At 48.3% G+C, this 1,153,433-nt stretch overlaps 3 protein-coding genes and 1 long non-coding RNA gene across 13 annotated transcripts; 2 read left to right on the forward strand and 2 right to left on the reverse strand.

Moving 5' to 3' along the window:
- Positions 1-255,376: 255,376 nt before the first annotated feature.
- LOC140391820 (uncharacterized) lies at positions 255,377-487,912 on the reverse strand. 2 transcript variants are annotated; one of them, XR_011935191.1, is made up of 5 exons: positions 487,775-487,912; positions 457,217-457,373; positions 403,932-404,014; positions 256,508-256,572; positions 255,377-255,755 (listed from the first exon to the last, which is right to left on the reverse strand). It is a non-coding gene; the product is annotated as an uncharacterized lncRNA (long non-coding RNA). The 2 variants fall into 2 exon arrangements; XR_011935190.1 differs by having other exon boundaries at positions 255,377-256,572.
- Positions 487,904-926,434, forward strand: LOC140391818 (glutamate receptor 4). 8 transcript variants are annotated; one of them, XM_072476746.1, is made up of 16 exons: positions 487,904-488,260; positions 489,825-489,983; positions 537,678-537,917; positions 629,364-629,548; positions 647,090-647,143; positions 649,449-649,610; positions 710,862-711,029; positions 715,723-715,827; positions 735,535-735,645; positions 828,777-828,983; positions 866,131-866,504; positions 888,585-888,783; positions 911,037-911,284; positions 922,666-922,780; positions 924,819-924,963; positions 925,310-926,434. In XM_072476746.1, the coding sequence occupies exons 1-16, from the start codon at positions 488,173-488,175 to the stop codon at positions 925,429-925,431; spliced, it is 2,682 nt and encodes an 893-aa protein (XP_072332847.1). In that variant the 5' UTR covers positions 487,904-488,172; the 3' UTR covers positions 925,432-926,434. The 8 variants fall into 8 exon arrangements, with proteins under 8 accessions (XP_072332847.1, XP_072332849.1, XP_072332851.1 ...); XM_072476748.1 differs by having other exon boundaries at positions 924,819-925,066; positions 925,310-925,465; XM_072476750.1 differs by lacking the exon at positions 922,666-922,780 and adding an exon at positions 921,975-922,089 and having other exon boundaries at positions 487,907-488,260; positions 924,819-925,034.
- Positions 926,435-942,418: 15,984 nt separating this feature from the next.
- msantd4 (Myb/SANT-like DNA-binding domain containing 4 with coiled-coils) lies at positions 942,419-979,283 on the reverse strand. Its single transcript, XM_072476751.1, has 3 exons — positions 979,192-979,283; positions 955,925-956,393; positions 942,419-944,526 (listed from the first exon to the last, which is right to left on the reverse strand). Exons 2-3 carry the CDS (start codon positions 956,390-956,392, stop codon positions 943,927-943,929), a joined length of 1,068 nt encoding a protein of 355 aa, XP_072332852.1. The 5' UTR covers position 956,393; positions 979,192-979,283; the 3' UTR covers positions 942,419-943,926.
- Positions 979,284-979,409: 126 nt separating this feature from the next.
- On the forward strand, positions 979,410-1,077,292 carry aasdhppt (aminoadipate-semialdehyde dehydrogenase-phosphopantetheinyl transferase). 2 transcript variants are annotated; one of them, XR_011935192.1, is made up of 6 exons: positions 979,410-979,615; positions 985,150-985,375; positions 1,016,067-1,016,188; positions 1,027,424-1,027,585; positions 1,045,213-1,045,491; positions 1,073,815-1,073,892. XR_011935192.1 is itself a non-coding variant. In XM_072476753.1 (6 exons), exons 1-6 carry the CDS (start codon positions 979,436-979,438, stop codon positions 1,075,621-1,075,623), a joined length of 924 nt encoding a protein of 307 aa, XP_072332854.1. In that variant the 5' UTR covers positions 979,410-979,435; the 3' UTR covers positions 1,075,624-1,077,292. The 2 variants fall into 2 exon arrangements, 1 of the variants encoding a protein (XP_072332854.1); XM_072476753.1 differs by lacking the exon at positions 1,045,213-1,045,491 and adding an exon at positions 1,075,468-1,077,292.
- Positions 1,077,293-1,153,433: the final 76,141 nt, after the last annotated feature.

Here is a 1,153,433-nt window from a genome sequence, read left to right on the forward strand (position 1 = left end):
AAAGCAACCCAAGCACTGCTGCCTCACAGTGCCAGGGACCCTGGTTCGATTCCGGCCTTAGGTGACTGTGTGGAGTCCGCACATTCTCCCTGTGTCTGCGTGGGCTTCCTCTGGGTGCTCCAGTTTCCTTCCACAGTCCAAAGATGAGCAGGTTAGGTGGATTGGCCATGAAAAATTGCCTCTTAGTTTCCAAAGATGTGCCGTTTAAGTGGAGTTATGGGGATAGGGCGGGGAATGGGCCTAGTTGGAGTGCTTTTTTGGACCATTGGTGCAGTCTTGATAGTCCAAATGGCCTCCTACTGTGTCTAAATGATGCAGCTTTTCTTGCAACAATATGCTGGCTTCCCATTTTAAAGAGATGCCCAGATCAGCAAATCAAGAGCATGATGAACTAGCTGCATGCTGGTCATGGTGCCCACCAGAGGGATGCACATGTGCTCTTGTGCAGGTTGGTATACATTTGCTTTCTTGGCTTACCAACAACCACTACATGCAAAGTATCCAATGAGTGTCAGGAGTGGCATGGTGGGTCCCTGCCATATACCTGCCTTCACCCTCCTGGCCCATCTTTCGTTCTTGGGTTTTTCCGATAGGTTCCATTTCCCGATAAAAGAGCATGAGATTCAGGGGTTGAGCAGGGATTCTGTATCAATGTACCCTGACTTATAGGGTTATCATTTCTGCTGTGTGAGTCCCTGGACTTCAATAGGTGAAAGGAGAAGCACTATTTCCAGAGTGGCAAGTCCCTGCTGAGTACATCAGCCCCCCGGCCCCACCCCCCCCCCCCCCCCGCCCCCATAGAGGAGTAATTTCACTTCCCCATGACCCTCTCCATTACTGCTCAGGTAACTATGAATAAAAAAATATTTTGGATGTCCAAGCCGCTCTTTTGGGGATAAGGGATAGACAACCAACTAGTTCTCAGGAGGTGGGTTGGCATTTCACATATGTAAATGAGGCAAACAGCCTTTAATTTAAGCTGCTTTGCAGGTTTTGCTATGGTTTTCTGGGTCTCCCAGTGCTTAGTGGTGCAGCTTTGGGAAGAGGGTAAATGCCTTTTCTCTACTGTTTGTGGGGTAGGAAGAGCAGATGTGTTTCACCCAATCCCCAACCCCCTAAACGCCTCTCCATCAGACCCCCCTCCCATACAGAGTCCGTGGATCAGAGATTAACACCCCCCAGAATCGGACCAAACAACATACCTCAACAGCAAGCTGTGAAATCCAGGCTTCCAGATCACCTGTCTAAAACTTGGCGCCATTGTTTGACCTCATTCCCTCTGCGTCAATAGAATGTCAGGCTCTGACTATGGATCTAGAAACAGTCTTCAACATTGGGGCCACACATTAGTCCCACCTTCCCTTATGTGGTGCTGTCTCGGAGGCAGAAATGTCAAAACTTTGATATCTGCAGTCTTGGTTGAGTTTAAAGTGGCTCCTGCCAGATGTCTGATAAAAGTCGAGCAGAATGGTCACACATTTACAATCTTTCTATTCTCCTCGAAATGCCAAAAGGAACAAAGACACGTCTCCTGTGTTAATCTTCACACAAGACTGGCCTTTCAAACAGTCACCTACTTTCAATGTTGTTATCCTTTACCAGCAAACCTTTGATTGGTCAGATTCCCCTGACAGCTTCAGACTAACTGCTGACTTAAACACATAGAAAGACACATTGAAGTTACAAATGGATACAGGTTATTAAGCCTAACCAGTCTGTGTCAGTTATTATCTTTCACATGAGGAAATGGTTCCAAACAGGTTTAAACACTCTGTTCCCATATTCTGTAGCACTTTTCTGTCACATATCCAGTCTAATCTTAAATGGCGTCTTAATTTCTGCTTCAAATACTAGAACATAGAACATACAGTTCTTAAGCCCTCACTTCCACCCTATCCCCGTAACCCAATAACCCCTCCTAACCTTTTTTTGGACACTAAGGGCAATTGAGCATGGCAAATTCACTTAGCCTGCACGTCTTTGGACTGTGGGAGGAAACCGGAGCACCCGGAGGAAACCCATGCAGACACGGGAGAACGTGTAAACTCCACACAGACAGTGACCCTAGCCGGAATCGAACCTAGGACACTGGCGCTGTGAAGCCACGGTGCTAACCACTGTGCTATTGTGCTGTCCTAGTCCTCATAATTCTATTTTCGAAGAAGGTTTCTCTGACAGCTCATTCTTGACTTCACAGTTTCTCAATGCAGTGACATGTATATTTACTGAGGCAGGTTACATGTGGCTTTGGGGGAGTGAGGGGCTCAGAGTTGGGAGGGATACGGGGGAATGGTGGAGGGGGTTGGGGTTCTAGGTTCAGACAGAAAATCCAAAAGTTTAGATGTCATTACATGCTGTTGATTTATGTAAATGTATGTGGTGGGGAAAGAGTGGGGGTGGGGGTGGGGGTGGGGGGGGTGGGGGGGGGAGTGGAGGGGCTGCGGCGGGGGGGGTGATGCTGATGCAGAGGGGTTTTGGGGGCTGGGGGTTGGGGTGAAACACTCCAGCTGTTTTTGGCCCGCAAGCTGTGTAGTAAAACCATTTACAATCCAGCCACAGCTGTTTTGCCTCGAAAACCCAGCAGTCCACTGTAAAACTTGCAGGTTAAGTCAGACGCTGCCAGCCTCATTAACATATTTAAAATGCCAACCTGCCTCTTGAGGCAAGCTTGTTGTCTGCCCCTTGCCCTGTCTTAGTAAAACATAAAAGTTGGTGAGTTGGAAATATCTTCCCAACTTTCCTGAAATTTGTTTCCATTTAGCCCCCTACGTGCACCCAAGCCCACAGGTTCACGGTGGTTAACATCTCCTGCAAGTTTGTTTCTATTACCTTGTCACATCCTCCCATTACTTTCAACACCTTTCTTCTATTGCCCGAGAAACTGTTTTGTTTCAACAAAAATAATCTATAATTTCAAGTCTTTCTTCATGTTTGCATGTCCTCATTTCAGGCAGTATCTCAGCATTATCTCATATTCAGCATATCATTATCAGCATATCTCAGTATCTCAGCATAGGGGCTGTTTAGCACAGGGCTAAATCGCTGGCTTTGAAAGCAGATCAAGGCAGGCCAGCAGCACGGTTCAATTCCCATAACAGCCTCCCCAAACAGGCGCCAGAATGTGGCGACTAGGGGCTTTTCACAGCAACTTCATTGAAGTCGACTTGTGACAATAAGCAATTTTCATTTCATTTTTTCATTTCATTATATCCCCTCAAAATTCTTCCCACAGAACAGAACCCAGTACTGCACACAGTTTATTAACGTTGAATGACATCTGCCATTTTCTATTATATTTTTCACTCATCAATATCTCATATCATATCAATGGGCGCGATTTAATGGAAAACTTTCTAAGGTGGTAGTGAGCGGAAAATGCCGCAAGCTTCCCGACGCTCGACCCGGCGAGGCTGTCACCAGTATCAAACATTAATTGGTCCGCTTAACATGGCCTGATCCTGGATCCTGTCTGTCTATTTTATACCTCTCTAGTGCTCCCTCTAGTAATTCACTTAGTTGTAGTGTATTTACATTAACCTCTTGTGTACATGCAGATGTGCAGATCACTACAACACGTCCATGATCGTCATGTGGTGGTCGCACACAAGTTGGACGTTCAGGGAGTGGAACCCCTTCCTGTTGATGTAGGACATACCCTGATGGCCCGGTGACCTCCTCAGACTACAAGGCCCACTGAAGGAGGCCCATCGCCTTCTGTCTATGGGGATGGTGCCATCACTCCGACGTAACAACGCCATAATGTGAGGGTGGCATCTGCAGTGGAGACCTTGGCGCAGGATGTGTACTCCATGTCTGCTCCGGTTCAGCTCATTACCTCCATGATTGAGGGCATGAGCTCCATGGTGTAGAGCTTCAACTGAATAGTGTAGACACTAGTGAGAATCCACGAGTGTCAGTGGCAGAGGACGGTGATGACTCTGGATCTCAGTCCAGCTGCCCCTCTATCCCATGGCATGGGTGAACCTAGGCACCATCAGAGAACAGTCACTACTGTAATAGCTAGCTAGCATTAAAAATCACTTTGATTACCCATAAAGAGAATCCACACTGTCATGGTGTCGTGCGCCACAAACCCCCACTCAAAATTGGCGCTTTATCGCTGTGCAGTGTGAGAATGGCAGCGCGATGTCTCTCCCATCCCCTACACTGATGATGCAGTGATGCCTGGTCGTTTCTGGTGCAGATCCCCCAACCTAACCACCCCAATTCTCTATCCATGGGAAGTTTCCCCTCGCACAACACCAACGCTCAGGCTTTTCTTATGTGCCAGCATTCTCTCGTGATGAGGATGCCATTGTCTGTCCATTTCATCACAAGGTGGCGAAATACACCGGGTCCACTGACCTCTGAGGAGGCAGTAGCAGCTGAGATTCGTCATCCAGCCTCTCTGGGCCCCTAGATCACCCTCTGCGGTGGCAGATCACATTCAGCTCTGACAGGCAGGAGCCAGACATTTCCCGAAGATTAAGATGAGCATTCCTCTGTCCTCACTGCAAGTCATCGTCATTCTCCTGCAGTGTCCAGCCAATCACTTTTACGCCCTGCTCATGAATAGAGCGACCATGTCAGTGACCCCACAGTAGTGAACAGATGTGAGAGCCCATAGTGGGAGAGGTCTTCACACCATGGTCCTGGTCGTCAGCAAACAGAGACTCAATGAGGGCATCCCTAGCCCTGTGCCCCATGCGGGCCCTGACCACTGCCCGAGGGCCTTCCTCCTCCTTCTCGGCAGGTTGCTGGTCACTGTCCTCCTTGACATCTTCCTCAACTGAGGAGGTGTGGCATTGCTCCATGTCCTGATTACCCAGCTGCTCGTCCTGCTGCAGTGACAGCTTGTGCAGGATGAAGCACCAGAATGATGTGGGACACCCTCTGGTGGTTGTATTGAAGGGTTTGCCTCCGACCAGTCTGGGCTGCATCTTGGGCAGTCAAATTGCCTACTCGACAACCACATTGATGCATGAGCCTAGTTGTAACGAGTCTCAGTGGATGTTTGGGCCTCTGCACCGACGTCATTAGCCACATACTGAGTGGATACCCTTTGTCCCCGAGGACCCATCCCGCCAGCTACTGCTCTCGCTCACAAATGGCTGGGATCTGCGAGTATCCCAAGATGCAACTCTCATGGTCAATTCCCAGGAAAAGGAAACACACATGATGCGTGTCACGCAGTCACAGATGTGCTGGACATTGAAGGAATGGAATCCTTTGTGGTTCAAAAAAAGGGTTCCATGCTCCCACGGGGAGCACAGAACTCCCACGGGGAGTCCATGATGCCCTGCACCCAGGGCATGTCTGCTATGCGGGCAAAGCCCATTGTCCTGCTGTCCTAGCTTGCCTGGTCCTGGTCCAAGTTGATATACATACGGATCCTCGCAAATAGTGCATCTTTAACCTCCTTTATGCACTTATTTGCTGCTGACTGGGGTTTGCTGCCGATGCAGCCCTGAAATGAACCATTGGCATAGAAGTTCAGAGTGGCAGTAACTTTCAGGGCCACAGGCAATGGATGACCTCCCAGTCCATGTGCTGCCTATTCTTGCATCGCTTGGCACAGGTGGCCCACCATCCCCCGAGCCATACGCACGTTCCTCCGGCAGTGGACCTCGGACATCTGGAGATAAGGAGGTCGATGTCGGAATACCCGGAGACTGGAGTGTCTCCTCCAAAGCTCCCCATCTGTGGCCCTGCTTCTGGTAGATCAATGGGCCCTGCCTCCCCATCCTCTGCAGGGCCCTGGCCCTATGCGCGGGCAGCAGCATGTCGATGTCAATGCTGCTGGTCGATCTGAATCAATAGAACTGCCAACCCAATTGTCTCCATGATTCTCCAGAATCAAAATTGAAAGAAAGAGAACATCAAAGTGAGCGACGAGGAGTCCCGACAGTGCCCTAACCCTCAGCCCTTTCAGCACCTGGTCCATCCACCCTCTATGAGTGCCTTCCACTAAGCCCCACTCCCTCCCCTGTCACACTATAGCAAAGTCCCTACAGCTGCCCCTCTCTTCACATGAATGAAGTGGAATGAAGCCCCCCCCCCCCCCCCACCCTCCTCCCCTCTTGGGATCCAGAGCCTCACAGCCTGAGCCACCCTGTGGAAATGCCCTCTACACCCATTTGCACTGCACAGAGGAGTTTTTTGTATGGGCTGCTGCTGCACACCCTTCATTTCCTTGCCCTCGCCCGTCGCCCGGATATGTCTTGGCACACCTTGTTGCCGTCCAGCAGCGGAGGTCCCCAGTCAAAATTGATGATGGAGACCTCCTCAACAACGGGGACCTGGCATGCAGCAGTCACATGCAACCTGATTCCTGAGCAGCGGCTCCCTGACGACAGCCGCAATACCCGTCGGGGGAGAGCTGCGGCACGAGACAAACATGTTCCAGACTTTGAGTAGGTGCTGGTTAAAGACGAGCAATGCCTGCAAAGGGTTGCAAAGAGCTGGTTTAAAATTGGGTGCCAATCAGTGGTACACTCATGTACAGCAATGCTAACTATTATGGGCCAGGGTTTAGAGCACCCCAAAGTGTATCACGGAGTTCACCTGACCCACACCTTTTAATAGATTGTGGTATGGGGAGCACATGGCCCACTCTAGAGGTGTGGTACAACAGAAATGGAAAAGTATTTTTAAAAACAAAACAATGTTTATTCTATGAACTCAAGTTAACTTTTTTAAAACAAACAGTGAATATCTTAGCAACCAGTAAATCCAATAAACCCCCAAAGAATACAACACTAAGTAATCCTTTAAGCTGTCCTTTTAACATCCAAAAGACTTAACAACCTTTAAACAGAAGCACATCGGGGTTTACATTCAATACTGAAAACATTTACATTTCTGAATTCACCAAATGATCCAGAGATGGTCCTTCATGGCAACGAGATCAACAGTATAGCTGCTTTGACTGACTTCAGCTGCAACACAGTGAAAAACGAAACCAGAAAGACAGAGACACGCCCAAGCTTGTCTCAAAGTGAAACTAAAAAGCAGAACCAGAGCTCAGCTCCCCCCACACTCTGACATCACTGCAGTAAAATGAGCAGCCAAACATTTCTTAAAGCGACATTCTCATGACATAACTGAGTTGGTACAATTGACTCTGATGAGGCAACTGGCTTCACCTTGTAGCAGGCAAGGCACATCTGATACGTGTGAAGGCTGGAATTAGCAGATCGACCGCATTCCCCAGCTCTTCAGCCCTTGAGAGCCACATCGGTCCTCCCACCCCCATGGGTGAGGAGTGCATTCAATGGACTAACGTTCTAACCTCAGAGTGAACAAGACTTTGCCCTCCTTCATTCTTTGAACTGGGTAACAGATGAGAGAATTCATCATAACTATTTGCATTGGGGGCCACATTTGTGTCACCTCTCTGTCTTGTACATGCGAGTATGAGCCTTGGAGTTCAATGCTTGGGAACTAGGCTTCCAACTATTTTGCATAACACAAATAACTAAGTAAATAAAATCAAATTAACAGAGAGATAAATTAAAGAGACAGTCCCAAATGTAGCAGGCAAGACACAGCTGATACGTGTGAAGACTAGAATTAACATGTCAACTTTATCTTCAGAGGGCACCTTCAGTCTCCCAGCTTGCAAGAGCTATGGATTATATAAGCCTTCCAGTTTGAACAGGCAGCCAATCATATACTAATCCCTCACCTGATGAAGGAGCTACGCTCCGAAAGCTAGTGATTCAAAACAAATCTGTTGGACTTTAACCTGGTGTTGTAAGACTTCTTACTGTGCCCACCCCAGTCCAACACTGGCATCTCCACATCATACAATTCCCTGACAGCCTTGCCTCTGAAGGGGGTGTCCAGAGGTGAGACCTCTTACAACTGAATAGCTAGGATGCCACTAGAGTAGTTCTACATAAGTTAGTTTATTAAGGATTCTCAGCACGGGCTTGGAGGGCCGAAGGGCCTGTTCCTGTGCTGTACTTTTCTTTGTTGTTTGATTGAGATTAATCATAGAAAGTATATCCAGTAATTATTATTAACCATTAAAACTGTATTTTAGTACACAGCAGTGATAATCATGTAAACTCTAGCAACAAGCAGTGGCCATGATGCATGATGGGATTTAGGCTAGCTAACGTGGCCATGTTTTTGAGATGTACGAGATGTGTGGTCAGCAGATTATGTAGTGGACTTAGTAAACATGTTTTATCAGTGGCACCAATATCCTGTCTGAAATAATCCATGGAGTAAAGAGAAAGCCAGTTCTGGTATTCTGCCCCCCTGAAATAATCCATGGAGTAAATGGGAAGCGAGTTCTGGTATCCTGCCGCTGGATGGACAATGAGTGGACAGGAACTGACTGCGATATCAGGATGGGAATGTTCGGAAAACAATGTTAAAATGGACACAGGATCTTGGTAAACAACAGGTGACAGGATGGGGTTAAATCATGAGCTGATCACAATTTTACTGGATAGCCAAGGATTGGATCAAGTCCAACTGGGGAGGGCTATTGATTTTTGGAAAATTGCATAATTGATGTGTTTAGAAGATCAATCTTGGCAAGTGTCCAGGTCCATCACTTGTGTACATGAAACCAAGCTTGGGATAATAAAGTCATCTTAACCAGGTTGTGTGTCTGCTCTGTTTATTAAACTAAGCCATAACAGTGAGGGAAGAACCCCACGCAAAGGCTTGCTTAATACTCAGGCCTTGGAAACGCTCCTGCAGCCTCCATAACCAATGGTCTTAAACTATACACCTCATGCCCTCTGACTTCAAAGTGGTGCCTGCGTGTGGGGTTCATTCTCACTGCACTCATCCTCTCCCCACCTCTGCGTGAGGGTCTTCAGTGGAAAGCACCCTTTGTCAGAGTCCCACACTCTGCCCATGTAGCCTGCCATCTAATGGGACCCCACCCAGGGACCGCACGGTCTTCCCCAGTGCTGACCCTGTGGATTCACCTGCTCCCACCCACTTTCCAGCTGCCACTCTGGAAGGGCAATCCCTCTGCGGTTATATCGCCACAAGCCTAGCAAGGAAGACACAGGAAATGCTGCCTGAAAACCAGCTGCCAGACCCCTTTATACCTAGAGGCTCACAGGCATGAAAGCCTGCGAGTGACCCCACTCCCCTTCCCACAAGATGCCAATCCTGCACCACCAGCACCATCCCAACCCCCGGCCCCGACTTGCACTTATCTGGGTCGCCCAGGCCCTCTGCACTGCCCGCTATGCAATTGGCACCCTGGAGGGAGTTGGCAACCTGATCACTTACCTCCGACATCCACTCGGAGGTGAGGTCGACAGGTTCTCATTTTCACACAGCTATTGTAAATCGCGCCAATATGACATCACGCTGGCGACTGATGAATATTCAGTGAGGGCGGGGATTCGGGCAGGAGGACTCGCTAATGATTTGCTAATGCGTTTAAATGAGGTTCCCAACCTTCCGTGGCAGATTTTCATTATGCTGCCAGCGAAGGGCTTGGAAAATCGGAAAATCCGATTGGCGAGAATCACGTTTCCCAACTCTCGTCGTATTTTCCGCCCAAATCACCATTCTCACTGACAGCAAACGTGGGCTCAAATTTCTATCCTTCCCTTTTCCTTTCATGCTTTAATAGGTTGTAGATATAATATATGGATGCAGACCTAATTTATTGGATTAATATTGCACTGATATTGAATAATTTAAAAGTAATTTTCCAGTTCCTTTCACAGCAAAGGTCAAAAAGAATAATACCCTGATTACGTTTTGTCAAAGAAATCAGCAGTGTCAGTTGCTACAGTGAGTGTAATTTTGGAAAGATATATTTTTAAAATGAAAGAGTCAAACAGCAAGAGTTGTGGCTCTCTTTCCATCTCGGGGTTTTTCCTCGGTTACCTCCTCCGAAGGTAGATTCTTTGTCAATGTCTGTGCATCAGGTTACATCAGCAGATTAACTTTGTCAAATCTAATAAGCCCGGACTGTGAAGAGGAATAAAAGAGGAGTTTGTGAGACAAAACACCACAGGGTTGTTTTCAATAGAATCGCACGACAATTCTTGAGTAAAAGTATCAAATCCAACAACCATCAACACCCATCCCCAAAATTTCTATTTACCAGAAAGGTTTGGCTCATAACACTTTGAATTTCGACAGCCAATATTATCAATAACGTGAACTTGTAGCTTCCATATACTCAGGACATCCCAAAAGGTCTTTGCTGTCAATGAATGGCACCTGTTGTAGGGGAGGGCAAGGGATGTAGTGAAGGGTGTTTTAACCATCATGAATGAGTGATTGAGCTTTGGATTGTGACAGCTACCTGCTTCATTGTGGTCTGGGAGCCTGGGAATGTCTGTTCTCCCAAAGTATGCTACTCAAGTATGGAGTTTCTCAAAACTATCAACCTTTAGGTGGAATCTCGCCAGAATTTGGCAAAGTGTCAGGCTCAGACTGAAAACTAGTGCGTAACACTCCAGTTGCACAGACCAGTTTTCACTCCAAATATTGGGCCTCTTAGAGGGAAAAAATGAATGGGCATTGTTTACGCCGCCACACTGGCAGGGCGGGGCCTCATAGAACTGGCAAGCGGCTCCTTGGAGATTGGGGGCACCATCTTTGAAGGACACCCCAATCAGCGCTGCAGCCTAACATCCCCCAGACCCCATCATGGAGGGCTCTCCCTCTACCACAACAATGTTCCCCAGTATACCAGCACCCTCCCTCAACATTCATCCCCGGCATTCCACCCCCACCAACATTGTGGAAGCATAGTCAGGAGTCCACTTCTACCCTCAGTGTCCGCTCTCCTCCCCCCACCATTCATCAATGCAACCCGTTTCTCCCTCCCCCAAACCTCCCAAGTGGGGCTCCCACTAGGGCCTGCCCCTGGGCAGGGCATGTCCTTCTCCCCCTCACCCCGCCCCCCCCCCCCCCTCCCGAGTCTATTTTAAACTCTCATCCTCAAAGGGATCCCCTTAACTGCCTTATGTCTGATCGAACCCTTTGTGAGGCCAAGCTGACGTCACATCGATGAGGTCAGAATATTTAGTGAGGGGGGAATCATAGAACCACAAAATTCCTAGAGTGCAGAAGGAAGCCAATTGGCACATCAAGTCTGCACCAACCCTCTGAAAAATTGCCCTACCCAGGCCCAATCCTCTGCCCTATCCCCGTAACCCCATAACCCCACCTAACCTGCACAGCTTTGGGCACTGAGGGGAAATTTAGAATGGCTAATCCACATAATCCATACATTTTTGGACTGTGGGAGGAAACCAAGGCACCCGGAGGAAACTTACGCAGACACAGCGAGAAAGTGAAAACTCTTCACAGTCACCCAGGGCCAACAAAGGAAGCCTTGTGGCACAATGGGTGGCAACCCTGCCTCTGAGCCAGAATCTCTGGGTTTGTGTCTCACCCCAGGACATGATGGCCAAGGGCAATGTATGTATAATGTGACAAACCGGTTGAGTGTCAACCTGTAAAATTCTTCCAACACATCCTGAGTGGGGGAGATTCCTAATCAGCCATGGTTGATGTGGCGTGACACCCCCGCTCAAGCTATAACCCCCTGGTGACAGACAAGTGACCTGTTCCAGAAAAATTCACTCTTTTTTGTTGGGCGCGCAGTGGCACAGTGGTTAGCACTGCTGGCTCACAGTGCGAGAGACATAGGTTCAGTTCCAGCCTTGTCTGTTTGGAGTGTGCACTTTCTCCTTTTGTCTGCATGGGTTTCCTCCAGCTGATCCGGTTTCTTCCCACAGTCCAAAGATGTGCACGTTAGGTGGATTGGCTTTGATAAATTGCCCGTTAGTGTCCATGGATGCGTAGGTTACAGCACAAGTAAGACATTTAGAAATCATGGGCAAAATTCTCCCGAAACGGCGCGATGTCCGCCGACTGGCGCCCAAAACGGCGCCAATCAGACGAGCATCGCGCCGCCCCAAAGGTGCGGAATGCTCCGCATCTTTGGGGGCCAAGCCCCAACATTGAGGGGCTAGGCCGGCGCTGGAGGAATTTCCGCCCCGCCAGCTGGCGGAAACGGCCTTTGTTGCCCCGCCAGCTGGTGCGGAAATGACATCCCCGGGCGGCGCATGCGCAGGAGCGTCAGCGGCCGCTGACAGTTTCCCACGCATGCGCAGTGGAGGGAGTCTCTTCCGCCTCCGCCATGGTGGAGACCGTGGCGGAGGCGGAAGGGAAGGAGTGCCCCCATGGCACAGGCCCGCCCGTGGATCGGCGGGCCCCGATCGCGGGCCAGGCCACCGTGGGGGCACTCCCCGGGGTCAGATCGCCCCGCACCCCCCCCAGGACCCCGGAGCCCGCCCACGCCGCCTTGTCCCGCCGTTCAAAAGGTGGTTTAATCCACGCCGGCGGGACAGGCAATTTATCGGCGGGACTTCGGCCCATTCGGGCCGGAGAATCCAGCGGGGGGGGCCCGCCAACCGGCGCGGCCCGATTCCCGCCCCCGCCGAATATCCGGTGCTGGAGACTTCGGCAACCGGCGGGGGCGGGATTCACGGCAGCCCCCAGCGATTCTCCAACCCGGCGGGGGGGTCGGAGAATGACGCCCCTCATTTTCTATGGACCATGTAACACCTGACCACCAGACTGATAGCTGTGCTCTTGCATGCCATGATTTGCTGGATAACCTTGGAGTCTTTGAAGAATATAAAGCTGAAGTATTCTCAGTATTCTCTCACTGAAGACTGGTACATTTTCAATGAAAGTGAGATGCTTGTACGGCTCAAACGATTGTCATAACATCGGGTTACTGGAGATAATGTGTGAGCTTCCTTCCAGATAATATTCTCGGAGACATTCTTCATTTCATTGCAGGGCTTGTTTTATCTCCTGCAACTTTGAAGTAGCTGGTAAATGCTGAATGATCAAGGATGCATATAATTCAACTTCCTCAAGGCAGTGTAAATCCCCTTCTAAATCTCCTTCTTTGGTTCCTTCTGTTGGCTTTCGTGACAGTACGTCTGCCGTTGTTGGATACTTCCTTTTGACATACTCTGTGATGGAGTCGTATCTCATCCATCCCACTCTGAACTAGAATCATAGTATTTACAGTGGAGAAGGGGGCCATTCGGCCCATCAAGTCTGCACCGGCCCTTGGAAAGAGCCCCCTACCTAGGCCCACACCTCCACCCTATCCCCGTAAGCCGGTAACCCCACCTAAACTTTTTGGATACCACTGGGCAATTTAGCCTGTCCAATCCACCTAATCTGCACATCTTTGGACTATGGGAGGATACCGGAGCACCCGAAGGAAACCCACGCAGACACTGGGAGAACGTGCTGACTCCGCTCAGACAGTGACCCGAGCCAGGAATCGAACCCGGGTCCCTAGCACTGTGAAGCAACAGTGCTAACCATTGTGCTACCGTGCCACATTGATCACATCCTGTGCTCTAGGGAAGCCTGAGATCAGTGCAAAGCCCAGAAATCTAGCAGCATGGATAGCTTTATCCAGTGTGATCGTTATCACCTCCTTGATATATATTTGAGTTGAGGACTGAGAGGTGAAACATGTAGATCCCTGGAACAATCTACTTGTAAAGAAATTGAGTGCAGCAGTGACCTTCAGGGGCATTGGCAAAGGATGGCCTCCCAATCCATGTAGCATTGGATCCTCTTCCAGAATGTGGCAGATATGAGCAAATCTTGACAAGCATAAACAGCGCGGCATTGTCTCTCCCTCATCTCCAAATAGGAAAGGCAGCTTCAGTATATGCTTGGCCAGTCCAGCCACTGCTATTGGATGGGTCTGACCTCCTCAACCTGTGGTTCTTCCTGGGGGTTTCCTCGACCATGTGCCTCAAGCCGGGGATCCTCTCCAAGCCGTCCTAGATGGCGCTGGGCCCTTCTTCTCCTCCTCAACCTGAGCACTGCCATCAAAAAGGCAACATTATTAAATCCTCCTCCTTCCTGTGGACAGATAGATCCAATACATGAACTTAGATGCACCAACCTGCCATTCTCAGCCAGAAAACCACTACCGTGGCCTTGTGTCTGTGCTGTCTGCCTATGCCTGTTCAAGCCTTTAGACTCCAGCACTCCCTCACAGGCTGTAGGTACCTAAGAAGCCACCCAACAATCTGACATCTCAATCCCAGTGAGGGTGAAAGAGGCGAAGCAATACTAGCCAAGAGATGTTCATCCTCACTAAAGTCACTCGTACAATACATGCTTTGGATTAGAGAATGACACGTCTTGCATGGACTGGATGCCTTTTGGTCCCTAACTCACGACAATCTTACAATGCACTTTACAGGATTTGATTGAGCATCTTGCAGATATCCAGCAGCTGCATTCCCTTACTGGCTGGATGCATATTCCCAGATGTTTAAATGCTCATTAAGACCACCTCTAATCTGAGCCCATGGACTATTGATAACATTACTTAGAGATTCCAATTCTCAGTTCACAATAACATTTTCATGAGTTCCACAAGGTGACCTTTCATCTCAATGTTGAGAATTGAATAAGTATGAGGGCCTTCCCTGAACCCATGAAGACATGGGATGAATGTGCATACTCCACACAATCAGTCACCCAAGACAGGAATTGAACCGGGGTCCCTGGCACTGTGAGGCAGCAGTACTAACCACTGTGCCACCAGAACAGGTTTTACTGATCAGCATCCAGTGACTTGCTTTCCTTGTTTCAAAATATCCAAACAAATCACTACCAATCAGCATCCAATAATCCTTCCCACATTTTGAAATCCCACAATTGTTACGATCCTAGTTGATGTTGTAACTGGGTGGAACATTCCCAGAATGGAACCTTGGCACAAAAGGCCGTCACTTTTATCTTTTTTTATCAAACATGGAGGAACACAGTCACAGGACCACTAATTAGTTTCAACAAGAGAAGAAAACATTTATCAAACATGAAAAAATGGATTATAATACTCTTTTACTCCCCACTTAGGTTAACAATTGTACACAGGTTTTAGCACGGATGACATGATACATTTGAAACTACAACGGTCTCACTAACATACAAAGTCCTTTTTTAAAACACACGGATTGGCTGTGGTGAAATACACTCTCCACTCTGAAGTTAGTGTATATGGATTTCTCCTCAGAATACCCCCAGATGATTGTCACATGGGAGTTTCCAAACTCCACTCCCAAAAACACATTTGTATACCTTCTGCTTCAATGAGGTTTTCCATTACTCGGTTGCATTGTGAAATCCACTCCACAATTTCCAAAGGAATCTTTGAATTTGGCTTCCACTCCACTTCTGCCAGTGAATCACTCCAGGTTTTACCCTAGCCCCTCTTAGGATTTCCTTATCTTGGTTGACTTCCACTGTGATCACAAATTCTGATATGCAACCAATACTGTCTTCCTAATTATTTTAAAATGTGTTTTGCAAACTGTAGTAAGACATTCCAAACTCTAGGATTACTTTAGAAACCTTTGGAATTGAATTAGAAATCTTTATAAACGTATCTTCTCACCAAGCGATCCCTTCTCAGCTTTGTCTGTGCTGCCTATGAACTTTATACAGTTCTATTTGCAGGTTTCTAGAACCAACCATCCTTCAGTTCCTCTAGAGCTTGCTTTCTTGCTTTTTACTGCTTTGAGCATAGCTATGAGAGCAGCCGTCTTGTTCTCTCCCTGTCTCCAGCTGCTGTCAGCAGAGCTGTGGAAAATGTTTCCTCTCCAGCGGTCCATCTGCACTAACTGCCCTGACTTCCAGTTAAAACTAGAGAAAAAAGGAAAGTTTCTTTCCCTCACTAGGGTTTCTAGTTGCCAAGCATATTTATTTACTCTTCACGCCGTAGCTCGGTCTATCACAAGTCCCTTTCACCCATCCCCCCCTGTGCTCATTGACCTTGGATCCCAGTTAAGAAATGCCTCAATTTTTAAATTCTCATCCTTGTTTTAAAATCCCTCCATGGCCTCACCCCTCTTGACCTTTGAAATCTCCTGCAGCTCCACAATCCTTCAAAAACCTGTGCTCCTTCAATTCTGGCACCTTCAGCATCCTAAATGTAATCCACCCATCTTTACCAGTTATGACTCTAGCTGCCTAGGCTGGGAGCTCTGGAATTCCCTCACTAAACTTCTCCATATGGGGTTGGACATGAAGACAAGGGGGTAGCGGTGTTGGTGCATAAGAGGGTGGCCTTTACAGTGGGGAATACAGTGGCGGACCCTGAGGGCAGATTTGTGATGGTAAGCGGGAGACTGGAGGGGGCGCTGTTAGTGCTGGTGAATGTATATGCCCCAAATTAGGACAATGTAGAATTCATAAAGTGGGTTTTGGCAAAGGTTCTGGCCTTTGTCCCGCACCAGCTGATTATAATACAGTGTTGAATCCTAGGCTTGACTGGTCGTGTTTAAGATGTTTGAAGATGTCTTCGATGGCAAAGGAGTTGCTGGTGGTTTATGGGTTGGGGGGTTGAGAGGCCAAGGACAAAGGAATTTTCATTAATTTTGTATATTCACCGGATGTATTCCCGGATTGATTTTTTTGTACTGAACAAGGCATTGTTAGCGGGGTGGTTGGCGATTGTGGTATCCGACCACGCGCCACACTGGGTGGACTTGCGGGTGGGAGGGGGGCTCCCAGCGGCCGCAGTGGAGATTAGATGTGGGGATGTTAGCAGATAAGGAGATTTGTGGTATGGTAGAGGTTGCTATCCAGAATTATGTGGAGCATAACAAGACGTGTGGTCTTCGCCTCGACGCTGTGGGATGTGCTGAAGGTGGTTTATTTGGGGAGCTTATTTGGATTCGGGCTCACAAGGAGGCAGTGGAGAGGTTAGAGAGCCAGAGGTTGGTGGAGGCCATCCAAGTGGTGGACTGGAGATACTTGGAGGAGGCGGTGTTCAAGGAGAGGCAGAGTCTTCAAATGGAGTTTGGGCTTCTGTCCACAGGGAAGATGGTGGGACAATTGCGCCGGGCCAGGGTGATGATGTACGAGTATGGGGAGAAAGCAAGTAGGATGCTGCAGCATCAGCTGAGGAGGCAGGTGGCAGCGAGGGAGATTGGACGGATGAGGGATAATGGGGTGCAGTGGTCACAGAGTCGGGGGAGGTGAACGGGGTATTTGAGGCTTTTTATCGGAAGCTGTACAGCTCGAAGCCTCAGATGGGGGATGAGGGTAAGAGGCGGTCCTTGGACGCCCCCCCCCCCCCCCCACCCCCACCCCCCGTCTCTCTCGGGTGTCTATCTTGCTTTTTTTTTAAGGATTTGGGACGACATGGTGGCACAGTGGTTATCGCTGTTGCCTCACAGCGCCATGGTCCCAGGTTCGATTCTGACCTGAGGTGACTGTCTGTGTGGAGTTTGCACTTTCTCCCTGAGTCTGTGTGGGCTTCCTCCGGTCACTCCGGTTTCCTCCCACAGTCCAAAGATGTGCAGGTTAAGTGATTTGGCCATTCTAAATTGGCCATAAGGTTAGGTGGGGTTACGGGGTTAGGAGTGGGGGATTGGGCCTAGGTAGGGGTGCTCTATGGAGCAAGGGACGGTGCAGCTTCGAGGGGCTGAACAGCCTCCTTTTGCACTGTAGAGGCTCCATGATTCTATGATATCTTTTCTCTTTCTTCCTACAGGGTGTTCTTTAAAGCTACTGACAATAATTTGGCCATCCACCCTAATAACTCCTGATATGACTGAGTGTTGAATTTTGGTTGATAATGGTCCTGTGAAGGTGCAATTTAAAGGCAAGTTATTGTGATTGTTATGTTGAGCAGAGGTAGAGGCAGGTTGCTCAGATCCCTACCCTGGTTTCTGAGATAGTTTTGATTTATGAACGCTGAATAGGAGAGCACATGAGGGCGCCGCCAAACACAACTCTCCCTGTTCATGTGCAGGGATAGACCCGGCCAGAGAGAGGTGAGGCAGCATGCTGGATATGGCTGATTAAGGAGAGCAGCAGGTGACAAGTGGAAACCCTGTGAATGGTATTCTCACTTCCTTTCCCCCTTTCACCATTATCTTTCTCCCAGGCCAACACTAGATTAATGGCACATTGTAAGGCTATGGATATGTTATCCTTCATTCTCTTCAAGGCATCTAATGTTTTGGTACCCAAAGTTTGCTCGGCTATAGCTGTGGCCTACATAGACTCATTTGAGAGCTGAGCTCCATGGAGATGGCTTCTTTCTCCATTGCAGATATTCTCACAATTCTTTGCATCAATAATTCACTGTGAGTTGGGCTCCTCCATCATCTCCACAATGTGGAGAGTGTGCGTGGTATCTCTGTCAGTATTTGCCTAAACTGCTGTTGCATTTCTAGCATTCCACTCCTCAATGATTGTCCCTGAGGTTCTGCACCAGTGTCTAATTGAACAGAGTTGGTGAGGATTGCACTCCTCAATACGCATCAACTATAGCTGTTCCTGCTACTGGTAGCTGCTTGTTTTCACTTATGAATTATGGATCACCAGGTAAAATCACAACAAACTCTCTAACTGGACCCACAAAAGTGTGCATGTTTATGCTTTTGTATGGTTGCATATGATGTGTCTATAGGCCACCAAATAGTAACAGGATGGTAGGGCAGGCAATAAGCAAAGAAATAACGGATGCATGTAGAAATGGTACAGCGGTTAGCATGGGAGATTTTAATCTGCATATCAATTGGATTAACCAGGTTGGTAAAGGCAGCCTTGAGGAGGAGTTTATAGAATGTGCCCGGGATAACTTCCTGGAACAGTATGTAATGGAACCAACAAGGGAACAAGCGGTCCTAGATCTGGTCCTGTGTAATGAGGCAGGATTGATTAATGATCTCATAGTTCGGGATCCTCTTGGAAGGAGCGACCACAATATGGTGGAATTTAAAATACAGTTGGAGGATGACAAGGTAAAATCAAACACTAGTGTTTTGTGCTTAAACAAAGGCGATTACAATGGGATGAGAGAAGAACTAGCTAAGGTAGACTGGGAGCAAAGACTTCATGGTAAAGCAGTTGAGGAACAGTGGAGAACCTTCCGGGCGATCTTTCACAGTGTTCAGAAAAGGTTCATACCGACAAAAAAGAAAGATGGTAGAAAGGGGAAAAATCGACCGTCGATATCTAAGGAGGTGAGGGAGACTATCAAATTGAAGGAAAAAACATACAGAGTGGCAAATATTAGTGGGAGACTAGAGGACTGGGAAGTCTTTAGGGGACAACAGAAAGCTACTAAAAAAGCCATAAAGAAGAGTAAGGTAGACTATGAAAGTAAACTGGCTCAGAACATAAAAGCAGATAGTAAAAGCTTCTACAAATATATAAGACAAAAAAGAGTGGCTAAGGTAAATATTGGTCCTTTGGAAGATGAGAAGGGAGATTTAATAATAGGAGACGGGGAAATGGCTGAGGAGCTGAACAGGTTTTTTCGGTCAGTCTTCACAGTGGAGGACACAAATAACATGCCAGTGATTGATGGAAATAAAGATATGATAGGTGAGGACCTTGAGATGATTGTAATCACTAAGCAGGCAGTATTGGGCAAGCTAATGGGGCTAAAGGTAGACAAGTCTCCTGGCCCTGATGGGATGCATCCCAGAGTGTTAAAAGAGATGGCTAGGGAAATTGTAAACGCATTAGTGATAATTTATCAAAATTCACAAGACTCTGGGGTGGTCCCAGAGGATTGGAAAGTAGCAAACGTGACACCACTGTTTAAAAAAGGAGGTCGGCAGAAAGTGGGTAATTATAGGCCGGTAAGCTTAACTTCGGTTGTAGGGAAAATGCTGCAATCTATCATCAAGGAGGAACTAGCGGGGCACCTGGATTTTTTGAGGACGTTACCAGTGCAGTAGATAACGGGGAGCCAATGGATGTGGTATATCTGGATTTCCAGAAAGCTTTTGACAAGGTGCCACACAGAAGGTTGCTGCATAAACTAAAGATGCATGGCATTGAGGGTAAAGTGGTAGCATGGGTAGAGGATTGGTTAACTAACAGAAAGCAGAGAGTGGGGATAAATGGGTGTTTCTCTGGTTGGCAACCTGCAACTAGTGGGGTCCCTCAAGGATCAGTGTTGGGCCCGCAGTTGTTCACAATTTACATAGACGATTTGGAGTTGGGGACCAAGTGCAATGTGTCAACGTTTGCAGACGACACTAAGATGAGTGGTAAAGCAAAAAGTGCAGAGGATACCAGAGGTCTGCAGAAGGATTTGGATAGGTGAGGTGAATGGGCTAGGGTCTGGCAGATGGAATTCAATGTTGCCAAGTGTGAGGCTATCCATTTTGGGAGGAGTAACAGCAGAATGGATTATTATTTAAACGGTAAGGTGTTAAAACATGCTGCTGTGCAGAGGGACGTGGGTGTGCTGGTGCACGAGTCGCAAAAAGTTGGTGTGCAGGTGCAGCAGGTGATTAAGAAGGCTAATCGAGTTTTGTCTTTCATTGCTAGAGGGATGGAGTTCAAGACTAGTGAGGTTATGCTGCAATTGTATAGGGTGTTGGTGAGGCCGCATCTGGAATATTGTGTTCAGTTTTGGTCTCCTTACCTGAGAAAGGACATATTGGTACTGGAGGGAGTGCAGAGGAGATTCACTAGGTTAATCCCAGAGTTGAGGGGATTAGATTATGACGAGAGGTTGAGTAGACTGGGACTGTACTCATTGGAGTTTAGAAGGATGCGGGGGGGATCTTATTGAGACATATAAAATTATGAAGGGAATAGATAGGATAGATGCGGGCAGGTTGTTTCCAGTGGTCGGGGAAAGCAGAACTAGGGGGCATAGCCTCAAAATAAGGGGAGGTACTCCACTCTCACACCCACAATCAGGTATCGCTCTTCTCCACTCTCACACCTACAATCAGGTATCGCTCTACTCCACTCTCACACCCACAATCAGGTACCGCTATACAACACACTCACACCCACAATCAGGTACCGCTATACTCCACTCTCACACCCACAATCAGGTACTGCTATACTCCACTCTCACACACACAATCAGGTACCGCTCTACTGCACTCTCACACCCACAATCAGGTACCGCTCTACTCCACTCTCACACCTAAAATCAGGTACTGCTATACTCCACTCTCACACCCACAATCAGGAATCGCTCTACTCCACTCTCACACCTCCAATCAGGTATCGCTATACTCCACTCTCACACCCACAATCAGGTAACGCTATACACCACTCTCACACCCACAATCAGGTACTGCTATACTCCACTCTCACACCCACAATCAGGTATCGCTATACTCCACTCTCACACCCACAATCAGGTATCGCTCTACTTCAATCTCACACCCACAATCAGGTATCGCTATATTCCACTATCACACCCACAATCAGGTATCGCTCTACTCCGCTCTCACACCCACAATCAGGTATCGCTATACTCCACTCTCACACCCACAATCAGGTACCACTATACTCCACTATCACACCCACAATCAGGTACCGCTATACTCCACTCTCACACCCACAATCAGGTATCGCTCTACTCCACTCTCACACCCACAATCAGGTATCGCTATACTCCACTCTCACACCCACAATCAGGTATTGCTCTATTCCACTCTCACACCCACAATCAGGAATCGCTCTACTCCACTCTCACACCCACAATCAGGGATCGCTATACTCCACTCTCGCACCCACAATCAGGTATCGCTATACTCCACTCTCACACCCACAATCAGGAATCGCTCTACTCCACTCTCACACCCACAATCAGGTATCGCTATACTCCACTCTCACACCCACAATCAGGTATCGCTCTATTCCACTCTCTCACCTACAATCAGGTATCGCTCTACTCCACTCTCACACCCACAATCAGGTATCGCTATACTCCACTCTCGCACCCACAATCAGGAATCGCTATACTCCACTCTCACACCCACAATCAGGAATCGCTCTACTCCACTCTCACACCTACAATCAGGTATCGCTCTACTCCACTCTCACACCCACAATCAGGTATCGCTCTACTTCACTCTCAAACCCACAAACAGGTATCGCTCTACTCCACTATCACACCCACAATCAGGAATCGCTCTACTCCACTCTCACACCCACAATCAGGTATCGCTCTACTCCACTCTCACACCCACAATCAGGTATCGCTATACTCCACTCTCACACCTACAATCAGGTATCGCTATACTCCACTCTCACACCCACAATCAGGTATCGCTCTACTCCACTCTCACACCCACAATCAGGTACCGCTCTACTCCACTCTCACACCCACAATCAGGTATCGCTATACTCCACTCTCACACCTACAATCAGGTATCGCTATACTCCACTCTCACACCCACAATAAGTTATCGCTCTATTCCATTCTCACACCCACAATCAGGTATCGCTATACTCCACTCTCACACCCACAATCAGGTATCGCTATACTCCACTCTCACACCCACAATCAGGTATCGCTATACTCCACTCTCACACCCACAATCAGGTACTGATATACTCCACTCTGACACCCACAATCAGGTATCGCTCTACTCCACTCTCACACCCACAATCAGGTATCGCTCTACTCCACTCTCACACCTACAATCAGGTATCGCTATACTCCACTCTTGCACCCACAATCAGGTACTGCTATACTCCACTCTCACACCCACAATCAGGTATCGCTATACTCCACTCTCACACCCACAATCAGGTATCGCTATACTCCACTCTCACACCCACAATCAGGTATCGCTATACTCCACTATCACACCCACAATCAGGAATCGCTATACTCCACTCTCACACCTACAATCAGGTATCGCTCTATTCCACTCACACCCACAATCAGGAATCGCTCTACTCCACTCTCACACCCACAATCAGGGATCGCTATACTCCACTCTCGCACCCACAATCAGGTATCGCTATACTCCACTCTCACACCCACAATCATGTATCACTATACTCCACTCTCACACCCACAATCAGGAATCGCTATACTCCACTCTCACACCTACAATCAGGTATCGCTCTATTCCACTCACACCCACAATCAGGAATCGCTCTACTCCACTCTCACACCCACAATCAGGGATCGCTATACTCCACTCTCGCACCCACAATCAGGTATCGCTATACTCCACTCTCACACCCACAATCAGGTATCGCTCTATTCCACTCTCACACTTACAATCAGGTATCGATCTACTTCACTCTCACACCCACAATCAGGTACTGCTATACTCCACTCTCGCACCCACAATCAGGAATCGCTCTACTCCACTCTCACACCCACAATCAGGTATCGCTCTACTCCACTCTCACACCCACAATCAGGTATCGCTATACTCCACTCTCACACCCACAATCAGGTACTGCTATACTCCACTCTCACACCCACAATCAGGTATCGCTACACTCCACTCTCACACTCACAATCAGGAATCGCTATACTCCACTCTCACACCCACAATCAGATATCGCTCTACTCCACTCTCACACCCACAATCAGGTATCGTTATACTCCACTCTCACACCCACAATCAGGTATCGCTCTATTCCACTCGCACACCCACAATCAGGTATCGCTCTACTCCACTCTCGCATCCACAATCAGGAATCGCTTTACTCCACTCTCACACCTACAATCAGGTATCGCTCTATTCCACTCTCACACCCACAATCAGGAATCGCTCTACTCCACTCTCACACCCACAATCAGGTATCGCTCTACTCCACTCTCACACCCACAATCAGGTATCGCTCTACTTCACTCTCAAACCCACAATCAGGTATCGCTCTACTCCACTCTCACACCCACAATCAGGTATCGCTCTACTCCACTCTCAAACCCACAATCAGGTATCGCTCTACTCCACTCTCACACCCACAATCAGGTATCGCTATACTCCACTCTCACACCCACAATCAGGTACTGCTATACTCCACTCTCACACCCACAATCAGGTATCGCTCTACTCCACTCTCACACCCACAATCAGGTACCGCTCTTCTCCACTCTCACACCCACAATCAGGTATCGCTCTACTCCACTCTCACACCTACAATCAGGTATCGGTATACTCCACTCTCACACCCACAATCAGGTACCGCTATACTCCACTCTCGCACCCACAATCAGGTATCGCTATACTCCACTCTCACACCCACAATCAGGTATCGCTATACTCCACTCTCACACCCACAATCACGTACTGCTATACTCCACTCTCGCACCCACAATCAGGTACTGCTATACTCCACTCTCACACCCACAATCAGGTACCGCTATACTCCACTCTCACACCCACAATCAGGTATCGCTATACTCCACTCTGACACCCACAATCAGGTATCGCTATACTCCACTCTCGCACCCACAATCAGGTATCGCTATACTCCACTCTCACACCCACAATCAGGTATCGCTATACTCCACTCTGACACCCACAATCAGGTATCGCTATACTCCACTCTCACACCCACAATCAGGTATCGCTATACTCCACTCTCGCACCCACAATCACGTACTGCTATACTCCACTCTCACACCCACAATCAGGTACCGCTATACTCCACTCTCACACCCACAATCAGGTTCCGCTATACTCCACTCTCACACCCACAATCAGGTATCGCTATACTCCACTCTCACACCCACAATCAGGTACTGCTATACTCCACTCTCACACCCACAATCAGGTATCGCTCTACTCCACTCTCACACCCACAATCAGGTATCGCTCTACTCCACTCTCACACCTACAATCAGGTATCGCTATACTCCACTCTCGCACCCACAATCAGGTACTGCTATACTCCACTCTCACACCCACAATCAGGTATCGCTCTACTCCACTCTCACACCCACAATCAGGTATCGCTATACTCCACTCTCACACCCACAATCAGGTATCGCTATACTCCACTCTCACACCCACAATCAGGTACCGCTATACTCCACTCTGACACCCACAATCAGGTATCGCTATACTCCACTCTCACACCCACAATCAGGTATCGCTATACTCCACTCTCGCACCCACAATCACGTACTGCTATACTCCACTCTCGCACCCACAATCAGGTACTGCTATACTCCACTCTCACACCCACAATCAGGTATCGCTATACTCCACTCTCGCACCCACAATCAGGAATCGCTCTACTCCACTCTCAGACCCACAATCAGGTATCGCTCTATTCTACTCTCACACCTACAATCAGGTATCGCTCTACTCCACTTTCACACCCACAATCAGGTATCGCTCTACTTCACTCTCAAACCCACAATCAGGTATCGCTCTACTCCACTATCACACCCACAATCAGGAATCGCTCTACTCCACTCTCACACCCACAATCAGGTATCGCTCTACTCCACTCTCACACCCACAATCAGGTATCGCTATACTCCACTCTCACACCCACAATCAGGTACTGCTATACTCCACTCTCACACCCACAATCAGGTATCGCTCTATTCCATTCTCACACCCACAATCAGGTATCGCTATACTCCACTCTCGCACCCACAATCAGGTACTGCTATACTCCACTCTCACACCCACAATCAGGTATCGCTATACTCCACTCTCACACCCACAATCAGGTACCGCTATACTCCACTCTCACACCCACAATCAGATATCGCTATACTCCACTCTCACACCCACAATCAGGTACTGCTATACTCCACTCTCACACCCACAATCAGGTATCGCTCTACTCCACTCTCACACCCACAATCAGGTATCGCTCTACTCCACTCTCACACCTACAATCAGGTATCGCTATACTCCACTCTCGCACCCACAATCAGGTATCGCTCTACTCCACTCTCACACCCACAATCAGGTATCGCTATACTCCACTCTCGCACCCACAATCAGGTACTGCTATACTCCACTCTCACACCTACAATCAGGTATCGCTCTACTCCACTATCACACCCACAATCAGGTACCGCTCTACTCCACTCTCACAGCCACAATCAGGTACTGCTCTACTCCACTCTCACACCGACAATCAAGTATCGCTATACTCCACTCTCGCACCCACAATCAGGTATCGCTATACTCCACTCTCACACCCACAATCAGGTATCGCTCTACTCAACTATCACACCCAGAATCAGGTATCGCTATACTCCACTCTCACACCCACAATCAGGTATCGCTCTGCTCAACTATCACACCCACAATCAGGTACCGCTATACTCCACTCTCACACCCACAATCAGGTACCGCTATACTCCACTCTCACACCCACAATCAGGTATCGCTCTGCTCAACTATCACACCCACAATCAGGTATCGCTATACTCCACTCTCACACCCACAATCAGGTATCGCTCTGCTCAACTATCACACCCACAATCAGGTACTACTATACTCCACTCTCACACCCACAATTAGGTATCGCTCTACTCCACTCTCACACCCACAATCAGGTATCGCTCTACTCCACTCTCACACCCACAATCAGGTATCGCTATACTCCACTCTCACACCCACAATCAGGTACCGCTCTACTCCTCTCTCACACCTACAATCAGGTATCGCTCTATTCCACTCTCACACCCACAATCAGGTATCGCTATACTCCACTCTCGCACCCACAATCAGGTACTGCTATACTCCACTCTCACACCCACAATCAGGTATCGCTATACTCCACTCTCACACCCACAATCAGGTACCGCTATACTCCACTCTCACACCCACAATCAGATATCGCTATACTCCACTCTCACACCCACAATCAGGTACTGCTATACTCCACTCTCACACCCACAATCAGGTATCGCTCTACTCCACTCTCACACCCACAATCAGGTATCGCTCTACTCCACTCTCACACCTACAATCAGGTATCGCTATACTCCACTCTCGCACCCACAATCAGGTATCGCTCTACTCCACTCTCACACCCACAATCAGGTATCGCTATACTCCACTCTCGCACCCACAATCAGGTACTGCTATACTCCACTCTCACACCTACAATCAGGTATCGCTCTACTCCACTATCACACCCACAATCAGGTACCGCTCTACTCCACTCTCACAGCCACAATCAGGTACTGCTCTACTCCACTCTCACACCGACAATCAAGTATCGCTATACTCCACTCTCGCACCCACAATCAGGTATCGCTATACTCCACTCTCACACCCACAATCAGGTATCGCTCTACTCAACTATCACACCCAGAATCAGGTATCGCTATACTCCACTCTCACACCCACAATCAGGTATCGCTCTGCTCAACTATCACACCCACAATCAGGTACCGCTATACTCCACTCTCACACCCATAATCAGGTACCGCTATACTCCACTCTCACACCCACAATCAGGTATCGCTCTGCTCAACTATCACACCCACAATCACGTATCGCTATACTCCACTCTCACACCCACAATCAGGTATCGCTCTGCTCAACTATCACACCCACAATCAGGTACTACTATACTCCACTCTCACACCCACAATTAGGTATCGCTCTACTCCACTCTCACACCCACAATCAGGTATCGCTCTACTCCACTCTCACACCCACAATCAGGTATCGCTATACTCCACTCTCACACCCACAATCAGGTACCGCTCTACTCCTCTCTCACACCTACAATCAGGAATCGCTATACTCCACTCTCACACCCACAATCAGGTATCGCTCTACTCCACTCTCACACCCACAATTAGGTATCGTTCTACTCCACTCTCACACCCACAATCTGGTACTGCTCTACTCCACTCTCGCACCCACAATCAGGTACTGCTCTACTCCACTCTCGCACCCACAATCAGGTACTGCTCTACTCCACGCTCACACCCACAATCAGGTATCGCTATACTCCACTCTCACACCCACAATCTGGTACTGCTCTACTCCACTCTCGCACCCACAATCAGGTACTGCTCTACTCCACTCTCACACCCACAATCAGGTACCGCTCTACTCCTCTCTCACACCCACAATCAGGTATCGCTCTTCTCCACTCTCGCACCCACAATCAGGTACTGCTATACTCCACTCTCACACCCACAATCAGGTACCGCTCTACTCCTCTCTCACACCCACAATCAGGTATCGCTATACTCCACTCTCACACCCACAATCTGGTACTGCTCTACTCCACTCTCGCACCCACAATCAGGTACTGCTCTACTCCACTCTCACACCCACAATCAGGTACCGCTCTACTCCACTCTCACACCCACAATTAGGTATCGTTCTACTCCACTCTCACACCCACAATCTGGTACTGCTCTACTCCACTCTCACACCCACAATCAGGAATCGCTCTACTCCACTCTCACACCCACAATCAGGAATCGCTCTACTCCACTCTCACACCCACAATCAGGTATCGCTATACTCCACTCTCACACCTACAATCAGGTACCGCTCTACTCCACTCTCACACCCACAATCAGGTACTGCTCTACTCCACTCTCGCACCCACAATCAGGTACTGCTCTACTCCACTCTCACACCTACAATCAGGTATCGCTCTACTCCACTCTCACACCCACAATCAGGTATCGCTATACTCCACTCTCACACCCACAATCGGGTACCGCTATACACCGCTCTCACGCCCACAATCAGGTATCGCTCTACTCCACTCTCACACCCACAATCAGGTATCGCTATACTCCACTCTCACACCTACAATCAGGTATCGCTCTACTTCACTCTCAAACCCACAATCAGGTATCGCTCTACTCCACTCTCACACCCACAATCAGGTACTGCTATACTCCACTCTGACACCCACAATCAGGTATCGCTATACTCCACTCTCGCACCCACAATCAGGTATCGCTATACTCCACTCTCACACCCACAATCAGGTATCGCTATACTCCACTCTGACACCCACAATCAGGTATCGCTATACTCCACTCTCACACCCACAATCAGGTATCGCTATACTCCACTCTCGCACCCACAATCACGTACTGCTATACTCCACTCTCACACCCACAATCAGGTACCGCTATACTCCACTCTCACACCCACAATCAGGTATCGCTCTACTCCGCTCTCACACCCACAATCAGGTACTGCTATACTCCACTCTCACACCCACAATCAGGTATCGCTCTACTCCACTCTCACACCCACAATCAGGTATCGCTCTACTCCACTCTCACACCTACAATCAGGTATCGCTATACTCCACTCTCGCACCCACAATCAGGTACTGCTATACTCCACTCTCACACCCACAATCAGGTATCGCTCTACTCCACTCTCACACCCACAATCAGGTATCGCTATACTCCACTCTCACACCCACAATCAGGTATCGCTATACTCCACTCTCACACCCACAATCAGGTACCGCTATACTCCACTCTGACACCCACAATCAGGTATCGCTATACTCCACTCTCACACCCACAATCAGGTATCGCTATACTCCACTCTCGCACCCACAATCACGTACTGCTATACTCCACTCTCGCACCCACAATCAGGTACTGCTATACTCCACTCTCACACCCACAATCAGGTATCGCTATACTCCACTCTCGCACCCACAATCAGGAATCGCTCTACTCCACTCTCAGACCCACAATCAGGTATCGCTCTATTCTACTCTCACACCTACAATCAGGTATCGCTCTACTCCACTTTCACACCCACAATCAGGTATCGCTCTACTTCACTCTCAAACCCACAATCAGGTATCGCTCTACTCCACTATCACACCCACAATCAGGAATCGCTCTACTCCACTCTCACACACACAATCAGGTATCGCTCTACTCCACTCTCACACCCACAATCAGGTATCGCTATACTCCACTCTCACACCCACAATCAGGTACTGCTATACTCCACTCTCACACCCACAATCAGGTATCGCTCTATTCCATTCTCACACCCACAATCAGGTATCGCTATACTCCACTCTCGCACCCACAATCAGGTACTGCTATACTCCACTCTCACACCCACAATCAGGTATCGCTATACTCCACTCTCACACCCACAATCAGGTACCGCTATACTCCACTCTCACAACCACAATCAGATATCGCTATACTCCACTCTCACACCCACAATCAGGTACTGCTATACTCCACTCTCACACCCACAATCAGGTATCGCTCTACTCCACTCTCACACCCACAATCAGGTATCGCTCTACTCCACTCTCACACCTACAATCAGGTATCGCTATACTCCACTCTCGCACCCACAATCAGGTACTGCTATACTCCACTCTCACACCCACAATCAGGTATCGCTCTACTCCACTCTCACACCCACAATCAGGTATCGCTATACTCCACTCTCGCACCCACAATCAGGTATCGCTCTACTCCACTCTCACAGCCACAATCAGGTACTGCTATACTCCACTCTCACACCGACAATCAAGTATCGCTATACTCCACTCTCACACCCACAATCAGGTACCGCTCTACTCCACTCTCACAGCCACAATCAGGTACTGCTATACTCCACTCTCACACCGACAATCAAGTATCGCTATACTCCACTCTCGCACCCACAATCAGGTATCGCTATACTCCACTCTCACACCCACAATCAGGTATCGCTCTACTCAACTATCACACCCAGAATCAGGTATCGCTCTACTCCACTCTCACACCCACAATCAGGTATCGCTCTACTCCACTCTCACACCCACAATCAGGTATCGCTCTACTCCACTCTCACACCCACAATCAGGTATCGCTATACTCCACTCTCACACCCACAATCAGGTACCGCTATACTCCACTCTCACACCCACAATCAGGTACTACTATACTCCACTCTCACACCCACAATCAGGTATCGCTCTACTCCACTCTCACACCCACAATCAGGTATCGCTATACTCCACTCTCACACCCACAATCAGGTACCGCTCTACTCCTCTCTCACACCCACAATCAGGTATCGCTCTTCTCCACTCTCACACCCACAATCAGGTACTACTATACTCCACTCTCACACCCACAATTAGGTATCGCTCTACTCCACTCTCACACCCACAATCAGGTATCGCTCTACTCCACTCTCACACCCACAATCAGGTATCGCTATACTCCACTCTCACACCCACAATCAGGTATCGCTATACTCCACTCTCACACCCACAATCAGGTATCGCTATACTCCACTCTCACACCCACAATCAGGTATCGCTATACTCCACTCTCACACCCACAATCAGGTATCGCTCTACTCCTCTCTCACACCCACAATCAGGTATCGCTCTACTCCACTCTCACACCCACAATCGGGTATCGCTCTACTCCACTCTCACACCCACAATTAGGTATCGTTCTACTCCACTCTCACACCCACAATCTGGTACTGCTCTACTCCACTCTCGCACCCACAATCAGGTACTGCTCTACTCCACTCTCACACCCACAATCTGGTACTGCTCTACTCCACTCTCGCACCCACAATCAGGTACTGCTCTACTCCACGCTCACACCCACAATCAGGTATCGCTATACTCCACTCCCATACCCACAATCAGGTACCGCTCTACTCCACTCTCACACCCACAATCAGGTATCGCTCTTCTCCACTCTCGCACCCACAATCAGGTACTGCTATACTCCACTCTCACACCCACAATCAGGTACCGCTCTACTCCTCTCTCACACCCACAATCAGGTATCGCTATACTCCAGTCTCACACCCACAATCTGGTACTGCTCGACTCCACTCTCGCACCCACAATCAGGTACTGCTCTACTCCACTCTCGCACCCATAATCAGGTACTGCTCTACTCCACTCTCACACCCACAATCTGGTACCGCTCTACTCCACTCTCACACCCACAATCAGGTATCGCTATACTCCACTCGCACACCCACAATCAGGTACCGCTCTACTCCACTCTCACACCCACAATTAGGTATCGTTCTACTCCACTCCCACACCGACAATCAGGTATCGCTATACTCCACTCTCACACCCACAATCAGGTACCGCTCTACTCCACTCTCACACCCACAATTAGGTATCGTTCTACTCCACTCTCACACCCACAATCAGGTACCGCTATACTCCACTCTCACACCCACGATCAGGAATCGCTCTACTCCACTCTCACACCCACAATCAGGAATCGCTCTACTCCAGTCTCGCACCCACAATCAGGTACCGCTCTACTCCACTCTCACACTCACAATCAGGAATCGCTCTACTCCACTCTCACACCCACAATCAGGAATCGCTCTACTCCACTCTCACACCCACAATTAGGTATCGTTCTACTCCACTCTCACACCCACAATCAGGTACCGCTATACTCCACTCTCACACCCACAATCAGGAATCGCTCTACTCCACTCTCACACCCACAATCAGGAATCGCTATACTCCACTCTCACACCCACAATCAGGTACCGCTATACTCCACTCTCACACCCACAATCAGGTATCGCTCTACTCCACTCTCACACCCACAATCAGGTACCGCTCTACTCCACTCTCACACCCACAATCAGGAATCGCTCTACTCCACTCTCACACCCACAATCAGGAATCGCTCTATTCCACTCTCACACCCACAATCAGGTATCGCTATACTCCACTCTCACACCTACAATCAGGTACCGCTCTACTCCACTCTCACACCCACAATCAGGTACTGCTCTACTCCACTCTCGCACCCACAATCAGGTACTGCTCTACTCCACTCTCACACCTACAATCAGGTATCGCTCTACTCCACTCTCACACCCACAATCAGGTATCGCTATACTCCACTCTCACACCCACAATCGGGTACCGCTATACACCGCTCTCACGCCCACAATCAGGTATCGCTCTACTCCACTCTCACACCCACAATCAGGTATCGCTCTACTCCACTCTCACACCTACAATCAGGTATCGCTCTACTTCACTCTCAAACCCACAATCAGGTATCGCTCTACTCCACTCTCACACCCACAATCAGGTACTGCTATACTCCACTCTTACACCCACAATCAGGTATCGCTATACTCCACTCTCACACCCACAATCAGGTATCGCTCTACTCCACTCTCACACCCACAATCAGGTATCGCTCTACTCCACTCTCACACCCACAATCAGGTATCGCTATACTCCACTCTCACACCTACAATCAGGTACCGCTATACTCCACTCTCACACCCACAATCAGGTATCGCTATACTCCACTCTCACACCCACAATCAGGTATCGCTCTTCTCCACTCTCACACCCACAATCAGGTATCGCCAAACTCCACTCTCACACCCACAATCAGGTATCGCTCTATTCCACTCTCACACCCACAATCAGGTATCGCTCTACTCCACTCTCACACCCACAATCAGGTATCGCTCTTCTCCACTCTCACACCCACAATCAGGTATCGCTATACTCCACTCTCACACCCACAATCTGGTACTGCTCTACTCCACTCTCGCACCCACAATCAGGTACTGCTCTACTCCACTCTCGCACCCACAATCAGGTATCGCTCTACTCCACTCTCACACCCACAATCAAGAATCGCTCTATCCCACTCTCACACCCACAATCAGGTATCGCTATACTCCACTCTCACACCCACAATCAGGTACCGCTCTACTCCACTCTCACACCCACAATCAGGTACCGCTCTACTCCACTCTCACACCCACAATCAGGTATCGCTCTACTCCACTCTCACACCCACAATCAGGTATCGCTATACTCCACTCTCGCACCCACAATCAGGTACCGCTATACACCACTCTCACATCCACTATCAGGTACCGCTCTACTCCACTCTCACACCTACAATCAGGTATCGCTATACTCCACTCTCACACCCACAATCAGGTATCGCTCTTCTCCACTCTCAAACCCACAATCAGGTATCGCTATACTCCACTCTCACACCCACAATCTGGTACTGCTCTACTCCACTCTCGCACCCACAATCAGGTACTGCTCTACTCCACTCTCGCACCCACAATCAGGTATCGCTATACTCCACTCTCACACCCACAATCTGGTACTGCTCTACTCCACTCTCGCACCCACAATCAGGTACCGCTCTACTCCACTCTCACACCCACAATCAGGAATCGCTCTACTCCACTCTCACACCCACAATCAGGTATCGCTATACTCCACTCTCACACCCACAATCAGGTACCGCTCTACTCCACTCTCACACCCACAATCAGGTACCGCTCTACTCCACTCTCACACCCACAATCAGGTATCGCTCTACTCCACTCTCGCACCCACAATCAGGTATCGCTATACTCCACTCTCACACCCACAATCAGGTACCGCTCTACTCCACTCTCACACCCACAATCAGGTACCGCTCTACTCCACTCTCACACCCACAATCAGGTATCGCTCTACTCCACTCTCACACCCACAATCAGGTATCGCTATACTCCACTCTCACACCCACAATCAGGTACCGCTCTACTCCACTCTCACACCCACAATCAGGTACCGCTCTATCCCACTCTCACACCCACAATCAGGTATCGCTATACTCCACTCTCACACCCACAATCAGGTACCGCTCTACTCCACTCTCACACCCACAATCAGGTATCGCTCTACTCCACTCTCGCACCCACAATCAGGTATCGCTATACTCCACTCTCACACCCACAATCAGGTACCGCTCTACTCCACTCTCACACCCACAATCAGGTACCGCTCTACTCCACTCTCACACCCACAATCAGGTATCGCTATACTCCACTCTCACACCCACAATCAGGTACCGCTCTACTCCACTCTCACACCCACAATCAGGTACCGCTCTACTCCACTCTCACACCCACAATCAGGTATCGCTATACTCCACTCTCACACCTACAATCAGGTACTGCTATACTCCACTCTCACACCCACAATCAGGTACCGCTCTACTCCACTCTCACACCCACAATCAGGTACCGCTCTACTCCACTCTCACACCCACAATCAGGTACCGCTATACACCACTCTCACACCCACAATCAGGTACTGCTCTACTCCACTCTCACACCCACAATCAGGTATCGCTATACTCCACTCTCGCACCCACAATCAGGTATCGCTATACTCCACTCTCACACCCACAATCAGGTACCGCTCTACTCCTCTCTCACACCCACAATCAGGTTCCGCTATACTCCACTATCACACCCACAATCAGGTATCGCTCTATTCCACTCTCACACCCACAATCAGGTATCGCTATACTCCACTCTCACACCCACAATCAGGTACCGCTCTACTCCACTCTCACACCCACAATCAAGTATCGCTATACTTCACTCTCACACCCACAATCAGGTACCGCTCTACTCCACTCTCACACCCACAATCAGGTATCGCTCTACTCCACTCTCACACCCACAATCAGGTACCGCTCTACTCCACTCTCACACCCACAATCAGGTATCGCTATACTTCACTCTCACACCCACAATCAGGTACCGCTCTACTCCACTCTCACACCCACAATCAGGTACCGCTCTACTCCACTCTCACACCCACAATCAGGTACCGCTCTACTCCACTCTCACACCCACAATCAGGTATCGCTATACTTCACTCTCACACCCACAATCAGGTACCGCTCTACTCCACTCTCACACCCACAATCAGGTACCGCTCTACTCCACTCTCACACCCACAATCAGGTACCGCTCTACTCCACTCTCACACCCACAATCAGGTATCGCTCTACTCCACTCTCACACCCACAATCAGGTACCGCTATACTCCACTCTCACACCTACAATCAGGTACTGCTATACTCCACTCTCACACCTACAATCAGGTACCGCTCTACTCCACTCTCACACCCACAAGCAGGTACCGCTATACTCCACTCTCACACCTACAATCAGGTACTGCTATACTCCACTCTCACACCTACAATCAGGTACCGCTCTACTCCACTCTCACACCCACAATCGGGTACCGCTATACTCCACTCTCACACCCACAATCAGGAATCGCTCTACTCCACTCTCACACCCACAATCAGGTATCGCTATACTCCACTCTCACACCCACAATCGGGTACCGCTATACTCCACTCTCACACCCACAATCAGGAATCGCTCTACTCCACTCTCACACCTACAATCAGGTACCGCTCTACTCCACTCTCACACCCACAATCGGGTACCGCTATACACCACTCTCACACCCACAATCAGGAATCGCTCTACTCCACTCTCACACCCACAATCAGGTATCGCTATACTCCACTCTCGCACCCACAATCAGGTATCGCTATACTCCACTCTCACACCCACAATCAGGTACCGCTCTACTCCACTCTCGCACCCACAATCAGGTACTGCTCTACTCCACTCTCGCACCCACAATCAGGTATCGCTCTACTCCACTCTCACACCCACAATCAGGTATCGCTCTTCTCCACTCTCGCACCCACAATCAGGTACTGCTATACTCCACTCTCACACCCACAATCAGGTACCGCTCTACTCCTCTCTCACACCCACAATCAGGTACTGCTCTACTCCACTCTCACACCCACAATCAGGTACCGCTCTACTCCACTCTCACATCCACAATCAGGTATCGCTATACTCCACTCTCACACCCACAATCTGGTACTGCTCTACTCCACTCTCGCACCCACAATCAGGTACTGCTCTACTCCACTCTCACACCCACAATCAGGTACCGCTCCACTCCACTCTCACACCCACAATTAGGTATCGTTCTACTCCACTCTCACACCCACAATCTGGTACCGCTCTACTCCACTCTCACATCCACAATCAGGTATCGCTATACTCCACTCTCACACCCACAATCTGGTACTGCTCTACTCCACTCTCGCACCCACAATCAGGTACTGCTCTACTCCACTCACACACCCACAATCAGGTACCGCTCTACTCCACTCTCACACCCACAATTAGGTATCGTTCTACTCCACTCTCACACCCACAATCTGGTACCGCTCTACTCCACTCTCACACCCACAATCAGGAATCGCTCTACTCCACTCTCACACCCACAATCAGGTATCGCTATACTCCACTCTCACACCTACAATCAGGTATCGCTATACTCCACTCTCACACCCACAATCAGGTATCGCTCTACTCCACTCTCACACCCACAATCAGGAATCGCTCTACTCCACTCTCGCACCCACAATCAGGTATCGCTATACTCCACTCTCACACCTACAATCAGGTATCGCTCTACTCCACTCTCGCACCCACAATCAGGTATCGCTCTACTCCACTCTCGCACCCACAATCAGGTACCGCTCTACTCCACTCTCACACCCACAATCAGGAATCGCTCTACTCCACTCTCACACCCACAATCAGGAATCGCTCTACTCCACTCTCACACCCACAATCAGGAATCGCTCTACTCCACTCTCACACCCACAATCAGGTATCGCTATACTCCACTCTCACACCTACAATCAGGTACCGCTCTACTCCACTCTCGCACCCACAATCAGGTACTGCTCTACTCCACTCTCACACCTACAATCAGGTATCGCTCTACTCCACTCTCACACCCACAATCGGGTACCGCTATACACCGCTCTCACGCCCACAATCAGCTATCGCTCTACTCCACTCTCACACCCACAATCAGGTATCGCTATACTCCACTCTCACCTACAATCAGGTATCGCTCTACTTCACTCTCAAACCCACAATCAGGTATCGCTCTACTCCACTCTCACACCCACAATCAGGTACTGCTATACTCCACTCTTACACCCACAATCAGGTATCGCTATACTCCACTCTCACACCCACAATCAGGTACCGCTCTACTCCACTCTCACACCCACAATCTGGTACTGCTCTACTCCACTCTCGCACCCACAATCAGGTACTGCTCTACTCCACTCTCGCACCCACAATCAGGTATCGCTCTACTCCACTCTCACACCCACAATCTGGTACTGCTCTACTCCACTCTCGCACCCACAATCAGGTACTGCTATACTCCACTCTCACACCCACAATCAGGTATCGCTCTTCTCCACTCTCGCACCCACAATCAGGTACTGCTATACTCCACTCTCACACCCACAATCAGGTACCGCTCTACTCCTCTCTCACACCCACAATCAGGTACTGCTATACTCCACTCTTACACCCACAATCAGGTATCGCTATACTCCACTCTCACACCCACAATCAGGTACCGCTCTACTCCACTCTCACACCCACAATCTGGTACTGCTCTACTCCACTCTCGCACCCACAATCAGGTACTGCTCTACTCCACTCTCGCACCCACAATCAGGTATCGCTCTACTCCACTCTCACACCCACAATCTGGTACTGCTCTACTCCACTCTCGCACCCACAATCAGGTACTGCTATACTCCACTCTCACACCCACAATCAGGTATCGCTCTTCTCCACTCTCGCACCCACAATCAGGTACTGCTATACTCCACTCTCACACACACAATCAGGTACCGCTCTACTCCTCTCTCACACCCACAATCAGGTACTGCTCTACTCCACTCTCACACCCACAATCAGGTACCGCTCTACTCCACTCTCACACCCACAATCAGGTATCGCTATACTCCACTCTCACACCCACAATCAGGTATCGCTCTTCTCCACTCTCGCACCCACAATCAGGTACTGCTATACTCCACTCTCACACCCACAATCAGGTACCGCTCTACTCCTCTCTCACACCCACAATCAGGTACTGCTCTACTCCACTCTGACACCCACAATCAGGTACCGCTCTACTCCACTCTCACACCCACAATCAGGTATCGCTATACTCCACTCTCGCACCCACAATCAGGTATCGCTATACTCCACTCTCACACCCACAATCAGGTACCGCTCTACTCCTCTCTCACACCCACAATCAGGTTCCGCTATACTCCACTATCACACCCACAATCAGGTATCGCTCTATTCCACTCTCACACCCACAATCAGGTATCGCTATACTCCACTCTCACACCCACAATCAGGTACCGCTCTACTCCACTCTCACACCCACAATCAAGTATCGCTATACTTCACTCTCACACCCACAATCAGGTACCGCTCTACTCCACTCTCACACCCACAATCAGGTATCGCTCTACTCCACTCTCACACCCACAATCAGGTACCGCTCTACTCCACTCTCACACCCACAATCAGGTATCGCTATACTTCACTCTCACACCCACAATCAGGTACCGCTCTACTCCACTCTCACACCCACAATCAGGTACCGCTCTACTCCACTCTCACACCCACAATCAGGTACCGCTCTACTCCACTCTCACACCCACAATCAGGTATCGCTATACTTCACTCTCACACCCACAATCAGGTACCGCTCTACTCCACTCTCACACGCACAATCAGGTACCGCTCTACTCCACTCTCACACCCACAATCAGGTACCGCTCTACTCCACTCTCACACCCACAATCAGGTATCGCTCTACTCCACTCTCACACCCACAATCAGGTACCGCTATACTCCACTCTCACACCTACAATCAGGTACTGCTATACTCCACTCTCACACCTACAATCAGGTACCGCTCTACTCCACTCTCACACCCACAAGCAGGTACCGCTATACTCCACTCTCACACCTACAATCAGGTACTGCTATACTCCACTCTCACACCTACAATCAGGTACCGCTCTACTCCACTCTCACACCCACAATCGGGTACCGCTATACTCCACTCTCACACCCACAATCAGGAATCGCTCTACTCCACTCTCACACCCACAATCAGGTATCGCTATACTCCACTCTCACACCCACAATCGGGTACCGCTATACTCCACTCTCACACCCACAATCAGGAATCGCTCTACTCCACTCTCACACCTACAATCAGGTACCGCTCTACTCCACTCTCACACCCACAATCGGGTACCGCTATACACCACTCTCACACCCACAATCAGGAATCGCTCTACTCCACTCTCACACCCACAATCAGGTATCGCTATACTCCACTCTCGCACCCACAATCAGGTATCGCTATACTCCACTCTCACACCCACAATCAGGTACCGCTCTACTCCACTCTCGCACCCACAATCAGGTACTGCTCTACTCCACTCTCGCACCCACAATCAGGTATCGCTCTACTCCACTCTCACACCCACAATCAGGTATCGCTCTTCTCCACTCTCGCACCCACAATCAGGTACTGCTATACTCCACTCTCACACCCACAATCAGGTACCGCTCTACTCCTCTCTCACACCCACAATCAGGTACTGCTCTACTCCACTCTCACACCCACAATCAGGTACCGCTCTACTCCACTCTCACATCCACAATCAGGTATCGCTATACTCCACTCTCACACCCACAATCTGGTACTGCTCTACTCCACTCTCGCACCCACAATCAGGTACTGCTCTACTCCACTCTCACACCCACAATCAGGTACCGCTCCACTCCACTCTCACACCCACAATTAGGTATCGTTCTACTCCACTCTCACACCCACAATCTGGTACCGCTCTACTCCACTCTCACATCCACAATCAGGTATCGCTATACTCCACTCTCACACCCACAATCTGGTACTGCTCTACTCCACTCTCGCACCCACAATCAGGTACTGCTCTACTCCACTCACACACCCACAATCAGGTACCGCTCTACTCCACTCTCACACCCACAATTAGGTATCGTTCTACTCCACTCTCACACCCACAATCTGGTACCGCTCTACTCCACTCTCACACCCACAATCAGGAATCGCTCTACTCCACTCTCACACCCACAATCAGGTATCGCTATACTCCACTCTCACACCTACAATCAGGTATCGCTATACTCCACTCTCACACCCACAATCAGGTATCGCTCTACTCCACTCTCACACCCACAATCAGGAATCGCTCTACTCCACTCTCGCACCCACAATCAGGTATCGCTATACTCCACTCTCACACCTACAATCAGGTATCGCTCTACTCCACTCTCGCACCCACAATCAGGTATCGCTCTACTCCACTCTCGCACCCACAATCAGGTACCGCTCTACTCCACTCTCACACCCACAATCAGGAATCGCTCTACTCCACTCTCACACCCACAATCAGGAATCGCTCTACTCCACTCTCACACCCACAATCAGGAATCGCTCTACTCCACTCTCACACCCACAATCAGGTATCGCTATACTCCACTCTCACACCTACAATCAGGTACCGCTCTACTCCACTCTCGCACCCACAATCAGGTACTGCTCTACTCCACTCTCACACCTACAATCAGGTATCGCTCTACTCCACTCTCACACCCACAATCGGGTACCGCTATACACCGCTCTCACGCCCACAATCAGCTATCGCTCTACTCCACTCTCACACCCACAATCAGGTATCGCTATACTCCACTCTCACCTACAATCAGGTATCGCTCTACTTCACTCTCAAACCCACAATCAGGTATCGCTCTACTCCACTCTCACACCCACAATCAGGTACTGCTATACTCCACTCTTACACCCACAATCAGGTATCGCTATACTCCACTCTCACACCCACAATCAGGTACCGCTCTACTCCACTCTCACACCCACAATCTGGTACTGCTCTACTCCACTCTCGCACCCACAATCAGGTACTGCTCTACTCCACTCTCGCACCCACAATCAGGTATCGCTCTACTCCACTCTCACACCCACAATCTGGTACTGCTCTACTCCACTCTCGCACCCACAATCAGGTACTGCTATACTCCACTCTCACACCCACAATCAGGTATCGCTCTTCTCCACTCTCGCACCCACAATCAGGTACTGCTATACTCCACTCTCACACCCACAATCAGGTACCGCTCTACTCCTCTCTCACACCCACAATCAGGTACTGCTATACTCCACTCTTACACCCACAATCAGGTATCGCTATACTCCACTCTCACACCCACAATCAGGTACCGCTCTACTCCACTCTCACACCCACAATCTGGTACTGCTCTACTCCACTCTCGCACCCACAATCAGGTACTGCTCTACTCCACTCTAGCACCCACAATCAGGTATCGCTCTACTCCACTCTCACACCCACAATCTGGTACTGCTCTACTCCACTCTCGCACCCACAATCAGGTACTGCTATACTCCACTCTCACACCCACAATCAGGTATCGCTCTTCTCCACTCTCGCACCCACAATCAGGTACTGCTATACTCCACTCTCACACCCACAATCAGGTACCGCTCTACTCCTCTCTCACACCCACAATCAGGTACTGCTCTACTCCACTCTCACACCCACAATCAGGTACCGCTCTACTCCACTCTCACACCCACAATCAGGTATCGCTATACTCCACTCTCACACCCACAATCAGGTATCGCTCTTCTCCACTCTCGCACCCACAATCAGGTACTGCTATACTCCACTCTCACACCCACAATCAGGTACCGCTCTACTCCTCTCTCACACCCACAATCAGGTACTGCTCTACTCCACTCTGACACCCACAATCAGGTACCGCTCTACTCCACTCTCACACCCACAATCAGGTACCGCTATACTCCACTCTCACACCCACAATTAGGTATCGTTCTACTCCACTCTCACACCCACAATTAGGTATCGCTATACTCCACTCTCACACCCACAATCTGGTACCGCTCTACTCCACTCTCACACCCACAATCAGGAATCGCTCTACTCCACTCTCACACCCACAATCTGGTACTGCTCTACTCCACTCTCACACCCACAATCAGGTACCGCTCTACTCCACTCTCACACCCACAATCAGGTATCGCTATACTCCACTCTCACACCCACAATCAGGTATCGCTCTTCTCCACTCTCGCACCCACAATCAGGTACCGCTCTACTCCTCTCTCACACCCACAATCAGGTACTGCTCTACTCCACTCTCACACCCACAATCAGGTAACGCTATACTCCACTCTCACACCCACAATTAGGTATCGTTCTACTCCACTCTCACACCCACAATCTGGTACCGCTCTACTCCACTCTCACACCCACAATCAGGTACTGCTCTACTCCACTCTCACACCCACAATCTGGTACCGCTCTACTCCACTCTCACACCCACAATCAGGAATCGCTCTACTCCACTCTCACACCCACAATCTGGTACTGCTCTACTCCACTCTCGCACCCACAATCAGGAATCGCTCTACTCCACTCTCACACCCACAATCAGGTATCGCTATACTCCACTCTCACACCCACAATCAGGTACTGCTATACTCCACTCTGACACCCACAATCAGGTATCGCTCTACTCCACTCTCACACCCACAATCAGGAATCGCTCTACTCCACTCTCGCACCCACAATCAGGTACTGCTCTACTCCACTCTCGCACCCACAATCAGGAATCGCTCTACTCCACTCTCACACCCACAATCTGGTACTGCTCTACTCCACTCTCGCACCCACAATCAGGAATCGCTCTACTCCACTCTCACACCCACAATCTGGTACTGCTCTACTCCACTCTCACACCCACAATCAGGAATCGCTCTACTCCACTCTCACACCCACAATCAGGTATCGCTATACTCCACTCTCACACCCACAATTAGGTATCGTTCTACTCCACTCTCACACCCACAATCTGGTACCACTCTACTCCACTCTCACACCCACAATCAGGAATCGCTCTACTCCACTCTCGCACCCACAATCAGGTACTGCTCTACTCCACTCTCACACCCACAATCAGGTACCGCTCTACTCCACTCTCACACCCACAATCAGGTACCGCTCTACTCCACTCTCACACCCACAATCAGGAATCGCTCTACTCCACTCTCACACCCACAATCAGGAATCGCTCTACTCCACTCTCACACCCACAATCAGGTATCGCTATACTCCACTCTCACACCTACAATCAGATACCGCTCTACTCCACTCTCGCACCCACAATCAGGTACTGCTCTACTCCACTCACACCTACAATCAGGTATCGCTCTACTCCACTCTCACACCCACAATCAGGTATCGCTATACTCCACTCTCACACCCACAATCGGGTACCGCTATACACCGCTCTCACGCCCACAATCAGGTATCGCTCTACTCCACTCTCACACCCACAATCAGGTATCGCTATACTCGACTCTCACACCTACAATCAGGTATCGCTCTACTTCACTCTCAAACCCACAATCAGGTATCGCTCTACTCCACTCTCACACCCACAATCAGGTACTGCTATACTCCACTCTTACACCCACAATCAGGTATCGCTATACTCCACTCTCACACCCACAATCAGGTATCGCTCTACTCCACTCTCACACCCACAATCAGGTATCGCTATACTCCACTCTCACACCCACAATCAGGTATCGCTCTACTCCACTCTCACACCCACAATCAGGTATCGCTCTACTCCACTCTCACACCCACAATCAGGTATCGCTATACTCCACTCTGACACCCACAATCAGGTACCGCTCTACTCCACTCTCACACCCACAATCAGGTATCGCTCTATTCCACTCTCACACCCACAATCAGGTATCGCTCTACTCCACTCTCACACCCACAATCAGGTATCGCTATACTCCACTCTCACACCCACAATCAGGTACCGCTCTACTCCACTCTCACACCCACAATCAGGTATCGCTCTACTCCACTCTCACACCCACAATCAGGTATCGCTCTACTCCACTCTCACACCCACAATCAGGTATCGCTCTATTCCACTCTCACACCCACAATCAGGTATCGCTCTTCTCCACTCTCACACCCACAATCAGGTATCGCTATACTCCACTCTCACACCTACAATCAGGTATCGCTCTACTCCACTCTCACACCCACAATCTGGTACTGCTCTACTCCACTCTCGCACCCACAATCAGGTACCGCTCTACTCCACTCTCACACCCACAATCAGGAATCGCTCTATCCCACTCTCACACCCACAATCAGGTATCGCTATACTCCACTCTCACACCCACAATCAGGAATCGCTCTATCCCACTCTCACACCCACAATCAGGTATCGCTATACTCCACTCTCACACCCACAATCAGGTATCGCTATACTCCACTCTGACACCCACAATCAGGTATCGCTATACTGCACTCTCACACCCACAATCAGGTACCGCTCTACTCCACTCTCACACCCACAATCAGGTATCGCTCTACTCCTCTCTCACACCCACAATCAGGTACTGCTATACTCCACTCTCACACCCACAATCAGGTATCGCTATACTCCACTCTCACACCCACAATCAGGTATCGCTCTACTCCACTCTCACACCCACAATCAGGTACCGCTATACTCCACTCTCACACCCACAATCAGGTATCGCTCTACTCCACTCTCACACCCACAATCAGGTACTGCTATACTCCACTCTCACACCCACAATCAGGTATCGCTATACTCCACTCTCGCACCCACAATCAGGTACTGCTATACTCCACTCTCACACCCACAATCAGGTATCGCTATACTCCACTCTCACACCCACAATCTGGTATCGCTATACTCCACTCTCACACCCACAATCAGGTATCGCTCTACTCCACTCTCACACCCACAATCAGGTACTGCTATACTCCACTCTCACACCCACAATCAGGTATCGCTATACTCCACTCTCGCACCCACAATCAGGTATCGCTATGCTCCACTCTCACACCCACAATCAGGTACCGCTATACTCCACTCTCACACCTACAATCAGGTACCGCTCTACTCCACTCTCACACCCACAATCAGGTACCGCTATACTCCACTCTCACACCTACAATCAGGTACCGCTATACTCCACTCTCACACCCACAATCAGGTACCGCTCTACTCCACTCTCACACCCACAATCAGGTATCGCTATACTCCACTCTCACACCCACAATCAGGTATCGCTCTACTCCACTCTCACACCCACAATCAGGTACTGCTATACTCCACTCTCACACCCACAATCAGGTACTGCTATACTCCACTCTCGCACCCACAATCAGGTACTGCTATACTCCACTCTCACACCCACAATCAGGAATCGCTCTACTCCACTCTCACACCCACAATCAGGTATCGCTATACTCCACTCTCGCACCCACAATCAGGTATCGCTATACTCCACTCTCACACCCACAATCAGGTACCGCTCTACTCCACTCTCACACCCACAATCAGGTATCGTTATACTCCACTCTCACACCCACAATCGGGTACCGCTATACACCACTCTCACACCCACAATCAGGAATCGCTCTACTCCACTCTCACACCCACAATCAGGAATCGCTCTACTCCACTCTCGCACCCACAATCAGGTATCGCTATACTCCACTCTCACACCCACAATCAGGTATCGCTATACTCCACTCTCACACCCACAATCAGGTATCGCTATACTCCACTCTCGCACCCACAATCAGGTACTGCTATACTCCACTCTCACACCCACAATCAGGTATCGCTATACTCCACTCTCACACCCACAATCAGGTATCGCTCTACTCCACTCTCACACCCACAATCAGGTATCGCTATACTCCACTCTCACACCCACAATCAGGTATCGCTATACTCCACTCTCACACCCACAATCAGGTATCGCTATACTCCACTCTGACACCAACAATCAGGTATCGCTATACTCCACTCTCACACCCACAATCAGGTATCGCTATACTCCACTCTCACACCCACAATCAGGTATCGCTATACTCCACTCTCACACCCACAATCAGGTATCGCTCTACTCCACTCTCACACCCACAATCAGGTATCGCTATACACCACTCTCACACCCACAATCAGGTATCGCTCTACTCCACTTTCACACCCACAATCAGGTACCGCTCTACTCCACTCTCACACCCACAATCAGGTATCGCTATACTCCACTCTCACACCCACAATCAGGTACCGCTATACACCACTCTCACACCCACAATCAGGTACCGCTCTACTCCACTCTCACACCCACAATCAGGTATCGCTATACTCCACTCTCACACCCACAATCAGGAATCGCTATACTCCACTCTCACACCTACAATCAGGTATCGCTATACTCCACACTCACACCCACAATCAGGTATCGCTATACTCCACTCTCACACCCACAATCAGGTACCGCTCTACTCCACTCTCACACCCACAATCAGGTATCGCTATACTCCACTCTCACACCCACTATGAGGTACCGCTATACTCCACTCTCACACCCACAATCAGGCATCGCTCTACTCCACTCTCGCACCCACAATCAGGTATCGCTATACTCCACTCTCACACCCACAATCAGGTACCGCTATACACCACGCTCACACCCACAATCAGGTATCGCTATACTCCACTCTCACACCCACAATCAGGAATCGCTCTACTCCACTCTCACACCCACAATCTGGTACTGCTCTACTCCACTCTCACACCCACAATCAGGTACCGCTCTACTCCACTCTCACACCCACAATCAGGTACCGCTCTACTCCACTCTCGCACCCACAATCAGGTATCGCTATACTCCACTCTCACACCCACAATCAGGTACCGCTATACACCACTCTCACACCCACAATCAGGTATCGCTATACTCCACTCTCACACCCACAATCAGGTACCGCTCTACTCCACTCTCACACCCACAATCAGGTATCGCTATACTCCACTCTCACACCCACAATCAGGTATCGCTCTCCTCCACTCTCGCACCCACAATCAGGTACTGCTATACTCCACTCTCACACCCACAATCAGGTACCGCTCTACTCCTCTCTCACACCCACAATCAGGTACTGCTCTACTCCACTCTCACACCCACAATCAGGTACCGCTATACTCCACTCTCACACCCACAATCAGGTATCGCTCTACTCCACTCTCACACCCACAATCAGGTATCGCTCTACTCCACTCTCACACCCACAATCAGGTATCGCTATACTCCACTCTCGCACCCACAATCTGGTACCGCTCTTCTCCACTCACACACCCACAATCAGGTATCGCTATACTCCACTCTCACACCCACAATCAGGTATCGCTCTACTCCACTCTCACACCCACAATCAGGTATCGCTCTTCTCCACTCTCACACCCACAATCAGGTATCGCTATACTCCACTCTCACACCTACAATCAGGTATCGCTCTACTCCACTCTCACACCCACAATCTGGTACTGCTCTACTCCACTCTCGCACCCACAATCAGGTACCGCTCTACTCCACTCTCACACCCACAATCAGGAATCGCTCTACTCCACTCTCACACCCACAATCAGGAATCGCTCTACTCCACTCTCACACCCACAATCAGGAATCGCTCTATCCCACTCTCACACCCACAATCAGGTATCGCTATACTGCACTCTCACACCCACAATCAGGTACCGCTCTACTCCACTCTCACACCCACAATCAGGTATCGCTCTACTCCACTCTCACACCCACAATCAGGTATCGCTATACTCCACTCTCACACCCACAATCTGGTATCGCTATACTCCACTCTCACACCCACAATCAGGTATCGCTCTACTCCACTCTCACACCCACAATCAGGTACCGCTATACTCCACTCTCACACCTACAATCAGGTACCGCTATACTCCACTCTCACACCCACAATCAGGTACCGCTCTACTCCACTCTCACACCCACAATCAGGTATCGCTATACTCCACTCTCACACCCACAATCAGGTATCGCTCTACTCCACTCTCACACCCACAATCAGGTACTGCTATACTCCACTCTCACACCCACAATCAGGTACTGCTATACTCCACTCTCGCACCCGCAATCAGGTACTGCTATACTCCACTCTCACACCCACAATCAGGAATCGCTCTACTCCACTCTCACACCCACAATCAGGTATCGCTATACTCCACTCTCGCACCCACAATCAGGTATCGCTATACTCCACTCTCACACCCACAATCAGGTACCGCTCTACTCCACTCTCACACCCACAATCAGGTATCGTTATACTCCACTCTCACACCCACAATCGGGTACCGCTATACACCACTCTCACACCCACAATCAGGAATCGCTCTACTCCACTCTCACACCCACAATCAGGAATCGCTCTACTCCACTCTCGCACCCACAATCAGGTATCGCTATACTCCACTCTCACACCCACAATCAGGTATCGCTATACTCCACTCTCACACCCACAATCAGGTATCGCTATACTCCACTCTCGCACCCACAATCAGGTACTGCTATACTCCACTCTCACACCCACAATCAGGTATCGCTATACTCCACTCTCACACCCACAATCAGGTATCGCTCTACTCCACTCTCACACCCACAATCAGGTATCGCTATACTCCACTCTCACACCCACAATCAGGTATCGCTATACTCCACTCTCACACCCACAATCAGGTATCGCTATACTCCACTCTGACACCAACAATCAGGTATCGCTATACTCCACTCTCACACCCACAATCAGGTATCGCTATACTCCACTCTCACACCCACAATCAGGTATCGCTATACTCCACTCTCACACCCACAATCAGGTATCGCTCTACTCCACTCTCACACCCACAATCAGGTATCGCTATACTCCACTCTCACACCCACAATCAGGTATCGCTCTACTCCACTTTCACACCCACAATCAGGTACCGCTCTACTCCACTCTCACACCCACAATCAGGTATCGCTATACTCCACTCTCACACCCACAATCAGGTACCGCTATACACCACTCTCACACCCACAATCAGGTACCGCTCTACTCCACTCTCACACCCACAATCAGGTATCGCTATACTCCACTCTCACACCCACAATCAGGAATCGCTATACTCCACTCTCACACCTACAATCAGGTATCGCTATACTCCACACTCACACCCACAATCAGGTATCGCTATACTCCACTCTCACACCCACAATCAGGTACCGCTCTACTCCACTCTCACACCCACAATCAGGTATCGCTATACTCCACTCACACACCCACTATGAGGTACCGCTATACTTCACTCTCACACCCACAATCAGGCATCGCTCTACTCCACTCTCGCACCCACAATCAGGTATCGCTATACTCCACTCTCACACCCACAATCAGGTACCGCTATACACCACTCTCACACCCACAATCAGGTATCGCTATACTCCACTCTCACACCCACAATCAGGTAGTGCTATACTCCACTCTCACACCCACAATCAGGTATCGCTATACTCCACTCTCACACCCACAATCAGGTATCGCTACACTCCACTCTGACACCAACAATCAGGTATCGCTATACTCCACTCTCACACCCACAATCAGGTATCGCTATACTCCACTCTCACACCCACAATCAGGTATCGCTATACTCCACTCTCACACCAACAATCAGGTATAGCTATACTCCACTCTCGCACCCACAATAACGTACTGCTATACTCCACTCTCGCACCCACAATCAGGTATCGCTCTACTCCACTCTCGCACCCACAATCAGGTACTGCTATACTCCACTCTCGCACCTACAATCAGGTACTGCTATACTCCACTCTCGCACCCACAATCAGGTACCGCTATACTCCACTCGCACACCTACAATCAGGTATCGCTATACTCCACTCTCACACCCACAATCAGGTACCGCTATACTCCACTCTCACACCCACAATCAGGTACCGCTATACTCCACTCGCACACCTACAATCAGGTATCGCTATACTCCACTCTCACACCCACAATCAGGTATCGCTCTACTCCACTCTCACACCCACAATCAGGTACCGCTATACTCCACTCTCACACCCACAATCAGGTACTACTATACTCCACTCTCACACCCACAATCAGGTATCGCTCTTCTCCACTCTCGCACCCACAATCAGGTACCGCTATAGTCCACTCTCACACCCACAATCGGGTATCGCTCTACTCCACTCTCACACCCACAATTAGGTATCGTTCTACTCCACTCTCACACCCACAATCTGGTACTGCTCTACTCCACTCTCGCACCCACAATCAGGTACTGCTCTACTCCACTCTCGCACCCACAATCAGGTACTGCTCTACTCCACGCTCACACCCACAATCAGGTATCGCTATACTCCACTCTCGCACCCACAATCAGGAATCGCTCTATCCCACTCTCACACCCACAATCAGGTATCGCTATACTCCACTCTCACACCCACAATCAGGAATCGCTCTATCCCACTCTCACACCCACAATCAGGTATCGCTATACTCCACTCTCACACCCACAATCAGGTATCGCTATACTCCACTCTCACACCCACAATCAGGAATCGCTCTATCCCACTCTCACACCCACAATCAGGTATCGCTCTACTCCACTCTCACACCCACAATCAGGTATCGCTCTACTCCACTCTCACACCCACAATCAAGTATCGCTCTACTCCACTCTCACACCCACAATCAGGTATCGCTATACTCCACTCTCACACCTACAATCAGGAATCGCTCTACTCCACTCACACACCCACAATCAGGTATCGCTATACTCCACTCTCACACCCACAATCAGGAATCGCTCTATCCCACTCTCACACCCACAATCAGGTATCGCTCTACTCCACTCTCACACCCACAATCAGGTATCGCTATACTCCACTCTCACACCCACAATCAAGTATCGCTCTACTCCACTCTCACACCCACAATCAGGTATCGTTATACTCCTCTCTCACACCCACAATCGGGTACCGCTATACACCGCTCTCACGCCCACAATCAGGTATCGCTCTACTCAACTCTCACACCCACAATCAGGAATCGCTCTACTCCACTCTCACACCCACAATCAGGTATCGCTATACTCCACTCTCACACCTACAATCAGGTATCGCTATACTCCACTCTCACACCCACAATCAGGTATCGCTATACTCCACTCTCACACCCACAATCAGGTATCGCTATACTCCACTCTCACACCCACAATCAGGTATCGCTCTACTCCACTCTCACACCTACAATCAGGTATCGCTCTACTTCACTCTCAAACCCACAATCAGGTATCGCTCTACTCCACTCTCACACCCACAATCAGGTACTGCTATACTCCACTCTTACACCCACAATCAGGTACCGCTCTACTCCACTCTCACACCCACAATCAGGTATCGCTATACTCCACTCTCACACCCACAATCAGGTATCGCTCTACTCCACTCTCACACCCACAATCAGGTATCGCTATACTCCACTCTCACACCCACAATCAGGTACTGCTATACTCCACTCTCACACCCACAATCAGGTATCGCTCTACTCCACTCTCACACCCACAATCAGGTACCGCTATACTCCACTCTGACACCCACAATCAGGTATCGCTCTACTCCACTCTCACACCCACAATCAGGTACCGCTATACTCCACTCTCACACCCACAATCAGGTATCGCTCTACTCCACTCTCGCACCCACAATCTGGTACTGCTCTACTCCACTCTCGCACCCACAATCAGGTACTGCTCTACTCCACTCTCGCACCCACAATCAGGTACTGCTCTACTCCACTCTCACACCCACAATTAGGTATCGTTCTACTCCACTCTCACACCCACAATCTGGTACTGCTCTACTCCACTCTCGCACCCACAATCAGGTACTGCTCTACTCCACTCTCACACCCACAATCAGGTATCGCTCTACTCCACTCTCACACCCACAATCAGGTATCGCTCTTCTCCACTCTCGCACCCACAATCAGGTATCGCTATACTCCACTCTCACACCCACAATCAGGTATCGCTCTACTCCACTCTCACACCCACAATCAGGAATCGCTCTACTCCACTCTCACACCCACAATCAGGTATCGCTATACTCCACTCTCACACCTACAATCAGGTACCGCTATACTCCACTCTCACACCCACAATCAGGAATCGCTCTACTCCACTCTCACACCCACAATCAGGTATCGCTATACTCCACTCTCACACCTACAATCAGGTACCGCTCTACTCCACTCTCACACCCACAATCAGGAATCGCTCTACTCCACTCTCACACCCACAATCAGGTATCGCTATACTCCACTCTCACACCTACAATCAGGTACCGCTATACTCCACTCTCACACCCACAATCAGGAATCGCTCTACTCCACTCTCACACCCACAATCAGGTATCGCTATACTCCACTCTCACACCTACAATCAGGTACCGCTCTACTCCACTCTCACACCCACAATCAGGTATCGTTATACTCCACTCTCACACCCACAATCGGGTACCGCTATACACCGCTCTCACGCCCACAATCAGGTACCGCTATACACCGCTCTCACACCCACAATTAGGTATCGTTATACTCCACTCTCGCACCCACAATCAGGCATCGCTCTACTCCACTCTCACACCCACAATCAGGAATCGCTCTACTCCACTATCACACCCACAATCAGGTATCGCTATACTCCACTCTCACACCTACAATCAGGTATCGCTCTACTCCACTCTCACACCTACAATCAGGTATCGCTCTACTTCACTCTCAAACCCACAATCAGGTATCGCTCTACTCCACTCTCACACCCACAATCAGGTATCGCTTTACTCCACTCTCACACCCACAATCAGGTATCGCTCTACTCCACTCTCACACCCACAATCAGGTATCGCTATACTCCACTCTCACACCCACAATCAGGTATCGCTCTACTCCACTCTCACACCCACAATCAGGTATCGCTCTACATCACTCTCACACCCACAATCAGGTATCGCTCTACTCCACTCTCACACCCACAATCAGGTATCGCTATACTCCACACTCACACCTACAATCAGGTACCGCTATACACCACTCTCACACCCACAATCAGGTACCGCTCTACTCCACTCTCACACCCACAATCAGGTAACGCTATACTCCACTCTCACACCCACAACCAGGTATCGCTATACTCCACTCTCACACCCACAATCAGGTATCGCTATACTCCACTCTCACACCCACAATCAGGAATCGCTATACTCCACTCTCACACCCACAATCAGGTATCGCTCTACTCCACTCTCACACCTACAATCAGGTATCGCTATACTCCACTCTCACACCTCCAATCAGGTATCGCTATACTCCACACTCACACCCACAATCAGGTATCGCTATACTCCACTCTCACACCCACAATCAGGTACCGCTCTACTCCACTCTCACACCCACAATCAGGTATCGCTATACTCCACTCTCACACCCACTATGAGGTACCGCTATACTCCACTCTCACACCCACAATCAGGCATCGCTCTACTCCACTCTCGCACCCACAATCAGGTATCGCTATACTCCACTCTCACACCCACAATCAGGTACCGCTATACACCACTCTCACACCCACAATCAGGTATCGCTATACTCCACTCTCACACCCACAATCAGGTAGTGCTATACTCCACTCTCACACCCACAATCAGGTATCGCTATACTCCACTCTCACACCCACAATCAGGTATCGCTACACTCCACTCTGACACCAACAATCAGGTATCGCTATACTCCACTCTCACACCCACAATCAGGTATCGCTATACTCCACTCTCACACCCACAATCAGGTACTGCTATACTCCACTCTGACACCAACAATCAGGTATAGCTATACTCCACTCTCGCACCCACAATAACGTACTGCTATACTCCACTCTCGCACCCACAATCAGGTATCGCTCTACTCCACTCTCGCACCCACAATCAGGTACTGCTATACTCCACTCTCGCACCTACAATCAGGTACTGCTATACTCCACTCTCGCACCTACAATCAGGTATCGCTCTACTCCACTCTCACACCCACAATCAGGTACCGCTCTACTACGCTCTCACACCCACAATCAGGTATCGCTATACTCCGCTCTCACACCCACAATCAGGTATCGCTCTACTCCACTCTCACACCCACAATCAGGTATCGCTCTACTCCTCTCTCACACCCACAATCAGGTATCGCTATACGCCACTCTCGCACCCACAATCAGGTATCGCTATACTCCACTCTCGCACCCACAATCAGGTACTGCTATACTCCACTCTCACACCCACAATCACGTATCACTATACTCCACTCTCACACCCACAATCAGGTATCGCTATACTCCACTCTCGCACCCACAATCAGGTACTGCTATACGCCACTCTCACACCCACAATCAGGTACCGCTATACTCCACTCTCACACCCACAATCAGGTACTGCTCTAATCCACTCTCACACCCACAATCAGGTATCGCTATACTCCACTCTCGCACCCACAATTAGGTACCGCTATACTCCACTCTCACACCCACAATCAGGTACTGCTCTAATCCACTCTCACACCAACAATCAGGTACTGCTATACCCCACTCTCACACCCACAATCAGGTATCGCTATACTCCACTCTCACATCCACAATCAGGTATCGCTATACTCCACTCTGACACCAACAATCAGGTATCGCTATACTCCACTCTCACACCCACAATCAGGTATCGCTATACTCCACTCTCGCACCCACAATAACGTAATGCTATACTCCACTCTCGCACCCACAATCAGGTATCGCTCTACTCCACTCTCGCACCCACAATCAGGTACTGCTATACTCCACTCTCGCACCTACAATCAGGTACTGCTATACTCCACTCTCGCACCTACAATCAGGTATCACTCTACTCCACTCTCACACCCACAATCAGGTACCGCTCTACTCCGCTCTCACACCCACAATCAGGTATCGCTATACTCCGCTCTCACACCCACAATCAGGTATCGCTCTACTCCACTCTCACACCCACAATTAGGTATCGCTCTACTCCACTCTCATACCCACAATCAGGTACCGCTCTACTCCACTCTCGCACCCACAATCAGGTACTGCTCTACTCCTCTCTCACACCCACAATCAGGTATCGCTATACTCCACTCCCATACCCACAATCAGGTATCGCTATACTCCACTCTCGCACCCACAATCAGGTACTGCTATACTCCACTCTCACACCCACAATCAGGTATCGCTATACTCCACTCTCGCACCCACAATGAGGTACTGCTATACTCCACTCTCACACCCACAATCAGGTACCGCTATACTCCATTCTCACACCCACAATCAGGTACTGCTCTAATCCACTCTCACACCCACAATCAGGTATCGCTATACTCCACTCTCACACCCACAATCAGGTACCGCTATACTCCACTCTCACACCCACAATCAGGTACTGCTATACTCCACTCTCACACCCACAATCACGTATCACTATACTCCACTCTCACACCCACAATCAGGTATCGCTATACTCCACTCTCACACCCACAATCAGGTACTGCTATACTCCACTCTCACACCCACAATCAGGTACTGCTATCCTCCACTCTCACACCCACAATCAGGTATCGCTATACTCCACTCTCACACCCACAATCAGGTACTGCTATACTCCACTCTCACACCCACAATCAGGTACTGCTATACTCCACTCTCACACCCACAATCAGGTATCGCTATACTCCACTCTCACACCCACAATCAGGAATCGCTCTACTCCACTCTCACACCTACAATCAGGTACCGCTATACTCCACTCTCACACCCACAATCAGGTATCGCTATACTCCACACTCACACCCACAATCAGGTATCGCTATACTCCACTCTCACACCCACAATCAGGTACCGCTCTACTCCACTCTCACACCCACAATCAGGTATCGCTATACTCCACTCTCACACCCACTATGAGGTACCGCTATACTCCACTCTCACACCCACAATCAGGCATCGCTCTACTCCGCTCTCGCACCCACAATCAGGTATCGCTATACTCCACTCTCACACCCACAATCAGGTACCGCTATACACCACTCTCACACCCACAATCAGGTATCGCTATACTCCACTCTCACACCCACAATCAGGTAGTGCTATACTCCACTCTCACACCCACAATCAGGTATCGCTATACTCCACTCTCACACCCACAATCAGGTATCGCTACACTCCACTCTGACACCAACAATCAGGTATCGCTATACTCCACTCTCACACCCACAATCAGGTATCGCTATACTCCACTCTCACACCCACAATCAGGTACTGCTATACTCCACTCTGACACCAACAATCAGGTATAGCTATACTCCACTCTCGCACCCACAATAACGTACTGCTATACTCCACTCTCGCACCCACAATCAGGTATCGCTCTACTCCACTCTCGCACCCACAATCAGGTACTGCTATACTCCACTCTCGCACCTACAATCAGGTACTGCTATACTCCACTCTCGCACCTACAATCAGGTATCGCTCTACTCCACTCTCACACCCACAATCAGGTACCGCTCTACTACGCTCTCACACCCACTATCAGGTATCGCTATACTCCGCTCTCACACCCACAATCAGGTATCGCTCTACTCCACTCTCACACCCACAATCAGGTATCGCTCTACTCCTCTCTCACACCCACAATCAGGTATCGCTATACGCCACTCTCACACCCACAATCAGGTATCGCTATACTCCACTCTCACACCCACAATCAGGTACTGCTATACTCCACTCTCACACCCACAATCAGGTATCGCTACACTCCACTCTCACACTCACAATCAGGAATCGCTCTACTCCACTCTCGCACCCACAATCAGGTACTGCTATACTCCACTCTCGCACCTACAATCAGGTACTGCTATACTCCACTCTCGCACCTACAATCAGGTATCGCTCTACTCCACTCTCACACCCACAATCAGGTACCGCTCTACTACGCTCTCACACCCACAATCAGGTATCGCTATACTCCGCTCTCACACCCACAATCAGGTATCGCTCTACTCCACTCTCACACCCACAATCAGGTATCGCTCTACTCCTCTCTCACACCCACAATCAGGTATCGCTATACGCCACTCTCGCACCCACAATCAGGTATCGCTATACTCCACTCTCGCACCAACAATCAGGTACTGCTATACTCCACTCTCACACCCACAATCACGTATCACTATACTCCACTCTCACACCCACAATCAGGTATCGCTATACTCCACTCTCGCACCCACAATCAGGTACTGCTATACGCCACTCTCACACCCACAATCAGGTACCGCTATACTCCACTCTCACACCCACAATCAGGTACTGCTCTAATCCACTCTCACACCCACAATCAGGTATCGCTATACTCCACTCTCGCACCCACAATTAGGTACTGCTATACACCACTCTCACATCCACAATCAGGTATCGCTATACTCCACTCTCACACCCACAATCAGGTACTGCTATACCCCACTCTCACACCCACAATCAGGTATCGCTATACTCCACTCTCACACCCACAATCCGGTATCGCTATACTCCACTCTGACACCAACAATCAGGTATCGCTATACTCCACTCTCACACCCACAATCAGGTATCGCTATACTCCACTCTCGCACCCACAATGAGGTACTGCTATACTCCACTCTCACACCCACAATCAGGTACCGCTATACTCCATTCTCACACCCACAATCAGGTACTGCTCTAATCCACTCTCACACCCACAATCAGGTATCGCTATACTCCACTCTCACACCCACAATCAGGTACCGCTATACTCCACTCTCACACCCACAATCAGGTACTGCTATACTCCACTCTCACACCCACAATCACGTATCACTATACTCCACTCTCACACCCACAATCAGGTATCGCTATACTCCACTCTCACACCCACAATCAGGTACTGCTATATTCCACTCTCACACCCACAATCAGGTACTGCTATCCTCCACTCTCACACCCACAATCAGGTATCGCTATACTCCACTCTCACACCCACAATCAGGTACTGCTATACTCCACTCTCACACCCACAATCAGGTACTGCTATACTCCACTCTCACACCCACAATCAGGTATCGCTATACTCCACTCTCACACCCACAATCAGGAATCGCTCTACTCCACTCTCACACCTACAATCAGGTACCGCTATACTCCACTCTCACACCCACAATCAGGTATCGCTATACTCCACACTCACACCCACAATCAGGTATCGCTATACTCCACTCTCACACCCACAATCAGGTACCGCTCTACTCCACTCTCACACCCACAATCAGGTATCGCTATACTCCACTCTCACACCCACTATGAGGTACCGCTATACTCCACTCTCACACCCACAATCAGGCATCGCTCTACTCCACTCTCGCACCCACAATCAGGTATCGCTATACTCCACTCTCACACCCACAATCAGGTACCGCTATACACCACTCTCACACCCACAATCAGGTATCGCTATACTCCACTCTCACACCCACAATCAGGTAGTGCTATACTCCACTCTCACACCCACAATCAGGTATCGCTATACTCCACTCTCACACCCACAATCAGGTATCGCTACACTCCACTCTGACACCAACAATCAGGTATCGCTATACTCCACTCTCACACCCACAATCAGGTATCGCTATACTCCACTCTCACACCCACAATCAGGTACTGCTATACTCCACTCTGACACCAACAATCAGGTATAGCTATACTCCACTCTCGCACCCACAATAACGTACTGCTATACTCCACTCTCGCACCCACAATCAGGTATCGCTCTACTCCACTCTCGCACCCACAATCAGGTACTGCTATACTCCACTCTCGCACCTACAATCAGGTACTGCTATACTCCACTCTCGCACCTACAATCAGGTATCGCTCTACTCCACTCTCACACCCACAATCAGGTACCGCTCTACTACGCTCTCACACCCACAATCAGGTATCGCTATACTCCGCTCTCACACCCACAATCAGGTATCGCTCTACTCCACTCTCACACCCACAATCAGGTATCGCTCTACTCCTCTCTCACACCCACAATCAGGTATCGCTATACGCCACTCTCACACCCACAATCAGGTATCGCTATACTCCACTCTCGCACCCACAATCAGGTACTGCTATACTCCACTCTCACACCCACAATCACGTATCACTATACTCCACTCTCACACCCACAATCAGGTACCGATATACTCCACTCTCACACCCACAATCAGGTACTGCTCTAATCCACTCTCACACCCACAATCAGGTATCGCTATACTCCACTCTCGCACCCACAATTAGGTACTGCTATACACCACTCTCACATCCACAATCAGGTATCGCTATACTCCACTCTCACACCCACAATCAGGTACTGCTATACCCCACTCTCACACCCACAATCAGGTATCGCTATACTCCACTCTCACACCCACAATCCGGTATCGCTATACTCCACTCTGACACCAACAATCAGGTATCGCTATACTCCACTCTCACACGCACAATCAGGTATCGCTATACTCCACTCTCACATCCACAATCAGGTACTGCTATACTCCACTCTCACACCCACAATCCGGTATCGCTATACTCCACTCTGACACCAACAATCAGGTACTGCTATACCCCACTCTCACACCCACAATCAGGTATCGCTATACTCCACTCTCACATCCACAATCAGGTATCGCTATACTCCACTCTGACACCAACAATCAGGTATCGCTATACTCCACTCTCACACCCACAATCAGGTATCGCTATACTCCACTCTCGCACCCACAATAACGTAATGCTATACTCCACTCTCGCACCCACAATCAGGTATCGCTCTACTCCACTCTCGCACCCACAATCAGGTACTGCTATACTCCACTCTCGCACCTACAATCAGGTACTGCTATACTCCACTCTCGCACCTACAATCAGGTATCACTCTACTCCACTCTCACACCCACAATCAGGTACCGCTCTACTCCGCTCTCACACCCACAATCAGGTATCGCTATACTCCGCTCTCACACCCACAATCAGGTATCGCTCTACTCCACTCTCACACCCACAATTAGGTATCGCTCTACTACACTCTCATACCCACAATCAGGTACCGCTCTACTCCACTCTCGCACCCACAATCAGGTACTGCTCTACTCCTCTCTCACACCCACAATCAGGTATCGCTATACTCCACTCCCATACCCACAATCAGGTATCGCTATACTCCACTCTCGCACCCACAATCAGGTACTGCTATACTCCACTCTCACACCCACAATCAGGTATCGCTATACTCCACTCTCGCACCCACAATGAGGTACTGCTATACTCCACACTCACACCCACAATCAGGTACCGCTATACTCCACTCTCACACCCACAATCAGGTACTGCTCTAATCCACTCTCACACCCACAATCAGGTATCGCTATACTCCACTCTCACACCCACAATCAGGTACCGCTATACTCCACTCTCACACCCACAATCAGGTACTGCTATACTCCACTCTCACACCCACAATCACGTATCACTATACTCCACTCTCACACCCACAATCAGGTATCGCTATACTCCACTCTCACACCCACAATCAGGTACTGCTATACTCCACTCTCACACCCACAATCAGGTACTGCTATCCTCCACTCTCACACCCACAATCAGGTATCGCTATACTCCACTCTCACACCCACAATCAGGTACTGCTATACTCCACTCTCACACCCACAATCAGGTACTGCTATACTCCACTCTCACACCCACAATCAGGTATCGCTATACTCCACTCTCACACCCACAATCAGGAATCGCTCTACTCCACTCTCACACCTACAATCAGGTACCGCTATACTCCACTCTCACACCCACAATCAGGTATCGCTATACTCCACTCTCACACCCACAATCAGGTACCGCTCTACTCCACTCTCACACCCACAATCAGGTACCGCTATACTCCACTCTCACACCCACAATCAGGTATCGCTCTACTCCACTCTCACACCCACAATCAGGTACCGCTCTACTCCACTCTCACACCCACAATCAGGTATCGCTATACTCCACTCTCGCACCCACAATCAGGTACTGCTATACTCCACTCTCACACCCACAATCAGGTACTGCTATACTCCACTCTCACACCCACAATCAGGTATCGCTATACTCCACTCTCACACCCACAATCAGGTATCGCTATACTCCACTCTCACACCTACAATCAGATACCGCTCTACTCCACTCTCACACCCACAATCAGGTACCGCTCTACTCAACTCTCACACCCACAATCAGGTAACGCTATACTCCACTCTCACACCCACAATCAGGAATCGCGATACTCCACTCTCACACCCACAATCAGGTAACGCTATACTCCACTCTCACACCCACAATCAGGTATCGCTATACTCCACTCTCACACCCACAATCAGGAATCGCTATACTCCACTCTCACACCCACAATCAGGTATCGCTATACTCCACTCTCACACCCACAATCAGGAATCGCTATACTCCACTCTCACACCCACAATCAGGTATCGCTCTACTCCACTCTCACACCTACAATCAGGTATCGCTATACTCCACTCTCACACCTACAATCAGGTATCGCTATACTCCACACTCACACCCACAATCAGTTATCGCTATACTCCACTCTCACACCCACAATCAGGTACCGCTCTACTCCACTCTCACACCCACAATCAGGTATCGCTATACTCCACTCTCACACCCACAATGAGGTACCGCTATACTCCACTCTCACACCCACAATCAGGCATCGCTCTACTCCACTCTCGCACCCACAATCAGGTATCGCTATACTCCACTCTCACACCCACAATCAGGTACCGCTATACACCACTCTCACACCCACAATCAGGTATCGCTATACTCCACTCTCACACCCACAATCAGGTAGTGCTATACTCCACTCTCACACCCACAATCAGGTATCGCTATACTCCACTCTCACACCCACAATCAGGTATCGCTACACTCCACTCTGACACCAACAATCAGGTATCGCTATACTCCACTCTCACACCCACAATCAGGTATCGCTATATTCCACTCTCACACCCACAATCAGGTACTGCTATACTCCACTCTGACACCAACAATCAGGTATCGCTATACTCCACTCTCACACCCACAATCAGGTATAGCTATACTCCACTCTCGCACCCACAATAACGTACTGCTATACTCCACTCTCGCACCCACAATCAGGTATCGCTCTACTCCGCTCTCGCACCCACAATCAGGTACTGCTATACTCCACTCTCGCACCTACAATCAGGTACTGCTATACTCCACTCTCACACCCACAATCAGGTACCGCTCTACTCCGCTCTCACACCCACAATCAGGTATCGCTATACTCCGCTCTCACACCCACAATCAGGTATCGCTACACTCCACTCTGACACCAACAATCAGGTATCGCTATACTCCACTCTCACACCCACAATGAGGTACCGCTATACTCCACTCTCACACCCACAATCAGGCATCGCTCTACTCCACTCTCGCACCCACAATCAGGTATCGCTATACTCCACTCTCACACCCACAATCAGGTACCGCTATACACCACTCTCACACCCACAATCAGGTATCGCTAGACTCCACTCTCACACCCACAATCAGGTAGTGCTATACTCCACTCTCACACCCACAATCAGGTATCGCTATACTCCACTCTCACACCCACAATCAGGTATCGCTACACTCCACTCTGACACCAACAATCAGGTATCGCTATACTCCACTCTCACACCCACAATCAGGTATCGCATTATTCCACTCTCACACCCACAATCAGGTACTGCTATACTCCACTCTGACACCAACAATCAGGTATCGCTATACTCCACTCTCACACCCACAATCAGGTATAGCTATACTCCACTCTCGCACCCACAATAACGTACTGCTATACTCCACTCTCGCACCCACAATCAGGTATCGCTCTCCTCCGCTCTCGCACCCACAATCAGGTACTGCTATACTCCACTCTCGCACCTACAATCAGGTACTGCTATACTCCACTCTCACACCCACAATCAGGTACCGCTCTACTCCGCTCTCACACCCACAATCAGGTATCGCTATACTCCGCTCTCACACCCACAATCAGGTATCGCTCTACTCCACTCTCACACCCACAATCAGGTATCGCTCTACTCCTCTCTCACACCCACAATCAGGTATCGCTATACGCCACTCTCACACCCACAATCAGGTATCGCTATACTCCACTCTCGCACCCACAATCAGGTACTGCTATACTCCACTCTCACACCCACAATCACGTATCACTATACTCCACTCTCACACCCACAATCAGGTATCGCTATACTCCACTCTCGCACCCACAATCAGGTACTGCTATACTCCACTCTCACACCCACAATCAGGTACCGCTATACTCCACTCTCACACCCACAATCAGGTACTGCTCTAATCCACTCTCAGACCCACAACCAGGTATCGCTCTACTCAACTCTCCCACCCACAATCAGGTATCGCTCTTCTCCACTCTCACACCCACAATCAGGTATTGCTATACACCACTCTCGCACCCACAATTAGGTACTGCTATACACCACTCTCACATCCACTATCAGGTATCGCTATACTCCACTCTCACACCCACAATCAGGTACTGCTATACCCCACTCTCACACCCACAATCAGGTATCGCTATACTCCACTCTCACACCCACAATCCGGTATCGCTATACTCCACTCTGACACCAACAATCAGGTATCGCTATACTCCACTTTCACACCCACAATCAGGTATCGCTATACTCCACTCTCGCATCCACAATAACGTACTGCTATACTCCACTCTCACACTCACAATCAGGTATCGCTCTACTCCACTCTCGCACCCACAATCAGGTACTGCTATACTCCACTCTCGCACCTACAATCAGGTACTGCTATACTCCACTCTCGCACCTACAATCAGGTATCACTCTACTCCACTCTCACACCCACAATCAGGTACCGCTCTACTCCGCTCTCACACCCACAATCAGGTATCGCTATACTCCGCTCTCACACCCACAATCAGGTATCGCTCTACTCCACTCTCACACCCACAATTTGATATCGCTCTCCTCCACTCTCATACCCACAATCAGGTACCGCTCTACTCCACTCTCGCACCCACAATCAGGTACTGCTCTACTCCTCTCTCACACCCACAATCAGGTATCGCTATACTCCACTCTCACACCCACAATCACGTATCACTATACTCCACTCTCACACCCACAATCAGGTATCGCTATACTCCACTCTCGCACCCACAATCAGGTACTGCTATACTCCACTCTCACACCCACAATCAGGTACTGCTATACTCCACTCTCACACCCACAATCAGGTACTGCTCTACTCCACGCTCACACCCACAATCAGGTACTGCTATACTCCACTCTCACACCCACAATCAGGTATCGCTCTAATCCACTCTCACACCCACAATCAGGTATCGCTATACTCCACTCTCACACCCTCAATCAGGTACCGCTATACTCCACTCTCACACCCACAATCAGGTACTGCTCTAATCCACTCTCACACCCACAATCAGGTATCGCTATACTCCACTCTCACACCCACAATCAGGGACCGCTCTACTCCACTCTCACACCCACAATCGGGTATCGCTCTTCTCCACTCTCACACCCACAATCAGGTATCGCTATACTCCACTCTCGCACCCACAATCAGGTATCGCTATACTCCACTCTCACACCCACAATCAGGTACTGCTATACTCCACTCTCACACCCACAATCAGGTATCGCTATACTCCACTCTCACACCCACAATCCGGTATCGCTATACTCCACTCTGACACCAACAATCAGGTATCGCTATGCTCCACTCTCACACCCACAATCAGGTATCGCTATACTCCACTCTCACACCCACAATCAGGTACCGCTATACTCCACTCTGACACCAACAATCAGGTATCGCTATACTCCACTCTCACACCCACAATCAGGTATCGCTATACTACACTCTCGCACCCACAATCACGTACTGCTATACTCCACTCTCGCACCCACAATCAGGTATCACTCTACTCCACTCTCGCACCCACAATCAGGTATCGCTCTACTCCACTCTCGCACCCACAATCAGGTACTGCTATACTCCACTCTCGCACCTACAATCAGGTATCGCTCTACTCCACTCTCACACCCACAATCAGGTACCGCTCTACTCCACTCTCGCACCCACAATCAGGTACTGTTATACTCCGCTCTCACACCCACAATCAGGTATCGCTATACTCCACTCTTGCACCCACAATCAGGTACTGCTATACTCCACTCTCACACCTACAATCAGGTATCGCTATACTCCACTCTCGCACCCACAATCAGGTACTGCTATACTCCACTCTCACACCTACAACCAGGTATCGCTCTACTCCACTCTCACACCCACAATCAGGTATCGCTCTACTCCACTCTCACACCCACAATCAGGTATCGCTATACTCCACTATCACACCCACAATCAGGTACCGCTCTACTCCACTCTCACACTCACAATCAGGTATCGCTATACTCCACTCTCGCACCCACAATCAGGTACCGCTATACTCCACTCTCACACCCACAATCAGGTACTGCTATACTCCACTCCCACACCGACAATCAGGTATCGCTATACTCCACTCTCGCACCCACAATCAGGTATCGCTATACGCCACTCTCACACCCACAATCAGGTACCGCTATACTCCACTCTCACACCCACAATCAGGTATCGCTCTACTCAACTATCACACCCACAATCAGGTATCGCTCTACTCCACTCTCAGACCCAGAATCAGGTATCGCTCTACTCAACTATCACACCCACAATCAGGTATCGCTCTACTCCACTCTCACACCCACAATCAGGTATCGCTATACTCCACTCTGACACCCACAATCAGGTATCGCTATACTCCACTCTCACACCCACAATCAGGTACTACTATACTCCACTCTCACACCCACAATCAGGTATCGCTCTTCTCCACTCTCACACCCACAATCAGGTATTGCTATACTCCACTCTCACACCCACAATCAGGTACTACTATACTCCACTCTCACACCCACAATCAGGTATCGCTCTACTCCACTCTCAGACCCAGAATCAGGTATCGCTCTACTCAACTATCACACCCACAATCAGGTATCGCTCTACTCCACTCTCACACCCACAATCAGTTACTACTATACTCCACTCTGACACCCACAATCATGTATCGCTATACTCCACTCTCACACCCACAATCAGGTACTACTATACTCCACTCTCACACCCACAATCAGGTATCGCTATCCTCCACTCTCACACCCACAATCGGGTATCGCTCTACTCCACTCTCACACCCACAATTAGGTATCGTTCTACTCCACTCTCATACCCACAATCAGGTATCGCTATACTCCACTCTCACACCCACAATCAGGTACTGTTATACTCCGCTCTCACACCCACAATCAGGTATCGCTATACTCCACTCTCACACCCACAATCAGGTATCGCTATACTCCACTCTCACACCCACAATCAGGTATCGCTATACTCCACTCCTGCACCCACAATCAGGTACTGCTATACTCCACTCTCACACCCACAATCACGTATCACTATACTCCACTCTCACACCCACAATCAGGTACTGCTCTAATCCACTCTCACACCCACAATCAGGTATCGCTCTACTCCACTCTCACACCCACAATCAGGTACCGCTCTACTCAACTCTCACACCCACAATCAGGTACTGCTATACTCCACTCTCACACCCACAATCAGGTATCGCTCTACTCCACTCTCACACCCACAATCAGGTATCGCTATACTCCACTCTCACACCCACAATCCGGTATCGCTATACTCCACTCTCACACCCACAATCAGGTACCGCTATACTCCACTCTCGCACCCACAATTAGGTACTGCTATACACCACTCTCACATTCACAATCAGGTATCGCTATACTCCACTCTCACACCCACAATCAGGTACTGCTATACTCCACTCTCACACCCACAATCAGGTATCGCTATACTCCACTCTCACACCCACAATCCGGTATCGCTATACTCCACTCTCACACCCACAATCAGGTACCGCTATACTCCACTCTCACACCCACAATCAGGTATCGCTATACTCCACTCTCACACCCACAATCAGGTATCGCTATACTCCACTCTCACACCCACAATCCGGTATCGCTATACTCCACTCTGACACCAACAATCAGGTATCGCTATGCTCCACTCTCACACCCACAATCAGGTATCGCTATACTCCACTCTCACACCCACAATCAGGTACCGCTATACTCCACTCTGACACCAACAATCAGGTATCGCTATACTCCACTCTCACACCCACAATCAGGTATCGCTATACTCCACTCTCGCACCCACAATCAGGTATCGCTCTACTCCACTCTCGCACCCACAATCAGGTACTGCTATACTCCACTCTCGCACCTACAATCAGGTATCGCTATACTCCACTCTCGCACCCACAATCAGGTACTGCTATACTCCACTCTGACACCAACAATCAGGTATCGCTATACTCCACTCTCACACCCACAATCAGGTATCGCTATACTACACTCTCGCACCCACAATCACGTACTGCTATACTCCACTCTCGCACCCACAATCAGGTATCACTCTACTCCACTCTCGCACCCACAATCAGGTATCGCTCTACTCCACTCTCGCACCCACAATCAGGTACTGCTATACTCCACTCTCGCACCTACAATCAGGTATCGCTCTACTCCACTCTCACACCCACAATCAGGTACCGCTCTACTCCACTCTCGCACCCACAATCAGGTACTGTTATACTCCGCTCTCACACCCACAATCAGGTATCGCTATACTCCACTCTTGCACCCACAATCAGGTACTGCTATACTCCACTCTCACACCTACAATCAGGTATCGCTATACTCCACTCTCGCACCCACAATCAGGTACTGCTATACACCACTCTCACACCTACAATCAGGTATCGCTCTACTCCACTCTCACACCCACAATCAGGTATCGCTCTACTCCACTCTCACACCCACAATCAGGTATCGCTATACTCCACTATCACACCCACAATCAGGTACCGCTCTACTCCACTCTCACACTCACAATCAGGTATCGCTATACTCCACTCTCGCACCCACAATCAGGTACCGCTATACTCCACTCTCACACCCACAATCAGGTACTGCTATACTCCACTCCCACACCGACAATCAGGTATCGCTATACTCCACTCTCGCACCCACAATCAGGTATCGCTATACGCCACTCTCACACCCACAATCAGGTACCGCTATACTCCACTCTCACACCCACAATCAGGTATCGCTCTACTCAACTATCACACCCACAATCAGGTATCGCTCTACTCCACTCTCAGACCCAGAATCAGGTATCGCTCTACTCAACTATCACACCCACAATCAGGTATCGCTCTACTCCACTCTCACACCCACAATCAGGTATCGCTATACTCCACTCTGACACCCACAATCAGGTATCGCTATACTCCACTCTCACACCCACAATCAGGTACTACTATACTCCACTCTCACACCCACAATCAGGTATCGCTCTTCTCCACTCTCACACCCACAATCAGGTATCGCTATACTCCACTCTCACACCCACAATCAGGTACTACTATACTCCACTCTCACACCCACAATCAGGTATCGCTCTACTCCACTCTCAGACCCAGAATCAGGTATCGCTCTACTCAACTATCACACCCACAATCAGGTATCGCTCTACTCCACTCTCACACCCACAATCAGTTACTACTATACTCCACTCTGACACCCACAATCAGGTATCGCTATACTCCACTCTCACACCCACAATCAGGTACTACTATACTCCACTCTCACACCCACAATCAGGTATCGCTATCCTCCACTCTCACACCCACAATCGGGTATCGCTCTACTCCACTCTCACACCCACAATTAGGTATCGTTCTACTCCACTCTCATACCCACAATCAGGTATCGCTATACTCCACTCTCACACCCACAATCAGGTACTGTTATACTCCGCTCTCACACCCACAATCAGGTATCGCTATACTCCACTCTCACACCCACAATCAGGTATCGCTATACTCCACTCTCACACCCACAATCAGGTATCGCTATACTCCACTCCTGCACCCACAATCAGGTACTGCTATACTCCACTCTCACACCCACAATCACGTATCACTATACTCCACTCTCACACCCACAATCAGGTACTGCTCTAATCCACTCTCACACCCACAATCAGGTATCGCTCTACTCCACTCTCACACCCACAATCAGGTACCGCTCTACTCAACTCTCACACCCACAATCAGGTACTGCTATACTCCACTCTCACACCCACAATCAGGTATCGCTCTACTCCACTCTCACACCCACAATCAGGTATCGCTATACTCCACTCTCACACCCACAATCCGGTATCGCTATACTCCACTCTCACACCCACAATCAGGTACCGCTATACTCCACTCTCGCACCCACAATTAGGTACTGCTATACACCACTCTCACATTCACAATCAGGTATCGCTATACTCCACTCTCACACCCACAATCAGGTACTGCTATACTCCACTCTCACACCCACAATCAGGTATCGCTATACTCCACTCTCACACCCACAATCCGGTATCGCTATACTCCACTCTCACACCCACAATCAGGTACCGCTATACTCCACTCTCACACCCACAATCAGGTATCGCTATACTCCACTCTCACACCCACAATCAGGTATCGCTATACTCCACTCTCACACCCACAATCCGGTATCGCTATACTCCACTCTGACACCAACAATCAGGTATCGCTATGCTCCACTCTCACACCCACAATCAGGTATCGCTATACTCCACTCTCACACCCACAATCAGGTACCGCTATACTCCACTCTGACACCAACAATCAGGTATCGCTATACTCCACTCTCACACCCACAATCAGGTATCGCTATACTCCACTCTCGCACCCGCAATCACGTACTGCTATACTCCACTCTCGCACCCACAATCAGGTATCGCTCTACTCCACTCTCGCACCCACAATCAGGTATCGCTCTACTCCACTCTCGCACCCACAATCAGGTACTGCTATACTCCACTCTCGCACCTACAATCAGGTATCGCTATACTCCACTCTCGCACCCACAATCAGGTACTGCTATACTCCACTCTCACACCTACAATCAGGTATCGCTATACTCCACTCTCACACCCACAATCAGGTATCGCTATACTCCACTCTCACACCCACAATCAGGTATCGCTATACTCCACTCTCACACCCAAAATCAGGTATCGCTATACTCCACTCTCACACCCACAATCAGGTATCGCTATACTCCACTCTCACACCTACAATCAGGTATCGCTCTACTCCACTCTCACACCCACAATCAGGTACCGCTCTACTCCACTCTCGCACCCACAATCAGGTATTGCTCTACTCCTCTCTCACACCCACAATCAGGTATCGCTCTACTCCACTCTCACACCCACAATCAGGTACTGCTATACTCCACTCTCACACCCACAATCAGGTATTGCTATACTCCACTCTCACACCCACAATCAGGAATCGCTCTACTCCACTCTCACACCCACAATCAGGTATCGCTATACTCCACTCTCGTACCCACAATCAGGTACTGCTATACTCCACTCTCACACCCACAATCAGGTGCTGCTATACTCCACTCTCACGCCCACAATCAGGTATCGCTCTACTCCACTCTCACACCCACAATCAGGAATCGCTCTACTCCACTCTCACACCCACAATCAGGTATTGCTATACTCCACTCTCGCACCCACAATCAGGTGCTGCTATACTCCACTCTCGCACCTACAATCAGGTATCGCTCTACTCCACTCTCACACCCACAATCAGGGACCGCTCTACTCCACACTCACACCCACAATCAGGTATCGCTATACTCCACTCTCACACCCACAATCAGGTACCGCTATACTCCACTCTCACACACACAATCAGGTACCGCTCTACTCCACTCTCGCACCCACAATCAGGTACTGCTATACTCCACTCTCACACCTACAATCAGGTATCGCTATACTCCACTCTCACACCCACAATCAGGGACCGCTCTACTCCACTCTCACACCCACAATCAGGTACCGCTCTACTCCACTCTGACACCAACAATCAGGTATCGCTATGCTCCACTCTCACACCCACAATCAGGTATCGCTATACTCCACTCTCACACCCACAATCAGGTACCGCTATACTCCACTCTGACACCAACAATCAGGTATCGCTATACTCCACTCTCACACCCACAATCAGGTATCGCTATACTCCACTCTCGCACCCACAATCAGGTATCGCTCTACTCCACTCTCGCACCCACAATCAGGTACTGCTATACTCCACTCTCGCACCTACAATCAGGTATCGCTATACTCCACTCTCGCACCCACAATCAGGTACTGCTATACTCCACTCTGACACCAACAATCAGGTATCGCTATACTCCACTCTCACAGCCACAATCAGGTATCGCTATACTACACTCTCGCACCCACAATCACGTACTGCTATACTCCACTCTCGCACCCACAATCAGGTATCACTCTACTCCACTCTCGCACCCACAATCAGGTATCGCTCTACTCCACTCTCGCACCCACAATCAGGTACTGCTATACTCCACTCTCGCACCTACAATCAGGTATCGCTCTACTCCACTCTCACACCCACAATCAGGTACCGCTCTACTCCACTCTCGCACCCACAATCAGGTACTGTTATACTCCGCTCTCACACCCACAATCAGGTATCGCTATACTCCACTCTTGCACCCACAATCAGGTACTGCTATACTCCACTCTCACACCTACAATCAGGTATCGCTATACTCCACTCTCGCACCCACAATCAGGTACTGCTATACACCACTCTCACACCTACAATCAGGTATCGCTCTACTCCACTCTCACACCCACAATCAGGTATCGCTCTACTCCACTCTCACACCCACAATCAGGTATCGCTATACTCCACTATCACACCCACAATCAGGTACCGCTCTACTCCACTCTCACACTCACAATCAGGTATCGCTATACTCCACTCTCGCACCCACAATCAGGTACCGCTATACTCCACTCTCACACCCACAATCAGGTACTGCTATACTCCACTCCCACACCGACAATCAGGTATCGCTATACTCCACTCTCGCACCCACAATCAGGTATCGCTATACGCCACTCTCACACCCACAATCAGGTACCGCTATACTCCACTCTCACACCCACAATCAGGTATCGCTCTACTCAACTATCACACCCACAATCAGGTATCGCTCTACTCCACTCTCAGACCCAGAATCAGGTATCGCTCTACTCAACTATCACACCCACAATCAGGTATCGCTCTACTCCACTCTCACACCCACAATCAGGTATCGCTATACTCCACTCTGACACCCACAATCAGGTATCGCTATACTCCACTCTCACACCCACAATCAGGTACTACTATACTCCACTCTCACACCCACAATCAGGTATCGCTCTTCTCCACTCTCACACCCACAATCAGGTATCGCTATACTCCACTCTCACACCCACAATCAGGTACTACTATACTCCACTCTCACACCCACAATCAGGTATCGCTCTACTCCACTCTCAGACCCAGAATCAGGTATCGCTCTACTCAACTATCACACCCACAATCAGGTATCGCTCTACTCCACTCTCACACCCACAATCAGTTACTACTATACTCCACTCTGACACCCACAATCAGGTATCGCTATACTCCACTCTCACACCCACAATCAGGTACTACTATACTCCACTCTCACACCCACAATCAGGTATCGCTATCCTCCACTCTCACACCCACAATCGGGTATCGCTCTACTCCACTCTCACACCCACAATTAGGTATCGTTCTACTCCACTCTCATACCCACAATCAGGTATCGCTATACTCCACTCTCACACCCACAATCAGGTACTGTTATACTCCGCTCTCACACCCACAATCAGGTATCGCTATACTCCACTCTCACACCCACAATCAGGTATCGCTATACTCCACTCTCACACCCACAATCAGGTATCGCTATACTCCACTCCTGCACCCACAATCAGGTACTGCTATACTCCACTCTCACACCCACAATCACGTATCACTATACTCCACTCTCACACCCACAATCAGGTACTGCTCTAATCCACTCTCACACCCACAATCAGGTATCGCTCTACTCCACTCTCACACCCACAATCAGGTACCGCTCTACTCAACTCTCACACCCACAATCAGGTACTGCTATACTCCACTCTCACACCCACAATCAGGTATCGCTCTACTCCACTCTCACACCCACAATCAGGTATCGCTATACTCCACTCTCACACCCACAATCCGGTATCGCTATACTCCACTCTCACACCCACAATCAGGTACCGCTATACTCCACTCTCGCACCCACAATTAGGTACTGCTATACACCACTCTCACATTCACAATCAGGTATCGCTATACTCCACTCTCACACCCACAATCAGGTACTGCTATACTCCACTCTCACACCCACAATCAGGTATCGCTATACTCCACTCTCACACCCACAATCCGGTATCGCTATACTCCACTCTCACACCCACAATCAGGTACCGCTATACTCCACTCTCACACCCACAATCAGGTATCGCTATACTCCACTCTCACACCCACAATCAGGTATCGCTATACTCCACTCTCACACCCACAATCCGGTATCGCTATACTCCACTCTGACACCAACAATCAGGTATCGCTATGCTCCACTCTCACACCCACAATCAGGTATCGCTATACTCCACTCTCACACCCACAATCAGGTACCGCTATACTCCACTCTGACACCAACAATCAGGTATCGCTATACTCCACTCTCACACCCACAATCAGGTATCGCTATACTCCACTCTCGCACCCGCAATCACGTACTGCTATACTCCACTCTCGCACCCACAATCAGGTATCGCTCTACTCCACTCTCGCACCCACAATCAGGTATCGCTCTACTCCACTCTCGCACCCACAATCAGGTACTGCTATACTCCACTCTCGCACCTACAATCAGGTATCGCTATACTCCACTCTCGCACCCACAATCAGGTACTGCTATACTCCACTCTCACACCTACAATCAGGTATCGCTATACTCCACTCTCACACCCACAATCAGGTATCGCTATACTCCACTCTCACACCCACAATCAGGTATCGCTATACTCCACTCTCACACCCAAAATCAGGTATCGCTATACTCCACTCTCACACCCACAATCAGGTATCGCTATACTCCACTCTCACACCTACAATCAGGTATCGCTCTACTCCACTCTCACACCCACAATCAGGTACCGCTCTACTCCACTCTCGCACCCACAATCAGGTATTGCTCTACTCCTCTCTCACACCCACAATCAGGTATCGCTCTACTCCACTCTCACACCCACAATCAGGTACTGCTATACTCCACTCTCACACCCACAATCAGGTATTGCTATACTCCACTCTCACACCCACAATCAGGAATCGCTCTACTCCACTCTCACACCCACAATCAGGTATCGCTATACTCCACTCTCGTACCCACAATCAGGTACTGCTATACTCCACTCTCACACCCACAATCAGGTGCTGCTATACTCCACTCTCACGCCCACAATCAGGTATCGCTCTACTCCACTCTCACACCCACAATCAGGAATCGCTCTACTCCACTCTCACACCCACAATCAGGTATTGCTATACTCCACTCTCGCACCCACAATCAGGTGCTGCTATACTCCACTCTCGCACCTACAATCAGGTATCGCTCTACTCCACTCTCACACCCACAATCAGGGACCGCTCTACTCCACACTCACACCCACAATCAGGTATCGCTATACTCCACTCTCACACCCACAATCAGGTACCGCTATACTCCACTCTCACACACACAATCAGGTACCGCTCTACTCCACTCTCGCACCCACAATCAGGTACTGCTATACTCCACTCTCACACCTACAATCAGGTATCGCTATACTCCACTCTCACACCCACAATCAGGGACCGCTCTACTCCACTCTCACACCCACAATCAGGTACCGCTCTACTCCACTCTCGCACCCACAATCAGGTACTGCTATACTCCATTCTCACACCTACAATCAGGTATCGCTATACTCCACTCTCACACCCACAATCAGGGACCGCTCTACTCCACACTCACACCCACAATCAGGTATCGCTATACTCCACTCTCACACCCACAATCAGGTACTGCTATACTCCACTCTCACACCTACAATCAGGTATCGCTATACTCCACTCTCACACCCACAATCAGGTACTGCTATACTCCACTCTCACACCCACAATCAGGTATCGCTGTACTCCACTCTCGCACCCACAATCAGGTATCGCTATACTCCACTCTCACACCCACAATCAGGTACTGCTCTACTCCACTCTCGCACCCACAATCAGGTACTGCTCTACTCCACTCTCACACCCACAATCAGGTATCGCTATACTCCACTCTCACACACATAATCAGGTATCGCTATACTCCACTCTCACACCCACAATCAGGTACTGCTCTACTCCACTCTCGCACCCACAATCAGGTATCGCTCTACTCCACTCTCGCACCCACAATCAGGTATCGCTCTACTCCACTCTCACACCCACAATCAGGTACCGCTCTACTCCACTCTCACACCCACAATCAGGTACTGCTCTACTCCACTCTCACACCTACAATCAGGTATCGCTCTACTCCACTCTCACACCCACAATCAGGTACCGCTCTACTCCACTCTGACACCAACAATCAGGTATCGCTATGCTCCACTCTCACACCCACAATCAGGTATCGCTATACTCCACTCTCACACCCACAATCAGGTACCGCTATACTCCACTCTGACACCAACAATCAGGTATCGCTATACTCCACTCTCACACCCACAATCAGGTATCGCTATACTCCACTCTCGCACCCACAATCAGGTATCGCTCTACTCCACTCTCGCACCCACAATCAGGTACTGCTATACTCCACTCTCGCACCTACAATCAGGTATCGCTATACTCCACTCTCGCACCCACAATCAGGTACTGCTATACTCCACTCTGACACCAACAATCAGGTATCGCTATACTCCACTCTCACACCCACAATCAGGTATCGCTATACTACACTCTCGCACCCACAATCACGTACTGCTATACTCCACTCTCGCACCCACAATCAGGTATCACTCTACTCCACTCTCGCACCCACAATCAGGTATCGCTCTACTCCACTCTCGCACCCACAATCAGGTACTGCTATACTCCACTCTCGCACCTACAATCAGGTATCGCTCTACTCCACTCTCACACCCACAATCAGGTACCGCTCTACTCCACTCTCGCACCCACAATCAGGTACTGTTATACTCCGCTCTCACACACACAATCAGGTATCGCTATACTCCACTCTTGCACCCACAATCAGGTACTGCTATACTCCACTCTCACACCTACAATCAGGTATCGCTATACTCCACTCTCGCACCCACAATCAGGTACTGCTATACACCACTCTCACACCTACAATCAGGTATCGCTCTACTCCACTCTCACACCCACAATCAGGTATCGCTCTACTCCACTCTCACACCCACAATCAGGTATCGCTATACTCCACTATCACACCCACAATCAGGTACCGCTCTACTCCACTCTCACACTCACAATCAGGTATCGCTATACTCCACTCTCGCACCCACAATCAGGTACCGCTATACTCCACTCTCACACCCACAATCAGGTACTGCTATACTCCACTCCCACACCGACAATCAGGTATCGCTATACTCCACTCTCGCACCCACAATCAGGTATCGCTATACGCCACTCTCACACCCACAATCAGGTACCGCTATACTCCACTCTCACACCCACAATCAGGTATCGCTCTACTCAACTATCACACCCACAATCAGGTATCGCTCTACTCCACTCTCAGACCCAGAATCAGGTATCGCTCTACTCAACTATCACACCCACAATCAGGTATCGCTCTACTCCACTCTCACACCCACAATCAGGTATCGCTATACTCCACTCTGACACCCACAATCAGGTATCGCTATACTCCACTCTCACACCCACAATCAGGTACTACTATACTCCACTCTCACACCCACAATCAGGTATCGCTCTTCTCCACTCTCACACCCACAATCAGGTATCGCTATACTCCACTCTCACACCCACAATCAGGTACTACTATACTCCACTCTCACACCCACAATCAGGTATCGCTCTACTCCACTCTCAGACCCAGAATCAGGTATCGCTCTACTCAACTATCACACCCACAATCAGGTATCGCTCTACTCCACTCTCACACCCACAATCAGTTACTACTATACTCCACTCTGACACCCACAATCAGGTATCGCTATACTCCACTCTCACACCCACAATCAGGTACTACTATACTCCACTCTCACACCCACAATCAGGTATCGCTATCCTCCACTCTCACACCCACAATCGGGTATCGCTCTACTCCACTCTCACACCCACAATTAGGTATCGTTCTACTCCACTCTCATACCCACAATCAGGTATCGCTATACTCCACTCTCACACCCACAATCAGGTACTGTTATACTCCGCTCTCACACCCACAATCAGGTATCGCTATACTCCACTCTCACACCCACAATCAGGTATCGCTATACTCCACTCTCACACCCACAATCAGGTATCGCTATACTCCACTCCTGCACCCACAATCAGGTACTGCTATACTCCACTCTCACACCCACAATCACGTATCACTATACTCCACTCTCACACCCACAATCAGGTACTGCTCTAATCCACTCTCACACCCACAATCAGGTATCGCTCTACTCCACTCTCACACCCACAATCAGGTACCGCTCTACTCAACTCTCACACCCACAATCAGGTACTGCTATACTCCACTCTCACACCCACAATCAGGTATCGCTCTACTCCACTCTCACACCCACAATCAGGTATCGCTATACTCCACTCTCACACCCACAATCCGGTATCGCTATACTCCACTCTCACACCCACAATCAGGTACCGCTATACTCCACTCTCGCACCCACAATTAGGTACTGCTATACACCACTCTCACATTCACAATCAGGTATCGCTATACTCCACTCTCACACCCACAATCAGGTACTGCTATACTCCACTCTCACACCCACAATCAGGTATCGCTATACTCCACTCTCACACCCACAATCCGGTATCGCTATACTCCACTCTCACACCCACAATCAGGTACCGCTATACTCCACTCTCACACCCACAATCAGGTATCGCTATACTCCACTCTCACACCCACAATCAGGTATCGCTATACTCCACTCTCACACCTACAATCAGGTATCGCTCTACTCCACTCTCACACCCACAATCAGGTACCGCTCTACTCCACTCTCGCACCCACAATCAGGTATTGCTCTACTCCTCTCTCACACCCACAATCAGGTATCGCTCTACTCCACTCTCACACCCACAATCAGGTACTGCTATACTCCACTCTCACACCCACAATCAGGTATTGCTATACTCCACTCTCACACCCACAATCAGGAATCGCTCTACTCCACTCTCACACCCACAATCAGGTATCGCTATACTCCACTCTCGTACCCACAATCAGGTACTGCTATACTCCACTCTCACACCCACAATCAGGTGCTGCTATACTCCACTCTCACGCCCACAATCAGGTATCGCTCTACTCCACTCTCACACCCACAATCAGGAATCGCTCTACTCCACTCTCACACCCACAATCAGGTATTGCTATACTCCACTCTCGCACCCACAATCAGGTGCTGCTATACTCCACTCTCGCACCTACAATCAGGTATCGCTCTACTCCACTCTCACACCCACAATCAGGGACCGCTCTACTCCACACTCACACCCACAATCAGGTATCGCTATACTCCACTCTCACACCCACAATCAGGTACCGCTATACTCCACTCTCACACACACAATCAGGTACCGCTCTACTCCACTCTCGCACCCACAATCAGGTACTGCTATACTCCACTCTCACACCTACAATCAGGTATCGCTATACTCCACTCTCACACCCACAATCAGGGACCGCTCTACTCCACTCTCACACCCACAATCAGGTACCGCTCTACTCCACTCTCGCACCCACAATCAGGTACTGCTATACTCCATTCTCACACCTACAATCAGGTATCGCTATACTCCACTCTCACACCCACAATCAGGGACCGCTCTACTCCACACTCACACCCACAATCAGGTATCGCTATACTCCACTCTCACACCCACAATCAGGTACTGCTATACTCCACTCTCACACCTACAATCAGGTATCGCTATACTCCACTCTCACACCCACAATCAGGTACTGCTATACTCCACTCTCACACCCACAATCAGGTATCGCTGTACTCCACTCTCGCACCCACAATCAGGTATCGCTATACTCCACTCTCACACCCACAATCAGGTACTGCTCTACTCCACTCTCGCACCCACAATCAGGTACTGCTCTACTCCACTCTCACACCCACAATCAGGTATCGCTATACTCCACTCTCACACACATAATCAGGTATCGCTATACTCCACTCTCACACCCACAATCAGGTACTGCTCTACTCCACTCTCGCACCCACAATCAGGTATCGCTCTACTCCACTCTCGCACCCACAATCAGGTATCGCTCTACTCCACTCTCACACCCACAATCAGGTACCGCTCTACTCCACTCTCACACCCACAATCAGGTACTGCTCTACTCCACTCTCACACCCACAATCAGGTATCGCTATACTCCACACTCACACACATAATCAGGTATCGCTATACTCCACTCTCACACCCACAATCAGGTATCGCTATACTCCACTCTCACACCCACAATCAGGTACCGCTATACTCCACTCTCACACCCACAATCAGGTATCGCTCTACTCCACTCTCACACCCACAATCAGGTATCGCTATACTCCACTCTCACACCTACAATCAGGTATCGCTCTACTCCACTCTCGCACCCACAATCAGGTATCGCTATACTCCACTCTCACACCTACAATCAGGTATCGCTCTACTCCACTCTCGCACCCACAATCAGGTATCGCTCTACTCCACTCTCACACCCACAATCAGGTATCGCTCTACTCCACTCTCACACCCACAATCAGGTATCGCTATACTCCACTCTCACACCCACAATCAGGTATCGCTATACTCCACTCTCGCACCCACAATCAGGTACTACTATACTCCACTCTCACACCCACAATCACGTATCACTATACTGCACTCTCACACCCACAATCAGGTATCGCTATACTCCTCTCTCGCACCCACAATCAGGTACTGCTATACTCCACTCTCACACCCACAATCAGGTACCGCTATACTCCACTCTCACACCCACCATCAGGTATCGCTATACTCCACTCTCACACCCACAATCAGGAATCGCTATACTCCACTCTCACACCAACAATCAGGTACCGCTCTACTCCACTCTCGCATCCACAATCAGGAATCGCTCTACTCCACTCTCACACCCACAATCAGGTATTGCTATACTCCACTCTCACACCCACAATCAGGTACCGCTCTACTCCACTCTCGCACCCACAATCAGGTACTGCTATACTCCACTCTCACACCCACAATCAGGTACCGCTCTACTCCACTCTCGCATCCACAATCAGGAATCGCTCTACTCCACTCTCACACCCACAATCAGGTATCGCTATACTCCACTCTCACACCAACAATCAGGTACCGCTCTACTCCACTCTCGCATCCACAATCAGGAATCGCTCTACTCCACTCTCACACCCACAATCAGGTATTGCTATACTCCACTCTCACACCCACAATCAGGTACCGCTCTACTCCACTCTCGCACCCACAATCAGGTACTGCTATACTCCACTCTCACACCCACAATCAGGTACTGCTATACTCCACTCTCGCACCCACAATCAGGTACTGCTCTAATCCACTCTCGCACCCACAATCAGGAATCGCTCTACTCCACTCTCACACCCACAATCAGGTATCGCTATACTCCACTCTCACACCCACAATCAGGTATCGCTATACACCACTCTCACACCCACAATCAGGTATCGCTATACTCCACTCTCACACCCACAATCAGATATCGCTCTATTCCACTCTCACACCCACAATCAGGTATCGCTCTACTCCACTCTCACACCCACAATCAGGTACCGCTATACTCCACTCTCACACCCACAATCAGGTACCGCTATACTCCACTCTCACACCCACAATCAGGTATCGCTCTACTCCACTCTCACACCCACAATCAGGTACCGCTATACTCCACTCTCACACCCACAATCAGGTACCGCTATACTCCACTCTCACACCCACAATCAGGTACTGCTATACTCCACTCTCGCACCCACAATCAGGTACTGCTATACTCCACTCTCACACCCACAATCAGGTACTGCTATACTCCACTCTCACACCCACAATCAGGTATCGCTATACTCCACTCTCACACCCACAATCAGGTATCGCTCTACTCCACTCTCACACCCACAATCAGGTATCGCTCTACTCCACTCTCACACCCACAATCAGGAATCGCTATACTCCCCTCTCACACCCACAATCAGGTATCGCTATACTCCACTCTCACACCCACAATCAGGTATCGCTATACTCCACTCTCACACCCACAATCAGGAATCGCTATACTCCACTCTCACACCCACAATCAGGTATCGCTATACTCCACTCTCACACCTACAATCAGGAACCGCTATACTCCACTCTCACACCCACAATCAGGTACCGCTATACTCCACTCTCACACCCACAATCAGGTACCGCTATACTCCACTCTCACACCCACAATCAGGTCCCGCTATACTCCACTCTCACACCCACAATCAGGTACTGCTATACTCCACTCTCACACCCACAATCAGGTACCGCTATACTCCACTCTCACACCCACAATCAGGTACCGCCAGACTCCACTCTCACACCCACAATTGGGTATCGCTATACTCCACTCTCGCACCCACAATCAGGTACCGCTATACTCCACTCTCGCACCCACAATCGGGTATCGCTATACTCCACTCTCGCACCCACAATCAGGTATCGCTCTACTCCACTCTCACACCCACAATCAGGTACTGCTATACTCCACTCTCACACCCACAATCAGGTACCGCTATACTCCACTCTCACACCCACAATCAGGTACCGCTATACTCCACTCTCACACCCACAATCGGGTATCGCTATACTCCACTCTCGCACCCACAATCAGGTACCGCTATACTCCACTCTCACACCCACAATCGGGTACCGCTCTACTCCACTCTCACACCTACAATCAGGTATCGCTATACTCCACTCTCACACCCACAATCAGGTATCGCTATACTCCACTCTCACACCCACAATCAGGTACTGCTCTACTCCACTCTCACACCTACAATCAGGTATCGCTATACTCCACTCTCACACCCACAATCAGGTATCGCTCTACTCCACTCTCACACCCACAATCAGGTACCGCTATACTCCACTCTCACACCCACAATCAGGTATCGCTATACTCCACTCTCACACCCACAATCAGGTACTGCTATACTCCACTCTCACACCCACAATCAGGTACCGCTCTACTCCACTCTCACACCCACAATCAGGTATCGCTATACTCCACTCTCACACCCACAATCAGGTACTGCTCTACTCCACTCTCACACCCACAATCAGGTATCGCTATACTCCACTCTCACACCCACAATCAGGTACTGCTCTACTCCACTCTCACACCCACAATCAGGTATCGCTATACTCCACTCTAACACCCACAATCAGGTATCGCTATACTCCACTCTCACACCCACAATCAGGTACTGCTATACTCCACTCTCGCACCCACAATCAGGTACCGCTCTACTCCACTCTCGCACCCATAATCAGGTATCGCTCTTCTCCACTCTCACACCCACAATCAGGTACTGCTATACTCCACTCTCACACCCACAATCAGGTACTGCTATACTCCACTCTCACACCCACAATCAGGCACCGCTCTACTCCACTCTCACACCCACAATCAGGTACTGCTCTACTCCACTCTCACACCCACAATCAGGTATCGCTATACTCCACTCTCACACCCACAATCAGGTACTGCTCTACTCCACTCTCACACCCACAATCAGGTATCGCTATACTCCACTATCACACCCACAATCAGGTATCGCTATACTCCACTCTCACACCCACAATCAGGTATCGCTCTTCTCCACTCTCACACCCACAATCAGGTATCGCTCTACTCCACTCTCACACCTACAATCAGGTACTGCTATACTCCACTCTCACACCCACAATTAGGTATCGCTATACTCCACTCTCACACCCACAATCAGGTATCGCTATACTCCACTCTCACACCCACAATCAGGTACTGCTATACTCCACTCTGACACCCACAATCAGGTACTGCTATACTCCACTCTCACACCCACAATCAGGTATCGCTATACTCCACTCTCACACCCACAATCATGTACTGCTATACTCCACTCTCGCACCCACAATCCGGTATCGCTATACTCCACTCTCACACCTACAATCAGGTATCGCTATACTCCACTCTCACACCCACAATCATGTACTGCTATACTCCACTCTCACACCCACAATCAGGTATCGCTATACTCCACTCTCACACCTACAATCAGGTATCGCTATACTCCACTCTCACACCCACAATCATGTACTGCTATACTCCACTCTCACACCCACAATCAGGTATCGCTCTACTCCACTCTCACACCCACAATCAGGTATCGCTCTACTCCTCTCTCACAGCCACAATCAGGTATCGCTATACTCCACTCTCACACCCACAATCAGGTATCGCTATTCTCCACTCTCGCACCCACAATCAGGTACTGCTCTACTCCACTCTCACACCCACAATCAGGTATCGCTATTCTCCACTCTCGCACCCACAATCAGGTATCGCTCTACTCCACTCTCGCACCCACAATCAGGTATCGCTCTACTCCACTCTCACACCCACAATCAGGTATCGCTCTACTCCACTCTCGCACCCACAATCAGGTATCGCTCTACTCCACTCTCACACCCACAATCAGGTATCGCTATACTCCACTCTCACACCCACAATCAGGTATCGCTATACTCTAGTCTCACACCCACAATCAGGTATCGCTATACTCCACTCTCACACCCACAATCAGGTACCGCTCTACTCCTCTCTCACACCCACAATCAGGTATCGCTATTCTCCACTCTCGCACCCACAATCAGGTACTGCTCTACTCCACTCTCACACCCACAATCAGGTATCGCTATTCTCCACTCTCGCACCTACAATCAGGTATCGCTCTACTCCTCTCTCACAGCCACAATCAGGTATCGCTCTACTCCTCTCTCACAGCCACAATCAGGTATCGCTATACTCCGCTCTCACACCCACAATCAGGTATCGCTATACTCCACTCTCACACCTACAATCAGGTATCGCTATACTCCGCTCTCACACCCACAATCAGGTATCGCTCTACTCCTCTCTCACAGCCACAATCAGGTATCGCTCTACTCCACTCTCACACCCACAATCAGGTATCGCTATACTCCACTCTCACACCCACAATCAGGTATCGCTATACTCCACTCTCACACCCACAATCAGGTACCGCTATACTCCACTCTCACACCCACAATCAGGTACCGCTATACTCCACTCTCACACCCACAATCAGTTACTGCTATACTCCACTCTCACACCCACAATCAGGTACCGCTATACTCCACTCTCACACCCACAATCAGGTACCGCTATACTCCACTCTCACACCCACAATCGGGTATCGCTATACTCCACTCTCGCACCCACAATCAGGTACCGCTATACTCCACTCTCGCACCCACAATCGGGTATCGCTATACTCCACTCTCGCACCCACAATCAGGTATCGCTCTACTCCACTCTCACACCCACAATCAGGTACTGCTATACTCCACTCTCACACCCACAATCAGGTACCGCTATACTCCACTCTCACACCCACAATCAGGTACCGCTATACTCCACTCTCACACCCACAATCGGGTATCGCTATACTCCACTCTCGCACCCACAATCAGGTACCGCTATACTCCACTCTCACACCCACAATCGGGTACCGCTCTACTCCACTCTCACACCTACAATCAGGTATCGCTATACTCCACTCTCACACCCACAATCAGGTATCGCTATACTCCACTCTCACACCCACAATCAGGTACTGCTCTACTCCACTCTCACACCTACAATCAGGTATCGCTATACTCCACTCTCACACCCACAATCAGGTATCGCTCTACTCCACTCTCACACCCACAATCAGGTACCGCTATACTCCACTCTCACACCCACAATCAGGTATCGCTATACTCCACTCTCACACCCACAATCAGGTACTGCTATACTCCACTCTCACACCCACAATCAGGTACCGCTCTACTCCACTCTCACACCCACAATCAGGTATCGCTATACTCCACTCTCACACCCACAATCAGGTACTGCTCTACTCCACTCTCACACCCACAATCAGGTATCGCTATACTCCACTCTCACACCCACAATCAGGTACTGCTCTACTCCACTCTCACACCCACAATCAGGTATCGCTGTACTCCACTCTCACACCCACAATCAGGTATCGCTATACTCCACTCTCACACCCACAATCAGGTACTGCTATACTCCACTCTCGCACCCACAATCAGGTACCGCTCTACTCCACTCTCGCACCCATAATCAGGTATCGCTCTTCTCCACTCTCACACCCACAATCAGGTACTGCTATACTCCACTCTCACACCCACAATCAGGTACTGCTATACTCCACTCTCGCACCCACAATCAGGTACCGCTCTACTCCACTCTCGCACCCATAATCAGGTATCGCTCTTCTCCACTCTCACACCCACAATCAGGTACCGCTATACTCCACTCTCACACCCACAATCAGGTACCGCTATACTCCACTCTCACACCCACAATCAGGTACCACTCTACTCCACGCTCGCACCCATAATCAGGTATCGCTCTTCTCCACTCTCACACCCACAATCAGGTACTGCTATACTCCACTCTCACACCCACAATCAGGTACCGCTCTACTCCACTCTCACACCCACAATCAGGTACTGCTCTACTCCACTCTCACACCCACAATCAGGTATCGCTATACTCCACTCTCACACCCACAATCAGGTACTGCTCTACTCCACTCTCACACCCACAATCAGGTATCGCTATACTCCACTATCACACCCACAATCAGGTATCGCTATACTCCACTCTCACACCCACAATCAGGTATCGCTCTTCTCCACTCTCACACCCACAATCAGGTATCGCTCTACTCCACTCTCACACCTACAATCAGGTACTGCTATACTCCACTCTCACACCCACAATTAGGTATCGCTATACTCCACTCTCACACCCACAATCAGGTATCGCTATACTCCACTCTCACACCCACAATCAGGTATCGCTATACTCCACTCTCACACCCACAATCAGGTACTGCTATACTCCACTCTGACACCCACAATCAGGTACTGCTATACTCCACTCTCACACCCACAATCAGGTATCGCTATACTCCACTCTCACACCCACAATCATGTACTGCTATACTCCACTCTCGCACCCACAATCCGGTATCGCTATACTCCACTCTCACACCTACAATCAGGTATCGCTATACTCCACTCTCACACCCACAATCATGTACTGCTATACTCCACTCTCACACCCACAATCAGGTATCGCTATACTCCACTCTCACACCTACAATCAGGTATCGCTATACTCCACTCTCACACCTACAATCAGGTATCGCTATACTCCACTCTCACACCCACAATCATGTACTGCTATACTCCACTCTCACACCCACAATCAGGTATCGCTCTACTCCACTCTCACACCGACAATCAGGTATCGCTCTACTCCTCTCTCACAGCCACAATCAGGTATCGCTATACTCCACTCTCACACCCACAATCAGGTATCGCTATTCTCCACTCTCGCACCCACAATCAGGTACTGCTCTACTCCACTCTCACACCCACAATCAGGTATCGCTATTCTCCACTCTCGCACCCACAATCAGGTATCGCTCTACTCCACTCTCGCACCCACAATCAGGTATCGCTCTACTCCACTCTCACACCCACAATCAGGTATCGCTCTACTCCACTCTCGCACCCACAATCAGGTATCGCTCTACTCCACTCTCACACCCACAATCAGGTATCGCTATACTCCACTCTCACACCCACAATCAGGTATCGCTATACTCCACTCTCACACCCACAATCAGGTATCGCTATACTCCACTCTCACACCCACAATCAGGTACCGCTCTACTCCTCTCTCACACCCACAATCAGGTATCGCTATTCTCCACTCTCGCACCCACAATCAGGTACTGCTCTACTCCACTCTCACACCCACAATCAGGTATCGCTATTCTCCACTCTCGCACCTACAATCAGGTATCGCTCTACTCCTCTCTCACAGCCACAATCAGGTATCGCTCTACTCCTCTCTCACAGCCACAATCAGGTATCGCTATACTCCGCTCTCACACCCACAATCAGGTATCGCTATACTCCACTCTCACACCTACAATCAGGTATCGCTATACTCCACTCTCACACCTACAATCAGGTATCGCTATACTCCGCTCTCACACCCACAATCAGGTATCGCTCTACTCCTCTCTCACAGCCACAATCAGGTATCGCTCTACTCCACTCTCACACCCACAATCAGGTATCGCTCTACTCCACTCTCACACCCACAATCAGGTACTGCTATACTCCACTCTCACACCCACAATCAGGTATCGCTCTACTCCACTCTCACACCCACAATCAGGTACTGCTATACTCCACTCATACACCCACAATCAGGTATCGCTATACTCCACTCTCACACCCACAATCAGGTATCGCTATACTCCACTCTCACACCCACAATCAGGTATCGCTATACTCCACTCTCGCACCCACAATCAGGTATCGCTCTACTCCACTCTCACACCCACAATCAGGTATCGCTATACTCCACTCTCACACCAACAATCAGGTATCGCTATACTCCACTCTCACACCCACAATCAGGTATCGCTATACTCCACTCTCACACCCACAATCAGGTACCGCTATACTCCACTCTCACACCCACAATCAGGTATCGCTATACTCCACTCTCACACCCACAATCAGGTATCGCTATACTCCACTCTCACACCCACAATCAGGTACCGCTATACTCCACTCTCACACCCACAATCAGGTATCGCTCTACTCAACTATCACACCAACAATCAGGTATCGCTCTACTCCACTCTCACACCCACAATCAGAGCCTTGCGCATGTAGCGGTCGCGTTCACCCTGCTCAGCGCCTCCGTCCATAGGCTGTCTTCCATCTCACCCCCCAGTTCCTCCTCCCACCTACGCTTCAGCTCTTCTATATGTGTCTCCTCCGCCTCCATTAATTCTTTGTAAATGTCCGAGACGCTCCCCTCCACCACCCATCCCCTAGACACTACCCTATCCTGGATCCCCCTTAGTGGCAGGAGTGGGAAGGATGATACCTGCCTGCGCAGAAAGTCCCGCACCTGTAGATATCTGAAATCATTCCCTGCTGCCAACCTGAACATCTCCTCCAGCGCCCTCAAGCTGGGGAAGCTCCCTTCCAGAAACAGGTCCCCCATCTTCTCAATTCCCGCCCTTTGCCAAACCCGAAATTCCCCATTTAGGCTCCCAGGAGCGAACCGATGGTTGGGGACCAAACCGATGCATCTACTGCACCAACACATTTCCTCCACTGACCCCAGATCCTCAGGGCCGCCACCACCACGGGACTGGTAGAATATCTCGCTGGCGGGAATGGCAATGGTGCCGTTATCAGCGCCCCCAAGCTGGTGCCCTGCATGAGGCTGCCACCATCCGCTCCCAAGCCGCCCCCGTCCCCACTACCCACTTCCTTATCATCGCAATATTGGCCGCCCAGTAATAATTACTAAAATTTGGCAGGGCCAGCCCCCCCTCCCCCAGATTCCTCTCGAGCATCACTTTTTCCACCCGTGGGGACTTACCCGTCCAAACAAAGCCCAAAATAATTTTGTTGATCCTCTTCAAAAAGGACCGCGGGATGAAAATCGGGAGGCATTAGAACACAAATAAAAATGTCGGCAATATCGTCATCTTAACCGACTGTACCCTCCCCGCCAGTGACAGCAGGAGCGCATCCCATCTCCGAAACTCGCCCCTCATCTGCTCAACCAGCCGGGACAGGTTCAACTTGTGTAACCGGCCCGTCGCGCACTACTTATATCCCCAGATATCTAAAATTGTCTCCCACTAACCTGAACGGTAACTCCCCCAGCTGGCCCTCCTGACCTCTTGCCTGGACTACAAACATCTCACGCTTCGTCATATTCAATTTGTATCCCAAAAACCGGCCGAATTCCCCCAGAATCGCCATAATCTCCCTCATCCCTGCTCCTGGATCTGCTACATATAGGAGTAAGTCATCTGCATACAGCAATACCCTACGCTCCACCCCTCCCTAACCAGCCCTCTCCATCCCCTAGAAGCTCTCAGAGCAATTGCCAGCGGCTCTATGGCTAACGCATAGAGCAGTGGGGAGAGGGGACATCCCTGTCTTGTCCCCCGGTGCAGCCTAAAATAGTCCGAGGTCGTCATATTTGTCCTTACACTGGCGTCCGGGGCCTGATACAACAGCCTGACCCAGTCGATAAAGCCACTACCTAACCCAAACCGTCCCAGCACCTCCCATAGATAGTCCCACTCTACCCAGTCAAACGCCTTCTCTGCGTCCATGGCCACAACTACCTCAATTTCCCTTCTCTCCGAGGGCATCATAATCACATTACGTAGCCTTCTTATATTGGCTACCAACTGCCTATCCTTGACAAATCCGGTTTGGTCCTCTATAATCACCTCCAGCACACAATCTTTAATCCTGGAGGCCAACACCTTGGCCAGCAACTTAGCGTCCACAACGATCTTAGCAACGAGATCGGCCTATAGGACCCACATACCTCCGGGTTCTTGTCCCGCTTCAATATTAACGAGATGATGGCCTGTGACATCGTCGGGGGCAGCACCCCTCTATCCCTCGCCTCGTTAAAAACCTTAACCAGCAACGGCCCCAATATCCCCGAAAATGTCATGTAAAATTCCACTGGGAACTCGTCTGGCCCCGGAGCTTTACCCGACTGCATCGCCTTCAAGCACCTCAGATATTTCTTCGGCCCTAATCGGAGCCCCCAACTTGCCCACCAGCTCCCTACCCACCCTTGGCAAAGTCAACCCGTCCAGAAAGCATTTCATCTCCTCGGGCCCGGTGGGGATTTCCAAGCGAGAGAATCCGCTATAAAAGTCCCTAAACTCCCTGTTTAGCCCAGCCGAGTCCCCTACCAGGTTCCCATCTCCGTCGACCACCTTATTAATTCCCCTGGCCGCCTCCCTCTTCCTCAACTGCTGTGCCAGTATTCTGCTGGCCTTCTCTCCATATTCATACAGCGTCCCCCTCGCCTTTCTAAGCTGCTCCACTGCCTTGACCATGGACAGTACCCCAAACTCAGCCTGCAGCCTCCAACGCTCCCTCAACAGTTCCACCCCTGGGGTCACCGCATACCTCCTGTCTACCTGTAGGATCTCCTTGATCAGTCGGTCCGTCTCTGCCCTGTCCGTCCTGTCCCTATGAGCACGGATGGAAATCAACTCCCCTCTCACCACTGCTTTCAGCGCCTCCCAGACCACCGCTGCTGAGACTTCCCCTGTGTCGTTGACCTGCAGGTAGTCCTGCATGCACTTCCGTACTCTCTCGCACACCGCTTCGTCCGCCAACAAGCCCACGTCCAATCGCCACTGCGGGCGTTGGAAGCTCTCCTCACTGGCCTGCAGTTCCACCCAGTGTGGGGCATGATCCGAAATAGTGATGGCCGAGCACCCAGTGTCCACCACCCCCGCCAGCAGATCCCTACTCAAAATGAATACACTGTGTACATGCGAGTAGAAAGAAAACTCCCTAGCCGTCGGCTGCCTGAACCTCCATGGGCCAATCCCTCCCATCTGCTCCATGAACCCTATCAGCTCCTTTGCAATCGCTGGCACCCTCCCCGTTTTCGAGCACAACCGGTCCAGGCCGGGGTCGATAATCGTATTGAAACCCCCTCCCATCACCAGCTTGTGCCAGTCCAGATCTGGTATCTTCCCCAGCACCCTCTTGATGAATTCAAGATTGTCCCAGTTCGGCGCATAGACATTAACCAATACCACCTTCCTCCCCTCCAGCTTACCGCTCACCATAACATAACGGCCCCCCCGTCCGAAACTATACTGTCCGCCTGGAATTGCACCCGCTTATTAATTAAGATCGCCACCCCTTTCGTCTTGGTATCCAGCCCCGAATGGAAGACCTGACTGCCACAGCCCTTCCTCAGCCTAACTTGATCCGCCACTCACCGGTGTGTCTCCTGCAACATCACCACATCTGCCTTCAGAGCCCTCAGGTGCGCGAACACACAGGCCCCCTTGACCGGCCTATTCAGCCCACTAACGTTACAGGTGATCAGCCTGGACGGGGGGCCCAGCGCCCCCCTCCCCCTCCCCACCCGATCAGCCATCCCCCTTTCTGGGCCCACCCCCCGCCATTGCACCGCACCGCCATCTGCCCACCTCCAGGTGGTCCCCACCCCCGACCTCCTCTCCGTCCCCGAACCCAGGTCCCTCCCTCGTCAGCAGAGTAACTCCCCACCCCCCCCCCCGCCCACCCTAGCAACATCACCCAATAACCTGACCCCTGCCCCATATTGAACCAATACATCCCCCCCCACCAACTGTGCTTCCATGGACTAGCTCACCCAGCTAGCCTGGTGACCTTCACCTCTGGTGCCACAAGGTCTCCCACCTGTTGTTCCCTACTCCCCTCCCCCCGCCCATCGAAACCGCTTCCCGCATCAAACCAAAACCGAACAATCTCCTAATTACCATAGGAGACAGCCCAAGAGAGACCGAGACCCCCACAAAAAAAAACCTGAATAATACAATTTAAATATAAAATTTAAAAAAACCACCAACCATCCCCATCAAAACACCGAAAAACCCAATAAAAACCGAATATCTTTTACTCCCCCATCTTCACCCAAACTTCAAAAACAAAAATAAAGGGCAACAATCAAGCCATATATACCACGTTCAAAAAAAAAGGAGAAAGATACCGCTGCTTACGTCCAAAAAGTTCTCAGTTCTGTGCCAGACCCTTCTTCTTGGCAAAATCCATCGCCTCTTTGGGCGACTCGAAGTAATGGTGCTGGTCGTCATGGGTGACCCAGAGGCGCGCCGGGTAGAGGAGACCGAACTTCACTTTCTTCTTGAACAGGATCTCCTTCTCTTGCCTGAAGCCTGCCCTCCTTCTGGCCACCTCCACACTCAGGTCCTGATAGATACGCAATATGATATTGTCCCACTTGCAGCTCCTGGTACGTTTGGCCCACTGGAGGACGCACTCTTTATCCAAAAATCTGTGGAACTGAACCACCATCGCCCTTGGGGGGTCCCCCGGCTGTGGCTTCCTCGCCATCGCCCTGTCCACCTCCAACGGTCGGGGAAAAGTCCCCTCCCCCAGAAGCTTCTGGAACATATTTACCACAAAAGCGGCAGCTTCAGCCCCCTCAGGGAGACCGACAATTCTTAAGCTCTGTCGGTGCGTGCTGTTTTCCAGCTCTTCCACCTTTTCTAAAAGCCTTTTGTGCTGATCCTTCAGCATCCCCACCTCCAGCTCCACCACCGTTTGGTGCTCCTCCTGGTCCGCCAGCGCTTTCTCCAACTTCTGGATCGTCCGATCCTGGGCATCCAGCCTACGCTCCATCCGATCAACCGACTCCTCTATTGGGTCGAGACAATCTCGTTTCTGTCTGGCGAAGCCCTCTTGGATGACTTGCATCAGCTCCTCCATCGAGGGCTGGGCCGTCGCAGCAAGGGACCAAACCTCGGCCATGTTAGCTTCAGCGGCCACTTCTACCCAGCCCTTGCTTATCCTTCTATTTCTTCCCTTACGATCCCTTGGGGTTCTCCATTCCATGCGCCACTGTGTGGATCCAGTGCTCAAATGCCCGCACTTTCAAAATCAGAACTCAAAGCCACGAGAAAGACGGGGAAAAGGTCCAAAAACCCGGCCAGAGCGGGAGCCACCAAGTATTTGACTTATTCCCTCATAGCCGCCACCGGAAGTACTGCATCTGAAATCTTGATGCTCACTCTCGGTGAAAGGTAGACTTCACAAGTAGCATGAATCCATACTAACTCCACTTTTGTATGCAATCCAAACAGTTCCTTCTGTTATTTCTAACCTTGAGCAGGTCACTGTTATGAAATTTTTGGAATGTGGACAAGTTGGGTCACTTTAGCTTTGAATTAGATCTACTGCATTGGGAAGATTTTAATGAATAGTGGCAAGGACCACAGGGCCCTCTGATGCACTGCCATTGGAGATCAGGCAGAAGTAGCAAAACATCTGTGCTGCTGCCCAGACTTGCTGAGTTCTAGCCGCCAATAGAAGTATCCATGGAATCTTGTTTCGATCAGAGTCTCATTCCCGAGAAACCTGTTTTCCCATTGCTCTAGTCTTCCCGTTGCTGAAGATATGGCATTGAGGGAAAGGGATTCCCGGAGCTGGACTTCCTTACGCACTGGCCTGGAATGCAGTGAACATAAGAATATAAGAACTAGGAGCAGGAGTAGGCCATCTGGCCCCTCGAGCCTGTTCCGCCAGCCAATGAGATCATAGCTGATCTTTTGTGGACTCAGCTCCACTTTGCAGCCCGAACACCATAACCTTTAATCCCTTTATTCTTCAAAAAACTATCTATCTTTATCTTAAAAACATTTAATGAAGGAGCCTCTACTGCTTCACTGGGTAAGGAATTCCATAGATTCACAACCCTTTGGGTGAAGAAGTTCCTCCTAAGCTCAGTCCTAAATCTACTTCCCCTTATTTTGAGGCTATGCCCCCTAGTTCTGCTTTCACCCGCCCGTGGAAACAACCTGCCCACATCTATCCTATCTATTCCCTTCATAATCTTATGTTTCTGTAAGATCCCCCCTCATCCTTCTAAATTCCAATGAGTACAGTCCCAATTATCTCAACCTCTCCACGTAATCCAACCCCTTCAGCTCTAGGATTAACCAAGTGAATCACCTCTGCACACCCTCCAGCGCCAGTATGTCCTTTCTCAGGTAAGGAGACCAAAACTGAACACAATACTCCAGGTGTGGCCTCACTAACACCTTAATCAATTGCAGCATAACCTCCCTAGTCTTAAACTCCATCCCTCTTGCAATGAAGGACAAAACTCCATTTGCCTTCTTAATTACCTGTTGCACCTGTAAACCAACTTTTTGTGACTCATGCACGAGCACACCCAAGTCTCTCTGCACAGCAGCATGTTTTAATATTTTATCATTTAAATAATAATCCCTCTGCACATTTTGCTTTACCACTCATCTTAGTTTCATCTGCAAACTTGGTCCCCAACTCCAAATCATCTATGCAAATTGTGAACAATTGTGAGCCCAACACTGATCCCTGAGGGATACCACTAGCTACTGATTGCCAACGAGAGAAACACCCAATAATCCTCAATCTTTGTTTCTATTAATTAACCAATCCTCTATCCATGCTACTACTTTACCTTTAATGCCATGCATCTTTATCTTATGCAGCAACCTTTTGTGTGGCACCTTGTCAAAAGCTTTCTGGAAATCCAGATATACCACATCCATTGGCTCCCCGTTATCTACCGCACTGGTAATGTTCTCAAAAAATTCCACTAAATTAGTTAGCCACGACCTGCCCTTTATGAACCCATGCTGCGTCTGCCCAATGGGACAATTTCCATCCAGATGCCTCGCTATTTCTTCCTTGATGATAGTTTCCAGCATCATCCCTACTACCGAAGTTAAGCTAACTGGCCTATAATTACCCACTTTCTGCCTACCTCCTTTTTTAAACAGTGGTGTCACGTTTGCTATTTTCCAATCCGCCGGGACCACCCCAGAGTCTAGTGAATTTTGGTAAATTATCACTAGCGCATTTTCAATTTCCCTAGCCATCTCTTTCAGCACTCTGGGATGCATTCCATCAGGGCCAGGAGACTTGTCTACCTTTAGCCCCATTAGTTTGCCCATCACTACCTCCTTAGTGATAACAATCATCTCAAGGTCCTCACCTGTCATAGCCTCATTTCCATCAGTCACTGGCATGTTATTTGTGTCTTCCACTGTGAAGACCGACCCAAAACTCCTGTTCAGTTCCTCAAACATTTCCTCATCTCCCTTTATTAAATCTCCCTTCTCATCCTCTAAAGGACCAATATTTACCTCAGCCACTCTTTTTTGTTTTATATATTTGTAGAAACTTACTATCTGTTTTTATATTCTGAGCAAGTTTACTCTCATGATCTATTTTACTCTTCTTTATAGCTTTGTTAGTAGCTTTCTGTTCCCCTCTAAAGATTTCCCAGTCCTCTAGTCCCCTATCTTTGCCACCTTGTATGCTTTTTCCTTCAATTTGATACTCTCCCTTATTTCCTTAGATATCTACAGTCAATTTTCCCTCTTTCTACCGTCCTTCCTTTTTGTTGGTATAAACCTTTGCTGAGCACTGTGAAAAATCGCTTGGAAGGTGCTCCAAAGTTCCTCAACTGTTTCACCATAAAGTCTTTGCTTCCAATATACCTTAGTTAGCTCTTCTCTCATCCCATTGTAATCTCCTTTGTTTAAGCACAAAACACTAGTGTTTGATTTTACCTTCTCACCCTCTGGTTTAGCACACTGGGCTAAATAGCTGGCTTTTAGAAGCAGACCAAGGCAGGCTAGCAGCACGGTTCAATTCCCGTACCAGCCTCCCTGAACAGGTGCCGGAATGTGGTGACTAGGGGTTTTTCACAGTAACTTCATTTGGAGCCTACTTGTGACAATAAGCGATTTTCATTTCCATCAGTATTTTAAATACCACCATATTGTGATCGCTCCTTCCAAGAGGATCCCTAACTATAAGATCATTAATCAAGCCTGTCTCATTACACAGGACCAGATCTAAGACCGCTTGTTCTCTTGTAGGTTCCCTCGAAGCATTCCTACACTGCATGAAAGTAGTCATATTGGTCTTCTAGCCGAGTGGAGTTCAACTGTACATCTGACTGGGGTTCAATCAGGAGATTCATTTGATCTAATTTTTAGTAGCAGTTGGGGCAAAAGTTTGGAAGTTTTATATATTTTTATCAGGCAAGAGCTGTTAACTTAGAGAAAGCACATTTGCACTTTTTGCATCTGAATTAGACTGGAAATCAGAATCCTAAAATGCTGTCTCGAAATTAGATTCGGGATTAGAAATGACTGATCTTTCCAGAAGGTAGAGATGTAAATTGCACTGCAGGGCATACATTTACAATGCTGTTTTGTAAATTACATTAGACAATCGCACCATTATTTGGCAAATCGAAAGGAGCCACAATTTATTTCTCTTTCCATCATCCTTTTACTTATTTAGCACCCAGTTCAATGAAATGGGAAATGAGTCCAAGTTTCCTTCCAGTGAAAGGAGCAGGGAATCTATCACTGTCTCCCAGCAATTTAGCAAGTAGGGAAAGTGCCACACTTGGAGAGTCAATGCATCAAAGTCAGGGAGGAAATGTGTTTCTTTTCCTCCTGGTCTAGTACGAATAGCACGGTAGCACAAGTGGATAGCACTGTGGCTTCACAGTGCGAGGGTCCCAGGTTTGATTCCCCCCTGGGTCACTGTCTGTGCAGAGTCTGCACGTTCTCCCCGTGTCTGCGTGGGTTTCTTCCGGGTGCTCCGGTTTCCTCCCACAGTCCAAAGACGTGCAGGTTTCGGTGGATTGGCCATGCTAAATTGCCCTTAGTGACCAAAATGGTTTGATGGGGTTATTGGGTTATAGGGATAGGGTGGAAGTGAGGGCTTAAGTGTGTTGGTGCAGACTTGATGGGCCGAATGGCCTCCTTCTGCACTGTATGTTCGATGTTCTATCAATGTATTATATTTCATGGTAGTTGAAGGAGCAAGGAATGTGTTGAGTTTCCCAGAAGTTTATTTGGTAAACCATTTTGTAATTTCCTGGAAATTTGTTACATTGAACATAGAACAGTACAGCACAGTACAGGCCCTTCAGCCCACGATGTGGTGCTGACCATTTGTCCTAATCTAAGATCAACCTAACCTACACCCCTTCAATTTACTGCTGTCCATGTGCCTGTCTAAGAGTCGCTTAAATGTCCCTAATGACTCTGACTCCACCACCTCTGCTGGCAGTGCATTCCACACACCCACCACTCTCTGTGTAAAGAACCTACCTCTGACATCTCCCCTATACCTTCCTCCAATCACCTTAAAATTATGTACCCTCGTGATGGCCATTTCCACCCTCGTGAAAAGTCACTGGCTATCCACTCTATCCATGCCTCTCATCACCCTGTACACCTCTATCAAGTCACCTCTCTGCCTTCTTTGCTCCAGTGAGAAAAGCCCTAGCTCCCTCAACCTTTCTTCATAAGACATGCCCTCCAGTCCAGGCAGCATCCTGGTAAATCTCCTCTGTACCCTCTCCAAAGCATCCACATCCTTCCTATAATGAGGCGACCAGAACTGGACACAGTATTCCAAGTGTGGTCTAACTAGGGTTTTATAAAGCTGCAGCAAAACCTCACGGCTCTTAAACTCAATGCCCCTGTTAATGAAAGCCAACACAGCATACGCCTTCTTAACAACCCTATCAACCTGGGTGGCAACTTTGAGGGATCTACGTACGTGGATCCCAAGATCCCTCTGTTCCTCCACACTTCCAAGAATCCTGCCTTTAACCCTGTATTCAGCATTCAAATTCGAACTTCCAAAATGAATCAATTCACATTTATCAAGGTTGAACTCCATCTGCCACTTCTCAGCCCAGCTCTGTATCCTGTCAATGTCCTGTTGTAACCTGCAACAACCCTCAACACTATCTACAACTCCACCAACCTTTGTGTCATCGGCAAACTTACTAACTCACCCTTCCACTTCTTCGTCCAAGTCATTTATAAAAACCACAAAGAGCAGAGGTCCCAGAACTGATCCTTACGGGACACCACTGGTCACCGACCTCCAGGCGGAATACTTTCCATCCACTACCACTCGCTGTTTTCTTTCAGCCAGCCAATTCTGTATCCAGACAGCCAAATTTCCCTGTATCCCATGCCCCCTAACTTTCTGAATGAGCCTACCATAAGGAACCTTATCAAATGCCTTACTGAAATCCATATACACCACATCCACTGCCCGACATTCATCAATGTGTCTCGTCACATCCTCAAATAATTCAATGAGGCTCGTGAGGCATGACCTGCCCCTCACATGACATGCTGACTATCTTTAATCAAACTATGTTTTTCTAAATAATCATAAATCCTATCTCTCAGAATCCTTTCCAATATTTTGCTCACCACAGACGTAAGACTGATGGGTCTGTAATTCCCAGAGATTTCCCAATTCCTTTTCTTGAATAGGGGAACAACATTCGCCTCCCACCAATCATCCGGTACTACTCCAGTGGAGAGTGAGGACGCAAAGACCATCGCCAACAGCGCAGCAATCTCCTTCCTCACTTCACATAGTAACCTTGGGTATATCCCATCAGGCCCAGGGGACTTAATCTATCCTGATGCTTTTCAAAATTTCGAGCACATCCTCCTTCTTAATATCAACCTGTTCGAGTCTATTAACCTGGTTCACACTGTTCTCATGGGCAACAAGGTCCCTCTCTCTAGTGAATACTGAAGCAAAGTATTCATTTAGGACCTCCCCCATCTCTTCAGACTCTAGGCACAAGATCCCTCCACTATCCCTTATCGGCCCTACTCTCACTCTGATCATCCTCTTATTTCTCACATAAGTGTAGAACACCTTGGGGTTTTCCCTAATCCTTCCTGCCAGGGCTTTTTCATACCCCTTTCTAGCTCTCCTCGGTACATTTTTGAGTTCCTTCCTGGCTGCCTTGTAACCCTCTAGAGCCAAGTCAGATCCTTGCTTCCTCAACCTTACATAAGCTTCCTTCTTCCTCTTGACTTGAAGCTCCACTTCTCTTGTCATCCAAGGCTCCTTCACCTTAGCATTCCTTCCTCGTCTCAGTGGGACAAAACAATTCGGCACTCGCAGCAAGAGCTCCTTAAACAATCCCCACATTACTGTTGTGCATTCCCCAAGAACAATTGTTCCCACTTTATGCTCCTCAGCTTCTGTCTAATAGCAGTATAATTTCCCCTCCCCCAATTAAATACCTTCCCATACTGTGTGTTCCTATCCCTCTCCATGACTATGGTTAAGGTCAAGGAGGTGTGGTCACTGTCACCAAAATGCTCTTCCACCGAGCCATCTGACACCTGGCCTGGTTCGTTGCCGAGCACCAAGTCCAATATGGCCTCCCCCCTAGTCGGCCTATCTACATATTAAGTCAGGAAAACTTCCTGTACATACCTGACAAAATCTGCTCCATCCAAACCATTTGCATTAAGGAGGTTCCAGTCACTATTAGGGAAGTTGAAGTCACCCATGACAACACCTCTGTTACTTCTGCACTTTTCCAAGATCTGCCGCCCAATCTGTTCCTCTATCTCTCTACTGCTATTGGGGGGTCTATAGAAAACTCCCAATAAAGTGACTGCTCCTTTCTTGTTTCTGACTTCCACCCATACTGACTCAGTAGACAAACCCTCCTCCACTACCTCCTTTTCTGCATCTGTGGTGCACTCCCTAATTAACGGTGCCACTCCCCCTCCTCTTTTACCTCCCTCCCTATTCTTCTTAAAACATCTAAACCCCGGAACATCTAAAAACCATTCCTGCCCCTGTGAAATCCATGTCTCCGTAATGGGCACAACATCATCGTTCCAAGTACTGATCCATGCTCTAATTCATCTCCCTTATTCCTGACACTCCATGCATTGAAACAGACACACTTTAACCCATTCCACTGAGTGTAACTTTGACCTATCAACTGTCTATCCTTCCTCACAGACTTGCTGCATACTATTTCTGCCTGTTCAACAGCTACCCTATCCTCTGATCCATAGCTCTGGTTCCCATCCCCCTGCCAAACTAGTTTAAACCCTCCCAAAGAGCTCTAGCAAACCTCCCACCCAGGATATTGGTGCCCCTCCAGTTTAGGTGCAATCTGCCCTTCATATACAGGTCCCACCTTCCCCAGAAGATATCCCAATGATCCACATATCTGAAGCCTTCCCTCCTGCACCAGCCCTGTAGCCACGTGTTCAGCTGCACTCGCTCTCTGTTCCTTGCTTCACTTGCACATGGTACTGGTAGCAATCCTGAGATCACTACTCTGCTTGTCCTGCTCTTTAGCTTCCAACCTAACTCCCGAAAATCACTTTTTAGATCCTCACCCCTTTTCTTAGCTATGTCGATGGTGCCGATGTGCACCACGTCTTCTGGTTGCTCCCCTTCCCCCTTAAGAATCCTGTAGACTCGATCCAAGACATCCCTGGCCCTGGCACTGGGAGGCACCATACCTTCCGGGAGTCTCGCTCGCGACCACAGAATCTCCTATCTATTCCCAAAACTATTAAGTCTCCTATGACTATTGCTTTTCTATTCTCCCCCCTTCCCTTCTGAGCCACAGAGCCAGACTCAGTGCCAGAGACCTGGCCGCTAGGACCTTCCCCCGGTAGGTCATATCCCCCAACAGCATCCAAAACGGTATATTTGTTTTGAAGGGGAACGGCCATGAGGGACCCCTGCACTGTCTGCCTGTTCATTTTCTTTCCCCTGATGGTAACCCAGCTACTCTTGCCCTGTACCTTGGGTGAGGCTACCTCCCTGTAACTCTTCTCTATCACCCCCTCTGCCTCCCGGATGATCCAAAGTTCATCCAGCTCCAGCTCCAGTTCCCTAACATGGTCTCTGAAGAGCTGGAGTTGGGTCTAATTCCCGCAGGTATAGTCAGCAGGGACACTGGTGGTATCCCTCACCACCCACATCCTACAGGAGGAGCATGCAACTGGCCTAGCCTCCATCCCCTCTTCCCTTACAGAATATAGCTGTCCTGTGGACCAACTGGAACTCCGCCCTCCGACCCTGCTCCCAGTCAGCTGCAGTCTCTGTAAACACCCGGCTCCCTTCACGCTCTATGAGGAAATGTAGGAAATGAAATGAAAGGAGCACCTTACTCCCTCCTCACCTAACTCCCTCAGTCACCAAGCTCTCACTATAGCACTCAAATGCACCCAAATTCAGAACTCAGTGCAAACATAAGGAGTGTATCTAGTACCCTGGTGGTCAATTAGGCAGGGAGCATTTCCTTAATGTTGTGGAGTTTGAAGACGTGGGTGCTTTATTGCCCCACCCCAATCAGCCTATTTGAAGGTGGTGGGGAAGGGAACATGTAAAATAAATCTGGTGGCCAGCCCACCAGCAACGCCATCCCCTCCCCCCACCCCGCCAGCCCCTTACCTGTTCCCTGTATTAAGGGAGGTTGCCGAAGGGGCATCAGCCAGCCTGCCCAACCTTAGGCCTAAGAGTCCCTTAATTGCCACTTGCAGGCCTCATTCCACCTCCACCATATTTCTTTGGCCTGTGAGGGAAAGTGGAAGGGAGGCAGCAGCCCAGCAGCTTTGGCAACATGGGGTAATGTTGGGCAAGAAAGGGAGGGGGGAGGGTATCCCCTTTGAGAAGCCCCTTGTGCCCATGGGAAATCCTCTCCTCCAAGATGAAATGTCATCACCTTTATGTTTCACCCCCCCCCCCCCCCCCCACACACACACACAAACACATACACATACACATACTCCAGCCTCTCGACCCATCCCATCCCTTAATTGGGTTTTGCAGCCATGAGTCCGCCACCCATTTTCACTTCTTCTTCAACAGCAATCAAATTAGCCAGCAGTTCTCAAGAGCCGGACTTGGCAGTCCCTGAGAGACCGCCCACAGCATAATACCACTGCAGGGCAGCTGGATTTTGTATTGGTGAAGTGACAACTGACTCTTAGTTGGGGGAGGGGTTGGGGTCAATTTACCCATGAGATCAGCTTTAGACTATCTATAATTGGTTAGTCTGAAACTGCCTGGATAGAGGTTGTAACGTTTTCAGGACCAACTCATGTCCCTGGAAAGAGGTACAACAAACATGACCATGATTGGATTTAAAATGGATAAATTCACTTGCCAACTGTCAAACAGCATGGCTGAATTAGGAACCTGGGAAGTAAACCTTTTCCTGCCGACAATTTTAGTGAAAAACATCAGCTTGAATACTTAAATGGGAAACCTGTTTTCCACTCATGCCAACCTTTTCATTAAAATGATGAAGAGAAAGAAAATTACCCTCAAGGTGAAATTTCATATAATTTATATTGACTCATTGACATCGTACATATATTCTAAATTCGAAAGCACGAAGACAAGCGATGGCGAGAACGGAGAATGAGAAGTGACCTAGACCAGGAATTTAAATTATTGATGGTTCTAAATAACGCAGATGTAACCAAGTTACTTAACTTAGACAATGATTGCGGTGCTAAAGTGCATGAATATAAATTGGGTAAGCTTCAAGCAGAATTCGAGGTTAGAAGGAATACTACAATTTCACTTAATTACCTCAGAGGTCAGGCAGAGGTTCTGTCGAGACCCTTCTTTAAAAGGTGCCTGTGGTTATTTGCCTCACTCAGGAAATTGATTGGTACAGGAGAATCTATGAAGATCTGTGCACAAGGTAGTGAAATAAATCAGCTGGATAATTTTTTTTCTCATTCCATATTTATATTTTGTTAAACTCTACAATCTCTCCGAATTCATATTGACATGAAAATACTTGGCAACCGTGACTGAAAGCTATTGCAAAAAACAGCGGGGAAATATAATGCAGCTCAGATTAATTTTGTGCAAATTTTCAAGTGGTACTGAGCACCGTGTTAGCTGCCAGTCATCCTCAATTATTCATGCAGCAAATAATTGAAGTAAATAATAAAAGTACATATATTACACAGTGCAGCGAGATAATGCTGCATATTATTAATAATAAATATATATCAGTAAGTGAACCGCTTGAAATTATTTAATAGAGGTGTTTGTTAGATGACACATGTTGGTGTCTTAACATGTAACAATAAGCAGTGATAACACTGGGAGCATGATGGGTGGATTCCCCCCCATAAGGTCTCTTATGTTAGCAGTTCCTGGTGTCAGCTGAGAATGCTTCAAGTGAAGGGCATTTGAGATCATTGCAAATCAGAAGGCAATTGATTCCACTGTTCCCAAATGACTCAAAGCTCCTGATTATCAACCCAATATCTTACCAACAAACATCTGCCCACTCCACCACTCAAGGAATGAAACGTGTTGAATCATAAAGGGGAGGGGCAGGGGTTTATGGATTTGTGAGAAATAGATATAAAAAATATATACATAAAGCAACAGGGACTAAAATAAAACATGAAATTCAAAATTAATGTGAATTCCAAAACAGGTACTGATCCAGTGGGGAATTGTGTGTGTGTGAACCTGGGAATACGCAGATTGCATTCTCCAACTCTGACTTGACTGAATCATTAACTTTTTCCTTCTGAGTTTTAGGTCTGCAAGTTGACAGTGGGCCATGTGTACATCCACACAGAAATAGAATTTACAGTGCAGAAGGAGGCCATTCGACCCATTGAGCCTGCACCGGCCTTTGGAAAGAGCACCCTACTTAAGCTCACACCTCCACTCTATCCCCGTAACCCAGTAATCCCACCTAACGTTTTTGGACACAGAGCAATTTAACATGTCCAATCCACATAACCTGCACACTTTTGGACTGTTGAAGGAAACCGGAGAGCCGGAGGAAATCCATGCAGACAGGGGGACAACGTGCAGACTCCACACAGACAGTGACCCAAGCCGGAATCAAACCTGGAACCCTGGAACTGTGAAGCAACTGTGCTAACCACTGTGCTACTGTTCAACCCAAATCACATGATGTGATTTCATGTCCATCATTTAAAGGGTGAGTTTTGAGGGGGAATTTGGACCAGCCAGGAGTTATATAGGGTGAATTCACAAAAAGGGCAGCATCCATGTTCAATGATGTTCCCCTTCAAATATTTGGCAGGTGCAGTAAGGAGAAGGAGAGACACTTAATTCACCATTTAATGAGAGGAAGAGGTCTGTTCCTCTCAACAAGGAAGTATGATTGGATGCTGGCTGAGGGGGTGAGCAGCACGAATATTGAGCCTGCTCTTGATATAGTGCAGGATGCTCTTTTAATGTACGAACCAGGTTAGATTTTAAAAAGTAATAAAAGCAAAATATTGCCGATGCTGGAAATCTGACAAAAAAATCAGAAAATGCTGGAAAATGAATATATTTGCTGATTCCATCCTGTGGTGCAAGCAACATTCCATCCCCCAACTCTCTCTTGGCAACACACACCATCATATTGCTCTTCACACCTATTTAATTGCACACCCACACCACCCATCCTTCACTTTCTATTAATTCCTCACACCCTCATGTTTCTATCCATTGTTTATGAAATGTGGTGCATCTGTCCGATTATCACCCTTACCAAACTCACCATGCCCATTGGAAGAAACTTTGAGGTCTGCTCTTTTGTCCCTTGTAGGAGAAGGGAACACAAAATAAAAAGGGCATGAAGAAGAGTGGAGGTGACTTGCCACGCATTCTAAATCTGAAAAGTGAAGAGTGGATCCCCAGGGTGCCCCCATAAAGACTGCTCCATCTACATCTGTGCAAGGGTGCATTCATATAGTAAAAGAGGGATAAATAGAGGTTCACGGAGCAAAGAGCATAGAATAAACAATTAACGTTTCACTCGGGTCCAGAGTCCTGGATCAAAGTTCAATGATATATTCTTGCACAGAGGTCAATAGGTTGAAGTCTGATGCTGGATAATTCACTTTTCCAGTAGAGATGCTGAACCAAAAACATCAACTAACTAACTTGTAGGGCAGTTCTAATTAACTTAGGATTAAGATAGTATGCATCACCACAGCAATAAGTCAGACATGGGCCAGGCTTTATTAGCACTGACAGACGTAAGTTTCAATAATTTCATTTTTTGTTCATTATGATTCCTGGAATAAAATTCTCCATGCACTGTTGTAATTGGAAATAAAAGTTTCACAAACATTCTTGCACGGCATACATACATGGCCTCCCTGTCATATTACACCAGAACATTATTCTGTGTAAATACATCGGTTACAGTACAACTGTAACACTCATGTACAAGAATGAATTTCTCTGACACAAACCAAGCCATTATCCATTAACAACAGTAAGCTCTATAGAATCATAGAATAGCAAAACAACACATATCACTGATCATTTCCAGGCACTGAAACAAATGCAATGCATAGTACTATTACAGAATTCACCCAATCCTTTTAATCGTCTCAGGAAAGATGCGGCAAAGTTCTTCCTTCCATGCAACAGCAGATGAGCTAAACTCTACTCCTGAATTATTCATGTTTTATCAGCAATGATGCTTTACTGGGCTCAGTTTAGATTGAAAATGCCCAGAGGAGGAGCAAAAAACTTAAGGCTATATCCATAAAATGTAGACAACAGATAGGTAGGTCCAACAAAATCTGTCTCCTTGGGGTGGTCAGTTTTAGAAGTTTATAATTCACAGGCTAACAATGAAAAACAAAATTCATAAAACCGCTCAACTTAGACAAAATAGGTATTGAATGGTATTCAGATATCAATGGAACCTTGGGAACTATTGACACCCGTTTACAAATCATTCCATTGTAGTCCGAACCCAGTGCTTGCACCTTAGTGAGCCAAAAACATTAATTGGAGTACTCGAAGCAGATTGAATTAACTTATACTATGCTGCATACTCTGAAGTTTAAAATCACTGTTCAGGGCCAAAAAGGTATTAACACTGGTGGATTTAATATAATAGACTATTTTTTTCATAATGATTTATAAACTCATGTACATATAGATTTGTATGGTGTGCATTATTTTCTTTTAACTGTTGCATATAAACCATTTTAAACTCCTTTAAATTTAAGGATGAGATAGACACTTTAAAAAAAAATTTTTTTTAATTGAAAACTTTTTCATTATAAACAGAACAACATAATAATATAAAACAGATGCTTCAAGTTACAATGTAAAAAGAGCACAATAAACAATCAAGAACACACCTAACATTAAACGAAAACCCCCTTAACAACCGACGGTGACTAACTCTTTGGAAAGGGGAATGAATGACTGTCATCTTAGTTGGAATCTTTCTACTGACCCCCACATGGTATACTTGACCTTCTCCAAATGTAGGAACGCCATGAGGTCACCCAACCATGCCGAGGCACTGGGCGGGGTAGGAGACCTCCACCCAAGCAAACCTCGCTTCTGGGTTTTAACGAGGAAAAGGCGAGGACATCCGCCTTAACCCCTGTCTGCAGCACAGATGAGACCGACAGCCCTAAAATGGCCACCAGCGGACATGGCATCTCTGACATGGTGGTGAAGAAAGAAACCCTAAAGCTTATTAACTTGGGACAAGAGCAGAATATATGAGCGTGGTTGGCCAGCCACCAAGAATAACGTTCACACCTGTCCTACACTCCGGAAGAAAAACACTCATCCTCATCTTGGTCGGATGAGCCCTGTACACCACCTTGAACAGGATCAAACTAAGCTGAGCGTAAGAGGACTTGGAGTTGACCCTGAGAAAAGCCCTGCTCCATATCTCGTTATCCAGAATAGAACCTAATTCTCCCTCCCATTTCATCTTTACCGCAGTCAATGGAGTCAACTCCGCTGATAGGATCTGGCTGTAAATACACAAAATACTCCCCCCACCAGATCCGGCCAAAGACAAAATCCTCTTCAACAGAGAGGACCGTTGTGCAAGGGTTTACGCAAAAAAAATCACAAATCTGGAAATATATAAACTATTTTGTCCCAGGGAGTTGGGATTTTTCCGACTGCTCCCCAAAATTGGCAAACCTTCCCTCCCCGAACAAACCCCCAAACCTCTTTAAGCCCTTCTCCCCCCATGACTTAAATGTTGAGTCTGCTGGAAGAGATGATTGCTCTCGATAGGAGCCAGCAAAGATATGGAGCTAAATTTAAAATGCTGTCTGAACTATCGGATGGACAGCACTACTGGATTCAAGGAAAATCTTGCATGAGAGAACGGCAGCGAGGCAGTTACTAAAGCACACAGGCCAGAGCCCCTACAAGAACTGACCACCATTTGTCCCTATATGGAATTTGGATCATTAAGCTACCCCGGTACTTTCTTAATATTGGCTGTCCAGTAACAAATTGGGTAAAGCTAGACCACCTGACTACCTATCTCTTTGGAGGAACGCCCTACAGATCCTTGGGGAATTATTCGTCCAGGATGAAAGAGAACACTAACTTTTAACTCTGACAAAGAAGGATTTTGGGAGAAAAGTGGGAAGACATTGAAAAAGAAAAGAAACCTCGGGAGGACATTAATTTAAATAGTCTGAACCCTGCCCGCCAAGGACAGGGGAAGGTTGTCCTAAATCTGCAAGTCAGACTTGACCCCATTCACCAGACTAGCGTAATTTAATATATGAAGCAAGACCCAGTCATGGGCCACCTCGGTTCCAAGATAACAAAAGTAAGATCGGTCAAGATGAAAAGACAACATCTCCAGACAGGCTGCCTTCCCTGAGGGGTTAACCAGAAAGTATTCACTCTTGTTCAAATTCAACTCATACGCAAAGAAGGAGCCAAAACTTCTAAAAAGCTCCATTATCTCATCCATAGTGGATACGGGGTCCAGAATATAAAGAAGTAGATAATTTGTGCATCAAAGACACCCTATGCTCCCTCCAACCCCACTTTATCTCCTTTCACTTACTGGAAGATCTTAACACTCTGGCCGGCAGTTCAATTGCCAAAGCAAATAGAAGCAGAGACAATGGACATACCTACCTTGAACCCCTATTCAGCTGAAAATACCCTGACTCAAGCTTGGGCGGGATTCACCCATTCGGCGGCAGAGTGTCCACGCCTTCGGAAACGCCATTGCGTTTCACGACGGCATGAACAGGCCGCTGGGAGTACCAATTCTGGCCCCTAAAGGGGGCCAGAACGGTGCTGGAGCAGTTCACGGCGCTCCAGCCTCCCGTCCCGTTGCGAATTGTGCGCCGCAGGATCTGCACATGCGCAGTGGCACCAGCGCCAACCCGCGCATGTGCGGTGGCCTCCCTCAACGCGCCGGCCCCGACGCAACATGGCAAGGGAGTTCAGGGGCCAGCGCGGAAGAAAATAGGCCCGGGGAGCACAAGGCTGGCCCGCCGATCGGTGGGCCCTGATCAGGCTCAATCAGAGGCACCCCCCCGGGGTCAGAGCCCACCTCTCCCCCCCCCCCCCCCCCCACAGGCCACCCCCCGACCCTGCGCGCAGAGTTCCTGCTGGCTGCGACCAGGTGTGGACAGCGCCGGCGGGACTCTCCTTTTTAAAGCGGCTGCTCGGCCCATCCGGACCGCAGAATCAGCGGCCCGGCAGCGTACAGCTGCCCACGGCCGCTGTCAAATGGCGCCGATTCTCCGCGGAGTGGAGAATCGCATGCCGGTGGTGTGGCTCGGTTGCAGGGATTCTCCGGCCCGGTCCTGGTCTGGGAGAATCCCGCCCAAGACATTTGTGCGAACACTAGTAGTGGGGGCCATGTACAATAACCAAATCCAGGATATGAACTTTTTCCCCAAACCAAACCTCCCAAGAATCTAAAAGAAACTTCCCCACTCCACCCCAGCAAACACTTTTTTGGTATGCATGAAAACAATCACCTCCGGTTCAGGCACTGGAGAGGGGAGAAGGACAATATTTACTAGCCAACATATATTGGCCGATAATTGCCTACCCTTGACGAAGCCTGTCTGGTCTTCCAAGATCACCTCGGGCAGGCAAGACTCCAACCACAGTGCCAGCACGTTTGCGAGTAATTTAGCGTCTGCATTCAAATGCGGAATGGGGCAAAAAAAACACATTCCATCAGGTCCTTATCCTTCTTAAGGATCAGGGGAATAGTGTAACAGGCAACAAACCCTGGAACAAGGAGTCATCAAACATATCTAATATATAAGGGATCAATTGACCTGCAAACCTGTTATACAACTCAATGGGGGAATCTGTCAGGGCCGGGAGCTTTACCCGTCTGCATTAACCCAACACATTTTGTAATTTCCTCAGGGCCCAACCGGGATTCCAGCTCACCCGCCTCTCCACCAATTTGAAAGATAACCTTTAATAAGGACATGGGTAGTTTACACTGTTATGACACCATGGGTGAGTCAGTTCCAGCCCTATAGACCCCTGAGTCCCAACGTAAGTGAATTACTGGAGCGAATTCTTCGAGACAGGATCTACTCCCATTTGGAAGCAAGTGGACGTATTAGCGAGAGGCAGCACAGTTTTGTGAAGGGGAGGTCGTGTCTCACTAACTTGACACAGTTTTTCGAGAAGGTCACAAAGATGATTGATGCAGGTAGGGCAGTGGATGTTGTCTATATGGACTGCAGTAAGGCCTTTGACAAGGTCCCTCATGGCAGACTGGTACAAAAGGTGAAGTAACACGGGATCAGAGGGGAGCTGGAAAGATGGATACAGAACTGGCTAGGTCATAGAAGGCAGAGAGTAGCATTGAAAGGGTGCTTTTCTGATTGGAGGGTTGTGACTAGTGGTGTTCCGCAGGGATCAGTGCTGGGACCTTTACTGTTTGTAGTATATATAAATGATTTGGAGGAAAATGTAACTGGTCTGATTAGTAAATTTGCGGGCGACACAAAGGTTGGTAGAATTGCGGATAGCGATGAGGACTGTCAGAGGATACAGCAGGATTTAGATTGTTTGGAGACTTGGGTGGTGAGATGGCAGATGGAGTTTACTCCGGACAAATGTGAGGTAATGCATTTGGGAAGGTCTAATGCAGGTAGGGAATATATAATGAATGGTAGAACCCTCAAGAGTATTGACAGTCAGAGAGATCTAGGTGTACAGGTCCACAGGTCACTGAAAGGGGCAGCACAGGTGGAGAAGGTAGTCAAGAAGGCATGCGGCATGCTTGCCTTCATTGGCCGGAGCATTGAGTATAAAAATTGGCAAGTCATGCTGCAGCTGTATAGAACCTTAGTTAGGCTACACTTGGAGTGTAGTGTTCAATTCTGGTCGCCACACTACCGGAAGGATGTGGAGGCTTTAGAGAGGGTGCAGGAGAGATTTACCAGGATATTGCCTGGTTTGGAGAGCATTAGCTTTGTGTAACTGACATCTTCCTTCAGAACTTACCATGTCACAAGGTGTCGTGGAGACATCCAAAATCAGGGCATTAACATCTGCTGGATCTGATCATCACCAGACGTGCCTCTCTGAACATTTGTCTCAACACAAAACTACCACAACTGCTGGCTGTGATTCAGGTCACTCCCATGTGTGCACCAGAGTTAGGATGCAACCCCATGAAATGTTATCATTGAAAGCAGAATTGCTACCCTCGTATCACTGTCAGCCATATTGCCTCTCCAGATTAAAACTGACAGGACCTCCCAAGTCTGCAACCTCTATCACCTAGAACGGCAAAGACAGCAAACACAAAGGAACACCACGACCTGCAACTTCCCCTCCAAAACACACACCATCCTGACTTGGAAATATATCACCTTTCCTTCATTGTTGCTGAGTCGGCGATCTGGAACACCCGGGCTAACAGTATTGTGAGAGTAACTTCATACAACTGACAGCAATGATTCAAGAGGTGGCTCAGCATCACCTTTTCAAGGGCAATTAGGGATGGTCAATAAATGCTGCCCTCCAGCAATGCCATGAATTAATTAAAAATAAAGGCCTTGCCAGGAAAAAAGAGGGTACATCTCAAATTTGGCAATTTTATCTGGAAACTCATTTGCATAAATATCCACCATAGGAAGACTTGTAACAGTTCCATGCTCAACCCAAAATCACACCTCAAGAAATTTTGTATGCAACAAATATGATCTGGAAGGTTTGAGGTCATAATTTCTGACCAGGGATATAAGACCATAAGACATAGGAGTAGAATTAGGCCACTGGGTCTGCTCCCTCATTCAATCCTGGCTGATATCTTCTCATCCCCATTACATAGATTACATAGAACATACAGTGCAGAAGGAGGCCATTCGGCCCATCGAGTCTGCACCGACCCACATTAATCCCTCACTTCCACCTTATCCCCGCAACCCAATAACCCCTCCCAACCCTTATGGACACTACGGGTAATTTAGCATGGCCAATCCACCTAACCTGCACGTCTTTGGACTGTGGGAGGAAACCGGAGCACCCGGAGGAAACCCACGCGGACACGGGGAGAACGTGCAAACTCCGCACAGACAGTGACCCAGCGGGGAATCGAACCTGGGACCCTGGCGCTGTGAAGCCACAGTGCTAATCACTTGTGATACCGTGCTGCCCCTACGTCCATTCTCCTGCCTTCTCCCCATAACCCCTGATCCCCTTATTAATCAAGAACCTATATGTCTCTGTCTCAAAGACACTCAGTGAATTGGCCTCCACAGCCTTCTGCGGCAAAGAGTTCCATAGATTCACCACCCTCTAGCTGAAGAAATTCCTCCTCATCTCAGTTTTAAAGGATCGTCTCTTTAATCTGAGATGGTATCCTCTGGTTCTAGTTTTTCCTACAAGTGGAAACATCCTCTCCACGTCCACTCTATCCAGGCCTCGCAGTATCTTGTAAGTTTCAATAAGATCCTCTTCTCATCCTTCTAAACTCCAACGAATACAGACCCAGAGTCCTTAAACGTTCCTCATACGACAAGTTCTTCATTCCAGGGATCATTCTTGTGACCTCCTCTGGAACCTTTCCAAGGCCAGCACATCCTTCATTAGGTACAGGGCCCAAAACTGCTCACAATACTCCCAATGGGGTCTGACCAGAGCCTTATACAGCCTCAGAAGTATATCCCTGGTCTTGTATTCTAGCCCTCTTGACATGAATGCTAACATTGCATTTGCCTTCTTAACTGCCGACTGAACCTGCACATTAACCTTAAGAGAATTGTGAATAAGGACTCCCAAGTCCCTTTGTGCTTCTGCTTTCTATAGCATTTCCCCATTTAGAAAATAGTCTATGCCTAAATTCCTCCTTCCAAAGTTCATAACCTCACACTTTTCCACATTGTATTTCATTTGCCACTTCATTGCCCACTCTCCTAGCTTGTCCAAGTCCTTCTGCAGCCCTCTTGCTTCCTCAATACTTCCTCTACAGATCTTTGTATCACCTGCAAATTCAGCAACAGTGCCTTCAGTACCTTCTTCCAGATCATTAATGTATCTTGTAAAAAGTTGTGGTCCCAGCACAGACCCCTGAGGCACACCACTAGTCATAGAACATAGAACATAGAAAATACAGCACAGAACAGGCCCTTCGGCCCACAATGTTGTGCTGAACCTTTGCCCTCGATTAATCATAGATTATCATAGAATTTACAGTGCAGAAGGAGGCCATTTGGCCCATCGAGTCTGCACCGGCTCTTGGAAAGAGCACCCTACCCAAGGTCAACACCTCCACCCTATCCCCATAACCCAGTAACCCCACCCAACACTAAGGGCAATTTTGGACACTAAGGGCAATTTATCATGGCCAATCCACCTAACCTGCACATCTTTGGACTGTGGGAGGAAATCGGAGCACCCGGAGGAAACCCACGCACACACGGGGAGGATGTGCAGACTCCGCACAGACAGTGACCCAAGCCGGAATAGAACCTGGGACCCTGGAGTTGTGAAGCAATTGTGCTATCCACAAAGCTACCGTGCTGCCCTCAAGAACAAATTAATCTACACTATTGCATTCTACCGCAATCCATGTACCTATCCAATAGCTGCTTGAAGGTCCCTAATGTTTCCGACTCAACTACTTCCACAGGCAGTGCATTCCATGCCCCCACTACTCTCTGGGTAAAGAACCTACCTCTGACACCCCCCCTATATCTTCCACCATTCACCTTAAATTTATGTCCCCTTGTAATGGTTTGTTCCACCCGGGGAAAAAGTCTCTGACTGTCTACTCTATCTATTCCCCGATCATCTTATAAACCTCTATCAAGTCGCCCCTCATCCTTCTCCGTTCTAATGAGAAAAGGCCTGGCACCCTCAACCTTTCCTCGTAAGACCTACTCTCCATTCCAGGCAACATCCTGGTAAATCTCCTTTGCACCTTTTCCAAAGCTTCCACATCCTTCCTAAAATGAGGCGACCAGAAATGTACACAGTACTCCAAATGTGGCCTTACCAAAGTTTTGTACAGCTGCATCATCACCTCTCGGCTCTTAAATTCAATCCCTCTGTTAATGATCTCTAGCACACCAAAGGCCTTCTTCACAGCTCTATCTACTTGAGTGGCAACTTTCAAAGATGTATGAACATAGACCCCAAGATCTCTCTGCTCCTCCACATTGCCAAGAACTCTACCGTTAACCCTGTATTCCGCATTCATATATGTCCTTCCAAAATAGACAACCTCACACTTTTCAGGGTTAAACTCCATCTGCCACTTCTCAGCCCAGCTCTGCATCCTATCTATGTCTCTTTGCAGCCGATAACAGCCCTCCTCACTTTCCACAACTCCATCAATCTTCGTATCGTCTGCAAATTTACTGACCCACCTTCAACTCCCTCATCCAAGTCATTAATGAAAATCACAAACAGCAGAGGACCCAGAACTGATCCCTGCGGTACGCCATTGGTAACTGGGATCCAGGCTGAATATTTCCCATCCACCACCACTCTCTGACTTCTATCGGTTAGCCAGTTTGTTATCCAACTGGCCAAATTTCCCACTATCCCATGCCTCCTTACTTTCTGCATAAGCCTACCATGGGGAACCTTATCAAATGCCTTACTACAATCCATGTACACTACATCCACAGCTTTGCCTTCATCCACATGCTTGGTCACCTCCTCAAAGAATTCAATAAGACTTGTAAGGCAAGACCTACCCCTCACAAATCCGTGCTGACTATCCCTAATCAAGCAGTGTCTTTCCAGATGCTCAGAAATCCTATCCTTCAGTCCCCTTTCCATTACTTTGCCTACCACCGAAGTAAGACTAACTGGCCTGTAATTCCCAGGGTTATCCCTAGTCCCTTTATTGAACAGGGGCACGACATTCGCCACTCTCCAATTCCCTGGTACCACCCCTGTTGACAGTGAGGACGAAAAGATCATTGCCAACGGCCCTGCAATTTCATCTCTTGCTTCCCATAGAATCCTTGGATATATCCCGTCAGGCCCTTGGGACTTGTCTTTCCTCAAGTTTTTCAAAATGCCCAACACATCTTCCTTCCTAACAAGTATTTCCTCGAACTTACCAGTCTGTTTCACACTGTCCTCTCCAACAATATGGCCCCTCTCATTTGTAAATACAGAAGAAAAGTACTCGTTCAAGACCTCTCCTATCTCTTCAGACTCAGTGCACAATTTCCTGCTACTGTCCTTGATCGGACCTACCCTTGCTCTAGTCATTCTCATATTTCTCACATATGTGTAAAAGGCCTTGGGGTTTTCCTTGATCCTACCCGCCAAAGAATGTTCATGCCCTCTCTTAGCTCTCCTAATCCCTTTCTTCAGTTCCCTCCTGGCTATCTTATATCCCTCCAGCGCCCTGTCTGAACCTTGTTTCCTCAGCCTTACATAAGTCTCCTTCTTCCTCTTAACAAGACATTCAACCTCTCTTGTCAACCATGGTTCCCTCACTCGACCATCTCTTCCCTGCCTGACAGGGACATACATATCAAGGACACGTAGTACCTGTTCCTTGAACAAGTTCCACATTTCACTTGTGTCCTTCCCTGACAGCCTATGTTCCCAACTTATGCACTTCAATTCTTGTCTGACAACATCGTATTTACCCTTCCCCCAATTGTAAACCTTGCTCTGTTGCACGCACCTATCCCTCTCCATTACTAAAGTGAAAGTCACAGAATTGTGGTCACTATCTCCAAAATGCTCCCCCACTAACAAATCTATCACTTGCCCTGGTTCATTACCAAGTACCAAATCCAGTATGGCCTCCCCTCTGGTCGGAAAATCTACATATTGTGTTGGAAAAGCTTCCTGGACACACTGCACAAACACCACCCCATCCAAACTATTTGATCTAAAGAGTTTCCACTCAATGTTTGGAAAGTTGAAGTCACCCATGACTACTACCCTGTGACTTCTGCACCTTTCCAAAATCTCTTTCCCAATCTGTTCCTCCACATCTCTGCTACTATTGGTGGGCCTATAGAAAACCCCTAACAAGGTGACTGCTCCTTTCCTATTTCTGACTTCAACCCATACTACCTCAGTAGGCAGATACTCCTCGAACTGCCTTTCTGCAGCTGTTATATTATCTCTAATTAACAATGCCACCCCCTCCCACATCTTTTACCACTCTCCCTAATCTTATTGAAACATCTGTAACCAGGGACCTCCAAAAACCATTTCTGCCCCTCTTCTATCCAAGATTCCGTGATGGCCACAACATCGTAGCCCCAAGTACCGATCCATGCCTTAAGTTCACCCACCTTATTCCTGATGCTCCTTGCATTGAAGTACACACACTTCAACCCATCTCCGTGCCTGCAAGTACTCTCCTTTGTCAGTGTTCCCTTCCTCACTGCCTCACTACACGCTTTGGCGTCCTGAATATCGGCTACCTTAGTTGCTGGACTACAAGTCCGGTTCCCATTCCCCTGCCAAATTAATTTAAACCCTCCCGAAGAGTACTAGAAAACCTCCCTCCCAGGACATTGGTGCCCCTCTGGTTCAGATGCAACACGTCCTGCTTCTACAGGTCCTACCTTCCCCAGAAATGTGCTCCAATTATCCAAATACCTGAAGCCCTCCCTTCTACACCATTCCTGCAGCCACGTGTTCAACTGCACTCTCTCCCTATTCCTAGCCTCGCTATCACGTGGCACCGGCAACAAACCAGAGATGACAACTCTGTCTGTCCTGGCTTTTAACTTCCAGCCTAACTCCCTAAACTCGTTTATTGCCTCCACACCCATTTTCCTACCTATGTCGTTGGTACCAATGTGCACCACGACTTCTGGCTGCTCCCCCTCCCCCTTAAGGATCCTGAAGACATGATCCAAGACATCCCTGGCCCTGGCACCCGGGAGGCAACATATCTTCCGGGAGTCTCGCACGCGACCACAGAATCTCCTATCTATTCCCCTAACCATTGAATCTCCTACTACTATTGCTTTTCTATTCTCCCCCTTCCCTTCTGAGCCCAGAGCCAGACTCAGTGCCAGAGACCTGGCCGCTAGGGCCTTCCCCTGGTAGGTCATCCCTCCAACAGCATCCAAAACGGTATACTTGTTTTGAAGGGGAACGGCCATGAGGGATCCCTGCACTGGCTGCCTGTTTGTTTCCTTTCCCCTGACTGTAACCCAGCTACTCTTGCCCTGTACCTTGGGTGAGGCTACCTCCCTGTAACTCTTCTCTATCACCCCGTCTGCCTCCCGGATGATCCGAAGTTCATCCAGCTCCAGCTCCAGTTCCCTAACACGGTTTTTGAGGAGTTGGAGTTGGATGCACTTCCCGCAGGTATAGTCAGCGGGGACACCGGTGGTATCCCTCACCACCCACATCCTACAGGAGGAGCATGCAACTGGCCTAGCCTCCATCCCCTCTTCCCTTACAGAATATAGCTGCCCTGTGGACCAACTGGAACTCCGCCCTTCGACTCTGCTCCCAGTCAGCTGCACTCTCTGTAAACTCCTGGCTCCCTTCACGCTCTTTGCATAAATGAAATGAAAGGAGCACCTTACTCCCTCCTCACCTAACTCCCTCAGTCACCAAACTCTCACTATGGCACTCAAATGCACCAAATTCAGCACTCTCTCAGTCACCAAACTCTCACTATAGCACTCAAATGCACCAAATTCAGCACTCCCTCAGTCACCAAACTCTCACTATTGCACTCAAATGCACCAAATTCAGCACTCAGTGCAAACAAAGTCTGCAGTATAGGGGGATCTCTTTTATACTGTGAATATAGCCTCTGAAAACTGGCCTAATCCAATTAACTAATTAACAAGCTCCAGCTGCAAGTACCTACAAGTAGAACCTTTGTTTAAAGCTGATTGAAAATTCACCTTCTTCTAAACCAAACAGCACCTTTTAAGTTAATTAACTGAATAAAAGAAAGACTGGACTTTAGATAAAAATGAAGCCTTTATATGCCCCAGTCACCAAACTCTCACTATAGCACTCAAATGCACCAAATTCAGCACTCAGTGCAAACAAAGTCTGCAGTGTAGGGGGATCTCTTTTATACTGTGAATATAGCCTCTGAAAACTGGCCTAATCCAATTAACTAATTAACAAGCTCCAGCTGCAAGTACCTACAAGTAGAACCTTTGTTTAAAGCTGATTGAAAATTCACCTTCTTCTAAACCAAACAGCACCTTTTAAGTTAATTAACTGAATAAAAGAAAGACTGGACTTTAGATAAAAATGAAGCCTTTATATGCCCCAGTCACCAAACTCTCACTATAGCACTCAAATGCACCAAATTCAGCACTCAGTGCAAACAAAGTCTGCAGTGTAGGGGGATCTCTTTTATACTGTGAATATAGCCTCTGAAAACTGGCCTAATCCAATTAACTAATTAACAAGCTCCAGCTGCAAGTACCTACAAGTAGAACCTTTGTTTAAAGCTGATTGAAAATTCACCTTCTTCTAAACCAAACAGCACCTTTTAAGTTAATTAACTGAATAAAAGAAAGACTGGACTTTAGATAAAAATGAAGCCTTTATATGCCCCAGTCACCAAACTCTCACTATAGCACTCAAATGCACCAAATTCAGCACTCAGTGCAAACAAAGTCTGCAGTGTAGGGGGATCTCTTTTATACTGTGAATATAGCCTCTAAAAACTGGCCTAATCCAATTAACTAATTAACAAGCTCCAGCTGCAAGTACCTACAAGTAGAACCTTTGTTTAAAGCTGATTGAAAATTCAACTTCTTCTAAACCAAACAGCTACTTTTAAGTTAATTAACTGAATAAAAGAAAGACTGGACTTTAGATAAAAATGAAGCCTTTATATGCCTCAGTCACCAAACTCTCACTATAGCATTCAAATGCACCAAATTCAGCACTCACTGTCATCGGCTGCCATCCTGAAAAAAGACCCCTTTTTCCCCACACTCTGCCTTATGCCAGTCAGCCAATCCTCTATCCATGTCAGGATCTTACCTGAACACCATGGGCTTTTAACTTATTTAACAGTCTCCTATGTGGCATCTTGTCAAAGGCCTTCTGGAAATCTAAATAAATCACATCCACTGGTTCTTCTTTGTCTAACTTCCTTGTTACCTCCTCAAAGAACTCTAACAGATTTGTCAGACACGACCTCCCTTTGACAAAGCCGTGCTGACTCAGTCCTATTTACCATGCACTTCCAAGTGCTTTGCGATCTCATCTTTAATAACAGACTCTAAAATCTTACCAATGACCGAAGGCAGGCTAACTGGCCTATAGAACATAGAATGGTACAGCGCAGTACAGGCCCTTCGGCCCATGATGTTGCACCAAAACAAAAGCCATCTAACCTACACTATGCCATTATCATCCATATGCTTATCCAATAAACTTTTAAATGCCCTCAATGTTGGTGAGTTTACTACTGTTGCAGGTAGGGCATTCCACGGCCTCACCACTCTTGGCGTAAAGAACCTACCTCTGACCCCTGTCCTATATCTATTACCCCTCAGTTTAAAGCTATGTCCCCTCGTGCCAGCCATTTCCATCCGCGGGAGAAGGCTCTCACTGTCCACCCTATCTAACCCCCTGATCATTTTGTATGCCTCTATTAAGTCTCCTCTTAACCTTCTTCTCTCCAACGAAAACAACCTCAAGTCCATCAGCCTTTCCTCATAAGATTTTCCCTCCATACCAGGCAACATCCTGGTAAATCTCCTCTGCACCCGCTCCAAAGCCTCCACGTCCTTCCTATAATGCGGTGACCAGAACTGTACGCAATACTCCAAATGCGGCTTTACCAGAGTTTTGTACAGCTGCAACGTGACCTCCTGACTCCGGAACTCAATCCCTCTACCAATAAAGGCCAACACTCCATAGGCCTTCTTCACAACCCTATCAACCTGGGTGGCAACTTTCAGGGATCTATGTACATGGACACCTAGATCCCTCTGCTCATCCACACTTCCAAGAACTTTACCATTAGCCAAATATTCCGCATTCCTGTTATTCCTTCCAAAGTGAATCACCTCACACTTCTCTACATTAAACTCCATTTGCCACCTCTCAGCCCAGCTCTGCAGCTTATCTATGTCCCTCTGTAACCTGCTACATCCTTCCACACTGTCGACAACACCACCGACTTTAGTGTCGTCTGCAAATTTACTCATCCACCCTTCTGCGCCTTCCTCTAGGTCATTGATAAAAATGACAAAAAGCAACGGCCCCAGAACAGATCCTTGTGGTACGCCACTTGTAACTGAACTCCATTCTGAACATTTCCCATCAACCACCACCCTCTGTCTTCTTTCAGCTAGCCAATTTCTGATCCACATCCCAAAATCACCCTCAATCCCCAGCCTCCGTATTTTCTGCAATAGCCTACCGTGGGAACCTTATCAAACGCTTTACTGAAATCCATATACACCACATCAACTGCTCTACCCTCGTCTAACTGTTCAGTCACCTTCTCAAATAACTCGATAAGGTTTGTGAGGCATGACCTACCCTTCACAAAGCCATGCTGACTATCCCTGATCATATTATTCCTATCTAGATGATTATAAATCTTGTCTCTTATAATCCCCTCCAAGACTTTACCCACTACAGACGTGAGGCTCACCGGTCTATAGTGGCCGGGGTTGTCTCTGCTCCCCTTTTTGAACAAAGGGACCACATTTGCTATCCTCCAGTCCTCTGGCACTATTCCTGTAGCCAATGATGACATAAAAATCAAAGCCAAAGGTCCAGCAATCTCTTCCCTGGCCTCCCAGAGAATCCTAGGATAAATCCCATCTGGCCCCGGGGACTTATCTATTTTCAGCCTGTCCAGAATTGCCAACATCTCTTCCCTACGTACCTCAATGCCATCTATTCTAATAGCCTGGGTCTCAGCATTCTCCTCCACAACATTATCTTTTTCCTGAGTGAATACTGACGAAAAATATTCATTTAGTATCTCGCCTATCTCTTCAGACTCCACACACAACTTCCCATCCCTGTCCTTGACTGGTCCTACTCTTACCCTAGTCATTCGCTTATTCCTGGCATACCTATAGAAAGCTTTTGGGTTTTCCTTGATCCTACCTGCCAAATACTTCTCATGTCCCCTCCTTGCTCGTCTTAGCTCTCTCTTTAGATCCTTCCTCGCTACCTTGTAACTATCCATCGCCCCGACTGAAACTTCACACCTCAGCTTCACATAGGCCTCCTTCTTCCTCTTAACAAGAGATTCCACTTCTTTGGTAAACCACGGTTCCCTCGCTCTACGCCTTCCTCCCTGCCTGACCGGTACGTACTTATCAAGAACACGCAGTAGCTGATCCTTGAACAAGCTCCACTTATCCAGTGTGCCCAACACTTGCAGCCTACTTCTCCAACCTATCGCCCTCAAGTCACGTCTAATGGCATTATAATTGCCCTTCCCCCAGCTATAACTCTTGCCCTGAAGTGTATACTTATCCCTTTCCATCACTAACGTAAACGTCACCGAATTGTGGTCACTGTCCCCAAAGTGCTCTCCTACCTCCAAATCCAACACCTGGCCTGGTTCATTACCCAAAACCAAATCCAACGTGTCCTCGCCTCCTGTTGGCCTGTCAACATATTGTGTCAGGAAACCCTCCTGCACACACTGTACAAAAATCGACCCATCTAATGTACTCAAACTATATCTTTTCCAGTCAATATTTGGAAAGTTAAAGTCTCCCATAATAACTACCCTGTTACTTTCGCTCTTATCCAGGATCATCCTCGCCATCCTTTCCCCTACATCCCTCGAACTATTTGGAGGCCTATAGAAAACTCCCAACAGGGTGACCTCTCCTTTCCTGTTTCTAACCTCAGCCCATACTATCTCGCCTATAATTGCCCGACTTTTGCCTCCCTCCCTTCTTAAACAGTGGTGTTATATTTGCCACGTTCCAGTCCTCTGGGCCCCTTCCTGCCTCCAGTAATTCCTGAAAGATCATCACCAATGCCTCCACAATTTCCTCAGCTATCTCTTTTAGGACTCTGGGGTGTAGTCCATCCGGTCCAGGTGACTTATCCACCTTCAGACCTTTCAGTTTCCCCAGAACCTTCTCCTTAGTAATGGTCACTGCACTCACCTCTGCCCCCTGGTTCTCCCAGAGCTCTGGCATCCCACTGGTATCTTCCACCATGAAGACTGATGCAAAGTAACTATTCAGTTTGTCTGCCATTTCTTTGTTTCCTGTTATTACTTCTCCAGCCACACTTTCTAATGGTTGAATGGCTATTTTTGCCTCTCTCTTACCTTTTACATATTGAAAAAATCTCTTCCTATCTTCCTTTATATTACTAGCTAGTTTGCACTCATACTTCATCTTCTCCCCCCTTATTGCTTTTTTGGTTGACCTCTGCTCACTTTTAAAGGCTTCCCAATCCTCTGGTTTCCCTCTAATCCTCGCAAAATGTGCCACCAGTCAAGTTCTGCACCAGAATTGGGCCTTCATAAAATTGATCCCCCTATCTATGATTTAAAATAATAATAATAATAATCTTTATTGTCACAAGTAGACTTACATTAACAATGCAATGAAGTTACTGTGAAAAGCCCCAAGTCGCCACGTTCCAGCGCCTGTTCGGGTGCATGGAGAGAGAGTTCAGAATGTCCAAATTACCTAACAGTATGGGCTCGATTCTCCGCCGGCGGGATGCTCCATTTTGCTGGCAGCCTGGGGGTTTCCCGAGGGCATGGGGCTGCCCCACAATGGGAAACCCCATTGACCGGACAGTGTAACAGAGCATCCCACAGGCGTGCTGAAACAGAAATGTGGCGCGGCGGGGCGGAGAATCCATGTTTTTCGCGACTTGTGAAAGGAAAATGGAGCACCCGGAGGAAACACACACAGACACAGGGAGAACATGCAGACTCTGCACAGACAGTGACCCAAACCGGGAATCGAACCTGGGACCCTGGCGCTGTGAAGTGACAGTGCTAACCACTGTGCTACCGTGCCGGTAAAAGAGTAAAGTGTCACATTTTTCTCATCCTTCAAGTGGTTATTTATGGCCTGTTAATCAAATACATCATAAAGACTAATAATGTAGAATCATTGAAAGTCATCCAGATCATTGTCTCCAGTTACCTCTCGTTCCCATCACATCATCTAATCTAAACGACTCCAGAGATTTTCTTCTGTTGCCCTGTGAAGAAATGCTTCTTTATGAGCTCCAATTTTACATACTTATAGCAATTTTCCCTTGAATTGCAATTATGGTTTAACGTGAATGGTGCTCATGATTAATATTTTTTGTTTCACTTTGTGCTTTCCATAATCGGTATAAGCTCCAATCATATTTGTCCCCTTTTGACCGATGAGCTGAAGTTTCCCTGACCTTTCCTCATAATTCACCTGAGAGACAGGCCCCCTCACTTCACCACTTGCAGACACTGGACGTTTCTCTTGTGTTTCAACAGTCAGAACTGAACATCGCACTAACTTTAGGACGAATTCATGACAGTGATAACTGTATATAATGCACTGGAGAAGTGGTGAATAGAGATAAATGATCTTTTCCTGTTCCATGTGCCATCAACACAGATAAATCTGCACTAACCAAATTAAAATGTGTCCACATTGAGAAGGAAGAAATGGGAGAAAAGGGTAAATCTTGTATGAATAGCGAAAGGGAAAACTCCACATTACTGAACAATGTGTCTCAGGTTGTAGTCATTCTAATTCATTTTAAAAAGGGCCAATTAATATGTTTTATTTTCCTTCATCTGATACTTTTCTTAAAATTAAACAATACATTTAAAAGGTTTATCTTAAAAGCCTATTAAGGAAATGGTCAGTGTAAGACTTTTATCCCTTATCGAAGTGATCTTAAGGGGAGACATACGGTAGCAACTATTAACCAAAATGATGGATAGCTGATGTGCGACACCAGCAGCCTTGCTCAAGCAGAAACAGAAAACAGCACATAACTGATGGGCTATGTAATCCCTCAGTTAGTTCTCTATCTCATTCTTTGGTCATATCACTTCCACTGGATTGTCACAGAGCAACACTGTGGTAAAGACCAACACATGACTCCAATGGTTTCCCAGCAGGCAATTATTGTAAGCTGTGAGCAGGCAAGCAGTAGGGAGAAAAAAAAAACATAAAAGACAAAAACTATAATGAGAAACATTGCATATGTGTAGAAACATTCTTCAAACTGACAGCTTAATTAATTTTAAAGAAATTCTTTGGTAAAATTGCTGATTACTACACCTTGAAAAAAAAACGTACCTTTCATTATTCCCCGAATTCTATTAGGCGAAGCCATGATTGCTGGTCACCTACAGTGACTGCTCCCAGCTCTTGATGGTAATTTCAAGCAGGAAAACACAATGGACAGATGTTGTCACAAAGATGAGAAACTAATGATTCTGACTGAGTAAGAGTAAAGGTTGTACATTTCAGACATCAATTGTTAGTAGTCTCTCAAGCAAAGCAAATGGAAAGTGAAGACTGAATGCACTTGAGTGAAGAGGGCACAGAGAGAGGGGGGGGAGGATATGGTATTGTGTAGAAGAGTAGATGAGGGAGGTAAGTAGGGAGGAGTTGGTGGAGAGGGCAAGGAGAGCAGAGGGGAAGGAAAGGAGGGGGGAAGGGGAGGATAGCAAGCAGATGACGTAAGGAAGTGAGAAAGAGCCCAATTAAGGCAAAACTGTCTTTCCATTAAAAATGTGGTTTTGAACAGCAGTCAGTCAGCGAGACACGGTGGCAGGAGATCTGGGTGGGTTGTGAAGAGCAACAATATTTTAAAAAATGTGGTTGATGTGTTGGGTGTTCTGGATCAATACAGGTCACCAACACTTGAAGTAGTGCAACACTATTTTATTAAAAGGTTAACTATTTAAACATACTTGAACTGTGGGTAAATACGATACCAGCTTCAACTAAAGACCTTTGCCTTGTCCTAACCAGTTGATGCACTCAGCACATGGTGAATGTCTGTGTTGCAGGCTGTGAGCTCTGTGCTCATAGCTAGCTGCTACTTGAATGAGCGGGAACTCTGATGCCCCCTGTCTTTATAGTGCATGTGCTCTCATTGGTGATTGGCTGCGGTGTTGTGTATGTTGATTGGTCCCGCTGTGTGTCCATCAGTGTGTGTCTGCACCATGATATACTGGTGTATATTATGACATCCCCCCTTTTATATAAAAAAATGTGCCTGCGTGACAATGAATAGTGTGTGGTGAATGTTCCTGACTATGTGTGTGCGAGATATTTACAGGACTATGTACATAAAACTAAGCTATTTACATGGGAACGTGCCTGGTGCAGAAAAAACGGTGTGTCACACAAATAACGAGATGAACACTATATACAAACCACTTGAACGATTAAACGGAAGAACAGAACAGACCAGAGAGTCCATTAGTGCACAAAGTTCACAAATCAAGTCTCTGAGGTGGGCGACGAATTCTGGTTGACCGCCTCAAGGGTGGGTCAGGAGCCACCGGCTGAGGAGCGGGCTGGACTGCGTCAGAGTGAGGAGAAAGCAGAGTAACCAGAATCTCCGCATAGTCCAGGTCAGGGACAACAGGAGGGCGTGGCACTGGCGGAGGATCATGTAGCGAGCGCGGAACGAGACGAAGGGCACGCCGATTACAGCGCAGAATGGAACCATCCCGTGGACGAACCAGGAACGAGCGGGGAGCCACCTGCTGAAGAACCACAGCAGTTGCAGACCAGCCACCATCTGGAGATGGATGCGGACGTTGTCATCTGGAGCCAGAGCAGGGAGATCAGATGCACGGGAGTCATGAGCCGCCTTGTGCTGTGCACGAGACAGCTGCATTCGTTGAAGGACCGGAACGTGGTCTAGGTCTAGGACGTGAATGGACGGCACCATCGTCCTCGGGGTGCAACCCATGAGCAGCTGGGCTGGCGACAGGCCAGTGGGAAGTGGGGCCGAGCGATAGGCCAGCAGGGCGAGGTAGAAGTCGGATCCCGCATCAGCAGCCTTGCAGAGGAGCCGTTTGACTATGTGGACACCTTTCTCCGCTTTGCCATTGGATTGGGGGTACAGGGGACTGGATGTCACATGCACAAAGTTGTACTCCTGGCAAAGTTGGACCATTCCTGGCTTGCGAAGCAGGGGACATTGTCCGACATCACAGTGAGTGGGATGCCGTGACGAGCAAAGGTGTCCTTACAGGCACGGATGACATCAGACGATGTGATGTTGTGCAAACGTACCACCTCCGGGTAGTTTGGAAAATAGTCTACAATCAGAACACAGTCCCTGCCCAGCGCGTGGAACTGGTCGATGCCAACCTTGGACCAAGGGGACGTGACCAACTCATGGGGCTGTAGGGTCTCATGTGGTTGGGCCAGCTGGAACCGCTGACAGGTGGGGCAGTTGAGCACTGTGTTGGTGATGTCGTCATTGATGCCGGGCCAGTACACTGCCTCTCGGGCCCGTCGGCGGCACTTCTCCACGCCAAGATGCCCTCGTGTAGCTGTTCCAACACAAGCTGGCGCATGCTGTGCAGGATAACAATGCGGTCCAGCTTCAGGAGGACACCATCAACTATCGCCAGATCATCTCTGATGTTGTAGAACTGCGGGCATTGGCCCTTGAGCCACCCGTCTGTTAGATGGTGCATGACACGCTGTAACAGGGGGTCAGCCGCAGTCACGCGGCGAATTTGGACTAGGCGTTCATCCGTGGCCGGTAGATTGGAGGCCACGAAGGCCACATGGGCGTCAACCTGGCAGACGAATCCCGCTGGGTCACACGGGGTGTTGACTGCCCTGGACAGAGCGTCAGCTATGATCAGGTCTTTGCCCGGGGTGTATACCAGCTGGAAGTCGTATCGCCGGAGTTTGAGCAGAATGTGCTGGAGGAGAGGCGTCATGTCGTTCAAGTCATTTTGTATTATATTGACCAACGGGCGATGGTCAGTATCGACGGTGAATTGGGGAAGGCCGTACACATAATCATGAAACTTGACGACACCGGTCAAAAGGCCCAGGCACTCCTTTTCTATCTGCGCGTAGCGCTGTTCCGTGGGGGTCATGGCGCGTGATGCATATGCAATGGGGGCCCATTATGAGGCCTCATCGCGTTGCAGGAGCACTGCCCCAATGCCAGATTGGCTGGCATCGGTCAAAAGTTTTGTCTCTTTCGCTGGATCAAAAAAGGCCAATACCGGGGCCGTGGTAAGTTTGGTTTTAAGTTCTCTCCATTCACGCTCGTGGGCAGGAAGCCATTGGAAGTCTGTCGTCTTCCTGACCAGGGGCGAAATTCTCCGGAAACGGCGCAATGTCCGCCGACTGGCGCCCAGAACGGCGCAAATCAGTTGGGCATCGCGCCGCCCCAAAGGTGCGGAATGCTCCGCATCTTTGCAGGCCGAGCCCCAACCTTAAGGGGCTAGGTTGGCGCCGGACGAATTTCCGCCCCGCCAGCTGGCGGAAAAGGCCTTTGGTGCCCCGCCAGCTGGCGCAGAAATGACATCTCCGGGTGGCGCATGCGCGGGAGCGTTAGCGGCTGCTGGCGGCATTCCCGCGCATGCGCAGTGGAGGGAGTCTCTTCCGCCTCCACCATGGTAGAGACCATGGCGAAGGCGGAAGGGAAAGAGTGCCCCCACGGCACAGGCCAGCCCGCGGATCGGTGGGCCCCGATCACGAGCAAGGCCACCGTGGGGGCACCCCGCTGGGCCAGATCACCCCGCGCCCCCCCCCCAGGACCCCAGAGCCCGCCCGCGCCGCCTTGTCCCGCCGGTAAGGTAGGTGGTCTAATCTACACCAGCGGGACAGGCATTTTAGCGGTGGGACTTCGGCCCATCCGGGCCGGAGAATCGCGGGGGGGCCCCGCCAACCGGCACGGCACGATTCCCGCCCCCGCCGAATATCCGGTGGTGGAGAATTCGGCAACCGGCGGGGGCGGGATTCACGCCAGCCCCCGGCGATTCTCCGACCCAGCGGGGGGGTCGGAGAATCTCGCCCCAGGTTCCTGAGAGCTGTGGTATGAGAGGCAAGGTTAGGGATGAACTTCCCTAGGAAGTTGACCATGCCCAGTAATCGGAGGACCGCCTTCTTGTCCTCTGGCTTTTTCATGGCTGTGATGGCAGCCACCTTGTCCGCATCCGGCCGCACACCCAACTGGGAGATGTGGTCCCCTAGGAACTTGGGTTCCGTCTGGCCGAAGGAGCATTTGGCTCTGTTGAGGCGTAGGCCCTGCTCCCGTATGCGTTTGAACACGTGCTGGAGGCGACTGATATGCTCCTGCGGGGTGGTGGACCAAATGATTATGTCGTCGACATAGACGTGAACACCTTCAATGCCTTCCATCATTTGTTCCATGATCCTGTGGAACACATCTGACGCCGATATGATCCGAAACGGCATCCTGTTGTAACAATATCTGCCAAAAGGGGTGTTAAAGGTACACAGTTTCCTGCTGGATCTGTCTAGTTGAATTTGCCAGAATCCTTTCGAGGCGTCAAGTTTGGTGAAGAGCTTGGTGCGAGCCATCTCGCATGTGACCTCTTCACGCTTGGGGATTGGGTAATGCTCCCTCATTATGTTGCGATTCAGGTCCTTTGGATCAATGCAAATTCTGAGCTCGCCGGAAGGCCTTTTTACGCACACCATGGAACTGACCCAGTCGGTTGGTTCCGTAACTCTGGAGATCACTCCTTGGTCTTGGAGATCCTGCAGCCGCTGCTTGAGGCGGTCCTTGAGGGGTGCTGGGACTCTGCGAGGTGCATGCACCACAGGCGTGGCGTTCTGTTTGAGTAGGATCTTGTACATATATGGGAGCGTGCCCATGCCTTCGAATACGTTGCGGTGCTGGTCGATGATGGTGTTGAGTTGCGCCCTGAAGTGAGCATCCTGGAAGGCAGACGAGTCATCAGGAGAGAGAGAGTGGACTCTTTGGACGAGGTTTAGCAGCTTGCACTCCTGTGCGCCAAGCAGAGAGTTCTTCAAGGAGCCCACGATCTCGAAAGGAAGGATGGCTTTTCGTGACTTGTGCGTCACTTCGAGTTGGCATGAGCCGGTAGCAGGAATGATGTTGCCATTTTAGTCCAATAGCTGGCAGGCCGATGGAAGAATGGTTGGTTTGACACGAAGGCTTTGGAAAGCAGACCACGCCATGAGATTGATGGAGGCACCAGTGTCCAGGCGGAATCGTATTTGGGACCGGTTGACCGTCAGGGTGGCACACCACTCATCGTCTGGATCGATGCTGTATACCGACAGCGGCTGGTGTCTTTGCTTTGGGGACAGCCTGTTTTTCGTTACGACACCAACTCGAAAAGGCGCCTTCGGGTCCTCGGTGTCACTGCTGTGTGGGAGGTCGGAATCGGACTCGGTGACCGTAGGTTGAATTGCCCGAACATTCCTGCAAGGCTGGCTGAAGCGATATGAATTGGAAGGCTGAGCTGCTCGACAGCAGGAAGCATAGTGGCCAAGTCTTCCACATTGTAGGCATTGTCGAGATTTTGCGGGGCATTGCCGCTTTAAATGGGCGGAGCCACAGTTGCCGCACGTCGTGACGTCAGCACGTTTGCTGAGCAACCGCGCATGCGCGGTGCAATCATGCGTGGTGCCGCCTGCGCATTACGTTCCTCCACATCGCCGTCCCCTCGTTTGGTGCGTACAAGCCGGGGGTCCGCGAGAAGCGTGCAAAATGGCCGCCCTCATCCACGCTGAGGCCCTGGAGGTGCTCAATCACTTGGACCCGTTCCGCCTCGTGGGGACCTTGTCGCACCGTTTCAGCCGCTTGTATATGGGAGTACCGACTGGTGGCATTTTCATGTAGGACACAGGTCTCGATGGCAGTCGCTAGGGTGAGTTGCTTTACTTTGAGGAGCTGCTGACGTAGGGGGTCCGACTGAACACCGAAAACGATCTGGTCGCGTATCATGGAGTCGGAGGTGGGCCCGTAGCTGCAAGATGGCGCAAGGATGCGGAGGTGCGTTAGAAAGGATTGGAAAGGTTCGTCCTTACCCTGCAAACGCTGCTGGAACACCTAGCGCTCGAAACTTTTATTCACCTCTACGCTGCAGTGAGTGTCAAATTTGAGGAGAACCGTCTTGAACTTTGTCGTGTCTTCGTCATCTGCAAAGGTGAGAGAGGTGAAAATGTGGATGGCATGGTCCCCGGCCGTGGAGAGGAGAAGAGCAATCTTTCTGGTGTCCGAGGCACCCTCCCTGTCCGTGGCTTCGAGGAAGAGCTGGAAGCGCTGTTTGAAAATCTTCCAGTTGGCCCCGAGGTTGCCGGCGATGTGGAGCGGCGGCGGCGGGCTGATGTTGTCCATGTTGCAGAATGATGGAATGCTGGCGGAAGGCAGATCACTTGCAGGTAGGTCTAAGAAGTGTGAGTATGCAACTACTCCTGGTATCATGATGTGTTGGGTGTTCTGGATCACATACAGGTCACCAACACTTGTAGTAGTGCAACACTATTTTATTAAAAGGTTAACTATTTAAACATATTTGAATTGTGGGTAAATACGATACTAGCTTTAACTAAAGTCCTTTCCCTTGTCCTAACCAGTTGATGCACTCAGCACATGGTGAATGTCTGTGTTGCAGGCTGTGAGCTTTGTGCTCCTAGCTAGCTGCTACTCAAATGAGCGGGAACTCTGATGCCCCCTGTCTTTATAGTGCATGTGCTTTCACTGGTGATTGGCTGCGGTGTTGTGTTTGTTGATTGGTCCCACTGTGTGTCCATCAGTGTGTGTCTGCACCATGATATACTGGTGTATATTATGACAGTGGTGGCTCTCAATTATTGACACTTTTCTTCCTATAGTTACCAGTGCCAAAATGGCTGCAGACTATCCCATCGGAGTTTCAAAACTTTGGCCGCTCTACACTGATGCCTAGTGACCACAACCTGAACTTTCTGCACACTAACATGGCTTCTTCGTCTTCACTTCAACAGGCAATTGCCATCCATTGTTCCAGCATATATCATTACATTCACAAATCCTAGCAAAGCATCACCCACAGGTATGAATGACACCACAAAAAAAATATAGCATTTTGACAACATATTTTCCTTTTGGCAGTAGCTAACAAGAGTTGTCAATGTCATTTGAAATGGATATTATATATAAGTTATTAAATCGCATGCTTACCATGATCATTATAAAGCACACATGCTTTGTTATTGCTACATAACCTATTATAATTCTTTGGCATTTTTGTCATAGAAAGGGCAAAAAGATAACATAATGGATGCCTGGAGAGCTGTAGAGATAAGTGTGAATACATGTGGGTGATTGCAGGCAGTATTTAGAATCATTATGAAGTTTGAGTGGATTGTGACTTCCATCTGAACACTGGCATTGGATCAAAGTGATAATTTTCTGTCTGTTCTGTCACCAGGGAGCATCTCCCACCAGGAATGGGCATCAGAAATTCAGGCATGCGCAGCTTGCATTTCAATTTTGAATGTATGCACACTCAGTAGACCAGGCTCCCCTTGAGGAGTTTAAAACTCGATCTTGCTGCTTTAAAGCTAGTCTGTGGTATTTGCTATTTTTGTACAGCACATAGTTTTCATGCTACATGAAAATGCGACTAGTTTTGAGTCCATTCTGTAACAACAGCACCCATCAATATGGATGATATTTAGCAGCGTGCCCCCTGTCAGTGAAGCTAACTGTTAATTACTGGGAAATTCCAGAAGCTATTGATATGCCAATAATATGGATAAATATATTATGCTTCTTGTGAGCTGACTCAGACCTTGACACAATGTTGTAAGGACAATGTATATCCATGACGAAATGAAGTGCACAGGAATTTTATATAATTATAATGGCTGCAAGTATAAACAGTAACAGCAAAACTCAAAGGAACATAGGAAATAAGAGTAGGCCATTCGGTCCCTCGAGCCCGCTCTACCATCCAGCTAGATCATGGCTGATTTCCATTTTCGTGTACTATCCCCATTTCCTTTGCTATCTTTTATATCAAGAAATCTTTGTCTTAAATATACTCAATGGTTTGCCTCCATAGCTATCTAGGGTAGAGAATTCCAAACATTCCCCGTGAGTGAAGAAATTCCTCCTCATCTCAGTCCTAAATGGCCTACTCCTTATTTTGAGGCTGTGTCCCCTGGTTCTAGGTCACCCAGCAATGGGAAACATCCTTCCTGCATCTACCCTGTTGAGCCACATGAGAATTTGGTTTGCTTCTATATTTGGGAGAATATAGGCGCAATCTCCTCAATTGCTCCTCCTAGACAATCCCACCAGCCCAGGGATCAGCCTGCTGAACATTCATTGCATTCCCTCGATGGTAAGTATATCCTTCCTTCAGTAAGGAGACCAAAACTGTGCACAATACTTCAGGTATGGTCTCATCAAGGCCTAGTACAATTGCAGCAAGTCTTCTTTATTCCTGTACCCAAATTCTCTTGCATCAAAAGGCCAGCATACCATTTGTCTTCCTATTTGCTGCTGCACCTCCATGTTAGCTTTCAATGACCGATGAACAAGGGCATCCAGGCCCCTTTGGACATCACTTTCCAAACTCTCACCATTTAAGAAATAATCTGCACTTCTCATTTTTCTACCAAAGTGGATCTTTCCACACTCTACCATGCTCTTGCCGACTCACTGTGTCTGTCTAAATTCCCTTGAAGTCTCTTTGTGTTCTCCTCACAACTCACATTCCCACCAAGTTTTGTGTGATCAGCAAACTTGGAAATATTTACCTTTGGTTTCCTCATCCAAAGCATTGATAAAGATTGTGAATAACTGGGGCTCAAGCACTGATCCTTGCAGTAACCCACTCGTCACAGCCTGTCAATCTGAGAATGACCAGTTTATTCCTACTTATTCTGTTTTCTGTCTTTTAAACAATTCCAAAATACATACCAGCATATTACCCTGAATCCCATGTACTATAATTTTTTTATTAGCCTCCTGTGTGTGACATAAGTGAAAATCTTCTAAAATCCAAATACACCATAGTCACTGGTTTCCCACTATCTGTCCTGTTAGTTACATCCACAACATTTCTAATAGGTATGACAAACATTAATTCGCTTTCATAAATCCATGTTGATTTTGCCCATCCTACCATTATTTTCTAAGTGTCCAGCTATCACATGCTTTCAAGTAGGTTCTAGAATTTTACCTACAACTGATGTCGGTCAAACAAATCAGTAGTTCCCCATTTTCTTTCTCCCTGCTTTCTGAAATAGTGGGATTACATTTGTTACCTTTCAATCTGCAGTAACTGTTCCAAAATCTATAGAAGATGGTGACCTCCAATGCTCCCATTTTCAACAACGCCACCTTTTCCAACACTCTGGATGTAGATCATTAAGTCCAGAGGATTTATTAACTTTCAGCCCCATTTAATTTCTCCAGCATTACTTTTCTACGAATACTAATTTCTTTCTTAATAATCTTTATTTAATAATCTTTATTGTCACAAGTAGGCTGCAATGAAATTACTGTGAAAATCCCCTAGTCACCTCATTCTGGCGCCTGTTTGGGTACACAGAGTGAGAATTCAGAATGTCCAATTCACCTAACAGTACGGCCGGGATTCTCCCTTCCGGGGACTAAGTCCCCACGGCGGCGGAAAACTGGCACCAATGACTCTGGCGTCAACAGGCCCGCAAGGTGAGGAATTTCCACCTGTCCAGGGGGCTAGGTGGACGGCGGAAGGGTTGGCGCCACTCCAACCGGTGCCGAAGGGACTGCGTGAGTTCGCACATGCGCGGAACGGCCATCGTGATCTCGCGCATGCGCGGAACCGCAGGCGTGATTCTGCGCAAATGCAGACTGGCCCTCCTATTTTGGCGCATGCGCAGGGTTCTCTTCTCCACGTCGGCCATGGCGGAGCCCTACAGGGGCCCGGCGCAGAACGGAAAAGTGCCCCCATGGAACAGGCCTGCCCGCAGATCGGTCGGCCCCGATCGCTGGCCAGGCCACCGTGGGTGCCCCCCACAGCATCAGATCCCCCCGTGCCCCCCCCCGAGGACCGCCCACGTTGACTTACCTGCCAGGTCCCACTGTGTGGGACCATACGTAATCCACATCGACAGGACTGGCCAAACATGGACGGCCGCTCGGGGCCCGAAAAATCGCCGGGTGGCCCCCAACCGGCGTGGCGGGAATCCCTCCCCCGCACGAAAAATGGAACCAGAGACTACGGCAACCGGCGGCGGGGCGGGATTCGCGTCACCCCCCGGGGATTCTCTGACCTGGCGGGGGGGGTCGGAGAATCCCGCCCCTCGTCTTTCGGGACTGATGGGAGGAAACCGGAGCACCCGGAGAAAACCCACGCAGACACGGGGAGAACATGCAGCCTCCACGCAGATAGTTACCCAAGCCGGGAATCGAAACTGGGACGCTGGTGCTGTGAAGCAACAGTGCTAACCACTGTGCTACCGTGCCACCCACTCATTCATGCCAGTCCCTTGCTTCTGTAATATTGCTGAGTGGTTTTTTTGCTCTAGTGTCAAGTGTGCAATGACAGGAGAACACGACCTTTAGAAATGGCTGGCTACAGTTCTGAGTTTTGTTCTGGGGATGGGGGCGTAGGGTGGTGAGGTCATGGCGTGCTGAATTAGAAGTTGGGCCCCCTGCCTACCAAAACTGCTAAGAAGATCTCCATTGTGAGCCAAAGTATTTTTTTAGTTTCTCTGCCAGGTTTTTATTCTTTATTAAGGGGCTGGTTTAGCACAGTGGGCTAAACAGCTGGTTTGTAATGCAGAACAAGGCAGCAGTGCAGGTTCAATTCCCGTACAGGCCTCCCCGAACAGGCGCCAGAATGTGGCGACTAGGGGCTTTTCACAGTAACTTCATTGAAGCCTACTTGCGACAATAAGCAATTATTATTATTATTATTATTAATTCTTCTGACTCTGCCTGTAGTGGGCCCACATAATGCAATGCAATAATTTTAACTGTCATTCAAAAATAACAATTTATAAAGATTTGAAATGTTGTTACATAACGTGAATGTGATAATGTTATATTGGGTGTGATTCATCAGCCCCATTGCGCATGACCTTGTGATGTGGTGTGGCAGATGAATCTCGCGAGAGGCCTCTTGCGAGATTCTAGATGCTCTAGACATCTTGCAAGATTCATCCACACCTTGTGCTGGGTGAGATTCAGATAAACATATTTAAGAGGGCCCCCCACAGCGAGGCCTGAACCAGACAACATTTACTACTAGTCCACAAAAATATGGACCAGGCCTAATGGCACCTGGGGATTTTCCCAGGCTATTGGAGACCCCTGGGTAGTCGGGGACAAGGCAGTGTGGCCCCCTGTCTCTCCCTCTGGTGTCTGAGCACCACAGCACTGCCAGCCTGGCACTGTCTCAGGTGGCACTGTCAGGCTGTAGCCATCTGGGATGGGCACTTGCAACCAGGAACAGGGAAGGTCGCAAAGCATAGCGGGAAAAATGGACAATGCGAGATTCAGTCAGGCTCTGAGCCTGACTGTATATTTGCGAGTGAGGAATCCAGACGGTATCGAAACCCCCAACCGATTAGCATTTGATGGCCCATCTCCGCCAGACAACGGACTGATACTTGAGCGACCGATACAATCCCAGACATTTCAGCGCCACTCCCTGTACTAGGGAAGCGTAAACAACAGGGCCAATGACTGCTTGGGACACGCCCAGCCATCAAGGCACCTGCCCTTTATTGGTTCGAATCGAACACAATGATCAAGAATCACCCAATTAGTGGGGTCCAAACTGAAGGACCGCCCAAAAGAGTGCGAAAACCCCCAAGGATAAAAAGAAAGTCCACCATGTGTTCGGCCTCTCTTGGACCTGGCGCTCCGGCTACGTCTGTTTCCAAGTGCAGCACCACCAGAAGCAAGTTCAAGTTCAACGCCCGCTACCAGACGGATGAGCCTAGCTGAGCAGCAGTTACTTCTACAGACCTGATAGATCCAGAATCGAACGACGGCCACTGTTCCTCTGACCTAAGCCAGGTGCCTGAAGTTAAGTACAGGTTGTCATAGTCGATAGGTGTAGTTTAACTAGTAGTGTTTATGTTGTATGATTAATTGTGTGTAAATAAAGTACCCTTGATCTTGAACTAACTAACTGGTGTTTGGCTCTTTGATCGATAGCCGGTTGAACCTTGTGGTGGTATCATTTGAAACCTGGCGACTCTGAGCAATAGAATATTGATATCCAAAGAAAGGAGGGCAACCTCACTGACTGCCATATTTACAGTAGGTAAAAAAGGCAACAGTTATTGGCGACATCTGACGGGACTCGACCCAGAAGTGACCGTGTCACTCCGAGAGAATCCACAAAACGTTGGAATTAGAAATCCAAATTGGCAAAATAAAAGTGTTGTGTGAGAGTACCTTTAAGACATAGATGTTTAAGCAATGTACCTTTAAGAAAACAGTGATGTCAGAGAGTGGGTGGAGCTGGGCTTTAGGTCAGCCATTTTGCAGGTTTTTAGTTTCAGTTTAAAAAGCAGCTTGTGTGTCTCTGTGTTTCCAGAGAGCTGCAAGTTTGAAAAGAGCTTGGGAGTATGTGTTTGCAGGGAGCTGGATCTCTGCCATGAAAGACTATCTCTGGATCATTTAAACTCATCATTGTGAAGCCTTTAACCTGATGTGATTCTGTTTAAAGGTGTTAAGTCACTTGGAAGTTTGAAGGAACATTTTGAGGAATTATTTACTGTTGCAATATTTTCTGAGTTATCTTTGAAGTAAGGGGTGTTAAGAGATCCAATATTTATTTAAGATGTTAAGTTGAGTTCATGGAATAAACAGTGTTTTGTGTTTAAAAACCCACGTGTCCATAATTGTAATCCCACACCTAGGGAGCAAGCCGTGTGCTAGGAAAATCAACAAATCCATTAAAGGGAGAGGTTGGTTGAACTCCATGATACATTTTGGGGTTCTGAAAACGCCTCGCCCATAACAAAAGAAACCACAAGCGAAACCAGTATCGATCAAACCTCCAAGATTCAGAAGTGTGTAATTCGCATGCGTACTAACAAAGGGATATAAGGTCACCTCGATAGATTTTGTTGCGTGAAACATTCGGGAGTTGAATAAACCGGAAAATAGCTTGAAACGGACTCGTGTTTGCACCACCGCTTTATTCCTCCTTGTTCCAAATTCCCGGTAGAGACAGAGATAATCGTAGGGATGGCAATGAAGGCAATGGAACGCCTTATACATCCACAAGAGCCCGAGGTCGCAGCGACCAACAGAACAGAACAGTGTCCCGCATGGGAGGAAGAGATTAGGAGATACCTAAAGGGGAAAGGATGGCCCCTATGGTCAGAATTTTGCACAAATGAGGAAACAGGTCCTGGCAACATAGGACAAACTTGGTGGGACAGCCTGACCGAGATGCACAAAAAAATTTGAGTAAAGTTCGTAAGCCGATGGCAATTATGTCCTGCTTGGCACAATTGCGAGGCACAGAGGACGTCGTGAGGATGCTCTGTAGACAGCTTGAGGAGAAGGAGAGAAGCAGAGAGGGAAACATTAGCAAATCTGAGAGATTAAATGAACAACTCCGGGAGCAGCTAGCGGCGAAGGACAAGGAGATGGATGATGTCAAGAGGGCACACCAATCTTGTCTCGCCCACCTTAGCAGCTTCCAGATTCAGTATGATAAGGCCTACCAGGACACGCAACGTGCTGTAATGGTAAGAGAAGAAACAGAGAACCAGATAGAACAGTTGAGGAAACAATGCGATGATTTGAAGGCAGCCGTCCGAGCACGCCTCAGTTCCACCACGGAACAGAGGCAGAGTTCGGTGGGTCATGCCAAGTGCAGGCTGCAAATTGCAAGATTGCAATCACTGCTATCCGTTCAAAATGGGTTCAGAGAATGTGTTCAGAGATACCTTAGGCCCACAGTTAGATCAGGAAGATGGCCCCGATTGGCAGGAACTTAGTGAAACGGCCCAACGATACGTGAACGGGACAGAGAATCAGAATAGAGCCCCCCAGGCCCCGAAAAGGGAAGCACCCGCACAGGCAGCACACAACCCCATGAATCCAGTCACCACGCAGCGTAGAGTCACCACATAAGACCAACCCGATTTTGTGTACACCACCCCATTAGCCATCAGCCAGTTAAGAGATGCCCGTGATAAAATTGAGACTTTCCACCCCACATCAGACCCACACCACTTTTTCGAACGAGTTAGGCAACAGACCCTCATGTACGGCCTGGACGAGCAGGAAGAAGTAAAGCTCATAGTGATGAGCCGAGACCCGTCGGTTAGTTCAGCCCTTCCCGACCAACAAAATGTAGGAGGAGGTAGCCTCCAAGATATGAAAACAGGCATTTTAGACGCCATTGGCTACAATGGAGGAGATCCGGTAGAAGGACTCAACCGGTGCAGACAGAAAAAGGGAGCGCATCCAACAGCGTTTGCTGGATGCCTCTGGATCCACTTTACTGCAGTATTTGGTGAGTTAGCCCGAGCCCAGTTATACGGCCAAATGGACCCGTATTCTAGTATCCCATGCCACAGAGGCAGGACAGAAGTCATGTGCCAACTACGACCCCTCAGACCCGGCACACAATGAATTGTGGGTACTGAAGCAATTATCGAGAGCTTGGGAACAGTCCCTACAGAAGAAGACAGACCAGGAAAGAGTAGACACCAACATGAATCCAGTAAGGGCACACCAAGACCCTGCATGGGTAAATTAAGGCAGAAGTAACACACAGCACCCTAAAATCCAGGAATGTTACAATTGTGGACACGAGGGACATTACGCCCGAGAATGCAATGCCCCCCCGAAACAACAACGGAATCAGCCAACAAATGCCCCCCCCCCCGAGGAACAATGCCAGACCCATCCACAGCGTTAGCGCTCATGCAGATAATTTGGCCATAAACGGCACCGGTTGATGGTGTTCGGGCTCCCCAACCTGGGTCTGTGATACCCTTTGGGATAAGTCCGGAAGACCGGTACTTGCAGGCACAGTCCGGGGACACCCTGTAGAGTTCCTTTGGGACACAGGAGGGTCCCGAACCACGTTAAACTCCTCCACGATTTACCAGCGAGGTATATGGCCCACAACAGACACCATTACCCTTAGTGGCTTTACAGGTCACCTCCAGCAGGGACACATTACAGCCACTGTGGATGTCCAGATTGGCAACATTAAAACGAAACACTCGGTCGTTTTGGTAGATTTACCCTAGACAGCAGAACACATCTTGGGAATAGATTTTATGAGCTCACATAACCTTTCTTTTGACTCCGTAAATAAATGTGTGTGGAAAATGGCAAGAGCAGCACGAGCCCCCATCACGCTCACAGTAGGAGACTACGCACACAGGATTAGCTCAGTTGGAGAGAACTGGTTTGATCCACAAACCATTACCACAGACAAAATGGTTAGAGAAGTCTTGAAAAGACATAAAGCATCGTTTGCCCAGCACAAGCACGACTGCGGCAAAATCCCAGGAGGTGTTAACATTACAGGTCCCGATCCAAAGCCCCTGAAACAATACAGCTTCCCCCAGCAAGCCGAGGGAGAGATAGCAAAAGTAATCCAGAGTTTATTAAACCAAGGAGTGATTCGGCCCGTATCATCAACGAACAATGCCCCGATTTGGCCCATACGGAAACCAGATGGTTCATGGCGACTGACCATCGATTATAGGGAATTAAACAAAGTGACTCCGTTAGCAGCCCCCACCATTGCCACGAGTCCAGAGACCATGTTAAAACAAGAACTCCAGTCAAAATCTTTCACGGTTTTGGACATTAGCAATGGCTTTTGGTCCATTCCATTGGATAAAACGTGCCAGTACAAATTTGCATTCACTTTCCAAGGACAGCAGTAGACGTGGACGTGCGTTCCACAAGGCTTCCACAACTCCCCTTCCATTTTCCACAGACAATTGGCAAACGGCTTATCAAACTTTTCCCGACCTGAATGCCTTGTCCAGTATGTGGATGACTTGCTCCTACAGACTGACACCAAGGAAGAGCACATTTTGCTTCTTTTGGAATTATTAGGACTCCTCAAAGAAATTGGATGCAAAATTAACCCCAAGAAGGCCCAAATTCTCCAAGAAAAAGTCACTTATTTAGGTACGGTCATCACGCATGGTAAGCGTGAAATAGAACAGAAACGGATAGATTTGATTATAAAATTGCCCTTGCCCCAAAATGTTACAGCACTCCAGTCATTGTTAGGACTGGTCAGTTACTGCAGGAACCACATAGACGGTTTCGTCAACAAAGCAGACCCACTTTCCGAGCTCCTTAAGAAACAGGCCCCATGGAAATGGCTTCCACAGCACACGGATGCCGTGGATGCATTGAAACACGCCTTAAGCACAGCTCCCGCTTTGCAAGCCCCAGACCCACACTCCCCGTACGCGATAGAGGTAGCGACCACCGACCGAACCCTTTCGGCTGTACTCCTGCAGGAAAGGCATGATCGTTTAGGACCCATAGCCTATGCCTCACGAGTTTTAGATCCAGTAGAGCAAGGGTTATCAGCCTGTGAAAGGCACCTGCTTGCAGTTGTCTGGGCGGTACAGTACTTCTCGTACATAACCGGACTCAACCCCGCAACCATTCTGACCGAGCACACCCCGACACAGCTTTTATTGGATGGCAGACTAAAAGATGGCACAGTAAGCCAAATTCGAGCAGCGCACTGGACCCTACTCCTACAAGGACGCGACATTACCGTAAAACGGACAAAAACACACACATTTCTGGCCGACAATTTACACTATGCAGGAACCCCACATGAGTGCGAGATCATTGCACCCAAGCACAGCACAGGCCCCTTTGTTCCCAAGTCGGTACCGAAAGAGACAGGCATCCGACCACAGACGACCCAGCCCATAAACAAAGCTTTGAAAATTTATGTAGATGGCTCCTCCACAGTTCTTGATGGACAAAGAATCACAGGATGTGGAATCCATGTAGAGGACACGCAAGACGTACTTTAGACAAAATCGCATTAAAGTTGCCTGGACATTTAGCTTCGCAGGCAGCCGAGTTAGTAGCCATTGCTTACATCGTCCAGCACCCAGATTCGTTCCCGACCCCAGCAGACATATATTCAGACAGTTTGTACATCTGCAACAGCCTGACAGAATTCCTACCCTATGGGAATCTAGAGGATTTATATCCACCAACGGAAAACCCCTACCCTCAGCGCCATTACTCAAACACAATCTCCAGACAGAGAAAGGTAGAACGTACGGAATTGTTAAAGTTCGAAGTCACCATCGTTCCTCCCCACCCAGTAACATGAAAGCTGACGCCCTAGTGAAAGCAGGCTCACGACATGGCCACTTTTGGCAACCCCCCGAGAGTGCCCCAGTACACGCAGTTCAGGTCTCAAAGACCAATATTCAAGAATAGCCCAAGAACAAAAAGAAGATGAGACGTTAAAGGAAATTTTAAAATGAAACTTCCCAGCTCGCTACAATAAGTTTAAAGATTCTTTGACGATCCATGAGGGAATCGTTTTAAAAGATGGTATTTATGTGGTCCCCACCCAGGACAGGAACGAGATTATTTGCAAATTCCATGATGGACATGGACACCAAGGGATAGAATCCACCCTTGTCCACCTCAGACCTCTCAGCTGGTGGCCTGATTTAAAAACCGACGTTAACCATTACGTTGAGAACTGTTTGATTTGCGCGCAGAACAACCCGGACAGATATGCAAAGAAAGGCCAACTAAGACACACCCACACTTTAAATGGCCCGTGGACAAACCTGCAGTTAGACTATATTGGTCCGTGTGCCCCCCCCCCCCCCCCCCTCCTAACCTTTTTGGTCACCAAGGGCAATTTATCATTGCCAATCCACCTAACCTGCACGTCTTTGGACTGTGGGAGGAAACCGGAGCACCCGGAGGAAATCCATGCAGACACGGGGAGAACGTGCAGACTCCACACAGACAGTGCTATTCACTTGTGCTACCTTACTGCTCTAAAATGAATACAAATATGAGAAATGGACACAAATACGTGTTAGTCGTCATCGACACATTCGTGAAATGGGTAGAAGCTTTCTCTTCAAGAACTAATACGGCCAAAGCCACGGCAGAAATTCTAACTGAGCAAATTTTCCTGAGATGGGGTCTCCCCCGTAGTATTGAGTTGGACCAAGGTTCGCACTTCACAGGCAGAGTCATGAAAAGTGTCGTGACCTTTTTGGCATAAAACAGAAGTTCCACATTGCCTATCACCCGCAGTCCAGCGGCATTGTGAAAGCATGAATCGGACACTAAAGGCCACACTTAGAAAGATGGTACAGCAGCATAATATGACAGGGGACACAGTGCTCCCATTCGCACTAATGTTTATTAGAGACACGGTGTCGTGTTCGACAGGTTACACCCCCCATACCCTCATGCACGGACAACCCATGAAGGGTACCGAGTATTTATTTGGACTTGATTTGACCAGTTCCGCAGTCACCGCCCTGACCCACATGTTGGAGAATATTAAAGCAGCACATCTCGCTGCAGCTGTTCGACTAGGCGCTAGACGAAAGCAGAGTAAGGCCTGTTTTGATAAGACAGTACACCCGACAGAGTATACAGTCGGATAGCAAGTCATGATCTCCCTGTACAATCCCAGTTCATTCCTCTCCCCTAAATTTGCAGGACCCTACTCAATCGCTGATAAAGTAAGCCCTTAGTTTACAAGATCACTTATCCTTATGGAAAATCAGGATAGTTCCATGTAAACCAGCTTAAGGTTTATGGAACACAGTGCAGCCATTCGCACCATCTCTCATTGGCAATGACAGACAACGGAGAACCGCCCACTGACAACCCAATACCGCCCTCCCCCAGCAGCGACAGCACGTCCACAGACACGACCTTGACCCCGCCCCCAGAGTCAAATTTCACCCTAACATTCAATTTGGCTGCTAGCGACAGCGATAGCAACAGCAAAAGCACAACTGATGCCCTTAATAGACCCGAACAATGGAAACACAGGCCAGGCCCCAGTCACTACGGCCCCAGTGATACCAACCACGATATGTTCAGCCCCTTAGAGACAATTTATTTGCCGCTACCAGAACCTGACCCACCACCCGATGATAGCGATACTCCCCCTTGCCCCTGCCGCCCTACAGAATATGAAACATTGGCACCGCAACAATTCCCATCGTCTGACACGGAATGATGAGATGGACCCCACATCGGCACACACCGCATTAGCACAAAAATTCCATGAGTTTGGCACCCGGGAGATGGTGATGACTCCGAGTCTGACTCCCACCATGCTAACCCCTTTGAGACCCTTTTTGGAATGGAACCTTGAGGTGTCCAGATGATGGAAGCAAGGAACCGATTGAGATTTACGGTGTCCTATTCTCTGATGGAACATGCCCGCTTTCTTCTTTAGTTTGTTTTTTTAATGTTGTATGTTCTCTCTCTTGTACGATTGGCCTCATGAAAAATTTCATGATACAGTTATGACTACTCCTCCGACACCACATGGCAGTTAAAGGCTCAAGTTTGCTGAAGTCCATATTTCCTCAAATTCTTACCGCTCTTGGAAGGTCACTCAGGCAGTGGAGTAACGGCACTTATCCCCGCCCTGCCTGGGGACCCCCTATACATTTGGTCAGCCAAGCTCGGGTAGTGGAGCAATGGCACTGATCACCGCCCTACCCGGGGATTCCACCCATTCCACCCATTCTTGCCCTGCATTCATACGCACCCCATTCGGAGAATTATTTTCGAAACTCTTTTGCTGCTCTTTTTACAACTGTGGTTTAAAGAATGCACTTTTGCCACACCTTTAGCCCCCTTTCCGGTGACCCTTCGGTTGCTATCCCCCACCTGCTATTTACATGTTCAAAACACTTGATTGAAACGAGTTTGCAGAGGACGGAGAAATTGTCCGCCCACTCAGCCTATCAAACACAGGCTGTGAGAGTGCTCGCACTGTGACATAATTCTTTTTTCGGATGTCCTGGGCGGTATTCACCCCCCCACCCCCACGCTGAGTGGGAGAATCACCAAGGTGCTGCGCGAATCGCGCCACGCCGCCCCGGCCCCGCACGCGATTCTCCCACCCCCCCCCGAAACCAGCGGCGCGCGAATCGCACCGGGCCACTCGGAGAATCACCGCAAATGGCGAGCGGCGATTCTCCGGCCCGGATGGGCCAAGCGGCTGTGCGTAAACAGCCTAGTTCCGCCGGCGCCGGCCACACCTGGTCGCTGCCGGCGGGGACTCGTCGCGAAGGCTGGGGGGGCCGGCGTGTGGGGGGGGGAGGGGGGCTCCGTTCCCGGGGGACGAATCGATCGGCGGGCCTCCTTTCTTCCGCCGGCAAGTCTGGATCCATCCGCCATGTTTGTGCGGGTCGGCCTGGGGGAGGACAGCCACCGCGCATGCGCTAGTTGGCGCCGGCCCAACTGCGCATGCGCAGGACCCAAGGCACCGCGTCTTTTATGCGGCACCAGGTCTCTGACGCTGCGCCGAGGTCTCGCCCCCGTAAATCGCGCGACGCCCCTGCCAGCCCCACGGAGGGGGGAGAATAGGGGTCTGGGAACGGGCGCCGACGCCGGAGCAAAACACTCCGGGTTTTACTCCGGCGTTGGCATTTAAACTCCCGTTGGGAGAATGCCGCCCCTTGTCTCCCAAATGGTTGGTTGAAAAAAATAATGAGGGAGTCACATATGGTGACGATTCTAAATGGGAAATTGACGATTAAGGAGAAACAGACAGACAAATGAGATATTAAGCAACAAGATAATAACAGATATTATGCTTGTACCCCCAGGAAGATACGGATATACCTGAAGACAGAGAAAGATACAGACGAGATGAAGACGAACCTGATGATTTGCATTATGATCGTCGTTGGAGCAGTACAGTTGCGCGCGTTACCCACCCCTACATCCCTCACCACACAGGCCCTAAACATTACTACCCAACACAACACCCCTAGCCCGGACACTACACCACACATAGACACAGCCACTGATACCCCCACATGGTGTGAGAATATCATAAAATGGTACAGCACGGTAGCATTGTGGATAGCACAATTGCTTCACAGCTTCAGGGTCCCAGGTTCGATTCCAGCTTGGGTCATTGTCTGTGTGGAGTCTGCACATCCTCCCCCGTGTGTGCGTGGGTTTCCTCCGGGTGCTCCGGTTTCCTCCCACAGTCCAAAGATGTGCAGGTTAGGTGGATTGGCCATGATAAAGTGCCCTTAGTGTCCAAAATTGCCCTTGGTGTTGGGTGGGGTTACTGGGTTATGGGGATAGGGTGGAAGTGTTGACCTTGGGTAAGGTGCTCTTTCCAAGAGCCGGTGCAGACTCGATGGGCCGAATGGCCTCCTTCTGCACTGTAAATTCTATGATACTCGCTGTCATACACAGTAGAGGCTTTACATTGCAGTGTCATCCGGACGATCAGACTTCGGAAACGGCGAAGGAGAGCCCCCCGCCCTCCAGTATACACACTTAGAGCCCTTTCCTCGGACACCAGCAAACTCCACACTCTTTATGAACCCTTTCTCCCTAATAAATTCCGCGGTTGTTGTTTTTTTAACATGTGGACATTAGTGATAAGTAGGAATGTGTTGATGCTATTGGTTATTTTGTATTGTAAGATAAGTTCTTTGGTTATTAAATAGCAGCATGAGTGTAGTCTAGTTAGAGACAGTTAGAGGTTCCCCTTTTTGTGTAAAGAGACTGAAGTGTATGTTTGAATGTTAAGTGCCCCCTTAGAATTTTTGGAGATAAGTGTTGCATTAGGGAAAACTTAGGTCAATATTTTGACCCATAGGACAGAGTAGGGTAGAACCTGTCTTTGATTGAGGGTACCCGGCATGTCAGCGAACAGGAGAAGATCCAGTAGTGTGATCCTTCACGCATCGCGTTGAGGATCAAAAGGCCGGAGTGTAGCCATCTGGGATGGCCACTTGCAACTAGGAACAGGGAAGGTCGCAAAGCATAGCGGGAAAAATGGGCAATGCGAGATTCAGGCAGGCTCAGAGCCTGAATGTACATTTGCGAGTGAGGAATCCAGACGGTATCGAAACCCCCAACCGATTAGCATTTGATGGCCCATCTCCGCCAGACAAAGGACTGGTACTTGAGCGACCGATACAATCCCAGACATTTCGGCATCACTCCCTGTACTAGGGAAGCGTAAACAACAGGGCCAATGACTGCTTGGGACACGCCCAGCCATCAAGGCACCCGCCCTTCATTGGTTTGAATCGAACAGAGTGATCAAGAATCACCCAATTAGTGGGGTCCAAACTGAAGGACCGCCCAAAAGAGCGTGAAAACCCCCAAGGATAAGAAGAGAGTCCATCATGTGTTCGGCCTCTCTTGGACCTGCCGCCCCGGCAACGTCCACTTCCAAGTGCAGCACCACCAGAAGCAAGTTCAAGTTCAAGGCTCGCTACCAGACGGATGAGCCTAGCTGAGCAGCAGTTACTCCTCCAGACTCGATAGATCCAGAATCAAACAGCGGCCACTGTTCCTCTGACCTAAGCCGGGTGCCTGAAGTTAAGTACAGGTTGTCATAGTCGATAGGTGTAGTTAACTAGTAGTGTTTATGTTGCATGACTAATTGTGTGTAAATAAAGTACCCTTGACCTTGAACTAACTAACTGGTGTTTGGCTCTTTGATCGATAGCCGGTTGAACCTTCTAGTGGTATCATTTGATACCTGGCGACTCTGAGTATTAGAACATTGATATCCAAAGAAAGGAGGGCAACCTCACTGACTGCCATGTTTACAGTAGGTAAAAAAGAAAGGCAACAAGGCTGGCAGGTGCAATGTCAGGGTGCCTGGGTGGAAGTGCCAGGGGGCCCAGGTGCCAGCGTGGCACTGCAAAGGGTCTGGGCATGAAGGGGGCCATACCATGAAAGGGGGAATGAGGGATGTATGAAAGGGGGTGAAGAGTGGGCATGAAGTGGCCTAGTAAAGGTTTGGGGTTAGGGGGGTCCTAAAAGGGTTTGTGTGGAGGCCTGAAAAGGCCCCATGGTGACCACATAGTTGGTGTCCTCACTTAATTGGTGTGAGGCAATGTTCATGTGTGTGGCAGTGACATTCCCCGTGGGTTGGCGGTGTGGAGGACCATCAAGCTCACTTACAGATTGGGGCTCCCTTTCAAAATGGTGCCCCGATCTCTGAGGATCCGGCCTCACCAGGACATTATGCTCCCAGTGTCAGAAAAAAATCTAAGTGTGGGCTCGACCAAGGAGAAACTCCCCAAAGTCCATAAAATTGACAGGCAGCACTATCAAATGGCCACTCACACCTGATTTGCGATGTGACACAGCGAACAAACACTTGAGACGCAGCCAGTAAATCTCGCTGGAGTCCTCTCGCAGGATTTACCCGCCTCATTTCGCCTCGCAACATCTAACGGGATCTCACGAGGCATCACGATATGGATCTCATCCACAGTGGGTGGACCCAGATTTGCATATTCAAGTGTGCAGTCAGGGTCACTTGAATAAGCTCTCACCGGATTTACCAAAGGTGCGGGATCTAACCCCCGTGCCTTGGAGATCCCGAGCGAGTTCCGATTAGTACTGATCTCCACCAATGTGGGCCAGGTGTACTGACACTTGGGGAGGGTCTCCCAGGCAATCGGGGAGATCTGCGTTGTCGGGCTCTGGGCATGGTGGTACCCTGGCAATGCCACCCGGGCACATGGCACTGCCAGCATGGCACCCTGACAGTGCCAAGGTGTGCAGGTGGCATTATGCCATCCGGGAATCGGGCCCAGGGGTGCCCTGCCCTTGTGAGGTGGGTGTGGAGGGGGCTCTATTTTATTTCCATTAAATAGTGCCCATAGTATGATTGAATAGCAGTGTGAATCTCACCCAACAAGCCGACGAGAAATACCCCGCCAAACACGCCCAAAATGACACTTGAATGGAGCCCTATAGTATTTATCCAGCAGTATTTATCTTCATCGTCTTCGCAATCACTTGCTAACAAGTATGACTATCCATCTAAGAAACTCTAAGTTACTGGCCATGGGTTCTGTGGGTTTTTCCATGGGTGATGAGCGTGATCCTAGAGCCACATCTTTGATCAGACAAAGATCTGAATGGTGTAACAGTATGTGCTGAATAGCAATACAGAACTAGTTCAATTGTGTTACATAATGTTTGATGAGTGTGTTAGTGTTACACTACATCATAAATAATGCTCGTATTAAATTATTTTGCAATGTATAATAATGTTACTGTAATGACCTCCAATTGGCATTATTGGTTGGCCAATTGGAGTATGAGCTCCCTCACTGATAGCTCATTGAGGTGGCCCATATAAGCACCTGTGTAGGCTTTGTGAGGCAGTCTTAAGTTGACTGGAATGCTAGCAGCACTGTCTGGAGCTGCTCTTGTATAGAAGTTACTGCAAATAAATACGGATGTGGTGTCGGAACTCCTGCCTCCTGTGGATTATTACAGTGGCGACGAGGTAAACAAAGAAACTTACAGAGACCAGCTGCCGCACTCGGAGGGTAAGCCTTGTTCTTTCAAAAATGCCTCTTTTTGGGAAGTTGGATGCATTCGACCCGACTATTGAGGACTGGTCCCAGTATGTGGAGAGAATATGTTACTTTTTCCAGGCCAATGAGATAACGGAGGACGGAAGGAAATGGGTTATACTGCTGTCGGCGTGCGGACCCTCAGCCTTCGCCATTATATGTAGTCTAACTTATCCCGATACGCCGGACACGATACCTTTCCAAGAATTAACGAAATTGGTGGAAGAGCACTATGACCCAAAACCACCCCTCATTTTGAGTAGGTACAGATTCTACACAACGAAGCGGGAAGACAGAGAGTCCGTCACAAATTTCTTGACCTGCCTGAGAAGGCTGGCGGAAAAATGTGAGTTCGGCCCAACGCTAAATGAAATGCTTCGGGACTGGTTAGTGTGTGGCATAAATGACCTCCAAATACAGAAGCGCCTGTTGGCAGAAACACAGCTAGACTGCAGGCGGGCATTACAGCTCGCACTGTCCCTAGAAAAGGCAGCAAGTGGGGCGCAGGAACTACAGGGCACGCCAATGGAGGTAGATACCTGGGAGAGGGACTACCACAATGGGTCCAGCTACCAGTTAGCCGCCCTCAGGAAAATCCTGAGGAACAGAGGGCCAAAGGAAAACCCCAGAACTGCCCCCAAGTCTGCTAGGACTAACTGGAGACAGAGGGAACTACCGGCTGAGGCTCCCCCAACAGAGATGGACCGTTTCTGGCACCAGACAGAGTGGGGGAACAGCGACAGAAACCCTAGAAGGAGGTGGCAAAAGAGGAATAGCAGGTGGGGACGCAGGGAAGTACACGACCTAGATGCCCCATCCTCCTCCGAAGGGGAACAGTTATATAATATTGCAACAAATAAAGCAGAACCTATTAAGATTACCCCACGGGTGAACGGTCGGCCGACAATAATGGAAATAGACACGGGTGCGGCCGTATCAGTAATGGGAGTGGCAGCATTTTAAAAAATCAAAGATGGACTCCAGCCACTAATCCTAACAAAAAACATCGACGAAACTTAAAACCTACACGGGGGAACCCCTGGAAGTTCTAGGCACGACTCATGTACCCTTGGAATATGACAAACAATTGCTCAGATTACCATTGACGATAGTAGAGGGCTCCAGACCGAACTTAATAGGATGGAACTGGCTGAAAGACCTAAACTTAGATTGGATGAAAATTTTCCAGAGTAGAAGCGAGCAGTTGAATGGTGTACTCCAAAAATACCCAGAGGTCTTCCAAGAAGGTTTGGGGGAAATTATAGGTGCCAAAGCAACTTTGCACGTGGACCCAGAAGCCTTTCCGAAATTTTGTAAGGCCAGGCCGGTACCTTTTGCATCAAGGAAGAAAGTAGATGTTGAAATAGAAAGGTTACGGCGCGATGGCATTATCAGACCAGTACAGTTCTCGGAATGGGCAGCGCCGGTGGTACCAATTTTGAAGCCAGACGGCTCGTTACGTCTCTGTGGAGATTTCAACCAGACGGTAAACAAATACACACTGCTGGACAAATACCTGATCCCGAAAATAGATGACCTATATGCCAAATTGGCAGCTGGGCTTTTGTTCACGAAACTGGACATGAGCCACGCCTACCTGCAGTTAAAACTGGACAAGGATTCCCAGAAGTTCGCTACGACCAACACCCTGAAGGGACTTTTTCGTTATACTAGGCTACCCTTCGGAGTGTCATCAGCCTGCGCTATATTCCAGCGTACGATGGAAAATATTCTGCAGGGACTACCGCAGGTGGCGATTTATTTGGACAATGTCTTAATCACGGGTAGGACAAACAGGGAACACCTAAGGAACCTGGAGGAAGTGCTCAGGCATTTCGCAAAGACAGGCATACGGCTGAAAAGAGAAAAATGTGTTTTTCTGGCCCCACAAGTGACGTACCTGGGATATAAAGTAGACGTGTCGGGCTTACACCCATTGGAAGACCGAGTAAGGGCAATAAAAGAAGCCCCAGCCCCCACCACGGTCCAGGAGCTATGATCATTTCTAGGATTGGTAACATATTATGGCAAATTTATTGAAAATAGGGCATCAATCCTCGAACCCCTCCACCAGCTACTAAAAAAGGGACAAGAATGGAAATGGTCCGCCCGCCAAAACCGAGCATTTAGGGACATTAAGGAACAGCTGTCATCCGAAAATGTCCTAGAGCATTATGACCCAAGGAAGGAGTTGGTGGTCACGTGTGACACATCACCTTACGGGGTAGAAGCCGTCTTAGCCCATAGAGGAAGGAATGGGGAAGAATGGCCAATAGATAATGCTTCGAGGGCATTGGCGATGGCTGAGAGAAAGTACGCCCAAATCGAGAAGGAAGGACTGGCGGTGATATTTGCAGTAAAAAAACTTCACCAGTATCTGTACGGGCGGAAATTCACCATAGTGACGGACCATATGCCGTTATTAGGGTTATTAAAAGAAGACAAGTCAATACCCCCGATTGCATCAGCTAGAATCCAACGCTGGGCGTTGCTACTGGCGGCGTATAGATACGTTCTGGAGCACAGACCGGGAACGCGAGTAGCAAATGCAGATGCTTTGAGCAGACTTCCCCTCCCAGACACCCCGCTGCTCATACCGAAAGTAGAGGAGACAGTAATGACTCTAAATATTTTGGACATCCTACCAGTGGACGCACAACATATTCGGTTGTGGACGCAAAAAGACCCAGTTTTAGCCAAGATGAAGCATTTACTGCTAACAGGGGAACTGGAGAGACCAGTGGAGCCCCAGATGCACCCATACTGGAACAGAAGGGACCCCAAATGACCGTAGAAGACGGTATCCTATTATGGGGAGCCCGGGTAATAGTCCCAGCTCCGGGCCGTCGGGCAATCTTAACCGAGTTACATCACGGACACCCAGGGGTGTCTAAAATGAAGATGCTCACTCGAAGCTACGTTTGGTGGCCAGGGTTGGACACAGACATAGCAGCCTTGGTACGTCGGTGCCAGGAGTGCCAACAGGAGCAAAGAGTGCCACCAGCTGCGCCATTGCACCCGTGGGAATGGCCAGGCAGACCGTGGACATGCCTGCATATTGACCACGCCGGCCCTTTCATGGGTTCAATGTTTTTGATGATAGTGGATGCCCACTCCAAATGGTTGGACGTCCACCGGGTAAACACGGCAAGCACAGCATCGACAATTGAAAAGCTCAGGGCCTTGTTTGCAACACATGGACTTCCGGAGGTATTGGTGTTGGCCAACGGTACGGCATTCACAAGTGGGGAATTTGGAAAATTCTTAAAGGGAAACTGAGTCCGCCACATCAAAACAGCCCCCTACCATCCAACGGCCTGGCAGAGAGAGCAGTCCAGACACTAAAAGCGGGACTCAAGAAGCAGCGGGCAGCGTCAATGGACACAAAGCTCTCCCGCTGGCTGTTTGATTACAGGACCACACCGCATTCCACAATGGGCATACCGCCAGCTGAACTCTTAATGGGGAGGCGGCTGCGAACGAGGCTGAGTCTCCTTTTCCCAAATTTAACGGGGAAAGTGGAGAAACAACAGGAGGTCCAACGCAGGGGGCATGATAATAGTCGGCAGCAAAGACATTTCCAGGTGGGGGCACCGATTTGGGTCAAGAATTATGGGAATGGACCAACGTGGGTCAAAGGCTCGGTAGAGTCCCAAACAGGGCCCATATCATATAAAGTTTTGATAGGAGGTAAGGTGCTGAAGAAACACCTAGACCAAATAAGGGCAGCGGAACCACACCTGGAGGCAGTCGAAGCAGGACCGCCTCAAGCTGGGATAGCTCAGACGGGAAAGATACCCCGAGCAATTTCGCCAGACCCCATCATCCAGTCGTCAGAGTCCGAGATGGACACGTTCGACGAGGCCGCCGCGACACCTCTCCCGAGGAGGAGGAAGTACAACTTCCAAGGAGGTCGTCAAGGAAAAGATGGGCACCTATAAGGTACACCCCACCCACGTCGGAGAACGACCCGGCGGACGACACAGAGGTGACAGACCCGGACAGGAGGAGCAGGAAGAAGCTCAGAGGAATGCCAGCTGGCAGGAATTCCTTGGACCTTGGGGGGGAGGGGTGTAATGACCTCCAATTGGCATTATTGGTTGGCCAATTGGAGTATGAGCTCCCTCACTGATTGCTCATTGAGGGGGCCCAAAGAAGCACCTGTGTAGGCTTTGTGAGGCAGTCTTACATTGACTGGAATGCTAGCAGCACTGTTTGGAGCTGCTCTTGTATAGAAGTTATTGCAAATAAATACTGGTGTGGTGACGGAACCCCTGCCTCCTGTGGATTATTACAGTTACATAAGCTGGAATCTTGTGGAGGCAATGGGGGTCTCAGCTGCTTGCTTGAGAGCTGGCAAGACCACTGTGTCAGCTCTCTTCAGGCAGATCTGCCACATCTCATGCCACTCGGGCACTTAACAGGCCAGCAATGGGTCTCCAAGGATTAAGGACCCTACGAGTAGAGGTCCATCCTGCCAAGAGCTGCTGGCCAATTGATTTGATCTGATGTATTGTCACATGTACCGAGATACAATGAAAAGTATAGTTCTGTGTACAGTCCAGACAGATTGTTCCATACATGAAAAAAAAGGACAGAAATACATAACATAAATACATAGACACAGATATTGGGTGAAGCATATGGAGTGCAGTACTACGCAGCAGAGAAGATGTATAAAGAGCTTAGTTCAGTCCATAAGAGGGTCATTCAGGAGTCTGGTAACAGCGGGGAAGAAGCTGGTTTTGAATCTATTAGTGCGTGTTCTCAGACTTTTGTACCTCCTGCCTGATGGAAGAGATTGGAAGAGTAAATAACCTGGGTAGGAGTGGTCTTTGATTATGCTGCCCGCTTTCCCAAGGCATAGACAGAGATGTAGACAGAGTCAATGGATGGGAGGCGGGTTCGTGTGATGGACTGGGCTGTGTTCACGACTCTCGGTAGTTTCTTACGGTCTTGGGCCGAGCAGTTGCCATACCAGGCTGTGATGCAGCCAGATAGGATGTTTTCTATGGTGCATCTGTAAAGGTTGGTAAGAGTCAATGTGGGCATGCCGAATTTCCTTAGTTTCCTGAGGAACTTTAGGTGCGGTTGTGCTTTCTTGGTCATAGCGTCGACGTGGGTGGACCAGGACAGAATGTTGGTGAACCTAGGAATTTGAAGCTGTCAACCATCTACACCTTGGGCGAGATTCTCCGACCCCCCGCCGGGTCGGAGAATCGCCGGGGGCTGGCGTGAATCCCGCCCCCGCTGGTTTCCGAATTCTCCGGCACCGGATATTCGGCGGGGGTGGGAATCACGCCGCGCCGATTGGCGGGCGCCCCCCCCCCCGGCGATTCTCCAGCCCGGATGGGCCCAAGTCCCACTGCTAGACTGCCTGTCCCGCCGGCATGGATTAAATCACCTCTCTTACCGGTGGGACAAGGCGGCGCGGGCGGGCTCCGGGGTCCTGAGGGGGGAGTGGGGTGATCTGGCCCCGGGAGGTGCCCTCACGGTGGCCTGGCCCACGATCAGGGCCCACCGATCCACGGGCGGGCCTGTGCCGTGGGGGCACTCTTTTCCTTCCGCCTTCGCCACGGTCTCCACCATGGCGGAGGCGGAAGAGACTCCCTCCACTGCGCATGCGTGGGGATGCCGTGAGCGGCCGCTGACGCTCCCGCGCATGCGCCGCCCGGAGATGTCATTTCCGCGCCAGCTGGCAGGGCACCAAAGGCCTTTCCCACCCGCTGGCAGGGCGGAAATCAGTCTGGCGCGGGCCTAGCCCCTCAAGGTTAGGGCTCGGCCGCTCACGGGGCGGAGGATTCCGCACCTTTGGGGCGGTGCGATGCCGGACTGATTCGCGCCGTTTTTGGCATCGGTTGGCGGACATCGCGCCGATTACGGAGAATTTCGCCCCTCAGCACCATTAATGCAGACAGGTTTGTGTACGATACTTCACTTCCTGAAGTCAATGACCAGCTCCTTAGTTTTCCTGACATTGAGGGAAAGATTGTTGTTGTTCCGCTACTCCACTAGGTCTCTATCTCCCTCCTGTATTCTTACTCATCGTTGTTTGAGATCCAACCCACTACGGTTGTGTCATCAGCAACCCTGTGGATTGAGTTGGAGCCAAATTTTGCAAAGCAGTCGTGTGTGTATAGGGAGTATAGTAGGGGCTAAGTACTCAGCCTTGTGGAGTCCCAGTATTGAGGACTATCATGGAGGAATTGCTGTTGTTTACCCTTACTGCTTTTGGTCTATGGGTCAGGAGGTAAAGGATCCAGTTGCAGGGGGAGGAGCCAAGTCCGAAGTTTTAGAGTTTGATATGAGCTTGGCTAGGATTATGGTGTTGAAGGCGGAGCTGTAGTCAATGAATCGGAGTCTGACGTAGGAGTCCTTGTTGTCGAAATGCTCCAGGGATGAGTGTAGGGCCAGGGAGATGGGGTCTGTGTGGACCGGTTGTGGCGGTCTGCGAATTGCTGTGGATCAAGGCATTCTGGAAGTGTGGAGTTGATGTGTCTCATGGCCAATCTCTCGAACCACTTCTTAATGAAAGATGTCAAAGCAACCAGATGGTAGTGGTTGAAGCACGTTGCCTGATTCTTCTTTGGCACCGGTATGATGGTAGTCTTCTTGAAGCAGGTGGGAACCACGGAACGGAGTAGGGAGAGTTTTTAAAAAATAAATTTAGAGCCCCCAATTCACTTTTTCCAATTAAGGGGCAATTTAGCGTGTTCAATCCACCTACCTTGCACGTCTTTGGGTTGTGGGGGGAAACCCACGCAAACACGGAGAGAACGTGCAAACTCCACACGGACAGTGACCCAGAGCCAGGATCGAACCTGGGACCTCGGCACCGTGAGACTGCAGTGCTACCACTGCGCCACCATGCTGCCCGAAGTAGGGAGATGTTGAAGATGGTCAAGCACTCAGATCCTGCATGGACCAACACACCTGCCAGTTGGTCCATGCAGGATCTGAGTGCTTGACCAGGAACTCTGTCAGGCCCCATTGCCTTCCGAGGGTTCACTTTAAAGGAGGACGATCTGACTTCGGAATAGTAGGAATGGGTGTGTCCGAGGCTGCTGGCATGGTTTACAATGGTTTAATGGTTTCCTGCTCGAACCAATAATAGAATTCATTGAGTTCATCGGGGAGGGGTGCGCTGTTGCTGAAGATTCTACTCGGCTTTGCTTTGTAGCCCAGTATGTTGTTCAAGCCTTGCCACAACCAATGAGAGACCGTGTCATTAGTCTGTGAGTCTAGCTTTGTCTGGTATTGTTTCTTGGGCAACCCTGATGATTTTACAGAGGTCATACCTGTCTTGAACGGCTCAGATCTGGACTTCACAAGTGAGTGGATCTCCCGAGTAAACCATGGTTTCCAATTGGGAATGAAGGTACTACCTTCTTTTGCAAGCAGTCTTCTACACACGTTCTGATGATGACTGCGATGGCGGTGGCATACTCGCTTAGATTGGCTGCTGAGCTCTTGAAACCAAGCAGTCGCGTAAGAGCTCTCCTGTTGCCTTGGACCAGCAGTACACGACCATCCTAACTGGATTCTCCTGCTTAAGTTTCTGCTTGTATGCCAGGAGAAGGAGCACCATGTTATGGTCTGATTTTCCGGTGCAGTCGGGGGATGGATCGGTATGCACCCTTGATTTTTGTCTAGCAGTGATCGAGAGTGTTGGCGCCCCTGGTGGAACAGGAGATGTGTTGGTGGAATTTTGGCAGTACACTCTTGTGGTTGGCCTGGTTGAAGTCCCCGGCCACGATGAACAAGGCCTCTGGGTATTCTGTTTCACTGTTATTTACAACGGTGTACAATTTATCAAGCGCCTTCTTCACTTTCACCTGGGGTGGGATGTAGGCCGCATTGATTATGGCAGAAGTGAACTCCCGTGGAAAGTAGTATGGGCGGCACTTCACAGTCAGGTATTCCAGGTCTGGGGAGCAGTCATTGCCAGGGTCACCATGTCCGAGCACCAGGAGGAGTTGATGAGGAGGCAAGCCTCTCCACCCTTTTCTTTGCTCGATGATGTCGTGTGGTCCATCCGGCCTATTGAGAAGCCATCAGGTTATATGGCACAGTCCAGTGAGGCAAGGGTGAGTCATATAATTGTGAAACAGAACACATAGCAGTCTCTTACTGAACACACAGCAGTCTCTTACTTCCCTCTGAGAGGTAAGTCTGGTGTTAAGCTCATCCAGCTTGCTTTTGATTTTCTAGACATTTGCATGGAGTATGCTGGGGAGAGGAGACTTGAAACTATGTTGTTTTATTCTCACCGCAGACCGCCGTGTTTCCCTCGTTTCCTCGGTCAACAGCTGCTTCTGAATGGTCCCGGGAGCCGATGGGGGAAGTCTGACCTTGTGGAAGGTAAATGATTGCATCTGGCAGCGTCCTAGGCACTGGTTGCAATTTTGGGGTCGCATCTGGTGCGGTCCCGGGAGCTAGTTGCAATTTTGGGGTCACCGGGGCATGTTCGTGGTCCGGTCAGGCCCTGTGGTTCTGCAAGGATGGGTCTACCTTTCGGCGTGCTCAGGTCTTCGTGTAAGGTCTCCGCCATTTTGGGGGTCTTTAGTCTGGGTTTGGGTCACTGACAGCACTTCTGTATTCTGCAGTGTCACCAAGGATGACATCTACCTGAGGCCTTGAATTGAGAATGGACAGAGGCACAGGTAGGTGATGGCAAGAAAGGACTGACTGGGATGTCGAGGAGAGGGGGCTCAGGAGTAAGGGCAGGTCGATGACTCTCAGCTGGAGCCCCCCTTCCCAATGTCAGGTCCCTCGATCAGGCACTGAGTGCCTTTGAATGAGAGGCCACAACCGTACCCCCCCTCCTTTCCCACAGGAGCCCATAAATTAACACAACAGAATTTGCTTGTCATGTTCACTGCATGGCTAGATACTGGCCCGCCACAGCATTAATAGCAGTGGCATGATGCCCTTTGCCCACTGAAGGATCCCAGTTGATAGTGGTCCAGAGCTGATATTGCCAACTCCCCGTGACAGTCTTTCCTGACTGTACTGCAATCAAATCAGGAGGATTTTTGTGTTTTTAGGTGATCATGACAGGAAGATGGAACTGAAGTTGTGGAGAATCAAGATCTAGGCAATGCATAGATCGTGCATGGACTCTGTATCAGACTTAATTGGGGTGGAGGCAGAAAACCAATGAAATGGCTGCTGCCGCCAAGCACAGAAGATTCTGCCACAGCGTATTAATTAGCATTAATCTGTATTTGTGAAATAGTACTCTGAAGTGAAATTTCCACAGGTGTTTTCTGCTATCTTACCATACCCTTCACAGGAGATGGGCAATCTCCTGTGTCAACCCACCACATCCCACTTTCAAGATGCCCTGCTTTCAGACACCTAAAAGCTGCTACCTGCCCAGTTACAGGAACCCGAAGAGGAAGAGAGTTAAATCACAGCAATGATGCAGAGATTGAGTGTGACACTCAGAGTCACCACCTCACTTACTGGCACCACACGTACCAGGGATGCTGGTATGGAGTTGGAATCTGAATCTGTTGAGTCACTGGGCACAAGAAGATTGCAGCCAGTCCAGAGGTAGCGGATGATTAATTTGCCAGCTCACGTGAGGACGAGGTCCTGGATGAGTTCTGCTACAGCAGGGATGAAGATTTCAGTGAGACAGCCGAAAGGGGAACACTATGAATATGCACATCAAGAATCTGGGTATTTGGGCTGGGCAGTCAGCGAGCCTCCTGTCATGATCAAGAAACATGGCAGAATCCGACTCCAACTTGGCAGTAGGCATTGCCTAGATCTTGACTCTCCACAACTTCAGTTCCATCTTCCTGTCATGATCACCTAAAAACACACTGAAACCACAAAAATCCTCCTGATTTGATTGCAGTACAGTCAGGAAAGACTGTCACGGGGAGTTGGCAATATCAGCTCTGGACCCCTTGTGGCCAGAAGGCCAGAAAAAAAGGTACGGAAACCTCCTGATTATTGTCTTCCAATCTCCCTCAGCTGCTGAATCAGTATTCCACGATGAAAGCCATTTAGATGAAGCACTGAGGGTGGCAAGGGCACAAAATATTCTTTGGATGGGAGACTTCAACGTAGAGTGACAACATCAGCACCACTGACCAAGCTGTCTGAATCCTGAGGAAATATTGGCCCAAATGAGCCTGTGGCAGGTGGCAAGAAAACCAACACAAATAAAAAATCTACTTGACCTCGCCCTCGCCAATCTACCTCACCTCTGTGCATGATAATATTGTTAGGAGTGACCACTGCACAGTGTTTGTGCAGACCAAGTGCCATCTTCAACTGAGAAAACCCTCAAGGGTTGTGTGGCACAGCCAGTGTGTCAAATAGGCTAGGTTGGGAACAGATCAGCAGTTCAAAACTGGGAGACCATCAATAGCAGCAGGATTATATTCAACAACAATTTGTTGCTTCATGCCCCACATATCCCTCACTTTTCCATTGCCATCAAGCCAGGGGATCAACTCTGGTTAAATGGCAAGTGCAGGTGTCGTAGAAATAATGATTAGACAGAGGTTTCGAGCTTCATTTTAGGAGTTTATTAACACAATATCATGGAGAGGCTGCAGCAGCCAAATAGCCACTTTACAGCACTCTGAAATTACACAGCAGAAACCGTACCTTGAAAGTCTGGAATAAACAACTAAAGAAGTAAACCGCATCTGTCTGGCTGTGTTTATGTTAAACAAACCTTGAGAAAGCTCTTGGTTCATTATATAGTACATATTTCTTTTTTTTCTTTTTTTTTAAAGTTCCAGAGTACCCAATTTATTTTTTCCAATTAAGGGTCAATTTAGCGAGGCCAATCCACCTACCTGCACATCTTTTGGGTTGTGGGGGCGAAACCCACGCAAACACGGGGAGAACGTGCAAATTCCACGCGGACAGTGACCGAGAGCCAGGATCGAACCTGGGATCTCGGCGCCATGAGGCAGAGTGCTAACCACTGTGCCACCGTGTTGCCCCTTCCAGTACGTATTTCTTGCCCTTGCTAAAACAACTCATCATCATAAGGCCAAGTCCAAAATACTGTTTCTAAGCAGTATTTTGTTTATATTATCCGACCTTCTAAGTTTTGTGAAGCAGTGTTAAAATATAGTCAAGCAGTCCCATCATGCTTTAGCAAGTGCCTTTTCTTTAAGAGCAACTAGATATTAATCTATTTCCCAAGCGGGCAACTAATCCTCACATTAATTTCCCTTTACAGCAGGGAGCATAGCAAGAGCAGCACCAAGCATAACTAAAATTGAGGTGCCAATCTGGTGAAGCTACAACACAGGACTGCATGCATGCTAAACAAAAGAAGTGTGAAATAGACAGAGCTGAACAATTCCACAACCAACAAAACAGACCAAAGCTCGTCACATCCAGTTGGGAATGGTATTGCACAATTAAATAACTGATCAGAGGAGAAAGCGTCTGAGCAGATCCTGTGTATACGGAGCGCTTGTCCATAGAGATGGCTTCTTTAATGTGTTTATGCGGACTTCCACCCTAAACACATTAAAGAAGCCATCCCCCTATGGACAAGCGCTCCGTATACTCAGGATATGCTCAGACGAGGAGGAGCGTAACAGACATCTACAGACGTTGAAAGATGCCCTCGTACGAACGGGATATGACACTCGACTCATCAATCGACAGTTCCAACGCGCCACAGCGAAAAACCGCACCAACCTCCTCAGAAGACAAACATGGGACACAACCGACAGAATACCCTTCGTCGTCCAGTACTTCCCCGGAGCGGAGAAACTACGTCATCTTCTTCACAGCCTTCAACACGTCAGTGATGACGATGAACGTCTTGCCAAGGTCATCCCCAGACCCCCACTACTTGCCTTCAAACAACCGCGCAACCTCAAACAAACCATTGTTTGCAGCAAACTACCCAGCCTTCAGAGCAGTGACCACGACACCACACAACCCTGCCATGGCAATCTCTGCAAGACGTGCCAGATCATCGACATGGATACCACTATTACACGCGAGAACACCACCCACCAGGTACGCGGTACATACTCGTGCGACTTGGCCAACGTGTCTACCTCATACGCTGCAGGAAAGGATGTCCCGAAGCGTGGTACATTGGCGAGACCATGCAGACGCTGCGACAACGAATGAACGGACATCACGCAACAATCACCAGGCAGGAATGTTCCCTTCCAGTCGGGGAACACTTCAGCAGTCAAGGGCATTCAGCCTCTGATCTCCGGGTAAGCGTTCTCCAAGGCGGCCTTCAGGACGCGCGACAACTCAGAATCGCCGAGCAGAAACTTATAGCCATGTTCCACACACATGAGTGCGGCCTCAACCGGGACCTGGGATTCATGTCGCATTACATTCATCCCCCACCATCTGGCCTGCGAAATCCTACCAACTGTCCTGGCTTGACACAATTCACACCTCTTTAACCTGCGGTTATCCCATCTCTGGATCTGTAAAGATTTAATCACCTGCTAATGGTCGCATTCCGAGCATTGTTTGGCATCTTTGAATCTGTCTATATATGTGTTTCTGGAACATACCTCTTCATTCACCTGAGGAAGGAGCAGCGCTCCGAAAGCTAGTGACATCGAAACAAACCTGTTGGACTTTAACCTGGTGTTGTAAGACTTTGTACTGAACCTATCTATAGTCACACCCAAGCAGATGTACCCTCAGATGTACGAAAAGTGAACATCTCACTTTAAAACAAACATGGAGAATGGACAATCTGTCTTTGTAACAAGATGGAGTTGAGATGGTCAAGCAATCTCCATCCTTGCTGAAAATATTCATGAAACTACCCAAGATTGAAAGTTGCCTGCTTGTCTGTAAATCGTTTTGGACTGTTCCTTTGAGAAGACATTACAATTTCAACAGATCTCTCCTGTGGATTTAACAGCTCAATTGTCTAAATGCCTACAGAAACTGATGCGCAATGACCACACAGACTTAATGACTTCAGAATGAAATTCCACAGAATGGGTGTGAGAAAAATCCATTTTATCGCAAGAAGCTACGCATTGCCAAGATTCAAACCCAATTAAGCATCAATGCAAACGTATTCAGGGAGTATTTGTGTGGACAATAGGAACACCAGTATAAAGAGAAGAGAACCCTCCCAGCAAAAGAACACTCCCTGGAATCCATTTGAAGGCAGAGAAGGCGGATTAGCCTCTCACTTACAGAATTGATCCAGGAGGTCAAAATCATATCAACTGAAGCAAAGCCAGAAATATGCTGTTGCAATGTGTAAGCCACAGTACAAAAAAAATCCTCCATTCTCTTCAGTGAATCAAAAATCAATCATCAGGCCTGCATCACCTTCTATCTCAAAAGACAAGAGTATTTGTGACTTTTTTGGGCTCCTTAAAACCTAAGTGCATGCTACCTCTTTTGTAATCCGTGTTTAGTGTGTGCATACCATGTGTGAGTGTATGAATGGGTCTTGTTGTAATTATATTAAAATGTAGAGAAATCAACACATTGGGCGGTAATCTCCCTCCCTGCTACGGAGGCCCCCCGGGATTCTCTGTTTCGCTAGCTGGCCAATGGGGTTCCCATTGCAGGCAGCCCCATGCCGTTGGGAAATTCCCAAGCTGATGGCGCAACGGAGAATCCCAACAGTGGAGAATCCAGCCCATTATTTTTATCGACTTATGAGAAAACCTGACTTGTATCTCTTCTTGAAAATCACAGCACTCTAAAGTGGTTTAAACACTTTTTTCTTTAAAACACATCTTGTTGAGAGGTGGAAAAAATAAGAACTCTCGAGCCATCTTTCCCTGTCCATAATATCATGAATGACTTAGATGAAGGAATACCCAATTTTGCAGATGATGCTTAATTATGAGTAGTGCAGATGGGAGCAGGAACTTCCAAAGATCTTGCATTGATTAAGAAAACGGGAAAAACTAACAGATTAAGTTCAATTTGGGGAAGTCTGAGATGGTCCACTTTGGTTCAAGTGCAACACATCAGAATATTATTTTAATGGCAAGAGATTAGGAATTGTGGCGTGTGATGACTTTTGACTGGGAATCGATACATTAAGGAAAATCTGTAATCCCTTCAAAATATCTATCTAATCTGGAATTGATTTTAAAACAATGTTTGAAAGGGATTTTTAAGAGTTGGGATCAATTGTGATTTTCTTGATTAACAAGAAATACAGGTTTATGTGACCTGGTGACTCTCGATATGGAAGAAGTACCAACAGGAAGGAAGTTAACATATTGGAGGACAAAAAGGAGAGCTGTAGACAAAGAAGACCTGCAGCAGGTGAAGAACAGAGAAGAGACATTTACAATAAGCTTTGTGAGTAATACAGTTAAAAGAGACAGAGGAATTAATTTTCTGCTCCCACTTGCTACAGGGCTTATTGCAGGTGAGACAGAACATTTGACAGACCATTTAAAGGTCCACTACCTTGGGGAGGCAATTTCTGGTATTCGGGTGGACGCAACCTGAAAATCCCACCCAGAAAGTTGAAAATAGGGCTTGTGCAGAGATTGGGAATTAGCCAAATGTCCCTGTGTTTCAGGTTTGCCAGAACTATTTTGAGTCTATTTTATGTCAGGTTTTCCAAAGCCGACCAGATCATTTAACAATGTTTATTCATGGGAACAGGTAAAGAAGTCTCTGGAGAATCTGTTCCATCAAGACTATCATGAATCTAGTGAAGAAGGTTCTGCAGGAGTGCACGGTGGTTAGCATGGTTGCTTCACAGCTCCAGCGTCGATTCCCGGCTTGGGTCATTGCCTGTGCGGAGTCTGCACGTTCTCCCCGTGTCTGCGTGGGTTTCCTCCAGGTGCTCCGGTTTCCTCCCACAAGTCCCGAAAGCCATGTTGTTAGGTAATTTGGATATTCTGAATTCTCCTTCTGTGTACCCGAACAGGTGCCGGAATGTGGCGACTAGGGGCTTTTTACAGGAACTTCATTGCAATGGTAATGTAATAAATATTATTATTATGATGACTGTCTCCGGGGACTCAGATATCATTGCAGGTGACTTATGGACCAAATTGAGTGAGAGAAAAGCGAGACATTCTACATTCTGGTGGCCAAACTAGAAAGGCTGTAAGATTGCACATGGTGCCACATTTGTGTAAGGAGTGATGCAAATGCTTATTCTCTCATGGAATAGACTTTGTTTCATCTTCCATGTGTAATTCATAGTTTGTTTCAAATGTAATTAGCCTGTTAATTCATGTTTAATTTCTGTGGATTCTGTTTCATATTTAAGTAAAAAGCTACAAAAAGTTGATAATTTCTTCATTTGGGGGTGATTCAGTAAATTAGGTGATTTTGCTTGAGAGTTCCCCGACAGGGATCATAATAGGAGAAGCAAAGGGATTTGGGCATTCTGGTACACAAATTATTAAAATATATTGCACAGGTACAAAGAATGTAAAATTTGTAATCAAAGTGGCTAATGGAATGATTATCTTTATTTAAATGGGGCTAAAATTCAAAGAGGATCATAGAATCTCTATAGTGCAGAAGGAGGCCATTTGGCCCATCAAATCTGCATCAACACTTTGAATGACTACCGAGGCAAATCCTCCATCCTATCCCTGAACCCCACCCTAAGGGGCAATTTAGCATGACCAATTCACCTAACCTGCACATCTTTGGAATGTGGGAGGAAACCGGAGCACCCGGAGGAAACCCATGTAGACACAGGGAGAATGTACAGACTCCAGGGTTGGAATTGAACCCGGGTCCATGACGCTGTGAGGCAGCAGTGCTGAACCACTGTGCCACCATGCCGCACGAGGTAGTAATGCTTCAGTTATACAGATCCCTGATCAGACCCTGGGTGGGATTTTCTGGCCCCTCTACTGGTGGGATCTTCCGATCTCGCCAAAGACGACCCCTCACAGTAGGTTTCCCAGAGGCACTGTGAGCAAGCCATGTAATAGTCCATAGATTTCAGCCGGATCTCAAAGGCCCACTGGTGGCCAATGGTTGGCCACATCCACCATGGGAAAAACCACTGCATTGTGAGAGCGGTAGGGTTTGAAAAATCCCAGACCTTATTGCATTTGGACATCACGGGCAGGATTCTCCGACCCTCTGCGCCAGAATCGTGCCGGGGGCTGAGAATAGCCGTTCACACTGGAAATCTGGCGCAACGGTGCTTCCGCGATTCTCCGCGTATCTGCCAGTCCCGCACTAGTGGTCGACGTGGCGCCGGTCGGGGGCCGTTGGAACAGGCCCCTGCGGCAATTCTCCACGGTCGACCGGCCAAACCTCTGCTGGCGTGGTTTACATGTGGTACCACACGGCGGGAGCTGCGACCCGCGGCCGCGGTGGCGGTCCTGTTGTGGGGCGGGGGGAGTCTGACTCCAGGTTGGCCTCAGCGGTGACCAGGCCCACGATCCGGGGCCACTGATTGGTGGGCCATCGCAATCTGTGAGGGACCTACCTTACTCCGCGTGGGCCTGCTGTGTGGCTCCGCCATGTTGGCAGCGCCTGCTCAGAGGTGGGCCACCGTGCGCATGCACGGACCCGCTTGTGGCCGCCATGCGCATGCACGGACCCGCTTGTGGCCGCCATGCGCATGCACGGCCGCACGGCCTGTACAGCAGGGCCCCTCCAACAGCCAGAGCCGCAGGACGAACGCCGGGGCTCTGCTAGCTCCCTGGAAAACGGAGAATCACCCCGGACTTTCGAGGAAAACGTCCAGAGTGATTCTCGCCCGTTTTCCTTGGAGCAGAGGAGAGTGAGGGGGGACATGATTGAATGTATAAAATTACATTCATTTTTTTTTCTTTCCTGTGACTGAATGCAACATTTACCCGCTAAGAATAATTTAGCTGTAGATCAATCAATTCTGCCAGCACTCTCTGTTCCATGGTTTGAATCAGATGGCAGTAATTCCAGCACTGGAAACGACCAGCAAGCTCGAGAATTATTCAAGGAAAGCTCGTGAATGTGAATAGATTTGCACAGAAATCAAGCTTTACATTGAGATGAATACGGCAAAATGAAAAATACTTTTATTTTTGATTTTTAAAAGAAGAAATTTTAATTTAACTGCAGATAAATTGCAGGGAGCATATCGCATCATATGTGTGTTTTGAGGTCCTTGTGGTTCTCTCCGTTTTTAAGTAACCCAGTCATGTCTGTGCTATCAATTGAACCATCAAAACAGGAGAAAGAGATCAAATGTTTCTGCAGGATCCTTGTAGGATCATTAGGCCCCTTTCATATTAACTTTAAATTAAACACCTCAGGCATCTTGTTTCTGTGGTACTGCACTACCTGATTGTTCACAAGATTTCTCCCTCATTTTCCGACAGATTCTGCGTGTTGCAATCTTAACCAAACTGGTTGGAAGAGTCGCTGGGTAAAGGAAAGGAGCTTCATAAGAAAGAGTGAAAGTCAGAGGGCAAGTCAAACAATTCTACTTTTATACATTCTCACAGTTAAATTCTGAAAAGTAAGAGATATTCCCCCAACATTTCAAGGAGAATTTTCTCACGACCAACTAACTGGACAATCTGAACAGGTTCCAGATTTGAACCTGTGTGTGTGTGTGTTAGGTTAGCCAACTGGGTTTGCAGTAGGCATATTAAAATTGATCTCAGTTTCTTGGGTTCTGGCAGAAGTGAGGGTGGGGGATGGGGCGGAGAATGTCAGCCCAATTCCCATTGCTGATTGCTATCCAATGTTCTCTGGTGGGAAGTGCTATGCAATGGTGCCCACTGGAAAGGTACATTTGTGGACATTGGATGATAACAGAATCGGCCTTATCTATGATACATCCTTCAGGTCACAAATGGAGAAAATATAAGGGAATGACCAACGACAATTGAACTTCCCTCAAAGTGTGACAGGCTTTAGGAGGTGAAGGCGGAGGAGGAGGAAGACAATAGAAGCGGACAGCTGGAAAGTGCTTGTCCATCACCAACTTGGTCAAGGATTGGAATGGGGTACAGAAGCTGAAAGCTACACAAACAAGAAAAAATAAACTGAAAGCAATAAAAGGAACAGACGAGTTAAACTGAAAAGAAAAGCATCAGTATAACGCAGGTAAAATCTACTCTTTTTCTCCTCATAGCTTTTCATTTTGTGTATAGACCTCTGACTACTTCTCGTAAATATCTCAATCCACAATACCAACTGAAAAAACATGCAAACGTTCTGATGCTTCCAGGCTTCTTAAAATATACCAATGCTATTAATTTGTGTAAACATCTGCAAAATGGATGTTTCACCAATTTTTTAAAAGGGGTAATGAACAAGCAAATTGTCGTGTATTACACTGAATAAGGCTCTAAAACACAATCAACTACAGGCAACCATTTTTATACTTTATTTATAGATCCCCAACAGATAGGGCAGCAGAGAGGGAAGTATAAAAAAATGCTCAACTAATACAATGCACTACACTCCCTCCCCACTTACACATTAGAATGGAACATGTAATTATACCCAAAATACAAAATGATTAAACCAAGATCAACAATACCTGGAAATTTAACAGGCACAGACTTGTAGTTACTTTAATCACAACAAACTCGATTTAACTGAAACCAACAGAATAATTTAATGTAAAAGAAAAGGTTTTCCTTAAGAGCAGTATGCGTTTAGTAAAAATATAATTTGACAAGCAATAATGAAAATAACTTCCCTACTGCAAACTTTTGATTAACCTATTGGAAACCAAATAATAATAATAATAATCCTCATTAGTGTCACAAGTAGGCTAACATTAACACTGCAATTAAATTACTGTGAAAATCCCCTAGTTGCCACACTCTGGCGCCTGTTCGAGTACACGGAGGGAGAATTCAGAATGTCCAATTCACCTAGCAGCATGTCTGATGGGACTTGTGGGAGGAAACTGGAACACCCGGAGGAAACTCACGCAGACACTGGGAGAACGTGCAAACTCCGCACAGACAGTGACCCAAGCTGGGAATCGAACCTGGGAATTGGAGCTGTGAAGCAAGTGCTTACCACTGTGCTACTGTGCCACCTAAATAATGTGTAAGAATTCATTACCTTCTTGACACAGTGTCAATGTGTGCCTGATTATGCTCCTGTGAACCACCTCTTGATTTTTTATTATGATAAGAGCACCTGCAAGTTGTTGTTCTTTGAATATAGCCTAAATGAAAAGAAATAGTCCACTTGTGCTTTGTAGTCTGCATGATATTGTGCTGAACATGATTCTACATACTCTTGAGATATTTCAGTAATAAATATACTGATAAGCTCCGTACCCATTGAAAACCAAAGTGAAATTATATATATATATAAATAAAACAAGATTGCAATCCTTCAATGTTTTCATCAAGCTAATGGAAAATAATGTGAAGCGACCCGACAATAATCAAATTCACAGAAATGCAATCCATTTTATGATACTAACTATGGTGCCAATAATGCTCAATAGAGCTATGCACTTATAAAACTCAGCCAGACAGTTAAGAATAGAACTGGAGCCTAATATTTATACATGTACAGGCATTGACTTACAAAGCCACAAATTTATATATTATGCACCCCCAAAATAAAACAACCATGACATTTTCAACCTGCTCCAATATGCTCTTACTTGAAACAAATTAGACCAAATTAGAACAAATATCATAAGTAAAACTACTTAGTACAAATTAAAGTATGGGGGTGGGGGGGGAGGGGAATCCCTTAAAAGGCCAGTGAGTAACGGGAGAGGCCAAAAACAAGATCTGCGCCTGGCGCCAAACAGTTTGTGATGCACCCGGCCCGCTCCCGGCAAAATCGGGATCTCCCCGTAGCGTGGCGAGAAACCAATCATCAGCACTTAAGCCCCATTTTCATACAATTAACGAGAGTCACCCCATATCCACCAGCCTCCCGTCAGCTAGCGGCCTCCCCAGCAAGTGCTCACGTTGGTGCCGATTAGAACTCCTTTTGAAAAACGTGAACCTGGCGGAAGGTCCTCTGTGGGGAGCCGAGGAGGTGAGTAGCATCTTTAGTCCCAGGCAAAGAGACCAGGGTGCTGCCGCCCCAGTGCTTGTTGGGGGTGGGAGACCCTCGGCTGGGGGTGGGGAACGCTCCGCAGGGCCGGGCCGCCAGGGGAGGGGTATGGGGGTGAGACACTAGGGGGCAACCGGGGCGCAACAGTTCATGGCACCACCATGCCAACCCCTGGATCATGTGTACCCGTTCCAGGCCAACACTTGTCCCTGTCCGTCTGCCCCACCAATCACCCATACCCCCCACCGACTACTGGGTCTCTGGCAGTATGGCTGAAGGCTATCGCGAATAGGGAATTGGCAATCGTGGTTAAGTGAGCACTTCACACAACTCAAGTAGATTCCCGTGGGTGGGCGGGCCATGTAGCATGTGGGAGTTATTGCCTAGCACCCGAATCACACCCTGATGCCTGGACTCTGTGCTTGAACGCTGTGGGAGGCAACACTACACATGCAACATCCGAACACCCAGGGGATGGGCACAACTCCGGGAACATGTCCATGGCAGGAGGGTGGGTGAGCACCACGGGGTGGGGGGATGCCTGAAGAGATGGTCAAAGGTTCTGTGGGTCAGCCCGCATTGTGGAAGAAAGTGACAGAGGCAGCATAATGGTTGTGCAAAAAAGTGTTTAATGCACTGTGCAATACCTCACTCCTGGTACTGGGCGACAACCCCCAGCAAGTTGGACATTCTGCCTCGTCCCTCAGCCATGACCATCACCAACTGCATGATGCCTTGGAAACCTTCTCTAATGGTGCCATAGTCGTGCACCAGGCTCTCCACTGCTGTCGCCACCCTAGCTGTGTTGGCCACAGTGCCACTTATTGCCGGCACCATCTCCTGCGCCCAAGCCTCTGGGACTCCCTCAATCGGCTATGGTTCTGCTGGAGCGACGCTGACATCTCCCTCTGAACCACCCAGCCGCTCCATATCATTTCCATCAGCCTCCGGGTAACCCACTGCCACAGGCTCAGCATCAAGCTTAGACCCAGCTGGGTCCTGGGATCCAGCAGCCCTCCAACTGCCGTGTTGCTTGGAGTGCCCCAGATGAAGTGTGAAGTTTCAGTTGGGGTGATGGATAGTTACAAGGTAGCGAGGAAGGATCTAAAGAGAGAGCTAAGACGAGCAAGGAGGGGACATGAGAAGTATTTGGCAGGAAGGATCAAGGAAAACCCAAAAGCTTTCTATAGGTATGTCAGGAATAAGCGAATGACTAGGGAAAGAGTAGGACCAGTCAAGGACAGGGATGGGAAAGTTTGTGTGGAGTCTGAAGAGATAGGCGAGATACTAAATGAATATTTTTTGTCAGTATTCACTCAGGAAAAAGATAATGTTGTGGAGGAGAATGCTGAGCCCCAGGCTAATAGAATAGATGGCATTGAGGTACGTAGGGAAGAGGTGTTGGCAATTCTGGACAGGCTGAAAATAGATAAGTCCCCGGGACCTGATGGGATTTATCCTAGGATTCTCTGGGAGGCCAGGGAAGAGATTGCTGGACCTTTGGCTTTGATTTTTATGTCATCATTGGCTACAGGAATAGTGCCAGAGGACTGGAGGACAGCAAATGTGGTCCCTTTGTTCAAAAAGGGGAGCAGAGACAACCCCGGCAACTATAGACCGGTGAGCCTCACGTCTGTAGTGGGTAAAGTCTTGGAGGGGATTATAAGAGACAAGATTTATAATCATCTAGATAGGAATAATATGATCAGGGATAGTCAGCATGGCTTTGTGAAGGGTAGGTCATGCCTCACAAACCTTATTGAGTTCTTTGAGAAGGTGACTGAACAGGTAGATGAGGGTAGAGTAGTTGATGTGGTGTATATGGATTTCAGCAAAGCGTTTGATAAGGTTCCCCACGGTAGGCTATTGCAGAAAATACGGAGGCTGGGGAGTGAGGGTGATTTAGAGATGTGGATCAGAAATTGGCTAGCTGAAAGAAGACAGAGGGTGGTGGTTGATGGGAAATGTTCAGAATGGAGTTCAGTCACAAGTGGAGTACCACAAGGATCTGTTCTGGGGCCGTTGCTGTTTGTCATTTTTATCAATGACCTAGAGGAAGGCGCAGAAGGGTGGATGAGTAAATTTGCAGACGATACTAAAGTCGGTGGTGTTGTCGATAGTGTGGAAGGATGTAGCAGGTTACAGAGGGATATAGATAAGCTGCAGAGCTGGGCTGAGAGGTGGCAAATGGAGTTTAATGTAGAGAAGTGTGAGGTGATTCACTTTGGAAGGAATAACAGGAATGCGGAATATTTGGCTAATGGTAAAGTTCTTGAAAGTGTGGATGAGCAGAGGGATCTAGGTGTCCATGTACATAGATCCCTGAAAGTTGCCACCCAGGTTGATAGGGTTGTGAAGAAGACCTATGGAGTGTTGGCCTTTATTGGTAGAGGGATTGAGTTCCGGAGTTGGGAGGTCATGTTGCAGCTGTACAGAACTCTGCTACGGCCGCATTTGGAGTATTGCGTACAGTTCTGGTCACCGCATTATAGGAAGGACGTGGAGGCTTTGGAGTGGGTGCAGAGGAGATTTACCAGGATGTTGCCTGGTATGGAGGGAAAATCTTATGAGGAAAGGCTGATGGACTTGAGGTTGTTTTCGTTGGAGAGAAGAAGGTTAAGAGGAGACTTAATAGAGGCATACAAAATGATCAGGGGGTTGGATAGGGTGGACAGTGAGAGCCTTCTCCCGCGGATGGAAATGGCTGGCACGAGGGGACATAGCTTTAAACTGAGGGGTAATAGATATAGGACAGAGGTCAGAGGTAGGTTCTTTACGCAAAGAGTAGTGAGGCTGTGGAATGCCCTACCTGCTACAGTAGTGAACTCGCCAACATTGAGGGCATTTAAAAGTTTATTGGATAAACATATGGATGATAATGGCATAGTGTAGGTTAGATGGCTTTTGTTTCGGTGCAACATCGTGGGCCGAAGGGCCTGTACTGCGCTGTATTGTTCTATGTAAGCCTGACCACTTACATTTCCCACCGAAGTGTGTGTATCTGCGCTGGTGGAGGGTGGATATGACAACTGTGCCACAACCACGGTTGCATCCTTGGGGCTCTCCTCCGAGGTATTCTCCTTGGAGTCAGGAGAAGGGGCCTCCTCGGATGGGCTTGTTCCGTCGGCTGGATGTCCTGCAGGAGAATGGACATGTGATCAGTGGAAGGGATGGATCAATCAGTAAGGCAATCAATACTCATGTTTGACTGGTCGCCCGGGTGAATCCCTGTTGTTCCTCACCTCTGCGGCGCCTGCCAACATCCGCATGGGTGACCGATCTGTCCTCCCTGGTCGCCTCCAAGGCCCGCTCCTCTAAGGAGGTGAGGATTCTTATGTCTGGCACCCCACCGCCAGTCTGGACCCTCTCCCGGCGATTGTGGGAGAGCTTTTCCTGAGGAGACACAGAGCAGGCATCGCAGTGGTGGGGAGGGTGTGAAGGGAGGGTTGGGGTGGGAGGATGGAGGGAGTTTGATGGGGGAGTGGGTGGAGGGAGGGTTGGGGTTGTATGGGGAGTTTGGGGATGGATGCTCCCTTGGAGGGCGTGGGGGGCATTGGTGTCTACTTACTTGTGTTACCTGGTGTAGAGCGTTGACCTTCTTCCTGCACTGCTGGCCTGTCCTCCCGGTCACACTCCTCGAGCTTACAGCGGTCGCTACATCATCCCAGGTGCCACTGGCTGCCTTGTGGCTCACCCTCCGGGACACTCAGGGGAACAGGACATCTCTCCTGGCCTCCACCGCGTCCAGGAGCCTCCCCAGGTTAGCGTATCTGAATCTTGGAGTTGTTCTCCTCAGTGCCATTATTGCGAGCTGGCTGGGGTTGGCTGAGCAAATGTAGCTTAAGTGCTGCTCGACCTTGTTAGAGGGGGGCTGGCGAGTGGGGTCTCGGCGAGCCTTCATTTGCAGTGAGAAGCCCATGAGGCCTCATTAAGTGGACGTTGAATTGCATTTCCAGTCTCGCTGGGCCAAGCGATGGGAAGTTCGCGGCAATTCCCACCTGCTACCACACTTAGAAATTTTTCCGGAGAATTGCACCCAAAATCACATCATAAACTTACAAAATTTTGAATAAAAATTTGGTTCTCAGGATCAATGATGCACCCCAGTCCCCAGACTGCCCAATGGTATTGGAAAGCTTTCAGCCTGCCAGCTGACATCAGCTACTCCCTCTCCAGGGACACCCGGCTGCATATCTAGCCGCAGAAGAGTGGCAGACAGTTGGGCCAGAGGACTCCCTTGATCACCCACTGCTTGGACCTGTTAATGACCATTGTTCCCAAGGGACAGACCCACAAGAAGGTCCACCTCCCTTGTTCCTCCCCATCCCCTGTCATGATATAGCACATACATACTGATGGACAGATCAACGGACCAATCAACACACACACAACACCACAGCCAATCACAGGCAAGAGCATACACAGTACAAAACAGGGAACACGACAGGGAGCATTCCAGCAGGAGACAGCTCAGGGCACAGAGTTCATAGCAAGGCACTCACACATCCAACATGTGCTGAGTGCCACGACAAGATAATATTAGGAATAGGTCCACAGATTCTAGGGTTATGACCGAACCTCAGTCACCAGTTTACCATTGTAAATAAATGTTAGTAATAAAACTGAGTTGTACCATTCGCAACCGTGTTGGTTTGTCTGTGTAGCAGAGCACCCAACACATCATAGTACCAGGAGTAACTGTGGGACCTACCTACGGATCCTCCGGAATCTGCCATCCTGCGCCATGGACACCGTCAGCATGCCGCAGCCGCTACAAGTCGCTGGAAACCTCGGCGTTAATTGGAAGCTGGTCAAACAGCGCTTCCAGCTCTTCCTGGAAGCCAACGAAAAGGAGAGCGCTTCGGACACCAGAAAGATTGCCATCCTCCTCTCCACGGCAGGTCAACACGCCATCCATGTCTACAACTCCCTGGTGTTCGCGGAAGGTGAGGAGAAGACCAAGTACAAGACGGTCCTTCTCAAACTCGACCAACACTTCAACGTCGAGGTCAATGAGAATTTCGAGAGTTATCCAGCAGCGCCTGCAGGGTAAGGATGAGCCCTTTCAATCCTTCCTTACGCACCTCCATATCCTCGCGCAGTCCTGCGGTTACGACACCACCTCCGATTCCGTGATTAGGGACCAGATCGTTTTTGGGGTCACCTCGGGCACCCTACACCAGCAGCTCTTAAAAATTAAAGGCCTCACCCTAGCCTCCGCAATCGAAACCTGTGTACTGCATGAAAACACGACTAGCCGCTACTCCCAATTTCAGGAGGCCGAATCGGCGCGGCAGGGGTCCTACACGGCCGGATCGGTGAGGCAGGCGTCCTACGAGGGGTCCAGGTGATCGAGTTCCTCCCAGGCCCGCGGCCCGGACGAGGGCGGCCATTTTGCGCACTTTTCGAGGCTGCCCGCGTTTGTGCGCGCCCAAAACGACATCGACACAGAGGGACGAGATGCGCAGGCACACTCGATGCAAGACCGAACTGCGCATGCGCGGTGGCGCAATGAAGGCCATGACGTCACGACATGCGGCAACTGCGGAGCCGCACATTTAAAGCGGCAATGTCCCTCAAGAAACCGACAATGCCTCCGCTGTGGCAAGATGGGCCACTACGCTGCCTGCTGTCGAGCAGCTCAACCTGCCAATGTTCCACAATTCCGACAACCTCGCAGGGACGTGCGGACCATTCAGCCTCCTTACTACGAGTCGTGCCCAGACGATATCCAGACCAGTGACACAGACGACCGGGACGCCTTCCGTGTTGCGGTCATTGATGGGGACCGGATGTCTCCAGCCAGGACCCACCAGCCGTTGCAAGTGAACACTGTCAATCCGGGTGATGAATGGTGTGCCACCCTAATGGTCAACCGATCACCGATAACATTCCATCTGGACACTGGCGCCTCCGCCAACCTCATAGCATGGTCAGCCTTCTACGCCATGAAGGTCAGACCACCAATTTGGCCATCCCGTTGCAAGATGGTTGACTACAATGGGAACGTTATCCCGGCTGTGGGATCCTGCCAGCTCCAGGTGACACACAACACACACACGGCCACACTCTCATTCAAGATAGCCGGGTCATCAAAGGGCTCCCTGCTAGGCGCACAGGCATGCAAGGTTCTCCACCTCGTGCAACGGGTCCACGCTCTGTCTCCAGAAGGCACATCTGACTTCCCGGATGCAGAATTCAGGGCACAGCTCCAATCGCTCCTCGCCCACAACCAGGATGCATTCGAGGGCATGGGAACACTGCCCTACACCTACAGAATTCGTCTCAAACCGGACGCCACCCCGGTCATTCACGCACCTCGCAGGGTCCCAGCGCCACTCAAAGACCGCCTCAAGCAGCAGCTGCAGGATCTCCAGGACCAAGGGGTGCTATCCCGGGTCACGGAGCCCACGCCATGGGTCAGCTCCATGGTGTGTGTAAGAAGCCCACCGGCGAGCTCCGGATCTGCATTGATCCAAAAGACCTCAACAACAACATAATGAGGGAACACTACCCCATACCCAAACGGAAAGAGATCACGAGCGAAATGGCACGGGCTAAAATCTTCACAAAACTGGATGCCTCAAAGGGTTTTTGGCAGATCCAACTGGATCAGACCAGCCGAAAGCTGTGCACCTTCAACACCCCTTTCGGCAGGTTCTGCTATAACAGAATGCCATTTGGCATCATTTCGGCATCCGAGGTCTTTCACAGGATCATGGAGCAGATGATGGAGGGCATCGAAGTGGTGCGCATCTACGTGGACGACGTCATCATCTGGTCCACCACACCACAGGAGCACATCAATCGTCTCCAGCGCGTCATTGCACGCATACGGGAAAACGGCCTGCGCCTCAACCGAGCCAAGTGTTCTTTCAGCCAAACCGAGCTGAGGTTCCTGGGGGACGACATTTCCCGGTCAGGGGTCCGTCTGGATGCAGACAAGGTGAGCGCCATTACAGCCATGCCGCAGCCGGCAGACAAGGAAGCAGTGCTACGCTTCCTAGGCATGGTCAACTTCCTGGGGAAGTTCATTCCCAACCTTGCCTCCCTCACGACGGCTCTGCGCCACCTCGTCAAGAAGTCCACGGAGTTCCAGTGGCTTCCCACACACCAGAAGGAATGGGAGGAGCTCAAAATTAAGCTCACCACAGCCCCGGTATTGGCATTTTTCGACATATCTCGTGACACTAAAATTTCGACTGATGCCAGCCAGTCCGGCATTGGGGCGGTACTACTACAGCGGGTTGACACTGTGTCATGGGCCCCGGTCGCCTATGCCTCGCGGGCTATGACCCCCACAGAACAGCGCAGATCGAAAAGGAGTGCCTGGGTTTGCTGACCGGAATAGACAAGTTCCATGACTACGTGTATGGTCTCCCCCAGTTTACTGTTGAGACTGACCATCGCCCCCTGGTCAGCATCATAAATAAGGACCTGAACGAGATGACCCCTCACCTCCAGCGCATCCTACTTAAACTCAGGAGGTATGACTTCCAACTGGTCTACACCCCGGGAAAGGACCTTATCATTGCGGATGCCCTATCCAGAGCAGTGAGCACACCGCCCGATTCGGAGGGGTTCGTCTGTCAGGTCAAAGCGCAGGTGGCCTTCACATCGGCAAATCTGCCAGCTGATGACTCCAGTCTGGCCCGTATTCGCCGGGAAACTGCGGCTGACCCCCTTCTACAACGGGTGATGTGCCACATGCGGGTGGGTGGCTCAAAGGACAGTGCCCGCAGTTCTACAATGTCCGAGACGACTTGGCCGTCATTGATGGTGTCCTTCTAAAGCTGGACCAGATTGTGATTCTGCGCAGCATGCACAAGCTGGTCCTCGACCAACTACACGAAGGCTAACTGGGGGTCGAGAAGTGCAGATGAAGGGCCCGAAAGGCGGTATACTGGCCAGGCATCAGTGATGACATTGCCAATATGGTGCTCAACTGCCCCACCTGCCAAAGGGTTCAACTGGCGCAGCCTCCTGAGACGCTTTAGCCCCATGGGCTGGTGACGTCCCCCTAGGCGAAGGTGGGTGTGGACCTTTTATACGCGCTTGGCAGGGACTATGTAATCGTCATTGATTACTTTTCTAACTATCCAGAGGTCATACGCCTGCACGATTTAACATCGTCCACTGTCATAAGGGCCTGCAAAGACACCTTCGCTCGCCACGGCATTCCGATTACTGTCATGTTGGACAATGGGCCCTGTTTTGCCAGGCAGGAATGGTCGTCCTTTGCTGCTTCGTATGGCTTCACACACGTGACGTCCAGCCCTCTGCATCCCCAGTCCAATGGAAAGGCGGAGAAGGGCGTTCACATCGTCAAGCGGCTCCTCTGCAAGGCTGCTGCTGCCGGATCGGATTTCTGCCTAGCCCTGCTGCCCTATCGCTCGGCCCCACTACCCACTGGCCTCTCACCAGCCCAGCTGTTGATGGGTCGCGCCCTCAGGACCACTGTGCCATCCATTCTGGTACCCACAGCCAACCATACTCCGGTACTACAGAGAATGCAACAACAGCGCATTCGCCAGAAGATGGCATATGACACACGGGCAACTGATCTTCCCGCCCTGGCGCCTGGAGACGACGTCCGCATCCACCTACCAGAAGGTGGCTGGTCAGCACCTGCCGAAGTTCTCCGACGCGTGGCTCCCCGCTCGTTCCTGGTTCGCATGCCTGATGGCTCCATTCGTAGGTGCAATCGCAGGGCTCTTCGCCTACTTCCACGCTCGCTACAGGAACTTACACCGACACCACGCCCTCCTGTTGTTCCTGATATCAACTTTGTGGAGCTTCCTGCCACCATGCCCCTTCCGTCGTCGCCCGTGGCCAGGCCCATTCCTCAGCCGGTGGATCCAGGCCCACCCTTGAGGCGATCTACCCGAATTCGTCGCCCACCTACTAGACTGGACTTATGAGCCTGTTTGTACATTGAACTCATAATACCACTGTGTTAATATGTTTCTGTTCTTCCTTGTCGTTACAGGAGTTTGTTTTTGTCGTTCAACATTTCCCCGTTCTTTGTTAATGGTACAACCTCGTTGTTATGTCGCACCCGATATCACCCCTTGTATATAGTTTAGCCCCATGTACATGCTGTAGATATTGCATACACACACATTCAGCTGCACTCAGTACACATCTCTATTTATAACCACATAGGCACATGTTCTTGTACAAAAGGGGGATGTCATGATATTCAGGTAAACATCATAGCACATACATACTGATGGACAGATCAACGGACCAATCAACACACACACAACATCACAGCCAATCACAGGCAAGAGCATACACAGTACAAAACAGGGAACACAACACTTCCTGAGCATTCCAGCAGGAGACAGCTCAGGGCACAGAGCTCATAGCAAGCCACTCTGACATCCACCATGTGCTGAGTGCCACTACAAGATAGTATTTGGAATAGGTCCACAGATTCTAGGGTTATGATCGAACCTCAGTAACCAGTTTATCACTGTAAATAAATGTTAGCAATGAAACTGAGTTGTACCATTCGCAACCGTGTTGGTTCGTCTGTGTAGCAGAGTACCCAACACATCATCCCCCTCCTCTCCTCCTCCTCCACACCACCCACCCCCCACCAAATTGGGTAAATGAGTTAACATTAGAGAAGTACAGTAACACAGGTCAGGTATCGTTTGTAAATCTAACAACTGAACATATCCAAAAAGCACACTTTGTCGAACCTCATTGTTCTTGAGAACAGGAAGTCATGTTGCTTGTCTGCATTGCGATTGTTGTGACGAACATGTCAAAAAGAAACTTATTACAGATCCATTTATTATGCAATGATACATGTTACTTTTCTAGCCATTTTATTTACTTTAGACTACAGATAGCCTAGGCTTAAGCTATGGTAATGTAAGTTTATACACTGTATCTGAATACCAAAATTATTTGGAATCAAAAATGCAATCGTTCCCAAGGGTTTCAAATAATGGATACTTGACCTGTAACAGCAAGCAAGCACAGCAGAAGGAGCAGTAAAGGACTCAGTAGATGAGAAGATGCTTTGCACATGGTACCCATTCATAAGGGAACTGAGGAACCTAAGCACTGATTTGACACACCGAGTATAATATAGAACAAGCTCCAAATTTGATTAAGCTCACACTGAGCCGAGTGCAATGTACAATCACAAACTCTCAGCAGCAGGAGCCCTTTTTTTTGTAAATTGAAAGTACCCAATTATTTTTTTTCCAATTAAGGGGCGATTTAGAGTGGCTAATCAAACAATCCTGCACATCTTTTGGGTTGTGGGGGTGAGACCCATGCAGACATGGGGAGAATGTGCAAACTCCACACAGACAGTAACCCTGGGCCGGGATCGAAAACGGATCCTCCGTGCCGTGAGGCAGCAGTGCTAACCACTGCACCACCGTGCTGCCCGGAAGCTTTGTTGACCACATTATTGTCTGCCCTGCACATTCAGACCTTGTTACACTTCGTTTTGAGAGGCATTAGTGCCCATTGCTCAACAACACAGCAGTTGCCAAGAAGCGCACTATTAGCACTATATGCAGATGAGAACCATGCAAAACAAAAAATAGGCTTCCATTTCCAAACACATAGCTGGTGATTTTCAGTAAGAAACAGATGCTTGTGGATCCTGTTTACATCCAACCTGTCACTATGAATGTGAAGGATGCATGTAAAGCATAATTCACTATAAAATGATGCACACATTTCGCCCTTGTACAAGACCTCAGGAAGGTTTCATTGAGGAGACTGCATTCTATCTTTGTTTCCAAGAATGTTGGTTAATGTTGAGGCTTTGGAAAAGCAGAAAAGGTGGACCTGAAGATTAATTTCCTGTTGGATCCGAACAGTGTGACCACAAGGAACGAACGTTTGGAGGCAAAACAAAAGGTTTAATCAATTTCACAACTCCACTCTCCACTCACTGAAGGGCACTCCCACCGCATCCCACATCCATGCCAGCGTTTTTAATGCCTGTCAGACTTCCCTTGTTAATGGGAAGCCTCGCTCCTTTAACAGGGAAGTACATATTCTGCCGAGTCCATCTTGAGTTGACAGTACAAAATGGAGTATCGTTGTGGAATCCACCGTGTCTACGAAGTAGAATCCTGGAACAGTTGCACGAGAGACATTCTGGTGCAGTTAGAAGCTACTTCTGGTGGCCCAGGTCAGATGCCCAAATAGAGAAGGTTGAGTTATGCCAAATCTGTGCTGTTTTGAAAAGTGTACCTCCAATACAACCTTTGCATCTATGGGAATGGTCTACCAGGCTAAGGCAAAGAATCCATATTGATTATGCGGGACCAGTCGAAGGACACATGTTTTTGGTCATGGTTGACGCTCATTCTAAGTGGCTGGAGGTTGCCATTATGAAATCGACAACTATGGAACAGACCATAGAAAACTTTGATGAAGTATTTGCAAGGTTCGAGCAACATGAACAACTTGTCAGTAATAACAGTATTCAGTTCACATCAGCCAAAGTTATGGACTACCTGAAGGGATGTGGCATCTGCCATATCAAATCAGCCTCCTACCATCCAGCTAGCAATGGCTTGGATGAATGTTTTGTACAATCGCTCAAGCATGCAGTGAAGGTTTCGAGGGATAAAGGCTCTCTACCTAAATGTGTCAATAGCTTTTTAATGACATACAGAAACACTGTGCATCCAACAACTCAAAGCTCATCGGCTTTATTGATGTTCAAAAGGAAACTACGCACACAATTCGACCATTTGACCCCCCCTTCAACTTCACAGAATCACAGAAAAGTGCAGAAAAGGCCCTTCGGCTCATCGAGTCTGCACCACCGCATGAAAGGCACCAGGGGCGCGATTCTCCGACCCCCCACCGGGTCGGAGAATCGCCGGGGGCCGGCGTGAATCCCGCCCCTGCCGTGTCCCGAATTCTCCGCCACCGGTCTCCGGAAATCGCGCCGGTCGGCGGGCCGACCCCCGGCGATTGTCTGGTCCGTGATGGGCCGAAGTCCCACCGCTGTCAACCCACGCCAGCCGGTGTGGATTGAACCACCTTTCGAACGGCGGGACAAGGCGGCACCATTGGGCTCCGGGGTCCTATTTGGGCGCGGGGCGATCTGGCCCCGGGGGGTGCCCCCACGGTGGCCTGGCCCCGGTCGGGCCCCACCAATCCGCGGGCGGGCCTGTGCCGTGGGGGCACTCTTTTCCTTCCGCCTTCACCATGGTCTTCACTATGGCAGAAGCGGAAGAGACCCCCTCCACTGCGCATGCGCAGGGATGCCATGAGCAGCGGCTGACGCTCCCGCGCATGCGTCGCCCAGCGAAGTCATTTCCGCGCCAGCTGGCGGGGCAGAAATCAGCCCGGCTCGGGCCTAGCCCCTCAAGGTGAGGGCTCGGCCCCTCAAGATGTGGAGAATTCCGCACCCTTGGGGCGGCGCGATGCCTGACTGATTCATGCCGTTTTTGGCGCTGGTCGGCGGACATCGCGCCGATTGCGGAGAATCCCACCCCTGATCTATCAATCCTATCCTATCCCATTTGCCAGAGATGCAACATCAGGCCCAAGTGGCTAGAAGGGAACAACATTCCAAAAGCAAAATCTTTTGTCATGGGGAACATGTTCTTACATGAAAATATGCCTCAGGTGAAAAATGGACTCCAGAAATTGTATTAACCAAAAGGTTCTGATTTCATATACAGAGCAAACTGACGATGAACAAATTTGATGCTGGCATCCTGACCAATTATTGTCTGCACATAGTGATAGTACAGAATCAATACCGGATGTTTTCACCACAGAGTGTCTGAACAGTGACACGACCGACTTGAGCCCTATAACTGCCGAATCGGTTATGACCAAATCATCCACACATTCAGAGACAGTTCCTGAGTTGGTTTTGCCAGATGTAACACCAACCAATGAACAAGATGTACCCCTAGTGCCCCTAAGAGCCAAGTTCCTGAATGTTGTATTCTGCCAAAACAAGATAGACATCCACTCAAGAGATTGTCTTCCTAATGCACATGTGTATCCAGATGATAACAATGATAATTATGGCTTAATGTGTTGGATCTATGTTAAAGTGATTGATAAAGTAAAAATGTTGGGGACACTAAAAGAGTAAAGATGGAGGGATGTTGTGCATTCAAATAATACCATTGGCTGCTTAATGTCATGTGTTAGGCAATTACATAATTGGAGCGTTTCGCGGGCTTTTGTGGAGTGCACCATTGTACACTGTTTGAGCAGCATCTTGTAAATAAACCCCTGGCACGATGTTATACAAACTCAACATGTGTCTCCTATGAATCTTTCGTGTTGCGGCTACAACAAAGAACATAACAGGAAGTATGGATAGACAATATGGGACCTTTTTGTGCTGGTTCAAACCTTGTCAAATTCATATCTCTTGAGCTGGCTATGAAGAGTGATTGATATGCAAACGACTCCTCCAGGGATGTCCATTACATCTTCTAAAAATTTGAAAACCCCTTGGTTTCTGAGGGAACAGGATACATCAAAGTACTATAATGTAATTAATATTTTTGCCTGGTGAAACAATGACTTCTTGAAAATTAACATAGCAGCTATTTTTGCTGTTTTTTGAACTGTATAAAGGAGGCTGTAAGAAGCCAGCTTGCATGGCAGTGTGACAGACAATATCTGCACACAGATCTCAGCTAAAACAGCCAGGAACTCCCAAGGTTCTGAGAGACATCATCAGAGAGCTTTTCTCTAGCAGTGAAAGAGGATGATATTAAGAAATCAACTGCTGTTCTGCCAAAAGTGTCCATGTAATCTTCAGCTGCTGTAACTGTGGGCAGCGTGGTAGCATAGTGGTTAGCTTCACAGCGCCAGGATCCCAGGTTAGATTCACGGCTTGTGTCACTGTGTGTGCGGAGTCTGCACGTTCTTCCCGTGCCTGCGTGGGTTTCCTCCTGGTGCTCCGGTTTCCCCCTCAAGACCCGAAAGACATGCTATTAGTTTATTTGGACATTCTGAATTCTCCCTCTGTGTAGTCGAACAGGCGCCGCAAGTGACTAGGTGTTTTTCACAGTAACTTGTGTTAATTTCAGTGTTAATGTCAGCCTACTTGTGACAATAAAGATTATCATTATAACTTATGACAAGCTAAAAACATTGGGCGGGATTCTCCGCTGCCCGACGATGATATCATAATAACATCCATTCCGACGCCCAAATCGGGGGCAGTGCCAGTTCGACGCTGCTTTTTGAGTCTCTGTCCCTCTGAGATGGCATTATTGCCTTGTGCGCCGATGCTCCGTCCCCAATGGGTCAAGTTCCCGACTGCACGGTTGATGCATGGTAAGCGTTCGGGAACCCAGAGTGGCGGCTGCGGACTGTGTCCAATGGCGCCACACTCAGCCAGGATCCGAGCCGCTGGCCGGGGAGTCTTCCGCGAGGCCGGGGGGGAACTGGTGGGGGGTGGCCTGGGGGTGGGCTGTGGGGTCGCGGATGGCAGTTCGGGTCCGCGCATGTCTGCCGCCATATTGTACGGCGCAACCGCTGCAGGTCGTCGCTGTGTGCATGCACGGCTAAGGACCCAGCCATTCTCCTGCCGTTTTCGGCGCGGGAGTGGGAGTTTCATCCGGCACCACTGCTCGCCTCACCGGTTGCGGTGAGGGCACACAGCCGCTGAAACGGAGAATCCAGCCCCTTCACTCTCCCAAAATCTGCTTGATCTGCTGAATTCACCTGAAGAAGGAAACTACCAACTAGTCGACTGCAGAAACCATCACAGCTAACTAAACTGCACTTCAAGCTTCAAAACCTTCACTTCGGAAAAAAAGGACCCAGGCATGGGCCGTGCAACAATGGGCATGATTTATCCAAAATAAAACAGTGTCCGTTCTGGGCGTGATTAGTGGGGTCGTTCCCGGCGCTTGTAGCGCAGAGAACAACCCCACTACCTAACGGCATGCAGCCTTGTTTCCGTGCTCCTGTGGGGAATGCCTGCTTCCGAGGCTGCACTTAGTGTCTGATGAGTGGAACTCCTCATTGCAGGAATAGATCGGGACGCCATTTTAAATGGTACCTCGATCTGTCAGACCCCGACACATTGTCCAGACCCCCTCCCCAATGTCCCAACTCACCTATTGGGGGTCTTTGAGCCCCCTCCCGCGCCCCACCACATATCAAGGCTCTCCCAGGCTCGATCCCGGTGCGGGCACAATGCCAGCTTGGTACCTTGACACTGCTGTCATGGCACCCTGACAGTGCCACTGCCAGCCTGGGAGTGCCACACAGACACTCTTGAAGTGCCAGGCTGGCATCTAGGTGGCACTGCCAGGGTGCTTGCTGGCAGTGCCAAGATGCCCAGGTGGCATCAGCAGTGTCAAGTTGCTGACCACCTGGGAGCCTCCAATTAGGCAAGAGACACACCTCGGTACCATTCTGCCTGGTCCCCATTTGTAGGAACCACTACTTAATGGCCCGTGTTGGGGTTTCCCCGATAGATGCCGAATGCGTCAGCGCAGCTATGTGGGTTCTTAAACTCACTTAACAGCACTAGACTGGGCTCCTCCCATTTGTGGGTGACACTCAGATTGCGTAGTTTCACAAGATCTGGACATTGGGAATCCCGGGGGAGGCCTCTCCTGGGATCTACTGGCTGCATCCCGCCCTGATTCTGGTGGGGCGCGGCAGGTAGATCACGCCCAATATCCCACAGAGACTGAATTGAAATTTCAACTTTAAATATCTTTTTATCCTTATCTTCAGGTTAAACATTGTAACTCTTAGCTAAGAATTTTATCACTTTTACTTGAATAATTTTCAGCAGTAGTTTTGTAATAAACTAACCTTGACCTTACTTAAGACTAAAGGTTGTCTGCTGAATAATTTTCAAATGGAGCCACTGATAAATTAAAGGAGACATGCACACACACAAATTCTGAGCCGGACTTTCGGTTGCGGCTATGTGAAGCTAAGTCGCACATTCGGCAGCTCCTGCAAAAAACAGACTTTTGGGCTCTTTTCAGGGCTCCCAACGGCATTTTGTCGACGTTTCCCGCTGTGGGAAGGAGAGCACAATAGTTCCCCGACAGTATATGGCTTTTACCAGGAACGGGGCGACTAAAAAAGTGGTGGTGGACCTGAAGAAGGTGCGAGGGACGAAGAACAAAATGGCGGAGGGCGGGGACCAGGCAGCGTGGATGCAGTGGGTGCAGGAGCAATAGGAGGTTATCCAGCGCTGCTTCAGGGAGATTAAAGCGGACCTGCTTGAGCCGATGAAGGCTTCTATCGATAAGCTGTTGGAGACACAGACGGCCCAGGGGGTGGCGATCCGCGAGGCCCGACAAAATATCTCCGACAACGAGGACGAGATCTTAGGTCTGGCGGTAAAGGTGGAGGCGCACGAGGCGCTCCACAAAAAATGGCAGGAGCGGTTCGAGGAGATGGAGAATCGGTCGAGGCGGAAGAACTTGCGGATTCTGGGCCTCCCGGAGGGGCTGGAGGAACCGGACGTGGGGGCCTATGTGGTCACCATGTTGAACTCGCTGATGGGAGCGGGGTCCTCCCTGGAGCTGGAAGGGGCCCATACAGTGCTGGCGAGGAGGCCCAAGGCTAACGAGCCTCCGCGGGCAGGGTTCATCGGTTCGCTGATCGGGAGTGTGTGCTTAGGTGGGCCAAAAAGCAGAGGAGCGGCAGGTGGGAGAACGCGGAGGTTCGAATACACCAGGACTGGAGTGCGGAGGGGGCGAAGAGGAGGGCCGGGTACAATCGAGCGAAGGCGGTGCTGCACAGGAAGGGGGTGAAGTTTGGCATGTTGCAGCCGGCGCAACTGTGGGTCACCTACAAGAACCGGCACCATTATTTTGAGTCTCCGGAGGAGGCGTGGGCCTTTGTTCAGGCCGAGAAGTTGGACACAGATTGAGGGTCGGGCTGGGCATTTGGGGATTGCGGTTGATATGTTACTTTTTGAGGGGGGGGTCCTTTGCTCTTGTTTTTTTTCTTTCTGGTTCGGTGAGGGTGGTTAGGGCGAGCTGGGCACTGTTTTGGTTGGGTTGGTCGGGGGGTAAGCATATGGAACTGGGGTGGATGGCCGGCAGTGTGATGGGGCCCTGCGGGGGAGGAGGAGGCCCGAGTCGGGGGTGAGGGGCCTGGGCCTGTAAAAGGAGCTGCGTCAGAGGTGGCGGGGCCGGGTAGGTGGAAAGCGCGGAGGTTTTCCCGCACCGAAGACTGGAGGTGACGGGGCCGGGGCGGGGGAGCGAGGGTTGTTTCCCGCGCTTGGGATGGAAGGGGGAGGTGGAGAGCCTGCGGATGGGGAATGGAAGAGGAGGGTGTGTCACACATTGGGAAGAGTCGAAGGAGAGGCGGGAGTGGCCGGGGTCAGCAGGAGTCAGCTGACTTGCGGGAGTGCAATGGGGGGAGTAAAGCAGCTAGGAGGGGTCCTAGCTGGGGTGGGGGGGAGGGGGGAATTGAGTTGCTGCTGCTATGGTCAAGGGGGAGCTGGAGCGAGTGGGGGGGGGGGGGGTCGAGACGGGGGTCTGCCGCCGTGGGGAACGAGCCGGGCGTGGGGTGCAGGCGCGTGGCTGGCCGAGGAGGGGTTATGGCTAGTCGGCGGGGGAGGGGGCGGGTAGCCCCCTGATCTGGCTGATAATCTGGAATGTAAGGGGACTGAACGGGCCGGTTAAGCGGGCCCGCGTGTTCGCGCACCTGAAGGGGCTAAAGGCGGATGTGGTCATGCTCCAGGAGACACACCTGAAGGTGGCAGACCAGGTAAGATTGAGGAAAGGGTGGGTAGGTCAGGTGTTTCACTCGGGGCTAGATGCCAAAAATCAAGGGGTGGCGATCATGGTGGGAAAGAAGGTGTCATTTGAGGCGTCGAGCATTGTGTCAGACAATGGCGGTAGGTACGTAATGGTAAGTGGTAAGCTGCAAGAGGAGAGGGTGGTGCTGGTCAATGTGTATGCCCCGAACTGGGACGATGAGGGTTTTATGCGACGCATGTTGAGTTGGATCCCAGACTTGGAAGTGGGGGCCTGGTGATGGGGAGAGACTTTAACATGGTGTTGGATCCGGCACTGGATCGCTCCAGGTCTAGGACGGGTAGGAAGCCGGTGGCGGCTAAGGTGTTGAGGGAGTTTATGGACCAAATGGGAGGGGTGGACCATTGGAGGTTTGCAAGGCCGGGGGCTAGGGAATTTTCATTCTTCTCACTTGTCCATAAGGCTTATTCCCAGATCGACTTTTTTATTTTGAGCAGGGTGCGGATAGCGAGAGTAGAGGATACCGAGTACTCGGCGATAGCCATTTCGGATCACGCCCCGCATTGGATAGACTTAGAGCTGGGGGAGGAGAGGGACCAGCGCCCGTTGTGGCGCTTGGAGGTGGGGCTGTTGGCGGACGAGGAGGTGAGTGAGTGGGTCCGCGGAAGCATAGAGAGATACCTGGAGGCCAACGATAACGGGGAGGTCCGAGTGGGGATGGTCTGGGAGGCGCTGAAGGTGGTGGTTAGGGGAGAGCTGATCACCATTAGGGCCCACAAGGAGAGGAGGGAGCAGAGGGAGAGGGAGAGGCTGGTGGGGGAGATGGTGAGGGTAGACAGGAGGTATGCAGAGGTGCCTGAGGAAGGACTGTTGAGGAAGAGGCGCAGCCTCCAGGCCGAGTTCAACCTGGTGACCACCAGGAAGGCGGAGGCGCAGTGGAGGATGGCCCAGGGGGCGATTTACGAGTATGGGGAAAAGGCAAGCCGGATGCTGGCGCATCAGCTTCAGAAGCGGGACGCAGCTAGGGAGATCGGGGGAGTTAAGGACAGTGGAGGGTGTGTGGTGCGGAGTGGGGTGGGCATCAATGGGGTCTTCAGGGACTTTTATGAGAAATTGTTTCGGTCCGAGCCCCCACTGGAGGAGGGAGGGATGAGACGCTTTCTGGACCAATTGAGGTTTCCGAAGGTGGAGGAGGGACTGGTGACGGGATTGGGGGCCCCAATTGGGCTGGAGGAGCTGACCAAAGGGATAGGGAGCATGCAGGTGGGGAAGGCACCGGGGCCTTGTCAGGGGGTTTGTCAGGTGGGTTAGGTTGTTGTATAAGGTCCCGATGGCGAGTGTGGCCATGAACAGGAGGAGGTCTGAGTACTTTTGGTTGCACCGAGGGAAGAGGCAGGGGTGTCCCCTGTCCCCTCTGCTCTTCGCACTGGCGATTGAACCCCTGGCTATGGCACTGAGGGAGTCGAGGAACTGGAGGGGGTTGGTGCGGGGTGGGGAGGAGCATAGGGTGTTGCTTTATGCGGACGACTTGCTGCTATATGTGGCGGACGCAGTGGGGGGAATGCCGGAGGTAATGAGGGTCCTCAGGGAATTCGGGGATTTCCCGGGGTACAAGCTCAACATGGAGAAGAGCGAGCTGTTCGTGGTTCACCCAGGAGACTAGGAGAGGGGGATTGGCGAGCTCCCACTAAAAAGGGCGGAGAGGAGCTTCAGGTATTTGGGGGTCCAGGTGGCCAGGAGCTGGGGGGCCCTGCACAGGCTTAATTTCACAAGGCTGGTGGAGCAAATGGAGGAGGAGTTCAAGAAGTGGGACGCGTTGCCGCTGTCCTTGGCGGGTAGGGTGCAGTCAGTCAAAATGACGGTGCTCCCAAGGTTTTTGTTCCTCTTCCAGTGCCTCCCCGTGTTTATCCCGAAGGCTTTTTTCAGGCGGGTTAACAGGAGCATAATGGGGTTTGTGTGGGCGCGAGGGACTCCGAGGGTGAGAAGGGTGTTCCTGGAGCGGAGTAGAGATAGGGGGGGCTGGCGCTGTCCAACCTCTGTGGGTACTACTGGGCCGCCAATGCGACGATGGTGCGCAAGTGGGTGATGGAGGGGGAGGGGGCTGCATGGAAGAGGCTGGAGACGGCGTCTTGTGTGGGTACGAGTCTGGGGGCGCTGGCAACAGCGCCGCTGCCGCTTCCTCCAAGGAGGTATACCACGAGCCCGTGGCGGCTGCCCTCAAAATCTGGGGGTAGTGGATGCGGCACAAGGGGGAAGTTGGGGCCTCGGTGTGGACCCCAATACGGGGGAACCACCGGTTTGTCCCAGGGAGAACAGATGGAGGGTTTTCAGGATGGCACCGAGCAGGGATATGAAGGTTGGGAGACCTGTTTGTGGACGGGAAGTTCACGAGCCTGGGTGAGCTGGAGGAGAAGTATGGGCTCCCCCCGGGGAACACATTCAGGTACTTAGTGGTAAGGGTGTTTGCCAGGCGGCATGTGGTGGAATTCCCGCGGCTGCTGCGACGCACAGTACAGGACAGGGTGCTCTCGGGGGGGTGGGTGGGAGTGGGGAAGATCTCAGAAACTTACCAGGTGATGCAGGAGCAGGAGGAGGAGGCCTCGGTGGTGGAGGTGAAAGGTAAGTGGGACGAGGAGTTGGGAGAGGAGATCGAGGAAGGGACGTGGGCAGACACTCTAGGGAGGGTGAACTCTTCCTCATCGTGCGCGAGGCTCAGCCTCATACAGTTTAAGGTGCTGCACAGGGCACACATGACGGGGACAAGGATGAGCTGGTTCTTTGGGGGCAAGGACAGGTGTGTTAGGTGCTTGGGGAGCCCAGCAAATCACACCCATATGTTCTGGGCATGCCCAACGCTGGAGGAATTTTGGAGGGGTGTAGCGAGGAGGGTGGTGAGGGTGGTAGGTTCCAGGGTCAAGCCGGGCTGGGGGCTTGCAGAGGAGCCGGGAGTACAGGAGGCCAAAGAGGCCGGTATTCTGGCCTTTGCGTCCCTGGTAGCCCGGCGGAGGATTCTTCTTCAGTGGAAGGATGCGAGGCCCCCAAACGTGGAATCCTGGCTCAACGATATGGCGGGGTTTATTAAGTTGGAGAGGGTGAAATTCGCCATGAGAGGGTCGGTACAAGGGCTCTTTAGGCGGTGGCAACCGTTCTTAGACTTCCTGGCAGAACGGTAGACATTTGTCAATGGCAGCAGCAACTCGGGGGGGGGGGGGGGGGGGGTGGGGGGGTTTACTTGATTTTTGTTTTTGATTAATTACACTGGGGGGGTCTGAGGGGGTGTATATATTTGCTATGTTTGCTTTGTGTTAAGTCGGGGTGTTAATTTATTATTTATGTCCAGGGATGGAGGGTTGCTTTTTTGGACTGTGTTTTGTACTTAACCCTGTTGGGGTCCTTTTTCATTTTGTTACTGATATTCTGTGAAAATCTTAATGAAAATTATTTTAAAAAAAAAAAAATTCTGAGCTCACAGATCACTTTGATGAAACGTCTTTTGTATGGTAGTGACAAATAGAAACCTGCTCAGCTCAACAGGTGCAAATGTTCGCTGGAATCTCTAAATCAACTTTCATTATCGAGGGCATTGTGGTTGACAGATCATTGTTTAAATCCTCATTTATATTTTGCAGCATGCTTTACTATAAAATTGACCCTTTTTAACCTGAACTTAATAGTCACAATATCCCAGACTCTTTAGTGTACAGAAATGTCAAAACATGGTATAAAACAAAGAAATAATTACAAGTTTTCCTATTGCCTCTTTTAGAACATGCAAAGTTTGTGTGTGCGTCGTGACAATGTCATCGGACTGGTAACTGAAAGACGAAGGCTAATGCCCGAGAGACAGGGGTTCAAATCCCACCATGGCAACAGTGGAATTTAAATTCAAATCATAATTTGAGTACAAGAGGCAAGGAGATTATTATGAATTTATATAATACACTAATTAGACCTCAGCTGGAATATCGAACATGACTCTGCGAGGCCATAATTAGCGAGCGCAAACCCCGTAAAGGCCACAAACTCTCACAAGCGGCCAAAAAACGAATTTCCGCCGGCGAGATTTCCCATCACAATGTTCCCAGGCCCTCACCGATGACGCAATAAGGTTCCCACCCAGGAATGTCGAGAACCTGATTTGCATCCAATTGAATCAATTTCCATATCGTTAACAAGGTTATAGTCGATTCTTCTGACCTCATTAAATCTTCCCACCCACCAGCGGCATGTCACAAAGGGGTGATTCACTTTTGGTTCTTGAAAGCAGGGTTGAGGGCTTCGGTTGGGCAGGCCCCCTGGCACCCTGGCAGTGTCCCGGGGCAGTGCAAGGGGGCACTGTTTGGTGCTATGAGAGGGCGCACTGAGAGGGGACAAACATATGTTTCCATTGGGGGAGGGGGGAGAGGAGTGCATGCCAGAGAACGCGAGAGTGGGGGGAGAGAGGGGAGAGTTTTCCCCCCAATACTTCTGTGGTGGAGGACGTTGCCCTGATGTTGGTGGCGGGGGGGTGGGGTGGGGGGGGGGGGGGCGGGGGGCTCCATGGCCATGGAGGGGGAGAAGTTTATTTTTGGTAAAGGTTATGGCTTTTAAAGATGATGCCATGATCTTGGTGCAGCTGGGCTTGCCTGCTCTATGAGGCCCGCCCCACCAGAGTGATGGCACCAAATCGTTTTTGACAAAGTATCAGATCTGGACAGAAAACCTGGCTGTGTTTCCATAGTGAAACACATCAGTTTTCAGTCAGAATCTAACACTTCTGCATTCTTTTGGAAAATTCCACCCATTGTGTACAGTTCTGGACATTACACGAAAGGAAGGACGCGAACACAATGGGGAGAGTTAAGAAAAGGTTTACAAGAAGAGTTCCACAGATGAGAAACTTCAGTTATGACGATAGATTAGAGAGGTTGGTGTGGTGTTCTTTGTGATGCTTATTCTCAGGATGAATGTTGTAGAGTTCACATAGACCACAGAAGCTAAGTTCATTAAAAAAGCTAATATTTATTTACACTACTTAATTAAGCTCAACCACTTACTCCTATAGCAAACTATAGTCTAGTAATCTATACTCAACTAACACTAGTCTCTACGCTCTATTTATAAAAACTGCACTCTCCATCAACGCTCTCCAGCTGTCTTCCAGTTCTCTTCCAGAAGTCTGTGAGTCCGTGCTTTATATAGTTTTGAATCTAGCTCCATCTAGTGGTTAATTATGATATTACATTAACCCTTTGTATTCTGAACATCCCATAATCCCCCTTTCTTTGAGAAAAAAGGTTAAAATCCTTTCAAACATTTTTTTACATACATATTTGAGAATGCTTTCATACAGTTCATGCTTTAAACTTATTTTACATATCATAATTTCACTTTCAGAGTTAGTCTTTATTGTTTTTACAAATTCAGTCTAGTATGTGGTTTCTTGCTCTTTTTTTACCTTCTCAATGCACTTGCAGTGCCATTGGAGTTTTCTGTCGCTGTTCCTTTTGTATAGTCGAAAATAATGCTGCTGATAAGTCAATGTCACAAAACATGGTGTCCGGGTTTTTTATGTTTGGCTCTTTAAACTGCCACAAATTCTTAACTTTGAGTAAGCTTGCCTATTTTTGCAAAACATCAGTCCAGCCGCAGTTTATACATACGATCGTGATGCAACCTCATTTAACACCTTCGCAACTTCTGACCAACCACCATTTGGATTTCTTATCCTAACAGTATCACCTTCTTTGAGTGGCGGTAATTGTTTTGCATGCCTGTCATAGTCTGCTTTTTGCTTGCATTGCTTTTGCTTGATTCGTTCATGAATTAACTGTTCATCCATGTTTGAAATTGTGATGGCAGGCAATGTTGTATGAATCTTCCTTCCCAAGAGCATCTGGGTAGGCGACTGTCCTGATGTTAAAGGAGTAGTCCTGTAGCTTAACAGCGCTAGCGATAAATCCTTTTTGTCATAAAGAGCTAAGAACTGCTTTACTATCCCGACTCCTTTCTTGGCCTTCCTATTAGTTTGAAGGGCCCCGGGCTACTCCATAGGACGAGGGTCCGAGCGGAGCTACCCCCTGAGGCTCCCCCTCCACCTGGTGCTGCCGTCCTGGAGGCGTTCTCTCGTCTCGGACAGGATCTGCATTTACATGACCATGGGGAGGGAGGTCCGACCCCGGGGGAGCCTCTGCTGTGGCCTGGCCCGCGATCAGGGCCTACCGATTGGCGGGCCGGCCTCTCGGGCTGGGGGCCTCCTTTGTTCCGCGCTGGCCCCTGTAGCCCTATGCCATGTTGCGTCGTGGCCGGTGCAGAGAAGGGAGCCACCGCGCATGCGTGGCAATCACGCCGGTCCCACTGCGCATGCGTGGACCCGCGACGCCCATCTGACGCCGAGATCGGCAGCTGGAGTGGCGTGGGTCACTCCAGTGCCATACTGGCCCCCTGTAGGGGTCAGAATTGCTGCTCCTGAGGCCATGTTGACGCCGTCGGGAAACGCGATGGCGTTTACGACGGCGTCAACACTTAGCCTCAGGGTCAGAGAATCCCGCGCAACATGTCTAAACATTAGGCCTTTTTAATTAAACAGATGCTTGGGGACAGACATTCCTTGGTTCATTCCCCATGGCAATGCCTTGACCAATCAGAGTTATCTTGCCTGATTTGAATTTAAACAAAAGCTTGGCAGTTAACTGTTCCTTCGTTCATTCTCCATGGCAACACCTCTACCAATCAGAGTCCACATGCCGAACAATCAGCACCCTCGTCTCATGCAGTATAAATTGTTGTTCTCTTTGAGATTTGGTATTCTTGTGAATCTGTCCTGATGAGTGCAAGATCAAAAGCTTTGGCAGCATGTCTCTTTTTTCAACCAAACTCAAGTTCTGGACTCCCAAGTAAATAAAATGGAATAAATTGCATGGTGCATTTTACAATATTGTCAGTGTAGCCTAATAAAATAAATAACAATTTCTATTCATTTAAACATTTTAGATTGGTTTTATATGCTTGATTTTAATTGTGTACAAGTCGTTTCAAGTGATCACAGGTGCTCTTAATGCTCTTTGTTTTAAAAATGCCTTGGAGTTTTATCAATTGTTCAAACAGCAGTTTATGGCTTTTGGATTTACTCCAGTTTTGAAGTGTGTTTATCGGACTGAGCAGAATGCTGTTTGTGTATTGACATGTGTTCATCACTACTTTTATGGGTTATCCAATATTCTCAGGTATTTAAAAGTGCCTTTATTGGGCTTTTAAATGCTTTCAATTTGTCTCATTTATTCAACTTTTAATTCTAGCCACCAGCACCTCCAAATCCCCTGCCTCTCCGGATAGGGAGGGATGTTTTGTGTGTGAAAGCGTGCATGTGTGTGTGGTTGAGCTGGAGTGGAGGAGGATAATTTTCGGGGCTGGTGTGGAGTGTGGTGGGGTGTCTCTGGATTAGGGATGAGGTGGGGTTTGGGGAATGTTCAGCAAGTTTACATTTGACTAATTTGTGTGAGGAAAAATACTTCCTGATTAAGCTTCCGCTCTTAATGCCTTTCACATCCAGGGTCTTTGCCTGTGATTTACAGGTCCATTCCACACTGTAAATTCTACGATTCTATGTACTCTGGAGTAATTTTGTGTCATTTAGCCCAAGTCTCCAACAAAGCCCTGGCTTCCTCTTTACCTTTGATGGAGAGTTCAGAGTCACTCATTTCTACCCTCTGGAAGTTCACCATTTTGGAGTAAGCTGGCATATTTGCACACACTGGGACTTCCTCTTAAGTTCTTGATAGTGGATGAATGCATCAACGTTTACCACAATCAGGATTGGACATTCTGGGTCATTAGACGAGATTCTCCAATGCTGAGACTAAGTGTTGACACCGGAGCAGGGGGCGAAATTCTCCCCCAATGGCGCGATGTCCGCCGACTGGCACCAAAAACGGCGCCAATCAGACGGGCATCGCGCCGGCCCAAAGGTGCGGAATGCTCCGCATCTTTGGGGGCCGTGCCCCAACATTGAGGGGCTAGGCCGAAGCCGGAGGGATTTCTGCCCCGCCAGCTGGCGGAAATGGCGTTTGATGCCCCGCCAGCTGGCGGAAATGGCGTTTGGTGACCCGCCAGCTGGTGCGGAAATGCGGCGCATGCGCGGGAGCGTCAGCGGCCGCCGACAGTTTCCCGCGCATGCGCAGTGGGGAGAGTCTCTTCCGCCTCCGCCATGGTGGAGGCCGTGGCGGAGGCGGAAGGGAAAGAGTGCCCCCACGGCACAGGCCCGCCCGCGGATCGGTGGGCCCCGATCGTGGGCCAGGCCACCGTGGGGGCACCCCCCGGGGTCAGATCGCCCCGCGCCCCCCCCCAGGACCCCGGAGCCCGCCCACGCCGCTTGGTCCCGCCGGTAAATACCAGCTTTGATTTACGCCGGCGGGACAGGCAATTTCTGGGCGGGACTTCGGCCCATCCGGGCCGGAGAATTGAGCGGGGGGTCCCGCCAACCGGCGCGGCCCAATTCCCGCCCCCACCCAATCTCCGGTACCGGAGACTTCAGCGGGGGCGGGATTCACGGCGGCCAACGGCCATTCTCCGACCCGGCAGGGGGTCGGAGAATGACGCCCAGGATTCGTGACAGCAAAACTGGCGTCGCACCTGGACTGATCCAACGAATGTTCAGCGGCTATCACAATCGATTCCAATGATAAATAGTGCCGGATTCACCGGATTCATGACTGACACTCAGGAGGCTGACAAGCTGCAGCCGCAGATACACACTTCACTCCCCACACACACCATCCCAGCCAACAAGATGGCAGCAAGGAGAACGGCCCGAGATCACAGACATCGAGCTAGGGACTCTCCTGATTTTGGTCGAGGAGAGGCGGGTGACCCAGTACTGTGGCCTGGAAAGGAGGCTGCCAGCTGCCACCGTACTTCGTGCCTGCTGCAGGTGGCAGAGGCAGTCAGCGGCATCAGAACCATCATCCAGACTGGCCAGCAGTGCCGGGAAAAACTGCACAACCTCCTCAGGGTGGCCAGGGTGAGTAACTCGCAGTGCCCCAGCACTGACCCCGTACCACGGACCCGTAACCCCTCGTCCACCCGGAGGGTGGCTGAACCCCCACCCTGACCACATGCCGGTACCCATATTGGCCGCCAAGGTTGGGTGCCCTGGCCACTGAGGCCACCAGCTACCCACCCCCTGTGAAGCCATAGTGCTAACCACCATACTACTGTGCTGCCCAGTTCAAAGAATAGAGATTTAGACAATAATGGTATGTCTAGATCACCATGATATAGTGATGTGGTGCAAGTGTTTATGGTTTCCTTAGCGAATACCAGCTCGCTAAGTCAAACAAGCACATGGAGTTGACATTGCTATTGATATGCAAGTCCTGTATGATCTTCACAAAAGTGGAAGAAATATTCACCGTATGTGTGGAAAAATTGCTCGGAACTATTGGTATCAACTTGCTCAGCCATTTGACCAATTTTGTTGGACACAAGTCATAGATAGGATAGGGCATAAAGGGGCATTACTTTTGTCTGTCTTGAAGAGCCCATACATACGTGGGCACAGTGAGGATGAATCCTGTTAAGTACACAACCAGGCAGCTGATTACTCTTACACAAGTTCAGCAAGTGTTTTTATAACTTGCTTTTGAGCAGGGTTTTGTGTTTATGCTTAGTGACAGGTCCAGTGGATATGAATTTGCTGTTTGAAAGCAAGTTACAAAAATTCTGGAAAAGTCCATTGCTTCCATCTCTGTGGTCGTGAGTGTCCTAATGTTTGGCATTCCTGCACCCGTCTTTGCATTTTCTGCAGAGAGGAGATAATGATTCTTAACTCAATGGATGCCTAACCACTTTTATCAAATGTATTCCTCTGACAGAAACAGAGCCTCCTATCCACACTCCACACTTCACACCACTTGTTCAACATTGGCAAATTCTAGCCCACATACATCCAGGTCTCATGATGTATCTGCAGTTGTGCCTTACACTGCATTCTACCACCTTCCCATTCCACCCCTTCCCCTCGCTGAGACACATTTCCTGTTGCCCTCATGAGAGTCACATTGATCTCATGCCACTCTACTCGCCCTAGTAGGATGGAGGTCACTGACTCTTTTATTGATTTGGCCCCAGGTGTTACCATTGACCTCATGACTGCTAATGTATGCAGCAATCTCCATCCAGGCTACATTGGTCAGGTGGGAGGATCTCCTGATAAGGTTGGTGGGAAGGAACCTGAAGGAGAATCTGTAGGAGATGTCGCTGAACCGAGGGGCCATGTCCTATCATTGCTCTGAGATATTTACCAGCTGTATGTGGAGGTCAAGCTCATGTTCCTGGGGTCAGTGGTCAAGAAGAAGATTGAGGTCAAGGTAATATTTGTGGTGCTCTTATCAGCTGTTGCCACACTGACTGTGCAGTAGGCACTCGCAAAGTGCATAGAACATAGAACAGCACAGTACACAATGTGGTGCCGACCATTTATCCTAATCTAAGATCAACCGAACCTACACCCCTTCAATTTACTGCTGTCCATGTGCCTGTCCAAGAGTGGTTTAAATGTCCCTAATGACTCTGACTCCACCACCTCTGCTGACAATGCATTCCACGCACCCACCACTCTCTGTGTAAAGAACCTACCTCTGACATCTCCCCTATACATTCCTCCAATTACCTTAAAATTATGTCCCTTGTGATAGCCATTTCTACCCTGGGGAAAAGTCTCTGGTTTTCCATTCTATCCATGCCTCTCATCACCTTGCACACCTCTATCAAGTTATCGCTCTTCCTTCTTCGCTCCAGTGAGAAAAGCCCTAGCTCCTTCAACCTTTCTTCATAAGACATGCCCTCCAGTCCAGGCAGCATCCTGGTAAATCTCCTCTGCACCCTCTCCAAAGCATCCACATCCTTCCTATAATGAGGCGACCAGAACTGGACACAATATTCCAAGTGTGGTCTAACCAGGGTTTTATAAAGCTGCAGAAAAACCTCACGGCTCTTAAACTCAATCCCCCTGTTAATGAAGGCCAACACACCATACCTTAACAACCCTATCAACCTGGGTGGCAACTTTGGGGGATCTGTGTACGTGGACCCCAAGATCCCTCCACACTTGCAAGAATCCTGCCTTTTACCCTGTATTCAGCATTCAAATTCGACCTTCCAAAATGAATCACTTCACATTTATCTAGGTTGAACTCCAGCTGCCACTTCTCAGCCCAGCTCTGCATCCTGTCAATGTCCTGCTGTAACCTGCAACAACCCTCAACACTATCTACAACCCCACCAACCTTTGTGACATCGGCAAACTTGCTAACCCCCCCTTCCACTTCCTCATCCAAGTCATTTATTAAAACCACAAAGAGCAGAGGTCTCAGAACAGATCCCTGCGGGACACCACTGGTCACCGACCTCCAGGCGGAATACTTTCCATCCACTACCACTCGCTGTCTTCTTTCGGCCAGCCAATTCTGTATCCAGACAGCCAAATTTCCCTGTATCCCATGCCCCCTAACTTTCTGAATGAGCCTGCATGTTCACTTAAAAATGGCATTCGGACTTCCAATGCCGCCAGCTGACTGTGGGTTTGATAACTTCCTGCCCACCCCAGACTGTCATTGGCCCGGTTCCACGCCTCTGTAATGGCCACTCACCAAGTAATCTAGGTCGATCAGCCATTCCTGCCACAAGAGAAAGTTCCACCCACTTCCAGATCTGCCGTGGGAACCTGCGGCAGGAGTACTGAATACTGTCCAATGTTTCTTTTCATCAAGATGATATAAGCAGCTGCTGCTTAAACATTGTTTTGCTGTTTTCACCAGGGTAGCTTTTGCCAAGCAGGTGTCTATTGGGATTTGTAGATATTTGTTTAATCAGTTGGTCTTTAATATATTTTTTGATAAATTTAAGATTGATAATAAAAATCTACATGACGTATAAGGAGACAGGATGGAAATTGGAGTAACCGATTCATATATATTGGGCGGGATTCTCTGCCGCTGGATTCTCCGTTCCATCGGCAGCGCATCCATGCCCATGAGCTTCCTGGCGAAGTGGGGTGGCCACAATGAGAAATCCCATTCGCAGGTGGCGGGAACAAAGAATGCCGCTGAGATGGCGAGGGTAAGCCACCAAGGAACATGCGGCTGGCGGAGCGAAGAATCTCACCCATTGTTTCCTATTGATGGCAGTAAAGTGGACCATGGTATTCAAACTCTCTGCTCTGTGTCAGCCATGGATCATCCCTGAGCCAACTGATTATAGATTCAAGCCCCGCTCCTGAACTGAAGTATACAGAACAAGGCTGACACTCCAGTGCTGTAATGTCAGCGGGCCTGTATTTTGGAGAACTTGGGCGAAATTCTCCCGAAACGGCGCGATGTCCGCCGACTGGCACCCAAAACGGCGCCAATCAGACTGGCATCGCGCCGTCCCAAAGGTTCGGAATGCTCCACATCTTTGGGGGCCGAGCCCCAACATTGAGGGGCTAGGCCGACGCCGGAGGGATTTCCGCCCCCCAAGCTGGCGGAAACGGCCTTTGTTGCCCCGCCAGCTGGCGCGGAAATGACATCTCGGGGCGGCGCATGCGCGGGAACGTCAGCGGCCGCTGACAGTTTCCCACGCATGCGCAGTGGAGGGAGTCTCTTCCGCCTCCGCCATGGTGGAGACCGTGGCGGAGGCGGAAGGGAAAGAGTGCCCCCACGGCACAGGCCCGCCCGCGGATCGGTGGGCCCCAATCGCGGGCCAGGCCACCGTGGGGGCACTCCTGGGGCCAGATCGCCCCGCCCCCCCCCCCCCCCCCAGGACCCCGGAGCCCGCCCACGCCGCCTTGTCCCGCCGTTCAAAAGGTGGTTTAATCCACGCCGGCGGGACAGGCAATTTATCGGCGGGACTTTGGCCCATCCGGGCCAGAGAGTCCGGCGGGGGGAGCCTGCCAACCGGCGCGGCCCGATTCCCGCCCCCGCCGAATATCCGGTACCGGAGACTTCGGCAACCAGCAGGGGCGGGATTCATGGCGGCCAACGGCCATTCTCCAACCCGGCGGGGAGGTCGGAGAATGACGCCCCTTGTGTTTATTAATGATTCATAATATATACATTTGCATGGTACAAGCATGTTGTCCCACGCTCCTTTCAGAGTCTGCCATACACTGTATACCATCATGTGACTCTACATCATACTTTGGACGGTACTCTTTCCACTAGACCAAAAGATAGAGGTGCAGAATTCGGCCATTCGGCCCATTGAGTCTGCTCCCCTTATTAATCAAGAACCTATCTATCTCTGTCTTAAAGACACTCAGTGACTTGGCCTCCACAGCCTTCTGCGGCAATGAGTTGCACAGATTCACCACCCTCTGGATGAAGAAATTCCCCCTCAGCTCAGTTTTAAGGGATTGTCCCTTCAGTCTGAGGCTGTGCCCTTGAGTTCTAGTTTCTCCTACTAGTGGAAACATTTTCTCCACATCTACTCTATCTAAGCCACTCAGTATTCTGTAAGTTTCAATGAGATCCCCCCTCATCCTGCTGAACTTCATCGAGTTCAGACCCAGAGTCCTCAACCGTTCCCCCTATGACAAGCCCTTCTTTCCCAGGATAATTCTTGTGAACCTCCTCTGGACGCCTTGCAAGGCCAGCACATCTCTCCTTAGACACAGGGCCTAAAACTGCTCACAATATTTCAAATGGGATCTGACCAGAGCCTTGTAGAGCCTGAGCAGTACATCCCTGCTCTTGTATTCTCGCCCTCTCGAAATGAATGCTAACATTGTATTTGCCTTCCTAACTACCAACTGAACCTGCATGTTAAACTTAAGAGAATAGGTCAGGCGACACTGACCTATACAGGAAATCTAGGTACGGCCTTTGCAAAACCATCAGGGACACCATGAGGCAATCAGACCAAACTAGACTCATAGACTAACGACACTGACTCTCGGCGGTTGTGGCAAAGCTTAAACAATGTAATGGGCTGCAAGGCAAAACCGAGGAGAATCTCCAGCAACAGCGCACCCCCCACTGACGAGCATAGAACATAGAATATACAGTGCAGAAGGAAGCCATTTGGCCCATCGAGTCTGCACCGACCCACTTAAGCACTCACTTCCACCCTATCCCCGTAACCCAATAACCCCTCCTAACCTTTTTGGTCACTAAGGGCAATTTAACATGGCCAATCCACCTAACCAGCACGTTTTTGGAATGTGGGAGGAAACCGGAGCACCCGGAGGAAACCCACGCAGACACGGGGAGAACGTGCAGACTCCGCACAGACAGTGACCCAGCGGGGAATCGATCCTGGGTCCCTGGCGTTGTGAAGCCAGTGCTATCCACTTGTGCTACCGTGCTGCCCAACTCAAGTCATTCTATGCTTGTTTCAAGCAGGAAGCCAACAACCATTGACAACTGCTCCAACAGCCTCGGACACACCTATGCCCACTGTCACAGCCTCCGAAGTCAGATCGGCCTTCTTGAAAGCGAACCCACAGAAAGCAACGGGTCGTGACGGAGTCCTTGGTCGGCACTTAGATCCTGCGCAGACCAACTGGCGGGTGTGTTCGCAGACATCTTCAACCTCCCCTGCTCCGTTCAGAGGTTTCCACCTGCTTCAAGAAGACCACCATCTTGCCGGTGCCAAAGAAGAACCAGGCAACGTGCCTCAATGACTACCGTTCAGTGGCCTAGACATCTATTATTATGAAGTGCTTCGAGATGTTGGTCATGAGATACCTCAACTCCATACTTCCAGAATGCCTTGATCCACAGCAATTCGCACACCACCACAACTGGTCCACAGCAGACGCTATCTCCCTGGCCCTGCACTCATCCCTGGAGCATCTCGACAACAAGGACCCCTACTTCAGACTCCTATTGATTGACTACAGCTCCACCTTCAACACCATAATCCCAACCAAGCTCATGTCCAAACTCCAAAACCTAGGACTTGGTTCCTCCCTCTGCAATCGGCTCGTTAACTTCCTGACCCATAGACCACAATGAGAAAGGATAAACAACGACACCTCCTCCACCATAATCCTCAATACCGGGGTCCTGCAAGGCTGTGTACTTAGCCTCCTACTATACTCCTTATACATACACAAACTTCGGCTCGAACGCCATCTACAAGTTTGCTGACGATACAACCGTAGTGGGTTAGATCTCAAACAACGATGAGTCAGAGTACAGGAGGGAGATAGAGAACCTAGTGGCGTGGTGTAATGACAACAATCTCTCCCTCAATGCCAGCAAAACCAAAGAGCTGGTCATTGAATTCAGGAAGCAAAGTATCGTACACGCCCCTGTCTGCATAAATGGTGCCGAGGTGGCCCGCCCACATCAACACCATGACCAAGAAAGCACAACAGTGTCTATACTTCCTCAGGAAACTAAGGAATTTTGGCATGGCCAAATTGACTCTTACCAACCTTTACAGATGCACCATTGAAAGCATCCTGTCTGGCAGCACCACAGCCTGGTATGGCAACTGCTCGGCCCAAGACCGTAAGAAACTACAGAGAGTCATGAACACAGCCCAGTCCATCACATAAACCTGCCTCCCATCCATTGACTCGGACTACACCTCCCGTTGCCTGGGGAAAGCGGGCAGCATAATCAAAGACCCCTCCCACCTGGGTTATTCTCTCTTCCAAATGTCTTCCATCAGGCTGGAGATACAAATGTCTGAGTACATGGACTAACATTCAAAAACAGCTTCTTCCCCACTGTTACCAGACACCTGAGTGACCCTCTTATGGACGGAACTGATCTCTCCACACATCTTCCCTACTATTGTTCGCACTATACGCCATATGCTTCACCCAAAGTCTGTGTCTATGAATTTACATTGTGCATTATCGTATATCTTATGTTTTTCGTGCATGGAACTATCTGCCTGGACTGTATGCAGAACAATACTTTTCACTGGACCTCGGTGCACTTGGCAATAAATATAAATCTGAATCCTGAACTAGCAATCCTAAGTCCTTTGTGCTTCTGATTTCTAAAATCTTTCCCCATTTAGAAAATAGTCAATGGACGGGATTCTCCGACCCTCCACCGGGTCGGAGAATCGCCGGGGGGGGCGGCGTGAATCCCGCCCTGCCGCTCCGACGGCAGCTGACGAATTCTCCGGCTCCGATTTTCGGGCGGGGGCGGGGATCACGAGCGCCAGTTAGGGGCCGTTGGTAGCGGGCCCCCCCGGCAATTCTCCGGGCCCCGATGGGCTGAGCGGCCGCCCGTTTTTGGCCTGTCCCGCCGGCGTGGATTGGACATGGTCCTTACCGGCAGGACCTGGCTTGGAGGGCGGTTAGCGGGGTCCTCGGGGGGGGGGGAGGGGAGGGCGGGGGCATCCGGCCCCGGGGAGGCCGCCACGGTGGCCTGGCCTGTGATCGGGGCCCACCGATCTGCGGGCGGGCCTGTGCCGTGGGGGCATTCTTTCCCTCCGCGCCGGCCTCTGTAAGGCTCCGCAATGGCCGGAGCGGAGAACAAACCCCTGCGCATGCGCAGGAAACACACCAGCGGTCCTGCACTAGCGCCAAGTCACGCCGGCCGGTGGAGGCCCTTCGGCACCGGTTGGCACGGCGCCAACCCCTCCAGTGCCGGCCTAGCCCCCAGAAGTGCGGAGGATTCCGCAATTTTCGGGTGGCCTGACGCCCGAGTGGTTCACGCTGCTCTTTGGCGCTGGGACGGCCCGCCCCGCCAATTCCGGGAGAATCCCGGCCAATGCCTCTATTCTTCCTCCCAATGTGCATGACCTCACATTTTTCGACATTGTATTCTATCTGCCACTTCTCTGCCCACTCTCCTAGCCTGTTCAAGACCTTCTGCAACCTCCCTGCTTCCTCAGCACTCCCAGTCCCTCTATATATCTTTGTATCATCTGCAAAATTTGCAAAAATGCCCTCAGCCCCTTACTCCAGATCGTCAATGTACATCATGAATAGTTGTGGTTTCAATACTGAGCTCTGAGGAACACCACTAATCACCAGCTGACATCCTGAAAAAGACCCCTTTATGCCCAATCTCTGCCTTCTGCCAGTTAGCCAATCTTCTATCCATGCTGTAGGAGCGTTTCCAAGGCTTGAGTATTGAGTTCGCTTTTAAGTGGGGTTCCTCCCTCTTAGTTATGGCTCAGCCGAATATACAGATCTGCAGACACACATCAACCTGGTTAAGACAGCTTTACTATTCCAAGCTTGGTCCATGTGCATGGGAGAAAGATCTGGAAAATGTCAAAATCAATCTGTCTGACTCTGGTAAAAACACACCAATTATAGGGGGCTGGATTCTCTGGTCGCCAATGGCAAAATCTCATTCAGCGACGAGTCGGAGAATCCAAATTTCCGACAGAATCGGGGCCGTCGCCGCTTCCGCGATGCGCCACCCCCTCCAAAGCAGAGTACCCTGCGCCACATATCCAATGGCCTGAGGCACGCCCCCCCCCCCCCCCATGCTCCGTCCCCCACCTGCCGGGTTCCCGAGGGCGCGGGACACGTGTGGTCTCACCAGTCGGGAACTCAGATTGGCGGCTGTGGACTCAGTCCATAGTCGGGGAACGGCCGATCCGCGGGCAGTGGGGGACATTATTTGCCGCTGGGGGCACTGTGAGGGGGTGGTCTGGGGCGCACGAGCCGGCAGAAGGGGGCGACTATTTTGCGGGCCAGGTCTGCGAGTGGCATCAGCCAGGAAGCACAGCACGGCCACTGTCGGCCGCCGCTGTGTGCATGTGCGGCCACGGACCTGGCAATTCTCTGGACTGTATCGGCAGCTAGAGCCTGCCTTGCTGCTAGCCCCCAGTAAAATGGGGAATTGGTGGCCATTTTGCACCAGTTTTCCGGCCTAAAATGCCACCGTTCTCACGCCGGCGTGGGGACATGGTCTTCAAGTCTGAGAATCCAGACCGTGCTGTTAGGTCATTTGGACATTCTGAATTCTCCCTCAGTGTACCCAAACTTCTGGTCATTGTTTCTGAGACTCTTCACACTCCTTTGTGAGAATATTTACTTTCTCTTGAAACTGTTCAACTTTTTCGTGGGACTTTCATTTCAGTCATGTCATTTTCAGTACGTTTGAGGCATCCGGTACCGTTTCACCTAAGTTCCTTAACCTTCAGCATTTTCCAGTCTTTTGTCTGTCTTTTCTTCCTCCATCTGCAGAAAGCTTTGTTCTTGCCCTTCATTTTCAGCTTCACTGTTGGCTAGGTCTGTTTCCGGTAATGTCTTAATTTGTTTCAGTTCTGTAATTGTGCTACTCATGGTTTCATTATATACAAGCATCTTGGGAGGTTCTTTGGCTAATCCTTCCAATGCCTCTGTATTTCCATTCAGCTGGTTCTTCAGCTCTTTAGTCTCTTTCTTTTACCTCTTGGCTTCCTTCTGGAATATTGAACATTTCCGAGTCTTCTTTGCCAACTGGTTCTTCAGTTTGATCAGAGTGACACTGAAATCATTTTGCTTCTCTGTGCTGCAGCTTTCTTCCAGCTATGCTGTAGTATGTTAGTCTTAATCTTGATTGCTGCCTATTTTAAAAGGTAATTACATCGGAATATCGGAATTAAGTAAGCAATTCAGCCCTTCGAGCCTGCTCCACCATTCAATCAGATCATGGCTGATCTCATCCTGGTCTCAAAGCCAACTCCCTATCTGTTCCCCATATCCCTTTAACCTGTTTTTTTTATCAGAAATATACTTGGAGAAGCAAGTTCCACAAATTCACCATCCTCTGTGAGAAGTAGTGCCTCCTCATCGCAGTTTTAAATCTATCGCCTCTCAATCTATATCTGTGACCCCATGTTCTAGATTGTCCCTCAAGGGGAAACATTTGGTCTACATTGACTTTATCAATCCCTTTTAGTATTTTATATACCTCGATCAGATCCCTGCATACAGATTTTCTGCGATTCATCATCAAAGACACCCAGATCCCTCTGCCCAGACGCATTTTGAATCTGCTTCTCATTTAGATAATAATTTGCCTGATTTTTTTCGGCCAAAACGGATAACCTCATACTTATCCACATTAAACTCCATCTGTCAAATTTTGTCCCAATCTCCGAGCCTATCTATATCCATCTATAAAATCTGTATCTCCTCTTCACTGCCTGCTTTCCCACCTATTTTAGTATCATCTGCAAATTTTGTTGTGTTACACTCTGTCCCTGCTTGCAGATCATGTATATAGATGGTAAACAGTTGAGGTCCAAGGACTGAACCCTGCGGCACTCCACTAGTTTCAGTTCACCAGCCAGAGAAGGACCTATTTAAGTCGACCCTCTGTGTTCTGTCAGTCAGCGAATCCTCAATCCAATCTGGTATTCTTCCCCCAACCCCCTGCGATCTCACCTTCTGGATCAGTCTTTTATGGGGCACCTTGGCAAACACCTTCTGCAAGTCTAAATATACCACACCCACAGGTTCACCATTATCCACCTTACTGGTTACATCTGATTTGTTATGTTGTAGGTGTAACATAAGCAGCTTCCTTGTGGTGCACTTGACAAAGGAAGGTTCAGGCGTGGAGATAACTTCAACACATTTATTAAACTATTTACACTTCTCTTACTCGGGTTCGACACTACTGCTAATCCTACTATAGCTACCCAGACTGACTAACCAGCTGCTGCAATCCACATGGTGGGTGTAATATTGAATCAACCCTGTGTCTGTACTCACTGACTGTCTCCACTGGAAAGAGGCAGATCATGTGTGTGGTGTCCTTTATGTATGGGTTGGTGTAATGTCCCCCTGTGGTCGTGTCACCTCCTTTGTGTATCGTGATTGTCCATTGGTCGTCTCCTATCGAACTGATCTATTGGCTGGGTGTGTGTGATGTTTCTGGTGCTCCCTCTAGTGTCTAGTTGTCCTACATGCATTTACATTGATCCACATCACCACATCCACCCTTTTTTATATGTTCATATTTTCTGTACACTTTAAGAAAATTGAACAAAGAACAGGTAGATAAGGTAAGGTATACACAAGTCATGGGAACAGTGATTAAACAACAGGTCCAAATCATTCGTGTGAGTCCAAAAACCATCAATCATCATGGTCAAATGCCTCTCTTGGTTATGAACGCCATCAACGTCCCTGTGCCACAGGAACCAAGAAGTGGTCAAATCACTTTGCTGTCTGATTTGGAGTCCCTTTCTTTTTTCGATGTTTGTGATGGTGCTGTCAGATGGCATCTTCTGGCTGATAAGGTGTTGACGTTGAAGAGGTACCATCAACAGTATCATTCGAGGTCATGGATGTGCCATATGTTGAAGTTGGATAAGACTGTACATGCTGGTTCTGGCCACATGCTGTGCGGGAAGGGTGATCCTGCTGAGAACCGTTAAAGCTTGTCGAATTGGAAACAGAATTGCTGCTCGCATAAATACCTGGTGATGGTGTGAACCTTGCATCTGACAGGAATATGCTGTCTGGCCAGGCTGGGGTGCAGCAAATCCTGGGCTGTAACTAAGGCATCCAGTCTGTAGTGCAGATTGCGCTTGCGGTAGTCCTCCTTCGGTCTTGATTCCATTAGTGGGCAATCGTAGTGCTGGCCTGTTTGAGAATATGCTGCATAGACTGCTGGCTGCTGCATGCCTGAATACTGGGTTTGTCCAGCATGAGCTGTCATTGGCTGCACTGCTGGTGTGGAAAGAATGTGTGGATGTAGCTGTGGTGAATATTGGTGTATTCCTCTTGGATTGTAGCCGCTGCTTGTTATTACTGACCCAGTGTAATTGTTAAGTGATCCATCTCCTGTCATTGTGGCATCTGCTGTCACCCTGAGCGTGCCATCACTGAGGTGGCGACATTGCCTGTCTGGAGTAAAGTCCGACTTACGTGAATCAGAGTCGGCGTTTGGTTGCTCCCCTTCTGGAGTCTGGTCTGTTTTAACTGAGTCAGTGTTGGTTTGTTGATGCTCCCCGTCTGGAGTCTTCTGGAGCAGGTTCACTGGAGTCAGCTGAGATTTCTTGAAGCTGCACATCTGGAGTCAGAACATGCAGGAATGCATTGACTTGTGGAGAGGTTCGAGCGAATGAGGGTGGAAGTATCGTGGTGTCACCGGAGTCATCAGTGGTCTCACAGTGATCGTCGAATTTGAGTACAGATTAACTTACTTACCTTGCAGGTCAGCTGTTGAGTTCGGGAGTGAGAGCTGGGACCTTAGAATCAGCGCGGGAATTTGAAAAAGCGCGGGAGCTGCGAGGCAGAGCGGACCGTTTAAAAGGTCGCTGCCTGTGGTGAGGTAAGTACAGATTAACTTACTTACCTTGCAGGCCAAGTCGATTTCAGCAGGAGTGGAGCAGGCTAGTCCATTTCAGCGGGGGCAGTGCGGAAGTGATTTCTGGGAGGTAAGTTTCTCCTTTAAATTTTTTTTTTTAATTCTAGTGTTTAAGGTGGGAACAGGAAGTCGACCCGCGGACTTCTGGGAAGACCCTCACCAATAAATTCTGGTGGAGAGGAAACCCGAGACACTACACGTGTAGTGTCTCCCACCCGCCCTCCTCCTCTAACCTGAGTTCGGGAGTGAGAGCTGGGACCTTAGAATCAGCGCGGGAATTTGAAAAAGCGCGGGAGCTGCGAGGCAGAGGGGACCGTTTAAAAGGTCGCTGCCTGTGGTGAGGTAAGTACTGATTAACTTACTTACCTTGCAGGCCAAGTCGATTTCAGCAGGAGCGGAGCCGGAGCAATTTAAGGTGGGAACAGGAAGTCGACCCGCGGACTTCTGGGAAGACCCTCACCAATAAATTCTGGTGGAGAGGAAACCCGAGACACTACACGTGTAGTGTCTCCCACCCGCCCTCCTCCTCTAACCTAATAATAAAACCCATTGGTGTGAGGTAAGTACCATACTTTATTATTATTATTATTAATATTTTTTTTTATATAAATAAATTTAATTTAGTTATTAGCCAGATCTTGGTAGAAAGTTAGAGGAATGGCAGGGAAGGGAGTGCAATGTTCCTCCTGCAGGATGTTTGAGGTGAGGGATGCCGTTAGTGTCCCTGCTGATTTTACCTGCAGGAAGTGCTGCCATCTCCAGCTCCTCCAAGACCGAGTTAGGGAACTGGAGCTGGAGTTGGAAGAACTTCGGATCATTCGGGAGGCAGAGGGGGTCATAGATAGCAGCTTCAGGGAATTAGTTACACCAAAGATTGGAGATAGATGGGTAACGGTAAGAGGGACTGGGAAAAAACAGTCAGTGCAGGGATCCCCAGCGGTCGTTCCCCTGAGAAACAAGTATACCGCTTTGGATACTTGTGGGGGGGGGGGACTTACCAGGGGTAAGCCATGGGGTACGGGCCTCTGGCACGGAGTCTGTCCCTGTTGCTCAGAAGGGAAGGGGGGAGAGGAGCAGAGCATTAGTAATTGGGGACTCGATAGTCAGGGGCACAGATAGGAGATTTTGTGGGAGCGTGAGAGACTCACGTTTGGTATGTTGCCTCCCAGGTGCAAGGGTACGTGATGTCTCGGATCGTGTTTTCCGGGTCCTTAAGGGGGAGGGGGAGCAGCCCCAAGTCGTGGTCCACATTGGCACTAACGACATAGGTAGGAAAGGGGATAAGGATGTCAGGTAGGCTTTCAGGGAGCTAGGATGGAAGCTCAGAACTAGAACAAACAGAGTTGTTATCTCTGGGTTGTTGCCCGTGCCACGTGATAGTGAGATGAGGAATAGGGAGAGAGAGCAATTAAACACGTGGCTACAGGGATGGTGCAGCGGGAGGGATTCAGATTTCTGCATAACTGGGGCTCTTTCTGGGGAAGGTGGGACCTCTACAGACAGGATGGTCTACATCTGAACCTGCGGGGCACAAATATCCTGGGGGGGAGATTTGTTAGTGCTCTTTGGGGGGGTTTAAACTAATGCAGCAGGGGCATGGGAACCTGGATTGTAGTTTTAGGGTAAGGGAGAATGAGAGTATAGAGGTCAGGAGCTCAGATTTGACGTCGCAGGAGGGGGCCAGTGTTCAGGTAGGTGGTTTGTAGTGTGTCTACTTCAATGCCAGGAGTATATGAAATAAGGTAGGGGAACTGGCAGCATGGGTTGGTACCTGGGACTTCGATGTTGTGGCCATTTCGGAGACATGGATAGAGCAGGGACAGGAATGGATGTTGCAGGTTCCGGGGTTTAGGTGTTTTAGTAAGCTCAGAGAAGGAGGCAAAAGAGGGGGAGGTGTGGCGCTGCTAGTCAAGAGCAGTATTACGGTGGCGGAGAGGATGCTAGATGGTGATTCATCTTCCGAGGTAGTATGGGCTGAGGTTAGAAACATGAAAGGAGAGGTCACACTGTTGGGAGTCTTCTATAGGCCTCCAAATAGTTCTAGGGATGTAGAGGAAAGGATGGCGAGGATGATCCTGGATAAGAGCGAAAGTAACAGGGTAGTTATTATGGGAGACTTTAACTTTCCAAATATTGACTGGAAAAGATATAGTTCGAGTACATTAGATGGGTCGTTTTTTGTACAGTGTGTGCAGGAGGGTTTCCTGACACAGTTTGTTGACAGGCCAACAAGAGGCGAGGCCACATTGGATTTGGTTTTGGGTAATGAACCAGGCTAGGTGTTGGATTTGGAGGTAGGTGAGCACTTTGGGGACAGTGACCACAATTCGGTGACGTTTACGTTAAGGATGGAAAGGGATAAGTATACACCGCAGGGCAAGAGTTATAGCTGGGGGAAGGGAAATTATGATGCCATTAGACGTGACTTGGGGGGGATAGGGTGGAGAAGTAGGCTGCAAGTGTTGGACACACTGGATAAGTGGAGATTGTTCAAGGATCAGCTACTGCGTGTTCTTGATAAGTATGTACCGGTCAGGCAGGGAGGAAGGTGCCGAGCGAGGGAACCGTGGTTTACCAAAGAAGTGGAATCTCTTGTTAAGAGGAAGAAGGAGGCCTATGTGAAGATGAGGTGTGAAGTTTCAGTTGGGGCGATGGATAGTTACAAGGTAGCGAGGAAGGATCTAAAGAGAGAGCTAAGACGAGCAAGGAGGGGACATGAGAAGTATTTGGCAGGAAGGATCAAGGAAAACCCAAAAGCTTTCTATAGGTATGTCAGGAATAAGCGAATGACTAGGGAAAGAGTAGGACCAGTCAAGGACAGGGATGGGAAGTTGTGTGTAGAGTCTGAAGAGATAGGCGAGATACTAAATGAATATGTTTCGTCAGTATTCACGCAGGAAAAAGATACTGTTGTGGAGGAGAATGCTGAGCTCCAGGCAAATAGATTAGATGGCATTGAGGTACGTAGGGAAGAGGTGTTGGCAATTCTGGACAGGCTGAAAATAGATAAGTCCCCGGGACCTGATGGGATTTATCCTAGGATTTTCTGGGAGGCCAGGGAAGAGATTGCTGGACCTTGGCTTTGATTTTTATGTCATCATTGGCTACAGGAATAGTGCCAGAGGACTGGAGGATAGCAAATGTGGTCCCTTTGTTCAAAAAGGGGAGCAGAGACAACCCCGGCAACTATAGACCGGTGAGCCTCACGTCTGTAGTGGGTAAAGTCTTGGAGGGGATTATAAGAGACAAGATTTATAATCATCTAGATAGGAATAATATGATCAGGGATAGTCAGCATGGCTTTGTGAAGGGTAGGTCATGCCTCACAAACCTTATCGAGTTATTTGAGAAGGTGACTGAACAGGTAGACGAGGGTAGAGCAGTTGATGTGGTGTATATGGATTTCAGCAAAGCGTTTGATAAGGTTCCCCACGGTAGGCTATTGCAGAAAATACGGAGGCTGGGGATTGAGGGTGATTTAGAGATGTGGATCAGAAATTGGCTAGCTGAAAGAAGACAGAGGGTGGTGGTTGATGGGAAATGTTCAGAATGGAGTTCAGTCACAAGTGGAGTACCACAAGGATCTGTTCTGGGGCCGTTGCTGTTTGTCATTTTTATCAATGACCTAGAGGAAGGCGCAGAAGGGTGGGTGAGTAAATTTGCAGACGATACTAAAGTCGGTGGTGTTGTCGATAGTGTGGAAGGAAGTAGCAGGTTACAGAGGGATATAGATAAGCTGCAGTGCTGGGCTGAGAGGTGGCAAATGGAGTTTAATGTAGAGAAGTGTGAGGTGATTCACTTTGGAAGGAATAACAGGAATGTGGAATATTTGGCTAATGGAAAAGTTCTTGAAAGTGTGGATGAGCAGAGGGATCTAGGTGTCCATGTACATAGATCCCTGAAAGTTGCCACCCAGGTTGATAGGGTGGTGAAGAAGGCCTATGGAGTGTTGGCCTTTATTGGTAGAGGGATTGAGTTCCGGAGTCAGGAGGTCATGTTGCAGCTGTACAGAACTCTGGTACGGCTGCATTTGGAGTATTGCGTACAGTTCTGGTCACCGCATTAAAGGAAGGACGTGGAGGCTTTGGAACGGGTGCAGAGGAGATTTACCAGGATGTTGCCGGGTATGGAGGGAAAATCTTATGAGGAAAGGCTGATGGACTTGAGGTTGTTTTCGTTAGAGAGAAGAAGGTTAAGAGGAGACTTAATAGAGGCATACAAAATGATCAGAGGGTTAGATAGGGTGGACAGTGAGAGCCTTCTCCCGCGGATGGAAATGGCTAGCACGAGGGGACATAGCCCTAAACTGAGGGGTAATAGATATAGGACAGAGGTCAGAGGTAGGTTCTTTGCGCAAAGAGTAGTGAGGCCGTGGAATGCCCTACCTGCTACAGTAGTGAACTCGCCAACATTGAGGGCATTTAAAAGTTTATTGGATAAACATATGGATGATAATGGTATAGTGTAGGTTAGGTGGCTTTTGTTTCGGTGCAACATCGTGGGCCGAAGGGCCTGTACTGCGCTGTATTGTTTTATGTTCTATGTTCTATGAGTGCCTCTGTACACACTAGCTGAGGTCTGTCACTTTGCACATCTTGCATGGGAAGTGGGATGCTGTTGTCACTCGTCTCACATACCGTGGGTAGAACCTCAGTAGCTGCTTGTTGTTCACATGGGTTGGGTAAATTGTCAGAGTCTTCATCTGGTGGCGCAAGCAATGTGGGTGGACTGTCATTGTCTTGCTGTTGTCCTTCATTTGGGCTTGGACTGTCATTGTCGCTTTGTTGTTCACTGTAGCATGATAGACCGTCATGGTCGTCCTGCTGTGCACTGGAGTGTGGTAGACTCTCATAGTCTTCTTGCTGTTTACTTGAGCATGGCAGACTTGCATCGTCTGCCACTAGTTGGTCAGAGGAGGTTGCTAGACCCTCATGGTCTTGTTCCTGCAAGGACTGCGCGTCGGAGTCTTGCATTGCTTCTATCGTGGAGGCTGACCACGAGCTCGCTGCGGAGGCTTGTGACATTAGAGTCACGTCTTGTGTGTGCAAGGACTGTGCTCTGGAGTCTTGCGTTTCTTCTATCATAGAGTCTGTCCACGGGCTCGCTGTGGAGGCTTGTGACACTGGAGTCAATTCTTGTTCATGCAAGGACTGCGGTGTGGAGTCTTGCGTGTCTTCTTTCGTAGAGTCGGGAACCCTGAGCGGTGCATGGACTACGCTCTGTGTGGCAGCAGACCACTCTCTGTGGGCTTGTACTGCTCTCTGTCTCTTGGTTTCAGGCTGCAGCATAATCCTGCACTCACGAGTTGGGATGTCATATCTGCTGGGCTGAAGATCCTCAAATCCGAAGAACGAATCCACGTCTGCATCGGATTCAATACTGGGATCGCCAATGTGCAACAGGTCTAGTTACGGTTCAGATTTGGTACTGGGGTAGCCTCCCAAGGTGAAAGGTTAATCCGAATCGTAGTCTTGTAGGACCATATCATCACTGTTTGCATAGGAGCTGGCATCGGGCTCGCGAGGTCCAGAGAAAATGTAAAGGTCAGTATCGAAGTATTCAAGGTCGGAATCATTGTGCTGTCATTCCAGGTGAAAGAAGCTTGTTTTACACCTTTAAAAGATTTTTTATTTGATTTGGGACGTGTCCCCTTTAAATGGGCGTGGTCCAGGGCCTCTGACGTCATGACGCGCGTGACGTAACATGTAGGAAGCAATTGCGCATGTGCAGATCGCGATTCCTTTACTGATGGCCGTTTTCGTGATTGCGCATGCGCGGCATCTTGCGCCTGCGCAAACGGAACTTCCTGTTCTGCGCGCTTCTCGTGCAACTGCGCAAGTGCAGTCCCTTTAGAAAGATGGCCGCCGATCAAAATCGTTCTCTGCTTCGGGATCTCGGCATCGTGGTGAGTACTGGCGCTTCTCTTACCTTTTCTTGCTGGTTGGAGTGTATTTTCCTCACAGTATTTGCCGAATTTGTCCAGGGCTGCCTGGAAGTCGCTCCTGTTTTGCCCCTTGGAGAGCTTGAATTTTTAACAGATTTCTTCTGCTCTGGCACCAGCTATGGTGAGGAGAAGCTCTGTTTTTTCAGGATCGGCCACTTCTTCTAGTTTGGCTGCCACCAGGAAGATTTCAAACTTTTGCCAGAATGCCCGCCAGTTTTCGTGGAGATCGTCGTGGCACTGGAGCTGCTGCGGAACCCGGATCTCCAAAAGACCATAAGACATAGGAGTGGAAGTAAGGCCATTCGGCCCATCTAGTTCTCTCCACCATTCATCATGGCTGATTTCAACTCCATTTCAAGAATTTATCAACTTCTGTCTTAAAGACACTCAACGTCCCGGCCTCCACCGCCCTCTGTGGCAATGAATTCCACAGACCCACCACTCTCTGGCTGAAGAAATTTCTCCTCATCTCGGTTCTAAAGTGACTCCCTTTTATTCTAAGGCTGTGCCCCCGGGTCCTAGTCTCCCCTGCTAATGGAAACAGCTTCCTTACATCCACCCTATCTAAGCAATTCATTATCTTGTAAGTTTCTATTAGATCTCCCCTCAACCTCCTAAACTCCAATGAATATAATCCCAGGATCCTCAGATGTTCATCGTATGTTAGGCCTACCATTCCTGGGATCATCCGTGTGAATCTCCGCTGGACCCACTCCAGTGCCAGTATGTCCTTCCTGAGGTGTGGGGCCCAAAATTGCTCACAGTATTCTAAATGGGGCCTAACTAATGCTTTATAAAGCTTCAGAAGTACATCCCTGCTTTTATATTCCAAGCCTCTTGCGATGAATGACAACATTGCATTTGCTTTCTTAATTACGGACTCAACCTGCAAGTTTACCTTTAGAGAATCCTGGACTAGGACTCCCAAGTCCCTTTGCACTTCAGCATTATGAATTTTGTCACCGTTTAGAAAATAGTCCATGCCTCTATTCTTTTTTCCAAAGTGCAAGACCTCGCACTTGCCCACGTTGAATTTCATCAGCCATTTCTTGGACCACTCTCCTAAACTGTCTAAATCTTTCTGCAGCCTTCCCACCTCCTCCATACTACCTGCCCCTCCACCTATCTTTGTATCATCGGCAAACTTAGCCAGAATGCCCCCAGTCCAATCATCGAGATCGTTAATATATAAAGAGAACAGCTGTGGCCCCAACACTGAACCCTGCAGGACACCACTCGTCACCGGTTGCCATTCCGAAAAAGAACCTTTTATCCCAACTCTCTGCCTTCTGCCTGACAGCCAATCGTCAATCCATGTTAGTACCTTGCCTCGAATACCATGGGCCCTTATTTTACTCAGCAGTCTCCCGTGAGGCACCTTAACAAAGGCCTTTTGGAAGTCAAGATAGATAACATCCATTGGCTCTCCTTGGTCTAACCTATTTGTTATCTCTTCAAAGAACTCTAACAGGTTTGTCAGGCACAACCTCCCCTTACTAAATCCATGCTGACTTGTCCTAATCCGACCCTGCACTTCCAAGAATTTAGAAATCTCATCCTTAACAATGGATTCTAGAATCTTGCCAACAACCGAGGTTAGGCTAATTGGCCTATAATTTTCCATCTTTTCCTTGGTCCCTTCTTGAACAGGGGGGTTACAACAGCGATTTTCCAATCCTCTGGGACTTTCCCTGACTCCAGTGACTTTTGAAAGATCATAACTAACGCCTCCACTATTTCTTCAGCTATCTCCTTTAGAACTCTAGGATGTAGTCCATCTGGGCCCGGAGATTTATCACTTTTTAGACCTCTTAGTTTCTCTAGCACTTTCTCCTTTGTGATGGCTACCATATTCAACTCTGCCCCCTGACTCTCCGGAATTGTTGGGATATTACTCATATCTTCTACTGTGAAGACTGACGCAAAGTACTTATTCAGTTCCTCAGCTATTTCCTTGTCTCCCATCACAAAATTACCAGCGTCATTTTGGAGCGGCCCAATGTCTACTTTTGCCTCCCGTTTGTTTTTCATGTATTTAAAGAAACTTTTACTATCATTCCTAATGTTACTGGCTAGCCTACCTTCATATTTGATTCTCTCTTTCCTTATATCTCTCTTTGTTATCCTGTTTGTTTTTGTAGTCTTCCCAATCTTCTGACTTCCCACTACTCTTTGCCACATTATAGGCTTTCTCTTTTGCTTTGATGCATTCCCTAACTTCCTTTGTCAGCCATGGCTGCCTAATCCCCCCTCTGATAACCTTTCTCTTCTTTGGGATGAACCTCTGTACTGTGTCCTCAACTACTCCCAGAAACTCCTGCCATTGCTGTTCTACTGTCTTTCCCACTAGGCTCTGCTCCCAGTTGATTTTTGTCAGTTCCTCCCTCATGCCCCTGTAGTTACCTTTATTTAACTGTAACACCTTTACATCTGATTCTATCTTCTTTCTTTCAAATTGGAGATTGAATTCGACCATATTATGATCACTGCCTCCTAAGTGCTCCCTTACTTTAAGATCTTTAATCAAGTCTGGCTCATTACATAACACTAAGTCCAGAATGGCCTGTTCCCTCATGGGCTCCATCACAAGCTGTTCCAAAAAGCCCTCCTGTAAGCATTCAATGAATTCCCTTTCCTTGGGTCCACTGGCAGCATTATTTACCCAGTCCACCTGCATATTGAAGTCCCCCATGATCACTGTGACCTTGCCTTTCTGACATGCACTTTCTATTTCGTGGTGCATTTTGTGCCCCCGGTCCTGACCACTGTAGGGAGGCCTGTACATGACTCCCATTATGGTTTTTTTGCCTTTGTGGTTCCTCAACTCTACCCACACAGACTCCACATCATCTGACCCTATGTCGTTTAGTGCTATTGATTTAATTTCATTCCTAATTAACAAGGCAACCCCGCCCTCTCTGCCCACTTCTCTGTCTTTTCGATAGTTTGTGAATCCCTGGATGTTTAAATGCCAGTCCTGAACCCCCTGCAACCATGTCTCTGTGATGCCTACCACATCATACCTGCCAGTCACAATCTGGGCCACAAGCTCATCTACCTTGTTCCGTACACTGCGCGCATTTAAATATAGCACCTTTAATTCTCTATTGACCGTCCCTTTTTGTTTTCTTAGTGTGGTGGACCTTGGTTTACTGAGCCTTTCCATACATTGTGTCATATTTTGTGGGATGGGGACAATCGTAATCACTATTGAGTTTTGTCTGTTCGTGTTTTTTTGTATTCCTAAGCAGCTACGCTCCCCGCTGATTACTTCACCTCTTGGTTCCCTGACTTTCCCTTCCCCCCCAATCTTTAGTTTCTCGAATCTCGAACATCTTGCCTGGGTATCGTTGCTTGTTGTCACTGTACGCTGAGGTATGGCTATCTGGATTGAAACAGTTCACTTCTGGTACCATGATTTGTTATGTTATAGGTGTAACATAAGCGGCTTCCTTGTGGTGCACTTGACAAAGGAAGGTTCAGACGTGGAGATAACAATATTGAATCAACCCTGTGTCTGTACTCACTGACTGTCTCCACTGGAAAGAGGCAGATCATGTGTGTGGTGTCCTTTATATATGGGTTGGTGTAATGTCCCCCTGTGGTCATGTCACCTCCTTGTGATTGTCTATTGGTCGTCTCCTATGTAACTGATCGATTGGCTGAGTATGTGTGTGATGTTTCTGGTGCTCCCTCTAGTGTCTAGTTAGCCTACATGCATTTACATTGATGCACATCATCACAACATCCACCAAGAATTCAAGCATGTTTGCCAAGCATGATTTACCCTTCATAAAACCACGCTGGCAATGGTGGATTGAGCTTTGTCTTTCCAAATGTTCAGTTATCTCCTCCTTAATGATTGATTCCAGCAACTTCCTCACCACAGAGATCAAGCTAACCGGTCTATAGTTTCCTACCTTTTGCCTCTCTCCCTTTTTGAATTGAGGCATCACATTAGCGTGATTCCAATCCACCGGGACCTTTCCAGAATCCAGGGAATTTTGAAATATCATAACCAATGCTTCCACTATCTCTGCTGCCACCTCTTTTAATACCCTAGGGTGCAGGCCATCAGCTCCCAGAGCATTATCTGCCTTTATTCCCATTAGTTTTTGCAATGCCATCTCCCTAGTGATAGTCATTGCACCAAGGTCTTCTGCATTACTTGCAGTTCGTGGAAAACTTTTATTATCCTCTACCATGAAAACATCGGCAAAATATTGGTTCAGTGCCTCCGCCGTCTTTATGTTCCCCATTATTCCCTCACCAGTGTTGGCCTCTAAAGGGCCAACATTTACTTTAATTGCTGCCTTTTTACTGAATTTTTCTAATTATTTGTGTAATCTGGTGGGTCCCTTGACCCCACGTTCACTTTGGATCTTCTTTTCATTTGCACAGTGGATTATTCTTCTTTCAGACTCTTTCTTTTTCGAATTTTACTCAACGCTTTGGGCCCTACCTAGATCCCCAGCCTCTGCATTCTATCAGCTCTGGCAATACTCCCACATGCCCTTGGAAAACCCTTAAGCCTCCAAGTCTCTAATGGTGTGGTGATATGCGTATAGGTATATCTATGTATAATTGTACATAATTGTACCAATATATATATTTGTATATAATAGCACCTCTGTACATTGCCACTGACCAATACAAGTAGGGACAGTTCTGACCTCCCACCAGCAGGTGGAACCAGACACCGATGCAGCCATATATGTATCGGGGAATGGACGGGAGGCGGTACTTGGCAGTAGGATAGACAAGATGACAGGCATCTCTCTCCATAGTTTTACAGTAACGGAGACGGAATTGTTTGTACATAGAAATGCATGGTTGCCATCAAGAATAAATACTTGTAGCAATCATACCTTTGTGTTCTATGTGATCCTTCATGATCAAGGAAGCAACCGACTGCAACAAATGGAGCTTATTTTTAGGCAATCTCCAACTGTGTCTTCAATATAGATGCACTTCTCACAGGTCAGACTGTAGTTTCATTACTTTTTCTCCCATTTGGGATTTCAGGATCCATTCCTCGCTGTAACCATGGTATCTGACGAAGACGTCTCGATCACTGAACATGAACTGTTTATTGTTACCCCATAACTATACACATACCCAATGTACAGCCCTGCAAGGGGGCTATCTCCATGCTGGCTCCTTCCAGACTTTACTCCACACAGTTTACCACCATTTTTCCCTCGATATCATTCCATGGGGAGCAACCATGAGCAGCACTGTTTTTTCAGTCACACATGAACCCTTACTAGCCCGAAAACATTTGTACTCCAATATCACATTACATTTTGTGGAACTTCCTCTGTGTGTGAATTGTGTGATGTCTTCCCTACATTACAGAAGTGGTTACACTTCAAAAGTATTTAATTGCCTGTGAAGCACTTGGGATGATCTGTGATTATGAAATGTGCTACATCAATGCAAGTCTTTCTTTCTGTGCTCACCCTTAACCTCAATTGACTACAATGCGAATCAATTAGTCGGTGATGTTTATGGAGTAGTTTTCATGTAATTATTGCCATTAGGAAGATATTTGCTCTTGATGTGTTATGTACTCTGGGACAACACAGGCTGCAAATGGATGCAGCTTTAACCAAAAGATACTCAAGACCTTGAAGTTAGTTCAATCTGATTTATTGAACCAGTAGCACATTTAGCACAATTCTCTATGAGTTCGACTCTCTGCTAACCTAAGTGTGGTTACTCTATCTGACTGAACCAGACTAGCTCTTAGCCACGTGCTGGAGGTGTGTTACTATACATACACCCCGACTCACTCTGTAGATGTTCATCAGTGGAAAGAGGCGGAGTGTGAGTGCCTCGTGCCTTTTATAGTGAGATACCACCCCTGAGTGTCCTGCCTGCTCATTGGTCATGTCCTGTTCTCTGTGTTCATTAGCTGTCTGGCTGTGCCTGTCTGTATATCATTATCTGCATATCATGACAGCTCTTATTCTAATATCCCCACAACATTAACAAAGAACTGAAGGGATAATTGTTGTCATGCTAGCTTCTCTAACACCTTGGGTTCAATTGATCATTCACACTGTAACCAGTACACCTGACAATAACATACACATCACTGTAACCATATTAACATACAGGATAGATAAATATGAGTGCCATACAGTCTGTTCATCCTTGCCGCCTCTGAATTGTTTCGGAATCTATTTGCAGGGAAAATTGCCTGGTAACAGTTCATTAAGTAAGAAGATTATCTAGCATGGGCCTTTCACTTGAAACAAATGAGGACAGTTCACAATACACCTAGATGTGTGTGTGTGATACTTGATTGTGCAGCATACAGCAGGCAATGTGCCAGCCTTGTGTCATCATCAGTGAATTGTCAAAGTGTAACAATGTCAAATAAATGGTAGAGGCGAATGAACATGAAGAAATGGGTGTGTCCAGGGATGGATACAAAAAGAAAAAGGGTGGAAGCATGGAAGGGGGGGTGGAAGTAGAGAGTGACATAAGGAACAGATTAGAGATGGCCTTATCTGTGATTGATCCAACAGGCAAGTGAAACCATAAGATCAAGATGGTGGCTGTGAGTCTGGGTTATTGGAGAGTTTACAGGAAGGGCAAAATTTAGAGAGAATAAGGAATTGGAGAGGGTGTGAGGCCAACAATTAGTTAGGGCTTCAACCCCAGTACCCTCAAATCCCCCAAGTCTTCCCCACCTTTACATGTACCTTTACGGTCAGTGGAGGTTAAAGTGACCTGCACCATATTACCATGGACAGGGCTCTGTCCTGAGGGTGTTTGGTGGGACGGACAGGCAGAAGATTAAGTTGCCCCTAGTAGTGTACACAATCTGGGGAGGGCATGTCTAATTCGTGGGTGCTGAGCCCCTCACTACCCCAAGCCCAGGGTCGTCCCACCACAGGTGGAGGCAGACCCTCGAGGCCCATCGCCTCTGGGGATTCCCACATCCCTCCCCAACCCCCCCCTGAGCAATGGGGCAGCAGCCTGGTGCCCCCAGGCTGACGACCCATTTTCCAAGATGGCTACTCACCTCCTCTGATCCCCACAGCAGCCATTGCACTAGCTTCACGGTTTTAAATAGGTGTGCTAAATGGCACCAGCATGACCCTTAACTGGGGAGCCAATTAGATCACGGGAGGCCGTTAGATAGGGGGTTCTTCCCATTATTGGAATGGAGATTGGCCTTCATTGGTGATTATTGGTTTCTCGCTATGCTGCGGCGAGATCCAGATCTCGCCAATGGGAGCCGGCCGGTTAGATCGAAAATGGCGCGGTTCCCGATTTTGGACTGTCCCGCGATCTAACCGGCTCGCTCGGATTCGGCGTAACACGGCCATTATATTACGTCCCATGTGCTCGGATATGAAGTTCTGTGATCCCATGTCCTCAATATTCTAGATTTGAAGCACATTGCTCAATATCTTCTCCTATGATAGTGTAACAATGACTTGTCCTTTGATGTACAAAATTACTACTGCCAATGTTATATTACTTGGAGTAATATATGTTACCCATTTAGTTATGCCGAGTTGTACTTAACTTTGATGATGATGAATACTCGAAGTCGTTCAGTGATAACAAATAATTTATTGAGTAGCTAATCAATTAACTTGTGAGTTCGATTCTTCAATACTTTTACTAGTAGTTAAATTAAACAAGATAGAATTATGATGTGGAGATGCCGGCATTGGACTGGGGTGAGCACAGTAAGGAGTCTTACAACACCAGGTTAAAGTCCAACAGGTTTGTTTCGATATCACTAGCTTTCGGAGCGCTGCTCCTTCCTCAGGTGAATGAAGAGGTATGTTCCAGAAACATATATATAGACAAATTCAAAGATGCCAGACAATGCTTGAAATGCGAGCATTAGCAGGTGATTAAATCTTTACAGATCCAGAGATGGGGTAACCCCAGGTTAAAGAGGTGTGAATTGTATCAAGCCAGGACAGTTGGTAGGATTTCGCACGCCAGATGGTGGGGGATGAATGTAATGCAACATGAATCCCAGGTCCCGGTTGAGGCCGCAGTCACGTGTGCGGAACTTAGCTATAAGTTTCTGCTCGGCGATTCTGCGTTGTCGCGTGTCCTGAAGGCCGCCTTGGAGAACGCTTACCCAGAGATCAGAGGCTGAATGCCCTTGACTGCTGAAGTGTTCCCCGACTGGAAGGGAACATTCCTGCCTGGTGATTGTTGCGCGATGTCCGTTCATTCGTTGTCGCAGCGTCTGCATGGTCTCGCCAATGTTCCACGCTTCGGGACATCCTTTCCTGCAGAGTATGAGGTAGACAACGTTGGCCGCGTCGCACGAGTATGTACCGCGTATCTGGTGGGTGGTGTTCTCACGTGTAATGGTGGTATCCATGTCGATGATCTGGCACGTCTTGCAGAGATTGCCATGACAGGGTTGTGTGGTGTCGTGGTCACTGTTCTGAAGGCTGGGTAGTTTGCTGGACGCGCGACAACGCAGAATCGCCGAGCAGAACTTATAGCCAAGTTCCGCACACATGAGTGCGGCCTCAACCGGGACCTGGGATTCATGTCACATTACATTCATCCCCCACCATCTGGCGTGCAAAATCCTACCAACTGTCCTGGCTTGACACAATTCACACCTCTTTAACCTGGGGTTACCCCATCTCTGGATCTGTAGAGATTTAATCACCTGCTAATGCTCGCATTCCAAGCATTGTCTGGCATCTTTGAATCTGTCTGTATATATGTTTCTGGAACATACCTCTTCATTCACCTGAGGAAGGAGCAGCGCTCCGAAAGCTAGTGATATCGAAACAAACCTGTTGGACTTTAACCTGGTGTTGTAAGACTTCTTACTAAGATAGAATTAGATTAACTATGAATATTATACTTTGCACTCTGAGCTAACTATACTTCTGTTCTCTAGCCACAACACAACCGAAGAGAGCGGGAAAACAGATTGAGTTTACATTCATACTCCCTGTAATGTTGTCCTCTAGTGATCTTCTGACTGTACTGACTACATATTAACCCTTCATGTGTATACATATACAGAGATCACTACACCTACCTGTCCTATGTAATACACCAATCCTTGCTACCTGCCCGTAATTAACCTAGGTATTTCAAATGAAACATTATGGGCAATGAAAACGTGTCCATATGTAACATTAGCAAATTACAAACCTTCTGACACAATATCCATATCCAAGGGTTTTGAAAGTGTGTGCATGTCTTTTATTTCTTTTCTGAATGTCCACAATATTCTACTTGCACAATATAGAGTAAGACATAAATATATTGGATACATTTGCCCATTAATCCAGTTGACAGCAGCCCCAGGGGTTAAAAATATGTATCAGCCTTGAGTGTGATTACAGTTAGAATTTCTCACTACAGAGATGATGTTTCGGGAGATTTTTATTGAAGTATAATCTTGCCAGATGGATGACAAATGTGGAAAAATATGAATTGTGCATTTTAAAAAAAGAATCTTTGAAAAATTTATATAATACCTTTACCACCCTCAGGATATCACAACATAATCAATAAAGTATTTTTGAAATGTCAGGAAGAAAGCCAATTTGTGCAGAGCTAGGTCCCAGAAATAGAAATTGAGTAAATGACAGTAAATGACCATATCATCTGCTTTGTTGGATGTTGATTGAGGGATAAAAATTGGCCAGGGCACTGATGTGTTGGGTGTTCTGGATCACATACAGGTCACCAACACTTGAAGTAGTGCAACACTATTTTATTAAAAGGTTAACTATTTAAACATACTTGAACTGTGGGTAAATACGACACCAGCTTTAACTAAAGACCTTTGCCTTGTCCTAACCAGTTGCTGCACTCAGCACATGGCGAATGTCTGTGTTGCAGGCTGTGAGCTCTGTGCTCCTAGCTAGCTGCTACTCGAATGAGCGGGAACTCTGATGCCCCCTGTCTTTATAGTACATGTGCTCTCACTGGTGATTGGCTGCGGTGTTGTGTATGTTGATTGGTCCCACTGTGTGTCCATCAGTGTGCGTCAGCACCATGATATACTGGTGTATATTATGACATCCCCCCCTTTTATATAAAAAAATGTGCCTGTGTGACAATAAATAGTGTGTGGTGAATGTTCCTGACTACGTGTGTGCGAGATATTTACAGGACTATGTACATAAAACTAAACTATTTACATGGGAAGGTGCCTGGTGCAGAAAAAACAATGTGTCACACAAATAACGAGATGAACACCATATACAAACCACTTGAACGAATAAATGAAAGAAAAGGACAGACCAGAGAGTCCATCAGTGCACAAAGTTCACAAATTAAGTCTCTGAGGTGGGCGATGAATTCTGGTTGACCGCCAGGATGGCACACCACCATCGTCTGGATCGATGCTGTATACCGACAGCGGCTGGTGTCTTTGCTTCGGGGACAGCCTGTTTTTCGTTACGACACCGACTCGAAAAGGCGCCTTCAGGTCCTCGGTGTCATTGCTGTGTGGGAGGTCGGAATCGGACTCGGTGACCGTGGGTTGAATTGCCCGAACATTCCTGCAAGGCTGGCTGAAGCGATATGAATTGGAAGGCTGAGCTGCTCGACAGCAGGCAGCATAGTGGCCAAGTCTTCCACATCATAGGCATTGTCGAGATTTTGCGGGGCATTGCCGCTTTAAATGGGCGGAGCCACAGTTGCCGCACGTCGTGACGTCAGTACGTTCGCTGCGCCACCGCGCATGTGTGGTGCGGTCATGCGTGGTGCGCGCCTGCGCATTACGCTCCTCCACGTCGCCGTCCCCTCGTTTGGTGCGTACAAGCGCGGGAGTCCATGAAAGGCGCGCGAAATGGCCGCCCTTATCCAGGCTGAGGCCCTGGAGGTGCTCAATCACTTGGACCCATTCCGCCTCGTGGGGACCTTGCCGCGCCATTTCAGCCGCTTGTATATGGGAGTACCGACTGGTGGCATTTTCATGTAGGACACAGGTCTCGATGGCGTTCGCTAGGGTGAGTTGCTTTCCTTTGAGGAGCTGCTGATGTAGGGGGTCCGACTGAACACTGAAAACGATCTGGTCGCGTATCATGGAGTCGGAGGTGGGCCCGTAGCTGCAAGATTGCGCAAGGATGCAGAGGTGCATTAGAAAGGATTGGAAAGGTTCGTCCTTACTCTGCAAACGCTGCTGGAACACGTAGCGTTCGAAACGTTCATTCACCTCTACGCTGCAGTGAGTGTCAAATTTGAGGAGAATCGTCTTGACCTTCGTCTTGTCTTCGTCATCTGCAAAGGTGAGAGAGTTGAAAATGTGGATGGCATGGTCCCCGGCCGTGGAGAGGAGAAGAGCAATCTTTCTGGTGTCCGAGGCACCCTCCCTGTCCGTGGCTTCGAGGAAGAGCTGGAAGTGCTGTTTGAAAATCTTCCAGTTGGCCCCGAGGTTGCCGGCGATGAGGAGCGGCGGTGGCGGGCTGATGTTGTCTATGTTGCAGAATGACGGAATGCTGGCGGAAGGCAGATCACTTGCAGGTAGGTCTAAGAAGTGCTAGTATGCAACCACACCTGGTATCATGATGTGTTGGGTGTTCTGGATCACATACAGGTCACCAACACTTGAAGTAGCGCAACACTATTTTATTAAAAGGTTAACTATTTAAACATACTTGAACTGTGGGTAAATATGATACTAGCTTTAACTAAAGACCTTTGCCTTGTCCTAACCAGTTGATGCACTCAGCACATGGCGAATGTCTGTGTTACAGGCTGCGAGCTCTGTGCTCCTAGCTAGCTGCTACTCGAATGAGCGGGAACTCTGATGCCCCCTGTCTATATAGTGAGTGTGCTCTAACTGGTGATTGGCTGCGGTGTTGTGTGTGTTGATTGGTCCCACTGTGTGTCTGTCAGTATGTGTCTGCACCATGATATACTGGTGTATATTATGACAGGCACTGGGAGCACTCTCCTGCCTTTCTTCAACAGTATTGCAGGATCTGTTACTTCCAACTGAGAAAGCAGATGGTGCCATGGCTTAACATCTCATCTGAAAGATAGCATCTCCAACAGTGCCGAACTCCTTCGATGCTGCACAGGAGACTAGATTATGTGCTCTATTAATTTGCATTTATATAGCACCTTTCATGACCACAGGATGTCCCAAATCACTTTGCAGGCAACAAAGTACTTTTGAAGTGTCGCCACTGTTGTAATGTGGGAAACACAGCAGGCAGCTTGCACACAGCAAAGTTCCACAAGTAGCAATGCGATAATGAGATATTGCAGTATTCCCTACAGTACTCGGTAAAATGGCAACCTAAATTATTCATTGAGCCAAGCTGGCAGGTAAAGTGCAGCAGATTTCATTATTCTTACATGCTTTAACCAGGCTGCATAGTAATCTTTCCACAATAACTCAAGGCATTAGAACATTTGTTTCAGCATCTTGACACCACCACTATGTGGTAGCCGTGTGTAACATTGCATTTCTGTTTAGGTCTAGACTCTCAGTGTGTCAGAGGTCAAAAGCATCCAACCACAGTTATGAAATCCCAGGATTCAGGTGTGCAATGCATGCTCACCTGTGTGATACGGCTGAGCACTAATGGCAATCTGCTGCTGTTGTTTGAAATTACCCAATCACATTAAAGTCCAAGGCAGCATTCCAAAAGTGTAAACATAACTGCCTCGCATGCTTCATCTGGTACTCCATTTCCCCCTCTCGTACCTGGAAATAAAGATGAATGCTCATGGGTGTTCTGTGTAATTTCCTTGACAATAAACAACAGATGGATGTTGCTTTGTGACTTTTGGAAGGTGTGCATGCCATAACTATCAGGTAGACTCCAATTGAAGAAAGAGGGTTAGTGTAACTTATTACCCCCCAGTATTCATTTGAAATCAACACTGAGTGACAGTCGAACTGTTCAGTCACTGAGAGCACATTATATGGTCACTGAGTCGTTAACACATTCCTAAAACTTTAATAAGTACACAACAATATGCACAGACTTTTAATGCCACAGGCATTTCAGTGTGATGTACTGTAGGTGCTAGGCAAACCTCAGCATTCAATACTAGAGGACATTGCCACCAGTGCACATCAGTGCTACAGGCATCTATGACTACATTAATGGATCCCTGGCCTCTACTAAAACACTCCTGCCATCTTCTGTATCTCCTCAATGACTGCATCCTATTATAGATTTTTACAACCTCACTTTCTATGCCAATTATCCCAGAAGTCCTTTATTTAATTTAGTTTAGGGATGAGCACCCAAACGAGTTGCTGAACAGGATGACAGTAGGTATTCTGGTACTTTTTAAGGAATTGGCTAACACATCAGTTGTATTGATAGCCACACAACAATGCTGAAAATTGTCTGGAGAATGGTAGAAGTTCTGGATTTGGTGGTGTTGACCCAATTGTTGATGTGGCCTGGAATATTTTGAGCTCAATGAAAATAGACGGTTATTAAGTTACGATGTTTATCTTGTGTGCATTTCTGCACTGCACTGCAAACTTTAAATGTATCGATTTGTCGATGGTGTAACTTTTGATATTATAACTGGATCATCAATGTTGGAAGTTGTGAAATAACTGAGATGTTTTGATTGCCCAGCTGCGACGGGACCTGCGACGTGTTGAGATTCTGACATGCTTTTATTTGCTCCAATTATATACCTCAGATTTAGTAGATGAACAGGAAGAGATATTTTTAAAAAACAGAAAGAATATGCATTTATAAAAATAGTCTCAAAACAGCTTGCAATCTTCTAGCATGTTTTTTTTTTGTTGTAACATTTAAATAAGATTAATTTTCACATCCTTTCAAATCCTCAGCGTGTCCCAAAGCACATCACAGCCAATGAATTACTCCTAAAATGCAGTCACTGTTGTTAGGTAGGCATACATTGCTTCTCAATTTACACACGCCAAGGCTCTAGCATTGAGATGAATGAGCAGTTCATCGGCTTTTGGTGGTGATAGCTGAGGACCCAGCTTCAGGTTCTGTGCTGTTTAATATACTAGCAGATTTTTAGTAGAGTTGGAGAATATGCTGTTTTATTCCAATAGGGTGTCCAATGGAGTTCAATTTCCACAGGAATATTCACAATTTGCCACTGTAACTTCAGCAGATCAACGGAACCCCTAGAAAAAATGCCGTATGACGATGATTAAGTGAACCCTTGTGGGAATTCCAAACTGCTGCATTGCTTGTGGAAAATGTTTTGGTCAATCCCCTTTTGAAGTATTTTCTACAGTTCTGATCACCAAATTTTTAAAAATTAGAATGTCCCATCTGAGGGCACAGGGAGACAAGCAGCACAGATGATTCTGGATAGTAAGAATTTAGATCAAAAGGATAAGTTAAAGTAAGTTTAAGATTCTTTTCAACAAAGAATCTTTAGGATGATTAAAGTGTGATCTTCAAAATTATGAAGTAAATTAAACAATAACTAAGAGAAAATGAGTCAGTAAATTGAAGTTAAGAGCACTTAAATTTTAAGGTTATTACCAAAAGAATTAAAAGATAAAGTTCGGAAATTTTAGTACACCTACAAGAAATGCTGGAAGTAGAATTCAGAACAGTGTTGTGACCGAAGGTAAGGACTCCACACGTAGCCAGACAGATGGATACAACTAGGTTTATTCCACTTATCCTCAATACAATACTCTCTCACTCACCACTCCCCGCCAGGGCCCTCTTCCCTGACCTGCTCCCAGGCCGGGATTTATATCCTCGTGGAGATCCTCCAACTGAACAAAGAACAAAGAAAAGTACAGCACAGGAACAGGCCCTTCGGTCCTCCACGCCTGCTCCGACCATGCTGCCCGTCTAAACTAATATCTTCTACACTTCCGGGGTCCGTATCCCTCTATTCCCATCCTACTCATATATTTGTCAAGATGTCCCTTAAACATCACTATCGTTCCTGCTTCCACCACCTCCTCTGGCAGCGAGTTCCAGGCACCCACTACCTTCTGTGTAAAAAAACTTGCCTCGTACGTCTCCTCTAAACCTTGCCCCTCGCACCTTAAACCTATGCCCCCTAGTAATTGACACCTCTACCCTGGGAAAAAGTCTCTGACTATCCACTCTGTCTATGCCCCTCATAATTTTGTAGACCTCTATCAGGTCGCCCTCAACCTCCTTCGTTCCAGAGAGAAAAAAACAAATTTATTCAACCTTTCCTCATAGCTAATGCCCTCCATACCAGGCAACATCCTGATAAATCTCTTCTGCGCCCTCTCTAAAGCCTCCACATCCTTCTGGTAGTGTGACGACCAGAATTGAACACTATACTCCAAGTGTGGCCTAACTAAGGTTCTTTCCAGCTGCAACATGACTTGCCAATTCATATACTCAATGCCCCGGCCAATGAAGGCAAGCATGCCGTATGTCTTCTTGACTACCTTCTCCACCTGTGTTGCCCCTTTCAGTGACCTGTGGACCTGTACACCAAGATTTCTCTGACTGTCAATACTCTTGAGGATTCTACCATTCACTGTGTATTCCCTACCTGTATTAGACCTTCCAAAATGCATTACCTCACATTTGTCCGGATTAAACTCCATCTGCCATCTCTCCGCCCAAGTCTCCAAACGATCTAAATCCTGCTGTATCCTCTGACAGTCCTCATCGCTATCCGCAATTCCACCAACCTTTGTGTCGTCTGCAAACTTACTAATCAGACCAGTTACATTTTCCTCCAAATCATTTATATATACTCTGAACAGAAAAGGTCCCAGCACTGATCCCTGCAGAACACCACTAGTCACAGCCCTCCAATCAGAAAAGCATTCTTCCATTGCTACTCTCTGCCTTCTATGACCTAGCCAGTTCTGTATCCATCTTGCCAGCTCACCTCTGATCCTGTGTGACTTCACCTTTTGTACCAGTCTGCCGTGAGGGACCTTGTCAAAGGCCTCACTGCAATCCATATAGACAACATCCACTGCCCTACCTGCATCAATAATCTTTGTGACGTCCTCAAAAAACTCTATCAAGTTAGTGAGACACGACCTCCTCTTCACAAAACCGTGCTGCCTCTCGCTAATACGATCCCTTGCTTCCAAATGGGGGTAGATCCTGTCTCGAAGAATTCTCTCCAATAATGTCCCTACCACTGATGTAAGGCTCACCGGCCTGTAGTTCACTGGATTATCCTTGCTACCCTTCTTAAACAAAGGAACAACATTGGCTATTCTCCAGTACTCCGGGACATCACCTGAAGACAGTGAGAATCCAAAGATTTCTGTCAAGACCTCAGCAATTTCCTCTCTTACCTCTTTCAGTATTCTGGGGTAGATCCCATCAGGCCCTGGGGACTTATCCACCTTAATATTTTTCAAGACGCCCAACACCACGTCTTTTTGGATCTCAATGTGACACAGGCTATCTACACACCCTTCTCCCGACTCAACATCCACCAATTCCTTCTCTTTAGTGAATACTGATACAAAGTATTCATTTAGTACCTTGCCCATTTCCTCTGGCTCCACACATAGATTCCCTCCCCTGTCCTTCAGTGGGCCAACCCTGTCCCTGGCTACCCTCTTGCTTTTTATGGACGTGTAAAAAGCCTTGGGATTTTCCTTAACCCTATTTGCCAATTGGGAGGAAGCTCCGCCCCCTAATCACCTTGGGAGCTCATTTTCCAAGGTGTAGGAGGGGAATCTAATACAATGCAGGGTGTGAGCCGCTTTGGGGGTTGTAACAGTAAGGGAATAAATATTTGAAGAATAAGAATCTATAAAGAAATAACAGATGAATGAGATGAGTCGGATAGTTTTCAGAGAGCTGACACAGTTCTAATGGTTCAAATGACTTTCAAATGTACAGTACTGTTCCCCAACTCTAACATCGACAAGTTAATTTTGGCAAATGGGGATGGAACTATGAACAAATGAAAGATACAAATTTTGAAAGTTAGGAGCAAAAAGAAAAGTCAGATAGGTCTTTGGAATCCAAATGGTTACAGCTGTGGGCCAGGATGCTCTGACCCCACCGTGGTGGGACCCGCTCTAGGGGGGGATGTGATTGGCCAGACAAAGTCCATTGACTTTCAGCGGAACCGGAAGATCCCAATGGTCAGTGGGGCTGGAAAACCCCAGCCATGGAGTAACTGAAGACTATAAATGGATCCCCTCCATGGATCACCACCTTAACGTGGTGGAGAGGCTTGTGTGCTCCAAGCATCCCTTGAGTAATGCTGTTGGGGAGCATTCTGCTCTTGATAGGGTCTCCCATGGCCAGCCAAGATCGGGGGAGGTGCCAAACAAAGCGCTGTCCAAAAAGTGATCAACAGCAGTTCAGGTGAAGCAAAACTGTGTGTGTAGCCAACTCTGAAGGGGGAAGAGGGCTCCAGCCATATAGTGGTCCTAGTTATCAAATTTTGACACAGCAACTAAACCTGACCACCAATTAGTCAAGATATTGTAGACAATGATGGTACCTGAGGCCCCCACATTAAACACACATACTTCTACTAGAGTTCTTTTACCAGTCTTCTGGCAATGGAGAATTGACAACAAGGGCAGGGCTGTAAATTTGAGAGCTCCTGGTCAGAGATCTGCACACAAACGACAGATGCATGCAAGTCATTGGGCTTCTGTGCTGGGACAAAGGTGTCTTTGGGCAGCAGCATCTATGACTAATCATTCCTCTTCAGGATACCATCTGCTCATCCCAATTGGGAAGGGAGAGAAAAGGTTCCTTAAAATAGGCTGTTCCGTGTGGCATGGTAGTACAGTGACACAGTGGTTAGCACTACTGCCTCATGGCACCAACGACCCTGGTTCGATCCCGGCCCCGGGTCACGGTCTATGTGGAGTTTGCACATTCTCCCCGTGTCTGCGTGGATCTCGCCCCCATAACCCAAAGATGCGCAGATAGGTGGATTGGCCACGTTAAATTGCCCCTTAATTGGAAAAAAAAAGAATTGGGTACTCTAAATTTATATTTATAAAAAATAGGCTGTTCCACTTTTTCCTGGCATCTTCATGATCAAAGAAAGAAAAGTTTAAATTTTGCAACTTCGGGGCTCTCGCCCAAAGTCAAATCCGAATGATAAAGGACAAGTGATGGGAAGAGAAAGCCCAAGTGATCCAATAATATGCTGAACGGCATGACATGCATCACCTTTTTGAAGCCAAATGGATAAAATTCCCTTCACTCACCGGATGATGTCTTTCTTCCTAAGGATGAGAATTCTGTATGTCAGTGCCGGTTAGAATCTGGCCCTGTCTTACACTCCATCTGCCAAGGGCCTCACTGTTGCAGCAACTGCTGCTCCTCCTGGCCTTCCGTGCCTGCTCCACCATCTTGACTCTGTAATCAATGAGTGGGATAGAGCCTGCAGGGGAGGGCAGGAGCTTGGCCAAGAGCAGACCAAATCACCCAGAAAGCACCGTCAAAAGAAATGGCCACAAAAACGCAGCCTTTCGCTCCAAGACAATGGGATCTTGAGTACTGGATCTTTGTTCTGGAACAGACTGCCCACCGCACACTTGTTTGTGGGCACATTGAGGTGTGAGTGGACCCTTGAGGAGACAATGCTATTCAAGCCTGTGACCCCCTCCCCCCCACCACACCCCCACAAAGGCACAGGCCCCATGTGCACCCCGTCTCCCAGACCCTGTTCATTCTGCCACATGTGCCCAAAGGTCTGTGTGTCGAGAATTGGCCAGTTCAGTCACATGAAGACCAGTGTCATAAACCCGTGACCCTGCGTAGACAGCATCCTCAAATCGAGGGACAGCCAATGATGACAAATGGATACCAGGGGCGGGATTCTCCCCTACCCGGCGGGGCGGGGGGTCCCGGCGTAATGGAGTGGCGGGAACCACTCTGGCGTCAGGCCACTCCAAAGGTGCAGAAGTCTTCACACCTTGAGGGGCTAGGCCCGCGCCGGAGTGGTTTGCGCTCCGCCGGCTGGCGGGAAAGGCCTTTGCCGCCACGGCAGCCGAGGCCGAAAGGTCTTCGCCAGGCGACGCATGCGCGGGACTGTCAGCGGATGCTGATGTCATCCCCTTGCATGCGCAGGGGAGGGGGTCTCTTCCGCCTCTGCCATAGTGAAGACCATGGTGCAGGCGGAAGAAAAGGAGTGCCCCCACGGCACAGGCCCGCCCGCGGATCGGTGGGCCGCGATCACGGGCCAGGCCACCGTGGGGGCACCCCCGGGGCCAGATCGCCCCGCGCGCCCCCCCCCCCCCCCCCCCAGGACCCCGGAGCCTGCCCGTGCCGCCTTGTCCCGCCGTTCAAAAGGTGGTTTAATCCACTCTGGCGGGACAGGCATTCCAGCAGCGGGACTTCGGCCCATCGCGGGCCGGAGAATAGGCGGGGGTGGGCCCGCCGACCGGCGCGGCGTGATTCTCGCCCCCGCCGAATCTCTGGTGGCGGTGACTTCGGGACACGGCGGGGGCGGGATTCACGCCAGCCCCCGGCGATTCTCCGACACGGCGTGGGGTCGGAGAATCCTGCCCAAGGTTTCTGAACAGTGAAGGTTTTTAGGGATTATTTTGACAAGATGAGGGGCTGACTGATGTCAAAAGAAAAAGGGTTGTGGTCTTTTCCTCCTTTTACAATTTAATGTATAATTAACAGTTACCTGTAAGGAACAGTGTGACCAATTATTTCTTAACAGAAACCAACTTCTCTTTGTCATAGTGCTTTGTGTTGTTCTATTAGCTACTGATATATTTACTGTGCACAATTTTCCCAAAATTGCACAGAGACTGGATCCGGTGAGAAAAGCTGTGTGAAACTCACCAGCTTCACAGACATCTTTTCTCGCCATATTTAACAGCCAGTGGGCAGTGCCAGGTGGTAGTGCCAGGGCACTGTCGAGCCATGTTCCTCACCACCCGGGGCTATACCTCATTATGCGCCCCGACATGGTCATTATAGAATCCCTACAGTGTGGAAGGAGGCCATTCAGCCCATAAAGTCTGCACCAACCCTCCAAAGGAGCATCCCACCCAGTCCCACGCCCCCTTCCGATCCCCATTAACTCCATTGAACCGTTTCATTTGTTGGACACTAAGGGGCAATTTAGCTTGGCCAACCCACCTAACCTGCACATCTTTGGAGCACCTGGAGGAAACCCACGCAGACACAGGGAGAATGTACAAACTCCACACAGTCACCCAAGGTCAGAATTGAACCCTAGCCCTCAGTGCTGTGAGCAGCAGTGCTAACCACTGTGCCATCATACCGCACACGATCGTTTTTTATTTTCGATGTCATGCCAACGGGGAGCGGGTGGAGAACAGGTCGTGGGCCAATGACTTGGTGTCAAGATCGGTAATTATATGACACTATATTAACATTTTTTAAAAAATATTTTATTGAGGCATTTATATCAGCAACAAACACAACAAACAAGAACAGAAGCAAAATTGTTCAACATAATTAATAACCAGCAGCACCCCCCCTGCCCTTCCCCTCCTCCCGTCCTGCCTTCCCCATTTTAACCCCCTTATCACCCCAACCCTTTCCCCTCTCCTCACACCTCAAACCTCCTTAAAGAAGTCAATGAACAGCTTCCACCTCTGGGCAAACCCATTAACCAACCCGATCAAAACCAACTTGATCTTTTCCATCCTCAGGAATTCTGCCAGGTCGCTCACCCCTGCTTTCGGCGGCTCCGAGTCCCTCCACCCAAGCAAAATCCATCTCCGGGCTGTCAGTGAGGCAGGAAGGCCAAGACATCGACCTCTCCCCCCCACCCCAGACTCCCAGGTCTTCCGACACTCCAAAGATCGCTACCTCTGGGCTCGGGGACTCCTCCATCCCCAGCACCTCGGACATTACATCCGCGAACCCCTGCCAGAACCCACTCAGTTGCGGACATGCCCAAAACATGTGGACATGGTTCGTGGGCCTTCATGCGCATCGTCCACACCTATCCTCTACCCACGCAAAGAACCTACTCATCCTTGGCACCGTCATATGCGTCCTGTGAGCTACTTTGAGCTGAATAAGACTGAGCCCTTACGCATGACGAGGACGCATTCACCCTCCGCAGGGCCTCCTCCCACGTCCTGGACTCCAGCTCCTCCTCCCACTTTCGTTTCACATTGCCTATTGGGGCTCCCTCCCAGTCCATCAGCTCCTTGAAGACCTCAGTCACCTTCCCCTCCCCTACTCCCTCCCTCGACAGCCCCAGCCCGACAACCCGGGAAAGGACGGCACCTCCTCCTCACAAAATCCCAGACCTGTAAGTATCTAAAACCATTCCCACTGGGCAGCTCATATTCTTCCTCCAGGTTCTCTAAGCTCGCAAAGCTGCCCCCTACAAATCGATCTCCAAAACGCTCAATCCCCACCTGCGCCAGCCCTGAAACCACATATCCAGCCCTACCGTGCAAACCTATGGTTATCACAAATCGGTGCCCACACCAGGGCACCCTCCAGTCTAAAGTGTTGCCTCCACTGTCCCCATACCCTCAAGACCGACACCACCACTGGGCTCACGGAGTACCTGGCCGGCGAGAACGGCAGAGGCACTGTCAACAATACCCCTAAACCTGTTCCCCTGCAAGAAGCTGACTCCATCAGCCGCCATACAGACCCTTCCCCCACTATCATTTCCTAGCCATAGCAATGTTAGCTACCGAGTGGTAATTCATTCTATTCGGCAACGCCAGCCCTCCTCCTCCTCGCCCCCGTTCCAAGAATGCCCTCTTGACCCACGGTGTCTTCCGCGCCCACACACACCACAAGGTCAATGCACTGACGTTTTAAAAAATGACTTCGGAACGAAGGTTGGGAGGTTCTGAAATACAAGCAAGAACCTTGGTAGCACTTCACTGTCTGTATCCGTCCTGCCAACGACACTGGCAGCACATCCCACCACTTAAAATCCCCCTTCATCTGCTCCACGACCGAACTAAATTCAACTTATGCAGCAGCGCCCAGCCCTGCCCCGCCTGAATGTCCAACAATCTGAAACTCGCCCCCACCACCTTGAACGGTAGCTCCCCCAACATCTTCTCCTGCCCTCTGGTCTTAATCAGGAACACCTTGCTCTTTCCATTGTTCAGCTTGTATTCAGAAAACCGGCCAAAGTCCTTTAAAATCCCTATAATTCTGCGAATGCCCACGTGGGTCCGAGATATACAGCAACAGGTCGTCCAACTACAGCAAAGCCCTGTGCTCCAGCTTTAAGCAGCTCTACGGCCCTGGAAGGTCCTCCTGGGCTTCCCTTCCCTGCTGGCTGAACTTCTCATTTCAGAAGCCCACCAACTGCTCCTTTGACCACAGGGCAGCAGGACAGGCCCTTTACCCTCCGCCATCTTGACTTGTGGTACACAAAGATTCTCCTGCTCACCTTCTGCTCGACCCACTTAATAATAATCTTTATTGTCACAAGTAGGCTTATACTAACACTATAATGAAGTTACTGTGAAAAGCCACTAGTCACCACATTCCAGCCACTGTTCGGGTACACGGAGGGAGAATTCAGAATGTCCAATTCACCTAACAAGCATGTCTTTCGGGACTTGTGGGAGGAAAGCGGAGCACCCGGAGGAAACCCACGCAGACACGGGGAGAACGTGCAGACTCCGCACAGCCATTGATCTAAGCTGGGAATCGCACCTGGAACCCTGGCACTGTGAAGTAACAGTGCTAACCACTGTGCTACCGTTCGGACCATACTCTGATCCTTGGATCCATCCACCTACTATACCAGTAGAGTCTCACTTTCTCTTCACACTCCTACACCTTTTTCCATCCAAACTTCCACCCTACGAACAGGGAAAGGTCCAAACATTCACCTTGAGCAGGGGCTACCAAATGTGCAACCGCTCACTCCATGGCCGCCACCGGAAGTCTCGAAAATGTATTAACATTATGGAATTATGTCACCAGCGGGTGGCGGGGGGAGAGAGAAGATCTCAAACTGAGATCCCGCTGGTGCAAAATCCGTTTCTGGCCACGATAGTCAGGGGCTATTCCGGGATTCACACCCATGGCTAGCGGAGCCGCTAGATCGCGAGAACTATCTTTTTTGTTTAAGGGCATGCAATCCATTCTCCTCTTTAATGTTTTGAGATTTTGTTGTCTACAGCACTTGTTTGCAATGCACAATACCTTTCTCTTTATTTTTCAGTTCTTCTGCTGCAATACAAACCAGATCGGAATCACTGAAGCATGTTATTGTCCAGCCAAATTTCCCATGTTTAGTGCTGCAGCTGTATGAGATTTGACTTGGCAGCTTAGTGCTGAATCTAACTCATCAATGAGCCACATACATCACTAGCATATATTTTAGTCCCGTTTCCGCACAATTGGAATTCGGCATATAATTCTCGGTCACACACGTGCAGTACTAAATACTAATACAGATAATGAAATAGCAATAATTCACGCAGTGCATATCCAAATGTGCATATCCAAATTGATACATGGATATGTGTAACATGGATAAATACAATTCAACACAATATAGAACTTCACAAAGTTTCCATTTATCAGTACATTTGATGGTCTACACAATTTCCATTTTCAAACAAATTACAGCATTTAGAATGATAGAAAAAAGTTAAATTGAACAACGCAAGTGTCAGTGTGGCAACACCTTTATTTCCAAAGCAGTTTGGCGGGTTTCTGTACAAATGAGGCACAAACATTTCTTGAGGAGAGAAAGAAAATTCCACAAACTCAATTTTTCAGACAAGCAAATTGTCAGTGTAGAACTGCCCATCAAGTGGACAGTCCAATAACTGGCCGGTTACAGCCAGCAAAAGGTGACCTGTTAATGAAGAATTATAGAGAAAGAAAGACTTGCCTTTTGATCCAGGGATTAGTGCCTTCCACAACCTCAGGATGTCCCAAACATTTTGCAGCCAATGAAAGACCTTTTGAAGTGCAGTCACTTGGCTGCATTTTCCAGGTCCCCTCTTCAGGACCGCTGGTCAGAGCCACCACCGCTTGGGTGGGGCTTAACCGGTTGCAAACAATTTTCCAGCAGCTGGGGATTGAAAAATCTGCAGGGGTTGACCATCGTGGGAGTGGAGAAAGGCAGAGCGATGGCGGACGTGGCCTGAGGTCACGCCACAGCTGTTGCTGACTCCTATAAAGTACCGCAACAGTGGCCACAGGACGTACTCATGTGCCCCTATAATAAACTCCTGGACTAACACCAGCATATGTGTTGTGCTTATCTTCAAGGCACAACTAACAATGTTCATCCTTGTTCCTGCAGGAGACGTCAGCCCATAGCCTGAAGGAACAGACAAAGGCTTGGGGTTTCAAGCCTGTCTATCCTAATGCCCTGTGAAGGCAGAGGCGTTAGAACTGACAGGGCAGGCTGGAGGCCGCTTAACACGGATGGTCAGAAAGAAGTAAAGACCCAAGAGAGAGTGACTGAGGACATGACATAATGTTCATGTGTCCTTCACCAAACAATGGAGTACCACATGAGGGGTAGGTGGAAGAATGTAAAGGGAAGCCCATAACCCTTTATCTAGTTTTTCTCTTATAGACGTCAGGCAGGAGTGCAGAGAGCTGCAGTAGCCAGGGGCTAGCCAACCACTTCTGTGAAGGAGGGATTCTCAGAGGCTGCATTATCACATCATTCCTCCGCACCCTCCATCATGTCAGTGACTGTCTGTTCAGGATTAGATTCAAGATCATACACTGGGGCAGACATCACAGGTGCACCATGGCGGTGCGCTGTGACAACCAAGGCCACTGATGGTAGGCTGTAGGAGGCCAGGCATATGCTGAACCCAGGCTGATGATGTGTCCTTTGTGGTCATCACCAAGTCTGCAAATGCAGAGCTTCCAGAGGATATGCATACACTGGCATTCATGATGAAGGAGCCTATCCAGGCCATGCATGCGGCAATGACAGCTTATGTGTGCTTTGCTTTCTCCATGGAGAAATTGGTGACCCTCATGGAGAGGCATATTTGTCAGCCCACTCACTGGCTGCCACAGATGTGCGCAGATCTGTACACTGAGAGAAACAATTCTCCTCATCACTGTTCCCAGTTCCCAAATCACCACAAGAGGAAACATCCTTTCCATGTCCACCTTGTTAATCGGACCTCAATTAATTTGCACCTCAATATGCCAATATCTTCATGCACAAGTTTCAACAAGGCCTCCTCATCGCACAGGACCTTCAACCAACGTTATACACCAGATACATCAATGACATTTTTTTCCTTTCGACCCACGACGAAGAATCACTGAAACGACTACACGATGACATCAATAAGCTCCATCCCACCATCAGACTCACCATGGACTACTCTCCAAAATCGGTTGCATTCTTGGACACACTCATCTCCATCAAGGACGGTCATCTCAGCACTTCGCTTTACCGCAAGCCCACGGATAACCTCACGGTGCTCCACTTCTCCAGCTTCCACCCTAAACATATTAAAGAAGCCATCCCCTATGGACAAGCCCTCTGTATACATAGGATCTGCTCAGACGAGGAGGAGCGTAACAGACGTCTACAGACGCTGAAAGATGCCCTCGTACGAATGGCATATGGTGCTCTACTCATCGATCGACAATTCCAAGGCGCCACAGCAAAAAAACGCACCGACCTCCTCAGAAGACAAGCACAGGACACAACCGACAGAGTATCCTTTGTCGTCCAGTACTTCCCCAGAGCGGAGAAACTACGACATCTTCTTCGCAGCCTTCAACACATCATCGATGAATGCGAACACCTTGCCAAGGTCATCTCCACACCCTCACTACTTGCCTTCAAACAACTGCGCAACCTCAAACAAACCATTGTTTGCAGCAAACTACCCAGCCTTCAGAACAGCGACCTCGACACCACACAACCCTGCCATGGCAATCTCTGCAAGACGTGCCAGATCATCGACATGGGTACCACCATTACACGTGAAAACACCACCCACCAGGTACGCGTTACATACTCGTGTGACTCGGCCAATGTTGTCTACCTCATACGCTGCACGAAAGGATGTCCCGAGGCGTGGTACATTGGCGAGACCATGCAGACGCTGCGACAACGGATGAACGGACATCGAGCGGCAATCGCCAGGCAGGAATATTCCTTTCCAGTCGGGGAACACTACAGCAGTCAAGGGCATTCAGCATCTGATCTCCAGGTAAGCATTCTTCAATGCGGCCTTCAGGACGCGCGATAACGCAGAATTGCCCAACAGAAACTTATAGCCAAGTTCTGCACACATGAGTATAGCCTCAACCGTGACCTTGGATTCATGTCCCATTACATTCACCCCCCACTATCTGGCCTGGGCTTGCGAAATCCTACCAACTGTCCTGGCTTGAGACAATTCACACCTCTTTAACCTGGGATTACCCGTCTGTCTTGATCTGTAAAGACTTAATTAGCTGCAAATGCTCGCATTCAAAGCATTGTGTTGCATCTTTGACTTTGTCGATATGTATGTTTCTGGAACAGACCTATTCATTCACAGGAAGGAGCAGTGCTCCGAAAGGTAGTAATTTGAAACAAACCTGTTGGATTTTAGCCTGGTGTTGTAAGACTTCTTACTGTGCTCACCCCAGTCCAACGCTGACATCTCCACACCTTGATAATGCCATTCAGGATCTTATATGCTATGCCAAATATGGGGAATTGGGACTAGCTGAGTGGTAAAAACTGGGTGGCATGGACAAGTTGGGCTGAAGGGCCTGTTTTCATGCTGTAAACCTCTATGCAGCACGGTAGCATGGTGGTTAGCACAATCGCTTCACAGCTCCAGGGTCCAAGGTTCGATTCCCAGCTTGGGTCACTGTCTGTGTGGAGTCTGCACGTTCTCCCCGTGTGTGCGTGGGTTTCCTCCGGGTGCTCCGGTTTCCTCCCACAGTCCAAAGATGTGCAGGTTAGGTGGATTGGCCATGATAAAATTGCCCTTAGTGTCCAAAATTGCCCTTAGAGTTGAGTGGGGTTACTGGGTTATGGGGATAGGCTGGAGGTGTGGGCTTGGGTAGGGTGCTCTTTCCAAGAGCCAGTGCAGGCTCGATGGGCCGAATGGCCTCCTTCTGCATTGTAAATTCTATGAAATGACTCTGTGACTCTACAATAATCGTGTCACCCCTCACTCTTCTAAACTCCAGTAGAAACAAGCGCAACCTGTCTAACCTTTCCCCATAAAACAGCACGCTCATTCCAGGTATAAATCTAGTAAGCTGCCTCTAGTGCATTGACATCTTTCCTTAATTAAGGAGACCAAAACTGCCAGCGGTATTCGAGATGGGCGTCTCCCCAATACCCTGTATAACTGAAGCACAACATCCTTATTCTTATGTTCAATTCCTCTCCGAAGAAAGGAGAGCATTCCATTAGCCTTCTTGATTACATGCTGCACCTGCATACTAACGTTTTGTGACTCATGCATGGGAACGCCTAGATCTCTCTGCACCTCGGAATTCTGTAGTTGCTCACCTTTGCAGTAATACTCTGCTTTTTATTCTTCCTGCTGAAGTGAACAACTACACATTTTCCCACATTATGCTCCCTCTGCCACATTTCTGCCCACTCACTTAACCGATATATACCCACCTGCAAATTCCATGGGCGGGATTCCCCATTGGCCGATGCTGGAATCGGGAAACGGCATTGTGCAGACAATCGGTTCTGACGCTAAAAGCGTGGCCACAGCCGGTTTCACACCAAATCGCAATTCTCTGTCGCCTCGACAGCAGCATCAATGTGTTGCAGAACGCACGCAGAGTAAATGCCGTTGGCATATTATTAGCAGGACTCACCCGGTATTCTCTGGGTCCCCTGCGATACTCCGCCTGCACTGGCGCGAATTCCCAACTGCGAGGTTCACTTGTGCTTTTAAAAATTGTGAAACTGAGGGCGGCATGTGGTGCAGTGGGTAGCACTGGGACTGTGGCGCTGAGGACCCGGGTTCGGATCCCGGCACTGGGTCACTTTCCGTGCGGAGTTTGCACATTATCCCCATATCAGCGTGGGTTTCACCCCCACAACCCAAAGATGTGCAAGGTAGGTGGATTGGCCACGCTAAATTGCCCTTCATTTGGAAAAAAAAAATAATTGAGTACTCTAAATGTATTTATTTTTAAATTGTGAAACTGGCGCTGTGGATGAAGAGGGAGAGAGAGGATGTCGGACACGGAGAGGTGCAACTGAGGGCTGTCGGGCTGGGCACTGACTGGGTTAGCTGGGGTGGGGTGGAGGGGTGCTACCAGGGCCGGGGGGGGGGGGGCGGGGGGGGGGGGCGGAGGGGGATGATGGGGAACGGGCTGTGTGGCCAGAGTAATGCCCCACGGGACTGGGGTGGTGTCCAGGCACAGACCGCCATTGCCGCGGCCTGCAAGGCAGCCATCTTGCTGTGCACCCCATTTACTACCCACCTAGGCCCTGGTTCTGCAGAGTGACACCAGCTGTATGGGTTCCCCTACCTCCCCCCACACCTGAGCCCCCATGCTACCATCCTTCAGCACCCCACCCTTTACTGCCACCACCCCCACACCCCACCCACCGCCATAAGCCCCAACCGGTTGCCATCCGGCCTGTGCAAGGGAAACTCCCAGCGTAGCCCCTACAGGGAGGCACGACGGGGGCCGTGGAGCATACCTCTGGCAAGGGCGGCGCCAGCTAACAGTACCTCTAGTAGTAGGGATGGGTGCCAGGGCCAGAGGCCCCCACTGTGCCGGCTACTAGAGGGGCCAGATCTGCAGGGATGGGGGATGGGAGATGGGGGGGGGGGGGGGGGGGTAACATGCGGGAACAGGGCCGCAGTGCCAATGAGGGATACCAAGTAGCCCGTTGGACCTGGTTGGGCATGGGAGTACACACCATGCTAACATGTCGGCCTTTCATCCCCTGCAGACAATGCATATTGGAATACAGCCTGCAATGGTGGCCTCCCTCCTAGTCATCGCAGCCCTGCGGCTGTACGAGCTGGAGCTGCTCGAGGAGGAGGAAGCTGCAGCTGCAGAGCGTGCAACAGCAGAACAGGTGGCAGCCACTGAGGATGGAGAGCCAGTCGCCCAGCGGGCCGAGGAGGTGCAAAGGAGGCGCCGCATGAGGCCTCACGAGTACCAGCAGCGCTGGGTATTCGAGGATCTAATGGACCGGGCATGCCGTCGAAGATTCTGGCTGAGCAAGGGGAACAGTGCGCCATATCTGCCAGATCATGGCGCATCTGGCACCCTGGGGCAATGGAGGAGGGCACCCACTCCCGGTGGCCGTCAAGGTAATGGTCGCCCTGAACTTCTACGCAGCAGGGTCCTCCTAGGCACCGAGTGGGATCCTGTTCGGGATTTCACAAACCTCAGTGCACAGGTACATATGCGCAGTTATGGAGGCCCTATAGGCCCAGTACGCACAATACATCCATTTCAATATAGACTGAGCCCACCAGGATGTCCAGGCAGTGGGATTCACCTTCATCGCCGACATGCTCCGGGTCCAGGGCATGATCGGCAGGATGCATGTCGCCCTATGAGCACCTGCAGATGACAGGCTGCTCTACACAAACCGAAAAGGATTCCACTCGATGAATGTGCATCTCATATGTGACAATTAGATGCGCATCATGCGCATCTGCACCTGATACCCGGGCAATGTGCACGACGCCTTCATCCTGGCACACTCAACGATTTCCAACCTCTTTGAGATGCACACCGGGCGAGGGTGAGTGACATGGGCATTCGATGACGTCTATCCAGGGGCCACAGGCCAATGCGGAGATCCGCTACAACAACGTCCACTCAATGACCAGGGGCATGATTGAGTGGTGCTCAGGCATCCTGAAGTTCGGGTGCCTGGACCAGTCTGGAGTAGCCCGCCAGCATGGCGCTGAGAGGGTTGCCTGCATCAAGGTGACCTACTACGTCCTCCACAACATCGCGCAGCACAGGAGTGATGTGCTGGAGGAGGAGGATGAACGCCAGATCTTGTCCGATGAGGAGGATGCGGAGGAGGGGGAGGATGCGCAGGGCATGGGGCCCAGGCAGGCACACAAGGCCGCACAATGTGTACGCCAGGGCCAATACGCACAGGACGCTTTGATTGCCTCCAAGTTCTCCGACTGGAGGTTGGGGCGTGGGGGTCTGGCCAGGGGCATCCCACCCTACACCCTCCACCAGTCATCCCCCCCACCTGAAACTCCTCCGTGATACATACCTGCCGCACTATGAGGCTGTGGGCCCTGGGTTGGGAGTAACAGCGGGTTTGGTCCATGGGATGGAGGATGATAACAACCTGCTCTGCGATGAGCTCTGGTGCTCCACATCATTTGACAACGTCTGACCCCTGCCCATGGTAGCACTTTCCACCGTCCACCTGGATGATCTCTGCAAGCGAGCTGGCCATTCCACCACATGGCCCCATCGAATCCCTGGGGTGGCAGAGATGAGGATGGTAGGGGGGGGAGGGGGGAGGGGGGGAGCCTAGCTCACCCACAACGCCCCCACAATCCGCCTATTCCCCCCTCCCCACCCCAGCAGTCCCTCTCTCGCCAGCCCAGACCAGCCATCCCTCACAACCATCTAATAATAATAATCTTTATTAGCGTCACAAGTAGGCTTACATTAACACTGCAATGAAGTTACTGTGAAAACTAACATAGCACCGAGGCTGAGAACAGGGGCGAAATTCTTCCCCAACGGCGCGATGTCCGCCGACTGGCGCCAAAGACGGCGCCAATCAGACGGGCATCGCGCCGGCCCAAAGTTGCGGAATGCTCCGCATCTTTGGTGGCCTAGCCCCAACATTGAGGGGCTAGGCCGACGCCGGAGGGATTTCCTCCCCGCCAGGTGGCGGAAATGGCGTTTGTTTCCCCGCCAGCTGGCGCGGAAATGCGGCGCATGCGCGGGAGCGTCAGCCGCCGCTGACAGTTTCCCGGCGCATGTGCGGGAGCGTCAGCGGCCGCTGAAAGTTTCCCGCGCATGCGCAGTGGGGAGAGTCTCTTCCGCCTCCGCCATGATGGAGGCCGTAGCGGAGGCGGAAGGGAAAGAGTGCCCCCACGGCACAGGCCCGCCCGCGGATCGGTGGGCCCCGATCGCGGGCCAGGCCACCGTGGGGGCACCCCCCGGGGTCAGATCGCCCCGCGCACCCCCCCAGGACCCCGGAGCCCGCCTGGTCCCGCCGGTAAATGCCAGGTTTGATTTACGCCGGCGGGACAGGCAATTTCTGGGCGGGACTTCGGCCCATCCGAACGGGGAGTCCCGCCAACCGGCGCGGCCCGATTCCCGCCCCCGCCCAATCTCCGGTACCGGAGACTTCGGCGGGGGCGGGTTTCATGGCGGCCAACGGCCATTCTCCGACCCGGCGGGGGGGGGGGCGGAGAATGACGCCCCAGATGTTTAATATGAACAAGAATATACAGATAGGTGGCCTAGTCCCTATCACTGTACTGCGCCCTGCACCCGTGCCAACTTAACTGGTGTCTTACTTTCTGGCCGAATGGAACCTAACGCTACATCTAGGTACATCTAGACGATACATCAGAAGTGGAGCAGGCCTGCCCTGTGACCTGGGTCCCCATTGGCGGGTATCTTCTGGGGCAACTGGGCCTGGATGGGCCTGGCTGCTGCACGGGCATCCCAGGTGGTGTAGTGCCACCCTGTTCTGCCGGCTATCCAACAGATGCGCCAGCGACAGGTACACAGCATAACACAGAAAAGCAATCAAGTCAAAGGGAATGCAGCTGTATTATGTTTAAAGAGAGTAAGGCAAGGCTAGATGGCCTCTACTTTAATGGCAGGAGGATTACAGGTAAAACGGATGAATTAAGGGCGAAGATTGACTCGTGGAATTGTGACATAGTAGCAATCACAGAGGGTGGTTGAGGGAGGGGCAGGATTGGCAGCTCAACATCCCGGGATATAGAATCTCCAGGCGAGCTGGAGGAGTGGGTAAAAGAGGAGGAGTCATTGCAATATTACTTAAGGAGTCAGTTACTGAAGTAATGAGAGATGATATCTTGGAGGGGGCATCAAATGAAGCTTTGTGGGTAGAGCTCAGGAATAAAAAAGGGACAGTCACATTGCTGGGTGTTTATTATGGACCCCCAGATACTCAGTGGGAAATTGAGGAGCAAATATGTGCGCAATTCACATATGTGGGTAAAAATAATAAAAGGGTAATTATATTACCCAGGCGGCACGGTAGCACAGTGGTTAGCACTGTTGCTTCACAGCACCAGGGTGCCAGGTTCGATTCCCGGCTTGGGTCACTATCTGTGTGGAGTCTGCACGTGCTCCCTGTGTCTGCATGGGTTTCATCTGGGGTGCTCCTGTTTCTTCCCAAAAGCCCCTAAAGACATGCTTGTTCGGTGAATTGGATATTCTGCATTCTCCCTCTGTGTACCCGAAGGAGCAATTAGGAGGGCAAAAAGGGGGATGTGTAAAATCTAAGTTATGAAAGAGTAGGGCCATTAGGGACCAAGGGGGGGGGGGGGGGTCTATGGGGGGAGACAGAGGACATTGGTAGGGTGTTGAACAAATACTTCACACCTGGCTTCACCTAAGAGAATACGGAGGTAAATATGGAACTCAGGGAAAGAGATTGTGAGGTTCTTGAGCAAATTGTCATAGGGAGTGACATGGCATTGGAGGTGTTGGCAGGCTTAAAAGTGGACAAATCTCAAGGCCCGGATTAATTGTGTCCCAGGATGCTGTGGGCAGCGAGGGAGGAGATTGCAGGAGCTCTGACCCAAACTTTTAATTCCTCTCTGGCCACAGGAGAGGTCAGTACGAAGTCTTACAACACCAGGTTAAAGTCCAACAGGTTTGTTTCGATGTCACTAGCTTTCGGAGCGCTGCTCCTTCCTCAGGTGAATGAAGAGGTATGTTCCAGAAACACGTATATAGACAAATTCAAAGATGCCAAACAATGCTAGGAATGCGAGCATTAGCAGGTGATTAAATCTTTACAGATCCTTTGACAAGGTCCCATATGGGAAACTTATAAAGAAGGCAAATGCACATGGGATACAGGGTAACTTCATAAAGTGGATTCAAAATTGGCTTAGCTGCATGAGACAGAGGGCGATGACAGACGGTTGCTTTAGAGACTGGAAGCCAATGTCCAGTGGTCCCCTATTGTTCGTTCTTTATATAAACAACATAGTTGACTATGTGGGGGGTAGGATCAGTAAGTTTATGGATGACACAAAGATTGGCCGGGTGGTTAATATTGAAGTTGAGTGTCTTGGGTTACAGTGGATATGGACGGGATGGGCAAATGGGCAAAAAAGTAACAGATGGAATTTAACTCTGAAAAGTGTAAGGTGATACACTTTGGAAGGAGTCATTTGAGAAGGAAATATTCAATGAATGGCCTGACACCAGGAAGTTCTGAGGAACAAAGGGACCTTGGTGTGTTTGTCCATAGATTTTTGAAGGCAGAAGGGCAGGTTAATAGGGTGGTGAACACTTGCCTTTATCAATCGAGACATAGATTATAAAAACAGGGAGGTTATGTTGGAGCTGTATCGAACTTTGATGAGGCCACAGCTGGAGTAGTGTGTGCAATTCTGGTCGCCATATTATAGGAAGGATGTGATTGAACTGGAGGGGGTGCAGAGGAGATTTAGCAGGATGTTGCCTGGGATGTAAAATCTAAGTTATGAAGAGAGGTTGGATAGGCTTGATTTTTTTTCGCTGGAGCAGAGAAGACTGAGGGTAACCTGATTGAGGTGGACAAGATTATGAGGGGGATGTTCAGGGTGGATATGGAGCAGCTGTTCCCCATAGGGGCAGCACGGTAGCATTGTGGATAGCACAATTGCTTCACAGCTGCAGGGTCCCAGGTTCAATTCTGGCTTGAGTCACTGTCTGTGCGGAGTCTGCACATCCTCCCCGTGTGTGCGTGGGTTTCCTCCGGGTGCTCCGGTTTCCTCCCACAGTCCAAAGGTGGCTTGTCCATGATAAATTGCCGTTAGTGTCCAAAATTGCTGTTAGTGTTGGGTGGGGTTGCTGGGTTGTGGGGATAGGTTGGAGGTGTTGACCTTGGGTAGGGTGCTCTTTGCAAGAGCCGGTGCAGACTCGATGTGCCGAATGGCCGCCTTCTGCACTGTAAATTCTATGATAGTTGAAGGGTCAGTTCCGAGTGGACACAAGTTCAAGGTGAGGGGCAGGAGTTTGAGATGGATTTGAGGAAAAACATTTTTACCCAGAGTGTGGTGATGGTCTGGAATGTCTGGGAGGTTGGTACAGGCAGTTGCCTTGCATCGTTTAAAAAATACCTGGATGAGCATTTGGCATGTCATAACATTTAATAATAATAATCTTTATTATTGTCACAAGTAGGCTTACATTAACACTGCAATGAAGTTACTGTGAAAAGCCCCTAGTCCGCCACACTCTGGTGCCTGTTCGGGTACACAGAGGGAGAATTGAGAATGTCCAATTCACCTAACAGCACGGGCGCGATTCTCCACCCCCACGCCGAAGTGGCCGCCCCGTCGTGAACGCCGTTGAGGTTCACGACGGCGCGGAACGGCCCCGGTCCCGACCGATTCAGGCTCTGACAATGGGCCAGTATCGGGGCCGCGTCATCTACCCGCGCCAGGCCTTGTCGTCCGTGTAAAAGCGGCGCCGAATAGATGACGCGGCCGGCGCCGCATAACGGACGTCATCCGCGCATGCGTAGTTGCCGTCCTGTCCAAATCCGCCCCGCAAGAAGATGGGGGACGGATCTTGCGGGGCCGCGGAAGGAAGGAGGTCCTCCTTCAGAGAGGACGGCCCGACGATCGGTGGGCACCGATCGCGGGCCACCCCACATTCAAGGTGAAGCCCGGTGCAGGATTCCCCCTAGCCCCCCCACAGGCCGCCCCCCCAGCATTCACGCACCGCCCACAACTGTAGCGACCAGGTGTTTTGGCCTGGCCGCTCGGCCCATCCGGGCCTGAGAATAGCGGGGGTGCCGGAGAATCGCCATTTTGGGTATCTCCGGTGATTCTCCGGCCTGCGGCCCGCGAAACTTGACTGGCCCGTTCCCGCCGCTCGGGAGAATCGCGGGAGGGCGTCGGACCGTCGTCCCCGGAAATTTTGGCGGCCCAGGCGATTCTCCCAACCGGCGTGGGAGTGGAGAATCGCGCCCCACGTCTTTCGGGACTGTGAGAGGAAACCGGAGCCCCCGGAAGAAATCCATGCAGACACGGGGAGAATGTGCAGACTCCGCACAGACAGTGACCCAAGCTGGGAATCAAACCTCGGCGCCTGGATCTGTGAAACAACACTGTGTTACTGTGCCGCCCTTCAATTCGGCTTTCCTGTACTTCAATGCTGGGTTTCGGAGACAGCTGTCTGCTTGGACCTCACCCAGCCTGAGTCAGAAGGTCAGGCGAGACAGGCAAGGAAGAAATGTTATGCAAGTAATTGGGCATGGAGTAGCGATCCAACACTGATTGCCACTCCGAGGAAGTTGTGGCACGATTCAGCCTCAGCTGGGGTATTGCGTCCAGTTCTAGGTGCCCAGTTTAGGATGGATATGAAGGCATTGGAGAGAGTGCAGAAAAGATTCACGGGAATGGTTCCAGGGATGAGGAACTTTTGTTACGCGGGAAGATTGGAAAGTTTGGAACTATTTTCCTGGAGAAACGTCGGCTGAGGGGAGATTTGATTGAGATATTCAAAATCGTGAGGGATATGGACAGACTAGATAGGGCAAAACTCTTCCTATTGGTGCAAGAATCGAGAGCAAGAGGGTAATTGGCAAAAGAAACAATGGTGGCATAAGGAAAACTTTTTCCCGCACCGTGGGCAGGATTCTCCGACCCCGAGCCGGGTCGGAGAATCGGCGGGGGTGGGGGGCGCGATATACACAACGCCGCTCCAATGCCGGTCCGCCAATTCTCCGGTCTCCAGAGAATTGGCGCCATTGGCGACGGAACGGTCGGCACGGCGCCGGTTGGAGGCCGCTCTACGCAGCCCCCCGGACAATTCTCTGCAGTCAATGTGCCGAGTGGCTGCCGAGATAGGCCGTGCCCCGCCTGCGCCGTTCATGTGTGGTCCTACCCAGCGGGACTTTGGTGTCCATCCTGCAGGGGGCGGCCTGGTGGGGGGGAGGGAGGATCCGACACCAGGGGGGCTTCCACGTGGCCTGGTACGCGATCGGGGCCTACCGATCGGTGGGCAGGCTTGTCCTGGTGGGGGCCTATGTTCCTCCGCGCCTCGCCCCTGTAGCTCTCCGCCATGTTGCATCGGGGCCGGCGTGGAGATGGAAACCCATGCGCATGCACGAGTTCGCGCCGGACGAAGTGCACATGCCCAGACCCGCGCACCCGTTTCACGCCGGTATTGGCAGCTGGAGCGCGTGTGTCCCTCCAGTGTCGTGCTGGCCCCCTGTGGGGCGCAGGATCGCTTTTCCTAGGGGCCTGTTCACGCCGTCGTAAAACACTCCGGTGTTTACGACGGCGTCAACACTTAGCCTCAGGATCAGAGAATCCCGCCCCGTGTGTTTGGATCTGGATTGCGCTGCCTGACAGCCTGCTGGAGGCAGATTCACCTGAGGCGTTCAAGAGGAAATTGGATTATTATGTGCCAAGGAAGAATGTACAGAACTATGTGGGAGTGGCATGAAATAAATTGCTCCTGTGAGTAACAGGAGGCAATGACGTAATTACTAATCCAGTGATCCATGCTAATGCTCTGGGGTCATGGGTTCAAATCCCACCAGGGCAGCTGGTGAAAGTTGAATTAAATTAAAATCGGAATTTAAAAGTCTAACGATGACCATGTAACCATTGTCAATTGTAAAAATGCATCGGGTTCACTAATATCCTTTAGGGAAGGAAATCTGCCGTCCTTACCTGGTCTGGCCTACATGTGACTCCAGACCCACAGCAATGTGATTTACGTTAAATGCCCTCTGAAATGGCCTAGTAAGCCACTCAGTTCAAGGGCAATTAGCGAAGGGCAACATGTTGTTTCTGCTAGCGCCGTCCATGAATGAATAAGAAAAAGCCACAGACACAACAAACTGAATGGCCTCCTTCTGTGCAGTTCTGTGATTCTGTGATATTTTGCAACTCTATGAGGCTTCAGTTATTGCCTGGCTCCCTCAAGGGGCCATGTGTGGTTGATGCTTCATCCTTGATGCTGTCTGATGTGCAACTGAGCTCAAGGTAATGGAATGGTAAATGAAGGAGACAACAGCAGAGCTGCGGAAATGTGAGGCTTTATTGGTGTGTATTGAAAAGGTGTAAGGATCATATAAAATATCTGTATATTAGAATCTCCTTGCATTTTGCCGGTGATCGCTAGGCTCCTTCACCCTTGCGGCATCTGGTCAGCAGCTTTTTCAACATCATCATCATTGGAGGAGGCGTTATGATCCACGAGAACCTCATTGGAGCAACATCTCCCCCTTCTGCAATGCCACGTTCTGCAGTGATTCCTCCTTCAATGCGAAGCTGTGCTCATAGGCAGCCTGGGTTCTCAAATGGCAGCTATCAGGGAGGTCATTGCTGTCATCCCTCCTTCATAAAACTGACTGGATGGTAATTCATCAGTTGTAACCAGCGCCCCCGCCCACCACTTCCTCCCATCCCCGATCCGCACCCCTGCATCCCTCCAAAGATGGGCTCCAAAACACAGTTGGCGGGATTCTGCGAAAACCGGCGGGGCGTGCGACGCCGGCGCGGACCACTCCAGCGTCAGGAATCCTCCGCACCTTCAGGGGCTAGGCTGGCGACGGAGTGGTTTGTGCCGCGCCGGCCGGCGTGGAAGGGCTTTGCACCATGCCAACCAGCGCCGAAGGGGTTCCACCAGCCGGCACGAGTTGGCGCATGCGCAGGAGCGCCAGCGTGTGCTGGCGTCATCCCAGCGCATGCGCAGGGGGGTTTATCTCCGCGTCGGCTTTCGTGGACTGTTACAGCGGCCGACGCGGCGGAATAGAGTGCCCCCACGGCACAGGCCCACCCGCGGATCGGTGGATTCCGATCGTGGGTCAGGCCACCGTGGGGGCACCTCCCGGGGCCAGATCCACCCGCCCCCCCCCCCCCGAGATCTCCGGAGGCCGCCCGCAGAGCCAGGTCCTGCCGGTAAGGACCTGTTGTAATTTACGCTGGCGGGACCGGCCGAAAACAGGCGGCCACTCGGCCCATCGCGGGCCGGAGAATCGCCGGGGGGGGCCGCTGCCCGCAGCCGCCGACCGGCGCAGCGCGATTCCCACCCCCGCCAAATCCCCGGCGCCAGCGAATTCGGCAGCCGGTGGGGGCGGGATTCACGCCGCCCCCCGGCGATTCTCCGACCCGGCGGGGAGTCGGAGAATCCCGCCCATTTGTCTTGTGGGCACCCACCCAGCGGAGCTGAGCAGACTACATGGCACAGAACTAGAGCCGACCTCCCACCCCTCCGCATTCACTGACATCCTGCACCCACTGACCCCTGTGAACTGATTCACTGAATCCCCCCCCCACCTTCCGCACTCGCTGACCACGCCAAACAAATTCACTGACCCCCTTGAGGTCAGTCACAGAACCCCCAACAGAAATCCTCTTTATAGTCATCTCCACCCTCAGAGCTGTTTGTGCCCTCTTTCCCCTTGGAGTCCCTGGGGGAATGAGGTGAATTGTGCGCTCACCTATGAGTTCCATCCCGGAGGTCATGGTGCATAGTTCCCATTTTTAAAGAGCAGTAGTAATTTGTGCTGGTGTGACATCGCGCTGGGTGAGTTGGAAGATACAACAAGGCAGGAAGTTCCGTTGTGACGTCCGCTAATGATACAAAAGTTCATGCAAATCAGGCTCGCGCCCTTCCTGGACGTGAATATGATCGCGTCATCAGACGGGAAGGCTGGGAAGATCGCAAATCGAAATCTCACTGGTGCAAATTCCGTTTTCAGCCTCTAATGAGATTTAGCAGCCATTTTGGGAATTGGGCCCATAGCTAAAACAGTCGCTAACACGTGCCCAATGTGTCTCTGATGTTTGTCAGAGAATTAGAAATTCCTCTGGTCTGAGTCATTGCTAGTCAAAGTATAGACCTGGTTCATTTGAACAAAAAATACAATAAAATATTTTAGAGTAGGCAGGTTGACGTAAATATATATTTTCCTTTCTGTCTTCTGGCCAGCACAAAGCTCAGTGCCTCTGGCATTGGGTCACCACAAGTGGGGCTCAGTTCATCCACCATCATGACACACCGCTCAGCAGTGACCTCCCTGGAGAGGTGCACTCTTGTGATCACAGTGCTGCTTGGACATTTATAGGTAGCTGAGCCTCTGGCAGAAGATCCTCTATGGTGAGTATCATAGAACCATGGAATTTACAGTGCAGAAGGAGGCCATTCAGTCCATCGAGTCTGCACCAGCCCTTGGAAAGGGCACCCTACCTAAGACCACTCCTCCATGCTATCTCCGTAACCCAGTAACCCCATCTAACCTTTTTGGACACTAAGGGCAATTTATCATGGCCAATCCACCTAACCTGCACATCTTTGGACTGTGGGAGGAAACCGGAGCACCTGGAGGAAACCCACGCACACACGGGGAGGGTGTGCAGACTCCGCACAGACAGTGACCCAAGCTGGGAATCGAACCTGGGCCCTAGAGCTGTGAAGCAGTTGTGCTAACCACTATGCTACCATGCCGAGTAGCCTCTTCTGACTTCAGGAAACTGGTGGCGTGCCACACTGCTCTCTACTCTGTGTCCCCAACTGTGGCAGGCTCTTCTGTTGGCCCTATATTTGCTGCTCTGCTGCTACCTACAGCTGGGTCTCCCTCCCTCCCTGTCGCTTCTTCTCCCCTCCTTACCAAAGCCTGGGTAAATGTGCTTCACGGCGGGATGGTAGGTTGCCTTTTTCAGTTGCCAGGGCCTCTTGTCTAACTGTGCCCACCCCCCTCCTTATTTTCCAACCCACCCTCTCCCTCCATTTATTGAATTCAGGTTCTAGCGCCAAGATGCACTCGCAGTGTTGCTGCTGTTTCCCCTCCCCTCCTGCCTCTGATTGCCAGTGCCCACACTACTCTGTCTTCCCTGTCACTTCACGCTGACCCTCACAATGGCTGCTGAATGAAGCAAGCACTGAGGGCATTCATGAACTTACCAACTCATTGTGCCGGGCGAGGCTCTGAACACTTTGTGGTTTCTACACACCCTTTGTAAAATCCAAAATCCCCATCGACCTACTGTAGATCTGTTCCTTCATTAGCTTAATTGCCTACCCAGGCATGATGTTCTCCCACCATTTCAACCACTGTTGGGAATATCCAGTTGGGCCGTGAAGATGTTGGGCTTCTGTCCCGACACTTTCTATCAAATAATCCGGCTCCTCCCATCTTCAATCTCATTCCACTGTTAGAACGTTAGAAATGCGATGACCAATTTTAGCACAGCAATGTTTTAATGATCAGGTCATCTGTTCTTGTGACATTGATGGAGGATTCGTCAGGATGTCACGGATAACACTCCTGATTTTCTTCAAAATATTGCCACGATATCTTTGCTGTCCATCTGATATAGTAGTTTAATGTTTCATCTGAACTTGGACCACAAGCTTCCGCCTTGAGGAAAGAGTGCTAATAACTGAGTCACAGTAGTTTTCCAACGGGTATCAGGATCAAATGCTGATCTAAAACATGAATTGTTTATTTTTACAGATCTTCTAATCAAATAAAATGTGGTGTTTGCACATTTGAGGCAAAAAGCCTCCAAATTATCAACTGTATTTTTATGATTTCACCTTAACAGCAGAGTGGAGTCAGGAATTACAATTCAATCATTCCACTATTTACTGATTCCAATTTCATGCATAATGTCTACTTCAGAGACATCAGACTGGTTGCAACTGGGTCCAAATGATATGGATCATCAGTCTCATTTAACATACAATCATCCAACAATTCAAATCACTTTAACCCACATGACATGCCTGCGAGTAAAGAATCTCTGATTTTACCAACTGCAGCAGATTGCCCGGGTACCAACAATGCCTTCCTACCGTTCAGCTGCAATAATGGGGCACTGAATATGAGGTCCAGGAGGGAGTGAGCTAGATCATTAGACTTGTTCAGAAGCTATATGTTTGATTATGTCTGCAGATAAAGGGAACTAAAATAATAATATCTGTGACTTATTAATCTACAGTGAAAAGCAATTATTTTGGCCTATATGAGTAATTTACAGTGACAAATCTTTCAAAATTGCATAGAAAAGGGAAATGCGCTAGATTTCTAAAGAATCGCTGGAGATTTCAAACAAAACCTCTGCAATGTTACGGCGTTGATAAGCTATGAATTTCTGGGAGTATAAATATATATTGCAGTCCCAAGTCATCCACATCTTCAAACACTTTGCAGAAATACAAGGCAGGGATATATATAGGACATCTCTTTGTTTTGAAACAAAAGTTATCTCTAATGTCTCGAAAATTGCAGAAGTCTCAAAATGTCTATCATGTTGATTCTTCCGAATGAACAAATCAATCTGTTTGGAGCTCAGTCTTGCTGATTTGGTCAGATTTAAACAGCAAACACATTCGGACATTTGTTATCAAACCACAGATATTTCTGATAGACAAAATGATAGGATGGTACAACTATAAATGTGTGAAGTGTCATTGTTTAGGCCGGCACTTCCCACCGCCATCGCCCCACGCCTCCTCTGCCACCCCCTGAGTGTTGCGTCATGTTTTCAGACGCTCGCCGCATTGCCGGTGTTGTGTTCTGTGGCCTTGCTTTTGCAATGATACTCACAGAACTGTTGATGTGTTACTTGGAATGATTTATTATTTAACACATGGAAGGATAACATGCAAAATGCCATATAGATTAGGTTGCTCTGGAACTACCCAATGTGCGACTGTCCTTGTGTACGCCTTACCACCAACTGATGAGTCTGCCACATCATGTGACCAAAGCTCTGACGCCACCAACTGGTTGGAGGTCACATTGTTATCTGTATATGATCTTATTCACAGACATATCACCACAGCTGGGGAAGGGCTAGAAAATCCCAGCCTTAGTTTCATAAGCGTGCACTTCAAATCATTTAAAATACGGTCATTCCTTTCTCTAACACAAAGCAAAAAACTCAGAATGCTGGAAATCTGAAAAAAAATCAGGAAATGCTGGAAAAAGGCAGCCGATCTGGCAACACCTGTGGAGAGAGAAACAATTAATTAACATTTCATGCCCATGACCTTTCATCATGATATTGTTCTCCTTTCTCGAAAATAGCACATATATTTTAGTACCAGAATTAAGGATGACAGAGCCCATGCATTTCCATCTCACTTTAAAAATGATGGTTTTGTTACAAATAGTAGCAATTTCAATGGTTTATTAGTCCAATGTTTTTCTTGGAATGTTTCTGGGACGAGCTGAACCAGTTATTTTGCCTCCACATGCTACATTGCATTTTCATTGAATTTGTCTTGGCTGTCAATCTCCAGCTGTTGCGATTCACTTTTCCAGCGGGAAGCGCACTCCCGTCCATGGGTGGTGTCAATGGGAAATCTCATTGGCAAGTGACAGGAAGACAGAATCCCGTCGCCAAGGAATGGCTGTTTTGTGTGTGCAAAGGTCTGTACGCATTTCTCAACAAGGTCCCATGCTTAACATCTGGGAAAGTTACCACAGGTAAGGTACAAAAATGCATGCTTTTAATTGTTGTGTATAAAAGTATAGCAAAATTCCAACAACTGCTTAGAATAAAACCTTAATTGAGGATTTTAACCCTCACTTCTTCTCCATTAAAAAAGTGCAGGTGAAGAAGGGACAACACTTCCAAATAGGTGCCATACACTGAATATCTAATCTTGCAAAATGATTTTACTAAAAATGATCCTGGGAATTGTGCACTCAGATTCCTCCTCAGAGATGTATTCTCCGACCATGTTGTCTCTGTACCTGACAATTATAGTTCAGGGAAGGCCATAAACTCCCAGTTTCAGGATTCTCGGAAACACCCAGGCCTGAAACACAAAAAGGTATTTCAAAAATAGAACAGCTGTTGTCAAGCATATGTGCTATAGAATTTTCTTCCAAATTTTTAGCTTCAACGTTTTTATTACATTGCAAAACCTTACTTCCTGTAGTAAACTATCAGCTTGCTTAAGAAATCATGATGTCAACCAAATTGAGTTTCAAAAAATATTTGCGGCAATTCCATTGGTTCCGCTCTCTGTGGTTGTGAGCTGACTGACAATCTCTGCTTACAGGTTTCTTGAAATTTATAATTGCCGTTTTTATTCACGCTTGCTAGGTGTTGATTGGTGTGTTTTTAAACTGCAATTTGCCACTGTTTTATGAATATGAAATTTAAACAGATCAGTAAGCCTGACACAGATATTTGCATGAGAAACACAGTGCAGTCTCTGGCTTTGACACCAAAATGTGAAGCAGAAGTGATGAAGAATAAAACATGTTCTGGTAGATTTCCTATGGTGTGGCTCCGAGTGAGGCAGACGTTACAGTTGCAGTGTGACACTGGGATCGGGATGCACATCGCACTGAAAGAATTTGGAAGAGGATTCATTTAAAACAATAGGAAACTAAATGTTTTTTCCTGGGAAATCAACTCAATGGCATTTTCTTTATTACTGCAGGTTGATAAACCAAGTAAAAAATTACATTTGATCACAATATTCATTACTCTGAGTTTTAATGAGCAGAATTGTTGCATTTATAACTGCTCACAGGTTTATGGTTTCCAGACAAATCAGAAAAAGTAGGCATGATGGTGACCCACACCTGGGACGAAATTCTCCCCCAACGGCGCGATGTCCGCCGACTGGCGCCAAAAACGGCGCCAATCAGACGGGCATCGCGCCGGCCCAAAGGTGCGGAATGCTCCGCATCTTTGGGGGCCGAGCCCCAACATTGAGGGGCTAGGCCAGCGCCGTAGGGATTTCCGCCCCGCCAGCTGGCGGAAATGGCGTTTGTTGCCCCGATCGCGAGCCAGGCCACCGTGGGGGCACCCCCGGGGTCAGATCGCCCCGCGCCCCCCCCAGGACCCCGGAGCCCGCCCACGCCGCCTGGTCCCGCCGGTAAATACCAGCTTTGATTTACGCCGGCGGGACAGGCAATTTCTGGGCGGGACTTCGGCCCATCTGGGCCGGAGAATTGAGCGGGGGGTCCCGCCAACCGGCGCGGCCCGATTCCCAGCCCCGCCCAATCTCCGGTACCGGAGACTTCAGCGGGGCGGGATTCACGGCGGCCAACGGCCATTCTCCGACCCGGCGGGGGGTCGGAGAATGACGCCCCTGAATGCTCACGCCGACCAACTAAGATACACACATCTCTGGTGGACACTCCAAGGGAGTTTGTTGGGTAGTCACATGGTGAGATACACATCACAAGTGAGCAGGTTCTGGAGAGAGGGCAGCAGCAGGCACAGGGGACTCGAAGCTCTGCTTAGCTGAATGCAGATGCTGTGCGTTGGAGATTAATTCTGAAGCAGTCGTGAAAAATGTGTGAGGTTCTCGCAGTATTTCCAGAGGCACATGTGCAGCACTGGACTGAGGTCGGACGAGTCCGCATCCACCTTGAGTGCCATCATGTCTCAGGCATGGGCACTGATTTCCATGGAAATAGTGGCCACCTGTCTGTCAGCCTAAATAAGATAGAAAAATTCTACACCTTGGCAATTCACTACCTCACTGAAGTAGAGCAAAGTCTCCTTCCGGTCTTTGCAGCACAGCGTTAGATATTTTCTATTTATTTATTCATTCAAAGGATGAGGGCTTCGCTGGCAAGGCCAGAATTTATTGCTTGATGCGCAATCAATTGCACAAAGACGCAGATTGGGTACAACTGTGGCTTTATTGCAGTCAGATGTGTGGCCTCCTGCTGCAGCTGGCGAAATGGCAGAGCAATGGAGGTCACGCATATTTATACAGATCTTAGTGGGCGGAGCCAGCCGGCAGGGGCTACCGGCGAACCTGTAGTGCAAGTCCCACCTTACATCCCATAATACAGTGGTTCACCACATTCACCCCCTGTTAAAAATGAGTCCGGCGGGGGTGATGTGAAACTATATACAGTTAGTGCAATTATGTACAGTGTTAAGAATGGGGAAAACAAGGAAGAAGAAAAAAAAGAAAAGTCCATGTTGACGGTCCGGAGTCCGTCAAAGGTTCAGCTGATCCGGTGCTTTGCTGCTTCGTTGGGAGCGGCGTAACGGTGGCGGCGAAGTCGGTGCTGGCGGTGGCACCGATGGCGGTGGTGATGCTGGCCAGTCATCGGGGAACTCCGGGAGCATGCCAAAATCCTCTTTGTCCTCTTGTGCGGGAAGGGGGGTGGGGGGGGGGGTTGGTCTGGTGGGGTCAATGTTGGCAGCGCGGTGGGGGGGGGGGGTTGCATGGTTGGGTGGAATCTGACGGTGCCAGGTCCCTGAGTGAGACAGTATCTTGGCGGCCGTCGGGGAACTCAACGTAGACATATTCAGGGTTGGCGTGGAGTAGATGAACCCTGTCCACCAAGTGGTCCACCTTGTGGAGTCGGACATGCTGACGGAGAAGGACCGGTCCTGGGGCTGCGAGCCAAGTCGGGAGCGACACCCCAGATGTGGACTTCCTGGGGAAGGTAAAAACACGATCATGGGGTGTGTTATTAGTGGCGGTGCACAATAGTGACCGGATGGAGGGTAGAGCGTCAGGGAGGACCTCCTGCCAGCGAGAGGCTGGGAGGTTCCTGGACCATAGGGCCAGCTGGACGGCCCTCCAAACAGTCCCATTCTCCCGTTCTACTTGCCTGTTTCCCCGGGGGTTGTAGCTCGTCGTTCTGCTGGAGGCGATACCCCTGCTGAGCAGGAACTGACGCAGCTCATCGCTCATGAATGAGGATCTCCTGTCACTGTGGATGTAGGCGGGGAAACCGAACAGAGCGAAGATGGTGTTGAGGGCCTTGATGACGGTGGCAGATGTCATATCGGGGCATGGGATGGCGAAGGGGAATCTGGAGTACTCATCGACCACACTGAGAATGTACGTGTTACAGTCGGTGGAGGGAAGGGTCCCTTTGAAATCCACGCTGAGCCGTTCAAAGGGGCGGACCAGGCGTGCACGGTCCGGCCGGTAGAAGTGCAGCTTGCACTCCGCACAGACCTGGCAGTCCCTGGTGACTGTCCTTACTTCCTCGACGGAGTAGGGCAGATTGCGAGCTTTGACCAGGTGGTACAATCGAGTGACCCCCGGATGACAAAGGCTGTCGTGTAGGGCCCGGAGTTGGTCTACCTGTGCACTGGCACATGTACCTCGGGAGAGGGCGTCTGGGGGCTTGTTGAGTTTACCGGGGCGATAAAAAGTCTCGTAATTATAGGTGGAGAGCACGATTCTCCACCGCAAGATTTTATCATTTTTGATCTTGCCCCGCTGTGTGTTATTGAGCATGAAGGCTACCGACCGTTGGTCAATGAGGAGAGTGAATCTCTTACCGGCCAGCTAATGCCTCCAATGCCGCACAGCTTCAATGATAGCTTGGGCTTCCTTTTCGACAGATGGGTGTCAAATTTCAGAGGCATGAAGGGTGCAGGAAAAGAATGCCACGGGTCTGCCTGCCTGGTTTAGAGTGGCGGCAAGGGCGACGTCTGAAGCGTCGCTTTCTACTTGAAAAGGCAATGACTTGTCCACTGCGCGCATCCCGGCCTTGGAGATGTCTGCTCTGATAAGTGCGAAAGCGTGTTGTGCCTCGGCCGCGAGAGGGAATTGGGTGGACTGAATGAGTGCGCGGGCCTTGTCAGTATAGTTTGGGACCCACTGGGCGTAGTAGGAAAAGAACCCCAGGCAGCGTTTGAGGGCCTAGGGGCAGTGGGGGAGGGGGAGCTTCATGAGGGAGCGCATGCGGTCGGGGTCAGGGCCGAGAAGTCCGTTTTGGACTACATAGCCGAGAATGGCTAACCAGGTCGTGCTGAACACACACTTCTCTTTGTTATAGGTCAGGTTGAGAAGAGTGGCAGTGCGGAGGAATTTATCGAGGTTGGCATCGTGGTCCTGCTGGTCATGGCCGCAGATGGTGATATTATCTAAGTACGGAAAGGTGGCCCGCAAACCGTACTGGTCGACCATTCGGTCCATTTCCCTTTGGGAGACCGAGACCCCATTTGTGACGGCGAAAGGGACCCTAAGGAAGTGATAGAGCCGACCGTCCGCCTCGAAGGCAGTGTATGGACGGTCCAACTTCTGGATGGGGAGCTGGTGGTAGGCGGATTTCAGGTCAATTGTTGAGAAGACCCGATACTGCGCAATCTGATTGACCATATCAGATATGCGTGGGAGGGGCTACGCGTCGAGCTGCGTGTACCGATTGATGGTCTGGCTGTAGTCCATGACCATCCTGTGTTTCTCCCCAGTTTTAACCACTACCACTTGGGCTCTCCAGGGGCTGTTGCTGGCCTCGATAATACCCTCCTTAAGCAGCCGCTGGACTTCGGACCTGATGAAGGTCTTGTCCTGGGTGCTGTACCATCTGCTCCTGGTGGCGACGGGCTTGCAATCCGCAGTTAGATTGGCAAAGAGGGAGGGGGGGGGTCGACCTTGAGCGTCGCGAGGCAGCAAACGATAAGGGGGGGTCGGGACCCGCCAAATTTGAGGGTGAGGCTCTGGCGATTGCACTGGAAGTCCAGGCCCAACAAGAGTGCAGTGCACAAATTAGGAAGGACATAGAAGCGGAAGTTACTGAATTCTACGCCCTGGACAGTGAGGGTGACTGTACAGAAACCTCGGATCGTGACGGAGTGGGATCCGGAGGCTAGGGAGATCCTTTGATTGGCAGGATAGACCGCAAGGGAGCAGCGCCATACCGTATCAGGGCGTACAAAGCTTTCGGTGCTTCCAGAGTCCAGCAGGCACAAGGTCACGTGGCCGTTGATTTTCACCGTCGTCGACGCGGTGGCCAGGTTGTGCGAGCAAGATTGGTCCAGCTTCATCGAAGCGAGCTGCGGGTAATCGTCGGATGCTTCGGATGGCGAGATGGCGGGATGTCCGGAGACCCTGTGGGGAACAAAATGGCGGCGCCCATGGTGCGCACATTGCGGGATCGGGACAAGATGGCGGTGCCCATGGGGCGTACGTGGCCAAAGGGGGACAAGATGGCAGCGCCCATTGGTCGCACATGGCCCCGGGAGAAAAAGGTGGCGGCTCCCATTGTGCGTTTGGCGTGGGGGAGGGGGCGATAGCGGGCGCGATCGCAGCGACTGCGCGGGCCTGGCACACAGCCGCGAAGTAGCCCTTCTTACTGCAGGATTTACAAACGACAGTGCGGGCCGGGCAGAGTTGGCGGGGGTGCTTCCGCTGACCGCAGAAGTAGCTGCGGGGTCCCCCGGTGTGCGCGGATTGGCGTGCGTCGCAGGAGTATTGGGAAGGCATGGCCCCAGCTGAGGAGGTCGTCGGCGGGGTCCAGGAGGGGTAGGAAGGGGTAGAAGGGTGGGCAGCATGGCGGGACTGTACATTACGGGATGCAACCGCCATGGATAGCGCCAAGGTTTTCGTCCCCGCTAGTTCGAGCATGGCCCCTTCCAGTAATCGTTCTCGGATGCGGTCCGACGCAATCCCCGTCACGAAAGCATCGCGCATGAGGAGATTAGCGTGTTCAGCGGTCGTAATGGCCTGACAGTCAATGTCCCGGACGAGTGGAATTAGGGCGCGCCAGAAGTCTTCGATGGACTCACCAGGTAGTTGTGAGCGGGTGGCGAGTACATGCCTGGCAAAGAGCGTGTTCGTCTTCTGAGCATAGTGTTCTTTAAGGAGTGCCATTGCTTTCGCGTAATACGAGGCGTCTTGGATCAACGGAAACACGCTGGAGCTCAGTCTGGAGTACAGGACGTTTATCCTCTGAGCCTCCGTTGGCGCGGGGTCCGCAGCCTTGATGTAGGTCTTAAAACAGGCCAGCCAGTGAGTAAAGTATTTTCCGGCGTCGGACGAGTGCGGATCCAGCTGCAGGCGATCTGGTTTGATTCTGATATCCATTCTGTGGAAAACATATGACTGCAATAAATTGATGTGCAATCAATTGCACAAAGATGCAGATTGGGTACAATCGTGCCTTTATTGCAGTCAGATGTGTGGCCTCCTGCTGCAGCTGGTGAAATGGCAGGGCACTGGAGGTCACACATATTTATACAGATCTTAGTGGCCGGAGCCAGCCGGCAGGGACTACCGGCGAATCTGTAGTGCAAGTCCTACCTTACATCCCATAATACAGTGGTTCACCACATTGCTCATCCCTAATTGCCCTTGAGAAGGTGGTGGTGAGCTGCCTTCTTTCCAAGTCAGATGGTGAGCGACTTGGAGGGGAACATTCAGATGTTGGTGTTCCCATATGCCTGCTGTCCTTGTCTTTCTAGATAGTAGTGACCATGGGTTTGGTAGGTGCTGCCTATGGAGCTTTGGTGAGTTCCTGCAGTTCATCTTGTAGATAGTGCACACGGCTGCCACTTTGAATTGGTGAATTGTGCCTGACATCTCTGGCAGTTAGGTGAGTAGTTGCTGGAGGCCTAGCCACATCAGGCGACACTTCCTCGTCCTTTCTTCCTCCAAAGAGGCAGAACCGCCTCCTCGTGAAGCTTCAGTCCTCTCTGTGGGGCTATGTTGGACAAGGCACAGCAGATCACTTCAGTTCGGGACAACGTTGCTGCCACATCCTGAACTATGACCGCAGATCTGCCCAGGCACCTGAATTGCATCTTCAGCAACCCAATAGATTCATCTATGACCACACTTATGCTCATTTGGCTCCAGTTGTACCTTCAGCATTCAGGATTCATTACAGGTTTCATCAACTGAATCCTTCGAGGTTAACCACTGTCTCCAAGGAGCTGTGTACTGATTCCGGAGGTGCAAACAACTGTGGAAGATGTGACTGATGCAGGATGAAGGCATTGTGGCAACTTCCATCTTGCACAGACATGCATGGATACCTTCCAGTGGTATACAGGTTGAACATTGATTGAGTGGAATCCCTCCCACTGACCGCAGTTTTTTACAAAGTTGTTTCTTTGTTCTGAAGTGCAGTAATTTTCAAATTCAGGGTCGTGACCCAAGGGTGGGTCATGGGCGGGTGTCAGGAGGATCGCAGAGCCATTCGTCGTGGCATTGCCAATCGTGGGAAGAAGTTGTACCTCACTGACGTCAGTGCTGACCCAGGAGCAGATTCTCTTTGAAAATCGATGGACTCTTCTCTCCAGAAGTGACGGCAAGGAGCAAGTTACGTGTCCCATGCACTGACATCACGTAGTCTGGGTGCAAGAGAGATTCCCCCACTTTGCAGATGCCAGCAGTGCTGATGTGAGTTCCAGGGCCTCTGGTGAACAACCCATTAAGAAGAAGCTGAAAACAGGAACAAAAGAATAGAAAGAAGTTTTCTTGAGGTATGGGTTTATTAACTGTGCCAATGCAAATCAGAGTGCAAAGCCCATATGTGTTAGATGCAGGGAAGTACTGGAAAATGAAAGGTTAAAACCCTCAAAACCTCAAAGGCACTTGGACTGGTATGACGAGTTTGAGGACAAACCTCCTGATTTTTTTCAACAGATGCAGTGAGAACTCATCAGCTGTAGGCCTTAGCAGAAATGTAACATTGAATGACAAGGCAAGTGAGATCGTGAGGACCAAGCAGGCTCACCTGTCACATTAAAGGTAAGCAAAAATGGTGGGTTGTGAGGTTTGCCCGGCGTGGGTCATGAAGTTGGGCCAGTGTGGGTCACGAAGGTTGGCCATCATAGGTCATGAAGGTCGGCCGGTGTGGGTCCCGAAGGATGGTCAGTTGGTAAAAATGGGTCCTGGGCAAAAAAGTTTGAAAAACACTGCTGAAGAGAGAGACGAATGGAGGATTTTAGGAATGTTGACTTCTAAATATTAGGACAATTTAAGGGTTAAAATCCTGGAGCTATAGTATGTTTGACTGCAGTGGTCATGTTTTTAAAAAAGGATTCAGTTTTGTACAGGCCTGAGAACTTGAAGGAAACAGCAGATGCAATTGACCAGAGGAACGTAGTCCCTGGGAGTTAATGTGCTTTTGCAGCCTGCGAATATAATTTGTTTTTCAACCTGGGGCGAATATGTCATTGTTGGGTGGAGCACAGGAATGCAGAGAGGCAGTGGAGTTTTGGAGAAGCTTTGGGAGAGAGAGGAGTTGGATTCTGATCTGCCTGGCACTGAGTACATAATTCTCTCACAGTAGGACAGTTCTAAAAAAGTAATAACATGTAAAGCAGAGCAGTCAAGTCTAGGGACAAGGAAAAAGCTGAAATTCTCTCCCTCTCTCTTTCTTTTCCCCTTTCTTCCTTTGCTAATCTTTCCATTTCCACATTAAGTTACCTCCTTTCAGTTTGCTTTTGGAAAGCTCTCTCTTTTTCTTTTCCTCTTTCCCTTTCTTTTTACTTTACTTGCATTTGAAATTTCTTCAATTCTATTTCTATTTGTAATTGAATTTTTGCTAATTCAATTTCCCCACTTTCTGAAATACTTGTGGTATATCAGGCAACTCATGCAATTTAAAAGTTTTGCTGGACTTTCAATACTCCCAGCTTTCCTTATCATTGTAGGTAATCCTAATTCCAATTTATCTGCCAATTGCAACATCTTAGCCTCAGGCACATTTTTCAATTTTGCTACAGTTATGTTATCCGCTTCCAAATAAGTTTAGACTGGAGTGAAAACCATTTCTTCTGCAGTCTTTTTGCTGTGAATAAAGTGTTCTCACTTGCTTTCCATGTTCCATTACCTTTAAAAAGTCAAATTCTCTACACCAAAAGAACTATGCTTTTAAAATGCTCTATGTCCACAAATCCCCAACTTCAATCACAAAATGTTAGGATGTTATTAAAATGAATGTTTTTGCACAAGTAAATCAAAGCAGGGCTGGGCAGCAACTAAGAAAATGAAAGGAATGGTAAGAAAAGGGAACAGGGGGCGCGATTCTCCCAGCCCCGCGCCAGGCCTGGAGAATCGCCGCAACCGCGCCATGCCGCCCCGATGCCGGCGCGCGATTCTCCGAGGTGCAGAGAATCGCCGCCATTTGCGCCGGTGCATTTGGCGCGGCGCCGGTTGCAGGCCGCTGTACGGGGCCGGGCCGCCGATTCTCCGGCCCAAATGGGCCGAGCAGCCGCGCGGAAAAAGCAGAGTCCCACCGGCACCGTCCACACCTGGTCGCTGCCGGTGGGAAATCTGCGCGAAGGGTCGGGGGGCGGCCTGTAAGTGGGGGGGAGGGGGGGCTCCGTCCGGGGGGGTGGGGGTGGGGGGGGGGTGGCTCCGATGGGGTCTGGCCCACGATCGGGGCCCACCGATCAGCGGGCCGGCCTCTCCCCCACCGGGCCTACTTAGTTGCGCTTTCGGCCCCAGAGCCCCCGCGCCATGTAGGGGACAGAATCGCTCGTGCCTGCGCCCGTTTCGGCCGTTGTGGAATGCGACGGCGTTCACAACGGCGCGGAAACTCTGTCCTGTGTAGCGCACAAAGACTCCGAGAGACGAATAGAGTGAAGTCGATGAGGCTTTATTAAGCGTGACTGTTCCCCCGCAGTTCAGTAGTAGGCTGCCTGCGGGGGAGGACTCCTGGTACTTATACTCCGCCTTCAGGGCGGAGCTAGAGGTCAACATCCAACCAGGACCCGGGATCTGTCAGCCAATGACATCACGGCTTCACAGTCCCACATGACCCCTAATGCATACTACCACATTCACCCCTTGTTAAAAATGAACCCGGCGGGGTGATGCTTCGCATGGTGGTAAGGGTTTACAAGGCTGGTCCTGGGAGGAAAACTTTCGCATGTTATTACAGTATGTACAAGGTTTTTTTTGTTTCGAACTATTTACAGTAATCGTCAGGAAAAAGAGACAAAATGTTCTCGTTAAAAGTCCACATATTGTAGTGTTAGATCGACGCCACGAGTCGGTCGGGCGGTCTGGTCGTCCGTGTCGATCGCCTCGGCCCCGGTGGTGGTGGTGGTGCTTGTTCCGGTGTTGTCGTCTCCGGGAGCCTTACGGTTTCAGCTTGGGCTTCACTCCTGGTCGGGCCTGGGAGGAGGACCGATCCTCCTGGGAAGGGGGCGGTCGCGGGGTGCGGCGGTGGCAGGAAGGGGGTGATTGGTGTCGGGGGGGTGTGTGTGTTGCCGGCGGGCGCCAGATCTCGCAGGGAGACCGTGTCCTGTCGGCCGTTGGGGTACTCCACGTAAGCGTACTGCGGGTTCGCGTGAAGGAGGTGAACCCTCTCGACCAACGGGTCCGGCTTGTGCGCCCGCACATGTTTTCGGAGCAAGATGGGTCCTGGGGCCGCCAGCCAGGTCGGCAGCAACGTTCCAGAGGAGGACTTCCTGGGGAAGACAAGGAGGCGCTCATGAGGCGTTTGGTTAGTGCTAGTACACAGTAGTGACCGGATGGAGTGGAGGGCGTCTGGGAGGACCTCCTGCCACCGTGAAACTGGGAGGTCCCTGGACCGTAGGGCCAGTAGGACGGTCTTCCAGACCGTGCCGTTCTCCCTCTCTACTTGCCCGTTCCCCCTGGGGTTGTAGCTAGTCGTCCTGCTCGAGGCTATACCGTTGCTGAGCAGGAACTGGCGCATCTCGTCGCTCATGAAGGAGGACCTGTCGCTGTGGACGTATGCGGGGCAACCGAACAGTGTGAATATGGTGTTCAGGGCTTTAATGACTGTGGCCGCGGTCATGTCAGAGCAGGGGATGGCGAATGGGAAGCGGGAGTACTCGTCCACCACATTAAGGAAGTATATGTTGCGGTCGGTGGAGGGGAGGGGTCCTTTGAAATCCAGACTAAGGCGTTCAAAGGGGCGGGAAGCCTTAATCAGGTGCGCACCATCCGGCCTGAAAAAATGCGGTTTGCACTCTGCACAGATGTGGCAGTTCCTTGTGACTGTACGGACCTCCTCTAAAGAGTATGGGAGGTTGCGGGACTTAATAAAGTGGTAGAACCGAGTGACCCCCGGGTGGCAGAGGTCCTCGTGGAGGGTTTGGAGGCGGTTAATTTGTGCGTTGGCACATGTGCCGCGGGATAGGGCATCGGACGGCTCGTTCAGCTTTCCGGGACGATACAAGATCTCGTAGTTGAAGGTGGAGAGCTCGATCCTCCACCTTAAGATCTTGTCGTTTTTGATTTTGCCCCGCTGTGCATTATCGAACATGAAGGCTACCGACCGTTGGTCCGTGAGGAGAGTGAATCTCCTGCCGGCCAGGTAATGCCTCCAATGTCGCACCGCTTCCACTATGGCTTGGGCTTCCTTTTCCACTGAGGAGTGGCGGATTTCTGGAGCGTGGAGGGTTCGGGAGGAAAAGGCCACGGGTCTGCCCGCTTGGTTAAGGGTGGCCGCTAGAGCTACATCGGAGGCGTCGCTCTCGACCTGGAAGGGGAGGGACTCGTCGATGGCGCGCATCGTGGCCTTTGTGATATCCGCTTTGATGCGGCTGAAGGCCTGGCAAGCCTCTGTCGACAGAGGGAAGGTCGTGGTCTGTATTAGGGGGCGGGCCTTGTCTGCGTACTGGGGGACCCACTGGGCGTAGTATGAAAAGAACCCCAAGCAGCGTTTCAGGGCTTTTGAGCAGTGCGGGAGGGGAAATTCCATGTGGGCGTGCATACGTTCGGGGTCGGGGCCTATTATCCCATTGCGCACTACGTAGCCCAGGATGGCTAGCCGGTTTGTGCTAAAAACGCACTTGTCCTCGTTGTACGTGAGGTTCAAGGCTTTAGCGGTCTGGAGGAATTTTTGGAGGTTGGCGTCGTGGTCCTGCTGATCGTGGCCGCAGATGGTTACATTGTCGAGATACGGGAACGTGGCCCGTAACCCGTGTTGATCAACCATTCGGTCCATCTCTCGTTGGAAGACTGAGACCCTGTTTGTGACGCCAAATGGGACCCTTAGGAAATGGTATAATCGCCCGTCTGCCTCGAAGGCTGTGTACTTGCGGTCACTTGGGCAGATGGGGAGCTGATGGTAGGCGGACTTGAGGTCCACGGTGGAGGAGACCTTATATTGGTCAATCCGATTGACCATGTCGGATATGCGGGGGAGAGGGTACGCGTCTAGTTGTGTGTACCTGTTGATGGTCTGGCTATCGTCTATGACCATCCTTTGCTTCTCCCCTGTCTTTACTACTACCACCTGTGCTCTCCAGGGACTATTGCTGGCCTGGATTATGCCTTCCTTTAGTAGCCGCTGGACTTCGGACCGAATGAAGGTCCGGTCCTGGGCGCTGTACCGTCTGCTCCTAGTGGCGACGGGTTTGCAATCCGGGGTGAGGTTTGCAAACAAGGACGGGGGTTGCACCTTGAGGGTTGCAAGGCCGCAGATAGTGAGTGGGGGTATTGGGCCGCCGAATTTGAAGGTTAGGCTCTGTAGATTGCACTGGAAGTCTAATCCCAGTAATGTGGGGGCGCAGAGTTGGGGAAGGACGTAAAGCCTGTAGTTTTTGAACTCCCTCCCTTGCACCGTTAGGGTAACTATGCAGAAGCCTTTGATCTGTACGGAGTGGGATCCTGCAGCTAGGGAAATCTTTTGTGCGCTGGGATGGATGGTCAAAGAACAGCGTCTTACCGTGTCGGGGTGGATAAAGCTCTCCGTGCTCCCGGAGTCGACCAGGCATGGTGTCTCGTGCCCGTTTATCAGCACCGTTGTCGTCGTCGTCTGGAGCGTCCAGGGCCGTGCTTGGTCCAGCGTCATTGAAGCCAGACGTGGTTGTAATGGTTGAGCGTCTTCTTCGAACCCCGTGGAGCCGTCGACACTGGGGTCCGTTGTTGCCGTCCAAGATGGCGTCGGGGGTGAACAAGATGGCTGCCCCCATACCTCGCACATGGCTGGGGTGTCACATGATGGTGGCGGGGGTGGACAAAATGGCCGACCCCATGCGTCGCACAGGTCTGGGGTGGTCCAAGATGCGGCGCCCTTCTTCCCCTCGTGGTGGCCGGGACCCAAAATGGCGGCGCCTGCGGGTCGCACATGGGGCGCTGGGGGGGGTTGGGGAGCGTTAGGAATGCGTGGGGCTCCCTCTTCTCTGGGGACAGCGGTGGCCGGGACCCAAATTGGTAGCGCCGGCGGGTCATACATGGGGCGCGGGGGGGGGGGGGGGGGGGTTTGGTGAGCGTTAGAGACGCGCAGAACTCCCTCTTCTCCGGGGAGAGCGGTGGTCGGGACCCAAAGTGGTAGCGCCGGCAGGTCATACATGGGGCGCGGGGGGGGGCGTTGGGGAGCGTAAACGGCGTTCAGGGCTCCCTGTTCTCCGGAGAGAGTGGTGGTCGGGACCCAGAGTGGTAGCGCCGGCGGGTCATACATGGGGCGCTGGGGGGGTTGGGGAGCGTAAACGGCGTGCAGGGCTCCCTGTTCTCCCGGGACAGCGGCGACCTCGCGGGACCGGCACACAGCCGCAAAATGGCCCTTTTTCCCGCAGCTCTTACAGATCGCTGCGCGGGCCGGGCAGCGCTGCCGGGGGTGTTTCGCCTGGCCGCAGAAATAGCAGCGGGCGCCCCCGGTGCGACTTGGCGTTTGAACCGCGCAAGCCTGTGGGGTGTCCGGGGGCGGGGGGGGTGGGTTTGTCGCGACGGGTGCATAGGGAGCCCAATGGGCTGCCGCGCGGTCGGGGCCGTAGGCGCGGGTATTTCGCGCGGCCACGTCTAGGGAGGCTGCTAGGGCCCGTGCCTCTGAGAGTCCTAGCGACTCTTTTTCTAGAAGTCTTTGGCGGATTTGGGAGGAGTTCATACCTGCCACAAAAGCATTGCGCATTAACATGTTCCTGTGTTCGTTTGCGTTCACCGGCGGGCAGCTGCAGGCCCGTCCCAAAATTAGTAGCGCGGCGTAGAATTCATCTATCGATTCTCCGGGACTTTGCCGTCTCGTTGCGAGTTGATAGCGAGCGTAGATCTGGTTTACTGGGCGAACATAGAGACTTTTTAGTGCTGCGAACGCCGTCTGGAAATCCTCTGCGTCTTCAATGAGGGAGAAAATCTCCGTGCTTAACCTCGAGTGCAGGACCTGTAGCTTTTGGTCTTCTGTGACCCGGCCGGTGGCCGTTCTGAGGTAGGCCTCGAAACAAGTCTGCCAGTGCTTGAAAGCTGCTGCTGCGTTCACTGCGTGGGGGCTGATCCTCAGGCATTCCGGGATGATCCTGCGCTCCATAGTCCTTTAGTCACGCTTAATAAATTGTAGCGCACAAAGACTCCGAGAGACGAATAGAGTGAATTCGATGAGGCTTTATTAAGCGTGACTGTTCCCCCGCAGTTCAGTAGTAGACTGCCTGCGGGGGAGGACTCCTGGTACTTATACTCCGCCTTCAGGGCGGAGCTAGAGGTCAACGTCCAACCAGGACCCGGGATCTGTCAGCCAATGACATCACGGCTTCACAGTCCCACATGACCCCTAATGCATACTACCACATCCTGCAAATGGAGAATCGCGCCCAGGTTGTTCTCTGCAATTGAAGCCAGGAAGCAGTTTAGTCACAGATGAGGTGTTGAAGAAGCAACAACTAAAGAGAGTGGTGGGGGGGGGGGGGGCAGCCAATCTCAAGAAACAACTCAGTTAGAGAAATTCTGAAGGCAAAAAGGTCCGTTTGTGCAAAAGCTTGTCACTGAACTGACCCCATTCCCAAGTCCTGGTCACTTAAGCTGTGCCGTGTGATTGTCACTGGCGAGATTTATATCATAGAATTTCCAGTGCTGAAGGAGGCCATTCGGCCCATCGAGTCTACACCGGTTCATCAAAAGAGCGCCCTACCCAAGCCCACACTCCCACTCAATTTAGAATGGCCAATCCGCCTAACCTGCACATCTTTGGACTGTGGGAGGAAACCGGAGCACCCGGAGGAAACCCACATACACACGGGGAGAACGTGCAGACTCCACACAGACAGTGACCCAAGCCGGGAATCGAACCTGGGACCCTGGAGCTGTGAAGCGATTGTGCTAACCACTATGCTACCGTGCTGCCCACTTAACCAATAGATTTATGGGGCAGGGTTCTCCAACCCCCCCGCCGGGTCGGAGAATCGCCGGGGGGCGGCATTAATCCCGCCCCGCCACTCCGACGCTGGCTGCCGAATTCTCCGGTGCCGGTTTTCGGGCGGGGGCAGGGATCGTGCTGCACCGGTTGGGGGCCGTTGGCAGCAGCCCCCCCCCATTCTACGGGCCCCAATGGGTCGAGCAGCCACCCGTTTTCGGCCAGTCCCGCCGGCGTGAAATAGACAAGGTCCAAATCGGCGTGACCTGGCTTGGAGGGCGGCCCTCCTCAGGGGGGCGCTGGGGGATCCTGCCCCGCGGGGTGCCCCCAAGGTGGCCTGGCCCGCGATTGGGGCCCACCGATCTGCAGGTGGGCCTGTGCCGTGGGGGCACTCTTTCCCTCCACGCCGGCCTCTGTAAGGCTCCGCGATAGCCGGCGCGGTGAAGAAACCCTCTGCGCTTGTGTAGGAAACATGCCAGCGGTTCTGCGCATGCGCCAGAACATGCTGGCTCTCCTGCGCACGCGCCAACTCGCGCCAGCCGGCGGAGGACCTTCGCCGCAGGTTGGCGCGCGCCAACCTCTCCAGCGCCGGCCTAGCCCCCGGAAGTGCGGAGGATTCGGCACCTTTCGGGCGGCCCGACGCTGGAGTGGTACACGCCACTCGTTGGCATCGGGACGGCCCGCCCCGCCGATTGTGGGAGAATCCTGGCCACGGTTGTTTGGGAAATAGAGGGGTCTCAGTAGAGTTTAGGATTATGGGTGAAACAGATGTCTTTGAGGGATTAAGTGCTTACTGTTAATGAGCCGAAGTATAATTTTGTTATTTGTAGTGTTTCATGATCTTTCTTCTACTTTTATACATACTTTTATTGTTGTTTTATGCTCGAGAGGATGAGTTCTCACTATTTCTGCAAACATTTCTTACTAATATCCTAAAGAAAAAAACGTATGAGATCAGTGTCTCACGTTGGATCACTCTAGCACATAACATCATGGGGTGGGGTTCACAACATTGTCAATCAAGAAGCTTGTTAAAGGTAATGGACTGTGAAATTGAATGTAAGCAATACAGTTCAAAACTTTTAGGATTCTCAGCATACCCAAAGGCTTGAAAAGTTAAAGAGGGATGAAATTAACTGTGAATAAAGAACTTTAAGGTTTCTAAGACATCAAAGGGAGCAGTTTTACTGTCATCTGACAGATCACTTAACTTGCAAAGCTGGGGGAGACATCAAAGTGTTTCAACACATCAGCGGAAAGACTTTCACCTTCATCTGCAGATCTTTGAGCTTGACATGCTGGGGAAACATCAAAGGGTTTCAAAGCTACAGAGGGAAGACTTTAGCTGCAACTTGACATGCTGCATGACAGTTCAATGATTTTCAAAGCTACTGAGCGACGACCTGCCACATGCCCACCATCCCAGGGGGGGAGTCCTTAGGTCACCCCTTCTTCCCAGACCAAGCCCACCCCGCCCCCTGCCCATCCCGCACCTCCCCTGAATGACCCCCCTCGGCAACCTGGATGTAAGTATAGACAGGGTACTCACCCCTTTGCACCTGCTTGGAGTCCAGGGCGCAAGGTTGGCACGAAAGGGGCAGACAGAGGGGGGCCTAAAGATGGGACTGAAGTAATTATAGGCCAGTTAGCTTAACTTTGGTAGTAGGGAAGATGCTGGAATCTATCATCAAGGAAGAAATAGCGAGGCATCTGAATGGAAATTGTCCCATTGGACAGACGCAGCATGGGTTCATAAAAGGCAGGTCATGCCTAACTAATTTAGTGGAATTTTTTGAGGACATTACCAGTGCGGTAGACAACGGGGAGCCAATGGATGTGGTATATCAAGATTTCCAGAAAGCTTTTGACAAGCTGCCACACAAAAGGTTGCTGCATAAGATAAGGATGCATAGCGTTAAGGGTAAAGTAGTAGCATGGATAGAGGATTGGTTAGTTAATGGAAAGCAAAGAGTGGGGATTAATGGGTGTTTCTCTGGTTGGCAATCAGTAGCTAGTGATGTCCCTCAGGGATCAGTGTTGGGCGCACAATTGTTAACAATCTACATAGATGATTTGGAGTTGGGGACCAAGTGCAATGTGTCCAAGTTTGCAGACGACACTAAGATGAGTGGTAAAGCAAAAAATGCAGAGAATGCTGGAAGTCTGCAGAGGGATTTGGATATTTTAAGTGAATGGGCTCGAGTCTGACAGATGGAATACAATGTTGACAAATGTGAGGTTATCCATTTTGGTAGGAATAACAGCAAAAGGGATCATTACTTAAATGATAAAATATTAAAACATGCTGCTGTGCAGAGGGACCTGGGTGTCCTAGTGCATGAGTCGCAAAAAGTTGGTTTACAGGTGCAACAGGTGATTAAGAAGGCAAATGGAATTTTGTCCTTCATTGCTAGAGGGATGGAGTTTAAGACTAGGGAGATTATGCTGCAATTGTATAAGGTGTTAGTGAGGCCACACCTGGAGTATTGTGTTTAGTTTTGGTCTCTTTACCTGAGAAAGGACGTACTGGCACTGGAGGGTGTGCAGAGGAGATTCACTAGGTTAATCCCAGAGCTGAAGGGGTTGGATTACAAGAAGAGGTTGACTAGACTGGGACTGTACTCGTTGGAATTTAGAAGGATGCGGGGGGATCTTATAGAAACATATACAATTATGAAGGGAATAGATAGGATAGATGCGGGCAGGTTGTTTCCACTGGCGGGTGAAAGCAGAACTAGGGGGCATAGCCTCAAAATATTGGGAAATAGATTTTAGGAGTTTAGGGGGACCTTCTTCACCCAAAGGGTTGTGAATCTATGGAATTCCCTGCCCAGTGAAGCAGTTGAAACTCCTTTATTAAATGTTTTCAAGATAAAGATAGATAGTTTTTTGAAGAATAATGGAATAAAGAATTATGGTGTTCGGGCCGGAAAGTGTCTCAGTCACTGAGGAGCATCGTCAAGGGTGCCGACACAATGGTGCAGGCGTCGGCGAACCTCTAGGGCTGGCAGAGCCAGATGTTGCAGGGTCAGCCGGGGCTTGAACCAGCTGCCCCTCTGTCCCAAGGTGAAACATGGACCCCTCCCATGGAGTGGCAACGGTGGCCACCAGCCCCCCCAAGTTCTGCCCATCTGATGAGGCTGCGTCTCACAGCCAGAACACTTGACAGGGCAGCACGGCTGTGCACGTGCTGCCGACAAGTGAACCGGGGCCTTCCAGCCAAATAGCCCCAAGAGGACGCCTGCCAGAGATATCAAAGGCCATGGGAGATGGTAAGCAGCTAGCTGCCTCCACCTCTGATCCTGGGGTCACGCCTAGTCGTAGTGCTAGAACTAGGAGGATCAAGCACATCGAGGCTCACTGAGGGCACTGATGGAGGGGGGACAGGTTGGGGGGGGGGGTAGGTAGGGGGTGAGGGGAGGGGGGGGGTGGGTGGCACCATCGGAAGAGTGGGGAATTATCATACACAATAAACACCCTTGGCAACAACCAGTATGATGCCTCTGTCACGTTCTTCCTTGATGGGTGCTGGCCTCCAAACCCTTGGCCCATCTCTCCAGGCATCTCCCCTTCTGCATGGCAACCAACACCCTCCAGGCATGGAGATGTCCCCGGGATGTGTTCCATCCCCTGGGTATTCGGATGTTGGATGCTGCATGTGTGGTGTTACCTCCCACAGAGTTCAAGCACAGTATTCAGGCATCCAGGTGTGATTGGGATGCTAGGCAATGACTCCCAAATGCCACATGGCCCAACCAAGCACAGGAATCCACTTGGGTCGTGTGAAGTGCTCACTTAACCATGTTGGCAATTCCCTATTAGCATGGGCCTTCAGCTGTACTGCCAGAAGCCTCGTTAGTTGATGGGGGCAGACGGGCTGGGACAAGAGTTGCCCCGGAACAGGTATACACTGTGGTGATATCATGGTTGTGTTGTAATTCACTGACTGACCATTAGGAGTTTCATTAGGTATATAAGTGAATGTTAGAGTCAGGTGGCCTCAGACTGACTAGAGAGCTGGAAGTGAGAGGTTGCTTGTGCATGTTAATACTGTTATTCATCTGTTGTTTTGTATACAGTTGACCCACAGTTAATGTTAATACATCATTCATAGCTTTATCTACAAGTGTTCTTGTAATATAAATCAGGCTAACTGACAAGAACATTACGTGGTACCAGATGTGGGGTGGTATTAAACACTGAGCTTGCCACAAGGTCCACTGAGATTTGAAGATTTTGCAGACTGCAAGAATGAACTACATGGAATTGTTGAAGTCACCAATGAGTCTCAGATTTCCTGGTAATGTGGCCAGCAACTAGCGGTGTTTAAACAACAATTTAATCTGTTTCTTACTGCAGTAAATTTAAGAGATCAATTAGATTTGTGTAAGGTAGCAATGCTCATAACAGCGGCAGGGCCAGAAGCAAATGTTGTGTTTAATACGTTTAAATTTGCAAATGATGACAATAGTAAAAATTTTAACAAAGTAATTGAAGATTTGATGCATTTTGCACCCCCAGAAAGAATGAAATTTATGAACGTTAAGTATTTAGATCACGTTTACGGAAGACAGAAGAATCCATAGATCATTTCATCACTGATTTAAAGTTAAAAGCTAAAACCTGTAATTTTTCTGCGATGGAATCTTCCATGATTTGGGACCAGATTGTGTTTGGTGTGAATGCATGGATCCTAAAGATCTTAGCGAGAATATCAAAAGAGAATGGTACCAAATACCAAAGCGTGAGGAAACCACATCTGAGATGGCTAGTGCATAATTCTTTACAAAACTTGATGTAACTCAAGGTTTCCGGCAACTAAAGCTCGAGGAACAAAGTACAAAATACTGCACTTTTAATACGCCATTTGGACAGTACTGCTTTCAGACAATGCCATTTGGCATAATTTCGTCATCAGAAATTTTTCACCGTGCCATGAAGCACATAATCAAAGGCATCGAAGGTGTAAGTGTGTACATGGATGATATCATAATTTGGGGCTCAACTATAGAACATAGAACATAGAACATTACAGCGCAGTACAGGCCCTTCGCCCCTCGATGTTGCGCCGACCTGTGAAACCACTCTAAAGCCGATCTACACTATTCCCTTATTGTCCATATGTCTATCCAATGACCATTTGAATGCCCTTAGTGTTAGTGAGTCCACTACTGTTGCAGGCAGGGCATTCCACGCCTTTACTACTCTCTGAGTAAAGAACTTACCTCTGACATCTGTCTTATATCTATCTCCCCTCAATTTAAAAGTATGTCCCCTCTGCTAGACATCATCATCCGAGGAAAAAGACTCTCACTGTCCACCCTATCCAATCCCCTGATCATCTTGTATGCCTCAATTAAGTCACCTCTTAACCTTCTCTCTAACGAAAACAGCCTCACGTACCTCAGCCTTTCCTCATAAGATCTTCCCTCCATACCAGGCAACATTCTGGTAAATCTCCTCTGCACCCTTTCCAATGCTTCCACATCCTTCCTATAATGCGGCGACCAGAATTGCACGCAATACTCCAAATGCGGCCGCACCAGAGTGTTGTATAGCTGCAACATGACCTCATGGTTCCTAAACACAATCCCTCTACCAATAAAAGCTAACACACCGTACGCCTTCTTAACAACCCTCTCAACCTGGGTGGCAACTTTCAGGGATCTATGTACATGGACACCGAGATCTCTCTGCTCATCCACACTGCCAAGAATCTTACCATTAGCCCACTACTCAGTCTTCCTGTTATTCCTTCCAAAATTAATCACCTCACACTTTTCTGCATTCAACTCCATTTGCACCTCTCAGTACAGCGCTGCAGCTTATCTATGTCCCTCTGTAACTTGTAACATTCTTCCACACTGTCCACAACTCCACCGACTTTAGTGTCATCTGCAAATTTACTCACCCATCCTTCCACGCCCTCCTCCAGGTCATTTATAAAAATGACAAATAGCAGTGGCCCCAAAACAGATCCTTGTGGTACACCACTAGTAACTGGACTCCAGTCTGAACATTTCCCATCAACCACCACCCTTTCTCTTCTTCCAGCTAGCCAATTTCTGATCCAAACTGCTAAATCACCCTGAATCCCATGCCTCCGTATTTTCTGCAGTAGCTTACCATGGGGAACCTTATCAAACGCTTTACTTAAATCCATATACACCACATCAACTGCTTTCACCTCATCCACCTGTTTGGTCACCTTCTCAAAGAACTCTATAAGGTTTGTGAGGCACGACCTACCCTTCACAAAACCGTGTTGACTATCTCTAATCAAATTATTCCTTTCCAGATGATTATACATCCTATCTCCTATAAACCTTTCCAAGATTTTTCCCACAACAGAAGTAAGGCTCACTGGTCTATAGTTACTGGTGGGTTATCTCTACTCCCCTTCTTGAACAAGGGGACAACATTTGCTATCCTCCAGTCTTCTGGCACTATTCCTGTAGACAAAGATGACTTAAAGATCAAGGCCAAAGGCTCAGCAAGCTCCTCCCTAGCTCCCCAGAGAATCCTAGGATAAATCCCATCCGGCCCAGGTGACTTATCTATTTTCACACTTTCCAGAATTGCTAACACCTCCTCCTTATGAACCTCAAGCCCTTCTAGTCTAGTAGCCTGAATCTCACTATTCTCCTCGACAACATTGTCTTTTTCCTGTGTGAATACTGACAAAAAATATTCATTTAGCACCTCTCCTATCTCCTCGGACTCCAAGCACAACTTCCCACTACTGTCCTTGACTGGCCCTACTCTTACCCTAGTCATTCTTTTATTCCTGACATATCTATAGAAAGCTTTAGGGTTATCCTTGATCCTACCTGCCAAAGACTTCTCGTGTCCCCTCCTGGCTCTTCTTAGCTCTCTCTTTAGGTCCTTCCTAGCTAACTTGTAACTCTCGAGCGCCTTAACTGAACTTTCATGTCTCATCTTTATATAAGTCTCCTTCTTCCTCTTGACAAGTGTTTCGACTGCTTTAGTAAACCACGGTTCCCTCACTCGACCACTTCCTCCCTGCCTGACAGGTACATACTTATCAAGGACACACAGTAGCTGTTCCTTGAACAAGCTCCACATTTCCATTATGCCCATCCCCTGCAGTTTTCCTCTCCATCCGATGTATCCTAAGTCTTGCCTCATCGCATCATAATTGCCTTTCCCCCAGATACAACTCTTGCCCTGCGGTATATACCTATCCCTTTCCATCACTAAAGTAAACGTAATAGAATTGTGGTCACTATCACCAAAGTGCTCACCTACCTCCAAATCTAACACCTGTCCTGGTTCCTTACCCAGTACCAAATCCAATATGGCCTCGCCTCTCGTTGGCCTATCTACATACTGTGTCAGGAAACCCTCCTGCACACATTGGACAAAAACGGACCCATCTAATGTACTCGAACTATAGCGTTTCCAGTCAATATTTGGAAAGTTAAAGTCCCCCATAACAACTACCCTGTTGCTTTCGCTCCTATCCAGAATCATCTTTGCAATCCTTTCCTCGACATCTCTGGAACTTTTCGGAGGCCTGTAGAAAACCCCTAACAGGGTGACCTCTCCTTTCCTGTTTCTAACCTCAGCCCATACTACCTCAGTAGACGAGTCCTCATCAAACGTCCTTTCTGCCACCGTAATACTGTCCTTGACTAACAATGCCACCCCTCCCCCTCTTTTACCACCTTCCCTGAGCTTACTGAAATATCTAAATCCTGTCACCTGCAACAACCATTCCTGTCCCTGCTCTATCCATGTCTCCGAAATGACCACAACATCGAAGTCCCAGGTACCAACCCATGCCGCAAGTTCACCCACCTTATTCCGAATGCTCCTGGCATTGAAGAAGACACACTTTAAACCACCTTCCTGCCTGCCGGTTCACTCCTGCAACTTTGAAACCCTACTCATGACCTCACTACTCTCAACCTCCTGTACACTGGAGCTACAATTCAGGTTCCCAAGCCCCTGCTGAACTAGTTTAAACCCTCCTGAAGAGCATTAGCAAATTGCCCCCCAGAATATTGGTAACAGTCTGGTCCAGGTGCAGACCGTCCCGTTTGTCGATGTCCCACCGACCCCAGAATGAGCCCCAATTATCCAGAAATCTGAAACCCTCCCTCCTGAACCATCTCTGTAGCCACGTGTTCAACTCCTCTCTCTCCCTATTCCTCGTCTCGCTATCACGTGGCACGGGTAACAACCCAGAGATAATAACTCTGTTTGTCCTAGATCTAAGTTTCCACCCTAGCTCCCTGAATTCCTGCCTTACATCCCCATCCCTTTTCCTACCTATGTCGTTGGTACCTATGTAGACCACGACTTGGGGCTGCTCCCCCTTAAGGATCCCGAAAACACGATCCGAGACATCACGCACCCTGGCACCTGGGAGGCAACACACCAACCGTGAGTCTATAGAATAGCATAATACGAGGTTGCTTAAATTTCTCACGAGTGTCAGGAGAAATGGGCTAAAGCTTAACAAGCAAAAGTGCCAATTTGGAGTAACGGAGGTCACATTCCTCGGTGACAAATTCTGATCGCATGGCATTGAACCTGGACAAGGACAAAATCCAAGCAATTCTCAACATGCCAAAACCACACAACAAGAAATTAAGGGTGATGGGTATGATCAATTTTATAGGGCAATTCATTCCAAACCTGTCAGCAAAAACAACACATCTACGCGATATTCTGCACGAGACAACAGATTTCACTTGGGCTGAGCAAGAGTGGAAGAAGCTCAAGACTTCACTAACCATCACGCCAGTTCTCATATTTTTTGATCCGTCTAAGCAGATTAAAGTGTCAACACAAGCATCCAAAGATGGTCTAGAGCAGTTCTTCTGCAACTCGAGCGTGACGATTGGAAACTAGTTGTGTATGCATCACGATCCATGACGACAACAGAGCAGAGGTATGCTCAAATCGAGAAAGAATTCCTGGGTTTAGTTGTAGGATTGGAGAAATTCCACGACTACGTGTATGGGCATCCAGTTTTCACAGTTGAGACAGAGCATCGTCGTTTGGTTAACATCATCGAAGAAAATCTCAACCAGATGTCTCCGCACATTCAGAGGTTGATGATGAAGTTATAACATGATGACTTCAATCTCATCTGCACGCCATGCAAATGTTTGTTCTTAGCAGATGCATTATCGAAAGCACCAATACAAAATATTAGCAATGAAATTGCTGAAGATGTAGATCTGCAGGTCAATCTTATTTCCACACTACTACCAGTATCAGATACAAAACTATGTGAGTTCCAAGAAGAGGACAGGAAGCATCAAATTCTTCAAGAGGTGATGAGGAACATCAACTCACACTGGCCCTGAGGTCAACGTATGGAGTTCTACAATATAAGATCTGAACTCAGTGTCATTAATGGAGTGGTACTTAATTTGAACACCGTAGTTATACTTCAAAATCTTTGCAAAGATGCACTAAAGAGGGTACAGCAAGGACATCTAGGGATTGAAAAATGTAAACGGAGAGCTAGTGACTCTGTTTACAGGTCAGTTATAAACCAGGATATTGACCGGATGGTCAGTTGTTGTGACACATGCCAGGCGCATTGTTGCAAGCAAACAAGAGGACCTATGCAAATATCTGATTTACCTACGGCACCGTGGCAGAAAGTAGCTTTTGATCTCTTTCACCTACAAGGGAAAGATTATTTAATGATCATAGACTATTTTTCAAATTATCCCGAATTGGCTCTACTGTCTAGTGTAACGGCAAGCAGTGTAATACTGCATACCAAGTCAATTTTTGCTGGACACAGAATTCCTCAAGTCGTCGTGAGTGAAAACAGTCCTTGTTTTAGCTGTAAAGGGTGGCGACACTTCGCAGTCACGTATGATTTCAATCACGTCACGTTGAGTTTGTTGTACCCTCAAGCCAATGGAAATGCTGAGAAAGGTGTATATATTGTTAAGCAATTGTTGAAGAATGCAATGGACAGCCAATCTGATCCATATCTCGCACCATTGAGTTACAGAGCGTCACCATTGTCACATAGTAGATCGCCAGCAGTTACTCATGAATAGAAGGTTGCGGACCACACCTCCATACTTGGAAAAGAAAGAGGAAAATGCAGTGGAACTGCAGGAAATGCAATCCTTTAAAGCAAAACAAAATTTGTGTCTAAAGCTTTACCACCTCTGAGTAGTGATGACATTGTGGAAATAAAAGATTCGGGCAATTAGTCGAGTAAAGCCATTGTACATGGAGAAGTAGCACCTCATTCCTACAATGTACAGACAGAGGAAAGGTTGGTTTTAAGATGAAATCAGTGCGCGCTCTTCAAAACCAGAGAAGACTTTCACAACAATGTGATGGAAGGTAAATCTACGACAGAATCAATGACAGCTGCAGTGTCGGATAGTTCAGCAGTTCCTGAGCATGTGAATGTCATGGAGAACATTGAATCTACAGGTTCTGAGTAGCAAGGTCAACTTTGAGAAGATCAACCAGTGTCAGAAGAAAAGCTGATCGACTCAATTTGTAGTTTTGGACTATTTGTACATACTATGCTTGCTGTTCTTGTGTATATATATATATGTTGAACAAGTTGATTTTTTAAAAAATTAATGCTGTTAGACTCACAGGCTCGTGATATCACATGAAAATATATTGATAATAATGTATTAATTTATTCCTTCAAAGCAAAGGGGACGTGGTGATATCATAGTTGTGTTGTAATTCACTGACTGACCACGAGGAGTCTCATTAGTGCATAAGTGAATGCTAGAGTCAGGTGGCCTCAGATTGACTGGCGAGATGGAAGCGGGAGGCTGCTTGTCTATGTTAATACTGTTATTCATCTGTTGTTTTGTATATAGTTGATCCACAGTTAATGTTAATACATTGTTTATAGCTTTAGCTGCAAGTGTTCTTTCAGGCCATCCGACAAAAACATTATACACACGATCCAGGGGTTAGCATGGTGGTGCTGCACGTAGTTGTCCCCTCCAGTTGCCCCTCTAGCCTCCCCCCACCCTCCGATGTTGGCCCACTCCTACGGAGGGCCCCACATCCCCAGCCGAGGATTTCCCATCCCCGCCGAGCACTGGGGTGGCAAGCCCAGAGCCCCCGGGCTCTTTGCCTGAGAGCAAAGATGTCTACTCACCTCCTCGGCTCCCACAGAAGCACTTCCGCCAGGTTCACGTTTTTGAAAAGGAGTACTATTCGCCGCCAGCGTGACCCCTTGCTGGGAAAGCACAGGAGGCCATTCGATATGGGGTAGCTCTCGTTAATTGTATGGAAATAGGGCTGAAGCGGTGATAATTGGTTTCTCGCCACTTTACGACGAAATCCCGATTTCGCGTATGGGAGCGGGCTGGTTGCATCGCAAACTGTTTGGCACCTGGCCCGGTCAGTTCTTGTTTTTGGCCTCTCCCCCTATTCACTCGTATTGCTTGTGTGAGAGCGTTACGAGGCCGGAGAGTCGCACCCTAAGTCTTGAGAAGGAGTAATATTTGACTCAAAATGTTAACTGTCTGCACAGATGCTGCCAGACCTTCTGAGTATTTCTGGCATTTTCTATTTTTATTTCAGATTTGCAGCATCCCAGCACTTTGCTTTTATTCAACTTCAACAACTGCCCAGCCTATTCATGAATGGCAACACAAACACACAGCTCTCACATTAACAAATCAAATTGCAGTTATGAGTCCACAAACATATTTTAAATGAACTATCCAACTGTTTAGTGTTTCTTTTAAAACAGCCGAGTTGACAAACTGTGTCTACGCTGTTTGATTGAACTCTGATGCAAGTATTACTTAATATCACTGGACACTGGTTGCACACTTCCATTAGAAAAGGTAAAGTCACCCAGATATACGTTGCTTTCCCCTTTGAGGGGCAGAGCTGACTGGTGGTGATTAAACCTGAGGATCACCACACCTCAGGCAAGAAGCAAGGTTGAAAAGACAGGCCTTCATGAATAACCTGGGTCAGTATGGGAATTAAACCCATGCTGCTGGCTTTGCTCTGCATTGTGAACCAGCTGTCTAGCTAAGTGAGCTAAACTGGCCTGAGCAAGGTGGGGTTTTAAAAAAAGAACTCCATCTAGCCAATCACAAGGCTATTGCTTGGCCCCATGACTATGCGTCTGCTACATAACTTACATCAATACGTATGCAGGCAAATTAGGTATACTTAACAGAATGTGGAACATGCGGCATTACTGCTGCATTGAGAATATTGAAATTTAAAAATATTCTTGCATTACCTGCTGGAGGTGTCTGTACAAAATGGATTGGTGCAGAAGTGATGTGGGCCCAATTTTATGGAATCCTGTCTCATTTTGTGCCCCCAACTACCAAAATAGCACCACATAATGAAGCAAAGAATGAAACTCAAGGGGCTGAATCCGTTTTGACGCCAATATCGGGAGCAGCGCCGTTTTTTGTATTCTCCGACCCCTGAAAAGCAACGTACTCTAGGAGTAAGCCGCGTCGATTATCCATGGCCCCAGGTCATTGCCTGAGGCCCGCTCCGCGATGCTCCGTCCCCGACCGGCCAAGTTCCCGATGGCGTGGGTTACGTGTGGGAATCTCGCGTAGCGGCTGCGGACTCAGTCTTGGGCCGCCACAGTCGGGGGAGGGCCGATCCGCGGGCATGGGGGCTTAATTCGGGGCTGGGGGTACTGTGGGCGGGCGGTCCGGAGCGTGTGTGCGGTCGAAAGGGGGCCACTACATTTGCGGTTCAGGTCCATCGGCTGAGTCCATCAAGGAGCATGGCGCAGCCGCTGCAGGCCGCTGCCATGTGCATGCGTGGCCACAGAACCGGACGTGCTGGGGGCCGTATCGGCAGCTAGCGCTGCTAGCTCTACGCTGCCTCCCTGCTAGCCCCCGGCAAAACGCAGAATCGGTGGCCGTTTTGCGCCAGTTTTCCTGGCGTAAAAGACCACCGTTTTCACGCCGCCGTGCGGAATGGGGAATCCAGCCAAAGCCACTGCTGACATTTAAAATGATTCTCCAATTAATTCATTAGAAATTTTAAACAAAGCAAATCAGAGCTTGCGGTCACCTGAAAAATGTGAACAATTCAATTTGCTAAAAAAAGGTATTATGTTATAGATTGAGCACAAAGTAAAGTAAAAAAATATATAATTTAAATTCAGTGATTAATAGATAATGAATAAAACAATACGTATTCTCTGCCTCTGTTTCATCTCCCTGCCTCTGACCCATCCACTCTCGCTAACTAAATGTTAAGCTTTTGATGATAACTAAAACTGTGACTGAAAAAAGGTTTTTTAAATTAATTCTGGACATTCTTTCAAATCATTTGGAATAACTCAAAAATTATTTCCTAGCATATGGCGGACTGCATGACAAACCTTCAGGTTATAATGCATTATTCAAAGATGAATTCTGGAGCAATCTCGACAGTGTTGGCACACACACCATGGTATTCTGAGAAATACAGCTGTGATCTCTCCTTTAACTGAATCCAGGATGTAAATGATAGGATAGATGATCCAGGTTGTTGGGAGGTCACTGGTATGTCACGGTATTGAAAAGTAGAGGGGTATTTCCCTGCAACAAATTAATCAGCTCTGAAACTACCTCATTAGAAAACTAGAGCTTGGAAAAATAATTCTCTTTGGTCATTGTCAAGTTGCTGTACTTGCACTTACAAATATTGTTGCTGGTATAAAGGAGGGTGCCTCCACCAGAGAATATGTGATCTCCTTATCTTAACTATCAGCTTATATCAAGCCCTGTGGAGGTTGAAACAGATTCAGACATCTTTAATGTAGAAGGGAATGAAAAAAATACAATTGCCAAGAGTTTCTGCTTCATATTCTGCAGGGGGGGGGGGGGGGGTGAACAGCCAGCTGCCGTGGTGCACATAGGCGCCAATGATATAGGTAAAAATTGGGATGAGGTCCTACAAGCTGAATTCTGGGAGTAAGGAGTTCAACTAAAAAGTAGGACCTCAAAGTTAGTAATCTCAGGATTGATACCAGTGCCATGAGCTAGTCAGAGTAGGAATGTCAGGATAGATAGGATGAATGCGTGACTCGAGAGATGGTGCAAGAGGGAGGGATTAAAATTCCTGGGGCATTGGAACCGGTTCTGGGAGAGGTGAGACCAGTACAAACCAGACGGTCTGCACCTGTGCAGCACTGGAACCGATGTCCAAGGAGGGGTGTTTGCTAGTGCTGTTAGGGAGGGTTTAAACTAATGTGGCTGGGGGATGGGAACCGATGCAGGAATTCGGAAGGAAGTAAAACGGGGCCAGAAACAAAAGCAGTAAAGGGGAAAGTGTAAGGCAGAGAAGCCGTAGTCTAAAATCAAACAGAGCCACAGTACAGGGTACAGTGACTGAGGAGAGTGTGAAAAGGGAGGTGGTCAATGCAGGGTTGAGGATGTTGTACCTAAATGCGCGCAGTATACAGAACAAGGTAAATGAGCTTCTTGCGCACATTGACCACAATATGATAGAATTTACCCTGCAGTTTGAGAGGGAGAAGCTGCAATCTGATGTAACAGTATTACAATTAAATAAGGGTAACTACAAATACATGAGGGAGGAACTGGCCAAAGTTGATTGGAAAAGGAGCCTAGCGGGGAAGGCAGTGGCAATGGCAGGAGTTTTTGGGGGTTATTAGGGAGGCACAACAGAAATTCATCCCAAGGAGGAAACATGCTAATGGGAGGACAAGGCATCCATGGCTGACGAGGGATGTCAAGGACATCGTAAAAGCTGAAGAAAAGGCATACAAAGTGGCAAGAATTAGTGGGAAGCCAGAGGATTGGGAAGCCTTTAAAAGTGAGCAGAGGACAACTAAAAAAGCAATAAGGGGGGTGAAGATGAAGTATGAGTGCAAGCTAGCTAGTAATACAAAGGAAGATAGGAAGAGTTTTTTTTCAATATATAAAAGGTAAGAGAGAGCCAAAAATAGACATTGGATGATTGGAAAATGTGGCTGGAGAAGCAATAATAGGAAACAAAGAAATGGCAGACGAACTGAATGGTTACTTTGTATCAGTCTTCACGGTGAAAGACACCAGGGGGATGCCAGCGCTCCAGGAGAACCAGGGGGCAGAGGTAAGTGCAGTGATCATTACTAAGGAGAAGGTTCTGGGGAAACTGAAAGGTCTGAAGGTGGATAAGTCACCTGGACCAGATGGACTACACCCCAGGGTCTTAAAAGAGATAGCTGAGGAAATAGTGGAGGCATTAGTGATGATTTTTCAGGAATCACTGGGGGGAGGAAGGGTCCCAGAGGACTGGAAAGTGGCTAATGTAACACCACTGGTTAAGAAGGAAGGGAGGCAGAAGACGGGCAATTATAGGCCAGTTAACGTGACTTCGGTCATTGGTAAGATTTTAGAGTCTGTTATTAAAGATGAGATTGCAAAGCACTTGGACGTGCATGGTAAAATAGGACTGAGTCAAATGGAGGTCGTGTCTGACAATTCTGTTAGAGTTCTTTGATGAGGTAACAAGGAAGTTAGACAAAGGAGAACAAGTAGACGTGATTTATTTAGATTTTCAGAAGGCCTTTGACAAGTTGCCGCATAGGAGACTGTGAAATAAGTTAAGAGCCCATGGTGTTAAGGGTAAGATCCTGGCATGGATAGAGGATTGACTGACTGGCAGAAGGCAGAGAGTGGGGATAAAGGGGTCATTTTTCAGGATGGCAGCTGGTGACTAGTGGTGTGCCTCAGGGGTCTATGTTGGGACCACAACCTTTTACAATATACATTAATGATCTGGAAGAAGGAACTGAAGGCACTATTGCTAAGTTTGCAGATGATACAAAGATCTGTTGAGGGACAGGTAGCATTGAGGAAGCAAGAGGGCTGCAGAAGGATTTGGACAAGCTAGGAGAGTGCGCAATGAAGTGGCAAATGAAATACAATGTGGAAAAGTGTGAGGTTATGCACTTTGGAAGGAGGAATGGAGGCATAGACTATTTTGTAAAAGGGGAAATGCTTAGGAAATCAGAAGCACAAAGGGACTTGGGAGTCCTTGTTCACGATTCTCTTAAGGTTAATGTGCAGGTTCAGTCGGCAGTTAAGAAGGCAAATACAATGTTAGCATTCATATCAAGAGGGCGAGAATACAAGACCAGGGATGTACTTCTGAGGCTGTATAAGGCTCTGGTCAGACCCCATTTGGAGCATTGAGAGCAGTTTTGGACCCCGTATCTAAGGAAGGATGCGCAAGCTTTGGAAAGGTTCCAGATTTAGGTTCACAAGAAAGATCCCTGGAATGAAGAACTTGTTGTATGAGGAGATGTTGAGGACTCTGGGTCTGTACTCGGTGGAGTTTAGAAGGATGAGGCGGGGGTCTTATTGAAACTTACAGGATACTGCGAGGCCTGGATAGAGTGGACGTGGAAAGGATGTTTCCACTTGTAGGAAAAGCTAGAACCAGAGGAGACCATCTCAGACGAAAGGGATGATCCTTTAAAACTGAGATGAGGAGGAATTTCTTCAGCCAGAGGGTGGTGAATCTATGGAACTCTTTACCGCAGAAGACTGTGGATGCCAAATCATTGAGTGTCTTTAAGACAGAGATAGATAGGTTCTTGATTAATAACGGTATCAGGGGTTATGGGGAGAAGGCAGGAGAATGGGGATGAGAAAAAAATCAGCCATGATTGAATGGCGGAGCAGACTCGATGGGCCGAATGGCCTAATTCTGCTCCTATGTCTTATGGTCTTATGCAATCGCTGATCCAGATACGCAAACACCCAAGATTGTGCCCATTTCTAATGTAACTTAAATGTAATTTAATGCAATTTAAAAAGGGAGGTAGAGAGAAAACAGGGAATTATAGACCAGTACCCCTGACGTCAGTAGTGGGGAAAATTCTAGAATCCATTATCAAAAATTTTATAAGCAGAACATCTAGAAAATAGCAGCAGGATTGAACAGAGTTAGCATGGATTCATGAGGGGGAAATCATGCGCGACAAATCTACTGGAATTCTTTGAAGATGTAACTAGTAGAGTTGATGAGGGGGAGCCAGTGGATGTGATATATTTGGACTTTCAGAAGACTTTTGACAAAGTCCCGCATTAGAGATTAGAATGTAAAATTAAAGCGCATGAGATTAGAGGCAGTGTATTTAGATGGATAGAAAACTGGTTGGCAGGCAAGATACACAGAGTAGGAATTAACAGTCTTTTTTAAATTGCCAGACAGTGACTAGTGGGGTACCACAGGGATCGGTGCTGGGACCCCAGCTATTCACAATATATACTAATGATTTAGATGAGGGAACAAAATGTAATATCTCCAAATTTGCAGATGACATCAAGTTATGTGGAAGGGTGAGCTGTGGGGAGGATGCAGAGATCCTTCGGTGTGATTTGGACAAGTTGAGTGTGTGGGCAAATCAATGGCAGATACAATATAATTTGGAGAAATGAGAGGTTATCCACTTTGGTAGCGAAGATGAGAAGGCAGGCTATTATCTGAATGGCCATAAATTAGGAGAAGGAAATATGCAACAAGACCTGGGTGTCCTCGTACACCAGTTACTGAAGGTAAGCATGCAGTTACAGCAGGCGGTAAAGAAGGAAAATGGTATGTTGGCCTTCATAGCGAGAGAATTCATAGCGAGTGTACATGGATGTCTTGTTGCAATTATACAGGGTCTTCGTGAGACCACAACTGGAATATTGTGCGCAGTTTTGGTCTCCTTATCTGAGGAAGGCTGTTCTGTTCTAGAGGGAGTGCAACGATGGTTTACCAGAATGATTCCTGGGTTGGGGGAACTGACGTATGAGGAGAGATTGAATTGGTTAGGATTGTATTTGCTGCAGTTCAGAAGAATGAGGGGGACCTCATTGAAACCTATAAAATTCTACCAGGACTAACGCGCATGCAAGAGTCTGAACTTTAGGGCCTTGCTCACATCACAGGCATCTAAGGGAAAGATGATGCAGGCGACCTGCAGCTATTGGTTCGATCCGCAGCTTGGGTCACTGTCTGTGCAGAGTCTGCAGGTCCTCCCCGTGTCTGTGTGGGTTTCCTCCGGATGCTCTGGTTTGCTCCCCTAATTCTGAAAGACGTGCTGTTAGGTAACTTGGACATTCTGAATTCTCCCTCCGTGTACTCGAACAGGGGCCAGAATATAACGACTATGGCATGGAGAAAGCAACTTCATTGCAGTGTTAATGTAAGCCTACTTGTGACAATAAAGGTTATTATTGGAAACACATCGCCTGGAATGGATGCTGGATCCACATGTCAATGGTGCGCCTCAGAAGGTGGAATGTCTCCATGCAGCAACTTCGGCTTTGCTAATGTCAGTCCTGCTTCGGAATCTCAGGGTCCTCATCAAAGCGTCGATGGGGATGCAGTAAAGTGGGGGTGGGGAAGGGGTTAGGAGCAGCTGGGAGGAGAAGGGCTGAAGGTGACCGGGGAGTATGGCTGGGAGGAGGGGATGAAGGTGTCGGAGGCCGTAAAGCGGGAGGGGAAGGGAGTTCCGAAGAGTGAAGGTGGCTGGAAGCAGCAGGGGGAAAGGATGCAAGTGTGGAGGTAGATGTGTTATGCTGCAGGAGATAGTAAGGGAGGGAGTTCAGAGGGGTGAAGGAGTTAGGGGGGAGGGATGATGTCCAGGTGAACATACAAGGGAGAGGTTTGTGGAGTCAATAATCTCTTGGGGAACAAGCTGAGGATGGGTGTGGGAGGAAGAAATTGTGAGTGAGAGAGGGGGGCAGACGGAGTCATTAGGGTGGGAGAGTAATGATGCAGCGGTACTGGTAAAAGGGGCAGCCAGAGTGGTTGGTGGAGACACAGGGGCAGACAAGGACCATAGGCTGGGAAGGAAGTCGGACAGGTCAATGTGGCGGGAGGTGGGGTGTTCAGGGAGGTAGAAAACATACACATTTACCTGGACATTGTTGAAGGAGAAGGGTTAGCATTGAAGGTTAGGGGCGGGTTGGTTGACGATGATGCCAGGGATGAGAGCGAATGGTCATGGCATGGAGAAATAACAGGGGAGCTTATAGATTGGCATCTTTTCAAAAATTAAAGTAATGGGAGCCTCGTGTTGGACGGACACGGGTGCTACATAGGAGTTCAATCAGTGCATGGGTGGAGGCTCTGGTCAGCTCAGATGGGCAACTGAAAGAGAATCCCAGCAGGCACCATTGGAAAAGCTTGGGACAGCCAGATGAGTGAGGTGGATGAAGGCTCCTTGTGCATGGGGGAGGGCTAGCACAAGGCTGTGAATGGCCCTGCCACAGACACTTCTCCCTCCAGAACCTCTTGCTATGTGGCTGCGTACAGCTGAACACCGATGACTGTTCATCCGTGCAAGAACTTGTGTTCAAGATTTCTTGGTTTTACAAGACCTTCATCTAGATGCTGCCCCAACATCTGCAGCAGGGGGCAGAGGCAGCCTGTGGAGCTGGCGGCCCTGTTACCTTTGATGACTTGGTTATCTGTCCTCTGGAAAGCCAAGGCCTCGAGAGCCGTGGCTGACTTGAGCTTTTCACTGGTGGGTGAACTGTTCCCTCTGTGGTGACAGGACAAGGCTGAAGAGGTGACTAAGGGGATTCGGAGGAAGCAGACAACCTCTGAGAGCACTGAGTGGATGACTCAGGGATGTCCAACTGCTATTCCCCCTCCCTCTGGGTGCCCAAGAGCCCCAGCGTGACTCTTTGAGGGGAAGGAGAACCTGGAGGAACATAGAGGTCCTCCATTCCCCTCTCGGAAATGCTGCTGCATGAAGTCACCCACGGCAACGACGATGGATGCAGGTCTGCGTACATCACCAGCACAAATTGGGCACCCTTCCGGACCAGGATCTCCATGGCAAATGCCACCCTTCCCGACCAGGCAGAGGGACTCCTCCAAACCGCGTGCCACTTTGTTGAGGGCATCCAACAGCTCTTCCTGATGTTGCGGCGCACCTTCCTGATTCTCCACCATGAATTGGAAGGCCAATTCCAAAGCTCGACATCTGACTCGAGCCTCACAGATACTTCTTCCCCAGCAGTTGGCCGAGAGATGGGGAGCTCGGCTGAACCTGCCTCCTCCTCCTGTGAACGTGCGTCTTTGCAGTGACAACCAGGTTGTGAGACTTCTTCTCCTCTTCCTCTCCCTCCTCCTCACTGCCGTCCTTGCTTTCCTCCTCAACTTTATCCTCACCTCCAATATCCCACAATGAGTGTGAGTTCCCTCCCCCCCCCCCCCCCCCTCCCCACCCAACACAAGGCACATCCTCTCCCAAGGCCTCCAATTCTCCACCTCTCAAGTCTGTCATTCCTCCCACCATTAAGCCTCCAAATTTGCCCTGCCGATCAAATTCCCCACCCCATTCATGCTCCTCCCATCAGGAATACACCCTCACCCTCCCAATCCCTTGCTCTCCATTATGCCAACTTACCTGCTGCTCTGGCTTCAATGTGCAGTGCACACTTAACTGGAGGCCAAGCCTGTAAATATTCCACATAAATAACCTCTCTCCCTAATTCTCACTGTCAAAACTCTCTCTCACTACTGCCCCACTGACCCCACTATATTCCTCTATCCCACTTCCTTTATGTTTGCTGCTGTACCCCTCCACCGAGCAACAAGTTTCACATTCTCAACATGTAAAGAAATTCGCAAAAATTCTTTATTTGATTCTTTAGTAGTGTGTCCTTACTTATCATCCCATTTTCCTCTGGTCTAGTATAATGCATAATAGTGTTTGTATAATAATAATCTTTATTGTCACAAGTAGGCTTACATTAATGCAATGAAGATATTGTGAAAAACCCCCGGTCGCCACACTCCGGCGCCTGTTCGGGTACACAGAGGGAGAATTCAGAATGTCCAAATTACCTAACAGCACGTCTTTTGGGAGGAAATCGGAGCACCCGGAGGAAACCCACGCAGACACAGGGAGAATGTGCAGACTCCGCACAAGCCCGGAATCGAACCTGGGACCCTGGCGCTGTGATGCAACAGTGCCAACCACTGTGCTACCGTGCCGCCCCCAATTGTATGTTTATATAACATCACATGCAAATCCAAACAGATAATTTTACAGAAGTGCCCATTATTTAATGAGTATCTTGGATAAAGGCCTTCACACTCACATGTTGCTATTTTTACATCTGACTCTTGAATTTATAAGATCAAATAATTTAATGTGGTATTATTTAGATCTTCAGCTGAACTAAAATTACACTAAGGCACAAGAATAAGCAGCACAACATACAGCGAAAATCATTAGTCATCACAAGAGAATGAAAGGACATGTACTGACAGGCCATGGCGCATATGTTTCTCGAACATCCAAGAGCCAATGATATTAAATGTCAAACCTAAAAAGTATCCACTTAAAGTTTTTGTCTTTTATACAATTAGCCATTGTCATTTTGAGTAATGTTATTTTTAGTTTGCCTATGCATGGCAAAGTGAAAGATTAAGAGTATTAGATTAATATTTTCATGGTTGCATTATTGACTCAGAAAACTATGGACTCGTTTTTCTTCCAATTTTCATTCTAGGGGCAGGTGTGGCTTCAGCCTGTCCCTGAGGCTCCATCACTAAGTGATGTGTGTTTTCCTGAAGTGCTTCCTATTACTCATACAGGTGGGAACACCAATCGGGAAAAGAAAAATTACCGCATGCCTGCTCAATTTTCTTTTTTATTGAAGGCAATTGACCAGACGTTTCTGCCTAATTTGCTCTGGCTGAACAGATTGGTCCCTTGTTCCTTATTTCTCTTTATCCCCTGCATCCTCCGCTGGATGTAGTGGTGGAGGGAGATCTACACCGCTTTTAGCAATATTGGCACGATTCAGCAAACAACAGTTTAAGTCCACTTTGGACACGTTTGGCAGGGCATTTCTCAGCGGCTGCAGCACCGGGAATCATGCCACTATTCAACGGCACATTGCCGTTTTTCTTGGTCCCTTAGAAACCCGACTGTTTAGAAGGAGACCATTCAGCCCATCAAGTCTGCAAGAACCCTTTGAAAGAGCACTATACCCATGTCCACCCCACCCTATCCCCGTAACCCCATAACCTAACCTGCACATCCCTGGACACTAACGGACAATTTAGCATGGACAATCCAACTAACCCGCACATCTCTTGACTACGGGAGGACACTGGAGCACCCAGAGAAACCCATGCAGCCACGGGGAGAAAATACAAACTCCACACAGACAGTGACCTACGGCCAGTATTGAATCCATGTCCCTGGTGCTGTGAGACAATGCCCATGGCATCCTGGCAGTGCCATCCAGGCACCCTGACAGTGCCAGAATGGAAATGCCAAGGTGCCCTGGTGACACCTTCTGGATGCCAGGCTGGCAGTGCTCTGGGTGCTGGGGTGCCAGGTGATTGCCAAGGCACCACCCTGCCCTGTCCTCAACCACTTGGGGGGTCCCTAATACCTGTGAGACTCCCTCAGGTGCCATTTTACCTGGTTCACACTAAACAGCGTCCTGGGGAGATCTCGCTGGCACGGCTGTTGAGTCCTGGTCTTCAGGTGAATTCAGTGTCCAGGTATTTAAAGCCATGATGTGGAGATGCCGGCGTTGGACTGGGGTGAGCACAGTAAGAAGTCTTACAACACCAGGTTAAAGTCCAACAGGTTTGTTCGATGTCACTAGCTTTCGGAGCGCTGCTCCTGATTCACCTGAGGAAGGAGCAGCGCTCCGAAAGCTAGTGACATCGAAACAAACCTGTTGGACTTTAACCTGGTGTTGTAAGACTTCTTACAGGTATTTTAAAGAGCCGTTAGGCTCATTTAAATATGCAGATCTCGACCTCACCCAGCGAGGAAAAGATCACGCCGGCGGAATGAGTCAGGTGACTTCTGATCGACCCGGTGCGGAGCTCGATTTTAGGGCTGTCCCAGGATTCACCCGGCAAGCCTGCCAGGCCCAACACGATCGTTGAATAATGCGGATTATCTTCAGCTTTAGCAAGAAGTAATCCTTTCTGCACTGCAATAAAATGTAGCAGAGATCAAATTGCCATTGTCCTGCATTCCCGAGCTGCATTATTCTTATCTAAAAAGCCTGAGGACACTCGCCAACAGCACCACCACCACGAGACCATATCAAAATGGCTTAAAAACAAATTTAGCAAATTAAAACGAGGGGCGAAAAATTCATGTGCGTCATGTTGCTTCTAGTGTTGTTACAAAGGCCTACCTAGGTTTCCTGGGGCAGGCTGCACCATGGTCACTTCCTGTGCTGGCTTACACAGTGTTCTCCAAGGAGAGGCATGCCGACAGCTGGGTCTGAACATGTTGATTTAGCACTATCATTATGTCACACAGACCAACCAGCTGATATGACACCATGATCCAAAATTTGCACAATGCAAGCCCTGGCAATAACAGTGTTGTTTACGCTTGAAAAAATAAGCTTAGAGCAGAAGGATGGGCCATACAGGAGTGTTACTTAAAAAGGCAGGCACCTTGATTGCAGGTAAGTTACATTTTTGGAACCTTTTCAATTAAAAGTGGCCAGAAGTACTCTCAAGTCATTTTGGAGGTGTTTTGGTGATGTCCTACTGTTTACCAGAGAGTTGCTGCAGCCTCACAAGGAGGTTAGCGGGCTAGGTGGCCTGCGACAAGTTATGAGGACTAGAGCCATCATGAGGACAACAAGGAAATAGAGCAGAGGCTGTGGAGAGAATGAGCTCCATACCATGCTGTGGTGGCTTGAGACAATAGGAACATAGGAGTTAGGAGCAGAAGTATGCAATTCAGTCCTTCGAGCCTTCTCTGCCATTAAATCAGACCATGGCTGATCTCTTCTTGGTCTCAGATCCACCTCCCTGCCTGTTACCCATATCTCGTTAACCCTTTCTTATCAGAAGTATGTCTATCTCCTTCTTGAAACCATTTCCTGATTCAGACTCCACCGCACTATGGTGCAGCGAGTTGCACATATTCATCACCCTCTGCGAGAAGTAGTTCCTCCTCATCTCAGTTCTAAATCTATCAGCTCTCAGCGAGGCCGGCAATGCTATTCAATGTTAATTGGTGCACTTAACGAGGCCTCACGGGCTTCTTGCTGCAAATTAGGGCTCGCCAGCTGATTCGCCGGGACTGCGCTCGCCAGCCTCCCACTAACAAGGTCGGGCAGCACTTAAGCTGCACTTGCTCAGCCAACCCCAGCCAGCTGGCAACAATGGCGCTGAGGGGACCAGCCCCAAGATTCCGGGACGCTGACCTGGGGAGGTTCCTAGACACAGTGAGGCTAGGAGGGATGTCCTGTTCTCCCAAGGGTCCCGGAGGGTAAGCCATTGGGCAGCCAGTGCTGTCCGGGACAAGGTGGTGGCAGCTGTGAGCTCGGGGAGTGTGACCAGGAGGTCTGGCCTCCAATGCCGAAAAAAGGTCAATGACCTACACCGTGCAGCAAGAGTGAGTAGGCACTAATGCCCCCAGCTCCCCAAAAGGAAGCATCCCCCCCAACTCTCCACATGACCCAAACCTCCCTCCACTCCCCTCCACCTTCAAGCCCCCCAACCCTCCCTTCACATCACCCTATCGACCACTGTGATCCACTTGTGTGGCTAACGCTGCTCCGTCTGTGTCCCCCTCAGGAAAAGCTTTCCCATAATCATCAGGAAAGGGCCCAGACTGGATTTAAGAATCCTCACCTCCCTCGAGGAGCATGCCCTATGGGTGACTGGGTTGGCTGAGGACAGATCGGTCACGGAGGCTGGCACCGGGCTCCACCTGGGTGAACCTGTCAAACCTGAGTTGTTATTGCCTTACTGGCTGACCCATCCCTCCCACTGACCACATGTCCATTCTCCCACAGGTCCCCCAGCCCACAGCGCTGGCCCATCCCGGGTAGCCCCCTCTCCTGCCTCCCAGGAAACCACCTCAGAGGAGAGCTCTGAAGATCGCACTGATATAGTCATGGCACAGCTGTCATCCCCACTCCTCCACCAGCTCAGAGACACACACCTCGGTGGGAAATGTTAGTGGACAGGCTTCAGGGGCACAATCGGGTGAGCACCACACTGCTGCTGATGCACATCAGGTGGAGGCAGGAACCTCCAGGCGAGAAAGAAGTCGGAGGTCTGCTGGATCCCAGGACCCAGCCAGGTCCCAGCCTGATGCTAAGCCTGTGGAACAGAGTTAGCCGGAGCTGTAGGAGATGATAGGGAGCAGCCGGCACATGCAGAGGGAGGTGTAGCAACACTCCAGCATATCCACAGCCGATGGAGGAGTCCCAGAGACTACGGGCACAGGGGATGGTGCCGGCAATGCATGGTACCGAGGCCAACACTGCTATAGTGGCTACCACAGTGGAGAGCCTGGTGCACGACGTTGGCACCATTAGTGAAGATGACCAATGTGTCGCTTAGTTGCTGATGGAGGGTCTCGGCAGAACGTCTGCCTTGATGGGGATGTCACCCAGTACCAAGCTGACTTTAATGAGGTTCTGCGGGATATGTCTCGCTCACAGATGAAAATGGCCGAGGTGCTGCAGAGCATGTCCCAGTCACTGAGGAGCACCGCCAAGAGTGATCTCCTCTCTTTTAGGTATCTGATAGTGTTCCCTTTTTATATTTGTATCTAAACCTTTGGGATCCATACATATTTGAAGATTATTGTTTCTATTTTTTACACATTCCATTGAATAGATCCAATCTGTCGGCTCTTCAATTTTTTTTCTAACGCCAAGATGTGTCATCCTGTCTAATTCAGCCTTTAGGAGGTCATGTAATGGTGCTGGAACTCTTCCCGGAGCATGTATCATTGGTTGAGCATCATTTTTTAATTGAATCTTGTAAATGAAAGGTAAAACACTAAAACCCTGAAAATATTTCTGGAAAAGCCTGCACAATGGACTCCACTGATCCACTGTGTGTGTTCAGTGCACAGTCAGTTCTATGCACTCTTTTTACCAGTTCCAGTGCTTCACATGCTTCATCACCTAATAACGACTCATGATCTTCAGCTACTATCGAGAATTTTAATTTGTGCACTTTATTTTTTACTTGTACGTCCAATTTACACATTCCCAATGTGTCAATTTTCTGACCATTGTAGTCCTTCAACAAGACTGGTTTATTCAATATTCTCAATTTTAATTGCATTGTTTTGATAACACTGATGCTTATGAGAATTGCTCTTGGTCCTGTATCTAACTTCACAGTGATAAGCGATCGATTTGTCAACAAAGAAACTGTCCATTTGTCCTTTGTCGCTGTTCCATTATTATTTTATATATTTTTTGTTCTTCTAGGCGACATTTATTCTTTTTAGCTGTGTTTGCCCTGTCTTCATCCGAGACGACATAAATAAAAAATGTGCCTTCCAAATTAATGTCATTAATTGTATTAATCGACTTCCCTGTATTATTTTTTGCTTGGGAAACACTGTTTTGCGAAATGATTTTTTCCTTTGCATTTTGTGCAAATCTTGCCATAAGCTTGACAGTGCCTCGGTAGGTGCCTGTTCCCACATCTTTTGTATGTAGTGGCTGATTCTGCCAAGTGTTTAAAATGGCCACTACTGAGATTACATTTCATTTTTGAATGCATCACAACATCCATGGCGTCGGCAACATCCCCAATTTTCACGCCAAAACCTTGTGCATTCAATGTGCTGATATGTTGCGCAGCTAGTTCACTCGCATGGCAAATCTTTATCGCGCCTTCTAACTGAAGCTCATTCTCCCGTAAGAGACGTTCACGCACCTTGGGCGAAATTCTCCCCCAACGGCGGGATGCCCGCCGACTGGCGCCAAAGCCGGCGCCAATCAGACGGGCATCGCGCCGGCAAAAAGGTGCGGAAGTCTCCGCATCTTTGGCGGCCTAGCCCCAACATTGAGGGGCTAGGCCGACGCCGGAGGGATTTCCGCCCCGCCAGCTGGCGGAAATGGCGTTTGTTGCCCCGCCAGCTGGCGCGGAAATGCAGCGCATGCGCGGGAGCGTCAGCGGCCGCTGTCAGTTTACCAGCGCATGCGCGGGAGCGTCAGTGGCCGCTGTCAGTTTCCCGCGCATGCGCAGTGGGGAGAGTCTCTTCCGCCTCCGCCATGGTGGAGGCCGTAGCGGAGGCGGAAGGGAAAGAGTGCCCCCACGGCACAGGCCCGCCCGCGGATCGGTGGGCCCCGATCGCGGGCCAGGCCACCGTGGGGGCACCCCCCGGGGTCAGATCGCCCCGCGCCGCCCCCCCAGGACCCCGGAGCCCGCCCACGCTGCCTGGTCCCGCCAGTAAATACCAGGTTTGATGTACGTTGGCGGGACAGGCAATTCCTGGGCGGGACTTCGGCCCATCCGGGCCGGAGAATCCAGCGGGGGGTTCCGCCAACCGGCGCGGCCGGATTCCCGCCCCCGCCCAATCTCCGGGAGCGGAGACTTCGGCGGGGGCGGGGGCGGGATTCACGGCGGCCAACGGCCATTCTCCGACCCGGCGGGGGGTCGGAGAATGACGCCCCTTATCATCATTTACTCCAAAGACAATTTGATCCTGAATCATTGAGGGTTTCAAAGTCGCGGAGTTACACATTTGTGCTTTTAACTTGAGGTCGGTAAGAAAGCTATCAAAGGACTCGCCTGTCTTCTGTGTGCACATTCTAAATACATATCGTTCAAAAGTTTTATTCTTTGTGGCGTGCAATGCTCATCAATGTTTTTTATGACGGGCATCAAAGCGGTTACTGTTGTCCTCTCGTGCATATACGAAGGTGATATAAATCACAATCACCTTCGGGCCTCCTGCCATTACCAACAACGCTGTCTTTCTTTCATCTGGCTGCGCCTGCAATCCTAGAGCTGCTACATACAGAGTAAACTGTTGTTTAAATGCACGCCAATTGCCATCAACATTACCGGTAACTAAAAGTTGTTCAGGAGTTTTTAAGCTTTCCATCTTCTTCTTGCACTGGTTTTGCATTTTCAGAGATTATCTTTGATGTTCCACATTTTCCTTGTAGCACCACTTTGTAGGGCGGCGCGGTCGCACAGTGGTTAGCAATGTTGCTTCACAGCGCCAGGGACCTGGGTTCGATTACCGACTTGGGTAACTGTGAGGAGTCTGCACATTCTCCCCATGTCAACATGGGTTTCCTCCTAGTGCTCGGGTTTCCTCCCACAAATCCCAAAAGACGTCCTTGTTTGGTGAACTGGACATTCTAAATTCTCCCTCAGTGTAACCGAACGGGTGCTGGAGTGTGGTGACAAGGAGATTTTCACAGTAATTTCATTGCAGTGTTAATGTAAGCCTACTTGTGACACTAATAAAGCTTATTATTATTCGACAAATTTGAAGACTGTGTCCTTCAAATTTTCACATTTCAGGGGCTGGATTCGCTGTCCTACCGTGCCACATTTCTGTTTTACCCCGCTGGCGAAATGCTCCATCACACCAGCTGGTCAATGGGGTTTCCCATTGGAGTGGGGCAGCCTCATGCCATTGGGAAACCTCCTGGCTGCTGGCAAAACGGAGCATACCACCAGCAGAGAATCCCTGATCTTTTAGCTTTTGATCCTGGTACCATGTTCTGTTCCTGTACAGGGACAATTACTGAGTCGGCGTACTAAAGAACATCTAGTTCAAGACTAGTTAATTTTACTGTAGTATAATAAACTGTGGGTAAGAAACTAATGCTATCAAACTGAAACTAATACAAACACGACTGACCACGATGGTTTCTCCTCCAGAATCCCTCCAGACTCCCTCCAGGCTACAGCGCCATGTGTTATTACTTGCCTGACACCTATTTGTCGGAGGCTATATATATTTACACATACACTTGTTTATGCCTATCACTACAGTAGCATTTCAGGTGTGTGAGAGTGAGGTGAGATGTTATGTGTGACAGCTAAATTCCAGGAACTGGTGGTGTGTGAGTAATGGGAGTGTGATACATGCAGCAGCATGAGGGGTTGGTGGTGTAGTGGTTAGGTGTCATCATATGAAGATGCATTCACTGACCTTAACCAACCATTTGAGGTCAGAGGACCTCTTGTGTCACTGATGCTGGATTTTCAGATCTGAACCCTGAGAGGTGACCTTCCTCACCGCCTGCTTCCACTCCCTCCCGACGGTGGTTCCTGAGGGACGCCTGTCCAAACTTCCCTTCCTCCCTTCTGCCCATAGCATCTCCCCGCATGCCCACATACACCAATTATGTCTCCTGGGCTTCATCAGCCACTCTGCAATCCTCTGCTTGTCTTGGTGTTCAGTTTCCAAGAATTTCCAATGTAGAAACCTTTTTGCATAGGCTGTTTCTGTCAGGTGAATGACAAACAATGCTGCCAAGGTCTCTTGTGCAGAATTTTCTGGCAGCATTAAGCAGCAGAAAGTGGCTTTATATGTGCATCAGTTGGCATCACAAACAATCAAATGAGGGAAGAACACATTTTTCATGGTGCCCACCTCAATCTGAACAAGCACGAGTGTGTCATGGATTGCAAATCCCCACATACAAAAATTGGACAAACTAATTTTTAGCCCAAGGTGTCCAAGAGTGCTGTGGGCCATCAGCAGTGGCAGAACTTTATACAACAACAATCTGTAACCTCATGGCCCAGCCAGATGGCCAATTTTGGTTGGATAAGATCGTCAGGAGAGCATGGTAGAAGCAGCAGCAGATCTATCTAAAAACAAGGCAGCAAACTTGTGAATTTACAGCAGAGAACTACATGTTAAACAGTAGAAGCGGTAACAATAGACAGAGCTAAAGAATTCAACAACCATTCTGCTGCAGTCCTGCCATATCCAGTTATGAATTGAGGTAAACAATCCAACACCTAATGGGAGGAGGAGGCTCCCCCAACATCATCAAAATCCATTGTCTAATTACAAAAAACAAGACTCAAATGGTTGAAGTAATTTTCAGCCAAAAATACTAATTGGATAAGGACTTCATTGGGTCATCTCTTAACATCGCCACCATCACAGATTTCAATCTTTAGCAAATTCAATATCAAGTAAAGGCTAAGTGCACTGCTCACAACAAAGGCTATGGGTCCCTGTAATATTGTGATTGAAATACTGTGTTCCAGAACCAGCAGTGCCCTTACCTAATCTGTTCTAGTACAGTTACATCACTGGTTGTAACTGTAATCTGACAAGCGAGAAAGCTTCCATGTATTTCCTGTCCACAATAAAATGGACAAATTTAAAACAGAGAGTTACGATGGAAATCAATGGAAAAATTCCTAAGTCCGTTTGTGACGTTTTTTCAGGGAGTTTCCTACCACTATCCAATGATTAGTACACACTGAGGATGCAATTTTCCCAAAAGGGAACAAAGTCCCCAAGTGAGCATGTTTAACCGCGTGTTTCCCAGCACCTGCAGTGCCAAGAACCACATGGCGTGTTGAATAAGGGGCCTGAATGGGGAACACACGGCCTTGTTATTAAAATGGGGGGCTCCGCTCGCCAGAACTCCCCGTTGTAGCGAGAGATCGGGACGCCATTTTTAGACGGTATCCCGATCTCTGAAGCACCCAAAAGAATCTCCGACCTCCCCCTACCCAAGCGCAATATGGGAGGGTTCCCCGCCCCCCCCCCCTTGCAACCCCCAACACCCACGGCGGGCAACCCCAGCCTGATCGTGCATGTGCACAAAATGCCAGCTTAGCACCTTGGCAGTGCCAACATGGCACCATGATTCAAAACAGGCGCATCATTAGACCACGGGCCGGGAGGGAGTGGGAATGGTGGGGAGAGGGGGGGAGGTGAGGGCGGGGGTGAGGCTGAAAGTTGTGGGGAGGTGGTGAGGGTGGCGTGGGGGTGAGGGTAAGGGTGGTGTGGAGGTGAGGGTGGGGGTGAGGATAGAATGGTGTGGGAGTGTGGTGAGGGTGGTGTGGGAGTGAGGGTGCTGTGGTGAGGGTGGGGGTGAGAGTGGTGCGGGTGAAGGTGGTGTGGAGGTGAGAGTGGGGATGAGGGTGAGGGTGAAAATGATGTGGGGGGGTTGGTGAGGGTGCTGTGGGTAGTGGGGTTTACACACGTGTCACGGGGAACCGCAACTTAGAGGGGTCTCACTTCCTTGCCCCACGGCCGACCTCCACCCAGGCGACCGCCCTTTCCTCCGGGTCGTTGACCATGTCCAGGACCCTCTGCTCTGCCAGGGTCAGGGCCTGCAGGTCCGGCGGTCCACCTCACGTTTTCTCCCACTCCTGGCGGTTACGAGCGGCCTACTCCTGCCGGGGTGGGGGGGGTGTAGAAACAGAAAATGACAGTGTTAAACAGTCTGGTGCATACAGCCCAGGGGGTGGGTAGCTGGTGGCCACCGTGGCCAGGGCACCCGGCCATGGTAGCCAGTATGGGTGCCGACATGTGGTGCAGGTTGGGGGTCTGGCTGCCCTCAGCGTAGTGGGGGGGGGGGGTCAGATTACGGGTGTGTGGGGCGGGGGTTAGTACCAGGGGCACAGTGCTGCCTACTCACCCTGGCCGCCCCGAGGATGTCATGCAGTTTTTTGTGGCATTGCATTCCAGTCCTGATAGTGTTGCTGATCGCCTCTGCCACCTGCGCCCAGGCACGCCAATGTCTGCGGCTGGCAGCCACCTTCCCGGGTTGGGGTACAGGGTCAGCCACCTCTCCTCCCCCACGTCCTTGATGGTCTCCAGCTCGGCGTCCATGAAACGGGGTGCCGCTCTACTCACTGCCATCGTTTTGGCTGGGATGGTGTGTGTGGGGAGTGCAGTGTGTGTATGCGGCTGCAGCTTGTCAGCCTCCTGAGTGTCAATCCCAGACCCGGCGAATCCGGCACCATTTCTCATTGGGATCGATTGTGTTCCATCAGGCACTCTGAGCAGTCGCTGAATCGTTCCAGGTGCAGCGCCAGTTTTACTGCCGTGGAATTCCATGAATCCTGCACTGGCGTTAACACTTAGTGTCAGGAACGGAGAATCCGTCATTAGAGCCAGGGTTCCATTATGGGATCTTCCCATTCAGTTATAGCATCAACTGCGATTGTAACAATTGGACTGTCCAGAACTCACGGGCGGGATTCTCCGATGCCGCGCTGGTTTGGAGAATCGCTGGGGGGGGGGGGGGGGGGGTGGCGTGAATCCCGCGACGCCCCTCCAACGCTGGCCCGCCAATTCTCCGGCGATTGGAGAATCGGCAGCAATGGCGCTGGCGCAGTCGGCGTGGCCCCCCCCAGGCAATTCTCCCCGCGCGATGGGCAGAGTCCCCACCGAGTTCGGTGGAGTCCCGCCGGCGTTGTTATCGTGTGGTCCAACCCGGCGGGACTCGGCGTTCTGGCTGCGGGGGGGGCAGCCTGCTTGGGGGGAGGGGGGGATCCGACTCTGGGCGGGCCTACCGATCGGCGGGCGGGCTTATCTCGGTGGGGGCCTATGTTCCTCCGCGCCGGGCCCCTGTAGGTCTCCACCATGTTGCATCGGGGCTGGCGCGGAGACCTACGGGGCATGTGCGAACTCGCGCCGGCCGTGCTCGCGCCCGTATCAGCAGCTGGAGCTGCGTGAAGTGCCCCAGTGCCATCCTGGTCCCCTATGCGGCGCAGGATCGCTGATCCTAGGGGCCAGGTGACGCTGTCGTAAAATGCTCAGCTGTTTACAACGGCGTCAGCACTTAGCCCCAGGATCGGAGAATCCCGCCCCACATTCTGTTGAGTCCTGACATAAAATGGTAATATTTGCAAAAAAGGAGTTTAGATCCTGACGCATGGGCAACCAGCAGTTGGCCCTTTTCAAAATGTCACAGGCCTCTTTCATCAGTATGAAGAGGGCAGTACTCTACGAGCACCTCTTTGAGTTCGTTAATACTCTGTTAGCATCAAACTATAGAATGAAAATGGGCCCAATTAAGAGTCCAATGAAACATATTCCCAACATACTGAATTTCATACATACAATCGATAAATGTATTGATAAACAGCTTATTCAAAAGTCTAACCCTAACCCTGACCCTAACCCTAACCCTAACTAACCCTAACCCTAACCACTCGAGTGAGGAATGAATCCAGATAATTAAAGAGATTTAAAACTACAGTTAAAATTATTCTGGGCAATGCTTCATTAGAGCATTTTCAATAACACAGAGTCTGTTGTATAAAACTTTCAAGGTGTTAAGTTTGTTGTCTGGAAATAGTTTGGTTAGCTATTTGTTTTCATTTGTGGAAGACTTAATGAACACGACATTATCATAAAGCAGAAGAGAAGCAGACAACAAAATGGGGGCATCTACAAATGTTTGAAAATGCAGCACAGACAGTCCGGTCAATAAGAGACAAGTGAAAAGAACTGAAATGCTAATTATTCATATATTGTCGGCTTCACTGATTTCGTTTTGGATGGAGCTCCGAATCAAACCGGAGTGTCTGCAACTCAGCCCCCACGCGGCGAAGTCAGCGGCAATCTTCAAGCACTGGCTGGCGTGCTTTAAAGGGTATCGCGGGACGGCCGAAAACACACCCATGGGAGAGCAGAAAATGCAAGTCCTGCACTCAAGGGTGAGCCCGGAGATTTACAGCTTCATCGAGGGAGCGGAAGACTTCGATGCAGCAATAGAGCTGCTAAAATTACATTATATTCGCCCGGTAAACCAGGTCTACGCCCGGCACCTGCTAGCAATGAGGTGGCAAACCCCTGGGGAATCGCTGGAAGAATTCTACCATGCACTCCTTGTGTTGGGGAGAAAGTGCAGCTGCCCGCAAGTTTTGGCGAGCGAACACACAGAACTCTTGGTCCGGAACGCTTTCGTGGCAGGTATGCTATCCTCACATATCGGCCAGCGATTGCTGGAAAAAGACACTCTAGGACTCAAGGAGGCACGGGCCCTTGCAGGCTCCCAGGACGTGGCCTCCAGAAACGCCCGCGCTTACGTTCCCGACCGCACAACAGCCCCCTGGGCAGCGTGGAACCCCTCCGCAGCCGACCCCGAGAGATCCCCCATCCCCCCACAAGCCTGCGCTGCAAGGCGGCCTGGCAACTCCGGGGGCCCCGCTGCTACTTTTGCGGGCCGGCCAAGAACCCCCGCCAGCGTTGTCCGGCCAGCGCATCCACCTGCAAGGGATGCAGCAAAAAGGGCCATTTCGTGGGGGGGTGTCAGGCACGTGTGGTTGCCGCGGTCTCCGGCGGCGAATGCAGACCGCCACCACAAACCTCTTCACGGTCCCCGTGCAGCCAGCGGTCACCGCCATCTTCCTACTCCAGGACCACGGGCGGACCCTGGGCACCGCCATCTTGTCCCGCGGACGCCACGTTATAGGGGTGGGCGTCGCCATTTTGTGCACCTCCAGCCATGTGCGACCGATGGGAGCCGCCATCTTGGATGCACCCCCAGGACCCCAGCTCGTCTGACCACACACTGCCCTAAGAGAACACTCAACTGCTGCGATTAGCCTCGGTGGCTCTGGATCAGTCCCGGCGTTGAACACTCTCAACTGCTACAACGACTGTATTCATCAACGGGCACGAGATGTCCTGCCTAATCGGCTCTGGGAGCACGGAGAGCTTCATACACCCCGACACGGTAAGGCGCTGTTCTTTCCTCATCCACCCCGTTAATCAAAAAGTCTCCCTGGCCTCCGGTTCCCACTCAGTGGAGATAAAGGGGTTTTGTGTCGCAAATCTCACAGTCCAGGGAAGGGAGTTCAAAAATATCCGTCTCTACGTCCTTCCCCACCTCTGCGCGGCTACACTCCTGGGTTTAGACTTCCAGTGTAACTCCAAAGTCTAACCTTCAAATTCGGCGGCCCTATACCCCCCCTCACTGTCTCGGCCTCGCAACCCTTAAGGTCGACCCGCCTTCCCTGTTTGCGAACCTCACCCCGGATTGCAAACCCGTCGCCATCAGGAGCAGACGGTACAGTGCCCAGGACCGGATCTTTATTAGGTCAGAGGTCCAAAGGCTACTGAGGGAAAGAGTCATTGAAGCCAGTAAAAGCCCCTGGAGAGCTCAAGTAGTGGTGGTAAAGACCGGGGAGAAGCATAGGATGGTCATCGACTACAGTCAGACCATCAACAGGTTTACGCAGCTGGACGCGTACCCTCTCCCCCGCATATCCGACCTGGTAAACAGGATCGCGCATTACAAGGTCTTCTCCACGGTGGACTTTACGTCCGCCTACCACCAGCTCCCCATCCGCACTAGTGACCGCATATACACTGCCTCCGAGGCAGATGGGCGGCTCTATCACTTCTTAAGGGTTCCCTTCGGTGTCACCAATGGGGTCTCGGTCTTCCAGCGCAAGATGGACCGAATGGTTGACCGGTACGGTTTACGGGCCACATTCCCGTATCTTGATAATGTCACCATCTGCGGCCACGACCAGCAGGACCACGACACCAACCTCCAAAAATTCCTCCAGACCGCAAAAATCCTTAACCTTACACACAACAAGGATAAATGCGTGTTTGGCACCGACCGCCTCGCCATCCTCGGCTACGTAGTGCGAAATGGAGTTATAGGCTCCGACCCTGAGCGTATGCGCCCCCTAATGGAGTTCCCCCTCCCTCACTGGTCCAAGACCCTGAAGCGCTGCCTAGGGTTTTTCAGTTACTACGCCCAGTGGGTCCCCAACTATGCCGACAAGGCCTGTCCCCTGATCCAATCCACAGCTTTACCCCTGTCGATAGAGGCCCGCCAGGCCTTCAGCCGCATCAAAGCAGACATTGCAAAGGCCACGATGCATGCCATCGACGAGTCCCTCCCCTTCCAGGTCGAGAGCGACGCGTCTGACGTAGCTCTGGCGGCCATCGTCAACCAAGCGGGCAGACCCGTGGCCTTCTTCTCACGTGCCCTCCATGCTTCCGAAATCCGCCACTCCTCAGTCGAAAAGAAGGTCCAGGCCATAGTAGAAGCTGTGCGACATTGGAGGCATTACCTGGCCAGCAGGAGATTCACTCTCCTCACGGATCAACGGTCGGTGGCCTTTATGTTTGATAATGCACAGCGGGGCAAGATAAAAAACGACAAGATCTTGCGGTGGAGGATCGAACGCTCCACCTACAACTACGAGATCTTGTATCGTCCCGGGAAGCTAAATGAGCCTCCTGACGCCCTGTCACAGAATTTACAGTGCTGAAGGAGGCCATTTGGACCATCGAGTCTGCACCGGCTCTTGGAAAGAGCACCCTACCCAAACCCACACCTCCACCCTATCCTCATTACCCAGTTACCCCACCCAACACTAAGGGCAATTTTGGACACTAAGGACAATTTAGCACGGCCAATCCACCTAACCTGCACATCTTTGGACTGTGGGAGGAAACCGGAGCACCCGGAGGAAACCCACGCACACACGGGGAGAACATGCAGACTCCGCACAGACAGTGACCCAAGCCGGGAATCGAACCTGGGACCCTGGAGCTGTGAAGCAATTGTGCTAACCACAATGCTACCGTGCTGCCCACAAAAGCTGTCCCACGGCACATGTGCCACCGCACAAGCGGACTGCCTCTGAGCCCTCCATGAGGACCTCTGCCACCCAGGGGTCACTCGCTTTTTCCATTTTGTCAAGACCCGCAACCTGCCCTACTCCATCGAGGAGGTCAGGACAGCCACCAGGGACTGCCAAATCTGCGCGGAGTGCAAACCGCACTTCTACCGGCCAGAGAAAGCGAACCTGATAAAGGCTTCCCATCCCTTTGAACGATTCAGCATGGACTTCAAAGGCCGCCTCCCCTCCACCGACCGCAACACGTACTTCCTGAATGTGATTGACGAGTACTCCCGGTTCCCATTCGCCATCCCCTGCCCCGACATGACCGCAACCACCGTCAGCATGGCCCTCCATAGCATCTTTGCACTGTTCGGGTTCCCCGCTTACATACATAATGATAGGGGGTCCTCCTTTATGAGTGACGACCTGCGTCAATTCCTGCTCAGCAAGGGCATCGCCTCAAGCAGGACGACCAGTTACAACCCCCGGGGTAACGGACAGGTAGAGAGGGAGAACGGAACGGTCTGGAAGACCGTCCTACTTGCCCTACGGTCCAGGGATCTCCCGGTCTCCCGCTGGCAGGAGGTCCTCCCGGATGCCCTCCACTCCATCCGGTCACTGCTTTGTACCACCACCAACCAGACACCTCACGAACGTCTCCTTGTCTTCCCCAGGAAGTCCTCCTCTGGGACCTCGCTCCCGACCTGGCTGGCAGCACCCGGACCCATCCTGCTCCGAAAACACGTGCGGGCGCGCAAGTCGGATCCGTTGGCCGAGAGGGTCCATTTTCTCCACGCTAACCCCCAGTACGCCTACGTGGCGTACCCCGACGGCCGACAAGATACGGTCTCCCTACGAGACCTGGTGCCCGCCTGATCCCCACGCACACCCCAGCCACTAGTCCCACCCTCCCCTCCACCAGGGCAACTTACAGGAGGATCGGTCCTTCCGTCGGCCCTGTCCAGGCCCCCCCACCCACCGACGCACCCCGCAGGCTCTCCCTTCCCAGGTCAACTGTTTTCCCCACCAGCGCCGTCTAGGGGTGCCGAAGCTGCCATGGAGATTGGAGCCACGCTCCCGGAGTCACAGATGCCCGAGCCTCCACCGGAGTCACCACCGAAGCTCCGACGATCACAGAGAACGACCAGGGCCCCCGATCGACTGATTGCTTCAATTTCAATTGTAAACTGTAAATTTAAATCATCAATTGTAAATAGCTATCAGAATTGTAAATAATTACAAAACACTGTAGGGAGGTATTACAGTACCTCCATAACTAATTCTACCACGTTGCCATGTTTGTAGTATCAGGCCACCACCCCCACCGGACTTATTTTAACAGGGGTGAATGTGGTAGTAGAGGTATTACGGTACCTGATAGGCTGGAGCACCATTGGTGGAAACTGCATGATTTCTATTGGTTAAAATGTGTGGTAGCTCCACCCTGCTAGGCAGGGTATAAGAGCCCGTGCCGCCCCAGCAGCCTTCATTCTGTACCTGAGCTGCTGGGAGAAACATCTAGCTGAATAAAGCCTTCAGTTGGACTACAACCTCGCTTTAGTGGTCATTGATCGTGCATCACTTCTTTAACAGATGCATTCCTTGGACGGGATTTTCCGGTCTCTGAAGCCGAAATCGCGTTCGGTGATCGGCCGGAGAATCCCCGTTGGCGCCGAAATTGGGATGGTGCCGTTTTTGCGATGCTCCGCCCCCTCCGAAACTCGCAGAGTACGCCGCACTTTGTATGGACGGCCTCAGGACATCACCTTGAGGCCCTCCGCCGATGTTTCACCCCCGATGGGCCGAGTTCCCGAGGGAGTGGAACACTTATCCTATTTGTTTCCGGGAACCCGGCGTGCGGCTGCGGACTGAGTCCAGCGCCGCCACAGTCGGGGGGGGGCGGGGGGGGGGACACATTCCATGGCGGGGGGGGGCTTCGGTGGGGACTGGAGAACTGGTGGGGGGTGGGCCAGGGGTGGCGAGCCTGGTCAAAAAGGGGCAGTTTTTGGCAGGCCGGGTCCACGCGCGGACGTCGACATGTTGCAGGGCACGGCCGCTGCAGGTCGCCGCCGTGCGCATGCCCGACCAAGGACCCGGTAATTCTCCGGCCGTATCCATAGGTAAAGCCAAGGTCTCTACGCTGCGTGCCAGCCAGCGCCCCCCCACCCCCACCCCCACCCCCCCCACCCCCACCAGACGGAGGATCGGTGCTGCTTTTGCGGCCTTTTTTCGGGCCATTGGGAAAACGATTAAAGTTGTCTTCAGCAACTATTTTCAAGAGATCAGCAGCCTCCGGAGACATTATGAATCTTTGTTGGAACACTAATCATATCTATGCCATCCCGTCAGCAATCAAGAGGCTTTTGTCCTGGAACTTACCTGTGGGAGGGGTCAGTCCGCTCCATCCAGGCTTTTTGTCCTTAAAAATAAGGGACTCAGGGACTGTTTTAACTCTCCTGCTTGGCGCACTCTTCACTTGCTGCGAGCAGACCATGAAGACCGAAGAAACACCAGGATCACAGCGCAGCCATAGGGGCTGGTTTAGCACAGGGCTAAATAGCTGGCTTTTAAAGCAGACCAAGGCAGGCCAGCAAAACGGTTTAATTCCCGTATCAGCCTCCCCGAACAGGCACCGGAATGTGGTGACTAGGGGCTATTCACAGTAACTTCATTTGAAGCCTACTTGTAATCTCGGGATTACTCCCTGTGCCACGTGCCAGTGAGGCTAGAAATAGGAAGATAGAGCAGCTAAACACGTGGCTAAACAGCTGGTGTAGGAGGGAGGGTTTCCATTATCTGGACCACTGGGAGCTCTTCCGGGGCAGGTGTGACCTATAAAAGAAGGACGGGTTGCATCTAAACTGGAGAGGCATAAATATCCTGGCCGCGAGGTTTGCTAGTGTCACACGGGAGAGTTTGAACTAGTATGGCAGGGGGGTGGGCACGGGAGCAATAGGTCAGAAGGTGAGAGCATTGAGGGAGAACTAGGGAATAGGGACAGTGTGGCTCTGAGACAGAGCAGACAGGGAGAAGTTGCTGAACACAGCGGGTCTGGTGGCCTGAAGTGCATATGTTTTAATGCAAGATGTATTACGGGTAAGGCAGATGAACTTAGAGCTTGGATTAGTACTTGGAACTATGATGTTGTTGCCATTACAGAGATCTGCTTGAGGGAAGGGCAGGATTGGCAGCTAAACGTTCCAGGATTTAGATGTTTCAGGCGGGATAGAGGGGGATGTAAAAGGGGTGGCGGAGTTGCGCTACTGGTTAGGGAGGATATCACAGCTGTACTACGGGAGGACACCTCAGAGGGCAGTGAGGCTACATGGGTAGAGATCAGGAATAAGTAGGGTGCAGTCACAATGTTGGGGGTTTACTACAGGCCTCCCAACAGCCAGCGGGAGATGGAGGAGCAGATAGGTAGACAGATTTTGGAAAAGAGTAAAAACAGGGTTGTGGTGATGGGAGACTTCAATTTACCCAACATTGACTGGGACTCACTTAGTGCCAGGGCCTTAGACGGGGCAGAGTTTGTAAGGAGCATCCAGGAGGGCTTCGTAAAACAATATGTAGACAGTCCAACTAGGGAAGGAGCGGTACTGGACCTGGTATTGGGGAGTGAGCCCGGCCAGGTGGTAGATGTTTCAGTAGGGGAGCATTTTGGGAACAGTGACCACAATTCAGTAAGTTTTAAAGTGCTGGTGGACAAGGATAAGAGTGGTCCTAGGGTAAATGTAGTAAATTGGGGGAAGGCTAATTATAACAATATTAGGCGGGAACTGAAGAACCTAGATTGGGGGCGGATGTTTGAGGGCAAATCAACATCTGACATGTGGGAGGCTTTCAAGTGTCAGTTGAAAGGAATTCAGGACCGGCATGTTCCTGTGAGGAAGAAGGATAAATACGACAATTTTCGGGAACCTTGGATAACGAGGGATATTGTAGGCCTCGTCAAAAAGAAAAAGGAGGCATTTGTCAGGGCTAAAAGGCTGGGAACAGACAAAGCCTGTATGGAATATAAGGAAAGTAGCAAGGAACTTAAGCAAGAGGTCAGGAGGGCTAGAAGGGGTCACGAAAAGTCATTGGCAAATAGGGTTAAGGAAAATCCTAAGGCTTTTTACACGTACATAAAAAGCAAGAGGGTAGCCAGGGAAAGGGTTGGCCCATTGAAGGATAGGCAAGGGAATCTATTTGTGGAGCCAGAGGAAATTGGTGCGGTACGAAATGAATATTTTGCATCAGTATTCACCAAAGAGAAGGAATTGGTAGATGTTGAGTCTGGAGAAGGGTGTGTAGATAGCCTGGGTCACATTGAGATCCAAAAAGACGAGGTGTTGGGCGTCTTAAAAATATTAAGGTAGATGAGTCCCCAGGGCCTGATGGGCTCTATCCCAGAATACTGAAGGAGGCTGGAGAGGAAATTGCTGAGGCCTTGACAGAAATCTTTGGATCTTCACTGTCTTCAGGTGATGTCCCGGAGGACTGGAGAATAGCCAATGTTGTTCCTCTGTTTAAGAAGAGTAGCAAGGATAATCCAGGGAACTACAGGCCGAATTCTTCGAGACAGGATCTACTCCCATTTGGAAGCAAATGGACGTATTAGTGAGAGGCAGCATGGTTTTGTGAAGGGGAGGTCGTGTCTCACTAACTTGATAGAGTTTTTCGAGGAGGTCACAAAGATGATTGATGCAGGCAGGGCAGTGGATATTGTCTATATGGACTTCAGTAAGGCCTTTGACAAGGTCCCTCATGGTAGACTAGTACAAAAGGTGAAGTCACACGGGATCAGGGGTGAGCTGGCAAGGTGGATACAGAACTGTCTAGGTCATAGAAGGCAGAGAGTAGCAATGGAAGGATGCTTTTCTAATTGGAGGGCTGTGACCAGTGCTGTTTCGCAGGGATTAGTGCTGGGACCTTTGCTGTTTGTAGTATATATAAATGATTTGGAGGAAAATGTAACTGGTCTGATTAGTAAGTTTGCAGACGACGCAAAGGTTAATGAAATTGCGGATAGCGATGAGGACTGTCAGAGGATACAGCAGGATTTAGATTGTTTGGAGACTTGGGCGGAGAGATGGCAGATGGAGTTTAATCCAGACAAATGTGAGGTAATGCATATTGGAAGGTCTAATGCAGGTAGGGAATATACAGTAAATGGTAGAACCCTCAAGAGTATTGAAAGTCAGAGAGATCTAGGTGTACAGGTCCACAGGTCACTGAAAGGGGCAACGCAGGTGGAGAAGGTAGTCAAGAAGGCATACGGCATGTTTGCCTTCATTGGCCGGGGCATTAAGTATAAGAATTGGCAAGTCATGTTGCAGCTGTTTCGAACTTTAGTTAGGCCACACTTGGAGTAGAGTGTTCAATTCTGGTCGCCACATTACCAGAAGGATGCGGAGGCTTTAGAGAGGGCGCAGAAGAGATTTACCAGAATGTTGCCTGGTATGTAGGGCATTAGCTATGAGGAGCGGTTGAATAAACTCGGTTTGTTCTCACTGGAACGACGGAGGTTGAGGGGCGACCTGATAATGGTCTACAAAATTATGAGGGGCATAGACAGAGTGGATAGTCAGAGGCTTTTCCCCAGGGTAGAGGGGTCAATTACTAGGGGGCATAGGTTTAAGGTGAGAGGGGCAAGGTTTAGAGTAGATGTACGAGGCAAGTTTTTTACACAGAGGGTAGTGGGTGCCTGGAACTCGCTGCCGGAGGAGGTGGTGGAAGCCGGGGCGATAGTGACATTTAAGGGGCATCTTGACAAATACATGAATAGGATGGGAATAGAGGGATACGGACCCAGGAAGTGTAGAAGATTGTAGTTTAGTCGGGCAGCATGGTCGGCACGGGCTTGGAGGGCCGAAGGGCCTGTTCCTGTGCTGTACATTTCTTTGTTCTTTGTGACAATAAGCAATTTTCTTTTCACTTTTTCATTTTTTTTCATTTTTCAGCAGCCACATGGACCAGCCAGTTTAGAGGAAGATCCGGAGACATCTGTGCCGCTATTTTGTTAACTGTCCTTCCTGGGAACGGTGCGCATACACCCTCAGCCCACAGAAATTCACAATTAGTATAGACTGTTGAGGTTTGGGGTGGGTGAGTGGATATATCTATGTATCTGTGTTTGCCGGCACTAAAGTAAATTTGTGTGACAGTAAGAATTTTCGATGTGCCATTTAGCCTCTTGTTTTTATACATAGTATTTCATAGCCATTATTTGCGTGTGTTCTCGTCTGAGCTGTGGAGGACCTAATTCTCTGGTTTAGCACACTGGGCTAAATCGCTGGCTTTTAAAGCAGACCAAGGCAGGCCAGCAGCACGGTTCAATTCCCGTACAAGCCTCCCCAAACAGTCTCCGGAATGTGGCGACTAGGGGCTTTTTACAGTAATTTCATTGAAGCCTACTTGTGACAATAAGCGATTTGCATTTCATTTCATTTAATTTCTTAATTTGTTGTAGTCTCACCTTCCTTTCGCTGTCTGCTCTGGTTGAGTCACACTAATTGTCAGGACATAATTCCGTAGTCGAGGACCAAAAATAAATCCGAACGTTCGAACAGGCTCACTCAAGTGAGGCTACTGGTTAGGAATACACAGTGATTCTTCTCTCTCTCTCTCTTGTGAAGTTGCACGAGTGGGGTACTTCCGGGTGACATTTCACCATCAACAGGAGAGAGACTCACACAGGTGTAGGTGGCAGTTAAGGTAACTGGTGTGGCATAAGGACAACCTCACTGGTTAGGTATAAACAGTGAGACTTGTTCCCTCTCTCTTGTGAAGCGGCACTTCTGGGTTGTGGTTTCAACACCTGCAGGAGAGAGACACCCACGGTTATTTGTGACACCCAATACCAGCCTGGTGTGGAGTAAAGGAAACCCTTTTTGTTACAGGCTGAGAAGGGAAACAGTGCGACCTATCTGCCAGATGATGGCACTGTGGGGGAATGTGGGAGGATGCTCGTTCCCAGTGACGGTCAAGGTGACGATCACCCTGACCTTTTACGTGATGGGGTCCTTTCAGGTGCCGAGTGTGGACCTGTTTGGGATCTCACAGACCTCCATGGACAGATGGATCCGGGCCGTCTTGAGGCCCTATATGCCCAGGCAGCTCAATACATCCATTTCAATGTGGACCGAACCTACCAGGATGCTTGGGCAGCGTTGTTCACCGCCATCGCCGGGTCCAGGGGCTGATCGACAGGATGCATGTCACCCTACGAACACCTGCAAATGACAGAATGCTCTACACAAACCGACTTGATGGATGTGCAGCTCATATGTGACCATCAGCAGCGCATCATGCACGTCTGCGCCCGAAACACGGGCAGTGCGCATGACGCCTTCATCCTGGCACACTCGACCATTCCTGACATGTTTGAGGTGCCCCTCATGGCTGGGGGGTTGGCTCCTGGGTGACAGGGGCTATCCGCTGCGGTCGTGGCTGGTGACGCCTATCCAGAGGCCACAGACCGATATGGACACACGCTACAACGAATCCATGCAGCAACCAGGACTGTGATCGAGTAGGTGCTTCGGCCTCCAGAAGATGTGGTTCAGGTGCCTGGGCTGCTCTGCAGGGGCTCTCCAGTAAGACCCTTAGAGGATCACCCTCGTAGTGGCGGCCTGCTGCACCCGCCATAACACCGTGCAACAGAGGGGCGATGTACTGGGTGGGACAGGTAAACACCAGTCCTTGTCCATCGAGTATACGGGGGAGGACGAAGATGGCAGGGCATAGAGTCCAGGCAGGCACGGGAGGCCGCATGACGTGTGACCAGGGCCAACCTGCACGGGACACTCTGATCACCTCCAGGTTCACCGACTGGGAGGGGGAACTGACCAGGGGCACGGACACCGCAGCCCATACCCAGATCCCTGCTATCCCCTGGCCACAACCCGCCTGCAACCCCCTCCGTTATACACAGCTGCCGCACTACAGTGTGCAGGCTCTGATTTGGCAGTAATACCAAGTCGGGCCCATGGGATGGAGGATGATGACAACCCGCTCTGCAATGAGCGCTGGAGCTGCGCATCATTTGACAACGTCTGACTCCTTCCCACGGTAGCACTTTCCACCGTCCACCTGGGTGATCCCTACATGTGAGCTGGCCATTCCATCACACGGTCCCATCAGATTCCTGGGGTGACGGTGGTGGGGACAGTCGAGGGGGGGGTGGAGAGTCCAAGCTGTCGTGTTCGGTACACTGGCCTAACACTGGCTGCAACTGGATGCAGTTTAGATCAGAAATATACTCCAGACCTTGAAGTTAGTTCAATCAGGTTTATTGAACTAATAGCACAGTTAGCACAGTTCTCTGTGAATTCGACTCTCTGCTAACTTAAGTGTGGTTGCTCTGTCTGACTGAACCAGACTAGCTCTTAGCCACGTGGTGGGGGTGTGAGATTGTAACAACACCCTTGACTGACTCTCTAGAGGTTCATCAGTGGAAAGAGGCGGAGTGTGAGTTCCCCGTGTCTTTTATAGTCAGATCCCACCCCTGAGTGTCCTGCCTGCTTATTGGTCATGTCCTGTTCTCTGTGTCCATTTGCAGCTTGTCTGTATATCATTATGTGTGTGTCCGCATATCATGACAGCTCCCTTCTTTTTTTATGTTTGGATGACATATGTGAACGTATTTACAAGAATAGGCCAATAATAACATATGTACATGCAGTGGATGTGAACATATGTACATGTGAAAACAGCTGTCTAATGCAAGAACACAGAAAATAGCAGACAGAACAAATGTTCATAAGTCCAGTCTGTGTGGCTTGCGTCTGATCCTGGTTGACCGCCAGAGAGGTGGTGGTGGGGACGACAGCGCCTTGATGGGCGGGACTGAAGCCTGACTGGTGGCCTTGTGTGTCGAGGTATCATGAGATGGCAAAACAGCAGGAGGAAACGGAGAAGAATGTGGTTGCGGGCAGGCAACTTTGCACAGTGCCCGTCTGTTTCGTCGCACAACAGACCAATCAGCCAGACGCACAACATATGAGCGGGGGGCAGCCTGTCGAACAACGACAGCTGGAGCTGACCAGCCTCCATCAGGGATCTTGACCCGAACAGTGTCTGACGAGGATAACATGGGCAAATCGGTGGCATGAGCATCATAGCCCTGTTTTTGCCGGTCTCGGAGTTGCTGCACCTTCTGCAGCACCGGGAGGTGATCCAGGTTGGGCACGTGAATAGCTGGAGGTGTCGTTCGCAGGTCCCTGTTCATCAGGAGTTGAGCCGGCGACATGCCAGTGGACAGTGGGGTCATCCTGTACGCAAGCAGCGCAAGGTGAATGTCAGACGCAGAATCCGCGGCCTTGCAGATGAGCTGCTTCACTATGTGCACCCCTTTCTCAACTTTTCTGTTTGACTGCGGATAGTGTGGGTTGGAAGTGACGGGTTTGAACTGATACGACTGGGCAAACAGAGACCATTCATGGCTGCTGAAGCACGGGCCATTGTCACTCATGACAGTGAGTGGGATACCATGCCTGGAGAACGTCTCCTTACAGGCCTTGATGACGGTCCGAGATGTGAGGTCTGAGAGCTTCATGACTTCAGGGTAATTGGAAAAGTAATCAATGATTAACACATAATCATGATCATTTGCATGAAAGAGGTCGATGCCAACCTTAGACCACGGAGAGGTTTCGATTTCATGCTGCTGAAGTGTCTCCTTACTCTGCGCTGGCTGGAAGCGTTGACAGGTCGCACAGTTAAGGACCATGTTCGCGATGTCCTGGTTGATCCCGGGCCAGTAGACAGCCTGCCTGGCTCTGCGTCTGCACTTTTCCACACCCAGGTGGCCCTCATGGATTTGACGGAGCACCAAGCTCTGGAGACTGAGTGGAATGACAATCCGGTCCAGTTTGAGGAGGATAACATCAACCACCCGTCAGGTTGTCCTTTACATTGAAAAATTGAGAGCACTGCCCTTTTTGCCAGCCATTGGTGAGGTGTTGCATAACATGCTGCAAGAGGGGGTCTTTGGCTGTCTCCTCACGGATACAAATCACCACCTCATCAGATGCCGGGAGGGTGCTAGCACACAGCTGCACCTATGACTCAACCTGTGACTCAATTTGCCGGATGACGTTCAGTGGTTCACTCGGCACGGTGATGGAGCGGGATAGTGTATCGGCAATGATGAGCTCCTTGCCAGGCGTGTAGACCAGGTCAAAGCCATACCTTCTGAGTTGGAGGAGGATGCGCTGTAACCGAGGCGTCATGTCATTAAGGTCCTTGTGGATGATGTGGACCAGGGGCCTGTGATCCGTCTCGACTGTGAATGTCGGCAGGCCGTAGACATAGTCGTGAAACTTGAGAATGCCAGTGAGAAGGCCCAGGCATTCCTTCTCGATTTGTGCATACCTTTGTTCGGTGGGCGTTATTGCCCTTGATGCGTAGGCAACCGGTGCCCAGGATGAAGTGTCATCGCGTTGCAGCAGGACCGCACCGATGCTATCCTGGCTCACATCTGTCGCGATTTTTGTTTCCCTGTCTGGGTCAAAAAATGCCAATACGGGTGCAGTGGTAAGCTTGGCTTTGAGCTCCAACCACTCTGCATGATGGGCCGCCTTCCATTCGAAAGCTGTCGACTTCTTCACTGTTTCATCGGGCCGTGGTGTGTGAGGCCATGTTTGGGATGAATTTGCCCAGAAAATTGACCATGCCCAGGAAGCGCAATACCGCCTTTTTGTCTTCCGGGACCTTCATGGCTACGATGGCCTTGACCTTGTCACGGTTGACACTTCATCCTGGGCACCGGTTGCCTACGCATCAAGGGCAATGATGCCCACCGAACAAAGGTATGCACAAATCGAGAAGGAATGCCTGGGCGGCACACGCCCTGCTGAGAGATCTGGTCTCCTAGGAACTTGAGTGTCGACATGCCAAAGCAACATTTAGCCCTGTTCAGCTTCAGGCCATTGGCGTGGACACGGCGGAATACCTACTGGAGACGGGAAACATGCTCCTCAGGGGCCGTGGACCATATGATGATGTCGTCCATGTACACACAAACACCTTCGATGCCCTCCATCATCTGCTCCATGATGAGATGAAATATGTCTGATGTCGAGACGATGCCGAAAGGCATATGGTTATAGCAGTACCTGCCAAACGGTGTGTTGAAGGTGCAGAGCCTTCTGCTGGACTCATCCAGCTGGATTTGCCAAAATCCATGTGACGCATTTAACTTCATGAAAAACCGTGCATGTGCCATTTCACTGGTGAGTTCCTCCCGCTTCAGGATGGTGTAATGTTCACGCATTATATTCTGGTTGAGATCCTTGGGATCAATGCAGATACGCAGGTCTCCAGAGAGTTTTTAAACCACCACCATTGAGCTGACCCAGTCAGTCGGTTCGGTTACCCTGGAAATGATCCCTGCTGCTGCAACTCCTCGAGCTCTTCCTTCAGGTGCTCCTTCAGCGGAGCCGGGACCCGGTGTGGTGTGTGGACCACTGGCTTGGCATCAGGTCACAGTAGGATCTTGTACCGATATGGCAAGTGCCCATCCCGTCAAACACATCTGGATACTGAACGAGGATGTTGCCAATGCCAGCATGAAGATCCCCGTTGGAGGATGTCGTTGAATAAACCCGCTGTACCAGGCATGCGCGCCCAGTAGGGATGCCCTGTCCGGCTTGACAATTTCAAACCTTAGCCGTGCATGGGAAACTCCGGTTGGAGACGAGTAGATGGCAGGACCCCAGTGCCATGGTGGCATTACCGTTATAGTCCAGGAGCTGGCAGGCTGCTGGAAGGATGCGCTTGAAATCTGCCTGTGAGAGGAGGTTGGCAGAAGCACCTGTGTCCAGCTTGAACTGGATGGAGCAGCTGTTGACCTGCATCACCACACGCCATTCGTCCTCTGAATCCACAGCGAGGATGGACTGAATACAAGATGAGTTAGATGTGGCATGTTCACGTTTGGTAATGATGCCCACTCAGTAGGCGGGCTGCAGGCACTCGTCCTCTGGATCCGTTGTACTGCCAGGATCAGAATCCTGTAATCGTCGTTGCACCTTCTGGACGTGCCGTCGTCGGAATTGGGAGCGCTGGCCTCTGACTGGTGGTGCAGACCTGCACACGGCTGCGTAGTGTCCAGGCTTCCCGCAGTTTAAACATCGCCTGCCTCTTGCAGGGCAGTGTCCCTTTAAGTGGGCGTTGCCACAGTTCGGGCACGTCATGACTTTGGCGTCGTGACGAGGTGTACATCGTCGCACATGCGCAGTGTGGTCGGCAGACGTCTGCACCAGCACAGTGTGGATGTTGGCCGCTTCGTTATCGCATCGTGGGGCTCCGGGAAAAGCACGCGAGATGGCCACTGTCTTCAATGCTGAGGCGCTGCATCCGGGAGATGGCCTGCATGCTAGAGACATGTTTCTCATTTTCAGCCGATTTGTATTGGGAATACTGATTTTTGGCGTGCTCATGCACTGTCCATGTTTCAATCACAACTGGCAGGGTCATATGCTTGATTTTTAAGAGCTGCTCCCTCAGAGGATCAGAGTGAACTCCAAACATGATTTGGTCTCTGATCATTGAGTCAGCAATATCACCAAAGTTGCAGGACAGCGCTAGCAGGCGGAGGCTACTTAAGAAGGCATTGAAAGATTCATCTTTACCTTGAAGACGTTGTTAGAATATGTAGCGCTCGAAAATTTCATTGGTGTCCACTTCACAGTGACTATCGAACTTGTCCAGAATGGTCTGAAATTTTGTCTTGTCCTAGCCTTCGGTGAAGTTAAACGAGTTGAAGAGTTCGATGGTTGGATCCCGCGCAGTTGAGAGGAGAAGCGCGATCTTTCTTGTATCAAACGCACCCTCGAGGTCTGAGGCTTCGATGTACAGCAGAAACTTTTGCTTGAATGTCCGCCAGTTGGCACTGAGATTGCCGGAGGTCCTGAGCTGGTGAGGAGCCTGAATCTTCTCCATGGTGCCGGGATACATTTGCTGGTTGTCACGGAACGGACTGAGGTAAGCCACCTTAAATTAGCAGACTCCTGGTATCATGTTGTGTTAGGTCCACTGGTCTAACACTGGCTGCAACTGGATGCAGTTTAGATCAGAAAGATACTCCAGACCTTGAAGTTAGTTCAATCAGGTTTATTGAACTAATAGCACAGATAGCACAGTTCTCTGTGAGTTCGACTCTCTGCTAACTTAAGTGTGGTTACTCTGTCTGACTGAACCAGACTAGCTCTTAGCCACGTGGTGGAGATGTGAGATGGTAACACCACCCTTTACTGACTCTCCAGATGTTCATCAGTGGAAAGAGGCAGAGTGTGAGTGTCTCGTGTCTTTTAAAGTCAGATCCCACCCCTAAGTGTCCTGCCTGCTTATTGGTCATGTCCTGATCTCTGTGTCCATTAGCTGCTTGTCTGTATATCATTATGTGTATGTCCGCGTATCATGACACAGGCCACCCACAGCGTCTGCCCATGCCCCCCCCCCACCCCCACCCCACGTGCTCCCTTTCTGGCCAGCCCAGACCAGCCTACCCCACACATCCATCTGACAGAGCACTGAGCAAGTTGTAACAGTGTGAATAGGTGTTTAATGTGCACAACTATTTACAGTACGTGCCCTTGCCCGAAAACTAAATGTGCACCCGTGTCAACTTAACTGGTGTTTAACTTCATGGCCTTAAAGGGCAGTACGGTGACGCAGTGGTTTGCACTGGTGCTTCGCTGTTCCAACACCTCCCCTATGGGAGTCACTGGCATGAGCCCCATCACCTCCTCCTCCCTCGGGATGCCCAGGGCTACTCCATGGGATGGGGGTGCGAGCAGAGCTATCCCCTGGCTATCACCTGGCACCGCCAATCCTGGAGGCCCGATCTGGTCTCGACCAGAGTCTGCATTCTCGTGGCCATGGATCACTGGGAATGGACCATTGTCTTCTGGGACTTCACATCACCCACTGACTATGCTACGACCTTCTGGGACTGGGCCACCTCCCTCGGTGTCTGTGCCACGTCAGCCAGCACCTGGGCAATGCCACCGATGTTCTCAACCATGGCCTGCTGTGACTGGGCCACGCTCAGGAGTGTCACTTCAATTTCCATGTGGCTCTCGCGCATGGCTGCCCGTGAGGGGGCAACCCTCTCCTGGGCCTCGGCCAGCGCCTGCACGGAATGTCTCAGGCCTTGGTCATGCTGATCCATAGCCACAACCCTTGCACCCAAGGCCTCCACCGCGTATGCCACAGGCACCACCTCCTGCTCCTGCACATGGTTGGATTCTTCCAACTGCGCCTGTAGGCCCTGGGAGGTCACCGCCAACCCCTCATGTGGTCTCTGGCTCTGTGACTGCATCTCCACGACCGATGGGACTGTCCGTTCCAAATGCCCAAAACCCACCTGGACGACAGCTACGTCCTTGGGTCGGCCCGTCCTCCCACCGTCCGCATCCTTGGGAGTTCCTACCTCCACCTGCTGTACCAGATCAATTGTGTGTTACGCACCAGATAGTATCTCAGGAGCCTCTCCACTAAAGTGTCCAACTGAGGTGAGTGTCATTGGGGTGGTGGAGGGTGTTGGAGACAGCTGTGACAGGAAATCAGTGTCATCCTCGGACTCGATCTCCGGAATGTCTTGGATCTCAGGACCATGGTTCATGTCAGTGCTGCTCTCCACATTGCTGCTTGGCACCTCGGATTCCGGCGGTGGCACTGGCTGGGGGTGGGGGAACACCAGATGGAGCTGCCCCATCACCAGCAGGTCCTGCAAGACACAAGACAAGACGCATGATAAGACCGTGGGCAGGTTGGTGGTGGGTGAGGGTGTTGTGGGGTGGGCTGAGGGTGGGCGTGGTGTGGGGGTGAGGGTGTGGGTGGTGTGGGGTGCGGGTGGGCTGAGGGTGGGGGTGGTGTGGGGTGAGGGTGGACTGAGGGTGGACTGAGGGTGGGGGTAAGGTGGTTTGGGGGTGAGGGTGGGGTGAGGGTGAGGTTGGGGGTGAGGGTGGGGGTGAGGGTTTGGGGTGAGGGTGGGAGTGAGGGTTAGGGTGGGGTTGAGATGGTTTGTGGGTGAGGGTGGGGGTGAGGGTGAGGTTGAGGGTGACGGTGGGGGGTGAGTGTGGGGTGAGGGTGGGGGTGAGGTGGTTTGGGGGTGAGGGTGGGGGTGAGGGTGAGATTGGGGGTGAGGGGGTGGGATGAGTATGGTGTGATGGTGGGGGTGATGGTGGTGTAGGGGTAAGGGTGAGGATGAGGGTGTAAGGTAAGGTGGGGGGTGAGGGTAGGGTCAGGATGGTGTGGCATGGTGTTGGGGGGGTGGTTAACACACGTGTCACGGGAACCGTAACTCAGCAGGGTCTCACTTCTTCACCCGCGGTCGATCTCCACCCTGGCGACCTCCCTTTCCGCCGGGCTGCTGACCACGTCCAGGGCCCTCTGCTCTGCCAGGGTCAGGGTCCGCGGGTCCAGCGGTCCCCCTCCAGTTTTCTCTGGCTCCCGGCGGTTATGGGCGGCCTTCTCCTGGGGGAGAGCAGAGGGGAGGGAAACAGAAAACGGCAGTGGCATGCAACCCAGGGGGTGGGTAGCTGGTGGCCTTAGTGGCAAAGGCACCGGCCATGGCAGCCGGTATGGTTGCCACGGCATATGGTGCAGGGTGGGTGTTCGGTTGTTCTCCGGGGTCAGGGGGTGTCGGGTTATGGATGTGCGGGACAAGAGTTAGTGCCAGAGGCACAGTGCTGCCTACTCACCTTGGCCGCCCTGAGGAGGTTGTGCATTTCTGTCCGGCATTGCTGGCCGTTCCGGACGGTGTTGCTCACAGCGCTGATCATCTCTACCAGCTGCGCCCAGGCACAGTGGCTGACAGCCCCCATCCTGGGCCGGGGTACAGGGTCAACTGCCTGTCCTTCACCGGATCCAGGAGGGTCTCCAGCTCGGCGCCCGTAAATCATGGAGCTGTTCTCCTCGCTGCCATCTTGTTGGCTGGGATGGTGTGTGTGGGGAGTGAAGTGTGCATATGCAGCTACAGCTTGTCAGCCTCCTGAGTGTCAATCGCGAATCCAGTGAATCCGCCACCATTTCTCATTGGAATCGATTGTGTTCTATGTGGCGCCAGTGCTAGCCCCTTAACAGTCGTTGAATCCGTCAAGGGGTGGCGCCAGTTTTGCTGTCGTGGAACTCCACGAATCCTGCGCCAGCATCAACACTTAGTCTCAGGAATGGAAAATCCAGCCCTGTAGTTTATTTCCAATCATAAATTTGTAGAAATATTTAATAACATGTAAGCCATATAATCAGAGTAGAAAACCTGTTAATTTGTTAACACACTTCAAAAAACAATCTAACTTGATGTGCAGGAAAGTTTACCTCATGGGTGATGCTATCTCCTTTATTCCAGGGTTCTCCTATCTCCATGTTTTCCTCACTAAGTTTCTCTTGTGCATGAAGCACACTTTTTGGCTCTTTGACCTCCTTTTCTACCAATTACTTATTATCAAATATCACTCCTCAGCCTGTTATCACCAACCTCTCTCTGCTCTTTGACATTTTTCTGACTTCTTCAAGGAAATCTTTCATAAACTTTCCCACTACCTCTAATTAACACGCAAAGGAGGAAAAGCTTCCCTTCCTATTCAAAAGACTTGAAATATGTTTTCTCATATAAGACCATCTTTCACATTGTCCCTTGTTTTGAAATGTTGCAATCTGGCTTCTACCTTGTCCATTGCACAGACATTGCTCTGGTGCTGGACAGTAATGATATCCTCTGTGACGTGGCTCTTTGTTCCTCCTCACCCATCTTAATCACACAATTATTTTTGACAGCTTTGAGTAGAGTAAGTTTACATCGGTACACTGACAACACCCAGCTCTATCACCAACTGTTTCAGCTCCTCCACTGTTTCTAAATTGTTAGACTGCTTGAATGACATCTCGTCCTGGATAAGCAAAGGTTTCCTCCACCTGAATATTGGAATGTCCAAAATTATTGTCTTCAGTCCCCCATGACACAATCGTACAGTTAACGAATACCTGAATGGAATGGCCAGTTTGGATTATGGGAGAACCTAATACCAGGGTATAGAAATAATGCGGCAACCATTTAGGGGAGAGATGAGGAGAAATGTTTTCCCTCAGAGGGTTGTAAGTCTTTGGAACTTTCTTCCTCAAAAGGTGGTGGAGCAGAGTCTTTGGGCTGGATTCTCCGATTTTGTGACTAAGTGCTGGGGCGTCATTCTCCGCCGGCGGGGGTCTCCGTTTTGCCGGCGCCCGGGGGTTTCCCGACGGCGTGGGGCTGCCCCACAATGGGAAACCCCATTGACCGGCCGGTGTTACGGAGACTCCTGCCGGCCGGTCGGGGCAGAAATGTGGCAGGGCTGGGAGGAGAATTTCGCCCCTGACGCCAGCGTGGGAACAGTGGCGTTTTACGCCCCAAAAAAAGACGCAAAACCTTCAGCAATCTTCCGGCTGGTCGGGGGCTAGCAGGCACGCAGCTTAAAGCCCCCAGCTTTAGCTGCGGATACAGCCAGAGAACTGCCAGGTCCATGGCCGCGCATGCGCACGGCAGCGGCCTGCAGTGGCCGCACCGTGCAACATGGTGCCGGCTGCACGCGGAGTCGGCCTTTGGACAGGCTCGCCCCCGCCGGATCACCCCCCACCAGTACCCCGAGCCCCTGCCAAAGCCCCCCCCCCCCCGCGGAACAGCTCCCCCTCCCCCCGACTGTGGCGGCGCTGCGCTCAGTCCGCAACCGTCACGCCGGGTTCCTGAAAGAAAACAGCATGAGTGACACACGCCATCGGGAACTCAGCCCATTGGGGGCGGAGCATCGGGGGAGGGCCTCAGGTGACGTCCTGAGGCCGTCCATATGGTGTGCGGTGTACTCGCAGAGTACGCCGTTTTGGAGAGGTCGGGGCATCGCGAAAGCGACGCCGGCCCCGATTTCGCCGCCAACGTTGATTCTCCGGCCAATCGCCGAACGTGATTTCGCCGTCGGAGAGCGGAGAATCCCGCCCTTTGAATATTTTTAAGGGAGAGGGAAATAAATTCTTGTTAAGCAAGGAATGTGAAAGGTTATCTGGGGTAGACGTGAATGTGGATTTTAGGTTCTAATCAGGTCAGCTACGATCTTATTGAATGCTGGAGAGTGCTCAAAGAAACGAGTGGCCTATTTCTGCTCCTAATTCTCATGTTCATATGATTCTGTGGATTTTTAAAGAAAATTGTTGAAAGTCATTCCTGCTTTAAAATACCTTTTAAGTTTTAAAAGTCCTTTCGAGATGGAAGTCACATCAGACAGCTGTTTCCACAGATGAATGCTTAAACATTTCTGAACTGTGTGATCTCAGAATCAGTCACCACGAGAGTTATTAATAATTCAAGGATGGCTTGGACAGCACAATTGAATCTTCCAAATGTGTGAGAATTTATAGCTCCACTGTTAGCAGCGGGAAGAATCTTTTCGAACACTGTGATCTAACTACTTTCTTGGCCTTGTTTGAAACAATGACTCGGCTTTTCCTCTCCCATTTGAGTCGGGCGGGTTTGCGACGGGAGCAGAAAATATCGCGGGAAGACTAAAGTCACGTTTCACGTCGACATGAAAGCAGGAAGCAATCATCCCCTCCCCTGTCAGCGGCAGGCCGCACATCCCATCTTTCAACACCAGAAGGAACCTCATTGTGTTAAATTAGCGTGTCATTATCGGGCCCATATTCCAGAATCATAACCACACGTCAAATAATGCGTCCACGATAGTGTGTCATCAGAACAGCGTGAAGCACAACAGGTCTCAAAAGGCGTGCACCTGGTGACCAGAAACCCAAAAGAGTTCAGAGGTGAGCGCAGCGCTCAGGGGGGAAAGGATCGTGCCAGGGGGTGCCAGGGTGGTGCTGGGAATGCCAGGACGTGCACCTGGGTGAAGATTGTTTCCTGGTGTGCTGACAGTGCGCTGGGGCAGCCTTTAAAAATGGCGGCAGATCATCAATTCGCTGAGTCGATGGCGGAGGATCCGACATGGAATTCCTGCCTGCCTTCATTTTCTTCAAAGTCCCATACTATATGGTGGAAAAAGCCGCCGTTGCTGTTGGTGCATTAAACACTGCTTTTCCCGTCCGAGATCAGACTTTGTCGAGTTCTGCGATGATTCCACCCAATGACATATTCAAAATTAACACTGCAGCCATTTTTTGTGATTTTGAACTATGTAAAAGAGGCTGTAAGAAGCTATTATGCATGGCAGTGTGAGAGACAATAAAGCACAAAGCTCTCAGCTGAACCAGCCGTGAGCCACATGTATAAAACGTTGGTTAGGCCACAGCTTGACTATTATGGCAGTTCTGGAATCCACCTTATAGGAGGGATGTGATAGCACTAAAAAGGGTGCAGTGGAGATTTACCAGGATGTTGCCTGGGCTGGAGAGTGTTAGTTATGAGAGAGTGTTAGTTATGAGAGAGTGATTGTTATGAAGAGAGATTGGATAGACTTGGATAATTTTTCTTGGAGCAGAAGAGACTGAGGGGGGACATGATTGAGATGTATAAAATTATGAGGGGTATAGATGGAGTAGACAATGACCAGGGGGCATAGATTTAAGGTAAGGGTTAGGAGATTTAGAGGGGATGTGAGGGGAAACCTTTTTACCCAGAGGGTGGTGGGAGTTTGGAACTCATTGCCTGAAAGGGTGGCGGAGGCAGAGACCCTCATAACATTTAAGAAGTATTTAGATGTGCTCTTGCGATCCCAGAGCATACAAGGGCAAGTGCTGGAAAATGAGATTCGAATGGTTAGATGGCTGGCTTTGACCGTGATGTGATGGGTCGAAGGGTCCTTGCTGTGCTGTATGATTCCATGACTCTATGTGAGAGCCGGCCATCAGGAATCACTGATAAAGAATCCAGAAAATCATCTGAAAAATGCTGAAAAGGAAACCAGGCATTCTCCAAGGACTTGCAGTTTCCAGTAAGGAAAGAACCCAAACTCTCTCCCAAAATCTGTTCTACCTAACAAGTCACCTGCAAAGGAAAACTCCAACTATTAGACTTCACAAACCATCCCAGCCGGTAAACTGCATTTCAACCCCTTCACTTCAAAAAAATACATTCAAGAAAGAGACCTGCAATAATATCTCACAGAGGCCAATTTGAAATATCATCTTTTAGTTTTCTTTACCTTTATCTGCTTTTAATCTTTCTATTTGTATTTTAATTGTGCTGTCCAGTGTATATAGTTTACTTTAGTTCAATGAACCACTTTTGTGTTTCGACAGGGTAGAACAGTGGCACAGTGGTGCCTCACAGCTCCAGAAACCCGGATTCAATTCCAGCCTCCGACATTGACTGTGTGGAGTTTGCACTTTCTCGCCGTGTCTGCGTGGGTTTCCTTCGGCTGCTCCAGTTTCCTCCCACTATCCAAAGATGTGCAGGTTAGGTGGATTGGCCATGTTAAATTGTCCCTAGGTGTCCAAAAGGTTAGGTGGGGTTACCACCAATTGAATTTAGTAGATATGTCTTTGTTGCCCAAGCCTTGGCAAATAAAAGGGCAGTGTGAAAGTAACTTTAATTGAGGTTTTATCTGTAGTTGAGAAAATGAATTATCACCATTTTTAGTGTGTCATAACAAGATAGATAGTAAAAGGAATCCTGTCGCAGATGCAAAACGGCCCAGAATTACAGATCTGGTGACAGCTCTTTGCAGTCACATAAACAGGACTTTCTAATGCCAAATTGGGAGAAAATAGCTCCATTTTGTCTATACCCGGGAGCCTCGCAAGAACAAATTAAGCATTTACAAGTCGGAAATAGGAAGCATTTGTAAATTCAGACTTCACTTTTCAGGTAGTGGCGCTTAGTACCACATATCATTGATCAGTGGGGTGAAATTGGATCCTGTTCTTTGCATGAAAATTGAAGGAAAAATGCACCAATTTCATGTGGTGCCGTAAGATCATCCAACATCATATTGGATTAGACAATATTTAGGCAGAGCTGGTGATGAGCTGAAACAGGCATTGGCTCCTGCATATGCCACTGAGAGGCCCGTTTCAAAGCCCCACAGCACAATTCAGTGCCACTACAGATTAATCAGCTGTCATAAAATGGTGAGCTTTAACTTCACACAATATGGAGCATCTCCTCACAGAATAAAAAGCCCAGACTGCGTTCCAGCCCGTGCTGCACTTTCATTGTTCACCCACACCCCCCAGGACGTAACTGAGAGCTGCTGTCAGCAATGGACCTGATCCCAATCGATCTGGAGTACAGAAGATGTCCACACCTTGTTGGAAATATGGTGATAAGGCCAGAGACTTAATTTGGGATGACACCTCCAACTCTGGTAAATGCATCAAATGCACCATTAATTTCAAACCCAAAATTTGTTTTTCCATTTTTGTGTTTTTCAACATGGTGTCGGATCACCAGATTAGTACGAGCAATATACCTCTTTCTAAGACCAATAATTAAATCAAACCTCCTACTGTATGTTGAAAATTAGCCAACAAAGGGAGTAAATATTGAGAAATAATTCAAATGGAAGTAGAAGAAAAGGGTCAATTACCTGAAAGAGTGAAGTTTTTCAAATATTGGCACAGGCATTGAGAACAAGTAGTGGCAACTATGTGTCTCCAGAGCTTATTCTCAGATATTAGGCACCTCAAGAAGAATAGTTAATGGGAAGCAAAGTATGACAAATGTGAGTAATCTTTTTAAATCCAATATAAGGTAATTATCTGCATAAACAGCAAAATTGCAGGGTACAATTCTCTCCAATGTCCAATTTCAACACTAGCGGGAATGGGAATGGAGTGGTTATGTTACTGGACTGATAATCCAGAGGGCTAGACAAAGGCTCCAAAGACATGGGTTCAAATCTCACCGCAATATCTGGAGAATTTAAATTAAATAAAATCGAGAATAAAAATGGTACCAATGAATCCACAGGATTATTATAAAACCCATCTGGTTCCCTAGTGCCCTTGAGGGAAGGAAATAAGTCATCCTTACCTGGTCTAACCAACGCGTGACTCCAGACACACAGCAATGTGGTTGACTTGATTCAGGTACAGAAAGAGGCACCCAGCCCAGCTGACACCAGAATGTCAGCCTCATGAATATCTAGGGACTTGTGCCAAAATTGGGAGAACCAATTAACAGACTATTCATGAACAGCTTGACTGGACATGATCATATTTACCAAAGCATACCTTTCAGCCAATATCCTACAGTCCTCCATCAGCACCTTGGATATTTAAAAAATATATATTTGTTCACGCGATGTGGGTGTTGCTATTTGCCCTTGAGAAGGTGCTGGTGAGTTGCCTTCTTGAACTGTAGTCCACGTGATGCAGGCGCACCCACAGTGCTGTTAGGAAGCTCCAGAATTCCAGAGTTCCAGAATTTTGACCCGACAACACTGAAGAAAAGGTTGGAGAGAAACTTTCAGGTGGTGGTATTTCCTTGCATCTGCTGCCCTTGTCCTTGTCAGTGGTAGAGTTCATGGGTTTATAAGGTACCGTCAAAGAAGTGGGTGAGTTGCCTCTTGTAGATGGTATACACTGCTGTCACTGTGCATCAGTGGTGGAGGGAATGTCACTGTGTATCAATGGTGGAGGGAATGTACTGTGCATCAGTGGTGGGGGGAATTAATGATTAAGCTGGTGGATAAAGTATCAAACAAGTGGGCTGCTTTGTCCTGGATGGTGTTGAGCTTCTTCAGTGTTGTTGTAACTGCACTCATCCAGGCAAGTGGAGAGTATCCGTGGACACTCCTGATTGTGCCATATAAATGGTGGACAGGCTTTGGGGAATCAGGAGGTGTGTTGCTAGCGACAGAATTCTCAGTCTCTGGCTTGCTCCAGCACAGCTGGCCCAGCTCAGTTTCAGGTCAATGGCGACACCAGGATGTTGATAGTGGGGAATTCAATGATGGTAATGTAATTGAATATCAAGCAAAATGGTTGGATTCTCTCTTGTTGAAAATGGGTTTTGCCTGGCACTTGTGTGGTGCCATTATTACCTGCCACTTATCAGCCCAGCCTGAATGTTGTCCAGGTCTTGCTACATATGGGCACAGACTGCTTCAGTATCTGAAGAGTCACGAATGATGCCGAATATTGTGCAATCATCTGTAAACATCTCACTTCTGACCGTATGGTGGAGGGAAGGTCATTGATGAAGCAGTTGAAGATGATTGGCACTAGGACAATACCCTGAGGAACTCCTGCAGTGAAGTCCTGGGATTGAGATGATTGTCCTCCAACAGCCACCTTCCTTTGTGCCAGGTATGATTACAATCACTGGAGGGTTTTCCCGGGTTCCCATTGAATTGAGTTTTACAGGGCTCCTTGTGCCATACTCGGTCAAAGGCTGCTGTGATGTCACGGGCAGTCACTCTCACCTGCCATCTTGAATTCAGCTTTTTTGTTTATGTTTGTACCAAAGCTTCAATGAAGTCAGGAGCTGAATGGCTCTGGCACAACCCGAACTGAGTGTCAGTGAGCAGGTCATTGCTGCATAAGTGAGCTTGATAGCACTATCAAAGACACCTTCCATCATTTTTCTGATGATCAAGAGGAGACCTATGGGGTTGTAATTGGCCACATTTGATTTATCTTGTTTTTTGTGGATAGGACTTATGTGGGATATGTTCCACATTGTTAGATATATTCCAGTGTTGCAGCTGTACTGGAAAGGCTTGGCTAAGATTGCAGCTAGTTCTAGGACACAAGTCTTCAGTACTTTTGCCGGAATGTTTTCAGGGCCCATGTGCCTTTGCTGTATTCAACACCTTCAGCCATTTCTTAATGTCATGTGGAGTGAATCAAATTGATTGAAGACTGACCATCTGTGATGCTGAGGGCCTCAGGAGTAGGCCAAGATGGATCAGCCACTCAGCACTTCTGGCTGAAGGTGGTCTTTTGCACTGATATGCTGGACTTCCCCATCATTGAGAATGGGGATATTTGTGAAACTATTCAATTTTCCATCACCATTTCTGACACGACTGCAGAGTTTAGATCTGATCCATTGGTATGGGATCATTCAGCTCTGTCAATCGCATGCGGGTTTCTGCTGTCTGGAATGCAAGTAGCCCTGTATATATGTTCACAAAGTTGACATTTCATTTGTAGGTACGCCTTGTGCTTCTCTTGGCATGCTATCCTTCATTCTTCATTGAACGAGGGTTAAGCCCTTGGCTTGAGGTTAATGGCAGAGTGAGGGATATGCCAGGCCATGAGGTTACAGATTGTGATCAAATCCAATTCTGCTGCTGCTGATGTCCCCCAGCAGCTCACAGACACACAGTTTTGACCAGTTAGATCGGATCTGAATGCATCCCATTTAGCATGGTGGTAGTGCCACACAACACAATGGAGGGTATGCTCAGTCTACGACTCTGTTGTGGTCACTCCTACATGTAATCTCATGGAAAAATGCATCCACGACAGGTAGATTGATGGGGACAAGGTTGATTAGGTTTTTTCCTCTTCCCTCACCACATGCCACAGGCTCAGTCTGTCAGATATGTCCTTTGGGCAACTTGGTCAGTGGTGGTGCTACCAAACCACGCTTGGTGACGGATATTTAAGTACACTACCCAAAGTATGTTCTGTGCCTTCAGCACACTCACTCCTCCAAGTGGTGTTCAACCTGGAGGAGTCTGCTTCATCAACAAAGGGAGGGTCATAGGTGGGAATCAGTAGAATGTTTCTTTGCCCTTGTTTGAGTTGATGCATGAGACTATATTCGGTGTAGAGACTCCCGGGGCATCTCCCTCCTGGATGTATATCTCTTGAAAAAAAAGTACTGGGATTAGATTTAAGAAGCTCTTCTTAGGGCAAGTGTGACTTCATTGCTGCCCAGCTATCTGTTCCCATACATATATTCGAAATGCTGATGGAGTGTCCAGTGAAGTATTAGTGAGGGAGGTAGGTTTACTTGTACATGTCGAGGTAGATGTTTGGTCTGCAAACCCAAGAATGCCTCACATGTCAATAAACCTTCTGTCATGCATCCTCCACTGCACCTTTCAAAGCTAGCAAATAAGTATATCCAGTAAGGTGCGCAGTGGTTTGTGTGACTTCAGCTGAGGTTGGGAACGATAAAAGGTGGGGCTGCTTTGAACAATAAATTGCAAACGTGAGCGATAACTGAAACCAGCATCAACCGCACTGAAAATGTTACAAAACCAAACTGAATCAGCAATGAGAACTGTAAAATAAATTTTTAAAATCCAGCTAATATTCACACTCCACTTTTAGAGTGCAAGGTCCAAAATGACTGAAGGCAGCTTTACGTGGATACTCAATCTCAACCTCACATTCCCAGCACTGACTGATGGTATTGCCCACACATTGCATGTGTATTTTCCTCTACAAAAGCAGAATGTTTGCAAAATGCTACTCTGTCCCTCCCAGAATTATTTTTATCATAATCAGGCCATTATACTAATGCAAGCTGTTTCTTGTTTCCTGTTTAAACTGCATCCTATGTAAATTGTGAAATGTCCTGAAATTATTTTTCCTGTCAATTCTTGGGGTGTATCACAGGCATTGGAATTCTCCAACTGAGATAAGTACACGCTTGCAAATAGTATAATCATGATGCAGTGGTCACAAGATGCAATGTCTCCTGTGTTTTCTTTTCTGGTCCATATGCTGGCATGCCACTTCTATCACAAACTATCAACTGGCCTTTGTGCTCACTGTCTTTAGTGACTTGAATCGGTTTGCCAGTGGGAACTATCTCTCCAGGCATTTCCCCTCCCATCTCAAAAGATTGAGAGAAGACTGTTAACAAATAGATATCCCACAAGAGCAGTGCAGATGGAAGCAAACATATCTCACTTTGGAAAATGAGTCTGCATGCAGAAGCTCAAGCTCTAAAATTAAATTGTAACAGGCCTAATGGCACTGATACAGGTGAAGTCTTGACTAACCATTTTCCTTCTTGGTTCTTCAAAAGCACTCTGATCATATGTCTTATCTCATAGTGTATGAAAAAGGTGTGACAGAAATTGGCCTGCATCCAGCAAGGTCTGACTGGTCACAGCAGCCTCGTTCTATAAGCCAGGGGTTCCCAAACTGGGCTTGAGATCCACCGGACTCCTTCAGGAGTTCCGCAGACAGTCTGGAGGGCAGCCAAGGCCATGGAGGCCCAAGAAGAGGGTGAGTGGGTGGGAGTATGGGTGAGTGTCTGGGCGTTGTCATGATATGCAGACATGCAGATGAAAAAAAATAAAAATGATAATGATATACAGACAGGCAGCTAATGAACACAGAGAACAGGACATGACCAATGAACAGGCAGGACACTCAGGGGTGGTATGTCACTATAAAAGGCATGACGCACTCACACTCCGCCACTTTCCACTGATGAACATCTACAGAGTGAGTCAGGGTGTATGTACAGTATCACACCTCCAGCACGTGGCTAAGAGCTAGTCTGGTTCAGTCAGACAGAGTAACCACAATTAGGTTAGCAGAGAGTCGAACTCATAGAGAACTGTGCTAACTGTGCCTCTGGTTCACAAATCAGATTGAACTAACTTCAAGGTCTGGAGTATCTTTTGGTTAAAGCTGCATCTAGTTGCAGCCTGTGTTATCCCAGAGTACACAACACGACATGCTACCAGGAGACTGCTTAATCTAGGTGGTTTACCTCAGTCCGTTCCATTACGACCAGCGAATGTATCCCGGCCCAATGGAGAAGATTCAGGCTCCTCACCAGCTCAGGACCTCTGGCAATCTCAGTGCCAACTGGTAGACATTCAAGCAAAAGTTTCTGCTGTACATCGAAGCTTCAGAACTCGTGGGTGCGTCTGATGCAAGGAAGATCACTCTTCTCCTCTCAGCAGCGGGTGATCAAGCCATCGAACTCTTCAACTCTTTTCACTTCACCGAAGGCCAGGACAAGACAAAGTTTCAGACCATCCTGGACAAGTTTGACAGTCACTGTGAAGTGGACACCAATGAAATCTTCGAGCACTATATATTCAAACAGCGTCTACAAGGTAAAGATGAATCTTTCAACTCCTTCTTAACAAACTTCCGCCTACTAGCACTGTCCTGCAACTTTGGTGATATTGCTGACTCCATGATCAGAGACCAAATCGTTTTTGGAGTTCACTCTCATCCTCTGAGAGAGCAGCTACTGAAAATCAAGCATATGACCCTGCCAGTCGCGATTGAAACATACACAGTGCATGAGCACGCCAAAAATCGCTATGACCAGTACAAATCGGCTGAAAATGAGAAACTTGCCTCCCACGAGGCAGAGAGTGTGCAGGCCATCTCCCGAATGCAGTGCCTCAGCATTGATGAAAGCGGCCATTTTGCGCGCTTTTCCCAGGGCCCCACGCATGCGCGATGCGAACGGGATAACAAAGCGGCCGGTACCTGCACTGCGCATGTGCGACGACGCGCGGAGCGTCAAGACGCCGACATCATGACGTGCTCGAACTGCGGCAACACCCACTGAAAGAAACAATGCCCTGCAAGAGGCAGGCAATGTTTAAACTGCGGGAAGCCTGGACACTCTGCAGCCTTGTGCAGGTCTGCACCACCAGTCAGGGGCCAGCGCTCCCAATTCCGAAGACGGCGCGTTCAGAATGTGCAACAACGATTACAGGATTCTGATCCTGGCAGCACAACGGATCCAGAGGAAGAATGCCTGGACTTCGCCTACTGTGTGGGCATCGTTACCAAATGTGAATATGCCACATCCAACTCATCACAAATTCAATCCATCCTCGCTGTGGATTCTGCAGACGAATGACGTGCGGTGATGCAGGTCAACCACTGCTCCATCCAGTTTAAGCTGGACACAGGTGCTTCTGCCAACCTCCTCTCACAGGCAGATTTCAAACCCATCAAGAAGCCCCCCAAGGTCCTTCCAGCAGCTTGCAGGCTCCTGGACTACAATGGAAATGCCATCACGGCACTGGGATCCTGCCATCTACTCGTCTCCAACCGGAGCACCGATGCACGGTTACGTTTTGAAATTGTCAAGCCAGATAGGGCATCCCTACTTGGCGCGCAGACCTGCAAGCAGCTGAACCTCGAGCAGCGGGTCTACACAACAACATCGTCCAATGTGGATTTTCAGGCTGGCATTGACGACATCCTCGCTCAGTATCCGGATGTGTTTGACGGGATGGGCATGCTGCCATATCGATACAAGATTCTGCTACGACCTGATGCTAAGCCCGTGGTCCACGCACAACGCCGGGTCCCGGCTCCGCTGAGGGAGCGCCTGAAGGCACAGCTCAAGGATCTTCAGCAACAGGGCATCATTTCCAAGGTAACCGAACCGACTGACTTGGTCAACTCGATGGTATGTGTTAGAAAGCCTTCAGGAGACCTGCGCATCGGCATTGATCCCAAGGATCTCAATAAGAATATAATGCGTGAACACTACCCATCCTGAAGCGGGAGGAACTCATCAGTGAGATGGCACATGCACGTTTTTTCACCAAGTTAGATGCGTCACATGGATTTTGGCAAATCCAGCTGGATGAGTCCAGCAGAAGGCTCTGCACCTTCATCACACCGTTTGGCAGATACTGCTATAATCGCATGCCGTTTGGCATTGTCTCGGTATCGGAGATCTTCCATCGTATCATGGAGCAGATGATGGAGGGCATTGAAGGGGTTCGTGTGTACGTGGACGACATCATCATATGGTCCACGACCCCTGTTTCCCGTCTCCAGCAGGTATTCCGCCGTGTCCATGCCAATGGCCTGAAGATGGTCCAAATGTTGCTTTGGCATGCCGACATTCAAGTTCCTAGGTGATCAGATCTCTCAGCAGGGCGTGCGCCCGGACACAGACAAGGTCAAGGCCATCGAAGCCATGAAGGTCCTTGAAGGCAAGAAGACAGTATTGCGCTTCCTGGGCATGGTCAATTTTCTGGGCAAGTTCATCCCAAACCTGGCCTCACACACCACGGCCCTACGAAACCTGGTAAGAAAAGTCTTTGAGTGGAAGGCAGCACATCAGGCAGAGTGGTTGGAACTGAAAGCCAAGCTCACCACTGCACCCGTCTTAGCATTTTTCGACCCAGACAGGGAGATGAAGATCTCGACAGATGCGAGCCAGGATGGCATCGGTGCGGTGCTGCTTCAACGCGATGACACTTCATCCTGGGCACCGGTAGCCTACGCATCGAGGGCCATGACGCCCACCGAAACAAGATATGTGCAAATAGAGAAGGAATGCCTGGGTCTTCTCACTGGCATTCTCAAGTTTCACGACTATGTCTACGGCCTGCCGACGTTCACTGTCGAGACAGATCTGGTCCACATTATCCACAAGGACCTGAACGACATGACGCCTCAGTTGCAGCACATCCTCCTCAAACTCAGAGGGTACGACTTTGACTTAGTGTACACGCCTGGCAAGCAGCTCATCATCGCTGATGCATTGTCCCGCTCCATCACCTTGCCTAGTGAACCGCTGGAAATCATCCAGCAGATTGAATCACAGGTGCAGCTGTGTGCTAGCACCCTCCCGGCGTCTGGTGAGGAGGTGGTTCGTATCCGCGAGGAGACAGCCAAAGACCCCCCTCTTGCAGCGTGTCATGCACCACCTCGCCAATGGCTGGCAGAAAGGGCAGTGCCTTCAATTTTACAATGTAAAGGACGACCTGACGGTGATTGATGGTATCCTCCTCAAGCAGGACAGGATTATCATTCCACTCAGTATCCAGAGCTTGGTGCTCCGCCAAATCCATGAGGGACACCTGGGTGTCGAGAAGTGCAAACTCAGAGCCAGACAGGCTGTCTACTGGCCCGGTATTAGCCAGGATATCTCGAACATGGTGCTCAACTGTGCGACCTGTCAACGCTTCCAGACAGCGGAGAGCAAGGAGACGCTCCAGCAGCATGAAATCGAGACCTCTCCGTGGTCCAAGGTTGGCACCAACCTCTTTTGTGCGAATGGTCGTGACTACGTGTTGATTATTGACTATTTCTCCAATTACCCTGAAGTCGTGAAGCTCTCAGACCTCACATCTCGGACCGTCATCAAGACCTGGAAGGAGACGTTCTCCAGGCATGGTATCGCACTCACTGTCATGAGTGACAATGGCCCGTGCTTCAATAGCCACGAGTGGTCTATGTTTGCTAAGTCATACCATTTCAAACATGTCACTTCCAGCCCACACTATCCGCAGTCCAATGGGAAGGTTGAAAAAGGGGTGCACATTGTGAAACAGCTCATCTGCAAGGACGCGGATTCTGCGTCTGACATTCACCTTGCGCTGCTTGCGTACAGGGCGACCCCACTGTCCACTGGCATGTCGCCGGCTCAACTCCTGATGAACAGGGACCTGCGGACGACACTTCCAGCCATACACTTGCCCAACCTGGATCACCTCCCGGTGCTGCAGAAGGTGCAGCAGCTCCAAAACCAGCAAAAGCAGGGCTATGATGCTCATGCCACCGATTTGCCCATGTTATCCCCGGCAGACACTGTCAGGATCAAGATACCTGATGGTGGCTGGTCTGCTCCAGCTGTCGTTGTTCGAAAGGCTGCGTCCCGCTCGTAAGTTGTACGTATGGCTGATGGTTCTGTTGTGCGACGAAACAGACGGGCACTGCGCAAAGTTGCCTGCCCACAACTGCTTTCTTCTCCATTTCCGTCCGTTGTTTTGCCACCTCCTGATACCTCGAACTACGAGGCCACCAGTCAGGCTTCCATCCTGCCTGTCAAGGCGCCGTCGTCCCCACCACCACCTCTCCAGCGGTCGACAAGGATCAGACGGAAGCCCCAGAGACTGGACTTATGAACATTTGTTTTGTTTGCTATGTTCTGTTTTCTCACATGAGACAGCTGTCTTCACATGTAAGTACGTTCACATATGCCACCACTTGTAAATATGTTAATACATGCCACCACATGTAAGTATGTTCCCATGTGCCAACAAAACATTTTTTAAAAAGGGGAGATGTCATAATATGCAGACATGCAGATCATGATATACAGACAGGCACAGACAAGCAGCTAATGAACACAGAGATCAGGACATGACCAATGAGCAGGCAGGACACTCAGGGGTGGTATGTCACTATAAAAGGCACGAGGCACTCACACTCCGCCTCTTTCCACTGATGAACATCTACAGTGAGAGTCAGGGTGTATGTACAGTATAATACCTCCAGCACGTGGCTAAGAGCTGGTCTGGTTCAGTCAGACAGAGTAACCACACTTAGGTTAGCAGAGAGTTGAATTCATAGAGAACTGTGCTAACTGTGCTACTGGTTCAATAAATCAGATTGAACTAACTTCAATGTCTGGAATATCTTTTAGTTAAAGCTGCATCCAGTTGCAGCCTGTGTTATCCCAGAGTACATAACACAACAGGCATGAGTAGGTGAGTGCGGGTGAAGTAGTGTGCGGGTGAAGGTGAGAGTGGGTGAGGATAGGCGAGCGTGAGAGTGGTGAGGGTAAGAGTGGGTGAGGGTGGGCGAGGGAGAGAGTGGGTGAAGATGAGAGTGGATGAGGGTGGGTGAGGGTGAGAGTGGGTGAGGGTGAGAGTGGGTGAGAATGGGTGATGGTGAGGGAGTATGTGTGAGTAGATGTTCCCATGAAAATTATCAAAGGAATTTGAACTTGAAAGTATTTGTTGAATAACAGGACTTTTTATTGATAATAAATATATTCATAAAAGGCATAGAAACATCTTTTAAGATTGTTTTATATATATTTGTATCTATTGCAAACTAATCATTTTTTGTGGTTTAATTCTTCAGTATAATGTGAAGGTTTCTCAGGGGTTCCAGCCAGGGACGGGCGCCAGGAGCGGGGGCACCGACAGGGCAAGGGTGCGGGGGGAGGGGGTGGGCATGCATGGTTGGGGCGCGCGGTGACAACCAGGGCCACTGTGTAGCCTATGGTATCTGGTTGGGCACTGGTGTATGCGCCAGAGGGGCAGGTGGGAGCCGCTCAGGCTGGAGAGCCGACCGCCAAACAGGCTGAGGAGGGGAGGAGTGGGTGCCAAGGAGGTGGCGGATGAGGCACCGCGTGTACCGGCGCCGCATGTCGTTTGAGGACCTTCCGGACCAGGCATGCTGACGGAGACTGCGGTTGAGCAGGGAAACAGTCAGACATATCTGCCAAATGATGGCACACCTGGCACCGCAGGGGCATGGGGGAGGACACCCGCTCCCTGTGGCCATCAAGGTGACGGGTGCGCTGAATTTCTACACAACGGGGTTGTTTCAGTCACCGAGTGGGGACTTGTCTGGGATTTCCCAGGCATCAGCGCACAGGTGCATTCGTGCTGTCACTGACGCCCTGTATGCCCAGGCGGAGTGGTACATCCAGTACCCTGTGCACTGCACCCACCAGGATGCATGGGCAGCGGGGTTCACTGCCAACGCCAGGATGCCCCGGGTCCAGGAGGTCATAGACTGGATTCATGTCGCCATACGGCCACTGGCAGATAACAGGCCGCTGTTCACAAACAGAAAAGGGTACCACTCCATGAACATACAGCTGGTCTGTAATCATCAGATGCACTTCATGCACGTCTGCGCCCGATACGCGGGCAGTGTGCATGACTCGTTCATACTGCCGCACTCGGTCATCCCCGACAGTGTCGAAGGACAACCCCCCCCCCCGGCTGCAGGGCTGGCTGCTGGGCGACAGGGGTTACCCGTTGTGGTCGTGGCTGATGACGCCTATACGGAGGCCACAGACCAACGTGCAGACCCGCTACAATGACGCCCATACAGTGACTAGGGGTGTGGTTGAGAGGTGCTTTGAGGTCCTGAAGATGCACTTCAGGTGCCTGGTCCACTCTGGAGGGGCCCTCCAGTACGAGGCTAGGAGGGTCGCCCAAATTGTGGTGGTCTGCTGCGTCCTCCACAACATTGCGCAGCAGAGGGGCGATGTGCTAGAGGAGGATAAGGAGGAAGGGCAGGCCTCGTCCGACGAGGAGGATGAGGGGGAGAGGGACAATGAGTGGGACATGAGACCTGGCCAGGCACGAAGGCCGCACAGTGCTACCGCCAGGGCCGGCGCACACGGGACGCACTCGTCGTGACACGCTTCACAGACTAGGGGGGGGAGGGGAGGGAGCTGGCCAGGGGCACGGACACCACCATCCCGCACCCACACGCCGTCACCTCTCACATCGCCAAATCACCCGCATGCACACCCCCTCCGTTACACATGAGCTGGGAGCACTGGGTTGCCAGTGACAGCGGGTCTGGTGATGACAACCCGCTCTGCGATGAGTTCCCTGCTCCACATCGTTTGACAATGCACCTTCCATCTGAGTGATCCCTGCATGCGAGCTGACCAGTCCATCACATGGTCCCATCGAAACACTGACGAGGAGGGGCTGGGGATAGTCGGGGCGGGCGGTGGGAGGGAACACGGTCCATTTACTGTGCCTTCACTCGTCCCCCAGCCCCCACTCCCACTGGCCAGCACTGACCAAACCCCCCCCCCCTCACACCATCAGACAGAACAGAGAGGCAGGTTTCAACGGTGTTTACAGCTGTTTAATGTGGAGAGGTATATACAGTCTGTGCCCTAGCCCCTATAACTAAACTGTGCCCTGCACCCGTGTCAACTTAACTGGTGTCTAACTTTCTGGCCTTACGGGCCCTAACACTACGCCTAGGTGGTTCCTCAGACGGCACAGCAGGACTGGAGGCGAACTGCTGTGACTCCTGCCCTCCGACAAGGGTCCCCGTTGGCACACGTCTCCTGGGGTGGCCTGGCCTTGATGGGCCCGGCTGCTGCTCGGGCATCCCAAGTGGCGTGGTGCTGCCCTGTACTGCCCCCTGCCCACTAGATGCACCAGGAAAAGGAGGCGGGGGGGGGAGTCCGAGTCGCTGCGCAGTTCCAGCAGATTCCCTGCGGGGGTCACTGGCACAGGCCCCAGCACCCCCTCCTCCCTCGGGGTGTCCGATGGCCTATCCTGGAGGCCCGCTATGGTCTCGACAAGGGCTGCACTTTCGCGGCCATGGAACACAGGGAGTGGCCCATCTCCATCTGGGACTGTGCCACATCACACTGCGACTGTGCCACCACACTGAGGGTCTGTGCCACATCAGCCAATGAGTGGGCCGCGTCCCTCAGGTGTGGGCCACATCAGCCAGTGAGTGGCCACGCCCCTCTGGGAGTCGGCCACATTCATCAGGGTCTGGGTCACCTCCCTCTGTGTCTGTGCGACGCTGGCCAGCACCTGGGCAATGCCGCCAATGCTCTCAGCAATGGCCGGCTGTGACTGGGCCAAGCTGAGGAGCGCCGCTGCAATCTCCAGTTGGCTCTGGCACATAGTTGCCTGTGAGAGGGCAGCCCTGTCCTGGGCCTCGGCCCCCGCCTGCACAGAATGCCCCAGGCCTTGCACACGCTGGCCCATATCCAACACCGTTGCCCCCATTGACTCCACCGCGACGGACGCCACCAGTGCGGTTTCGGCCGGGGTGGCACGCATGACCGGCGCCATCCCCTGCTCCTACATGCGGATGGACTCCTCCACCTGCGCCCACAGGTGCTGGAAGCCGACCATCATCCGCTTCTCTGGTCCCTGGGTCTCTGCCTGCATCTGCACTGTGGGTAGGACTGGATGTTCCAGGAGCTCGGACCCGTCTGGGCGGCAGCTGGTTCCTGGAGCCGGCCTGCCCTCCGACCGACGGGATCCTCGGCTGCTCCTTCCTCCACCTGCTGTACCGCAATGACTGTGTGGTGCGCACCAGACTGTGTCCCAGGAGCCTCCTCACTAGTTTGCCCAGCCAAGGTGATAGTCCCTGAGATAGTGGAGGGTGTAGGAGACAGCAGTGACGGAAAATCCGTGTCCTCCTCCGACCTGAACTTTGGGGTTTCCTGGGTCTCGGACAGAGGATTGGTGTTCAGGCTGCTCTCCCCATCAGTGCATATCCGTCCGGGGGGCACCGACTCTGGCTCTGGCTGGGGGCGGGGGGCTCCGGATGGACTGGGCCCTTCTCCGGCAGGTTCTGTAAGACACAAGACGGCATGTATGGTTAGACAGTTCGACGGGGGTGAGGCATGAGAGCGAGCGGGGTAAGGGGGGTGCATGGGGTGTGGGGGGGTGAGGGGATGTGTGGATGGGTGAGGGAGATGTAGGGGTGTGGGTGGGTGAGAAGGGGTGTGGGGGGCTGAGGGGGCTGAAGGGGATGAGGGGGTGAGGGGGTTGGGGGGGGGTCACACATGTGTCATGAGAATCCACAGCTAAGCAGGGGGGGTCTCACTTCCTCGCTCGCCGCCGACCTCCGCGTCGGCGACATCCCTTTCCTCCGGGCCGCCAACCACGTCCAGTGCGCACTGCTCGGGCACGGTGCGGGGCCGCAGGTCTGGTGCTCCCCTCTGGTCTTCTCCCACTTCCGGCGGTCGTGTGCGACCTTGAGGAGGGGGAGAGAAACACAAACAACGACACTGTTCGATACTCTGGCGCATGCAGCCCAGGGGTTGGGTAGATGATGGCATCAGTGGCCGCGGCGAACGCGGCGCCTGATGACCTTCCTCCCAGGCCGGGGTACAGGTCCATCCGCCTCTCCTCCACGGCGTCCAGGAGGGTCTCCAGCTCTGCATCCCGGAGCCGCGGCATTGCTCTCCTTCCAGCCATGTTGGCTGTGACCGTGTGAGTGGTGGGGGATGAATCGCTTAAATGCGGCTGCAGCTGTGCGGCAATCATGGACCTGGCGAATCCGGCACCATTTCGCTTGCAAACGGTAGCGTTTCACGTGACGAGCATGCTAGCTCCTTTAGAGTTGGTGAATCATTGCACCTGTCACGCCGTTTTTGCCGTCGTAAAAGCCCACGCTTTTCCGGACGCCGTCAGTACTTAGTCTCAGAAACTGAGAATCCTGTCCCTAGTGTTTATGCCCAGTATTTGCTGACAAAAATTAATGCAGGCAAAAACCCTTCATCATTCAGTCTCACTTCTGCCTGAGTTCTGCTGCTATTGAAAGCGACCACAGTCACTGCATACCGTAGATGCAAATTCTCACGCAAATAGAAATTCTTACCTACAGTATGCAGTGTTGAGAACCAGTTCCATTATAGCAGAAGTCAGATAAGAGTGGTGTTGAAGGGAGAGGAAAATCAGGAAAATGGAGATTAATGAAGGAGGGAGGGAAGGGGAGAGATGAATGGTAATCGAGCAGGAGAGGGAAGGGAGCATTGGTTATCATGACCATTTCTGTCAACCTTGTCTTCATATCATTAAATTTCACTTGCACATTATTTTCAATTCTTACCATTAATGTACTCCCTCCAAATCTGTACCTCAGCCTGTGGATAATTAAACAAATGAGCTGATGTTGGAAATCTGCATGCAATAAGCACTTTTCTATTCTGTCTGGTAGCATCAGTTCTTAATCATTTAGAACAAATTTATACAAGTAGAAAAAGTCAGAACCTTCAAGATGAAACAGCATTTCGGACTACAACATTTATTTCAGCTCAGTGGTCACATCTGAGTGACATTGCGGCCTGAAAAACATTCTGGCAATGATTTATTTGCCCATGATTTCTATGGTCAAGAAGATAATTCATTGAGATGGGTCCTTTTTATGGGTGATCATTAAGACTATTTCTGTCAGTATTTTAGCAATAAACTCAGAGATTTGTTGTCATTCCAAACATGCTCTATTTTCTTTTGCAGTGTTCAGTTAGATAATGCCAGGGGTTATGTATCACCAGCTAGAGAAATGAAACTACAAACAATCTTCTTAACCACCTCACGGAAAATTGATCCAACTAGCTCATATACATAAATATATACATATATACAGGGTTACAAAATTACTTAGGAATAGAAATCCTTACTTCATCCAAAGCCAAAGCATTGAGAATGCTGTCTATACAAAAACAGGGACATTCTGAATCATTAGAATATTTGGAACTTAAGGGATCCTCTCTTTCCTTTCCTCCCACTACTCACTAAACTAAATAGTTTTCAGGAAAAGATCCAGCCAATATGAAAGATTGAGGGGCCATTACCTCCAACACACTGAACAATGTAGTTTCTATAGCCTTCCCTCCTTATTATTTCTCAGTGGAATATTCAAGTACTCCTGGTGGTACTGTTCGGTAGGGAGTTCTAGCCCAAGAGAAGAGAAAAAGTCAACTGAAGAGATGACATGGAAAATACTGTTAAAATCTGTTAAAAGAGAAAGGAGGTCCTTTATCCTGAAATAGAGTCTGTATGTTCCATCTGTTTCTACAGAGGACAGAACTTAGGTATGTTGAAGTCGCTATTCAGATGAAAGAAAGAACTTGCATTTCTACTGCTCCAATTCATTATCCTCGGGCCATTTGAAGCATTCACAGCCAATTAGATCATTTTCTGAAGTGTAGTCACCATTATAACATAGGCAAATGCCACGGACAGTTTTCACAACACTAGATTCCACAAACATGCAAGTCGATACATCATCAAATGATCTATTTTTTTGTTGTGATGTTGTTTGAAAGATAAACGTTGAACAAAATGTCAGGCAAACTCCCCAGCACTTCATCAGAGAGTGTTATGGAATCATTCTGCCAAAAGACTGCACTCCTTCAATGCTGTATTAAGATATTAGACTAAATAATATGCTCAAGACTCTGAAAGGTCCTTGGAACTAGAACCTTCTGCCTGAAAGGGGCATATGCTAAATTGAGCCACAGCTAACTTAAGATGCTGCAGAAATACAATTTTGCCTCAACAGGCTAGACTTTGCTTTGCAAAACATCAGAACATAAGAATTAGGAGCAGGAATAGGCCATCTGGCCCTTCGAGCCTGCTCCGCCATTCAATGAGATCATGGCTGATCTTTTGTGGACACAGCTCCACTTTCCCGCCCGAGCACCATAACCCTTAATCCCTTTATTCTTCAAAAAACAATCTATCTTTATCTTAAATACATTTAATGAAGGAGCCTCAACTGCTTCATTGGGCAAGGAATTCCATAGATTCACAACCCTTTGGGTGAAGAAGTTCCTCCTAAGCTCCGTCCTAAATCTGCTTCCCCTTATTTTGAGGCTATGCCCCCGAGTTCTGCTTTCACCACCAGTGGAAACAACCTGCCCGCATCTATCCTATCTATTCCCTTCATAATTTTATATGTTTCTATAAGATCCCCCCGCATCCTTCTAAATTCCTATGAGAACAGTCTCAGTAAGTCAATCTCTCCTCATAATCCTACCCCCTCAAAGGTGGCTGCTAACCTCCATCCAAATCGACTAGCCTGTTCAGTACATAATGGAAAATTACAGAGCTTTAGTTCAATGAGCACTGTGATGAACGGTTACTGCCTTATCATCATGTAAGGTGATGTCCCCTTTAAGACCAGGCTTGGAACCCTGGGGACTCCGCCTCTGGCTCCGCCCATCTGGGAGCCATACATAAAGGCCTGCCTCATGGTCTGTGTAGCAGTCAGCTCTCGTCCATATCTGTAGCACAGTTATTAGCCTAATAAAGCCTTCTTTACAGTTTAATCTCTAAGCATCATTATTGAGGGTACCTCAATTTATTAGGCTAAACTAGATTCAGGATGGACGCAGGCCTAAAACCAGAGAAGCTCAATCTGGAAGCACGAACGCCGGAGGCAAAGGAAATTTTTAAATACTGGCTGCGGTGCTTCGAGGCCTACCTGGACTCCGCAGAGACTCCCATCCTGGGGCCATGCAAGCTGCGTCTACTCCACGCCCGGGTGAGTCACAGAATCTCCGCCACGCTCGAAAAGGCGACGACTTATGAGGAAGCGATTGAGTTGCTCCGCAAGCGGTTTGTCAAACCCGTCAATGAGGTGCACGCCCGGCATCTGCTCTCTACCTGCCGGCAGCGCTCGGGGGAATTGCTCGACGAGTTTGTTGAGAAACTCACCGCGCTGGCCAGGGACTGTGACCATCAGGATGTGACAGGGGAAGTCCATATGAACCTGCACATCAGAGATTCTTTCGTGTCTGGCATCCGCTCGACCTACATCCGGCAGCGACTGCTCGAAAACGGGGCAAAAGACCTCCAGGAGACGCTAACGCTCGCCTCCTCGCTGGAGGTGGCCCGACATAACTTGGGTACGTACCCCGCGGACTCTGCCAGCCCCCCCCGGACTTCCTCAGACTCGCCCATATTACACGCCTGCGCCACGCGGCGACCCGCTCACCATGGGGGCACACCTTGCTACTTCTGCGGGCAGGGCCAGCACCCACGCCCACGCTGCCCAGCCCGCTCCGCCATCTGCAGCGACTGCGGGAAGAAAGGGCACTTTGCGAGGGTCTGCCTGGCCAGACCCAGGGGCCAGAAAAACAACGAACAGCCGGCCCGAAAATCAGGCTCTCAGGCCCGAAGGCCTCGCAATGCTGCTGCGCACCGACCCGACACGTCCTCTTCTGACGCGTCATCAGCCTCGTGCGAATCATGGGAGCGGCCATCTGGTCGGCGGCCATCTTCTCGACCCGACACGTGCGACCAACGGCAGCGGCCATTTTACGACTCCGACTACCCGCGACTGGGTGCGATCACTCTCGATCAAACTCGGCCAAAACACCTGCAGAACTCCATGATGCAGGTCCAGGTCAACGGGCACGACACTGCATGCCTCTTCGACTCCGGGAGCACGGAGAGCTTTATCCACCCTGAAACGGTAAGGCGCTGCTCCCTACGCACCCATCCCACATCCCAAACCATAGCCCTCGCATCTGGGTCCCACTCGGTACAAATCACGGGGTACTGTATTGCGGATCTCTCGATCCAGGGTGCCAAATACACCCGTTTCAAATTTTATATCCTCCCTCGCCTCTGTGCGCCCCTGCTGCTCGGACTGGATTTCCAGTGCAGCCACCGAAGCCTGACATTGAAGTTCGGCGAACCCTTGCCCCCCCTCACGGTGTGCTGCCTTGCGACACTGAAAGTCGCACCCCCCTCGCTATTCGCTAACCTCACTCCCGACTGTAAGCCCGTCGCCACCAGGAGCCGGCGCTACAGTGCCCAAGATATGGCTTTTATCAAGTCAGAGGTCCAGCGTTTACTGGGAGAGGGGGTCATCGAGGCTAGCAACAGCCCTTGGAGAGCGCAAGTGGTGGTAGTCCGGTCCGGGGAGAAGAAACGGATGGTCGTGGATTATAGCCAGACCATAAACCGATTCACGCAGCTTGATGCGTACCCCCTTCCTCGCATCGCGGAAATGGTAAATCGGATCGCCCAATACCGAGTCTTTTCCACGGTCGACCTCAAATCTGCCTACCACCAGCTCCCCATCCGACCAAAAGACCACCCCTATACTGCCTTCGAAGCAGCCGGCCGGCTCTTCCACTTCCTCAGGGTCCCCTTTGGTGTCACAAATGGGGTCTCCGTCTTTCAAAGGGCGATGGACCAAATGGTGGACCAGTACGGTTTGCGGGCTACATACCCGTACTTGGACAATGTCACCATCTGCGGCCATGATCAGCAGGACCATGACGCTAACCTCAAAAAGTTCCTCCAGACCGCCCGAGCCCTTAACCTGACCTATAACGAGGGCAAATGCGTTTTCCACACCACCCGGCTGGCCATCCTCGGCTATGTCGTGGAAGACGGGGTCCTAGGTCCCGACCCCGACCGCATGCGCCCCCTTAAGGAACTCCCTCTCCCCCGCAGCCTCAAGGCCCTCAAACGGTGCTTGGGGCTTTTCTCCTATTACGCCCATTGGATCCCCAAGTATGCGGACAAAGCCCGCCCACTCCCAAAGACCACCACTTTTCCCCTCTCGGCTGAGGCTCAATTGGCCTTCAACCGCATCAAGGCCGACATCATCAAGGCCGCCATGCACGCGGTGGACGAAACCATCCCTTTCCAGGTAGAGAGCGATGCATCAGACATCGCCCTGGCTGCTATCCTCAATCAAGGAGGCAGACCAGTAGCGTTCTTCTCCCGAGCCCTCACCGCCTCCGAGATTCGACACTCTGCAGTCGAAAAGGAGGCACAAGCCATTGTGGAGGCTGTGCGGTGCTGGAGACACTACCTCGCCGGTAGGAGGTTTACACTCGTCACCGACCAACGGTCGGTCGCCTATATGTTCGATAACACGCAACGGGGCAAAATAAAAAACGATAAAATTTTGAGGTGGAGGATCGAACTCTCCACCTACTCGTACGATATCAAGTATCGTCCAGGGGAGCTCAACGAGCCCCCAGATGCCCTGTCCCGGGGCACATGCGCCAACGCGCAGGATGACCGCCTGCAAGCCATCCACAATGACCTCTGCCACCCGGGGGTTACCCGGCTCGTCCATTTCATCAAGTCCCGCAACCTACCTTACTCAACCAAGGAGGTCAAGGCCATGGTCAGGGCCTGCCAGGTCTGTGCGGAGTGCAAACCGCACTTCTATCGGCCAGACAAGGTTCGGCTCGTGAAGGCCTCGGGCCCCTTTGAGCGACTGAGCGTGGACTTCAAGGGGCCCCTCCCGTCCACCAACCGTTATGCCTATTTCCTCACCGTCATCGATGAGTTCTCCCGTTTCCCATTCGCCATTCCCTGCACCGACATGACCTCAGCCACGGTGATTAAGGCACTGCACAGCACCTTCACCCTGTTCGGTTTCCCTGCTTATATCCACAGCGACCGGGGTACATCGTTCATGAGCGATGAACTGCGTCAGTATCTGCTCAGCAAAGGCATCGCCTCGAGCAGAACGACCAGCTATAACCCACGGGGAAACGGGCAGGTGGAGAGGGAGAACGCGACAGTGTGGAAGGCTGTCCTTCTGGCCCTGCGGTCGAGAAATCTCCCAACTACCCGCTGGCAGGAGGTCCTACCCGATGCCCTACACTCCATTAGGTCACTCCTCTGCACGGCCACAAATGAGACCCCTCACGACCGATTGTTTCTCTTCCCCAGGAAGTCTACCTCCGGGGTCTCGCTTCCACCTTGGCTGACGGCTCCGGGACCTGTTCTTCTCCGGAGGCACGCGAGGAGCCATAAAACGGACCCCCTAGTTGAAAAGGTCCGACTGCTCCATGCCAACCCCAGTTACGCCTACGTGGAGTACTCCGATGGCAGGCAAGATACGGTTTCCCTCCGGGATCTGGCGCCCGCTGGATCCTCCACCACAGACGCCCCTTCCCGCGCCGCTCCCCTGCAGGACCCGTCGCCCCCTACAACACACCCCCTTCCGGCCCTACCACCCGTTGGTGAGCTCCTACCGTGCGCCCCCCCTTGCGCCCCCCCTTTACACACCCCGCCGGCGCCGGCTCCGCTACCCCCGGCCCTGCCTAGTTCCTCTGCCCCGACCCGGACCGAAGCTCCGACCGCTGAGCTCCCGGATGTGCCCTCAACCGGGACGTCCGTGCCCGCCGCACCACCGCCCGAATTAAGGAGATCGAGGAGGACGATCCGGCCGCCGAGACGGATGGACCTATGATAGCACTTCACCCCCGCCGAACTCCTTTTTAAACAGGGGGTGAATGTGATGAACGGTTACTGCCTTATCATCATGTAAGGTGATGTCCCCTTTAAGACCAGGCTTGGAACCCTGGGGACTCCGCCTCTGGCTCCGCCCATCTGGGAGCCATACATAAAGGCCTGCCTCATGGTCTGTGTAGCAGTCAGCTCTCGTCCATATCTGTAGCACAGTTATTAGCCTAATAAAGCCTTCTTTACAGTTTAATCTCTAAGCATCATTATTGAGGGTACCTCAAGCACTATTTTGGTTGTAATGTATGCCACAGGACTCTCATCTCTTCAACCTTTAAAAGCCAGGCTTCCTTCCAACCACAAGTGGGCCTAACATTTTATGTGCTATATGTAGGGAATCTCATCATTCTCTCCCGCCTGACTCAACACTTAGTCTGAAGAAATTCCTGACTAATTGCTCATATGGGGCCTACTTATTCAATCAGTCATTGCCTGGATGAATTTGTGATTATTGATAGTCTATCTATTTTCCATGGATTAAATCAAGCTTTGTGGTGTTGCTTTTATAGAATTCATAAACCATAAAGACCAGATGAAAATTGATTTTACTGCAGAAGAGAATTTAATCCTTGAGTTGGAAAACAAAGAAAAATATACAAGCAACATCCTCTCCACCACTATATCCCTCACAGATTTAAAAACAAGCTTCAACCACATTAAATTAAACATTTCTTCACTATTGTGTAGTGTTTATAAAGAACAGAGCCCCAGGAAAAACACAAGCTGCAGCTTATTAACTCCATCAAATAACAACTGGGTGAATATTTGTTTGAAGAACAGCTGTTGGTTTAAGGAACCAGTAGTGACTGAGATGGCGATCAAATATTGCATGGGATGTAAACATTTCAGTGATACTGGAAGTGACTGTGTGGAGTTTGCACGTTCTCCCCCTGTCTGTGTGGGTTTCCTCCGGGTGCTCCAATTTCCTCCCACAGTCCAAAGATGTGCAGGTTAGGTGGATTGGGCATGATAAATTGTCCCTTAGAGTCCAAAAGGTTCGGTAGATTTATGGAGTTAGGATGGAATAGGCAGGGTCGTCTTTCGGAGGGTCTGTGCAGACTCATGGGCTGAATGGCCTCCTTTTCACTGTAGTGATTCTATGATTCTATGAGCAGGGAGGATGAAGTGTGGTCTGAAAGGGTAAAGGATCAGCTGTCTGAAGTGCCTGGGGGCTCCTGTCATAGCTGTCCTGACATGGATTGTAGGTCTTCATCCTCTCTGATGATAAAACAAACACCGTAGAAAGTTGTGAAGACAGAGGTGGCTCCCACCACTGTGCAGGAGGACTCTAAGATGACAGGAACCAGAGGATGACTGCTGCTGCCATCAAACGTCACAGGGCAGAGAGGTGAGCAGCCTGTTCCCACTTCAGCTGACAGCACAGGGGCTGTGCCACGCAGGAGCACCCACAAGCACATAAGCAAGTCCACCTAGCTGCATTTGGGCTTCATGGGTTGATGTGTAGATTGTGTGTAGATTGATGTCAACTTGTCACTCAGTTGTGAATAGAAATCTGATATGCTACAGAATTGTTTACTTATTGATCCATTTCCGGATCATTAGCAGTACAATTTCTATTGTAAAGAATATGATGGAAAGGTCCATACTGCGCGGGTCAAAGCATTATCCATGCCATTGCCTGATGTCATGGTGGCAAAGTTTTTAAACACTGCTCCTCCTCTAACCTGTGGTGGATTGCTGCAACTTTAACTTCAAAGTGGTCAACCCATTTCATAGAATCTTAGAATTTACAGTGCAGAAGGAGGCCATTTGGCCCATCGAGTCTGCACCGGCCCTCACAAAGAGCACTCTACTGAAGCCCACCTTTCTACCCTATCCCCGTAACCCAGTAACCCCCACTTAACATTTTTTAGACACTAAGGACAATTTAGCGTGGCCAATCCACCTAACATCTTTGGACTGTGGGAGGAAACCAGAGCACCCGGAGGAAACCCACGCACACACGGGAAGAACATGCAGACTCCGCACAGGCAGTGACCCAGCTGGGAATTGAACCTGGAACTATGAAGCAACTGTGTTAACCACTATGCTACTGTGCTGCCCATATGCATTTACCCGATGAATCTTTCTAGCCTTTATGACATAAACCTCGCCTGTCTTCAGTTGGTCTGAGACAGACAGTTTCTGAATGCCCGTCGCCCCCAGAAGATTAAAAAAGTTTACAGAGACACTCTTTCAACTACTCTCATTGGCCTAGTTGGTGGGTGAGGTCAGAGATCCAAGCTACTCCTGCCCTCAGGAGAATTAGAAAAGCTGAAATGGAGGTAGGATGCCTGTCTGCACAGCATCGCCACTATCTTTCCAGGCCTGCTACCTCTATTCCAGCTTGAATTGGGCCATAAAAATCCAGTCCAAGGTCTTCAGCACTGCAACTGAAGGGAGTGAGGAGTGAATACTTTACTGTATCCCAGCATTTTGTCGTTTCTTGATTTTTACATAAGTGAGCTGAATTAGCTGAAGACTGGCATCCGTAATGGTGCGGACCAGTAGCTCCCTAAAAGCAGTGTCACTGCATTGTGATGCCCAGTGCAGTGTCCCCATGTAGACCAAGCATAAGTCGGCCTGTTTAATTTACCAGACATGTGCAACTGTGCAAATAAATTCATTTAAACAAATCACCTACACGCTCAATAAAGTGGTGGGGACCAGAGGAGCATGTTGGGAACCATTGTCCTCTTACTCCTTTTAACTGAAAGTATTTGCAAATACTCAAATTTGTCATTTGAGCTTACATACAAGGCTCTTCCAACATTGAAGATGGGGACAATCATGGGATAGTGCGGGAAAATGGTATTGAGATGGAAGACCAGCCATGACCTAGTTGAATGGCGGAACTGACTCGAGGGCTGAAGAGCCTACTCCTGCTCCTATTTCCTATCCTCCTGAATCCTGGGCAGCACGGTAGCACAGTGGTTAGCACTGTTGCTTCACAGCGCCAGGGTTCCAGGTTCGATTCCCGGGGTTAGACATAGAATTTACAGTGCAGAAGGAGGCCATTCGGCCCATCGAGACTGCATCAGCTCTTGGAAAGAGCACCCTACCCAAGATTAACACCTCCACCCGATCCCCATAACCCAGTAACCCCACCCAACACTAAGGGCAATTTATCATGGCCAATCCACCTAACCTGCACATCTTTGGACTGTGGGAGGAAACCGGAGCACCCGGAGGAAACCCACGCACACACGGGGAGGATTTGCAGACTCCGCACAGACAGTGACCCAAGCCGGGAATCGAACTTGGGACCCTGGAGCAATGAAGCAATTGTGCTATCCACAATGCTACCGTGCTGCCCCTAGTTGTGTCAGTGTCTATGCAGATTCTGCACGTTCTCCCTGTGTCTGTGTGGGTTTCCTCCGGACTTCCTCCCACAAGTCCCGAAAGACAGGGGGCGGGATTCTCCAACCACCCGCCGGGTCGGAGAATCGCCGGGGCGCGCCGTAAATCCCGCCCCGCCGGCTGCCGAATTCTCCAGCGCTGGGGTTTTGGTGGGGGCGTGAATCACAGCCCGCCGGTCGACAGCTGCTGACAGCAGCCCCCCTCCGGCGATTCTCCGGCACGCAATGGGCCGAGTGGCCGTCCGTTTTCGGCAGGTCCCGCCGGCATAAATCACAACAGGTCCTTACCGGTGGGACCTGGCTCCAAGGCCGGCCTGCAGAGTCCTTGGGGGGGCGCGGGGGGATCTGGCCTGGGGGGTGCCCCCACGGTGGCCTGGCCCGCGATTGGGGCCCACCGATCCGCGGGCGGGCCTGTGCCGTGGGAGCACTCTTTCCCTCCGCGCTGGCCGCTGTCAACCTCCACCATGGCCGGTGCGAAGAAGAACTCCCCTGCGCAAGCACTGGGATGACGCCAGCACACGCTGGCGTTCCCACGCATGCGCCAGCTCACGCCGGCTGGCGGAGGCCCTTCGGCGCCGGTTGGCATGGCACCAAGCCCTTCCGCACCTGCCGGCGAGGCGCCACGCACTCCGGCACCAGCCTAGCCCCTGAAGGTGTGGAGGATTCCACACCTTCGGGGCAGCCCAACGCCGGAGTGGTTCACGCCACTCCTCGGCGCCGGACTGGCCCGCCCCGCCGGTTCGCGGAGAATCCTGCCCATGCTGTTAGGTGAATTGGATATTCTGAATTCTCCCTCAGTGGCCCCGAACAGGTGCTGGAGTGTGGCGACTAGGGGATTTTCACAGTAACTTTATTGCAGTATTAATGTAAGCCTACTTGTGGCAATAATAAAGATTATTGTTATTAATCTGAGACCCATTTGCTTAATATATTTTAAGGCAATCCACCTTGACATCAATATTTACACCTGAAAGGCTAGTGTCAGAATTACTACTCATATGTCAAGGCTACTCTTTCTGCCAATGGTTGATGAGCCCTGTTCAGGTTTGTAAGATCGTGGCTGAGAAACCAACATTGTGCCAAGACAATTTTAATAGAGTTCACCACTGCTATTCTTAAAGCATGCTTCATTAATCTTGAGGTGTTCGCCAGTAGTGTCCAGCGAGGTTGTCCTAAACTGTTGGTTGCTGCATGCGGTATAATTTTTTACCAAGAATTTGCCTTGATTTCTGTTAAATGCCCTGGAGGGGAAACGGTTGGTGCACAATTCAGAATGGTGAGTGGACAGCCAAGGCCCCACTTCATAATCAAGTTGTACAAAATAAATCAACGCCAGCTGTGAAATATTTGTGGGTACAGCTGGTAAGAGATGGTTGCTTATTACTATTTGTGGCAGATACGGACATATGCCAGGCATCATATTCTGCCTTTTCCACAAATACCTAAATATTCATAGCTATACATTTCAGTCATACTCATCGTAACATCAGCTCTCATTTTGGGAAAAAATCATCAATTCAGAATCCAGGGTAGCTCTCAACCTTGTCCAAGAACAATCTGTTAAAGTCGCCTTGAATTTTCCATTGCCTTCAGCATTTTCACTGTTGTTATGCTATTATTGAGCTGAAAAGATCAAGGAAATTTACACTGAGCACTTTTCAGTGCATTTGCATTGTTGTCAAGCAAATGCAAATTCACTCTTTCTAACAGTGCAAAACTTAAGCCCTTCAAATTCCCTCAGGCCACATTTCATTAGCTATACGATTGAGGGACACCAAACTTCCTGTCGTTTATGCTGCTCCTGCATTTGGTGTTACTTCTTACTCCAAAAAAGTAGTTTAACAGCTCCCCCCAGTGCTTCAGACAAATCTAAATGAGGATTTGGAGAGCCGAGTGGGGCATCCATCTCAGGCCTTGAGTATAAGCTTCTGATGAAATTGTTTAGTTCTTCCTTCGCATTTTTGAACTATTGGCACATGCAGATCAATTTACATTAAGGCTCTTGTCTTTTCGCAGAAAACATTTTTCAGAATCCAAAAATCGAGACCTCCCCCCAAATTTACACTCAGATTGACAAGGGATTGTTTTTGTCATGAACATGTTACCTTTTGCCATCGCAATGGAGGAGACCTTGCAACAGTAATGTGTATCAGGCCAGGAGAAAAGCCCACCAGGCATGATCCTCTATAATATATGCATATTCTTAAGAAGAGTTGTACACCTTTCCAAGGATACCTTGCACATCTCAGTCAAATCCATCACAAAGATTTGTAAACTTGCTCGATTTCCACAAGTGCCCTGTGGCAATTAGACAGTGGCCCTCAACATTTATATCTCTGCACCATTCCAGGCTGCCACAAAGAGATTGGTGCAATATTAAGCAAGGAACTGTAACTGTGTGAGCTGTATTGATCACAGGTATCCTCTCTCATTGAATCCTCTACATTGGCAATGCTCTCAGTCAGCAGAGGCACAGTGCCAAGGAGAAGAGATGCACAATCCCATGCTGGCACGCACATGGCACTAAAATCACCAACCACTGATGTATGTAAATAGAAAGGTATGTTACCTCCAGGACCTTAAGCACATCTGCGACACACTCAGGCTCTGTTCTCATTTGCCCCGGCAAGGGTAATCAAATGGTAGATTCTACAGCATGTCCTTCTCTGGTTCAGAACCAATTTTTGGTTGTTTGTGCTCCTTCATTTTGGGCAGCAACTTGCATTTATACACCTCCTTTTAAGCGTTTCCAAGATGAAAGAGCCAAAAACTGTCTCTGAACAAGAGAAGGGCATATTAGCAGGCAACCAAAATCTTGGCCAAAGTGGTAGGGTACGAGGCAGCATCTTAAAAGTGGAAAGAGATGCAAAGAGATTTGGTTCAAGAATGTCAGAAGTTAGAGCCTAGACAACTGAAGGCAAAGCTGCCAATGGCAAGGCAAGAGGATGCACAGGAGGAATGTAGGGTGCGAATCTCTATCGGGAGGTTGACAGAAGGCATTGTGACAATGTGAGTAAACTGTATTGTTTGCCAGTGTCTTTCCCCCAGCTCCCACTTTTCTTCTGAAGATATTTTTAGCATGTAAGGATGGCAAACTTTAGTCCTAAATAACAGGAGAGCAACGTCAATGTAAAACCATAAGATGTTGGAGCAGAAGTAGACCATTCGGCCCTTCGAGTCTGCTCCGCCTTCAATGAGATCATGACTGATCTGATATTTTAAGCCTCCACTCCACTTTCCTGCCTTATCTCCATAATCCTTGATTCCTTTCTTGATTAAAAATCTGTCTATCTCCACCTTGAACATACTTAATGAGCCAGCCACCACAGCTCTATGTGGTAAGAATTCACAGGCTCACTACCCTCTGAGAGAAGAAATTCCTCCTGATCTCTGTCTTAAATCATTAGCTCTCAGAGCACAGCTCCTTCACCTGATGAAGGAAATACGCTCCGAAAGCTAGTGATTTGAAACAAACCTGTTGGACTTTAACCTGGTGTTATAAGACTTCTTACTGTGCCCACCCCAGTCCAATGCCGGCATCTCCACATCTGTCTTAAATGGGTGACCCCTTACTCTGAGATTATGCCCGCTGGTCCTAGACACTCCCACAAGGGAAAACAATCTCTCAGCATCTACCCTGTCAAGCCCCCTAAGAATCCGTGGGCGGCACGGTAGCATAGTGATTAGCACAATTGCTTCACAGCTCCAGGGTCCCAGGTTCGATCCCAGGCTTGGGTCACTGTCTGTGCGGAATCTGCACGTTCTCCCCGTGTGTGCGTGGGTTTCCTCTGGGTGCTCCGGTTTCCTCCCACAGTCCAAAGATGTGCAGGTTAGGTGGACTGGCCATGCTAAATTGCCCTTAGTGTCCAAAATTGCCCTAAGTGTTGGGTAACTGGGTTATGAGGATAGGGTGGAGGTGTGGGGTTGGGAAGGGTGCTCTTTCCAAGAGCCGGTGCAGACTCGATGGGCCAAATGGCCTCCTTCTGCACTGTAAATTCTATGAATCTATGAATCCGATATGTCTCAATAAGGTTGTCTCTCATTCTTCTAAACTCCAATGAGAACTGGCCCAACCTACTCAACGTCTCCTCATAAGAAAGTCTCTCCATAACCAGGATCAACCTATCTGGGCTGCCCCAATGCTAGTATATCTTTCCTAAAATAAGGGGACCAAACTGTTCACAGTATTCAAGGGGTGGTCTAAAAAGTGCCTTGTATAATTTTATCAAATCTTCTCTATTTTCATACTCCAATTCCTTTGAAATAAAAATTTACCTTCCCAATTACTTGCTGAAATTGCATGCTAGCCTATTGCAATTTATGCATGAGGACCCCCAAATCCCTCCATATTGCCACTTCCTGCAGTCTTTCTCCATTTAAATAAAATTCAGCTCCTTTATTCTTCCTGCATAACTTCACATTTTCCTGCATTATATTCCATCTTCCAAGTTTTTGTCACTTAACCTGTCTATATCCCTCTGTAGACTCTTTGTGCCATCCTCACCACTTGTCTTCCCAGCTATTTTTGTGTCATCTGGAAATATGGCAATAGTACATTCACTTCCCTCGTCCAAGTCATTAATATAGATTGTAAATAATTGTGGTCCCAGCACTGATCCCTGTGGCACTCCACTAGTTGCAGGTTGCCATCCTTAAAATGCTCTCCTTATCCCAACTCACTGTCTTCTATCAGATAGCCAATGCTCTATCCGTGCTAATATATTACCCCAACACCATGGACTCTTATCTTATTGTAGCCTTTTATGCGGTACCTTATTACACACTTTTTGGAAATCCAAGTATATTACATCTCCTGGTTCCCCTTCGTCTGCCCTGCTCGTTACCACCTCAAAGAATTTTAATAAATTTGTCAGGCATGATTTCCCCTTCTTGAAGCCATGCTGACTCTGCTTGATTATATTATCCATTTCTAAATGCTCTGCGTTTACATGCTTTATAATGGACCATAATATTATCCCAAAGACAGGTATCAAGCTAACTGGACTATAGTTACCTGTTTTTGTCTCCCTCATTTTCTGAATAAGGCTGTTACAGTGGCTAGTGCATCCATTGTCTCTGCAGCTACTTCCTTTAGTATTCTGGGATGCAACCCATCAGGTCCAGGGGACTTATCAGCCTTTAGACCCATTAGTTTCCCTAGTACTTTTTCTCTATTGGTAGCTATTGCACGCTTTTCCTCCCCTATTTTGCCCCTTGATTATTTTGTATTTTCACAATGCTATTAGTATCTTCTACCATGAAGACTGAAGGTGCGCTTCATGTACACCTTTCAAGTCACATGGAAATGGGGTAGTATTGAAGTTAAGCATCACAGGGCTTTAATTTTCATCAAATGTATACAGGAGTTTTCTGTTTAAAGTAACAGATTGAACAGCCAGCATATTTGGTGTGATTTGTAACTTTCTAACCTGGAGGAAAACTAAGTCTTCATATGTTCCTGGGTTTGTCTTGTTCTCCCAATAGATCCGCCCTGCTTCTTGACTTGGAGACCGCAACGGGCAATAGGTTCAGCACCGGCAAGACTGATCAACTTCCATATAAACGTTCTGGAAAATGTGATGGAAAAACAAGTGTTCACAAAGGCTTGTGACTTGTTATAAGACCAGACGTCGGTAAGACATAGAAGCAGAATTAGGCCACTTGCCCATCGAGTCTGCTCCACCATTCAATCATAGCGAATATTTTTCTTATCCCCATTCTCCTGCCTTCTCCCCATAACCCCTGGTCCCCTTATTAATCAAGAACCTATCTATGTCTGTCTTAAAGACACTCTGTGATTTGGCCTCCACAGCCTTCTGTGGCAAAGAGTTCCACAGATTCACCAGCATCCGGTTGAAGAAATTCCTCCTCATCTTTGTTTTAAAGGATTGTTCCTTTAGTCTGAGATTTTGTCCTCTGGTTCTAGCTTTTCCTACAAGTGGAAATATCTCTCCACGTCCACTCTATCCAGGCCTCGCAGTATCCTGTAAGTTGCAATAAGATCCCCCCTCATCCTTCGAAACTCCAACGAGTACAGACCCAGAGTCCTAAACCGTTCTACATGTGACAGTGGCAGCTGTGGAATTTTAATTCAGTTAATAAATCGAACATCAATAATGGTAAAATCAAATGACCAATTTGCTGCAAAAATATATCTGAATCACTGATGCTCATTTGGGAAGGAAATCTGCAGTTCCTGACCGTCCTAGTCTATATCTGACTCCTAACTGTGCTCTGTAATGCCTGGCAAGCCGCTCAGCTGTATCAGACTGCTACAAAATGGGAACAAGAGTAAAACCGGACAGATCACCTTGCATTTGCCAAGGCGAGGTACAATACCCAGTCCAGTCAAACCTTCAATGTTCACCCTGCAATCATCGAGGCATTTGTGCCAAAATTGTAAAAGCCATCCCACAGACTAATCAAGCAACAACCTGCCAGTCATATTCACAAAACCATACCTTACAGCTGTTGCTCTGTTTCTCTGGTTCTAAATATGGTGGTCAACATGGTCACCTTCCTTAATCCTAATTATGTTTGCTTTACAGTCGCCAGGTATCTTTCGATACCGCCACAAGGTTCAAACCCGAATACTGATCAAAGAGCCAATACACCAGTTAGTTAGTTCAAAGTCAATACTATTTATTTACACACACAGTAATATCTACACATGCACAAAGTACTACAAACTAAACTCTCTAACGCTAATGCCTATACTTAGCTTCGGGTGCCCACTCAGTCAGAGGAACAATGGTCGTTGTTCGAATCTGAGGTTGTTGGGTTCGAAGTGGTACAGGAGAACAGCTAAGGTCGTCCGTCTGGTAGCGAGCGTTGACCTTGGACTTACTTGCTTCTGGTGCAGCTGGTGGACGGGTCTCTCCGCTTTGAGAGCCAAGTCCAAGAGAGAAATTCTCTCTCGGGGGTTTCTTCTTATACCCGGAGGGTCTTCGCACGCTTTTGGGCGGGCCTTAAACTTGGCCCCAATTAATTGGGCCACTTCTTGATCACTGGTATTGATCTTGACCAATAAAGGGGTGGGTGCCCTGATGGCTGGGCGTGTCTTTGGTGGCCGTTGGCCTTGCTTTGTTTGCACTTTCAGTTTGGGGAACTGGCGCCAGGATGTCTGGAGCTGGATCGGTTGCTTGAGTGTCTTTCCTTTGTTCCCGGAGGTGGGCCATCAATATGTTAATTGACCGACAGTTTCAGTCCCATCTGGGAGCTGCCTTCCCAATATGCGTACAGGCTCTGTGCCTGCTTGCCTTCCTAACATTGTCCATAGTTCCCTACATTCATTGCGAGCATCCATTTTGTATTCTGGAAGTGGCCATCCCAGGTGGCTACACAGCCCAGACTCTAGATTTCACCATCCTGTCACATGACTGGTGGTATAGAGTCGGGGGGGTATAGCTCTGGGAATCCTCAACACTGACTCCAATATCGTGAAGTCTTGTGGTTTCAGTTCAAACATGGGCAAGGAAATTTCCTGCTATCTATTTGCAATCTATTTCCCTCCTTCAACAGACAATGACCCGCTTTCACATGAGGATACCAGCTACCATGTTGGGTGGTATGCTTTGGCCCCACTTGCCTCCGGGAGCGTCCCACCCACTGAAAGTCAATGGACCTTTGGCTGAGCCACTGAATCTCCCACGGTGGATCCCACCATGAAGGGGCCAAATAAATCCCAGCAGTTGTGTAGCACTGCCACTGTGGTAAATGAGATAGAGTTAGAACCAAATCATACCTCAACACTGGGCCATGAGGTGCAGTGGGTCATCAGTAGCATCAAAATTGTAATCAAGCACAATCTGTAATGTCATGACAGATCAGATCAAAGTTCTGCAGTCCGGTCAGATCTAGTTGCAATCAGTATTGGACAATTAAACAATTAACAGGAGGAGGAGGCGCTATGAACAATTGCATCTTCAATGATGGCGGAGCCCAACAAACAGCAATTATGAGGTCTGTCCAGCCTTGACACACAGAATTGGTCGCAGTCTGGAGGCCATGACCATTATTGCATTCTAATTCACCTATTCGCCTCCAGAGCTGCAGTGAAAGCTGTTGTGTTATGCTGCTTCGGATAATACAGGCTGCTACTTGATGCAGTCTTAGCATTGTGGATAGCAAAATAGTTTCACAGCTCCAGGGTCCCAGGTTCGATTCCGGCTTGGGTCACTGTCTGTGCGGAGTCTGCACATCCTCCACGTGTGTGCGTGGGTTTCCTCCGGGTGCTTCGGTTTCCTCCCACAGTCCAAAGATGTGCAGGTTAGGTGGATTGGCCATGATTAGTGTCCAAAATTGCCCTTAGTGTTGGGTGAGGTTACTGGGTTATGGGGATCGGGTGGAGGTGTTGACCTTGGGTAGGGTGCTCTTTCCAAGAGCCGGTGCAGACTCGATGGGCCGAATGGCCTCCTTCTGCACTGTAAATTCTATGTCATGTTAAAGGATGCTCCAGACTCTGAAATGAGTTCAACGTGTTTATTGAACTATTAACGCAGTTCTCAAATGAGTTCGACTCTCTGCTAATCTAACTGTAGTAACTCAGCCTAACTGTACCAGCTTGCTCTAAGCCACATGCTGGGGTGTGATGCTGCTGATCAACCCTGTCTAACCCTCTAGATGTCTGTCTGTGGAAAGAGTGCGAGTGCCTCATCCCTTGTATAGTGTTTATGTCATGCCCCCTTGTTGTGATGCCACCTCTGAGTGTCCTGACTGGCCATTGGTTGTGTCCTATTCTGAGCGTTCATTGGTTGCATGTTTGCATATCATGACAAAAGCCTTGATTGTTCTTCAGCTTGATCTCATCTGGGACTCTGTCAACATGATTGCTTCTTACCTGAACTAAAGGCTGGGATTTTCCAGCCCTGTCAGGGTGGAACCCTCGTTCCGCAATGTGATATTATCACAAATATCAGAACTGCAAGGGTTAATGAAGTGTTGAGAGTAGCCACTAGAGGGAGCTATAGTTACAACTATATAAGGTAGTGATGCTAAGCCTTGTGGGAGTGTGTGTGCAGGACTTATCTAGTGAGAGTCAGAAGTACAGATAGTGTAAGTGAGAGCAGATCATAGTTTAAACCAGTAGTGAGATTAGCTGTAGATGAGTGTAGTTTAGATGTTATTAATCAATTGTGTATTCTTTAGGAGTATGTGTCAAATCCAAGTTAGTAATGTTAACAAATTTAGAACTTTGTTTAAGTTCAAGCTATTTTGTGGTCTTTGTGAACACTGCGCCAACCATCCTGAAATAAGCAACACAAAGAACAGCACAAACAAGGGATGTGGCAGGCTACCCAAAAGGCCATTGACAATTGGCAGGACAGGGAGACCCCAATGGCAGCTGGGACTGGAAAACCCTGATCAAAGACAAACTTCCTGAGATGTAATGACACAGGAGAGATGTAGCAGTCATGCCTGCAAATTGTTACATATTCTGCAATTTCATCCTCAAATGTTTGCAAGTAGAATCATTGCGGATAATTTTTGTTAATGGGTGAGTTTGGGTCAGATATTAAATTAAAATATTACAACTTTCAAATTTGAACTCGACTCGCTCACTTCTGATCTTAATAAGAGCAGAATGAGGAACGGATGTCCAATTTGTTCACAGTGAACTGGTGCGTCATTGAAAGTCTTTCAGGAAGCTGTGCAGCTTCATTTCCTGAAACTTCGGAATTTTCTGAAAAAATGGCAAACATCAGTTCAATTCCCACCGGCCCCAGAAGTGCAATCGGAACACATAGAAAAACAAACTTTCCCCACGTGAGACACGCCATTCCTGAGGCATCTGATTCACCTGTCCTAGGGGTCATCTGAGCACTTCAATGAAGGAGATGCTGCATTTAAACGGTTCCACAGCACTTGTTTTCATTCAAGCCAAGAGGCTGGCAGCGAGGAAACCAGCTCATCGATTCACTGAGGGGGCTATCACCCATAGGCTGAATGCTGTGGAGGGGACACAGGCAACAATGTATCTTCAGGTTGGTAGGAGACCCTCCAGCAAGCTGAACAACTTTGCCTGGCAGACGGTCACAGCACTGGTTAGTGCCAGCAGCCTGATCAAGAAGACAGGGGTGCAGTGTCCCATCCTGCCAAAGTAAGCACTCCCTGAGTTCTCTCTGCCATCACACCTCAAAATGTCACCTCGGTTTCACATGCTTCCACCTTGGAGGGCCCAAGTACCCGACTTCCCACAAGCTTTTTCACACACCCCTGGCACTCCTCATCAGAACCCCACCCTACTTACACGCAGTGCCCACACATGTCCGGTATCATTGGCATTTGACCCACCGGGCGAGCAGCTCACATCATCCCCATTTGTGTTCCTGCAGGAGAAGTTTGCCCACAACCATCGCAAGCGAGAGAAGATGAGCGGCCGGACCTGTAAGTGAGGACCCTGACTCCTTTCAAGGAGAGAGCCCTGGAGCTCGCAGGGGAGGAGCAGGAATGGGCCTGTGCTGAGAGCGAGGTGGGCTAACACTTGCAACCGGATGACCAAACTCAAGTGAATTCTGTGTAATCCAAACCCTTGACCTGGCCATGAACAATGCTATCTTCCTTGTCTTGCAGGAACATCACCCGAACAGCCTGGGCCATCCACCACCAGTGTCCCACTGCCCATCCTCCCCACAACCAGGTGGAGATGTCAGAGGAGAACACAAGAAGATTTGTCACGGATATCACCCGCAGCATCCACCATCGCAGAGACACACACCTGGGTGGGTGATCTTACCAGGAAATCTTCTGGGTAATTATCTGGTGAGAACCACTCTGTTTCTGATGCACAGCAGGTGCAGGGAGGAATGTCTCAGGGATCAGACAGTCGGAGCTCTGCTGGATCTCAAGGCTCAGTTGTGCCCCAACCAGGTGTTGTTTCTCTGGACACGTTTGTCCCTCAGCTGCTTGAGATGCAAACACAAAGCCGGGAATACCAGGAGTGGGTGTCAGCGACACTCTTGTGATCGCAAGGCCTAATGGAGGAGTCCCTCAGCTTTCTGTCACAGGAGATGGTGCTGGAAATGCTTTGCACCCAGACCAATATTGTAAGGATTGCATCCGCAGTGGAAAGTCTGGGGAAAGAGGTCAGGTCTATGATGGGAGAAGTCCAAACCATGGCTCAGTCCCTGAGAACCATGGCTGAGGTATTTGAGGCACGATCAATTGAACAAAGACTAGAGTTGGATACAACTGAGGCTTTATTGCTCTAAGATGTGTGGCCTCCCACAGCAGCTGGCGAAATGGCTGCTGAATGGAGGACACGCATATTTATACTCCGCCTACTGGGCAGAGCCAGCAGGCAGGGACTACCGGCGAACCTGTAGTACAGGTCCTACCTTACATCCCCTAATACAGGTGCAACAGTGGTTTACCACATTCACCCCCTGTTAAAATTGAGCCCGGCGGGGGTGGTGGAGAATTATATGCAGCAATAAATTTATATCTACACTATTTGATCAAAAATAAAATGTATTTTGAAGTCCGGTGCCAGTTAGAGATTTAACCGGTCTGGTGCCTTGATGTCCCGCTGGGAGCGACGTAGCGGTGGCGGCGATGTCGATGCTGGCCTGATGTTGGGTGACTCCGGGAGCGTGCCGAAACCCTCTTCATCCTCGGGCGTGGGCAGCGGAAGGACGGATGGTCCTGGTGGGGTTAATGCTGGGTGCGCCGGGGGAGGGGAGGGTGGCGCGGGGCCGGAGAGGTGTGTGTGTGTGGAACCTGCTGGTGCCAGGTTCCTGAGGGAGACACTATCTTGGCTGCCGTCGGGGTACGCCACATAGGCATACTGGGTGTTTGCATGGTGCAATTGCACCCTTTCCACCAATGGGTCCACCTTGTGGAGGCGGACGTGCCTACGGAGCAGGACTGGTCCTGGAGCTGCGAGCCAAGTCGGGACCGACACCCTGGATGTGGACTTCCTGGGGAAGGCAAAAAGGCATTCATGGGGTGTGTTGTTAGTAGCGGTGCACAGCAGAGACCGGATGGAGTGGAGTGCATCAGGGAGGACCTCCTGCCAGCGAGAGGCTGGGAGGTTCCTGGACCGTAGGGCCAGTTGGGCGGCCCTCCATACCGTCCCGTTCTCCCTCTCTACCTGCCCGTTTCCCCGGGGGTTATAGCTGGGCGTCCTGCTGGAGGCGATACCCCTGCTGAGCAGGAACTGACGCAGCTCATCGCTCATGAATGAGGATCCCCTGTCACTGTGGATATATGATGTGGAGATGCCGGCGTTGGACTGGAGTGAGCACAGTACGAAGTCTTACAACACCAGGTTAAAGTCCAACAGGTTTGTTTCGATGTCACTAGCTTTCGGAGCTACCTCTTCATTCACCTGAGGAAGGAGCAGCGCTCCGAAAGCTAGTGACATCGAAACAAACCTGTTGGACTTTAACCTGGTGTTGTAAGACTTCGTAGTGTGGATATAGGCAGGGAAACCAAACAGAGCAAAGATAGTATTTAGGGCTTTGATGACGGTGGCAGACGTCATGGCGGGGCATGGGATGGCGAAGGGGAACCTGGGGTACTCTGAGGAACGCTGAGGCGTTCAAAGGGGCGGGAGGCCTTCACCAGGCATGCATGGTCCGGCCGGTAGACGTGCGGCTTGCACTCCGCACAGACCTGGCAGTCCCTGGTGATTGTCCGTACTTCCTCAACGGAGTATGGCAGGTTGCGGGCCTTTATGATATGGTACAACCGTGTGACCCCCGGGTGACAAAGGCTGTCGTGCAGGGCGATACAAGATCTCATAATTATAGGTGGAGAGCTCGATACTCCACCGCAAGGTTTTATCGTTTTTGATCTTGCCCTGCTGTGTGTTCTTGACCATGAACATGAAGGCTACCGACCGTTGGTCAGTGAGGAGAGTGAATCTCCTGCCGGCCAGGTAATGCCTCCAATGCCGCACAGCTTCAACGATAGCTTGGGCCTCTTTTTCGACGGATGAGCGTCGAATTTCAAAGGCATGAGGGTACAGGAAAAGAATGCCATGGGCCTGCCTGCCTGATTGAGGGTGGCAGCTAGGGTGACATCCGATGCGTCGCTCTCTACTTGAAAGGGCAGTGTCTCGTCTACTGCATGCAACCCGGCCTTGGCGATATCGGCTCTGATTCGGGCGAAGGCCTGCTGTGCCTTGGCCGTCAGGGGAAAATGGGTGGAGTGAATGAGTGGGCGGGCCTTGTCGGCATAGTTTGGGACCCACTGGGCGTAGTACGAGAAGAACCCCAGGCAGCGTTTGAGGGCCTTGGGGCAGTGGGGGAGGCGAAGCTCCATGAGGGGGTGCAGGCGGTCGGGATCGGGCCCCAGAACTCCGTTCTGGACCACATAGCCGAGTATGGCTAAGCGGGTCGTGCTAAACACGCACTTCTCCTTGTTGTAGGTGAGGTTGAGGAGAGTGGCGGTGTGGAGAAATTTAGCAAGGTTGGCATCGTGGTCCTGCTGGTCATGGCCGCAGATGGTGATGTTGTCTAGGTACGGAAAGGTGGCCCGCAAACCGTACCGGTCGACCATTCCTTCCATCTCCCTTTGGAAGACCGAGACCCCATTAGTGACGCCGAAGGGAACCCTAAGGAAGTGATAGAGACGACCGTCCGCCTCAAAAGCGGTGTATGGACGGTCTGATTTACGAATGGGGAGCTGGTGGTAGGCGGATTTGAGGTCTACCCTTGAGAAGACCCGGTACTGTGCAATCTGATTGACCATATCAGATATGCGTGGGAGGGGGTACGCGTTGAGCTGCATGTACCGGTTGATGGTCTGGCTGTAGTCTACAACCATTCTGTGCTTCTCCCCAGTTTTAACGACTACCACTTGGGCTCTCCAGGGGCTGTTGCTGGCCTCGATAATGCCCTCCCGAAGCAGCCGCTGGACCCCGGACCTGTGAAGGTCCTGTCCTGGGTGCTGTACCGTCTGCTCCTGGTGGCGACAGGTTTGCAATCCGGGGTTAGATTGGCGAAGAGGGAAGGCGGATCGACCTTTAGGTTCGTGAGGCTGCACACAGTGAGGGGTGGTAGGAGCCCGCCGAATTTGAGGGTTCGGCTCTGGTGATTACACTGGAAGTCCAGGCCAAGTAGTAGGGCAGCGCAGAGGTTAGGGAGGACGTAGAGGCGGAAGCCGCTGAATTTAAAGCCCTGGACCGTGAGTGTGACCGTGCAGAACCCCCGGATTGCGATGGAATGTGATCGGGAGGCCAGGGAAATTCTTTGGTTGGCGTGGTGTACCACGAGGGAGCAGCGCCTTACCGTATCCGGGTGTATGAAGCTTTCGGCGCTCCCAGAGTCCAGCAGGCAAGAGATCATGTGGCCGTTGACTTTCACACTGGTCGATGCGGTGGCCAGGTTGTGCGGACGAGACTGGACGATCGTCACTGAGACGAGTCGTGGTCAGTCGTCGCTGACGCGGATGATGGGGAGCCTGGGGGCCCAGGTCCTGGAATGCAGTCGGTGTCCGTGTCCCGTGGGGGCGACAAAATGGCGGCGCCCATGGGCCGCACGTTGCAGGGGTTGAACAAGATGACGGCGCCCATGGGCCGCACGTGGGCTGAGGGGGAGAAGATGGCGGCGCCCACTGGTCGCATGTGGCCCCGGGAAGTAAAGATGGCGGCGCCCACTGGCCGTACGTGGTCCGGAGAGGTAAAGATGGCGGCTCCCGCTGGCCGCGCGTGGTCCGGGGAGTTGAAGATGGCGGCGCCCATTGTGTGTAGGCTAGGGGGGTGGGGGCGATAGCGGCGACTGCGCAGGCCTGGCACACCGCGGCGAAGTGCCCCTTTTTGCCGCAAGCCTTGCAAAGGGTAGCGCGGTCCGGGCAGCATTAGCGAGGTTGCTTCTGCTGGCCACAGAAGTAACATCGGAGACCCCCGGGGTGCGCGGGCTGGTGTGTGGCACAGGCGTACTGGCTGGGTAAGGCCCCCACTGGGGCGGCCGTCTGTGGGGTTCACGAAGGGTAGGAGGGGTGGGCCGCGCGGCTGGTGGGGTAGGCCTGAATGTTACGTGAGGCAACCGTCATGGAGAGCGCTAGCTTCTTTGTTTCAGCTCAGTCGAGAGTGGCCCCTTCTAACAGTCCTTGGCGTATGAGGTCCGACCCAATCCCCGTTACGAACGCGTCCCGCATAAGAAGGTTGGAATGTTCAGTGGCCGTAACGTCCTGACAGTCACAGTCCCAGATGGGTGGGATTAGGACTCGCCAGAAGTCTTCTATGGACTTACCAGAGAGTTGAGAGTGAGTGGCGAGTACGTGCCTGGCGAAGAGCGTGTTCGTTTTCTGTGCGTAGTTTTCTTTGAGAATCGCCATGGCGTCCGCGTAGTTCGGGGCGTCCTGGATCAGCGGAAACACATTGGAGTTCAAACTTGAGTACAAGATCTGTATCTTCGGAGCCTCGGGAACAGGGGTGGTCGCTGAGTTGATGTAAGTCTCGAAGCAAGCTAGCCAGTGATTAAAGTCCTTTTTGGTGTCGTTTGATTGCGGATCTAGCTGCAGGCGATCTGGTTTGATTCAGAGGTCCATCTTTTAGAAAATCTTAGAGCAATAAATTGAGGCACGATCAATTGAACAAAGACTAGAGTTGGATACAACTGAGGCTTTATTGCTCTAAGATGTGTGGCCTCCCACTGCAGCTGGCGAAGTGGCTACTGAATGGAGGACATGCATATTTATACTCCATCTACTGGGCGGAGCCAGCAAGTAGGGAATACCGGCGAACCTGTAGTACAGGTCCTACCTTACATCACCTAATACAGGTGCAACAGTGGTTTACCACAGGATTCAACTACATGGTGCAAATAATGGTGAGCGACCAGGAATGGCAGCGCAGGTGCCATTGAGGTTTCTGGAACTCACGCTAGCTGCCCTTCCATTCTATGGAGTAGCCCAGGTGCCCACGAGCACCAGGAGAGAGGAGGGCCCAATGGAGCACATCCCAGAGTTCTTCATTCAGGAGACACTGGGAGTAACCAGCCAATCTGAATCACCCCCCTTCCTGAGACTGGCACAACTCAGACACAGTGTGCATAACAGGGTCACATAACAACACCAGTGCCACCCAAAAGTAGGTCTGGTCAGTGTCCAGGTCCCCGCCCTCTAGAGGACACCCGCCATGTGCATTTCAGGCAACAGAGGTGGGTAACAAGGTAGCATAGTGGTTAGCACAGTGGCTTCACAGCACCAGGGTCCCAGGTTCGATTCCCGGCTTGGTCACTGTCTGTGCGGAGTCTCCATGTTCTCTCCATATCTGCGTAGGTTTCCTCCGAGTGCTCCGGTTTCCTCCCACAAGTCCCGAAAGACGTGCTATTAGGTATTAGGTAACAGCCTGGTATGGCAACTGCTCGTTCCAAGACCGCAAGAAACTGCAGAGTGTGGTGAACTCAGCCCAACGCATCACACAAACCTGCCACCCCCACATTGATTCTGTATACACCTCTCGCTGCCTCAGGAAGGCAGTCAGCATTATCAGAGACCCCTCCCACCCAGGCATTGCCTTCTTCCAGACCCTTCCATCAGGCAGAAGGTGCAGAAGTCTGAAGTCTCGCACATCCAGACATAGGAACAGCTTCTTCCCCACTGCTACAAGACTCCTCAACGGCTCCCCCTCAGACTGATCTGTTCCCTGTAAGAACACTATTCACGACGCCCTATGCTGCTCTTGCTCATGTATTTGCTTTGTTTGGCCCCTTGTTCCGCACTGTAACCAATCACTGTTTTGGCAATGTACCATTTGTCAATGTTCTCTGTTGATTATTCTTGTGTCTACTATGTACGTACCGTTTATGAAAATGAAATGAGATGAAATGAAATTAAAATCGCTTATTGTCACAAGTAGGCTTCAATTGAAGTTACTGTGAAAAGCCCCTAGTCTCCACATTCCGGCGCCTGTTCGGGGCCTGTTCGGGGAGGCTGGTACGGGAATCGAACCGTGCTGCTGGCCTCGGCCGCAGAAAAATGTGTTCCTCGGCCGCAGAAAAATACTTTTCACTGTACTTCGGTATATGTGACAATAAATCAAATCAAAATCAAAATCAGAATCAAAATCAAATCAAATCAAATTTGGACATTCTGAATTCTCCCTCCGTGTACCCGAACAGGCGCCAGAATGTGGCGACTAGGGCCTTTTCACAGTAAATTCATTGCAGTGTTAATGTCAGCCTACTAATGACAATAAAGATTATTATAAAAATGTAATTATTAAATTTAAAAAGGCAGCAGGCTGCCTCCACTCTGATGTGCATCTTGGGAACACACCTTGACGTAGTGTGAGGGTTCATAAGTCTAAGAAACTGTAGAGGCACAGCATGGGCAAGAGTGGCACAAATATTAGGGGCCTTTGTCACTTGTAATATTTTAAAATGTTACTGAATTAAATATTATTGTTAATGACCACCTTAACACCTCAGAATTTTGAACCCATCTCCTAGTACCATGGCGCTTCTCCACCTCAGCTGTTCTCAATGGCCCTCCATGCCTGCCAGACGGTTAGACTCCTTCAATGTGAATGTTTCACTCCCAGTGATAGGACTCGGGCATGATTCAGTGAACCCTAGACCTTCGCCCCTAAACCTCCTCCGAGAGCAAAGGGACAAAGGAATATAGCGCAGAACCTCATTCAGACATGAGCTGGGGAGTCAACATGCTGGCAGGTGACAGACAGGAGCCAGACATAAGCAGCAGCTGAATCATAGACCATTCTTCACTGTGAGTCGTTATCAAGCTCCTGCATTGACCGGGCAGCAGGCACCCAAGCACTCCCTAGCTTCAGCGCCCTGATGATCGATATCTTGGCCACCTTCATCCGCTGATTGCAGAGGGGTCTCAGTGCTGGAGGGTTCATGCTGTTGGAGAGCGAGCTAGTCCTCCTCCATGAAGCAGGAGGTGATGAAGGTGCTTCTAGCCCTCTTTCCCTTGGTGCATTGGGGCATGGAGAGTGACATGGGTGCAGTTAATCACCCCTGCCACTGTGGCAGACCAGCTATGTTCCCAAAGCACGTGGCCCTCTCATCCTGTGAACCTGGTCAGGTAAAAATGTACGTAGTCCAGAGCCCTTGCATGAATTGTATCCGTCTCCTCACAGATGCACTTATGGGCGATGCCTGTGATATTCCACATAGGTCACCCGTGGAGCTTTGGAAGGACCCCATGGCACAGATCTTCAGAGCTGTCATGACCTTCACGGCCACAAGGAACGGTATCCTCCACCACCACGTGGCGCCAAGTCCGCAAGGACATGGCATAGGTGCTGCAGATTCTCTCTTGTAAGCTGGAGTCTTTGACGGCACATGTCCGTCAGCTCCATGAGGGATACGCGAGTCCTGTAAATTCGTGGTCTCCTTCAGCACCTTTGTGCCCCCTGCACGACTGGTTTGGCCTCTGGCCCTTGAACCTGCCCTGGTCTCGTTCTGAGTTTTCCATCAGTGCTGCTGCATATTGAGGGCAGCACGGTAGCATTGTGGATAGCACAATTGCTTCACAGCTCCAGGGTCCCAGGTTCGATTCCGGCTTGGGTCACTGTCTGTGTGGAGTCTGCACATCCTCCCCGTGTGTGCGTGGGTTTCCTCCGGGTGCTCCGGTTTCCTCCCACAGTCCAAAGATGTGCAGGTTAGATGGATTGGCCATGATAAATTGCCCTTCGTGTCCAAAATTTCCCTTAGTGTTGGGTGGGGTTACTGGGTTATGGGGATAGGGTGGAGGTGTTGACCTTGGGTAGGGTGCTCTTTCCAAGAGCTGGTGCAGGCTCGATGGGCCGAATGGCCTCCTTCTGCACTGTAAAGTCTATGATAATCTATGATATTGCTAATGGAGTCGGTGCTCCTCCAACGCAGTGATTAGTAAGATGGCCAGATCCACTGGCTCCAATCCGATATCAATTGGATTGTGCAAGGGATAAGAAAGAGAGAGAGGGAGAGTCAGTTTGGTGTCTCAGCTGCTGACCATCATTACACTCCTGACCAATTTGTCTACCGGACATGCAAAGCAGCCAGTCCCAGACCTTAGTCAGCGGCGAGCATTCATTCACAGCTCAGGTTCCCTCCCACCTGCAGAACAGGACTGGCCCCTGCCCATGATCTTGCCCACTTCGACTCGCCTTTAGCTCCCCATCAGATTCTCCCCTCCCTTAGACTCTTTATGATTGGAGGTTCTGACAGGAGGGTTATATGCTTGCTCATCCCGAATGGCCAGGGTCAACTGGACAGTTATGTCCGCATTGGGGGCTAATGGATCCTGACTATCAGGCATTGGGTCCTGACAGAGAATCAAGTCCAGTACCTCTTGGTTCCATGCAAACAAACCTTGGGCCCTGAACCCTGAGTATTCATCTGATTCCTTGATGTATTTTGGGGAGCTGACATTGTCAAGGGTGAACTCTTGATGGCCAATTAATGTGATGAGCATGAGTCTCAAGAATGCTAGAGGGTACAATTGCTTTCTGCTTCAGGAGAACCAGAGTTAAAAGGCACACTTGTTACACAGTCTGCATAATTCAGAGATCTTGCTGTCATGCATCATCGCTTCAGTCTCCTGGAGAACTACCCCTGAGATTGAGAACTCCACCCTCTCAGATGGGCAACGTGTTGCTTTCTCATCCAGGGTGTCATCCACCCATCGCATTAGACTCGGCTCTTTGATTCTCATCCCCCCCCCCCCCCCTCCACCCTATGTGCTCCTGAGTGGCACCCGCCTTATACTCCCATGCCACAAACAGCAGACTTACACAGCACTAAAAGTTCACTTAAACATCACAGTCAGCAGACTCCAGGGCCACCCACACCAACCATAAATCCCACCCCACCCCGCAAGTGCGGCGTTGTGTCCCCAACAGCTGCCCTCCTTCTGCTTTCACAGCCACGCCCACCTCAAAACCCCCCGCCCCAGACACCACTGATCCCTCCTCAACCCCCTGGACACCCCCAACCACTTCCCCCCATCCCCCCTCCTGGAGCTGGCCAGTGGGCTCTATCCCCGTGGACTCCCTGCTGCTCGGTGGAAACATTGGTGCTCACCTCCTTCCTCCTTGTCAGAGGTCATGGCACCTCCTTCCCATTTATTAGAAGCAGTAGTAATTTGTGGCAGCATGATTTCGCGTCGGGTGGACGGGTTAATTTACTGATTGCTGAAGACATTAAACAGATGGTAATGGATTCAAATTCATGTTAATCAGGTTTGTGCTCTTCGTGGGCACAAACCAGATCAAATCATTGGGGAGGGCCTGGGAAGATCACGATCAGAAATCTCGCCAACGCAAATCCCGTTTATGGCCTCGTGTGAGATTAATGCAGCCGCCATATCGTGTCCTTGATCTATAAGATAAGTGCCTTCAGAGCACAGGATGTTTCTGCCAGGCTCAACAAGCTTATGCTGTAGCTTCCAAGCACTTATCACTGACCACCACCTCCTGATTGTTATATTACCTTTGGTGGTAATATGTTGTTGTTCTTTTTTTTTAAATTTAGAGTACCCAATTGATTTTTTTCCAATTAAGGGGCAATTTAGCGTGGCCAATCCACCCAGCCTGCACATCTTTGGGTTGTGGGGGCGAAACCCACACAAACACGGGGAGATTGTGCAAACTCCACACAGACAGTGTCCCAGAGCCGGGATCGAACCTGGGACCTCGGCGACGTGAGGCAGCAGGGCTCACCCACTGCGCCACCGTACTGCCCCTATGTTGTTATTCTTTGCCTTTTGATCCAGACTGGTCCGATGAGTTGATGACAAAGAAACCACCAATAATTAGACTGAATCAAAACTAATTTATTGGATAACGATTAATTAAATGAAGCTCGCACACGCTACTGAGCTATAACTAATAATAAAGTAATATTGAATCTGTCTAGCAATAATCAATAATCTAGTAGTCACTAATGAGGGGCGTCATTCTCCGACTCCCCAGACGGTCGGAGAATGGCCTTTGGCCGCCATGAATCCTGCCCCCGCCGGTTGCCGAAGTCTCCGAAGGGAGAAAAGTCGGCGGGGCGTTAATGGCGCCGCTGCCGCGGAGAATGTCACGGGTCTGCGCAAGGCAGCCGATTTTTGGCCTGCCGATATTCTCCCTTCCGGATGGGCCGAAAACCTCCTTTTCATTGGCGTGACCCGGTGCTCCAGGCTCACGCCGACCAGCGTGGAGGTGAGTGACGGCCTGGGGGGTTGGCGCGGGGCAGGCAATGGCGTGGCCGCAGTCTGATTGCGTGAGGAGAGGTGTGTCTCGGGTTGTGTGTGTGTGTGTGCGGCGGGGGGGGTGGTTAGAGTAGGCTGGGCTCCGGGGGAGTGCCGGGAGGGGGTCCGTGCCGGGGTGGAGGTTGGGGAGGGGGCCGTGCCGGGGTGGAGGTTGGGGGGGGTCCGTGCTGGGGTGGAGGTTGGGGGGGGGGTCCGTGCTGGGGTGGAGGTTGGGGGTTGGGGGGTGTCCGTGCTGGGGTGGAGGTTGGGGGGGGGTCCGTGCCGTGCCAGGGTGGAGGTTGGGGGGGGGTCCATGCTGGGGTGGAGGTTGGGGGGGTCCGTGCCGGGGTGGAGGTTGGGGGGGGTCCGGCTGGGGTGGAGGTTGGGGGGAGGTCCGTGCTGGGGTGGAGGTTGGGGGGGGGTCCGTGCCGTGCCGGGGTGGAGGTTGGGGGGGGTCCGTGCCGGGGTGGAGGTTGGGGGGGGTCCGTGCTGGGGTGGAGGTTGGGAGGGGGTCCGTGCTGGGGTGGAGGTTGGGGGGGGGTCCGTGCCGGGGTGGAGGTTGGGGGGGGTCCGTGCTGGGGTGGAGGTTGGGGGTTGGGGGGGGGTCCGTGCCGGGGTGGAGGTTGGGGGGGGGGGTCCGTGCTGGGGTGGAGGTTGGGGGGGGGGGTCCGTGCCGGGGTGGAGGTTGGGGGTTGGGGGGGGTCCGTGCTGGGGTGGAAGTTGGGGGGGGGTCCGTGCCGAGGAGGGGGATGGGAGGGCAAGTGAGTTGGTCCACCTGGCCAGGTGCCAGCCTCCAACAGTTGGACCCATGCGGTCCATGCCACCTGGCTGGGGGGAGGAGCGGATATGGGCAATGATGACATGTCGTCGTTTCCCTCCCCCCCACCAGGCCGTCATGTTTTCAGATCATCCAGCGATGTTGGCCGCCGTGGTGGCAGCCGCTCATGTCTATGTTGCCCTGGATGAGGAGGAGGAGGAGGATGAGCGTGCCAGAGAGGCGGCGCAGGCTGCCGCAGAGGGGCAGGTGGCAGCCGCCCAGGCTGGAGGAACACCTGACCGACAGGACGAGGAGGGGGAGGAGGACATCGCGGCCCCACGGCAACGGAGGCACCCGAGGGCGCCCCGTGTGTACCGGCCCCGGCAGTCATACCAGGACCTCACGGACCGGGAATGCAGGAGGAGACTCCGGATGAGCCGGGAAACCGTGGCATACATCTGCCACCTGCTGGCACACCTGACACCGCGTGGCACTGGCGGGGGACACCCTCTCCCCGTGTCCGTCAAGGTTACGGTGGCCCTGAACTTTTATGCAACGGGGTCATTCCAGGCACCGAGTGGGGACCTGTCCGGCATATCGCAGACATCGGTGCACCGGTGCATCCGGGCAGTGACAGATGCCCTATATGCCATGGCGCACCACTACATCCGCTTCCCCGTGGACCGGGCCAGCCAAGATGCCCGGGCCGTGGGCTTCTCTGCCGTTGCCGGGTTCCCCATGGTCCAGGGCGCGATCGATGGGATGCACGTCGCCGTGCGGCCACCTGCAGATAACAGGGCCGTGTTCACTAATAGGAAGGGGACCTATTCGATGAACGTACAGGTGGTCTGCGACCACCGCATGATGATCCTGCACGTCTGCACCCGTCACCCAGGCAGTGTACACGACTCATTCGTGTTGTCGCGGTCATCCATCCCCGGCATGTACGAGGGACGCCATCCCCGGCTGAGGGGCTGGTTGCTGGGCGACAGGGGCTACCCATTGCGATCGTGGCTGATGACGCCTATACGGAGGCCACGCAATGAGGCGGAGAACCGCTACAATGATGCCCATGTAGCGACAAGGGGAGTGATCGAGAGGTGCTTTGGTGTGCTGAAGATGCGTTTCAGGTGCCTGGACCTCTCTGGGGGCGCCCTCCAGTATCGGTCAGATAGGGTCGGCCGCATCATTGTGGTGTGCTGCGTCCTGCACAACATAGCCCAGCAGAGGGGCGATGTGCCGCAGGCAGAGGAGGGCGGAGTGGAGGAGCAGCAGGAAGAGGCCCAGTCCTCCCCAGATGAGGGGGATGGGGGCAATGGTCAGGGCAGACGGGGTAGACACAGGCGGGTGGCTGTCCACCGTTACCGGCTGGCCCAGCGGGCACGGGACAGACTGATAGACGCCCGCTTCACTGACTAGATGGGCGTGGGAATCGGGTAGTATGGCCACAGACCGCACACCATGGCAACAGCCGACCACCCACACCCCCCACCCATCCACCCACCCAGCACCCACACCCCCCTCCCCAACCCCACCCACCCCACCCGCATGCACACCACCCCCCACCCCCCCATTGCCGATCCACCTGCGGCACAACGGGCCGGGATCACACAGTTGCGGGTGGACGCGTGTCTATCGCAGGCCATGGAGGTTGATGACAACCCGCCCTGCGATGAGCTCCTGGCTCTACATCGTTGGACGATGTCTGACCCATGGCCACAGTACCACCATCCACCCGGACCATCCCTGCATGCGGCTGTGACACTGCAGAGCACGGTCCCGTCCTCTGCCCGGGGGATGTTGATGGCGGCCCAGGGGGAAGGGGGCAGACTCACCTGGGGCTGAGGTAAGACCACCCCTCACACACACACTTGCGCTCAACGTACATGACACGCCCGCACACTTTGGACAGAGCACAAAGGCAGCTTCGGTATGTGTAACATTGACTTCAATAACGAAAGGAGTTCAGGCACGTGCCCTAGCCCCTAAAACTCATCTGTGCCCTGCACCCGTGCCAACTTACTCAGTGTCTAATTGTTTGGCCTGACGGGCCCTTTGACTACGTCTACGTGGTTCCCCAGACGGTACAGCAGAACTGGAGGTGGACTCCTGTGATTCCTGCCCTCTGACACTGGATCCCTTTGGCGGCCGTTTCCTGGGGCGTCCTGGCCTAGATGGGCCAGGCTGCGGCCCGGGCGACTGGGATGGCGAGCTGCCAGCCTGTCCTGCCCGTTGCCCACCCGATGCACCTGGGACGGAAGGGGGGGAGTCCGAGGTGTCGCGGTGTACCGGGACCTCCCCTACAGAGGGAGCCGGGACGGACCACACCACCTCCTCCTCCCTCGGGGTGCCCGATGGCCCCCAGGCCTCTACATGGGTGGGGGATGCGAACGGACTGGCCATCCGACGCCCCCCCGACATCTGGCGCTGCCAGTCCTGGAGGCCCGTGCTGGTATCGACAGGGGTCTGCAGGTTTGCAGCCATGGAGCCCAGGGGGTTGGCAAACCCTGTCTGTGACAGTGCGACGCCGGCTCGCAAATGGCCACTGGCGCCGATGCCCTCAGCGATGGCCTGCAGAGACTGGCCCATGGCCTGCAGAGACTGGGCTATGGCGTTGAGCGCCTCTGCCATCTGGCGCTGGCACTGGCTCATGGCCTCCTGTGAGAGGGCAGCCATGTCCTGGGCCACAGACGCCGCCTGCACGGAAGGCCCCAGGCCTCGCAAACCGTTCCCCATGTCTGACACCGTCGCACCCATTGCCTCCACCGTGGACGCCACCTGTGCGGTGTCAGCCTGGGTGGCACGCATGACCGGCACCACTCCCAGCTCCTGGACGCGGGTGGACTCCTCCACCTGCGACCGCAGCCGCTGCAAGCCGCCCGTCACCCTCTTCGTTCGTCTCCGGGTCGGTGGTTGCATCGGATCTATGTGTGGGTGTGGTAACTGCAGGAACCCGGGATCCATCTGGGCAGCAGATGTTCGCTTGGGCTGGGCTGCCCTCCGACCGCCAGGTCCCTCTGCTGCTCCTACCTCCACCTGCTGTACCGGGACGGCTGTGTTGTGCGCACCAGTGAGTGTACCAGACGCCTCATCACTAAAGTGCCCAACCGTGGTGAGTGTTTCTGCGATGGTGGAGGGTGTTGGTGACAGCAGTGGCGTTGTGTCGTGCTCTTCGTCCCACTCTGAGTCCATGGCACTTTGGGGTGGGGGTTCGTCTCCATCCATCCACTCTGAGTCACTGTCCGGTATTTCGTCTTCCTGGGTAGTGCTGTCCCGGGTAGGGGTGTCCTGGGTAGTGCTGTCCCGGGTAGGGGTGTCCTGGGTAGTGGTGTCCTGGGTAGTGGTGTCCTGGGTAGTGGTGTCCTGGGTAGTGGTGTCCTGGCTCGGATGTGACGGGGGCCTGTGGCTGCCCCCCTCGTCGCTGGGTGGTCGCTCCCGCACGTGACGGGGGTGTCGTCTCCCTGTTGCTCCAGGTCTCTCCGTCTCCCGTGGTGTGCGAGGGGCATCCTGCGGGCGTCGCATGCTGGAGGGTCCGGGTCTTTCCGTCTCCCGTGGTCTCCGAGGGGCATCCTGCGGGCGTCGCATGCTGGAGGGTCCGGGTCTCTCCGTCTCCCGTGGTCTCCGAGGGGCATCCTGCAGGCGTCGCACGCTGGAGGGTCCGGGTCTCTCCGTCTCCCGTGGTCTCCGAGGGGCATCCTGCGGGCGTCGCATGCTGGAGGGTGCGGGTCTCTCCGTCTCCTGTGGTCTCCGAGGGGCATCCTGCGGGCGTCGCATGCTGGAGGGTGCGGGTCTCTCCGTCTCCTGTGGTCTCCGAGGGGCATCCTGCGGGCGTCGCATGCTGGAGGGTGCGGGTCTCTCCGTCTCCTGTGGTCTCCGAGGGGCATCCTGCGGGCGTCGCATGCTGGAGGGTGCGGGTCTCTCCGTCTCCTGTGGTCTCCGAGGGGCATCCTGCGGGCGGTCTGCATCTGCGGGGATGGGTGCCTGGACGTTTGGTCCTGCGATACACAATGAAGCATGCATGGTTAGACATCAGGCAGTGATCAGGTGATACGGGGGAGGGGGATTTAGGGGAGGGGGGATATGGGGACGGGCTGTCGGTGGCTCACTCGCTAGTACGCCCCCGACCTCTGCATCAGCAACCTCCCGGTCCTCAGGTCCGCCAGCCAGTTCCAGGGCCCTTTCCTCGTGTACGGTCAGTGGCCTCTCATCAGCGGGCCCTCCTCCAGTCCTCACATGCTCCCTATTGTTGTGTGCACGCTTCTCCTGTGGGGGGGGGCAGGGGTAAAAGGCAACAGTGTTAGGCAGGTATATGAATGCACGCCATCGGTTGCGCGTGCATTGCAGAGGTTAAGGTTAGGGCTGGATTCACTTGGGGATATGGGGGAGGGGGGATATGGGGGAGGGGGGATATGGGGGATATGGGGGAGGGGGGATATGGGGGAGGGGGGATATGGGGGAGGGGGGATATGGGGGAGGGGGGATATGGGGGAGGGGGGATATGGGGGATTTGGGGGAGGGGGGATATGGGGAGGGGGGATATGGGGGAGGGGGGATATGGGGGAGGGGGATATGGGGGAGGGGGGACATGGGGGAGGGGGTATATAGGGAGGGGGGGATATGGGGAGGGGGGATATGGGGGAGGGAGGATATGGGGGAGAGGGGGATATGGGGAGGGGGGATATGGGGGAGGGGGGATATGGGGGAGGGACGATATGGGGAGGGGGGATATGGGGGAGGGGGGATATGGGGAGGGGGATATGGGGGAGGGGGGATATGGGGGAACGGGGAGGGGGGATATGGGGAGGGGGGATATGGGAGAGAGGGGGATATGGGGGAGGAGGGATATGGGGGAGGGGGGATATGGGGGAGGGGGGATATGGGGGAGGGGGGATATGGGGGAGGGGGGATATGGGGGAGGGGGGATATGGGGGAGGGGGATATGGGGGAGGCTCACCCTGCCTGCTCTGACGAGGTCGTTCACCTTCTTGTGGCACTGGGTGCCTGTCCGTGGTGTCAGGGCCACAGCGGTGACGGCCTCTGCCACTTCCCTCCACAGACGCCAGCTGTGGCGTGGGGCAACTCTGCGGCCGTGCCCGGGATACAGGGCGTCCCTCCTCTGCTCCACCGCGTCCAGGAGCGCCTCCACATCGCGTGAATCGAACCTCGGGGCTGAGCGGCGGCCAGCCATCCAGTCGGGTGTTGCGGTCGGGTGTTCCGGTCGGGTGGGGGGGAGCAGCGCGGCCTTATGAGCCGTCACGCCGTGCAGCGCGTATGACGCTGCACGGCGTGAACCACTGCGCAAGCGCGGATCCTGTTACGTCGCTGCTAGCCCATTTCGGGCCAGAGACTATTGACCCATTTTTCCGACGTGACGCAAGTCGGATTTGCGCCGTTTTTTGCGCCGATCGGCGGACTTTCCGCCGATAACGGAGAATTTCGCCCGATATCCTCATGTTAACTCTCTCTAATCTATTCTACTCCTCATGCTGTGGTCAATACTTCTCCTTTGCTAACTACCCAGCATTCCCTGGTCTGATATATATATGGAGAAGTGATGGTGCCCTCTACTGTTTGAATTACACTGAGATGAAATAATTAACCCGTCAATACATTTCATTACGCTGATCTGCTCACAATCTGTGCCCCTGGCAACAAAAAACCTAATTGCTCCTTGGCTGCAACCTTTTCCAGAGTGTTCTTCACCTGACAGGCAGGATGGCCGTAGGGTGGGGGACCTGGAACAAAGAAACTCCACGGAATCCGGGAAAACTCACACTTCTGGATTTTCGAAACATAATTCCGTACCCCCTCTGAAAACCCACCCAGCAAGTATCGTAGACGTAGAATCTTGCAGCACAGAAGATTCACCGTGCTGATGTCAGCTCTTTGCAAGAGTTCTCTAATTGGTCCCAATCCCTGTAATCATGGAAACTTTCCCTTTCAAGCGTAACTCTATTTGAAAGTTGCTGCTGAATTTGTTTACCCCACCTGAAAGGTGGTGCATTCCAGATCAGAGTAACTTCATATATCAAAAAAAGCACCAACTCTGAGATTATTATCTTAAATTTGTGCCCTCTGAGTATTAACCAATGAAAACAAGTTTCTCTCAGAATCAAAACCATTCATAACTTTGAACAATTCTGCTAAGTCGCCCTTTGCTCTCCTCTGCTCTGAGGAGAACAATCTTAGCTTCTCTGGTGATACAATAATAGAATAATACATGCAGCTCAGAATCTGGCCACTCAGCCCACTGTGCCTGTTCCAAAAGTAGTGTGAGGGGTTAATAGAGAGAGTGCATTCCGGTGAAAGGTCAGAAGATTGACCCTCCTTCTCTCTCCACAGATTCTTCCAAACCTGTGAGTGTTTCCAGCATTTACTCCTTTCGTTTCCGATCTCCAGTATCCACAGTGTCTTGCTTTTGTGTTTGTCATTTAACATTGCTTTTAGAGAGAGAAGGGTAAGGTGATCCCCAGGATAGGCAAGGAAGAAAGGGAGGGAGTAGTGAGCATTTTACTTTCCCAGTCCTGTTCAAGTTGTTGAATATCTTGCGACACTGCTCTTCATACTGGATTTGAAGAAATTGCAGTCAGTGCCACCTCCCTCCAGACTGCAGGACTCGCTGTTCTGTGAAGCACGATGTAATCCAAACAGTCTGTGTATCTTCTCTTTGGCCTTTTGCAACAGAACATCAAGATTCTCCTCGGTGAAGTTCCTGCTCCTCTCCCATCTCTTCTGTTCACTGGTCCTATTGCTGCCTGCATGCCATGCTGATGGCAACATAGAATAAAGGTATAGGTTTGAGATTCTGTGGAGAAATCTGAGCAGAACTGGAGAGAAGTTCTTATCACTTGGTCTTTGTTAAATATAAGAGTCTGCAGAATGTACTTTTTTTTAAAAATGTTTTTATTGGTTTTCATAACTTTTATGTTACACATTTCAGTTTGTATGATTAGTTCACAGGTTTCATAGCCACACATAGTGTTTGGGAAGGAACTAAGGAAAGACTTCCAAACCCACGGCCATTACCATCCACAAGGACAAGAGCAGCAGATTCCCGGGAACCACACCGCCTGGAGGTTCCCTTCCAAGTCACTCACCACCCCGATTTGGAAATATATTACCGTTCCTTCACTTTTGCTGGGTCAACATCCTGGAACTCTCTCTCTAACAGCACTGTGGGGTTTACCTAAACCTCAGGAACTCCAGCAGTTCAAGGAGACAACTGATCACCACCTTCTGAAGGGTAACTAGGATGGGCAATAAATGCTGGCCTAACCAGCGATGCCCGCATCCCGGAAATTAAGTTTTTAAAACATGATAAATATAGACTAAAGTACAATGGGAGAGCATACAAATAAACTTTTAAACAATTATATTGTTAATGCACTTACATTTCATTGGGTTCAACTGCTTACATTCATTTGATTCTGAACTATTTCAGAATTTACATTATTCATATGAAAATTACTGCAGAAACATGCATGGAGCCCACTCTGCTGGTCAATGGCATAACTGTCTTGCTCATCTACGGTGTAACTTTGGTATAATTAACTTTGAGAAAATTCATAGCTTACAACAATGGAAATATGTGTGCCCTTATAATGTATTCCTTCTACTCTGCCTTCTTACTGTGAGTACTATTTTAATCACCTTTCAATGCTGGTCTCCTATTTCTACTTGGCACTTCCTCATTGACAGCAGGATGGGAAATATCTAGCAATTGCTTTCCTTTATGACCCCTTGGAGTCAGAGGTGACCATTCTCTTACAACAGCTGATATCCCAGAGGGACAGTACTGCATGCGGCATTTCAAGGGCAGCCTGATCTTGGCTACTTCCTCAATACAGTTGTCACAGATACAGCAGGTAAGCCTGTATGATATCAATCAGACCATTGAAGTTCTGAGAGATACTTACATGTATTTTAACCCAGATTTTTGGAGACTAGAAGAAATGGCCTCCCCATTTTAACACCTAAGGAATCTGCAATAGCAGTCATGGATTTCATACCAAAACATACGTTCTGCACCAGGTTTGTGGATGGAGGGAGTCTGTTCAGCAGCTTGAACTAGAGTTGTGAGTGTTCCAGGTTTAAATGCAGTGCTGAACACACAATCATGAAGCCAAAGGTGCACATGATGGATTTTTCTAAATCAGCTATCATATGAAGTGCACTTGACAAAGTCATCTGTAATGTGATGCTAGATACATAGAGTTTGAAATGCAGGATCTGTAAGATTGGTTTCTCCTGGTTCAGTCATCAATAGCTGCCTGTTCACCTTCCATTCCCAGCTCCACTGAGTCACTCATGCTCCATTTCTCATCCACTGCATTCCCCTCAGATTAGTTATAGCCCTCAGCTGGGTGACTCTGGGCTGGTGCTTGGGAGGGAGAGAATGTGTTAAGTGTTCAATTATGTGAGTCTGGCGGACTTCCAGTGGCAGCATGTAGAAGGAGGGTGCGCACAAGGTAGCTCCTGCCAGAGTGACCACTTTTTGGTCCTTTTAGCCCAGTTCCCTGGGGAGATTTGTGGACAAACCCCACCCATCTAATCATTCTTTGCGAGAGGATGTCAATGATGGCAAAAAAAATAACTTTGGAAAGAAGGATTATGAGTGGTAGCCCTTCAGAGGAGACCGGGAAGGTGCGAAGCCCGTTGGGAGAAAAGGTGGTGGAGGCAAGCTCTTCAGGTGGGGCCGCACCTATTACAGTGGGTAAGCTGACGGAGGTGAAGGCAACCGAGTTTGCGAGACAATTCGGCAAGCATTTTGAGAGGCAAGGGAGGGAGATGATGGAGATCCTCAAAAGGTCTGTGGAAAACACGTTGGACCCGAGAAGGGAGGCACTGGGAAAGACCTCGCAGAGGGTGCGGGAGCATGGGGAGGTGCTAAAGGGGATGGAGGAGACCTTGTCACGGAACAGTGCCCAGATAGCCTCACTGGAAGCTGAGTGGTGAAGGAGAGGAATAAGGGCCTGAGATGTAGGGTCGTGGATCTGGAGATCGGGTCGAGGAGGCAGAATCTCAGGATCATGGAGATGCCGGAGGGGGTGGAGGACCCAAGGCTGACTGAGTACTTGGCCGATATTTTTGTAAAGTTGATGGTTGAGTGGTATCCCCCTGAGCTGGACAGAGCCCACTGAACACTCCGGGTGAGGCCACAGGCAAATGAACCACTATGTGCGATGATACTGTGTTCTCACAGTATCCAGACCAAGGAGAGGGTCCTGAAATGGGCCAAAGAAAATAGTGAGGTGCGGTGGTAAGGCAGCAGTATTTGGATTTACCAGGATGTCACGGCAGAGCTGGCAAAGTGGCGTGCAGCCTTTAACAAGGCAAAGTCGGCACTGTATAAGAACAGTGTGTGTTTGGTGTGTTTTGACGCCGGGGCAGGATTCATGGACTTTCACGACAGCAAAACTGATGCTGAACCTGGACCGATTTAGCAACTGTTGAGGGGCTAGCACCGACCCCATGTGGAACACAATCGATTGCAATGAAAAACGGTGCGGGATTCGCCAGCGCCATGATTGACACTCGGGAGGCTGACAAGCTGCAGCCGCATATACACATTACACTCCCCACACACACACATCCCAGCCAACAAGATGGCACTGGTTGTGCTGGAGCATGCCCATACAGCTGATAGGGTGGCTGGGGACAGAGGGCACCTGGGGATGGCCTGGGGGTTATACCTGTACAACCCGTGGCCCTAAGTTTACAGAGTTGACAGTGGGCTGTCAGCGGTGAACGCAGCGCATGGCTGCCTTTCCGGCTGCGGCAATGGTGTTCCATGCCCATGCACTCTGACCCCACAGCCCACCTCCTGGCCACCCTCTGCCACTTCCCCATGCTCCGGCAGAACTGCCATGGCCAGTGGCACAACTGCCAGCAAACTATGGCAATGCTGGACACTTTCCGTACCCCTGCTCTCTCCCTCAGCAGCCACAATGCCGGTTTCACGATTTTTAAAAGTACAAGTGAACCGCTCCATCGAGAACCCGGCCTATCGGAAGCGGAGAATCGCGGAAGCCCCAAAGAATGCTGGGTCCGGCCCTCTAATGATATGCAAACCATGATTACTGCACATGGGTTCTGCACCGTATGGACACCGCTGTTGAGGTGACGGAGAATTGCGATTTGGCATCAAATCGGCACCTGCCGCAATTTCAGCGTTGGAACCTATTCTCTGCCTAATCGAGTTTCCCGATTTCAGTGTCAGCCAACGGAGAATCCCACCCTCCATCGCCACCATTTCAATATAGACGTGGAAAGGTATATCACAACAGATGCACCAGGAAATGCAATTACGTTGACCTATATACATCTACAGATGGTCAGATCATTTTCATCAGTTCAACTTCAAGGTTGAGTATCTTGCAGGTTCACACAATTTAATTGACCATGCAGAGCCACAACCCCAAGTTCATTAATCTATTGCAAAGATCAGAGACCTTTGTATCCTAAAGACTTTTTGGTATACTTAGAGAAAATGAGCAAATTGAGCCCTAAGAAATGACTTGATGTCCATATTGTGGTAGTCACCACTGTTTGTATAATACTTGTATTAGAGGTAATACGGTAAGGCTCCTGTACTACAGGTACGGGGGTAGATCCCTGCCTGCTGGTTCCGCCCAGCTGCAGGAGGCAACACACCTCTGCTTAATAAAGCCTTGATTACTCTCTCCTCTTGTCTCGCCGTAATTGATAGTGCATCAATTTATTAAGCAAAGATACAGACCCGTGGGCGCCGTCATTTTCATCCCCGCAGCTCACGAGCGGCCCATGGGCGCCGCCATCTTTCTCCCAGCAAAACATGGCGGCCCATGGGCACCGCCATCTTCCTCCCATCAGACCACGTGCGGCCCGTGGGCGCCGCCATCTTTAACTCCACCCGACGCGGGCGCCGCCATCTTCGGCGCCATTTTGGACGGCGCCTCAGGCATCTCATCTGGCCGCTCATCGCTTGCCACCGCAGCCGACCAGCCTGGGGCCTACCAACACCAGCCGCAGCTCGCCTCCATCACGCTCGACCAGTCCCGGCCGCACAACCTCGCAACCGCGACGACGACGGTTAAAGTTGATGGACCCAAGACATCCTGCCTTCTTGACTCCGGGAGCACGGAAAGCTTCATCCACCCCTCTATGGTAAGGCACTGCTCCCTCGCGGTACACCCCGTTCCCGAAAGAATCTCCCTGGCCTCCGATCCCACTCCGTGGGTACTGTATCACCACCCTCACCGTCCAGGGCGTAAAGTTCAGCAACTTCCGGCTCTACATCCTCCCCAACCTCTGCGGTGCCCTGTTACTCGGCCTGGACTTCCAGTGCAACCTCCAAAGCCTCACTCTAAAATTCAGCGGACCCCTACCAACCCTCACCATTCGTGGCCTCACGACCCTTAAGGTCGACCCATTTTCCCTGTTTGCGAACCTCACCCTGGATTGCAAACCCGTCGCCACCAGGAGCAGACGATACAGTGCCCAGGACAAGACCTTCATCAGGCCTGAGGTCCAGCGGCTGCTGCGGGAAGGTATCATTGAGGCCAGCAACAGCCCCTGGAGGGCCCAAGTGGTAGTAGTAAAGACTGGGGAGAAACACAGGATGGTCATTGACTACAGTCAGACCATCAATCGGTACACGCAGCTCAACGCAGCTCGCGCAATCAGATTGCACAGTACCGGGTCTTCTCTACAGTGGACCTGAAATCTGCCTACCACCAGCTTATTATATTATTATTATTTTTTATAAAAGTTTAATTTAGTTGTTAGCCAGATCTTGGTAGAAAGTTAGAGGAATGGCAGGGAAGGGAGTGCAATGTTCCTCCTGCAGGATGTTTGAGGTGAGGGATGCAGTTAGTGTCCCTGCTGATTTTACCTGCAGGAAGTGCTGCCATCTCCAGCTCCTCCAAGACCGAGTTAGGGAACTGGAGCTGGAGTTGGAAGAACTTCGGATCATTCGGGAGGCAGAAGGGGTCATAGATAGCAGCTTCAGGGAATTAGTTACACCAAAGATTGGAGATAGGTGGGTAACTGTAAGAGGGACTGGGAAAAAACAGTCAGTGCAGGGATCCCCTGCGGTCGTTCCCCTGAGAAACAAGTATACCGCTTTGGATACTTGTGGGGGGGGGGACTTACCAGGGGTAAGCCATGGGGTACGGGCCTCTGGCACGGAGTCTGTCCCTGTTGCTCAGAAGGGAAGGGGGGAGAGGAGCAGAGCATTAGTAATTGGGGACTCTATAGTCAGGGGCACAGATAGGAGATTTTGTGAGAGCGTGAGAGACTCACGTTTGGTATGTTGCCTCCCAGGTGCAAGGGTACGTGATGTCTCGGATCGTGTTTTCCGGGTCCTTAGGGGGGAGGGGGAGCAGCCCCAAGTCGTGGTCCACATTGGCACCAACGACATAGGTAGGAAAGGGGACAAGGATGTCAGGCAGGCTTTCAGGGAGCTAGGATGGAAGCTCAGAACTAGAACAAACAGAGTTGTTATCTCTGGGTTGTTGCCCGTGCCACGTGATAGTGAGATGAGGAATAGGGAGAGAGAGCATTTAAACACGTGGCTACAGGGATGGTGCAGGCGGGAGGGTTTCAGATTTTTGGATAACTGGGGCTCTTTCTGGGGAAGGTGGGACCTCTACAGACAGGATGGTCTACATCTGAACCTGAGGGGCACAAATATCCTGGGGGGGAGATTTGTTAGTGCTCTTTGGGGGGGTTTAAACTAATGCAGCAGGGGCATGGGAACCTGGATTGTAGTTTTAGGGTAAGGGGGAATGAGAGTATAGAGGTCAGGAGCACAGATTTGACGTCGCAGGAGGGGGCCAGCGTTCAGGTAGGTGGTTTGAAGTGTGTCTACTTCAATGCCAGGAGTATACGAAACAAGGTAGGGGAACTGGCAGCGTGGGTTGGTACCTGGGACTTCGATGTTGTGGCCATTTCGGAGACATGGATAGAGCAGGGACAGGAATGGATGTTGCAGGTTCCGGGGTTTAGGTGTTTTAGTAAGCTCAGAGAAGGAGGCAAAAGAGGGGGAGGTGTGGCGCTGCTAGTCAAGAGCAGTATTACGGTGGCGGAGAGGATGCTAGATGGGGACTCTTCTTCCGAGGTAGTATTGGCTGAAGTTAGAAACAGGAAAGGAGAGGTCACCCTGTTGGGAGTTTTTTATAGGCCTCCTAATAGTTCTAGGGATGTAGAGGAAAGGATGGCGAAGATGATTCTGGATATGAGCGAAAGTAACAGGGTAGTTATTATGGGAGACTTTAACTTTCCAAATATTGACTGGAAAATATATAGTTCGAGTACAATAGATGGGTCGTTTTTTGTACAGTGTGTGCAGGAGGGTTTCCTGAAACAATATGTTGACAGGCCAACAAGAGGCGAGGCCACGTTGGATTTGGTTTTGGGTAATGAACCAGGCCAGGTGTTGGATTTGGAGGTAGGAGAGCACTTTGGGGACAGTGACCACAATTCGGTGACGTTTACGTTAATGATGGAAAGGGATAAGTATACACCGCAGGGCAAGAGTTATAGCTGGGGGAAGGGCAATTATGATGCCATTAGACGTGACTTGGGGGGGATAAGGTGGAGAAGTAGGCTGCAAGTGTTGGGCACACTGGATAAGTGGGGCTTGTTCAAGGATCAGCTACTGCGTGTTCTTGATAAGTATGTACCGGTCAGACAGGGAGGAAGGCGTCGAGCGAGGGAACCGTGGTTTACCAAGGAAGTGGAATCTCTTGTTAAGAGGAAGAAGAAGGCCTATGTGAAGATGAAGAGTGAAGTTTCGGTTGGGGCGATGGATAGTTACAAGGTAGAGAGGAAGGATCTAAAGAGAGAGCTAAGACGAGCAAGGAGGGGACATGAGAAGTATTTGGCAGGAAGGATCAAGGAAAACCCAAAAGCTTTCTATAGGTATGTCAGGAATAAGCGAATGACTAGGGAAAGAGTAGGACCAGTCAAGGACAGGGATGGGAAATTGTGTGTGGAGTCTGAAGAGATAGGCGAGATACTAAATGAATATTTTTCGTCAGTATTCACTCAGGAAAAAGATAATGTTGTGGAGGAGAATGCTGAGCCCCAGGCTAATAGAATAGATGGCATTGAGGTACGTAGGGAAGAGGTGTTGGCAATTCTGGACAGGCTGAAAATAGATAAGTCCCCGGGACCTGATGGGATTTATCCTAGGATTCTATGGGAGGCCAGGGAAGAGATTGCTGGACCTTTGGCTTTGATTTTTATGTCATCATTGGCTACAGGAATAGTGCCAGAGGACTGGAGGACAGCAAATGTGGTCCCTTTGTTCAAAAAGGGGAGCAGAGACAACCCCGGCAACTATAGACCGGTGAGCCTCACGTCTGTAGTGGGTAAAGTCTTGGAGGGGATTATAAGGGACAAGATTTATAATCATCTAGATAGGAATAATATGATCAGGGATAGTCAGCATGGCTTTGTGAAGGGTAGGTCATGCCTCACAAACCTTATTGAGTTCTTTGAGAAGGTGACTGAACAGGTAGACGAGGGTAGAGCAGTTGATGTGGTGTATATGGATTTCAGCAAAGCGTTTGATAAGGTTCCCCACGGTAGGCTATTGCAAAAAATACGGAGGCTGGGGATTGAGGGTGATTTAGAGATGTGGATCAGAAATTGGCTAGCTGAAAGAAGACAGAGGGTGGTGGTTGATGGGAAATGTTCAGAATGGAGTACAGTCACAAGTGGAGTACCACAAGGATCTGTTCTGGGGCCGTTGCTGTTTGTCATTTTTATCAATGACCTAGAGGAAGGCGCAGAAGGGTGGGTGAGTAAATTTGCAGACGATACTAAAGTCGGTGGTGTTGTCGATAGTGTGGAAGGATGTAGCAGGTTACAGAGGGATATAGATAAGCTGCAGAGCTGGGCTGAGAGGTGGCAAATGGAGTTTAATGTAGAGAAGTGTGAGGTGATTCACTTTGGAAGGAATAACAGGAATGCGGAATATTTGGCTAATGGTAAAGTTCTTGAAAGTGTGGATGAGCAGAGGGATCTAGGTGTCCATGTACATAGATCCCTGAAAGTTGCCACCCAGGTTGATAGGGTTGTGAAGAAGGCCTATGGAGTGTTGGCCTTTATTGGTAGAGGGATTGAGTTCCGGAGTCGGGAGGTCATGTTGCAGCTGTACAGAACTCTGGTCCGGCCGCATTTGGAGTATTGCGTACAGTTCTGGTCACCGCATTATAGGAAGGACGTGGAGGCTTTGGAGCGGGTGCAGAGGAGATTTACCAGGATGTTGCCTGGTATGGAGGGAAAATCTTATGAGGAAAGGCTGACGGACTTGAGGTTGTTTTCGTTGGAGAGAAGAAGGTTAAGAGGAGACTTAATAGAGGCATACAAAATGATCAGGGGGTTGGATAGGGTGGACAGTGAGAGCCTTCTCTCCTTGCGGATGGATATGGCTGGCACGAGGGGACATAACTTTAAACTGAGGGGTAATAGATATAGGACAGAGGTCAGAGGTAGGTTCTTTACGCAAAGAGTAGTGAGGCCGTGGAATGCCCTACCTGCTACAGTAGTGAACTCGCCAACATTGAGGGCATTTAAAAGTTTATTGGATAAACATATGGATGATAATGGCATAGTGTAGGTTAGATGGCTTTTGTTTCGGTGCAACATCGTGGGCCGAAGGGCCTGTACTGCGCTGTATTGTTCTATGTTCTATGTAGCTCCCCATCCGCAAGGCGGACTGCCAATACACTGCGTTCGAAGCAGACGGTCGCTTTTACCACTTCCTTAGGGTTCCCTTCGGCGTCACTAATGGGGTCTCGGTCTTCCAACGTGAGATGGACCGAATGGTTGACCGGTACGGGCTGCGGGCCACCTTCCCGTACCTAGATAACGTCACCATCTGCGGCCACGACCAGCAGGACCACGACGCTAACCATTTCAAATTTCTCCACACCGCCAAACTCCTGAACCTCACGTATAATAAGGAGAAGTGCGTGTTCCGCACCAACCGCTTAGCCATCCTTGGCTATGTTGTGGAAATTGGAGTTCTAGGGCCTGACCCCGACCGCATACCCCCCTCATGGAACTCCCCCTCCCCCACTTCCCCAAGGCCCTCAAACGATGCCTCCTATTATGCCCAGTGGGTCCCTAACTATGCGGACAAGGCCCGCCCACTCATCCACTCCATAATTTTCCCCCTGACGGCTGAGGCCCGCCAGGCCTCTAACCGCATCAAGGCTGACATCGCCAAGGCCACGATGCACGCGGTCGACGAGACCCTCCCCTTTCAGGTCGAGAGCGATGCATCGGACGTCGCTCTGGCCGCCACCCTCAACCAGGCAGGCAGAACCGTGGCATTCTTTTCCCGCACCCTCCATGCCTCCGAAATTCGGCACTCCTCTGTCGAAAAGGAGGCCCAAGCCATTGTGGAAGCTGTGCGGCATTGGAGGCATTACCTCGCCGGCAGGAGATTCACTCTCCTCACTGACCAATGGTCGGTTTCCTTCATGTTTAATAATACACAGCGGGGCAAGATCAAAAACGATAAGATCTTAAGGTGGAGGATCGAGCTCTCCACCTACAATTACGAGAGTTTGTATCGCCTGGGGAAACTCAACGAGCCCCCCGATGCCCTATCCCGAGGTGCATGTGCCAGCGCACAAGTGGACCGACTCCGGGCCCTATACAATGGCCTCTGTCACCCAGGGGTCACCCGGTTCTTTCACTTCATAAAGGCCCATAGCCTGCCCTACTCCATTGAAGAGGTCAGGGCTGTCACCAGAGACTGCAGCAGCGGATAGCTAATTAAGATCAATTAAGTGTCTACTTGGGAGCCAAAATGGTGATTACAGCAGCAGACCTGTCCCCCTCTTAGACTGAAACCCAAAAGGTGCTTCGAAACGGCCACCTAGTGAAAGACCAGAGGTCAGTGAGGCCTCTTTTAATTCCTTACCTCTTCCCCAACATGGGAGCTGTGTGTGTAAAAGGACCACACTGCAGATCATCCTCTAGAGGGGCTCCCTCCTACCCTTGATGGCCTAACAGCTGAAGCCAATATTATTTTAACAATTTTAGAAGTCTTCAGAGGGTACCCCCACCTCAAGGAGTCCACACAGACCCCCACCCCCATATATCAACTGTCAGACATCCATGTCTTTGGGATCTTTGATTGGCCATCCTTCCACCACAACCCACCCGTTATTCCTAATTGGAGGGACTTCCCAGATCCAGCCTGTTCATTGGCCACATAAGGTCGATAAGCAGATGAACTCAGACCCATGTGGGTCAGAACCCGTGTATGGACCCAACCTCTGTGTAAAAACAATGCCAGTAAGATTCTGCCTTGTAAGTGTGTGGTGAAACCACTGTGTTGTACTGTGCTGCCACAGTATTACGTGTTGTACAGTCTTGCCAATATATTACATATTGTACGGTTTTGGCTCTGCCTGTGGCTCCTCCCCCTAGGGCCTGGGTATATAAGCTGTCGACCTCTAACACTGCCTCATTCTGGGGCATGCTGCCAGCTCTGTTGTAAGTCAATTAAAGCCATAGTTAATTCACTCTGCGTTTTCCATCTTAATTGATGGCATATCAAAGTGTGAGGAAATCCAGTGATCTGTGCGTCCCAGAGGACATTGTAACATTTAAGGGACAAGATGTTCCAATGTGTTTACGGTGGCTCCTGCCTAGCAACAAGGGTGGGACCTCAAGGTTCCCCAGATCAGTTCAAAGGTCAGTGATGAGCAGTTCAAAGGTAGATTTGGTTGAGTCAGTCAGAGAAGAGCTTCCAGGCAGCAACAGCGCTGTCAGCTGGCTGTGCAGTTGAGACTCAGCAGAAGGTCCAGGAGCTGTTTGGTGGCCCCGTGCTGTGGAAAACGTTAGGATGAAAAGAAAACCTGGGGGGCCATTGATGGCTCAGTGCAACTAAGAGTGAATCATATCATAGAATTTACAGTGCAGAAGGAGGCCATTCGGCCCATCGAGTCTGCACCGGCTCTTGAAAAGAGCACCCTCCCAAGCCCACACCTCCACCCTATCCCCACAACCCAGCAACCCCATCCAACACTAAGGGCAATTTTGGACACTAACGGCAATTTAGCATGGCCAATCCACCTAACCTGCACATCTTTGAACTGTAGGAGGACACGGAGCACCCGGAGGAAACCCACGCACACACAGGGAGACCGTGCAGACTCCGCACAGACAGTGACCCAAGCTGGGAATCGAACCTGGGACCCTGGAGCTGTGAAGCAATTGTGCTAACCACTGTGCTACCGTGCTGCCCTTAGTGGGGTCAAGACAGGCCGCAAAAAGTATTTACTTGGAGAAACTGAGAAAGATGGAGCTCGGAAAATCAGGAACAGTTCCAGTTCAGTCAAGAGCTGAAATTATGTTGGTAATTGGATGCTTACAAGCAATCTCTGGAATCCTGGAGAGTGCGGCCTCGGGAAAAGAAATGAAACCACCAGGAGGGGATCAGCCATTGAGGCAGTGCGAGCTGGAGCAGCACTGAGGAAGTTCGAAGGCTAGATCTTTGAGAGTGCAGAACTGGAATTCCATGAGAAGGAGTTTTAATAAGATTTGGTGACTCACAGTGTCCCTGACGTCTGGCTGGGTGGGTGAGAAATCCATGGGATCTGTTACTAAGGCATCTGTGGGGTGTTCAACTACAGTTTGTCCGTTAATTCATGTTGTCCTCATGGTAATTCTGAATGTTAGAGTATAAGGCATATATATAATGTAAATTGTTTTATTTTTCTAACTTTGTACAGTAACATTTATAGTGTTTATTCAAAACTCCTGGAATCTTGCGGCTTTATTCCAAAAGCAGGTGTCTTTGATCTCAATCTTTAACTACTTTAAACAAAAGATTACTGGCCCATGGGTCTCCCCCCACAGCCTGGGATCGAGCCAAGGATAGTAACAAAAGAAAAATAAGTGATCTGCCTAATCCTTCCTGAGTTTTGTTGTTATGCGGGTGCAGGAATGGAGATTCTGTCATCGTATGGAATCAAACCCAGGTTAAGTATTCCTGTAATAAGGCCACCAATAAGTTCAAGAAGGAAGCAATTATATTTCCTTTTTGCCTTTTCTGCTTCCCTTTATGTTCTGATGTGAAGGCAAGCACACGTGTAGAGGAGGAAGACAATGTGGAAGGTTGTATATTTTGCACATTAATAGTTTGTTGTAGACAGGGTTGAACACAATGAGAAAAATGACATGTGAAACATACTTTTTACATTGCATTGTCAAAAGACGTGACAGTCGTCCCTTACCTCAGTGAGATTGGTAATGCCATTAAACTTCTGGCACTGAGCTGCTGTGCAGTGCATGGTGCAGTTGGCTCTGCCTAGAAGGCCAGTTCTTCCACCATGCCTGGGATATTTTTTGTTAGATGCCATCATAGAATCCAATAGCACAGAAGGAGATCATTCATCCCATCATGCTTGTGTTGGCTGCTTGAAAGACCTGTTTAACTTATTCACACTTTCCCTCAATGTCAGAATAACTATTCTCTCCATTTGCTTCCATGGGCCAATGAAGTCTTGATGGAGCAGTGAATGAGCTTGCAGCAATTGGGTCCTGCTGTGTCACCCCTGCTGCATGCTTCTTGATGTTCCAAGTCTTAAAACTGATGGCCAGTCCTTGTTAACTACTGCATTCAATTAACTGCTACAACCAGAGCATTGTTAAAAATTCTTGAAGCCATGAGCATCAAAACATCACCTCACTATCAACCCCCTCCTCCCACCAGCTAGCACAATCATCCCATTCTGCAAGTCTTCTTTGACTGTGTTTTCCCACCTTCTCCTCTTATTCCAACAGCTCTTTCAGCCACTGGGATCACATGTCGGACACATACCGGTGCAATCAGTCTCCAAGAAGTCCACTCAGTCATCCAGACTCGAAACGTTAGCTCCCTTCTCTCTCCGCAATTGCTGTCAGACCTGTTGAGGTTTTCTAATATTTTCTGTTCATGTTTCAGATTCCAGAATCTGCATTAATTTGCTTTTATCTTAAATGATAGTGGTTGCTGGCCATGTATTGCAATTAACACAATTTGCAACAAATGCTGGAAGAAGCCACAGTTTTTAGCTGCAGCATAGTATCTCCTGTACCTTGAGAGAGTAGGTTCTCTCCTAGAAGTGATCACCAGTAGTGATCATTTCTTGTTCATCCCGAATAAGACAATAAACCCTAGCCAGAAAAATGCAACAGAGACAAAGTGAGATCATACTGGCAGATGTCTCTTATGGGCACACTGCTTCTGGGGGAAACCCCAAAAGGTGCAAAATATATCACTCCTGGAACTGACTGAGCACAACTGATAGCAATGTCAAAATCTAAACCTTTGTGTTTTTCTTCATATATTTGTTTGAGGCAAAATATACAATACATAAAATGTCACAACTGTTAATTTGATCCACCATGTTGTATTTCTGAAAAAGAGACATTTTGAAATGAAATGAAATGAAAATGAAAATCGCTTATTGTCACCAGTTGGCTTCAAATGAAGTTACTGTGAAAAGCCCCTAGTTGCCACATTCTGGCGCCTTTTGGGGAGGCTGGTACAGGAATTAAACCGTGCTGCTGGCCTGCCTTGGTTTGCTTTCAAAGCCAGCGATTTAGCCCTGTGCTAAACCAGCCATTTTTGTCAAAGCTTTTCATTTTGCACTCATTAGGACTTCAATAAAAATTCAATGTAAGTTAAATCAACAAACTTACACTATGACAGGAGAGTGCTGATTGGTTGGCAAGTGATTGGTAGCGGCTTTGGCATGGAGAATGCACCAGTTAATGGTGACTCGCAGTTAACTCCCAAGCATTCCTGGTATATTCTCCATGGCAACGCATCTACCAATCAGAGTCCACCTGCCAACCAATATGAACAGTATAAATGTGTTGATTTCCATCACATTGTATTTTTGTGAATTGTCCTGATGAGTGCATGAGCAAAACCTTTGACAAAATGTCCCTCTTTTCAGCAATACTCAAGTTCTGTACTACACAATGACTATGAGTTGTATTTGTTGAAAACAAACTGGCTTGTTTTTCTTTTCTAATAGTCATGATGGAAGCAGTAAGAAGTTTTACAACACCAGGTTAAAGTCCAACAGGTTTGTTTCGAATCACTACCTTTCGGAGCACTGCTCCTTCACTCACTTGATAAAGGAGCTGTGCTCCAAAAGCTAGTAATTCGAAACAAACCTGTTGGACTTCAACCTGGTGTTGTAAGACTTCTTACTGTGCCCACCCCAGTCCAATGCTGGCATCTCCATATCATGATGGAAGCACGGAGATAAATGAGTGAACAAAGAAAATGGTGAAATTTCCAATTAATTTGATAATTAATAATGAAAGACAGAATTGGCAGTTTTACTGTAATAATAATCTTTAAATAATCTGTGAAATCAGTTTTACCATTTACAGGTTGGAACTAATGTTTCTGTATGTAATGGAGTTGCAGATGTTCTGTTTGAGAATACACTAGCCTAGAAATTCCTTGCCTCTTTGGATGCAAATCCTCTGTAATCCAGGTGGGCAAAGGAGGAATATGGGAAAGGGCATGATTATCCCAGACCTTTATCCCTTTTACTGCTGTGTGCAAAATTTGCTGGAGGTGGGATCTGATGCCTATCTATGCCCACTTCAGTGCTGGCATCACAGAACGAATTGGAATTGGCAAGATAACGTCATCTGCTGAAAATGCACCTGGTTTTGCCTCCCTCGATCCCAATGCTGCAGATACATTGTGTCAAGGCTTTCTATGGTTGGAAGTCGGGCCGATTTTCCTTTCCAAGGCCGGTCTTTGTTTAGCATTTGATTGCCTTTAGTAAACTGCTAAATTTGAATGGGAGATTTTAAAATATAATTCAAACATTTGGCTGTCGCTGACTTACAGTTGTCACAAAAGTAATCCTCGCCAAAATCCTCCTGAGGTGGATACCCCAGTAGTACCAAAAATAGCACCGGCAGCTGTCTGAAATTTGTAAACCCCAGGATTTAAGAACATCCATAAGGAATTGGGCTCCAAATCACTCCTCAGGAGGTTCTGTCCATTTGGCTTCACAAGATATCTGGAGCAGAAAATTAAAAATGTCACACTGGTGCGGGTGGGGATGTTCTCCTGTAAATGGAGAAGTGAGAGCTTTATGCTATATTATGCAATTTTCTTGAAAATGTTTAATCAGTGCCCAGGAATCTGCTATGTATGGGATGCATGCTAGGTTGCGAAGAGAAGTGAGGAAGGGACAGCGAAGGCTCTGACCACAATCTTCCCGTTCTGCTTAAATGTGGGAGCAGGGTCAGAGGACTGGAGGATTGCAAATGTTGCACCCCTGCTCGAAAACACGGAAAGGATTAAACCCAGCAGGTACAGAAAGTCAGCCGAATTCAAGTGGTAGAGAAACCTTTAGATACAATCGTTGTCATCACCGATTTCCCTTCGTCATTGAAGATGTCAGTTTCTTGAGTGTATTGCATTATCTGTTGTGCTTTCTAATTTGACAGTGGAGGCTGATTGCAGACCTGCATGGCTTTCTACAGTGTGAGCACAAATGACTTTCTTATTTTTGCCTCACCAGCAATTTACTGTAGTGTGTTGGTGAATGCTAAAGGAGTGTACTTTGGGATACAACAGGATGTGTGTGACGGAGTCGGTAAGGTGTGCACACAAGAAACATCTGTATGTGAGTTGATCACAATGAAGATGGATTGCGCTTGACCAGCTCAACTCTCTCAGTCTTGCACATTATCTGTTCCTGGTGGTTTGGCGAATCAAGAGGGCAGCATGGTGGCACGGTGATTAGCCCTGCTGCTTCCCAGCGCCAGGAACCCAGGATCAATTCCAGGCTTGGTGTCTGTGTGGAGTTTGCACATTCTCCCGTGTCTGCATGGATTTTCTCCAGGTGCTCCAGTTTCCTCCTGCAGTCCAAAATGTGTTAGGTGGATAGCCATGCCAAAATTCCCTCTTAGTGTCCAAAGATGTTTAGGTTAGGTGGGGTGACGGGATTGCGGGGATAGCGCAGAGGAGTGGGCCTAGGTAAGGTGCTCTTTCAGAGCGTCGGTGTAGACATGATGGGCCGAGTGGCCTCCTTTTGCATTGGAGGGATTCTGCAGGTCTATGGTTCTATTCTATGACTGGAGATGTGGTCGACTGCAGTGGATGATCTGCAGTACATTCTGTGTCCAAACTAATGAGCTTTACAGCTGCCCATACAGCTGTATACCAGTAAGCAAATACTATTACCTCTGCCATATCCATTAAAGCAGCTGTTTCTGTATTCTGCCTCACATGTGGACACTAGCCCGTATGCTACCCTCACCGGGTCTGACCTGCGAACCGACAGAGTTTCCAGACTGGCCGTGACCATACACAAGCCGCTACATTAAACCACAGGTAAGAGCTGATTAAGTGTTGAGGATCAGGGGCGTCATTCTCCGACCCCCCGCCGGGTTGGAGAATCGCCGGGGGCTGCTGTGAATCCCGTCCCCGCCGGTTGCCGAAGTCTCCGGTACCGGATATTCGGCAGGGGCGGGAATCGGGCCGCGCCGGTTGGCGGGCCCCAGGGGGGGGTGCCCCCACGGTGGCCTGGCCCGCGATCGGGGCCCACCGATCTGCGGGCGGGCCTGTGCCGTGGGGGCACTCTTTCCCTTCCGCCTCCGCCACGGTCTCCACCATGGCGGAGGTGGAAGAGACTCCCTCCACTGCGCATGCGTGGGAAACTGTCAGCGGCCGCTGACGCTCCCGCGCATGCGCCACCCGGAGATGTCATTTCTGCACCAACTAGCGGGTCAACAAAGGCCGTTTCCGCCAGCTGGCGGGGCGGAAATTCCTCCGGCGTCAGCCTAGCCCCTCAATGTTGGGGCTCGGCCCCCAAAGATGCGGAGCATTCCGCACCTTTGGGGCGGCACGATGCCCGTCTGATTGGCGCCGTTTTGGGCGCCAGTCGGCGGACATCGCGCCGTTTCGGGAGAATTTCGCCCCAGATACAATTATCCATCCAATTGTGAAGTAAGATATGGTTGACTCTTGCTGTAGCTACTACATCTGGCATCCACCACACATCACCCTAGACATTATTCATGATAAAATTACTTGTCATTCTGAAAATTAGGGGTTAAGCCAGTGCAGATTTATTAAAGACAAATCATGTCTGAAATGGCTGGGTTCTTTAAATTAACCAAGGGGTTTGATGTTAAGTGTATAGCCTGTCAAAAAATGTTTGATAAAAAACACATCAGAGATTTATTAGCATAATAGAAGACCATGGGGTTCGAGGGGCAGTTACAGCATGGATATGAAATCAGATAAGGGCCGGGATTCCCCGAAAGCCCGGCCAAGTGTTGATGCCGGCGTAAACACTGGAGTGGTGTACTCCGGCGTCAACGGGCCTCCTGGCCCAGTGATTCAGTGGTCTTCAGGGGGCTAGCACGGCAACGGAGTGCTGCGCATTGCTCCGGCGCCGAAAAGTGGCCCTGCACAGTCGACGCAGGTCCACGCATGCACGTGGTTGCTGTTTCCACGCCGGCGCAGAGCAACATGTCGGAGACCTGCAGTGGGCCTACGCGGAAGGAGGTAGGCCCCCTCAAGATCGCGGGCCTGGACCCCATGGAGGCCCCCCCGGAGTCAGATCCCCCCGCCCCACCAATAGGATGTCCACTGCGGCCGCGACTCCGAGCTCCCGCCAGGTGGAACCAGGTTGGAACCAGGCTGGCGGGAGTTCGGCCGGTCGCCCGCAGAGAATCGCCGCCACGGCCTCTTTCAGCGGCCCCCAACCGGCGCCGTGGCGACCGCGCGCGACTGGGCGGTCCGCGGAGAATCGCGGAAGTGCCGTCGCATCGGATTTCTGGCGTGAACGGCTATTCTCCGCCCCCGCGTTGGGCGCCATTCCAGCACGGAGGTTCGGAGAATCCCGCCCAAGGAATAGAAAACAGGTAATGGTGAAATTGGATGTTTTTCAGACTGGAGAGCAAGGATCAGTAACAGGAACATTTCACTTTTTGATATATGCTAACAATCTGGACCTCTGTGTAGAGGCATAATTTCAAAGTTTGCAGATAACACAAAACTCAGAAATGTCATAAACAATCAGGAGGATTCTATTAGACTTCAAGAGGACATAGAAAGACTAGTAAATTGGCAAACATGTGGCAGGTGAAATTTAACATAGAGAAGTATGAAGTGATGCATTTAGTAGCAGGAATGATAACCGGGAATATAAAATAAATAATACAATTTTAAAGGTGGTGAAGGAATGGGGAAGCCTAGGAGTGTCTGTACATAAATCTTTGAAAGTAGCAGAACAAGTTACGAAAACTGTTAAAAACGAAGATGGCATCTTTGATTTTATAAACTGAAGCATTGAATACAAAAGCAATGTCTTTCTTTATTCTTTCATGCAAGGTGGGCGTCACTGACTAGCCCACTATTTCTTGTTCATCCATTGCCTTTGAAACCTTAGTGAACTGCCGCAGTCCATCTGGTGTAGGTACACATGTTAGGGAGTCCCAGGATTTTGACCCAGCGACAACAAAGGCATGGTGATATAGTTTCAAGTCAGTATGGTGTGTGGCTTGGAGGGAAGCTTCAGGTGGTGGTGGTCCAGTGTGTCTGTTATCCTTGTCTTTCCAGGTGGTAGGAGTCACAGGTTTGCTTTTGGGTGAGTTGCTGCAGTGCGCCTTGTCTATACAAACGTACGAACAAGGAGCAGAAGGAGGCAATTCAGCCCTTTGAGCCTGCTCTGCTATTGATCATGCTCATCTGACAGTAATCTTAAATCTGCACTCTGCCTACTCCCTATCACCTATCACCCTCTTGCTTACTGAGAATCTATCCACCTCTGCCTTAAAAATATTCCACCGCCTTTTCAGGAAGAGTGTTCCAAAGATATCACAACAGGGTTTGTGAAACAGGAACCTGCCAAAGGGTCTCACCGGGCTCACCTGGGTCACACAGGTAAGTACAGCCTCTGGGGGGCGGGGGGGGAGGTTGCTGCTGAGGGTCATGACCCGGCAGTGCCCTGGAAGTGCTCCTTGAACTGGCCCTGGAAATGCCAGGGGGTTTTGCCTTTAACTTCCAGGGTGTAGTGACGTGGAGCACTGCTGGATGAGGTGCCAGGGGGCTGCCATTGGGGAGGTCCATGGGCTTGTGTTTATGTTGGGGGGGGATCTGCATCCTTGGGGGAGGGGTTCCGTGTGTCTTTTGGGGGGTTCCCTTTGTCTGTGTGGTGTGGGGGCTTCCATATGTGTGTGTGGTGGGGGGGTTCCCAATGTGCATGGGAGGGGGCTTTCTCCATGTGCACAGGAGGGGGTCTTGTCGTTGGGGTGGGGGGGAGATACTTGCCGAGGTTGCCGGCGGGGGAGGCCTCCAGCATTTTTTTCTAAATTTCAAAAAATATGATGGGGAAAGTTGGCAGTAGAGCCAGAGGGTGGCACATCACTTTTCCCACCTGAGTTAACAGTTGAAAAAAATATGTTTCAATTAAGATGCTTCTTGCTCTTCTAAACTCCAGTGGATAAAGCCTAGCCTGTCTAACCTTTCCAGTATGACAACCCACCCATTCCAGGTATTAGTCTGGTTGCGTTTTGTAGAAGCTGTAGTCATGCTCCCAGACATGGATGGCCTCATAGTGCTTTCTCTTGACATTGAGCATGACAGGGACAATAAACAGAGGGCGTGCAGAAGTTGCTGAAAGAGGGATGGTGGGGGTGGGGGGTGTGGAAGGAGTTTGCAGGAGTCCATTTCTACAGAGAACTGTTAAGCAGCAATTTACTTTTCTGAACATCAATGACTGCCAATATTTGAGAGGTCTGCACTGCATTGAAGAGATCATAACTGAAATCTGCCAAGTATGACAGCCTTACAACAGGGTAAAGGACTGCAATGCCTTTGGTTGTAAAGGTGACTGTGAACTTTAATGCTTCCAGCTCCTTCCAGATTACTGCTGCTGAAAATAACAGCCCCTTACTGTTTGCAGTACACTACTGCATGATGGGTGTAACTGAAGCAAAGAGAGACTTCATCGCCTTCCATCTTGAGACAAGCAAGCAGGATGTGCAAATAATTTCCAAGGATTGCATAATGCATGATGTCATTGACTGCATCTCCTCAATGTGCAGCTGGTGTGTGACCACAGGCAGCACATCACACAGGTCAATGCCTGGTATCCTGATAGCAGTCACAGTTCATTCAGACTGAGTTGTCCTCAATGCTAGCTGCATTTCAATCAGCAAGGGTTGCTTCTGGGTGACAAGGGTTGCCCGTTCTGGATACATCTCATGACTCTGGTCCAGAAGCCAGGCATATGAAAACCATGCTGCTGCAAGTATTGTATAGAGCAGACCATTGACAATCTTTGGCAATGCTGCAGCTGCCTGGAGGAACTCCAGAATATTCAGCTGAACAGATCTCAAAATATGTGATGGTCTGCACAACCTTGTCACCATGAGGGGACACACGTTAGGTGAGAAGCTAAGGAGGCAGAGTTGGAGTAAGAAGAAGAGAGACTGCAACCAAGACAACCCCTTTCTGCCTAAGCTGTATATGCATAATGATGAACAACATCAGTAATCCCAACCCAGTACCTATTCACCAATAATCCTTGCCTTTCCCGTGTGATTGTCCATCATAGTGTCCTCTTCCACATAGTGCCAAAACTGCCAACACAAAATACACATTCCCAACCAAATTTAGAAATTAAATTCCACATTACATATAAGATTAAACCAATCACCCCTGTGCATTCCCTTCTTGCCTGCCTTTGATGCGCCTTCACCAATCTTATTGCTCCATTTGAGATTCTCCAGTGGCTAGAGCATGGGGGAGCATTGGAGAAGACTGAAAGCGGTTTTGGAGGGCAGCCTCAAGCAGCTCTGGGCCTAGCTGCAAACTCTTCCTGGGATGACTGCATCATATCCACTCTGCCTAGGCTGCTGCAGGCGAGATTATCTGGCTGGCAGGCATAGGGGTGCCTCACCGATCCTAATAAATCTTTGGATACATCATGGAAGTCCTTTTGCGCATTGATACCCAGAATCATGAGTACTCCAAGCTTCAGCATTCAATCTTATGGTGAAAGTTGCTTATGCTGGAATGGAAGCTGGAAACATCTGCCATCAGACGCTGCATCACTGATGGCTACACAAGTATTCTGACGGAGGTGACCACCACTTCCATACAGGAAAGGATGGGCTCTAAGCTCTGCTCAAAGTTGGATTTATACTCCTCTGTGCTCTTTGACATTGTTTGTAAGTTGCCTGGCAGGCTTCACAATGCACCAAGCATTGCAGTGTGTATACACATCTGTCCTCTTCTACAACCTGCCCAACCGGATTTCTTACCTGAGTCCTCTACAGCAGAAAGGTGTGCAACCATACCATCCCTCCAGCTGGCATTTGCACTATCCTTTCCCCCAGCCCTGCCTCCAGCATATTTGTACCTGGCGTCTCACTGTGTGCAGATCCCATCGCAAAGAGATTCTCTAAATTATGCACAGTTTCAATACCTGAGCTGGTAGCTGCTGGTAGTATCCCTTCAACTTCACTTTCCTCTTCCTTATTGCCTGGTGAGGTTCCTATTCTTGAGTATCTGAAATGAATATATAGCAAGGGTTGAACTGTGATCAGAGGAGAGGAGAAATTGAGAAGTGTCTGCTTATATCTATACAGCTTATAACTCAGAACAATTGGGATGAGGAAGAAATGGGATGTGAGAAAGAGAATTTGGTGTGAGGATATCATCATCTTCAATGGCTTCAGTGCTACTGCTGGCCATGGTCTCAGCAATGGCCAGCCCTGCATCCTCCATGGGTGAGGGGTCAAAACATGTAGGCCCATCCCGCTTCCTTCCATTAATTCCTGTTGCGTCCTTTAGTCCACCATGTTCATCTGCAAGGGAATTGTGTTAGTTAACGTCATATTTTTGGTTAATATGGATGGTATGGTTGTTTAGTTTGCATTGTGTGAAGCTGCGAGATGTGGATGAGAAGATTGCAACAGTGCTGCGTATGAGGGAGCGGTAAAGTATATGAATATTAGGTATAAGTCCTCATTGGCAGATATTGTTGGTGGTTAGTTGCTGAGTAACAAACTAAACAGTGGATAGGTCAAGTTGTACTGCTAGTACAATGTGGTATTTGGAGATGCATTCACCGAACTTGAAACTTCTCCTGCATTGCATTCAGTGCCTAAGGTACAGTAAAGGTCATGGCAATGACCTCCACCACTATATATTGCCGTGACCTTCAGAATACATGCCTGGAGGGCCTAAGGCCCCCCTGAATGTACAGGGCATCTCTCCTCCACAGCCCCCTTCAACCAAGACCTCCATTGCAATATCCCAAATCCTTAGATCCCACCTTCTCCCATGCCAGCTGTTGCTGATTGTTGCAAAGCATGTTCATACTAATAATCTTAGCACCATCAGCTGCCGCAGTCACCCTTAAAAGGTGCAGGTTAGCTTTAAGTACTGCTAGGCATGCATGATATTGAGTGCCGTGTTGAGGTAACAAACGAATGGCCGAAATCTCCTTCTGTTTGCTCCGATGGGATTCACCGGTCCCCCTGCAGTGAACGGAGCTTTGGCTGAGTGCAGCGGTGGCGGGATGAACTCGGATTGGATAATCTCGGCCAATAAATAGTGTTTGTAGGGCTAGCTGCAAACAGCAGTAAAGGGTATGAAGAGGCAGGACAAATTTGGCCTCCGGCCTTCATTGCTGTAGATGGGCATGTATTAATAGTACATTTTTCAGGGGTTATGCAATTTAAGCTCCATTATCTAATTGTTAATCTCATTGCCTGTTGTGGGACCTTGCCTGTGAAAGGTGCAACGTAAATACAAGTTGCTGCTTTTTGTTCAAATTGGCTGTCACATCTTCCCACATTACAACGGTGACTACAGTTCCAAAGAATTTTGTTGGCTGAAGATGTAAAGGAGCTGTATAATCGTAAGGTTTTTTCTTTATATTTTCTTCTCCTTACATTTCTTGAAATTTGTTTACTTTTAATTTATGAAAGAAGAACGAGAATAGTTGTATTGAATATTTCAGCGTTCTTTCACTTTTCGGGCAGATTTTAGACACAGGAATGTTTGTGTCTACATGCTGCCATCTGGAAAATTGAAAGCTGCTTCCAAGCCAATTTGTGCAACGCTGATAAAGAGAAAAGAAATCAGCAAATGCTGGATATAAGCTGAATTTGAAAGGAGAAAAAGGAAATTAAGTTTTGATGTAGGCTTTATGTCAGGGTTGAGAAGGGTCTAACAGTGCTTATATATAAAAACACTAATCTTTTCTCTTTAACAAGCTACATCTCAAACATTTTTTATTTTGAGAAACAGTGCTAGATAACATGATCCGATCCATACAGAGTACCATCCCAACCTCTGCACATTTCTCTCCTTCTTTAACCTACTCCTTAAACCTACCCCAACGATCAAATTGTCCCAATGCTGAGTACATTTCTGTGAAGTGCCATGTAGTCTTCTTCGGCGACCACTTGCTAACAAGTATGATTGTCCACCTAAGAAACTCCATGGCCTAAATTCTCTGGCCCGGCACCTGAGTGCCAGAGCCGGCGCCAAAACGGGAGTACTTTACTCCGGCGCCGGTAGCGGCTCCGAGACCCGATTCTCGGGTCCTGGGGGGGCCAGCACGGCGCTGCAGTGGCCCATGCCGCTCCAGCTGCCGGTCCCGGTGTCGTCCCGCGCAAACTAGCACATTCGCACTGGCTGTCATCCCCGCGCCTGCCCCGACGCCAAATGGCACAGGGATCCAGGAGCCGGCGCAGAAGAAAAGAGGTCCGCAGCCAGAGAGGCCATCCCGCCGATTGGTGGGCCCCGATCGCGGTCCAGGCCACTACGGAGGGCCTCCCCGGGGTTGGACCCCTCCTCCCCCACGCAGGCCGCCCCTGGACCCTTCAACCCCGAGGTCCCGACGGCCCAGAGCATGTTAGAACGGCGCCGGCGGGACTTGGGTTTTTCCGGACGGCCGCTCAGTTCATCCGGGCCGGAGAATCGCGGCGCCACCGGAGGATCGCCGCTACGGCCGTTTGCGGCGATTCTCCATGCTGCCCGGTGCCATTCGCACGCGGCCGTTTTCACAGGGGTGGGAGAATCACGTCCCAGCATCGGGGCAGCGTGGCGTGACTCGCGCGGCGCCGCGGCGATTCTCCCACCCGGCGGGGGGTCAGAGAATCCCACCCCATATCTATGGTCATGGATTCTGTAGGTCCTTGCCTGCCTGATGAGCCCGAGCCGAGAACTGCAGCTCCGACCGCACAATTGGCAGGTATTTCCGGGAGGTGGAATTGGACCAGAGATCGCAGGTATTCCTTTCTCAAGCTCCTTTTCCGGATCTCGTCTTGCTGTCATGTGTTCGGGAAGAATTGTGTCCCTTCAATTAGGAGGTTCCTCCAAGTAGGTCTCTTCTGACAAGGGTCTCCCAGGTGTTGACGTCAATGTTGTATTTGGTGAGGTGAGCCTTCAGACTGTCTTTGAAGTGCTTCCTTTGTTCTTCTATTGTTCAGAAGCCTTTGAGCTGAGGGGATAAGATTTGCTTTGGCAGTCGGGAATCTGGCATTCTAAGCATTTGGCCAGCTGAAAGGAGTTGGTTTTGGAAGGTCATGGCCTCGGTGCTGGTGCTCTTGGCTCCTTCAAGGACCCTGATGTTAGTACACCTGTCCTACCAGCTGATGTGGATAATCTGTCTCAGGCAGCATTGATGGTACCTTCCAAGGGCCTTGAAGTGGCGTCTGTAAGTAGTCCCAAATTCTGAGGCGCTATAGAAGAGTCGGGAGGATGACCGTCTTGTGCATGGGGATCTCGGTATCAGTGCAGATGTCATAGTCATCAAAGACGCTCATCTATAAGCGTCCAAAGGCGTGGCTCACAGATTGGCTACGATGTTAGGTTTCAGCATCAATATCAGCCTTAGATCAGAGGTAGCTCCCCAGGTAGGGGAAATGTTGCATGTTTGGAGGGAGAGACCGGATCTTGCCCTGGGGCTGGTTGATAAACGACTTGAGTCTTCTTGAGGTTCAGGTTGAGACCGATTCTTTGGTCTGCTTCCACGAAGTCACCAATTATGGCTTGGAGATTCTCTTCTGAGAGAGCAGAGATGGTGTTGCCAGACACAAATTGAAGTTCCACGAGCAATGTCAGCCTTGTTTTCTTCTTGGATTTCAACCGCTTGAGGTTAAAAGTTTTTCCATCCATCCTGTAGACAATGTTCACTCCACTGGGAAGCTTATTCTTAACAAGGTGAAGAATGGTGGTGATGAAGATGGAGAAATGGGTGGGGTGATGACACATCCCTGCTTGACTCCAGTCTTGACCTCAAAGCTTTCTGTTTTATTTCTGTAGGTGAGGACTGTGGCCGACATCTTGTCACGGAGCAGTTGGACGATGTTGATGAATTTCTCTGGACGAGCCGGCCTTTGACAGGGTCTTCCATAGCACTTCCCGATTGACTGAGTACCGTGTGGGTGGCACGGTAGCACAGTGGTTAGCACTGTTGCTTCACGCGCCAGGGTTCCAGATTCGATACTTGGCTTGGTTCACTGTCTGTGCAGAGTCTGCACGTTCTCCCCCTGTCTGCGCTGGTTTCCTCCGGATGCTCCGGTTTCCATCCGCAAGTCCCGGAAAATGTGCTGTTTGGTAATTTGGACTTTCTGAATTCTCCCTCTGTGTATCCGAACAGGCGCCGGAATGTGGTGATTAGGTGATTTTCACAGTAACTTTATCGCAGTGTTAATGTAAGCCTACTTGTGACAATAAAGATTATTATAATAAAAACACATGGTCAAACCAACAAATGCCGTATGGAGTGGCTGATGTTGCTGCTGGCATTTCTCTTGAAGTTGTCAAGCAGTGAAAATCATTAAAAAAAAAAAAAATCTTGAGTACCCAATTAATTTTTTCCAATGAAGGGGCAATTTAGCGTGGCCAATCCACCTAGCCTGCACAACTTTGGGTTGTGGGGGTGAAACCCACGCAAACACGGGGAGAGTGTGCAAACTCCACACGGACAATGACCCACAGCCGGGATCAAACCTGGGACCTTGGCGGTGTGAAGCAGCAGTACTAACCACTGTGCCACTGTGCTGCCCTTAGCAGTGAAAATCATGTCCATTGTTCCACGAGTTTGGTCAGAAGTCACACTGGCTTTCCGGAAGGATATCTTCAAAGACCTGGAGAAGCCGGCTCGTGAAGATTCAGGCGACAATCTTCCCGTGATGGAGAGTAGCGAGATTTCTCAGTAGTTTCCAGTCTGTTTTGTCTCCTTTGTTGAAGATGGTGGTGATGACGGCAGCCCTGAGTTTGGCAGGGGTTTCTCCTCTGTCACAGATTTTCTCGAACAGCTAATGGAGATGACTGATGATCTCTTCTCCTCCAAGATTGGAAATCTCCGCTGGAATCTCATCCACTCCTGCAGCTTTTACATTCTTCATGTGTTTATTGCCAGCTTTGACTTCATCCAGGTTTGGTGGACATCTCAGATCATCTTTGATGGGGAGTTGGGGATTGTCCTCTGTCATGTGAGAGTACCTTTAAGAAATAGGTGTTTACAAAATAGCTGTAGTGGATGTACCTTTAAGAAATGGGTGTTTATAAAGTAGCTGTAGTGGATGTACCTTTAAGAGGTGGGTGTTTATCAGTGATGTCAGAGTGTGGGTGGAGCTGTGCTCTCTGTCTGCTTTTACTTTCACTTTGTGCTTGCAGCTACAGGGTGTGTTTAGTTTCATTTTAGATTTGGAGAAGCTGCAGTCACAGCAAGATGTGTATGAATCGCTGCAAGCTTATGAATGTTCGTTTGGTGATTTCAAAATGGTAACTGTTCTCAGTCGTGAAGTTAAACCTGATGTCTTTCTGTAAAAAGGGTTATTTTTGCCTTATGGATGTTGCAAGCAAAGATTAAGAGTTACTTAGAGAGTACTGTATTCATTGGGGGATTTATTGGTGTTGATAGTTGTTAAGATGTTTACTGTGGATTTATAAAGTGTCAACTGGTTTCATAAATAAACATTGTTTTAATTTAAAAGTACTGTAGATTTTAGTTGCATCACACCTGCAGTGTAGGGCCGTGTCCTCCCCATAACCACAATCTATTAAAAGCTGTGGGTCAGGTGAACTCCATGATACACTTTGGGGTTCTCTAAACTCTGGCCCGTAACACCTCAAACACATTCTCATCTATGGTTGTATAATGGTTTAGGAGTTCTTTGAAGTGCGTTCTCTTCATTCAAGGCTAATCTTTTATCTGTCTCTCAAGAGGGTTCCATCCTTATTCCGCACTGGTTTGAGACCTAGGGTGTTGAGTCCATATATTGCTTTGGAGGTACTGAAGAAGGCTCGTTTGTCATGTTCATTCATGAGGGTTGCAGCTTCCTAACTTTCTCAGTCTACCATTGATTCTTGATTTCCCTAGTTCTTCTTTGTACCTCCACCTTTGCTGTTTGATGAATTCTCCTCTTTGTCTTGCTGGTTATGTTGTTTTTCCAGGTGCGGAGTGTTTTCCTTTTCTTGACGATGAGGTCTTGGATGATGTGGTCATTCTCGTCAAACCGGTCTTGGTGTTTCCTTGTCTTGTAGCCAGTGGTTTCTTGACAGCTTGAGATGATCGCTGCCTTCAGCTCTTTCCAATTACCTCCTTTCATTAGAATAAACAGTTTGGAGATTTTGGTGAAGACATTGTTGTAAATTCTCCAGCATACTTGGTTCTTCAAGCAGCTTAATGTTGATCTTTCCAGAATTGGTGTCCTTGCCAATCATGGGATTGAAGTCCCCAAGAGGATGATCTTATTTTACTTTGGAATGTTGGCGAGTATGGTGTTCAGGGTGGATTAGAAGGCTTCTTTGGACACAAGGGGTGCGGCATAGACATTTACGACTGTTGCCTGCTGGTTCTTGGCAAATTGTAGACAGAGGAGGTCATGAGCATTTATTGATGCCGACAGGGAGCTCCAAGAGTCAGTTGATGAGTTTGTTCTTGATGGTGAATCCAATTCCATATGTCCTGGACTGATCCTCGGGTTTTCCTTTCCAAAAAAAGATGTAACCACTGACTTCTTCCCTCAGCTGCCTTTCACCCGCTCTTTGAGTCTCTTGCAGGCAGCGATGACAATATTGAAGTGCCTGAGTTCACGGGCAACAAGGGCAGTCTTTATTCCAGCCAATTGTTTTGTTGGTTATCCATGAGCGTTCGTACATTCCAGATTCTGAAATTGATTTTCTGACAGTAGTATAAGAGTTCATTTCTGTTCATTTCCTTTGTTCCCATTTCATTTATGTTAGTTTATTATTTTTGTCCGTGTACCCATAGTCGGAATATACCTTTGAGCAGAAGTCTCAAAGTTGAAACAGTCTGCTTGTCAGGACACTGTGTTCCCAGGTTTTGCTTTTGGGGAGAAGACGCCAGACTTTTCGACACCGAGTGGATCTTAGTTTGGAGGGAGTCAGATCTATTGGTTAACTGGCAAATGGTAGGGTGGCCAGGGACAGTGTTCTGCCTGACAACAGTCAGTGATTGCGTCCTGCGTGATGCTTTCTGAGGGAACTGGGCAAAAGTGTTTAGACCTTGGAAGGGAAAATAAATCTCTCTCTCTCTCCTGCTTGCTGAAGTGAAAGAACTGCTTTATTGTTCTGAAAGCAGTGATTGCCCGGTGTGCCCTTTGCTGTGAACCTCGAATGATGCGGAGTCTGCAGAAAAGGTAGACAACCCTTATTGGGCTCAGCCAAAAAACCCTGGTATTTTAAATAAAATCTAATTTCAGTTGTGTTGCCACTCTGGACCAAGTGGGGCTGGAACTGACTGCTCACTAGCCCAGAGTGTCGTGACAGCAGGTAGATGAGCCATCTGGATGCCGTTTTCCAACTAGGTTGGAGATGGAGCAGACTATTTTGAGGGCACGTTTTCTCGCCCTTTCCCCATAAGGGTGGATTCTGAAGAGGGCTGTTCAGACATGAAGAAAGTTGCTGAATCGCTCTCCCTGTTCCTATTCTAAAAGTGAAACAACTGAACAAACTCCACTGCCTACCTGCCAGCCCAAAGTTAAGGACTTCCAGATCTCACAGTAGTGTTCCAGTCACCTCTCACTGATCACTGTGGGGCTTGTCTGTCTGTGTGTGTGTGTGTGGGGGGGGGGGGGGGTTGGTTTCCCCTAGGTAGGCATGTGGTACATCTTTTAATGTGGGAATGCCGTTGCACATGGTGCCTGTTTGAATACACAGAGGGAGCATCCCAGCCATTTATATCATACGAGTACCTGCCACCTGATCCACCATAGTGGCGAGGCTTGAACGTTCCATTAATCCTGAGAGCAATGCCATCAGGAGTCCTAAACTCCTGGCGGGGTATGGTCTAAGGGGAATAACCAGTCAAAGCGGAATCCAAAACAACTTCTCAACGGCCATATACTACTCTACTACCTAAATGATACTTGTAAATGCAAGTTGTTATTGGTTTGATAAAAGGTATAAGCCAGTGGACTGAAACACCAAATTTAGCCAATAAAATGGGGGAGGGGAAATCTGACAAATTTAAATTATGTTGTCGCAGATCATCTGTCTTTTGTGGATAGCTGAGAAAAGGCTGGATTACTACAAAGAGACTGATTGACCCCGGGGACAATCCAGTGCCAGGTAGAAAATCTTCCTCATCATTTGGCCACATGGCTGATGAATATGTTAATGAGAATAAATGGGTTCCATTTGCGGACAATTCAATTCTCTTTTGTTCTGGTCTCTGCTTTTCTTTTTTAATGTCACCAATGAAAATACTTTATTGACACATTGTGTTTAAATCATTTGAATGAATTCAATTGAAATGGGATTTGATGTGCGTATGATATTAAAAGACTACATATTGCAATCAGCAATATTGAAAGATAAATGGTATGAATCTGCACTAAAGATTCCATATCGATGTGACAAAATATCCAGTGTTCTTTAAATTTGTTGTAAAATTGACCGAAAGCTTGAATAAATCGGGATTTTAAATTGCAGTGGTTATTTCATTTTTTAAATAAATCCCCTCTCCGTACATCCCATTCAAATAAATCGGATCCTCAGCAGGTTTGCCCAGTGAACATCTGAGCATCCAACAAGCAAGGTCGAGGGTTGACCTCAGTCTGTGCTGACTTAGCTGGTCCCAAAACGCGAGTGCATGAGGCAACACCACAATTTGGCTCCAAACTCATGAACCAGGGACTTACTGGATCGGATGACGCAACTGATGCCTGAGACAGTCAGATAACTGACCACCTACCCTTTACTATTCAGCCTCACAATGACTTGCCACTCAGTGGCCAACTCTGCCCGTGGAACTATACTCCTACTGCCTTCAGAAAGAAAACATAGGAAATGAGGAAGCAAAAGTCATGCAAATGATCAAGATACTGGAACACATCCCATTTAAACTCCTTGTAATTGTGTTTCGGACTTTATGGTAATATTATTCACTTTGTTCCCTGAAGAAGAGTCCCAGGATTTTTCCTTTTGCATTGTCAAATTCTATGACGGGCGGCACGTGGCACATTGGTTAGCACTGCTGCCTCACGCCGAGGGGTCGGGTTCGATCCCGGCCCCGAGTCACTGTCCGTGTGGAGTTTGCACAGTCTCCCCGTGTTTGCGTGGGTCTCACCCCCACAACCAAAAGATCTGCAGGTTAGGCGGATTGGCCCTTAATTGGAAAAATCGAAAAAAAATAGAAATTTCAGGACAAAACTTTCAAAAGTTTCCAAAACTGATATCATGTAACTTTAGTATCATTCATATTATTTTATACAACTGGATCTTTTCCAGCATTACATTTGTGATGTGCAGAGTTCTCATGTACAATGAAAATATTGAAAATAAATAGTAATCATCCCCTCATTTAAAAGAAGCCTTAAAATAGAATAACGGAGAAATGATGATGTATGTCTCCCACACACTGATGATTGGGGAAGAGAGGCAGCTGAATAAAATCATACATGATTTGTAATATAATCAGAGAATGTCGGATATATGTCAGCTGATCAGGCAATATCTGTGTGCAGATACACGGATCTGTGCAGAGAGAAACCGAGTAAACGGGTAGATTTTCGTCGCCAGATGCTGCAAATACAGATGCGGGCAATATGCAAAAATGAGCACCACCAGCTTTTGTGTCAGTTTGCCATTGTGCTAGTTTGCCATTGCAGTTCTGACTGCTGGTTATTTTGCTCAGAAGGGCTGCTCAGAAGTGAGTACCTTTTATTGGGCCCGTCAACTGCTCAGAAGTGAGTACTTGGCAATCAACACAATTCAGAGTATTGGCCTTGTTAATGAGCTTGTTATCAACTCATCAAGGGTCAGTTTGAAAGTTTTGAGGGGATCCACCATGGATTGCCAATGGATCAGGAATGGTACGAGTGGAAAGAAGCAGCAACATAGTGGGGAGCCAGTGATGGTCATAGAGTCACAGAATCATACAGCACAAAAAAGGCTCGTCATCCCATTACGTCTGCGCGGGTCAAAAACAACCACCTAACCATTCTAATCCCATTTTCTAGCACTTGGCCCATAGTCTTGTTTGTCTTGGGATTGCAAGGGCACATCTAGATACTTCTTAAATGTTATGAGGGTCTCTGCCTCCACCACCCTTTCAGGCAGCGAGTTCCAAACTCCCACCACCCTCTGGGTAAAAGGGTTTTTCCTCACATCCCCTCTAAATCTCCTAACCCTTGCCTTAAATCTATGCCCCCTGGTCATTGACCCCTCCACCAAGGGGAAAAGTTTGATCCTGTCTACTCTATCTATGCCGCTCATAAGTTTGTACATCTCAATCAAAGCCACCTCAGTCTCCGCTGCTTGAAGGGAAAACAATCCAAGTGTATCCAATCTCTCTTCATAACTAACACTCTTAAAGCCCAGGCAACATCCTGGTAAATCTCTTCTGTACCCTTTCCAGTGCTATCACATCCCTCCTATAAAGTGGATTCCAGAACTGCACACAACACTCTAGCTGTGGCCTAACCAGCGTTTTATATAGTTCCAGCGTAACCTCCCTGTTCTTAAACTCTATGCCTCGGCTGATAAAGGCAAGTACACCATATGCCTTCTTAACCACTGTATCCACCTGCTCTGCTACCTTAAGGGACCGGTGTACGTGCACGCCAACATCCCTCTGATCCTTGGTGCTTCCCAGGGCCCTGCCGTTTATCATGTATTCCCTTGCCTTGTTCGTGCTGCCCAAGTGCATCACCTCACACTTATCCGGATTGAATTCTATTCACGACTGATCAGCCCATTTGACCAGCAATCTATATCCACCTGTAATCGAAGGCTATCCGTCGCACTGTTTACCACCCCATGAATTTTCATATCATCCTCAAACTCACTGATCAACCTCCTATATTCATATCTAAATCATTTATATAAAGCACAAACAGCAAGCGTGCCACCATGCGAGTAGATGGGCCCATGAAAGGGCACATGGCTGTGAAGAACACTCAGCCATTGGCACAAAGGTACCATCAGGTGAACAGAGTTAGCAGAGCAGTGGTCCGTGCGTGCTTGGGCAGTGGAGGAGGCTGTTACCCTCCAGGGATTGCAGGGCCATTAGAGAAGAATCTAGTAATCATTAAGTCTAGCGGCTGCAAGCAGTACTGGTAATGGGGAGCAACAACCTTGGGAGCAGAGGCAAAAGTCTGCGCATGAGGACGGTAGAGGGGAGAAACATGGGGCGAAAGACAACTGAAAGCCTCATTCTCAGTATGAAGTATGCTACCAAAGAAGAAGTTACCTAGACCTGTGCAAGAATCAGTGTTGCATTTAGCAAAGCTAGGCATGTTGTTTCAGAGCACATATTAATGCTCGCTACATTCCTTTTATTTTCCAGCAGTAGATTGCCTATATTGTTTGATTGAGCCAAGAGAATTAATGGATGACTTTGGGGAATTGCACTGAAACTCAGTAGTTAATTTTACCCCATATCCAGTGTAACTTTGAATAGGGTGAAGGCAGCCTGGTCGGGTATCTGCTCACAGCTGAGATACACATGGCAGCCATCATTGTCATGGAGATTGCTGAGGGAGCAGTGCCAGAGGCTGCTGTGCTGTTGTCAGTGAAGGGATCTGCTGCATAGATAGTCACTGAGTCAGAGGGACCAAGGATGGTGCCCTGTGAGGAGTTATGAAATGAAATGAAATGAAATGAAAATCGCTTATTGTCACAAGTAGGCTTCAAATGAAGTTACTGTGAAAAGTCCCTAGTCGCCACACTCAGGCGCCTGTTCGGGGAGGCTGGTACGGGAATTGAACCGTGCTGCTGGCTTGCCTTGGTCTGCTTTCAAAGCCAGCGATTTAGCCCTGTGTCAAACAGCCCCTACAATGCCTCAGCTCCTGTTTGAAGGTTTAGTTGCCTGGAGGGCACTGCTGGAGCGAAACTGACATCCATTCCATCTATCTTTCTACCATCCAAACAATGACCAATCCATGTGACAGGTTGTTGCACGCATTCTGTGCAGTTCCTGCATCCACTCTGCATGATATTGCGTATGGCTCTCCCCGAGGTTGATCACTCACTCAATGGAAGTGCTCTTATGTTCATAACTCTGAGCTATGGTGGGGCACATGAGCAAAATGGACCTCTCCAATTTTTGACCATGACCGTGCACTGCTTCGGGAGCTCCGATTTGTGAGTAGCGGTCTCTTTTCCTGAGGCCCTGTACTTGCACCCAGCACAGCTGTGATTTCCTCTACCCTCCAAGGGGGACTGCCCATGGCTGTCTCTGCCTCTCTCGCCTCCTCCTGCGCTCTAAAGTGCCACCCCTTCTAACTGTGCACAAGGACCCACCAATGTGAGTGTGCCTGCACTTGTGGACGGTGTGCTTGAATGATGAGGCAGCGCTGTGTCTGCTGATTTTAATTCTTGGGGGCGGGCTCCCTGTGAAGTACTTTCATGCTCTCAATCCACTGACTGACCTTTGAGGTGACGTCAATGGGAGATCATGAGAACTAACCTGTGTCAGCAGTAACCTTGGCATGTTGGCAATGAGGAGTGCTCTCTAACCCCTTCATCATCAGTATTCAAACAAGCAAACGGATTAGGATCAGGTATGGGACCCAGTCAGTTTGAGCCTGCTCCATCATTCAATATGATCATGGCTAATCTGATTGTGGCCTCAACTCTACCCGCCCGACAACCCTGATACCCTTCACTCCTGTGTTAGGCAAGAGTCACTGTACCTTAAAGATATTCAATGACCCCACTTCCGCTGTTCTCTGGGGAAAAGAGTTCCAAAGACTCACAGCCGTCTGACAGAAAAACATTCTCCGAATCTTCATCTTAAACGAGCAACCCCTTATTTTAAAACTGTTTCTTCATCTCTCCCACAAGAGGAAACATCCTTTCAACATCCGCCCTGTCAAAACTTCTCAGAAGCTTATGTTCCAATATGATCACCTCTCCACTTCTCCAATGGATACATACGTAGGTGTTCTAGTCTTTCTTCAAAAGGTAACCCCACTCTGCCCCCCCATTCCTGGTATCAATATCCTTTCTGATTTACACAGCATTCCAGGTGTGGTCTCACCATTACCCGATACAACTGTAGCAAAATATCCCGACTTTAACATTCCATGCACCTTCCAATAAATGACAATATTCCATTTGACCTCCTAAACACTTAGTATCTGCTAATCAACCTTTTATGATTCATGAAGCAGGGCACCCAGGTCATTCTGTACCTCAGAGTTCTACAATTTCTCTCTCTTTAAATAATATGCTGCTTTTCTATTCTTTCTGCCCAAGTGGATAAGGTCACATTTTCCTACATGATACTACATCAGCCATTTTTATTTGCCTAGTCACTTAAGCTATCCATATTCCTTTGCAGATCACTTATGTGCTCTTCACAGCTCTTTCCACCTATCTTTGTGTCGTCAGCAAAATTATCAACCATACAGTCTCCTTGTCCAAGTCATTGATCTAAATTGTAAACAGTTGAGGTCCCAACACGGATTCCTGTGGAATAATGCCAATTAGGAAATGATTCATTTATGGACCCCACAACACCACCCCCCAACACCACCCACCCAACACCACCCCCCCCAACACCACCCTCCGAACACCACCCCCCCAACACCACCCCCCCAACACCACCACCCCAAACACCACCCTCCGAACACCACCCCCCCAACACCACCCCCCAACACCACCCTCCATACACCAACCACCCCAACACCACCCTCCGAACACCCCCCCAGCACCACCCCCCGAACACCACCCCCCCAACACCACCCTCCGAACATCACCCCCCAACAACATGCCCCGAACACCACCACCCCAACACCACCACCCCAACACCACCCTCCGAACACCACCCCCCAACACCACCCGCCCAACACCACCCGCCCAACACCCGCCCAACACCAACCCCCCCAACACCACCACCCCCAACACCACCCCCACACGACACCACCCCCCAACACCACCCCTCCCAACACCACCCCCCCAGCACCATCCCCCTAACACCACCCCCCAACACCACCCCCCCACGACGCCACCCCCCAAACACCACCCCCCCAACACCACCCCCACACGACACCACCCCCCCAACACCACCCCTCCCAACACCACCCCCCCAGCACCATCCCCCTAACACCACCCCCCAACACCACCCCCACACGACACCACCCCCCCAACACCACCCCTCCCAACACCACCCCCCCAGCACCATCCCCCTAACACCACCCCCCAACACCACCCCCCCACGACGCCACCCCCCAAACACCACCCCCCCAACACCACCCCCCCAACACCACCCTCCGAACACCACCCCCCCAACACCACACACCCAACACCACACCCCCAACACCACACCCCAACACCACCACCCCCAACACCACACCCCAACACCACCACCCCCAACACCACCACCCCCAACACCACCACCCCCAACACCACCCTCTGAACACCACCCCCCCAACACCACCCCTCCAAAACCACCCCTCCAACACCACCCCTCCAACACCATCCACCCAACACCGCCCCCCCAACACCACCCCCCCAACACCACCCCCCCAACACCACCCCCCCAACACCACCCTCCGAACACCACCCCCCCAACACCACCCCCCCCAACAACACCCCCGAACACCACCCCCCAACACCACCCCCATCACCACCCCCCCAAACACACCCCCAACACCACCCTCCGAACACCCCCCCCAACACCACCCTCCGAACACCACCCATCCCAACAGCACCCCCCCAACACCACCCTCCGAACACCACCCCTCCAACACCACCCCCCCAACACCACCCCTCCAACACCACCCCCCCAACACCACCCTCCGAACACCACCCCCCAACACCACCCCCCAACACCACCCTCCGAACACCCCCCCACAACACCACCCTCCGAACACCACCCCCCCAACACCACCACCCCCAACACCACCCTCCGAACACCACCCCCCCAACACCACCCCCCAACACCCCCCTCCATACACCAACCACCCCAACACCACCCTCCGAACACCCCCCCAGCACCACCCCCCGAACATCACCCCCAACACCATGCCCCGAACACCACCACCCCAACACCACCACCCCAACACCACCTTCCGAACACCACCCCCCAACACCACCCGCACAACACCCCCCCAACACCAACCCCCCCAACACCACCCCCCAACAGCACCCCCCAACACCACCCCCCCAACACCACCCTCCGAACACCACCCCCCCAACACCACACACCCAACACCACCCCCCCAACACCACACCCCCAACACCACCCCCCAACACCACCACCCCCAACACCACCCTCCGAACACCACCCCCCAACACCACCCTACGAACACCCCCCCAACACCACCCCCGAACACCACCCCCCCAATACCACCCTCCGAACACCACCCATCCCAACAGCACCCCCCCAACACCACCTCCCCAACACCACCCTCCGAACACCACCCCTCCAACACCACCCCCCCAACATCACCCCTCCAACACCACCTCCCCAACACCACCCTCCGAACACCACCCCCCAACACCACCCCCCCAACACCACCCTCCGAACACCACCCCTCCAACACCACCCTCCGAACGCCACCCCCCCAAACACCACCCCCCCAACACCACCCTCCAACTCCACCCCCCCAACACCACCTCCCCAACACCACCCCCCAAACACCCCCCCAACACCAACCCCCCCAACACCACCCCCCCCAACTCCACCCCCCCAACACCCCCCCAACACCACCCCTCCAACACCACCCCTCCAACACCATCCCCCCAACACCGCCCCCCAACACCACCCCCCCAAAACCACCCCCCAACACCACCCCCCCAACACCACCCTCCGAACACCACCCCCCCAACACCACCCCCCCAACATCACCCCCGAACACCACCCCCGAACACCACCCCCCAACACCACCCCCATCACCACCCCCCCAAACACCCCCCCAACACCACCCTCCAAACACCACCCCCCCAACGCCACCCCCCAACACCACCCCCACACCACTGTCACTCCCACACCATTGTCACTCCCACACCACCCCCTCACAGCCACACCACCTTTACACCCACACTCCACCAACATCACCCCCACACCATTGTCACTCCCACACCACCCCCTCACACCCACACCACCTTTACACCCACACTCCACCACCATCACCACCCCTACTCTCCCTCTCAAACAGACCTCCCCTCCCCAACTCCCCCCCACTCCCCCTGGCCTGCGGTCCAATCATACGTCTTGTCTTGTGTCTTGCAGGATTTGCTGGTGATGGGGCGGGCCCTTATGGTCCCCACCCCAAGCCACAGCTACAGCCAGAATCCCAGGTGGCAACCAACGACAAAGACTCCGACACGGACGTGAGTCATAGACCCGAGGCCCAGGACACCCTGGAGCCCGAGTCCGGTGATGACATGGATTTCCTGTGACAGCTGTCTCCAGTGTCCTCCACCATCCCAGAGATGCTCACCTCTGTTGGGCACTATCTGGTGCGCACCACACATATACTCTGGTACAGCAGATGGAGGTAGGAACTCCCGAGGCGGACGGTCGGAGGTCAGGCCGACCCCTGTAGCCACTTAAAATGGCCAACTCACAATTCAAAATGGCGAACAGCAAAGGCTGATGGGAATGTCAGCCAACAGGACAAAAACGAGCAGCAGCAGGTTGACTGTGTATTTACCTCTGGAAAGGCCAGACAAGATCGATACCAGCAACCATCAGCATAACAAAATACCAGCCACCTGCATACTAATGAGCAATCCCCGGGAACAATAAGCAACATTTAGACACACAAAGCAAAACCAGACTCTTCGGCGCCAGCAGATGCCTACACAAAAGGAGGTGAACGACGACCTCAAGACCGCCCATCGATCAGGGAACCGCTCCAGCATTGGAGAAAATCGAACCAAGTGATTGGGACAAAGTCCAATCACTTGGAAGCAGGTACAGGGTCCGCTCCGAAAGGCGGGAAGCCCTGGGGACTATAAGAATTGAGCCCCAAGTTCAAGGCGCTCTCTTCCACCTCTCTTCCACCTCATCCAGCTCTCGTAACTCTTCAACAGTCGCTCAAAAAACTGTAAGTCTTACTTCAACGCTCGCTATGAGATAGGCGCTCCTAGCTACCAATCTGTACCAACTTCGAATCCCACAGGCTCAGAACCCGAACGAAAGGCCATTTGTTTCCCTGACCTGGTGGGCCAGTTCCAAGTTTAAGTATTGGCCTGTTAGGTGTAGAAGTAGCTTAAACGTAGAATTTGTGCATGAGTAGCGATTACTGTGTATAATAAATGTGCTTTGATTTAAACCTTACTAAGCGGTGTATTGGATTATTGATCATTACTTGGACTTGAACCACGTAGCGGTATCATAAAGATACCTGGCGACTCAAGAGCAAAGGTGATAAAACAGAGCAATTAAACTAAGGCAAAGTTAGCAACACCCCAAAGACTGGCTGCCGTCTAGACGAGTTCTGACTTCTGGAACAGAGAGTCCCATCGATCGTGGAGATATAGTCGCAGAGCCAGGGACTGCATGAGGGGTTGTCGGTGAGCATCCAGCACCTGCAGGCACAGGTGGAGGAGTCCAACCCCGTGCAGAAGGAGGTGGTCCTGGCCATGCATGCCAGCCAGGCCAACACTGCAAGGGCCCTTACAGAGTGGTCCAGGCACCTGAACTGCATCTTCAAGATGCTAGAGCACTGCTCGATCACGCTCCTAGTCGCTGCATGGGCGTCATTGTAGCGGGTCTCCAAGTCGGTCTTTCGCCTCCGGATAGGTGTCATCAGCCACGACCACAGTGAATAACCCCTGTCACTCAGGACCCAAACCCCAGCCAGGGATGCGCCTCAAAGTGTCCGGGAATCATCAACTGTGCCGGGATGAAGGCATCATGTACATTGCCCGGTTATCAGGTGTAGGCATGCATGATGTGCATCTGTTAGTCCCACACGAGCTGCATGTTTATTGAATGGAACCCCTTCAGTTTGTGTAGAGTGGCCTGTCAGTTACAGGTGCTCATAAGGTGATAAGTACCCAGGTACTAATGCCGCAGTACCTGGGGCATTACGGCAATGGCGGTGAATCCCGCTGCCTGGGCATCCTTGTGCGCTCGGTCCACATTGAAATGGATGCATTGTGCCGACTAGGACCTTCATGACGGCGCAGATGCACTTGTGCACTGAGCTCTGTGAGATCCCTGACAGGTCCCCAATCGGCGCCTGGAAGGACCCCGTGGCTAAAGGTTCAGGGCGACTGTCACCTTGACAGCCACCGGGAGTGGGTGCCCTCCGCCATTCCTCCACAGTGCCAGGTGCGCCATGAACTGGCAGGTATGTCGCACTGTCCCCCTGCACAGCCGGAGTCTTTAATGGCATGCCCGGTCTGGCAGGTCCTCGAATGACAGGCGCGGTGCCACCTTCCCACCTCCTCCTTGGCCTATTGAATGGCAAGCTCTCCACCTTCAGCAGCTGCCTCCTCTTCTGCTGCTGCAAGCTCCACCGCTGCAGCTTCCTCCTCTTCGAGCATCGCCAGCTCGGACAGCCGCAGGGCATCCCCCAGGGCTGCGGCGACTAGGAGGAAGGCCACCATTGCTGGTTGAATTCCAATATCCATTGTCTGCAGGGGGTAACAGGCTGACATTTTAGCATTGTGCATACTCCTGTGCCCAACCAGGTCCAACGGGCTACACGGGATCCGGGTTGGCAATGCAGACTCTGCCCCTGCATGTGCCCTCCCTCTCCCATCCCACACCGCTGGCCCTGTTGGTGCCTGGCATCATGGGGGCCTCTGGCCCTGGTACCCATCCCTGCTTCCAGGGGTATCATCGGATGGCGCTGCCCATGCCAATGGAATGCTCTGCGGCCCCCATCCAGCACCCCCTTGTAAGAGCTGCTGTGGGTGTTGCCCTTGGGTGTGCTGTTTAATTCTCCACCGGTGGACGGCGGCCAGTTGGAGGGAAACTGGTATCGTGGAGGGCGAGGTACAGGGTGGTGGGGTGGGGGCACCTGGATGGCCAGTGTCAATGCAGAACCATGGCCAAGGTGGGTGATCAGTCTGGTACGCAGCAAGATAGCCTTGCAGGCTGCAGCAATGGTGGTTCGTGTATGGACACCAATCCAATTCTGTGGGGGGTCGGCCTGGCTCCTTACCCTCCCCCCATCTCCCCTCCCTCCTGCTCCCCCAGCCAGCCCGGACAGTGTCCAACCCAACAGCCCACGGTCGTGCCTCTCCATGTCCTACCGCCTCTCTCTCCCTCATCAGCCATGGCGCCTGTTTCGCGATTCTTAAAAGTACAAGTGAACCTCGCCGTCGGGAATTCCCCCCAGTGGAGATGGGGAATTGTGGAGGCCCCGGAGAATACTGGGTCAGGCCCGCTAAAGATATTCCAACGGCATTTACTGTACAAGCGGAGTGGAATGATTTGGCTCCGCTGTCGAGGCACCGGAGAATTGTGATTTGGCGTGAATCCGGTGTCCGTGTTAAGACTGATTCTTCGCTCAAACGTGTTTCCCGATTCCAGAATCAGCCGACGGAGAATCACGCTCGGTGTGTTTTGGGAAATTAAAATCCAATCCATCTCCTACCTCAGCAGTCACCTCTTTGATGGCCCGAGAGTGATGTCCATCAGGACCTGGAGTCTTACCAGGTTCTGGTTCCAATTATCTTTTTTGTACCATTTCCCTGATGATTGCAATTGTTTTAGGTTCCCCCTTTGCTTTCATCTCCTGATTCACAATTATTTCTGAGGATGTTATTTGTACCTTCTACAATGAAGGCAGGTGCAAGATATCTGTTTAATTCATCGCCATCTCCTTATTTTTCATTGTTAATTCATCAGACTCACTCTCTAGAGGACCAACACTCATTTTACTTACACTCTCGACCCTCTCGACCAGTGGATCTGTCTTATGGCTCCTCACGTGCCTCCGGAGTAGAACTGGTCCCGGAGTCGTCAGCCAAGTTGGAAGCGAGACCCAGGAGGTGGACTTCCTGGGCAAGACAAACAAACGGTTGTGAGGGATCTCGTTCGTGGCCGTACAGAGGAGCGACCTAATGGAGTGTAGGGCATCGGGTAGGACCTCCTGCCAGCGGGCGATTGGGAGACGTCTTGACCGTAGGGCTAGAAGAACAGCCTTCCAAACTGTCACGTTCTCCCTCACCACCTACCCGTTTCCCCGCAGGTTATAGCTGGTTGTTCTGCTCGAGGCGATGCCCTTGTTGAGCAGATACTGATGCAGCTCAGCGCTCATGAACGATGTACCCCAGTCGCTGTGGATATAAGCGGGGAAACCAAACAGGGTGAAGATGCTGTGCAGTGCTTTGATTACGGAGGCCGAGGTCATATCGGGGCAGGGGACAGCGAATGGGAAGCGGGAGAATTCGTCGATGACAGTGAGGAAGTAGGTGTTGCGGTTGGTGGACGGGAGGGGCCCTTTGAAGTCCACGCTTAGTCGCTCAAAGGGCCCAAAGGCCTTTTCCAGGCGAGCCTTGTCTGGTTGATAAAAGTGCGGTTTGCACTCCGCACAGATCTGGCAAGCATTGGTCATGGCCTTGACCTCCTCGGTGGAGTAAGGTAGGTTGCGGGACTTGATGAAATGGGCAAGCCGGGTGACCCCCGGGTGGCAGAGGTCATCGTGGATGGCCCGCAGGCGGTCTTTCTGCGTGTTGGCGCACGTGCCACAGGACATTGCATCTGGGGACTCGTTGAGCTTCCCCGGACGATATGTAATATCGTACGTGTAGGTGGAGAGTTCGATCCTACACCTCAGAATTTTATCATTCTTTATTTTGCTCTGTTGTACGTTATCGAACATAAAGGTGACCGACCGTTGGTCGGTGACGAGGGCGAACCTCCTAGCGGCTAGTTAGTGCCTCCAGTGCCGCACAGTCTCCACTATGGCTTCTGCCTCCTTCTCAACTGCAGAGTGTCGAGGATAGCAGCCAGGGCGATGTCTGATGCGTCGCTTTCTACCAGGAAGGGAATGGTTTTGTCCACCGCGTGCATGGTGGCCTTGATGATATTGGCCTTGATACGACTGAAGGCCGACTGAGCCTCAGCCGTCAGGGGACAAACCGTGGTCATAATGAGTGGACGGGCTTTGTCCGCATATCTGGGGACCCACTGGGCATAATAGGGAAAGAGCCCCAGGCACCGTTTGAGTGCCTTGAGGCTATGGGGGAGGGGAAGTTCCTTAAGGGGACGCATGCGGTCGGGGTCTGGCCCTAGGACCCCGTTTTCCACGATGTAGCCGAGGATGGCTAGCCGGGATGTGTGGAACACGCATTTCTCTTTATTGTATGTCAGATTGAGGGCCCGGGCGGTCTGGAGGAACTTCCTCAGGTTTTCGACATGGTCCTGCTGGTCATGGCCGCAGATGGTGACGTTGTCCAAGTACGGGTATGTAGCCCATAAGTCGTACTGGTCCACCATTTGATCCATTGCCCTTTGGAAAACTGAGACTCCATTTGTGACACCGAAAGGGATCCTGAGGAAGTGGAAGAGCCGACCGGCTGCTTCGAAGGCTGTATAGGGGCGGTCCTCTGGGCGGATAGGGAGTTGATGATAGGCCGATTTTAGGTCGACCGTGGAGAATACTCGATACTGGGCGATTTGGTTCACCATTTCTGCTATGCGGGGAAGTGGGTACGCATCGAGTTGCGTAAAACGGTTTATGGTCTGGCTATAGTCCACCACCATACATTGTTTTTCCCCGGAGCAGACTACCAGTACTTGTGCCCTCCAAGGGCTGTTGCTAGCCTCTATGACCCCTTCTTTTAGTAGTCGCTGAACCTCTGACTTGATGAAAGTCATGTCTTGGGCACTGTACCGCCGACTCCTGGTGGCGACGGGCTTACAGTCGGGGGTGAGGTTCGCGAAGAGGGGGGGTGGTGCAACTTTAAGTGTCGCCAGACTACATACCAGGGGCAGGGGTCCGCCGAACTTCAGGGTCAGGCTTCGGAGGCTGCACTGAAAGTCCAGACCGAGCAGCAGGGGGGCGCAGAGGTGAGGGAGGATATAAAGTTTAAAACGGACGTATTTGGTGCCTTGAATAGCGAGGTTCACGACACAATACCCCGTGATTTGGACCAAATGAGACCCAGATGCGAGGGCGATAGTTTGGGAGGCGGGATAGGCGCACAGTGAGCAGCGTCTTACCGTGTCTGGATGGATAAAACTCTCCGTGCTCCCGGAGTCAAAAAGGCCGGGGGGTGTCGCGGCCGTTGATTTGAACCTGCATCATTGAGTTTTGCAGGTGCTTCGGCCGAGATTGATCGAGCGTGATCGTTCCTAGTTGCGGGCAGTCAGAGTCCGCGGTTGAATCGGACTCGCAAAATGGACGCCGCCATCGGTCGCACATTTTGAGTTTTGAAGATGGCCACCACCAAGATGGCTGCCCCCATGACTCGCACGAGGCCGATGACGCGTCGGAGGTAGGCGTGTCCGGCCACCGTGCGGCCGCGTTGTGGGGCCTGTGGTCCCGGGTGTTCGATTTCTGGGCCCGATGAGACTTTTGTTTCTGGCCTTTGCGCCCAGCCAGGCAGACCTTCGCGAAGTGCCACTTCTTTCCGCATTCGCCGCAGATAGCGGAGTGGGCCGGGCAACGCTGGCGTGAGTGCTGGCCTTGCCTACAGAAATAGCATTGGGTGTGAGCGGGTCACCGCGCGGCGCAGGCCTGAAGCGTGTCCGAGTCTGGAGGAGATCGAGAGGGGTTCGCAAGGTCCGTGGAGTACGTGCGGAGATTATGGTGGGCCGCTTCCAGGGAAGAGGCGAGCGTTACTGTGCCTTGGAGGTCCTTCGCCCCGTCTTCTAGGAGCCGCTGCCAGATGTACGTGGATCGGATACCGGACACGAAAGCATCACGAATATGTAAGTTCATGTGGACTTCTGCCGTCACCTCTTTATGGTCGCAGTTCCTGGCGAGCGCGGTGAGTCTCTCCAAGTATTCATCTAGCGTTTCTCCGGAGCGCTGGCGGCAGGTCGAGAGCAAATGTCTGGCGTGTACCTCGTTTATCGGCTTTACAAAGCTCTTCTGGAGGATTTTGACCGCTGTTTCGTACGTCGTAGCTTTCTCGATCACAGAGGAGAGTCTGTGGCCCACTCGAGCATGTAGTAAGCTCAGCTTGCGAGGTCCATCAACTTCAGTCTCTGAGGAATTCAGATAAGCCTCAAAACACTGGAGCCAGTATTTAAAAATTTCAGTGGCTTCCGGCGACCGAGCGACCAAATTGAGCTTCTCTGGCTTTAGACCGCTGTCCTTCATGATGTAGTCTGGTTATTAAATTGAGATAACCTCAGTTACAACTCAGGAGAGGAGTTTGATAATTCAAAGGCTTTAATAACCAGAAAACCAGACAGCTGCCGAGAAGTGTGCTCACTGCACGCTGCTTACTGAACGTAACCTTATATACAGCTTCCTGGGGCGGAGCCGGAGGCGGAGTCCCCCAGGGTTCCAAACCCGGTTTTAAAGGGGCCTACGCATTAAAGGTACATATGTATACTGATATCATTCAACACACTGCTGTGTTTGCTAATGCTGCAAACCTGGGGGACTGAAGGGTACTGCGTGATGTATTGGGTGCTCTGGATCCGTGGAACACGTACAGGCCACCAACACTTAAAATAGTGCAACACTATTTTATTAAGTTAGAAACTGTTGAATATACTTTCACTGTGGGTTAACACGATGTTAGATTGAACTAAAGACCTATGCCTGTCCTAAGCAGTCTATGCACTCAGCACATGGTGAAGATCTGTGCTGTAAGCTGTAAGCTCTGTCCTTCTGAGAGGCTGCATCCCGAATGAGCGGGAACTCTGATGCCCTCTGTCTATATAGTGAGTGTGCTCTAACTGGTGATTGGCTGCGGTGTTGTGTGTGTTGATTGGTCTTGCTGTGTGTCCATCAGTGTGTGTGGCTGCACCATGATATACTGGTGTATATTATGACATCCCCCTTTTATAAAAGAATGTATGTGTGTGGCAATAAATAATGTATGGTGAGAATGTTCCTAACTATGTGTGGGGTGCGAAGACATATTTACAGGACTACGTACATGAGAACTAAGCTATTTACATGGGAAGGTGCCTGGTGCAGAGAAGCAGTATGCAACAAGGGTAACGAGATCAACACTATATACAAACCAGGGAAACAATCAAACAAAACAACGAAACAATTCAGAGAGTCCATAAATTCGAAAAGTTCATAAATTTAGTCTCTGAGGTGGGCGACGAATTCTGGTTGACCGCCTCAAGGGTGGGTTGAGAGCCGCCAGTTCAGGAGCGGGCTGGACTGCGTCAAAGTCAGGGGGAGGCAGAGTGACAGGGAGCTCTGCATAGTCCGTGGCAGGGTCAGCAGGAGGGCAAGGCGACAGTGGAGGATCATGTGGTGAGCGTGGAACGAGACGAAGGGCACGTCGATTGGGGCAGAATAGAGCCATCTGGTAGATGAACCAGGAACAGGTGGGGGGCCACCTTCCGAAGGACAACAGCGGTTGCAGACCAGCCACCATCCGGAAGATGGACACGGATGTTGTCATCTGGAGCCAGAGCAGGGAGATCAGCTGCATGGGAGTCATGAGCCGCCTTGTGCTGTGCATGAGACAGCTGCATCCGTCGAAGGACTGGAACGTGGTCGAGGTCTGGGACATGGATGGACGGCACAATTCTAGAATGTCAGAGATGATCTGGCGGTCGTAGATGGGGTTCTTCTAAAACTGGACCGCATTGTCATCCCGCATAGCAGGCGCCAGCTTGTCCTGGAACAACTACACGAGGGCCACCTTGGCGTGGAAAAGTGCCGCCAACTGACCCGAGAGGCAGTGTACTGGCCCGGCATTAATGAGGACATAGCCAACACAGTGCTCAACTGCCCCACTTGTCAGCGCTTCCAGCCGGCCCAACCACGTGAGACCCTGCAGCCCCATGAGTTGGTCACATCACCATGGACCAAGGTGGGCATCGACCTCAGGGTGCGACTCATGAGGCCAGCAAGGCAAGGTAGAAATCAGACCCAGCATCGGCAGCCTTGCCTAGGAGCCCTTTGACGATATGTACTCCATTCTCTGCTTTGCTGTTGGATTGGGGATACAGGGGACTGGACGTCACATGGCAAAATTGTACCGCCTGGCAAAGTTGGACCATTCTTGGCTGTTGAAGCAGGGGCCATTGTCCGACATAACCGTGAGCGGGATGCCATGTCGAGCAAAGGTTTCTTTACATGCACGAATGACTGCAGCCGAGGTGATGTCGTGCAACCGTATCATCTCCGGGTAATTCGAAAAGTAGTCCACGATCAGGACATAGTCTCGACCCAGCGCGTGGAACAGGTCGATGCCCACCTTGGTCCATGGTGATGTGACCAACTCATGGGGCTGCAGGTTCTCACGTAGTTGGGCCGGCTGGAAGAGGTGACAAGTGGGGCAGTTGAGCACTGTGTTGGCTATGTCCTCATTAATGCCGGGCCAGTACACTACCTCTCGGGTCAGTCGGCGGCACTTTTCCACGCCAAGGTGGCCCTCGTGTAGTTGTTCCAGGACAAGCTGGCGCCTGCTATGCGGGATGACAATGCGGTCCAGTTTTAGAAGAACCCCATCTACGACCGCCAGATCATCTCTGACATTATAGAATTGTGGGCATTAGCCCTTGAGCCACCCGTCCGTTAGGTGGCGCATGGCACGCTGTAGCAAGGAGTCAGCCGCCGTCTCGCGGTGAATTTGGACGAGGTGTTCATCCGAGGCAGGTAAATTGGAGGCCGCGAATGCCACATGGGCAGACAAATCCCGCTGGTTCACCTGGAGTGTTGACTGCCCTGGAGAGAGCGTCAGCACTGATGAGGTCCTTGCCTGGGGTGTATACCAGCTGGAAGTCGTATCGCCTGAGCTTAAGAAGAATACACTGGAGGCGAGGCGTCATGTCGTTCAAGTCTTTCTGTATTATATTGACCAGCGGGCGGTGGTCGGTCTCGACGATGAATTGAGGAAGTCCGTAGACATAATCGTGAAACTTAACAACACCGGTCAGAAGGCCCAGGCAGTCCCTTTCTATCTGCGCGTAGCGCTGCTCCGTGGGGGTCATCGCACGTGACGCATATGCAACGGGGGCCCATCTGAGGCCTCATCATGTTGAGGGAGCACTTCCCCAATGCCGGATTGACTGGCATCGGTCGGAATTTTGGTCTCCTTTGCTGGATCGAAGAAACCTAAGACCGGGGCAGTGGTCAGTTTTGCCTTGAGTTCTCTCCATTCGCGCTCGTGGGCAGGCAGCCATTGGAAATCTGTCGTCTTCCTGACCAGGTTCCTGAGAGCCGTGGTATGAGAGGCGAGGTTAGCGGTGAATTTCCCTAAAAAATTGACCATGCCCAGAAATCGGAGGACCGCCTTCTTGTCCTCTGGTGTTTTCATAGCTGTGATGTCAGCTACCTTGTCCGCATCTGGCTGCACACCCAATTGGGAGATGTGGTCCCCGAGGAACTTGAGTTCCGTCTGACCAAAAGAGCATTTGGACCTGTTGAGGCGGAGGCCATGCTCATGTATACGTCTGAATACGCGCTGGAGGCGACTAACATGCTCCTGCGGGGTGGTGGACCAAATAATTATGTCACCGACATAGACGCGAACACCTTCAATACCTTCCATCATTTGTTCCAGAATCCTTTGGAACACTTCTGATGCAGAGATTATCCCAAACGGCATCCTCTTGTAACAATATCTTCCAAAGGGGGTGTTAAATGTGCAGAGTTTCCTGCTGGATTTATCGAGCTGGATTTGCCAGAATCCTTTTGAGGCGTCGAGTTTGGTAAAGAGCTTGACGCGAGCCATCTCACATGTGAGCTCTTCGCGCTTGGGAATTGGATAGTGCTCTCTCATAATATTGCGATTTAGATCCTTGGGATCAATGCAAATTCTCAATTCGACGGAAGGCTTTTTTACACATACCATGCAACTGACCCAGTCGGTCGGTTCCGTGACTTTGGAAATCACTCCTTGGTTCTGGATGTCCTGCAGCTGCTGCTTGAGGCGGTCCTTATGGGGTGCTGGGACACTGCGAGGTGCGTGCACCACAGGCGTGGCATTCGGTTTTAATAAAATCTTGTAGGTGCACGGGAGCGTGCCCATGCCCTCGAAGACGTCGTGGTACTGGTTGATAATGGCATTGAGCTGCGCCCTGAAGTCAGTGTCCTGAATGGCAGACGTGGCAGCAAGAGAGAGGTTCAACAGCTTGCATGCCTGCGCGCCAAGCAGGGAGGCTTTCGAGGAGTCCACGATTTCAAAGAGAAGGATGGCTTTGCGTGACCTGTGCATCACTTCAAGTTGGCATGAGCTGCTGGCAGCAATGGCATTGCCATTATAATCTAATAGCTGGCAGGTTGATGGCAGGATGGCTGGTTTGGCACGAAGGCGTTGGAGGTCAGACCGCGCAATGAGATTGGCGGAGTGATACACGATCAATTGCAGAAAGACTAAAATTGGGTACAACTGTGGCTTTATTACAGTCAGATGCGTGGCCTCCTGCTGCAGCTGGCGAAATGCAGGGCACTGGAGGTCATGCATATTTATACAGTTCTCTCTGGGCGGAGCCAGCCGGCAGGAGCTACCGGCGAACCTGTAGTGCAGGTCCTACCTTACATCTCCTATTACAGTGGATCACCACATTCACCCCCTGTTAAAAATGAGTTCGGCGGGGGTGACGTGAAACTATATACAATTAGTGCAGTTATGTACAGTGGTAGGGAAAGAAAAGTCCATGTTGACGGTCCGGAGTCCGTCAAAGGTTCAGCCGGTCCGGTGCTTTGGTGCTTCGTTGGGAGCGGCGTAACGGTGGCGGCGAAGTCGGTGCTGGCGGTGGTGGATGTGGCAGCGATGGCGGTGCTGATGCTGGCCAGTCATCAGGGAACTCCGGGAGCGTGCAGAAGTCCTCTTCGCCTCTTGTGCGGAAAAGGGGAGGGGGGGTGGTCTGGTGGGGTCAATATTGGCGGCGCGGTGGGAGAGGGGGGGGGGTGCATGGGTGGGGGTGTGTGTTGGGGTGGAATATGACGGTGCCAGGTCCCTGAGTGAAACAGTATCTTGGCGGCCGTCGGGAACTCAACGTAGGCATATTGAGAGTTGGCGTGGAGCAGGTGAACCCTGTCCACCAAGGGGTCCGCCTTGTGGAGTCGGACGTGCCTACGAAGAAGGACTGGTCCTGGATCAGCGAGCCAAGTCGGGAGCGACACCCCGGATGTGGACTTCCTGGGGAAGGTAAAAACACGTTTGTGGGGTGTGTTATTAGTGGCGGTGCACGATAGTGACCGGATGGAGTGCAGAGCGTCAGGGAGGACCACCTGCCAGCGAGAGGCTGGGAGGTTCCTGGACCATAGGGCCAGCTGGACGGCCCTCCAAACCGTCCCATTCTCCCGTTCTATTTGCCCGTTTCCCCGGGGGTTGTAGCTGGTCGTCTTGCTGGAGGCTATACCCCTGCTGAGTAGGAACTGACGCAGCTCATCTTTCATGAATGAAGATCCCCTGTCACTGTGGATGTAGGCGGAGAAACCGAACAGAGCGAAGATGGTGTTGAGGGCCTTGATGACGGTGGCAGGTGTCATGTCGGGGCATGGGATGGCGAAGGGGAATCTGGAGTACTCGTCGACCACACTGAGAATGTACGTGTTACGGTCGGTGGAGGGGCCCTTTGAAATCCACACTGAGGCGTCCAAAGAGGTGGGAAGCCTTCACCAGGCGCGCACGGTCCGGCAGGTAGAAGTGCGGCTTGCACTCCGCACAGACCTGGCAGTCCCTGGTGACTGTCCTTACTTCCTCGACGGACTAGGGCAGATTGTGAGCTTTGACCAGATGGTACAATCGAGTGACCCCTGGGTGACAAAGGCTGTCGTGTAGGCCCCGGAGTTGGTCCACTTGTGCGCTGGCACATGTACCTCGGGAGAGGGTATCTGGGGGCTTGTTGAGTTTGCCAGGGCGATACAAGATCTCGTAATTATAGGTGGAGAGCTCGATTCTCCACCGCAAGATTTTATCATTTTTGATCTTGCCCCGCTGTGTGTTGTTGAACATGAAGGCTACCGACTGTTGGTCCGTAAGGAGAGTGAATCTCTTTCCAGCCAGGTAATGCCTCCAATGCCGCACAGCTTCAACGATAGCTTGGGCCTCCTTTTCGACGGATGAGTGTCGAATTTCAGAGGCATGAAGGGTGCGGGAAAAGAATGCCACGGGTCGGCCTGCCTGGTTTAGAGTGGTGGCAAGGGCCCCTGGGGTGCGCGGATCAGCGTGTGGCGCAGGCATATTGCAAAGGTAGGGGCCCGGCTGAGGAGGTCGGCGGTGGGGTCCAGGAGGGGTAGGAAGGGGTAGAAGGGTGGGCAGCGCGGCGGGAGAGGTACGATTGTACGTTACGAGATGTGACCATCACGAAGAGCGCCAAGGTTTTCATCTCCGCCAGTTCGAGCGTGGCCCCTTCCAGCAATCTTTCTCGGATGCGGTCTGACGCAATCCCCGTCACGAAGGCATCGCGCATGAGGAGATTCGCGTGTTCGGCGGCCGTGACGGCCTGACAGTCACAGTCCCGGACGAGTGGAATTAGGGCCCGCCAGAAGTCTTCGATGGACTCACCAGGTAGTTGCGAGCGGGTGGCGAGTACATGCCTGGCGAAGAGCGTGTTCGCCTTCTGCGTGTAGTGTTCTTTGAGGAGTTCCATTGCTTCTGTGTAAGTCTTGGCTTCTTGGATCAACGGGAACACGCTGGAGCACAGTCTGGAGTACAGGACATTGATCTTCTGAGCCTCCGTTGGCGCGGGGTCCGCCGCGTTGATGTAAGCCTCAAAACATGCTAGCCAGTGAGTAAAGTCTTTCCTGGCGTCGGGTGAGTGCGGATCCAGCTGCAGGCGATCGGGCTTAATTCTGATATCCATTCTGTGGAAAATCTGACTGTCATAAATTGATGCACGATCAATTGCACAAAGACTAAAGTTGGGTACAACTGTGGCTCTTACAGGCAGATGTGTGGCCTCCTGCTGCAGCTGGCGAAATGGCAGGGCACTGGAGGTCATGCATATTTATACAGTTCTCCCTGGGCGGAGCCAGCCGGCAGGAGCTACCGGCGAACCTGTAGTGCAGGTCCTACCTAATATCTCCTATTACAGTGGCACACGGAGGCGCCGGTGTCCAGGCGGAATCGTATTTGGGACCAGTTGACCGTAAAGGTGGCACACCACTCATCGTCCGGATCGATGCTGTATACCCATAGAGGCTGGATTCTTTGCTTCGGGGACACCATGTTTTTTGTAATGATATCGACTCGAAAAGGCGCCTTCGGGTCCTCGGTGTGAATATCGGGTAGCATGTCCGAATCGGGCTCGGTGACCTTGGGTTGAATGGCCCGGACATTCCTGCGGGGCTGGCTGGAGCGACAAGAGTTGGCAGGCTGAGCTGATCTGCATAAAGCAGCATTGTGGCCAAGTTTGCCACATTGCAGACATCGTCAGGATTTGGCAGGACATTGCCGTGTTAAGTGGGCGGAGCCACAGTTGTCGCACGTTGTAGCGTCAGTACGTTCGCTGCGCCACCGCGCATGCGTGGTGCGGTGGTACGTGGTGCGCGCCAGCGCAGTACGTTTGTCGATGTCGTCATCCCCTCGTTCGCTGCACACAAGCGCGGGAGTCCGCGAAAAGCGCACAAAATGGCCGCCCTCATCCAGGCTGAGGCCCTGGAGTTGCTCGATTGCTTGGACCCGTTCTGCTTCGTGGGGACCTTGCCGCGCCGTTTCAGCCGCTTGCATGTGGGAATACCGACTCGTGGCGTGTTCATGTAGCACGCAGGTCTCGATGGCGGTCGCTAGGGTGAGCTGCCTTACCCTGAGGAGCTGCTGGCGTAGGGGGTCCGACTGAATACCGAAAACGATCTGGTCGCGTATCATGGAGTTGGAGGTGGGCTGGTAATTACAGGACTGCGCAAGGATGTGGAGGTGGGTGAGAAAGGACTGGAAAGGTTCATCCTTACCCTGCAAACGCTGTTGGAATACATAGCGCTCAAAACTTTCATTCACCTCGATGTCGCAGTGACTGTCAAACTTAAGGAGGACCGTCTTGAATTTTGATTTATCTTCACCATAAGCAAAGGTGAGAGAATTGAAAATGTGGATGGCGTGTTCCCCGGCCGTGGAAAGGAAGAGAGCGATCTTCCTGGTGTCTGAGGCAGCTTCCCGGTCTGTGGCTTCAAGGTAGAGCTGGAAGCGTTGTTTGAATACTTTCCAGTTGGCCTCTAGGTTACCGGTGATGCAGAGCGGCGGCGGCGGGCGGACGCTGTCCATTTTGCAGGATGGCTGTATGCTGGTGGAAGGCAGATCACTTGCAGGTAGGTCTAAGAAGTTCTAACATCCCTCAACTACTGGTACCATGATGTGTTGGGTGCTCTGGATCCGTGGAACACATACACCAACACTTAAAATAGTACAACACTATTTTATTAAGTGAGAAACTGTTGAATATACTTTCACTGTGGGTTAACACGATGTTAGATTAAACTAAAGACCTATGCCTGTCCTAAACAGTCTATGCACTCAGCGCATGGTGAAGATCTGTGCTGTAAGCTGTAAGCTCTGTCCTTCTGAGAGGCTGCATCCCGAATGAGCGGGAACTCTGATGCCCTCTGTCTATATAGTGAGTGTGCTCTAACTGGTGATTGGCTGCGGTGTTGTGTGTGTTGATTGGTCTTGCTATGTGTCCATCAGTGTGTGTGGCTGCACCATAATATACTGGTGTATATTATGACACTGTGTTACACTCACTATGCCACAACAAAGAAGGCCATTCAACCTCTGGTGACACTGCACCCAGTTCCTCTGCCATCCCCAGCCAAGCCTTCTTTATTTGGCTTGGTGATCTTTCACCTCAGGAAACAAGACCTCATGCCCCCCCTCTCCCTCTCACTGGCTCCAAGAGAACTTCTGTGAATTGTGGCGCAGCCCTAGCCCAGGTGCCAGGTCACCGCCACACCTTCATGGTTAGCTTGGCTCCATGTAAAATCAAAATGGCTGCCACAACAATGGCTTTCATCATGCTCCATCCCACACACACTGCTGCTGCTAATTGACAGCCAAACCTATCCTCCAGCCAATTAGAAACAAACCTCACAGATTTCACCACACCCCAACCCCCCCACCAATAGCCCCGTGTTGCAGGATTGGGATGCGGAAATAATTCTGAGGTTGGGCTCTTGTTCATGAGTGCAAAATGCTGTGCAATATTGTAGGCCGATAGCATTTTGCCAGAGCTGGAAAAAGTTAGAGATTTAACGGGCTGGATTCTCCGTTCCTGAGACTGGGGGTGTGATTCTCCCAGCCCCGCGCTGGGCCGAGAATCGCCGCAACCGCGCCACGCCGCCCCAACGCCGGCGCGCAATTCTCTGAGGTGCGGAGAATCGGCGCCATTTGCGCGGGTGCGTTTGGCGCGGCGCCGGTTGCGGGCCGCTGTACGAAGCTGGGCCGCCGATTCTCCGGCCCGGATGGGCCGAGCGGCTGCGCAGAAGAAGCAGACGTCCACACCTGGTCGCTGCCGGCGGGAACTCCGTACGAAGGGCCGGGGGGCGGCCTGTGTGGTGGGGAGGAGGGGGACTCCGTCCCCGGTGGGGGGGGGGGGGGCTCCGATGGGGTCTGGCCCGCGATCGGGACCCACCGATCGGCGGGCCAGACTCTCCCCCCCCCGGGCCTACTTTGTCGTGTATCCGGCCCCAGAACCTCCGCGCCATGTTGCGTCGGGGCCGCGCATTCTGTAAAGCCACTATGCATGCGCGGGTTGACACGTCGCCACTGCGCATGCGCGGGTTGACACGTCGCCACTGCGCATGCGCGGGTTGACACGTCGCCACTGCGCATGCGCGGGTTGACACGTCGCCACTGCGCATGCGCGGGTTGACACGTCGCCACTGCGCATGCGCGGGTTGACACGTCGCCACTGCGCATGCGCGGGTTGACACGTCGCCACTGCGCATGCGCGGGTTGACACGTCGCCACTGCGCATGCGCGGGTTGACACGTCGCCACTGCGCATGCGCGGGTTGACACGTCGCCACTGCGCATGCGCGGGTTGACACGTCGCCACTGCGCATGCGCGGGTTGGCGCCGCCCCCAGTGCGTGCCAGGAAGTGAGGCTGGAGCGGCGTGAACCGCTCCAACGCTGTGCTCGCCCCCTTGCTAGTGCCAATCCCATTTTGCGCCGTCATGAAACGCAACGGCGTTGACTACGGTGTGGACACTCGCGATCAGAGAATCGTGCCCTAAGTGTGGGCGCCGGGGCAGGATTCATGGATTTCCGCAACAGCAAAACTGCCACCGCACCTGTACTGATTCAGAGACTGTTGAGGGGCTACCACCAGTGTCAAGTGGAACACAATCGATTGCAATGAAAAACGGTGCGGGATGCTCCGGGTCCGTGATTGACACTCGGGAGGCTGACAAGCTGCAGCCGCACATACACATTACACTCCCCACACACACACATCCCAGCCAACAAGATGGCACTGGTTGTGCTGGAGAGCGCCCATCCCACTGATGGGCTGGCATGGGCCAGAGGGCACCGAGGGGGGTGGCCTGGGGGGCGACCCATACAACCAATGGCCCTAAGTACACAGTGGGCAGTCAGTGGTGTGCGCAGCTGCATTGCAGCCTTGCAGGCCGCAGCAATGGTGCTCCATGCCCATCCAGCCCAACCCGACAGCTCCCCCTCCTGACCAGCCCCCACTACTCCCCCTGGCCCTGGCAGAAGGCCCCCAGCCAGTGGCACGACTGTCAGCAAACTATGGCGATGTTGGACACTTTCTGTATCCCCTCTTTCTCCCTCAGCAGCCACAGCGCCTGTTTCATGATTTTTAAAAGCACAAGTGAACCTCACAGTCGGGAATTCTTCGGAGGCGGAGAATCCTGGAGGCCCCGGTGAATACCGGGTCAGGCCCGCTAATGACTAATGGCCATTACTGTACATGCATTCTGGAATACATTTATGCCACTCTCGAGGGGATGGAGAATTGCGATTTGGCTTGAAAACGGGACCCACCCCGATTTCAGCATCGGAACCTATTCTCTGCCCAGTGGTGTTTCCCGATTTTGTCATCGGCCGACGGAGAATCCCACCCAACAAGTTTAACCAAGTAAAAGTAAAGTTGCCATAGTCCCAGATGACCATTGGCTGCTTTCGGCTTTGAGGGGGAGAGCTGACTGGCGGTGATTTACCCTGAGGATCACCACACCTCAAACAAGGGGCAAGGTTGAGATGGCGCGCCTTCATGAATACCCTTAGCCGGTACGGGAACAAGTGGAGAGGCAGGCAAAGGGAGTGATGGGTAAAAAACAAAAGGAAATGTCTGTGATCGGATGGAAGGCAGGAGAGCTTAAATGACAAAAGGGATGATGTGTGCAAGGTAAGATGAGATAAAGGGCAAGGAAAGAAACAGAAGCAAGGGGCAAAATTCTCCCCCAACGGTGCGATGTCCGCCGACTGGCGCCCAAAACGGCGCCAATCAGACGGGCATCGCGCCGCCCCAAAGGTGCGGAATGCTCCGCATCTTTGGGGGCCGAGCCCCAACATTGAGGGGCTAGGCCGACGCCGGAGGGATTTCCGCCCCGCCAGCTGGCGGAAACGGCCTTTGTTGCCCCGCCAGCTGGCACGGAAAACACATCTCCGGGCGGCGCATGCGCGGGAGCGTCAGCGGCCGCTGACAGTTTCCCGCGCATGCGCAGTGGAGGGAGTCTCTTCCGCCTCCGCTCTCCGCTAACTTGTAACTCTCGAGTGCCCTAACTGAACCTTCATGTCTCATCTTTACATTAGCCACCTTCTTCCTCTTGACAAGTTTTTTGACTGCTTTAGTAAACCACGGTTCCCTTGCTCGACCACTTCCTCCCTGCCTGACAGGTACATACTTATCAAGCATACACAGTAGCTGTTCCATGAACAAGCTCCACATTTCCATTGTGCCCATCCCCTGCAGTTTTCCTCTCCATCCGATGCACCCTAAGTCTTGCCTCATCGCATCATAATTGCCTTTCCCCCAGATATAACTCTTGCCCTGCGGTATATACCTATCCCTTTCCATCACTAAAGTAAACGTAATCGAATTGTGGTCACTATCACCAAAGTGCTCACCTACCTCCAAATCTAACACCTGTCCTGGTTCATTATCCAATATGGCCTTGCCTCTCGTTGGCCTATCTACATACTGTGTCAGGAAACCTTCCTGCACACATTGGACAAAAACGGACCCATCTAAAGTACTCGAACTATAGCGTTTCCAGTCAATATTTGGGAAGTTGAAGTCCCCCATAACAACTACCCTGTTGCTTTCGCTCCTATCCAGAATCATCTTTGCAATCCTTTCCTCGACATCTCTGGAACTTTTCGGAGGCATATAGAAAACCCCTAACAGGGTGACCTCTCCTTTCCTGTTTCTAACCTCAGCCCATGCTACCTCAGTAGACGAGTCCTCAGCAAACGTCCTTTCTGCCACCATAATACTGTCCTTGACTAACAATGCCACTCCCCCCCTCTTTTACCACCTTCCCTGAGCTTACTGAAATATCTAAACCCCGGCACCTGCAACAACCATTCCTGTCCCTGCTCTATCCATGTCTCCGAAATGGCCACAATATCGAAGCCCCAGGTGCCAACCCATGCCGCAAGTTCATCCACCTTATTCCGGATGCTCCTGGCATTGAAGAAGACACACTTTAAACCACCTTCCTGCCTGCCGGTACACTCCTGCAACTTTGAAACCTTACTCATGACCTCACTACTCTCAACCTCATGTAAACTGGAGCTACAATTCAGGTTCCCAAGCCCCTGCTGAACTAGTTTGAACCCTCCCGAAGAGCATTAGCAAATTTCCCCCCCCCCCCAGTATATTGGTACCCCTCAGGTCCAGGTGTACACCATCCCGTTTGTAGAGGTCCCACCGACCCCAGAATGAGCCCCAATTATCCAGAAATCTGAAACCCTCCCTCCTGCACCATCCCTGTAGCCACGTGTTCAACTCCTCTCTCTCCCTATTCCTCGTCTCGCTATCACGTGGCACGGGTAACAACCCAGAGATAATAACTCTGTTTGTCCTAGATCTAAGTTTCCACCCGAGCTCCCTGAATTCCTGCCTTACATCCCTATCCCTTTTCCTACCTATGTCATTGGTACCTATGTGGATCACGACTTGGGGCTGCTCCCCCTCCCCCTTAAGGATCCCAAAAACATGATCCGAGACATCACGCACCCTGGCACTTGGGAGGCAACACACCAACCGCGAGTCTCTCTTGTTCCCACAGAATCTCCTATCTATCCCCCTAACTATGGTGTCTCCAATGACTAATGCTCTACTCCTCTCCCCCCTTCCCTTCTGAGCAACAGGGACAGACTCTGTGCCAGAGACCTGTACCCCATGGCTTACCCCTGGTAAGTCACCCCCCCCAACAGTATCCAAAGCGGTATACTTGTTACTAAGGGGAACGGCCACAGGGGATCCCTGTACTGACTGCTTCCTCCCAGCCCCTCTCACCGTCACCCATCTATCTTCATTCTTCGGAGTAACTAAATCCCTGAAGCTTCTATCTATGACCACCTCTGCCTCCCGAATGATCCGAAGTTCATCCAGCTCCAGTTCCCGAACGTGGTTTCTGAGGAGCTGGAAATGGGTGCACTTCCCACAGATGAAATCAGCAGGGACACTGACGGCATCCCTCACCTCAAACATTCTGCAGGAGGAACATTGCATTACCATTGTGCTACCGTGCTGCCCATATGTAGAGGAGCCCGAAGAGTGAACAGTGAGTACAATATACTAAATTGAGAGGGGTGCAAGTAAATTGTTGTTCCACCTGAAAGGTCTGTTTGGGGGCCTGGATGGTGACAAGGGCAGGTGTTGGATGTCCTGCGCTTGCATGGGAAAGTGCCGTTGAAAGGGGAGGGGCTGTTAAGTTGATACTGCCCGTTTGCCCATGCAAATGTCTGAATGTGTCATCAATACATTACGTGATCGGACTCTTAAAATAACCTTGATCCAACAAAGAACAAGGAGATAGAGAATCTGGTGAACTGGTGCAACAACAATAATCTCTCCCTTAATGTCAACAAAATGAAGGAGATTGTCATCGACTTCAGGAAGCATAGAGGAGAACATGCCCCTGTCTGCATCAATGGGAACGAAGTACAAAGGGTCAAGTTTTTAGGTGTCCAGATTACCAACAGCCTGTCCTGGTCCCCCCATGCCGACACTATGGTTAAGAAAGCCCACCAATGACTCTACTTTCTCAAAAGACTAAGGAAATTTGGCATGTCAGCTGGACCCTCACCAACTTTTACAGATGCTCCATAGAAAGCATTCTTTCTGGTTGTATCACAGTTTGGTATGGATCCTGCTCTGCCCGAGGCCACAGGAAACTACAAAAGGTAGTGAATGTAGCCCAATCTATCACGCAAATCAGCCTCCCATCCTTTGATTCTGTCTACAATTCCCGCTGCCTCAGAAAGGCAGCCAGCCTAACTAAGGACCCCACGCACCCTGGACATACTCTCTTCCACCTTCTTCCGTCAGGAAAAAGGTACAAACGTTTGAGGTCACGTACGAACCGACTCAAGAACAGTTTCTTCCTTGCTGCCTTCAGATTTTTGAATGGACCTACCTCGTATTAAGTTGAACTTTTCTCTACAACCTAGCTGTGACTGTAACATTACATTCTGTAGTCTCTCCTTCCTTTCCTATGTAGGGTATGCATTGTCTGTACAGCATGCAAGAAACAATACTTTTCACTGTATACTACTACATGTGACAATAATAAATCAAATCAAATCAACATGGAACAAACAAATCTAATGATTCCCATGAAACCATTGTCGATTGTCATAAAAACACATCTGATTCACTAATGTCCTTTAGGGAAAGAAATCTGCTGTCCTTACCTGGTCTGGCCGACATGTGACTCCAGAACCACAGCAACCTGGTTGACTTGTAACTATCCCCTCAAGGGCAAATAGGGATGGCCCACATCACATGAACGAATACAAAAATTAAAATATTAAAAATTCTACCATTACTATCAAGTCAGGGGACTGGCCCTGGTGCAATATGGAGTACAGGGAGCATGGAAGGAACAGCACCAAGCATACTTCAAAATCAAGCTGGTGAAGCTGCAGCATCGGACTAATTGCTTGATAAGTAGGAGAATCAGCATTCAATAGACAGAGTTAAACATTACCACAACCAACAGATCTGATCAAAGCTCTCAGGTCCTGCTCCATTCAGTCGCTAATGGTGGTGGGCAATTAGCAACTAACAGGAGGAGGAATTTTAATCAATATTTCAATCCTCATTGATGAGAATCCTCAGCAAGAGTTCAAATGCCAAAGTTGAAGCATTTGCAACCTCCTTCAGCCAAAAGTGCCAAGTGGATGATCTATCTTGACCTTCTCTTAAAATCTCCAGTATCACAGATGCCAACCTCAGTCAATTTAATTCACATCATGTGATATCAATAAATAATTATTATTATTAAAATCAATAAATGACCTTGGACTAAACATGGACAAAAGAGCTGAACTCCAGAACGGAGGCGAAAGTAACTGCCTTTGACGTCAAAGCAGAATTTGACTTGAATCTAGCATCAAGGACTTCTAGTAAAATTGAAATCAATGAGAATGAAGGGAAAAACTGGTTGGACTCATACCCAGCCCAAAAAATGATTGTGTTTAGCCTCCAACAATCACCTCAGCCGAAGCAAATCACTGAGGCGTACGACGGGGCATTGGCCCAACCATCGCCAGTTGCTTCAGTGACTTTACTTCAATCATAAGTTAAGAATTGATAATGTTCAATGATAGTTGCACAGTCTTCAATACCATTTATAATCCTTGCAATACTGAAGCAGCCTGTGTATGTACACAGCAAGACCGGAATAACATTTAGGCTCAGCCAATAAGTGGCAAGTAACAGTCGCACCCTGTAATTGTCAGGCAATGACCATCTCCAACGCGAGAGAGCCTAACTACTTCTCCACCATAGGGGGAGGTGGTGGCATAGTGGCATTATAGCTGGATTAGTAATGCAGAGACCTGGGTTCAAATTTCACCTTGGCAGATGGTGAAATTTTAATTCAATAAAAATTCAATGATGCCCTTTCAGGAATGAAATCTGTCATCCTTACCTGGTCTGGTCGGAATGTGACTTCAGATCCACAGCAACCTGGTTGACTCTTAAATTCCTTAAATGCCTCAGGAATGGACAATAAACAAATGCTGGCGCAGCCGGCAATACCCAAATCCCATGAAATTCAGTGGTAAGTAACTGACTCCTTGAAGCCTATCCATCAAGGTACAAGTCAGGATTGTGATGGGTGAGGGCAGTTCCAACAAAACTCAAAGAGCTCAACACCGTCCTGGACAAAGCATCCTGCTTGACTGACATCCCACCATCAAACATTCATTCCCTCCTCCACTTCAAACACGTGACCACTACAGCCGAGAACATCAAGGGCAGCAGATGCTATATATACCTTACCTGTACGTTCCCCTCCAAATCATACACCACCGAACAAATATTGCTCTTCCTTCATTGTCACTTTGGCAAAATTGTGAACTCCCTACCTAACAGCACTGAGCATATATCTACGCCATGCAGCCTTCAGTGGTTAAGAAGTGGGGCTCACCATGCCCTCTCCAGAATTAGGGATGGGCAATAAATGCTGAACTTACCCGTGACATCCACAGCCCACATTCTTTTGAAATCAAAATGTTTATATCCCTCTCCCCATCCAAATCCAAGATTTTAAACACATGGAGCTTTCTATTAGAATTAATCTTACCAAATAATGATAGATGAATAGACCTCCCCAGTAAGTTTAACCTGTGATTATGGCTGAGGAAGACAGCAAATTTGAACCCAGTCTATGCTTAATTAGTTGATTTTAGTTGAGACCATAGAAAGAAGCAGTACAACCGGCCTTAACCCTCCCAGAGCTTCTGGTCCTGATCAATATGCATTGATTCCTCTGGAAGCGTCTGTGTGTGGATGTCAGCTGAGGGCAGGATCAGGCTCCGCAGTGATCCATCCTTGCAGTTAATACTTCCAAGCTTGCACATGAAGAATGGGCACTTGAGCGAGATACTGGAGGGAGACTGTCATCTCTAAAAGTACTCTTTAACAAAGAGTAACCTTTAACAGAACAGAAAATTCAGATGGATCTTTTTGATAAAAAGAAACAAAAGACCCCCAGCCCTGACCAACTGCTGTTGCGTTGCCTTCTTATGACAATTTATACTCAGCTGTTTATCCTTACGAAGCACCAAAACAGGATGAACAATTTACTGTAATTTACCTGGAAATGTACTTTATGTAGAACGATTATATAGAACACAATGGAATCAGTCCACATATGTTGAACATGCTCATATGTTACCTTTCTGTCTTCAAGATGAAATGAGGAGTTACCCATTCATTTAAATACTGGCAGTTTTATTGAAATTGAATTCATCCATTGGGTTTCTGACTGTTCCACCTGTATCCTGTCCGGCAGCAAGAGCAACAGGATACAATGTCCTCAGCATTGTTACCTGCTGTGAACACTCTAAATTTGCTTCACAGTAATTGTTCTGTTAGTTCTGATTAAAACGTTGTGCTGGTTGTTCTGGGATTTGCATATGGAGATGTTTCAACAAAGCAAAGTGTGGTGTGTATAAACAGAGATGCTTCTCTATTTGTGTTATTTAAGGGACGGAGGTTGATAAGGAGTACAAATGCAGGAAAGCAATGTTGATTAGATACTCTTGGACAGACACAGGTTCCTGGCCTGAGGAAGCTAAATGTTATTAATACTCAAAATAAAAGTGGGAACTTAATTAATCTGGAAGCCCCTCACACCTGGGTAATTGGCAATGCATTTGTGAGGCTCTACAAATCATGCCACATACTCACCCAGATCTGCAGATGTTTTTCACTGGAATATTGTCCGTGCCTGTGGGTGTGACCACTGAACTGTGCCTCAGGGTCATTTGGGTATCAATCAATTGTCTACACATATTTGCATTTTTTTCTTTACATTCCAATTTAATATATTCCACACACCTATTGAGTATTAACGTTTGCCATCTGGCAGGATTTTCAAAGTGCAAAATATCATCAGTTATACACAGATGATTCTGAATGTACTTTCCCTCTGTGCTACAACATTCTAAACTGGAATTGTCCAGGTGATTGATATTTTTAGATCTTCATTTTGGCACACTTGCCAGCTGATAGAATGGTTAGCCCAATACAGCAGGACAGTTTATGAGTGCGATTCTCCAGAAAGCTTTCTAAGTGTTGTAGTGAGCGGGAATTGCCACGATGTCACGCAGTACCAAGCCGACCTTGATGAGGTTCTGTGGGACATGTCCCGCTCTCAGATGGGCATGGCCAAGGCGCTGCGCAGCTTGTCCCAGTCGCAGGTGGGCATTGCCGAGGCACTGGAGAGCATGTCCCAGTCACTGAGGAGCATCACCGAGGGTGCCGACGCGAGGCTGCAGATATTGGGGAACTGCCACAGCTGGCAGAACCAGATGATGCAGGGGCAGCCGGGGCTTGAACCAGCTGCCCCTCCATCCCAAGGTGAACCCCGGGACCTTATAGGCACCGACCTGGAGGGGGGGCACTGATGGCCAACCTGGACTCGTCCCATGGAGTGGTGGACATTAGCTCCCTGAGTTCCGCCCCTCTGATGAGGCCCCATTCCGCAACCAGCACGTGGGACAGGGCGGCACAAGTGAGCCGGGGCCCTCCAGCCCCGGAGCCATCAGAGGACACCCGCTAGGGACATCACGGGCCACGGGATGTGCATCCTGGGGACACACCTAGATGTAGCAGTAGAGCTAGGAGGGCCAGGTAGGTTGAGGATCACTGAAGGCACCGGGGTGGGGGAGGGGGTGTGGGGTGGGGTTTGGGAGGGGTGGCACTACTAGGAGTGAGGTATTGTACAGCACATTAAAATCCTTTTTGCACAACCATTATGATGCCTCTGTCACTTTCTTCCGCAATGCGGGCTGACCTCCGGACACTTTGATCATCTCTCCAGCCCCCCCTCCCCCATAGCACTCACCCAGCTTCCGGCCGTCAACATGTCCCCGGAGCTGTGTCCCATCCCCTGGGCGTTCGGATGTTGGTGTTTGGTGTTGCCTCCCGCATTGTGTCCAGGCATCAAGATTTGATTGGGATGCTAAGAAATGACTCCCACATGCTACGTGGCCTGCTCACCCACGGGAATCCACTTGGCATCTATGAAGTGCTCACTTAACCACGATTGCCAATTCTCTATCAGTAGGCTTTAGCTGCGCAGCCAGATGCCTCAGCAGTTGGTGGGGGTTATGGGTGATCATTGGGGCAGATGAGCAGGGACAAGAGTTGCCCCGGAACGGGAACGTATGATCCAGGGTTGGCATGGTGCTGCCGCGATCGGTTGCCCCCCTGGTTGCCCCCCCCAGTGCACCTCCCCACCCCATGGTGACCCACTCCTGCAGACGGTCCCCCACCCCAACTGAGGGGCCCTACCCTCCACCGATCACTGGGGTGGCAAGCCCAGCACCCCAGGGCTCTTTGCCTGTGAGCAAAGATGGCTACTCACCTCCTGAGATCCCCACAGAAGCCCTTCCGCCAGGTTCACGTTTTTCAAAAGGAGCACTAATCGGCGCTACAGTGAGCACTCGCTGGGGAGGCCGCTGAATGATGGGGGAACCATTGGATATGGGCTCGTTCTTGTTAATTGTATGGAAATGGTGCTTAAGTGGTGATAATTGGTTTCTTGCCACGCCAAGGCAGGAACCTGATTTTGTCTAGGGGAGCGGGCTAGTGCATCGCAAACTGTTTGGTGCCTGGTGTGAATCTCGTTTTTGGCTTCTCCCACTATTCACCGGCCTCGTTACGCTTGAGCGGGAGAGCAACAAGGCCGGAGAAGCATGCCCAATGGCTGTTAGGAAAGGTTTAATTTCAGGATGCATATATATTTTAGAATAAAACATATTGTTTGAGGATTGAAGTTTATAAAATGTAAGGTAATTGGAGCTTCTGGTTTGGGAGCTGGTAAACCGACCGAAAGCAATTGCAATTCAACAGATGGCCCGTGCGGTGATATGTTGGCCTGTACCTTTAAGGGAGCATATTTATACTGCTGTCAATCACTACAACCACAAACACAGGATATGATATATTCGCCTATGACTTGAGGTCAGTTTCCAAGCAGCAGCAGTAGAAATGAGTTATGCCATTTAGTGATCTTTACTTGGGTATGTACAGAAGGGGCTGATGGGTAATAGAAAGACCACTAGGGGGAGCACTGGTGTGTATAAAAAGGGGAAGCAAGCAGCCCTCTGGGCTGTTGGGTGGATTAGACCATGAGGAGAACAGATGCAGAGATTTAGCTCAGGGCTGCTAGTGTGATCAGGCCTAGTTGTAGTGTATAGAAAAGTTGTAACCTTTCTGCTGGTACAGAACTCACACAGTTATTTAAGTTGTGTTGCTCAATAAACCTTCTGTAAAACTTCTAGACGACTTTGAGCCTTCTTCCAAAGCCTCTACTGTAACTGATGTGAGTAGCACAGATTACCTGCCTTACAGGTAACAAAACATGGTACCAGGTTGGCTTTAATCAGACAATACTAGATAGATTAGGTTAGAGACCAGAAAGAACCAAAACAAGCAACAAAAGTAACGGGCCGGCCGCTCAACTGTGGAAGACTTCGCAACATTTTGATTCCAAACCACCTACCGAAGCGATGGACCACACACTACTTCCAGAGTTGCTGAAAACTACCGGTAATTTAAATAGTAACTGGAAAATATATCAACAGCAGCTTCAAATATACATGGCGGTACTGCATTAAATGCAGTCCCCGACGAGAGAAAGATTGGGATATTACTCTCAACGGCAGGCTGGCAAGCTGTAGACATTTATAACTCTTTTACGTATGGTGACAATGAAGATAAAACTAGCTTTCAAGTGATAATGGCAAAATTTGCTGAACACTGTAAATCACAGTCAAATGAAATCATGGAATGCTTTAACCTGCGCAGCAGATTCCAAAAAAACGTGGAGACTATCTCTAATTTTATCACAGATGTCCGATTGCTAGCACAAGGTTGTAACTATGCTGATGTAACAGACTCCATCATCGGGGATCAATTAATCTATGGTCTCTCAGATGAAAATTTAAGGGAATCCTTAATGCAGCAAAATGATTTAACTTTAAAAACTACCATAGCAAAATGCTCACAGCAAGAACAGAAAAAACAGCATTACCTGGAGCTTCTTGAAAAGAAAAACATGGAGAATGTACTCCACGAGGTGGAAGATGTAAAAATGGTGGCCTCTCCTCACAGGCCTTCTTTTCCGGCCGCTGGCGCACATTACAGCATGTCTGCGCATGCGCGCAGTCAGGAGAAACACGATCACGCAAGATCCCGGTATGCAAAGTACCGACCCCAGCCAGAAGAGCGAGTCCCGCATGCGCGATCGCTGCCGACGCGTGACATCACGGACGTCATGACGTGCTACCGCTGTGGCACCGCCCATTTAAAAGGGACATGTCCTGCACTAGGGAAAAGATGTTTAAGGTGCTCCAAGATGAATCATTTTGCCTCCCAGTGTCAGTCCACATCCAAATATTACTCTCCAATACAAAGACATGGAAACTTTAAGGTTCACACAATAGATGCAATGGACACTCAGACAACCAAAGAAAACTTTTCCGACCACGAAGAGTTCCACTCCTGGATGAACGCATAAGGCGTTGGAATCATAAATGCCACAGATGAACCGCATGATCTGACCACAAAGCCTCAATATGTGCATACCATTGAATACACAAGCGAATGGAGTGCCACGGTGCAAGTGAACAACTCCCCAATTACGTTCAAACTTGACACGGGAGCATCCACGAGCTTGATGACAAGCAAAAATCTCGCATCATCCCAGGGACACACAAGATGATACCTTCTGCATGCAAGTTAACAGACTACATTGGCAACCAGATCGCCTCGAGGGGATCATGCCACCTACAAGTAGTTCATAAGAAAGTCACGAAAGGACTACATTTTGAGATCATGGACAACAAAAGAACGTCACTGTTAGGTGCTCAAGCCCGCAAGGATTTGCGGCTGATACAAAGGATTTTCATGAACACGGTTGGCTCATGACGACTGGCCGATGCCATCCAGCTGCTTCTCAGTGAGTATCCTGACGTCTTTTGTGGCATGGGTACGTTACCCTACAAGTACAAAATCCTGCTCAAAGACGATGCAACACCGGTCATTCATGCATCAAGGAGGGTATCAGCTCCGTTTCGGGACAGGCTAAAAGCAGAACTCCAATGCCTCCAATCTCAAGGCATCACATCACAGGTCACACAGCCGACTGACTGGGTCAGCTCGTTGGTGTGTGTCAAGAAGCCATCCGGTGAACTCAGAATCTGTTTAGATCCCAAAGACCTGAACAAAAACATTCGCAGGGAGCACTACCCCATCCCCAAGCGAGAGGAGATAACGAGCGAAATGGCGAAGGCTCACATATTCACCAACCTTGAAGCCTCACAAGGCTTCTGGCAGATGCAGCTCAATGATTACAGCCGACTGCTGTGTACCTTCAACACACCGTTTGGACGATACTGTTATAATCGTAAGCCTTTCGGGATTATCTCTGCATCCGAAATATTTCACAGAATTATGGAGCTGATGACAGAGGGCATTGATGGCATCCGTGTATATGTTGATGACATCATAATATGGTCAACGACAGAGGAAGACCACATTGCTCAGTTAAAACAAGTCTTCCAAAGAATCCACCAATTAGGGCTGAAGCTCAACCAAGCCGGGTGCACCTTCGCACGTTCATCTCTGACCGTCCTGGGTGACAGGATATCAGAGCACGGGGTGAAGCCGGACGCTGAGAAGATCGCGGCAATTCAGAACGTACAGCGGCCACGTGACCAGAAAGCGGTGCTCAGGTTCCTTGGATTCATCAACTTCCTGGGCAAGTTCATACCGAACCTAGCAGCACGGACAGCAGCATTACGAAATGTGATAAGGAAGGACACAGAGTTTGACTGGACTCCACGCCACCAAGACGAGTGGGTGGATCTGAAGCACCAATTGATGGCAGCTCCCAACGCTGGCATTCTTTGACCTGGCAAAACCCACAAAGATCTCCACCGACGCCAGTCAATATTGCGGTGCTACTTCAACAGAATGACCAGTCGGACTGGGTCCCAGTGGCTTACGCTTCTCGAGCGATGACCGCCACGGAGTGCAGGTGTGCACAGATAGAGAAGGAGTGCCTGGGATTGATCACGGGTATAACAAAATTCCACCACTATGTGTATGGTCTTCCCACATTTCTAGTGGAGACTGATCATAGGCCACTGGTCAACATTATCAACAAAGATCCCAATGACATGACTCCGCGCCTACAACGCATGATGATGAAGTTGCGGAGGTACGACTTCACGCTGGTCTACACTCCTGGAAGGACCTAATAATAGCTGACACCTTATCCCAAGCCATTGATGCTGACAGTCCACCTTCGGCTTCCATTGATGATGTAGAAGCTCATGCACAGTGGGGCAGGGAGACACTCCTGGCAACGGACGAGAGGCTGCAGCAAATTTGGCAGGCGACACGAGAAGATGCGACCCTGCTCCAGGTCATGCACAACCTTCAGCATGGCTGGCCAAGAGGGCGGTGCCCACAGTTCCAAAACGTCCAAACTGAACTGTCCGTGGTGGATTCTGTGATTTTGCAGTACAGACAGTTCGCAGCATTCTGTCCGTACTGTGAAATGACAGAATCGTCATTCCTCTAGCGCTGCGGGCGGACATGCTCCACAGGATTCATGAGGGGCATCTTGGTGTCGAGAAGTGCAAAAGAAGAGCGAGGCAATCTGTGTACTGGCCTGGGATAAACGAGGACATAACAAACATGGTGCTCACATGTGACACATGCCAAAAACACCGACCAGCACAATGCAAGAAGACACTCCAGCAGCATGAGATGACTACGTCACCATGGGACAAAGTTGGCATCGACTTGTTTCATTCCATGGGTCGACACTATGTTCTTCTCATAGATTATTACACCAACTTTCCGGAGGTAATGAAACTCCTGGATCTCACATCTGCACTCCGTGTCAGTTATCAAAGCCTGCAAGGAAACCTTCTAGAGGCATGACATCCCACAGATGGTCATGTCCGTCAATGGTCCTTGCTTTGCAAGCTGGGAGTGGTTGGAATTCTCAAAAAAAATATAACTTCAAGCACGTGACGTCGAGTCCACACTTTCCTCAATCGAATGGCAGGGTGGAGAAAGATGTCCACATTATTAAGCAACTGATCAGCAAGGTCGCTGACTCGAATTCCGACATACACCTGGCTCTATTGTCATACCGTTCGCCGCCTTTGAGCTCTGGGCTGTCACCGGCTCAAATGCTCTTCAATGAAAATGTGAGGACAACGCTACCGGCGTTACACTTCGCCAATCCAGATCACTCGCCTGTCCTGGACAAGATGCATCACCAATGTTACGGACAAAAGCAGCACTATTACCGGCATGCGAAAGTGCTGCATCCGTTAGCGATCAACGACATGGTTAGATTGCGACACCCTGGTGGAGATTGGTCTAAGATGGCAATGGTGCTCCGCCAAGTATCGTCACGGTCATACTTGTGAAGTCTGATGATGGTATGCTGTTTCGACGCAATCGGCGAGACCTGCTGAAGGTTCCACCTCATCAACTTGTATTTCCGACATTAGATCTGCAGGACGTTATCATGCGACATCCCGGGACACCAGTAGTTGGTCCCCAAATGGACATTAAAAACCTCTGGGTCTCCATGCCCACTCAGCAGGTCTACCCGAATCAGACGTGCACCCGACCGTCTGAACTTGTGAACGTGAACTGATACAATCATTGCTCTCTGTTCTGTATTTGCACATGCAACTAACTGTGTTTGATTTTTTTAGCTACAGCTCTGCAACTATGAAAAAAAAAGTGAAAAAGGGGGATGCAGTGATCTTTACTTGGATATGTACAGAAGGGGCTGATGGGTAATGGAAAGACCACTAGGGGGAGCACTGGCGTGTATAAAAAGGGGAAGCAAGCAGCCCTCTGGGCTGTTGGGTGGATTAGACCGTGAGGAGAACAGAGGCAGAGATTTAGCTCAGGGCTGCTAGTGTGGTCAGGCCTAGTTGTAGTGTATAGAAAGGTTGTAACCTTTCTACTAGTACAGTCCTTAAAGTAAGAACTCACACAGTTATTTAAGTTGTGTTGCTCAATAAACCTTCTGTAAAACTTCTGGACGACTTTGAGCCTTCTTCCAAAGCCTCTACTGTAACTGAAGTGAGTAGCACAGATTACCTGCCTTACAGGTAAAAAAACATTCTATACTTATCTTCCCAGTGAATACTATTTGTATAAAGTTTTATCTTCAAAAAAAGAACACTCATTTATTTATTAAGGTCACAGTTGGAAGTGGGAAATGGGTGGACCTTTCTGAGTTTCTTGGTGAAGACGAGGGGTGGAATTCTCCGTTGCCCGACAGCGATATCGGAATCGGTGATCGGGCGGAGAATGCACTCCGATGCCCAAATCGGGGCCAGGGCCAGTTTCACGTCGTCAGCCATGCTCTGCCCCCTTGATATGGCGTAACCATATCATGCGCCCCATGCCATTGCAACAGCATTGGCAGTCCTTCCCGCGATGCTCCGTCCCCGATAGGCCGAGTTCCCGACCGCGCGGGGGATGTGCGGTCTCAGCAGTCGGGAAACCAGCGTGGTGGCAGCAGACTGTGTCCAGCGGTGCCACACCCAGCAAGGATCCATGCCGCTGGCTGGGGGGGGGGGGGGCTTCCGTGAGCGCTGGGGGACTGGTGTGGGGTGGCCATGGGTGGCCTGTAGGGTTGTGGATAGCAGGTCCGGTCCGCACATGACCGGCGCCATGCTGTACGGTGCGACTGCTGCAGGTCGTCGCCGTGCACATGCGTGGCCAGAGACCTGGCCATTCTCCGGTCACTTTCAGTGCGGGAGCCGGGAGTTTCACCCGGCGTCGCTGCTAGCCCCTCACCGGTCCCAGAATCGATGAGCGTTCGGCGTCGATTCTTGGGTCATAAAATGCCCGGGACTTCTCCTTTTGAGCTAGCACTTAGCTGCTGAAACGGAGAATCTAGCCCGAGATATCTACTGTTGTAACCTGCCTGATTACTACTGGCTGGGGACTACTGGCAATCCCACAATCCTTAGTGAGTATGAGCTTCCCCAATAAGGGGGCGGAGAAATCATTAGAGAGTCACCTGCATATATAGAGCTGGCCGGTGTAGAACCAGCAGGGAGAGGAGTGAGCAGTGGTGGAGTACTGCTGCTGCTGCCGCTGCCGCTGCTTGTATGTAATTGTAAAGAAAGTTATTTATTTCGATTCTACAAACTCGTGCTGGATTCTTCGTGGTCCTCACAAAATCTACAGTTGTCTTTATAAAGGGTTTAAATTATCACATGGTTTCGTAAAATAAAGAGGAGGTCTTAGAGAAAATGAGTTTGAAATTCTACCTGGGACGTATGGGGGTGAGTGGGGGATAGATTGAAATGAAGTCGTTTCCTTGGTATTGGGTTTTATCTGTGTGCTCTTCGAAGAAATAGGCAGTTTCAGTTGGAGCCTGGAAGCAGCGTAGGGACATGCAGAGGGTTATCAAGGCTGTTTTCTGATTTGGAATATCTAAGTAAGAACGCCCTTGCTTGAGCTAGGATGTGAGGTACATAAAAGAGAGTTGGCGGGTCACCCAGTTGAATGCTAGTGGAAGGACCCCAAGGAATCTCATACCTCGGAGAAAAACTGAGGGGAATCAAAGTAAGTTCCTGAGAACTGTAGCACCCCTTGGTTTTGTCCCAGGATAAGCAAAGTCATCTTTAAAATACTATAAACCATCAGGGAACTCTTGGGTGCAGATAAAAGCAGAACAAAAAGTCTGCTGCTAAGATTTTGTGGTTTAAAGGATTAGTGCTTATGAAATATTGTATTACGTTATCTGTAATTGTTTTTCGTAACAGTTGTACAATAAAATATTTGGTTTAAAATGTGAAATCTTGTGGGATAATCATTTCAGTTAATAATGGGGAGTTTGGATTTATTTTTTAAAGTTACTGGTCTCTACTGAGATGGTAATAATTCCCACAACTTATACAATGAGGGAAGGCTATCCCCATATACGAATATCCCTTTGGCTATCAACCGAGAATTCAGAGCCAGAAATCCACTCAAAGGTCGAGAGCAGAGTTTGAGCCCTGACACAATCAGGAAAGCTACTTTTAAGCCAAATACTATCAGGTTAGTGATTATAAACATCAGATAATGCAAGTAAATGTTTTTAATCCAGGAAAATGTTACAAATAAGTAAGATCATTATATTTTAGGATTTTGTAGCTTTAACTTTAGCATAAATGAAGTGGGTCATGTGACCTCCTGAGGTCTGTCTGATAGTTTGGCCAAGTTTATGGGCGGGATTCTCCGATCCCCGTCGGGTCGGAGAATCCCCGGGGGGTGGTGTGAATCCCGCCCTGCCGCTCCAAGGCCGGCTGCCGTATTCTCCGGCACCAGTTTTCGGGCGGGGGCGGGGATCATGCCATGCCGGTTGGGGGCCGTTGGCAGCGGCCCCCCGCTGGCAATTCTCCGGGCCCCGATGGGCTGAGCGGCCGTCGGTTTCTGGCCAGTCCTGCAGGCGTGGATTGGACTTGGTCCCACACGGTGGGACATGGCAGGTAAGTTGGCTGGTGCGGTCCTTGGGGGGGGGTGCAGGGGAGATCCGACCCGGGGGGTCCCCACGGTGGCCCGGCCTGCGATCAAGGCCCATCAATCTGTGGGCAGGCCTGTTCCGTGGGGGCACTCCTCCCTCCCGCGCCGGCCCCTGTAGGGCTCCGCCATGGCCGGCGGGGAGAAGACACCCCCCTTGCGCACGCACTAGAATATGCCGGACGTTCTGCGCATGCGCTGAACCACACCGGCGGTTCTGCGCATGCGCCAACTCGCGCAGTCCCTTTGGCACCGGCTGAAGCGGCGCCAATCCCTCCGGCGCAGGCCAAGCCCCTGGAAGTGCGGAGAATTCCACAACTTCCGGTTGGCCCGACGCCGGAGTGGTTCGCACTGTTTTTTACGCCAGTATCGGGCCATCGCTCCGGAATGGGAGAATCCCGCCCATTATGAGAGATCAAAGGAAGGTTTAGATTGTTAAACTGGGAAGAAGGTGCAAAGTATTTACAGTGGAGTTAATGGCAGCAGTCTAAGTTTACCATGAGTAGACAAGTCTTCCAATGTCACAGAAAGGAGTTGATGGTATCTGGTTACAAATAGTTCTGCTGTAAACTATCCAATTGCAATTCTTCTAAGATGAAAGTGAGTTGGGCCCTTAAGAAGAGCCAATTAGCATTTCTACCTGAATGCAAAGTTCATGGGCGGGATTCTCCACTCCCGCGCCGAAGTGGCCGCGCCGTCGTGAACGCCGTTGAGGTTCACGACGGCGTGAAACGGCCCCGATCCCGACCGATTCAGGCCCTGACAATGGGCCAGGATCGGGGCTGCGTCATCTACATGCCAACCCGCGCATGCGTGGTTGCCGTCCTCTCTAAGTCCGCCCCGCAAGAAGATGGCGTACGAATCTTGCGGGGCCGCGGAAGGAAGGAGGTCCTCCTTCAGAGAGGACGGCCCGACGATCAGTGAACACCGATCGCGGGCCACCCCACATCTGAGGTACCCCCCAGTGCAGGATCCCCCCTCGCCCCCCCCCCCCCCCGCAGGCCGCACCCCCAGCGTTCACGCACCGTTCACGACAGCAGCGACCAGGTGTGGACGGCGCCGGGGGGAACCCGCCGTTTTGGCCTGGTCGCTCAGCCCATCCGGGCCTGAGAATAGCGCGGGTGCCGGAGAATCGCCATTTTGGGTGTCTCCGGCGATTCTCCGGCCTGCGGCCCGCGGAACTCGACCGGGCCGTTCCCGCCACTTGGGAGAATTGCGGGAGGGCGTCGGACCGGCGTCCCGGGAAATTTAGGCGGCCCAGGCGATTCTCCCAACCGGCGCCGGAGTGGAGAATCGCGCCCAATGTTTTCACGTTGCCATAGGGAAGAGGGAAAAGGAAGCTGTTTTTGAGAACAGGCTACAGCCTTCGCTACAAACCAATGGCCTAAATTTTCCAGTCCCATCCCCCCCACAGCCGTTGGGTTCTCCTGCTGTGGAGGCCACTTGCCATTGGCTGCTGGCAAGATCTTCAGGTCCCACTGAAGTCAATGGCAGTTTGCATGGCTCGCCTGCCCTGTCAGAGAACCCGTGGCACTGGTCAATGTAGGCAAGACCGGAGGATCCAGCCAGCGGGAAGGGCCAGAAAATCTTACTCAATCAATATCTTTGACAGACAACAGTTCCTGTGTAGTCAACCAAGAGAAATACTGCTTGGCTTTATGAACTACCACGGTCACCATTGGAACAAGCTTCACTGTTCGGTGATAGATTTAAGAAACTGGAGACAATCACTCAAAATCAGTACACAGCAAAATTGGGATACAAGAGCCCATTGCAAGTTGGCAGCAACTATGGATTATTTGCTAAACAGACTATAATTTCCTGGTGAGTGTCGTGGGTGACACCTATACAAGGGACTATCACATTCTATAGTTTATAGTTTCATTTTCCTACAATAAGAAGATAGTGTTTAGTCAATAGTTTTTTAAAGCCATCTGTTTCAGTAAAAGTTTTAAAATGTGAAATCTTGACATGGAATGCCAGAAACCTCCCAGCTGGTGCTGTCCGGGTGTCAAACAGCCACTCTATTTACCAACCTGGATCACAGAGATCTGTTCCACATATCCACTTGTCACTTGCCAAGGAGCCCAATGGTAGCATTATTTAAAGGACCAGGCATCCAACTTGCAGGTAAGGTAATTTTGAATTGCTTCTTCTTTTGCAAAATCTCTGCAAGTGCTATGAAATGTTTTTGAAAGTGCAGCAGTGGATTTCTGGACTTGCTATGGAGTGTTGCTATATACTGACAGGGGTAGGGGAGAGGGCCGGACTCGTCACGGTCCTTGACAGTGATTGGAGGTTGGCTACCCCAGGATGCACCCTCATCAGTGTTTGCACATATGCCGGCCCATTAAAACCCTCATCTGAGTCCACAGTAACAGACCTCATCTGCGACCTTGCTTCTGCTGAGCTTTTGCCAAACTATACTGTACTCCTGGGCTGAATGTAGCCCACTCATGCCTGGATGACCCACCAAATGCAAATTCAAACTTTATACTAACCTGCATATGCAGCGGTGGTATCTGAACTGGTGCCTGCAAGTGTCAGATCAAGTGATGGGGCCACTTCACAGTTGCTCTGTCTCTCTCTCTCTCTCTCTTCCTCCTGCGTGTCTTGAGACTGGGCAGGCAGCACTTCCTGGGTGTCTGGAAGCAGGATCTGAGAAGGGAAAGGTTGGAATGAAGGAAGGCAGGTTCAATGGAAACAGAGTGATTACACCATCTGCAGCCTGTTCATTATGACCAAGAACAGCATAAGGAGCTCTGAAGAAGCGTCATACGGACTCAAAATGTAAACTCTGTTTCTCTCTCCACTGATGCTACCAGACCTACTGAGTTTTTCCAGCATTTTCTTTCTTATTTCAGATTTATGAAGTATTTTGATTTTATTATAAGAATGAACTGAGCTCGAGAATGAGCAAGATGCAAGAACACATTGTCATCTCCAAAGTTCTCAGTGACATTGAATGTCACAGCTGGCTGTGCGATTCAGAGACCCATATAGGACTTGAGCAGCACGGTAGCACAGTTGCTTCACAGCTCCATGTTCCCATGTTCGATTCCCGGCTTGAGTCACTGTCTGTGTGGCATCTGCATGTTCTTCCCGTGCCTGCGTGGGTTTCCTCCGGGTGCTCCGGTTTCCTCCCACAGTCCAAAGATGTGTAGGTTATGTGGATTGGCCATGCTAAATTGCCCCTTAGTGACAAAAAGGTTAAGTGAGATTGCTGGGTTACGGGGATAGGGTGGAGGTGTGGGGGCTTGAGTGGGGTGCTCTTTCCAAGGGCCAGTGCAGACTTGATGGGCCAAATGGCCTCCTTCTGCACTGTGAATTCTATGATTCTATGACTCAGGAGATGGAGCCATCCTTGTTCCAGCCGGTTCTTCTATCTCCGTCTTGTTAGCAGTTATCTTGTCCTGAAAGAGAGTAATTGTGTTGCACTGTGTTCGGGTATTGTGCCTGCCATTACTGAACCGCTGGAGGTACATGGAAGAAACAAGTGGATGTGAGCCCAACATCATTGGAATGTGTGTGAGGATGAGATGGAGAATTAAGCTAGAGCCCTGAGTGCCAGGAGGTGCTGATGGGTGAATTATGGGCGTTGGGTGAAAAGCGTGAGAGATTGGTGATGCCGTGAGTAGGAGACTTCAGGCGTGATTTAACTAGATGGGAACAAAGTTCCACAGCGAGCATATTTAGCCATGTGCTTCCTAGCGCTCACAGTGCCGAGAAACACCTGGCTTTTTAATGTACCCCTGGTTATTTAAAACACAGCCGCACATAGCCCCACTGAGGAGCTTTGCTCACCCGAACTCCCTGACACAACTCCTTGCCCTCCCCCAGCCCCAACTCATTTTGAGGGGGCCTCCCCAACACCCGCACAGGGCACCCCTGGCCTGATTGCCACCACATGAAAAATGCCAGCTTGGCACCTTGGCACTGCCAACCTGGCAGTACCCATGTCAGCAGTGCCACCTGGGCAGTGCCAGGCTGGCATACAGGTGGCACTGCCAGGGTGCTAGTCCAGAAGTGCCAGGGTGCCCAGGTGACACCAGCAGTGCCAATATGCCATCAGCCCAGAGGGTAACCACTGGGGGCCTCCAATCCCCTGGGAGACTCCCAAGAGTGCCATTCCGTCTGGCACCCATTTGTGGAGATCAGTACTGAACGGCACTCGCCCGAGGTCACCGAGGTGAAGGGAATAGAGCCCAACGCCACGGGTGCCTCGGGAAACTGCATATTAAAGTGAGACTAGCTGTCTCGCTCTAATATGCAGATTTGCCAAAAAGTGATCCCGCCCTCAATGGGCAGGATTCATATCACAATGTCTCGTGAGATCATGTTAGGCGTTGCAAGCTGGGTAGATCCCGGGATCGGGGTCTTCCGGCTTCTATCAGCCACATTGCGCCACGGTGCGTTGCCTATCAGGTGCCTTGTGGCCGTTCAATCATCCCCTCGATGTAAAAATGCATTCATTGATTTTGATTATTTTCGTAATCCGTCTAGGATTTAAGGATTCCAGATCCTTAAAGCCAAACACCAGTACGTGACCTCCTTAACCACCTGCTCCCACTCCTTTCAGAGGGTGATCCTCGAGAGCCTCCGTAGCCTCTATTCTCCTGCTCACCACTATGGCCTCCAACTCTGCAGCCGTGAACCTTGTAACCTTTTCTCTGCCCTGGCATTCCACTCTCTTTGTTTGGAATGGCATCAGCTGCAGTTTTCTGTAACTCAGTGCAAATTCCATTTAAGAGGGGCAGACTGCTTTTAATAAGGTACAGGCTACTGCACCATTTGTTCGCTGCAAAAGCTACATGGTTCAGGAAGTGCAGGCTCCACTCAGACCAACATTACAAATGTGGAGTCAGCACTAGGTTTGCATGCTGCCTACCTCAAAGGCAATGATACAGACCGATTTTGAGCCCCAGTTACCTTGATGGATCTGGTGAAACTTTACAGTATACATCCAGCCAAGGTATCTAAGCATGTAGTACATTCTTCAGAGCTTTGCTCTTCAAAGAGGATTCTCAGTGCAAATATTGAAGGGGGAAGTGGAAGAAACACAAGATCAGCAGAGTGAGCAGGAACACAAAACATAGAAATTCTTCACCACCATCATCTACAACTTCCTCCCCAAGTCACACATCATCCTGACATGGAAATGTATCACTATGCCTTCACAGTCAGTGCATCACTCTGTAAAATAAAAAAGGACTTCCTAAAACATTTCATTTCTCTCCAAATCCTTCTTTAAATATTACTCACTATGAATTATACTTATTCCAACACATGCTTCACCAAGCAACAGCAGTAGTCTCAGTAAAATTAAATTATTTTTTTGATTAAAACAATTAAAACTTGACCTTCATAATGGATGTGAGAATTAGAAAATTCCCAATCTTGCTTTGACGTTTAGAACAAAGGAAAGTACAGCACAGGAACAGGCCCTTTGGCCCTCCAAGCCTCTGCCGATCAGGATGCCCTCTATAAACAAAAACCTTCTGCCCTTGGTCCGTATCTCTCTATTTCCTCCCTCTTCATGTATCCTACCATATTCCTCTTAAATGTTGCTAATGTGCCTGCATCCACCACATCCTCTGGCAGTGCGTTCCAGGCACACACCACGCTCTCCGTGAAGAATGCACACCGCACATGTCCCTTAAACTTCCCCCTCTCACCTTGAACCCTATGCCCCTGTTGTGTTGGGTGCTCTGCTACATAGACGAACCAACACAGTTGCGGATGGTACAACTCAGTTTTATTACTAACAATAACAACATCTGTAAACTGGTTACTGTGGTTCGTTCATTACCCTCTAACCTGTGGACCTAGCCCTAACACTATCTTGGAGAAGCACTCAGCACATGGTGAATGTCTGAGTGGCTTGCTGTGAGCTCTGTGCCCTGAGCTGTCTCCTGCTGGAATCCGCGGGAAGTGTCGTGTTCCCCGTTTTATAGTGTGTATGCTCTTGCCTGTGATTGGCTGTGATGTTGTGTGTGTATTGATTGGTCCGTTGATCTGTCCATCAGTGTGTATGTATGTTTGCACCATGATGTTTATCTGAATATCATGACATCCCCCCTTTTTTACAAGAATATGTGCCTATGTGGTAATAAATATAGATGTGTACTGAGTGCAGCCGAATGAGTGTGTGCAATATCTACAACATGTACATGAGGCTAAACTATATACATAGGAAGGTGTCAGGTGCAACATAGCAACGAGGTTGTACCATAAACAAAACACGTGTAAACATTAAGCATCAAAACAAACTCCTGTAACGACAAAAAGAGAAACATATTAACATTGTGGCATAATATGTCAGTGAGTTCAATGTTCAAACAGGCTCATAAGTCCAGCCCAGTAGGTGGGCGACGAATTCGGGTTGACCGCCTCAAGGGTGGGTCAGGATCCACCGGCTGAGGAATGGGCCTGGCCACAGGCGACAGAGGAATGGGCATGGTGGCAGTAAGCTCCACGAAGTCGACATCAGGAACAACAGGAGGGCATGGCACCGGTGTATGATCACGTAGCGAGCGCGTAAGCAGGCGAAGAGCCCGGCGATTGCACCTGCGAATGGAGCCATCAGGCATGCGAACCAGGAACAAGTGGGGAGCCACGCGTCGGAGAACATTGGCAGTTGCCGACAAGCCACCCTCTTCCACATTTAGTGAGCCTACCAGTAGCAAACGCAGATGAGACATGGCCTGTGATTTCAGGAGCAGTTCCCTGCAGAATCTTTCACTTGCATTTACCTGTATTTCGAACACCGGCTTCATGGACCGGATATGGCGGGCTCAATGTGGCATTGGATATCCCTGATTTGATAATGTATTGCTTTTCTATTCTTCCCGCCAAAGTGGATAAGTTCACATTGGGTAAGTTCACATTTACCCACATTGTATGTCCCACCTGTCAAATGTTTGCCCACTCAATTAACCTATATACACCCCTTTGCAGATTCCTTATGTGCTCTTCACAACTTACTCTCCTACCTATCTTTGTGTCATCAGCAAAGTTAGCAACTAAATGTTTGATCCCTGCATCCAAATCATTGGAAGAACTTGTAAATAGTTAGGGACCAGAATGGATGGCACAGTGGTCCTGAGGGCGCGACCCATCAACAGCTGGGCTGGTGAGAGGCCAGTGGCTAGTGGGGCCAAGCAATAGGCCAGCAGGGCTAAGCAGAAATCCGATCCAGCATCAGCAGCCTTGCAGAGGAACCGCTTGACGATATGGACGCCCTTTTCCGCCTTGCCATTTGACTGGGGATGCAGAGGGCTGGACGTCACGTGTATGAAGCCATACGAAGCAGCAAAAGAAGACCATTCTTGGCTTACAAAACAGGGCCCATTGTCCGACATGACAGTAAGCGGAATGCCATGCCGAGCGAAGGTGTCTTTGCAGGCCCTTATGACAGCGGACGATGTCAAATCGTGCAGGCGTATGACCTCTGGATAATTCAAAAAGTAATCTATGATGATGACGTAGTCCCTGCCAAGCGCATGAAAAAGGTCCACACCCACCTTCGCCCAGGGGGACGTCACCAACTCATGGGGCTGAAGCGTCTCAGGGGGTTGCGCCGTCTGAAACCTTTGGCAGGTGGGGCAGTTGAGCACCATGTGGCAATGTCATCGCTGATGCCCAGCCAGTATACAGCTTCTCGGGCCCTCCGTCTGCACTTCTCAACCCCCAGATGGCCTTTGTGTAGTTGGTCGAGGACCAGCTTGTGAATGCTGTGTGGAATCACAATCCGGTCCAGCTTTAGGAGGACACCGTCAATGACGGCCAAGTCAGCCCGGACACTGTAGAATTGTGGACACTGTCCTTTGAGCCACCCTCCCGTCATGTGGCGCATCACACGTTGTAGAAGGGGGTCAGCCGTAGTCTCCCGGCAAATACGGGCCAGACTTGAATCATCAGCTGGCAGATTTGCCGATGTGAAGGCCACCTGCGCTTCGACCTGACAGACGAACCCCTCCGAGTCGGGCGATGTGCTCACTGCTCTGGATAGGGCATCCGCAATGATGAGGTCCTTTCCCGAGGTGTAGACCAGTTGGAAGTCGTATCTCCGGAGCTTGAGTAGGATGCGCTGGAGGCGAGGTGTCATCTCGTTCAGGTCCTTATGCATGATGCTGACCAGGGGGCGATGGTTGGTTTCCACGGTGAACTGGGGGAGACCATACACCTAGTCGTGGAACTTGTCTATGCCGGTTAACAAACAGAAGGGACTCCTTCTCGATCTGCGCATAGCGCTGTTCTGTGGGGGTCATGGCCCGTGAGGCAGAGGCGACCGGGGCCCATGATGCAGTGTCATCCCGTTGCAGGAGTACCGCCCCAATGCCGGACTGGCTGGCATCAGTCGAGATCTTCGTATCACGAGAGGTGTCGAAGAACGCCAATACCGGGGCTGTGGTGAGCTTAATTTTGAGCTCCTCCCATTCCTTCTGGTGTGTGGGCAGCCACTGGAACTCCGTGGACTTCTTTACTAGGTGGCGCAGAGCCGTCGTGTGGGAGGCAAGGTTGGGAATGAACTTCCCCAGGAAGTTGACCATGCCTAGAAAGCATAGCACTGCCTTTTTGTCTGCTGGCTGCGGCATGGCTGTAATGGCGCTCACCTTGTCTGCATCCGGACGCACTCCTGACCGGGATATGTGGTCCCCCAGAAACCTTAGCTCAGTTTGGCCGAAAGAACACTTGGCTCGGTTGAGGCGCAGGCCGTGTTCCCATATCCGCGCAAAGACACGCTGGAGACGACTGATGTGCTCCTGTGGTGTGGTGGACCAAATGATGACGTCGTCAACATAGACGCGCACCCCTTCGATGCCCTCCATCATCTGTTCCATGATTCTGTGAAATACCTCTAATGCCGAGATGATGCAAAACGGCATTCTGTTATAGCAAAACCTGCCAAAGGGAGTGTTGAAAGTACACAGCTTCCTGCTGGACTGATCCAGTCGGATCTGCCAAAAACCCTTCTTGCCATCAAGCTTTGTGAAAATTTTAGCCCGGGCCATTTCGCTCGTGATCTCTTCCCGTTTGGGTATGGGGTAGTGTTCCCTCATGATTCAGGTCTTTCGGGTCGATGCAGATCCGGAGTTCGCCAGAGGGCTTCTTAACACACACCATGGAGCTGATCCATGGCGTGGGCTCCGTGACCCGGGATAGCATCCCTTGGTCCTGGAGATCCTGCAGCTGCTGCTTGAGGCAGTCTTTGAGTGGTGCTGGGACCCTGCGAGGTGCGTGAATGACCGGGGTGGCATCCGGTTTGAGCCATAGGTATAGGGCATTGTGCCCAAGCCCTCGAAAGCCTCCTGGTTGTGGGCGAGGAGCGAGTGGAGCTGTGCCCTAAATTCTGCATCCGGGAAGTCTGATGTGCCTTCTGGAAACAGAGCGTGTACCAGCTGAATGAGGTGGAGAACCTTGCATGCGTGTGCGCCTAGCAGGGAGTCCTTCGATGATCCAACTATCTCGAAGGACAGTGTGGCCGTGTATGTATTGTGTGTCACCTGGAGCTGGCAGGATCCATGGCCAGGATAACGTTTCCGTTGTAGTCGACCATCTTACAACGGGATGGCCGAATTGATGGTCTGACCTTCAAGACGTAGAAGGCTGACCATGCTATTAGAACGTAAGAACATAAGAACATAAGAACTAGGAGCAGGAGTAGGCCACCTGGCCCCTTGAGCCTGCTCCACCATTCAATGAGATCATGGCTGATCTTTTGTGGACTCAGCTCCACTTTCCGGCCCAAACACCACAACCCTTAATCCCTTTATTCTTCAAAAAACTATCTATCTTTATCTTAAAAACATTTAATGAAGGAGCCTCTACTGCTTCACTGGGCAAGGAATTCCATAGATTCACAACCCTTTGGGTGAAGAAGTTCCTCCTAAACTCAGTCCTAAATCTACTTCCCCTTATTTACTCAACCTCTCCTCGTAATCCAACCCCTTCAGCTCTGGGATTAACCTAGTGAAACTCCTCTGCACACCCTCCAGTGCCAGTACGTCCTTTCTCAAGTAAGGAGACCTAAACTGAACACAATACTCCAGGTGTGGCCTCACTAACACCTTATACAATTGCAGCATAACCTCCCTAGTCTTAAACTCCATCCCTCTAGCAATGAAGGACAAAATTCCATTTGCCTTCTTAATCACCTGTTGCACCTGTAAACCAACATTTTGCGCCTCACGCACTAGCACACCCAGGTCTCTCTGTACAGCAGCATGTTTTAATATTTTATCATTTAAATAATAATCCCTTTTGCTGTTATTCCTACCGAAATGGATAACCTCACATTTGTCAACATTGTATTCCATCTGCCAGACCCTAGCCCATTCACTTAGCCTATCCAAATCCCTCTGCAGTCTTCCAGTATCCTCTGCACTTTTTGCTTTACCACTTATCTTAGTGTCGTCTGCAAACTTGGACACATTGCCCTTGGTCCCCCAACTCCAAATCATCGATGTAAATTGTGAACAGTTGTGGACCCAACACTGATCCCTGAGGCATTAGGTTGGCGGAGGCACCAGTGTCCAAACGGAATGTTATTGGTGATCGGTTGACCTTTAGGGTGGCACACCATTCATCACCCGGATTGACACTGTTCACTGGCATCGGCTGGTGGGTCCTGCTTGGAGACATCCAGTTCCTGTCAATGACCACAACACGGAAGGCTTCCCGGTCGTCTGTATCACCGGTTTGTATATTGTCCGGGTATGACTCGGAGTACGCTGGCTGAATGGTCCGCACGTCCCTGCGAGGCTGTCGAAATTGGGGAGCATTGGCAGGTTGAGCTGCTCGACAGCAGGCAGCATAGTGGCCCACCTTGCCACAGCGGAGGCATTGTCGGTTCTTTGCCGGACATTGCCTCTTTAAATGTGCGGATCCACAGTTGCCGCATGTCGTGATGTCATGGCGTTCATTGCGCCATCGTGCATGCGCAGTTCGGTCCTGCATAGAGCGCGCCTGCGCCTCACGTCCCTCTGCGTCGACGTCTCTTTTGGCGCGTACAAGCGCAGGAGGCCGCGGAAAGCGCGCAAAATGCCCGCCCTCGTCCGGGCCGCGGGCCGGAAGGAACTCAATCGCCTGGACCCGCTCGGCCTCGTAGGACCCCTGCCGTGCCGATTCGGCCGCCTGGAATTGGGAGTAGCGGCTGGTCGCGTTTTCATAGAGGACGCTGGCTTCAATGGCGGTGGCTAGGGTGAGGCTTTTAATTTTGAGGAGCTGCTGGCATAGGGTGCCCGCGGTGACCCCAAAAACAATCTGGTCCCGAATAATGGAATCGGAGGTGGCCTTGTAACCGCAGGACTGCGCGAGGATACGGAGGTGTGTTAGGAAAGATTGAAAGGGCTCATCCTTACCCTGCAGGCGCTGCTGAAATAGGTACCTCTCGGAAACTCTCATTTACCTCGATGCTGAAGTGTTGCTCGAGTTTGAGAAGGACCGTCTTGTACTTCGTCTTGTCCTCACCTTCCGCGAACACCAGGGAGTTGTAGATGTGGATGGCGTGTTGCCCTGCCGTGGAGAGGAGGAGGGCGATTTTCCTGGTGTCCGAAGCATTCTCCCTTTCTGTGGCTTCTAGGAAGAACTGGAAGCGCTGTTTAAACAGCTTCCAGTTGACGCCGAAGTTTCCAGCGATTTGGAGCGGCTGCGGCGGGCTGATGGTGTCCATGGCGCAGGATGGCGGATTCCTTAAGATGCGTAGGTAGGTCTCACAGTTACTGGGTTCCAATCCTGGTACTATGTCGTGTTAGGTGCTCTGCTCCATAGACGAACCAACACGGTTGCAGATGGTACAACTCAGTTTTATTACTAACAATAACAACATCTGTAAACTGGTTACTGTGGTTCGTTCATTACCCTCTAACCTGTGGACCTAGCCCTAACCCTATCTTGGAGAAGCACTCAGCACATGGTGAATGCCTGAGTGGCTTGCTGTGAGCTCTGTGCCCTGAGCTGTCTCCTGCTGGAATCCGTGGGAAGTGTCGTGTTCCCCATTTTATAGTGTGTATGCTCTTGCCTGTGATTGGCTGTGATGTTGTGTGTGTATTGATTGGTCCGTTGATCTGTCCATCAGTGTGTATGTATGTTTGCACCATGATGTTTGTCTGAATATCATGACAGCCCCCTTGTCATTGACACTTCCACCCTTGGAAAAAGCCTCTGATTATCCACCCTGTCTATGCCTCTCATAATTTTGGAAATAAACTTGGAAATGACTTACTCGTTTCAGATAATGCAGACAGGAAAATGTCATACAAAAGTATTAATGTCTTTAATTTCCAGAAAGCCTCTCTCAATTGGATATTATTGGCATTGATGCTTTCCTTTGACCTTCCTCAGTCTGCAGTCCTGGCAGAGGACAGCAGTAATTTTTCAGAAAATCAGCAGAAACCCTGGAGAAATAGCATAAATTGCAGTTTACTCCATTCCACCAGGATTTTCACTGATCTTCTGTCAGAGCTAAAGTGGGCGATCAGACGAGTGGTGGACTGAGCACGTTAGGTCGATTCGGGAAGCCTCTCGTGTTTGCAGACTGAGGAGCCACAGCAGCAGCAGTCCAAGCTGCATTTTTGTGAGGGGCACTCCAGAAAAATAAAGAGGAACTTCCTTTTGGGATCCTCTTTGGCATGTCACCTGCTGCTATTTGTTGAATTGGGCAGAGGACACGCTCTTGGGGTCCTATTGGCATCGTAAGACGTAATTTCAATCATAAACGTGCCAATGTCCTGACTTCAGGTTTCACTCTGATTGCTCAATGAAAGACTTTGGTGAAGGTTACGGCAGTCATGGCAATGGCAGGAATAGTGCAGTCGGTTATTGCCTCTATTATTTGCAGTGCTTTCTGGTTGTTTTATTTTGGTTTACGCATTTTCTTCAATGCTGTGCTGAATGGTTATAAATTATGTTTGTGGACTTCAAACTTTCATTTTATGACAGCAGTAAGATAATGAAGGACTAGTCACGGTCAGATACCTTGAAAACTGTGCCTAACCTGCAGAGCTGCTAATCAATTCATAATAACAGGGGCTGTTTAGCACAGGGCTAAATCGCTGGCTTTGAAAGCAGACCAAGGCAGGCCAGCAGCACGGTTCAATTCCCGTAACAGCCTCCCCGAACAGGCGCCGGAATGTGGTGACTAGGGGCTTTTCACAGTAACTTCATTGAAGCCTACTTGTGACAATAAGCGATTTTCATTTCATTTCATACAATGTCCAGCGCAAGGGAAAAAATATAACTCACACTTAACCACTTCTCAAAGAAGAAGACCTCTTCCATTTGACGACACATAGAGGAGTCCTTTCTACAGAGTGAGGTAAAACACGTATCCATTGTCACAAAGTGTAAGGCACCAGATCATTATAAGGAAAGCTCAGTTAAAATTGCAGGCATTGATTCACATCAATATTGGTGCAAAGGTATCTATTTTGAGCCACAAATCCTATCATTGGTATTTTTCACAGCTTTCTCTCACTCCCATGACAGACACTCTTCAAGCTTACAACAAATCACTTATTCCAGTTTTGGGAACAATCACATCTAAATTCACTATTTTTGCTTTGTGCAATGACTAGGTTCACTATCCAAGCTGATGAATCAATTCACTCAGTGCGAGAACCTGCTTCATGTTGTTTCAGCTCCTCTGACACTTCGGTACTGATTGAAAATGGCAGCCACCGCAGATTTTGCGAAATCGATGTCGATACGAAAAGCATCACAGCCCCATTTAATCCCAAATTTGAATGCACTACAAAATCATCACCCTAGACGGATTTGCATTTTACGTAGTCAAAAAAGCCTTATGGGATGCTAAACCTTTTTGATAGGCTCGGATTCAAACTTGAAGACCCCACCAGAGCGTACGTTAATGTGGTCGATGGCATTATTTGCCTAATTTGGGATTAAATGGTGCTGTCATGCTTTTCGTATCGACATCGATTTCGCAAAATCTGCGGTGGCTGCCATTTTCAATCAGTACCGAAGTGTCAGAGGAGCTGAAACAACATGAAGCAGGTTCTCGCACTGAGTGAATTGATTCATCAGCTTGGATAGCGAACCTAGTCATTGCACAAAGCAAAAATAGTGAATTTAGACTATGCATCAACCTTAATATGGTCAACAAAGGTGGTTCAGACGCATAACTACTTCCTATAGTGCAGGAAATACACGTAATTTCATGGCTCCACAGTGTTCAAGAAGCTTGACATGGAATGGAACTATCTCCAGATACCACCGAGCGGAGCAAAGTCAATAACTGAAAGCTTTTGTTACTCATTAAGATGTGGTTCAGTATGCCTGGGGATGGACTCGTGGAGGTGCGGAGCACGGGCTGGAGGCGGGCCTAACAAAGGGGATGGCTGATCGGCGGAGGGGGGGAAGGCAATGAACCCCCCAACTAGGCTGATCACCTGGAATTTGTCATGATATGCGCTCATGCACATAATGAGATACAGACAGGCAGTGACAGACACCCAGTACAGCCAATCAACACTACTTAAGAAGTTCAATAAAACGTATTGAACTAACATCACAGTTTGGAGTCTACTTTTAAGTACAACTGCATCCAGTTGCAGTCCGTGTTACCCCAAGGTGAATAACACGACATGGTACCAGTAGCCTACTTTCTCTAAGTGGTTTACCTCGAGTGATTCCGTGATGACCAGCAAGTGCCTTCCAGCGGCATGGAGAAGATCAAAGCCCCCCCACAGCTATGGATCTCCGGCAATCTCGGCGCCAACTGGCGAGTCTTCAAGCAAAGGTTCCTTCTCTACATTGAGGCCTCAGGCCTCGAGGATGCGTCCAATGCCAGAAAGATCATGCTGCTCCTATCAACTGCAGGGGACCAAGCCATCCAGATTTTCAACTCGCTTAATTTTACCGACGGCCAGGACAAGACCAAATTTAAGACCGTTTTAGAGAAGTTCGACAGTCACTGTGTGTGGTAAATACCACTGGTAACACACTACATGTATTACAGTACTGCCACTGTACTACAGTTAACACAGTAAATCCTAGCCTGCTGGCTCCTCCCAGCAGGCACTGTATAAAAGTGTATGCTCTCCTACGCTGCGTCCATTCTGGTTCCAGCTGCAGGAGACTCAACATCTAGTGCAATAAAGCCTCAATAGTTTCACCATTTTCATCTCGTGGTCATTGATGGTACATCACTGTGAAGGCGAAACAAACGAGAGCTTTGAGCGCTATATCTTCCAGCAATGCCTTCAGGGTAAGGATGAACCTTTCCAATCCTTTCTAACTCATCTCCGTATATTAACGCAGTCCTGCAATTATGGTACAACCGCTGATTCCATGATCAGGGATCAGATCATGTTTGGGGTGCACTCCGATTCCTTGCGGGAGCAACTCCTCAAAATTAAGCACATGACCCTGCCAGATGCAATCGAGACGTGTATAGTGCATGGGCATGCGGGAAATCGGTACTCCTGTTTCAAATCGGCAGAACAGGAACAACTTGCCTCCCACGAGGCAGAGAGTGTACAGGCCATCGCCTTGGAGCAGTGGCCATTTCGCGCGCTTTACCCGGGGCCCCACGCATGCGCAACACGAACGGGAGAACGAAGCGGCCGAAAACCAGACTGCGCAGGTGCGAACGTCGGCTGACCCCACTGCGCATGTGCGACGACGCACGGAGTGTAACGACGTCAACGTCATGACGTGCCCGAACTGCGGTACCGCCCACTTAAAGCGGCAATGCCCTGCAAAAGGCAGGCGATGTTTAAATTACGGGAAGCCTGGACATTATGCAGCCTTGTGCAGGTCTGCACCACCAGTCAAGGGCCAACGATCCCAATTTCAAAGCAAGCACGTTCGATGTGTACAGCAAGGTTTACCAGATTCTGATCCTGGTAGCACTACGGATCCAGAGGACGACTGCCTGGAGTCCCCCTATCGTGTGGGCATCATCACTACGTGTGAATATGCCTCCTCAAATTCAGTAAGACGCCTATCTATCCTCAATGTGGATTCTGAGGACGAATGGCGTGCTGTCATACACGTAAATCAATGCAGCATCCAGTTCAAGCTGGACACTGGTGCTTCTGCCAATCTCATCTCTCAAGCTGATTTTGACCGCATTAAAAAGCAACCCAAAATTCTTCCACCAGCCTGCCAGATCCTCGATTATAATGGCAATGCCATAACTGCACTCGGATCTTGTCATCTATTTGTCTCCAACAAGACCATCAATGCCACACTGCGATTCGAAATCGTCAAGCCTGATAAGGCATCCCTGCTTGGTGCCCATGCATGCAAGCTACTCAACCTCGTACAGCGAGTCCATGCCATGTCTTCTTCCAATGTGGATCTTCAGGCTGACATTGATGTCATCCTTGCTCAATAGCCGGATGTGTTTGATGGAATGGGCACTCTGCCATACTGCTACAAGATCCTACTCAGGCCTGATGCCACGCCTGTAATCCATGCACCACGCCGGGTGCCGGCTCCTCTGAAGGAACGTTTAAAGGCACAGCTACAGGAGCTCCAAGACCAGGACATCATCTCCAAAGTGACGGAACCGACTGACTGGGTCAGCTCGATGGTCTGTGTGAAGAAGCCCTCAGGAGAGTTGTGGATATGCATGGATCCGAAAGATCTTAACCAGAACATAATGTGGTAACACTACCCGATCCCGAAGCGGGAGGGACTGACCAGTGAGATGGGACACGCCAAATTCTTCACAAAGCTAGATGCATTGCGTGGTTTCTGGCAGATACAACTGGACGAGTCCAGCAGGAAGCTCTGCATGTTCAACACACCATTTGGCAGGTACTGTTATAACCGTATGCCGTTTGGCATTGTCTCAGCCTCTGAAATCTTCCACAGGATCATGGAGCAGATGATGGAGGACATTGAGGGTGTGCGTGTCTACGTAGATGATGTAATCATATGGTCCACGACCCCCGAGGAACACATATCTCGTCTCAAACAAGTCTTTCAACGTGTCAATGCAAACGGCCTCAAGCTGAACAAGGCCTAGAGCTCCTTTGGCATGTCATCCATCAAGTTCTTGGGCGACCAGATATCCCAGCAGGGTGTGCGACCAGATTCAGACAAGGTCAAGGCCATTAACGCCATGAAGACCCCGGAAGACATGAAGGCGGTACTACGCTTCCTCGGAATGGTGAACTTCTTGGGAAAATTCATTCCCAACTTGGCCTCACACACCACGGCTCTCAGGCATCTGGTGAAGAAGTCCATTGCATTCCAGTGGCTACCCACACATCAAGCAGAGTGGCTCGAGCTCAAAGCAAAGCTTCCCACTGCTCCGGTACTAGCGTTTTTTCCCAGACAGGGAAACAAAAATCTCCACTGACGCAAGCCAGGACAGCATTGGTGCGGTGCTCCTCCAGATGGATGACTCCTCATCCTGGGCCCCAGTTCCTTATGCATCAAGGGCCATGAGTCCTACTGAACAGAGGTACGCTCAGATAGAAAGAGAGTGCCTGGGCCTCCTAACCTGCATTGTAAATTTCCCTGACTGTGTCTACGGTCTACCAACATTCACAGTGGAGACTGACAACAGACCCTTGGTCCATATCATTCATAAGGACTTGAATGACATGACGCCCAGGCTTCAGCGCATTCTCCTTCGACTCCGCAAGTACGATTTTGAGTTAGTATACACACCAGGCAAGGAGCTGATAATTGCGGATGCCCTGTCTCGCGCCATCACCTCGCCCTGTGAACAGGTTGACTTCATCCGCCACATTGAGGCACAGGTGCAGCTGTGCGCCAGCAACCTCCCGGCCTCAGATAAAAGAGTGATCAGCATTCGTGAAGAGACTGCCAAAGACCCTCTTCTGCAGCGTGTCTTTCACCACCTTGCAAATGGTTGGCAAAAAGGGCAATGCCCTCAGTTCTTTAATGTGAAGGACGACCTGACAGTCGTCGAGGTGATCCTCCTCAAGCTAGATCGTATCATTATTCCTCACAGTCTGCAGAGCTTAGTGCTCAAACAGATCCATGAGGGACACCTAAGTGTTGAAAAATGTAGGCGCAGGGCCCGGCAGGCTGTCTATTGGCCTGGAATCAGCCAGGACATATCCAACATGGTCCTCAATTGTGCGACCTGCCAGCGTTTCCAGCCTGCTCAGGCGAAAGAAACACTCCAGCAACACGAGATTGTGACCTCTCCGTGGTCCAAGGCGGGAATCGACCTTTTTCACGCCAATGGGCGTGACTATGTGCTCATCATAGATTACTTCTCAAATTACCTGGAAGTTGTGAAGCTGTCAGACCTCACATCAAGGACAGTCATCAAGGCCTGCAAGGAGACATTTTCCAGACATGGTATTCCACTCACTGTCATGAGTGACAATGGTCCCTGCTTCCACAGCCAAGAGCGGTCCAATTTCGCCAGGTCGTTCCAATTCAACCACATTACCTCAAGCCCACACTACCCGCAGTCCAACGGGAAGGTTGAGAAAGGGGTCCATATAGTGAAGCAACTGCTCTGCACGGCTGCGGACTCTGCTTCTGACTTCAACCTTGCGCTGTTGGCGTACAGGGCAACCCCTCTGTCCACCGGTATGTCTCTGGCTCAAGTCCTCATGAATAGAGACCTGCGAACGACGGTTCCAGCCATACACTTACCAGACCTGGATCACCTCCCAGTGCTGCAAAAGATGCAGCAACTCAGGAACCGGCAAAAGCTGACGTACGATGCTCATGCTACCGATTTGCCTGTGCTATCTCCGGAAGATGCTGTTCGCATCAAGCTACCTGATGGAGGCTGGTCAGCTCCAGCTGTTGTTGTTCGACAGGCTGCTCCTGGATCGTTTGTAGTTCGTATGGCTGATGGCTCCATTGTCAGGCGCAACAGAAGGGCACTGCGCAACGTTGCCTGCCCACCACCAGATCCTACTTTTCCATTTGTTGCCGTGCCTCCTCCGGACACCTCGCACCACGAGGCCACCAATCTGGCAGCAATCCCGCCTGTCAATGCGCCGTCGTCCCCACCTCCACCTCTCAGGCGGCCGACAAGGATCTGACGCAAGCCCCAAAGATTGGACTTATAGACAGTTATCTCGTAAATTTTGTTCTGTATCTGCACGCTAGACACCTCTTATGTATATATTCATCCACTCGCCATTTAATGTAAATAGGTATACATGTAAATACAGTTGCATATGCTTCAAGCAAACAACATTTTTTTTTTAAAAGGAGGGATGTCATGATATGCACTCTTGCACATAATGAGATACAGACAGGCAGTGACAGACACCCAGTACAGCCAATCAATACACAGGACAGAACACAACCAATCACCAGGCAGAACACTAGAGGGTGGTCTCCCACTATAAAACACACGAGGCATCCGCACTCTGCCTCTTTCCATTGGTGACAACTGTAGTGACAGTCAGGGTGTATATAACAGTTAGCACCTTCTACACGTGGCTCAGAACTAGTTGGTCTAGTTAGTTATAGTAAGCACACTTAGATTAGTAGAGTGTCAAACCCACAACGAACTGTGTGCACTGCTTAAGACGTTCAATAAAACATATTGAACCAACATCACAGTTTGGAGTCTACTTTACAGTACAACTGCATCTAGTTGCAGTCCGTGTTACCCCAAGGTGAATAACACGACAGAATGTTTGAGGGTTAAATGGGCTGGTCAAAACGCACGTGTGTTCGCGCATCTTAGGGGATTGAAGGCAGACGTGGTAATGTTGCAGGAGACGCACCTTAAGAGTTACGGACCAGGTTAGACTGAGGATAGGCTGGGTCAGTCAGGTCTTTCACTCGGGACAAGATTCAAAGACTAGAGGGGTTACAATCCTGATCAATAAGTGGGTGGTGTTTGAGGCGGGTAGAGTAGTCTCAGACGTGGGAGGTCGGTACATTATGGTCAGTGGGAAGCTAGAGGGGGTGCAGGTGGTATTAGTAAATGTATATGTACCAAATTGGGATGATGTGGAGTTTATAAAGAGGATGCTGGGGAAGATACCGGACCTGGACTCGCACTGGTTGGCCATGGGAGGGGACTTCACCACAGTTATGGACCCTGGCTTGGACCGGTCAAGCTCAAAAACGGCCAGAGTGCCAGCAATGGCAAAGGAACTAAAAGGGTTCATGGAGCATATTGGGGGGGGGGAGGTGGATCCATGGAGATTTGCGCAGCCGAGGGTGAAGTAGTTCTCCTTCTACTCACACGTGCATAAAGTGTACTCCCGGATCGATTTCTTTATTTTGAGCAGGGCCTTGATGGCTGGGGTGGTGGACACGGGGTACTCGGCGATCACAATCTCAGACCATGCACCGCACTGGATTGACCTGCAGATTAGTAAACACAGTAACCAGCACCCGGACTGGAGGTTGGATGTGGGACTTTTGGTGGATGAAGAGGTGTGTGAGCGGCTGAGGAAATGTATTCAGAGCTACCTGCAGGTCAATGACACGGGGGAAATTTCAGCAAAGGTGGTGTGGGAAGCACTGAAGGCAGTGGTCAGTGGGGAGCTGATCTCGATCCGGGCTCATAGGGAGAAGGTGGACAGGGCAGAGACGGACCGACTGGTAAAGGAATTACTACAGATTGATCGGAGGTATGCGGAGACCCCAGAGGCAGGGCTTTTAAGGGAACGGCAGAGGTTACAGGCGGAGTTTAGCTTGCTGACCACAGGGAGGGTAGTGGAGCAGCTGAGAAAGGCGAGGGGGGCGATCTATGAACATGGAGAGAAGGCCAACAGAATGCTTACACAGCAGCTTAGGAAGAGGAAGGCAGCTAGGGAGATAGGGAAAGTAAAGGACAGAGATGGGAACCTGGTTGGTGATTCAGTTGGGGTGAATAAGGCGTTTAGGGATTTCTACAGCAGGCTGTACAAGTCGGAACCCCCTACGGGGCCAGAGGGGATGAGGCACTTCTTGGAAGGGCTGAAATTCCCAAAGGTGGACGAGGAGCAGGCAGAAGGGTAGGGGGCCCCAATCGGGCTGGAGGAGATAGTGGAGGGCTTGAAGGCCATGCAGGCGGGTAAGGCCCCAGGTCCGGACGGGTACCCAGTGGGGTTTTATAAAACGTTCTCGGGGATATTGGGGCCGGTGTTGTTGAGGATGTTCAATGAGGCAAGGGAAAGAGGGGTGTTGCCCCCGACGATGTCACAAGCAACGATTTTGCTGATTCTTAAGCGGGACAAGAACCCGGATCTGTGTGGGTCCTACAGGCCGTTCTCCCTGTTGAATGTAGATGCCAAGTTGCTGGCCAAATTCTTGTCCTCCAGGATCGAGGATTGTGTTCCGGACGTTATTGGGGAGGACCAGACGGGGTTTGTTAAGGGCAGGCAGTTGGTGACCAATGTAAGAAGGCTGTTAAATGTGATCATGATGCCCATGGAAGGTAGGGAGGTGGAGGTAATGATCGCAATGGATGCAGAAAAGGCTTTTTATCGGGTAGAATGGGACTGTCTGTGGGAGATACTGGGACAGTTCGGATTCGGGCGGGGCTTTATTGATTGGGTCAGGTTACTGTCTCAGGCTCCTGTGGCAAGTGTACGGACGAATAGGACAACATCGGACTATTTCAGACTGCTCCGGGGGACGAGACAGGGATGCCCCCTCTCCCCACTGTTGTTTGCACTGGCTATAGAGCCGTTGGCAATTGCTCTGAGAGCCTCGAGGGGCTGGAGAGGACTGGTCCGGGGGGTGGAGCACAGGATTTCGCTCTATGCGGATGACCTGCTTCTGTATGTTTCGGACCCAATAGAGGGCATGGAAGAAATCATGAGGACTCTCGGGGAATTTGGCCAGTTTTCAGGGTATAAGCTTAATATGGGAAAGAGTGGGATGTTTGTGGTCCAGGCGAAGGGACAGGGGAGGCGACTGGGAGAGCTACCATTTAGGTTAGTAAAGAGAAGCTTTAGGTACCTAGGCATCCAAGTGGCGCAGGAACAGCTGCATGAATTGAATCTGGCCCGGCTGGTGGACCAAATGAAGGACAATTTTCGGAGATGGGACGCACTTCCGTTGTCTCTGGCTGGGAGGGTGCAAACGGTGGAGATGACGGTCCTCCCGAGATTCCTATTTGTATTTCAGTGTCTCCCCATCTTTATTTAAGCGGGTCAACAGAGTGATCACGGGCTTCGACTGAGCAGCCAAGACCCCGCGAGTAAGGAAGGTAATGCTTGAGCGGAGTCGGGGAGAGAGCGGGCTGGCGCTGCCAGATTTTAGCAACTATTACTGGCGGCTAATATCGCCATGATCAGGAAGTGGGTGGTGGGGGAGGGGGAGGCATGGGTGCGTATGGAGGCGGTTTCATGTTAGGGCACCAGTTTGGGGGCATTGGTACCTGCACCTCTGCCATTCCCGCCGGCACATTCCACCAGTCCAGTGGTGGTGGCGGTCCTGAGAGTTTGGGGCCAGTGGAGGCGGCATGTGGGAGCAGTGGGAACATCGGTCTGGGCCCCAATCTGAGATAATCACCAGTTTGCCCCGGGGAGTATGGATGGGGGGTTCTATTTATGGCGGAGAGCTGGGATTGAGAGGATGGGGGATATGTTCATAGAGGGGGGCTTTCAGAGTATGAGGGCATTGGAGGAAAAGTTTGGGTTGGCGAGAGGAAACAAATTCAGGTATCTGCAGGTGCGGGACTTCCTTCGTAAACAGATGTCAACCTTCCCACTCCTACCGCTAAGGAGGATTCAGGACAGGGTAGTTTCCAGAGGGTGGGTAGGAGAAGGGAAGGTCTCGGACATTCATAAGGAGTTTATGGGGTCGGAGGAGACGCAGACCGAGGAGCTGAAGCACAAGTGGGAGGAGGAGCTGGGAGGTGAGATAGAGGATGGTCTATGGGCAGATGCTTTGAGTAGAGTCAACACGTCTGCAACATGTGCCAGGCTCAGCCTGATGCAATTTAAGGTTGTTCATCGGGCTCACATGACAGTGGCCCTGATGAGCAGATTCTTTGGGGTGGAGGACAGGTGTGCAAAATGTGCAGGAGGACCAGCGAACCATGTCCACATGTTCTGGGCATGTCCAAAGCTTCGGGGATTTTGGCAGGGGTTTGCGGACGTCATGTCCACGATGTAAAAAACAAGGGTGGCGCTGCGTCCAGAGGTGGCGATTTTCGGGGTGTCACAAGACCCGGGAATCCAGGAGGAGAAAGAGGCAGACATTCTGACCTTTGCTTCCCTGGTAGCCCAGAGATGGATACTATTAGCATGGAGGGACTCAAAGCCCCCAAACTCAGAGACCTGGCTATCGGACATGGCTAGCTTTCTCTGTTTGGAGAAAATCAAGTTCGCCTTGAGAGGGTCACTGTTAGGGTTCACACGGAGGTGGCAACCGTTCGTCGACTTCTTTGAGTGAAATTAATCGTCACTGGGGGCAGGGGGCGAGGGGGTGGGGGAAGTTTAGATTAGAGTAGGGGGTCAATAAGGGTGGGACTTGTACGAGAGGTAAATGGCTTTTGCACTATGTTTATGGTTTCATGTATATTGTTTATTTTGTTTTTGTCACTAGACCAAAAATACCTCAATAAAATGTTTATTAAAAAAAAAAGGCGTGGTTCAGTACTGCAGAATGACAAATGGACTAAATTCATCACCTATATTGTAGAAGATCATTTTTTCAGTCTTGTCAGATGTTGAGCTCAACCTACTTGGTGACATTGTTGTCCATGGCAGGAAAAAGCAGAACACGATTTGGAGTTATCAGCAGTGCTCACTCGACAGCAGCAGCCAGAGCAGTGGCACCACGGCTGGCTCTGATGTTCAGAAGGGAGGGTCAAAGCGCAGGAGAGCAATAGTCATAGGGGACTCTATAGTCAGGGGCACAGATAGGCACTTCTGTAGACGTGAAAGAGACTCCAGGATGGTATGTTGCCTCCCTGGTGCCAGGGTCCAGGATGTCTCCAAACGGGTAGAGGGCATCCTGAAGGGGGAGGGCAAACAGGCAGAGGTTGTTGTACATATTGGTATGAACGACATAGGCACTAAGGGGCATGAGGTCCTGCAGCAGGAGTTCAGGGAGCTAGGCAGAAAGTTAAAAGACAGGACCTCTATGGTTGTAATCTCGCGATTACTCCCTGTGCCACCTGCCAGTGAGGCTAGAAATAGGAAGATAGAGCAGCTAAACACGTGGTTAAACAGCTGGTGTAGGAGGGAGGGTTTCCGTTATCTGGACCACTGGGAGCTCTTCCGGGGCAGGTGTGACCTATATAAGAAGGACGGGTTGCATCTAAACTGGAGAGGCATAAATATCCTGGCCGCGAGGTTTGCTAGTGTCACACGGGAGGGTTTAAACTAGTATGGCAGGGGGGTGGGCACGGGAGCAATAGGTCAGAAGGTGAGAGCATTGAGGGAGAACTAGGGAATAGGGCCAGTATGGCTCTGAGGCAGAGCAGACAGGGTGAAGTTGCTGAACACAGCGGGTCTGGTGGCCTGAAGTGCATATGTTTTAATGCAAGAAGTATTACCGGTAAGGCAGTTGAACTTACAGCTTGGATTAGTACTTGGAACTATGATATTGTTGCCATTACAGAGACTTGGTTGAGGGAAGGGCAGGATTGGCAGCTAAACGTTCCAGGATTTAGATGTTTCAGGCGGGATAGAGGGGGATGTAAAAGAGGTGGCGGAGTTGCGCTACTGGTTAGGGAGAATATCACAGCTGTACTACGGGAGGACACCTCAGAGGGCAGTGAGGCTATATGGGTAGCGATCAGGAATAAGAAGGGTGCAGTCACAATGTTGGGGGTTTACTACTGGCCTCCCAACAGCCAGTGGGAGATAGCGGAGCAGATAGGTAGACAGATTTTGGAAAAGAGAAAAAACAACAGGGTTGTTGTGATGGGAGACTTCAACTTCCCCAATATTGACTGGGACTCACTTAGTGCCAGGGGCTTAGACAGGGCAGAGTTTGTAAGGAGCATCCAGGAGGTCTTCTTAAAACAATATGTAGACAGTCCAACTAGGGAAGGGGCTGTACTGGACCTGGTATTGGGGAATGAGCCCGGCCAGGTGGTAGAAGTTTCAGTAGGGGAGCATTTCGGGAACAGTGACCACAATTCAGTAAGTTTTAAAGTGCTGGTGGACAGGGATAAGAGTGATCCAAGGGTGAATGTGCTAAATTGGGGGAAGGCTAATTATAACAATATTAGGCGGGAACTGAAGAACCTAGATTGGGGGCGGATGTTTGAGGGTAAATCAACATCTGACATGTGGGAGGCTTTCAAGAGTCAGTTGAAAGGAATTCAGGACCGGCATGTTCCTGTGAGGAAGAAGGATAAATACGGCAATTTTTGGGAACCTTGGATAACGAGAGATATTGTAGGCTTCGTCAAAAAGAAAAAGGAGACATTTGTCAGGGCTAAATGGCTGGGAACAGACGAAGCCTGTGTGGAATATAAGGAAAGTAGGAAGGAACTTAAACAAGGAGCCAGGAGGGCTAGAAGCGGTCACGAAAAGTCATTGGCAAATAGGGTTAAGGAAAATCCCAAGGCTTTTTACACGTACATAAAAAGCAAGAGGGTAGCCAGGGAAAGGGTTGGCCCACTGAAGAATAGGCAAGGGAATCTATGTGTGGAGCCAGAGGAAATGGGCGAGGTACTAAATGAATACTTTGCATCAGTATTCACCAAAGAGAAGGAATTGGTAGATGTTGAGTCTGGAGAAGGGTGTGTAGATAGCCTGGGTCACACTGAGATCCAAAAAGATGAGGTTTTGGGCGTCTTGAAAACTATTACGGTAGATAAGTCCCCAGGGCCTGATGGGATCTACCCCAGAATACTGAAGGAGGCTAGAAAGGAAATTGCTGAGGCCTTGAGAGAAATCTTTGGATCCTCACTGTCTTCAGGTGACGTCCCGGAGGACTGGAGAATAGCCAATGTTGTTCCTCTGTTTAAGAAGGGTAGGAAGGATAATCCAGGGAACTACAGGCCGGTGAGCCTTACTTCAGTGGTAGGGAAATTACTGGAGAGAATTCTTCGAGACAGGATCTATTCCCATTTGGAAGCAAATGGACGTATTAGTGAGAGGTAGCATGGTTTTGTGAAGGGGAGGTCGTGTCTCACTAACTTGACAGAGTTTTTCGAAGAGGTCACAAAGATGATTGATGCAGGTAGGGCAGTGGATGTTGTCTATATGGACTTCAGTAAGGCCTTTGACAAGGTCCCTCATGGTCGACTAGTACAAAAGGTGAAGTCACGCAGGATCAGGGGTGAGCTGGCAAGGGGGATACAGAACTGGCTAGGTCATAGAAGGCAGAGAGTAGCAATGGAAGGATGCTTTTCTAATTGGAGGGCTGTGACTAGTGGTGTTCCGCTGGGGTCAGTGCTGGGACCTTTGCTGTTTGTAGTATATATAAATGATTTGGAGGAAAATGTAACTGGTCTGATTAGTAAGTTTGCAGACGACACAAAGGTTGGTGGAATTGCGGATAGCGATGAGGACTGTCAGAGGATACAGCAGGATTTAGATTGTTTCGAGACTTGGGCGGAGAGATGGCAGATGGAGTTTAATCCGGACAAATGTGAGGTAATGCATTTTGGAAGGTCTAATGCAGGTAGGGAATATACAGTGAAGGTAGAACCCTCAGGAGTATTGAAAGTCAGAGAGATCTAGGTGTACAGGTCCACAGGTCACTGAAAGGGGCAACACAGGTGGAGAAGGTAGTCAAAAAGGCATACAGCATGCTTGCCTTCGTTGGCCGGGGCATTGAGTATAAGAATTGGCACGTCATGTTGCAGCTGTATAGAACCTTAGTTAGGCCACACTTGGAGTATAGTGTTCAATTCAGAAGTATATGGAGGCTTTAGAGAGGGTGCAGAAGAGATTTACCAGAATGTTGCCTGGTATGGAGGGCATTAGCTTTGAGGAGCGGTTGAATAAACTCGGTTTGTTCTCACTGCAACGACGGAGGTTGAGGGGTGACCTGATAGAGGTCTACAAAATTATGAGGGGCATAGACAGAGTGGATATTCAGGGGTTTTCCCCAGGGTAGAGGGGTCAATTACTAGGGGGCATAGGTGTAAGGTGCGAGGGGCAAGGTTTAGAGTAGATGTACGAGGCATGTTTTTTACACAGAGGGTAGTGGGTGCCTGGAAGTCGCTACCGGAGGAGGTGGTTAGCAGGGACGATAGTGACATTTAAGGGGCATCTTGACAAATACATGAATAGGATGGGAATAGAGGGATACGGACCCGGGAAGTGTAGAAGATTGTAGTTTAGTCGGGCAGCATGGTCGACACGGGCTTGGAAGGCCGAAGTTCCTATGCTGTACTTGTCTTTGTTCTTTGTTCTATGTTCTTTGACTCACACAGCACAATTAGATGCTCAACAAGAACAAGAACAAATGCACTTTCACAGCATCCGAGATTGATTTACTGGGGTGCAGAGTGGCAGCAGCTGGAGTAAAGCCTACACATCAAAGCCATTCCTGCGCTTTTGACACCTTCTACTGTGAAAGAGCTGTTGTCATTCCTCAGTAATACCACTTTTTCTCACAAATTTGTTCATAATCACAAAGCCTCTTCATAGAATCATAGAATTTACAGTGCAGAAGGAGGCCATTCGGCCCATTGAGTCTGTACCAACCCTTGTAAAGAGCACCCTACCCAAGCCCACACCTCCAGCCCCGGATCCCCGTAACCCAGTAACCCTACCCAACCGTTTTGGACACGAAGGGCAATTCATCATGGCCAATCCACCGAACCTGCACATCTTTGGACTGTGGGAGGAAACGGGAGCACCCGGAGGAAACCCACGCAGACACGGGGAGAATGTGCAGACTCCACACAGACAGGGAATCCCAAGCCGGGAATTGAACCTGGGACCCTGGAGCTGTGAAGCAACTGTGTTAACCACTGTGCTGCGTTCAGAAGCTACTGCACAAAGATATACAATGGAAATGGACAATCACACAGCAAACAGAGCTACAAGATGACTATATCATCTCTGCCAGATGATATGTCCCAGAAAGGTACATTTTAACCCACATGCAGAAATGTATATCATTTTTTTCTTTTTCTTTAAAAAAAAATAAATTTAGAGTACCCAATTCATTTTTTCCTAATTAAGGGGCAATTTAGCGTGGCCAATCCACCTATCTTTGGGTATCTTTGGGTTGTGGGGGCGAGACCCATGCAGACACGGGGAGAATGTGCAAACTCCACACGGACAGTGACCCAGGGCCGGGATCGAACCTGGGACCTCGGCGCCATGAGGCAGCAATGCTAACCACTGTGCCACCGTGCTGCCCCAGAAATGTATATCATAACAGAAAATGCAATTGGAGCTGTACCCTCACAATACATTGAAAGAAGCAAACATGCACATTGTTGGAAACTAAACACAAAGACTCTCCTGGAAAGTATTAGCCTGTATCTACTTTTCTGAACATTGGCACATGTATCTCTACTGTAGAAAGTTCACTCCCCACACCAATCACCAAGTGCTGACTACATTGTTAGTGGTGTCATGATCTGACCATCAACTTCTCTTCATCTACGGATATTCAGATCCTCTTTATCTGTACAACTTTGAGGTTGAGTAACTTGCAGGTTCACACAATCAAGTAAATAACATGCTTGGCTGTACAACTGTTGTTGACAATGCTAATGATAGCAAAGCAGATTGTGACAACAAAGACCAAGTGAAGGCAGTGATTTTGCAAGTGACTGAATTTAGTTGCACGAGAGTTGAAAGCAGAATCAGCACCAAAACAGTGTACTGCAGAAAGTAAGCCAGTCTCTAAAAACTGACTAGCCTCATTAATTAAACAGAGAATGTCTTCTACTACAGAATTTGCAATGAACTTGCATTATTTGATGACAACTATACTGAACATGGTACTCGATTGGTTAGCCCAAAAGCGCTACAGCAGCATGTATTGCATCTTGCCCACGAAGGACATCAGGTATTGATAAGATGAAGCAATGTGAATATGAAGCAGTCTGGTGTTGAACAATAGATCGCCGTCCACAAGAGTTCATTAGAAATTGTGTAGAATGTACACTCTTGTGGAAAAATAGATCAAACAGTGTCAAGCACCTCTCGAACCAGCCCATGGCCAACAAGACAATGGCACCAACTCCAAGTTAATATTTTGGGAGAAGTGCAAGCAGTCCCTACGAGTCATTGCTTAAAAACAAGTTCTTCATGATCCACATAGGAAATCCACACTGGAAATCAGTGCAACAAATTCCACATCCAAGACTTTGGTCACTGACATTTTAGATAAATTGTTTACAAAGGGGCTTGCTGTGACTATCACTACAGACAATGAACCACAGTTTCTTTCATCACAGTTCATGGAGTCCCTAACAAACTACCATTCAGCACCATCAGATATCATGTTACCTGCAATCGAGTGGCAGCATTGAACCATTCAACCGAGTGACGAAGGACAAACTGAGAACCATATGACAGAGGTGAAAACATTTGGACAATCCTACTTCATGCATATCAACTCGCCATGAAGTAAGTAAAGTCACCATAGTCCCAGATGACCATAGGACGCTTTTCACATTGAGAGGGAGAGCTGTTGGTGTTGGTGGTGATTTAACTTGAGGATAACCACACCTCCGGCGACGGGCAAAGTTGAGAAGGCAGGGCCTTCATGAATAACCTCAGCCGGTACGAGAATTGAACCCGCTCTGCTGGCCTCGCTGTGCATCAGGAGCCAACTGTCCAGCCAAACCAGCCCCACCATACAACCTGACTGAAAAGACATTAGCTGAATTTATCTTAGGTCATAACATTGCATGCTGCTTAAACCATAACCACCATTCAATGGGAATGTTGGAGCGAAGGCTGAAGAACTTGCAAAGTGACAAGGTAAAGCAAAAGCATACTGAAACAAGCGAACACAAACAATGGAACCATGATTTGAAGGTAGAAATTGGGTTGATATCAAATGACCAAATCACAACCACAAATTTGGATCATTTATATCTGAACCAAAGCAAATCAAGTGGACCAAAGCGTATCTATCGGAATGACAATGAAAAGTGGAATGCAAGGTAGTGAGCAGTGGAGGATATCCCGAGGCCAACGATTATGAGGACACATTTCCTTGTCCAATGAGTGACCAAGATGTTGACTATCTGCCTCGGAGTTGATCACACAGAACCCACAACTTTAAATTTGTAGATCTCAGAGTTAGTTATCAGAGATCCTTCCAGCTCAAAGACTAGTTCTGTACTTAAGAGAAAATGGACAAGCTGAATTATTTTTTAAAAACTGACTGGATGCACACATGTTTGTTTCGATGATTACATTCAAATAAGGTCTTTAATTTTACATGAGATGTACTCTTCAATTCGACTAGATCAGCCCTCCAACGTCTACCGTCAAGGGATAGAAGACACGTATATGAAACCTGAAATCGTGATATAAACTTCATGCTTTACTGGGTCCACGGTTGTTTACGCTGATTTCCGTTTCTTTGACAAGGGGTTTTATGTTTCATACTGAGGACGTACATTCCCCGTCCACCAGCTCAGCATTTAAATTGCAGCATCACGTTTTGCGTAAATGCGAGAAAGGAAATCCCAGCTGAGGACGAAGCAGGAAAGAAAGGCAGAGAATAACTGGTGCCAGAAAGTAAGGTGGGAATTTCCCACCTGCGTGTGCTACACAAACAGGATGAATGATTCAGTAAGACCAATGAATGGAACAAATGAATGCTGCCTGAATGACGCCATGCCTACAAGTAACTAGGCAGTTTCTGCATTCCTTTAGCTACTGCATGTTGTTGATATCTCGGGCATATTGGGGAAGAACGTTGGAATTCAGGGTAAGGTTGGACAATGGTGAATGTGTACGAGAAAGAAAAGGGTTTCAGACTTCTGGGTTTTCAAAGAATCACTTCAAATCTTGTGGACGTTTGACACGTATCCATCAGAATATGGTGGGCACTCGATCTAAGGGCATTTAAATCACTCAACTCGCAGCTGGGGTTCCTTCCTCTGTATCTGCTCCTGGAATCCAGTGTACAATTAGACCAGCGACACAGTGCAGGCAAGCAAAATGTATGTATAATGGCCAAGAACGTTTTCCGTTTTTAAAGGCTTAAATTGAAAATCAAGTGAAGCACTTAGGGTTGGAATGCACAGACTTTCCTTCTAAATTGTCCACGGGGTGACATGGTGTGCAAGTCCCAGGCACTTCCCCCACCCCCACAGAAGCAGTTTCATCAAAGAGAGGAACCACCGATTCGGCCCCCACTCTAAAATACAAGATGAGATAGTCGCACAATTCAATAGAGTATAGTAGAGAGCTAGTACGAAAGTCTATTATATTTCACCTGATTTCTTGGAATTTACAGTGCAGAAGGAGGCCATTCGGCCCATCGAGTCTGCACCGGCCATTGGAAAGAACACCCTACTTAAGCCCACGCCTCCACTCTATCCCCATAACTCAGTAACCCCACCCAATCTTTTGGACACTAAGGGACAATTCAGCCTGGCCAATCCACCTAACCTGCACATCTTTGGACTGTGGGAGGAAACCGGAGCACCTGAAGGAAACTCACGCTGACACGGGGAGAACATGCAAACGATTTGTGGACAAAAGGGCGGGAGAGCTGCTTTTCAAAGAGACATCTTCTCAAGAGTCCTGTCCAGAACTGGGCTCCACAGCATTGCCTTCAGATCTCGAACTTTCAACTTTGGTGAAGGCACAAGGCGGGCGCTGGGGGCTCGGCTCTGGTCATGCACCCCGCCTGACACCCCTCAACCATTGACCCCGCTGGACAGTAGAACGGGAATCGAGTTGTATTTCCTTTCGGCCCCGCTCAAGTTAAAATTCCCATCCAGAACGTGCTATTCTGCTCCAGCAATAGGACACGCTGGAGTAGCACACCAGGTATCTGTCTACCTGTGAAATCAAAGTCTATAATCCTTCATTGGCACGGTCCTGATGAGAAATATTAACCTCTCTTTCCAGATGCTGACAGACTTGTACAATCCCAGAATCTTCTTGTGTTTTTGTTTCGGATGATTAGTGTGTATTGGAGTTCCTGCCTACTGGCACCATTGAGGTGGCCACATGAATCTCACTCGTCATCTTATTTCAATGGTGCGTTCCAAGTGCTTGCAGCGTACTGTATCTAGTTCTTGTCTCACTTAAATGAACTCTCGGAGAATTTCAGACACATTTAGTGAACAATACCGTACATTTAGTGAACGATGACTGGAGTTATGGGAAACTCAAAGGCAAATAGCTATGTGGCATTCCTGACACCTCTAAACATGTTTACACCTGAATATAGAATACCATCCTAAACCCATAGCTCCACAATTAAAGGACAGGTACCGTAAAGAAGGAATTCTGGGCTGACTGGCCGAAGGGCAAAAACCAATCGAGCACGTGGCTTCTCTAAACCAACTGCACCCAATCATGTTCAACCCCACCTTTGAATCAAGGTGAATATCGGCAAGATTCCCCAAAAATGAGAAATGCTCTTGAGGAAGGGACCAAACAGTCAATGTGATGAGGGTCAACCCCGCTGTCCCAGAAGGGTAGAGCAGCTCATAGGGAACAAGCCTCACTTTGCACCCATCAGCAGCAGGCAGGCAGGCATTGCCATGTTTGCACACCCATGGGTCCCAGGGAAGTGCTTCCTCTGAGAGTCGGGGGAGCTGCACCCGGATCGATCCCCCCTCCCGCCGGGGCCAATATTCAGGCACCGTCAGTGAGTGCAGAACGCGGATCAGACTGGCTCCTTATCGCATTGCAGGTTGCGGGACCTGGCCGGACCGCAGATTAGCTGCACCTTTCCATCTTTAGTGCCTACTCTTGGAAAATATTCCATTGGTCGTGAAGGCACTTTGCAAGTGCCGAGGTGGCGAAAGGCGCTCTATAAATGCAAGTTCTCTCCTCTCAGTGAAAAGGGGAAAAATCGAATAAACCATTTGTTAGAAGCAGATTGTTAGGCTTACGAGGTCCAAACCCTAAATGCAGGCATGGCTGTGTGTGTGTGTGTGTGTGTACAGACAGACACATTCACAAGCGCGCATATACACACACACACTCACATATAGATACAGTAGCGGAAGATGGATAGGCGCAAATATTGGACTAAATAGCCGTCACGTGAAGACTCACGTTAAATTATTTCCTGGGGATCCACCCGCATTGTGCGTTCTTCAGCTGAGAACATGAGAAGGGATCAGTCTTAAAGCGGTCATTGGTTCCAGGGTGAGAATGGTCCCATGCTGCTTCATAAAGCTGCGATCATCTCTGGTCAATAGGACTGAGTGAGAGTGCCGGAGACAGATAGCGCATGTCTCATCCTCCCCTGTCAGCCACTAGACGCTCCCAACACCACCATCTTGCATGTGCACCGATCCCAGCGCCACAACATTCAGCTGGACACACACTACTCTGACTGGAGACTGCGGAAAAACATGCCCAGGGTGGATTGTTAGGAGGAGACCGCGCTGTCTGCCCCCTCCTCGCTGGTACCAACCTCCATGCCTCTCGATCACATTTAACAGAAGAAGATGAAGCGGATCGGCAGACAAATTGTCTTGCTTTGCTCTGGATTTTTGGGGCTTGCTCTCGGAGCCTTTCCCACCAGTGTACAAATAGGTAAGATCATTGATCCGATACCTTTTGTTAAAAAAAACACTAAAGTATTTGCGGCACAATATGAGTGTGTACTAACAGTCTGTCAATGCTCCCGTGTAAACCCGGCTGGTGCATTTGACAATAGTGAGGATCGCTCTTGCTCAAGAATTTGCGATTAGACATAATGTGTGTGTGTGTGTGTGTTGGAAAAGCGGGAGTTAGTTATTTGGAAAAGGTAGAGTTCTGGGACATGTTGGTCCTTTCCAGTGTTTGGAAGGGAGTACTTGGTGCATTTGTATTGTGTTGGAACACTGCAGCAGTTGTTCTGCCGAGGAGCTTGGTAATGGGATGCTGCTGGCTCCTTCCTTCTGATGTTGCTGCTGGCCAGATGCTGAAAAAAAGTTCACCATCTGAGTGGAGATTTTGATTTTATTTCGTTCGCATCGTGTGCTGTAGATTGTCAAAGCAGTGTAGCATTGCATCAGTCTCCAGCAAAGGATTTGCATTATCTGAATCTGTGTGTGTGTGTGACATGTATGGTCTTGATAATGATGCTGTTGGGGGGGGGGGGGGAGTTGACAATATATGTTTTCTGTGTACGAACAAGTTCTGGAGCAAGGCGATTCTGTAACATTGCTTAATTTAAAATGTAATACGAGTTATCCCGTACATGCTGTAAAGTTAGTTATTAAATCCGTGCCGCTTCCTAGCTGTTGTTTTTTTTTAATGAGGCTGTGCCTATAAATGGTGTTTACCAATGTGTGGAACGATGTGGGGCATCGAATGTCACATCGCAAGGCCGTGTTAATGAGATGCTTCAGGCGCTGCATTCCCTGCAAAATACCCGTGTTCCAAAGTTAATATCGCATGTGTGGTCAGCCTTTCTTGTTTAGGTGGCGGCGACGTACATTTTGAAGTGTTATTTGAATGTCTCGATGACTCTGGAAGTTTCCTGTAGATTGAAATAGTGTTCATTCTGCCCCGGTGGGGGAGGGGGGCTGGTTGCTGTTGTGAGTAATCGATTTGTCCATTCTGCCTTCACTGCACGAAGAGAATGCTGACGTTATTTAATCTGTAAACATTTTGGTCCGGGATTGGAGGCTGGGGGGTGACGGTTCCCTGTGTGAGAGTTTACGGTCCATCTTTCACTTAGAGAGAGCCCCCACCACCACCCCGCAACACACATCCCATCAGTCAGATTACTGAAGACTAAGTGATGAAATGTTCCCTGGAACAATAACACCGCGGTTTGAAAGTGGATCCCTTCCCTCTTCCCTGTTTTGATTGGTCGCAGTGCTGCCTGGAGGATTTAGTGGGCTGATAATGCCTTTTCCAAGTTTACTCAAACTGCCACCAACTTGCTCCCCCATTCATACAATATTGCTCACCGTATGTAAAAATAAATAAATAAATAAGATGTGCTTTGATTTTGTGGGGGTTTTTTAACCCAAAGGTCGCTTGTTATTTCTGTAACAACACGATTGGGTCTCCAATGCATTCGGCACATTGAATGGTGGTGCAGAGATTGCTAATGGGATGCTATCAGCTGATTAGACCTCGGTTGCTTCTTTTGTTGTTGTTGCAGGAGGACTCTTCATGAGGTATTCTGATCAGGAATACAGTGCGTTCCGCTTTGCAATTTATCTCCACAACACCAACCCCAACACCACCGAAGCACCTTTCAATTTGGTTCCTCATGTGGACAACATTGAAACGGCCAACAGCTTTGCTGTAACAAATGCCTGTAAGTAGAAACCGCTTCTGAGTCGTTTATCGGATAAAATCGATTGTCACAGGAAAACCCAAGACTGCGGCGAGTGGCCTTTTAAAAAAGAAATTAGTGAAGCCTTCCTGTTCTGAGCACGTGACTGAAAGGAGTAATTAATACTTGCAGTCACTAAAAATTGCTTTTAAGCCAGATGCACTAAATGCTTCTTATTTTTCCCGCGTGTGGTGCAGCTAGCGAGTTGGAGAATGAATGTGTTTTTCCTGGAAGCTATACCCTGACCAAAAACACTTTGGCTGAATCATTACATTTTATGATGCTATCACGCTTTTCGCTGCCTTAAGGAGAATTAATAAAGGAATTTCCCCCGGAAACTGACCTCCAAATGCTTTGTTACCAGCAAACATAGTTTCTGATCAAATAAACTGGCTATTTACTCCTATTTGTGGTTAAAAATAGAAACATCCATTTTGGTTAATAAATAATGTAAAAGGTCTGACATCGCACTTGGGTTTATAAACGTCAGACGAAGGCTAGTCTGCTACCACTGTCAGGGTTAAGTTGTCTGTTTCCGTGGGTTGCTTCACCCATTACCCCTCCGTATCATGATGGCTTGTTTGCTTTTTGACTCCTACATCTCCCTCTTGATAGTACCTGAACCTGAGTGAGTTCCCGGGATACCAGCACTTATACCATGACCAAAACAGAACTGGCAGGGTGTCGTAAAACAACAAGGTGTCCACAGCAGATTATCAACAAATGTAAATGGTTTGCTAAATTTCTGCTTCAGTGGTTTTGTCATAATGATGAATTTTCTGCCTCAATTATGATGGGTGTAAAGACAAAAACTGAAGCAGTTTAAACAGCCAAGAGTATTTTAAAATGCCTATCTTGAGAGAAGGGTTATTCCCATACATGCATTAAAATGAAGATTGTATAATTTGTAATGAATATACCGAATTTTAATTACATTATAACCTTAAAGGCCCCCATGTTGTCTTTCACTCATTTTGATGTGTAGTAATAATCTTCATTTGTGTAATGTTTTTGGAACAGAAAAGCACCAAAGGGCGCTTCATAAGGTGTAAAGGAAATGACAGAAACTGAGCTAAGGAAGTCTTGGTCAGAAGTGACTTTTAAGGCATGTCTCAGGGGAAAGGGAAGAGGTAGATGATTCTGGAGGAGTTTCCAGTACATGCGGCCTGGGTAGCAGAAGGCACCACAACCAAGGAGAAGAGAATACAGAAGAGGCAAGAGTCAGGCACTCACAAAGATGCGGGGTGTGGGCTGTTGGAATTTCACCATGAGGTTATTCAAATAAGGACTTGAGAAATTTAAATGTGAGGATTAGAATTTGAAGGTTGTGGCATTGGGGGACTGGAAGCCAATATGGGTAATGGAGAGCAAAGACAATGGATATGCATGTCATGGCGTGGCATGGAACATGAGGTTCCAAACAGTCTGCCTCAGCCTGAGGCAGTTATCTAGGAATGGGATCAGGTCATTGACAGGAAATCAAAGTTTGTGGAATTTGGCTCCTTCTGGTGGAAGGAGAAAAACATGGTTCACCCATCTGGATGATGAAGAAGCAGTTTCCCAAATAGAGGTATTGAAAGAAATGTCAGAGCGGTAGAGTTGGATATCATCAGCATACACGTGCAATTGACGCATGTCTGCAGTTAATGATACAGAAGGACAATATTGAGCGAGGAAGATGAGAGGACCAAGGATAGATTCAGTCCTGACTTCTGAATCAATAGTGAAAGAATGGGAGGAAAAGCTCTTCTCGAGCTGCTCCAGCAATGGTAAGATAGATAACAATGGCACAAGTAACCCACCGACCCAGGCAACAGAGGGAGGTGTCGGAGAAGGACAAAGTGGTTAACTGGGTTGAAGAAAGCAGAGAGAGCAAAGGGAAATAATGCATGGTGCTCAACCTTATCATTTGGTCAATTTCTCTGGTATTTGAAATAATTTGTTGGGCATTTTGAGAGGAATTAATCAACTTTGTAAAATGAACAGTTATAAGAAATAGAGATTTTACAACATGCGTTCTGATTTTTAAAAATCCATTCTGAGCGGTATTGTCACATTTTGAAACATGGGCACTCAATAATGTAGTAGTGATGATGACAGGAAAAGAGTGTCCGATGCCCCTTTGCAGATGAGATGATAAATACATCTGTAAAACGGAATTCAGATTAAACTTTCTTAGCGCTATACTGACTGATATTTCAATTCCCAATGGAGGCATGAAAACCCAAAATCTGGGTATCAGAGAGGGGCATGCTGGGTTGCAGACATTTCCCCACCTTCAATCCAGGATGAGTGGGGAGAGGTGTTGACAAGCACCTATCATAATTATTTTATGGCCTCTTAAGGCCAATCAACATGCAAGTCCTCCACTAAAGACAAAATAGAGATGGTCTCCCGATGGCAGACAGGAGTGGAGAGTGTGCCAATGCTGCGTCCTGTGAGGAAACTCCCCCTCCCATCCTGCACCAGCCATAGCCACCGGACCACTAGCTGCATCTGCCTTCCATCCTGTGGTGGGTTGGCCCTTTACGATAAGGCCTGACAGCTATGACCTTTTTGAAGTTAAATCTTTTAAATCTTCTCTTCAGAGGACATGTCCTTACCTGCATCAGCAGCACCCACCTCAGATGGTGGAGGGATATGGACTGGCCTCCGAATGGCTCTCCAGCCTTGCAGATTTGCTCGCTTTCCTCAATTGGGTGGCAAGCTTACCCCCGACGTCTAATTGGCTGCCTTTGTTGAAATTGCTTTGAGCATCTGGCACCGATGCAACACAAGGTCAGGATCTGGATATTCACCCAACACGGTCCCAATCTCCAAAACAAAAATCCAGCCCCTTGTAAGCAACTGAATCAGCCATATTCTGGAAGATCTCAGCTTTTATCCCTGTTTTGTGATTATGTGGCTAATATAAGCTGGACTGGGGGGTTGAATTTTACAGTTGGTCTCCACACCCCATGCTCAGGAGAAGAATATCACGTAGAGCCCCTGCAGAACCTCTTGCCAGAAACACATGAATGATGTCAGGTGACTGGTTCAAGCTTGTTTATGAGACTGCTCACAGTTGAGCCACCTGCGACAAACACCAGCAAGGCTTGTATGTCAATAATGGCATGTTCTCATGTGTACTGGAGAGTGATCAATGGCTGTGGGACTGAATTCAGCTAAGTGTTAAGACCTATGGCGAGGAGGTAGAAATTGGTAAGAAAAATAATAAAATAAAGAATATCTTTTGTTTTCAGGATCACTGCATTTCCATTTACGCTATCATAACCAATGTCACTTGGGCTATGAAATTAAAGAGTTTTCTTTTTTTTTTAAAGTATTTTTATTGAAGTATTTGCAAAATTTTTATAACAACAACAAACACAATAATAACATAAACATCAACATGGTAAGAAAAATACATTTCCCACCCAACCCCTTCTGTACATCCCTCAACCATATTGCACCTACCCGCACCCCCCCCCCCCCCCACCCCCCCTTTGGAATACTGCTTCTGCTGACATTTTAATTTTCCCCGAGAAACGGTGGTGAGCCGACGAACGGCTGGCACCTCCGGGAGAACCCCAGCATTGACCCTCTCAAGGCGAACTTTATTTTCTCCAGCCTGAGAAACCCAGCCATGTCACTGACCCAAGTCTCCACACTCGGGGGCTTTGAGTCCCTCCACATTAAAAGGATCCGTCTCCGGGCTACCAGGCAGGCAAAGGCCAAAACATCGGCCTCTTTCATTCCCTGAACTCCCGGATCTTCTGACACTCCAAAGATCACTCCCTCCGGACTCAACACCACCCGCCAGTCTAGCACCCTGGACATTGCTTTTGGAAAACCCTGCCAAAACCCTCTAAGCTTCGGGCATGCCCAGAACATGTGGATATGGTTTGCTGGGCTTCCCGCACACCTCGCACATCTATCTTCTACCCCGAAAAACTTGCTCATCCTCGTCGCCGTCATGTGTGCCCGGTGTACCACTTTAAACTGCATTAAACTGAGCCTGGCACATGATGAGGAGGAATTAACCCTGCTTAGGGCGTCCGCCCACAGACCCGCCTCCAACTCTCCACCTAGCTCCTCTTCCCACTTGCCCTTCAGTTCCTCCACCGGCGTTTCCTCCGCTTTCAACAACTCCTGATAGACATCTGACACCTTCCCCTCCCCCACCCAGATGCCAGAGACTACTCTGTCCTGTATCCCCCGTGGTGGCAACAGCGGGAAAGCCAACACCTGTTTCCTCAAAAAGTCCCGAAAGGAAAGAGTTTTCTTAAACTGTTTTCATCAATGTACCTTCAAATTCATCCTTTACTGGACTACATAAACCTCTGGTAATAGCATCAAGTATTATAGGTGCCCCTTAAAGCCTATCTCTCTGATCAAGCTTTAGGTCATCTGCCCTAGTATCTCATTACAGCGTTTGGTTTTATAACACTTCTGTGCAGTACCTTGGGGTTTTTTGTCACGTTAAAAAGACTTTATAATTTCAAGTTGTAAGAAGAAACGAGAAAACACAAAAATGTACTTACACTACCTTGTTTCTGAGCAGAATCTCCTACAATTTCCCGGTACTTATGATAGAAAAATAACTAGGCAAGGAGCGCCTGCCTGGGAGATATTAGCCATTATCCTCCAGGTGCTCCGGTTTCCTCCCACAGTTCAAAGACGTGCAGGTTAGGCGAATTGGCCATGATAAATTGCCCCTTAGTGTCCAAAATGTTAGGTGGAGTTACTGGGTTATGGGGATAGGGTGGAGGCATGGTCTTAAGTGCTCTTTCCAAGGGCCTGCACAGACTCAATGGGCCGAATGACCTCCTTCTGCACTGTAAATTCTATGATTTTCTGAGGCAGGAATTCTTGCTTGTCAGTTTGAACTATCAAATAAATAAGAAATTAGAACTGCTGTAACAATGTTTGGGGTACTAATTGTCAGTCCTTTCACGAACTCTTTTTATAAAGCAGCATTAGAACTTCTCAGCTACAACACGTGGACACTTTGATTAATCTAACTGGATCTGAATTGGCCCAATAGAGCTCTCATATTTGACGAAGTAGCAGTAATCATTTCTTCTTTCAGTGCAAGAAACCAATTAGCCTCCAATGCAATTGAAAGAGATCAACTCATCTTGATTTGCGTTTGCCTATGTTTAAGAACCTGTCCCTGTAGGAAACTTGCACATTGGGTGCTAACAAAGCTATGCAACACCAATGGTGCAAGTTCAGGCAAAATAATTTCTTCTTCTGAACAAGTATAAGAACAGGACAAAAACAAATTTAAACACAAAAATATAGAAACCAACTGGCAAACATGTATACTGTGGCCATCACATGCAAATAAAACCATTGCAAAAGGGGAATACCTATGTAATTTAGACAGTGGACTCATAATTACATTTAAGAAAACACTCAGCGATTTAGCTTCCACCTTGTAATCCAGCCATTTTCCAATAGGAATTGTTGATTGTTGAGCGTGACAATACAAACTATTTTAGCTACAAGCACTATTTTTTTTTAAAATGGCTTGCATGCATTCACACAATATAGATAAATGTATTTAATGTGTCACATTTGTTAAACAAAGGTATACCACCAGTCAATAACCAAGAAAGAAAAGCACTCTGGTCAACAAAACACTCACATTTCGATTTTTGTTTAAAGTTTCACAAAAAAATGCGCAAAAAAATTAAGTACATATACATACACCATATGAGTATTAACATTGAGTACTGTGATCACATGGTGTCTTCCTTTATTTACTAATTGTTTCAATGTTATTACTGAGCTTTATTGAGATTTTACTGATACCATGCTTTTTAGTCTTACATTGCCTTGGTGAAGCTTTGCTTCCATATGGCAGACTTGAAATAGTTGGTATAGTTAAACTTTAAACAATTTATTAAAAATGATTTACAAAGACCTCGAAAATAAGCACATGCTATTCAGGACACATTTTATTCTGTGCCTAACTGTCTTGGAGCCTCTTGGTCATCTGGCTACAGATGTCATTCTTTCATCATTAATATCATCATGATCTCATTAGCATATCCATAAACCCATTACTCTACACTAATCATCAACTAAATTAGTCACACTTGGGTTCCCACTTAGCTACATGTGGGTTGTGTATAATATTTTGGACAACATGCACAAATCCTTCAACGATGGGCTTCCCACCATATCATTACCAGCAGAAGAGGCTTTAGATGTCTCAACTCCAGTTCACTCCCTATAGATCTCTGCCTTCTCTCTTGAAACTCCTGTGTCTTTCAAAATCTTCCTTGTAGTCCTTAATATTTCTCAGCATCTTCCATATGAAGTGCTTTGGATGCAATATAAATCCAAGTTTTTTATAGAAAAGTAGCATTATGTTACCATGTAAAGAGACAGATACCTGAGATAGATGTTGACAGATATGAGAAAACATGCACAAAATAACACAGATGACATGTCTGTACAAAGTTATGACAAGACTTCAGACCATTTAGGGACATATCATTCACAATCTTAGACGATATCTCCACCACAGAACTGTATACATACATCACATCAAGACAAATAGAATGTACATGTAGATGAAAATGGACAGTGATCTCTACTGAAACACAACTAAATACAATAAGGAATTCAAGAGAATTGCCTAAAAAGTAGTTAGGATGTGGAATGTACTACCACATGAAGCAGTTATTTTTTTTTGTTCTGGGATTTGAGCCTCACTGATGAGGTAGCATTTATTGCTCATCCATAGATAAGACCATAAGACATAGGAGCGGAAGTAAGGCCATTCGGCCCATCGAGTCCACTCCACCATTCAATCATGGCTGATTTCAACTCCATTTACCCGCTCTCTCCATAGCCCTTAATTCCTCGAGAAATCAAGAATTTATCAACTTCTGTCTTAAAGACACCCAACGTCCCGGCCTCCACCGCCCTCTGTGGCAATGAATTCCACAGACCCACCACTCTCTGGCTGAAGAGATTTCTCCTCTGTTGCAGAGAAGGTAGAAGTGAGTCACCTTCATGCCACAATCAGTGTGGTGTTGGCTGGGGGAGTTCCAGGATTTCAACCCAACAATGATGATGGTTCCGAGTCACGATGGTGTGTGAATTTGAGGAGATCTTGCAGGTGGTGTGTCTCCATGCATATGCTATCCTTATCTCTCTATCTGATAAAGGTTGTGCGTTTGGAAGGAACTGTCAAAGAAACAGGCGATGGCAAAATGGTATTAAAACTGAACCAGTTAACCAGAGACCCTAGATTCAAATCCCGCCATTGCAGATGGTGAAATTTGAATTCAATTTTAAAAATCTGGAATTAAGAGCCGAATGATGACTGTGAAACCATTGTCGATTGTGGTGAAAACCAATCTGGTTCACTAATGTCCTTTAGGGAAAGAAAGCTGCTGTCCTTACCTGGTTTGGCCTACATGTGACTCCAGACCCACAATGATGTGGTTGATTCTTAATTGCCCTCTCAAGGGCAATTGTGGATAATGCAACTGTAGTCATGGTGCACCAGTTGTAGAGGGAGTTAAAGATGGTGAATGGAGTGTCAATCAAGTCGAACACATAGTCTTGAATAGTTTCAAGTTTCCTGAGTATTGTTGGAGCTGCGCTCATCCAGGGGAGTGGGGGGTATTCCATTGTAAATGATGGAAAGGCTTTAGAGAGTCAGGAAGTAAGTAATTGATGCAAACTACCTAGTCCCTGACCTCTTGCAGCCACAATATTTACATGTCTGATCCAGTTAAGTTTCTGGCCAATAGTGACCTTCAGTTTTTTATGATGAGGGATACAGTGATGGCATCCCTGTGTACTGTGATGGGCAAATGATTAAATTCTCTCTTGCTGCTGATGGCCATCACAAATCTTACTTGCTACTTACCCAAGCCTGAATGTTTTCCAGGTATTGTTGCATGCAGCTTTAGACTGTTTCAAATGAATGTAACTGAACACTGCAGTTATGGAGAAGCTAGATAAGTACATGAGACAGGAAGGGAGTGTGGGGTACACTGACAGGGTTAGATATAATGGGATGGGAGGAGGGTGATCTGGAACATTAAAATAAGAACAGACAAGCTGGGCCAAATGGCCTTTTCCTACACTGTAAATTTTCTATGAATATACACTATTCAATACTTGTCTGTATGTACATGACACAGAGAAAATAACACAGATATTTGTACTACGGTGCAAAATTGATTTTACCAACGTGTCTGTTTTTAACTTTGTCCTTTGTGAAATCTGGGAGCACTCAAGTGACTTTCATTAAGTGGCTGCTGCATTTTCCAAAAATATTGCAAAGCTAATGTAAACCAACTGACAATGCAATGAACATAACACTTGTCCCTTAAGCCAAAGCTGACCAGAATTCTAAAAAAGATCAATTGTCTGATCGCTGGAGGACACTGGCATTCATGTGATTGAATCTACTGCAATGACTTGCATTTCTAAAACCCGGTGTACCAACTACTGTCCAAATAAAAAATGAAGAAGACCATTTTGTAGTATTCTATCAGTCACATACATTAAACAAAACCCACTGTTTTGTGATGTAACATTCAATGTTCAGGTCTATGGTCTGAATGGCAATTGAGTTCCTTCATCACATTCCAACCCCAGGAGTTCCATTTGGTCTGATTCCACTGCGCAATGCTTAAACCGTCAGGCATATTTTATTGGCTAGCAGACCCAAAGGAGACTTTAGGGATACAGCAGTGGGAAGAGTCCTAAAGACCCAGAGCTGGTGAGCCAAATGAAATAATTTTCAATTGATCCATGAGTGGTTTGTATCTCTAATCTACATTTTGCATAAACAACAACTTACTGCATCTTTCCACCACATCTGCTGCTTAATATAATCTGAAAGCCATGCTGAATTATGTGTGCATATATATATATATATATGTGTGTATTTTATTACCTTTTATTATCATTAACACTCCAATGGTTTGCCTGCAATGCTGTCAAAACATCTAACACCTGGAGTTTTCAATAATTCAAGGGTTCCTTTTGGTTTTAATGCCTACAATTAGTTTGAATCATTTTATGATTCCTCGGCTGAATATGCGAATACTACAGTGACTTCTTTTTGTTAGTCACAGTTGTCCATCTTTGAACAATAGCTTCATGTTATTGGGCAGCACGGTAGCATAGTTGTTACCACATTTGCTTCACAGCTCCAGGGTCCCGGGTTCGATTCCCGGCTGGGTCACTGTCTGTGCGGAGTCTGCACGTTCTCCCCGTGTTTGCATGGGTTTCCTATGGGTGCTCCGGTTTCCTCCCACAGTCCAAAGATGTGCAGGTTAGGTGGATTGGCCATGCTAAATTGCCCTTAGTGTCCAAAAAGGTTAAGTGGGGGTTACGGGGATAGGGTAGATACGTGGGCTTGAGTAGGGTGCTCTTTGTAAGGGCCGGTGCAGACTTGATGGGCCGAATAGCCTCCTTCTGCATTGTAAATTCAAAGGTTCATCGTGGGTGGCACGGTGGCACAATAGTTAGCACTGCTGCCTCACAACACCAAGGACCCAGGTTCAATTCCACCTTTGCGTTGAGTTTGTACGTTCTCCCCGTGTCTGCGTGGATTTCCTTTGGGTGCTCTGGTTTCCTCCCACAGTCCAGAGATGTGCCGGCTAGGTGATTTGGCCATGCTGAAATTGCCCCTTTGTGTCCAGGGATGTGCAGGTTGGGTGGGTTATGGGTATAGGGCAGGGGAATGGGTCTTGGTAGGTTGCTCTTTCAGTGGGTTGGTGCAGATTTGATGGGCCGAATGGCCTCCTTCTACATCAAAGGTATTCTATCCCTAAGCTCTAGAAGATAAACTGTTACTATTACAATTAGTTGGTATGTTATAGAACACTGCATTTTCATTCGGTAAACCCTGTGTCATAGCTAATTGTGCAAGTAGCACATTGATTTCGGAACTGTTGGTTCTTCCCAAAACTATTGTGATACTTGTAATACTTTAACGATTGGTAGAACGTCAAAACTCTCATTGCAACATGCAATTTTAAAGCTAGTCAAAATTGCCTCCAAAATGATGCGTTGTATATAAGATGACTCTCCGCTGGCACAGCTAGAACGCAGAAATGAAAAATGATGTTAAACATAATCAGCATATTGTCCTTTGGAACTAGTGGTTGCAACTACATCATGCTTATGGATGGGGATCTATCTCAAAGATTTGAAGTCAGATTGAGCTACTGCAGGGCATTGCTATTTGAATGGGAATAGCGCCTATTCAGAAAACATAAGACGCTAAGAAAGAGTTGAAGACGTATTTGAAATTGGAGACCGAAAATGTTGCACTAGGCAATCAGAATATCTGAATGTAAGTTTGGTTACAATCATGCAGTGCTGCTATCCAATGTTGGACTGCTTTTCTCACCTTTCAATTCATTGAGCTGTCACGTACCTTACTTCAGGGAGGACTGTTGTAGATAGCAGAACTCCACATCTGTAACATGAAATTGCATTCAGTTAGTTTTTTTTGTGTACTACATGAAATTTTGAAGCCTTCAATCTTTATCTTAGTTTCCAAAACCTCTGCAGTTTTTTCTGAGAAAGGTGCAGCCACAACTTGAAACAATACCACCCTGCAGTCACTTAATCTCGCTGTGCCTTTAATCAAAGCTTTCGGACAGATCATGATTACAGTTTTGTGTCCATAATGCATCAGGACACAGATGACTTTAAAGGAGAAAACAGCGCTGGTGTTCTAAAATGTAAATGGCAAAACCACTCTGTGGATAAAGATTAGTTGCTGAATTCACACTCCTAATGGGATTCATTCTAAAGGAATTTGCTTTTTGGGAACCAAGATCGATAATGGGAAATCTAAGCGATTGCACGCTTGCAGCACTGCACTCCGCTTTTGGGAGCTGATTTCAGGAATTGAGGTCAAAAAGTTCACCCCAATGAATATCCAATATTCACACGAACAAGCGAGTATTTTCAAAACACAAATGAGTTTTTGCCCTTCCAAGGGAGAAAATGTAATTGCTAGGCCCAACACCTTTCCTAACAAATTGCCTGGACTTCACTCTTCAACCGTTGAAATAGGCAGGTATTTTAAGATGTAGACACAGGAAATTCGAGCTAATCCCATGTTGTTATTGAGATTACTGCCTAAAGGAGAATGTTTTGCTCAGGGGAGATGGGTAGAATTGTATGGCATTCCATGTGATTGTGAAGTCTACACTGTTTAACCACAAAGGCAAAGGAAGTAGTTGCTCTCTTTCAAGTTCGATTCATAATTTATAATAGCAGCCAACTCATATTAGAATTAAGAATATAGGAATACAGGTAGTAAACTGTTTGGGGCAGCACGGTAGCCTTGTAGATAGCACAATTGCTTCACAGCTCCAGGGTCCCAGGTTTGATTCCAGCTTGGGTCACTGTCTGTGCGGAGTCTGCACATCCTCCCCGTGTGTGCGTGGGTTTCCTCCGGGTGCTCCGGTTTCCTCCCACAGTCCAAAGATGTGCAGGTTAGGTGGATTGGCCATGATAAATTGCCCTTAGTGTCCAAAATTGCCCTTAGTGTTGGGTGGGGTTACTGGGTTATGGGGAGGTGTTGACCTTGGGTAGGGTGCTCTTTCCAAGAGCCGGTGCAGACTCGATGGGCCGAATGGCCTCCTTCTGCACTGTAAATTCTATGATAATCTATGATAAACTCATGCTTTGCTGAAGAATATATGAATGGGAAAGTAACTTTGAAGTTTTGCTGTTAGGATTGCAATTTCAGTTCTCAAGACACATCGATAATGTCCAGACATGAGTGGGCTGGGTTCTCCAGAAATGGGACTATGTCCCCACGTCAGTGTAAAAACGCTGTAGTTTTACTCTAGAGATTCCTTAAAAACATTAGCAGCTATTCTCCTACCTGCAGGGGCTGACAGTGCCGCGGACTGCTTCTCGCAGCTTCAGCTGTGGATGGGGCCCCCGCACCTCCAGTTCCGAGTCCACGCATGCGCACGGCGGCAGCCTCAGGCAGCCGCGCCGAACGCGAAGACGGAGTCAGCCGGCCTGGACGAGGGAAGAAGGTCCCAACGATCGGCCCCGCAGCGCTACATGTTACACGCCCAATCGCCGCCCATTAGGCCCCCCAGGTACTTGATTCCCCCACCAGGGTCCACGACAGCCACCTGAGGTTCCCGACGGCGAATACGTGGTTAGAGCCACGCCGTCGGGAACTCGGACAGTTTTGCCTGGAGAATCGCGGTGGGGGCGCCTCTGTGGAGCCCCAGCTGCGTAATCCGCGCGCGAGCAATTTTCCGGGGACCGGAGAATCGCAGGAGCGGCACCGGCGACGATTCTTGCATTAATGGGGCTTCTCCGCCCCCGCACCGAACGCGATTTTGGTGCAGGGCTGCAGAGAATCCAGCCCAAGTGTAATTAGAGAGCTGGGGCGAAATTCTCCGGAAATGGCGCGATGTCTGCCGACTGTCGCCCAAAACGGCGCCAATCAGCTAGGAATTGCGCCACCCCAAAGGTGAGGAATGTTCCCCATCTTTGGGGGCCGAGCCCCAACATTGAGGGGCTAGGCCGACGCCGGAGGAATTTCCGCCCCGCCAGCTGGCGGAAACGGCCTTTGTTGCCCCGCCAGCTGGCATGGAAATGACATCTCCGGGCGGCGCATGCGCGGGAGCGTCAGCGGCCGCTGACAGTTTCCCGCGCATGTGCAGTGAAGGGAGTCTCTTCCACCTCTGCCATGGTGGAGATGGTGGCGGAGGCGGAAGGGAAAGAGGGGCCCCCCACGGCACAGGCCCGCCCGCGGATCGGTGGGCCCCGATCGCGGGCCAGGCCACCGTGGGGGCACCCCCGGGGTCAGATCGCCCCGCGCCCCCCCCCCCCAGGACCCCGGAGCCTGCCCACGCCGCCTTGTCCCGCCGGTAAGGTAGGTGGTTTAATTTACGCCGGCGGGACAGGCAATTCATTGGCGGGACTTCGGCTCATCCGGGCCGGAGAATCGAGCGGGGGGGTCCGCCAACCGGTGTGGCGTGATTCCCGCCCCCGCCGAATATCCGGTGCCGGAGACTTCGGGGGTGGGATTCACGCTAGCCCCCGGCGATTCTCCGACCCGGCGGGGGGTTGGAGAATGTCGCCCCTTTTCTCTCAAAAAAGATGAGGAATATTTTTCTTCACTCACTACTTTCAACAAAAAATGAGATAGGAGGATAAAGCCAAATGACTGCATTTTTCTTCATTTGTTAATTTTTCTGTAAAAAAACCAGAGATTAAAGTAAGAAAATAGAGAAAGTATATCCTTTCAGAATTTAGATATTCAAAAATCTGGTAATAACAATGAATCCTTATAAAAGTGAATGAGGTAGAAGTGGTTTCTGCACTCCCAAGTGACCCATATTGGACTTTTGTGGTTAATTGGTAAACACATAAATTTGTATCTGTGAAGACAAAGGAATGTTTTTTTATAATCCACTTAGTAAAATAGATCAACAGGACACCTTGGGTAGCTCACTGAAACGCAATGTGGCTGATAGATGCCGGAAGACTCGCTCCCGGGACCTACCCAGCTCTCAACACCTCGTGCGATCTAACGCGATGTCGCAAGACGTTGAGATGTGAACCCTGCCCATTGTGGGCGGGACCGCCTTTTGGCAAATCTGCTTATTAGAGCGGACAGTTAGTCTCGTTTTGATATGCAGTTTCCCCAGGAACCCGAGGTGTTGGGATCTATCCCGTTCCCCTGGGAGACCTCGGGTGAGCGCTGTTCAGCACTGGTCTCCACAAACGGGGACCAGATGGAACGGCACTTGTGGGGGTTGCCCAGGAGATTGGAGGCCCCCAGGTGCTTGCCCTCTGGGCAGGGTGGCACACTGGACACTGACACCCTGGCAGTGCCACTTGGGTGGTACTGGTACTGCCAGCTGGCAGGGGCACTGCCAGGGTACCAGGTTGGCACTGCTAAGGTGCAAAGCTGACATTTTTTGTGCAGCGGTGATCGGGCTGGGGATGCCCTGCATGGATACGGGGGGGTTATGGGGAGGGGCCCTGGTGACCATAGTGAGTTGGGGCTGGGATGGGGGGGGGGGGGGGGAGGGGTTTGGTGATGTGTCCGGACCTCCAAAGATCTCGCTAGACCAAGGAGTTCCAGCAAGCAACATGTCTCAGTACAGAGATCAGGCTATGTGTGACTTTGGCCGCCCATTCCCCGGTGATGCCCCCTAGCTAAATGGGAGCATGTTAAATAGTAGGGTGTTTCTCAACTCTACAAGTGCCGGGAAACACATGACTAAACGCACTCGCTATGGGACTTTGTTCCCATTTAGCTAAATCGCGCCCCTTGTGTCCTTGAATGTTAGTATTACTCAAACACTAGAAAAGAGAGAATCTATGATCAGGCATAAATTAATCCCGATTCCAGGCTAATTCACTTAAAAATGTGTTTAATGGAACTGGTATACTATATCATTTGCAGCAATTAACATGTATGTGTCTGTGTGACTGTGTGGGTACAAATGCATGCATTTAAAAAAAAAAAATTTAGAATACCCGATTAATTTTTTCCAATAAAGGGGCAATTTAGCATGGCCAATCCACCTATCCTGCACATCTTTGGGTTGTGGGGGCGAAACCCACGCAAACACGGGGAGAATTTGCAAACTCCACACGGACAGTGACCCAGGGGCAGGATCGAACCTGGGATCTTGGTGCTCTGAGGCAGCAGTGCTAACCACTGCGCCACTGTGCTGCCCCTAAATGCATGCATGTTTGTCAGTGTGCCCCTTAGTGCGTGACTATATGCCTGTGTGTTTATACATGTATCAGAACTTTGGGGACATCAGCTGTAGGCAGGAATTCGCAACCACAATGTCATGAGGTTTCAGAAGTTTCAAAGCAGATGCCAGCTCTGTAAACAAGGCGTCAGCAGAGATCATCACTGCACCACTGGAAAGGGACAATTCCATGTGTGGTATTTGTGGCGTGCTTTGCCTTTCCAGGTCATCTTGTTCAGCCATCAAAGGAAGGACAGAAGATGACCTCGTCAGACTGTCGCAAAGTTCTCAAGATGCATTGCCGTCATCCCTCATAGATAGAAGCATCTCAATCATTCATACTATGGATCCAAATCGAGTCTTCTTTAAATGGCTCAGACCAGTAACTGTAGAAACCGAATCACAATTTCAAAGTCATTTGAAATATTGGCACAAAGGAATTTAAAGATAAAGAAGATCAGGACTCATCATGTTCACCTATAAAAGAGAATCAGATGGGAGTGGTGTCTGCACTCCAAGTGACCCATATTGGACTTTTGTTTTTAATTGGTAAACACATAAATTTGGATCTCATGAAGACAAAGGACACATGATGAAACGATAAGGAATATTTTTCTCCCCACTAATCATAGAACTATGGGGCTGGTTTAGCACAGGGCTAAAGAGCTGGCTTTTAAAGCAGACCAAGGCAGGCTAGCAGCACGGTTCAATTCCCGTACCAGCCTCCCCGAACAGGTGCCAGAATGTGGTGACTAGGGGCTTTTCACAGTAACTTCATTTGAAGCCTACTTGTGACAATAAGCGATTTTCATTTCATTTCATTCAATTAATCTCCAGCAATTTGTTTGCAACAGAGCCAGGCATGATCTGAGGAAAACCCAAATGGACGGTTTTGGCAATTATATTTCCAAAGTCAGTTTTCTCTCCACACTCCCCTCCTCCCCCACTTACACTTACTGCATGTCATGTCTCAAATGTGCTCGGTTATTATTATAAAACCTGTAATAATGTTAGTTTGCTGATGTTAACTGGTCTGTGTGTGATGTATGATTCCTGCTTTGATTTCCTGTAAAGGAATAAAGTCTGCACAATAAGGGCAAAGTTAGCATTGGGATAGCTTGCATCCAATCTGTACATGAGTTAGGGATACTACTAAATTTGTCAAGTCTTTTTTTAAGGCATTCCTGGCAGCTACTTGAAACAGGTGTTGGGCCCCCTCTTGCTTATTTTTGTGTGCAGGTTTATCACCTGTTTTAAAATGCTTTTTCCCCCTATTGGGCTACCTTGAAAAGTCTGTTTCCTACAGCACTCCCGAAGACTGTTGCTGACTCATGATTGTATGCCTCTTTCTTGCGATGGCTGAAGATTCATCCTGCTGAAGTGGGCAAGTTGCATTTGAAGGCACGACAATGCCGGCCGCTCATACACAAACGATTGAAATGAGGGCTAAGACCCAATTACAGGCCGGCCTTGTGCCTTCGAGCTTGGGTGCATGTTCTGTGCCTGAAAACAGGGCATAACCAAATCCAGTCGCAAAGTTTATCATTTTAAACTTGCTCGGAAACATTTATCACTATACTAGGTTTCTCCAGTTCATAAATGAGATGTATCAGGTCACTCAACCATTTAATATTCAATTAAATCATGTTTCAAAAGAATCAATGTTGATTATATTATGGACAAAACAAGCAATAGCAAACACTCATTGAGCTGCACTGCAAGCAAGTCACATGTCTGTCGACAAACGTTTCTCTGGAGTGCAGAACGCCATTTTTCTCTTTCTCCTTGGCATACATGATATAGTTGCACAGTATAGAATCTCTTGACAATGTAATACCTATTTGCATTAATACAATAATTGAGGAAAATAAAATTATATTTAATGTTTATCATAGGACAGTTGTTATTTTCCGTAAATAGTTAAATGTATTCCTGGAATTGAAAAATAAACCAGCAGTTGCAGCCATGCTGTCAGTGTGCTTGGCCGGAATTCTCCGACCGTTGGCTGACAGTGGTTCTGCCAGCAGTGCATCCCCACCTGTTGGTATCCCAGCAGCGTGGGGTGGCTTCAAAGGTAATTCCCATTGACAGCGGTGGGAGCAGAGAATCCCACCACCAGTGAACAGTGCACCACCGAGAAACATGCGTCTGGGAGGACGGAGAATCCTGCCCAAATATGTATGATTTTGGGAATGAAACATTCTTTACATTGTGTAGATGATTTGAAGTGAAGGAGGCAATGCAACTAAACACAATGGATCTGTGTTCCCATGAGTACATAAAAAAATTAGCAAACCTGAACGTTTATATTCTATTAGGGTCAATTGTCACACAATGCTGTATTAAAAAAGAGAAAGTGATGGAAACAGTCAGCAGGTCAGGCAGCATGTGTGGAGAGAGAAACAGAGTTAATAGCCGGGATTCTCCATTCCCCGCCGCTGCGATCGGGAATGCCAATCGGACGGAGAATGGATTGTTGTCTGAAAAATTAGATCAGCTGCGAGCGCGAGACTCGTTGCCATTCTCCACTATCCTGCTGTCAGCTGTAGCACATTACCTGTCCTGCACCGGCAAGAAAATGCAAAGTAATGATAAAATGCTGATGCATGCAATTAACGGACTGAAACCCGAATCCCAAATTTTTATAATGCTTTCTGAAAGCACTTAACTGCTTTGATGTGGTGAGGAGCTATAAATAATAGCAAGGATGTTCATAACTATTGTGATAGCATCAAAGCAGAATACTTGCGATACATTCAAGCATGAAGGGAAAGGGAAATAAACAATCCCTAAAAGCAGCTGTGTCTAAACCATTAAACTTTCAATCACAGGCTAGTGAAAGGTATTGCACTGTGAAATTGAATGGAGGTTTTGCATTTCAAAAGGATGTCAGGGAATTTGAAAACTTTTCATGTGATGTGGGCTTTCCAGGAAGCCTCTAACACTTATTACAACTGATGATTCAAAGGCTTTTGTCTGAGGGAGCAGATGTTAGGAAAGATAAAGTTGTTTCTGCATTAATTCTTCACTGGACTGTTTGAACTGCTCTTCAGCTATCAGGCAGAGAAGTTGAGGCTGAGGAGGCCACATCATAATTAAAAAACACAGACCAGCAGGGCACTGTTGAGAAAAGGGCTGCCTGAAATCAGCATGCCAAGGGCAATCTACAGGTTCCCCAGGGCTGGAAGGGGTAGGCCAGACACACAACTGTGTGAAGGGAGGGGGGAGGAATCAAGCCCTCATTCACAAAGTGAGCCCACCCAAACCCCACATCTCTTGGGGGACACCCCTCCAGAACCAGGACGGGAAAGAGGGGCACATTACCTGTGGACTGACTCCCTTGACCCCTTTGGGGTCCACTATGCCAGTCACTGATGTTACTGCCATGGTGGTGCTATGGTATCAGGGGGTGGTGCACCATTGGCAATGCCAGGGGAAGGGGACTGAAGAATGGCTGACATTGGGATCGGGCTGCCCGCACAATATGGCATTCCAACACCGGAATTTTGAGGGAATCTGACAAGCTCTCCACCATCCACTGTGACTCACATCTGGATGCCGCTCCTAGCACCAGCAGAGACCAGTCCCAATTCTCCATTGGTGGGAGCAGAAAAGGAGAATCGCGGCCAATGTTTCAAGTTGATGACCTTTCATCAGAACTGGGAAAAGTTAGAGGTGTTAAAATTTTTAAGCAGGTGAAATGGGACAAGGACATGTGGGAAGAAATAGAAAAGGGAAGGCCTAAGATAGGCTAGAAGGCACAAGAGACTAAATGCCAAAAGGATTGGTAAGGCAAGACAAAAAGAGATGGCAATGGGGAAGTAAAGAAGGGAAAGATGTGCCTAAAGGTGATGTGAATGACAAAAATACGAAAAACATCCATTCAAAAATAAAACCAAGATTAAAGCAAAAAAAGTAATACCAAAACTAGCAAAGATGAAGGAAACAAAACAGGAGCAGAGTTTACAAGCTGGAATTGTGGAACTCACTGTTGAGTCCAGAAAACTGCAAAGTGTCAAACTTAAAGATGAAATGCTATTTGTCCAGGCTGTGTTGAGCTCCATTGGAACACTGCAGGAGGCCGAGGACAAGTGGTGTACTGGGAAAGTTTGAGGTGCAAATGTGTTGACTCAGATCATTTCTAAATCTGTTATTACGTTGCTTTCCCATGTATCAAATCATTTTAGTCCCAAAACATCAGTAAAACTATGCTTTTTGCATGAAAAATATTCGTGCTGGTCAGCATTATATATCGAATCAGGTGATATTTTGAATCATTAGTCTTTAGTATAGCTAGAATTTCATTATGCAAAGGGTCAATTATTTAATTCAATCAGATTAAAAACATGAATTACAGAAGACTCCATTTACTTCTGACTGTGGGATGGTGTATGGAGGGGTCATTGCTTTCTTTGATTTAAATTGATAATCTAAACCTGGGTGTACAGGGTATAATTTCAAAATTTGAAGATGATGCAAGACTTGGAAGTATTGTAAACTGATAGAGTTCAAGAGGATAGGGCAGGCTGATGGAATGGAGAGACATGGACAGATGAAATTTAATGCAGAGAAGGATGAAATGATACCCTTTGGTCATAAATATGAGGAGAGCTGACGTAAAAGAAAGGATACAATCCTGAAGGAAACGCAGGAGCAGAGGGGCCTGGGTGCAGATGGGAATAAATAATTGAAGCTGGCAGGACAGGTTGAGAAAGCAGTTAATAAATACAAAAGCAATAAGTTATGAACCTTCATAAAACACTGGGTCAGCCTCAATGGGAAGGATGTGAAGGATTTAGAAATGGTGCAGAAACTATTTACAAAAAATCGTTCCAAAAATGAGAGACTTCAGTTATGCGGATAGATGGATGAAATTGGGGCTGTTCTTCTTGAAGTAGAGAAGGTTGAGGGGAGATTTGTTAGGCGTGTTCAAAATCACGAGAGGCCTGGGGAGTGTAAATGGGGAGAAACTGTTCCCATCAGCAGAAGGTCCAGAACGCAAAGGTGATTAATAAAAGAGCCAGAGCCAACATGAGGACCCATCTCATTATATACCAAGTGGTGTGGATTTGGAATGCACTGCCTGAGCGTGTGGAGGAGACAATTTCAATTGCAGGTTTCAAAAGGGACTTGGGTAATTATCTTCCGAATTTTTTTTTTTACTGGGCTACAGGGTAAGGTGGAGGAGTGGGACTAGCTGAGTTGCTGCTGCAGAGAACTGACACAAAGACAATTGGCTAAAAGGCCTCCTTCTGTGCTGTAACCATTCTATGATTGTAGTATAAGTACATTCAAAGAAGTTGATAAACACACGAGGGAGAAAGAAGCTGAAGGTTACCCTGATTGGGTGATCAAGAAGGGTGCAAGGATACTTGTGTTGAACATGAACACCAACATAGCTAGGGTGAGCCAAATGGTCTGTTTCTGTTCTGTGAATATCAAGTTAAGCTATCAACAGGCAATACAAACAATGTATCATGTCTCACATTCAAAGGCCATCACAGCCAACAATTAATGTGAATCAATCTCTCTCCTCGCCTGCCTCCCCACACACACGTACCCCCCAACACACAACCTCTTCCCTCCACATTCTCTCATCCAACATTATCTCCCCCAACACTCTCCCTCCCCATCCCCTCAGCATCTCTCTTCCCACTCCCACACACTCTCTCTCCTCCCCCATTCCCTCACACTCTCCTCCCCCACTCCCTCACACTCTCTCTCCCCCCCACTCCCTCACACTCTCTCTCCCCCCCACTCTCTCTCCCCCCCACTCCCTCACACTCTCATCCCCCTACTCCCTCACACTCTCTCACCTCATTCCATCACACTCCCTCCTCCCCCTACTCCCTCACACTCTCCTCCCACTACTCCCTCACACTCTCTCTCCCCCCACTCCCTCACACTCTCTCTCCTCCCCCCACTCCCTCACACTCTCTCCACCCCCCACTCCCTCTCCTCCCCCCACTCCCTCACACTCTCCTCCCCCCACTCCCACACACACTCTCATCCCCCCACCCCCTCACTGTGGTAGTCACCACTAGTGGCATATTATATGTATTACGGCACAGCCCGTATATTAACGGTACAACGGTAAATCCCTGCCTGCTGGCTCCGCCCAGTAGGCGGTGTATAAAAGTGTGTGCTCTCCGATGCTGCAGCCATTCTAGTTCCAGCTACAGGAGGCACAACATCTTGCTCAATAAAGCCTCGATTGTTACACCATTCTCGTCTTGTGGTAATTAACGGTGCATCAATTTATTGAGCAAGATTTTTTAAACGATGAATCTCCGCATCAAGCCTGATCGCCTGCAGCTGAGCCCTCACGCAGCCAACGCTATGTCTGCCTTTGACCACTGGCTAGCCTGCTTCGAAAGCTACCTCAGAACAGCCACTGAAGAACCCTCAGACCCGCAGAAGCTCCAAGTCCTCTATTCACGGATGAGCCCTGACATTTTTCCCCTCATCCGGGATGCGCCCACCTACTCGGAAGCGATGGAGCTCCTGAAGGGACATGACATTCGACCAGTGAATGAAGTGTACGCCAGGCGCCTCCTGGCCATGGGACAGCAACTCCCCGGGGAGTCTCTGGACAATTTGTGGCGTGCCCTGCACATCCTAGGTAGGAACTGTGACTGCCAGGCAGTTTCGGCAGTCCAGTACACCGTACTTTTAATTAGAGATGCTTACATCACAGGCATGAAGTCTGCGTACATCCGCCAGCGGCTACTGGAAGGGAACTAGGCAGGGAAGCTGGATCTTGCGGGAACTAGGCAGCTCGCTAATTCGTTAGAAGTGGCCTCCCGTAACGTTCAGTCCTACGCCCCATCGTGGGCCCCACCAGCTGCCGACTCCAGCTCACCGCAAGCCTGCGCCGCGCGGCAGCCAGCCAACTCTGGGAAGCCCAACTGTTATTTTTGCAGGCAAAACAAACACCCCAAGCAGCGCTGCCCAGCGCAGAGCGCGACCTGCAACGGATGTGGGAAGAAGGGACACTTTGTTTCTGTTTGCCAGGCCCGGTTGGTCGCCGCTGTTTCCAGGCCCGGCTTTCCTACACCCCCCACGTGCGACCCAGGGGCGCCGCCATTTTCTTCTTCGCAAGCCACATGTGGCCCTTGGGCGCCGCCATCTTCCTCACCGCAAGCCACGTGAGCGCCAACATATTCAGCGCCATTTTGGACGGCGCCTCAGGATCCCTGCTCGTCTGGCCATTCATTGCCTCCCGCTACCTCTGCCACCACTGACCAGCCTGGGACATCCCAGCATCTGCCGCAGCTCGCCTCTATCACCCTGGATCAGTCCCGGCCCCGCAACCTTGCGATGACGACAGTGAAGATCAATGGGCACGAGACAACCAGCCTCTTTAACTCCGGGAGCACCGAGAGCTTCATCCACCCCACTACGGTAAGGCGCTGCTCCCTCCCAGTACACCCCGTCACCCAGAAAATCTCCCTGGCTTCCGGATCCCATTCCGTAGAAATCCGGGGGTACCGCATCGCGACCCTCACCGTCCAGGGCGTAGAGTTCAGCAACTTCCGACTCTACATCCTCCCGCACCTCTGCGCTGCCCTGTTACACGGCCTGGATTTTCAGTGCCATCTCCAAAGCCTAACTTTAAAATTCGGCGGGCCCCTACCTCCCCTCGCCGTCTGCGGCCTCACGAGCCTTAAGGTCGATCCACCTTCCCTGTTTGCGAACCTCTCCCCGGATTGCAAACCCGTCGCCACTAGGAGCAGACGGTACATTGCCGGTACAGGACAGGACCTTCATCAGGTCGGAGGTCCAACGTCTTCTGCGGGAAGGGGTCATTGAGGCCAGCAACAGCCTCTGGAGAGCTCAAGTGGTGGTAGTGAAGATTGGGGATGAGCACAGGATGGTCATTGACTACAGTCAGACCATCAATCTGTACATGCAGCTCGACGCGTATCCCCTCCCACGCATAGCTGATATGGTCAATCAGATTGCACAGTATCGGGTCTTTTCCACAGTGGACTTGAAGTCCGCCTACCACCAGCTCTCCATCCGCCCGGAGGACGTCCAATACACTGCGTTTGAAGCAGATGGCCGCTTCTATCACTTCCTTAGGGTTCCCTTCGGCGTCACTAATGGTGTCTCGGTCTTCCAGCAAGAGATGTACCGAATGGTTGACCGGTTCGGACTGCGGGCCACCTTCTAGTACCTAGATAACGTCACCATCTGCGGCCACGAGCAGCAGGACCACAACGCAAACCTCCAAAAATTCCTCCAGACCGCCAAACTCCTTAATCTCACGTACAATAAGGAGAAATGCGTGTTCCGCACCAACCGCTTAGCCATCCTTGACTATGTCGTGTAAAATGGAGTCCTAGGGCCCGACCCCGACCGCATGCGCCCCCTCCTGGAATTCCCTCTCCCCCACTGCCCCAAGGCCCTGAAACGATGCCTGGGGTTTTTCTCCTATTACGCCCAGTGGGTCCCTAATTATGCGGACAAGGCCCGGCCACTCATTCAGTCCACAGCTTTTCCCCTGACGGCTGAGGCCCGCCAGGCCTTCAAACGCATCAAGGCAGACATCGCCAAGGCCACAATGCACGCGGTCGACGAGTCCCTCCCCTTTCAGGTGGAGAGCGATGCATCGGACATAGCCCTGGCCGCCACCCTCAACCAGGCGGGCCGGCTTGTGGCCTTTTCCCGCACCCTCCATGCCTCCGAAATTTGGCACTCCTCTGTCGAAAAGGAGGCCCAAGCCATTGTGGAAGCTGTGCGACATTGGAGGCATTACCTGGCTGGCAGAAGATTCACCCTCCTCACTGATAAACGGTCGGTTGCCTTTATGTTTAATAATACACAGCGGGGCAAGAACAAAAATGACAAGATCTTGAGGTGGAGGATCGAGCTCTCCACCTATAATTATGAGATCTTGTATCTCCCGGGTAAGCTCAATGAGCCCCCTGATGCCCTATCCCGCGGTACATGTGCCAGCACACAAGTGGACCGACTCCGGGCTCTCCACTATGACCTCTGCCACCCGGGGGTCACGCCGTTCTTCCATGTTAGCAAGGCCCGCAACCTGCACAACTCCATTGAGGAGGTCAGGAGTGGGGGAGGAGAGAGTGTGAGGGAGTGGGGGGGGGGGGGGGGGAGAGTGTGAGGGAGGGGGGGAGGTGAGGGAGTGGGGGGAGGAGACAGTGTGTGAGGGAGTGGGGGAGGAGAGAGTGTGAGGGAGGAGAGAGAGTGTGAGGGAGTGGGGGGTGAAGAGACAGTGTGTGTGATGCACCGTCAATTACCACGAGACGAGAATGGTGGAACAATCGAGGCTTTATTGAGCAAGACGTTGTGTCTCCTGTAGCTGGACCAGAGTGGCTGCAGCATCGGAGAGCACACACTTTTATACGCCCCCACTCCCTCACACTCTCCTCCCCCCACTCCCTCACACTCTCTCTCCACCCCCACTCCCTCACACACTCTCTCCTCCCCCCACTCCCTCACATTCTCTCTCCACCCCTACTCCCTCACACTCTCTCTCCACCCCCACTCTCTCACACTCTCCTCCCCACTCACTCACACTCTCTCTCCTCCCCCCACTCCCTCACACTCTCTCTCCTCCCCCCACTCCCTCACACCCTCTCTCCACCCCCACTCCCTCACACTCTCTCTCCACCCCCACTCTCTCACACTCTCTTTCCCCCAGTCTCTCACACTCTCTCCTCCCCCCACTCCCTCACACTATCTCTCCACCCCCACTCTCTCACACTCTCCTCCCCCACTCTCTCACACTCTCTCTCCTCCCCCCACTCTCTCACACTCTCCCCCCCCACTCCCTCACACTCTCTCTACTCCCCCCACTCTCTCACTCTCTCCTCCCCCCACTCCCTCACACTCTCTCTCCTCCCCCCACTCCCTCACACTCTCTCTCCTCCCTCACACTCTCTCCTCCCCCCACTCTCTCACTCTCTCCTCCCCCCACTCCCCTCCCCCCCAGTCCCTCACACTCTCTCGCCTCCCCCCACTCACTCACACTCTCTCTCCACCCCCACTCTCTCACACTCTCCTCCCCCCACTCTCTCACACTCTCTCCTCCCCCCACTCCCTCACACTCTCTCTCCACCCCCACTCTCTCCTCCCCCCACTCTCTCACACTCTCTCTCCTCCCCCACTCCCTCACACTCTCTCTCCCCCCATTCCCTCACGCTCTCTCTCCCCCCCAGTCCCTCACACTCTCTCTCCTCCCCCTACTCCCTCACACTCTCTCTCCTCCCCCCACTCCCTCACACTCACCTCCCCCCTACTCCTCACACTCTCTCTCCTCCCCCACTCCCTCACACTCTCCTCCCCCTACTCCTCACACTCTCTCTCCTCACCCCACTCCCTCACACTCTCTCCTCCCCCCACTCCCTCACTCTCTCGCCTCCCCGACTCCCTCACACCCTCTCTCCTCCCCCACTCCCTCACACTCTCTCCTCCCCCCACTCCCTCACACTCTCTCCCACTCCCTCACACTATCCTCCCCCGACTCCCACACACTCTCCTCCCCCGCTCCCTCACACTCTCTCTCCTCCCCCAATCCCTCACACTCTTTCTCCTCCCCCACTCCCTCACACTCTCTCTCCTCCCTCACTCCCTCACACTCTCTCTCCTCTCTCACTCCCTCACACTCTCTCTCCTCCCCCACTCCCTCACACTCTCTCCCCCACTCCCTCACACTATCTCTCCTCCCCGACTCCCACACACCCTCCTCCCCCGATCCCTCGCACTCTCTCCTCCCCACTCCCTCACACTCTCTCTCCTCCCCGACTCCCACCACTCTCTCTCCTCCCCTCACTCCCTCACACTCTCTCTCCTCCACCACTCCCTCACACTCTCTCTCCTCCCCCCACTCCCTCACACTTTCTCCTCCCCGCACTCCCTCACACTCTCCCCCCACTCCCTCACACTCTCTCTCCCCCCACTCCCTCACACTCTCTCCTCCCCACTCCCTCACACTCTCTCTCCTCCCTCTACTCCCTCACCCTCTCTCTCCCCCCACCCCCTCACCCTCTCTCTCCCCCACTCCCTCACCCTCTCTCTCCTCCCCACCCCCTCACACTCTCGCTCCTCCCCTAAACCCTCACACTCTTTCACCTTCCCCAGCCCCTCACACTCTCTCTCCTCTCCCAACCCTCACACTCTCTCCCCCCACTCACTCACTCTCTCCCCACACCTCTCATACTCTCTCCCCTTCCTTCGCTCTCTCTCTTTCCCCGCATCCTCACACTCTCTCTTTCCGCACCCATTCTCTCCCCATCCCCTCACCATCTCTCTCCCCACCCAACTCAACACTCTCTCTCCCCACTCCTCACACACTCTCTCTCCCCACATCCTCACACTCTCTCTCTCCCCATATCCTCATACTCAGTCTCTCACCCCACACCCACTCTCTCCTCATCCCCTCACCATCACTCTCCCCCAACCCCTCACACCCTCTCCTCGGATTCACTCTCATTATCTCACCTCAGAAGCCCTCACAATCTCTCCTCACTCCCTCGCACTCTCCCCCACACCCCCTCACTCTCTACCCACATTCCCTCACACTCTCTATCCTCACCCCCTCACGCTGTCTCCCCACACCCCCTCACACACTCTGTACCCACTGATGCACGATCAATTACCACAAAGACGAGAGTAGTGGAATAATCGAGGCTTCATTGCGCAAAGATGTTGTGCCTCCTGTAGCTGGTACCAGAATGGCTGCAGCACCGGCGACCACACACATTTATACACCGCCTACTGGGCGGAGCCAGCAGGCAGGGATTTACCCATGTACCTCTACTATATGTGTCTGTGGTGAACGTATTGCCGCTACAATTCACCACTATTGTATTGTATTAGTTTGATGCCCTTGTGGGTTCTGCCTGTGGCTCCGCCCCTCAGGGGTGGTATATAGATCTGCAGCCTGTAGGCGGCACTCAGTACAGAGCAGTCGCAGGCAGGCACAGATCTAGCTTATTAAAACCACTGTTCACTTCTACTAATCGTCTCGTGTGAATTGATAGTCACATCAATTTAATAAACTAAGACATCACAATGGAAGCCGCCCTCAAACCTGATCGACTGGAACTCGACCCACAGGCAGCTGAAGCAAAAGGAATCTTTTCACACTGGCTCTGTTGCTTTGAGGCCTACCCCGCCGCCTCCTCGCCATCCGGGACACCTATGTGGCTGGAGTCCGGTCCAACTATGTCAGACAGCGCCTGCTCGGAAAGGGCACCCTTGCACTAGAAGAGACGGTGAAACTATCCACCTCATTAGAGCCTTCCGGAGCCTAAATGCTTTCCCCTCCGACCACGCGATTTCCTCGTGGGCGCCAGAGGCGCGACCATCACCCGACCCGAGGGTGTCCCAGGCCTGGGCTGCGCGGCTGCCGTTCCAACCCGGGGGGCCGCCTTGCTATTTCTGCGGTCAGAACCAGCACCCCAGGCAGCATTGCCCAGCTTGGAACGCGACCTGCAGAGACTGCAGCAAGAAAGGACATTTTGCCAAAGTTTGCTTGGCCCGACCCAAAGTTCCAAAATCGCAGGCCCGACTCACAGGCCTGCAGACCCCGCAGCGTGGGTATGTGCCTGCCGGTAACGCCCCCTTCTGACGCATCATCTGCCTCGTGCTATCCGTGGGGGCTGCCATCTTTAACCCTCCCCGACACGTGCGACCGATGGGGGCTGCCATCTTGGCTGCCATCTTCAACGCCGCCCGACACGTGCGACCGATGGGAGCCGCCATCTTGGGACCACCCCGCTACCACCGACCACGCCGGCTACCCGCAGCTTGGTGCTGTCACTCTAGACCAGTCATGGCCCAAGCACCTCAAGGACTCCATGATGACCATCCGGGTCAATGGGCACGAAACGCCCTGTCTGTTTGACTCTGGGAGCAGGGAGAGCTTCATCCATCCGGACACATTAAGGCGCTGTTCCCTCCAGATTTCCCCTGCATCCCAAACAATCTCCCTCGCTTCCGGATCACATTCAGTGCAGATCCAGGGGTACGGTGTCGCGAACCTCGCGATACAGGGCGCCGAGTACGCCGATTTTAAACTCTATATCCTCCCCCATCTCTGCGCTCCTCTCATGTTAGGACTGGATTTCCAGTGCAGCCTCAGAAGCCTGCCCCTGAAGTTCAGCGGACCCCTACCCCCTCTCACCGTATGTAGCCTCGCGACCCTTAAGGTCGCCCCTCCCTCGCTCTTCGCAAACCTCACCTCCGACTGTAAACCCATCACCACCATGAGCAGGCGGTACAGTGCCCAGGAAAGGACTTTTATCAAGTCGGAGGTCCAACGGCTCTTGAGGGAGGGGATCATCGAGGCCAGTAATAGCCCCTGGAGAGCCCAAGTGGTGGTCGTCAGGACCGGGGAAAAGAACCGGATGGTTGTAGACTACAGCCAGACCATAAGTTGTTACACACAACCCGATGTGTACCCCCTTCCCCGGATAGCGGACATGGGAATCAGATTGCACACTACCGGGTTTTCTCCACGGTAGATCTGAAGTCCGCATACCACCAGCTTCCGATCCGCCCGGAAGACCGCCACTACACTGCCTTTGAGGCAGACGGCCACCTCTTCCACTTCCTCAGAGTCCCCTTCGGCGTCACCAATGGGGTCTCGGTATTCCAAAGAACGATGAACCGAATGGTTGACCAGTACAGGCTGCAGGCCACGTTCCTGTACTTGGATAACGTCACCATCTGTGACCATGATCAGCAGGACCACGACGCTAACCTTCAGAAGTTCCTCCAAACCGCCCAATCCCTCAATCTCACCTACAACAAGGAGAAATGCGTTTTCTGCACAACCCGGCTAGCCATCCTCGGCTATGTCAGGGAAAACGGAATCCTAGGGCCCGACCCCGACCGCATGCGCCCCACCTGCAACTTCCCCGTCCCCACTGCCCCAAGGCCCTTAAAAGATGCCTGGTGTTCTTCTCATATTATGCCCAGTGGGTCCCCAACTATGCGGACAAAGCCCGCCTACTTATCAAAGCCACCAACCCTCCCCTGACGACTGAGGCCCGCCTGGCCTTCAGCCACATCAAGGCAGACATTACCAAGGCCGCGATGCACGTGGTGGACGAGTCCATCCCCTTCCAGGTGGAGAGCGACGTGTCGGATGTCGTCCTGACCGCTACCCTTAACCAGGCAGGCAGGCCCGTGGCCTTCTTTTCCCGTACCCTCAAAGGCTCTGAGGTTCGTCACTGTCGAAAAGGAAGCTCAAGCCATTGTGGAAGCTGTGCGGCACTGGAGGCACTACCTGGCCGGTAGGAGGTTCATCCTCGTCACCGACCAACGATCGGTAGCCTTTATGTTCAACAACACACAGCGGGGCAAGATCAAGAATGATGAAACCTTGAGGTGGAGAATCAAACTCTCCACCTATAATTACGATATTGTATATCGTCCTGGGAAGCTCAATGAGCCCCCAGATGCCCTGTCCCCGTGGCACATGTGCCAGCGCGCAAGATGACCGACTTCGGGCCATCCACAATGACCTCTGTCACCCGGGGGTCACTCAGCTTCTCCACTTCATCAAGGCCCGCAACCTGCCCTACTCCACCGAGGAGGTCAGGGCCATGACCAGGGACTGCCAAGTCTGTGCGGAGTGCAAGCCGCACTTCTGTCGCCAGACAAGGCCCACCTGGTGAAGGCATCCCGCCCCTTTGAGCACCTCAGCGTCGATTTCAAAGGGCCCCTCCCCTCCACACATGACCGCGGCCACTGTCATTAAGGCCCTGCATAGCATCTTCACCCTGTTCGGTTTCCCCACTTACGTCCACAGTGACCGGGGCTCCTCGTTTATGAGCGATGAGCTGCGTCAGTACCTGCTCGGGAAGGGCATTGCCTCGAGCAGGTCTAGCAGCTACAACGCCCGGGGAAACAGACAGGTGAGAGGGAGAACGCGACGGTATGGAAGGCCGTCCTTCTGGCCCTACGGTCTAGAAGTCTCCCAGTTTCCCGCTGGCAGGAGGTCCTCCCCGCGCACTCCACTCAATTAGGTCGCTCCTCTGCACAGCCACGAACGAGACCCCTCACGACCGTCTATTTGTCTTCCCCAGAAGATTCACCTCCGGGGTCTCGCTTCCGTCCTGGCTGACAACACCGGGGCTTGTCCTCCTCTGGAAGCACGTGAAGAGCCATAAGTCTGGCCCTCTGGTCGAGAGGGTCCAGTTCCTACATGCCAACCCTCAGTATGCCTACGTGGCGCACCACGAGGCCGACAAGATACAATCTCCCTCCGGGATCTGGCACCCGCCAGTTCCCCAGCGACCATCACCTACGCCCCCCCCCCCTTACACCGAACACCGCCTCCTCCCCTACGTGGCCTACACCCCCCCTCCCCCCATCGCTGGCCTACCGTGATGAAGCTCCAGACAACACGCTCCCGGAGTCAACGAGCCCAACACCCGTGCCCCCCAACGAAGCCGGAGCTCAGGCGATCACAGAGAACGATCAAGGCGCCAGACAGACTCGATCTGTGAGCCCACTTCACCCCCGCTGGACTTCAATTTTTTAACAAGGGGTGAATGTGGTGAACGTATTGCCGCTACAATTCACCACTGTATTGTATTATGTTGATGCCCTTGTGGGCTCCGCCTGTGGCTCCGCCCCCTCAGGGGCAGTATATAGATCTGCAGCCTGTAGGCGGCACTCAGTACAGAGCAGTCGCAGGCAGGCACAGATCTAGCTTAGTAAAACCACTGTTCACGTCTACTAATCGTCTCGTGTGAATTGATGGTCGCATCAGTGTCTTACCCTAATACATATAATACAGCTAGTGGTGACTACCACATTCACCCCCTGTTAAAAAAAGAGTCCGGTGGGGGTGGTGGAAATTTTTTTTTACAAATTCAGTCTGTCGGGAGCCTTGAGCCTCCTCTGTGATCACCTCGGTCCTGGTGGTGATGTGGGCACCGACTTGGTCACCTGTGACTCCGGGAGCGTGTTGTCCTCGTCTTCGTCACCCCTGAGTGGAACCAGTGGGAGGACAGATCCTCCTGGGGAGGGGGCTGTGGTGAGGTTCGCTGGGGGGGAGGGTGAGTGGTGCAGGGGTGAATGAGGCAACCGGAGGGGGGGGGGGGGGGGGGGGGTGGGTCGGGTCGGGGGCCGTGGGTGGGGATCCAGCGGGTGCCAGGTCTCGGAGGGAGACTGTGTCGTGGTGCCCGCCGGGGTGCGCCACGTAGGCGTACTGCGGGTTCGCGTGTAGGAGGTGGACCCTTTCGATGAAAGGGTCCGACTTATGGGTCTGCACATGCTTGCGAAGGAGGACGGGTCCAGGAACTGTCAGCCATGTTGGGAGCGAGACCCCGAGGTGGACTTCCTGGGGAAGGTCATGGGGTGTTTCGTTAGTTGCGGTGCAGAGGAGCGATCGGATGGAGTGGAGCGTGTCGGGGAGGACCTCCTGCCAGCAGGAGACCGGGATATTTTTAGACCGCAGGGCCAGCAGGACGGCCTTCCAGACTGTCACGTTCTCCCTTTCCACCTTCCCGTTTCCCCGGGGGTTGTAGCTGGTCGTCCTGCTCGAGGTGATGCTCTTGCTGAGCAGGAACTTACGCAGCTCATCACTCATAAAGGAGGATCCCCGATCGCTGTGGATGTCGGTGTGGAAACCGAACAGAGTGAAGATACTGTGGAGGGCTACAATGACCGTGGCAAAAGTCATATCAGGGCATGGGATAGTGAAAGGGAGCCGGGAGTACTCATCGATCACGTTCAGAAAGTACGTGTTGCGGTCGGTGGAGGGGAGGGGCCCCTTGAAGTCCATGCTGAGGCGCTCAAAGGGGCGGGAAGCCTTCACCAGGTGAAGGCATTATCTGGCCGGTAGAAGTGCGGCTTGCATTCTGCGCAGACCTGGCGGACTCTGGTGACAGTCTTGACCTCCTCAATGGAGTAGAGCAGGTTGCGGGCCTTGATGAAATGGAGGAACCGGGTGACCCCCGGGTGGCCATCATGGAGAGCCCGGAGTCGGTCCACTTGTGCGCTGGCACATGTACCGCGGGATAGGGCGTCAGGGGGCTCATTGAGCTTCCCGGGGCGATACAGAATCTCGTAATTATAGGTGGAGAGCTCAATCCTCCACCTCAAGATCTTATCGTTTTTGATCTTGGTATATTATTGAACATCAAGGCAACCGACCGTTGGTCAGTGAGAAGAGGAATCTCCTGCCAGCCAGGTAATGCCTCCAATGCCGCACAGCTTCCACAATGGCTTGGGCCTCCTTTTCGACAGAGGAGTGCCGAATTTTGGAGGCATGGAGGGTGCAGGAAAAGAAGGCCATGGGCCCGCCCGCCTGGTTGAGGGTGGCGGCCAGAGCTACATCTGATGCATCGCTCTCCACCTGGAAGGGGAGAGACTCGTCGACCGCGTGCATCGTGGCCTTGGCGATGTCTGCCTTGATGCGGTTGAAGGGCTGGCGGGCCTCAGCTATCAGTGGAAAATCTGTGGACTGAATGAGTGGGAGGGCCTTGTCCGCATAGTTAGGGACCCACTGGGCACGGTAGGAGAAAAACCCCAGGCATCGTTTCAGGGCCTTGGGGCAGTGGGGGAGGGGGAGTTCCATGAGGGGGCGCATGCGGTCAGAGACGGGCCCTAGAACTCCATTTCCCACGACATAGCCAAGGATGGCTAAGTGGTTGGTGCGGAACACGCATTTCTCCTTATTGTACGTGAGATTAAGGAGCTTGGCGGTATGGAGGAATTTTAGGAGGTTAGCGTCGTGCTCCTGCTGATCGTGGCCGCAGATGGTGATGTTGTCTAGGTACGGGAAGGTAGCCCGCAGCCCGTACCAGTCAACCATTTGGTACATCTCATGTTGGAAGACCGAGACCCCATTAGTGACGCCGAAGGGAGCCCTAAGGAAGTGATAGAGGTGGCCACCTGCTTCGAACGCAGTGTATTGGCGGTCCTCCGGGCGGATGGGGAGCTGGTGGTAGGCGGACTTCAGGTCCACTGTGTAAAAGACCCAATACTGTGCAATCTGATTGACCATGTCACATATGCGTGGGAGGGGTTCGAGCTGCGTGTACCGATTGATGGTCTGACTGCAGTCAATGACCATCCTGTGCTTCTCCCCAGTCTTTACTACTACCACTTGGGCTCTCCAGGGCTGTTGCTGGCCTCAATGATGCCTTCCCGCAGGAGCCATTGGACCTCCGACCTGATGAAGGTCCTGTCCTGGGCACTGTCCCGTCTGCTCTTAGTGGCGACGGGTTTGCAATCCAGGGTGAAGTTCGCAAACAAGCAAGGTGGATCGACCTTAAGGGTCGTGAGGCCGCATACGGTGAGGGGGGTAGGTGTCCGCCGAATTTTAAGATTAACCTTTGAAGGTGGCACTGGAAGTCCAGGCCGAGTAACAGCGCAGAGGTGGGGGAGGATGTAGAGCCGGAAGTTGCTAAACTCTACGCCTTGCACGGTGTGGGTCACGATGCAGTACCCCTGGATTTCCACGGAATGGGATCCGGAGGCCAGGGAAATTTTCTGGGTAACAGGGTGTACTGTGACGGAGCAGCGCCTTACCGTCATGGGGTGGATGAAGCTCTCTGTGCTCCGCAGAGTCAAAAAGGTAGGACGTCTCGTGCCCATCGAGTTTCACCGTTGTTGCGGTCGCGAGATTGCGGGGCCGGGACTGGTCCAGGGTGATCAAGGCGATCTGCGGAAGATGCTGGGAGGCCCCGGGCTGGTCAGCGGTGGTTGGGGTAGCTGTAGGCGATGAACGGCCAGACGAACTTCCAGACAAGCAGGGGTCCTGATGCGCCGCCCAAAATGGCGCCGAAGGTGGCAGCGCCCATGGGGCGCACATGGCGGACAGCATTAAAGATTGCGGCGCCCACGGGCCGCACGTGGCCTGCGGGGAAGAAGATGGCGGCGCCCACGGGCCGTACGTGGGGGTGTGGGAACGCTGGGCCAAGAAACAGCGGCGACCGACCGGGCCTGGCACGCAGCAGCAAAATCTTCCTTCTTTCTGCATCCGTTGCAGGTTGCGCTCCGCGCCGGACAGCGCTGCCGGGGGTGTTTGTTCTGCCCTCAAAAATAGCATTTGGGCACCGCGGGGTTGGCTGGATGCCGCACGGCGCAGGCTTGCGGTGAGCTGGAGTCGGTAGCTGGTTGGGCCCACGATGCCCATGAGGGTGCCGTGTGGTCGGGGGCGTACAACTGGACGTTACGGGAGGCCACTGTTAATGAGTTCACGAGCTGCCTGGTTCCCGCAAGATCAAGCGTACCCCCTTCCAATAGGCGCTGGCGGACGCACACAGACCTGATGCCCGTAACGAAGGCGTCTCGGATTAAAAGTGTGTGCTGGATTGCCGAAACTGCCTGGCAGTCACGGTTCCTCCCCAGGATGTGCAGGGCACGCCAGAAATCGTCTAGGGACTCACTGGGGAGTTGCTGTCTCATGGACAGGAGATGCCTGGCGTATAGTTGATTGACTGGCCGAACGTAATGTCCTTTCAGGGGCTCCATTGCTTCGGAGTAAGTGGGCGCATTCCAGATGAGAGGAAAAATGTCAGAGCTCACCCGTGAATAAAGGACTTGGAGCTTCTGCACGTCCGAGGGTTCCTCGGCAGATGTTCGGAGGTAGCTTTCGAAGCAGGCTAGCCAGTGGTCAAAAGCGGACGTAGCGTTGGCTGCTTGAGAGCTCAGCTGCAGGCGAACAGGCTTGATGCGAAGATCCATCGTTTTAAAATCTTTGCTCAATAAATTGATGCACTATCAATTACCACAAAGACGAGAGTAGTGAATAATCGAGGCTTTATTGAGCAAAGATGTGTGGCCTCCTCTAGCAGCTACCAGAATGGCTGCCGCACCGGCGAGCACACACATTTATACGCCGCCTACTGGGCGGAGCCAGCAGGCAGGGATTTACCCAGGTACCTCTAGTACAGGTGTCTTACCGTACTACATATAATACTGCTAGTGGTGACTACCACACCCACATCCCCTCACATTCTCTCCCCTCACCCATTCACACTTTCTCCACCCCCTCACACACTTTCTCTCCACACCCCCTAACACTCTCATGGCTGATCTGATCGTAATCACAGATCTGCATCTTTGGTCTCCCCGATAATTTGTCACCACCTTGCTTCCCAAGAAACTATCCACCCCACCTTATACAAAGACTCTGATTCCACTGCATTTTAACAAGAGAGTTCCAAAGACATGACACTCATAGAATCATAGAATTTACAGTGCAGAAAGAGGCCATTCGGCCCATCGAGCCTGCACCGGACCCTTGGAAAGAGCACCCTACTTAAACCCTTGCCTCCACTCTATCCCCGTTACCCCATAACCTCACCTAACCTTTTAGACACTAAGGAGCAATTTATCATGGCCAATCCACCTAACCTGCCCGTCTTTGGACTGTGGGAGGAAACCAGAGCACCCGGAGGAAACCCACACAGACACGGGGAGAAATTGCAAAAGCTACACAGACAATCACCCGAGGCTGGAATTGAACCTGGGACGCTGAAGCTGTGAGGCAGCAGTGGTAACCACTGTGTCACCGTGCCACACCCCACTCTGAGTGAAAAATGTCCTACTGTCTTAATGTTTCAAACAATGGCCCCTAGTTCTCGATTCTCTCACAAGAGTAAACACCCTCTCCACATCCACCCTATCAAATACCCTCAGGTGCTCCGGCTGCCTCACCTGTACCCACACTACCACTCAGGCTGCCTCACCTGTAACCACAGAGCCGCTCCGGCTGCCTCACCTGTACCCCACACTGCCGCTCTGGCTATCTCACCTATACCCCACACTGCCACTCCGGCTGCCTCACCTGTACGCCACACTGCCTCACCTGTATTCCACACTGCCATTCCGGCTGCCTCACCTGTACCCACACTGCCGCTCCGGCTGCCGCACCTGTACCCACACTGCCACTTCAGCTGCCTCACCTGTACCCACACTGCCACTCTGGCTGCCTCACCGGTATCCCACACTGCCATTCCACCTGCCTCACTTGTACCTTACACTGCCTCACCTGTACCCCACACTGCCACTCTGGCTGCCTCACCTGTAGCCCACACTGCGTATGGCTGCCTCACCTGTACCTCACACTGCCTCACCTGTACCCCACACTGCCACTCTGGCTGCCTCACCTGTACCTCACACTGGCTCACCTGTACCCCACACTGCCATCTGGCTGCCTCACCTGTACCTCACACTGCCACTTTGGCTGCCTCACCTGTACCCCACACTGTGTATGACTGCCTCACCTGTACCCGACACTGCCTCACCTGTACCCCACACTGCCACTCTGGCTGCCTCACCTGGAGCCCACACTGCGTCTGGCTGCCTCACCTGTACCGCACACTGCCTCACCTGGACCCCACACTACCGCTCCGGCAGCCTCACCTGTACCCCACACTGCCACCCTGGCTGCCTCACCTGTATGCCACACTGCTGTCTGGCTGCCTCACCTGTACCTCACACTGGCGTCTGGCTGCCTCACCTGTACCTCACACTGCCATCTGGCTGCCTCACCTGTACCCCACACTGTCGGCTGGCTGCCTCGCATGTACCTCACACTGCCATCTGGCTGCCTCACCTGTACCCCACACTGCCATCTGGCTGCCTCACCTGTACTCCACACTGCCGTCTGGCTGCCTCACCTGTACCCCACACTGCCATCTGGCTGCCTCACCTGTACCCCACACTGCAGTCTGGCTGCCTCACCTGTACCCCACACTGCCGTCTGGCTTTCTCACCTGTACCTCACACTGCAGTCTGGCTGCCTCACCTGTACCCCACACTGCCACCCTGGCTGCCTCACCTGTAGCCCACACTGCCGCCTGGCTGCCTCACCTGTACCTCACACTGCAGGCTGGCTGCCTTACCTGTACCTCACACTGCCGCCTGGCTGCCTTACCTGTACCCCACACTGCAGTCTGGCTGCCTCACCTGTACCCCACACTGCCATCTGGCATTCTCACCTATACCCCACACTGTCGGCTGGCTGCCTCACCTGTACCTCACACTGCCATCTGGCTGCCTCACCTCTACCCCACACTGCCGTCTGGCTGCCTCACCTGTACCCCACACTGCCGTCTGGCTGCCTCACCTGTACCCCACACTGCTGTCTGGCTGCCTCACCTGTACCCCACACTCCCGCCTGGCTGCCTCACCTGTACCCCACACTGCCACTCTGGCTTTCTCAACTGTACCCCACAATGCCGTCCGGCTGCCTCACCTGTACCCCACACTGCCGTCTGGCTGCCTCACCTGTACCCCACACTGCCGTCCGGCTGCCTCACCTGGACCCCACACTGCCGTCCGGCTGCCTCACCTGTACCTCACACTGCCGTCTGGCTGCCTCACCTGTACCCCACAATGCCGTCCGGCTGCCTCACCTGGACCCCACACTGCCGTCTGGCTGCCTCACCTGTACCCCACACTGCTGCTCCGGCTGTCTTATACGGATGCACCATAGAATGCATCCTCTCGGGCTGCATCACAGCCTGTAATGGCAAGTGCACGGCCCAGGACCGCAAGAAACTTCAGAGAGTCGTGAACACCGCCCAGTCCATCACACGAACCTGCCTCCCATCCATTGACTCCATCTACACCTCCCGCTGCCTGGGGAAAGCGGGCAGTATAATCAAAGATCCCTCCCACCCGGCTTACTCACTCTTCCAACTTCTTCCATCGGGCAGGAGATACAGAAGTCTGAGAACACGCACGAACAGACTGAAAAACAGCTTCTTCCCCACTGTCACCAGACTCCTAAATGACCCTCTTATGGACTGACCTCATTAACACTACACCCTGTATGCTTGATCCGATGCCAGTGCTTATGTAATTGCATTGTATATGTTGTGTTGCCCTATAATGTATTTTCTTTTATTTCCTTTTCATGTATTTAATGATCTGTTGAGCTGCTCGCAAAAAAATACTTTTCACTGTACCTCGGTACACGTGACAATAAACAAATCCAATCCAACCCCACACTGCCGTCTGGCTGCCTCACCTGTACTCCACACTACCGCTCCGGCTGCCTCACCTGTACCGCACACTGCCACTCCGGCTGCCTCACCTGTACTCCACACTACCTCACCTGGATCCCACACCGCCACTCCATCTGCCTTGAGCTTGAGGCCATGAAACGTAACTACAATATTTACCTTCCCACTCTTCGCTTCTTGTCCAATCAGAGGCTGGTTTCTCTCTGATTTCTCCCTGATTATTAGTGAGCCTATCATCAGAAAATGCATGGAGGCGCCCACTTGTGATTGGATCTGAACAGTTTTACAGCATTTTGCAAATATCAGTCACTTGAATTTCCAGGTTTGGTGGGCCGCAGTGAGTTTACAAGTCTGCTTGAAATCAAAGGTGTCAGAAAGACATTTTGGTGTACTCCGCCGACACTATACCACTGCTGAGGATAAAGGTCTCTGGGACCCAGAGGGCCTACAGCAAATATTCATTGATAACCCTTCAATATTTTTGTGTAATGCTTAGTTGGTCACCATTGTGCTTGGCCAAATCAATAGATAGCATTTTAATTTGTTACTACATTCACCTATAATGCAGCTGCTTTATTCGTAGAAGAATAGATTACTCAGGAGGCCAGATTTATTTTCACTTTTAGTCCTGCAGTATCATGTAAATATTTTAAATATAAGAAAGTAACAGTTTTCTACTGATGTTGTTTGGGAAAATATTCATGAAACATGACGCTGATTCCACTTCCAGTTTTCTTTTCACTAAAGGTCAGATATGAATAATGAACGTGAAGGTCTCATTAGACACAGCAAAAAAAAGGTTTTACAATCTATCATTTGCTGAGAAGTAAATGAATAAAACATTTCAGGGCTGACTGAAGCATAGGTAGTTTAACTTTTCAAACAGATGAATGACAGGCTGATGGGAGAGGATGAAGCCTCTCAAGGTGGGATCGTTTCAGACAAAAAGTACCTCCAGTTATTTGTCCTTGAAATGTGGTAATCACCAATGAAATGAAGAAGCAATTGAGGACCTAGGCAATGGATCATATTGAACATGTTTCTTTCAGGAGTGTAACAGGTGACTAAAAGTTTAATATGCCAAGTGATGCATGTGTGCCCATTCCTTGCCAAAGGCCTGGCACCTGCCAAATTGAATCTGCCACACACTCAAATTATTTAGGAACCTCATTGTAGTATTAAAATAAGGGCCCTGTGCCGGCTATAGGACCCTTTGTAAAAATGGTCTCCCTCGGCACATAAATCCTTACATGGAAACATGCCCAGGAGATCATGGCATGAACTGTTGGGATTGGTCAGCAAGAGCATTATATCAAGGGTTATAGAACATAGAACTGTACAGCACAGTACAGACCCTTTGGCCCACGATGTTGTGCCGAACTAGTCTGAAACTAAGATCAAATCAACCTACTCCCAATCATTCTAGTGCACTCCATGGGCGTCATTCTCCGACCCCCCGCCGGGTCGGAGAATGGCCGTTGGCCGCCGTGAATCCCGCCCCCGCCCCCGCCGAAGTCTCCGGTACCGGAGATTGGGCGGGTGCGGGAATCGGGCCGCGCCGGTTGGCGGGACCCCCCGCTGGATTCTCCGGCCCGAATGGGCCGAAGTCCTGCCCAGGAATTGCCTGTCCCGCCGACGTAAATCAAACCTGGTATTTACCGGCGGAACCAGGCGGCGTGGGCGGGGTCCTGGGGGGGGCGCGGGGCGATCTGACCCCGGGGGGTGCCCCCACGGTGGCCTGGCCCGCGATCGGGGCCCACCGATCCGCGGGCGGGCCTGTGCCATGGGGGCACGCTTTCCCTTCCACCTCCGCTACGGCCTCCACCATGGCGGAGGCGGAAGAGACTCTCCCCACTGCGCATGCGCGGGAAACTGACAGCGGCCGCTGACGCTCCCGCGCACGCGCCGCATTTCCGCGCCAGCTGGCGGGGCAACAAACGCCATTTCCGCCAGCTGGCGGGGCGGAAATCCCTCCGGCGTCGGCCTAGCCCCTCAATGTTGGGGCTAGGCCGCCAAAGATGCGGAGCATTCCGCACCTTTGGGCCGGCGCGATGCCCGTCTGACTGGCGCCGTCTTTGGCGCCAGTCGGCGGACATCCCGCCGTTGGGGGAGAATTTCGCCCCATATGCCTATCCAATAACCGCTTGAAAGTTCCTAAAGTGTCCCACTCCACTACCATAGCTGGGAGTGTGTTCCACACCCCAACCACTCTCTGAGTAAAGAACCTACCTCTGACATCCCTCCTCTATCTTCCACCATGAACCTTATAGTTATGGCCCCTTGTAACAGCTACATCCACCCGAGGAAAAAGTCGCTGAACGTCCACTTTATCTACCCCTCTCCTCACCTTATACACCTCAATTAAGTCACCTCTCATTCTCCTTCGCTCCAATGAGAAAAGCCTTAGCTCCCGCAACCTTTCCTCATAAGACCTACCCTCCAATCCAGGCAGCATCCTGGTAAATCTCCTTTGCACCCTTTCCAATGCTTCCACATCCTTCCTATAATGAGTTGACCAGAACTGCACACAATACTCCAAATGTGATCTAACCAAGGTCTTGTACAGTTGCAGCATAACCTCACGGCTCTTAAACCCAATCCCCCTGTTAATAAATGCTAACACACTATATAGGCTTTCTTCACGGCTCTACCCATTTGGGTGGCAACTTTCAGAGATCTATGGACATGAACTCTGAGATCTCTCTGCTCCTCCACATTCTTCAGAACCCTGCCGTTAACCCTATAATCCGCATTCAAATTTGTCCTATCAAAATGAATCACCTCACACTTATCAGGGTTAAACTCCATCTGCCACTTTTCAGCCCAGCTCTGCATCCTATCAATGTCTCTTTGCAGCCTACAACAGTCCTCCACATTATCCACTACTCCACCAATCTTGGTGTCATCAGCAAATTTACTAACCCAACCGTCAACTCCATCATCCAAGTCACTGATAAAAATCACAAATAGCAGAGGACCCAGCACTGATCCCTGTGGTACACCGCTGGTGACTGGGCTCCAGGATGAAAATTTACCATCTACCACCACCTCTGTCTTCTATGTGATAGCCAGTTACTGATCCAATCAGCCAAATTTCCCTCTATGCCATGCCTCCTTACTTTCTGCATGAGCTGACCATGGGGCACCTTATCAAACGCCTTACTAAAATACATGTATATGACATCAACTGCTCTACCTTCATCTGTGTACTTAGTTACCTCCTCAAAGGATACAATCAAACTTGTGAGGCAAGACTTACCCCTCACAAATCCGTGCTGACTATCCTGGATTAAGCTGTATCTTTCCAAATGATCATAAATCCTATCCCTCAGGACCCTTTCCAATAATTTACCTATAAACGAAGTGAGACTAACTGGCCTATAATTCCCAGAGTTATACCTATTCCCTTTCTTGAACAAAGGGACAACATTCGCCTCTCTCCAGTCTTCTGGCACTATTCCTCTAGACAGTGAGGACATAAAGATCAAAGCCAAAGGCTCTGCAATCTCATCCCTCGCCTCCCACAGAATCCTAGGATATATCCCATCAGGCCAGGGGACTTATCTATCCTCAGGCTTCTCTAAATTTCTAACACATCTTCCTTCCGAATATCTACTTCCTCCAGCCTACCAGCCTATCGCTCTATCCTCCTCAACAGCATGGCCCCTCTCCTTTGTGAACACTGAAGAAAAGTATTCATTTAGGGCCTCTCCTATATCTTCAGACTCCATGCACACGTTCCCACTACTGTCCTTGACCGGCCCTAACTTCACCTTGGTCATTCTTTTATTCCTCACATAAGTGTAAAAAGCCTTGGCGTTTTCCTTGATCCTACCCGTCAAGGACTTCTCATGCCCCCTCCTAACTCTCCTAAGCCCTTTCTTGAGCTCCTTCCCAGCTATCTTGTATCCCTCAAGTGCCCTAACTGAACCTTGTTTTCTCATCCTTACATAAGCCCCCTTCTTCCTCTTGACAAGACATTCAACCTCTTTTGTAAACCATGGTTCCCTCACTCGACCATTTCTTCCCTGCCTGACAGGGACATACATATCAAGGACACACAGTATTTGCTCCTTGAACAAGTTCCACATCTCAATTGTGCCTAATCCTGACAGTTCCTGTTTCCATCTTATGCTCCCCAATTCTTGCCTAATCGCATCGTAATTACCCTTCCCCCAGTTATAAACCTTGCCCTGCAGTATGTTCTCCTATCCCTCTCCATTGCTCTAGTGAAAGTCACCAAATTGTGGTCACTATCTCCAAAGTGCTCTCCCACAACCAAATCTAACACTTGGCCTGGTTCATTACCCAGTACCAAATCCAATGTGGCCACGCCTCTTGTTGGTCTATCCACATATTGTGTGAGGAAACCCTCCTGCACACACTGGATAAAAACAGCCCCATCCAAACTATTCGAGGGGCTGTTTAGCACAGGGCTAAATCGCTGGCTTTGAAAGCAGACCAAGGCAGGCCAGCAGCACGGTTCAATTCCCGTACCAGCCTCCCCGAACAGGCGCCGGAATGTGGCGACTAGGGGCTTTTCACAGTAACTTCATTTGAAGCCTACTTGTGACAATAAGCGATTTTCATTTCATTCATTTCATAATTATAGAGTCTACAATAACTAATGCTTTCTGCTCTCCCCCCTTCCCTTCTGAGCCACAGGGCCAGACTCAGTGCCAGAGACCTGGTCACCGTGGCTTACCTCTGATAGGCCCCCCCCCCAACAGTATCCAAAACGGTATACCAGTTATTGAGGGGAACAACCACAGGGGATCCCTGCACTGACTGCTTCTTCCCCCTCTTAAACGTCACCCAGGTACCTTCATTCTTAGGAGTAACTCCATCCCTGTAGCTTCTATCTATAACCGACTCCCGAATGATCCTCAGTTCATCCAGCTCCAGCTCCAGTTCCCTAACTCGGTCTTTGAGGAGCTGGAGATGGGTGCACTTCCTGCAGGCGAACTCAGCAGGGCCACTGAGGGTGTCCCTCACCTCGAACATCCTGCAGGAGGAACAGTGCACTACCCTCTCAGCCATCCCTTCCATTTATCCACTTGACAATTACAGAGAGAAAAAAAAGCTTACCTGATTTTCACACTCCCCGCAGGTTAGAGGTGGTGGAAGGGTGGAGAGAGGAAAAGGAAAGAAAAGCTTACCTCACCAACTCACCACACAGTCTTTTTTTTGGTTAGAGGGAGACACTACCTGTGTGGGGTTCAACCCTTTCATACGGTTTCACTACCTTTAAGCTCTTTTCTCCATTTTATTATTGATTTTGAAAGTTGTGGGAACAACTTTGTACGAGTGTTAGGTTGGGTGACCCAGATTTACATGCCTCCGCCTGTGTCAGAATGAAAATGGGATGGATTGTAAAAAATGGCGGGAGATCTAGATTCAAGGATGTTCCCCCTCCCTCTCCATTCCGGTCATGTAAGATTCCTATGGTCCTGCGATAAGGGTGCAGCTAGCAAGACAGCATTCCCACCTCTCCCTGCTCCATTGTGGGGTGGGTATTTTTGAACCACCCCCTCAGCCAACTCTCTCCACGGGGCTGGTTCTATTTTGTTTGGAGACATGGGGTGGGATTCTCCGACTCCACCGGGTCAGAGAATTGCCGGGGGGGGGGGGGGAGGTTGGCTTGAATCCCGCCCCGCCGCTCTGACGTCGGCTGCCGAATTCTCCAGCACCGTTTTTTTTGGCGGGGGCGGGGATCGTGCCAGTCGGGGGCCGTTGGCAGTGCCCCCCCCCCGGCGATTCTCCGGTCCCTGATGGACCAAGCGGTCGCCCGTTTTCGGCCAGTCCCGCCGGCATGGATTAGACCAGGTCTGTACCGGCGGGACCTGGCTTGGAGTGCGGCCTGCAAAGTCTTCGGAGGGGGCACGGGGGTGGGGGGGGGGGCGGCACGGTGGCCTGGCCCGCGATCGGGGCCCACCGATCTGCTGGGGGGGCACTCTTTCCCTCCGCGCCGGCCTGTGTAAAGCTCTGCCATGGTCGGCGCGGAGAAAAACCCCCCTGTGCATACGCAGGAAACACGCCAGTGGTTCTGGGAACACGCTGCCGCTCCTGCGCATGCGCCAACTCGCGCCGGCCAGCAGAGGCCCTTCGGTGCCGATTGGCACGGCGCCAACCACTCCTGCTCCGACCTAGCCCCCGAAGGTGCGGAGGACTCCGCACCTTCCATGCAGTCTGACGCTGGTGTGGTTCATGCCACTCCTTGGCGCCGGTACGGCCCGCCCCGCCGGATACTGAAGAAACCCGGCCACGGTTCAGGGCACCTCAGAGGAGTCATGAACCTTGAGGGGATTCGGTTGTTGAGTCAGGAACCTTTTGTCAGGCAGGTTTAAAGGTCTTGCCAACTTCAACTCTCATAATTAGATGTTATATGATAAGTTAAATATGTTTTTAATGCAAAGATTGATCATAGGGCTCTGTACAAAGAAAGTGACAATAAATTAAACAACATTGCGATAAGAGTTCAGATGCATTAGAGTACTTTCCTACTTGATAAAGTCTTCTGCATTCAACATTGTTGAGAATCTGATTTTGACGTGTCATCTGGATACTTCACTTTCATATTTACATTGATTTAATTCCATAGATCTGTAGAGCCTTTGAAGCATTTTTTCCAGTGTCCACTAAGGGCAGAACTCATAAGCCCTATAATAACACTGCTACATCTTTGAAATGTTCATAAAACTGTCAAAATAACAAATATCTGTTCAAACTCCCCTTTGAAAAAGGTTTAATCCTACTTAGTGCTCAGAAAATTGTCAAAATAAACAAACAGGCATTGTAAACCAGTCCAAAGATACATAACCTCAACTATTAATAAACTGTCAATCAAACAAAGCATTGATCATCCTTATTGTAGCGACAGTTGAGAGGTACTGGTCTGCCTTTAAGTAGCATCAGGTATTCAATTGCTTCACCTCCCCCCTCTTCCCGACCCACTGCACTAAACAGGCTCAGCTTGACCTGTTTTTGGCTCCGGTTGAATTATTGATGTCAGGATCACAACTTCTGTGGCATGGGTTGGCCTCAGAATGCTGATGCGCACCCATTTTCATGTCTTGTCTGTGTAATTTTGTTGCCATCTGATCAGGAGAGGCCTTGGTTTAATAAAATCAAGAGACTTGGAAGTTTTTGAAACACAGCAATTTTATGATTTTAGTTAATTAGAAAAACAACAGAAATAAATTGGAATTATAGAGGAACAGAATAGAGGCGAATGTCCTTTCAGATCAAACTATGGGATGTTTTCAGTGATGAATGAATGGCTGCATATTTTATTGGCATTTGTTTGATGTGAAGTGTGCACACAATTTTGTCAAGAGGTCTCTAATTGGCTCATTTATAATAGGCAAAATAATTGTCGAATTGAATCCCGTGTCAGGGTACAAAATGGTGAATTTTGCACTCTTTTCGATAAAATAATGATAAGAAATGTTATAATTAGGCCTCCAGTCTAACACCGGTAAATTAAATTATTGGCAGACCTTGAAACAAGATCTAGCTTCCTGGGACCATCTGTAAAATCCACAACTGAGGCATGGGTTTGAGTTGGCCTGAGGACCTTTCCTTGTTCTGCGTCAGCGATGCCGGTGTCATGCCAGGAGAAATGGCTTGCAATGTGAATGATCCTGCTCAGAATTTTTAATAGGTGCGGGTTTGAAGACTCGTGTTTATTTTTGCTTTGAGCTGATCAGTGTCCATTTCAACTTGCCTCTCTACGTTGCTTGATATTAAAATGCACAGGGATGACCAGAGAGCTAAACTACATGTTTGTCATGTTGAGATGGAGATCTGTGCAGCGATTGGATGTTGTAGGCAAGAAATGTGGCAGCATGCTTGCTGAGAATTTAGCAATTAGTTTTTTAATTGTAATCTGCAAGCTTCGAGGTAAACAATCTGGCTGACACAATGAAGGATCGTGACAAATTTAAGGTCCAATTATATGGGTCTGATGTAAAATCACTTTTGTGAAAACTACAATTACATTCGGATTAAAAAGAATGTTTAATTGTGGATGGGAGAACTGGAGGTTGCAGTATTTGGATAAATCTAATGCAACTAATGGGATGGAAATCTACTGTGTGATGATTATCAGGTTCCAAAATGAAGAGTTTGTTCCCGGTGGGTGTACAAAACGGCTTCTCACTGGTATTAAATTGGTTGTCCCCCCTCAAACGAGGCCATATGGATGATTAGCATGAGAAATAAAAACTGTTGCACAAGGTTCAGTTTGCGAGGTTGGGTTCAAAGACTTGTTGGAGGAAATAGGACTTTGGGCAACGACATAAAATGAGTGCAATATATCGGCCGCCCCACTATCAGCCCTCCCAAATGTTATTCCCATTGGACTGAGGTAAAACGGTCGATTTGCTACCACCCAATTCTATCCTGTTACATGAAGTCCAAATTACATTAAAAAGAGCTAACCCCTGCAAGTTGCTTGCGTTAAAGCGGATCTGGGAATGCTTGATTCTCACAATGGCTAATAAATGACAAAATTAATGTCCCTTACATCAATGAGCACAAAGCAAACACAAATATTCTTTTCAGTGGTGGCCTTAATGAAGTTGAAGGTGGCTGCAAAAATGAATATTTGAACAATCCGTGAAAGCAGTAAGAGTACATCTCCAAAATACCTCCACCTTTTCAATAGCTAAATAATTAAAATCATCAGATTAATCGCTTACTAAACAATAATGGGAAAGTATTTTTTTAAAGACTGCAAATGCATAAGCACAAACTAGATTCAGAAAATGCACTCTAATGGATAACACCTGCTATTTTCACCCATCTTCTTTCTTTCCAAATGTATTTTGCATCTCCTGAAATGCGACCTTGGGTTCATTAAAAGAGATGATGACTCACCTGTTTAAAGCTGATGGTATCCACATTAGGTTTCTTCCCTCATTTTACAAAACATAAGCCATGTTGCTGTTAATCCTGTTCTCCTAGTGTGCAGTCTCAGCTTTACACTTGATACTGTTGTCAAAAACAGAGTTGTAACTACACAAAATCTGTCTGGGAAAGCAATATCAGTCAACAATATAGTCTAAATGCAAACAAATAAATGAATGCCAGTGAATTTTGATCTAAAGGCATTAATAGATATGTTAGATAGTTAGTGCAATGTTCAGTGTGGTACTGGTCCACACAGCTGAGGAAGACTCCAACTTGGATTCTTGGCGTTTGCTGAGTCAGCAAATATCAAATAAGGTGGCAATGCTCAAAGTCCATGGTGTAGCGAGGGACTTTTGTCTATTATCCAGTGATCGTTGATAGGATGCAGACATGCAGACATCTGATGAGAATAATATTGGCCGCGATATCCCATATGATCAAATAACCTGTTGAGATGCAGCAAAGTGGAGTTAAGACTGAGAGGAATTCAGCCATGATCGTATTGAATGGTGGAGTGGGCTCGAGAGGCTGAATAGCCTACTGCTGCTCCTAATACGTATATTCCTATGCCAGCTCCATACTTGGGTTTAGTGCTGTTGGGTTGCTGTGACACCCACAGGACTGAACTCCAGCAAAGCCATCAGACAAGGAGAGGAGAAGAGCAACCTGTAGGAAACAGAATTAAATATTTGATATATTTTTGTCGTATGTTTGAGAATAAAATATCCAGCCCTGAATGTTGGTCTTCAGTATAGTGACAGACCTTAAAACGATGAATGAATTTCATTGCAATATATCCCTTATTCTTAATTTTCTTTTCAAGCAAATGCCTCAATGGAAGAATAAACCTTGTGTGTTATTATCTTTATTAATATATTCATTAGGCGTGTGTACACCAATTCTAAGTAATATTGTACTCAGAACATGGAGATGTAAATGACTCTAATTATTACTATTTCATCAGTAGATTAATTAAAGGGTGTGTAAATTTTCCACTAAACAGCACTTAGAAAATGCTGATGTGAGTAAATATGATTACAATCATGATTTATTCTTTTCTTTTCCAGTCTGCTCTCAGTATTCCAGGGGAGTATTTGCCATCTTTGGCATGTATGACAAGAGGTCTGTGCATACGCTGACATCCTTCTGCGGAGCGCTGCACATATCTTTGATCACCCCGAGCTTCCCGACGGAAGGGGAGAGTCAGTTTGTGCTCCAACTGCGGCCATCATTGAGGGGGGCATTGCTCAGCCTGCTTGACCACTATGAGTGGACTAAATTTGTCTTCTTATATGACACTGACAGAGGTGAGTTTGACCTTCAGAGTTCCTGAAATGTTACCTCCATTTGGCCTTGAACCTGTCAATCTTTGAAATATTCAGCTAATACCTCAGTCAAAAAAGGATGTACAACATTTTGACTATAAGGGTGTTAGCTTTTACACTGTAATATGTGTTGGGAGTTTCTATGTAAATATTATCAACAATGTTTTACTGGACCCGGGTTTTGATCTGTACACTTGGTACAATTAAAGCGTCATTTGAATAGTGATAAGTCTACTGCCCGGCATAACAGATAGGGCAGGATTGGGGAGGTTTAAGGTGGCCTCAAGACTTGAATTTTGAAATTGGCTTTGTTGTCATAAAGATTCATTGATAATTAATGAATACAAATAATTAGCATCTTTACATCATAAAACGGTGCCAGATATATTGGTGCCTGGTTACATTTTTAGAAAGTTTCAATTCACAGTTGACTGGAACTCTTCTTATCAGCAAATTGCAATATTTATTTAATTAACCTTTATTCAGTCAGTTAAGTCAATTGAGAACTGATAATGACCTGATGAGGTTAATGCCGCAGCAACAGAAATTACACAATATAGTTCATTTAAACACGAAAATGAATAAAATAAATTAGCAGTGAAAGAGAACTGAGGGGTTAACAAGTACAAGTATCAGTTAATGAAGCATAACCCTTTGGCGAAAGGCATCCGTGATAATAAAGTGAGTTACCCTCAGCTTTAGTTGAACCTCGTTCCAGTCATTGGCAGCTTTAAACTGAAATGAATTACGATCGAAGACTGTGCTCACTCCTGGAGTAACCAATTTGATCAATTTGCATAACCTCAGATTATAAAATGAGATAATAAAATGTAACACCCTTTCCAAATAGCCAGATGTTTTCCCTAGCAAGGTGCGATAAATTAACAGAAGCCAGTGGAGTCAGCGCCTTGTGTGCAATAAGGGCCAGTTAATGAGGGGCTACAGGTCACAGTGATGGGTGGGAACAGGGACACCAGTCACAAATCTAATTTAGTGTGAAAGAGGACATCTAACGTACCAAGAGAGTTAAGACATCTTTGTGTGCAGGAGGGGAAACAGGAAAGTTGAGTCTTTGTATATTTGTCTTCTTCAAGTCTTCTTCTTTTGAATTTATCTCATTATTGCCTGCACTTTTTTTTAAGTAGCGTACAAATTGCTTACCTACAGTTGAAGAAAATTGTTCAAGGTGTTCTGACTTTGTGAGTTTCTTAGCCCCAAAATGACTGACAATATTCCTCCAGCTCATAGTTCTCATGAAGAGTATGTGACAGTCAGCTCAACAATTAATCCAAATCGAGATCCTGATGCAAATTGTAGGATGACAGTGCCACCTGCTGGCTGTAAATCTGCCTATTGAGATGGAAATAGACGACACATTTTGCTTTGTGACAACACTCACAACTAGACCAAAATTGCAATTCTTCTTGTCTTTCCTCCTCCGCTCAATAAATTAACATTAATTATTTCCATGTGGTCAACAGAAACTGTCTTGGGGAAAATGCTTTTTCCAGGAGCTCTTTGATTAACCAAAAACAAATGATAATAGCACATTGTCCTCAAATTGGTATGTAAATTATTCCAGAGGGAGGAAAGGCCATCCAATAAAGGATCTGGTATCAATAACGTGTCTTTTATTTCCTAGCATTTGTAATATCTTGACTGAAGCTATTTAGCAAATCTTGTGTTCCCAAGTGTGTTAAGAGCCATTGATGGTTCAAATCCTGTTCTATGTGTAATGTCACAACAATTCCATTGGTTTTGACATTAGAATAATCATTGATCCCTGCAACTGTTTGTGCTGGTGTCTAATGCACCAGGTTAGACATTGAATCTTGAATTATTGTAATTGATTTTATGATTCTCTGCAATGCCATGCAGTTTCAGTGCTAAAGGGCAATTTAACATCAGTTTGACCAAAAGCTGCATAAAGCCCATATTTACATTGAATAAACCAAACAAAACATGCAAATTATATGGTTAACAAAAGATTTTCCATGGGCCCGATTAAACGGGAAAACACAGAGTCCCATTTTGGGCGTGAATAACAGAGTGTTTCTCGATGCCTGCAGCACAGAGAACAACCCCACTATCAATCGGGACTCTTTTTTTGGCCTCTGCAAAGAACGCCCCTCAGAGGCCGCACTTTTCCTCCATTTAGCTCAGCTTGTCAGTGCAGGAAGAGATCGAGCGCCATTTTTCAATGCCGCCCCTGCCCCAATCTCCCTAATCTCTAGAACCCCCACCACTGCCCCGTTCCTCCCAATGTCAAAATTTATCTGTTAGGTAGTCCTCGAGCCTCCCTTCACCCCACCTCATCAGGGCAGGCACCCCAAGGCCCGATCCCTGGCAGTGCTAACCTGGCACCTGGCATCTTGGCAGGGCCCCTGCCAGCCAGTGCCACCTGGGCACCTGGCAATGCAAGGGTGGCACAGCCATGGTTCCCAGGCTGGCAGTGCCAAGGTGCCCAGGTGGCAGTGGGGGTGCCAGGGTACCACCCTGCCCTGGGCTCAACTATCAGGAAGTCTCTGATGGCCTGGGAGACTCCCTCTCAGGTATCGTTATGGCTGGTTCATGTTTGTGTGGGCCAGTGCTAAATGGCGCAATGGCGAAGTCTCCCAGGCATGGGTGTTCGATTCCAGGTGCTGGGAGAATCTGGCGCAGACATATTTAAGTGTGCAGTTAAATATCTAAATCTCGATCCTGCCCAGTGAGGGTCAGATCTAGATCACAAGATCTCATTAGATCTCACTAGGAGGCCCAAGCAGGTAACTTGCAAAATTTAACTGCCTCGTCACATCCCAAGTCGGGCACGACGATGCCGTTTGAGTGGGCCCCATGTACACTTTGAGCCCCTGGCACTTAAATGACATCCCATCTTTTGAACGGTAAGTGAAAATATCCAAAATATTGAACCTGATCAGTGATTTTGGAACAGTTTCCTTTATTTTTGTGCATTTGACCCTAGCTTTTAGCAGCAGAATAACTTCATGCTGTGCCTTCTCTTATTTCTTTGTGAGAATAGAGATCGCGAGTGACTTGTATCTCAAAATTAATAGCAAATTCAACTGAGTGTTAGTGTCCGGTGCTGTATTCACACAACAACTGCTGTGTTAGATTTTAATTCCGTTCAAACTCGGTTATTCCAATGCTCCCCTGCACAGGACCCTCAATAAAAGCCCATCCAAAACTGCTGCCCATGTCCTAATTTGCACATAGCCCTCAGTAACCCCAATCCTGACCTCACGTCTCCTTATCTCTGTAACCTCCTCCAGCTTGACATCCCTTCAAGAAATTTGCTTTTATCTATTTTTAACTTCAAGTGTATGTCCCACTTCATTTGTCCGCCATTGGTGGCCATGTCCATTAGAGCTGAAATGCTGGTGATGTAGAAAGTGATTGTATTTGAGAATATGGGAACGTAAGCAAGCAGGCAGTCTCCTCGTTCACTGCTACTGAAGCTGTAATTGACTGACAAGAGTCCTTGGTGTGGTGGGGGTCAAACTATTACATTTTAGTTGAATTAAAGTGCCAGCAAACAAAATAAAACATGAGGCAAGATCTTAGCCATCCAATGTGCTTCACCCGCTGGATAACAATCAATAATAGGCTATAAAGTGGCATAACTACCCTTCCAATGCAGTTCATGTGTCCCGACTGTGAACGTATGACACATTATCCCTTGTGAATAGTGGTCAGCTTTGCATATTTTACTTAGAAAGCTGTTAGCTGGTGTTTATGAACCCTGGGGTCAATTTTCAAGTGAATAGTTACATTGGCATTGTAGCACAATGGGTAGCACTGTTGCTTCACAGTTCCAGGGTCCCAGGTTCGATTCCCAGCTTGGGTCTCTGTCTGTGTGGAGTCTGCACGTTCTCCCTGTGTCTGCATGGGTTTCCTCCAGGTGCTCCGGTTTCCTCCCACAAGTCCCAAAAGACGCGCTGTTAGATAATTTGGACATTCTGAATTCTCCATCTGTGTACCCGAACAGGTGCCGGAGTGTGGCGACTAGGGGCTTTTCACAGTAACTTCATTGTTAATGTAAGCCTACTTGTGACAATGAAGATTCTTATTATTATTACTTGGCAGTGGCTGTTTAAACCTACCAATAGATTTGGTCCAAGGCCCACTGAATAGGTCAATTTTCACGGCTTGACCTCATTTCCATTCAGTTGGTGAAATGCGTGTGTATTTCGAGCAGCTTTGCTGTTGGGAGAAGGTCAAAGAGCTGGAAGTTAAGGAAAGCACAATGGCGCAGTGGTTAGCACTGTTGCCTGATGGCATTGAAGTCCCAGGTTCCATCCCGGCTCTGGGTCACTGTCCATGTTAAGTTTGCACATTCTCCCCGTGTTCGCGTGTGTTTTGTCCCCACAACCCAAAGATGTGCAGACTAGGTGGATTGGCGACGCTAAATTGCCCCTTAATTGGAAAAATGAATTGGGTGCTCTAAAATAAAATAAAAAGAGTTGGAAGTTCGACTGCAGATTTGTAGGATCTCTTATTTTCTAGCAAGAGTCGAAGGTTTAGATTGAGTTGATTGCAAAATGAGTTGGTACAAATTCAGATAGAAAGAATAAACAAAGGAACAAAGAAAAACCCACAGCGCACTGAAGGCCGTGGTTTCCTAAACATGCACATTTTTGGGAATACCCCCCTTTGCTCACCATTGGCTGAGTAATCCTGAGTTGTAACTCCTGATTGGCGCTCTATCACTGCATTTTATAGCAGCATTTTATGCCAGCATTTTATACCTGCATTTCCACTTACTGGCATGCTGGCTTACATTGTTACATTGTCACATTTGTGGTTTGGCTTTTAAAAAACTGATGTGTCACTCTGAAGATTCAATATTTTCCCACAATCCCCCCTTTGATTCTTCTGAAAGTAAAAAGAGAATGAATCACTAAGAGCAAACAAGCAGAAAATAGCACAGAGGAACACATTCACCGATGCCTTTGGTCTCTTTGTTTAGGAACAGCTTTCAACACTGGAATGGGGGAAGCCGATTTACTGTTAACTTGGCATCTTGAGGTCCTTTATGTATTTTCTTCACGTAAACCCAAACTCTAGGGACAAATTGTGTCCCCCTTGGATCTCCCTAGGCTGCTGATACCTGTTGGGAAGCAGAATGAAAAGTATTTGATAGATTCTGACAATATCCTAATGACGTATCACTCATCAAGTGACAATCAGCTTTTTGCAAATCAATGGTTCCTGACAGAGACATGGGTCTCCCTGTTCTAATTTCAAACAGACTTAGACCCGTAGTTCTATTCTTAGTTGCCCTAATACGGCATAGGACTATTGGTTGTGCCTGGGACCATGGTACTCCTTCCTAATGATATTTGGCAAGTCATTGTTTCAGAGTTTGGTTCGGTATTTCCACTTGCCCTGGGGTGTTGTCGATTCTGGGCAGCATTCTGCAGTGCTTACACATGTCAGGTCCGCCTTTTGGACGCCTAGACCTGGCTCGGTAAACCAATCTCTGGGGATCTCTGTCCCCCACCGGGTTGAGTGATTACCATTTCATGTCTGTCTTGGTGGACAAATTAAATTTGTACAGGGAGACCAATAAATGTTGGGGAATAATCCTGAATCTTTAATCCTCGATGTCTGAATGAACACCCACTCGCAGCTCTCGGGCTCAGTTAGTAATTTCATTCTTTGATTCCTGTGTGGATGTCATATCAACTTCTGAGTCACATATTATAAGGTTCCCGTTTTCACAGGGTGAGATCTTACTCTTTACACCTTATCTCATTATTATTCTTGGTCACTTTCTTTTTCTAGCCCTTCAGTGGGGTGATCTGTACAGGGAGAAATTCACTTTGTTTTTGTTTTAAATTCCAGTTTTCTCTTCTTATAACTTATGTTAAATTCCAGTTTATTCCATAATCTATTGTAACTTAAATGTGATTCCTGAATAATTAGATTGATACCCCTTTCTCTATGACACTCCCCACTTGGAGATCAGTATCATTCAGTATCATTCAAAATAACATCATGGATGGACTTAAAATATTCTCCAGCTCTCCAATCTTTGGTATCCATCTCGTAGATACTCCTCACCAGGCTTACTTGCTATCAGGCCCTTACTTGTTCCTATCCAAATAATTTGCCCTGTCCCTTCAATTGTGCTCATTTTGACAGGTATCAGTTTGATTCTATCCCAATTATTTTAAAGTCAGTTTCTCTATGGAGTATATGTCAGTGCCTTGATCACTTAATGGTGTTGTTTCTATTGGCCCCATTGACCATTCCTGCCATGCTGTTTGTCAAGTAGTGCATGCATGGCACTTGCTCTTCAATGCATAATGGCAAGGAGTTTCAAACCCTTGAAAAGGTCTATTTTGAACTGGCTTCCTGCCTATTAGTTACTTCACATGTAACTCATCTGCACACGTATACAGTGACAAAATGTCATGTCACACATTGTTGAACCTTTTGTGATCTTATCAAATATCTCAAAGTTTGTTGCTTATTTCTCCACGTATGGTCCAGATGCCTTGGCCGGCGGCTAGAGTATCAAACTTTGTTCTCCTAAATAAAGAGTAACAGACTACAGGTTAAAACATAGAACATACAGTGCAGAAGGAGGCCATTCGGCCTATCGAATCTGCACCAACCCATTTAAGCCCTCACTTCCACTCTATCCCCGTAACCCAATAACCTCTTCTAACCTTTTTTGGTCACTAAGGGCAATTTATCATGGCCAATCCACCTAACTTATAATCACCATATTGTTGGGTCAGTACGGCAATGTAGTAATTCCCATTATATTGGCCATTTATGTGGAAGGGGGGCAAGTAAATTCTGGTAATCCTATTGCCGACGCTGTTGCTAAGACTGATGAATGTGACCTTGAACTTCTCCATCTATTCTGTCTTTTACAATTTCTCACTGCAAGCCCACCCCTCTTTCACTGGATTTTAAATTGGGCCGGCTATTGCTGCACCTAGCAAATTCCCAGCATTTTATACCAGGCATTTACGCTTGTATCTAATTTACTGGCAGCTGTGCTTACATTGTTACATTGTCACGTTTGTGGTTTGGCTTTTAAAAAGCTGATGTGTCACTCTGCAAATTCAATATTTTCCCACAAGAGCCCAGCGGGTACCTGCAGGGTACAGGCAAGAGGGGAGAGAATCCAGGGAAAGGGCTATAGAGTGGAATGGGGCTTGTGAGGGGTGGGCGAGGAGTGGAGTAATCAGGCACCATAAGCTCACAAAAATCAACTCCAAAACCTAAAATTTCCTTTTCTGGAGCAGCCTGAGCTGATCCTTCTAAATGCCACTAATTAGAGCTAATTCCACTGAGAGGATCTGGCCATATGTGCATGAAATAGTCCCCCACCAGATCAGCCAAAGACAAAATTCTCTTCAACAGAGAGGAGGGTGGTGCCAAGGGGAAAAGTCTTGCACAAACAATACTAACCAGTGTGCCACCGTGCCGCCCTAGTTGAAATTTCTCCAACATCTCCTTAAAGCTGGCAAATCTTTCCTCCACAAATAGCTCCCCAAATCTCTCCAAGCTCTTCCCCTCCTATGACCTAAAAGTAGAGTCTAAACCCGCTGACACAAAAAGGTGATTATTGCAGATGGGGGCCAGCAGAGACATGTAACTAAGTTTAAAGTGCTGCCTGAACGACTTCCAGATTCTCTGGGTGTACACCACTGCCAGTTTCAGGGAAAATCTTACCGGAGAGAAAGGCAACAATGCGGTTACTATTACACCAAGGCTAGTACCCATGCAGGAACTCGCCTTCATCTGTCCCCCGTAAGGAACTCAGACCACTGAACCACAACAGTGCCTTCTGAATATTGGATGCCCAGGAGTAAAATAATGGATAACTCCGGGGTTCAGGCAAGTGAGTACTGGTGGTCTCAAGAACGGAGTCCACCAGCCTCTGTCACTTTGCCCTCATTGTCTTTGCCATGTGCACTTTGTAGGAAATTATCTCCCCTGATGACACCTTAAGGGCTTCCCACATTGTAGAAGGTGAGATTGACTCACTTTTATTAAATTTAATGTATTTCCCAATGGCAGTAGACATGCGTTCAGACAATCTCTTGTCCGCTAATAATGCCAGATACACTCTCCATGGCGGACACTGGGAGGGACCTGATACTCTTGCCATATCAACAAAATGTGGGCATAATCTAAAATCACAATCGCCGAGTAACCCGCCATCTCCACATAAAGGGAGGAGACACCTATCAACCACAAAAGTTTATGGGCGAGATTCTCCGACCCCCCGCCGGGTCGGAGAATCGGCGGGGGCTGGCATGAATCCCGCACCCGCCGGTTGCCGAAGTCTCCGGCACCGGAGATTCGGCGGGGGCGGGAATCGCGCCGCGCCGGTTGGCGGGCCCTCCCGCGCGATTCTACGGCCACCAGGTGACCAAATGAATAGGAACTTCCCACCCCCCTCAGAGTCAGACATTTCCACCAAGAGGGATTACCCAACAGTTACATAGAAAGCACAGCAACCAGTCCCACCCAAGAGGGCCGCCAAACTCACTAACAGGATTAAACAAAGAAAAATCTGCAGTCACCACCAGAACACTACCCCTCCCTCCTCATCCTCACCCTCAGACACTATTACACCTAAATATGCAAAGAGAAAACAGCAAAGCAAACATTAACAACTAAAACCCCCTTAAAACATAGTACTGCAACAGGGAGCTATTATTTTCACAACAGTTGGAATAAAATCCCATATAAAACTAAACATCAGACCTAAGTCCAACATGCAAAACATTCAACCCCAACAAGAACAGAAAAATGCAAACATGAGTAAGGATCCCCAACAATTCAACATGCCCATCCCCAATATCCAGCTCGCACCCAGCCCATGCTTCTTTACAAAGGAATCTGCCTCTCCTGGCGCATCAAAATAATAGTCTGTGCCTTCAAAAGTCACTCTTAGCTGTGCCGGGTACACCTGCCCAAACCAAACGTCATTGTATAGGGATGCCTTGGCTTTGTTGAACGCAGCCATATGCTTTTCTGGCTGCACTCCCACATCCTGGAATTCAGGGGCAATCTGGTCAATATGCCTCGAAAGGTCCACCTTCATTCCTTGCATTGTGGCCCCATGTGCCTTTACCATTTCATTGGTCGCCTCCAACGGCAAGCGAATAGGAGCCATGACCTCTTCAATCGATCTGTGGAGGTCCCCCGTCACAACCTTTCAGTGTTTGTCAAATTCTGATACCAAGGTGCTCACAAGCATCTCGGCCATCAGTAGAGTGGCTGGAGCCCCAGCGGCTGCCTCCGCCATATTTTCCACCCACGAGCCCCAGGAGAGCTCCGACTCTGTCGACAAACTTCTAATTTCTGTCTTTTTTCCCCAGCTTTTCTGGGCATTTCACCTATGTAGGTTCCTTGTCTCATTAAATATATGGGTTTACAAACAAAAATACCCCTGAAACTAAGCAAAAAGTGTAATATTCTAGTGGGAGCCGCCTCATACACGTATTCCCCCTATATAACGCCACTGGACGTCCTGAGCCATCCATTTCAAAGATCTTAATCAAAATGCTGACAGTCCAAGAGGCCATGGGTACAGAATGGTAAGTACAGCACTCAATTTTCATCATTCTACCACCTGTCCCTGTTTGGTGTCCAAGATGAAAATGATCTGTCATAACTCATGCTAACTTAATAAAGATTTGAAATTCACTTTTATTCTTTCACAGATCCCATCTCTTTGTGGGAGCTGTTGGTTTTAACAGTAACATTTGTTGGACATTGCGGAAATTCAGCTCTCAGATTTTATGCTTACAATGCTCTTTCATTGGTAATTTAGGGCAAGCCAGCTTATTAAACTCAGTCACTGGAATAGAACATCCTTAAAATCACTCTGTTAGACTCCTCAACATGATTTCCTTTAGTGTATATAGCATAGTAACTTCAGTCATGTTTAGTACAAATAACCACTACGATTTGTTTTTATGGTCACACATGTTGACCCTGGATAGGTTTAGTAATGGGAATTGTCTTTACCGCCTGAGTGGTAATTCGGTAGAGTGAATTGGCGCCAATAATAGAACCTGCCAATCTTTGTTTCATTTCCATTTGTGAACTTACATTTATGTAGCACCTTTCATGATTTCAGTATGTCCTACAGCACTTGACAGCCGGTGAGGGAATCTTGAAATACAGTATCTGTTTTAATATTGGCAGCACAGCAAGTTCCCACAAATGCAAGGGAATTATTGGCCAGATTGCTTAGTAATTTTGGTTGAGTGCTAAATATTGACCACAGGGGAGAATGCCTCCGTTCTTCGTCCAATAATGCTATGGTACCTTTTACAAGCACCATTGATGTTCAGGAAAGTTTCTGTCGATTATTTACTGATTTATGTGGGGTGGGGAGGAGAATGAATGGTGGCCTCATCAAAATATTGCCCCCCACCAAAAAAAAAAACACCAAGATTTGGATGTGATCTGAGTCGGAGCTGCTTTACTTCATGCTCGGCCTCAGGAAATGTGTTTGTGCTTTTATATCAAGGCAATCTGCAAGCCAGCATCGGAACTATTTGATTTGTGTTCCTCACAAGAACTGCAATGTGTTGTTCAAGTATACTGTGAATCATTCTGAGCTGTGAAAATAATCAGATTTACAGAGTTAGGAATAGTCCAAGATGATAGTGAATTAAAACTGTAACAGGGACATTGTTTTAATTGAATTCTGGAACAGCTCCTAAAATAATCCAACTGTGGAAAAGAACTTCCACCAATTTCACAGTTACTGATATATGTTATGGGGAAAAATGCTCTCTGACTTCAAATGACCACATATCTGCCCACATGGGAGTAGTAAAAGCCTAAATGGATTGGCACACATCTATCACCGGGATAGAGAGCATGTGCTTGGTGATAGTCAAATGTAAGATCTTACTAGGTCTCTGATCTCTGCTGGCTGAGCTGATTTCAATAACATCAATCATGGAGAACAACTGGATCAATACGCCAGGGATGGATGGAGAAGAGGGAGGTATTAAACAGGAGCAGAACCCTGTCTGATAAACTTCCTAAATCTTAGGATGTTGAGCCATTGATGCTGTAATAATATGACTATCAGATAGTATGTTGTCATGTACTCAGTACCTGATTGCGGGACCTAGCATTGGGAGGAGGGTCCGCTGAGAGCTACATTGCTACCCTTGGATTGGATAGGGTGGACAGTGAGAGCCTTTTTCCTCGGCTGGTGATGTCTAGCACGAGGGGACATAGCTTTAAATTGAGGGGAGATAGATAAAGGACAGATGTCAGAGGTAGGTTCTTTACTCAGAGGGTAGTAAGGGTGTGGAATGCCCTGCCTGCAACAGTAGTGGACTCGCCAGCACTAAGGGCATTCAAATGGTCATTGGATAGACATATGGACAATAAGGGAATAGTGTAGATGGGCTTTAGAGTGGTTTCACAGGTCGGCGCAACATCGAGGGCCGAAGGGCCTGTACTGCGCTGTAATGTTCTATGTTCTATCTCTTGATCCTCTGACATCACAGCCAGCAACTCGCTCCTTGCAAACCCCAGCCCACCCTTACCCAAGACCTGAGTCCTGCGCTAATACTGGGCGTCTAGTCCTGTGACCTGGGTCCCGCGCTGACACTGGGCCTCTCGGCCTGAGACCTGGGTCCCGTCCTGATACTGGGCCTCTGGTCCTGTGACCTGGGTCCCGCGTTGATACTGGGCCTCTGGTCCTGTGACCTGGGTCCCGCGCTGACACTGGGCCTCTCGGCCTGTGACCTGGGTCCCGCGCTGACACTGGGCCTCTCGGCCTGTGACCTGGGTCTTGCGCTGATACTGGGCCTCTGGTCCTGTGACCTGGATCCCGCGCTGATACTGGGCCTCTCGGCCTGTGACCTGGGTCCCGCGCTGACACTGGGCCTCTCGGCCTGTGACCTGGGTCCCGCGCTGATACTGGGCCTCTGGTCCTGTGACCTGGGTCCCGCGCTGATACTGGGCCTCCCGGCCTGTGACCTGGGTCCCACACTGACACTGGGCCTCTCGGCCTGTGACCTGGGTCCCGCGCTGACACTGGGCCTCTCGGCCTGTGCCCTGTGTCCCACACTGATACTGGGTCTCTGGTCCTGTGACCTGGGTCCCGCGCTGATACTGGGCCTCTGGTCCTGTGACCTGGGTCCCGCGCTGACACTGGGCCTCCCGGCCTGTGACCTGGGTCCCGTGCTGACTCTGGGCCTCTCGGCCTGTGACCTGGGTCTCACACATACTGGGCCTCTGGTCCTGTGACCTGGGTCCCGCGCTGATACTGGGCCTCTGGTCCTGTGATTTGGGACCCGCGCTGATACTGGGCCTCTGGTCCTGTGACCTGGGTCCCACGCTGACACTGGGCCTCTCGGCCTGTGACCTGGGCCACGCGCTGACACTGGGCCTCTCGGCCTGTGCCCTGGGTCCCACACTGATACTGGGCCTCTGGTCTTGTGACCTGGGTCCTGCGCTGATACTGGGCCTCTGGTCCTGTGACCTGGGTCCCGCGCTGACACTGGGCCTCCCGGCCTGTGACCTGGGTCCCGTGCTGACTCTGGGCCTCTCGGCCTGTGACCTGGGTCTCACACATACTGGGCCTCTGGTCCTGTGACCTGGGTCCCGCGCTGATACTGGGCCTCTGGTCCTGTGATTTGGGACCCGCGCTGATACTGGGCCTCTGGTCCTGTGACCTGGGTCCCACGCTGACACTGGGCCTCTCGGCCTGTGACCTGGGCCACGCGCTGACACTGGGCCTCTCGGCCTGTGCCCTGGGTCCCACACTGATACTGGGCCTCTGGTCTTGTGACCTGGGTCCTGCGCTGATACTGGGCCTCTGGTCCTGTGCACTGGGTCCCACACTGGGCCTCTGGTGAGTGCCAGCGTGTGCTGGCATCATCCCAGCACATGCGCAGAGGGTGTTTTCTCCGCACCAGCCATGGTCGACCGCTACATCCGCCGGCGAGGAGGAATAGAGTGCCCCCACGGCACAGGCCTGCCCACGGATCGGTGGGCCCCGATCGCAGGCCAGGCCACCATGGGGGCACCTCCCAGGGCCAGATCCCCCCCCCCCCACCCCCGAGGAACCCGGAGGCCGGTAAGTACCTACTCTAATTTATGCCGGAGAATTCGGCAGCCGGCGGGGGCGGGATTCACGCTGCCCCCTGGCGATTCTCTGACCCGGCGGGGGGTCGGAGAATCCCGCCCTCTTTAGAGGTGCTGGGGGATAAAATTCAACGTCAGTGGCAGTGAACCCATCACCCGTTATAAACATCACCTGATTTACTAGGCTGATACTGGTGTTGGCGGGAGTGTCCTACGAGGCGAGATTGGTTAGACAAGGCCCGTATTCACTGACGTTTAGGAGGAAGAGAGGAGATCTGATTGAAACGTATTATTATCTAACAGACTGGACAGACGAGATGAAGGTGGGATGTTTTCCCTGGATGGGGAATCTAGAACCGGGGACACAGTCTCAGGATATGGACTAGACCATTTAGAACTGAGATGAGGAAAAATATCTTCACTCAAAGGATCGTGAACCTGTGGAATTCTCTACCACAGAAGGCTGTGGAGGCCAAGTCACTGAATGTATTCAAGAAATCGATAATGTTTTAGATTTTAAGCAGGAATATGGCATCGAGATAGACAATCAACCATGATCATGTTGAATGGTGGAGCAGGCTCGAAGGGCCGAATGGCCTAGTCTTGCTCCTAGTTTCTATATTTCTATGTTTCTCTTTCTCATTGTCTTGAATTGAATGGGTGCATAACAGGCCAACGATCTGCCATCATTGTCTTTGAAATAAGATTGTCAATTGGTTGTTTCATTTATCTGTTCAGAACGATCCCATGACATCTGAAACAAGATCAGGAGTTCTTCTGATAACTTGGTCAATGTTCCTCCTTGAACCAACACTAATATTTGTGGGACTCTGCTGCTGAGGAATAACTGATGTAGTGCAATAAATGGTCATTGCAATTCCAAAAAAACCCATAAATATTATTTGCACACCCTGAAAAATGTTGGCAACTTGATAAGGCACTAAATAAACATAAATAGGTATGATTCAATGGCCACACTGCATCTGAAAAGTAGCTCACCACTGCTCAGCGTGGGCAATAAAGACCGGGAGGCCCTGCTCCCGGGTCTACCCGGCTTGTAATGCCTCACGAAATCCAACGCGATCTCATGAGACATTGTGCAATCACGTTTTGACAAATCTGCTAGTCTCACTCTAATGTGCAGATTCCCAAGGTATCTGAGGCCTTGGGATTCATCCCCTTGGCCTCAGAGACCTTGGATGAGTGCTGTTCAGCACTGGGCCCCACAAACGGGGACCAGATGGAATGGCACTCATGGGGGTCTCCTAGGGGATCAGAGGCCCCAGCTGCATGCCCTTTGGGCAGGGTGGTGCTCTGGCACTGCTGATGCCACCTGGGCATCCTGGCAGTGCCACCTAGGTTCCAGCCTGATGTTGCCAAGGTGCCAAGCTGGCATTTATTTGCGCATGTACGATCGGGCCGAGGGTTCCCTGCATGGGGGGGGGGGGGGGGGGGGGGTGCAGGGACCATCCAATAGTGCATTTGGGATGGGGGGGGGAGATTGGGATGCCATTTAAAACTGGTATCCTGATCTCTTGCTACACTGGGGAGTTCCGGCGCGCCGAGCTCCCCAGTGTACAAAACGGGACTATGTGCGTCCTTGGCCACACATTCCCCGCTGAGTTCCCTTATACAATGCGCGTCTCGTCGTATAGCCATGTGTTTCTCGCCGCTGCGAGCGCCGGGAAATACGTGGCTAAACACATTCGCTATGGGACTTTGTTCCCAATTAGTTGAATCAACACCAAATGAGTCTTTCCCATTCTCCACGTTTGAGCCAGCTGGGGGAAGAGGAAGAGACAAAGATACAGGAGATAAAAATGGTTAATTTTACTAAGAGTTTTGTGAACTGACTTGACAAGTTGGTCATTGAGTCCTGAATTTCAGCCCTTGACATCCCTTTTGTTCTGCCGTAGTCAGATAAGATGGAACTTGACAAATAATTGATTTCTCACCTGTCTTAGGATGGTCGCATGTTTGAAAATTATTTCACCCACTGGTTCTGTGAGATTAATTTGAAGTGACGTTTTGTAATTTTCCAACACAGAAGTGAAATGTAGCAGTGGAAAATTGCAGTAGTATTGCAGAAAGCAGCATTAATCCATTGACATAAACTCCATCTATTTATCTTCTTCAAGTACCTTAATCTCAGTATAATGACACTGAGAACATATTGACAAGAAATTATTCGGAGCTTAATGTTTCCAAACCCCTCCTTCTGGTGGTCAGTGACTATATTGTTTTAATCAGCAAGGGGTGGATACACAAGCAAAATAGCGATTGACAGAATTTGAATAGATATTTTTAGGTTCACTGGAGGAGTCAGTGAAGTAAATATTTGATTGTTCCCTTTAAAATCTGAGACAATTGTGGTTTTCTTTTGTGTACAAAAAATGTCTATGCGTTGGATGCAATCATTGAGATAAATAAATTGGAATTCAAATTTCTAGTAAGGGAACAATTTGAGACAGCCACTTGCTTAGAGCAATGTTGCATTGGCACGCACAAGTTACACTCGCAGTGCTGCTAACTCTACTCTGTCCCGTGGCATCCAAATGGCGGTTACATTTGTTAACGCTAATTAAATGCTGAAGAGGCTGTCACTGCCTTGCCATATTATACTATTTCAACACTTCCTTGGTGGCTACCAATCAACCACCTGGGGATTTTGTAAAATTGGCTTCACACTGGTTTCAGTTCCAATGCAGAGACTACCTCCTGGAGGGGATTCACACTGCTTGCTATAATGCAATCAAGCTCACTTCACTCCTAAGTTCCACAATGACATAGCACCATTTTGCTTCAAGGTGAGTTGTGCAGTATAATTGGACTATAATATATATAAATGTATCATTTATTTACAAAAGATACATAATCCTCTATTGATTGAGCAGTGGAATAAATCCTGTGAAATCTCATGGTTCTCTGGTGAAATGTTCTCCGCATTCTTGTCTGCTACTTTACTGACAGAAGCTGACTCAAGCTAACTACCCTCTAACCCCTATCATTATATATTTTAAAGAAACTATCGTCAATTATATGTTATAATATGACATCCTGCGTAATCTTTGACATGTTTAATCAAACTAAATTTTCAAGGTATATGTGAACACACAAAAGACCCTGGGCGCGATTTTCCACTCCCACGCCGGTTGGGAGAATCGCCTGGGCCGCCAAAATTACCCACGACGCCGGTCCGACGCCCTCCCGCGATTCTCCTCAGCGGCGGGAACGGCACGGTCAGGTTTCGCGGGCCGCAGGCCGGAGAATCGCCCGAGACACCCAAAACGGCGATTCTCTGGCAGGTGGGAGAGGGGTGAGGGAGAGTGTGCAGGTGGGAGGGGGGCGGGAGAGTGTGCAGGTGGGAGGGGGGAGGCGGGAGAGTGTGCAGGTGGGGGGGGGCGGGGGAGTGTGCAGGTGGGGGGGGGGGCGGGAGAGTGTGCAGGTGGGGGGCGGGAGAGTGTGCAGGTGGGGGGGGGCGGGAGAGTGTGCAGGTGGGGGGGGCGGGGGAGTGTGCAGGTGGGAGGGGGGGGCGGGAGAGTGTGCAGGTGGGGGGTGGGAGAGTGTGCAGGTGGGAGGGGGGGGCGGGAGAGTGTGCAGGTGGGGGGGGCGGGAGAGTGTGCAGGGGGGGCGGGAGAGTGCAGGTGGGAGGGGGGTGCGGGAGAGTGTGCCGGTGGGAGGCGGGGGTGGGAGAGTGTGCAGGTGGGAGGTGGGGGCGGGAGAGTGTGCAGGTGGGAGGGGGGTGAGGGAGAGTGTGCAGGTGGGAGGGGGGGTGAGGGAGAGTGTGCAGGTGGGAGGGGGGATGAGGGAGAGTGTGCAGGTGGGAGGGGGATGAGGGAGAGTGTGCAGGTGGGAGGTGGGGGCGGGAGAGTGTGCAGGTGGGAGGGGGGGCGGGAGAGTGTGCAGGTGGGGGGGGGGCGGGAGAGTGTGCAGGTGGGAGGGGGGGTGAGGGAGAGTGTGCAGGTGGGAGGGGGGTGAGGGAGAGTGTGTAGGTGGGAGGGGGGTGAGGGAGAGTGTGCAGGTGGGAGGGGGGGGCGGGAGAGTGTGCAGGTGGGAGGGGGGGTGAGGGAGAGTGTGCAGGTGGGAGGGGGGTGAGGGAGAGTGTGGATGGTATCGTCCATCCGCGGATGCCACATGTCAGCCGTCCTGATATGGCAGGATGGTGACGAGGACACGGCCGCAGGGTGCGTGTGGCTGATGGGCACAGTCGACTGGCACACTGGTGAGGAGGACGGTGTGAAGTGACCGTTGGGCACAGACAGTGACCAGGTGTTTGGCTGGCTGCGTGTCTGCAGCGCGACCAGGCCACCGGGACACACAGGTATCCCATGCAGCCCGGCTGACAAGGTGTGGAAGAACCTTGGTGTAACATGTCGTTTCTCTGCCCCACACCACCCTCCTGCAGGTCACCATGTATGCCAACCAGACAGCGATGTTCACTGCCGTAGTTGGAGCCGCAGTTCTGGAGTTTGCCATCCGGCAGCATAGAGTCGGACGGCCCACAGTGGCTGCAGATGCAGCGGTCGCCAGTGCAGCAGAGGGGATGGCCGCGGAGTGGCCCGTCGTCGACACGCAGGCCACAGGCGCTCAGGACCCGAATGTACAGGGGGATGCCGAGGGGAACATTGACCGCCAGACGGCGAGGAATGCAGAGGAAGTGCTTGGGGGGAGCAGGAGGAGGAGCAGGTGGATCCACTGATGGTGGTGCCACAGGCGTCCAGCAAGGCCGAGGGTGTACCGTGACAGAATGTCGTTCGAGGCCCTACCGGACATCACATGCAGGAGGAGACTACGGTTCAGCAAGAAGACGGTCGCACATATATGCCAGCTCGTGGCGCACCTCGCACCACGTGGAATGGGAGGAGGACACGCGATACCAGTCTCCGTCAAGGTGATGGTGGCCCTAAACTTTTATGCGACCGGTTTCTTCCAGGCGCCGGTCCACAGGTGCATCAGGGCCGTCACCGACGCCTTGTACGCCATCGCGGACAGGTACATTCAATTCCCCGAGGACCGAGCACAGCAGGAAGCACGGGCACGTGGATTCGCCAAGGTGGCCGGGATACCGATGGTCCAGGGTGTCATCGATGGTGTGCACGTCCCCATGCGCCCACCTGCAGACAACAGGGACGTGTTCATGAACAGGAAGGGTGAGTTGTGAGGTGTGCGACCCCCACATGAAGATCATGCACGTGTGTGCAAAGTACCCCGGCAGTGTGCATGACGCCTACATTCTGGCACAGTCGTTCATCCCCGCAATGTTCGATGGATGCCCCCCCCCGGCTGAGGGGCTGGTTGCTGGGCGACAAGGGCTATCCATTGAGGTCATAACTGCTGCCGCCAATACGGAGGCCTCAGACCAGCGCGGAGAGCCTATACAACGAGGCCCATGCAGCAACCAGGGGTGTGGTGGAGCGGTGCTTCGGCCTGCTGAAGATGCGCTTCAGATGCCTGGACCGCTCCGGAGGGGCCCTGCAGTACCGGCCCGACAGGGTCGGTCGCATAGTTGTGGTCTGCTGTGCGCTGCACAACATTGCCATGCAGAGGGGAGATGCCCTGGTGGAGGAGCCGGAGGGAGGACCCGATGGCACCGGAGCCAATGCAAACGAGGGGGATGGGGAAGAGGAGGATGCGGAGGATGAGGATGATGGGGCGCATCAGGGTGGGGGGAGGGGCAGGACGCAGACACTGCCCGGCTGCTCGTTACTCCCAGGAGGCTGCGCGACGGCACCGCCGGGGACAGCGGGCACGCAACGCGTTGGTGGCCGCACGGTTCACGCACTACGGGGGTGGGATTCGCTGAACACTGCCATTTGCACCATCACTGCTGCACACGGGCACCACACAGCACCCCCACCCCACCCCCCCCCCCACCCCGCTGCACACGGGCACCACACAGCGCACCCCATCCCCCCCCCACCCCCGCACCGCGTTCACGGCAACATTTCCACATCACCTTACCACTGCGGCACTACGGGATTGCACAACATTGCTGATTGGGTAAGCGGGTGTGATCAATGCCATGTTGAATGATGACAGCCCGCTCTCCGATGAGCTGTGTGCTCAGATTCGCCAACCAAGGTCTGACTATAGCTGAACCATGCACTCGGGTGGTCACAGCCTTCGTGACGGATATTTCACCACATGCCCGTGGGGTGGCTGGCGTCGGTGTACCGAGGACAACGGTGTCCGATTATGGGGGGGCGGGGGAGGGGGGGGGGATAAAGGGTCACCACATCCGGAACAGACCTTGAACGGCTCGTATACCACGACGCCAATCGGGCACGTGGTACAGCAGGAGTGGAGGTGGACTGCTGTGAATCACGCCCTTCGACATGGCTCCCCGTCGGCACTCCTTTCCTGGGGCGGCCCGGCTTCGATGGGCCAGGCTGCTCTGCGGGCGTGCTGGATGGCGTGGTGCCACCCTAACCTGCCCGCTCCCCACCAGATGCGCCAGGGACAGAACGGGGGGAGGCCGAGTGTACCGGGACGTCCCTTGGTGGAGCTACCGGGACGGGCCCCAGAACCTCCTCCTCCCTCGGGGAGCCCGGTGGCCCCCGGGCCTCACTGTGGGACGGAGATGCGCTCGTAGACCTGCCCCGTCGCACCACCGACACCTGGCGCTGCCAGTCCTGGAGGCCTGCAGCGGTATCGACCACGGTCCGAATGTTCGCCGAGGCAGGGCCCAGGGAGTGCCACATTCCTGCCAAGGTCTGTGCGATCTCGACTTGTGAGTGCATGATGCCATCCATCACGTGTGCCAGGCGGTCTATGCTCTCCGCGACTGACTGCTGGGACTGAGCCATCGCTTGCTGGGACTGGGCCATGGCATGGTGAGACTCCGCCAGGGCCCGGAGAGTGGCGGCAATGTCGTGTTGGCTCTGTGAGATGGCTGCCTGTGAGAGGGCAGCCCGCTCCTGGGCCATGGATGACGCGTGCACGTGAAGCCCAGCGCCTTGCAGAACCTGACCCATGGCCAAAACCCCTTCACCCATTGCCTCCACCGCGGACGCCACCCGTGCGGTGTCGGCCTGGGTGGCTGCGATGAGCGGCACCACTCCCTGTTCCTGGACGCGGATAGACGCCTCCAGCTGCGTGTGCGGGTCCTGGAAGATGGCCCTCATCCCGTTACTCAGTCCCTGGGTGTCCATACGCATCGGTTGTCCGGGTGGGTCAATTACATCCGGGAACCGTCTGGGTGGCAGCTGGTTGCTGGGCCTGGGCTGCCCTCCGACCGTCCAGCCCCTCGGCTGCTCCAAACTCCACCTGCTGTACCGGCTCGGCTGTGTGGTGCGCACCAGACTGTGACCCGGGAGCCTCATCACTTATCTGCCCAACCGAGGTGAGTGTCTCTGCGATGGTGAACGGTGTGAGAGACAGCAGTGCCGCAAGCTCGAGGTCATCATCCGTCAAGAGGTCTGGTGTGTACTGGTCCCCCTCATGGCCCGGCGCAAGCTCCATGCGGGCCATGTCGTCTTGACCTCCAGTTCGATCCAGCGGGTGTGTGGCCGTGATGTGGGCTTCGGCATGACTGTCCACCCTGTGCCCCTGACTAATGTCTGTCCCGGAGGTCTCAGCGTCCCGGTCCTGTGTCCCAGGCTGTGAGGTCTGCCCTCCTGTCCGACCAACTGCTAACCTCTGGCGTGCGTCCCTGGGTGCCGTTGCGGTGGGTGGCGTTGCGCTGCTTCCTGGGCGAGACGTCCCTGAAGGTTCGGCCGATGGCCCTGGGGAACATAAAAGATTTGGGGTTCGTTAGACACGGTGGCCCGGGTGAATGGTGGTGGTGGGTGCACAGTGTGAGGGGGGAGGGGATCTGGGGTGCAGTGGCCAGAGTGTGAGGGGGGATGGGATCTGGGGTGCAGTGGCCAGAGTGTGAGGGGGGATGGGATCTGGGGTGCAGTGGCCAGAGTGTGAGGGGGGATGGGATCTGGGGTGCAGTGGCCAGAGTGTGAGGGGGATGGGATCTGGGGTGCAGTGGCCAGAGTGTGAGGGGGGATGGGATCTGGGGTGCAGTGGCCAGAGTGTGAGGGGGGATGGGATCTGGGGTGCAGTGGCCAGAGTGTGATGGGGGATGGGATCGGGGGTGCAGTGGCCAGAGTGTGAGGGGGGATGGGATCGGGGGTGTAGTGGCCAGAGTGTGAGGGGGGATGGGATCTGGGGTGCAGTGGCCAGAGTGTGAGGGGGGGATGGGATCTGGGGTGCAGTGGCCAGAGTGTGAGGGGGATGGGATCTGGGGTGCAGTGGCCAGAGTGTGAGGGGGGATGGGATCTGGGGTGCAGTGGCCAGAGTGTGAGGGGGGATGGGATCTGGGGTGCAGTGGCCAGAGTGTGATGGGGGATGGGATCTGGGGTGCAGTGGCCAGAGTGTGAGGGGGGATGGGATCGGGGGTGTAGTGGCCAGAGTGTGAGGGGGGCGATGGCGGGTTGGGGGTGGAGAAAACATGCAGGGTTCTCTCACTTGCTTCTGCGCCTCCGACCTGGCATGGCGCGATCTCCCGGGTGGCGGATCCCCCAGCGAGGTCCAGGGCCCTCTGCTCGTGAATAGTTAGGGGGTGCAGGACCGGAGAACCCCTTCCGGTTCTCATGCGCTCCCGCTGGTTATGCGCTGTCTTGTCCTGGGGGGTGGGGGGGGGGGGGGTTCGGATAAAGCATCACCATTAGGCGGGTATCATCAGGGCATGCAGATATTGACAACATTGTTGCTGGTTCAGGAGACAGCACGCCATGGGTTCGCTCCAGGGGGGTCCCATGGCTCATGTGGGTCGAGTAGATAGTTGGGCACCGTGACCCCCCCAAACCCCAGACCCCCCCAACATCGCCCCTGATGCCCCAGTCCCCCCCAACACTCCCGACGCCCCCACCCCCCAACCCTCGTGACCCCCCCAAAATGCCTGACCCCCCCAACATCGCCCCTGATGCCCCAATCCCCCCCAACACTCCCAACGCCCCTCCCCCCCAACCCCACTTCCCCCCCCGGCACGGGTGCCTGGGGGCACCTTCATGGCACTTACCCTGGCAGCCCGGGTGAGGTTGTGCAGCTTCTTGCGGCACTGCTCCCCCGTCCGGGGGGTCTGCCCCACAGCACTGACTGCAGTGCCCACCTCCCGCCAGCTGCGCCTCACCGCGCTGGATGGCTGGCGATGCCCACGTCTTGGGCAGAGGGTGTCCCTTCTCCGCTCCACCTCATCCACCAGGGTGTCCAGGTCCGTATCCCGGAACCTCGGTGCGGCTCTTCGGGGCTCAGCCATCTCCTCAGTTCTCCTCCGGGTCCTCTGTGCGCGGTTCGCGCAATTTGTGACGCAGCAGTGCGTCATTCGGGCGTCGCACGGTGACGACGCGGCCTTCGCGGAACGCCCCCCCCGAGGTTCTCGCGGCCCCGATCTAGCCCTTTTTTGGGCCCTGAATCGGTCGGGATTGGGGCCGTTCCGCGCCGTCGTGAACCTCGACAGCGTTCACGACGGCGCGGCCACTTCGGCGTGGGAGTGGAGAATCCCGCCCCCTGAATCTATTTTTTTTAATAACAGGACTTTGAAAATGTCTTTCTGAATAATGAGTGATCTATCGCGTCCAATGCTTGTCTTTGGATGGCAGATGGAATATTGGTACACAGTTGTCCCATGAGTTTGTAATGCAGAGAAAAGAAAGAGCAACAATATGCAGCAATGGCAAAGAATAGCTTCATGAAAGGGAAGAAATATTCAAAAACTTTGAATATATTCAGCTTAGACACACCACTGATATTTCAGGAAAGCGAACAAGAAACAAAGAACAATACAGCACAGGAACAGGCCCTTCAGCCCTCCAAGCCTGCGCCAACTATAGTACCTGCCTAAACTAAAACCGTATCCACTTACTCCATATCCTTCCATTCTCACCCTATTCATATATTTGTCTGGATGCCCCTTAAATGCTGCCATCTCCCCAGGCAGTGCATTCCATATATATATTCACCACCCTCTCTGTAATAAAACTTACCTCGCACATCAGTTCTAAACTTTCGCCCACGCACTTTAAACCTGATGTGTTGGGTGTTCTGGATCACAAACAGGTCACCAACACTTGAAGTGGTACAACTCTATTTTATTACAAGGTTAACTATTTAAACATACTTGAACTGTGGGTAAATACGATACCAGCTATTAACTATAGACCTTTGCCTAGTCCTAACCAGGTGATGCACTCAGCACATGGTGAATGACTGTGCTGCAGGCTGCGAGCTCTGTGCTCCTTGCTGGCTGCTACTCGAATGAGCGGGAACTCTGATGTCCCCTGTCTTTATCGTGTGTGTGCTCTCTCTGGTGATTGGCTGTGGTGTTGTGTATGTTGATTGGTCCCACTGTGTGTCCATCAGTGTGTGTCTGCACCATGATATACTGGTGTATATTATGACATCCCCCCTTTTATATCAAAAATTGTGCCTGCGTGACAATAAATTGTGTGTGGTGAATGTTCCTGACTATGTGTGTGCGAAGTATTTACAGGACTATGTACAAAAAACTAAGCTATTTACATGGGAAAGTGCCTGGTGCAGAAAAGCAGTGTGTCACACCAATAACGAGATGAACATCATATACAATCCACTTGAACGATTAAACAGAAGAACAGAGCCAGGGAGTCCATTAATGCAAAGTTCACAAATTAAGTCTCTGAGGTGGGCGACGAATTCTGGTTGACCGCCTCAAGGGTGGGTCATGAGCCACTGGCTGAGGAGCGGGCTGGACTGCGTCAGAGTGAGGAGGATGCAGAGTAACCGGAATCTCTGCGTAGTCCAGGTCAGGGGCAACAGGAGGGTGTGGCACTGGCGGAGGATCACGTAGCGAGCACGGAACGAGACGAAGGGCACGCCGATTGCGGCGCCGAATGGAACCATCTGGTGACGAACCAGGAACGAGCGGGGAGCCACCTGCCGAAGAACCACAGCAGTTGCAGACCAGCCACCATCCGGAGGATGGATGCGGACGTTGTCATCTGGAGATCAGAGCAGGGAGATCAGCTGCACGGGAGTCATGAGCCGTCTTGTGTTGTGCACGAGACAATTGCATTCGTTGAAGGACCGGAACGTGGTCGAGGTCTGGGACGTGAATGGACGGCACCGTCGTCCTCAGGGTGCGACCCATGAGCAGCTGGGCTGGCGACAGGCCAGTGGACAGTGGGGCAGAGCGATAGGCCAGCAGGGCGAGGTAGAAGTTGGATCCCGCATCGGCAGCCTTGCAGAGGAGCCGTTTGACTATGTGGATGCCCTTTTCTGCCTTGCCATTAGATTGGGGGTACAAGGGACTGAATGTCACATGCACAAAGTTGCACCTCCTGGCAAAGTTGGACCATTCCTGGCTTGCGAAGCAGGGGACATTGTCCAACATCACAGTGAGTGGGATGCCGTGACGAGCAAAGGTGTCCTTACAGGCACGGATGATCGCAGACGATGTGATGTCGTGCAATCGTACCACCTCCGGGTAGTTCGAAAAATAGTCTACAATCAGAACATAGTCACTGCCGAGCGCGTGGAACAGGTCGATGCCGACCTTGGACCAAGGTGACGTGACCAACTCATGGGGCTGTCGGGTCTCACGTGGTTGGGCCGGCTGGAACTGCTGACAGGTGGGGCAGTTGAGCACTGTATTGGCGATGTCGTCATTGATGCCGGGCCAGTACACTGCCTCTCGGGCCCGTCGGCGGCACTTCTCCACGCCAAGGTGGCCCTCGTGTAGCTGTTCCAAGACGAGCTGGCGCATGCTATGCGGGTGACGATGCGGTCCAGCTTCAGGAGGACACCATCGACTACCGCCAGATTGTCTCTGATGTTGTAGAACTGCGGGCATTGGCCCTTGAGCCACCCGTCCGTCAGGTGGCGCATGACACGCTGTAGCAGGGGGTCAGCCGCAGTCTCGCGGCGAATTTGGAGGAGGCGTTCATCCGTGGCCGGTAGATTGGAGACCACGAAGGCCACATGGGCGTCAACCTGGCAGACGAATCCTGCTGTGTCACACGGGGTCTTGACTGCCCTGGACAGAGTGTCGGCTATGATCAGGTCTTTGCCCGGGGTATATACGAACTAAAAGTCGTATCGTCGGAGTTTGAGCAGAATGCGCTGGAGGCGAGGCGTCATGTTGTTCAAGTCTTTTTGTAATATATTGATCAGTGGGCGATGGTCGGTCTCGACGGTGAATTGGGGAAGACCGTACACATAATCATGAAATTTGCCGGCACCGGTCAACAGGCCTAGGCACTCCTTTTCTATCTGCGCGTAGCGCTGTTCCGTGGGGGTTATGGCGCGTGACGCATATGCAACGGGGGCCCATGATGAGGCCTCATCGCGTTGCAGGAGCACTGCCCCAATGCCAGATTGGCTGGCATCGATCAAAGTTTTTGTGTCCTTCGCTGGATCGAAAAAGGCCAATACCGGGGCCGTGGTAAGTTTGGTTTTAAGTTCTCTCTATTCACGCTCGTGGACAGGAAGCCATTGGAAGTCTGCCGTCTTCCTGACCGGGTTCTGGAGAGCTGCGGTATGGGAGGCGAGGTTAGGGATGAACTTCCCTAGGAAGTTGACCATGCCCAGTAATCGGAGGACCGCCTTCTTGTCCTCTGGCTTTTTCATGGTTGTGATGGCAGCCACCTTGTCCGCATCCGGCCGCACACCCAACTGGGAGATGTGGTCCCCTAGGAACTTGAGTTCCGTCTGGCCGAAGGAGCATTTAGCTCTGTTGAGGCATAGGCTCTGCTCCCGTATGCGTTTGAAAACGCGCTGGAGTCGACCCAATGACTATGTCGTCAACATAGACGCGAACACCTTCAATGCCCTCCATCATTTGTTCCATGATCCTGTGGAATACTTCTGACGCCAATATGATCCCAAACGGCATCCTGTTGTAACAATATCTGCCAAAAGGGGTGTTAAAGGTACACAGTTTCCTGCTGGATCTGTCTAGTTGAATTTGCCAGAATCCTTTTGAGGCGTCAAGTTTGGTGAAGATCTCGGCCCGAGCCATCTCGCATGTGATCTCTTCCCGCTTGGGGATTGGGTAATGCTCCCTCATTATGTTGCGATTCAGATCCTTTGGATCAATGCAGATTCTGAGCTCGCCAGAAGGCTTCTTGACGCACACCATGGAACTGACCCAGTCGGTTGGTTCCGTGACTCTGGAGATCACTCCTTGGTCTTGGAGGTCCTGCAGCTGCTGCTTGAGGTGGTCCTTAAGGGGTGCTGGGACTCTGCGAGGTGCATATACCACAGGCGTGGCGTTTTGTTTCAGTATGATCTTTTAAGTGTATGGAAGCGTGCCCATGCCTTCGAAGATGTCGGGGTGCTGGTCGATGATGGCATTGAGTTGCGCCCTGAAGTCCGCATCCTGGAAGGAGGACGTGTCATCGGGAGAGAGAGAGTGTACTCTTTGAACGAGGTTTAGCAATTTGCACGCCTGTGCGCGAAGCAGAGAGTCCTTCGAGGAGCCCACGATCTCGAAAGGAAGGATGGCTTTTCGTGAGTTGTGCGTCACTTCGAGTTGGCATGAGCCGGTAGCAGGAATGATGTTGCCATTGTAGTCCAATAGCTGGCAGGCCGATGGAAGAATGGTTGGTTTAACCCGAAGGCTTTGGAAAGCAGACCACGCAATGAGATTGGCGGAGGCACCAGTGTCCAGGCGGAATCGTATTTGGGACCAGTTGATCGTGAGGGTGGCACACCACTCATCGTCTGGATCAATGCTGTACACCGTCAGCGGCTGGTATCTTTGATTCGGGGACACCGACTCGAAAAGGCGCCTTCGGGTCCTCGGTGTCACTGCTGTGTGGGAGGTTGGAATCGGACTCGGTGACCATGGGTTGAATTGCCCGAACATTCCTGCGAGGCTGGCTGAAGCGATGTGAATTGGAAAGCTGAGCTGCTCGACAGCAGGCAGCATAGTGGCCAAGTCTGCCACATCGTAGGCATTGTCGAGCTTTTGCGGGGCAGTGCTGCTTTAAATGGGCGGAGCCACAGTTGCCGCACGTCGTGACATCAGCATGTTCGCTGCGCCACCGCACATGCGCGGTGCGGTCCTGCGTGGTGCGTGCCTGCGCATTACGTTCCTCCACGTCGCCATCCCCTCGTTTGGTACGTACAAGCGCGGGAGTCCGCGAAAAGCGCGCAAAATGGCCGCCTTCATCCAGGCTGAGGCCCTGGAGGTGTTCAATTACTTGGATCTGTTCCGCCTCGTGGGGACCTTGGCGTGCCGTTTCAGCCGCTTGTATATGGGAGTACCGACTGGTGGCATTTTCATGCAGGACATAGGTCTCGATGGCGGTCGCTAGGGTGAGTTGCTTAACTTTGAGGAGCTGCTGACGTAGGGGGTCCGACTGAACACTGAAAACAATCTGGTCGCGTATCATGGAGTCGGAGGTGGGCCCATAGCTGCAAGATTGCGCAAGGATGCGGAGGTGCATTAAAAAGGATTGGTCGTCCTTACCCTGCAAACGCTACTGGAACACGTAGCGTTCAAAACTTTCCACGCTGAAGTGAGTGTCAAATTTGAGGAGAACCGTCTTCAACGTTGTCTTGTCTTCGTCATCTGCAAAGGTGAGAGAGTTGAAAATGTGGGTGGCATGGTACCCGGCTGTGGAGAGGAGAAGAGCAATCTTTCTGGTGTCCGAGGCACTCTCCCTGTCCGTGGCTTCGAGGAAGAGCTGGAAGCGCTGTTTGAAAATCTTCCAGTTGGCCCCGAGGTTGCCGGCGATGCTGAGCGGTGGTGGCGGGCTGATGTTGTCCATGTTGCAGAATGATGGAATGCTGGCGGAAGGCAGATCAGTTGCAGGTAGATTTAAGAAGTGCTAGTACGCAACCACTCGTGGTATCATGATGTGTTGGGTGTTCTGGATCACAAACAGGTCACCAACACTTGAAGTGGTGCAACTCTATTTTATTACAAGGTTAACTATTTAAACATACTTGAATTGTGGGTAAATGCGATACCAGCTTTGAACTATAGACCTTTGCCTAGTCCGAACCAGTGTTGCTAACTTTTGGTTGCCTCTTAATTCGTAATTTGCTCTGTTTGTTTAACCTTTGCTCGAGAGTCGCCAGGTATCTTTATGATACCGCCATGAGGCTCAAGTTCAAGTAATGATCAATAACTCAACACACCAATTAGTAAGATTCAAATCAAAACACATTTATTATACACAGTAAATCACTACTCATGCATAAATCTACTTTCTAGACTATTCCTATCACTAAAAGGCCTATACTTAGCTTCGGAATTGGCCCACCACGTCAGGGGAACAAATGGCCTTTCGTACAGGTCCTGAGTCTGCAAGATTCGAAAGCTGGTAGGGACTTGTAGCTAGGAGCGCCTATCTCGTAGCGAACGTTGACTGGAGACTTACTTGGTTGATGCGGCAGCTTGGACAGGTCACTCTCATGGGTTGATTCGCGTTGTTGAGTGACCCTGCCAAGAAGGACGATTTGAACTTGGGGGCTTTACTTTATAGTCTCCAGGGGCTTCCCGCCCTTCGGGGCGGACCCCGTACCTGGTTCCAAATTATTGGACTGCGTTCCGATCATTTGGATCGATTTCTCCAGTACTGGAGTACAAACAACATTTAACACTAACAGTAACAAACAACATTGAACAACATGCTGCAGGTTCCATCAGAAAGGATACCGTTTTTCCCAAGCGGTTCCTTTTTAAAACATCATCTGGACACCTCAGTTATCAGTTGCGAACAGAGTCGCAAAGGGGTTCTCGCTTTTGGAGTCAGACTCAAAGTCATCATCTTCTCCCGGATGCCATACTCTCGAATGTATCAGGGCTGATAGGGCTGCATGGTGCGATTTGGGGTCCATCTCATCGTTCCGGACGAGCCTGAATGAATTATCGCGGTGCCAAAAGGTGGTGTCTAGTTCTGTGGGGACGGAATCGTCATCGTAGGGCGGTGGTGTTTGGTGGGGTTTGTTGAGGAATGTGATGAAGAAGGGATCACTCGAATCGTGGTCAGATTCGCTGGGTGTGGGTCCTGTTGCCTGGGGATAGTAGGGAGGCGTGCTGTGGCTATTGTCTGAGTCACAGTCGCTGTCGCTGCTGTCTGTGGGCATTCCGGGGCGGAGTCTAGAGGTCGGGGGTGGAGTCGAGGGCGAGTCCGTGGATGAGGTGGGCGTGTTGGGAGAGGGTAGGGATACTTTGGCTGTGGGCGGGGCGTGGTCTGATGCGTCGAGCATGACGTGGTGTGTGTGGTTAGACTGTGTTCCATATGCCTTAAGCTGGTTAATATGGAACCAACAGTCTTTCCGTTGGGGTACTTAATTTTATAGACGGAGGGGCTTACTTTGTCCGCAATGGAGTACGGACCCGAATATTTAGGTGACAGGAATGTATTGGGGTTGTAAATGGAGAGCATGACCTGCTGTCCTACCTCAATCTCAGTTGCATACACTGTCTTGTCAAAACAGGCCTTGCTCTGTTTCCTCCTTGTGCCTAATCTTACTGCGGCTGCTAGCTGAGCCGTTTTCACATTTTCAACGAACTGTTTGACTGCAGTCTCGTGTGTGAGGGCCGTCACTCCGGGGCTGGTCAAGTCCAATCCTAATAAAAATTCTGTGCCTTTCATGGGGCGTCCTGTCATGAGAGTGTGTGAGGTCTAATCTGTGGAAGTTGAGATAGTATTTCTCAAAAACATCAGCGCAAAAGGGAGGACTGAATCCCAAGTGGTGTTGTTTTGTTGGACCATTTTTCTGAGGGTGGCTTTTAGGGTCCAATTCATGCGCTCCACGATACCACTTGACTGGGGGTGGGATGCGATGTGGAATTTTTGGGTAATGCCAAATATCGTGAGGACGTTCTTCATGACACGTCCCGTAAAATGGGAACCTTGGTCGGATTCAATGCTGCGGAGGAGTCCCCATCTCGTAAAGATGTGGTGGGTTAGGATCTTGGCTGTGGTCTTTGCCGTGTTCGTTCTGGATGGGAATGTCTCTACCCATTTTGTAAAAGTGTCTCTGACGAATAATACGTACTTGTATCCATTCCTGCAAGGGGGCAATGGTCCTATAAAATCAATCTGGAGGTTAGTCCAGGGGCCATTAATGGGGCGGGTGTGACTAAGCTGAGCCTTCTTTGCGTATCTGTCCAGATTGTTCTGGGCACAGATAAGGCAATTCTCAACGTAGTGCGGTACATTTTCTTTTAAACTTGGCCACCAACAGAGCTGCCTGAGGTGGGCTGTAGTGGGATCAATTCCCTGATTTCCATGACTGTCATGGAATAAACAAATAAGTTGATTCCTGTCCTGTTCAGGAACCACATAAAGGGTGTCTTTTAACACCACACCGTCATGTGTGGTCAGTGCATTTTTAAATCTAACGTAAGGTGCTGGAAATTGTCCTTTCAAAATCTTCCTGAGATTGCTGTCCTGCTTCTGGGCCTGCACTAAATCCTCGATATTAGTCTGCGAGACCTGAACTGCATTCACTGGTGTGTTTTCGGGGGGGGGGGGTGTCCAAAAATATCCATTCCTGGAACCTGCTTTTGCCAGTGCGTCGGCCTTTACATTTCCAGGGGGGGAGGAACGGTGGTGACTTAGAACTTTAACAATTCCGAATGTCCTATTCTGTGCTTTTTCTAAAATGTGGCGGAGCAATGGGGCTGAAGGAAGGGGTTTTCCGTCTGCGGAAACAAATCCCCTTGCTTTCCACAGGGGTAGGAATTCCATAAGGCTGTTGCAGACATAGAGGCTGTCCGAGTATATGTCTGCTGGGCTGAGGAAGGAATCTAGGTGATCCACAATGTACGCAACGGCTGCTAGTTCTGCCACCTGCGCACCTAAGTGTCCTGGTAGCTTTAAGGAGATTTCTTCTAGGGCGCGTCCCTTCACATCATCGACATATATGCCGCATCCTGTAATGCGCTTCCCTTCTAATACTGTGGAAGAACCATCCACATAAATCCTTAAAGGTGCGCACGTGTCTGTGTGCTGGGGTCTCTGGGGTGAACTACCTATCTTTCTGGGGGGCGTTTTCGCAATAAAGGGTCCTGTGTTGTGCGGTGAGATGATTTCACATTCGTGGGGGGTGCCTGGGTACTGAAGGTTATCGACTAAGAAAGTGTGGGTCTTGGTCCTTTTAACGGTGATGTCCTGTCCCTGCAAAAGAAGGGTCCATCTAGCTGCTCTAATTTGGCTAACTGTACCGTCCTTAAGTCGTCCGTCAAGTAAAGGCTGGGTGGGGGTGTGCTCTGTGAGGATTGTGATGGGGTTTAGTCCGGTTATGTCGGAAAAATACTGAACTGCCCAGAAAACTGCGAGCAGGTGCCTTTCACAGCCCGAAAATCCCTGCTCCACAGGATCTAAAAGTCTGGAGGCGTAAGCCACGGGTCTTAACTGTTCGTGCCGTTCCTGGATGAGCACGGCCGAAAGGATGCGGTCTGTGCTAGCTATCTCTATAGCGTAGGGGGAAAGTGGGTCTGGAACCTGTAGTGCGGGGGCTGCAATGAGGGCTCTTTTCAAAGCATCCACAGCATCTGTATGCTGCGGAAGCCATTCCCAAGGGGCTCCTTTCTTTAGGAGGTCTGAGAGGGGCGCTGCCTTGCTGGCTAAACCATCAATGTGGTTTCGGCAGTAGCCAACCAGTCCTAAAAACGACCGGAGGGCTGAAACATTCTGGGGAAGGGGCAATTTGGCAATCGAGTCAATTCTTTGTCCTCGATCTTGCGTTGACCGTGCGTGATAATCGTACCCAAATATATCACTTTGTTTTCCAAAATCTGGGCCTTTTTGGGGTTTACTTTGCAACCAATTTTCTGTAGGAGTTCCAGGAGTTCGGACAGAAGCTCGATGTGCGCCGCTCTGGTGTCTGTCTGCAGTAAGAGGTCGTCCACATACTGGACCAGACATTCGGGGCGAGAAAATTTTGATAATCCATTTGCCAGCTGTCGGTGGAAAATGGAGGGGGAGTTGTGGAATCCTTGTGGAAGGCATGTCCACGTGTACTGCTGATTTTTAAAAGTGAAGACAAATTTGTATTGGCACGCTTTTGCCAATGAATGGACCAGAATACATTACTGATGTCCAAAACCGTAAAATATCGTGAGTTGAGTCCCTGTTTGAGCATGGTCTCGGGACTTGTGTCTACCGTGGGGGCTGCTGCGGGGGTGACTTTGTTGAGTTCGTGGTTATCGATGGTCAGTGGCTTTCTCACTGGCCAAATCGGGGCATTATTAGTGGAGGCTACTGAACTGAGTACGCCCTGCTCTAATAAGCTGTCGATAACTTTTGCGATTTCTCCCTCTGCCTCTTGGGGAAATCCGTATTGCTTTTGGGGTCTAGGGTCAGGTCCTGTGATTTGAACGGAACCAGTCATCCAGCCACAGTCGTGTTTGTGGGTCGCGAATGCTGTCCTGTGCTTCTGCAGAACTGCCCTAACCTGCTTGTCTGTGCTAATTGTGGCCGGGTCAAACCAGAAATCGCCGACTGCGCTAATCTTGTTTGCGTATTCACCTATTGTGAGCGTCGCGGGGGCTCTTGCGGATTTTGCCATTCTCCAAACACATTGGATGACTGGATCAAAGGACAGGTTGTGGGAATTCATAAAATCGATTCCCAAAATGTGTTCTGCTGTGTGGGGTAGATCAACTAAAACTATGGTGTGCTTGGTCATTATATTGCCAATTTGAATGGGTACAGGGACTATGATGTGTCCCTGCTGTGAGTGGGCTGTGAAGCCACTGAGGGTGATGGTGGCTGTAGTGGGCCACGTGTCTTTCTGGAATATGATGGAGGAATTGATTGTGGTGCGGGACCCTCCTGTGTCCTAGAGAAATTCGATGGGCTGTCCCCGTATCTTTGCTGCAACTACTGGTCGGCCGGACCTATCCCAAAGGGTATCGCAGACCCAACTGGGGGAGCCCGAACACTGTCAGTCTGTTCCGTTCAGGTCCGTCTGGTCTGAACGGGTGCTCACACTATGTATGGGCTCTGTCCTATTCTTATTCAGAGTGCCTGCCTGCTGTGCTCTCTGTGGCTTTCGTGGGGCATTGCATTCTCTTGCAAAGTGTCCTAACTGTCCACAGTTGTAACACTCCTGTGGCTTTTGTGGGGGGCTGTTCCTGCCTTCGTTCACCCATGCAGGGTTCTGGTGCGTTTTCACCGCTTGGATGTCTGCTTCTGCCTGCTGTTCCTCGGGTTTCCTAACTGCGGGTTTGTTTTGTACAGATTGCTCCCAGGCGTGGGACAATCTTTTTAAAACCCATTTCTCATTGTGGGCTTCCTCTGAGGGGTCATAATTCGTACAGGCTTTTTGTCCTGCCTCTGTGGCATGGGAGATAAGGGTGCGGGTCCATTTGGCCATACCATCTTTGGACAAATGGGCGCGGTCTAGATTGCCGAAAACAGCTGTGAAATGGATCCACAGGAGTCCAGCAAATGCTGTGGGGTGTTCTGTCTTTTTCTGCCTGCACTTATTCAGGCCTTCTACGGGGTCACCTGTGTTGTAGCCGATCGCGTCTAGGATCGTTGCGTGCATTTCCTCAAGGGTGCCCCCTCCTACCTTCTGTGGGTCGGGAAGGGCTGCTACGACCAAAGGGTCTACACTCAAAACTGTGAGCTTCACGTGCTCACGCTCATCCAGGCCGTACATGGTCGCCTGCTGCTTTATTCTAGCAACATACTTCTTCATTCACCTGAGGAAGGAGTAGCGCTCCGAAAGCTAGTGATATCGAAACAAACCTGTTGGACTTTAATCTGGTGTTGTAAGACTTCTAACTGTGCTCACCCCAGTCCAACGCCGGCATCTCCACATCATTACTCTAGCAAAGTCTGAGGTGGGGAGGAACGGTGTGATTGTCTCGCACGCGTCCCGTAATTGGGTCACGGTTAAGGGGGTTGTGTACTGGAATTCCGTGTCTCCTTCCGATGTGACTGTGTGGTGGGTGGTTACCGGATTTATTGGTGCCTGAATTATCTGCTCTGTGGGGAGTTGGGGCACTTTTCTCTTCTGGGGCTTTCCTTGCGCACATGTTCCCTGAACATATCTATGAACGGTCTAATTTAATTCTTCCCAATCCGTGCCGTCTTCTGTATCTAACTGGGATCCAAAGGTGCTCTGGAACCCATTCTGAACTGAAAGCAAAGACTGCAGTTCTGCAATCTGCTTCTGGCACTTTGATGATCTAGTGAGCTTTGTCTGTGCTCCGTGGTGGCAGCATGGAGTGCTCTTAATGCTGCTTTCAGGTCGCTACACTGCCTTTGCAATGCCTCTACCTGTTTCTCTGTTTCCTCTCTTACCAGGACTGCACGTTGCATGTCCTGATAGGCCTTATCGTACTGTGTCTGGAAGCTGCTTAGGTGCGTCAGACAAGAGTGGTGTGCCCTCTTGGCATCATCCACCTCTCCGTTCTTTGCTGCTAACTTCCTTCTCAACTCTATGTTCTCTTTCTCAACCTCACTTACATCGACCTTGCTCATTCGATGTACTCCTTCTATCTCTTTACGGAGCGTCCGAACGACCTCTTCTGTGCCTTGCAATTTTGCCAGACAGGACACGATTGCCATCGGCTTGCAAGCTTTTCCCAAGCTTTTCTTATGAATCTCTGACAGGTTCTCCCACCAAGTATGTCCTATACTCCCGGGTCCTGTTTCCTCATTGTCACATAATTCACTCCAAAGGGGCCATCCTTTCCCTTTGAGATATTTCCTGATCTCTTCTTCCCAAATGAGACACTGACCTACTCTGCTGCTCGTCGCTGCGACCACAAATTCTTCAGGGTTCATGAGGCGTTGCATTGCCTGCATTGCCACCTTTCCTCTCTAAATACTCTCTTAAATTTGGAACGACGGGTACTAAGGCGGTGCTGTAATTATGGGTACAGCTTTCGCTATTTTCCGGAATACAAACTCCCGACAGTTTTTCGCAACAAGAATCTATCAGTATTACTTTATAGCCCTGTTAGTTACACATGCATTAACACACTTCCGAATTATGAGGATTAATCAGAACTGCTTGAACACTTGTGGTTTTCTGTTCCCAATTGGATTTCTAATTCAAATTTTGGGTTCTCCCGGAGTGGTTAAGCCACTTCTAAGTCGGGTCCCATCAGGATGTCATCAGTAATATGTTGCTAACTTTTGGTTGGCTCTTAATTTGTAATTTGCTCTGTTTGTTTAACCTTTGCTCTAGAGTCGCCAGGTATCTTTATGATACCGCCACGAGGTTCAAGTTCAAGTAATGATCAATAACTCAACACACCAATTAGTAAGATTCAAATCAAAACACATTTATTATACACAGTAAATCACTACTCATGCATAAACTCTACTTTCTACACTATTCCCATCACTAAAAGGCCTATACTTAGCTTCGGAAATGGCCCACCAGGTCAGGGGAACAAATGGCCTTTCGTTCAGGTCCTGAGTCTGCAGGATTCAAAAGCTGGTATGGACTTGTAGCTAGGAGCGCCTATCTCGTAGCGAGCATTGACTGGAGACTTACTTGATTGATGCGGCAGCTTGGACAGGTCACTCTCACGGGTTGATTCGCGTTGTTGAGTGACCCTGCCAAGAAGGACGATTTGAACTTGGGGGCTTTACTTTATAGTCCCCAGGGGCTTCCCACCCTTTGGGGCGGACCCCGTACCTGGTTCCAAATGATTGGACTGCATTCCGATGATTTGGCTCAATTTCTCCAATACTGGAGTTATTCCCTGATCGCTGGGCGGTCCCTAAATGTCCGTTGGCCTTCCTTTGTCTTGGCTCCTGCTGGTGCTGAGGAGTCTGGCTTGGCTTTATTCACCTTAACTGTTGCAATTGTGCCTTGGAATTGCTCATTACTATGCAGATGGCTGCTGGTTTCAGTGCTGTCTGGTTTCTTACATGTTTCAATACACATGATTTCTGTATTTGCTAGTCTTTGCCTGTGTTGGCTGAATTTCCCTTCAGCCTTTGCGGTTCTCCATTGTAAGTCGGGAAATGGCCAACCCAGGTGACTACACCAGGTGATGCACTCAGCACATGGTGAATGTCTGTGTTGCAGGCTGCGAGCTCTGTGCTCCTTGCTGGCTGCTACTCGAATGAGCGGGAACTCTGATGTCCCCTGTCTATATAGTGCGTGTACTCTCACTGGTGATTGGCTGCGGTGTTGTGTATGTTGATTGGTCCCACTGTGTGTCCATTAGTGTGTGTCTGCACTGGTGTATATTATGACAAAACCTATGTCTGCTAGTACTTGGCTCTCCTACCCTAAGAAAGAGCGTCTGACTATCCACTCTGTCCATGACACTCATAATATGGATAAAACTTACCCTGCCCCCTTTCCAATGGAGCTCGTACTCCAAGAGGGACATGGGAAAGACAATTATCCCCACCCAGCAGTCCCGTGCAGCCGGTTATGACAAATATTCTCATGCTTGTGTTCAGAATTCTGGGCAGCACAGTGGCGCAGTGGTTAGCACTGCTGCCTCACAGCGCCGAGGTCCCAGGTTCGATCCCGGCCCTGGGTCACTGTCCGTGTGGAGTTTACACATTCTCCCCGTGTTTGTGTGGGTCTCACCCCCACAACCCAAAGATGTGCAAGGTAGGTGAATTCTTCATTGCCTTACCCTCCCATAACTCTGTAAACTCTTCCAGCCCTTCAACCCTAAAGCTCTCTGTGAATGCTACGTTCCTCCAATTCTGGATTATTCTGCGTACATCGCTGTGTCTTCTGCAGTGTAGATCCTGGTATTCCCTCTGTTGAAGTTTCCATCTCACTCCTTTAAGAGCCTCCTTACAACCTCTCTCCTTGGCTAAGCTTTTTGTCACCTGTCCTAATACCTTAATCTTTGACTCAGTGACAGTTGTTTTCTGATTACCCTCCTGTGAGGCACTTTGATCATTTTCCTACATTAAAGATGTGTAGTGTCAACCACGGATCTGCTGGTGGCACGCTTGCCTCAGATGTGTGTGGGTTCAGATCCCTCTCCAGAGACTTGGGCACAATTCCAGGTTGACAGTGCACTGTCAGAGGTACTGGACGGGATTCTCCGTCCCCCAGACCCGATTTCTGGCGTGGCGCGCCTCCGCCGGCAGTGGGATACTCCTTCCCGGCAGCTGGCCAATGGGATTTCCCATTGTGGCTACCCCCACACGCTGCCTGTGAAGTGGAGGATCCCGCCTACAGAGCATCCTGCCCACTGTATTTTGGACGAGATGTTAACCCTCTCAGGTGGTCATAAAAAAATCCCATGGCACTATTGCGAAGAAAAGCAGGAGTTATTGTTGGTGATCTGTCCAATATTTATCCCTCAATCAATATCATTAAAATCAGATTATCTGGTCATTGTCATGTTGTTTGTGGGAGCTTCTGTGCATTAATTGGCTACCACATTTCCTGTATAACAACAGTGCCCACATTTTCAAAGTACCTTATTGGATGTACAGTGTTTGAGAAATCTTGAGGTCATGAATAGAATGATTTAAACGCAAGTCATTTCCTTTTGATACAATTAAAAGTTATTGTTTGTTCAGGCTTCAGTTATTTGCCATATTTAATACCAACTTAGATAATAGAATCTTAGAATCCCTACAATGGAGAAGGAGGCCATTTGGCCCATCGCGTCTGCACTGACCCTCCGCTGCCCTATCCCCATAACACCAGCCAACCTTTGGACACTAAGGGGCAATTTTAGAATGGCCAATCCACCTAACTGGCACATCTTTGGACTGTAGGAGCAAACCCATGCAGACATGGGGAGAACGTGCAATCTCCATCGAGTCAGTCACCCAAGGTGCGAACCACTGTGCCATCGTGCCACCCTAGTTGGTATTGAAATCCAAGGATGCGAGTGACACAAAAAAAGATGACATTGCATAATATTTTGGTGGAAGCATGAAATTACAAAGAGATACTTGCCTGGATTTTGCATTCAGCAGTAATGTCACTTGTCACTGACTTTGAAGAAAGCTCTGAAGCTTAGAAATCTAGAAACATCTCATTCAAGGTACAACAAAGTGATTTCACAGTAAGACAAACAGTGTAGCAACTGGATAAAAGCAAATTACCGCGGATGCTGGAATCTGAAAACAAAAGAGAAAATGCTGGAAAATCTCAGCAGGTCTGGCAGCATCTGTAGGGACAGAAAAGAGCCAACCTTTCGAGTCCAGATAACCCTTTGTCAAAGCAGTGCAGCAGTTGATGTCCATTGATTTTTAAAGTTCTGTCCGGGATGTGGGCATTGCTGACTTATTTTATTACCCATCCCTAATTGCCCTTGAATGCAGTCTGTGGATTGGGAGGGGGGGTGCAAGAGGGCAGGTGGGGGGTGGGGGGGGGGGCGGCTGGGGGGCTGCCTCAACAACACACTTTCTGGAGAAATGTAGATTAATTTTACTGACAACAACTTCTGGATTTCCACATCCTTGTGTGCATGTGTGGTCTCCTGAAGGTACTGTCAATTTCAGTGGCGGAATGTCAGAGAATACTGCCAGTTACACCATCATTATCTCCACAGAATCCAGGCCAATAATAGATTAATTAAATGAGCAAATGGATTTCAAAGTAGGCAAATGTGAGGTCATCCATCTAAAATAGATAGAGCAGAATACTTTCTAAATGGTGAAAAGCTAGAAACTGTGTAGATCCAAAGAAATCTGAGGGACTTATGTATTTAAAATGACTGGAATAGGTACAGAAAATATTCGCAACGGCTAACAGAATACTGGCCTTTATTTATAGAGGACTCAAATACGAGATGTATAAATTATTAAGCCATTGAAGCCCAGTGCAAGCTGGAGAAGCACCTCGTCTTCCGATGGGCACTGCGGACTCAACTTTGAGTTTGGCATTTTTAGACGTTGACCTTTCTCCTCTATCTTAAACCCTTTTTTTCATTATCACATCCATGTATTGCCTCAATGCAAACCGCACCTCCCCCCCCCCAACACCAGGCCATTTGTCATTTATTCTTAAAGTTGTTACTTTTTATTGCAGTTTCGACAGCTTGAACACACTCTCCCTCCCTTCAGTTCTGACGAAGAGTCAAAGGACTCAAAATGTTAACTCTGTTTCTCTCCTAAATAATGCTGGCAGACCTGCTAAGTTTCTCTAACGTCCTCTGTTCTTATTTCAGATTCCAGCGTCTGCAGTATTTTGCTTATTTTTGAGGTACAAATTATGTTGGGCGGTGGGGGGGGGGGGGGGGGTGGGGGGGGGGGGGGGGGGTGGGGGGTGGTCAGTTATCTCAATTGGCTAGATGGCCAGCAGGTGATTTGGAATAACCCCAACAGTGTGGGTTTGATTCCCGTTCTGGCTGAGGTGGATTTGAAACCTGCCAGCTCACCCTAACCTTGAGAGTGGAAGGCAGTGGCAACGTACCACTGACAAAATCTGTCAAGGACTTGCCTTTGGGAAGAGCACACATGACATATAGCTACAGCTATACAAAGTCCTAGTTAGAATACTGGTAGCAGTTCTGGGCACAAGAACTGTGGGGGCGATTCTCCGAGCCCCGAGCCGGGCCGGAGAATTGGCACAACCGCGCCACGATGCCCCGATGCCGGCGCGCAATTCTCCGAGGTGCGGAGAATCGCCGCCACTTGCGCCAGCACATTTGATGCGGCGCCGGCCGCGGGCAGCTGGAATCGGCGGGGCTGCCGATTCTCCATCCACGATGGGCCGAGTGGCCGCGCGGATACGACACAGTCCCGCCGGCGCCGTTCACCCCTGGTCGCTGCCGGCGGGAACTCTGCGCGAAGGGTCGGGGGGCGGCCTGTGGGGCGGGGAAAAGCAGTCCTTCACTGGTGAGGGGCTCCGATGGGGTCTGGCCCGCGATCGGGTCCCACCAATTGGCAGGCCGACCTCTTCCCCCCCCCCCCCCCCCCGGGCCTACTTTCCTGCGCCGCCGGCCCCTGAACACCAACGCCATGTTGAGTCGGGGCCGGTGCGCTGTAGAAGCCCCCCGCGCATGTGCAGGTTGGCGCGGCCCAACTGCGCATGAGTGGGTTGGCGCGGCGCCCATTTGGCGGCAGGAATGGTGGCTGGAGCGGCGTGAACCGCTCCAGCGCCGTTCTGGTCCCCTGTGGGGGACAGAATCGGTCATCCCCGTGCCCGTTCGCGACAACGCGAACACTTGGCCTCCATTTTGGAGAATCGCCTCCTGTATTTCTATTGCACCTTTCACACAATATATTTTCCTCAGGTATTTCACTGGAGCATTATAAAACAAAATTTGATACCTGGCCACATGAAGGATTATGAGGGCAGATGGCAAAAACCTATTCAAAGAGGTAGATTTTGGTGAGTGGCTTGAAAGAGAAAAGAGAGGTAGAGAGGTGGTGCGGTTTCAGGAGGGAATTTCAGAGTTTATGGCCTAAGCAGCTAATGGCACAGCCACCAATGGTGGAGTGATTAAAATCAGGGATGCCTGAAAGGTTAGATGAACCCAAAGTCTCTAAAGCTTGTGGAGCTGGAGGAGATTATAGGGAGGAGTGATGTCATGGAGGAAGTTGAAAGCTATGGTGAGTTTTTTTATAAGGCTGTGTTTGCTGCCAACACCATGCCTGTGCAGATATCTGCGCAGGCGCCATCTTTATAGGAGGCGGGTCACATTGCACAGTGATCACTAGCCCTGGAATTGCAAATATTATAGTGCCAGCAGATTCTCTCAGGGATCCCGAGATATTATGGTCCCATCAAACTGAATGGAGATTTAAATGACCCTCTGCATATGCCGGGGGGAGATAGCCATGCTGTGGCAGGGCCTTAAAATCCTTGCCCTTGTCTTTTTTCCCCTATTACTTTGGGAAAGCACCTTTACGCACCTTTCCTCCGATAAACTATCTTCTTATATCAGCATATCTCAGTGATGTGGAAGGGATGGTGTGTAATTAAGCCTGAGTTCCATCCCCTGCCTGCCCTGCTGCTGCTTCATTGTTCTGTGCTGGAAGAAACGAGCCCTGAAGCTGGAATGGGATTGTAGCTGTTAGGCAGTGGCTCAGAAGCCTCTGCTCTCTCCCCATCCACCCCAATCCCCGGATTCAGAAGCCTCCTCTATGGGGAGGCTATGCCCCGACTGCCTGCCCTCTGCAGGGCCCAGAAACTGGGTGAACTTCATCCAATTGGCACTGTGCCTCCTGCAAATGGTGACATAGGACTCTGCGTTTGCATGGCCAAATGCACATGCAGAGATATTGGCGGCCATCTTGCATTGGCAGGAGACACAGTGGGCTGAATTCTCCACCATCAGGATGCTCCGTTTTGCTAGCAGCCTGGGGGTTTCCCGTCGGCGTGGGGCTGCCCCACAATAGGAACCCCCATTGACCAGCTGGCGAATCGGAGAATCCCGAAGGTGTGCCAAACCAGAAATCTGGCGCGGCGGGACGGAGAAACCCGCCCAATGTCTTTATAATTGAGGTGCTGCTGATTGGGAACAAATGAAAGTCAACAAGCACAAGCTGATAAGTGAATAGGACTTGACGCAAGTAAGCACAAAATTGGCAGAATTTAGGGTAATCTCCCTCTGTGAAGGTGGTGGCACAATGGTATTTGCACTGTTCGTGGTATTTGCACTGGTCTAGTAGTCCAGAGACACAGGGGCCCGGATTCAAATCCCACCATGGCAGATGGTGAAATTTAAATTCAATAAAAATCTGGAAATATAAAATGTAATAACAACTGCCGATTGTCTAAAAAAACCATGTGGTTCACCAACGTTCTTTCGGGAAGGAAATCTGCCACCATTACTGGTCAGGCCTAGCATGTAATTCCAGAACCACAGCAATATGATTCACTCTTAACTGCCCTCTGAAATGTCCGAACAAGCCATTCAGTTCAAGGACAATTAAGGATGCACTAATAAATGCTGGCCCAGCCACCGACAACCGCATCCCATGAAATAATACAGTTTTTAAAGGGTTTGGAAGGTGGATTGTGGGTGGCAGCCAGGAACGCATTGGAACAGTCAAATCTGGAGGATTTGAAGGGCTGAGGTAAGGATAGAGTCGGGTGATGTGAGGAGGTGATTTTGCAGAGCCTTTCCTGGGATTGACAAAAGGTTTTTCCTCTGGCTCATTGCCTCCCCAGGATTTAGCATTACTTGTGGTTGGCGATGGTGGTCCATGAGAGTGCACTTTTTAATGAATAAGGCAAGCTCATCAGTCTTTAATTGTTTTTTGATAAGGGTGTAATAAAAACTAATAGAATGCTAGGTTTTATCTCTCGGTATAGAATATAAAAGCCAAGTGTTAATTATGAACCTATATAAACCTTAATAACAACTCAGTTAGAGAACTATCAGACTCCACACGTTCTGAAGGATAATGGGGCTTTATAGTGTGTGCAGTGCAAAATTGCTGAGAAGTTGCCAGATATAAAGAAATGCAAATATAAAGAATTGTTTCAATTTATGAAAGGATAAATAGAATCAAATTGTTTTCAGTGACTGAGAGGTCAGGATGGCATGGTAGCAGAGTAGTTAGCACTGTTGCTTCACAGCGCCAGGGACCCGGGTTCGATTCCCGGTTTGGGTCACTGTCTGTGCGGAGTCTGCATGTTCCCCCCGTGTCTGCGTGGGTTTCCTCCGGGTGCTCCGGTTTCCTCCCACAAGACTGAAAGATGTGCAGGTTAGGCGAATTGGACATTCTGGATTCTTTCTCAGAGTACCCGAACAGGCGCTGGAATGTGGCGACTAGGGGATTTTCACAGTAACTTCATTGCAGTGTTACACTAATAATGATTATTACAAGAATAAGAGGAGACAGGTGGATAGGAAGGCCTGAATTTTCAATCCGTTGACGCCTGCACTCGGCAGACCTGGTAGCAGATGCAAAACGTGCTTCTAGCCACAATGGGCCCCGGACGATAATTTCATGCTGGCTGGCCAATTAACTGGCAGCCAGCATGAAATATGCATTGAGAATTGTTCAGTGCTGCCTGGAAAGGCGGGAAGAGGATGGGCGCTGAGAAAAGGGAGGATGCGGGTTGGCATTCCTATGAGCTCTCTCAGGGGGACAGCCACTGCGGAGCTGTCTCAAGGAGCTGCTGACCTGTTTAAAAAAAAAAATTGTGCTGAAAAAATGTTGCAGAGAGTGTCTTGGCAGCACATTCAAGCACAAATCTCAGTCCCCAGGCACATTTACTAATTTTATTTCATCCTGCCTTGGATCGAGGTTGAAGCTAAAACGTAAAGGCCGCCGGTCAACTACCAACCGCAAAAGCAGACGGACCACATAAAATTGCTCAATGGATGGGCTAAATTACTTGCTTGATTGTCGGCGGGTGCACTTCAGAATTATGCACGTGCCCACTGACTGAAATATTGCACGAGGGCATGATGACGACAGGACATGCGCCCTCTTGAGCAATGTAAAATTCTAGCGTAAATATTAAAGATTAAGAACAAATGGCGGAGTAAAGTCTTCTTCGCACAGAAGACCGAGAGACTGTGGAATTCCTTGTGGATGAGGTAGAAACTCTGGCAACAATCATCATTATGTAGCTGGACGGAAACAGATTGGAGATACATGGGAATAAAGTCGATAAATATGATTCAGACTATCACCTGCAAAGCAATGGATATGGATTGGATAAGTTGAAGATCCCATTCCACGTTGTAACATCCATGTATTCTTATGTAATTTCACATGTTCAGAACACCCGTGTCTCAAGTTGAAAGACCAAACTTACAGCAACAGTTCCAACAATTTACAAATTGTTAAGGTGTAATTGTTGACTGATCTGGCAGAAATACATCCTTAATAGAAACAGGATTTTTATTAAAATTCAGCAGGTCTGGCAGCATCTGTAGAGAGAGAAACGGTAAACGTTTCGAGTCCAATATGATTCTTCTTCAGAACTCGGAGTTCCGAAGAAGTCACAAAACGTTCACTCTGTTAACACAGCACACCTGTTGTTGTTCTTCCAGCACTTTAAATTTTTATTTCAGATCTCCAGCATCTGCAGTATTTTGCTTTCATGACAAAAATAAATTCCTGATTGACATTTTTTTGTAAGCACTGTTCTAGATGGAAGTATAAGATTAAAAGGGACGTTTCTGAGAATTATTTTAAGCATGTAATATTTCCTGCCAGGACCATTCAGCTGTCGACCTCATTACAACCTTGGTCCAAACATGGGCAGAAGAGCTGAATTTTATGGTGAGGTGAGAGTGACTACCCTTGACATCAAGGCAGTATTTAGCGAGTGTGACATCAAGGAGCCCCAGTAAAATTGTAGTCAATGGGAATCAGCGAAAAACTCTCCACTGGTTGGATTCATATTTGACACAAAGGAAGATGGCGTGGGTTGTTGCAGCTAATCATTTCAGCCCCAGGACATCGCTGCAGGAGTTCCTCAGGGTAGTGTCCTAGGCTGAACCATCATCAGCTGCTTCATCAATGACCTTCCCTCCAACATAAGGTCAGAAATGGGGATGCCCATGATGAATGCACCGCTGGTTTGGTACCATTCTCGACTCATCAGGTACTGAAACCATCTGTACCCACAACCAGCAAAACATTGACACAGGATCTTCCCCGAGGCCGGGTCAAAATCCTACAGCTCCCTCCCTAATGGCACGATGGGTATCCACATACTACCTGGACTGCAATGGTTCAAGACCAATTAGGGATGGGTAATAAATACTGGTCTTGCCACTGAGCCTCACATCCCAAGAATAATCTTTTAAACAATTCAGATAATGCTATTAGACCAAATGGAACTGAAATAAAACAAGCTGTAGAAGAAACTGAGCCTGTAAAGTTACCCAGTTTGTGTGGTTTTATAAAATATTATCAGAAATGACTTCCATGAACTCGCCATATTATCAGTTCAGTTGGCAGGTGCCCCGAACACCCCCCAATCCTCCTCCTCCATTTGACTAATGTTGTGAGCAATGGATGGAGATAGTACGACTGTGACAATCATTCATTTCCTCATGGTGTTAAAGCTCAGAAAAGTGTCAAGTAATAAATTGCATTAATTAAAATAGAGTGAAAAATGACCTCTCTTCATCGAATGGCTCCAATACTGAGACCTGAAAGGCAAATGGCAGATAAAATTGTGAAAAATTTACTTTACTAAGAATTTATTAATGTTTCAATGGTTTCGATGAAGAAAGATTTGAGGCAAGTTGTGCTGATTTTCTTAGGCTGATATGTTAACAAGCTTCATTTTAGAACATCTAACGAGAGATGCCAATTTCAGAAAGGATTCACAATTTATTTCAGTTTAATCAAAATACCGTTGTGACAGCAAATGCTGTGAACTGTCAGCTGATGACCATTAGCAGTTCAACTGCTGCCAAACAGCTGATGGCCCTTCTATCATTTAACGCAACTCAAACTGCAATGGAGTCTCCATTCATCACACCATGCTTTCCTCTGAACACTCCCAGTGGCCACACGCATACCGAATTGAATGAAATTATAATGGCACATCTGCTTTAACTTAATCCCTTTCTTTATCTGAGATTTCTGTCTTTCATATGTGTCTGTTAATTACATTTGTCCTTCATTTTGTGGACATTTTCTCCATCTAAGAATGATTGATTTATTAGTTGTTAGCTTCTGAAGTTTTGATCATAGAGAGTATTTAGGGTGGCACAATGGCACAGTGGTTAACACTGCCTCGCATCGCCAGGGACCTGGGTTCAATTGCAACCTCGGGTGACTGTGGGTTTGCACTTTTCTCCGGGTGCTCCGGTTTTCCGGGTGCTCTGGTTTCCTCCACAGTCCAAAGCTCTTCAGGTTCGGTGAATTGGCCTTGCTAATATTGCCCAAAAAGCCAGGTGGGGTTACGGGGGATTGGGTCAGTTGGGGTGCCCTATCGGAGCAAAGGCCGGTGCAGACTCGATGGGTCAAATGGCCTCCTTCTGTACTGTAGGGATTCTGATTTTATGATTTTAAAGGCTCAAAATTCCAGTCATAGTCATAGGGTGCAATTTAACGGAAAGGTTTCTAATGTGGTAGTGAGCGAGAAAGGCTGGTCACCAGTATCAAACATTAATTGGTCCACTGGATGAGGCCCCATAGGCTTAACGCCGCAAATGATGGTCCTTCCAGCTGATTCGCCGGGGCTGCACCTACCAGCTCCCCACTAACACGTGGGAGCAGCACTTAAACCGAACCCACAGAGCAGACCCCTCACAGCTCGCAACCATGCTATCGAGGAGACCAAACCCACGATTCAGGGATGTTGACCTGGCCAGGTTGTTGAACACGATCGAGACCAGACAGCCCCTGTTCCCCCGAGGTGCTCGGAGGATCAGCCACAGGGCAGCCAGTGCCGCCTGGGAGGAAGTCTCAGGTGGGCATTGCCGAGACGCTCTAGAGTATGTCCTGGTCACTTGGGGAGGTGTTCCAGTCACAGGTGGTCATTGCCGAGTTCTCCAGAACATGTCCCAGTCACTGAAGAGCATCGCCGACGATGTCGACACCATTTGCAGACATTGGGGAGCCACCAGGGCTAGCAGAGCCAGACAACGCAGGGCTAAATCCAGCTGCCCCTCCATCTTGAGGTGATCCCCAGGGCTCTATGGGCACCGACCGGGAAGAGGGGGATTTGGGTGCCAACCCAGAGCCACCCTACGGAGTGGCAGTAGAAGCCACCAGCTCCCCCGAGTTCCACACCCCTGACAACAGCGCATCTCAGAGTGAGCCCCAGGGCCTCCATAGGTTGCCCACCAAGGGCAACGAAGGCCACGGGATGCAATAGGCAGCAGGCTGCCCCCAACTCTGATGTGCATTCTGGGGACACAGATAGACACAGCACAGAAGGATAAGCAGGTCACTGAGAGGGCACTGGGGAGGTAAGGGGGTGTAGGGATATAAGAGGTGGGCGGAGGGGTCGGGGGAGATGGCGAATGTGGGGCGGCACCATCAGGGGTGAGGGGCAGTTGGGGACACATATATCCAGGATTAAAAAACGTTGCACCTGAGAAATATGTCGTCTCTGGCACTTCCGCAATGCAGGCCGATGACTAATCCCCTGCCTCAGACCCCCAGGCATGGTGGTCCTGGATTGTCCCCCACTCACCCTCTACCCCCTGCCCAGGCATACCACGTGCAGGTGATGGTGTGAGCGAGCACTCAGCAGATAGGCAGGGGTCAGACTATGGCACATATTGAGGAGCACCAGCGCTCAGCTCGCAGTGGGTTATCATTACCCTCCCCCCCCCCACCTTCAACAGTCCCTCTTTTTCTAATGCCTTCTCGTTCTCCTGCTTGGAGGTAGCCACAGGTTTCTCCCCATCCACCACCAGCACATCGCACCACTGCTTTGCCAGGTTGTGGAAGGCACAGGAGACCAACACAAAGCGGTCAACCTTCCAGGGGTCCGATGCACTGCTCAATGACAGCCCAGGTGGCTGCATGGGCCTTGTTGTATTGTGTCTCCATATTGGTCACCGGCCTCCGTACTGGCATCTTAGCCAGGTCCTCAGCGAGTACCCCTTATCCCCCAAGAGCCAACAGGCCATCTTGGGGTTAAGAACAAAAGAACTAGGAGCAGGAGTAGGCCATCTGGCCCCTCGAGCCTGCTCCACCATTCAATGAGATCATGGCTGATCTTTTGTGGACTCAGCTCCACTTTCCGGCCCGAACACCATAATCCCTTTATTCTTCAAAAAACTATCTATCTTTATCTTAAAAACATTTAATGAAGGAGCCTCTACTGCTTCACTGGGCAAGGAATTCCATAAATTCACAACCCTTTGGGTGAAGAAGTTCCTCCTAAACTCAGTTCTAAATCTACTTCCCCTTATTTTGAGGCTATGCCCACTAGTTCTGCTTTCACCCGCCAGTGGAAACAACCTGCCCGCATCTATCCTATCTATTCCCTTCATAATCTTATATGTTTCTATAAGATCCCCCCTCATCCTTCTAAATTCCAACGAGTACAGTCCCAGTCTACTCAACCTCTCCTCGTAATCCAACCCCTTCAGCTCTGGGATTAACCTAGTGAATCTCCTCTGCACACCCTCCACTGCCAGTACGTCCTTTCTCAAGTAAGGAGACCAAAACTGAACACAATACTCCAGGTGTGGCCTCACTAACACCTTATACAATTGCAGCAGAACCTCCCTAGTCTTAAACTCCATCCCTCTAGCAATGAAGGACAAAATTCCATTTGCCTTCTTAATCACCTGTTGCACCTGTAAACCAACGTTTTGCGACTCATGCACTAGCACACCCAGCTCTCTCTGCACAGCAGCATGTTTTAATATTTTATCATTTAAATAATAATCCCTTTTGCTGTTATTCCTACCAAAATGGATAACCTCACATTTGTCAACATTGTATTCCATTTGCCAGACCCCAGCCCATTCACTTAGCCTATCCAAATCCCTCTGCAGACTTCCAGTATCCTCTACAGTTTTTGCTTTACCACTTATCTTAGTGTCGTCTGCAAACTTGGACACATTGCCCTTGCTCCCCAACTCCAAATCATCTATGTAAATTGTGAACAGTTGTGGGCCCAACATTGATCCCTGAGGGACACCACTAGCTGCTGATTGCCAACCAGAGAAACACCCATTAATTCCCACTCTTTGCTTTCTATTAATTAACCAATCCTCTATCCATGCTACTACTTTCCCCTTAATGCCATGCATCTTTATCTTATGCAACAACCTTTTGTGTGGCACCTTGTCAAAGGCTTTCTGGAAATCCAGATATACCACATCCATTGGCTCCCCGTTATCTACCGCACTGTTAATGTCCTCAAAAAATTCCACTAAATTAGTTAGGCACGACCTGCCCTTTATGAACCCATGCTGCGTCTGTCCAATGAGACAATTTCCATCCAGATGCCTCGCTATTTCTTCCTTGATGGGAGTTTCCAGCATCTTCCCTACTACCGAAGTTAAGCTCACTGGCCTATAATTACCCGCTTTCTGCCTACCTCCTTTTTTAAACAGTGGTGTCACGTTTGCTAATTTCCAATCTGCCGGGACCACCCCAGAGTCTAGTGAATTTTGGTAAATTATCACTAGTGCATTTGCAATTTCCCTAGCCATCTCTTTTAGCACTCTGGGATGCATTCCATCAGGTCCAGGAGACCTGTCTACCTTTAGCCCCATTAGCTTGCCCATCACTACCTCCTTGGTGATAACAATCCTCTCAAGGTCCTCACCTGTCATAGCCTCATTTCCATCAGTCACTGACATGTTATTTGTGTCTTCCACTGTGAAGACCGACCCAAAAAACCTGTTCAGTTCCTCAGCCATTTCCTCATCTCCCATTATTAAATCTCCCTTCTCATCCTCTAAAGGACCAATATTTACCTTAGCCACTCTTTTTTGTTTTATGTATTTGTAGAAACATTTACTATCTGTTTTTATATTCTGAGCAAGTTTACTCTCATAATCTATCTTACTCTTCTTTATAGCTTTTTTAGTAGCTTTCTGTTGCCCCCTAAAGATTTCCCAGTCCTCTAGTCTCCCACTGATCTTTGCTACTTTGTATGTTTTTTCCTTCAATTTGATACTCTCCCTTATTTCCTTAGATATCCACGGTCGATTTTCCTTCTTTTTACCGTCCTTCCTTTTTGTTGGTATAAACCTTTGCTGAGCACTGTGAAAAACCACTTGGAAGGTTCTCCACTGTTCCTCAACTGTTTCACTATAAAGTCTTTGCTCCCAGTCTACCTTAGCTAGTTCTTCTCTCATCCCATTGTAATCTCCTTTGTTTAAGCACAAAACACTAGTGCTTGATTTTACCTTCTCACCCTCCATCTGTATTTTAAATTCCACCATATTGTAATCGCTCCTTCCGAGAGGATCCCTAACTATGAGATCCTGAATCAATCCTGTCTCATTACACAGGACCAGATGTAGGACCGCTTGTTCCCTCGTAGGTTCCATTACATTCTGTTCTAGGAAACTATCGCGGATACATTCTATAAACTCCTCCTCAAGGCTGCCTTGACCGACTTGGTTAAACCAATCAACATGTAGATTAAAATCCCCCATGATAACTGCTGTACCATTTCTACATGCATCTGTTATTTCTTTGTTTATTGCCTGCCCCACCATAATGTTACTATTTGGTGGCCTATAGATTACTCCTATCAGTGACTTTTTCGCCTTACTTTTCCTGATTTCCACCCAAATGGATTCAACCTTATCCTCCATAGCACCGATGTCATCCCTTACTGTTGCCCTGATGTCATCCTTAAATAACAGAGCTATACCACCTCCCTTACCATCCACTCTGTCCTTCCGAAAAGTTTGATACCCTCGGATATTTAACTCCCAGTCGTGACCATCCTTTAACCATGTTTCAGTAATGGCCACTAAATCATAGTCATTCACGATGATTTGCGCCATCAACTCATTTACCTTATTCGAATACTACGAGCATTCAGGTAAAGTACACTTATGTTGGCTTTTTTACCTCTGTTCTGAATCTTAACACCTCGATCAGTAATTTCTCCTAAGTTATATTTCCTCTTAACCTTTCTCCTAATTTTCCTTGTCATTGAACCTATATATTCATGTAACAACCTGCCGTGTCGCTTACCATTAATGTTTTCACTTCCCGTTTTATTTCTTTTAGTATTCCTGGTCCTATTCACTGAGCTCCCCTCCGTCACTGTACCTTGTACTGTCGCCCTTTTTGATTTTTGACTATGGCTTCGCTGCCTTACACTTTCCCCCTTACTGCCTTTTATTTCTGTCCCTGTTTTACTACCTTCCAACTTCCTGCATCGGTTCCCATCCCCCTGCCACATTAGTTTAAACTCTCCCCAACAGCTCTAGCAAACACCCCTAGGAAATCGGTTCCAGTCCTGCCCAGGTGCAGACCGTCCGGTTTGTACTGGTCCCACCTCCCCCAGAACCGGTTCCAATGTCCCAGGAATTTGAATCCCTCCCTCTTGCACCATCTCTCGAGCCACGCATTCATCCTCTCTATCCTGACATTCCTACTCTGACTAGCTCGTGGCACTGGTAGCAATCCTGAGATTACTGCCTTTGCGGTCCTACTTTTTAGTTTAACTCCTAGCTCCCTAAATTCAGCTTGTAGGACCTCGTCCTGTTTTTTACCTATATCGTTGGTGCCTATGTGCACCACGACACCTGGCTGTTCACCCTCCCCCCCAGAATGTCCTGCAGCCGCTCCGAGACATCCTTGATCCTTGCACCAGGGAGGCAACATACCACCCTGGAGTCTCGATTGCGTCCGCAGAACCGCCTGTCTATTTCCCTTACAATTGAGTCTCCTATCACTATAGCCCTGCCATTCTTCTTCCTGCCCAGCTGCGCAGCAGAGCCAGCCATGGTGCCATGAACCTGGCTGCTGCTGCCTTCCCCTGGTGAGCCATCTCCCTCAACAGTATCTAAAGCGGTATATCTGTTTTGCAGGAAGATGACCGCAGAGGACACTTGCACTGCCTTCCTACTCTTGCTCTGTCTTTTGGTCACCCATTTTCTACTCCCTCAGTACCTTTCACCTGCGGTGTGACCAACTCGCTAAACGTGCTATCCACGACGTCCTCAGCATCGCGGATGCTCCAAAGTGAGTCCATCCGCAGCTCCAGAGCCGTCAAGCGGTCTAACAGGAGCTGCAACTGGACACACTTCTTGCACGTGAAGGAGCCAGAGACAGTGGACGTGTCCCTGAGCGCCCACATCGCACACGAGGTGCATGACACGGGTCTGAGATCTCCTGCCATGTCTTAAACCTTCGGTTAACTTCAACAACTACAATTTCAACAAAAAAAACAACAAAGAAAAAATAAATAAATATACCAATGAAAAGAAACAGAAAAACAGAAACACTACTTACCAGTCACTTACCAGGGATAAAAAGCACTTCCTCCCCACCCAGCTTCGAATTCCCACCTAGATTCAAATTCCCAAACTCACTCTTAGCTGTGTCTCACTCCTGACTCTGTCTTCTCTGGCTCACTGGGAGAACTCCCAGTTGTCCTCGAAGAGATCGGGGATACCTGACTGCCCAGGATGTAGCTGTTGTGCACACTCCTTGGGAAGGGTGTACACACGTGCATGATCTTCAGGTGGTGGTCACACAAGTTGGACATTCAGGAAGTGGAACCACTTCATGTTGATGTAGGGTACCCCTGATGCCCGGTGAGTGCAAGGTGACATGTGTGACATCACTTACCCCTGGATCTGGGGCATTGCGGTGATGGCGGAGAATCCTGCTGCCTGGGCATCTTGTTGGGCCTGATCCACCTTAAAGTTTATATAGTTTGTTGCCCGGGCAAACAGAGTATCCCTGTCCTCACAGCTGCAATTGTGGCTGTAGCTTGTGAGATGCTTCACAAGTCCCCGCTCAAACCCTGGAATGGTCCTGAGGCGTACAAGTTCAGGGCTGCAGTGTCCTTGACTGGAAGCGGTTATCCTCCTCCTCCATGTGGTACCAAGTCAACAAGGACATGACACAGGTGCCACACCATCCCCTTATTGAGGTGGTGGCTTCTGTGGCACTTGCTGCCATCATCTGTTCGAAAGACCAGCGACGCCTGTACATTTTGGGCCATCGCCGGCCTCTCCCCGAGGCCCCTTCCTGGCCTGATTGGCGGCCGCATCCTCAGGGTGTGGGGCAGAGCCGTGCCATTGGGCCGCCAACTCGAGCCTCTGTCGATGCTGCTGTCGCCACCTTCTCTGACGTCTGGCTGCCTGACTTGCCAGGAGCACCACGAGATCAACACCCATGGGGTCCAAGATATTATCCATCCCTTGTAATATCTGAAAGGTATTGGAGAGGGTGAGAGACTGGCAACCACTGATGTCTCCCACCCCGGGATCCTCCATTGCCCCATTGCTCCCCCCCCTCCCTTCCCCTCCCCCCATATCCCCTGCCATCCATACCACCCTGTCCCGGATGCAGCGGGGTGCCTGGTCATCGGACCCTACACCCTGTACCCCAGACACCTGCACATATTGTTACCTGAATCGAACATCCCTTCCCCGGTGCAAACACCCACCCTCTGGTTGCAGGGATGTTCCCGGTGCTGAGGCCCAGCCCCTGGGAGTTCATACGCTGGCTGCTGCATCCATGGTGTTGCTTCCTGCAGTGCTCAGGCACAGTGTCCAGGCATCATAGTCTGATTGGAATGCTAGGCAATAACCCCCACATGCTACATGGCCCGCCCGCCCATGGGAATCCACTTGAGATGTGTGAAGTGCTCACTTAACTACGATTGTCAATTCCCTATTAGTAACAGCCTTTGTGCGCATGGCCAGAGGGCTCCACGGTCAGTGGGAGCTCTGGGTGGTAGGTGGGACAGACAGGCAGGGGGTGGGGTTATGGGTACACATGATCTAGGGGGTGGCATGGCAGACCCACAGGCACTGAGATACCCCCCTTCCCCTTCCATCCCTGGGCCGACCCCCCACCACCACTGATGGTAGCCCACCCTGACCGAGGCAGCAACCCCTGTGCCTCCGGGCTCATTGCCTGGGAGTGAAGGTGGCTACTCAACTCCTCGGATCCCCACAGCAGCCATTCCACCAGCTTCACATTTTGAAAAGGTGTACGAATCGGCACCCATTGATGGGGAGGCGGTTAGATCACGGGAGGTTGTTGGATAGGGGATGGCTCCCGTTAATTGTATGGAGATTGGCCTTAACTGGTGATTATTGGTTTCTCGCAACGCCATGGCGGTATCCTGATTTCACCAAAGGGAGCGGGGCGGTTAGATCGCAAACCGCACTTTCGGGGGCTAGGTCAGCACCGGCGGGGTTGGCGCCGCACCAACCAGCGGCGAAGGGCCTCCGTTGGCCGGCGCGAGTCGGCGCATGCACGGGAGAGCCAGGAGGATCCAGCGTGATCCCAGTGCATGCGCAGGGGGGTTCTTCTCCGCGCCGGCCATGGCGGACCTTTACAGCGGCTGGCGCGGAGGGAAAGAGTGCCCCCATGGCACAGGCCCGCCCGCGGATCGGTGGGCCCCAATCATGGGCCAAGCCCCCCCCCCCCCCCCCCCCCCCCCCCCCCCCAAGGACACCACAGGCCGCCCGCAGAGCCAGGTCCCGCCGGTAAGAACCTTGTGTAATTTACGCCGGCGGGACAGGCCGAAAACAGGCGATCGCTCGCCCATCACGGTGGAGAATCGGCGGGGGGGTGGGCTGCCAACGGCCCCCGACCGGCGCGGCGCCATTCCCGCCCCCGACAAAAAAACAGCACCAGAGAATTCGGCAGCCGGCGTCGGGGTGGGGTTGACGCCGCCCCCCGGTGATTCGCCGGCCCGGCGGGGGTCAGAGAATCCCGCCCACAATGTTTTGGCCTCCACTACATCCTGTGGTAACAAATTCCGCAGACTGACCACTCTCTAAATGAAGCAATTTCTCCTCATCTCTATCCTGAATGGTCTACCCTGTATCTTCAGACTGTGACCCCTGGTTCTGGACACCCCCACCATTGGGAACATTCTTCCTGCATCTACCTTGTCTAGTACTGTTAGAATTTTGCAGGTTTCTATGAGATCTCCGCTCATTCTTCTGAACTCCAGCAAAGTCAATTCTAACCATCTAAATCTCTCTTCAAACATTAGTCCCACCATCCCAGGAATCAGTCCGGTAAATCTTCTTTGCACTCCGTCTATAGCAAGAACATTCTTCCTCCGATAAGGAGACCAAAACAGCACACAATATTCCAGGTGTGGCCTCACCAAAGCCCTGTATAATTGCAGCAGGACATCCTTGCTCCTATTCTCGTATCCTCTCGCTATGAAGGCCAGCATACCATTTGCCTTCTATACCGCCTCCTTTACCTGCATGCTTACCTTCTTACTGGTGTACGAGGACACCCAGGCCTTGTTTCACATTCCCCTCTCCTCATTTATGACCATTCTGAATTTTGCTGCCCAAGTGGATAACCTCGCAGTTATCCAAATTATACTTCATCGTCCATCCATTTGCCCACTCACTCAACTTGGCATTGCAAATGCTCATCTAAATGCATCCTAAATGCTGTGAGGTTTCTCACTGTGCCACCCTTTCAGCCAGTGAGTTCCATGATTCCCACCACCCCCTGGGTTTTTATGAATTCATTTTTTACGGAATGTGGGCTTCATTGGCTAGGCCAGCATCTGTTGCCCATCCCTAATTGCCCTTGAGAATGTGGTGGCGAGCTGCCTTCTTGAACCACTGCAATCCATGTGGTGTTGGTACACCCACAGTGCTCTTAGGGAAGGAGTTCCCTGAAGATGGTTGGACCTAGGGCACCACCATGAGGAACTCCTGCAGAGATGACCCTGGACTGAGATGGCTGACTCCAACCACCACAACCATCAGGTTTTTCCCCAAATCCCCTGCACCTTACCTTAAATCTTCCCCATGATGTTGCCTGGGCTGGAGCGTTTCAGCTATGAAGAGAGGCATGATGGACCAAATGTGCTCCTTCTATGCTGTACGTTTCAATGGCTGTTTGATTCTATGATGAATGCCAGGCAGGCGGTTTAAGATTCCAATCATTAATCCTCATGGCCAGTTTCCAAACAACACCTCCAGGTTATCTGACAGTGTGTAGGAAAAGCTCAAGTTGCAATGCTGCTGTATGTCAAACCTAGAGAACAGGTTCCCTGTCTAACCATTCCATGGCACTGAGGGAGTAGTGGACATAGACAGGAGAGGGGAGATGCAATGTTTTCTGTCAATTTTAATGAAATAGGATTCCTGTTTTGTGCACCTGCTGATGTTTTCAGTGTAATATTGGCAGGAAGAATTTTATTTTAGTCAGATAATACTCGGACCAGCTGATCCAGTGGGTTAATTCTGAACCTTTGCCATTCCAACTCAGCTTCTCTGTGCTCCACGTTTTTAATCAGCTGTGCTAGTACTCCTTATTCTAATGTTGGAGAATCCAAGCGTTTATGATTGGGTGGAGCCAGGGGTAAGGGGAGGAAACTCTGAGTGAAGAGGGGAGAGGGAGCAGGTCTGCTGGTGGCGGGGAACCAGAGAGGTGGTGCTGGTGGTGGTGGGGAGGGTGGGGGTGCGGGGAGCCGAAGGTGCCTGTTGGGGTGGGGAGAGGGGGAGAACAAATGAGGAAACTGAGTGTCAGTGAGGGTAAGGGTGGGGTGCAGAGATATAAATGTGTTGGGCTGAATCGAACATTGGTCCCTTCCCCGGTGCAAACACCCACCCTCTGGTTGCAGGGATGTTCCCGGTGCTGAGGCCCAGCCCCTGGGAGTTCATACGCTGGCTGCTGCATCCATGGTGTTGCTTCCTGCAGTGCTCAGGCACAGTGTCCAGGCATCATAGTCTGATTGGAATGCTAGGCAATAACCCCCACATGCTACATGGCCCGCCTGCCCATGGGAATCCACTTGAGATGTGTGAAGTGCTCACTTAACTACGATTGTCAATTCCCTATTAGTAACAGCCTTTGTGCGCATGGCCAGAGGGCTCCACGGTCAGTGGGAGCTCTGGGTGGTAGGTGGGACAGACAGGCAGGGGGTGGGGTTATGGGTACACATGATCTAGGGGGTGGCATGGCAGACCCACAGGCACTGAGATACCCCCCTCCCCCTTCCATCCCTGGGCCGACCCCCCACCACCACTGATGGTAGCCCACCCTGACCGAGGCAGCAACCCCTGTGCCTCCGGGCTCATTGCCTGGGAGTGAAGGTGGCTGCTCAACTCCTCGGATCCCCACAGCAGCCATTCCACCAGCTTCACATTTTGAAAAGGTGTACGAATCGGCACCCATTGATGGGGAGGCGGTTAGATCACGGGAGGTTGTTGGATAGGGGATGGCTCCCGTTAATTGTATGGAGATTGGCCTTAACTGGTGATTATTGGTTTCTCGCAACGCCATGGCGGTACCCTGATTTCACCAAAGGGAGCGGGGCGGTTAGATCGCAAACCGCACTTTCGGGGGCTAGGTCAGCACCGGCGGGGTTGGCGCCGCACCAACCAGCGGCGAAGGGCCTCCGTTGGCCGGCGCGAGTCGGCGCATGCGCGGGAGAGCCAGGAGGATCCAGCATGATCCCAGTGCATGCGCAGGGGGGTTCTTCTCCGCGCCGGCCATTGCGGACCTTTACAGCGGCTGGCGCGGTGGGAAAGAGTGCCCCCATGGCACAGGCCCGCCCGCGGATCGGTGGGCCCCAATCATGGGCCAAGCCCCCTCCCCCCCCAAGGACACCACAGGCCGCCCGCAGAGCCAGGTCCCGCCGGTAAGAACCTTGTGTAATTTACGCCGGCGGGACAGGCCGAAAACAGGCGATCGCTCGCCCATCACGGTGGAGAATCGGCGGGGGGGTGGGCTGCCAACGGCCCCCGACCGGCGCGGCGCCATTCCCGCCCCCGACAAAAAAAACGGCACCAGAGAATTCGGCAGCCGGCGTCGGGGTGGGGTTGACGCCGCCCCCCGGTGATTCGCCGGCCCGGCGGGGGTCAGAGAATCCCGCCCACAATGTTTTGGCCTCCTCTACATCCTGTGGTAACAAATTCCGCAGACTGACCACTCTCTAAATGAAGCAATTTCTCCTCATCTCTATCCTGAATGGTCTACCCTGTATCCTCAGACTGTGACCCCTGGTTCTGGACACCCCCACCATTGGAACATTCTTCCTGCATCTACCTTGTCTAGTACTGTTAGAATTTTGCAGGTTTCTATGAGATCTCCGCTCATTCTTCTGAACTCCAGCAAAGTCAATTCTAACCATCTAAATCTCTCTTCAAACATCAGTCCCACCATCCCAGGAATCAGTCCGGTAAATCTTCTTTGCACTCCCTCTATAGCAAGAACATTCTTCCTCCGATAAGGAGACCAAAACAGCACACAATATTCCAGGTGTGGCCTCACCAAAGCCCTGTATAATTGCAGCAGGACATCCTTGCTCCTATTCTCGTATCCTCTCGCTATGAAGGCCAGCATACCATTTGCCTTCTATACCGCCTCCTTTACCTGCATGCTTACCTTCTTACTGGTGTACGAGGACACCCAGGCCTTGTTTCACATTCCCCTCTCCTCATTTATGACCATTCTGAATTTTGCTGCCCAAGTGGATAACCTCGCAGTTATCCAAATTATACTTCATCGTCCATCCATTTGCCCACTCACTCAACTTGGCATTGCAAATGCTCATCTAAATGCATCCTAAATGCTGTGAGGTTTCTCACTGTGCCACCCTTTCAGCCAGTGAGTTCCATGATTCCCACCACCCCCTGGGTTTTTATGAATTCATTTTTTACGGAATGTGGGCTTCTTTGGCTAGGCCAGCATCTGTTGCCCATCCCTAATTGCCCTTGAGAATGTGGTGGCGAGCTGCCTTCTTGAACCACTGCAATCCATGTGGTGTTGGTACACCCACAGTGCTCTTAGGGAAGGAGTTCCCTGAAGATGGTTGGACCTAGGGCACCACCATGAGGAACTCCTGCAGAGATGACCCTGGACTGAGATGGCTGACTCCAACCACCACAACCATCAGGTTTTTCCCCAAATCCCCTGCACCTTACCTTAAATCTTCCCCATGATGTTGCCTGGGCTGGAGCGTTTCAGCTATGAAGAGAGGCATGATGGACCAAATGTGCTCCTTCTATGCTGTATGTTTCAATGGCTGTTTGATTCTATGATGAATGCCAGGCAGGCGGTTTAAGATTCCAATCATTAATCCTCATGGCCAGTTGCCAAACAACACCTCCAGGTTATCTGACAGTGTGTAGGAAAAGCTCAAGTTGCAATGCTGCTGTATGTCAAACCTAGAGAACAGGTTCCCTGTCTAACCATTCCATGGCACTGAGGGAGTAGTGGACATAGACAGGAGAGGGGAGATGCAATGTTTTCTGTCAATTTTAATGAAATAGGATTCCTGTTTTGTGCACCTGCTGATGTTTTCAGTGTAATATTGGCAGGAAGAATTTTATTTTAGTCAGATAATACTCGGACCAGCTGATCCAGTGGGTTAATTCTGAACCTTTGCCATTCCAACTCAGCTTCTCTGTGCTCCACGTTTTTAATCAGCTGTGCTAGTACTCCTTATTCTAATGTTGGAGGATCCAAGCGTTTATGATTGGGTGGAGCCAGGGGTAAGGGGAGGAAACTCTGAGTGAAGAGGGGAGAGGGAGCAGGGCTGCTGGTGGCGGGGAACCAGAGAGGTGGTGCTGGTGGTGGTGGGGAGGGTGGGGGTGCGGGGAGCCGAAGGTGCCTGTTGGGGTGGGGAGAGGGGGAGAACAAATGAGGAAACTGAGTGTCAGTGAGGGTAAGGGTGGGGTGCAGAGATATAAATGTGTTTGGGGTGGAGGGGAACAATTTGCAAGGGATGAGCTGGAGGTATGGGATGGGGGGGGGGCGAGCTGGAGTGGTGAGGGAAGGGAAACAGTGGGGAAGAGGAGGTGCTGGGTGGTATTTTAATATCTGAGCAACAGACCCTCCCTCCACCCCCCCCCCCCCCGGAAAACTTTCCAAAGCTTTTATTTAAAAAATCATTTTTTAAAACTCACGTCTCACTGAGGTGAAGATTGACCTCAAGGAGCATGTCTTTAGCTTGTGTTGCCCTGCTGGCAGTCTGCCAACACTGGAAGTCCTCCCTCCTTCTCCCGACACTTGTTCAACCAAAGTAGGCACAGACTTTCTCAATCTGAGGCAGTGGTTTTCATCTGTGCCATGGTGGCACACTGGTTTGCACTGCTGCCTCACAGCGTCAGGGACCCGGGTTCGATTCCGACCTCGGGCGGCTGTCTATGTGGAGTCTGCACGTCCTCCCCGTGTCTGCATGGGTTTCCTTTGGGTTCTCTGGTTTCCTCCCATAGTCCAAAGATGTGCAGGATAGGTGAATTGGCCATGCTAATTTACCCCTTAATGTCTCAAGGTTAGGTGGGGTTACAGGGAGTGGGCAGGGGACTGGGCCTAGGAAGGGTGCTCTTTTGGAGGGTCAGACTCGATGGGCCAAATGGCCTCCTTCTGCACTGTAGGGATTCTATGATCGTTTCACATGCCTCGGGTGAACTTTCAATGATCTTGTTTGTGTTTTCCCACATCCAGCTTTCTCTCCCACCCTTTGACATTTATCTGGTTCAGTTATAGTCCCTATTTATTCAAGCAGAGGGGTTAAAAGGCAGTGAAGGCAGTTCCTGCAACCCCAGTAATATCATAGGAGGGCTTTCCTTCCAGTACTCTGTGCTGGAATTCTTTAAAAAACATTTTCTTTTAACGGTGGCTCGGATGAGCAGGTTTTATGGGGTAGAGGACAGGTGTGGCCGATGTGCAGGAGGGCCCGCAAATCATGTCCACATGTTTTGGTCATGCCCAAAGCTCAGGGGATTCTGGCAGGGATTTGCAGATGTCATGTCCAGGTTGTTAAAGGTGAAGGTGGCACCGAGTCCAGAGGTGGTGATTTATGGAGTGTCGGAGGACCCGGGAGTCCAGGGGGCGCGAGAGGCTGATGTTTTGGCCTTTGCCTCCTTGGTAGCCCGGAGACGGATCTTACTCGCGTGGAGGGACTCGAAGCCCCTGAAACCAGGGTTATGGGTTAGTGACATGGCTGGGTTTCTCAGGCTTGAGAAAAACAAGTTCGCCCTGAGAGGTTCATCATTATGGTTCGTTCACAGGTGGCAGCCGTTTATCGACTTCTTCGGAGAAAATTGAACCGTCAGCAGATTCATTAAAGGGGGGGGGGTTAGGGAGCAAGGGGGGGTAGGGGGGAGGGAGTTAGACTATGTCGGTCTAGCTTAGGCGAGAACTGTGGGAGATCGAGGGGGTGTTACACGTTGAGCTATGTTTATATCTGTACTTGTGTCTTTTGTTGTTATAAAACGATAAATGCCGTCATAAAAAACAACATTTTCTCGTCTACCTGCTGAAGACTGCTGGATGCCTGCCTACCTGCTTCTGGTGGTGCTGTTGAATTGCCTGCAGCTCTTGGGGACAGGATGGAAGCCACTTTAATTGGCTGTCATCCACAAAATTAGGAGGGAAGGCCCACCAGCCCAACCCCCACCCCCCACCCCTTGCATGCTAGTGACACAATTTCTACTGATGCACTTTCAGTAAAATTCAGCCCTATATATTTTTGGGATCCCTAATGGCTCTGAGGTGGAGATACTTTGGAGACATATTTTATGCAGTAGCTCGCATATGTTTTGATAAAGTAGATGTTACTTCTGTCAATATTGTTGGCTCTGAAATGTAAAGACGTTATTAGTGGTGGATTCGTTTCTGCATGTCCCTGAGAAAAGTGTTGAATATGTAACAAAAAAGCTCTCTAATACGCACATGAAATGCAGATTGATTGATGTTGTTTACATTACCAATGGCAGCTGGAAGGAGGTAGAAGGAAGAAAATCAGAGTTGTTGTGACCTTGACTGTAACATTGGGGAAGAAAAGCTGTGTTTCATTCAAGTGCTCATGAGATGCTCATCGATGACCTCTAAAAGCGTAAGCCTGAGAGAGCCCAAATACAAACTATAGCGAATTGGCGTCTTGTGTCCATATTTACCTCAGAAAGTTCATTGGCAACTAAAGGATGTTGATGGGGGGGTCATTGTATCAGGAAATACTGAAGATCTCCACGTGGGAGAGGGCAATTTCTCAGCTGTCCAGGATCATGCGCATGTTTTTCTTTTTTCCTTTTTACTGATGGCATCTGTCCTCACTGATGGTAGTGCAAGCGCCTCGAGGCATTACAGCAAAAGTTGGTTTGAAAACTCTCATGGTATTCCTATAGGATTTATTGATTTCAATATCGATGTTGCATGCAAGGCTTGAGCATGACCATAGTGTGGCACGGTATTTGGCAATTGAATAATACAAGGGGACACTGGCTGCTTCGATTGTTTTGAGGTCGGCTTTTTTTTAATGTTGGCCAGCTGCTGGAGTACAGTTCCTGGAGGTCAGTTTATTTTTCAGCCTCTTCAAGTTTTCTTTGAATATCTTCATTTGGTCGGACCATGAGGTATATTCAATACACCCAGTGCTCGAGAATTGTACCGTCTCGTTATCTGGGGTTTCCGCTTAGCTTGATATGTTTCCAGTGAAAGCCAAAGGGTTATGTCGTGCAAAGATTAGCAATTAAGATCATGCCCTACAAGTATACTCAGTGAGTCTCTTAACAGCACTGTGGGTGTTTCTGAACCACACGGACTGCAGTGGTTCCAGAAGGCGGCTCCCCACCACCTTCTCAAACAATTAGGGATAGGCAACAAATGCTGGCCTATCCAGTGATGTGCATATCATGTGAAAGATATTTGGGCAGCACGGTAGCACAAGTGGCTAACACTGTGGCTTCACAGCGCCAGAGTCCCAGGTTTGATTCCTCGCTGGGTCACTGTCTGTGCGGAGTCTGCACGTTCTCCCCGTGTCTGCATGGGTTTCCTCCGGGTGCTCCGGTTTCCTCCCACAGTCCAAAGACGTGCAGGTTAGGCGGATTGGCCAGGCTAAATTGCCCTTAGTGTCCAAAAAGGTTAGGAGGGGTTATTAGGTTGTGGGGATAGGGTGGAAGAGAGAGCTTAAGTGGGTCGGTGCAGACTCGATGGGCCGAATGGCCTCCTGCACTGTATGTTCTATGAAAGAGAACTGGATCTGTTGACTGTCTTCAAATTTTTCCAGTTGAAGGAAATGCAAAGATCTTCTGCACAGGTGAATCTTCACACAGGTGAATCTTCACACAGGCGAATCTTCACACAGGTGAATCTTCACACAGGTGAATCTTCACACAAATTAGAATTCCCAAATATAAAAACAAAAAAGGCTGGAAAAGCTGAGCAGGTCAGACAGCATCCGCGGAGAGAAACAGAATTAACATCTCAGGTTGAGAAGACCTTTCATCAGAACTGAAGAAACATAGCAAAAGTTTTTAAGCCGGTGGAAGGTGGAGGGGGAAAGAAGATTTTGGTGCCGGTGCGGTGCTGGGGATGTAAGCCATACATCTGTTGAATCCCAGGTTTCTTTACCCGTCAGTCTGGCCTCAATAAAAGTCGAGATGGATTTGCAGGTATAACATTAGTTATTTTATTTAGCTTGCAAGCTTTACTTAGTTCACAGCGATACAGATAACATCTTGCTCTCTGCACCTCCGAAACCAAGTGAGGATATCAGACAAAGAGCTCTGTACTGATACATTCAAATGGCATCAAGCTCCACATACTCGACGCCCATAGGTCATCCTATGTCCCTCCTGACCTGTTTGATCTATTCTGATTGGCTCACTTCCAATCCCTTCCTCCCGCCCCTATTATCCAGCATCACTCTCGTAGACACACCTCTTCCTGCTTTTTCCATGCGGTCTGAAATCCTTTGTCTATGAACTAACCAGAATCAAAGTGGCCTATTTCTACATTACATTAACTAATATCTCTAAAGTAACTATTTTATATCACATTCGTCATTCCCTCCTTTTATCATTCCATGATAACCGGACTATCCAATCCATAGCTACGGTTCCTCATCTAAAAAGATCCGTCGCTGCATTTCCAATTCCTGGCTTAGCCCCCCCTCATCTGCTTCACCCTCATGGATTTTAACAGTTAAGTTTTTAGGGGCGTTGATCTGATCCGGTGCACCCCGCATTCTTCCCATCACACATTTAAGGATGGCCAGGCCCACAAAGATGCAGCCGATAGCTACCACTAAATACATGGCCATATTTATCAACCAGTCCTTCCAACCTCCAAATCCCCAGTTACCCCAAGAGCCAGGATCCTGCATCCCGTCCAGGTGATCCCGTATGCGATCCATAAATTTAGTGATGTTAGCGGTCAAGTCTTGAACTCCCATGATACACTTGCCCTGCACTATGGCGCATACCCCACCCTCACGGGCCAGAAGATAGTCAAGAGCATACCGGTTCTGCATTGCAAACAACCGTAGCTGAGACAATTCCTTGGTTATTGCCCCGAGGGCTACCAAGGTTTCATTTCCCAAGATGGTAAGGCCACAAATAAAATAATTCCTATCACTGACAGCCAAGGAACCCCCCACACCTCCCAGTGTCAATACGCTCAGAATCCCCCACCAGGCTGAGTGGCCCTGGTTGGGTGCAAGAACCTGAGGTTTTTTCCAGTTCTCGCAAAATTCAGCAGAGACTGCCCGGCGTGCTAACTGATTATGCAGCATCCACGCCGAAGGGCAGGGGACTGTGGTAGGGACTAAAGTCCCTCTAGCAATTCGGCGGGGAAATGGGGGTGACAAAACGTTGGTCGCTGTACCATTAAATAAAAAGTAGTATCCTTGCTCCGTGTGCAGGCTAGCATCACAATCAGCATATCAGTTGCGTAAGGACCCCCCAGTAGCCCAGTTTATCCAACTTTGAAACGCCCATTTGGGCCGCCTAGCAATGCGGAAAGCCCTAGTCCCAACAGTGATATGAGAGACATTCGCCCAGCCACAAAGGAGCTGGAGGCCGGCGTTCAATGGAACGCAAGTGGTGTTGTAACAAACGCATTGGCCAGACGCCTGGGTGATATGGCACCTCCTGTCCGTACAGGTGGGGAACAGACATGTTATATTCGTGTCCACCTCTACCAGCAAACAGCCGTATCCTTCACTGCTGAAACAATTCTCGTACGACTGGGAATCCCTATTGGGAGTGAAGTGGCTAGGTATGTACGCCCTCCACCGTTGCAGCCTATCGTACTGTGAATGGGAATTATCCCGAGGAAGGGGAAGGCAAATAGCCGGTGGTGCTGAACCCGGATCGTAAGGAAGAGTGACCTGCTCAGGCAGTGGCTCGGAATGCTGACAATGAACCACCATTTGGGGAGTGCCCCAAAGCGGTGAAACAGAAAATAACCTAGACACCGCTGCGGGGTTCGGGTAGCAGACAACCCGTCCCTGTCCATACAAGCGGTGGTAAATCTGGTAGAAGAGATTCATACTACCCGGGTTTCCCTCAGTTTGGCCTTTAACTAACTTAAGTGTATCTCCCAGTAACCTACGTTCTAGCTGTACTTCCCTTCTCATACGCCCCGTCCTCTCTCTAGTCCCTTTCACTTTCTCATAGCCTCTTCCTACGCTCTTCTGACAGCCTGATGTTACCTTTATTGCACCAATCTTAACACATCCAAAATCGAATTTACATGTATTCCAAAAACAAGGCAATGTCCATATAATGTTCCCTTCCCATCGCCGGGACCGGTGCAACTGCTTCATGACTCCTGCATTCTCCTTAACTTTGACGACCTTCCATGAGTCGATACCATGTCCTCGTATATGGGGGCAGCGAAGAACATCACCTTTGCATAGGTGATGTATCCTTGTAGATTGGTTGGGGCTACAAATATAAATAATATTCCCCTTTTCCATGTCCATCGCCAATAACACACCAAGCGAAGTGAGGCCAAATATCACACAGACGGTGCGTAGCCACTCCATCATGCTCCACACCTGTAAAATAGCACTGGAGAAGGGAGGCAGGTTAGTATCCGACCTTTTACAGTAGTGGAGATGGACTCAATTTACAGTGATGTAGGTGGACCCAAGCACTTCGCCCCTCCACTTTAACTGCTGTAGGGGTGGTAAGGAGAACTTGGAAGGGCCCGTCCCATCGCGGCTCCGACCCCTTCCTAGTCCAATTTTTGACCATGACATAACTGCCGGGCTGGACTGAAAGTGAGCTAGGTACTGGGGGCGATGGCTGGTGAGCCGCGCGGACCTGGCCATGGGGTTCCTTGAGCACTTGCGTGAGGGCTAGAACATAGGTGGTCATCTCTTCAGTCATCTGGTGAAACTGAACCAGTCTGGGAACATGCAGGCTCCAGGGAGTTCTAAGAGGCCTGCCATAAAGAATCTCGGCAGGAGAGAGCCGGGCCGGTCCCGCAGGTGTAACCCGCAGCTGGAAGAGGGCAACGGGGAACAACTTAAGCCATGTCAGTCCCGTGTCTGCTCTTAATTTAGCCAATTTAGTTTTGAGGGTCTGATTGTGTCTCTCAACCAACCCGGCCGCCTGAGGTCTATAAGCACAGTGTAACTGCTGGCGTATGCCCAACTGGGAGCAAAACTCCTTGTTAATTTGTCCAATAAAATGAGGCCCATTATCAGAACTTAACTGAGCTGGTATACCGTACCGGGGAATGATTTCCCGCATCACGACTTTAACCACAGTAGCAGCTTTATTATCGCTAGTCGGATACGCCTCGACCCATCTGCTGAACACATCCACAATGACCAAAACATATTTATAACATTGACACGTTTCCAACTCAATGTAATCCATTTGGAGCGTCTCAAAGGGACCACTGGGCAACGGGGTTTGCCCCATCCCACAAGGGATACCTTTTCCGGTGTTATATTGCTGACAAATCAAACACCGATTACTGATACTTTGGGCCAACCCCTGCATTTTAGGGTGCCACCAAGTGTCCAGCAACAAATCACTAGTCCCTCGAGCCCCACAATGAGTTGCAAAGTGTACACATTCAATAACCCATAAAGCCAGTACATCAGACATACAAGTCTGATGTGCTGGCGTGGTCCATAAAGAGGAAACAGAATCATATGTACAACCTAACCGTTTCCACATTTGTTTATCACTCTCAGGAGCGTCCTCCTGTAACCTTATGACGTCTTGGATGGTTGGCATTGACTTGTCAGAAGCAGACATATTTATAGTAGATCGTTTAGTCTGACTTAACATCTTAGGCACCATCACTTGCTGAATCTGCGCGGCTGTTCGCGCTGCACAATCTGCTCGTTCATTACCAACGTCAACTGGGGTCCTACCATTCGTGTGGGCAGCGCATTTAATAACGGAAATCTGCGCGGGCATAAGGAGGGCCTGCAGTAAGTCATTAACTAAACCCCGGTTGGATATTTCTGTGCCTGCCGAGGTAAGGAATCCCCTATTCTTCCAGAGTTGTCCGAAGTCATGAACTACCCCGAAAGCATATCGGGAGTCAGTGTAGATATTTACCCGACGATCTCCCCCAAGTATACATGCACGGGTGAGGGCAAAAAGTTTGGCTTGTTGAGCTGAATAAGGGGTCTGGAAAGCTGCCGCTTCTAGAATCAGACCATCCTGATCTATGATTGCATAACCGGACAGTCTCCGGCCAGTGGGGCTTACTAATGCACTGCCATCAACATACATAATCATGTCAGGTTGTTCTAACGGAATATCACTCAGATCGTCCCTTATTGTTGTAGTTTCCTGAATCAAGGCTAAACAGTCGTGACCAGGCGCGTCCTCATGGACAGGGGGACCGCTAAGAAAACAGGCTGGATTGATAGTGGTAAAGTATTTAAATGTCAGACGTGGATTGTTCAAAAGGTATATCTCATACCTATTCTGACGAGCTGCGGTAAGATGCTGAGTCTGCAGTTGCCCCAATAGTGCGATTACCGAGTGGGAGCTATACACTGTAATATCCTGTTGGAGAGTGATATTGGCAGCAGCCTGCAAACTATTGTATATCGCTGCCAAGATCTGGGTGCAAACAGGGTGGCCCAACGCCACTGGGTCGAGTTTGGAAGAGTAATATGCTACGGGCCGGTGCTTGTAACAAGGCCTGCTTCAGGCAACGGAAGGCCTCGAGTGCCTCGGTGGTGAGAGTAAAGTTCCCCTCTTCACTAGTGTAAGGCGTCAGCAGCTTTGTATAGTCAGCGATGTTTGGTATCCACTGCCGACAATAATTCACCATACCCAGCCAATGACGAACCTCCTTGGCTATTGTAGGGGCGGGGAATTGGCATATTGGTTCAATCCTACTGGGTTCGAGACTTCTTTCTGTGGCTGTAAGTAAAACTCCTAAGAACTTAACTTTTCTCTGAGCCACCAAGACCTTTGCTTGTGAAACAACATAACCCAACGAGGATAGGTGGTTCAATAATTGGATCACATCATCCCTATTACTGGGCTCGTCAGGACTTGCCACCAATATGTCATCTACATACTGCACTAGAGTGGAACCATGCTCCAATGTCAAGGCCTGGAGTTGGGTCTGCAGACATCTGGAGAAGAGTGTAGGTGAGTTGACGAACCCCTGTGGCAGTCGGGTCCAGGTATACTGCTGTCCATTGTAAGTGAAGGCAAACAAATATTGACTTTCAGTCACAAGTGGGAGGGCAAAGAAGGCGTGCTGAAGGTCAATTACGGCGAAGACCCGGGCTTGAGCTGGAATTTGAGCCAGTATGTGGGCAGGGTTAGGGACGAGAGCATGTAACGGCTGTGCGATGCCATTAATTGAACGTAAATCCTGTACTAATCGGTAGTGGTTTGGCTGGTTTAGGCACAGCAAGTATGGGGGTGTTACATTCTGATTGGCAAGGGACCAAAATACCCTGTTTCAACATCTCTTGAATTAATTTATCTATTGACGGAGCAGCTTGAGATTTCAGGGGGTATTGCCGAATGGAAGGTAGCTTTACATGATCCTTAATCATCACCTTGATAGGTGTAACATTTGTCTTTCCCACTTGTGATGGGTATTCCGCCCAGACCTGTGGATTGACATATTCCAACACATCATGTCCCCTGTGATGCTGCAGTCGAGTGTTAATCGTTTCAGGGACCTCAAAATATTTTATGGTAGTGCCGTCCGGCACGACTTGAAGTGCGTACTCTGTTGGATCCGAATGATCCACTGCCCTCCTGACCATTCGCCTCAAATCCCTGGCATGGTACTGGTCGTGGACCTGACGTATAATATGAGGGCTTACCGAAGCTGACTGTGGCCATAACTGTGGTGATATTGTAACAAAATCGGCTGTACCTTCTTTTCCCATGACTGTGGCTGTAACCTTGACTGGCCATTCGGTCTCAATTAATGGCCGGTATTTGTCCTCCAAATCCCTGTTTCGTCCAGTTCTGTCATAGGCCAGGGTAACGTGATGCAGTGACTGTTCAACGTCTAACGTCCACCACTGGGGGGTGATAGAAATATAGCACTGTTGTCTCATCCTCCATGATGTAACCGTTACCCCCTCATCTCTGCACTCTAGCTGTAGCTGGAAGATACACAGTAAATCTCGGGCCAACAAGTTACAGTCCAATCCAGTAGTCACTACAAACTGATGATCTGCAGACTTATTCTCGTAAGTGACTGTCACAGGTTCAGAAATAGGATACTCACACACCTGTCCTTGGAACCCCGACAATTGCTGCGTGTGGTCGGATAATGGTAGTTTGAGTGCTGATTGCACAGAAGACATGGCTGCTCCAGTGTCGATTACAAATGAATGATGTTGATCTCCTATCTGCAGAGAGATAATAGGTTCCCTGTCCGATTGGAGAGTCCTTATGGCTAAATTAGCTAGTCAATCCTGTGTTGGGAAAGGGTTTTCCTGGGAGAAGTCAGTGTATCTCGTCTGTCCTCCCCTCGGTGGGTACCCTCTCCTTTGGGTCGGATAATCTCCTTCTACTGCCTGTCTTTTAAAGGGGCATTCCTGTTTCCAGTGATCTGCACGGCCGCAATTAAAACATGCATTGCTCCCTCTATATCTGCCTCGTCCTCTTCTCCCAGTAGACCAATGGCCCCTCAGAGGGGGCTGCGGTTGTAAAGCTGTTGATGCATTCGGTGGGCCATAAAAAGGGGCTGAGGGTCCCTTTGGGTGGGTTTGGTATCCTCCTCCTCGCTGATCCACCCACCCAAAGTCACAATATTGGGGCTCCTGCTGGTAAACTACCATTTCTGCCGCTTGTTGGGATCGCAGAACATCCTTTTTCATTACATACTCAGTCTTAACCTTTGTAACTGAGCCTCCTTCCTGGCCTACACCCTCCTTCCAATAAAATCTGACTGCCCTTGCCATCTGGGAAGGGTCGTTCTCTGTCCAATTCATGTTATTACATTTCACAGCAGTAACCCAGAAGGTGGTAGGCAATGCATTAACATAGCACAATATTGAGGGGAATTCTGACCATTTTGATACAGCAAGTCGCCTGACTGCCCACGGTAGATTTCATTAAAACACTCCAGAAATTCCTCTGGCTCTTCAATCTTCTTAGGTTTTAGGTCTAAGATAACAGAAAGATTTATGGGCCTTTGAAATGTGCTATTCAATGCATTCAGGATCTGTGTCCTTCTATCGTCGTCTAACGCATAGGCCTGCTGAAGTGCGGCATGGCTAGCATAATTCAAGTGGTTAAGATAATTGCGGTACTCTGCTGGGGTTAAAATCTGCTGGACTAGGGCCCAGAGGTCCCTTGAATCAGCTTGATAAATTGAGATGGTAGTTCTCAAGGAATCCACGAAAGCAGCAGGAGATTTTTTTTCTATGTGGGATTGTAGACATAATAGCCATCATCTCACTGGGTGTCCATGGGAAGTAAACGTCAATCGTCGGGTTCGCTCCCGCAGTCGCCGCGGCAGGGTTTCGCATCTTCCTAATCGGTAACTGTCTCCGAATGTCACCAGGGGGCACTCTAGCTATTTCCCCTGGTTGTTCCAAGACTTCAACGTCTCTCCCTGTCACTAGGGGGAGTTCTTTCTCTTCAAAAGAATTTGTTTCAGCTTCCTTTGTTCCCGAACCTTGTGGTTTCTCCTTAGTTTGGAGAGACTTAGGTGGTATGCTTAACTGTTTCTGGTGAGGGTCAAGCCCCTCTCTCGCTGTCCGAGATCTTGTCCTAGAGCTAACTAGGCTTGTGGGACAGAGCTCCTCTTGTTCTACTGATCGTGAAGTTGGTAAATCAGGACCCACACTATCACCCAAAAGGGCTTGAGTTACTGGCATATTTGGAATCTGGGGCGCAATGACTGGGTATATATTATTATACTCTGGTGGTTCTGGAATGAGTGCAGACCATGCTACAGGTGCAGACGGAACTTTCAATGACTTTTCCAAATTATTGAATTTTTCTTTTTCTGTCAATTCAAGGCCAGCCATTGAACTACGTAGCTCATCTCTTGTTTGACCCGCGTCTTTCCTGTCTCTACTTGCGTTTTTTTAAAATGCACATTCCTTTTTCAAGACCTGTAATGTTTTTAGGTTACCCTGTTCACTAATTGGAATTCCCATTTTAAGGGCATTGTCCTGTCAACTGGACAACATGATCTTATCTCTTTCCTCTTGACAATATTGCCTCCATAATCCAATTAATTCTTTTGCTTTCATACTTTGACTATTTTTCCAAATTTGTCCCTGGATTTTCTTAACCATTTCTAGGTCTTTGGTGCCCCCTAGTGGCCATTCATCTCCCATTTTAGTTCTTAACTGTGCTGACAATTCTCTAAAATCCTTCGCTTTATCCGGATACTTATCACATAATATTTGCAGTGGCATGCCTGGATCATTTGTGCTATCCAAGGAATTCCCCATAATCTCAACTAGTCCTCGGAACTGCGTTTTTCGCCACTACAGTCCAAGGGTAAAATTTTAGCTTAATCAGCTATATATTTAACACACTCACACATGGAGGTGAACCATTTTAAATTTCAAATGTCTCATCGACCTCCCATAACCTAACCCAAGCCGAATTAACTCACAAATGAAGTTGAACCATTTACAATTTCAAATGTCGCATCAACCACATAACCTAGCCCCAGCCGAATTAACTCACAAATGAAGTTGAACCATTTACAATTTCAAATGTCGCATCAACCACATAACCTAACCCCAGCCGAATTAACAATATGAAATCCCATCAATTAAAATGCTAATCCCCAGACTGACCTTTGATTTTGTCGAGGCGATCTTTCTGTGCCAACCGCGAGTGACCAGACTAATCAGGCGATAAGAAGAGGGGAAAAATCAATGCGCGGTCATTTTCCAGCTGTACATTGAGGGCTCTTTGTTCCCCATTCTCCTGTTCATAATCAGTCTAATTCTGATTTCGCAGTTGGATCAGGACCGCCCTGAGAAATCCCGGGTTTACGGCACCAAATGTTGAATCCCAGGTTTCTTTACCCGTCAGTCTGGCATCAATAAAAGTCGAGATGGATTTGCAGGTATAACATTAGTTATTTTATTTAGCTTGCAAGCTTTACTTAGTTCACAGCGATACAGATAACATCTTGCTCTCTGCACCTCCGAAACCAAGTGAGGATATCAGACAAAGAGCTCTGTACTGATACATTCAAATGGCATCAAGTTCCACATACTCGACGCCCATAGGTCATCCTATGTCCCTCCTGACCTGTTTGATCTATTCTGATTGGCTCACTTCCAATCCCTTCCTCCGGCCCCTATTATCCAGCATCACTCTCGTAGACACACCTCTTCCTGCTTTTTCCATGCGGTCTGAAATCCTTTGTCTATGAACAAACCAGAATCAAAGTGGCCTATTTCTACATTACATTAACTAATATCTCTAAAGTAACTATTTTATATCACATTCGTCACATCCAAAAGACTGACGGATTGTATCAAACAGCATGTCCTTTCTGCTGTTTACAACAGGCAAGGTACAGACAGTACCCAACCATTCCATGCTTGCATTACTTAAAACACAGTTGTTAGGAAAATAAAGGTAGTTTTAAGGGATTTATGTTTGCATTTGTAAACATTAAATTAAGAAATAGGGTGTGTTTCAGCAATCCTGTTACGGAGCCCGGTGGGGATACAGAACAGAATAGTTCACCAGATTCACCCAGCGCCCAGGATTCAACGGCCGCACCAAGGAGACCTTGCAGGGGGGTGGAGCACAGGGTTTCACTCTATGCGGATGATCTGCTGCTGTACGTTTTGGACCCAGTAGAGGCGATGGGGAAAATCGTGAAGATCTTTGGGGAATTCGGCCGGATTTCGGGGTATAAGCTAAACATGGATAAGAGAGATGTTTGTGGTTCAGGCAAACGGAAAGGAGGGGCGACTGGGGGAGCTGCCGTTTAGGTCAGTAGGGAGCAGTTTTATGTACCTGGGCATCCGAGTGGCGCGGGAATGGGACCGGCTGCATAAATTGAATCTGGCCCGGCTAGTGGACCAAATGAAGGACGATTTCCGGCGATGGGACGCGCTCCCGTTGTCGTGGCCGGGAGGGTACAAACGGTGAAAATGACAGTCCTCCCGAGGTTCCTATTTATATTTCAATATCTCCCAATTTTTATTCCGCGGTCCTTTTTTAAGTGGGTCAATAGGGTGATCACGGGCTTCGTCTGGACGGGCAAGACCCCGCGGGTAAGGAAGGTAATGCTCGAGAGGAGCCGGGGAGAGGGCGGGCTGGCGCTGCCAAATTTTAGAAATTATTACTGGGCGGCCAACATAGCCATGATCAGGAAGTGTGGGGGGGGGGAGGGGGTGCAGATGGTGGCGGGAGCTTTCCGAGTTTGTGGGCGCTGGAGGAAAAGTTTGGGCTGGCGAGGGGAAACAGATTCAGATACTTGCAGGTGCGGGACTTCCTTTGTAAGCAGATGGCAACCTTCCCGCTCCTACTGCTGAGGGGGATTCAGGACAGGGTAATTTCCAGAGGTGGGTAGGAGAGGGAAGCATCTCGGCCATCTATAAGGAGCTTATGGAGTCAGAGGAGATGCAGACCGAGGAGCTGAAGCATAAGTGGGAGGAGGAGATGGGGGGTGAGATGGAGGATGGTTTATGGGCAGATGCATTGAGTAGAGTAAACACGTCTGCAACATGTGCCAGGCTCAGCCTGATGCAATTTAAGGTTGTGCACCGGGCTCACATGACAATGGCCCGGATGAGCAGATTCTTTGGGGTGGAGGACAGGTGCACAAAATGTGCGGGAGGGCCAGTGAAACATGTCCACATGTTTTGGACGTGTCCAAAGCTTCGGGGATTTTGGCTGGGGTTTGCGGACGTCATGTCCACGGTTTTAAAAACAAGGGTGGCGCTGGGTCCAGAGGTGGCAATTTTCAGGGGTGTCGGAAGACCCGGGAATCCAGGAGGAGAAAGAGACGGATGTTCTGGCCTCTGCTTCTCTGGTAGCCCGGAGACGGATACTTTTGGCATGGGGGACCCAAAGCCCCCAAATTCGGAGACATGGCTATCGGACATGGCTAGCTTTCTCTGTATGGAGAAAATTAAGTTCGCCTTGAGAGGTTCACTGTTAGGGTTCACCGGAGGTGGCAATCGTTCGTCGACTTCCTTGCGGAAAATTAATCGTCAGCAGACCGGGGGGGGGGGAAGGTAAACGGTTTTTGCACTATGTTTATGGTTTCATGTATCTTGTCTATTTTGTTGTTGTTTCTATACCAAAAATACCTCAATAAAATGTTTATTAAAAAAAAAAAGATTTGTTTAAATAATGTAGCTCGGCAGGAGAGGTCAAATAAATGTCAACAGCAGGGCAAGTAATAGGAGCCTAAAAATTGCTGTTGCTTATATGGGAGATATAACATTATTTTGTCTTCTACTTTAACACCGAGGAGAAACGTTTATTTTGAGTTCATTATTGCCTCTGCCAAAATAGGCTGACAGTGGAAAGTTATCTAAGGGTCCATATCATGTATTGCTATTGCCAAATGTAATTTCTAGTCTACAGAAAGCAGAGCCAATTTTATCTCGGCATTTGTTGAACTTAGATGGTAATGATCTGACTACAGGCTGAACAGCAGATTTATATTACCATACAGTCAAAGGTAATAGTGTCCAGGATAAAGGCCGCATACATACCTCCAAAGTGACTGAACATTATTGGGTGACATTGTTTTTTTTCTCTTTCTTCCTTGAAACAATGCATTTATGGCTGCAAATTTAAACAGCTTGCTGCCCGCCCACCAGTGTTTGCTTCTGGGGTGTTTATTCCAGTCAGAAGCTGAATTTCCAAACATTACTATACTGTTTCCACAAAGCTGGGCTACATGGTGCTTTTCTCGGCCATTGGGAGCCCCAACGCCCAGAATCATAAGGTTGAAAACACAACTGCATGTGCACAATTGTCATGTTATTGTTGCTTGTACTGAAAGTCCCCAGGGGTATTGCATGCCAGCCTTCCTAATACGTTCTGGAACCAAATCTACTCTATAGGGGTACTGGTGGAGGTCACCCCACCAAGAATTAGATAAGAATTTTTCTTACAGTGGCTTGTGCTTCAACAGATAAGCCAAAAATGTATATTCGCTACAAGCATTTCAAAACGAGGCACAGGAGACATGTTAATAAGGGTGATAGTTTAATAATTCCAGTACAGGAGGGACTTGGTCCAATATTTAAACCTTTATTGAAACTGGAGCAAAGCAGCTACTCAGCGACTAAGATATATGATTACTGTCACTATGTCTGTACTCTGAGGGAAAAAGCGACTTCAATCCAAAGCACCAGTTCTTACTTGAGTAATCCCTTTGCAGTTCAGTATTTATTTAGCTAGACTGCTTAGGCCAAAGGCTAATCACAGGTTTGTTTTCACCTGTCTCTTCGATGGCTTTAGTTAATGAATTTATAGTTGGAAACATATATTTGAACGTGCCATAAAAAACAAACTGTGAACATCAGCAAATCACTAGTTTAGCCTTGGAAATTTTATCTTAAAAGTATCTAATCATTCTTGGGTTTTGTGAAGCTCTGAAATTGTAGCATAAGGGTCTGGCACATATAAGGTTAATATGGGACTAAGTGCAGTACTGTCCACACAGTGATGTATGAAGCAGATGTCCCAGGGTCAGTCGAGTGTTGGACAGAACCATGTATACCAACAAACATGGAGACAGCTTGTACACTTCACTGAATATTTGTAAATAGTTCTAAGAGTTAATAGAGACTTACGGTAAATCTATGTCTGAGTTCAGATCTATTGATCTGTAATCAACACTCTACAACTGAATCCACGGTCATTATAGTGTTAACTTTGTCATTCTAATGCAATAAGCTATCCGTGTAAACATGGCGGTGACTAGGGTTCATCAGCTTTTCATCAAACAGCACTGCTACAATTTGTGTGCCGTTATGTGAAGGTCCATTGATAGATATAGACGTGCTGTTAGATAATTTGAACATTCTGAATTCTCCCTCAGTGTACCCGAAAAGGCTCAGGAATGTGGCAACTAGGGCATTTACACAGTAACTTCATTGCAGTTTAATGTAAGCCTACTTGTGACAATAAAGATTATTATTATTATTAGATGTCAGAGTAATCTCCCTATTATCTGCAGTGTCAATAGGGACAGCTCATTGTAGAAGGAAGGCCCAAGTTTAATAATTGCAGTTTCAAGCATAACAGGAAATGGTATAATGTGCCTACGCTCATGACTTTGAACAGTGGGATATAACTTAATACATAAATTCGTGCAAGTTAAGGACTCAAAAATAAGGCAGGACATGTTAAATTGTATTTTTGTTTCCAACTACCTCTCGGTGTTTGTTGAGGACTGTTCGATTCTTGGCCTCCGGACCCACCTACAGCAGGAAGCTTGGTGGATGGACGGGGAACTTAGTTTAGTGGGAGGCTGGAAATCAACAGGGTGAACTTTTGCAATTAGGGTCTTGGCACATTAAAGAATGGTTGAGTTTTCTGGCGAATAGCGCTGGGAAGCTCTTATGCATGCATTTGCATGTCATGCATGCTCACTAAAAGGCCAGCGTGCCAGAATTAAGTGTCTCCAAATCAAAAGAAATTCATGCTTTCACATTTACAACTGCAGAAAAGTAGCATGCAGCTGGTAAGGTAATCTTCTTCCTGGACTTTGGAGTGAGTAGCCATTGTCTTGATCTTCTTGGGGACCACTCATAAATGTCAGCCGCTTGATTGAGATCAGGGGTGCGATTCTCCGACCCCACCACCGGGTCGGAGAATCACCGGGAGCTGGCGTGAATCCCGCCCCCGCCGTGTCCCGAATTCTCCGCCACCAGAGATTTGGCGAGGGCGGGAATCGCGCCGCACTGGTCGGCGGGAATCGTGCCGGTCGGCGGGCCCACCCCCGGTGATTCTCCGGCCCGCGATGGGCCGAGGTCCCGCCGCTGTCAACCCTCGCCCGCCGGCGTGGATTAAACCTCATTTTGAACAGTGGGACAAGGCGGCGTGGGTGGGCTCCGGGCTCCTGGGGGGGCCACCGATCTGCGGGCTGGCCTGTGCCGTGGGGGCACTCTTTTTCTTCCGCCTTAGCCATGGTCTTCACCATGGTGGAGGCGGAAGAGACCCCCTCCCCTGCGAATGCGCGGGGATGCCGTGAGTGGCCGCTGACGCTCCCGCGCATGCGTCGCCCGGCGAAGACCTTTCGGCGCCGGCTGGCATAGCGCCAAAGGCCTTTCCCGCCAGCCGGCGGAGCAGAAACCACTCCGGCGCGGGCCTAACCCCTCAAGGTGAGTGCTTGGCCCCTAAAGGTGAGGAGAATTCCGCACCTTTGGGGCGGCCTGACGCCGGAGTGGTTCCCGCCACTCCATTATGCCGGAACCCCCCGCCCCGCCGGGTAGGGGAGAATCCCGCCCCAGGTCTCTGTTGTCCAAGCATTGAAGAGAGGCAGGGTCAGCGGGGCAAGTTGGAGCAAAGGCTGGGCAAGAGAGGCAGGGTCGTTGGGGAAGAGTGGAGCAGAAGACTGGGCAAGGGTAGCAGGGTCGGTAGGGTATGGTGGAATGAAGGGGGGAAAGGGAGGTATGGTCAGTAGGGCAAGGTGGAGCAAAGACTGGGCGTATGAGGCAGTGTCGGTGGGGAAGGGTGGAGTGAATACTGGGCAAAGGAGGGAAGGTGGGGAGGCAGGGTGAAGCAAAGACTGGGCAAAGGGGCAGGGTCAGTGGGGAAGAGTGGAGCGAAGACTGGGTGTAGGAGGCAGGTTCGGTGGGGAAGTGCAGAGTGAAGACTGGCGAAGGAGGCAGGGTTGGTGGGGAAGGGCAGAGTGAAGACTGGCGAAGGAGGCAGGGTCGGTGGGGAAGGGTGGAACGAAGACTGGACGAGGGAGGTTGTTTCATCAGGAAGGGTGGGAGAGTGTCCAGAGAAAGAGGGCCGAATGTCCAATGCTTGTTTAGGAGGGTAAGCACATGCCTCACGTCTTCGGCCTGTTGTAGGGTGGTGGATGGCCTCTCGGTAGTGAGTGTCATCGAGAGATACGTCTAACAGACGGTATTGGTGAGCTCAATAGTTTGGTCCTAAGGGTTTGAATGAGGATACTGAGAGGTGGAAGATACAGGCACAGTCAGAGGGGGAATTGTATCAGGTAGCTTGGAAGTTCTAGGGCTGTTGAGGGGGGGGGGGGGGGGGGGCGGTTGCTAGTGGATGGAGCAATCACGGAATGTCAGGGTACAGCTGGCCTCAAGAACAAGATGGTCAGGAACTGGAAGGACATGGGCATGTTAACAGTTGTGGGGGCAGTGACCTCCGGTGGCGACCATGGAGTGAACGGTCGCACAATTGGCAGCTCCCGCTCATGGTGGTCTTTGTGTGGCCTTTCAGCCGGATTGTTGCAGGAAATTTGTAGAGAAAGGGTGTAGAAGCAAGAACAGAAGAAAGGGACCCCCAGTTTATGGAGCTGCGGCCCAGAAGTCATCGGAAAAGAACGAACCAGGCGGTGGTGACGAGTGAGGAGCAGACAACGCGCGTGGAGGTGGCAGACAAACTGTCAGCTCAGTGGTCAATGGACCAGTTGGTGAGCTTCTTAAATGAGAAGTTCACCCAACAACAGAAGGAGAGTGCGGAGGCCTGGCCCAGGTGGTGGACTCGGTCAAGACGGTGGTTGACTGCGTGGAGATGAAAATGGTGGCCCAGGGTCAGGCGGGGGAGCATGAGGACCAGTCCACCTCGATGATAGCAGAGATTGCGTGAAGAGTCTGCTGGAGAAAGTGGAGGACCTGAAAAATCATTCTCGGAGGAAGAACATTCGGATTGTGGATCTGCCATAGGGAATCAAAGGATCGGACGCTGGTGCATATGTGAGGAAGATGTTGATGAAGCTGCTTGGGGAAGGTGCATTTGATCGACGGCTGGAGGTGGATAGGGCCACAGGGCACTGATGCGCAAGCCCCAGGGGGGTGAGCCACCGAGGGCGATGGTGGTGCGATTACATCGGTTCCTGGACAAGGAACGTATTATGAGGTGGGCCAGGCAGACGAGGGGATGTACGTGGGAGTATGTTGAGATCCGGGTGTATCAGGAACTGGGAGCTGAGCTCGCAAAGAGGAGGGCGAGCTTTAATAAGGTCAAGTTGGCCCTGTACAAAAAGGGCATTAAGTTCGGACTGCTGTACCCGGCCCGCCGACTTCATGAAAGAGAATAGACTGACAGGAAAAGGAGGATCTTGAACTATGACTGAGGAGAATGGAACTATGTTTTGTTGAACCTTGGATCTATGCTGTTTGGACTTATTTTGGGGCGGGGGGCAGGGGGACCCCCTGACCTGGTGCCCCCTGACCAGGTGCCCCCTGACCAGGTTGGTCACGTGGAATATTCGGGGCCGTGTGTTCGCGCACTTGAGGCAACTGAAGGTGGACGTGGCCATGCTGCAGGAGACACATCTGAAGGTGGGGATCAGATTAGACTGAGGAAGGGATGGGTTGGGCAGGTGTTTCATTCGGGATAAGACTTCAAAACAAGGGGGGGGTGGCAATCCTGGTCAATAAACGGGTGGCGTTCGAGGTTGGGAAGATAGAGGCGGACCCGGGTTAGTGGGAAGTTGGAGGGAATGGCCGTGGTGTTGGTAAATATATATGCCCCAAACTGGGACGATGTTGAGTTTGTCAGGCGGGTACTTGGGATGATCCCAAGCCTGGGTTCATATCGACTGATTATGGGGGGAGATTTCAACATGGTCCTGGGTCCGAGGCTGGATCGGTCAAGTTCCAGGTCTGGGAAGGTATAAGCTCTGGCAAAGGAGCTGCGGGGGTTTATGGAGCGCATGGGGGTGGGGGGGGGCGGATTTGTGGAGATTTGGGAGGCCAAGGAGTAAGGAGTTTTCATTCTACTCCCATGTACATGAGGTATATTCCCAGATAGACTTCTTTGTGCGGGACAAAACGCTGCTGGATGAGGTGGTGAATGCTGAATATTCAACAATTGTGGTGTCAGACCACGCCCCCCCACTGGGTAGATCGGCAAGTCAACAAAAGAAAGGCTCAGCGGCCACAATGGAGGTTAGATGTGGGGCTGTTAGCAGAGGAGGAGGTGTGTGAGCGGGGGAGGAGGCCATTTGGGGATATATAAAGATCAATGACACAGGCGAGCTTTCGGCGGGGGTGGTGTGGGAGGCACTGAAGGCGGTTATTAGGGGGGAACTCATCTGAATTCAGGCACATAAGGAGAAGACTGAGCGGGCGGAGTTGGACAGGCTGGTAGTCGAAATTTTACAGGGGGGCAGGAGGTATACGGAGTCTCCGGATGACGGGCTTCTGAAGGAGCGCCAGAGACTGCAGCTGGAATTTGGGCTCCTGTCCACAGGTATGGCGGAGGGACAGCGGAGGAGGATAAAGGGGGTGGTGCATGAATATGGGGAAAAAGCCAGCAGGATGTTGGCACACCAGCTGAGGAAACAATAGGCGGTGAGAGAGATTGGGAAAGTAAAAGATAGAGGGGGGAAGGTGGTTTTGGATCCGGCAGAGGTGAATGATGTGATTCGGGGGTTTTACAGTAAATTGTATAAATCGGAACCCCCAGCTGGGGGGGAGCATATAAAACGATTCCTGGGGGGGGGCTGGAGTTCCCGAGGATAGATGAGGAGTTGGTGAAAGGTTTGGTAGCCCCAATTGAGCTTGGGGAGGTTATAGACGGGTTGGGGGCGATGCAGTCGGGTAAGGTCCCGGGACCTGAAGTATACCCAGTTGAGTTTTATAAAAAGTTTTCCGGGTTGCTAGGGCCGCTCCTGGTAAAGGTTTTTAATGAGCCCAAGGAGCTGTGAGTGCTCCTCTCAGCGTTATTGCAGGCATCGATCTCCCTTATTTTGAAGTGGGATAAGGATCCGGAGAGTTATGGGTCATATAGACCGATCTCCCTGTTGAATGTGGAAGCGAAATTGCTGGCAAAGATCTTGGCCACACGCATAGAGGATTGTGTCCCGGAGGTAATAGAGAGGACCAGACGGGATTTGTGAAGGGACGACACCTGACGTCCAATATTAGACGGCTCCTAAATGTGATAATGATGCCTGCGGAGGGGTGCGAGGTTGGGGTGGTGGTAGCCATGGATGCAGGAAGGCCTTTGATCGGGTGAAGTGGAGGTACCTGTGGGATGTCCTGGGAAGATTCAGGTTTGGGCAAGGATTTGTGGATTGGGTCCGGTTGCTATATCAGGCATCAGTGGTGAATGTAAGGACCAACTGGGTCCGGTCAGAGTATTTTAGTCTGTGCAGGGGGACAAGGCAGGGATGCCCACTTTCCCCACTACTGTTTGCCCTGGCCATTGAACCTTTGGCAATGGCACTAAGGACATCGAACATTTGGGGGGAGATAGTGAGAGGGGGGATGGAGCATAGGGTTCGTTCTTTGCGGATGATTTGCTCCTGTATATAACAGACCCGTTGGGGGGATATTGCAGGAATTCTGGGAATACTGGAGGAATTTGGCCGGTTCTCAGGTTACAAACTAAACATGAGCAAGAGCGAGCTCTTCGCGATCCAGGCAAGGGGGCAGGAAAGGAGACTGAGGGGGATGCCGTTCAAAGTGGTGGGAAGGAGTTTTAGGTATCTGGGGATTCAGGTGGCAAGGGACTGGGGTCAGCTTCATAAACTAAATTTGGGCAGGGTGATTGAGCAAATGAAAGGGGACTTCCGCAGGTGGGACGTGCTCCCGCTGTCATTGGTGGGGAGGGTACAGATTGTGAAAATGACAGTCCTCCCAAGATTGCTGTTTGTGTTTCAGTGTCTCCCAATCTTTATCCCCAGGCGATCTTGGGTTTTATATGGGCTGTGAAAGCCCCGACAGTGAAGAAATTCCTTCTTGAGCGGGGGCATGAGGAGGGAGGCATGGCACTTCCGAACTTTATTAATTACTACTGGGCAGCTAATATTTTGATGGTCAGGAAGTGGGTAGTGGGGGAGGGGGCGTTGTGGGAACTGGGAGAGGTGGCATCTTGTAAGGGCATGAGTCTGGAGTCTCTGTCAACGGCACCTCTGCTGTTCTCGCGGCTCCGGTACTCCACAAGCCCAGTGGTAGTGGCAGCCCTGAGAGTGTGGGGGCAATGGAGGCAGCATATGAGACTGGAGGGGGCACGGGTGTGGTCACCGATCTGTGACAATCACCGGCTCGCTCCGGGGAGGCTGGATGGGGGCTTTAGGAGGTGGCAGCGGGCAGAGATTGAGAGATTTGGGGATCTCTTCATTGAGGAGAGTTTCCCGAGCTTGGAGGAGGAGTTTGAGTTGCCGGGTGCGAACGGATTTCGGTACCTGCAGGTACGGGACTTTGTCCGGAGGCAGGTTACAAGCTTCCCTCGCCTCCATCTAAGGGGACTACAGGATAAGATGATGTCTAAACAGGGGTTGGGGAGGGGTGGGTCTCAGAAATATATAAGGAATTGATGGAGTGGGAAGGGGTCCCAATCGGGGAGGTGAAGAGGAAGTGGGAAGACGCGTTGGGGGCGGGTGGGGGGGGTGGTGGGGGGGGGGGGGGGGGGGGGGGAGTTGGAAGTCTGGCTATAGGAGAAGGCCCTGAAAAGAATCAATGCATCCTCATCATGTGCCAGACTTAGCCAGTTCAAGGTGGTCCACAGGGCTCTTGTGACTGTGGCCCGGATGAGTCGGTCTTTTGAGGAGGTGGAGGACAGGTGCGAGGTGCGGGGAAGTCCGGCGAATCATGTACATATGTTTTGGGCGTGTCCAAAGCTGAGGGGATTTTGGCAGGGATTCTCAGATGTCATGTCAGAGTCCTGGAAGGGAGGGTGACTCGTTGTCCAGAAGTGGCAATATTTGGAGTGTCGGAAGATCCGGGAGCCCGGAAGGGAGAAAGGCGAACGTTTTGGCCTTTGCCTCCCTGGTGGCCCGGAGATGGATTTTGCTGGGATGAAGGGACTCAGACCCTCCAAAGTCGGGGGTGTGGTCAGTGACATGGCAGCGTTTCTCAGGCTAGACTAGAATATGTTTACCTTAAGGGGTTCAATACCGGGGTTCGCTCTGAGGTGGCAGCCGTTCATCGACTTTTTGAAGGAAAACTGACCATCAGCAGACGAGGGGGGGGGGGAAATGGGGGGGGGGGGACATGGGGGGGGTGGAAGGGGAGGCATGGAAGTGAAGAATAAGGGCAGGGAACTAATATATGGGTAGCTAGGAGTTATGGCGGGGGGAAGTTGGGTATGTTACTGTGGGGTTTTTGCGTGTGTTGGACAGTTCTGCTATTTAGAATGTTAATATGTTAAAATGTTAAAATGATCGCCAAGGTCCCAGGTTCGATCCCGGCTCTGGGTCACTGTCCGTGTGGAGTTTGCACATTCTCCCCATGTCTGCGTGGGTTTCACCCCCACAACCCAAAAAGATGTGCAGGGTAGGTGGATTGGCCATGCTAAATTGCCCCTTAATTGGAAAAAATGAATTGGATATTCTTAAATTTATAACAATAAAAAAAAATGTTTTAATGTTAAAATTATAAATGCCTCAATAAAATGTTTCCTAAAAAAAAACAGTTGTGGGGACGATGGGGAGAGCAGGAATGTCCACATATCATCGGATCCAGGGTGATGAGGAGAGGTAGGATGCAAAGGAATGGCAAGGCAGTGATTGTGTAGGAGAATGGGCTGGGTCTTGGTGTGTATCAGGAGAAGGGTAGAAGGTGCTTAATGCACTGGCAAATGTCACACACACCATACTGGAGCTGTCAATGTTGTTGCGCTGTTTGTAAAACCTCTCAAACATTCTATACGGAAGGATTCTCTACTTGGGGAGAAGTTAATGCTTCATTTATTGGGACCAATTAAAGGGGCATCATATTAGTTATTAAGGGGAGGTATAGTGGCATTGTGGTATTGTCACTAGACTAGTAATCCAGGGACCAAGGGTAATGCTCTGAGGTTCTCGCACATGGCTGCCATTACCCTGGTCAATGTGTAATGTCCCCATGCACATTCAGTTATGAACAGGAGGAACACTCATCTGTGGTTATCCAGGTTTTCCTTTACCTCGACGGGATGGAGTGGGGAGGCGATATCCAGATGGATGTCAGGCACAGGTCTTAGCTTGGTTGAGAGGCTCAGAGATGATGGTGAATCTATAAAGAATATGATAACTAGTTGGATGACTGCAGTTTGTTCACAGATTCACACACATTTGATGCAAGCCCCAGGGATCTTTGCCTTTTTACTGGCTCTGGATACAGGCGGATAAACATGTGCAGGTTTGCCCTGGGCAAGGAGGAGTAATGGCCAGATCAGCAAGAGACAGTGGAGGTCAGGATGCTGGTGACCAGGATCCAGTGCGACAGTGAGCATTGGCCCAAATGCTGGTATATCGCAAGTGCCGCGGTTACCTGCAGATGAGCAAAAGGTTTGAGATGCCTCAGAGTGTCCTCTTCGGATTGTAATTGCTCACATATGCTATCTTCTCCATGAAGACTTGTGTTCACAAGGACTTGGAGGCAATCCCAAAGCCGGTGGCATTAAAAATCACCATGGCCCAAAACCTCTTTGCAGGGCTTCACTGGGCACCTGTGCAGTATTTTCGAGTTGGACACACTAGTGCATCTCTTCAGCAGTGTGGTCCTTATGGGATAATGCCCAGATCATTTAATGATGTCCAGAGCTGTCCGTTTGCAATTCCTTTGTGAGGTCCATTCCTCCCCTTCACAAGGGACTAGCAAGCAGGACAATCCTCCATGTGAGGTATCATAAATAAATGCATTCTTTCATGGGATGTGGGCATCTCTGGAAAGGCCAGCATTTGTTGTCCATCGCTAATTGGCCTTGAACTGTCCAGCCCACCCACAAGATTAGCCGAGTTCCAAGCTCATGCAGATGCAATGAGCTCAATAGCAGAGGATTGCGGGATTGGGGTGTGGGTGCAGCCATACCAGCCCGAAGCAGAAATTAACTTAAGTTTCACTCCCACCATCGAACTTACACTCCAGAGCAGAGGTACTGCCCTACCTGACATGCTTGTTCTCTTTTGATGTTGCTATGTTGTGAAGCTGTGCTGAGTGTTGCAGCCCTGACTCATAGCTGCCAGGTGAATCACAGAAATAGGTTAAATTTCCCCTCTACTTACTGTCTGATCTGACCTGATGTGACCTGTGCTGAGTAGCGACATTTCAGCTGGAAACTACAGATGAGGAAAACCTGAGGCTGAAGATCATGGCAGGGTAGTCCCTAATGTCTCCTGTTGTTTGGCTACTGAAGGGATAAATGATGATTTTGGAACAGGATGTTCTCCTGCATACTTGACAAAAAAGACGACGTGGTGAGATGAACAGGAGGTAGTGAAATCAAAATAGCTGCAAATTCACTCCCTAATTTTATACAATTGTGTATTTTCTGCTAAAACTTTATTAAAAAGACAGGAAAACACGCATACAATATGTGATTTTATTCTGTATTGGTGCACTAGAGAAGTGTTTTCCTAACTTTTTTGCCTGGGACCCATTTTACCAACCGGCCGACCTTCACAACCCACGCTGGCCGAACTTTGCGACGCACGCTGCCTGAACTTCACATCCACCATTTCCGCTTATATATATGTATATAATCTTTTACTGTCACATGTATGAAGTTACTGTGAAACGCCCCTAGTCGCCATATTCCGGCACCTGTTCGGGTAAGCTGGTACGGGAATTGAACCCGCGCTGCTGGCCTTGTACTGCATTACAAACCAGCTGTCTAGCCCACTGAGCTAAACCGACTGTGACAGGTGAGCCTGCTTGGTCGTCACAATCTCACTTGCTTTATCATTCAATGTTACATTTCTGCGGAGGACTTTTTAGATTTCACTGCATCCATTGAAAAAAAATCAAGAGATTGTTCGCAACCTCGCCATAATTAGTCTTGAAACGTCTTTGAACTTTTAAAGGTTTTAATTTTTAATTTTCCAGTACATCCCTGCATATGGCACACATGAACATTGTATCCTGATTTGCATTGGCACAATTAATAAACCCATAGCTCAAGAAATCATCTTTATGCTGCTTTGTTCCTGTTTTCAGTTTCTTCTTCATGGGTTGTTCGCCAGAGGCCCTGGAGCTCACACCAGCACTGCTGGCAGCTACAAAATGGAGGAATCTCTCTCACACCCAGAGCACGTGACATCAGTGCATGGTGCGCGTGACCTGCTCTTTGCCATCGCTTCTGGAGAGATGACTCTATCGATTTTTTAAAAGAATCTGCTCCTGGGTCAGCGCCAGGAAGAGGCGGTCTGCGGTCGCAGCCGTTGGGCATCACTTCTCCCAATCGGCAATGCTGCGACCAATGGCCCTGCAACCATAAGACCATAAGACATAGGAGCAGAATTAGGCCACTCGGCCCATCGAGTCTGCTCTACCATTCAATCATGGCTGATGTTTTCTCATCCCCATTCCCCTGCCTTCTCCCCATAACCCCTGATGCTCTTATTAATCAAGAACCTATCTAACTCTGTCTTAAAGACACTCAATGATTTGGCCTCCACAGCCTTCTGCGGTAAAGAGTTCCACAGATTCACCACCCTCTGGCTGAAGAAATTCCTCCTCATCTCAGTTTTAAAACATTGTCCCTTTAGTCTGAGATGGTGTCCTCTGGTTCTAGTTTTTCCTACAAGTGGAAACATCCTCTCCACGTCCACTCTATCCAGGCCGCGCAGTATCCTGTAAGTTTCAATAAGTTTCAAATTCCTAGGGGTGCACAACTCCAAAACTCTGTCCTGGTCCACCCATGTCGACGCTACCACCAAGAAAGCACAACAGCGCCTATACTTCCTCAGGAAACTAAGGAAATTAGGCATGTCCACATTAACCCTTACCAACTTTTACAGATGCACCATAGAAAGCATCCTATCTGGCTGCATCACCGCCTGGTATGGCAACTGCTCAGCCCAGGACCGCAGGAAACTTCAGAGGGTCGTGAACACCGCCCAGTCCATCACACAAACCTGCCTCCCATCCATTGACTCCATTTACACCTCCCGCTGCCAGGGAAAAGCGGGCAGCATAATCAAAGACCCCTCCCACCCGGCTTACTCACTCTTCCAACTTCTTCCATCGGGCAGGAGATACAGAAGTCTGAGAACACGCACGAACAGACTCAAAAGCAGCTTCTTCCCCACTGTCACCAGACTCCTAAATGACCCTCTTATGGACTGACCTCATTAACACTACACCCTGTATGCTTCATCTGATGCCGGTGCTTATGTAGTTACATTGCATACTTTGTGTTGCCCTATTATGTATTTTCTTTTATCCCCTTTTCTTCCCATGTACTTAATGATCTGTTGAGCTGCTCACAGAAAAATACTTTTCACTGTACCTCGGTACATGTGACAATAAACGAATCCAATCCATTCAAGATCCCCCCTCATCCTTCTAAACTCTAACGAGTACAGACCCAGAGTCCTCAACCGTTCCTCATGTGATAAGTTCTTCATTCCAGGGATCATTCTTGTGAACCTCCTCTGGAACCTTTCCAAGGCCAGCACATCCTTCCTTAGATATGGGGCCCAAAACTGCTCACAATACTCCAAATGGGATCTGACCAGTGCCTTATACAGCCTCAGAAGTACAGCCTGGTCTTGTATTCTAGCCCTCTTGACATGAATGCTAACATTGCATTTGCCTTCCTAACTGCCGACTGACCCTGCACATTAACCTGAAGAGAATCATGAACAAGGACTCCCAAGTCCCTTTGTGCTTCCGATTTCCTAAGCATTTCCCATTTAGAAAATAGTCGATGCTTAAATTTCTCCTTCCAAAGTGCATAACCTCACACTTTTCCACATTGTATTTCATTTGCCACTTCATTGCCCAGTCTCCTAGCTTGTCCAAATTCTTCTACAGCCCCCTTGCTTCCTCAATACTACCTGTCCCTCAACAGATCTTTGTATCATCTGCAAACTTAGCAACAGTGTCTTCAGTTCCTCCTTCCAGATCATTTATGGATATTGTGAAAAGTTGTGGTCCCAGCACAGACCCCTGAGGCACATCACTAGTCACCGGCTGCCATCCTGAAAAAGACCCCATTATCCCCACTCTCTGCCTTCTGCCAGTCAGCCAATCCTCTATCCATGCCAGGATCTTACCCTTAACACCATGGGCTTTTAATTTATTTAACAGTCTCCTATGCAGCACCTTGTCAAAGGCCTTCTGGAAATCTAAATAAATCACTTCCACTGGTTCTCCTTTGTCTAACTTCCTTGTTACCTCCTCAAAGAACTCTAACAGATTTGTCAGACACAACCTCCCTTTGACAAAGCCGTACTGACTCAGTCCTATTTTACCATGCACTTCCAAGTATTTTGCGATCTCATCTTTAATAACAGACTCTAAAATCTTACCAATGACTGAAGTCAGGCTAACCGGCCTATAAGTTCCCGTCTTCTACCTCCCTCCCTTCTTAAACCCTCCCTACACCTGCTCGCGACCCATCCGCAGGTTGTGACCCTGACTTTAAAATGACTGCACCAGACTGCAAAAAAACCCAGAGTGCCCTGGAAATTGCTTAGTGGTGTGGTTCTGACAGTTATAATAATTCTACCATGCACCCTGCCAAAGTGTTTATGTAAAGGGGAGCTACTGGGATGAGCAAGCCTTTCAGCCTAAAGCTTACTGTGGCATGCTGGAAAGGTGGGAGGAAGCCAGTTCCGCATTACAGAAAGGTATCTATTATGTCTTGTAGTCACGATAGGAGGTGGTGCCATTGAACATTTAAAAAAGAATTGTACTCTTGTGCCAGCACGGGGCCTATCTGAGGAATTCTCCACCCTCCCATTACGTCAGTACCAAGAGGAGCTCTGACCCTGGCCCACAATATAATCTTGAAAATTGATCTTTCCGATCAATACTTGCCATATGCAGATTCGGGATAGGTTTGTGGTCAGTACAATGAATTCACAGTGAAGTATTTCGACTCCAGTATTTTATTTTTTGGAAGAAATCATTAATCCATTCCTCTCTCCACTGTTTCCAGTTTATATTTATGCAACACATGAATGTGCGGGTTTATAGAAGTGAGGGAATATTGCAATCGTTATGAGGCAGTGCTGTCCAAACATGTATGCGTGCAGTCAATGAATAGCTGGGAAATATCACTCCAAGTACCTATATGCGCACATTGTCGGATGATGGAATCCGACTCACTAATGGGTATTAAAGTTCAAAAATAGGAAAAGGTGTGAAGAGATTGAAATGATTAGTTCTTATGTGTTGCAAAACTGTGGAAAAGGCGACTGAAGGTTGGAAGAGAAAACCAGAGACAGAGGATGGCAAGTGTGAAATATATCACATTATGAAGGGATCCGGCATCCAAATTAAAGATTGGCAGGCTTTAAGATCTAGTCTGTCAGCAATACATTAATGTGACAATAATAACCAATTGGAAACCCAGAAACGCTACAAATTTCTCAACCACTTTTTGTTCACCTTTGCACAAAAGGAACAACAGTGCAGACATTTTCTTTGAATCTGTACATGAGACCTTTTAAAACAACTCAGCAGACCTCCTTCAGCTCAGTCAACAAATATGCATCTTTGACTTTGTTCATATACATGTTTCTGGATCCCACCTCTTCATTCACCTGAGGAAGGAGCTGTGCTCTGCAAGCTAGTGATTCAAAACAAACCTGTTGGACTTCAACTTAGTGTTGTAAGACTTTTTACTGTGCTCACCCCAGTCCAATGCCGGCATCTCCACAATAAATATACTGTCAGGTAAGGAACAGCATCATACAAACCTAGAACATCCCACGTTTCATGGAACCAGAACAGCACAGCAGAAGGACTTTCATGTCCATACTGGCTCTCCTAAGGAACAGTTCATGTACTGCCATTTCTCATCTTCTCCCCATAACCCTGAACATTCCTGCCTTTCAGATATTTAGAAAATTCAGAAGATGTAGAAAAATCTGTCACGCAAGGCCTGTCTGGCCCAGCTGAGAAACAAGTCACCCAGCCTAATCCCTGTTTTCTAGCACTTGGTCTGTGGAGGTTAGGAGACTCTCATTTCAGTGTTTCACCTCCAGACTCCATTCAGTAAGGTGAAGCACTACAATTTACCAACGCGACCAGACAAAAAATAAATCTAGGCTCCTACAATAGATAGTTATCCAATTATTTCTGCTAGATCGTGTGTGCGCCAGGTGATGATGTCGCCCTGTTAAAAACTCACTGTCTTGGTTATCGCATCAACAATTTGGAGGGTAGCTAATCCCTATGGAAAAGTACCCTTGAGTGAGTCCATGCCCTGAGGTGCATCGGCCAGAGAATTGAAGTCAAAAAGGGGTTAAAAATAAATCACTGTATTTTAGTGGTCATCTGGATAGAAAGGCAAAAGGGTTAAAATTGCACTGTGTACTATTAGAAATGAATATTTGAATAGATTCAAGTGCAATTCCTTGGTTGACTATTTTAATAAATTCAGTCAAACTCAAATGCTTTATAGTTCCTTCGGAATTAATATATATGCATGCCTGAGTATTTGTATTTATTTGCGTGTAAAAGTAAGGTTCATAAAATTTAAGCTTTAACCTTAACCTCTGTCCGCAAAGTCCTGGATCAGTGGTAAATAAATTCTCACGGAAAGACTAGCTTTCAGCATCTCCAGTTCTCAATGCAGTTTGAAGCTGCTGCAATGTGCTGGTTCAGAGAATTAATGCAGTCTACTGTGCAATAATATGTCAAAGGTTTTATTGCCTGAGGCTGATGCAGAACCATATATAATATGCTTTATGCTACTTCTGAAAACTAGAATATTTTCTCCAGCATTGTTCTTATCTAAATGTGGCACAAACATAATATTTGGAAATAATGGCATGAAATTATGTCAAAATGTTTAATAGATATATAAATATTCTTGTCAGATAGTCTCCAATTACTGTTGTCCGCTAAGGTAATTTTATTGGCATTTTTAGTTTGTGACCCTCTTTGACTGATCCATATACGCCCAAGAACATGTCTTTAAAATATCTTTTTTTCTTTCTCAGTCACATTTCAAGATTGATTTAACTATTGCAGATCATAAAATGATTCTGGCTTTACATGGCTTTACCATTTTTGACAGTGTCTAAAACACAGACTTTGCTGTGCTTTCTTTTGTAACAGTGACATAGTTTCATCGAAAGGCATGGTCAAAACTTCCTTTCAGTCACAGTCATACTGTTGTGCACACAAATTGGCTGGTTGAAAGAATATAAAGAATCAAAACCTGCCCGTCCTTATTTAGTGAGCTTCACTAGTTCCCGGTCAAGCTTACAGCTGGAGAGTTGAGCGGCTATTATGTGTTCTACTTTGCAGAGGGGAAATTGGCAGGACCAGCACCCGCTCCTTGCCCCTCACCCTGCCATACTCACTTCCTGATAAACAACGATGAGCACTGGGGACATGTCCAAGTCTCATATTGTCCTGCCAGTGTTCTACATTGCGGCACTGGAGCAGCTGAAATTAAGAAAATGAATACATTTGTTTGAAAATTTAATACATGTTTCTGAAGAAGAGGTGCACACCAAATCAAGCCTTTTCCTTATTTAGACCACCTCCAAGATCTGATTGAGCAGCACTATTTCACTCATGAAAAGAATAATAGATTGGAGTTGTATAGTTCGCCATCTTTGCAAATAGCCATTCAACATTTTCCTTAAAATGAATTTGTTTTATGACCTATTGCAGGTTATTCCATACTGCAGTCAATTATGGAAAAAGCAGGCCAGAATGGCTGGCAAGTCAGCGCTATCTGTATTGAGAACTTCAATGATGCTAGCTACCGACGCCTTTTAGAAGACCTGGAACGAAAACAGGAAAAGAGATTTGTCGTAGATTGTGAAGTCGAGAGGCTCCACAACATTATGGAGCAGGTAATGCTATTGATTTCAAATGAATATCAGTCATACGTTCCTCATAATTTAATGCTGTAGAAATGCTTATTGCAGACAAAAAATCTGCACTTGGATAACTAATCACTTCTGAACATTAAAGTTCTTGTTGGTAAAACACATTTTTGAGATTGCAAAAGGACTTCAACAGCAAAATCAAAGCTAGAATAAGATTAGCATTGATCAATCTATTCTGAGAATACTGTGGAATTGTACAGAAAAAAGTATGTTCATATTTTTTAAAATGAAAAGGTCACTAGGTATCTACAGAAGCAAAAGGAATCGAGTTGTGACGTTATCTTTCTATCTGCTGGAAGTCCATCTGTGAATATCAATTGCCACCTCATTAAGTTAAGGTGCCTGTCATATTCAAAATGTTTGAGCAGCTTCTTCTCACCAGACAATGTATGCATTGTTTTGAAAGCACTCTGCTTCCTATTCATGTACAAGTATTGAATTTTAACCCAATTTGACAAGTTGCTGGCATGCATCAATCAGTGGGATTCACTAAAAATTGGTACAAATAAATCTTGTGGTATTGCAGACAGCCTGACTACAACACTGAGCACATTTTACTTGCAGACATATTAGACTGGGGCCTGATGTGTCAAAACATTCAAGCCTTTGGGTATTATATACACACCTATCTTTTGCTGCAATGCTGCAATTTTGTGATATGATGAAAATAGTTTTTTGTAACTAAATAAAAGAGTTTCATTTAGCGGTTAAATTTATCTTAAAGCCAATGACAGATCCCTGATCTTTGACCTGCTGATTTTTCATCTCACGTTAATAAAAAAAAACAATGGGGTAATTTTGACTTGAGTATAAAAGAGGTGATTCTGATTCAGCCCGACCATTATACAGCGTTCTCAATTTTCAGGAAGGTTTCGGGAGAACATTCCAAATGTGTGTTCTAGGCTGCTGAAGTAATGATTGTCAAGTGGTGGAGGAGGGGCTCAGGAGGAAAAGCACAGGAAACCCAAAATCCGAGGACTTGAGAGTTCAAGTTTGGGAATGAATATGGAGCCTGAGGAGATGATAGAGGTAGAAAGATATTCAGCGAGAAATGTAAGAATTTTACATTTGAGATGTTGGAGGTGGAGGGGGGCTGAGAAGTTAATTTTGGTCAGGGGAAGCAGTTTCAAGGGGCTTGGTGCGAGACAAGATTAGTTACAATTTGCTGAGAATGGTGGACAAAAGGCCAGTCCGCAAAGCATTGGAATTGTTGAGTCTGCAGGTTTGAATAAAATATTTCGGGTTTTGAAAAGTCAAGCTTCAGCCTGACACAATGACCAGAGATGGTATAGAACCAATTGCAATGATATGGAATTTGTAGTAGGGACCTTTTATGGGGCTTTTTTTATGGGCCCGAGTTTAGAGAAAACCAAAGTATATCATGGAGTTCACCTGTTGCATAACTTTTAATAGATTTTGGTGATGAGGAGCACAAGGGCCCCACTGTCCAAATGTTATGCAACAGAGATCTTAAGTATTTTTAAACAAACAATGTTTATTCTATGAATCCAGTTAACATTTTAGAAACACATAGTAAACATCTTATCAACTACCAACACAAATACCCCCCAAAGATACAGTACTCTATAAGTAACCGTCAGTAACTTTCCTAACAACAGCCATAAGCCAAACACCCTTCTTGCCAACAAAAACAGTAGGTTTACATTCCTTACAGAAACAGGTATTACTTTGAAATTATCAAGTGATCTGGAGACATTCTTTCGCATGCAGAGAAAGAGACCAAAATACACCTTCTTGGTTTCAACGCAGCTCCCCAACTGAAAACCAAAAGTAAAACTCAGAGCCACAAACAGCTTCCTGCTCAAAACAAAAGTAAAAAGCAGAGCCAGACCCCAGCTCCACCCACACAATGACATCACTGAAGCCACTTGAGAAGACAAACACTTCTTAAAATGACATTCCCATGACACTTTGAAGGAGTCCACACCGAGTAGTTCAAAGAAACTTAGTTTATTTACAATATCAATTATACACAACACACGGTAGATCCCAACTAGGTCTACCTGTCAGTGCCAAACTGGCCGGCTTTATAAACCCTACAACTATAGTGTTCAGATGTTGTCCACCCCTTAACGGGGGAGCTCATACTATGCAAGGTTTAAGGGAAGTTAATTTTTCCCACCCCGTAAGACCCCTGAGGGTTAAAACAGGCCAAAGACAATAGATTCCCTCTTCCCAATATTTAGCTCCAGAAAACTGCAGATCATGCAAGACTGAATGTTAGACATACAGCCTGACAACACAGGTCATGGTGATGGGTAGAAAAAGAGCTGGTAAAAAGATGGACTTGGGTTTTGTTGGCTTAAATCTCCCTATGAATGATGACCTGAAGGTGCGCTATTTAAAGGAGGAAGAGGGAGGAGCTAAGGATAAATCCTTGTGGAAATCTAAACTTAGCAGTATAGACACTAAAAAGAGAATCCATTGCTGGAATGGCAACTGTGAAACCAAGTGAGGGCACTTGTATTGACAATGGGGTGTATGCTTTGACAATGGAGTGGATGCATTGGAGTGGAATGGTGCCGTCCAACTATATCAAAGCTTGCAGAATGATAAAAGGTGAAGGGAGTATAAAACTCCAGACAGTTCCCATTCCAATACCCCCATTCCTAATAAAACATCCATTATTTTCCTTGAAATTTTCAATTGCTTCACTCCAAATATACTTATATCATATCCCACTGAATTCCTCCACTCAGATATTTCAGATAAACCTCCTGTTGAGATAGTTTATTAACATAGCTTTTATTAGGAATTCAGTCCTTGTATTTCGCCACCACATGAAATAAATTCTTCAAATTGCTAGTCTTGCTTGTAAACTGCCATTGCCCTCGGAACATATGCAAAAATGAGACCTTAAGCACGGCACCATGATTATATTATCCCTTCTTTTTCACTTGATTTCAAAAGTATGTTTTCCTATCCTGCAGTATCAATTAATTTTTACTCATTTGCAAACTTTTACTTGCTCTACATTTTATTTAAAAATCAGTAATCATATGTATCTGTTATTCCAATAGTTTTAGGCTTCATGCTGCTCACATTGGCACGGATTGCTACACTTACAGCCATGTTATACAACAGTACATTGTACCTAAAAATAAGAGTGATCCTCATTTCATTTAATGAGCTTAAAACCATTAAATGAGTGCTGATGATTAGGAATGACCACCTACAGCATTAGGTAATTATAGCTATCATCTTGTACTGTATGGGGTGATGATGGCTATTAGCATTAAACATTTGAGTATATTAGACTTTCACGTGGGAAGTATATATGCATTTCATCTGTATTATTACACTGGCATTAAAAGTGCTAATTCTGATAGCAGCAATGCAGCTCGTGCTCTGAAATTTGTGAGGAACATTAACAAGGTGTTTCATGATATGCACTCATGCACATAATGAGATACAGACAGGCAGTGACAGACACCCAGTACAGCCAAATCGCGCTGTTCATGTCAACTGCGGGGTACCAAGCCATCCAGATTTTCAGCTCGCTTAATTTTACCGACGGCCAGGACAAGACCAAATTCAAGACCGTTTTGGAGAAGTGCAACTGTCACTGTGAAGGCAAAACAAACGAGAGCTTTGAGCGCTATATCTTCCAGCAATGCCTTCAGGTTAAAGATGAACCTTTCCAATCCTTTATAACTCATCTCCGTATATTAGCGCAGTCCTGAAATTATGGTGCAACCGCTGATTCCATCAACAGGGATCAGATCGAGTTTGGGATTCACTCCGATTCCTTGCGGGAGCAACTCCTCGAGATTGAGCATATGACCCTGCCAGTCGCCATCGAGACGTGTATAGTGCATGAGCATGCGGGAAATCGGTACTCCTGTTTCAAATCTGTAGAATACGAAAAACTTGCCTCTCACGAGGCAGAGAGTGTACAGGCCATCGCCTTGGTGCAGCGCCTCAGTATCGATGAAAGCGGCCATTTTGCACGCTTTTCCTGGGGCCCCATGCATGCGCAACACGAACGGGAGAACGAAGCGGCCGAAAACCAATCTGCGCAGGTGCAAACGTCGGCTGACCCCAGTTCAAGCTGGACACTGGTGCTTCTGCCAATCTCATCTCTCAAGCTGATTTTGACCGCATTACAAAGCAACCCAAAATTCTTTTGCCAACCTGCCAGATCCTCAATTATAATGGCAATGCCATAACTGCACTAGGATCTTGTCATCTACTCCTCTCCAACAAGACCATCAATGTCAAACTGCGATTCGAAATCGCCCAGCCTGATTCGGCATCCCTGCTCGGTGCCCATAGAACAAAGAACAAAGAAATGTACAGCACAGGAACAGGCCCTTCGGCCCTCCAAGCCCGTGCCAACCATGCTGCCCGACTAAACTACAATCTTCTACACTTCCTGGGTCCGTATCCCTCTATTCCCATCTATTCATGTATTTGTCAAGATGCCCCTTAAATGTCACTATCGTCCCTGCTTCCACCACCTCCTCCGGCAGCGAGTTCCAGGCACCCACTACCCTCTGCGTAAAAAACTTGCCTCGTACATCTACTCTAAACCTTGCCCCTCTCACCTTAAACCTATGCCCCCTAGTAATTGACCCCTCTACCCTGGGGAAAAGCCTCTGACTATCCACTCTGTCTATGCCCCATGCTTGCAAGCTACTGAACCTCGTACAGCAAGTCCATGCAATGTCTTCTTTCAATGTGGATCTTCAGGCTGACATTGATGACATCCTTGCTCAATACCCAGATGTGTTTGATGGAATGGGCACTCTGCCATACTGCTACAAGATCTTACTCAGGCCTGATGCCACGCCTGTAATCCATGCACCACGCCGGGTTCCGGCTCCTCTGAAGGAACGTTTAAAGGCACAGCTACAGGAACTCCAAGGCCAGGACATCATCTCCAAAGTAACGGAACCGACAGACTGGTTCAGCTCGATGGTCTGTGTGAAGAAGCCCTCAGGAGAGTTGTGGATATGCAAAGGTCCCAAAGATCTTAACCAGAACATAATGCGGGAATGCTACCCGATCCCGAAAGGGAGGAACTGACCAGTGAGATGGTACACGCCAAATTCTTCACGAAGCTAGATGCATCACGTGGTTTCTGGCAGATACAACTGGACGAGTCCAGCAGGAAGCTCTGCACGTTCAACACACCATTTGGCAGGTACTGTTATAACCGTATGCCGTTCAGCATTGTCTCAGCCTCTGAAATCTTCCACAGGATCATGGAGCAGATGATGGAGGGCATTGAGGGTGTGCGTGTCTACGTAGGTGATGTAATCATGTGGTCCACGACCCCCGAGGAACACATATCTCGTCTCAAACAAGTCTTTTGCGTGTCCATGCAAACGGCCTCAAGCTGAACAAGGCCAAGTGCTCCTTTGGCATGTCAACCATCAAGTTCTTGAGCGACCAGATATCCCAGCAAGGTGTGCGACCAGATTCGGACAAGGTCAAGGCCATTAACGCCATGAAGACCCCGGAAAACGAGAAGGCAGTACTACGCTTCCTCGGCATGGTGAACTTGGGAAAATTCATTCCCAACATGACCTCACACACCACGGCTCTCAGGCATCTGCTGAAGAAGTCCTCACCATTGCTCCGGTACTAGCGTTTTTTGACCCGGAAAGGGAAACAAAAATCTCCACGGACGCAAGCCAGGACGGCATTGGTGCGGTGCTCCTCCAGAAGGATGGCTCCTCGTCCTGGGCTCCAGTTGCTTATGCATCAAGGTACGCCCAAATAGAAAAAGAGTGCCTGGGCCTCCTAACCGGCATTGTAAAGTTCCATGACTGCGTCTACGGTCTACCAACATTCACAGTGGAGACTGACCACAGACCCTTGGTCCATATCATTCATAAGGACTTGAATGACATCATGGAATTTTTTTTTTTTTTACAGTGCAGAAGGAGGCCATTCGGCCCATCGAGTCTGCACTGGCTCTTGGAAAGAGCACCCTACCCAAGGTCAACACCGCCACCCTATCCCCATAACCCAGTAACCCCACCCAACACTAAGGGCAATTTTGAACACTAAGGGCAATTTATCATGGCCAATCCACCTAACCTGCACATCTTTGGACTGTGGGAGGAAACCGGAGCACCCGGAGGAAACCCACGCACACACGGGGAGGATGTGCAGACTCCACACAGACAGTGACCCAAGCTGGAATCGAACCTGGGACCCTGGAGCTGTGAAGCAATTGTGCTATCCACAATGCTACCGTGCTGCCCATTGACGCCCAGGCTTCAGCACATTCGCCTTCGACTCCGCAAGTACGATTTTGAGTTAGTATACACACCAGGCAAGGAGCTGATAATTGCAGATGCCCTGTCCCGCTCCATCACCTCGCCCTGTGAACAGGTTGACTTAATCCGCCAGATTGAGGCACAGGTGCAGCTGTGCGCCAGCAACCTCCCGGCCTCAGATGAAAGAGTGATCAGCATTCGTGAAGAGACTGCCAAAGACCCTCTTCTGCAGCGTGTAATGCACCACCTTGCAAATGGCTGGCAAAAAGCACAATGCCCTCAGTTCTTCAATGTGAAGGACGACCTGACGGTCGTCGAGGGGATCCTCCTCAAGCTAGATCATATTGTTATTCCTTACAGTCTGCAGAGCTTAGTGCTCAAACAAATCAACGAGGGACACCTAGGTGTCGAAAAGTGTAGGCGCAGGGCCCGGCAGGCTGTCTATTGGCCTGGAATCAGCCAGGACATATCCAACATGGTCCTCAATTGTGCGACCTGCCAGCGTTTCCAGCCTGCTCAGGCGAAAGAAACACTCCAGCAACACGAGATTGTGACCTCTCAGTGGCCCAAGGTGGAATCGACCTTTTTCACGCCAATGGGCGTGACTATGTGCTCATCATAGATTACTTCTCAAATTACCTGGAAGTTGTGAAGCTGTCAAACCTCACATCAAGGACAGTCATCAAGGCCTGCAAGGAGACATTTTCCAGGCATGGTATTCCACTCACTGTCATGAGTGACAATGGTCCCTGCTTCCACAGCCAAAAGTGGTCCAATTTTGTTAAGTCGTACCAATTTAACCACATTACCTCAAGCCCACGCTATCCGCAGTCCAACGGGAAGTTTGAGAAAGGGGTCCATATAGTGAAGCAACTGCTCTGCAAGGCTGCAGACTCTGCTTCTGACTTCAACCTTGTGCTGTTGGCGTACAGGGCAACCCCTCTGTCCACCGGTATGTCTCCGGCTCAACTCCTCATGAATAGAGATCTGCGGTCGACGGTTCCAGCCATACACTTACCAGACCTGGATCACCTCTGGGGCTGGTTTAGCACAGGGCTAAATCGCTGGCTTTGAAAGCAGACCAAGGCAGGCCAGCAGCACGTTTCAATTTCCGTACCAGCCTCCCCAAACAGGCGCCGGAATGTGGCGACTAGGGGCTTTTCACAGTAGCTTCATTTGAAGCCTACTTGTGACAATAAGCGATTTTCATTTAATTTCATTCAGTGCTGCAAAAGGTGCAGCAACTCAGGAACCGGCAAAAGCTGACGTACGATGCTCATGCTACCGATTTGCCTGTGCTATCTCCGGAAGATGCTGTTCGCATCAAGCTACCTGATGGAGGCTGGTCAGCTCCAGCTGTTGTTGTTCGACAGGCTGCTCCCGGATCGTTTGTAGTTCGTATGGCTGATGGCTCCATTGTCAGGCGCAACAGAAGGGCACTGCGCAACGTTGCCTGCCCACCACTAGATCCTACTTTTCCATTTGTTGCTGTGCCTCCTCCGGACACCTCGCACCACGAGGCCACCAATCTGGCAGCAATCCCGCCTGTCAAGGCGCCGTCGTCCCCACCTCCACCTCTCAGGCGGTCGACAATGATCAGACACAAGCCCCAAAGATTGGACTTATAGACATTTCTCTTGTAAATTTTGGTATGTATCTGCACGCTAGACACCTCTTATGTATATATTCATCCACTCGCTTTCATCCTCTCGCCATTTAATGTAAATAGTTCTACATGTAAATACAGTCGCACATGCTCCAAGCAATCAACATTTTTTTTAAAAAGGGAAGATGTCATGATATGCACTCATTCACATAATGAGATACAGACAGGCAGTGACAGTCACCCAGTACAGCCAATCAACACACAGGACAGAACACAACCAATCACCAGGCAGAACACTAGAAGGTGGGCTTCCATTATAAAACACATGAGGCATCAACACTCCGCCTCTTTCCACTGGTGACAACTGTAGTGACAGTCAGGGTGTATATATCAGTTAGCACCTTCTACACGTGGCTCAGAGCTAGTATGGTCTAGTTAGTTATAGTAAGCACGCCTAGATTAGTAGAGTGTCAAACCCACAGCGAACAGTGTGCACTGCTTAACAAGTTCAATAAAGCGTATTGAACTAACATCAAAGTTTGGAGTCTACTTTCAAGTAAGTTGCAGTCTGTGTTACACCAGGGTGATTAACACGACAAGGTGATTTCAGAACATTTCTGGTCACCATACACTCTAGGGAGGCTTCTACTCAATTGGTTCTGCAATATAAACAGCACACAACAGCAAGTGGAGCCTCGATAGACAGGAGTACAACATTAAGAGCTGGGTAAATTGTGTCAGCTGACCTCTGCACCTGAGTTTGTGGTCCATGCTCCCAATGAGCGAGACCTAAGGGGAGATCAGGGTCTCCGAGGGAGGGGTAGGTCAGAGGTCTTCGAGGGATCATCAGGTATCAATCGGAAGGGTGGGTGTGGTGTGTTCAATGACAGATAATTGCCCAGATAGGCCTGGTAAATCCAGCAGGCAAGTGAAGAGCACTCGACAACAACAACTTTAACTTACAGAGCACCTTTAATGTGATGAAGTGTCTCAAAGCGCTTTACAGGAGCATTATGAAACAAAGTATGGCACAGAGGCTTGGTCAAGAAGGTGAATTTCAAGGAGGGAAGTAAAATAGAGAGGCAGACAATGTAGGACGGGGTTCCCAGAGCTTGGGGCCTCGACAACTTAAAGTACAACAACTGAAAACTGGGTTTCACAAGAAGTAGGAATTAGATAAGCGTAGATATCTCAGAAGGTTTGGGGGGGCTAGAGATAACAGGGATAGGGAGGTGTAAGGCCATGGAGGGCCAGAATAAGATGTTGCTTGACCAAGAGCCAAGGTAGGTTCGCAAGCACAGAGATGATATGGAAGTGGGACTTGGTGCAAGTTAAGACATGGGCAGCAGTGATTAGGATGACCTCAGGTTTACGGAGGGGAGAATATGGGAGTCCAGCCAGGAGTGCATTGGAATAGCAAAGTCATAACGAGGTCATGACTGATGGCTTCAACAGCAGATGAGCTGAGGCAGGGAAAACGCTGGACTATGTTACGGAGGCAATTGGCAATACGGATGGCATGAATATGAGGTTGGAAGCTCATCTCGGGATCAAATATGACCAAGGTTGCAAACAGATTGGCTTAATCGCAGCATGTTGCCAGGGAGAGAGATGGAGTTGGCAGCTAGGGAACAGAGTTTGGATTGGGGCACAAAAACAATTGTTTCAGTCTTCCCAATATTTAATTGGAGGAAATTTCTGCTAATCTAGCACTGAACATCGGAGAAGAAGTCTGGTAATTCGGCAATAGTGGAGGAGTCGAGTGAGGTGGCAATGAGGCAGAGCATACATATGAAAATAAATGCTGTGCCTTTGGATGATGTCACCAAGGCGTAAAAAGTAGTTGAGAAATAAGAGGTGGCCAAGGAAGATCCTTGTGGGACACCACAGGTAACAGTGAGAGAACAGGAAGATAAGCCAATGGAAGTGATTCTCTCACTATGATGAGATGGATAAATATGGAACAAAGTGAGATCAGCTTCACACAGTTGGACAACAGTGGTGAGGTGTTAGTGGAAGATGACGTGGTCAATTGTGTCAAAGGCTGCAGGCAGGCCGAGAAGGGCGAGGAGTGAAAATTTACCTTTGTCACAGTCACATAGGATGTAATTCAGTGCTGTGACAGGGGCAGAAACCTGATTGATTCCCATCCTGGATTCAGCAGTGCTCGCCTGAGTTTATCTTTCAGATTTGCCAAGACATGGGAAACCTGCCTATAAATGGTTAAATTTCAGACAGGGACTTACAATGAGGCTCACATCCTCATTTTAATATTTAAAGTGTCAACCTGCCTCCTTGGAGCAGTCTGGCCCCCCACCCTCCTTCCGTCCCATCTATTGTTTAAAAACCTCCCAATCAACCTCAACCTGTTTATTCTCTGAAATTTCACCCCACCAACCCCCCCCCCCCCCCCAAAATGTTTTGGACATGGGTTAGATTGAACTGATTAACTTGAAAGCATTTAGGGGACAATGGACTCATTAAACACCAGCCAGGCTGGTGGGAACATACAGATCAGTTATTTTATGCCTCGTAAAATCATAAAAACAACAGAAAACTGGCTGTTCTCCATTTGTGGATGGAAGGTATATGTGACTCATTCAGAAAAAGCAACTTCAATGTGAGATAAGCAGGGGAAACATGTAACTAATGCTATCATAAACTAAAGAACCACCAGTGCAGAATCCATCAGGAATTATTGTTAATGCTATGATAAATTGGATCTTAGATGCTTGTGAGCAAATTGCTAAACGGATATAAAAATGAAAGAGAGCAAGTAAATCAGCTCCTCGTCTTTTGGAGCAACTCCAAACATAAAACCCGCCAGTGAGATAGCAAATTCTGCTGAATGAAAACATTTTCTGTTTATTGTGAATTCACTAAAGCTGAATGAGCATCTGCTGATCATGGGATGCATTTTAATTCTGCGTATTCCAGGACCTAACTGCACAATCAAGCATGCTTTCAAATTGTGTGCAGCTAATAGCTTGTTTGCCACTGCAGTGGTTAAAGGAATTAAACTGAGATGCACAAAAAAAGATGATATCATTCAGAGGATTAGGCTGTATTGCCAATGTTGATAAGAGGCTTCCTCTCACTGGATTCATTGTCCCTTTTGAGAATAGACATCCTGGAAATCGGACACAGATGTGTGTTCATGTGCCTGTCAGCATAGATTAGATCCCTCATGTTGAGAACTTTATTTCCAAGTTTAACCAAGCCTAGCTTATGCTTTTACTTTGCTTGATATTAGGATAGATTTTGACCTTGCCTGATAGTATAGAACAGGGGATAGTGAATCAGTAAAACATCCCCCTCATTTCTATTTCCACTCATTTTCATTTCTATTAAAAAAAGATCAATGGGGGTGATGTCAAATGCATTGCTGATTCACTAGGAACCCATTTTGTACTATTGACGTAAAACAATTTCACCCACAGTAATCTTTCTTTCAGCAATGTAAAGGGCTCCAAAAAGCAGAAACAAGTTAAGTCATAATTGAAATATTGATAGTGATTTCTAGCCAACAACATACTTACAGCCAAATTGATATTTGCTACACAGGGCACTGGCTGTAACAAAACGATTTGTGTTGGCTCATTTACTGGTTTTAATGTTTATCTTCCAGTCATGCTCCTTCCATATTTACATTTGATTTCTATCTTCCATTGGTGTCATGAAGCTTTTTTACATGAGGCTCATGCCTCCTCTTACCCGCTCATCACCCGTGCCACCAGTGCGATTTCACGCTGGTGCAAGACGCGTGGACCAATATGGCATGAACATGTCAGGTCTTACCTGAAGAAGGTCTGGGGCAACCTGTGGAAATCAGAAGATGGAACCATCCAGAGACTGTGGACCCGGGAACATCACATGCAATGGTGGGTGGGAGGAGCATCAACCACATGGATTCAAGCTGCAGGTGGATGGTTGCAGGAGGTAATGTCGGGTGGTGATGGTCTGCACTGAGGTTGGATTAGACGGGGAGGTGAGGAATGAACAGGTGGGGTGAGAGAGGAGGCCTAGAAGTAGAGGTTGGTGCTGGTAGAGGAAAGAGAGTGATGCTGTGGGGGTCATGGAATTGTGAGGTGGTATGTAGCTGGAGGGTGGGAAGGGTCCTACTGGATTGTAGGTGGGGTGGGTGATGCAAAGGTGTGATCGGCATGGGAGGATGTGCAGATGTGAATGGGCATGGGTGCTATGCTCATATGAACAGGCTTGAGGCGATAGATGTGCAAATGTTAATGGGCAAGCGGGGGAAGAAGGGAAAGGGGTTCAGATGGACGTGTTTGTGGTGTGAACTGATGAGTGCTGGTGGGCATACTGATGGAATTGGTGTTAGGAAAGGATGGTGAAGTTTAGAAGGGGCAGTGGGAGCACAAAGGTAGTGACAACATGGATGCTCGCAACAATGCAGAGCCTCATGGTGGGAATCTTGAGACGCTGCATGGGAATTGAATCATTGGGGGTGGGCGGAGATACAGGTCAGCTCAAGCGGACAACTGAAGGGGAACTCCAGTCTATAGTACTGACAATGCTAGGAGTTTAGAACAGATGAGTGCGTAAAGGGCAAATGCTCAGCGTGTATAAGAGATTTCTTGCACGTGGTTTGCAAGGTCCCTGGCAAGTACCCTTGCCTCCCTGCACAAGCATGATTCCGGGGGACATAGGCCCATCCTGGGATGTCCCTCTGAAGATAATAGACTGGGGGTAGGGTAGGGTGGTAGGTTTATTGACTAAATAGTGCAAACATATCAAATCAGCCCTTATTAAAGTGCAAGTGTAATCTATTTACAAAAGTTTATAATATTAGCACTCATATATAAAATCAAAACTTTTAAATCTTGCATTCCCTACCATCTGCAGCAGGGATAGAGGCAGTGCTGACCATGTATCCCTGTTGCCTTGGCTGACCTTGGCGGATGTCTTCTGGAGACCCAAGGTCTAAAGGGCCCCAGTTTACTTTGGTTGTCTTGCTGTGCGGCAGCTGCTCCCTCTGCGATCACGGAGGGTGAAGCTGAAGGGTTCACAGGCAAGGGCCATTCTGAAGGGCTGGACACCCTCAGAAAGTCCAGAGTGGAAGCCCCCGTGGTATCCAATAATTGTTCCTCCACCATTTGGGTCCTCTAGGAACCCTGTCTTACTCCTTGACGGGAAGAGGGACCTGGAGGATAGTTGAGATGCCCCATCCACTTCTTGCATTGCCACTCCATAGCTACCCATGACTATACAGATGGTGTAGTCAGCTTCAGCAGAAATTGGGCTTTCTGCAGGTCCAGGGTCTCCATGGCACCTCCTGCGCTTCCCATGGGGACCTTGATACGTGTACATATCAGCACCACTTCATCATAGAGCCGATGGACAGACTCCTCTGCCTCACATGGCTCTCCATCGAGGTCCTCCGACACCTCTGCCTGATGTTTCCCCGCCTCCTGCAGTTTCCTCAGCATCTTTTGCAGAAACTATCCTAGAGGTATGTCATCCAACTTGGACATCACAGATGCCTGTTCCCCAGCAGTCCTCCGAGGGCCAGTGAGCTTAACTGATCCTTTCCCTTTCTGCTGTGGATTCGTGTCTGAGTAGTGGATGCCCCTCCTGGCCTCCACCGCATTGAGCAGCCCTTTGAGATATGGATCATTGAATCTGGAGGCTGGAGCCCCCTGGGATCAGCAAGCCATCTCTTTCTTAAAGGGTGGGTATGTCGATGACCAGGCACCGTCCAGTCCATCCTGCCAAAATGAAACGTTGGGAAATCTCCGACTGTATAATTAACTAGGCCAGCATCGCGCAATTTGGCATAAATTCCAACTAACCTAAGCAGCATGAAACACTCCTTGTTCCTGCCCTCGCCACAGGACTTAAGCCCAAAATAGAAAATTCCAACCTTTAAAACAAAATCCAGATTGGCAGTACAGAAGTGTGAGAATCATAGAATTCCTACAGTACAGAAGTTGGCCATTCGGCCCATCGAGTCTGCAGCAACCCTCTGAAAGAGTATCCTAGCTAGGCCCAAACCTCCAACCTATCCCCATAGTCCCATCTAACCTTTGGACATTTAAGGGAAATTTAGCATGGCCAATCCACCTCACCCGCACATCTTTGGTCTGTGGGAGGAAACTGGAGTACCCAGAGGAAACCCATGCAGACATGGGGAGAACGTGCAAACTGCACACAGTCACCCAAGGTCGGAATTGAACAAGGGTTCCTGGAGCTGTGAAGCAGCAGTGCTAACCACTGCGCCACCGTGCCACCCCGAGGCCTTGGGCAGGATTTACCCACCACCCTGCCGCATGCTTTTTGGCAGAGGAAGAGGCCCGCCAACAGGATCTACTGGTCCCGCCGTCGTCAATGGGATTTCCCGTTGACTGCATCCTTCGTCGCGGGAAACCCATGTGCCGGCGTGGGACTGAACAGCCGGTAAATCCCACCCCATCTACCCTTTAAGATTGATGTAAAAGATCCGGAGGGGTCCTGTTCAAAGAAAAGCAGGGAAGTGCTCCCAATGTCCTGGTGAACATTTGTGCCTCAATCAACCAAAAACTAAAGCAGATCATCTGGTCATTTATTAAATTGTGGTTTGTGGGAGCTTCTTGGGCACAAAGTGGCTGCTTTGTTTCCTACATTTACATCAGTGATCGCATTTCAAAAATACTACACTGACTATAAAAGACTATTGCAGCGAACTGAGGTCATAGAGGATACTTTATTGATGTAATTATTTTTGCTTGTTTGTCCCTTCGTTATCACATTGGAGCAGTATCCTAACTCGGAGCTGTGTTAGTGCAGCCTCCTATCATTTGATACATGATGCAACATGATTCAAGTGATTGCAGCATATGGGAAATAAATGCAACTAATGAACTAAGTGGATGCCCTATTTTTGTATTTTGGCCTGGAATTTCATACCGAGACGGGTAGCAGCAGTCAGCAAGTATCTGGCTCGGCCTGCCTGACTCTGGAGAAGGCGGCTGCAAAGGTGGGATCTTCATTGCTGGGGCTGGTATGTGTGGGCTGCAGTCTGTCTAGCACACCCAGAAAAAACGTTGGAGACCGCCATAGGATCTGCAAGGGGGTTGGGGGAGCTGTTTAAAATGTCCATCTGGGTCTTGTGTGTGTTTGTCCCAATTAGCATAAAAACATAAACATCTTCCACCCTTCAAATACTCCCAATGCCCCATCCATGCCAACTCATGCCACCCACCCATCCCAAGAGCTCCTATGCCAAATACTGCCCTTCAACCCACCCACCACGCCACAGCTCCTCATGCCCCGTATGCTAGGCTATGGCATTCCTACGCCCATTGACCCACAAGACAAAAAACCCTGTAGTGACAGTTGGATGTGCAAAAAAAGCTTTGAGAAAGTGTAATTCATTCACAACTTTCCCCTATGCTGAAAAATAAGTCATTCTGTTCCAAGGTAATACAGGTGTCAATCACAGAGAGTCTTTAAAATATCAATACCAAAAACTCCAAACCCTTGACAAAACTTTGCATTTTGTAAACAAATGTTATGACAGCAAGCGACAAATGTGCCTGTACAAAGTGGCTGACCTGGCATGCAGGTACCTTGATTAATGAAATGGCTGGCAATTCAAGAGATGCCAATTGTGTTTGACAAGTGGTACAATGAGGAATTCAGAATGAGACAAAATATGTCAGGTCAGCAGTTATACTAGACCAGTCAACAACCCCATTCCCTCCCAATGGATCTGCAAGGTATTGCTCTCAAATCCCACTGGCTGCATGGAACAACACTCCATTAGCATTGGTGGAATGGCTCAGGTACTTCCTCTGTCATTGAGGTGGCCCCTCACTATAACTTGGAATGGGATGTGAATGAGGCAAAGTACGTGAATGAAAGCCCTGATCTGCTGACCTCTGACACAGAGTGAGGCTTCCAGAATATTGATCCCAAGACATTCGTCACTAATATATTGTGCTGTTGGTTCACTAGTTTAAACATTATTATTGAGGGTAATATCATTCTAAATATGCATTCTGATTATCCTGTCCACATTATATGATTTTCACTTGTTTTCCTCACACATTATGACAAAAACAAATCCAAAATAGCTTTTACCTCCTGATCATTTTTAATTGTAATGTTCCCCTTCACAAGCTGGAAAAAGGCAGCTGATTCCACTTGCATCAGGCGTCACTACTCATCTTTCCTTCAGATTTATTCATTTGTGAAAAATCTGTCTGTATCCAGAGGGTCAAAATTATCAAAAGGATCATTGTCATGGTGAATGTATTAACCTGTGCAGCTCCTTCTAAAGAAACAATTACTGGTTTATATGTGAAATATTATCAGAAATAATTCATATTTCCTTTTTTTAAACCTCACATTTCCCTTACTGGATATGGTATGTTTTACATGCATCAGAAAATAAGCAGGCAGGAACAGCTGAGCCTAACCTATACTGCAGTGTTGTCCTCTCTATTTCTTCTCCATTCCCCCCCCCCCTCCCGCCCCGCCACAACCCCCCTACAAGTTAGGCACGTAAACTGCCAGTGAAATAACCACGGATGCAGCGGCAAAGATGGGATCAATACAACAATAAAATGATAGTGGAGGATAATTAACAAAGCCATCAACATTGCAGAATAGTAGGAGTGACATTTATAATCAGTAACAGTGACACAGATTGCAAATCCATTGAAGCATATGGAGCTGTGTTCAAATAGGGCATGTTTTTAAACAGGATTGAGAGCTGAATGACATTTGGAAGGTCTGTAATTAATCCGACTGATATGGATCATTCTGCAAAGAGCAAAGGCCAAAAGGATAAAGTTAGACTGCACAAACCTTATTGGGAAAAACAGTGGCCAGAATTCTCCGGCCGTTGCGACTCATTTTTCCCACCGGCAGTGCATCCTTGCCTGCCGGATTCCAGGCAGCATGGGGTAGTTTAAATGGGAAACCCCATTGACAAGCAACGCTGGTATAGAATCCCTTCAACAACGAATGGCACGGGGCTGGGGAAGCGGAGAATCCAGCCCTGTGTATGAGAAACATAAGAATAAAATAAACATTCTTTAGAGATATCAACTTTGGTCATAAATGTGCTGGTTAACAGTCTCGGAGGTGGCTCACCCATTTAGAGGAGCAATAGAGCTCCTCGAGCCAAGGAGATACTCTGATGGGGAAATAGCTTGAGGCTCTCTTTGGTTTGAAGAGAGGAATAACATTTCTAATAATCCCCTGCAGGGAAACCAAACACCGTTTTCTAAGGTAAACAACCCCTCTGGAGTTGTTTACTTCAGCTTGTTAATATATTTTGGGCCCACAGAAAGCCCAATTGGGACCCATTCCTGCTCATGGTGGACACACAAATTGCTGGACCTAAGAGGCATGTGATTCCTGAGGTGGGTTAGGAACACCTTCTGGTCTGAACCCGAGCTGCTGCTGTGAGGTGGAGGGAAAAGAGAAGAATCACCTACAACAGCCAACCTAGATGATATCAGAAGTTGAGCTAATGGGCAGAAAGCCAACCAAAACATCTGCACTAATGGTAACCTCATTACAATAAGGTCTTCTAGTTAAGCCATAAACTTACATTAATATTAAGAAAAGGTGCATTGCCTTGTGTTTCTTCATGTTTATAAATAATGTTGTGATATTTTTCTTTTCTCTTTTGCCCAGATTGTAAGTGTTGGGAAACATGTCAGAGGCTACCACTACGTCCTAGCCAATTTGGTGAGCACTGGGTTTTTTATCGAACTCTTCAAAAACAACATCACCTGGTTGCATTTTCAATGTTCAGTTTCCTAAAACTTATTTTAGGATTTTAGGATTTCCCTCTTATGTGGATTGGAGAGTGGACTACAGCCTATTCATTACTGAAGTGAATGGAGGGAGGATTCTGTAGAGTTAATGACATGACTTTGACGTGAATAAACTGTTTATTGTGCAATTTAAGGTGAATAAGTGTGAGGTCATACATCTTTTTGATTTTTAAAGAGAGTTTGGGGCAAAGAATAATGAAGAAACAAAAATTTGCACAAAACATTGGTTAAGCTACGTTTACAACATTCTGTATAATTTTGGCCACCACCATTTTAGAAAGGAAGTTAAACGAAAGAGAATGCCATTTAGCACGATGATGCCAGGATGGGAAACTGGGTACGATTCAGCAGACAAAGGTTCAAGTCCACTTTTGGGTGCATTTGGCAGGGTGTTTCTCGGTGACTGCAGCATCAAGATTCACCCCACTATTCACTGACACTTTGCCAGTTTTTTGAGCCTCAGGGAGTTTCTCTCTGCCGGGGCCACACTTAGGCAGGCGGCCTGCACTGGCGAGCTGATCTTGCCAGCAGGACCGGCTCCTCGCAGATTGGGGCGCCATTTTGGATGGCCTCCACGATCTCTAGATCCTCTCCCAGCTTTCAGGATCACCCCCCTAACCCTTTCTGAGGCCCTCAAACCCCCCCCCCCCTCACCTCCCACCCTCGTATGAGCAAGGCCCCCCAGCCCCAACCCCTGACACTGCCAACCTGGCACTCGGGCACCTTGACACTGGCACCCTGACAGTGCCCCTGGAACTCTGACAATGCCACTAGGTACACTAGCAGTGCCAGGTTGGCATTGTCAAGGTGCCAGGTTGGCAGTGTCAAGGTTCCTGAGTGCCTTGCGGACTGCAAAAGTACCACCCCGTCCTGTCCCCAACCACTCGAGGGGTCTCTAATGGCCTGCGAGACCCCACAAGGTGCCGTCACGCCTGGTCCACCTTTGTGGTAACCAATGCTAAACGGTGCCCAGCTGAGGTCTTGCAGGTGGGCCGTTGACTCCTGGGCGCCGAGTGTATGCGGCATCCGGGTATTTATTAAATATGTAGATCTGGATCTTGCCAAACGAGGGCCAGCGTGGAACCCGATTTGGGACTCTCAGTTTTTTGGGCCTCAGGGAGTTTCTCTCTGCCGGGGCCACACTTAGGCAGGCGGCCTACACTGGCGAGCTGATCTTGCCAGCAGGACCGGCTCCTTGCAGATTGGGGTGCCATTGGGACACTGAGAAATTGGGACACTTGAGAATTGGGACCCGATTCACTCGTTGCACCCGGATCTGCATCGGGCCGCTGAATCACGCCCTATAATTGTGACTCGAGACACTGGAGGCAACTTCCTTTGGGACAAAGAAAGCGAAGAGGAAATTTAATAGAGATTTCTAAGATAGTGGTAACATGAAGTACGGCTTCCTTTTGTTGGGAAGTCAGTGATGAGGATTTATCAACTTAAACTTCCCACTTAAAGTAATAGGAGGTTAGGAGAAATCTATTTCCATGGAAAATACAGGAACATTGAATGTATTGCCAGAGGTAATGGTTGAACAGAGAATATTGCATCTTCTAAGGGAACATTTGTGGAATATTTAAGGAAGAAAATTCAAGTTTATTGAATGAGAATGGAACAATGTGATTAGTTTTGGATGGCTTGAAAAAAAAGCACCTGTACAGGCCAACTGGCCTCCATCCATACTGAAACATGAATAGTTCTATTACTTTATTTACATGTCTGAATTAAATATTTCCCTGATTGTTCAATAGCTTTACATAGTGATTACATGAGCCAAACAGATCAAGAAGGTTTCAGATTCAACCCTTGGCTTTGTACTGATTTAGTTGACTTTGACCAGAGTGAAAATGACACCTTCAGGTCCACAGGTCTCATTACCAATTGCTATCCAGCGAATCCCTTTTGTAAATGCAAATGCAGTTGATGACAGGATTAGGCTAAAAGGCTGTGAGAGTTATTTTGGTCGCAAAACTGAAAACATTTGGAAAAACTTGCACTGTGCAGTGGAAAGAATCAATATTGCTAAAGAGTTGAGAACTTCAAAGTTGCCATTATAGAGACAGGTCTGAATGGAGTTTATGATTATAATTCGATTAGTCCAGCATGCCCGAGTGAATGATAGAAAACCTTTATTGAAATATTCACAGACAAGTGGGGGATCTTGTCATAACCAGACCTTAACTGCATGGTGATTCCTAATGTGGTTGCAGGGATTCAAGGATATACCGCTGGATAGATTTATGCACGGAGGAGCGAATGTTACAGGATTCCAAATAGTGGATTATAGCAGGCCCGTTGTTACTAAATTCATGCAACGCTGGAAGAAGCTGGATCAGAGAGAGTTTCCTGGAACAGACAATGCTCAATTGAAGGTACAATTCTGCCATCTTATAAGACAGCAGTGAGTGTACTCACTTATAGCCTGCAAATAATGGTGCATTAACATTTCACATTTTTTTCTATCCTATTTATCTGAAATTAATTAAAGTTCACTAAAACAGCTAGAGCAAATGTCTTGGCACATCTTATATATTTGTCCAGTATTATTGGCAATAGTCATTTGTCGGCAGTAATGACTTCTCAAATTGCTCAGCATACTTTTGATAATCAGCCACCCAGCTGAGAAAGAGGTTAAAATAGACGAAAAGTATAAAATATTGCAACTGCTTCCTATACTATGCTTTTAACAGCCTCTGAGCCTATTACATTGAAGAAAGTTAGAAATAAATCTGTTCGTGGTTTTCTTCTTGGTCAGACCATTTGATTGCAAAATTGGACAGGACATTGAAATGGACAAAGGTATTGGAATTCCTCCATGCCCTGCTGCTTCCAATGCAGGTGGCACAAAACTTCTGTTGCTTGCTAATTTAAACTATTATGGTGCGCAGTGAACATTACGCGTGATGTTGACTGGCTGCATGCCTGGGCAGTGGATGCATATTCCCGAGAGGACAGCACTTATTAAAGTGAGCCTCCACTACCTAAAGCCAGCCTCTACCCGTTAAAGGCAAGGTGCGTTGTGTCCGGAGCAGCTCCTGGAAGTTATTCTGCCAATGTTTCTGACATAGCAAAGACAGAAGATTAGTAAGATTTATTGGAGAGGAGTCTCCAAGACATTCTGGGTGCTGCATTGTAGTTCTTGGTGCAGGACGAAAGCTGTGGCTCCAGTTGATGTCAATGCGAGGAGTCCAGCCCCGAGGACCTGGCTGCAGTGAAGTAAAGTGGCCAAGTTCAGTGAATGCACCTTCAATATCCTTACAAATAGACCTCCATCCTCACACACTGCTCAATGCACCACAGACCTATCACTCACTTACCAGCAATCTCCATCAATCACAACTCATACCTGATATTCACAGCTCTACTTCTCCCTTGCACACTTAGCACTGCTGCAAGCCTCACCCCAAATTACTCAGACTACACAAACTGCCAGCTATTCAATGGGATAGACACATCATCCAAACACATTGCACCACACTCACTGATGCACTTTCTTCTCTCTTGCAGGACAAGGTGGTGCACAGTTGGAGGGAGCATCACCTAACTGAAGGAGGACAGGCATGACTGGATGGCCTTACCCCAATGGAGATGAGAGATAGTTGTAGCTGTCATTTCATCAGGACTGATGTGTGATCAATCGTGTGGCTGAAACCACCTGACCCTCCTTCTCATATCCGACATCCCCCTCATTCCATGTTATCTTTGATTTACAAGCTGAAGATGGTGTGAGTATGCATGTCTTATTCACACCCACCCAGCTCCCCTCATCCCAGCCGCTCACCATAACTCTACCCTTCAGCCTTTCTTCACTTTAGCACATTAGCAGGCCTGCCAAATGTCCTGCAATGTCAAGGTGTATGGAGGAATCTGACGCCACCTTGGCAGAGGTCTTTGTTGAGAGCCCAGTGCCCAACCTTTCCGAATGGTAGTAGTGGCCAACTTCATGAGTACAATTGTGTCTGATGGCCAATGTCTCAGGTTCCATTGCAGCATTCGCAACCCAATGGATGATCAGATGGAAGTCCTGTTCCCACACAAACTCAGAGACTCCACTGCAAACTCAGAGAGCTTCCAGGCAGGCTCAGAGAGCCCTCACACAAACACAGAGAACTGCCACGCACGCTCGGAGAGCTGCCAGGCAAACTCGGAGAGTTGCCACGCATGCTCAGAGAGCTGCTGCACAAAAACAGAGAGCTCCCAAGCAGGCTCAGAGAGCTGCCACGCAAACTCGGAGAGCTGCCACGCAGGCTCAGAGCTTCCACACAGGCTCCGAGAGCTGACACGCAGGCTCCAAGAGCTGACACGCAGGCTCCGAGATTCTGCCATGCAGGCTCCGAGATGCTGCCACACAGGCTCAAAGAGCTGCCACGCAGGCTCTGAGAGCTGCCACGCAGGCTCAGAGCTTCCACACAGGCTCCGAGATGCTGCCACGCAGGCGCAGAGAGCGGCCACGCAGGCTCCGAGATTCTGCCACGCAGGCTCCAAGATTCTGCCTCGCAGGCTCCGAGATTCTGCCAGCCAGCCCTGATTGCTGCCACCCATGCCAAGATGGCGCAGCCTAGAGTCTGGCCTTCTCAGCTTGGAGGTGCTCAAAGTTATCCTACAAGACCATTTACAGCCTCCTCAACTGAAATGTGGCCATTTGCAGCTACAAGGATAACACTAGGACATGCAAAAGCATATGGGAGACAGGAATTAAGGGAACGCAGTTGATGTCTGTATGTAATATGGCACAATTTGATTTTAAAATTTTATTAGAAATGCCTAATTGTGAAAGCGTTATTATTTATTTATTTTCTGGTCGAACAGATATTGTGATGGTCAGTTCCAGAGGACTGAAAGGTGCAGGACTATTCGTGAAAGGGGGACTGGGGTTATATTTACTGGAACCACAGCTGAATTAATCAATCATGGCCAGCCCGGTGAAAAAGGGGCTGCATTCGTTGCCTCTTCCTCTTTAAACTTATCATTCTCCACTTCCTCCTCATCCACCTCTTCCTCCTCAACCGGTCGCCAGATAGCCGGGGCCAAGCATTGTTCCCGCTTGATGGTGAAGGGTGGCTAACATGCAGCAAACCACTATGAGTGGTGACATGTATTCTGCCAAGTGCTGTGGGGCTGCACATGGCCACGTGTGCATGGGTTGCACTTCAAAATCATGAAATAGGGTTTGTGTGGGCAAATAAGACCCCGAGAGTAAGGAGAGGGTTCCTGGAACGCAGTAGGGACCGAGGAGGGTTGGCGCTGCCAAACCTGGGGAGCTACTACTGGGCAGCAAATGTGGCGATGATCCGCAAGTGGGTTATGGAGGGAGAGGGGGCGGCATGGAAGAGGATGGAGATGGCGTCCTGTAAAGGAACGAGGCTGGGGGCGTTGGTGACGGCACTGCTGCCGCTCTCGCCGACAAAGTATACCACGAGCCCGGTGGTGGCGGCAACGCTAAGGATCTGGGGCCAGTGGAGACGGCACCGGGGTGCAATGGGAGCATCGGTGTGTTCCCCGATCAGGGGTAACCATCGGTTTGTCCCGGGGAAGATGGATGGGGGGTTCCAGAGCTGGCATCGGGCAGGGATTGGAAGAATGGGGGACCTGCTCATCGACGGGACGTTTGCAAGCCTAGGGGCACTGGAGGAGAAGTTTGAGTTACCCCCGGGAAATGCATTTAGATATATGCAGGTGAGGGCTTTTGTGAGGCGACAGGTGAGGGAATTCCCATTGCTCCTGGCACAAGAAGTTCCAGATAGGGTGATCTCGGGTGTATGGGTCGGGGAGGGCAAGGTGTCGGAAATACACCAGGAGTTGAAAGAAGAGGGGGAAGCGCTGGTAGAAGAGTTGAAGGGTAAATGGGAGGAGGAGCTGGGGGAGGAGATCGAGGAAGGTCTGTGGGCTGATGCCCTAGGTAGGGTTAATTCCTCCTCCTCGTGTGCCAGGCTCAGCCTGATACAATTTAAGGTGGTCCACAGAGCGCACTTGACGGGGGCGAGGTTGAGTAGGTTCTTTGGGGTAGAGGACAGATGTGGAAGGTGCTCAGGGAGTCCGGCGAACCATGTCCATATGTTTTGGTCATGCCCGGCACTGGAGGGGTTCTGGAGAGGAGTGGCGGGAGCAATATCTCAGGTGGTGAAAGTCCGGATCAAGCCAAGCTGGGGGCTAGCAATATTTGGAGTAGTGGACGAACCGGGAGTGCAGGAGGCGAAAGAGGCCGGCATTCTGGCCTTTGCGTCCCTAGTAGCCTGGCGAAGGATCTTGCTAATGTGGAAGGAGGTGACGCCCCCCAGCCTGGAGGCCTGGATAAATGATATGGCTGGGTTCATAAAGTTGGAGAGGATTAAGTTCGCCTTGAGAGGGTCTGCGCAGGGGTTCTACAGGCGGTGGCAACCGTTCCTAGACTATCTCGCGGAGCGTTAGAGGAAGGTCGGTCAGCAGCAGCAGCAACCTTGGGGGGGGGGGCGTCCTAGGAGGGGGGGGGGGGAGGGGGGGACTGCCTGGGAGGGTGGATGAGCAAGAGATAACATGAAGCGTTGGGGAAACTGGCAGGTACGGGTGAGGGCCAGTGTACAAAGCAGTGTAAATATATCATTTTGCCATGTATATATCTTGCTCTGCGCGATTTCTCATTTTTTTTTGTTACGGGGGTGGGGGGGGGGTTATTGTTTGTAAGGGAGAAAAATTGTGTTAAAAAACTTTAATAAATATATATATTTTTTAAAATCATGAAATAGGTCATCAAAGGAGAGGCCTCATTGCTTAATGTTTGCTTTGGTATCTCAGTAAGGTTCTTTGGGGTAGACGAGCACATAACGAAGGCATCATGATGCTACCATTGTCCCCAGCATTGATCCTAGTGATAGGCTGGATATGATCACATGGTGAGGGGCTGGAATTTCTTCCAGTTATGGTACATCTCAGAGCTGACATGCAGCACGCACAAAACAATGGGCGGGATTCTCCGTCTCTGGTGCGGCGAGCCCTCGGGATTCTCCGACTTGCCAGTCGGCCAACGGGGTTTCCCATTGTGGGCAGCCCCGCGCTGTTGGGAAACCCCCGGGCTGCCAGCACAACGGAGAATCCCAACAGTGGAGGTTCCAGCTCAATGTGTTTTCAGTCAATGGCACCCTACAATAGGGAAGCCTGCAAACCTTGTGAAGAAAATAGCAAATTCTCTGGCAAATGAGAATGATATGTATTGAGCTGTCTTTGTATACAAGAGTCTCCGTGATCCCCCTTATGCAACAGTGGATAACGTACTGGGGGATGTTGCAAATAATACCTGTTCTAGCCTAGAAAGAGCCACCCACATATATATTCATGGCCACAGTCACCTTCGCTGCCACTGGCAATGTCGTCCTCACCCAGTTGTGATTGTAGAAGGTGGCAGCTTTCTGGGAGAACCATCTCATAAAATGCAGATGTCTGACACATTATTCCTTGCTGAGGTTCAGGTCACAGGAGTGCTCACTGAACACGTTGGGTGGCTATTGTCTCCAGCTAAAAGCCATTCCCTCTGTTCAGTTTCCTCCCTTGGTCCTGATCTTTATTGTCTCTTCTCCACCTCCCTATCATGGTGTAGTCAAAGCAGACTTGCAAACGACAGCATTGATGTTTCAGAGCAAATAGTTTATACAGAATCTTTGAAGTCAGGATCCTTCAGTGCATTCCACACCCACTCTCTCTAGACTTCAATTCTACAAACCGCCAAACACTTCTACAATTGTGAAAGGAGATCACAGCAATAACTGGTACAAATCAATCAGTAATTAACCTGAAAATAGTTGATGATCCCTTTCAATGGGGTTGGTGGATGGTCCATCCTGCTGCTGAATGTGTTTAGCTTTGTGACATTAGGAAATGGCATTAGCTCGAGTGTTGAGCTCCAGAATGGCAGCACCGCTGTCAAAGCAGCTTCACACACTGATTGAAGTCACTGTCTGCCTATTCTATATCGTTCTGGTGGACACACCCAGTCACGCCAATGCCTTCACTGCAGATGCCATTCCTGCCGGGGAGACAAATTTCACAGCCGTTATGTTTTCACCTCATTGAGAGTGACAGTGTTATAGTGCGACATTCCTGTATCAAACTATTATTCTCGCTTAACACCTCTTTCTGAAACATTTGAGAAGTTGATTGAATATCAATTCATATAGTGGATATTTCTGGTTAGAGAGAGTGTTCAGTCAGTGGTAGAGAAAGGAGCACAGGACATTCGATGAAGCATTTATGTTCCCTCAGGAGATTAAGTTCACGATAGTGCAGATTGTACTTGATCTGTGGAAAGCGCTGACGTGATGGCCTTGCTTCACTATTCTTATCCTGTCATTTTTTTACATTTTGTTGTAATGCTGCTCAAATTTGCTTTGCAAACACTTCTCCAGAAACAATGAGAATATTCCCTTCACATAAACCTCACAAAGTTATATTGTGAGTGAAAACGTCTTTATTTTCTAGTTAAACAAAAATGGACTAAATGGTGATGCCAAGTCCTATGTCAGTAATAAGTCTTGTCATTGGAACCGTCCTTGCAAGGATGGAGTGAGTTTGCAGTGGGTTGGTAAAATGTTAGGCAGAATCATGTGCCCCCTCCTGTGGAAAATTTAGTGATGGAGGCATTTAATCTGATGGATCGGTGGTACGTGGGACGCCATCATCTTATCGTCTCCAGGACAGGAGGGGACAACTAAGCATTACCTCCCTGCCTTGCTGCCGCTCCCTCTCCTCAGCAGCTCCCACTCTGTGACACACTTCTTGCCATCATTCACTCTGGCCTGGGTTGCAGAGATGAACTCAGCAACCACCGAGTTCCGAGCCTCTGAATGGGACTTCTACTTGCAGCCCAGAAGGAAAAATTGTAAAAACAGGGAAACAAGAATACTGATCTGACCAATAAGTTCCTTCTGGGACAGGGTTCATACTCCTGGGGGGGGCCTACCACTGGTCTGTCAAGTACCTGAATGGTACAAGATGCACCAGGTCTTCTTGAAAAGAGGCAATGTTGGTGCTCTCGCTGGCTTAGCAGCTGGCGGCAGAGACCCCTGCCTCCTCCACAAGATTTCACTCCTCTGAGCCCTGCTTTAAAATTTAGCTTGAACTGATGAGGTGAGAGTTCTTCCTGTCTGCAAAGATCTGGCAACTAAATTTGGATATCAGGTAACAAATGAGTTCAGGTCCAAAGAGCAAACTCATCTTACATTTGAAATCAGTGGAGTGTTAATGAAGTGGGTTCTATGGTAAGGTGATCCTCTCCACCAGCTTACTGCTCAAAAGGTGAAGGCAGACATCTTACCCATTGTTTCACATGGCAAGAGGCAGATGTTCACTTTGTTGCAGACTCTCGGTTGACTCTGTCTCCAGCAACCTTGTTCTAGCTGCTAAAAGTTAGTCAACATGACTTATCCACACAGCATTGTCCTGAGTTTGAACAGTGTAGGAGACCGATCATGTCTGTGCTAATAATAATAATCTTTATCTGTATTATTGTCACAAGTTGGCTTACATTAACACTGCAATGAAGTTACTGTGAAAGTCCCCGAGTCACCATATTCCAGCGCCTGTTCGGGTACACAGAGGGAGAATTCAGAATGTCCAAATTACCTAACAGCACGTTTTTCGGGACTTGTGGGAGGAAACCGGAGCACCCGGAAGAAACCCACGCAGACACAGGGAGAACGTGCAGACTCCACATACAGTGACCCAAGCCGGGAATCGAACCTGGGACCCTGGCGCTGTGAAGCAACAGTGCTAACCACTGTGCTGCCATGCGGCCCATGTAACCATTTCTCACTCCTTGCCATTAGCTCCTTGCCAATAATTCTTGACCTTTATGAAAATCATGGCATTTAGCCCTGTTCATATGTCCCAAAACCTGACTTTGCTGTTTCCTCTCAACAATTTCTCACCTTGGGTGGCTTCAGCAAGTCAAACATTGTGTGTAACTGACATTTTGTCATGAGTAATGGAGGAGAACTTTGGGTTTTATTCCTGTCTGTCATCAGGAATTGACTTAGTCATTTTGACAATGACCCTTGCTCATGAGTCACCTTCAATGAATGCTTCATTCTCAGAACAAACCCTTCAGCCAGCCTATTTGTGGCAGGATGATAAGGAGTCGATCAGATGTGTTAGATTCCATTCTCCTTTCGATAATCTGTGAACTCTTGCGAGTTCATTGTCGCTAACAAGTTGTTCAGGGTAACAATTAACATATAGCTTCAACTCCAGGTTTGCTCCTGCAGTCTTATCCTGAAGTAGCATTTCCATAACTTCTGACATGAGTGGATTATTTCTGATATACTTCTAAACTTGTCGTGCAGTTACAGGAGTGTTATGAACTTCTTCAAAATAGAAATTATTACCACACATACTATTCATTGATGACTCATTAGGTAAATGTAATCTAGGGAGTCCATCAGCGTTTCCATGGAGATTTGATTTACTATATTATATTGTATATGTATGTGCTAATAACAGTAATGTGCATCTCTTCATCTGGCTCGCTGCTAGAGATAGATTACCGGAGTGCAGCCGGAGTGGTCGATGAACTGTAAGCAAAGTAAATTTCTGTCCGCATAGATATTGGTAACAATGTTTGATTCCTTAAAGATGCCGGGAGCTTTCTTCTCTACCTGTGCATAGTTCATTTCTGCTTTAAATTGATGCAAATGCTATTGGCTTCTCTTCACTGGTGGACATTATGTGAGAAACCACTGCTCCCACCCCATATGATGATGCATCGCAAGTGAGTTGCAAGGGTAACTTGGGATCAAAGTATGTCAAGACTTTGGACTTCAACAGTGATTCTTTAGCTTGTACGAAGGCCTTCTCGCACTGATCCACCTATTTCCATTTCTAGTTTTGACACAATAAGTTATGTAAAGGCTTGAGAGTAGAATAGGAACATAATAGTTTAATAAGCCCAAAAACAAACAAAGTTGATTTATTTTTTTGAGTTGCAGGTGGCTCAGTTACACATTTCACTTTTGAAGGTGGTTTGTGCAGTCCCTTGGCATCTATGACACGCCCCAGGTATTCAAAAGAAGAATTGAAGAATTCACATTTGTCCTTCCTACTCGTAGTCCGTAATCTTCCAGTCTCTGGAGTGTAGCATCTAAATTTTGAAGATGCTCTTCTTTGTACTTTCCAGTAGCTAAGATATCGTATAAATAGCACTGGAGTTCTTCTAATCGGCTGAGAATTTGGCCCATCGCACGGTGGAACAACTCAGGTGCGGATGTGATGCCAAATGAAAGTCTTTTATATCTGAATAGTCCTTTGTGTGTCACGATTGTTAATATATTGTGAATCTCGATCTACATTTATCTCGAGAAAAGCTTGACTAAGGTCAACTTTACTGAAATGCTGACCTGCAGCCAACCAGCAAATAAATCATCAATTAAAGGCAGAAGGTACTGTTCTGCACACAGTACCGGATTGATAGTCACTTTAACATTGCCACATATTTGTATCAAAACATCTTTCTTCATCACGGGTATGATGGGCATGGCCCAAACACTTACATTAATGATTCGAGGAACCCCATCTTGACCTCTCTAATTTTGACTTGACCTTAAGCTTGATGGCGTTCTGCACTGACCTAGCCTTTAATGAAAAAATGAAAATCGCTTATTGTCACAAGTAGGCTTCAAATGAAGTGACTGTGAAAAGCCCCTAGTCGCCACATTCCAGCGCCTGTTCGGGGAGGCTGTTACGGAATTGAACCGTGCTGCTGGCCTGCCTTGGTCTGCTTTCAAAGCCAGCGATTTAGCCCTGTGCTAAACGTGCTTTAAGCACGGGAGCACAGTGGTTAGCACAGTTGCTTCACAGCACCAGGCTCCGAGGTTCGATTCCCGGATTGGGTCACTATCTGTGCGGAGTCTGCACGTTCTCCCCGTGCCTGCGTGGGTTGCCTCAGGGCACTCTGGTTTCCTCCCACAGTCCAAAGATGTGCAGGTTAGGTGGATTGGCCATGATAAATTTCCCTTAGTGTCCAAAAAAGGTTAGGTGGGGTTACTGGGTTACAGGGATAGGTTGGAGGTATGGGCTTGGGTAGGGCGCCCTTTCCAAGGGCCGGTCCAGATTCAAAAGGCCAAATGGTCTCCTTCTGCACTGTAAATTCTATGATTCTATCAACACCTTGCTTGGCTTTTGTTCTTAATCTTTAGCTTGACTGAGATCGCTTCCATGCTTCTCAGCTCTACATGAAAGAAAATGGCATGTTTCTTTAAAATCTTCGATAGACCTGCTTCGGACTCCGACGTGATTTTCACCTCGGCCCAGTTTAGCTTAATTCTCTCCAGCCAGGTTTTTACCATTAAGGCTGGATAGTTAGATTTAACAACATGCAGGGACAAGTCTGAGGCCTGCCTGCTTAGCTGCCTATTTACATCAATATGCCCCTCAACAGAACTACTTCCCTGGTATAGGTTTTAAGTGTTATCTTTGAGGGTGATAAGGTGATATGTTATAGTTTCTCTTGGTAAACAATTTCTGGTACCAATTAAATGGCTGCGCCAGCGTCCACCTCCATTTCACTGGTTGTCTGCCCAGTCAAGGAGTGACTCAGAAACAGTCCATTGCACCTGTAATGGCCAGTACATTAAATGATTGTTGGCCATCTGACTATGACCTTGGTTCTTTTTCATGTCTTTTTCGTATCACGTGGATGCTCTTCCCTCTATTAAATTTTTCATTTGATGTATTTGGTTCTTTTTATAATTCTTGTTTGAAGCTTGTTGCTGGATTTCTGCAGTTCTTTTTCGACTGTTTGCAGTGTGGATCAACCACCTCGTCTCCATTTTCTTCGTGGTATTTTGAAAGGATAGGCATGCAGACCACAAAGATATGAACAAACAAGAGCTTTATTGGAAAGGTGTCTTCTCTACAGGCTGCTAAAGAGGCTGACTGTTAGCCCGCCCAAACTGATGATGTCATCAGTATGTCACATGCTCGAACTCTTAAAGTGACCTTGTTCCAATTAGGTACAAACATGAATAAACAACACCTGCTTCCTGAAGAAAAAGTGCATTGGGATGATAAATTACAGACAAGCGAGATGCACCTATCCCTTTCCAGTCAACTTTGCTGGTTTTATCAATCTCAACTCTGTCTAACTGAAAATAAGAACATAGTTCAACTGCTTAATTAATTAGTGTTCTGATGGTGCTGGGTAGAATATTGAAAATTGTTGAATCATAGGATGATTACAGACAGAAAGAGGCCATTCGATTCTTCATGGTATGTTAATCCTTTGCAAGAGTAACTCAGCTATCCTCACTTCCCCAGCCATTTCCCCATCGTTCTGCAAATTCTTTCCTCTTCAGTTAATGATCCAATTCCCTTTTGTAAGCCGTGATTGAATCTGCCTCCACCACACTCTCTTGCAGTGCTCTCCAGATCCTATCCACTGTGTAAACAAAGTTTGTCTTCCTGTCACCTTTGGTTCTTTTTGCCATTACATTAAATCTGTGTCCACTGACTCTTGATCCCTCCACCAATGGGAACAGTTTCTCTCTTATCTGATCTGTCCAGATCCCTCATGGGGATTCCTCATACCAAATCGCCTCAGAACTTTCTTTAAGGAGAATAACCCCAGCTTCTCCAATCTATCCATGGAACTGAAATTCCACATCCTAGGTATCATTTTTGTAAAGATTTTGCTGCTCACTTATTAATGCCTTAACATCCTGCCTAAAGTGTAGCACCCAATATTGAACATAAAACCTCAGTTGAAGTCAAGTCAGTGTTTTATAAAAGTTCATCATAACTCATTGCTTTGTATTCTATGCCTCTATTATAAAGTCCAGCATCCCATAAGCTTAAATAACAGCTTTCTCAACCTGTCTTATTACTTCCAATGATTTGAACACATGTGCCCTCCCAGTCCCAGAGTTAATCTAATCCCAGAGTTGAGGGGATTAGATTATGACGAGAGGTTGAGTAGACTGGGACTGTACTCATTGGAGTTTAGAAGGATGCGGGGGGATCTTATTGAAACATATAAAATTATGAAGGGAATAGATCGGATAGATGCGGGCAGGTTGTTTCCACTGGTCGGGGAAAGCAGAACTAGGGGGCATAGCCTCAAAATAAGGGGAAGTAGATTTAGGACCGAGTTTAGGAGGAACCTCTTCACCCAAAGGGTTGTGAATCTCTGGAATTCCTTGCCCAGTGAAGCAGTTGAGGCTCCTTCTTTAAACGTTTTTAAGAAAAAGATAGATACCTTTCTAAAGAATAAAGGGATTCGGGGATAATCATGTACGGGCCGGAGAGTGGAGCTGAGTCCACAAAGATCAGCCATGATCTCATTGAATGGCGGAGCAGGCTCGAGGGGCCAGATGGCCTACTCCTGATCCTAGTTCTTATGTTCTTATGTCCCACTACTCCTGCATCCCCTTTATTTTCAATTCCCTCTCCTCAATCCTCCTATGAAAATGTAGCCCTTTAACTTCTCTGCATTAAATTACATCTGCCCCATGTCCGCACATTCCACCAGCCTATGTGCTCTTGAGGTTTATCACTATCCTCCTTACAGTTCACAGCACTGCAGTTTTCTGTCAACTGCAAACTCAGAAATTGTTTCCTGTATACCCAAGTCAAGGTTATTAATATAGATAAAGAAAAGCTGTGCTCCGAGTACCAACCCCTGGGGAACTTCTCTCTGTATCCTTTTTCAGTCCAAAAAATAACCATTCACCAGATTTCATTCAGCCGATTTCAGATTTTTAATCATCGATAATCAATTATAATTAAATCCCAATTCATAAAAAAGAATAAAAACTTGTCTTTGTATAGCAACATATCAGGTCCTCAGGCCATCTTAAAGTGCTTTGCAGCCAATAAGCTAATATTAAGTTAATTTCTTTTGTCATATAGGCAAATTTAGTAGCCAATTTTCACACAGCAAGGTGCCTCTTAACAACAAATACATAAATTATCAAATAATCAGTTTGTCAGTTGTGCTGCTTATTGGCCAGGGCATCAGAGGGACTCTCTGATCTTACTTGAATATTCCATAGGATCCTTTACATCCACCTGAGCAGACAACAAAGCCTAGATTTAACATCTTATCTGAAATGCTGACAATGCACCAGTCTGAGAACGAGCATCACCGACTGAGCTGAGGGCACAACACAGAGATTTTTCAAATAGTGAAAACGTATAGATCTTTATCCTAAAATAATGAATTCTGTAACTTCGAGCTATTAGGTAGAAATGTTGTGATAAGTTAATTTTTAACACTCCAGCTTACCCCACTTATCTGTGGCATGAAAACAACAAAAGTAAAGTTACATCTAACTTTAATGAAACAAAAAATGGGACAATGCACCAACTATTAGTTAACTCAACTTGGAAATCAGTTTTGCTAACTTTAGATGCAAGTTGAAAATTACCTCCAGCATTTAATTTTAATTGATAAATAGGGACAAGTGATAAATAAATAAATATGTGCTGTAATGTAGCTTAATATATTTTCTATACTAGTCCATCTCTTGCAGAATTACACATGTGGAGGCATGAACAAGTGTAGTGGAATTGAGTCTGGGGAACAATTGTACCGGGGGCACAGATGTAGTTCATGTGTGCATTTTGTTTTCCATAAATTTCTCAGCTCATAATGGAAATGGCCTATGTATGTCACCATCGACAAAAGCCGAGAAACATGCTTATGATCATTCTCTCAGAAAGAGCTGGATGTAGGACTCCTAGTCCTCTTAGAATGGCCAAGAGTTTTGTGGAATTGGGGGAATATTTCTGTAGCTATGCCTTCAGCATCCTGGAAGATTGGTTATTTAAATTTACCGCCCATTCACCCCAGTTCTATGTCTCTGAAATTAGGGTGGATGGGAGGGGTTTAAGAGTTAGGATGGGTCAGTAAGGAGGTCACCCTGGCAGTGCCACCTTGGCACCTTGTTATTTGCGCTTAGAATATGCCACTTTCTAACTGAACATGGAATTAAATTGTATTTATGATTATTATTTCCCAGTGGGTCATTTACTATTACTAATTGATCCTGCTTCATTACACAATACTAGATCTGAGATAGCTTTATCCTTAGTTGGTTCAACTACCTACTGCTCCCAAAAACTATCATGAAAAGCAGGTCCCTTTGGATATCATCCCAATCTCATCATTTAAGAAATACTCTTAATTTCTGTTTTTTCTACCAGCATGGATAACTTTACGTTTTTTCATATTATATTCCATCTGCCGTGTTCTTGCCCACTCACTTAGCCTGTCCAAATCCTCTTGACACTTCTTTGCATCCTCATCAAAACTCACAATCTCACCTAGTGTTGTGTAATAATAATAATAATAATCACTTATTGTCACAAGTAGGCTTCAATCAAGTTACTGTGAAAAGCCCCTAGTCGTCACATTCCAGCGCCTGTTCGGGGAGGCTGGTACGGGAATTGAACCCGCACTGCTGGTCTTGTTCTGCATTACAAGCCAGCTGTTCAACCCACTGTGTTAAACCAGCCCCGATATTACATTTAATCTCTGCATCCAACTCATGGGTATAAATTATGACTATCTGGGGCCCAAGCACTGATCCTTGCCTTACCCCACTAGTTACAGCCTGCCAAACTGAGAATGATTTGTTTATTCTTACTCTTTGTTTTCTGTTCATTAACCAATTCTCAATCCAGGTCAGTATATGATCCCCAAACACAAACCCTCTAATTTTGCTTATGAATCACTTGTGTGGGGCCTTATCAAAAACCTTCTGATGATTATCAAAAATGATTTTCCTTCCCTAAGTCATTGTTGATTCTGCCCAATCCTACTATTGTTTTCAAAGTCTTCAGTTCTAACATCCTTTATAATAGTTTGAAGCATTTTCCCTACTACTATTGTCAGGCTATCAGGTCTGTAGTTATGCATTTTCTCTTCCTCCTTTCTTAAATAGTGGGGTTACATTTGCTGCCTTCCAATGTGCAGGAACTGGTCCAGAATCAATGCAATTTTGAAAGATGGCCGCCAATGCTCCCCTTATGTTTACAGTCACCTCATTCAACACTCTGGGATGTAGATCATCAGGTCCAGGGAATTACATACCTCTAGAGGTTTTTAAAGTCTGTTTTTATGTTTCTTGCTAGTTTTTATTCTCATATTGTTTTCTCTTTATCAGTTTCTTGGTCTTCCTTTACTGAATTCTAAAAAAAAACAATCTTCAGGCTTAATACCTTTTTAGAAACTTTATAATCCTCTTCCTTTGATCGAATACAATCTTTAACGTCTCTTATTAGCAACAGTTGGATCATTTTTCCTGTTGGGGTTTTGTGCATTAAAGGAATATATATGTGTTGCAAACCATGTAGTAATTCTTTAAATGTTAAGTGCCTGTTTATTGCCACACGTTTTAATGCAGTTTCCCAATCTACCTCAGCCGACTTTCCCCTCATATTGTTGTAGTTTCTTAAGACCCTGGTTTTGGTTTGAACGACAAACTTAATGTGAAATTCAATATTTAATGGTCACTCTTCCCTAAAGGCTCCTTTACAACAAGATTATTAATGGGCTCTTTCTCATGAAGACAATACTACATCTAAAATAGCCCACTCCCTAGTTGGTTCCTCAGCAAACACTTGGAATCATACAATCATTACAATGCAGAAGGAGACCACCTTGTGCATTGAGTCTGCACCGACGCTCCGAAACAGCACCCTACCAGGGCTCACTCCCTTATCCCCGTAACCGCACATATCTTTGGATGGTAAGGAGCAATTTGGCATGGCCAATCCACTTAACCTGCATATCTTTGGACTGTGGGAGGAAACCGGAGCACCGGAGGAAACCTATGCAGACATAGGGAGAAAGTACAAGCTCCACACAGACAATCATCCAAGGCGGGAATGGAACCTGGGTCCCTGGCGCTGTGAAGCAGCAGTGCTGACCACTGTGCCACCATGCCACCCCTTCTCGAAAACCATTCCAGGAATTCATCCACCACAGCATTATTGCTAATTTGTGAAAATGTTGAAAATACTCACACCTGTGGTAAAAGAAACAACGGTAATGAGGCCTTTCATCAGAACCCAAGTGTTAACCGTTTCTCTCTCCATTAATGCAGCCTGACCTGCTGAATACTAGCAGCATTTTCTGTTTTGACTGTATCTACGAGGTGGAGACATATTAGCAACGTACTAAAATAAAGAAAAAAACAGACAGCACCATCTTTGTTGAGTCAGTGTGGCATCCAGATGCATCATATGATTTACCTGTATTGTTTAAAACAAGAGTTTTCATAGGTGCAGTTATTGTATTTGCAGGCAGCATAGACAAAGCTAATGGTGATTAACTAAATTTAGGCCTCAAATCCTTTCAGTCCGTCTCTCTCTGGTCTGTAGAGATCAACACACTGAGTTCTGTGTATATTCCTGTGTAGTATCAACTACTTTACAGCACTCTGCGTGTACTGCATGTCATGAGAGGGACATGAGAGAGACCTACAGACTAGCAGACACTTATTGCGAAGTAATTATTCGGATATTAGGTCTGATAGAAACCAGCGTAACGCATTCATTGAAAAGAAGCCAGAAGGTACTGCAGAGGCTAAAAATTCTACTGGGACGATAGAAGTCATTGAGATTGAGAGTCAGATTAAGATGAATAAAATTCAGAAATAGATTTCATTATATTACTTACAGATCAGAAATTCATAATACATGAAATTGTGCATGTCCTAAGTGACAGTGTGGCTCTGATCTTCCTCTTGCACAGAGTACTTATTACACAGTTGTCCAATCTTTCTGTTCAATCAAGGTCACATGCTGCTGTGCTCTGATCCAACTTAATTTAAGTTTGAAACCCACTTATTCATTCTACACTCAAATCCAACTGTGACTCATTGCAGAGGGTTTTACCTGCGTATCCTTCCTCTTCATTTTCTGATATTTCTCACTCTTACAATGTTTTAGAAAGCTAGAGAACAATGGAATAAGATTTGTTAGTTATTGGAAATACACTTACTATTTTTTTTAGCATTTGGAATTGTTGGATTGGATTTTATGGTGGCGGTGGGGACGCTGTGAGTGGCACCTGGGGACGCAACTTTTCAGCAGCAACCAGTTAAGTGGCTGTCATCCCTATGAAGGATAGTTGAATGCCCATGGGGAACTGCTGACTAATCAGAGGGCCAGGAGTTCATCAGCCTCACCAGTGCCATGGCTAGCAGTGGCCACTGCTGGGACTGCACCTGGAGGAAGAGGTGGCATGGATGGATGGCGCTCTCAAAGTAAGTTAAGTGCAGTCATGTGGCACTGTTGCGTCTGGGGTGGCGGGGGGGTGGGATTCATTACCACTAGGGGGCCCTCCATGAGCTAAAGACTGTTCAAGAAGAAGGGCCCTTCCCCAGAGGATACCCAAAGGATGCCTGGGTTTATCTGGCAAGCGTCCGATACTAACAGTAAAATTCCAGAAGTGGCAAGATGAGATCATTAAATGGCCACTTAAGTGGCTCAATTGGGCTCCAGGCAGGCAATCTCTCTGCCACTTTTCCTGCCACTGACAATATAGCAGGGCAAGGCCAAGACAACAGATATGCCAATGGGCACCTTCCTTTGACATGTTACCAGCCATCCCACCTCTTAAGTAAAATCCAGCTCCAAGTTCTTCTCAGCAGTGTATCAATGCTTTGCAACTTGCAGACAATTTTATGGCCAGGACTTTGTGGCCTCTCCCACACATCGCGATTGTAATGATATGCAGACAGACATGTAACTAAAGGGTTAATCACAACACTTAGCTGTGGCACTACCACTAAAGGGCATTACAAGATCCAGTATAAATATCAGCTCGCAAAGGATCTTGGTCTCTTTCCACACAGGAGTAGCTAGACAGCAGTAGTATAGTATAGTTAGATCACCGCCTAGACACCATGTGTAGTTCAGATACAGTTTATGTAGTTATATCTCATTACTTTATTTCTAGAGTAAGTTCAGAAGAGTGTCGAACTCATTTATTAGTTTTATCGTTACTTAATAAATTAGTTTACTTTACATCGAAGGCTCGTGCATTCTTCAAGATCATCTGCAACCAGTAACGACAGATATTACTTTATCCAAATAATACAACATGGTACCAAGAGTGACGACTGAATCTACCTAGTAGAATTTAGTAAATTTAGACAGAAAATTAGATAGCTATTCGACAACAGAAGCATCGCCTTTGGAACAAAACCTTCAATGATTCTCGGCTCGATGGACAGAACACAAGCTCCTCGACAGCTCCGGATCTACGGTAACCTCAACGTTAACTAGCGTTTGTTTAGACAACAATTTCAACTGTATTTAGAAGCGTCTGTTTAACAAATGTGACAGATGCTTGTAAAATAGCACTGTTACTTATTATGGCTGATCAACACGCAATAGGGATGGACAACTTCATTTAACTACACAGATGGTCAAGACAAGATAAAGTATGAAACAATCCTTTAAAAATTTGAAAGCCACTGTAAAGTACAGTCAAATGAAACATTTGAGCGCTACATCGTTACAAAAAGATTGCAAGGGAAAGAAGAATCCTTTAACAGCTTTTTAACAGACCTTAAGCTGCTAGCACTATCCTGCAATTTTTTAATGCTGCATGATTCTAAGATTCGGGACCAAATTGTGTTTGGTATAAATGATGAGCACCTCAGAAAAAAAGTACTGAGAGAACAGGACTTAACATTAGAAATCGCTATACAAAAATGCCTTGCTCATGAACAATCAAAGAATCAATATCTAGAGTATAAATTCTTGAAAATGGTGTGAAAACTTACCACGAGGTAGAGGCAGTGTTGAAAGTGAAGAAGGTGCACGTTTTGAACGGCAGCCATCTTGAGCGAGTATTCTAACCAGTACGCACATGCGGACATCCAGAAAAGACACAAACCGACAAAATACTGATCTGCGCATGCCCGAAAAGCTGCGCATGCGCAGTTGAAAAAAGAGCGCACTCTGGAGGAGGATCGATTTGTGCATGCGCAATCGATGATTACGCATGATCTCAGAAGACTCAGAAGACGCCCACTTAAAGGGAAACTGCCCGAAGATTAAAAATAAGAGTTTTAAAGTTACAAAATCCAAGTTTCTTTACCTCGAAAGGCAGAACAATGCATGAACTTCAACAAGTAGACAAACATAACTTTCACAGCACCACAGAACAAGCAATTTGCAGCATAAAAAGTGAAAATCACATTAACAAATCCAAAACTGAAGAAGATGATTTTTAATTAAAAGGGAAGAGCTGAATAACAAATCCAAAACCAAAGAAGATGATTTGTTTGTTGAAGAATATTACTCAGACATGGCTAAATTATTCGGATATGATGATCACAGCATCAGCAATACGGTTGAAAAGCTCCATACGACTCTACTCATGGTAGATTAATCCAATACCATGATGCAATGGCAGATCGCTGATACATTTGATGGCAAATAGCCAAGAAGAAAACGACATCACACAGAGAGTACAGACCGACTCCGTTGAGAGAACACTGCACGACTCCACCGAGAGAGCGATGAAAGACTCCACAGAGAGAGCGATGCAAGCCTCCACAGAGAGATCGTTGACAGACTCCAGAATGGAAACAATGAAAGACTCCAGAGCGACATCCATGCTTGAAGAAGTCTATGAAGCTCTATCCACCTTATTTGAGCAACTAGAAGAAGACTATGAAAGTCTATCAAGCTCATTTAATCAACAGCAAGAAGACAATGAAAGTTTACCCCAGAATTCCGAGGTGCAGAGGGATCTAGGTGTTCCCATGAATGAGTCACAAAAAGTTAGCATGCAGGTACAGCAAGTAGCTAAGAAGGCTAATGGAATGTTATCCGTTATTACAAGAAGAATTGATGTTGTGCTTCAGTTATACGGAGCATTGGTGAGAATACATGTCAAATACTATGTGCAGTTTTGGTCTCTTCATTTAAAGAAGAATATAAATGCTTTAAAGATCAGTTCAGAGGAGATTTACTAGTGATACTTGGATTGAGCGGATTATCTTCTGATGATGGGTTGGACAGGCTGGACTTGTTTCCACTTAAGTTTAGAAGAGTGAGGGGTGACTTAATTGAAGAATGTGAGATCCTGAATGGTCTTGACAAGGTGGATATGGAAAGGATGTTTCCTTTTGTGAGTGAGCCCAGAACCCGTGGCACTGTTTTAAAATGGAGGTTGTCCTTTTATGACAGGGATGAGGAGAAATATTTTCTCTGCAGGTTGTACAACTCTGAAACTCTGCCTCAGAAGGCTGAGGAAGTGGGGTCACTGAAAACCTTTAATGCAGAGATAGATAGATTCTTGTTATGCAAGGGGATCGAAGGTTATCAGGGAGAGTTGGGAATGGAGAACTCGAAACACAAATGGATTAGCCATGATCTTGTTGAATGACAGAGCGGGCTCAAGGGGACAAATGGCCTACTTCTGTTCCTATTTCATATATTTCTATGCAGTATCTCTAGGATGCAGCCAATCTTCCACGAAAGTGAAAATTGGGAGAATCCCCAGGAAATTTCAAGGCCTTTCATTATGTTACTTGTATTGAATTCAAAGCAAACTTACTGTGTACTCACCCATTGCATTATTCACGTTCCTTCATGACATTTTTAAAAATAATCATTTATTGGCATCAAAGATAGAGGGCGGGATTCTCCGGTATCCAGCGGGTAGGCCGTACCGGTGCCAAAGAGTGGCGTGAACCACTGTGGCATCGGGCCGCCTGGAACATGAGGAATCCTCGGGTGCGAGGCCGGCGCTGGAGTGATTGGCTCTGCGCCAACCGGCGGCGAAGGGCCTCCGCCGGCCAGCGCGAGTTGGCGCATGCGCAGGAGTGCCAGTGTGTTCCCAGAACCGCTGGTGTGATTCCTGCGCATGTGCAGTGGGTTTCTTCTCCGCGCCGGCCATGGCGGAGCTTTACAGTGGCCAGCGCGGCGGGAGAGAGTGCCCCCATGGCACAGGCCCGCCCGCAGATCAGTGGGCCCCGATCGCAGGTCAGGCCACAGTGGGGGCCCCACCCGGAGCCAGATCCCCCCGCGACCCCCCGAGGACTCTGCAGACCGCCCGCAGAGCCAGGTCCCGCCGGTACAGACCTTGTGTAATTTATGCCAACGGGACAGGCCGAAAACGGGCGGTCGCTCAGCCCATCGCGGAGCGGAGAATCGCCGGGTGGGGGCCACTGCCAACGGCCCCCGGCCGGCGCGACGCGATTCCCACCCCCGCCAAAAAACCGGCGCCGGAGAACTCGGCAGCCGGCGTCGGGGTGGTGGAGCGGGATTCACACCTCCCCCCTGCGATTCTACGGCCTGGCGGGGGGTTGGAGAATCCCGCCCAGAATTTTTGAATGTTTAATTTTACACTGTGTTTGTCAATTCAGAAATCAAACAATAACTGACTGAACCCATCAGATGGTGACAGGATTTGCATATCTGCACTTCAATAAAAGTCTTATCTATAGAGTTAACCCCCACATCCTTGTCTAGGATGGCTTGGTGGCACAGGGGTTAGCACTGCTGCCTCACAGTGCCAGGGGCCTGGTTTCAATTCTGGCCATAGATGACTATCTGCGTAGAGTTTGCATGTTCTCCCCGTGTGATTACACACTTACGTCATCCTACTGCTCACTCCTTCCAATGTGCATGAATAATCTTTTTAACCAGTTATTGAAGAATGTCGCAATAAGCACTTTAATCTATTCACTTCGGCTGCCATCACAGCTTCAAATGACGGTCCGAGGAAATGTGGAGAAAATGAGAATCTCAGGAAGAGTAGAAATTAGACTGTAATGGTATTGCTGAGAAGATCATCATTACTGACAGAACAAATTACCACACCAAACTGCATTCTATCGCTTATTGCAGATGCAGCTATCTAGGATTCTGAAGGAGAAGCTGAAGCAATATTGGTCCTCCTCTGACGTGAAAGTGTTTTTCTAAAGTAGGTCCTAGAAGGACTAGTCTGATTGTTTAGTGGATAAGTGTTGCTCAGTTAAGACTGAGGTCCACGGATCAGAAAAATACTGAGCTTTTTTTGTAGAACAGTTAGTTTAAATGTCTCTGAATGGACAGGCAGAAAAAAAACAGGCAGGGATCCTGCCTCTAATTATGATTCTTTAACCCTGAATGGTGTGCATTTAGTTAAGCGCCTTTTAGAATGTCCCAAAGTATCATAAGAACATAAGAACTAGGAACAGGAGTAGGCCATCTGGCCCCTCGAGCCTGCTCCGCCATTTAATGAGATCATGGCTGATCTTTGTGGACTCAGCTCCACTCTCCGGCCCGTACATCATATCCCCGAATCCCTTTATTCTTTAGAAAGGTATCTATCTTTTTCCTAAAAACGTTTAAAGAAGGAGCCTCAACTGCTTCACTGGGCAAGGAATTCCAGAGATCCACAACCCTTTGGGTGAAGAAGTTCCTCCTAAACTCGGTCTTAAATCTACTTCCTCTTATTTTGAGGCTATGCCCCCTAGTTCTGCTTTCCCCGACCAGTGGAAACAATCTGCCCGCATCTATCCTATCTACTCCCTTCATAATTTTATATGTTTCAATAAGATTCCCCCGCATCCTTCTAAACTCGAATGAGTACAGTCCCAGTCTACTCAACCTCTCGTCATAATCTAATCCCCTCAACTCTGGGATCAACCTAGTGAATCTCCTCTGCACTCCCTCCAGTGCCAATATGTCCTTTCTCAGGTAAGGAGACCAAAACTGAACACAATACTCCAGATGTGGCCTCACCAACACCCTATACAATTGCAGCATAACCTTCCTAGTCTTGAACTCCATCCCTCTAGCAATGAAAGACAAAGCTCGATTAGCCTTCTTAATCACCTGTTGCACCTGCACACCAACTTTTTGAGACTCGTGCACCAGCACACCCAAGTCCCTCTGCACAGCAGCATGTTTTAACATCTTACCGTGTAAATAATAATCCATTCTGCTGTTATTCCTCCCAAAATGGATAGCCTCATACTTGGCAACATTGAATTCCATCTGCCAGACCCTACGCATTCACCTAACCTATCCAAATCCTTCTGCAGACTTCCGGTATCCTCTGCACTTTTTGCTTTACCACTCATCTTAGTGTCGTCTGCAAACTTTGACACATTGCACGTGGTCCCCAACTCCAAATCATCTATGTAAATTGTGAACAACTGTGGGCCCAACACTGATCCTTGAGGGACCCCATTAGTTACAGGTTGCCAACCAGAGAAACACCCATTTATCCCCACTCTCTGCTTTCTGTTAGTTAACCAATCCTCTACCCATGCTACCACTTTACCCTCAATGCCATGCATCTTTAGTTTATGCAGCAACCTTTTGTGTGGCACCTTGTCAAAAGCTTTCTGGAAATCCAGATATACCACATACATTGGCTCCCCGTTATCTACTGCATTGGTAACGTCCTCAAAAAATTCTACCAAATTAGTCAGACACGACCTACCCTTTGTGAACCCATGCTGCGTCTGCCCAATGGGACAATTTCCCTCCAGGTGCCCCGCTATTTCCTCCTTAATGATAGATTCCAGCATTTTCCCTACAACCAAAGTTAAGATTACCGGCCTATAATTACCCGCTTTCTGCCGACCTCCTTTTTTAAACAGTGGTGTCATGTTTGCTACTTTCCAATCCTCTGGGACCACCCCAGAGTCTAGTGAATTTTGATAAATTATCACTAGTGCGTTTATAATTTCCCTAGCCATCTCTTTTAACACTCTGGGATGCATCCCATCAGGGCCAGGAGACTTGTCTACCTTTAGCCCCATTAGCTTGCCCAATACTGCCTCCTTAGTAATTACAATCATCTCAAGGTCCTCACCTATCATATCTTCATTTCCATCAGTCACTGGCATGTTATTTGTGTCTTCCACTGTGAAGACTGACCCAAAAATCCTGTTCAGCTCCTCAGCCATTTCCCCGTCTCCTATTATTAAATCTCCCTTCTCATCTTCCAAAGGACCAATATTTACCTTAGCCACTCTTTTTTGTCTTATATATTTGTAGAAGCTTTTACTATCTGCTTTTATGTTCTGAGCCAGTTTACTTTCATAGTCTACCTTACTGTTCTTTATAGCTTTTTTGGTAGCTTTCTGTTGTCCCCTAAAGACTTCCCAGTCCTCTAGTCTCCCACTAATTTTTGCCAATTTGTATGTTTTTTCCTTCAATTTGATACTCTCCCTCACCTCCTTAGATAACTACGGTTGATTTTTCCCCTTTCAACCGTCTTTCTTTTTTGTCGGTATGAACCTTTTCTGAACACGGTGAAAGATCGCTCGGAAGGTTCTCCACTGTTCCTCAACTGCTTCACCATGAAGTCTTTGCTCCCAATCTACCTTAGCTAGTTCTCTCATCCCATTGTAATCACCTTTGTTTAAGCACTAAACACTAATGTTTGATTTTACCTTGTCATCCTCCAACTGTATTTTAAATTTCACCATATTGTGGTCGCTCCTTCCAAGAGGATCCCGAACTATGAGATCATTAATCAATCCTGCCTCATTACACAGGACCAGATCTAGGACCGCTTGTTCCCTTGTAGGTTCCATTACATACTGTTCCAGGAAATTATCCCGGACACATTCTATAAACTCCAACTCAAGGCTGCCTTTACCAACCTGGTTAAACCAATCGACATGTAGATTAAAATCCCCCATGATAACCGCTGTACCATTTCTACATGCATCCGTTATTTCTTTGCTTATTGCTTGCCCTACCATCCTGTTACTATTTGGTGGCCTATAGACTACTCCTATCAGTGACCTTTTCGCCTTACTATTCCTGATTTCCACACAAATTGATTCAACCTTGTCCTCCATAGCACCAATATCATCCCTTACTATTACCCAGATGCCATCCTTAAACAACAAAGCTACACCACAGCCCTTACCGTCCATTCTATCCTTTCGTATAGTTTGATACCCTTGGATATTTAACTCCCAGTCGTGACCATCCTTTAACCATGTTTCAGTAATGGCCACTAAATCATAGTCATTCACGATGATTTGCGCCATCAACTCATTCACCTTATTCCGTATACTACGAGCATTCAGGTAAAGTACACTTATGCTGTTTTTTATGTCTTTGTTATGAATCCTAACACCTTGATCAGTAACTTTTCGCAAATTATTGTTCCTCTTACCCTTTCTCCTAATTTTCCTTGTCTTTGAACCCATAGCACTACATAATAACCTGTCACGTAACCTGCTGCCTTGCTCTCCATTAACCATTATACTGTCCATAGCTTTACCCTTCCCTTCCCCCCAACTTGCTAGTTTAAAGTCCTTGTGACCAACCTATTTATCCTATTCGCTAGAACACTGGTCCCAGAATGGTTCAGGTGAAGACCGTCCCAACGGTACAGGTCCCTCCTGCCCCAGTACTGATGCCAATGCCCCATGAAATGGAATCCCTCTTTCCCGCACCACTCCTTTAGCCACGTGTTAACTTCTCTAATTTTCTCAACCCTATGCCAATTGGCACATGGCTCGGGTAATAATTCAGAGATTATAACCCTGGAGGACCTGTTCTTTAATTTAGTCCCTAGTGTTTGATAATCCCCAAACAGGTCCTCTTTCCTAGTCTTACCTATGTTGTTAGTCCCAACGCGGACCACAATAACTGGATCCTCCCCCTCCCTTTCCAAAATCCTTTCAAGCCGATCAGAGATGTCCCTCACCCTGGCACTGGGCAGGTAACATACCATGCGGGACTCACAATCTGGCTTACAAAGGATGCCATCAATCCCCCTAATTATTGAATCCCCTACAACTACCACTTGTCTTTTTGCTCCCCCCTCTTGAATGGCTTCCTGTACCACGGTGCAGAGGTCAGTCAACGCATCCTCCCTACAGCCCTCTTCCTCATCCACACAGGGAGCAAGTACCTCATACCTGTTGGACAAGGTCAAGGGCTGAGGCTCCTCAACTCCTAAACTCAGGATCCCCCTACCTGCCTCCTTTGCAGTCACACCACTCTGTCCCTGACCACTGTCCGAATTATCAGTATTTATTCTACCGGGTGTGACTGCCTCCTGAAACAAAGCGTCCAGGTAATTTTCCCCCTCCCTGATGTGCCGCAGTGTGTGCAGCTCGGTCTCCAGCTCATCAATTCTGAGCTGAAGTTCCTCGAGCAGCCAACACTTGCTGCAGATGTGGTCACTGATGGTCTCAATGGGATCCACCAGTTCCATCATCATACAGCAACAGCACACCACCTGTCCAGCCATATTCAACTCGTTAATTAATTTAAATTATTTTTTAAAAAAAATTTTAGAACCTCAAGGATAAACCCGAACACCAACAAAAACAAAAACACAGCCCTCTCTCGCCACTCACCCGAACTCAGTCACTCACCTAAACTCAGATGCACTCTGTTCCAATCAGCACTCTGTGTCTAAAGGCACTCCTGCCACACCTTTTGTACCCTGCCTGATTTCCAATGAGCCAATAGGCCAGCTCCAGGAACTGGACTCTCCAACTGCCACTCGACCTGCAAACAAGCTCTTTTAAATATGCACTCACCTCTCCCAGCAACCCTGCAATCTGTGGCCTGCTCCAGGAACTGGACTCTCCAACTGCCTGTATCATACAGACAGTGAAGTCCTTTGGAAAGTACTAACTGTTGTAATTTTGGGAAATACAACAGCCCATCTATGTTCAGCAAGGTTTCACATTCGATGATAAGATGCACAACCACATTATTTGTATCTTTGTGGTATTGGCTTCAGAATAAACTTTCGCCAAGACGATTCTGCTGCTCTCCTTCAAATAATGCCACGGAAGTTTCAGCATTTGCATCAAAAAGCGATGTAACATCAGTTCAGAGTTGGGGTTAGGTCTAAATACCCATGCCACGACATGAGGGCCTTAACCAGTCGAGAGTCCTGGACAGATCCAGTGCAAGGTACACCTACCAATGTGTTACAAAATCAGAAGAGATCAGTAACTTTAAAAAATAAATTTAAAGCCCCCACGTTATTAACTCAAAGAATGTTTAAACCAGATCTTTTCCTTCACAAGAGTTTTACAAACAAGTACTATTTAACACTTTATTTCATAAACACAAACTCTTAAACCTGAAAATTTCAATAGAAAGCTCACTGTTCTACTTTTATTTTAACCCAAGAGTACTGCTATACTTAAGGATCATGAGGGTTCCTTAAATTTTCCTGAGACCGGGGCAGCACGTTGGTGCAGTGGTTAGCACTGCTGTCTCACGGCGCCAAGGATCTGGGTTGATCCCGGCCCTGGGCCACTGTCCGTGTGGAGTTTGCACATTCTCCCCATGTCTGCATGGTCTCCACCCAACAACCCAAAAAGATGTGCAAGGTAGGTGGATTGGTCACACTAAATTGCCCCTTAAAAAGAATTGCGTAGACCAAATTAAGGTATGCCACAGCTCTCATGAATGTAATCCTCTTAAGTATTCCTGCGACTCTATTATATGTGAGATTTCATAAAAGTTCTAGTAGCATCCAGCTAAGTAAACCCTCCAACTCTCATTCAACACTTGATGATTTTATAGGATGTCAGTGTCGCCCATCCTTAATTGCCATTGAGAAGTTGGTGGTGGTGAACCATCCTCTTGAACCACTGAAATCCACATGTTGCAGGTACATCTATAGTGCTTCTAAGGAGGAAGTTGGAGGATTTTGACCAGGCAACAGTGAAAGAATGAAGGTATGGTTCCAAGTCCGAATGGTGGATGGCTTTGAGGCAACTTGCAGATGGTGGTGTTCCCATGCATTTTCTTATGCTCGGGTTAGAGACCATTAACAATTAAAGACGCAGATCTAACTAACTGTAATTTACTTTGGCTATCTTCTTTCAGGGAGCTGCAATCTGCACACACCAGTCCCAAGCTTCAACTACTACTTGGGTGGTTCTGCATCTCTTTATATAGTCTCAACCAGCTTCAGTCAGCCCAGCAGTTTCAGTTTCCAAATCCTAGGTGCAGTTTTAATATCCTGAGAAACAAGAAGATTCAGTTTCCTTTCTATGGTTGTCTTTTCTGTTTCTATTTTCAGTTTTTGATTTCAGTTAGGCAATGTATTGTTTATGTTGCCCCAGCTCCTGTTCTATAGCTTTAACTCTCCTACTCTGACCTTTCGAGTGTAATACCCTCCCAGATTATTTATGTTGCATTCCCCAGTTACGGCAGTTGAAACTTTAATTCTTAAAAATAAGAAGTTATATCCGAAAAGTAAAAGGTAAAACACACGAACCATGAACTAGATATTTACAACTATTTGCTGCCCTTGTCCTTCTAGGTGACAGAGATTTTGTGTTTGGAAGGTGCTGTCAAAGGAGCTTTGGTGAGTTTCTGAGTCCATCTTGTGGATGGTGCACACTGTGGCCAATGTGTGTGTCAGTGGTGGATGGGGTCCCAATCACGGGGGGTGCTTTTTCTTGGAAGGTACTGAGCTTCTTGAGGGTAGTTTGAGCTGCATTCTTGCAGGCAAGTGGAGAGTATTCCATCAACTTTGGTCGTATGCCTTGTAGATGGTGGACAGGCTTAAGTGAGTCAGGAGGTGAGTTACACACTGCAGAATTCCAAGACTCTGACATGCTCTTGTAACTACAGTATTTACTTTGGTGGTCGGGTTCAATTTCTGGTCAATGGCAACTCCCAGGATGTTGATAATGGGAGGTTCAACAATGATGGTAATGCCATTGAATGTCAAGGCAACATGGTTAGATTCTCACTTGTTGGAGATAGTCGTTGCCTGACACTTGTGGTGTGAATATTACTTGCCACTTGTCAGCCAAGCCAGAATGTTGCCCAGGTCTTGCTGCAGATGGACATAGACTGCTTCAGAATCTGAGGAGTTGCGAATGGCACCGAACATTGTACAATTATCAGCAAACATCCTCATCTTTGACCTATGATGGAAGGGAAGGTCATTGATGAAGCAGCTGAAGATGGTTGGGCCTAGGGCACTACCCTGAGGAGCTCCTGCAGTGATATCCTGAATCTGAAATGATTGACCTCCAACCACCACAACCATCTTCCTTTGTGCCAAGTATGACTCGAACCAATAGAGAGTTTTCAACCAATTTCCATTGACTCCAGTTTTGCAAGGGCTCCTTGATGCCATAGTCGGTCAAATGCTGCCTTGATGTCATTTTCACCTGGTCTCTGGAGTTCAGCTCTTTTGTCCACATTTCAACCAGGGCTGCAATGAGTCAGTAGCTCAGCGGCCCTGGTGAAATCTAAATTGAGCATCAATGAGCAGTTTATTGCAGTGGAAGTGACTCTGGATAGCACTATCAATGAAACCTTCATTTTGACTGATGAGTGGTTATTTCTGTGGACAAGATATTCCTGGGCAATTTTCCATATTGCCGTGTCAATGCCAGTACTGTCCTGGAACAGCTAGTTCTGGAAAACAAGTCTTCAGTATTACTGCTGCAATATTGTCAGTGCCTATCACCATTGCAGTATCCAATGCCTTTAGCCATTTATTGATATCATGAAGTGAATCAAATTGGCTGAAGGTTGGCATCTTGGGACCTCAAGAGGAGGTCAGCTCCAGCTAAAGCATGGGCATTACTGCAATCTGGCTTATGCACTTCAAATCAGTAAACAACCTAGGTCTCTGTTAGCTTTCTGCGAGAGACTCAGCTGCTTTACAGCTCCTGGCAAATCATCTCGCTGCCTCCTCCAAATCACTCAGGACCAGACTCCAGCTGTCTGTGTCTGTGAGAAATCACCCAGATAAAACCCATTACCAAAAATAAAATCTCCTGACAATCTGTCCCCATGGCAATGAGGCACGCTTGGGATGTCCAAGATAGAAATTGGAACCAATTGCCTCCAATTCTCAGACGTCCCACATTTTTCTAGGAAATCATGGGTGCAATTCTCCCGAAAAATGACTAAGTGTCAATTTGAGTGAGTTTGGAAGAGTGTTTACCGCCAGCTTTTTGGGTGAGATCCAGACCTGGATTCACACAGATTTAGTCATTTGTTTGGGCCTTAGGGAGTTTCTCCCTGTTTTTTTTTCCACTGTGGGGAGTTGAAATTGCCCAACGAAAATGTCTCCTCCAGGATTGGGACACCATTTTGAAAGGGTCCCCTGATTTCTCAGTGAGCTTGAGGGTCCCCCAAACCACCAATCCATGGGCAACACCCCTCCCCCCCCCTTCCTCCCCCCCCCCCCCCCCCCATCTCCATCTCCATCACAAATCTCTGAGAGACCGTTCTTTGTTTAGTTTTTAATACTTCCCTCTTTAACCTATTAAACAAACATGGGCAAACTTTATATTTGCAAATGATTTCATATTTGTTCACCGTATTCTCAAACCAGGTGTTTTCATTTATCCTACATTTTAAAATGTCAAACTAAAAGAATTAATCCTACTAGGAATTATCAAATGATATATTCATAACACCTACACCTTGAAAAAAAATGAAGGCTTTCTTCCATATGGAATTCTAATTCAAGTTTTCGCATTTCCATTTACTTTTCTCTTTCCTTTTCCCTTCTTTAGAGTTCTTTTTTGTTTAATTTCTCCATTTCAAAACGTTTCATTTGCAGCTGAATCCCAGTGGGCTCGTACTGTGAATTATCTGAATAGCTTTTCTTCCTTGAGGTTCAATATATCAACTATTTCAGCTTTTTTAACACCCACTTTTAACTTTATTTCCAGCTTTCTGCTACTACTTTTAAATTAACTGTCGCTATCTGTAACAAATTACTCAGGGATAAACCAGGGGTTGAACCGCAGGTTCAGTTCCGGCCTCGGACGACTGTCTGCTCTTTCAGTGGGTGGGTGCAGACTCGATGGACTGAATGGCCTCCTTCTGCACAGTAGGGATTCTACAGAAATCTTCCTGCTCAAGAATAACCTCAGCAGACTTCTGCTGGCGGCTTTGAAGGAGTACGTCGCACATTTGGTGGCTCCCACTCTGGTCGGACTTTCGGACCTTCCTCCCGGACTTTTTTCCGGTTTTAAACGGTGAATTCGAAGGCTGAGGCAATTGGGCACCGTTTCCATGTATCGGTGTATGGAGAAAAGAACCAGAAGTGCACGAAAAGGCAGAAATAGAAAGATAGGCAAGACCTGTGCTGAAGCTGTAGGTGGAGACAGCATGGCCGAGGACCGGACCCCTGGGGTGTCGGCCCAGCGATCAACGGAGCAGTTGATGCAGGTCATCCAGGACGCCTTTGCCAAGCAGAAACGGGACTGCCTGGAGCCGGTTAAAGAGTCGATTGATCGGCGGGAGCACAGATTGGACGCCCAGGATCGGGCGATCCAGAAGGTTGAGAAGGCGCTGGCTGGGCAGGTGGAGCATCAAACAGCGGTGGAGCTGGAGGTGGGGGTGCTGCGGGACCAGCAGAAAAGGCTTCTGGAGAAGGTGGAGGACCTAGAGAATAGGCCCTGTCGGCAGAACTTAATAATTGTCGGGCTCCCGGAGGGGTCTGAGGGAGCTGATGCTGGGGCATACGTAGCCGGTATGTTTGAGAAGCTGCTGGGGGAGGGGGCATTCTCCTGACCCTTGGAGGTGGACAGGGCTCACAGAGCGCTTGCGAGAAAGCCGCGAACGGGGGACCCTCCGAGGGCAATGGTGGTGAGGTTCCACAGGTTCCTGGACAAGGAATGTATTCTTCAGTGGGCCAAGCGAACGCGGAGCTGTAAGTGGGACAACAGTATCCTGCGGGTGTACCAGGACCTGAGTGTGGAGGCAGTGAGGAAAAGGGCAGGCTTCAACCAAGTTAAATCAACCTTCTTCAAGAAACAGGTGAAGTTTGGACTACTGTATCCAGCTCGTCTCTGGGTCACAAATGAGGACCAGCATCATTATTTTGAGTCGCCTGAAGACGCGCTGGTCTTCGCGAAAAGAAAAGGACTGGTGGGGGGGCTGAGAACTCTCGAACTTTGATGCAACTTGTTGGCTTATATTGGGTCTCTTTTTAATTTTTTCTCTTCTGTTTATGAGTTCTGTTTAAGAAGGGGGGGGAAAAGTTTTTCCGTTTTCGGGTTTTCTTTTTGGTGGATGTTGGCAATGTCTTTTTCTTTGATGTGCACTTTTGTCGGATGGAGGCATGCTTGTTTGGGTTTCGGTGTTTGTTTGTTTTTCCAGCTGGGTGATGGTGTGGGGATTGTTAGATGAGGGAATTTGTTCGTATGAGCGGGGGGGGGGGGGCGAGGGGGAGAGAGGGAACAATAGGTGGGAGACTTTTTGGCACCGGGGGCAGGGGCCACCAAACTAGCTGGGTGAGCTAGCTCACGGAAGCACAATGGGGGGTGTGCATATGTTTAGTTTATTGTATGGGTTATGTTTCAGAGTTGTGTTGCTAGGGGGGGAGGGGGGTAGTTGTTCTGCTGATGAGGGAGGGACTTCGGTTGAGGGACAGAGAGGAGGCGTGGCGCATGGGCTGGAGGCGGGCTCAAAAAAGGGGATGGCTGATCGGCGGATGAAGGGGGGGGGCACTTTGCCCCCCAACTAGGCTGATCACCTGGAATGTTCGAGGGTTGAATGGGCCGGTTGAGAGGGCACGTGTGTTCGCGCACCTGAGGGGACTGAAGGTGGACGTGGTAATGCTGCAAGAGACGCACCTTAGAGTAGTGGACAGGTTAGGGTGAAGGAGTTTTCCTTCTACTCCCACGTACATAAGGTATACTCTCGGATCGATTTCTTTGTTTTGGGTAGGGCCTTGCTGGCAGGGGTGGTGGACACGGGGTACTCGGTGATCACAATCTCGGACCATGCTCCACATTGGGTTGACCGGCAGGTTAGGAAAGATAGCAATCAGCGCTCGCACTGGAGGTTAGATGTAGGGCTATTGGCAGACGAAGCGGTGTGCGAGAGGCTGAGGAAATGCATACAAAATTACCTGCAGGTAAATGATATGGGGGAAGTCTCAGCAGCGATGGTCTGGGAAGCGCTGAAGGCAGTGCTGAGAGGAGAGCTGATCTCGATCCGGGCTCACAGGGACAGGACGGACAGGGCAGAGACGGACCGACTGGTAAAGGAGATTCTACAAGTTGACAGGAGGTAAGCGGAGACTCCAGAGATAGGGCTTTTAAGGGAACGGCGGAGGCTACAGGCGGAGTTTGGCTTGTTAACCACAGGGAGGGCAGTGGAACAGCTCAGAAAGCCCCACCAGGATTGAGGATTGTGTGCCGAACATCATTGCGGGGGATCAGACGGGGTTTGTTATGGGCAGGCAGCTGGTGGCCAATGTAGGAAGGCTGTTAAATGTGATCATGATGCCCCCGGAAAGTAGGGAGGTGGAGGTAGTGGTCACGATGGATAAGGAAAAAGCTTTCGACCGGGTTGAGTGGGATTATTTATGGGAGGTTTTGGGGCGGTTCGGATTTGGGAGGGGCTTTATTGACTGGGTCAGGTTGCTGTACCAGGCTCCTGTGGCAAGTGTACGGATGAACAGGACGACTTCGGACTATTTTAGACCTCACCGGGGGATGAGACAGGGATGCCCCCTCTCCCCACTGCTGTTTGTGCTGGCTATCGAGCCGCTGGCAATTGCTCTGAGGGCCTCAAGGGGCTGGAAGGGGCTGGTTGAGGGGGGGGGGGGTGGAGCACAGAGTCTCGCTGTATGCGGACGACCTGCTTCTGTGTGTTTCAGATCCAATTGACGGGATGGAAGAAATCATGGGAATTTTAGTGGAATTCGGCCGGTTTTCAGGCTATAAGCTTAATATGGGGAAGAGTGAGATGTTTGTGGTCCAGTCGAGGGGTCAGGAGAGGCGACTGGGGGAACTGCCGTTTAGATTGGTAGGGGACAGTTTCAGGTACCTAGGTATCCAAGTGGCGCAGGATTGGGACCGGCTACATAAATTGAACTTGGCCCGGTTGGTGGATCAGATGAAAGGTGATTTCTGGAGATGGGATGCGCTCCCGTTGTCTCTAGCGGGCAGAGTCCAAACGGTGAAAATGACGGTCCTCCCGAGATTCCTGTTTTCAATGTCTCCCCATCTTCATTCCGCGGTCCTTTTTTAAGCGGGTCAATAAAATTATTGCGGGCTTTGTATGGGGGGCAAGTCCCCGCGAGTGAGGAGGGTAATGCTGGAGCGGAGTCGGGGAGAGGGAGGGCTGGCGCTGCCGAACTTTAGCAATTATTACTGGGCGGCTAACATAGATATGACTAGGAAATGGTTGGTGGGGGGAGGGGGGGGCGCGGGGTCGGCATTGGTGCGTATGGAGGCGGCTTCTTTCAAGGGCACAAGTTTGGGGGCGCTGGTAACTGCACCTCTGCCGTTCCCGCCAGCGCGGTACTCCACCAGCCCCATGGTGGTGGAGGCCTTGAGAGTTTGGGGGCAATGAAGGAGACATGTGGGAGCAGTAAGAGCATCGGTCTGGTCCCCAATCTGCAATAATCACCAGTTTGCCCCGGGGAGGATGGACGGGGTGTTCCGAATGTGGCGGAGAGCAGGGATTGAGAGGATGGGTGACTTGTTTATAGAGGGGAGCTTTCCGAATATGAGGGCGCTGGAGGAGAAGTTTGCATTGGCGGGGGGAAACAAATCTTGATATCTGCAGGTGTAGAACATAGAACATTACAGCGCAGTACAGGCCCTTTGGCACTCGATGTTGCGCCGACCTGTGAAACCACTCTGAAGCCCATCTACACTATTCCCTTATCGTCCATATGTCCATCCAATGACCATTTGAATGCCCTTAGTGTTGGCGAGTCCACTACTATTGCAGGCAAACTTTCTGCGTAAACAGGTACCAACCTTCCCACTCCTGCTGCTAAGGGGGATTCAGGATAGGGTGGTTTCTAGAGAATGGTAGGCGAGGGGAGCGTTTCTGACATTTATAAGGAACTTATGGGATCAGAGGAGATGAAGCAAAAGTGGGAGGAGGAGCTGGGGGAGACATTGAGGAGGGCCTTTGGGCAGACGCGTTGATTAGAGTCAACGTGACCGCAACTTATGCCAGACTCAACCTGATTCAATTCAAGGTTGTTCACCGGGCTCACATGACAGTGGCCCGGATTAGCAGATTCTTTGGAGTGGAGGACAGGTGCGCAAAATGTGCGGGAGGACCAGCGATCCATGTCCACATGTTCTGGGCATGTCCAAAGCTTAGGGGATTTTGGCAGGGGTTTGCTGACGTCCTGTCCAAGGTATTAAAAACAAGGGTGGCATTGATTCCAGAGGTGGCGATTTTCAGGGTGTCGCAGGATCCGGGAATCCAGGAGGAAAAAGAGGCAGACGTTCTGGCCTTTGCTTCCCTGGTAGCCCGGAGACGGATATTACTAGCATGGGGGGACTCAAAGCCCCCAAAGTCGGAGACCTGGCTATTGGACATGGCTAGCTTTCTCTGTCTGCAGAAAATTAAGTTCGCCTTGAGAGGGTCACTGTTAGGGTTCGCGCGGATGTGGCAACAATTCATTGAATTAATCGTCAGCAGAGGGGTGGGGGTGGGGTGCGGGGAGGGAGTTAGGTTAGCGTAGATTGTAGGGTTAATTAATGGTGGGACCTGTTGGGGAGGGAGGTGGTATTTGCACTATGTTTATATTTTCATGTACATTGTTTATATTGCTGCTGTTACAACGGCAAAAAATACCTCAATAAAATGTTTATTAAAAAAAGAATAACCTCAGCAATTGACCAAGCCATTTCCACTTTTAAATAAATGCAGTAAAAGCGACAATGCAATCTTGTTCGCTTAAATGGCAGCACGGTAGCCTTGTGGATAGCGTACAATTGCTTCACAGCTCCAGGGTCCCAGGTTCGATTCCGGCTTGGGTCACTGTCTGTGCGGAGTCTGCACATCCTCCCCGTGTGTGCGTGGGTTTCCTCCTGGTGCTCCGGTTTCCTCCCACAGTCCAAAGATGTGCAGGTTAGGTGGATTGGCCATGATAAATTGCCCTTAGTGTCCAAAATTGCCCTTAGTGTTGGGTGGGGTTACTGGGTTATGGGGATAGGGTGGCGGTGTTGACCTTGGGTAGGGTGCTCTTTCCAAGAGCCGGTGCAGACTCGATGGGCCGAATGGCCTCCTTCTGCACTGTAAATTCTATGATGATGAAACGTTAGCAAATCCCAGAATACTTGTCTCAATCTGTGAATTTGAAATCTCAGATGAGCCCTGATTTGTTATGATCTCACAAGTAACTGATAAAAATAAATTTCAACTCCCAGTTATTTACTGAAACAATGACACCCAAGATTTCACATTTTAAACAAAAAAAATGTTTACTGTACAAGAGTTAAACAAAACAAGTACTAAATTCTGTAAACACACTTTAAACCAAAATATGTACATGCTGGCACAGTGGTTAGTACTGCTGCCTCACAGTGACAGGGACCAGGTTCAATTCCAACCTTTGGTGATTGTGTGAAGCTTGCACATTTTCGTCGTGCCTGCGTGAGTTTCCTCTGGATGCTGCCGTTTGCTGCTAAAGATTTGCAGGTTAGCTGGATGGCCATTCTAAACTGTCCATTGGTGTCCAAAATGTTAGATGGGGTTACAAGAATGGGGTGGGGGAGTGGCCCTGGGCGGAGTGCTCCTTCAGAGCGATGGTGTAGACTCAATAGGCCAATGGCTTCCTCTGCACTGTAGGGATTCTATGATGTCTCAATGGAACACTCCCTGTTTTACATTTATTTCTACCTGAGCTCCCTTATACATTAAAGGATCTTGAAACTTCTTTCATGTCTCCTGAGACCAAACAATGGTGTGCCACATCTCTCAGGAATTAATTTTGATTGTTTTTTAATTCATTTTAGTGGGATGTGGGTTTTGCAGACTAGTCCAGCATTTGTTGCCGATCTCTTGAGAAGATGATGGTGAGCTGCCTTCTTGAACCGTTGCACACCCACTGTGCTATTAAGGAGGTACACCCACTGTGCTATTAGGGAGGTAGTGCCAGGATTTTGACCCAGCAACAGTGAAGGAACAGGAATATTTCCAAGTCAGGATGGTGAGCGACTTGAAGGGAAACTTCCAGGTGGTGGCATTCCCAGGTACCTGCTGCTCTTGTCCTTCAAGATGGTTGTGGTCGTGGGTTTGGAAGGTACTGCCTAAAAATCCTTGGTGAGTTCCTGCAGTGCATCTTGTAGATGGTATACGCTGCTGCTACTGTGCGTCAGTGGTGGAGGGAGTGAATGTTTTTGGAAGAAGTGCCAATCAGCGGGCTGCTTTGTCTTGAATGGTGTCGAGCTCCCTGAGTGTTGTTGGAGCTGCACGTGTCCAGGAAAGTGGAGAGTATTCCATCACACTCCTGACTTGTGCCATGTAGGCGGTGGACAGGCTTTGGAGAGTCAGGAGGTGAGTTACCACAGGATATTCAGCCTCTGACTTGCTCTTGGCTGCTGATTGTCAGGGATTCAGTGATGGTACTGCCATTGAATGTCAAGGGACGATGCTTTGGTTCTCTCTTTTGCAGATCGTCATTACCTCGCACTTGTGTGATTTGAATGTTACTTGCCAACTGTCAGCCCAAGCCTGGATATTGCCCATGTCTTGCTGCATTTGCACGTGGTCTGCCTCTCCTCTGTGTTCTCACCAACGTCCACATTATGTGACTTCTTTGTATCCTTCCACCAGCATCAACACTTCACGATTGTGGACACTCCAGCATGGGCCGCACTGCATTCTGACATAGTGACTTCAAATCATAAGGCACCCTTGGTTTTTGATAGCCCTCTGCTATTGACTCCAGCTGCTTTACAGCAATGGAAAATTATCTCTCTGCCATTTGTTCCTTTCCTGTGTCCCTCAAACTGCCGTGGACCCAGCATTCAACTATCTGTTTCTGTGAGAAATCATCCAGATAAAGACCATAACCACACAAAAGCTCTCTGCAATCTATCCCCATGGCAACAAGGCTGCCATGGGATGTGGAAGATAGGAATTTAAACTAATTATCTCCAATTCTCAAACCTCCCCATTTGTTCTGCGAAACCATCTGAATAATTTAAAGCCTTTATAGAGAGAACTGTGGAGATCCTGACTCCACCAAGAAGCTTGGAGAGAGATAGCTTATCACTTCCTTACTATTACAAACAGGCTTTCACAATCTTACATCTGTGGATTTGCCAGCAGATTAAGTAGCTAGTTTTCAATGTCGTTTTGGACGTTGGGACTCTAAACTGAACCTTTGCACAGAACCCTTGCAACACAAACAGCACTCCTTCCTCAGTTTAATCCCTCACCTGAAACTCTGCATCTCTAACAATTCGGCAAACCCTCAGTACTGCCCAGACTGGTCTGAAGTTTCAGGCCCCATCTAGAATGGAAACAGAGTTTCAAAATAGCATGCCAGCCAGTGTGTTGGTTTTTATGATTCAGTTCCCAGTGCCGGCAATATTCAGCAGGCTGAGGGGAGGGCGGGACAACAATTCCATCCATTCCCTGATTAAGGCTAATTGAACTCGTTAGAGCTCATTATGAGCTTATTAAAGGGAGATGTTGAAACTTTCACAGGCACGTACATGAACTGTCCGTGGCAGACTAGCTGAATGGAGATGGGTACACAATGTCGAACCAGTCATGCCAATCCTAGGGAATCGGAGTGGGGCCTAGCCTTTGGAAAACATTTCTCTTGGCACAGCGCAGGTGATAAGGAGTGTAGGCAATCAGTGTGAGGACAGTGCAGAAGGTCAGCCCCTCCTGGGATCATGGATGACGAGCAGGAGGGAAGGAAACCAAGAAAAATTGGCCAAATAGCTAAGCACAAAGAATGCTGCGGCTGGCAATCGGCACATGACTCTCAGCCTTTGGTCTGAGTGATGATGAGCAGCAACACCCTCCCCATAAAGGCAGCACACTGAGCTGCAGGAGAGCACAGGAAAGGATTGAGGAGGAAGAAGGAAATGGAGGCATTACTCTCAGCATAGGATCTAAGGACAAAGAAGAAAGAGCTACCTGGAGGCGACAAAGACCTCGTACCTTAGGAGACTGCGTCTCTCCAGTTGGATGGTTACAGGCATCTCTAACTTTCTCACCAAAGACCTGGCACCTCGCAGCACTGGTCACTATGCACTATCCATAGCCATCAAGATCCATGTAAGCTTTAACTTCTTAATTTCTGACTACTTCAAAGGATCAGCTGTAGACTTTGAATGGCATATAGAAAACGCTTATGCATTTTGCTGTTCACTGATGCCCTCTTTGCCAGAGCTAGACAGCACATTCATTTCATGACAGATACCGCCTAGCAGGCACAGAGTACAGTGACTTTATCACCATCACTGGATTCCTCTTGATATAGGTCATCAGCGATTATGCCCATGTGGCCATCAAGCCATCCAGCGACAGACCTGTGAGGTTCATTAACAGAGAGGGCTTCCAAGCCTTAACGTCCAACTGGTCTGTGATTACCACAAGTGCTTGCTCTATGTGGATATTTCCTTTCTTGGTGGTTGCCATGATTCCTTCATTCTTTGCCAGTCCAAGCTACTTTTCTTTCACTAGACACCGATAAAGTGCGTGGATGGGTCCTCAGGGACTAATGAACAAGGTCCATCTGATTCATTATTGTCCTTTAGGTAAGAACATTGTTAGCCAGTCTGGCCGACATGTGCCTCCAGACGCACAGCAATGTGATTGACTCTTAACTGCCCTCTGCAATGGCCTAGCAAGCTTCTCAGTTCAATGGAAATTTGAATGGGCAATAAATGCTGGTCTTGTCAGGACCACCCACATGCCATGAAAGAATAAAGAAAGCATTTCTAGTGCTGCTGTTCCTGCATTATTGCTGTTATTGCCTTGCTGCGTTGATGGCCCCTCAGTCAGAGATCAGGAGGTTCAGGATAAGGATGCCTCATGAGGGGTGGCACCTTCATCCCCCTCTGTGGCACCCTCAGTCCTTGGGCTGCATTGTGAATGCCTGAAGGAGGCAGCAGCTGGGGCACAGCCGGCATCCACTCCAAATATCTCTGAGCCACCAGTACCACTGATCAGACCATGCTCAGTCATGTGGCATGAATACTGTGGATGTCAGTATGCAGTTCCTGCATCCACTCACAGTGATGCCACAATGACTCTCCAAGAGGTTGGCTACTTTACCAATGGAGGGGTTCATGTGCTTATAGCCCGGAGCCATGGTGCCATACACAAACTCCATTCTCTGGCCATGTCCTCACACTGCCTCAGGGAATTCTGACATGCAGGAATACATCTGCTGCTGCTTGTCTGGGTACAGCCTCCTTTCCAATGACTCCTGGTGCCCTGAACCCGTGTCCAGCTGAGCAGAGTTGGGTTTATTCTCTCTTCTCTGAGTGGAAACCGTTAACAACTGGTCCTGCCTCGGGCAGCTCCTACTGCACAACTAATGACATGCTTTTTACCCAGTGTCACTTCATCTAAATGCACATAAGGACCTACTGAGGTGAGACAGTCTGCACTGGTGGACAGTGCCCTTGTAAGGTGATGCTGTTTCTTCATTAGATTTCTGCTCCACTGGGGTCGCTGGGGGAGGAGGATAATGTTCCCTGGATTGGACACATACACTTGTAGGAGACACAAGAAGAAATGATCAGGCAGCCGAGGAGAGTAGAAGCTTTCGGATGGGATGGAATACACTCCATCCCTTTAAGGACACATTGTGCTCTGATACCACCAGTTCCATCATGAGCTCCCGTCTTGCCAGGGTTGACAGTATTCATTCCCAATCCTGGATATCGCCAGAGCTACCACCTCCATTGGGATAAAAATGGCACCCCTCCTCCCATCTGGGTCCTCTCTCTGGCATTATGACCCCATTTCTCCTGTAAAGACAGAAGGGAGCAAGGTAAGGCACTGTCACCCTCAGTGGTAAATGTGCCCGTACTCATTAAGAACTACATGTATCAGTACCAGCAGGTCCTTAGCAGTACTATGGCTCCGAGCCATTCTGAGGGGTTAGCTACTGCCCTATGCATGCCCTGCTCATATGTTCAGGAGCAGCATGCACCCTGAGGCGTATCAACTGCTGTATGTGCTGGAGAGTGAATAGCCAGAGGCCTATCCTGAGGGTTGGGGATTACATTCACCCAGGTCTTTCTCACCAGATTCTGGTCACTCATTAAGACTGCCACCTCTACTGATTCATTGATTGATATTTATTGTCACATGTACTGAAGTACAGTGAAAAATATTTTTCTGCGGCCAAGAGGAACGAACACAGCACGTATATAGTAGACAAAAGAATAATCAACAGAGTACATTGACAGTGGTGCATCAACAAATAATGATTGGTTACAGTGCGAAACAAGGCCAAATAAGAGCAGCATAGGGCGACGTGAATAGTGTTCTGACAGGGAACAGATCAGTCCAAGGGAGAGTCGTTGAGGAGTCTATTAACTGTGGGGAAGAAGCTGTTCCTATGTCTGGTGTGCGGGTCTTCAGACTTCTGTATCTTCTGCCTGATGGAAGGATCTGGAAAAGGGCAAAGCCTGGGTGGGAGAGGTCTCTGATAACGCTGTCTGCCTTTCTGAGGCAGTGGGATGTGTACACAGAATCAATGGGAGGATGGCAAGCTTGTGTGATGCGTTGGCCTGAGTACACCACACTCTGCAGTTTCTTGCGATCTTGGGCCAAGCAGTTACCGTACCAAGCTGCAATGCAGCCAGATAGGATGCTTTCTATGGCACATCTGTAGAGGTTTGTGAGAATCAATGCAGACATGCTGAATTTCTTTAGCTTCATTGGAAGTAGAGACATTGTTGGGCTTTCTTGACTATTGCATCAACGTGAGTGGACCAGGACAGACTTTAACCCCTCAGGAACTTAAAGCTATCGACCATCTACACTTCGGAGCCATTGATGCACAGGGGAGTGTGTGTGTCGTGCTACCCTTCCTGAAGTCGATGATCAGTTCCTTGGTCTTTCCAGTTTTAGAGAGAGATTGTTTTCGGTACACCATGCAAACAAGTGATTTATCTTCCTTCAGTAGTCTGATTCTTCGTTGTTTGAGATACGACCCACCATAGTCGTATCATCCTCAAACTTATAGATTGAGTTGGAGTTAAATCTTGCCACACAGTCATGTGTATATAGGAAGTACAATAGAGGACTGAGCACACATCCTTGCAGGGCCCCGGTGTTGAGGACTATTGCGGAGGAGGTGCTGTTACCTCTCCTGACAGATTGCAGTCTGTTATGGAAGTCAAGGATCCAACTGCACAGCGAGGGGTCAAGTCCAAGGTTGCAGAGTTTGGTTCTTAGTCTTGTTGGGATAATGATGCTGAAGGCAGAGCTATAGTCTATGAACATCAGTCTGATGTAGGTGTCCTTGTTGTCGAGGTGTTCGAGAGTTGATTGTAGGGCCAGAGAGGTAGCATCTGCTGTGGATCGGTTGCCGCGGTAGGAGAACTGCAATGGATTGAGACCATCTGGGAGGCTGGCGTTGATCCGTCTCATGACTAGCCGCTCAAAGCATTTCAAGATAACAGACGTCAGGGCCACCGGTTGGTAGTCGTTGAGGGAGGCTATCTTGTTCTTCTTTGGTACTGGTATTATGGTGGGCTTCTTGAAGCAGGTAGGGACCTTAGAGCGGAGAAGTGAGGTGTTGAAGATATCTGTGAATACACTCGCCAGCTGGTCAGCGCAGGCTCTGAGTGCTCGTCCAGTGACCCCTTCGGGGCCTGTCGCTTTCCGCAGGTTTACTTTCAAGAAGGCAGCTCTTACCTCCGAGGCTGTAATAGTGGGTATGGGTGTGTCCAAGGCTGTTGTGGCGGGTGGTGCTGATGTATTGGCTGACTGTTCAAAGCGGGCATAGAACTTGTTCAGTTCATCGGGGAGGGATGCTCCAGCTCCAGAGATTCTGCCTGGCCTTGCTTTGTAGCCTGTGTTCTCATGTAACCCTGCCATAGACATCTTGGGGTTGTGTCGTTGGTCTGGGACTCTAGTTTGATCCGGTAATGTCTTTTGATGTCCCTGATGGCTTTCCGTACGTCGTACCTGGATTTCTTATATAGGTCAGGGTCGTCAGACTTGAACGCCTCCGTATGGGACTTTAGCAGGGAATGGACCTTTTGGTTGAGGCAGGGTTTCCGATTGGGGAACACCCGTTTTGTCTTCTTTGTCTACTCACATCCTTGGTCTGGGTGGCTTGCCTCCTCTGGCCACCCTCTGGAAAGAAGACCTCTCGCCTCTCCCCAATGAAATTCAGTACGACATTCAGATCTGCATCTGAGAACCAAGGCATAACCTTACCTGTGTGCCAGGCATCCAGCTTTCCTGAGACATCAGGGGCTGGATTCTCCGCCTCGCAGCGCCACATTTCTCTTTCACCCCACCGACGGATGCTCGGTTTCGCCGGCCAGTCAATGGGGCTTCCCATTGTGGGGCAGCCCCACGCCGTTGGGAAACCCCCAGGGGCTGCCGGCAAAACGGAGCATCTGGCCGGCGGAGAATTCAGCCCCAGGTTTGACTCCAGTCCTGTCCAAGACTTTGAAAAACTCTGCAGCTTTCTTCCTTCTATCACACTGCAGCTTCAGCAATGGCTATCATAGTGAGTTTAAATTGGTCATGTAAACCATTTAACCAGTCTCTTGTTCCCACCCCACAGTCTCGAATGGATAGCACCTATTACCCTATCAATTAAGGGGCTACCCCTGCTAAAATTGTGACCCGAACATGTCTACCCCTGGGAGTGGGTCAGAACCCAGAAATAGTCCTGACTTCCCCCGTTTGCCGCCACCAATGTGAAAGTTCAGTTCAGAGCACCAGCCTCGATGACACACTCAAGTCTTTGGAGTGGGCCTGCAACCCACTGCAACCTATTGACGTGGAGACCAGAATGCAACTGCGGGTCAGGGCTGACACCTTGGTGAGGTGCAGAGCGTTAGCAGCACCCATCAAATGGTATTCGAGTATAATAAGGAGAAAGTCAAGTCGAGAAAAAAAGCAGAAGGCGGTGTAACAGCCGCATATTAATAAGTGACACTTGGAGGTTTCAAATTAACATTTACGCAAATATTGTCACTATTTAAAAAATGAAGAATTTTTCCAATGTGCAATAAATCCACTACATCTTCAAATTCACAGATAAACCTCAAAAGGCAGCATATCACCAATTACCTTGAAAAAGACCCTGAATCATTTTTTTCCTTTTGGAAGAGGTTACCGCCTGTGCTGTCAATTCCTATTAACTAATGAACCCATACGTTGCACAGTGTTGCGTACGCATTCTAATATTTACTGACCCAAAGCCAGTTCAAGCATTATTTTGTCTGCTTTAACCTTCCCAGGCACAAAGGGTGCTAATTCATCCAATATTTTCCCATCAATCCATCCAGTGGGCACTAGGGACCCCCCCCCATCCAGTGGGCACTAGGGACCCCCCGGACCCCCCCTCCCCCCCCCCCCCCTCCCCCCCCCCCCCCCCCCCCCCCCGACTATGGAAAGTCATCTTCAAAGTGATGGTGATAAGATTGAGAATTAACTGAACCGACCATTAAAGAAAATTGGGGATTATAAACTGAGGAAATCGTAAACTGAACAGAGCAGCAGTAACTACTTCGCAGTCAGAATTCTTAACTTGGGGAAACAGACTGTCACCTTACGCAGTGAATGCAGACTCAGTGGAACCGTGCAGAAAATAAATCAATGTTTTTTTTTGCTTTCAGTGGAAGTGTAGGATAGACTCAGGTGCCAAGGTAGGAGGGAACTGAACATGGTCTATCTGCGTACTGCACATGAACAAAGTATTATGTAAGATGGATGAAGCAAATGGGCTCCTTTTGTTCATAAATTCTTATGAAGCATGGCGTTACCTGCAACTTTGCTTTTAGCCCTTATTTGCAAAGAAAGGAATGGTTCCTTGAAGTAATCCTTCTGGAGGAATTGATTCAATTGTAGTGCAGAGCATTAAAGCATCAATTACAGATGTCATGAAGAAATATTTGACAAACGTCTTTCAAATTTTTAAAACACACACGTGATGGAACTCAGATTGAATTGCTGCCATTGCAACAAAGGGTTCTGCAGATTCTTAAATGTCACCTTACAGTGAAAGATCAGCTAAACGACTTTTCATGACAAACATAATAGACTGGAGTTTACAGGGATGGGGGTGGGGCATACTGCTGCTCATCTCCCATCCAGAAGAAAATTGGTCCCCAATTGACCAACTTTAAACAATGCCACCCCACAGCCTTAATACATTCCGGGCTGCCTTAACAAGGTCATTGCGTATTCAAGGCCACTTCTAAGGGTCCGATCACATGACATATCAATGATGTCATTGGTCATTTGTGTGGACAAAAGGGCATTCTATTCTAACAGTCTGTAGAGTAAACACCTTTCCAATAAAGCGCTTGTTTGTACATTTGTGATCGGCAAGCCTATGCTTCAAAATAGCACAAAGGGGCACGTGGTATGAACGCGGGAGTGGTTCCATTTTCACCAGCTCCAACTCTGCTCATCTTTTAATCCGTCATTTCATCCTGGGGTGGCAGTGGCGTAGTGGTATTGTCGCTGGACTAGTAATCCAGCGATCCAGATTCATGCTCTGAGGACCTGGGTTCAAATCTTGCCATAGCAGATGGTGAAATTTAAATTCAACAAACATTTGGAATTAAAAATCTAAAGATGATCGATCATGAAAACCATTATTGACTGTCATAAAAACACATCTGGTTTAATAATGTCCTTTAGGGAAGGGCATCTGTCCTTACCTTGTTTGACCTACATGTGACTCCAGATCCACAGCAATGTGCTTGACTCTTAAATGCCCTCAGGGATGGACAATGAATGCTGACCCAGCCAGCGACACCCACATCCCGTCAACAAATTAAAAAAATATGTTTTCAAGCCTGGTTTTTCTGACTTTGCAAGAGATTGAATGTTTCCTCCCCATCGCACTCAGGAAAGTTGGGACTACAGTAACTTCATTGCAGTGTTAATGTAAGCTGACTTGTGACATTAATAAAGATGGTTATAATTATTATCTGCTGCAATTTCATTCATTTGAACAAAATAATAGAATCTTTCAGTTTATGACCTCCACTGTTCTATGTTCTCATCATATGGTCTCATAACACCAAAGATTCCCACTATTTTTACCATGGAAAGTGCTTGCGTAACCGCGACATGTCACAAAACTTTCAGCACTACATGCTTCTTGTTTCAAACAAGGTATCCCGGAGGTCAGCCTATTTTCTTCTGCGTTTTGGAAAAACCCCAGCTCTAAACTATAATTGTAGGGGGCGGTCATGTCCGGGGGGTGGGGGGGGGGGGGGGCAGTTGGCCGGGCAGCGGGATTCACCTCCGTGGCCAGGATATCAATGGTCCAGGGGGTGATTGATGGGCTGCACGTCGCCATGCGTCCACCATTGGAGAACAGGGACATGTTCATGAACAGAAAGGGGACCTACTCCATGAACATTCAGGTGGTCTGCGACCACCGCATGCAGATCATGCACGTGTGTGCCCAGTACCCCAGCAGTGTGCATGATGCCTTTATACTGCCGCAATCTTACATCCTCGCCATGGTCGAGGGACAACCCCCTGGCTGTGGGGCTGGTTGCTGCGCGACAGAGGTTACCCGTTGCGGTCGTGGCTGATAACGCCTATACGGAGGCCACAGACCAACGCGGAGACCCGCTACAATGAGGCCCATGCAGCAACCAGCGGTTTTGTGGAGAGGTGCTTTGACCTCTTGAAGATGCGCCTCAGGTGCCTGGACCGCTCTGGAGTGGCCCTCCAGTACCATTCAGAGAGGATCGGCTGCATAGTTGTTGTCTGCTGCGCGCTGCACAACATAGCCCAGCAGAGGGGTGATGTCCTGGAGGTGGAGGCACAGGGGGAGCCCGATGACGCATCTGCACATGAGGAGGAGGAGGAGGGGGGGGGGGGCACAGACACGACATGGGGGCTGGATATGGCCGGGAGGCTGCACGACCCCACCGGCTTGGCGAGCGAGCACACGAGGCGTTGATCGCCGCACGTTTCATGAACTAGGGTGAGGGCATTTCTGAGTAAGGCACTTGCACCACCGTTCCGCCCAAACGCACCACCCAGCACCCCCCACCTCTCGCACCATCCAATAACCCTAGCTCCCCCAATATCACTTTCACAGCACCTTACACCTGCGGCACAACAGGATGGTATCACACAGTTGCTTGTGTAAGCGGGTGTGATCAGTGCCATGTTGAATGATGGCAATCCGCTCTGCGATGAGCTGTGAGCTCCGGATCGTTAGACAATGTCTGACTCATGGCCACAGCTACACCCTCCAGCTCGGTGGTCCCTGTATGCGTCACGGACACTCCATCACATGGCCATGTGGGGTAGCTGGCGTCGGTGTGCCGAGGACGACGGGGTGTTGGGGGGAGAGAACGAACACACACCCGGCCTCACCGTTGTACCGAACTTCGACCCCAGCGCCACTCGGTCCCCTTCACGACCCCCCAGGCACCGGACATAGCGCAGAAGCATCTAGGTTTGGTGTAACAGTGAATTTAATCATGACATTCACATACAAGTGCCCTAGCCCCTATAACTAATCTGTGCCCTGCACCCGTGCCAACTTACTACGTGCACCTGCGTTGTTTCAATGTGCCATGGATCAAATTCTCAGCAGACTAGAAGAACTCCAGTGCCACTTAGACGATATCTTAGTTACTGGAACGAATGAAGAAGGGCATCTTCAAAATTTAGATTGCAAACTCCAGAGACTAGAAGATTGTGGATTGCAAGTATAGAAGGATAAGTGTGAATTCTTCAAAGCATCTATGGATTACCTGGAACACGTCATTGATACAATGGGACTGCACAAACCGCCTTCAAAAGTAAAAATCATAACCGAGGCATCTGCACCCAAAACGTAAATCAACTTTGATCATTTTGGGGCTTATTAAACTATTATGGAAGGTTTGTCCCTAATCTAACAACTATTCTCAAGCCTTTACATAACTTATTGTGTAAAACAGGAATGGAAATAGGTGGATCAGTGCGAGAAGGCCTTCGTACAAGCTAAAGAAGCACTACTGAAGTCAGAAGTGCTGGCACACTTTGATCCAAAGTTACCCTTGCAACTGGCTTACGATGCATCACCTTATGTGGTGAGAGCAGTTGTTTCTCACATAATGTCCAACGGTGAAGAGAAGTAAATAGCATTTGCATTTGCAAAGCAGAAATGAACTAGGCACAAATTGAGAAGGAAATACTGTCATAATATGCACATCATGAGGTAAAAACAGGCAGTGACAGACATCCAGGTTAGCCAATCAACATACAGGACAAACACAACCAATCACCAGACAGAACACCAGAGGGGAATTTCCAACTATAAAACACACGAGGCATCAGCACTCCGCCTCTTTCCACTGGTGACAACTGTAGTGACAGTCAGGGTGTATATATCAGTCAGCACCTTCTACACGTGTATCAGAGCTAGCCTGGTCTAGTAACTTAGAGTTAGTACACTTAGAGTAGTACAGTGTCAACCCACAGCCAGCTGTGTGCATTGTTACAGAACTTCAATAAATCGTATTGAACCAACGCCTACATTTGGTGTATGTTTTACCGTTCATCTGCATCCTGTTGCAGTCCGTGTTACCCCAGGGTGAATAACACGACATGATACCAGGAGTCTACTTCATCCAAGTAATTTACCTTGAATAATTCAGTGACGACCAGCAAGTGCCTTCCAGCGGCATGGAGAAGATCCAGACCCCTCCACAGCTCCGGATCTCCGGAAATCTCAGCACCAACTGGCGGGTCTTCAAGCAGAAATTCAGTCTGTACCTTGAGGCTTCGGGCCTCGAGGATGCGTCCGACACCAGCCCCAGAGATTGGACTTATAAATATTTCCTTTGTACATATTGTTCTGTATCTGCACGCTAGACACCTTACATGTACATATGCATTCACTCACCATTTGCTGTAAATAGTTGTATCTGTAAATATGTCATATATGCTCTAAGCAACCGACAAATTCTTTTTTAAAAAAGAAGGATGTCATAATATGCACATCATGAGGTAAAAACAGGCAGTGGCAGACACCCAGGTTAGCCAATCAACATACAGGACAGAACACAACCAATCAGCAGACAGAACACCAGAGGGGGGCTTCCAACTATAAAACACACAAGGCATCAGCACTCCGCCTCTTTCCACTGGTGACAACTGTAGTGACAGGGTGTATATATCAGTCAGCACCTTAACTCATGGATCAGAGCTAGCCTGATCTAGTAAGTTAGAGTTAGCACACTTAGAGTAATGGAGTGTCAACCCATAGCCAGCTGTAAATTGTATTGAACCAACACCTCCGTTTGGTGTACGCTTTACAGTTCATCTGCATCCTGTTGCAGTCTGTGTTACCCCAGGGTGAATAACACGACAAATACTAGACATCATTTTGGAGTCAAAGGTTTTTACCGATATTTATATGGAAGGAAATGTACTTTACTAATGGATCATCGACCACTGGTAACAATACTTGGGCCGCACACAGATATTCCATCTCCAGCAGCGAGTCGAATGAAGAGAATTCCCAGCAGGAGTTGAGCCGAAATCCTGTTGTGCCCATGCAGTTTAAGGAATAATTTTGCAAAATTGCACTCCTGGTGGGGATTTCCATTCACCGCGAATGCATATTGGAAGCTTGCTTAAATTTACAAGAAGCGCACTCAACATCTCAGGCTTCCAGCCAGGAATGCAATTTTGTAAAATCAGCACTTTGATGTATTGGTAGAACCTAATTCAGTTGCTACTTTGTTTAGCAAGAGTATTTGTTACCTATGCGGACAACTGTACAGTGGACACTTCAGGTACTTAACTCAAGGTGAACACTATTTCAATGAGAGTCTTTGTGCAGAAAAGTCTTCTGTGTCTTAATGGGAGCTGTGATGTACAGTTGGTATCAGTATGATGGAGATTATGAATAACAACGATCGGAAAATGCTGGTGGGTGTCGTTGCAGATCTTCTAACGACATAGTTATACTGCTAGACAAAGCATTAAATAAGGAGTAATTTGAGCTTGTAGCAAAGGCAATATAATAATCATGGGGGACTTTAATCTTCATATAGACTGAACAAATAAAATTGACAAAGGCAGTCTGGAAGCAATGCTTGCAAGGCAGTTTACAGGAACAATAGGCTGTATCATTTCATTTCACAATGAGCTAGAGGCACAACTATTTCAGATCTAGTATTCTGCAATGAGACAGAGTTCATTAGAAATCTCAGTAAGGGCAGCACTGTGGCGCAGTAGTTAACACTGCGGCCTCATGATGGCTAGATCTCAGGTTCAATCCCGGCTCTGGGTCACTGTGGATTTCACCCCCCCAACCCAAAAGATGCGCAGGGTAGGTGGATTGGACATGCTAAATTGCCTCTTGGAAAAAATTAATTGGGTACTCTTAATTTATTTTTAAAAACAGATCTCAGTAAAAGAGCCTCTGAGGAAAAAGTGACCATAATACAATTGAATTCCATATTAATCTGAGAATATTCTCAGGTCCAAAACAGGAATCTTAAACTCAAAGTCATTTACATTGGTGTGAGGAGACAGTTGGCGACTGTTAATTGGTTAAGTAGACTAAAAAGTATGACATTGACTGAATAAAAAGTGGGAAACATTCAAGGGAGTGCTAGAGAGAGAGGTTGGTGAGGAGGAAATCAAGAAGATTTACCATTATGTTAACATAAGGGATAGCTCGTTTAACACATGTGTCATGAGAATGTCGCTTTAAGAAATGTTTCGCTGCTCATATTACTGCAGTGCTGTCAGAGTGTGGGTAGAGCTGGGCTGTCTGTCAGCTTTTTACTTTTGTTTTAGGATGTTTGCTGCAGGGTGTGTTTTAGTTTTGTTTTCAGTGTTGGAGCTGAAGCCAGGCGGAGCAGGTGTACTGTTGATCTCTCTGCCATGAAAAGACTATCTCTTGATCATTTGGTAAATTCAGAATTATAAATGTTCTCAGTAGTGAATGTAAACCTAATGTGCTTCTGTGAAAAGGTGTTTCTTTTGTCTTCTGGATGTTGTTTGGGAAGTTATTAAGGATTACTTAGTGTTGTATTCTTTGGGGGTTGTATTTGAATTGATGGTTGCTAAGATGTTCACTGTATGTTTCAAAAAGGTTAACTTGAGTTCATAGAATAAACATTGTTTTGCTTTAAAAAACACTTTTCCATTTTGCTGTACCACACCTGTAGAGTGGGCCGTGTGCACCCCATACCGCAATCTATTAAAAGTTGTGGGTCAGGTGAACTCCATGATACACTTTGGGGTTCTCTAAACCCTGGCCCATAACACATGTGATGGACTTTGATGTCACCCCACCCAGAGTATATTCTTGTCCGAAATACCCTCAGTGTGTTCAACATGAAAGAACACTGATTCATCAGCTGAGGATGATGGTAGATGGTAATCAGCAGGAGCTTCCAAAGAAGAAAGAAAAAAGAAAAGTACAGCACAAGAACAGGTCCTTCGGCCCTCCAAGCCTGTTCTAATCATGATGCCCTAACTAAGAAAAAACAATCCTAGTTTATTCAACCTCTCCTCATCGCCAAAACCTTTGAGACCAGGCAACATCCTGGTGAATCTTCTTTGCAATCACTTCAAAGCTTCCACGTCCTTCTAGTAATATGGTGACCAGAATTGCATGCAATACTCCAAATGCAGCCTAACCAAGGTTTTATATAGCGGCAATATATGATTTTTCAACTCCTGTATTCAATGCCCTGGCTAACAAAGTCAAGCATGTCCTTTTACATGTTTGACCTGATGCAAAGAGACATTGTGAGGCACGGAGTGAATGTTGAAGACTTCTAGGGTCACTCCATGTAGAGTTTATATAACTGTGCAACAACCTTTGATGGATCTGTCCTGCCATGTTATTGACTGTAAGATATCAAAGGAGGGAGTGAGAAAACAGGGACCTATGGACCAGTTCACCTGACATCAGTCATTAGAAAAATGTTGGAATCTATTATTAAATATTACTAACTATGCACTTAGAAAATTAGACTATGATCAGACAAAGTCAACATGATGTTACGAAAGGAAAATCATTTTGACAATTGTACTCAAACGTTTTTGAGTTTTTTTATTTAGTATTGGCAGCGAATAGATGTGGTATACTTGGATTTCCAAAAGGCATTCAAAAAGGTGCCACATAAATAAGGTGCGCAAGGGCTCATGGCATTGGGGTAATTAATACATTAGCACGGATGGAGGATTGCTTAATGGAAAGGAAGCAGAGAGTTTGGATAACGGGACATTCGTTAATTGGCAGGCTGTAACCAATGGAGTGCCACAAGGTTCAGTGATGGGGCTCCAGCTTTTTACAATCTATTTTTGTGACTCAGATGGAGAGGCTAAAATATCGTTTCCAAGTTTGCTGATGCTACAAAGCTAGTTGGGAATGTATACTCTGAAGGGATACTTAGAGGCTGCAAAGAGATTTAGATTCACCTGAGGAAGGAGCAGTGCTCCGCAAACTAGTGATTCGAAACAAATTTGTAGGACTTTAACCTGGTGTTGTAAGACTTCTTACTGTGCTCACCCCAGTCCAATGCCGGCATCTCCACATCATATAATGAGGATACAGATACAGCAAACATTTAGGAAGGCAAATGGAATATTGGCCTTTATTGAAAGGAGATTGACACATTTCATTCCTACATTTTTATTTACGGGATGTGGGTGTCGCTGGCCCATCCCTAGCTGCCGTTCAGAAGGTGGTGGTGAGCTGTCTTCTTGAACCGCTGCAGTTCCTGAGGTGAAGCTACACCCACAGTACTGTTAGGGAGGGAGTTCCAGTATTTTGACCCAGCAACAATGAAGGAACGGCAATATATTCAGGGTGGTGAGTGACTAGGAGGGGAACCCCCAGGTAGGTGTGTTCCCAGGTGTCTGCTGCTCTTGTCCTTCTAGATGGTAGTGGTTGTGGGTTTGGAAGTTGCTGCCTAAGGAAACTTGGTGAGTTCCTGCAGTGCATCTTCTAGATTGTTCACACGGCTGCCACTATTTGTCAGTGGAGAGGGGGAGGGGGGTGGGGGGGGGGGGGGAGTGAATATTTATGGAAGGGGAGCAATCAAACAGGCTGATTTGTCCTGGATGGTGTCGAGGTTCTTGAGTGTTATTGGAGCTGCACTCATCCAGGCAAATGGAGAGTATTCAACATCACACTCCTGAGTTGTGCCTTGTAGATGGTGGACAGGCTTTGGAGGTTGGATGGGAGTTACTCGCCATAGGACACCTAGCCTTTGACCTGCTCTGATTGTCACAATATTAATATGGCTAGACCTGTTCAACTTCTTGGCAGTGGTAACCCCCAGTATATTGATTGCAATGGGACTCAATGATGGTAATGCCATTGATTGGGGTGATGGTTAGACTTTCTCTTATCGAAGGTAGTCATTGTCTGGCACTTTTGTGGCACAAATGTTACTTGCCTCTTGTCAGCCCAAGCCTGGATATTGCCCATGCCTTGCTGCATTTGGACATGAACTACTCAGTATCTGAGGAGTCATGAATGGTGCTGAACATTGTGCAGTCATCTGCGAACATCCCCACCTCTGACCTTATGGTGGAAGGTAGGTGATTGACGAAGCATCCGAAGATAGTTGGGCCCAGGACACTAAGAGACCCTGAGGATCTCCTGCAATGATGTCCTAGAGTTGAGATGGTTGACCTCCAACCACCACAACCATCTTTCTTTGTGCCAGGAATAACTCCAACCAACAGAGGGTTCCCCCTGATTCCCATTGACTCCAGTTTAGCTTGAGCTCCTTGTTGCCATACTCGGTCAAATGCTGCCTTGATATCAAGGGCAGTCACTCTCTCTTCACCTCTCGCATTCAGCTCTTTTGCACATGTTTGAACTGAGGGTGTAATGAGGTCAGGAGCTGAGTGGCAATACTCTTAGGAGCATTGAGATACAGAGGCACCTGAGTGTTCAGGTCTATAGTTCCATGAAAGTGGCAATGCAGGTGGATAATGTGGTCAAGAAGGTAATCAGCATGCGTGCCTTCATCGGCCAGGGCAAGAGTTGGCAGGTCATGTTACAGTAGCATAAAAATTTAGTTAGGACGCATTTGGAAAATTGCATGCAGTTCTGGTTCCCATACTATCAGAAGGGTGTGGAGTCTTTGGCGAGAGTGAAAAGAAGGTTTACCAGGATGTTGCCTGGTCTGGAGGGTGTTAGCTATGAGGAGAGGTTGAATAAACTCAAGATAGTTTTTGTTTGAAAGATGGAGGCTGAGGGGAGACCTGATTGAGATCTAAAAATTACGAGAATTATGGGCAAGGTGAATAGTCAGAAACTTTTTCCCAGGGTGGAAAACCCAATTACAAGGGGGCAGGTTCAAGGTGAGAGAGGGAAAGTTCAGGAGAGATGTGCAGGGAACATTTTTCACACAGAGGGTGATGGGTGCCGGGAACGCGCTGCCAGTGGAGGTGATGGAGGCAAGCATGATAACAACTTTTAAGACGTATTTAATGGACACATGAACGGGCGGGGGAATGGAAGGATACTGATTGTTTACAATAAGCAATAGGTCTAAATAAGGAATCTGAATCGGCACAGGCTTGGTGGGCCAAAGGGCCTGTTCCTGTGCTGCAACGTTCCAACCCGAGCGTCCGCGAGCAGGTTATTGCTAAGTAAGTGCCGCTTGATAGCACTGTTGATGACACCTTCCATCACATTGCTGATGATCAAGAGTGGATTGAGGGGTGGTAATTGGCCGGATTGAATTTGTCCTCTCTTGAGTACAGGACATACCTGGGCAATTTTCCACATTGGCGGATAGATGCCAGTGTTATAGCTGTACTGGAACAGCTTGGCAAGGGGCACGGCAAGTTACAACAGTGACTACACCTCAGAAGTACATAATAAACTGTAAAGTGCTTTGAAACATCCAGTGGTAAGTACATCTTGAATGCAAGTCTTTCTTTAGGAGGTCTTGCTACAACTGTATAGGTTTGTGTGTGGTCACAATTGGAGAACTGCTTGCACTTTGGTCCCCATGTAGTGTGATGGTGGAACAGTATATAAGAGCAAGTTTGTGTATGATGTAACAAATCACTGTAATTTTGGACTTCTTGACCTGGCTTTACGGTACGCATCATCGGATTCTGTCCTTCCTCGTCCATAACCACGATAGAAAGATGTGAACATTGCGGTAATCATAGGGCCTACTTAGTCAGAGATCAGTTGCATTTCCCCTTTCAAATAGCAACAGATTATTTGAAGCACTGCAGTTGTGAAACTCAACCACACCATGAAAAACAATGAAATTGCCTTATTCTCATCCAGTTATTTACTGCCACTATGCCCACACTGGAAAAAGGCAACTGTGGGATTAGCCACTCTGTAGCCCATCACTCCATCATGGATACCTTGTACCAGAGAGTCGACTAATACATACACTTCCGAACAGATCAGGTTTGTTAGGCCAAGAGGAATGTCCATGCCATCATCGCACCTGCACAGCTGCCAGGAACCTTTGTCGACAGGAAGGGCTTCCAATCACTGAAAGTAGAAGCAGTATCCATCCTCCAGAAAAGGATCATAGGGGTGTGTGCAAGATTTCCAGGAAGCTGCTGTGACTTGTTTATCCTGAGACAGTCCTAAGTGGCACAATGTTTCAGGCCAAATGAAGCCCTCCGTGGAAGAATACTGAGTGACAAGGGCAACACTTCGAAGACATGGCTCCTTTCCCCTGTGTGGAAGGCCTACACAGAAGCACAGGATACCGACAACAACTGCTAACACGCCTACAAGGACAACAATTGAAAAGGCGATAGACTTGCTGAAAATTAGGTTCAGGTGCCTGGTTAGATCTGGAGAAGGCCTGCAATATCACCATCCAGGGTTTCTTGTGTCATGCTGAGATGTGGTTCTCTGCGCAACCTGATGATGCAGAGGGGAGAAGCCTTGATGAATGAGGATCTCCTGCATGTGCCTCCTCCTCCATGAAGAAGCATTTGGAAGAAGCAGCTTTTAATAGTAATGCACCTGAGGGGCCGATGCCAATGGGCATCTTCATACGTACCAGAGAAACACACACCTCACTCACACAGATGTTTCTCCTGAGCATACATTAAACACTACATAAGCACTTGACTTTCCTCCCTCACACAGTCATGTTGGTCTTTCCTTGAATGTCCTTACCATCTCATTTGTCGCAACACAACAGGATGCCAAGGCATACATGGACCACTCCCCTCATGCAATGCAGGCCTTCCCGTTACCTCCCACCAGCTTGTGACAGCCCAATGGTGCAGAAATGAGTATCAAGACCTTAGCTGAAGAAAAACATCACCTTTCATTTAATACATTGATCCAAATTTTTGATATCACACAATAATCCATCTGTGAACCAAACGCAACTCGGTGGATTGATGCAAAAGTGTGCGGGTGCTCCAAGATTGTCCCGAAGCATGCAGCTGAAGTGGAGATAGGTTGCTTACTTTTCTGATGGTATTTTAATTGATCTCCAGGTGGTTGAGGCCTTGAAAGCCCCAGGGTCTGAATGGGCCACCAGCACCTGGGCAGGAGATTTCATGAAGCATTGGTGTCACTGTCTAAGAGTCTGAGGAGCTGCTATCTATGCCAGGAGCACCTTGGGAAGAGCCCCAGGGCCTTTAGGAATCTGCTCCTCTACTCTTTCAAGGCTTACCTGTTCTGCTGTGTTGAGATATGTGCCATAGAAGATATTCCATCTTCAATAAAGCTTGTCTATTTAGATGATTCAATTTTTAATCTAATCATTCAGTTATTCATGAGCTTGTAAAAGCCACCAAACATCATGCATCTGTGTTCAATAGATATTAAATGTGGACTTATAAGTATTGGATTATTATAACATTTACATATTGAAGTCCTGAAAACAAGGACTTCAGATTTCCTCTTGTCGGTAAGTTTAGAACTAGGGGCCTTCAGAGAACAACCTACGTGATACGCCTTAATGGAATTGCCGATTGCATTTATAGCCACCGACATAAATGTCAGTTGTTTAATTTGTATGTGTGAGTATTTCATTAATTCCTTATTCATCATATACTTCTGAAACTACCACTTGCACTCAATTTATGACCTGTTCCTTTATTAAGAATAACTGCCGTTTCAGCTCTAGGTTCATGGACAAGTCAGTCATTTTTAATATGGAGATTGGAACATTATTTATAAGTAGTAGTTTCAATGAGTGGCTGTCATTGAGGGCTGAGCCCAAGGATGGCAATAAAGTTGAGCTAAGGGCTGGGAGCAGAGTTCAAGCAAGAGCTGTATATATTTCCAAGTGGGAGAATGTACATCTTCTGGGTGTATGAAAATTGGCAACCAGCCATGATTTTTCTTTTCATTTTGCTCACTGCATCATGGGAATTATGACTGATCTCACTTCTTCTCTAGTTAAGCCATTCATTCAGCTGCTTGTGAAATTCAAAGTCGACATTGAAAGGTGCAGTTTGATTGGTCACTCCTGGGTGTATTCAAGAAACGTTTTTGAAAAATGTATTTATGAGGTGTGGGTGTCGCTGGTTCGACCAGCATTTATTGCCCATCCCTAGTTGCCCTTCAGAAGGTGGTGGTGAGCTGCTTTCTTGAACCGCTGTAGTCCTTGATGTGTGAGTACATCCATGGTGCTGTTAGGGAGGGAATTCCAGGACTTTGACCCAGCGACAGTGAAGGAGCAGCGATATATTTCCAAGTCAGGATGGTGAGTGGCTTGGAGGGGAACTTCCAGGCGGTGGGGTTCCCATGTATCTGCTGCCCTTGTCCTTCTAGATGATAGCAGTCATGGGTTTGGAAAGCGCTGCCTAAGGAACCTTGGTGAGGTCCTGCAGTGCATCTTGTAGATGGTACACATGGCTACCACTGTGCATCGGTGGTGATGGGAGTCAATGTTTGTGGAAGGGGGAGCAATCAAGTGGGCTGCTTGGTCTTGGATAGTGTTGAGATCCTTAAGTGTTGTTGGAGCTGCACCTATCCAGATAAGTGAAGAGCATTCCAGTACACTCCTGACTTGTGACGTGTAGATGATGGACAGGCTTTGGGGCGTTAGAAAGTGAGTTATTCACCACAGGATTCCTGACCTCTGACCTGCTTTTGCTGCCACAGTATTTATGTGACTCGCCCAATTCAATTTCTGGTCAATGGTAACTCCCAGGATGTTGATAGAGGGGGATTCAGTAATGGTGATATAATTGAATGTCATGGGGCAATTGTCAGATTCTCTCCAGTTGGAGATGGTCATTCTCTGGCGTGAATGTTACTTGCCACTTCTCAGCCCATGCCTGGATATTGGCCAGGTCTTGCTGCATTTAGGCATAGACAGTGCCAATATCTGTGGAATCGCAGATGGTGCTGAACATTCATAGATTATCATAGAATTTACAGTGCAGAAGGAGGCCATTCGGCCCATCGAGTCTGCACCGGCTCTTGGAAAGAGCACCCTACCCAAGGTCAACACCTCCACCCTATCCACATAACCCAGTAACCCCACCCAACACTAAGGGCAATTTTGGACACTAAGGGCAATTTATCATGGCCAATCCACCTAACCTGCACATCTTTGGACTGTGGGAGGAAACCGGAGCACCCGGAGGAAACCCACGCGCCCACGGGGAAGATGTGCAGACTCCGCACAGACAGTAACCCAAGCCGGAATCGAACCTGGGACCTTGGAGCTGTGAAGCAATTGTGCTATCCAAAATGCTACCGTGCTGCCCCATCATCAATCATCAGCGAACATCTCTGCTTGTGACCTTATGATGTAAGGAATGTCATTAATGAAGCTGCTGAAAATGGCTGGGCCTAGGGCACTACCTTGAGGAACTCCTACACTGATGTCCTGAAACTGAGATGCTTGACTTCAAACCTTCACCACCATCTTCCTTTCTGCCAGGTATGACTCCAACCAGCATGGATTATCCCCTTGATTCCCATTGACTCCAGTTTTGCTAGGGCTCCTTGATGCCATACTCAGTCAAATGCTGCCTTGACGTTAAGGGCAGTCACTCTCACCTCACCTCTGGAATTGAGCTCTTTTGTTTATGTTTGAACCAAGGCTGTAACGAGGGCAGGACCTGCGTGACCCTGGCGGAACTCAAACCGAGCATCAGTAAGCAGATTATTGCTGGGTAAATGCCACTGTTGATGATTCCTTCCTCACTTAATAATAATCTGTATTAATGTCACAAGTAGGCTTACATTAACACCGCAATGAAGTTACTGTGAAAAGCCCCTAGTAGCCACATTCCGGAGCCTGTTCGGGTACACTGAGGGAGAATTCAGAATGTCCAATTCAGCTAACAAGCACGTCTTTGGGGAGTTGTGGGAGGAAACCCATGCAGACACGGGGAGAACGTGCAGATTCCACACAGACGGTGACCCAAGCCGGGAATCAAGCCCAGGTCCCTGGCGCTGTGAAGCAGCCGTGCTAACCACTGTGCTACCGTGCCTAATTTTACTTGACTGATAATTGAGAGTAGACTGATATGACGGTAATTGGATGGGTTAGACTTGTCCTCTTGTGTACAGGGTGTGCCTTGACAATGCTACACATTGCCGGGTAGATGCCAGTGTTGTAGCTGTACGAGAACAGCTTGGCTATGGGCGCAGAAAATCCTGGAGCACAACTCTTCAGTGTTGTTGCCGGAATATTGTTAGCACTCATAGCCTGTGCAGTATCCAGTGCCTTCAGCTGTTCCTTGATATTACATGAGGTGAATCGAATTGGATGAAGATTAACATATGTGATGCATGTGTTGCGGGAATTTCACAGCTATTTGACTGCAGTGTTCCTCACTCCCCAACTGACCAGATGACACTCGAGTTCCAGTTTAAAAAAACTTTATTCAAGCTATAGTAGGGGACCTAAGCATCCACCATGTGGCTTGCCAGTTCTGTGAACAAAGAAAATACCAAGCGATTATAGCTTTTGCTTACCTTCCAAGTAGTCATTATATACGAATCAAAAGAGTACCTTTTGGGTCAGGACGATCTGTATCCATTCACCGCTAATAATTAGGATTATATAATGTAAAGTAAAGTCACCATAGTCCAAGATGACATTGGCTGCTTTCCCATTTGAGGGGGAGAGCTGACTGGCGGTGATTTACCCTGAGGATCACCACACCTCAAGCAAGGAGCAATGTTGAGAAGGTGGGGACTACATGATTAACCTCAACTAGTACGGGAATTGAACCCACGCTGGAGGCCTCACTCTGCATCATGAACCAGCTGTCCAGCCAAATGAGCTCAATCGACCCAAATGAGTATAATTAACCGATCCTATTCCGGGCACGTATACTTACTTATAATATCACCAAGCATGTATTTGTCTCTACTTGAAGCAACTGGTTTCTCATCACTGGTTGTCTGTCTATGAGTATTTAGAAGCTAGCAGCTTGTGTAATTTTTAAATTGTATGACTTTTAGTTGATTTTTAACCCTTTCACTGGGAACCTTCGGAGGAGGCCGAGATAGATCATCCACACAGCAGTTCTGCCGGAAGATTGGCGTGAATGCTTCAGGTTTATCTTTTGCACTGCTGTGCTGGGCTCCTCCATCATTGCGGATGGGAATATTTGTGGAGCCTCCTCCTCCTGTAAGTTGCTTAATTGTCCACCATCATTCTAGGCTGGATGTGGCAGGAGTGCAAAGCTTAGATCGATCCATTGGTTGCAAAATTGTTTAGTTCTGTCTATTACTTGCTGATTTTGCTGTTTGGCAAGCAAGTGGTCCAGTGTTGTAGCTTCACCAGGTTGATACCTCATTTTTATGTGTGCCTAATGTTGCTCCTGGCATGCCCTCCTGCTCTCTTCATTGAACCAAGGTTGAATCCCTGACTTGATGGTTATGGTCGAGTGGGCGATATGCCGGGCCATGAGGTTACAGATTGTGATTGAGTACAATTCTGCTGCTGTTAATAACCCACACCGTCTTATGGATGCCCAGTCTTGAGTTGCTAGATCTATTTGAGGTCTATCACATTTACCGTGTTGGTAGTGCCACACAACATTTCATAATCGCAAACCCGACAGGACGAGGCTCGACCAAACAAATAGAGCTTCCATTGTTGGATTTTATTCACAACCACATTTTCGATGTTAGAATATAAATTCTCTTCAAAGGGAAAATAGGCAAACATTTGGGGGTAGGTTTGATGAATTGTCCCACATTCTTCATTCAGGTTCCAAACTTGTGCTTCCAACAATTGAAGATCCCTTCTGGCAAGAACTTATAAAACCTGCCAATTCTAGCCAGTATAAAGCCAAAACGCTATTCAAACCCTTATATTTGTTCTACACAGTGCCATGAAAGTGTTCCCAGTTTTATTGTACTGAAGGAACAAGATTAATTTTGGGTGACTCATCTTCGACTTAGAACGCCAGAGGCGGGATTCTCCGCCGACGGGATGTTATATTTAGCCGGCGCCCAGGGGTTTCCCAACGGCGTGGGGCTGCCCCACAATGGGAAACCCCATTGACCGGCCGGCATAACGGAGCATCCCGCCGGTGGGTCGGGGCAGAAATGTGGCACGGCGGGACGGAGAATACAGCCCCAGATATTTCAGTTAAGTGGTTGTAAATTTTACCAACAACATAAGGACGAGTATAAGATTAATGAGCCTCAAGCACAACTAAAGGTCCATGTTTTTTGCCATAGTGTAGCACAAGTCTAAAGATGATATTAGCATCCACGGCCTTAATGTGTGTGGTTGAATGAGAAAAATCTTGGATCAAATACAATGTGTCATGAACAACTTGAATATGTTTCTTTTTAGTACACATCTGCACTTACATATGATGGGATACTCGTTATGGCTGAAGCATTCCGTTACCTCCGAAGACAACGGATTGGGATTTCAAGGAAAGGAAATGCTGGAGACTGTCTTGCAAATCCTGCTGCTCCTTGGGTTCAAGGTATTGACACAGAAAGGGCACTGAAACAGGTACAGTATTATCATTTTCTGATAATAGAGATTTTAAAATTGTCCATCCTGCCATATTAGCCCAGATTTTATGGTAGGAGTATTGGTTAGGCTATCAGCACTCACGGCTATTCAGGAGTAAATCAAACCGCAACTACCACTGCCTGCACATTTGCAGTTAAATGCTGAAATCAGGAAGTTGTTGTTCAATTTGGCCTGCTCCTTCAGAAGCCTCATTATGTTGATTACGTTGAAAGATTCAGCATTCAAACTCAGTCGACACCTATTAAACATGCAAGAAAAGGTTATGGCTTGTCAATTGAAGTTTAAATTATTTTTTAGCACCGTGGCAAGTCTTGATTGCTCCCAAACAAACCACCTTTCTCACCCTGAGAATTTACTTGTGCAGGTGTGGGGTCTTTATTCCTTCCGATTTTAATTATTAGATTTTTAAAAAATCTTTCTCACTTTTCCTATTCTCTATTAATCTATTTTCCTTTCACTTTATTTTGCTTTCTGTATATGAATTAATTATTATAAATGATACTTCCTGGTTCAGATGCTGCACGACTGAAAGGATGCTTCAATCTAATTGGTTGAAAAGACAAGCTGTTACTTGCCCTGTTTAAACAGGCCCCAAATCAGGTGTAGGCAGCACTGCACAAGATCAGACTGCTCACAACTTCAGGTTGTACTCAAACGTCTGTGGGTAACTAAGCCTAATGAAACCCAGCCATTCTAGGTTAAAATAATCCATCCCATCTTCCCTAATGTTCTGTGGCGGTCCAGTAGCAATAGTATCCCGGTGGTCAAGAGTGGCAGTGTTTGACTCTGTGGGTTGAATATTATAGGAGGATGCATGGCTTGCCTCTCCACCACCCAGGGCAAAGCCTGGGTGCAGCCAACCCGCTCCACGTCAGCACGCCCCACAGCCGTAACATGCTGCAGGCGGGCTCTGCCCACACTAGGAAGGAAGTCCTGTCCTTGGCAGTTGCTGGCCAATTCGATAGGCCAGTAGCTCCATCAGTCCCAGCAGTTCCAAGAGTGCATTGGTGGGTGCTGCCAGGACTGCAATAAGGAAGCAGAAGAAAGCCCAATGCATCTCTGGAAATTGGTACGTCCAGGGCCTTGGGCAACAGGGGTGGGGCAAGTTAGGGAGAGGCTATGGAGGGATAGATGTGGTGGGTTTAAGGCAGCAAAAGGGTATGAAGAAAGGGGGGTTTCAATCTTGGTTCGGCCCACCCCCCAATCCGCAAAGGGCAGACCAAAGATAGAACCCACTCTTCCCTCCCGCCCTTTGAAGAATTTATTTCAAACATTAGGCTGCCCACTTCCGTCCGACTGCCCATGGCAACAGTTTCATAGCATGGGCAGCGTATTATCAGGGTCAACTGTCTTGATAACAAACCCAATTGAACCATGATTGTGTATTTAAATCTGGCGGACGGGCTGCAAATATTATGGGGTTGAGCTTGGAAGTGGGTGGGAAGGTGGTCGAGTGGGTACCTACCTTATTTTACATGCCACCCCACCAAAACATACACCCAGCAGGGGCAAATCAAAGGTATCCCTGTGATTCCACAAAGTGGGAACTTATCAAGCAACCAAAAAGGTGTCAATCAAGGCGGCACGGTGAAGCAGTGGTTAGCACTACTGTCTCACGGCGTTGAGGACCCTTAATTGGGAAAAATGAATTTATTTTTAAAAAGGTATCAATTATAGGTGATGCGCTTCCTCGTATCAAGAAAGTGAATGACACAAATCAAATCCGCCTCTGCTTTGTTCCAGTTCCTTTTGCAAACCAGTTACATTAACAACAGCCTGGAGTTAGGAAACTTGCATGATCTCTTGCCTAGAGACTGAAATACAGATGCATATAAAAGTGAGGGGAAGAAATATTCAACAGAATAGCATCATCTATGTCAGCAAAATATTAGAGCTATTATCAAAGTGTGAATTGATATTAAATGTGATGATGGGAAGCACATTTATCAGCCTTATTTTTAAGCTTTAGGGATGCACACAATGGTATTTCTGAGGTAAAAGATCCAACATTGGTGGGGATCTAGGAGACAATGATTGTGAGACTGCCAGGAAACACAGAACGCATGCCTCCTCGCCCCACTCTACACTTGATTATAATGAGTGCATTCCAACATCGGAATACTCAGGGATCAAATATATTCCCCTGCTTGCCAATACTGCTGTGTGCATGCTATTGTACTGACACACAAATGGTTGCACGATTACCACTAAATTCTGAACTTTGATGACCAGCAAGTTCATACTCTACCTGCTTCACGCAGCACAGTCATAGTGACCAAATCGAAACACACTTGAAAAGATACAATTGCTCTTTTTTGCACTTTTGCCTAGCTACCCATCTCGTAACTCCCAACTCCCCACGCCAAACCTAAAAATACAATACGCGGTGCACATTTATGCCGACATACTCATATCAAAGGGCCGAATGGCCTGTCCCTGCTCCTATATTCTATGTAAGAATTCTTAAAGTCCAACCTGAGGAAGGAGCTGTGCTCCGAAATCTAGTGATTCGAAACAAAACTGTTGGACTTCAACCTGGTGTTGTAAGACTTCTTACTGTGCTCACCCCAGTCCAATGCTGGCATCTCCACATCGTGCCTATTGTCTATATTGATGTGTCTTCCAACACATGCCATATTAATGTATAATAATATACAACTGAACTTTTTGTAAACTACATACAATTTACTCTTTTTTACAACAACTACTTCAGTATTTTCAATACCGTTACAGTAAATGTCACAATCCAGAGCTCAGAGTTGTCACTGATTGAAATACAGCAATGCTTAACATACATACGCATATGTTCCTGGGACTCCAGTTTCAGATTTTTGTGCTCAGAGAAATTAAACAATGTACAGAATGTCATGGCAAATATGTGCCTGAGTTATAAATGTGATCCAGGTGTACAAAGCTCCATGTCAGAAGCATTGAAGATGTAAATTTATACTAGAGCTTTTCAGTTTGTTAAACCTTTACCCGGATTTCACATACTTTTAATGTAAAGTTTTAAAATGATTCATTTGAGAATGGGAGTTAGCATATATATAGCACCTTATCACATCACTAACCATTTTACATTCAATAAGATAATTTGAAGTGCAGTTATTGTTACATTAGGAAGCAAAGAGCTATTTTGCAGAATAAAGACCTTTTGCACAGCAGTGAGATGACAAACCAGCTAGATTTTTGGTGGAATCACTTGCAAGAGGAACGTTGGACAGGATACATAGAGAACACTTGTGTTCAAGTCCTCGAGATTCTGTCTTGCACTCACATCCTCCCAATTGAGAAGTAATAGCCTCTAATTAAGCTGGACTGACACTTACGAATTTAATTCACAAATAAAAGTAATTATAATTTCTCCAAGTTATAATTGGCACAGGCAGCCACATAATGAACACAATAAAATGCCTGCACAGTTCATATTATATTATTTCCTTTAAACAGACTGTGGAATTATTCAAAAGTGAATAACTACAAGGCAAACGCCTAGGAACAGGTTTGCTAGTTGCTCTTTTAACTGTCACTGTAAATCATAACAAAGAACAAATTTTTAAAACACTAAAGTGTTTAAAAAGGACATCTCTACGAATGTAGAGAAGATGTTCGATACAAACTGCAGCTAAATACCCGTAGAGATGATGAGTTTTCTATCTGGTGCAAGGAGTTTATATTTATTTAAAGCTAGTAAATACAACATGCTTTAATAAACTGCTCGTGGCTACCTGTGGCCATGTAATGGCTTTTACAGGTTGCAACGTGAGTTTCCATCTCGATGCAGTGAATACAACTTCACAACTCTGTGGCTCCCTATAGAGAGCCAGCACCTGAAAAAACTACAGTATTGCTCTAAACCCCATCAATTAACACTCCCATCAGAAAGAGGAATGCTACCCATGGTTTTAGAATGCAACACATGGGGAGATGTTGTTCACAGGGCAAAGTCATCAGCAGCTTTACAAAGTATACATATTGCCGTTTCACTAGGAATGACTCCCAAAAGAAATCTTTCCCTGTAGTCAATAGGTTTTAATTGTCCTCATCTAACACCAAATTATTTATTCCGGAAACATGCATAAATATCCTTTAGCTAGTTGCTTTGACTCAAGAAGAATTTCACATTGGCACAGTTTTATGATGGCCAACAGTAAACACTCAACAGAAACTTACCACTATTTTCACTGAATTGGCATAGTTTTTCAATAATATTGCAAAAGGTGAAGAAAAGCCACATAGATAATAGAATCTTACTATGCTGGCCTTTGTTGAGTTGTGGCAGTATTTGTGATGCTCCAATTGGTAGAAGCATCCCGGTGTCCGTGCCTATGTTAGCTGTTTGAGAGAGCTAACAAATTAATACCACTCTCTTGTTCCCAACCCATCACAAATGCTGCTTTCACAGGAAATTATGTTTTGAACGTTACTATGGAATCTGTTTCTGACACCTTTTCAGGCAGTGCATTACAGACCATAACAACTAGCTAATGATAAAAAGGCCACCACGCCCATACAACTGTTCCTCAGCATTAGTCAGCATCTCCAGGGTAGGAGGAAAGAAAATTAGAACAAAAAAGACCTTAATCTCAAACTATGCTGACATTTCAGTTCCAGCAGAAATTTCAGCAGAGATTATAATGAATCCATTTTCTTGTGCATTATTTTAAAGGTACGGATCCAGGGCTTAACGGGAAACGTTCAGTTTGACAACTACGGTCGACGGACAAACTTCACAATAGATGTATTTGAGCTGAAAAATACAGGCCACAGAAAGGTGAGAAGACTTGAGCAGATTTTCAGCCTCCAGTACAAGCCAGAATGCTAGATAATACACCAGTGGAAGGGGCTGGCAAATGTTCTGCTTCTTAAAACATTGACCTGAAGCTTCTGGGGCCAAGGGTGGAATCTGGTATATCCAATATGTTCATTTTTAGTTTTAAAACAATCTGCATAAACTCTGACAAGCCCTTGTCTACAAATGAATGCCATGATGATGGGTGCTAGAAATTGGGCTCTGTACCACTACGATAGTATTACATCACGTCTGTATTACAGAAACAAGCCATTCAGTTCAACAGATCAATGCCGGTTTTTATGTTCCATGTGAACCTCCTTCTAGCCGTCTTCATCTAACCCCATCAACACATCTTCCTATTCTTTTCTCCCCACAGCTTCTACTTAAATTTACCCATGTTAATTGCTCCAATTACTTGTAGTTCCACATTTAACCACTCACTGCGTAAAGATGTTTCTCATGAATTCCCAGTTGGATTTATTAGTGACTATCTTGGATCTATGACCCCTGACTATTGAGCTATAAGATGTGATGATAAGTGATCCTGAAACCTATTTTAGTTTATCCAATAACATTCTAAAATGGATTAGCTATAAACAATATCTACACAATAACAACTGGGTGCACATTTTATATCTGACAGCCAGTGGGTGAAAAAATTAATGGCCAAGCCTGGAGCTTTTAATTCATAAGACAGAGAAACAAATGACACAGGATATGGTATGTGTGAGACTGAGAAATTGTTTGTCTTGCCCATATTAGACCAGTATTTTAGAAAGCATCTTTATTGTGATATAGTGCAGTTGCTTTTTGCAAGCCACAGCATGTTCATGCCGCACCATAAATTTACACCTCTCCTCCATAACTGAAACTGTAAAAGGTTGACTATCATAGATCTGCCTCAGTCATGTCAATTGCAATCAAAGACCTCCTGGATTTCATCCAGTTTTCTTGTCTCAGTCACTTAGACCGAAAACTAATTATCCAGGTGAATATTCTTTAATTCACAAGTTCAACATTATTTATGAAAATAAAATAAAATCTCTGCTCCTTCTTGCTTTTTTACTACTTAGCTAAATGCCAGTAAACCATTTCTTCATTGTTGCATCTTAGGTTCAGATTGAGTGGTGGACACAGTGTGATGCACTGAAGTGGGAGAGAAATTAGTTCAGGCAGTTTTCAGGCCAAAACATTACTGGCAGACTCACATCATGGGGCGGGATTCTCCCCTACCCGGCGGGGCGGTGGGGGGGGGGGGGGGGGTCCCGGCGGGACGGAGTGGCATGAATCACTCCGGCGTCGGGCCGCCCCAAGGGTGCGGAATCCTCCACGGCTGGCCGGCAAGGGGCTTGGCGCCACGCCAGCCGTGGCCGAAGGGACTCCGCTGGCCGGCGCGGGAGCGTCAGTTTCTGCTGACGTCATCCCCGCACATGCGCACATGGAGTCACTTCCGCACCGGGAATGGTGGATGACCACGGCCTCCGGTGCGCAAGGAATAGAGTGCCCCCACGGCACAGACCCGCCCACGGATCGGTGGGCCCTGACCACGGGCCAGGCCACCTTGAGGGCACATCCCGGGGCCAGATCTCCCATGACCCCCCAATAACCCCGGAGGCCGCCCGCGCCGCCAAGTCCCGCCGATAAGGGACCAACTCCAATTTACGTCGGCGGGACTGGCTACAGGCGGGCGGGACTTCAGCCCATCGTGAGCCGGAGAATTCGGGCAGTCCCGGGGCCCATTGAGTCGCGCCGAGCCCCACCGTTCTCCGAGGTGGGTGGCGCGACTCACGCCACGCCGGTTTTTGGGTGGTGGAAGAATTCGGAGACCGGCGGGGGCGGGATTCACGCCGACCCCCGGCGATTCTCCAACCCGGCGGGGGGTTGGAGAATCCCGCCCGTGCCTGAAGCCAAAGGCACAATTGTTTGAAATTAGGACTCAAGTCTCATCTGAGTAATTCTGACAAGTCAGACTCCTCTGGACGAGGCTGTGACCCTAACAATGGCCCTCAGGTAGGCCCTGGGGCGGTGGTGAGTGGGAGGGGGCCTTAGCATTGCTGTTGTACCAGAAGGAACATTCTTTCTCTTCCTTTCCACACTAAATAAGTTACAAAGAAACCTTACCTACAGCAGTATCTTTAAGGGCCACTGGTTAGGCCCTCCCGCAGATGGTACCAGAAATACAGAGCCAAGCCGCCTGCACATACATTCATTATTACCGTTATTAAGGCACTGAAGTGGGAGAGAAATTAGTTTGGGCACGCTTTGAGGCCAGAAATGACTGGCAGGCTCACATCATGTACCTGAAGCCAAAGGAACAATTGTTTGAAATTAGGGTTCATGTCTCATCTGAATAATTCTGACAAGCAGTTTCGCCTGGACAGGTTTGGGCTTGTTTATTTATTACAGTTTTTGGAGTGGGGACGTTTAATAAGCATTAAACCCACTCATCAGCGTTTGTAAGGCTCATAATACCTGATTATGGTGGCCGTTCGGCAGTCAGTATCATGTTGTACCTATTTCAGGTGCCTTTGAACATGGGATTTAGTTCTGTGAAATTGAACTTTTTGCCCGCCCTTTGAGTTCATCAAGACGGCAAAATTAGTTTTGATGTTATCCCCATCTTCAGTTTGTTTAACCTAGATTCTGCAGTTCCTTGAAGCTATTAATGTCATCTCCGAAGGAAATGTTTTTTTAAAAATCTGTAGCTTTATATGTTCCTGAAAACTGTAGTAGTGCATTGTGTTTAGAATTCAATTTTCTAAAGGTGGAAGAGTTTGAAATTCAATAGATCAGAAATTTGGATCTGTGGCACTGCATCAAGATGGGGCTATCGATGCCGATCACCCTTCTGGGGGCATGCACTGCACCTCCTGTCACTTCCAACACAGCCCACCTGGTGCATCATCCTGAGAAGCAAATAAATGGTTACCAGCTCGACATCACACACCCAACTAACTGACCTGACACCCATTTTCCAAATTTTAACCATGTGGGTCCATTCAATGAAATTGCACAACACTCACAAAAGATCAAACATGCAGCTGCAAGATGGGCCCTGCACTGTGCCACTTAAAGGCCAGGCACCCAACTTGCAGATATGAAGGTTTTGAAGAAATTCTGCAATTAGAAAGTGTCTGAAAGTACTCTGGATGTGGTCTGTTGAGTTTCTGGATTTGGTAGAGAACGCCGCTGTACCCTCACGCGGATAGCAGCAGAGTGGGTGACCTGTCCACACAAAAGCTGCAGTAAGCACTGGGACAGCAATCGCAGTGCCTCCAGATCTGCAGCATGGCAGGGGCCTGTGAAGAGGGGTTTTACATGATGCCTTTGTTTAAACTTGGGTTTGGACTCCTCCATGCTCCTTGACAGTGATATTCAGCACTCTGCTGTGTGCGGCCCCATTGAGACCCTCATCTGAGTACACTACAGTGAAATGAGATTTCATCCTCTAATGAGTGGACAAATGAATCATCTTTTACCTCTGGTCTGGCTTCAGGTCACATGTGTCCAGTGAGTCACCATGTACTGATCGCAACTCTATAATGGTCTCTAACATATGTGCCATGCCAGTATGGCACATGGTGACCGCAAGTGTCAGTTCAAGTGATGGCGCCTCCATATCAGTGCTGTGCTGTTACTCTTTTTACTCCTCTAATGACTGCTGTGGCTGGGTGGTGGTTCCTGGTTATGTGAAAGCAGGAAATCAGAAAGCGAACATTGGTGTGAGGAAGATGGGATGGGTGTAAAGCAACAGTCCCATCACATACTCCTCAGCTTGTTCATCATGCCAGATAGAATGAGAGTTGAGCAATGGTTATACAGAAATATACCTTCATCCTCAATATTCTTAGCCACACTGGATGCCACAGACTCTGTTGTAGTTGACTCCATGATATGGGGAACCATCTCCTCCAAAGAATACAGGGCATCCAGGCATCCTTGTCCCTTGCCAGCTCTGCTGTGCCCCGCTCCCTTCTATAGTATGCTCCTTTGTCCTGCAAGAGAGAAGGAAGAATGTCAGATATGCCTTCTGCAGCTGAATAACTAAAGATCGGTGGAGACAGGAACAGGTGGGTGTGAGGCAGGAAGCAATGGTAATTGTGTGAGAGTTCAGCAGAGTATCTGGATGTTACGTGTGAGTCTTGAGTTCAGGGTGAGTGGAGGGGGTGTGGTGCATGGAGCCATGTGAGAAGTTGGTGGTGTGGCGAGAAGGAGAAGATGCATTCATTCACCCTAGCCACCCATGCAAGGTCATTAGACTTCTTTTGGCTCAGCTATCAGTACCAAAATAATTCAGATTCTGTAAATTGACCTCCCTGGCCACCTGCTCACAATTCCTTCTGGAGATAGTCTTTGTGGGCATCCTAACACCCATGGAACTATGGTTTCTGCCCTCGACTACTAAAGCCGCCTGCACCACATCCATGAGCCTGGAGCTCCCTCTCTGCCATGGGGCTCCAATTTCCTAGTTTAGCATTGGAGCAGTTTCATTCAGCAGGGCCTTCCAGTCATTCATTAAAGCTTCTCTTTAAGAGGGACAGGCTAGCTTTAAGAACAGAAGGTTGGCTGTCAACTTCCTGCTGAGTGCAGAGACTGCCAGCAGCATAGGAAATGGTCAGTGCTGTGCTCTAATCAGGTAACCGAGGTGGTAGCACCAAATTCGCATGCTGCCTGCCTTCACTGGAACCACCATGGCCGTTTTGCGATCATAACCACCACACCCTAATAGCGGGGTAAGCCAGTTTGCAGCCCTACGATTCAGGTCACGCCAACACTGATTTGATTAATTGATTCATTGATGTAGAAGTGGTCAGTTGTTGGCTGTGTCGCCCCTAGGTTCCCTGATTTGTCTTTGCTGCAGCAGACACAAATTACTTTCCAAGGACATTACAGACTAGGTTTGCAGCAGAAAGATTAGGGCCAATAATTAATGCAGCGCATTATAGATTGGGTTATTATAATACACACAGTGAAGTGTCGACTTATCTATTATTTCTGGTTACATTTAAAAATCCTACATTGAACTTCTGACTTTAAAAAGGCATATCTCCAAAGATCTAAAGAGTTAAAATTGAGTCACTTGGAGAGTTTTATCAATTCATCTCGAGTGTTCTTGATGCTATTTTATGACTGGGAGCTGCTGCTTGTGCTAATTATAAACATTTTTGTATTCTGACAATCAAATGGTGACATTACTTGTCCTACAATAGAGCTTCGCCTCTGGTGCCGTTCCCTTGTATACATGTTTAATGTACACTCACTGTCTTTGAATGAGACAACTGTCTGGCACTATTGAATAGACGGCTGGTAAAACAGCCTGAAGAAAAAATGTTGTTGTCATTATCATTAAATGTAAAGTACAAGAAGGCAACCTGAGACAGCCACTGTGTAGCAGTTATCAGGGAGAATATGGGGGCTGATTCTCATGTCTAGCGCATCAAGGATTTTGTTTTACTTATTTCCAGAACAGGCATTAATGATAAGGCAAACGTTTATTGTGTCATGATATGCAGACATACACATAATGATATACAGGCAGGCAGAAACAAGCAGCTAATGGACACAGAGAACAGGACATGACCAATAAGCAGGCAGGGCACTCAGGGGTGGGATCTGACTGTAAAAGACACGAGGCACTCACACTCTGCCTCTTTTCACTGATGAACATCTGGAGAGTCAGTCAAGGGTGTTGTTACAATCTCACACCTCCACCACGTGGCTAAGAGCTAGTCTGGTTCAGTCAGAAAGAGTAACCACACTTAAGTTAGCAGAGAGTCGAACTCACAGAGAACTGTGTTAACTGTGCTATTCGTTCAATAAACCTGATTGAACTAACTTCAAGGTCTGGAGTATCTTTTTGATCTAAGCTGCATCCTGTTGCAGCCAGTGTTATACCAGTGTACCTAACACGACATATTGTCGAACCAGAATTTGTGGTGAGCCACGTTCGTTAAGTGTTATAGCCATGTGGCACTCACTGTGCTGGTAGGGAGGAGGTTTCAGATTTTTGATCCAGTGACAATGAAGGCAGTGTGTTATATTTCCAAGTCAAAATGGTGCATGACTTAGAGGGGACTTGCATGTGGTGGTGTCCCCGTGTGTGTTCTGTCCTTGTTTTTCTAGGTGCTTGTGGTTATGGGTTTTCAAAGTCCTGTCAAGGAACCCTGGTGATTTTCTACAGTGTTTCTTGTAGATAGTACACACTGCAGCCATGGTGCCTCAGTGGTAGAGGGAGTGAATGTTTAAGTTGATGGACAGCGTGTAGATCAAGTGAGCTGCTTTCCCTGGGCGATGTTGAATTTCTTGTGTGTTGGAGCTGCATTCGTCTAGACAATTGGAGAGTATTTCATCACAGTATTGGAATGTTCCTTGTAGATAATAGAAAGGCTTCAAGAGTCAGGGCATGAGTCACTCATTGCAGAATTCTCAGCACCTGACCTGCTCTTGTAGTGATTGCATTTATGTGTTTCTGATTGTTACTGACCCGTTATGAATTTGATGTGGGGGATTTAGCAATGTTACTGCTGTTCAGTGTCAAGAGGAAGTGGTTAGATTCTCTCAGTGGAAATGTCATTGTCTAACACTTACATGGTGAAAATGTTCTGTCAATTCAAACCTGAATTTTGACCAGGTCTTCCAGTGTTTGGACACGGACAGCTTCATTATCCGAGGAGTTTCAAATGGTACTGAACACTGTGTAATCATTAGAGAACATCCCTTATTCCGAATTTATGATAGAGGGAAGCTCATTGTTGAAGCAGCTGAAGATGATTGCCCTAGATATTAACCTGAGGAACTCCTGCAGTGATATCCTGGGGCTGATCGACTCCAACAACTATAACCATCTTAAATTATGCTTTGAGAAATTTGCTCCAATAATTACTGTGAAGATTGAAGCTGTTTTCAGACACACTGCAAACTCCTTTGTCTGGCTACTGAATCCATCTCTTTCCCTGGAAACAATCTGTGCCTAAACCAGTCTGTTCATAACCTTGGTGTCACAGTTGATCCCAAGATGACCTTCCAACTATATATTCACACCATCACTCGGACCACCTATCTCCACCTTCGTAACATTGTCCAACTTCATCCATTCTCCGTTCACCTGCTGGTTAAACCTTCATTCACAGACTTTCGCCTCGAGACTCGACTATTCCAACACACTCCTGACTGACCTCACACATTCTATCCTCCATACACCTGAGGTTATCCAAATCTCTGCCATCTGTGTCTTAACGCCCACCAAGTACTGATCTGCTATCACCCATGTGCTTGCTGACTTACATTGGCTCTCGGGCAAGCAATGTCTTGATTTTAATATGATCATCCTTGATATCAAATCCTTCCATGGCCTTGTCCATCCCAATCTTTCCATCCACCCCAACAATCCTCTGAGATATCTGCATGCAGCTAATTCTGAACTCTTGAGGATAAGCAATTTTAATCACCAACCCTGATGACCGTGCCTTAAGGTGCCTAGGCCCCAAGCTCTGTAACACGCTACCTACACCTTTCTGCCTCACTTTCCTCTTTCAAGTCACTCCTAATTCCTACTTCTTTGACCAAGATAGAGATCATCTGACCTAATAATTGCATATGTGGTTCAGTGTCATATTTTGTTTTCAAAATGTTCCTCAGAAGCATCTTGGGAGACTTTATTCTGGTAAAGGTGGGGGGGGGGGGTGCTGGTCATTTATTATGTTGTACAATTTTGCTTCTACTCTTCTTTGTTTTGTTGTTTATTTAAATGCCTTAATAAAATATTTTTAAAGAGGATTATGTTCGCTGGAGTTTAGAAGAATGAGAGGGCGTCTCAGAGAGACCTGTAAAATTCTAACAGGATGAGACAGGGTAGATGCAGGAAGGATTTTCCTGATGGACGGGGAGTCCAGAATCAGGGGTCACAGTCTAAGGATTCGGGATAAACCATTGAGGACTGAGATGAGGAGATGTTTCATCACTCAGAGAGTAATGAGCCTGTGGAATTCACGACCATAGAGAGCAGTTGAGGCCAAAACATTGTGGCCGGGATTCTCAGATCAGGGAGAACGGAGAATATCCGTTCATACACAAAGATAATGTGCAGACTCCACACAGCCAGTGACCCAAGCCGAGAATCAAACCTGGGAGCCTGGAGTGTGAAGCAACAGCGCTAACCACTGTGCTAACATGCTGCCCTTACAAACTGACTTCTTTCCTTAAAGGATATTTGTGATCTATATGTTTTATTCTACAACCATCTGCTCGTCTAATGGCCGTTGTTACCAATTACTATTTTTAAAATTTCAGGGCCAGAATTTTACATGCCCCCACCGATATGTTTTTAGACTGGACTGGGAGTGTGAACTGAAGGGGTGGGGAGCTCTCCGGGTGCCTACCCCAACCATACAGCAATTTGACACTGCGGTGGGTACGATCTCAGAAGGGAAACCCACCCTTTCCTCAATTGAAGCCCAATTTGTAGCCATTTAAGGGCTGTTTCCGCTCAGCCTCAATCTTTAGGCTGGCAGGAAGATTGAACCTCTGTAGGCCGAAAAATAACAAAGTTACATATCAGGTGGGAAGGGGATGGGGTGCGTCTCCATTAGAAACCACTTCCTGAAGTCATGCCCCTTGAGATTTGGTGGTCGCCAGACCTCCCTCCCCTGTCCCCTGCTGTGATGGGATTTGAATTTCTGTCTTCAGATCGTTTGGCAAGATTCCTGGATTATTACCCCATCAACATAACCAATGCGCTACTGTAGCAGGGTCAGTTAGACTCGAATGTTAACTCTGTTTCTCTCACGGATGCTGTCAGACCTGCTGAGTGAATCCAGCATTTCTGTTGTTATCCTATTATACCTCTTGCTTTGTTTGCACGGAAAAGAAAATGAAAAAGGGAGGAGACCCATGACACCGATTTGTTAATGAAGGAGGAGATGATGTTGTGGGTCTCTGTCTCCTTTCCATGTTGGTTCATTGGAAAGAACACAAAGTAGGTGACAGAAGAGATTAGCGTTATGTCTTACACCTGCCATTCCCTCAGACCTGAGAAATTGAGGGTGACAGGTAGCAAGACAAGAGTACCCTATACTTGCAACCTTCCACTCAAAGGTGTCCAGCCCTGGGATCCTTTTGGCTTCTGCTCAAAACCAGTGAGACTTTCCACCACTACAGGCCTCTGCTAGGAGCTAACCTGCAATCACATAATGCTGAAAGCCCAGAAAGGAAGGATGAGCACAGAACATTACAGGCAGAGGACACCATGTTCTGTGTGTTGAAAGGTCAGCTGTAAGCACCCAATGAACAATTAACCAAGAGCTTGCTGAGGGACATAAAAGAGTTGTTAATGGCAATCATACTGCTGTGGAATGAGGGTCACAAATGGCACAGGCAACAACGACCAATTTCCTGCTCTAAAGGAAACTAAATGAATTACATGGGTTTTTACAACAATCCAACAGCTTCATGCTCAATTTTTAAAAATTATTTCATGGGATTTGAGCACCACTCACAAAGCCAGCGTTTGTTGCCCATCTCTGTTGCCCCTGAGAAGATGGTGGTAAGTCATGTTCTTGAACCGCCACAATCCATCTGATGCAGATACACCCACAGCGCTGTTACAAAGGGGGTTCCTCGATTTTGTCCAGTGACAGTAAATGAATGGCAAAATAGTTTTAAGTCAGGATGGTCTGCAGCTTGGAAGGGAACTTGCTGGCATGAATTGCCTGTCAAAGCAAAGTATGTTCATCTCTGTCAGAGTGACTATGTCCAGGGTGCTTGGAACCCCTTGCATTGAACCGTCTGGCATCCTTCCATTCCTCTCCATGGGCTGGATTCTCCGGTCCCCCAGCCCCGGGTTTCTCCGCAGCACGCTGTTCACAGGCGGTGGAATTCTCTGCCCCCGCCGCTGGTCAGTGGGATTTCCCATTGAAGACACCCCATGGTGTCGGGTAACCCGCAGGTGGGGGTGCGCTGCCTGCAGGACCAAAGAATCTCAACGGCTGGAGAATTCCAGCCCATAATTTTCCAAACACCTCTGATTGAGGATTCTCACTGGAAAGTCCATTGGCCCCAGTAAAGGTGCCAGGGACAAGAATGATCATAATTTGCACAAAGGTTTATGAGAACCTAAGCATCAGCAACAGACAAAGACAAAATGTCAAAACAAATGGCTGAAAGACATTGGACGGGATTCTCTGACTCCCCGCCGGGTCGGAGAATCGGCAGGGGGCGGCATGAATCGCGCCCTGACGCCGGCTGCCAAATTCTCTGGCGCCGGTGTCCCCGCGGTGGCCTGGCCTGCAATCTTGGCCCACCGATCCGCGGGTGGGCCTGTGCCATGGGAGCACCCTTTCCCTCCGCACCGGCTGATGTCAACCTCCACCATGGCCGGCGCGGAGAAGAACCCCCCTGCGCATGCGCTGGGATGTCACCAGCACACGCTAGCGTTCCCGCGCATGCGCCAACTCGCACCGGCCGGTGGAGGCCTTTCGGCGCCAGTTGGTGCGGCGCCAAGCCCTTCCGCGCCGGCCAACCCCACCGGCGGCGGCCTAGTCCCTGAAGGTGCGGAGGATTCACGCCACTCCACTCTTTGGCGCCGGTGCGGCCCATTAACTTTACTGTTAATGTGCCCTTTACATGGTCTTCCATACTCATTTGTGTGGATATGGTTTACATCTGACATCCTGTTAAAACATTGAGAAATAGGGGTGGCACAGGGGCACAGTGGTTAGCACTGCTGCCTCACAGCACCAGGGACCGAGTTCAATTACGGCCTTGGCTGACTGTCTGTGTGGAGTTTGCACGTCCTCCCTGTGTCTGCGTGGGTTTCCCCCACAGTTGAAAGATATGCAGGTTCGGCGCATTGTCCATGATAAATTGACCCTCCGTGTCGAGGGATGTGCAAGTTAGGTTCAGGGGTTACGGGGATATGGAGGAGTGGACATTGGTGGAGTGCTCTCTCAAAGAGTCGGTGCAGACTCGATGGGCCGAATGGCCTCCTGCACTGTAGGGACTCTATTAAATAGAATGCATGGCTGTCCTCTCCCCAAACTAATGGTTAAATGAAGGAAGAGTCCATTTGAGATAGATGTTGCTGGTCACTGTCCCTCCACCACAAACTACACAAAGGCATAAAATGGGCAGAATTCTGCAAGAATTAAACTCCTATATATCCTCTGCTCACAGCCATCCTTCCTCACTACAATGGCACGAGTGGAAATCTGGATTTACATGCCTTACCTTTCATCTGCTGTAAGCTGAGATGGTAGGTGTCTGTCCAACATTCTGGGAGACTGGAAGAGGCTGACTAGCTTACATATCTATAGCAAAATATTGTAGTGAGAAAGTTGAATTCAGTAAAGTTCTGTGCCAAAAGCGAAGCCTCACAAAATATACACTAAACAATTCTGCAGATGATTGAAATTAGTCAAGAATACTGATCTCCGGCGGGGGGTTGGAGAATCCCGTCCAATGTCTTTCAGCCATTGATTACAAAGCATTCAGCAATGTATTGCAGTCCTTTCTACAGATTTACCGTTTGCTGTGAAATTGCAGCAGGTGTACCTGCAAAGCTCTGGGTGAAACAGTCAGGAGTTAATTACTGCAGTCTTGCCTCAGAGCACAAACTCCCCCATCTTGCCTTCAGCCTACCACTTGGTTGCAAAGCAAGAGATTTACATCAGGCTGGTCTAAGCCGCTCCATATGAATCTATGACCAGATTTAATGCAGAACAACTCTACTAGCTGTTTCTTCAGATCTGTCAAGTTTCAGTTATTCCAATGACAGTCAATGACATTCTGCAAAAAAAAATCCTGTTGTGTGTTTCACTGTAAAAGAACAAACAGAACAAAGCAGTGAAACCAGTTTCTGTGATATTTTTTTTTTTAACTCACTGGCGGAATTCTCCACCTCACGACATTGCAAACGCAAACTGCAATCGGATGGAGAATAAGGGGCTGGATTCTCCGCAGCCCTGCGCCAAAATCACGTTTGGCGCGGGGGCGGAGAATCCACTTTTACACCCGAATCGGGCCCGGCACTGCTCCCGCGGTTTTCCGGTCCCCGGAGAATCGCTCGCGCACGATTTACGTGGCGCGGCTGGGGAGCCATTGCCAGAGGCCCTCCCAGCGATGCTCCCGTCCCGACCAGCCGAATTCCCTACATAGTGGTTCTAACCACATCCAGCTAGTCAGGACTTTCACGCAGCGGCTGCGGACTCAGTTCGCAGCCGCCGTGGTGGGGGGCGGGGGGGATCAAGTACCGGGAGGGCCTTATGGCGGCCAGGGTGGCGATCGGGCGGTCAGATGGAGCGGCGCGGGGCAGGTCGTTGGGACCTTCTTTGTTGGTCCTGGTCTGCCGGCTGAGTCTCCAATTGCGTTCGGCTCGGCCGCTGGTGGCCGCTACCATGCGCATGCGCGGACTCGCAACCGGAAGTGCGGGAGCCCGTTCGCACAGCGAAAGCTGCGAGAAGCACTCCAGGGCACTGGCAGCCCCCTGCAGGCAGGTGAATAGGTCTTAACATTTTTAAGGAATGTCTGGCGGGAAACACCAGCATTTATACGTCTGCGTGGGAACATAGCCCCATTTTTGGAGAATCCAGCCCAAGGCATCTGGCCAAAAATGAGATCCTCACCCTGTGCCAATTTGGGTGCCATGCTCCGGTCCGTCGTTGGCAGCGATAACTAGGTATGCGACCCACGCCAGCGGTGGCATGTGTCAGGTCGATGTACCTTTAAGAAATGGGTATTTATCAAATAGTTGCAGTGATGTCAGTGTGTGGGTGGAGCTAGGCTGTCTGTCCTTCACTTTCGTTTTGAGCTGGCAGTTGCAGTGTGTTTTTGGTTTCGTTTTTCAGAGATGGATGGCTGCATTCAAAGCAAACAGCTGCATAATGATCTCTCCCTCTACAAGCTAAGGAATGTCTCCAGATCATTGATGATTTCAAAGTAATACCTGTTTCTGTAGAGCATTTAAACCTGCTACCTTTATTTAAAAAGGGTTTAACTTGTGGATGTTGTTTGGAAAGTTATCAAGAGTTATCTATAGAGTACTGTATCTTTTGGGGGGTGGTCAGGATTGGTAGTTGAAAAACTGTTTAGTATGTTTATAAAACGTTAACTGGATTCATAGAATAAACATTGTTTTGTTTTAAGCATACTTTAGATCTCTGTTCCATCAGACCTGTAAAGTGGGCCCTTGTGCTCCCCATAACCAAAATCTATTTAAAGTTGTGGGTCAGGTGAACCCCATGATATACTTTGGTATTCTCTAAACCCTGCAATCACAGTGTGCTCTGCCCTCCCGCGGTGCTCCACTCCTCTCAAGCGGAAGTCTCTCGGGTGGGAATTACTACAAGTATTTACAAATGTGGACTGGGCGCCATGGCTGCGGGGGTGGGGGCTAAAAGAAACACTGCAAAATCGTTAAAAACTGTCGGGCTTGCTGGAGGATGGCTGCCCCGGCTGGGGGCAGTAGCGGGTAGTGACTTGATGCCAGGTCCGTGCACTTGTGGTGTTCCCCTCGGGATCGGAGTGGCCTGGCTCAGCCATTGCTGCAGTCTGTCTTTTAAACGCATCCCATTGGTGCAAATGACAGGCTCCTCCTGGCTGCTCACACTGCTGAGTGCAGTCTGTGACCTTTATATGCTCAAAAGGCCTCTGGTCACCTGGGAGCCCACCCAAGCTGCCCCTCCGGACACGCTCATATCCCAGCTGCATCATCAAGGGCCAAGTTTGATGCTATAAAGCCTAATAGATGTTGGCGCTCCTCAGAAGCGCTGCCCCATTGCAGAGCAAGGGATCAGCAAAGCTCACCTTGACCAAAGGACACCTGCACCGCAGCCTTTGAAACTCTCCCTAGTTCTCTGCTTCTCTCAGGGCAGAGGCCTCACTCGTCACCCCACCCCTCCAGATCACCAGCTATCTCTTCCTGGTGAGACTGGCAGCACTGACTGCCTCTTCCACCACCTCCCAGGCCGTGTTCAGGGGGGCAGGCTTGAGACTGCACCCCACACTGTATAAGAGGGTGTCCCTCTGCTCCTCACTGACATGGAGCTGTGGGTCCACCTCGGACTCTCAACCTTGGGGGGCAGGCCTTCTCTGAGCCATTTTGGTGGCTGCAGTGAGTGTGTGGTAACTGAAACGCTTAAAAACAGCTCAGTTGCCAGGCTCTTTAGCGCTAACTCCGGCCTCAGCAGTTAGAATGCCCGCTGGGCTGGGAATTGCTTGGAACCCGTGCCAGCAGAGTGCGGGTCCATTAGCATATCCTGAATTCCTCCACACATGGCACCCCCAATGGGAACATGAACCGCACGTAATTCAGTCCAGATGTTAACATTTAGGGCGCGATTTAATGGGGGAAAAACAGAGACCCATTTTGGGTTCATTTTACAGGGTGTTCTCAGTGCCTGCAGGGCCAAGAATGACCAAGCTATTAAACGGGGCTCTGTTTGTTTTGTTGGGACTGGGCAAGGAGAGCCCCACCGAGGCCGCATTTCATTTCCTGCACTGATGAGTTCAGCGCTGCTCGTCAGTACACGAAGAGTTCCGATCTCCATTTTTAAACACTCTATTTACCCACCTTTGTTTTATATCCCTCTATACGCTTACCCACCAAAAATATAACAACCGTAATCTTGAATAGTTCAATTCACCCAACATCCAGTCTTTTGAAGAAGAGAGGTCCTCATTGCTGATTTGGTTCTGATATTAAGACAATTATGTGATATAGTACAGGTAGATGGATTTGAGATGGAAGACCGGCCATGATAGCATTGAATTAGCAGAGCAGGTTCGATGGCTGGGTAATGCACCTCTGCTCATATTTCACTCTAAAATGTTACAACACATACATGCATGCTAAACAGCACAAGGCAGATCACTAAGTGATCCGACAAGCAACAGATCAGATCAGTTCTGCATTCCTGCCACAACCAATTATGAGTAATGGCTGCAAGTGCAGGTCAAAAGCTGGGAATTCTTCAGCAAATGACTCTCCTCCTGACGCTTTGAAGCATTCCAACCGTCTACCAGGATTGGGTCAGGAATGTGATAGAATGCTCTTCATTTGCCTAGAAGAGTGTTTTCATACTTTTTTTTCCGAGACCCACTTTTACCAACTGGCCAACTTTCAGGACCCACGCCGGCTGACCTTCACGACCCACGCCGGCCAACCTTCACGACCCACGCCGGCCGACCTTCACGACCCATGCCGGCCGACCTTCACGACCCACGCCGGCCGACCTTCACGACCCACGCCGGCCGATCTTCACGTCCCACGCCGGCCGATCTTCGCGACCCACGCCGGCCGATCTTCACGACCCACGCCGGCCGACCTTCACGACCCACACCGGCCGATCTTCGCGACCCACGCCGGCCGACCTTCACGACCCACGCCAGCCAACCTTCACGACCCACGCCAGCCAACCTTCACGACCCACGCCGGCCGATCTTCACGACCCACGCCGGCCGACCTTCACGACCCATGCTGGCGTCAGACCTTTACGACCCACGCCGGCCGATCTTCGCGACCCACACCGGCCGATCTTCGCGACCCACGCCGGCCGACCTTCACGACCCACGCCAGCCAACCTTCACGACCCACGCCAGCCAACCTTCACGACCCACGCCGGCCGATCTTCACGACCCACGCCGGCCGACCTTCACGACCCACGCCGGCCGACCTTCACGACCCACGCCAGCCAACCTTCACGACCCACGCCAGCCAACCTTCACGACCCACGCCGGCCGATCTTCGCGACCCACGCCGGCCGACCTTCACGACCCACGCCAGCCAACCTTCACGACCCACGCCAGCCAACCTTCACGACCCACGCCAGCCAACCTTCACGACCCACGCCGGCCGATCTTCACGACCCACGCCGGCCGATCTTCGCGACCCACGCCGGCCGACCTTCACGACCCACGCCGGCCGACCTTCACGACCCACGCCGGCCGACCTTCACGACCCACGCCGGCCGACCTTCACGACCCATGCTGCCGTCAGACCTTTACGACCCACGCCGGCCGATCTTCGCGACCCACGCCAGCCAACCTTCACGACCCACGCCAGCCAACCTTCACGACCCACGCCGGCCGATCTTCACGACCCACGCCGGCCGACCTTCACGACCCACGCCGGCCGATCTTCACGACCCACGCCAGCCAACCTTCACGACCCATGCTGCCGTCAGACCTTTACGACCCACGCCGGCCGATCTTCGCGACCCACGCCAGCCAACCTTCACGACCCACGCCGGCCGATCTTCGCGACCCACGCCGGCCGACCTTCACGACCCATGCTGCCGTCAGACATTTACGACCCACGCCGGCCGATCTTCGCGACCCACGCCGGCCGATCTTCGCGACCCACGCCGGCCGATCTTCGCGACCCACGCCGGCCGACCTTCACGACCCACGCCGGCCGACCTTCACGACCCACGCTGGCGTCAGACCTTTACGACCCACGCCGTCAGACCTTTACGACCCACGCCGGCCGATCTTCGCGACCCACGCCGGCCGATCTTCGCGACCCACGCCGGCCGATCTTCGCGACCCACGCCGGCCGACCTTCACGACCCACGCCGGCCGATCTTCGCGACCCACGCCGGCCGATCTTCGCGACCCACGCCGGCCGATCTTCGCGACCCACGCCGGCCGATCTTCGCGACCCACGCCGGCTGACCTTCGCGACCCACGCCGGCCGATCTTCGCGACCCACGCCGGCCGACCTTCGCGACCCATGCTGGCGTCCGACCTTTTCGACCCACGCCGGCCGATCTTCGCGACCCACGCCGGCCGATCTTCGCGACCCACGCCGGCCGACCTTCACGACCCACGCCGGCCGACCTTCACGACCCACGCTGGCGTCAGACCTTTACGACCCACGCCGTCAGACCTTTACGACCCACGCCGGCCGATCTTCGCGACCCACGCCGGCCGATCTTCGCGACCCACGCCGGCCGATCTTCGCGACCCACGCCGGCCGACCTTCACGACCCACGCCGGCCGATCTTCGCGACCCACGCCGGCCGATCTTCGCGACCCACGCCGGCCGATCTTCGCGACCCACGCCGGCTGACCTTCGCGACCCACGCCGGCCGATCTTCGCGACCCACGCCGGCCGATCTTCGCGACCCACGCCGGCTGACCTTCGCGACCCACGCCGGCCGATCTTCGCGACCCACGCCGGCCGACCTTCGCGACCCATGCTGGCGTCCGACCTTTTCGACCCACGCCGGCCGATCTTCGCGACCCACGCCGGCCGATCTTCGCGACCCACGCCGGCTGACCTTCGCGACCCACGCCGGCTGACCTTCGCGACCCACGCCGGCCGATCTTCGCGACCCACGCCGGCCGACCTTCGCGACCCATGCTGGCGTCCGACCTTTTCGACCCACGCCGGCCGATCTTCGCGACCCACGCCGGCCGATCTTCGCGACCCACGCCGGCCGATCTTCGCGACCCACGCCGGCCGATCTTCGCGACCCACGCCGGCTGACCTTCGCGACCCACGCCGGCCGATCTTCGCGACCCACGCCGGCCGACCTTCGCGACCCATGCTGGCGTCCGACCTTTTCGACCCACGCCGGCCGATCTTCGCGACCCACGCCGGCCGATCTTCGCGACCCATGCTGGCGTCCGACCTTTTCGACCCACGCCGGCCGACCTTCACGTCCCACGCCGGCCGACCTTCACGTCCCACGCCGGCCGATCTTCGCGACCCACGCCGGCCGATCTTCGCGACCCACGCCGGCCGACCTTCGCGACCCACGCCGGCCGACCTTCGCGACCCACCATTATTTCTTACCTTTAATGTGACAGGTAAACCTGCTTGGTCCTCACAATCTCCCTTGCTTTGTCATTCAATGTTACATTTCTGCTGAGGACTTCAGCTGACGAATTAAGTTCTCACTGCATGCTTTGAAAAAAATCAAGAGGTTTGCCCTCAAACTCACCATACTTAGTCTTCAAAAGCCTTTGAAGTTCTGAGGGTTTTATACTTTCATTTTCCAGTACTTCCCTGCATATATCATACATAGAATTTGCATTCTGATTTGCCAATTCACAAAGGCCACACCTCAAGAAATCATTTTTACACTGCTTTGTTCCCGATTTCAGTTTTTTCTTTGTTGGATGTTCGCCATAGGCTCTGGCGCTCACAACAGCAGTGCTCCTGGAACAGCACACTTTGTCCTGCTGTGGACTCTCCTGTACAGCTCTCTCCAGCAGATTTACTGGTGAGATCCTGGCCTGTTTGTGTCTCTGGCCCTCTCTTCCTTCTTACGAAACGATCCATTTTAAATTCTTCAGTCCTGTTGCTTGCTTGCTGGCAGCTACGAAATGGGGGAATCCCTCTTCAGTGATTTCGGCATCAGAGCACATGACGACAGTGTATGGGACACACAACCCGCCCTTTGCCACCGCTTCTGGCAGGAAGTCTCCATGATCTTTTACAAATCTGCACCTGGGACAGCACGCTGATGTCTGGAGGAGGCGGTTTGCCCCGCTGGGCTTCAGGCCTGCGCACTGCTACATCCTGCCGAGAGGGCGTGCATGCTCAGGAAAGCCGGCATTCTTGAAAAGAGGTCGCAGCCGGCATTTTCAAAAGCTGGTCGCAGCCATTGGGCACTTCTTCCTGCGATCGGGAATGCCGCAACCGGTTGCTCCGCGACCCTCCCTATATCTGCGACCCTCCCGACGCTGAGTTTGAAGATGACTGGCCGAGAAGAATACAGCTCCAACAACACTCAAGAAACTCAAAACATAGCAGATCACATGATTTGCTCCCCATGCAGCAGTTTGAATATTCACTCCCTCCACCACTGGCACAATGTGATTGTAGCGTATGCCATCTACAAGACACACTCCAGCAGCTTGCCAATACTCCTCCAAGCACGTTCCAAACCTGTGGCCTATGTCAGCTAGAACAACAAGGGCTGCAAGCAGAGGGGACCACCAACACCCTGCTCTACCATTCAGTACTATCACGGCTTGTCTTCCACCTCAATTCCACCTGTCTGCTAGATCCCCTATGTCACGCACCATCCAGACTTGGAAAATATCGCTATTTCTTCATTGTCACTGGCTTAAATCTTCCAGTCCCGCCCACAATAGGAATTGTCGTGGGCGAGACGTGGAATTTGGCAGACAGACAAAATCTCCGTTAACTTCAGCTGGGACTTTCCGGTCCTGGGGCAGATGGAACTGGAAAATCCCACCTACTAAATCAAAATCCAGGATTCTCTACCAAATAGCACTCTGTGTGTACCTCCACCACACAGGCAGCAACAAAAGATAGCTCACCAGCACCTTCTCAAAGGAAGTTATGGATGGGCAATAAATGCTGGGCTTGCCATAAACGAATGAAAAAAATGAAATTTAAAATCAGTTGATATCCACGTCAGATTGTTCAATGGGAATGGGTTGTGCCTACTGACCTCTCTTTCAGATTAAATTTGAATTCAATCTCAATCTACTTCTGAAATGATCACTTTGTATAGATTTAAAGGAATATTGTTTTGCTGAAATGATTTTTATCTAAAACCTTTGCCAAGTTGTTATTGCATCACTTGCACGCAACTGTCATTGCAAAGTCTCCTTCCCAGTAATAGCATTACGTCTTTCAATGATCACGGCAGCAAATCAGTACAGAAACAGAAAGGAGAGAGTCCAGGCATTAATCACTTACTTTCTGATTCACAGATTGGCTACTGGAATGATGCAGACAAGCTCGTTCTAATTCAGAATGAAATGATGTTCCCGAATGATTCTTCCGCATTGGAAAACAGGACCGTTTATGTCACTACAATATTGGTAAGCCAATTGTTTCTTGTTTATTTTTCCACCGGGTCCATTGGGGTCCCAGGTATGTCTTGTTTTCAATCCTTACTTCACCAGTTTTAAAGGGGCAGAATGTGATAACCTTTCTATTTAATCTTTGTTTCAATTGTTCCCTAACATGTTCTCCACATTTATTTAGGCTTTTCCGTCCTGCATCTTAACCATGTGGCAGCCTCTATGGGTATTGCAATCATCTGATCTGTAGTATACACATTTGCGTATGGCAATCCTGACAGAGTTACAATACTGCCGGCTAGCCTTTCATATTTTTTATTATCTCAAATTTATGCATGCTTACCTTTATCTGATACAGAGTTGGTAATTGAATTTTGTCACCAGCTTTACTATGTTAAGCTTATGTGACTCCTGAAACATATTGTTGTTGCTTATTGAGTTCCAAGCCAGGAAAATAATATTAAACCAATAAATTGAAGTAGCATATGAAAAATAAAATGTTGTATTAAAAGAAGAAAATAGGAAAAAGGTCTATGGTTCGTGTGGGCGAGTTGCTAGAATTTCAACCTCTGTCTTCACTTTGTAGTATGTGACACAGCAAAATGTTCATTGGCCCCATAATAAATCCTCTGGGTTGCTTATTCCTGTTTGTCAGTGTCAGAGCAGGGTCACAAAATATCACAGGAAGGAACTCCTGCTGACAGCCAGTTTATATGATAAGTGAGATCAGCCTTCAAAATAGCACCATCAACATTGGAAGTGTGGGAAAGGGCCGAATTCTTCCAGCCCATTGGCAGTGGGCTGGGGGGGTAGGAAAGGCTGGCAATATGGTGTGGGAAGACATCGGGTGGCATGCCCGATATGTTCCTGCAACCATATCATCACGCCAGCAGCCACCAGGAGCCCATCTGAGCCACTTAAGTAGCCAAATATAGGCCTCTTCCCACCTGTGATTGAATTTTAAGCAGCTTTAGAGATCGCCATCAGGTGGGCAAACCAGCAGGTAAACCCTGGCAGCCTCCCTGTGGAAGGGGTGGGAGGGAGGTGGTTGGGGCGTTTTTTGAGTGCACTTTGGCAATTGTTGCCCCTCTGCCAATGGCGCCAACTGCCCTCAGTATCTTCCCCATCGGTCTCGCCAGGGCCTGCCTGACTAACCCCGCCACCCCAGATCCTACCTACCTGTCTTTGAAGGAGCACAGCCATTGATGTGTTCTCATCCTCCAGGTGCAGCCCCACTAGTCGTGGTGTTGCTGAGTGTGGTAAACCACTGAATTGTATTGTATTGTTGTACTGTTACATGCCTGGGCTTGTCCCTGCTGGGCCCAAACTACCGTAGTATATAATATGTGTATTGTGGTAAACTGCCACTGTATTATATGTAATGTAGTAAACTGCTGCCTGCTGGCTCCGCCTCCTTGGGCTCGGTATAAAGTTGGCTAGTCTCCGCCGCTGCCTCAGTTTGGGATCCGAGGCCAGGAGGCTTTCCGTTTAGTTTATTAAAGCCTCAGTTACGTTCACCACTCGTCGTGTGTTCATTGATGGCATATCAATTTAATTAACTAAACATCTAAGATGAATTCATCACTCAAGCCTGATCGCCTGGAGCTGGACCCACAGGCAGCCGACGCCACTGCAACATTCGAGCACTGGCTAAGCTGCTTCGAAGCGTATCTCTGATCATTCACCGAAGACTTCACCGACCTCCAAAAGAAGCAGATCCTCCACACACTGGTGAGCCCGCAAGTCTTTCGTCCCATCAGAGACGCCCCCTCGTACACGGAGGCGATAATGCTGCTGAAGGACCACTATGTAAAGTCGGTAAACGAAGTGTATGCTAGGCACCTTCTCGCCACGAGACGACAAAGCCCTGGGGAGTCACTAGCAGAATTCCTGCATGCTTTGCGGGTACTCTGCAGGAACTGTGACTGCCAGGCGGTATCGGCTACCCAACACGCGGAGCTATTGGTCAGGGACGCTTATGTCGCAGGCATGAAATCAAACTACATCCGCCAGCGATTGCTAGATGGGGGTACACTCGGCCTCCCAGAGACAGTGCAGCTCTCAAACTCACTGGAGGTGGCCTCCCAGAACATGCAGGCCTACACCTCCGACCGCGCGGCACCCTCGTGGACCTCGTGGGCACCGCCATCACCCGACTCGAGTGCAGCGCAAGCCTGTGCCGCGCAGCAGCCCGCCAGCGCCGGAAGCCCAAGGTACTACTTTTGCGGCCAGACAACGCTGCCCTGCACGGAACGTGACTTGCAACGGGTGTTGGAGGAAGGGCCACTTTGCGAAAGCCTGCCAGGCCCGATCTCTCCCGAAAACTCCTAGGCCCAGCAGCGCTGCCTGCTGCCTGTCGGGGCCGTCCCCAGCTGCCGCGCCACCCGCCTTGTGCGGCCCGTGAGCGCCGCCACCTTCAATTTCAGCCGTCACGTGTGACCCATGGGGGCTGCCATCTTTAACGCCACCTTGTACTCCACCCGCCACGCGCAACCCATGGGTGCCGCCATCGCCGATGCCATCGCCGATGCCACCCGCGACCCATGGGGGTCGCCACCTTGGTACCACTCCGCAGCCTCCCGGGAGCCTTACTCACCTGATCATACGCTGGCCGCCGCTACCTCTGACCTGCCTACCCATCACCTTCTGAAGATCGCCTCCAATACACTCGACCAGTACCTAAACTCTACGTCCTTCCCCATCTCTGCGCTGCCCTATTACTGGGGCTCGACTTCCAGTGCCACCTCCAAAGCCTTACTTTCAAGTTCGATGTATCCCTGCCCCCCCTCACCATCTGTAGCCTCGCGACCCTTGAGGTCGCCCCACCCTCGCTCTTTGCTAACCTCACCCCCGACTGTAAGCCCGTCGCTACTAGGGGCACATGATACAGTGCCCAGGACAGGGCCTTTATCAGGTCGGAGGTCCAGCGACCCCTACGAGAGGGGATCATTGAGGCTAGTACCAGCCCCTGGAGAGCCCAAGTGGTGGTCGTCAAGACTGGGGAGAAGCACCGGATGGTCATCGACTACAGTCAAACCATCAACCGGTACACACAGCTCGATGCGTACCCCTTCCCCTGCATATTTGACATGGTCAATCAGATTGCGCAGTATCGAGTCTTCTCCACAGTTGACTTGAAGTCCGCGTACCACCAGCTCCCTATCCGTCTGGAGGACCGCCAATACACTGCCTTCAAGGCAGATGGCCGCCTCTGTCACTGTTGCTAACTTTTGGTTAGTTCTTAATTTGGCTCTATTTAATCACGTTTGCTCAAGAGTCGCCAGGTATCTTTCGACACCGCCACAAGGTTCAGAACCGAATACTGATCAATTACTCGATACACCAGTTAGTAAGTTCAAAAGCAATGCTCATTTATTTACACACAGTCAAATCTACTCATGCATAAACTCTACAAACTAAACTACCACTATTACTAAAGCCTATACTTAGCTTCGGGCGCCCACTCAGTCAGAGGAACAATGGCCGTTGCTCGGTTCTGAGGCTGCTGGGTTGAGCTGTTTACAGGGTAGCAATTAGGAGCATCTATCTCGTAGCGTGCGTTGACTTGGGACTTACTTGGTCTGATGCAGCTGCTAGGCAGGTCTCTCTCTTCGGTGAGAGCCAAAGCCAAAGGAGGAAGATTCTCCCTTGGGTGATACCTTTTATACTGAAAAGGGCTTCGCGCTCTTTTGGGCGGGCCTTGAACTTGGCCTCAACTAATTGGGTCTTTCTCAATCAGTTGTATAGATTTTCCTCCAATAGAGGGGTGGTTCCCTGATCGCTGGGCGTGTCCTGGTGACTGTCAGTCTGCTTTGTCTTAGCTTCTTCTGGCGCCGGGGAGTCTGTCCTAACATTGTGTATCTAAATGTTTCCTTTTTGTCCCCAGAGATGGCTCATTAGTGTGTAGATTGTTTGGTAGTTTCTGTCCTGTCTGAGCGTTTAAGGTTCTAATCAACAGACAGAGCTTGCACCTGCTTGTTTCTTAGCATTGTCCAATTTTCCCTGCATTCTTTGCGGGTGTCCATTTTGGGACGTGGCCATCCCAGATGGCTACATCACTTCCTCAGGGTTCCCTTCGGCGTCGCCAACGTGGTCTCGGTCTTCCAACGAGAAATGGACCGAATGGTTGACCAGTACGGGCTGCGGTTCACGTTCCCGTACTTAGATAATGTCACCATCTGCGGCCATGACCAGCAGGACCATGACGAAAACCTCCGGCACTTCCTCCACACCGCTAAACTCCTGAACCTCACCTATAATAAGGGAAAATGCGTTTTCCGCACAACCCACCTGTCTATCCTTGGCTACGTTGTGGAAAACGGAGTCCTAGGGCCCGACCCCGACTGCATGCGCTCCCTCCTGGAACTCCCCCTCCCCCACTGCCCCAAGGCCCTGAAGATATGCCTGGGGTTCTTCTCCTACAATGCCCAGTGGGTCCCCAATTATGCGGACAAGGCCCGTCCACTTATTAAATCCACTGTTTTTCCCCTGACGGCTGAGGCCCGCCTGGCCTTCAACCGCATCAAGGCAGATATTACCAAAGCCGCGATGCACGCTGTGGACGAGTCTATTCCATTCCAGGTGGAGAGCGATGCATCGGACTTTGCTCAGGCCGCTACCCTCAACCAGGTGGGCAGGCCCGTGGCTTTCTTCTCCCATACCCTCCATGCCTCTGAAATTCGACACTTCTCCGTCGAAAAGGAAGCCCAAGCCATTGTAGAAGCTGTGCGACATTGGAGGCATTACCTGACTGGCAGGCGATTCACTCTCCTCACTGACCAATGGTTGGTTGCCTTCATGTTCAATAACACACAGCGGGGCAAAATCAAGAACGACAAGATTCCGAGGTGGAGGATCGAGCTCTCCACCTACAACTACGATATCTTGTATCGACCTGGGAAGCTCAATTAGCCCCCAGATGCCCTATCATGTGCCAGCGCACAAGTAGACCGACTCCGGGCCCTCCACAATGACCTCTGTCACCCGTGGGTCACCCGTTTTTTCACTTTATCAAGGCTCGCAACCTGCCTTACTCCATCGAGGAGGTCAGGACCGTGACCAGGGACTGCCAGGTCTGCGCGGAGTGCAAACCGCACTTCAATCGGCCAGACAGAGCACACCTGGGAAAGGCCTCTCGCCCCTTTGAGCGCCTCAGCATCGATTTCAAAGGGCCCCTCCCCTCCACTGACCGTAACGTGTACTTCCTCAACATTGTTGACGAATATTCAAGATTCCCCTTTGCCATCCCATGCCCTGACATGACCTCTGCCACCGTCACCAAGGCCCTGCACAGTCTTTTCATATTGTTCGGGTTCCCCACCTACATCCACAGCGATCAGGGTTCCTCCTTCATGAGCGACGAGTTGCGTCAGTTCCTGCTCAGCAAGGGCATCGCCTTCAGGATGACCAGCTACAACCCCCGGGGCAACGGACAGGTGGAGAGGGAGAACGCGACGGTCTGGAAGGCCGTCCTCCTGGCCCTACGGTCTAGAAGTCTCCCGCTGGCAGGAGGTCCTCTCCGATGCGCTCCACTCCATCCGGTTGCTTCTGTGTACTGCCACCTCACGAGCGAATGTTTGCCTTCCCCAGGAAGTCCACCTCCGAGGTCTCGCTCCCATCCTGGCTGACAGTCCCAGGGCTCCGGAAGCATGCGAGGAGCCATAAATCAGACCCCCTCGTCGAGACGGTCATGCTCCTCCATGCCAATCCACAATATGCCTACGTGGCACATCATGACGGGCGACAGGACATAGTCTCCCTCCGGGATTTGGCGCCTGCAGGTTCCCCAGCGACCATCACCACCACCCCCTGATGCGACCATCAATTCAGACGAGATGGAGAGTTGAAGTGAACGGTGGATTTAAACAGCTAGAACTGTGCCTGCCTGCGACTGCTCTGCACTGAGAGCCACCTGCAGGGCAGCAGCTCTATATACCTCCCCAAGGGGGCGGAGCCCACAAGAGCACCAACATGATACAATGCGGTGTAATACAATACAATGGTCCATAGATGGAGCCCACAAGGGCAACAACATAGTACAATGCAATACAGTGGTGAATGGCTGCCATAATACATTCACCACATTCACCCCCTGTTAAAAAATTGAAGTCCAGCGGGGGTGAAATGGCTCACAGGTGCCCTAATCGTGCGCTGTGATCGCCTGAGCTCTGGTTTCGCTACGGGCACGGGTGTTGAACTCGTCGATGCGGGCATGGGTGTGGACTCCGGGAGCGTCTCTTCTGGAGCTTCATCCCTGTAGGTCGGCGATTGGGGGCAGGGGGGGGGGGGGGCTGTAGGAAGGGGGGTGGAGGCCATGTAGGGGCGGGGGCGCTGTTCGGTGTAGGTTGGGGGGGGCTAGGTTATGGTCATAGGGAATCTTGCGGGTGCCAGGTCCCGGAGGGAGACTGTATCGTGTCGGCTGTCGTGGTGCGCTAAGTAGGCATACTCGGGGGTTGGCGTGAAGGAGCTGGACCCTCTTGACCAGGGGGTCGGACTTATAGCTCCTCACATGTTTTCGGAGGAGTACGGGCCCAGGTGTCGTCAGCCAGGCTGGAAGCGAGACCCCGGAGGTGGATTTCCTAGGGAAAACAAATAGGAGGTCGTGAGGGCTCTCGTTCGTGGCTGTGCAAAGAAGTGGTCTAATAACAAAAGAACGAAGAAAATTACAGCACAGGAACAGGCCCTTCGGCCCTCCCAGCCTGCGCTGATCCAGATCCTTTATCTAAACCTGTCTTCTATTTTCCAAGGATCTACTTCCCTCTGTTCCCAAAGAACAAAGAAAATTGAATGGAGTGGAGCGCGTTGGGGAGGACCTCCTGCCAGTGGGAAAGTGGGAGACTCCTAGACCGTAGGGCCAGTAGGACAGCCTTCCATACCGTCACGTTCTCCTTCTCCACCTGTCCGTTTCCCCGGGGGTTGTAACTGGTAGTCCTGCTCGAGGTGATGCCCTTACTGAGCAGGTACTGATGCAGTTCATCGCTCATAAACGAGGAGCCCCGGTCACTGTGGATGTAAGTGGGGAAACCGAACAGGGTGAAGATACTATGTAGGGCCTCAATGACGGTGGCCGCGGTCATGTCGGGGCATGGGATGGCAAAGGGGAAGCGGGAGTACTCGTCAACGACGTTGAGAAAATACGTGTTGCGGTTGGTAGAGGGGAGGGGCCCTTTGAAGTTGATACTGAGGCGCTCGAAGGGCTGGGATGCCTTTACCAGGTGGGCCTTATCCGTTCGATAGAAGTGCGGCTTACACTCCGCACAGATTTGGCAGTCCCTGGTCATGGCCCTGGCCTCCTCGGTGGAGTAGGGCAAGTTGCAGGCCTTGATGTAGTGGAGAAGCCGGGTGACCCCTGGGTGGCAGAGGTCATTGTGGATGGCCCGGAGTCGGTCATCATGCGCACTGGCGCATGTGCCGCGGGACAGGGCATCTGGGGGCTCATTGAGCTTCCCAGGAGGATACACGATACCGTAATTATAGGTGAAGAGTTCGATTCTCCACCTCAAGATTTTATCGTTCTTGATCTTGCCCCGCTGTGTGTTGTCGAACTTGAAGGCTACCGACCATTGGTCGGTGACGAGGGTGAGCCTCCTACCAGCGAGGTAGTGCCTCCAATGCCGTACAGCTTCCACAATGGCTTGAGCTTCATTTTCAACTGAGTGTCGAATCTCGCAGGCGTTGAGGGTACGGGAAAAAAAGGCCACGACCTGCCTGCCTGATTAAGGGTAGCGGCGAGGGTGACCTCTTGACGCGTCGCTCTCCACCTGGAAGGGGGTGGACTCGTTCACCGCGCGCATCGCAGCTTTGGCAATATCTGCCTTAATGCAGCTGAAGGCCTGACGGGCATCAGCCGCCAGTGGGAAGATGGTAGCTTTGATCAGTGGGCGGGCTTTGTCCGCATAGTTGGGGACCCCTGGGCGTAATAGGAAACGAACCCGAGGCATCTTTTCAGGGCCATGGGGCAGTGGGGAAGGGAGTGTTGCAGGAGGGAGCACATACGGTCGGGGTCAGGCCCTAGGACTCCGTTTTCCACGAGATAGCCGAGGATGGCTAATCGGGTTGTGCGGAAAACGCATTTCTCCTTGTGAGAAGTGAGGTTGAGGGCTTGGGCGGTTTGAAGAAACTTCTGAAGGTTGGCGCGTGGTCCTGCTGGTCGTGGCCACAGATGGTTCACAGATGGCCACAAATAGTTCTAGGGATGTAGAGGAAAGGATGGCGAGGATGATCTTGGATAAGAGCGAAAGTAACAGGGTAGTTATTATGAGAGACTTTAACTTTCCAAATATTGACTGGAAAAGATATAGTTCGAGTACATTAGATGGGTCGTTTTTTGTACAGTGTGTGCAGGAGGGTTTCCTGACACAATATGTTGCCAGGCCAACAAGAGGCGAGGCCACGTTGGATTTGGTTTTGGGTAATGAACCAGGCCAGGTGTTGGATTTGGAGGTAGGAGAGCACTTTGGGGACAGTGACCACAATTCGGTGACGTTTACGTTAATGATGGAAAGGGATAAGTATACACCGCAGGGCAAGAGTTATAGCTGGGAGAAGGGCAATTATGATGCCATTAGACGTGACTTGGGGGGGATAGGTTGGAGAAGTAGGCTGCAAGTGTTGGGCACACTGGATAAGTGGAGCTTGTTCAAGGATCAGCTACTGCGTGTTCTTGATAAGTATGTACCGGTCAGGCAGGGAGGAAGGCGTAGAGCGAGGGAACCGTGGTTTACCAAAGAAGTGGAATCTCTTGTTAAGAGGAAGAAGGAGGCCTATGTGAAGATGAGGTGTGAAGTTTCAGTTGGGGCGATGGATAGTTACAAGGTAGCGAGGAAGGATCTAAAGAGAGAGCTAAGACGAGCAAGGAGGAGACATGAGAAGTATTTGGCAGGAATGATCAAGGAAAACCCAAAAGCTTTCTATAGGTATGTCAGGAATAAGCGAATGACTAGGGTAAGAGTTGGACCAGTCAAGGACAGGGATGGGAAGTTGTGTGTGGAGTCTGAAGAGATAGGCGAGATACTAAATGAATATTTTTCGTCAGTATTCACTCAGGAAAAAGATAATGTTGTGGAGGAGAATGCTGAGACCCAGGCTATTAGAATAGATGGCATTGAGGTACGTAGGGAAGAGGTGTTGCCAATTCTGGACAGGCTGAAAATAGATAAGTCCCCGGGGCCTGATGGGATTTATCCTAGGATTCTCTGGGAGGCCAGGGAAGAGATTGCTGGACCTTTGGCTTTGATTTTTATGTCATCATTGGCTACAGGAATAGTGCCAGAGGACTGGAGGATAGCAAATGTGGTCCCTTTGTTCAAAAAGGGGAGCAGAGACAACTCCGGCAACTATAGACCGGTGAGCCTCAGGTCTGTAGTGGGTAAAGTCTTGGAGGGGATTATAAGAGACAAGATTTATAATCATCTAGTTAGGAATAATATGATCAGGGATAGTCAGCATGGCTTTGTGAAGGGTAGGTCATGCCTCACAAACCTTATCGAGTTCTTTGAGAAGGTGACTGAACAGGTAGATGAGGGTAGAGCAGTTGATGTGGTGTCTATGGATTTCAGTAAAGCGTTTGATAAGGTTCCCCACGGTAGGCTATTGCAGAAAATACGGAGGCTGGGGATTGAGCGTGATTTAGAGATGTGGATCAGAAATTGGCTAGCTGAAAGAAGACAGAGGGTGGTGGTTGATGGGAAATGTTCAGAATGGAGTTCAGTTACAAGTGGCGTACCACAAGGATCTGTTCTGGGGCCGTTGCTGTTTGTCATTTTTATCAATGACCTAGAGGAAGGCGCAGAAGGGTGGGTGAGTAAATTTGCAGACGGCACTAAAGTCGGTGGTGTTGTCGACAGTGCGGAAGGATGTAGCAGGTTACAGAGGGACATAGATAAGCTGCAGAGCTGGGCTGAGAGGTGGCAAATGGAGTTTAATGTAGAGAAGTGTGAGGTGATTCACTTTGGAAGGAATAACAGGAATGCGGAATATTTGGCTAATGGTAAAGTTCTTGGAAGTGTGGATGAGCAGAGGGATCTAGGTGTCCATGTACATAGATCCCTGAAAGTTGCCACCCAGGTTGATAGGGTTGTGAAGAAGGCCTATGGAGTGTTGGCCTTTATTGGTAGAGGGATTGAGTTCCGGAGTCAGGAGGTCATGTTGCAGCTGTACAAAACTCTGGTACGGCCGCATTTGGAGTATTGCGTACAGTTCTGGTCACCGCATTATAGGAATGACGTGGAGGCTTTGGAGTGGGTGCAGAGGAGATTTACCAGGATGTTGCCTGGTATGGAGGGAGAATCTTATGAGGAAAGGCTGATGGAGTTGAGGTTGTTTTCGTTGGAGAGAAGAAGGTTAAGAGGAGACTTAATAGAGGCATACAAAATGATCAGGGGGTTAGATAGGGTGGACAGTGAGAGCCTTCTCCTGCGGATGGAAATGGCTGGCACGAGGGGACATAGCTTTAAACTGAGGGGTAATAGATATAGGACAGAGGTCAGAGGTAGGTTCTTTACGCAAAGAGTGGTGAGGCCGTGGAATGCCCTACCTGTAACAGTAGTGAACTCGCCAACATGGAGGGCATTTAAAAGTTTATTGGATAAGCATATGGATGATAATGGCATAGTGTAGGTTAGATGGCTTTTGTTTTGGTGCAACATCGTGGGCCGAAGGGCCTGTACTGCGCTGTATCGTTCTATGTTCTATGGTGACGTTGTCCAAGTACGGAAATGTGGCCCGCAGCCCGTACTGGTCCACCATTCGGTCCATCGTTCTTTGGAAGACCGCGACCCCATTGGTGATGCCGAAGGGAACCCTGAGGAAGTGGAAGAGGCGGCTGTCTGCCTCAAAGGCCGTGTAGTGGCGGTCCTCCGGGTGGATTGGCAGCTGGTGGTATACGGACTTCAGATCTAACGTGGAGAACACCCGGTAGTGTGCAATCTGATTCACCATGTCCGCTATCCGGGGGAGGGGGTACGCATCGAGGTGCATGTACCGGTTTATGGTTTGGCTGTAGTCTACAACCATCCGGTTCTTTTCCCCAGTCCTGACCACCACCACCTGAGCCCTCCAGGGGCTATTACTGGCCTCGATGATTCCTTCCCTCAAGAGCCGCTGGACCTCGGACTTGATAAAAGTCCTGTCCTGGATACTGTACCGCCTGCTCCTGGTGGCGACGGGTTTACAGTCGGCGGTGAGGTTCGCGAAGAGCGGGGGAGGGTTGACATTCAGGGTCGCGAGTCTACATACGGTGAGGGGGGTTAGGGGCCCGCCGAACTTCAGGGTCAGGCTCCTAAGGTTGCACTGGAAGTCCAGTCCTAACAGGAGAGGGGCGCAGAGATCAGCGAGTACATATAGTTTAAAATTTGCGTACTCAGCTCCCTGTATCATAAGGTTCGCGCCATAGCACCCCCGGATCTGCACTGAATGCGATCCGGAAGCGAGGGAGATTGTTTGAGATGCGGGGGAGATTTGGAGATAACAGCGCCTTACTGTGTCTGGGTGTATGAAGCTCTCCGTGCTCCCGGAGTCAAACAGGCAGGGCGTTTCATGCCCATTGACCCGGACGATCATCATGGCGTTGCTGAGGTGCTTTGGGTGTAACTGGTCGAGGGTGACCGTGACGAGTTGCGGATAACCGGCGTGGTCGGAGGTGGAGGGGTGGTCCCAAGATGGCGGCCCCCGTCGGTCGTACATGTCGGGCGGCGTTGAAGATGGCGGCCAACGTGGCGGCCCCCATGAGTCACACATGGTGGGCCGCGTGGTGGACGGCGGCCAAGATTGCGGCCCCCCCGTGAGTCACACGTGTAGTGTAGAGTCGAAGATGGCTGCCCCCACGGACAACACGAGGCGGATGACATGTCCGAAGGGGGCGGAGCCGGCAGGCACGCAGCCACGCTGTGGGGTCTGCGGGCCTGTGAGCCTGAGAGTCGGGCCTGTGATTTGGAGGACTTGGGCCTGGCCAGGCAAACTTTGGCAAAGTGTCCTTTCTTGCCGTAGTCGCTACAGGTCGCGTTCCGAGCCGGGCAACACTGCCTGGGGTGCTGGTGCTGGCCGCAGAAATAGCAGGGTAGCCCCCCTGGGCTAGGCAGGCAGCCGCGCGGCACAGGCCTGTGGTACTGTCTGGTTGGGTGTCAACGAGAGGGTCGCGTGGTTGGAGGGGAAAGCGTGGAGGCTCTGAAACGCTACTTCTAGGGAGGTGGCTAGCTTTACCGTCTCTTCTATGTCGAGGGCTCCCATCTCGAGCAGGCGCTGTCTGACGCAGTTGGAGCGGACTGCAGCCACATTGCCGTCCCGGATGGCGAGTTCCATGAGTTGTGAGGCCGTGGCGGCCTCGTAGTTGCAACTTCGCGCGAGCACTTTCAGGTCGCGTAGGTACTCCTCCAGCGATTCCCCGGGGCGTTGATGGCACGTGGTGAGGAGATGCCGCGCAAACACCTCGCGTATTGCCGCTTCAGGATCGTGACCACGTCTGCGTATGTGGTCGCTTCCTCGATTTGCACGGAGATTCGATGGCTCACCCGGGCATGGAGGAGGCTCAGCTTCTGTTCGTCGGTGACGGAGGGTGAGGAGGAGGCGGCGAGGTAGGCCTCAAAACAGCGGAGCCAGTGTGAAAAAATCCGTTTGGCTTCAGCGGCCTGTGGGTCGAGTTCCAGTCGGTCAGGTTTGAGGGCGACTTCCATCACGATGTAGCTGATTAAATTGATGTGACCATCAATTCACACGAGACGGAGAGTTGAAGTGAACAGTGGCTTTAATCAGCTAGAACAGTGCCTGCCTGAGACTGCTCTGCACTGAGAGCCGCTGCAGGGCAGCAGCTCTATATACCTCCCCCAAGGGGGTGGAGCCAGGGGCAGAGACCACAAGGGCACCAACATGATACAATGCGGTGTAATACAATACAATGGTCCATAGGTGGAGCCCACAAGGGCGACAACATAGTACAATGCAATACAGTGGTGAATGTCTGCCATAATACATTCACCACACCCACGATCCTACACCGTCTCCCTCCACCACTACCCAGCTACTTCAAGGTCTGGCACCCGCAGGCCCACCGGCAGCCATCACCACCACCCCCGCCCACACACCGCCCCCCCCTACACCGACTCAACTACTGGGTGAAGAGGACGACATGCTCCTGGACGCGCAGGTCTCGACACCGGTGCCCACAACACAGCTGGGACTGAGGCGATCACGGCAGAAGGTCAAGGCCCCCAACAGACTTGATCTTTAAGTCCACTTCACCCCCGCTGGACTCTTTTCTTTTTTAACAGGGGGTGAATGTGGTAAACCACTATTATATTGTATTGTTACACTGTTACATGCCTGGGCTTGTCCCTGCTGGGTCCGAACCACTGTAGTCTATAATATGTGTATTGTGGTAAACTGCCACTGTATTATATGTAACGTGGTAAACTACTGCCTGCTGGCTCCACCTCCCTCGGGCTCGGTATAAAGGTGGCTAGTCTCCGCCGCTACCTCAGTTCGGGATCCGAGGCTTTCAGGTTAGTTTAGTAAAGCCTCAGTTACGTTCACCACTCGTCGTGTGTTCATTGATGGCAGCTGAGCTACCAGCTTTCTGATTGGGCCAGTGGCTCTGGGGTGGGCTATGATCCTGTCATAACCTGCACAGGATTCATTCAGCTGGGGATGATTGTTCCCCATGCTCAATTGGACTGAGTTAACCCAGCACTAGCATAAAAGGCAGGCAGCTGTAGAGCCAGGTAAAAAGGAATGAGGACCCAGTGAAAGGTAACCGGGTCCTGTGCATGTATGATGCTGTTGCTGAAATAAAGGACTTTTAAGAAGCTTGTTGGAATCCCCTGGCTTTATCATAGATCCTTAACAGGGAAAAGCAGCTCGTTGACAGACATTTAATTGACTGCCAACGGCAAAATGTGGTCCTGGGTCCCACCGCCCCCTGAAGGGCAGGACATTATCAGGGGTGACGGATAGGCGGGGATGGGGCAGGTGGGTGTTCTGTTATTAAAAAATGGGAAACCCAGCAGATGAATTACCGTTAACATATCTACTGTTGCTTTAAGGGGTGGATCTGGGATTGGATGAGTAAGCTGCGAGACAGGTGAGTGATGTAGTATTTAAATGAATTTTCATGTCTCATTTTTTATCAGTAAATTTGATGTAACACCTCTTTGGGTTTCTCAAGGAATACGACATCTGTCAACTGAAGAGAAATGGATGCCCTCCTGGCAGCGGAGTGCTTTTCCAGGACTGACACCAACAGAGAGGGGCAGTGTGTTTTCTGGGGTACCTCCAGCAAACCTGCCACAATCTGCCTCCCTCCCCACAACCTTCAGACATCCCCACTCTGTGATCAACCAACTCCCCACCCCAACCCCTGACCCTCTGCAATCTCCCCACATTTCTGTGAATTCTCAGAAACTCCCACAACATCTCTCTAGTCTCTGGGAAAACTCTTCCGCCTGATTTCTCCCACCCTGACAATCTCCCGGAATCCCTTCTCCAATTACCCCACATCCCCTCCACCTCTGTAATGCCCCGAGCCTGTCCCCACTGAAAGCCAGTGTTTCCCATTGTTGGGGCTTGTCCCCAATGGCCTCAAACTGCTGCCTTAAAGCTCAGATATTTCCATTTGGGAGGTTGCCAGCCTCTGGGTAGCTATTGGGTGGGAATGGAATAAAATATTCCAATAAGCTCCAGTCAGTAATTTCAGTGGTCTCCATATTCCCAGCATTTCGGGATTTTCCAGGTGTTAAGAGGTCCCTCCGTTCCCTCCTTGGCTTCCCAGAACTAGTAGAAATTTGGTTGGAAGACATCAAAGAAGTCAAAATAAAAGCAAATTACTGCGGATGCTGGATTCTGAAACAAAAACAGAAAATGCTGGACAATCTCAACAGGTCTGACAGCATCTGTGGAGAGAAAATGGAGCTAATGTTTTGAGTCTGGATGACTTGGTCAAAGAAGTCACATCAGGTCGTAACAGGCATGATTTCTGTTGAAGCTTTTCATTTGTGTAAGAGAGAAATTTCCCATGGAACTTGAGAACAAAACTCCCAGACATAGGGAAGTAGGCCAAGATCCACTCACAGAGCTTTGCCTCACCTCCCGCCTCGAAGTATAATTTAAATGGGGTGGAATTACAGAAGGATTGCTTTCCAACCCCCACCTCTGGATGGAAATAGCGTTTATACCCTCGCAAACCCAGGAACCTGGCAACCACAGTGTCAGCTCAGTTTAATTCGTAGTGCTGCTATTGTCAAATCAGAATAGTGTGGGTACAGGCCTCACTCCAAGATTTGAACTGGCATTCCAGTGTCACCTGAAGTGAATGCAGCATTCCGAGTTGCCATCCTTCAACGAGACTGCTTGTTCCAGTTGTTGAGATGGAGGTGAAAGATCCCTGAACAATAACTGAAGAGAAAGAAAAGAGTTTTTCTTCAACCAACATCGCCAAAATCAAATTAACAAATTAATGCTATTTATGTTCTTTTATCTTGTGTTTCTGTGACCCTTCCACTGAACTTATGAGTGAGATATTCCCTATGAAAAGTCACACACTGTACCTTCAAAGTGAAGTGATTCTGAGTCGTGTCTGCAAAATTGTAATAGATACTATAAATGTGGAAGTGATTATTCCTTCATCTTGCTGTTGAATTCTCAGTCTCCATGACACATTACAACCCTACAGTGGAGTATCAATTAAACTGTGTCAGTTTGGCACAGTTCTCGGACACTTAGCCCAGAACCGAACAAGTTTAAGATGGACTTCAGTACAAAGTCTGGCATGATGTTTCACTGCAATATTGAGGGACTACTGGATTTTCAGGTGTGTCAAACATTTGCTAAGACATATGGAAAACTGTGGCGATACCACTACAGCCATTTTTGGGAACATCAATGAGATTAAATCCCAATCAGAGTCTGTTACTTAACCTCGGGATTCCCATGCCTTTGAAGGTGAGGAATTAACTTCCAAAAGCTGCTGGTTAATTAAAGGACCAGCAGCTCGTCAGTACCCAGCAGCACCATAGGAAGTGTTGCAGAGGACCCCAGACCAGAAGCTGGCCTGCTGATGTGGCATGGCCTCTCTCCGGTTGCCGGTTTAATTGGCCTTGGGGTGGGAAGATTGACATTTAATCGGGAAGTTGATGACCTCTCCACTTCGCATCTTCCGCCCAGGCCACTCCTGGAGGTGCATTCAATTCCACCCATAAATTGCAACCCTATTCCGTTGAGTGACAGAAATATAGCAAATATATTCTATCCCCAGCACTGACTCTATTCACTTTGGTCAAGTACAAAAAATATCACAAAACAGAAAAATTGAAAGGGACCCCTGTATTTTCTGTAATAAAAGCAGAAACCATGCAAACAAAAAATGTTATAAAGGCCCCCAAATGATGCTTCAGAAAAATCACTTGCTTTCTATCACATGACAAGATCAGTTCTCAGTACCTAAATCAGGAAAGCAAGAAGAGCAGAGTTAGTAAGTACATCACAGCAGGACGTACTTGTGATTGGTGACACAAAATATATCCAGAGAATATTAAGTAATGTTATATATAATATTAAGTAAGGGTTGCTTTCCTCTTTTTTTCTCGAAAACAAAAAAGATTTCCAACTGTATCAACAAAAGCTTGTCTAATGTGAGCAGATTATTAGTCAAGTTGTCTTTCATCGATAAATATCTGATTCCTGAACCAATTTATAGTCACAGGCAGTTTAAATCAAATGTATAATTAGTTGAATTAAACTGGCAGCTGATTTCACTGCGGATCCTATTTGTATATATTCCCATTTTAGAAAAATGGAAACATAGAAAATAGGAGAGGCTATTTGGCCCTTCGAGCCTGCTCCGCCATTCATTATTGTTTAATCATACAACTCAATAATCTGTCCCTGCGTTCCCCCTTTATCTTTTTATCCCTTTAACCCCAAGAGCTATATCCAAATCCTTGAAAACGTAAAGGACAGAATTCTCCTACCTCGCCTGTGGCTGGAATTCTCTCGTCCCATTGCAGTGAACGGAGTTTTGACTGAGCGCCAGATTCTCCGTTCTCCCTGATCTGAGCTATCCCAGCTGCAATGTTTTGGCCTCAACTGCTTTCTATGGTACTGAATTCCACAGGCTCATCACTCTCTGGATGAAGAAACTTCTCCTCATCTCAGTCCCCAATGGTTTAGCCCGAATCCTTAGACTGTGACCCCTGGTTCTGGACTTCCCATCCATCAGGAAAGTCCTTCTTGCATCTACCCTGTCTCATCCTGTTAGAATTTTACAGGTCTCCCTGAGACTCCCTCTCATTCTTCTGAACTCCAGCGGACATAATCCTCTTTAAAAAATATTTTATTAAGGCACTTAAGTAAACAACAAACAAAACAAAGAAGAGTAGAAGCAAAATTGTACAACATAACAAATATGTCTTCTACTCTCTCAAAGAACCTGCCCATCCTAGCCACAGACATATGCACCCTGTGGACTGCGTTAAACTGGATACTGCCTTCCATATGACGGTCGTGTTCGGTACACTGGTCTAACATTGGCTGCAACTGGATGCAGCTTAGATCAGAAAGGTACTCCAGACCTTGAAGTTAGTTCAATCAGGTTTATTGAACTAATAGCACAGTTAGCACAGTTCTCTGTGAGTTCGACTCTCTGCTAATTTAAGTGTGGTTACTCTTTCTGACTGAACCAGACTAGCTCTTAGCCACGTGGTGGAGGCGTGAGATTGTAACAACACCCTTGACTGACTCTCCAGATGTTCATCAGTGGAAAGAGGCGGAGTGTGAATGCCTCGTGGCTTTTATAGTCAGATCCCACCCCTGAGTGTCCTGCCTGCTTATTGGTCATGTCCTGTTCTCTGTGTCCATTAGCTGCTTGTCTGTATATCACTATGTGTGTGTCTGCATATCATGACAATGACGAGGATACATTCACTCTCCGCAGGGCCTCCTCCTACATCCTGGGCTCCACCGCCCCCTCCAGCTCCTACGCCCACTTCCGTTTAACATCACCTATCGGGGGCTCCCTCCCAATCCATCAGCTCCTCGTCAACCTCGGACATCCAATCCCTCCCCTTCTCCTCCCCCTTCAACACCCTATCCATCAGCCCCAGGAGCGGCAACCCGGGAAAGGAAGGCACCTCCCTCCTCATGAAATCCCAAACCTGTAAATACCCAAAACCATTCTCCCTGCAAGCTCATATTCCTCCTCAAGATCCCCCAATTTCGCAAAGCTGCCCCCTACGAACAGGTCACAAACCGCTCAATCCCCACCTGCAGTCACCCCAAAAATCTCACATCCAGCAGCCCGATGCAAACCTATGGTTGTCTCAAATCGGTGCCCACACCAAGGCACCCTCCAGTCTCAAATGCTGCCTCCACTGAACCCACACCCTCCAGGCCGACACCACCACTGGGCTCACGGAGTACTTGGGTGGCGAGAACGGCAGAGGCACTGTCAACAATACCTCTAAACCCGTTATCCTGCAAAAAGACGCCTCAAACCTCCCCCATACCGGCCCCTCCCCTGCTACCCATTTCCTGACCAGAGCATTGTTAGCCGCCCAGTAATAATTCATTAGATTCGGCAGCACCAACCGCCGCTCACTCCTCACCCCTGCTCCAGAAAAACCCTCTTGACCCATGGGGTCTTCCCCGCCCATACAAACCCCGAGATCAACGCATTGACCTTTTTAAAGAATGACTTTGGAATGAAGATCGGAAGGGTCTGAAATATAAACAGGAACCTTGGCAGCACCGCCATCTTCTCTGTCTGCACCCGCCCCACCAACTGCAATGGTAGCACATCCCACCTCTTACAATCCCCCTTCATCTGTTCCACCAACCGAGCCAAATTTAACCATGCGACCTGGATGCCCAACTCCTTGAAACTCGCCCCCACCACCTTAAACAACAGCTCCCCAACCTCTTCTCCTGCCCTCTGGTCTAAATCGGGAACAACTCGCTCTTTCCCCTGTTCAGCTTGTATCCGGAGAACTGACCAAAGTCCGCCAAAATTCTCATAATACTGTCAATACCCACCAATGGGTCCAAAATATATAGCAACAGGTCGTCTGCACATAGCGAAAGAAACCCTGTGGTCCAACCCCCCACCCACCCCCCACCCCTCACAATCCCTTTCCAACCCCTTGACGCTCGAAGCTCCATTACCAATAGCTCTATCGCCAAGGCAAAAAGCAACAGGGAGAGTGGGCAGCCCTGCCTTGTCCCATTGTGCAACCCAAAATATCCCAAACTCACCCAGTTCGTCCGCACACCTGCAACCGGTGCCTTATACAGCAACCAGACCCAATCCACATACCCCTGCCCAAAACCCAAACCATCCCAACACCTGTCACAGATATTCCCACTCCACTTGGTCGACAGCCTCCTCATCCATCGCCTCTGCCACCTCCACTCCCTGCCCCTCCGGGGGCATCGTAATCACATTGAGTAGCCTCCACATTTGCTGACAACTGCCTCCCCTTCACAAACCCCATTTGGTCCTTACCTATCACCCCAGGACACAGTCCTCAATTCGCGAAGGATCATCTTCGTCAACAACTTACCATCCACATTCAGCAATGACATCGGACAGTAGGATCCGCACTGCTCCAGATTCTTATCTTTCTTCAATATCAGGACGATGGATGCCTGCGATAGTGTAGGGGGGAGCTCCCCTCTCTCCTTAGTCTTGTTATATGCCCTCACCTGCAGCGGTCCCAGATCTCCCCCCCCCCCCCCCAAATTAAAACTCAACCAGGAACCCATCCGGGCACGGGGCCATCCCTGCCTGCATTGCCGCCATACGCGCCATCATTTTCCTCAACCCAATGGGGGCCTCAAAACCCAGCACCAGCTCCTCGCCCACCCTGGGAAAAGCGAACATAATCCTAACCACCTCAATCTCTCCTCTTTTTTCAGTCCCGCCATCCCAGCAATCAGTCTGGTAAGCCCTCACTGCACTCCCTCTAGAGCAAGAACATCCTTCCTCAGATAAGGAGACCTAAACTGCACACAACATTCCAGGCGTGGCCTCACCAAGGCCCGGTATAATTGCAGCAACACATCCCTGCACCCGTGCTCGAATCCTCTCGCTATAAAGACCAACATACTATTTTCCTTCTTTACCACCTGCTGCACCTGCATGCTTACTTTCAGTGACTGCTGTACAAAGACACCCCGGTATAGTCGCACGTACCCCTCTCTTAATTCATAGCCATTCAGATAATAATCTGTTTGCCTGATTTTACTACCCAAGTTGATAACCTAATATTTATTCATGTTATACTGCATCTGCCATGCATTTGCCCTGTCACTCAACTTGTCCAATTCACACTGAAGCATCACTGCATCCTCCTCACAGCTCACCCTCCCACCCAGCTTTGTGTCATCTGAAAATTTGGAGATATCACATTCAGTTTCCTCATCTAAATCATTAATGTATATTGTGACTAGCTGGGGTCCTAGCACTGAACCTTGCAGTACCCCACCGAGTCACTGCCTGCCATTCGGAAAAAAAGACCTATTTATTCCTACTCTTTGTTTCCTGTCTGCCAACTAGTTTTCTATCCATCTCAATGCACTCCTCCCAATCCTATGTGCTTTAATTTTATACAAAGGCGGTTGGGGGAGGGCTATTTACACTGGTTTAATTAGCTGCCTTCTACCTCTGTCTACGTGCAACATTCCAAGCCTGAAGTGGAGCACTCAAAATCTTCAAACAGAATCAGTCCATGAGAGACAAAGTCCTTTACAGATCAGATAAATAGGAATTGGAAATTGTCAAAATCTAATTGCTCAAGGGAAGCTTCGGAATAAATTGGTTTGATGAATAAGCCTCTGGCTTGTTACACTTTTACAGAATTAGAACAGTTAATTACATTAATCTGAACACTGACCACATTACAACCTCTTAATGTCATGTGCATGAGAAGACCGGCAGTGCTTAGGCTTCTGTGACAATTGGAAATTTATTGCCCACCTGCAGGTGTAAATCACTGCTGCCTATGAATATTGTCTCTGAAGAGTTCATGTAATAGAACCACAGCAATGATATAAAGGGAAACCAGGAATGGTGAAAATATGAAATAAAACCATAAAACATGGGAAATACACAGAGGATCCATAGGAATCAGAGTAGAGAATAAATAATTTAATATGCACCTGCTCTTTTGTTATGGAATTACTTCGTATTTCTGGCACCTACTGTTTTTCAAACTACAGAGATGCTTAATCATGAAAATCTATTTATTTGCAAAATACTTATGTTACTTTGAAATGCAAAACTGCCCTGCTTTCTACGCAGAGAAATTGGATCTAGATTGGTTCCTCACGTGGGCCTGTGATCATCAATTCACAAAAGCATGTGGGACATCTTCTGCACTTAGTCCCTGCTGGAACAGTGGGAGCTTATTATTATTTGCAGGTTGCTAGCCCAATTTATGAATTAGTGGACTTGCTCAGTGCTCTTTCCAAGGGTCACAGCATTAGCATTCTGCATGCAGGTTCCCTGAACTATCAAGGAGGGCTGGTGGGATGACTTGTCCATTCTTTGTAAGGAAAGGATCTGTACTTATGGGAATCACAATGTGAGATACAAAGCCACACTGGCACTTGGATATTTGAGGCTGCAGCAATCATCAGAATGAAGAGAAGACCTCCAAAAATGGCTCCCCACTAGGTGTTTCACTTTTATCCAGTGATTCTGCTGTAAGATCTGATAGGCTGCACTGAAATGAGCTCTTCCAAGGACAGGAGAATGAGGAAATCTCTCCAACAAATCAGGCATGAATGGAAGGGATTGAGGAAGTCAGCGGCAGAAGAGTGGTTCCTCCAACCTGGATACAGTGGACCAGAACCTCAGGAGGGTGGGAGAAGAGATTTCCAGGTGCCAAGCATTCTCCTGCACAGCACTCCTCAGGCCATCACATCCTGCTGCTCCATTCATTCCTCTCTCTCCAAGAACCTCGCATTCCATCTGAACAATCAAACCTCCCACTGACCCCCAGCCTTTTGTTTAACATTAGGATGTGAGCATTTCTAGCAAGTCCAGCATTTGTTGCACATCCTTAATTGCCTGTGAGACGGTGGTGGTGAAGCACATTCTTGAATTGTGAATTATAACGGCCGGAGAATTCTGTCCCTGTCCTCATGTGCTAGCCTCAAGAAGGGAACCCAAAATGTGTTTACCCAATCCCTTCTGAGCGATTGGTGCCTTGATATAATTATTAAAACATAACATTCCTCTCTCTTTAACTTCCCTCACTTGATTCCTTAGCCCCATTATTTAGTTTAAATCTCTCTATTCTATCCTTGTTATATGTCTCGGCAGAACACTGCTCCCAGCATGTTTCAGGTGAAGACCGTCCGAACTGTTCAGCTTCCACTTTCCCCACTACTGGTGGAAGTGCCCCATGAACTGAGACAGATTTCTCTAACAACATTCTTTGAGTCTTGCATTTAATTATCTATTCATGTTTACCCTACTCCAGAGATCTCCCACCCTCCAGAGAACCTTTTGAGGTTCTTTTTAATTTAGCCTCTAGCTGCTCATACTCTCTAGGCGGATCCTTCCCATTCAACTGCAAGTTCCTCTCCAGCCCAAAGCAGATGTCCCAAACCCCGACAACGGATAGGGACCATAAGCTCAAGATCAACTGTAATCATGTTTAACAGTAGAGATAGCTTGAGGAGCCCTACGCTTTACTCTTGATCCAATTTTTTGTGTTCTTGATTGTAACACCGTTGGATTGTATGAAGCGATGGTTAGATGCTCTCTTATTGGAGATGATTGTTATATTACACTTTGTGGTAAATATCATTATTCTTTGCCTTTTGATCCAGAATGGTCTGATTAGTTAATGATAAAGAAACTACCAATCTTTAGATTGAAGCAAAACTAATTTATTGAATAATGATTAATTAAATAAAGTTTGCACACACTACTGGGCTATAACTACTAATATGTTAAGGTTGAATCTGTTGAACAGTAATCTATAATCTAGTATTAGCTAATGATGACCTTATGTTAATTCTCCCTCTAATCTAAACTACTCCTCGTGCTGTGATCAATACTTCTCCTTTGCTAACTACCCAGCATTCCCTGAGGTCTGATGTTTATACTGGGAACTGGTGGTACCCTCTAGTGCCCTCTGACGTACCTACATACATATCATTACCTGATCCTTGCATGGTCCACATATTACATGCAATTTATCAGCCAAAACCTGAATGTTGTCCATGGGTTGCTTCTGTATTTGAGGGGATAATTTGAAATTTAAAGAAACTAAAAGTCAACATTACGTACCAACAAAGGCATTCACGACTGCCAAAATAGACCAGCTGCTGTCATCGGTATTTGCACTAATCTGCAGGCCTGTATCTCGGGGACAAGGGATGAAATCAGAGGGTAAAACTCATTTTTATAAGAATTCTATGATTGAATGAATGCATGAGAGAAAAAGAGAAATGTTGATAAATGCCTCAATGATGCAAAATTAATAAGACAAACCAAGTCTTCAAAAGAACATAGGAGCAAGAGTAAGCCATCTGGACCATTGAGCTTGCTGCCAGTCAATAGGATCATGGCTGATTTAATGTGGCCTTAACTCCATTTTCCTGCCTGTTCCCCAAACATTTATCTTCCTTGTCAATTAAAAATCTGTCCATCTCGGCCTTAAATATATTCAATGACTCAAACTGCTTGCTCGGGAAGAGAATTCTAAGACTAACAATCCTCTTAAAGAAGAAATTTATTCTCCTCTCCATCTTAAATGGGAGGCACCTTATTTTGATGCTGTGCCCCTAGTTCTAGGTTCCCCCAGGAGGGGAAACATCCTTTCGGCATTTACCCTGTCAAACCCATTCGAATCTTATAGGTCAATAAGATCATAGAATCCCTACATTGCGGAAGGAGGCCATTCAGCCCATCAAGTCTGCACCGGCCCTTGGAAAGAGCACCCATTTTAAGCCCACTTCTCCACCCTATCCCCATAACCCAGTAACCCCACCTAACCTTTTGGACACTAAGGGGCAATTTAGCATGGCTGATCCAACTAACCTACATATCTTTGGACTGCGGGAGGAAACCAGAGCACCTGAAGGAACCACGATGACACGTGGAGAAAGTACAAACTCCACACAGTTACCCGATGCCGGAAATGAACCCAGGTACCTGGAACTGTGAGGCAGCAATGCTAACCACAGTGCCATCATTCCTCCCATGATCACATGCATTTCTTCTCAATTCCATTGAGTACAGGCTGAGCCTGGTCACCCTTTCCCCATGAGACAAACGCCTCATCCCAGGAATCAACTTGGTGAATCTTCTCTGAACCAAATGCAATTCAAGTATGTCCCTCCTCATATAAGGTGACAAATACTGTACACAGTACTCATGGTATTGTCTCACCAATATCCTGTAGCAAGACCTCCCTACCTTTATGCCTCATTCCCTTTCTGATAAAGTCCTTTACAAGGACACTCCAGTCCCTCCTACTACAACATTCTGTAGTGACTTTCTATTTAAAGAATATTCTATTTTTCTATTCTTCCTGCCAAAGTGGACACGCTCATATTTTCCCACATTATACTCCATCTGACAAATTTTTTGCCCAATCACTTAACCTGACTATCATTTTGTGGACTCTCTGTATCCTCCTAACAACTTGCTTTCCTACCTATCTTTCAATCATGAGTAAATTTGGTTACAGTACAGTTGATTCCTTCAGCATCCCTGGATTCAATCCTAATCTGTGCCAAATTAAGGGATATCCCTTTTGGTTGTTTGTATAACTGCCACCAACATTTCTCGACCAGCAATGCATGTCTATCTTGGAATCGTGATAACAGAACATGTGAGGTACAGCCTGGACAATGTACAATCTTTCAACCAAAACAAATAAAATTAGATTCTGTAAATTGACACGTAAAATCTTTGAAATTAAAACCATGTGAAAGTATCTGATTTACTATGGACGCTATGAGAGTTACAGCCGGAATCCGATTATCTTGCCTTTATTTCAATGTTACAATGTGGTTAGCAGAAAAGAGTCAAGCCTAGATGCAAGCTCTTCATGTAATATCATAACTTAAACAAGTCACCCCTTTTTATATAGTGAAATCTCCCTTTTATTTCCCTTAGCTCTGTGATTGATTGTAAGTTTGTGCATTGCCTAATGTGGTGTTACCCTCAGCAGTCTCAACCATTCCCAATTTCGGTCTGTGAGATATCAGATTTCAAGCTGCTAGTTTAATCAATTGCTGAGGTGATCAGGGCCTTTGCTTCTGATTTTATCACAGACTCAATATCATTTGTCCCACTGTCCTTTTCAATGTAACCCCTTCCTTCTCGTGCCTCAGCAAAGATATTTATCAATTTTAAACAGCAGACAGTGCAATGTAATACAGTGTTCAGTGTTCATCTAATTATATCACCAGCAGCCAATTCTGGTTTATTATATATGAATATCAGAATTATACGGGCAGTAATTTGGCGCAGCACAAAATCAACCCATGAACCTTAAGAGCATTTAGTGTGACTTGCAGCACAATTCGGTGTAAAGCTCAGAGGTATTGAAAATGACAGTTTTTGAAATTAGCTGAGAGATAACAAATCACTTGACAAAGCAAAGCACTTGCCTTTATCATAATTTAGCCCATCTGGATTGTCATGTAGGTCAGTCATTTTCAAATTTAGTGTCACGATTCGCGGATGGGTCGCAGACAGGTATCAGGAGGGTCGCGAGGCTATTGGTCGTAGCATTCCCAATCGCGGGAAGAAGTACCCAACGGCCGCGACCGGCTTTCACAAATGCCGGCGGTCCTGCGCATGTGCTGAGTGAGACAGCAGTGCGCAGGCCCGAGCCCAGCATCAGTGCACTGACACAGGAGCATTTTATTTTTAAATCGATGGAGTCTTTCCACCAGAAGCGAGCATGTACAGTGATGTCACGTGCTCAGGGCGCGAGAGATTCCTCCATTTTAAACTGGCACCAAGCAACCAACAGGAATGAAGAATTGAGAAGGGATCATTTTGTAATAGGGAAGGGAGGGCCAGAGGCCACAAACAGGCCAGGATCTCACAACTGAATCGGCTGTGGAGAGTTTCTCAGGAGAGCCCAAGGCAGGACAAAGCAGTGCTGGTGTAAGCGCCAGGGACTCTGATGAGCAACCAATTAAGAAGAAGATGAAATCGAGAACAAATCTGTATGAAAATTATTTCTTGTACTATGGTTTTATTAAATATGCCAGTGCAAATCAGGATGCAAAGCCTATGTATTGTTACATGCCGGGAAGTACTGGCAAATAAAAGTTTAAAATCCTTAAAACTTCAAAGGCATTTGAAGACTAAGCATGGTGAGTTTGAGGGCAAACCTCTTGATTTCATTCAAAGGATGCAGTGAGAACTTAAATCATCAGCTGAAATCCCCAGCAGAAATGTAATATTGAATGACAAAGCAAGCAAGATCGTGAGGACCAACAGACTTACCTGTCACATTAAAGGTCGGCAATAATGGTGGGTCCCGATGTTTGACCGGCTCTGAGGACACATGCGCAGGACCACTGGCATTTTTGAAAGCTGGTCGCAGCCATTGGGCACTTTTTGCGGTTGGCAAAAGTGGGTTCCGGGGAAAAAAAGTTTGAAAAACACTGATGTATGTTCTGATGCATGATCAATTGCACAAAGACTAAAGTTGGGTACAACTGTGGCTTTATTACAGTCAGATGCGTGGCCTCCTGCTGCAGCTGGCGAAATGGCAGGGCACTGGAGGTCATGCATATTTATACAGTTCTTAGTGGGCGGAGCCAGCCGGCAGGGGCTACCGGCGAACCTGTAGTGCAGGTCCTACCTTACATCCCCTAATACAGTGGTTGATCACATTCACCCCCTGTTAAAATGAGTCCGGCGGGGGTGACGTGAAACTATATACAAATAGTGCAATTATGTACAGTGGAAAGGGAAAAAAAAAAAGTCCATGTTCACGGTCCGGAGTCCGTCAAAGGTTCAGCAGGTCCGGTGCTTTGGTGCTTCGTTGGGAGCGGCGTAACGGTGGCGGCGAGGCCAGTGCTGGCGGTGGTGGAGGTGGCACCATTGGCGGTGGTGGCGGTGGTGGCGGTGCTGATGCTGGCCAGTCATCGGGGAACTCCGGGAGCGTGCCAAAGTCCTTTTCGTCCTCTTGTGCGGAGAAGGGGGGGGAGGTGGGGGGGGTGGTCTGGAGGGTCAATGTTGGCCGCACTGTGGGGGAGGGGGGAGCGCATGCATGGGGGGGGGGGGTTGGGGTGGAACCTGACAGTGCCAGGTCCCTGAGTGAGACAGTATCTTGGCGGCCGTCGGGGAACTCAATGTAGGTATATTGAGGATTGGCGTGGAGCAGGTGAACCCTGTCCACCAAGGGGTCCGTCTTGTGGAGTCGGATGTGCCTACGGAGAAGACCGGTCCTGGAGCTGCGAGCCAAGTCAGGAGTGAGTCCCCAGATGTGGACTTCCTGGGGAAGGTAAAAATAGGTTCATGGGGTGTGTTATTAGTGGCGGTGCACAATAGTGACCAGATGGAGTGTAGAGCGTCAGGGAGGACCTCCTGCCAGCAAGAGGCTGGGAGGTTCCTGGACCGTAGGGCCAGCTGGACGGCCCTCCAAATCGACCGATTCTCCCGTTCTACTTGCCCGTTTCCCCGGGGGTTGTAGCTGGTCGTCCTGCTGGAGGCTATACCCCTGCTGAGCAGGAACTGACGCAGCTCATTGCACATGAATGAGGATCCCCTGTCACTGTGGATGTAGGCGGGGAAACCGAACAGAGCGAAGATGGTGCTGAGGGCCTTGATGACGATGGCAGACGTCATATCGGGGCATGGGATGACGAAGGGGAATCTGGAGTACTCATCGACCACACTGAGAATGTACGTATTACGGTCGGTAGAGGGGAGGAGCTCTTTGAAATCCACGCTGAGGCATTCAAAGGGGCGGGAAGCCTTCACCAGGCACACACGGTCTGGCCGGTAGAAGTGCGGCTTGCACTCCGCACAGACCTGGCAGTCCCTGGTGACTGTCCTTGCTTCCTCGACGGAGTAGGGCAGATTGCGAGCTTTGACCAGATGGTACAATCGAGTGACCCCCGGGTGACAAAGGCTGTCGTATAGGGCCCGGAGTTGGTCCACTTGTGCGCTGGCACATGTACCTCGGGAGAGGGCGTCTGGGTGTTGTTGAGTTTACCGGGGCGATACAAAATCTCGTAATTATAGGTGGAGAGCTCAATTCTCCACCGCAAGATTTTATCATTTTTGATCTTGCCCCGCTGTGTTATTGAACATGAAGGCTACCGACCGTTGGTCCATAAGGAGAGTGAATCTCTTACCGGCCAGGTAATGCCTCCAATGCCGCACAGCTTCAACGATAACTTGGGCCTCCTTTTCGACGGATGAGTGTCGAATTTCAGAGGTGTGAAGGGTGCAGGAAAAGAATGCCATGGTTCTGCCTGCCTGGTTTAGAGTGGCAGCAAGGGCGACGTCTGAAGCGTCGCTTTCTACTTGGAAAGGCAGTGACTCGTCCACTGTGCGCATCCCGGCCTTGGTGATGTCTGCTCTGAAGTGGGCGAAAGCGTGTTGTGCCTCGGCCGCGAGGGGGAATTGGGTGGACTGAATGAGTGGGCGGACCTTGTCCGCATAGTTTGGGACCCACTGGGCGTAGTAGGAAAACAACCCCAGGCAGCGTTTGAGGGCCTTGGAGCAGTGGGGGAGGGGAAGTTCCATGAGGGGGCGCATGCGGTCGGAGTCGGGCCCGAGAAGTCAGTTTTGGACTACATAGCCGAGAATTGCTAACCGGGTCGTGCTGAACACACACTTCTCTTTGTTATAGGTTAGGTTGAGAAGAGTGGCAGTGCGGAGGAATCTATCGAGTTTGGCATCGTGGTCTTGCTGGTCATGGCCGCAGATGGTGACATTATCTAAGTACGGAAAGGTGGCCCGCAAACCGTACTTGTCGACCATTCGGTCCATCTCCCTTTGAAAGACCGAGACCCCATTTGTGACGCTGAAAGGGACCCGAAGGAAGTGGTAGAGGCGATCGTCCGCCTCGAAGGCTGTGTATGGCCGGCCCGACTTCCGGATGGGGAGCTGGTGGTAGGCGGATTTCAGGTCAATTGTTGAGAAGACCCAGTACTGCGCAATCTGATTGACCATATCAGATATGCGTGGGAGGGGGTATGCGTTGAGCTGCGTGTACCGATTGATGGTCTGGCAGTCGTCCACGACCATCCTGTGTTTCTCCCCAGTTTTAACCACTACCACTTGGGCTCTCCAGGGGCTGTTGCTGGCCTCGATAATACCCTCCTTAAGCAGCCGCTGGATTTCGGACCTGATGAAGTTCTTGTCCTGGGTGCTGTACCATCTGCTCCCAGTGGCAACGGGCTTGCAATCCGCAGTTAGATTGGCAAAAAGGGATGGGGGGGATCGACCTTGAGGGTCGCGAGGCCGCAAACAGTAAGGGGGGGGTAAGGGCCCGCCAATTTGAGGGTGAGGCTCTGGAGGTTGCACTGGAAGTCCAGGCCCAACAGGAGTGCAGCGCAGAGATTAGGAAGGACGTAGAAGCGGAAGTTACTAAGTTCTACGCCCTGGACAGTGAGGGTGACTGTACAGAAACCTCGGATCGGGATGGAGTGGGATCCGGAGGCTAGGGAGATCCTTTGATAGGCAGGGTGGACCGTGAGGGAGCAGCGCCTTACCGTATCTGTATGTACAAAGCTTTCGGTGCTCCCGGAGTCCAGCAGGCACGAGGTCGTGTGGCCGTTGATTTTCACCGTCGTCGACGCGGTGGCCAGGTTGTGCGGGCGAGATTGGTCCAGCGTCATCGAAGCGAACTGCGGGTAGCCATCGGATGCATCGGGTGGCGAGCGTGTGCGGTTCTGTCTCAGGATGTCTGGAGACCCTGTGGGGGACAAGATGGCGGCGCCCATGGTGCCACATTGCGGGGTCGGGACAAGATGGCAGTGCCCATGGTGCGCACATTGCGGGGTCGGGACAAGATTGCGGCGCCAATGGGGCGCACATGGCCGAAGGGGGACAAGATGGCGGCGCCCATTGGTCGCACGTGGCCCCGGGAGGAGAAGATGGCGGCTCCCATTGTGCATCTGGCATGGGGGAGGGGGCAATAGCGGGCACGATCGCAGCGACTGCGCGGGCCTGGCACACAGCCGCGAAGTGGCCCTTTTTACTTCAGGATTTACAAACGGAAGTGCGGGCCGGGCAGTTTTGACGGGGGTGCTTCTGCTGACCGCAGAAGTAGCAGCGGGGACCCCCGGGGTGCGTGGATCGGCGTGCAGCGCAGGAGTATTGGGAATGCAGGGCCATGGCTGAGGAGGTCGTCGGCGGGGTCCAGGAGGGGTAGAAGGGTGGACAGCGTGGTGGGAGGGGTACGATTGCACATTACGGGATGCGACCGTCATGGAGAGCGGCAAGGTTTCCGTCTCCGCCAGTTCGAGCGTGTCCCCTTCCAGTTATCGTTCTCGGATGCGGTCCGACGCAATCCCCATCACGAAAGCATCGCGCATGAGGAGGTTCGAGTGTTCGGCGGCCATAACGGCCTGACAGTCACAGTCCCGGACGAGTGGAATTAGGGCCCGCCAGAAGTCTTCGATGGACTCACCAGGTAGTTGCGAGCGGGTGGCGGGCACATGCCTGGCGAAGAGCGTGTTCGCCTTCTGTGCGTAGTGTTCCTTAAGGAGTTCCATTGCTTTCATGTAATTCGTGGCGTCTTGGATCAACAGGACCACGCTGGAGTTCAGTCTGGAGTACAGGACGTTTATCTTCTGAGCCTCCATTGGCACGGGGTCCACAGCGTTGATGTAGGCCTCAAAACATGCTAGCCAGTGAGTAAAGTCTTTTCTGGCGTCGGGCGAGTGCGGATCCAGCTGCAGGCGATCGGGCTTAATTCTGATATCCACTCTGTGGAAAATCTGACTGCAATAAATTGATGCACGATTAATTGCACAAACACTAAAGTTGGGTACAACTGTGGCTTTATTATAGTCAGATGCGTGGCCTCTTGCTGCAGCTGGCGAAATGGCAGGGCACAGGATGCCATGCATATTTATACAATTCTTAGTGGGCGGAGCCAGCCGGCAGGGGCTACCGGCGAACCTGTAGTGCAGGTCCTACCTTACATCCCCTAACACAGTGGTTCACCACATGTTCCTCTTTAAAACAGTGCTCAGCTGCGAACAATGCTGCTCACCTGTAATGAGGGCAGCAGTGCTCTGGTTGCTGTGCCTGTCCAAAACTCTTACCATCACTGGATTGCACTATATTTCTTTCTTAATTAAAGTCAGTCAGCAGGAAATTTGCCATTTTCTTATGGTAATTCTTTGCAGCATCACAAATACCCTCAGAGCTCCAGAATAGCATCTGTGGTCCCACGCACACTTGTCAGGAGTATTCTGGTGGACACTATATTAATGAAAGCAGGCGGATCATGCGGAAGCAATTTTTCTACCTGAACCACAGTGAGGAACACTGTGAGATGTCCGTGTGTCCATAAAGATGATCTCACGGAAATTTGCTACAGACACAACTACTACCTCAGAGCAGGGAAATGGCAGCATTTCTAGTGTCTGTGAAGGTGACTGTCATGAAGAACTTTACACTCCTTGCTCCTTCCAGGCTGGAGCAAGAGATATATGGAACATTCTGCATTTTACCATCCACTGTTGCGTAAAATAGGTCACTGAGGCTAGTAACAGCTAACTACATTTCATTTTAAAGTTTTGGCAAAGATAGTATGCTTCCCCATAGTGTAAGGTGCCAATGACTGCACATCACATCACAAGTGCCCCATGCTAACTCTGTCCTAAATCAGAAATGAAAGGAATTCTATGTTCTCAATATCCAGCTGACATGTGGTAATATGCAGTGAATCATGCAGGTTAATGCTCAGTATCCTGGCACCAGTCATGACGTCTTCATTCTGCAGCAGTGTGCTGTATCAGCTGCATTTGAGCCACCACTCCACGATTGTAGTGTCGGGCGATAATAAGAGGTGTCTGTTTACACAACTCAAGCTTGTAAATCAGAAGAGAGTGGGGTGTGAGGGAAGAGGGATTAGGTGTGTGGATGCTTTTATTTTCAAGGTTTCAACAACAGCCATCGCAATAATGGCTAGTACCATCTCCTCTATGGGTAAGGCATGCAGGCTCAGTTAACTCCTGTTGCCTCTGGATTTGCACCACCTTGTTCTTTAAGACAAAGAGAAGTGTGTCAGCTTATTTTGTGAATCTGTTTGGGTGATATGGTTGTCATGGTTTAGAAGCTGGCAGCGTACACAAGCAGTGAGCTGTGGATGTGAGTCTTGCAGCAGTGTTAAGTGTGTGAGGCTTCAGTAGTACACATGCATGAATATCAAGATTTGTGATCCCAGTTATGAGAGTACTAGACAAGCCAGATATTTGTTCGGATCTGGCTTTATAGAACACGCACATTTAAAAAATGTAATGCATGGAAGAACCCAGGTGTGAAAATATGCAGCAGGACTCCCAAGATTAATTGAAGCATCAAAATAACCCTTAATATACAAACTTGAACAAAACAGACAAGCAAAAATGACTAAATTGGGTGCACTGAACAATTAAATGATTCTAAACAATATGAGCTTCTACGTTAATCTCAATCCAACAGACTTGGCCCAGCTTAACCTTTTTACTGTGACTTTCACTCTGACAGATTTTTAAGCATATTCATACTCTGGGGGCCTGTGTGTTTTCGTCTGGGCCTGGCTGCACAGGTCACAGCTCAGGTCTATGGTGTACACTTACCAATATGACCCTCTGGTCCAATTATAGGCATCCATAATGATTACATGCCACAACTCACCTGACAAATGTAGCCACTCCTTTGGTACCTATTCCATAGCTGGTCTTCTCTCATTCCTCCAGAATTCCCTTACTTCCTCTCTAAACATACTGAACTGAGTTTTCTGGTTAAACACAACAATGTGAATGTTTGCAGTGTCAGCTCAGCTTCTCTTAGAGCTACTTTTCCTAAAACAAAAACAAAGTACACCAGTATTCCTTGTAGAGCGTAGCTCCACCCTCAGCAATTTTCTCCATAGCAACCTCGGGGGGTTTCTTGCTTCTGATAGCCTCTCAGCTGGGTCAAAAGTTTAAGCATCATTTGTAAACACACGCAAGTCTACTGAACCAAACTAAAAATAAACAAACCACAATTCACCTTAAACTGAAATCAAAACTCACATTCTTAACTTTTCATTTATTTTTTGTAAATTTAGAGTACCCAATTTTTCTTCCAATTATAGGGCAATTTAGCGTGGCTAATTCACCTAGCCTGCAAATCTTTGGGCTGTGCGGGTGAGACCCACGCAGACACAGGGAGAATGTGCAAACTCCACACAGACAGTGACCCGGGGCCGGGATCGAGCTTGGGTACTCAACGCCATGATGCAGCAGTGCTACCACTGCGCCACCTTGCCGCCCACCTAATCTTTCATATAACCCCCAATAGAAAAAATTATAACATCTCCCCTCAAAAAAATGCACCCAAAAGTGAGACTTTTTTCATTTACAAACCAAATAATGTATCTTTTCATGCTATCTCAATTAATTCTTAACTTTACATATACCTTATAGACTGATATTCTCATAGTACATATATTCCTATCAAACAACCATCTGGCCTAAGTATAGGCATCACTGGTGGGCACATGCCATGACCCATCTGGCACACACAGACACTCTCCTGTTGTCTGATCTGTAGCTGGACATCCCTTCTCTTTACAGAGCTACCTGGCCTTACCTGATTCTCGAGAACCTCTTTTTCCCTAAAAACAGGTTTTAAAAAAAAAACAGGTAAAAGATTCTTCCAAACTTGTGGTACACAGATGAATTCTACATAGTCAATTTCCCCACAGGGAATCATTTGCACAGTCAGACTCTCAATCAAGCATCAGCAATCATGTTGTTTTTCCTCTCAACCCGAACAATCTTTATTTTGTCGGGTTGCCACATCAGAGGCCAATGGAATAACTGATGGTTCTTATTGTGCAACCTCTCCAAAAACACGAAAGGATTATGATCCATGTAAACTATCGTGAACTTCCTTGGCTACTTTTATACGTTTCAAGTAATCAAGGAGATATGGTAGCTGACATGGATCATACATTTCAAATTGTTGAAGAGCCAAGATGATACTTAATGTTTCCTTTTCAATGGAGAGGTATTTCCATTGGTAAGAGTTAACTTTTCATGTAAAACAACCGAGTAGATGGTCGATTCCAGTATCATCCTCTTGTTACGATGCTGCTCCTATGCCCTCATCACTGGCATCAGTAAGCATTTTGAATGGCTTATTGTAGTTTGGCATTGCCAAAACTGGTTCATTCGTTAATATGGTTTTCAAACCTTCAAAAGCAGTTTGGCAAGACTCTGTCCGATTGAACTTCCTGTCTTTCTTTAACAAGGTTGCCGAGGAGAAACTATGGTACTGAAATTTGGAACAAATATCCGGTAAAATCCATTGATTCCTAGAAACCATAGAATTTCCCATTTCATTTTAGGAATAGCAAAGTCCAGAATTGCTTATCGTTTAGCTTCTTTGGGTGATAGTTGGTCTTGTACCCCAATGTGCCCCAAATAAGTAACTTCAGTTTCAAAATTCACTTTTTGCAAACTTGATCACCAAATTAACTTTTTGCAACCTGTCAAACAGTACATTCAGGTTCTCCACATATTCCTCCCAAGTTTTACTGTAAATCACCAAATCATTGATATACACAGCACAGTTGCACAATCCTTCAATGGCTTTGTTCATTAGCCTTTGAAATGTAGTCGGTGCATTCCTCATTCCAAACAGCATAACTTTACCTTGGTACAGTCTGTCAGGGGTTCCAAATGCAGATAATTCCTTAGCTTGATCAATTAATTGAACATGCTAGTAACTCCTTAGCAGTCAATCTTACTCACAAAGTCTGCATTCCCAACATTCTTCCAACCATGGAAGTGGATATGAATCTGCTTTTGTTACAGCACTGACTTGCATATAATTAATTCAAAATCGTTGTGATCTGTCCAATTTTGGTATTACTTTTTTAAAAATATTTTTATTGAGACATACACACATATTAAACACAACCAAAACCAGTAAGAGAACAAACCGGAAATCTTATAAGAGATAAATAACACTCCACCGCCCCATCCTCCCTGCCGTTCCCCTCCACCCATCCTACCTTCCCTATTTTTACCCCCTGTATCCTTGCCCAACAAAATACATCTCTGGGCAAAGGCCAAAATGTCGGCTTCTCTCACCACCTGGACTCACGGGTCAGCCGACACTCCGAAAATCACCACTTCTGGGTTTGGGGCCACCTTCCTTTAGCACCTTGGACATTACATCTGCAAACCCCTGCCAGAACCCCTTCAGCTGCAGATCGAAGTCCCGCTGCTGGAATGCCTGTCCTGCCGGCGAGGATCAAACCACCTCTCTTCCCGGCGGGACAAGGTGGCACGGGCGTGCACCGGGGTCCTGGGGGGGGAGGGCGCGGGGCGATCTGGCCCCAGGGGGTCCTCCCATGGTGGCCTGGCCCGCGATCGCGGCCCACCGATCCGCGGGCGGGCATGTGCCGTGGGAGCACTCTTTTCCCTCCGCCTTGGCCACAGTCTTCACCATGGCCGACGTGGAAGAGACACCCCCACCGTGCATGCGCAGGGATGACGTCAGCAGCCACTGACTCTCTCGCGCATGCACGGACTTCCGCCGCCTGGCATAGTCCTTTCGGCCCCGGCTGGCGTGGCGCCAAAGGGCTTTCCCGCTGGCCGGCGGCTAGCCCTCAAGGTGAGGGCTTGGCCCCTAAAGGTGCGGAGAAAACCTTTGGGGCGACCCGACGTCGGAGTGGTTCACGCCACTCCATCCTGCCGGGACCCCCCGCCCCACCGGGTAGGGAAGAATCCCGCCCATGGTTTCCACAAATCGATGGCCAGACCGAGGCACCCTCCAACCTCAGATGCTGCTGCCACTGTCCCCACACCCTCAGGGATGCCACCACCACCGGGTTCATGGAGTACCTGGCTGGCGGGAACAGTGGAGTTGCCGTCAAAAGTGCCCCTAAGCTTGTGCCCTTACAAGAGACTGCCTCCATCCGTTCCCACACCAACCTCTCCTCCACTGCCCACTTTCTAACCATGGCTATATTTGCTGCCCATGATATTTGGCAAATCCAGTCCGACCCTCCCTCCCCCGCCACGTCCCCGTTCTAACAGCACCTTCTTTACCCCAGGGGTTTTCCCTGCCCATACAAACTGCAAGATCAAAGCATTAATTTTCCTAAAAAAGGGCCTTTGGAGTAAAGATCGGAGGGTTCTGAAAAATAAACAAGAACCTCAGGAGTACGGTCACCGTTACGATGTCTGCACCCGCCCGCCAGCGACAATGGGAGCATCCCTTAAAATCCTCCTTTATTTGCTCAACCAACCACGCCAAGTTCAATTTGTGTAGTTGTTCCCATCACTGCACCTGGATGCCCAAGTACCTGAAGTCCGTCCCCACCACTCGAAGCAGCAGCTTGCACAATCTCCTCTCCTGCCCCCTTGCCTGGATCGGAATAACGTCACTCTTTCACATGTTTAACTTTTATCTGGGAAATCGGCCGAATTTCTCTAAAATGTTCATGATACCCCCCCGAAACCTCGCAGTGGAGCTGATATATGTAAAGCAGCAGATCGCCCGCTTATTGCAAGACCCTTTGCTCCACCACCCAACCACCCCCCCCCCCCCACCCCCACCCCCCCCCCCCCCAGCATGATCCCTTCCCAATTCCTTGACGCTCCAAGGGCCATTGCCAGTGGCTCTATCGCCGAGGCAAAAAGCAATGGGGAGAGTGGACACCCTTGCCTTGTCCCACGGTTTTGTCCGAAATACCCCAAACTCAACCGATTCGGCCTTACACTCACTACTGGTGCCCTATACGACAACCGGACCTAATCCAAAAACCTCTGCTCGAACTCGCACCTTCCCAGTACTTCCCACAGGTATTCCCATTTTACCCAATCAAAGCCTTTACGCATCCATAGCAACCACCACCTCCACATTTTGGCCCTCGGAACGCAACGTTATTAATAATAATAATAATAATAATCTTTTACTGTCACAAGTATGAAGTTACTGTGAAAAACCCCTAGTCAGCACATTCCGGCACCTGTTCGGGTAAGCCGGTACGGGAATTGAACCCATGCTGCTGGCCTTGTTCTGCATTACAAACCAGCTGTCTAGCCCACTGAGCTAAACTGGCCCATTACATTCATTGAATGCCTCACATTCGCCAACAGATGCCTCCCCTTTGCAAACCCCGTCTGGTCTCCCCCTCACAATCCCGGCACACAATCCTCGAGGCTAAGACCTTAGCCAACAGATTGGAAACCACATTTAGCAGCGATATCAGGAGGTAAGAGCCGCAACGCTCCAGGTCCTATCAAACAAACAAAGAACAAAGAAATGTACAGCACAGGAACAGGCCCTTCGGCCCTCCAAGCCCGTGCCGACCAAGCTGCCCGACTAAACTACAATCTTCTACACTTCCTGGGTCCGTATCCTTCTATTCCCATCCTATTCATATATTTGTCAAGATGCCACTTAAATGTCCCTATCGTCCCTGCTTCCACCACCTCCTCCGGTAGCAAGTTCCAGGCACCCACTACCCTCTGCGTAAAAAACTTGCCTCGTACATCTACTCTAAACCTTGCCCCTCTCACCTTAAACCTATGCCCCCTAGTAATTGACCCCTCTACCCTGGGGAAAAACCTCTGACTTTCCACTCTGTCTATGCCCCTCAACCTCCTTCGTTCCAGTGAGAACAAACCGAGTTTATTCAACCGCTCCTCATAGCTAATGCCCTCCATACCAGGCAACATTCTGGTAAATCTCTTCTGCACCCTCTCTAAAGCCTCCACATCCTTCTGGTAGTGTGGCGACCAGAATTGAACACTATACTCCAAGTGTGGCCTAACTAAGGTTCTATACAGCTGCAACATGACTTGCCAATTCTTATACTCAATGCCCCGGCCAATGAAGGCAAGCATGCCGTATGCCTTCTTGACTACCTTCTCCACCTGTGTTGCCCCTTTCAATGACCTGTGGACCTGTACTCCTAGATCTCTTTGACTTTCAATACTCTTGAGGGTTCTACCATTCACTGTATATTCCCTACCTGCATTAGACCTTCCAAAATGCATTACCTCACATTTGTCCGGATTAAACTCCATCTGCCATCTCTCCGCCCAAGTCTCCAGACAATCTAAATCCTGCTGTATCCTCCGACAGTCCTCATCGCTATCCGCAATTCTACCAACCTTTGTGTCGTCTGCAAACTTACTAATCAGACCAGTTACATTTTCCTCCAAATCATTTATATATACTACAAAGAGCAAAGGTCCCAGCACTGATCCCTGTGGAACACCACTGGTCACAGCCCTCCAATTAGAAAAGCATCCCTCCATTGCTACTCTCTGCCTTCTATGGCCTAGCCAGTTCTGTATCCACCTTGCCAGCTCACCCCTGATCCTGTGTGACTTCACCTTTTGTAATAGTCTACCATGAGGGACCTTGTCAAAGGCCTTACTGAAGTCCATATAGACAAGATCTACTGCCCTACCTGCATCAATCATCTTAGTGACCTCCTCGAAAAACTCTATCAAGTTAGTGAGACACGACCTCCCCTTCACAAAACCGTGCTGCCTCTCACTAATACGTCCATTTGCTTCCAAATGGGAGTAGATCCTGTCTCGAAGAATTCTCTCCAGTAATTTCCCTACCACTGAAGTAAGGCTCACCGGCCTGTAGTTCCCGGGATTATCCTTGCTACCCTTCTTAAACAGAGGAACAACATTGGCTATTCTCCAGTCCTCCGGGACATCCCCTGAAGACAGCGAGGATCCAAAGATTTCTGTCAAGGCCTCAGCAATTTCCTCTCCAGCCTCCTTCAGTATTCTGGGGTAGATCCCATCAGGCCCTGGGGACTTATCTACCTTAATATTTTTTAAGACACCCAACACCTCGTCTTTTTGGATCACAATGTGACCCAGGCTAGCTACACCCCCTTCTCCAGACTCAACATCTACCAATTCCTTCTCTTTGGTGAATACTGAGGCAAAGTATTCATTTAGTACCTTGCCCATTTCCTCTGGCTCCACACATAGATTCCCTTGCCTATCCTTCAGTGGGCCAACCCTTTCCCTGGCTACCCTCTTGCTTTTTATGTACGTGTAAAAAGCCTTGGGATTTTCCTTAACCCTATTTGCCAATGACTTTTCGTGACCCCTTCTAGCCCTCCTGACTCCTTGCTTAAGTTCCTTCCTACTTTCCTTATATTCCACGCAGGCTTCGTCTGTTCCCAGCCTTTTAGCCCTGACAAATGCCTCCTTTTTCTTTTTGACGAGGCCTACAATATCTCTCATCACCCAAGGTTCCCGAAAATTGCCGTATTTATCCTTCTTCCTCACAGGAACATGCCGGTCCTGAATTCCTTTCAACTGCCACTTGAAAGCCTCCCACATGTCAGATGTTGATTTGCCCTCAAACATCCGCCCCCAATCTATGTTCTTCAGTTCCCGCCTAATATTGTTATAATTAGCCTTCCCCCAATTTAGCACATTCATCCTCGGACCACTCTTATCCTTGTCCACCAGTACTTTAAAACTTACTGAATTGTGGTCACTGTTACCGAAATGCTTCCCTAAGGATATCGAAGCTGCAATAACGTAGGGGGAAACTCCCCCTTTTCCCAAGCCTCATTGGATACCCTTACCGACAGGGGCCCCAAGTCCTCCGAAAACTTTCTATAAAATTCCACAGGGAACCCATCCGGGCCCAGGTCCTTCCCTGCCTGCATCGCCCCTATACACTCCATCACCTCCTCCAGTCCAATGGATGTCCACAACCCTTCTACCAGATCCTCCTCCACCTTGGGGAACTCTAACTCATCCAGAAATTGCCGGATTCGCTCCTCCCGTCTGGGGCTCCGATTCATACAGCCTCTTGTAGAATTCCTCAAAAACCTAATTTACTCCCACTTCCCCTCCCATCCTTCACCTTTCCGATCTCCCTCATCGCCTCCTGCTTCATGAGTTGGTGAGCCAACATCCTACTCGCCTTTTCCCCATATTTATACACTGCGCCCCTGACCCTCCACAACTGGCCCACTGCCTTCCACGTAGACACCAACCCGAACTCCATCTGGAGCTTGTGCTGCTTCTTCAACAACCCAGCCTCCGGGACCTCCGAGTATCTCCTATCCACCCACAAAATCCAGTCCACCAACCTAGCCATCTCTGCCTGCTCCATCCTATCCCTGTGTGCCCGGATCAAACTAAATTCCCTCCTGACCACTGATTCAAGGGTCCCATTTAGACCCTAATTTCATCAAGGTATAAAATGGAGCGGGATTCTCCCACCGGGTGGCTAAGTGTCGATGCCGGCGTAAAAATGGGAGTGTTTTACTCCGGCATCGGCGCCCGTTCCGGGACCCTATTCTCCGGCCCACAGGGGGGCTAGCACGGCGCTGGAGTAGCCCATGCCACTCCAGTTGCCGATCCCGGCGTGAACCCGGCGCCGCGGGGTCTGTGCATGTGGCCTTTTTCCCCACGTCGGCCCCGATTCCAAATGGCGCAGGGCTACAGGCGCCAGCACAGTGGAAAGGAGGCCCCCAGCCAGAGAGGCCAGCCCGCCGATCGGTGGGCCCCGATCGCGGGCCAGGCCACTACGGAGGCCCTGCCCGGGGTCGGACCCCCCCCCCCCCCCCCCCCCCCCCACAAGCCGCCCCTGGACCCTTCAACGGCGAGGTCCCACCGGCTCAAAGGATGTTAGAACAGTGCCGGTGGGACTCGGATTTTTTGTGATGGCCGCTCGGCCCAACTGGCCGGAGAATCATCACGCCAGCCCGTGCCGGAGAATCGGCGCTTACCTCGACCGGCATCGCGCCGACCACGCCGGCACCGATGGCGCCAATTCTCCGCTCTGCGGCGGCGCCGTGCCGATTCTCCGACCCGGCGGGGGGTTGGAGAATTCCGCCCATGGATTTTCATTAGATCCCAGATGAGCCCCCACTTTGTTATAACACCAGTCATGAAAAAACTGGACAAGCCAGACACTCGTTAGGATCTGTCTTAATAGACCACGCATACTTAATGAATATAATGCATGGAAGAGCCCTGGGTAAGGAACAAAACAATACAAGCAATAATGACTAAATTGGGAGAAGGCAGGAGAATGGGGATGAGAAAATATCAGCCATGATTGAATGGCGGAGCAGACTCGATGGGCCAAGTGGCCTAATTCTGCTCCTATGTCTTATGGTACACTGAGCAAATAAGATAATGATTCTAAACAAAATTTCTACCTTAAACTAAATCCAACAGACTTGGCCCAACTTAATCTTTTTACTGTGACTTTCACTCTAATACACTTTACACATGCTCTGGAAGGCAATTACCTTTCTCTGGGCGTGGCTGAGTAGGTCACAGCTCAAGTTTCTGATATATTCCTACCAATACAACTTTCTAGACAAAGTATAGGCATCCCTGATGGTCACACGTCGTGACCCACCCGGAACACATCAACACTTCCTTGTGTCCATTCTTTAACTGGACTTCTCTGTTTACACGCTCCCTGGTTCTACTCAATTCTCTAGAACTCCCTCTTTTCCTCCATAAGCATACAGAACTGAGTTGTCTGGTTAAACACAACAGACTGGGTAATAATAATCTTTATTATTGTCACAAGTAGGCTTACATTAACACTGCAATGAACTTACTGTGATGAATGCAGCCTCCAGGTCCGCTTCTCTTATACTTACTTTTCTTAAAAATACAAACACACCAATTTTCCTTTTCAAGCTTAACTTCATCCTCAGCAATTTTCTCCATAGCAACTTCAGGGCTTTCTACCTTCTAAAACTCCCTCAGCTGGTTAAAATGTTCAAGCATGGTTTATAAACACACATTGGTATATTGAACCAAACTGGAAGTCCATAGACCCCGATTCACTTTAAACTGAAACCAAAACTCTAAATTCTTAACCATTAATATAAGCCGGAATAGAGATATTTATAACATAATAATGAAATCTACTTGATAGAGATTATTGGTGGGTAAGTGATGGGACTGTGGTGAATGGACCAGTGTCTGAGGCTAGTGATGCTGTTTATGAAATATGTCATTTAAAGATGCATTTACTGACTTGACCACTTAGGTGAAGTAATTGACTTCTTGTGGTACTGCATTATGTTCCTCAGGACTCAAATCCTGGCATTAACTCTCCTTGGATATCTGCTCCCACTGCCATCTGAGTGTATGTCTTGAGGCTCTCCTGCCCCTGATGGTTACTTTCCATTTACTCCACCGGGGCTGCTCATGAAACATCTGCAAACCTTGGAGTCCACTCTTGACATGTTGTGCTACTCTTTCCCGGGTCAGAATCATTTCTTGCACAACTGTCAGCACCTGTTTCAGCCACAGTGCACTACTCATTTCAGAGGTACAGGTTAACTTTAAGTGGTGTTAGCCACTCATGATTATTAAAAAATATATTTTTTATATTAGTTTTCCAAAAGAGATAAGGAGCAGACAAATAAAGTGCAATACAATATAATGACCCAACATCTCCCCCCAGTAAACAAACAAAGAAACAAAAACTACAAAAAAAAACAATTAGATTAGCAGTCGATAGTAATTAACTCTCTAAAGAAAGAGACAAAAGGCTGCCATCTATGAAAGAACTTCTGTTATGGCACACTTAATCTTCTCCAAATACCGAAAAGGCAATAAAATCTTCCAACCAGGATGAAGCAGTGGGTGGCTTGGGGGACCTCCAGGTTAATAGAATCTGCCTGAGGGTGATGAATGAAAATGTTATGGGCCAGGGTTTAGAAAACTCCAAAGTATATCACAGAGTTCACCTGACCTACAACTGTTTATTAATTTTGGTTATGGGGAGCACTGGGGCCTACCTTTCAGGTGTTAGTCAACAGAGGCTTTAAGCACTTTTAATCAAAAACAAAGTTATTCTACAAATTTAGTTAACATTTTTATAAACACACACAGTAAACATTTTTATCAACTACCAACATAAATACCCCACACAGCTACAGCACTCTAATGTATAACCCTTAATAACTTTCCCTTAACTGTTTCAATTTATTAACAACATCCCACATACCAGAAAACCTTTTTACCAAAACAATAGGTCTGAATTCCTTCCAGAAAACAGTTATCACTTTAAGTTATCAAGCCACCAGGAGATAGCTTTTAAACTGAAAGTAGAGAGGGACACTCCAAGGTACTTGTCTGTCTGCAAACAGCAGCCAAATGTGAAAATGAAAGCAAAAAACTCAGAGCCACAAAGCAGTTCCCAGCTCAAAAACAAAAGTAAAACCCAGAGCCACAGCCCAGCTCCACCCACACAATTACATCACTGAAGCCACATGATAAGACAAAACATTTCTTAAAGGGACACTCCCATGACAAAAAGAATACAATAATGTCTGCCTTAGTGAAACTAGTCATTTCGGATGGGACTCCAGATATGGCTATCAAAGGACAAGGCTGCTAGCCAATATTTGGGGCTTTGGAGAGAGTGCCAAAAGAAGGATGACCAGAAACTGGCCAGCTTTGAGCACAGCCAGAGCATGTGGGTATGATCCTCATGGGCGAGTGAGCCCCTGTTTGTTTTGGGGGGAAAAACTTACTAATTCTGGCCTTGGTGAAGTGAATTGTGTGCAAAATGTTAAATTGAATTCAGTTCAACCGAGCACAGGAGTATGTGGAGTTGACCCTAAGAAGGGCCTCCTCCCACCTGTTGCCCGCAAGGTCAAGCCCAAGCTCTTCTTCCCAATCATTTCTTATCTTATGGTGCGGAGAGGGTCCAGAAGATAGCATGAGATCATACAATCTTGAAACCACCGCTGGTTTGAGCCAATGTCAAAATCACTTTCCGATAATGTTCTTTGAGGTAGTTGAGGAAAGGATGAACAGTGCGAGCGAACAAAACTATGGACATGAAAATAGCGATAAAGACTAGATGGAGTCAAAGTAAATTTGGCTGCAAGCTTACTAAAGCTGACAAATTTCACATCTACAAACAGGTCAGCAAGGAGTTCAAACCCTCTCTCTCCATAAGGCAAATGATGAATCAAAGTCAGAAGGCAAGGTTATTACAAATAGGGCCGAAGAGCTAAGGAGTGGAAAGTTCAAAATGCTGACAAAATTGTTGCCATATTTTTAAAGTAGAAATCATAACGAGGTTTAACATGTATTTAGAGGGGGAAAAGGATAGCGAGGCACAAATTAAGGCAAGAAGAGAGGATGAACAGCAAGAGTCCAATTCCATAAACCACCAGTTTATACTTGGATTGTGACACCATATTAAAACCATTTGCATATCGGCTGCCCAAAGTAGTACAATGGGTTAGTAGTTCGAGCCCACCAATCCATCCTCCTCTTTGAAGTATCTCTCTATGTAATCTAGGAGTCTTGCCTGTCCGGACAAATATCGATATGAGCTTACTTACCATGCCAAAAAATGATTTGGGTAAAAAGATAGTGAGACATTGAAAAAGAAAAAAGCAATTTTGGCGGAATGATCATTTATATAGATTGAATTCTGCCAGCCAAGGAAAGAGACAAACTATCCTAACGCTGTAAATCTGCTTTAGTATATGGTAAAATTTGTTTTAGAAGAGTCACAAGCGTGATGTTCATCCCTAAGTAGAGATAACAAGCACCAGATATACAAAATGGCAAAGCTCCTGGCAGCGGAGGGGGAGTGGGGATTTGTTTGGCAATGAAGTTTATTGGGAAACACTCACTTTTGTTGATACTCAATTTATTTTATATTTTTTATAAATCTTTTAATTTGTTTTCACATTTTATGTTACACATTTAAGTTCGAACGTTGAGTTTCGAGTGTCGTACCCGTGTAGTATTTTACAGAAGCAGTCAAGGTGAAGTTGAAATTACACAAGGGAAAAATGTAAAATACAATAAGGCACAAACAAATGAGAATGGCTGTACATATTTACGTTTGCCTGTTTCGTCTTCCTCCGGTGGCTGTGGGCCCCATTTGGCTGATCTGCTTCAGTTGTCTTGCCTATTGTTGGCCCTAGCTTGTATTTCCCCACAGGTTGCTGCTCCCTCTGGCCCTCTGTTTGCCCTTGGATCTGTCCCCTGTGGCTGTGCCCCTTGTGTCTCACATTATTATGGGTTTTTGTCCCCCCTCCCCCCCACCCTTCCCTTTATAATCTGTGGCCTGGAACAAGTTGCTGAATGGCTTCCACATGGTGTGGAAACCCTCTTCTGTAAGGTCGGACAGCCAGTCTGCAGCTTTGGGTGGGGCTGCCGATCACCAGCCGAGCAGGATTCTTCAGCCAATAATTAGGGAGACAAAGGCTAGGGCATTGGCCCTCCTCCCCATGAAGAGCTCTGGCTGATCTGATACCCCCGACGACTGCCACTTTCAGGCTTGGCTCCACCCTTACCCTCACAACCTTGGACATGGCCTCAAAAAAGACTATCCAGAACACAACAAGTCTGGGGCAGAGCATGTGGGTGTGGTTGGTCGGGCCTCCCTGGCATTGTTCACATTTGTCCTCCATCTCCTGGAAGAACCTGTTCATTCGGATTCTGGTTAGGTGCGCTCTGTGCACAGCTTTCAGCTGTATTAGGCTTAGCCTTGCGCATGTGGAGGTGGAGTTTGACCTGTTCAGCGTTTCGCTCCAGATCCCCCCCCACCCTATTTCAATCCATAGTCCTTCCTCCCATTTTTCCCTTGTCTCGTTCAGCACCCAGTCACCCATACAGATCCTAGCAGTTCCCCCACCCTAAATTGCCCGCATTCAACAGTTCCTCTGTCGGTGAGTGTCCCAGCATCCATGGGTATGTTGTCTTTTCTCTAGGGAGGAAGTTTTAGATTTGTAAGTGTCATATTTCGTTGCCTTTGGGCAGTTGAAACCTCTCCGTCAGCTCCTCTAGCGTCGCTGATCTGTGGTCCGTGTAAAGGTCCCAAACTGTCAGTATCCCCCCGCCCTGGCTTCACCTTTTAAAGGTGGTGCCCATTATGGCTGGCCCGACTGTGATTGTTGCAGATGGGGGCCGTGGTGGACATTTTGGTAACGCCAAAATGGTGCCTTGGTTGGTTCCATGTCTGGAGCATGGCTATTATGACTGGACTTGTGGAGTGCTTGCTGGCGGGGATGGGAGTGTTGCTGTGGCAAGGGCCCAAAGGGACTTCCCTATGCTGGAACTCGCCTCCATCCTTACCCATTCTGTTTCCTGCTCCATTATCCATCCTCTCACTCTTTCTGCTGAGGCCACCCAGTGGTAATACCAGGCCTCCCATGCTGCTCTTTCTTTGCAGGACGTTTTGGGGGATCCTTGAGTTTCTTCCCTACCCTCCACACAGATGCCATGTTCATTTTGTCTACTGTGTTAAATGTAGATTGGTATGGATCTGAACAGGAAGAGTACGTTCATCCTGATCGTCTGGACCCTCCCTGCCAGGGAGAGTGGGAGTGTGTCCCACTATTGTGGGCCAGGTTTAGAGAACTCCAAAGTGTATCATGGAGTTCACCTGACCCACAACTTTTACTAGATTGTGGGATGGGGAGCATACGTCCCACTCTACAGGTGTGGTACAGCAGAAATTGAAAAGTACTTTTTAAAGCAAAACAATGTTTCTTCTATGAACTCAAGTTAACCTTTTTAAAACAAACAGTGAACATCTTAGCAACCATTAATTCAAATACAACCCCCAAAGAATACAACAGTAAGTAATCCTTAATAAATTCCCAAACAACATTCAGAAGACAAAAGACCCTTTTAACACAAAGATCAGGTTTAAATTCATGATTGAGAACATTTATAATTCTGAATTCACCAAATGATCAAGAGATAGTATTTTCATGGCAGAGAGAACAACAGTACACCTGCTTTGTCTGGCTTCAGCTCCAACACTGAAACAAAACCAAAAAAACACAGACACACCCAAGTTTTTCTCAAAGTGAAACTAAAAGCTGACAGACAGACCAGCTCCACCCACACTCTGACATCACTGCAGTAATAAACACCCATTTCTTAAAGGTGCACACACTACAGTTATTCTATAAAAACACCCATTTCTTAAAGGTACTCTCACATGATACCCACCTCTGCAGGTCTTTCTTTACTTCCTCCACCAGACTTGTCAGGTTCCATTTGTGAATCTGTGTCCAGTTGTGGGCAATTTGGATCCTCGGGTAGCGGAATTTGTTTTGGGCTTGTTTAAATGGCAGTACCTCCAGCTCTGCCCCTCTCCCTTGCAGGTTCACCGGGAAGATTTCACTTTTGCTAAGATTGAGTTTGTCGCCCGAGAAGGCTCCAACTCTTTCAGGAGCATCATGATCCCCTCCATGCTGCTTTGGGGATCCAAGACATAGAGGAGCAGGTCATCTGCATAAAGTGAGACTCTGTGCTCGCTGTCCCTTCCCTGGATCGCCTTCCAGTTTTTTGCCATTCAGAGGGCGATCACCAGTGGTTCGATTGCCAGAGCGAACAGAATCGGGGACAGTGGGAACCCCTGTCTTATGCCCCTGTGCAGCTGGAAGTATTTAGTGCTGGTCGTATGTTTAGTGCTAGTGCTGTGCAGAAGTTTCACCCAGGCAGTGAACCCGGGTCCAAGCCCAAACCACTCCAGTGCCCCTGAGATATTTCCACTCGACTCTGTCGAAGGACTTTTCTGCGTCCAGGGAGATGATCACTTCTGGTGGTCTCTCCCCGGATGGGGTCATTATCACGTTCAGCAGGCAGCTGATGTTCAATGTTAGCCTGTGCTAGCATTGGAGGCAAGGTGCCCCTTGTTAGCGAGTCTGTGAACATCTCCTGCAGGCATGGAGAGCCCCCCCCCCCCTCCCCGAGCGGCGCCCCCCCCGGTGCATATCTATGTCAGGGATTTCTGCCATAGTCTCCTTTGTGAACTCCATGTCATCCCAGTTGGGAGCATACAAGTTAACAAGGACCACTGGTACCCCATCCAGGATACCGCTAACCATGACGTACCGTCCCCCTAGGTCCGTAATCATCCTCGCCGCTGTAAACACCAACCTCTTATTAAGCAGGATGACTACCCCTTGGCTGTCGTCCCGTGGCTAGAATGGTACGTCTGTCCCACCCAGCCCTTTCTTACCCGTAGTCGGTCCTTCTCCCTCAGGTGCGTCTCTTGGAGGAAGACTATGTCGGCTTTCATACTTTTTAGGTGGGCGAGGATTCTGGATCTTTTCACTGGGCCGTTAAGTTCTCTGGCATTCCAGGTGACTATTCTGTTGGGGGGGTTTTGGTCCCCTCCCCCCACTTCTGCGAAATCAACCATACTTACTTTGTGAATTTTGGATGGCCCCCTGCACTCCAGGGTTTCCCTTTGTTAGGGGGCCATCCAAAATGACCGAGGTCACTGTACTCAAATGAGGCCGGGCCCATGCGCTCCGGGGTTTCCCTTTGTCTTAGGACCACCCAAAATGGCCAGCGACTGTGAGTACGCCATGTGTGTGAGCCTCTGCACTCCAGGGTTTCACTTTGGGGACTCCCCAAAGTGGCTGCTTGCTGCACCATTTTATTTCTTGGTGCCATGTGCGTCCTGTTGTAGCCAGCCGAAGGCTGTCCCTTTGTTCCCCCTATGGTTGTACTTCTCCCCACCCCTCCTTTCCCCCCCCTTTCCTATTGTTGTCCCCCACTGCTCTCCCTCCCATGTTTACCCCCTAACTGCCCCTGCATTGTTGGTGTATACTCCCCACCCCTCCCCCAGTCACCAGGTTTTCTCTCTGGCGGGAGATGCGCCGCAGCCCCCTCCCCTCCCTCCTGGCACTAGCTTTCTCACTAGTGTGGTGGCCCCCCTCCTTGGGTCAGTCTAACCCTACCCTTCGCCCACTACATATTTTCCCCCTCTTCCTCCTCCTCACCCGGGCCTGGGCTCTGCAGCCCTCGCCCCTTCCTTTCTACGTTTTGGCTCCTAGGTTCAGAGTAAGGTGGTACAGTCCCGCGCAAATTGTCTCTTGGTGCTTTAGTCTCTCTGGGTGATCTTTTCACCATTGCCTTTGTTGCTGCCTTCCCAGCCTGTTCTCTTGAACAAATTTGTCTGCCTCCGCAGGGGCTGTAAAGTAATGCTTCCTGTCCTGGAAAGTGAGTTATAGTTTGGTAGGGTACAGTATCCAAAATTTCACTTCACATTTGAACCCGGCCACCTTTGCTCTGTTGAACTCCACCCAGCGATTGGCCAGGTTTGCCCCAATGTCCTGATATATCCTAATCTGGTGTCCTTCCCAGTTGCAGGTCTTTGTTCTCCTGGCCCAATGCAGGATTCTTCCCCGGTCCTAATACCAGTGCATCTTTGCGATTATAGCCCTCGGCTGCTCCCCGGCCTTGGGCTTTGGCCATGTCGACCTGTGGGCTCTGTCTATTTCTAGCGGGTTGGGGAAGCTGTCCCTTCCCACCAGGTTTCCCAGCAACTGGGCCATGTAGTCCGTGGGGTTCCTGCCTTCAGTTCCCTCTGGCAGGCCCACTATCCTCTGGTTTTGGTGCCACGACCAGTTCTGCTGGCCCTCCATCTTCCCTTTTAGGCTTCCCTGTGTTGCCACCAACCTGCATTGTGGCCAGGGCCTCCACGACTGCCACCCTCACCATTTAAGTCTTATTTGAACTCCCTTAGCTCACTGGTGAGGAGCTTCTTCCATCCACCCTTTGGCGAGCGGGAGCACCGGATATGGATTTTTGGTCCCTCTCGTTCAGGTGTGGCCAGCTGGGTCCGACAGCTCATTCGCTCGCTTCTCTTGACTTCTGCCGCTTTTTGTCTCTTTTAGGCCTCTGGAATGCTGTAGTTCGACATTGCTCCTTGTGCTTCTATTGGAGAGGATGACGGGATGCTTTTTTCCCTGTTCCTGTGGGTTATTTTGGATATAAGAGCCTAACTTCAAGTTCTTAGGAGGCAAGCCACCTTTCATGGGTCCTATCAGCACAACCCCGTCTCTTGATATTCAATATATAGCCAGAGAATGAGCCACAGGCGCTGAGAATATTCATTGTGCCATCAACGCAGGCAATAGGGTTAGTAATATATGACAAGAGGTCATCAGCATATAAAGATACACGGTGCTCCATAACAGCTCGGTGGATACACTTTAACAGTGTCGACAACTTTAAGGCTATGGACAGGGATTCTATTGCCAGGGCAAAGAGCAATAGAGACAAAGGGCACACTTGATGGGTTCCCCTGGATAAAGGGAGGTACTTTCAGTATAGAGAGTTAATGTGTGTTACAGTAGGGGAGGTACAGAGAAGGAAAAGCCATGAAATAAAGTTTGGACCTGTAACGGCTCGAGCTGTACACTGGAGGCTTCCAGTAGTTAACAAAGAGGTTTATTGATGAAAGACAAAGGCAGTTAAGTAATAGGCACAGAACACTCTACAACAGGCCTTAACATTTCGGCTCCCTGGTCCACACTGCCTGGGGTCCTGCTCCTAGGGCCCCACGCAAGCTCTCCATTGGTCGGGGTTTGCGTGATCCTGCAGGATTGGCCCTAAGCCAGTCATGTGGTCCGTGGAGTCTGTCCCGTTAAAGGGGTCGGGCAACCACAGGACCAAACCCAACTTTACCGAAAATTGTAAACAAATATTCTCACTCCACCCAGTCAAAAGCTCTCTCCACATCCAGATAGATGACAACCTCGGGGTGGGTTGAGGCAGTTGGAGAAAGTATAATGTCAAGAAAACAAGGTAGATGTGAGGATATTTGGCACGCCTTCACAAAGCCAGTTTGATCATCAGATATTACACCAGGAAACAAGGCTCCAAACGGAGCTAACAGCTTTAGGTCTGCATTTAAAGGAGATAGGCCGATATGAGCTTCATTCCTCAGGATTCCTGTCTTTTTTGAGTATAAGCAAAATTAAAGCTTGAGTCAATGTTGAGGGCAGAGAACCATGAGACAATGAGTCATTAAACATATCTAGAAATAAGGGTTCAAGTTGAATGGAGAATCTTTTATAAAAGTCAATAGGAAAACTGTCGGGGCCTGAGGCCTTGCCACTTTGCATTAACTTAATGCGGTTTGTTATCTCATCCAGGCGCAAAGGGTCATCCAAATTTCTGCTCCTGTCCACATCTACAGATGGGATGTCCACATCATTTAGAAAGTAAACCATTGCCATGCTATCCGACGGGAGCTTAGATTTATAAAGGTCACAGTAACAAGAAGCGAAGGTCGAATTAATATCAGAGGGGTCAGTGGTAAGGTTATGGGAGGAGTTGTAAACCTAGGAGATAAACCGAGAAGCAGACTGATGCCCGAGTTGGTGGGCGAGAAGGCAGCCGGCTTTGTCCCCGTATTCATAAAATGCCCCCCTTTAACATTGTAACATATGCTCAGCTTTACTTGTGGAAAGTAAGTCAAATTGTGTCTGGAGCTTTAGCCTGCCTGCACATAACTGGAGTGGGGATAATGGAATATTGACTGTCTATTTTTCAAAATTGAATCCACCAATTCTTGCTGTTTTAATTTTCTTTGTTTGATAATATATGCATTGTAAGAAATTATGTTTGCCCGGAGAAAAGCCTTGAGGGTTTCCCATAATATTGATGGAGTGGTGGAATCAAATTTTATTTGTTTTTAATAAAAACATCTATACTGGTGGATATGGATTTACAAAAATCTTTGTCAGATAGTAAGGTTGTGTTAAATCTCCAAGGAGATTGGCCTACAGCTTTCTATGTAAGAGTCAGGTCAAGGAAATAGGGAGCATGGTCTGATATAACTATGGCACAATACTGGGCAATTTGAACTGTGGGAAGAGGAGCGCTATCTAAAAAAAGTAGTCGATGCATGAGTAGGCATGGTGGACATAGGAGAAGTAGGACTTTGTGGAGGAAATGCCAAGGATCAACACAGTCATAAAGGTGGAGAGAGCCTTGGGCACCTTAGGCTTGGATCTATAATACAGGTGGCTGATGGCCATAAGATGGTGGCTGTCTCGATTGAAAAGGAAGGATAGAAGTGATGTAATAAATTTGTGCCATTCCCGTTAGGGGCATTGAGGTTCACCAAAACTACACGGGTTTGAGAAAGTCTGCCACCAACTATTGTATAACGTCTTTCAGAATCTGAGATTACATTTAAGGGAGAGAATTGTATTCTTCTGTTGATCAAAATTACCATCCCCCTACCTTTGCCATTACACCAGGCCAACCCATTTCTTACATAATCTGGTGTGATCATTAACACAAAGGTGTGTTTCCTAAAGGAATGCAGCATCAGTGTTAAGGCCCTTGAGATGTGAAAACACTTACTGGGCCATTCAATCCCCTAACCTTTCACGTAACTAGTCTGAATGAGAGCCCAGTACCATCCTGACTGCCTAAACTATGTGTACAGGAAGACGTAGTGGATTGAGGTGCCTGTCCCTTTAAGACAGCACAACTTAAGAGGGTCCACCTGGCTCCAGGGACCAATGGGGAATGAGAGAGGTTGATCATCCATAGGATGGAGTCCCATCCCAGGGCAGAATACATCGGAGAGCCATGTAGGTAAGATGTAAGGCTGGAACAGCAGCTCCATGCTGTAATGATATGTATATAATTAAAGGGTTAATTATAACATTTGACTGTAACACTATCACTAGAGGGCACCACTAGATCCCACTGTAAGTATCAGCACCCAGAGGATCTTGGTTTCTTTGGAGTGTTTAGTAAGCAGTTGTGTGATGCACGATCAATGACCACTAAAGCGAGGTTGTAGTCCAACTGAAGGCTTTAATAAGCTAGAAGTTTCCCCCAGCAGCTCAGGTACAGAATGAAGGCTGCTGGGGTGGCACGGGCTCTTATACCCCGCCTAGCAGGGCAGAGCTACCATACAGCTTGACCAATAGGAAGCATACAATATCTACCAATGGTGTTCCAGCATTACCAGGTACCGTAATACCTCTACACAGACGACCACATTCACCCCCTGTACAAAAAAGGAGTCCGGTGTGGGTGGTGGCCTGATACTACAAACATGGCAGAATTAGTTATGGAGGTACCGGCATACCTCCGTACACTGTTTTGTAACTATTTACAATTTTATTAACTGTTTACAATTTATGATTTAAATTTAAAATGAAGCAATCTGTCAATCGGGCGCCCTAGTCGTCCTCTGTGATCGGAGCTTCGGTGGTGACTCCGGTGGAGGCTCGGGCGTTTGTGACTCCGGGAGCATGGCCTCGGTCTCTGTGGCAGCTTCGACATCCCCCGACGGCTTCGACATTCCCCGACGGCGCTGGTGGGAAAAATGGTTGACCTGGGAAGGGAGCGCCTGCGGGGTGCGTCGGTGGGTGGGGGGGGGGGGGGGTAGATGGGGCCGGCGGAAGGACCGAGCCACCTGTAAGGTGCCCTGGTTTGGGGTCGGGGGGGGGACTGGTGGCTGGGGTGTGCGTGGGGCTCCGGCGGGCGCCAGGTCTCATAGGGTGACCGTATCTTGTCAGCCGTCGGGGTATGCCACATAGGCATACTGGGGGTTAGCGTGGAGAAGATGGATCCTCTCGACCAACGGGTCCGACTTGTGTGCCCGGACGTGTTTTCGGAGCAGGATGGGTCCGGGAGCTGCCAGCCAGGTCGGGAGAGAGGTCCCAGAGGAGGACTTCCTAGGGGAGATAAGGAGACGTTTGTGAGGTGTCTGGTTGGGTGTGGTACAAAGCAGTGACCGGATGGAGTGGAGGACATCTGGGAGGACTTCCTGCCAGCGGGAGACTGGGAGATTCCTGGACTGTAGGGCCAGTAGGACAGTCTTCCAGACCGTTCCGTTCTCCCTCTCTACCTGTCCGTTACCCCGGGGGTTGCAACTGGTCGTCCTGCTCGAGGCGATGCCCTTGCTGAGCAGGAATTGACGCAGTTCGTCGCTCATAAAGGAGGACCCCCTATCACTATGTATGTAGGCGGAGAACCCGAACAGTACAAAGATGCTATGGAGGGCCTTGATGACGGTGGTTGCGGTCATGTCAGGGCAGGAGATGGCGAATGGGAACCGGGAGTACTTGTCAATCACGTTCAGAAAGTATGTGTTGTGGTCGGTGGAGGGGAGGACCCCTTTGAAATCCATGCTGAGGCGTTCAAAGGGATGGGAAGCCTTTATCAGGTGCGCTTTCTCTGGCCGGTAGAAGTGTGGTTTGCATTCCGCGCCAATTTGGCAGTCCCTGGTGGCTGTCCTGACCTCCTCGATGGAGTAGGGCAGGATGCGGGTCTTGATAAAGTGGAAAAAGCGAGTGACCCCCGGGTGGCAGGGGTCCTCGTGGAGGGCTCGGAGGCGGTCCACTTGTGCGGTGGCACATGTGCCGCAGGACAGGGCATCAAGAGGCTCGTTTAGCTTCCCGGGACGATAAAAGATCTCGTAATTGTAGGTGGAGAGTTCGATCCTCCACCGCAAGATCTTATCGTTTTTTAATCTTGCCCCGCTGTGCATTATCGAACATGAAAGCAACCGACTGTTGGTCAGTGAGGAGAGTGAATCTCCTGCCGGCCAGGTAATGCCTCCAATGTCGCACAGCTTCTACTATGGCCTGGGCCTCCTTTTCGACTGAGGAGTGGCGGATTTCGGTGGCATGGAGGGTACGTGAGAAGAAGGCCACGGGCCTGCCCGCTTGGTTGAGGGTGGCCATCAGAGCTACGTCAGACGCGTCGCTCTCGACCTGGAAGGGGAGGGACGCTTCGATGGCGTGCATCGTGGCCTTTGCAATGTCCGTTTTGATGCGGCTGAAGGCCTGACGGGCCTCTATCGACAGGGGAAAAGCTGGGGATTGGATCGGGGACGGGCCTTGTCGCATAGTTGGGGACCCACTGGGCGTAGTAACTTAAAAACCCTAGGCAGCGCTTCAGGGATTTGGAGCAATGAGGTAGGGGAACTCCATAAGGGCGCTCAGGGTCGGGGCCTATAACGCCATTTTGCACTTCGCAGCCAAGGATGGCTAGGCGGTCGGTGCTAAACACGCATTTATCCTTGTTGTATGTAAGGTTAAGGATCTTTGCGGTCTGGAGGAATTTTCGGAGGTTGGGGTCGTGGCCCTGCTGGTCGTGGCCGCAGATGGTGACATTATCGAGATACGGGAATGTTGCCCGTAAACCGTACCCGTCAACCATTCAGTCCATCTCGTGCTGGAAGACCGAGACCCCGTTGGTGACACCGAAGGGAACCCTTAAGAAGTGATAGAGCCGCCCATCTGCCTCGAAAGCAGTGTATTTGCGGTCACTAGTGCGGATGGGGAGCTAGTGGTAGGCGGACCTAAGATCCACCATGGAAAAGACCTTGTAATGCGCGATCCTGTTTACCAGGTCAGATATGCGGGGGAGAGGGTACGCGTCCAGCTGCGTAAACCTGTTGATGGTCTGACTGTAGTCGATGACCATCCTATGCTTCTCCCCGGTCTTTACCACCACTACTTGAGCTCTCCAGGGACTGTTGCTAGCTTCAATGACTCCTTCCCTCAGTAGCCTTTGGACCTCTGACCTAATAGAGATCCGATCCTGGGCACTGTACCGTCTGCTCCTGATGGTGACGGGTTTGCAATCCGGGGTGAGGTTTGCAAACAAGGAAGGCGGGTCGACCTTAAGGGTCGCGAGGCCGCAGACAGTGAGGTGGGTGTAGGGCCGCCGAATTTGAAGTTAGACTTTGGAGATTACACTGGAAGTCTAACCCTAGCAGTGTGGCCGCTCAGAGGTGGGGAAGGACGTAGAGCCGGTAATTTTTAAACTCCCTTCCCTGGACCGTGAGGTTTGCTACACAAAACCCCTTTATCTCTTCTGAGTGGGAACCGGAGGCCAGGGAGACTTTTTGATTAATGGGGTGGACGAGGAGAGAACAGCGCCTTACCGTGTCGGGGTGTATGAAGCTCTCCGTGCTCCCAGAGTCGATTAAGCAGGACGTCGCGTGCCCATTGATAAGTACAGTCGTTGTAGCAGTTGAGAGTGTTCGAGGCCAGGACTGATCCAGAGTCACCAAGGCTAATCGCAGCAGTTGAGTGTTCTCTTCGGGCGGTGTGTGGTCAGCCGAGCTGGGGTCCTGGGGGTCCATCCAAGATGGCGGCTCCCATTGGTCGCACATGGCTGGGGGTGCACAAAATGGCAGCGCCCATCCATCTAACGTGGCGTCCACGGGACAAGATGGCGGCGCCCGGGGTCCGCATGTGGCCCTGGAGTAGGAAGATGGCGGCGCCCGCTGGCTGCACGGGGACCATGGAGAGGTTTGTGGTGGAGACCGCGGCAACTGCACGGGCCTGGCATACCACCACGAAATGGCCCTTTTTACCGCATCCCTTGCAGGTGGATGCGCGGGCCGGGCAGCGCTGGCGGGGGTGCTCGGCCCGCGTAAAAGTAGCAGCGGGGGCCCCCGTGGTTGCCAGGCTGCCTTGCAGCACAAGCTTGTGGGGGAATGGGAGATGTCTCGGGTCGGCTACGGAGGGGTTCCACGCTGCCCAGGGGGCTGCCGCGCGGTCGGGAAGGCCACATCCAGGGAGCCGGCAAGGGCCCGTGCCTCCTCGAGGCCTAGAGTGTCTTTTTCCAGGAATCGCTGGCGGATCTGGGAGGACAGCATACCTGCTACGAAAGCGTCCCGGACCAAGAGTTGTGTGTGTTCGCTCACCAAAACTTGCGGGCAGCTGCAGTTTCTCCCCAACACCAGGAGTGCACAGTAGAATTCTTCCAGCGATTCCCCAGGGATTTGTCGCCTTGTTGCTAGCAGATGTTGGGCGTAGACCTGGTTTACCGGGCGAATATAATATCCTTTTATTATATAGAAGTCTTCTGCTTCCTCGATGAGGGTATAAATCTCCGGGCTCACCCTCGAGTGCAGGACTTTCATTTTCTGTTCTCCCGTTGGTGTGTTTTCGGCCGTCCCGAGATATCCTTTAAAACATGCCAGCCAGTGCTTGAAGATTGTCGCTGAGTTCGCCGCGTGGGGACTGAGTTGCAGACATTCCGGCTTGATTCGGAGCTCCATCCTTTTAAATCTAGCTTATTAAATTGATGCACGATCAATGACCACTAAAGCGAGGTTGTAGTCCAACTGAAGGCTTTAATAAGCTGGATGTTTCCCCCAGCAGCTCAGGTACAGAATGAAGGCTGCTGGGGCGGCACGGGCTCTTATACCCCACCTAGCAGGGTGGATCTACCATACAGCTTGACCAACAGGAAGCATACAATATCTACCAATGGTGTTCCAGCATTACCAGGTACCGTAATACCTCTACACAGACTACCACATAGTATATAATAGATAGCTCTCAGTATAGTTAGTATTTATAGTTGTGAATCAGTTAATCCAATCATATTTAATTACTTGATTACCAGTGATAGTTTTGTAGAGTGTCAAACTCAATTATAATTAATCGTTACTTTAATAAATTAGTTGGCTTAAGTTGAAGACTCGTGGTTTCTTCAGGATCACACCATTGTCATCAACAGCAATTAGATACATATTACTAGACCAGTAATATAACACATGCTACTCCAGTGCAGCAAGTCCAGAGGCCCCTGTACCAGTATTCCTTGTCGTCATTTTTAAAAAAAATTTAGTGTACCCAATTCATTTTTTCCAATTAGGGGACAATTTAGCGTGTTCAATCCACCTACCCTACACAGCTTTGGGTTGTGGGGGCAAAACCCATGCAAACACGGGGAGAATGTGCAAACTCCACACGGACAGTGACCCAGAACCGGGATCGAACCTGGGACCTCGGCACCGTGAGACTGCAGTGCTACCACTGCGCCACCGTGCTGCCCACATTCCTTGTCATCAATAAACTCTTGTTTGTTCACACAAAGTGCCTCCATCTCATCGCTGCCAGGCAACCACATTGGCGATGAGGATAAAATTGATTATGGTGACACAGCCAACCTGTGAGTATTCGGTTAAACTAAAGCCTGAAGGAAGGAAAGGCTCATCCAAATATCGGTTGGGCGAATAGATAGTGCCAGGCCCTGAGGGAGAGATGCAGATCAAACTTGAATTGGCTAGGACAATCAGAAGTTTGGGAAAATGTAGAAAAGAAACAAATGCGGAGAAAATAACCCTCAGTAGCAAGAGCTGTGATCCCGAGTTGAAGAAAAGGGGAACTGAAGTTAAGAAAAAAACAAAGAAAGGAGAGCAGAGTGAGTGATGTCAAAAGGGAAAGATTGCCCTAAGGACCTGTTCTAAAAGTGTGGCAAAGTGAAGAGGAAGAGACTCTTGGCACCTGATCTGAGCAGCGCCTGCGGTGGTGGGGAGGACGGGGGGTGTGGTGGAGAGGTGGCGATCCAGGTAACAGTCCCTGCATTGGTGGACTGCAGGCAGCGTGAGTTTGAAGTTTTTGGAAGAGAAGACCTCCTTCTGTTCAGGAGAGCAAAACAAGTTTTAAACACAGCCCTGTGGACTTTAAAATTTAGAGAACCCAATTCATTTTTTCGAAGTAAGGGGCAACTTTAGCGTGGCCAATCCACCTACCCTGCACATCTTTAGGTTGTGGGGGCGAAACCCACGCAAACTCGGAGAGAATGTGCAAACTCCACACGGACAGTGACCCAGAGCCGGGATCGAACCTGGGATCTCGCCGCCAGGAGGCAGCAGTGCTAACCACTGTGCCACCTTGCTGCCCAGCCCTGTGGACTTTGAGAACGCTGGATCTGTTGGAGCAACTGACATTTAATAAAGGCACTACGGGAATAAAAGAAAACGGACCTTTTTTGAGTAGCTGAGGCTTAAAAGAGAGCTGTGGAAATCGCTGAGCATGTTTCCCACCTAATAAACGTGAAAAAAGTTAAACAGTAAGGGGGGGGGGGGTCACCTGGCTCCAGGAACAAACGGTGACCGAGAGTGGGTGATCACCCCAGAAGGTGGAGTCTACTCCCAGACAGAATACATCAGGGAGGCATGTAGTAAAGATGGAAAGCTGGAGCAGCAACCCCATGCTTCTGCAAGGCACTGAGGCCAGTCGCCTCTGTACCAGTGTTCTTTGTTATCCACAAACGTTGTTCACACAAAAATCCTCTGTCTCATCGCTGCCAAGCCACCACAGAAGACTTTACAGATGGGTCAGTAAATTGAGTGAAAAATAAACCAAGACCAAGAAAATCCATTACACATTGAAAAAGGCCCAAATCAAAAAAGTCTTTGGTTACTGTCAGTATAAAAAATCCCTCCCACCCATCTCCATCTCCATCTCCAGAACAATCATTGTACTCCCAAATCACGGGAACAAAAACCAGTGTGATAATAAAATTGTAACTAAATAAAACCACAAATCAAATCCTAAGCTCACCATTATAAACAAGACAAGCAGCCGGGATTCCATCTTGCATAGCATCCTGTGACTATATAGCCTTGTTAATGGGACATACCCGACATATGAAACACATCATATAATACGCCATTGAAAAGTTGCTTGTTATAACCATATAGTAAGAGCTCTAGTGAATTCGAAGTCAAACATGCCCTTAGTTTTGAGCATTGACTAATAATCGTTATTAGTGTCACTAGTAGGCTTACATTAACACTGCAATGAAGTTACATGAAAAGCCCCTAGTCGCCACACTCCAGCGTCTGTTTGGGTACACAGTGGGAGATTCAGAATGTCCATTTCACCTAATAAACACGTCTTTCCAAACTTTTGGGAAGAAACCGGAGCATCCGGAGGAAATCCACGCAGACACAGGGCGAACAAGCAGACTCCGCACAGACAAGTGACCCAAGCAGGGAATCGAACCCAGGTCCCTGGCGCTGTGAAGCAACAGTACTAACCACTGTGCTACCGTGCCACCCATAAATGACTAATACAGGTGATCAAGCACAGGATATCTAAAATAACACCAAAACTAATCAACCTCCTGGCTCGCTCAGTAATTAAACTAGGCTATGCCTGACATTTTGTCTTAATTCAGGATATCCAAATATCTTGACTATAACTGAAAGAAATCAGCCAAGATGTCCTCGCGGAAAGGGAGATATGCAGCATTAAATTGCCATGAAAATATAACCCCTAAAAGTCTGATGCTGACATTCCCCATAGCTGGAGTACGGATCAGGATGAGAACCTGGACAATAGATCCACATTCAACAGTACCATCTTTTTTTTTTAAATGGAGTGCCCAATTCATTTTTACCAATTAAGGGGCAATTTAGCATGGCCAAGGGCAGCACGGTGGCGCAGTGGTTAGTGCTGCTGCCTCACGGCGCCGAGAACCCAGGTTCGATCCTGGCTCAGGGTCACTGCCCGTGTGGCATTTGCACATTCTCCCATGTTTGCGTGGGTTTCGCCCCCACAACCCAAAAGATGTGCAGGGTAGGTGAATTGGTCACGATAAATTGCCCCTTAATTGGAACAAATGAATTGGGTACACTAAATTTAAAAAACAAATTAGCATGGCCAATCCACCTACCCTGCACATCTTTGGGTTGTGGAGGTGAAACCCACGCAAACACAGGGAGAATGTGCGAACTCCACGCAAACACAGGGAGAATGTGCGGACTCCACGCAAACACAGGGAGAATGTGCGAACTCCACATGGACAGTGACCCAGAATCGAACTTGGGACCTCGGCACCGTGAGGCAGCAGTGCTAACCACTGCGCCACCGTGCTGCCCAACAGGACCATCTTTAATAATCCTGAGTGCAGACAACAATAACCAGATATTGAAAAAGGATAGTTTCCAATCAAAACTCCAATAAAAACCACTGAGGCAATTAAATATGCACCACTGAAGGAAAGAATCTGCTTTGTCTGTTGTATCAAAGAAGTGATCTTCTCCATTAAATGTGATGTGGAAACAGGTGAGATAAATTAATCCGAAGCTTATTTCCCTCGTACAGTGTGGATTTGATGTTGGTAAATGCTCCTCACCTCCTCAATATTAATAATAATCTTTATTAATGTCACAAGTAAGCCTACATTAACGCTGCAATGAAGTTACTGAGAAAGGCCCCTAGTCGCCACACTCCTGCGCCTGTTCGGGTACACAGTGGGAGAATTCGGAATGTCCAATTCACCTAAGAAGCATGTCTTTCGGGACTTGCCAGATCTATATTCATGTCCCAGTAAATTCTGATTAGGTGACCTTGGTAAGGAACATCATGGTGCTCATTGCCCACCGAAAGACAAGCTCCTTATCTTTGTAGCAATGGAATCTCACTACAATGGCTCATGGGGGATCACCAGGGTGAGGTTTCATCTGAAGGGTACGGTGGACTCGGCCTAGCTCCGAGGGTTTAGGGAAAGTTCCCTTGCCCACCATCTTTTTGAATAATTCCAACATAAACTGTGTTGGTGTTCTGCCCTGGGTGCCCTCTGGTAGACCAACGATGAGTAGGTGTTATCGTCGCGACCGGGTTTCCATTTAATTGACTTTGTCCCACAACGACACACTCTCCTTAGACATCGCAGTCAGTTTGGACTCCAACCTGCAGATTCTGTCACAGTGGTCCAAAAGGGATGTCTCGATGTTGATAAGGGTGTTGGCGTGAGAATCAACAGCTGAACGAAAGGTGTCTAGGGCGGACCAAATAGGACCTAGAAACTCTTCCAATTAATTTATTCACCTCCAGAGCCAAACTTCATCAGAATTTGATGAGCTCAGTGACTAGAATTTTTCTCAGAGTTTCAATTGTTAAAAGCGTGCGGGAGCCAGACGCCAACTTAACTGTAGCCGTCTCGGCAGGCACGTCTTTATCATTCGTTTTTTTCCCGTCTGTATGTTTTAAACTCTTGGGCATATTTAAATAAACTTGTCACCTGAGTACTTAAGTTAGTTTTTGCAATAACAAATAATATATCGGAATTGTGAGAAGAAATTTGTAAAAGAATCGCCGAGTGTGTGTTTCCACTACATCACTCAACCCAAAGTCACCGCTCACGATCTTAACATCGCGTTGATGCTTCCAGCCAATCAACTGAAATCTGGATGTTGAAATCATTGAAATGAGCAGCAAGCAAAAGATTGACATGCTTCATTCCAATGCAGTCAATGGTTATGAGTTAATCACACCGCGATCCCCTCACCTATTTTGATGAGCAATCTAATTTAGTCCCAGTTCGTGTCTCTTTAATTCATCAAACCAGCATATCCAGAACCCAGGTTAATGACTGTTTTATTAAGTTGATTTCTGTAATTAAAACTGTCAAAGCGTTTGTTGCTTCAGCTGGCAAAAAGCTATTGCTGTTTCTAGTGACCCAACATCCTGTTCCCTTTGTGAGCACAGCATTTTTGAAGTGCCCTAAACTCAAGTCAGGTAAAGAACCACAGGCTGTATTAGTATTAATAGACAACAACATCAATCTCAGTTAAAATTAATTCGCAGAACAGCATGGTGGGGCAGTGGTTAGCACTGCTACCTCACGGGGTCGAGGACCCAAGTTCGATCCTGGCCCCGGGTCACTGACAATGTGGAGTTTGCACATTCTCCCTTGTGTCTGCATGGGTCTCACACCCACAACCCAAAATATGTGCAGGGTAGGTGTTTGGCCACGCTAAATTGTTCCTTAATTGGAATTTAAAAAAAAAACTTTAAACAAAGAATGAGTTCACCAATTCTCTCAAAAAACCTGTGAGTGTAAAGCAGTAAATCGTGTCTCATAATATTCAGTACAATAAGGCATATTTTCTGGCTTTGTAATTTCAGTGGGAGTGCATTGCCTGTCAGGAGTGCATATCAGAAAGTCAGCATGCTCTATACACATTTAAATGATCACAAAATTATGCACGCTATGCACCCACATTTCTGATATGTATTCCCAGGGACAAGTCTACTCACTGGAAGCATGATATCTGAAATTAACCCTTGTGTTTTGCATATTTAATATAAATTATGCCCAAGTTAATTTGTATTCCAGAAGTTATTTGCAAAGCAGAAAGTTATTCAGATCATAGGGTGAAAAACTAAAGAGGGGCAGGTCTCCATTGAATTAAATTCAGGGCAGCTGGCTACAGTTCCTTACAGAAATACTTCTGTTAAATTAGAGACAGATAGCAAAAATAAATTGAAAATGACCTTGCAACTTCAACATAAAATAAATCGAAGTGTTCATCGTGGTAACAGAGCAATCCTGGCGAATGAATCTAATACTCTCAGGGTAGGATCAACTAAGATCCATTGGCCTAGAAATTGGACCCAAGTGCAGCAGCTGCTTCAATACTTTAAAGGTTTGATGGCAGGAACTCAGAAAATTGGTCCGCCAACGTCATTTATATAACGCCAGCGAACGGGGGACATCAATTGTAGCTCCAGAGATTTCTCGTGTTTACCGGTTTGGAGAGAAGGGAGTGAGATCAGCCAGCTCGTCAAGCATAGACCATTGGGAAGGGACAAGCAAGGACCAGCATCAGTTCACATTCCACTAAGTATAATATCTTGTACGTTTCTATTTTAGTGGCAGCCTCCAATAATCCCTTTAAGGACAGCTGGTTTGACTGCAGTGCCGTTGAGCACTGTGTATTTGCAGCACGTATGGTACATTCGACAGTTAGTCACAACCCAATTTGGCAGAGCATCCTGGAACTGGCATTATGTCCCTAAAACAATAAGCTGAACATCTGTTTCAGGCAGATGCTCTGGACAATGTTGTCTGAATTTGTCTCTCTGGGAATTAGACTTGATATGTCCCCATACCACTGATTCTGCACAATTGTTGCACATGTTGATTATCAGCATTACATTACACTAAATTTAATTAAATATTCTCAGGCCTGCAGTGGTCACTTTGATACAGATTCAGAGCCACATGATTAAGTCCAAAGAACCAAATTATCACAAAGATCACAATAATTTCTAAATCAGCCCTGACAACAGGCCTGAATTTCCGAAGTGTTAGTGGGGAGCACATCCTCACAAAATATAGCTGACCCACTGCCATTTTACACTCAAATGGACATTGATTGGAAGTAGGCAGGACTTCTGCTCCTCACTCGGGAGGAAATCCTGCCTTACAGTGCTGCTGGCCATACTTAAAAAAAAAAAAAATTTAGAATACCCAATTAATTTTTTCCAATTAAGTGGCAATTTAGTTTGGCCAATCCACCTACCCTGCACATCTTTGGGTTGTGGGGGTGAAACCCACTCAAACACAGGGATAATATGCAAACTCCACACGGACAGTGACCGGGATCGAACCTGGGACCTCGGCGCCGTGAGGCAGCAGTGCTAACCACTGCGCCGCTGTGCTGCCATGCTGTTGGCCATACTGATTGACCGGCAGCTCTCCAGCCCCTGCAGCGGCGAGCCATAGAACTGCACCAGGAGGCCTGAGACCAAGCCTGGGAACCTGAGGAAAGGGAAGTGTTATGTGTCCCAGGATGAGGAGGGTAAGGAAGACCGGGGGGGGGGGGGGGGGAAAGAGTCCTGGATTGGAGGGAGGTTTGGGTTCAGGGGGTTCGAGGGGTGCCAACAGTCAGAAGGGGTCTTCTGAAGGAGGCGATCCCCAACTCCCTTCCTCACCCACCTCCCTCCCTCACCCACCCACCCACCTTCCTTTACAGATTTAACTTTGATTATTTCCGGCTTACCCCCACAGATCTTTAAACCGGCTGCCAAACTAAAAATTGAGCCTGGATGGGAACAAGCCCTTATTTGGCCATTAATTGGCCACTTAAGGGCCTCAACTGGGGAAGGGTGGGGGCTTCCCATCCGAGGCCTTGCCCCATCATAAAATCGCTGTGAGGTTGGGCAGGCAGGAAATCCCATCCCTGCAATTTCACACACCTGGCTCCCACACCTCCCCCTTCTCTTCCCCCCCCCCCCCCCCCCCCCCACCCCACCCAAAAAAAACCTGGTGAGGGGAGTGTAAAATTCTGGCCCATGTTTTATAGAAGTCTGATTGCAAGCATTAATTGTATGTTATTACATTTAAAGAACTCAATAGCAACGTATGAATGATTAAAAATTGCTGAAAACGCAAAATTTCTTTTAATGATGTTTACCTGGGAATTTTGGTTTCTCTCTTATTCGAGCCATAAATATTTGAAATTCTTCATCCTATGATAACATCTGTTATTATAATCTTGCAATTCAGTTACACAAGTAATATATCTATGAGGTTAACTTTTGGTTAACTTTGAACAATATTGGTCTCAGCAGTCATGAGACATTGCAGCATTTAGAAAACCACTCCCATCCAGGGTAATGGAGTAATGGAGATTATCTGGAATGCGGTAACACCCACTATATATTGTAATCATGGAGAAATAAACAAGCTGAACAAAGTTGTTGGTAGCTTAGTCTCTGAAACGTTCCATTCTTCGTCTTTCAATCATTCAGTAATTGATTTCACAATAATAATGACAAAAAGATGGACAGTAACAAAACAATTAGACAAATTTCAGAAAAAAAAATTTCTAAACATTACCAAAAAATACTTTACTTCATTGTATTGACAATGAGTGTGCTTTAACCACTCAGTGCAATACTAAGTACATTAAAGTTGTTTGGTCATGGTATGGACGAGGTGTTTTCAGAACCCCAAAATGTATCATGGAGTTCAACGAACCTCTCCCTTTAATGGATTTGTTGATTTTCCTAGCACACGGCTTGCTCCCTAGGTGTGGGATTACAATTATGGACATGTGGGTTTTTAAACACAAAACACTGTTTATTCCATAACATCTTAAATAAACATTGGATCTCTTAACACCCCTTACTTCAAAGATAACTCAGAAAATATTGCAACAGTAAATAATTCCTTAAAATGTTCCTTCAAACTTCCAAGAGACTTAACACGTTTAAACAAAATCACATCAAGTTAAAGGCTTTACTTTAAATCACCCAAATGATCCAGAGATAGTCTTTCATGTCAGAGATCCAGCTCCCAAGCTCTTTTCAAACTTGCAGCTCTCTGGAAACACACAGACACACACAACCTGCTTTCTCCAACTGGCTTTCTCCTTTTAATCAGCTCACAGCAAAACAGCCAGGCACTTTGAAGCTGCTCTCAGCAAAACCAGCCAGGCACTTTGTAAACTGAAACTAAAACTAAACTGCAAAATGGCTGACCTGAGCTGAGCTCCACCCACTCTATGACATCACTGTTTTCTTAAAGGTACATTGCTTAAACATCCATGTCTCAAAAGGTACCCTCACATGACAGTCCAATACATGGATGGAGCAATGGAATACAAAGTCAATTTACATTTGTACAGAATCCTTAATATTGATTTTAAAAATCTCAAAGTGATTCACAGAGGTACAAGAAAAACATGGTCAAAGGAGGTGATATTACTGAAATTAGTAGTCCAACCCCCCCAGACAACGGACAGAAACCAAACAATATTCTGGGTGAGGGACACTGACAGGAATGCTGCCACATGCTTCACCATGTTGTGATAGATGTTGGCTGAATCTGCAAAGCTCCTAGATAGTGAGCTCCAGATTTCAATCATGCCACTGTTAGAATGTGGAGTCTGTAGAGCCTAGATACTTCCTCCAAGGATGAGGCAAAAAGGCTACACAGCTAAGAGTTCTGCGAGTTAATTATATCTTTTCCCTTTCACTCGTTGAATTGTGCCAGGAGTGGTCCTCCTTACTACTGTCATTCCCTTGTCTTTTCCTTGAGAGCAAGAAAGAGAGAGAGAGAGAAAAGAACCCTAATTCCCAACTCAGTACATTAATTTGAAATGCATTGTCATTTGAATCCCACCCATGCAGCCCATCACATGTTTCAGTCAGATAATCTTTTATGGCGTGTGCTGCCCTGGGAGCAAAAAACTAGCATGTCTGTCAAGTTAGTCTTCATCATAATGTTTTGATCGTGTGCGCAAATGGTCTGCAGCAAGTACAGGCAAACTGTTAGCTATATTTTCCATTCATCAGCAAAGTATCGGCACAATATGAAAAGCTATTCAGAACTTCGCTGTCACCTGCTCTGTCTGCGACAGGTAGGGTGTAGAGTTCCATCCCCAGCCATTATTTTCACATATTACTACATCACTTGAAGATGGTAATGAAAATTCTCAGAGAGAATAGAAATTGTTAATAATGAGACTCTAGCTGGAGGTCACATCCAGGTGAGACCTGATAACCCAAGCTGATCTAATTTCCATCAAATGTTACATGGTAATCACATCATGTTCCAATTACTGCAGCAATTTCCCTTTGAAAATAATTGTAAAAGGAATATTCAAAAGAAGAACACACAAAATATACACTACATAATGGTAATCTAATGAGCACACGCACTGCATGAAACTATGTTGGTGCCAAAGCAGAAAAGAGCATAATACACCATTAAAAATATTTTCCATTTTTTCACCAGATGAATTTTACCTGTTTAATTTTAATATGATCTGAAACCCATCCAAAGTTATTTATGTCCCATTTATGATATCAACCATCAATCATTCAGGATTTGGATTATCAAATCAGTCCATTTGTGTTAGAAATCATATCCGATAGAACATATTAACCATGAGGTAGAACCTTCACATTTATGGCACTGCAGAGAATGAAAACAGCTTAACTTCAAACACGTATCATTCTTTTGCACACGTGTTACAGCCAATTACACGCCCAAAGGACATCAAAGGGTAATTTCTAGTGTCTATCAATGATATTTTGGGTTAAGCCATCAGTGTCATGGTTTTGGGTAGGGGATAAATGACTTCTGTGAGAACATTGAAAACCCATCAATAAAGTACATTAATATCAATTGGTTGCATAATACTGGTCACCATCCTCTTTACCAGAGCAGACATTGGCTTGATCGTCTTCCCATTTCATACTGAGTGATCAACTATAGTTTTCTCACAGAAAGCATCTTATTAATTAGAATTAGATTATAAATAGTATCCTGCTTGGTTGAAATATATTCCTGATGTCCACTGATGGAAATTGATTGCAATTCTGTCATTTTCTATTGACACCAAAATGCATTAGGGAGCAAATGGACATGATATTTATCTGACAGGTACACACAGCGTCACTCATGGTTCAGTTGACTCATTGCAAAAATATCATATCTAATGGGATATGCATTCATTACTAGTCCCTTTCTTCAGAATTTTCACATGAGATGGATTTCAATCTTTCAATCTTCGCTGCTGGAGAGATAATCTGTTGAAGTGGATTGCTAGCCGGATGTAGGCCACCACCCTCCTCAGCTTACATTCCACTGAAATCAGGTGGTGGATTTCCCCTTTTATCTCCAGAGCAGTGATCTGATTTCCATTGAAATCAATGGAGTGAATTTGTTCGGGTTCTTTAAAAGGCTGTCGATCCACTTCACCAGATTATAGCTCAGGCAAGGCAAACAAAATGCCACCTCAATGAATCGAAAATCATTCAGGTTCGATAAAGGTCAAGCAATCCACTCCACCAGATTACCACTCAGGCAGTGAAGATGAATATCTACTCCCGTGAGCCTGAATACATCCTAATGTATCACAAAAGTCAATTAACCTTTCCTATTGCAGCAACGGGACAAATAAATGCAAGTGATAAAGGTGGATCAGAACATATTGCAGCAGATATAGAGAGACTTCTTTCTGATTTGTGTTTAATGGTTCTGTGATATTGATAAATTGTGTTCCTATCTAGTATTCTCTCCTCATTTACTTCCTTATGTGAGCTAAGCAAGTTTTTTTTTTATATACTGCAATATTTGAAGCAATGTTGACAAGGAACTGTTCACATTACTCATCAGTTCTTCTGTTCCCGCCCTTTCCTGTTGCAGTATTTTTTTGCTGGCTCCATTGCCTAGCCATGTCTGATTTCTTTGCATCATAAATCTACACATAATTTTACCCAGGCATCTTGACTTCAAAACTGAATGTAATCATGTAAGTCATTGCCACATTACCATTTATTTATAATGTTCATCAATTGTATTTGTATCTATAGTCATTATGTACTTGACTCCATTTTTCATTTGTAGTTTTGCCCTTAGAATGTTCATTTTTAATGTATGAAAACATATTTTATTGGACTGTCTTTGACAGTTTATGACTGCCTCCAGTAACAAGGGGTTCATTTTTATTATTCATCAATGTGAGTATCATTTAATCCATTGCATGCAATGTTTCCATGCAAACTGTATCTGGGACAATATTAGGATCATTCAAGAGGTGGTTTGATGGTGTGATAGGAGGGCTCAAATCTATTAAGGAAGAATAAACTGATCTCCTCATCTATATTCATCCTGTGATGACAAAAACACATCAATATGAATTATTTGTATGTCACTACCACTCATTCTATTTATTGACTCTGTATATCGTCACTCATTTTCCTGTCTCATAATTTATACTTTATCAGCTTATACTTGCCCACAGGCAGCACATTGTTAATTAGCCATATGATTTATTCCAGTTCTTGTTTTGTTAAAAGATATTTCTCCCTTCCACTATTTGAAATTGATTAAAATCTTCAGCAGAAATTACACCAAAATCTAAGCACAGCCGATTCTGTGTTTAATGCATAACTTGGCTGAAGCCATTATCTTTGAACTGAGCATCAATATTTCATTAGGAGCTGCTTCATTTTACCTATCATAATGCATTCTTCAATATGGCAAGTGACACCATCATATCAAACTGGTTGACATGTTGAGTGTTGTGCCGGTATTAAATATGCCCTTCCCAGGGCCCATCAAGAATTATTTTCATTTCATCAGGGGTTTCAGCAGCAGTGCCATTCATGTGCCTGAACACATCCTGGAATATAATGGAAGTCAATTAACTGTTCCTTATTGCAGTTCCAGACCTAATAAATAGATGGAATGAAGTGGAATTAATTTTTGAGCCTCTTCTGTACAGTTGATATGTGCATCAACTGGAATGAACTAATTTATTGTTAAAAACAGATTGTTGTTTGAGGACATGAAGAATGAAACTGGAAAAGCCCATTCAGCCAAAGCTTTCTACTTCAAATGTACTTTGCTCTCTGGAATATTTGACCACCACTCTGTATAAATCTACATGTAGGACATAATTCCATGGAAAAAATTTGAAGTGTGGTAGCGAGCGTGAATTGCCGCGAGCTTCCCGGTGGCTTGGCCCAGCGAGGCAGGCAACGCTATTCAACGTTAATTGGTCCACTTAACAAGACCTTGCAGGCTTCTCGTCGCAAATGAAGGCTCGCCAGCTGATTCACCGGACTGCACTCATCAGCCCCCCGCTAACAAGGTCGAGCAGAACAGAAGCTGCACTTGCTCAGTCAACCCCAGCCAGCTCACAACAATGGCGCTGAGGAGAACAGCATCAAGATTCGGGGATGCTGACCTGGGGAGGCTGCCAGATAGTGTGGAGGCCAGGAGGGATGTCCTGTTCCCCCGAGGGTCCCGGAGGATGAGCCATAAGGCAACCAGTGCTGCCTGGGACGAGGTGGCGGCAGCAGTCAGCGCGGGCAGTGTGACCAAGAGGACTGGTCTTCAGTGCAGGAAGAAGGTCAGTGACCTACACCGGGCAGCACGAGTGAGTAGACACCAATGCTGCCCCCAACCCCCCCCCCCCCCAAAGGGAGCATCCGCCCCCCCAACTCCCCATGCGACCCCCAGCTCTTCCTCCACCCACACCCCCCTCAAACTCCCCCACCCCTTCCTTCACACCCCGTCTCCCACCACTGTTAACCACGCGTGTGGCTAATGATGCCCTCTCTGTGTCTCCTCAAGAAAAGCTCTCTCATAATCAACAGGAGAGGGCCCAGACTGGCGGACGGATGCCAGACATAAGAATCCTTGCCTCCTTCGAAGAGTGGGCCCTGGATGTGACTGGGGTGGCTCAGGATAGATTGGTCAGCCACGCGGAGGTTGACAGTTCCGCAGAGGTTAGGAATCTCCGGGCTCCACCCGGAGGACCTGTCAAACTTGAGTAGTGATTACCTTACTGACTGACCCATCCCTCCCTCTGACCACATGTCCATTCTCCCACAGGTCCTCCAGCCGTCGGTGCCGGCCCATCATGGGTGGCCCCCTCTCCTGACTCCGAGGCGAACACCTTGGCGGAGAGCGCCAAGGATGCCACCATAGTCGCGGCACAACTGTCATCCCCACTCCTCACCAAAGCAGATACACACTAGGGCAGTTAGTGGGCAGACACTACAATCTGGTGAGCACCACACTGCCGATGATGCACATCAAGTGGAGGCAGCAGTCGGAGGGCTGCTGGATCCCAGGACCCAACCGGTACCCAGCCTGATGCTGAACCTGTGGTACAGAGGTACCCAGAGCTGATAGAGATGATAGGGACCAACTTGAACACTCAAGGGAGATGTCAGCATCACCCTAGCAGATCCATAGCCGCTTGGAGAGGTCCCAGAGGCTAGGGGTACTGGAGATGGAGTCGGCAATGAGTGGCACCGAGGCCAACATTGCAAAGGTGGCGACTACAGTGGAAAGCCGGGTGCATGACGTTGGCACCATGAGTGCAAGTGTCTAAGGTGTCACGTAGTCGATGATGGCCATGGCCGAGGCCTTGGTAGAATGTCCAACTCGCTGGGTGATGTCACCCAGTACCAGGCTAACTTTGATGAGGTTCTGTGGAACATATCCTGCTCTCAGTTGGGAATGGTCGAGATGCTGCGGAGCTTGTCCCAGTCGCAGGTGGGCATGGCTGAGGCACTGCAGAGCATGGCCTGGTCACTGAGGAGCATCGCCGAGGGCATCAACACCTTGGTGCAGACCATGAGGAACTGGCAGAGCTGGCAGAGCCAGATGATGCCGGGGCAGCCAGGGCTCGGACCAGCTGCCCCTTCATCCCAAGGTGAACCCTAGGGCCCTATGGGCACTGATCAGGAGGAGGGGGTGCTGGGTGCCCCATGGAGTGGCGACGGTGACCACCTGCTCCTCCGAATTCCACCCCTCTGATGAAGCTGCACCTCGAAGACAACACACAGGATAGGGCCGCACGGGTATATATGTGCCACCAACAAGTCAGCTGGGGCCCTCCGGCCCCAAACCCCCACACAATGCCCTCCAGGGGCATCGAAGGACACGGGACGAGGTAATCAGTTGGCTGCTTCTACCTCTGATATGCTTCCTGGGAAACATCTAGACATAGTGGCAGAGCTAGGAGGGCCAGGCTCGTTGAGGATCACTGAGGCTACGGGTAGGGGCGAGGGGGTGGGGGCTAGGTAGGGATGGGGGAGGGAGCTGGGTGCTGTGGTGGGGGGGGGGGGTGCAATCGGGAGTGAGGTTTGTACAACGCATTAAACACCTGTTCGCACAACCATTATGATGCCTCTGTCACTTCCTTCCACAATGCAGGTTGACCCCCGGACCCTTTGCCTATCTCTGCAGGCAGCCCCAACCACCCCCCTCCCCGTGGCACTCACCCACCCTCTGGCCATGACCATGTCCCTGCAGCTGTGTCTTATCCCCTAGGTTTTCGGATGTTGCGTGTGTGGTGCTGCCTCCCGCAGTGTTCAAGCACAGTGTCCAGGCATCAAGGTGTGACTGGGATGCTAGACAATGACACCCACATGCTACATGGCCCGCCCACCCACAGGAATCCACTTGACAATTGTGAAGTGCTCACTTAACCACGATTGCCAATTCCCTATTAGCGATAGCCTCCAGCCGCACAGCTATAGGCCTCAGCAGTCGGTGGGAGTTATGGGTGGCCATTGGGGAAGACAGACAGGGACAGGGGTTTTCCCCAGAACGGGTACATATGATCCAGGCGTTGGCATGGTGGTGCCGCAAGCAGTAGCCTCCAGTTTCCCCTCCCCCAGCGTATCCCCCCCCCCCCCCCCCCCCCCCACATGGCGGTCTACCCCTGTGGAGGGTCCCCCATCGAGCACTGGGATGGCAAGCCCAGCAACCTCGGGCTCTTTGCCTGCTAAAGAGCGTAAAGAGGCCGGAGAATCATGCCCATTGTCTCCATCGCCATTCCACAAGTAAACATTGATCCAGCCATAACTCTCAGAACTGAACTCTTCTGCTTTTCAATGTGGTGAAGAGGGGGGATATTGTTGTAGTTCATAGAATGGCTGAGGAACAGATTGGCGCCAACATCATTGGGTTTGATCCTATTTCAGTTAGGTTAGATTTGGGACCTGCCTCCTTGTCCTGCCTATGGTGAAGATTGTGGCGCTGAGTTGGACCTGCCTTTGGCCAGAGAACTGAAGAATCATCTAGATCTCTCAGTATATTAAAGCTGCCATTCAGGCCCTTCAATATTTTCTCCAATGGAATAAGTTTGGGTAGACATGCCTTTGCTCATAGCTTAGAGGTTCAGGTCCCAGAATGATCCTTGGTAATAGTCTGTGAATCCTGTCAGTGGGTGTATCCAATAGATAGCTGGGTCATACACAGCAATAAGATTCCAAGTTTAGTCATCAGTCCACAGATTTTTTTCAACTAATTAATTAACCAGGGTAACAATTGGCCTCAGCCATCCGGGTAAAATTAAAAAAAAACAATCATTAAGCATTCCTACTCTTGGTCGCAGTTTCCACATCAATGTGAATAATCCTCATTTTCCATTGTCAAAAAAACACACCTGTTCATTGGGTTGAATTTTCTGTTCCGGAAACTAAGTGCGGTGGTGGGCCGTAAAGTCTGCACAGCTCCCGCCGGCCAGTGGGACAGGCTGCCACACCAGATGTCCATTTTTCACCTAATTCTTTATGCAGAACGAATAGTATGTCGCATGGCAGGGTAGGCTGGGAGTCTTCTGCCCCACCATTACCTCATCAGGTTTCAGTTCCAGGGGCCATATTTAAATATACAAAAGAGCCACATACACATTCACTCACGCCCAAGACTTGTTGTGGCGAGTGATGACCCCGAGAAGAGCCAAGCGCTGTGCTCCAAAGTTCAGCAACAAGTGTCTGGAGAGATTCCTCCAGGCAGTCTAGCCCCGGCGGGAGGTTCATTATGCCCGGGCTAGGGGCCGGAGGTCCGCCAACCTCACCACCCAGGCTTTGGTGGTGTTGCCTTTTTACCCTTTATGTGAACCACAAGCTGTTTCTTATATTGACCAAATGACCTACAACCAGTATGTTAGCTCAAAAACATAGTTTATTAATAACACAAGACTTGTATCTCTATGCAATAATACGCACGGCTCCGTACTAAACTGCACCTAACAACTAAGATGACCTTTACTTAACTTCGAGTGACCAGCACTGTGCGAGATGAGGCCTTTATCCGGGTCCACGTGGTCGGTTGGAAGTCTTCAGGTTCATCTAGGCTGGGCTCGTCCTTCAGGTAGCAATCACGGGTCCTTGAACTTGGCGAGTTGATATGATGCAATTGGTTGCACACAAGCCGGTCCAAAAGAGACCGATCTCTCATGCGCAGGGCTTTTTATCCTTCGTCTCTTTCGCGCCCTTTTGGCGGTCCTTACTCCAAGTCCAAGGGATCGATAGGGTTTCGAACACCCCCATCAATCTTAGCCAATTAGGGGGCGGATACCTCGGTGGCTGGGCGGGTCCTAGCTATCATTGTCCCAGGCACGTAGGCCTTTCCAAATAGGGGGGGGGGGGGGGGGTGGCGCCGGTTAGTCTGCTATTATTGATGGTCCTTAATGCGAATGCTATTGTCTTGAAGGAAAATGGTAATTGATTCCCAATGGTGGCAAGTTTCAGCCAAGTCTGGCTTCTTTGCACAATACACAGAGGCTGTGTACCTGTCTGTGTCCCACATTGACCACAATTCCCATGGTCCTTTGCAGGTGGCCACTTTACATGGCTACATTCCGTCCTCTTGATCCTGAACGCGAAGCGTGGTGGATCACAGTGTTGATCCCGTAGTCTACCTTATCAAGCCGGCCACTGGTCAGTCTACTCTACTCTGTCCTAGACTTCATTATGCAATTTTACCGAATACCTTATCACATACATTCATTAAAACAATTCACTACAACTGGCTATTTCGTTCCTAAAATTGGATTCATATAAAACATCTTAACTTAAATTAACATATAAAACAGTTGGTTTCTAAATAAACTTTCTAAACTACACTCATGCTGCTGCTTTTACATAACAAACTTATTTACAGCATAAAAATTTAAAACAGCAGCATCACATTCCTTCTTAACCTATTTCATCAGTGCAAAGGCCCAAAGGGTCCATTTAGCAGCGGTTATCACAGTTTTGTAAGTTGTACATTCTTAGTGGAGTTCTATTGGATTCCAAAGAATCATAGAATCATAGAAGTTTACAGCATGGAAACAGGCCCTTCGGCCCAACCAGTCCATGCCGCCCAGTTTTTACCATTCAGCTAGTCCCAGTTGCCCGCACTTGGCCCATAACCCTCTATACCCATATTACCCATATAACTATCTAAATGCTTTTTAAAAGACACAATTGTACCCGCCTCTAATACTACCTCTGGCAGCACATTCCAGACACTCACTACCCTCTGAGTGAAGAAATTGCCCCTCTTGTGTATATAGGGGCCGGGAGACTTTTGCCTTCCATTTACGGAGTTTGAATGTGAGGACTACACTATAGATTACTGCAATCAGGAGGAGGGTCTCTGTTATGTATGAGAGTGGGTTCCATTTTGCCTTCCCACCAGCTGGGAGTTTTGGTCTCTATCTCCAACTGTTGTGTAGTATCCTGACTGGAGGTGGTCTGTGGGGTGGTGGCACTCAGGGCTGACTTAGGTCCTATTCTAATTATGTGTATTGCCAAATTACCTTTAGTGGGTGTCCCGGGCAATTGTGTCCGATTCTTATTGTGTTCCGTGTAATTTTATTTAAGCATCCAATTTCGGGGCACCCTTCATTAATAAGTTCCCACCAATCTTCTTTTCCGGTTGTGCGAATGTAACATTCTGATGTGGTCCCGTTGGGCTTTTTGTACATTGCCCTTTGAATATTACACCCAAATAGGATGCTCACTGGTGAGTTCTCCCAGTGAGCCAGAGAAGACAGAGCCAGGAGTGAGACACAGCTAAGAGTGAGTTTGGGAATTTGAATCTAGGTGAGAATTGAATTAAATCAGTAAGGCAGCACGGTAGCACAAGTGGTTAGCACTGTGGCTTCACAGCTCCAGGGTCCCAGGTTCGATTCCCTGCTGGGTCACTGTCTGTGCAGAGTCTGCACGTTCTCCCCGTGTCTGCGTGGGTTTCCTCCGGGTGCTCCGGTTTCCTCCCACAGTCCAAAGATGTGCAGGTTAGGTCGATTGGCCATGCTAAATTGCCCTTAGTGTCCAAAAAGGTTAGGAGGGGTTATTGGGTTACGGGGATAGGGTGGAAGTGAGGGCGTGGGTCGGTGCAGACTCGATGGGCCAAATGGCCTCCTTCTGCACTATGTTCTATGTAAGGCAGCTCCTTTTAAATTTCAGGAGTTTAAATTAATTTAAATTAAGCTAGTATTGTGCAGTGTGGGTTAACAAGGGCTGCCCCACCCACTCACATAACTGGTTGGCAGTTAAGTGTCAGTCACTTAAATCTACCTTGATCTAAAAGCAGGTGGGGGAGGGGAGTCAATTCAGAACAGTTTAAAAAGAGCAACTTGTAAACTCACTCCCAGTTGAGTTCTCCCAGTGAGCCAGAGAAGACAGAGCCAGGAGTGAGACACAGCTAAGAGTGAGTTTGGGAATTTGAATCTAGGTGGGAATTGAATTAAATCAGTAAGGCAGCTCCTTTTAAATTTCAGGAGTTTAAATTAATTTAAATTAAGCTAGTATTGTGCAGTGTGGGTTAACAAGGGCTGCCCCACCCACTCACGTAACTGGTTGGCAGTTAAGTGTCAGTCACTTAAATCTACCTTGATCTAAAAGCAGGTGGGGGAGGGGAGTCAATTCAGGACAGTTTAAAAAGAGCAACTTGTAAACTCACTCCCAGTTGAGTTCTCCCAATGAGCCAGAGAAGACAGAGCCAGGAGTGAGACACAGCTAAGAGTGAGTTTGGGAATTTGAATCTAGGTGGGAATTCGAAGCTGGGTGGGGAGGAAGTGCTTTTTATCCCTGGTAAGTGACTGGTCAGTAGTGTTTCTGTTTTTCTGTTTCTTTTCATTGGGATATTTATTTATTTTTTCTTTGTTTTTTTTTGTTGAGATTGTAGTTGTTGAAGTTAACAGAAGGTTTAAGACATGGCAGGAGATCTCAGACCCGTGTCATGCACCTCGTGTGCGATGTGGGAGCTCAGGGACACGTTCACTGTCTCTGGCTCCTTCACGTGCAAGAAGTGTGTCCAGTTGCAGCTCCTGTTAGACCGCTTGATGCCTCTGGAGCTGCGGATGGACTCACTTTGGAGCATCCGCGATGCTGAGGACGTCGTGGATAGCACGTTTAGCGAGTTGGTCACACCACAGGTGAAAGGTACTGAGGGAGATAGAAAATGGGTGACCAAAAGACAGAGCAAGAGTAGGAAGGCAGTGCAGGTGTCCTCTGCGGTCATCTCCCTGCAAAACAGATATACCGCTTTGGATACTGTTGAGGGAGATGGCTCACCAGGGGAAGGCAGCAGCAGCCAGGTTCATGGCACCGTGGCTGGCTCTGCTGCGCAGCTGGGCAGGAAGAAGAATGGCAGGGCTATAGTGATAGGGGACTCAATTGTAAGGGGAATAGACAGGCGGTTCTGCGGACACAATTGAGACTCCAGGATGGTATGTTGCCTCGCTGGTGCAAGGGTCAAGGATGTCTCGGAGCGGCTGCAGGACATTCTGGGGGGGGAGGATGAACAGCCAGCTGTTGTGGTGCACATTGGCACCAACGATATAGATAAAAAACGGGACAAGGTCCTACAAGCTGAATTTAGGGAGCTAGGAGTTAAACTAAAAAGTAGGACCTCAAAGGTAGTAATCTCAGGATTGCTACCAGTGCCACAAGCTAGTCAGAGTAGGAATGTCAGGATAGAGAGGATGAATGCGTGGCTCGAGAGATGGCGCAAGAGGGAGGGATTCATATTCCTGGAACATTGGAACCGGTTCTGGGGGAGGTGGGACCAGTACAAACCGGACGGTCTGCACCTGGGCAGGACTGGAACCGATGTCCTAGTGTTTGCTAGAGCTGTTGGGGAGAGTTTAAACTAATGTGGCAGGGGGATGGGAACCGATGCAGGAAGTTGGAAGGTAGTAAAATAAGGACAGAAATAAAAGGCAGTAAGGGGGAAATTGTAAGGCAGAGAAGCCATAGTCAAAAATCAAAAAGGGCGACAGTACAAGGTACCGTGACTGAGGGGAGCTCAGTGAATCGGACCAGGAATACTAAAAGAAATAAAACGGGAAGTGAAAACATTAATGGTAAGCGACGCGGCAGGTTGTTACAGGAAGATATGGGTTCGACGACAAGGAAAATTAGGAGAAAGGTTAAGAGGAAATATAACTTAGGAGAGGTTACTGATCGAGGTGTTAAGATTCAGAACAGAGGTAAAAAAGCCAACATAAGTGTACTTTACCTGAATGCTCGTAGTATTCGGAAATAAGGTAAATGAGTTGATGGCGCAAATCATCGTGAATGACTATGATTTAGTGGCCATTACTGAAACATGGTTAAAGGATGGTCACGACTGGGAGTTAAATATCCAAGGGTATCAAACTTTTCGGAAGGACAGAGTGGATGGTAAGGGAGGTGGTGTAGCTCTGTTATTTAAGGATGACATCTGGGCAACAGTAAGGGATGACATTGGTGCTATGGAGGATAAGGTTGAATCCATTTGGGTGGAAATCAGGAATAGTAAGGCGAAAAAGTCACTGATAGGAGTAATCTATAGGCTGCCAAATAGTAACATTATGGTGGGGCAGGCAATAAACAAGGAAATAACACATGCATGTAGAAATGGTACAGCAGTTATCATGGGGGATTTTAATCTACATGTTGATTTGTTTAACCAGGTCGGTCAAGGCAGCCTTGAGGAGGAGTTTATAGAATGTATCCGCGATAGTTTCCTAGAACAGTATGTAATGGAACCTATGAGGGAACAAGCGGTCCTAGATCTGGTCCTGTGTAATGAGACAGGATTGATTCAGGATCTCATAGTTAGGGATCCTCTCGGAAGGAGCGATCACAATATGGTGGAATTTAAAATACAGATGGAGGGTGAGAAGGTAAAATCAAGCACTAGTGTTTTGTGCTTAAACAAAGGAGATTACAATGGGATGAGAGAAGAACTAGCTAAGGTAGACTGGGAGCAAAGACTTTATAGTGAAACAGTTGAGGAACAGTGGAGAACCTTCCAAGTGATTTTTCACAGTGCTCAGCAAAGGTTTATACCAACAAAAAGGAAGGATGGTAAAAAGAGAGAAAATCGACAGTGGATATCTAAGGAAATAAGGGAGAGTATCAAATTGAAGGAAAAAAAACATACAAAGTAGCAAAGATCAGTGGGAGACTAGAGGACTGGGAAATCTTTAGGGGGCAACAGAAAGCTACTAAAAAAGCTATAAAGAAGAGTAAGATAGATTATGAGAGTAAACTTGCTCAGAATATAAAAACAGATAGTAAAAGTTTCTACAAATACATAAAACAAAAAAGAGTGGCTAAGGTAAATATTGGTCCTTTAGAGGATGAGAAGGGAGATTTAATAATGGGAGATGAGGAAATGGCTGAGGAACTGAACAGGTTTTTTGGGTCGGTCTTCACAGTGGAAGACACAAATAACATGCCAGTGACTGATGGAAATGAGGCTATGACAGGTGAGGACCTTGAGAGGATTGTTATCACCAAGGAGGTAGTGATGGGCAAGCTAATGGGGCTAAAGGTAGACAGGTCTCCTGGACCTGATGGAATGCATCCCAGAGTGCTAAAAGAGATGGCTAGGGAAATTGCAAATGCACTAGTGATAATTTACCAAAATTCACTAGACTCTGGGGTGGTCCCGGCGGATTGGAAATTAGCAAACGTGACACCACTGTTTAAAAAAGGAGGTAGGCAGAAAGTGGGTAACTATAGGCCAGTGAGCTTAACTTCGGTAGTAGGGAAGATGCTGGAATCTATCATCAAGGAAGAAATAGCGAGGCATCTGGATGGAAATTGTCCTATTGGGCAGACACAGCATGGGTTCATAAAGGGCAGGTCGCGCCTAACTAATTTAGTGGAATTTTTGAGGACATTAACAGTGCGGTAGATAACGGGGAGCCGATGGATGTGGTATATCTGGATTTCCAGAAAGCCTTTGACAAGGTGCCACACAAAAGGTTGTTGCATAAGATAAAGATGCATGGCATTAAGGGGAAAGTAGTAGCATGGATAGTGGATTGGTTAATTAATAGAAAGCAAAGAGTGGGGATTAATGGGTGTTTCTCTGGTTGGCAATCAGTAGCTAGTGGTGTCCCTCAGGGATCAGTGTTGGGCCCACAACTGTTCACAATTTACATAGATGATTTGGAGTTGGGGACCAAATCAATGTGTCCAAGTTTGCAGACGACACTAAGATAAGTGGTAAAGCAAAAAGTGCAGAGGATACTGGAAGTCTGCAGAGGGATTCGGATAGGCTAAGTGAATGGGCTAGGGTCTGGCAGATGGAATACAATGTTGACAAATGTGAGGTTATCCATTTTGGTAGGAATAACAGCAAAAGGAATTATTATTTAAATGATAAAATATTAAAACATGCTGCTGTGCAGAGAGACCTGGGTGTGCTAGTGTATGAGTCGCAAAACGTTGGTTTACAGGTGCAACAGGTGATTAAGAAGGCAAATGGACTTTTGTCCTTCATTGCTAGAGGGATGGAGTTTAAGACTAGGGAGGTTATGCTGCAATTGTATAAGGTGTTAGTGAGGCCACACCTGGAGTATTGTGTTCAGTTTTGGTCTCCTTGCTTGAGAAAGGACGTACTGGTGCTGGAGGGTATGCAGAGGAGATTCACTAGGTTAATCCCAGAGCTGAAGGGGTTGGATTACGAGGAGAGGTTGAGTAGACTGGAACTGTACTCGTTGGAATTTAGAAGGATGAGGGGGGATCTTATAGAAACATATAAGATTATGAAGGGAATAGATAGGATAGATGCGGGCAGGTTGTTTCCACTGGCGGGTGAAAGCAGAACTAGGGGGCATAGCCTCAAAATAAGGGGAAGTAGATTTAGGACTGAGTTTAGGAGGAACCTCTTCACCCAAAGAGTTGTGAATCTATGGAATTCCTTGCCCAGTGAAGCAGTAGAGGCTCCTTCATTAAATGTTTTTAAGATAAAGATAGATAGTTTTTTGAAGAATAAAGGGATTAAGGGTTATGGTGTTCGGGCCGGAAAGTGGAGCTGAGTCCACAAAAGATGAGCCATGATCTCATTGAATGGTGGAGCAGGCTCGAGGGGCCAGATGGCCTACTCCTGCTCTAGTTCTTATGTTCTTATGTTCTGTTGGGTTTTACCCATAATGTTCCGTCCTCACATTCCCCGGCACTTGGTGGAGCAAACCATAGATACCCTGGGTCCAGAAAGTTCATATTATCGTGTGTTCTGAGTCCAGTATCTCCGATGAAGATGTTGACGAAGAGGTTGATTCCTGGGTTCATCCTGTGGCTGTGTCTGTCGTCCGTGGCTGTTCTAGGGAGATCAAGCATAGTGTCTTATTATTATCTCGCGTTTAACATCTGTATTTTATTAATCTTCCTCTCTTAATTCCAATTACCCTTTATGATTGTCACCATGTGTGACTCACCCATTTTGTTTTTAAAAATAATTTGGAGAGGTACTAATCCAAGTGTCTCAATTCAAGTATTCAAGTGTCTCACAGCTTGTGTGGTCGATGCGAGGAGTGGGTGGACACTTTCTTCGCCCAGTCTCCATCTTAAATCACAACCATGGGAGGTTGAGGCTTTGCTTAACCATCCGAATTGCAAGGCTGCCAGTTTTATATATTTCTTAGCTGCAATCACATTTGGCCTGGGGTGTAACTATCACATGGAGTCGGTGTAATGTGACCGAAGAAGAGAGGAAGGAGGCGAGAAACAAAAATGAAGTGGCATTGCTGAGGTGTCCCTGCCAAGTGACAGCCAAGGGCACTGACGCTCAGAGGACGTCTGGAGATCTGGAGGCCAGGTGCATGCTGAGTCCGAGTCTGATGACAAGCCTCTGGAATTGGCCTTCAGAGAGCTGTTGGAGCGCCAATGCCAGGTAGTGACACAAGAGGCAGGATTGTCAGAGGCCGGCAGCAGATTAGAACGGAGGATGAAGGAGACTGGCCATGTTCAGTCTGTTGTTGTTGCACCAATATGCAAGCACTTCAAGGTCACTATTGGAAGGGTGTCCTCTGTGGAGATCCTGGTCCAGCTGGATGTGTACTCGGAACTACACATCATCACTATAGCCATGAATAGGATCCATCAATGGCTATGCGAGAGGGTGACAGAGCAGCTCGATCACCCTCCAGGAGCCCTTTCCCCTAAAGGAGTCAGGGAGGCTCCCTTGGATATTCATAGGAATGAGGAGCGTCAGCCGGACACCCATGGCAATCCAACCAGAACTCTCCAGGCTGTCCAGCTGTTTCGGGTCCCCTCTGCCTGTGACCCCAACAACTCCAGCTACTCAGGCTGACGGTGCACCGACTCCACAGCAGGAGACTCCAAGCAGACCTCGGGCCTGCAGAGGACGTCTGCCTACGTCAGACAACAAGATATAGCAGTCAGCAGGCTGCTTCCACCTCTGGTGCATATGTCGGGGATGTGCCTAGCTGTAGGGGTAAGGTGAGAAAAATTCAGAAATATTGAGAGCACAAAGGTGACACTGCTGTTCAGTCACTGTATGTACTTTGCACATCTGTAAACATATTTTGCTTTACTGAAATTCTCATCCAGTGAATGCCTTTTCTATCTGATACAATGCTCTTAAGTTCATTCAAGGTCAAGTGTTATAGCTGCTGCACCCACCACCCCCCTCCCCGAGGGTGTGGCTTCTTGCGATGGTCATTTCTGCAGGTCAGCGCTTCAGAAGTTTCTTTATCTCTCCTTTTTATACAGATCTTGCTCATGCTTCCAGCCACATGCTCACATGCCAACACTAATCAATCAGTGACTTTTTTGGTCAAAATGCTCCAGGATCGTAACTCACTCAGTCGTTGTAATTCTCTCAGGGGCAGGACGCACACAGGGGTCTGTGGTAAATCATTTGTTTGTTCAAGGCATAGCAACACCTCTCGCCTGTGCTCACTCCCTGGCTGCACATTGTGTTCTTCACTGCAGACTGCCACAACCTTGCTGCTCCCACAGTCCTTAGTCGAGTACAGAGTTAGCTCTTTTAACCGTCAGGCTTTGCTGATGACTTTACAAATACCCATATGAGCGAGTCAGCTTCACCATCCAGAGCATTGTGGCTATAAGGATCTCATGGGCACATCTGCAGCATCTGGCCCATGCTATGTCTCTTCCTGTCGGGCATTAACATCCTCTTCTTCTTCAAGGTGATCCCCTTCTGTGTCCTCCTCATCAGAGGAGATTGCAGCTCCTCCATCTCTCCATCTGGCAAATCAGGACACCTCTGGAGCTCCAAGTTGTGCAGAGCACAGAAAACAACAATGATGTGGGACACCGTCTGGGGAGAGTACTGGAGAGCACTGCCTGATCAGTCCAGACGTCTGAACGACGTCTGCAACATGCCAGTGGTCTGTTCATTCAAGGAGTGTGTTGAAGAATGAGTCACACTGTACGTTTCCTCTGAAGCACTTTGTGGCTGCCGAACAGGCATCATCGGCCACACCTTTTGGGGGCAGCCTTTATCATTGATGAGTCGACCTTGAACACGCTGAGGGCCGTCAAAGATCTGTGGGACCTGTGAGTGCCTCAAGATGTAAGGGTTGTGTGAACTCCGAGGGTACCGCATACAAACCTGCGTCTCCTGCTTTTGGTGATCACAGATCAGCTGCATGTTGAGAGAGCGGAAGCCTTTTCTATTGATGGATCTTTGTGGCTGCTGCCAGGAAGCTCTTAATGCCACATGTGTGCAACCGATGGCACCATGCATTTGCAGGAAGCTGGAGATTGCTGTAAATCCCACTGCTGTGACAGCCAGGCAGGCTTCATCTAGGGTGAACTGGATGTAATTGAATTCCTTTTTTCAAAGATATTTTTATTAGAATTTTCCAAATGTAACAATTTAACAATTCGACATGGATCTGGGTGAGTACAGCCAGGTGCTATCAGTCTATTATTTCCACATTTATGCCACTCCAGAATTCTTGGTCCCAAACCCACCCCACCCCCCGTTCCCCCACCCCCCACCCCCGTCCCTGTGCCTGTCCCCACCCTGTCTCCCATTCAGCCATGATGTCTGCAGTTGGCAGGACTGCTGGAAAATCTCATCCATTGTCTCAGCCCACTTGTGGGGCAGAAGTTTCTCCTTTTTCTTCTAAGCGCTGGATCAGGTGAGAAAACCGGTGTGCAGCTCGCCGACTGCATAGCAGGCTTGACTCTCCATATTGTCGCACACTTAGAAAAAAAAATACTGCAGGAGTATCTCATGCCGTCAGGCTGGCAGGGCTGGGCATGAAAGAGCTGGCAACATCAGCTTTCTCTCTGGAATGAAAAAAAATTAGATCCCCCCCCCCCCAGGGGGCAGTGCCAGGGTTCCACAGGACAGTGCCAGAGGACTAGGGGGCAGAGTCAGGGTTCCAGAGATCAGTATGAGGGTGCCGGGGGGAAGTGCCAGGGGCACTGCCAGGGTACTGCCCGGGCATGTCCCTCTCCCCTGGGCGATATCCTACCTGTGCTTCCCTAGTGGGTTCCCTTCACCTTGGTTCCCGCTTTGAAAAACCTGTGGTAAACTTTGCCGAGGTGACATCATGCCAGCGAGGGGGAATTCCCAATGTGGGGCAACGTTACAGTGGGGGAACCGTCCACTAATGATATTTAAATGCATTTAAATAAGATTCCTGACCTTCCAGGGTGGTAACCTCATTACATCAATCAGAACCCACGATCTCGCTGGCGAGATTCTCGATTTTGTGCTATCGAGGAATGTTGCACCTGTGTCGCCTTTTGTGCCCCTGTTTGCCGCAGGTGTAAAATCCCCGCCTCCCCCTCCCCATAGAGTGAGGTAGCAGATGGTTCCTGCACCTGTTAGATAGGGATTCCAAGAGGGACCGAAATTCTTCAGGAGTGGGACAAAAGGAGGAGTATTTTGAAAGAAAAAACAGCAAAATAGGGAAATAAAATTCTTAGTTTTGTTTTAATGTTTTTCTTTTTCATGACCCAGTAGTTATTTTCATCAAATGGAGACCTTCATCTTCTGAACCTTGTGACAGTGAGAATTAAATTATCTGCACCATAACATTATCAAATCACATTGTGCGTAATTCAGTTATTATAAGATAATAATTAGTAGGTCAATTATCACATCAGTTGAACAGATTGGAGTCTGAGCCTATCCTGAAGTACACAGCAATCATTGTTCCAGTGTGACGGGACACAACAATAAATTAAGCCTCGAACTAGCTGTGAAAGTGTTATTGTGTCTTTTTTGTGCCTAGTCACTGCGTCCTGATGTTTAAAATACTGCAGTCGAACTGCGGCCAGGACTCTTTAGGTAGAACTGCATCATGCATATTTAACCACTTGTCTATCAGTCAGCATTTCTAGGGACAGGGCAGATCAATAATGTATTAAGCCACCTGATCTGTCTTTAACCACTGTAATTTTACTAATATTTTCCATAAAAGTTCTCATTTTGTGAACAATTTAAAACACGGTCATGTGAAATTTTGATCAGATGCCAGAGTGAGCAATTTCTCCAACAGTGTCAGAACAGGGGACTGAACCTCGGCCTGCCCGGATTCTGGATAATTTGTTGGAGTGCATTTCTGTTCACACCCTTACAACACGAGAGTGTGTCTGAGGGAAATTACCCTGGGAATTCTATGCAGTATACACTTAAAAGGCCCCATAGTTCTTACCAATTGAGAGCTTACAGGAATTCCACTGAGGCCCTTGTGACCCAGACTAAGGTTACAAGGCATTTTGGCTCCCTCAGCAGCTTAAGACTGAGAGACTTATACTTTCCTTCGAGCAGCTGGGTTCCCCTGTCAGAGCGGTGGTCAGCCTCTTCAATGAGCAGGGGCCTCCGAAGAACTCTTCCCCCCTCAGGCAACCCAACCTAACCATGTCCCTGGGATTTAAATTCTTCCTTTTGGTGGATGTGCATTTGATTACACTGCTCATGGCTGCAGAGAAGACCCATCTGAATTTTGGCCTTTGAGACTTTGCTTGATATAGACTTTGTGTGGGTACTGCAGAAATTTTGAACTCATTATTGTATTGTTTTTTAAATTACGCTGCATGATACCAGCAATCAAATCTGAATACATTAAAACTTTCTCTCTGTTTTAGCAGAAGTGTTAATCCAATTAAATTACTTTCCTATTGTTGCCATGGCAGTTTTGTCGTGTAACTCTTCAGTAACTTGTTCAATAACTTATTTGAAGCATCACTAAGTAAACTTACATCAACTCATTTAGAGTAGACCGTGCTACTGGCTCGGCCAGCATGGCTTTTTTCTTTTGCAGGGAGTGACCCACAACACAGCCTGCTAGCAGAGAATGGAGGTGTTTGTAGTGCAGTACACAAAGAAATTTCACCACCCCCCCCCCTTCCACTTCTCTCTGAAGCTGCAGTTTGATAGCGTAGTGGTTTCCTTTACAACTTCACTTGTAGTTCACAATTTTTAAAGACTGTCAAGCCAACAACTCATAGAGTCATTACAACACATTAGGCCATCAAATCCATGCCAGATCTCAGTAGAGTAATGTGGCGACTAGGGGCTTTTCACAGTAACAACATTTGAAGCCTACTTGTGACAATAAGCGATTTTCATTTCATTTTCATTTTTCGTGTTGGTAATACCTACACAGAGGGCAGGATTCTTCATCCTGTCAGCCCCGTTTACCAGCGTGGCGCACCCCCGCTGGCAGTGGGATCCTCCGTTCCGGCAGTCGGCCAGTGGGGTTTCCCATTGTGGCCACCCCACACCGTCAGGAAACCCGCAGGCGTGGGTATTCTGCCAACGAAGCGGAGGACCACGTCGACGGAGAATCCTGCAGAGAATGTTTTAATACACATTTCATCATCAGAATGAATACAGTCATCACTTGGGAATTATTATTGATTATCACATATTTTCCTTTTATTTTGGTTTGACAAAAGAGAAAAATCCTTTTCTTTCTGAAATATATATTTAGATCATATATTCTCCATCTCCGTCGACAATTCCCGTACCAGCCTGTTTGGGGAGGCTGGTACGGGAATTGAACCGTGCTGCTGGCCTCCCGTGGTCTGCTTTAAAAGCCAGCTATTTAGCTCTGTGCTAAACTAGCCCCTAAGGTGCAAACATAAGGTGCAAAGTATTTTTAAAATTAAAACTAAACTAAGATGAGCGAAGCCTAGGCCCCTATTCCAGTCTGTAGAAAAGAATATCCAGGGGTTTTAGCTGATTCAGCATAAATATCTGACTGTCCCTGGACCAGAACAAAAAATGCAACAAAACAGCACAACCTCAAATATACTGGCTAATCTAAGAAAATTCAGAAACCATAGAGCGTAAGACCACAAGAAATAGCAACAGGAGTAGGTCATTCAGCCCCTCGAGCCTGCTCTGCCATTCAATAGGATCAGGCTGATCCGACATTCTTCACATCCAGAGCAGCTTCACCTTTCCCTGAAGTTCCAGTGCACAACATTAGAAGTCATTTTTTTCAGGATCTGCCTTTCAAAGTCAATCCTTTTTTTTTTGTATTATTCGTTCTTGAGGTATGAGCGTTGTTGGCAAGTATTTGTTTCCCATTCTAACTTGCCCTTGAGAAGCAAAAGGTGAATTGCCTTTGTGGACTGGTGCAGGTAGGTACATAGAATTAGGGAGGGAATTAAGGATTTCGACCCAATGACAGCGAGGGAATGGCAAGATAGCGGCAAGTCTTGATGGTATGTGCATTGTTCCGATGCGCTTGCTGCCCTTGGCCTTCCAGGCGGTAGAGACCATGGGTTTGGAAGGTGTTGTTAAAGGAGCCTTGGTGAATTGCTGCAGTGGATCTTGTAGATAATACGCACCACTGCCACTTGGTAAAGAGAGTGAATGTTTAAGGTGGTGGATGGAGTGCTAATGAAGCGGGCTGCTTTGTTATGGATAGTGTCACACCGCTTGAGAAATGTACTCATTCAGACAAGCAGAGAAAATTCCATTGCACTCCTGACTTGTGCCGTATAGATGCTGGACTGGTTTTGGGGAGTCAGGAGTTTAATTACCTGTTGGAAAATTCCCAAGCTCTGACCTGCTCTTGTAGCCACAGTATTTACAAGGCTGGTCCAGTTAAGTTACTGGTCAATGCTAACACCCAAGATGTTGATGGAGGGGAATTCAGTGATGGTAATGTTGTTGCATGTTAAGGAGAAATGGTTACATTCTGTCTTATTGTAGATGGTCTGGCAGTTGCCTGGCACTAATGTGGGGCAAATATTACTTGATACTCATCAACTCAAACCTGAATGTCGTCCAGGACATGACTGCTTCAGTATCTAAGGAGTTATGAATGATGTTGAACATTGTGCAATCATCAGCAACACCCCCACTTCTGGCCTTATGATGGAGGAAGCAATTATTGATGAAGCAGCTGAAGGTGATTGGGTCTAAAGCACTAACCGGAGGAACCCAACAGCAATGTACTGGGGTTGAGATGATTAGCCTCCAACAACCATAACCACCTTCTTTGTGCTGGATATGATTCCAACCAGTGGAGAGCTTTCCCCATGATTTCCACTGACTTTAGTTTTGCTAGGGCTCCTTGATGCCATACTTGGTCAAATGCTGCTTTGACATTAAGGGCAGTCACCCTCACCTCACCCCTGTGCCATGGAAGTCATAGAATGTACAGTGCAGAAGGAGGCCATTTGGCCCATCGAGTCTACACCCGCCCCTGAAAGAGCACCCTAACTAGGCCCACACCTCCACCCCATCCCCGCAACCCAGCAACCCCACCTAACTTTTGGACATTAAGGGGCAATTTAACATGACCAATTGACCTAACCTGCGCATCTTTGAACTGTGGGAGGAAATTGGAGCACCCGGAGGAAACCCACGCAGACACGAGGAGAATGTGCAGACTCCGCACAGACAGTGACCCAAGCCGGGAATTGAACCCGGGTCCCTGGAGCTTTGAAGCAACAGTTCTAACCACTGCGCTACCATGCCATGAATGTTAGAAAGATCAAATCCCTCACCAGAAATTCGGTGGCTCTTGATCACTTTCATTTTCAAATGAACACATGAGAATCCAGATTGGATCCTGGATGCTGGATCCTGGTGTGAATAAATTGTTCGACATTCTAATCTGTAATGTTCATAAAGTCATGAACATTAGGCACTAGGTGAAGTTGTCATCTCAGTCTGTTGGGTTCCAACTGACTGGACAAATAAATTTAATGATCCTTGAGAGTCCCTCTTCCACCCCACATACACAAATGTATCCACACTCAGACATAATCATGAATCTGGACTCATCCTTAGATATCGAACACAAGAAGATGCAATCAGCAACACAGAGAAGGAGCCCAAATTTGAAAAATGAACGCATGAAACTAGAAAATGAATGTGAGGCTGAAAATGCATACACACTATGGTGCTATGAATGGCTTCCTGGAGGCAGGCTGCACCACTGACCACTACCCTTATGGTCATGGCATTGCTCCTCCTATCCACCTGCTCTACTAATGTATCCAGTTCCCAGGGTAGCACGGTGGCGCAGAGGTTAGCACTGCTGCCTCATGGCGTCGGGGACCCAGGTCCCATCCCGGCCCTAGGTCACTGTCCATGTGGAGTTTGCACATTCTCCCTGTGTTTGCGTGGGTCTCACCCCTGTCGTGTTGGGTGTTCTGGTGTACAAACGATCCAACATGGCTGGAGATGGTGTGACTCAATTTTATTTACTACTTATCTATAACAGCACACTGCTAACTTGGGTACGTGCATTACCAGCTAATCTGTGGACCCTGTCCTATTACTATCTGGGTGAGGCACTCAGCACATGGTGAATGTCTGAGTGGCAGGCTCTGAGCTCGGTGCTCTGAGCTGGCTGCTGCTGGAATGAGCAGGAACTGTAGTGTCCCCTGATTTTATAGTGCGTGTGCTCTCACTGGTGATTGGCTGCGATGTGTGTGTGTTGGTTGGTCCTACTACATGTCCATCAGTGTTTGTTTGATTGCACCATAATATGCTGATCTAAATATCATGACATCCCCCCTTTTCGCAAAGAATATGTGCCTACATGATAATAAATAAAGAAGTGTGGTGAGAGCATCTAATCATGTGTGTGCAATATTTACAACAATATGTACATGTGACTATATATATACAGGAAGGTGCCAGGTGCAGAAACTAACTATGTTACACCAAGAACGAATTCAATGTCATTAACAAACAATAACAAAATCTTAAACAGGATGGCAAAAAGTCAAAAACAGTATGTCAGAATAAGTCAGTGAGTCCAATATGAAATGATTCATGAATTAAGTCTCTCAGGTGGGCGACGAATTCGGGTTGACCGCCAGGGTGGCATACCACTCGTCATCCAGATCAATGCTGTGCACTGACAGCGGCTGGTGCATTCGACTCGGGGACAGCTTGTTCTTGTTGATGACAGCAACGTGGAAGAGCCCCCTGGCCACAGTGTCATTGGTCTGTGTGACGTCGGGATCGGACTCGGTGAACGTGGGTTGAATTGCCCAAACGTTTCTGCGAGGCTGGTTAAACGGGTACGAGTTGGCAGGGTGAGCTGCTCGACAGCAGGCAGCGTAGTGGCCCAACCCGCCACAGCATAGGCATTGTTGCGCTTTGGCAGGACATTGCCGCTTTAAATGGGCGGAGCCACAGTTGCCGCACGTCGTGACGTCAGTGCGTTCGTTGCGCCACCATGCATGCGTGGTATGGTCCTGCATAGTGCGCGCCTGCGCATCGCATTCCTCTGCGTCAGCGTCCCCTCTTTTGGCGCGAAGAAGCGCGGGAGTCCTCGGAAAGCACGCGAAATGGCCGGCCTCCTCCAGGCCCGGGAGGTACTCGATCGTCTGGACCCGCTCTGCCTCGTGGGGCCCGTGCCGCGCCGTTTCGGCCGCCTGGATGTGTGAGTACCAGCTGGTGGCGTTCTCATGGAGGTCGCAGGTCTCGATGGCAGTCGCCAGGGTGAGTTGCTTGACCCAAAGGAGCTGCTGGTGCAGGGTGTCCGACATGACTCCGAAAACTATCTGGTCACGTATCATGGCGTCAGAGGTGGTCCCATAGCCGCAGGACTGCGCGAGGATGCGGAGGTGTGTTAAGTAAGACTGGAAAGGTTCGTCCTTAGCTTGCAGGCGCTGCTGGAACAGGTACCTCTCGAAGCTCTCGTTTACTTCAACGCTTACTTCAAAAAGTGTTCGTCGAACTTCAGGAGCACTGTCTTGTATTTGGTTTTGTCCTCGCTGTCCGTAAACGTAAAGGAGTTAAAGATGTGGATGGCGTGTTGCCCCGCCGTGGAGAGAAGAAGAGCAATCTTCCTGGTGTCCGATGCATTCTCCCTGTCTGTGGCCTCGAGGAAGAGTTGGAAGCCCTGTTTGAATAGTTTCCAATTGACCCCGAGATTGCCAGCGATTTGGAGCGACGACGGCGGCGGGTTGATGTTCTCCATGGTGCAGGACGGCGGATTGCTGATGCGTTGCAGGTAGGTCGCACAGGCGCTGGCTTGCGTCCACTTCTGGTATCATGTCGTGTTGGGTGTTCTGGTGTACAAACGATCCAACACGGCTGGAGATGGTGTAACTCAATTTTATTTACTACTTAACTATAACAGCACACTGCTAACTTGGATACATGCATTACCAGCTAATCTGTGGACCCTGTCCTATTACTATGAGGCACTCAGCACATGGCGAATGTCTGAGTGGCAGGCTCTGAGCTTGGTGCTCTGAGCTGGCTGCTGCTGGAATATGGGAACTGTAGTGTCCCCTGTTTTTATAGTGCATGTGCTCTCACTGGTGATTGGCTGTGATGTGTGTGTTGGTTGGTCCTACTGCATGTCCATCAGTGTGTGGTTGATTGCACCATGATATGCTGATCTAAATCTCATGACAACCCCACAACGCAAAGATGTGCAGAGTAGGTGGATTAGCCACACTAAAATGCCCGTTAATGCGAAAAGAATAATTGGGTCCTCTAAATTAAAAAAAAAACATTTTTTGAATATGTATTCAGTTCTCTTCAGTCACTCTTGCCAATAACTGCCCGGCTGATCATTTTCTAAGAATTTCATTTTACACATCTTGCCTTTGTGTTCGGCAGACAATGCTGCCGGGGCCTTCTGATCTGTTGGTAGTGTCAAAAAGTTGTGTAGGAGGAGCACAAAATATCATTCAGATGAGATGGATGCACGAATTTTGCGTGTTGCCTGTTTTAATCTGAATGTGCATGGACATATTACAAAGCACAAATCTCTCTCTCAAAATCAGGGCAAAGAAATTTCTAACCCATAACCTTTTGAGATCAGAACCCAGTAGATAGTGATGGCAACTTCTACTGACCCGATGATAAACAAGGCCCATTAGGATTGGATCTGTGAAGTAGCTTTGCAAAATGTAAAGGAGGCTGGCAGTCCCTGTGAAGAATTTGGATAGAGAATCCCGACTAATTTAAAAGTTACATATACACATTGGGCTGGACTCCCACACCGCCCACCAGAAGAACACCACGGGCGAGCCGCTTACAATGGAGACCTTGGGCGGAATTCTCTGGTTGCCGGGCCAACCCCGGCCGGAGAATCCTGCCCAATGTGTCAAAACATACATTTTGAATAGGATTATGCAAAAGTGTAAGGAAACAGCTTTTCTAAGTCAGTAATGCGAGATTAAAAACAGGCAAATTCCTTGTTGCTCACTTGCTGTTTGTATTGACAGTCCTTAGTAGCTTGGGAAGATGTTATAAATATCAAAATATCCAGAAAGAGAATAGCTTTTAAATGTGAATGCAAGTGACTGTTCATGTTTCTTGTGCTTCATCAAGGAAGTTATAGCGCCTTGTTAGCAGCTTTCTTACTGTCATAGTAAATACACTATATTAGCATTCTAGTTACATACAATCTTTCTTGATAAGTCCCCTGCAATAAAACTTATAAATGCAATCAATTGACTGAAAATAAGAAAAGAATATAATTTGTCTTTCATTGTGGGTGGTTTTATCTTGAATGTAACCGGGAACAATGCCTGTGGTACAGAGTTATAGCAGATCACCTGCTGAGCAGGGTGTTTAGCATTACGAGCTAAATGAATTAATTTTGTTTTGTTGCACTTAACCGACTTATTCTGTTCTTTGGTTATCAGGAGGGCCCGTATGTTATGCTGAAGAAAAATCATGACACCCTGGAAGGAAATGACAAGTATGAGGGTTACTGCGTGGACTTAGCTTCAGAAATTGCAAAACACATTGGGATCAAGTACGAGCTTAAAATCGTTCCTGATGGGAAATATGGTGCAAGAGATCCAGATACTAAAATCTGGAATGGGATGGTGGGCGAGCTTGTTTATGGGGTAAGAATTTTTATACAGTGGTTGGAAAATAACGTTTCTCGCCTTTTTAGTTTGAAATTTCTCTTGTGTGTTAATCTCAGTGCAATGGCTGATGTCTTTGTATCAATTTCTTGCTTGCTCTGTTTACCAAAGTTTATTAACCTATTTACTTAAGTGAATTTGTTAAAACAACAAAGAATTTCAGCACCCTGGCGCACACAGGAATTTCAACCCTTTTGAGAGCTGTCCACAAAATGTTTAAGACCCGCGTTTAACAGGATTATATAGAAGTATACAGATAGGGATTTCCTGTGACTATAATTCTATATCAAATATGCGTTGGCCCTTTTTGTGCTCACTTGCAGTTTGTATTGATAGTCCTAATTATTAAACACTTAGGAAGTTTTTATCAACATAAAAATATATGGAAGCAAGAATACAGGAGAGTTCATTATTTTTCAGAAGTAATATACAATAATCCAGGAAAGCAATAGATGGGCCCTGCACACCATCAGCTTCTGTTGTGGTGGATGCAAGATGAGAGATGGGCGGTGCTCCCAGAGAAACGATATAAGCAGCCTTTTTAGGCCTTTCAGACCATTTCTTCAGGGATTCTGTTGATCTCCCGCTAGGTAGCCTGTGTGAAAATTCCAGTTAATGATTGAAATAACAGCTGAATTGAAGACGACCAGCAATATTAACAGTGCTATCTGCAAGGGAGAAGTTTGAGACAGGAGTGCAATGTAAAGTTGATTTTTCTACTTTCTTTAATAGCACACTAACTACTTTGCATCAGACAACTAGGATATTAACATGAAGGGGTGGACTAAAGAGCTGATAGAACCATCTCTCGGGAGCATTGTATGCAATGGCATTTGTTTCCATTTCAGCTTCAGTGAAAGTGCTAAGTCTTTGATAGTTTCAGCTGAATTTTGATAATCATTCCTCAGTAGCAGATCTCTACTCTTCAAACAAGAGATGATGTGGAGGAATATGCAGAACTTAATTCTGAGGAACACTTTTATCATTGTATCCAATGAAGTTACTCATTCTCTTTGATGGTGCTATCTATGTTGGTTTTCATCCTTATCTGGAAACCTATGGGTGAAATTTTCCCAAAATTGCACAGAGTAGAGGATCAGGTGAGAAAGGGTGTGTAAAATGCATTGGCTTCACAGATTACTTTTCTCGCCTGTATTATGGGCCAGGGTTTAGAGAACACCAAAGTATGTCATGAAGTTCACCTGACCCACAACTTTTAATAGATTTCGGTTATGGGGAGCACAAGGGCCCACTTTACAGTGTGATGCAACAGAGATCTAAAGTATTTTTAAACGAAACAATGTTTATTCTATGAATCGAGTTAACATTTTATGAACACACAGTAAACATCTTATCAACTACCAACACTGATATCCCCCCCCCCTCAAAGATACAGTACTCTATAGGTAACCCCTAGTAACTTTCCTAACAACATCCGTAAGCCAAAGACCCTTTTTAACAAAGACAGTAGGTTTGCATTCCTTTCAGAAACAGGTATTACTTTGAAATCACCAAGTGATCTGGGGACATTCTTTAGCATGCAGAGAGAAAGACCAAAATACACCTCCTTGGTTTGAATGCAGCTCTCCAGCTGGAAACAAAACTAAAACTCAGAGCCAAAACACCTTCCAGCTCAAAACAAAAGTAAAAAACAGAGCCAGAGCCCAGATCCACCCACACACTGACATCACTGCAGCCACTTGAGAAGACAAACATTTCTTAAAGTGACATTCCCATGACACCTGATTTAACAGCACTCTACAATTTTAAAGTGCTGGCGAGGATCAAACATAAGGGGGTGGGGGGTGCCTAAAGATGCCACCAACGCATGTTTCTGAGATGGGACGCCATTTTTAAAGGGCACCCCAATCTCAAAGCTGTATTTAAGGCCCCCCCCATTGGCTGGAATTTTACCGAGCACAAAGGAAGATGGTTGTGAGAAATCAATCATCTCAGCTCCAGGACATCACTGAGGAATTCCTCAGAGTAGTGTCCTAGGCTCAACCATGTTCAGCTGCTTTATCAATCACCTTCCTTCAATCATAAGGTCAGAAGTGGAGATGTTTGCTGATGATTGCACATCATTCGGCACCATTCGCAACTCCTCAGATACTGATGCAGTCCATCTCCTTATGCAGCACATCCTGAGACCTGGACAATATCCAGCTTGGTCTGACAAGTGGTGAGTAATATTCATGCCACACAAGTGCCAGGCAGTGACCACCTCCAACAAGAGAGAATCTAACCATATCCCCTTTGACATTCAATGATAATATCATGGTTGAATCTACCACTATAAACCTTCTTGGGGTTACCATTGACCAGAAACTGAACTGGACAAGCCATATAAATGCTGTGGCCATAAGCGCAGGTGTGGCACTAGGGTCTGGTGGTGAATAACTCACCACCTGACTCCCCAAAGTCTGTCCACCAATATAAAGATTATTATAAACATGGCACAAGTCAGGGGTGTGATGGAATACTCCCATTTGCCTGGATGAGTACAGTTCCAACAACATTCATGAAGCTTGGCACCAACCAGGACAAAGCAGCCCACTTGATTGGCATCCCTTCCACAAACATTCACTCCCTCCACCACTGCACACTGTAGCAGCAGTGTGTACCATCTACAAGATGCATTTCTTATGGACCAGGGTTTAGAGAACCCCAAAGTGTATCATGGAGTTCACCTGACCTACAACTTTGAATAGATTGTGGTATGGGGAGCATACGGCCCACTCTACAGATGTGGTACAGCAGAAATGGAAAAGTATTTTTTAAAGCAAAACAATGTTTATCCTATGACCTCAAGTTAACCTTTTTAAAACATACAGTGAACATCTTAGCAACCATTAAATGAAATACAACCCCCAAAGAATGCAACACTAAGTAATGCTTAATAACTTCCCAAACTACACCCAGAAGACAAAAGAAACACCTTTTAACAGAAGCACATTCGGTTTACATTCACTACTGAGGACATTTATAATTCTGAATTCACCAAATGATCAAGAGATAGTCTTTTGATGGCAGAGAGATCAACAGTACACCTGCTCTGTCTGGCTTCAGCTCCAACACTGAAAACACACCCTGCAGTAAACAGCCTAAACCAAAAGTAAAAAGCTGACAGACAGCCCAGCTCCACCCACACTCTGACATCACAGATAAACACCCATTTCTTAAACACCCATTTCTTAAAGGAACTCTCACAAGACACCTCCCCCCAAGAAATAAAATAAACCATCAACTTCAAGATGGGTTCATTTCTCACTGCATGCTGAATTTGGTGCATTTGAGTGCTGTAGTGAGAGTTTGGTGACTGAGGGAGTTAGGTGAGGAGGGAGTAAGGCGCTCCTTTCATTTTGTTTCCTACATTTACACAATGAGTGAGAAGAGAGGCAGGAGTTTACAGAGAGTGCAGCTGACTGGGAGCAGAGTCGAAGGGCGGAGATCCAGTTGGTCCACAGGGCAGCTATATTCTGTAAGGTAAGAGGGGATGGAGGCTTGGCCAGTTGCATGCTCCTCCTGTAGGATGTGGGTTGTGAGGGATACCACCGGTGTCCCCGCTGACTATACCTGCGGGAAGTGCACCCAACTCCAGCTCGTCAAAGACGGTGTTAGGGAACTGGAGCTGAAGCTGGATGAACTTCGGATCATCCGGGAGGCAGAGGGGGTGATAGAGAAGAGTTACAGGGAAGTAACCACACCCAAGGTACAGGACAAGAATAGCTGGGTTACAGTCAGGGGGAAAAAACAAACCAGGCAGACAGTGCAGGGATCCCTCGTGGTCGTTCCCCTTCAAAACAAGTATACCGTTTTGGATGCTGTTGGGGGGGATGACCTACCGGGGGAAGGCCCTAGCGGCCAGGTCTCTGGCACTGAGTCTGGCTCTGGGGCTCAGAAGGGAAGGGGGGAGAATAGAAAAGCAATAGTTGTAGGAGATTCAATGGTTAGGGGAATAGATAGGAGATTCTGTAGTCGCGAGCGAGACTCCCGGAAGGTATGTTGCCTCCCGGGTGCCAGGGCCAGGGATGTCTCGGATCGTGTCTTCAGGATCCTTAAGAGGGAGGGGAGCAGCCAGAAGTCGTGGTGCACATTGGTACCAACGACGTAGTTAGGAAAAGGGGTGTGGAGGTAATAAACGAGTTTAGGGAGTTAGGCTGGAAGTTAAAAGCCAGGACAGACAGAGTTGTCATCTCTGGTTTGTTGCCGGTGCCACGTGATAGCGAGGCGAGGAATAGGGAGAGAGTGCAGCTGAACACGTGGCTGCAGGAATGGTGTAGGAGGGAGGGCTTCAGGTATTTGGATAATTGGAGCGCATTCTGGGGAAGGTGGGACCTGTACAAGCAGGACGGGTTGCATCTGAACCAGAGGGGCACCAATATCCTGGGAGGGAGATTTTCTAGTACTCTTCGGGAGAGTTTAAACTAATTTGGCAGGGGAATGGGAACCGGATTTGTAGTCCAGCAACTAAGGTAGCCGATATTCAGGACGTCAAAGCATGTAATGAGGCAGTGGGGAAGGGAACACTGACAAAGGAGAGTACTTGCAGGCACGGAGATGGGTTGAAGTGTGTATACTTCAACGCAAGAAGCATCAGGAATAAGGTGGGTGAACTTAAGGCATGGATCGGTACTTGGGACTACGGTGTGGTGGCCATCACGGAAACTTGAATAGAAGAGGGGCAGAAATGGTTGTTGGAGGTCCCTGGTTATAGATGTTTCAATAAGTTTAGGGAGGGTGGTAAAAGAGGAGGGGGGTGGCATTGTTAATTAGAGATAGTATAACAGCTGCAGAAAGGCAGTTCGAGGAGTATCAGCCTACTGAGGTAGTATGAGTTAAAGTCAGAAATAGGAAAGGAGCAGTCACCTTGTTAGGAGTTTTCTATTGGCCCCCCAATAGTAGCAGAGATGTGGAGGAACAGATTGGGAAACAGATTTTGGAAAGGTGCAGAAGTCACAGGGTAGTAGTCATGGGTGACTTTAACTTCCCAAACATTGAGTGGAAACTCTTTAGATCAAATAGTTTGGATGGGGTGGTGTTTGTGCAGTGTGTCCAGGAAGCTTTTCTAACACAGTATGTAGATTGTCCGACCAGAGGAGGGGCAATATTGGATATAGTACTTGGTAATGAACCAGGGCAAGTGATAGATTTGTTAGTGGGGGAGCATTTTGGAGATAGTGACCACAATTCTGTGACTTTCACTTTAGTAATGGAGAGGGATAGGTGCGTGCAACAGGGCAAGGTTTACAATTGGGGGAAGGGTAAATACGATGTTGTCAGACAAGAATTGAAGTGCATAAGTTGGGAACATAGGCTGTCAGGGAAGGACACAAGTGAAATGTGGAACTTGTTCAAGGAACAGGTACTACGTGTCCTTGATATGTATGTCCCTGTCAGGCAGGGAAGAGATGGTCGAGTGAGGGAACCATGGTTGACAAGAGAGGTTGAATGTCTTGTTAAGAGGAAAAAGGAGACTTATGTCAGGCTGAGGAAACAAGGTTCAGACAGGGCGTTGGAGGGATACAAGATAGCCAGGAGGAAACTGAAGAAAGGGATTAGGAGAGCTAAGAGAGGGCATGAACAATCTTTGGCGGGTAGGATCAAGGAAAACCCCAAGGCCTTTTACACATATGTGAGAAATATGAGAATGACTAGAGCGAGGGTAGGTCCGATCAAGGACAGTAGCAGGAGATTGTGTATTGAGTCTGAAGAGATAGGAGAGGTCTTGAACGAGTACTTTTCTTCTGTATTTACAAATGAGAGGGGCCATATTGTTGGCGAGGACAGTGTGAAACAGACTGGTAAGCTCGAGGAAATACTTGTTAGGAAGGAAGATGTGTTGGGCATTTTGAAAAACTTGAGGATAGACAAGTCCCCCGGGCCTGACAGGATATATCCAAGGATTCTATGGGAAGCAAGAGATGAAATTGCAGAGCCGTTGGCAATGATCTTTTCGTCCTCACTGTCAACAGGGGTGGTACCAGGGGATTGGAGAGTGGCGAATGTCGTGCCCCTGTTCAAAAAAGGGAATAGGGATGACCCTGGGAATTACAGGCCAGTTAGTCTTACTTTGGTGGTAGGCAAAGTAATGGAAAGGGTACTGAAGGATAGGATTTCTGAGCATCTGGAAAGACACTGCTTGATTAGGGATAGTCAGCACGGATTTGTGAGGGGTAGGTCTTGCCTTACAAGTCTTATTGAATTCTTTGAGGAGGTGACCAAGCATGTGGATGAAGGTAAAGCAGTGGATGTAGTGTACATGGATTTTAGTAAGGCATTTGATAAGGTTCCCCATGGTAGACTTCTGCAGAAAGTAAGGAGGCATGGGATAGTGGGAAATTTGGCCAGTTGGATAACGAACTGGCTAACCGATAGAAGTCAGAGAGTGGTGGTGGATGGCAAATATTCAGCCTGGATCCCAGTTACCAGTGGCTTACCGCAGGGATCAGTTCTGGGTCCTCTGCTGTTTGTGATTTTCATTAATGACTTGGATGAGGGAGTTGAAGGGTGGGTCAGTAAATTTGCAGACGATACGAAGATTGGTGGAGTTGTGGATAGTGAGGAGGGCTGTTGTCGGCTGCAAAGAGACATAGATAGGATACAGAGCTGGGCTGAGAAGTGGCAGATGGAGTTTAACCCTGAAAAGTGTGAGGTTGTCCATTTTGGAAGGACAAATATGAATGCGGAATACAGGGTTAACGGTAGAGTTCTTGGCAATATGGAGGAGCAGAGAGATCTTGGGGTCTATGTTCATACATCTTTGAAAGTTGCCACTCAAGTGAATGGAACTGTGAAGAAGGCCTATGGTGTGCTGGCGTTCATTAACAGAGGGATTGAATTTAAGAGCCATGAGGTGATGATGCAGCTGTACAAAACTTTGGTAAGGCCACATTTGGAGTACTGTGTACAGTTCTGGTCGCCTCATTTTAGGAAGGATGTGGAAGCTCTGGAAAAGGTGCAAAGAAGATTTACCAGGATGTTGCCTGGAATGGAGAGTAGGTCTTATGAGGAAAGGTTGAGGGTGCTAGGCCTTTTCTCATTAGAACGGAGAAGGATGAGGGGCGACTTGATAGAGGTTTATAAGATGATCAGGGGAATAGATAGAGTAGACAGTCAGAGACTTTTTCCCCGGGTGGAACAAACCATTACAAGGGGACATAAATTTAAGGTGAATGGTGGAAGATATAGGGGGGATGTCAGAGGTAGGTTCTTTACCCAGAGAGTAGTGGGGGCATGGAATGCACTGCCTGTGGAAGTAGTTGAGTCAGAAACATTAGAGACCTTCAAGCAGCTATTGGATAGGTACATGGATTATGGTAAAATGATATAGTGTAGATTTATTTATTCTTAAGGGCAGCACGGTAGCATTGTGGATAGCACAATTGCTTCACAGCTCCAGGGTCCCAGGTTCGATTCCGGGTGGGTCACTGTCTGTGCGGAGTCTGCACATCCTCCCCGTGTCCGAATGGGTTTCCTCCGGGTGCTCCGGTTTCCTCCCACAGTCCAAAGATGTGCAGGTTAGGTGGATTGGCCATGATAAATTGCCCTTAGTGTCCAAACTTTCCCTTAGTGTTGGGTGAAGGTGTTGACTTTGGGTGGGGTGCTCTCCGGTGTGGAGTCGGTGGGCCGGGTGGCCTCCTTCTGCACTGAAAATTCAATGATAATCTATGATTAATCTAGGACAAAGGTTCGGCACAACATCGTGGGCCAAAGGGCCTGTTCTGTGCTGTATTTTTCTATGTTCTATGTTCACCTTTTCACCATCCTTGAAGAAATGCACACAGTAAATATACTTTTTTGTTTCAAACAACAACACACGCAAACAGGAATAATAATATAGTCCATTGCCTTTTCGTTCGTCTTCATCAAACTGAAATCCTTCTCGATTGACAGTTTCATTGACCAAGAAGATCTCTGCACAATCCGTCCATTTCTCTATGCCTCGACATTTCTCTTTAAAGTCAGATACTTTTGTTCAATCTGATCACAGAGTCCCTTTTAATTCTCCAACACAGGACCATTGGTTATCACAGCTTTCAGGCAGTCAAATGCCTGTTGACACACCGCTGTCCACTGGAACTTGTTTCGCTTCTTCAGCAAGTCCATCAGTGGGGCAATCACGCTACAATACTTTTGCACAAATGTTCGATCAAATCCACTCATGCCAAAAAATCACTTTATTTCCCTTCATCTTGAGGGTATCAGAAACTCCTCAAGGAAAGTGACTTGGGCTTTTCCAAATTCACTTTTGGCCAGGTTTATCACCAAACCCACCTCCTGAAGTCGATCTAATAACTCCATCAGATGTTTTAAATGTTCTTTCCATGTCTGTCTGAAAATTATCAGTTCGTCGATATATACCGCACAATTAGGTAATCCTGAAACGACTTTGTTAGTTAACCGTTGAAATGTGACTGGGGAGTTTTTCATGCCAAATGGCATAACTTTGAATTGGTATATACCATCTGGAGTCACAAAAGCTGAAATCTCCTTCGCCCTTTCAGATAAAGGTACCTGCCAGTTACCTTTAAGTAAATCCAGTTTGGAAATAAAAGCTGATTGGCCCACTTTCTCAATGCAATCCTCCAAATGTGGGATAGGATAAGAGTCCGTTCTTGTAACTGCATTAACCTTTCTATAGTCCACACACAACCGTTGGGTACCGTCTGGTTTTGGTAGCATCACTATGGGTGAGCTCCATTGGCTGCAACCCACTTCAGTTATGCCATTTTTAAGCATACTCTCAATCTCTTTGTTAGCCTGTGCCAATTTTAAAGGGTTAAGTCTGTATGGATGTTGTTTGATTGGAACAGCATTTCCCACATCGACATCATGTATAGCCATTTTAGTACTTCCCAATTTATCTCTACAAACTTGCCCACGTGATATCAATAACTCTTTCAGGTCAGTCCATTATTCCTCTGGAAGGTAACTCAACAATTTATCCCAATTTTTAAGAACATCCTCGTTTCCAATTTAATTTGAGGTATGTCAAATTCACAGTCATCTGGATTTGGTTCGTCACTTTGAGTTAGAATCATTAAAACCACCTCCTTTTTCTCTCCTTTCCTTTCAAAGTACCTTTTCAACATATTCAAATGACACACTTGGTGTCTTCCTGCTATCTGGTGTTTTTACCACGTAATTCACCTCACTTAATTTCCTTTCAACCTGATACGGTCAACAAAACCTTGCTTTTAAAGGTTTACCTACCACTGGTAACAACACTAAAACTTTATCTCCACTGGCCAAACTACAAACTTTGGATTTCTTGTCCTCTACCTGTTTCATCATATTTGGTGCAACTTTCAAATGTTGTCTAGCCAATTCACCTGCTCTATTTAATCGTTCCCTAAAATTTGACACGTAATCCAATAATGTAATTTCCGATTTCTCAACCACCAATTTTGCCTTAATCAATTTAAGTGGTCCTCTTATCTCATGACCAAAAATTAGTTCAAAAGGACTAAATTTGGTTGACTCATTAGGTGCATCCCTAATTGCAAACAGTACGAATGGAATTCCTTTATCCCAATCCTCTGGATAATCGTGACAATAAGCCCTCAACATTGTCCTTAATGTCTGATGCCACCTTTCTAACGCTCCCTGCGATTCTGGATGGTACGCAGTTGATTTAAATTGTTTTATTCCTAAGCTATCCATAACTTCTTTGAATAACCTTGAGGTAAAATTTGATCCTTGATCCGATTGAATTTCTGTGGGTAGTCCGTATCTAGTAAAGAATTTAAGTAACTCCTCCACAATCATTTTAGCTGTAATATTACGTACTGGAATGGCCTCTGGAAATGTAGTAGACACATCCATTATCGTCAAAAGATATTGATTCCCACTTTTCGTTTTAGGAAGTGGTGCTACGCAATCAATTAGGATCCTTATAGAAGGTTCCTCAAATGCTGGAATGGGTATTAAGGGCGCTGGTTTTATCACTGCTTGAAGTTTCTCTATCACTTGACGTGTGTGACATGATTGACAAAATGTAACTACATCTTTATGTAGTGCAGGCCAATAAAAATGGATTTTCGATTTTAGTTTGAGTTTTACTTATTCCCAAATGACCTCCCACTGGTACCTCATGTGCAACTCGCAACACCTCCTTTCTATACCCTACCAGCAATACTACTTGATGAACTTCTGCCCACTTTTCATCCGCCTGCATATGTAAAGGTCTCCATTTTTCATCAAGACATCACTTTTACAGGAATAACACTCTGGTATACACTCTGGTATTCCTCTTCCGCGTATGCTTTCTGATACATCCGTTTTATTTCTATATCTTTCTGTTGTAACTTCGCCAATTTTCCTGAACTAAAAATATCTGCCTCATCCACCACCTGTTCTTATTCTTTTTCAACCATCTGATCAAAAATCGTTTCTGATAATTGCACTTCAACTTCATCTTCACTCTCTGATTTCTCCTCTTGTCTTAACTTGTGACTTTGTGACCTTGTTCCTACACAATCCGGAAAAATCCTAGGATATTCGTCCTTCAACATTGTCTGATTTTGCACTGGCGTATCAACCACAGTAGGCATCACTCCCACCTGCGATCCAGCTATATCATTACCCAAGATAAACTGTATTCCTGGACAAGATAGTTTGTCATTTACTCCGACTACCACTTGACCACTCTTCACTGGACTTTCCAACCTTATCTTATATAATGGAACGCTACTCCTCTCACCCTGAATTCCACATATTACCACCTTTTCTGGCAACTTTCTTCCCAAACTACATAACTCCTCATCTCTCACCATTAAAGATTGACTAGCTCCCGTATCTCTTAAAATTGTGACTTCTTTACCTGCTCCTCCTGACACACATAAGGACATTTTACCCACACAAGTAAATTCTTTAAAGAGATCTGACACCTTCCTATCAATCACCTCTTGATCAGGCTGTACACTCTTTTGCACATCCTTCGCTTCACTTGGGCTTTCCTTTACCACTTTAACAAACCCCACTGTCTTATCCTGTTTTACCACATCAGCCTTCCCAGTGCTTTTCTTCAGCCACCAACACTGTGACTTTACATGGCCTAGTTTATTACAGTGAAAACATTTGAAACCTTTCATTTGTTTTCCACCCTGCTGGATTTCTTTTTTAATTTGAGGTGCACTCTCCTTAATCTCTCCCATCAGATCATCTTTACCTTTGCCGCTTGAGTATTTCTCATGTCCCCAGTTTCTTTCCCTCATAGGCTGAAACTGATGTCGGAAACCAAGCTTTGATTTATGAACTAATTCATAATTATCTGCCATTTCTGCTGCTAATCTCACAGTTTTAGCCCTCTGCTCTTCCACATGAATTCTCACTACATCAGGAATTAAATTTTTGAAATGAGAGCTTCATACGTTTGGTCCATTTTCAAAGCCTTTAACCACCTATCAAAATTACTCTGTTTGAGCCTTTCAAACTCCATGTTTGTTTGACCAAATTATTTCTTTAAATTTCTAAACCTTTGTCTGTAGGCTTCAGGCACTAGTTCATATGCACCTAAGATGGATTTTTACACCTCCTCATACGTCCCAGATACCTCCTCTGGTAGTGATGCAAACACTTCACTAGCCCTACCTACCAACTTTGTTTGAATCAGTAATACCCACATGTTCTGTGGCCATTTCATTTGTTTAGCCAACTTCTCAAATGAAATGAAAAAAGCTTCTACCTCCTTCTCGTCAAACCTTGGCAATGATTGGACATATTTAAATAGATCCCCACCAAGCCTTCGACTTTGATGCTCTTTCTCAATATCCTCATCACTATCATCCAACTGTGCGTTTCTGTTTACGTCTGCCAATTTTAACTGACTGTCATATTTCATGGCCATTTTCTGAAGTTGAAACTCTCTCTCTTTATCTTTTTCCCTGATCTGTATCTCCCTTTCTCTTTCTTTTTGTTCTGCTCGGGCTATTCTTTCTTTTCTCCTTCCTTCTCTCTCCTTTTCTTTTTCCTCTCTCTCTCTTTCTCTTTCGGTTCTATCTCTTTCTCTTTCTTTTTCCACTCTCTCTCTCTCTTTTTCTTTTTCCTCTCTTACGTATTCAAGCTGCTTTAATTCTTTCTCATGTTCTATTTGTTTAATTTGTAACTGAATTTTTGCCATTTCCAATGAGTCAAACTGTATCTCTGACAACTTTAAATGCTTAGCCACCGCCCTAATTACCTCATCTTTTCGCATTTTGTCAAGTTATTTTTGACTGCAATGTTTTTGCCAAATCTAACAATCGACTTTTAGTCTCTGTCCATAAGGTACTACGTATGACCGTCTCCACCCCCAAAAACATCTGAGCCTCTGAAAGAGCCATTGTCCACAACACACTCTCCACTTAAACTAAAATACCACACCTGAAAAGCAACCACAATATTCTCACCCCTCACTGTCTTTAAGTTCACTAAGCCAAATATGTTATGGGCCAGAGATTAGAGAACCCCAAAGTGTATCATGGAGTTCACCTGACCCACAACTTTTAATAGATTGTGGTATGGGGAGCACACAGCCCATTCTACAGGTGGTACAGCAGAAATAGAAAAGTATTTTTTAAAGCTAAAACAATGTTTATTCTATGAACTCAGGTTAACCTTTTTTAAAACATACAGTGAACATCTTAGCAACCATTAATTCAAATACAACCCCGAAAGAATACAACACTAAGTAATCCTTTAAGCTTTCCTTTTAACATCCAGAAGACATACAAAAAACAAAACCTTTAACAGAAGCTCATCAGGTTAAAGTCACGACTGAAAACATTTATAATTCTGAATTCACCAAATGATCAAGAGATAGTCTTTTGATGGCAGAGAGAACAGCAGTACACCTGCTTGGTCTGGCTTCAGCTCCAACACTGAAAATAAAACTTAAACACACCCTGCAGCCTGCTCAAAAACGAAAGTAAAAAGCTGACAGACAGCCCAGCTCCACCCACTCTCTGACATCACTGCAGTAGTTCTTAAAGGTACTCTCACGACAGATATTTATATACACACCCATTTGTAAACACCCATTTCTTGAAAGTACTCTCACATGACAGTTTGCAGTGGAATCGGCCCCATATCTCCTGGAAATCTTTTCCGACACTCTGGTGTGGGGGGGAGCTGCTGGCCACATTAGCTCAGGCATTGATTTTGTTCATCCCCAAGAAGGATAAGGACCCGGTGGAGTGTGTGTAATGCAAAGGTGCTGGCTACGGTATTGGTGAGGTGGTTGGAGGTGGTGTCGGATCAGAGTTTTGTGAAGGGGAAGCAGCATTCGAGTAATATTAGATAATTATTGAATGTGGTCATGATGCCATCTAAGCACAGGGTGACGGAGGTTGTTGTGGCTATTGGTGCAGAGAACACATCTGATAGGGTAGAGTGGAAATATTTGATCAAGGTTTTGGGGAGGTTCGGGTTTGGGTACACGTTTATCTCATGGGTGTAGTTGCCACATGCAGCCCCCATGTTAAGACAAATTTGATTAGCTCAGGAGACTTCCAGCTACATAGGGATACAAAGCAGTGGTGTCCATTATCCCGACTACAATAGCACAGTTGCTTCACAGCTCCAGGGTCCCAGGTTTGATTCCCGGCTTGGGACACTGTCTGGGCGGAGTCTGCACGTTCTTCCTGTGTCTGTGTGAGTTTCCTCTGGGTGCTCCGGCTTCCTCTCACAAGTCCCGAAAGACATGTTGTTAGGTTAATTGGATATTCTGAATTCTCCTTCTGTGTACCCGAACAGGTGCTGGGATGTGGTGACTAGGGGCTTTTCAAAGTAACTTCATTACACTATTGATGTAAGCCTACATGTGACAATAAAGATTATTATTATATTCTTAAGGGGGAGGGGGAGCAACCAGAAGTTGTGGTGCACATAGGCACCAACGACATAACTAAGAAAAGGGATGAGGATCTAAAAGGTGATTTTAGGGAGTTTGGCTGGAAGCAAAAGAGCAGGACAAGCAGAGGAGTAATCTCAGGATTGCTACCGGTACCACGTGCGAGTGAGGCAAGGAACAGAGAGTTCCTTGTGCAGCAGAACACGTGGTTATAGGGCTGGTGCAGGAGGGAAGGCTTCAGATATGTGGATCATTGGGATACCTTCTGGGGAAGGTGGGACCTGTACATGAAGGACGAATTGCACCTAAACTGGAGGGGCACCAATATCTTGGGTGGGAGGTTTGCTAGAGCTCTTCGGGAGGGCTTAAACTAGTTTGGCAGAGGGATGGGAATCAGAGCTTTGGATCACAGAATAGGGTAGCTGTTGAACTGTTATATGTTTAGCTGTTGTGTATAAAGAGTCAAATGTTCTGCTCCTTTTCCACAAACACCTGTAATTTACTTCAACAGACTCTGCACAAAACTCTGACATCACGTCACCTGACACAAAGGCCACCTGAAGCCCCTTTACTTATCAGTGTCAATTATTGGATACTTAACATAAATGAGACAACTAATTGGAGTGTCTCTTAACCCATTACATAATAGTCTCCCCTTCCTTGGAGAACAAAATAATTAGATGAAAACAAAATTACAAGAAACTCAATAACACACACGCAATTTCCCCCCTTTTTATTCATTTTTGGAAGAAAACAGAAACAGGCGCCCTTCATTAACAATATCCCAAAGTTTCTGTGAACTAGCCCCTCTTTTTGTAAAACAGTCTGACAATTGATAGCTGCTGTCAACCCATTTAATTTTTGCTATTTCCCCTCTGTCCAACATCTGTTTCAAACTTGCGATGTCTATCCGTAACCTCTTTTCATTGACACTTTTTGTAGAGTGCACATTTTCCCACAAGGATTTATTGTCAATGTGACATTCAATACCCAATATTACCCAAATCCCCTAATCCTAAAATTTCTGTCAATATCTGAGATATATAAAAGGCCATATCCACCACCTCTACAAGGCTTGACGTCTCAGCAGCCTAAAGTGCTTTTGACCACTCTCCTTATTTTCTTTGTTTCCCACACAAGAGGGCAATATTTACCATTGCTCCCCAAAAGGAAAATTATAAAACCTCCTGAGCTTGAAACCCCATCCCAAAAATTTGCATAGGACGCATCACTATAAACTATGAGTTTCAAGTGCCTAAGGTCACCTAAAACTGGGAACCTCAAAACACACTCTTGCATTTTTAGTTTGACCAATGCTTTATTTGCTCTTATTATGTCATCCCCTTTGGGATCATTCATTTTTGTACTCGACTCTAAGACATCAAAACTAACGTCCGGTCTAATCTGTCTACCTAACCAGTTCAGTTGCCCAATTAAACTTCACAGTTGCTCTTTTTCCATCTTTGAAACCATTGCGTTGTTTTGTGAAACTCGGCCACGGCTAATTGCTTTTGGGCTGATGTTTCCCAAATAAGATTGCTGACGTAAAGTTGCACCTAACTTAGTCTGTCCGATTTCCAGTCCAATATATTTAAATGCATCCGATGCCTGACTTCCAACCCTGAATTTTTTCCTCAAACCAGAGATTACAATAGCTTTGAAATCAATAGTCCCACCCAACAAAAATTCATCGACATGCATCATAAAAATGCCATAAAGATTTCCTTTATAGTGCCAGTAAAACATTGCCGATCTGTTTTCAACTGGCAACAGCCTAGCTTTAACAAAACTGACCTTACCGAAAAATACCAGACTCTCGATGCATCGTTTAATCCATATACACGTTGTTCAACTTCCAGAGTACCCCTTCTGTGTTAGCTGCCTCTTTAGGAGAACAGAGAAAAATGACTCTCTGGAGCTGATGCCCCTGCAAGAAGGCAGCTTTTATATCTATAGATTTGCATTTCCATGCCTTTGTGGCTAATAGAGCCAAGAAGATCTTTAAAATAACCTTTCCTGCCATAGGTGAACCTACCCTTAAATCCTGATCTTCTAAGTTTTCTTCAAATCCCCTTGCCACAAGCCTGGTCTTTGCCTTGTAACTTCCATCCAGAAGAACCTTTTCCATTCAAATCCATCTGTGTGATAGAGCTCTTTGTCCCCTATCCGGTATTTCCATGTATACCCCAATTTCACTCCAACTATGCAATTCTTGCTGTTTGGCATCTTTGATAACTTTTTCATCTAACTTATTGGAAGCCACCAAAATCTCACGTGCATGTGGGCTTCTACTCCTATTAGTATTTGTAGTCTTACTCATGTTCCGAGACCTTGATAAACTATGTCCCCTCTCCCGCCTGGTATCTTGTTCTGTACTGCTACTGCTTGATCTTTCCCTTCTGCTGTGGGATGTCCTTTCAATAGTTCTCGACCTTTTCCTGCAGACCTGTTCACTATCCGATGTACTATCTGAACCCTCCCCTGAATGTTGTACATTCAACCAATATTTATACTTTCCAGTGGCCTTCCCTGTTCTACTAATAACAGTTGCATTTTGCCATTGACTAGACCCTTCAGGCAAGTATGTCACTTTTGTACCAACTTTTGGCAGTTGCCCTTTCGGAAAAATGGCCTGTTCTAAATCATCAGAAGTGTTGTGTTCCTCTACAGAAACCCTGTCTATATCAGTTAACTGGCCCTCATAGTTCTGGAACATGTGTGTACCAGATGACCCTGGTTCCTCATCATGTCTGTCTGCTCTGTCTAAATTTGAAAATTTGTAATCTGTATCCATTATCCTTGATGAATGTACCCTAACAATTTGATTACCATGTTGCAAAGTAATTGTTTTGCCATCTATGCCTATGATTTTCCCTGGGCCTTTCCATTCATTAAAATTGTTTTTCTTATAGTGTACTATGTCTCCTTGCTGAAAAACGGTATTTGATGGCCGTACATTATGCCTCAAAGTTCTGTGAATTCTTTCAGAGACTTCTGCTTCCAAAAAAGATTTTTCCACTGCTATGTAATGCATTTAAATGCTCAGCAAAAGCCAAGCTAATTGTAGTCCCTTCCCAAGCTGGAGGCTGGTCATCCAAAATGGACGGGATTTTAGGATTTCTACCAAACACTGATAGGGAATATAGCCCCCAAACATCTGCAATGAATTCTTTGCATGTACCGCCCATGCTAAAGCTGAAATTAGCTTGCAGTTTGGTCTACCTGCCAAAATTTTCCAGATCACATCATCTATTACCGCATGGTTTCTTTCACAGACACCATTACTAAATGGGCTTTCTGCAGCCGTGTTCAGAACTGTGATATTCAAGTTTTCACACATATCCCTAAACTCATCATTAGCAAATTCTCCTCCATTGTCTGTAAGGAATTTTGCCGATGAACCCATTCCTGTCCCTATCCATTTTTCCACGATTTGATCCAGAATTACTCTCTTTTCTTTACTTCGTACAATCGTTGATTGACTAAATCTGGTTTCTAAATCTGCAAAATGCAAAATAAATATATTATTGGCTTTATCCCAGATCATAAGGTCCATGGCCACAATGTCCTTAAAATCCCTGGCCAAAGGTAGGGTTACTATCAGTCGTGCTGGCTTCTTGTACTTGCTACAAACTTCACAGCGATCACTAACCTGTTCTATTAGCTTAGTGTAGTCTTCATACCTTGCCCCTGCATCCTTTAATAAATTTTTCAGCCTCCGAGGAGACGGATGCGCAAACTATGCAGTTTTAATACAACAAGCTTTTTATGAGCTAAAGTCCCATTTTCAACTGCCATTAACACATCCTTAACAACTGTACTTGAAATATTTTTGTCAGTAATGTATACAATAGTGTCCCGACTGTGTAAATTGTAAGTCCACCATCTTTCCAAAAACTGTTGCCTTACCATGTTCCATATCCAGTTTCATGTGTGCTTTCTTCATCGACGGTCTGCTCAGAAGCAAAGGGATTTCACTTGATACAACATCCATGCTAATTAAATGATTCACTCCGGCAATATTGCTTTTCAGCGACTTCAGAGTATTATCATCCCTAAACCTGAAACTTGTGGAACTTTCAAATTCCTTAACCTTGTTACGATTTTCAGCATTCAAGGAGTCCAGATAACATTTTAACCATCAATTCCACACACAGTAGATGTGCAGCCACTGTCCAATACAGCACAATTGAAGGATTCTGCAACCAACACCCTTATTACCGGCGTAAAACTGCTTGTTAATAGGACAATGCCTTCTTTCTGGTCACTATCTTTTTCCTCTTCTGACTCTTCCGTGTCATGTGTCGCTTCAAGCTATTATAACATGTTGGACAGTTGAAAGCATAATGGTATTGAGAGTCACATCGAAAACATCGATTTATCATGCCCTGTGCATTTCTGGGGTTCATCTTCCTATTGTAGGTTCTAACTGGGTTTTTGTCTTCACAATTTCCAGATTCTGATCTCCTTCTGTAGTCTTGGAACCTGTTTGTAGCCGTACGATTTCGCCATCCTGTTAGTATCTTCCATATTCTGCTTTATTGCAGGCTGACCTATTTGGGTCATCAGAGCCATTGGAATCGAGTTTTTCCCCAGAAACTTGTTGAAAGCTTCTGACATCTGATCGAATAAGGTATCCTTATCCGCAAACTGAACTCCTGTCAAAACCAGGAGCCAATCCATGTTGCTCACTCTAGCACAGTCAAGTAATTTAAAAGCCAACACAGACTGTGGAAATTCCAGGTTGTGTTTCTGCAGCCTTTTATATAACAAAGAACAAAGAACAAAGAAATGTACAGCACAGGAACTGGCCCTTCGGCCCTCCAAGCCCGTGCCGACCATGCTGCCCGACTAAACTACAATCTTCTACACTTCCTGGGTCCGTATCCTTCTATTCCCATCCTATTCATATATTTGTCAAGATGCCCCTTAAATGTCCCTATCGTCCCTGCTTCCACTACCTCCTCTGGTAGCGAGTTCCAGGCACCCACTACCCTCTGCGTAAAAAACTTGCCTCGTACATCTACTCTAAACCTTGCCCCTCTCACCTTAAACCTATGCCCCCTAGTAATTGACCCCTCTACCCTGGGGAAAAGCCTCTGACTATCCACTCTGTCTATGCCCCTCATAATTTTGTAAAGCTCTATCAGGTCTCCCCTCAACCTCCTTCGTTCCAGTGAGAACAAACCGAGTTTATTCAACCACTCCTCATAGCTAATGCCCTCCATACCAGGCAACATTCTGGTAAATCTCTTCTGCACCCTCTCTAAAGCCTCCACATCCTTCTGGTAGTGTGGCGACCAGAATTGAACACTATACTCCAAGTGTGGCCTAACTAAGGTTCTATACAGCTGCAACATGACTTGCCAATTCTTATACTCAATGCCCCGGCCAATGAAGGCAAGCATGCCGTATGCCTTCTTGACTACCTTCTCCACCTGTGTTGCCCCTTTCAATGACCTGTGGACCTGTACTCCTAGATCTCTTTGACTTTCAATACTCTTGAGGGTTCTACCATTCACTGTATATTCCCTACCTGCATTAGACCTTCCAAAATGCATTACCTCACATTTGTCCGGATTAAACTCCATCTGCCATCACTCCGCCCAAGTCTCCAGACAATCTAAATCCTGCTGTATCCTCCGACAGTCCTCATCGCTAACCGCAATTCCACCAACCTTTGTGTCGTCTGCAAACTTACTAATCAGACCAGTTACATTTTCCTCCAAATCATTTATATATACTACAAAGAGCAAAGGTCCCAGCACTGATCCCTGTGGAACACCACTGGTCACAGCCTTCCAATTAGAAAAGCATCCCTCCATTGCTTCTCTCTGCCTTCTATGGCCTAGCCAGTTCTGTATCCACCTTGCCAGCTCACCCCTGATCCCGTGTGACTTCATCTTTTGTAACAGTCTGCCATGAGGGACCTTGTCAAAGGCCTTACTGAAGCCCATATAGACAACATCCACTGCCCTACCTGCATCAATCATCTTTGTGACCTCTTTGAAAAACTCTATCAAGTTAGTGAGACATGACCTCCGCTTCACAAAACCATGCTGCCTCTCGCTAATACGTCCATTTGCTTCCAAGTGGGAGTAGATCCTGTCTCGAAGAATTCTCTCCAGTAATTTCCCTACCACTGAAGTAAGGCTCACCGGCCTGTAGTTCCCGGGATTATCCTTGCTACCCTTCTTAAACAGAGGAACAACATTGGCTATTCTCCAGTCCTCCGGGACATCCCCTGAAGACAGCGAGGATCCAAAGATTTCTGTCAAGGCCTCAGCAATTTCCTCTCCAGCCTCCTTCAGTATTCTGGGGTAGATCCCATCAGGCCCTGGGGACTTATTTGCCTTAATATTTTTTAAGACACCCAACACCTCGTCTTTTTGGATCACAATGTGACCCAGGCTATCTACACCCCCTTCTCCAGACTCCACATCTACCAATTCCTTCTCTTTGGTGAACACTGATGCAAAGTATTCATTTAGTACCTCGCCCATTTCCTCTGGCTCCACACATAGATTCCCTTGCCTATCCTTCAGTGGGCCAACCCTTTCCCTGGCTACCCTCTTGCTTTTTATGTACGTGTAAAAAGCCTTGGGATTTTCCTTAACCCTATTTGCCAATGACTTTTCGTGACCCCTTCTAGCCCTCCTGACTCCTTGCTTAAGTTCCTTCCTACTTTCCTTATATTCCACGCAGGCTTCGTCTGTTCCCAGCCTTTTAGCCCTGACAAATGCCTCCTTTTTCTTTTTGACGAGGCCTACAATATCACTCGTCATCCAAGGTTCCCGAAAATTGCCGTATTTATCTTTCTTCCTCACAGGAACATGCCGGTCCTGTATTCCTTTCAACTGCCACTTGAAAGCCTCCTACATGTCAGATGTTGATTTGCCCTCAAACATCCGCCCCCAATCTATGTTCTTCAGTTCCCGCCTAATATTGTTATAATTAGCCTTCCCCCAATTTAGCACATTCATCCTCGGACCACTCTTATCCTTGTCCACCAGTACTTTAAAACTTACTGAATTGTGGTCACTGTTACCGAAATGCTCCCCTACTGAAACATCTACCACCTGGCCGGGCTCATTCCCCAATACCAGGTCCAGTACCGCCCCTTCCCTAGTTGGACTGCCTACATATTGTTTTAAGAAGCCCTCCTGGATGCTTCTTACAAACTCCGCCCCGTCTAAGCCCCTGGTACTAAGTGAGTCCCAGTCAGTATTGAAGAAGTTGAAGTCTCCCATCACCACAACCCTGTTGTTTTTACTCTTTTCCAAAATCTGTCTACCTATCTGCTCCTCTATCTCCCGCTGGCTGTTGGGAGGCCTGTAGTATACCCCCAACATTGTGACTTCTCCCTTCTTATTCCTGATCTCTACCCATATAGCCTCACTGCCCTCTGAGGTGTCCTCTCGCAGTACAGCTGTGATATTCTCCCGAACAAGTAGCGCAACTCCACCTCCTCTTTTACATCCCCCTCTATCCCGCCTGAAACATCTAAATCCTGGAACGTTTAGCTGCAAATCCTGCCCTTCCCTCAACCAGGTCTCTGTAATGGCAACAACATCATAGTTCCAAGTACTAATCCAAGCTCTAAGTTCATCTGCCTTACCCGTAATGCTCCTTGCATTAAAACATATGCACTTCAGGCCACCAGACCCGCTGTGTTCAGCAACTTCTCCCTGTCTGCTCTGCCTCAGAGCCACACTGTCCCTATTCCCTAGTTCTCCCTCAATGCTCTCACCTTCTGACCTATTGCTCCCGTGCCCACCCCCCTGCCATACTAGTTTAAACCCTCCCGTGTGACACTAGCAAACCTCGCAGCCAGGATATTTATGCCTCTCCGGTTTAGATGCAACCCGTCCTTCTTATACAGGTCACACCTGCCCCGGAAGAGCTCCCAGTGGTCCAGTCTGCCAAATTCCATTATATAGTCTTCCATGGAGATATCCTCCATTTTCCGGAACTTGTCAAAATCCGACCATGCTTCATACGCACTTAACAAGTCTTCCTTCTTAAACATCTTATCCATATAATGTAATAAAGTCTCCAGACTTTCTTCTGAGTCTAACTCTTCCAATTCCAGCTCAGAAAACACTTTGCTTCGGATTTTACTGTCATAAGGTCGAGAAAGATACCAGACCTTGTTTTCTCTTTCTCAAGGTGTTACCTTAGTCCACATAACAACTGGTCGTTTCAGAAAATAACGGGGGGTAGTCATATCCAGCCATCTTTATCCCAGGTTCAGCCATATATCCGGGTTTTTTTTTTTCTTCTCACTCACTCCTTGGTTTGGTCTGGAAAAGTTGTATCTTTCAACCCATCGGATTTGCGCAGCAACCATCCTCTGCTAAAGAGTCAAAGGTTCTGCTCCTTTTCCACAAACACCTTTAACTTACTTCAACAGACTCTGCACAAAACTCTGACATCACATCACCTGACACAAAGGCCACCTGAAACCCCTTTACATATTTGTGTCAATTATTGGATGCTTAACATAAATGAGACAACTAATTGGAATGTCTCTTAACTCATTACTTAACAGGAACAAGCAGAAATAGTATGCAGCGAGTCTGTGAGGAAGGGTAGACAGTTGATAGGGCAAAGTAGCACTCAGTGGAATGGGATAAAGTGTGTCTGTTTCAACGCAAGGAGTGTCAGGAATAAGGGAGATGAATTAGAGCATGGATCAGTACTTGGAACTACGATGTGGCCATTACGGAGACATGGATTTCACAGGAGCAGGAATTGTTGTTCGATGTTCCGGGTTTCGATGTTTTCAGAAGAATAGGGAGGGAAGTAAAAGAGGAGGGAGAGTGGTACTGTTAATTAGGGAGTGCTTCACAGCTGCAGAGAAAGAGGTAGTCGAGGGTTTGTCCACTGAGTCAGTATGGCAGGAAGTCAGAAACAAGAAAGGAGGAGTCACTTTATTGGGAGTTTTCTATAGACCCCCCAATAGCAGGAGAGATGGAGGAACAGATAGGGTGGCAGATCTTGGAAAGGTGCAGAAGTAACAGAGTTGTATTCATGGGTGACTTCAACTTCCCTAATAGTGACTGGAACCTCCTTAATGCAAATGGTTTGGATGGAGCAGATTTTGTCAAGTGTGTACAGGAAGGATTCCTGACTCAATATGTGGATAGGCCGACGAGGTGGGAGGCCATATTGGATTTGGTGCTTTGCAACGAACCAGGCCAGGTGTCAGATGACTCGGTGGGAGAGCCTTGGATGACAAGAGAAGTGGAGCTTCTATGTCAAGAGGAAGAAGGATGCTTACGTAAGATCGAGGAAGCAAGGATCTGGCACGGTTCTAGAGAATTACAAGGCTGCCAGGAAGGAACTCAAAAATGGACTTTGGAGAGCTAGAAGGGAACATGAAAAAGCCCCGGCTGGAAGGATTAGGGAAAACCCCAAGGCGTTCTACACTTACGTGAGAGATAAGAGGGTGATCAGAGTGAAAGTAGGGCCGATCAGAGATAGTGGAGGGAACATGTGCCTAGAGTCTGAGTAGATAGGGGAGGCCCTAAATTAATATTTTGCTTCAGAATTCACTCAGGAGAGGGACCTTGTTGCTCATGAGAACAGCGTGAACCAGGCTTAATAGACTTAAACAGCTTGATATTAAGAAGGAGGATGGAAATTTTGAAAAGCATCAGGATAGATAAGTCCCCTGCGCTTGACGGGATCTACCCAAGGTTACTACAGGAAGTGAGGGAGGAGATTGCTGCGCCATTGACGATGATCTTTGTGTCCTCACTCTCCACTGGAGTAGTACCGGATGATTGGAGGGAGGCGAATGTTGTTCCCCTGTTCAAGAAAGGGAATAGGGAAATCCCTTGGAATTACAGACAAGTCAGTCTTACGTCTGTGGTGAGCAAAATATTGGAAAGGATTCTGAGAGATAGGATTTATGATTATTTAGAAAAACATAGCTTGATTAAAGTTAGTCATCATGGCTTTGTGAGGGACAGGTCATGCCTCACAAGCCTCATTAAATTCTTTGAGGATGTGACAAGACACATTGATGAAGGTCGGGCAGTGGATGTGGTGTATATGGATTTCAGTAAGGCATTTGGTAAGGTTCCCCAGAGTAGGCTCATTCAGAAAGTTAGGGGGCATGAGATACAGGGAAATTTGGCTGTCTGGATACAGAATTGGCTGGCCAAAAGAAGACAGCGAGTGGTAGTGGATGGAAAGTATTCTGCCTGGAGGTCGGTGACCAGTGGTGTCCCGCAGGGATCTGTTCTGGGACCTCTGCTCTTTGTGTTTTTTATAAATGACTTGGATGAGGAAGTGGAAGGGTGGGTTAGTAAGTTTGCCGATGACACGAAGGTTGGTGAATTTGTAGATAGTGTCGACTGCTGTTGCAAGTTACAACAGGACATTGACAGGATGCAGAGCTAGGCTGAGAAGTGGCAGATGGAGTTCAACCTCGATAAATGTGAAGTGATTCATTTTGGTCGGTCGAATTTGAATGCTGAATACAGGGTTAAAGGCAGGATTCTTGGAAGTGTGGATGAACAGAGGGATCTTGGGGTCCACGTACATAGATCGCTCAAAGATGCCACCCAAGTTGATAGGGTTGTTAAGAAGGCATATAGTGTGTTGGCTTTCATTAACAGGGGATTGAGTTTAAGAGCCGCAAGGTTTTGCTGCAGATTTATAAAACCCTGGTTCGACCACACTTGGAATATTATGTCCAGTTCTGGTTGCCTCATTATAGGAAGGATGTGGATACTTTGGAGAAGGTGCAGAGGAGATTTACCAGGATGCTGCTTGGACTGGAGGGTATGTCTTATGAAGAAAGGTTGAGGGAGATAGGGCTTTTCTCACTGGAGCGAAGAAGGCACAGAGGTGACTTGATAGAGATGTACAAGGTGATGAGAGGCATGGATAGAGTGGATAGCCAGAGACTTTTCCCCAGGGCAGAAATGGCTGTCACGAGGGGACATAGTTTTAAGGTGATTGGAAGAAGGTATAGGGGAGATGTCAGAGTGGGTTCTTTACACAGAGAGTGGTGGGTGCGTGGAATGCACTGCCAGCGGAGGTGGTGGAGTCAGAGTCGTTCGGGGCATTTAAGCAACTGTTGGACAGGCACATGGACAGCAGTAAATTGAAGGTGTGTAGATTAGGTTGATCTTAGATTAGGATAAATGGTCGGCACAACATCGTGAGTCGAAGGGCCTGTACTGTACTGTTCTATGATCTATGTATATTACTATTGTTGCATTCTGGGCATCAAGGGAGTGGTCGGGTGTTGTAAGGGGATGCAAGGAGCATGGAGTCTCGTTGTATGTAAATGACTTATTGCTTATATTTCCAATCCGTTGGAATGTATGGACAGGATAATGGGTATTTGGAAACGCTTGCCGCTTTTTTGGGCTACAAATTGATTATGACCAAAAGTGAAGTGTTTCCGGTGAATGCCATGGGGAGAGGGGCAGGTTTGTGTGTCCTACCATTTAAGCTGGCGAGGAATAGGTTCAGGTATTTGGGTATTCAGGTGGCTCATGATTGGGCCACGCTGTGTTGTTTCTGTCCAATTCAGATACTTCAACCAGCTCTTTAATTAAAGTTTACCCGGTGTCTTTATTTATGAGGAGAACAAAGTAGGACACAGATATAATGCAACACACTTTATTAAATATAGTTAACCCATAAATTACCCACTATACATACAAGAAACACCCGGGATTCGACTATACTTCCCGTAAAGGTGATTTGGTAAGCTGCAGATCCGATCCCTGAGTCCCTCTGGTTCCTCTTTGTAAAGATGATTCTCGCTGGCTGTTCCTTGCTTGCTTCCTTTCTTCTGGTCTGGTCAAGGTCACCTCACACACCAAGCTTCGAGTCTTTGCTCCGAGTCTTAGCTTCGAGTCTTTTACTTCGAGTCTTTTGCTTTGAGTCTCTTGCTTTCCAGTCTTAGCTTCCAGTCCTTTCTCTCCAGATGTCTGGAATGCCTATCTTTTTATCCCCCTGTCGCCACCCACCTCCTTTCTCCACCTGCCCTTGGCCTTCAGCCAATGGAGTCTCAGGAGGAAGGGTCTCGGTGCCCAATGGTCTGATTGATGACCTGTTGACAGGGCACCTGAGCCCGCCTTGGGAGGAGCGAAAATTGCTTGATGGGTTATCAGGAACTGTGGACAATAGGCCAATGCATCTTAAGTAGGAGCGAATATCAGTTGATGGGATATCAGGAACTGTGGACAATAGGCCAGAGAGTCTTAAGTAGCAATGATAATTACTTGATGGGTGGTTCAGGGGCTGCTTCAGACAGACCTGACCGCTTGTCTTGAGTTCTGTATATTCGGATTCTGCAGGCTTCTGCAGATTGTGGTTTTTAAAGTGCCCAATTCTTTAATTTAAGATGTCCAATTTAATCGGCCTTAAAACTAGGCCTTGATTGTTACTCCAGCTGTATAAACGGAATCTAGCAGTCCTGGTGGAGGGGGTGAAAGAGGATCTGAAGAGATGGGATGCCTTCCCACTTTTATTAAGGGGGCAGGTGCAGACGGTCAAGATGAATGACCTGCCGAGATTTCAGTTTGTGTTTCAGTCCATCCCAATATCCCTGCCAAAAGCATTGTTTGGTAAGGTGAACACGTTAATCTCAGCTTTCCTATGGGCTGGCAAGTTGCCATGGATTCAGCAGGTGCTTTTATGAAGGAAACGGCAGGAGGGAGGGGCTTGCATTCCCAAATCTGTTGTATTATTACGGGGTGGTGAATATGGAGAAGGTCTGACAGTGGTGGGGGGAGGAGGGGGCAGAGTGGGTGCAGGTGGAGGAGGCGTCGTGTGTGGGGGTGGGGGTAGGTTTGAGGGCTCAGGCTGCGGCCCACTTCCATTTGCCCCGGGGAGACATACAGTGAGTCCAATGGTGGTTTCGCCCTTAAAGGTCTAGAACCAGCTGAGGTGGCGTTTTGGTGTGGGGGGGGGCTATGTAGGCGATGGCCCCTATTTGCCCCGGCAGGGATGAATACGACATATAGGCGACGAGTGTGGGTTTTCTTCGTGGAGGGAAGTTTTGCACGCTTGGAGGCGTTGCAGGTTGCAGGAGAAATATGAGTTGCTGTTGGGGGGAGTTGGGGGGGAGGGGCTGGAGTTCAGGTATATACAGTTATGGAATTTTGTGCGAGAGTAGGTGTCCTCATTCCCTTGGTTACCTGAGCACACTCTATTGGACAGGTTGTTGTCGCCAGATGAGTTGGGGGATGAGAACTTCACAGACATTTATGGATGGCTGGTGGGCACAGGGAAAACGGCAATAGAGTAGGTGAAGTGGGAGGAGGAGCTGGGCATGGAGTTGGGATTGGGGGTGCGGAGGGAGATTATGCACCGGGCCAATGCAAAGTCATCCTGTGCTAGGATGAACTTTGTACAGTTCAAAATAATGCATTGGGCCCATATGACGTGGGCTAGGATGAGTGAGTTCTTTGCAGAGGTTGAGGATAAGTGTGAGAGATGTGAAAGGGGACCGGCAAATCATGTCTACATGTTTTGGTAATGTCCGTGATTGGTGGGATTCTGGGGCCCAATGTTTGAAGCATTGTCGAAAATTGTTTGGGTTGGAGATGTCACCGGGTCCTCTGCTGGCGATCTTTAGCGTGTCAGAGCTGCCGCAGCTGTTGAAAGGGGGTAGAGGGGTGGTTGGGGGTTGCGGATGTAGTGGCTTTTGCCACTCTGATTGCCCGACGGTGGATTCTACTGGAGTGGAGTACCGGTGCGGCTGGGGGATGTAGCAGAATCCGTTAAGCTGGAAATGATTAAGTTTGCCCTTCAGGACCCAGAGAGGGATTTCTGGTCAAGATGGAAGCTGTTCTTGTCCCTGTTTGAGGACCTGTTCATTGCCAGCGGGAGGAGGAGAAGGGAGCAGAGGGTGTTAAGGGGAGAAAAAGGGGAGAAAATGTCAAATTGTGGGGATTGTGTTATGTTTTTGAAGGATTATGTGTTCATGTTTATGTATGCCCTGGTTTGAATAAAATTATATATTTTTTATAAAACATTCCTCTTTAAGCAGTTGGGTATGTTTTTGGTTAGCTGGTGAAGTTATATGTAGATCTCACTCAGTTACAATTTCCAGTCATCGTGACAATATACATTGTAGACAATGTTCTCTCTTCATAAATTTACCGTGTCTCTGAAAGAGGCTTTTAGGTACAACTGCTGAAATATTCAACATGCTATACTGATTGGCTCCAGTGTGCAGTGAAAATAGTCATTCCACTTTAACCTTTTAACCTGCTTCCAATGGATGCAGGCAGAATTCCGACAATTAAAAATATGTATGCCTCCTGACTTCTATCAAAGCAAACAAAAATACATCAGTTATCACTAATCTCATTGTTTTTACCGGAAAGCTACCAGTATTTTGTTCTGCCAAAGTTAAGGAGATTGAAAACATCCCTGGCAAATGTATCTGCAGTTCAAATTATACTTTAAAATGTTGTGGCGTTTCTTTATTTTGTTTTATTTTAATATGTTTTGCATATTCTTTTTGAAATGTCAATTTTCCCTCTTGCTTGCTCCATGATACCTTTTATCAGTTGATCCCAACAGGGCATTCTAGACAAGCTTGAACCTGTCCTGATATATGACAAGTATATATGTACCCTTGTCAGCAATAGTCAACAAACAGCAATCCGGATGGGAACCGTAGCCTTAGTTGAGACCAACAGTCTAGCTACAATTGCCAACTCTGATTAGTGACATTCCTGGAGCTTTGATCATGTGACAATCTGACCATGTAACTTCTGACCTTGTGATATCTGGTCACATAGTAACAGAATATGCATTTAGCTTATAAAGGTTGGGTCACTTGTAATTGAGTGTCGTTGGTGTGATTCTGTGGCAGCAGCTGGCATGGGACAAGTTCCAAGATACAAGAGGCCCATTAACAAAGAGGAGAAACTGAGGGTGGACGAACAAAAACTGAGGTGACAGAAACTTCAGTTCCAACAGTAGCACAGTGGTTAGCACTGTTGCTTCACAGCTCCAGAGTCCCAGGTTCGATTCCCGGCTTGGATCACTGTCTGTGCAGAGTCTGCACGTTCTCCCCGTTTCTGCGTGGGTTTCCTCCGGGTGCTCTGGTTTCCTCCCACAAGTCCCGAAAGACATGCTGTTAGGTGAATTGGACATTCTGAATTCTCCCTCTGTGTACCCGAACAGGTGCCAGAATTTGGCGACTAGGGGCCTTTCACAGTAACTTCATTGCAGTGTAAGCCTACTTGTGACAATAAAGATTATCTTTTTTTTATAAATTTAGAGTATCCAACTAATTTTTTCCAATTAAGGGGCAATTTAGCATGGTCAATCCATCTAGCCTGCACGTCTTTGGGTTGTGGGGGTGAACCCACGCAAACACGGGGAAAATGTGCAAACTTCACACGGACAGTGACCCAGAGCCGGGATCGAACCTGTGACCTCGGTGCCGTGAGGCAGCAATGCTAACTACTGCGCCACCATGCTGCCCTCGACAATAAAGATTATTTTTACAACACTGACTCACTCAAATTGGAATAACTGATAGTAATAATGGAGATTCCCTTCAAGTAGCGTAATTATATACTCCGGGCTAAATTCTCCTTTTGGGAGACGATTTGTTCTCCTGTCGGAGCAGAATTGCACCTGAGCGCAAATTAGGAAGTGATTCCCAATCCTTCACCATTCAAATTTATGCATAGTGAGGATTACGAGATTCCCAGGGGAATCCTGCTTTCACCCGCCATTTTGAGCGGGCTGCCCAATAACGAGGTCCCACCACTGGCCAACCCCACCCCGCATCGCAGTTCAGTCCGCACCTCTGAATGTTCTGGGTTCATTTCCCCCCCCCCCCCCCACACCACAGAGAGCCCCTAAATAAAGAGATCCCCCCCCCCCCCCCACAGAAACCCCCTAAATAGAGAGATCCCCCATAGAGACCCCTGAAGTAAAGAGACCCCCCCACAGGCATCCCAGAAAAGAGACCCCGGTCAGTAAGCCCCCCAGATGAGACACTCCTGATTGAAAGCTAGAGAGCAGACCTGACAGAGGCAGTGGAATATATTACTGCTTTAATACCCATCTGGGTAATATACCTGCTGGCTCAGACACAGGAAGCAGCACCTGTGAATTCCTGGAAAGAGAAAACCAATCAGCTGAGTTTAAACCCCCTCAGATCTTTGATCTGCAAGCCATTCATTCATTTCTCTTTGATATTGATTTTACTAGACTGTGATAGACAGCTTTCCTCATACCCGAGTTGTCAGCATTGTTCCATTCATCTTCCTTCACAGTTGAATAACTCTGAGGAATATCATGCTTTGATTGACAGGGCCTGCACAGCTTCAAACAGAGTTAAGTGCTGTCAGTTTCTCGCTGACCACTTCAAAATCACTTAACCATGAAGGGAGGTGTTTGGCAATCATTTAATTCTGTTCTGTGGGCTGCATCTTGCATTGTGCAGGGGAAGATGGCCCTCGGATGGACTTTGGGAGTAACTCCCTTAAAGAGTTACCCCCTTGGCCCACCGTCAGGGCCACGCTTCTTCGGACAGTAGTGATACTTGCCCACGTGATTACCGACCCAGAGGACCGGAGAATCAAGTGGGCCCGGAGAATATGTGGCGGGATTCAGCGGGACGGGCAACTCCCCCGCGAAGGAGTGGTATGAACCACTCCGGCATCGGGCTGCCCCAAAGGTGCAGAATCCTCCGCATCTTCAGGGGCGAGGCCGGTGCCGGAATGGTTTGCATGCTCCGGCTGGCGGGAAGGGGCTTGGCACCACGCCAACCGGCGCCGAAGAGCCTCCGTCGGCCGCCGTGAGTTGGCGCATGCACGGGAGCACCAGCGTGTGCTGGTATCATCCCAGCGCATGCGCAGGGGGGGATTCATCTCCACGTCAGCCATCGCGGAGGACCACAGCAGCCGACGCGGAAGAATAGAGTGCCTCCACGGCACAGGCCCGCCCGCGGATCGGTGGGCCCCGATCGCGGGCCAGGCAACCGTTGGGGCACTTCCCGGGGCCAGATCCCCCCGAGGACTCCGGAGGCCGCCCGCGCAGCCAGGTCCCGCTGGCAATTACGTGGTGTAATGTACGCCGGCGGAACTGGCCAATTCCCGGCCCCCGCCAAATCCCCGGCGCCAGAGAATTCGGTAGACGGCGGGGGCGGGATTCACGCTGCTCCCCGGCGATTCTCCAACCCGGCGGGGGGTCGGAGAATCCCGCCCATGGTGCCCGGTCCGCTAAGTGGATGCAAATGGGTCATAATGATCGCCCACTGGCAAGGGGCGTGAATGTTGATCCCAACGCCAATAGGGGCTGGAGACACCAGTCCCATTTTCTTCACAGCTAGATTCTTCTCAGCCTAATTGGTAATTCCGCCACCGATGGTTCAAGGTGGAGAAATCAGGCCTAAGTCTATATATATAGGCAGTCTGAGTAGAATGCCAAGATGATGTTGTAACTAGTGGTAATCCTAATGATAGTCAACTTGATACTACAATCAGAATCCCCCTGCACTGCACAAGGTGAGGTCAGACCCCCCCAAACGAGACCACTTTTACTGGGCCAATCTTCTTGCCCATTTTTCGAATCTGGTTTGGACTAGACTGTGCAAGGGTGGCAACTGTGAACTGGGAAACTTAGTCAGAGCTGATCTGTATTTAGAATTCCTTTTTCAAAGTCAACCTTAACAGATCAATCTTAAAGAAACCAAAACAAAATCGCACAACAAGCAGTGAGCTCAGTGTTGGAACGTTTCTTACAGGTCACGCAGTCATAATCAGAGTAACATAGAAAATAGGAGTAGGCCATTCGGCCCTTCGAGCCTGCTCTGCCATTCACTATGACCATGGCTGATCATCCAACTAAATAGCCTGATCGCAACTTCCCCCCCATATCCTTTGCTCCCATTCGCCCCAAGAGTTATATCTAACACCTTCTTGAAAATACAGGCCAGAATTCTCCAGCCATTGGAATTTTATTTTCCCGCTAGCAGCACACCCCTGCCCGTGGGTTTCCCAGCAACATGGCTTCAATGGGATATTCCATTGACAAGCGGTGGGAAAAGAGAATCCCACTGCCAGCGAATAATGTGCTGCCGAGAAACACGTGGCTGGGGTCCAGGGAATTCCTCCCATAATGTTTGGCCTCACTTGCTTCCTGTTAAGGGAATTCCACAGGCCCACCACTCTCTGGATGAAGACATTTCTCCTCACCTTTGTCACAAAGGGTTTACCATGTATCGGTAGATTATAACCCCTGGTTCTGCACACCCTGACCATCGGGAACATTCTTCCTGCCTTTACCCTGTCTAGTTCTGTTAGAATTTTATAAGTTTCTATGTGATCCCCCTTCATTCTTCTGACCTCCAACGAATATAATTCCTAACCAACTCTCTTCAAGTGTCAGTCCTGCCATCCCAGGAATCACTCTGGTAGATCTTTGCTGTACTCCCTCTATAGCAAGAACATCCTTCCTCAGATAAGGAGACAAAAACTGCACACAATATTTCAGGTGTGGCTTCACTTAGGCCCTGTAGAATTGCAGGAAGACATCCCTGCTCCTGTACTCGAATTCTCTCACTATGAAGACGAAAATACCATTTACCTTCTTTACTGCCTGTTCTTCCTGCATGCTTACCTTCAGTGACTGGTGCACAAGGACACCCAGGTCTCATTGCACATTCCGCCCTCTTAATTTATAGCCATTCAGATAATAATCTGCCTTCCTGTTTTTCTACCGAAAGTGGATAACCTCTCATTTATCCACATGTTACTGCATCTGCCATGGTTTTTACCCACTAACTTAACTTGTCCAACTCACACTGAAGCATCTCTGCATCCTCCTCATAGCTCACCAGCCCCCACCCCCCCCCCCACCCCCAAATAGTTTTGTGTCATCTGCAAATTGTAGATATTGCATTTAGTTTCCTCATCTAAATCAGTAATTTATATTGTGAATAGTTGGGGTCCTAGCACGATCCCTGCGGTACCCCACTATTCACTGCCTGCCATTTGGAAAAAGACCCGTTGATTCCTACTCTTTGTTTCCTGTATGCCAACCAGTTTTCTATCCATCTCATTACACTACCTGTAGTCCCATACAGTTTAATTTTACACGCTAATTTCTTATGTGAGACTTTGTCAAAAGCCTCTGAAAGTCCAAATAAACCACATCCACTGGCTTCCCCTTATCAACTCTATCAGTTACATCCTCAAAGAATTCCAGTAGATTTGTCAGACACTTGCTGAGAAATATAAATTGTAACTGATGTAAATAGTGAATGTCAGGCTGACTAGTCTATAATTCCCTGTTTTTTCTCTACCTTCCTTTTTAAACAGTGGGGTTACATTAGCTATCCTCCAATCTGTTGGAACTGTTCCAGAGCCTACAGAATCTTGGAAGATGAGTATCAGTGCATCCATTATTTGTAGGGCCATTTCCTTAAGTAATCTGTGATGTAGATTATCCAACCCTGGGATTTATTAGCTTTCAATCCCAACAATTTTCTAAACACCATTTCCCTACTGATACTGATTTCCTTCCGTTTCTCCCTCTTACGAAACCCTATGTTCTCCAATATTTATACTATGTTATTTGTGTCCTCCTTTGTGAAGACAGAACCAAAGTATGTGTTTAGTTGGTCAGCCATTTCTTTGTTCCCCGTTATAAAATCCCTAGTTTCTGACTGTAAGGGACCTACATTTGTCTTCAATCTTTTTCTCTTCACAGGCCTATAAAAACTTTTATTGTCAGTTTTTAGGTTCCTCACAAGCTTACTCTCGTGCTCTATTTTCCCCTTCTTAATCAATCCCTTGGATCTCCTTTGCTAACTTCTAAACTTCTCCCAATCCTCAGTTCTGTTGTTTTTCCTGGCCAATTTGTATGCCTGTTCCTTGGATTTAATACTATCTCTAATCTCCCTTGTAAACCGTGGTTTAACACCATTCCCTTCTTACTTTTGCGCCAGACAGGAATGAACAATTGTTGCAGTTCGCCCACGTGCTGTTTGAATGTTTGCCATTGCCTAACTCAGCTCTGCATTTCTACCTGGGCTCAGACTCAAAAAAGGAATGTTCATAGAATGATAGAAATTACAGAACAAGGTGAAGGCCATTCAGTGCCTGCAGTGATGCTAGTTAGCTCTCCTGTAAGCCATTGCCTCCCCCCAACATTCGCTACCCGCATGTCCCCTACTCCTCCAGTCTCTTTATATTCCTCCTTTTCAACTATTTAACCCATATATACTCCAACAGCCCTCAGTTCAAGAGCCTTCCTTCTCCTTTCTTGCTTAGTTCTTTAGGTGAGAACCTTTGGTTTCCAACCCATTGTTCCCTATTCACTTATCATTTGCAACAATCTTTGCAAGCATCCCCAGGTTTAGCTCACTCCTCTTCCGCCACCTCCTCGTTCCCACATGTTACAGCTACTGCTCCACAGAAAATGTTCGCTCTCATACAAATTCTTTTTCCCTTTTCTCCTCTTTGCTCAAGCCCTAAACTCGCTCTGCCTTCAGCTCCAATTGCTCAGTCTCTCTCTCTCTCTCCTCACAGCTCACAGAATCCCGCTCACAGACCCTAGCGGTGGGATTCTCCCAGCCCTGGGCCCGGCCACAGAATCCCCACGAATGGGCTAAGTCGCCCCGACGCCAGTACACGATTCTCCGCAGAGCGGGGAATCGGCGCCATTGACGCAGCGCTCTACGCGGCCGGCCTGTCGATTCTCCGGCTCAGAAGGGCCGAGTGTCCGTAAGAAAACAGCCGAGTCCCGCCGGCGCCGTTCTAACCTGTTCTGGGCCGGCGGGACCTCGACGTGGAATAGTCGGGTGGCGGCCTGTGGGGGGGGGGGGGGTCCAAACCCGGGGGGGGGGCGGCCCAAACCCGGGGGGGGGGGCCTCTGATGTGGCCTGGCCCGCGATCGGGGCCCACCTATTGGCGGGCCGGCCTCTGTGGCTGGGGGCTTCCTTTCCTACGTGCCGGCCCCTGTAGTCCTGCGCCATGTTGCGTCGGGGCCGGCGCGTTGAAGGAAGCCACTGCGCATGTCCTCGTTGGCACCAGCGCAACTGCACATGCGCGGTTCCCGTGGCGCACAGTTCGCGCCGGGATCTGCAGCTGGAGCGGCGCGAATCACTCCAGTGCCGTGCTGGCCCCCTTAGCGGCTAGAATTAGGACTGGGAGCGGCCCGTTCACGCCATCGTAAAACGAGTTTACGACGGCGTGGACACTCTGCCGCAGGATTGGAGAATCCCGCCCTAGAAATCTATTTCCTTCTTAAATATATTCAGTGACTTGACCTCCACAGCCTTCTGTGGTAGAGAATTCAATTAGGGGATCAGGGGTTATGGGGAGAAGGCAGGAGAATGGGGATGAGAAAATATCAGCCATGATTGAATGGCGGAGCAGACTCGATGGTCCGAATGGCCTAATTCTGCTCCAATGTCTTATGGTTTATTAGTTTGCTGCTCTCTGTGAAAAAGTTTCTCCTCCTCTCGGTCCTAAATGACACACACAATATCTTGAGACTAAGTGCTAAGTTTAAAGTTCCTATTTAAGGATTAGCTTTTTTGATGTGAGATCTGAATAGAGGTTTATTTGATTAATCACTTGAGAATTAAAAAATTTGAATGGGTTTAATGAATGGGAATTTTATTAATTATCAAACATGTTAGCTTGTGAGGTCTGACCACATAGGATACAGGGTGAGTGGCAATGGAGATGGCATGGGGTGTAAGGGGGCATGGGGGGTGGGTGATGGGATGTAAGGGGTGAGGGCTAAAGGGCCTAATTGCCTCTAAAGCAACTGAGCCTCAGCATTCACCCCTCCCCGAAGCCTTCTGGGAACTTCCTCCAGGGCTCTAGGGCCCGATTCCCCCACTGCCCCCCACCCCCCCCACCCAAACACCCTGAGGGAAAATTAGGTCTACAGGGACCTTTTAAACGGGGATGTCTCTGCCTAGTGGTGAAATCTCCCACTCCCTCTCCCCTGAACTCACATCACCCAGTCTCTCTCTCTATCCTTGAGCCCCCATTTCCCAATCCACAATCCCTAATCTCCCTTGAAGTACCATTGCTCAATCTCAGTCTATTTGCAAGCCCTCAATAAGGATGGGCTGCTTCTGTGGGCAATTTAAAGTGAGATCGCCCAGCCTGTAAGATCCATGTCCCACTCTGGGAGACTCGCAGGCTCTCCAGAAGGGTTGGCAATCCTATGTCCAGCACAGACAGGAGTCAAGTTATCTTGGCCTGTATAGTTTACATTAAGGCACTGTGGCATTGTTAAAGCCCTTCTTCCTGTTTAAATCTCCACAATATGATGTACTATTTATCAGCTGGGAGATTAGGCAGGCAACCTAGTTTTATGCTGCTCGACCTATTATTATTGATTGAACCCTGAGGGGGTGTAAGAGAGTGCATTCTGACCCCAATTTGTTTGCATTAAAATAATTGGCTGATTTCTATGCAGTTTGGTTTCATAGGAACATTTTTACATTATCAATAATGCTGTACAATTTGCACTTATACTTGTTGTGCATCTTCTATATTTAGCACACATGTTCCTACAAATTCTACCAAGAGTTTGAGATATTTTAACAGTAAATAATTCAGAATAATTTAGAGTTAGTGCTAGCAATGACATTCCAAAATCTGATCTTAATCTCAGGAGAAGTGAACCAGGTATACTGAAGATAGCAATGCTGAAAATCTGGCAGGCTCCATGGGTTCAATAGGCTTATCTTCTGTCTGCCATCCACGCCCACCCAGAACCACAATTGGGTCCCAATCAGCATCCTTGTCCAATGGAGAATATTTGTATCAAGATGTAACAAGATGCTCATATGTTACAGCATTGAGACATCTATTATCTGCTCGAGTGTACTTTCTAAAGGGACTGTTAATCTGTGTTTACGAGTGTGAGTACAGATGAGTAATTTTCATGTAGATCCATCTGACTGTTCATAAAATTACTTCTCGAAAAATCACAGAAGGCAGTGAAACAAATTTTAATATTTGTTTGAATTTTGCAAAAAAAAATGGCATCTATAATTCAGGAAGTGGGGGGGCCTCCTGGCACTTTGTTTTTATTCTGTCAAATTATGGTGCCAGAGAACTATTAAAATTAATGAATAATCAGTAAGTCTGTATTGTACTTCTTGAAATATTTAATTTTCTAATCTAAAGGAGAGCCAAATACGTTAACAGCATCTATAGATGTTATAGATTTTCTTTTAAGGCTGGATTGTTCTGGTGTCATCTACCTTATATGTACTTTAAGATATGTGTTTAAAAAGGATTTTCCCCCATTTCACAGAGAGCACAGATTGGTGTGGCACCACTGACCATCACTTTAGTACGAGAAGAGGTCATTGACTTTTCCAAGCCCTTCATGAGCCTGGGCATTTCCATCATGATCAAGAAGCCACAGAAGTCCAAACCAGGCGTCTTCTCCTTCCTCGATCCATTGGCATATGAAATTTGGATGTGTATCGTCTTTGCCTACATTGGAGTCAGCGTGGTACTCTTCCTGGTCAGCAGGTTTAGCCCATATGAATGGCACACTGAAGAACCAGAAGATGGACAAGATGCATCACCAAGTGATCAGCCACCAAATGAGTTTGGCATCTTTAACAGTCTTTGGTTTTCTCTGGGTGCCTTTATGCAGCAAGGATGCGATATTTCGCCAAGGTTGGTCACTTATCTATTAACTCTGTGCATTTTATGGTCAAGCCTGATGCCATGGTGCATATACGTTACCTGTTCCCCCTTCAATATACGTATACCCTTTCTAAAATTTATTTGAATGCTTCCACAAACGGTAAGGTTCCAAGAGGAATTGCTGCTTTTTTATAGATAAGTGAAATGTGTGAATGACCTCTAAATTATCATTTGCGCATTTCTGCACGTAACTTATATACACCATGCATAGACCGTAAAATGCATAAAGTTATGCTGATTTTGTCCCCTTGGAGGACTACCGTGTGTTTGCTGCATACCTTATTTTACGGTCAACTGTCCAGGTGTATATAAAATTTCATTTATTTCTGATCTGCACCCATTGCTGAAATGAAAAAAAAGACTCTTAATCACTAAAGTTTATTGTTGAAAAGCTTTTTCCGTACTCTAGTACAGGAGCTCAATTTCAAACATGTGCGAATAGAAAATTATAATATATTTAAAAATTACATTTGCACGGACCTTCCTGTCACTAATTTCCATTATAAATTCCTGTATCCACACTTATAATGGAAATTGCCTATGTCAGTTAATCACACTGTAACTTCAATTTTCTGCTAGCCATGGGAGATCTACTAAATGTATTCATTTCTTTTTTTTAATTACTCTCATACGTTTTACAAAAATAAAGTAGTGTTGTAAAATGATTAACAATATATGTTCCAGTGAAAAATGTACTGTCCCTTTATATGTAAGCTGTATTCATGGTTAAGTTGCACTTAAGTAAGGTTAAGCAAGTGTTTGAGGTTTTTAAGCAAGTAGAGACTGAGATGATGCATCACCCTTGGGGTATATGTTCATTCCAAAGTTGCTGAGACAAAGGGCAAGTCAACTGAGGAATTAATTTGAATTGTATATATGTTGCAGAATAGAACTAATCTCTCAGAATTTTTTCTTGCTTATATTTGGATGTCTAGGAGGAATTTCACAGACCTTCCTCAAGAAATTACGTGGGTTGGGTTAAATTCATAATTAAGTCAAAAAGGTTCTTCTAATTTTCTTCCATTTTGCTAACAATTTTCAGTTTGTTATAAGCTGCTTCACTTTCTTTCAACATAATGGGCAGAGCTGAGGAATAAGCAGATATATATTCCAGCACTGTCATGCAATGAGGGCAATAACGGAGCAGCAAATTGGAATTAAAGACCAGCTTTTTGCACTGATGTCTATAATGCCATTCTGACTCTGGGTGGCCTCAATAAAACATGGAGGGTTGATTAGAAATTGGTTAAAGGAAGTAGTGGCTTTTGGGGATTTATACTGATGTGTGGAGATAGCGAGAATATACTACTCAGGAATCAATGTTGGGGGCTGTTTTTAATCTCCAGAAATTACCTGCACATATTTACCAATGTTACCAAACTAGAGAAGGCAGCCGGGTTTAATGAGGCAATTAAGGAGTTAGAGAAAAATATAGGTAATATTCACAAGTGAGCTAGAGCAGATGATTCCAAAACAGCAATTAATAAAGCAAGAAACATATTGAGCTATATTGTCAAATTTTGCAGGACAAATGCTGGGCCTGGATAATACACCTTAAATTCAGTTGTGATCACCAAAGAACAAAGGAATCTTCCACTCTCTAAAGGTGGTGCAGGGATAGACTGCCTGGCTGATACTTGGTGATAAAAAATTTATAGGCATGTTTAGAAAATTCTAGGCTCTCAGTGATGAAAGGGAATGATTGAGAAGAGAAACTGACAAAGTTGGATAAAAGATTGGTCCTAACCTCTGTTTCAAGTTAAACCACTGCTATCAGAGAGAACGAGATACAAACTGGAGAAAGAGTTAGTAAAACCTAGAATGGTCCTGCTCTGGCAGCTGTGGAGACAAAACCTCTGGAATTATTCAAGTGACAGATGTTGTAATGGGGAATTATCATTCCCGAAGAAGGGTGACAAAGATGAGCTACTTTTACCTTTTCAATTCATCAATGCCTTAGCTTACATAAATCAATAGGCTTTAATTTCTTTAATGTGCAGTTGTGATATAACCATTAATTTAGAAACAGAGAATTCCTACAGTGCAGAAAAAGGTCATTTGACCCACCGACCCTCTGACAGAGCACCCTACCTGGACTCACTCTCCAGCCCTATCCTCACCTAACCTGGACACTAAGGGTCAATTTATCATGGCCAATCCACCAAACCTGCACATCTTTGGACTGTGGGAGGAAACAGGAGCACCCGGAGGAAATCCACACAGACACGGGGAAAAAGTGCAAACTCCACAAAGACAGTCACCCACGGCCAGAATTGAACGCGCGTCCCTGGCGCTGTGAGGCAGCAGTGATAAACACTGTGCCATCATGCCAAACTATATGTCAATGCCTGTTTTTAAGAGAATTGCTGTGATTCATCTATCCGACAACAATATGAGCTCTTCCAAGTGGAGGTAAGGTTGGACAGCTAACTGCTGGGCGATAGAAGCTGCATATAGGCAACTGTGGTTCATCGCACCTCTTCACAATGTACACTAGAGCTGAGGTGCAATATAATGAAGTTAATTCTGAGACCACGGTGATGATTGACCGTTGAAAAAACTCAAATAGCAGCTCAGTAATCATCACCATTCTGCTTGCTGCTTCATGAATGACCCCGGAAAGGTCAACATTTTGCTGTCTGCTGCTGAAAATTGCCATTGACAGCAACATCAGCATTCAGTTCACCAATGATCAGCCAGCACTAGGGATTAGGAATACAAAGTGGGTTACTGGCGACAAAGGAGTGGTGGCACCATTTGATTGATGGCTTCTTGTCTGAGCTAATGCAGTGGAGCATTTGTCTTTTGTTGGCTGCAGTCATACAAATGCTATCTGAAATGAAATGAAATGAAATCTGTTTGCCTATTGTTGTCCTGCATCTTACCAGTAACCAATAAGTCACTATCTCTTGATGTTTGCAAAATTGGTCTGCGTAGCACTATGATTTAGTTACAGTTAGGATGGCCAATAAGTGTAGCCTAAAACAAAGAACAAATAAAAATACATTTATTTAACTTTCATGTGCATGTCTATGTATGTGCCCTCAGAGTCTCTGTGCCATTAATACAGTATATGTGTTTGACTATGATATATGAGAAATAATGGGCACGATTTAACTAAAAAGAAAAGTGTCCAGTTTGGTCGGAATTAGCGGGGTTATTTTCGATGCAATCGAATTACACTCTTTTAGTTTCTGGGCCCTGGTGGGGAACCCTGGGAGGCCACACTTTAGTGTCATTTCCTGCACTGAGGAGCTCCAGTGAGTGGACCTCCTCAATGCAGGAAGCGATTGGGCTAACACTTTTCTCGAAACTGGAGGATCTGGGTGCCATTTTGAAAGGCGGTCGCAATGCATAGCGACCAAACGAGATCACCCTGGATCAGCCCTGGCACTACCTTGACATTGTCCTCATATTGCCCCGTGCCCAGGCAGTACCCGGGTTGTGCCTGGCAGTGTCACGGGTGCCAGGGTAATGCTCGGACAGTATTAGGATAATATGTGGATAATACCCAGACATGACTATTTCCCCCATGAGCACTGCACTTACCTGAACTTCCCTGTAAGTACTGCGCGCCAGATGCATACCTCCGGAGACCTGTCGGACCTCATGTCGTTTAGCCGGCACATTGCAGTTTGTGGAGTCTTGCTGTGTGAAAATTGACCTATGTACCAACACTAATTTCACTTCAAAAGTAACTTGATAGCTGCAAAGAGCTTTGGAAAGTTAGAGGACAGGAAAGATACTATATAATTGCAAGTTCTTTCATTCTCCACCCAGTTAATAAAGCCAGTGATCTGTGGGTTTTGATGGACAAATTGCTGTGAATTGCAAATTCAAACCTCAAAACACAAGTCAAAATCTCAGAAAATCACCTCTTTAAAAAAAAGAAATTTGAGTTATTTAAATACAATAAGCCAGTGGTCCATATTTTAGTATGAAATGTTAATACACTAGTAAGAATCTCAGAGTCACATATAAGAAAAATGGAATTTGATATTTTCAGTCGATGTAAAACAGTGACTGTGCTGGCTGGCATGCCCAGTAGGAGATGACACATAGGAAAGAAAGAACATTATAATGTGGTTTGTGCATAGATTATGTCAAAAAACACTTGGAAAATCTGCTGCTCTGTTCCATATAAACATTTAACTTTCATTCGCAGGGTCCTATTCTTTTAGCTGAATGCCCTCCGTCTGTGTCATCATGGCTTTCTGACACAGTTTTGGGTGATTTTGACTTCTACCTGAAGAGAGCACAGAATCACCAGGCCGACATGAAGCTGGTGTGAGCAGACCAGAATCATTTTCGATTCGGGTCTTGTTTGAATACTGTTGGTGAGTTGCGGGCATCGACCAGGTGCCCTGCTGCAACTCACTACTTCTGCAAAGGCCAGAAATTGGCCATTGGCAATTTTAAAAATTATAATTCGGCTCCTCGAAGGCTGGGATTTTCTGCTCCTGATTGCATCGGCCAAGTTTGATGACAGGAGCAGAAAATATCGCAATAACAATCAAATCGCATATTACGTCAACGTACACGTGTGGTATGATTGTTCCTTGACCCCCACCATCAGTGCCTGGACGCATTTCCTTGGGCGCGATTCTCCGCTCCCGCGCCGGTTTGGAGAATCGCCTGGGTCGCCAAATTTTCCCGCCACGCCGGTCCGACACCCTCCCGCGATTCACGGAAGCGGCCAGATCGGCACAATCGCGTTTTGCACGGCGCGGTCCAGTGAATCGCCCGAGACAGCCAAAATGGCGATTCACCGGTACCCCCGGGATTCTCAGTGCCGGATGGGCCGAGCGGCCTGCCCAAAACGTCGGGTTCCCCCCGGCGCCATCCACACCTGGTCGCTGCCGGCGGGAACAGCGCGGGAACGCTGGGGGTGCGGCCTACGGGGAGGGGGGATCCTGCACCGGGGCGGGAGGGGGGGGGGGCTCAAATGGGGTCTGGCCCGCGATCAGTGCCCACCGATGGTCGGGCCGGTCTCCCTGAAGGAGGACCTCCTTTCTTCCGCAGCCCCGCAAGATCCGTCAGACATCTTCTTGCGGGGCAGACTCGGAGAGGACGGCAACCACGCATACACGGGTTGGCGCCGGCCAACCCGCGCATGCGCGGGTGACGGCAGTTATGCGGCGCCGGCCACGTCATGTAAGCGGCGCCGCCTTTAAGCGGCGCCAAGGCCTGGTGCGCGTAAATGATGCGGCGCCACTCCTAGCCCATTATCGGGCCCTTAATCAGTCGGGATAGGGGCCGTTTCACGCCGTCATGAATCTCGACGGCGTTCACGACGGCGCGCACACTCTGCCTCCATTTCGGAGAATCCCGCCCCATATGTTCAATATAAGGAACATCATTTGCATTAATTAGCATATCATTATCAGATCCCTACTCCCGAATCATACCCCCCCCCCTGCCCAACCCCGTCATGAAATCTATCCAGGTCGGCGAGACAGCAAAACAACATGAAATCCAGCTGGTCTCCCAAGGCATGCACCTGGCAAGCAGACTTCCCAGGGGTGCTCAGGTGAGTGCAGTGCTCAGGGGACAGTGTCTGGGTAATGCCCAAGCAGTGCCAGGGGCAATCCCAGAGGGGGATGGGGTGCAGGGGCGGTTCCAGGGTGAACACTCACTGCACAGAAGGAAGCCATTTAGCCTGTCAAATCCAGTTAACTCCACCACCTATTTCTTTCCCCATAACCCTCAAATTAATTTCTTGTTCAAGCATTTATCCAATTCCCTTTTGTAAGCTTCTTTTGAATCTGTTTCCACAATTCAAGCAGTCAATACATTGCAATTTCTAATCACCTTAAATCTGTCCCCGCTCAATATAGACCCTTCAGCCATTGGAAACAGTTCCTCTTTAGTTACTCTGTTTAAAACCTTTCATGGTTTTAAACACTTCTACCAAATCGTCTCTTCGCCTTTCTGTTCTCAGGAGAACAACCTAACTTCACCAGTCTACCCATGTAACTGTAAACCCTCAAGCCTAGTAAATCTCTTCTGTACCCTCTCCAAAAAGTCAAGTCTTTCCTAAAGTGTGGTGCCTAAAATTGAACACAAAAGCCTGGTTGTGGCTGAGTTAGTTTTTATGTAGGTTGAGTATTTCCTGGCCTGGAATGGTATTCTGGGTGAAAGATCCGGAGATGTCACACAACATTAACCAGGGCTTATTGCAAAATACAGATGTAGTGTCCAGGATTGCCGGTTCATTCAATTCAATGGACAGGACAGTAAATTATGGTTGGTGCTTCTGCAATATTTCAATAACTGCCTGCCAGAAACATTCATCCTCTGTCATGGCAGCTAAACACTTCGCTGCCCAAAATATTTTTGTTTTGAACTTCACTGTGAGGTGAGCAAGACTGGGGCCTGAATGTTACGGCTATTTAATATTTCAGAAGGACGGGAAGAAAGGAGGTGGGTCAGAGGATTGGGAACGTTTTAAAAACCAGGAAAGGAAATAGAGGGAGAAAGTAGAGTATGAGAGAAAATGAGAAAGAAATATAAAAACAGGCAATAAAAACTTTTACAAGCTTATAAAAAGGAAAAGAGTAGCTAAAGAGAACATTGATCCCTGAGACGGTGAGACTGGGGAATTAATAATGGGAAATGGCACAGGCTTTGAACAAGTATCTTGTATTGATCTTCACGAAAGAAGACACATAAAGCACCCCAAAGAATATAGAAAATCAAGAAAATAAAGGGTGGGAGGACCTTAAAATAACCACCATCGGGCAGCACGGTGGCGCAGTGGTAGCACTGCAGTCTCACGGCGCTGAGGTCCCAAGTTTGATCCCGGCTCTGGGTCACTGTCCGTGTGGAGTTTGCACATTCTCCCCGTGTTTGCGTGGGTTTCACCCCCACAACCCAAAGATAGGTGGATTGAACACGCTAAATTGCCGCTTAATTGGAAAAAATGAATTGAGTACTCTAAATTTATTTTTAAAAAACAACCACCATCACGAGACAAAAGGTAATGGGCACACTAATGAGACTGACAAGACCCTGGACCTGATGGCCTGCTTCCACTGTAAGTATGTCCTTTCTTCAGTAATGGATCCTATAGAACCTGAATGGGAGAGACAACAGGAACACATGGTAGTGTAGAAATGAATGACTGGTTTATTTCAGTCCACACAGAAATAACACCACTACTACTCTTCTCCCTGAAGGGCCACCCTCCCTGACCTGTGCCCAGGTCAAGGTTTTTATACAGACTCCTAGGGTCTTAAAATAAGAGACTGCAGAGGTAGTAGATGCAAAGGTCCCTCTGGATTAGAAAACTGCAAATATAACATGTGTGTTCAAGAAAGGAGCCAGACAGAAAGTAGATAACTAACATTAGGCTAGTTAGCCTGATGTCTGTCTTGGGAAAATGCTAGAATCCATTATTATAAAGATAGGACATTTGGTAACTCATAACACAATCAGGCAGAGTCAACGCGGTTTTATGAAAGGGAACTTGTGTCTGATCAATGTATTAGAGTTATTCAAGAATGTAACAAGCAGGGTGGATAAAGGAGTACCTGTAGGTTTATTATTTGGATTCCCAAAAGACATTCAATAAGGTATATAAAGGGTTACTACCCACGATAAGTGTTTGAGGTGTTGAAGGTAATATATTAGCATCAATTGAGGATTGGCTACATAAAAGGAAACGGACGGTCAGTATACATGTGTCATTTTAGGTTGTCAAACTGTAACTAGAGGAGTGCCACAGGGAATTAGTGTTGAGGCCTGAACTATTTACAATCTGTATCAATGACTTGGATGAAGGGATTCACTGTATTGTAGCGAAGTTTTCTGTTAAAGCAATAGGTAGGAAAGCAAGTTATGAGGAGGATATAAAAAGTTTGCAACGGATAGGTTCAGTGACTGGGCAAAAAATTGGCAGATGGAACATAATGAGGGAAAATGTGAGTTTGTTAACTCTGGCAGGAAGAACAGAAAAATAGAATATTATTGACAGTATCACAGAATAATTCAGTGCAGAAGAGACTCTTCGGCCCATTGAGTCTGCACCGAAGCATGAAAACCACCTGACCTGCCTACCTAATCCCATTTACCAGCACTTGGCCCATAGCCTTAAATTGGCACATTGTGACATGTCAAGTGCTGATCCAGGTACTTTTAAAGGATGTGAGGCAACCAGCCTCTAACACCCTCCCAGTCAGTGCATTCCAGACCGTCACCACACTCTGGGTCAAAAGATTTTTCCTTAAATCCCCCTTAAACCTCCTGTTACTCACCTTGAGCTTACATCCTCTTGTAACTTCATCACCCTTGTCTGGAAGGAAGAGAGCATGCAGGGTGATCTCAGACACCTTAATTGTGACCATCTCCAAGAAAGGAGACAGGTTTGACTGTGGAAATAATGGAGACTGTTGGATAGTATGGTACAAAGGGACCTGGATGTCCTTGTATGTGAATCACAAAAAGTCAGCATCCAGGTGTAGCATACAATTAGCAAGGCAAATGGAAAATTGGCCTTTATTGCAAGAAGAACTGAGTATAAAAGTCTTGTTACAAGAGGCACTGGTGAAACGGCACCTAGAGTTCTGCATACAGTTTTGGTCCTGTTATGACCCATTGGGGGCCAAGAACTGTGCTTCATTTTATTTCCCCACTTGTATACCTATGAACACTCCCAGTAAAGGTTTGCCCCTTAACTACTCTGGGAGAGGGGTAGTAGTTTCATTGTTTCTGTGTATACTGTGAAAACCAGTTGTTTATTTCTACCCTACTGTGTGTTCCTGGTGTCTCTCCCATTCAGATTCTACAGGTCCCATTACTTAAGAAGAGACATACTTGCATTGGAAGCAGTTCAGATAAGGTTTACTCGGTTGATTTCTGGAATGAAGAGTTTGTCTTAAGAGGAGAGGTTGAGAAAATTGGGCCTGTATTAATTGAACTTTAGAAGAATGAGAGGTGACCTTATTGAAATATATTTGGAGGGGGTTTGACAGGGTAGGTGCTGAGAGGATGTTTCCCCTCATGCCGGCATCTAAAACTAGTGGGCAAAGTTTCAAAATAGGGAGTCTCCTGTTTACGATGGAGGTGAGGAAGAATTTATACTCTCTGAGGGCCGTTAGTGTTTGCAATTCTCTTTCCCTGTGAGCAGTGGAGGTTGCATCATTGAATATATTCAAGACTCCGTTAGATATATTTTGGATTGACAAGGGAGCCAAGGGTAATGGGGGGCAGGCAGGAAAGTGGAGTTAAGGTCACTGTCAGATCTTTTCGAAAAGCTGAACAGGCTGGAGGGGCAAAATGGTCTGCCCTTGCTCCTATTTTTTATGTGAGGGAAGTCAGTGTTGGGGAATGGAACACTTTCCTTCTGGAAGTTAGTGTCACCACTGAGCATTCTTTTGTATGATTCGCATTGAAATGAAATGAAATGAAAATCGCTTATTGTCACAAGTAGGCTTCAATTAAGTTACTGTGAAAAGCCCCTAGTCGCCACATTCCGGCGCCTGTTCGGGGAGGCAGGTACGGGAATTGAACCGTGCTGCTGGCCTGCTTGGTCTGCTTTAAAAGCCAGCGATTTAGCCCTGTGCTAAACCAGCCCCTGTTAGTTGTAAGTTGCAGAGAAGGATCTTATCTTCTCAAGCCCAATGACTTGCTTTAAAAAAAAACATACTGCATCAGATCATCACTATTTTGCGTTGCTGGTGGTTTGGTTCACAGATAGATGAGCGAGAGAGTAAAAATATTTCAGCTTGGAAATTACTATCAGTGACATTATTTTGCAAACACTTTAAGGATGTATTAAATTCCTCTCTGTGCTATTTTGACAGGGGCATTAACACAGCTCCTGTTAAAATAACAGAAACATTTAGCATGATCACATTAAGTATTCACACAATAACATCACCAACAGTAATTTCTAGACTAACATCTTTTAGCCTCTTTCAAAATAAATATATTACAAATTCAGTTTGCACTAAGTAACTGGCGCAATTAGCAACTTTTAACTCGTGAATACACTTCATTATGAGACAAGGAAGCAAAATATAAAGACGCTCTGTATGTCATTCAGGATTGAATGTCACAATGAGTGACTAAATTGTTCATTAATCAAAACATAAAGCTCTGTAAATGGCTGTCAGCCCAACCTCTTGTTCATCAAAAGTGCAGCTGGAAGGCATGTTTGTATTAGCACCTATTGAATGCACATCTGTGCTCATTTTGAGTCAGATCTCTGACAAAATTTAGAAAATCACATGGCAACAGGACATTACTATCACATTCATAGCCTCAGCAAAGTCTCGTCTGAAAGCAGCCAGCTATATTTAAATTTGCTATGTGTTTTGTAAGTTGATATTTAAAGCTATTGAAAAATCAACCGTGTTTGTTAGGGCAGCTTCCATGCATTCCGTGTTAATTTGAAGTGTTCCTTTTTACATTACTTCCTGCCTCTTGAAAAATTTCCGCAGGTTTGAAAGTGAGCCATAAATCCCAGGTCAATTACCCAGAATACAAAATCGCAGCCCAAATCTGATAATGCTGCCACGTGTAATTTGATGACATACACTCACTGTTTGAAATAGGCACACAATCATTCTACTTATGCTTTCAGTCCTTGCTCACTTTCATACATCTTTGATTGCAGGCATTATTATTCATGAACATTTGTTGTGGGCCACAATCTCTAGCAGTGTTTTTTTGAGAGTAAGTGGTAAAAGTTACATACTGGATTAGCAATGGCAGCAGGGTGCATCCTGAATACAACAGTGCTGTCTAGGCGTTCTGTAAATGGCCCTGAAATCTAAAGCTCTCTATCTGTCTCCCACCTTTTGCGTCACTCCAACACAACCTATTTAACCAAACGTTTGGTCACCAGTCCCACTATCTCCTTATGTGGTTCAGTGTCAAATTGCATCTGATAGCGCTCCTGTGAAACACCTTGGGAAGTTTTTACAATGTCAAAAGTGCTATATAAATGCAGGTTGGTGTTGGTTTTGTAAGAAGGATGTTGGGATAGTCGCATGCCCAACATTGCAGGAGAGCAAGAGAATGAGAGTGAAAATACTAGCTCAAGTAATATCCCGCAGCTAAATGGACAACAATAGAGGTTCAAAAATTTGGTGTCAAAATTCAGGTGCACCTATTTTAAGGTGTGCTGGAAGGGCATTGTCTGATGCCTGTGCCTGAGTGGTGAGACCCAAGGTGCCCCTGATATCTGCAGCATGGTAGCACAGTGGGAGCACTGTTGCTTCACAGCACCAGGGTCCAGGTTCGATTCCCAGCTTGGGTCACTGTCTGTGCGGAGTCTGCACGTCACCCAGTGTCTGCGTGGATTTCCTCCGGGTGTTCCGGTTTCCTTCCACAAGTCCCGAAAGATGTGTTTGTTAGGTGAATTTGCACATTCTGAATTCTCCCTCTGTATACCTGAACAGGCGCCGGAATGTGGCGACTAGGGGCTTTTCACAGTAACTTCATTTGCCTCAGGCCAGATTTCCATCAAGTTGAATGATGCTGGTGGACAACAACTAGCAGGGTGATTGAATATTATCCACTGCCACTGTTGAGCAGCCCTTAGCTAAGTGAAGCTGGGTGGGTTGGGGTGGGGGGGGGTTGGGGTGGGAGGGGGGCTAGTGGATGGAAACTGGAAGGGAGATCAGAAACTAGGGTAAAGAGGGTAGAATGTCAGTCAGGGAACTAGATCAGAAGCTGGAGGGGTAAACAGTAGCTGAGTAGAGAGGAATCCTGGTGAATGCTGAATGGGGACTGAGATTCAAACCCGCAAGTGGAGAGAATCGGAGGCCAAGGAGCCAGTCCAAAATCCACTCTCAAGAGAAAGGAGATCACGAAGACAGCTCACAGCCACCTACTCAACGGCAATTTGGGATGGGTTATAATTGTTGGCCGAGGCAGTGGCATCCACTTCCCATGAATGAATTTTTTAAAAGTACATAGAAAAGATTTATCCAGAAAACCGATTTTAGTTAGACCATGGGAGAAAGAAAAGTTGGCACAGGTTCATACTACTAAAAGTTAACTAAAACTGATTCAAAAAAAATAAATTACAATTTGCATTTGTATAGCACCTTCCACGCATGCAGAGACTTATCTACACTTGCAAATGGCCCTCGGGGAGAATTCTAAAGATAAAAACCTAATAACTATTTCGGAAATATTTGAGAAATACTTTGGTATAACAAAGGGAAGTGTAAATTTGTTCTGGATGATTGAATTAAGATACGGTGGATGACTTTCTTCACCAGCAGCAGCTTGTGATAAAGGATTTTAGGCAGTCACAAGTTTCTATTAGAGTATGTGCACTAAAATTACTCACAGGCTTATAATATTGCTGCCCACAGCAATCTATTCGACCGGCAACAAAATATACTCCTGGCTTCAAAAAAATAAGTGCTTTACATGCTAAGCTGTAAGAGCATGAATTAAATAAATTAAAATGCTTAACAACCGAGAAGATGTCAAGAGGTCAGGATCTACATGATAGTGTTTACCCTCAAATTATCTCCTCCTTCAAGCAAGTGTCAATGTTCTTTTGAGGGTAAAATTGCTTTGAGAAGAAACCCGGGGCGAGGAGCAGGGGAAGGGTTTAGCCATTTGGGCTTCCAATGATTAAGGGTACTCCTTCAAAACCCAAATGAAATTATTTTCCTGAACTCTTCCAACTTGCTTTAACTTTACTCAACTTCCAAAGCCTCCTCAAAATCTATTCTTAGATCTTTTGTCACGCCCCCTCACTTTGCTCATAATTATTCCAATTCCCACACAGCTCGAAAATTTGCACCTTCTTACAAGGTGCCATTGAGAGGTTCTTCTATATTCAAGTCACTATAAAAGTGTATATTGACCTTTTGTAAGTGTGTGTAGGTACTGCTGAAAAAGGAGTGCTGTTGCTAACTTTGACAAATATGAGCACTGTATTAAAGTGATCTGAGTAGTAATGAAATGGGATGATGTATTGCCTGCAAAACAAGCCCATTTTATTTTATTACTTTATGTTGCTGCACCACATGGCACCTGGATAGGATCCCTTTGCAACATCCCTTTTGAAAGTTACTATTCAATTTGCTTCCACCAGCCTTTCTGGCAGTGCAATCCAAATGATAACAACTCATTGTGTAAACAATTTTTCTTTATCTCCCATTTGATTGTTTTGCCAATTACCTTAAATCTGATGACTCACCTTTAATAATGAGTAAGAATAAAAAAACTTTGATTATTTACAGTTACGTTATATACAACGCCCGGTAGATCCCTCCCGGGTCTCTTCACGTAGACTGGCCAACCTTTTATACATAACTGAATGGAGTTCCCCCACCCCTCAGTGGGGGCGCTCGTACTCCGTGAGAGCCATGGGGAAGAAAATCATTCTCACCCCGTAAGTCTCGTGCAGGATATGACATCACCCTCCTGTCAGTTAATAGTTGCTCCTTATTTACTCAATCAAAATATTTCATAATTATTCAGCGCGATTTAATGGCTTCGGGTGCTTGGTAAGGATTCGTTCGGGTCAGTTAGATCGTAAGAGAGGCCCAAATGGGGAACCGCGCCGGGCACGAACGGTTTGCGATCTAACCGGCCCGCTCCTGTTGCCGGGATCCGGATCCTCCTAGACATGGTGCGAAGCTAATTGAGGCCAATGAAGAACATTCCCCATCTCATCAGTGAGATAGAAGCCCAATCTAATGGCCTCTAGTGATCTAACAGGTTCCCCAGTGAGAGGTTACACAGGCGCTGAAAAGCACTGGGCCACACAAATGTGGCCCAGGTATCACGGCACCTGGGGGGTCTCCCAGGTCATTGGAAGCCCATAGATGGCAACCGATAGGGCAGGGTGGCACCTTGGCTCTCCCACTGATACCTGGGTACCTAGGCACAGCCAGGCTGGCACCATGGTACCACTGCCACCCTGGCCAAGGTTTCCAGGTGGTACTGTCAGGCTGGTAGGGCATTGCCGTGGGGCACTGCCAGGGTAGCAGTGCCATGGTGTCTAGATGCCAGTGTAGCAATGCCAAGGGCATTGGCCTGAGGGAAACTATGCCAATGAAAGGAGGGATGAAGAGGGTATGACAGATGGGGGGGAGCTGAAGGGCAGTAATGAAGGGGCCTCCGGAAGGTTGGGTGGGGGTTCTGAATGGAGAAGGGGGCCTAGGAAGGCCTGAAAAGTGGAGACCCTCAGCGACCCCATAGAGGGATGTCCTCACTTGGGGGAGGGGGGGGTATGGGTAATTTCCATGTGTGTGGGTGGGTGTCACATTGCCAGTATGTTGGGGTGTGTGGGGGACCCTCAAGCTCACTTGAAGATTTGGGCACCCTTTCAAAATGGTGGCCCGATCTCTGGGGAGCCAGCCTGGCCAGCGAATTCAGTTCCTCCGTGACAAAAATAACTCTAAGTGTGTGCTAGCCCAGAGAGGAACTCCCCGGTGCCCACAAAATTGATTTCAGCCACCCCAACTAAGCACTTAATAAATTCACTTTGGTTCAACAAAGGTTTTAACCAATTAAGTGCAGTTAGATAGCAGTGGGAAACTCACTGACAGAACTGGGAGAAACTCCCAGCCAAATGTAAAATGTAAATCTGAGGTCATCCATTTTGGTAGGAATAACAGCAAAACGGACCATTATTTAAATGGTTAAAAAAATTGCAGCATGCAGAGGGACCTGGGTGTCCTTGTGCCGGTGCAGCAGGTAATTAAGAAGGCAAATGAAATTTTGTCCTTCATTGCCAGAGGGACGGATTTTAAAAACAGAGAGGTTATGTTGCAGCTGTATAGGGTGCTGGTGAGGCCACACCTGGAGTACTGTGTACAGTTTTGGGCTCCTCACTTGAGAAAGGATGACACTGGAGGGGTGCAGAGGAGATTCACTAGGTTGATTCCAGAGTTGGGAGGATTGGCTTATGAGGAGAGACTGAGTAGACTGAAATTATACTCATTGGAATTTAGAAGAATGTGGGGGGATCTTATGGAAACATATAAAATTATAAAGGGACTAGTTAAGATCGAAGCAGGGAGGTTGTTTCCACTGGCTGGTGAAACTAGAGCTAGGGAGCATTTTAACCCCGTTGCCCATCAATAAGGTTGCATAGGAGGGGTTAAGATCAGGGGTTCTGAGGCCTCACCATTCCCTCCTGGCAAAATCATATCTTCATCGATTTTGAAGTTGGCCAAGGGTCCACGATAGGTAGGCGAGGGCCTAACTTAAATATACAGTTGAGGCCAATGATGCCATTGTTACTGTAACATGATTTTTATGAAGCTTGGTAGGTCTGCTCAGAGTAAGAGCTGTCAGAGAAACCTGGCAGGGTATAGTGGTGTCAGAGCAAACCAAGGTAACTAATTGCTTGAAGAAACAGGAAGAATTCCTCGGATGTCCCTTGCCTCGAATTTCTCTCCCTCTCCATATTGGTATCAATTTGAGAAACTTCCCGATCCCCAATATTTAACTTCTGCTAGATCCAATTACCTTTTTTGCATTCCAGCCAGGTAATGTTTCTGAACGAGTTCAGATGGGTGTCTAGTAAAATTTAATCAGATAATGAACAGTCATTAAGGTTGGTCAGACCTCCAGGTCCCTGGACTTTCTGGGTGCGCCAGAAATTTGCACACAATTTATCTGCTCAATCACTCTGCCCTTTAAACTCAAGGCCCAAGATTCTATGTGTGCAATCTTCTCAAAAGGGAACAAAGTCCCGAGGGTTTAGCTGCGTGTTTTCCGGCACTGAAATACATGGTATTCAACGCAACTCACTTTGAATCGGGGCCTGAATGGGTGATGCACAGCCGAGGCCGCACATAGCCCCGTTTTTTACAATGGGGAGCTCCGCTTGCCATATCTTCCAGTTGCAGTGAGAGATCGGGACGCCATTTTAAAATTCTGATCTCTGAGGGCATCCCGATCACCGAGGCCCCCAAAAGAATCCCCCCCCCCAACACACCTCCCTGCACCCTGCCAGGCAATCCCAGCCCGATCACATGTGTGCAAAAAATGACAGCTTTGCACCGTCCCTGCCAGCTGGCAGTGCCACCTGTGTACTTCAGCAATGCCAGGCTAGCACCAATGTGGCACTGCCAGGTTGCCAGGCTAGCAGTGACAAGGTACCCAGGTGACACCAGCAGTGCCAGGGCACCACCCTGCTCAAAGGGCATGCAGCTGAGGGCCTCTGATCCCCTTGGAGACCCCCACAAGTGCCATTCCGTCTGGTCCCCGTTTGTGGGGACCAGTGCTGAATGATGCTCACCCAAGGTCTCTGAAGCGAAGGGGTTGAATCCCAAAGTCTCGGGTACCTCCGGAATGGCACATTAGAGTCAGGCTTACTGCCTTGCTCTAATAGGCAGATTTGCCAAAAAGGGATCCCACCCATTGTGGGCATAATTCACCTTGCAACGTCTTGCGAGATTGTGTTGAATCTCGCGAGGCTTTGCGAACCAGGTAGATCCCAGCCACGGTGAGCTGCTTTTCCGGAGGAGCGTGGCCGGTAGATCGCGCCCTATATTTCCATTACCTAGTGTACTATTTCCATTATTTACCAACTCTGCCAAGTCAACTTGTACATATTTGCCCAATAAATAACCCAGTGGATAAATGCACTTCTCCAATGTGGAACTGAGCAGTACTTTACAGGAAAATCATAAGTTCAATCTCCCAGTTATAGAATGAAATGAAAAATGAAAATCGCTTATTGTCACAAGTAGGCTTCAAATGACGTTACTATGAAAAGCCCCTAGTCGCCACATTCTGGCGCCTGTTCGGGGAGGCTGGTACGGGAACTGAACCGTGCTGCTGGCCTGCCTTGGTCTACTTTAAAAGCCAGCGATTTAGCCCATTGTGCTAAACCAGCCCCATTTAGCACACTATCGTCCATCAAAAAAATTGAACCATCATGTTTGTGCCAGATCTTTGGAAGAGCTGTCCAGTTAGTCCCACTCCCCCATTATTTCCCCATAAACCTGCAAACTTTTCCTTTTCAGAGTTATCCTGTTCCCTTTTGACTCAGTCTGAGTTCAATGAATAACATTTACCTTGGCTTCAGGGGGGCTTTGCAATGGGTTCTGGTGATCTTAGATTGAGCTGGCGAAAGATCAATCAGAGTTCCCAGTCTTGTTAGGACATGTTCATTGAGGAAGAATTGACCATTGTTAAATAACCCACCAACTCTCAGTGACCAAGTTCGTATATTTAAAAATTATTTTCCAACCAAACCTGGCAGGAGCATAAAAGGGATTTTCTGTTTGTAATTTTGAGGTCAATATCGAGACGAGCAGGAAATCGATTTCTATATTCTGCCGTCTGTGAATACTCAGATTGCCTTGAATATTATACCAGCTTTTTAACAAGGGAACAAAATGCCACTTGGATAGAGGAGTTCAATGATGTTCTAGTCTATAGAACTATTCATCTTCACCCAAGTATTTAAGCAGCTGGCTAAAGGAAAGGCATTGTTAGTTAGAAGATGTGTTGCAGTGGAGCAAGACTCATTAGAGTGCCTGTTTGCTTAGTCAATAACATTATAGACTCGCGGTCTATAGGGACAGGTAGAAAACAAAATAGCAATGGTTTTTTGGGGATGGTAAGATAGCGGATTTTTAAAATGTTTTTGATGGTGTGCCAACACATATTCCATACAATGACCGATTAAACAAGAAGCCCGTAACTATATGACCAGAATATAGCGGCCAGATTTTCCCATCCCAAATTGGCATGGAATGAAGGCAGGACAGGAAGTAAATGGCCACGATGTTACACAACTGGAGGTCCCACCTCCTTTTCTGCTCCTCCCCCGAGGGCAGGGGAGGGAACAGCCTTTGGAATGCATTCCCTCCTATTAAACAAGCAATTGGGGTCATTGTGGACTCATTAAGAGCTGGTCTCCGGTAGGTTTTACAATTTTCAGCAGGTTGGCTGGAATTCAGCAGCTGTTGAGAATCAGCCCAGCTCAATGGAGGCAGACTTAGGGCCCAGTGGAAGCTCCTGTGAGAAAATGCAGTCCGAAGCAGCACTGACAAGACTGAGCATGACAGACTGGCCTATCCAATTATATAACATTCACTGATTTTAAAAACATATTACCAGCCTAGCCTGCCCCAGGTTCTAGACCTCAGCTACCCTATGATTCAAGCCAGAACATGGCCCACTTCCCTGGTGACATGTTACCTCCTGATTCCAGTCTCCGAGGGCAAATTCCATCCCCAAGGGAATAAACTGACAGTCCATCTCAGGAATGCAAAAACTTCCAAAGAAGACTATATAGTTTCAGGACAGTACATTCAGAGGCTATAATGAGGCTTCAAGATGATACTGGCAAGTTGAGTGAGTGGGCAAATATATGGCAGATGCACAATAACATGGCTTCATGTGAAGTTATCCACTTCGGACAGAGATACAGAATGGCAGAGTAGAATTTACATGGTGATAGATTGGGAAATGATGATGTACGAAGTGACATGCATGTCCTTTTACACCAGTCACTGAAAGCAGGCATGCAGGTGCAGCAAGCAGTTAGAAAGGCAAATGATATGTTGCCGTTTATTGGAAGAGGGCTTGAGCAACAATGTCTTACTGCACCTGTACAAGGCCTTGGTGAGACCACAAAAAGGATATACTTGCCATAGAGGGCATGCAGTGAAGGATCACCAGACTGGTTTCTGGGATGGCAGAATTGCCGTTTGAGGAGAGATTAGGTTGACTAAACCTGCATTAATTGTAATTTAGAAGAATTAGAGAGGAATCTCAGTGAAACATAAAATTCTGACAGGACTGGATGTTTCCCCTGGCAGGCGGTGGGGTCAGTGTGGGGGTCACAGTTTCAGGATAAGGGGTACGTCATTTAGGACTGAGATAAAGAGAAATGTCTTCACTGTGATGGTGGTGAACCTGTGGAGTTCTCTACCACAGAAGGCCATGGAGACCAAGTCACTGAATATATTTAGGAAGGGAATAGAGTTCGAGACAATAAAGAAATTAGGGGTATGGGGAGTTGGTAGGGGTATGGTGTTGCGATGGAGGATCAGCTATAATCACATTGAATCGAGGAGTTGGCTCGAGGGGCTGAATGGCCTACTCCTGCTCCTATTTTCCAGTTTACTATGTTTGGGTTATGTCAGCGATGCAAACCATTACTGTGGACCATTGGTAGGTCTCAAATGGCCATAAATCCTGCCATATTCCACAGATTATTGGATTACTTTCATTATAAAGCACCCCAGATCTAATTGTGTTGCTTTTGCACTTGTAAGTTCACTGATAGGATAATAAATTGAGACTGCCTTTGCTTGTCTCAATCAACTATATCACTCCCTGGAGAAAGAGTCAAAGTTGTACCTTTGTCATATTTTTGTAAAAAAAAGACTTCCACTTAATACCCTGCTTCTTAATTCCCAATAAAATTGGAATGTGTAATTTATTGTATACACAAAATATTATTCCCAATTATCCTCGTGCAGTTAATGCTATTACAATTGCCAGCATATCATTCAATTTGTAACTAGAAACACCTTCAAGAAGTGTATTTTCTCCATATACTAATTTTAGCAAACAATTGTCATGAGTGTAAAACTTTTTGTCCCGTATTGGTGCATTATATTGATGTTGATCTTTAGCTGACATTAGCAAGGTGAGGGAAAGAAACCCTTACCAATCCTTAGTTCAGTCTGTCACTGAAGTATATAAAATGAAAACATTTAATTACTCAACCAGCCCATGCTTGCAGAACCCCAAAAATGTGTGTTGTGATTGGGCAGCACTTGCTGAACAATCCTGAGTGCACTAATAGTTACATTAATGACCATTCCCACTAACCAATTGAACGTTTAATGTGACTCATTTATGCTTGCTATAAGCGACATACATTCATATGCAGGGACACATTTCCTGTAAGCAAAAGGAATCTGTTCAATCCTAGTGCTTTCTTTGAATTACCCAGAAGCATGCTGAGACTATAATTCTCTTTTGTTTTCTCGGTATCCTTCAGCCAATGAGAGTTGACTTGCCAGCTAATTAGCACACTTTTCTCCTGTACTATAAATTGTGGTGATCATTTGAAATTTGGCATACTTCCCAAATTTCTGATAAGTGCAAGACAAAAAGCTTCAGCATTGTGTCTCTCATTTCAGCAATAATATTCAGTTGTATGGCTGTATGAATGCACTCATAAATGAATGTACTCTTAATACAGCATGGAAAAATAATTTTCACTTTGTTCAATGATTTGCATGAGTGACAATGTGGTCTAGCACCAGGTATGTTGCTGAAAAGATGCCCAAACCGAAGTATTACGTTTAAATTTGACAAAGATTGGGGTCGAATTTACAGAAATAATTTTCTACGGTAGGGATGTTTTTTACAGTCTGATATGTATGACTTTCCTGTGTTGCTTCTGAGGAAATGCTACTGTTATGTAGTGACTGTACATATGGTGTTTGTTATTTTGTTCTCTGTACATTCATTGTCTCAATAAATTAATATTTACCATATCTTCATGTTTTGGTTTCTTGTATCATTATCTTTTGTCTTCTGTCTTTCTCACCCTCTGTTCTTGTGATTGTGCTGTGATTTTACATTACGGTTTAATTTTCCTATTTTCAGTAACTTAAGTAAATGCCATCAATAGTGTCTGATTACTCCTTTAGCACTGCGCTGTCAGGAGAATTGCATTTTAAAGCAGCAGTGTCCTGTTCCATTGGCTTATATATTTGAGATCATCCCTACCTATACAATGTCTCTTATGAAATGATCTAGATACTTACATAGTCTTTTAAATTCTGCACACCATAACATATTTGTTGTTTTAGTTTGCTCAGTATTCTGCAAAAAGTATTACTGTAAAGTTACAGTATACAAACTGACAAAGCATTTTTGAAATAAAGATAGCTTCTCTCTTTGAGAAATATTTTCAATGCCAAGCAAGTCAATGATTTAAATGTTTCTTATGTCCTATAATCACTTTCTTTTCAAGGTCAATTCTCTGGAAAATTGTGTTGACAGCCCCATTATGTCCACTGTTAGGACGCTGCAGCTTTAAGATAAGCTTCTTCAGCGTGACTATGTGTGGTACATATGTTTTGAACCAATGCGTTGATGTGCTTATTAAAGAGACCAGCAGTCATTTGGTGATCATAACCATAAGCATGATGTAACTCCAGTCCAATAAGATTCAAGTTTAATTTTTTTTCACGGTGCGAGTTGCAATGTATTCTGTGCTTGTGAATTTTAAACATTTTTATTTTCAAAATATTACATCAGTCGTGAAAGTGTAAATATGAAAATTCACAGTCTCCAAGGAGAATGCGATTGTTTTGGTAATGTGGAGCAGCTCTTCCTGCCTGGTTTCCCCAATCTTTTCCTTCCTGTGTATTGTCAGTGTATGCTGCACCAGATAGTTCGCTTCCCATGCTTATTGAAAGCAGCAAGTAGATAGTAGAAGATATCAATAATTTTCCTTGGCTTTGCTATATAAATGGTCTCGGGTCTACTAGTGCTGCCGCAGTCTTCTTTGCAAATGGAATATTGGTACATTTCCAGAATATAAATCTTATAAAATGGATTATTAATTGTGGGAATTGCTCCTGTTTTCAAAAGATTTTCATAAATAACAAAGCAAACTCATACCATGATTCCATGTTTTTTGTCACATCTTGTACAATTGGATGGTGGCAGCGTGGTTCAGTAGAAGAAATACTCAGGGATTGGAGGCAATGCTGGTAGAGTGTTGCTTCCCATTAGAATGAATGAAAATTGGAATCATATCACTTTACCATTCCTTCCCAAAGTGATCTTACTAGAAGACATATCCATATAACAGGCAGTTAAAGGCAGCACGAGTAACTGCTCCTATGATCAAAACAATCCTTTTAAAGCGATTGCCATAGATCTGGTTGAGAAAACAGAGTGATTTAAATAAAGGTTTATTATTTGAATTTTAAATGTTTAAATTACACTGTGGGGAGATAAAAACATTTCTGCTTGTGACAGCCTATGATGCAAAGAGCTGTAATTTGCTGAATTAGTTGTGCCATTCTTGCTGTTCCGAATATTATTTAAAAACTGTGCTTTTCTTTAAATATTTAGATCACTGTCTGGACGCATTGTCGGAGGAGTATGGTGGTTCTTCACTCTGATTATAATTTCCTCCTACACGGCCAATCTTGCTGCTTTCCTGACTGTAGAGAGAATGGTGTCACCTATAGAAAGTGCTGAAGATCTTTCAAAGCAAACTGAAATTGCTTACGGAACGTTGGACTCAGGTTCTACAAAGGAATTTTTCAGAGTAAGCCTCCCCATGTCTGACAGAGGGTTAGGTGTGCTATATTAATAAAGCAAATGCATTTCCAGTCAGATCAAACATGAAGGGATACACATATGGTTGGCTTGGAATGGTAGAAAATGGGTGGTTACAATACCAGCTATAAGCTGAAATAATCAAATTCTCCATGTTACATAATGGTTCTTGTGGTGCTGGACGTGGGGATGAAGCTGCCTTCTGTGGAGGTCAGGCCGGAATTGAATAGTAGAGACGTAAGGACGAATGAATATCCTGAAGATTTTTTCATTGGATTTTCACAAAGTCAGGGAGACTCGGTGGATCCTTAAGAAAGGAGACTGGGATCCGATTCCAAGATTCCTGACTCCATATTTGGCATTCCTAGTTTTGCCAGTGTAGGTTATGGGTGAGGGCTGTTAAAGGTGCACACCCACACCCTGTATGGCTCTGTTGCGGGCTTAGGCATTTCCTAGCCCTCTACAATTTTTATGCAGTCAGGCAAACTTTTCAAGGGCTCGTGGTTCATGGTCTCTCAGAGGTGTTATGAACCACAGTCTGGATGAGGGAACCTTTTGTGATGTGAGTTCAAAAGGTCTTGCCCATTCTCCCTTGCCAGTCTATTCCCCTCCATTCACACTCCATGGCCCCTCATGCCCACATTGCCAAACTATGTCCTCCACCCAAACCCCAAGGCTCCTCAGACCCTCCATGCCCACCTATATGCCACTACCCACCTTCCATGGCACCTCATAACCTCCACGCCAACATACAGCATGTCCATGCCCATTCAACCACTATAGACTCTGCCCAGAACCATTTAACCCTGTAGTAACAATAGTATGTGTGAAAAGCTTTAGAAATATAGCCTCAGCCAATCCTTATTATCCTTATTCTCTTTGCTGAGAGCCCAGATATTCATTACTCTTTTGAAACAGCTGTGCCCTGGGGAAAACATTTATCGATGGACAGCTCTTTATGTTTTATCTATTCTGTCAATTGCATAATGTTTATTCACACAAGATAAAGAGGCTTCAGTGCTCGTAGTTTCTGCTAGTGATACTCCTCGAGGTCTGGATGATATATACTATAGATATATAGTAAAGGAATTTTTTATGAATGAATGGCTGTTTTTAAAGTTTTCTCACATATGCTATTGTTGCTAAAACGTTGTGGTTTTGTACAGAATGTATACTGGCAAATTGATGTGAACGTGCCATAGGTTGACATGGAAGGTATGAGGGGGCATGGGGAGTGGGAGAAGGGCATAGGTTAACATGGAGAGTACAAGGAACCATAGGATGGTTAGAAGCGTATAAGTTGACACTGGGTGTATGAGGGTCTATGGGTGTTGGATGGGGGACATGAAGTGGCATAAAGTGTCAGGGGTGGGACATGGGGAGTGAGACAAGAGAGCTAGAAGGCTGCTTTCTGTTTTATTGTTTTTATTGTAACTGGAATAATGCTCCAGAGCACCAATGGGTGTCATTTAAACATCACACCTCGGCACCCGGCACATTCTGTGGTTCCCTCTGAACTCTTCCTGGGAGCAGCAGGCCCGACACCAGTTACCACCCATGCCCAGAACAAATATTCTGTCTTTTCAGGCACTTTCTCCCGTCACAGACCCACTAGGCCGAGAAATTTCACAACTCCCTCTATGCACCTTGAAGATGAAAATCCAGCCCATTATCTTTGCAGGCTAGGAAATGTTTTGTAGGGGTAGAGGCCATGGTGTGACTGGGTGTACTTAATCTGTTAAAGGAAAAGGTTTGAATGGTTTGAATAGCCGAAGCCGAAATCGCAGTAGCCGCCGGTTTGATGGCGAATCGCAATGCTCCGTCTCCTCGAAAATGACGTCAATGCAACATACGCCGCACGTAGTTTAAACACCCTTGCTTATCATGAGTGGGCCCACCTACGATTCTCCACCTCCGATGAGCCGGGTTCCCGACGACGTGGTCCACGTGTACTCTCAGAAATCGTTAACCTGGTGTGGTGACTGCTGAGAGAGCGAGAGGACGTACGGTCAGTGTGCAGCACTGCCACACTTTGCCATCAGCCATGCCGCTGGCCGGGGACTTCTGTCAGGGCTGGGGGGAGTAGTGGGGGATGGCCAGAGGTGGGCTGTGGGATCAGGGTGGACGGGTACACAACACCATTATCGCAGCCGGCAAGGCAGCAATGCAGCTGTGCATGCCACTGACAGCCCGCTTTAAACCTGCTCCCCTGGGTCGCTTAGGTGACACCCCTGGTGCCCTCTGACCCCAACCGACCCATCAGCTCTATGGGAGGTCCAGCACAACCTGTCCCATATTTTCAGCTCCGATCAGTGTGTGTGGGGGGGGTGTAGTTTAAGCACAGCTGTAGCTTGTCAGCCCTGCGAGTGTCAATCACAGACCCGGTGAATCCCGCACTGTTTTTCATGGGATTTGATGGTGTCCCATGCGACACCAGTGCTAGCCCCTCACTGGTAGCAGAATCGGTGCAAGTGTGGTGCCGTATTTTCTGACGGAAAAGTCCACGGATTCTCCGCTGGTGCCAACACTTTGGGTGGAATTCTCTGATAATGGGGCTATGACCCCACTCCCGCGAGAAAACGGGTGCGAATCACTCTGGACTTTTTTCCAGAAAGTCCAGAGCGATTCTCCGTTTTGAAGGGGGCTGGCAGGGTCCCGGAGTAGTCCACGCAGGTCCGGCTGCCGATACAGGGACCTGTACGTCCGGCCGTGGGTCCGCGCAACATGGTGGACCCACACAGCAAGCCGGCCCCAACAATATAGGCCCCCGCCAGATCGCGCGCACCCACTGATCGGTGGCCTCTGATCGGAACCCTGGCCGTCCTGAAGGACCGCCCCCCCACCCCCCCTCCCCGATGATGGATCCCCCCGCCTCCCCACCAGTGCGGCCACGGCAGCCGCCAATCCGAGTGCCCGCCGGGTGGAACCGGTTAGAACCACGCCAGCGGGAACTCTGCCGGCGGAGAATTGCCGTGGGGGCCTCTTTCAATGGCCCCCGACCGGCACCACGTCTACCAGCATGCGCACGACTTGCGGCGATTCTCCGGTCCGCGGGTCTGACACCCCATTCTCCGCCCCCGCGCCTAGCGCGATTTCGGCGCGGAGGCTCGGAGAATCCCGGCCTTCATCTCAGAAACGGAGAATCCAGCCCAAAGTTTCTGTTGAGAGAGAACTAGGTTGAATTTACCATTGATCAAGCAATGGATGTATGCATTCGGAAATATTGTTACATTGTTTCATGCCATGTTTGGGGTTTTTTGTGTTTGTGTTTTCGTCCTGATTTATCTGCAGTTAGAACATAGAACATAGAACGATACAGCGCAGTACAGACCCTTCGGCCCACAATGTTGCACCGACATGGGAAGTCAAAAAACAAAAGCCATCTAACCTACACTATGCCATTATCATCCATATGCTTATCCAATAAACTTTTAAATGCCCTCAATGTTGGCGAGTTCACTACTGTTGCAGGTGGGGCATTCCACGGCCTCACCACTCTTTGCGTAAAGAACCTACCTCTGACCTCTGTCCTATATCTATTACCCCTCAGTTTAAGGCTATGTCCCCTCGTGCTAGCCATTTCCATCCGCGGGAGAAGGCTCTCACTGTCCACCCTATCTAACCCCCTGATCATTTTGTATGCCTCTATTAAGTCTCCTCTTAACCTTCTTCTCTCCAACGAAAACAACCTCAAGTCCATCAGCCTTTCCTCATAAGATTTTCCCTCCATACCAGGCAACATCCTGGTAAATCTCCTCTGCACCCGCTCCAAAGCTTCCACGTCCTTCCTATAATGCGGTGACCAGAACTGTACGCAATACTCCAAATGCAGCCGTACCAGAGTTTTGTACAGCTGCAACATGACCTCCTGACTCCGGAACTCAATCCCTCTACCAATAAAGGCCAACACTCCATAGGCCTTCTTCACAACCCTATCAACCTGGGTGGCAACTTTCAGGGATCTATGTACATGGACACCTAGATCCCTCTGCTCATCCACACTTCCAAGAACTTTACCATTAGCCAAATATTCCGCATTCCTGTGATTCCTTCCAAAGTGAATCACCTCACACTTCTCTACATTAAACTCCATTTGCCACCTCTCAGCCCAGCTCTGCAGCTTATTTATGTCCCTCTGTAACCTGCTACATCCTTCCGCACTGTCGACAACACCACCGACTTTAGTGTCCTCTGCAAATTTACTCACCCATCCTTCTGCGCCCTCCTCTAGGTCATTGATAAAAATGACAAACAGCAACAGCCCCAGAACAGATCCTTGTGGTACGCCACTTGTAACTGAACTCCATCCTGAACATTTCCCATCAACCACCACCCTCTGTCTTCTTTCAGCTAGCCAATTTCTGATCCACATCTCTAAATCACCCTCAATCCCCAGCCTCCGTATTTTCTGCAATAGCCTACCGTTGGGAACCTTATCAAACGCTTTACTGAAATCCATATACACCACATCAACTGCTCTACCCTTGTCTACCTGTTCCGTCACCTTCTCAAAGAACTCGATAAGGTTTGTGAGGCATGACCTACCCTTCACAAAGCCATGCTGACTATCCCTAATCATATTATTCCTATCTAGATGATTATAAATCTTGTCTCTTATAATCCCCTCCAAGACTTTACCCACAACAGACGTGAGGCTCACCGGTCTATAGTTGCCGGGGTTGTCTCTACTCCCCTTCTTGAACAAAGGGACCACATTTGCTATCCTCCAGGCCTCTGGCACTATTCCTGTAGCCAATGATGACATAAAAATCAAAGCCAAAGGCCCAGCAATCTCTTCCCTGGCTTCCCAGAGAATCCTAGGATAAATCCCATCAGGCCCCGGGGACTTATCCATTTTCAGCCTGTCCAGAATTGCCAACACCTCTTCCCTACGTACCTCAATGCTATCTATTCTAATAGCCTGGGTCTCAGCATTCTCCTCCACAACATTATCTTTTTCCTGAGTGAATACTGACGAAGAATATTCATTTAGTATCTCGCCTATCTCTTCAGACTCCACACACAACTTCCCATCCCTGTCCTTGACTGACCCTACTCTTACCCTAGTCATTCTTTTATTCCTGACATACCTATAGAAAGCTTTTGGGTTTTCCTTGATCCTACCTGCCAAATACTTCTCATGTGCCCTCCTTGCTCGTCTTAGCTCTCTCTTTAGATCCTTCCTCGCTACCTTGTAACTATCAAGCGCCCCATCTGAAACTTCACTCCTCATCTTCACATAGGCCTCCTTCTTTCTCTTAACAAGAGATTCCACTTCTTTGGTAAACCACGGTTCCCTCGCTCGACGCCTTCCTCCCTGCCTGACCGGTACGTACTTATCAAGAACACGCAGTAGCTGTTCCTTAAACCAGCTCCACATATCCAGTGTATCCAACACTTGCAGCCTACTTCTCCAACCTATCCCCCCCAAGTCATGTCTAATGGCATCATAATTGCCCTTCCCCCAGCTATAACTCTTGCCCTGCGGGGTATACTTATCCCTTTCCATCACTAACGTAAACGTCACCGAATTGTGGTCACTGTCCCCAAAGTGCTCACCTACCTCCAAATCTAACACCTGGCCTGGTTCATTACCCAAAACCAAATCCAATGTGGCCTCTCCTCTTGTTGGCCTGTCAACATATTGTGTCAGGAAACCCTCCTGCACACATTGTACAAAAAACGACCCATCTAATGTACTCGAACTATGGCAAAATTCTCCGTTATCGGCGGAAAGTCCGCCGATCGGCGCAAAAAACGGCGCAAATCCCACTTGCGTCACGTCATAAAAATGGGCCGGTAGTCTGCGGCCCGAAATGGGCTAGCAGCGACGTAACGGGATTCGCGCTTGCGCAGTGGTTCACGCCGTGCAGCGTCATACGCGCTGCACAGCGTGACGGCTCATAAGGCCGCGCAGCTCCCCCCCACCCGACCGGAACAGCCGACCGCAACACTCGACTTGATGGCTGGCCGTCGCTCAGCAGCCCCGAGGTTCGAGTCACGCGATGTGGAGGCGCTCCTGGATGCGGTGGAGCAGAGGAGGGGACGCCCTGTATCCCGGGCACGGCCGCAGAGTTGCCCCCACGCCACAGCCGGCGTCTGTGGAGGGAGGTGGCAGAGGCCGTCACCGCTGTGGCCCTAACACCACGGACAGGCACCCAGTGCCACAAGAAGGTGAACGACCTCGTCAGAGCAGGCAGGGTGAGCCTCCCCCATATCCCCCATATCCCCTCTCCCCCAAATCCCCCCCTCCCCCATATCCCCCCCTCCCCCATATCCCCCCCCTCCCCCATATCCCCCTCCCCCATATCCCCCCTCCCCCATATCCCCCATATCCCCCCTCCCCCATATCCCCCATACTCCCCCCTCCCCCATATCCCCCCTCCCCCATATCCCCCATATTCCCCCTCCCCCATATCCCCCCTCCCCCATACCCCCTCCCCCATATCCCCCATATCCCCCCTCCCCCATATCCCCCCTCCCCCATATCCCCCCTCCCCATATCCCCCCCACCCCCATATCCCCCATATCCCCCCTCCCCCATATCCCCCATATTCCCCCCTCCCCATATCCCCCCTCCCCATATCCCCATATCCCCCATATTCCCCCCTCCCCCATATCCCCCCCTCCCCATATCCCCCCTCCCCGATATCCCCCATATCCCCCCTCCCCCATATTCCCCATATCCCCCTCCCCCATATCCCCCCTCCCCCATATCCCCCCTCCCCCATATCCCCCCTCCCCCATATTCCCCATATCCCCCCCTCCCCCATATCCCCCCCTCCCCCATATCCCCCCTCCCCCATATCCCCCCTCCCCCATATCCCCCCTCCCCCATATCCCCCATATCCCCCCTCCCCCATATCCCCCATACTCCCCCCTCCCCCATATCCCCCACCCCCATATCCCCCATATCCCCCCTCCCCCATATCCCCCATATCCCCCCCTCCCCCATATCCCCCTCCCCCATATCCCCCATATCCCCAAGTGAATCCAGCCCTAACCTTAACCTCTGCAATGCACGCGCAACTGATGGCGTGCATTCATATACCTGCCTAACACTGTTGCCTTTTACCCCTGCCACCACCCCCCCCCCCCCACAGGAGAAGCGCGCACACAACACCAGGGAGCATGTGAGGACTGGAGGAGGGCCCGCTGATGAGAGGCCACTGACCGTACACGAGGAAAGGGCCCTGGAACTGGCTGGCGGACCTGAGGACCGGGAGGTTGCTGATGCAGAGGTCGGAGCCCCACGAGCAAGTGAGCCACCAACAGCCCGTCCCCATATCCCCCCTCCCCTATATCCCCCTCTCCCGTATCACCTGATCACTGCCTGATGTCTAACCATGCATGCTTCATTGTGTATCGCAGGACCAAACGTCCAGGCACCCATCCCCGCAGATGCAGACCGCCCGCAGGATGCCCCTCGGAGACCACGGGAGACGGAGAGACCCGCACCCTCCAGCATGCGACGCCCGCAGGATGCCCCTCGGTGACCACGGGAGACGGAGAGACCCGGACCCTCCAGCATGCGACGCCCGCAGGATGCCTCTCGCATACCACGGGAGACGGAGAGACCCGGACCCTCCAGCATGCGACGCCCGCAGGATGCCTCTCGCACACCACGGGAGACGGAGAGACCTGGAGCAACAGGGAGACGACACCCCCGTCACGTGCGGGAGCGACCACCCAGCGATGAGGGGGGCAGCCACAGGCCCCCGTCACATCCGAGCCAGGACACCACTACCCAGGACACCACTATCCAGGACACCCCTACCCGGGACACCACTACCCAGGACACCCCTACCCGGGACACCACTACCCGGGACAGCACTACCCGGGACAGCACTACCCAGGACAGCACTACCCAGGACACCCCTACCCGGGAAGACGAAATACCGGACAGTGACTCAGAGTGGATGGGTGGAGACGAACCCCCACCCCAAAGTGCCATGGACTCAGAGTGGGACGAAGAGCACGACACAACGCCACTGCTGTCACCAACACCCTCCACCATCGCAGAAACACTCACCACGGTTGGGCACTTTAGTGATGAGGCGTCTGGTACACTCACTGGTGCGCACAACACAGCCGTCCCGGTACAGCAGGTGGAGGTAGGAGCAGCAGAGGGACCGGGCGGTCGGAGGGCAGCCCAGGCCAAGCGAACATCTGCCGCCCAGATGGATCCCGGGTTCCTGCAGTTACCACACCCACACATAGATCCGATGCAACCACCGACACGGAGACGAGCGAATAGGGTGACGGGTGGCTTGCGGCGGCTGCGGTCGCAGGTGGAGGAGTCCACCCGCGTCCAGGAGCTGGGAGTGGTCCCGGTCATGCGTGCCACCCAGGCTGACACCGCACGGGTGGCGTCCGCGGTGGAGGCAATGGGTGCGACGGTGTCAGACATGGGGAACGGTTTGCGAGGCCTGGGGCCTTCCGTGCAGGCGGCGTCTGTGGCCCAGGAAATGGCTGCCCTCTCACAGGAGGCCATGAGCCAGTGCCAGCGCCAGATGGCAGAGGCGCTCAACGCCATAGCCCAGTCTCAGCAGGCCATGGCCCAGTCTCAGCAGGCCATGGCCCAGTCTCAGCAGGCCATAGCCCAGTCTCTGCAGGCCATGGCCCAGTCTCTGCAGGCCATGGCCCAGTCTCAGCAGGCCATCGCTGAGGGCATCGGCGCCAGTGGCCATGTGCGAGCTGGCGTCGCACTGTCGCAGACAGGGTTCGACAACCCCCTGGGCTCCATGGCTGCAAACCTGCAGACCCCTGTCGATACCAGCACGGGCCTCCAGGACTGGCAGCGCCAGATGTCGGGGGCGCGTCGGATGGCCAGTCCGTTCGCACCCCCCACCCATGTAGAGGCCTGGGGGCCATCGGGCACCCCGAGGGAGGAGGAGGTGGTGTGGTCCGTCCCGGCTCCCTCTGTAGGGGAGGTCCCGGTACACCGCGACACCTCGGACTCCCCCCCCTTCCGTCCCAGGTGCATCGGGTGGGCAACGGGCAGGACAGGCTGGCAGCTCGCCATCCCAGTCGCCCGGGCCGCAGCTGGCCCATCTAGGCCAGGACGCCCCAGGAAACGGCCGCCAAACGGATCCAGTGTCAGAGGGCAGGAATCACAGGAGTCCACCTCCAGTTCTGCTGTACCGTCTGGGGAACCACGTAGACGTAGTCAAAGGGCCCGTAAGGCCAAACAATTAGACACTGAGTAAGTTGGCACGGGTGCAGGGCACAGATGAGTTTTAGGCGCTAGGGCACGTGCATGAACTCCTTTGGTTATTAAAGTCAATGTTACACCTACCGAAGCTGCCTTTGTGCTCTGTCCAAAGTGTGCGGGGGTGTCATGTACGTTGAGCGCAAATGAACGTACAGGTGGTCTGCGACCACCGCATGATGATCCTGCACGTCTGCGCCCGTCACCCAGGCAGTGTACACGACTCATTCGTGTTGTCGCGGTCATCCATCCCCGGCATGTACGAGGGACGCCATCAAATCAAAATATTTAACAGCAGTTTTATTACCCACACGTTTAAAATCTCCCCCGCCCGGCCCAAACATTCCGAAAATCCTGTGTTCCACTAACACTGGTTCCTTGAGCAAGCCCGCCTTCCTTTAGTGTGTGTGTGAGGGGTGGTCTTACCTCAGCCCCAGGTGAGTCTGCCCCCTTCCCCCTGGGCTGCCATCAACATCCCCCGGGCAGAGGACGGGACCGTGCGCTGCAGTGTCACAGCCGAATGCAGGGATGGTCCGGGTGGATGGTGGTACTGTGGCCATGGGTCAGACATAGTCCAACGATGTAGAGCCAGGAGCTCATCGGAGGCGGGTTGTCATCATTCTCCATGGCCTGCGATAGACACGCGTCCACCCGCAACTGGGTGAGCCCGGCCCGTTGTGCCGCCAGTGGATCGGCAATTGGGGGTGGGGGGGTGGTGTGCATGCGGGTGGGGTGTGTGGGGTTGGGGAGGGGGGTGAGGGTGCTGGGTGGGTGGATGGGTGGGGGGTGTGGGTGGTCGGCTGTTGTCATGGTGTGCGGTCTGTGGCCATACTACCCGATTCCCACGCCCATCTAGTCAGTGAAGCGGGCGTCTATCAGTCTGTCCCGTGCCCGCTGGGCCAGCCGGTAACGGTGGACAGCCACCCGTCTGTGTCTACCCCGTCTGCCCTGACCATTGCCCCCATCCCCCTCATCTGGGGAGGACTGGGCCTCTTCCTGCTGCTCCTCCACTCCGCCCTCCTCTGCCTGCGGCACATCGCCCCTCTGCTGGGCTATGTTGTGCAGGACGCAGCACACCACAATGATGCGGCCGACCCTATCTGACCGATACTGGAGGGCGCCCCCAGAGAGGTCCAGGCACCTGAAACGCATCTTCAGCATGCCAAAGCACCTTTCGATCACTCCCCTTGTCGCTACATGGGCATCATTGTAGCGGTTCTCCGCCTCATTGCGTGGCCTCCGTATAGGCGTCATCAGCCACGATCGCAATGGGTAGCCCCTGTCGCCCAGCAACCAGCCCCTCAGCCGGGGATGGCGTCCCTCGTACATGCCGGGGATGGATGACCGCGACAACACGAATGAGTCGTGTACACTGCCTGGGTGACGGGCGCAGACGTGCAGGATCATCATGCGGTGGTCGCAGACCACCTGTACGTTCATCGAATAGGTCCCCTTCCTATTAGTGAACACGGCCCTGTTATCTGCAGGTGGCCGCACGGCGACGTGCATCCCATCGATCGCGCCCTGGACCATGGGGAACCCGGCAATGGCAGAGAAGCCCACGGCCCGGGCATCTTGGCTGGCCCGGTCCACGGGGAAGCGGATGTAGCGGTGCGCCATGGCATAAAGGGCATCTGTCACTGCCCGGATGCACCGATGCACCGATGTCTGCGATATGCCGGACAGGTCCCCACTCGGTGCCTGGAATGACCCCGTTGCATAAATGTTCAGGGCCACCGTAACCTTGACGGACACGGGGAGAGGGTGTCCCCCGCCAGTGCCACACGGTGACAGGTGTGCCAGCAGGTGGCAGATGTGTGCCACGGTTTCCCGGCTCATCCGGAGTCTCCTCCTGCATTCCCGGTCCGTGAGGTCCTGGTATGACTGCCGGGGCCGGTACACACGGGGCGCCCTCGGGTGCCTCCGTTGCCGTGGGGCCGCGACGTCCTCCTCCCCCTCCTCGTCCTGTCGGTCAGGTGTCCCTCCAGCCTGGGCGGCTGCCGCCTGCCCCTCTGCGGCAGCCTGCGCCGCCTCTCTGGCACGCTCCTCCTCCTCCTCCTCCTCCTCATCCAGGGCAACATAGACATGAGCGGCTGCCAGCACGGCGGCCAACATCGCTGGATGGTCTGAAAACATGACGGCCTGGTGGGGGGGAGGGGAACGACGACATGTCATCATTGCCCATATCCCCTCCTCCCCCCAGCCAGGTGGCATGGACCGCATGGGTCCAACTGTTGGAGGCTGGCACCTGGCCAGGTGGACCAACTCATTTGCCCTCCCATCACCCACCCCGGCACGGCCCCCTCCCCAACCTCCACCCCAGCACGGACCCCCCCAACCTCCACCCCGGCACGGCCCCCTCCCCAACCCCCAACCTCCACCCCAGCACGGACCCCCCCCCAACCTCCACCCCGGCACGGACCCCCTCCCCAACCTCCACCCCGGCACGGACCCCCTCCACAACCCCCAACCTCCACCCCAGCACCGACCCCCCCAACCACCCCAGCACGGACCCCCCCCAACCTCCACCCCGGCACGGACCCCCTCCCCAACACCCAACCTCCACCCCAGCACGGACCCCCCCCAACCTCCACCCCGGCACGGACCCCCCCCCCAACCTGCACCCCGGCACGGACCCCCCCCCCAACCTCCACCCCGGCACGGACCCCCTCCCCAACCTCCACCCCGGCACGGACCCCCTCCCCAACCTCCACCCCGGCACGGACCCCCTCCCCAACCTCCACCCCGGCACGGACCCCCCCCAACCTCCACCCCGGCACGGACCCCCTCCCCAACCTCCACCCCGGCACGGACCCCCTCCCCAACCCCCAACCTCCACCCCAGCACGGAACCCCCCAACCTCCACCCCGGCACGGCCCCCTCCCCAACCCCCAACCTCCACCCCAGCACGGACCCCCCCCCAACCTCCACCCCGGCACGGACCCCCTCCACAACCCCCAACCTCCACCCCAGCACGGACCCCCCCAACCTCCACCCCGGCACGGACCCCCTCCACAACCCCCAACCTCCACCCCAGCACGGACCCCCCCCAACCTCCACCCCAGCACGGACCCCCCCAACCTCCACCCCAGCACGGACCCCCCCAACCTCCACCCCGGCACGGACCCCCTCCCCAACACCCAACCTCCACCCCAGCACGGACCCCCCCCAACCTCCACCCCGGCACGGACCCCCCCTCCACCCTGGCACGGACCCCCTCCCCAACCTCCACCCCGGCACGGACCCCCTCCCCAACCTCCACCCCGGCACGGACCCCCTCCCGGCACTCCCCCGGAGCCCAGCCTACTCTAACCACCACCACCACCACCACCCCCCCCCCCCCCCCCCCCCCCCCCCCCCCCCCCCCCCCCCCGCTCGCCGCACACACACACAAGCCGAGACACACCTCTCCTCAGGCAATCAGTCTGCGGCCACGCCATTTCCTGCCCAGAGCCAACCCCCCAGGCCGTCACTCACCTCCTCGCTGGTCGGCGTGAGCCTGGAGCACCGGGTCACGCCGATGAAAAGGAGGTTTGATTCACGTCAACGTGAACGGTCACCACGTCGACGGGACTTCGGCCCATCCGGAAGGGAGAATATCGGCAGGCCGAAAATCGGCTGCCTTGCGCAGACCCGTGACATTCTCCGCGGCAGCGGCGCCATTAACGCCCCGCCGACTTTTCTCCCTTCGGAGACTTCGGCGGGGGCAGGGGCGGGATTCACGGCGGCCAACGGCCATTCTCCAACCCGGCAGGGGGTCGGAGAATGACGCCCTATATCTTTTCCAGTCAATATTTGGAAAGTTAAAGTCTCCCATAATAACTACCCTGTTACTTTCGCTCTTATCCAGAATCATCTTCGCCATCCTTTCCTCTACATCCCGAGAATTATTTGGAGGCCTATAGAAAACTCCCAACAGGGTGACCTCTCCTTTCCTGTTCCTAACCTCAACCCATACTACCTCGGAAGAAGAATCCCCATCTAGCATCCTCTCCGCCGCCGTAATACTGTTTTTGACTAGCAGCGCCACACCTCCCCCTCTTTTGCCTCCTTCTCTGAGCTTACTAAAACACCTAAACCCCGGAACCTGCAACAACCATTCCTGTCCCTGCTCTATCCATATCTCCGAAATGTCCACGGTATCGAAGTCCCAGGTACCAACCCATGCTGTCAGTTCCCCTACCTTATTTCGTATACTCCTGGCATTGAAGTAGACACACTTCAAACCACCTACCTGAACACTGGCCCCCTCCTGCGAAGTCAATTCTGTGCTCCTGACCTCTATACTCTCAATCTCTCGTACCCTAAAACTACAATCCACGTTCCCATGCCCCTGCTGTATTAGTTTAAACCCCCCCAAAGAGCACTAACAAATCTCTTCTCCACCCCCCAAGGATATTTGTGCCCCTCAGGTTCAGATGTAGACCATCCTGTCTGTAGAGGCCCCACCTTCCCCAGAAAGAGCCCCAGTTATCCAGAAATCTGAATCCCTCCCGCCTGCACCATCCCTGTAGCCACGTGTTTAATTGCTCTCTCTCCCTATTCCTCATCTCATTATCACGTGGCACGGGCAACAACCCAGAGATAACAACTCTGTTTGTTCTCGTTCTGAGCTTCCATCCTAGCTCCCTGAAAGCCTGCCTGACATCCTTGTCCCCTTTCCTACCTATGTCGTTAGGGCCAATGTGGACCACGACTTGGGGCTGCTCCCCCTCCCCCTTAAGGACCCAGAAAACACGATCCGAGACATCTTCTTTCATGCTCACTTCTATGTAGCATTTTTTGTTTGTTAATGGGAATATTCTGGCAATGGATGTCTTCAGGACTACCTACAGTGCTGGTTGGAGATTGACAAGGATGTGAAATGGAATATCCCTGTACAGTAAGCTGCTGCATCTAGTAGCCTAGATAGAGACTGACAAAACTAGTGGTAAGATAAGAAGGTGGAAATGCTATTTATAGCATGGGTTTTCAGTCAGCTGAGCTGTATACTCAGGCAGCAAACGAGAGTAAGAAATTAGCCACAAAGATTAAAAATAAGACAAATTTCTCTGTGGGCTGTGTAATGCTTCTGTGTAATCAGAGTCATTTTAGATTTGAATATCTAGTGAAATGATCACAACCAAAACTCCAATTCAATGACTGAATCTGAAAATGGGATAGTTCAGTGGTAAGCTCACTGTGATGCCGAGTATATAACAATAAAAAATGTAGAAATTCAAGCTCTTTTTAATCGGAAAATTAATAAAACAGTTGCACGTAAAGCTGAACTAATGTATCTATACAGAAGGAAGATAATATCCAAAAGGGCTTATTCTAAATGTAATTGCCTTCCCCAGGGTCCTTATTCCCGTTTCCAAAGCTACATCCTACATACACTTCCAATCAGTCTAAAACACTATGGACCACAGCCTGTCCCACAAGGTGTGCAGCAGACACATTCCCCTCTCCTCACTGGCCTCTATTAGCTTGTCATTGCTCAGCACATAGGAATGAAAGTTCCTTTCGACACATTTTTTAGCTTGAAATGGGTGCACAAACAGAATGTATGCTTCTCTTGGGAGGCCCACGGCTAGCCCCAAATTACACCTTCAGCATCATGAATGCTAACAGGGCCTCTTGTGACTCCAGTCACAACTTGTCCATTTAAGAAAATGAAAATTAGTCCACTTGCCTCACTGTCAATTGCCCAAAGATAAAGCCTAAGGGGAAGGGTGTGGGGGGTGGGTATATGGTGTGTGGAGCAATGATTGTATAGCAGGCCAATTGGAAGTTAGAGGAACAGACATCACAAGACATTGGCATTTTTGATAATAAAACAATGATTGCTCCTGAATAATCCTCCGCGAACCATATGGTTTCCATAAGTCAAGGGCCTAATCTCTTTAGGATGGCCACCAAGAACACTTTAAAATTGCCTGAACCCATATTGGCCTGACACCTTTCAGATATGTTTTGGATATGGTTGCCCTTTTATCCATGAAATGTGTGCAACATCAATTTATACCCCAATTAATTTAAAATCTTTGCCCTGATCATTGCTGCATGCACTATGTACCTGCCCATACCCTTTGCGCTTCTGTGCATTTCCTCTTCCCTACACTTCAGTGACAGACTCTTCAGTCTTCACAATTGTATCCCTCTTTGGAACTCTTTCCTAACCATCTGCTCCTTGACAATTCTCTCCCTCCTTGAAATCTTTCCCATTTACCGTGTTTATAGTCATAGAATAGAGCAGTATATTGTTATGGGCCAGGGTTTAGAGAACCCCAAAGTATATCATGGAGTTCACCTGACCCACAACTTTGAATAGATTGTGGTATGGGGAGCACACAGCCCACTCTAGAGGTGTGGTACAGCAGAAATGGAAAAGTAATTTTTAAAGCAAAACAATGTTTATTCTATGAACTCAAGTTAACCTTTTTGAAACATACAGTGAACATCTTAGCAACCATCAATTCACATACAACCCCCAAAGAATACAACACTAAGTATTGATTAAGCTGTCCTTTTAACATCCATAAGACTTAAAAAACCTCCAAAACAGAAAGACATCAGGCTTAACTTCACGACTGAGAATATTTATAATTCTGAATTCACCAAAAGATCCAGGGATAGTCTTTTCATGGCAGAGAGATCAACAGTGTACCTGCTCTGTCTGGCTTCAGCTCCAACACTGAAAACGAAACTAAAACACACCCTGCAGCAAACAGCCTAAAACAAAAAGCTGACAGACAGCCCAGCTCCACCCACTCTCTGACATCACTGCAGTAGTAAACACCCATTTCTTAAAGGTACTCTCGCTACAGATATTGAGAATCACACCCATTTATAAACATCCATTTCGTAAAGGTACTCTCACATGACACCTCCCGCCAAGAAAAAAAAATAAACCATCAACTTCAAGATGGTTTCATTTATCACCTTTTCACTATCCTTTAAGAAATGCACACAGTAAATATACTTTTTCGTTTTAAAAAAAACCACAGGTAAACAGTTGTAACAATATAGTCCATTTTTTTTCTTCTTCCTCCAACTGAAATCCTTCTCGATTGACAGTCTCTTTGAACAAGAAGGTCCTGGCACGATCCGTCCATTTCTCTACGCCTCGGCATTTCACTTTAAAGTCAGATACTTTAGTTCAATCTGATCACAGAGTCCCTTGTAATTCTCCAACACATGAGCATTGGTTATCACAGCTTTCAGGCAATCAAATGCCTGTTGAAACTCCGCTGTCCATTGAAATTTTCGACGTTTCTTCAGCAAGTCCATCAGTGGAGCAATCACGCTACAAAACATTTCCACAAATGTTCGATCAAATCCACTCATGCCAAGAAATTGCATCATTTCCCTTCGTCTTGAGGGTATCGGAAACTCCTCAATAACTGTTGGTTTCACATCCGGTGTGACCATTCGACCCGGTCCGATTGTATGGCCAAGGAAAGTGACTTGGGCTTTTCCAAATTCACTTTTGGCCATGTTTATCACCAGACCCCCCTCCTGAAGTCGATCGAATAACTCCATCAGATGGTTTAAATGTTCGGTCCATGTCTGGCTGAAAATTACCAGATCGTTGTGTATATCGCACAATTGGGTAATCCTGAAACAAATTTGTTAGTTAACCGTTGAAATGTGGCTGGGGCATTTTTCATGCCGAATGGCATAACTTTGAATTGGTATATACCATCTGGAGTCACAAAAGCTGAAATCTCCTTCGCCCTTTCGGATAAAGGTACCTGCCAGTAACCTTTAAGTAAATCCAGTTTAGAAATAAAAGCTGATTTTCCCACTTTCTCAATGCAATCCTCCAAATGTGGGATAGGATAAGAGTCTGTTCTTGTAACTGCATTAACGTTTCTATAGTCCACACACATCCTTTGGTTTTGGTACCATCACTATGGGTGAGCTCCGTTGGCTGCAACCCACTTCAATTCTGCCATTTTTACGCATACTCTCAATCTCTTTGTTAACCTGTGCCAATTTTAAAGGGTTAAATCTATATGGATTTTGTTTGATTGGAACAGCCTTTCCCACGTCTACATCTTGTATAGCCATTTTAGTACTTCCCAATTTATCTCCACAAACTTGCCCACGTGATATCAATAATTCTTTCAGGTCAGTCCGTTTTTCCGCTGGAAGGTAACTCAACAATCTATCCCAATTTTTAAGAATGTCCTCGTTTTCCAATTTAATTTGAGGTATGTCAAATTCACAGTCATCTGGATTTGGTTTGTCACTTTGAGTTAGAATCATTAAAACCTCCTCCTTTTTCTCTCCTTCCCTTTCAAAGTACCTTTTAAGCATATTCACATGACACACTCGGTGAGTTCTCCTTCTATCTGGCGTTTTGACCAAATAATTCACCTCACTTAATTTCCTTTCAATCTGATAAGGTCCACAAAACCTAGCTTTTAAAGGTTCACCTACCACTGGTAACAATACTAAAACGTTATCTCCACAGGCAGATCTACGAACTTTGGATTTCTTGTCCGCTACCCGTTTCATCACATTTTGTGCAACTTTTAAATGTTGTCTAGCCAATTCGCCTGCTCTATTTAATCGTTCCCTAAAATTTGACATGTAATCCAATAATGTAATTTCTGATTTCTCGCCCACCAATTTTTCCTTAATCAATTTAAGTGGTCCCCTTACCTCATGGCCAAAATTTAGTTCAAAAGGACAGAATTTGGTTGACTCATTAGGTGCATCCCTAATTGCAAACAGTACGAATGGAATTCCTTTATCCCAATCCTCTGGATAATCGTGACAATAAGCCCTCAACATTGTCTTTAATGTCTGATGCCACCTTTCTAACGCTCCCTGCGATTCTGGATGGTACGCAGTTGATTTAAATTGTTTTATTCCTAAGCTATCCATAACTTCTTTGAATAACCTTGAGGTAAAATTTGATCCTTGATCCGATTGTATTTCGTGGGTAATCCATATCTAGTAAAGAATTTAAGTAACTCCTCCACAATCTTTTTAGCTGTAATATTACGTACTGGAATGGCCTCTGGAAACCTAGTAGACACATCCATTATAGTCAAAAGATATTGATTCCCACTTTTCGTTTTAGGAAGCAGTCCTACGCAATCAATTAGGACCCGTGTAAAAGGTTCCTCAAATGCTGGAAGGGTATTAAGGGTGCTGGTTTTATCACTGCTTGAGGTTTCCCTATCACTTGGCATGTGTGACAAAATTTAACTACATCTTTATGTAGTCCAGGTTAATACAAATGTTTCTGGATTTGAGCTTAAGTTTTCCTTATTCCCAAATGACCTCCCACTGGTACCTCATGTGCAACTCACAACACCTCCTTTCTGTACCCTACCGGCAATACTACTTGATAAACGTCTGCCCACTTTTCATCCGCCTGCATATGTAAAGGTCTCCATTTTCTCATCAAGACATCACTTTTACGGTAATAACACTCTGGTACACTCAGATTCCTCTTCCGTGTATCCTTACTGATGCATCCGTTTTATTTCTACATCTTTCTGTTGTAATTGCGCCAATTTTCCTGAACTAAAAATATCCGCCTCATCCTGCACCTGTTCTTGTTCTTTTTCAACCACCTGATCAAAAATCGTTTCTGATAATTGCACTTCAATGTCATCTTCACTCTTTGATTTCTCCTCTTGTTTTAACCTGTGACTTTGTGAACTTGTTATTACACAATCTGGAAAAATCCCAGGATATTCATCGTTCAACTCTTCAGTTGTCTGATTTTCCACTGGCTTATCAACCACGGTAGGCAACATTCCCACCTGCGATCCAGCTGTATCATTACCCAAGACAAACAGTATTCCTGGACAAGATAGTTTTTCTATTACTCCTACTACCACTTCACCACACTTCACTGGACTTTCCAACCTTACCTTATATAATGGAACACTACTGCTCTCACCCTGAATTCCACATATTACCACCTTTTCTGGCAACATTCTTCCCAAACTACATAACTCCTCATCTCTTACCATGAAAGATTGACTAGCTCCCGTATCTCTTAAAATTGTGACTTCTTTACCTGCTCCTCCTGACACACATGAGTAAACTTTACCCACACAAGTAAATTCTTTAAACAGATCTGGCACATTCTTATCAATCACCTCTTGATCAGGCTGTACACTCTTTTGCACCTCCTTCGCTTCACTTGGGCTTTCCTTTTTCACTTTAACAAACCCCACTGTCTTATGCTGTTTTACCACATCAGCCTTCCCAGAGCTTTTCTTCAGCCACCAACACTGTGACTTTACATGGCCTAGTTTATTACAGTGAAAACATTTGAAACTTTTCATTTCTTTTACACTCTCCTGGATTTCTTTTTTAATCTGAGGTACACTCTCCTTATTATCTCCCATCAGATCACCTTTGCCTCCACCACTTGAGTATTTCTCATGTCCCCAGTTTCTATTCCTCACAGGCTGAAACTGATGTCGGAATCCAAGCTTTGATTTATGAACTAATTCATAATCATCTGCCATTTCTGCTGCTAAACTCGCAGTTTTAACCCTCTGCTCTTCCACATGAGTTCTCACTACATCAGGAATTGAATTTTTAAACTCCTCCAAAAGTATAATTTCTCTGAGAGCTTCATACGTTTGGTCTATTTTCAAAGCCCTTATCCACCTATCAAAATTACTCTGTTTGAGCCTTTCAAACTCCATGTATGTTCGACCAAATTCTTTCCTTAAATTTCTGAACCTTTGTCTGTAAGCTTCAGGCACTAGCTCATATGCACTTAAGATGGATTTCTTCACCTCCTCATACATTCCAGATATCTCCTCCGGTAGTGATGCAAACACTTCACTAGCTCTACCTACCAGCTTTGTTTGAATCAGTAACACCCACATGTCCTGTGGCCATTTCATTTGTTTAGCTACCTTCTCAAATGAAATGAAAAAGGCTTCCACTTCCTTCTCGTCAAACCTTGGCAATGCTTGGACATATTTAAATAGATTCCCACCAAGCCTTCGACTATGACGCTCTTTCTCACTATCCTCATCTCTATCATCCAACTGTACATTTCCCTTTACGTCTGCCAATTTTAACTGATTGTCATGTTTCATGGCCATTTTCTGAAGTTCAAAGTCCCTCACTTTATCTTTTTCCCTGATCTGTATCTCCCTTTCTTTTTCTTTTTGTTCTGCTAGGGCTGCTCTTTCTTTTCTCCTTTATTCTCTCTCCTTTTCTTTTTCCTCTCTCTTTCTTTTTCCTCTCTCTTTCTTTTTCCTCTCTCTCTTTCTTTTTCCTCACTATCTCTTTCATATTCAAGCTGCTTTAATTCTTTCTCATGTTCCATTTGTTTAAGTTGTAACTGAATTTTTGCCATTTCCAATGAGTCAAACTATCTCAGACAACTTTAAATGCTTACCCACTGTCATAATTACGTCATCCTTTCACATTTTGTCAGATAATGTTAACTGCAATGTTTTAGCCAAATCTAAAAGTCTGCTTTTAGTCTCTGTCCATAAGGTACGGTGTGTGACCGTCTCCACCCCCAAAAACATCAGAGCGTCTGAAAGAGCCATTGTCCACAACACACTCTGTACTTAAACTGAAATACCACACCTGAAAAGCGACCACAATATGCTCACCCCTCACTGTCTTTAAGTTCACTAAGCCAATCCAATAGATAGACTTTTATCCCGGACGAGCCCCCAATTTGTTATGGGGCAGGGTTTAGAGAACCCCAAAGTATATCATGGAGTTCACCTGACCCACAACTTTTAATAGATTGTGGTATGGGGAGCACACAGCCCACTCTATAGGTGTGGTACAGCAGAAATGGAAAAGTAATTTTTAAAGCAAAACAATGTTTATTCTATGAACTCAAGTTAACCTTTTTGAAACATACAGTGAACATCTTAGCAACCATCAATTCAAATACAACCCCCAAAGAATACAACATTAAGTATTGATTAAGCTGTCCTTTTAACATCCATAAGACTTTAAAAAACCTTCAAAACAGAAAGACATCAGGCTTAACTTCACTACTGAGAATATTTATAATTCTTAATTCACCAAATGATCCAGAGATAGTCTTTTCATGGCAGAGAGATCAACAGTGCATCTGCTCTGTCTGACTTCAGTTCCAACACAGTAGTAAACACCCATTTCTTAAAGGTACTCTCACTACAGATATTTCTATACACACCCATTTATAAACACCCTTTTCTTAAAGGTACTCTCACATGACAATATCCATAGAATCCCTACAGTGCTGAAGGAAGCCATTCAGCGCATCGAGCCTGCACCAACCCTGCAAAAGAGCACTCTACCTATGCCCACTCCTCTGTCCATAGCCTAAGCTTGTAACCCCCTGTGCATTGATCATGGCCAATCGACCAAACCTGCAAATCTTTGGACGGTGGGAGGAAACTGGATCACCAGCAGGAAACCAACACAGTCATGGGGAGAACATGCAGCCTCCACACAGACAGTCATACAAGGCTGGAATCAAACCCAGGACCCTTGCACTGTGAGACAGCAGTGCTAACCACTATGCCACTGTGCCGCACTAAAATAGTAAAGCACAGAAAGATGCCTTCAGGCCATCGAGTCTCATTAGAACAGTAATCCATTTAATGCCATTCCCTCACCCATACCGTGGTAACTTTTTTCTTCACCGAGTATATTTCTAATTCCCTTTCGAAAGCTGTTGTTGGATATGTTTCACCAACCCATCAGGCAGAGCAAATTCTAACTATTCAGTGCATAAAAAAGCATTTCCTCATGTTGTCTCTGGTACTTTTAGATCTTTAACCTCTGGTTATCAACCCTTCTTCCATTGGAAAGTTTATTTTCATTTACTCTTTCTGAACACTTAATGATTTTAAATATCTGTGTCAAATCTTCCTTTATCCTTCTCTGCTCTGAGGAGAACAAGGTAGCTTCGCCAGTCTATCCAGACATCTCTCCATGATCTTCAGTTACTGTACAGCTTCAATTTCTTCTCTGCTAAGGCTGCATGTTACGTGAATGGAACTAGATAAATCCAAGTTGTTGCTGATTCCGTTTCTCTTTTTCAGCGATCGAAAATAGCAATATATGAGAAGATGTGGGCCTACATGAAATCTGCAGAGCCTTCTGTTTTCACCAAGACCACAGCTGAGGGTGTCGCCCGTGTTCGGAAATCCAAGGGCAAGTTCGCTTTCCTTCTGGAGTCCACGATGAATGAATATATTGAGCAGAGGAAACCGTGCGACACAATGAAAGTAGGAGGCAACCTGGATTCCAAAGGATATGGAGTGGCAACGCCTAAGAACTCCCCATTAAGGTGGGTGGGATAGTATAACAATATGTCATTGTGTTGTTATAGTATTCCACCTACCCTGATGACCCTTGTATTTCTTTTATCTTGTGTGACTGGTGTGTGCATGATCTCATTCCGCACCTTTAAAGAGTACGCAGGTAACGAATGTTCCACTATTGAAAGTAAGATCAATCGTATTGTCCTTAGTGGCACTAAAAGCTGTAGGAGGTGGGATCAAAACAATTCTATTTCAGTACTTTTGTAACAAAGAAGATTTTTTGATCCAATAAATAAAGTGTACATTAATTTTAGTTTAGGCATCAAGAACTGGACGGTAAACTTAATTTTCATTCAAGTTACAGAAAATTTAGCAATATTCTAAATGGAAAGAAAACGTATGGTTTTATGTAGTATCTACACGTCTTTCCAATGTGTCAAGGTGCTATACTGTCAATGGATTGTTATAAATTGCAGCAATGTAGACTAATACAGCACTTTAAAGTATCTAGTGGGAAGTAAACATTTTAAATTACTTTTTGTCGTGCCACCATCTTAAATACTCCCATGTAGGCATGGTTTTAACGTCATTTTAAAGTTTTGTGTTTGTTATCCAGTAGGCTGTAGATTATTCTGTGATTTTGGACTCCAGCTGAGTAATTGCTTTCAAAGGGGGCACGGATCAGAGAATCAGAGCTACAGTTTTGTAGCCGTATCTCTGGCCCAGAGTTCTACCTGGTGTGATTCCAATCAGGAATGCAAGATCACAGAATTATCTTCTAATGTGAGCATTCACCCTCCAGTCACAACTATGCGTTCCATTCTCATAACTGATAATGTTCAAATGCCTTTTGTACCACAATTTTTACATCATTGCTTCCATTCCTCTTAACTCTTGTGTCTTTGGAGAGGTAAGAACAGGTTGTCTTACAAATTTGACATGCTTATTCCTGAACCTAGAGAGACTTTAGACAATTTATACTGTCTATGAATAGACAAGCCTGGACTTTCCCATTGGCTAATGCAACAGTAATTATGCAGCTTGCAAACCAAATGCAACCTAGCGTTCCCTCACCTGTCATTGTTACCAAATTTGCTGCTCTTTTTTTTATTTGATGTGGTGATGCTGTCAAGACTGCAGGTAGTTAGCCTGATAAAGTGGTGATGGTCCTTCTCTTTGAGCTACTGCAGTCCTAGTGATGAAGATACTTCTCCCATAGGAATTAGGTAAGGAGTTCCAGGATATTAAGCCAGTGATGAAGAAAGAACAGTTATACGTTCAAATAAGGATGGTTTGTGACTTGGAGTGGAACTTGGAGGTGATGATGCGCCCATGACATTGCTGCTCTTGTCCATCTGGGTGGTAGAGATCAAAAGAAAGGGTAGTGGTGCTGAAGTAACCTTGGTGAGTTGCTGCAGTGCATCTTTTAGATCACATTGCAGCCACAATATGTCAGCAATGAAAGGCAAAGTTATTGAACCTAATGATAGAGGAATCGATCGAGAAAAATGCTCATCTCTCCAGGGTTCTATTGTGTCTACCTTTGGATGTGGGTCATTATTTAACTATTAAGAATGAAGCTATACTAACACCCATAACACAAGTGGACTGCCATTTAACAATTCTCAATTGCAGCAATATGGAAATTAGGTACATCCTGCAACTCTACAGTACTGTGCTAATGCATTGCGAGACTGATCTTTAAACAAAATACTGGTTGGGTCTATAGCCTAAGTTATTGAGCAACACTGGAGTAATACATTCCACAACAATTTTGGTTGATATTATGATTAATACTATATTTGAGCTAAATGTGGAGCTGAACATCCTTTGAAGCCTGATAAATGGAGTTTTGTTATTTGCCAATTAATATTAATCTTCTGTGGATCATCAGTTGGTAGATTAGAAACACCATCCCACTTTCCTCTCTCTCCATAGAAAAACACTTCACAGCTGGAATCAAAGTCATGTATTAGAAAAGTATTACCAAATCACGGGCAGCACGGTAGCACAGTGGTTGAGCAGAGTTGCTTCACAGCTCCAATGTCCCAGGTTCGATTCCCGGCTTGGGTCACTGTCTGTGCGGAGTCTGCACGTTCTCCCCGTGTGTGCGTGGGTTTCCTCCGGGTGCTCCGGTTTCCTCCGACAGTCCAAAGATGTGCAGGTTAGGTGGATTGGCCATGATAAATTGCCCCTAGTGTCCAAAGGGGCTGGGTGGGGTTGCTGGGTTATGGGGATAGGATGGAGGCACGAGTTTAAGTAGGGTGCTCATTACAGGGGCCGGTGCATACTCGATGGGCTGAATGGCCTCCTTCTACACTGTAATTTCTATGATTCTATGAAATCCTGCATCCTATCACATTGTGGGACTGAGCATTGGCAGGTCTGTTCTGCTATGTGCCCTGGTACATACTCTTATTTAGATCCTGTTTGTTTCAAAGCCACTCTACATAAAATAATACCTGTTATTCTGTACATTTTTCTAGTTATTCACAAGGTCAATTTTGCAGATATTATGGTATGCATACTTCAAAAACTACAAAGGTAATTTATTACTCAAAGGGGAAAGGAAAAACTAACAGTTTGGAAAGAATATTTGACATTGCCTGCGCTGTGCCAATAAGAACATAATAGAATTGTCTTTTCCTATCACAATATTTCAGCACCTTTTTAAATTAGCTTCAGAAGCATTTGCTTGTATATTTAATGTGCAGATATTTTGAATTGGCTCAATTTATTGGACTGACCTAGACCATTAGGTCTTGATGCTCATACTATATTTCTAGAACTACATATTCAAGGATAATTTTATCATTTGTCATTTAAAATCCTAGCTTACAGCTTGTCTAACAAACCTTGATCACCTGTACATTTGGTTCACCATCAATGCAAGAACAGTCTAACATGCTTGACAGATGGGGTTTTTTGCCGACTGCGTAGCGTCAAGCTGCTGAGATCGAATTGTTTCTGTGTGATAACGAGGCAGATTAGGTGAAAATAACATGATGGTTAAGAGAGTTATCTTTTTCTTATGTTATAAAGGAATAAGTAGCAAAATATAATGCTATTTCCTGAGATATATGTGGTGGCTCGAGGCAATACCAGGTAGGCGGTAGGAATAAAGAACAAAGTGTTTATTGACAACTAACAAGGGTAACTTATGTACCGGCACAGAATCTCTAACATGGTGTTAACACTCTGGCTCCCAGTCCCAAGTTCACTCTGACTAGAACTCCTCTCCCCGGGACCCGCACTGATCCCTCATTGGTGAGGCTTGCCTGCTCCCGCATGATAGAATCACAGAATCACACAATGCAGAAGAGGCCCTTTGACCCCAAGCCAGCCACGTGGACCACGAGGGCACACCCTTTCAAGGGGTTGTGCTACCACAGTATAAATAGAGTATTGTTAGCAGTTGGATTCACTATCATAGCTGTTGAATCAGTGTGAGCAATTGAAGCATTAGAACTTGTACTGCATTGTAATGAAGAGCTTCCACTGTGTTATACTTCTGCTTCATCAGGTCTCGTTCCAGGAAATTCCCTCTATATTCTTTCATTGGGTATATTGACTCTCCTCATAGATAAACGTCAAAACATTTTGAAAAGTTTTAATTGAGTCAAATGTCTTGAGTTGCTTTCTATGTACATGTAGTCCTACATAGGAATGAGCCAGTAAACAATTCTAAAGTGTATGCAGGACTGTGTCAATGTGGACAGGACAGGGCAGGACCCGGGACAGTGACAACTTGGACAGGGCAGGGCAGGACCCTGGACAGAGCCAATTTGGACAGGATAGGGCAGGACACTGGACAGTATCAATTTGGACAGGGCAGGGCAGGGCAGGCCTGTGGACAGTGTCAATTTGGACAGGACAGGACAGAACCCTGGACAGTGTCAATTTGGACAAGACAGGACAAAACCCTGGACAGTGTCAATGTGGACAAGACAGAACCCTGGACTGTGCCATTTTGGACAGAACCCTGGACAGTGTCAATTTGGACAAGACAGGACAGAACCCTGGGCAGTGTCAATTTGGACAAGACAGGACAGAACACTGGGCAGTGTCAATTTGGACAGGACAGGACAGAACCCTGGGCAGTGTCAATTTGGACAGGACACGACCCTGGACAGTGTCAATTTGGACAGGACACGACCCTGGACAGTGTCAATTTGGAGAGAACAGGGCAGGAGCCCGGACAGTCAATTTGGACAGGATAGAACCTTGGCCAGTGTCAATTTGGACAGGACAGGACAGGACCCTGGTGTGTGTAAATATGGACAGGACAGGACCCTGGACAGTGTCAATTTGGACAGGACAGCGCAGGCCCCTGGACAGTGTAAATATGGACAGGACAGGACCCTGGACTGTGTAAATATGGACAGGACAGGACCCTGGACAGTGTCAATTTGGCCAGGGCAGGACCCTGGACAGTATCAATTCGGAGTGAACAGGGCAGGAGCCTGGACAGTGTCAATTTGGACAGGACAGCGCAGGAACATGGACAGTGTCAATTTGGGCAGGACGCTGGGCTGTGTAAATATGGACAGGACAGGACCCTGGACAGTGTCAATTTGGACAGGACAGAACCCTGGGCTGTGTAAATATGGACAGGACAGGACCCTGGACAGTGTCAATTTGGACAGGACAGAACCCTGGGCAGTGTAAATATGGACAGGACAGAACCCTGGACTGTGTCAATTTGGACAGGGCAGGACCCTGGACAGTGTCAATTTGGACAGGACAGGACCCTGGACTGTGCCATTTTGGACAGAACCCTGGACAGTGTCACTTTGGACAGGACAAGACAGAACACTGGGCAGTGCCAATTTGGACAGGACAGAACCCTGGACTGTGCCATTTTGGACAGAACACTGGGCAGTGTCAATTTGGACAGGACAGGACAGAACCCTGGGCAGTGCCAATTTGGACAGGACAGGGCAGGACCCTGGACAGTGTCAATTTGGACAGGACACGACCCTGGACAGTGTCAATTTGGAGAGAACAGGGCAGGAGCCTGGACAGTCAATTTGGACAGGACAGCGCAGGACCCTGGACAGTGTCAATTTGGACAGGACCCTGGGCACTGTCAATTTGGACAGGACAGGACCCTGGGCAGTGTCAATTTGGACAGGACAGGACCCTGGGGTGTGTAAATATGGACAGGACAGGATCCTGGACTGTGTAAATATGGACGGGACAGGGCAGGACCATGGACAGTGTCAGTTTGGACAGGGCAGGACCCTGGGGTGTGTAAATATGGACAGGACAGCGCAGGACCCTGGACAGTGTCAGTTTGGACAGGACAGGACCCTGGACAGTGTCAATTTGGACAGGACAGGACCCTGAACAGTGTCAATTTGGACAGGACATGACCCTGGACTGTGTCAATATGGCCCGGGCAGGACCCTGGACCATGTAAATATGGACAGGACAGGATCCTAGACAATGTCAATTTGGACAGGACAGGGCCCTGGACTGTGTCAATATGGACAGGACAGGACCCTGGACTGTGTCAATATGGACAGGACAGGACCCTGGACTGTGCCATTTTGGACACAACCCTGGACAGTGTCAATTTGGACAAGACAGGACAGAACCCTGGGCAGTGTCAATTTGGACAAGACAGGACAGAACACTGGGCAGTGTCAATTTGGACAGGACAGGACAGAACCCTGGACAGTGTCAATTTGGACAGGACACGACCCTGGACAGTGTCAATTTGGAGAGAACAGGGCAGGAGCCCGGACAGTCAATTTGGACAGGATAGAACCTTGGCCAGTGTCAATTTGGACAGGACAGGACAGGACCCTGGTGTGTGTAAATATGGACAGGACAGGACCCTGGACAGTGTCAATTTGGACAGGACAGCGCAGGCCCCTGGACAGTGTAAATATGGACAGGACAGGACCCTTGGCTGTGTCAATTTGGACAGGACAGGACCCTGGACAGTGTCAATTTGGACAGGACAGGACCCTGGACAGTGCCAATTTGGACAGGACAGGACCCTGGACTGTGTCAATTTGGACAGGACAGGGCAGGACCCTGGACAGTGTCAATTTGGACAGGACAGGACCCTGGACAGTGTCAATTTGGACAGGACCCTGGACAGTGTCAATTTGGACAGGACAGGACCCTGGACTGTGTTAATTTCGACAGGACAGGGCAGGACCCTGGACAGTGTCAATTTGGACAGGACAGGACCCAGGACAGTGTCAATTCGGACAGGACAGGACCCTGGACTGTGTAAATATGGACAGGACAGCGCAGGACCCTGGACAGTGTCAATTTTGACAGAACAGGACCTTGGACAGTATCAATTCGGAGAGAACAGGACCCTGGACTGTGTAAATATGGACAGGACAGGACCCTGGACAGTGTCTATTTGGCCAGGGTAGGACCCTGGACAGTATCAATTCGGAGTGAACAGGGCAGGAGCCTGGACAGTGTCAATTTGGACAGGACAGCGCAGGAACATGGACAGTGTCAATTTGGGCAGGACGCTGGGCTGTGTAAATATGGACAGGACAGGACCCTGGACAGTGTCAATTTGGACAGGACAGAACCCTGGGCTGTGTAAATATGGACAGGACAGGACCCTGGACAGTGTCAATTTGGACAGGACAGAACCCTGGGCAGTGTAAATATGGACAGGACAGGACCCTGGACAGCGTCAATTTGGACAGGACAGGACCCTGGACTGTGCCATTTTGGACAGAACCCTGGACAGTGTCACTTTGGACAGGACAAGACAGAACACTGGGCAGTGCCAATTTGGACAGGACAGAACCCTGGACTGTGCCATTTTGGACAGAACACTGGGCAGTGTCAATTTGGACAGGACAGGACAGAACCCTGGGCAGTGCCAATTTGGACAGGACAGGGCAGGACCCTGGACAGTGTCAATTTGGACAGGACACGACCCTGGACAGTGTCAATTTGGAGAGAACAGGGCAGGAGCCTGGACAGTCAATTTGGACAGGACAGCGCAGGACCCTGGACAGTGTCGATTTGGACAGGACCCTGGGCACTGTCAATTTGGACAGGACAGGACCCTGGGCAGTGTCAATTTGGACAGGACAGGACCCTGGGGTGTGTAAATATGGACAGGACAGGATCCTGGACTGTGTAAATATGGACGGGACAGGGCAGGACCATGGACAGTGTCAGTTTGGACAGGACAGGACCCTGGGGTGTGTAAATATGGACAGGACAGCGCAGGACCCTGGACAGTGTCAGTTTGGACAGGACAGGACCCTGGACAGTGTCAATTTGGACAGGACAGGACCCTGAACAGTGTCAATTTGGACAGGACATGACCCTGGACTGTGTCAATATGGCCAGGGCAGGACCCTGGACCATGTAAATATGGACAGGACAGGATCCTAGACAATGTCAATTTGGACAGGACTGGGCCCTGGACTGTGTCAATATGGACAGGACAGGACCCTGGACTGTGTCAATATGGACAGGACAGGACCCTGGACAGTGTCAATTTGGACAGGACAGGACCCTGGACAGTGTCAATTTGGACAGGACAGAACCCTGGGCTGTTTAAATATGGACAGGACAGAACCCTGGACTGTGTTAATTTGGACAGGACAGGACCCTGGACTGTGTCAATATGGACAGGACAGGACCCTGGACTGTGTCAATATGGACAGGACAGGACCCTGGACTGTGTCAATATGGACAGGACATGACCCTGGACTGTGTCAATATGGCCAGGGCAGGACCCTAGACCATGTCAATTTGGATAGGACAGGACCCTGGACTGTGTCAATATGGACAGGACAGGACCCTGGACTGTGTCAATATGGACAGGACAGGACCCTGGACTGTGTCAATTTGGACAGGACAGGACCCTGGACTGAGTAAATATGGACCGCGCAGGACCCTGGACAGTGTCAATTTGGACAGGACAGGACCCTGGACAATGTCAATATGGACAGGATAGGACCCTGGACTGTATTAATTTGGACAGGACAGGGCAGGACCCTGGACTGTGTCAATATGGACAGGACAGGACCCTGGACTGTATTAATTTGGACATGACAGGGCAGGACCCTGGACTGTATTAATTTGGACAGGACAGGGCAGGACCCTGGACTGTATTAATTTGGACAGGACAGGGCAGGACCCTGGACTGTATTAATTTGGACAGGACAGGGCAGGACCCTGGACTGTATTAATTGGACTGTATCACACCTCTTTAACCTGGGGTTACCCCATCTCTGGATCTGTAAAGATTTAATCACCTGTTAATGCTCGCATTCCAAGCATTGTTTGGCATCTTTGAATTTGTCTATATATGTGTTTCTGGAACAGACCTCTTCATTCACCTGAGGAAGGAGCAGCGCTCCGAAAGCTAGTGACATCGAAACAAACCTGTTGGACTTTAACCTGGTGTTGTAAGACTTCGTACTGTATTAATTTGGACAGGAGAGGGCAGGACCCTGGACTGTATTAATTTGGACAGGACAGGGCAGGACCCTGGACTGTATTAATTTGGACATGACAGGGCAGGACCCTGGACTGTATTAATTTGGACAGGACAGGGCAGGACCCTGGACTGTGTCAATTTGGACAGGACATGACCCTGGACTGTGTCAATATGGCCAGGGCAGGACCCTGGACCATTTAAATATGGACAGGACAGGACCTTAGACAATGTCAATTTGGACAGGACAGGACCCTGGACTGTGTCAATATGGACAGGACAGGACCCTGGACTGTGTCAATATGGACAGGACAGGACCCTGGACAGTGTCAATTTGGACAGGACAGGACCCTGGACAGTGTCAATTTGGACAAGACGCTGGGCTGTGTAAATATGGACAGGACAGGACCCTGGACAGTGTCAATTTGGACAGGACAGAACCCTGGGCTGTGTAAATATGGACAGGACAGAACCCTGGACTGTGTTAATTTGGACAGGACAGGACCCTGGACTGTGTAAATATGGACAGGACAGGACTCTGGACTGTGTCAATATGGACAGGACATGACCCTGGACTGTGTCAATATGGCCAGGGCAGGACCCTGGACCATGTAAATATGGACAGGACAGGACCCTAGACAATGTCAATTTGGACAGGACAGGACCCTGGACTGTGTCAATATGGACAGGACAGGACCCTGGACTGTGTCAATATGGACAGGACAGGACCCTGGACAGTGTCAATTTGGACTGGACAGGACCCTGGACAGTGTCAATTTGGACAGGACAGGGCAGGACCCTGGACTGTGTCAATATGGACAGGGCAGGACGCTGGACTGTATTAATTTGGACAGGACAGGACTCTGGACTGTATTAATTTGGACAGGACAGGGCAGGACCCTGGACTGTGTCAATATGGACAGGACAGGACCCTGGACTGTATTAAATTGGACAGGACAGGGCAGGACCCTGGACTGTGTTAATATGGACAGGACATGATCCTGGACTGTGTCAATATGGCCAGGACAGGACCCTGGACTGTGTAAATATGGACAGGACAGGGCAGGACCCTGGACAGTGTCAATTTGGAGAGAACAGGACAGGATCCTGGACTGTGTCAGTATGGACAGGACAGAACTCTGGACTGTGTAAATATGGACAGGACAGGGCAGGACCCTGGACAAGTCAATATGGACAGGACAGGATCCTGGACTGTGTCACTATGGACAGGACAGGACCCTGGACGGTGTCAATATTGACAGGACAGGATCCTGGACTGTGTCAATATGGACAGGACAGGATCCTGGACTGTGTTAATATGGACAGGACAGGACCCTGGACTGTGTTAATATGGACAGGATAGGATCCTGGACTGTGTCAATATGGACCGGACAGGGCTGGACCTCGGACAGTGCTAATTTGTAATAATAATAATAACCCAAAAACAGAATATTGCGAAATACTAAGATTTAAGATTGCATCTACATACTTAGGGTCAAAGGTCAATAGACATCTCTTTGAAGCAACAAGTTTTTATAGTTGAACGCAGTATTATAAGTGACAGTTGAAGCTGAATAAATCACAGTTTTGAAGGGAAGTCAAATAACAATATTGAGGCGCTGGAGGAAGAGCTGATATCAGATTGGAAGCTTCATTATGGACCTAGTACATCCACAAGCACAATGAAACAAATGATTTCCACTGACACTGACATTTCCTTAATTCTATCAATTCAGGGGACAGATTTATCATCACTTACTGGATTTTTTCAGCTTTCTGCTTGGTTTCTGTTCTTTAGTGTTTTCCTACCATGTGGTAGCAGCATTTACTACCACATGTGGTTTGCTAACTACGAAATTCTCAGTGGACATATCGGTAATTTTAATTTTTGACAGTGGCATAAAACAAGTGATTTTGGATTGGCTGCCTTTTATAAATGCTGCCCTTTATAGATCCTGCCTGATTTATCCTTTCATTGAAGTCAAAAGGAAGGAAAATTGTCAGGGTGTGTAATGGACAACCAATTCAATATCAACCATTATATATTGCTAAATCACCCCCATTGGCTTTACAATAAGTGAAACCACAGTGCAGTGCCTAACTGCATTGAACAGTTTGTAAAGCACGGCTTGTCAGAACAAGATTGCTGAATCAAAGGTGTGACTGATAATGAAGGTATTATTTAGCATGGAACAGAAAAGATTACTATTTGTCCTCATCCGTCTCAATTTTTAACAGCTGTGCACTTTCTTACAAGTATGTTTTATTGTTTCAAGAAATGCTGTTAACCTCGCAGTTTTAAAACTGAATGAACAAGGACTCTTGGACAAATTGAAAAACAAATGGTGGTACGACAAAGGAGAGTGTGGCAGCGGGGGAGGTGACTCCAAGGTTAGCCTCAATGTCACCACAAACGGGTAACAGTGTACGAGTAATGGGTATGTCTGCTAGCATATGAAATGAGTTCTACAGTAATTGTCAATGTTGCACTCCAGCAACAACTAAAATCCTGAGAAGAATTTTATTCTTCTCAACAAAATAGCAAGGTGATGCAAGTACCGTAAAAACACAAATATTTGCCTCCTCTTCCCAACACAGTGTATTCTGTAAATGATGTATATAACATATAAATATGTATATACTGCTTTATATTCAATAGTCTATTATGTCATTTAATTTAGATACATTTTCAAATATGAAAGCAGCCTTTAAAGTCTTCTTGCCAATATTTCTGGTTTCACGGAATTTGCACTTGCTTTTATTTAAATGCTTCCCTAGCAGTATATGCCTATTACCTAAAGCGATATAGCAGGTCCCAGTTGTATGTCTGTTTCTGTATTTAGGGCCTATGCAGCATACGCCTTCTGGGGCTTTGCTTTATCACTTTGTAAATAAATTCTGTGTGGCTTTAATTGAATAACATAAAATAACATATATGATGTTATTTATGTTATTTTCCACGTGAAGAGTTCCCGTAAACCTTGCAGTTTTGAAACTCAGTGAGCAAGGCATCTTAGACAAGCTGAAAAACAAATGGTGGTACGATAAAGGTGAATGTGGAGCCAAGGACTCTGGAAGTAAGGTCAGTCACTGCAGTTCGGGACCTACTGTTGTCTTCTCAGAACAGTTTAGGTGCATAAATACCAACTTACATGATAATTAAATGTGAATATTCAGCAGCAGTACCTTGCAATAAAGCATTGATTTTATTATTGTACAATCACATAATGAGAATATCTCAACTCATTTAGTAAATTAAATTATATTTAGTCAAAATCAAATTCACTGCAGTTGAAAATGAGGAAACAAAGCATTAGATTATGTTGCTGTAATTATCAATGCCCGTTACTAATCATTTTGGTACATTAAGCTTAACCCAGTACAACGTATGAAGTAATAAATGAATGACACACTGAATAACTCTGTTCAGGAATAAAGAATTTGGACAGGCATGACTTTGACCTTTAACTGCAACAATCAGGCAACTTCATAGCTGAATGAGTTATATGAAATAAGGACGGAACCTTTGGCTGTTTTTTGCCTGTACATTTGAAACAAAAGACTCCTTATGTAACACCTTTACATAACTCTCAGAAATGCCAGATAATACTACATAGATAATTAATTACTTTGAAGATATCTGCTTAAAAGAGGGCGGCACAGTAGTTAGCACAGCTGCCTCACAAGACCAGGGACCTGGGTTCGATTCCGACCTTGGGTGACTGTGCAGAGTTTGTAATTCTCCCTGTATCTGCGTGGCTTTCCTCCGGGTGCTCCAGTTTCCTCTCACAGTCCAAAGATGTACAGGTTAAGTAGATTGACTATGCTAAAATTGCCCCTTGGGGCAACTTTGTCCAAAGGTTAGGTGGCGTTACAGGGATAGGGTGCAGGAATGGACATAGGTAAGGTGCTTTTTCAGAGGGTCGGTGCAGATTCGATGGGCCAAATGGCTTTCTTCTGAACTTTAAGGATTCTATGATTTCTATGATATCGTGTCTCTTATTAAGTCGGCAAATCTTGCATATAGCAAGATCTAACAAACAGAATAATATTTTTAAAAATAAATGTAGTGTACCCCTTACTTGGAAAAACAATAATTGGGTACACTAAATTTAGTCCACCTAACCTGCACACCTTTGGGTTTTGGGAGCGAAACCCAGCAGATTCAGGGAGAATGTGCAAACTCCACGCAGACAGTGACCCGGGACTGGGATCGAGCTTGGGTCCTCAGTGCCGTAGGCAACAGTGCTAACCACTGTGCCACCATGCCACCTTAAACAGGATAATATAAATAACCAGTTAATTTGTGTTTGAGGGAAAAATGCAGTCAGAATAACTCCCTTTGAATGCTGGAGTTCATGTAACTTAAAAATAGCAAATGGTTTTATTCAAAGGGGAGCACTCCTTCAGTACCACATAGTAGCTCACTGATAAAGTTTCAGAAAACCTCAGGTGATAATCATATGAAATCAATCGGATGAAAATTGGCAGATTATGAAACTCCACTCCACTAGACTAGGCCCGGGCAATAAAGGTGAAAATTCATCCCAGAGACATTTGGACCTGTTAATGTGGCTACTTTCTATGCTATCTCTTTTGTCCAAAATGCTTTTCTTTTCTTTCTGTGTCTGACATACAAAAGTAACTGTGTACACCATAGAACACAAAATGTTATGGCCCCATTTGACATCTTCAGAGACATATTTACATTGCATAGCAATATTTTTTGTCACATGCCTGCTCCATTTAAAAAGATTCTTGAATATTAATATTCGTATTTGGTCCCCACTATTTATCAATGTACTCTTCACATTCATGTGATATTTTAAAGGATAAAGCTTCATATAAAGTTCTGAAAGGTGCCCTACATTTCAACATCACGATTTATCTATTTTTGGCACATGTTAATAGCTGCAAATCATTATCAGATTGTGTTCATAGCTATTTATTGTGTATGTAAAATAATATACAAACTTTAGCCAATGCAAGTCATTTATTCTGTTTGCTCAAGGAATTGATTGCTTTAAATATAGGTTATAGTTTTACTCCTGTATTGGCCTGTCTTTGCTACATTAACACTATCTACTGAAGTCTAATTGGTTTGCTTTGTTTCTTCTTAGGACAAGACCAGCGCTTTGAGCCTTAGCAACGTAGCTGGAGTCTTCTATATTCTAGTTGGAGGCCTTGGTTTGGCAATGCTGGTGGCTTTGGTAGAATTCTGTTACAAGTCCAGGGCAGAGGCGAAGAGAATGAAGGTGGCAAAGAGTACACAGAATTTTAATCCAACTTCTACGCAGAATACCCAGAATTTAGCAACATATAGAGAAGGTTACAACGTATATGGAACCGAAAGTGTTAAAATTTAGGGGTAGGATTTAGGGCCTAATAAAGTGGGTGGTGCATTTGTAATTAAGTGTTGTGGTATGATGTCTAGTGGTACTGCTTGCTTACATATTGAGTTATGGCCATAAAAGAAATACTTAAGAGGATGTTATAGTGTTCGGCTGCTTATTTCTTAGCTAAGAATGACTTTTTGGTGTTTATCGTATTTTGTTGTTGTTTTTAATCAGAATAAGTTCATGCAATAATAGTATTTTTTGTTTCAATCCAGCTAACCTTTTCGGAAGCCATGAGAAACAAAGCCAGGTTATCCATAACTGGAAGTGTCGGAGAAAATGGCCGTGTATTGACTCCAGACTGCTCGAAGTCCGTGCACACTGTTCCTACCATTAGACAGAATCCAGGATTGGCTATAGTAGCATCGGATCTACCATAAAAACCAAATACTATTTGAGTGCCTTAAAAAAAATTACAGAACGGTCTCGGTGACTAATGGTAATGCACCACAGACTGCGACAACATTGCAAGACTCCTCACCAAAGGTGGAGACAAAGAGCAGGGTGGGGGAGAGCTCACTTGGAGCAGATCACCATCAGGAAAAAAGTGTGCATGTGCTCTGTTTAAAACAGCCCAATTCTGATTTGATATCAGAAAAGTTCTGTCGAGCTCACAGAACAAAGCAACTAAAAACTTCTGAAGAAATACATGCCAATAAGGAATTGAAATCATAACCAGTGAAGAACCCATTGTTAGAGAAAACAAAATCACACTTGGCTTTTGTCCTAAGACACATTATGAAAATAGCAGTCAATGAACATATTAGCCTGCGTCTAAATTTCAGAATATCCATAGAGTAAAGGGGAGTGAACCACTTATACTGGAAAACAAAACCACTGAACCACGGATGAAAATAACAAACAAGTAAAATTTGTGAATTTTACGGCAAACGTTATCTTTTCTTTAAAAAAGGAAGATTTTTTTTCTTTGAAAAGGAACAAAATAAAATGCTTGCTTTTTAATGAAAGTATGTTAATGAGAAAAAAAAGTTAAGTAGTGGAAAATAGTTTTTTTTAACCATTTAGGGAAGTTCCATTGCAATATAGGAAAATTAATGCCACATCTTATTAACGTATAAAAATACTTTTGTAATGAAGAAACTTCATTGTTGTCTTGTTTGTTGTTTCCATTTCATTCACTACAATTATTGCATCATTTAAACCACCACGGTCTGCATCTGTCTAACTTGAAGGAGAATGTTAGTTTACACCTCAGTCTACAATGTATAGTTGAAACAAAATATTGTACTGTGTAATAAATTGTGCTTTTTTGTACCCACTAAAATGAATAAAACTGAATAATTCTTGATATTTATTTGAATATCAGAATGTTAGTAATATCCAAGGTTTATGGGCACTTTGTATGGAACTATGTACTTACTTTTTGAAAGTTCTATGACCTACAAATACTTGAATGGACGATTAAGAGAACACTATCTGGAATCTCCTGCCTTAAAAGCGTAGTGGAAGCAAATTCAACAGTAACTTTCAACAGGGAATGGGATGAATACTTTCAGTGGAGAAAATTGGAGGGCTGTGATAAAGAGCTGGAGAATGGGCCTAATTGGATAGCTCTTTCACAAAGACGTCTTTCACAGGCAAGCTGGGCCTAGTGGCCTCAGTCTGTGTTGCAAGATTTTATGATAAAGTATTTGAAAAGCAATAATCATAGCCAGGTAAAATCATTACAATGTTTTCACCCCTTTTTTAATGTTTCGTAGTTTCCTGTTGTTTCACTGCCGCAATGTGCAGTATTTCCCTTTTATTTTTATTATATTTGTTCAGTTCTCTTAATTGACTTCATTCACTCGGTTTTGTAGGAATCTACAACCTCGTTCAATTCACAAAATGTGAAGCGTTTTACTATGAAATTCTAAACTAGTGGCGTGTTTTCCATTAGATGCAAGGATAAAGACATTTTAAAAGTTTAGTTACGTTGTTACACTCTCACAACCTGTTGCTCATGCTGACTTTCACCTGTAGCACTACTTCCATAAAGCAGGGTTAGACAATAGCACAATACTCAACCAGAGGAAACTAACATTAGTAACGCATTGTTGGTGAGAATGAAGGTGATCAATTATCAACAGAGTGTAACCGTGTGCTGCTGAATGGTGGCTATTATTAACATATTAGCATTATTGAAGCTAGAAAGTGAGGCATGGGCATCATTGGAGCCACTAGACAAAGCATCAAAATAATTTGTGCATTAAGATTTCTTTGCTAGATGTTAGTCGGCAGAGTGAATCAGATTTAGGGCCAGAAGGGTGCAAAAGATGAATAGACGTTGGAAAATGTGATTCAGTAGCATTACCAATGGAGAGTAATTTACCTGTGAAATAAACTCATAATGCCATATCTGTCTCATTATGTAATGATGTAAGCTCTTTGCATTCAACTACATGATTATCGAAACAGACATGTTACTAAAACAGTGATACTCAGGAAATGAGGATGCCAAATAGAACTGGCCTTAGAACAGTCACAATATGCACAAACATCCTCCACCAAGCAGGAAATTTAACTCGGAAATACATTGAAGAGATTGAAGAAGTGAAGACTGAGAGGTGATACAGATCTTTAAAATTATGAGGGGGCGTTGATAAGCTAGAAACACAGAAGATGTATCCAATTCTGGGGAGTCTAAAACTAGAGATGGTGTATATAAGATGATCATTAATAAATCCAATAACGGATTCTGAGGAAACTTTTCTGGGTGTGCTGGAATATGGAACAATGATTGAGGCAAATGGCATAAATACATTTAAGAAGCTGAATAAATCCAGGAGGGAGGAAAGAAAAAAAAATAATGGGAGGGGGATGTCATTAGCAAGACCAGCATTTGTTGCCCATCTCTAATTGCCCTTGATTTGAGTGGCTTGCTAGGCTTTTTCAGAAAGTCAACCACTTTGTCGTGGGTTTAGAGTCACATTTAGGCCAGACATGGAGATTTCCTTCTCTAGGGGGCTTCAGTCAACCAGATGGGCTTTTTAAAAATAAATTTACAACAATGGTTTCATGGTCACTATTACTGAACAAAGAACAAAGAAATGTACAGCACAGGAATAGGCCCTTCGGCCCTCCAAGCCCGTGCCGACCATGCTGCCCGACTAAACTACAATCTTCTACACTTCCTGGGTCCGTATCCCTCTATTCCCATCCTATTCATGTATTTGTCAAGATGCCCCTTAAATGTCACTATCGTCCCTGCTTCCACCACCTCCTCCGGTAGCGAGTTCCAGGCACCCACTACCCTCTGTGTAAAAAACTTGCCTCGTACATCTACTCTAAACCTTGCCCCTCTCACCTTAAACCTATGCCCCCTAGTAATTGACCCCTCTACCCTGGGGAAAAGCCTCTGACTATCCACTCTGTCTATGCCCCTTATAATTTTGTAGACCTCTATCAGGTCTCCCTCAACCTCCTTCGTTCCAGTGAGAACAAACCGAGTTTATTCAACCGCTCCTCATAGCTAATGCCCTCCATACCAGGCAACATTCTGGTAAATCTCTTCTGCACCCTCTCTAAAGACTCCACATCCTTCTGGTAGTGTGGCGACCAGAAAATTGAACACTACTCCAAGTGTGGCCTAACTAAGGTTCTATACAGCTGCAACATGACTTGCCAATTCTTATACTCAATGCCCCGGCCAATGAAGGCAAGCATGCCATATGCCTTCTTGACTACCTTCTCCACCTGTGTTGCCCCTTTCAATGACCTGTGGACCTGTACTCCTAGATCTCTTTGACTTTCAATACTCTTGAGGGTTCTACCATTCACTGTATATTCCCTACCTGCATTAGACCTTCCAAAATGCATTACCTCACATTTGTCCGGATTAAACTCCATCTGCCATCTCTCCGCCCAAGTCTCCAAACAATCTAAATCCTGCTGTATCCTCTGACAGTCCTCATCGCTATCTGCAATTCCACCAACTTTTGTGTCGTCTGCAAACTTACTAATCAGACCAGTTACATTTTCCTCCAAATCATTTATATATACTACAAAGAGCAAAGGTCCCAGCACTGATCCCTGTGGAACACCACTGGTCACAGCCCTCCAAGGCTTGCATTTAATTCTAGATTTTCCTAAATGAAGTTAAATTCCCCAGCTGCGATAGTGGGATTTGAACCCATGTCCGTAGCATTAATAATAATCTTTATTATTGTCACAAGTAGGCTTACATTAATACTGCAATTAAGTTACTGTGAAAATCCCCTAGTCGCCACATTCCGACGCCTGTTCGGGTACACTGAGGGAGAATTCAGAATGTCTAAATTACCTAACAGCGGGCCTCTGGATTACTAATTACCACTACACCACCATCTCCAGATAGAATATGTGATAGGGTGAGATTAATTAAGTTGGGGGAGTCTTGATAGACTTTGGCATAGAACCATTAAGTTGAATGGACTGTTTTTATGGTGTAAATTTTATGCATTAAGTGCCATTCACTGCACCACCAACAGGTGTATCAAATACTGCAGGTAAAGGTTGATACTGTAAACAAGAGTTTGCCATTGCAAATATCTAATGTAGGAGCTTTCAATGTATTTTGAGATAAAACGTTTTTGGGATGAGATGGAGCTTTTTAATATACAATATTGTACTGAAATATATATGGACTAAACCATAATTGCTACAGAATTCTTTCTGTAATAAAGAGCAAAATATGCAAATGTAATAGGTATAAAGAGACTGTTATATGTAAATAAAGGCACCAATACTGATAATGTATTATACCTAATGTTCAGACAAGAATGGGTAATAAGAAGGAACCAGGCACAAGACAATGCTTGTAAAGCAGTGATTAGAAGGTAATTAATTATCACCAAATGCTATGGAAAGTGAAACAAAAAAGTCACACCTTATAAAAGCAGATGCTTGGACCATTAAACCCAACAAACAAAATCTCAATGAAAACACAACGAAACATAAAATGACAGAAACTACATTTTAAAAGCCAGTTGAAGAATATTAAAATGTATTTTCTAGCACATAATAATAATAATGTCCATGCCAATATATAAGTTTATAAAAATAAATTGAGAGTACCCAATTATTTTTGTTCCAATTAAGGGGCAATTTAGTGTGGTCAATCCACCTACGCTGCACTTCTTTGGGTTGTGGGGGTGGGACCCATGCAGACATGGAGAGAATGTGCAAAGCTCCACATGGACAGTGACCCAGGGCCAGGATCGAACCCAAGTCCTCGTCGCCATGAGACAGCAGTGCTAACCACTGTGTCACCGTGCCGCCTTCAAGCCAATATATAAGTGACAGGGTGAAAAGAAATATGAGGATAAACAATTTTAAATTGCAGTCACAATAAGCAGGGGATGAAAAATCAAGATGTGGGATTTGTAGAGTAATAAAGGCAGAATAGCAATAATAATCTTTTTTTATTGTTACAAGGAGACTCACATTAACACTGCAATGAAGTTACTGTGAAATAACCTTCATTTTTATTGCCCCCTTAACGTAGCAAAAGGTCCGAAGCCACTCCACAGCGGAATTATCAAACAAGGTTTGACACTGAACCACACACAAAGATCATAGGATAGATGACCAAAATCACTGGCGACTTAAAAAGAATAATAAATTAATTCATCCTGTTCACTGAAGGATTGAAGGAAGATTTGAGATACTGGGCAAAATTCTCCATCTTCCACCACTGGTAGAGGAGTTTCCAGTGAGGCAGTCATCCCATTTGAATCCACTTAGAGGGCCAGGCACCATATTCTCTGGTACGTGTGATTCTCCAGTTCTCTGGGCCAGGAACGGGATTCTCTGCAATCGGCGCGATGTCCGCCGACCGGCGCCAAAAACGGCGCAAATCAGTCCGGCATCGCGCCGCCCCAAAGGTGCGGAATCCTCCGCATCTTGAGGGGCCGAGCCCTCACCTTGAGGGGCTAGGCATGCGCCGGAGTGATTTCCGCCCCGCCGGCTGGCGGGAAAGGCCTTTGGCGCCCCGCCAGCTGGCACGGAAATGACTTTGCCGTGCGACGCATGCGCAGGAGCGTCAGCGGCCGCTCACGGCATCCCCGTGCATGCGCAGTGGAGGGGGTCTCTTCCACCTCCACCATAGTGAAGACCATGGTGAAGGCGGAAGGAAAAGAGTGCCCCCATGGCACAGGCCCGCCCGCGGATTGGTGGGCCCCGATTGCGGGCCAGGCCCCCCGGGGCCAGATCGCCCTGCGCCCTCCCCCCCCAGGACCCTGGTGCCCGCCCGCGCCGCCTTGTCCCGCCGTTCGAAAGGTGGTTCAATCCACGCCGGCTGGCGTGGGTTGACAGCGGCGGGACTTTGGCCTATCGCGGACCGGAGAATTGCCGGGGTGGGTCCGCCGACCGGCGCGACTTCCGCCGACCGGCGCGGCGCAATTCCCGCCACCGCCGAATCTCCGGTGGCGGAGAATTCGGGACACACGGGGGGCGGGATTCACGACGGCCCTGGCGATTCTCCGACCCGGTGGGGGGTCGGAGAATCGCGCCCCGGGTGAGTGAAAAATACTGCTACCAACAAGCATAGCCATGATGCGGTGGACCTCACGATGGGTCAATGGGGTAACTCTTTAAAAGAGTTGCCCCCAAAGTCCATCTGAGGGCCACCCATCCCCCCCCACACACACAATGCAAAACCTGCCTACTCCACCCACGCCCGACCCCTCCCCACCGCCCCCTGAGAAATCCCCTAAATAAAGGGACCCTCCCAACACCCCTTAAATAAAGGGACCCCCCAAGAGACCCCCAAAATAAAGAGCCCCCTACATAAAGGAACCCCCAGAAACTCCCTAAAAAAAGAGACCCTCCGAGAACCTCCAAATAAAGAGACTCCCCCGAGACACCCTAAATACAGAGACCCCCTAAATGAAGGGACCCCCGCAGAGGCCCAATTAAAGAGACCCAACCCATAGAGACAGCTGAAAAGTGACCCCTGTCAGAAAGCCCTCCAACAGAGAGACCCCCCCGTCAGGAAGCCCTCCAACAGAGAGACCCCCCCGTCAGGAAGCCCTCCAACAGAGAGACCCCCCATCAGGAAGCTCTTCAACAGAGAGACCCCCGTCAGGAAGCCCTCCAATGGAGAGACTCCCGTCAGGAAGCCCTCCAACGGAGATACTCCCGTCAGAAGCCCTCCAGAAAAGAGACCCGTGTGAGGAAGCCCCTCAGAAAAGAAACCTCTGTCTGGATGGCCTACAGAAGAAAGACCTGTCAGGAGTCGTGTCCCGTCCCCCCTCACCCACCCATGAAACCCCTGTCTGGAAGCAGGACGGCAGTCCAGACAGAGGCAGTGAAATAAATTACTGCTTTAACACTCATCTGGGCAATACACCTGCTGGCTCAGACACAGGAAGTAGCACCTGTCATTTCCTGGAAAAATAAAACCAGTCAGCTGAATTTAAACCCCGTCAGATCTTTGATGTGTAAGCCATTCATTCATTTCTCTTTGATATTGATTTTACAAGGCTGTGATTGACAGCATCCACACACACACAGCTGTCAGCATTGCTCCAGTCATCTCCCTTCACGGCTGAGTAACTCTGATGTGCTCAACCGTAACGTTTATAAACATCAAGCTTTGATTGATAGACCCTGGACCACGTCAAACAGAATTAAGTGCTTTCCAGTCACCTCCCTTCATGCTTGAATAATTTTGAAATGATCAGCCGGAAATTCACAGCACTTAATTCTGTTTGAAGTGACTTCCGGTGGCGGCTATGAAGGAGTAAGTCGCACAGTTGGTGGCTCCCGCTCGGGTCGGACTTTTGGACCTTTTCCCCCGATTTTCTACTGGAGTTGAATTGCAAAAATTGATGATAGAGGCAATTGTGTACTGAATTCCCACATCGGTGCATGGAGAGGAGGATTTGCAGTGCTCGTAAAGGCAGAAACAGAAAGACAGAGAAGGCTTGGGCTGAAGCTGCAGCGGGAGACAGCATGGCGGAGGACCAGGCCTCTGGTTTGTCGACCCAGCGGTCAGCGGAGCTGCTGATGCAAGTTATTCAGGAAGGCTTCGGTAACCAGAAACGGGACTGCTTGGGCCCGATAAAAGAGTCAATTGAGCGGCTGGATTTTAGATTGGATGCCCAAGATCGGGCGATCCAGAAGGTAGAGAAGGCGCAGGCTGAGCAGAAGGAACACCAAACAGCGGTAGAGTTGGAGGTGGGGATGCTGAGAGACCAGCAAAAGAAGCCACTGGAGAAGGCGGAGGACCTAGAGTATAGGTCCCGCCGGCAGAACTTGAGAATCGTTGGGCTCCCGGAGGGTTCCGAAGGAGCGGACGCTGGGGCATACATCGCGGACATGTTTGAGAAGCTGCTGGGGGATGGGGCATTCTCCCAACCCTTGGAGGTGGACAGAGCTCACAGAGCACTCGTGAGGAAGTTGCGAATGGGAGACCCCCCGAGGGCAATGCTGCTGAGATTCCACAGGTACTTGGATAAGGAGCGCATTCTACAGTGGGCCAAGCAGACATGGAGCTGTAAATGGGACAACAGTATCCTGCGGATCTACCAAGACCTGAGTGCGGAGGTGGCCAGGAGAAGAGTGGACTTTAACCAGATCACGTCGACCCTTTTTAAGAAAAAGGTGAAGTTCGGACTGTTGTATCCGGCCCATCTCTGGGTCACGTACGAGGAACAGCAGTTTTATTTCGAGTCGCCTGAGGATGCGCTGGACTTCGCGAAAAGGAAAGGACTGGTGGTGGACTGAGAACTTTTGAACTTCGCGGCAACCTTCATGTTTTTTTATATTAAAAAAAAATTTTCGTTTTTTGTTTTGTGGAAGCTATCTGTAATGCCTTCTGTATTGATTTGGGACCAGTGGCAGAGCTGAGTGAGTTAAGGTTTACATTTGCACTGTTGGTGGATGGTGTGTGTTGGTTTAGATTTTGGATCTCTTACTTGAACTTTGTTAGCGGTTTTTTTTTCTTCCTGTTTTTTCTGTCAGGCAATTGTGTTGGGATTGTTTGTCATTGGAATATGTATGTATGAGCGGGGGTGAGGGGGGGGAACAATAGGTGGGAGACTTTTCGGCGCCAGGGGATTGCGAGCGGGAACTGCCGTGGAATTTCCGACGCTCAGCCTAGCAAGGTCGGCAATGCTCTTCAACATTAATTGATCCACTTAACGAGGCCCCATGTGCTTCTCGCGGCAAATGAAAGCTCACCAACCGATTTGCCGGAACCGGGCTCGCCAGCCCCCCCCTACCAAGGTGGAGCAAGTGTTAAACAGCACTTTCAAGTCAGCCCACTCAGCTCGCAGCCATGGCACCGAGGCGATCAGCCCCAAGATTTGGCAATGGGACATGGGGAGGCTTGTTGACGTGGTGGTGGCAAGGAGGGATGTCCTGTTCCCCCTAGGGTCCCGGAGAGCGAGCCACAAGGCAGCCAGTGTCTCCTGGGACGAGGTGACTGCGGCTGTAAGCTTGTGGAGTGTGACCAGGATGACTGGTCTCCAGTGCGGTAAGAAGGTCAACGACTTACACCGGGCAGCACGGGTGCGTTGACACCAATGTCCCCTACCCCCGAAAACTCCCCCCCCCCCACCCCCCACGCAAGCATCCACGCCTGCCAACCCTCCACGTGGCCGGCAACCCTCCCTTCACCCCCCTCTCCCTTCAACCCCTCCAAACCTTCCTTCATTACCCCCCCCCCCCACCACTGTGAAACTACGTTTGGTGAATGATGCCCTCTCCCACAATTGAATCGCGAGGACGGCACCCAGACTGGTGGAGGCATGCCAGATCTACGGATCCTCACAACCTTCGAGGAACTGGTCTGGTGGAGATGGGGGTGGTCAAGGATAGAGCGGGCATACTAACTCTCCCATCCCTCCCATTGACCACATGTCCATTCTCCCGCAGGTCCTTCAGCCGATGGCACCGGCCCATCCTGGTTGGCCTCCTCCTGCCTCACAGTAGAACACCTCGAAGGAGAGCTCCGAGGAAGTCACGATTGACGCATCACAGCTGTCATTCCCACTCTCCACCAGCGCAGAGACACACACCTTGGTGGGAAATGTTAGTGGTCAGGCTTCTGTGGCACAATCTGGTGAGCACCACACAACTGCTGGTGTACATCAGATGGAGGCAGGAACCCCCAGGCGAGACAGCAATCGGAGGTCTGCTGGATCCCAGGACACAGCTGGGTTCCAGCCTGATGCTGAGCCTCTGGTACTGGTTTATCCGGAGCTGATGGAGGTGTTAGGGTGCAGCCGGGGCATTCAAAGCGAAATGTCGGTGACCCTCCAGCAGGTCCATAGTTGATTGCAGGAGTCCCAGAGGCTACAGACGCAGGAGATGGCATCGACAATGCGTTGCACTGAGGCCAACACTGCTAGGGAGTGACCACAGTTGAGATCCTGGTTCATGACAGCAGCACCATTAGTGAAGGTGTCCAAGGCGTTGCACAGTCAGTGATAGCCATGGCTGAGGGTCTCGGTAGAATGTCCAACTCGCTGGGGGATGTGAGCCAGTATCGGGCTGGCCTTGATGAGTTTCTGTGGGACATGCCCTGCTCCCAGATGGGAATGTCCAAGGCTCTGAGGAGCTTGTCCCAGTTGCAGGTGGGCATTGCCGAGACACTGCAAATCACAGAGCATCGCCAAGGGCATCGCCATCATGGTGCAGACATCGGAGAGCCGCCAGGGCTGGCAGAGCCAGATGATGTAGGGACAGCCGGGGCTCAAACCAGCTGCCCCTCCGTCCCGAGGTGAACCCCGGGGCCCTATGGGCACCAAGCAGGAGGTGGGGGTGCTGGGCGCCAACCCGGACCCATCCCATAGAGTGGGAATGGTGGCCACCAGCTCCCTTGAGTTCCACACCTCTGATGAGGCCACGTCTTGGGTTCAGCGCACAGGACAGGGCGGCAAGGCTGTGCATGTGCTGTCGACAAGTGCGCTGGGGGCCTCCAGCAAGGGTCCCCAATGGATGCCCGCCAGGGGCATCGAAGATCACGGGGCATGGTAAGCAGCTGGCTGCCTCACCTCAGATGTGCATCCTGGGGAGACACCGAGACATGGCGGTAGAGCAAGGGAGGTTCAGCACGTTGAGATCACTGAGAAAACCGGGGGAGGGGGGAAGAGGGTGGAGGTGGGGGTGAGGTGGTGGTCGGAAGAGTGGGGCAGTACCATTGGGAGTGGGGAATTGTATGATAACTGTGACACAACCAGTATGACTCCTCTGTCACTTTCTTCCGCTATGTAATTCTTGGCTCCGAATTCTTGGCCCATCTCTCCAGGCATCTCCCCCTACCTGTTGCGCTCACCCACCCTCCGGCCGTGGTCATATCCCCGGACTGTGTCCCATCCCCTGGGTGTTTGGATGTTGGCTGCTGCGTGTGCGGTGCTGCCTCCCACAGTGTTCAGGCACAGTGTCCAGGCATCAAAGTGTGATTGGGATGCTATACAATGACTCCCACATGCTACATAACCCGCCCACCCACAGGAATCCACTTGGGTTGTGTGAAGTGCTCACTTAACCACGATTGCCAATTCCCAGAGGCCTCGGCAGTCGATGGACGATCAGTGGGGCTGACGGGCAGGGACTAGGATTACTCCCAGAATGGGCACACACGATACAGGGGTTGGCATGTTGGTGCTGCACGCGGTTGCCCCCCCCCCAAAAAAAGTCTCCCCATCCCATGGCAGTCCATCCCTCTGGAGGGTGCCCCCCCCCCTCAGCTGACGGTCCCCCATCCCCCGCCGAGCACAGGGGTGGCAAGCCTAGTGCCCCTGGACTCTTTGCCTGTGAGCCAAGATGGCTATTCACCTCTTCGGCTCCCCGTGGAAGCCCTTCTGCTAGCTTCACAGTTTTCAAAGGGAGTACTAATCGGCACCAGCGTGACCACTTTCTGGGGAGGGCGATGAATAACGGGAGTCTATTGGATATGGGGTTGCTCCCGTTAATTGTATGGAAATGGAGCTTAAGTGGTGATAATTGGTTTCTCGCCTCACGACGACGAGATCCTGATTTCGCCTATGGGAGCAGGCAGGTTACATCGCAAACTGTTTGGCGCCTGGCGCAGTTCTCGTTTTTGCTTGAGGCCTAAGAATCGCGCCATAAGTGCTGTGGCTAGTGGCTCCGGCAGTCCCAGTCGTGTCGACCAGAATGGTAAGTTCCTGTGCCAAATTCTGTGCATGGAACATCATTAAATTTATGTACAAGTGAGTTTCCTCCCTCTAATTTCCTGACGGGCTGGCAGCTGGTTCGTCCACCAGCCCGCCCTCAGCTGAAGGTTCGAATGTCCTGACCCCATATCTAAATACCAGTCCAGAACACTCGAATCCCTCTCTAACCCACCTGACATCACCAGGCCGTGCAGGATATCAGCAACACAGAGGGAAAAGGCTGAAAGCCTCAAGAAGTTTGTTCCTCGATTCAAACACCTTCCACATGAGCCCTTCACCTGCAAGGCGCCCATTCCCCACTTCAACCTCGACCCATCGTCTCTGAAATCTTCATCTATCCTTTTCCAGTAAATAATGTGCTATCCCGTTGGGCAGCATGGTAGCAGTTGCTTCACAGCTCCAGGGTCCCAGGTTCGATTCCCGGCTGGGTCACTGTCTGTGCGGAGTCTGCACGTTCTCACCGTATCTGTGTAGGTTTCCTCCGGGTGCTCCGGTTTCCTCCCACAGCCCAAAGATGTGCGAGTTAGGTGGATTGTCCAATCTAAATTGCCCTTAGTGTCCAAAAGAAAGGTTAAGTGGGGCTTACTGGGTTACGGGGCTAGGTTTGATCCGTGGGCTTGAGTAGGGTGCCCTTTGTAAGGGCCGGTGCAGACTCAATGGGCAGAATAGCCTCCTCCTGCACTGTACATTCTATGTTCTATGATCTATGACTCCCTTGTTTGTGATCTTTTCATGCAGGTTTGCTGGAGTCTAGCTTCCCTTCCCTCGGTCTTCCCTCTGCCACCCATTGTTCGTATTCTTCATCCACCTCCATTGTGAACCCTCACCCTAACCCTCCTTCCACATTGCCCTCCTTGTATTTGTCAGCCCACCCGGTAGAACTTTGGGCCTTTGTCATGGTGGCTTCATGAGTCCCGGAGAACACTGGTATCCAGATAGACAGGGGTTTGTGGCACCAGGGAGGAAGGAGACCCCTGTACTCCCCAACTCCAGGCACAGTACAGAACCAAGCACCAGGACGCTTATTAGCAATCAGGTTTGACGCTGACATGATTTCCCGCTGGCATGACGCAAGATTGGAAGGCATGACCAGATTCTGATGGGTAGCTGTTTTAATGAGCATTCATGAGATGCAAATGCTGTTCGCACCATCTGCTAGCTGGATGACCGACCGTCATTAACCTGCCATTGGGAGAATCGCAATGCCATTTTATGCCAGTGGGTTTCCACCTTTTTAGCTCCTGCCAGATTCGCTGCTCCATCCACCACCAAACCCGGCAAGGGCAGGTTGGGAAAATTCCACCCAGTGTCATTCTAAGAACAAACTACTTATCAGCCATTTCTTCAAACACAAATGCTGAATACCGACTCTGTTGTAACTTAGTTATAAAATAATTAAATGTATTTTCTCACAAACAACAGCTGCAAAATACCCCAACTGCCTTTACTACCCATTGTCTCACTAACAGAAATCCAAATGGAACCATTTAATTTAAAATGTGGTGAAAGAATAAAACCATAGATCTTACAGACCAACAACAAACCATAAAAATTTGTAGAATTATCAAAATCTTACACTGCATCTGGCTGATGAATGAAAGACTTTGACAGCAATACTCAAGTTCTGTACTACAAAGCAATTATCTTCTTTACCATCACATTATTGCGTGTCAGCCATGGATCATTTGCTTGAACTCTCACTTCTGAGTCAGAAACTGTGGTTTCAAGTCCCACTCCCAAGATTTCAGCTGAATCCTGCCATTTTATAGAAAATGCATAATCCCATAGCCAAAATGATTTATGTTGAAGAATGCAATAAAGGTTTGGTCCTTATTAAGTATTTTTTTTTACCATGCAATAGTCATTCATTGGGAATAAGCAGTAACAGTTATGCTTTGGAATATATTCTGGGATAGAACTGTTTGCTGCTTTGATACATCTCTCTTTTCAGACTCATTTCTAATGGATTTAGACAGGGGTGATCTTGCATTTTCAGCACTAACCCTTCAAAGCAGTGGAAAATTGAATTCAGATCCTGTTATTCTTTTCTAACTGATATGTTTTGTGTAAATTCCCCAATCTGGGGGAATCTTTAAACTTTCTGATGGGGTTTAATATATAATTCATATTTTAAAACTATTCCTAGTTAGTTTAATATTAATTCTGTAAGTGTCTCTACGGAAACAGAAAACAGGTTCATACCATGAGGAATGACTCAACTGAGGTATTTTTATTACGCTAAAACCTTTTTAGTAAGTATATTACCAATATTCAGGATTAATATTCCAGCCTATGTCTTCTCACATACTCGATACAAAATAAAACACATTTTTCAGAGGATGTTTTTTGGAAAATGCCAACTTTATTTTTGGTAAGCTAGCCTCAAGGAGCTTTTGCCTTTACATAAATGTATAACTGTAAGATAACAGTATTATCAAGGAAAACATGACCCAGAAGTAATTAAAAGATTGAATAGTTATGAGGATCTTAAAAGCTATTCTGAATAAACCAATAGAAGGTAACAGTACAAGTGTCAAAAAATATTAACAGGACCAGTGTTGTTGAAGCCACACATTGATGTTCCTCTGGCCAATGAATGCAGACCCTGATTTTAAATGTGTACTATAATTTTTAGTAGGTTACTTTTCATTCCTCCCGATTGTTACTGGGATGTTTCTCACGACAGTGGGAGTCCTCCAGTACTTCTCTCAGTGCACATTGTTCATATTTCAGCCTAAATAACACTATTTTTAAAATATAGATATTGAGTAATTGCAAGCTATTCCAACCTTGAATGCACTACAGTTCAGCCCACGGAAAGTGAAGATACACATTTCTCATCAGGGGGATACAGATAACAATCAGGAACAGAACCATGGCCATTTTCCTGTCAAAAGCACAGGAATGAAAAAACCAAGATAGTGGCCCAGCTGTTAACCAATACAGGTTATTTAACAGCAGAGTTATTTTTGTCCGTATTGCTCAATGTGCTCCAAGACAGTGATTTGTGTCCACTAGGCAACTGGTGTCCAAGCTCTGTGTGTTTACATGTCACATGGGTTTTACCATGAAGCTTTGAAGGCAAGTCTAAAGTTTTTTACATGGCTGTATGAATCTGAACATAGCTCAAGGTGTTGATACTAATTTATCTTGGATATGTTTTGTATTTGTTCACCAATAAGGCAGCAGTGCTAATGAGCTGTCCTTTCCAAACCTACAGACCCACAGGAACGAAACAGGTCAAACTGCACTGCCTCGGTTTCAAGAGCCAGATTGGCCGGGATCACATGACCCACAGGCCATTGTTTGCGCTCTTCCTGGGGTCATTTGGTGGAGATCTACATTCAGAAAGTTGGTTAAAATTCCCCCCCCCCACAATTTTTTGAAATCACATTGAAGCCCACAGGCAGTGGCTGCAGCCAATACTTCACTGGAGTTCGCTTGGTGTCCCAACTGCTGTCACAGTTGAAACCAGCTAACTCTGCACAGGGTTTGAACCTAAAGCCACACTGGTTTATATAGGTCCGCTTACTGAAAATGTACCTGATAGGTACGCGATAAAGCTGGCTTTTAAACAGTTTCTCTGAAAAATCTATGTAAAGTATTAGTATGTATTTGCCGTTTCAAAAAACTAGTTTGATCTTAGTCCTCCCTAAATATTTTTGAATACTATACTAATCAATCTGAATAGAGAAAAACATTACTCGTTACTCTGAGATCTTTCTAAATTATTCATTTGGATCAGAAAGTAGAAATGCTTTGCACCGTGAAACTTATTTTAATTCACAGCATTCCTAAAACAATACATGCACAACATTGATGTCTTGTAATCTGGTTATCTTTTCTAAAATATTCAATTGACAGTTGTCACTGGATGAAAAATGTTTATGACAGTGTATCAAAACCAAGTTCATAAAATTTCAAGCATCTGGAAATATATCTATGGTGCAGACAGTGGGCGAGATCTTCCGGCTGTTTATACCAGCGGGATTTTACAGTCCAACAGACGGCAACCACTGCCACCCAACCCCCTCACTAGTTTCCTGGCAGCAGAGGGTGGATTTCATGGGGAATCCCATTGACAATGGTGGGACCAGAAGATCCCATCACCAACCAACAGCGGGCTGACTCCCGCCGCTGAGAAGCATGTCACGAGGAGGCCAGAGAATCTCGCTCATTATCTTCACCAGTCTACGAAAGCACACCTCCCAACCAGAAAACCTATCTAAATGGTTGGAGGAAAACCAATGAAATAGGAACTATTTGCTTAGTACTTGAAAACTCAAATCAAGAAAACTTTTAGCATTTGATTTAAAAAGCTGAATAATACAGCAGATCCAAATTGGATTATAATAGAAGGAACCTGTTAAAACCCGGCCCTCAATTTACCAAAAGCACAGTGCAATTTTTCAAATAATATGCACAGATTTTTTACCCAACCGTCTGTCTTGATGTTGTGCAAATGTACTGTATTAAAACTTACAGCAAACTAACAATTATCCAGCACTTAGTTACTGAAATGGGATCATTCCAATACCATAAACTAATATCTAGATATATATTCCTTTCAGCTAAAACATCTATGTAAACAAAAGTAAAGGTCAAAATTAGAGGTAGAGGTTGTGTATTAATTGTGGCATGGCAGTCACATAAAATACAACATGCTTTCCTTTCCAGTGGAAGTGACTGGAAAGTAATCAGAGCACGAACCCTGGCCATGTCTTCTCTGCCTAACCCCCAGGCACTGAAGCCACATGTAGGGGGCGATTCTCCGATATTGAGGCCAAGTGTTCGCGCCGGAGTGAACGTCATCACGTTTCACGACGGCACAAACAGGGCCCGGACACAACCTATTCTGGCCCCCACAGGGGGCCAGCACGGTGCTGGAGCGGTTCACGCTGCTCCAGCGTCCTTACCGCCGCGCCAACCCACGCATGTGCAGTTGGGGCAGCCCAATCCTGCGCATGCGCAGTTGGGCCACGCCATCCTGCACATGCGCGGGGAACATCTTATGCACGCCGGCCCCTCACCAACATGGAGCTGGTGGTTGGGGGCTGCTCGCGGAAGGAGGTAGGCCCCGGGTGGGGGGGGGGGGGGGGGGGGAGAGGCTGGCCCGCCGATCGGTGGGCCCCAATCGCAGGCCAGACCCCGTCGGAGGCCACCCTGGTGAAGGAGCCCTCCTCCCCCCCCCCCCCCCACACAGGCCGCCCCCCAGCGTTCCCGCAGAGTTCCCACCGGCAGCGACCAGGGGTGGATGGCGCCGGCGGGAACCTTTCGTGCCATAGCGGCCGCTCGGCCCATCCGGCCGGAGAATCGCCGCTCGCCGGTTCTCCAAGCGGCCCAGAGCGAATCGCGCGACGCTGGTTTCCGGAGGGTGGGAGAATCGTGTGCGGGGGTCGGGGCGGCGTGGCGCGATTCGCGCGCCGCCCCGGCAATTCCCCCACCCGGCGTGGGGGGCGGGGTTGGAGAAGAGCGCCCTTAGTGTCCTTACTGTTTCCCATCTGAAATCAGCTCAGTGGGGCTTTAGTGGCCTGCATGGTTCAACTACTCACCAAATTAACTCCCTGTTTCTCGCAGAATTTTTAAATAAACAACTTAGAATTACTTGTCAGTCACAGTTTAAAAACAATGCTAAAAACAATTAAGGCGTGGAAGGATTGGATTTTGCAACATCAGACATTCAAAATAAAATTTTCTAATCTCATATGACTGGATTGATAACAAAAATGTATTTTCTGTGTTTCTTTCATTGCTGCTGTTGTACCCTAGCGACAGGAGCCAGCTAACACAGTGGAGTATTACAATCCCTTTTCATTTCTGGGGCCTGGGTTTGAATCTAATCAGTACAGATGAGATAGAAATCTCTCAAAACGCAGCTGCGCTTTCTCAGTGAAATTGGGTTAGAAAGCCTGATAAAACAGCAGAAATAGTCATTGACTGGATAATCTCACTAAAGTTAGCGTGACAACGTGGTTAAATGAAAAACACTTGCAGTTTGAAAGCTGCCTGAAAATAGCAAGTCGAGGCTACAATATAAGTCTTTTACATGTTAACAGTGTCGAGCATCGCAGGTGGCGTGGAGTCATGTAGCCAACAATGCCTAGATGAACAGATTCAGGCATTAACTCAAATTCTAGATGCACCAATGACAAAAACAAGTATGATTTGAGGGCTATAATATATATTGGCCTGAAGGTTACTGTCAAAAGATTATTGCACAACGTACAAATGATCAGTGTAAAAATAACTTGCCTGCGATTCCTTTTAACAGAGTTGCTAATGTCAGAACATTGAGTCTTTTTATCCCAACACCTTCTTTTAAAAGATGTTTCTCTAGCTGAAAACGTTCTTCCTCTTAACACTAATTCTTCTAACGGTACAATCTAACCTAATACAATCAAAATGCACGTCTAAATTAACATTTTCTATCTTGTGCAGTAGCTTTATTTTAAATAGTTTGAATTTTAAAGGTAAAATCTCATGTTATAAGTCTGGAAGTGCCGACAAAATTAGAGGTAAAATTTGCAATTAAATCTGTGAAAATCTGCTGTGATGCACAGATAAAAATATAAGTTGTATTTATAGATTGTGGGAAAGTCATTTATAATAAGTTTTATACAACATATTGTGATAAACTTTGAAAGTAAGGGAAACACAGTTTAGATTAGTTTAAGTTTTAAAAATAATATGCTATTAATTAAATGGAATCATTGTTTTTGGCAATCTTTTTGCAACTGCAAGCGTTCCCATTCAAGTTTCAGTCGTTCTTTCTCAATCTGCAGCTTTTCAGACTCAATATTCAAAAATTGTAGTCTTTCTTTCTTTAACTGTAAACGTTCTCGTTCTAATTTCAACTTTTCTGCTTCAATGTCCACCGGTTTCAAATGTGTTTTTTCAGCCAGCAAGTTACATTCCTTCTCTTGTGGTAACTTTTGGGCTTGCATGGTCAGTAGCTTCAACTTCTCTCTCTTGATGTGCAAACGTTCTTTCTCCAGCTGCAAGCGTTCCTTTTCCAGCTGCAGCCGTTCATTTTCAATATCCAGGTAACGCAACTTTTCTTTTTCAATTTGGAGGCGCTCTTTCTCCACCTGTAGTCTTTCAGATTCTAGGGCCACACGTTGTTTCTCCAACTCTAATCGCTGTTTCTCTATAAAGAGGAATGCGTGCGAATTGCAATTCTCCACTGCCGGTTGATCAGAGCTTGAAGAACATTCCTCTGCCTCCAAAAAGCTGTCAACCTCCTCAAGGGTTCGAATAGTAGAAAGGGGGCTTGCGTGTACACCGGGTTCTTCTGTCACATTTCTAATCTGTTGAAGAAAAATATACATATTTATTTATAGATATACCCTAACAAATTCCCTGAAATTTGCAGACAGTGAGTCAGACATGCACGCTTCCAACAGTGGGTTGAGAAAATGTGAGAAATGTGCATTTTACAGCAAAAAGAAATTGGAAAGGAATTTGTATCGGAATTTTCCCAAAGTTAGCAATGGTTTTTTGATCAATTCCTTAAATAATTAGTTTCTTTTCTCACTGCAAGTAAATTTATAAACATTTGGTTCCAAAATAAATTGCTGCATAGAATATGGGAAAGCAGTTCGTTACAGTCCATCACAAAGAACAAAGAACAATTCAGCACAGGAACTGGCCCTTTGGCCCCAAGTCTGTACCGGTCATGATATCACCCTTGTCCAAAACTCTCAGCACTTCCTAGTGCCATATCCCTCTATACCCATTCTATCTATGTATTTGTCGAGATGCCTTTTGAACGGCGTTAATGTATCCGCTTCCACAATCCCTGGCAGCGCGTTCCAGGCACTCACCACCCTCTGTGTAAAAAACCTGCCTCGCACATCTCCTCTAAACTTTGCCCCACGGACATTAAACCTATACCCTCTAGTGACTTACCCCTCCACCCTGGGAAAGAGTGTCTGCCCATCCACTCTATCCATGCCCCTCATAATCTTGTGGACCTCTATCAGATCGACCCTCAACCTCCATCGTTCCAATGAAAACCGTCCAACTTTATTCAGCCTCTCTGCTTAGCTAACACCCTCCAGACCAGGCAACGTTCTGGTAAACCTCCTCTGCACCCTCTCCAAAGCCTCCACATCATTCTGGTAGTGTGGCAACCAGAAGTGTGCGCAATATTCCAAGTGCGACCGTACCAGGATTCCAGGATTTAGATGTTTCAGGCGGGATAGAGGGGGATGTAAAAGGGGAGGTGGAGTTGCGCTACTTGTTCGGGAGAATATCACAGCTGTACTGCGAGAGGACACCTCAGAGGGCAGTGAGGCTATATGGGTAGAGATCAGGAATAAGAAGGGTGCAGTCACAATGTTGGGGGTATACTACAGGCCTCCCAACAGCCAGCGGGAGATAGAGGAGCAGATAGGTAGACAGATTTTGGAAAAGAGTAAAAACAACAGGGTTGTGGTGATGGGAGACTTCAACTTCCCCAATATTGACTGGGACTCACTTAGTGGCAGGGGCTTAGACGGGGTGGAGTTTGTAAGGAGCATCCAGGAGGGCTTCTTAAAACAATATGTAGACAGTCCAACTAGGGAAGGGGCGGTACTGGACCTGGTATTGGGGAATGAGCCCAGCCAGGTGGTAGATGTTTCAGTAGGGGAGCATTTCAGTAACAGTGACCACAATTCAGTAAGTTTTAAAGTAATGGTGGACAAGGATAAGAGTGGTCCGAGGATGAATGTGCTAAATTGGGGGAAGGCTAATTATAACAATATTAGGCGGGAACTGAAGAACATAGATTGGGGGCGGATGTTTGAGGGCAAATCAACATCTGACATGTGGGAAGCTTTCAAGTGGCAGTTGAAAGGAATACAGGACCGGCATGTTCCTGTGAGGAAGAAAGATAAATACGGCAATTTTCGGGAACCTTGGATGACGAGTGATATTGTAGGCCTCGTCAAAAAGAAAAAGGAGGCATTTGTCAGGGCTAAAAGGCAAGGAACAGACGAAGCCTGCGTGGAATATAAGGAAAGTAGGAAGGAACTTAAGCAAGGAGTCAGGAGGGCTAGAAGGGGTCACGAAAAGTCATTGGCAAATAGGGTTAAGGAAAATCCCAAGGCTTTTTACACGTACATAAAAAGCAAGAGGGTAGCCAGGGAAAGGGTTGGCCCACTGAAGGATAGGCAAGGGAATCTATGTGTGGAGCCAGAGGAAATGGGCGAGGTACTAAATGAATACTTTGCCTCAGTATTCACCAAAGAGAAGGAATTGGTAGATGTTGAGTCTGGAGAAGGGGGTGTAGATAGCCTGGGTCACATTGTGATCCAAAAAGACGAGGTGTTGGGTGTCTTAAAAAATATTAAGGTAGATAAGTCCCCAGGGCCTGATGGGATCTACCCCAGAATACTGAAGGAGGCTGGAGAGGAAATTGCTGAGGCCTTGACAGAAATCTTTGGATCCTCGCTGTCTTCAGGGGATGTCCCGGAGGACTGGAGAATAGCCAATGTCGTTCCTCTGTTTAAGAAGGGTAGCAAGGATAATCCCGGGAACTACAGGCCGGTGAGCCTTACTTCAGTGGTAGGGAAATTACTGGAGAGAATTCTTCGAGACAGGATCTACTCCCATTTGGAAGCAAATGGACGTATTAGTGAGAGGCAGCACGGTTTTGTGAAGGGGAGGTCGTGTCTCACTAACTTGATAAGAGTTTTTCGAGGAGGTCACTAAGATGATTGATGCAGGTAGGGCAGTAGATGTTGTCTATATGGACTTCAGTAAGGCCTTTGACATGGTCCCTCATGGTAGACTATTACAAAAGGTGAAGTCACACGGGATCAGGGTTGAGCTGGCAAGGTGGATACAGAACTGGCTAGGCCATAGAAGGCAGAGAGTAGCAATGGAGGGATGCTTTTCTAATTGGAGGGCTGTGACCAGTGGTGTTCCACAGGGATCAGTGCTGGGACCTTTGCTCTTTGTAGTATATATAAATGATTTGGAGGAAAATGTAACTGGTCTGATTAGTAAGTTTGCAGACGACACAAAGGTTGGTGGAATTGCGGATAGCGATGAGGACTGTCTGAGGATACAGCAGGATTTAGATTGTCTGGAGACTTGGGCGGAGAGATGGCAGATGGAGTTTAATCCGGACAAATGTGAGGTAATGCATTTTGGAAGGGCTAATGCAGGTAGGGAATATACAGTGAATGGTAGAACCCTCAAGAGTATTGAAAGTCAAAGAGATCTAGGAGTACAGGTCCACAGGTCATTGAAAGGGGCAACACAGGTGGAGAAGGTAGTCAAGAAGGCATACGGCATGCTTGCCTTCATTGGCCGGGGCATTGAGTATAAGAATTGGCAAGTCATGTTGCAGCTGTATAGAACCTTAGTTAGGCCACACTTGGAGTATAGTGTTCAATTCTGGTCACCACACTACCAGAAGGATGTGGAGGCTTTAGAGAGGGTGCAGAAGAGATTTACCAGAATGTTGCCTTGGTATGGAGGGCATTAGCTATGAGGAGCGGTTGAATAAACTCGGTTTGTTCTCACTGGAACGAAGGAGGTTGAGGGGAGACCTGATAGAGGTATACAAAATTATGAGGGGCATAGACAGAGTGGATAGTCAGAGGCTTTTCCCCAGGGTAGAGGGGTCAATTACTAGGGGGCATAGGTTTAAGGTGAGAGGGGCAAGGTTTAGAGTAGATGTACGAGGCAAGTTTTTTACGCAGAGGGTAGTGGGTGCCTGGAACTCGCTACCGGAGGAGGTAGTGGAAGCAGGGACGATAGGGACATTTAAGGGGCATCTTGACAAATATATGAATAGGATGGGAATAGAAGGATACGGACCCAGGAAGTGTAGAAGATTGTAGTTTAGTCGGGCAGCATGGTCGGCACGGGCTTGGAGGGCCGAAGGGCCTGTTCCTGTGCTGTCCATTTCTTTGTTCTTTGTTCTTTGTACCAAGATTCTATACAACTGTAGCATGACTTGCCAATATATATATTCAATGCCCCGTCCAATGAAGGCAAGCTTTCCATATGCTTTCTTGACTACTTGTCTACTTCATAGAATCATAGAATTTACAGTGCAGAAGGAGGCCATTCGGCCCGTCGAGTCTGCATGGCTCTTGGAAAGAGCACTCCACTTAAGTCCACACCTCCATCCTATCCCCGTAAACCAGGAACCCCACCTAACCTAAGGGCAATTTAGCATGGCCAATCCACCTAACCTACATATCTTTGGACTGTGGGAGGAAACCGGAGCACCCGGAGGAAACCCATGCAGACACGGGGAGAATATGCAGACTACGCAGACAGTGACCCAAGTGGGAATTGACCGTGGGACCCTGGAGCTGTGAAGCAACTGTGCTAATCACTGTACTACCATGCTGCCCTATACTTGTGTTGCCACTTTCAAAGATCTGTGGACCTGTATGCCCAGATCTTTCTGACTTTCTATATTCCTAAGAGTTTTGCCATTTACTGTATATTTCCCCTCTATGTTAGACCTACCAAAATGCATTACCTCACATTTGTCTGGATTAAACTCCATTTGCCATTTCTCTGCCCAAGTCTCCAACCTATCTATGTCCTGCTGTACCCTCTGACAATCCTCAACACTATCTGCCACTCCACCAACCTTGGTGACATCCGCAAACTTACTAATCAGACCAGCTACATTTACCTCCAAATCGTTTATGTATACTATAAACAACAGAGACCCAGCACATATCCCTGTGGAACACCACTCGTCACAATCTTCCATTCAGAAAAGCACCCTTCTACTGCTACCCTCTGCCTTCTGTGACCGAGCAATGGTATTGTTTTATATCACAAATATACAAAAGATATAAAGTTACATGTTTATCTTATTTGCTTCCTTCCTTCTTTAGGAAATATAACTGCAGAAAGTGCTTAGTGCAATTTGAGTAAGATAATCTGAATGAGGAATTTTTATTTAAAGTTTACTCCAACTTGAATTGTGCTACAGTGCTTCCACAAGTTGCTACCTGCTTTTTTCAAATAAATAAACGTTGACTTCTAAGCATAAACAAATGAAAAGCAATTGAAGTGCATGACAAAATGCAAAAACCCAACTTTTAAAAATGGTATTGTTTCAAGTTTCACTTGTCTCACATCCTGTAAACAGCCATTTGAAAGTAGTCACCTAAATTGTCCCTTTTTCTCATAAAACATTTACTTCAGAAAAAGTTGACAAGTTTTTGCTTTATGTTCCGTATAATGTTTCATACAGCAACTTTCCTTTGGAGACACAGTCAGCACACATGGCAAGTCCTCGTGTGTGCTCGCTAAGTGGTGAGTTTGACTCGTTATCATGAACAATTCCATAATTCCTATACATTCAAAACTGTAGTATGCCAGTTTGAGTCATGATTATGTTGAAAGAGGTTACCAATAGAAAAGAATAGCGTAGGCATTTCCAACACAGAAAATACTACTGAAAAGATCAATTTCTTAAGGGTAGATTGTAATTCCAGATGGGAATGCAGCAAAGAAACCGTGTGTCAGTAGCGAGTGACAGCAGGCAAAGTTGCCCAACGTTAGCAGTGCTTTCTGACTTTTCGAACAAAATAACTGAGAATCATAAAGTAATGCATTCTCCAACTCTAACCATCTAGGGCTTGCATCCAGCCAACAACTCCAAATATTATGCTTTCTGCCAAGCAGCTTTAAAATGTTTGGTGCTTTTGAGCTCCAGTATGAAACTGCAAAGCACTTTCTAATACTCCAGTGCAACATTGAATGCAGTAGCAAGTGAATAATTTACTCACTCCATTGAATCATGAACTAAAGAAAATTACATTTACATTTGTAAGTATAAATAAGGAAATTAAAATATTAGTGAGAATGTGGAGAGTGAAGAATGCAGATGCTCCCCTTTGTGTGCTCTATATTGGGGAGGAGCTCCACAATGCTCTCCTTTACAATTAATTTACAGATAGAGACAGGCAATGTAAAGGACAGGTAGGTCTGAAACTGCAGCTGTTAAGTTTTACACTGGTAATTGTTATCTAAATTGTTGATGCAAAACTTAACTGCCTACACCAAGTCTTACTTGCCCAAGAGGCTAGTTTCATGCTCACATATATAGGCTACCAAATTGAAAATTCTCAACCTCACTATTAAACCCATTCTTGATTTTATCTCTGAAATGAAATGAATATTGCTTATTGTCACAAGTAGGCTTCAAATTAAGTTCTGTGAAAAGCCCCGAGTATCTCTGTAATCTACACCAGGTCAGTGCTTCTGCCTTAACTTATTTCTCGAGGTACATTCTCTTGTGCATTTCCCCTTTCCTCTGCCCCATCATTGGTGGCCTTTTATTTAAGAACATAGGGACAGGAGTAGGCCATTCTGTCCCTCAAGCCCATTCCACCATTTAATTAGATCATGATTGATCTATACTCCAACCTTCGTTGCCTCCTATGCTCGATGTTCCTTAATACTTCCACCCAATAAAAGATTTTCTTCAGTTTTGAAAGTTTTAAGTAACCCAGCATCCATGACCTATAGAAAAAGTGAATTTCAGATGTCCACTAATTTGTGTGAAAAAATGCTTCCTGATTTCATTCCTAAATGCTTGGTTCTAATGCCCTGGCAATCGAACTACTGGCGATCGCTCTGCGAGACGCAAAAAGCTGGAAGTGTATACAAAGAGGAGGCTGAGAGCACAGAACGGCCTGAAAGCAATCATGCAGCTTCTGAGAGAGTTCAGAGCCTTCTCAGGCTACAAACTCAACCTGGGCAAGAGTGAGGCATTCCCGGTGAACCCAAACGGGGTAGGGACAGAGCTGGAGGGACTACCATTCAAAACAGCTCTAAACACATTCCACTACCTGGGGAACCAGATAGCCCATGGCTGCACACAGAACCACACGAGGAATCTCACCAGTCTGGCGGTGGAAGTTAAAAAGGGCCTATAGAGATGGGATGCACTCCCGCTTTCTCTGGCGTGGATGGTGCAGACGATCAAGATGAACGTGCTGCTGAGGTTTCTCTTCCTGTTGAGATCCATACCGATCTTCATTCCCAAGGTCTATTTCCACAAAGTAGACAAAATGATTACACTGTCTGTGGGGTGGGGGTAAGAACTAAGTCGACACCGCAAAGGAGGAAAAACATGGGCGGTCTAGCCTTACCAAATCCACAGTACTACCATTGACGGCCACAGCCGAGAGGGTGAGGGGATGAAAGGGAATCACCTCCGAGCCCTCGCCACAGCAGCGCTCCCATCCCCCTCCATCAAAGTACACATCCAGCCCAGTGGTGGCAGCCACACTGAAGACATGGAACCAAATGAGGCAGCATTTTGGTTTAACCGAGATACGCTCCATGGCCCCCATTTGCGGTAACCACAAATCCCCGCCAGCCATGCTTGACGCCACCTTTAAAAAATGGAGACAGGACGGAGGGAGGCTAGCGGTTAGGGTCTTTACATAGGGGACAAACTCACGGCCTTGGACGAGCAGACAGAGGACCTGGACCTACCAACAGGACAGGAAGTCAGACATCTCCAAATGAAACACTTTCTCCGCAAGGAGACGGCAAAGTACCCCAGGATCCCGAGAGGCATACTACTAGAGGAACACGGACAGTAAGGAGGGGGGAACTGTGGAAACAAATACGGACGGTTGCTGGACAGGGCAAGACTACCACTGGACGAAGCTAGATGGAAATAGGAGGACGAATCAGGGGCAGAAGTGGGTTGGGGACTCTGGAGCGAAGCACTGAGCAGGGCCAACTCCACCTCCTCCTGTGCGAGGCTAAGCCTCATGCAGTTTAAAATGGTGCACAGAGCACACCTGACTAGAACCCGAATGAGCAGGTTCTTCCCAGAGGTGGAGGACAAATGTGAATGATGCCAGGAGGGCCAGGCCAACCACAACCAGATATTCTGCGCCTGCCCCAGACTTGTCGGGTTCTGGACAGCCTTCTTCGAGGCAATGGCCAGGGTTGTGGGGGTGAGGGTGGAGCCGTGCCCGAGAGTGGCTGTCTTCCGGGTATCGGATCAGCCATATCTTCATATGGGAAGAGGCCGACCCCTTGGCTTTTGCTTCCTTAATCGCACACCAGAGAATCCAGTTCGGCTGGTGATCGGTAGCACCACCCACAGCTTCAGACTGGCTGGCAGACCTGCGCAATTTCTCTACCTGGAGAAGATCAAGTACACCATCTGAGGGTCGGGTGAGGGCTTCCACAAAGCGTGGGGACCATTCATCTGCCTGTTCCAAGAACTGTTTAAGGCCAACAGCGACTAGGAAGAGAGGGGGGGGGGAATGACGAGGAACCAGAGTCATCTGGTTCGCATGTGTTACAGAATTATGAGGACCAATTAACTGATATAGACAGGGTTTCTGTGGAGGAACACAACACTTCTGATGAATTAGAACAGGCCATTTTTCCGAAAGGGCAACTGCCAAAAGTTGGTACAAAAGTGACATACTTGCCTGAAGGGTCTAGTCAATGGAAGGATGCAACTGTTATTAGTAGAGCAGGGAAGGCCACTGGAAACTATAAACATTGGTTGAATGTATAGCATTCAGGGGAAGGAGTCAAGACAATGGATTGGGAAAACAAAGTTCAAAAATGGTGGGCACAGAAACGCAGTGCCAGTTCAGATAGTACATCGGATAGTGAACAGGTCTGCAGGAAAAGGTCGAGAACTATTGAAAGGACATCCCACAGCAGAAGGGAAAGATCAAGCAGTAGCAGTACAGAACGAGATACCAGGCGGGAGAGGGGACGTAGTTTATCAAGATCTCGGAACATGAGTAAGACTACGAATACTAATAGGAGTAGAAGCCCACATGCACGTGAGATTTTGGTGGCTTCAAATAAATTAGATGAAAAAGTTATCAAAGAAGCTAAACAGCAAGAATTGCATAGTTGGAGTGAATTTGGGGTATACACGGAAGTACCGGATAGGGGACAAAGAGCTCTAACCCACAGATGGATTTGCACGGAAAAGGTTCTTCCGGACGGAACTTATAAGGCAAAGGCCAGGCTTGTGGCAAGGGGATTTGAAGAAAACTTGGAAGATCAGGATTTAAGGGTAGATTCACCTACAGCAGGAAAGGTTATTTTAAAGATCTTCTTGGCTCTATTAGCCACAAGGGCATGGGAATGTAAATCTATAGATATAAAAGCTGCCTTTTTGCAGGGGCATCAGCACCAGAGAGACATTTTTCTCCGTCCTCCTAAAGAAGCAGCTAACACAGAAGGGGTACTCTGGAAGTTAAACAAATGTTTATATGGATTAAATGATGCTTCTAGAGTCTGGTATTTTTCGGTAAGGTCAGTTTTGTTAAAGTTAGGCTGTTGTCAGTTGAAAGCAGATCCTGCAATGTTTTACTGGCACTATAAAGGAAACCTTTCTGGCATTTTTATGATGCGTGTTGATGATTTTTTGTGGGGTGGGACTAGTGATTTTGAAGCTATTGTAATCTCTGGTTTGAGGAAAGAATTCAGGGTTGGAAGTCAGGCTTCCGATGCATTTAAATATATTGGACTGGAAATTGGACAGACTAAGTTAGGGGCAACGTTACGTCAGCAATCTTATTTGGAAAGCATCAGCCCAATAGCAATTAGTCGTGGCCGAGTTTCACAAAAAGACGCAATGGTTTCAAAGATAGAAAAAGAGCAATTGCGAAGTTTAATTGGGCAACTGAACTGGTTAGGTAGACAGACTAGACCGGACGTGAGTTTTGATGTCTTAGAGTTGAGTACAAAAATGAATGATCCCAAAGTGGAAGACATAATAAGAGCAAATAAAGCGTTGGCCAAACTAAAAATGCAGGAGTGTGTTTTGAAGTTCCCGGTTTTAGGTGACCGTAGGCACTTGAAACTCATAGTTTATAGTGATGCGTCCGACGCAAATTTATGTGATGGGGTTTCAAGCAGGACGTTTTATAATTTTCCTTTTGGGGGACAATGGTAAATGTTGCCCGCTTGTGTGGGAAACAAAGAAAATAAGGAGAGTGGTAAAAAGCACTTTGGTTGCTGAGAAGTTAAGCCTTGTAGAGGCGGTGGATATGGCCTTTTATATAAGTCTGATATTGACAGAAATTTTGGGATCAGGGGATTTGGGTAATATACCTATTGACTGTCACATTGACAATAAATCCCTGTGGGAAAATGTGCACTCTACAAAAAGTGTAAATGAAAAGAGGTTACGGATAGACATCGCAAGTTTGAAGCAGATGTTGGACAGAGGGGAAATAACAAAAATTAAATGGGTCGACAGGAGCTATCAACTGTCAGACTGTTTTACGAAAAGAGGGGCGAGTTCACAGAAACTTTTGGATATTGTTAATGAAGGGCGCTTGTTTCTGTAACGATTTTTTTTCTTTCTCGTCCAAACAAAGAAAAAAGGGAGGGAAATCAGGGGCGTCATTCTCCGACCCCCTGCCGGGTCGGAGAATGGCCGTTGGCCGCCGTGAATCCCGCCCCCGCCCCCCCCGAAGTCTCCGGTACCGGAGATTGGGCGGGGGCGGGAATCGGGCCGCGCCGGTTGGCGGGACCCCCCGCTCAATTCTCCGGCCCGTATGGGCCGAAGTCCCGCCCAGAAATTGCCTGTCCCGCCGGCGTAAATTAAACCTGGTATTTACCGGTGGGACCAGGCGGCGTGGGCGGGCTCCGGGGTCCTGGGGGGGGGCGCGGGGCGCTCTGACCCCGGGGGGTGCCCCCACGGTGGCCTGGCCCGCGATCGGGGCCCACCGATCCGCGGGCGGGCCTGTGCCGTGGGGGCACTCTTTCCCTTCCACCTCCGCTACGGCCTCCACCATGGCGGAGGCGGAAGTGACTCTCCCCACTGCGTATGCGCGGGAAACTTTCAGCGGCCGCTGATGCTCCCGCGCATGCGCCGGGAAACTGTCAGCGGCTGCTGACGCTCCCGCACATGCGCCGCATTTCCGCGCCAGCCGGCGGGGCAACAAACGCCATTTCCGCCAGCTGGCGGGGCGGAAATCCCTCCGGCGTCGGCCTAGCCCCTCAATGTTGGGGCTCGGCCCGCAAAGATGCGGAGCATTCCGCACCTTTGGGCCGGCGCGATGCCCGTCTGATTGGCGCCATTTTTGGCGCCAGTCGGCGGACATCGCGCCGTTGGGGGAGAATTTCGCCCCAGGTGTGTGTTTTTGAGTTTCTTGAAATTTTGTTTTCACCTAATTATTTTTTTTCACCAAGGAAAGGAAGACTGTTAGGTAATGGGTTAAGAGACATTGAAATTAGTTGTCTCATTTATGTTAAGTATCCATTAATTGACACTGATATGTAAAGGGGCTTCAGGTGGCCTCTGTCAGGTGATGTATAGTTAGAGTTTTGTGCAAAGGCTGTTGGAATGAAATAAATGTGTGTTTGTGAAAAAGGAACAGAACTTTAGACTCTTCATATCACAGCAACTAAAACGTCGAACACTCTGCACTGAATCTTTCTGATGGCATATGGAAGATTAAACAAATAGGGAAGAATGCTTGGAGTGGATAGGAGAAGAAAGGAACTGGCATACCTCCACCTTGCTGGTGAATATGTGGCCAGTTCTGCTCTAGAACTCCACTTCCATGCTCATAAATGAGTGCAACATCAATTGTATTCAAATCATTGTATCACTGAACCTGCTACACATGATTCTTTTCTACTATGTTGGGGAAAGAACACACATTTGCCAGAAACCTAATCACCTTCATCTCTCCTCTTAGATCGTTCTCAAATAATTAATGACCAAACCTCTGTATTTTGCAGTTCCTGTTCCTCCTCCTCTTCTTCTTCGTGATCATCACCATCTTCTACTTTAACTACACAAAGAGGCCTATTGGGATCGTCAATCAATAGTGAATCTTCAAACTTACAAGATGTTTCGCCATTGACAGCATTGTGGTTAAAACCATGCAATGAAGTCGGACTACAGCCAGTCATCATGGCTTCCATCCGATCCAAGCATTCCCCTCTTTTCTTCAGGTAACATTTCAAATCAGTATATTTCTTCTTCACTTCATATGCAGTGCGTTGTTCACCACCACTTGCAGCACTGACTTTTTCTGCTATCTCCTTCCAAGCCATCCATTTTAACTCATTGGTTATTGCATCATGTTGCTGGGTATAAATTATATCTCGTCGGTCCTCCACTTCCTTCAACAAGGTTTCGGTTTCCTTCATTGTAAAATTGCTTTTTCTCTTCCTCTTGAATTGTTTCATTCTAAAAATAGATTTGAGAAACAATTATTTTTTTTAATTCTTAAGGCTTCATAGAGAGGACATGAAGACTTGTGCAAGTGAAACAACCTGACAGACTTGGTGAACGAGTTTTACAAAATATCAATCAACTTTATGGAATGTGGACATCACTGTTAGATTTTCTCAGCTACCTCCAACTTTTCTGTGTCTCTGACCAGGAGCATATCAACCGGTCTGGGTGTCATCACAAACAGGGTCAGGAAGTGCATAACCTTGCCATGCTACCTGAACCGAGCTCATCTCCAATACCAAAACTGAATTCTTGCATCTCAAGACTGCACTTCTCCAACACCCAGTAATATTAAAGCTATGAAAAGGGGATGGTAACGAACAACTGGTCCATGGAGTCTGTCCTATAGTCTTGTTATGTAACTTCGACACTAACATTGCCCTCCTCCATTCCATCCCAACCCCCTCCATGTATCAACTCATCAGACAGTCCATGTCCTCACCTGCACTAAGGCTCACAACTCCATCTTCTCCAAGTTCCACTAGCTCCCTGTGCCCCAACATATGGTTTTCCATGCATTTCCTCCAATCTATCTTAATGATCTTTACTACTTATCTTCTTGTATGCATTCTCCCCTATTTTGCACTGTACTATCATCAACTCTTCCTGTCTGTGCTCGACCATTGCAGGAAATCATTCAGCTGTTACGATCTTTGCCTTGTCACCTCACATCCAGTTCCCCAAACCCTTATTTTTAGCCATGCTTTCAGAGCACCGTAGGACTGTTTTATGCGACTATAATAGGAACAGGAGTAAAACCATTCAGCCCTTCGAGCCTACTCCGGCATTTAATAAGATCATGGCTGATCTAACACTCACTAAGTCCACTTTCCTGCCTTATCTCCATAACCTAGAAGCAGCTCGCCACAGCAGCGTGGTCGATAGATGCCAGGAGACCCCGCTCCTGGGATCTAGCCAGCTTGCAATGCCTCACGAGATCGCGTTAGATCTCTCGAGATGTTGCTACTGTGGTCATTTTAAAATCATACTGCAGTCAAACCTCAGGAAGTCTGTTGTTCATAGCCCAGATCGAGCCAGACTTTCTGTCACCGAGAGTATCTATTGTTGCCTTATATGGAAACAAGTTATGTGCAGCCCACACCACCAGGGATGGGATATCTGGGGCGGGCTCAGGTGGCCTGTCAAACAGTCATCAACCGGACCATTGGCTGCTGGGAACCCCCTCCCGAGACCTCATTGGCCGGAAACCAGAGAAGTTTCTGGAAAAGCGAGTGGAGGGGGATAAAGTTAGGCATCTCAGAGACACCAGAGGCAAAGGGAGCAGAGCAAGCGGAAGACAAGCAAAGACTTGAAGCAAAATAAGCAAGCAAGCAAGAAACAGCCAGCGAGAATCACCATTGCAAAGAGGAACCAGAGGGAATCGGGGATCGGATCTACAACTTACCAAACCACCTTTATGGGTAGTATAGTTGAATCCTTGGGTTTCTTGTATGTATAGTGGGTGATTTACGGGTTAACTATATTTAATAAAGTGTGTTACATTATATCCTTGTCTGTACTTTGTTCTACTCAGAAATAAAGACATCTGGGTAAACTTTAAGGAGCTGGTTGAACTATCTGAATTGGACGGATGCAACACTACGTGAATCTTGCCCATTTTGGACAGGATCACGTTTAGGCAAACTTGCATATCAAAACGAGACAGCTAGTCTCACTTTAATGTGCAGATTCCCGAGGCATTGGGATCTATCCCCTTTGCCTCAGAGACCTTGGGCCAGAGCCGTTCAGTTCTGGTCTCCACAAACAGGGACCAGATGGAACAGCATTTGTGAGGGTCTCCCAGGGGACCAGAAGCCCCCAGGTGCATGCCCTCTGAGTAGGGTGGCACCCTGGCACTGCTGGTGCCACCTGGGTACCCTGGCAGGGCCAGCTGGGTGCTATCTTGGCACTGCCAAGGTGCTCAGGTGTCACTGCAAATGGAAGGGACATTGCTAGTGTGCAACGTTGACCTCACCAAGGTGCCAAGCTGGCATCTTTTGCACGATGGTGATCAGGCTTGGGGTGCCCTGTGCGGGTGTTGGCAGGGTTCAGGGGGAGGGGCTGGGGACTCTCCCATAGTGTGTTGCGGCTTGGGGGCGTGTTCGGGGATCGCTTTGGGTGCTCCAGAAATTGGGACGCCTTATCCCGATCTCGCTTCACTGAGGAGTTCCTCAGCACAAAATGGTCCAAGGTGCGGCCTCTGCCGTGCAGTGAGTGCCGTTTTATAATGTTGCATGCAATGGGACTTTGTTCCCATTTCGTTAAACCCCGCCCAATGTATCTTTCCTTAAATAAGGGGACCAAAATTGTATACAGTATTCTAAATGTGACCTCACTCATACCTTGTACAGTTGTAGCAACACCTCTTCACTTTTATACTCCAGTCCCCTTGAAATAAAAGCCAGTATTCCATTTGACTTTCCTATTACCTTCTGCACCTATATGCTAGCTTTCTGGGTTTCATGAACAAGGATGCCCAAGTCCCTTTCTAGCTTTCTGCAGCCTCTCTCCATTTAAATAATAATAATAATCCATCTTCTCACATTTTCCCACATTGAATTCTATTTGTCATTTTTCTTCCCACTCACTTAACACAAAAACATAAAAAATAGGCCACTCGGCCCTTCGAGCCTGCTCCCCCATTCATCCCGTTCATTATGATCATGGCTGATTATCCAACTCCATAGTCTAATCCTGCTCCCCCCCCCCCCATATCCTTTGATTCCCTTCTCCCGAAGTGCTATATCTAACTGCTACTTGAAAACGTACAGGGCGCGATCCACCGGCCGTGTTGCGCTCTCGCTCGAGTGTGGCTGGTGGATGCTGGGAGAGACCTCCCACGGGTTTCCTGGCAGCCTTCACGCCTTGCGGCATCTACAAAGTCCAGCGAGGCGTCGGAGTCAGAATTACGGCCAAAAGGGGCGGGACCAAATGGCATGCTCCAAAGTCGATTTTAAACTGATATCCCGGGATCTACCGCCCCCCCAGCGAGGCCGCAGCCGGGCGCCGTTCTGCACTGGTCCACACAAACATGGAACAGGCGGAACGGCATCCAGAGTGTCTCCTGGGCTATCGGAGACCCCTAGGTGGTCAGGGATAGTGCAGGTGGCTCCCTGACCCTCGCCCTGGAATGGGGGCACCCCGCCACAGGGTCAAGCAACACATAAGCTGCACTTGCTCAGCCAACCCCAGCCAGCTCACAAAAATGCGCTGAAGAGACGAGCCCCAAGATTCGGGACGCAGATCTGGGGAGGCTGCTAGACGCCGAGGAGGCCAGGAGGGATGTCCTGTTCCCCAGAGGGTCCAGGAGAGTCAGCCACAAGGCAGCCAGTGCTGCCTAGGATGAGGTGGTGGCAGCAGTGAGCTCAAGGAGTGTGACCAGGAGGACTGGCCTCCAGTGCCGTAAGAAGGTCAACGACCTACGCCGGGCAGCACGAGTGAGTAGATACCAACGCCCCCTACCGCCCCTCCAAAGGAGCTTCAACCCCCCCCCATATCCCCCTGCGACCCCCACAACCCTCCCTTCACACATCCCTTCCACCACTGTGAACCACACGTATGGCTAACAATGCCCTCTCTGTGTCTCCTCAGGAAAAGCTCTCCCATAATTGTCGGGAGAGGGTTCAGACTGGCGGAGGGGTGTTGGACTTAAGAATCCTCACCTCCTTCGAGGAGCGTGCCATGGAGGTGAGTGGGGGGGCTGAGGACAGGATGGTCACACACGCAGAGGTGATGAACCACTGGGCTCCACCCAGTGGACCTGTCAAACGTGAGTTGTTATAAACCACTTATATCCTTAAAACCTACCTTCCCTCCCACCTTTGTATTATCTGGAAATCTGACCAGAGTACAGCCTGTTCCTTCCTCCAAATCATGAATGTATATTGTGAAGAGCTGCTGCGCCAGCACTGATCCCTGGCACTCCACTGGACACTGCCTTCCAACAACCTGAGAAAGACCCCCTTATCGTTACTCGCAGCTTCCTGTTAGTTAGCCAATCCTCTGTCCATGCCAGAATATTACCTCCAATACCATGAGCTCCTATCTTGCGAAGTAGCCTTTTGTGTGGCACCTTATCAAATGCTTTCCCAGACAATACTATTGCAGAGAATATGTTTTGAGTATCACAACCAAGTTTCTGAGAACATGCATTAAGCCAGGGATAATCTATTGACTGGGGGCCCCAGTACAATTTCTCCAACCAGCCACAATGGGATAGACATTTGTTGTTATCAGTTACAGACACATCACGCTGTCATGCAATGTACATACACATCTTCAGCATCTATAATCTTTTGTTGATAATTGAAAGTTGTTTTCTGCACATTAAGACTTTCTTTTAGTCTGTTTACAGATTTCTGACTCGTGGCACAAACAATGCAAAACAAAGATTATTTGATTGAGTTCCTTTTACGTAAAAATCAGCAAAAGATTACAAGTAAACATCCGATAGTAAATCATCCCAGATTACACAAAAGTATGCACAGAACTATCCCTTTACTTCAGATGCAAGCAACAATAGCCAAAAACCTCACACCAGTAAGATCGGCAGTGATTTGATGTGGCTCTTTTTAACAGGCAATAAACCACGTTGCATCCCAATTGCAAAAGCTAATGGCATTTTACAACATCTTTTGACCTTTTTTCCACGAATGGGCCTGGATGTAATATTGACAGGATATTGCTGTTCTTCTTAATACAAAATGTCCAACAGCAGGTAGAGTTCTTTGTCTAAAACCATGGAGGAAAGGCCAAGTTCAGTTCCCAATCAATTTGAATGGTTTCCCAGATTCTCTCATTCGCACTATCAGGTTTCGGAATGTCCTGTACCATTTACATTCTTAGCAGGTCAATCCTGCCCAAGGTCTTCCTTATCAGCAGATAAACAGTTTTCAGCATTCCACAGTAGTTTACTTGGGTCTTTTCGCCTTGTGGAGCAGACTGATAAAATTTGGTACTTTTTTGAGTTTGATCAAGTTATTGCAAACACGTATTCTTAAAGCACCAAAAACATTGAATTGTTCAATAAATTGAATTAAGTTTTTTAAAATTAAAAATAGATCACATTCTATTCAAAAATCATTCTGTCGTCTAAGACAGATTTATTTTAGGAAATAATCTACTCAACAGGCCTTTTCTGCAAGAAACATGCTTGAAAACAGTCGAGTATGACGCTCTCTTGCTGTGAAATGATGAGAGGCAGGAGAGGATGCAAATCATTTCAAATCTGAAGAGTGCTCTTGGCAATTGTCCAGATGTGAGATAAAAATCAGCTCATGGTTGAACATTGCTAAGAGTGACCAACCTTAACTTCAAGCTGAGCTGACAGACAAGGATGTTGATAATGCTGGAGGCCAAACGACATAAGTGATCATGATATTTGTCAATGTTGAGTGAAATGTAGGATCATGCAGGCCTTAGTGTGAGCAATGAAATAGGCTCACAGGTATTGGTGGAGAGGGGTTAGGATTGCAACTTTTTTCAATCTAAGCCGATCCTAGAAACACCATACAAAGGCTCACATTAGTTAAACACATAGTACTGAAATGGTGAGGAGCCCACTAACCAGAATACCTTATAAAACAATTAAAAGTTGAGAATGTTAAGGGTTGACAACTCTTCTATACTATTCATGCATGGTAATATTGCCGAGTTACTCCAATGTATCAAATTTGTGAAATTATGTATCCATTACTACATAATGGAAGTCTCAGCCTGGATTATGTGCTCGAAGTCTTGGAGGGAAGTCTGGAATGAACTCTCAGGAATGAATTCTTCGGAAAGATTTCTAAGTGTGGTCGGAAGCGGGAATTGTCGGGAGCTTCCCAGTGCTCAGCCCAGTGAGGCCGGCAAGGTTATCGAACATTAATTGGTCCACTTAACGAGGCCTCATGGTATTCTCGCTGCAAATGAAGCTGATTTGCCAGGACCGTGCTCGCCAGCCCCCTGCTAACATGGTCGAGCAGCACTTAGGCTGCACTTGCTCAGCCAACCCCAGCCAGCTCGCAACAATGGCGCCGAGGAGACCGGCCCCAAGATTCGGAGGCACTGACATGGGGAGGCTGCTAGACACTGGAGGCGAGGAGGGATGTCCTGTTCCCCCGTAGGTCCCGGAGGGTCAGTCACAGGGCAGCCAATGCTGCCTGGGATGAGGTGACGGCGACTGAACACCGGGAGTGTGACCAGGAGGACTAGCCTCCAGTGCCGAAAAAAGGTCAATGACCGACATCGGACAGCATGAGTGAGTAGATACCAATGCCCCCTCCCCTGCCCCTGGAGACTTTTCTGTCACCATGGGAGCATCCACCCCAACTCTCCAAGCGATCCCCAACCCTCCCTCCACCCCTATCCCCCTTCAACCCTTCCTTCGCACACACCCCTCCCACCATTGTGAACCACGCGTGTAGCTAACAATGCCCTCTCTGAGGGCAGCACGGTAGCATAGAGGTTAGCACAATTGCTTTACTGCTCCAGGGTCCCAGGTTCGATTCCCGGCTTGGATCACTGTCTGTGCAGAGTCTGTGTGCGTGGGTTTCCTCCGCGTGCTCCGGTTTCCTCCCACAAGTTCTGAAAGGAGTGATGTTAGGTAAATTGGACACGTTGAATTCTCCCTCGGTGTACCGGAACAGGGGTTACTGGGATAGGGTGGGCTTGGGTAGGGTGCTCTTTCCAAGAGCCGGTGCAGACTCGGTGGGCCGAATGGTCTCCTTCTGCATTGTAAATTCTATGATTCTATGATTCCCTATGGCTCCTCAGGAAAAGCTCTCCCAAAATTGCCGGGAGAGGGCTCCGACTGGCAGTGGTGTGCCAGCCATCAGAATCTTCACCACCTTCGAGAAGCGTGCCCTGGAGGTGACTGGGGTGAGAGGACAGGGCGGTCACCAAAGCGGAGGGTGGCGGATGCTGCAGAGCTGAGGAACGACCGGCCTCCACCCGAGGGACCTGGCAAACGTGAGTTGTTATTATCTTACGGACTGATCCATCCCCCCCACTGATCACCTGTCCATTCTCTCGCAGAAACTCCAGCCGGCGGAGCCGTCATCCCCACCGTCCACCAGCGCAGATACACGCACCTTGGTGGGAAATGTTAGTGGACAGGCTTCTGGGACACAATCTGGTGGGCACCACACTGCTGCTAATGCACATCAGGTGGAGGCAGGAACCCACAGGCGAGGAAACAGTCGGACGTCTGCTGGATCCCAGGACCCAGCTGGGTACCAGCCTGATGCTGAGCCTGTGGACAAGGTATACCCGGAGCTGATGGAGACGTTAGGGTGCGGCCGGGACATTCAGAGGGAGATGTCAGTGTCACTCAGGAGGATCCCAGAAGCTACAGGCACAGGAGCTGTCGCCAGCAATGCGAGGCACCGAGGCCAACACTGCTAGCATGGCAACCGCAGTGGAGAGCCTGGTGCACGACGTCGGCATCATGAGTGAAGGTGTATAAGGTGTCGCGCAGTCTGTCACAACCATGGCTGAAGGTTTCGACAGAATTTCCACCTCGCTGGGGGTTGTCACCCAGTACCAGGCAGACCTTGATAAGATTCTGCGGGACATGTCCCGCTCTCAGATGGGCATGGCCGTGTCTCTGTGGTGTTGGCCCAGTCACAGGTGGGTATTGCCAAGGATTTGCAGAGCATGTCCCCATCACCGGGGAGAATCGCCGAGGGCGTCGACATGATGGTGCGTACCACGGGGAACCGCCAGGGCTGGCAGAGCCAGATGATGCAGGGGCAGCCGGGCTCGGACCAGCTGCCCCTCCATCCCAAGGTGAAACCCAGGGCCCTATGGGCACTGACCAACGGTGGTCACCAGCTCCCCCAAGTTCAACCCCACTGATGAGGCCACATCTCACAGCCAGCACACAGTACAGGGTGGGACAGCTGTGCATGTGCTGCTGACAAGTGAGCCAGGGCCCTCCGGCCTCAGAGTCCCCAGAGGATGCCCGCCGGGGCATCGAAGGCCTCAGGACGAGCTAAGTAGCTGCCTCAACCTCAGATGTGCATCTCGGGGACACACCTAGACGTAGTGGTAGAACTAGGAGGGCAAAGCACATTGAGGATCACTGAGAGCGCCTGGGGGGAAATGCAGGTAGGGGGTGAAGGGGCTGGGTGTGGGGAATTGTAAAACACAATAAACACCTTTGTGCACAACCAGTATGATGCCTCTGTCACTTTCTTCCGCAATGCGGGTCGACCTCCGAACCCTTGGCCCATCTCTTCAGGCATTCCCCCCCCTCGCCGTGGCACTCGCCCAGCCTCCGGCCGTGGACATGTCCCCGGAGCTCTCCCTGACCCTACACTCATCCCAAGAGCACCTCGACAACAAGGACTCCTACATGAGACTCCTATTTATTGACTACAGCTCCGCTTTCAACACCATAATCCCAACCAAGCTCATATCAAAGCTCCAAAACCTAGGACTTGGCTTCTCACTCTGCAACTGGAAACTGGATCCTCGATTTTCTGGCTCACAGACCACAATCAGTAAGAATAAACAACAACGCTTCCTCCACAATAGTCCTCAATACCGGGGCCCCGCAAGGCTGCATACTTAGCCCACTACTATACTCCCTGTACACACACGACTGCGTGGCAAAATTTGGTTCCAACTCCATCTACAAGTTTGCTGACGATACAACCATAGTGGGCCGGATCTCGAATAATGATGAGTCAGATTACAGGAGGGAGATAGAGAATAGTGGAGTGGTGCAGCGACAACAATCTATCCCTCAATGCCAGCAAAACTAAAGAGCTGGTCATTGACTTCAGGAAGCAAAGTACTGTACACACCCCTGTCAGCATCAACGGGGCCGAGGTGGAGATGGTTAGCAGTTTCAAATTCCTAAGGGTATACATTTCCAAAAATCTGTCCTGGTCCACCCACGTCAACGCTACCACCAAGAAAGCACAACAGCGCCTATACTTCCTCAGGAAACTAAGGAAATTTGGCATGTCCACATTAACTCTTATCAACTTTTACAGATACACCATAGAAAGCATCCTATTTGGCTGCATCACAGCCTGGTATGGCAACTTCCCGCCCCAAGACTTCAGAGAGTCGTGAACACAGCCCAGTCCATCACACAAACCTGCCTCCCATCCATTGACTCCATCTACACCTCCCACTGCCTGGGGAGAGCGGGCAACATAATCAAAGACCCCTCCCACCTGGCTTACTCTTCCAACTTTTTCCATCGGGCAGGAGATATAAAAGTCTGAGAACACACACGAACAGACTCAAAAACAGCTTCTTCCCCACTGTTACCAGACTCCTAAACAACCCCCTTATGGACTGACCTCATTAACACTACACCCCTGTATGCTTCACCTGATGCCTGGGGTTATGTAGTTACATTGTGCACCTTGTGTTGCCCTATTATGTCTTTTCTTTTCATATAATTAATGGTCTGTTGAGTGCTCGCAGAAAAATACTTTTCACTGTACCTCGGTACGTGTGACAATAAACAAAATCCAATCCAATCCATGCTACAGCCATTAGGGCAGCACTGCATACGAGCACTAGGACAGGCAAAGCCACATGGAAGATGGGCACTAAGGGAACTCACAAAGGTATTGAGTTGACATTTGTATTAAGTATAACATGATTTCATTTATAAATTTGGGTTGAAATGTTTATCATTTTGTGGCGGCTTTTATTTTTGTATTTATCTCTGTCAGTGACAAGAATGTTTGGTGTGAAGCTGTTAGTGAATACCCAATTGAGGTTGAGGTTACTGATAGTGCACTTGGATGTACTTTTCAGCCAATCAGGGAAGAAAGGAACTAAGTTCGGCCTTCCCTTGTCACCAGCTCAGATGCTTACCATATAGCAAGGGGCTGACCCTTCATGATGGGATGGTGGTGCAGCATTCAGCAAATCATCAGGAATTCTGACATTCACTCTATCGAGGGTGATCCAGGCAATGCAAGCATCTCATGACATTACTTTACTGTGTCACATCGCAGGTGGCCAGCATGGCTTTCATTCTTTGCCTGCTCTGCATGTGAGGGTTCTGATCCAGTTAGGGCCTTTGGTTTGCAGTGGTGGCTCAAATGAAGCTGGCACAGCACACTGCTGCAAAATGATACAAGGCATTGACCTGAATCATTCTCTGTCTTTGGTCACTTACTAGCTGTACTTTGAGGGAATAGAAACCCTTTTAGTTTAGTTATAGGGTAGTGTTGACATTCAGCACCAACAAAGCATTGTGCATATTATCGAATAAATCTGCACCATGGGAAGTTTCCAAACCTACTGAAGTGACCCTCTTTCGCAATACAGGATAGCAAACTGATATGTTGAAAATAGCTCCAGCACCGGCATCCTACGGGCAATGTAGTCCTTTGCTTGCTCTGAGGTTGCAGGTATGGCTATAGCAGGTAGCAGATTTCTGTGAGGACATCCTTATTGAACCGCAGATGTCACATGCATTGTTTCTCGTTGTGATGCTGGTAGAATTGCTTCCTTAATATCCTATGTGAATGTGGCCTCCGGCTGAATCTTTGTCCCCACCCTCCCCCCTCTTGTAGCAGCTTGCCCTGCTTTGTGGGGCCTCTGTTCGGTCTGTAGTCCCAAGGGAATGTCTCCTAGTCTACCCAAGACTGGCATCAACTGGTTTGTGCAGGAGCCTTGTAGTCAGCAAAAACTCCTTGAGCACCTACACCACTCCCTCCAAACATTTGCAACTCTAAGCAACTATAGAAAGTTCTAAACATGAGGAGAATAGTAACAACCACCAAAATAAATCAACCAGCAACTAGCCAGTAAGTAGTTGATGGTCAATTTAAAAAGTGCTGGTTAGAGGTCTTTCCTGCTGTTGACTGTGTGTTCAGTTGTGTGAGGTTAAGAGAGGGCATTAGCTATAGTGCTGAGCTCCAAAATCGTACCCATATGTCAAATCAGTGTTGCCTGCTGATTGGCATGATGAACTGCTTGCTCTCTATTCTTCTGACAGATGTTGACTACAAGCAGTAAAGCCTGCACCACAGTGTTGGCACAATTCAACCCAAATTGTACACGCACGCTGCAGATGTCATGTTGGATCTCCAAGGGATGCATAGTGCCAAACGAGGAGCACTAATGGGTCCCATATTTCCCATGATTTATTTTGGTCATTATAAACCGAAGATGTAGGTCATGAGTACAACTCACTTAGAAGAAATTAGGCACAACAATCGAAAGGAAAATACAGTTAAATGGCCAAGCTGCAACAGAGGAAAGCTAACAGAGCAATAAACTATCCTTCTCATTCAGTTTATTTATGAACTGCTGTGCATTTCCACCTTTTGGTAGTGGCATTGTAGCCCCAGTGACCGCGACACAACGCCAAATGAAAGATTCAGAATTTAACCTATAAAAAAATAAAGGATATCAGGAATCACCAGCTCAAAAGGGAGAAGGAAGAGGGCACAGAGATCACACGCCAAGATTCAGCTCAAAGGGACATGTCACACTGTCAGGATTCAGCTCAAAGGGACAGGTCACGTTGTCAGGATTCAGCTCAAAGGGACAGGTCAGACTGTCAGGATTCAGCTCAAGGGGACAGGTCAGACTGTCAGGATTCAGCTCAAAGGGACAGGTCACACTGTCAGGATTCAGCTCGAAGGGACAGGTCAGACTGTCTGTATTCAGCTCAAAGGGATAGGTCACACTGTCGGGATTAAGCTCAAAGGAACAGGTCAGACTGTCAGGATTCAGCTCAAAGGGACAGGTCAGACTGTCAGGATTCAGCTCAAAGGGCCAGGTCAGACTGTCAGGATTCAGCTCAAAGGGACAGGTCAGACTCATGATTCAGCTCAAAGGGACAGGTTACACTGTCAGGATTCAGCTCAAAGATACAGGTCACACTGTCAGGATTCAGCTCAGGTCACACTGTCAGGATTCAGCTCAAAGGGACTTGTCACACTGTCAGGATTCAGCTCAATGGGACAGGTCACACTGTCAGGATTCAGCTCAAAGGGACAGGTCATACTGTTGGGATTCAGCTCAAAGGGACAGGTCATACTGTTGGGATTCAGCTCAAAGGGACAGGTCACATTGGCAGGTTTCAGCTCAATGGGACAGGTCACACTGTCAGGATTCAGCTCAAAGATATAGGTCACACTGTCAGGATTCAGCTCAATGGGACAGGTCAGACTGTCGGGATTCAGCTCAAAGGGACAGGTCAGACTGTCGGGATTCAGCTCAAAGGGACAGGTCACACTCAGGATTCAGCTCAAAGGGACAGATCACACTGTCAGGATTCAGCTCGAAGGGACAGGTCAGACTGTCTGTATTCAGCTCAAAGGGATAGGTCACACTGTCGGGATTAAGCTCAAAGGAACAGGTCAGACTGTCAGGATTCAGCTCGAAGGGACAGGTCAGACTGTCAGGTTTCAGCTCAATGGGACAGGTCAGACTGTCAGGATTCAGCTCAAAGATACAGGTCACACTGTCAGGATTCAACTCGAAGGGACAGGTCAGACTGTCTGGATTCAGCTCAAAGGGACAGGTCACGTCAGGATTCAGCTCAAAGGGACAGATCACACTGTCAGGATTCAGCTCGAAGGGACAGGTCAGACTGTCTGTATTCAGCTCAAAGGGATAGATCACACTGTCGGGATTAAGCTCAAAGGAACAGGTCACACTGTCAGGATTCAGCTCAAAGGGACTGGTCAGACTGATAGGATTCAGCTCAAAGGGACAGGTCAGACTGTCAGGATTCAGCTCAAAGGGACAGGTCAAACTGTCAGGATTCAGCTCAAAGGGACAGGTCACACTGTCAGGATTCAGCTCAAAGGGACAGGTCAGACTCACGATTCAGCTCAAAGGGACAGGTCACACTGTCAGGATTCAGCTCAGGTCACACTCAGGATTCAGCTCAAAGGGACAGGTCACACTGTCAGGATTCAGCTCAAAGGGACAGGTCAGACTCACGATTCAACTCACAGGAACAGGTCACACTGTCAGGATTCAGCTCAAAGGGACGGGTCACACTCAGGATTCAGCTCAAAGGGACAGGTCAGACTGACAGGATTCAGCTCAAAGGGACAGGTCACTGTCAGGATTCAGCTCAAAGGGCCAGGTCAGACTGTCAGGATTCAGCTCAAAGGGACAGGTCAGACTGACAGGATTCAGCTCAAAGGGACAGGTCAGACTGTCAGGATGCAGCTCAAAGGGACAGGTCAGACTGTCAGGATTCAGCTCCAAGGGACAGGTCAGACTCACGATTCAGCTCAAAGGGACAGGTCACACTGTCAGGATTCAGCTCAAAGGGACTTGTCACACTGTCAGGATTCAGCTCAAAGATACAGGTCACACTGTCAGGATTCAGCTTAAAGGGATAGGTCACACTGTCGGGATTAAGCTCAAAGGAACAGGTCACAGTCAGGATTCAGCTCAAAGGGACGGGTCACACTCAGGATTCAGCTCAAAGGGACTGGTCAGACTGTCAGGATTCAGCTCAAAGGAACAGGTCACACTGTCAGGATTAAGCTCAAAGGGCCAGATCAGACTGTCGGGATTCAGCTCAAAGGGACAGGTCAGACTGTCAGGATTCAGCTCAAAGGGACAGGTCACACTGTCAGGATTCAGCTCAAAGGGACAGGTCACACTGTCAGGATTCAGCTCAAAGGGACAGGTCACACTCAGGATTCAGCTCAAAGGGCCAGGACAGACTGTCGGGATTCAGCTCAAAGGGACAGGTCAGACTGTCAGGATTCAGCTCAAAGGGACAGGTCACACTGTCAGGATTCAGCTCAAAGGGACAGGTCACACTGTCAGGATTCAGCTCAAAGGGACAGGTCAGACTCACGATTCAGCTCAAAGGGACAGGTTACACTGTCAGGATTCAGCTCAAAGATACAGGTCACACTGGCAGGATTCAGCTCAACGATACAGGTCACACTGGCAGGATTCAGCTCAAAGGGACAGGTCAGACTGTCAGGATTCAGCACAAAGAGACTTGTCACACTGTCAGGATTCAGCTCAGGTCACACTGTCAGGATTCAGCTCAAAGGGACTAGTCATACTGTTGGGATTCAGCTCAAAGGGACAGGTCACATTGGCAGGTTTTAGCTTAATGGGACAGGTCAGACTGTCAGGATTCAGCTCAAAGATACAGGTCGCACTGTCAGGATTCAGCTCAATGGGACAGGTCAGACTGTCAGGATTCAGCTCAAAGATACAGGTCACACTGTCAGGATTCAGCTCAAAGGGACAGATCACACTGTCAGGATTCAGCTCAAAGGGACAGATCACACTGTCAGGATTCAGCTCAAAGGAACAGGTCAGACTCACGATTCAGCTCAAAGGGACAGATCACACTGTCAGGATTCAGCTCAAAGGGACAGATCACACTGTCAGGATTCAGCTCGAAGGGACAGGTCAGACTGTCAGGATTCAGCTCAAAGGGACAGGTCACACTGTCAGGATTCAGCTCAAAGGAACAGGTCAGACTCACGATTCAGCTCAAAGGGACAGGTCACACTGTCAGGATTCAGCTCAGGTCACACTCATGATTCAGCTCAAAGGGACAGGTCACACTGTCAGGATTCAGCTCAAAGGGACAGGTCAGACTCACGATTCAACTCAAAGGAACAGGTCACACTGTCAGGATTCAGCTCAAAGGGACGGGTCACACTCAGGATTCAGCTCAAAGGGACAGGTCAGACTGACAGGATTCAGCTCAAAGGGACAGGTCACTGTCAGGATTCAGCTCAAAGGGCCAGGTCAGACTGTCAGGATTCAGCTCAAAGGGACAGGTCAGACTGACAGGATTCAGCTCAAAGGGACAGGTCAGACTGTCAGGATTCAGCTCCAAGGGACAGGTCAGACTCACGATTCAGCTCAAAGGGACAGGTCACACTGTCAGGATTCAGCCCAAAGGGACTTGTCACACTGTCAGGATTCAGCTCAAAGATACAGGTCACACTGTCAGGATTCAGCTTAAAGGGACAGGTCATACTGTTGGGATTCAGCTCAAAGGGACAGGTCACATTGGCAGGTTTCAGCTCAATGGGACAGGTCAGACTGTCAGGATTCAGCTCAAAGATACAGGTCACACTGTCAGGATTCAGCTCGAAGGGACAGGTCAGACTGTCTGGATTCAGCTCAAAGGGACAGATCACACTGTCAGGATTCAGCTCAAAGGGACAGATCACACTGTCAGGATTCAGCTCGAAGGGACAGGTCAGACTGTCTGTATTCAGCTCAAAGGGATAGGTCACACTGTCGGGATTAAGCTCAAAGGAACAGGTCACAGTCAGGATTCAGCTCAAAGGGACGGGTCACACTCAGGATTCAGCTCAAAGGGACTGGTCAGACTGTCAGGATTCAGCTCAAAGGGATAGGTCAGACTGTCAGGATTCAGCTCAAAGGGACAGGTCAGACTGTCAGGATTCAGCTCAAAGGGACAGGTCACACTGTCAGGATTCAGCTCAAAGGGACAGGTCACACTCAGGATTCAGCTCAAAGGGCCAGGACAGACTGTCGGGATTCAGCTCAAAAGGACAGGTCAGACTGTCAGGATTCAGCTCAAAGGGACAGGTCAGACTGTCAGGATTCAGCTCAAAGGGACAGGTCACACTGTCAGGATTCAGCTCAAAGGGACAGGTCAGACTCACGATTCAGCTCAAAGGGACAGGTTACACTGTCAGGATTCAGCTCAAAGATACAGGTCACACTGGCAGGATTCAGCTCAACGATACAGGTCACACTGTCAAGATTCAGCTCAAAGGGGCAGGTCACACTGTCAGGATTCAGCTCAAAGAGACTTGTCACACTGTCAGGATTCAGCTCAGGTCACACTGTCAGGATTCAGCTCAAAGGGACTAGTCATACTGTTGGGATTCAGCTCAAAGGGACAGGTCACATTGGCAGGTTTTAGCTCAATGGGACAGGTCAGACTGTCAGGATTCAGCTCAAAGATACAGGTCGCACTGTCAGGATTCAGCTCAATGGGACAGGTCAGACGGTCAGGATTCAGCTCAAAGGGACAGGTGAGACTGTCAGGATTCAGCTCAAAGGGACAGATCACACTGTCAGGAGTCAGCTCAAAGGGACAGATCACACTGTCAGGATTCAGCTCGAAGGGACAGGTCAGACTGTATTCAGCTCAAAGGGATCGGTCACACTGTCGGGATTAAGCTCAAAGGAACAGGTCACACTGTCAGGATTCAGCTCAAAAGGACGGGTCACACTCAGGATTCAGCTCAAAGGGACTGGTCAGACTGTCGGGATTCAGCTCAAAGATACAGGTCACACTGGCAGGATTCAGCTCAACGATACAGGTCACACTGGCAGGATTCAGCTCAGGTCATACTGTCAGTATTCAGCTCAAAGGGACAGGTCACACTGTCAGGATTCAGCTCAAAGAGACTTGTCACATTGTCAGGATCCAGCTCAGGTCACACTGTCAGGATTCAGCTCAAAGGGACTGGTCATACTGTTGGGATTCAGCTCAAAGGGACAGGTCACATTGGCAGGTTTTAGCTCAATGGGACAGGTCAGACTGTCAGGATTCAGCTCAAAGATACAGGTCGCACTGTCAGGATTCAGCTCAATGGGACAGGTCAGACTGACAGGATTCAGCTCAAAGGGACAGGTCAGACTGTCAGGATTCAGCTCAAAGGGACAGATCACACTGTCAGGATTCAGCTCAAAGGGACAGATCACACTGTCAGGATTCAGCTCGAAGGGACAGGTCAGACTATTCAGCTCAAAGGGATAGGTCACACTGTCGGGATTAAGCTCAAAGGAACAGGTCACACTGTCAGGATTCAGCTCAAAAGGACGGGTCACACTCAGGATTCAGCTCAAAGGGACTGGTCAGACTGTCGGGATTCAGCTCAAAGGAACAGGTCACACTGTCAGGATTCAGCTCAAAGGGACGGGTCACACTCAGGATTCAGCTCAAAGGGCCAGGTCAGACTGTCGGGATTCAGCTCAAAGGGACAGGTCAGACTCAGGATTCAGCTCAAAGGGACAGGTCAGACTGTCAGGATTCAGCTCAAAGGGACAGGTCAGACTCACGATTCAGCTCAAAGGGACAGGTTACACTGTCAGGATTCAGCTCAAAGATACAGGTCACACTGTCAGGATTCAGCTCAGGTCACACTGTCAGGATTCAGCTCAAAGGGACTTGTCACACTGTCAGGATTCAGCTCAATGGGACAGGTCACACTGTTGGGCTTCAGCTCAAAGGGACAGGTCATACTGTTGGGATTCAGTTCAAAGGGACAGGTCATACTGTTGGGATTCAGCTCAAAGGGACAGGTCACATTGGCAGGTTTTAGCTCAATGGGACAGATCACACTGTCAGGATTCAGCGCAAAGATATAGGTCACACTGTTAGGATTCAGCTCAATGGGACAGGTCAGACCGTCGGGATTCAGCTCAAAGGGACAGGTCACACTCAGGATTCAGCTCAAAGGGACAGATCACACTGTCAGGATTCAGTTCAAAGGGACAGGTCACACTGTCTGTATTCAGCTCAAAGGGATAGGTCACACTGTCGGGAATAAGCTCAAAGGAACAGGTCACACTGTCAGGATTCAGCTCGAAGGGACAGGTCAGACTGTCAGGATTCAGCTCAAAGGGACTTGTCACACTGTCAGGATTCAGCTCAAAGGGACAGATCACACTGTCAGGATTCAGCTCGAAGGGACAGGTCAGACTGTCTGTATTCAGCTCAAAGGGATAGGTCACACTGTCGGGATTAACCTCAAAGGAACAGGTCACACTGTCAGGATTCAGCTCAAAGGGACAGATCACACTGTCAGGATTCAGCTCAAAGCGACAGGTCACACTGTCAGGATTCAGCTCAAAGGGACTTGTCACACTGTCAGGATTCAGCTTAAAGGGACAGGTCAGACTGTCAGGATTCAGCCCAAAGGGACAGATCACACTGTCATGATTCAGCTCAACGATACAGGTCACACTGTCAGGATTCAGCTCGAAGGGACAGGTCAGACTGTCTGTATTCAGCTCAAAGGGATAGGTCACACTGTCGGGATTAAGCTCAAAGGAACAGGTCACAGTCAGGATTCAGCTCAAAGGGACGGGTCACACTCAGGATTCAGCTCAAAGGGACTGGTCAGACTGTCAGGATTCAGCTCAAAGGGATAGGTCAGACTGTCAGGATTCAGCTCAAAGGGACAGGTCAGACTGTCAGGATTCAGCTCAAAGGGACAGGTCACACTGTCAGGATTCAGCTCAAAGGGACAGGTCACACTCAGGATTCAGCTCAAAGGGCCAGGACAGACTGTCGGGATTCAGCTCAAAAGGACAGGTCAGACTGTCAGGATTCAGCTCAAAGGGACAGGTCAGACTGTCAGGATTCAGCTCAAAGGGACAGGTCACACTGTCAGGATTCAGCTCAAAGGGACAGGTCAGACTCACGATTCAGCTCAAAGGGACAGGTTACACTGTCAGGATTCAGCTCAAAGATACAGGTCACACTGGCAGGATTCAGCTCAACGATACAGGTCACACTGTCAAGATTCAGCTCAAAGGGGCAGGTCACACTGTCAGGATTCAGCTCAAAGAGACTTGTCACACTGTCAGGATTCAGCTCAGGTCACACTGTCAGGATTCAGCTCAAAGGGACTAGTCATACTGTTGGGATTCAGCTCAAAGGGACAGGTCACATTGGCAGGTTTTAGCTCAATGGGACAGGTCAGACTGTCAGGATTCAGCTCAAAGATACAGGTCGCACTGTCAGGATTCAGCTCAATGGGACAGGTCAGACGGTCAGGATTCAGCTCAAAGGGACAGGTGAGACTGTCAGGATTCAGCTCAAAGGGACAGATCACACTGTCAGGAGTCAGCTCAAAGGGACAGATCACACTGTCAGGATTCAGCTCGAAGGGACAGGTCAGACTGTATTCAGCTCAAAGGGATCGGTCACACTGTCGGGATTAAGCTCAAAGGAACAGGTCACACTGTCAGGATTCAGCTCAAAAGGACGGGTCACACTCAGGATTCAGCTCAAAGGGACTGGTCAGACTGTCGGGATTCAGCTCAAAGATACAGGTCACACTGGCAGGATTCAGCTCAAAGATACAGGTCACACTGGCAGGATTCAGCTCAACGATACAGGTCACACTGGCAGGATTCAGCTCAGGTCATACTGTCAGTATTCAGCTCAAAGGGACAGGTCACACTGTCAGGATTCAGCTCAAAGAGACTTGTCACATTGTCAGGATCCAGCTCAGGTCACACTGTCAGGATTCAGCTCAAAGGGACTGGTCATACTGTTGGGATTCAGCTCAAAGGGACAGGTCACATTGACAGGTTTCAGCTCAATGGGACAGGTCAGACTGTCAGGATTCAGCTCAAAGATACAGGTCGCACTGTCAGGATTCAGCTCAATGGGACAGGTCAGACTGACAGGATTCAGCTCAAAGGGACAGGTCAGACTGTCAGGATTCAGCTCAAAGGGACAGATCACACTGTCAGGATTCAGCTCAAAGGGACAGATCACACTGTCAGGATTCAGCTCGAAGGGACAGGTCAGACTATTCAGCTCAAAGGGATAGGTCACACTGTCGGGATTAAGCTCAAAGGAACAGGTCACACTGTCAGGATTCAGCTCAAAAGGACGGGTCACACTCAGGATTCAGCTCAAAGGGACTGGTCAGACTGTCGGGATTCAGCTCAAAGGAACAGGTCACACTGTCAGGATTCAGCTCAAAGGGACGGGTCACACTCAGGATTCAGCTCAAAGGGCCAGGTCAGACTGTCGGGATTCAGCTCAAAGGGACAGGTCAGACTCAGGATTCAGCTCAAAGGGACAGGTCAGACTGTCAGGATTCAGCTCAAAGGGACAGGTCAGACTCACGATTCAGCTCAAAGGGACAGGTTACACTGTCAGGATTCAGCTCAAAGGGACAGGTCAGACTCACGATTCAGCTCAAAGGGACAGGTCACACTGTCAGGATTCAGCTCAGGTCACACTGTCAGGATTCAGCTCAAAGGGACTTGTCACACTGTCAGGATTCAGCTCAATGGGACAGGTCACACTGTTGGGCTTCAGCTCAAAGGGACAGGTCATACTGTTGGGATTCAGTTCAAAGGGACAGGTCATACTGTTGGGATTCAGCTCAAAGGGACAGGTCACATTGGCAGGTTTTAGCTCAATGGGACAGATCACACTGTCAGGATTCAGCGCAAAGATATAGGTCACACTGTTAGGATTCAGCTCAATGGGACAGGTCAGACCGTCGGGATTCAGCTCAAAGGGACAGGTCACACTCAGGATTCAGCTCAAAGGGACAGATCACACTGTCAGGATTCAGTTCAAAGGGACAGGTCACACTGTCTGTATTCAGCTCAAAGGGATAGGTCACACTGTCGAGAATAAGCTCAAAGGAACAGGTCACACTGTCAGGATTCAGCTCGAAGGGACAGGTCAGACTGTCAGGATTCAGCTCAAAGGGACTTGTCACACTGTCAGGATTCAGCTCAAAGGGACAGATCACACTGTCAGGATTCAGCTCGAAGGGACAGGTCAGACTGTCTGTATTCAGCTCAAAGGGATAGGTCACACTGTCGGGATTAACCTCAAAGGAACAGGTCACACTGTCAGGATTCAGCTCAAAGGGACAGATCACACTGTCAGGATTCAGCTCAAAGGGACAGGTCACACTGTCAGGATTCAGCTCAAAGGGACTTGTCACACTGTCAGGATTCAGCTTAAAGGGACAGGTCAGACTGTCAGGATTCAGCCCAAAGGGACAGATCACACTGTCATGATTCAGCTCAACGATACAGGTCACACTGGCAGGATTCAGCTCAGGTCATACTGTCAGTATTCAGCTCAAAGGGACAGGTCACACTGTCAGGATTCAGCTCAAAGAGACTTGTCACATTGTCAGGATCCAGCTCAGGTCACACTGTCAGGATTCAGCTCAAAGGGACTGGTCATACTGTTGGGATTCAGCTCAAAGGGACAGGTCACATTGACAGGTTTCAGCTCAATGGGACAGGTCAGACTGTCAGGATTCAGCTCAAAGATACAGGTCGCACTGTCAGGATTCAGCTCAATGGGACAGGTCAGACTGACAGGATTCAGCTCAAAGGGACAGGTCAGACTGTCAGGATTCAGCTCAAAGGGACAGATCACACTGTCAGGATTCAGCTCAAAGGGACAGATCACACTGTCAGGATTCAGCTCGAAGGGACAGGTCAGACTATTCAGCTCAAAGGGATAGGTCACACTGTCGGGATTAAGCTCAAATGAACAGGTCACACTCAGGATTCAGCTCAAAAGGACGGGTCACACTCAGGATTCAGCTCAAAGGGACTGGTCAGACTGTCGGGATTCAGCTCAAAGGAACAGGTCACACTGTCAGGATTCAGCTCAAAGGGACGGGTCACACTCAGGATTCAGCTCAAAGGGCCAGGTCAGACTGTCGGGATTCAGCTCAAAGGGACAGGTCAGACTCAGGATTCAGCTCAAAGGGACAGGTCAGACTGTCAGGATTCAGCTCAAAGGGACAGGTCAGACTCACGATTCAGCTCAAAGGGACAGGTTACACTGTCAGGATTCAGCTCAAAGATACAGGTCACACTGTCAGGATTCAGCTCAGGTCACACTGTCAGGATTCAGCTCAAAGGGACTTGTCACACTGTCAGGATTCAGCTCAATGGGACAGGTCATACTGTTGGGCTTCAGCTCAAAGGGACAGGTCATACTGTTGGGATTCAGTTCAAAGGGACAGGACATACTGTTGGGATTCAGCTCAAAGGGACAGGTCACATTGGCAGGTTTTAGCTCAATGGGACAGATCACACTGTCAGGATTCAGCGCAAAGATATAGGTCACACTGTTAGGATTCAGCTCAATGGGACAGGTCAGACCGTCGGGATTCAGCTCAAAGGGACAGGTCACACTCAGGATTCAGCTCAAAGGGACAGATCACACTGTCAGGATTCAGTTCAAAGGGACAGGTCACACTGTCTGTATTCAGCTCAAAGGGATAGGTCACACTGTCGGGAATAAGCTCAAAGGAACAGGTCACACTGTCAGGATTCAGCTCGAAGGGACAGGTCAGACTGTCAGGATTCAGCTCAAAGGGACTTGTCACACTGTCAGGATTCAGCTCAAAGGGACAGATCACACTGTCAGGATTCAGCTCGAAGGGACAGGTCAGACTGTCTGTATTCAGCTCAAAGGGATAGGTCACACTGTCGGGATTAACCTCAAAGGAACAGGTCACACTGTCAGGATTCAGCTCAAAGGGACAGATCACACTGTCAGGATTCAGCTCAAAGGGACAGGTCACACTGTCAGGATTCAGCTCAAAGGGACTTGTCACACTGTCAGGATTCAGCTTAAAGGGACAGGTCAGACTGTCAGGATTCAGCCCAAAGGGACAGATCACACTGTCATGATTCAGCTCAAAGGGACTTGTCACACTGTCAGGATTCAGCTTAAAGGGACAGGTCAGACTGTCAGGATTCAGCTCAATGGGACAGGTCACACTGTCAGGATTCAGCTCAAGGGGACAGGTCAGACTGTCGGGATTAAGCTCAAAGGAACAGGTCAGACTGTCAGGATTCAGCTCAAAGGACAGGTCAGATGTCCATTCCAAACACTGTTAACTCCTGCACAATAGGTGAAGCCTCCTCTTGGCTCGCTTCATGGGCAAAGAGAAAATAAATCCAAACTGACTAAATCTACTCAGCAATCAATTCAAATTATCGGTTCACTGAATATTTACAAAAGAAGCTGCTAATGCCGACTGTACAATATGATGAAAGTAACCTGTGGGTTTGATGGTGGCCTCCACGTTCCTAATACAAAGAACCTAACAACGGAATTGCGTTTGCGCAGAGCCACTGCGCGCAAACCCCGACCCCGCCTCCAATTGGATGGCAATGCCCGTCAATCAAAGGCGTCGATCCCGCTCTCGGCGTGTTCCCAATCTCTATTGGCCAGCCTTCAGTAACCGCCCCTTCCGGAGCAGAGGTTAAAGGGTGAGTTAGCGGCATGGCTGCGCAGGTTGGGGATGAAGTCATGTCAGGCAACATTTAGCAGCCGGAGGATGGACGGGCTGCGCTGGGCTTTCGGCTTCAGCTCCTGGCGGCCCAGTCGCTGCGAGTGGTTAATGGCGGCTCGTTGTGTGCAGGCGGAGGAGCGGGAGCGAATCGGCGAGTTTGTTTTTGCGAGGGACGCCAAGGCCGCCATGGTAACTGGAGCTGGGTGTAGGTTTGCGGGTGTTGGAGGACCTGCTGAACATGAGCTAGCAAAGGCTGATGGGACAGAACGTCCGTGGACACCGGGCGGGTTGGTTTAGTTCAGTTGGCTGGACAGCAGGTTCATGAGCGCGGGTTCAATTCCCGTGCAGGCAGAGGTGATACAACCTTGCCCCTGAGGTGTGGTGATCCTCGGATTAAATCACCACCAGTCAGCCCTCCTCCCCCCCCCCCCCCCCCCCCTCAAAAGGGGAAAGCAGCCTGTGGTCGTCTGGGGCCTATGTTGTGAGCTTGTGCCATTTTTTTCATAATGGATGATGAAATAAAGCACAAAATGAAACCGTCTGCTCCTTTTCCTCTTTCCCCATGCCCATTAGGCTAAACCTTGTTCCTTGTGTAAGCTCACCTTGTCCATGTGCTCCACCTGTTGTCTTGACCTAATTCTCACTAAACTACTTGCCAACCAACTTCACTTTGTGGTCACAATGCTGGCTAACATTGTAAATTCCCAGGTACTGACTACCCTTGCCTCTTCAAAATATCAATCACCCTGTTCCTATACTCTTGTCCTTGCAAATTTGTTCCATGTTTAACCTCCCTTTCCTTTACAAATGCCATCAATGCTGAACCTGTCCTTTTTTTCCCCTACGACTTCATTTGTTTCTGCCCCAAGAGGTTCTTTCCCAGAGCAACATGGCACAGCATCAAAGTGGTACAAACCAGTATCCATGGTGCAGTTCTCCTCATCCTCCTTGGAGCATTTGACATTTAAAACACCATTTTTCTTGCTTGGTCCCACACTTGCCTACTTAATTGCAGCAGAGCAACTCCAGCAGGGACTCTCTTCACCCTGGCACTGTTCTTTCTGAGAATCCCCAATGATCTATCCTTGGCTCTCTCTTCCTTATCCGTGTGCAACATTTTGATCACCTGCAAAAATGGGGCCCATGTTCCAACTGTATATGGATGACTTTCAGTTCCACAACTTCACTATCATTCTGAACCCCAATTTAGTGTGTACTAAATTGTGTCCAATTTTCAGCACTGGATGAGCTTCACTTGTCTCCAGTTAAAGCTTGGGATGGCCAAAGTTGTCAGCCATTGCCACAAGCACCAAACCTTTGCCCCTGTTTCCATCTCTTCTCTGGCTACTGTTTTGTTTTGAATCTGATATTTTGCAACCCATGTGATCTAATTTGACTCTTGAGGTGAGCTTTCTATCATATCCTCTGCACATGCAAAAATCATATTTCCTCTCTCTGTAACAACACTTAGTTCCAGATAAGCTTATGAAACCATCATCCATGCCTTTGTCACCTCCATATGTGGCTAATCCAATGTTAATTTCCCCGAACATCCACAAAAGAAATTAAAGAAAGATCTGTTTGCTATTGTTGCATGTGGTTTGCATTCACACATTTCCTTAAATATGGGCTCACAGTATCTCTCGAATGGTTTTCAATTAATTTACATTAGGTTTGCAGTCTCACTGTTGGAAAGCTTAACTTTCAGAAATTGTCAGATTAGATGCTTTCTGTAAAATTAATTAGCTTTAAAGCATTTCATACCAATGGGTGAAATTGTCTGAACAGTCTGGTCTTAAGACCCAACAACCTGCCTCTGCTTACCAATGCATGAAGAAAGTGTGCTTTGTGTGAAGTTCAGGTGAATTACATCCAGTTGTCGATCAATATCCAGTAACAAGTCCGTACATTCAGGTTAGGAGAATGGAAATAGACCAATGACAGAAAGCAAAGGAGCGGGATTTTTAAAAACCAGTTTTTAAAGGTGAAAAATAGCCTTTAAACCTCCGAGTGTAGGTTATTGTTTACTTGCTGGTCTTAAATGACTCCTCTTTCCATATTAATTAACCTTGTAAATTATGAATATTCTTTACAACATCTTTGTATTTTAGATTGCCAGAGTAATTCTGTACATCTCGATGATTGCTTATAAACTGAAGATGAAATTGTATAGTGCAATATTAACAACAAAGATGCTGATACCTGTATGATTTCCTTAATTTTAACAAGAATAACCGGTTTAAAATTGCTTAATGTTCTAGTTAAAATAATCGATAAAGGATTATCATTTGAGCAGATTCATGACTAATATCTTTCAGCAAGATTTGGTTGAGCACAAAGTTGCATTGTTGTATTCAGTGTTTGCTGAATAATGTGAATTAAGATGTTTTCTCCTATTCTTACTTTACAACAAGTGGTGTTTTGATTTCAGTGGATTGATAAACTTGACTGTTCTGATAAGTAAAACCGGTTTGCTAACAAGTTGGTGCATCAGAGATGCTAATACTTCATGTTAGTATCTTCAGCTAGACCAGCTCCTGTCCTGACCAAATTAATTTATAAATGACTTGTATGTACAGCATTTTCCAAAACGGATGAAAGAGGCAGTTTTGAAGGAAGGTTGACCGCTAAACAAGTGAAGATGTTTAAGGGCCATGATGGCAGAAAGGCTCTGTCGTTGAAGGTGGATAAGGGGGAGGTGAGGGGACAAATAGGCCAGAATTAGACATGTGGAAGTGGGCAGCACGGTGGTGCAGTGGTTAGTACTGCTACCTGACGGCGCCGAGGACCTGGGTTCAATCCTGGCCCTGGGTCACTGTCCGTGTGGAGTTTGCACATTCTCCAAGTGTCTGCGTGGGTCTCACCCCCACAACCCAAAGATGTGCAGGGTAGGTGGATTGGCCACGCTAAATTGCCCCTTAATTGGAACAAATAATGAATTGAATACTTTAATGTGGAGGGAATGGATGAATGTGGAAGTTTAAATATGGTTTCATAAATAGGGGAGACTGTAGATGCAGTTGTAAATGAGGGCATTCATTTTTTATTTAGTGCATGTTGCCAAGGGATCAGAACTAATGTGGTTGGAGTACTGTATGAAGTTTTGATGAATTCTAGTCTATGCATGTTGGAAGTTGGGAGATTTGCGAGCAGTGTATGGGAAAAGATGGGCCTGGATGTGACACCAGCATGAGTTATTCAGTGGCAGTGGGCCTGAGGCAAGAATTGAGACTGGCAATGTTGCAAAGATCAGAACTGGTGATGGAATGGAGATGAGTTTGACTTCAAGCAAAAAAGATAGTTGTGCTCCCTTGGGTTCAGTGCACCTGAACCCAAACAGAAGGGAATCAAATCAGGTTGAACAGGAGCAGAAAAGTATGCCTCATTCAAGTTGTAATTGGATAGAGAGGACTGGCAGACTTTCTTCTAGTCCACCGGTGTGGAGGCCAGTTGTGATACTTCCACTTCTGCCTTGATTGAGACAAGTTAATTTAGGGAAGTATGGGAATCATATCATAGTCATAGTATTTACAGTGCAGAAGGAGGCCATTCGGCCCATCAAGTTTGCACTGGCTCTTGGAAAGAGCACCCTACCCAAGGTCAACACCTCCACCCTATCCCCATAACCCAGTAACCCCACCCAACACTAAGGGCAACTTTGGACACTAAGGGCAATTTATCATGGCCAATCCACCTAACCTGCACATCTTTGGACTGTGGGAGGAAACCGGAGCACCCGGAGGAAACCCACGCACACACGGGGAGGATGTGCAGACTCCGCACAGACAGTGACCCTAGCCGGAATCGAACCTGGGACCCTGGTGCTGTGAAGCAATTGTGCTATCCACAATGCTACCGTGCTGGTTGGTTCAATCTAAATACATGTAAATATAAATTTAGGAGTTCCTTTTCTCTTTTCTCTAGCCAAAAAACAATAGTTGTGATTCACTTTCATTGTCTATAATTGGAAGTGGACAAGGTTATAAGTGGGTTTGGACTTTTAACCAGCTTTCAAATGTTTACTGCGTGTAGTTGAGCATTTGTGGAATATTTGTTTTCTGGTTTTAAAAGGAGAAATATTGTTAGTACCCTGCTTTCCATGTGCTTTAACAAATTTTTGCAAAGTATGTTCGAGATGAGCATACTAAATCTCTGCCATGTATATCAAACTCTTTATTGATCTTGCAGTCACCTAGGCTGTGAGCCCGCAGGTTAACTGTGATCTAGGTTGACATTTCAGAACAGTATTGAGTGAATGCTGTATTGTTGGGAGGTACCAACCCTTTGATAAGATGTTAAATGTTTTGGGCAACATGGTAGCACAGTGGTTAGCGCAGTTGCTTCACCACTCCAGGGACCTAGGTTTGATTCCCGGCTTGGGTCACTGTCTGTGCAGAGTCTGCACGTTCTCCCCGTGCCTGTATGGGTTACTTCCAGGTGTCCGGTTTCCTCCCATAGTCCAAAGATGTGCAGGTTAGGTGGATTGGCTATGCTAAATTGCCCTTAGTGTCCAAAACAGGTTAGGTGACGTTACTAGGTTACGAGGATAGGTTGGAAGTGTGGGCTCTTTCCAAGGGCCAGTGCAGACTTGATGGGCCAAATGGCCGCCTTCTGCGTTGTAAATTCTATTATTCTAAATCAAAGGCCTTATGTACTTCAGGTAGATGTTGAAGACTCCATTTTATACATTCTTCAAGAAAAGCGAGGCAGATCTCTTAGTGTTGATATTCCTCAATGAATACTATCAAAATCAAATTATGATTTATCTTGTTTGTGGGATTCTTTGTAGAAATGACTACTACATTTTCCCCAGCTGGACTACTTGTGTCCAATTCTTGAAATCACCTTTTTAAATGCACATGAAGGTTTTTGGAAGAAGTTTACTACAATGGTTTGGAGAATTGAGGATTATAGTTGTGGGTATACTGAAGAAACTGGCATTGTTCTCCTTGGACCACAGAAGATTGATATGAATTGATAGAAGTGTTTAAAATCTTGAAAACTTTAGACAGTATATAAAGAGAAAGTGTTTCCAATGGCTGAAAGGTTGATAGCAAAAGGACACCAATTTAAGGTGGTTGATTTATAAAAAAAAAGCAAAGAGATTACATGATTCAGGCAATGGGTGGTTTGGATTTGGAATGTGCTGCCTGATAGAATGGCGGATGTAAATTCAATAGTTGTCTTCAAAAAGCAAATTGGATAAATACTTGGAGAGAAAAATACAGGGATATGGGGAAGGTTGGAGGTGTTGGAACTAACTGAATTGTTCTTTGAAAGAGCCAGCTTGGTCCGATTGGTCTCCTGTGCTGTACTGTGATTTGCCTGACTAACAATGTAATTCACCATATGTGAGGACACTTGAGACAACTCTGAGACATGAAGTGACATAAAAAGGCAACTTATTTTAATCAATCTGGCTGAAATTACCGCATTTTGGCTGGAACCCCACTACATGATTCTTCAACTTGCAGTTTTTGACAAGAGCAAATTTAACAAGAAACATCTCATTCGTTGGACTCACCTTAATGTTGAGCTCTATTGCAAACTGTCACCATGGTGTCAGTTCAGCCTCAAAATTCATTGCTAATTGAGAATCTGAACCTAACAATCACAAGATTTAACCTTGTGGCTATATCTCCACATGTGAACTGTCTAAGCTCTAACCTCTCAACATTATCACATTGTTAATTTAGTTTCTTTTCAATTTTGTGTTCGCAAAGGGTGGACGTCTTCTCGTCAGGAAATTAATTGCTGAAAAACTGAGGATTCCTTGGAATGAAATTCAGTTGCAAAGGACAACAAAAGGAAAGCCATTTCTGGCAAATCCTGTTCTTAACACAATCCCAAATTTTAATTTCAACATCTCACACCAAGGGGATTACACTGTTTTGGCAGCTGAACCTAATCTGCAAGTTGGTATAGATGTCATGAAGACTGATTTTCCAGGTAAGGGAACTTGAAATTACTTCTCTAATGTAGGACAATTTCATTTGCAGCAAAGGTTTTGAGGATAACCATTACCGCTGCTTCATCTATGGTACTTCTACTCTGATAGAAAGCTCTCTTCTTCCTCTAAATCTTGTGCCCTATTCAGGCAGAATGACACTTGGCCATCTGAGTTCCACTAACAGATAGGTTTGACTGCTGATCCATAAATCATTTGGTGGCACGTTTGTTTTTGAAAATGTCTCGTCAAGTGTAATGTACAATTTTTGTAAGTGCTTTTGTAGGTATAAGGACAAGCACCCCTTCGTCAGACTGCTGTTCATAGACTACAGCTCCGCCTTCAACACCATTATCCCGACAAGATCAACAACCAAACACTGCAATCTTGGACTTGACCACTCCGTGCAGCTGGATCCTTGACTTCCTCACCAACAGACCACAATCTGTCAGGATAGGCAACAGCATCTCCTCCACAATAGTCCTCAACACCGGGGCCCCGCAAGGATGTCTGCTCAGTCCTCTACTGTACTTCCTACACACATGACTGCGTGGCAAGATTTAACTCCAACTCAATCTATAAGTTTGCAGATGATATGACTGTGGTGGGCCGTATCTCAAACAACGACGAATCAGGCTACAGGAGGGAGATAAATCACTTGGTTGCGTGGTGTACCGAAAACAACCTCTCTAAATGTCGGAAAGACCAAGGAACTGATCCATCGACTTCAGGAAGTGTAGCAAGAGACACACTCCCATCTGCATCAATGGCTCCGAATTGGAGATGGTCGATAGCTTTATGTTCCTGAGGGTCACCATCATCAACCGTCTGTCCTGGTCCACTCACGTTGATGCAACAGTCAAGAAAGCCCAACAACGTCTCTACTTCCTACGGAAGCTAAAGAAATTTGGCATGTCTGCACCGACTCTCTCAAACTTCTACGGATGTGCGATAGAGAGCGTCCTATCCGGCTGCATCACAGCCTGGTATGGCAACTGCTCGGTCCAAGATCGCAAGAAACTGCAGAGTGTGGTGAACTCAGTCCACCACATCATACAAGCTTGCCACCCCCACATTGATTCTGTATACACCTCCCGCAGCCTCAGGAAGGCAGACAGCATTATCGGAGACCCCTCCCACCCAGGCATTGCCTTCTACCAGACCCTTCCATCAGGCAGAAGTCTGAAGATCCGCACATCCAGACATAGGAACAGTTTCTTCCCCACAGCTACAAATCTCCTCAACGACACTCCCTTGGACTGATCTGTTCCCTGTAAGAACACTATTCACGACGCCCTATGCTGCTCTTGCTGGTGTATTTGCTTTGTTTGGTCCCTTGTTCTGCACTGTAACCAATCCCTGTTTGTCGATGTACCATCTGTCAATGTTCTCTGTTGATTATTCTTTTTGTCTACTGTGTACGTTCCCTTGGCTGCAGAAAAATACTTTTCACTGTACTTCGGTACATGTGACAATAAATCAAATCAAATGTAAATGTAGAAGACTTGGTTCTAATTTTCTTATTCATATTGCAGAGGGGGGGGGGGGGGGGGAGAGGGCTATATTTTCTCCATGTGTTAATTATAGTAAATATGCACATAGAAATGTTGTCACACATTTAGCACTCAAAGGAAACTTTTTATCCCTGGCTTCCAAAAGATAATTGCCAGCATTTTCATTGTAGATTATAGTAATCTTGTAATGATTTATATTATTTATGTGAATCTGGATAGATGATGTAGTTATCCACAATGTTTATTTATTTTGGAAACGAGCACATTTTTGGAAATATATCTTTGACTTTGTTCTTTTCGGAATGTCATTCGTAATGTGCATCAATGGTCTTTGGAAATTTGGCTCTAGTCCAGTATTTGCAAAAAATGTTTTGCCTGGGGCCCATTTTTACCAACCGACTGACCCAAGCAGCCGACCTTCGCGACTCACGCCAGCTGACCTTCATGACCCACCATTTTCTCTTATCTTTATGTGACATGTGAGCCGGCTTGGTCCTTACTATCTCACTCCAATCAAGTTCACAGGAGGAGAGGGCTATACGCACATTCAGTTGGTTCCTTTGTGCTGTCTTCATCTATGAGGATGGAAAATCCAACATCGCACATGTAGGTCGTTGTGAAGGGCAATAACAACACAATGCTTGTTTTACTCAGCACTGGGTACTCCTCGGAAATGCTGCTCCAGAATGCTGACAGCCTTGTCACAGGTGAGGCGAGAAGTTTAGTTTCTTCATTTGGAGTCAGCTAATAATTCACTCTGGGGTCTCAAACTCGAAAGGGATTTTCACCCACCTCTTCTCTCTCAAAATCTGAACTTTTCTGAAAATTCAGGACAAAGACTGTTGAGCAGCGCACCCAGATGCGACTGATATAAGGCTTGCCAGTATATTGACTGTTCCCTTACAAACACTTTTTTTTTTCCGATGTGTCCTCCTAGCAGTGTGGGAACATGTAGGCTTTTGGGAAGCATCAATTTCTTCAGTGCTGAAAGCAATTATCATCCTTCCCTTGCAGTTTTGAGGTTCAGTTCTTTTAGAATTGAAAAGATGTCTGCAAGGTATGACATAGTTAGCACCCAAGTTTCATCAGCAAACAAATTAGAGGGGACAATTTCTCAAGGAGGAAAGCGTTGATTTGATACCTCGGTTCATAAACTTGACAAGCACCTGGCCCCTTGACAGCCAACATCTCTGCAAATATATGTGTGTGTGCTTGGCCCCCATACCAGAACACACTGCCTCAAAAAGCCTGGTTTCGAGTGTGCTGTTTTTAATGAAATTCACAATTCCTTTCAACGCCACTTTCGAGATCGGATGGAATTCCTTTTGATGCCAATGCCCCACAGTGAATAATGTCCTGACCGGTTGCCTCCTTAAACCTTACTATTACTCCACTGCTTTTCCAGCCATGTTGGCTGCTCAATTGCTTCCTCTGCAGTTAACCCAAATGAGCCCACACTTTACAACCACGTAACTACTCCATGCTACATCCAATCGTGTGGGTCCTCAACAAATTCATTGTGCCAAACATACTTAACGTAAACTAACAAGGTTGCACAAACTGAAGCGGCTGTACTTTCATCCAGTTGTATTGAGAACTCCTGTGCTGATTTTAAATGAGAAATAAGCTGGGCTTCTAAATTCTCAGCAATATCACATTGTGTTATCACTAGCTGGGATGCATTTCACTTTTTCAACAAACCACTCATCTATGACCGTTCGGCCTATGTCTATTGCTGCAGGGAGAATTAATCTCTGCTACAGTGTGGGGCATTTTCTCTTTAGCTACACGGTTAGAACATAGAGCAGCACAGAACAGGCCCTTCGGCCCTCTTATGTTGTGCCGAGCTTTGTCTGAAACCAAGATCAAGCTGTCCCACTCCCTGTCATTCTGGTGTGCTCCGTGTGCCTATCCAATAACTGCTTGAAAGTTGCTAAAGTGTCTGACTCCATATTCGGTTAGCTACCATGTAAGAGGCTAATTGTATTTTTGTCATTCAATGTAAAATTTCTGCTGAGGATGTCAGCTGACGCTTTGAAGTTCTGACTGCATCATAAGACCATAAGACACAGGAGCAGAATTAGGCCACTTGGCCCATCGAGTCTGCTCCGCCATTCAATCATGGCTGATATTTTTCTCATCCCCATTCTCCTGCCTTCTCCCCATAACCCCTGATCCCCTTATTAATCAAGAACCTATCTATCTCTGCCTTAAAGACACTCAGCGAATTGGCCTCCACAGCCTTCTGCGGCAAAAAGTTCCACAGATTCACCACCCTCTGGCTGAACAAATTCCTGCTCATCTTGGTTTTAAAGGATCGTCCCTTGAATCTGAGATGGTATCCTCTGGTTCTAGTTTTTCCTACAAGTGGAAACAGCCTCTCCACGTCCACTCTATCCAGGCCTCGCAGTATCTTGTAAGTTTCAATAAGATACCCTCTCATCCTTCTAAACTCCAAGTACAGACCCAGAGTCCTCAAACGTTCCTCATATGACAAGTTCTTCATTCCGGGGATCATTCTCGTGAACCTCCTCTGGACCCTTTCCAAGACCAGCACATTCTTCCTTCGATATGGGGCCCAAAACTGCTCACAATACTCCAAATGGGGTCTGACCAGAGCCTTATACAGCCTCCGAAGTACATCCCTGGTCCTATATTCTAGTCACCTTGACACGAATGCTCACATTGCATTTGCCTTCATAACTGCCGACTGAACCTGCACATTAACCTTAAGAGAATCGTGAACAAGGACTCCCAAGTCCCTTTGTGCTTCTGCTTTCTGAAGCATTTCCCCATTTAGAAAATAGTCTATGCTAGATTCCTCCTTCTGAAGTGCATAACCTCACACTTTTCCACATTGTATTTCATTTGCCACTTCATTGCCCACTCTCCTAGCTTGACCAAGTCCTTATGCAGGCCCCTTGCTTACTCAATACTACCTGTCCCTCTACAGATCTTTGTATCATCTGCAAACGTAGCAACAGTGCCTTCAGTACCTTCTTCCAGATCATTAATGTATATTGTAAAAAGTTGTGGTCCCAGCACCGACCCCTTTATCCTTACTCTTTGCCTTCTGCCAGTCAGCCAATCCTCTATCCATGTCAGGATCTTACCCTTAACACCATGGGCTTTTAACTTATTTAACAGTCTCCTATGCGGCACCTTGTCAAAGGCCTTCTGGAAATCTAAATAAATCACGTCCACTGATTCTCCTTTGTCTAATTTGCTTGTTACCTCCTCAAAAGAACTCTCATAGATTTGTCAGACACGACCTCCCTTTGACAAAGCTGTGCTGACTCAGTCCTATTTTACTATGCACTTCCAAGTGCTTTACGATCTCATCTTTAATAACAGACTCTAAAAGATTCCTGAAAGATCATCACTAATGCCTCCAGAGTTTCTTCAGCTATCTCTTTTAGAACCCGGGGGTGTAGTCCACCCAGTCCAGGTGACTTATCCACTTTCAGACCTTTCAGTTTCCCCAGAACCTTCTCATTAGTAATGGTCACTGCGCTCACCTCTGTCCCCTGGTTCTCCTGGAGCTCTGGCATCCCACTAGTATCTTCCACCATGAAGACTGATGCAAAGTAACTATTCAGTTCGTCTGCCATTTCTTTGTTTCCTATTATTGCTTCTCCAGCCACATTTTCTAGTGGTCCCATGTCTATTTTTGCCTCTCTTGCCTTTTTATATATTGAAAAAAATCTCTTCCTATCTTCCGTTATATTACTAGCTAACTTGTACTTCAATCTTCTCCCCCTTTATTGCTTTTTTAGTTGACCTCTGCTCGCTTTTAAAGGCTTTCCAATCCTCTGGTTTCCCACTAATTCTTGCCACTTTGTTTGTTTTTTCCTTAGCCTTTATGCTGTCCTTGACATCCCTCGTATGCCATGGATGCCTTGCCCTCCCCTTAACATGTTTCCTCCTTTGGATGACTTTCTGTTGTGCCTCCCTAATAACCCCGAAAAAGGCCTGCCATTGCTGTTCCACTGCCTTTCATGCGAGGCTCCTTCTCCAATCAACTCTGGCCAGCTCCTCCCTCGTGTCTTTGTAGTTACCCTTATTTAATTGTTTTGCATCCTTTGAGGTTTATCCTTGAACTTGTCATGCTTAATCTTCAAATGCCTTTGAAGTATTGAGGGTTTTAAACTTTTATTTGCCAGTACTTCCTGGAATATAACCCACACCCAGGCTTTTCACCCTGATTTGTATTGGTACAATTAATAAAGCCATACCTTTTATTTAAAAAAAACAACACATCTTTATCCTGCTTTGTTCCTGATTTCAGCTTCTTAATGGGCTGTTCACCAGATGCCTTGGAGCTCACACCACTACTGCTTTGTCCTGCTGTGGACTCTCCTGCATTGCTCTCTCCAGCAGACTTAGTTGTGAGGTCCTGGCCTGTTTGTGTCTCTGGCCCTTTCTTTCTTATTACCAAATGATCCACTTTTAATTCTTCAGTGCTGGCAGCTACAAAATGGTGGAATCTCTGTTTGGTGATTTCATGCCCAGAACATGTGACGTCAGCGTATGGGGTGTATTACATGCTCTCTACAGCTGCTTCGGGTGGGAGGACTCATTTGTTTGCTGAAAGAAAAAACTGGGATGTCAGGAAGAGGTGGTCCACTCCTGGGCTCAGGACCTGCCTTGTCCGGAATGCATGCGCGGGATAGCCAGCAATCTCAAAAGTCCGTCGTGGCTAGCATTTTTAAAAGATGGTTGCGGTCGTTGGATGTTCCTCCTGCGATCGGGAATGCCGTGACCAATCGCGCTGCAATCCTCCCGAATAAGGGGTCTGAAATTTAAAACCATTTTGTCAGAAAACTCGTGTTTGATTTGTGCAGTTCCCAAAGGATTAATGGTGGGCCAGATTTTACTGCCTAAATAATGGTGATGCTAATGGTGCTTCCTGTTACATAACTTGCTGTCTGCTTCACCATTGACATGTATTTAATGTGGCTGTATTTGCATGGTGAATATGCACTAAATCCACTGCAAATATTTAGCACTAGTAAACCTGGATAAGTACCCTTGCAACAATGTGAATAAAGGGATCATTGGAAATCTAACTGTGCAAGACCCCTTGGGGATGAGCGACCATAATTTGATAGAATTCTTGATCAAGACAGAGTGATGTAGTTGATTCTGACACTACGGTCCTGAATCTAAATAAAGGAAACTCCGATGGTATGAGGCGTGGGTTGGCAATGATGGATTGGGGAACGTTACTTAAAGGAATAATAGTGGATAGGCAATAATTTTTATTGTTACAAGTAGGCTTCCGTTAACACTGCAATGTCAATAGCAAATATTCAAAGAGCACATGGGTCACCTGCAACAATTGATCATTCCTGTCTGGTGCAAAAAGCAGGCAAGATGGCCGTCCATGGCTTGCAAGGTAAATTAGAGATAGAATTCGATCCAAAAAAGAGACTTAAAATTGGCCAAAAAAAACCCAGCAGACCTGAGTAATAGGAGCATTTTAGAATTCAGCAAAGGAGGACAAAGGGATTGATTAACATAGAAAATAGAAGCAGGTGGAGGAGGCCATTCAGCCCTTGAGCCTCTCTACCATTCATTATGATCACGGGTGATCATCAAACTCAAACCTAATCTCACTCTCTCTTTTCGCCCATCCTGCCCATATCCTTTGATCCCCTTTGCCCCAAGTGCTATATCTAACTGCTTCCTGGAAACATACAATGTTTTAACCTCAACTACTTCCTGTGGTAATGAATTTCACAAGCTCACCATTCTGGGTGAAGAAATTTCTCCTCATCTGTCAGTAAGAACATTCTTCTGCAGATAAGGAGACCAAATATTCCAGGTGTGGGCTGGAATAATTGCACCAAGACATCCCTGCTCCTGTACCCAAATCCTCTTGCTATTAAGGACAACATACTATGTGCCTTTTTTTACAGCCTGCTTCAGCTGCATGCTTACCTAGAGCGACTAGTGTACAAGAACACCCAGATCTCGTTGCATGTTCCCCTCTCATAATTAATGAGATTCAGATAACCTGCCTTCCAGATTTTGCTACCAGGTGGATAATTCACATTTATCAAATTTTTATGCATCTGCCATTCATTTCCCGACTCACTCAACTTGTCCAATTCACACTGAAGCATCTCTGCATCCTCCTCACAGCTCACCCTCCCAGCCGACTTTGTGTCATCTGAAAATTTGGACATATTACATTTCATTCCCTCATCCAAATCATTAGTATATATTGTGAATGGCTAGGGTCCGAGCTCCAATCCCTGTGGTACTCTGCTAATCACTGTCTGCCATTTGGAAAAATACCCATTGATTCCTACTCTTTGTTTCCAGTCTGCCAACTAGTTTTCTAGCCATCACAATACAGTATCCCTAATCCCATGTTTCTACGTGCTAATGTCTTTTATATGGGATTTTGTTGAGAAAGCCTTCTGAAAGTCCATATGAACCGCATAGAATCATAGAATTTACAGTGCAGAAGGAGGCCATTCAGCCCATCAAGGCAGCACCATCTCTTGGAAAGAACACCCTACTTAAGCCCACGCCTTCTCCTATCCCCAGTAACCCCACCTAACCTTTTGGACACTAAGGGGCAATTTAGCACGGTCAATCCACCTAACCTGCATTTCTTTAGACTGTGGGAGGTAGCCAGAGCACCCGGAGGAAAGCAGACACTGGGAGAACGTGCAGACTCCGCACAGACAGTGACCCAAGCCGGGAATCAAACCTGGGACCTTGGAGCTGTGAGGCAGCAGTGCTAGCCACAGTGCCGCCCATATCAACTGGCTCCCCCTCATCGACTCTACTAACTGGCTCCCCCTTACCAACTCTACTAGTTGAAGAATTCCAGTAGATTTATCAAGCATGATTTCCCCTTCATAAATCCATGCTGACTCTGTCCGATCCTGCCACTGTTTTCTAAGTGCTCGGCTATAAAATCTTAATTGATTCTAGAATTTTCCCCACTACCATGAGACCATAAGACATAGGAGCAGAATTAGACCACTCGACCCATCAAGTCTGCTCCGGCATTCAATCATGGCTGATATTTTTCTCATCCCCATAACCCCTGATCCCCTTATTAATCAAGAACCTATCTATCTCTGCCTTAAAGACATTCCGTGACTTGGCCTCCACAGCCTTCTGCGGTAAAGAGTTCCATAGATTCACCACCCTCTGGCTGAAGAAATTCCTCCTCATCTTGGTTTTAAAGGATCGTCCCTTTAGTCTGAGATGGTGTCCTCTGGTTCTAGTTTTTCCTACCAGTGGAAACATCCTCTCCACGTCCACTCTATCCAGGCCTTGCAGTATCCTGTAGGTTTCAATAAGATTCTCCCCCCCCCCCCCCCCCCCCCCCCCCCCCTCCCCCCATCCTTCTAAACTCCCAACGAGTACAGATCCAGAGTCCTCAACCATTCCTCATATGACAAGTTCTTCATTCCAGGGATCATTCTTGTGAACCTCCTCTGGACCATTTCCAAGGCCAGCACATCCTTCCTTAGATACGGGGCCCAAAACTGCTCACAATACTCCAAATGGGGTCTGACCAGAGCCTTATACAGCCTCCGAAGTACATCCCTGGTCTTGTATTCTAGCCCTCTTGACATGAATGCTAACATTGCATTTGTCTTAACTGCCGACTGAACCTGCACATTAACCTTGAGAGAATCGTGAACAAGGACTCCCAAGTCCCTTTGTGCTTCCGACTTCCTAAGCATTTCCCCATTTAGAAAATGGTCTATGCCTAAATTCCTCCTTCCGAAGTGCATAACCTCACACTTTTCCACATTGTATTTCATTTGCCACTTTATTGCCCACTCTCCTAGCTTGTCCAAATTCTTCTACAGCCCCCTTGCTTCCTCAATACTACCTGTCCCTCTACAGATCTTTGTATCATCTGCAAACTTAGCAACAGTGCCTTCAGTTCCCTCTTCCAGATCATTTATGTATATTGTGAAAAGCTGTGGTCCCAAAAGACCCCTTTATCCCCACTCTCTGCCTTCTGCCAGTCAGCCAATCCTCTATCCATGTCAGGATCTTACCTTTAACACCATGGGCTTTTAACTTATTTAACAGTCTCCTATGCGGCACCTTGTCAAAGGCCTTCTGGAAATCTAAATAAATGACATCCACTGGTTCTCCTTTGTCTAACTTGCTAGTTACCTCCTCAAATAATTCTGATCAGATTTGTCAGACACAACCTCCAGGCTTACTGGTCCATAATCTCCTGTTTTCTCTTTATCCCCCTTTTTAAATCGTGGGGTTACATTAACTACATCCCAATCTGTAGGAATTGTTCCAGAGTCTATAGCGTCATGGAAGATGACCACCAATGCATCCACTACACTTCCTTAAGTACTCTGAGATGTAGATTATCAGGCCCTGGGCATTTATCAACCTTCAATCCCATCAATTTCCCCAACATAATTTCTCTGCTAATACTGATCTCCTTCAGTTTCTCCCTCTTACTGAACCCTGAGTTTCCCAGCATTTCTATTATGTTGTTTGTTTCCTCCTTTGTGAATACATGTATGTGTTTACTTTGCCATTTCTTTGTTCCCCATTATAAATGCCCCTGTTTCTGACCGTAAGGGACCTCATTTGTCTTCGCCAATTTTTTTCTCTTCACGTACCGAGAGAATGTTTTACAGTCAGTTTGTTTGTTCCCTGGAAGCTTACACTCGTACTCTATTTATACCACCTTTACCAGTCCTTTGGTTGTCTTTTCCTGAATTCTAAACTGCTTCCAGTCCTCGGACCTGTTGTTTTCTTGGCCAATTTGTATGCTTCTTCCTTGGATCAAATACTAATTTTGCTTGTAAGCCGTGGTTTGGCTTTTCACTTTTGTGCCAGATAGGAATAAACAATTGTTGCAGTTTCTCCATGTGCTCCTTGAATGGTTGCCATTGCCTTTCCACAGTCATCTGTTTAAGGAATTTTTCCCAATCGATCATAGCCAACTGCCGCCTCATTTCATTGTAGTTTACTTTACTAAGGTTCAGGATCCTAGTCTCAGAATCAGCTACGTCACTCCCCATCTTGATGAACAATTCTATCATAATATGGTCGCTTATCCCCAAGGGGTATCGCACAACTAGAAGCCAATGATTCCGTTCTCATTACACAGTATCCAGGGACTTGGTTTACATTACACAGTATTTTCTGGTTGGTTAATTAAGAAGGGAAAAATAGAGCACGAGAGTAAGCTTGTGAGGAACATAAAAACTGACTAAAAGCTTCTATAAGTAGGAGTAGAAAAAAAGTTCGGTGAAGGCAAATGTCTTGCTGGGATGTCTTACTGCAATTATGCAGGGCCTTGGTGAGACCACATCAGGAATATTATGTGCAGTTTTTGTCGTCTTATCTGAGGGAATATAGAGGGAATGCAAAGAAGGTTCCCAGTACTGATTCTTGGGATGGCGGGACTGATGTATGAGGAGAAACTGAGCTGGTTAGGATTATATTTGCTGGAGTTCAGAAGAATCATATAATCGAATCCCTACAGTGCAGAAGGAGACCATTCGGCCCATCGAGTCTGCATTAACCCTCTGAAAGAGCACCCTACCTATGCCCACTCCTCCACTCAATCCCCGTAACCTCATCTAACTTTGACTAAGGGGCAATTTTTTTCATGGCCAATCCACCTAACCCCCTGGACTGTGGAGGAAAGCGGAGCACCCGGAGGAACCCACGCAGATTTGACATTGAATTTGCAGCCTTTAATTCTGCCTATTTTCCTATCTTTCTGTTTCTTTCTCAAAGCTTAAGTATCATCATTTAAGGAGGTACCCTGTCGGTTGCTTGTTTACTCCGGCCCTGATGCCCTGTTTCCCTCGCTGTGCTGTTAGCAGCTTTGTGGGCAAACATTGAACTGAAGTGTGCAGGTATAAACCTAGATTAACAACCAAATCTGGCTGAATATGTTACACATAGTTAGCCTTTTAATAAGAAATCCCACAATTCTATTTTGTACATTTTCTCCTTTCAATACCATGCACTTTTGTTCTTCATTCAGTATCTTGGGTCCTGCCAGTTCCTTATATCTGTATTTTAAAATAAAATAAATTAGATGAAAATGATGCATGCAACTGTAGATGGGGTGGAATAAAGCAGAGCAGCGTTTTTATTCTTTCCGGGGATGGCACCCGCATCCCCAAAGGCATGCTCGATGGAAAGCTTGCTTTGGTACAGGACCAAGAGGTCACTCGTGTTTATGTTACAAGGACGTCTGCAGGCAAGACCTGAAGTTGACTGGGATTAGAATAGATCGACAAAGGACAAAAAAATGACCAAAGAATCTGGCAAACGGAAAAACATCAGTCAACTTCGGGCCGGCTTTATTCATCTATACCAGTGGAGAAAGGGATTGCCCCTCATGCAGCTACAGTTGACAATGTCCATTCCATAATTGACATACACCCCAGAGACCGACAAATGCTTGCAGGCAAGAGCAGCGTTTGTGGCTCATCCCTAACTGCTGTTGAGAAGGTGGTGGTGAAATGCCTTGAGTTGCTGCTATCCATCTGGTGCGGGTACTCCCACTGTTTGGATTGCAGTTTCAGGATTTTGACCCCGCACCAGTGAAAGAATGTCAATGTAGTTTCAAGTCCGGATAATGTGTGGGTTTGAGGGGAATTTGCAGATAGTGATATTTCCACTCATCTGCTGCCTTTGGCCTTACAGGTTGGTAGAAGTAATTTTATAGATATAGAATTTACAGTGCAGAAGGAGGCCATTTGACCTATCGAGTCTGCATCGGCCCTTGGAAAGAGTACCCCTTAAGCTCACGCCTTCACCCTATCCCCATAACTCAGTAACCCCACTCAACCTTATTGGACACTAAGGGCAATTTGTCATGGCCGATCCACCTAACCTGCGCATTTTTGGACTGTGGGAGGAAACGGGAGCACCCAGAGGAAAGCCACGCAGACACTGGGAGAACGTGCAGACTCCGTACAGATAGTGACCCAAGTCGGGAATTGAACATGGAGCTGTGAAGCAACTGTGATAACCACTGTGCTACTGTGCTGCCCACATGTGTTTGGAAGATACTGTTGAAGCAGCCATGTTGAGTTGCTTTGGTGCATCTTGCTGCCGCTAAGCGGTGGCGGAGGGAGTGAATGGTTAAGCTGGTAGATGGGATGCCGATCAAACACACTGCTTTGTCCTGGGTGGTGCTGAGCTTAAGTGTTGTTGTAGCTGCACTTATCCAAGCAAGTGAACAGTATTCCATTCCACTCCTGACTTGTGACTTGTAGATGGTGGACAGACTTTGGCAGGTCAGGAGGTGAGTGACTTGTCTCTGACATCGCAGTCTCTAACCTCTAACTTGCTCTTGTAGCCAGTATCTAGTTCAGTTCCTGGTTAATGGTAACCTCCAGTATATCAATATTGGTGGATTCAACAACAGTAATGCAATTGAGTATAATGGGAAATGATTAAATTCTTGTTGGGGATGGTCATTGTCTGTTACTTGTGTGGTGTGTGAACGAATGTTACTTTTATGGGATGGACATAAAATATTCGGGAATACCTGTATTTCTAACTAAAGTTTGTGCGATCACACAAACCAGCCCTCCAGCCATTGACTCTATCTATAATTCCCACTGCCTCAGAAAGGCAACCAGCATAATTAAGGACCCCACGCATCCTGGACATACTCTCTTCCACCTTCTTCGGTCAGGAAAAAGATGCAAAAGTTTGAGGTCACGTACCAATCGACTCAGGAACTCTGCTGCTATCAGACTTTTGAATGGATCTACCTTGTATTAAGTTGATCTTTTCTCTACATCCCAGTTATGACTGTAACATTGCATTCTGCAGTGTCTCCTTCCTTCCCTATGTATGGTATGCGTTGTCTGTATAGCGTGCAAGAAAAAACACTTTTTTCAATGTATGCTAATACATGTGACAATAATAAATCAAATCCAGTTATACTGTCATTGACCCCTATTGCAACCACCTGCAAGTATTTAAGCATAGGTTTTTTGGTTGTTTAAATTAATGAGAAGAAAATGATCGGCTGAGGGGGTATACTTTCCTGATGTGCACTCCTGGTGTTTAACGAGAATGAGCTCTTAATGAGTTTACCAACTGATACAATTTTATCGAACAGTGATTTCCAAATTCAAACACAGAAAAATCCTTGTAAAATATAATATTTATTGTCACAAGTAGGCTTGCATTAACACTGCAATGAACGCGCTGAAAAGCTCTAATCGCCACATTCCGGCACCTGTTCGGGTACACAGAGGGAGAATTCCGAATGCCCAAATTACCTTTCGGGACTGTGGGAGGAAACCGGAGCACCCGGAAGAAATCTATGCAGACACTGGGAGAATGTGCAGACTCCGCCCAGACAGTGACCCAAGCTGGGAATCGAACCTGGGGCCTTGGAGCTGTGAAGCAACAGTGCTACCCACTGTGCTACTATGCTGCCTGGTACCATTCATGTAGTTTCTAACTTTTTGCATATTATGTTAACATGTTCAAGAAAGGTTTTTTAAAAATTTACATGTACAACCAAAAGCGACTTGACTTCACAAAAATCATTTCTGTGGCCTTCTCTAATTGGCACATTGAAAACTCCACAGGAAACGACCACCGCAAACAGGTGGCGCTATTCCCACATGCATTTGCTTTTCTGTGACTGCTCAGCAGATGAGCACTTTTGTAATGTGCATTTTAAAAAGTCATTTACCTGAAACAAAAGTTTTCAGAATTCAAACTCCATCTTTTACATTCTTTTGAAAAGAAGCAAGAAGATTCCCAGGTCCTCCTGAGATGACAGAATGTAGCCTTCTCCTTTTAAACCCCTGTTCATGTACAGATTCATGCAGAGAAATTCTACAAACTATATGATGAGTATGCAACTGTGAATGAAAGTTGTTGCTTAATTGTAAAATTAAAAATATTGATCCCTAAGCTTTTAAGACAGTCTGAGGCCTATAAATGACGATGAATGCATTGAATGACATTTGGTGTGTTATGTAATTTTCAGATTTTAAAACATTTTATTTACATCATTATTGAGGGCATTAGGAATTTCCGGTGTTAAGGAAATTGGCGGACTAGAAATTTTCAAAACAAATGTGCTCCATAGTGCCACCTGCTGACCTTTTTAATTTCACAGACTCACAGATCTTTGTATTGAAATTTGACAACGGGGCAGTTGTATACTCAACGCAATGTAGCTTTTTTGTTCAGTCTGTAAAAGTATTTTTTACTTAATTTTGTCCTTGGTTAGTTAACATCTATGGCTTTGTTTTATGCCTATGTACCCTTTTGCTTGAGGCATGCATAGATCCTTAGGTTTATTTCTTGGTATTCTGTTTCTTTTTACGTTGGTAATATTCTGATCTTGTAGGCTTACACATTTAGCCTGATTGAAGTCCTATGCATCTTAAAATCCAGCACTGAATTCTTAATACCTTTAGTTTGCCTGATCAATTTGCATCTAATACTGTCGTCAACTTTGCTCATGTATTCTCCCACATGGAGGTCTGTTACTGCATCAGGATCATGACTAAAGTCAGGTATCCGATTATTTTTTTTATTAATTGACATCTGTAATGTCGGCAAATCTTCCAACTGCTTCGCCCCCAGTGCCAGGTGTTCACCATCAGATTGTGTGGAGTTTGCACGTTCTCCGTGTCTACGTGGGTTTCCTCTGGGCACTCCGAATTCCTCCCACAGTCCAAAGATGTGCCAGTTAGGTGAATTGGCCACGCTAAATTTCCCCGTGGGGTTGCTGGGTTACGGGGACATTGTAGAGGCATGGGTTTTGAGTAGGGTGCTCTTTCCAGGGGCTGGTGCAGACTCGATGGGCCGAATGGCTCCTTCTGTACTGTAAATTCTATGAAACTACATTACCGGGAAATAAAATTGCCAGTGAATCCCGTAGGTCAAAAATACACCCAATGGCTGCTCACCCATGGCACTATTCAAAAAGAAGATTAACTTGTGGCGTGCTAATTGGTCATTTATCTCTGCTGTTTGTGGGATCTTACACACAATTAATCTCACAGCAACGGTGACGTTACGATGTATTTCTTTCTCTATGAGCTACTTTGCAACATTTCGGAGGTATAAGACCGTAAGACATAGGAGCAGAATTAGGCCACTCGGCTCGTTGTCTGCTCCGCCATTCAATCATGGCTGATATTTTTTCATCCCCATTCTCCTGCCTTCTCACCATAACCCCTGATCCCCTTATTAATCAAGAACCTATCTATCTCTGTCTTAAAGACACTCAGTGACTTGGCCTCCACAGCATTCTGCGGCAAAGGGTTCCACAGATTCACCACCCTCTGGCTGAAGAAATTCCTTCTCATCTTGGTTTTAAAGGATCGTCCCTTTAGTCTGAGATTGTGTCCTCTGGTTCTAGTTTTTCCTACAAGTGGAAACAGCCTCTCCACATCTACGCTATCCAGGTCTTGCACTATCCTGTAAGTTTTTCAATAAGATCCCCCCTCATCTCTCAACTCCCAACGAGTACAGATCCAGAGTCCTCAACCGTTCTTCATATGACAAGTTCTTCATTCCAGGGATCATTCTTGTGAACCTCCTTTGGACCCTTTCCAAGGCCAGCACATCCTTCCTTCGATATGGGGCCCAAAACTGCTCACAATACTCCAAATGGGGTCTGACCAGAGCCTTATACAGCCTCCGAAGTACATCCCTGGTCCTATATTCTAGTCATCTTGACATGAATGCTCACATTGCATTTGCCTTCATAACTGCCGACGGAACCTGCACATTAACCTTAAGAGAATCGTGAACAAGGACTCCCAAGCCCCTTTGTGCTTCTGATTTCCTAAGCATTTCCCCATTCGTCCAGGTAAATGTTAAAGCATCATAAAAATGTAAAATCGTTGTTGCTGTATTGACTAAGGATATGTGAAAGGAGGCAGGTGATATGTTTCAAATAAGCCTACTAGAGCTGCAGGCTTTATTTTAAGACTTGGTGCTGCATTCTTGATATATTAGCTTTCAATTCCTGAACAGTATGCTGCTTCACAGAGAGGAGGAAAATTGATGTGGTACACTGCTTTCTCTTGAACAGCAGTTTTTATTCAGCCCAGCACAATATTATTGAAAGCCTAGGAACAGGCCTACTGTCTTGTTAAATAGCAGACTGCTGTGGGACCGGATCGTTTTTAGATGGAGAGTAGCAAGATGGCTAGTTGTTACGATGAGGGAAGCTCCGGGCATGTTTGCCCATTATCACAGTTTTAGATGTCAACCTTAGTTCAATGGTACCACTCTTGTCTCCGAAGACGAGGGAAGGCTCAAACCACACTCCAGGTTTTGAGCAAACAAGGATGACACTCTGCAGTGCTGAGGAATAACTCCACTGGCAGAGGTGTTGGCTTTTGGACAAGACATTAAATCAAGGTCCCGAAAACTGTTTGATCTTCTGTTTGATCTTATCCTATCCAAAGGAAGTGTGTGGAAATTTTCCTGGTGTTCTGGCCAACGTTTATCCCTCAGGCGATGTTAAAGATTTCAATTGGTTATTTATCTCATTGCTGATTGTGAGACCTTGGTGTGCTTCCTGACATTACTGCAGTGACCACCCCACTTCCCATTTATCTGGGAAGCATTCTAGGACTACCAGAAGTGTGGCAGATGCCACATAAATACAAATTTGTTGATTTATTCCTATAGTTTGTCTACGCTTGGAAGTAGCTAGAGGGGAAGGAGGGAAGAAGAAAATATGTTGAAATTAAACTCTGAATTCCAAGTTTTTTTGGAAGTAGTGTCAAATTCAAATTAAGTACTTTCTAGAATTTTATAGTCCAATGCCGCAGGTTTAAAATCAAAGTTTGTTTGAAACAGTGTTTCCTTACAATAATTGAGGTACACTACATGTTTCTTCATAATTTGTACCAGCGTAGGAGAATCCACAAGATGGCACCTCTGAGCTGCAATCATGTACATGCTCTATCAAATATATATTTCAGTGCTCTGCAGGTTTCACTTGCGAGCTTCTTTAACGTTAATACAGATCTCAATATTACTGTACCTTTTTAAGTAAAATATACAAAGTTAAAGGACATGAATGCAAACTAGCTGAGAAGTCCTAGGAGTCTTAATAAATTTGACATTTAACCAGTGTAGAGTAGAAATCAACCAAGCCAATATCATGTTAAATGATGCAGCCAAAACAATAAAAGACAATCACAGACAAACTTGCATAGTGGTCAATTTGGACAAGAACAAGATTTCCTGCAAGCTGCCATGATGCATTTGTTCTGAGCTACTCTTCTCCCACAGATCTTTGCACCCCCAAAGAGTCAGTGGATGACTCTGGAGCCCAGGGCTACTCTCTTAAGGACATGATTGATGACAACTATCAGAAGCTTACCCCTAACACCTAAGAAAGATGCAACCAATATCACATGAGCACAAGAGGGGTCACAGAGCAAACCATCAGGATGTTGAAGATGTGATTCAGGTGCCTGGATAGATCTGGGAACGCAGTTCAGTATGTGCCAGCAGGGTATGCTGAACACACTTGACTGTGGCATGCTGCGTTTGCACAACCGAGCCTACAGTGAGGACTGCAGCTGCAAAAAAAAGTGATGACTACTCTGCATCTTTGGAAGTGGGGGGGGGGGGGGGGGGGGGGGGGGGGGGGGGGGGGGGGGGGGGCGGGGGGGGGAGGGGGAGAGAAGGGAGAAAGGGAGAAAGGAAGAGTAGAGGAGGAGGAGAGCCTGACCTGCCTAGAGCATCTGCTGCCAATCACTCATCTGCCAGGAATGCATTCAGGCATTCTTCAGCTGATCTGAGGCAGTACAACCATCTGGCAGACCCATTCTGAACCCTCAAGCTCCCAGCACAAAGCAGTCACGTACAATAATCTATCTGAAATCCACTGAGCTTTTATTCTTCTCGTATCATTTTCCTCAAGGTTGAAGGTCAGTTGAAATGGGGCAAGCAGCAATAGGGAGAATGGGAAAATGGAGCTTTCGAAGCGATGACCAAAGAAGCAACAACTTAAAACTATAATAATCTTTGTCACAAGTAGGTTTACATTAACACCAATGAAGTTACTGTGAAAAGCCCCTAGTCGCCACACTCCGGCACCTGTTCGGGTAAGCTAAGGGAGAATTCAGAATGTCCAATTTTTCCATCATCGCATCTTTCGGGATATGTGGGAGGAAACTGGAACACCTGGAGGAAACCCATGCAGACACCGTAAGAACGTGCGGACTCCTCTCAAGACAGTGACCTAGGCCGGGAATTGAACCTGGGACCCTGGTTTTGTGAAGCAATTGTGCTAACCACTGTGCTACCATGTGTTCCACAACCAACTGCAACCCGTGTGCAATTACAAATGATTTATTTTTCCTTTTATTATGACACTTGCATGGTGTAATCCCTGGGGCAACAGAGCTACAGGTAGGCAGCTCATTCCCCTGCTCTGACAGTTCGTATGGTTGTGGATTTTGGAGCTCACGAGAACTCCATGCAAAGACGTTTAACCTGTGCTGTGGATAAGGGAGAATTGGTGAATGTACTGTACTGACATTTCTAGAAGGTATTTGATAAAGTACCATAACATGGTTTTTTTAGGAAAATAAACATTCATGTTATGGGATAACATATTGACATGGGTGGGAAATTGGCTGGCCAGAGTAGGCATCAATTGGACCATAAGACGTAGGAGCAGAATTAGGCCACTCTGCTTATCAAGTCTGCTCCGCCATTCAATCATGGCTGATACTTTTCTCACCCCATTCTCCTGCCTTCTCCCCATAACCCCTGATCCCTTTATTAATCAAGGATCTATCTATCTCTGCCTGAAAGACGCTCAGTGATTTGGCCTCCAGTCTTCTGCAGCAAAGAGTTCCATAGATTCACCACCCTTTGGTTGAAGAAATTCCTCATTTCTGTTTTAAAGGATCATCCCTTCAATCTGAGGTTGTGCCCTCTGGTTCCAGTTTTTCCTACCAGTGGGAGCATCCTCTCCACGTCCACTCTATCCAGGCCTCACAGTGTCCTGTAAGTTTCAATAAGATTCCCCTCATCCTTCTAAACTCCCAACGAGTACAGACCTAGAGTTCTCAATTGCTCCTCTTCTGATAAGCTCTTCATTCCAAGGTTCATTCTTGTGAATTTCCTCTGGATCCTTTCCAAGGCCAGCACATCGTTCTTTAGATACGGGGCTCAAAACTTTTCACAATACTCCAAATGGGGTCTGACCAGAGCCTTATACAGCCTCAGAAATACATCCCTGCTCTTGTATCCTAGCCCTCTAGACATGAATGCTAACATTGCATTTGCCATCCTCACTACTGACTGAACCTGCACATTAACTATGTGTAAGAGAATCTTGAACAAGGACTCCCAAGTCCCTTTTGTGCTTCTGATTTCCTAAGCATTTCCCCTTTAGAAAATAGTCTATGCCTCCATTCCTCCTTCCAAAGTGCATAACCTCACACACTTCCACAAATACATCTGCCACTTCTTTGCCCACTCTCTAAGCCTGTCCAAGTCCTTCTGTAGCCCCCCTGCTTCCTCAATACTACCTGTCCCTCTGCATATCTTTGTATCATCTGCAAACTTAGCAACAGTACCCTCAGTTCCTTCCTCCAGATCATTAATGTATATTGGGAAAAGTTGTGGTCCCTGCACCAACCTCTGAGGCACACCACTAGTCACCGGCTGCCATCCTGAAAAAGACCCCTTTATCCCCACTCTCTGCCTTCTGCCAGTCAGCCAATCCTCTATCCATGTCAGGATCTTACCCTGAACACCATGGGCTCTTAACTTATTTAACAGCCTCCTATGCGGCACCCTGTCAAAGGCCTTCTGGAAATCTAAATGAATCACATCCACTGATTCTCCTTTATCTAACTTCCTTGTTACCTAACAGATTGGTCAGACCTGACCTCCCCTTGACAAAGCCGTGCTGACTCAGTCCTATTCTGTCGTGCACTTCCAAGTACTCTGAAATCTCATCTTTAACAATGGACTCTAAAATCTGACCAATGACAAGTCAGCCTAACCGGCCTATCATTTCCTGTCTTCATTTCATAGAATGTACAATGCAGAAGGAGGCCATTCGGACCATCGAGTCTGCACAGGCCCTTGGAAAGAGCACCCCACTCAAGCACACACCACCTCCACCCCATCCCCTCAACCCAGTAACCCCAATTAACCTTTTTGGACACCTAAGGGCAATTTAGCATGGCCAATCCACCTAACCCGCACATCTTTGGACTGTAGGAGGAAACTGGAGCACCCGGAAGAAACCCACGCAAACACTGGGAGAACGTGCCGACTCCACACAGACAGTGACCCAAGCCAGGAATCGAACCTGGGACCCTGGAGCTATGACGCAACTGTGCTAACCACCAAGCTACCATGCTGTCTTCTGCCTCCCTCCCTTCTTAAACAGGGGTGTTACATTCACCATTCTCCAGTCCTCTTGGACCCACTCTGCCTCCAGTGATTCCTGAAAGATCACCACCAATGCCTCCACAATCTCCTCCGCTATCTCTTAGAACCCTGGGGTGTAGTCCATCTGGCCCAGGTGACTTATCCACCTTCAGACCTTTCAGTTTCCCCAGAATCTTATACTTGATGATGGCCACTAAACTCACCTCTGCCCGCGGTCTGGTATCCCACTAGTGTCTTCCACCATGAAGACTGATACAAAGTAACTATTCAGTTCCTCTGCCATTTCTGTCTATTACTACTTCTCCAGCCCAATTTTCCAGTGATCTAATGTCTATTTTTGCCTCTCTCTTACTATCTTGTTTTATATTGCTAGCTAGCTTACACTCATGTTTCATCTTCTCCCCCCCCCTTATTGCTTTTTTAGTTGTCCTCTGCTTGCTTTTAAAGGCTTTCAATCCACTGGCTTCCCACGAATCCTCACCACCGTGTGCTTTTTCTTTTTCTTTTATGCTGTCCTTGACTTCCCTCGTCAGCCATGGATGCCTCGTCCTCCCTTAGCATGTTTTTTCCTTGGGATGAATTTCTGTTGTCCCCCCCCCCCCCCCCCCCCCCAAAACCCCTGCCCTTGCTGTTCCTTTGTCTTTCCTGCTGGGCTCCTTGTCCAATCAACTCCGACCAGCCCCTCCCTCATGTCTTTATTGTACTACCATTATATCTGATTCCAGATTCTTCCCCTCAAACTGGGGTGAATTCTATCATATTGTGGTCACTGCCCCCTTGGGGTTCCTTCACCTTAAGTTCCGTAATCAAGTCTGCCTCATTACACATCACCAAATCCAGAATTGCCTGTTCCCTAGTGGGCTCTGTCACAAGCTGCTCCAAAAAAATGCATATCTCAGACATTCCATAAATTCCTTTTCCTGGGATCCACTCCCAACCTGATTTTCCCAGTCCACCTGCATATTGAAGATGTCCATGATTATTGTAATATTGCTTATTTTATGTGCCTTTTCTATCTCATGATTTATTTTCTGCAGCACAGCCAGACTATTGCTAGGAGGCCGGCACATAACTCCCATCAGGGTCTTTTTACCTTTGCGATTCCTCAACTATACTTGCACAGATTCAGTGCCTTCTGATACTATATCGCATTTTGCTATCGATTTAACTTTGTTCCTTACTCGCAATGCAACCCCGCCCCTTTGCCCATCTGTCTGTCCTTTCGATAGGACACATATCTTTGGTTATTTAGGTCCCAGCTCTGATCCCCTTGCAGCCACGTCTCTGTGATGCCCACAACATTGTACCGGGCAATTTCATTGTGCGCAACAAACTCATTTACCTTGTTTCATATACTGCGTGCATTTAGGTACAACACCCAAAGTCCTCCATTGGCCACCTCTCATATTTATCACCTTTTTTGCTTTGCCTGAAGTTAGATTTCTGCCACCTTCTGTTCTATCACGGTGAAACTTTACTAACCTCTCCTGAGCCCTTGCCTCCTTTAACTAGTTTAGAGTCCTCGTCATTTACCTGCACTTCTACCTTCGCCTTTAACTTGGATTTTCTAATCCCCCCGCCCCCACTATTAGTTTAAAGCCCTATCTACAGCCCTAGTTATGCGATTCGCTAGGACTCTGGTCCCAGCATGATTCAGATGAAGAACGTCCCATTGGAACAGGTCCCATCTTCCCCAGTACTGGTACCAATGTCCCATGAATTCAAACCCATTCCTCCCATACCAATCTTTGAGCCATGCATTTACCTCCTTAATCTTATTAACCCTGTGCCAATTAGCTCGTGGCTCTAGTAGTAGCGCAGAGATTATTACCTTTTTGGATCTGCTTTTAATTTAGCTCCTAGCTGTTCATACTCGCTTAGCAGAATCTCTGTCCTTGTTCTACCTATGTCATTGGTACCTCTGTGGACCACGGGGCTGTTTAGCACAGGGCTAAATCGCTGACTTTGAAAGCAGACCAAGGCAGGCCAGCAGCACGGTTCGATTCCCGTAACAGCCTCCCTGAACAGGTGCTGGAATGTGGCGACTAGGGCCTTTTCACAGTAACTTCATTTGAAGCCTACTTGTGACAATGAGCGATTTTCATTTAATTTCAACTGTATCTTTACCCTCTCACTCCAAGTTCCTCTGCAGCCCAGATATCCCGAACCTGAGCACCAGGCAAGCAACACAACCTTTGGGACTCTCGATCCTGATCACAGAGAACAGTGTCTGTGCCCCTAACTATACTATCCCCAATTACGATCTAATTTCTTTTCTCTCCCCACACTTGGAACGGCTCCCTGTACCACGGTGCTCTGGTCAGTTTGCTCATCCTCCCTGCAGTCCCTGTTCTCCTCCACACAGTGGGCAAAGATCGGGCAAATCAAGTATAATGTGGAAAATGTGAAATTCTCCATTTGGCGAGAAGAATACATAAGAAGCATATCATCTAAATGGTGAGATTGCAGTGCTGTGAGGTGTAGAGAGATCTGGGTATCCTGGTGCATGAATCACAAAAGGTTAATATGCAGGTACAGCAAGTAATTAGGAAAGCTAATAGAATGCTATTTATTGCAAGGGGAATTGAATATAAAAGTAGGGAGTTTATGCTTCAGTTGTACGGGGCACTAGTGAGACCACATTTGAGTACAACGTACAGTATTGGTCACCTTACTTGAGGGAGGATGTAAAGACATTTTTAAAATCTTTATTGTCACAAGTAGGCTTACAGTAACACTGCAAAGAAATCCCTCGTCACCACATTCCGACGCCTGTTCAGAAAGGGGGAGAATTCAGAATGTCCAAATTACCTAATAGTACGTCTTTCGGGACTTGTGGGAGGAAACCGGAGCACCCGGAGGAAACCCACATTCTCCACGTACAGAGTCCGCACTACGGAGAGTGACCCAAGCCAGGAATCGAACCTAGGACCCTGGTGCTGTGAAGCCATAGTGCTAACCACTATGCTATCGTGTTGCCCTAATGGAAGCAGTTCAGAGAAGATTTACCAGACAAATACCTGGAATGGGTGGGTTGGCTTATTAGGAAAGGTCAGACAGACTAGGCTTGTATCCGCTGGAGTTTAGAAGAGTAAAATATATTGCGCTGAGTGAGAGTGCATTTAGAGTTGGGTGGAAACGGAGTTTGAGTGGTGAATTATAAAAGAATAAGTAGTAATTAAACTTGCTTTCAGGGTAGTTAAATTAGGTCTTTAATTGGGTAATTAGCTATTTAGTTGGGTAATTAAAAGCTGCAATCTAGTTAGTTGCATTCCTGAAAGAGGAGTCAGCCGAGTTTCATTCAACTGGTTCAAACCTAGGGCATTATAATTTCAAACCTATAAAAGCTGAAACTTCTCTGTGCTGCTTGTCTGCACTGTGAGTGCTGCTTTGGCTGAATGAGTGTGCATTTGGAGTTGGGTGGAAATAGGGAGTTGGGTGAAACTAGGAGAAGGTGAAACTGGCAGCTGAAGCTACAAGGGAGAGAGCTGACTGGTAAGTCTCCAGGGAGCAGAGCAGAGTGGGAGAGAGGAGTTCCTGACTCCGGGTGGGAGAGAGGAGTTCCTGACACCGGTGACTCTGGGGAGCAGAGTCGGAGAGAGGAGTTCCTGACTCCGGGGAGCAGAGTCGGAGAGAGGAGTTCCTGACTCCGGGGAGCAGAGTCGGAGAGAGGAGTTCCTGACTCCGGGGAGCAGAGTCGGAGAGAGGAGTTCCTGACTCCGGGGAGCAGAGTCGGAGAGGGGAGTTCCTGACTCCGGGGAGCAGAGTGGGAGAGGGGAGTTCCTGACTCCGGGGAGCAGAGTGGGAGAGAGGAGTTCCTGACTCCGGGGAGCAGAGTCGGAGAGGAGTTCCAGACGCCGGTGACTCTGGGGAGCAGAGTCTGAGAGAGGAGCTCCAGACACCGGTGACTCCGGGGAGCAGAGTGGGAGAGAGGAGTTCCTGACTCCGGGGAGCAGAGTGGGAGAGAGGAGTTCCTGACTCCGGGGAGCAGAGTCGGAGAGGAGTTCCAGACGCCGGTGACTCTGGGGAGCAGAGTTGGAGAGGGGAGTTCCTGACTCTGGGGAGCAGAGTGGGAGAGAGGAGTTCCTGACTCCGGGGAGCAGAGTGGGAGAGAGGAGTTCCAGACGCCAGTGACTCCGGGGAGCAGAGTGGGAGAGAGGAGTTCCTGACGCCGGTGACTCTGGGCAGCAGAGTCGGAGAGAGGAGCTCCAGACACCGGTGACTCCGGGGAGCAGAGTGGGAGAGAGGAGTTCCAGACACCGGTGACTCCAGGGAGCAGAGTCTGAGAGAGGAGTTCCTGACTCCGGGGAGCAGAGTCGGAGAGGGGAGTTCCTGACTCCGGGGAGCAGAGTGGGAGAGAGGAGTTCCTGACGCCGGTGACTCTGGGGAGCAGAGTCGCAGAGAGGAGCTCCGGACACCGGCGACTCCGGGGAGCAGAGTGGGAGAGAGGAGTTCCTGACTCCGGGGAGCAGAGTGGGAGAGAGGAGTTCCTGACTCCGGGGAGCAGAGTGGGAGAGAGGAGTTCGTGACTCCGGGGAGCAGAGTCGGAGAGAGGAGTTCCTGACTCTGGGGAGCAGAGTCGGAGAGAGGAGTTCCTGACTCTGGGGAGCAGAGTGGGAGAGAGGAGTTCCTGACTCCGGGGAGCAGAGTGGGAGAGAGGAGTTCCTGACACTGGTGACTCCGGGGAGCAGAGTGGGAGAGAGCAGTTTCAGACACCGGTGACTCCGGGGAGCAGAGTGGGAGAGAGGAGTTCCAGACGCCGGTGACTCCGGGGAGCAGAGTGGGAGAGAGGAGTTCCTGACTCCGGGGAGCAGAGTGGGAGGGAGGAGTTCCTGACTCCGGGGAGCAGAGTGGGAGAGAGGGGTTCCTGACTCCGGGGAGCAGAGTTGGAGAGAGGAGTTCCTGACTCCGGGGAGCAGAGTGGGAGAGAGGAATTCTTGACACCGGTGACTCCGGGGAGCAGAGTGGGACAGAGGAGTTCCTGACTCCGGGCAGCAGAGTCGGAGAGAGGAGTTCTGGTGAGCAGAGTGGGAGAGGAGTTCCAGACACTGGAGTAAACAGAGTACTGATCTGAGATAAAAACATTTGAAAAAAATAACATCACCGGAAAGCAGTTACTTGATTGTCTGGTAGGAGATCTGCACTCAACATGAAACTAAAACATTGTTAAACTAATTAAACCTAATTAATTACTTAATCATAAGTAGAGGGTTCTCCAAACCAAAAGATTTTTTTTTTTTTTAAGTATAAAAACTAGTTAATTGATTACTTTAACTTGTATTGCTTAATCTTTTGTAAAAAGTGAGTAAATAAGGGTCCTAGTCAGACCTCACACCCGTGGTATGCTCCTTGTGTGCTATGTGGCAGATCATGAAAGCTCCAGTCCCTGGTGGCCATGTGTGCAGGAAGTTTGTCCAACTGCAGCTACTGACTAACACCATTTCTGGAACTGAGGATGGACACACTGGAGCATCCGAGATGCTAAGCAGTTTGTGGATAGCACGTTGAGTGAGGTGGTCACATCGCAGGTGAGGATTGAACAGGCAGAGAGGGCATGGGCAACCACCAGGATGGGCAGGTATTGCAGGAGTTCCCTGTGGCCATTTCCCTTTCTAACAGATTTGGATACTGTTGGGAGGGATGACAGAGGAAAAGTGTGGCAGCTAACTTATTTTTTTAAATTGAGTACCCAATTCTTTTTTCCCAATTAAGGGGCAATTTAGCGTGGCCAATCCACCTACGCTGCACATCTTTTGAGTTGTGGGGGTGAGACCCCAGCAGAAATGGGGAGAATATGCAAAGTCCACACAGGCAGTGACCCGGGGTCGGAATTAAATCTGGGTCCTCGGTGCCATGAGGCAACAGTGCTAACAAGTATGCCACTATGCTGCCCTGGCAGTCAATGTAATGGCACCAAGGGTGGATCTGCTGCACAAGAGGGGAGGTGGAAGAATGGCAGGGCTATAGTGATACAGGATTCAATTGTTAGGGGGAACAGTTAGGTGCTACTGTGGCCGTCAACATGACTCCAGGATGGTGTGTTGCCTCGCTGGTGGTCTGGGATGTCACTGAACGGCTGCAGGACATCCTGAAGGGCGAGGGTGGAAAGACAGAGGATGTGGTACATGTTGGTACCAACGACATGGGTAGAAAGACGGATGAGGTCTAGCGTCTATAAACACATTGGTGCTCTGTCGAAGTAACAATCTTGTTCGTGGACCATACCATGCACAGTTTATCAGTTGACTTCTGTGGCATATTGAATACAGTGTATTGATTATAACTATCCATCTTATGGCTTCTTGTTCAGGACTATTTGACAACAAATATTTTAAAGCTAAGAAATCTGGAAATCAAGGACACATTCTCTCCACAGAAATCGCAGCTCAATTACATCTTGCCAATTTGTTTGCGTTTGAGCCAACACAAAACATCTGTAAGGTTTAACATTTTAAGACAACATAACATCTCTCTTCCAGTTGCAATTCCTCTAAATGATTTGCGTCAACAAAGTGACTGCATTTAGAAATGACTTCTGGTGACAGATGTGAGGGAGGTGAACGCACCGGGCGCTGCTCTGATCCGAACCCGCCCTTTTAGCGAGGTAACGGTGATGCTAGCCATTAAAAATATAAAAGCTGCTTGGAGGTCAGTGCAGCAACAAAAATGCCAAAAAACAACCAGAATAGGAGCGCTCAAATTCTCAAACAAATTGGCAAAATGTAACTCTGCTGCGATTTTTGTGGAGAGAATATGTCCTTGAATTCCAGAATTCTGAGGGTTCCCTGGAATTGGTGTGGGACAAAATGGTGGCGGTGAGCATCCCCTCCTCACAGGTGACTGCAATTCCATCAGCCATGTTGTGGCGGCTGAACTGAAAAAATATCAATGGGATGTGGCCGGAGAAGTGAAAAGATCTGTAGACGAATCCTTGATCCAAATATTGAGTCAATTGGAAGGGATGAACAAAATTATGGAGACACTGGGGGGACACAGTCAGAAATATGGAGGAGGCCCTCTCTGATGACAGCGATCGGATTAGGCACTCAAAAAAGACCTATCTTTGGTCCTGGGGGTGAATAAATATTTGAGAAATAAAGTAAGTGACCTGAAGAACAGGTCTTGAAGACAAAATGTCCGCCTCATGGGTTTGCCAGAGGGGACCGAGAGCAACACACCCACAGAATGCATAGCAAATATGCTGTCCAAGATGGTGGGCGGAGAGGTTCTCACGTCCCCCTCAAAATTAGATTGGGCTCATTGCTGGCTGCAGCTGAGACCTCGTGCAGAGGAAGCCCTACGAGCAATAATCATAAGGTTCCATAATTTTAAGGAAAAGGAGCCGATCCTGCAGTGGGCCAGGGAGCACCGGAACGTTAAATGGGAGGGTGTAGCCACTTAAAATGGCCAACTCCCGATTCAAAATGGCGAACGGCAAAGGCTGATGGGAAAGTCAGCCAACAAGCCAAAAACCAGCAGCTGCAGGTTGGCTATGTATTTACCTCTGGAAAGGCCAGACAACATTGATACCAGCAACCATCAGCATATCAAAACAACAGCCATCTGCATACTAATGAGCAATTCCCGGGAACAATAAGCAACATTTAGACACACAAAGCAAAACCAGACTCTTCGGCGCCAGCAGGAGCCGACACAAAAGGAGGTGAGCGAGCACCTCAAGACCGCCCATCGATCAGGGAACCGCTCCAGCATTGGAGAAAATCTAACCAAGCGATTGGGACAAAGTCCAATCACTTGGGACCAGATACAGGGTCCGCCCCGAAAGGCGGGAAGCCCCTGGGGACTATAAGAATTGAGCCCCAAGTTCAAATCGCTCTCTTCTCTTCCTCTCCACCTCTTCGCGCTCTTCGTCCTGCCCGGGTCACCCAGCAACAACGAACCAACATTGACCGTGACCGGTGCAGTGACTCCAGTGAAGATCAAACTCGTAAGTCTTAATTCAATGCTCGCTACGAGATAGGCGCTCCTAGCTACCAATCTGTACCAACTTCGAATCCCGCAGGCTCAGAACCTGAATGAAAGGCCATTTGTTTCCCTGACCTGGTGGGCCAGTCCAAAGTTAAATATAGGCCTGTTAGTTGTAGAAGTAGCTTAGACGTAGAATTTGTGCATGAGTAGCGATTACTGTGGATAATAAATGTGCTTTGATTTAAACCTTACTAATCGGTATATTGAATTATTGATCGTTACTCGGACTTGAACCACGTGGCGGTATCATAAAAGATACCTGGCGACTCGAGCAAAGGTAATAAAACAGAGCAATTGAACTAAGGCAAAATTAGCAACAAGGGTCACTCGATCCGGCTATACCAGGACCTTAGCTCAAAGCTGGCATAAAAAAGGGCAGCATTTCAAGGGTCGACGAGAGAGGGCTAGCAAGAGTAGAGGTCAGCGAGAGGGAAGGTCGGCTATAACTGGGAGTATCAGGGAATGGGGGAGGGCTCTCCAAAATGGCACCGATTGGGTCCACAGCCCTTTGCAGACCCAGTGTGAAACTATAACTATTAACTGACTGATGCTAAAGCAGAATAACTTAAAATGGGACAACTCAAAATCGGAATTTGCTGTAAATTATTGGTAGAAATGGTAAGTATTATATAAATATGGAAACAAAACATTTATTTTGCTGGCATGGTAGATTTTTGCAGCTCAGAAGTATGTTATTGATGCAATGAAGAAAAGGTTTTACAATTAATCAGCCTGGCAATGCTTCTAATTAAAGATCAGTTGGGGCCAAGATAGAAGCCTGCCAAATGCTCACCATTATCATCCTTCATCTTGTTGAGATTAAAATGTATTATATACACATAAAATAATAGTTTAGTGTAAGTCTTTCCACTTTAATGTCAGGCAGTTAATATTGTTTTGCAATCGGTGTGACAGAGTTGTGTGACCTGATTGGCCCCATTTTGGTGTTGCCTCCCTGCTTCGCTCCCTGAACTTCCCGGAATCTGTTGATTTTTCATCACCAGCCCTCCCTTTTGCTGTTGACCTTCCCTCTCACCAACCCTTCCGGTCGCTGGTCCTCCTGGTCAGTACCAACTTTCCTTCTTGCCGCCTCTCCCAGCTTGCAGCTAACCTCTGCTACCCTGAAAGTCGAAGCTGTTTTTCCTGCCTCTCCCTGCTCATCTTTTGAGCCCTTGAACACAAGGGTTTGGGAGAGGGAAGCGATGAGAGGAGACTCAGTGACAAAGAGACAGAGTTGACAAGCATGATCAATGGCAACTTGAAGGTCAGCACGGGTGAGTTGGTGAGAAGGAGAGGCAATGAGATAGCAAGAGAAGGGACCATGAGCAGAAGCTGTGCATAAGAAGTTGGCATATTGCTTAAAAAGTTATTTCATTTACAAATATAGGAAATTAGCAACGTAACGTATTTCAACTAAGGATGTAAAGTGTTTTCTTTTTTTCTCTGAGTAGGGTCCTATAGAAGCTATAACTTTTACAGTGGTTATAATTGGAAAATATAATTTGCTTAATGTTTAATTTAAAGTCACACTTTGCAGGAACGCAACTACAACATTGAATTACTAATTGTCATACAAATGGCGCTGCTTAGGGAAACAATGTGACAATTATAAAATCTGTAATTGTTTGGATATGTATATACCTTGAACAATATCACTAAGTTAGAGTTTTCTATTTCGCCAAACCATTTGAAATTCTTTATTGCTGTGATTTTTTTTTTTTGTTTTCAATATATTTTTAGTGGTGGAATAACTGGGAGGTTCTTTTCTCGACTTCTTTCACAGGCAGCAGCTCGGTTACAGAGTTTTTCCGAATTATGAATAGACAATTCACAGACCACGAATGGAATACAATCAAAATGGCAGGTGATGAATGGGCACAACTAGTCATGTTTTACAGACACTGGGTATGTTTTATTTAAAAGAGAATTGTTTTAATTTAGCTAGTTTCTATGCATGCACATTAAAATACCATTTTACAACTTTTAGATTAAAACTTACAGAATTGTTACAGTACAGAAGGAAGCCACTTGGCCTGTCATGTCTACACTAGCTCCTCGAATGAGCAGTTCACCTGGTGCCATACTCTGCCTTCTCTCCCTAACCCTGCACTTTCCTCCTTTTCACATAATAATCCAATTCCTTCATGGATGGCTAGATTGTACTTAACTCCACCACACACACGGCCGGTGCATTGCAGATCCTAATCACACGCTGTGTGAAAAGGTTTCTCTTCCTGTTTCCATTCTTTCTTTTTACCTATTATTTTCAAACTGTGTCCCCTCATTCTCGATCCTTTCACCAATGGGAGAAGTCTTTCTCTATTTACTCTGTCCAGGCCCCTCAAACTTTTGAATACCCCTGTCAGATCTTCTCTCAGCCTTGACAAAGTGTTATCCAGACTCAACGGTAGCTTATTCTCTCTCCACAGATGCTGTCAGACCTGCTGAGATTATCCAGCATTTTTTAATTTTGTTCCTCTCAGCCTTCTCTTCTCCATGGAAAACAATCTCAACTTCTCCAATCTATTTAACTGAAGTTCCTCATCACTGGAACTATTCTTGTGAACCCTTGCACTCTCTAATGCCTTCATACCTTTCTAAAGTGTGGTACCCAGAACTGGATGCAATTCTCCAATTGAGGCCGAATCAGTGTTTTGTACAAGTTTAACATAGCCTCCTTGCTCTTACATTTTGTGCCCCTCTTAAAATCTAGGATAGAATCCATAGATTTGTCCCCACAGTGCAGAAGGAGACCATTCAGCCCATTGAGTCTGCACTGGCCCTTGAAAGAGTACCTTACCTAGACCCACTCTCCCACCTTATCTTCACAACCCCACCTAACCTGCACATCTTTGGACTGAGATGGGAAACCGGAGCACCTGTAAGAAACCCACACACCTACTTTGCTATGCACTATCTCAACCAGCTCTGCGACCTTCAATGACTTGTGCCCATATACAACCATGTCCCTCTGCTCCTGCACCCTTTTAAAAATTGTACTCTATATTTTATATTGTCTCTCAATCATCGCATTGAATTTCATCTACCACTTGTCCGGTCATTCCATCAACTTGTAGATGCCATTTAAAGTTCTACACCATCCTCCTCACAGCTCAGTGCTTCCAATTCTCGTATCATCCTCACATTCTGAAATTGTGCCCTCTATACCAAGGTCTCAGTCATTAATATTTATCAGTAAGAGCAAGGTTCCTAACTCTGACACCTGGGGAACTTGACTGCAAACCTTCCTCCAATCTGAAAAATAGCCATTAACCACCTGTCGTTCAACTAATTTTGCATCCATGTTGCTGTTGTACCTATTATTCCATGAGCTATAATTTTCTGCTTTCATCTTAATCTTGATCTCTCCATTAATTTGCTCTACCTTTTCCCTTTGTGGGAAGAATATACCTTGACTGTGCTGAGCTCTCTTCAGGTACCACACCCTAAAAGGGCAATGGCAAACATGGACTTCCATGTGTTGTTCCATGGTTATGTTTGTCAATGTACCAAAATGATTTGCTGTTACCTTCTGGCTGACCAGGAGACAGTCCTGCTCTTGCTGCCTGCCACAGGTATTTGGAAGGATTTGCAGGTTGATCTTCAATCTATTCGGTCATGTTATGAATGCACCAACCTGGAGCTTCTGGCTCAGAGGCAGGGATGCTACGCACCATGCCACAGAACCTCCCATGTTCCCAACCTATCTCTTCTTTAAAGGTAGCCCATTGTTCAGTTACTGTTTTTCCTGGCAACCTTTGGATTTGGGAGAGATAATTGGAATCATTCATGCCCCATTAGAGTTGGCTTTCCACCAGTTAATTATTCTTAATCTGAATAGTTATTTGTCCTTTTTCATAGTCTACCTAAGCCATATGATGCAATGATACTGTCTCCTAAATGTTCTCCTCCTGGCATTTGATGTACTTGGCCCTCCTCATTCTCAAGAGCCAGGTCTAGCAGTGCCTCTTTTTTTTTTTTTTTCTGGACTGGAAACATACTGCTGTCGAACATTCTCCTGGACACTCTCTTTAGAAACTCTTGTCCTTCTTTGCCCTTTACACTGCTACTATCCCAGCCTATATTCAGATAATTGAAGTTGCCGATTATAACTACTCTATAGTTCATGCACCTCTCTAATTTCCTTGTAAATTTGTTCCTCTGAATCCTTCCCACTAGTTGGTGGTCTAGCCATTACAATGAGCAATGTAATTGCATCATTTTTGTTCCTTCATTCCAGCCAAATAGATTTTCCCCTTGACCTCTCTGGGACATCCTCTATCTCCAGCATCCATTGTTTCATAGAATTTACAGTGCAGAAGAAGGCTATTCGGCCCATCGAGTCTGCACCGGCCCTTACAAAGAGCACCCTATCAAGCCCACATATCTATCGTAGCCCACGTATCCACCCTATCCCAGTAACACCCACTTAACCTTTTTGGACAAGGGCAATTTAGCCTGGCCAATCCACCTAACCCGCACATCTCTTGACTGTGGGAGGAAACCGGAGCACTCGGAGGAAACCCACACACACACTGGGAGAACGTGCAGACTGCATAGACAGTTATCCTTATTAATACAGCCATCTCTTCCCCCTTTCCTGAACTACCTTGTATCGAGGAATATTTAATACCAATTCTATCTGTCTTTGAACTAGGTCTAAAACCACAACGTTGTATTTCCACATGACAATTTTTGTGACTAACTCACCAATCTTATTTGCCACACTTGGTTCTTTCACATATATTTTTATACTTTCAAGTTAAAGGTTATATGTTTAGATTCTGTGTATACTGCTACAACGATAATGTTTGCTGACCTGTTCACCTTCAATTAGTTTCCAGCTGTGTAAAAATGAATTCTCCCAATGTGTACCCGAACAGGTGCCGAAATGTGGCGACCAGGGGTTTTTCACTAACTTCATTGCAGTGTTAATGTAAGCCTACTTGTAACACTAATAAAGATTATTATATTACTGCAAAAATAATGGGCAAAAATGCTATTTGTTTTGTACATCCTCTTACATGGTCTGCTCAGAAGGCCTATGAGAGAAGACCACCTTATGGCTTTCACAATGAGCTTTGGTGATTCTACCTTCAGAGTACCACACGCCTAATTTGTTCATCAAAAAAAAAACTACAATCAGTTTAAATCTGAAAATCTTCATAAAAATGTTGGAAGTCATGGCAGTCAGCATCTGAAGAACAAAAATACATCCATCTATTGGTTTCAAATGCTCACAGCTCTGTTGTATATTTCCAGCATGTTTGTTTTTATTATTTTGTTGCACAGTTTGCACACTAGGTTGATTATGTTCGATCTTGTACATTATGGCTGAGCAACCTTCTCCAATATAAAGGGATGCATTTTTGGTATTTTTTATGTTGTGATAGAGAAATGAAAATAACCAGTCAGGTCCTGACCAGACTCTAGAACAGCAGTGAGCATACCTGTTAGGGGAACTTTCTTACATCTGAAATTGGTAACTATAGTAGAATAGCATCCTTGGTTAAACTATTACATGCAAGAAGCTCCCAGCTACTTACTTGTGTTATCTTAATTCAGGACCATAATTAACTGGAATATAGAACCGTGGAAGCTCAAATCACTGAGCAGGTTGAAGACTGAAATAGATATTTCTCTGGATATTAATGACATCAGGGATATGTGGTTGGTGGGGAAAAATGACGCAAGAAGTAGATGATTGGTCAAGATATGTTTAAATGGGCGGAACAGCCTCAATGGGTCGAATGGCCGACACCGGCTCCGATATCCTATGTTATAAGCACAGAAAGAGGACAATTAACCCACCATTTCTAAGTTTGATCATGCCTACTGTTAATTCCAGTCTGTTCCGATAGCCCTTTTATTTACCTTTAAATAATTAGTTAATCTAAGAAAAATGCAAAAGCTTCCCCTCAACCACTCCCCTGTTCCAGTATCCTTCCTTGTAAGGTGATTTCTCCCATTTTTTCTTTGTGGTTAATTAACATTGATTACACAATCGGAAGAATATTTTTCCTTATGTACCCCATCAAAATTCTCTCTTTTTTAAAATTCCAATTGAAGTAATCTAGTATCTCATGTTTCTCTTCATAATTCAGTTTTCCCATCCTAGGGTATATTCACCCAGTATACTGCTTCTGTCTTTGAGGTCATCTCTGAAATGAGGCCCCCAAACTGTTTGCTCTAATCTGCCAAGCGGCTGGACTTCTAACCAGCCTAGTTAAAATCATGTAGGAGCTCTAATAATGTTTAATATGATTCTGATTAGTGTTTATTAATGAGTCCGCTCCCAAGTTGAAATGGGAGTTGGCTGTTTTTTTGGTTGGAGTGATGTGGTAAGTTGATTTTTCCTATTTTGACTTCCCACTTTCTCCATTGTTTGAGTTGTGATCAAAGCAGGGCTATGTTTATTACAACGTTTTTTAAAAACTCATCAAGCTACACTGTGTTAATTTATTTGCAAAAAGTAAAGTCGCCGTAGTCCCAGATGACCATGGTCCGCTTTCCCTCTTGAGAGCGAAAGCTGATTGGTCGTGATTTAACCTGAAGGTCACCACACCTCAGGCGAGGGCAAGGTTGAGAAGGCGGGGCCTTCATAAATAACCTCAGCTGGTATGGGAATTGAACACTTTTTAATGAAAGGCCTGGCTCAGGCTTTCCATGCTGTGCAATTCAAAGATTTGCCTGACTCTGAATTTGTCAAACCTTGCACATAAATGCAGTTATAGCAACAAATCCAATTCTGTGCTGTCAGTTACAAATTAATTTCCTTGCTTTTATATTTGGCCTGATCAGTCCGTATGGGGAGTAGCAATGCACTGAATGCAAGTTGCTGATACATGTTTCTCTTTGTTTACTCTTGTCTAAACCCTTCATGGATTTAAACACTTCTTTCAAATCCCCTCCATTTTCTCTGCTCCAAGGGGAACAACTCCAGACTCGCCATTCTATCCACATAGCTATAATCTCTCATTCATAGAGTCATAGAATCTCTACAGTGCAGAAGGAGGCCATTTGGCCCATCAACTCTCCACCAACCCTCTGAAAGAGCACCGTACCAAGACCCTATCGCCCGCGCTATCCCTGTAACCCCACCTTACCTTTGGACACTAAGGGGCAATTTAGCATGGTCAATCCATCTAAACTGCACATATTGAACTGTGGGAGGAAACCGGAGCACCTGGAGGAGACCCATGGAGACACTGGAAGAATGTGCAAACTCCACACACACAGTCACCCAAGGTAGGAATTGAGCCCAGGTCCTGGTGCTGCAAAGCAGCAGTGCTAACCACTGTGCCACTGTACTGCCCATTCCTGAAACATTCTAGCAGATCTTTTTTATTTTGATTTAATGAAACGATTATTGTTTAGAAACGGTCCTGATGTGTGTATTGGCCTAAACTTCCGATGGTCTGATTTGCACTGCTGGACGCTCCATAAATGTCTATAGCACTGATCTCAGTGTTAAAGATTTGTGATTGATATGGATTACTTACTCTAGAATAGTTACACTGTTTAACCTTTGATGTAACACGGTGTTAAACAGCACAACCCAATCCTCAACCCAATCCTCTACCCCTCGCATATACTACCCCACACCTCCAGACATCCCTCAACCTGACTTTCCTTTCCCCCCTCCACCTTCCACTCCACTGGAGTTGGATATCCTGCCATGCAGCCAGCTTCCATAACCAGACCACCCTGCACAAACCCCCACCGTCCCAACTCCAGCCAACATGACCACTCAACCCAACCGTCCTGACTGCTCGCTCACTCTAACTCAACCTGATTACCCACTCCATAGCCTAGCTATCCACACTACCCATCCCGACTTGACTAATCCACCTTGTCCACTTCTGTATCTAAGATTAGTAATTAACCTGTTAATTATCATCATTAATGACTTCCTGATGTCTCCGATCACCAAGCCCTTTTTTGGCTATGTTAGTGTCATATTTTGAACTGTTCGTCAGATTGTCAATTAAACTGCCAGCTGAATTTAAACAGCTGCTTCTGAGAATTTGGTCTTGTTTGTAAAATATTCTTTTAAATATTTTGCTGCTTAAATTGAATGTTTGAGTAATCAATGTAGATCGGGAAGGACTGAGAGGGTACACTTACTATGAAAGTCTCAACAAGCTTGGACACTTTTAGCTAGGAATAAGACTAAAGGGTGATCTAACCCTTGTAACATTATGAAGAGGTTTGACAAGGTAGAAATAAAGATGATGGTTCGTTGTGGGGAGACCAAATCTAAGGGTGATAAATATAAGGTAGTCACTAATAGAGAATTCAGAGGAATCCTCTTTACTGAAAGAATGGTAAGAATATGGAATTTGCTATCACCAGTAACAGTAGAGGTGAAAAACACGGGTATACTTTAGTGGAACATAGATAAGCACATGATGGGGAAAGGATTTGCTGACAGAAACATCAAATTAATTCGGTGTAGAAAGAGGCCATTCAGACAGCCTTGTCCATGCCGGTTCGTTGCAAATGCAACTCGCCTAGTCCTGTTCCTCAGCCTTTCCCCATAGCCCTGAAAGTTTTTTGGGGGGGATTATCCAATTCCTTGTTGAAAGCCATGATTGAATCTACCTCAACAACACTCAGGACAGTGCATTTTAGATTCTAACCACTCACTGCATAGTAAAAGGTTTCTCTCAACTCACCATCGCACCTTTTGCCAGTCTGCTTGTATCAGTGTCATTAGGTTCTCGATCCTTCCACCATAGGGAATTTTTTCTCCCTATCTAATCTGTCTGAACCACTCATTTTGAACACCTATCAAGTCTCCTCTTAATCTTCCCTTCTCCAAGGAAAAGCAGCCCCAGATTCTCCAATCTATCCATGTAACTGAAGTTCCTCAGCCCTGTAACCATGCTCGTCGTTGTGCATCCTCTCTAATGCCTTCATATCTTCTCTAGTGTAGGTGTCAAAAATTGGACAATACTTCAATTGAGATGCAACCAGTGTTTTATAAAGTTTATCATAACTTATTTGTTTTCATACTGAATGCCTCTAAAAGCCCAGGATACCTTATCTGCTTCCAGCCGTTCAACTGCTTTCTCAAATGTAACACTGCTATTCAAGATAGCTGTTGAGATAGTAGTGGATGCACTGATTATGATTTTCTAGGATTCTCTAGATTTTATTACAGTCCCACCTGAGTGGAAGTTAGCAAATGGAAGACCCATCTTCAAGAAAGAGCAGAGAGGAAAATCCAGGAACTACAAGACTACATGACTAGCCAGTCATCAGGGAAGTGCTGGAATCTCTTTTTTTAAAGAAAGCCTGAACAATGCACTTGGAACATCATGGTATGATCAGAAAAAGTCAACATGGGATTATGATCCCCGACAAGTTCCCCACCTCTATTCAGTGACACTTAGACGACTTTTGGGACCTGGGGAGTTTCTCACTGGTTTAGCGCACTGGGGAGCTGAACTCTTGAGATCAGGCTGCCCTGATCTCTGAACTTGTGGATCCCCACCCATGGGCAAGATCACCCTCCACACACATTGACACCCCCCGACCCCCCCCCCCCCCCCCCCCTCAAGTGAGGCCACCCTGTTATGGGGTCCCTGGGAGTCATCCCTCTTCTGGTTTCTCTCTTTCTCCCCCCCCCCCCCCCCCCCCCCCCCCCCCCCCCCCCCAAGTACCCTTACAGCACCTGCTCCCTTCCAGGATCCCCACCCATCACCCCTCCAAACTTCCAGAGGCCCCTACCTACCCTGCACTCTCCCACCCTTCAAACCCCCCCCCCCCCCACCAAGGGCCCTTGGCAGTGCCACCCTGGCACTTGGGCACCCTTGCACTGACCACACAGGGGTATCCAATGATCTGGACCCCCCCACCCCAGTTGCCGTTCTGCCAGGTCCATGTTTGTGTGGACCAGCACTGATCGGTGCCAGGCTGTATCCTCCCTAGGGAGGCCAGCGAATCAAGGGTGGCCGGTGGATCTCAAGTGAGTAGGTCTTAAGTAGGTTTACGACCTACCGTTTGGTCATGTCTATTTGGGGCGGAGTTCTGACTCCGATGTCTCGCTGGACTTCATAGAATCTCGCGAGGTGCGAAGCCTGTCTGGAGGCTCGCTGAAAGCCTCTCCTGGCATTCTCTGTCCGCGTTGTGCTCTCACTTGAGTGCAACACGGCCGGAGAATCGCGCCCATTAACTCCCCAGGGACACCCCCTAGTCAAACCATGTATTAGCCCAGGTTTTTGCACTGGGAAATTACTCCCAGTTCCCTCTGTTCTTTAGTACAATGCCGTTAGTATGGTTTCCGTTAGCTTAGATTGCCTCCTCATTCTTTCTGCTGAATCACTTCACACTTCTATGCACTTAATTTCATCTGCCACTTGTCCGCGGCCTCTTGAAAGTCTATTATTGTTTTCCTCACAGTTTACAATACTCCCAAGTTTTGTGTAAATTTGTAAATATTATAATTGTGCGCTGTATACCCAAGTCTAATTCATTTTGGGCCAGGTCTATTAGCCTGTTCTGGGGCACTTCATCAACTACCTTTGGAAGTTCATGTACCTTATAGCAACTGTCTTAGCCACCTTAAAACTCTTGTTAATTAAACACGATTTGCCCTTAACAAGTCCATACTAGCTTTCCTTAATTATACCACATTTGTCCAAGTGATTTTTAATTTTGTCCAGATTATCGTTTCAAAAAGATTTCCAACAACCAAGGTTAAACTTATTGGCTTATAGTTGCTGGGCTTACCCATACACTATTTTCAACAATTCTCTCATCCTCTGGCACCATCCTCGTATCTTAGCAGGATTGGAATGTTATGTCTAGTGCCTCTGCATTTTTTATCCTTACTTCGCTCCGTATCCTTACATGCATTTATCCGGTCCTGATGACTCCTCAACTTTAGGTACTGTACAGCCAGATCGTCAATGTATAACCCCACCAATGTCTCAACTATTCCTCTTCCACTAAGACTTGGCAGCATCTTCTTTTGTAAAGCCAGGTGCAAAGTACACATTTAGTATCTCTGTCATGCCCCTCTCCTTCATGTAAAAACCACCTTTTAGGTCCCAAATCAGCTTCGATTCTTCTCTTTTCTAAAAGTCACCCTTTTCTAATTATATGTCTATAGAAGACATTTGGATTTCCTTTTTTGTTAGCTGCAGTCTCTCATATCCTCCCCTTGCTTCTCTCATTTGTTTACTTTCACTTCCCCTCTGAACCTTTTACATTCAACCTTGTTCTCAATTGTACTATCCACCTGACATCTGTCAACTTTTCCCCTTTTTCAGTTTCCTTTTACTCTCTACCTCTCATCACCCAGAGGACTCTGGATTTGTTTGACTGACATTTCCTCATCATGGGAATGTACTTTAGCAATACCCAAACTAAAACTCCTCTTTAAAGACAGCCTATTGTTCCATTATAGTTCTGTTACATACTGTCCTTTGGTTCCAATTAAATCCTATTGGGCCAATTCCATTATCACCCCTTTGCCTTTTGAAGCCCTCCCACAATTAATGTTTTTGGATTGTCCTTCTCCTGATCCATAACTCTCCCCAACCTATTGATTCTATGATCACTGTCCCCAAAATGTTCTCCGACTGGCATTTACCCACCTCATTCCCCAGAACCAGATCCGACAATGCTTCCTTCCTAGTTGGATTGGAAACATGCTGCTATAGAAAATTCTGATAATTGTATTCTAGAAATTCTTGTCCTCTCTGCCTCCCATGCTGTTAGTGTCCCATTCATTGCACTATTACTGTCCCAGTCTATATTCGAGCTAATTGAAGTCCCCATTATAACTTTTATAATTCTTGTACCTCTGCAATTTCCTTGCAAATTTGTCCCTCTGTATCTTTTCTGTTAGTGGTGGCCTATACATATACACAGCAATTAATTCTACTTGGCTCGAACCAAATAGATTCTTGCCCTTGACCCCTCTAGACAAGGGGAGGTGGTGGCAAAGTGGTATTGTCACTGGGCTAGTAGTCCAGAGACCCGGAGTAATGATCTGGGGACCTGGGTTCAAATCTCACCATGGCAGGGGATGGAATTTGAACTCAATAAAATATCTGGTATTAAAAAGTCTAATGATGAACATGAAACTACTGTCAGTTGTTGGAAAAACCCATCTGGTTCACTAATGTCCTTTAGGGCATCTGCCATCCTTACCTGGTCTGGCCTCCATGTGACTCCAGATCCACAGAAATGTGGTTGACTCAATGATCACTGTTGCCCTCAAGGGCAAGTAGGGATAGGCAATAAATGCTGGCACAGCTTGCAATGCCCACGTCCCATGAATGGAAAAAAACAACACATTCTCTCTCCAGCACTATTATGTTCTCTATTACTCACCAGTCTTATTTACCACACTCTGTGCATTCACACACACGCACAATAAACCTAATTTTATATCTTATTGCATCCGTCTTACTCTGACCTTTCTTATTATCTTACTGTTTCCTCTTCTGGTGCTATTAGTCTCTTCCAGTTCTCTGTGCACCTTATTTTATCTGGTTATCTCCTGTCACGTTTGATTAAACCCACCCCAAGGTTAGTTGAGGAGCGGTGGAGGAGGCTCATATGGAGCAAAAACCCAGCACAGACTGAATGACCTGTTTTTGTGCAGAAACTGTAATTCTATTGTACTGTTTTTTACGATTTTCTAGGTGTTACATTAATAAATATTGATATTAAAATAATTAGTCACTTTGTTTATGTACTTATCCTACATCATACGAAATATGATGTGGAGGTGCCGGCGTTGGACAAGGGTGAGTACAGTAAGAAGTCTTACAACTCCAGGTTAAAGTCCAACAGGTTTGTTTTGAATCACTAGCTTTCGGAGCACAGCTCCTTCCTTGGGTGAATGAAGAGGTGTGTGTGTGTGTGTATATATATATATATATTTATTTATTTATTTATATATATATATATATATATATATAGACTAGGCCAATGATGCAAGACGATACTTTGAATGCGAGTATTTGCAGGTAATTTAAGTCTTTACAGGTCCAGGCAGAGCAGACAAATAGTTTCATGTTACTTTAAGATTCACTTTGCTGTCAGAGTTTATTTATATATGATTTATTTACAATTTAGAAAAAATAAAATATTTTCAAGTTTCAATTCTTTACTTTCCAGGCTTTGAAAGAAAGCTTTTTAAAGGCTATCGGAGTTGGAGTAGGATTTAATCTGCAGAGAATTGAGTTCCATGTATCACCATTACATATGCGCGTAGGGCAGGTCTCTAAGGAAACAATAATGTTTTTGGATGGAGACCAGGAAGAAGGTTGGACATTTGAGGTAAGATTACATAATACAGATTAAACAAAGTAACTTGACTTTTATGAATGGTCAACTTATTGAAGATCTTTGATTCTAACTGTTTGCTTGAGAGAGTGAGGGATGGAAGCTTTAAAAAAAAAAAAAAAAAAAAAATTTTTTTTTAATTCCCACTTTGTGCACTCCATCTTGACATTAGTCGATGTTTTGTAAATGGTATCTATTGCCTTTCACCTTTTGATTATCTGTAAAAGTATGGTTAAATTCTGCTTCAGCTACAAATTTACCTCTAGCTCATTCAAAGTTCTGTGACTTTTGTCTCCTATTCTGCATGACGTCCCGCACTCGACACCTCTCATCTACATTGACTCGCAGTCTCCCAACAGTACAAATTTAAAGTTGTTATCCATGTGTTTAAATCCCTCCATGACCTCTCCTCACCTTATGTCAGTAACCTCTGCTATCTCCAGCCCTGAAAACGCCCTCTCCCGCTCTTTTCCTGTCCTGGTTTCTTTGGTCTCGCCTCGTCAATAGTGACTATTTTCAGCTGTCTAGACCATATGCTGTGAATTCCTTCCTTAAACTTTTCTGTCTCTGCCACCTCTTCACCTTAAAGATCATCTCATTGATCCTCCTACTATTCCTTTCATTTGTTTGGCATCCATTTTTCTCTAATTATTTCTTCAGTGAAATGCTTTGGGATGTTTTTCAACATTAGATGCGCTATTGATTGCAACATATTAAATTGCAACATATTTAAATTAAATAGGACCACATTATGAAAAATTTCTTTGCTTTTTAAGATAAATTTAGCGTGCCCAATTAATCTTTTTCCAATTAAGGGGCAATTTTGCGTGTTCAATCCACCTACCTTGCACATCTTTGGGTTCTGGGGGTGAAACCCATGCAGACACGGGGAGAATGTGTCCACATGGATAGTGACCCAGAGCCGGGATTGAACCTGGGACCTCGGCGCTGTGAGACTGCAATGCTACTACTGCGCCAGCGAGCTGCCCCTCTATCTTTATGGATATTTAATAGATCTGACATATCAGTGATGTGTATTCAGTGATTCAATCTATAAATACCGTTATGATCTCAGTAGAGACCAGTTTAGAAACTGAAAACCCAGGTATGTACTAAAAGAATAAAAACACGCGGTTTACCAAAATTTTATTGCGCAATCAGAACATGAACAATAATAAATACACTCTTATCAATTATGTTAAAGATTAATGTATGATTAACTAAATTACTTATAATCTAAACTGCTCGTCAAACCACCCTTCCTTCTACATCAGACTTGGCATCCCCATAACGCAAGTCCAATACTTATCAAAAATTGGAGATTATCATAGAATTTACAGTGCAGAAGGAGGCCATTCGGCCCATCGAGTCTGCACCGGCTCTTGGAAAGAGCACCCTACCCAAGTTCAGCACCTCCACCATATCCCCATAACCCAGTAACCCCACCCAACACTAAGGGAAATTTATCATGACCAATCCACCTAACCCGCACATCTTTGGACTGTGGGAGGAAACCGGAGCACACACGGGGAGGATGTGCAGACTCCGCACAGACAGTGACCCAAGCCGGAATCGAACCTGGGGCCCTGGAGCTGTGAAGCAATTGTGCTATCCACAATGCTACCGTGCTGCCCAAGATTAATTGCTTGGTCTGAGTATTACTTCAAAGATTCTTATAAGGGTTGAGATTTCTTGAACCTTGCATTTACTTCTGACAAGGTTTCCCCCTCAAACGTCCTTCAACCATCCTGTGCTTGTAAACGTCCTGTTCAACACCGGCATCACTAGCGAATTAAGCATAGCCACTTCAAGTCGGGACTCTACTGGTTATAATATTCTTTAACTAGAGACTTTTGCATGTCTGTCTCTCTCTCTCTCTCTCTCTCTCTCCCTTTTTCTCTCTTTCTTTCCCTCCGCTCATCTATATCAGTCTTCCAACTCACTGTTGCGAATCATTCAGCCAACAAAGATTTCACTTCTTAGCCAATACCCAAAATTTCAACTGAACTCTCAAATATTTTCTTTCTGCAGCCAGTTTGTTCTCCAATCTAAACTGCTTGAACACAGAATCTTACCCTTGTAATTACCTCATGTTGACTTTTTTCTCTTGTTTATCACCCGGGCAACTTGGTCACATGATCATTTACTGGAAGCCAGCTGTTTTATCAGAAATCATACTCTGGTGAAACCTATTTTTTAAAGAAACTATCGCCCTAACAGAATATATAGGCCTTTCCCCTCTAAAGCACATGGGCTATCACTAACCAGCAATTCATTTTTAATATAAACATTTTATAAGTATTATGATTTCATGTGAGTGTAATTTTTTATAAATAATTTTGGCTGTTAAATGAAGGTCCTACCTGCTAAAAGCAATAAAGGAGCAAGTGCTAATGAAAATCCATCTGCCTTTGCAGTTTTCCTGAGTTTGAATGCTACCATTGTTGATAGGTATATGCTTTAAATATAAAGGGAAAATTGGCCCAAGCGATTAGCTAAATTAGCAAACACATTTTTGAGAAAGGAAAATAATCTACTGAAAAGGAACGAAAGAACTTGGATTTATGTATTATCTCTATAACCTCAGAGCATCCTAAAGTGCTTTACAGGCAATTATTTTGAGATGTATTCACTGCTGTAATGTAGGAATTGAGACAGATAGTTTGTGCATAACCAGCAGCAATGACCAGATAATCTATTTTCGTGATATCCGCAAGCAGAACTTTGGACAGAACCACAAAGAGAATTCCCTTGCTTTTTTTTTTTTGAAAAGTGTCCAGTATCTGCTACATCAGCCTGAGTGCATTAACATCTCATCCAAATGGCAGGGCTGTGCAGCCCTGTCGTACTGCATTGATCCTGTACTCCAGTCATTGGAGTGGGACTTGAACCCAGAACATTCTGAATCAGAAGCTAGAGTGCTCCACTGAGCCACAGCTGGCACAGTCATATTGGAAGTGAGCTAAGTATAATGGAGAGAAGGAACATTTGCACAGAGCTATCATCATGTGTTAATATCAGACCAGCTGTTCTGCAGGAAAAACATTACCATGCAGAAAATATTAATTTATATTCACCAGTAATAAACTGACAATTTGGATATATATATATATAGTCTTCCTGTGTTGACATTTCCAATTTCCTGCCTATTTTAGTTTGCAATTGCTGGCACTCTGACATCATCGTGTGGCAACAAATGCTGTGTGGGGTTCAGAAGTTTGTCAGATAACTCTGTTTGTAAAATGTCTTTCAGGATGGAGACATTTATATCATCTTTATTGATTCGATTTGATTGTACATTTCAAGATGAATTGGTTATTTTAATTATAGGGAATATGAAATTTTTTTTTTTTTTTGGCTTTGTAAGAGATTTTTATAGAAATTAGAAATTTAAAATATTCACTACAAATCCCATTATTGTTTATTCTATACCTTGTATTATTTTATTCTTAAAAGTGAATGCTTTATCCTCGAGTCTTCAAAATCATGTCTATATCCGTTCAAGGTGCAATAAAAGCAAAATACTACAAAAGCTGGAAACCTAACTAAGTGCTGGAAAAACTCAGCAGGTCAGAAAAAGAGTCCTGTTTGACTTGAAACATTAACTCTGTTTCTCTCGCCACAGATGCTGTCAGATCGTCTAAATTTTTCCAACACTTAACGATTTTATTTCAATTCAAGATGTGTTAGATACTTGAGTAGGGTAATCTTTCCAAGGGCTGGCGCAGACTTGATGGGCCGAATGGTCTCGTGCACTGTAAATTCCATGATTGTATGTAAATTTTATGATACTATGACAATTGTGCAATTTTCAAAGATTGGTCAAAAGTATTCATCAGCATGAATATCATTACAAATATGCAACTTGCTTTCAAAATGAATCTCAAAGACAGCAATTCCCTTCAGTTATTGAGTGGTATTCAGTGTTACATTTTGCTTAATATTAGCTAATAAAACAGGACATCTTGTGCAGTATACCAAGAATCAATGGTTTAAAAAAAATCCACATTGAATCTACATTAAGTTGGCAAATTCCAGCCACCAATCATAACTGCGGAAACCACACTATTGTGTTAGCCAGCCACCATATTTGCAAAAGGAAACAAAAGCCCATTGTTTACACAGTGGGAGTCTAATGTTTCCACTATTACAGTTGAAGTCTGCTGTTCATTTATTTATCGCCATGGATAGCTGCTTTTCATTCAATTCTCTTGGAAACATAGAACATAGAAAAATACAGCACAGAACAGGCCCTTCGGCCCACGATGTTGTGCTGAACCTTTGTCCTAGATTATCATAGAATTTACAGTGCAGAAGGAGGCCATTCGGCCCATTGAGTCTGCACCGACTCTTGGAAAGAGCACCCTACCCAAGGTCAACACCTCCACCCAACACTAAGGGCAACTTTGGACACTAAGGGCAATTTATCATGGCCAATCCACCGAACCTGCACATCTTTGGACTGGGAGGAAACCGGAGCACCCGGAGGAAACCCACGCACACACTGGGAGGATGTGCAGACTCCGCACAGACAGTGACCCAAGCCGGAATCGAACCTGGGAGCTGTGAAGCAATTGTGCTATCCACAGTGCTACCGTGCTGCCCTTCAGAACAAATTAATCTACACTATATCATTCTACCGTAATCCATGTACCTATCCAATAGCTGCTCGAAGGTCCCTAATGTTTCCGACTCAACTACTTCCACAGGCAGTGCATTCCATGCCCCCACTACTCCCTGGGTAAAGAACCTACCTCTGAAATCCCCCCTATATCTTCCACCATTCACCTTAAATTTATGTCCCCTTGTAATGGTTTGTTCCACCTGGGGAAAAAGTCTCTGACTGTCTACTCTATCAATTCCCCTGATCATCTTAAAAACCTCTATCAAGTCGCCCCTCATCCTTCTCCGTTCTAATGAGAAAAGGCCTAGCACCCTCAACCTCTCCTCGTAAGACCTACTCTCCGTTCCAGGCAACATCCTGGTAAATCTCCTTTGCACCTTTTCCAAAGCTTCCACATCCTTCCTAAAATGAGGCGACCAGAACTCCAAATGTGGCCTTACCAAAGTTTTGTACAGCTGCATCATCACCTCTCGGCTCTTAAATTCAATCCCTCTGTTAATGAACTCTAGCACACCAAAGGCCTTCTTCACAGCTCTATCCACTTGAGTGGCAACTTTCAAAGATGTATGAACATAGTTTCATAGAATTTACAGTGCAGAAGGAGGCCATTCGGCCCATCGAGTCTGCACCGGCTCCTGGAAAGAGCACCATACCCAAGGTCAACACCTCCACCCTATCCCCATAACCCAGTAACCCCACCCAACACTAAGGGTAATTTTGAACACTAAGGGCAATTTATCATGGCCAATCCACCTAACCCGCACATCTTTGGACTGTGGGAGGAAACCGGAGCACCCGGAGGAAACCCACGCACACACGGGGAGGATGTGCAGACTCCGCACAGACAGTGACCCAAGCCGGAATCGAACCTGGGACCCTGGAGCTGTGAAGCAATTGTGCTATCCACAAGGCTACCGTGCTGCCCATAGACCCCAAGGTTTCTCTGCTCCTCCACATTGCCAAGAACTCGTTAACCCTGTATTCCGCATTCATATTTGTCCTTCCAAAATGGACAACCTCACACTTTTCAGGGTTAAACTCCATCTGCCACTTCTCAGCCCAGCTCTGCATCCTATCTATGTCTCTTTCCAGCCGACAACAGCCCTCCTCACTATCCACAACTCCATCAATCTTCGTATCGTCTGCAAATTTACTGACCCACCCTTCAACTCCCTCATCCAAGTCATTAATGAAAATCACAACAGCAGAGGACCCAGAACTGATCCCTGCAGTACGCCACTGGGATCCAGGCTGAATATTTGCCATCCACCACCACTCTCTGACTTCTATCGGTTAGCCAGTCCGTTATCCAACTGGCCAAATTTCCCACTAACCCATGCCTCCTTACTTTCTGCAGAAGCCTACCATGGGGAACCTTACCAAATGCCTTACTAAAATCCATGTACACTACATCCACTGCTTTACCTTCATCCACATGCTTGGTCACCTCCTCAAAGAATTCAATAAGACTTGTAAGGCAAGACCTACCCCTCACATCCGTGCTGACTATCCCTAATCAAGCAGTGTCTTTCCAGATGCTCAGAAATCCTATCCTTGTCTATCCTCAAGTTTTTCAAAATGCCCAACACATCTTCCTTCCTAACAAGTATTTCCTCGCGCTTACCAGTCTGTTTCACACTGTCCTTTCCAACAATATGGCCCCTCATTTGTAAATACAGAAGAAAAGTACTCGTTCAAGACCTCTCCTATCTCTTCAGACTCAATACGCAATCTCCCGCTACTGTCCTTGATCGGACCTACCCTCGCTCTAGTCATTCTCATATTTCTCACATATGTGTAAAAGGCCTTGGGGTTTTCCTTGATCTTACCCGTCAAAGATTTTTCATGCCCTCTCTTAGCTCTCCTAATCCCTTTCTTCAGTTCCCTCCTGGCTATCTTGTATCCCTCCAGTGTCCTGTCTGAACCGTGTTTCCTCAGCCTGACATAAGTCTCCTTTTTCCTCTTAACAAGACATTCAACCTCTCTTGTCAACCATGGTCCCTCACTTGACCATCTCTTCCCTGCCTGACAGGGACATGCATATCAAGGACACGTAGTACCTGTTCCTTGAACAAGTTCCACATTTGGATTGGATTGGATTTGTTTATTGTCACGTGTACCGAGGTACAGTGAAAAGTATTTTTCTGCGAGCAGCTCAACAGATCATTAAGTACATGAGAAGAAAAGGGAATAAAAGAAAATACATAATAGGGCAACACAACATATACAATGTAACTACAAAAGCACTGGCATCGGATGAAGCATACAGGGTGTAGTGTTAATGAAATCAGTCCACAAGAGGGTCATTTAGAATCATAGATCGAATCATAGATGTTTACAGCATGGAAACAGGCCCTTCGGCCCAACCAGTCCATGCTGCCCAGTTTTTACCATTAAGCTCGTCCCAGTTGCCTGCACTTGGCCCATAACCCTCTATACCCATCTTACCCATGTAACTATCTAAATGCTTTTTAAAAGAGACAATTGTACCTGCCTCTACTACTACCTCTGGCAGCCCATTCCAGACACTCCCTACCCTCTGAGTGAAGAAATTGCCCCTCTGGGCCCTTCTGAATCTCTCCCCTCTCACCTTAAACCTATGCCCTCTAGTTTTAGACTCCCCTCCCTTTGGGAAAAGATGTTGACTATCTACCTTATCTATGCCCCTCAATATTTTATAGACCTCTATAAGATCACCCCTAAGCCTCCTACGCTCCAGGGAAAAAAGTCCCAGTCTATCCAGCCTCTCCTTATAACTCAAACCATCAAGTCCCGGCAACATCCTAGTAAATCTTTTCTGCACTCTTTCTAGTTTAATAATATCCTTTTCTATAATAGGGTGACCAGAACTGCACACAGTATTCCAAGTGTGGCCGTACCAGTGTCTTGTACAACTTCAACAAGACGTCCCAACTCCTGTATTCAATGTTCTGACCAATGAAACCAAGCATGCCGAATGCCGCCTTCACCACCCTGTCCACCTGCGACTCTACCTTCAAGGAGCTATGAACCTGTACTCCTAGATCTCTTTGTTCTATAACTCTCCCCAACGCCATACCATTAACTGAGTAGGTCCTGGCCTGATTCGATCTGCCAAAATGCATCACCTCACATTTATGTAAATTAAACTCCATCTGCCATTCGTCGGCCCACTGGCCTAATTGATCAAGATCCCGTTGCAATCCTAGATAACCTTCTTCACTATCCACTGTGCCACCAATCTTGGTGTCATCTGCAAACTTACTAACCATGCCTCCTAAATTCTCATCCAAATCATTAATGTAAATCACAAATAACAGTGGACCCAGCACCGATCCCTGAGGCACACCACTGGTCACAGGCCTCCAGTTTGAAAAACAACCCTCTACAACCACCCTCTCTTCTGTCGTCCAGCCAATTTTGAATCCAATTGACAACCTCACCCTGGATCCCGTGAGCTTTAACCTTCTGCAACAACCTACCATGCGGTACCTTGTCAAAGGCTTTGCTAAAGTCCATGTAGACAACGTCTACTGCACTGCCCTCATCTACCTTCTTGGTCACCCCCTCAAAAAACTCAATCAAATTTGTGAGACATGATTTTCCACGCACAAAGCCATGCTGACTGCCCCAAATCAGTCCTTGCCTCTCTAAATGCTTGTAGATCCTGTCTCTCAGAATACCTTCTAGCAACTTACCTACTACAGACGTTAGGCTCACCGGTCTGTAGTTCCCAGGCTTTTCCCTGCTGCCCTTCTTAAACAAGGGCACAACATTCACCACTCTCCAATCTTCAGGCACCTCACCTGTGGCTGCCGATGATTCAAATATCTCTGTTAGGGGACCCGCAATTTCCTCCCTAGCCTCCCACAACATCCTGGGATACATTTCATCAGGTCCTGGGGATTTATCTACCTTGATGTGCTTTAAGACTTCCAGCACCTCCTCCTCTGTAATATGCACACTTCTCAAGACATCACTATTTATTTCCCTTAGTTTCCTAACATCCATGCCTTTCTCCACCGTGAATACCGATGAGAAATATTCATTCAGGATCTCACCCAACTCTTGTGGCTCTGCACATAGATGTCCTTGTTGATCCTTAAGAGGCCCTACTCTGTCCCTAGTTACTCTTTTTCCCTTTATGTATCTGTAGAAGCTCTTTGGATTCTCCTTTGCATTATTTGCCAAAGCAATTTCATGTCCCCTTTTTGCCCTCCTGATTTCCCTCTTAACTCTATTTCGACAATCTCTATACTCTTCAAGGGATCCACTTGATCCCAGTTGCTTATGTACGTCATATGCCTCCTCCTTTTTGACCAGAGTCTCAATATCTCGAGTCATCCAGGGTTCCCTACTTCTACCAGCCTTGCCCTTCACTCTAAAGGGAATGTGCTTACCCTGAACCCTGGTTAACACCTTTTTAAAAGCCTCCCATTTACCAGCTGTCCCTTTGCCTGCCAACAGTCTCCCCCAATCTACCTCTGCAAGTTCCTGTCTGATACCATCAAAATTGGCCTTGCCCCAATTAAGAATTTTAACTCTTGGGCCAGACCTATCATTCTCCATAGCTATCTTAAAACTACATAGATTACATAGAACATACAGTGCAGAAGGAGGCCATTCGGCCCATCGAGTCTGCACCGACCCACATTAATCCCTCACTTCCACCCAATAACCCCTCCCAACCCTTATGGACACTACGGGTAATTTAGCATGGCCAATCCACCTAACCTGCACGTCTTTGGACTGTGGGAGGAAACCGGAGCACCCGGAGGAAACCCACGCGGACACGGGGAGAACGTGCAAACTCCGCACAGACAGTGACCCAGCGGGGAATCGAACCTGGGACCCTGGCGCTGTGAAGCCACAGTGCTAATCACTTGTGCTACCGTGCTGCCCACTAATGGAGTTATGGTCACTTGTCCCAAAGTGATCCCTCACTAACACTTCTGTCACTTGCCCTTCCTTATTTCCCAAGACGAGGTCAAGTTTTGCCCCCTCTAGTCGGTCCATCCACATACTGAATGAGAAATTCCTCCTGAATACACAACAAATTTCCCTCCATCCAAGCCTCTAATGCTATGGCTGTCCCAGTCAATGTTGGGAAAGTTAAAGTCCCCTACTATTACCACCCTATTATTCTTGCAGCTATCTGTAATCTCCTTACATATTTGCTCCTCAATTTCCCGCTGACTATTTGGGGGCCTGTAGTACAGTCCTATCAAGGTGATCTCTCCCTTCTTATTTTTCAGTTCCACCCATATAGACTCAGTGGGCGAACCCTCGGATATATCCCCTCTAAGTGCTGCCGTGATGTTCTCCCTAATCAAAAACGCCACTCCCCCATCTCTCTTACCTCCTGTTCTATCCTTTCTATAGCATCTGTACCCTGGAACATTGAGCTGCCAGTCCTGCCCCTCCCTTAGCCATGTTTCAGTCATAGCTATAATATCCCAATCCCATGTGCCCATCCATGCCCTGAGTTCATCCGCTTTGCCCGTCAGGCCCCTTGCATTGAAATAAATGCAGTTTAATGTAGACTTTCCTTGCTCTCTGCCCTGCTTTCTCTGGTCATGCTTTACACACTCTCCCTTCCTGCCTTTTGTTTCCGTCCCCACTGATTTCCTACATCGGTTCCCATCCCCCTGCCACATTAGTTTAAACCCTCCCCAACTGCACTAGCAAACACACCCCCGAGAACATTGGTTCCGGTCCCACCCAGATGCAGACCGTCCGATTTGTACAGGTCCCACCTCTCCCAGAACCGGTCCCAATGTCCCAGGAATTTGAAACCCTCCCTCTTGCACCATCTCTCAAGCCACGTATTCATCCTAGCTATCCTGTCATTCCTACTCTGACTATCACGTGGCACTGGTAGCAATCCTGAGATTACTACTTTTGAGGTCCTACTTTTTAGTTTAACCCTAACTCCTAACTCCCTAAATTCAGCTTGTAGGACCTCATCCCGTTTTTTACCTATATCATTGGTGCCTATATGCACCACGACAGCTGGCTGTTCACCCTCCCCCTCCAGAATGCCCTGCAGCCGCTCCGAGACATCCTTGACCCTTGCACCAGGGAGGCAACATACCAACCTGGATTCTCGTTTGCGTCCGCAGAAACGCCTGTCTATTCCCCTTACAATTGAATCCCCTATCACTATAGCTCTGCCACTCTTTTTCCCGCCCTTCTGTGCAGCAGAGCCAGCCACGGTGCCATGAACCTGGCTGCTGCCACCTTCCCCTGGTGAGCCATATTTAGGAGTCTGGTGACAGTGGGGAAGAAGCTGTTTTTGAGTCTGTTTGTGCGTGTTCTCAGACTTCTGTATCTCCTGCCCGATGGAAGAAGTTGGAAGAGTGAGTAAGCCGGGTGGGAGGAATCTTTGATTATACTGCCCGCTTTCCCCAGGCAGCGGGAGGTGTAGATGGAGTCAATGGATGGGAGGCAGGTTTGTGTGATGGACTGGGCAGTGTTCACGACTCTCTGAAGTTTCTTGCGGTCCTGGGCCGAGCAGTTGCCATACCAGGCTGTGATGCAGCCTGATAGGATGCCTTCTATGGTGCATCTGTAAACGTTGGTAAGAGTTAATGTGGACATGCCGAATTTCCTTAGTTTCCTGAGGAAGTATAGGCGCTATTTCACTTGTGTCCTTCCCTGACAGCCTCTGTTCAACTTATGCACTTCAATTCTTGCCTGACAACATCGTATTTACCCTTCCCCCAATTGTAAACCTTGCCCTGTTGCACGCACCTATCCCTCTCCATTACTAACGTGAAAGTCACAGAATTGTGGTCACTATCTCCAAAATGCTCCTCCACTAACAAATCTATCACTTGCCCTGGTTCATTACCAAGTACCAAATCCAATATTGCCTCCCCTCTGGTCGGACAATCTACATACTGTTAGAAAAGTTTCCTGGACACACTGCACAAACATCACCCCATCCAAACTATTTGATCTAAAGAGTTTCCACTCAATATTTGGGAAGTTAAAGTCATCCATGACTACAACCCTGTGACTTCTGCACCTTTCCAAAATCTGTTTCCCAATCTGTTCCTCCACATCTCTGCTACTATTGGGGGGCCTATAGAAAACTCCTAACAAGGTGACTGCTCCTTTCCTATTTCTGACTTCAACCCATACTACCTCAGTAGGCAGGTACTCCTCGAACTGACTTTCTACAGCTGTTATACTATCTCTAATTAACAATGCCATGCCCCCCCCCCACCTCTTTTACCACCCTCCCTAATCTTATTGAAACATCTATAACCGGGGACCTGCAACAACCATTTCTGCCCCTCTTCTATCCAAGTTTCCGTGATGGCCACCACATCGTAGTCCCAAGTATCGATCCATGCCTTAAGTTCACCCACCTTATTCCTGATGCTTCTTGCGTTGAAGTATACACACTTCAACCCATCTCCGTGCCTGCAAGTACTCTCCTTTGTCAGTGTTCCCTTCCCCACTGCCGCACTGCACGCTTTGGCATCCTGAATATCGGCTACCTTAGTTGCTGGACTACAAATCCGGTTCCCATTCCCCTGCCAAATTAGTTTAAACCCTCCCGAAGAGTACTAGAAAACCTCCCTCCCAGGATATTGGTGCCTCTCTGGTTCAGATGCAACCCGTCCTGCTTGTACAGGTCCCACCTTCCCCAGAATGTGCTCCAATTATCCAAATACCTGAAGCCCTCCCTCCTACACCATTCCTGCAGCCACGTGTTCATCTGCACTCTCTCCCTATTCCTAGCCTCGCTATCACGTGGCACCGGCAACAAACCAGGGATGACAACTCTGTCCTAGCTTTTAACTTCCAGCCTAACTCCCTAAACTCGTTTATTACCTCCACACCCCTTTTCCTACCTACGTCGTTGGTACCAATGTGCACCACGACTTCTGGCTGCTCCCCCTCCCCCTTAAGGATCCTGAAGACACGATCCGAGGCATCCCTGGCACCCGGGAGGCAACATACCTTCTGGGAGTCTCGCTCGCGACCACAGAATCTCCTATCTATTCCCCTAACCATTGAATCTCCTACTACTATTGCTTTTCTATTCTCCCTCCTTCCCTTCTGAGCCCCAGAGCCAGACTCCATGCCAGAGACCTGGGCGGTAGGGTCTTCCCCCGGTAGGTCATCTCCTCTTTCTCCCCCCCCCCCCCCAGCAGCATCCAAAACGGTATACTTGTTTTGAAGGGGAACGGCCACGAGGGATCCCTGCACAGTCTGCCTGTTTGTTTTCTTTCCCCTGACTGTAACCAAGCTACTCTTGTCCTGTACCTTGGGTGTGGTTACCTCCCTGTAACTCTTCTCTATCACCCCCTCTGCCTCCCGGATGATGCGAAGTTCATCCAGCTTCAGCTCCAGTTCCCTAACACGGTCTTTGAGGAGCTGGAGTTGGGTGCACTTCCCGCAGGTATAGTCAGCGGGGACACCGGTGGTATCCCTCACCACCCACATCCTACAGGAGGAGCATGCAACTGGCCTAGCCTCCATCACCTCTTACCTTACAGAATATAGCTGCCCTGTGGACCAACTGGACCTCCGCCCTCCCACTCTGCTCCCAGTCAGCTGCACTCTCTGTAAACTCCTGGCTCTCTTCTCGCTCTTTACGGAAATGTAGGAAACAAAATGAAAGGAGCACCTTACTCCTCCTCACCTAACCCCTCAGTCACCAAACTCTCACTATAGCACTCAAATGCACCAAATTCAGCACTCCCTCAATCACCAAACTCTCACTATAGCACTCAAATGCACCAAATTCAGCTCTCAGTGCAAATAAAGTCTGCACTGTAGGGGATCACTTTTATACTGTGAATCTAGCCTCTGAAAACTGGCCTAATCCAATTAACTAATTAACAAGCTCCAGCTGCAAGTACCTACAAGTAGAACCTTTGTTTAAAGCTGATTGAAAATTCACCTTTTAAACCAAACAGCAACTTTTAAGTTAATTAACTAAATAAAAGAAAGACTAGACTTTAAATAAAAATGAAGCCTTCTACTCCCTCAGTCACACAACTCTCACTATAGCACTCAAATGCACCAAATTCAGCACTCAGTGCAAAAAAAACTTCAATCACCACAAAAACGTTTACTCCTAAATAATGTGGATCGTGAAATTAGACAGCTGCTTTTTATTTAATTCCGTTGATGTGTAACACACATCAGTTCATCAACCTATTTTTAAGCAATTTTAACAGATTTATCCCCCAATTCCATTCATTTTGCTGTGCCATTGCGAACATCCTGTATTTATTTAGTGCAGTCTCTCTGTATTCTGTGTAATGCTGTTATGGTTTTGAGTAGATATTTTTTTATGTTCAGATACTCCTTTTAGTGTATCTATTTGGTTGGTAAAATAATCGGGGGATCTAACAAAATTACCCGTCTTGTCAAGTTGGAAATTCATATCCTTGTGCATATATCTTTTCAATCTCTCCAAAGACCGATCGTGTTAACATTGAACGAGACAATGTTTGCATCAAATTTTAAGATGCTTTCTTCCACAATGAAGTATAAGCAGAATTTCTCAGTTCAATCAATATTCAGTGTAACAAAGGTTATGGAGCCCTGACAGCATCCTGACCGGGATTCACCGATATCGCGGCCAAGTGTTGCCACTGGCGTCAACTGGCCTCCAGGCCCAGTAATTCTCCTCCTCTTCGGGGGCTAGAACGGTGCCGGAGTGCTGTGCACTGCTCCAGCGCCCTACATGGCTGGCAAGGGTCTGTGCATGCACGCCACGGCTGGCTCTGCGCCGGCGCATGCGCGTGGTTGCCGTCTCTGCTCCGGCACCCGGGCAACATGGCGGAGCACTACAGGGGCCCGACGCGGAGGAACATAGCCCCACAGCACGCCCGCCGATCGGGAGCCCCCGACCATGGGCTTGGCCACCGTGTATGCCCCTCCTGGACCGGTCTGACCACCCCCCCCCCCCCCCCCCAACCAGGACAGCCCCCGCTGCCACAAAGTGGGACAAATCCATTTCAACTTAATTACTGCCCCATCGGCCTTCTCTCCATCATCTGTAGAGTATTATTGACAGTTGTTGCAAATTGTCCAATTTCATGATCCATATGTCATTTTTAGTGGGGGTTGAAGTTCTAAATGTAAGGTAACGGAAGCACTAGGTTTGGGAAGGTTCTAAGCAGAACTAAAATAGTTGCCATTCAAATGATAGTCCATGTTTATTTTAAGAAACGTCAAATAGAACAGTGAAAACATTAAACAATAGGTGGCACCTTTGAGTTTAATGGTAGAGACGAGGGGTGGGATTCTCTGCAATCGGCGCGATGTCTGCCGACCGGCGCCAGAAACGGCGCGAATCAGTCCGGCATCGCGCCGCCGCAAAGGTGCGGAAATCTCCGCATCTTGAGGGGCCGAGCCCTCACCTTGAGGGGCTAGGCCCGCGGCAGACTGATTTCCGCCCCGCCAGCTGGTGCGGAAATGACTTTGCTGTGCGGCGCATGCGTGGGGGCGTCAGCGGCTGCTCACGGCATCCCCGCGCATGTGCAGTGGAGGGGGTCTCTTCCGCCTCCGCCATAGTGGAGAGCATGGCGAAGGCGGAAGGAAAATAGTGCCCCCACGGCACAGGCCCGCCCGCGGATCGGTGGGCCCCGATCGCGGGCCAGGCCACCGTGGGGGCACCCCCCCCCCCGGGCCAGATCACCCCGCGCTCCCCCCACCCCAGGACCCCGGAGCCCACCAGCACCGCCTTGTCCCGCCGGTAAGAGAGGTGGTTTGATTCTCGCCGGCGGGACAGGCATTCCAGCAGCGGGACTGCGGGCCGGAAAATCGCCGGGGGGGGGGGGGGGGGGGGGCAACCGGCGCGGCGCGATTCCCGCCCCCGACGAATATCCGGTGCTGGAGAATTCTGCAACTGGTGGGGGCGGGATTCACGCGCCCCCCCCCCTCCCCGGCAATTCTCCGACCCGGCGGGGGGTCGGAGAATCCCGCCCAAGTGGTCTACGCTTGTCTCAACAAGGGATTTAAGTTATTTATGTGGGTCCCACATAAAAGAAAAGGTTGAAAGCAACAGTTAACCAGGGAATATCTTAAAGTATCCATATGCATTTCAGATCAAAGATAGATAATGTTGGAGATAATTGGTTTAAATTTCTACTGGCGTGCCACATTACTATGGGGTCAACTACAGGGAGATTTTTATTTTGTTTGGTTTCATCTGCATGTTTTTCACAGAAACGGTTAGCTTGGGAGTTGCTTTGAAACAGACAATTTACCTCAAGCTGGAACAGCTGGGAAACTGGCAGTGACAGAGAATCTGCCAGAAACTGTAGACCAGAACAAAGAACAAAGAAAAGTACAGCACAGGAACCGGCCCTTCGGCCATCCAAGCCTGTGCCAAGCATGCTGCCCGTCGAAACTAAATTCTTCTGCACTTCCGGCGTCCATATCCCTCTATTCCCATCCTATTCATGTATTTGTCAAGATGCCCATTAAACGTCACGATCATCCCTGCTTCTACCACCTCCTCCGGCAGCGAGTTCCTCCTCTAAACCTTGCCCCTCGCACCTTAAACCTATGCCCCCTAGTAATTGACTTCTCTACCCTGGGAAATAGCCTCTGACTATCCACTCTGTCTATGCCCCTCATAATTTTGTAGACCTCTATCAGGTCGCTCCTCAACCCCTGTCGTTCCAGTGACAACAAACCAAGTTTATTCAATCGCTCCTCATAGCTAATGCCCTCCATACCAGGCAACATTCTGGTAAATCTCTTCTGCACCCTCTCTAAAGCCTCCACATCCTTCTGGTAGTGTGGCGACCAGAATTGAACACTATACTCCCAAGTGTGGCCTAACTAAGGTTCGAGACAGCTGCAACCAACATGACTTTTCCAATTTTTATACTCAATGCCCCGGCCAATGAAGGCAAGCATGCCGTATGCCTTCTTGATTACCTTCTCCACCTGTGTTGCCCCTTTCGGTGACCTGTGGACCGGTACACCTAGATCTCTCTGACTGTCAATACTCTTGAGGGTTCTACCATTTACTGTATATTCCCTACCTGCATTTCATCTTCCAAAATACATTGCCTCCGGATTAAACTCCATCTGGATCTCTCCACCCAAGTCTCCAAACGATCTAAATCCTGCTGTATCCTCTGACAGTCCTCATCGCTATCTGCAATTCCACCAACCTTTGTCGTCTGCAAACTTACTAATCAGACCAGTTACATTTTCCTCCATCATTTATATATACTATGAACAGCAAAGGTCCCAGCACTGATCCCTGCGGAACACCACGAATCACAGCCCTCCAATTAGAAAAGCACCCTTCTATTGCTACTCTCTGCCTTCTATGACCTAGCCAGTTCTGCATCCATCTTGCCTGCTCACCCCTGATCCCGTGTGACTTCACCTTTTGTATCAGCCATGAGTGGGGCAGCACGGTAACTTTGTGGATAGCACAATTGCTTCACAGCTCCAGGGTCCCAGGTTCGAATCCGGCTTGGGTCACTGTCTGTGCGGAGTCTGCACATCCTCCCCGTGTGGGTTTCCTCCGGGTGCTCCGGTTTCCTCCCACAGTCCAAAGATGTGCAGGTTAGGTGGATTGGTCATGATAAATTGCCCTTTGTGTTGGGTGGGGTTACTGGGTTATGGGGATAGGGTGGCGGTGTTGACCTTGGGTAGGGTGCTCTTTCCAAGAGCCGGTGCAGACTCGATGGGCCGAATGGCCTCCTTCTGCACTAAATTCTATGATATGATACTTGATGAGGGACCTCGTCAAAGGCCTTACTGAAGTCCACATAGCTCCACTGTCCTTCCTGCATCAATCATCTTTGTGACCTCCTCGAAAAACTCTTATCAAGTTAGTGAGACACGACCACCCCTTCACAAAACTGTGCTGCCTTTTGCTGATAGGCGAAGAGCTATCCGAAATCAGGATATTTCTGAGTTGGAGTCATGACGCAAGAGTGCAGTGAGGCTCCTGCTTGAGCTGGTGTGGTGATAATTGTTAGGTGCTTATGAGTTGCAGGTTTATTTTTTCTTTCACCAGATGTGGGCATCACTGGCTAGGCTGGTATTTCTTGCACATCCCAAATTGTCCTTCTGCTTGTGACGAGCTGGTGCCTTGAACTGTGGCGGTCTATGGTGCTTCATGAAAGACCAAGAAATCGCATACCTGAGAAAACATTGCAGGAACGCTGTGGAGAATCGGAATGAATTTCGCAAAGCTGTTTGGTTTTGTCCCAGAGTATTGAAGGAACCCTCAAGATCTTGTCATGTATGGGAGTGCTCCCGAGTGGAACATGGAATATCCTGTTAAGATTTTCAGGTTTAAAGTATGGGTTTATGAAATATACTGTTAAGTTAGTACTTTGTTTAACTTTAGTTCTGTAAAAATCTTTGTTTCAAACTTGACCATTTAGCATAATTCTTTCAGTTAATAATTGGGAGTTTGAATTTCAGTGATCTGCCTTGAGTTCGTAACAGTGCTATCAAGCGGCAGTTACTGAGCAATAACCTATTTGATGGTTAGTTTGGGCTCTCCTAGGGGCACGAGGCTCCAGATCTCATTGCAGCATAGGTCCAAACTTGGTCAAAAGAGTTGAATTCCAGATGTGAGGTGAGGGTGAATACTCTTGACATCAAGTCATTTGACCAATGTGGCATCAAGGAGGCTTAACAAATCGGGGGAAACCTCTCTACTGGTTAGTCATATCTAGCACAAGGGAAGATAACGGCAGATAGACAATGGCAAACATTCAAAGAGCACATGGGTGAACTGCAACAATTGTTCATTCCTGTCTGGCGTAAAAATAAAACTGGACAGGTGGGCAAACCACAGCTTACTATTAAGGGAAATTGCAGAGAGTACGAGATCCAAGAAGGGTAACCATGAGCTTTGTCTTCCAGATTTTATTAATTGAAGTAAAACAAGTGGGATTTGAACCCCCACCCCAGACGGGGTTGGGGGGCGGGGTGAGCTTTGAAAAAGGATCATCTGGACTTGAAATGTGAGCTCTTTTCTCTCCCTACAGGTGCTGCCAGACCTGCTAAGATTTTCCAGCATTTTCTCTGGGGGTATGCAAAAACAGCAGACCTGAGATTGGATGCAGTTTAGAAGTCAGCAAAGGAGGACAAAGGGGTTGATTTAAGAGTGGGAAAATAGTATGAGAGAGAACTTGTGGGTAACATAAAAACTGACTGCAAGAGCTTTTAAAGGTATGTGAGGAGAAAGCAATTGGTGAAGACAAATGTAGGTTCTTTAAGTCAGAAACCGAGGAGTTTAAAATGGGAAACAGGAAATGGCTGACCAATTAAAGACATACTTTGAATCTGTCGTCACAAAGGAGGGCACAAGTAATGTACCTGAAATGTTGTAGAACATGGGTATTAATGAGAGGTTTTAGTGAGAGGGAGTAACTGAAGGAAATCGGGATTAGTAGGGAAATGGTGTTGGGGAAATTGATGGGAATGAAGGCTGATAAATCCCCAGGACCTGATAATCTATATCCCAGAGTAGTAAATGAAATGGTTCTAGAAATAGTGGGTGTGTTGGTGGTGATCTTCCAAGATTCCAGAGACACAAACAGTTCCTCCAGATTGGAGGGTAGCTAATGTGACCCCACTATTTAAAAAGGAAGGTAAAGAGAAAACTGATTTATAGACCAATCAGTCTGATGTTGGTATTGGGGAAAATACAAGAGTCATTGTTAAAAAATGAATAGCCGAACACTTGAAAAACAGTGGCAGGATCGGACAGAGACAGCATGGATTTATGAAAGGGAAATTGTGTTTGAGAAATCTACTGGAACTTTTCAGAGATGTAACTTCTAGCGATGTCGGAGGGGAGCCAGTGGACGTGGTTTATTTAGACTTTCAGAAGGCTTTCAACAAAGCCCCACATAAGAGATTAGCATGTAAAATTAAAGCACATGCGATTAGGGGTAGTATTGAGATGGACAGAAAACTGGTTGGCAGACCGGAAACAAAGTCGGAATAAATGGGTATTTTTCTAAATGGCAGGCAGTGATTAGTGAGGTGCCACAGGAATCAGTGCTAAGACACCAGCTATTCACAATTTATATTCATTTAGATCAGGGAACGAAGTGTAATATCTCCAAATTTTCAGATGGGACAACGCTGGGTGGGAGGGTACGTTTTGAGGAGGATGCAGATATCCTTCGGTGATTTGGAAAAGTTGAGTGAGTGAGCAAATGCATGGCAGATGCAGTATAATGTGGATAAATGTGAGATTATCCACTTTGGTAGCAAAAACATGAAGGCAGATTATTATCTCAATGGCTATAGATTGAGAGAGAAGTGCAACAAGATCTGGGTGTCTTCATACACCAGTCGCTGAAGGTAAATATGAAGGTGGTGCAGGTGGTAAAAAAGGCAAATGATATGTTGACCTTTATAGTGAGAGATTTTGAGTAAAGGAGCAGGAATTTCCTGCAATAATACAGGGTTTTGGTGAGACCACACCTGGAATATTGTGTGCAGTTTTAGTCTCCTTATCTCCTTATCTGAGAAAGGATGTCCTTGCTCTAGAAAGAGTTCAGAGACGGTTTACCAGACTGATTCCTGGGATGGCAGGACTGACGTATGAGGACAGATTGAATCGGTTCGGATTACATTCGCTGGAGTTTAAAAGAATGAGGGGGGGGAATCTCATTGAAATCTATACATTTCTAACAGGACTCGACCAGGTAGATGCAGGAAGAATCTTCCTGATAGTGGGTGTGTCCAGAACCAGGGGTCACGGTCTGAGGATACAGGGCAGACCATTCAGGACAGATCAGGAGAAATTTCTTCACCCAGAGTGGTGAGCCTGTAGATTTCACTACCAGAGAAAGCACTTGAGGCAAAAACATTGTACGTTTTCAAGAAGGACTAAGATATAACACTTGGAGCTAATGGAATCAAAGACTATGCGGGGTTTGGGGGGTGGGGGGGGGGGGGGGGGGGGTGAAGAGGTTACTATGTTGGATGATCAGCCATAATCATAATTAATGGTGGAGCAGGTTGGAAGGGCCGAATGGCCTACTCTTATTTTCAATGTTTCTATGTCTATATGTTCAGTCATTTTTGTCTTCCAGCTGTGTGCTGGCCAGCAAAGCTGCTGATCACATCTGCCTGGATACTGTAACAACATGCAAGAAGGCAGCGAATCCCTATGGTGCAAATCTGTGCCGGAAAATGTGTTCTGAGTCCATCCAGCTAAATAGTGCGTTTGATTTCAGAATCCTATCTCAGCATGGAGTTATCCTGAGAAATTAATCCCTTTAAAGCAGACTTCAACTTTGAAGCACACTTCAAAAGTCATTCTCTTTTGAATCTGTTGCATGGGAAAATGGCAAATACTAGAAATGTGACAGCTGCTTAAAATAATGAATTGTACATCTTTATTTTAATTCATTTTGCGATTTAATTTTTATTATCAACTGCCTTAACCTATTTTTCCTCTCTAACTTACTCTTTCCTAACTCCTCACCATCCCCTCTTTTCTCCATCTGTTCATAGAATGGTTACAGCATAAGAGGAGTCCATTTAACCCATCTGATTTGTACCAGCTCTCTAAGAACATTTCAGTTATTCCCACACTCCTGTCCTTTTCCCGTAGCCCTGCATTTTTTCCCCCTTCAGGTGCTTATCTGAGTTTGAAAGCCATGATCGAATCTGCCTCCACCACTTACTCAGACAGTGCATTCCGGATCCTAGCCAGTTGCCGTCGGAAATGTTTTCCTCAAGTCACGGTTGGTTCTTTTACTGTTCAGCTTAAATTGGTGTCCTTTCTCGACCCTTCTGCCAATAGGAACAATGTCTAGCTACTCATATAGATGCCTCATGATTTTGAACATTTCTTGAAATCGCCTCTCTTTAATAAGAATAGCCCAAACTTTTTTTTTAATTATAAAAAAAAAAAAAAGCAGCAAAGAAGAATAACACAGCTTCTCCAATCTATTGACGTATCTGAAGTCCCTCATCTCTGGATTTGTCAGAAATCTTTTGTGCACCTCGCAAGCTCTCACATCCTTCCTGAAATATGATGAGAAATACTCCAGATGAGGCTGAACCAATATTTTAGAAAGGTTCATTATAATTTTCATTATAATCTTTCGTATCCATGCCTCTATTTATAAAGCCCAGGATTCTGGATAGTTTTTCAATTGCTTTCTCAACCTACCCCGTCACTTGTGAAAGGTGCACTTACACCTTGAGGTCTCTGATCCAGCACTTGCTTTAGAATTGCACTTATTAATTTACATTGAATGTCCTTGTTCATCTTGTTAAGTGAATTGGACATTCTGAATTCCCTTTGAGTGTACCCGAACAGGCGCCGGAATGTGGCGACTAGGGGCTTTTCACAGTCATTTCATTGCATTGTGAGTGTAAGCCGACTTGTGATAATAAAGATTATTATTATCTGACCAGAATACATAATTTCACACTTCTCTGCATTAAATTTCATCTGCCACATGTCCATCCATTCCATCAGCCTATCTGTGTCCTCTTGCAATGTCACTCTCCTCGTCACAGTTTACAATACTTCCCAAGTTTTGTGTCATCTGCAAATTTTGAAATTGTGTCCTCTACACCCATGTCTAGCTCACTAATATATATATATATATATAATCAAGAAAAACAGTAGTCTTAGTCGCTGCCCCTGGCCAACCACTGTGTGCATCTTCCTCTCGTCTGCAAAACAACCATTCACCACTTCTCCGTTTCCTGTCACACTGCCGACTTGTTATCCATACTGCCACTGTCTCTTATTCCAGGCATTGTCAAACTCGGGCCGCGACCCGCGGGTGGGTCGCGGGCGAGGGTCGCGGAGCAGTCTGTTGCGGTGCTCCCGATCGCGCAAATCTGCGCCCAACAGCCGCAGCAGCCGGCTGTTCATAACGCTGGCTGCAAGTGGCCTTCAAAATGGCCACGATCATGTTTAAAAAAAAAAAAAAAAAAATGCGGCCGCACTGCGCATGCGTGCCAGATAACCATGCACGACTTCCGGTTGCGGCTATGCGGAGCTAAATCGCACGTTCGACAGCTCCCACTAAAAACTGACTTTTGGGCTCTTTTTAGGGCCCGTAACGGCGCTTGTTCGACGTTTCCTGGTGTGGGAGGGGACAGCAACATTCCCCTGATAGTGTATGGATTGGACCAGGAGTGGGGCGATTATATATTTAAAAACAAAAGTGGCATTGAAGCAAAGAAAGGTACGAGGCAGGAGGACCAAGATGGCGGCGGGCGGAGACCAGGCAGCGGGCGCAAGAGCAGCAGGAGCTTCTCCAGCGTTGTTTTAAGGAACTGAAAGCAGCTGCTGGAGTTGATGAAGGCTTCAATCAATGAGCTGCTGGAGACCCAGACGGCCCAAGGGGTGGCGATCCGGCAGGAGGTCTCGGAGAACGAGGACGTGATCCTGGGCCTGGCGGTGAAGGAGGAGGCGCTCCACAAGAAATGACAGGCGAGGTTCGAGGAGATGGAGAACCGGTCGCGGCACAAAAACCTGCGGATCCTGGGTCTCCCGGAGGGGCTGGAGGGATCGGACGTGGTCACCATGTTGAATTCGCTTATGGGAGCGGGGGCCTTTCAGGGGCCCTTGGAGCTGGAGGGGCCCCACTGAGTGCTGGCGAGGAGGCCCAAGCCCAGCGAGCCGCCGCAGGCGGTGCTGATGAGGTTCCACCCGTTTGCTGATCGAGAGTGTGTTAAGGTGGGCCAAGAAGGAGCAAAACATCAGTGGGAGAACGCAGAGGTCTGGTTACAACCGGGCAGTGGCCGTGCTGCACAGGAAGGGGGTGAAGTTCGGTGTGCTGCAGCCAGCGGGTCTGTGGGTCACCTATAAGGATCAACACCATTATTTTGAGTCCCCAGAGGAGGCGTGGGCCTTTGTTCAGGCCGAAAGACTGGACTCGGACTCAGGGTTGGGGATGAGAGCGGGGTGGGGGGCTGAGTTGGGGGCACTGGGACCGGGCCTGGAAAGGGAGCTGCACCGGGGGAGGCGGGGCCGGGCAAATGGACAGCACTGGCTTTTTCCCGCTTTTAGGGCTGAAGGGGTTGGGCCAGAGCTGGGAAGCGCGGGCTTTTTCTCCCGTGCTGGGAGTAGAATGCATGAGATCCTGCTGGTGGACAAGGAGGGGGAGAGGAGAACGGGGGGGGGGAGGGGGGCGTCGATGGAGTGGCAGGAGTCAGCTGACTTACGGGAGTGCAATGGGGGGAGCAATGCAGCTAGGGGGGTACCTAGCTGTTGGGGGACTGGGTTGCTGCTGGAATGGCCAAGGGGGAGCTGGAGTTGGTAGAGGAGGTCGGGGCGGGGGTCGCGGGCATGTGGCTGGCCTAGGAAGAGCTATGGCTAATTGGTGGGGGAGGGGGGTGGGTAGCCCCCTAATCCGGCTGCTAACCTGGAATGTAAGTGGACGGAATGGACCGGTCAAGCGGGGCCGGGTGTTCGCGCACCTGAAGGGGCTGAAGGCGGATGTGGCCATGCTTCAGGAGACTCACCTGAGGGTGGCGGCTCAGGCAAGGTTGAGAAAGGGGTGGGTAGGGCAGATGTTTCATTCGGGTTTAGATGCAAACAATTGGGGGTGGCGATCTTGGTGGGGAAGAGCGTGTCGTTCGAGGCATCGAGTATTGTGGCAGACAATGGCGGTAGGTATGTGATGGTAAGTGGCAAGCTGCAGGGGAAGTGGGTGGTGTTGGTCAATGTATATGCCCCGAATTGGGACGATGCGGGGTTCATGCGGCGTATGCTGCGCCGGTCCGGACCTGGAGACGGGGCCTGATAATGGGGGGGGGGGGGTTTCAACGCGGTGCTGGACCCGGCATTGGATCGCTCCTCGGTCTAGGGCGGGCAGGAGGCCGGCGGCGGCCAAGGTGCTGAGGGGGTTCATGGACCAGATGGGAGGGGTGGATCCATGGAGGTTTGCGAGGCCGGGGGCCAGGGAATTTTCATTCTTCTCCCATGTCCACAAGGCCTACTCCCGGATTGACTTTTTTGTCACGAGCAGGGCGCTGATTCCGAGGGTGGAGGATACGGAGTACTCGGCGATAGCCATTTCTGATCATGCTCCGCACTGGGTGGACCTCGAGTTGGGGGAGGAGAGGGACCAGTGCCCGCTGTGGCGCCTGGAGGTGAGGTTGCTGGCGGGCGGGCAGGTCAGGGACTGTATAGTGAGGTACCCGGAGGCTAATGACAACGGGGAGGTGCAAGTAGGGGTAGTCTGGGAGGCGCTGAAGGCGGTGGTCCGAGGAGAGCTGATCTCCATTAGGGCACAAGAGCGGGGGGAGAGGAGAGAGGGAGAGGTTGGTGGGGGAGATGGTGAGGGTGGATAGGAGGTGCGCGGAGGCCCCGGAGGAGGGATTGCTTAGGCAGCGGCATAGCCTCCAGGCTGAGTTCGATTTGTTGACCTCCAGGAAGACTGAGGCGCAGTGGAGGAAGGCGCAGGGGGCGGTATATGAATACGGAGAAAAGGTGAGCCGGATGCTGGTGCACCAGCTTCGGAAGCGAGAAGCAGCTAGGGAGATCGGGGGAGTTAGGGATGGAGGAGGGAGCACGGTGCGTAGTGCGGTGGGTATCAATGGGGTCTTCAGGGACTTCTACGAAGAACTGTACCGGTCTGAGCCCCCACTGGAAGAGGGAGGGATGGGTCGCTTTCTGGACTGGCTGAGGTTTCAGAGGGTGGAGGAGGGGCAGGTGGCAGGGTTGGGGGCGCTGGTTCGGTTGGAGGAGTTAGTCAAAGGGATAGGGAACATGCAGGCGGGGAAGGCACCGGGGCCGGATGGGTTCCCAGTTGTATTTTACAAGAAGTATGCGGACCTGCTGGGCCCGCTGTTGGTAAGGACCTCAACGAGGCAAGGGAAGGGGGGGCTCTGCCCCCGACTATGTCTGGAGCGCTGATTTCCCTGATCCTGAAGCGGGACAAGGATCACCTACAGTGTGGGTCATGTAGGCCGATCTCACTCTTAAATGTAGATGCAAAGTTGCTGGCAAAGATTTTGGCCATGAGGATAAGAAGACTGTGTGCCGCAGGTCATACACGAGGATCAGACGGGGTTCGTGACAGGGAGGCAGTTGAATACCGATGTACAGAGGCTCTTGAATGTTATAATGATGCCGGCGATGGAAGGGGAGGCGGAGATTGTGGCGGCGATGGATGCGGAGAAGGCCTTTGATAGGGTGGAGTGGGGGTACCTGTGGGAGGCGTTGAAAAGGTTCGGGTTCGGGGAGGGGTTCGTCAGGTGGGTGAGGCTGCTATATGAGGCCCCAGTGGCGAGTGTGGCCACGAACAGAAGGAGGTCAGAGTATTTCTGGCTACACCGGGGGACGAGGCAGGGGTGTCCCTTGTCCCCCCTGCTCTTTGCGCTGGCGATTGAACCCCTAGCCATGGCATTGAGGGAGTCGAGGAACTGGAGGGGGCTGGTGCGGGGTGGGGAGGAGCATCGGGTGTCGCTCTATGCGGATGATTTGCTGCTACATGTGGCGGACCCGGTGGGGGGAATGCCGGAGGTGATGAGGATCCTTCGGGTGTTTGGAGATTTCTCCGGGTACAAGCTTAATATGGGGAAGAGCGAGTTGTTCGTAGTGCGCCCAGGGGACCAGGAGAGGGGGATTGGTGAGCTCCTGCTAAAAAGGGCGGAGAGGAGTTTCCGGTACCTGGGGGTCCAGGTGGCTAGGAGCTGGGGGGCCTTACATAAGCTTAACTTCACGAGGCTGGTGGAGCAGATGGAGGAGGAGTTTAAGAGGTGGGACGTGCTGCCACGCTCCCTGGCGGGTAGGGTGCAGTCAGTTAAAATGACGGTGCTCCCGAGGTTTCTCATATTAGCCTGTAATTGTTTAATTTTGTACAGTTACTCCAGGAGAAATTCTTTTTCAAAATGAAAGGCAAACTGATGGAGTTCCTGTGTCATTTCAGCATACAAATGTGTACCTATCTGTTACCAATGAAGCACCTGTTGCCAGACTTATGCCGTGCTAAAAAGAGCCCCTTGGAGATGAATTTAAGCAATTTCTGGACATCTCTCCTGATTTATTCAGTCCTCGGTACAATTGTTTAAATGGCCCAGATTTTGCAGTTGTAGTAATGGCAAAACAGCCAGCATTCACTGTCATTACAACTTTGAAACTAACAGGAACTTCTGATGCTGCCTTGCGTAATAAAACTCCAAAATCTAGACCATGCTGAGAGTGATTCCCTGATGTTCCACAAGATGCACTGTTGAAGCCCTTCTCATAGAACATAGAATTTACAGTGCAGAAGGAGGCCATTCGGCCCATCGAGTCTGCACTGGCTCTTGGAAAGAGCACCTTACCCAAGCCCACACCCCCCGCCCTATCCCCATAACCCCACCCCCGCCCTATCCCCATAACCCCACCCAACACCAAGGGCAATTTTGGACACTAAGGGCAATTTAGCATCGCCAATCCACCTAACCTGCACATCTTTGTGGGACTGTGGGAGGAAACCGGAGCACCCGGAGGAAACCGGAGCACACACTGGGTGAAGGTGCAGATTCTGCACAGATAGTGACCCAGCCGGGAATCGAACCTGGGACCCTGGAGCTGTGAAGCAATTGTGATGACCACTATGCTACCGTGCTGCCCTCGCAGATGGAAATCATAGAAATCATTTGCTTTGACCTGATGTTGCCTGGGCTGGAGGGTGTTAGCTTGGCAAAGAGGCTGAGACTGTTTTCATTAGAACGGCTGAGGTTGGGGGGTGACCTGATAGGTCTACAAGATTATGAGAGGCATTGATAGAGTGGATAGGCAGGCACTCTTTCCCAGGGTGGAGGGGTCAGTCACTAGTGGGCGTAGGTTTAAGGTCCGTGGCGCAAAGTTTAGAGAAGATGTGCAAGGCAGGCTTTTTACACGGTGGTGAGTGCCTGGAACGGCTTCCAGGGGAGGTTGTGGAAGCGGATACAATAACGACGTTCAAAAGGCATCTCAACAAATACATGAAGAGGATGAGTAGAGAGGGATACGGCACTAGGAAATGCTGAGGATTTTGGCCCAGGGTGGTATCATGTCAGGTACAAACTTGGAGCCTGTTTCTGTGCTGCATTGTTCTTTGTTCTTTTATGCTGTTAGCCTTGCTGCCAAAACCCTTGCGAAAAGTTATACCTTGGTGATTGAGGGTCAACTGTGTTTTTTTACATTGTGCTGTGCTATGATTGTTGCTGAACAATCTTTCTGGTCCTGAAAAATTAATTTATACTAAATCAATTATTTTCATAATCATTACCTTAGTCAGTAGAATGAATAATGCTAGTTATTAACAATAATATCCACAATGGAGCAAATGTTTTGTCCTTGTTAAAAAGAAATGACTTTTGTACTCTTAACACATTTGGACTGCAGTGAGATTTGCTCTACAACACTACCAAAACATTTAATAGTGTTTACTGTTGGCTGACTTCATTAATAGAGACGTACCAATTTGAAACAAAGGGAAGTATAGAGTATACTCCCTAAGGATCAGATGATAGCTAACATTTTTGAATAGTTCATGACAACCTTATTGAGAAATTGTGACTTCATTTGTTGCTTTCTTTAAAAACAGGCTTCAGGTGGCCCAGGTTCATTTATAGACGAGATGCGCAATATTAATGGTGTATTTCATTGATTTAATAGCCACAGCAGCAAGAAAGCTAATTAATATTTATTATCAGTTGACCGCTCCTGTATAAGATATGATTTGGTGCTGTTCTGATTTTCTATGAATAGATTCACTGGTCACTTTAATTGTTCTTTATAGTTCTTGAAATGAAAGCTACAAAATGCATTTTCTTTTTTTTTTTATTGCTCTAACATTATGACTGGTATATTGAACAAGATAAAACCTATTGAAAAGCTCTTTAACAAATTTAATGATAAACCACCTGGCACCTACGCCACAGGCTTCTGGCCCACATAGAGATCATTAAGCTGTTGTGATTCTCCTTTGATTGAACTAACTTGGTTGTTGAGCAGTCTTTCTGGTAAGCTGTTTCCTGATTTGAAAACTGATTCATTATTTGCTGACATTGTGGCCCTTCTGAACCCTCCTCTTAGGCCACCTTCCATGGCAGGTAGGAAAAACATTGATAAACTACTTTAAACAGCGATGGATTGATGCCAGTGTTTGCATTAAGCACATCCTAAACACTCTTCATGAATTTGTCTACCTCCTGCTTTGCGAATATTATCTTTCTTTTCCATTTGGACTTGCATTCAAGTTTCCACTTACTGTGGCAACCATTTGGAAACATCGAAGAGTCTATCCTGCTTATGATTTGGATAATTTAATTTCCTGACTGCTACAATGTATGTGCTTCCTACTGAAAAACTAAATTATCTGAAAAATATATCTCATTAAGTCTTAATAAACATAAACAACAGCAGCAGCTAGAGCAGTGGCTGGCAGGGAGGGTCAAAGCCAGAAGAGCAATAGTCGAAGGGGACTCCATAGTCAGGGGCACAGATGAGCGCTTCTGTGGTCGTGAAAAAGACTCCAGGATGGTGTGTTGCCTCATGGTGCCAGGATCCAGGATGTTATTGAACGGCCGCAGGGCATCCTGAAGGGAGAGGATGATAAGGCAGAGTTGGTACCAATGACATAGGTAGAAAGAGGGATGAGGTCTTGCATCAATAATTCAGGGAGCTAGGCAATAGACTAAAGAACAGGACCTCTCTGGTTGTAATCTCTGGATTACTCGCAGTGCCGCACGCTAGTGAGTACAAAAATAGGGGAATAGCACAGATAATGCGTGGCTTAAGAGTTGGTGCAGAAGGGAAGGTTTTAAATTTCTGGACCATTGGGACCGAAGGTGGGACCTGTACAAGCAGGACAGTCTACATCTAAACCAGAGTGGGTCTAACATCCTTGCTGGTGGGTTTGCTAGTGCTGTTGGGAAGAGTTTAAACTAGTTTGGCAGGGGGAGCGGATGCAGACTGAAAGCAGAATAGGGACATAGTATAACATAGAAAAGCAATCTGATCAGAGGGAATACAGTGGTAGTATGTTTCAAGGGAGTAAGACAAGGCTAGATGGCCTCAGTTTTAATACCAGAAGTATTAAAGGTAAAACAGATGAGTTAAGGGTATTGATTAACACGTGTACTTATGATTTAATAGCTGTCACAGGGACATGGTTGTTGAGTGAGGGGCATGACTGGCAGCTCAACATCAGAATCTTCAGGCAAGACCGAGGGGATAAAAGAGGAGGAGGCATTGCATTATTAGTTAGGGAGGTGTAAAAATAATGAGGTAATTATATTGGGTGACTTTAACTTTCCAAATTAATTGGGATAGCCATCATGTTAAGACCTTAGATGGAGTAGAGTTCTTAAAATGTATACAGGAGATTATTTTAGCTCAATATGTAGAGGATCCAACAAAGGACCTAATTCTGGGGAATGAAGGTGATTGATGTGCTGGTGGGGGAGCATTTTAGCGATAGCGACCACAATATGGTTCAATTGAAATTTGTTATGGACAAAGAAATAGACTAGTTACAAAAAAAGGTTTGGATTGGGGGAAGAGTAGATTTTAACAAAATAAGTCCGTATCTTGCCACGATAGACTGGAAAGAGTTACTTATGGGGGAACCTACAGAAGAGCAGTGGGGGTGGAGGGGGGTGCGTTCAAAGGTGAAATGGGGAGGTTACAGGCCCAATATGTTCCCTCTAGGGTAATAGGAAGGTGTAACAAACCCAGAGAACCATGGATGACCGGAGACATTCAGGATACGATGAGAAGGAAAAGAGAGGCTTTTAACTGTACAAGGGGAGCAAGACTGCAGAGGCATTAGTGGAGTACAGAAAGTGCAGGCTGGAGCTTAAGAAATCAATTGGGAGAGCAAAGAGGGGATAGAAAGTTCTCGCTGGTAAGAGTAGGGAAAATCCAAGGGGGAAATCTGTGGGTGGAGCCAGAGGGCACTGGTGAGTTGTTGAACAAACGTTTCACATCTGTCTTCACCCAAGAGAATGAGGAGGCAGTTATGGAACTCTGGGAGAGAGGAGATAAAATTGTCATAGGGAGTGACATGGTATTGGAGGTATTAGTGTGTTTAAAAGAGGACAAATTTCCAGGTCTGGACGAATTGTGTCACAGGATGCTGGGAGGAGATTGCTGGGGTTCTGACCTAAATTTTTAATTCCCCTCTGGTCACGGGGGAGGTGCCAGAGGACTGGAGAACAGCTAATCTGGTCCCACTATTTAAGAAAGGTTGTAGAGACAAGCCAGGGAACTACAGATTAGTGAATCTCACGCCACACTACCAGAATGATATGGAGGCTTTGGAGAGGGTACAGAAAAGATTTTCCAGGATGTTGCCTGGTATGGAGGGCATTAGCTATGAGAAGAGATTGGAGAAACTTGATTTGTTCTCACTGGAATGACGGAAGTTGAGGAGCGACTTGATAGAAGTCTACAAGATTATGACGGGCATGGACAGAGTGGATAGTCAGAAGCTTTTTCCCAGGGTGGAAGAGTCTATTACTAGGATTTTTGGATTTCGGCGGCAGCGGTGCGCAGGGGCCCTCTGGGAGGTGAGTACTTACTTTAAAACCACTTACCTTTACAGGAGCAGCCCTTTGGATTTCGGCGGCAGCGGTGCGCAGGGGCCCTCTGGGAGGTGAGTACTTACTTTTAAAAGCCTTACCTGGTCCCGTGTTTGTTCTTCTTTTCTGTTTTATTTGTTTTTATAGAAGGCGGGAACCGGAAGTTCGACCCGCGGACCTCTGGGAAGTGCCCCCCCCCCCCCCAACCAATAAATTCTGGTGGAGAGGAAACCCGAGACACTACACGTGTAGTGTCTCCCACCCGCCCTCCTCCTCTAACCTAATAATAAGACCCATTGGTGTAAGGTAAGTGCCATATTATATTATTATTATATTATTAGCATTGTGCAGATCAAGGTTCGGAGGTGGAGGAGCAGTCTCTGTCAGCGAGAGAACTTGAGAACATCTAAGACACTCAGAAGGTAAGTATGTGATTTTTACTTTTATACCTTCTTTCAAATTGTGTGTGTCGGGGGGGAAACTGAAGTGACATCACAGAAAAGCTGTGGCCAGAGTGGCTGGTTGGGATTCTACCCTAAATTTAAAAAAAATTTGAGTATTTGGTAACTAATTAAACATAATAACTTAATTATAATTTAGAGGGATATCTAAGCCAGAGATCGGAGAGTACTATAGTTAGCTATCGCATTTCTATTAGAAATCTAGTGCTAGGAAACAGATAGTTGACAGTAACTTTGAAATTTTTTTTAAAATATTTTTTTTAAATAAAGACAAATTTTAATTTTAATTAATTGACGCAATGTCAGTTAGAGGGGTGCTGTGCTCTGACTGTGAGATGTGGCAGGTCCGGGAGGCTTCCAGCGTCCCGGATGGCTTCATCTGCAGAAAGTGCACCCAACTGGAGCTCCTCACAGACCGCATGGTTCGGTTGGAGCAGCAATTGGATGCACTTAGGAGCATGCAGGTGGCGGAAAGCGTCATAGATCGCAGTTATGTAAATGTGGTCACACCCAAGGTGCAGGCAGAGAAATGGGTGACCACCAGAAAGGGCAGGCAGTCAGTGCAGGAATCCCCTGTGGTTGTCCCCCTCTCGAACAGATATACCCCTTTGGATACTGTCGGGGGGGGGGGGATAGCCTATCAGGGGAAAACAGCCAGAGCAGTGGCACCACGGCTGGCTCTGATGTTCAGAAGGGAGGGTCAAAGCGCAGAAGAGTAATAGTAATAGGGGACTCTATAGTCAGGGGCACAGATAGGCGGTTCTGTGGACGTGAAAGAGACTCCAGGATGGTATGTTGCCTCCCTGGTGCCAGGGTCCAGGATGTCTCCGAACGGGTAGAGGGCAACCTGAAGGGGGAGGGCAAACAGGCAGAGGTCGTTGTACATATTGGTACTAACGACATAGGCAGGAAGGGGCATGAGGTCCTGCAGCAGGAGTTCAGGGAGCTAGGCAGAAAGTTAAAAGACAGGACCTCGAGGGTTGTAATCTCGGGATTACTCCCTGTGCCACGTGCCAGTGAGGCTAGATATAGGAAGATAGAGCAGATAAACACGTGGCTAAACAGCTGGTGTAGGAGGGAGGGTTTACATTATCTGGACCACTGGGAGCTCTTCCGGGGCAGATGTGACCTGTATAAGAAGGACGGGTTGCATCTAAACCGGAGAGGCATAAATATCCTGGCCGCGAAGTTTGCTAGTGTCACACGGGAGGGTTTAAACTAGTATGGCAGGGGGTGGGCATGGGAGCAATAGGTCAGAAGGTGAGAGCATTGAGGGAGAACTAGGGAATAGGGACAGTGTGGCTCTGAGGCAGAGCAGATGGGGAGAAGTTGCTGAACACAGTGGGTCTGGTGGCCTGAAGTGCATATGTTTTAATGCAAGGAGCATTACGGGTAAGGCAGATGAACTTAGAGCTTGGATTAGTACTTGGAACTATGATGTTGTGGCCATTACAGAGACCTGGTTGAGGGAAGGGCAGGATTGGCAGCTAAACGTTCCAGGATTTAGATGTTTCAGGCAGGATAGAGGGGGATGTAAAAGGGGAGGTGGAGTTGCGCTACTTGTTCGGGAGAATATCACAGCTGTACTGCGAGAGGACACCTCAGAGGGCAGTGAGGCTATATGGGTAGAGATCAGGAATAAGAAGGGTGCAGTCACAATGTTGGGGGTGTACTACAGGCCTCCCAACAGCCAGCGGGAGATAGAGGAGCAGATAGGTAGACAGATTTTGGAAAAGAGTAAAAACAACAGGGTTGTGGTGATGGGAGACTTCAACTTCCCCAATATTGACTGGGACTCACTTAGTGCCAGGGGCTTAGACGGGGCGGAGTTTGTAAGGAGCATCCAGGAGGGCTTCTTAAAACAATATGTAGACAGTCCAACTAGGGAAGGGGCGGTACTGGACCTGGTATTGGGGAATGAGCCCGGCCAGGTGGTAGATGTTTCAGTAGGGGAGCATTTCGGTAACAGTGACCACAATTCAGTAAGTTTTAAAGTACTGGTGGACAAGGATAAGAGTGGTCCGAGGATGAATGTGCTAAATTGGGGGAAAGCTAATTATAACAATATTAGGTGGGAACTGAAGAACATAGATTGGGGGCGGATGTTTGAGGGCAAATCAACATCTGACATGTGGGAGGCTTTCAAGTGGCAGTTGAAAGGAATACAGGACCGGCATGTTCCTGTGAGGAAGAAAGATAAATACGGCAATTTTCGGGAACCTTGGATGACGAGTGATATTGTAGGCCTCGTCAAAAAGAAAAAGGAGGCATTTGTCAGGGCTAAAAGGCTGGGAACAGACTAAGCCTGCGTGGAATATAAGGAAAGTAGGAAGGAACTTAAGCAAGGAGTCAGGAGGGCTAGAAGGGGTCACGAAAAGTCTTTGGCAAATAGGGTTAAGGAAAATCCCAAGGCTTTTTACACATATATAAAAAGCAAGAGGGTAGCCAGGGAAAGGGTTGGCCCACTGAAGGATAGGCAAGGGAATCTATGTGTGGAGCCAGAGGAAATGGGCGAGGTACTAAATGAATACTTTGCATCAGTATTCACCAAAGAGAAGGAATTGGTAGATGTTGAGTCTGGAGAAGGGGGTGTAGATAGCCTGGGTCACATTGTGATCCAAAAAGACGAGGTGTTGGGTGTCTTAAAAAATATTAAGGTAGATAAGTCCCCAGGGCCTGATGGGATCTACCCCAGAATACTGAAGGAGGCTGGAGAGGAAATTGCTGAGGCCTTGACAGAAATCTTTGGATCCTCTCTGTCTTCAGGGGATGTCCCGGAGGACTGGAGAATAGCCAATGTTGTTCCTCTGTTAGCAAGGATAATCCCGGGAACTACAGGCCGGTGAGCCTTACTTCAGTGGTAGGGAAATTACTGGAGAGAATTCTTCGAGACAGGATCTGCTCCCATTTGGAAGCAAATGGACGTATTAGTGAGAGGCAGCACGGTTTTGTGAAGGGGAGGTCGTGTCTCACTAACTTGATAAGAGTTTTTCGAGGAGGTCACTAAGATGATTGATGCAGGTAGGGCAGTAGGTGTTGTCTATATGGACTTCAGTAAGGCCTTTGACAAGGTCCCTCATGGTAGACTATTACAAAAGGTGAAGTCACACGGGATCAGGGGTGAGCTGGCAAGGTGGATACAGAACTGGCTAGGCCATAGAAGGCAGAGAGTAGCAATGGAGGGATGCTTTTCTAATTGGAGGGCTGTGACGAGTGGTGTTCCACAGGGATCAGTGCTGGGACCTTTGCTCTTTGTAGTATATATAAATGATTTGGAGGAAAATGTAACTGGTCTGATTAGTAAGTTTGCAGACGACAAAGGTTGGTGGAATTGCGGATAGCAATGAGGACTGTCGGAGGATACAGCAGGATTTAGATTGTCTGGAGAGATGGCAGATGGAGTTTAATCCGGACAAATGTGAGGTAATGCATTTTGGAAGGTCTAATGCAGGTAGGGAATATACAGTGAATGGTAGAACCCTCAAGAGTATTGAAAGTCAATGAGATCTAGGAGTACAGGTCCACAGGTCATTGAAAGGGGCAACACAGGTGGAGAAGGTAGTCAAGAAGGCATACGGCATGCTTGCCTTCATTGGCCGGGGCATTGAGTATAAGAATTGGCAAGTCATGTTGCAGCTGTATAGAACCTTAGTTAGGCCACACTTGGAGTATAGTGTTCAATTCTGGTCGCCACACTACCAGAAGGATGTGGAGGCTTTAGAGAGGGTGCAGAAGAGATTTACCAGAATGTTGCCTGGTATGGAGGGCATTAGCTATGAGGAGCGATTGAATAAACTCGGTTTGTTCTCACTGGAACGAAGGAGGTTGAGGGGAGACCTGATAGAGGTATACAAAATTATGAGGGGCATAGACAGAGTGGATAGTCGGAGGCTTTTCCCCAGGGTAGAGGGGTCAATTACTAGGGGGCATAGGTTTAAGGTGAGAGGGGCAAGGTTTCGAGTAGATGTACGAGGCAAGTTTTTTACGCAGAGGGTAGTGGGTGCCTGGAACTCTCTACCGGAGGAGGTAGTGGAAGCAGGGACGATAGGGACATTTAAGGGGCATCTTGACAAATATATGAATAGGATGGGAATAGAAGGATCCGGACCCAGGAAGTGTACAAGATTGTAGTTTAGTCGGGCAGCATGGTCGGCACGGGCTTGGAGGGCTGAAGGGCCTGTTCCTGTGCTGTAATTTTCTTTATTCTTTGAAACTACTGGAGAAGATTCTGAAGGAGACAATCTAAAGGAGAGCATGTAACCAAGTATATAGATGAGGGTAGTGCAGTTGATGTAGCTTTCATGAATTTCAGCCAAGCCTTTGACAAGATTCCACATGGGAGACTTACTAAGAAGGCAAATGCACATGGGATGCAGGGTGATTTGATGGGGTGGATTCATAATTGGCTTAGCAGTAGGAAACCGAGAGTGATGATAGATGGCTGCTTTACTGTCTGGAAGCCAGTGACCAGTGGCGTACCACAGGGATCCATACTGGGCCCCCTATTGTTTGTCATTTTATGTGAATGACACAGATAACTATGTCGGGGGTAGGATCAGTAAGTTTGCAGATGACACAAAGTTTGGCCGGGTGGTTAATAGTGAGGTTGAGTGTCTGGGTTACAGGAAGATATAGACGGGATGGTCAATGGGTGGATAAGTGGCTGATGGAATTTAACCCTGAAAAATGACGTGGTACGCTTTCGAAGGAGTAATTTAACAAGGAAGAATACTATGGAAGGTCTGACACTGGGATGTTCTGTAGAACAAAGGGAGCTTGGCGTGTTTGTCCATAGATCTCTGAAGGCAGAAGGGCAGGTTAATAGGGTGGTGAAAAAGGCACATTGGACTCTCACTTTTACCAATCGGGAATAGATTACAAACGCAGGGAGGTCATGATGGAGCTGTATAGAACTTTGGTGAGGCCACAGCTTGAGTACTGTGTGCATTTCTGGTCGCCACATTATAGGAAGAATGTAATTGCACTGGAGGGATGCAGATAAGATTCACCAGAATGTTGCCTGGGGTGGAATGTTTTAAGTTATAAAGAGAGGTTGGAAAGGCTTGGGTTGTTTTCTCTGGAGCAGAGAAGACTGAGGGATGACCTGATTGAGATGTACAAGATTGAGGGACATGGACAGGATGCAGCTATTCCCCTTTGTTGAAGGGTCAGTTACGAGGGGACACAAGGTCAAAGCGAGGGTTGGGAGGTTTAGGAGGGATTTGAAGAAAAACATTTTTACCCAGAGAGTGGTGGTGGTCTGGAACGCACTGCCTGGGAGGGTGGTAAAGACGGGATGCCTCACATCCTTTTTTTAAAAAAAAAAAAAAAAAAATACCTGGATGCGTACTTGGCACACCATAACATTCAAGGTTATGGGCCAGGCACTGGCAAGTGTGATTAGGTGGGCAGGTCAGGGCCTTTCATGCGTCGATGCAGACTTGATGGGCTAAAAGGGCGTCTTTGGCACTGCAGTATTCTGTGATTGCCAGTCCGGATTATATTTTTTAGAAATATTTTTATTCGCCATATTTTCTTCATTTTCGGCATACAAAGAAAGAATACAACAACAGAACAACCCCAACAATATAAAACCTAAAACGTAGACTCACAGAGCAAAAATGAAAACAACCCTCCCCACCCCCCTTAGGATTCAACAGCAACCAGCTCCTGAAAGTGCATACCTCTTTCGCCCCCTTCATCTCCACATACTCCAGGGTCAGAAACTCCAGCAGGTCCCCCCCACCATGTCAAGGCACAGGGTGGAGAAGCTGACCATCACACCACAAGACCCGCCTATGAGCAATCAGCAAGGCAAAGGCTAAAACATCTGCTCCCGCCTGCAACTCGGGCCAGTCCGACACCCTGAAAATGGCTTCTAGGGGACCAGGCTCCACATCCATATGCAAATTCCCCCGAGATAATTTTAAATCCCTCCCGCCAAAACCTTTCCAGCTTCGGGCAGGACCAAAGGATATGAACATGGTTTGCGAGGCCCCTCCCACACCGCTCACAAACATCCTCTACCCCCTCAAACAGCCGGCTCGTCTTTGATTTTGTGAGGTGCGCCCTATACACAACCTTCAATTGTATCAGCCCCAACCTCACGCACGAGGTTGAGGCATTCACCCTTCGCAGCACCTCACACCACAGTCCCTTTTCCACCCCCCCAAGCTCTTCCTTCCACTTCACTGTAACCCTCTTCCTGGACACCCTATCCTCCCATAAATCGCTGATACAACCCCCTTCTCCAACCCCCCACTGACAGTACCGCCTCCAACAGCGAGGAGACCGCGTGTTATCAGGAAGGTCGGGAAAACCTTCCTTGCAAAATCTCGAACCTGCAGGTACCTACACTCTTTCCCCTGCGCCACAATCCGTACTTCTCTCCCAGCTCCTCCAAGCTCGCAAATTGTCCCCCAAGAAACAGATCCTTCATTTACTTAATCCCCCTCTCGTCCCTTCTCCGAAATCTTGCATCCATCCTCCCCGGCTAAAAACCATGATTTCCCCCTAATCGGCATCCACCCTGACCTGGCCCACAGCTTAAACTGTCTAAACTGCCTCCAAATCCTCAATGTGGCCACCACCACCGGACCCCCGAATACTTACCCGATGCCATCGGGAGTGGTGCCATTGCCAGCAGCTGCAACCCTGACCCCCTACACGAGCCCTCCTCCATCTTAACCCATCGAAACTCTTCCCCACCCCACTCTTAACCCAGCCCCACACCTTCTCTGCATTTGCCACCCAGTAATAGTACAGTATGTTTGGGAGGCCTAGCCCCCCACTGCCTGTCACCCTCTCTACATGACCACCCTCCTAACCCTGGCCACCTTCTCTTTCTCTTTTTCCCCCCCCACCCCCCCACCCTCCCCCCAATAAACAACAAGATCAATTTGCCCACCTCCTTGAAGAAAGATTTCCTTAGAAAGACTGGCAGGCACTGAAATAGGAACAAAAATCACAGTAACAATTCATTTTAACTGCCATCACCAGACGACAGCGACAGAGGGAGGATGCCCCACCTTGCCAAATTGGCCTTCACCCTCCCCACCAAACTAGTAAAATTATACCTTGGGAGCCCACCCCAATCCCAAGCCACCTGCACCCCTAAGTACGTGGGTTGCCTCCAGACAAAATGGCAACCCCCCCCCCATGCCCTCACTCCCGGCTGGGAAACCATAAAATACTCACTCTACCCTCGGTTCAAATTATAACCCGAGAACGACCCAAATGGAGCAGCTCATGTTCCCCCCGACGTGGTCAGCTCTGAAATATAAAGTTACAGATCATCAGCGTATAAGGATACCCTTTGCTCCACCCTTCCCCTCACTAACCCCTTCCACAACCTCTAGCTCCTTAGCGCGATGACCAAAGGCTCTATAGCCAGTGCAAACAATACGGGGGGACATAGGACACCCGTGCCTCATACCTCGGTACAGAGCAAAATTTGTATTATTAGTGCGAACACCCCATCTGCTCCCTATACAGCAGTCGCGAACCTCGGCCCAATTCCAATTCTTTCTAATACCGCCATCAAATAACCCCACTCTACCTGAACAAATGCCTTCTCTGCATCCAGTGGCACCACCTCCATCTCATTTTCCTCCGCCGGCGACATAATCACATTTAACACCTTCTCACATTTAAAAACAGCTGCCTTTTCATGAATCCCATCTGATCCTCTCCTATCACCTTTGGGAGACACCCGTCCAACCTTGCCACCAGCACCTTTGCCAATATCTTGGCATCTACATTCAGTAGGGATATGGGCCTATACAAACCACACTCCACCGGACCCTTATCCCTCTTTAACAGCAGGGAAATCGAAGCCTGCCCTAACATCTGTGGCAAAGAGCCCCCTACCTATTTCCTCCTCAAAAACATTCCCACCATCAGCGATGCCAACTTGCCCTTAAACCGTCTCTTAATATTCCACTGGGCACCCATCTGGTCCCGCCGCCTTCCCTGACTGCATCCTCCAAATTGCATCCTTTACCTCCTGTCCTCTTTTTTTTTTTTTTTTCCCCCTAATCTCGGGTACTCCAACCTGTCCAGAAACTCGCTCATCTCTCACTCCTCTCCCGGTAGCTCCAACCTATACAACTCTTCAAAACCTTTATTGACCTGCTCCAGGGCCACCACTAGCTTCGCCATCTTGTCCCACACCTGGACTATCTCCCTCGCTGCTGCCTCCCTCTGCAGCTGGTTGGCACCGCCTTCTCTCCATGTTCATAGATTGCCCCCCTTGCCCTTCTCAACTGGCACTTTGCATGAAGCTCCTTCCTCTTAGCCAAAAGGGCCAGACCGCGTCTTCGATCGATCTCCAGCAACTCCTGCATCAATTTTTGGCGCGCCTCTCTCTCTCCCTCTTGTGCACCTTAGCCTTAAACACAATCACCTCCCTCCTTACTCCTGCCTTCAGAGTCTCCCAGACTACTGACTGCAAAAACTTGCCTATGCAATTAAACCTCACATAATCCTCGATCTCCTCCCCAATCTTATCGCAAAAACTCCGGTCCCCTAACAGCCACCCCTTTCTCCAGAACCACATCCACCCATTGGAGCGCATTGTCTGAAATCAATCTCACTGAATACTCCGACCCTTTGACCCCGGCCAATAACGCCTTCTCCATCTTAAAAAAGTCTATTCTCGAGTACACTTTATGTACTGGGGAGAAAAACGAATACTCCCGCTCCCTCGAGTGCAGGAACCTCCCATGGGTCCACTCCTCCCTGTTCTCGTATGAGCCCAGCCAGCACCTTCGCCCTGCCTGACTGGGCCAGCGAACGCAGCTGAGACCTATCCACTTTCACTCCTGCACCATGTTCCAGTCCCCCACCCACCCCTCTCTACTATTAACTTGTGGGTGTCCAAATACGGGATGGCACCCAGCATCCTCTTTGCAAACCCTGCATCATCCCAGTTAGGGCCATATATGCTCAGCAGTGCCACCAGCATCCCCTCTAATGCCCCCGTCACAATCATGTACCTGCCCCCTGATCTGCCACCTCCTTCTCCATATGAAACCTCACCCTCTTGCCCACCAATACTGCTACCCCCCGAGCCCTGCTGACTCGCCCAATCCTTCCTATGACTCACCTGATTCCTTCACCCTCCGATGAGTCACCACATCGGCCATTAGACTCTTTAAATGTGCAAACACCCTCAACCTCTTCACCGGTCCCCCAACCCCCTCAAATTCCACGTCACTAACCTGACCAGGAGTCCCCCGGCCCCTCCTATCCGCCATCATCATCCTCTGGGTCCTGCCCACTGGGCCTGTCCTGCCCTGTCCATTTGTTGCTGTTGAACCCCTCCCCCACCCTCCCTCCTAGAACCTCCCATCAAAACTTGTTTGACCAGGTTCCAACAACCGCGGCCCCTCCCCCCACCACAGTCCCATTCACGAGCCAACCCTCGCTAGTGGAGGCCCCTCCTCCCAATCTCCTTCCCCATGACCCAGTCCCTGAAAACCAAGACGAGCAAACAAAACCAGTGGGGGAAAAAAAACACCCACCAGAAAACCGCCATAACCTCAAAGCTCAATCTTCTCCTACCCACTGTAACACATAGCAGAGGTACACTACCCTTCCTCATCAACCAACCAAAAGCCAAGCTCCCAACTGCCCCCCCCCCCCCCCCCCACACATTAAAATAAACAAATATACATCCTGACACAGAAAACAAGAAATGAGGCTGTATACAGAATTTCACCTATTTTTATTTTTTCAGTCCAGAACCAAACACCGTCCCATCTCTCACTTTAACCCTAGTCCTTCAGCCTTCACAAGCGCCTCCACCGTCTCAAAGTAGAAGTCCCTCGTATTATAGGTCACCCTCCGCTTCGCCGGTTAGACCATGCCAAACCTCCACCATTAAACCACAGTTAAGTCCAGGTATATACGAATACCAGCTCCTTCCCACTGCACCTCACGCCTTTATTTCACCCAACTCTGGACCTTCTCCTTGGCATGGAATTTGTGGAAACAATTTAAGACTGCCCCTTGGCAGCTTGTCGTCTTCAGCTTGCACCTGAGCGATCGATGAGTCCTGTCAGCTCGTATCGGGAGGGTTCTTCCCCCTCTCCCAACAACTCCACCAACATCTTCACAAAATACTCAGTCGGCCTCGGGCCCTCCACCTCCTCGGGCAAGCCCACAAATTCTCAATCTGCCTCCACCACCCTCTGCAGCTGCTCACCCATTGAGGTGAACTGGTCACTATGTTGGGACAGAGCTTCCTCCACCCCCTTCAACTTCTCTCCTTGCTCCCGTACCTCGGCCGATGTCTTCAACACCGCCTTCTTCACTGGGGCCATCGCCTCCTCCACCAGCTCCTTCATCGCAGCCATCATCTCCTTGCGCATTACCTCCATGCGTTTGATGAACTGCCTATCGAATTCTCCACATCACCTCAATCATAGTTTCCACAGTGAAGGGTGCGGACCCATCCAGCATTCCAGCCTCCACCATCTTTCCTGCAGCCGGGCTGACCTGTTCACTCAATGGCGAGCTTTCGCTCGCCCCTTCCCAGCGTCTTTTGTCTGGATCTTCGCCATTCTCCTCCTTCTTTATGTCATCCTGCACCAGCTTATCAAAAACTGCCCCTGGAACCGGGCATTAAACTCCAAAAAACAGAGCCTCGAGCAGGAGCCACCCAGCATGCAACTTCCACTTGTATGCCGCCACTGGAAGTTCTTCATCAGTCTGGATTATATAATATTAATACTGACGAGGTATAAATATTCTCTTTCAGTCCTAGCCAATAAAGGTTTAAGTAATGCTTGATTTTTAAAGGGATTTAGTACTGCAAGGTGTCTACCTTACAAAATGCTTAGAAGCATGTTAATTTTTGAATGTTTAAGAAGTAAGCAAACTATTCTATTAGAGACTTGTGTCTAGGATTATGGTTTGAAACAAAATGCATGAGTGATTTTGGGCATTGTTACATTTAATGAAAAAAAACAGCTTTTACCTTAATTGTGCAAAGAAATCTTGCAGCTATAATTAATTCTATTGCGTTTATTTTTCAACACCACTTTAGTCCTTGGTTGCATAGCAACATTTGAATCACACAGTTGTTTCCTGTTCATAAATGTATTTTAATAACCGTAAGACAACTGCAGGTTGCCTCGGCCAGGTTACTACATGGCCCAGGAACACCTAAGAGAGGGAAAGAAATAAGCTGAAAATAATAGGGATTTTAGGGATTTTATTCCAAAAATAGATTTTCATAAGTTTAAATATCAATGGCAAATAACAATTTCACATGAAATTGTATTCTAGTTTAGAAGCCTCAGCTCTCTCAGATATGTCATTCCATTTGATGCAACATGGATAATTGAACATGCAAAACTTAATTCAAGTACTTACTGTAATAAATTGCATTTAGTTTGCACCTTTAGCATAGGAAACCGTGACAAAGCACTTCACAGAAGCACAATCAATTAAAATTGGATGCCAAGATTTAAAAAATGTTCGGGATGATTAAGGAGAGGGTTTGAAAGAGGAGAACAAATTCCAGAGCTTGCCACCCACATGGTTGATGGCATATCAGTCAGGTTAGAGTGGGCGTAATGGGGAGAGGAGGTTATTGAGGTAATAAGAGAAAAAGCCATGAAGAGATTTAAAAAGCAGGATGAGAAGTTTAGATTTGAGATCCTGTGGACTAGTAGCTAGCATAGGTCCGTAAGAACAGGAAGTAAGTGGTAAGCGGAATTTGGTGTGGGACAGAATATTTATTGGATAAGCTGAAGATTACAGAATGTAGATGAAAGGAGAGCAGCTAGAACAGCAGTGGAATAGTCAAGTCTGAAAATGACCAAAGCATGGGCAATAGTTTCAGCAAATGGACGAGGGTGAATAATGTCAAGAGATGGAAGTAAACAGTTTTAATGGTGAAGATACAATTGGATGGGAAGGTCATTCAGCATCCAATAGAGCACAGTGGTTGTGAACAGTTTAGTTCAACCTGAGAATGTGGCTGAAGTGCCAAAGAACAGAGTTTTTGATAAGAAGTGAAGATGGCTATGATCTTCCTATGTTTAATTTGAGTTAGCTGTGCCTCGTGTGGGACTAGATGCAAAGAGCAATCCACGTTCTCTAAAACCCTCAGCACTTCCTTGTGCCATATCCCTCTAAACTCATTCTATCCATGTATTTGTCAAGATGCCTTTTGAACACCGTTAATGTATCTGTTTACACAACCACAACCTCCTCTGACAACACATTCCAGGCACTCTCCACCCTCTGTGTATAAAATTTTTTTTAAAAACTGCCTTGCACGTCTCCTCTAAACTCTGCCCCATGGACCTTAAACCTATGCCCACTGGTGACTGACCCCTCCATCCTGGGAAAGAGTGCTTGCACATCCACTCTATCCATGCTCCTCATAATCTTGTAGACCTCTGTCAGACCATTCCTCAACCTCCGTCGTTCTAATGAAAACGGTCCGAGTCTATTCAGCCTCTCAGTGTAGCTAACACCCTCCAGACGAGGCAACATCCTGGTAGACCTCCTCTGCACCCTCTCCAAAGCCTCCACATCCTTCTGGTAATGTGGCGACCAGAATTGTGCGCAATATTCCAAGTGCGGTCTTACCGAGGTTCTATACAACTGTAGCATGACTTGCCAGTTTTTATACTCTATCCAATGAAGGCAAGCATTCCGTATGCTTTCTTGACTACCTTGTCCATTTGTGTTGCCACTTTCAAAGATCTGTGGACCTGCATGCCCAGATCTCTTTGACTTTCTATATTCCTAAGAGTTTTGCCATTTGCGGTATATTTCCCCTCTATGTTAGACCTACCAAAATGTATTACCTCTCACTTGTCTGGAATAAACTCCATTTGCCATTTCTCTGCCCGAGTCTCCAACCTATCTATGTCCTGCTGTATCCTCTGACGATCCTCAACACTATCTGCACTCTACCAACCTCGGTCTTATCGGCAAACTTACTAATCAGACCAGCTACATTTTCCTCCAAATCGTTTGTGTACCACAAACAACAGAGGTCCCAGCACAGTGGAACACCACTAGTCATAATCTTCCATTCAAAAAAACACCCTTCTATTGCTATCCTTTGCCTTTTGTGACCGAGCCAGTTCTGTATCCATCTTGCCACCTCACCTCTGATCCCATGTGACTTCACCTTTTGTACCAGCCTGCCATGAGGCATCTTGTCAGAGGCTTTACTGAAGTCCATGTAAACAACATCCACCGCCTTCCCCTCATCAATCATCTTTGTCGCCTTCCCAAAAAACTCCCCTTGACAAAACCATGCTGTCTATCGCTAATGAGTCCATTTGTTTCCAAATGGGTAGAAATCCTGTCCCTGAGAATTCTCTCCAATAATTTACCTACTACTGACGTGAGGCTCACCGGTCTATAGTTTCCAGGATTATCCCTGCTACCATTCTTAAACCGAGGTACCACATTAGCTATTCTCCAGTCCTCTGGGATCTCACCTGCAGCCAATGAGGATACAAAGATGTCAGTCAAGGCCCCAACAATTTCTTCCCTTGCTTCCCTCCGTATTCTGGGGTAAATCCCATCCGGCCCAGGAGACTTATCTACCTTTAATATCTTTTAAAATACCCGATACTTCCTCCTTTTTGATGTCAACATGACCAAGACTGTCCATACACCCTACCCAAGAATCATCTGCCACAAAGTCCATTTCTTTGGTGATCACTAATGCAAATTACTCATTTAGTATCTCACCCATTTCCTCTGACTCAACACATAGATTCCCCCCACTGTCCTTAAATGGTCCAATCCTTTCCCTGGCCACCCTCTTGCTTTTTACATATGAATAAAAAGTTTTGGGATTCATCTTAATCCTACTTGACAAGGACTTTTCATGACCCCCACCTAGCCCTCCTAATTTCCTGCTTAAGTACCTTCCTACTTTCTTTATGTCTAGATGTCAGAAAAGCAATCTGACAATACGTGCAAAGGAAGCGTGGTGAGAGATATGGCTGAAACTGGCTTTGTCAAAGTCACAATGACATCTGCGTATCACCGAGTTGGTGGCGCATTATCTCTCCTTGACTTTCACAGCAGGGCGACAGTCAGGAGAGTTAATCTGACAACATTCTCAGGTTCCTATTTCTGCTGCAGGTGGCTGACATTCCTCCTTCCAGATTGATATTATGTTCTAAATCTTGTCAATTCCCCAAGCTACCTTGCTGGATCAACCATTCCTGTTTGGATTCCGATTCAGTTTCACCTCTTAGTCATCTTGTTAATTAACCATTCTCTTCCACAGCCCAACACTGATAGCTGATTATTTCACTCAATTAACCAGCTTGCTTGTAGATCCTGAATCCATCTATGGTCCATCGCTGTTTTTGACAAATAAACCCAAAATGAATTAGTTGGGCTGAATGGTCTGTTTATGTGCTGTGCATTCTATATAGGTGCATGAAAAATTTAATGGATGGATTACATTTAGTTATATTTATATCCTAATTTTGCACTGAGGTCTTGTAGCTTGGCTACTTTAAATTTGTTCTGACACAACATATGAAGATGGTTTGGGCTATATTACGGAGGATACATTATAGTGTATTCATTTCCAGTTTAATGTCTCATTTTCATATGTACAAAGATGTGAATGATTTAATCTTTATTGTATTTACTAGGAAACTATGCTGGATGAGAACCATCATGTTGCTGTTGCACTTGGCAAACCAGACATGATCACCAAAACCCCTCTACAGGTAATGATAGCTACTTAATATTATCTAATATTTACGACACAGAAACAAACCATTGACCCCTAACAAGTTTAGCTAACATTGACTAACAAACCAAACAAAATAAGATTGCATTTCTATGAGTTTAATTTGTCAAAGCATCGAAGTTAATAAACAACAAAATATCTCCAACATTATGGGCCCTGACAATATCCCGGCAATAATACTGAAGACTGGTGCACCAGAACTTTCTGCACCCCTAGCCAAGCTGTTCCAGTAGAGCTACAACACTGGCATCTACCTGGCAATGTGGAAAGTTGCTCAAGTGTGTCCTGTGCACAAGAAACAGGACAAATCTAACCCAGCAAATTATAGCCCTATCAGTTTACTCTCCATCAAAGTGATGAAAGGAGTCATCGACAGTGCTATCAAGCGGCACTTACTCAGCAATAACTGCTCACGGATGCTCAGTTTGTGTTCCGCCAGGGTCATTCAGCTCCTGACCTCATTACAGCCTTGGTTCAAACATGGACAAAAGAGCTGAATGCCAGAGGTGAGGTGAGAGTGACTGCCCTTGACATCAAGGCAGCATTTGACCGAGTCTGGCATCAAGAAGCCCTCGCTAAACTGGAGTCGATTGGAATCTGGGGGGGGAACTCTCCGCTGGTTGGAGTCATACCTGGCACCCCTCCAAGTCACTCGCCATCCTAACTTGGAAATCGGGGGCTGGTTTAGCACAGTGGGATAAACAGCTGGCTTGTGATGCAGAACAAGGCCAGCAGCGTGGGTTCAATTCCCGTACCGGCCTCTCCGGACAGGTGCCGGAATGTGGCGACTAGGGGCTTTTCCCAGTTACTTCATTGAAGCCTACTTTTGACAATAAGCTATTATTATTATTATTATTATTATTATTATTAAATATATCGCCGTTCCTTCTGTTGCTGGGGCAACATCCTGGAATTCCCTCCCTCATAGCACAGTGGGTGGTCCTATACCTGGAAGGACTACAGCGGTTCAAGAAGGCAACTCACCACCACCTTCTGAAGGACAGCTAGGAATGGGCAATAAATGCTGGCTTAACCAGCATCCCGTATATTAATTTAAAAACAATCCTCCTTTGCAAGTCCAGCATATGTTGCCGATTCCTCATTTCCCTTTAACTGAATGGCTTGGAGGTAATTTCAGAGGGCAGTTAAGACGACCACATTGTCCAGGTCTGGAGTCACATGTAGGCCAGACCAGGTAAGGATGGCAGATTTCCTTCCCTTAAGGACATTTGTAGACCAGATTGTTTTTTTATGACACTCAACTATAGTTTCATGGTCACCATTACTGAGACTAGCTTTTACTTCCAGATTAATTAATTAATTGAATTTAAATTCCATTTGAACTGGTCTCCCCCAGAGCATAGCCTCAGCCTATGGATTACGAGTCCGGCGACAGTGCCACTATGTCACTGGCTCTTTCTTATGTTGCATGCATAGCCTTCATAAATTAAATTGTTTTATTTGTGAACCAGTGTAAAATACTACATTACATGAGGTGCCAAGTATTACAAGGCCTTTTTTCACAATTCTTCTGCATCTACCCTTTCTTTAGCTGCAAGAGAATGTAAATCAGGAACCATCCCAGTTCACACTTCTGACCTTTAAGGATCTAATCTCTTCAGCCATTGCTATGGCACCAGATAATCCTATGTACTGGGAGAACTTTCAAGCCAAGCAAGAAAAAACGAGACCGAGGATGCCTTTATGACATTATTACTGCAAGGAGCAGAGCTGTCAATCGTGAATCTTGGGTACCTTAATCACAGACAGGCAACTGAAGGAGACAATGTACAATATAAATCAATTATTTCCATTTCCTCAGAGAGCGCTTTTCTTAAGCATTGTACAGAATGATTGGTGCGCACCTTGGTTTTAGATTTATGACAATGAGTGTAACGGTGTCATATTGGTGACTTATTTTAACATTATGCTTTTGCAGACAAAATGGAAAAGTCAGTCTGACAACTGAATGGATTCAAAGGAGTAAACTATTCTTTCTGATGACTCGTGAAGAAATTGATTAATAATATACTTTATTATTGTCACAAGTAGGCTCACATTAACACTAATGAAGTTACTGTGAAAAGCCCCCAGTCGCCACATTCCGGCGCCTGTTCGGGTACACATAGGGAGAATTCAGTGTCCAAATTACCTAATAGCACGTCTTTCGGGACTTGTGGGAGGAAACCGGAGCACCCGGAGGAAACCCACGCAGACATGGGAGACCGTGCAGTCTCTGCACAGACAGTGGCCCAAGCCAGGGATCGAACCTGGGACCCTGGCGCTGTGAAGCAACAGTGCTAATCACTGTTCTACTTACTGTGTTGTGATGGTCTAGTAAACAAGATTGTAGGATCTTTTCTGAAAAATGTATTTGAACCCTGGATTAGCCATGACCAGAACAAATTTCTCTGAATTTTGGACTGGAGGAAGGGACAGATGCAGTAAATACTTGAGAGATTCAATTTAGCAAGAGAAATCCAGATAAACAATGTTCACCTTTCATAAGCAACCATTTAGGTAGAAACTAGCACGATGAATTCTTCTTTATTGGTATTTGCTGCATCTTACATTTCTAGACCGGGACCATCTGACAATAATAGGGACAGAGCAAGGTAAGTACTGTCCCTTCAAACCATTTCAATTGCATTGGTGCTCGCCACATGAACCTAACCCTTTGAATCATTTTCTGAATGGTGCACACTGTCTGATGCACCTCAATTTGTTTCTTGCAGCAGAACACACTTACCACTTGCGCATCAAAGGCTCAGTTTTTTTTAAATAGCCAATTTCAGCCTTTAAACATTGTATTCTTTGCAGTGATATATTATTTTCAGTGATGTGTTCACATATGTGATATATATGATGTGTTCATATATGATGTGACTTTTTGCAGAATCTGATTCAGGGTTTTAGCCAAATCCACTGGGACTAATTCTTGGGAATTTAGAATTAATGAGAACCAAGTTGTTTCCCTGCCTTGTCTTTAGTCAAAGACAGTTCTTCATGATGCTACCAGTATTGTATGCGGTTGAGTGAAATCGGCCCAAACATGAACGAAGGACAGTTCTATTGGGGAAAATTGTTTAGGTAGCATCTAGAATTGTTGATGTCCATTTTCCCCCCTCCTCTCCCCTACAATACCTCCCCCACCCCGAGAAAATAGCTTCTGTGATCTTTGAAGTGTGTTGAAAAAGAAAATTGGTCTCAAGCCTTCTAATTGAAGAAAGTGACATTTTCATGAGCAAATCGCGAATCTGCATGAAGTCTGTAAACACCTTTTTTGGATTTTACTTTGCATTAAAATGTATTTGTGATCTAAATGCTCATGGTACTAATTGTTCCAATTATTGGTGAATACAGGATTAGAAACTGTTGCTAATTTGCGTGTTGTCTCTTAATTTTGCTCTGTTTAATTACGTTTGCTCAAGAGTCGCCAGGTATCTTTCGACACCACCACAAGGTTCAGAACCGAATACTGATCACAGACTCAATACACCAGTTCAAAAGCAATGCTCATTTATTTACACAGTCAAATCTACTCCTGCATAAACTCTACAAACTAAACTATCACTATTACTAAAGCCCATACTTAGCTTCGGGTGCCCACTCAGTCAGAGGAACAATGGCTATTGCTCGGTTCTGAGGCTGCTGGGTTGAGCTGTTTACAGGATAGCAACTAGGAGCGTCTAGCTCGTAGAGTGCGTTGGCTTGGAACTTGGTCTGGTGTAGCTGCTAGGCAGGTCTCTCTCTTCGCTGAGAGCCAAAGCCAAAGAAGAAATATTCTCCCTTGGGAAATACCTCTTATACCTAAAAGGGTTTCGCGTGCTTTTGGGCGGGCCTTGAACTTGGCCTCAATTAATTGGGCCTTTCCCAATCATTCGTATCGATCTTCCTCCATTAGAGGGGTGGGTTCCCTGGTTGCTGAGCGTGTCCTAGGTGGCCGTTGGTTTGCTTTGTTTGAGTCTCTTCTGGCGCTGGGGTATCTGCCTTGACATTGTGTATCTAAATGTTTCCCTTTTGTCCCCGGAGATGGCTCATTAGTATGTAGATGGCTTAGTAGTTTCTGTCCTGTCTGAGAGCTAAGGTTCTAATCAACAGACCGACCTTGCACCTGCTTGTTTCTCAGTATTGTCCAATTTTCCCTGCATTCTTTGCAAGTGTCCATTTTGTAATCGGGATGTGGCCATCCCAGATGGCTACAAAACCCAACGATGTGGCTTCTGAAGGATGTGGAATACTATACCATGGCCCAGTCAGTGGATGGTGGGTAGGTGAAGAGAAGGGGAATGTGATTTTAATGCCTTGTAGATTTTCCAGATATTTTAAAATCACAGCAAGTTTCTTTAAGTAGTTTGCAGCTTAATATCTTGGCATTACTGTTTTTCCTATGTATTCCCAAGTGCTTCAAACCTGGTGACCACTAGATCACGGATACTCTGTAATTTAAACCACATTTAACTGCACTCAGCTCATTTTCCAAATTTAACTCTAGTATACTCTCTTTAACCATGGTGATTGATTAATAAAAGGAGATAACCCTACCCTACCTCAAGCATCTGGAACCCTTCCACAGTGCCTCTTGATGCTTACGCTGCCAGTATCTAAGTAATTGAAATCACCATAATCAACATTTTAGTTTTTCCTCAAGAATCCTTTTGTGCATTTTCTGATGTACCTCTGGCTCCCTAACCACATGTAGAACATCTAGAATGTTTTAATTCTTAACATGAATCTTATTTTCGTCTGCTGCAGTAGCCAAAACCTTTTGCTGTCACATAATGCTGCGAAACTCATGTTTCCACTCTCCAGCTAATTTGCTGTCTACCTGCTCCGAACCCTGTAGCAGATATTTTAATCTGCTAGTGAACATTTTAGTGCCTCAGTCTTGTGTTTCTTCCTCAACACTACTTCCAGTTTCTCAATCTTTTTTATGTTCGCTGATATTTCCCATATTGGATATTTACGTTTTTATCTCCTCTGCTTTTACTCTTTTTTCTTGCCGGCAGGCAACTATGTTCTGCTGGTAACCAGCCAGTCCTCTTTGCATTCCTTATCTATCTTCCCACCCAGGAGTCTATAAAACTGGTTAAGTAATTCACTGTAATAGTACCCAGTCTGTTTGCCTTTGCTCAGAATCAATGCAGTCCATTTCTCCACTAGCCCAATCTTTCTAGTCACGTTTATCTGCAAACAACAGCAGAAAGCTAATCTTGTGCAGGACTGATACAATCTGACCCTCAAATACCTGTATAAAGGGATGGAAATAATGAACTTTTCCATCAAATTATTTGAACTCTTGAAACAGCGAACTATGACTTTAAATTTACAAAGGCTGAGGGGGGAAAACATACAAGCTATTGTCTTTTAATTGATCTGTATATGTCCACTTTTAACTTGGATATTATAATTCCACACAGTGCTTCAGAAATTTCAAAGCAATCAATTAAATTCAGCAGTCCCTAATAATTAATGCTGCTCAGATGTTTTTGCAAATGTTTTCATGTTCCTTCATGTATAACTAATATCAAATGATGAGAAAAGTCAGTGGTTCAGAGCTGCTGGGGTAAAGTGTCATAATCAAATTCCAAAATGAATGGGGTTGTACGGAATGTAATTGAGGCCTGAATAGATGATGACTGGGACCTGCAATGTTATTTTAATCTATTAACATTTTATATACCATTATCCCTTTGCATAATAATTTTTACTGAAATAAATAAATGGCATTTTTAATTAGTATGCACCATGTAACTTTTACTAACATGTCTAAATGTATCTGTGGGTCACAAGGCATTTAATGATTTATGTTATGACTGTTCGTGTAGCAGGTTGTCAATAACTTGTAGTTGTCAAATGTAGATCATTCCAGACTGGCACAATGTGACCTTTGACTGAATTACCAAGTTAAGATGCATTCCAGCTTTCTGACTGATTGTTATGACATATGACATAGCACACTGTCAGTCTACAAGAAGGCTACGTGAAGACTCGCAACCGACTATTAGTGTATTTTTCCACAGCTGTCTTTGAAGTCATGTCATGTACAGATGTCAGCAACTAATTTTGGAGCCATGTTAACCCTGCTGGGGACAAATAGGTCACAGTGCAAATACTTGTGATTAATCCTTTGGTCAAATGGTCACGGAGGGAAAAAAATCAGATAAATTGAAATGTTAAAAAAATACATTTGGTTGATAGAATCTAAACAACCCATTTATACGCATTAAATCATACACTTTAGTTTTTGTAATTGTCCAGCAGCAACAGTTTGCAAATATATAGACATTTCATATTGTAAAATGTCCCAAGGTACTTCACCAGAGCAATAACGAGCAAAGAGGTTTTAAAGGTTCAGCTGCTAATGTGGAAGCGATTTTTAAAAAAAAAAAAAGAGCATTTCAATATAATACATGGGCTCCATTCCTTCTACATCTGTATGTCGGAGGCTTGACATCCTTTCTGCAGCAAAATAACTTTCATTTATATCACCTTGGTGACTTTTGAGCCCGCATTAATGGTCTGCAGGATCACTGATCTTGATGGAAAATCCAAAGAGAATTGGGAAAAGTGATGGAGAGATCGTGTTTCCCAATTTTCCATGCACCTTGCCAATGACATCACTAGGTTCATGCCAACAAAGGCCAAGAACCTTAAAATCCTAGATGAGGAAACAGAGACAACCCTCAGAACTAAGTGAACAACTTTTTCAGACTGGAGTATTCTGCGCTGGGTTTTTATGACAGCCCTCACTACCCTGAGAGCCAGGATAGTACTGGGCAGGTTGGCATGGTGAGTCCAATGCCACCACTGCTGATTCAAGAAGAGACACCCGGACATGGTGCAAGTGAATAGGAACAGGCGGCACGTTAGCACTGTTGCTTCACAGCGTCAGGGAGCCGGGTTTGATTCCCGACTTGGGTCACTGGCTGTGTGGAGTCTGCATTCTCCGTGTCTGCGTGGGTTTCCTCAGAGTGCTCTGGTTTCCTCCCACAAGTCCTGAAAGATGTGCTGTTAGGTGAATTGGATGTTCTGAATTCTCCCTCTGTACCCGAACAGGCGCTGGAATGTGGTGACTAGGGGCTTTTCACAGTAACTTTAGATTATCATTATTCTGATGATGTTGGTGAATGACATTATTGCTGGCGGGGTCTCGAGCAATGCAGGATCAACAATTGCGAAAACCAGGATATACCATCCTCCAGCTGCCTTGCCAAGAGCTGGAGAAGCGGAATGGAATGGAGGAAGTTAAACATTATTTACGGGAAAGACTCCTGGGTGTGCAGTTCTGACATTGAAAGATGAACTTTTGAATATTGTTGAACACATTTCTCTAACGACCCAGCCCGCCGCCACATGATTCTCCCTCACTGAATATTCAAACCTCGCCAACATGACATCACATTGATGAGATTTACACCAGTTATTTGAAGATGTGAATCAGTTGTGGGGATGTGTGTTCATCTCTTTCCCCTCCCCCCCCCCCCCCTCCCCCCCCCTCCCCCCCCCCCCCCCCCCCCCCCCACGCAACGAGGAGCGCAAAGGTAAGTATAGGCCCCGTGGGGAGAGGGGCATACCTGGGCACAGTGCCAACCTGGCAGTGTCAACCTGTGCCATGAGCGGGTCCTCTGGGAAGCTACATTTTGGTGGTGGGGGGGGGGGGGGGGGGAGGGCGGTGAGAGAGTGCCAGGCCCCACTTTTTTTTAACTCTCAGAGAAGCTCACAGTCTGGAGAGAAAACGACTGCAGAAGCAGTGCTACACACTGGTTTTCAGTCTGAGCCTGACACTTTGATAAAACATGGCAATATTCCGCCCCACATCTTCAGAATGTCCCAAATGAATTAAATTTGAAGTGTAGGAAAATACAGAAGCCAATTCACACACACACACACACTGAAGTTCCACAGACTGGAAATTAGGTGAATGACCTCTTAGTTGTAAACTCATTCTTCTAGTACTTTCTAGTCCTGTCCACAAGAGGAACCATCGTCCCAGTATCCACCCCTATAAATTCCTCTCAGAATTTTGCTTGGTGCATTAAGATCACCTCTTCTTCTAAACTCCAATTAGTATCGGCACAACCTGCACAACCTTTTTTCGTAAGGTAAGAGCTTCATTCCAGGAATGAGTCAAGTGAACCTTCACTGAATTGCTTCTAATTAAATATCCTTTTTCAAATAAGGAGACCAAATTACACTGTACTCCAGATGTGGCCTCACCATGGCCCTATGCAGCTGCAGTAAAACGTCCCTACTTTTATATTCCATTTCTCTTGCAACAGGCAACAACAATCCATTTGCCTTCCTAAACACTTGCTGCAATTGAATACTGACTTTTTGCCATTCATGAATCGTGATTCATATATCATTTGATTCATTGAGTAAAAAAATTAATACATCACCTTTTTCAGACTCGAGAAGGGAGGTCATTCCATCCAAATGTCACAGCTACTATTTAAGAATGTGATTTTGTATGTATAAATTATCAGGCGAAATTATGTGTCCCAGTGCATCATCATATGGCAATGCTTGTATTACATCTGCCCAGTAATGCAAGCTTGCAGCACAAATATAGAAACTTTGTATAAAAAGCAAAAATGTCAGTGTCTGTTTAGATTTGATCATCATAGATTATCATAGAATTTACAGTGCAGAAGGAGGCCATTTGGCCCATCGAGTCTGCACCGGCTCTTGGAAAGAGCACCCTACCCAAGGTCAACACTTCCACCCTATCCCCATAACGCAGTAACCCCACCCAACACTAAGGGCAATTTCTCATGGCCAATCCACCTAACCTGCACATCTTTGGACTGTGGGAGGAAACCGGAGCACCCGGAGGAAACCCACGCACACACGGGGAGAATGTGCAGACTCCGCACAGGCAGTGACCCAAGCCGGAATCGAACCTGGGACCCTGGAGCTGTGAAGCAATTGTGCTATCCACAATGCTACCGTGCTGCCCCCACAATCAGCTTCAACTTGTGCCACAACAAATATTTTGCCCTGGTAATGGGCATTAATGGTGTTCATCTCTTCCCCAGACAATGGTGGAGGAAAGGTCATTCAATATTTTTAAGGCCAAGGTAGATCGATTCCTGATGAACAAGGGTGTCAAAGGTTACCGGGGGTGACAATGTGGAGTTGAGACTGCAGTTAGACCAATCGTCTTATTGAATGGCAGAGAAGGTCTGCGAGGCCAAATGGCTGCCTCCTGCTCGTAATTTGTATGTTTGTACGTAAGTAGATAACCTTTCAGGCTGAAGCAGCCAGTTCAGCCAACAGCATCAAAATAACTGGTTTTGTAGCTGCTGAGTGCTGTTTTTTTGTTTTTATATGTTTGTATAAATATAAGCTAATCCCCAGTGAAACATTGCAATGAAAATTAAAGTGGCAACCAGAGATTCAGCCCATCAAACTAATCAAATCTGATCTGTTGACTGAATGCAAAATATCAAATTAAATCCTGGTCTGGAATATTTAATGAGTGTTCCTGCAAAAATGTCACCCATGTCATCATTCGTCAAATCTCATCTATCTATGTATTAAGGACATGAAAATCTGCGGCCATTCCGGTGGACATCACCGCAGGTTCACTGGACTCTTTGGAAACTAGGCTAAGATCTTGTTATGCAGGGTGCTGGAATATCTAGGGGGGCGGGGGGGGGGGGGGTTTAATTATTTTTTTAAATTTAGAGTACCCAATTCATTTTTTCCAATTAAGGAGCAATTTTAACATGGCCAGTCCACCCAGCCTGCACATCTTTGGGTTGTGGGGGCGAAACCCACGCAAACACGGGGAGAATGTGCAAACTCCACACGGACAGTGGCCCAGAGCCGGGATCGAACCTGGGACCTCGGCGCCGTGAGGCAGCAGGGCTAACCCACTGCTCCACCGTGCTGCCCTTGGAATAACTGTTTTGTGTGGGAGGTACAGCTGCAGGTTGATCAAGACCCCAAAAGACTTACCCAGGATTTTTTCTTTAAGCTTTAAAGCAACTCTTTTTTAAAAAATTCATTTGTGGGATGCGGCTGGCTGAGCTGGCATTTATTGCCCATTCCTAGTTGCCCTTCAGAAGGTGGTGGTGAGCTGCCTTCTTGAACCACTGCAGTCCCTGAGATGTAGATACACTCACAGTGATGTTTGAGATGTAGATACACTCACAGTGATGTTAGGGAGGGTGTTCCAGGATTTTGACCCAGTGACAGTGAAGAAACAGCTATATGTTTCCAAGTCCAGGTAGTGAATGATTTGGAGGGGAACTTCCAGGTGGAGGTGTTACCAGGTATCCAGTACTTTTGTACTAGATGATAGTGGTCATGGGTTTGGCAGTTGCTGTCTAAGGAAATAAAAGAGGTAAAAGAATAAATATAAGAATTAAAACCGAAAATGCTGGAAAGAACTCTGGTCTGGCTGCATCTGTGGAGAAAGAAACAGTTAATTCAGCATTAGTCTTTCCAGCATTTTCTGCTTATATTTCAGATTTTCAGAAGCTGAAGTATTTTGCTTTTATTTCCATTTGTAAGGAGTCATGAACAGGAGTAGACCATTCAGCCTGTTGAGTAGGGACTATATTCTAGAATGCTAAAGGCATGCAAATCCCAACCATGGGGTCAGTAACAGGTCTGGGTCTAGTCCATCTCGACTGGGATGGCTTACTTGCGAATTTTCAAAACGATCTTGGCTGATTGGACAATTCAATGCCTTTTACCCACATTCTCCCCAATAAACCTTTACGTTATTGTTAATCAGAAATTATCAATTTCTATCTTAAACATATTCAATGACTGAGCTTCCACAGCTCTCTGGGTCAAAAATTCCAAAGATTCACAACCCTCTATGTAAAGAAATTTCTCCTCATCGCGATTCTAACAGATGTCTCCCTTATTTTGAAATTGTGTCCCTGGTTCTAGACTCCTGAACTAAGGGAAACATCTTTCCTACATCTACCCTGTGTATTCCTTTACATATTTTGTAAGTATCAATTAGCTCACCTCTCTTCGAAACTCTCGAATACAAGCCCAGTTTCCCAATCTCTCTTCATAGGACAGTCCCACCATCCCAGCAACAAGTCTTGTGAACCTCTATGACAATAATATCCTTTCTGAGGCAAGAGGACCAAAACGGCACATAATGCTCCATGTGTGGTCTAACCTAGCCTCTATACAATTAATAATAATCTTTATTAGTGTCACAAGTAGGCTTACATTAATACTACAGTGAAGTTACTGTGAAAAGCCCCTAGTTGCCACATTCCTGCGCCTGTTCGGGTACACAGAGGGAGAATTCAGGATGTCCAAATTAACTAACAGCACGTCTTTCGGGGCTTGTGGGAGGAAACAGGAGCACCCGGAGGAAACCCACTCAGACACAGGGAGAACGTGCAGACTCCACACAGACAGAGACCCAAGCCGGGAATTGAACCTGCGACCCTGGAGCTGTGAAGCAACAGTGCTAATCATTGTGCTACCGTGCTGAATTGAAGCAAGACTTCACTACTACTGTACTCCAATCCTCTTGCGATAAAGGTTAACTTTCCATCAGCCTTCCTATGAGCTTGCTGCGCCTTCATGTTAGCCTTCAGTGACTTATGGACAAGAACACCGAGATCCCTTTGTACATCTGCATTTTCTAATTTCTTATCATTTAGGAAATACCCCGCACATCTGTTTCTTTTACCAAATTGGATTAACTCTCATTTTTCTACACTATATTCCATCTGCCATATACTTGCCCACTCTCTTAAGGCAGTCCAAATCCTCTAGCTGCTTTACATCTTCCTCACATCACACATTCCTGCCTAGCTTTTCATCTGCAAACTTGGAGTCACTTGTCATTTTGCGAAGTTGGGCGATGACTTTCTTTAGCTGGAAAAGATCAATTACGAGTTGAGGGATTCAGCGGAGGGCTTCGAGGGAAGATGGGGGGTGTTCGTGAGTGTGTTTGAGGAGTTGTTCGTCATGAGGGGGGGGGGGGGGGGTGCAAAAAACTGTATAGTGTGTTGTGAAGTTTGTTTCCCGAATTGTTTGTGTTGAAACTTTTTATATACGTTTGGAATAAAATACATTTTAATAAAAAACTAAATTAGCACTGTCCAGGAACAATTCATGATTGGGTAATGGGCTAGCACTGGCACCATGTAGAACTCGATCGATTCCAATGAAAATGGTATCCAATTCAATGGAGTTTGGAGAGGCTGACAAACTGCAGCTGCATATTAGCACTCCACGCCACACAGACATTCATCCCAGCCACACGCCACACAGACATTCATCCCAGCCAACAAGATGGCAGCACGAAGAGCGGACGCAGAGCTCGAGACTTTGCTGGTCACATCTGGAGGACGACAAACATCACTGATACCCCACCCTGCACCACATGCCAGCACCCATACTGCCCTCCATGGCCGGGTGCCTGGCCACAAAAGCCGACCAGCTGCTCACCCCCTGTGCTGCATATACCTATCACTGCAAAATTCTGTCTCCGCTTCCTCCCCCGCCCCCCTCTAGGAGAAGGCGGCGCATAACCAGAGAGAGAGAGAGGACATGAGGGGGACTGCCGGATCTGCAACCCTTCACTGTCACAGAGCACCAGGCACTGGACCAGGTCAGTCGGCTCGGAGAGAGGGCAGTAGCCAAAGTGGAGGTCGGCATTGGGCTACCAAGTGAGCTCCCGCTGAATTGCGTTGTCCCTATGGCACTCATGGCATAGTCCTCACCACACCACCCCATCCTGCGATCCAATCATGCGCCATGTCCTGTGTCTTGCACATTCACCTGCCGATGAGGCGGGCCCTTCTGATGTCCACCACCCCTGCCCTCCCACCCCCATCCCAACCTCAAGCACATTCCAGTGACGAGGCGGCAACGGATAGCGGAAGGGAGCTCCCAAACGCCAGCTCGAGACACCCCAAGCACCAGTCTGGGGGCAACACTGACTTTCCGTCACAGCTGTCTCCAACACCCTCCACCAGCCAGAGACATTAACTTGGTTGGGCATGTTAGTGAAGAGGCTCCTGGGGCACAATCTGGTGCACATCATACACATGTAGCAGTACTTCAGCTGGAGGTAGAAATCCCTGAGGGGGCAGACAGTTGGACGGTGGCCCAGACCCAAGGACTAGCTGCCGTCCTGATGGGTCTCGGTCTTCTGGTCCTATCAATGGTGGAGATGCAGACACAGAGCCAGGGACTATATGAAGGATGTCAGCAACCGTTGGAGGAGTCCAACCGTCTGCAAGGGCAGGAGGCAGTACCGCCCATGCATGCTACCAAGGTCAACACCGCACAGGTGTTCCACGGCAGAGGCCTTGGGGGCAAAGGTATCAGCAATGGGTCAGAGTGTCCAAGACCTGGGGCACTGTGCAGACGATGGCCGAGGCACAAGACAGGGCAGCCCTGTCACAGGCAGCCATGTACCAGGGCCACCTGGGCATGCAGTGCCGCTCCAGAACTTGCCCAGTCCCAACGGGTTATGGCTGAAGGTGTTGACGACATTGCCCGGGCACTGGCTGACCTGAGCCAGTCCCAGAAGGAGGTGGCCCAGTCCCTGTGCTGCATGGCCATGAGTATTGAGACCCTGGTCGGAGATGAGAGTGGTCCTCCAGGACTGGCAGGGCCAGATGGTGGAAGAGGCCCAGGAGTTTGCACTCCTGGTTGCACCCCCGTCCCACAGAGAAACCCGAGGGCCATTGGCACTGTGAGGGAGCAGGAAGTGATGGGGCCCATGCCGGTGACCCCCAAAGGAGAGGTGCTGGAACATCACAGCGCCCTAGACTCTCTCCCCCCCGCCCCCACTGTTCCAGGCGTATCCAGTAGGCAGTGGGCAAAACAGGGTGGGGGACATCCGAATAACTGGCAGGCACATCCAGGCATAGTCGCTCCAGAGGATGGCTGCCAGAGAGGACCCAGATCACAGGGCGGGAATCGCAGCAAGCCGCCTGTGCCCCAGATGAACCACCTGGGGATACACATAGATGTAGCGCTATGACCCGTAAAACCAGCAATGTAGACACCAGTTAAGTTGGCAAGGGTGCAGCACACAGGGTAGCATTGGAGGTTAGGGCACAAACCGCTATAGAGACGTTCACCTGTTACGTTCAAAATAAACATCTGGACAAAGAGATCCAGGCCGGGATTCTCCAAGCACACGCCGGGTCGGAGATTCGGCAGTGGGGCGGGGGGGGGGGCTCCGACGCCGGGCCGCCAATTCTCTAGCGACCGGAGAATCGGAGCCAATCGCGCCAGTGCCGTCACCGCGGGGCCGTTGAAAGCGGCCCCCGCGGCGATTCTGCATGCTTGACTGGCCGAATGCCTGCTGAGTCCCGCCGGTGCCGCTTGCGTATGGTCCTACCCGGCGGGACCTCGGCGTTCTGGCTGCGGGGGCCATCCTGGTGGGGGGCGGGGGGAGCTGACTCCAGAGGGGGCCTCCACGGTGGCCAGGCCCATGATCGGGGGCAACCCATCGGCGGGCGCGCTAATTCCAGGGGGGGGGGGGCCCTATGTTCCCCCGCGCCGGACCCCTGTAGGGCTCCGCCATATTGCCCACGGGCCGGCACAAAGAAGGCCGTGGCGCGCATGCACTCTGTAGTGAGTAAGGGGGAAGGGGGTGGGGAGATGGAATGTTCGTGCTGTTGGCCAGGCCCCCTAGTCAGTGAACCTCGAGGCAATTCGAGCCTCCTGTACGCACTGGCCCTGGTGCACATGTTGTTTGGCCTCCTGCGAGGCCTAACGTTCATCCTCCTCCTCCAGCACGTCGCCCATCTGCTGCGCACTGTTGTGGAGGACGCAGCTGGCCACCACAATGTGGGAGATCTTCCTAGCGGGAGGCGGTGACATAATGGCATTGTCACTAGACTAGTAACCCAGAGACCCAGGGTAATACTCTGGGGACCCGGTTTCAAATCCCACCATGGCAGATAGTGAAATTTGAATTCAATAAAAATCTGAAATTAAAAGTTCCAATGATGACCATGAAACCATTGTCGATTGTTGTAAAAACCCATCTGGTTCACTCATATCCTCCAGGGAAAGAAATCTGCCGTCCTTATTTGGTATGTCCTACATGTGGCTCCAGATCCACAGCAATTTAATTTAATTTGGTTTAATTTGGATAAATGGAGTTTAATTTGGATAAATGTGAGGTGATGTATTTTGGTAGATCAAATCAGGCAGCACCTACTCAGTTAATGGAAAGGAGTTGGGGAGAGTTACAGAACAAAGATATCGAGGGGTACAAAGAGGTTCATCGCTCGTTGAAGGTGGAGTCGCAGGTGGACAGGGTGGTGAAGAAGGCATTCAGCATGCTAGGTTTTGTTGGTCAGAATATTGAATACAGGAGTTGGGACATCTTGTTGAAATTGTACAAGACATTGATAAGACTACACATGGAACACTGTGTTCACCCTGTTATAGGTCACCCTATTATAGGAAGGATATAGTTAAACTAGAACGAATGCAGAAGAGATTTACAAGGATGCCACCAGGACCTGACGGTCAGAGTTATAAGGAGAGGCTGGGCCTTTTTTGCCTGGAGCGTAGGAGGCTCAGGGGTGATCTTATAGAGGTCTATAAAATAATGAGAAGCATAGATAAGGTAGATAGTCAACATCTTTTCCCAAAAGTAGTGGAGTCTAGAACTAGAGGACATAGGTTAAAGGTGAGAGGGGAGAGATACAAAAGAGACTTAGGGCAGCACGGTAGCCTTGTGGATAGCACAATTGCTTCACAGCTCCAGGGTCCCAGGTTCGATTCCGGCTTGGGTCACTGTCTGTGCGGAGTCTGCACATCCTCCCCATGTGTGCGTGGGTTTCCTCCGGGTGCTCCGGTTTCCCCCCACAGTCCAAAGATGTGCAGGTTAGGTGGATTGGCCATGCTAAATTACCCTTAGTGTCCAAAATTGTCCTTAGTGTTGGGTGGGGTTACTGGGTTATGGTGATAGGGTGGAGGTGTTGACCTTGGGTAGGGTGCTCTTTCCAAGAGCCGGTGCAGACTCGATGGGCCGAATGGCCCCCTTCTGCACTGTAAATTCTATGATAATCTATGATGATAGAGGGGAAATACTTTCACACAGAGGGTGGTGAGCATCTGGATCGGGCTGCAGAGGCAGTGGTAGAGGCGGGTACAATTTTTTCCTTTAAAAAACAGTTAGTTACATGGGCAGGGTGGCTATAGAGGGATATGGACCAAATACGGACAAGTGGGACTAGTTTAGTGATAGAAACTGGGCGGCATGGACAAGCTGGGCCGAAGGGCCTGTTTCCATGCTGTAAACATCTATGACTCTATGACTCAAATATGGTTGACTCTTAATTGCTCTGAAATGGCAGGGCAAGCCACTCAGTTCAAAAGGCAATAGGGATGAACAAATGCTGGCCAAGCCGGCGACACCCACATCCCCTGAACTGATTTTTAAATGCATGCTATACTGGAGGGCCTCTCCAGAGCACCTGAACCGCATCTTCAGGATGCCATTACACCTGATGCACCGCTCAATGCCGATGCAGTGCTTGATCATGCCTCTAGGTGCAGCCTGGGCATCATTGCAGCAGGTCTCTGCGTCAGTCTGTTGCCTCCAGAGAAGTGCCATCAGCCACGACCACAGGGGATAACCCCTGCCACCCAAGAGCCAACCCCTCACCTGGGGGTGTGCCTCGAAGGTGTCAGGAACTTTCAAGTGTGCCAGGATGAAGGTGTCATGCACACTGCCCGGGTATTGGGTGCAGACGTGCAGGAAGTGCAGCTCATGGTCACACCAGTTGCACATTCATCGAGTGGAACCCCTTTCGGTTTGTGAAGACTGGCCCGATATGGGCCGGTGCTCATGGGGGGACATGCATCCCGTCGATCACCCCCCTGGACCTGGGGCATCCCGGCAATGGCAGCCAGCCCCACTGCCCGGGCATCCTGGTGGGCTCGGTCCACATTGAACGTGATATATTGTGCCAAACAGGCATATAGGGCCTCTGTGGTAGCGCAGATGCATCTGTGCATTGATGTTTTGAGATCCCAGACAGGGCCCCAGTCGGCACCTGGGAGGACCCATGGCATAAAGGTTCAGGGCGACCATCACCTTGATGGCCACCGGGAGCAGGTGCCCTCCTCCATACCCCCGCGGTTCCAGGTGCGCAAGATCCATCAAATATGTCGCACTGACCCTCTGCTCAGCTGGAGTCTTCAACGACATACCTGGTCCGGCAGGTCCTTGAATGGGGGGTACTGCCGGTACACACGAGGCCAGGTCCGGAGCCTCCTTCCCACCTCCTTGGCCTGTTGAGCGGCCGACTCTCCATCCTCACCCACTGCCTCCTGTTCCCCTGGGGCTGTTGCGGTTTCTACCCTGAGCATCTCCTGCTTGTACAGATCAGTGCATTCCCCGGGCCTGTGGCGGCTAGGATGAAGACCACCATTCCTGGTTGGATTCCAAAGTCAATTGTCTGCAGGGGGTGAAAGGCAGACATGTTAGTATGGTGGGTACCCCCGTGACAAACCAGGTCCGACCATCTATATGGTGGCCCCGGCCTGCACTACAGCTCCTGACCCCGCTACCACCCCTCCTCCCCCATCCCCCACCCACCCCTGGCCATTTCGCCGGGCACTCTGCCCTCTGCACCACACCCATGGCCCCATCGGTGCCCGGCTGGAAGGGGTACTGTTTGCTGATGCTATTTATGCCAGAGGTACGCTCTGCGGCCCCCATCCGGCGCCCTCCTGTAGGGGCTACTGTGGGCATACTCCTTCGGCGGCCCCAGAGAATACCAGGCCCATTAATGATCTGCCAACGGCATTTACGCTCTGTGTGGAGTAGAACTCGTTGACACCGTTATCGAGGCACTAGAACATGGCATTCCATCAGGTGCCAAGCATCGGACACGACTTTTTTGCTCACGGATGCTTCGCCACCCAATTGCGTTTTGCGATTCTGGTGTCGCTGGACGGAAAAGCCCGGCCATTAACTGCTTTCTCTCTTCATTTGTGCTGCCTGACTTGTTGGGATTTTATTTTATCCACAAAATATAAGTTGGAACAGAGATTTCCAATTTGAACAATGGCAGCCTCTAAGCTTTGAACTGAAACATGTTTGACTACTTCAACTGAACTCACAAGTACTGCTGTTAAGTGTATGTTTAATTTCTTTCTTTATCTTTTAAAAAAAAAAATTTTAATGAATTTTTTGAGCATGGCCAATCCACCGACTCTGCACATCTTTGGGGTTGTGCTGGTGAGACCCACGCAGACACAGGGAGAATGTGCAAATTCCACATGGACAGACACCCGGGGCCGGGATCGAACCCGGGTCCTCGGCACCGTGAGGTGTATGTTTAATTTCTGTACACTTAATAGATCTGACTCTGACATTCAATGTTGCAACTTAATTGATTTGAGGAGTAAACTGATGATAATGAAGACCATTCACCAATTTGGGTTCCTAGCTGTGCACTGGTGATTGGGAAAGTGCTGCTAGTGCAGCGTCTGATCCTAAAATATGGTCTTTCCAATGGCTGAAGGTAGAAGCATGCTCTTGGGAATCAGCAAAATACAAAAAAGGATACTTTCTTAAAACTTCCCTGATCCTATTTTTCAAAAGGTGAATTTGATCCCAACAATTCCCAAATGTCAAAGAAGATTTATACTGTTCAGCTTACTGGAAAAAGGGTATTAAAATTAAAAAGTGAACTAGGAATAGAAAACAAACAATGGAAATATCCCTTTGAGACCATCTTCTGAATATTTTGATTTAATTCTTTTAGAATGTGTGGTTAGTGCACCAGGGATATTTGTGATGTTATTAAAGTATAAATTATATCAATTTGCTGCTTTTGTTTAAACCACTCATTTGTTTAAATGAGTTAATGGCGCAAATCATCGTGAACGACTATGATTTAGTGGCCATTACTGAAACATGGTTAAAGGATGGTCACGACTGGGAGTTAAATATCCAAGGGTATCAAACTATATGGCAGGACAGAGTGGATGGTAAGGGAGGTGGTGTAGCTCTGTTATTTAAGGATGACATCCGGGCAATAGTAAGGGATGACATCGGTGCTATGGAGGATAAGGTTGAATCCATTTGGGTGGAAATCAGGAATAGGAAGACAGAAAAGTCACTGATAGGAGTATAGGCCACTAAATAGTAACATTATGTTGGGGCAGCCAATAAACAAAGAAATAACTGATGCATGTAGAAATGGTACAGCAGTTATCATGGGGGATTTTAATCTACATGTCGATTGGTTTAACCAGGTCGGTAAAGGCAGCCTTGAGGAGGAGTTTAGAGAATGTATCCACGATAGTTTCCTAGAACAGTATGTAATGGAACCTATGAGGGAACAAGCGGTCCGAGATCTGGTCCTGTGTAATGAGTCAGGATTGATTAATGATCTCATAGTTAGGGATCCACTCGGAAGGAGCGATCACAATATGGTGGAATTTAAAACACAGATGGAGGGTGAGAAGGTAAAGTCAAACACTAGTGTTTTGTGCTTAAACAAAGGAGATTACAATGGGATGAGAGAAGAGCTAGCTGAGGTAGACTGGGAGCAAAGACTTTATGGTGAAACAGTTGAGGAACAGTGGAGAATTTTCCAAGCGATTTTACAGTGCTCAGCAAAGGTTTAAACCAACAAAAAGGAAGGACGGTAGAAAGAGGGAAAATCGACCATGGATATCTAAGGAAATAAGGGAGAGCATCAAATCGAAGGAAAAAGCATACAAAGTGGCAAAGATTAGTGGGAGGACGAAAGGACCGGGAAATCTTTAGGGGGCAACAGAAAGCTATTTAAAAAAGCTATAAAGAAGAGTAAGATAGATTATGAGAGTAAACTTGCTCAGAATATAAAAACAGATAGTAAAAGTTTCTACAAATATATAAAACAAAAAAGAGTGGCTAAGGTAAATATTGTTCCTTTAGAGGATGAGAAGGGAGATGTAATAATGGGAGATGAGGAAATGGCTGAGGAACTGAACAGGTTTTTTGGGTCGGTCTTCACAGTGGAAGACACAAATAACATGCCAGTGACTGATAGAAATGAGGCTATGACAGGTGAGGATCTTGAGATGATTTTTATCACAAAGGAGGTAGTGATGGGCAAGCTAATGGTCCTAAAGGTAGACAAGTCTCCTGGCCCTGATGGAATGCATCCCAGAGTGCTAAAAGAGATGGCTAGAGAAATTGCAAATGCGCTAGTGATAATTTACCAAAATTCACTAGACTCTGGGGTGGTCCCAGCGGATTGGAAATTGCCAAACGTGACACCACTGTTTAAAAAAGGAGGTAGGCAGAAAGCGGGTAATTATAGGCCAGTTAGCTTAACTTTGGTAGTAGTTCGGAAGATGCTGGAATCTATTATCAAGGAAGAAATAGTGAGGCACCTGGATGGAAATTGTCCAGCATGGGTTCATAAAGGGCAGATCGTGCCTAACTAATTTAGTGGAATTTTTTGAGGACATTTCCAGTGCGGTAGATAGCGGGCAGCCAATGGATGTGGTATATCTGGATTTCCAGAAAGCTTTTGACAAGGTGCCACACAAAAGGGTGCTTCATAAGATAAAAATGCATGGCATTAAGGGTAAAGTAGTAGCATGGATAGAGGATTGGTTAATTAATAGAAAGCAAAGAGTGGGGATTAATGGGTGTTTATCTGGTTGGCAATCAGTAGCTAGTGGTGTTCCTCAGGATCAGTGTTGGGCCCACAATTGTTCACAATTTACATAGATGATTTGGAGTTGGGGACCAAGTGCAATGTGTCCAAGTTTGCAGACAACACTAAGATGAGTGGTAAAGCAAAAAGTGCAGAGGATACCGGAATTTTGCAGAGGGATTTGGATAGGTTAAGTGAATGGGCTAGGGTCTGGCAGATGGTATACAATGTTGACAAATGTGAGGTTATCCATTTTGGTAGGAATAACAGCAAAAGGGATTATTATTTAAATGATAAAATATTAAAACATGCTGCTGTGCAGAGAGACCTGGGTGTGCTAGTGCATGAGTTGCAAAAAGTTGGTTTACAGGTGCAACAGGTGATTAAGAAGGCAAATGGAGTGTTGTCCTTCATTGCTAGAGGGATGGAGTTTAAGACTAGGGAGGTTATGCTGCAATTGTATAAGGTGTTCGTGAGGCCACACCTGGAGTATTGCGTTCAGTTTTGATCTCCTTACCTGAGAAAGGACGTACAGGCGCTGGAGGGTGTGCAGAGGAGATTCACTAGGTTAATCTCAGAGCTGAAGGGGTTGGATTACGAGGAGAGGTTGAGATAATTGGGACTGTACTCGTTGGAATTTAGAAGGATGCGGGGGGATCTTATCGAAACATATAAAATTATGAAGGGAATAGATAGGATAGATGCGGGCAGGTTGTTTCCACTGGCAGGTGAAAGCAGAACTAGGGGGCATAGCCTCAAAATAAGGTGAAGTAGATTTAGGACTGAACTTAGGAGGAACTTCTTCACCTAAAGGGTTGTGAATCTATGGAATTTCTTGCCCAGAGATGCAGTAGAGGCTCCTTCATTAAATGTTTTTAAGATAAAGATAGATCGTTTTTGAAGAATAAAGGGATTAAGGGTTATGGTCGGGCCAGAAAGTGGAGCTGAATCCACAAAAGATCAGCCATGTTCTCATTGAATGGCGAAGCTGGCTCGAGGGGCCAGATGGCCTACTCCTGCTCCTAGTTCTTATGTTCTTATGCGTGACCGTCTGCTTCGGCGTGCAGACCCACCAAACCGCACGTTGCGTTTATACAACGCCGCCTTTGCTCGACCGAAGGCCACCCATCTCCTTGCCAACTTCATTGTGAAGTCCTGGTATATACATATACCACTTCTGCCCCACTCCACCTCCCACTTCTGCTTCGTCCACCGTAGCACCTTCTCCTTCACTTGAAAATTGTGAAAGCAGACAATCATAGCTCGCGATGGTTCATTCATTCTCGGTTTCGGCCGAAGCGACCGGTGGGCCCAGGCCAATTCGTACTGGCAGGGATCCTTCCCCATCTCCATCAACTTCGTCAGCATGTCGGCAAAGTATTCTGTTGGCCTCCGGCCTCCACTCCCTCAGGCATACCCATGATCCTCAGATATTGCCTTCGTGACTTGTTCTCCAGGTCTTCTACCTTGGCTGTAATAAAAGGTTTTTCAAAAAACTGAAAAGGGGGTGCAGACTAAATCACTGAACATAGTTAAGATAAGGGGCTGGTTTAGCACACTGGGCTAAATCGCTGGCTTTTAAAGCAGACCAAGGCAGGCCAGCAGCACGGTTCGATTCCCGTACCAGCCTCCCCGAACAGGCGCCGGAATGTGGCGACTAGGGGCTTTTCACAGTAACATCATTGAAGCCTACTCGTGACAATAAGCGATTTTCATTTCATTTTCATTTCATTTCATATACATGATCCGCAGACTCCACAAGGCTGCAAAAAAGACAGGCATCTTGGGAGTCCGTGAACCGTTGCAGACTACGGTTGTATGTGACAGCTACGTGCAACATCCTCCATCCCAGGTCCCCGAGATTAAGGCGGAGTACTCCATCATAGAGCCACCTCCAGTGGGGACCTCCACCAATGGATGACAACAAGGTGCATTCAGGTGACGGGCAAGGGCAAGGAAGTGAAGGCTGTGCAGCATCTGCCCATGCAGGAAACCCCTCCGTGCTGTGCGAAAGGGCACGGAGGGAATTTCCACAAGGCGACTAGAGTTGTGAGGCTCTGGTTCCCGAGGGGAGGGCTCGGGGCTTGGGACCAATCACTGGTCTCCAAATTGCCCCACTCCCATGTTCTGACTGGGTTGTTAGTTGATCAAAATGAGAGAAATGGATGATTGACTTGAATAGCAGTCAAATTGAAACTGAAACCTAATTGGATAACATCACCATTAATCACTGTCAAGACAGATCTGCGACCTATTTGGAGCCGCTTTGATAAAGGGCATTCTTTCCAAAATATGCCTTTTCCACTTCAATATTTTGACAGAAGAAGGCTAAAAAGTTATTTCTTTTGAATGAAATCAGATAAAAATGTAAAATAAAACCTTGAATATTAGAGTTAATCCACCCTTCACAATATCAAATTGGCTTGTCTTCACTCCTTCCCACCACCTCACTTTGTAACCTGATTGGCTTCAAGGAGAATTGAGGTGGGAAGAAGGCTGAGTCCAGGATGACACTGTCAAGAGACAGGGGCAGGCAGAGTTGAAGTCAGTCTCAGGTTTCAATTAATTGGTATCCCAGGTCCTAGAGCAATGCCCAGGAAATTAAACTACAATTCTAGAAGATACACATTGTCTGTGTGCGTGGTCAGCAATATTTGCTTCTTATTTGAACCCACCGCATTCTCCTATTTACTTCTGCCCAGTGACTCACTGTTGGAAACACAGGTCAGGATTCTTCTCTTTGGGGCCGTGTTACTCTGCCACTCCCTCCAAATTCAACCTAAGCATTTTCCTGGGCTGGGAGTCATTGCAGTCTTCCAGCAGGACACCCTCACCGAGAGGAAGACCATCACAGTGAGGAAGATAATATCGAAGGTTCTGCAGCAGGACTACCATTGTGGATCAGAAAGGACAGAAGCATCCCAAAGGTTAGAATGTGGGAACAAAGTCCCATGGCGAGTGCTCGTAGTGCCGAGAAACACAATGCTATTAAATGACATTTGGGTTTGATAGGGGGCCTCAGCGGGGAACGCACGGCCAAGGCCGCACATGGCCCCATTTTCTGCACTGAGGAGCTCAGCTCGCTGGAAATCCTCAGTGTAGCGAGAGATCAGCACGTCATTTTTAAATGGCATCCCAATCTCTGAAGCTCCCTATCTATCCCCGAGCCCCACAAGCCCCAATGGGAGGATCCACTGCACCCCCCTCCTACACCGGTGCAGGGCACTCCCGGCCCAATCGCTACTGCACAAAAAATGCCAGCTTCGCACCTTGGCAGTGCCAGCATGGCACCCTGACAGTGCCCCTGCCAGCTGGCAATGCCACCTGGGCACCTTTGCAGTGCCAGGGTACCACCCTGCTCAAAGGGCCTGCACCTGGGGGCCTCCAATCCCCTGAGAGACCCTCACAAATGCCATTCCATCTGGTCTCCATTTATGGACCTCAGTTACTGTCACTTGTCAGGGGCAAGCTACAACCTTTCCTTTGGTGGCAACCCAGAGGGTTGAGTGGGAAATCCAGCAGCGATTGTGTATCTGCCCCCTTTGCAGTTGTTTGCATGTAGTAGTTGGAAAGGAGAAATCAATAATGGTCCTGGTGGAATCAGGAGGGTGGGGAAATACAGGTCAGGCAGCGAAATAGCATCAAGCCTCAAACCTCACATTTTTCTTTATTCCCTGCAGTTATCACGTCTGGTTTTGTGCACTTTCCCAGAGCAGAGTGTAGCCATCTAAAATGGCCACCTGCAAAGGACCATGGGATTTGTGGTCAGCTTGGACACAGACAGGTACACAGCCTTTGTGTATTGTGCAAAGAAGCCAGACCTGACTGAAACTTGTATCCATTAAGAGTCATCATTTCCCGCAGGACAATAAAGTTTGAATCAAGGAGTTACAACAGTAGCAAACTAACCGACCGGCGCCACGTCCTCTTATTTGGAAAGGCCTACGTGCCTAGGACAATGGTAGCTAGGACCCACCCAGCCACCGAGGTATCCGCCCCCTAATTGGCCAGGATCAACGAGGATGATCAAAACCCTATCGATCTATTGGATCTGGAGATAGGACCGCCCAAAAGGGCGCGAAAGAGAAGAAGGATAAGAAGCCATGCACACTAGGGATCGGCCTCTTTTGGGCCGGCCTGTGTGCGACCAATTGCAGCATATCAACCAGCCAAGTTCAAAGACCCGCGATCGCTACCTGAAGGATGAGCCCAGCCGAGACGACCTGATGACTTCCAACCGACCCACGTGGACACAGATAAAGGCCTTATCTCCCGTACAGAGCCGGTCACCCCGAGGTTAAGTAAAGGTCATCTTAGTTATTAGGTTTAGTTTAGTGCGTAGTCTCATAAATCATTGCATATAGAACAAGTCTTGTGTTATTAATAAACTGTCTTTGAACTAATACACTAGTTGTGTGGTCATTCAGTCAATATAAGAAACAGCTTGTGGTTCACATCAAAATATAGAAGTCAACATTTATTGGCGTCTCTGACAGGATCTTGATTAGAAGTGACTTTGTTACTCCGAGAGAGAGTCCACAGCTTTGAATTTAATTAGAGAAAAGAAAATGAACCACAAGAGTAAGTTTCATATCGACCAAATAACCGAACTTCGAAGTGTGCACGAACCGCATGCGTAACTAACAGGGAAGGGTAAGGTAAACTCGTCAGACTTGCATGAAAATCTAGAGGGATTGTGAACCGGAATATAGTCATAAGCCATAAGTTCGATCGACTCCTTTTTCCCCCTGTTCCAAATTAAAAGTAGAGAAGAGATGGCAGCGCAGATGATAGAAAAGATGATGAACCCACAGCAGCAACCCGAGGTCGCAGTAGTCGACAAATCGGAGCAGTACCCCGTATCGGAGGATGTGTTGAGAAAGTATTTAAAGGGGGAAGGATGGCCCCTTTGATCGAATATTTGTGCAAATACCGAGTCAGGTCCAGGGAAGATAGGACAGACTTGGTGGGAGAATCTTTGTGAAATATATAAGAAAAACGCAGCAAAGTTTAGAAAGCCAATGGCAATAGTGTGCTGCTTGGCACAGTTGCGAGGCACCGAGGAGGTCGTTGAGACGCTTCGCAGATAGTTAGTAGAGAAGGAAGAGGAGAATGAGGGAAACAGTAAAGAAAGCGAGAAAATTATTGAGGAATTCTGGGAGAAGTTAGCCGCTAAAGACAGGGAAATCGCCGATGTTAAATGCGCCCACCAGTCTTGCATAGTACACCATAGCAGCTTCCAGACCCAGTACGACAAGGCCTATCAAGATACACAGCGTGCAGTCTTGGTAAGAGAGGAGACTAAACACCAGGTCACCCAGTTAACAAAAAAATGCTCCGATTTACAGACAGCTTTAAGAGCGCTTCACCAGCCCACTAAAGAACAAAGGCAGAGCACCGTTGACCACGTTAAATGCCAGCGAAAGATAGACAAGCTCCAGTCGTTTCTTTCCGTTCAGAATGGTTTTATGTGTACCTTCGGGACAGACGAGACAGATGAAGAAGAGATGGCAGATTGGGAAGAGTTAAATGAAAGTGCGCACACGTATGTAGAGAAAACGGAGAGTCAAAAGCAACCACCACGCATCCCAAAAAGAAAGGCACCGGCTGTACAGGTCGCACCAACTGCCACAGTTGCCCCGACACCCACGAATCCGGTCACCACGGAAAGCAGGATAAGGGATCAGGCAGGTCCAGATATCACCTACACCACCCCACTTTCGGTAACCCAGTTAAGGGACCCTTGCACTAAAATCACTCCATTTCAGCCCACCGCAGACCCGCATAGCTTCTTTGAGGAGTGCGCCAACAAAAGGTTATGTGCGGATTAGATGAGAGGGAGGAAGTTAAATTGATATTAATGAGCCTCAGCCAGTCGGTAAGGTCAGCTTTGCCAGACCCCCAAAACGTAAGAGGAGGAACCCTAGAGGAAATGAAGGCCACAATATTAGATGCTATCGGATACAACAAAGGGGATCCGGTGGAGGGTTTGAACAGATGCAGACAAAAGAAAGGGAAACATCCGACCGCCTTTGCCGGTCGCCTCTGGAGACATTTTAAGGCAGTATATGGAAACTTAGACCGCGCTCGCCTCGATGAGGAAGATACCACTAAATGGTCCTGTACTTTAGTTTCACATGCCAATGAAGCAGGTAAAAGGGCTTGCGCAAATTATTACCCAGCAGACACCACACACAATGAAATTTGGGTACTCGGATGCCTATCTAGGGCATGGGAACAATCAATTCAGGATCAGATGGACCAGGAGTAGAAGCCTCAATGTACCCAGTCAGAACTAGCCAGGAACCCGCATGGACAAATGAGGGCAGAAGAGAGGAACACTACCCCTGAGAACAGCACCCCAGAGCACAAGTCCCAACCCACGCACCACGAGGACCATGTTACACTTGTGGACAAGTAGGACATTTTGCCTGCGATTGCAGACAAAATCCCCCACACAGTCAACGACCCCAACAGCCCAACCCCCCACCCAGAAACAATAGGCCAGACCACGATCACCAGCCGCGACAGCTTGAAGGAAACGTTCGCCCCATGCACACCGTAAATGCCCGCTCAGACAACCCTGCTTATAACTCCTTAGATTGACGAGATTCGGAGTCTCCAAAATGGGTCTGTGACACGCGCTGGGATAATGTCGGACGACCGGTAGTCACAGGCACAGTCCGGGGACATTCAGTTGATTTACTCTGGGACACAGGAGGGTCCTGCACCACATTCAGCCCCTCAACCCTGTTCCAACAAACTCTCTGGCCAACCACAAACCCCATCACACTCAGTGGATTCACAGGCCACATGCAAGAGGGATACTTCACAGACACTATACCCATCCTAATAGGAAATGTAACCACGCACCACCCTGTTGTATAAGTCGACCTACCCCCTAGGCATAGACTTTATGAACTCTCATAACCTCTCCTTCGACCCCGCAAACAAGTGTGTCTGGCAGATGTCCAAAACCGCCAGAGCCCCCGCCACGCTCTCAGTAGGAGATTACGAAAACGGGATTTGCTCAGTAGGGGACTATTGGTTTAACACAGACACCGCCATTAGACAGGTACTAGCCACACACTAAGGTGCATTTGCCCAGCACAAGCATGACTGCGGGCAGATTCCTGGCACAGTTATGATTTCAGGTCCCGACCCCAAACCACAGAAACAGTACGGATTCCCACAGCAGGCTGAGAGCGAGATTTTAAAGGTAAATAACAGTCTGTTAAAACAAGGAGTGATTCGACCTGTAGCTTCCACTATTAATTCCCTGATTTGGCCCGTAAAGAAACCAGACGGTTCATGGCGACTCACAATTGACTAGAATCATAGAATCATAGAAGTTTACAGCATGGAAACAGGCCCTTCGGCCCAACCAGTCCATGCCGCCCAGTTTTTTACCATTAAGCTAGTCCCAGTTGCCCGCACTTGGCCCATAACCCTCTATACCCATCTTACCCATGTAACCATCTAAATGCTTTTTGAAAGACACAATTGTACCCGCTTCTACTACTACCTCTGGCAGCCCATTCCAGACACTCACTACCCTCTGAGTGAAGAAATTGCCCCTCTGGGCCCTTCTGAATCTCTCCCCTCTCACCTTAAACCTATGCCCTCTAGTTTTAGACTCCCCTACCTTTGGGAAAAGATGTTGACTATCTACCTTATCTATGCCCCTCATTATTTTATAGACCTCTATAAGATCACCCCTAAGCCTCCTACGCTCCAGGGAAAAAAGTCCCAGTCTATCCAGCCTCTCCTTATAACTCAAACCATCAAGTCCCGGCAACATCCTAGTAAATCTTTTCTGCACTCTTTCTAGTTTAATAATATCCTTTCTATAATAGGGTGACCAGAACTGCACACAGTATTCCAAGTGTGGCCGTACCAATGTCTTGTACAACTTCAACAAGACGTCCCAACTCCTATATTCAATGTTCTGACCAATGAAACCAAGCATGCCGAATGCCTTCTTCACCACCCTGTCCACCTGCGACTCCACCTTCAAGGAGCTATGAACCTGTACTCCTAGATCTCTTTGTTCTATAACTCTCCCCAACGCCATACCATTAACTGAGTAGGTCCTGGCCTGATTCGATCTGCCAAAATGCATCACCTCACATTTATCTAAATTAAACTCCATCTGCCATTCGTCGGCCCACTGGCCTAATTGATCAAGATCCCGTTGCAATCCTAGATAACCTTCTTCACTATCCACTATGCCACCAATCTTGGTGTCATCTGCAAACTTACTAACCATGCCTCCTAAATTCTCATCCAAATCATTAATATAAATCACAAATAACAGTGGACCCAGCACCGATCCCTGAGGCACACCACTGGTCACAGGCCTCCAGCTTGAAAAACAACCCTCTACAACCACCCTCTGCCTTCTGTCGTCCAGCCAATTTTGAATCCAATTGGCATCCTCACCCTGGATCCTGTGAGCTTTAACCTTCTGCAACAACCTACCATGCGGTACCTTGTCAAAGGCTTTGCTAAAGTCCATGTAGACAACGTATACTGCACTACCCTCATCTACCTTCTTGGTCACTCCCTCAAAAAACTCAATCAAATTTGTGAGACATGATTTTCCACGCACAAAGCCATGCTGACTGCCCCGAATCAGTCCTTGCCTCTCTAAATGCTTGTAGATCCTGTCTCTCAGAATACCTTCTAGCAACTTACCTACTACAGACGTTAGGCTCACCGGTCTGTAGTTCCCAGGCTTTTCCCTGCTGCCCTTCTTAAACAAGGGCACAACATTCGCCACTCTCCAATCTTCAGGCACCTCACCTGTGGCTGCCGATGATTCAAATATCTCGGTTAGGGGACCCGCAATTTCCTCCCTAGCCTCCCACAACATCCTGGGATACATTTCATCAGGTCCCGGGGATTTATCTACCTTGATGCGCTTTAAGACTTCCAGCACCTCCTCCTCTGTAATATGCACACTTCTCAAGACATCACTATTTATTTCCCTTAGTTTCCTAACATCCATGCCTTTCTCCACCGTGAATACCGATGAGAAATATTCATTCAGGATCTCACCCAACTCTTGTGGCTCTGCACATAAATGCCCTTGTTGATCCTTAAGAGGCCCTACTCTGTCCCTAGTTACTCTTTTCCCCTTTATGTATCTGTAGAATCTCTTTGGATTCTCCCTTGCATTATTTGCCAAAGCAATTTCATGTCCCCTTTTTGCCCTCCTGATTTCCCTCTTAACTCTATTTCGACAATCTCTATACTCTTCAAGGGATCTACTTGATCCCAGTTGCTTATGTACGTCATATGCCTCCTTCTTCTTTTTGACCAGAGTCTCAATATCTCGAGTCATCCAGGGTTCCCTACTTCTACCAGCCTTGCCCTTCACTCTAAAGGGAATGTGCTTACCCTGCACCCTGGTTAACACATTTTTAAAAGCCTCCCATTTACCAGCCGTCCCTCTGTCTGCCAATAGTCTCCCCCAATCTACCTCTGCAAGTTCCTGTCTGATACCATCAAAATTGGCCTTGCCCCAATTAAGAATTTTAACTCTTGGGCCAGACCTATCATTCTCCATAGCTATCTTAAAACTAATGGAATTATGGTCACTTGTCCCAAAGTGATCCCTCACTAGCACTTCTATCACTTGCCCTTCCTTATTTCCCAAGACGAGGTCAAGTTTTGCCCCCTCTCTAGTCGGTCCATCCACATACTGAATGAGAAATTCCTCCTGAATACACTCAACAAATTTCCCTCCATCCAAGCCCCTAATGCTATGACTGTCCCAGTCAATGTTGGGAAAGTTAAAGTCCCCTACTACTACCACCCTATTATTCTTGCAGCTATCTGTAATCTCCTTACATATTTGCTCCTCAATTTCCCGCTGACTATTTGGGGGCCTGTAGTACAGTCCTACCAAGGTGATCTCTCCCTTCTTATTTTTCAGTTCCACCCATATAGACTCAGTGGGCGAACCCTCGGATATATCCCCTCTAAGTACTGCCGTGATGTTCTCCCTAATCAAAAACGCCACTCCCCCTCCTCTCTTACCTCCTGTTCTATCCTTTCTATAGCATCTGTAGCCCGGAACATTGAGCTGCCAGTCCTGCCCCTCCCTTAGCCATGTTTCAGTCATAGCTATAATATCCCAGTCCCATGTGCCCGTCCATGCCCTGAGTTCATCCGCTTTGCCCGTCAGGCCCCTTGCATTGAAATAAATGCAGTTTAATGTAGACCTTCCTTGCTCTCTGCCCTGCTTTCTCTGGTCATGCTTTACACACTCTCCCTTCCTGCCTTTTGTTTCTGTCCCCACTGTCTTCCTACATCGGTTCCCATCCCCCTGGCACATGAGTTTAAACCCTCCCCAACTGCACTAGCAAACACCCCCCCGAGAACATTGGTTCCGGTCCCACCCAGATGCAGACCGTCCGATTTGTACAGGTCCCACCTCCCCCAGAATCGGTCCCAATGTCCCAGGAATTTGAAACCCTCCCTCTTGCACCATCTCTCAAGCCACGTATTCATCCTAGCTATCCTGTCATTCCTACTCTGACTATCACGTGGCACTGGTAGCAATCCTGAGATTACTACCTTTGAGGTCCTACTTTTTAGTTTAACTCCTAACTCCCTAAATTCAGCTTGTAGGACCTCATCCCGTTTTTTACCTATATCGTTGGTGCCTATATGCACCACGACAGCTGGCTGTTCACCCTCCCCCTCCAGAATGCCCTGCAGCCGCTCCGAGACATCCTTGACCCTTGCACCAGGGAGGCAACATACCATCCTGGAGTCTCGATTGCGTCCGCAGAACCGCCTGTCTATTCCCCTTACGATTGAATCCCCTATCACTATAGCTCTGCCACTCTTTTTCCCGCCCTTCTGTGCAGCAGAGCCAGCCACGGTGCCATGAACCTGGCTGCTGCCACCTTCCCCTGGTGAGCCATCTCCCCCAACAGTTTCCAAAACGGTAAATCTGTTTTGGAGGGAGATGACCGCAGGGGATCCCTGCACTGCCTTCCTACTCTTCCTCTGTCTGTTGGTCACCCTTTCCCTATCTGCCTCAGTAATTTTAATCTGCGGTGTGACCAACTCACTGAATGTGCTTTCCACAACTTCCTCAGCATCGCGGATGCTCCAAAGTGAGTCCATCCGCAGCTCCAGAGCCGTCAAGCGGTCTAACAGGAGCTGCAGTTGGACACACTTCTTGCAGATGAAGGAGTCAGGGACACCAGAAGGGTCCCTGACTTGCCACATCTCACAAGAGGAGCATGACACGGGTCTGAGCTCTCCTGCCATGACTTAAACCTGAAGTTAAATTTGAACTACACTACACAGCTAGGAGAAAGTCAAAGAGAGAGAAATCACTTACCAGTTACAAGCCAAACACTTACCTGCTGGCTGTGATGTAGTTGCTCCAGAGACTCCCTCACAGGTCTGCTTCTCTGCACCTCCTTCAGGTGAGCACCAAATTCCCTTAACTAGTTAATTACTTTACTTAATTAACTTGATTTTTTTTTTTTTTTTGTCACTCCCCTCTTACCCGAACTCAGCCTTACCCAAACTCAGATACACTCTGTTTGCCTTCAGCACTCTGTTTCTAAAGGCACTTCAGCCACACCCTTTGTATCCTTCCTGATTTACAGTCAGCCAATAGGCCTGCTCCCAAAACTGATCTCTCCCGAACAGCTGACCTGCAAGGTAAGGAAGTGGTTATGCAGTACTTACCTCACCCACAGCGCGCCCTTTTAAACTGTCCCCTCTGCCTCGCAGCTCCCGCGCTTTTTGAAACTCCCGCGCTGTTTCCAAGGTCCTGGCTCCCTCTCTCTCCCGAACAGCTGACCTGCAAGGTAAGGAAGTGGTTATGCAGTACTTACCTCACCCACAGCGCGCCCTTTTAAACTGTCCCCTCTGCCTCGCAGCTCCCGCGCTTTTTGAAACTCCCGCGCTGTTTCCAAGGTCCTGGCTCCCTCTCTCTCCCGAACAGCTGACCTGCAAGGTAAGGAAGTGGTTATGCAGTACTTACCTCACCCACAGCGCGCCCTTTTAAACTGTCCCCTCTGCCTCGCAGCTCCCGCGCTTTTTGAAACTCCCGCGCTGTTTCCAAGGTCCTGGCTCCCTCTCTCTCCCGAACAGCTGACCTGCAAGGTAAGGAAGTGGTTATGCAGTACTTACCTCACCCACAGCGCGCCCTTTTAAACTGTCCCCTCTGCCTCGCAGCTCCCGCGCTTTTTGAAACTCCCGCGCTGTTTCCAAGGTCCTGGCTCCCTCTCTCTCCCGAACAGCTGACCTGCAAGGTAAGGAAGTGGTTATGCAGTACTTACCTCACCCACAGCGCGCCCTTTTAAACTGTCCCCTCTGCCTCGCAGCTCCCGCGCTTTTTGAAACTCCCGCGCTGTTTCCAAGGTCCTGGCTCCCTCTCTCTCCCGAACAGCTGACCTGCAAGGTAAGGAAGTGGTTATGCAGTACTTACCTCACCCACAGCGCGCCCTTTTAAACTGTCCCCTCTGCCTCGCAGCTCCCGCGCTTTTTGAAACTCCCGCGCTGTTTCCAAGGTCCTGGCTCCCTCTCTCTCCCGAACAGCTGACCTGCAAGGTAAGGAAGTGGTTATGCACTACCGTGAACTAAATAAAGTTACCCCTTTAACAACCCCCACCGTTGCCACGTTTTCTGTGACCATACTTAAGCAGGGAGTGCAAGCAAAGTATTTCACCGTGTTGGATATTAGCAATGGTTTTTGGTCCATCCCTCTAGATCGAGCATTCACTTTTCAAGGCCAACAGTACACGTGGACGTGTCTCCCCCAAGGATTCCATAATTCCCCCTCCATTTTCCACAGACAACTACTACTGGTCTCTCATACTGTTCAGTATGTAGACTACCTGCTCCTGCAAACCGATACCAGGGAATAGCACGTGGCTCTGTTGGCTGAATTACTGACCCTGCTCCAGTCCATCGGATATAAGGTAAACCCCAAAAAGGCACAGATATTGAGGGAAAAGGTACTCATTTTAGGCACCATTATCACCCACGGCAAACGCGAGATTGAACAGAAGCGAATTGACTCTATTGTGAAATTGCCCCTGCCCCGTTTTTAGGTTTAGTGAGATACTGTAGGAATTACATAGATGGTTTTGCCACGAAGGCCGCCCCACTCTCAGAGCTTCTGAAAAAGAACACCCCATGGAATTGGCTTCCACAGCATACCGACGCAGAGACGATTTAAAACGCACCCTAGGCACAGCTCCCGTTTTACAAGTTCCCGACCCTGACTTGCCCTACGCCATAGAAGTAGCAACCACCGATCGAACCCTCTCAGCAGTGCTCCTACAGGAACACCACAACTGATTAGGACCGGTAGCCTCTGCTTCTAGAGTTTTAGACCCTGTAGAACAAGGATTTTCCACCTGTGAACGACATTTGCTCGCAGTCTTTTGGGCAGTTCAGTATTTTGCGTATAATACAGGCCTCAACCCAGTCACGATCTTGACCCACCCAACTTTTGTGAGACGGCAGACTGAAAGGTGGTTCAGTTAGCCAGATCAGAGCTGCTCGCTGGACACTCTTACTACAAGGCAGGGATACTTTTGTGAAACAAACCAAGACCCACACAGTTTTGGCAGACAATTTGCAATACACAGGGACTCCACGTGAATGCCAGATAATTGCAGCCCACACCCCCACAGGACCCTTTGTTCCCACATCATTGCAGCCACGTGTAAGCTGTGAGACACAAAGTTCCCAAAACATGGGGGACACAGTAAAAATCTATGTGGATGGCTCCTCCACTGTTGAGGATGGTGTAAGAATCACTGGATGCGGAATTTATATGGAGGATTCAAAGGGACGCCCACTAAAAGAGGTATCTTTAAAATTGCGTGGCCACTTAGGTTTGCAAGCAGCGGAACTCGCAGCCTTAGCTTATGTAGTTAATTATCCAGACACCTTTCCAACGCCTGCGGACATACACTCAGACAGCTTGTATGTCTGCAACAGTCTTAACAGAATTCCTTCCCCTATGGGAATCTCAAGGTTTTGTATCTGCCGACGGAAAACCCTACTCTTTGCCCCTTTACTGAAACACATTCTTAAAGAAGCCACCAGCCACACATACCGCATCATTAAAGTAAAGAGCCATCACCATAGGGCATGGGAACAATCTGGTAATCGCAAGGCAGATGCCTTAGCTAAAGCTGGATCAATCAATGGTCACTTTTGGCAACCACCCGAAGGCGAGCAGGTGCATTCAATCCAGGTTTCCCAAACCAATATTGAAAACTTATCCCAAGCCCAGAAAGCAGACGACTCCCTCAAACAGGTACTGAACGGCACCTACCCAGCCCCCTATGATAAATGGAAGGACTCACTCACAATACAGGACGGAATAGTTTTAAAAGACGGAATTTATGTGGTCCCCACCCAAGACAGAAACCAGTTAATCTATCAATTCCATGACGGACACGGACATCAGGGAATAGACACCACCATTTCCCATTTAAAATCTTTGTGTTGGTGGCCCGAATTGAAAAGCGGTGTCACACATTATGTCGAGAATTGCCTCATTTGCGCTCAGAACAATCCTGAACATTATGCAAAGAAGGGACAATTAAGACACAGGACTTAATCAAGGACCCGCGATCGCTACCTGAGGGACGAGCCCAGCCGAGACGAACCTGAAGACTTCCAACCGACCCACGTGGACACAGATAAAGGGCTCATTTCACACAGAGCTTGTCACCCCGTTAAGTTAAGTAAAGTTAAGTAAAGTTAAGTAAAGGTCATCTTAGTTATTAGGTTTAGTTTAGTGCGTAGCCGCGTGAATCATTGCATGCAGAACAGGTCCTGTGTTATTAATAAACTGTCTTTGAACTAATACACTAGTTGTGTGGTCATTCGGTCAATATACGAAACAGCTTGTGGTTCACATCAAAATATAGAAGTCAACAAAAGTACTACCCACAATACAGGTCAGAAACTTGCTTTGTTTATATATTTAAGGCTGCCTAGAAGATACAGTGTGTTAACCATTCTCAATCACAATTAACGCAAAACTTACCAATGTGTCACAATGGAGGTTTAGTTCATTACTAGTATAGTTAATCACGTTTTCTTTCATACCAATTAATTTGTGTCCCTTAACCCCGTCCCCGAGAGGAAACAATGTGTGACTTAAACAGATATTTATGTTGAAATAAATGCTTCCACCAAATTGCTTCTGATGCGGTGCTCTGAACAATAACATGTCAGAATGGGGATTGGCCCAACAACATGAGCTGAATTCTTGGTCTTGAACTGTCTTGTCCGCAGGCATAAAGGCTGCATGAACAGCAACAATGCATTAGATATGACTAAACCACTAGTTTCTGCAATCTCATCTGGTAATTTAGGATGATTTTGATTATTATCAATAATTGGCTTATCCAAGTTGAAAGAAAGTCACGACTTCAATACAATCAAAACAACATATGCAATCACTCACAAATGAGTGCTTCAGATTGATTGACTAATCTGGGGCATTGTCGGGTTGCTGCGGCAGTTGACGAATGTGGTCATTGACAGCAGCCCTTCGAGGTTAGGATGCACTTTTATTCACCTTTTACATTGTAGATTTATGTCAACCTTCGGAATCACCAGCTTTCCACTGAAATGCTAATAAAAAGCATTCTATAAATGGACAACGGAAACAGAAGAGTAAAAGTCGGCAAAACCAAAGAATGGATTTAAATCTGTTATATTAGTTTGGGGATTTTATTTTGATGCCAATAGTACACCCGCAACGTCTGGGTCAATTGTCGCTCACTATTTTCGGCAAGCTGAAGGAAATTTATGTTACAGTCTGGCTGATGTTTGCACCTTAGGGTCAGGCAGATGTACAGTTTTCTGAAAGTACTTGCATGGTTTGATTTCTGCCAGTGAATATAGATGGCAGCTTGTTTGAAGAGGCGGGATACTTATTTACAAGTGGATCCTGTTGAAACAAAAAGAAGTTTGATGCTAATATATACTGAATGCAGTGACATTATACTGTACCTGTTTTATAGTGGCCTAGAATTTCTTTTAAATGTTTTAACCATTCTTGCACCCTTCCAAAAATAAATCTGCCTCTATGAGCTGTAGAGGGAGTTCATAGAATCCTAGAATCCCTGTAGTGCAGAAGGAGCCCATTCGGCCCATTGAGTCTGCACTAATCCTCCGAAAGAGCAGCCTATCCAGGCCCAAGACCCAGCCACAGCCCCGTAACCCCACATAACCTTTGCACACTAAGGGGCAATTTTATATGGTCAATCCACTTAACCTGCACATCTTTGGACTGTGGGTGGAAACCCACATAGACAGGGAAGTATGTGAAAATTCCAAAGACAGTCACCCGAGGTTGGAATCGAACCTGGGTCCCTGGATATGTGAGGCAGCAGGGCTAACCATTGTGCCACCGTGCTGCCCCCTGTTGGGTTTCCTGCTCTGCTCAGTAGTGCTGCTGCAATCATTGGTGTAAAATCCTTGTAGCTGAAAATGTCTGCTGACATTCTACAGTCTGGAAGACAAGGAGAAAGAGAGGAGCAGTTACTGTTTCTTGTATTTCACTCTCCAACAACTACACAGCATATCCTAGCATAGAGCGCGAGAGCACAGAAGCAGCTCATTCAACCTATTGTGCTTTTTGGTAGAGTCACCCAACTGGTTCTATTTCCTCAGTCTTTCCTCATAGCCCTGCCTTTTATTCTCCCCTTCAAGTTTCCTTTTGGAAGTTATTATTGAATCTACCTCCATCACCTTTCCAGACAATGCATTCCAGATCACAAGAAGGCACCAAATGGGCAGCACGGTAGCATTGTGGATAGCACAATTGCTTCACAGCTCCAGGGTCCCAGGTTCGATTCCCGGCTTGGGTCACTGTGCGGAGTCTGCACGTTCTCCCCGTGTATGCGTGGGTTTCCTCCGGGTGCTCCGGTTTCCTCCCACAGTCCAAAGATGTGCGAGTCAGGTGGATTGGCCACGCTAAATTGCCCATAGTGTCCAAAATTGCCCTTAGTGTTGGGTGGGGTTACTGGGTTATGGGGATAGGGTGGACGTGTGGACCTTGGGTAGGGTGCTCTTTTCAAGAGCCGGTGCAGACTCGATGGGCTGAATGGCCTCCTTCTGCACTGTAAATTCTATGATAGTGGTTAGCACAATTGCTTCACAGCTCCAGGGTCCCAAGTTCGATTCCCGCTTGGGTCACTGTCTGTGCGGAGTCTGCACGTTCTCCCCGTGTCTGCGTGGGTTTCCTCCGGGTGCTCTAGTTTCCTCCCACATTCCAAAGATGTGCAGGTTAGGTGGATTGGCCACGCTAAATTGCCCTTAGTGTCCAAAATTGCCCTTAGCGTTGGGTGGGGTTACTGGGTTATGGGGATAAGGTGGATATGTAGACCTGGGTAGGGTGCTCTTTCCAAGAGCCGGTGCAGACTCGATGGGCTGAATGGCCTCCTTCTGTACTGTAAATTCCATGAAGTCACTGTGTAAAAAAAAAAACATTCCTTATGTTCAGGTTTATTTATCAATCACATTAATTCTGTGTCCTCTGGTAACCAACCCTTCTGCCACGGAAAGAGTTTCTTTTTACTTACTCTAATCAAAACTGTTCATGATTTTGAACAGCTCTATCAAATCTCTTCCTAACTTTCTCTATTCTCAGTGCAGGAGCTTCCCCTGTTTCTCTACATTACTATTGTCCCTTATTCCTGGCATCATCCAAGTAAATAGCACCTGGTCTCTAAGGCAATAGCCTCATCCTTTTGAAACAGAGATGTAATAATTGCAATCCTCTGACACCACCTCCATATGGAAGATCCATTGAGAGATTGTTACCAGAACCTCCACGAACTTCAACCCTAGCTTTGATCCTTCAGGAACCTAGCATACTTCCCAAATTGGCCTGGTTGTGTTTTCTACATTGAGGGCTGACAACATTTATAGTAGCTGGTCTCTGATTTTACTCTAATTCAATATACAGTCCCTTACTTTTCTGCTACACTGGTAGCATCCTCTTCTCCAGTAAAGACAGATACAAAGGATTCATTTCGAACCTCAGCCATAGCCTCGTAGCGGGATTCTCCATTTCTCAGACTAAGTGATGACATTGGCGCAGAATTCATGGACTTTCACAACAGCAAAGGGGGCTGTCAGCAGCATGTACAGCTGCATGGTTGTCTTTCCCGCTGCGGGGTTGTGCGCCTATCCACCCCAACCCCACAGCCCACTTCCTGGCAACTCCCCCTGGCCCTGACAGAAGTTCCACAGCCAGTGGCACAATTGTCAGCAAACTATGACGATGTTGGACACTTTCCTTACCCCCACTCTCTCCCTCAGCAGCCGCCACGCCGGTTTCACGATTTTTAAAAAGCACCATCAGGAACTTGGCCCATCAGAGGTGGGGAATCGCAGAGGCCCCAGGGAATACTGAGTCAGGCCCGCTAATGATCTGCAAACACTGCCTACTGTACGTGCGTTCTGGACCACATTGACACCACTGTCGAGGTGATGGAGAATTGTGATTTGGCACCAAATCAGCACCCGCTGCTATTTTGGCATCAGAACCTATTCTCCGCCCAATCGCGGTTCCCAATTTCGGCGTCAGCCAACAGAGAATCCTGCCCTCCATGTCCACAAGAATGTCTCCATTTTGGCTCCACACTCGTTTTCACTACCCTTTTACTATTCATATGCTTACAAATGAAATTTGCATTCATTTTAGGTTATGGTATTCTCATACTCTATCCTCCTATTTCTGTAATAAACCCTCAACAGAATCTGCGCTCCTCTAATTATGCCTCTTGTGCACTCCTAATCATAATTGCTCCACTATTTGGTGGATGTATCTGCAGTTACCTAGGCCCATGATAATTTCCCCTGTCTCTGCCTCCAATGCATCAATGCTCATTTTAGCTACTCTTTGACCCAACTCACAGTAATGATATGCTCTGAAAGCTTATTATTGTCTTCAGAGCATATTTTTTACTGTTAGGGGGTTGTTCATGAATTTAATTGCCTTCTCAATTGCCATTACAACAACGAGTAGGTTTCCAACTTTTTGACCCACCAACATACCTTATTATGACAAACCAGCAAGATGACGTTGGAATATCATCACGTCCCTATTATGGTCCACAAAGCAGCGAGAATTCCCGATCTGCGAGGGTAATACTCAGTCCTTGCTGTGTGGAGCGAAACCTTGAGGGAGATGTGACTGTTGCAGAATGAATAAATCATGGTGGCTTCCAGGATATCTTGCACAGAGATTCCTGATTAACTTCCTGTCGTTAAAACAAGCTGAACCACAAGGGAGTGGAGTCCCATATGGAATACCTGAAGTGATCTGAGGACACCTAGATTGCTGCAAGTGTGCAGTCAATGACTTTCTGGACCAGTGGGAATTCCACCACTTCAGCTAGACTGGGAGGCCTGTGTGTGCCTGACTGAATGGCAGCCCTGTTTCTGACTGACTGACACTCTGGTGTGTCTGATTGACTGACACCCCTATGCGTCTGACTGACTGGCAGCCCTGAGTATCTGACTGACAGCCCTGTGTTCCTGACTGACTGGCAGCCATGTGTCTCTGACTGACTGGCAATCCTGTGTTTGACTAACTGACAACACTGTATGTCTGACTGACTGACAGCCTTGTGTGTCTGTCTGACTGACAGCCCTGTGTGTCTGACTGACTGACAACCCTGTATGTCTGACTGACAGCCCTGTGTATCTGACTAATGGGCAACCCTGGGTGTCTGACTGGCTGACACCCCTGGGTGTCTGACTGACTGACACACCTGTGTCTCTGACTAATGGGCAATCCTGTGTGTCTGACTGACTGACACCCCTGGGTGTCTGACTGACTGACACACCTGTGTCTCTGACTAATGGGCAACCCTGTGTATCTGACTGACTGACACTCCTGTGTGTCTGACTAACTGGCAAGCCTGTGTGTCTGACTGACTGATAACCATCTGTGTGTGTGTGTGTCACTGACTGACACCCGTGTGTGTCTGACTGACTGGCATCCCTGTGTCTGACTGACTGACAGACCTGTGTCTGACTGACTGACTGACAGACCTGTGTCTGACTGACTGGCAGCAGCGTGTGCCTGACTGACTGGCATCCCTGTGCCTGACTGACTGACTGACAGACCTGTGTCTGACTGACTGACTGGCAGTCGTGTGTCTGACTGACTGGCAGTTGTGTGTTTGACTGACTGACTGGCAGACCTGTGTCTGACTGACTAACTGGCAGCCCGGTTTCCGACTGACTGACTGGTAGACCTGTGTCTGCCTGACTAACTGGTAGCCCTGTGTATGACTGACTGACTGGCAGCCGTGTGTCTGACTGACTGACTGGTAGACCTGTGTCTGACTGACTGACTGGCAGCCCTGTGTATGACTGACTGACTGGCAGCCGTGTGTCTGACTGACTGACTGGCAGCCGTGTGTCTGACTGACTGACTGAATGGCAGCCCTGTTTCTGACTGACTGACTGGCAACCCTGTGTGTCTGACTGACTGATACCGCTGTGTGCCTGTCTGACTGACAGCCCTGTGTGTCTGTCTGACTGACAGCCCTGTGTATCTGACTGACTGGCAACCCTGGGTGTCTGACTGGCAGCCCTCTGTGTCTGACTGACTGATAGCCCTGTATGTCTGGCTGACTGACAACCATGTGTGTGTGTTTGTCATTGACTGACACCCCTGTGTGTCTGACTGACTGACATCCCTGTGTGTCTGACTGACTGACACACCTGTGTGTCTGACTGACTGACATCCCTGTGTGTCTGACTGACTGACACACCTGTGTGTCTGACTGACTGACATCCCTGTGTGTCTGACTGACTGGCAGCAGTGTGTGCCTGACTGACTGGCAACCCTGTTCTGACTGACTGACTGGCAGCCCTGTTTCTGACTGACTGATTGGCAGCCCTGTGTCTGTCTGAGTAACAGCCCTGTGTGTTTGACTGACTGACAACCCTGTATGTCTTTTTAAAAATAAATTTAGAGTGCCCAATTCATTTTTTTTCAAATTAAGGGGCAATTTAGCATGGCCAATCCACCTATCTGCACATTTTTGGGTTGTAGGGGCGAAACCCACGCAAACACGGGGGCAATGTGCAAACTCCACACGGACAGTGACCCAGAGCTGTGATCGAACCTGGGACCTCGGCGCCGTGAGGCAGTAGGCTAACCACTGTGCCACCGTGCTGCCCTACAACCCTGTATGTCTGACTGACTGACAGCCCTGTGTGCCTGACTTGGCTCATCATTGTCAAAGTAGATATAAGGGATAATCTTGGAAAATAAGGCGACAGTGATCCAGCAGGTGAACGTGGGCAGAATATTGTGAATTCTTGTGATGTCACCAGCAGATCCCCAGCAAAATCCAGAGGGAAATAAATGCCTTTTGATGGCCTTTACAGCCATTGGCAATGCCTGCCCACCTGGACCTCTTGGAATGAGTACTTGTTCCAAGAGACGTCTCAGCAACAACCTGCCACAAAAGCCTAAGCCTCCTGAGGCATTGTTGAACCATCATGTTGAGAATACTCCCCAGTGCACTTAACACAGGCAGACGAACCCCCTGCTGGGCCGGAGAATCGCCGGGGACGGCGTGAATCCCCCCCTGCTGTCCCGACACCGGCTGCCGGATTTTCGGTGGGGCGGGAATCGGGAATCGCGTCGCACCAGTCGGGGGCCGTTGGTAGTGGTCCCCCCGGCAATTCTCTGCTCCGCGATGGGCCGAGCGGCTGCCAGTTTTCGGCCAGTTTCACCGGCATAAATCAAACAAGGTCCTTACCGGCGGTACCTGGCTCTGTGGGCGGCCTGCGGAGTCCGCGGGGGGGGGGGATCTGGGGGCCCCCACGGTGGCCTGGCCTGCGATTGGGGCCCACCTATCTGCGGGCGGGCCTGTGCCGTGGGGGTACTCTTTCCCTCTGCGCCGGCCGCTGTAATGGTCCGCCATGGCTGGCGCGGAGAAGAACCCCCCTGCGCATGCGCTGGGATCACACTGGAACACGCTGGTGCTCCCGCGCATGCACCAACTCGCGCCAGCTGGCGGAGGCCCTTCGGCGCCGGTTGGTGCGGCGCCAACCCTGCCTTCACCGGCTTAGCCCTTGAAGGTGCAGAGGATTCCGCACCTTCTGGGCGGCCCGATGCCGGAATGGTTCACGCCACTCCTCGGCACCGATACGGCCCGCCCCGCCGGATAGCAGCGAATCCCGGCCCATGTTGGGGTTTTGGCCCAACACCACCTTTCAGTGCTTGAAACACCCACCCGCAACCCATGCCCTCCACACTACCACCATTACCCCCCCCCCCCCCCTACCCCACCACCCCCACACACACACATACACATCAGCACTTAAAATTCCGTCTAAAGCGTCTGAGCGCTTAGAATAATTTGAATTCATTACAGAGAGAGAATTTGTAAAGTGTAAGTCATGACTCATGAACCTGATTGATATTTTTGAGGAAGTAACTGCGGTAGTGGGCAGGGCTATGACTATGGATATGTTTTATGGGGACTTCCAAAAGGTTCGCACAAAAGACTGTTAACTAAAATTGAAGTTCATGGAATTGAAGGAAAATTATGGTTCTAGTTAGGAAATTAACTAGTGGTAGAAGTTAGCGAGTTGGGATAATGGGCTTGTACTCAGATTGGAAGGAATTAGCGAGTGGTGTTCCCAAAGATCTGTGCTGGGTCTCAGATATTCACTATATTTATTAATTACTTTGATAACGCAATAGAGACTGATATATCCAAATTTGGCAATGATGCAAAGGTTAATGACATTGTAAGTTGTGTGGAGGGGAGCATAATGTTATAAAGAGTCATTGACAGATGAACTAAATTAGTTATATGTCACAACAGATTCAGGCAAACCAAAACACTATTTAGGAGTGGATGGAAATATTGATTCAATTGCAGATAGTTATTTTATTATTTTCACACACAATAATATTTCACAATCCTCAGATAGAATTTGATTACTTAACAATTGATATTTAGGGTGTTCTGCAGCAGTTTCATAGTTTGGAACATGAAAGTGATAGAAAAATGCTGGGCAGGATTTTCCGGTTCCCCAGCCGTGTATTTCCCGGCGGCGTGCCGTTCGCTGACGGCGGGATTCTATCCTCCCGCCACTTGTCAATGGGATTTCCCATTGAGACCATCCCAAGCCACCACGATACCCATTGGAGGGGGTGCGCTGCCAGCAGGAAAAGTGAATTCCGACCAATCTTAAAATAGTTGCACATCAAATAACAGAAATAACAATGGTGATATCCCTTAATCGATGTAGTTGATAAATGGTATTGATTCCATTGGGAATCTTTCTGTATGTATTCAAGAGAGAGAGATGGAAAGATTTTTGGATACTAAGAAAGTAAGTGATAATGGGGATAGTTTGTAGGGTGGAGTTAAGATAGACGATCAGACATGGAGCAGGACTGGAGAGTTGAATGGCCTACTCCTGCTCCCATTTCTTATTTTATTAAGTAAGTGCGAGAAACTGTGGCTGTTGAATTTCTGTGCAGGTAAGAGTGAGATCATCCATTTTGAACAGAAAAGGGATAGGTCTGAATATTTTTAAATGGTTAAAAAAAAGAATGGCGCATTTCTAAATAGAGATTTGGGCAGAGGCAGACTTACACTTTTGAGGGCCTCACGCTCTCCTTTTTTATGGGGGCCCCATGTCACGCCCCGCTCCTGGTGACCCACTCCCAACGACCACTCCCGCTGGCCACTACTCCCCTATTCGCCGAGGCATGATGCCACCACTTGCACTGCCATCTTCCCACCTCCTGACTGCTGTTCTGCTCACCTCTCACGAGGGTGGCTGGGCCTTGGCTGCCTGCTTGTCTGCCAGCCTGCCTCAGCCCTGGTCTGGAGATGGACAGTAACCCAGTTACATTCCTTGACAGCCATTGGACAGCACTTCTTCCTTACTTCACTGAAGGCTTTGCAGGCTCATACTCTGATGTTAGGTAGGCGACCTCACTTTTTCCTCTGGCAGCATGCCAAACCAAAATCCAGAAACCTGTTTTGCACCTTGATGCACGATCAATTAAACTCAAAGACTAGATTGTAACGTAACTGAAGGCTTTAATAGACTAGATCAGTGCCCCAGCAGCTTCGGTACAGAATGAGGGCTGCTAGGACGGCACCGGTTCTTATACCCCGCCTGTCAGGGCGGAGCTACATACCAAACAGCCAATGGTAAACTCCTAGGTTTACCCAATGGTCTACAGCCTCTCGGGTACTGCAATACCTGATAATACCACATTCACCCCCTGTTAAAAAAGAGTCTGGCGGGGTGGTGGCCAGTGGTTACAATTGCATTTAACATGGTATGATCAGATATGGAGGTACCGTGATACCTCCTTACAGGGTTGTCGAGAATATTTTCAAGCGTGGAAGATATATACAGTCAGTGTTCATTTACAGTTACAGTTACAGTGAAGCAATCAGTCGGTCGGGTGGCCTGGTCGTCCTCCTGGATCGTCTGAGCCTCGGTGGTGATTCTGGTGGGGGTCCAGGCGTCTGCAACTCCGGGAGCGTGGCTTTGTCCTCCATGGCAGCTTTGTCACCCCTAGATGGTGCTGGTGGGGCAAACGGTTGACACGAGAGGGGGGGCGCCTGTAGGGGGCGTCGGTGGGTGGGATGACCTAGGTAGGAGCGGCGGGAGGACCGACCCTCCAGTGAGGTGCTGTGGGGGGGAGGGGGTGGGGGTAATGGTTCGGGTGCGCGTGGGGTTCCGGCGGGCGGCAGGTCCCGGAGGGAGACTGTATCTTGCCGGCCGTCAGGGAATGCCACGTAGGCGTACCGGGGGTTAGCGTGCAGCAGGTGGACCCTCTCGACCAACGGGTCCGACTTGTGCGACCGCACGTGCTTCCGAAGCAGGATGGCTCCGGGTGTCGCTAGCCAGGTGGGAGTTAGGTCCCGGAGGAGGACTTCCTGGGGAAGACAAGGAGACGTTCATGAGGTGTCTGATTGGTAGTTGTACAGAGCAGCGACCGGATGGCATGGAGGGCCTCCAGGAGGACTTCCTGCCAGCGGGAGACTAGGAGATTCCTGGACCGTAGGGCCAGTAGAACGGTCTTCTAGACCGTTCCGTTCTCCCTCTCTACCTGGCCGTTTCCCCGGGGGTTGCAACTGGTCGTCCTGCTCGAGGCGATGCCCTTGCTGAGCAGGAATTGACGCAGTTCGTCGCTCATAAAGGAGGACCCCCTATCACTGTGTATGTACGTGGGGAACCCGAACAGTGTAAAGATACCCTGGAGGGCCTTGATGACAGTGGTTGCGGTCATGTCGGGGCAGGGGATAGCGAATGGGAACCGGGAGTACTCGTCAATCACATTTAGGAAATACGTGTTGCGGTCGGTGGAGGGGAGGGGGCCTTTGAAGTCCATGCTGATGCGTTCAAAGGGATGGGAAGCCTTTATCAGGTGCGCCCACTCTGGTCGGTAGAAGTGCGGTTTGCACTCCGCGCAGATTTGGCAGTCCCTGGTGAAGGTCCTGACCTCCTCAATGGAGTAGGGTAGGTTGCGGGTCTTAATGAAGTGGAAAAAACGAGTGACTTTTGGGTGGCAGAGGTCCTCGTGGAGGGCTCGGAGGCGGTCCACTTGTGCGGTGGCACACGTGCCGCGGGACAGGGCATCGGAAGGCTCGTTTAGCTTCCCAGGACGGTACAAGATCTCGTAGTTGTACGTGGAGCGTTCTATCCTCCACCGTAAGATCTTGTCGTTCTTTATCTTGCCCCGCTGTGCATTATCAAACATGAACGCCACCGACCGTTGGTCAGTGAGGAGAGTGAATCTCCTGCCGGCCAGGTAATGCCGCCAATGTCGCACAGCTTCTACTGTGGCTTGCGCCTCTTTTTCGACCGAGGAATGGCGAATTTCTGAAGCATGGAGGGTACGGGAGAAGAAGGCCACGGGTCTGCCCGCTAGGTTGAGGGTGGCGGCCAGAGCTACGTCGGACGCTTCGCTCTCGACCTGGAACGGGAGGGACTCGTCGATGGCGCGCATCGTGGCCTTTGCAATGTCTGCTTTGATGCGGCTGAAGGCCTGGCGGGCCTCCGTCGACAGGGGGAAGGTTGTGGACTGGATTAGGGGTCGGGCTTTGTCTGCGTAGCTGGGGACCCACTGTGCGTAACAACTGAAAAACCCGAGGCAGCGCTTCAGGGCCTTGGGGCAGTGAGGGAGGGGGAACTCCTTAAGAGGGCGCATGCGTTTAGGGTCAGGGCCTATAACTCCATTTCGCACTACGTAGCCGAGAATGGCGAGGCGGTCGGTGCTAAATACGCATCTATCCTTATTATACGTTAAGTTAAGGATTTTCGCGGTCTGGAGAAATTTCCGGAGGCTGGTGTCGTGGCCCTGCTGATCATGGCTGCAGATGGTGACGTTATCCAGAAACGAGAACGCTGCGCGTAAGCCGTATCAGTCAACCATTCGGTCCATCTCGCGTTGAAAGACCGAGACCCCATTAGTGACACCAAAGGGAATCCTTAAAAATTGGTAGAGCCGCCCATCTGCTTCGAAGGCAGTGTACTTGCGGTCACTAGTGCGGAGGGGTAGCTGATGGTAAGCGGACTTGAGATCCACCATGGAGAAGACCTTGTATTGCACGATCCTGTTCACCAGGTCGGATATGCGCGGGAGAGGGTACGTATCCAGCTGCGTGAACCTGTTGTTGGTCTGACTGTAGTCAATGACCATCCTATGTTTCTCCCCGGTCTTCACCACCACTACTTGAGCTCTCCAGGGACTGTTACTGGCTTCAATGATCCCTTCCCTCAGTGGCCTTTGGACCTCGGACCTGATGAAGGTCCGGACCTGGGTACTGTACTGTCTGCTCCTGGTGGCGAAGGGTTTGCAATCCGGGGTGAGGTTCGCAAACAGGGAAGGCGGGTCGACCTTAAGGGTCGTGAGGCCGCAGACAGTAAGGGGGGCTATAGGGCCGCCGAATTTAAAGGTGAGGCTTTGAAAGTTACATTAGAAGTCCAACCCCAGGAGTGTAGCCACGCAGAGGTGCAGCAGGACATAAAGGTGGAAATTGTTGAATTTCCTGCCTTGGACAGTGAGGTCTGCTAGGCAGAACCCCTTCATCTCCACTGAGTGTGACCCGGAGGCCAGGGAGATTCTTTGGTTTACAGGGTGGGTAACAAGTGAACAGCGCCTTCCCATGTTGGGGTGTATAAAGCTCTCCGTGCTCCCAGAGTCGATCAGGCAAAACGTCTCGTGGCCGTTGATGAACACCGTCGTCGTTGCAGTCGCAAGTGTCCGAGGTCGATTTTGGTCCAGCGTCACCGAGGCCAGATGGAGCAGTTGCGGGTTGTGATCGGGCAGCGTGTAGTCGACCGTGCTGGGGGCCTGGGGCCCCATCCAAGATGGCGTCTCCCATGGATCGCACATGGTGGTCGGGGATGGACAAAATGGCGGCGGGGATGGACAAAATGGCAGCGCCCATCCGTCCAGCGTGGTGTCCGAGGGGCAAGATGGCCACGCCCGTGGGTTGGATGTGGCCCTAGGATAGGGGGGTGGCGGTGATTGCTGGCTGCCTGGGGCCCGAGGGGAAGATTGCCGCAGCGGTCCGGAATCGCTGGAGGCCGCGGCCACGGCTCGTGCTTGGCAGACCCCCACAAAATGGCCCTTCTTGCCGCACCCTTTGCAGGAGGAGGTGCGGGCCGGGCAGCGCGTGTGGGGATGCTTCGCCTGCCCGCAGAAAAAACAGGGGGGCCTGACGGAGTTAGCAGGCCGTCTTACAGCGCAGGCCTGCGGGGACACGGGGAAGGTCAGTGGGGCTGCCGCTGCGGGATGCCACGCAGCCCAGGGGGCCACTGCGCGGTCGGGCGCATAGGGCTGCGCGTTTCTGGAGGCAACATCCATGGACCCTGCCAGGGCCCGTGCCTCTCTCAGACCCAGGGTGTCCTTTTCTAAGAGTCTTTGGCGGATCTCTGAGGAGCTCATACCTGCTACGAAGGCATCCTGGATTAGAAGTTCCGTGTGCTCGCTGCCTGAAACTTGCGGGCAGCCACAGTTTCTGCCCAGCACCAGTAGCGCACGGTAGAAGTCCTCCAGCGATTCCCTGGAACTTTGCCGTCTAGTTGCAAGCAGGTGACGTGCGTAGACCTGGTTTACAGGGCGCATATAATGTCCCTTTAACAGTTCGATCGCAGCATCATAGTCCTCCGCCTCCTCGATGAGGGTGAAGATTCCAGGGCTTACTCTCGAGTGCAGGAGATGCAGTTTCTGTTCTCCTGAGGGGGTGCCTCCGGCAGTCTCGAGGTAGCCTTTAAAACACACCAGCCAGTGCTTAAATATCGCCACCGAGTTCGCCGCGTGGGGGCTGAGTTGTAGACACTCCGGCTTGATTCGGAGATCCATTCTTTCAGCTTAAGAGCAGTCTATTAAGTTGATGCACGATCAATTAAACTCAAAGACGAGGTTGTAACATAACTGAAGGCTTTAATAGACTAGATCTGTTCCCCAGCAGCTTCGGTACAGAATGAGGGCTGCTGGGACGGCACCGGTTCTTATACCCCGCCTGTCAGGGCGGAGCTACATACCAAACAGCCAATGGTAAACTCCTAGGTTTACCCAATGGTCTACAGCCTCTCGGGTACTGCAATACCTGATAATACCACACACCTTAACTCAATGAAAGTTCAGAAACTTCACACCAATTCAGGAGTTCCGTGTCTGAACTGCTCTGAGACCTCACCACCTCTCAACGTCTGGCAAACTGTGTTCCTGCTCTAAAGGGGAGTCCACCAATCACAGCCCAATGTTATTCTGTAATGCCTTCTGATAGGCACATTCGAATTTATTGAGCCTATCAGCAAATTTAAAGCTAACAAGGCTCTGAATGGTGTCCCCACCACAACAGCCACCTCTCCATTTGGGTCCTCTCATTGGCCAGGGTCCTGCACAGCAGTCTTAGGTGCTACTTCTGCACTGTAGGAATTCTATAATTTTACAGACTATTAGGATAGACTACCTGTGCAAATGGCTGATGACATCATCAATATGTTACATGATCGAACTCTTAAAGTGACCTTGCTATCTAGGAACAAACATGAGGATAAAACATTATCATTTATACCTACAGGGTTAGCGATTACATAAACTAGGCTGATATTACTGGGATTATAGAAGGTTGAAATATAACTTGATTGCGTTATTTTAGAATTTTGAACGCAAACGATAGGTTAAGCAGAGAAAATCTTCTACAACTGGTGGGGGATGTCAAGACAAGGGAGTGTAATCTGAAAATCTGAGCCAGGGCATTCAGGAGAGAATAGTTAGGAAATACTTTGCGCAAAAGGTAGTCGACATGTGGAATTATAATTATCTTTTATATAAATCGGTGGATGCTTGTTGAATTTAATAATTTAAAATCTGTGAATAATAGATTCATGCTAGGTAAGGGTATTAGAAAAGTAAGGTTGTGAAGGAAGCCAGGGAGGATCTTAAGAGGTGGGATACACTGCACTTAACGTTGGCGGGGAGGGTCCAAGTGGTGAAAATGAATATTCTGCCGAAGTTCTTGTTTACTTTTCAGGCTCTCCCGATCTTTAGACCAAAGGCCTTTTTTTGGAAAGTGGACACGATCATTTCGGACTTTGTATGGGTGGGGAAGGTGCCGAGGGTAGGGAGGACCCTGCTACAGAGGCAGAGGCAGCAGGGGGGCGGATGTTGCCGAACGTGCTTCATTATTATTCGGCGACGAATATGGACAAGGTGCGGCGGTGGTGGGAAGGAGAAGGGATAGAGTGGGTTAGGATGGAGGAGGAATCTTGTAAGGGGTCTAGTTTGAGGGCTATGGTGACGGCAGCGTGCCAATGGCTCCGAGTAGGTATTCAGGGAGCCCAGTGGTGCAGTCCACGGTGAAGATATGGAATCAGCTCAGGAGACATTTTAGGGTGGAAAGGATGTCGGTGCTAACGCCGCTGTGCGAGAATCATGGGTTTGAGCTGGGGGTGATGGATAATGTATATCGGAGGTGGAGGGAAGTGGGGCTGGTCAAGGTGAGGGTTTTGTATTTGGAGGAAGGGTTCGCCAGTCTGGAGGAGCTAAGGGAGATAGTAGAGCTACCGAAGGGGAGTGAATTCAGGTACCTGCAGGTTAGAGACACTGCACAAAAGGTCTGGAGCGGGTTCCCTGGGTTGCCGGGATACATCCTGATGGAGCGACTGCTGCTTCCGGATGTGGAAGGGGAGGGAAGAATTGGGGATATATACAAGTGGCTGGGGAGCAGGGAGGCGAGCGGGTGGTGAAAATCAAGGAGAAATGGGAAGCAGAATTGGGAGGGGTGATCAATTGGGGAATATGGAGTGAAGCATTGCGTTGGGAAATGGGTCCTCCTCTTTTGCCAGGATGAGCCTTATACAGTTTAAGATAGTGCACAGGGTGGAAGCCGGAGGTCATGGACAGTAGGCCAATGTCTTCGCCTCTCTGACTGCATGGCTGCGGATTTTACTGGAGTGGCAGTCGATATCGCCACCGGGGATAGCGGCTTGGTTGGGTGACCTGTACGACTTCCTGCGGTTGGAGAAAATAAGGTATAAGTTAAGGAGCTCTGCAAGGCGTGGTTGTAACATGGTTCCACCCGGCGGGAGCTCGAACCCACGGCCGTGGTGGCCATCCTAGTTGGGGGGGGGTGGCGGGGGATCAGACTCCGGGGGGGGGCCTCCATGCCGGCCAGGCCCGCGATCGGGGGCCACCGATCAGCAGGTGCGCGCGATCCGGGGGAGGTCTACCTTCTTCCGCACCAGCCCGCTTTGTGGCACCGCCATGTTGTGTGGGCCCAGCACGGAAGCCGCCGCCGAGTGCAGCCGGCAGTGCAGAGCCGCGAATCGGCGTCGCCGCTCGGCGCCGTGCTGGCCTGCTGTGGGCCACGGAATCGCTGGGCCAGAAGGCCCGTTGACGCTGGCGTGAAACACATGGCCGCCGCATTGCAGAATCCCGGCCAGGATTCCTAACATACGGACCTATGTGGAAATTGTCCGGGAACGTTAAACTTCCGATTGACAATCTCCTGCTGCCCGAGGCACTGCACAAATATGTCTGACTCCAAATTAGAGTTAAGCACTTTGGATTGATCCTCAGGAGTTCCTGAATAGTTACCCAGGAACTATTAGACAGATTAAAACCTGATTTAACATCTGAGTAATTCGACAACCAACACCCTCAATCACACTCCGTCCTGGATCAACTGACTGCTCTCCAATCCCTCAACGACATCGCCCCTGTTGTGTATTCAGGTTTGTTCCTACTTGGAACAAGGTCACTTTTAGAGTTTGAACATGTGATGTATTGATGACATTATCAGCAGTTTGGGTGGACTATCATTCAGCATCCTGTAGAGCAAACACCTTTCCAACAAAGCTCTTGTTTATTTGCATCTTCTGTAAGCACATCCTTTAAAAATACCACACCCTATCTTTGCACCGCATGTGGGGGTGCGCCGCTGGTGGGAAAAGTGAATCGCAATGATGGAGCATTCCGGCCATTTTCTTTCTCCACTTTTCTTTCCTCCTCTCCTGAGGGCACTGTTTCTTTTTTTAAAATATATTTTATTACAAGCGTATATAAAAATTTACAGCACAAACAATTCGGGAAACAGGCTTCCCAACAAATGACTATACCTGAAGGCGCTGTTTCACAGTAGGCCAATGTCCCAGCAATCCATATGAAACATGAGTTTAGGAGCATGAGTAGATCATTCAGCCCCTCGAACCTTATCCGCCATTGGATAAAATCATGGCTGATCTGATTGTAGCCTCAACTGCAATTTCCTGCCTACCCGCTATAGCCTTGATTCCCTTGTTAGTCAAGAATCTATCTACCTTTGCCTTAAAAATATTCATTGATCCTGCCTCCACCACTGTCTAGGGAAGAGACTTATGACCCTCTGAGAGAAAATGTTTTTCCTCATCTCGGTTTTAAGTGGGAGACCCCACTGTGTCCCTGAATTCCAGTATTTCCCACAAGGGGAACATCCTTCCAACATCCACTCTGCCACGTCCCCTCTGAATCATATATTTTTCAGTAATATCATATCTCACTCTGCCAAACACCCAATGGATACAGGTATAACTTCTCAAGGGGGATGGACAATACATGCTGGCCCAGCTAGCAACACTCAGATCCGCAGATTAATAAAATAAAACCTCTCAAACTTTCCACACAAGTAGGTGGGCAGCACGGTAGCAGACTGTTTAGCACAGTTCCTTCACAGCTCCAGGGTCCCAGGTTTGATTCCCGGCTTGGGTCACTGTCTGTGCGGAGTCTGTATGTTCTCCCCGTGTCTGCGTGGGTATCCTCCGGGTGCTCCGGTTTCCTCCCACAGTCCAAAGATGCGCAGGTTAGGTGGATTGGCCATGCTAAATTGCCCCTTAGTGTCCAGGAAAGGATAAGTGGGGTGACTGGTTTACGGGATAGGGTGGAGGTGTGGGTTTAGGTAGGGTGCTCTTTCCAAGGGCCGGTGCAGACTCGATGGGCCAAATGGCCTCCTTATGCACTGTAAATTCTATGATTCCAGAACCCCTTCATTCCAGGAATCGGTCAAGTAAATCTTCTCCGAACTACTTCTAATGTAGTTTTGCCCATTTTTAAATAAGGAGACCAAAACTGTACACAGTACTCTAAGTATGGCCTCACCAACACCCTGTCCATTTGTAAAACTTCACTGCTTTTATATTCCATTTCCCTTACAATAAAATAACATTTTGTGATTTTCCTAAGTTTGTGTTATCATAGAATTTACAGAGCAGAAGGAGGCCATTCAGCCCATCGAGTCTGCACCGGCTCTTGGAAAGAGCACCCTACCCAAGGTCAACACCGCCACCCTATCCCCAGAACCCAGTAACCCCACCAAACACTAAGGGCAATTTTGGACACTAAGGGCAATTTATCATGGCCAATCCACCTAACCCGCACATCTTTGGATGGTGGGAGGAAACCGGAGCACCCGGAGGAAACCCACGCACACACAGGGAGGATGTGCAGACTCCGCACAGACAGTGACCCAAGCCAGAATCGAACCTGGGACCCTGGAGCTGTGAAGCAATTGTGCTATCCACAAGGCTACCGTGCTGATAGCACAGTTCTGCAATCCCTCTCCATTTAAGTAATATGCTGCTTTTCTATTGTTCTTGCCATAAGACATTAAGACAGAAGCAGAATTAGGCCACTCAGCCCATCGAGTCTGCTCCGCCATTCAATCAGGCTGATATTTTCCTCATCCCCATTCCCCTGCCTTCTCCCCATAACCCCTGATCCCCTTATTAATCAAGGACCTATCTATCTCTGTCTTAAATACACAGTGATATGGCCTCCACAGCCTTCTGAGGCAATGAGTTCCACAAATTCACCACCCTCTGGCTGAAGAAATTCCTCCTCATCTCTGTTTTAAAGGATCGTCCCTTTAGTCTGAGGCTGTGCCCTCGAGTTCTAGTTTCTACTATTTGTGGAAACATCCTCTCCATGTCCACTCTATCCAGGCCTCTCAGTATTCTGTAAATTTCAATTAGATCCCCCCTCATCCTTCTAAACTTCATCGAGTACGGGCCCAGAGTCCTCAACCGCTCCTCATACGACAAGTCCTTCATTCCGGGGATCATTCTTCGAAAACCCCTCTGGACCCTCTCAAAGGTCAGCATATCCTTCCTTAGATGCTCACAATATTCCAAATGAGGTCTGACCAGAGCTTTATACAGCCTCAACAGTACATCTCTGCTCTTGTATTCTAGTCCTCTCGACATGAATGCTAAGATTGCATTTGTTTTCCTAACTGCCAACGGAACCTGCATGTTAACCTTAAGAGAATCCTGAACTAGGACTCCTAAGACCCTTTGTGCTTCTGATTTCCGAAGTCTTTTCCCATTTAGATATAGTCTATGCCTCTATTCTTCCTACCAAAGTGCATAACCTCACACTTTTCTACATTGTATTCCATCTGCCACTTGTTTGCCCACACTCCTAGCCTGTCCAAGTCCTTCTGCAGCCTCTCTGCTTCAACAACACAACCTGTCCCTCTACTTACCTTTGTAAAATTTATAAACTTAGCAACATTGTCCTCAGTTCCTTCTTCCAGATCATTAATGTATATTGGGAATAGCTGTGGTCCCAATACTGACCCCTGCGGAACACCACTTGTTACCGGCTACCATCCTGAAAAATACCTCTTTATCCCCACTCTCTGCCTTCTGCCAGTCAGCCAATCCTCTATCCATGCCGGTATATTGCCAATAACACCATGAGCTCTTATCTTATTTAGCAGCCTCCTGTATGGCACCTTGTCAAAGGCCTTCTGGAAATCCAAATAAATCACGTCCACTGGTTATCATTTGTCTAACTTCCTTGTTACTTCCTCAAAGAATTCTAGCAGATTTGTCAGGCATGACCTCCACTTGATGAATCCTTGCTGACTCAGTCCTATTTTACCCTGCACTTCTAAGTACTTTGCAATCTCATTCTTAATAATACTCTAAAACCTTACCAACAACCAAAGTCAGGCTAACCGACCTGTAATTTCATGTCTTCTGCCTCCCTCCCTTCTTAAACAGTGGTGTTACATTTGCCATTTTCTAATCCTCTGGGACCCTTCCTGCCTCCAGTGATTCCTGAAAGATCACCACCAATGTCGTCACAATCTACTCAGCTATCTCCTTCAGAAACCTGGGGTGTTGTACATCTGGTCTGGGTGATTTATCCACCTTCGGACCTTTCACTTCCCCAGCACCTTCTCCTTAGTGATGGCCACTTCACTCATCTCTCCCACCTAAGTCTCTTGAAGTTCTGGAATGCCACTGGTGACTTGCACTGTGAAGACTGAAGCAAAGTACCTCTTCAGTTTCTCTGCTATTTCTTTGTTCCCTATTACTGCTTCTCTAGCCTCATTTTCCAATGGTCCAATGTACATTCTTGCTTCTCTCTTACCTTTTATGTATCAAAAAATCTCTTGCAATCTTCTTTTATATTACTAGCAAGCTTACACTCATATTTCATCTTCTACCTCCTTATTGCTTCTTTAGTTGTCTTCTGCATGCTTTTAAAGGCTGCCCAATCCTCTGGCTTCCTACTAATCCTCGCCACTTTGTATGCTTTTTCCTTTGCTTTTATTCTGTTCTCGACTTCCCTCATCAGCCATGGATGCCTTGTCCTCCTCTTAGCATGTTTCCTCCTCCTTGGGATGAATTTCTGTTGTGCCTCCCGAATAAGCCCCAAAGTTTCCTGTCATTGCTGTTCAGCTGTCTTCCCTGCTAAGCTCCTGTTCCAATAAACTCTGGCCAGCTCCTTCCTCATGTCTTTTATTCATTTTTGAAACCGTTGTATCTGATTCCAGCTTCTCCCTCTCAAACTGCAGGGTGAATTCTATCATATTGTGGTCACTGCCCCCTAAGGGTTCCTTCATCTTGAGTTCGCTAATCAAGTCTGCCTCATTACACATCACCAAATCCAGAATTGCCTGTTCCCAAGTAGGCTCTGTCACAAGCTGTACCAAAAAAAAATCCACAAATTCCTTTTCTTGAGATCCCAGTCCACTTGCATATTGAAGTCCCTCATGATTATTGCAATATTGCCTTTTTTATATATTTTGCCTAAATCCTGTCTACTGCTAAGGGGCCTGTACATAACTCCCATTAGGGTCTTTTTTCCTTTGTGATTCCTCAATCTACCTACATAGACTCTAAGCCTTCTGACCTTATATCACTTCTTGCTATCGATTTAAGTTAATTTCTTACCAACAATGCAACCTCACCCCCTCTACCCATCTGCTTGTCCTTACAATGGGACACATATCCTTGGATATTTAGATCCTAACCCTGATCCCCTTGCAGCCACGTCTCTGTGATGCCCACAACATCATACCTGCCAATTTTAACGTGCGCAACCAGCTCATTCACCTTGTTTTGTATGCTGTGCGCATTTAAGTACAACACCCTCTGTTCTGCATTGACCTTCTCATCGTTGTCCCCTTTTTTACTGTGCCTGAAGTTGGATTCCTGTCGCTTTCTATACTCTCTGCTTTATTATGCCTTCTGGAAACTTTACTAACCTCTCCTGAGCCCTCGGCCCCTTTAACTCGTTTAAAGTCTTCATCATTAACATGCACTCTCACCTTCTCCTTTAACTTTGGTTTTCTAATTTTCCATTCAACTGAACTCTCCCCCAAGTATTTGCTTTAAAGCCCTATCAACAGCCCTAGTTATGCGTTTCGCCAGGGCTCTGGTCCCAGTATGATTCAGGTGAAGGCAGTCCCATCGGAACAGCTCCCTCTTTCCCCAGTACTGGTGCCAATGTCCCATGAATTCAAACTCATTTCTCCCCCATCAATCTTTGAGCCACACATTTGCCTCTTTAATCTTATTGACCCTGTGCCAATTAGCTTGTGGTTCAGGTAGTAACCCAAAGTTTATTACCTTTTTGGTGCTGGTTTTTAATTTAGCCCCTAGCTGCTCATATTCCTTCAGCAGAACCTCTTTTCTTTTTCTGCCTATGTCGTTGGTACCTCCGTGGACCACGACAACTGGATCTTTACCCTCCCACTCCAAGTTCCTATGCAGCCCAGATGAGATACCCCAAACCCGAGCACCAGGCAGGCAACACAACCTTCGGGATCCTTGATCCTGGTCACAGAGAACAGTGTCTGTGCCCCTAACTATACTATCCCCAATCACGACTACATTCCTTTTCTCTCCCCTCACATGAATGGCTCCCTGTACCACGGTGCTGTGGTTAGTTTGCTCATCCTCCCTATAGTCCCCATTTCTGTCCACACAGGGAGCAAGAATCTCAAACCTGTTGGACAAGGTCAAGGACTGAGGCTCCTGCAACCTTACTTCCTGGATCCCTCTACCTGCCTCACTCGCAGCCACACAGGTGCAGGTAGGGCAGTGGATGTTGTCTATATGGACTTCTGTAAGGCCTTTGACAAGGTCCCTCATGGCAGATAGGTACAAAAGGTGAAGTCACATGGGATCAGGGGTAAGCTGGCAAGATTGATACAGAACTGGCTCGGTCATAGAAGGCAGAGAGTAGCAATGGAAGGGTGCTTTTCTGATTGGAGGGCTGTGACTAGTGGTGTTCTGTCGGGATCAGTGCTGGGACCTTTGCTGTTCTCAGTATATATAAATGATTTGGAGGAAAATGTAACTGGTCTGATTAGTAAGTTTGCAGACGACACAAAAAATGGTGGGATTGCGGATAGCGATGAGGACATTCAGAGGATACAGCAGGATTTAGATTGGTTGGAGACTTCGGCGAAGAGATGGCAGATGGAGTTTAATCCGGACAAATGTGAGGTAATGAATTTTGGAAGATCTAATGCAGGTAGCGAATATTGAGTGAATGGTAGAACCCTCAAGAGTATTGACAGTCAGAGAGATCTAGGTGTACAGTTCACTGAAAGGGCCAACACAGGTGGAGAAGATAGTCAAGAAGGCATACGGCATGCTTGCCTTCATTGGCTGGGGCATTGAGTATAAAAATTGGCAAGTCATGTTGCAGCTGTATAGAACCTTAGTTAGGCCATACTTGGAGTATAGTGATCAATTCTGGTTGCCACAATACCAGAAGGATGTGGAGGCTTTAGAGAGGGTGCAGAAAAGATTTACCCAGGATGTTGCCTGGTTTGGAGGGCATTAGCTATGAGGAGAGGTTGAATAAACACGGTTTGTTCTCACTGGAACGACGGAGGTTGAGGGGCGACCTGATAGAGATCTACAAAATTATGAGGGGCATAGACAGAGTGGATAGTCAGAGGCTTTTTCCCAGGGTAGAGGGGTCAATTGTTAGGGGGCATAGGTTTAAGGTGCGAGGGGCAAGGTTTAGAGGAGATGTACGAGGCAAGTTTTTATACACAGAGGGTAGTGGGTGCCTGGAACTCGCTGCCGGAGGAGTTGGTGGAAGCAGGAACGATAGTGACGTTTAAGGGGCATCTTGACAAATACATGAATAGGATGGGAATAGAGGGATATGGACCCAGGAAGTGTAGAAGATTGTAGTTTAGACGGGCAGCATGGTCGGCACAGGCTTGGAGGGCACAGCTTGTTCCTGTGCTGTATTGTTCTTTGTTCACACCCTCCTGTCACTGACCACTGGCTGAATTGAAGTTAGTTAGTCCAAGGGGTGTGACTGCCTCCTGAAACACAGTGTCTGGACACCTCTCTCCCTCCCTGATATGTCGCAGCGTCCGAAGCTCAGAATCGAGCTCATCAACTCTGAGCCAGAGTTCCTCAAACAACCAACGCTTACTACTGATGTGGTCACTGGGAACTAAAGTGAACAAGGCCACATTTTTCCATGTTATATCCATTCCGAGGCCATTCTTCATGTGTGGCCTTACACAGTGAGTATTGGCAGGGGAGCACTACAACTAAACCTCATCTGCTGCGCACCTTCCAGCATTGTTCACTGAACAATGATTAGTGACAGAACGCATGGCTCATTTTCATTCCCTCCCTTCATAGAGCAGAGTCACTGTGGCCAATTGTAATCCCTCAGTTGTTGCTTAACCATCAGCACAGGCCAAGGAATTAACCTGTAATTCTTCTAGTCCCTGTTGCTCAGTGCCACAGAACATTCCTCCACTAAACCATTTGGAGAGCCAATTTATGCAATGTTCAACTGTAATATGTCATGCCTTTCATGCCACCAAGATTTATATGGAAGTATTGGTTTACAGAATCTAAGTTGCAGTTTTGCGGTTAGTTACCTCTTGTGCTAATCTCTGTCATCTTTAGCTTCTTGTATGTTTAATGATATGTTCCTCAGAGACTGAAGTTTATTCTCGGAATGCTGAAAACATGCCACAATACACAAATGTCAACTCAAAGGGCAGAATCCTCATTAACAACAGGAATCTCAGCCAAGTTTCCAGTTTCTTTCCTCATATATACATCGACCAAACTGTAAAAAGGCTACAATTGCACTGCATTACCTCAAAATAAATCATTGCTTACGGGATGACTGCATCAATGCATTGCTATGGACATCTGCTTGAAGTTTCATTGATTGAATGTGACAGGGCTCTTTTCTGTAAAAGTCATATTTGCGCAAAATTGTACTTAAGGGGAAAAGACAGAAAGTACTGGACAATCTCAGCAGGTCTGACAGCTTCTGTGGAGAGAGAAAGGAGTGAATGTTTTGTGTCTGGATGACACTTTGTCAAAGCTAGAGAGGACTGGAAAAAGGGTCAGATTTATATTGTTGTGGGGGGCGGCTGGATAGGGGGCCACCGATAGGTGGAGATAGACAAAAATGCGGACAGAAAGATAAATGGAATGTAAGTGGGGGTGATAAGGTTAAAAAGGGTACTTATATGGCACATAAAGAGATAGTGGCACATGGCACTTAAGGGAAGGTGATTTATGCTTCCTGAGATATTCTGAGCTGCACAATATTCACTTCCCAAAGGTACATGAACGTGTGATGATTCAATAATGGAGGAACTTGTAGCCATTTTCTACATATATGTGCGAATTCTGTATTGTAAACAATTTTTCAAGGGAATTACTTATTTATGAGAGACAGAAAAAAATCCAGTGGGAAAAAGCAAAAGGAATATATGAGTCTAAAATTTGTGTTTGGCCACAAGTAAACAGCACCAGCCGTTCATTACACTTATATTTCCATACAGACATTCTATGGGCTTTTGCACTCAGTATCCCCAACAGGAGACATGGACCTGTGTGAACAGGGCAAACAACTGGGTATCTGCTTAACCAACTGAACTGAGGCCCAAAGAGACTGAACTGAGAATGTCAGTTAGATTAGATAGCTCAATGCCAACCCATGAATAGAAAGCAAAATGAAGGGAGGTAAAGAAGAAAGAGATAAAATGAGAAGGAAGAGAGTAAAAATTAATTAATATCATGGATTTTTAAAAAATCTCAAATAACAGTTAAATTTCGAAGCAATGAGACTCATACTTCTAAAAAGAAATTAATACCAGAGAATTTCTTTGGCAGTAACTAATACATATCGTGCAATATAGTTACACTGGAATAGACAAGCTGTAAATGCTGCAATTTCATGTTGCCCCACATATTTCGATGCCATTTGTAAATATATTCATAAATAGTTTATCTTGTTTACCCGAGGTTTCTGTGGATCTTTTAATAAAGGTATGGTGGTCAGATCAGGAGGGACCAGGTGTAAGTTCACTCACTCACTGGTGAGGGTTAGACATGAATACTGGCCAATTATGTAGTTTCTGGAACACATCAGGACCCTGAAACTGAAGGCATGTCCAACTGGTGAAAGTTTAAATATCAATAGCGTAGAGGGCGCACTGCCATTTTGACTGCCTGTTCTATACTACTCCAATTTTCTTCTTCACTTGAATAGGCATTTTGAGGAAAATGGGAGAAAATTGAAAGAAAGAAAAAAGTAAGAAAAACATTGATACAGAAAGACAACACACATTTTATTGTGCAAATATTGCTGCCATATCTTATTGATTCTCTATATTAACAGATGAGGTTTAGTTGCAGTGCTCCCCTGCCCACTGCCCTTACGATACGCCAGTGTCAGGAAGGGGGGGGGAGATTTGCAAGAACTGGAGACCACCATTGTCTCTTTGGTGGCAAGCCCCAGGTTGGCCTCCAGTGCTTCCTCCTCTCTGACAGTGCCTGCAGGGCCTTGGAGGACTCCATGGGATGGAGGGGCAGCTAGAGTGACCTCCAGCAACCTCTAAGTCATCTGTCGCTACTTGTCCTGGAGGTTCCTCAGTGATGGGGTCATGCTCTGGAATGCCTCGGCAATGTCCACCTGCATCTGAGGGACACATCCCTCAGTGACCGGGACATGATGTCGTGGCCCTCAGTCATGGTCGTCACAGACAGAGCCATACCTTGGACACCACCACTCAAGACAGAGATGTCATGCTCCAGGTGTTCCACTGTGATCTCCACCCTAGCAATGTTGGTCTTGGTGCCACACATTGTTGGTACCATCTTCTACGCCTGAAGGCTTTGGGACTGCTCGGGCGGGATTCTCTGACCTCCCCCCCCCCGCCAGGCCAAAGAGAATCGCCGGGGAGCAGCATGAATCCCGCCCCGCCACCCTGATGCCGGCTGCCGAATTCTTCGGCGCCGTCTTTTTGCCAGGGGCGGGAATCGCGTCACGCCGGTCGGGGGCCATTGGCAGCTGACACCCCGGCGATTCTCCGCTCAGTGATGGGCCGAGCGGCCGCCCGGTTTCGGCCTATCCCGCCGGCGTAAATTATACAAGGTTCTTACCGGCGGGACCTGGATCTGCGGGTGGCCTGCGGAGTCCTCGGGGGGGGGGTGCAGGGGGATCTGGCCCCGTGGGGGGGCCCCACGGTGGCCTGGCCCACGATCGGGGCCCACTGATCTGTTGGCGGGCCTGTGCCGTGGGAGCACTCTTTCACTCCGCGCCGGCCGCTGTAAAGGTCCGCCATGGCCAGCGTGGAGAAGAAACCCACGGTACATGCGCAGGAATCACGCCACCGGTTCTGGGAACACGCTGGTGCTCCTGCGCATGCGCCAACTCGCGCCGGACGGCGGAGGTCCTTTGGCACCGGTTGGCGCAGTGCCAATCAGTCCAGTGCCAGCCTAGCTCCCGAAGGTGCGAAGGATTCCGCACCTTCCGGGCGGCCCGACGCCGGAGTGGTTCACGCCACTCTTTGCCGCCGGTACGGCCTGCCCACTGGATACCGGAGAATCCCGTCCCTCATTCAGCCTTGTAGTCACCGGAATGTCGCTGACATCGCCTCTTGAATGTCACAGCTGTGTCCTATCATCTGCATCAGCTCTGGGAGAATATTGTCCAGAGACTCGGCGTCTGGCGAGGACCCAGCTGAGAATTTTTTTTAATTAAACAGTCAACAGTAGCAAAGAGTGAAAATCAACTATGTAACATTCCACATATCACATTAACCATGAAACAGCAAGGAAACACCACCGTTCCATATTGGTACCAATACAAAGCTATATCAGTTCATTATCACAAACAAAAAACAAACACACGGCGGGTGATTCTCCGAGTCCCGCGCCGGGCCGGATAATCGGCGCAACCGCGCCACAATGCCCCGACGCCGGCGCGCGATTCTCTGAGGTGCGGCGAATCAGCGCCATTTGCGGCGGGGCATTCTGGCGCGGTTGTGCCGATTATCCTGCTGCTGGTTCTCCAACCCCCTCAGCGGAACAGGGTGACCTGCCTCTCACCCAAAGCATCGAGAAGCCTGGCCAGGTCAGCGTTTCTAAAGCGAGGAGCAGGTCTGTGCACTGCCATGGTTGTGTGCTGACTGGGAGTGAGTGGTGAGGGAGCATTAAAAGCAGGCCCCCCTTGTTAGCAGTGAGCGGTTGAGGTGCGAGTCTAGCGAATCAGACGGCGAGGGAGCCAATAATGTCAAGAATCTTGTGGGGACTCATTTTTGGCACTAAGTGCCGTTGAACACGGGCCACGATCTCACCAATGTGGCCTTGCAAAACACCCTGACAAACGGGTCCAGAACCCAACTATGAAATTTTTCCATTGAATCGCGCTCACAATCTGCTTCATGGAGTCACAGGGCGGGGTGTTCAGAGCTGCCCACCAGCCGCGGGATTCACGATGGCCTGCCGAATCCTGTGTCGGGCCAAATTTGGGAGTTACGTCGAGCATCAAACTGGTCTTGAGTCTCTCCCCCCCCCCCCCCCCCCCTCCAACCCCCCCCCCCCCCCCCCCCCCACCCCACCAGCCATAACGGGTTTTACAACATCCTTGATGAGCTTCTCAACCCAATGGGAATATGTAAATAGCTCATTAGAGCTGTTTAGCATCTAATTGATGGGCAGGATGCCCGATGTACTTGCCAGGTGGCATGCACCAGCCTCTCCAGCCTCAAGTCCCGCTGGTGTGAATTGGTGCACGTCATGAAGAATGTGGACCTGGTGGCTTACAGTCCAAGTAGTGGCAAGGGAGTGAGTACCCACCCTATAATTGCCTCCATGGTGCCGTGGGGGTGTCCTTCATGGGAGGTGGAGGTCAGGGAGGCCTGTGTTGGGCTGGAAGGATGGGGCTCCTGTGACAGCTCTCCCCATCTGCAGCCTTTAACCCCTTTAAACATTCAGTCAATGTCTCAGAAATACACCTCTCATAATAAAGTGAACGTAATCGCATCTGTACCCCAAACCCTTTAAAAAGTCTATCAGTGTGTCAATTTTAAAGGTCCGGGAGATGAAAGTCAAATTGGTGGAAACCTTTGAAGTGGTTTTCTCACAGTCAGTTTCATTGCCCTTTAAAGAATAAAAGGCCAGATGTATGCCTAGACGGGTAAAAGCTTTAAATTGCATTGTTTACGTTCAATTTCACACATTACTGCCTGCTAAAAGCTTTTGTGATTGACAGGCAGAGGCAGTTTCAAAGGGCAGACTTGGATTGTTTATTTATATAGCTGTGCAGGTATCCATTAACTTGGGGGAGCAGGTGTTTGTTCTCAAGTGCTCCGAGAAAGATCATGGTGCTCTTATTAAGGTGGGGGTGGATGCCCTGCCAGCAAATCGGGAAGTGTGGGGGGAATGCGGGGGGCTGCAGCACCATTTTGAGATTAGGGCACCCTTCAAACAGGGCTCCCTGGTCTCTGAGGTGTTCCCTAGTCTCTGCCACAGAGATTAGGTTCCGTCACACTCAGTTCTAGGGACACCGGTGTGACATGGAATGACACTGAAAAGCTGTTTGAGGCTAAATAAATTTTGTATTGCCATTGCTTGGCACATCAGGGTCGCTCCTAGTGCCAGCAGGGATCAATCTGTTTTTCTGGCTGATGGGAGCACATAGTTGCGGATTGAAGAATTGCGGCCACAGAGTCCATGTAGCTCTCAGAGACAGTGGCTAAAATATGCCCGATTGAAGCCCGAGAGAGGCCACGTGACCCTGTTCTTGAGTGTAAAGTATGTTGGATTTGAACTAATAGTCAGAGGTTGCCTCTCCTCTTTTTCTCTGAAACCTCTCTTATCAATGCTCAGGTGGCTCTAAGTAGAAAACCCACCAGAAGAGCTCATTGCTGCAACTGAGAGTTTTTAAATCTGGATTCCATATCAACATGACCATCTCCAAGAGAAAGGAGAATCAAGCAGACATGCCTGCTCCAGCGAGAAACCAAACTGCCAACAGTTACTATAGAAAGTGATCCTTCAGCTACACACAAGCATCCGGACAACCAAGATCATTTATTTTTCAGACTGCAATTTTAATTTGGCCTTATTTTAAGATCTAGTACTCTGCATAGTGTAGTGTAATGAATCTTAGACATATATTAAACTGGTAATTGAAAGCTACTTCTTGTATGATGTTAAAGTTAGTTTAATCCTGTGTTAGAAATAAAGTTTGTTTTAATATACCATATCCCTATTTGTGTGTGGAGTCACTCCTGGAGCGAAGTATCCTTACATGATTAAAAGCCTGGGTTAGTGTGCATATGTGACTGTTGCAGTGATGTTTTTAAGTATTCTGATTTGAAAGACAGCCAGCAATGCTCGCTATTTACTTGGCCGCTGCCGCTATCGCAGATACACGGTAGCAAGAGTGCCAGGGTCAGCCAGGGAAGACCCTGCATGAGAGGAGCCTGCCCCAGTACAGAAGGGGGAAGCTCAAGTGCTGGTCGCCCAACAGATGAGGAGGAGGTGCAAAGGCGGCGCCAGTCCTTCGATGAGCAGCCGGACCACGTGTTCTGCCAAATACTCCGGCTCACCAGGGAGACCATGCACCACCTGGAGGAGGACCCTCCCTCTCAGTGGCCAGCAAGGCACCAGTGGCCCTCAACCTCTATGCATCTGGTTCATTCCAGGGCTCGGGAGTGGAACTGTGAGGGATCACACAAATGTCCGCGCACAGGTGCATCTGCGCTGTCAAGGATTCCTTCTGCCCCCGAGCATCTACATACATCACCTTCAACCTGGATCAGATCCAACAAGATGCCCACCCTGCTGAATTTGCCCCACGACTGGCATGCCCAGGTCCAGGTGGCAATCGATGGCACGCATGTCACTGCCTGAGCACTGGTTTAACATGGGATGCCCTTCATCAATGGGAATGGCTTCCACTCCTTGAATGTGCAATTGAGTGCCACCAGCTGTACATCATGCACGCCAGTGCCCGATATCCAGGCAGTGTGCATGGCTCATACATCCAGGCGCACTCATTGGTTCACGGAACCTTTGAGGCACTCGCTCAGGTGAGGGGTTGGCTAATAGGTGACAAGGGCTTACCCACTGAGGTCATAGCTTATGACACCTTTGTGGAGGGAGAGAACCATTATAACGATGATCAATCAGCAATCAGAGAACGTCATCGAATGGTGCATTGGTGTTCTGAAAAAGTTAGTTTTATTGCTAAATCTCACACAAAAATGCAGAAATTAGCAAAAAGGTTAAAATGTACAAATATGTCCAACTACCCATTAATGAAAAGAAACACCACAACTACCCCTCAAAGATGCAAAATATAAATAAAGCTACTATTACGATCCCAGACCAGACCCCAACAGTTGCCAGGATACTGGACAGAAACCCCAATATGTTAAGTAATTTCTAAGACTGTGAGGAAAGGATACTTCGCTCCAGGAGTGACTCCACACACATATAGGGATATGGTATTTTAAAACAAACTTTATTACTAACACAGGATTAAACTAACTTCAACATCATACAAAAAGTAGCTTTCAATTACCAGTTAAATAATGCTTGACAACAAAATGAAACATGTTAGCTCCTAACTGCTATCTTGTATGTCGAATCAAATAAAACCCTTCTCAGGTCAAAATCCACTCTTATGTACAGTTAGCACTTACAGGAATACTTGATGTCTCGAGATGTCTTGAAAGAACTGCTTTGAGAGAGAAATCCTTCAGGAAACAGCCTGCAGATTCTTGCCTGTGTCAAACTACTGTTTAATTTCCGAATATTTGGCAAAAAACTCCTGTTCTGTTCACATCCAAATCAAACTGAAACTCAATACCCGACTGCTTCAGTCTGTGGCTCCTTCCATTAACTACATGATCTCTACCCCACTAATTGGGTTATCACCAGCTTACTAAGGCTAAACACAGTGCCTCTAATTATCTACTCCCCAGGGAACCTTTCTTTAAACAAAATTCCATTAGCCCTAATTGGGTAAACACTATAGTAGTTGGAATGGATGATGGTTTTACTTTTATGATGTTTTAATTGCACCTTCCATAGCCACAAAGCCGGGCTGTCTTTCAAATCAGGATTTTTAAAAACATTACTGCAGCAGTCACATACACAAATTAACCCAGCACTTGCCACCATATTGTTCCCCGCTACTTCCTAAGATCCAGGCTTACATCCCCAGCAACCCCGGAAACATTCAACAGTGCTTACCTCCCTGCTCGGCTTCAATGGCCATGGCGCTTGTAAATACTTGCACCAAATTACATCTGCGTGATTCCCAGCTGTGAGGGTGGAGCATAACAGGTAGGTGGTCAGTCGGGATTCCAACCGCTAATCAGATTAAAATACATGCACATCACGGTTTTGCATGGTGCCGCTGGTGTGGGGCGGGTACCTCGCTGTTGCCATGAGAGGGGATCAGAGCATTGAAATGGGTTTGGTGCCCGGCGCCAATCCTATTTTTGGGGGAATGCTCCGTTCTCTGTGTGATCGAGGATCACAATACCATCATTGAGAAATGGAGAATCTATTCTCCCAAAAAATGTGTCGGGCAGGAAAAACGTTTTTAAAAATTCATTTATGGGATGTGGGCGTCGCTGGTTAAGCCAGCATTTATTGCCCATCCCTAGCTGCCTTTCAGGAGGTGGTGGTGAGTTGCCTTCTTGAACCGCTGCAGTCACTGAGGTGTAGGTACACCCACTGTGCTATTAGGGAGGGAGTTCCAGGATGTTGCCCCAGCGACAGTGAAGGATGGGCGATATATTTCCAAGTCAGGATGGTGAGTGACTTGGAGGGAAACCTCCAGGTGGTGAGGTGAGTTACTGCAGTGCATCTTGTAGATGGTACACATGGCTGCCACTGTTCGGCGGTGGTGGAGGGTTTGAATGTTTGTGGAATGGGGAGCAATCAAGTGGCTGCTTTGTCCTGGATGGTGTTGAGCTTCTTGAGTGTTGTTAGAACTTCTGGAGCATCCAGGCAAGTGGAGAGTATTCCATTACACTCCTGACTTGTGCCTTCTAGATGGTGGACAGGCTTTGGGGGGTCAGGAGGTGAGTTACTCGCCGTAGGATTCCCAGCTTTTGACCTGGCCTGGTAGCCACAGTATTAATGTGGCTAATCCAGTTCAGTTTCTGATCAATTGTAACCCCCAGGATGTTGATTATGGGATATTCTGCGATGGTAATGCCATTGAATGTCAAAGTACGGTGGTTAGATCCTCTCTTGTAGGAGATGGTCATTGCCTGACACTTGTGTGGCATGAATGTAATTTGCCACTTGTCATCCCAAGCCTGGATATTGTCCAGGTTTTGCTGCATTTACTTTTCGAACAAGACCTCCTCACCGCACAGGACCTTCAACCGACGTTATACACCAGATACATTGAATACATTTTTTTCCTTTGGACCCAAGGCGAAGAATCACTGAAGCGACTACACAATGACATCAATAAGTTCCATCCCACCATCAGACTCACCAGGGACTACTCTCCAGAATCGGTTGAATTCTTGGACACACATATCTCCATCAAGGACGATCACCTCAGCACTTCGCTTTACCGCAAGCCCACGGATAACCTCACGATGCTCCACTCCTCCAGCATCCACCTTAAACACATTAAAGAAGCCATCCCCTATGGACAAGCCTTCTGTATACACAGGATCTGTTCAGACGAGGAGGAACGTAGCAGAAATCTGCAGACGCTGAAAGACGCCGTTGTAAGAACGGGATATGGCACTCACCCCATCGATCGACAGTTCCAATGCGTCACAAAAACTGCACCAACATCCTCAGAAGACAAACATGGGGACAGCACAGTGGCGCAGTGGTTAGCCCTGTTGTCTCACGGCGCCAATGTCCCAGGTTCGATCCCGGCTTTGGGTCACTGTCTGTGGGGAGTTTGCACATTCTCGCTGTGTTTGCGGGGGTTTCGCTCCCACAACCCAAAGATGTGCAGGATAGGTGGATTGGCCACGCTAAATTGCCCCTTAATTGGAAAAAATGAATTGGGTACACTAAATTTATATTTAAAAGAAAGACAAACATGGGACACAACCAACAGAGTACCCTTCGTCGTCCAGTACTTCCCTGGAGCGGAGAAACAACGACATCTTCTTCGCAACCTTTAACATGTTATCGATGAAGATGAACATCTTGCCAAGGCCATCCCCACACCCCCACTACTTGCCTTCAAACAACCGCACAACCTCAAACGAACCATTGTTTGCAGCAAACTACCCAGCCTTCAGAACAGTGATCACGACACCACACAACCCTGCCATGGCAATCTCTGCAAGATGTGCCAGATCATCGACATGGATACCACTATTACACGTGAGAACACCACCCACCAGGTACGCGGTACATACTCGTGTGACTCGGCCAACGTTGTCTACCTCATACGCTGCAGGAAAGGATGTCCCGAGGCGTGGTACATTGGCGAGACCATGCAGACGCTGCGACAACGGATTAACGGACATCGCACGGCAATCGCCAGGCAGGAATGTTGCTTTCCAGTTGGGGAACATTTCAGCAGTCAAGGGCATTAAACCTCTGATCATTTCATTGGAGCTGGAGTGAAAGGTGCTGAAAAAGTGATGTGTGGGACCCGAAGATGCCTGCACGCCCAGCTTCACAAAGACCGGGACACCAATTCTAAAGGACACCCTAATCTCAAAGTGACAGTGGAGGCCCCTCCCCCAACATCGCAGCCATCTGGGTTCAGTGCCTCCCTCCCCCAACATCATCTCTGCCAACATGAACCCCCTCTTCCCCGCCGCTCCAAGGATCACTGGCATCGGAGTGCTCCCAAAGGACCTCTCACAGGCCCTGCCTCCTTCTAACCGGCAAAGTCCCCACTTCTACCTGGTATCAAGCTGCTCCCCAATCTCTGGCACCTCCTCCCCCACACACACACCCTCCCCGAGGTGAGTGACACCCGGCTATGGGGTTTCTCAATGCCCGCCCCTCAACTCCTCCTTCATGGCCCCGTCCCCTTCATGGCCCAACCCTCTTTCAGGCCCTGCCCCTTGGCAGTGCCATTATGGCACCTTAACAATGTTAAAAATGGGACATGAATATCATTATCTCAACCTGTCCTGATACATCTGCTTTTTGAAAACAGTTTAAGAGTTTTCTGTTTTATTTATTGTTGCTATCGGAACCCCCATTTTATACCCATCCTCTTTAGTGGCAGATATCATATGACAATGTAGGCTGTGCACATACCTGTCAAACAGAACAGTCTGTGCCGGTAGCAGTTTGTTTAATGCTCAATATTGATGCAGGAGATAAGACTGAAACATGTACGTCAGTGGATTTGAAGATTACCTTCTTATTTAAGCAATGGAAATATCATATTATTAATGCGTGCAGGTTAATGCATCTTCATAGTAACTGAGAGTTCATGTTTCTGAATGGAAAGTATTTCATTTACTGTAATTATAAGTGAAAGGAACTAATTTTCAAATTTCTTTGTGTTTTGTACCCCCCTTCTATTTGCAGAACAAAACTGAGTGACAAATTGTAATTGGTGCACATTTGAAGACAGAAGTTTGTTGATTTTTGATTGAGGAATGTGTTGTGCTATGCTCCTTCATGTAGCATAAGCTGCTTCCTTGATGTATGCTCTGACAAAGGAAGGTTCAGACTTGGAGATAGGTTTAACACATTTATTGAACAGTTAACAATTCTCCTACTTGAGTTTGACTCTCCTGCTAATCTTACTATAGTAACTCAATCTAACTAACCAGTCTGCTCTAATCCATGCGGTGGGTGTGATGCTTCCTGATCTTCCCCTGTCTCTCTGAGTGTCGCCTATGGAAAGAGAAAGAGCATGTGTGCCCTGTCCTTTGATATGAGTAGCCCCCTTGTGGTAGTGTCACCTCTGGGTGTGTCTTGACTGCCCATTGGTCGTGTCCTATCTTACTGACCTATTGGTTGAATGTCTGCATGTCATGATGTCTCTGGTGCTCCCTCTAGTGTTTACTCAGTCCTAGTGTATCTACATTAACCCCTTGTGTATTTATAGTGATGCATATCAACACAGAATGGTTATATTTAATTGAAAGCATCTGAAAATGTCAATAATAGTCTTCAAGTGTTGGGTAGCATTTAACCAGTGGCAGTTGGGGAAACATCTAGAAATATCATCAAACAAAATAAGATAATTTAAAGTATATAACTGGAATAAATAAACAGAAGTATATTTCAGTATGATTATACAACAATACAGTAATCCTTATGCCTTGGAATAATGAGACAAGTTTTATGGGGGTGACAACCCTGTCCACATCTGTGGGATTATGTCAGAACATCAAACCACAGGCTAGTCAAGCAACAGCCTGACATAGTCATGCACATGGAGTCAGACCTTACAGACAATGTCCCAAACACCACCATCACCAATCCTGGGTATGTCCTGTCTCACTGGCGGAAGGGACCCAGCAGAGGTGAAAGCACAGTGGTAAACAGTGGAGAGGGGGTCACCCTGGGAATCCTCAACATCAACTGCGGACCCATGAAGTCTCATGGCATCAGGTCAAACATGGGTAAAAAATACCATGCTGTTTATCATGAACCCCCCCCCCCCCCAACCAACCCATCCCTGTTCCCACCCCCAAACACAGCTTGCGAGTCAATATTCCTCCATGTTGAACTCCACTTGGAGGAAGCACAACTACTGACTGAGCTGGCCAGGTCCAAAAGGATATAGCTGCTAGACTGGGTCTGCAACAGGTGGTGAGGGAACCGACAAGAGGGAAAAACATATTGGGCTGGATTCTCCGATTTTGCGGCTAAGTGCCGACGCCGGCATGGGAACTGTGGCGTTTTATGACGCCAAAATCGGTGCCAAAACCTCACCTATTCAGGGACCGGTGAGGGGGTAAAACTCCCAGCTCCTGCGGCAGAAATGGCCAGAGAATGGCTGGGTCCGTGACCGCGCATGCGCACGGCGACGACCTGCAGCGAGTCCGTGGCCACGTGTGGACCCGGCCTGCCAGATAGTGCCCCCTTGGACCCCCTCACCGCCCCCGGACCATCCCCAATAGTCATCCAGCCCTCACCCAAGACCCCCCGGCCAGCGTCATGGCTCCCCCTGACTGTAGCGGCACTGGACATAGTCCGCAGCCGCCATGCGAGGTTAACGAAAACTGAGAGCACAAGTGAACTGATCCGTCGGAACTCAGCCCATTGCGGGGGGTGGGAGGGGGGAGATCGGGGGAGGCTTTCAGGTGACATCCTGAGGCGGTCCCAATGGCGTGTGGCGGATTCCCCGATGATGTGTTTTGGAGGGGGTGGAGCATCCAGAAACTGGCGCCGCCCCTGATTTGGTCGTAAAAAGGGATTCTCTGCCCGATCGCTGATTACGATATCGGCATCGGGCAAGGGGGAATCCCGCCCATTGGATCTCATCCTCACCCACCTGCCTGTCACAGATGCATCTATCCATAGTATTGGTCAGAGTGACCAGCACACAGTCCTTGTGGAAACAAAGTCCTGTCTTCACATTGAGGATACCCTCCATCGTGTTGTGCGTCATTACCACCGTGCTAAATGGGATAGACTTCAAGCAGATCAAGCGACTGGGCATACATGTGGTGCTGTGAGCCATCAGCAGCAGCAGAATTGTATTCAAACACAATCTGCAACCTCATGGCCTGGCATATCCCCCACTCTACCATTACCACCAACCCAGAGGATCAACCCTGGTTCAATGAAGATTGCAGAAGGGCATTCCAGGAGCAGCAGCAGGCATACCTAAGGTTAGGCGTCAACTTGCTGAAGCTACAACACTGGACTATTTGCGTGCCAATCAGTATAAACAGCATGTGATAGACAGTGCTAATCGATACCACAACCAACTGATCAGATCAAAGCTCTGCAATCCTACTTCATCCACTTGTGAATGCCCGTGGACAATTAAACAGTTCACTGGAAGAGGAGGCGCCACAACTATCCCCATCCTTGGTAATGGATGACGAGATGGTTGTTCACCACCTCAGTGCGAAAGACAAGGCTGAAGCATTCGCAATAATCTTCAGCCAGAAGTGCCAAGTGGATGATCCATCTCGGTCTCCTCCAGAGGTCCCCAGAATCATAGATGCCAGTTTTGAGGCAATTGGATTCACTCCATGTGATATCAAGAAACGGCTGAAGGCACTGAATACAGCATAGGCTATGGACCATCATAATATTTACTAATGGTACTAAAGACCTGTGCTCCAGACCTTGCTGTGCCCTTAGCCAAGCTGTTCCAATACAGCTACAACACTGGCATCTACCCGGCAATGTGAAAAGTTTCACAGGTATGTCCTGTACACAAGAAACAGGATAAATCCAAACTTGGCCAATCGCTGCCTTATCAGTCTACTTTCAATCATCAGTGACACAGTGGTTAGCACTGCTGCCTCACAATGCCAGGGACTCCGGTTCACTTCCAGCCTTGGGTCACTGTCTGTGTGGAGTTTGTACATGCTCCCCGCGTCTGCGTGGGTTTCCTTCAGGTGCTCCGGTTTTCTCCCACAGTCCATAGGTGTGCAGGTTAGGTGGTTTGGCCATGCTAAATTACCCCTGGTTTCCTAAAGGTTAGGTGAGGTTATGGGAATAGGGTGGGGGCGTGGGCCTAGGTAGAGTGCTCTTTCAGATGGTTAGTGCAGACTCGATGGGCCAAATGGCCTCCTTCTACAGTGCAGTGATTCGTCTTCTAGCAAAGTGATGGAAGGAGTCATCAACAGTTCGGTCAAGTGGCACTTGCTCAGCAACAACCTGCTCACTGACGCTCAGTTTGGGTTCCGCCAGGGTCACTCAGTTCCTGACCTCATTACAGCCTTAGTTCAAACGTGGACAAAAGAACTGAACTCCAGAGGTGAGGTGAGAGTGACTGCCCTTGATATTAAAGCAACATTTGACTAAGTGTGATATCAAGGACTCCCAGCAAAACTGGAATCAATGGGAATCAGGGGGAGAACTCTTCATTGGTTGGAGTCACACCTGGCACAAAGGAAGATGGTTTTGGTTTTTGAAGGTCAGTCATCTCCATTCCAGGAAAGCACTGCAGGAGTTCCTCAGGGTAGTGTCCATTTCAGCTGCTTCATCAATGATCTTCCTTCCATCATAAGGCAGAATTGAGGATGTTCACTAACGACTGTGCATTGTTCAGCACCATTCATGACTCCTCAGTTACTGAAGCAGTCCATGTTCAATTGCAGCAAGACCTTGACAATATCCAGGCTTGGACTGACAAGTTGCAAGTTACATTTTTGCCACACAAGTGCCAGGCAATGACCATCTCAACAAGAGAGAATTTAACCATTGCCCCTTGACATTCAATGGCATTATCATCACTGGATCCCCGACTATCAACATCCTGAGGCTTATCATTGACCAGAAACTGAACTGGATCATCCACATTGTTAAGGGTCAGGGCTTAGAAACTCTGAAGTATAATATGAAGTCCACCTGACCTATAACCTGAGCACAAGAGCCTTCCATTCAGGTGTGATTCATCAGTCTTCCAAGACACTTTAATCAAAACAAGCTTTCTTCTAAGAACTTAGTATGTATAAACACGCAGCAAGAAGTTTTATCAATTACAAACATAAAGACACCCCGCAGATACAGTAATCTATGTATAACACTTAATGAATTCCCCCCTAACTGTTCCAATTCAAAAGCAAAATCCAATAAACCAAAAGGGCGTGGCCCAACACTCTGCATCCTCACTTGAATGAGACTGGCTTTCCCTGAGATTCTAATCCTGTCTCACCAGCAGATTTAACTCCTTCCAGAAAACCAACTATATCTTTTCAGTTACCAAAACAGGTAGCTGTAATCAATGTTTTTTTTTCTGGAACAACTCTTTAAAATAAAAACATAGAAACTCAGGAAAAAAACACTTCTTTCTTCCTTTGAGTCCACAGCAGTCAAACTGAAAATGAAACTAAAACAAACCTCACAGCCACAGCTCAGCTCCACCCACAAAATGATATCACTGAAGTCATGTGATAAGACAAAAACCTTTCTTAAAGGGACACTCCCATGACAATATAAATACTGTGGCTACAACAGCAGGTCAGACGCTAGAAATCCTGCAGCAAGTAATTCACCTCCTGAACCCCCAAAATCAGTCCACCATCTACAAGTTGTAGGTAAGAAGTGTGGTGGAATGTATCAAGGCATCTCCAATAACACTCAAGAAGCTTGATACCTTCCAGGACAAAACATCCGGCTTGATTGGTACCCCTTCCACAAATATTCACTCTCTCCACTCCCGACGCACAGTGGCATCCATGTGTACCACCTACAAGATGCACAGCAGGAACTCACCAAGGCCCCTTAGACAGCACCTTCAAAATCCATGACTGCTACCATCTAGAAGGACAAGAACAGCAGAAACATGGGAACATGCCTCCGAGCTACACACCACCTGTCTTCATATAAAATCACCATTCCTTCACTGTCGCTGGGTCAAAATCCTGGAACTCCCTGTCAAACAGCATTGTGGGTGTACCGACACCACATGGCAGTTCATGAAGGCAGCCCACCTCAAGGGATATTAGGGCTTAACAATAAAATACTGGTCTAGCCAATGACACCTACATCCCTTGAATTAATTTTACAAATTGATAATGTTAGGCTTCAGTAACTTCCTTCAATCATTCTACTTTCATTCGATTCATACACAAACCTATTACCGTCTGGTTCACAAGTGAGAATGCAGTGGTCCTCATGAATCTTTTGTAAAATTTCGGCTCACAGAGACTGTGGTATTATTATTCTTTGTTGCCTTATTAGGAATCCATTGGCTATACTTAGTTCTGATCTGATGCTGTGGTACTTAGAACGTGACCCATTTGGCCAGCCCCCATTGAGATTCTTTTTTAAAAAAAATATTTTATTGAAAATTTTTGGTCAACCATCACAGTACATTGTGTATCCTTTACACAATAATATAACAGTATAAGTAACAATGACCTGTTTTATAAACAAAGAATAAATAATATATAACAAAAACTAAAACTAAAACTAAATGGCAACTGCCTTGTCTCAGATAAACACTCTCCAAAAATATGATTTAACAGTCCAATATACAATTATTTATAGCAACGACCTATACATATTATACATATATATTAACAACCCTGAGAGTCATTCTGGTTCCTCTCCCCCCCCCCCCCCCCCCCCCCCCCCGGGCTGCTGCTGCTGCCTCCTTCTTTTCCATTCCCTCTATCTTTCTGTGAGGTATTCGACGAACGGTTGCCACCGCCTGGAGAACCCTTGAGCCGATCCCCTTAGGACGAACTTAATCCGTTCCAACTTTATAAACCCTGCCATGTCATTTATCCAGGTCTCCACCCCCGGGGGCTTGGCTTCCTTCCACATCAACAGTATCCTGCGCCGGGCTACTAGGGACGCAAAGGCCAAAACATCGGCCTCTCACGCCTCCTGCACTCCCGGCTCTTGTGCAACCCCAAATATAGCCAACCCCCAGCTTGGTTCGACCTGGACCCCCACTACTTTCGAAAGCACCTTTGTCACCCCCACCCAGAACCCCTGTAGTGCCGGACATGACCAGAACATGTGATTCGCTGGGCTTCTCGAGCATCTCGCACACCTATCCTCTACCCCAAAAAATTTACTGAGCCGTGCTCCAGTCATATGCGCCCTGTGTAACACCTTAAATTGAATCAGGCTTAGCCTGGCACACGAGGACGATGAGTTTACCCTACTTAGGGCATCCGCCCACAGCCCCTCCTCAATCTCCTCCCCCAGCTCTTCTTCCCATTTCCCTTTCAGCTCATCTACCATAATCTCCCCCTCGTCCCTCATTTCCCTATATATATCTGACACCTTACCGTCCCCCACCCATGTCTTTGAGATCACTCTGTCCTGCACCTCATGCGTCGGGAGCTGCGGGAATTCCCTCACCTGTTGCCTCGCAAAAGCCCTCAGTTGCATATACCGGAATGCATTCCCTTGGGGCAACCCATATTTCTCGGTCAGCGCTCCCAGACTTGCGAACTTCCCATCCACAAACAGATCTTTCAGTTGCGTTACTCCTGCTCTTTGCCATATTCCAAATCCCCCATCCATTCTCCCCGGGACAAACCTATGGATATTTCTTATCGGGGACCCCACCAAGGCTCCCGTCTTTCCTCTATGCCGTCTCCACTGTCCCCAAATTTTCAAAGTCGCCACCACCACCGGGCTTGTGGTGTATTTCTTCGGTGATGGGGCCGTCACCATAGCTTGTAGGCTAGTCCCCCTACAGGACGCCCTCTCCAATCTCTTCCACACCGCTCCCTCCTCTTCTCCCATCCACTTACTCACCATTGAGATATTGGCGGCCCAGTAGTACTCACTTAGGCTCGGTAGTGTCAGCCCCCCCCCTATCCCTACTGCGCTGTAAGAATCCCTTCCTCACTCTCGGGGTCTTCCCGGCCCACACAAAACTCATGATACTCTTTTCGATCCTATTGAAAAAAGCCTTCGTGATCACCACCGGGAGGCACTGAAACACAAAGAGGAATCTTGGGAGGACTACCATTTTAACCGCCTGCACCCTCCCTGCCAGTGACAGGGATACCATGTCCCATCTCTTGAAGTCCTCCTCCATTTGTTCCACCAATCGCGTTAAATTTAACCTATGCAATGTACCCCAATTCTTGGCTATCTGGATCCCCAAGTAACGAAAGTCCCTCGTTACCTTCCTCAGCGGAAAGTCCTCTATTTCTCTGCTCTGCTCCCCTGGATGCACCACAAACAACTCACTTTTCCCCATGTTCAGTTTATATCCTGAGAATTCTCCAAACCCCCGAAGTGTCCGCATTATCTCTGGCATCCCCTCCGCCGGGTCCGCTACATATAACAACAAGTCATCCGCATACAGAGATACCCGGTGTTCTTCTCCTCCTCTAAGTACTCCCCTCCACTTCTTGGAACCCCTCAGTGCTATTGCCAGGGGCTCAATCGCCATTGCAAACAATAATGGGGACAGAGGGCATCCCTGCCTTGTCCCTCTATGGAGCCGAAAGTATGCAGATCTCCGTCCATTCGTGACCACACTCGCCACTGGGTCCCTAAACAACAGCTGCACCCATCCAACATACTCATCTCCAAAACCAAACTCCTCAGCACCTCCCACAAATAATCCCACTCCACTCTATCAAATGCTTTCTCGGCATCCATCGCCACCACTATCTCCGCTTCCCCCTCTGGTGGGGGCATCATCATTACCCCTAGCAGCTTCCGTATATTCGTATTCAGCTGTCTCCCCTTCACAAACCCAGTTTGGTCCTCATGGACCACCCTCGGGACACAATCCTCTATCCTCATTGCCATTACCTTGGCCAGAATCTTAGCGTCTACATTTAGGAGGGAAATGGGTCTATAGGACCCGCATTGCAGCGGGTCCTTTTCCTTCTTTAGGAGAAGCGATATCGTTGCCTCAGACATAGTCGGGGGCAGCTGTCCCCTTTCCTTTGCCTCATTAAAGGTCCTCATCAGTAGTGGGGCAAGCAAGTCCACATATTTTCTGTAAAATTCAACTGGGAATCCATCTGGTCCCGGAGCCTTCCCCGCCTGCATGCTCCTAATTCCTTTCACTACTTCCTCTATTTCAATCTGTGCTCCCAGTCCCACCCTTTCCTGCTCCTCCACCTTGGGAATTTCCAGCCGGTCCAGAAAGCCCATCATTCTCTCCCTCCCATCCGGGGGTTGAGCTTCGTATAATTTTTTATAAAAGGCCTTGAACACTCCATTCACTCTCTCCGCTCCCCGCTCCATCTCTCCTTCCTCATCCCTCACTCCCACTATTTCCCTCGCTGCTCCCCTTTTCCTCAATTGGTGGGCCAGCAACCTGCTCGCCTTCTCCCCATATTCGTACTGTACACCCTGTGCCTTCCTCCACTGTGCCTCTGCAGTGCCCGTAGTCAGCAAGTCAAATTCTACGTGTAGCCTTTGCCTTTCCCTGTACAGTCCCTCCTCCGGTGCCTCCGCATATTGCCTGTCCACCCTCAGAAGTTCTTGCAGCAACCGCTCCCGTTCCCTACTCTCCTGCTTTCCTTTATGTGCCCTTATTGATATCAGCTCCCCTCTAACCACTGCCTTCAGCGCCTCCCAGATCACTCCCACCTGGACCTCCCCATTATCATTGAGTTCCAAGTACTTTTCAATGCACCCCCTCACCCTTAGACACACACCCTCATCTGCCATTAGTCCCATGTCCATTCTCCAGGGTGGGCGCCCTTCTGTTTCCTCCCCTATCTCCAAGTCCACCCAATGTGGAGCGTGATCCGAAATGGCTATAGCCGTATACTCCGTTCCCCTCACCTTCGGGATCAACGCCCTTCCCAAAACAAAAAAGTCTATTCGCGAATAGACTTTGTGGACATAGGAGAAAAACGAAAACTCCTTACTCCTCGGTCTGCTAAATCTCCACGGGTCTACTCCTCCCATCTGCTCCATAAAATCTTTAAGCACCTTGGCTGCTGCCGGCCTCCTTCCAGTCCTGGACCTCGACCTGTCCAGCCCTGGTTCCAACACCGTATTGAAATCTCCCCCCATTACCAACTTTCCCACCTCTAGGTCCGGGATGCGTCCCAGCATACGCCTCATAAAATTGGCATCATCCCAGTTCGGGGCATATACGTTTACCAAAACCACCGTCTCCCCCTGTAGTTTGCCACTCACCATCACGTATCTGCCCCCGCTATCCGCCACTATAGTC

Source organism: Scyliorhinus torazame, chromosome 15 (genome assembly GCF_047496885.1).
Source record: "Scyliorhinus torazame isolate Kashiwa2021f chromosome 15, sScyTor2.1, whole genome shotgun sequence".
Taxonomy (NCBI): domain Eukaryota; kingdom Metazoa; phylum Chordata; class Chondrichthyes; order Carcharhiniformes; family Scyliorhinidae; genus Scyliorhinus; species Scyliorhinus torazame.

Bases quoted from the DNA above. Each gene is read 5' to 3' on its own strand.
- LOC140391818 (XM_072476750.1), top strand. From the start codon at position 488,173: ATGAAGCGGATCGGCAGACAAATTGTCTTGCTTTGCTCTGGATTTTTG. The intron at 711,030-715,722 runs GTACAGTATTAT...ATTATTTTAAAG, and splicing joins CAGAAAGGGCACTGAAACAG to GTACGGATCCAGGGCTTAAC. The intron at 922,090-924,818 runs GTTAGCCTCAAT...GTTTCTTCTTAG, and splicing joins GCGGGGGAGGTGACTCCAAG to GACAAGACCAGCGCTTTGAG.
- msantd4 (XM_072476751.1), bottom strand. From the start codon at position 956,392: ATGAAACAATTCAAGAGGAAGAGAAAAAGCAATTTTACAATGAAGGAA. The intron at 944,527-955,924 runs GTTTGGTCATTA...TTTCTTCAACAG, and splicing joins AGGAACTGCAAAATACAGAG to ATTAGAAATGTGACAGAAGA.
- aasdhppt (XM_072476753.1), top strand. From the start codon at position 979,436: ATGAAGTCATGTCAGGCAACATTTAGCAGCCGGAGGATGGACGGGCTG. The intron at 985,376-1,016,066 runs GTAAGGGAACTT...CTTCTTTCACAG, and splicing joins CATGAAGACTGATTTTCCAG to GCAGCAGCTCGGTTACAGAG. The intron at 1,016,189-1,027,423 runs GTATGTTTTATT...TTTACTTTCCAG, and splicing joins TCATGTTTTACAGACACTGG to GCTTTGAAAGAAAGCTTTTT.